Source organism: Equus przewalskii, chromosome 3, assembly GCF_037783145.1.
Source record: "Equus przewalskii isolate Varuska chromosome 3, EquPr2, whole genome shotgun sequence".
Classification (NCBI taxonomy): domain Eukaryota; kingdom Metazoa; phylum Chordata; class Mammalia; order Perissodactyla; family Equidae; genus Equus; species Equus przewalskii.
Window position 1 is genome coordinate 40,686,935 of NC_091833.1, and position 1,153,433 is coordinate 41,840,367.

Consider the following 1,153,433-nt stretch of genomic DNA (forward strand, 5'->3'; position numbering starts at 1 on the left):
TCTGTTCTAGGGACAGATCCCACTATCAAAAAAAAAAAAAAAAAAAAAAAAATCTGAAGTCAGACAAATATCTAAATCTCAATTTTTCTATCAATCTATCTAGAATTAGTTCAGGCAGTCTAGAAGTTTCATGGAAGTAGGAATTCATTCAACAAATACTTATTGAGCACCAACAATGGGCAGTACTGTTCCAGGAGCTGGAAGAACAGAAGTAAAATATACAAACCACCAAATGATGCCATTACAGTTTCATATACTATTTATTTAGTTATTAATATGGACAGCCTATTACACAACATTACAGGTGTCTTTCAAAACCTATAATAAAATATAGTCCACTGTCCAGCCCAGGAGAAGACAATAAACAAGCTCATTCTTACAGGAAGTATAGCATAAACACGCACAAGAATGGTCCCTGTCTTGGACATCAGAGGTTCTTTACCTCCACTGGGGTGTTAATTTCTTGAATTACAGCTGTTTCAAAGTCCAACTTCGATCACCCTATAGAATGTTCAGTATCTCATGTTGGAGAGGAAAGAGCTTCTGTCACCCTGGCAGCCCATTCTACTGTCCTGCAGTCCTTCCAGCTTGGAGCCCATCTCACCTTCAGCTGGTGTTTGTCAAACTTGGGCACGGGGAGAAGGCAGGTATGCCAGAGATGTTTTGATTAATTTACAAAGATTGTGTTTTAAAGCTCTAAAAACCCATTTGGAGGTGGTAGTGGCAGTGAAAAGTACACTATATTTCGCCAAGGGGGTCTTCTCATCTCTTGAGTCTTGGAGCTGTCCCCTTTTCTGATAGCCTTTGAGATCTACTGCAGCTCTGAGTGCAGTGCAGGCGGGAGACTCTAAAAGCTGTTGGCAGGAGGCCATCTGCAGGAGGAACTGGACTGATGACTATGGATTCTATAACTTGCTTCCTTTCTTTAGTCTAGACAAACTTATTTCTTAATCTTTTTTCCTACGTCCTGCTAGTTCTAATATAAGATTCAAAAGGACTATGACAGATGAAACTTCTTGCTTTCAAGCTGAATGATGAAAAACAGTAAAAAAAATCCATTCTCCACTGAGCTATACTCAATTTCCTCAGTTGAAAACAAATGCTAAGTAACTTTTAAAGACAAATGTTGGACAATGCTGATTAATTGATGGAAGAAGTGCTCAGGTGAAATTGTACATATATCAGAATCTAAAATACAGGCAAAAAACAAGATGCACTAGTGTAATAGAGATCCTTCAATCCTTTAGTTTCAAGCTGAAAACTATAAACGTTTTCAACATCAGAATACTGATGACAGCCAATTAAATAGGAAATCAAAAACCTCAGGAAGTCTTGCCAAGTTTGTGGCAGTTTCAAGGATCTACACAGTTAGGAAGAAGGAGAAACCATAAAGTAAAGAGTGAGAGCATTGGACTTTATTTAATTTTAGGTACCATGGGTTTGACATTAGTAGGTAAGACTAATGAAGGAGCAGCCATACAGTTTTTTGGTCACTGTGCTTCCCAAGCACCAAAAAATGGAGCTGTTTTTACTATTCAATTCCATCTTTAATAACCTAGACAGATCCTGCTGCATTCTTGTTTGTTTCTAATTTACCAGTACATTATTATGTAGTTTACCAAGTGTGAGGAGCAAGTCATTATGTAGTACCCAGTTTACATCATCATAGGACTACAACATGCACATTCTACTTAATGTAGCTCAAGCAATGGGAATACAAGAGAACAGTTATGGGTGGAGACTTGTTTTTGACAAATTCATGTTCACACTAACTATGGGTTTAGAAATCTTATTGGGCAGGTACCTACAGCAGTTCTTCAATTGGTATTGGAACATTACACGCATGCACAGTGACATGGTAGAGAATGAAGCAGAAGAGGCAGTGGGATGGAGGACAAAGGGGCAGTGAGCGATGGGATGATGCCATGTACCGGGGAGAGGCCACTCTCAGCTTTCCACAGTAAGTCTCTGCTCTGTGAGAGAGGCCTGCTGGGCGACACTTTTGTTCTCATGACTGCGAAGTTTGGATATGACATCTAGAAAGGCCAAATCCTGTACTTCCTTGTGTAGAGATTCTGGAAGACAAAAACAAGGTAACAGATATGCTTCTGTTAGGTTGTTCTAATCTTACTGTAAAATCCATCCGAAACATACCCCCAAAATGTTTATTTGCATGAGATTTAAAATTAGGAACAATTCAGGAAAAAGACATAGGAGTAGCCTAGAAATGTCTTCTTTAGGGATGTGTTATAATAAAAAAAATCAAAGATCCTTTACTTGTCACATTTATATAAAGATAAATCAGATGCTAAGTTCTACAGTCTAAGGTTGATTAGGGTAATGAGTTATAATTAAACACAGCTCATTCTATGATCTCAAGGTTCAGTTATAGACCACTAACCCTATCATCAGGTCAAATATGAAGTCCAATGACTTACAGAAAAATCTTAGATGTGTTTCAAATTAATTTTGTGGCAGATGAAAAGGTTTCAACAATCTTTTAATAAATTTCTGTGACACTAGACTCCCTTTTATATTTCCTATCTTCCTCTTTCTGGCTTTTTTTTCTCTATTGTAACCTCAATTACAGGAAAATACAGGACTCCTCTTAAGACTCTGGGAACTGCTATATGGGAAGACTGAGGTCTGAAACATGAGTTTATGCAATCAGCATTCCTCAAACTGATGTGTTCATTTTGATAAGACTGAAGTATAAAACTAGAATCAGTGTTTTTAGTAGAAACAGAAAAATCCATGCTAAAATTCACATGGTATCTCAAGGAACTCTGAATATCCAAAACAATCTTGAAAGAGAAGAACGGGTTTTGGTTCAAGAAGGTGACGTAGGAGGTTCCTGAACTTACCTCCTCCCACAGACACACTGAATCTACAGCTACATATGGAACAATTTCCTCTGAAAAAAGCCCCGAAACTAGCTGAGCAACTCCTACACATCGGGCTTATGAGAAAAAAACCCACACTGAAGCAAATAGGAGAGGCTGAGACACAATCTCGCCATAAACCCCACCACCAGCTTGGCAACCACAATCAGGAGGAACTCACAACCCTGAGCTTCTTCCTAAGGAGTGAGGTGTTTGAATCCCACACCTGGTACCCCAACTTTTAAGACTTGCACCTGAGAGACAAGCCCCCAAGATATCTAGCTTTGAAAGCCAATGGGGCTTGCGTCCACGAGACCCCTAAGGCTATGGTGAATTGAGAAACAGCTTTGAAAGGGTTCATGTACGTGGACTCACTAATTCCAGGTCTCAGCAAAGAGGCAGCCAACTGAAAAGTACCTAGAATTTCTGTGAAAGAGGCTTATCTGCTTATCTTAAAGCATCGGCCTGAGGGGCAGACATCTAATTTAACACACATCTAGGGGGCTGCTGAAACAGTCTTCAAAGGCGAAGGCCAGCAGACGCCATCTGTGTGCTCTCCCTGACTCCCTTTAGGTCTCCAGTATCCCCCAGAAAGGATGCTCATGTGGTGCTGCCCAGGGGACATCTCTAGATCACCTGGCTCTGGTGGCCAGCAGGGCTTATGCCTGCAGGTCCTACAGGACTCTAACAAATGGAAAAAGATCTCTTTACTGGCTACCACCCCCAAGGCACAGCAGAGAGGCAACAGACTGAGGTGCCAAGTCTTGTGAAAGAGGCCTATTAGCTTATCTTCATAGCTGTGGCCTGAGTGGTGGGCTTCTAATAAAACACACATCTAGGGGCTAATTGTAATCCTCTCCAGAGACCAGGGAGGACAGTGGGTGCCATCTTCCTTCTCTCCCTCTGCCCTGCCCCAGGTTGATGGTGTCTCTGAGAAACTTGTACAGGTGCTACTGTACAAGTCTGGGGCCCAGAGGACACACCCCTTAATAGCCTGGCTCTTGTGGCCAGCAAGGCTCATGTTCACAGGTTCAAAGGGATGGTAGCAAAGAAAGAAACAGTTTAGGGCTCAGCTCAGAGGGAGAAGACAGAAATGCCCAACTCCCTGTCTTCCCCTGAAAGAGGTCTATTTGCTGAAAGAGGTATATTTGCACACTTTAAAAGCTGCAGGCTGAGGGTCTGGCTTCCAATCAGCCTGATTCTAGGTGCTGACTGAGATCACCTCTTTGGGACACTGACAGGTCTTGGCACACCCTCAATTACTGGGAGCCATTAAAAATAAAATAAGACTGCTTGGATGATCAGAAAGGTTTGTGAGACAACCAGGAGCTATGGCAGGGTTAAATGATAAGGTTCATCTCCTACACAAGGCCACTACTTCAAGACTGGGAGAGCTGGCTGCTTCCTCTAATGCATAGAAACTAACAGAGTCAAGAAAAATGAAGAAACAAAGGAACATGTTCTAAGAGTAAGAACAAGATCAAACCTCAGAAAAAGGCCTCAATAAAATGGAGATAAGTGATTTACCTGATAAAGAGTTCAAAATGATGGTCATAAAGATGCTCACTGAGCTTGGAAGAATGGATGAACAAAGTGAGAATTTCCACAGAGATAGAAAATATAAGAAAGTATCAAATAGAAGTCACAAAACTGTAGAATTGAACTGAAAAATACAATAGAGGGGCTCAACAGCAGACTAGATGAAGCAGAAGACAGGATCAATGAACTTGAAGAAAGGGCAGTGGAACTCACCCAATCAGAGTGCCAAAAAGAACGAAGAGAGAGAAGATAGCTTAAGGGTCTTTTGGGACAACATCAAGTGGACCAACATTCATTTTATGTGTGTCCCAGAAGGATCCAAGAGAGAGAAAGGAGCAGAAAACATCCCTAATCTGGGAAAGGGAAGAGACATCTAGATCTAGGAAGCCCAAAGATTTCCAAATAAGATGAACCCAAAGAGACCCTACACCAAGACACATTATAATTAAAGTGTCAAAAGTTAAAGATGAGAGAATCTTAAAAGCAGCAAGAGAAAAACAAATTAGGTACAAAGGAAAACCCTCATAAGACTACCAGCAGAAACATGGCAGGCTAGAAGGGAGTGGTGCGATATATTCAAAGTGCTGAAAGAAAAAACTGCCAACCAAGAATACTCTATCTAGCAAAGTTGTCTTTCAGACACAATGGAGAGATAAAGAATTTTCTGTACAAACAAAAACTAAAGGAGTTCATCACCCCTAGACTGGTCTCACAAGAAAGATTATAGGCACTTCTTTATGCTGAAATGAAGGTGCTAATAAGTAACAGGAAAACATATGAAAGTATAAATCTCACTGGTAAAGCTAAATATATAGCAAAATTTAGAATAATATAATGTAAAGGTGGTGGGTTAATCACTTATAAAGCTAGTAAGAAGGTTGAAAGACAAAAGTAGTGAAAATAACTACAATAATTTGTTAATGAACACATAAGATAAAAAGATGTAAATTGTGACACCAAAAACATAAAACAGGGGCTGCCCCATGGCCTAGTGGTCAAGTTTGGTGCGCTTCGCTTCAGTGGCCTGGGTTCAGTTCCTGGGCATAGACTTACACTATTCATTGGCAGCCATGCTGTGGCGGCAACCCACATACAAAATAGAGGAAGACTGGCACAGAGTTAGCTAACGGTGAATCTTCCTCAGAAAACAACAACAAAAAACAAAATTAAAACAAAACAAAACATAAAACATGGGGGGGGGTGTAAATGTAGAGCTTTAGAATGCATTTAAACTTAACATTTATCAGCAACTTAAAAGAGATTGTTATAAACATAAGTATTTTTTATGTAAGCCTCATGGTAATCACAAAACAAAAACCTACACAAAAAATAAAGAGAAAGGAATATAAGCATACCACTACAGAAAATCATCAATGCACAAAGGAAGAGAGCAAGAGAGGGAACAAAGGAATTATAAAACAGCCAGAAAACAATTAACAAAATGGCAATAAGTACATACCTATCAAAAATTATTTTAAATGTAAATGGACTAAATTCTCCAATCAAAAGACACAGATTGGCTGAATGGATAAAAAAAACAAGACCCATCTATATGCTGCCTACAAGAGATTCACTTCGGATGTAAGGATACACAGACTATAAATGAAGGGATGGCAAAAGATATTACACACAAATGGAAACCAAAAGAATGCAAGGATAACTATATGTATATTAGATAAAATAGACTTTAAGACAAAGATGGTAGTAAAAGGCACAAAAGGTCTTATACAATGATAAAGGGGTCAATCCAACAAGAAGTCTATCTTCTGTGTAAATATTTATGCACACAAGATAGGAGCACCTATTAGTAGGAGACTTTAATTCTCCACTTTCATCAATGGATAGATCATCCAGATAGAAAAATCAACAAGAAAACATTGGCCTTAAATGACACATTAGACCAGATGGACTTAACAGACATATACCCAACATTCCATCCAAAACCATCAGGATACACCTTCTTCTCAAGCACACTCCAGGACAGATCATATGTTAGACCACAAAAGAAGTCTTAATACATTTAAGATGAATGAGACCATATCAAGCATCTTTTCTGACCACAATGGTATGAAACTAGAAATCAATTACAAGAAGAAAACTGGAAAATTCACAAATATGTGGAAATTAAAAAACATGCTACTGAAAAGCTAATGGGTCAAAGATGCAATCAAAAGAGAAATCAAAAAATTTCTTGAGACAAATGAAAATGGAAATACAACATACCAAAACTTATGAGATGCAGCAAAAGTAGTTCTAAGAAGGAAGTTAACAGTGATAAATCTCAACATCAAGAAACAAGAAAGATCTCAAATAACCTAATTTTACATTTCAAGGAGCTAGAAAAAGAAGAACAAATGAAGCCCACAGTTATCAGAAGTAAGGAAAGTGGAAATAAATGAAATAGAAACTAAAAAACCAATAAAAAAGATCAATGAAACTAAGAGCTGGTTTGCTGACAAGATAAACAAAATTAACAACCCTTTAGCTAGATTCACCAAGAAAAAAAGAGAGAGGACTCAAATAAATAAAATCAGAAATGAAAGGAGATGTTGCAACTGATACCACAGACAAAAAAGGATCATAAGAGACCCAACTATGAAAAAGTGTATGCCAAAAAATTGGACAACATAGAAGAAATGGATAAATTCCTAGAAACATACAACTTACCAAGACTGAATCATGAAGAAATAGAAAATCTGAACAGACTGATTACTAGTAAGGAGATTGAGTCAATAGTCAAACCCTGCTCCCTCTGTGGCCACCCCGACAACAAACACAAAGTCCAGGACCAGATGGATTCACTGGTGAATTCTACCAAACATTTAAAGAATTAATATCAATCCTTCACAAACTGTTCCAAAACACAGAAAGGAAATTTTTTAAAAAAAGAATCTTGGAACATCAGGAAGGAAGAACAACAGACAGCAAAGATGTAGATAAAAGCAATAGACTTTCCTTCTCTCTTGAGAGTTTTCTGAATTATGTTTGATGGTGGAAAACAAAACTTATAACACTGTCTAATGTGGCTCTAAATGTATACAGAGGAAACATTTGAGACAATTATATTATAAGTGAGGGAGAGTAATTGGAATAAAAAAAAATCTTCAAGCAATCCACAGAAAGTCAGCAAAAAGAAAACAGAAACAAGAAACAAACAGAAAACAAAAAATAAAACTGCAGACTTAAGCCATAACACATCAGTTATTACATTTAATATAAATGGCCTAAAATACCCTAATTAAAAGAAACTGACAGTAGATTAAAAAAACATGACCCAATGATATGCTGTTTACACTTCAAATCTAACAGTATAGCAGATTGAAACTAAAAAGGTGAAAAAAGATCATGTGAATATTATTCAAAAGAAAGTTGGAGTAGATAGATATATTAATATCAGATAAAGTAGACTTCAGAGCAAAAGAATTACCAGAGACAGAGAAGAACATTACATAATGACAGAAAGGTCAATCAACCAGGAAGGCACAGCAATCCTAAAGGTGTGTGTACTCACCAACAGAGCTGCAAAATATGTGAAGCAAAAACTGATAGAACTGAAAGGAGATTTAGACAAATCCACAATTATAGTTGGAGACTTCAACACCCTTCTCTAAACAATTGACAGAACAATTAGTCATAAAATCAGCAAGAAAACTACCACTACCAGTACCAAACAAAAAGATCTAATTGACATTTAAAGAACATTCCACTCAATAATAGCAGAATTAGTATTCTTTGCAAGTGTCCATGGAACATATACCAAGATATGCCAATGATTTTTTGAATCAATTCTTTAGTTAATATCATGGCATACAAAATCAGAACTTGTTCTTTATATAAAATAAAATTTTAGGGTTAATTAAACTTCTAGGTATTAATTTTTTAACAGTGATTTTGCCTATATTTGCTATATAATACTTATAATAAGAATCTTTGGAGAATATTTTTAATGTAAAAGTAACCCTGTATTGTCCATAAACTAATTTCTAGTGCTTTTTACACCCAAAGCCACCATTTACTATTATTTTATATTTAATATTTAATGTCAACCATACGGTTTAATGTCAACCATGGACATCAAATGATGGAAAAAATACTTACCAGATCCCATAAGAGCACAGATCAGGACCATGGAATTATATTTGATTTCAGGAGCACTTCTCTCATCTGCTAGCAGTTTGTGTAAAATCTGTACAAGTTTAGCACTTTCTAGATCTTTCTCAGCAGTGCCTAGAATATGAAACAAAGTATCAGTTATATCCACTGTGGATGAACCTGGTACAATCTGGCTAAACACTGTTTCTTTCTTGTGAAAATGACCATGTCCCTTCCAAAAAGACTGATAAATAATAATGACCTAGATATATAATACTAAGTCCAGACCTAGTTAAAAGAGTAGACATAGCTAAATTTCAGCAGACATTTCAGGAATCTAGGTTTAAAATTCAATATTGAAACATTCCTTTTAATATGAGGCAATTAAAAACCATTATTATGGAAAATGTTAAACGTATAAAAGCAAAAAAGATGGCATAATGATATACTAGGTACTGTCACTCTCTTCAAAAATTATTATGGCCAATCTTGTTTCATCTATCTTTAGTCTCATTCACCTACTCTCACCCATCAAATTATTTTGGAGAAAATCCTATAAATCACAATTTCCTCCATATGTATTTCAGTATGTATCTTTAAGAGATAAGGTCTCCTAATGCAATTCCTATCAAAATCTCAGGAGGATTTTTTTTTTGTGGAAGCTTAGCCCTGAGTTAACATCTGCTGCCAATCCTCCTCCCTTTGCTGAGGAAACTGGCCCCGAGCCAACATCCGTGCCCATCTTCCTCTACTTTATACGTGGGATGTCTACCACAGCATGGCTTGCCAAAGTGCTGCCATGTCTGCACCTGGGACCCGAACCAGTGAAACCTGGGCTGCCAAAGCGGAACGTGAGAACCTAACTGCTGTGCCACTGGACCAGCCCAGCAGGATTTTTTAATAGAAAAAAATATAAGCTTATACTAAAATTTATGTGGAAAGCCACAGGCCCTAGAAGAGGTAGACAATCTTGATAAAGAAGAATAAAGTGGGAGGAATTCCTCTACCTGATATTAAGGCTCACGATACAGCTACAGTAATCAAGACAGTGTGACATTGGTGGAGAGACAGACATATAGATCAAAGAAATTGAAAAGAGGATCCCAGAAATAGACCTACATAAATATGCTCAACTGATTTTTGACAAAGGTACAAAATCAATTCAGTGGAGGAAAGATAGCTTCTTTACCAAATGCTGCTGGCAATTAGACATCCATAGACAAAAAGGGTACCCTGATTGGACACAGATATTAACCCAAAATGGATGACAGACTTAAGCGTAAAATGTAAAACTATAAAACTTTTAGAAAATATAAAGAATTCTCAAAAACTCAATAGTTAAAAAAAGTTAGAAAATGAGCAAATGATATAAATAGGCATTTCACCTAAGAATATATACAGATGGGAAATCAGCACATGAAAAGATATTCAATATCAATACCATTAGAAAAATGGAAAGTAAACCACAATGATACTACTACACAGCTATCCGAATGGCTAAAATAAAAAACAGTGACAACACCAAATGTTGGTGAGGGTGCACAGACAACTAGATCACTTATACAGTGCTGGTGGGAATGTAACATGGTATAGCCACTCTGGAAAACAGTTTGACAGTTTTTCAAAAAATTAAACATGCAGTTACCATACAACATAGCAATTGTACTCCTAGGCATTTATCCAGAGAAATGAATATTTATGTTCACATAAAAACCTATACATGAATGTTCATAGCAGCTTTATTTTTTAAAGCTCAAACTGGAATCAGCCAAGACGTCCTTCAACAGGTGAATGGTTAAACAAATTATAGTACTTACATACCATGGAATATTGTTCAGCAATAAAAAGGAATGAACTATTGGTACACAAAACAAACTAGATGACTCTTTAGGAAATTATGCTGAGCAAAAGAAGCCAATCCCAAAAGGTCACACACATACTATATGATTCCATTTCTATAACATTTTTGAAATGAGAAACTTTTAGAGATGAAGGGCAGATTAGTGGTTCTCAGGGATTAGAAGCCGGGCAGGAAGTAGGGGTAGGAAGCAGGTGAATGTGGTGATAAACCGAGGGATCCCTGGTGGCAGCACTGTCCAGTATCTTGATTGTGGTGGTCAATACACAAACTTACACGTGATAAAACTATACAGAACTTTACACACACACAAATGAGTACAAGCAAAACTGGGGAAATCTGAAGAAGACAGATAAATTATATCAAAGGCTGAAATACTATACTATTTATAGTTTGTCAAAATGTTACCATTGGGAGAAACTGGGAAAAGAATACAAGAGACCTCTGTGTATTATTTTTTACAACTGCATGTGAATCTACAATTATCTTAAAAAAATGATAAGAACTCTTAAAAATGTTGCTTTAATACTATTGTCATACAAACAATTTATAATGATAATTCCTTCATAATATCAAATAGCCTATAAGGAAACAAGACTGGAAAAATACTGTTTTCAAAGTGTGTTGTATATTAAAAAGATAGCATGGGCTTATTTTTATATCTTAAACTAAAGGAAGCTGGGAAACACTAGATTAACAATAAAAAAAAAGTATGTATTGTCATTTTATATGGTTCTATGGTAAGGTGACTAGACTCAGGAAAAGGCTGGCAAAATTACAGCTTGTTTGGAAGATACTGGCACAAAACCAGATTCACCCCATGCTGGGAGGTCAAAGATATTCTGAAATTGTTCCATCACTTCAAGATATTTTAAATCAGGTCATGAACCCAGTTTCATATTAATGTCACCCCACTTACCCCAGCTGGTCTTGAAGGTGTCTGGACTTCTGGATTGACTCACATAATCTACCCAAACCATGTGGGAAATCACAGGCTAGGTAGGACTCGAATTACCCTCCACAGCATCTCTAACTATAGCCCGAAGTCACTGAGAGTAAGCATACATTTTCTTGAGGTTGTTTATCTTGAAAATTCAAGAAAATGTTACAACCTACTTATATGTATGATTTTTAAAAAATTATAAATGGTTTTAAAATTCACAACCCTTTCAGAGGACAAATGTTGAAATCTCTCATACCCCAAATCTCAGTAAATGTGACCCTGGAGGAAGATACACTATGGTTATCTTTTGGTTTCTCCTTCCTGGGATAGAGGCTGGTGGGTCCACTTGTCCCAGTGTGAGAATTATGGATGTAAATCATCAGTGGGGATTAAGAGGTGATCAGTTAACAGCATTTACCCCAATGGCTTTGAACTGGACAGGACATACCCACTGAGTCTACAGACCTCCTTTGTAAGGCAAGGGCCATGTGACTCTGATTGTCCCCAGCTGACTGTATTGGAGATTGGTTCCTGAGACAAAGGTTGCTACCCGGAAGCTAGATGCCAATGACCTAGCTTCTCATGAAGAATTCAGACAAACAGGAATGCTATATGCTAGACAGAAACTCACCAAATTATTTAAACTCTGCTTTTGGGGAATTGTGAATGTAAAACACACAGAAGAGTGATATAAAAGGTGCTAACTTAGACTGAAGGTAACGCTACAAAGCAGTAGAAACCATGGTGATAGAGAGAAGCACATCAAGAGCAGAGATGGAAGAGGAGGTCTGGGTCCCTGGAAAAGCAGCAAACTCTAAACCTGCTGTTGTGTTGTAAACATTGTTCCATTTCTCCATGAGCCCTGCTGAAAACGTTTCTGTATTCTCTAAGTGCCTGTAATTGAGATAACATGTAACAGTCAAACCAACCTTAAAGCACTGCCCTAAAAATGTTACCAAAAGTACAACCAAAAGAGAGAGCTGTGGTGACAATCTGTTGAAAATCATTTTCCATACACTCAGATATAGGTACAGACACACACTGGCAAAACACTTCTAGTCAAGGTTCTGTCTGACTTCCATTCCACTCCTGTGCTTGCCTTCATGCCAGATAAAAATAGGAGAAAATAAGTTTGTCACCAGGTTACTTACCCAGTTCTAAAGCTGCTATTAGTGCCAAAGCAACAAGGGCTTCATTCTGCATTATTACATGTTCACTGGTTGCCATGGTAACTAGATGCTTGATGCCACCACTCTGTACAATGGTTTTAATTACATCCTACAATAAATAAATACCACAGAATTATAAACATTAATTTCAAATGTAAAAAACTGCATTATAATCAGTCAATTCATTGTTGAGTGGTTTTCTGACAGTGTCCTGTATGAATCATTACATTTAAGAATAATTTTTTTCCTTCACAGAACAAAGTGAAAAAGCTTTTAGCTTTAAATAAATTCATCAAAAGATGACAATTTAAATTCCCTAAATGAAAAAGACCATTGCAGTTCATATCAAGGAACAGAGAGTCCCACAAGCTACCAAAGTGAAAGAAATAAAAGTGCCATTGCCCCAAATGTTGACTTACCATGGGATCAACAAAAGAGTAAAACTTAGAATAGTAAAAAAGAGTTCTTCTTTTCAAATTTTTATTTTAGCACCACGTAGTTGCTCTTCAGATGCTCTGAGCAAAGCTTTTTAATTTTTTTTAGCTTTTACCCCTTTGTTGCATCTCACAAAACTGGTTTATATACAAAGGGACTTGAGCAGAACTTAAAATTCTCTGTCTCCTTCATTTCTCATGATGCCCACAGCTCTGTCCCCTCCAATGGCAGAGGAGGCAGTGGGCTCTAAATTGAGTAAATGCCAGCGCCAACCCTGACTTTGAGCAAATTATTGAACCTCTCCACATCTCAGTGACTTTATTTATAATGTTAGGATAATGTAAGTGTAATTACATCTCACAGGTTTTTGTGATAATTAAAAAGTTATTACATGAAAAGCATACAGAAGACTATGGCAAAGGTTAAATGAAAAAAATGGTCACATTTATTTCTAGTACCCACTTTTGTTTTCATCCCAGGGTTTTTGTTTTTCGCTTTTTCTCCCCCAATCCCCCCGGTACGTAGCCGTATATTTTAGTTGTGGGTCCTTCTAGTTGTGGCATGTGGGATGCTGCCTCAGTGTGGCTTGCTGAGCAGTGCCATGTCCACACCTAGGATCCAAACCGGTGAAACCCTGGGCCGCCAAAGTAGAGTGTGTGAACTTAACCACTTGGCCACAGGGCTGGCCCCTCATCCCAGGGTTTTGCTGCCTAAAAGCTTTTGTATTAAATATGATTTAGTGGAAAGTCTCAATTATAGAATATTGTTAAAGTAATTTTCTTTGCTACTTTTCACCATTTTTAGTAATTTGAAGTAAGTGCTGAATATTTTAAGTAGCTTGTGCAAGTTAGCTTCAAAGGTACAAAACTAACTGAATTAGGAATATTTTTCAAATTAATTTGCTAAAGTACTTGAAAAAGGGTTTCCTTCATGCTTCCATCTTGCATAAATTTTCAAGAAAACTATTTATAGACAGTATCTTTGTTTTGAGCCCAAACTTGTTTAGTGATCAAACATTCTAAATCAACGGAGACAAAGTACTGAGTTTCTACGGTAGCTGTGTTCTAGTGACTAATGACTTTTCCCAACAACTCCTAGTGAGAAACTATCTTTTAGAGCCTTTTCTATTAAAAAGGAAGCCACCCAATATACTGCTTACTCAGTGGCAGTTTATTTGAAACTGGTATAAAATTCTTAAAATTAGTAAGGCATTTTATAAAAATCACAAAGGAGATTACTGAGTTACAAAGACCACAGAGATTCATACATACACATGTAGTCAACCTAAGGAAGGTTCCTGGACTGTCGTTTCATCCTCTAATTTGTGATTCACCCTGAAAAGTCCACTGTAGTGGAAGGAAGGGCAAGGAATGAATGAAGGAAATCTGTACATCAGGAATGAATGGCCCCATGACCCACTAAGTCTAAGCATGGGTTCTTTCCAGAACAGATATCTGAGTATTTCCTTTTAAAATGCCTGCTCTCTTTTCTCCTGCTTCAATAAATGCTTATTAAATAGTACTCTATGGAGTTGCTCTGCCTGATAGAATGGCAGACGAAAGACAAATGAAGCCTTGTACTTGCATCATATGACAAAAAAGAATTAATAATACTGATAGCTACCTTTATGGAACGACTATACACTGGATTGTACTGGGTAGCTTAGAGATATGAGCTCATTTTTATCCTCATAGAAAGTCACATTAGCTAGATCTTATCTCCAGTTTATAGATGAAGAAACTGAAGCTCAGATTAAGTTAAGAAATTTGCCCAAGGTCAGTGATTAAGTGGTAAAAAGGCAAGCCTTAAACCCAGGCTGTTTGACTGGTCTGTGTGATCTATGCAGAAGTCTATGTGCTGAGTTGCCCAGCGCCATGTGTGGGAAGTCACTGAAGGGGATTTGAGGAGGCTCTCTGAATGGATTTTTAACTTCAAGATATCTTAAAAAAACGGAAAATAGCACTACTTCATGGAGAAGGTTCAGAAAATTACAAATCATTTTAACCAATACTCATCTGAAATTAACGCAGAGACTTTAAGCTTTCTGAAACTCTTTCATTGATAATAAGGAAACTGTAGTAACATATAGTGAGACACTTCTCTGGGCAATCCTTTTAAATCCTAGATGTCTCTGCAAAGTCTCTAAAAATTGTGGAGATATTTTATAATGCTTTACTAAGTTTGAAAGTATTATTTCACAATCCTATTTCTCAAGGAGTTTTCTTAAGGAAAACCAAATTTTGGTACATACATAATAACCAAGGCAAATTATCTATGCAAACAATCTCACGTATTTAGCATTTATGGTCAATTTGCTGTTAATTATTGAGACAAATCCAGGTAAAGACTTTGTTGAAAACTGTATAATAATGTTGATGACAATGGAATGTTTTGAGATAGGCTTGAATTCGAGATAATCCATTTATAAGACTACAAGCTGGTGTATCGACTGAAGCACCCAACAAAAACTTTTCTTCTCAACTTTGTATTGGCAAAGCCTACTTCTCAGTGTTAGATTGAATTAAATGTTTGCTGCATGAATGAGTGAATGACTAAATATGTTTGTTTAAACAAGTTTTTAGCTTGATAACTGATGAAGAATGTTTTATTCTTGAAGGGTAAAGAAAAGTGCCTACTCTGACAGGAGGGAATTCATATCCCTAGTGTGGAGGCAAACTGTATTCATCTTTCTGTTTTTGCTATCTCCAGTTACAAAGTCCAGCTCACTGGTCAGGAGTCCTAGCCGAGGGCACTCTTTCAAGGGAAGATGTGCATGTACCTATTGCCGTAAGTGCAGGAATCCACCGTGTATGGCCGAGATGATGAGCACAGTGTGGAACCCTGAGTCAGTGCAAACCCTCGGAGGGTTGGACTCTAAGATAGAATTCAGGGTGACTTTATAAGGAGTAGGATCTTCAAAGTTCAAAAATAACACAAGGAGAGAGCTGTAACTCACAACAGTTGGCTAAGGATCTATAGGAGTGTAATAAATGGGTACCTAGTGTTTAATTATTTTAAAAGCTTATTACAGAGCAGCCTTTTCCAAAGTATGTCCAGTGGAATGTTAATAGAGGCCACTTGAAAAAAAGAGCCACTGTCAAAGAGTTAGGAACCAGTGGATTAAATAAAGTTAAGGAGATTTCTTTAGGGTAGTACAAATGTGTGCTACGAACTCCAAAGGTGAGGAAAGCAAATGCACTATTTCCTTAACTAATCTGACCATACAACCCTTTTGCTTTGTGGAACATTTCTTGGGGTTATTATTTGATGGAACATATTTTGAGAACTGCTGCTCAAAAGGAATCACTGACTCCACTTTAACGTTTGCTAAATTAAAAAATAATTTAAATTGATACTTCTAATCTGGAGCTCTCACAAAGAACACAGCTTGTATTCTGATCATTAAAGTATGTGAATCAAGCTTGCTGCTTGGCAACTATTGCTGCTTAGCAGCGGTATACTCTCAATTGTAGGAAAGATACATAAAGGAAAAAACAGCCTATTTGGTACTGAATTGTAAACCTAAAGGTATAATGTGACCATAAAGTTGTAATCCTATATCATTTCAAATTGTTTTTTCTACACACACGCACACCCCTAGAAAGGTACCATGCCATATTTCTCTTGTCTTTTCAAAGAACCTACATTGGTAACGGATGCTTAATGGATACTCAAAAACTTCTTTTTGGGTGGGGGGGGGGAGGGGGAGGTGGGCAGTTAGATGAGGGAAAAGGAAATCTATGATAAATTCACAGAAAAGCCTCAAAACCCTCAAATCTCAATTTAATATTATAGCATTTGAATAGTTTTGGTTCCACAATTTGGTTATTTAGAAAGCTGGAAAGCATCTTCCCATGGACTCACTTTTGTGTCCACTAGTGGTCTGGTTATATAAATCTGTTAATTTCTACTGAACTGAAGGTATATATTATGGATTAAGCAGGGCTTCATTGGCCTGACCACCACATGTAACAGGAATTTATCTGAGAGTTCCAAATTCAGATGCCAAAAAAGGTCTCTGTTTGTGTAATCTAATTAAAACAATACAGTTTGCCTAGATCTAAACCATTGGTAAGAATTCTCATGAAGTAGAGCAAAGGATTAAGGGTAAAGACTTCAAAAATTAAGGGAGAGTGAGTTGGGGATAAGCCAGTTAGGAAGTGTCAGCTGTACTTCGTCCTATTGTCTCTTATTTTGATGAATGGCACAACTACCCCACCTGGTGCCAAGTCACAACTTGGAATTATCTCTTTGGAGATAACTGGAAAACTTCTCTTGGAAAAAACCTTTCTCCTTTCATCCTACTGTTGAATTCTATCAGTTCTACCGGATATAACTTTCTCAAATCCTTCTTTTCTTTTCCATCCTCACTGCTATGAGGTTGAACCACATGAAATTTGTTTCTGTGTGTCAAAAATGGTTGAATATCAGCATTACGAATTGCTCAACTCAATATCTTAATTCAGGCCTTCAGCATCTCTCATGTATACTTTTACAATAACTTTCTGTTTTCCCTGCCCCCATTGAGCCCTGAAGTCATCTTTCTAAATGAAAACCAAATAATGGCACCCTGATGCTTAAAAATTCTCTAAGAGCTCCCTAATTCTCTACAGAATCAAATCGATATGCCTTAACTTGGCATATTATTCATCAAAAGAGCGTCCCCAATCCTCCTCCTCTCTGGCCGCTGTCTTTACACTCTGCGCTCCAGCAATACTGCTTCACTGGTAGTCTCCCTCTCTCACTATGTTGTTTTAGATTTCTGTGCTTTCGTACACACTGTTGTCTTTGCCTGAAAGGCCCTTCCATCCTTTCTCTTCACCTTCTCACGAGAGATTCTGGTTACCCTCTAAAACATCACCCCTCCTGTGACACCCAGACAAAGTTGGTCTGTCTTTCCTCTAAGTTACACCTAAATGGCGCATGTGGCTTTAATGCTGTTTTTATATATCTGTCCCCATACTGGACAGTCAATTCTAGCAAGTAACACTATATTTTATAATTTTTATACTGCAAGTACTGAAAACTTAACTGTTAAATGAACGAATGGGCCTGACACAGCAGTTACGATGGAGAAAGGTAAAGGGGAACCACAGGAGGGCAGTTTGCTATTTCTTCTTGATACTGTCTATCTTGCCAACATACTACTTGGTCCTGTATTGGTGTCAGTGAAAGTGCATGGGCTTCCAGGCTGCTCTGGGTGAGACAAGTAACAGGAAGGTCCTGGTTAACAGCTGCTTTGTGCAAGGGAAAGATGCCAAGAAGTCACATATGATGGGAAAGAACATTCCTGTGGCCAACCAGCTGGAACAGCTATTATGGTGAAGTAAATTATTTATATGAAAGAGATTTACACAAATCAAGGAATATCTTTAAGTTTTTTCTCTTGCCATGGTCTTTTAATCTTTTCTATAAAGAAATGAAAATATCCGGTGGATTTTAGTTCTAAACTGTCTTTCTTCTCATGTATAATCACTACTCTACTGAAGTTATACAGAAGCAAAGTGGTCAGAAGGCTCTCCTTAGAAAAGAGGTTCTAACAAAATAAAAGGTATATAGTCCAGATACTAAATCAGCCAATGAACTGCTGGCCTGGGCTCCCACCCCTGTGATCTTTAAAATAGGTCATTTGTTCATTCTTTTATTCATTCACTTAACAAATATTTATAGGTGATCTGCCAAGTGCCAGACACATACTAGGCTGGACACTGCCATGAGAATGGATTTCATCCAACTCTGTGAGTTCTGGGCACCACATATTACCTAGATACTATTTCTTTTTAAAGATCAGTAGCCAGCTTGGGCAGTGGCTGGCACACAGATGTTGGACACTGTGCTGGTGATGGTGGTGGCGGTGGTAAATGTAACAGCAGCAACAGAACCTTCTATTTACTGAGTACTTACTATGTCCCAGGCACCAACTGAGCACTTTGTATACGTGATTCCATTGAATCATCCTTACAACACTTTCAGGTAGGTATTACAGTAGTTTTTATATATTAAGATACTGAGATGTGGGGGCCAGCCTGGCAGCACAGTGGTTAAGTTTGCATGCTCCACTTTGGAGGCCCGGGGTTTGCCGGTTCCGATCCTAGGTGCGGACATGGCACCGCTCAGCAAGCCATGCTGTGGCAGGTGTCCCACATATAAAAAGTAGAGGAAGATGGGCACGGATGTTAGTTCAGGGCCAGTCTTCCTCAGCAAAAAGAGGAGGATTGGCAGAAGATGTTAGCTCAGGGCTAATCTTCCTCAAAAAAAAAAAAAAAAATACTGAGATGTGAAGACACTTGACCAATAAATAGCAGAGATAAAGTTTGGACTCATCTCTGATTCCAAAGCCTTACTCTTAACTATTATGGAACAGAACTAAATAAAAAAGCTCAATCTTTAATTATTTTTCCAGAATTGTTAATTAATTAATATTTTTCCAGAATTGTAATTAATTTATACATAAATACATAAAAACGCAAGCTTTTTGATGTAGGGTCTATGATACTGGGTTTCCAAAAAGGCCACTCAAATGTTCCCTGGTGACGGGTTTCCTCTGGAACTTACTTTTGATTTACTGTGTCGTATGAGAGCAGAGAGCAGTCTGTTCGACTCCCCCATCACACCTGCGTGATCTTTGGCTTCACACCATTCCACCAAACGCTCTACTAACTTAACATTCTTTCCCAGTTGTTCAGCAGCTTCTGCTGTAAGAAGGAAGGCAAACCACAAAAGAATCAATCACTGATGGGCACTCCACTGAAATAAGCGGTAAAGATGGATGAGTGTGAAGGAAAATTATATGTCTAAAAACCATAATTTTAATAAAGTGAGAACTGCAAATACTCCATATCTGATGGACGATCTGGTTTTTCTATCAAGTTGTAGACCTTCACACAAAATACAAAAATAAACAACCACATACTCTTTGGATTCCGCCTGGAGTCCACTAGTACTCTGGCAAACTGTAATGGGTTTTTAGAAGGACTCTAAGGAATCAATACAGAGAAAGGTTTAGAATTCAGAAATAAGCAAATAAACATAACTCACTGCAAGGAGTGGTTTTCACTGCCATTTTTCTAAACAGAAAAATGATCTGTTTGCAAAATCAGTTTTAAAAAATTTTGACTGTCATTGTATTGAAACATGATGATTTTGAAGACAAGGTAAAAATGGGAACGGAATGCTAAAACATAAAAACCCCTGAGGAACTGCTAATAAATCAACCTAAAACCAGGATTATATGTACTAATAAAGAAAGATGCGATGTAATTTCCATTTAAAGTCAATTATAACAACAGCATGGTAATTAATGAATGAGATTCCAAAACCAGTCTCTTCTTACCTTTTATTTGCTATTAATCTTTATGATTACATAATTCTGAAAGCTAAAAACAAGTCGTTTTTCAACTAGAGGCACATTAAGACTATCATACCAACTATGTACCTTGGGAAAGCATTTCTTTTACCTTGTGCATCTATTAACATTCTTAATGTTCCCAGAAGTTTGAATTGAACTGGGGGCATTTCAGACTTAAGGAATTTCAAAACTGCCTCTGTGACCCCAGCTGATAACATCTTTGCTTTATTTACAACTAGAGAGAAAGAAAAAAAAGAGACTATGGTTAAAATGATGTTACAATTCTTGATAATAATCATTCAATTCAATACACATTTATTGAGTGGCTTATTATCTTTAAGGCCCTATGTTATATTTTTTATTTAATTTATATAAATTTTATATGAAACATATAAAATTTTGAATTTTAAGAATGGGATTGGAGGGAGGGGGTGCTGGGGGATAAGTCTCCTGTTTGTCTAAAGGAGTATAACATATTAAATCATACTTACTGGCTTTTAAACCTAACCTCAAAACACTTAAATAATTTGTAAAGGAAATCTGACACTGTTGCCTTATTTACAAAAAAACCGCAATCCTTCAACTTTAATAAATGTTTCTTTTTACCTCTGTCCTTGATCCACCTGTGTTAATATAGATGTTACAGACATTAATAAACAATATTAATCTGCTATATGAACCAAACTGATTGCATATAATTATACTATGTCACCTAATCAGAAGTTTATTTTTAGAAAGTAAAACAAAAGAATAGTTTTAAGTAACTTCTGTATTACTTCTCATGATAATGTGATTTCCTGGCTCAAAAGCCTTTAATCCGAAAAGATACATTAAGGATATTTTTAAAAATTCTATGTCTGCTTGTAGGGAAAAACACCATTAGAAGTCATTCTTTAGGGGACTCTTTAATTGACATCATTAACTTACCTTAACTATACAATATGATGAAAATCTAGGAGTTTGCAAAAGGTAATAGAACAGAATATTTGAACAATCTGAACAGAGGCAAAGATGATGCTTGTATAGTTTCAGAGAACTTAGTTAGCATATGATTCTACTTACTAGTAAGAAAAATGTAAACACTCTGAAGACTACTTTTCTTCTTTTCTTGATCAGGGGAGGTCCACAAATCACATAAAGCAAATATCTTCTCAAAACGACAGATTTTATTTCTTACACAGTTGCAGCCCTCTCAGGTCTTACCTGGTATGGCCAGGTTCCGGAGGGCGCTGAGTGCTGCATGCTGCACGGTTACGTTTCCCTCTTCCACATGTCTGCCCAGTAAATCCATGAGCTTTTCTACAATCCCATTGTCTACCATATGGATGCAATTTCCATCTGAATGAAACAAAAGCATATTTTTTCTTCCTCTTTACAAATATCTATAAATATTTTGTAATACCGATGCCTGCCCATTATCTACATTAGGGAAAATGGAGATAGAGGAAAATAAAATGAATTCCAACTCTTTCTCCCATCATATTTATAGACTATTTTGTTTACTGAGTGAGAAGACTGATGACAAACTTCCTAAAATAGATAACATTTTAAAAATCAGAAAAATCTCTAGCTTAGAGTCTGATCATGTATCAGAAGATGAATAAGTAGAAACCACATGCTTGAAATGTCCACCCATAGTCTTCACTTGTAGTTAAGTACGCCTGCATTCCACCAAGGATGCTGTGACAGTACTCTACATTTTGTCATTACGGCTGATACTTAAATTCTTTTCCAATGACAGAATTTTTGAAACATCTATAAATCAGAGAGAATATTATAATGAACACTATTTACCCTATGTTTAGGTATAACAATTATCAATATTTTGCCAGCTTAATTCCATCAAGGAGCTAATGACAGTCCTCAAAAAGAAGGGAGTAAAAATGGAATAAGTCATCCATTATAATATAACAACTTCATATTAGAACGAAATCAAACTAAAACCAAAAATTACCCATATTTCCTAGACACAGTATAAGAATGAGTTTCTAGACAGAACAGCAGGAGTGGCAGACTTCAGAAGTAACCAGGGAGGTCTGATGCCTCTGAAGTATTATTAAATTAATTAAATTAAATGTTCTACCCTGAACCAGAGGATTACCCACACAAGTTCTGTAGGCATAAAAGTATAAGTTGAGGCACAATAACCCTACAATGAATACTCAGATTACTAAATCCAACATAAAATCACCAGGCAAGAGATCATATCCTTCCAAATCAGGTGTATATTAGAATGGGACTCAAGTTTACAATCTCTGAAGTGCAGAATACTCAAAAGAACTTCACAATCACTGTTTATGATCTTTAAACTAACAGAACTTAGTTGAATTGCATAAAATATGTAATTTGCTAGGAAAGTGACTCTAAGTATTTCAGATCTCTGAAAAATTAAGGTAGCAGTACACATACACACTACGTACACTTCTGAACTGTTCCAGCTTTAGTAAATGTAAAGCAAAGCAAAAATTAAAAAAAATATAAGATCTGATTTAAAAAGGATGGTCTAATTCAAAAGGATGAAAAAGGATGCTTACCATTTCTGGCAAAATTTGCAATTGCTAATGCTCCAGCAAGCTGTAGTTGGTGGTTATTTGATGGAATCCAGGACAACACCCTTTGAAACACATTACCTTTTCCTCCTTCAAATAATTTCTGCATGGATTCATCTGGAGGTAAACAAAACAAACAGGTAAGAGGAGTAATAAATTAGGAGTAATAAATCCATATTTCTAAGCAAATATCTAACTGGGAAACTACATCCTTCACAAAAGGAAAAGTCATGACTTTTTATCATAAACTTTAGTAGAGACTGGACAAGACAGTTTAGAATTTTTCTAGTCTAAGTCCCAATTAGCCATCTAGCTTTTAGTCCTCAGGTGGCAAAGCTGTCTCTTCTATATGACAGCTCTTTAAATATGGTAAGATAGTGAAGACTCCTCTTTTCCAGGTTCATTATCTCTAGTTCTCTCCATGATGTGCTTAGGGTTTCAAAATCATCACACCAACAGGATTAAACGAGATTAAAAAAAAAAGGTAAAATGCCTAATATAGTGTTTAAAAAAGAGACAGTAAAATTTTAAAAATCTGACAATCGTGTTCTTTGGTGGGCATAAATTACAACTCACCTCCAAGAAGTAATAAAACCATTAGATCTGAAGCAGTTTTGAGCTCAGCAATATCATCTTCTTTGTCACTATCCACTTTCTGCTGAACAATTTCCAGTAGACATTCTACCAGGCCTGCTTCAACCAGCTGTAGTTTAATAGCATCTAAAGAATAATGTGAACAAAATAACCAAAATTTGAGATGAAACAGGAATTCTAGTATAAGCAATCAATTATAAAGAATTATAAGGAAGCAAGAGAATGCATGATTTAGATAACACACCTTTGAAGAGTTGAGTTTTAAAAGTATCCGACACTGCAGCTTAAACACACAAAAGCTTTATTTCATTTTTCCACTTGAAATTACGTCACCTTTCACAACATCAGGCAGCACCTAAACAAACTAATTCTCAGCTCTGAAGGCAAGTAATATCACTCCAGTGTTACTCTAAGTATAATGCTCATGTTTAAAAGCCAATACTATAAAATATCTCACACAGTTTAAAATAAAACACACACACCTGTTATATAAAGTTAAAATATATCCACTAATGGAGTTTGAATACAAAGTTATTGAAAAGTAAAGAGCTATTAGTGAATTTCAAACTACATCACAAGTTTATTTGGATTCAGATTTGTATAGATGTTATCTTTCTAAGGCAGTTAATAAACCTATAACTTTCTAAACTTTAAAGTTATGTTTTTAAAAAGGGCTTCAGGTTTTCACTAATTTGAAACTTTCTGGGGTGATGGGTACACGGTGGTTCATTATGTTATATTCTCTCTACATATGAATAAGTTTTAAAATTTTCATAATAAAACTTGAAAGAAAAAATAACTTTCAAGCTTTCTGATGGATAACCAACAAAATAAGGAATTTTAGAGACAGAATTTACATCTTCATTATATTTTTAAAAATTATCTTCAGAGCATACTCTACTTGCCTATCAAATCAATTTTGCTTATACCCCTACTATCTTAAACATCTTTCATTACAGAACTTATTTTATTGAAGATTTTATATTTGCCTCCAGATCTGCCTCCCTCATTAGAGCAGATCTTACACCTCCTTCATCTTTGTATTTTAACCTGAACTGGCCTACCTAAATCCTTTGTGTGTTTTTGATACTGCTTAACAAAAATGCTAATCAACTATCCTCAGAAATAGATTTGCTACGCAGAGATTTTAAATTTAAATTTTATTTTTCAGTTGGATTTTATTTGAGTCATTGGTTTCCCTAAACTGTATGTTTCCACATCTACAGCAATGGCAGTTTCAGCTTATTATTTGGGAGAAACAGATTTTTTTTTTTATACTTAAGACTTTTTCTTTCAGGCAATTTTAATGTGAAAAAATTTAGTTTTTCCTATCACCAAGACCACTGATTTTCTTTAGAATATTATCTTGGAATACACAGAATATTCGACCTGTAATTTTGTTTTTAAAGGTACACTTGCACTGTGCCATGTTGAAAGTAGGGCGTTTCCCTGGTTACAGAATGCCAGGGCTAGAAATGTGCGGTGATGAGAATTAAGGGCCATAATGAAAAAACCTTAAAAATACTAAAAACCTTGAGTTATACAAATTCCAATTTAAATGCTGGAATCACTCTCCTTTGCACACCAGGAAAACCAAGATGATATACTATGCCAAGGATAGACCAGAAACAAGTTTTCAAAGGTATCATTCAATCCACTGAACAATTATGAAACAGACGGAGGTGAAGGTGGGAGAAGAGAAAACAGAAATAAGAAATAAAAACACATTTTCAAATACTGCAAGGAAGTTTACAGGTATAAAATGGACTGAAGGTCACAAAAAAATTTCATTTGCTCAAATCACTAAATGGGATGAAAAACAAATTTCTCTCTGAAGAATAAGACCTAAGGCATTTAGAAAATTTAAAATGTGTCAAGATTAAAGTTTACAGATCTCTCCTCTCACAGTCTGACTGTAATCATATATATACACGGCACACATTTGCCGACACCATTCTGCCCAAGGGCATCCATCTTTATCACCATCGTTCACATATACGTATGTATATATGTATGTATATGTATTTAAAAATAATGCTGTTATGAACATTCCTGCAATGGCTCCTAGTGCACATGTACACAACTTTCTGGAATCCAGTGGAATTGCTGGATCACAGGGTATGCATATCTCCAACTCAGCAGTTACTGTTCTCCGCAAGGTACCAATTTACACTCCCCCCAGCACTTACAGAGAGTTTCGGTACTCCACACTTTCATCAACACTGGTATTATCAGACTTTCTGGTGGGTACACAGTGGTATTTTATTGCAGCTTTATTTTGCATTCCCTGATTACTAATGAGGTGAGTGTATTTTCATGTGTTTATTAGCCATTTGGATTTTATCTTTTGTCAAGTGCCTATTCAAATCTTTTGCACATTTTCCCACTGGGTTTTCCACATTTTTCTTAAGGATTTATGGCAGTTGTTATATATTGTACACATGAACCCTCCACTGGTTATATGTGTTGTAAATATCTTCTTCTCACCCACTGTCTTGATTTTCATTCTTAACGATGCCTTTCAAGGAATGGAAATTTATAGTTTTAAAATAACCAAATTTATCAATCTTTTCCTTTATGGTTACTGCTTTTTGTGGCTTAAGAAAACTTCCTGTATTCCAAGGCCATGAAAATATTAGTATCTTATATTTTAAGATAAACTTTCTGATTTTAACTTTCACACTGAGGTCAATAACCTATCTGAAATGAATTTTTTATATAGTATGAAGTGGGAGTGTGTAGGTGTGTCTCCAATTGTATTTTTTTCCATTCTAAGCACTGTTTATTGAAAAGACTGTCTTTTCCATATTGTTTTTCAGTGGCATCTTTTTTCATTTCCTAATAAAATAAACATCTATTAATGTATCCATTTGTTTCTGGGCTATCCTGTTCCATTGGTCTTCTTGTCCATCCTTGCACCAATACCAAAAGGTCTTTTAATTACTATAGTTTTATCAGGATAAAAGTTTTATTATTGTTATGCAGTAAAACCAGTTCTGCTGCCTTGTTCTCTTTTTCGGTATCTTGGCTATTCCTGGTCTTTTGGTTAGAATTGCACTGAGTCTACAGACTGATATGGGGAGACAAAACATCATTACAACATTGAGGTTTCCAGTCTAGAAAGTGACATAGCTTTCCATTTATTTAGGTCTTCTTTAATTTCTCTTGATGATTTTATACAGTTTTCTGCCGGAGATCTTACATATCTTTTATTAGTCCATTCTTAAGTACTTAATTTTTTATACTATGGTAGACAATGAATTTTTAAAAATGCATTTCTAATTTTTTTGCTGGTATACAGAAATACAATGCTTCTGGTTTTTTGTTTGTTTCTTTTGGCTAGCAACTTAACTAAATTCTGATTAATGAAAAAAATTGATCGATAGATTCTTTTGGTTTTTTGACATACATAATCATATCATCTATGAATAATGATAGTTTTATTTCTTTCCTATATCTTTTCTTTCTTACTCTACTGCACTGAATAGTTCCTACAACACAATAATGAATAGAAGTGGGGATGATCCTTCTTATTCCCAATCTCAAAAGAAATGTTTTTTGTTTAACCATTGAGTATGAGGTTTTTTGTAGGCTTCTAGTATATATCCTTTTCATTCTCTTCTAGTGCTGGTTTGCAAAGAGTTTTTAAAAATCAGAAATGGATGGTTAAACTTATCGAATGCTTTTCCTGAATCTGAGAAGATCATATGATTTTTCCCCTTTAATAAGTTTTAATGTGATGAGTTATACTGATTGCATTTTGAATATCAAACTGCTTTGCATTTTCAGAATAAATCCAATTCGGCATGTTAATTTTTAAATATATTACTGGATTTGGTTTGCTAAAATTTGAAGGGGAATTTTATATCTATGTTCATGGTGAAACTGGCTTTTAATTTTCATTCTTATACAGTCATGTGTCACTTAACGACAAGGATACTTTCTGAGAAATGCTTCGTTAGGCAATTTCGCCATTGTGCGAACATCAGAGAGTGCACTTACACTCTATACATGATGGTACAGCTTACTACACACCTGGGCCGTAGGGTGCAGCCTGTTGCTCCTGGGCTACAAACCTGTGCAGCATATTATTGGACTGAACACTGCAGACAATTGTAATACAATGGTAAATATTTGTGCATCTAAACATAACTAAACACTGAAATGGTACAATAAAAATACGGTATAAAAGATAAAAAATGGCACACCTGTATAGGGTACTTACCACGAATGGAGCTTTCAGTACTGGAAGCTGCTCTGAGGGAGCCAGTGAGTGAGTGGTGAGTCATGTGAAGGCCTAGGACATCACTGGACACTACCGTAGACTTTATAAACACTTAGGCTACACTAAATTTATAAGAAAATATTTTTCTTTCTTCAATAATAAATTAACTTTAGCTTACTGTAAATTTTTTATTCATAAACTTTTTAATTTTAACTTTTTGACTTTTTTAGTAACAGCTTAAAACAAACACATTGTACAGCTGTACAAAAATAGTTTCTTTATATCCTTGTTCTATAAGATTTCTTCTATTTTTAAAATTTTTCTTTTTTTTACTTTTTAAACTTTTTTGCTAAAAACTAAGACACAAGCGCACACATTAGCCTAGGCCTAGGTCAGGATCACCAATATCACTGTCCTCCACCTCCACATCTGGTCCCACTGGAAGGTCTTCAGGGACAATAACACACATGGAGCTGTCACCTCCTATGATAACAATGCCTTCTTCTGGAACACCTCCTGAAGGATCTGCCTGAGGCTCTTCTTGAGGGGGTACCACTCTTTTCAGAAACATGTCCATGGTGGTTTGCTTGGTTTCTTTCTTTTTTCCAACTTAGATTTGCTTGTAAGCAGATAATGCACCCTGAACATTCCTCTCTATTAGTGGAAACCTTTCAGTGTTGGGGTCCATGTTTTCAAACTTTTTAAGGAGCTTGTTGAGGTCTGCAAAAGCTTCTGCTAAATCCTTCACAGTGAATTTTCTTGCAGGTTCTTTTTCTCGTCCTGTAATTTCCTTTTCTCCTGCCTCTTCTTCAGCTATATGTTCCTGTTCCAGTTCCAACTCCTCATTAGTCAATTCCTCAAGAACCACCTTTAAGAGTGCCTCAATGTCATCCTCACCCATACCCAGGTTAAAGTTGTTTCCATCTCAACCACAGCCTTGTTCATTTCTGCAACCTCCTCATCCTTGGCAAATCCTTGGAAGTCATGGACAAACCTCTTGAGTGTCTTCTTCCAGACGCCATTCATATACTCCTTGTTGACATCACCCCAAATTTAAGCAAGGCTTTTGATGTAGTCACAGATGTTGTAATCTTTCTAGAATTTCATTAGTGTCCTCCTCAGTTGCAGCAACAGCCTGGGAAAAGTCCTCCTTAGGACTTAGGCCTACTAAGGCCTTAAAAGCTGCTCTAACTCCTGGATCCACAGGTAGGATGACGGAGGAGGTGTTGGAAGGAGAAACACCACTTTGAAATTGGGATGAAGATCACCAATAAAAGGAGGATGTCCAGGAGCGTTATCAACAATAAGCAAAATCTTGAAAGGCATGTTATCCTCCAAACAGTACTTCTCCATTTCGCTGGCACAGCAATTCAGGAGGGCATCTTGGAAGAGGAGCTGGGTCATCTATGACTTCTTACTGCTCCTGTAGTGCACTGACAGTGTGAGGTTACTGATGTGCTTGAAGGCCCTGGGGTTCTCACTGTGCCAGATCACAAAGGGTTTCAGTTTGTAGCCTGTGACACTGCCCCACAAGCAAGACTGTTATCCTGTCCTTAGAAGCCTTGAAACCTGGCATTGTCTTGGCCTCCTTATGGATGAAACTCCTTTCAGGCATCTGTTTTCAGAACAGGGAAGTTTCATCCATACTGAATATTTGCTCTGGCAAGTAATTCTCCTCCACTATCAGCTTATGTAGAGTTTCCAAAAATTCTCCAGCTGCCTTCACATCAGCACTCGCAGACTCACCACTCACTTTCAGGTTATGTAATGAATAACGATTTTTTTTTTTTTTTTTTAAGATTGGCACCTGAGCTAACAACTGTTTCCAATCCTTTTTTTTCCCCTGCTTTTTCTCTCCAAAGCCCCCCAGTACATAGTTGTATATTTTAGTTGTAGGTCCTTCTAGTTGTGGCATGTGGGATGCTGCCTCAACATGGCGTGATGAGCAGTGCCATGTCCACGCCCAGGATCCGAACCAGCAAAACCCCGGGCTGCTGAAGCCGAGCTCGCGAACTTAACAACTCAGCCACAGGGCCAGACCCTGAATAAGGATTCTTGAATCATTTAAACCACCGAGAGCTAGCAGTAAATTCAACATGGTAGTTGGGTCCAGCCTTTTCTTTCACCATTGTAAACTTTTTGCTTTGGCGTGATCGTCAAGGTGCTCAGAAGGATACCCTTCTGTGTCTGGTCTTCAATCCAGGTCATTAGAAGTTTCTCCAGGTCTGATAGATGTCCTTCTCGAATTTTTGTTAGTCTCATTGCTTTCAGTGAAGCAGATCCTTTAACAGCTTCCATCACTTTGTTCTTGTTCTTCAAGATGATGGGTGTGGTGCAATAAGACATGCCTGACTGGCGAACAATACCATCACTGCTTTTCCACCTTTACAGCCGTTAATCACTTTTAATTTTGTTTCCAGGTCAACACTCAATGTGGCCACTTACTGGCAACATTAGCAGTAGATTTTGTATGGTTACGGGCCACGAGGAACAAAACAACACAAGATTAAATCAAGCACAAGAGAAAATGATGCGATCAAGAGATGCGGTAAACACGGGATGTATGAGGCTGCTGCTGGTGTAACATGGCACACTGTTTTACAGTGAACTTGTTTTAATAAGTAGAAAGAGTACACTCTAAAATAACAATAAAAAGTATAGTAAATACATAAACCAGTCACGCAGTTGTTTATTACCAAGTATTATGTACTGTACATAATTGTATGAGCTATACTTTTATATGACCGGCAGCTCAATAGGTTTGTTTACACAGCATCACCACAAACTCGTGAGTAATGCACTGTGCTATGATAGCTCAGATGCCACCAGATGATAGGAATTTTTTAGCTCCACTACAATTTTATGGGACCACCATGGTATATGCGATTTGTCATTGACCAAAACATCATTACATGGTCCATGACTGTATTGTTTTTGCTGGTATTTGGTATAAAGGTTATATTAGCCTCATAAAATAGATTGATATTTGTTTTTCCTATTCTCCAGAAGAATTTAAGATTACTCAGCTTTTCAATTTCTTCTTCTGCCACCTATACTTTACAATGTATTGGTATCAAATTGTTCACAACATTCTCTTAATAAGATCTACAGTGAAATCCTCTTTTACATTCTTGATTTTGGTTGTGCCTTCTCTTTCTTTCCCGATTAACCTTACTAGGGATTGATCAGTTTTATTAAATCTTCTCAGACACAATATTGACGAGTGTATGCTTATACTGCATTACATATTTTCTGTTGTATTAACAGCAATATTCCTTCTTCTTTGGGTTTACGTTTTTATCCCCTCAATTCCTGAGATGAATACTGAGCTCACTGATTTTAGCTTTTTTTCCTTTTCTAATACATTCATTTAAAGCAAAAAAATTCTAATTTCCATCATTCTTCTTTGATTCTTTTTTGATCTCTGAGGTATTGGAAGTGTATTTCCTGATATCTAAACTTACAGAGACTTCCTAGTTATCTTTTTATTATCAGGTACTAGACCATTTACTTAGGTCAGAGAACATAGTCTAAGACTGCAATCCTTTGAAATTCGTTGAATCTTCTGTCATGGAAAGTATACAGGTTTTTAAATGTTTCATGTGTACTTGAAAAGAACGGGCTCTGAGGCTGGGTGGAGTGTTCTAAAATGTGTCCACTACATCAGTTTTCTTAAGCATGGGATTCCCATTTTCTATCCCTATTGTTTTGAATCTGCTTGTTCTACAGATTACTGAAAGAGGTATTACAATCTCCCATGATTTTTGCGGATTTGTCTATTTCTCTTCATAGTCCTGAACATTTTTGCTTCATATTTTTGGGGTAATGTATAATTTTTATAGCTTCCAGGTGAATTGGACCTTTTGTTCTTAAATAGTCAACTTATCTCTAGCACATCTTTTAATTTTAAAGTATATTTTATCTGATATTAATGTAGCTACCTCAGCCTTCTTTAGGTTTGAATGATGTATTTTTCAATTTTCCTATTCTCAACCTTTTAAATCTCCTGGTACTTAAGTTTTATTTGTCTTAAAAAGTATATTTGGCTTTTTAAAATTCAGTCTGCACCTGGTCTTTTAGAACTGGCCTAAAGCATTTAGGCCACATATAGTTAATGTAATTACTGAAATACTGTCATAAATCTGTTTTTTTTTTTTTTTTTTTTGCTGAGGAAGATTAGCCCTGAGCTAACATTCTGTTACTAATCCTCTTCTTTTTTGCTTGAGGAAGATTAGGCCTGAGCTAACATCTGTGCTGACCTTCCTCTACTTTATATGTGGGATGTCACCACAGCATGGCTGATGAGTGGTGTAGGTCCACACCCAGGATACGAAACTTCAAACACCCAGGCAGCCAAAGCAGAGCACACGAGCTTTAACCACTAGGCCACAGGGCCGGCCCCCACACCTAGCATATTTTTTATGTCCTATTTGTACCCCTGTTCTATGTTCCCCTTTTTTTCCCTCTCCTGTTATTTTGATTGATGGGGTATTTAAAAAAAAACTTTTCATAAATCCTCCCATTAGTTTGGTTGTTACATGTTGTTTTTAAACATTATTTAATGGCCACCTTAAAAGTTGAGATTATTGAATAATCAGAATCTAATAGTACTGTCTTTCAGACAATGTAAGGGTCTTGGGACTTTTTTTTTTCAGGAAGATTAGCCCTGAGCTAACATCTGCTGCCAATTCTCCTCTTTTTGCCGAGGAAGACTGGCCCTGAGCTAACATCTGTGCCCATCTTCCTCTACTTTACATGTGGGACGCCCACCACAGCACGGCTTGACAAGCAGTGTGTAGGTCCATCTCTGGGATCCAAACCAGCCAACCCCAGGCCGCTGAAGCAGAACATGTGAACTTAACTGCTGGGCCATTGGGCCAGCCCTTCTTGGGAGTTTTTAACTCCTTTAACTTCATCCAGGTTTATATACTCATTTTGTGGTATATTTTAAATTATATACATATACATTTTAAACTTCACAATAAATTGTTTTTATTATTTATATTTTCAATGTTCATGAGATTTACCTACATATTTGCTAGTTTTTTTTCCCTCTTTTTATTCTCCCTTGTATCTATAACCTTCCTCCTGGAATAATTTCCCTTCTATTTCACAAACACCCTTTATAATTTACTTTAGTGAGGGTATACTGGTGGTGCACTTTCTCAGTTTTTAACCTGAAAATATCTCTGTTTTGCCTTGAGTTTTGAAGGGCATTTTCCTGGGTTTAGAATACCAGGTTGGCGCGTATTTTCTTTCAGCACATAGAAGATGCTGTTTCATTGTTCGGACTTTCCTGTTGCTCTGGAAAGTTAGCTGTCAGACAAACTGTTGTCCTTTTTAAGATCGTGTTTTTTTCCTGGCTACTTTTAAAATTTTTGTCACTGATTTTCTGCAATTTTAATATGATGTATCTAGATGTAGATTTCTTTTTATCATGTTTCAGATTCACTTTGCTTCTTGAATCTTTGGTATTTTTCATAATTTCCGGTAAATTCTCTGCCAAAATTTCTTTAAATATTGCCTCTGCCCTCTGTATCCCTCACCCTTCCTGGGACTCCAAAAAATGTACTATGAGAACTTCTCATTTTATCCTCTGTACCTCTTCTTCTCTTTTATGTATACGGGTTCTTTTCTTTCTCTTTACATTTCATTCTGAATTTCTTCCAATCTATCTTCCAGTTCACTGGTTCTCTAACTCAACTATACTTAATATGCCATTAAACTCATCCATTAAGTTCTTAATTTTAGTTGCATTTTTCAATCCAGGAATTTCCAATTGTTTCTTTTTCAAATCTGCTATGTCACTTTTTATAGTTTTTAGTTTCCTTCTAAATTTTTCAAGTTTGCTTTTAACTCTTTGAACATAATAAGCATACCTGTTTTGAGTCAAAGTCTAATATTTCCAGTATCTGGAGATTTGCTGCTGTTGCCTGTTCTTTGTGCTGGTTCTTGCTCACAATGTCTTGTCTCCTCATGTGTCTGGTCCTCTTTGATTATGTGCTACACACTGTATTTGAAAAATTATTTATATGGGATGGTTTGCTTGCTCTGGTTGACTCTCATTCCTAGGGTGTATCCCTTAAGATTTTTTGCCCAAAGGTAGGAGTAGTTTACCAGTGTCCACACTGATGGCAGGCCTGGGACTCCAACTTTTACCCCCTTTGCCTTGAAAGGGTACATAAAAGGAGTTCAGTCTCTCCACTGCCTTTTCCACACTGTACATAAGAAAGTACAAGCTACAGAACCATCTTTGCCAAGATTTTAAAATCAAAGGAACCTGGAAAGTAGTTTGGGCCGATGTAGATATAGTTATGGAGTAGACAATGTAGCTGAAGTTAGAGATACCAAAAATAAAATTCATCACATCATTAATAAAACAGAGAAGCGTTTTGAGTTAAATAGCTGGCAATTAAATAATATTAGAAAAAGCCTACATGATCAAAAATCAAGAGGCACATTTATTTTCTCACCATTTTCTGCCAATGGAGCAAGAACTTCAAAAATCATTTCCCTCTTATCATGTTCTATTTGTTTCTTGAAGAGTTTTACCAGCTCTTCAGCAATATTTGTACTGGCAAACTGTTCTTTACTCGACTCTGCAAAAAAGGGGAAAATTCAGAGTAAGCAAACAAAATTACACCCAGAAATTGTTTTCTGTTTACTTTCAATACTTGGTCATTTTATACCATTCCTCATAAATACAAACACTCTTTACTGCAGGAACAATCAAATTTATTTTTTAATGCCCCTGAAAAGAGAAAATGTCTAAGGCTTTAAAGAAAATGTTCTGATCCAATTATATTCAAGGCTATAAAAAAATGTTCACTAGCATAACATATAGGTAACCATAGTGACAATAAAATTACTAAATTATATATTCATAGTTTCAGGGCTTTTAGTCAAAGAAGAAAAATTACTCATAATAGACTGCATTTTACGTGGCTGAATTAAAAGCTGACTTATCTTATCTTTGTACCATGAAAGTGGTATGCTTTTGCCTTGGCCCTGACATGCCTAATATTACGGGTCAATTCTTCACATGTACTCGGGGTCTCATTCCCTCTTGCCTCTTCAGCATTTCCACTATCCCCTCGTCACTCTAGAGCCTCACCATGAGCATTTAAATATGCTTTAATATTTCTCAAATTAAAAAGCAATTATTAAAAACCAACATCTTCCCTCTACTCCACTTTTCTTCAACTACCATCCAATCTCTGTTCACTTTCACAATCAAGTTTCTTGACAGCTTTGTCTACATACACTGTCTCTACTTTCTCAACTCACATGCCTTCCTAAACCCACTTCAAACTAGTTTTGGCCCCGTCTACATTCTGCAGTCTCCTTTGCTTGCTCCTCCTCTTCCACCAGAACTCTATAAATTCCAGTTCCTTGGGACTTTATCCTTTGGTTTCTTACCTTTTTGGTCCTTCCTCTCACCCTACGCAATCTAATTCTCTTTCATAGCATCAAAACAGCACCTTGTGTTGATAGTCACACAATTCTATCTCTAGCCCTCTTCTGGACTCCAGGGTACTTATATAACTGGCTATATGGCATCTCTATTTGAATATCTCTTTAGCATCCAAACTCAACGTCTAAAATGGACTTCTGATATTACTCTGAAATCTGTTCTTCCTCCAGACTTCTGTAACTTGGTAAATGAACACTCCATCCATGCAGGCAGAAATCTGGAAGTCATTGCTTGCTGCTTCTCACTCAACTCTACATCCAATGAACTGCTAAGGTCTACCATTCTGCCTCCAAAATATACCTGAAATCCATTTCATTTCTTTCCTCAATTTCTTTTGCTGCATCAGATATCCTATTAATTTATCTGGAAGTTTCTTTCAGAGAATTGTAACCAAACCCAATCTAGATTTGTTTCTTCTCTGTTTTAGAGGCACAGCTGAAATCCTGGAATTTCTCTTTATCATTATCTTGATGAATCCCTTCTTCTCCTTCCTGTACTAGGTTACTCTATTATCTACATCCTTTCACCTTTGCTTGTTTTGTCTTGGTGGAAGCATCATCCAGCAGCTTCCTAGAAAGCTACCATATACTGTGTATAGGAGGTAAACATTTTGAAATCTTGACTGTCTGAAAATGCTCTTTCCCATCCAGAGTCTAAGCTTCTAATTAAATTAGTCCCTCACCTCATTGCATTATTTTCTCATACTAGTAATTATCCTAATTTATAATTATATGCTTATTTACTTGTAAATTTATTGAAAATGTATATTTCCATCTCATACACAGCTATAAGCTCCTTGAGGGCAGGCACAGTGTATATTATTTTAACTACCACAGGGAGAGTGTACGGTATAGTGCCCAGTACACAGCAGGTGTTTACTGATTGAAGGACTGTGTGACTGAATGAACAAGTAAACAAATACAAGAGCTGGGTTCTGCTCTCAAGTTTCTGGTAAATCTCTGTCAGTTATTAAAAAATATTGTAAATTCAAACTTAAAAGAGAAAGGAGAGACACAAATTTTAATATGGCTTAACACAGTTTTGATTTACTCTACTGTAATACTGCTTTTGGCACATGTACTAGATCTATGCCAAAATGATGAAAACCCATTGCAAGACTCATAAGTATGACTTGGTTAGTGCCTAAAAGGGAAGAGGGGTGGAGTGTCTTTTTCAGTAAGTTACTTAAACCCTCAGAGATCACATTCTACGAATGTCACCACACCTTACCCTAAGAGGAGGTTAGTCTGATGTAAATAGGGATCATTTAACTCCTGTACATTGTTGGTTGCTCTTCTGCTTCAGAAAACTCTTCAAATGGAATGAATTTCAGAATTTCAGAAAATCATAGGTAAAGCAGATAGACACTGTCACTTACCTAGTTATTTGCTCTTACTCTCTTTTCCAATCCATATTCTATTCCCTCAAACACTTATTAAACTGAAACTAAATCACTGCTGCTAAGTAATTCAGGCCATTTGCCAGCACAAGGAAACAATCCACTATGATTAATACAGGGATTAAAGAACAAAATCTGTACTTATTCTGCAGGTGGATACAGAGAAAAGACAGCATGAAGTATGATTTTGACACTATATTTGAATTAAATCTCATGGACCCTTAACAGACCTTTCACAAGAAGCTTCATTTTTTAAGGGTTTATTCTTATCAAAATCATACATAAGTTAGTCCTAATACTTATATTCCCAGAAGAATCCAGTCCCCTCTCCATTTCTTCTTCCTCAGAAGCAAGCACATAAAGCCCTTTTAGTTAATTCTATGGTTTTTACCTCCATATCTTTAAATAACATATTTGTATTGCCACTTTTTAATTTTTTAGTTTTAGGTTTTTTTTAAAGATTGGCCCTGAGCTAACATCTGTTGCTAATCCTTTTTTTTTCTTTCTTCTGCTCCCCAAAACCCCCCAGTACATAGTTGTATATTCTAGTTGTAGGTCCTTCTAGTTCTACTATCTGGGACGCCACTTGAGCATGGCTTGATGAGTGGTGCTAGGTCCGTGCCTGGGATCCAAACTCATGAAACCGTGGGTCACTGAAGCAGAGCGTGTGAACTTAACCACTCGGCCACACGGCTAGCCCCTAGTTTTAGGTATTTTTTATTGACTCATCACTATGAAAGATGAGGCATTAGCTTTCTTTTTCTCCTGTCTCTACCACACTTTCCATCTTCTCAGTGTAAGTATTCACCCTAACTCCAGGAGCCTTCTGACTTGTTTCAATCTAGACTGGTTGCTCTTTGAAAATAAGCCATTTGGGGCTCTCATGTCACCACACTACTAGGAATTCCTGTTTTCCTGTTAGATCTCTTGTTTCCTGATTTCTATGTAGTCTTCTTTCTTAATTAATTTTTTTTTTCCTTAAAGATTGGCACCTGAGCTAACAACTGTTGCCAATCTTTTTTTTTTTTTTCTGCTTTATCTCCTCAAACCCCCCTGTACATAGTTGTGTATCTTAGTTGCAGGTCCTTCTAGTTGTGGGATGTGGGAGGCCACCTCAATGCGGCCTGAGGAGCAGTGCCATGTCCGCGCCTAGGATCTGAACCCTGGGCTGCCGCAGTGGAGTGCACGAACTTAACCACTCGGCCATGGAGCCGGCCCACGTTCTTTCTTAATTTAAATCCCTTGTTTTGGTAGAACACATCTTCCAGTGGCTTCCAGAGGAAAGCTATGTAGAATATCAATTTTCTGAGACTTGCATGTTTGACAATGTCATTACTGTAACCTCACACTTGACTGATCATTTGGGTATAGAATTCTATATTGGAAATAATTTTCCCTCAAATTTTTGAAGGCGATACTCCATTTTCTTCTGGTTGCCAGTGTTGTTTTGAGACATCTGATGTCTACTGATGTACATCTTTTGTATGTAATTCTTTTTTCTCTCTCTTTGGAAGTTTGTAAGATGTTCTCTTTGTCCCCATTATTCTAAAATTTCACATTGATGTGCCATGATCTAGGTTTATTTTTATCCATTAGGGTAGGCATTTGATAGACCCTTCCAATCTGGAAAATTGTATTCTTTAGTTCTGTGATACTTGAGCTATTTGGCAACTTCCTCCTGTTTATCTCTGTCTAGAACTCTTCATCTGATCCTCTATCTATATTTTCTCTTCCATTTTCCATTTCCTTGTTTTTTGCTTTACTTCTGCAAATCTCTCTCCAAACATTTTATTGTCTTTCATTTTAGCTATTGTGTTTTTAATGTTCAAACTTTTTTGTTCTGTTCCTTTTCTTTAAAAATAGCATCTTGTTCTAGTTTTGTGCTTACACTATTTTTTCTCATTTATCTGAGGATGTTTGGTTTTTTCCTACCCTGCATAGTTTCTATTTCCTCCAATTTGCCTTTTCCTATTTATTTCCTTCATCATCTTGCGTGTGAGAGGCCATCCTTCCCTCTCTGGGTGTCTGGCATTGATTAAGAACTGGGATTTAGAAACTGACTAGGAGCTAAAGCATGACAGGTGTTGCTGAGTGCAAGATTCTCCGTAGGGTGGTCAAAGGCCCTTTTGCAGAGAAAACCCAACGTAGGCATCTTGAAGTCTATGTTCTGGAGGACAAACACACTACCCACATTGGGGTTCTCACCATTAGGTCTATCTACTTTCACTCAATCTGTTTTTGGAATGGTACTTGGCACTTCTTACTTTAACTTAGTCTCTCCTCCCCAGTCTACAAACACTCTATTTTTAGTCCCTCCACAGAATAAATAGTCTTCTACTTAGATGAGGAGGGGTAGCTACCATAAAGTGTGGAAAGGGAAAGAGCGTTTAGAAATCTTTATGCCAACAAATCCTGAGGCTTTTGAAGATTCCGAAAAGCAAACTGGTTAGTTCTTGGCTTTCCAATCCAGACTTTAGATTTCAGAGTTTTGCTAAGTGAGCTGTTGCTTCCCAGGTCCTAAAATGTTTGGTGTTCTGCCCTCTCCTCCTCCCCAACCACTTCCTTGAGGATTTACACCTTTATTTTTTTATTTTTATTATTTTTTTTGAAGAAGATTAGCCCTGAGCTAACTACTGCCAGTCCTCCTCCTTTTGCTGAGGAAGCCTGGCCCTGAGCTAACATCCATGCCCATCTTCCTCTACTTTATATGTGGGACGCCTGCCACAGTATGGCGTGCCAAGTGGTGCCATGTCCGCACCTGGGATCTGAACCCTCGAACCCTGGGCTGCCAAGAAGCAGAATGTGCGAACTTAACTGCTGCGCCACCGGGCTGGCCCCGAGGATTTACACCTTTAAAAAAGAATCCCTTTACTGCAGTTTTAGTTGGCTTCCAAAAGGGAGTGAAATTAAGTGCAAGTTTTCATCCTAACATCTCTTCCCCCAAAATACTAGTATTGGAAGCAGAAAATTTTACTTATAAAAGATTTTGGAGCCAAATAAATAGGTGGAAAATGCCATTCTGCTCAATTCATAATGTTAAATAAGATGCAAACGCATGAGAAAATTGTGACTATACAAAAATTATATGTGCACATAAACTAGGACTCAAAGAGAACAACAAAAATGCAGAGTTGCATTTTACTTTTCTGCCTCCAATTCTGAAATAAATTGCACTTCTTAAATTATTTTATATCTTGTCTTTAAGCTATTAGATATCTTTAGTGAGCAAAACCACAGAATTCCTATTTAACATTTTTACTAAAAAATTTCGACAAAAAGTAACTCTAGCATTTAGTAATACGTCATATTCAGAAGTGTGTGATATGAACTTGATATTTACCTGTGTCAATAAAAATAATACTATATGATTTGTTAACTCATGGGCAATAAAGCCAACAGTGAAAAGAGAAAAAGTTTAAAGCCAGAACTGAAAAAGGAAAAAGAGAAAAAATTGGGGGGCATAAATGTTCTATTTCAGTGTTGATGCATAACCTAGCTATTACGTGGGCATAAAAGACTCATGATATAAACTCTAGAAGTCTTAGTAAATAAAGGAGTATTTCTCTTTGATCCTTTTTCCTCCAAATGGGGTAAAGGCAGTAACAGCTGGGAATAGAGTATAAAATTGGGTTGAACTAAATTGGGTTTATATCCGTCTTTTACTATAGACCGGGAAGGCGAGGCTGAATTGAAGTGGTCTATGCAACCTCCCAAAGACATCCAGATACCTTAACACAGGCAACTCAAATTAAATGGCGTTTATCTTTCTGTGACAAAGATTATGACATTATCAGGGATTATATAACATGACTTCTGTTTTATTTCTATGAACTATACTAAACACAAACTCCTACATTCCATTTTAATAATGGAAAATAATAACTTGTGAAACAGTAAATGAATGTTCTTTCATTCTTGGTCTCACTTGAATTGTGGAAATAATGAGCCAGTATTAAAAAGAAGAAAAGCAAAGGAGGAGAGAAGACAAGAAACATTCACAAACACCAGGAGACGATCTATTGAATAAGAAGGACTTTTCAAAATTAACTCTGATAAATAATCCCTGTTCCCTTACCTTGAAGTCAAAGCAAAAGTAAAGTACTGACATCAAGGTTCAATGTGTGTAAGGACATGAGCTTTCAGTTAAAAAATTTAAGGTCAGACTCCTGGTGCTTCTGTTTATTTATATATAAAATGAGGATAATTAACAGAATTGATTTATTTATTTGTTGTAGCTATTATATTTAGCTATGACAAAACAACATTTGGTTTCACTGTTCCCATAATAAACAATTTATTATGACCATGGTTGTGGGGTAGATTCAGACCAAGAGCTGTAACTTTCTATCAAGAATCACAGGAAGGAAGGAGAGAAAGAAGAAAGGATACTATACATGACACAGAGGAAAACAAAGCAGGGAAAAGAGATGGGGTGCTGGGGTCATCATTCTTCTTCTCTGTTATGTCTGGGCTGTTTCCAGCATCAGTCTGTTTCTGTGTGCCTTCTGATTTTCAAGGATTTTGCACATTTTTTTCTAATGTTGTTATAAATACAATCTTATGAAAAAGTCCCCTATCATTTTTAGGGATTTTGCAAAATGAGGCAGAAGAACCTTGGTCTGCTAGATTCCTTTTCACTTGATAAGCAAATAATTTATATAAAAATGTAATAAATTATGAAGTCTTTTATTTTTGCCTTAGAAATACTTGATTTCAAGAACATTCCTAATGTAAGAATACTAAAGTGAAGTGGAGATCATTTTAAATGTTCAACTCTATCAAATAATATACAAATGTAAACTTTAAACCTTAATACATAAAACAGGGAAGCAAAGTAGCTACAATCATAAGATATAATTGGATCTACTTTAATATTGAAGCAAATGTCTACAATGCTTCAAAAAAAACCCTAATATAATCTAAGTGTATTTCCAGGTTGTTAACATCTAAAGGAAAATTTAAGTACATTAATAAGTTAATTACGTTTGTAGTTCATAACTAGGACTTACCAAGCTCTGCTAAATTGCCAAATGCAACAAGACACATTTCTGTAAGAGCTGCATTTTGGCAGTGGATGCCCAGTAATTTCACTAAGGTAGGAATAACACCCATATTGATAAGCTGAGCTTGAAGGGAATCTGTAAAAACAAACAAACAAAAAAAAGTGTTTATGTACCAAATGGATATTAGTAAGAAGAAACCAGCTCTTATTCTTCTTATTGCAAACTACTACTATTTCAACTACAGTAAAGCAAGATTAAGTTCATTCATATAATTGTCTTGAAAATTTTTAAGACATTAGTTCAGAAGAGTTGAGTTTTGAATCTTTTCAGTCATTAAAAGAAATTTAGAAATGAAAATAATTCAAATAATACATCAAATCATTATTCTTTTAAAGAACAGGGTATTATATCTTTACAGAACAGGCTTTAAATAAGATTAAATAATTAAACATTAGCATTGGGTTTTAAGTGAAAAGACAAAGTACCACTTGCATTATAGGAAATCAGAGTATATGAAAAGCATTAAGAAATAAAGCAAGTTTAATAGAGACCAAGAGAGAAGACAAAAATCTTAGAATCCCTTAAAAACAATCGCTTCACAATAAAGAATTTAAAGTATATAATACACAAAAATCATTCTTTGATTATTTGCAGCAGAATGTTCTTTGATGACTGCTAGAAAGGAAAGTAGTTTTCACAAGGAAATGAATGGGTTACTTAAAAATATTTTTCTTTTCAAAGTTTTAATAATAGTGACAATCATCTTAGTAAAGAAAGGAAAATTTGGCTTGAGAGATGAAAAGAATGAGGTCAATATGTCTTTATCCTCATTGTTTGCCTTCATTTTCTAAGAAACTACTTTAAAACCTGGTTTTAAATTTCATATGCCTTGAATTTCCACAACAGCTCTTCATGAACAATCAAATACCTGCAGCAAAGTTGAAGGTGAATAAACCAAAATGAAAACCAAAAGTACTGCCTCTCAGAATAAGCTAAGAAGAAAGACATGAACACTCACATGCCTATGCAAATACTATTACTGTTAATAACAGGTTCAGCCAAAGATATAGGAATGCTTTCGAAATTTTTTCTTTTTAAAAACTTATATGCCATTTCAAGCTAACAATTTTCTCCAAATTCTTTTAAGTTACTTATTGGGAATCTAAAGTTAAAAACCTGTTTCTTACAAAACACATTCTCCTCATAGCATGCATCCCTCGACAGTTTGCCTACTAACCTCTTCATCACTCTTTATAGTTCCTAACCTAGAGATATAGAGTTGGCTGGGTGATTATCAGAAAAGAACATAAAGGCAGGGTTGAGCTGTCTCACACACCAGGTGATTACTTGCCTGGTGGTCTCTGTAGTCAATTTTTCCTGCTATTAGACTGAAGAATGAGGAGATAGCCAACAGAGGCTATCGGCCCTGAAAACTGATGCTTGGGTAATTACAAACATAATCTGGTTTAGTTGTGGGGGCCCATCTATACTAGAAAGGGGCCTATTACCAAAACAAGATACAGTACAGGCCTGAGAAAAAGGGAAGTTTACATTTAGAGTTCAAATAGTATAAAAAATTCAACTTCTGCAATGTAATTGTGAATCTGTTCTAAAAGAAGATAGAAATAAAAGAATATAAAAAAAGAATATATTGAACTAAATGATTTGTTTTTATGCTTTTGATTTTTTTCTATACAATTCAGCAATTAATGCATGATTCATATATTTATAGGCAAATACTTACGTTATAGGGTATAGTATTATACCTATGTATTCTATTGGCAGAATCTTATATTATGTTATAGTAGTTATAGTGATCATGTACCAAGAAGCTTTCCAAGTTAGGAATTATTTTGATTACTTACCAGCAGATAGAGTTCCTTATTATTGGATCACCTTTGCAGATCCTTGTTCTTTGGCAGTATTTTTAACTTTGTTTATTTATTCATTTTGACTACCTCTTCAAATACTGCCGAGCTGTTGAATCATTAAATTTCAGGTACGTAAGCGTGAGCACTAGCGCATGCATTGAGTGTGAGTCAAAATCTACGATATGTCTGCATATATGTAAGCATCACACACCCCCTCAGTACTGTTGGTGCAAACTATAAAAACCCAACAGTCCAGGGACATCAGAGGAACAACAGATTTCATGAAGGAGATAGCTCAACAGGAGAATCCCACTTAGAAGATCTTCCTGTTCTCCTAACTTGGCATCCTACCACTTTCTCGGACCACTTGTACAATATTATGAATTTTGGTTCCAGGGAAAAGGGACACAAAGTTAAGAAATGTTGCAGAGTTTCATACAATCTGTGGCATAAAACTTGAAGCAGTAATATTCTAAATTGTGGTAGATCAGGAGAAAAAGTAGCATAGCCTAATGGCATGTGGTGTGAATCGGCATCATCTATGAAAATTACACTGCTTCGTGAAATGTGTCTTAAAGCTATCCAGGAGCCAAATTAATTGTGTACTCACATACAACACATATACCACACACAAGTAAAGAGAAATATATAGTCATCCATTGGACAGACTAATTTTGGACCACTTTGGTGCTTTCTTTTATATCCTCTTGTATGATGCTAACACACACAAGAAATTATAATCAAATAACTCTAATGTCTGTTCCTACCAATTGCAGAAAAGTCATTCTCCTTGGATATTAAAGGCCCAGAAGAGGAAAAAACCTTTACTCAAATAGGTTGATACAAATTTTCATTTCAAGAAAAGCAGGCATCCTAGAACATGGTTCTCAAAGTGGGGTCCCCAAAACCCTTTCAGAAGATCATAAAGTAAAAACTACTTTCATAAAAATACCAAGATTTTATTTGCCTTTTTCACTGTATTGACCTTTGCACTGATGGGGTAAAGACAATGGTGGGTAAAATTGCTGGGCTTTATTACGAACCCAGTCAGTGGCACCAAACTGTATCAGAAGTCATCATATTCTTCACTATCACGCAAAATAAATGTGATTCTTCTCAGCAATTTTCTTAACTTTGAAAAGTTATTTTTCATAAAAATATTATGTTAACATATAATGGGTTTTTTTTTTAAATGTAATACTAAATAATTTAAAAAATTGTCTCCATTTTAATTTCAATACAGTAAATATTGATAGAAAAAACCATATATATAGACAAACATTCTTCTGAGGTCTTCAGTAATATATAAGCATCCAAGAGTCCTGAGACTAAAAGTTTAAGAACCACTGCCAAAGGATTACCTAATTTTTATAGGAGATGGGGAAAAAAACATGGAGAAGAGATTCTGAAATTCAGTGCTGTGCTTGGCAGATGTGATAACAGAAAAAAAAAGAAAAATTAAAAGCATGGTAGGAATCCTACATTTTGGTGCTCAGATATTTTGAGCAAAATTACAATTAATGAAGCATTTGAACATCTCATTTTACTTATTTGAGTAGAAACCCTCGTTAACCTACGAGAATATGCCATGATTTGGTCTGTTTGCCTATTTCAGTAACAATTTAGTATGTTATAATAAATAGGTTTTTTTTGGGGGGGTGGTTAAGTAGAGGTTTTGTTTGTGTAGAATAAATTAGTATTAATTCTTCTCGCTCGCTGGAAGCAAATAGATTAATAAGTTTAATCACTTTTTCTTCTTGCCTTAGAAAAGCTTATGAACGGACTTTAAAGGATAGTAGCTGACTCTTATGCTATATCATGAATGGTATCAGGAGTATGACTTATCAATCAAAAACTAACTGGAAGAAATTCCTAGAACAAGAAATAGTTCACATTCTCTAGATACATTTGAGAGAGTAAGAGAAACAATGCAAGACTGAGATTTTTTTGCATCCTTCAATGAATACCAGCAATTCCAAGGGAATGCTTATAAGCTCAACAAACACAATTCACAAAAATGCAACCCAGGCCTGTACACAGCAAACACTTATGTGTGAAAGACAGTCTTTAGACAGCACAATGTCATAAACGTCTGAAGACTTAACAACTGCTCCTGACACACATTACAGACAAATATTGACCAAAATACAGAATTACAAAAATTACATAATATCAAGATGACACAGGCCCTACATGATCTATGGGGAGGAAGAGGAAGAAAGGCACTGAGGGGGTGCAATACAGATGCATATACAAAGAGATATAAGGCAATCAACGCATGCGCTGGTGTGAACACTTACCTACCTACATTTGAATTTCAATGGTTCCAAGTTCTTCAGGTCACACTCATGGAAACTCCAAAGAATGGAGATCTGGAGAGAAGATCTCAAGTTGAAGAACCTTTTTCCCCCTGAGTTTTAAGTTTAATGTTTAAAAACATTGGCATAGATAGATTATAGGTCCAGAAAAGTATGCCAAGAATTCCAGTAAATTGAAGTTATGCTGATCAATTACTAAAAAGAATATGTTTCTTAAGAAAATTATAATGCATGTTTACCTTATTCCTAAGAAAAGGCCCTTATAGACAATGTTATAAATTTATTAAGCTTTTTGCCAAACAGGACTTGATGAAACTGTTTCAAAATAAGACACAGACAATTCAAAATACACAGTCTCTACATTAGTATGTATATTATTCATAGTATAAGAGTACAATATTCTATCTATTATAGGTTTGTATAAAAACTCTCTCTACAGTCAAATGAATTATATACAGTTTAAACAATAAAAACAAGCAAATATAAATCTTGATGAGAAATTCTAATAAAAATTGGGTAAAAACCATTTTGGCATAATAAAGACTGAAGAAAATTGCCTTGACTAATGGCACATATATATTTCCAAAAAAGGATATAAAAATTAAAATTAGAAATGATGTAACTGTGAAGTAGAACTTGCAAGTTTAAGCAAGTTGTAGCTCAATTATAGTATTGAACTGTTTACTGACTTAAATACTGTTACCAAGAGCACGACTGGTGGTTAAAAACTATACGTACACATCTGCAGGTACAAGTAAGGACATCCTATTCAGTTATTTATTACTTAGTAACTTTTTGTTGATTGATCAGGAAAGCAGGGAACTTGTATTCCAAACCTAGTGTTGAGCATATAAAACTAAAAATATTCACGTGTTTAAAATTAACTTCAAATCAATTATTTTAAAACCCCTCTACACAAAACATGCATTAAACGTTCTGCACCCAGATTACCCCTATAATTTAAGGCCCAGCTTATACATTTCAATGACAAATAGAAATTTCAAAGGGAAAAAAAAGAATCAAGATTCATTAGTACTGAGAATATCGGAGGATTAAAACAATACATTTATATATTTCTTGCTTTCTACAAGTTAACAATGAAAAATGGAAAAGAGAATTTCAAAGTTTTTTTCTGGGTTCTGAAAATAAAAGAGTGTCTACAGAGCAAAATTTCCCTTTTGTAAAAGTTCTAAACATAAATGACAAAATTACATGAATGAGTATAACGTAAAACAAAAGCAACAACAAAAACCCCAAAGCAAAAATCACAAGAGGAAGGAAAAATGCTTTATCATTCATAGGAGGCCTACCGATTTACTGTTCTCAATCCGATGACAGCTGCAGTGATTATGTTTTAGTCTAGTAGACAATTTTTTCCCCTAGACTCACTCCAGGTTAAATTATTTCCTACAGATCAACTCTTGTTATAGTGGATACTGCAACAAGGGAAATTTCTACAGGTATGTCTACTCTTATTAAAGAAAACTCTGTATTTTCATCTCAGAAAGAAATTGGTCTTTTGAAGGTAAAAACTTGTTTCGTTTTGTTTTTAGAAGAGGACAGGACTACTGGCAGCTTAAGCAGCTCTAACTGGGAGAAACAAATCCAGTCTCTGCTCTCACATGGCATTGCTGAAAGGGCACACCTACAGTAAGTCTAAATTTAAGCCTAAATTTTTATATGGCAAATTAAGCTAAATGCCAGGTTAATTTACATCAAAACATGTATAGCTTACAAACAAATGGGTTTAAAAACACAAAAATTTTTTGTTTTACAAAAGGATTTACTGGCTTTAAAAATACAAACATTATTAGTTACTCTAGAACAGTACTATGATTAAGTAAGTTTTTACACTTTAAAACTACATGAAAGTTACTTGCAACATACCAACTGTGTTAAGAAGATACATCTACACAACCAAAAGATTTCTGATTTCTAGCCAATACCCATTTTTCAAAGTGTTTAATTTAAAATTTTTTCAGTAAATAAAATATAGGCAGTTTGGTGTTAACTGAATTTTACTTGCAGTTAGAAAACAGGATTACAAATTTTTATGCAAGTTAATTTATACACGATACTTTTCTGCCTTGAGTTTCTCTCTGAATGGATACTTTAAGTGGTCTAAATTAAAGATGCACCAATATTTGGCCAAAACCCATTATTCGTCTCTGGTTTTAGCCTCAGCTCCCAGAAGGCTTTACACCTGAATGCCTACTTCATTACCATTTCTGGCACCTACAAACTTGTGCATGGTCAATAATCACATGCTTGATACCATCATATTTCAACCAGTGCAGTAACATTAATAATAAAACAAGGCCTGCTCTTTCAGTTTCACTGTTACTTTGAAAATATTCATTTTCAAACACCGGTAAGCATTCTATGTACAGAGAAAAATACCCCTATGTGCTTTATATGTTGAAATTCCATCAGTCTGTTGAAATGTAAATGTATATTTACATTGCAATATTAAAATGTGGCAATAACTAATGATGGTGAAAACCATTCAAATGTAAGAATTAAATCAAGGCAGAAAAACAGAGGTTAGATTATTCTCGTTAGAATTTATAAAATAAATGTTAGAAGCCGTTTTAATTTTCAGTTATTTAACTCCATTCAAGCCATGAGTCTTTCAAAAAAAAGGCCAATTTGGGAATTCTTTAAATGTTGTGAAGATGAGTTAAAATCAGAAAGCCAACTCTGCCACCTCAACTTTTCACTATAAGGAAAATCTCAAAAACAATATTCAGTAACATCTATGATTACTCATCTTCAATCCCGACATAAACGCAAAGAAAGAAAGAAAAACATGTTAGAGAATGAGGAACCCAAACATACTGTTACCCTACTGTCCTCAGTTAAAACTGGGTATCTATTTAGTACCACAGTGCTAAACGCACTAGCATGATCACAGGAACAACCTAGAAAACTGACAATGCTGAGAAAGTGTTATTTCTGCAATATGAGGCCAAACTCTAAATCATTAACAAAAAAAAATACAACTATTTCATTTTTTTGTGATAAAATTTCAGATTCTTGCATTCAGAAGTTCATTCTATAATGGTCAAAGCTGAATATTAACGTCAATACTTGACCATGTGGAACTAAACCAAAATGTGCATTTGGTACATCGCTACTAAAAACCAAATTCTTAGCCTGTCCATTAAATAACAGCATTATTATAGTAACCGCTTAGGAGGATTATGATGAAAACCTAACCTAGATTAACCGGTCAATTAATAGGCAGACTTAGCAGGAGCCACAAGAACAACTAAGTGCTCTGCCCTTCAGTGAAGCAACTTGTTTAAACGACATCTGTAGCAGAACTTCACGAATGCAGCCTGCTTCAGCAAACTGACAGGGAAAATTCAGAAATCTTCTCACAAAGAGAATAACGGTTAGGAAAGAAAGAATTCCAACTTTTTTTTTTTAAAGCCTAAAATCTCAGTTGCAGAATAAAAGTTTTCAACACATGTTAACACCCCAGAGTACTTTAATTTAACAGACTTGGCTTCAAACCATGTGAACTTAAAAGTACATCCCTCATGCCTTTATAAACAGGGAAAAAAATGAACAGAAAATACACTGAAAATAATATATTGAAAAATTAATGCAATTAAGAAAAAAAGGAAAATCAATTGCAAGGAGAAAATTTTAAATTTTAAATGTTGTGTTTTTTTCCTTAGGCAAAAAGTTTGTAGTATTTAGAAAATATGTGGAATTAATTAGCTTGTACTGTAGTGAGGAAACTTTGGAAATAGTTCCTCACTCACACAAAGAAAGTCCTTTTCTAAACATCCAAGATCTAGAAAGTGTTCTTTCTTACTTGTAATAAAGTAATACCAAAACATAAGGAAAAACAAGTGCTCAGGCCAAATGACTTTTTTAATCAGGATTATTCCTTATTAATTTCTATTCTTCCTATTTTAGGTATAAGCAAAAATCAAGTAAGCCAAGTTACTGGACTGAGTTCACTAGGAAAATGAACAGTATGATTAGAATTGTGAAACTGTTGCTATTGGTTGAAATGAAAGCTGCAGCTAAAATTAATTACATATTAAGTGACCTTTAAATTAGAAGAGAGAAAATACTTTACAGGGCTATTTTAAACAACTGAATCTAAGTAGTACCAGTCTTAATACTTAAATTCAATTGTTATGCTCCAGTAACATACCCCATGAGTTGCATTTCCTAAATTGCACAGATGGCTCCCTTCGACCATCATTCAGTTATTCTAAGTTCACACAGCAGATAACAGTGAGAACTGTCATGAGGGCATCCCAGAGGGATTTCAGGGACAACAAAAAAACCAGAAATTAATCTTTCAATAACAGGCAGTTATTAAGATATTGGAGAAAAATTAACTCTATTTGTAAAAATCATATATATACATATATTATGTTTACACATATACATATATATCATATATGATACAGGTCACATGAAAAAGCCAGTCAAAGAATGTGTATATTATGTTACTCATTTTAGAAGAAACCTAATTTTTCCTTTTTTGATGGCATGTTTATTTCCTCTACTTTTTTCTCTTACGACATAGCTTATGTAAAATAAGTAACTTTAGTCTTTGCTTTAATGTTATCATAATTAATAATTTTCTTTAGAGTTGTAATAGACTTTTCCCTGTATTCTGCGTCTCTTCCATAGGTGTATTAAGAAAAAAAAATTAAACTCTCCATTACAGTTTTCCAAGAGATATTTATTGATTAATCAGGGTTACTCATAATATAATAAAAATGGTGACCACCAACAGACTCCTCAACCAAGTGTTAAATTATTCTGGTGCTTTGCTTTAGATTACTGGTTTGTTTCTATTCAGATTGCAATTAACTTTCAAGGATACATATGCAGCTTCACCAAGTTTGTGGAGCACCCTGGTACATTTTTAACCACAGATCCAGTACTGTTACCATCAGCATGTTTTCAATGCCACCTTCAGCTACTGGCGTGTATGTGAATAGGGAACATCAACTAATACAGTGGGCAAGAGTTATAATGCTTCTAACTTATACAATGAAGAAAATGCATTCCAGTAACAAACGTTCCTCCCAGTTGATTTGTTAATAAAAGAAATTTTAGACAGTACTTAGTATACAGAAAAGTCAATCAACAAACATTTTCCAAACTCCTATTATATGCTAAAATGGTGTTATACTTGAAAGAAGCTGGATAGCTGAACAAAATTTTCAGTCTTCACTGCGATGTTTTCGCATTGAGTAACCAAAGCTAGGAAAAAAGATATCCAAGAAACTAATGAGATAAAAATCTCATCTATGGAGCTCAAGAATAACTCCCTAACTATGAATAAGGCTTAAGTTATTAGCTCCAAGGGTAGAGTTAATTTTTCTGCTATGGTAACAAGGAGGCATTTATCCCTCAACTGTTCCACTCAGGAACCAGCAGAGGCCTGCGTACTGAAATTCAACAGTAAATACACATAAAAAGGGACCTTATTTATCTGTGCTAATAAAAAGTGCCTCCTGAGGTTCAAAAAGCTCCATTGTTTTTTGGTCTCAGTGACTCGTCTAGGCGGACAGGAACAATACCAAATGACTAGAAGTTAGCCAAGAAAACCTAATATTTAAGCTGGAAAGTCTTTAAACACATTTTTTAAAGAAAAGAGCAAGTAAATAACTGACACAACAACAAAGCAGCTTAATAATTACGCGAAACAAAAAAAGGATATAATTTAAGCTAAACAGTGTTATGGAGAAAAAGAATCACTTCCAACTATGATCCCCATGACAGACACATGTAAAAGGAAGTAGAGGGAAGAAGACAGCTACAAGTTCAGCATTTGTTTGTTTAAAATACTAAGGATAACCTCGCTTCTGTTTTATCTAATAAGTTTTGAAAACTGCATTCAAAGTGCAGCTTTAGAATAGTGGAACAAAAACACCGCTGCTCCAATAATGTTCTGAGAAAAGTTAATATTACCTTCCAAAGTATCTAAGTTACTTCTTGGGAATACTTGCACACCAGCAAAAAAAGGTAGCTTTCCAAAAGTAATAGATTATGCATTTAGACCATGCGCTCTGCATGTTGTGAAACATTACGTTCTCGGTACACTTCTCCACATACTGTGATATCCTATTACAGGGACTCAAGCACAGTCTTCTCTGGAGTAGAATTAGCGATGGTTTTGAAGACCAAGTGACCATTTCATACTCTTTTGCACAGGTTTTTGAACAAGAGCATCCTCAAAGAACAAACTAGTTTAGATGCATAACAAGACTAATTCTTTGATATCCAAAGCTGCTATAATAACTTCATGACTAGTTTCCTTCATTTATCTTTCTAAACCATTCTCCCACTAGCTCCTGGCCTGCTTTCTCAGGTGTCCAAGTCTAAACGAAGTTGAAGAGAAAGGAAGCAACATGAACAATTGGCCAATAATTTCTTAATGCAATTCAGATACATAACGTATATTATGGCCAAATTTCAATTATTTAAGAACTAGCTGTTCATTTTGTAGATTGCCCAGACTCTGTCATTTCTGTTACTCCTGTTCATATTTAGGACATTTCTCTTCAAAAATGATTCCACTAGAAGGCAAGAAAAATAGAGATAATTGACTCTATAAGGACTATTATTTGGTATTAGCTCGAGTTTAACAGCAAATCATTTGATGAATAAAAACTATTTTTTTATTATTATTATGGATAATTTTAATTCTGAGGTTTAAACGGGTGTCCCTTGGACAGGATGTGACCTGAGGACACATTCTATTTAGTTTGTACAGTGCTAAGAAAGCAAATGTAATCCAACATTTAAAAATCAGATGTTGGGGCCGGCCCTGTGGCCAGCTGGTTAAGTTTTCAAGCTCTGCTTTGGTGGCCCAGGGCTTGCTTGTTCAGATCCTGGGCGTGGCTTATCAAGCCATGCTGTGGCAGGATCCCACACAGAGGAACTAGAACGACCTACAACCAGGATATACAACTATACACTGGGGCTTTGGGGAGAAAAAAAAAAAGGAGGAAGACTGGCAACAGATATTAGCTCAGGGCCAATCTTCCTCACTAAAAAAAAAAAAATTAGATGTCACTTGAAAAGCTAGATTTTCAGGTTTTATCCACCTTCAAATGAAAGGATCTGGCAGTATTTGGCCAAATTCCCATATAGAAACAACTGGATAGAGGAGAGTGAAGTCATGAGTCACTTAACGACGGGGACATGTTCTAAGAAATGCATTGTTAGGCAATTTCGTCATTGTGCAAACATCATAGAGTAGATTAACACAAACCTAGATGGTATAGCCTCTTCAATTTGCTCTCTTCAATTTGCCACAGCCCCCACCATTTGCTATTGTCCCTAACACCATGGCCAAATGTCAACAGCCATTTGTCATCAATGTTTATCTTTTCTTCATTTAATTATTGAGAATATTTCTTTGCACCCATGACTACCAAAAGTGAAAAGATGAAAAGTATGCCTAAAGGGCCATGTGTTTCTAGAACACATGAACCTGAAAATAAAGAATACAATATTACATGTTCAATACACAAATAAAATATGTCTCTGCCAATGACTACAAATTAAAATGCCATCATGGAACACACCACAGAAAGATCTTCTCTGTGTTCTAGGAACCTACCAGAGTTTGAATGTTTGATCCATGCAGTAATTCACGTAAGACGATAAATAAATGAATTTCTTGTGACATTTCATAGTATAGTGAAGGTTTCATATCACTGTATTTATGTTAATTTAATTAACAAACCACAGAAGCTATCTGAAAATTGCTGACATGTCATCTGTTGCTACGTTCTAAGAATGTTTTACAGAGAAAAGAAATTTCTGTTTACAAGTATTTCAGACATCTGCAATTGCTCTGAACTTTATTTTTCTAAGGCCCGATTTTATTAAAAGACTTTTTTTATTCTTACAAGTAATCTAGCATTTAGATAAAATCATTTTACTTATATAGACAGTGTTTACGTTTTAAAGCTACTCCTAGTATTAATGCAAATTAACATGAAGATATTTTAATATTGTTTATTTTTAAAATGTTCATAGCAAGAAATCTTAAACCATACCATTATGTTGTTTTTTATTTTTGGTATTAACATGGGCAACTCTTCAAAAACGAGTCCCACTTAGTAAATTAGACCATTTTATATTTTTGAAACGTAATTTAATGTTGGATAAATGTTGATTTTATATGCCACTTACGAATTCTTTGTCCATAATTTTTTTAAATATTTTTGGTTTGTACTATAGTAATGATGATTTTAATTTTTTCCCCCAGAGATAAAGCAAGTTTTCAATTTTGTTTACCATTCTCATTGCTATAGTTCATCAGCATGCCACAAAAGACAGTCAAGAGCTTCTCATTGGCGGGATCTGTTATACTGCACAGTGACCTTAAATGGTCAATTACAATCTGTGCACCACCTGCTTGGTCAACTGCACTTCTGCCCTCATCTGTAAAACAAAGAGTTACATTAAAAATAAAAGAAAAAATAAATGTAGCTTACAATTCCAAATACAAAACATAACAGTGTTATTCCTTATTTAGTGAGTAAGTAGAAACAGACGTAAGCAGGGCATTAAATGTCTTTTTAGAAAAACAAAACAAATAAACATGGAAATGGGGGTGGGATGGGAAAAAGAGACAATAACTTTTTAAGAGAACAAAGATTATTCTCATTGACATCATATAGGAGCTTTTTAAAAGAACTTCTCTGGGTTCTAGGAGTTTATGACTATGATATGAAAATTTCACCTCCTATTTCGCAAATGACAATTCTGCTTAAGAGAAAAAAATAGGAACTAAGTGATATTCCACTGGAATATTTTTGTTTGGTCAGCTTCGAAACCATTAAATATATCTTCCTATGAGTGGTTTTCAGTTAGCTATTATCAGGGAAGACTGTCTGCGGTACAGGATAATTCTAGGTCATACTATGTAATTCTCAAGTGTTAGTACTAGGATTTTTTTAATGGCATTTTCTATAGTGCATAAGCATGATCCCTTTTTTGTTTATTGGTAATTTGCGTTTCATTTTTCCTTATTCTTTCTATTCTAGAGCACACCAATATACTTCCACATTACAACCAGCAGTTAAACAACCGTCAAATACATTTTCTGTTACGTGTACATTGAGATTACATAGAACAGATGTCATTCAGCTGTTGGAACACATGAACAGCTTTAGAATACTTTCTAACTCTTAAACATAGGAATTGAAAGAGATGAAAGAAAGAAAATCCCTTTCTAAATCTGACTTCGTTATATAAAATATGATAGATTCTAGAACAGTATTGTCCAATAGGAATACGAGAGCCACAAAAGTGAGCCACATATGTAACTTAAATTTACGAGCAGCCACATTAAAAATGCAAAAAGAAACAGGTGAAAAATTAATTTTAGTAATCTATTTTATTCAATCTAACATATCTAAAATATGATCATCCCAACATGCAATCAATACACAAATTATTAATGAAATATTTTACATCCTCTTTTTTGTAATAAATCTTTGAAACCAGAGTGTATTTTACACTTACAATTACACGTCAGTTCAGACTAGCCACATTTCAACTACTCAATAGCCAGTCTGGCTGATGACTGCTATACTGGATAGTGTAGCTGCAGAAGCATAAAAGAAGGATCAATAAGAGAAATGACTCACAAAGGAATGATAGCTATGAAGTTAGTCAGTGAATGAAAGATTTTCATTTTTCTAAAGAACTGAAACTAAGGCCATATCTTTATCATTGTTGCTGCTATATAAGTTGTGTGTGTGTGTGAGAGAAAGAATATGAGAATGTGAATGAAAATCACTTGCTTGCTTTTCTTTCTGTTTTAACCATGATAATATAGTTTAGTTTTGCTTGTTTTTTGACATTTAAATGGAATCATGTTGTATTTATTCTTTTGTGCCTACCTTCTTACATTCAACATTAAGTTTGTGAAATTCACCCCCTGTTACATGCTTCCCTGCTGTGTAATATTCCTGGTATGAACACATCACAATTATTTGTCTATTCTTTTGCTGACTACTATTTGGGTTGTTCCTAGGTTTGGACTATTATTTACAATGCGTAGACAATCTTGTTGGTTCACAGAGTCTGCGTATCTTCCACTTTCTAGATAATGACAAACAGTTTCCCAAAGGCAGTGTACACTCTCTCCAGCAGTGTGTGAGAGTCCTTGTTGTTTCACCTCTTCACCACCACTCGGGGATTATCCAGTTTTTAAAGTTTAGGCAATCTGATGGGTGAGGCTGAACCTATTCCAGGAGCAGGTCTTTACTGACAGTCCACTTTTCTGTACACTCAATAAGGCAGTTAATTTAGTATCAAGAACATACAGCATGCACATGAGAAAAAAAAGCACCACAGTAGTTCCAGTTAAGGAGGGAGGGAGAGAAGGAGAGAGATAAATGGATATATAGATATTAGAATTTGAAAGAAAAAAGTGGAAGGAGAGCCAAGTAGCTACTACAAACTGGAAAGGTGCAATTCTGGAACTTTTTAATATTCATGCTTATAGAAAAGCCTTATAATAACATCAGCAAATACATTATTTTTATCATTTCTATCATCATCAGCTTCCCCAAAAGAAAATTTAGAAGGCTCAAATCTTTGAAAAGACTAAACAGGAAAAATGGAAGTCAGCATAGAATTGGAGGAAGAACTTTGGCATCCGAACTTGATTTAAACAATTTCAGCCCTGCTACTTCCCAGCTGTGTTAACTCAGACAATTAGCTACCTAAACTTTAGGAATTTCCATTTCATCAGTTATAAAATGAAGATAATAATTCCTCTATCTCCTGAGGGTAAGGCAAGAATTAACTGAGATAAATGGAAGCCCTGATGCAGTCAGTATCTGGAATGGAGTAAGAACTCAATTATCAGCTCCCTTTCTCTTTTCATTATAAATAAGTCATTTTTACTTCTTTTGACAACAAATAAAATGAAAGGAGGTCCCAGGAGAAAAGCTCATGATGTAAAAGAAACTCATAATCCGAAATAGCAAATTTTTTCTGAAATTAGTTTTCCAAATATTTATTTATATTTTTACAATGTAAAAGTCTATAATTTTATGCTACATTCTACTTTTGTGGTTTAAACATCACCTTTCTCATATTTCTTTTCAGAACTTCTCTGGATCACATACAAATTTAAAATGTTTTAAATGAATTATGCCTACATACATATTTGATATTAGTTTTTCTCCCACCATCTAATTATCTGTACAATAACAGGATCTTGGTTCCTTATGCATCCATCTGCTCATACTACTTACTTCCCACCAGAAGTAATAATCCTTTGTGACATCAGGAATGGTTACTATGGTGATGATGATGATGCAGCACCTCAGAAAATTATGAGTCCATCAGAGAAATAAAGAGCAGGAGGTAATCATACTAACAAGAAAATTTCATCTAAATTTTGTTAAAAATTAATAATGAGAAACATGAGAAAAGTATGCGTGGAGACACTGTTGAATAAATTATCTTTCGTGTTTTCAAAGAAGTTTTAGCAAATAAAAGGAATCCACTTTTAACATTCTAAAGTGTCATGGATTTGTGCACTGCCTCACTTTCTGTTTCTATAAAAGCATCCTGCACATAACGCCCTGCAGGTGTTAATTAATGATGCTGGCTGTGCACAGGCTGCACACACACTACAGTAAGTCCTGGAGTGCTTGGCATAATTAAAGATAGTACAGAGCGCAAAGCTACTGAGGCTTTTTAAGGTTACTGATGGCCAAATGAAAGCTAAGGCTCTGAGCAGCTAGATACAAATGATTTTTACTGTAAATGTACTTTAGAGATAATACTATAAGTGAATTAAGAAGATAAATTATAAACCATTTTTCTTTTTTGTTATATTTCAACGCAGACTTTGCTTAAAGAAATTATGATTCAATATCAGCATTCTGAAGAATGCTTGGGAAATGTGAATTCTAATTCAACATTCCCTCACTAAACACTAAAAAACGGTATATTGAAATACCTTTGCCATTCAGTTCAGCAAGATGATAGCACTGTCTTATTATCAATTGAAATCTATTTTTGAAGATTCATTTCTGAAAAGTTCTTTGGTATCCTTCCCCCCAAAATCTTTTTAGAGTATCTATGAACTTAACAAATATTAAGACCAATCTATTACACAATAGCTTCCCAAAATGCACCCTAAACAGAGAGAAGTCAATAGCCAAAATCTATTTCACATATAACTGGTTAAGGCATCGGACAATAACACAATTTTCATATCCATATCAAAACTCATGGAGAGTCACAAATCGATTCATTGAGACCTATTCTGAGAGTGAGAGATTTCTAAAACTCCTGAAGAATGTGCTTTAAATAGTATTTAGAAGCACCACAAAGAAGGAACTAATTACACAATCTTTAACTTTGTAAAATTATAGGCCTTATACACATGGACAAGCCCTTAAACTGTGCTGCATAATCTTTTCACACATCACTGTCACATTACCTACGGCAAACCCTCCAGAGTCACAACTTTCTAAAGTTCCTCCCTTTCCCAACTCCTGCATTCATAACAGAAACGAGGCTTCCAATTTCACCGAGAACACAGAAGACATCAGATACAATCTTCCTCACTTTTCTACCCTCTCCAGGTGCAGGATTATATGCATCTTTTCCCAATAACTTTCAGTGTCTCATACTGTAATTTAAGTTCAGTTGTAGCTAATTAAGAGTAAAGAAAAGAAAGGGAGACAATTTATTTGCAACAGAAGGTAAGACTTCGTTCTTCAAGATAAAAAAAACTGTAGACATGTCATAAGCTAAGGTCTCTTAGGAGCTGAATGGAAAGAACATTTAATGATGAAATCCTAAGACTAGTCTTGCTTGTCAGAATGGGAATTAGAATTTCTTTGTTATGAAAATTTTGAAATGTGAATAATTTCAATAAGGTAAGGAAAAAATTTTTAATATTAGAAAAATTGTAATATCACTGAAGTAATGACTTATCAAGTAACTGTAATAAGGTTTCTAAATTTGGGGTTTTGATAAGTTTGACCACAAGAAAGCCTCTGAACCTCTGTTGATGTCAGTTTCCTGATCTGGAAAAGGCAGAAGCAGGAGCAAAAGACTGCTCCTCTTCTTAGCTCGGACACTCTCTTACCCATTTCTATTTCTACTGTGCCCATGTTTTGAACACAGGAAGTACTTAATACATGCTGTGTGCAGTTGTTTTTAATGGGAAAGAAACCCAAAACCTCAAACCTTGCTGTTTTAGTTTTCCAATCATTAATCATTATAGTTCAGATACTTTTACTTTTCCCAAGTAGCTATTACTAGAAACTATAAAGACTTATGGCAAATAAATCAGAAATTCTTTTTTCAAGCTAAGCTGGAAAGATGAGTTCTGCATTTTTTTCTGCTGAGTTCTAAAAAATTATGCTGTCTAGAAATAATAATAGTTTTTGATGTGCTCTTTCTTAGTGAAAAGGAAAGTGATTCAGAATAGATACTTAAAGTCAAAACAATTATAACTTAAGTCCTTACCAGTATTAGTTTGCAAAAAGTGATAGAATTACAAAGGTGCCACAATAAAATTTACTTTAACCAAGTTACTCATGGTTTTTCCTTCAGACTCCACTGCTATGCCACTTCTTAACCTCTAAGAACAAATACTTTGTTATGATAAAATTTGAACATGTATAATGTATTCTGAGAAAGGATTTCAAAACAATAGACAACATAAATTAGCCTCATTTTAAATGTAAGGACACAAATACTACTCTGAGTCTTTTTAGTCAATACCACACTGATAACTGAGACTAGACTCCTAGATACTTCAAAGAGCCAATTAGTTCTCAGGCTATGCCAGCCACATGTTATGAAATTCAGATGTCTTAGTTAAATGAAAAATATTACTGAAAATCCTCAAACTATGCCATCGCTGAGTTAAGGAAATGATTCAATTACTTAATTTTACCAGAATTCTGTGTAAAGAATGTTCCAGATAAGCAGCAAATGGGATGAATTTGTAAATATTTTCATTAAAATGTTACTTTAAAAAAAGCTGGTTGTGGGGCTGGCCCCGTGGCCGAGTGGTTAAGTTTGTGCGCTCCGCTGCAGGCGGCCCAGTGTTTCGTTGGTTCGAATCCTGGGCGCGGACATGGCACGGCTCATCAGACCACGCTGAGGCAGCATCCCACATGCCACAACTAGAAAGACCCACAACGAAGAATATACAACTATGTACCGGGGGGCTTTGGGGAGCAAAAGGAAAAATAAAATCTTAAAAAAGAAAAAAAAAAAAAAAAAGCTGGTTCCTATCTTTAAATTTAACTGAACTGAAAGGAATCAAATATCAAAATTCTTCCTAAAAAGTTAAAACACAAACTCATGACGGAGATTTACTGATGAACATATTCTTAGCCTGTCTTTCAGATTCAGTAATTTAACATCTTTATCTGTATGAGATAATGTTACTGATGTAGGAGTATGATTTTGAGACACAGACGTTATTCTTGCTTATTATGATTCGAGCTGTGTCCCCCTCAAAATATTATGTCCTAGTACCTCAGAATGTGGCTTTATTTAGAAAAAGGTTCATTGCAGATGTGATTAGTTAAGATAAGGTCATGCTTAGTAGGGTGGGTCTTTACTCCAATACGACTGGTAACCTTATAAGAGGAGAGCGATGCAGAAAGGAGAATGCTCTGTGAAGATATAAAAACAAAAAGGGAGAAGACAGCCACATGAAGACAGAGGCAGAGACTAGAATTTTCTGCCACAAGCCAAGGAATTCCTGAGGCCACTAGAAGCTAGGAAGAGGCAAAAAAGGCCTCCTTGCCCACAGGTTCCAGAGGGAGCAGGGCCCTGCTGACACCTTAATTTTGGATTTACAGCCTGCACAACCATAAAATAGTAAGTTTCTGTTGTTTTAAGCTATCCAGTTTGTAGTACTTTGTTACAGCATCCGTGGGCAACTAATATATTCTTCCACATAAACAACATGAAATATCCTAGCTTCATTTTTTTAAGTGAGTATTTGACATTTAACTAAGCCTTTACTATATATTCAGATTTGATATATCTCACAGAAATTATGGTTTTCAGATCACTAAGAATAATATATATCAGTTTAATTAATATAAGAATTGTTTAATCAATAGGCAATATACATGTAGCAAACTATGATATGGGCACAAACAGTGGAAAAATACAGTCTTTTTCCTCATTAGTTAATCTACTGTCCTTGAATTTTTTCTATTTAGCAACAAAATGTTTAGAAATGGGTTTTTGTTCCACAAACTAAAAATAATAGTGATTGATGCTCTGCATGGTGCTTGCCAACTACAGTCTACTGTTAGGAGAGGAGTAAGAGTATGGAGAGAATCCCTTTGTGGTACCGGCTTGCATGAATGGCTAAAAGCTGAAGAGAAAGAAGGAACACTAAAATAAGTCCTCCAGCATCCCTACTCTAGGCACAAGGTAAGAAAAGCCCACTATTAAAAAAATTTCAACCCTACAGCACTGAAGTAAAGTTAGCAACAGCAAAACATGAACCCAGCTCAACTTCTGACTAGACTTCTTGGACTTCTACCGCTTACTAACCACCTGAAATAAAAGGAAGTGCGCTTATTTCCAAGGATTAAATACTCAATCTATCTTGAGATATTAATCTCAATCTCTACTATTTTTCTACAATGTTCACCATTCAATAAAAAAAATTAAGAGATGCATTAAAAAGGAAGAAAAAATAACCCACTGTCAAAAGATAAATCAAACATCAGAACAAGACTCAGTTAACCCAGATGTTAGAAGTATCAGATGAGACTTTAAAATAACTATGATTAATATATTAAAGGACCTACTGGAAAAGATGAATAATATTCATGAAGAGATATGGAATTTTGCAGAGAAATGGGAACCATAAAGAGTTAAATGGAGATGCTAGAAATGAAAAACACAATATCAAAGATGAAAAATTATTTTAAGAGGCTGAACAGTAGAATCAAGAAAACGAAGAAGACTCAGTGAACTTTTAGATCAAATGACTATAAAAACTAAAACATAAAGAGACAAAAGAGTAGGGGAAAACCCAGAGCACTTAAGAGCTAAGAGAAAATAGCAAATGGTCTAACGTAAGTGTAATTGAAATTCCAGAAGAAGAAGAGATAGACAACAGGGTAGAAGAAATATTAAGAGTTAACGGCTGAGAATTTTCCAAAAGTAATAAAAGACATCATGCTACACATCTATGAAGTTTAGGGAACCCCAAGAAAAGCAAACAAAAAAAAAAATACAACCAAACAGCCAAACTTCTAAAACTTTAAAGAAAAGGAGAATCTCTTGAAGGCAGCCAGAGGAAAAAAAGAAACATTTATACTTAGAATAGCAAAAATAAGAAATAGAGCAGACTTTTTGTCCAAAACAATGCAAGCTAGAAGGCAATGGAATAACATCTTTAAAGTACTGAAAGAAAAAACTGTCAACCCAGAATTCTATTACCCAGTGAAAATATCTTTCAATAGTTAAAGTGAAGTAAAGGATTTTTCAAACAAATAAAAGCCAAGAGAACCCACGGACAGCAAATCTGTTACACAAAAAATGTTAACAAAAGTTTTTCAGGCAGAAGGTGTGTAATACCAGACAAAAATTTGGATCTACCCAAAGAAATAAAGAACACTGAAAATGATAAAAATGAAAGTAAATATAAAAAACAGTTTTCCTCCTACTTTTAAAGATAATTGACTGTCTAACCTAAGAATAATATATTTTGTAGCTTCTAACATACGTAAAGACAAAATATTTGGCAATAATAGCACAAAGAATGGGAAGGAGGAATTGGAAGTATACAGTTGTAAGGTTATTAAACTATATATGATGTGATATAATATTTGAAGGTAAACTGTGATAAGTTAAAGATATATACTGCAAACCACAGGGCAATCCCCTAAAAAATTAAAAAGAGGTATAACTAGTAAGCCAATAATGGGGGAAAAAAGTGGGAGAAATAAAAATCACCCAATTTATCCAAAAGAAGGTAGAACGAGACAGAAACAGGAAAAAAGAATAGTTTGGACAATCAGAAAACAACTAGGAAGATGGCAGATTTCAAGCCAACCATATAAAAGTCACGTTAAATACATATGGTCTAAAACTCTCACTTAAAATGAAGAGATGGTCAGATTAGACAAAAAAGTAGGACTCAAACATGCTATCTAAAATAACTCACTTTAACTACAAGGATATTCAAGTTAAAATAAAAGAATGGTAAAAGATCTATCACACAAATACCAAACAAAGGAAAATTTGTGTGTCTATATTGTCAGACATAGTAGATGAGAGAACAAGCAATATTACCAGGGATAAAGCAGGACATTAAATGACCTTAAGAAGATATAACAATCCTAAATGTGTAAGCACCCATCAACAGACCTTCACAATTTATGAAATAAAAGCTGACAGAACTAGGAAGATTGACACATTCAATCACAGAATAGGTGATTATTAAATGTTAACTTAGCCTTTGCGTCAGGCACAGTGGACATAAACAGGAATATAAGAAGGCCTTGCTTTCACAGAGTTTCTATTCCAGTGAGGAAGACAGAGCAGCAAACAGAACAACAGCTTTAACACAGTTTTTTACAGGGTGTTATGCAAGCACAGAGAAGAGAACAGATACTTCTTCTGGAGGAACAGACAGAAGAAAGAGAAGAAAGGAGGTTTATATGAAACTTCACAGAAATTAAATTTTCATGGTAAATATAAGTATATTCACTAAGATCTATAAATTATGAATCTATAACAACAGGTAGATATATACAGTAAAAGTATTTTCGCTAGCTCACCTGTAATCCAAGTTACACCCTATTTAACAGGAGTAATATTTCCTTAAAGTACTGATTAATGACATGCACTGCATAATCAATTTAATCAAGGTATTTCAAGACCTGTGACCAAATTAGAATTCATTCTCCTACCTTTGTTTATCAAAACTTTTTGGGGGTACCTATGACGTTTCATATACTGAGCGAGATTTTGGGAATAAAAAGATTAATTCACAGTTAAGAAGAGAAAAGTATGAAGGAAAAAATTTAACCAGTAAATAAAATTAAGTTTTCAGGGTACAATGGAAGCATAAATAAAAAATTAGTTTCACCTAGAGGAGTCAGAAAAAGATTAATGGTCATGTTTTGCAGATGCCTTTCAAGCTCTTACTGGCATTTATTACGTGTATAAAAAGAAAAAAAAAAGTGTGTCCTTTTTTGTTTAGATTCTGATTGGATTCCCTTCCTTACTAATTCTACTGAGAAAAAATTTATGGATAATAAGCTACATAGATTTAAAATGTATAACTGATGAGTTTTGACAGTTCTGTATACCCTAAAAATCACCAACACAATCAACACACCAAACATTTCATCACGATCAAAAGATTCCTCTTGTCCCTTTGCAGGCCATCTCTCCTTCCACCTCTGGCTCCAGACAACCACTGTTTTCTGTCACTATAGACTAGTTTTCACTTTATATACATGGATTCATAGAGTGCATATTCTTTTAGGTCTAACTGCTTTGACTCAACCTAATAATTTTAAGATTCATCCACAGTGTTAGATATGTAAGTTATTTATTCTTCTCTATTGCTGAAGAGTACTACATGGTATGGATGCATCATTATTTTTTTTAATATATTCATCTATATTGACAGACATTTGGATTGTTTCTAGTTTGGGGCTATTGTGAATACAGCTGCATTTAATGTTGATGTACAAGTCTTTGGGCAAATATCTAGGAATGGAATAGCTGGATGTTATAGTAGGCATATGTTTGTGAGTGGTACTTAGAGCAGGTGTCCATTTATGAGAAGTTGTTGAGCACGACTACACCTAAAAGAAAAATTTGATGTCAACAACAAGTTATATTTAAGAAGTTCTCAAATGCTATAAAAACGGGAAATTCTCAAAAGGACAATGTATTTTAAGCATATAAGAGGTACTTAAATAAATGCATATCAAATTGAAATGAAACCTTAACTGCTTCATAACTAGGCAAGCACAGTGCTTTTCCCTGCCCCAAATCAATTCAGCCATTACAGAAAATCATCAGCCCCAATCTATGAAACTAATTTTTTTTTTAAAGATTTTATTTTTTTCCTTTTTCTCCCCAAAGCCCCCCGGTACATAGCTGTATATTCTTTGTTGTGGGTCCTTCTAGTTGTGGCATATGGGACACCGCCTCAGCGTGGCTTAACGAGCAGTGCCATGTCTGCACCCAGGATTCGAACCAACGAAACACTGGGCCGCCTGCAGCAGAGTGCGTGAACTCAACCACTCGGCCACGGGGCCAGCCCCTATCTATGAAACTAATTTTAATGTATAACTTTTCTAATTAATTTTATAATAAATAATCAAATCACAAAATGAGAAAAAAATTCAGGGCTAAAAGAAATAAAATTCTAGAAATGACTATTAAGAAATTATGTTGTAGCAGTTCAGAACTGTGAGAGGAAAAAGGCAACTAGAGCTTCACGTAAGATGATGTAATTGATCCCACTCTGGGAAATCATTAAATAGTTCCACCTGGGGGCTTGTTTGTCAGTCAATAAATTTTAACATCAAATTATTTTTTTAAAAATTGCCCATGATTTTCATTCGGTTATGACTTCCTGAAATATATACCAATCTGAAAGAAATAATTTGGCCTATTTCCATTTCTTTCTTTTCTTTATTAAAGTACCACATAATATTGATATGATCAACAGAGATTAGGTGATACAAATATCATATATTAAATACTTAACTGACCCATACTATATTATGTGGAAGAGAGAGAGGGAAAAAACCTAACCATCACCTGGTGTTCACTCAAATGACAAGCTGTCCAAAGGAAAGAACCTGGTTCTGCTCTTTATCTTCTTCTCACTGCTTATTTTAAGGTTTTTCAGGTCACTGAAGAACTTGTTTTGCTGCTTATTTGACACATTACTATGGTCTTGCTGCTTTAAATCCCAATTCATTTCGTTTAAATCACAGTATGAGAAAAATTTTAAGTTAGAGAGCTACTAAATAGAAAAGCTCACTTTGCTATGCAAATAAATTAGAAAAACTTAAAAGGGTATATCGATCAGTAAAAGTTAAAAAAATTGAATTTAAAATATTTATTAAAAATATGTAAGGTGTATAAATTTCTTTCTATCATTCTTTATTCCAAGAAAGAAAGAATTTATTCAAGAAAATTAGTAAAGGACAGTATACCTTTTAATTTTTATTATCTATACATCTTGTGTGCAGAGGAAACAATACAGAGCAACAGACATCTGTTTGAAAACTTGAAGGGCAAACGTACGTTATCTAGCTGGTTTATTGAGAATAAAGCTCTCAGATTTTTAGCTGGATTTTCTTAGTTTTACTGATAATCCTGATAAAATCAAAATGTCCTTCATTTCCCAATGAATAAAAAGAGGAGTCAGTATTTCATACACTCCTCTACATACAGAAAGTGACAAGAATAAAGGATCAAACATGGTGAAGCACGTTTATACACACACTTTTTTACATAAAGTTTTCAAATTTGGAAAAATTTAAAAAGCTTTTCCTTCATCACTCCATCTTTTTTCAGTTAAGTGAAGTTTATTTTTGTGATTCATAACAGATTAAACAAAACGTTCGTTTAGGATTAGCTTTTGGTAAAATTCTTAGAACATATTCCTCCATCTGCAATTCTAAGAGCTGAACTATTACTACTGTAGCATGAAAGTATTTAATAAAGTATTTATGTATTTATGAACATGATAACTTCCTCAAATATAGTACTTACAGAGACAATGAACTACAGACAAAGACTTTAGTTCAACACGATCACCAATTCAGCTGCTGATCCTGAAAAGTCACTTGAACTCTCAGCCCTTAGTTTCCTTGTGTGTAAAATTTGGAAGGGGTGGATTAGACGACTTCTAAAAGTCCCTTCATTTAAGAGATTTTATTAATTCTAGGTGGCTTTATTCCCTTCAGTTTTCCAATTTCTCATGGTTCCTTTAATCTACATATACTATCCAAGTAACATCTGAGCATTCTGCTAAATGCGAAAGATTATTTAAACTTTTTGAATGTTTCTCCCAAAAATGTATAATATAAAAACACAGAAATTGCCCACCTGTCATTTCCTCTTGCATATCTCTATTAAGAATCTCAGACTTATTACTGTCCTCAACAAAACAAAGTAAAACAAAACAAGCAGCAATAACAACAAAACTCAGAAAAACATTAAAAAACAACCTCTGTTCTTTTCTATTCTGTAAACTGCCCTATCCACTATCCAGTTGCTCAGGCCCCAAATCTAGGAGTCACTCTTGCTTTCTCCCTTACCCTCAATCCCAATCCACCCACCACTCTAAATACTGAATTCTTCTGATGCCCTCCATCCTCACTACTATAATCCTACTCCATGTCACCATTATTTCTTGCCTGGACCACTCCAAAGTCTTATAGTTGGTCCCCAAGCTTCCATTCTTAACTTTTAACTTCAATTCTTCTCAATCCACTCTCCACGCAGCTCCAAGAGCGATGTTTTTAAATCCAAATCAGATCCCTTTTGATAACCTCTCATTACTCTAGGAGGATCCACAAGGCTCTCTATGATCTAGGTCTTGTTTACTTCTTCCACTTTATTGGACACTTTCCCCATTCACTGCATCTCATATACCTTGGTCTCTTTTCTCTTCTTTGAACACACCAAGTTCTTTTCTCACTCAGGACTTTGCAATTGCTACACTTCTATAAGGAATATTTCCCCCCTTCTCTTTAAATAGCTAGTTCATTCTCATTTTTCAGACCTCAGCTCAAATAACATCCTCAGAGAGAACTTTCTTCACCTTTAGATACTCTCTATTGTATCGCCTTGTTTATTTCCTTGACATCAATGATCACAATCTGTAAATATCTTATTTTTGTAGAATTGAGTTGTTTATTATCTATCTCTTGTGAAAGCCCCACAAGGATAGGGATTTCTCACTCTTATTTTCTCCTATGATCCCCAACACCTGGCCTAGTGACCTGAACTCAGTGGGCTCAATCAATACTTGTTGATTAAAATATTTGGTGCATATACATACACACAAGAATACAAAGGCACAGAGTGAGAATTTCCTGGGATTTACTCACCATCACTACTGAAAAAAAGCCACTCAGATCCTAAGACCCATGGTGTAGGTACTCAAACTTTTTATAGGCAGGAACATAAACAGATATCTTCAATGACATAAAGTCATGTTTCTAATTCTAATCTCACTTAGTAGAGATAAATTTTTTCCTATGTCATAAGGAGGCTGATTAAAAGAAAGATTCAACAGGTTAAATCTTGGTTTATTGTTTCACTATCATGGCATTTCTCTTTTGATGTGCAATCTTCAGCATCATAATACTGGATTTAAACTAAACATTTTGCAAATGAAAAAAAGATTGCTCTCCAAAATAGAAATTCTAGCCTTTGAATCTACATGGTATAAATGTATTTTCCTAATAAATAAATTTCATAAGTATAATCATTACTGTATGTGAGCTATATCCTCAAAGGTAGGGGGAGAAGGATTATTGTTGGTGTTAAAAAGAGGGTCTTCATACTACAAAAAGCTGGTAGCCTGCAAAAACTATAATCTTATTTCTGTTGTGGGTGCGTGAAAAAAAAGTTGGTAGCAAGGACCTAATTCATAAGAATAGTATCATATTTCTTAAGTCAGACATATTGGCTATTCTGATGTGCATGATTATAAAAGATTTTTTGTATTCTTCTTAAATACACTGCCTTTTAATTTTTCCAAGTGCTATTTTATTTTCCTGGAGCAGGGTAATGGTAAATAGACATACTACTTTTCAAGATAAAGTCAAAAGATACTTATGAACTCTACTAAGGAAAAAAATTAAATTCTGATACTTACATTTCCGCCTATAATTTTGCCAAAGTGGTGAATTCCTATTATGTAACTTAGTTATATTCAAATATGTTTTAAGCATTCAAATGAAAAATTTGAACCCATCAACATCTTTTCTGAGTTCAAAAACCATCTTATTCATGATTCAGGTGCAGGTAAAATGCATGAAAGACTAGACATAAAAGCAAAAGCTATAAATATTACGTCGGTGAAATTACAAAAACGAGTCATGAAGAAAAAATCACCACGACCGTTAAGTACTCATATACCAAAAAAAGAGGCATAAAGCTTGCAATTTTGTGGCACAGTATTATATTCAGGTTTAAATTTTGCCTTTATACAGGAAAATTTCAAGTATATTTATCTATTTACGGTTATAATGCTGGATCAGGAGAGGAAAGCACTAGATTCACAGGTGCAGTTTAAAATTAGGTCATAGCATGGCGTTTGATGGACATAGTTTTGGTGCGTCTGCTAATATTAGTATTAATTTCTATAGTCCAAGAGATTGCTCATATCAGTCAAAATTGTTTGACGATTCTACTTTTTTCAAAAAGTTCTTATAGAATAATAAAGCATGCATAAATCACCACACATTTGCTACAGAATCACTGAAGTTACTTTCTATATTTTAATATTTCTATATTAACATTTTATTAGCAAAAGATTGAGTATCTGTAGTATACAAATTATAAAGTAATTTATTACATTTTATTATTTCCATAAAATTACCTTAAGTGACTTCTGAACAGCATTCAGGTAACAATGTAAATAATTTATTGCTCCAATTTATTAGTCCAATTGCTGAAGATCAAAATTAAATTTTATTCCAGTTATTTTAAATATAAGAGATGGTTTTGTATCAAAGTATTTCATACTTTAATGAAATTATGCTAGATATATATACAGACATGTGTGTCTATATATGTATATATATGTGGGTATATGTATGCATACATATACATAGTTAATGAAATTATGCTAGATATATATACAGACATGTGTGTCTATATATGTATATATATGTGGGTATATGTATGCATACACATACATAGTTATAATGTAGAATTTAACTTGAACTAACAGCACAGTTTCTCAAAAGGTACAAACGTTAATTCCACTTAGCAAGAAGCATGGGAATTATTCACCTTTAAATAGTATTTATCTTTTGTATTCCCTCCCAGCCAGAGGAAATACCCTCAACTTGTAGCAGGGACAACTTTGATTAAAAACAGAGAAACTTCTCAGTACTTCAGCTTGCTTATAAAGAAGAAAAATAGAAAAATAAGAACAAAACATAAGAAGAACAGAGGATAATATGTAATGACAGAGTTTCAATAAGGAGACTAGAAATGGTATGTTTAACGTGTTCAAACTCTGACTTCATCTTTAACAGGTGAAATTAGGGTAGTAAAAGTAAGAGGGGAAAAAAAGATTTAAACACAAATACCAAAAAACCCCCGCAAAACTTATTTTTGCAGAGGTTTATAATTAGACTTTCCCTACACTATCTAAGACTTGTTAATCAGGAGAGGAAAATTCCAAAGGCCCTTCAGGCTTGACGCAGAGACTAGGAGGGAACCTGATATTCCAAGGGACAAAAAATATTAATCTGGCAGGGCTGGTCCTGTGGCGTAGCGGTTAAGTTTGCGCGCTCCGCTTTGGTGGCCCAGAGTTCGCCGGTTTGGATCCCTGGTGCAGACTTATGCACCACTTATCAAGTCACACTGTGGCAGGCCTCCCATATATAAAGTAGAGGAACACGTGCACGGATGTTAGCTCAAGGTTAATCTTCTTCCAAGAAAAAGAAAGAAATTAATTTGGCAACCACATATGACTTCTTGAAGTCAAGAAAAATCGCCTAATATTTCTGCCATGTGCAATCCTCCCTCACGTTACCTCCACTTTCATATCTATAAAACTGGTAACAACTATTTGAAAACTATTATTCTGTCTCTTTAACAAGGCATTGGCTTTTTCATAACATAGTACTTGGAATTAATCAAGCATTGCAAAAAAGCAGCTATATAATGTGTTCTTTGTCCTACAATTTTTATTAAGGTAAAAATTTTATAGAATCTTAGATTTTTAAATGCCATTTTAATAAACAAGAGGGATTTGAATGTGATACCAAGTACAGAAATGGAAAGATCACAGTTCCTCAAAGTATAAACTATCTGAAGGGCTAGTTAAGAATTTAACATTGCTTAAACATGGTGCCGTACTTTGCAAGAACCAAACAAATTGATAACAAAAGATCCTATCTTACTTCATATTTTAACATCATTCTCTCTGCTCCAGTCTGTAATTACCGTATCACACCTGGCCTACTGTAATGGCTTCCTGATATCTCTGCCTCACCTCTCTTCCATTCCAACCCAAACTATATCCTTCCACGAAACTGAAAATATCAATTTCAAGTTATTTTCAGTGGCTCTTTCCTGTCCATACATCAAAGAGCAACATAACTCCTTAGCCTACACACATTTTAAGTGCATGATACACATTAACAAATTAATGCAAAATCAAGATTTCTAACCACAGTAAACCTCCACTACCACTTGGCTATTTAAAAAATTAGATCTTCATGACTGTTTATAACATACCCCACAGTCCCAATTCTGAACTCTTCCCCAACACCACAAGTTTCCCACCATCACCTTGCCAGTGACTTTTATTAACAGACTCACTTTACTGGGAAGACAGAGGCCATGCTAGAAACACTCTTTTGACTGCCCTCTTTACTACCTTTAAGGTAGTGTTTTTTATATGTTCACCTAGCTTCTGTCATTTTTCTTTAAGGCAGAAATGTCCTTTCTCGTTCTAATACCAACCCTGTTTACCTGCGTTCGTGATTTCAGTTCTTCTTTTTTCACCTGTAATCTTTCTCTATCAATTATCTCCTCTAGGAGATTTACTCTCCTGGTCCATAGGGTCCTAGCCCAACAAATCCGTTCCTGTCAGCACTCCTCTATATCACTCTCATAATGTGGTCCCCTTCCCTCAAACTACTACTGTCTCTTCTTTTCTCATTAAACTTCCAGAAAGTTCACACTCTCCTGTTCATTTCCTCATGACTCACCACAGCCCTTGAAATTTGACTTCTCTCTCCACAAGACTCAAATTAAAGATGTTTTTTAAAACATGAGTGTCTGTTGATCAAATCTTCCCAATTCAGCATTTCTTTTTTTGGCAGTACTTGACACTGTACCACCCAACTCTTTAGAATCCATGACAATAAACTTGTTTTCTTTGAATCTTTCAGTGCTTCTTCACAAGCTCCTTCATTTCTTCTATACCCTAAATGTAGCTGTTCTCTTTTAAACATTTCTTCTATTCCCATGGGTCAACCATCACTTTTAGGTCCATGAATTCCAAGTCTCTGTCACCTGAATGTGACAATAGCACTTCAAGTTCAACAGGCCTCCAAACATATCCACCTGGTGGAGATCTCACTATTTCTGTTTGTTGTTGTTATTCAGATTCAAATTTTGGATTCATGGACTCCTCCCTCTTAGCTATCTTCTTGGATTCTCTCTCTCTCTCTTTCTCTCTCACATACTCTCTCTCTCTCTCTCTCCTCTTACTTCCCATTCTTCCTTTCATTTGTCTTTCAAATTTGAAAAGAAACAATACCCTTCTAACTGGTTATTCTTCATCTGGTCCACTGTCCAACGGTTTGTAAGTAGGAATGTGCACCAGAATCAGTTAGGGAGCTTTTGCAGAATAGACATGATAGGCTGGATTCTAGCCTCAGAGACTAATATAACAGTTCCAGGTGTGGCCAAGACAATGTATTTTGAAAACATTCCCTAAGTGTTTCAGATGCATACTTCTTGTTAAGAATGACTGCCTATCTTAGAATGTACACTTCTTTCAAATTCATTTTTTCTATGGTATAAATTTGAATTCAACTTTTTTCCTCAAATACCTTCAATGGCTCCCCACTGTACAAGCCATTCTCCAATCTGTGTTCCAGACATATCTCTTGACTATATTATCTACCTTTTAAAACGCTTTTCTGGGCTCCTGAAAAATCTTTAACCCTTTCTCCACAGGTCCAAATCCTATGCAGATTTTTAATGCTTTCTTCCACAGAAACACCACTAGAAGAGCTCAAACACAAATGAGCTCCCTCCTAGCATTATATTGTGTATCTTCTTCACACAGCATTTATCGCATAGTGTCTTGTTTTTTTACTTATTGATATACGTATTGATATTGATATGCATTACCTTCAATGCACTATAACTTCTTTAAATATATGAGACATACTTAGACAATCAAACAGAAGTGATTATCAGCAAAACCATTTGCCCCCTCACATTAATTGCTTTGGTTTTCTAGAACAAAGGTAAACTATAAACTGCTTATAGGCTGATCCTGACTGATGAGAAATCGCACCTGAAGTAGAGGCTTGTGGCCCAACATAGAAATTCTCCTGAGACTAGGAATGCTAATGTTTAACCTATCATTATGGGTTGTGCAGAAGACAGAAGCTAGTAAGTTAAGGCCTGCTGATTATGTGTTCTGATTAAGGTCTCAAAAGTACAAATTCTCTCTCCCTAAATCTTATTTTGAGGCTGACAGCTTTTTGATTTTTTTTTCCTGCAAGCCAAATTTGGAGGGAGAAAAAATTAGCAATTTTGTCTTCTGCTTTAATTGCACAAATCCAGTAAAAAAATTATTGTTGTAGGTCACACTTTAAAATTTTATATGGATGTGTATATATGTGTAAGTATGTATTTATATTATACCTATTTTTTCTCCCTAACCCCTCAAGTAGGACTCAAAGAAACAAAGTCATTTCCCATAAAAGAGAGAATAGTATGCTTCTTGGATCTGTGGAGGAGTTTTTTAAACTTTTTATTTTGAAATAATTAGAGGCTCACAGGAAGTTGCAAAAATAAATAAATAAATAAAAAAGTACAGAAAGGTCCCATGTACCCTTCATCCAGCTTGCTTCAATTTATGTAACTGTAGTACAAAATCCCAAACAGGAAACTGACAATTGACACAATCTACAGACCTTATTCAGATTTCATCAGTTTTTATACGTACTTGTATATGGGGGTGGGCATGTACAGTTCTAAGCAATTTCATCACATATATAGATTCATGTAACCACCATCAATATGTGGTATTTTAAAATATTCACTTTCATGCATATCAGCTTTTTATCAAACTGGCAACAGGCTTAAAAATCAAAGATAAGCATAGTTTTTGGTCTCAGAAAATAGAATTTGGATGCATTATACAACATAGAAATTGAACAGGTATAATGAATGCATGGTAGAACTGTATTTTGGTTTAAAATAAACTAGGAAACATATTCAAGTCAAAACTTCTTCAAGTTTTTAAGTTATATGCTTGAAACAAGTTCAACTACCAAAAAACAACATATTTGGACTATTCTGCCCAAACAGAACTACCTTTTCTAAAGAACTTAGCATTATTTCTTGGATTCTGTTGAAGATTTGGCACAAGAAACAATCATGAAGAATATTTGGGCAATTTTTGTAGAACTATTATTGAAGATGCTGCCTCTAATGCTGGCCAATATCCTTCGCATGTTTTAAGAGGGATGTGTACAGGATCATCTAGGGAGCTAATAATATACTGATGATAAATCTCTTCTAGCATTTGTCTCAATTTTTTTCTTTGATTGAAGAACTAGAATATTCCTCTTTAACATAAAATAAAATTAGATAGAATATCAAGTTTTCTTTTCACCTTGGCTGCCAAGAAGCTCAAATTAAATTAGTGTTCATTATAGAAAGTATATTATCCTTGATTCTTACTAGATTTATCTTTGCCTCTCCTTATGTGGCTTCTCGCCTTTATATCTCTATTTTCAATATCTTGTGTAAATTAGTCCATGTATTACATTATGTCACAGCATACTTTTTAGAAATAATGTTATGGACTGAATGTATCCCCCCAAATTCATATACTGATATCTTAATCCCTGATGTGACGGTATTAGGAGGCATTCAGGTCACGTAGGTAGAATGCTCATCAATGGGATTAGTGCGTTTATAAGAGACAGGAAAGCTTGCTTCCTCTCAGACTTCTCTCTCTGCATGTGAGGACACAACAAGAAAAAGAATGTGGGCAAATCAGGAAGAGTGTCCTCACCAGACACTGAATCTACTGGAGCCTTGATCTGCTTTGGGTTTTCCAGCCTCCAGAACTGTGATAAATAAACATTGGCTGTTTAACCCACCAGTCTGTGGTATTTTGTTATAGCAGCCCAAACTGACCACGACAAATGATCATACGTAAGTGCTATGTATTTTCTTTGTATAGCAGTTCATAATTTATATTGTACATCTATATATAAAGCTTATTTAATCCACACAAGTCCACTTTACCAATGAGGAAACTAGAATTCAGAAGATTAAATGACAACTTAGTAAATGGTAGAACTGGAAATCCTACAAATCAACTTCCTGTAGGTAGGCAGGAAATCCTACCTGCAATATTTGCCGTCCAGGGGGCATATTAAAATTTCACTTATTTATAATTATATTAATTTTAAAATGAACTATATACTTTTTATAAGCAATGCACTATTTGCTTAATTTCTAAAAAATGGCTCCAATTTCTACTCCAGTGATCCATTTACTTTTATTCTGATCAAAACCCACATATTTAAATGTATACTATATACACACTACAAACTTGTCCACAAGTTTGTGTTCCTTTGTGCACTTTATCTTCTCCACCATACTAAAAGCTCCTTAATGGCATAAATCTTTTTCAGATCTTATGATGACAGTGTTACAAAACATCCATTTCCAACTATATATTTAGGACATCTTTACAATGGAGTATTTTCATGTGATAATAGCCATAATTTCTGTCTCTACAAGCAGCAGTTGCATATCATTGTTTATGCTTATATATATGATGTGCTTTGATAATAAACCCATTCACAAAACAAAACAGATTGATGAAAGCTGAAGAATCTTATTTCTATAGTTACTGGCTGATAATTCTATTTTACTCCAAAACTGAATACTGAAAAAGAGTAGGGTAAATATATAGACATGCAAAACCCTTTAATAACATAATTAATCAAATAACCTAATTTATATCACTGAAATAAACTTTTATTTTAAACACCAACATAAATAGTTCCCTGTTGAATATAACTGCTACAAATATACTTTGACTATTTAGGCAATTTCAAAGCATGCCTATACCTATTTAACCAATTTAAACTACAAAATATTATAGAACTATTGCTAATTATTTTTCAGCATTCGTATTCAGAACAATGAATTCTTTCCTCATCTTTTACATAAAAATAGTGTAGCATAGTTAGAATCATTAATATACAAATAGGTCCATGTGTGTATTTGGGCATCCTTTCCATTTACACTTTAAGTCAATGAAGTAAACAATATTTATTTCACTTCATAAACACTGGCTTTGGCAAGCCTGATTACTACCTCATTTTGAATATTTTTTTATCAGTAAGCAAGAACCCAATTTACTTTATATCATGTAAGATAGCATATCATATAAGCTTCTTAAGTGTGCATCCTTTCAATAGTAGGACTAACTATATAATAACAAGCATTAATTTTATTTCTGTAAAGAACATAGCTGTTTAATTTTAATATATATTAATTTGAATTGTACATTATTCTTTCTTTGGTATATAAAAAGGCACAAATATTTAATTTTGTGTTATCATTTTCTTCTAGCCTCTACTAAATAATTTCTAAACAGTATATCCGATATCAATTACTTCCTGACCACAAACACTGACATCTGCAAACATAAAACTTAGTCTCCAATCACCAATTTATCCCCATGAATTATAAACACAGGGTGGGAATTTAACCTGAAGCTCTCAATACTATAAGGCCACTTAAGTATATCAGCCATTTAAAATGAGCACAGCTATGTGAACAAAACTAATCATTGAAACAAGGGAATACCACCGAGATGGCCAGATAAGGAGAAAAAAAGAATTTATTTTTTCCCCACGTCATCTTCGAGAGGAATGTGTAATCAAACAGGCCAAAGGTATCATTTCTGAAATTTGGTACTACTTCTTTCTTTAAAATGACACTCCCTAGCATATCCCATCACGGCTTTGCTGATTTCTTTCCTAATCGAAATACAATTTATCTCTTTTCTTTGATCTAAAAGATGTCAAACCTCTCATAGAGTTATTTTGGCAAAGTTAAAGGGCAAAAGAGTTTTAAAATGTTGCCTATATCAGAAGTCTGGATACTTCAAAAGAGAAATCCACAACTGAAGTGCCTTGGAGGCTCTGTGGAAGAACAGAAAAAAGACCAGGTGTTTTAAATAACACTGTTCCCACCCACTGATTCTTTCATATCTATATGCAAGAGAGACTGGGATTCAAAGTTTTGTCAGCTACAAAGCCCCCTCCGTCCCATTTAGCAGTTTTATCAGCCTGTTACCTGATGTTAGGGTTACATAAGAGAGTTTCCTTCCATCAGGAAGAGTCCCTAAAATGGGCACTGTCAAAGCTGGTAAAACTGAAATCTGGCCCACTTTTTTCAAAAGATTTCCATGGATTTTATGCTAAGTCTAATTCTTTTTATAGTTGGAGCTCTTCTCCTTTCAACTAAACTATCTTAACTGAAATATGCTACCAAATGCTTTATTTTTTAAGTGTCAAACTAAAAACACCTATAAAACATACACACATTTCTCAAAATTTATCTCTAATAGTGCATTCCTTATAATACTTTCAGTATACATTGGCTTTCCTATCTATTCTAAGCCTAGAATCATTCTACCCATACTAAAAAAACTATTCATTTGGAGCACATTTACAAAACATAAGGAAACTGATTAGTTCAACAGTTGAGTTTGATGAAACACAAATGTGAATTTTAAAATGTGTTATTTCTAAGAGAAAGATTCCTTGTATTTACAAGGCTGTCATGTATAGTTTTCTACTCTCCCTTTAAGAATGAAGCATTACATTCTTGAGAGGGAAGAATGTTAATTAATTAAAATAGAAGCTATTCAATACTTTTTTAAAAAGAGAAACCTGATTTCTTGGTTTTTTCAAACTCCCAATTGTCATAAAATATAACGAGAAATGCATTTCAAGTAAATCCACAAATCAACCATACAGCATCACATTTACGGACTTTTATAGCATTTTTGTAATTCAAATAAAGGTTCTGTACTTTCCTACAATTATTCTGGAGAAATCACTGAGAAGTTCACAGAGATTTAATTTCAAGTAAAAGGATAAGAAAGCATACAGTCTTATGGAAATCACATGCATGGGACAGCATGTTGCAATGAACACACTTCATCATATGATTTATGGTAACAAACCACTTCTTATATTTATTCATTGTTAAGACTACTAACTTCATTTTCCTTAAAGAAGGCTTAAAAGTATAAAAAATAGCCCGTATTCACTATGCTTAATTTTCCACTTAACTATAATTTCCACTGAATTAAATAGGATAAAGTAGTTATAAATATTTATAAATAAATGAAACAAAAAAATTAACTTCATAGCCTAAAGCATATACACAGACTTAATACTGTATACTCGTAAGAACAGAATAAAAGCATGCGATAAATACTATAATAATGGGCTTCAGTTTCATCAAAATAATCATCTTATTAACTAGACATTTATTTCCCTGACTTCAAGGTTCTTTGGAGTACACAGGAAATAAAATTACCTTGTGCCCATAAAAATCATAGCAGTACGAGGCAATACATCACTATGGGTGTTTCTTCTATTGTGCCAATATTAAGTAAAACTTCAGGACAAAAGTACTCAAAACAGATAACATTTCCTACATTCAAACAATGCGTAATTCAAGAATAACTAAACTGAACAAGGATAAAAGAATACTTTTGATAGCCTTAAATTCTAGTAATAAACACAGAAGGAGGACAGAATAAAAACAGTAATGATCCATGCTCTCCAAATGCATGCCATAAATCTTTGACTTTTACTCTGCACAGGTCTTTTTAAAATATGTTGTTAAAATTAATCATACAAAATACACATTAAATGGTTCATTCTTAAAAGCTAACATTAGAAACTATGGTGTTTAATAAAAATCCTAAATATGAAAATGCAAAGCTATAAACATAAAGCACTAGAATTTTGTAAATAAAGGTAATACCCTAAGATAAAAAGAACTGCAATGAAGGAACAGACAGATAAATTTATAATCTGTACTAGGAACTGGAAACTGTAAGTTAAAATTCATATTAAGACGTTCATGTCCTCAGACATAATATATAATGTTCCAGAAAAAGGAAGGAAAGGAGAATAAATGAGGCTAGCTTTACCACTACTGCTACAGACAAGTTATAACCAAAAGCTGTAGTTTCAATCTTTTTTACCTTTCTTTCTTTTATTATAGGAATATACTAAATGAATATATTTACGACCTTTTTTTCTATCTGGCTTTTATGCCCAAATCACTTTTCGAAACATTGCCTTTTATAAAAGGGTTATGTCTTTTGTGTATAAACTCAATGGGGAAAATAAACTATAAAAGTTATCCCAGTTGTATAAATAGAAGTAAATTCCTAGGAGACTTTAAAGGTAAATATTAAAATACGTGCTTTTGGCTCAGAAAATTGAAATCTAAGGAAAATCAGGATAAGCCTAACTAAATTAAACATACTCAAGATTTTTCTGTATTTTGTTTACATGTATGTGGGAAGGAGAAGTAGAAAATATAAAATTTTTGTAATATACCCATACCCAAGTTCTTGCTTTCTTTTTTCCTAGTAGAACAGTGTATTATAGAAAGTGGTGAGGATGACAATGACATTATGACAAATAGGAATGGAGTTAATGCAGATGCAGTAGGCCAATCTAGCTTTTGAGAAGATAATGGTTTTTATGAATGGTTTTATTGAATTGTAACTAATTAAAAATGTATTTGGACAGACTGAGAAACTTTAAAAAACTGTGTCCATATCTCATTCAGAGATAGTACTTCAATAAAACCTAATAGAAAAGATATATATTTTTTTTCCTAAAATTAAAAGCCTCAATTTCTTAGAAATTGAATTACTTTCCTCTGAAAATATCACCTGTGATAGCAGAGAAAATTCATTTCCTGTAACTTCTTAGTTAAGAATACTATGGCCCAAATTTCCATTGGTTCTGCTAAATAAGCAGTGCTAAGTCATATTGGCCCATGTTAGTGCCTTAGTCAGCCTAGCAAAGACAGTGTTAACACTAAAAGTGGAATTAGTCTGAAAATCATAATTCTTAAACAAAAGTTGATAAGCGTAGCACTGATATGTCAACACTTACGGCTATCATAACATATGTTTCCTAGAGCCCTGCCCGTTTGAAGCAGCACTTCCTGGTCTTTGCTATTTAGCAGCTGCACCAGTGGTGAAATCAATCCAGCATCCACACACGGAATTCGCATAAATTCTGAAAATAAGAGACATATTTAATTAAAAATCTAAAGATTCACAATTACATAAATCAGTTTCCTTAATAAAATAAATACCTAATATTAAAATGGTTAAGGTGGTTTACCATTTGAAGAGTACATTTCTGTTCAAAAGTACTGTTTACAACCCTTTTAAATCCTTCATGAAACAAGTATGCAAAAATGAATGGAGTCATACTTTTCTTTGCTGATAGTTTCTGCCATAAACCAAAAGGAGTTTTAATTAACTTTCATTATACTTAATTTATCACTGTCTTCTTATAATAACTGGATGTGCTAGGAAAGCAACATGTGATGATGGAAACATTGGCAATGTTCTTCCCATGAGCCTGATAGTTAAATTACTACAGTTATAAACTAAGCCATCAAACTGCAGAATTTTTCACTATATGTTCTCTAAAAAGACAAAATATAAAATGTTTAAAAAGGTTAAAGTGAATCATTAAAAATAATAGGTCTCTTTCAATTGGAAGACCTAGTGAAACCATCTACTCCTTATCTTCATTCATACTCTTTATTAAAATCTATTTTATGGATCACTCACATTTGCTGTTCTACCTATGCATTCATAGGTCTAAAGTACCAAATGTTAAGCTTTTTTATACTTCAAACTCATTTTTTTCTTAGCTTTATAGTATACCATTCTCAATTTATTGATTCGCAATGATACCACTGCAGTCATGATTAGATAAACTTTTTTACCGTATCTCATGGGGGACTACTATAAAATTTAAGGATAATGAAGATATCTAATTAATGAAAGTTCTCCAATAACCAATATTAGAATCATCATTTTTAGACATCATGACTTACGTAAGGATGCTCTGGTCAATAAAGTCAGTCAACAAAGATTGAATTCCTCAACCTACAACCCATCTTACTAAAAAATCGCTATCTTTTCACTCTCACTTTCAAGGGGGTCTACTCCTTAGTTTGTTCCACAAGTACCCTCATCAGCAATTCTCCTCTTTCCCTTCATTTTCAAATTCTTAGAGCACATCATATAGGGCTGTTGTGTGAGCCATTACTTTTGAAATACCTTCTTTTCCCCCTAACATAGCTATTAAGTCACAAAAATATTCCTCTACCTAAATAAAGGATTGCATTCCTGTATCTCTTACTTACTTACCACTATATTATTGAAAACCTTCTAAAATTTAAACTTCCAAAATTAAGAGTACTTCCTACCTCTAAAACTAACCTTTAAGTTTATCATTGATATTCTTTTTTTAATTCAATAGTATGAGGTATCCCATCACCTATTAGGAAAGCAAATTATGCCACATACTTCCATGAATTCAATGACCATCTGCAGGAGATGACACACCAATCTATCTGTCTACCTCTTAAATTAATGGTTACTTTAGAATCTTGGTAGATTTCAAATCTTAAATAAATATGTCACCAGCTCAAATTAATCAAATTAAAGACAGATAATCACTATCCTTTTCATCTCTCCCAACCTTAGTTTCCAACAGTGGGATCATTTTAATGACTAATAAAGTAATAAACTTAGGAATAGTCTGATTTGCACTCATTTCACAAATGGAACCTCCTGTTTTATCTTATTGTTTTGTTTGTTTTATTGTTGCTATTCTTCAGGTAATGATGGCACTGATGAATTACTATTTTTCTTTCCTTTTATGTTCTAATTGTCTGTATGATACCAACCTATCTTTCAAAATTTTGATGCTATATCAACAGCTTCAGATATTCTTGAAATGATAAAGGGTAAAGACTTTGAGAAAAATTGTGGAAACAAAACTGTTCTGAAGTGTTTTTTATTCAAAAGCATATAAATAACACCTTAAACATACACAATGTGTATGTCAATTATATCTCAATTTTTTTTTAAGTATATAAAGACAAAACAAAACTAGTATATTCCTCAGCTTTCAGTCAATGTAAGGGCAAGAATGCCAGTCCCTGGAGAAAGGAAATTCCTTCTAAACCTTTTGCCTTTCAGTCAATTTGCTTTTTAAGTGAGGAATGTGGCTCTCTTTAGCTAGTTTTAAAGCCATGAAGTTACATGCTTCAGATGGATATATGTAAAAATATACTAGGAATTTATCAGGAATATGTTTAAAAGATTATATGTATATTATATTGGAGAGGGTATAGAATGGCTGGGATGGTCATCCTTCTTCGAAGGGGCTCCCACTACATGGATCCCCAGTTCACAGCACATGAGCCTGTCACCTGATCACAGCTGGCTGGACTCTGACTTGAGTCCAGCCTAAACGCAGGCTACCAGATGGTCTGGTTTGAAAGATCTGCTAAACAGGACAATAGAGATGAACTAAAAAAAAAAAAAAAAAAAAAAAAAAAATCAGATCCTCTCTCTTGGCAATTTGAACTCCAGACAGAAACTGAAAAGCTCTTGGCAGGTGGAGGGAAGGACTGACAGGGGAGGCTGACACAAAGATATATACAGAATGAGTGAGTAGAAACTAAAGTCAGTGGAAGCCACTAGGAAATAGAAGGCAGAAACTATTAAGTATCTGTATGATTGGTATGTGGATATGCATGTCTATACAAGATAGAATTCATTTTGTTTTTTACATAATGTGTGGACTTCAATGTAGAAATTCAAAATAGAGGCCTAAGGAATGGGTATTGCTCTATCTCAGTATCAACTCAAATTTAGTAATATAAAGCTGATTTCTACTTAAAAGTAATATTCTTTTTCCTTTGATTGCAGCAAAATAGTCAATAAATGCTTGTTGATTGAACATTTCTATTTCTTTCTAAATCCTTGTTTCTAAATTTCTAAATCCAGCGTTAATTCCTTTTTTTTTACTTTTACTTTCCCAAACCTACTCGAATTACATATTCATTTAGCAGCATCATAAAGTACAAGCTGTGATGAAAACCACAAAATAAAATTACTTTCCTTTCACATAGAGATTCATAAAATCCACTTTTTACATATCTACTTATCAAATATTAAAAACCTGATTTATATGTACTTTTCCCATTTTCAACTACCTGAAGGAAGTAAATCTATTTTATTAAAACTTTTTGTTGACTCCGTAAGCCAAATAAAAACACTGAGTGCTAGAGTCTACCTTAAAGTCTGTTAGATAAATAGTATGGCATATTCAGAGTTTTGAATTTCTCTAATACCTCTTTATAAATAACTCTTGGTTTTTAGATTTTTCTTTAGAAGAACAAGCAAAACTATGAGGCATGAATATAAAAGAATGAGTGACTTTTATACGTGAGTTGTTGAGCTAACATTTTTCATTCATATTCTGTACTGTCTTTTTTTAATAAAAGATAATACTGATAAGTGTAACTGATTCTTACAAAATGACGGGTTAAGCTTCCAACACCGAGTGTCAAGGTATACTTTAAGCTACTTGACAACATGGTGCATTTTTTTTGAGTACCAATTTTACTCAATGATTTTTCTATGCACATATATATTTTATACTACGATAAACATATACTTGTTATGGAGCAGAGGGGAAAATTAAAATAGATAAATTTACAAGACAAAACAGGAGACTTCCATGTTTCCAGTGGTGCTCTCCCTAGTTCATCCTGAGTGTACACTCACTTTTGCTTTAAGAGCAATTTAAGTGGAAAAGCTTGATAAATACTTTAGCAATCTGATAAAGTACAGTTGGGGGAATAAAGCGTAATGTTGATCCAACTACTGATCCCATATTACTTTAGACTGAGATTTGGTTCCCAAGCTTTATAGGCATCAGAATCACCTGAACGACTTGTTAAAACAGATGGCTGGGCCCTACTCCAGAGTCCCTCACTCAGCAGGTCTGGGTGAGAGGGTCCAAGAATTTGCATCTAACAAGTTCCTGGTGATTCTGATGCTGCTGGTCCAAGGCAGGGAACCATGACTTCAGAGGAATAGAAAACAGATGTAAAGTGGCTCCACTTTTGTCTGCTTTTACACATTTTCAGCTTCAGTCTCCAGCCTAAGCTTTCAGGTCCGCTGCAATCCCTGCACTCAGACCGCCAGCAGACTTTGCACTGCTCTCCTACAATCTCAGCTACTGAAGGGGGCGAAACGAGGCAGCAACGGGAAACGTAAACCCCAGCTTTACCACCAACTCGCTGTGTGCAGACAGGCAAGATATTTAATTCACTGGTTTCTCCCGTGCATAAAATAACCTATCTCATATGGGGTCATTAAGAGAATTTGAAATAATGTACCTAACACCTGGGACAATGTACACACACAATAGCACCTGGTTTTACGAATTTATACTAATATTAGATACCTTGAGAGTACAATTTTGTAAAGGAGGCAATAGTCATAGATACTTCCCATCTTGCTGATTTTGCCTCAAATCAGTCTTGAATCTATTATATAGGGGAATACCTTATTTAAAAGGTATCAAAATATTTTACTGTAATTTATGGTCCTACATTATGCTCCTACATTAAACTTACCCATGGAACTTCTTACTAATCCTCTGGATTTTGAACATCAGCATATAGTCAAGTATGTTGATTTTTAGATTTTTTTCTGTATGTGAAAATTTAAACATAATTATATTTTATGACTAATCCAAATACAAGAAGTATATGATAATTTTTTTCCTCTGTAGTTATATAAGGTGTACAGCAGAATGAAGATGAACAAATCAACTAATGATCTCTTTTTTCCTCTGGTTCATACAATCTTTCTCATTGCCAAGTTTCTAACAAGAAGAAATATAAGCCCAATTAATATACTCTGTTGGGTCACACTGCATTTCTGAAGATAGGTATTTTTTTTAAAAAGAGACTCTAATCCACTTTCTCAGACAGTCACTTAAAAAAACAATGTGGTGGGGGCCGGTCCGGTGGCACAATGGTTAATTTCACATGCTCTATTTCCACAGCCCAGAGTTTGCTGGTTCAGATCCTGGGTGCGGACCTACACACTGCTCCTCAAGCCACACTGTGGCGGCACCCCACATACAGAATAGAGGAAGACTGGCACAGATGTTAGCTCAGGGACAATCTTCCTCACCAAAAAACACCGCCAAAAAACAATGTGGTGATTAAGTAATAAACAACCATTTAAATGTATCTCATTTATTTTAACCAGTAGAGGTTAGTGATATGCCATCAACGAGCCTCTGATTAGAAGTATAAATGCTAAAATTTCTATGATGTCTTAAGAACTCAGCTGTCATCTACTAGAGTATTGCTAGAAGCAACCTCTAGCAGCAGAGGTCTCATGAAGTGTGACAAGTGTTATGAGGACTGATGTCATTAAGTAAGCTCATATAGGAATGGCAATCCATTTCACAAAAATACATCCTAAATTTCTGAATCTATGCTACAATGTGTGTGCTCTTTCTTAAGAAAAAAAGTTTTAAGATAAAAATTGATCTCTGGAAATCTATACTGTGATTCTAATGAGCTAAAAAATAAACTACTTGATCCTAAAAGTCAAGCTGCTTTGCATCTAAGATGACCCAGACAATGTTTGGTCCAGGTTAACAAACAATGTCTGGAGGAGTTACATTTTCGACCTGGATCTGCTTCAGGAGTTCTCTGCTGTCCAAGGTAGTCACCATCTATTCAGAGCAATTCAAATCTGCTTAAAGAACACTAAATACTCCCAGACCACCAGGAAAGCTCTGAACATTTACGACTAGCTCGACCAAAGCACCGCAGAGTGATTATATAATTACAATAGCTCAGATATGACATACAAACAATAGGTGGCCAGTTTTCAGTCAAGAACCAGAAAATGATTTACCAGCAAAGAACTTCATTGGAACTTGAAAGACATTTGAGAACCTCTGAATAAATGAAAAATTGTCATGGCAATTTTCCTTTTGGTAACACATATATGAACAAGTTGTTTTACTGGGCCCAAAACAAACACTGGTACTTTAATGCCACCTGCCATAGCGATTACACATTGTATAAAATTAACTATGTAAGATTGAAGCCAGAAGTTTTACGTTTCTTCTACATAAAGTATAATATATACAACTTACTAAAACAAAGGCCGTAAAAATAATATCACACTTTGACAAACTGAGGCACACTAAAGGTATTACATTTAGTATGGCCTTTCCTTATGCTTAAAACCTGCTTTAAGAGGTCATTGTTTTTCTCAAACTGACTGAATTAAAATCATGTGCAAACATTTCTGCTACAATAAAATTCTTCCAAAGAATCTCTCACTGGGAAGACCATACACAATGGGATGGATTAGCCATTACATAATCTAAGCTTTACTGTCATTGTTGTTTTTCCAGAGTATTCTTACATGGAAACTTAAGAAATAAATGTTTCCCATGAAAGTGAATTCAGAACAGAACATATATTCCAACTGTACTGTTACAGTCAAGTGCCAATATCAGTAGGATAAACCAGGCTGAAAAAAAATAGTGAGTTTATCTGGGTATAACAGAAATCAACATATACTTTGAAAAAGGTAAACTCAACTGTGACAATGAAGACAAAGGACTCAGTGGAAAGCTCAAGAATCCTATAACCAAAGTAATAAAAGATACACGTGCAGTTGCGACTAAGAGCGCTTTCCTTCAATTCCACTCGGAGGGCACGGAATAGTAAATGGGAAACAAATGAATAGAATGACTAACTATAGTCATTTTAAACAATTACATGGAAAAAAGTCAAAGAAAAGAGAAATACAAAGTAAAAAATATCTAATCTACAAAATTAAAACATAAATTAATAAAACATACTGACAAGTAAGGTGTAAAACTGAAGATGTTCCCAGCAGAAAAGTTCCTGAGGAAAACCTCACCATTTTTGGCTACTTCTGCTATGATGTTAGCTACTTTGGCTGTGCAGGCAGACTGTGGGATCAAGAGACTTGCGAACAGTTGAAGTATTCCACTTCCTTGGATTTTTTCACTTGTTTCCATATCTGAAAGAGATACATACAAGAGCCTCAATGAAAATCTTCAACATTAACACTGACACTTTATTTAAAAGAAATCCTTCCAGAATTTTCACTATCTATAATGGAAATTAGTTCAGTATACATTCAAATGTATGCATCTATATTAAATTACCTTTAGTTCCACAAGCTGCTTTTATCTTAAGTTTTTATTTGCACAAAACGCTTTGTAATACAATCTTTTGTCTACTGACAGTCAGATTATAAAGGAATCCTTTCTGAATATACCATCTGCATTCCACACTTACCTTTCAATGCTAGATCCAACCCTGTCTATTCAGAGTAGGAATGCTATTTTTCGATTTCCCTTACGAATTCTTAACAGTATGTTATTTTATATTAAATTTTATGGTTTCCTACAATGCTATAGGAATTTTTAAAAAAATAAATGGCAATTAAATAAGGAACAAACTCACCTCATATCATTTTACATGGAGTGATAAAAGAGACTATATAGTTCCCTATAACCACTATGTTTTCCATACCATTCATTCAAACTACTTATAACAAAGAGGGAAAAGAGAAAACAGCAATAAAGCCACGGTATTCAGAACACTATTGGTGAGACAGAAATTCAAGAGGCCCCTATTTCTTTCCGTCCTTCTTTGTTAAAACACAAATAAAGAGCCTCTCTAGGAAACCAAGCCACTTCATGCATCTGTTACTGATAAAATAAAAGAAAATAAGAACACCTGGAATGATGATGGAAATAAAAGCTCAAAGAAATAAAACTTAAAATTACTATTTGATTCTGAACAATGAAGAGGAACGGCATGTGTTTAAAGATAGAGTGCTATAAGGCTTACTAAAACACTCAATTTAAATGTTCCTATGATTAGCGATTCCATATCCTTTCCATCCTCTGGATATACACACAAATAAGAGAGAACTCCAGCAATTTCTTGATAAGTAAATGGCAGCTGATATAATCAATAGAGAGTAGGAAAATAATTTTTAATAGAATAATTTGAGAAAATCTACAAAAAATAAATAATGTATTTCTTATAGTAAGTGCTGATTGCTCAAGGCAGTATTTTTCAAACTGTGGGTCCCAATTCATCAGGAACTCGAAAAGTGATTTGGTGAAAAATTTGGTGAACCAGCAATTTCTTAAAAAGAGAAACAGAATTAACAACATCTACAACGACGACAAAAGAAAAGAAAAGAAATTTTGTCCATAGTAAGGTAAAACACTGTTAGTGAAACTTTGGTTTAAATTATGTGTATGCACATGCTTATGTAATCTGTATGTGTACACCTACTGTATGCAAAACGTATTTCTAATCACAGGTTCCAGTCAATAAAGTGAAAAACCACTGTTCCGTGCACCCTTGACTACCCAGGATTCTGGGTTAAAGAAGTGTAACACTCCTTAACATCATCAGAAGAAGCTAGAATTGTTGAATGGCTGAAGCAACAGAAAATTATATGGAAAACTGTATTTCCATGGATTTATCATCTTAAAAAAAGTCATCAGCAATTAGTTATATATATGTGTGTGTATACGTTTGTTTATCTAATACATTAGTACTATAGTTCAGGTAACCAAGATTATTCAAGGCTGAAACTCCAACCGTGCATTTCCTTTTCCTACCATAAGACTAGTACATTTTCATACAGCTAATACTATTTTATTTCTTACATATTATGTACTATAATAAAAGGATATTTCGGAGGTAATTTAAAGCAATCTTATTTATTAGGTGAAGAAACAGAAGCCCAGACAGATGAAGTAAACTTGTCTAAAGTCATCAATCATACTAATCACAGAGCATTAACAGCAACTTCAGATTCTACCCACTAACAAACCAACCTGTGTGTCACCTGGCATCCATTGGTATTATTTTTTTGAACAGAAAACTTACTTAAGCATAAACAGATGAAGCCTGACCTTTTGTATGCTGTCACTTGTGTTACTTACAATTCAGATCATTATAAATGTAAAGTACACACGAGAGGACATGAACACAGCAGCCGGCCTTTCAGCAAGCCCATTTAGAAAATACAATGTGTCTTTTTGCTTTTGTTTTGTTTCTTGGACTAAAAAACAAGTTTCTAAGGTACCACCTAAAAATCTGACACCAAATTTCCATTAATTAACATTCTTTTTAGCAAGAAGCCAAAAAAGAGCTGAACTCAATTTGCCGTGTTAAAATCCTTCCTTTTCTGACCATTGCTACTGGAAGATGCACAACCTTAGAACACTGGGGCAGAACACCCCAGGGGTCTCGTCCCACCATCTGCTGGTGCTGGGAGGACAGCAAGAGGCTGGCATAAGGCATGAGTCACGAGTAGATGTGACGCTGAGGCATTTGTGTGTGTGGAGGCGCGCAGTCACCCACAAAATCACCCGTGCATGTCCACGTTAACTACAGCTGAAGAGGGCCTTATATCAGAGCTGAACTGCCAGGGCAAGGGGGACAAAGAAACGAAACAATACAAAACTCTCGCACTCTGATGAGACTTCTTTCCACGGATCACAATTCAAGGAGTTGGGAGAACAGCTGTACTAAGATAAATCAAGAATTTGGGAATAGTTATTTCTTAATGCTACTGTCAGAGAAATAAAGGGGAAACATATAATCTGGTTTGTCATATAAACCTGATTTTTACGAAAATCTAACAAGAACTCTATTCACCTGCTAGCATGTGGATTTCTATATAGATTTAGAATCTAAATTAAGCAGCTGGAATTACCTTCCTTCCTTTGGCATAAAAACATAAGGACCAAATACTGCTTATCACTAAAATGCCACTGTCCGACAAATACTTACAAAGTTTCATCCTCATTTCATATATACTTTCCGCACTGGCATTCTACTGCATCTCAAAATGTATATTTATCTATGAACTAAAAGATGTTCTCAGACATCTGTGAGCACCCTTGAAATGATTTTAAAAAAGCATTAGGAAGCAGCCGGCCATCGGTGTTTGTAGGTCTAAATCAATGGCTACTTATAAAAAAATCATGCACTGTTATCAGGAGCCCTAAAAAAAGGGCAGACTTTTCATTATTTTTAGTTACAGTACTACTGACATTTTAACTACACTCCTTTTAAATGTCTGCAGGAATCAATTCATCTTTCTCCCCTTCACATTTAGGTGCAGTCATAAAAATGTGTGAGTATACCTACAAATTATACGTGGCTGGCAGTCCTTGAGTTTTGGAGAACTCATATATGAAGGGCAATTTCTACCCTAAAATAACACCTGTGGGAGCTACCGCAGGAGTCACGTCCATCACGGTGGCCCTCATTCTGCCCCTGCAGTCCTACGTCCACACTCCACCTGACCTCTGGTAGCAAGGAGGCAGCTCAGTTATAAAACTGCCAGTGACAGAAAAAGAAACCCAGGCAATCAGATCAGAGGAACTTGAGAGGAGAGTCCAGTGCCATATGGGGAGGAGAAGCTAAAGCACAACTCACGGAACTTCTCAAGGCCAATAACCTAGTCAAAGGGAGGGAGTAGGTAGCATGGGAAGGAATTCATAATTTAAGATATGGCTTGAGAAAGATTAAAGTTCCAACGAAGCTGCCAAGAAGATGCACTAAAATAATTGGCTTTACCAGTTAAACACCAAGAGGGGGTTTTCAGGTACGCTATCACAGAAGCTGAACTGATGATGTTATCTCAGCACATAGGCTTCATGAGGATGAACTAATGCAAAGCATTTGACAATCAATTTACAGCAAATTCCAAGTTAGAAAAGCAAAAATAATGACTGCTATTATTATGACTCTATTAGATTAAAAATATATTTGGATTAGACTGATAGTATTGTTTTAGAGTAATAAAAAAGGCAGTTTTCCTTAGAGTTATGGGAACAACAAAGAACTGGTGTCTTTCTATTACATGTCCAAGGGACCCTTACAACAGACTGTGAAGGGAAGACTCAGATGTGGGGTTATCTGCAGGGACCAAGAATGTGACTCGAAGGGCCATGGGTATCCTTGCCTCTGGGGAACAATGTATTTCTCAAGGGGCAGATTCTTAGAATTGGTGTAACAAGAGACCGGGCCCTGTGCCTGGGCTATCTGATCCAAATCCAAATCACTTACTACCACACAGACAAGTCCCAAATCCTCCCTCCTTTTATCTAACTGAAAACAATGCATTTGCACTTGGATATACCATAAATACTGCAAATTTCACATTCCCCAAATCAAATTTACCCTTTCCTTTAAATTCATTCCAGCCTCTCTCTCAGTGAACGGCAGGGAACCATCTAAGCCAGAAGCCCTAGAATGATTATAAATGTTTCTCTTTGAGTGAATGCCTATCTACGCCCCACATTTTATCAGAACACAGATTCCATCTCACTGGCATCTTTTGCATCTATCCCTTCCTCTCTACACTCATGTTACTTCAAGTTCTCAGTTCTGACCTTTATTAAATGCAACAGCCTCCTCAAGACTCTCCCTAAGTCCAGACCCCCCACACCTACCATAGTAAAATAAACTTCTGGAAATGCAAATTATATGTCACTCCCCTACTTTAAATCTCTCAATGATCTTCCATAACTTTTAATTAAACATTCAAGCACATCCATGATATTTCCCAACCCCATCTCCTGATACTGCCCCATTGACATGCTACACTCTAGCCATATAAATTACTAAGAGTAATGCAAGTTAATCATTTTATTTCATATCTCCTTCCTGCACGTTTCTTCTCTGAAATGCCACCCCCCTCACCACCACTTTGGCTAATTCCTACTCAGACTCACATGAATAAAAGCCGTTCAATCTTTTTAATGATATCTAACTACCATAACTCTGTATCTTAAATTTATATTGAGAACATTTTCAAAAAATTTCAAAGCATTTTCAAATATATTATCTCTTCACTTTTAAAATAGTCATGTGAGATAGGCATGATAGGTCGTGTTTTCTTCATATCAGAAATAAAGTCATATGATAAGATTGTACTGGAAAAGGAAAAAGAAGCCAGTTTTTCAGATCCCTAGTCCAGTGTTCTTCCTACCACAACTGTTACTTGGAAGACATATGGTGATGACAATACCCTGACCAGATTCAATTTATTATGTGAAAAATATTTTTATTTAACATATTGTGTGGGAGTCAGAACTAAAGTAAGACAATTGAGTGATAAAGGGATGTATAGCATTTTGAAATAGATAAATGAAGGCAGCAATGGAAGGAGAGAAAGGGAACTGAGTATAGAGAAAGTGAAGCAGGTTTAAAACACATAAGAGGAATATGCTGAGTATAAGAGGATTAAACTAAAGGCCGGATAAATGAGAAATTAATGTTTCTAAAAGAAAATGGAAATATATAAAGTGTATGTGTTGGGGGGAGGGGATGAATAAAAAAGTATTTCTTTCTGACTGTTGAGAACCTTTTTCCCCCAATAAGGATTTTAAGCAAATAAAAGAAACATGAGATGCAGGAAAGAAAAGGATGTATGGAGTCAAGAAACGAAAGAGGGCAGGGGGCCAGCCCAGTGGTGTAATGGTTAAGTATGAGCACTCTGCTTCAGTGGCCTAGGTTGTTCAGGATGATAGCAGGAATTGGAGAGGCGAGAAAACCTGAGAGCAAGCTCCAGTGTACTTGAGGGTCGTTAAAATACTAGTGATGAAAATGGGGCAAGTAGAATGTCACCAGATGGTAGAGGCTGAAAAGAGAGAAGTTGGTTTTGATCGAAGCTAGAGGACGAATGGTTTAGAAAAGATATTTTTAACCTAAGAAAATACCAACTCAAGTTCCAAGTTCTGGGTCTTGGGATAGAAAGTGAGGAAAAGAGTTGAAGAGTTCTTGAGAGCACTTCAAGGGAGGTCTCTGGAGAAGGATTCCAGCTAACAGCTTGTGAGGATGGGCCTGAAGTGGAAGACCATTTTGAGATATTGCATTTGGCAAAGTGTTTTTGATGTCCGCAAGATTCCGTAAGTCGAACTAGTTTCTTTATTCTCCAAGCTATCATGGAAACTTAAGTGGTCACAGAAATTGTGAGTATGGGGTGGCGAGAGAGACATTGTTGGCAAGTACCCTAGTGATGATAACATACTTCATGCTCTGTGCTGTTACTTCCGCTTTGATCTCTGACTATATTCTTGAACCCTGATTCTAGCCATCCTGGGTGAATATCTTGCCTGGTCTGGCTTGGTCTCTGATACCTTCCATCTTAGTATGGACCTACAAAAGAATAGACTGTAGAAAATGATAGTTCTCTGGGGGAAATGAGGTTCTAGAACAATGAATGATCGTGAAGATTAGGCAGATGGAAGCCTAGACTAGATTTGGTGGTGCCTCTGTATATTGTCTATTGTAGGATTTTTATCAAGATATTAAAACTGCTTCGGTACTTGTCTGTCTCCTTCACTAAACTATAAACTCTTTGAGGACAAGGTATGTGTCTTGTTAGCGGTTTGCCTAGCACATGGTTGGTACTACTTACTAAGTATTTAATGCCGAGTCAGTGCGTTAATATAGTAACTTTCTTTCGAATGGTTATGAACAACTATGAATCTACACGAAGTGGTTAACAATTTGGCCTTACATTCCTTGACTTTAATAAACGGCATAATTCTCCACTGCTGTTTACCAAACCACCACACAGTCATACCCAGGGCAGCATTATCACGTAGAACTGCTTCACGGTTGAAAGCTTAAATTTGGACATCACTTTCAGATTACAGTTTTCTATTCTATCCTGTATTTTATTTCCTTATTAGTAAACATATTTTGACCTCATTGAAACCTCTATTCCTTCAACTCTTCCTTCTTTGCCAATCTATCAGCCCTCTCTGAGATTCATTTCATCCCTACTTAGTCTCAATAAAATGAACAGTGATTTCAGTAATTCTAGTATTACTTCAGTTTCCTAAAACCTTATCTATTTCACTGTCATTCAATCCTGCCATATACTTTTTCCCATTCTCCAATTTAAAAATGTGTTATGTTATTAAAGACGTTAGCTAGTACCATTACAATTTCACATTTTAAAATCTTAATTGGACCTTCAACATTGTTCAGCCATCCTTTTATTTATCCCTAGTCATCTCCCTTTCACATTTCCTAAGCCAGTAATTCTAAACATTTACTCTCTCTATACACTATATTCTCCATCACTGTCAACAGATAACCTTTCCCGGTAATTCAGAGTGAAAATATTTTGTTCCTTCACACCTAAACTTACCCATGATGTTAACTATCCTTAACGCCTGTCTCTGTGAAACATATGGCCCCCTCCTCTTTCTTCTTGGCTATCCATCTACCCTTCTTTCAATCTGCCAGCATAGCCATCTTTTAAAAACACAAATCTGATTTTTATTTGCTTCCAATGGTTCTCCTTAGCATGGTGCTATAGACTGAATGATTGTGTGTCCCCCAAATTCATATGTTGAAACCTACCCTCCAATGTGATAGCATAAGGAGAAGTGGGGTGTTTGGGACGTCATTAGGTCATAACAGCAGAGTCCTCATGGGTAGGATTAGTGATCTTTCAAAAGAGATCCCAGAGAGATGCCTCGATTCTTCCACCATGTGAGGTTCCAGCGAAAAGACAGCTGTCTATGAATCAGGAAGCAGACCTGACCAGACACTAAATCTACCAGTGTCTTGATCTCGGACTTCCCAGCCTCCAGAACTGTGAGAAATGCCACCCAGTCTAGAGTATTTTGTTACAGCAGCCCAAGCAGACTAAGACTAAAGCATAAAAGTCCTTTCATAATCTGACCCCTTGTTCCCTTTCCAGTTATCATCTCTTGCCCCTTCCCTGAATATACGCTTTTTGCTAGCCATAGAAAACTTTTCGGTTTCTAATTGAACTAGGTTTTTCCCCACCGCTGTGACGTTGTATGTGTTGATTCCCCTGCTTGGGATGTTTTCCCCACAATCCTTGGGCTCTCACATCGTCTGGGTAAAGTAGGCTGTGATTTCAAAATCCAGCATTTCCTGATCCTGCCTATCAAACTCACCCCCCTTCCCCAATACTCACATACAGTGTAATTATTTTCAAGTTGTTAGAACCTATTTAGCAGTTGAAGAACTGAGTAGATGAGATCATGCAAGGAAAATGTATTTTTACTGAGTCCCTACTACGCTGGCAATATAAGATAAAGAGGATAGAAATCATATCCTCAGAGAGCTGTCTACTAAGAGAAAAGAGAGGTTAATAAATTACCACAATTCAATGTGACCTATACCATCATGGAGGTTACATATAACCTATAGTGGGAGGCAATCACAGCTCCTTGAAGATCATAGAAATTTCCATAAACAAGGTAACATTTGAGCTGAGTTTTGAAGGACAGTAAAGCATACTCTAAGCAGAAATGTAAAAAAAATACATTCTACAAAGAAGGATTGTGTAAAAGCATTACCAGTTGAGACCAGAGACCCTAAATTTGTGACAGCAACATTCTGTACCACTGGGTGATTTATTTATTTATTTTTTGCCAGCAGCTGAAGGTTACCAGAATTGAGAAGTGGAAAAGGTAGATAGTTGGTATTATCCAAGGTTTGAAGAAAAGGCATTTAGAAAGAGAAGGATAAGAGTACACCTATAAAAAACCTATTTATCCATCATGACCCAGGTGAAATGTCAGTCCCTCTGTGACACTTTGAAAGACTCTTACAACTATGAGTTGAATACAGCTCTGTTTCTCCAACACTTTGTAATCGCCTCTATTATATAATATATCATACTGTATTAAAACTTACCTGTTACTTGTCTATCCAAACTCTCCAGGGCAAGGTACCAATTAATGCCTGGTGGTACCCAATTAATGCTAGCTGAATAGAAGTGCCCTGCCCTTAAAGACTTTATAACTGAATAAATGAAAAAGGCATAGACAAATAATTAATATATACTGAAATAAGTTCGAATAGTTACATATATAAACTGTTATAGAATACTAAAGATGGAGCAATTGAGTTACATTTATTGATGTTGTAGTAGTTTACTTCTAACAGAAAAGAGGATTGAGCTTATGAGACTGTCTTATATTTTAAGAACTCTCTCATCAAGAATGGAAGTTTTTTTGTAGAATTACCAATCACTAGGCTCACACAGAGACTAAACTTTTCACTTTGCATTAAGCTAATCAGGTTTTAGATTATATTTTTTCAAAAGCAAACATATGCAAAAAGGTTCTTTAAACCTTCGAAATCATGGTAGAAAATTACCTTGCCTGTATATTATCCCTCCCACCTGCACACAACAGAAAGAAAAGATGATCAATCCATAACTAAGTTATGAGCCAAATGAAAACTTTGCTCCTTTAGTACAATGAGAAAAGATGCCTAACACTTAACTACGGGAAGAGAAAATTATAAGCATCTAAAATGAACTCACCTCACAGAACACTGTGTGCTAACATCTAGACTTTGAATCCATATGTCTCTAAAAAAGTCCTCATTACTCTGCCTTTTGGAGCCTCATTTTGGGGTTTATCACAGTGAATATTAAAAAATAGGTCACAAAAAACCTCAGTAAAATCAATTATAGATTCTTGTGTGGAAAGTTCTAACACTAACGGCATCACTCCTCACTAGCAGTTATCTCAGCACATAACTATTATGCCACACAATCCATTTTGATACTTCAGTGGAATACGTATTTCATTTGTGATGGTTACTTTTATGTGTTAACTTAGCTGGGCCACAGTGCCCAGATAGTTGGTCAAACATTATTCTGAACGTTTCTGTGAGGATGTTTTTGGATGAGATTAACATTTAAATCTCTACACTTTGAGTAAAGATTCCCCTCATGATGTGGGTGGACCTCAGCCACTCAGTTGAAGGCGTAAACCAAACAAAAGACTGACCTCCTTAATTCCCTCCCCCTACTGCCCCACATCCATCCCCAATCCCCCTACCAAGAACAAGAGGGAATTCTGCCAGCAGACCACCTTCTGACTTGAACAGCAACATCAGCTCTTCCCTGCGTTTCCAACCTGCCAGCCCACTCTGCAGTTTGCACTTGCTAGGCTCCATAACTGAGCCAAGTCCTTAATATAAATAACTCTTTCATATATGCATACCATATATCATACATAGCATACACACACATATTCTATTGGTTCTATTTCTCTAGAGAATCCTAATATACCACTACTCCTAGAAAACAGGATTACCTTATCCTTTTTAACAAATATTTCCAAGTAAAAACACAAACATGCCACACAGATAGTTGATAGTCTCAAAAAGTTGATTTAAGTACTGGAGTCAGATAATTTCCTATGGCCTTTCATTCTTTTATGATTATTCCCCTTTGATTTGACATAGCTATTTTTAACTTTCTTTAAGGTCAGTAAATATATGTACTCCCATCAGACATTGAATATACTTCTATTACAGCATTAATTATGATAATTATAATTTAACATTTACTTATCAGTCTCCACCACAAAATAATGAGCTTTTGAGGGCAGGAACTAAATTTCTGCCATTTTTAGGAAATGGCACAATGTTTGAGACATACTAAATAAATACTCAGTGTTGAATATATGAACGAATGAGACTTGAAGATGGGGAGATGTGCAGTCTAAATCTTCACCTCATCAAAGTATGATACGACTGTACAAAATGTTCCAAATCTAACTTTAAACTAGGTATTTAATGTTTAACCAAAGCAGTATGATGTATCATGGCAGTATGAACTCAACTGTACTTGAATACCCTACAAATATTCTAATGAGTCCACCTACATTTAATAAGTGGACCTTTCCTTTACTCTACACATGAGTAAGTGATGTATAGGGTCATGAAATTTCACACAGTATTCTCTACTATTGCTCCAACAGCCCTGTATAACTAGAGTCAGAAAAAATATGACTTCCACTCTACCAAAATGTGCTAGCTTTCTTAAAGCTTAAAGAATTATACAAAGCATTGTTTGTTTTGTAAGTAAAACAGCCCAAATTTCCAAGAGAATGTATCTGATAACAGAAGGCATCGAATACTACTAATTTTTTTAAAAATTAGAGAATAAAGAGTCTCTGCATTATACGGCCCATTATATGAATATTACCCTAAAAAATTCTACCTAAACTCTACCTTACTAAAAACATGAAATATTCACATTTCCTCAGTTACTAATGACTTGTTATGAGAGAATAAAATGACCATGAACTACACATAGTTACAACTATGGCATATACTTTTGGACTTAGTATTTTTCATCAAGATCTTATTGTACAGCAAACAGAAAATAACACAGTATCTTACTTTCAGTTAAGAATATGGATTTCTAACTTAGCCTAAATTTTTTCAACTCTGTTTTAATGTGCTTCTTAAAAAAAAAATTCTTTCTTAAGTTGGGACCTTTTCCATTTCCTGGTTATTCTTCCTTACTTCGACTACTTCAAGCAAAGAGTTAATCTTTTACTCTCTAATTTGTCTTTAATTTTTAATTACTTTAATTACTCTCTATCTTGTCTCTAATTCTTTTTTTTTCATTTTAAAGACGGGTAGCTGAGCTAACAACTGTTGCCAATCATCTTTTTTTTTCTGCTTTTTTTCTCCCCAAGTCCCCCCAGTATATAGTTGTGTGTTTTAGTTGCGGGTCCTTCTAGTTGTGGCATGTGGCACACCACCTCACCATGGCCTGACGAGTGGTGCCATGTCCACGCCCAGGATCCGAACCAGCGAAACCCTGGACCGCCGAAGCAGAGCATGTGAACTCAACCACTTGGCCTCGGGGCCGGCCCCTCTAATTCTCAAAGAACATCTATTTTCCTATTTCAACAACTTTGCAGTTGATTGTTAATATTCACATATATTCATAAGAAAAATTGAAAATTGCAGTAAGTAATAAATGAGTAACAATGAAAAATGAAACAACTGCTTTTTTTTATTAACTCAGTATAAAACATATTCCCTTGCTATGACATCTCTTTCAGTTTTAACATAATGGATAAACTATACATTTGTGTGAATTAAGATTCAGACAAAATCAAACCTCCAAAGGGAGAAGAATTCACTTCAATTACCTACTTTTCTGGCTAGTGTTTCTTTTTCCCTCTAAGCCAAGGTTAGAAACTTTTAAAACTGTCTTTAAATGCTAAGTATTTAAAACAATTATTTTAATTTATAAAAGAATTTATATTCAAATTTCATTAAAGAAATACCAAAATTCATATAACATTACAAATTTACTAAGCGGAATCTATATAAACTATATTAAAATAAAATAAGAAAAATTATAAGCAAAATTATAAGCAGGTTCACATTTTCAGGGTTGAGTAATATACTTAAAAAAGTTAAAACCTAAATTTATAGCTTTGGATATAATTCAAAGGCTAATATGATATGACCTTGTAACTGTAAACAGACAATTTTCTGGCAGCAAAAGCAACGCTTTACCAACTGTACTTCTGAACCTTTGGAGGCTATATATTACTGAACTGAGAAATTTCCTATAACGTTTATCAGACCATTTAATAATCATTCATTCTAAAGTGTATAATCCATATTATTAATCTTAATTATTCTTCAGGTACTAATTCTCATTAGGTAAATTTGTCCCTGAATATACAAAGGAAGATATAAATTATACAGAACCTCACTAGTATACTAAAAGACCTTGACTCTGAGATTCTAAAACTATGCTGCACTCTCCAGTCTCAAGAAAAACTTCCTCTAGTATTAATGCTCCCAACAAACAATTTTATTACAAACTTTGAAATAATAAAAATGGTGGATATTTGCTATTTTAAATACTAATTGATTAGGCTAAGGATTTATTGTTTAAAGGTACCCGTTCTTGATTTTCTAAAAAAAAATCATTCTTTAATTAAAACTATTTTCTTAACATGAAAAAGGACTTTAAAATTAAATCAAGAGGTGTTTTATTGGATGGTGAAGCATTAGAAGGGCTGCCATTACTATAAGAAACCAAAATAAGACAGTACTCATAGCATTGTTATTTACTATTTTGCTGGAAGTTCAAGGCAACACGGTAAGTCAGCTATAGTCACAAGGCAAAGAGGAAACAAACATCACTTTGTATATGTTCTGATTACAAAAACCAAGAGAACTAGCTAAAAATGTAACTAATAAGTCAGTTCATAAGGTAGTTGAATACAAACAAAAATATAAAAATCAAGGGCCAGCCCAGTGGCACAGTAGATAAGTTTGCATGCCCCACTTTGGCAGCCCAGGGTTACTAGGTTTGGATCCCAGGTGCAGACCTACACACTGCTCATCAAGCAATGCTGTGGCAGAGTCCCATATGCAAAAAATAGAGAAAGACTGGCACAGATGTTAGCTCAGGGACCATCTTCCTCAAGCAAAAAGAGGAAGATTGGCACAGATGTTAGTTCAGGGCCAATCGTCCTCACCAAAAAAAAAACCAAACTGGAGACATAGTCTAAGAGATCTGTTTAGGCTCCAAACAGGACCAAGATTAAACCTGAGAAACAGTATACTTTAAAAATAACTTAAAGAGAAAAAAAATATATATAAACCAATCTAGCTTTCAAATTGATCTCCAACAATAATCACTTAGAAATCATTATGATATGAAAAAATCCATTTAGAACAACAGCCAAAAAAATTAAAAATGTATAGGAATACTTTAAGTAAGATATGGATAGAAAGCATATGAATCAAACTACATAATCTTACTGAGACATAAAAAGAAGACTTGAATAGAAGATATAACCTACGTGCTTAGATTGACAGAAAAATATTGAGAAATTGTCAATTCTTTCCAAATTAATTTAAACCCTATCCCAATTCCATTAGAATTTTTCAGGAATGTGACAAAATATTTCCAAAACTTCTCTACTTTAACAAACCCTGGAAATAAAAACTTTTTGAAAGAGATTTATAAAGAGAAACTTCCTCCATAAAGCTACCATAATTAAAATAGCATGGTTACAATACAATGATAGATTAATGGAAGAGAATACAACCCCAAAATTGGCCAGATTATAAATTGAGTAGTTATTATATGATGAAAGGAGCATAATTAACCAATAAGGAACAGATTAAATGATACATGGTTTTGGGAAAAGTGATTGTCTAGGAAAAAATAAAATTAGATCCTCACCTTATACCATATATCAAAATAAGTTACAGAACATAACAAAATCAAATTATAATAATAACAAGAATATATATATTCTATATGGAAGCTTTCATTAGGAAAAATAATGACTGATTAAATTTTTATTATTTACCAAAATATCTCATTTATAGATTGCAAAGTCTACCTAATGGTGAAACTTTAATCTTGGTTTTACAACGCCAAATGGGTACCAAGAAATCTGAATTACAAGAGGTAAAAGTGAATGCATTTAGACCTTTCTGGAGGAAACACACTGCCATGGAATATCAAGTACTGTAGGAGATAAAAAGAAGTATGACACTGCCCATACCATTAATATCAGGCTCAAACATCTATAATCACAGCAAAAACACTGAAAACAGATTAATTTAATCAATCTATTATTTTAACACATTTTCCTTTAAATATCAAACTACACCTTTCTGTTGAGAATATAAAATTCTTATTCAGATAATAATATTATCATTTAATAATATTATCATTTCACTTCAAATGCGTTATACCAATTAGAAGTTCAATTTACATGCCTCATATTCTTTGGCACATTCAGGACATACTGGGTTAGTGCCTACTTGATTAAAGAAGCCAGTTGACATCATTTAGTGCATAGCCACAGAAGACCCACAGTAGCTACAGTTGCAGAGTTACATGGAACTCTGCTGGAAAAGAATGTTAAGAAGATGCAGAAGCACAAACCCATCACTTTTCCCTCAACAATAACTTAAAGTGTAGTCCTTAGTGATAATAAGTCAGTACTGGTACTATAAATATTGAGGACCGGGAGATCTTTTTCAGTATATATTTGGCACACAGCATCATTTCAAATCACATTTACTCTCTGTTAGGAACATCAGTTTTTCAAATTTAGCAAACTTAAGAAGCAAAAATAGTGGCATTTATTAGTTACTATTAGAAAACCCAGATCCTCTGCCAATGTCTCAATCACAAACTACAAATAACCATGGAGGCCTATCCCCTCTGGGGTCTGCACATGAGAGCTTTTATGCGTCTTATGAAGTATACCACTACAAGCACATATCAAAGGGCAGACAGCAGCCACTATCACAGTTATATCACGCTTCTGTTATTAATCTCGTGGCCTGTGAGAGATTTCAAGATGGTCTTTCTCATTCCTCCAATCAGATTCAAGTCTTTCCGTGGTCCCTTTTCTGCAAACTCCTAGATATGAGTATACTTAGGTATACCCTATCCTCTTCTTTCTGCTTCTGACTAAGCAGACAGAATATATCTTGGACCATTTAATGCTGCCTCTTCCTTATTCTAACCCTAGAATAATGAACTTAAGGTTCATTATTTTAAATGTCTTCTTTTTTAAATGTCCCCTCTTACACAGAATAACCCAATTATATTTTATTGATGATGACAATGATTTTGTTTCTAAGCTGCGTTTTCCATCATATCACACACAGGTTGGCCCAACTCTTAAACCTACTTTGATCAGCCACCATCACGAAGAAATGATGGCCTCTAAACCTGCAACAGAAATCAAGTATTTATAAATATCCTACAAAATTTAAAAAATGAGATTCAATATGCAATCAATACTTTAAAAACTGTTGATGACATATTTTACTTTTTTTGGTACTAAGTCTTGGAAATCTACTATGTATTTTACAATTAAAGCATAGCAAAATTCAGACTAGCCTCATTTCAAACGCTCAATAGCCATGTCAGAGAATGGATGCTGTACTGGACAGCAAGAATTTAGAAGATTCCTCTAGAAGGTTAATGAGTATAGAGTTCCCTGGGTTCTTCCATGTTTAAAAGTGATTTTCTATAGCCTTGATACTTACTGAGCACCTTGGCTCAATATAAAATTCTTACTCCTTGAGTTGTACTCTAATATTAAATTGCTTTGTATATTGTTATTGAGAAGTCTGATGGCAATTTGATTTTCTTTCCTTTTTTAATAACTTGATCCTTTTGGAGGCCCTGAGGGTTTTTCCTTTGTACTTACTTTTACCTTTAAAGTCTAAAAGTTTTACTAGACTATGTCTTTGAGTTGACCATTCCAGGTCAATTTTTGCAAGTACATGGTGGGTCCTTTTAACATGTAGATTCTGGTCTTTCTTTACTTCAGAAAAGTTGATAGTTTTAAATATCAGCTCTGTTTCATTGTTTTGTTTTTTTCCTTGAGAACTCCAAGTGCATGTATATTGGGTCTTTCTGCCTATTTCCTATATCAATCATTTTCTCTCTGACCCTTTATTTTATCTTCATTCTTCTGACCATTTTCCTCAATGCTCCTTATTAAACTTGCAGTCACCTCTTTTCTTCCTTGGTACCTTGTAATTTAGTTTTAATTTCTAAAATGATTCTGTCTTTTTCTTCAATTTCTTCTACTGAACTCATATTTCATGTCTTCCTGGTACTTATCCACTTTGGTCCCAAGTTTCTGAATTTCTTACTTCAGGATATTTTTCTTTTCATCTCTGCAAAGCCTTAAGGATGTTTAATACAGGTCATGGAGTTCCATTATTGACAACTACTTCATGGCTGGTTTACAAGGAAAACTTTTAATAGCTAAAACGTTGACTTTTATTTTCTGCTTTGTTTCTTGTAACACCTTTGTATAGAAATCATCTGCAATTTCCTATTTGGTGTATAACTTTTATTTCCCTTAACTAGCAATAAAAGTTGTATGCAGTAAGGATAAAGATTTGGGACGAATATTTAGGTTTCTTAGTTCAAAAGCTCCCTCTTCTGAATTTAAACCACAGGGGGTTATTAGTATGTCTTCTAATCTTATGGCTTTCTTATTTCTACAGAACATTTAATTTCCCCCTCTTACTTCCTTCTTTCTCCTCACCACCAAGTCTACCAGGCAGAACAATCTCATCCCCAAAGTGGCACCCTCCTGATCTGCTGCCCAGGGTCCTATGTACTTTCAAGTCTCCTCCGACTGATTCCCAATAGCCAATGCTCTAATTGAATCTAAGAGCAGATCTTAGAATTTTCCCACCAAGGCAGGACTCTTTCTTTCTAAAGGCAATGTTAATTGTGTTCTCTCACCCCTGGGCTCCTGGTTCAACCCATTACCCCGTCTTCATCTCCATGCAGTCTCTGCAGTCTTCACTGAACTCTCTCTATAATGGGCTCTGAAGCTGAGTAGGCTAGATGTGGATATTTATTTCTCTCCCCAAAACTTTGAAGTTCTTAGTCTATCTCCCCAGCATAGGTTATATACTTGGTTTTATTTGATCTCTTTATTGATCTGTAGAGGTTTTTAGAGAATGTATGAAAAAATTCAGATTTAGGTGGCCACCAGTATTCTATGGCAATCCAGGAGTCTCAATTCATCACAAATTGTTAATTTCTTTTTAGTTGACCACTTTCTCTAGTTTAGTCTAGTCTTCACTATTCTTTAAACACTATCTTTATTTAGTAAAAGCTGAACCTTTGGTAATTTATCATTAGCACTAGTCATAAGCCCTCATGGATGCTGGACACAAAAACTAAAATGGCCACATAATACAAAAATATGTAAAGGAGGTGAACAACAAAATGAATTCAGCTTGCAATGGAAACATATCACTTCTGCAATGCATTTGATAACTAAGGGTAAAAAAGTGAAATCTATATATTACTATGAAAGAATTAAGTAAAATAATTTTTTATTTCTACTAAAACAGCAGCAATCTTTCATGTTCAGGGAGTGTAGATTTAACATAGCTATTGAAAAACAGTTGATAATAAGTTTTAAAGTCTCTTATTTAGTAAATAATTTTGGAACCTGACTCTAACTCTGTTGAGGAATATTAAAGGCATAAAGCAGGCTAAAAGCAAATGACAACAAAAAACGTGACAGTAAAAAAAGGTTTTACTGTTACACGAGATTTGTAGAGTAACCCACATTAGCAGCTTGTATACATAATTTGGTATGCTCGGGATCATAACCTAGAAGGGAGCCAAAAATCAATATAACAAATAAAATAAATAACAAGGGCTAAGAAATAACCTAAGAATTCAACAAGTAGATACGTATTATGATATAAGGTTAGGAATGTGGAACTAATACTAAATACTTGTTTCTTTAAAGACAAACTGGTGTTCTCTCACAGGGTTGTTCTATAGAAAACAAACAATTACGTGACTCATGTGAAATAGGAATTGTCAACACGCAATTAACTAAACAAAGTTGAAGCACAACGGTAAATGAGGCAATAAGACAGAGGAAAACAGCCTAATCCTTCAGGAAAAGAATTTAAGGGTGTGTTGTGACCATGCCGGCATTGTTTTATGGTTCCCCCAGCAACGAGAGAGACATGGTCCCACTGTTCTTGCTACAGAAGAGAACTTTTACTATGAGCAGACTGCTAATTTTTCTTCTCTTTGGGCCTTTGATTTATGCTAGTAGTTTGTCTTGCAAGGTGATTTAGATGTCATACTCTCTAAGGACAATTCCTGTCTTAGTGTTTAGGGATGAAAATAGGTGGCCTCCGGTTTTAAATTTTCAAATAAGCATGAAAAAGAGTGATCATACTACAATTCAACAAGAATTTACTGAGAATCTTCTAACTATTCTCTGAATCAACAGAGACCAGAATAAACAGAGGCTGATTTCTTGGCTGGTAGCTTTCATATATTTACTAAAAACATTTTAAAACTGAGATGTGAAGTATTTATACGAGTGAATAAATGCTTCTATCTTAATTTAGATCAGAGATTTACACAAAATGCTTGCTGAAATAAAATGTTTTCCAGGACTGATGTCAGCAACATGGCAGAGTGAGCTGTTCCCTTTATCTCTCCCCCTTTGAACTACAACTAAATGGACATTCATTGATCAATGGAGGATACTCACATAGCACAAGAGGACACCTACAGGACCCACAAAGCTATACAATGGTGGATGCACTACCCCCAGGGAGGTGCTGGAGAAAGGTGAGCAATCTCCAGCCCCCCGAGAGCCCTGTGCACACATGCAAATGCTCTCCTGGCTGCAGCACAGACAGCACTGCTGTGACCCCAAGGGTGGGAGCACGCCTTGGTGTGACTTCAGGAACAGGTGACGTCAGCCCTGAGCTCCTGCATGATCACTTTCCCATCCGGTGGGAGAGCCCACAGTGCTACCACGGTCACAGCGAGTACCCCAGCTTCAGATGGATTGGGGAGGCCCCGCCCACCAAGCACAATAGCTGGTGTGACCTAGAGGGAGATGGCGGCAGATCTACATGCATGAGTGAACAGGTTCCCAACTGCCACGAGCCCTGCCTGATTGCTTTCTCATTTGGTGGGAGAGCCTACAGGGCTGCTGCTGTCCCAAGGACTGGCCCAAGATCAGACAGGCATAGCTGAGCTGAGAGGGATCACGGTGGGCTCAGAATGCAAAGCTCCTGACCCCATACCAAAGTGGCGGCAGGTAGAATCTGCGACCAACTACTATCACTATGCAAAGGTACAAATCCATCCCCCATCAAATACTATGAACACTTATATTAATACTCCAGACCCAAAGGAAAAAGACATACACCCAGAAATCAATCCTGAAGGCACAGAAGTTTACAATCTAAATGACAGAGAATTCAAAATAGCTATCGTTAAAAAACTCAATGAGTTACAATAAAACTTAGAGAGATAGGTCAACGAAATCAGGAGTAAAATTAATGAAAAGAGAGAATTCTTCACAAGAGATTGAAACCATAAAGAAAAAAGATTAGAAATGTTGGAGACAAAAAACACAATGAGGCAGATAAAGAAAAATCTGGAGTCTTAAATAACAGAGCTGATATTGTGGAGGAAGAATTAACAATTTAGAGGATAGAAATATTGAAATGCTTCAGATGGGGGAGGAGAGAGAACTAAGACTAAAAAGAAATGAAGAAATTCTCCAAGGATTACCCGACTCACTTAGGAAATGCACCATAAGATTACAGGTATTCCATAGGGAGAAGGGAGAAAGGAGCAGGGAGCTCGTTCAAAGAAATAATAGCTGAGAACTTCCCAAACTTTGGGAAGGAGCTGAAATTACAAGTAAAAGAAGCCAATAGAACTCCTAATTATATCAGTGTAAAAAGACCTTCTCCAAGGCACATATTAGTAAAACTGGCAAAAATCAATGACAAAGAAAAAACATTAAGGGCAGCAAGGAAGAAGAAAATAACCTACAAAGGAATCCCTATGAGGTGTTCCGTGGATTTCTCAGCAGAAACCTTACAGGCTGGGAGACAGTGGAAGGACATATTCAAAATTCTGAAAGACAAAAACCTTCAGCCAAGAATACTCTATCCAGTAAAAATATCCTTCAGATATGATGGAGAAATAAAAACTTTCCCAGATAAACCAAAGCTGAGGGAGTTCATCACCACAAGACGCACCCTACAAGAAATAATCAAAAAGGCCCTCATATCTGAAAAAAAAGGAAAGAAAGGGTTTACAAAGCCTTGAGCAAGGAGATAAATAGGCAGACAAAATGAGAAAACTGCAGCTCTCTATCAGAACAGATTACCAAACACTTAATTATAATTCTAAAGGGAAGGAAAACAACAAGAATAAATATAATCACTTCATTTTAACCACAAACTCACAACACAAATGGAATAAGCTGTGACAACAATAACTTAGATGAGAAAGAGGAAAGGGATGGAATTTGCTGAGAATAAGAAAATAACAGGCTATCAGAAAACAGACTATCTCATCTATAGGATCTTTGATACAAACCTGATGGTAACCACTAGACAAAAAATGAGAACAGAGACACAAATGATAAATAAAGGCAAAAGTGAAAAAACCATCATAGAGAAACAGTAAACTGAATTGGCAGTCTGAAATACACAGGATGAGAAACAAAGGAAATCCAGAACAACCAGAAAACAAGTGATAAAATGGCAGCAGTAAGCCCTCCTATATCAGTAATCACTCTAAATGTAAATGACTTGATTTCTCCACTCAAATGTCACAGAGTGTCTGGATGGACTAAAACAAAAAAAAAGACCCAGCAGTATGCTGCCTCCAGGGAACAAATCTCAGCTCTAAAGACAAACACAGACATAGAGTAAAAGGATGGAAGATGATACTCCAAGCTAATGGCAAACAAAAGAAAGCAGATGTTGCCATACTTGTATCAGACAAAGTAGACTTCAAGATAAAAAAGGCAATGAGAAACAAAGAGGGGCAGTATATAATGATAAAAGGGACATGCCACCAAGAGGACATAACGCTTATAAATATATATGCACCTAACCCAGGAGCACCAAAGTAGATAAAGCAACTATTAACTCACCTAAAAGGAGATATTAACAGCAACACAATAATAGTAGGGAACCTTAACACCCCGCTTACATCAATGGATAGATCATCCAGACAGAAAGTCAACAGGAAATAGTGGAACTAAATGAAACACTACACCAGATGGACTTAAGAGACATATATAGAACACTCTGTCCCAAAACAGCAGAATACACATTCTTCTCAAGTGCACATGGGACGTTCTCAAAGACAGACCATACGTTGGGAAACAAAGCAAACCTCAATAAATTTAAGAAGACTGAAATCATATTAAGCATCTTTTCTGACCATAATGTTATGAAACTAGAAATTAGCTATATGAAAAAAGCTGAGAAAGTGACAAATATGTGGACACTAAACAACTAATGGATCACTGAAGAAATTAAAGGAGAAATCAAAAAATATCTGGAGGGGCCAGCCCCATGGCCAAAAGGTTAAGTTCACACACACTGCTTCAGCGGTCTAGGGTTTTGCCAGTTCGAATCCTGGGCATGGACATGGCACCACGCATCAAGCCATGCTGAGGTGGCATCCCACATGCCACAACTAGAGGGACCCACAACTAAAAATACACAACCAGGTACCAGGAGGCTTTGGGAGAAAAAGGAAAAATAAAGAAATCTTAAAAAAAAAATCTGGAGACAAATGAAAATGAAAATACACCATACCAACTCATATGGGATGCAGCAAAAGCTGTCCTAAGAGGGAAATTCATAGCAATACAGGTCTACCTTAACAAACAAGAAAAATTGCAAATAAGCAATCTTAAATGACACCTAACAGAATTAGAAAAAGAAGAACAAACAAAGCCCAAAGTCAGCAGAAGAGGGAAATAATAAAAATTAGAGCAGGAATAAATGAAATTGAAAACAAAAAAACAGTCCAAGGATCAATGAAACAAAGAGCTGGTTCTTTAAGAAGATAAACAAAAGTGACAAACCCTTAGCCAGACTAACTATGAAAAAAAGAAGAAGGCTCAAATAAATAAAATTAGAGATTAAAGAGGAGAAGTCAAAACAGATACCACAGAAATACAAAGGATTATAAGAGAATACTATGAAAATCTATATGCCAACAATCTTGACAATCTACAAGAAATGGATAAATTCTTAGATTCATACAACCTCCCAAAACTGAATCCACAAGAAATAGAGAATCTGAACAGATCCATCTCAAGTAAGGAGATTGAAACAGTAATCAAAAACCTTCCAAAAAATAAAAGTGTAGGACCAGATGGCTTCTCTGGAGAATTCTACCAAACAGTCAAAAAAGATTTAATATTTATCTTCCTCAAACGCTTCCAAAAAACTGAAGACAACAGAACACTTCCTAATATAACATCACACCAATCCCAAAGCCAGACACAGAAATCATAAAGAATGAAAATTACAGGGGCCAGCCCGGTGGCACAGCAGTTAAGTTCTCACGTTCTGCTTCTCGGCAGCCCGGGGTTCACTGATTCGGATCCCGGGTGCAGACATAACACCGCTTGGCGAAAGCCATGCTGTGGTAGGCATCCCATATATAAAGTAGAGGAAGGTGGGCATGGATGTTAGCTCAGGGCCAGTGTTCCTCAGCAAAAAGAGGATTGGCCGCAGTTAGCTCAGGGCTAATCTTCCTCAAAAAAAAAAAAAAAAAGAGGAATGAAAATCACAGCCCAATATTGCTGATGAACACAGATGCAAAAATCCTCAACAAAATATTGGCAAACTGAACACAGCAATACATCAAAAGGATCATACAACATGATCAAGTGGGATTTATACCAGGGACACAGGGATGGTTCAATATCCACAAATCAATCAATATGATACACCATATTAACCAAATAAGGAATAAAAACCACATGATCATCTCCATAGATGCAGAGAAAGCATCTGACAAGATCCAACATCCATTTATGCTAAAAATTCTCAATAAAATGGGTATAAAAGGAAAGTACATCAACATAATAAAGGCCATATACGACAAACCCACAGCCAACATCATACTCAAGAGGGAAAAACTGAAAGCCATCCTTCTGAGAACAGGAAGAAGACAAAGGTGCCTATTCTCACCACCCTTATTCAACATAGTACTGAAGGTGTTGGCCAGAGCAACTGGGCAAGAAAAAGAAATAAAAGGTATCCAAATTGGCAAGGAAGAAGTGAAACTGTCACTGTTTGCAGACAACATGATTTTATATCCAGAAAACCCTAAAAATCCATCAGAAAACTATTAGAAATAATCAACCATTACAACAATGTTTCAGGGTACAAAATCAACTTACAAAAATCAGGTGCATCTCTATACTCTAATAACAAACTAACAGAAAGAGAATTCATGAATGCAATCTCATTTACAATCACCATGAAAAGAATAAAATATCTAGGAATAAATTTAACCATGGAGGTGAAAGACCTACACAATGAAAACTATATGACATTGAAAGAAATCGATGATGACATAAAGAAATAGAAACATATTTCATGCACACGGATTGGAAGAATAAACATAGTAAAAATGTCCATATTCCCTAAAGCAATCTACAGATTCAGTGCAACCCCAATCAGAATCCCAATGACATTCTTCATGGAATTAGAACAAAGAATCTTAAAATTCATATGGGGAAACAAAAGACCTCAAATAGCTAAAGAAATACAGAGAAAAAAGAAGAAAGCTGGCGACATCACAAACTCTGACTTCAAAATATACTACAAAAAGCTATAGTAATCAAAACAGCATGATACTGGTACAAAAGCAGACACACAGATGAATGAAACAGAATTGAAAGCCCAGAAATAAAACCACATATCCATGGACAGCTAATCCTTGACAAAGGAGCTAAGAACAAACAATGGAGAAAGCAAAGTCTCTTCAATAAATGGTGTTGGGAAAACTGGACAGCCAAATGCAAAAGAATGAAAGTAGACCATTATCTTTTGCAATACAAAAAATTAATTTAAAATGGATTAAAGACGAACATAAAATGTGAAACCATAAAACTCCTAGAAGAAAATATAGGCAGTACACTCTTTCTCATCAGTCTTAGAAAATCTTTTCGAATACCATGTGTACTCAGACAAAGGAAACAAAAGAAAAAATAAACAAATGAGACATCATCAGACTAAAGAGCTTCTGCAAGACAGCAGAAACCAGGAACAAAACAAAGACAACCCATCAACTGGAAGAAAATATTTGCAAATCATATATCCGACAACGGGTTAATTTCAAAAATATATAAACAACTCATACAACTAAACAACAAATAAACAAACAACCCAATCAAAAAATGGGCAGAGGATATGAACAGACATTTTTCCAAAGAAGATATACAGATGGCCAATAGGCACATGAAAAGATGTTCAACATCACCAATCATCAGGGAAATGCAAATCAAAACTACAATGAGCTATCACCTTACACCTGTTAGAATGGCTATAATTACCAACACAAAAGACAACAAATGTTGGAGAGGATGTGGAGAAAAGGGAACCCTCATACACTGCTGCTGGTGGGAATGGAAACTAGTACAGCCACTATGGAAAGCAGTATGGAGATTTCTCAAATAGTTAAAAATAGAAATACCATATGACATAGCTATCCCACCACTGGGTATTTAACCAAAGAACTGGAAATCTACAATTCAAAGAGACTTATGCACTCCTATGTTCACTGCAGCACTATTCACAATAGCCAAGACAAGGAAGCAACCCAAGTACCAACTGACTGATGAATGGATAAAGAAAATGTGGTGTACAAATATACAATGGAATACTACTCAGCCATAAAAAAAACACATATGTCCCATTTGCAATCACATGGATGGAACTTGAGGGTATTATGTTAAGTGAAATAAGCCAAAGACAAACACCATATGATTTCACTCATGTGTGGAAGATGAACAAATACATGGATAAAGAGAACAGATTAGTTATTACCATAGGGGAACGGGGTTTAGGTGTGGGCAAAGGGGTAAAGGGGTACATATATATGGTGACTGACAAATAATAAAGTATGACTGAAATTTCACACTATGAACTATTATGACCTCAATAAAAAAAAGTTTTCCAAAAATCCAGTAAGTATTCAAAATTTATCTTTTAAAATTCTGACACATACCCTATATATAATGTTACCAAAAAAATTAAGAAAGAAAACCACTCTGAAGTCATACATTAAAGTAAAAATTCTAATTTCAGATTACAATCATTTATAATATAGAATTCAAATACACTATATTCTGTATAAAATTTTAAAGCATAATTTCCTTTCAGCAATGTCGTTCCCAATGGCAGGTTAGTAGACTGTAAAACAAAACTTTAAGTTTAGATTCCTATTGCAGATATTACCATTTTATACTTGTAGAGAAGAGAGAAATCATTCTTTCTTGATCAGGTGCAATTCTCATGCAAAGAGTGGTATTTTTAGTTAAAACACTTGGCACTAAGGAAGAATTATGAAACTAGAAGGTCTCTGTGTAAAAAAAGTCAGTATTGATTCACCTAAGTTAAATGTTTTATAATTTTACCTTTAAGAGGATAGAAGTAGCCATGGATCAATCACTTTATTCAGAGATATAAGAACAACTGTAAAAAATAAACATCTTATTGGTATTTTTTTTAGTTTTTGCTGTTTAAAAGGCAGATGCTAATTTTATAAAATATGTTAATCAATACTTATAAAATAAATATATCAGTCTATAGCTCAAGGGAAAAGAAGGTTTATATATCATCCTCCTCTTTAATAATACCAATTTGAAACAATTTTAAAGAAAAAGCAAAAATTTGTGATACAATACTAAAACCTAGCTTTGGGAAATACTTTCACATTCCATAAACTCAGCAAAAAGCTGCACTTTACTCAGAATGTGGTTTTTTATTTTGTAAACTGAGTTCAAATCAAAATGCTGGATTCTGCCAGAGCCAGACCGGCAACCTTATAGAGTCTGTTTCTTTATCCTTTAAGTGGTGATGATAATACCCACTCATGGGATTACAGGAAAGATCAAATTAGATAAAAGACATAGCCCCAGGTCCAGTGCTGAGTACACAGTAGCTGCCCAATCAATGACAGACAGCAGTCAAGTCAAAGACTGAACATCTACATGAACTCCCTCTTCCTATGTCAAATTCTCTTGTGTCGGGGCTGGCCTGGTGGCGCAGCAGTTAAGTTCGCATGTTCTGCTTGGGTGGCCCAGGGTTCACTGGTTTGAATGCTTGGCAAGCCATGCTGTGGCAGGCATCCCACATAAAATAGAGGAAGATGGGCACGGATGTTAGCTCAGGACCAGTCTTCCTCAGCAAAAAGAGGAGGATTGGCAGCAGATGTTACTCAGGGCTAATCTTCCTCAAAAAAAAAAATTCTCTTGTGTCAACAGAGTTAGATGTGAGGACACATGAATTTTGTTACAGATTCTTAAAACAACATATCCCTTTTGTTCCCTTCCTGGGGAGTCAATAGTTAAATTGGTAGAATTTGTTGTGTTTTTTTTTTTAACATCTTGTGACTATTTGGCCTTAACATTTTATGATAGACAATTTCAAGACCATTTTCAATGAGTAAGTCCACAACGGGCCTGAAATTTAATCCAACAATTATACACATCTTAACATTTCTTGAATCTGTTCTTTAAAATGTTATAAACTTTTGCTTCCTTTTTTCATTTCTCTTCTTCATCTCTCTCTCACCAGTCTTTCCAGGAGAGGGCTGAGCAACTCTTCAGATACAACAAGGACATTGCCTCCATGTCCTCCAGCTCCTGAACAAATGGTCCATTTAGAAAATTCTACTTTTTTCTAACACAGAGAGAAAACTGGGCCACTGAAAAATAAAAATTAGAATAAAACAACTCCTCAAAAAAATGAACTTGAGATGCTCAATTTACTTAGACTAATGACACGATGGGGTAAATCTGCCTGTATAGGCACGTGTAACTATCAGGTTCACCACACAGTTCTTTCCAGTCCTCGCGACCTCTAGTCAGCTGTCTAAAGAACTTTCTGTGATCACAGAAATGGTTTATTCTCTGAGCCCCAATAAGGTAGTCACTAGCCAAATATGGCTACTGAAAAAGTAAGACTAAGAAATTGAATTTTAAATTTTTTTTAATTTTTTAAAAATTTTTTAAATTTTTTAAATTTTTATTTTTTTCGGATGTACACCATATTTCAAATTCTGGATACATTACATCATGTTCACCACCCGAACACTAATTATAGTGCATCCCCTCACATGTGACCCTAATCACCCCTTTTGCCCTTTCCCTTCCCCCCTTCCCCAATGATAACCACCAGTTCAATCTCCAATGCTATGTATTTTTTTTTTGTCGTTTTTATCTTCTACTTATGAGTGAGATCATACGGTATTTGACTTTCTCCCTCTGACTTATTTCACTCAGCATAATACCCTCAAGGTCCAACCATGTTGTCACAAATGGCCTGATTTCGTCATTTCTTACGGCTGAGTAGTAGTCCATCGTGTATAAATACCACATCTTCTTTATCCATTCGTCCCTTGATGGGCACCTAGGTTGCTTCCAAGTCTTGGCTATTGTGTATAATGCTGCAATGAACATAGGGGTGCAAGCATCTTTATGCCTTTGTGTTTTCAAGTTCTTTGGCTAAATACCCAGCAGTGGAATAGCTGGATCATATGGTAGATCTATCCTTAATTTTCTGAGGATACTCCAAACTGCTTTCCATAGTGGCTGCACCAGTTTGCACTGCTACCAGCAGTGAAGAAGGGGTCCCTTCTCTCCACACCCTCAACAACATTTGTTGTTTCCTGTCTTGTTAATTATAACCATTCTGACTGGAGTGAGGTGATACCTCATTGTAGTTTTGATTTGCATTTCCCTGATAGCTAATGATGTTGACCATCTTTTCATATGCCTGTTGGCCATCTGTATATCTTCTTTGGAGAAATCTCTGTTCACATCTTTTGCCCATTTTCTAATTGGATTGTTGGTTTTTTTGTTGTTGAGCTGTATGAGTTCTTTGTATATTTTGGATATTAACCCCTTATCTGATATGTGGTTTGCAAATATCTTCTCCCAATTGTTAGGTTGTCTTTTCATTTTGTTGAGGTTTCCTTTGCTGTGCAGAAACTTTTTAGTTTGATGTAATCCCATTTGTTCATTTTTTCTTTTGTTTCCCTTGCCCAGTCAGACATGGGACTTGAAAATATGCTGCTAAGACCAATGTCATAGAGCGTACTGCCTATGTTTTCTTCTAGAAGTCTCATGGTTTCAGATCTTACATTCAAGTCTTTAATCCATTTTGAGTTGATTTTTTTGCATGGTGTAAGGGAATGGTCTACTTTCATTCTTTTGCATATGGCTGTCCAGTTTTCCCAACACGGTTTATTGAAGAGACTCTCCTTTCTCCATCGTATGCTCTTGGCTCCCTTGTTGAATATTAGCTGTCCATAAACGTATGGGTTTACTTCTGGGCTCTCAGTTTTGTTCCATTGATCTGTGTGTCTGTTTTTGTGCCAGTACCATGCTGTTTTGGTTACTATGGCTTTGTAGCATAATTTGAAATCGGGGAGTGTGATACCTCCAGCTTTGTTCTTTTTTCTCAGGAATCCTTTGGCTATTCGGGGTCTTTTGCTGTTCCAGATAAATTTTAGGATTCTTTGTTCTACTTCTGTAAAAAATGTTGTTGGAACTTTGATAGGGATTGAGTTGAATCTATAGATTGCTTTAGGAAGTATGGACATTTTAACAACGTTAATTCTTCCAATCCAAGAGCATGGAATATCTTTGCATTTCTTTGTGTCTTCTTTGATTTCTTTCAACAATGTTTTATAGTTTTCGGTGTACAGATCTTTCACCTCTTTCGTTAAGTTTATTCCTAGGTATTTTATTCTTTTTGTTGCAATTGTAAATGGGATTGTATTCTTAATTTCTCTTTCTGCTACTTCGTTGTTAGTGTATAGAAATGCAATGGATTTTTGTACATTGATTTTGTATCCCGCAACTTGACTGTATTCCTTTATTATTTCTAAAAGTTTTTTAGTGGACTCTTTAGGGTTTTCTAGGTACAAAATCATGTCATCTGCAAAGCAGAAATAAATGAAATAGAGACTAAAAAAATAGAAAAAATTAATGAAACCAAGAGCTGGTTCTTCGAAAAGATAAACAAAATTGACAAACCCTTAGCTAGACTCACCAAGAAAAAAAGAGAGAAGGCTCAAATAATTAAAATCAGAAACGAAGAGGAGAGATTACAACAGACACCTCAGAAATACAAAAGATAATAAGAGAATACTATGAAAAGCTATATGCCAACAAATTGGATAATCTAGAAGAAATGGATAAATTCTTAGAAACATACAACCTTCCAAAAGTGGACCAAGAAGATGTAGAAAATTTGAATAGACTGATCACCAGTAAGGAGATCGAAACAGGAATTAAAAACCTCCCAAAAAATAAAAGTGCAGGACCAGATGGCTTCCCTGGTGAATTCTACCAAACATTCAAAGAAGACTTAATACCTATCCTTGTCAAACTCTTCCAAAAAATTGAAGAGGAGGGGAGGCTTCCTAACTCCTTCTACGAAGCAAACATTATCCTGATTCTAAAACCAGACAAGGACAACACAAAAAAAGAAAATTACAGGCCAATATCACTGATGAACATCGATGCAAAATCCTCAACAAAATACTAGCAAATCGAATACAACAATACATTAAAAAGATCATACATCATGATCAAGTGGGTTTCATTCCAGGGATGCAGGGATGGTTCAACATTCGCAAATCTATCAACGTGATACACCACATTAACAAAATGAAGAATAAAAATCACATGATCATCTCAATAGATGCAGAGAAAGCATTTGACAAGATACAGCATCCATTTATGATAAAAACTCTAAATAAATTGGGTATAGAAGGAAAATACCTCAACATAATAAAGGCCATATATGACAAACCCACAGCAAATATCATTCTCAATGGAGAAAAACTGAAAGCTATCCCCCTAAGAACAGGAACCAGACAAGGATGGCCACTGTCACCACTCTTATTTAACATAGTATTGGAAGTCCTAGCCAGAGCAATCAGGCAAGAAAAAGAAATAAAAGGGATCCACATTGGAAAAGAAGAAGTGAAACTGTCACTCTTTGCAGATGACATAAATTTTAAATTTAATTATTAAATTTAAATAGCCACATGTATCTACTACATTGGATAGCACAGCCTTAGACACTCTCCTTTTGCCTTCTTTTTCTTTGACATTGTGAGCCTTATCCAGATACTCTTATTGAACTCTTTTAAACCCCTTTCTCTGTTATTTCTAAGATTAAATAGCTTGACAGAGTTACAATCTCAAAAGCAAAGAGAATTACTGAAAATGAATTTCCAAAGCCAGCTTTAAAATGTGCTTTTTGATGAAGAGCATTGCAGTCAATTATTTTGGATTTTCTAATCACATTTTACTAAAAAGTAAAAAAGAAATAACACATACATCTCTGAGTGCTTGAAATTGAAACTGTAACAATATATACTTTCTCCTGAATTCTTTGTCAGCCACATAATTAGTCCCAGGACAAGATAATGGCATAATTAAAAATAAGTATAGCACAAGCCATAGCATGACCAAGCAGAACTAAGGGAACAAATAAAAATCATTCTGTACCTGTCTATTCATTGTGATAATACAGAAATTAATGAATAGAAATATGATGGATCAAATGCAACAATACACTGTGTTAGTCAGAGAAGAGCTGTATCATTTTTATCTCTAGTATTACTTACCACACCACCAAAGATCAAGTCTTACCTCAATTTTAAGGGATTTTTGGATGACCGCTGATGGTTCTTCCCAATTAAATCTAAGCATACACATTATTTTAAAGTAAAATTATTTAAAAGGTGACCATAAGATCTCAGAAAAAATTTTAAGTGTTTAAGCTCCTCTGTTTCTCGTCTCCAGTCTCCCCACATAGAAACACACAGTGTTTTGTTAAAGAATAAATGTAGGTGTTAAGAAAAAGAACTGTGGTGCTTATCTGTTAGGAATGAAATAATGGCCTCTCTCTGAGACTGGAATTAATGTCATCACCACTATCAATTTCTTCCTTCTTCTGCCTATCAACTTGGCTTTCAGAAGCTTGGGGGTGAGGAGGTGGGGTAGGAGTGCGGAACATGTAAAACAACCTCGGTATTCAGCGTCAGGATTCAAAAGAATTCAAGTTATGTGAACGCAAGTTATGTGCTAAACTACATACCAATTTCTGAATGACTGCTGATTTGATTTTTTGGTTTGGCACTTGAGTAAACATAATGAAACTTACTATTTTGAGCCAGGGCTTGAAGCAGACAATCCAAGCATCCTTCTAAACTATCCTCAGTTCTGTCAACAGCTGTTATTTTCAGCTTCTTCAAGGTATCACTGAGATTATCTGCTTATGAAAAAAGAGAAATCAGAAATCTCACTAACCATATGAGCATTACAGGTTACATGATAAACAGTTACCAATAATAGGCAAAGGGCTCTCATTATAGTGAATTAACTTCCACGTACATTCCAAACCAGCAATGGACTGTATTATTACAAATTTTTTAAGTAACATTTTTATCCATTTAACTCAGATATGAAATATTCTTTCTGTAGACATACCATACCAGAGATATTTCACAGATTGTCACAGAGCATCTTTTCCAGCATTTCTATACCCTATTTAGCTTGTATAGGAAACCAGCCACAACTAATTGACAAAAACTAAAGGTCCACAAAAAAATTATATAGCTTTGGAAATAATATTTTGTTTCATTTTTGGCTTCCTCTGTCATATTTCAAAGACATAAAATGAAAATGAAGGTTTACAGAAGTTTCAAAATATTATGACTTAAAATAATACAAAGTCTGATGACTATGAAACCTACTTTAACACTGCCATTTGAAAAACACTTCAAATCAAAGTATTGCTTTAAGCCAAAACATGTATATTTTGGATTATAAAGCTATGCTCTCCCCCTAAATTATATGTGGATTCCTCTAGACCACAGATTGTCAAAATCTCTTTATACTATCAAAAATTATTCAGGGATCCAAAGAGCTTTTGTGTATCAATTATTTCTATTGATATTTAACATGCTAAAAATTAAAACTGAGAATTTTAAAGATTTTAGTAATTCATTTAAAACTAACAATTATAAAACTACTACCTGTTAACATAATATTTTTAACAAAAAATAACTATATTTCAAAAACAAAAAAACTTATTGAAAAGAGTGGCAATGTTCTACATATGTACAAATCTCTGTAATACCCATCTTAACAAAAGATAACTGGATTCTCACCTCTGCTTCTGTACTCAACCTTTTGTAGTCTGTTGTGTTGGTTGAGTAGACGAACAAAACTGAGCCTCACACATACAAACATAATTGGAAAACAGGAGAATATTTTACTTAATAGCCTTTTCAGATAATCATGGATATTCTTTGATACTACACTGAACTTGAAAAGTGGTAATTTTTTAAAGGTTAGTTGCCATGTGAAATCTGAAACAATATCAATAAGGGTTTCCAACTGTTGCATTAAAATCAATTGAATTTTGAATATTTGCACTTTGAATCTTTTATGCATGCAACATATCTATCAATAATACATTCATTGGTCATTAAAAATTTAGGTCATGGAGATATGCATGTCTTCCAAATATTGACACATTTCATTGTACTATTTCAAGATATCATATTTGTTAATATCATCACTAATCTTATTAAAAGATTCTTTAAGTACTGGGAAGCTGTCAAGCTCAAGGTGAAAAGTTTTCCAAAATTCTAATTTTCTCTTAAAAACTTATCACCAGCAACAAATACTGTCAGTTGTTTCCCTTAAATGACAAATTAATCTCATTCATTTGTGAGCAAATGTCTGCTAAATATGAAAAACCAGTATGTCTGTCAGTTCTTTCAAATAAAAAACGTTATTCCGTGGAAAAAAAAAGTACCTCGGTCCACTCTCAACTCAAACAATGGCACAAGCGCTTCTCCTCAAAACAACCACCAGACTTCGCAAATGCAATCAAAGTGTTTTATGTGGACTTCCCATTTCATCACACAGAATATTTTTAAAATGTGTACACAAAGGTTGAGATTTAAAAAGATGTTTTTTTCCTGCTTCACCATGGACATTCTTAAGTGCACCTGGTATTCTTTTTATACTTTAAGTACGTGATGGTGAAGAATATGATAACTACTACTACCCTGAATCATGCATACCAAAGCACCAGTAGTTTTTTAATTCACAATTGCTTTTGCACTCTTGTCAGTACAAATGTCAACACGGTGAAAAAGACAAATAATGTCTTGATGGTACTGTACAAATAGTTTTGACCTCACGTACGCCCTATAGGACACCGAGGACCCGAGATCACTTCTCTAAGTATTAGAATTTTGGGCATTTTCTTACTTCCAAGTAAGGTATACATTTTAATAGAGTTTTGCACATTGCCAACTCATGACAGTTCTAAAAATACGATGGAATCCCCTGTTATAAAATGAGATATAATGTACTTTACATTATAAAATGAGATATAATTTACTTTCCATATCAACCCTGGAAAAAGTGAACTTAAAATTTACATCAAATAATACTAACGTGCCCCTGTGATGCCTAGTACCTCCTGTGACTAATCTAGCAATCCTAAACCTACACTTTACTAATAAAAGTCCAGGTTATCATTCACAACCAAGGTTAACATTTATTTTCTTAAGAGGGACTAAATAGTTTTGAGAAGTTGATTTTTTTCCTAAAGAAAAGGCTATATCCATACATATCTCCTCTTCTATAAACTAAAAAGAAGCTGTAGGGCATCATATCTCAGATATGCCTGTTAAGTTTTATTAAGCATATTTTAAGTTGATTTTTCTCAAATAAAGTATGAGTAAAGCACAATATCTAAGTTCATAATACTAAAAGTAATAAGTATATCACTGAGAAAAAAATGACAATATAAATGAAATTATAGCAATTCATCGAAACTATCAGTCAACAAGTAATAAAAGCAGTTGGCTTATTTAGTACTACCTATACTGGCATCTGGGTCTTTTTAAATTCTTTCCCTTCCTTCATCCCATCCCCAGTGCTTCTTGCTTGACATCCCCTTCTCATCATGTCTCAGCCTAGATGTCACCACCCCAGAGACCATCCTCGCCCATTCTATTTAAGTCACCTCTTCCTTACCCCTCCAGGGTTATTCTCTATCACTGCATCCATCCTTCAGAGCACTATTCACAATTTTTAATTATATTTTTCATTTAATTGTTAATATATGCTCCCCTACTATACTGTAAGGGGCACCTTGTTAACTATAGTCATTGCACTATACCTATCATTTGGCACATAGGAGGTACCAGTAAACATTGTTAAATTAACTGAGTAAAGAAAGGAATGAATTCCTTATTTGCAGAAAGCTGTCTAGTTAACATCTTTTGTATCATATACTTAAGAGCCAACGTAAGTCAAGAGGGAAGGGAAGGGAAATGTTACCTGATAAGCACCTACTATGTACTCCATATTACCAGAAATATGAATACAAGATCTTATATTTGAAGATAGGAAGAGATGAATGAGGCCAATTTAAGTATTTGAGAATATAAAATATATAACTAAAAACTACATAGAGCATCCCACTTTCAAAAGATTTCTAATCAGTAAAAAATCATTCAGTCTCTCCAAAGGAATGTATATGCCTATTAATGATGAGATCTTTTGAGGGAAATTTCATTAAATTGTTCATCCAGAGAAGCCAAAGCTGTCAACAGAATTACTACAGATTGAGTATGATTTTAAGCATTTTAAATGAACTAACAAGTTAGTACTTAAAGAAATCTTACTGTGAATCAGCTTATAAAATAGGGTTAGAAAGTTCCGTATCTTGATTGGAATAGCGATTACATGAGTACATACATTTGTCAGAGCTCATTAAACTGTACATTAAAATCCGTGCACTTCAGTTTGTGTGCATTATACTTCAATTTAAAAGACCATGTTGGAAAATAAAATGATGGGGGCAGGATCTCCTTTCTCCCTGGCCTCAAGCTTCCTTATGGAGGGATTTTTATTACAGTGACACTTCTGGTCATTTCTGCTTCCTCACTTGACAACTGCCCACCACCACCTCCATTCTCCACGAAAGGAATGAGTTATCTAGTTAAGAGTCGAAAAAGAAGAACTGGATCTGCATGGTCCAGCCCCCTCTGGGTTCCTGATCTTTTAGAAGGGGCAAGAATTTTCTGCTCCTCTATATCTTTGGCTGCCCAGTGCAAGAGTGACAAGATTAGTATTAGCACTCCCTTTGTGACTATACAAATAAGCCTTGTCCTTCACTCTAGACTTTATCAATTGTAAAGCAGTTGTTTTGAACTCCATCAGAGGACTCATTTGCTTATTTCTCCAGTGATTTTGAACTTGAGTAAGGAACAAAGCATATTATTTTTGGACTCCTTCAAACCATGACAGTACATCTCAGTAGTAAATCCTTACCATACAAACGTTTTGTGTAAATCCAGATTTCTGTATTTTATATTTACCTAAGATTTAAGACACTGAAATTGCTCTAATAGAAAACTTGTCAGTCTCTGGCTGATAGTGGGGCAGTAAGTAGAGATTGATAATTTTCATGGGACGTTTCAGTACTTAGAAGTATTAATAACCAAATTTTTTTCTTAAAAGAATAATTTCTTTCCTATACAATAGCAGTGTCTAGCTTGTCTTGTGAAAGAAAATATGACATCTTGAAAGAGTTAAAGTAAAGTTGACTTTGGTCATTAATCCTTCATCTCTTACTTCTTAACCACTTAATCACTCTTAAAACTATAATCTATCCAAGTCCTCTAAAACTCTATCAAAATTACTCTGGCTAAGGACTTATATGATATCTTGACAAATCCAGTGGATTTTTCTAAATCTTCTTACTTGAAATGTTTGCAACAATAGACTCTTTTTCCTTTTTGATACACCTTCTCTTGACTTCAAAAAACGAGTCTCTGAACATTGGTGCTTGGTCATCTTCCCTATCTGCCCCTTCAACGTTAGTGTGACCTCAGTTTTGCCCAGAAGCTTTTTCTCTTCCTGAGTAATATACACACGTCCACCAGAGTATTGGAATGATATGCAGGCTTCCTTTCTGTCCTTCCTTCCTGTATCCAGATGGGCAGATAACTTCCTTTATCCACCCAGCTATCTACCTATCAATGTAAAGAATTGCTACTTTTTAGGCCTTGTTACGTTTGGATAAAATCTCACCACAACTTCCAATAACCCTAATGAGCACGCCAGCTATCATTCCAAGTGTTTCCTCTTGGAAGCCCTTGTTAAAGATATAAAGACATAAAGACAGCTATGCTTTCCTGCTAGAACTGTCAAACAACCTTGCCAAGCCTTTTCTTTTCTCTTATAATCCTGTATACCATTAGGCACCAGAGGCTCGCTATGCACCAATCTCTCTTCTATAAGCCAGAAACTCAATTTACTGATCTTGAAGTGTGTACTGCAAAGAAAGAGTTTCAATACGACCTAAAGTTTTACAGCTCTCAGTTCATCATTTCCCTAATACCAATCTAAGAAAAACTGATGAGAAAGGTGTGGCGATTTTTATATTCAAATAACTTGACTATAAAAGTGCTTAAGATAATCACCATCACCAAAGAATATACAGTGATGCATCACTGAATGGGGGGGCATATGTTCTGAGAAATTTGTCATTGGGTGATTTCATCATTGTGCGAACATCACATACTATACTTACACAAACCTAGATGGTATAGCCTACTAACACCTAGCTAATCTTATAGGACCACTGTCATATATGCAGTCTGTCATTGACCAAAATGTCATTATGTGGCACATGACTGTAATTGACTGTGAGCAAAGACTGTCCCAAAGGGCCAGTCTTAATATTTAAGACCGTGTCATATTAAGCTGGTAAATCCTGAAATTCTTTATGCTATTCATGGTAGCATAATTTTAAGAGTTTATCTCACAGATATTATCTAGAAATGGTACCTTTCGTTTCAAGTTTATAGGATCTAAAAATATATATTTTAAAATGTTAATTCTATCAATTTCTACTACTATATACTAGTAGAAGGGTGGATGGAATTGATAGATAGGTGTTTGTTATCTCTCTGGATGACTAGACTATACCATTATTGATGATAAAACTCATTTGGAGACAAATACTGGTAACAGGGCTTGTAAAGCTTCAAGAACTGTTTATCCTCCTTTAAATGGCACTCAGTATTTTCTAAATATACAGCCACTGAGTAACAGCAATATTCTTAAAAAAGAGAGAGATTAAGAATTTCCTGCCATTGAAGCGAATACAATGTTCACATAAATATCTAGTAGCAAAGCTATTACACACACCAAATGAAAAGAAAAATTATTTTTGTACTAACATGCTTTTCCAGCACTTAGAACGTAGCCAATGCATGACTGGAAGAATTTCAAATTCATCTCAAAATGAATGGCATTAAGTCAATTTGGGGCATCTGGTTTAGGGAGCCATAAATAATAACAATCTCTCCTGAATATTATATTTCACCTATCTAAAGGTCTTAGCATCTGACAGAATGAAACTGTTTTTAAAAGCTTGTCTAGTAAAGCAGGAGGAACTGATTGTTTTAACTAGTATGACAATGAAAAGTACTATATTTAAAAATTGTAATATTTTCAGCTTTAGTATCTTGTAATTAAGTTTTCTATTTTATTTTTTTGTTTAATGTATCTTTACAGAGTTAATCCTGAGCCAGGTCTAAAACCAAGAACTTTTTAACAAAATAGTCGACTGCATCTTCTATTAAACTATACTACCCGTGAGAGGAAAAAAAAAAACAAAGCTTCTTAAAAAAATATTGTTTCATTCTTTGTTTTAATGCATTTTTGCTAGTTGACAACTTAAAGCCCAACAAAAGATTTAAGTCCCCTCTGGTTATTATCATTCCCCCTTTTCGAATAAATCTTAAATTCTCTAATTTTCTTATTAATGCTAAAATGAGCTACATGAAGATGAGTCTTATGGAACCTGAGTCCAACTTCTCAATCTCCATTCATCCAGACTAGAAACCTCAGACACATGTTCTTCCCAGAGCATATCACTACTCTTTCAAAAATACTCAGTGGTTTATTATTGCCTGAAGTTCAGAATACCTTGCATGAAAACCAACAGCCTCCGCTAATATTATTAGCCTCCATCTCTTATTACTTCCTCACACAATAGTCCTACTAGATTACGGGCTTTTTCCCAGGCACACCTCCATTTTTACAATTGTGCTAATTAAATTCTTCCTGTCTAAAATGCCTTTCTGTGCCTTCTCCATCTACAGAATGACTACTTACTTTGCAGAGTCAACTAAATCATAATGATTCCTATGTAAAATCTGTATTCTTACAGGCAGATCAATTCCTTCCTTTTCTAGGTGCCCATATTTTGTTCGTACCTGAGTGATGGCACTGATTTCATTGTTTTCTATATTGCCATTGTTTCACCATAACCAAGCAATTCATGGACAGAGTAGGCAGCATATTTTAATGATTAACAGTGCAGCCTCTGGAGTCAGTCTGTCTGGGTTCAAACCCTGGCTCTACCACTTAAACTGTATAAAGCTATGCAAGTTTTTTATTTTCTTTGTCTTCTCCTATATAAAATGTCACATATAAAATGCAGGTGAGAACAACAATTATCTCATCAAGTTGTTGTGAGGATTAAATGAGTTTACACACATATGCTCTTAGAATAGGCCCCAGTACATATTAAGCAATCAACCACTGTTGATGATTGTTAGTATAACAATTATTAATAACTCCGTCATAGTTGTATTACTTACTACATGCACCATGTTGTCTTGTACACAGTAGTTATTCAATAAATAACTGTTGAATAGAATTTAACGGTACTCACCAGTTGTGACCTATAAAATAAACAAAACAATCATCTAGTTTCAATTTTCTTTTTTCAATGTTATTTAATTTCTTTATACACACACAGGAAGTTTAGTTAAAATGCATAAGGATAACATCTTTTCCTGTTTTGCTTGGTCTTCTCTTCCCTGCCCCTCCATCAACCTCTCAGTTCACATGTCAACAACCGAAGTTTTGTAAGCTTTCATGTTTTTTTCCATACTCACATAATCACGTATAGACCTATACAGCAAGTTTTGGGAACTTTGTTAACAAAAATGGGATCATATTATACACACTTTTTTGCATCCTGACTTTCTCAATAATTCTTGTAAATTACTGCAAGTCAATGTGTATAGCTCAAACTCATGCTTTTAAATAAGTGTGCCATACTCCGTATTATAGATATACCACAATTTATGAAAACCATTCCTGTACACATAAATTTCACTTTATTTCTTGTGTTGTATTTCATTTTGGCCATTGATAACAACAGTGCAATAAGCATATCTGTATGTACACAGTACTTTTAGTTTCACAGGATAGGCTCCCAGGAATGGGACTGCTGGTGTTTTAACTATAACAGATGTTGCCAATAGTGTTCCAAAAAGGATGAAAGATTTCACCATTCCTCCAGCTATGTGTTGAGAGTATTCTTTTCCCAATAACCTGGCTAACAATAAATATTGATATCTCTCTATTTCTTGATAGTCTGATGGGTTTAGAGTAAACTGCAACTGTTATTTTAATCTGCATTTCTTGAACCACTGTAAACATCAGCATCTTTTCATATTTTTTGGCTATTTGAATTTGCTTCCCTGTGAAATGTTTATTCATATCCTTTGCATAGTGTTCAAGTAAGTTTGCTGGTCTTGTTCTTATTGTACAGTATAGACATTAACCTTCTGTTTGTCATCCATGTACCTTTGTTTCCCCAAATCTATCATTAATCTACTGATTTTGTTTATGTATTTTTTTGCTAATTTTCTTTTTATAGCATCTGGATTTCCAAGCCATGGTTAAGAAGGTCTCTTGGGTTCCCAGTAAATGCCTCAATTTTCTTAGAATATTATGGTTATTTTAGTTTTTATTTAAGTCTTTGATTCACTGCAATTTATTTTCATATATAGCCTAAGATTGGGGTTTACTTTTATTTTCTTGTTTCAGGAGTAGTTTTTAATACTCCATCCTTTTCCCACAGAATTAAACTACCACCTTTGTCTTTTATATACAGAAATGTATTTCTGAAGTCTCTCTTTTTTCAAATGACCTTTGTCTATTCTCATACTAACACCCTATTGATGTAATTACACTGGCTGTATCTAATATTCTGATTCTGATAAGGCTAGTTCTGCCACTAGGCTCTTTTTCAGTTTTCTTGGCTACTCTCTCAGATTTTTTCTTTTGTAAGATTTTTAAGATCATTTCATCTAATCACTCCAAACTGAATGAATGAACGAATAAAAACCCTCCTGAGTTTATAACTGGAATTATATTACATTTATATTTTAATTTGCATTCTTACACTGTAAGTTTTCCCTTCTACTAAATGTATGCATAATTCTGATCTTGTTTTGGGTCTCTCAGTAAAGTTTTCTACTTTATGTAGATCTTGTTTACTGTTAAATTTATTTCAACATATTTTAAAATTTTGCCATTAGTGAGAATTGAATAATTTTTCCCATTACCATGTGTAGATGTTTACGCCTAAAGTAGAAAAGAGTGATTTCATATAATTATTACATATTTAGCCAAATTCTCTTATTAATATGAAATTAAACAGTGGTTTTTTGGGGGCTTGCCCTGAGGCCGAGTGGTTAAGTTCACATGCTCTGTTTCTGTGGCCCAGGATTTCACCAGTTCGGATCCTGGACACGGACACGGCACTGCTTATCAGGCCATGTTGAGGTGGCATCCCACATGCCACAACTACAAGGACCTACAACTAGAATATACAATTATGTACTGGGGGGATTTGGGGATAAGAAAGAAAAAAAAATTGGCAACAGATGTTAGCTCAGGTGCCAATCTTTAAGAAAAAACAAACAAAAAAAGTGTTTTTTTAAATTCTCCTGAGTTTTCTACACATACAATTACATAATTAGTAAATACAGATCATATTATCCGCTCTATTCTAATGTTTATACCCATTTCTAAGACAGGATCAAACGAGAAAATAGTTTCAAACCCTGTCATTTCATGGCAAACTAAGTTAACTTTCTTAAGATTAAAATGCAATACAGAAAACTTTCTCTTCTGCTCTTAATACCATTGCATCCTCCATGACTCTCTGAGGGTGGGGAGATATACTCAAACAAACGCACATACACGCAACAAAACCAGAAGAAACATGGAATTATTCCTCGGTAAGCTAAAAAAGGTTAAGTAGAAAAGGTCATGATTAAAAGTTCTTAATCAGGGCCAGCCCTGTGGCAAGTGGTTAAGTTCACGTGCTCCGCTTCAGCGGCTCAGGGTTCAGATCCCGGGCGCGGACATGACACCACTCATTAGGCCATGGTGAGGTGGCATCCCAAATGCCACAACTAGAAGGACCCACAACTAAAAAACTTTTACGACTATGTCCGGTGGGATTTGGGGAGGAAAAAAAAAGCAGGAAAAAAAAAAGAAGATTGGCAACAGTTGTTAGCTCAGGTGCCAATCTTAAAAAAAAGTTCTTAATCATTATTGCCAATACTATAGATGCCTGGGGTCAAAATATCAACTAGAAAAAAAACTGAGAACTTAGAAAAAGATTTAAAATGTAATCATTTACTGCTATCTTCATACTTATTCTTTAGTCACAGAATAAAGAACTTGAAAATTAAAGAGAATATGAAGTTAATGTAAATGGGCCATTTTCTTTAAATTAGTTTCCAAGATTAAGTTCCACAGAAGCACAATCTAACAGGAATCTACCTAAATACTAAATATTTAGTGAACACATACACACTTGACTTGGAAAAGAGATATCTGAGCAAAAATGTAACTGTTCAAAGTGCATGAATTGCAATATATTGCAATATTTATTTTCAAGGGCAATTCAGGCAGCACTTGGAGATTTAGAAAAATTTGCAATATTTCAAGAGAAACAAAATGAAGACATACAAACTGTCCTCCTATTTAATGAAAGAACTCCAAAATAAATTTCATCAATTTTACACTCCTAACTCCTACGTTAATTCATTAAGTACTTTAACATGTAGCCTTACCTATTCACACACACAGGCTTCCCTCCCAACACGGTTCTCCAAGTTGCAGTGACACTATAACTCTGCAACCGTTTGCCAGTTATTCACACATCTATCCACTCGACACATCTCTTTCACTCCACAAGATGATTATAATTGCACATCTCACACCACTTCTCCCCTCACTTGAGACAAGAACGCTAACTTAAGAGTTCACAAAAATATAAGGATTTAGATGAATTTAATCAACTCCTTCTACACGTTAAGCAGTTTGAACTAGATGCGAAGTGGTTGAATTCCAAAATTTAACTTCATAATCAAGTTCAAAAATCTATTTAACTAAGAAATTATTTTTGTAGACTATTGTACAGTTCAATTTTTTCTGTATTTTTCATTTTGCTAGTTTTATAGTCCTGGGTTTATAAAACACTTTTAGTTTACTCTACTATTAGATGGGAAATTCTTATAGGACAGAAAATTCTTCTAGGATACTTACACTGCTCTCTATAGTGGAGACTTAATAAATCCTGAAGACCTACCTTACTTTCTGAGTTACTTGCACTTGTATCTTTTACTACAAATTATGGTGCAGATTGCCATGATTAAGAAATATTTTTATTAAGATGGGCTATATTGGAAACAATGACTACATTTCACTGTAAGTTTTCTTCTCTTGCTAATTATTTTTGAAATCAGATAAAAACTTTTTGAGCAGTCACTTTTCATTCATTCTTAAACGGAATTAAAGTCTATTTCAGTTTGAACCAGAGACACTATAGTCTTACTTGTCATGTTTGATTAGAGGGTCAAGAGTCTGATAGATGAGCTTCATAACTACAATATTAAACCATAATGAATAAGAGAAAGATACAGTTTGCAAAATTTTATTTCACACAATGCCAAAAGACCTTTAGAGTTAGAGTTATCTAGAGTTCAAGAAATATTTCAGTTTTACAGCCATCAAATAGAGCTTTAGCAAATAAAATGACACAAATTGCTAGTAAGATAATACATCAGCTTTTTTTTATTAGATAGTGATTCATACTGAGATCCAGGCTTAATTAATTCTTTGTTCCAGAATTGACCAAGAAAAATATTCAGGTGATATCTTCTCCTCAACAATCCCCTAATGGAAAGATTTAAGATACTATCATACCAAACAGTGCTCAAGAACCAGGATATTGTAAGCCACATTAGAAAATCAATGTATATAAATCAACAAAGCTTGATGGCATTTGTCAAAGAATTTAAAAGATACCCAAGAATTATACTAGAATGACGTTGGTGAAAATGTGTAATCTGTCATTACAGCTTCTGTGTTGAAGAACTGCTGGAATGATCTCTATGCACAAGAGTTCCAGAAGATGCCAGAAAGTGGAAACTATATACTTTCAAACTTCACTTATGTACAAGTAAGTTGAGTTCATATAGAAGAGAGACTCTCTAAACATAACTACTTGAACTGTATTTGTCCTGCTCCAGCTCCTTATACCTAGTGTGTGCCTATCAACCAACCTGAGTCCACACAGTATCTGTATTCTATCGCCAGAATCCTTCCAGAACAATGTTTTATCAGTTTACTCTATTGTCCTGTATTTCCCAGTTTTTCAAGCCCCATTTTATTTATCTCCAGTCTTTCGTACTCCATTTAGTCCATTAGATTAGTGCACTGATCTAGGACTTACCATCTTAGTTGTGACCTTCCACTCCTCCAGCATACTACTCAAGTGTGTGCCTACAAGGCTCTGGCTCCTGGCACTTAGATTCAAGAGTAAAAGATAGTCTGCCTCCAAGCTCTGCCCTAGACTCTAGGATATGTCTGACAGGGGAGAAAGATCAGACAAGAGACAGATAATATAATTTCAATATGTGGAAATTCTGCTTAAATGTACGGGAACTTTTAAAGGCTATATATATGGTAGATAAGCAGAAGCGTTTGGGGCTATCTCCTCAGGCTTTCAAATAGTCTTGAGCAAGATTCCTCACCAGAACATACTTAAAGCTGTGACTAATCAAATATAAAGAGGGAAAAAGAAGTAAAGACCCCGCTTTAAAATGCTTTGTAATAACAGAGAACTAGATTAAAGACTGACATAAAAGACCTACATAAAGGGAAGTTTCTTTAGCTGGAGAAATATATAAAGAAGTATTTCATTCAGATTGGTGCAAAGCAAATAGTCTCACTTAGTAATCTAGTAAAATACAAGGAAGAGATATTACGCACTGAAATTTATAAATTTTTAGGCAACATCAACTTTTCTGGGTAATAAAATGCTGACCAGAGAAAAATGACATATACACAAGTACTCATAAATGTGACAGACGAGTTTAACAAGGCATAATATTAAGGAATACATTAAGAATTTTAAAAATCTAACAAAAATGATAGTGTCTGAACTACCATTTATGAACCCACAAAGGAAATATTTTCCCAGGATACTGCTATGGAAAACAAAAGAAACTTCAGAGTCAAGATAAAAAAGAATTTAGATAGAAATTAAATAAATAAAACAGAAAGCATGATAATATCCTTATTTAAAGCTATCATGCACCATGAGTTTAAAAGGAATAAAATTTAAGCAATAGGATAAAGAGACATTAAGTCACTTATCAACTGTCTCTCAGCTCCAAATTCACCCTTATTGCTGATCTGTAAAAGTGAATCTGGGCCCTTTAAATATTTTTCCTTTGCCAGATAGCATGACACAAGCTTTATCTGTTGAGAACAATAAGTAGCACTGCAGAGGAAAGTGCTCTCCTTCCTGCTCGGCCTGCACGATTTTCCCCAGTGCCGTATGTTTGCAAGTCACAGCTTTCACCATACATTTCCTACAGCTCTTAACTGAGAAAGCAGCACTGCACACAAGAGCCCTGGACAACTGAAGTCTGTGTCCTAGCCCAGGTCACTGTTTCCTACACCATCTTCTAAGCCCTGGAAGTGTGCATGCCGGAAGCCCTATCGGGCTGGCCATTCAAAGCCACTCTAGCCCAAACTGTGATGAGAAGTGGCTGAGTCCCAGGAGACGGGGGCCCCTCCAGATCCCAGTTCCAGCAGTGCATGTAGTGGTGCCCAACTTTCTCTGCATGCCCACCTGTCTGTATGCCCCCATGCTTGCTCTCCAAAGAGTTCTTCCTGCAGGTCTGGTGACCATAAACCAACTCTGGCCTGGGCAACCCAGTGAACTTCTATGCCACCCAGACCACTGAAACTACATCTTTCAATGAGAATCCACCCTTCCAAGAAGTCTATCCTTCCTCAGATATACTCCCCAAGCCTAGATTACCTTTTAGAGTTTGCTATCTACCCCTCCTATTACTGATTAACAATTTTTACACTACATGTCCCCTGTTTAAATTACTGTGTGTTGGGAGACAATTCTCCCTGGATTTCTTGGCATTCCTGCACAGCTGGGGCCTTCTGAGCAAAGGAAATTGATAAGTGATAACAAAGATAAGTCTGCCTCCCTGGAGACATTATTGGATCATAAAAAATTCCCCTCTTCTTTCCAGAGATCTGCTTTTAGCTTACATTTAGGGTAAGAAACCTAGAGATGCCTTTCCCCTTCCCAGGGAAGATACGTTTAATTCCAGAGTACAGATAAGGGGTGTGTGTACCTGCACATCATGGATGGCAGATGTGCCAGCCACTCTATATAAGCTTTCAGGGTCATAATTTTAGGGTTCCCCTCCTGTGGTGCAACCTTGCCATATGTGCAGGGTAACCAGCACTAAAATGCTCTATGAGAAATAAACTCTATTCTATGACCTACAGACCTCATGTTTCCTGCCAGAATATCTATATATACATATAAACTTAACACTATGTGGTACGTCTTCTGATTGGACCACACTGACACAGATATATAAATAGCTTTCTTAGAAAAATGAGTTATGTGAGAAAAGACTAAGAATATCAGCTCTTTCAGTGAACAATATCATAATCTATAGATCATGGATGCTATCTATAAGGTGAATAATAAGTTAAGAAGATAATCTCAAACTTCCATTCATCAGCAATATGAACTCAGCGCCTACCAAGCACCAAACACTGCACTTGCTGCTAAAGATACAAAGATGAATACAACACAGATCTCACGGCACAGAAAACAGTTTTTAGTTATTTCAATTTAGTGGGAATTATCTTTACACATCCCAGTTCACTCCCAAAAGCAATCGACGTTAACATTTTCTTATGTAACCTTCCAGAAGCATTCTGTGTGTATATGCAATTATTTATATTTACACACACACAAAATTTAAAGCACAAACAATCCAAATGTTCCTACAGTACTGATTACCTTTTTCATGGTACTGATCTTAATAAAAAGTACCCATTATTATTAGAATTACTATATTATTTTAGAAAATCATTATACCATTATATAACTGAAATCCCCTGGTAATTGTATGACAAAGTATTCTTTCATTCAGTGGTAAGAAGCTTAAAAAACCCACTGTCTTCCAAAGAGTGATAGGAAAGATACAGATTCAAAATAATTTTGCCAAATATACTAATATGAGGTTATTATTACAAGAATAATATTAAAATTAATATCAGGTAGAAGAACTAAATTTTCATTTGGAGAGACTACTACAGATGCTCCCTTGTTACTAGGAGGATTTATTAGGCTATTGTGTTTTGAAAAGAAATACATAAATTTTAGTGGCAACCATCCTTATTAAACTTAAGAGTACTGACTGACATTTTTTATTAGCCAAACAGGTGAAGTTTACCATTCAGCTATCACGAAAACTACCACATTGTCTAAACATGCATGTTTCTTTTCTGGCAGCTAAGACAGTCAACAAATATTTCTTCAAGGGAACTAATGTCAACTAAAGAACAATGAAAGAAACCAGAGGGGCATGCTACTTACCAGAAAAAATTCTCTTACTAGACAAAATAACTGTTAGGCTATCTTCATTTGAAATGAAAGAAAAACTCAGTATACATTTATTCAGCAGGTAGTTCCCACTTTGAAGAGTTTTCATAGTAAACTGTTTCTTACTGAGACAATGTATCTTTCAGGCTTTATAACTGTTCCAATTATAATTGTTACATAACAAACCACCCCAAACTTACTGGCATAAAACAAAAGCCACTTTATTGTGCTCACAGATTCTGTGACCCAGGAATTCACAAAGGGCAAACTGAGGACGGCTCCTCTCTACTCACAAGGTCTGGAGCCTCGCTTTGGGGGCAGAGGCTAGGGCATCTCTGGAGTGATTGGCCGGGGCTGGCATCATCTGAATTGTCCATGGTTCATTCACTCCATGTCTGGTGACTGGCCTGGAAGGACTTGAAAGCTAGGACCGCCCACTTGAGACCTAAGACCTCTTCATGTGGCTTGGTTTCTTCACAGCATGGCAACTGCAGGGCCTCAGACTGCTTAGAGCTCCAAGCAGGCCAGTGTTCAACCAACAAGGTGAAAGCAGCACTGCCTTTTACTACCGAACCTGGGAAACCACACACCATTACTTCTGTGGCATCGTATCGGTCATAAGTGAGTCACAAGCATGCTCAGATTCAACAAGAAGAGAACTCTTCAAGTCTGAATGAGGAGTGGCAAGTTCTAGAAGAATATGTGGGGCAAGAGACACGTTGTGGCAATCTCTGGAAAATATCATCTGCTACAATAACAATATTCACTACGTGATTTGGTTAAAATAATACAACAAACAGCATTATATCCTTTGATTGGTTTTAACTCTGCATACAAGACAAAGTTTCCCCAAAATGATTGTATTTTCAGCTTTGGAAATAGAAATTAAAATGTATATGGTTATTATTTTATGTAATATTTATAACTACTTTGTGAAATAGGTGTTATTATTATCTCTATTTTAATAGATGAGAAAGTCGAATTTGGAAGCTTTCAGTAAGTGTATTTTCATTGAATAGGTAAACACATTCTAGGAAAACTTTCCAGATCACTATAAATAATAAGCACTTGTATATTCCAAAGAAGCTGTACTAGGTGCTGAAAAGGTAAACATGATCTATGCTCTCATTTAAATTCTTAGGGGTCTGTGTGTTTGTCTTTCAAGAATCATTAAATTACGGCCTTATCTGTTTCTGTTATTCATTTCTTTCATATTATGCTTTATCTAGCAGTTAGGGGTTAAGCTTTTCACAAGTAGAAAATGTGACTACTTGCACTACTTATTTTGTCTCTTTCTGGAATGCCTAATATGGTGGTCTCGGGCTTCTGCTCTGACTCACGGGGCATTGTACAAACCATACAACAGCCAGAAAGAAGACAGAGTGGAAGTTATTTCTCCTTGGAGCTTACCACCACCCTCCCCAAAAGTGCATTCTTGCAACTAAAAGGAAATTAAGTTAATCAGCTCATATATATTTTCTGTCTTTATTCCAACTGATTTTATTTTTGAGGCCAAATATATGTTATAATTTAAAGACAAACCAATATTTATATTTCTGTGAAGCATAAATATATCAATGTAAGCTTTACTTTTTTATAATGATCAGTCTCATCTTTCATAATGGAGTTACTTGAATCTTCCAAGGGAAATATTTTTCATAAGACTTAAAGGAAATAGTTTTTAAAACAACAAATTTGTTACAAAAAAAATCTTAGATGGTGTGGGTTTCTTACAGTTTTGAAAGCAATTTTTTGTTAAAATACAAACTTTTTTCCTAACTATGAAAAACAAAACTCCCACCTATAAATTAGGGGAACTTACTAGTTATCTGAAATTATTTTATGTAATTCTTTAATACATAATTTTTAAAAATAATTTTAATTAATTTAAATTGTTTTAAATTAATTAAAATTATAGGTTTTACGTAATTCTTTTTTACATAATTATTTAAAACAATTTTCTGTAATTTTTCTATGTTAGAAAATGCTTTCTAACATACAAGAAAATAACATTCTCTAGAAACAATCTAGTGGCCGTATTGCACCTTGATGACTTTTTTAAATGCCATGCCACCATTTCACCCACAAAGTGTATTTAATGTTTGAGGGACAAAAAAAAAAAAGGGAAAACTATAACAGATCCTGGTTTTTGAGCTGGTAAGTCTTTGTTAGGTAACTGAGCTTGAAGATTTCCATATTATAATTTGTATTAGTTCCCTACGAAATGGTCTCCCCCAACTTTCATTTTTATCTAAAATCTATTCTTTGGTTCCTATTCAATAATAATAATATTTTAAGGATATACATGAAATGAGGATTTAAAGAGCTTAAGTAACTTGCCAAAGGCTATACTACACAATTAATTTATGGAAGAGCAGAGATTCTATCCGCTATCTCTTTGATTTCTTATATCTTTCTGATCAATTGAAAATTCATTTTAACCATGATTGATGACCAATATACCACAGGTAGTTAACTTTGCTCTTGACTAGTTGTATGATATAATTTTCACAATAATTTCTTAATTTTAAAATAAATCTATTAATTTTCAAAAAGTAATATAAGTTCAATTTTGCCACCATTTTTAACAGGGGCTGGCCCAGTCATGAAGTGGTTAAGTTCACAGGCTCAGCTTCAGTGGCCTGGGGTCACAGGTTCAGATCCTGGGTGTGGACCTACACACTGCTCATCAATCCATGCTGTGGCAGCATCCCACACACAAAACAGAAGACGACTGGCACAGATGTTAGCTCACTGACAATCTTCCTCAAGCAAAAAGAGGAAGACTGGCAACAGATTTTAGCTTAGGGCCAATCTTCCTCACCAAAAAAAAAAAGCTTTAACAGAAATCTCAGAGATTGCAAATTCAAATTCCTCCAAGAGCCAAATATTTAGAGCGTTAATGAGTGAAATTTGTAGGATTCAAGATATAGAAAGAAGTAATGAACTGGGGACTTCATACTCTGCCTAAAGGACAACTATCATTGATTGTCACCAATAGGAATGCAGGCTCAGGGATGCTAATTTTTAATTTTTCAAGAAAAGTTGGTATAGCAGATTTTTATCAGGAATTTCCTTATACTTAAATATTGACAACTAATTCCAATTTCTAAAATTTCTCTAACAAAGTTCATCTGCAGAGTATATTTAGCCCATGGGCTGCTTGTTTGCAAGCTCTATTATATACATGCCTATCATGACTATAGGATAATGATGTTAAATTAGGAGTAGAAGACTGAGCTGAATCTGTAGTGACTCTTTGACATGAACAAACAAGTATTTACTGAATGCCAACCAGAAATATGAAACATTGAGTGACCAAAATTATATTATTGAATATGTTATTAGGAGTCCAAGAAGTGAGAGGTGTCCAGAGAAATGAGATGTCAGTATGAGAGGTCAGAACTAGTCTTCATGAGCTAGACTAAGGAGAATGAGTAAGAAGAGAGGAGAAAAGAAGTTATTCTAGAAGGAGGAATAACATGAACAAAGATGTACAAGTGTTATCACTGATGAAGAACATTTAGAGGACAGTGAGATTATCAAAGGACGATGTATTCCAGAGCAGTGAGAAATACGAGAGAGGCAGCAGATTTCTATGGATCTTGAAAGCTAAGCAGAGTTTAGACTTAATATGATACGCATCTGAAGCAATATCAGATTCTTAAGTAGGAGAATGACATAATCGATGTAGTATCTTTTAAAAAGGATTAATCTGGTCATGGTATGGAGAGAAGATTGGAGAGCACAGAGTCTAGTATCAGAGAGGCCAACTAAGAAATGGTCTCAGTAGTACAGGAATGAGGAGATGTGGGCCTGGACCCTAGTGTAGAAATGTCAGAAAAAGTGAACAGTTTTCCACTAACCCATTTACTTGAATGAGTCCTTGGTACAGCTTGTCCATGTATGTGAGGGTGTGTGTGTGCTTTTTTTTCCGTTAACAAACTGGAGCTGGCCTTGTATAATGAATAGAACACTAGTCTGGGAATTAGGAAATCAAGATTCTAGAGTGGCCACTGCCCCTAAGTGTGTACACTTGAGCATGCCTCTTAACTTCACGGGCCCTCAGCCCTCTCATCTGGACAGGAAGAGACAGAACCATGAGGTCACGGTGTGGGGCCCTGGGTTTCAGAATTCCAAAAACCAACAATCTGAAGTATTCAGACACAAATCTAATCTCCGATTTCTTCTGAAAGTCCAAAACCCTGGCTTCCTTAGGTCCACATTGTTACATGGTAAAACTGGCTGGAGTTGAGTAGGTAGTTCCTCTTTCAGGCCGGCACGGACTCTCTAGTTTGCCACAGTCCCACCCTTTCCTCCTGTATCCCGACACTGAGGCCCAGTGTTAGTGCCATTCATCATGCTTTCATCGCTGTTTTATTATAGTAGAGAAATATTTTTCTAAGCTTCGTTTTTTTATCAAAAGTGAGAAAATGGAAGACAAAAAGAGATATTTTTCAAGAAAAATGAGAGAAAGCCTACATCTTTATGGAAATAAAAAATATTCCTTTAGATTTACTATGCATAAAATAGTGCATCTGTGTCACAGATAACCATTTAGCCCTCTTTAATCATATCGTTTCATTTGAGTTTGAGAACCCTGCTATGTGTGTTGGAAAAAATATCGAGGGGCTGGCCCAGTGGCATAGCAGTTAAGTTCATGTACTCTGCTTCTGTGGCCTGGAGTTTGCTGGTTTGGATCCCAGGTGCAGACCTATGTACCACTTACAGAGCCATGCTGTGGCAGGCATCCCACATACAAAGTAGAGGAAGATGGGCACAGATGTTAGCTCAGGGCCAATCTTCCTTAGCAAAAACAGAAGGCTGGTGGTGTATGTTAGCTCAGGGCTAACCTTCCTTAAAAACCAAAAAAAAATCTAAGGAGGAAATTATCAGATTCACATTTTAGAAAGAGTACTCCAGGAGCATGTGAAAACTGGGTAAGAGAGGGAATGCTGGAGGAAAGAACAGCTGTTACAACAGAGTGGTGAAACGGTCTCAAGAAGAGTTGATAAAGGCCTGAACTGACATGTTTACAGTGGAGAAAAGAGGAGAGGATTGATTCAAGGAGGTAGAACTGTTAGAACTTAGGGAATCCAATGGATACTGGAAGTAGAATGACACTGGATTTTAGGAATGGTTCACTGGATGGATGGTGATTCCATTCACTGAGCTAGGGAATTAACAGAGAGAAAAAGTCTTGGGGAAAGGTGAGTTAGCATGGTACTACTCTACAGCAGGAGTTGGCAAACTATAGCCCATTGCCTATTTTGTACAACCCACGGTAAAAATGATTTTTACATTTATAAATGGTTGAATAAAAGCAAAAGAAGAACACATTTCATGGCGTGCAAATTATATGAAATTCAAATTTCAGTATCCATAAATATTTACCAGAACACAACTCATTCCTTTATGTATTGTCTGTAGTGTGTCCACAGGACAACGGCAGAGTTGAATAGCTGACACAGAAACCATATGTGGTATGGTCATCACTTTACACTGCTGCCTGATGACACTACAATTTGCAGTGACACAGTTATGACTGTCCAGTGTTTTAAGTACCATGTGTATTGTCATACCACAACATTTCATTTTGACCATAATGTCAAAACAAGAAGAGAAAAGTGTACTTTCAAATGTCATGCTTTTAAGGTACGTAAAGTAGTGTGTGGATTATTTTGTTATTGAATTAGATGGCAAACTACTGTATCATACCATGAGATCACAGCCATGCCACAGAAATACAACACACACCTATATTACCAGACAAAGCATTCCTCATATTCACAATTCATAGGAAAATAATCATCAGAGAAATTAGAAAATAAAAATGAAGTATCTCATCACAGTAGAATTTCTTCACAAAAATAAAAAATGAAAATGAAGCTGCAAATAAAGTAAGTTTCTGAGTGGCTCTTTTGTTAACCAGGGAAAGCTGTTTATTCATGGTGAGTCAACTAAACCATATTCTGACCACAGCAACCAAAGAAATATTTTCAGAGGGGGAAAACCAAACTTGTTTAAGAGCCTTCAGTGCAGGGAGAATAGCTACTTGAAGAGGTGAGGACACAGGGAGCAACATCAATATTCAATTAAAAAACAAGGCAAATGATTTTGAGAGGTTTTCCTTGATTCTTGATGAGTTGACAGATATTAGTGATATGTGTTATTTTCGAAAAATCAATGCTGAGTACGAACTGACTTAAGAATTAGCTTCTATGAAGAGTCTGCAAAGAATAACAACAGGCAAGAATATTTTCAAAGTTGAGAAAACATCAAATCAGTACAACCTGAAGAGGAATCCGCTAAGATGTGTTACAAGTGACAGTGGTAAAAACATGTGAGGAACAGAAAAAGGCTTAGTTGAGCAAACTTACCAAATTTGTGAAAAGGTAAAGCGTTTAAAGCCTATGGTTCTTTATTATGTATTCATTAGTAGGCATTTTATAGGGAAAATATTTTAAACTATTATGTATTACTGAACTAGGAGTATCAACTTCATTCTCTCTCACAGATGTAACCATCATCAGTTCTGTGCACTTTGATAAGAAATAGAAGTTGAATATCCTGATTTGCCTAAACACACAGCAGTTTAATGGCTTAGCAGTTGTACAGTTTTACTGTGATTTTTTGAGCTCAAGGGTGAGACGGAAATTTCTGAGCAAAAAAAAATGCCTTCAACCACTCTTATCAAACAATGAATGGCTTTGGAAGTTAGATTTTGCTGCAGATTTGATAATGTTTTCTAGAATTTGACCTGAAAATCAAGGCAAAAAAGTGCTTATATGCAAAACCTATACTGTTAGGTCATTTTGACAATATTGTTCAAATCACAAGTAGTAATCAATCTGCTTTATACACTTCTTGTGCTATCAAAAGTTAAAACAAGAAGATCTCTATGCATACACAAATTTGCAAAAGATATATTTTGCAAGATCAAACTACAGTTCTATCAGTGTTTTGCTGACCTCACTGCAAGTGCAAAAGAAACTTCCATATATCAAAATCCATTTACCTGTACAACTGAGGAACTTCCACCTAACTTTCAATTGGAAGTGGTTAATCTGCAATGTAGCAGCATACTAAGGGGCAAATATCAAGAGAAGAATCTAAAAGAATTCTATAAACGGCTTCCATACAGTGAATATGCTCATTAAAATCACGTGCCCAAGGACTGACAGCAGTATTTGGCAGTACCTATCTGTCTCCAATCATGTTTCAAAAACAAAATCCATAAAATCACATTACAAATCTGCATTAACAAATGAACACCTGGAATCAATTTCGATGACAGGGTAAATCTGAATCCCAATTAAGTGAAATGCTATCTCAAAAGAAGAATTACAATCTTTTCATTAGTAGACTTGTGTTACAATAAATTATGTTCAATTAATGTTATATTTTGAATTTTGTCAATAAAAAATTTGTGGACATTTCTCTCATCATATGTACTTTCTCTTTATTTATGTAATACCTTTGATTTTGCCTCTTGGCCTGCAAAGCCTAAAATACTTTCCATCTGGTCCTTTATGTAACAAGTTTGCAGACCTCTGCTCTGTGGTGGTGCTATTCAAAGTGCAGCAGCATCCAGGAATGTCTTGACAACACAAATTATTGGCCCACCCTACACCTACTGAATCAGAATTTCTGAGGGGGTGCCGAGGATTTTTTGAACAAGCTCTCTGGGTGATTCCTCTACAAGGTAAAGTTTGAGAACCACTGCTCTAAAACAGGATTTTAGAAACTTAGTTCTGTCCCCTTGGATAAATTATTTAATTCTTTAAGTCAGTAAAATGCAGATAGTGTCACCCACTTCATAGAATTGTTAAAAGGATTAAAATTAAATTTTAAAAATATGAAAAAAAAGTAAAGCTAAACATAACTGACACCAATAATTCTTAATAAATGGTAATTACTAATTCAATAGGAGACTGGAGTTCCATTGTACCAGCTCATGTGATATGATTATTAAATTTTCAGGAATTTTATGGGGTAGTTAATAAAATAGCCATTATTGAAAATTAAATATATACACTTAAAATTAAATATGTTATATTAAAACAAACATATTAATACTCAAAAATCATCACTACTTAATTACTTTATTATATTTTACTATTATGTGTGCTCATGAGCTTATTATGCCTATATGGTGAATATACCTCATAATGGTATGCTTCATCGCCTCTCTTCCTAACTATGTATTCATAGGAAATCAAGAACCACAACAAATCAGGGCATTTTGGGAGATGGGCTTTTGGTTTAACATTTACCAGCACATATGGGTTACCATTATTACAAATTACACAATGAATTCAGTTTTGAACTTAACAAGTTGGAATTAACTATGAATATAGAGTATCTAATAATCTACTAGACACAAAGATATGGCCCATATATATACATATATATTTAGAGACCAACAGCATATAGATATTAAGTGAAGCTATAAACACGGACAAGAGTGAGCAAAAACAGCCCTGAGAGGAGAGGGCAGATACTGAGCCCATCTGGAAAAAATTCATATTGTGAACAAAAAAATCAAGACTTTGGAGTTTATAAGTACAGCCAATCATGGCTAGGAGCTCAATTTAACTACTTCCGTTGATCACTATCCTAATTCTCAGTTTTAACTCCTGGAATGCTTCTAGCAACAAGACTTGTACAAATTATGAACTGAGAGAATTACAGTACTCTGTAATTTGAATCCAGCACCCATATCTTAGCCAGCATGGGTAACGGTATTTCAGGCCATCTATTTAGACAAAGCTAACAAGTTGGTTCAAATCCTGAAGTTGCTACCTTAAGTAGATATTACCTTTGAACATCAAATAAAAACAAGTTATTAAGGGATGATTATAACATATTTAAGACATCAATGATACTGAAGATATTTCACAGTTTAAAAGAATCACAGAATTTTGAGAACCAAAACAGACTTAATAACCTAATCTGATATCTTCATTTATTATTGCTCTTCTCTCTGCCAAGTTAAACCTCTAGGAAAGTATTTTAAATTAAATTTTTTCCTTATCAGTTATCTGAACATTGGTTATCTAAAATTAACATGGAGTTCCCAAAGGAGTGGATCTTCCTTCTCCATTCCTCCTGATCTCTATGAGTGGGTATTAAAAAAATTTAAGTAATTCTTATGGCTTTTGCGGTGCCACCAATAACTCCAGAATTGCCAAGTTCATATTCAGATGATCTGGAATCACTGGAGAGAGTAATCACGCCACTTCTCCAAAGGCACCTACAAGCTCTAAGAGTGCACTATGAAAGTAAAAACTCCCTATGGTTCCTAAAATGAAGTAAGCCTATTACCACTTTCCAAACAGTAGTACTATAGACTTCAGAATATGACTCTACTAAAGATAACGAGTTTAGCCCTTGTCCCATATGAAAAACAATGGGTATATACAAAATAGATATAATGCCAACAATAAGAAAAATTATTCAACTAGTCAATCTAACATCTATGCTCCTTTAAAATAATAAATTTTAGTGATTACTAGCTTACAAAAATATTTTAGTGCTCTACCTTGACTTGCAAAGAGCAAGTAAAAGTGCTATTTTTTACTATTTATCCATGAAACCATTCCTAGACCTAGCAATACAAGGAAAAAAAAGAAGACTTATCAATAATACTGATACATATTTACAGAGAAAAAGAAAACTCCAGGAATTAAAAGTATAATTACAGGCATACATATAATTCCAAATTCACAAAGACTAATAGTAAATAAAAAGTGATAAAAGCATTTATCAGTAATGAGTATTCTTTATGAAAAATGCCATGTAAAATTAGAAAACCATTTCTAAACTCACTGTGCATGACAGATATCGCAACAATAAAAAGTGTACTGTACTAAGTCATAAGGACATAAAAAAATGGAATGTCAAAGAAATGTGAAGCACTATGGTGAGATTACAAATTACTCTCAGGCAAGAAAATAACATGTCATTCCATGTAAAGTGCAACATTTTAAAAATGTTTAAAGAAACCTATGCTTACTTAAAGATCTTTAAACACAGCAGGGAATACAGCATGACTATACGGAGTGAAGTCCTTACTCATTATCCACTTCGCCTTTACAAGTACCTCCACGTCTACCATACTTCTTAAAGTGCTTTTTCGAAAGTATACTAAGTAATATACTAACCAAACCACATCAACTTGGAGATTTTTCTCAGTCCTTGTCTGTGCTCTGAAGCAACAGCCACTACTGACCATCCACACTCTTTCTTAAAACCAACCATACAACAATTCTAGTCTTTCACTCCTACCTACTTCTTTTTCAGGGTCAAATCATCCCATTCCTTTCCTCTAACTGAAATATTCTCTAATTTATCATCTAATTCATCCTACACTCAACTGAGAGATTAATTTTCCTAAACCACAGATGTGATCCATCACTTAACTCCGAAAATGTTTAATAGTCTCTTAATAGACAAGTCCAATAACTTCTTCAGCTTGTCATTTAAGGTCCTCTGCTATCTAGTCCTTATCTATTCATACTTTTTCATCTCTGTCACCCACTATTTCCATACCCTTTGCTCCAGACAACATGGCTATTTAATTATATCCTGAAACTCCTTGAATGGTCTCTATTTTCATTTATGTCTCTCCCCCAACTCCCATCCTGATTAACAGTCTCTATTCATTTCTACCTTTCAGAAGTTTAACCAATCTTTGGTTCAAATATCATTTTTCTAAAACCTTCTCTCCAGCCTCTGAATCTATAATATATGTAAAAAGTCTTTTATATCACTTGTACTTCATTTCTATTATAGTTATCTGTGTATGTGTCATATCCCTATTAAAATAAGAAGTAACTTGAAATATGAATGTCTTATTCATCTTTGTCCTCCCACAGTATAGTGCACATGATTGATACTCAATAAATATATGTTGAATTTATAATAAAAATATACATAAAATAATAGCCATGGTCCATAAGATTATACAGGAAGTTTCCTTCACTTTCTTATGAAGAAAAATCATTGCCAGAAGAATATCTTTTTTAAAAAATCACCTTATTTATTTCTTCAAAAGCCATTAAAATGTGATTTTTTTCCTACCGTTAGTCAGTATACCCCTTATGTATATATGAATTGTTATAATAACTTCCTTGGCTCAGAATATAAAATTGCTTTCCAAGGTTTCAATTTTACATTATTCTGTGTTCCTACTGATCACACACTAACCCGCCTTACCATTGAAAACAGCAGTGCAGAAGGAAATAGCTTGCCTGGAGGCTGCCCCAAAACCCATACCTCGGAGACAACCCAACTTTTTTTTAGAGAGAAGAGTAGTCATAGCATAATTATACTTCTCTGTTCCTGCTTCTCCACGCCTCCATTGCAACTACCAACCCAAACGTTTGTTCAGAGCCCATACTTTCAGGTTCGCAAGCTGAAAATAATAGACAGGTTTTAAGTTCAACAAGTAATTCACCAAAGATCTACTGAATCCCTACTATGTGGAAAGCACGGTGGGGAACTCAAAACTTAACCTGACATAATGTTCATCTTCTGGAACTCACGATTAAATGCACAACACACACACATAAACAACTCCATTATAAGACAGATTATGTAAGTGCTAAAAAGCTTCCAACAAGGTACAGATAGAGAGCTGTGAGGAGAGATTAATTTAATCAGAGTGTATCTGAGAAGCTTCAAATGAGAGATGGGTTTCTATTTGGCCTTTTTCTGAAATCAAGCAGGAACATTCAAGATTTTCAAGATTAATTATTTTTAAGTAAATAATCTCATTAGAAGTATTTTTACTCACTAATATTGCAACAGAATTGGATTTTTTCCTACTGAAAATGTACTGATTCAACATGAAAGTTAAAATTTTAGTTAAATAGATTTTTTTAGCTCACTTTAAAGCATGGGGAAATGTATTTTACCAGCCAAACTTACGGCCTATAATTAAGAAGAAAATTTTTGTATGTTCAAGGGAAAGATACAATGTGTCCAATAACTTGAATTAGTATTTTTTAAAATTCTACTCTTAGAGAAAGGCTAGGTACAGACCAATGGGCCATCCAATTTTTACAGAAATTTGTTCAGCATACCAAAAGTACATTAAAAAGGGGGAAAAAACTGAACTGAAAATAGAATTCAGGGCCCTGGATTCATTTTTCATATATACCACCTCCTCCCGCAGCTCTAGCCTCTTCTCAACAAATGGCCAAAGGTTTGAATCAGAGCTTGAAGCGTCTGCTTTTCAAGTAAGCTCCATCGACACCATTTCCAGCTTTAGATACTTCCTTCAAGATTCTGAGTTGCCATGACCTAACTCAGGACGAGCTGAACACTGTATTGACAGATGAAAGGACCACTCATCTCAAGCTTAAAATAACTTGCACAGAAGGGGTGGGAAAAGCCCGAGCTGACAGACGCCAGTGAAGCACATTTTAAAACGAGGAAATTATGATAGACAAGAGTGGAAGCAAACCGGGGAAGGTAGAAGTACGGAATTCCAAATTGCTAGTATTTAAAAAAAACTTCCGGCTTTTAATTACATTACAGAATTAATAAGATATCTCTGTAATTACTGAACTTAACAGTTAAGCAATATATTATGAAAACATTTTAGGATAAATTATACGTAGTTTTATAATACATACTTGCATTTAAATATCTCCTCCAAACCAACCTCTTAACTATAAATGCAAAGGAACTAAAATCAGATGATGCACATTTAGGCAGGGGAAGCTGGGAAAGAGTAACTAACATGTAAGTTGGGTACTGTGTCAGAGGGTGCCGTTTCCTGCCACAGCAGACAGGCGAAGGACCCAAGAAAGCGGGCTGAGCACGGGAATGTCGCACCCTGTAGTCGGCCAACGCTCCCTCGACAGCCAGCGGCTCTCTGCATCCCTCCTCGCGTTCCTCGTGGCCTCTGACAAGCCATCCTGTCACCGCGAGGCTGCCCGCTCTCCCCCAACGCAAATGATTTCCGTGCAGGTTGTAAGATCGCCCTCGCAAACTACTTGATCACACTTGCCGCCCGGGACGAGCAGTCCCCACGACGGGGCCAGGTGGCCCTGGTGGGAAGTTCCGCGCAGCGGTCCCTCCCGCGGGCGGCCTCGGGAGGCGGCGGGGCAGCGAGGGAGCCGCGGGCCGGCTCCGCGGCCGGGCACCGGCGCGCAGGGAGAATGGAGGACGGGAGGCGGCGCGGCGCCCGCGGCCCGACCCCACCCGCGCCCCGGACCCTCCGGCCCGCGGACCGGGCGCGCGATCCGCGTGCGCCGACTCTCCCCAGGAAGAGCCGCCGTCTCGTACCCGTGGGTTTGAGAAATCCGGCAACTTTGCGCGAGAAATGCTTCCCCCCCTGCAACACACCGAGAGAGAGGAAAATGTCAGGCGATGACGGGGGAAGAAAGATGACTTACCCATGTTCACCCAGAGGGTGAGGAGCCGGCGGGGCGAGGCGAAGGTCTCCGGCGCGGGCGGCGCAGCCCGTGTCCTCCCTCCACCTCCGACTTTCCCGCAGCCAGGGAGGGACCCGCGGGGGGCGGCCGCCGGGGAGGAGCAGCTGCTGCTGCTGCTTCTGCTGCTGCTGCTGCAGGCGGCGCGGCCGCGGCGGGGACGAGCGGCGGGGGGCGGGGCGGGGCGGGGCGGGGCGGGGCGGGCGGGCGCAGCCTGCGGCGGGCGCGGCTCGATCGGGCGGGTGGGCGGGCGGGCGGCGGAGGCGCCGAGCCGGCCTGAGCAGCGCCCGCCCCGACGCGCCCGGAGCGCCCCGCCCACCTCCCGAGCATGCTCAGTGCCTCGCGCCGGCGGCCGGGGAAGCGGAGCGTGCGAGTGGGCGTGTCTACGGTCCGGCCGCGGCCCCGCGGAGGAGCGGCTGGCGACCGCCTGAGGGGCGGGACGCGGGCGCCCCGAGCCCTGTCTGCTCCCGTCCGGTGGCCCCAGGCGTCACCCCGACCCTGCCGACCCGCACCCTGAGAACAGGCGGGCGTTCTTACAGGACAAGCCGCTGCTCAGGCGCGAATCTCCCAAAGCGGGAGGTGCTGGGGAGGCAGAGTGGACACACCAACTCGAAGCCCCGCGGCGGAGGCGAGAGGCGGCTCCTCGCGGAGCTGCTGCCGCAGGACGCCCGTCCTCAGAGCAGCCTGGGCCCGCCGGGCACTGACAGGGAGGTGGCCGCGGGGAGGGTGCGTCGTGTCGGTGGGCAGTTCACGCTGTCCCGGCTGTGGCCACTTCAGAAGCAGGCCTGCCCGGGCCTCCTCAGGGAGGGCCGTGCCCCGCCCTCCGTTCCAAGGACGCCCCACCCGCCGCTGCACGGCTGCCCCCGGCCCGGGCTCCACCCTGTGGGGAGGGGCCGGCCTCTGCTCCCGGACGCGGCGGGAGAGGGAGGCGCGGCTGCGCCGGCTGCGGGGATCCGGGCCGGGCGCGCGGCTCCGCGGGCGCCCTCCGGCTGGGCATGCGCGCGAGGCGGAGGCGCTCCTGGGGCCTCTGCCGGGGAGGGGCCGGAGGCAGCCCGCCGGCTCTCGGCGTGCTGCTCTCGCGCTGACCCCGTAGCTGGGCTGCGGAGCCGGGTCGCTCCCGGGGCAGCCGCAGCCGCAGTCCTGCGGGGCGAGGGGCGCGGTCAGCAGCACAGCCCGGCAGGGGGTTGCCGGAGCGCTGAGTCAGGCGTCTTTCCCCTTTCAACTTTTACTTTCAAACCAGTGTTGAGAAAAGGCGCTCTTTTCGCTCCTTCATCCTTGGCCCCTTCTTACAGTCAGATCAGTTTCCGTTTGTGTGACTGATGCCAGAAGCACACAGGTTAGAATGGGCCTTGTTATTTGTTAAGCCGAGAGCAGATTTCATGTGATTTTTCTAAGACAAAAATGAAACACGATGATTAATAAGAAAGGTTTGGTAAAACAGGAAAATACAGTTTAACTACAGAAGTGGAAGCTGTTAGACATTGCTGATGCACGAGACAGCCACATCGCTCTTCTGCTACCCGCCTTCCCTGCTGTGATATAAGAACTCTCTTCCCGTTCGCCTCAAAATAACCCTCCACAGCTGCTGTGTAAGCTGTGTGACAAAGTACCACCAATTGGGTGGCTTGGAACAACAGAAATGGATTGTTTGACAGTTCTAGAGGCCAAAAGTCTGAGATTCAAGTGTTGGCAGGGCCGCGCTGCCTCTGAAGGCAGGAAGGAAGGGTCTCTCGCAGGTCCCTCCGAGCTGCTGGTAGGCCTTTGGCTTGTGGTAGCATAACTCCAACCTCACGCAGCATGTCTGTTCAGATTTTCCTTTTTTATAAGGACACCAGTCAGATTAGGGCCCCAAATCCTCTAGTGACCTTATCTTTAGTTACATCTGCAATGACCCTACTTCCAAATAAGGTCACATTCTGAGATACTGGGAGTTAGGACTTCAACAGGTGAATTTGCAGAGGACACAGTTCAGTCCATAATGTATACCAACGCGAGCTACACGCACATGCACATGCCTAACATGTTCCATGTTCATTTTTGACCTCTCCCAAAGACCACCCTGGGACCTTTGTATTGCTGCTCCTTGTGTTTTGTCCCTCTTTCTCTTTCTTAATCTTTGTTAATCTCTTTCGGATTCTCACATTCGCTTGTTTCACTTTTCCTGCTACTTCCTTTTCTAATTGTGTATTACAATAATTTCTGAGGGCATCTTCTATCTTTCATTTGCATATATGAGTCGAAGCTAGCAAAAGCAGCTGAAGCAGTTTTGTGACCTCCCACGTGACGCTAGATTAAGTGCCTTTTTTGTTCTGCTTGAATCCACAAGCCGTCCTCGCAGCCTTCCTACCCGTTAAAACCACAGGACTGTCCAGGCATACAGCGTACAGTGAGTTCCCATGCACAGGTGTGCAACAGCAGTGAGACCCAATACCAGCTGCTACATGCAGACGTAGACCAACCCCTGTAACGCCTACCCCGTCACACAACATTAGTTCCCCGCCCCTCCCCTTTCTTCTCCTATTATAGGAATATAACATTTTTTTCGTATCTTTACTTTCTTCATCTTTTATTTAAAAGTTACCTGCGTGAAGCCTTCCCTAACCATTTTATCTAAAATTTCAACACTCCCACTTCCTATCTCCACTTCCCTACTTTATTTTTTCCTTAGCACTTGTCACAGAGGTAATATACATTTTGCTTATTGGCTATCACCCCCTTTTAAATTTAAGCTCCCCAAGGGCAGTGATTTTTGTCTGCCTTATTTGCCATTATATTTCCAGGGCCAGAACAATGCTAGCATATGGCAAGTGCTCAATAAAAATTTGTTGTATTGGGGCAGCCCCGTGGCCAAATGATTAAGTTCATGCACTCCCCTGCAGCGGCCCAGGGTTTCACCCAGGGTTTCAGGTTGGGATCCTGAGCATGGACATGGCACCGCTCATCAAGCCATGCTGAGGTGGCATCCCACATAGCACAACCAGAAGGACCCACAACTAAGAATATACAACTATGTACTGGGAGGCTTTGGGGAGAAAAAGGGGGGAAAATTTTGTTGTATCAATGAAAGTCTTTATTCTTTCAGAGTTTTTATCCTGAAAGAGAGCAAGATTCTTATTAATATTCTTTTTGTAAACTCTAGTGCCCCAAGTAAAATTATGTAATTAATGTTTATAGTGATGATGATGACAGCTGCTATCTGTGTTGCTTCGATCTTAAACTATGAGTCCTCTACTGGGTGGAGTCTAGTCTTTGTACTAGTTTATTCACTCATTCAGTCAAGACAGATTTACTGAGCAGCGACTATGTATCAGGCACTATAATAGGCACTAGGGATAAAACAAACTATGGCCCCCACACTCAAAAAGCATATATATTAGAAAACTTGCTTTGATGATACTTCTAGTCATTGGTCACATAAATAGCTGGAAAATATTCACCTGTTGTCAAAAGAGTTTTCTAGAAATAAATCTAGTGCCCATGCTCCATGTTAGGCAAAGTTCAGGACTTGATTAGCCTGCTACAAAATGAAGGAGGAAATTCTGGCCCAATGCAGATGTTTTCAAATTCTATCTAGAAAATATATTCATAAAGTATCACAGACTTATTTGAATAACAAGTTACTGTTGCAAATTGGCCTATGATTAGCCAAACAGCTATTGTAGGGTGCAAGTATCAAGGAAAATGTTTATTAGAAAGGATCAGAAGCAGTACATTTTGGCAAGGTTTATAACATAACTTACCTCATTGATGCATGTAACCTTACAGAGGTTAGAAGGTGATTTAGATTCTCTAAAGGAAATGTATTGGGGGCGGGGGGCAGGGCAAGAGGAAGTAGAAAGAGAAGAGAGAGACTGTTCTTTAAAAGAATAATAGGGAGCTGATTGCCTCTTCTTCACCATGATGTTCTGAATATCATTTAAGGGAATCTCAATGGAGTAGTTAACTGAACTTTGCAGCAATAAAAAATGATTTGGCAGTGAGCAGTCTTCTGTCTAAAGTCTTTATTTTTAAAAGGGCTCAGCTAGTTTAGCCTAGTCCAGGTTGAGCAACCAAAATGTCTTAACCCCTAGCTCACTGTAACCCTATCCCCCTACACCTAATTTACTTAATATATTAACCATTTTCTAAATCTTATGAAATCTAAGTTTTCTTTTTTCATAGTTTATCACCTCAAACTGATTAATGTCTACATATTGCAAACAAGTGTATACCTAGATTGTATACATTTTTTTGAATGGGACAAAACACTTCAAAATCAGACAAGTAGTTGTCAAGCATCTCTTCTGAGCTCAGCACCGTGCAAGGTGCTATAAGAGATAGCTATAGGTACCTATCAGTCAAAACAAGAGTAGGACCAGTCTATTTTTAAAGTCTCTTCCTATTGGAAAGTCTCCTAAGTTTGTGAGTGCTAACATTTAAAGAAAATTAGCCAAAGAAGTCAAAGATGGCTTCATAAGGAGAGGATATGGGTGGGTAGAATTTTTTGGAGAGATGGTGGGAAGAAAGGAACCTATTCCACGAGAAAGAAACAGCATGAGCTAAGGCACAGATATGTTATATTCATAAGACCAAAAGAAAGGGCACATATTTGGGCATATTGGATAAGAAGATTGGAAATTTAGTATGAGGGACAGATTGTGAGGGGCTAAATAAGCCAAGCAAAGGAATTTAAACTTGATAAGGTAGGAAATAGGGAGCCATTGAAAGTTTCTGAGAAATGGAATAACATGGTGAAAACAGTATAGAGGCAAAAAAAATAAGTAGGAGGTTAAAGAAGGTAATATTTATTTAGAGCATGTGCCATTCTTTCTAGAAATCAGGTACACAAGGGTGAATATAGTTTTAGCCCTCAAGGAGTACAGTGGTAGAAACAGACAAGTAAATAGTTAAAATACTGTGCTATCATTGCCAAGATGGGGTAGTGTGGAAGAATGTAGGTAGGACATTGAACCCTACCATGGAAAGCCTCCTGGATAAGAAGCCAGTTAAGCAGAGACCTGAAGGATGAATAGAAGTCAACCAAGCAGTAGCCTTTCTGCATATGGGCCTAGAGACAAGAGTTTGAATCTTTGAGGGACCTGCAAGAGTTCACGGCTAGAGTGAGCTATGCAAAGATATGGGGAAAGCGGAAAAGTCATGAGACAAAAGTGGACAATTAAGAGAGATCAAATCTTGTAGGGCCTTGATGGCTGAAGTAAGGTATTGGACATTATCCTGAGGGCAGCAGGGAGCCATTGGAAGGTTTTAAGTTTGAAAATGACATAGTTAAATTTATATTTTAGTAGTTGCAAAACGGAAAGTGGCTAAGAATGAGGTCTAGACTGGAGGCTGGGAGAGTGTCAGGAGACTGTTGTAATATTCCAGGTGTGAGTTGAACTAAAACACAAGGAGTGAGGAGAGAGTAATGGGCAGTCCCGAGAACTATTGAGGAAGTGGTATTGGCTTGGTGAATGATTAATGTTGGGTAGTATTGTTTATGTTAAATTTTATAACAGAACTATGTGTGAAGTATTATTATCTCAGCTTCACAAATTATGAAACCGGTTCAAAGAGGTTAAATAATTTAACTTAGAAATTACAGCTAATAAATAAAGGAAGCAGAAGTAAAATCTAAGCCTCTCTAACTCAAATCCTCACTGCTATAGTATGAAGATAAATGTGTTGAGGGAAAATACTTTATATCTTGTGTGATATAAACATTAAAAAACAATGCTGTTATATAAAATATCTTTATTTGAAGCAAGAGTTTCTTTGTCTTTATTATTTTTTTGCTCCTGCTTCTTTGAAACTTACAAGTATAAAAGACAGAATCTTTGCATTACTATAATATTTAATTATGACTATTTAGCAAAGCTGCTTTTGATTAGGATATAGGCTCAGTTGTTCTTGAAATAAAATTTCGCCCTTTTTTTTGCTGAAAAAGGTTTGCCCAGAGCTAATGTCTGTTGCCAGTCTTCTTCTTTTGCTGAGGAAGATTCACCCTGAGCTAACATCTGTTGCCAATCTTCCTCTTTTTGTGTGTGAGCTGCCACCACAGCGTGGTTACTGACAGACGAGTTATGTGGTTATGCACCTGGGAACCAATCTGGGCCACTGAAGCAGAGCACACCGAACTTAACCACTAGGCCACCAGGGCTCACCCAATATTTAGCCTATTTGAATTTCAATTGACTTTGCCACTCTATTGCATTAAAAGGGGATTTAGAAGCTTGCTATGCATCCAGGATTCTAAATCCTAACATACAGGGATTTTTTATATTTTTATGTTTTTAGTCAATTTGATAAGTAAGGGTAAACTTTGTTTACTTTTCTTCCTCTAGACTTCAAATTTAACTCAGTTCTTAAAAGGTTCGTTAGTGAAATAGCAGCTAAGAATGAGATCTCAGTTTACAGACACCTTACTGAGTTTTCTCACCTCATTTTTATCTTTCACGTTTCATAATAATGAGGAAGTTTTGCCAAAGTAAGAGAAATGGGTGGCTTGAGAACACCAGGAGTCCGGATGGTTGAGAACATTACTGTAGAGGGAAGGAGAGTTCAAGACACAAGAATGCTGAATGCCAGTCCACCTCTACCTCTGTGGCAGTGAATTTTGTCTTTCTGGGCAGTTCACTTTGTCTCTGACTCTCAAATTTCTTCTCTGTAGAAATTGTAAGTGATAATATGTCTGTCAAGGGGAGAAAACATAATAGTCTTTCAAATTTAAGGGATATTTGCTCATGGTACTTGGTTCTGATAGAGACATTTAGTTCTACTAACTAAAATTATCTTCACTCTCCACCCCACCTACCTGCGTGTACACATCCTCATAGACTTGCTAGAGAAATCCTTTAAGTCTTAAAACATTCCATGCCTCCTACCCTGCACTGGCCTAAGGCAAAACTGGGGAGCAAACTGAAATTAGTCTGATACTCTCGGGATTATGTGTCAGAAACGCTCATGTAATATTAACATCTAATAAAACCGCATGAGTTAGGTATTTTATAGATAAGGAAATGGAGAATCAAAATATTAAAATTAATTTGCCTAATGTCATATGACCAGTAAAAGATAGAGCTGGAATTTGAACCAGGTTCATTTGATTTCAACGTCCATGATCCCCTTCCATTTCGTCACATTGCCTTCTATAAACTTGCTTCCTCATCTCTGACCTCACCTCCACCATGACACTGCATAAGAAAGAAACATCTGTATTTTATCTTACCTGCTTCTCCACACTGTCAAGATTACCTGGCAATGGTTCAGTTTCTATCTAGGAATGATTTTCTTTTCAGAGTTAACAAAGCTAATCAAGTAATCGATGCCTATAGGCTTATAACCAACCTTTCCTCTTGTGAAACATATATAAACATTTTAAGAGTAGCCTTTTAGATAAAAAAATAAAATAATTCAAAAGAGGAGTTCTGATTAGTTCTTCCTTCCTTCATATACTTACGTGTAGCTCAAATTGCCAGTAACTGCCCATTTTCCCTGCTCTTAGGATTTTTCCAGATCCTCTTGAAGTCTCCACCATCTCCTTTTCAGGGGGCCTCTTCTATCTCCTTTAAAGTTCACCTAAAGACCTCCTTAAGGAGACATATCCTAATTTAATCTCACCCAACCCTGATTAAGCAATTCTTAGTGCTTATAAAGCTTCTGTAATAAAAACGGGCTCATTCAGACTGCTGAATAGAAAAGCCTCATTAGCCAGCGTGTCTGTTCACCTACAGTTCATTAATAACGGATTCTCATAATGATGTTCCTGAGGGGCTACAAGATTCGGAAGTATTAAAGACTGAATAAAGTTTGCTTAATGTACTTGTATTAGTTTCCTATGGCTGTTGTAGCAAACTACCATACAATTATTGGCTTAAAACAATACAGATTTATTATCTTACAATTCTGGGGTCAGAAGTCAAAATGGAGCTCTCTGAGCTAAGATCACCGTGTCTGCAGGGCTGCAGTCCCTCTGGAGGCCCCAGAGGAGAATCTGCTTCCTTGCCTTTTCTGGAGTCTAGAGGCTGCCCACATTCCTTGGCTTGTTTGGCCGTACCAGTCAGCAATCACATCCCCTCCTCTCACTCTCCTGCCTCTTTCTTTCCCTTATAAGGACCCTCATGATTCTATTGGGCCCATTGGGATAATCCAGGATAATCTTCCCATCTCATGATCTTTAATTTAATCATATCTGCAAAATCCCTTTTGCCATGTAAGGTAACATTCACAGGTTCCAGGGACTTGGACATGGACAGTGTGGGGGTAGGAAGGCATTATTCTGCATGCCTCAGTAGTTAATATTAAATTTATTTTGTTCTATTAAGTTTATGAAAATTGGTAAGAACCTATATGTATAGATGATACACATGTGATATGCACATGGGAGTATACTTGATAAATGTATTAAGTAGTTCTCTAATCATGCTAGAAAACAGACTTTTCCTACTTTTAATTTTATATGTGTCTTTTAATCATTTCATAGATATACATTTTTGTCTTTCCAGATTCCTATCCAGATCAACTTTTTCATAACCTTCTTTCCTTCCTAGAACTTAGTAATAATTCTATATGTGTAAGTTTCAGTAAACATCATTGATTAAGTTGACTCCTGTATTGAAGTAATCATCTCTCTAAAGCATTTGCATTTTTGCAACCTAGTTTTTATGGTGAACAAGCCAATTTCCAGTTTTCTGGGGACAAAACAATTATAGGAATATGAAAGATTAATGTGGAAATTAATTGGAATTAACACTTTGTAATTATCAAGTCAGCAAGCCAGATAGTCTAAATTGCTATTTCCACAGTCATTCATTTATTCAGCAAGTACTTATTACTAACCTTTGTTGTTAGTGCCATTGAGTTGATTTCCAACCTCTGGTGACCCTGTGTACGCAAATGGGAACCCTGCCTGGTCTTTTTGCTCCATCCTCTCACCTTCCAGCGCCACATCAGACAGTGCTCCACTGCTAGTCACAGAGTTTTCATGGCCAATTCTTTTGGAAGTGGGTGGCCACTTCCACCCACTTCTAATCTGTCTTAGTCTGGGAGCTCCACTGAAACCTGTCCGCCATGAGTGACCCTGCTGGTATTTGACATACCAGTGGCATAGCTTTCAGCATCACAGCAACACCCAGCCACCACAGTCTGACAATTAACAGGTGAGGTGGGGTGGTTCCCTGACTGGGAACTGAACCTGGGCCGTGGAAGTGAAAGCACCAGATCTTAACCATTAGACCACCAGGGCTGGGTTAGTCCTAGCCTACTGTGAGCTAAGGCTTGGGGATACAAAAGTGAACAATAAACACTTGTTCCCTCATTCAGCACATTTGAATGAGGAGGACAAACAAGCAAATAAGTAAACAAACAAAGAAGTGTCTAACTACTGTGATGGAAGCAGATCAAGAGCTATGACAGACAAAAATGGCACTGGGGAAATAACTTTATGTAAGAAGGCCACTCTTGGGACATGATAATTAATCTGAGGGCTGAAGATAAGAAGCAGATCATGCAAAAAGCCAAAGGAGGAACTTTTCAGGCAGAGGGAGCTGTAAGTGCAAAGATCCTGAGGCAGGAATATTGTGGCTATGTTTCAGGAAATGAAAAGAAGGCCAGAGTAATTGAAGCCTAGTAACCAAGGGAGAGTGGCAAAAAATGGAGCTGCAGAGGTAGTGAAAAGTCAAATAGTGCAGAATTTGAGTTTTTAATGGGTGCCAATAAATAAAAGCCCTGAGTGTTATTCCAGAATTTAAAACCAAGTGAGACTCAGGAGTCAGATTAGATGGAGGTTAAAATAGCAGCTACATTACTGATCCTGCTGATGGGAGAATACAGCCAAATGGACCTCCTAGTACTCCTCCCACTGTCATCACCCTGAAGAAATCTACCTCCCCTATTGTCCCAAGCAGAGCTGAACTGCAGGCTTTCCCTCCAGGGGCAGGCTATTTACTAAAGCACAGACGAAAATTAAGCCATTCTGAAAGAAAGACCCCAAGAAATCTCTGAGCCACACATTCTCAGTTCCCGTTCCCCATCTCACCAGTGAGATAATTCCTTCTTCCTCTCAGGGAAGGAAAGGTGTTCTAAGGGATGGGAGTGGAGGGGGAAGTTGCTGAGAGAGACCCATAAAATTTCCACGATTTTCTTCCTGTTTTCTCCTGGAAAGTTCTCTCCTCTCTACGGAATGTATGGAGGAGGGAAATAAATACTACTCTTATACTCCCATCAGGTGGGTCTTATAGGCCATGATACAGAGTTTAAATTTCATTCTAAGTACAAAGGAAAAGCATTGAAAGGTTTTCAGCAGTTTGATTTACAATTTGGAAAGATCACTTTGGCTGCTGTGGAGACAAGCGGAAATGGGGAGAGCTGCTGATGACAAATCTGAGATGATGTGGCTTTCAACAGGGTAGTTGTAGTGGAGATGGTGAAAACTCAGAGGATTAGAGGTCTAGAGGTAGAAAGGCTGGACTTGCTGATGAATTAGATTTAGGGTAGAGAGTCAAGGAGGAATTAAGGCTAAGTATTAAGGCTAATTAAAGCTGAGATTTCTGCTTAAGTGACTGGATGGATGGTGGTGCCACATATTCAAATAGGGAAAACTGAGAGAGAAATAAGATGGCAACACAATCATATTCCTTGGGTTTGATAACGAGAAGATTGCCAGTGATTCTGCAAGAATAGTTTTCGTGAATACTGGAAAGCAAAGCCAGATTTAGAGTTTGAAGAAGGACCAGTGCGTGATTGCTTGTATACATTTTTTTTTTAAGATTGGCACCTGAGCTAACAACTGTTGCCAATCTTCTTCTTCTTCTTCTTCTTTTTCCGTTTCTTCTCCCCAAAGCCTCCCAGCACACATTGTATATTCTAGCTGTGAGTGCCTCTCGTTGTGCTATGTGGGATGCCACCTCACCATGGCCTGATGAGCAGTGCCATGCCCGGACCCAGGATCTGAACTGGCAAACCCTGGGAGCGCGCAAACTTAACCACTAAGCCATGGGGCCGGCCCCAGCTTGTGTACGTTTTTTAAGGAAGTTTTACTGTGGAGGTGAGCAGAGAAATGTCATAATGAGGGGCATTTGGGATTTTAAAAGATTTTTTGTTTTTACCCTGAAGTGAATGATCTATTGCTGATGCAAAGTAGACAGAATAACGGGATGTATAAAACCTTTGGGAAGGCAAGAGGGGATGGGATCCAGAGCTCTAGTGGAGTGATGGACCTGAGAGACAGACACCTGAAATGAACCCCCATAACAGGAGTGAATATACAGATAAAGGCAGGTTGGAAGATTTGATGTCAGGAGGATGGAGACTTTTCATTGAGTGTCTTCTATTTTGTTTATGAAGCATGAGGGGACATCATTAATGGAGGATAAAAGGAAGGGCAGGGGAGACAGGAGATTTGACAAGAGAAGAGACAGAACAAAGTAGTTGTGTCCAAAACTGAATGAAGACCTAATGCAGAAATTAAGTAGTATTGCTGGGCAATGTTGAATGTCCATGTAAGATTTGTAATTATCCATTAAAAATATAATATATCAGCCTGATTGTGTTACTTTCTTCAACATTTCATTGTTTATTAGAGATTCTGATGTGGCCGAAGAACGGTTTCAGTGCAGTTAACAGCACGTGTGAGCTAAAAGGGTCAGATATTTGAAATTTATATTTGTATTTCAGAGGTGGTTCAGTTTATAAGTTCTAGGGTATGACCTTGGGAGCAAGTGGCTGAAAAGGGGTAGAGGAAAAGTTAGGAAGTCAAGGAACTGAGAGGGGGGGTTATAGGCTAAGTCATTCACATGGATGTTAAAATCACAGAGCATGATGACAAAAGTAGGAGTGGAGTGTGAGCCTGGGGCTAGGTTATCTGTCAGGAAAGAGGAATGGCCAGGAGGTCAGCAAATGGCAACAACGTGATTTAGAGAGGGATATAGCCAGATGGCATGAGCTTCCAGAGAGCAGAGGTCACTGCAGGAGGACAGTGGGGAGCAAGAAGAATATCTGCTCTATCTATTGGCCCTGTAGTAGGTGGATGTGAGGGAAAAAGCAGATGTCGCTTGAGAGGGCTCTAGGGTAAAATGTACTCAACTGGAAAGTCAGTTTTCAGACAAAGGGATGGAAGGGAAAATTTCCAGAAGATTAAGAATGTAACAGAGGGTTTCGTTACCAATTTCTACTTAATAAACCATGCCAGGGGATGTGATCCATTGGGAGCCACCAATGGAGACCAGCTACCTTAGGAAGTTTGTTAACCCGGACCCACGCTTTTTAGAGGGCAGAGTTGAAAGGTTGAGATGGGAGTGGCATTCAATCAGTTTAGAAGATTACAGAGAAATACGGGAATGGAAGAGCAGGTTGTAATGGATGATGGAGGACTTGTACTTCCAAAAGTGGTTGAGGTAAACAGGAATTTGAGGCATGATGGGACTAATTCTACTAAAGCAGTGATCTTCAAATTTCCTTTTGATTATGCACCCTTAACTAAAAATTCTAAACATTCCTCACACATTATAATTTTATTGTTGTTACTGCTGTGAGCTGATTCTGACTCCTAGTGACCCTGTGTAGAGCAGAACCCTGCCCAGTCTTTTTGCACCCTCCCCTCACCTTCTGGTGCTCTATCAGACAGATACTCTGCTGTTATTCATAAGGTTTTCATGGCCAGTTTTTTTGGAAGTGGGTGGCCAAGGTCCTTCTTCCTGGTCTGTCTTAGTCTGGAAGCTCTGCTGAAACCTGTCCACCATGGGTGACCCTGCTGGTATTTGACATACTGGTGGCATAGTTTTCAGCATTACAGCAACACACAGCCACCACAGTATGACAACTGACAGGCAGGTGGTGTGGTTCCCTGATTGGGAACTGAACCCAGGCCACAGCAGTGAGAAGGCCAACTCTTAACCACTAAACCACCAGGGCTGGCTACATTATAATTACATAGTTATTAATTATATATATTTAATAATGTTATACTCTAATATGTACTTTGTATAACAAATAGAAAATGGAAATTAAGACTGATGAGAGAAAAAAAGATAAAATAATAGTTTTCATATTATTTTATTCTGTTCATCAATGGTTCAACAACCTCTTTGCCCTTTCTTGTGAGAGTAATTTGGTTGACAATTCCTCAACAATGTAAAAAATCTTGGTTTAATACCCTGTGATATAGTGGCTCAGAGGTCTGGTTCTAAGTTCAGCTTATTCCCATGTTGCTTTGAGCGGTGATTTTAGCTGGAAGAGCTATCTCATAAAAGTAAGCACAGCCAGATGGAAGAAGTGCACCAGTAGCTGTGCTTGCTAAATCACGATACTCATTTTTCAATCCCTTCCCCAATTATGCAAGGAGTTTTGTTGAAATTCAGCTGACAGACATATATCATCCGCAATATCAGTCAATTGTTCTTGCAAACTATTCAGAAATTATTGCATTTTTGTATTTTTAAGAAATGGGTTAAAAACCCATTAACACTACTCATTTGGAAGATCTTAAAAAAGAGTTTAAAAAGCTTTATTTCCAAGTTTTTAAGTGTGCAGATATTAGGGTTTTACATTTAAATTGTTTTCAGCAACAAAATTGCATAACGATGGACCATTTCTAAGTACCTATTTTAAAAATGCACTCTCCATAGCGGAAACGTCTGAGCAGCAGTTACTCTCTCCTTCACTGTTAAAAATGTCACATTTACCTGGAAGAAATTGATTAAGAGTATTTTTTTCGAATATATCTGACAGTCACATATTCATAGAAAAGGTCAGCAAATTGGGCTCACTTGTCAAGTTAATTTTAAAGATCTCTGTTACTCAGCTCTTAGTTGGACAATCCTTTCTACGAGATAACCAGCAAACTGGCTGCTGAGATAACTGGTTACTGAGATTTTCCTGGTCAGCCCTTGTCTTATTACAAAATATTACAAAGGCTCTACTGTTGTCTTAAAGATCTTATTTTATAAAAATTAACCTTGTTGACAACACTCTGTGTAGCACATAAACGATGGTACAGTGTAATACACAGGAGAAAATCACCTTATGATCTCCTCCAAACCAGCCCTACTGGGCCTACTTTATATGCTGTGTGTTTGACTGTGGAGCAAGTGATGACAGCAGTGCCAGTCAGGACATTAAAGATTAGAAAAACATCAATCCTTTCACATTTTTTAGATACAAAATAAATCTAAGGGTCAAGTCTAATATTTTATTCTTGCTCCCCGTTTTGTTTTGCACATCCCACTTTGGAAATCATATTCTTTGAATGGGATAAAGAGGAGGAACTCTTGGTTCTAACAATGTGGTCCTAAGTAAAACAGTGCCTTTGGGGTTACTACTCCTTCTGGCAACACTTGGTGTGGTAGAGGATTCATGCCAAAAAGTCTCACTGTAATACAACTATTAAGCACCAACTATATCCAGACAGCGGTTATAACAACGACTTGTACATTGAAAGACAGAAATTGGGGAGGAGAGAGAAGGGTGAAAAAATTGACACCAGTAGTTTATTTTTCTCACTCAAGGTTCTTAACCACCCAATCAGAGAGAATAGACACCATTAGTGTTTGACAAGACCTCTAGATGGTAAAGAGATCTGATCCAACTCCTGGTCTTCAGGACTATATTATATACATTCATTAACTCACTCATTCACTTAATATTTTCCCCATAACTTTTGGCGTATATTTTAGAAGTGAGGTAAATGAGTTTCAAGGATTTACCAAAGATTACACTTATAGTTGATGGGAAGATTAAGATATTGGCCAGGTTTTCTATTTAAAATACTTCTCTTAAGAAGCTCTTCAGTTACTGAGATGGAATTTAATCAGGCACAAAATGCTAAAAGCAAAAACAAAACACAGAAGTCCCCTCAAAACAAAAAGCACAACAGGACTTGTGCTATCAGGGAAAAGCATGAGCATCCAGATGCTGAGGTCAGGTAACAGGGGATGCTGAGTTCACAGATGACTCGTGGGTGGTTTGCAGCAGCAGAAGAACCAGCCAAAAGACAGAAGTCATTGGAAACATTTGTCTTCTTAGAACAAATAACCACATTGGACCAGTGGCTTGCAGGCAAATTCTGGAATTTCTTCATACAGTAAAATAGGGAAAGGATATTTGGTTGGTTGTTTGGGATTGATTATAAAATAGGCATTGGATGTAGGAGCCTGGAACTCAGTGGGGAAGAAGAGTTCATATTCTGCTTTTCCTCATAACTCAGGGGCTCCTTCTCCTCTGCTCACCTTTAAATATTGGCTGGCTCTCTTCTCTTCCCTACTTTCTCTTCTCTTCTCTCCTCTACACTCTCTCCTTGAATGTCTTCATTTAGTCCTGATACTGTATGTCATCTCTGATCTTGACACCGAGTTCCAGACTTGTATATCCGGCTACCTACAATGATATTTCCTCCTGCATGTCTTATAAACATTTCAAATTTGGTGTGGAGGAGAGAAATTTTGATCATTCTTCTGTCCCTAGTCTGTTCCTTCCCTAATCATTACCATCTCATTTTGTTTAAACCAAGAACCTAGAAGTCATTGTTGAGTCTTCCCTTTCTCTCTCTGTCCCTCTGCTCCTGCTCCCCCATCCAATTCATCTGATTCTTCCTTCTTTCAAAACATATTTCACATCTGTCCACTTCTACCTCCATTACACCACTGTGGTCGAAGCCACTGTTTTCTCATGCCTAGACTTCTTTAAGAGCCTTCTACTTTTTCTCTTGATGACTTATAATCTATTCTTCACACAGCAGCTAGAGTCATAATCATAAAATGTAACACAGATCCATCACTCCTCTGCTTAAACCCTTCCCCAAACTTGCTACCTCACTTAGAAGAAAATCCAAACTCCTTACCCTTGCTTACAAGGCCTCGTGTGATCCATCCCATGCTTGCATCTTTGTCACCATTTTAAACCCCTGTCTCCCTTCCACTTTCTTTCTGTTTCCTGAACATTCCAAGTGCATTCCTGCCTCAGAGCCATTGAACTAGCTGCTCCCTCAGCCAGGGATGCTCTTTCCTCAGATACTTCTGTGACTGCTTCCTTCTTGTCACTCAGGTCACAGCTCAAATATCTCAGAGGAACTCAGTTGCCTCATTTTTATAATGCACAGACAAATCTAAAGTAGTCAGTCACTCCCTTACATCACTTTGTTTTGTTTTCTTCATAGCCTTATTATCATATTTGATATATGATATTTTATGATTATATGATGATATATGATATTTTCTTGTTTTATTGGTTTTCTCTCTGCACTAGAATATAACAATGAGAAGAAGGATTTTGTCTTTCTTGTCAACTGGCACTGTTAGAACAGTGTCTGACATAATTTTCTTTTAAGCATCAATTGTATGCTCTAATTTAGTGTATTGGAAGAGAAAGCTTTAAGATAGAATAGCATGAGCCTCATCAAAAATGTTGCATATCTAACGCTATTTAATGGAAGAAGGGGCCATATCTAACAACAATTGTTTGGTAGTGGGAAAGATGTCTAATGGAAAAGCTGTTTTCTAAAGAATCTTAATAACTTTAGACTTCTGACTCAGAGAATGAATGAATAGGCTCAAGAAGCTCTTCTGAGCATATACCTTGCAGGTGACAATGATAGGATTATGTAAGAGATAAGATTGTGGAACAAAGCCAATTCATTTGTCCAGCTGATTATGCTATGAAAGATTGGGAGAATAGAACACAGAGATAGTATTAAAATAGAAATTATAAGAGAAATACAGGTTAGAGATGGACTGAATTCAAATCGATAGCATAAACAGAGATCAGTTACTATAAAACATGCTTCATGTCTTCAGGGAAAATTCCAGTAGAAAGGTGGAAGCAAACATACACAGGTAAATGGAATCCAAGCTCTTCTTGGACTCACCTCATGTACTTCTTCAGATCAGGCCACTCAGTTTTAGCCCTTAAATAAATCCAACTGTGAGACTACTGTTTAGAAATATAGACTTACTAAATATTTATTGAGAAAACAGAGGAGAGAGTCACAGAGCAAAATAGCCTAAAACTCTGCTCCTTCTGCAAAGTTTCTCTCTTTCTTATAATTGCTTTATTTCTTCCTCAGAATCTCTTCAGCAGCCTTTTGAACCACTCTGCTCAGTCCTCTTTTTCCCCTTCCCTCTTCTCTAGCCAGCTTGCATAGGGTTCTCAGCAAACTCAAATCTAATTATCAGCCAAACTATGACCACCTACCTATTGTTCTTCAAGTGCATTTAGGATGGTCAGTGTAGGAGGGTGCATGGGGAGAATGGCTCAACTCTTATGCCACAGATATGTCTGGAAAATAGAAAATAATCCAATGTTATTAGAGTTTAAGTTTCGTTGTGAGGTTTAGTTCAAAATAAACCTGAAAGGGTAGCTCAGGGTATGATTAGCCTTGTATGCCACAACAAACATTTTTGCTTTGTGGGTCAATGAGGAATCTTGAAGATTTTTGAACAGAGATGTTCTAGGATCAGGTTTGTGATAAATCTGGGAACAATATAAGGATGACTTAGAGAAATAGTTAACCAAAGACAGGAACACAGATTGCAACTATTTTAAAGTTACTTGATGATGAGGATATAAAATAGAATGATGGAAATATCATGGAGGAGACCCCCGATTTCTAAATACATTTTAAACTCAAGAAACTTCAGAACTTTACGTTTGGTTAGAGGAGATGGTTGAGAGGGTTTCCTTGTTTCCAGCTTTGGCAACCAGTAGGAGAGTGATGCAATGATCTGAGTTAGGGAATATAAACAATGAATAGCTGCACTATTTTTGTGTGTAGTTTATGACTTGTTTTTGTGGGCAAAGATAATGATTTAGATGTCAAACCAGACAAGTGTGAGTAGGAAAGCAACACACCCACATGAAGATGTACAGCATTTGGAAATGCAGGTGTGAGGTTTAAAGGAAAGGTCAAAGCGAGAGGGAATTCACTGCACAGAATGATGATGAAGGCTATGGAAGCAGATAAATGATTCATGAGCAAGTGTGGAGCTGGAAGAAAGTAGTGCTAAGAACATATACATAAGGAAGTATTACATTTAAGATATTTGAGGGAAAATAGGAGCAGAGAAACAGATTGATCGAGAGTTGTCGGAAGGAGAAAAACTGTCCATAAACAGAAGACCATCATTTTTGAAAAAGTGAGAACAATGTGAGAACTTAGAAAAAAGAATTAGGATAATAGGAGGTGGAATTCTGCTATACCAGAGTTTTTAATCACAAGGTTTAATTACGATAAACTGTCCACAGTTGTAAGCCCTGATAATAATGAAGTGGGAGTGGGGAGATTTTGAGGGGGGGATGAGGGAGAAGCTTCAGCTCTGATGTTGGAGTAGAAAGAATTCCCATTTTCAGGGTCTTTTTGTACAGGTCTAGAAATCTAAATTAGACCTCTCTGCTTTCTGTACATATTCATGATCAGAGATCAGCAAACTTTTTCTATAAAGGGCCAGACAGTAAATATTTTAGGCCCTTTGTTGGCCATACTATTTCTGTCCCAACTACTCAGCTTTGCTGTTGTAGAGCAAAAGCAGCCAGAGACAATACATGAAAAATGGACATGGCTGTGTTCCAATAAAACTTTATTTGCAAAAACATGAGGGGCTGGATTTGGTCCATAGGCTAAAGTTTTCTGACCTCAGTTCCTGATCAATCAATGTCCATAAGACTGATATCTGTTAGGTTGGGCATGTTTCATCTTGATATAAGTATTATTTACCTACAAATCCCCTACAGAGCTGGTTCAGTTTTGTCCAGGTAAAAATCCCTTTTATTTTCAGAGCTTGATCTAGGTGTGGTAAACATCAATCTGGGGATCTTTGAAGACCCAAAAAATGAGATGGTATTGTTAAACCAGCAAGGACACTTTTGGTTTTGCTGAGGTAAAGACCTATATGATTAACTGAATGTCCACAGGCCTTTTGATATTCCTTGGGATCTTGACAACACATGCAGTTTTTGTGGCTCCTTCATTATCTTTTTATGCTCCAATTTAATTGACAAATCAACATATATTCATAAGTAGATGAATCCCATTGATATGTTTTAGTTATAAGACAACTTGGTCTTATTTTTTGCATTAATCCACTGTTTGCTTACATGCCATTATTAGTCTCTATAATAAAAATGGGCTCAAAACACTCAAAATGAGTTATTGTTACTTTTTCAACCAAAATTTCCTATGTGCTTTATTCATTTAGGCTCTCTCCTTTAGTCATAGTTAAAAATACAGTATGTATTCATTCATTCATTCATTGAAGTCTCATTGAGTGCCATGTGTCAAGCAGAGTGCAATGTGCTGGGAATACAAGGATAATACTGCTCAATCTCTGTCCTTGGAATGCTCTCTGTCAAGGGATAATAGAACTTCAAGACAGAGGGAGTGGTCAACAGTGTCAAATATGTCATAGATCAACCTTGAGAAGAGAACAGAGGTCATTAGATTTAGTGGTAAAAAAATCACAGAGAGAGAAGTTTCAGTAGAGTATCAGTGTAAGTAGAAGTACTCTTAATTCTTCACACTCTTACCTGTGCTACCATGCTCAGATTTCCAACAATGCAGTCCAAGGGCACAGTCTTTGTTTCTCAACAGCAGTTATATGATGAACTCTTTCTTTACTTTCCAGTTAGATTGGACCTCAGAACCATATCAGTCGGAGTTCTTAGTTGTAAGTGATAACCCCAGCTCTGCTAGGCATCAGCAGGAGAGGATTTTAGTAAAGGATATTGGATACCCCTCAGAATCTCTAGAAAGAAAGAAAGGAGAATCAATCTGGGAAGTTACACAAACAGGAACTAAGTAGGGAGTCTGAAGCCAAGCTAGTCCTATAAACATGTCCAGATATTACATCTTTTTTTTAAGCTTTATTTTTTCTTAGAGCAGTTTTATGTTTACAACAAAATTGAGAGGAAAGTACAGAGATTTTGCATATACCACCTTCCCCACACACGCATAACCTCCCCTGTTATCAACATCACTCACCAGAATGGTACATTTTTTACCAAGGATGAGCCTACATTTTCATGTCATAATCACTCAAACTTCATAGTTTAGCTTAGGGTTCATCCTTGCTGTTGTACATTCTGTGGGTTTGGACAAAAGTATAATGTATGTATAATGTATAAGGACGTATGTCCATCATTCTAAAATCAGAGTATTTTCATTACCCTAAAAATTCTCTGTGCTCTGTGCATTCATCTCTGCCCCCTCTTACTTCCAGAAATCACTGAACTTTTTATTGTGTCCATAGTTTTGCCTTTTTGAAAAAGTCGTATAGTTAGAACCATACAGTAAGTAGCCTTTTCAGATTATTTTATTTCACTTAGTCATATGTTATTTCAGGTTCCTCTGTGTCTTTTCATGGCTTCATAGTTCATTTCTTTTTAGTGTTGAATAACATTCCATTGTTTGGATGTACCTCAGTTTATCCATTCACCTACTGAAGTATATCTCTGTTGCTTACAAGATTTGGAAATTATGAATAAAGCTGCCATAAACATCCATGTGTAGGTTTTTGTATAGACGTAAATTTTCAGCTCTTTTGGGTAAATACCAAGGAGCACGATGGCTGGATCACGTGGTAAGAATATATATAGGTTTGTGAGAAATCCCTAAACTTCCAAAAGTATCTACCAAAGTGACTGTACTATTTTGCATTCCCACCAGCAATGTATGAGAGTTCCTGTTGCTCCACATCCTCTCCAGCAAGCATGTGGTCTTTTCAGTGTTTTGGATTTTGGCCATTCTAATAGGTGTGTAGTGGTATCTTATTATCATTTTAATTTACTATTCCCTAGTGACATAGTGGAGCATCTTTTAATATGTATATTTGTTATCTGTATATCTTTGTCGTTGAAAATAATCCATAACCAATCTATAAATGAAAATTTGGGTGAGTTTATTCTGAGCCAAAATGTGAGGACCATGGCCTGGGGCCTTTCTTCCTGAAGGAAGAAAGGGCACCAAAGAAGTGGGGTGTACAGAGTGGTTATATACCCTCAAAGAGGATGTTTCACATATGATTGAAATGTCCCTTTTGCAATAATCACAAGACTGCTCTGTCAGCACAGCAATTGATGGACACAGCAGGTAGTAGGTCTGCTGTCTCAGTGGACACAGCAGGGTGGCAGGTCTGTTGTCTCAGCTGGGTGGTCACAGGTGAGCACAGCAATCAGTTCCTAGTCTAAGGAAAGATGCTTATCCTTAAGGAAGTGCCAATGTTGGGGGAAGTTGCACCTTTATCTCAAGGGCCTTTGTTCTTGCCATAGGAAATGTTTAAAGCAGATATACAATGCGTGCTCAATGGCCAGTCAGGCTCTTTTGGAAAAACAAAGTCAGGCCGAATTAGGTTTACACCCAATGGCTTCCTCATATGCTCCAATATATCCTACTGCTTGCCATTTTTATTTGTCATCTTTGGTAAGGTGTCTGTTCAGGTCTTTCGTCCATGTTATAACTGGTTTGTTTGTTTTCTTATTGTTGAGTTTTATATTGTATATCTTTGTATATTTTGGATGACAGTTCTTATCAGTCTTTTGAAAATATTTTTCTCCCAGGATACGGCTTGTCTTCTCATTCTCTTGAACTGTTCTTTTTTTTTTTCAAGTATTATATTGCTAAAGTAACTTTCTTTAGCTGGCATTTGCATAAGCTATCTTTATCTTTTATTTTCAACTGTTGTGTATGTATTATTAGCAGCATAGAACGGTATTTAGTTGTGTTATCCTGCCTGATAATCTCATTTATTACTATTTCTGGTATATTTGCACTGATGCTTACCATTTTATTTTATATTTTATGCCTACCATTCTTTTTCTGTGGCTTTAAAAGTTTTTTCTGCCTTTTTTTGGTCCAAAAGTTTTCTATTCTCCCCTTTTTGTCTGCTGAGTCATTTACTACTGATTATATATTTTGTCTTTTGGTTGTAATCCTTGTATTTTCAGTATAATACTTTATACTTTTTTTTTTTTGCAGATTTTAAGTTATTTGGTGTTTCTATTCTTCTCCAAACATAAAAATGATCTTAGCATGCTTCAATTTATCCATTATTATACTCTCTGATCTTATGATTGTTTGACTTTTTTTAATACAAAAGTGTGAGCTTTTTACAAGTCAGTACTAATTAAGTTTATTTTCATTAATTTTTAATATACCGTTTAAAAAATCTCATGCATCCCTACTGGTTTTATTTTACTTATTGCTGAAAAAATCCTTTATTAGTTCTTTTAGTGAGAATCCATAAGTAGTGTTGTCTCTTAGTCCTTGTGTATCTGAAATGTAATTGTGTTGCCTCACTCTTGAATGATAGTTTGACTGAATATAAATTTCAGATTGACAATTATTTTTCCTCAGTGCTTTAAAGCTATTACTTCATTGCCTTCTGTTGCCTATTATTGTTGATGAGAGGCCTGCTGTAAGTTCAAATGTGTTCCTTTTCTCTCTTTGTTAGCTTTGAATATATTTTCTTCATTCTTTTTTTTTAAATTCAAGTTCATTGAGGTGCATTTTACATACAGTGAAGTTCACTCTTTTTATGTGTGCAGCTCAATAATATAGAAACTTCCACTAACCTGGAAAGTTCCTTCATGCCCCTTGTTATTCTACCCTCCATCTCCAGTGTCTGACAATGATCTGATTATGGTCTCTATGGATTTGCCATTTTTCAGAATGTTATATAAATGGAATTGTACAGAATTTTGTGTTTGATTTCTATCACTTAGTGTGATGGTTTGGAGGTTTATCTATGTTGTTGCATGTGTTAGTATTTTGTGTCTTTTTGTTGCTGGATTGTATTCCATCGTATGGCTGGTCCACAGCTTGTCTATCCATTCACTGTTCATCAGTTGATGAATATTTGAGTTGCTTCCAGTTGGGGGGCTATTATAAATAGGTCTTCTATAAACATCCTCTTATAGAAATTTGTGTAAACATATGCTTTCATTTCTTTTAGGTGAATAATTAGGAATGTGATTGCTGGTTCATATGGGAAGTGTTTATTTTACTTTATAAGAAATCACAAAGATATTTTCCAAAGCGGTTGTCTAGTTTTACATTCCTTCCAACAATGCGGGAGAGTTCTAGTTGCTCTCATATTTTAACCGTTCTAGTAGTGTGTACTTGTATCTCATCATACAAGCACGATTTGGTGATGTTTTAAATATTGTCTTTGCTAATTCTCTCTTTGTATCCGTTATATCCTATCTAGAGTTTTATTCCATCTATTGAGTTTTAAAAATCTCAATAGCTTTATTTTTAATTTCTACAAGTTCAATGATTCCTATGTTTATCTGTTTTTCTTTTATTTTTATGTCCTTTTGTTTCAAATTTATTTTTCTTTTTTTTTAAAGAAAACTATGCCTTCATTTATATCAATGAACTTGCTAAACATTTATTTTAGTATCTCTGTTAGACTGTTCTCTAACTTAATTTCATCTGGGATGGATTCCTCTGATTAGTGATTTTATTGCTGTTATTCTTGGACAGACACACACACACACACACACAAATGTGTGTATTTTGGAAGTTACTTTGCATTTCTCTCTCACTCTCTCTACCTCTGTCCTCACCCCTGCTTGTCTGGCGGTTGTGTGGTTGCCTCTGCCCAGATCCCCAGGCCAAAATCCAGTTTTACAATGTTAATTTGGAGTCCTTGCTACATGTTGATTTGGCAATATTGCAGGTTTGTTCATCAACCCAGCTAATGATTTGCTTTCTTCATAGTTGGGAGCTGTGCCTGTTGCTCTCTCTGCTCAGGCCTGAAGCTCCATCTAGACTCTGGCCAAAGCAGCACGTACACAATTTTTTTTCGTTTTCCTTTGAGGAGGTGAGTTCCCCCCTAGGCCCTAGCTTTGATCAGTGCATGTGGTTTCAGTCCTCCATGTTGCATGGCACATTTTCTGCCCTGTGCACCTTCAGAAATCACATTTCAGCCCCCAGTGCTTGTTTTTGGGTTTAGAGTCCAGCATAGCTTGTAGCATTGCCCTTCTACTTCTCATCCACGGAGATTCAGGTTGTGTTTGAGCCTGAGTGGGTCTTTTTGGTTTTCTTTCTTAATGTTTTTATGTATTCCTGATTCATTTTTGGTGCTACTTGAGTACATGAAAGCCTTAACTTACAGTGTCATCTTGACTGTAAATCTCTCAACACTCTTTGAAAGCCTAATGCTTCATGCTTGCTTTACACCAGAAAAGGATGAGATGAGAAAGCACAGCTGCAAAGGTTCTCTCTGCTTAAACCAGACTTTTTGCTATATGAGAAGTTGTTCTGTCCAACCTTTGTGCGGAAAGGAAATTACACATTGGGTAGACAGGGAGGCTGCATAATCTTCTCATAAGTTTCATAGCTTCTTATAAGTAAAAGCTTTATTTTATGCCATCATTATTGTGGCTACTCGTTTGTGTGGCTCTAGAAATTCTAAAAATTTTAAGTACATTCATAAAAACTATATTCTAAAGTTAGAAGAATTGATTGCCCAGTCCTTAGGGTAATCCGCCATAAGTCTCCATACTATTGGACTGTGTAGTAATTACCTTCTTTTACTCATGTTGTTTATAGTTCAACCTTTCAATTATTTGTGCTATATTTTTAAGTTTTAGTTTTCTCCTCATTCCTTTATTAATTTTCCTTATTTATAAATATAAGAGTTTTAGCTCTTAGGCCTAAAAATAAGGAGCCCTTTTTATTAACCAAAATTTGTCATCAGTTAGAAAATTAATGTTGCTTTAACTCTCTACTTCTTTGCTTGTAAAATAAGGCATATTCGTTTTCTAGTGCTGCTGTAACAAATTGCCGCAAACAAATTGACTTAAAACAACACAAATTTATTATCTTATAGTTCTGGAGTTCTGAAGTCTAAAATGGGTCTCATGGGGCTAAAACCAAGGTGTTAGAAGCCCTGCATTCCTTTTGGAGGCTCTGGGAGAGAATCCATTTCCTTGCCTTTTCCATCTTCTGGAAGCTGCCTGCATTATTCTAGAAGCTGCCTTCTTGAAGATGGATAAGGTCCCTTCCTCCATCTTCAAGGCCAGCAGTGTGGCATCTTCAGATCTCTCTCTGACTGACTCTTCTGCCTCTCTCTTCCACTTACAACACCCTCGTGATTACTTTGGACCCACCTAGATAATGCAGGATAATCTCTACATCACAAATTCATCTGATTAGCATTTTTAATTCTCTCTGCAACCTTAATTTCCCTTTGCCATGTAACCTAACTGACTCACAAGTTTTGGGGATTAGGACACGGATACGTTTGGAGAATCATTATTCTGTCTACCACAGAAGGTGGTAGCATTTCAAGTCAGAGGGAAAAAGAGATTATAGATGATAATGAAGTAAATGGCTAGCCACTTGGGAAATCAGAAATAGGGCTATCTACTTTACTCTTAACAAAATCGAAACGGCTAGGTCAAAGACAAGTTTTATTAAACAAAATCATAAATATATAAGGAGAATACATGAGTGAGTGAGGTAGACATTTTAAAGAACATCACGAAAATTAGAAGTCACTAAGTGAAGAATTCTAAAGTTACTCTATAAACATTTGTTTGGAAAAATCATCTCAAATATAGCAAACGACAATCAATAAATGGCAAACTAGAAAAAAATTTTGTGACACTTTTGCTAAACAAAGGGCCAGTGTCTAATATACAAAGAGCTTTTAAATCAGTGGGAAAAGGGCAACCAACTCAACAAAAAATTAGAAGTGGGCAGAGACATAGTACAGTCAACAGAAGTTTGAATGGATACCAAATGTATGATTTTTTCTTTTACTTTGAACATGCTTGATTTTATAATTCAGAAACAAATGTCTTATTGTAGATTTTATGCTAGGTAACTTGTAAGAGTCCTTCCTGTCCTATCAAGGATTCTAAACTTTGTAAATACTCTTCGTAAGGTTGCTATCCATATCGGTGCAAAAGGTAGCATATAAGTACTGAATAATGCATAAGAATTGAATTACAGAAATTGTCATAACTTTTTGTATCTTGCTAAATTCATAGAACTATTTTTTTTCCATTGGGCACGTTATAATACAAAAATAAATATCACAGGGATTACTTTCTGCTAGTAATTCAGAAGGTAGCCTAATTATCATATATTAACATTTTAAACTGTAAACCAAGATTATGGTGAGGATCATTTATCCTTTTAGAAAATTACTTAAAATTAAAAATTAAAAAGGCTTTTTCCATGTCAACTAGTCAATGAGAATATTATCACAATGGTTTGGTAGGTACTCAAGAAGTAAAATTTGGTAAAATGCTTTTTAATTAAGTTCTCTCTGCCTCATTTGCAATTTGCTTTGCTTTTTATGCAGTGGCAAAATGTAAATGTTTCTCATAGGAACTTTCATCTTCATAGTCATAAAAATATTCTCAAACCCTGTGGGATTTATTATGAACATTAAACTTGCCTTAATATTTTTCAGGTTGCTGTGGCCAAAGAGGGAGCTATTTAAATAATATCATGCTTTTGGGGGGAGGTTTTTGGTCTTATTACTCAAATTAAATCAAATGCTATCATGAAGGAGTACTCTTTTTTAAACCAAGATAGACAAAATAACTATAGCTTTCAAGTTTCATATAAGGGATATATTCTTGAAAGTAATTACTGCAGTCCCTAAACAGAGAGAATAATTTAAAATGATAATGCGAAATAATTTTACTTTCATGATCCTATATTGTTCTTTTAGCATTGCTATTTTGGTTGAAATTCTTGAACACTATTCATTTGATATGCCTGTTTTGTAGATGTTCTTTTCCCAGGAGTATTTTTCAGAATATTGCATCAGCTGTGTTTTCCAGGTTCTCATATCTGAATTTGAAAAGAGGCTCCCAAAGAGATTATAGCTAAGTGAGACTTCATTATTTATATGTATTTTGTTTGAATAATTGCCCTAAGATTTGAATCTATTTATCACCATCTCTTCTCTGACCCCAGTTATCAAGATGGTTCAATATTTTCCAAAGTCATCATTTTTAGTACCTGAAAGAGAAACCTTAAAAAGTCACACCTAACTATGATATCAGAAATGCAACTGATTCTATTTTCATTGGAACTGTAACTAAAATATAATAATAATGACTTGTGCTTATCTATTTGTGCAATCACATATACATTATATTATTTCTGTTTGTTAAAACTATTTGGAGTATTTTACTACATAATTTTCCACAATTTTCTAGTTAGATGGCAGCACAAATGAATCACTCTCCTATAGATATTCCACAGACACTGTCTGCTCTACAAAGAGATACCCGTGTCTATAGTTTTCCAGTTGTCAATGATGATAGTAAAACAGCATATTACGGGGGCTGGCCCCATGGCCGATTGGTTAAGTTCGCGCACTCCGCTGCATGCGGCCCAGTGTTTCATTGGTTCGAATCCTGGGCGTGGACATGGCACTGCTCATCAAACCATGCTGAGGCAGCGTCTCACATGCCACAACTAGAAGAACCCACAACGAAGAATATACAACTATGTACTGGGGGGCTTTGGGGAGAAAAAGGAAAAAAAAAACTTTTTTAAAAAAAAGCATATTACAGATGCACGACTGCCCTCTTTCTAGAAGCACTCCGATTTAATTAATAAGTTTCCATCAATGTTCTAATCACCTAGGTTTTCTTAACAGAGCTACCATGTGTTTGGATGATGATTGGGGCTTTATGAATTCCTGATCTTTTAGATCTGAGAAGATGTTTTTAAAATACAGATAGATGTTAAAATTTTTGCTTCCACTGTGGCCTGGATTACAATATTTTAGATTTGTTCTATTTAAAAAAACATAGGATGTGTGCATGTGTTAACTATGGTTTGGGTCTGGGGCAAAATTCTGAAGTTCACACAAATGTCGATTTTTCAAACCATGACTTAGAAAGTGGTAGTGACTTATTTATTAAAATTATATTTAAAATAGTTTTGCACTGAAAATTACAAAACATGGAAAATCTTTCACATTTCCCCTGTACTGATGTTATGACTTCTGGCCAATTCAATACTGGGTGATTTGAAGATAGCTATCATGAACATCAGTTGGCCAGATTTTAAGAAGAAACATTTCATCCACAGAGTCTTATAACTCATCAAATTCCTCTTTATGTAACACCTTCCCCTTTTATTCTGATAATAGCTGAAACTTTATCTCATTTGAGAAATTGCTACACCAGCTTCTCTTCACAAGGTGTAAGCGAGGAGGGATTCCCTTGGGATGGAGACACTTTGGGGTCTGGGGAGGTCAGGTAATCTCGCCGTTCTGTGTGCTGCCACAGACACTCAAGGATTCTGGCTGAGGACCTGCTGATTTTGCTGCAACTGCTCTGCCATGTTGTTGGATTGGCCTTTTGCTTTACTAGCCTCATAGAGATTGTTGCTCTCAGTCAGTTTCTGAAAGAACCAGCTTTCTTGTAGGCTGCCCGTATGAATCAGGGAAGTGGAGGTGGGGTTTTATGAGGATGGTGGGAAAGGTGACAATGAGAGGCAGGTAGACATTTCCAAGTGTACCTGACAATTTTCTGGCCTAGGGACACAGGTGTGAGGAGCCAGCTCCATGCATATATATGAGACTTCAAGAATGTTAGCTGCTCTCACAGCTTGACCAAGTGTTAGAGGTGTTTGGTAAGAAGAAGTCTGGATTTAGATAGGGAAAAATGATTTGCTTTGTTTTTTTTCCCAATGAGTTCAATTGTGGGTATTCTCACATGAAAGTCAAGATAAATAGTAAAGGTTGCAGGCCTAGGTCAGAGACCACAAGAAGACAGCAGCTGAGGAAATTGAACAACAGGTTTCTCGATGATTCTCAACCAGTGTCATACCCTGGCAGTGCAGAGCAATGCAAAGGAGTATGGTTGAGAAACTGGAGGGCCTAAAAGTGGCTGGAGCTCTCAGGCAGGCGCCATCTCCCCATTGTCCAGACTAATTAGGTCAACTTTTCATTGGATGACAAACTCATTATTGCATTTATCACAACTGCACTAACTGTAGTTATAATTAGATAGTTACGTGGATAATTATTAGTTGAAATATCTTTCTTTCTTATTAGATGGTAGATTCCTTGAGGGCAGAGAGCATGACTGTCTCACTCACTGTTGCAAACCCAGTGACAGGCGCATAGATGCTAGTCAATACATACTAGTTACATGAATTAATGGTAATATATTGACTGAAAGCAAAAATGCCCTGCAGCTTCTTCAAGCTGTATGTTCATGAAATGCAATTTAACTTATCTTCTCCCCACTTGTCTTTCAAATCTACTTTTCTTCCTGTATTCATTAATATGGCCAATGGCATTATCACTTATCTGGTCTCCCAAATTAGAAAGCTCAGAGCCATCCTCCATTCCTCTCTATTCCCCAATCTATGTTTAATTGACCTTTGAATTTTTTCATTTTGCTTTAGACTGTCTCTAGATTCTGATTCTTCTTCTCCCTTCATAATGCCATGATCTTACTTGAGGCTTTTATTATCTGCTATCTGAAATATTTCAACAGCCACTTAATGGAACTCTTAGTCACTAATTGCTAGCCATTTCAATCTGTACAGTGACATTAGATATATCTGCCAAAACACTGGTGTGGAACACCTTTCTGCTTATAATTTTTCATTGGCTCTCTATTAACTAAAAATAGTCATATCACTTAAAGGGTGGTCCTCAATGGGAGTAGTACTGCAATGAGTACTAGGCAGTAGTAGTAGGGATATTGCAAATTTGTGGGTGCGTTTTTGGTTGTCACAAGGATTGGGAGTACTACTGGCTTTTATTGGACAGGGACCAGGCAGGCTAGACGCATAGATAGTCTTTCTTAATAAAGAATTATTTCATGTCCTGCACAACTTTTAAATGTCTCCTGAGAAATTCATACAAGTGGAAAACCTATGTAAGATTTAAACACAAGTTTTACAGGAAGGTAAGTATGGTAAATTGAGGGAAGTACGTACTTAGTTTTGTTTGGAACTTTGCAGAAGTTGTTCGCCATTTTGGAGAATCATGTCACTCGTGGAGGATGCTGCTTGGGGTATCTGAGTTGCCAAAAATGCGTCCACGTTGTGGCTGTCACTTTTATGGTGAGTCCCTATATAGATGCCAGCATCTGACTACTTTCTGTTTCCCAGTGTAGTTGTGCCTGGGTGTTGACATATGGAAGTACATATTATTTTATTAGAAATTACTTTCCTCTTATTTCTCTTACATATGACATTAAATATTATATTGATTGTTTGACGCCATGTGTAGGTCAGTTATATTATCCATGAATTTCATTTCAGGAAGTAACAGGAACAAATATTTGTTTATAGTAAGATTTGTTGGGTTTAAAATTACATATGAAGCAAGATCTCAGATTTATTCACACTGTGCTCAGGTGATCAAAGAAAATGGAATTTATTTTCTCTAGGACTGATTTGATAAGCTCTCACTGTGTAGTGGGTAAAAGAAAATCTAAAATTTGAACCTATAAATGTAATTCAGTGAAATAATTTTAAATATCCCTTTAGATAAACGTGTAGTTTTTTATAGGATGCCCAGTCTCTCAAATTTCTTCTCCCTCTACTATTACTCTCTGAGTCTCTGGGCTGGGAAGAGAAGGTGGTGCTGCTCACAGGACCTTGTGGTAGTGAGGGAGGTGTTTCTTGCTCCCCATCTAGGTGAGCTCATTCTGCCCCTTGGCTTTAAATACCGTCTGTACACTGCAGGTAACCTGTAGACTGATCTCTCATCTACAACTCTAAATTGTCCTGCTCTGGGCTCGTGTATCATCTCTCAACTTGCTATCTCCACGTGGATGTCTAATTGGCATCTCAAACTTAACATCGCTGAGACAAGACTCTTAATTCCACCTCTCCCCAAATCCACTCATCTCCCACCAAACCTTCTCCACATCAGAAATGGCCGCTGTACCCCAGTTCTCAAACCAACAGCCTCCATTCCTCCCTTTGCCTCACATTCCAAGCAGCCCCATCAGCAAGACCTATGGGCTCTAACTTCCAAATTTTATGCCAAATCCAGCAATGTTCATTATCTGCACTGTTATAATGAAGCTTCTGTCATCTCTCATTTTAACTACAAAAGTCACTCCCTGACGAGCCTCCCTGTTTTCACTTTTATAGTTCAGCCTTCACACAGCACCCAGAATTATCTTTCTAATGGGTCAATCAGATGATGTCAGTGCCCTCATGCAACCGTTCACTGATTCCCCATTGTAATCAGAACAAAATCCAAACTCTCTACATGGCCTACAAGGCCCTATACTTTTCCTTCAGCCTCCCACTCTGACTTCATCTCCTGCCACTGTCCTCCTCATTCACAGTGCTCTAGAGCACTTCAGCTATTCCCTCAGATCTGCTTGTGCTGCCTCCTTCTCACTATTCAGGGCTCAAGTCAAAAATCACTTCATCAGAGGCACAGGTCTGGTGGTGTAGCGGTTAAGTTTGCACGTTTCTGCTTCGGTGGCCCGGGGTTTGCCAGTTCGGATCCCGGGTGCGGACATGGCACTGCTTGGTAAACCATGCTGTGGTAGGCATCCCACATATAAAGTAGAGGAAGATGGGCACGGATGTTAGCTCAGGGCCAGTCTTCCTCAGCAAAAAGAGGAGGATTGGCAGCAGATGTTTGCTCAGGGCTAATCTTCTTCCAAAAAATAAAAAAGTTTGCCTTGAGAATTAAAGCTAGTCAAAGCCCACTTTATTTTATAGGATTTCCCTACCATGGCATGATAAGCCTCATGGCTTGATTTAGAAGTGCAAGAATATAAGGAAACATGCTATAAAGGAGACATTAAAATGCATTGGTTTAGTATTTGTAAAATATTATCCTTACAACATGGACAAAGCACGTCATAACCTGATCACAATCTGCTTTATCATCTTATTCTCATTTCCTGCTATATTCCATCTGCTACACAAACCCTATTCTTTAGACACAATGTGTTTCTTAACATTTTCTGAACACAACATATTCCATGAGTTAGCACAGCTGTTTATTTTGCCTAGAACATCCTTCTCCAATTTATTCTCTGCCTCGCAAAATCTTTCTTATCCTTCCAGATTTAGCTCAAATGTCATCTCCCAATGAAGCCTTCCCCGACCGACTTGTCTCCCATAATGTCATAGCAACATGTAAGTGCCACCCTGTAGAGTGCCTTGCAGCGTATTGTGATTATTTCTTTAACACTAGTTTGTTTGGCACTTCAGTAGCAGAGGCAGGGTTTTACTCATCTCTTCACCATCAGCCCCTATTATTCTGGCTAAACATACTTCTCCTGTTCTTATTTAGACAGGAGAACAAATTTAGTTTTATACAGGAAAAGGTTACTGAATTCCTACAATGATATAATTTTTCCTTTAATTTTCTACATGAAAATGTGAAAGCAACAAAGAGCGAGAAGATAGTTTTTTAGATCTAAAATCCTTTCTCACATTACTTCTTTCCTATTTTTTTGAAGCAGATAAAGAATTCATGTTAGGAAAATATTGTGATGAATTTTTAAAAATCTACAATTTTACAGAAACTTCAAAAAGAATTATAAACTATTTTAAAAATCCCACACATTCTATTCCACGTTAGTAAACAATCAGAATGTTTTAGATAAAATAAAATACTCCAATCAGGCTTAAATGAATGAATATGCAGAACTAGAGAAAAAAAAGGAAAGATCAAGATAGGGACTAATTGTACAATTTAAACATCAGTTCGTGAAATAAAAGGTTTTTGTTTTATGAAAAGAAAGTCAGATAACAAGCCTGCGGAATCATGTCCTATCTTCTTTCCTTCATCTGCTTCTTTCATAGTGAAATGAAAGCAGGGCGCATCTCTCACAAGTAGGGAAGGGAAGGCGTGCGTGGAAATCACCACCCAAGGGAAGGCTGTGTTCCCAAGAGGGTCAAGCTGGAGCCTGGAGACCTTGTCTTTTCTTTAATGCTATGTGCTGTTTTGTTCCATCAAAACATTTTGCTTTAACCCACTCCTAGTGTAGCCTTGAGGCTATTTTCCTATTTGAGCTTCAGAATCAGAACATACTGCTTCTTTACCTTTGCAAAACTCAGCTACTGTAAAAATGCTATATTTTCTTTAAGAGACGTGACAGCATGCCTGTGAAATAGTTAGGTTTTTACTTGGGTTTACATAGTAGGTTAGAGAGTGTTCGCTGAAAATTCCCGACCACCCAGAACCTCAGAATGTAACCTTGTTAGAAATAGGGTCTTTGCAGATGCAATTGGTTATGGCTCTGAGATAAGGTCATACCCAGTTAGAGAGGGCCCTAAGTCCAGTGACAGGTATCTTTATCAGAAGCAGTGAAGACGCACAGAGATGCGCAGAGAAGGCCATGTGAAGAGGGAGGCAGAGATTGGAATGATGGAGCTACAAGACAAGGGATGCCAAAGATTGCCAGGACTCACAAGAAGCTGGAAGAGGCAGGCAAGGATTCTGCCCTAGAGCCTTCAGAGGGAGTGTGATCCTACTGACACCTTGAGTTTGGGATTCTGACATCCAAACCTGTGAAAGGAAAAATTCCTGTTGTTTGAAGCCACCAAGTTTGTGGCATTTTCTTTTTATAGCAGCCATGGGAAACTAATGTTGTCTGGTAGGTAATTCTTAGTCCTCTTTATCTTAGAAAGCAGAGAGACTAGAGAGTTGGTGAGGAGAAGAGTTCTTCCTTCTGTGAACTTTCATATCACTCTTTGCAACAATATAATCCTCCTGTTTCTCCTCCTCCTAATGGAGGCCAATCTGTGTATGACTCTCCCCTGGAGAATAAAGAGGGCTTGTAAAACATCCCTGAAGCCACTTTGAACAGGGAGTATCTGAGAACTGAATAAGTGGGTTTCCTCAAGTTTTGCTCAACTGTTTCCAAAGATGTGTAGATACTATAGCCACAGCTACGATGTACAGTAGGGTAGGTTGTGTACTGCACAACTCCTAGGTAACTTTGATGTCAACGTCATTATACAGAAGAGACAGACAGTGCACGATGTGAACAGACATATGACTATTATGATTCATAAAGTACAATTTCATCAGAAAGCATTATTGAGTTAATGGCAGTTTGTTATTATGTATTTCTCTCCATCATTGGATTTTTAAATTACAACTACTATCCTCTAGGTGGCTATGACTTTCTTAAAAAGATGTCTTTACATAAAAAATATTTGTTAACTTTGCTGCACTAATAAGCCTATTGCCTGGGAGTCTCTTATCTTTCCCTCTCATTTGTCACCCATACCCATCAGTCCAAAGCTCGGCCTATTTCTTCTTTGTAATATTTCTTAAATGCTGTCTGCCTCTGCTTCGCAACACTTTGCCGCAGGCGGTCAGGGCCTCTGGTCAAGATGACCATAACCGGGTGCCTCTATCTTTTTGTTTCCCATCTCTTTTGATTCCTTTTAATTTGTGACAGAGTCACAGATTAATCTTTGCCAAGAACTTTTTATTGTGTCAATCCCCTGATCAGGAAATTTCTCCGTCTTTCTTTTCCTTGTAGAATTAAAGCTGAGTTTCCCAGCCTTTCATTCAAACCTGTTTACTTATTCTGTCTGATCTCTTTTCTCACCACTTCCTATCACTGTTCTTCTGAAGTTGGTGAGTTGACTTTACAATAATATTAAATCTGTGGTGAGATTTTGATTTCTCTCTATTGATTCCCTTTTCTATCCTTTGGCCTGTCACCGCTTCAAAGGAATTTCTACAAGGAGAACATACATGAGGCATATAGAAGGAAAAGATCTGGCTCAAAATTATGTTTTTGCTTCTGTTTTTAGCTTTACAGACTCTATTTTATAAGGGTACTTGAAAAGAAAAACTAAATGTAATGTAATAATTGAAAGGAATTATTCTTTTCAGAGCTGATAATGTAACTTAAATAAGCAAAAAACTGATGTTACCTTTTTATTAGTAATCATCAATTATTATATTTGATCATATATACATTACAAAGCAGGTAATTAAAATTAGATTTCAAGAAACTTTCCATCCATATTGCAAAAGCATGTATCTTAAATTTAAGAGCCTATTTTTAAAACAAAACTATCTTAATTTCTCATGTAATCATATTTTGAAGACTTATACAGCATTGTTATAAATTCCCAATAATTATTATGCTAGCAAGTAAAATTTCAGTCTTTTCCTTTTACATCTCAGATACAATAGATCTTCACATAAGAAGTGGCAGCAGTGCCTCTGAGGCTGGTTGAATATTAATTAAAGTTCTGTTGCTAATATCTCATACTTTCTACATTAATAGTGAGGTTTATTATGTATGAAATATTATTCATAGTAGATATCATTCATTATCAATATATTATATTTCCAAGTTGAAATTACGAAATCGATAAAATAGGTTACTAACATTACTTGAAGTTAAATTTTCGGGAGTAATATACCATGTGTTAGTCACCTATCTGTGCAGATCCACAAGCACATTTTAAAAGCATCAGAGGTAGGAGAATTCTATGTAGAACCAGGACATACTCTGGCAAAACAGAAATTCCCAAGGTTTTGTAATGGAAGGAAATAATGAAAGGGTCCATCAGGAAGTAGGGGAGGCACGGCTAAGCTCTGTCTGAATGTTCAAAAACCTGAGGCAAAAAGAACCCATGGCCAGGTGCAATGATGGTGTGGAATGCTGTTATCTGACGGTTCCCGGCAAACCACAACAATGATCACCATAGCAATCTTCTCTTTCCGGAAAGCTTTTGACTCAGGCAATTGGAGAATTTGTTTTCCATTGTAGTATCTCCAATTCTATAATTAAAATATCAAATAGGATTTCATCAAGTTAGTTTTTCAGACAGTTTTACAGAATCTCATCTGTCCTTAAAGAGTAGGGTACCTGAATAATCATTTTAATACTATCTTAATATAATCAGTGAAAAAATAATCACTGTGTTTTGGCTGCAGCAAACCACATTTATTAACTGGAACTGCAAAGCCACTACTGACATTGGCAGAGTAGGAAAAAAAACATATGCTATTTAGGCTGGTTCTGAATAGCTGTTTTTTCTTCCCCTTTGGTGTTTATCTGCTTGGAGCTGAAGAAAGTATAAAGGCCAAATGGGAATCTGGCAGTTATTCAGCCAGAAGATGTCAACAAATCAGGAAGTTTCTATCTAGAAAACTCTGCTTAGAAATAGATGTTAGATATAAGGGTCAAAAAATAAAGGTTAGAAAAAGCATGAAATGAGTTTGGACATAAAAAAATTGACAGGTACACCTAAATACATTGTTTTATTGCTTGTGAAAATGTCAGGAATGCCATCATTTATTATTGGTTACAAGTTAACAACTCAGGGTAACCTATCATAGTAGCAGAAATGAAAAGCACTCAACCTAGACTTGAGAGGTGGGAGCAATGGCCAGGAAAGTGGGTTTAAGAATGGTGAGAGGAAACAAACCATGAGGGGTCGGTTGGTTAACAGACAGATAAGAAATTCTCCCTTGCAAAATAGGTATGGCCCCAAGTCAGTCTGAAACTATTCCCATATATTCTCTGCACAAAAACGGGCCCACTGAAGGCCAGTTAGGAAGATATTACCAGTTTCATGCACTATTTTGTAATTGTTATGTTTGTTGTATGGTGTGAGTAAATCTTCTGAGCTAGGTGTGCATTTGTTCACACAGCCCTAAACCATATAAAATCCATAATAAATTTTCAGTTTCGTAATAAAAGCACGACAACAATAGCAACCAGTTATCTTTAAATTGACTATGATAGAATTATTGAGCATCTTAATGAAGTTGACTTCTATTAAATAGCACTATATATTTTTTCAGCATCTTTTCCTAAGTGATCATGTTTCTTGTACTTGGAAGTGCATCAAACTTTGGACTGACCTTCTCTCATGGAAGACCAGGTTTGGGTGCCAAACAAGCGAACAGATGGACCACAAGTTAAATCACACGAGATGGTTACCTGGAGTGCTAGGAGGAACAGGAGCCAGACCAAATGCAAATGGAGCCAGAGAGCTGAGAATAAAAAACAGGAAAACCAAATCTGTTGTCATTTCTAAGAGGTAATCCTAGATGAGGAATGGGAGATAGGCCCAGGAGACAGGAGTTCAAAGCCACTGGTGTAGAGACTGGTCTTGGAATGGCACTGGTGTTCTAGAAGATTTTATTATTTCGTTTTAATTCAAGTTATTATTAATATTATAGAAAATATGCACATGATAAAAAACTTAAATGAGTACATAGAGGTATAAGATGAAATGTAAAATCTCCTACTCCATTCAATTCCAGTTCCACTCTCCAGAATAAAACATTGTTAGCAGTTTCTTATGTCTCAGGAATTTTCTATCTATACACTAATATTTCCATACATAGAATTTCTACTTTTAGAATTATTATTATATTTATAGTGAAATTACATTAAAATTTAAATTTAAGGAATGTAATACATTAAAAGGGCAGACTCCCCCAATATAAATCTACGAAAGAAAGTTCTAAAAATTACACATTCAAGCAAAAGGAACCATTCATTAAAAATCACCTTTTGTGATGTTCAGGGAAAAGTATAGGGAACAAACTAGTTCACTGGGATCAGGTATAGAGAAAATGAATATGCATAAAGCAGATACACATATGCCGTTTTACTTCTTTTAAATATCAGACGAATCATATGATAGGCTGCTTTTCTATTTAGGTTTTTCTTTTAGACTAACAATATATTTTGGAGAGCTTTCCCTATCAGTTTATATAGATCTACCTTAAACTTTCTGATCGCTGCACAGTTTCTGTTACTTGGATTTGCTGTAATTTATACAACCAGCCCAGCGTTACTGAACACTGAGGAAAATGCTAAGTTTCTAGTATTGCAAACAATGCTGCAAGAAGTAATTTTATAATATGTTTTTGCACATTTGTGGAGTAATTCTGTATATTAAGTTCCTTTTAAATGCAGTTATTGCATCAATTTTTAGATTTTAATAGGTATTGGCAAATTGTCCTTCAAAGAAGTTGTACCAATTTACATTCATTAAAAGCAGAGAAAAGTGCCTATTTCCTTAAAGATTCACCATCGCTGGATGTTTCAACTTTTTAATCTTTGCTAATATCCTAGGTGAAAAAAATGCTCTATCAATTTTTTAAAGTCCTTTGAATTAGTTACAACTGCGGTAGATTATTTTTTCATAAGATTCTTAGCTATTTTTATTCATTCTTTTCTGTTAACAGAAGATAGATCATATCAGTCTTCTCTCAAAACCCTCTTGTGGTTTTCCATTTTATCCAAAGTCACATTTGAAAGTCTTACCAAGGCCTACAAGACCGTAGAAGATCTGGCTCCTGGCTTCCTCTCTGACCCCATCTACCAACCCCTCTTGCTTGCACTCTGCTCCAACTGCTGTGGCTTTCTTGCTGTTCCTCAACCACGCCAGAGATGCTCATGTTTCAAGGTCTTTGCTCTTACTGTTCCTTCTGCCTGGAATTCTCTTCCCTCTGTAGCAGAATGGTTCACTCACTTCAGGTTGCTGCTCAAATGTCATCTTTTCAGAGAACTCTTATCTTTCCACCTTATTGAAAGTAGCACATGCCTCTCTCTGTTCTGTCTCTCACAACCCAAATTTATTTTTCTCTATAACACTCTTCCTGGCATATTATATCTATTAGTGGTTGTCAACAGGGGGAGGGGTATTTGACAATGTCTAGAAACAATTTTGGTTTTCACAGCTGGAGAGGAGGAGCTGCTACTCCTGGCATCTAGTGGGTAGAGGCCGGAGATGTTAAATATCCTGCAATACACAGGACAGCCCCAACACAAAGAACTGTCTTGTCCAAATGTCAATACTGCAGAGGTTGAGAAACTCTGAGATGTTTTTATTGGCTTGTTGTCTGTCAATCTCCTATTAGCAGAGATGATATTTAAAATATTTAACAACTGGAAAAGGTATGGGTATTGAGCAATCAGATCTGGCATAAGTCATAGTAGCAACTGGGATGGTCGTCCAAGGGTTGAGGCTGAGCATCAGGCCTACCTGCCAGAATTAAGACGTGTGAAGGAGACTTTGTTTTGTGCCTGCATCATTTCTTTGTTAAATAAAATATTTTAAATTGATTTGTAAGCCTATACCCTATGTCAATTTTTGTCTTTTTGGCTACCTTTTTCTTATTGATTAACAAGTGTTATTTGTTCGTTAAAGAAATTAGAACTTTATTGTCATATGTTGCAAATAGTTTTTTCTCCAGTTACTTGGTTGTATTTTGTCTTCATTTGTAGCATTTGCTTTTATCCTGCAGGTGCTCTTAGTTTTTATGTACTCATATGTGTTAATCTATTTCATAATGACTTCTGGATTTTCAGTCTTCCTATAAATAGTTTCCTACTCTAAAATTGTAAAAAAAAATTCTCTCAACTTTTCTTTTAGTTGTTTTATGATTTCATTTTTACAATTAAATATTTATGTATCTGGACTTTATTTTGAGATCTTTCTAAATTGCTAGCCTACTTGTTCCAATATCATTGATTGAATAATACATTTTTTCCCTCAATGATTTGAAAAGATATATTTACTATGTACTACATTCCTATTTGTTTTGGGGTTTATATCTGAATTATCTTTGTTTCACAGATCTGTCTGTTCTTTGGCTAGTAATAACATTCCTTGATGTTGAAGCTTTATATATATATTAATACCTGGTAGGTATATTCTTTCCGTATTAATCTTCTTTTTCAGAAATATTCTGGTTCAACTCGTACATTTATTTTTATAGGTGACATCTAGTATTATTTTTGCAAGTTTAAAAAGAAAAGAAGAAACCTCTTTGGGATTTCATTTGGGATGACATTGAACTAACCTATCAAACTTTGGAAGAATTTTTGTGTTTATATTATGGAGTCGTCTTATACCAGTTGAAAGTTTCTAGTCATTTTTTTATAACCCTTGATTTTTCCCAAGTAAATATTATATTTTTCTTTTTAAGTTAACTACTAAGTATTTTATTTTTTAAATCTGATTTTATAAATGAGATGCTTTCTCTCATTTTGTTTTCTAACATGCTTTTGTCCAAAGGTTTGGTGTTTCATTACGTGCCAGCCACATAAGGAGTGGAAGTGTGAATGTGATTTAAAAGTATAGAGTGAAGAAACAGCTTCAATTTCTGGGCTATATTTGGTCTTTTTTTGTCTCAGTCTTCTCCTATTTGCCATCTCTCCATCTAAAACTGAGAATGGCTTTCTCTGATCACTCAATCACTCCACTACCTCAGCATCCTTCTCAGTTAGCCACTCCCCACTGTTTGCTTAAATGCTTTGAAATTTGTAAAACAGGCTATTATAAATCCATCTACTGTTCTCTTTGTTCTTTTACTCTTTCCTAACATTTTGAGTTATATTTATATATTTGAGTTATATATATATATTTTGAGTGGATATTTAAAAATAAATTTATCAACTATATTTTTATGCTTAAGTTTTACATTCCCATAGAAAAGATAGAACTGAGATCTAAGTTCTACAAAATATGTAGCTTATACCCAGAAACACTGGAGTAGATGGCAGCTGCCACAACTCTAGGAGTAACCAGAGCTGGAAACCACAACTTAATTTATCAGCTTGGCATATCTCGTTCTCATAATTGCAGAAACCCCCATGTCTGCTTCCTGTGGCCTCCCCACAACAAACTGTCCACAATGGTCAGTTCAGCAAAACAAGTGACGAGAGAGCACCAAAAAGTCTATCGAGGCCTTTAGCACCGGAGACTTTTTGTTATTGCACTTGGTGTCTCTACTGAGCAGGTGTTCTGCACAGTCTGAGGAACACCTGCCTACCATTGTGATGATCCTCTTTCTTGCCCAGGTCTCGTCAGCCCTGGACAGTTATATTATAGTTAGGCTTCAAGTTTACACTTTTGCACACATCCACTATTGATCCCCCAAACCAGTAATGTGCTAGGCCATTATTGGAAGCTACTGGAGTAGCTTCCTGTTTCTCACATGTGCTTTGATCAAAACCATTTATCTTAGACACCTAGGTTCTTGACTTGGCTGGGTCTTAAGCACAAATCACTGAGGGAGAGTTCTACTTCAAAGCCCTTGGGGCTATTTTCCAATGAAAAATCTTGGACAGAACCATACCAATCTGTCAGAAAATTTCTAACAATGTTAAACCTCAAAAGGGAAGTTGTTCAGATCCTGATTCATTTTTTCCCAAGTGGCTTCTTCATCACTATGCAAATTTCGCAAGCCCTGTATACCAAGAAGTCTTGAGGAAAAACACCAGGTTATGAGACTTGCCCCCAAGAGAACAGGTGCCTGAACATCTTACATAACTAGGAGCAAAACAAAGATCTCTGCGGGGCCGGCTACAGGTACCTAAACCAAGAAATCCTGCCAGCTTGTCACTCAGTGTCTTACAGTCAGCCTCACCTGGAACTCTGTTACACATGCAGCCTCCCAAAACTCAAAGCAGGCCAGGGGGAGGTCTGAGTTTTGAGAGAGAGAAATGGGCAAGTGTGGAGGAAATTACCTCAAGCTTCTCTCGGTCCTTTCAGTTTATCTTGATGGCGTGTAGGTGGATCAGCCAGGTGTAAAAGACAGAGACAGAAGGGACACTACATAAATATAATGAGGCTAGTATGCAAGTTGTTAAAACAGGTCCCATAAGCTCTGTTATGATTAGAATACAAATTCCACCTCTTCTCAACGTTAACAGAATGATATTCTATCCCCACGCATTGCTCTAGGCATCTCATTTGCCAACATGTTTGGACATCAGGTAGGCATAAATTAAAGTATATAATTTATAGTGCGTGAAAATCACAGAAATGCTTATTGATTCCTAAATTAGGATAATATATTTTAGCCGGTGCAGTCTTCTATCAATAAATCTTAACTGAATTTTCAAGTTAGAGCCTGCAGGGAAAATGTGCTCTAGTATTATTTTTTATTTTTTGAATTTCCAGAAACATTGAGCCCAAACATTGTGAATGTTCCCTGACTGAATGTAACTGGATCACTTTGCAAGAAAGATGAATCAATTCTGTTAATTTGTTCAGATGAAAATCATTCACATATTCTACATCTAAGGTTTTCAACTACTCTGTAAAAGTAATTAGTTTTTCTTGTAAACTACATTCCAACCTGTAGAATCTTATAGAATATTAATCTTGTTCTTTTAAATGCATTCTCAAATTTCAAAACTATTTTCAGTGCAAACACATATTAAACTTTTACCTCCAGGTTAAACAAAAAGATGACTTGATACACTAAAAAGACTATTCCTTTTAGGGAATTTTGCCACATTTTTGTGGAAAATAACTAATGTATGCCAGATACATTAATGGCTTAGAAAGTCATGGGAATGATCCCAAAATTTAAAAAATAAAATTCAACATTTTTAGCACTTTGAAGAAAACAGTGGTGGAGGCATCTACTTTGGAATTTCCGTTTTAAATGCCTTTATTGTTTTGTGTGAGGAGGATTGGCCCTGAGCTAACATCTGCTGCCAATCTTCCTCTTTTTGCCTGAGGGAGATTGTTACTGAGCAAACATCTGTGCCAATCTTCTTCCACGCCATGTGAGATGCCACCACAGCATGGCCTGATAAGCAGTGCCAGGTCTGTGCCCGGGATCTGAACCTGCAAACCCCAGGCTGCCAAAGTGGAGCGCACAAACCTAACCACTACATCACCGGGCTGGCCCCTAAATGCCTCTTTTTATCTGAAATGTTCAAAGTCAATGTATACTATTTTCCTGAGTTTGGGCTTCCACTTAGACGGTCTGTCTTCCTTGGCTTCCCTCAAAATCTGACCTTGAAAAGAGAGCTTGGGTGCAGATAGCGTGTTTGGAAGACCATGCTAGGTAGCCGGCAAATTGAGGAAGCCAAATTATGTGACAATCTCTTATTCTGTTTAATTATAGCACCAACCTTCTTAGGTAGCTATATCAGTCATCACCCTTAATGTCAAGCAACTGAAGCTCATTCTCTTCAGCTGATTAAGCAGGAAAGGAAGTTTATTAAAAGGCTATTGTTTGGCTCACAGAATTTTTTGGGAGGCCCAGAGAACTAGATTTGAAGTTATACTTCTGGGAACAATTCTGAAAACCACACGGCACGGTTGGCCCAAAGAGGAAACTGCTGCTTCTCTTGCTGCTGTACAGAGAATTAGGGAAGGTTCTGCCAGTTCCCAGCTCCTCCCTAGGCTGCTGCTGTGTCAGGAACTTGACCTGGAAATGACTGAGAAAGTGCATACACTGTTGCTGCCACCATGGAAAGAAACAGCTTTGTTGACTCCCACGCCAGCAAAAATGGATTCTGACTGGAGCCTCCTTCCCCTTGTTCACTTACCAGTCAAATTCTGATGTGTGTGAGTCTGAGTGGAGAAGCCAAAGCCACTGCCATGTCCCTAGGCCCAGCTGGAAGAGAGGCTGGGAATTTCATTTTCTGGATTCTAACTTATGGAGGCAAGACTCTTAAAACTGGAAATATTCCAGTATGATAAAGATGTCTTCATCTTTATCATATTGGCAGGGTAGGCAGAAAATATGAAAAAGATCCATGTCTGATATAGTAAGCAACTACTTTATTTTACCTTGAGGAAACTGAAAATCAGGAGAAAAATGTTGAGGACATCAACAAAGAATTAGAAAAATATAACAAAAAACTAATCAGAGCTGAAGAATACAATAACTGAAATGAAAACTTCACCAGAGGGGATCAACAGCAAATTAGATGACACAGAGGAATGGATCAGTGATCTGGACGACAGAGTAGAGAAAATCACACAAGCTGAACAGAAAAAATAAAAAAGAATTTAAAAGAATGAGGATGGTTTAAGGGACCTCTGGGACAGCATGAACTACACTAACATTCGCATTATAAGTGCTCAGAAGGAGAATAGGGAGACAATGGGACTTATTTTAAGAAATAATAGCTGAAAACTTCTGTAACCTGAGGAAGGAAACAGACATCCAGGTATAGGAAACACAGAGAACAACAAACAAGATGAACCCAAAGGGGACCACACCAAGACACATTATAATTAAAATGCTAAGAATTAAAGATAAAGAGAGAATCTTAAAAGTTGCAAGAGAAAAAGGAAACTCTGTAAGGCTATCAGCCGACTTTTCAGCAGAAACCTTATAGCACATAAGGGAGTGGCACAATTTATTCAAAGTGCTGAAAGGAAAAGACATGCAACCAAGAATACTCAACTCAGCAAGGTTATCATTCAGGATGAAGAGGAAGAGAGTTTTCCAGACAAGCAAAAACTAAAGGAGTTCATCACCACTAAACTGGCCTTACAAGAAATGTTATTGGAAATTCTTTAAATGGAAAAGAAAGGTCACAAAAAGAAATAAGAAAATTATCAAAGAAAAAATATCACTTTTAAAGGCAAATATATAATACAGGTAGTGAATCAACTAAATGTAAAGCTAGTATGAAGTCAAAGGCAAAGATACCAAAATCATCTATATCTACAATAAGAGTGTAAGGGAGACACAAAATCCAAATAGGTAAAATATGATGTTAAAAACATAAAACATGGTGGTAGAGGGGATTAAAGTGCAAGGCTTTTAGTATGAGGTCAGACTTAAGAGACCATCAACCTAATATAGATTGTTGTGTATATAGGTTATTATATATGAACCTCATGGTAAGCAAAACCCAAAAATCTATAATAAATATGCAAAAAGTAAAGAGAAAGGAACTTAAACATAATACCAAAGAAAGTCATCAAATCACAAGGGAAGAGAGCAACAAAAGAAGAAAGGAAGAGAAAAAAACTACAAAAATTCCAAAAGAAAAGTAACAAAATAGTGATAAGTACACATCTATCAAAAGTTACTTTAAATATAAATGGACTCAATGCTCAATCAAAACACATAGGATGGGGGGCCGGCCCTGTGACCGAGTGGTTAAGTTTGCTCACTCCGCTTCTGCAGCCCAGGGTTTCCCTGGTTCGGATCCTGGGCATGGACATGGCGCTGCTTATCAGGCCATGCTGAGGTGGTGTCCCACACAGCACAACCAGAAGGATGTACAACTAGAATATACAACTATGTATTGAGGGGCTTTGGGAAGAAGAATGAAAAAAAAAAAGATTGGTAACAGATGTTAGCTCAGGTGCCAATCTTTAAAAAAAAAAATAGGGTGGCAGAATGGGTAAAAAAAAAAGACCCATGTATTTATATGCTGGATACAAGAGACACACTTCAGATCTAAAGACACTCACAGAATGAAAATTAAGGGGTAGAAAAAGATGTTCCATGCAAATGGAAATGAAAATAAAGCTGGGATGGTAATACTTACGTCAGACAGAATAAACTTTAACACAAAAACTGTAACAAGAGACAAAGAAGGGCATTACATAATGATAAAGGAAACAATCCAACAAAAGGATATAACACTTGTAAATATCCATGTGCCCAATATAGGAGCACCTAAATACATAAGGCAAATATTAACAGACATAGAAGGAGAAATTGACAGTAACACAATAATATAGGGTACTTTAACACACTCCTTACATCAATGGATAGATCATCCAGACAGAAGATCAATAGGGAAACATTGGCCTTAAATGACAAATTAGACTAGCAGACTTGATATATATATACAGAACATTCCATCTAAAAACTGCAGAATACACATTCTTTTCAAACACACATGGAACATTCTCCAGGATAGATCACATATTAGGCCACAAGCCTCAATAAATTTAAGAAGATTAAAATAATATCAAGCATCTTTTCTGACCACAATGCCATGAAACCACAAATCAAATACAAGAATAAAATGGCAAAAGTCACGGATATGTGGAGATTAAACAAAATGTTGCTGAACAACTACTGAGTCAAAGGAAAAATGAAAAACTACCTGGAGACAAACGAAAATGAAAATACAACATACCAAAATCTGTGTGATACAGCAAAGGCAGTAGTAAGATGGAAGTTTATAGTCATACAGGCCAACCCCAAGCAACAAGAAAAATCTCAAATAAACAATCTAACATTATACCTAAAGGAACTATAAAAAGAAGAACAAATGAAGCCAAATATCAGCAGAATAAAGAAAATATTAAAGATCAGAGCAAAAATAAATGAAATAAAGACTAAAAAGACAATAGAAAAGATCAATGAAACTAAGAGCTGGTTCTTTGAAAAGCTAAGATTGACAAACCTTTAGCTAGACTCACTAAGAAAAAAAAGAAAGAAGGCTCTAATAAATAAAATCAGAAATGAAAGAGGAGAAATTACAACAGAAATACAAAGACTTGCAAAAGAATATTATGAAAAGCGATATGCCAAAAAATTGGATAACCTAGAAGAAATGGATAAATTCTTAGAATTATACAACCTTCCAAAACTGAATCAAGAAGAAATGAGAATCTGAACAGACCGATCACTATTAAGGTGATCAAAATAGTAATTAAAAATCTCCCTAAAAACAAAAATCAAGGACCAACATCTTCCTGGTGAATCATATCAAATATTCAAAGAAGATTCAACACCTATTTTCTCACTCTTCCCAAAAATTGAAGAGGATGGGACGCTTCCTAACACATTTTATGAGGCCGCATTACCCTGATCCCAAAGCCAGACAAGGACAATACACACACACAAATTACAGGACAATATTGTTGATGAACATAGATGGAAAAATCATCAACAAAATGTTAGCAAATTGAATATAATGATACATTAAAAGGATCATACACCATGATCAAGTGGAATTTATTCCAGGGTTGTGAGGATTGTCCAACATTCACAAAACAATCAACATGATACACCACATCAACAAAACAAAGATTAAAAATTACATGATTGTCTCAATACATGCAGAGAAAACATTCAACGAGACTCAGCACCCATTTATGATAAAAATTCTGAATAAAATGGGAATAGAAGGAAAGTACCTCAACATAATAAAGGCCATATATGACAAACTCACAGCTAGCATCATACTCAACAGTGAAAAACTGAACACTATGCCTCTAAGAACAGGGACAAGACAAATATGCCTATTTTTGCCACTCTTATTTAACACAGTATCGGAAGTCCTAATGAAAGCAATTAGGCAAGAAAAAAAATAAAAGGGATTCAAATTGGTAAGGAAGAAATAAAACTGTCACTATTTGCATATGACATGATTTTATATATAGAAAACCCTAACAAAGCCACGAAAAAACTATTAGAAATCATAAAAAATAAATAAAGTTGCAGCGTAAAAAGAAACATACAAAAATCATGTGTGTTTCTATACACTAACAATGAATTAACAGAAAGAGAAATAAAAAATATAATTCCATTTACAATTGCAACAAAAAGAATAAAATACCCAGGAATAAATTTAACCAAAGAGGTGAAAGATGTATACACTGCAAACTATAAAGCATTACTGAAAGAAATTGAAGATGACAATGAAATGGAAAGATATTCCATGCTCATGGATTGGAAAAATTAACATAGTTAAAATGTCCATACATCCTAAAGCAATCTACAGATTCAATGCAATCCTTATCAAAACTCCAATGACACTTTTCACAGAAATAGAACAAAGAATCCTAAAATTTACATGGAACAAAAAAAGACCCAGAATAGCCAAAGCAAGACTGAGAAAAAAGAACAAAGCTGAAGGCATCACACTCCCTGATTTCAAAGTATACTACAAAGCTATAGTGATGAAAACAGCATGGTACTGGCAGAAAAACAGATTCACAGATCAATGGAACAGCATTGAGAGCCCACAAATAAGCCCACATATTTATGAACAGTTAAGTTTTGACAGGGGAGCTGAGAACATACAACGGAGAAAGGAAAGTCTCTTCAATAAATGGTATTGGGAAAACTGGACAGCAATGTGTGAAAGAATGAAATTAGACCACTGTCTTACACCACACACAAACTCAAAATGGATTAAAGACTTGAATGTAAGACCTGAAACCATGAAAATCCTAGAAAAAAACATAGTCAGTATGCTCTTTGACATGAGTCTTAGCAGTATCTTTTTTTTTTCAATTATTTTATTGTGGTCATAATGGTTTATAACATTGTGTAATTTCAGGTGCACATTATTATTTATCAGTTTCTGTATAGACTGCTTTGTGCTCACCCCTAGTAGTCTAATTTTTATCCATCACCATACATATGTGTCCCTTTACTCCTTTCATCCACTCCCCAACCCCCTTCCCCTCTGATAACCACTAATCTGTTCTCTTTGTCCATGTGTTTGTTTATCTTCCACATATGAGCGAATCACACAGTGTTTGTCTTTCTCTGGCTAATTTCACTTAACATAATACAGTCAAGGTCCATCCATGTCATTGCAAATGGGACAATTTTGTCTTTTTTCTGGGTGAGTAGTAGTCCATTACATATATATACCACATCTTCTTTATCCACTCATCAGTTGAAGGGCACTTGGGTTGCTTCCATGTCTTGGCTATTGTGAATAATGCTGCAATGAACACAGGAGTGCATAAATATTTTTGAATTGTAGATTTCAAGTTCTTCAGATAAATACCCAGTAGTGGGATAGCTGGATCGTATGGTAATATGGTATTTCTACTTTTAATTTTTTGAGAAATCTCCATACTGTTTTCCACAGTAGCTGCACCAGTTTACATTGCCACCAGCAGCATATGAGGGTTCCCTTTTCTCCAAATCCTCTCCAACATATGCTATTTTTTGTCTTGTTAATTATACCCATTCTAACAAGTGTAAAGTGATATCTCGTAGTTTTGATGTGCATTTCCCTAATAATTAGTGATGTTGGACATCTTTTCATGTGTTTGTTGGCCATCTGTATATCTTCTTTGGAAAAACGTCTGTTCATATCCTCTGCCCATTTTTTGATGGGGTTCGTTGCTTTCTGTTGTTGAGTTTTATGAGTTCTTTATATATTTTGGAAATTAACCCCTTGTCAGATGTATGACTTACAAATATTTTCTCCCAGTTTGTGGGTTGTCTTTTCATTTTCCTCATGATTTCTTTGGCCTATCAGAAGGTTTTTAGTCTGATGTAGTCCCATTTATTTATTTTTTCTTTTGTTTCCCTTGCCTGAGTAGACATGGTATTCGAAAAGTTGCTGGTAAGACTAATGTCAAAGAGTGTACTGCCTATATTTTCTTCTAGGAGTTTTCTGATTTCAAGTCTTACATTCAAATCTTTAATTCATTTTGAGTTGATTTTTGTGTATGGTCTAGGGTAATGGTCTACTTTCATTCTTTTGTATGTGGCTGTCCAGTTTTCCCAACACCATTTACTGAAGAGACTTTCCTGTCTGTACTGTATATTCTTGGCTCCTTTGTCAAAGATTAACTGTCCATAGATGTGTGGTTTTATTTCCGGGCTTTCAATTCTGTTCCACCGATCCGTGTGTCTGTTTTCTGCCAGTACCATGCTGTTTTGGTTACTATAGCTCTGTAGTGTATTTTGAAGTCTAGGATTGTTACGCCTCCAGCTTTGTTCTTTTTTCTCAAGTTTGCTTTGGCTATTTTGGGTCTTTTGTTGTTCCATATAAGTTTTAGGATTCTTTGTTCTATTTCTGTGAAGAATGTCATAGGGATTCTGACTGGGATTGCATTGTATCTGTAGATTGCTCTAGGTAATATGGACATTTTAACTATCTTTATTCTTCTAATCCATTAGCATGGAATATCTTTCCATTTCTTTATGTCTTCTTTGATTTCTTTCAATAATTTCTTATAGTTTCAGTGTATAGATCTTTCACCTCTTTGGTTACATTTATTCCATGAAGGAATATGCCCTAAAAATAGTACAAACTGAAAATATAGAGCTATCACAAACCTGAAACTCAGCTTTGAATTGGTGTACAACTCCAGAATGTATGCAGGTGATCTATTCATATTCTAACAGTCTACAGGGAATAGAAAGGGTAAATATTCTCTGGAGAAAGAAAGCATCATCCAGAGCTTCAAGTTATCACTACATATTTTCAAACACAAGCAGTATTTAGTGAAAAATTATAGATATACCAAGACATAGAACTAAATGAACACAACCCGAGAGAGAGGAAAAAAACAGATAAAAGGAACAAACCCACAGAGGTCCATATATTGTATTTATTGCACTTGGACTTTAAAAGAATTGTCAACTAATGTGTTCAAGAAAAAAGATGAAAAGATAGAAATTTCAACAGAAAACTGGACTCTATAAAAAGTTCTTTTGAAATTCTAGAACTGAAAGTTATAATAACTAGAATAAAAACTTCTTCAATGGGCTTAATAGTCGATTAGATATGGCTGAAGAGATGGTTGATAAACCAGAAGAAAGATCAGAACACATTGTCCAGGTTGAATTATGGTGAGAAAAAGAGATAGGAAATGCAGAAAAGATCATAAGAGAAATCTGGGGCACGGTAAGATGTTCTAATGCATGTGTAATGTGAGTCCTAGAAGGAGAGGAGAGTGAATGAGCAAAAGCAATATCTGAAGAGATGATGACCTAAATTTTCTAACATTTATGAAAGCTGTTAAGTCACAGAATCAAGAAGCTTATGAATTCCATGCAAGACAATTCAATTAAAACCATATCTAGGCACATTATTAGTGAAACTGCTGAAAGTGAAATACAAACGGAAAATCTTAGAAGCAGCCAGAAGGAAAAAAACTTCTCTTTAAAGAAGTAACAGTAAGACTTCTCTACAGAAATGATGGAAATAGCAAGCAATAGCACTTTGGAAATTTGTTTAATGGTATCTATTATATGGTCTACCATATGACTCAGCAATTTCATTCCTAATATAATGAGTGCTTATGTTTACCAAGTGCATGTACGAGAATGTTCGTAGCAGCTTTATTCATAATCTCAATCATCTGTAAATAACCCAAATCCACATAAATATAATAATGGAAAAACCAACTGTGGCATGTTATACAATGGAATATTATTCATAAAATTGCTACATGCAACAAAAGAGGTGAATCTTATAGACACGATGTTGTGCAAAAGAAACCAGGCACAAAATGGTACATATTGTATAAGTCCATTTATTTGAAGATCAAAAGCAGGCAAAACTAATTTATGATTATGAAGGTCAGGATAGTATTACCCTTGGGGAAATGTTGATTAGGAGAGCAGAATGGAGTTTCCTAGAGTGCTGGAAATGCTTCTAGAGTGCTTGATCTAGGTTGTGTGTACATGAATGTATACATACATGAATTTACATGAATTCATATAATGATTAATTACTGTATCATTATGGTAATGAAAGACATTTTCAGAAAAACAAAAATTTGGGAGAAATAAGCAACAGTAGGTGTGCATTAAAAGAAATAATAAAGGGAGTGCTTCATTCAGAAAGAAATGATCCTAAACAGAAGCATGGAAATGCAGGAAGCAGTAAATAGTAACAGAAAGGGTCAAATATGGGTTAATAGTAACTGTATAAAATAATAATAGTAATGTCAAATGATATTTATAATATCTAAAATTAAAATGCTTTACAGCAATAGTACAAAAGGAGGGAAGAAGCAGTTTTAACAGAGTGAAAGTATTTTAAAGCCCTTGTATTGTCTGATGATTTGTAGAAGTTCTAATTTATAATAAACTCTAATAAGTGAAGGATGTATGCCATAATCTCTAGAGAAGTTTTGTCCATAGAAATACAATGCAAGCCACAAAAAAGAATCGCATAAGTAATTCTTCAAATTCTAGCAGTTATATTTTAAGAAAGCAAAAAGTAATAGATGAAATTAATTAGACTAATATATATTTCTAACTCAATATATCTAAGATATAATAAATCAATATAAAAATTATTAACGAGAGGTTTTTTAAATCATAGTAAGTCTTCAAAATCTGGTGAATATTTCATCCTGACAGCACATCTCAATTTGGACAGGCCACATTTCAAGTGCCCAGATGTGGCTGCTTGCTAACATGGTGGACAGCTCAGCTCTAGAGCCGTGGTTCCCAAGAGGAGAGACTTTACCCCACAGGGGATATTTGACAATATCTGAAGACATTTTGATTGTCATGATTGTGGGAGGGTGGGTGGTGCTTTTGGTATCTAGGGGGTAGAAGCCATGGATGCTGCTAAGCATCCTATAATATACACAGAACAACCCCTCCGCCGCATAAAGAATTATTCAGTCCAAAATGTCAATCATAACATGGTTGAGAAACCCTGCTGTAGAGTAATCCCAAAATAATAGTTAAAAAGTGTATAACTAATATGCTAATAGTGGGGAGGAGGAGGAGGATGAACAGTAAAAATTACTCAACCAATTCAAAAGAGTAAAAGAATGTGAAGAAGAAAAGGAATATAGAACAGATGGGACAAATAGAAGGCAAATAGTTATATTAGTAAAATGACATTAAATATAAATGGATTAATATTCTAATTAAAGACTAAGATTGTCAGATAGGGAAGAAAGTCCCTACCTATATGTTACAAAGGAAACATTTTAAATATAAGGATGCAGAAAAGTTGAAGGTAAAATGGTTAAACAGTCTAGACCATGCAAACTCTAATAAAAATAAAACTGGTATAGTTATACTAATATCAAAATAGATTTTAATACAAGATGTATTATTGGAAGCAAAGAAAGATATTTCATAGTGGTACAAGCATCTTCCATCAGTGATGGAAATGATTCGATTTAAAATGTCAGATGACCACATTGCTTCACTGATATCTCTTTCAATGTCTCCCCATTGACTTCGGATAAAGTTCAAACTACAAGTACGGCAGATAAGATCCTCCATAATCACCTGATTCACCACTAACATCTAATTCATTTCTTTCTTCAAATTCAGGAGTGTTGAAAAGCATGTAATTCCTCAAAATTACCCTATTGTTTTATACTCTTTGTGGTTTTCCTCATATTAGTCCCTCTACCTGGAATGCTTTTCTTTGTGGAAATCATCTGAAAAAGTTCTTTCTAGTTATCTTTCAAAGCTGTATTCTGTTATATCCTATCCAAACCTTTTATGACTGAACTCCACATATAATCCTCTCCTTCTCTGTGTGCCTCTGTACTTCACAAACACTTCAAACAATCATTTCTCATACTATTCTGCCTTCTCTGGTAGCCAGCAGGAAGCTATTATGCATCCTTTAACTTTTACTGACCTTAATTTATTTGTGTTGGTAAACACAGTAGCCTTGGAGAGATACTTGCTATAAAATTGCCCAAAGTTTTTATCAATGTATTTTGTCAGTTAATATAGTCTTTTCAGGTTCAGCTATGATAACTTATAAACTTTATATAATGATTTCAATTAGTATTTTTAAAACTAAAAATTCATTATTCTCTTCTCATTTTATTAATTTTGTACTTATGAATGGAGTCATGTGAGCAGTTAATACAATTAGTTATGCCAGGATAGTATCTGAGAAAGAGTATTTATTTATATTGCTCTTCTGTTACAGATTGCTTGATTCTTTTTCATAGCATTGTTAGTTTTCTAGACCGCCCAAGCCAAATTGTAACCAATACATGAATTAACTTGAAAACCTTGCAGTTTTATATATTTATAAAAAGTATAAACCCATACTTGTCCGGGCATTTAGAGTTGAATTTTCAGAAATGACTCAGTGCAGCACTCTCAACCAGGGTGATATCATTAGGAAAAACTGCAAAGACAAGGTTTTAATTTTTGGATGTTATTCAAAATTTTTTCAGCCGATTCTACAATTTTTTTTGCTAGAATCAGAGATCAAAATAGCCGAAGTAATTTCTTAGATGAATTGATTTGTAGTCAGACTAATAATATTTTCGTAATTTTAAAATGGAAGAATTTCAGATTTGTGTTGTAGCAGACTAGTTAAGGGTGAAAACTTTCAGCTAAACTGCCTGGATCTGAATTCAAGCCTTGCCACATCCTAGCTATATAATCTGGGGCAATTTCCTTAACTCCCCTAAGCTGCAGTTTTTTCATCTGTAAAATGCAGATAATAATATACCTACTTTATGGGTTATTTTGAGATAAGACATTTAGCATGGCTCATGTTGCATAGTAAATTCCCAGTTGAAATGAGCTAATATAAAAGATATAGCTAAGCAAAATCAATAAGTCATATAGTTAATTAAAAGGGCTATTTTACATCATCTACCATGTATCTAACAATAAGTACTAACAATAAAAGCTACCATTTAGTGAGCACTGTGCTAAATGTTTTGTATACACTATTTCATTTGAATTTTACAGTAACTTTGAGAGTTGACTAAATGTCCGTATTGTGTGGATAAGTTAATTGAAACTTAGAGAGTATATGCCCAAAGTTATATATTTGGTAAGAATATTTTGACATGATTATTTGAAGCAGGCATTTTAATGTCAGGGATATTTTTGTACAACTTACAAAAACAAATCTTTAAACTTTCTGTTTTCTCCTAAACAATGGAAATAGCTTTATTGTGGACCCGAAGTTTGTGCACACAGAGTCCAAAGCTGACAAGATGCACAGATCCTCTGGAGATGAGAGAATCGTTTGATGAGAAGTGGTCCAGGAGGCAAAACTTTGTTGACATGTGGGAGACAAACAATGAAATAGGCAACAAATTATAATAAGAAATGCAAGCAATATAATTAACTCAATGAATAAAGCTTTGATAGTAGAACAGAGACCTGGACCTGACCAGGAGTCCAACCAATCATTTAGGGAGAGGTTAGGATCAGACATGGATTTAATTTGGTGACTCATATCAGATAGGAAATTTGTTTAGGGCTTCCATGTGCCAGACGACACTTTCAATTCCTAATTGGGGAAGGAAAATTGAGGCAAGGTGATCATACCAGTGGAAGACAGAAGAGATCCAGCATTGTTGGGGGTTGGGTAGGGATATCAGGAGGAGATATGGTAAATGTAGTTCTACCTTGCATCCAGACAAAGCCTAGGGTGCATCATCCAATCCATCTAGGTGGCAGCCAAGGCTGTAAGTTGGAGCCACATATACACTGAGTGTGATTATGGGCTAACCAAAGTGTGCTGGGCCATCTATCCCAGTCAGTCTCAAACCAATCAGTATTTTTTAAGGTTATGATATGAGAACATATGTAATGGGGAAGGTGTCCCATAGGTCGGGTGCTATTAGGCCACATATCACAAAAGTGTGATTGGTTTCTTCCCAACATAGAGTGGCCTTTTGACTGAGTTGACCACTAGTAGCAGTGAACCAAATATATTTGTCCCAAATTTGATATAGTCCATCCTGTGTGTATTGATAGGTTGGGAACTTTACCTTAAGAACTCCTTGTTTGTGCTCCATCTGTGGCAGGCAAATTTAGGCAGTATTTGGGCAGTAGAATTGAAGGAGGAGGTTTGAATGTGGCCAGGGAGCTCCCAAGTGTCAGAGACAGATGGCCACAAGGAGACATTATGATTAGTAATAGACGAACTTTGTAGAAGAGAAGAGCTAGAATCTAATATCCATGAATGTGTACTATAGCTTCTACTGAAACATAATTTTTCTCTCTAAAATCACCCTTATTTTTACAAGAGATAGTCAAATTAAGATTAATTGGTTTGCAAAAGAAGTGTAGCTTCAATAAAACTTGGTCCAATTATTTACGTAAGTGCAGCAAGAATGGAAATTGATCACATAGGCTCTTTTAAATCTACTCTACTGGAATTTTTTTTATGGGGAATCTCAGATTGAACTTTAAAGTCCTCTCAAGGCCAGAAAAGCCCAGCCAAGGACTTGCTATCAGATTTTGCCTGCAACACCTGCAGCTTTTGGTGGATTCCTCTCTTTTTGAGGTCTCCCCAAATATTTTGAGGTTCCTTACATCTGCCAGATATGTGAGAATTCCTTATTTACCAGGTAAGATTGCTGGAATCTCTGTAAACAAGGTACCAGGCCAATATTTCCAAGTGGTTTTATCCTAGAAAGTCAACCTTATTCCTCAAAGGCTGTCTTGTCATATCTGAGTGTGCATGTTTCCCTCAAATATGACATTCCAGTCAAAGCCTTGGTAAGATAACTAATGTTTCTAAATGTGTCCTGTTATAAGGAGAACAGAACTGAACTCATGCAAATAACTATATTGGCTTAAAATAACCATACTCACTCACTCACTAAGCTTCTAAATTCCGGAGGGATCAAGTAGGGAGAAAAAGGTAAATGTTTCAGTTCTGCTCATAAAAGTATAATTTCACCAAATTCCTATAAGTTATAGTTAGCATAAGAGAAAAGAGAAAAAGATTTCCTTAAATCTGAGAAAAAAAAAACCACATAAAAAAAGTAACAATATTTCAAGTAAAAGTCATAAAAAGTTATAACCATCCTCATCAGTTCCTACAGTCCTGTATGATTGATTCTTGATCTGAATCTTCTGTTAGCAGATTTATGAAGTCATCAGTTTCTCTGTTAGTATTCTATAATTTCTTACCTATTTCAGTTTTATGATCTGAAAGTTTATCAGAAACCTGTACTCTAGAGGAAGTGCCAGAGTCCTTTTCATGAATTTCTGTGAAAATGAAACATATTTGCAAAAGCAAAAAGCATCAGAGTAAAATAGCAACTATCTGCAAATGACAAAAGACTCAAAAGGACAATTGACAAAGAAACTTGGCTACTTCTGTGACATACAACACTTCAAGATAATAACTAGAATTATGACTGGCAACCAGGACAGATCAGAATTTTAGGAATGTTATATAATTTCAAAATACCTATATCAGTAGCATTCACTTATTTAATACCACCTAAGAAAGTTTATCATCACTTATTTGACAATGCTTCCCATGTAGTTTAATAGACCAAATAAAGGCTAATTTGTCTAGTATTTTCCTCCTTATAGGAAGAGAGAGCAAATTTCTTTGAGAAGTCTCAGGGGCCCTCTGAAAATCCTCAGAGAAATTTTCTTCCTTCTACCAGGTCAAAAGAAAGCCTTTATTCAGGACTTGAATATTTTTTTGAGGGAGAAGCTTGTCAAAAATATCAAAAAGTTTTAAAACACTTGTTCAGATAGGAAGCAACACTCCCTGCAAAACAATGCTCAGGTATCTATTCAAAATGACAACAGAAACAGTCAAAAAATCTTAACAGAGAGACCTTAGTACTTGTGAACATAGGAAATTATTTTACCAAAACAGATTTTCTGTCTTTTAGGTAGAGTTAGAGCAGGCCAAAAGTTCAAGAAAATTATCCTTTGAGAGAAAACCAAATTTTAATTTTTGTATCAGCTTATTTTTAACATTAAAACTCATTTATTTAATTGGATTTACTTTAATCTTAGCCAACTTGACCATGCATAAAACTCCTTTCTGAATTTTTCTTTCAGAAACCTTCTACAACTTTCTCTTTTACTTTCAGAATTTGTCCCATGCTTTCTTTCTTCTCTTCTAGTGCTTTAGGACAAATTTATTACTCTTAACCCAAGAAACAAAAATATTTCCATTCTTTATACCCTGTTCACTGAAAACATACACTTTACTTTCCTTGAATACAGTGCTGCTTTCCTTATTAATTTCCAGTAGCTTTAATTACATATATTAATTAGATTTTTTAACCCTTACAGACCCTAGTAAAAACTAAAAAACTAAGCAATTATGAACCACCTTTTACATCAGCATTCAAAAGACTTTTCATAATTTCTAGGAACATTTTACTTCACAGCAATGAAACACTGGCATGTTTACTAATAGACCCAAACATCCTTTAGCCTCTCTGCAATAAGAAGCCAAAAGCAGATGACTTAGATATGTTCAGCAATAATGTTTCAGTCTCCTATCTGATCCAAAAATGACCCAGATACTCAACAGATTTTTATCATTTACATTAACTTGGCAAAACTCTAAAGTTTTAAATTACCAAAAAGAATTTGGAAGCTGTTTTTTCCCCCAAGTACACTAAGCATAAAACATAATTACCCACAAACTCTTACCCATTTTTATCTACTTAAATCATTTGTTTCCAACAATTATGTTCAGATTACCCATGAAAACCTCATGAGATATTAGACAAAAATTAGCTATCTTTTTTTTTGAGGAAGATTAGCACTGAGCTAACTACTGCCAATCCTCCTCTTTTTGCTGAGGAAGACTGGCCCTGAGCTAACGTCCATGCCCATCTTCCCCCATTTTATATGTGGGATGCCTACTGCAACATGGCTTTTGCCAAGTGGTGCCATGTCTGCACCTGGGATCCGAAACGGCAAACCCCAGGCCACTGAGAAGTGGAACGTGCAAACTTAACTGCTGTGCCACCTGGCTGGCCCGTAGCTATCATTTAAAGCTATTATTTTGCTGACAAATTTCTAACAGACAACAGAGCTTATTTGACTAGTAAACCCAGGCTGCATGCCTGCATCATATCCAAATACTGACAACTCTGAGGACATGCTTATTTCAATCAAGCCAACAAACTTAAACAAGCTTTCATCTACCAAAGATTAATCTATATCATGTTAAGTTAAAGGACACTGGGTTAATTTCTACTACACCTAGAATTTATGTAAGCATTTACTTTAAGCCAATTAAACACAGCTCTTAATTTTGGCCATACCATCCAGAGGTAAAATATCACACATATGTAACATACATATAGACACACATACACAGAGTCTCACAGCTATTGTTTTAAAATTACTGCCATGAATCAGGTACAGTAACATAAAGCTCCCTAGTTATGAATCCAAATTTTGTTTTAAGCCTTTTTACCAATATTTGTGGAGGAGACAGTCAAGATGCTGGATTTTTTGGGAAGGGCACACTTATGGCCATTTTTCCCCCTTCAGTCTTAAGAATTAGTGATGGGCTAGGTAGTCCCCGGAGGGTTTGCAAGCTCTTTGAGATAAGGGAAATGGGTGGAACCTGAAATACCTCTAGAGCTGCTTTTCCAGCCTTAAAAACATTTTCCAAGGACAGCTGCTCTTGATTTCCCAGAAACTGGATTGTAACTCAGATGACATTAAAGCTTGATCTACCCATCCAACTACATCAAAAAGGCACAGAGAAACCCCTCAAGTTTTCTCCCAGATGGGGTTTCTGGGGCATAAGCCATCCAATTGAAAGTGTTTCAACAATTAGTTAGAATGCACCCAAGGAGTGAGTTTCTGGAGATGCTTGGGGCCTTCCCCATGGTGGTAAAGCTGGTGTCCAACTGACAGCCGGCCAGAGAAGGGTGCAGAGTCTGACTGTGGGCATCAATATAGTTATAAGGTTTAGTCAAGTCCTGCTCAGCTGGGGCACTTAGTCACTGAGCCAGCACAAGGCGAGCAAAGGAAGGAGGCCTGGAGCTGGCTGGGGACTGGGGCTCCCAGCGTCATGGTTGAGAGTTAAGTCTCTGGCAAAAGTTTCAAATTTTCAATTTTACAGAAGGTCCAGGCTCTTCTCAGGTCCAGCTTGAACTTAACCTCAACTTGGTGACAACAGAGGAGGTGACAAATGAAACAAAGAAAGGAAAAGAAGAGATCAGGACTTGCCCTCATGGCCTCTTCCCAAGGGTTATCAAGATAAGGGTCACACAACAGTTCCTGTGCCAGAGCACACAACACCAGCAGGACAGAGAGTTCACAGAATGAATCACAGGTCTCCTATCCTCAGAACTGACTCAGTAGGCACATAAAATACCCAACAAGTCAACCACCAAGAGAGGGCACCCCACTTGGGGTCACTGGGGTGATCAGGCCCGGAAACCAGAGTAGGGGCTCCCAGGGGTGGAGTCTTTGACTCTTTAACGATTTCTTTGTTTCCCAGTTGCAAAGCTCAAAAGGAAACCAAAATGGCCACTGTAAGTTCAAGAGAGATGAAAGAAAAGGGTCCATTACCTTGAAAATCCCCCCTGAACCTAGGGCAGTGTCCTACCCATTGTTCCTCCTGTGGGGTTCCTATAGCAAGGGGTGATGGGGGCATCCCCCTGCATTTCATCCCTTGTATATCTTCCCTAGTATGCCTGGCAGTAATAGATGCCTGGTGAGTGGCCCCAGAGATAAAAGAATAGAGAAAAACAGTGAAGAATTTTCTACCAGTCTCAGGGACATTCTCCCCAAATGCCTCCTGGAGCTGTTCTCCCAAGAAGGGGTTCCTATACTCAACCAATGGTTAGAGTGTGGTACTTTCCTTGAACCAGAGTCCCAATTGGGACTTTCCCGTAGTTCAGAGTGTGGTCAGGAGCCATAGGGAGGGACCCCAATCCAGCCTTAGGAAAAGAAACCTGCCTTGGGAGTCTTGGAGATTGGTGATTGTCCTAATGGCTTAAGTGGTCCACCTACGCCCATGTAAAATTTATATATTAGAGATAGGGTGAGGAAGGAATGGATTAATTCCTTCTTCATCACCCTCAGGCTTAAGGTACTGATTCTGTTAAGGCTGAATGCCATGGTTTGCCCCATGGAGTAGCTATGGCCAGCAAACGTGAATTCATACAGCTGTACGAGAAAGTTCCCAATGGAGAAGTGAATTTAGATCTATCCTTGAAAAAGAGAAAGGCACAAGGAAGAAAAGCACTTACCAGAACTTAAGCTAACAAGCCGATGAAGCAAGATCCCTGTACGGGCCACGAGAAGAAATGATGTGGGCTTGGTGAGCCAAGGAGTTGAAAGAAAGATTTTTTGGACTCTCAAGGTCTGGCAGCTGTGCTCTTTTATTCAGAGAATAGCATGGAGTAGCATGGGGGCAGGACCTATGGGCAGTGAAGAGCTGCAAACATGGGTTGAGGGTAGGGCTAAATTTATAAGGCATAGGTATGTGAGTTATTGCTTTATGAGACAAAGGAAAGATTATGTAAAAAAGTCGTTGAAATGGTATCAGTGTAGGTGGGGTCTGGCTATCAGGTGGTCCTATAACTTCAGAGAAGAATCAGATTGGATCAGGTCAGGTCGTCCTATAACTTCAGAGAAGAATCAGATTGGATCAGGTCAGGATGTCCTACGCTTCCTGGAGGATGATATAGATCAGTATGTAGGGCAGGACACCTTGGGCTTCTCTCCCTGGGGCAGCCTTGATCTGAATCAAAATGACCATGAAACATGAACCACAAATGTTGGCAAACAAGATTTCAGAACGGAGCATCACAAGCACATAGAATTTACAGAAGCATTCTGGCCAAGACAATGATAAAGGAGGCTTCTGAACTCATCTCCTCCACAGACACACTGAATCTACAGCTACACACTGAGCAATTCTCTCTGAAAGAAATCTGGAACTGGCTGAGTGACTTCTATACATTGTGTGAACAAGAAGATACCCACTTCAAAATGGATAGGAGAGACTGAGACACAATCTTGACACAAACCCCACCCCTGGCATAGCAGCACACAATTGGGAGGGGACTCACAACTCCAGCTTCTCCTTGAGGAGCAAAGGGTTTGGACTCAACATCTAGCATCCCAGCTTTTAGAACTTCCACCTGAGAGACAGCTCCCCAGGACACCTAGCTCTGAAAATCAACGGGGCTTGCATCTATGAGCCTCACAGGGCTACAGCAAACAAAGAAATAGTTTTTGGCATGCTCACGAGGACTTGCTGTGGCTACCTCCCCAGGGCTCAGTGCAGAAGGAACAGACAGAAACCCCATCTCCCAGTCTTTGCCTGAAAGAGGCCTATTTGCGCACTTTAAATGCTGCTGCTGAGGGTCTGGCTTCCAAACAACCCGCATCCAGGTGCTGACTGAGATCCCCCCCTTTGAGACACTGACAAATCTCGGCACACCCTCAACTACTAGGAGCCACCAAGAGCAAAAAATGTGGCTTGTACAAGCACAGCAGTTTGAGAGACAACCAAGAGCTTTGGTTGGCTTGAATGGTTAGGTTCATCTGCTACATAAGACCACTTGGTCAAGACTGGGAGAGGTGGCTATTTCATGTAATTGTGGGGAATCAGAATTGGCCACCCCAAAATATGTCTCTTTGGCTTGATTATTTTTAAGAACAAAAGACTCTGAAAGAAACTTTGACCTTCCGCTAACTGCCCGAAAGAATTTAAGATAGAAGACTCACCCCAGGAAGGAGCTAATACTATAAGACAACTATAGCATAAGGTAAAGTAGGTGTGATAACAAGGCACCAGGAAGCCCACTTTTTTTTTGTCAAAGTTCTCTCTCTGGTCGCACTGTCTATAGGTGGCCCAGCAAACACTTGTTTAAGAAATGTTGGCTTTTCCATCTCCATGTGAATTGCCTTCCTCTTCCTTGAAGACCCAAACCACTACCCCCAACATCCTCCTTTGTCTTTAGCTGGAGATGGTGTTTAAGGTGGCAGCTTCGGCCATTCTGGCACGTTACTTCAGTTTTCCTGGGCTTCTCCCTTGTGTACATGTTATTAAACTTTGTTTTATTTTCTCCTGTTATTCTGTCTCATGTCAGCTGGAAGGACCTAGAGGGTAGAGAAATTGTCTTCCTCCCCTACATAATGCACAGAAACAAACACAGAGAGTCAAGGAAAATGAAGAAACAGGAATAATGCTCCAAACAAAAGAAGAAGATAAAACTTCAGAAACAGCCCTTAATGAAAAGGACATAAGAGACTACCATGGACAATTATGTGCCAACAAATTGGACAACCTAGAAGAAATGGATAAATTCCTAGAAACAGACAACCTACCACGACTGAATCATAAAGAAATAGAAAATCTGAACGGACCAATTACTAGTAAAGAGATTGAATCAACAATCAAAAACCTCCCCAGGGAGAAAGGTCCAGGATCACATGACTTCACTGGTGAATTCTACCAATCATTTAAAGAATTAATACTAATCCTTCTCAAACTCTTCCAAAAAATAGAAGAGCAGAGGACACTTCCAACTTATCTTACAAGGCCAGCATTACTCTGATACCAAAACCAGACACAGACACCACAAGAAAGGAAAAATTACAGGCCAAAATCTCCCGTGAGGGGTGGAGGAAATGGGTGAAGGTGGTCAAAAGGTACAAACTTCCAGGTATAAGATAAATAAATTCTGGGGAAGTAATATACAGCATGATACCTATAGTTAGCAATACTGTGTTGTATATTTGAAAGTTGAAAATTGCTAAAAGAGTAAATCTTAAAAGTTCTCATTACACACACAAAAATTTATAACTATATGAGGTAACGGATGTTAACCAAACTATTGTGGTCATCAATTCACAAAATGTACATATATGAAATCAATATGTTGCACACCTTACACCAATGCAATATTATAAGTCAATTATATCTCAATAAAACAGAAAAGAAAGAATTTGCAAAGTAAATTTGACACAATTTAGTGACAATGCCTAATTGTTGTTTGCTGAATGATAATTAGCAATCTGTGGTAAACAATTCTGTTAATAATTGCACTTATATTACTGTTACAGAGTCAAACTGTTTTCCCTATCTATAAAAATTAATTTTCTTGATATTTTTCAATAAAAATGGTAAATATTAAGAGTCTGTTCTGGTCCTATAGGCAGTTTAAAGTTGATCACACTCATGCTGACGGATTCACACATTTAAAAATCCAAGATCTTAGATTCCTTCTTCACAGACTTACGGGGATTAAGTGGTTCAAGTTCATGTTGTTGAAGATGAATTGTATCCCTCCAACTCTTCCGCTATTATCCAGTCACGACTCAGGGCAGATAAGACCATTCCTTTTACCTGGATCCCCTGCCATAGACGGCCTCACTATATGAAGAAAAGGAAAGAGTAAGCAGAGTGGATGATGGGGAAGGTTTGGGAGATAACGCATTCAGGATCTTCATTCATTCCTTCACTCACAAATATTCAGGTGCCCTTCTTAGTTCTGGTCTTCAAGCATTTGGACAACACATCTCTTCTCTCTTTCCTTAAGGGCTTGTCTGAGAGTACCACGCAGCACAGATGGCGCTCTGAAGGAGTGGATATATGTCCAGAGTTGGGAAATAAATCTTATCGTTTTTAACTGCCAAGTCCTCCAGTCAGATTACTGGCCAACTCCCATCACACCTTCTTCTAGAGGCAAAGCTTGTATCCCTGGGCATGTGGCTCAGATCAGGTCAATCAGAATATTTCCTCCTCTGCTGAGATCCAAATCACGGTATTTCACCAAGAATGTTCTAGATGGAGATAGCAAGTAAACTTTACTTTTGAACACAAATGTTTGCGGTTTGTGAAAATAGATGCCAGTGGTCCTATTTCTCGTCTTGAGGTGAATGTCTTTTTGTAGCAGGAAATAATAAAACCACCAGAGAGATAGCAGAATTAGAGATGCAGAAAGATATGGGATAGAGAGAGGCAGAGAGACAGAGAGAGACAGCAGGAGGCACTGACTGCTGTTTCCAGGTCTGAGGTTCTAGAAGCTGACTTTCCTCAGGGTGGTAGTCGATGAAAGACTCTGGGCAGAGAAGGCTGCCTCCTCGACTCTGTGTCACACTTCACTATCTGGAGCTGAAAGCAGCATTGTTCACGTCCAGGGCTCGGATTGTGTCTTACATAAGCAGTGCCTTCAACCTCTGGCCCTCAGGTCCTTATCTCCTACCGGCAATGTCCTCAACTCACATTGCCCCAAAAAAGCAAGCCTTTCAGGCATACAGAATTCTTAATCTCAGGGGACAAATCCACTCAAGGGAACCAAATCTGTGGAAATTCAACTCGTCCACAAAGTGAGCAATCTTTTACATAATTAAACAAAACCTTTTTTTAAAAAAAAAAATTGTAGTCTTTGCTGTATAGTTAGTTACATAACAAAAAATTCAAGTGGTTTACTCTGAACAAAGGGGCTATTTCTCTCAAATACGCTTACATGTTTTTGTGAAACAAAAACTACTGGCAGCTTTGAAATGGCAATTTTTTCAGCTCCTGCTCTTCTAAACCAAGGTGTCAAAATCCCGTTGTAGCTCTAGCTTGAGGTATCCTGAACCTTTCTCCCTCCTGTAGTCCGTGCGTGAAGGTCTCGCAGCTTACGGCTGTAAACCTGGAACTTAACCCATCGGAGAGTAGGGCAGGTGATTTTCTTTTCATTTTGCTCCAGATATCACTATAATGTTCCTGTGCAGATCATAAACATCTGAGTGGGGTTATTCTGAGAATAATTAGAAATGAAGGATTGAAACAAAGTGAAATGCCAAGGAAAGAAATAGAAACTTAGGAGAAACTAGAGGAGAGGTAATCAGTTGAATTAATCTGTCATGTGGTGGGTTCAGAGTGCTGTGACTTGAAGGACACTCATGGCACATTCTTGGAGGCAGGATCAGAACCTTCAGAGGAGACCAGGTTAGAGCATAATGTGGGTTGAAATATAATGCAGTCCGCATAGCACTATCTGAGTGTAGTGCACAGTGCAAGCCTTTCTAATTTCTGTCCCTGCCTCTTCACATTGTTGCCAAATAACAGCTGCAATCTTGATGGTCCCTTTCAACTTCAGTTTTCACAATAGCCCTCTCCTAGATCTTGATGCTTTTGCAACTTGAATGGGTTCCTGACCTGGCCCCACTCCTCTTTCTGCTTTTTCTATTTGTCTTAATAGCATAAAGGGGATTTTAACCTACTATATAACACGAGATATGACACAAGACAGTTTTAGTATTATTTTCATTCCTATGAAGAAAAAGGATGGACATTTAAAAGAAACATCTGTAGGGGCCAGGCCCTTGGCCGAGTGGTTAAAGTTCTGCACACTCTGCTTGGGTGGCCTGGGTTTGCGGGTTTGTATCCAGGGTGCAAACCTACACCACTCGTCAAATCACGCTGTGGCAGCAACCCACATACAAAATAGAGGAAGATTAGCACACATGTTAGCTGAAGGTTAATCCTCCCCAAGCAAAAAAAAAAAAAAAAAAAACCAGAAAAAAAGAGGAATATTGTCCACAGATGTTAGCTCAGGGCAAATCTTCCTCAAAAAAAAAAAAAAAAATGATCCATAATAACCATAAATAGGATTGTGTTAGAAAAGCTGAGCTGCAACAAGGGTCAGATTTCAACTGGAGAGTGTGAATTAATTATTAGATTGGCCTCATTCTTCCTCCAGCACATCCTGCTTTCAATAAGAGACTAGAAGCAGACACTCGGGACATTCAGGGTTGGGTGAGATAACATGGGTCTCTGCACGGTTAGGAAAGTCTAAGGTATTGAACTTCTGCAAGAGATGACTGTATTAAATATTGCCATCTTGGTGTGTCAGATATTATAGATTGGCTCACATAACACCCATTCCACCCACTTCCCTGTGTTTTCTTATCTGATTCTACTACAGCAGCTGTAAAGCCTAAACATGCAATCCTGCAGCCTCTCTTGAAACTAAAGTGGCCACATGACATGGTTCTGGCCAATAAATATAAGCAAATGTGATTTGGTGCCACTACTTCTCCTATATTCTTTTTGTCTGGTTTGTGGTTTTGATGCTTAGAGGCACTGATGCCTCTTGGTACCATGAGGCAACAAGTAAGAGGACAAATGATAGCATGATAAGGATGGTAGACCAAGAAAGTAGAAAGAGCCTCGGTGTCCAATGGCCTTGTTGAGTCATAGCACCAGCCTGGGGCTACCTATCTTGGGACTTGCGTCAGGTGAGACGGTAAACCTCCATTCCTTTAAGCCAGTGCTTCCCATCCTTTTCCATGTCTTGGCACATAAGGAAATGACAGTATTCATAGTCTACATGTAGGCAGGTAGACAAAGCTGCCTAGGACTGGAGACAATCTCTGACATCTTAAGTGCCTACTCCAAAGACCAAGTGACCATTATCTCAGCTTACTTTGAACAATTTTCAGCTCTCAGAGAATTCTGACTTAAGCTCCTTTTAGTTGGAGTTTCTCTTCCCTGAAGCTGAACACATCCCTGACACACTGAAGTCTGAAGAGAGTCTTGGGAGACAAGGAGGTAATTTTTAACCTGAGCAAGGGGAAGGTAAATGAAATTGTGATGAAAGTAAAAAGTGGAAATGTGCCATGTAAAAAAGAAATTCTGTTAAAAAGGAGGGATTTCTGATTTAAAGAATTTGAGAGTTTCTCATTGTGATGAGGAGAAGATCAAAGCACAGGTTCTGCAGGTGCCTGGCGGATGGGATGGAGATGGATGTCCACAGAGTCAAGGAAGGAAAGAAATAGGGACTAAGGGAACTGTTCAGTTACCTTAGGATGTGAAGCTTTTTGGTGTAGAGGAAGAATGTACTCTTGTAGGCTGAAGGTATTGAAGAAGGAAGAGGTCTCTGCTGGATGAGAGCTGTAATGCTGTGAAGTGGGTGAGGGGATTTAGACTGAGTATATACATTTCAAACGATGAGATTGGAAGGAAAGGTGCTCACTCTACTGCCTACTGCTCCTTGGCTGTAAATCTCCACTTGCCCATGCTGTACTGGGAGTTGAGCCCAATCTCACTCCCCACTGCCAGACCCCATTGCAGTGGTCCCTCCACATGTTGCAATGGCCCGCTTTGAATAAAGTCTGCCTTACTGTCTTCAACAAGTGTCATGAATAATTTTTTCTTTAACAGTTTGAATATTTTTTCTCTAACTGATTAGGAGCTAATACAAGTAAATAATAATAATAATTATAGATAATATAGGTATTACAGATAATATGTTGTTGAACACATACTAGATGTCTGACACCATTCAAAGTGCTCTATTAACTCATTTAACTCTCATAGAAACCCAGTGAATTTTGTGTTAAGGCAGCATTGAGCATTATGATCTGATGTGTGGAAGACAAAGTGCACTGGGCGATTAAGGAGATGATTTTATTTGGACGAATGCAATAGAGAGAACTTTTATTAATGAGGAATATCTCAAAGGAACGGGAGCGGCCTTGGGCTTTTTAGAGGAAGATAAACAAGGGAGTCATCTGCCATATGGGAGTTATGAGGAAGGATAGAGACATCTTGGAATATGTGAGGCCAGGATTGTGTTTTGTGGTTAGCTGTTTCCTGGAACACAAAAGGGTACAAGGACAAAAGTTCAACACTGTCAAGCGATGGAAGAACGAGAGCAGTATGTCAATGTAAGGAAACAATTTAATGACAGCTTTAAAACTCTGTGCCCCTAATTCGAATCCTTTACCATGAATTAAAGGCAGAGCCTATTATTCTACATGTTCTCTGAAATGATCTACTGTTAAGTTCAAGGGGAATGGGAAACTTAGGATCATCCTCAGTGCCACATTTTAAGAAAAGCCAATGTGCGATAGATAATTGGGAGGTGATTGTTTACGATACAAAATGATTAAAGTTTTTAGCAAGCTTCCGAATGACCTATTTTTGGAAATAGTAACACCAGTGAGAGACCACTCAAGAACTTAACAATAAGAAAAGTAAGACTGCCTTCTGGGAAAGCTGTCTTATGGCACTTTTTAAAAACAGGAAGAGTGTCTGCCTAGGTCATAGGTTATCCCCAGAACATCAAACAGTGCTTTGCATAGAGTAGGTACTCTAGTATTTGCTTAAATTAGTGACTTGAAGAAATAAACGTGGAGACTGTAGAAGTGCAGGACCAAAGAGTTTGAGAATTCCTCAAACTCTAATCACAACAACTTAGATGCAATCTTGACAGGCAAGTCTGGAATGGGATCAAAGTTTAATAAGTAAAACCCTAAACATTGATATCATACCTTATTTAGAGAGACAAGATAAATGAAGGGGTTCAGGACATGCCCTCCCAAAATATGCTGACTTGGCATATTGACTATTTTGAGCTAAAGATACTTGAAAAACAACAGGTGTGAGAAAGGCACCATGACTTCCCTTTTCTTCTTGAAAACAAGAGAGAAGACTCCCACACAAAGATGCCCTTTCTGCACCTGGAGGGAAGAACATTCTTATCACCAGAGACAGGGCATCAAGGCTGAGAAGAATCTCTATAAACAAACCTGGTTAAAATAACTCTCATCTTCCTTTAGTCTCCTCATACATTTTAGATACTTTTCCACAATTACTACACTTTGTTCAACCTAGTACCTAAGCACTTAGGCCTAACTGCTTTCTGAGTCTTCATTTCCCAGTGAAGACTCTCATGTACATATGAAAATAAAACTTGTATGCTTTTCTTCTATTAATCTGTCTTATCTCAGTTTAATCCTCAGGCCTAGCTGGAGACTCTAAGAGGGTAGAGGAAAATTTTTACCACCTCTGCATAAACAAAAAGTTAAGTTCTATTTGGAGTAGAGGATATGGAACTCCAAAATGAAAAGTTGCTGATGTCCATCCAAGCCTGTCCAGGCAGAGAACGCTCAGACTGATGAAAATGGCTGGGGAGGTGAGAGCGCCAGGCTTCTTTAACCTGATTCCTTTAGCCATTGAATTGCATTACTCATGTCTCTATTTTAATTCCATGCTTACTAAGCAACATGATAATTCCCATTTGGCTTCCTGTGGCTGTCAGAGGAACAAATCTTGGACTTAGTGAGTTTTGCATTGTCTGTACTAACCACGGCAAAATTGAACTGCAACCATGCATTTAGCTATTTCTTTACAGATGCATCATTAACTATTCTACTTTAGAAAACGACAGGTTGAGAAACACAACCAGTAATATGGTTAGAATTATATTTTAAGTAGATTTCTCAGGCTGCAGTGTGGAGACTGGATTTAAGAAATATAAGACTGAGATCAGGCAAACTAATTGGAAGGGAGTTATGGAGGTTGTCCAGCCAGGAGATAATTAGGATCTGAATTAGGAGGCTGTAGAAACAGTAGCCAAAACAGAAAACATTTCTCTGTACCCTTACTGGTACTGGGTATTGTTTTCTAAATTTGCTCATTTGATAAGTGAGCAACGTTGTCTCATTGTTGGATTTCAATGTCTTTCATTACTAATGAAAATAAAAATTTATGACGATTAATTATTTTGTTTAATTTGCTTAATTTTTAAAATTTAATTTTTCTTTCATAAAGTGCTTTAGACCTTAAATATATGAGAATTTAATTTAGCCATCTAGAATTAACCAACAATGGTAATAGGGACATTTAAACATACAAAACCAAATAGCACCAATTGAAATGCAAGGCAATCTTTACTTTAAGGTAACGCATTAACTTTGGTCTGACCTTCAGCTTTGATTTACACAAAGTTGCCTGGGAGACAGAATTTACTGACTCAGCATAGACCAAAAGATTTGTGTTATAAAGAGTCCAAAAATTAATTCTAAGTAATGGAGTCAATTCATCCAGAATTCAATGAGTTCTAAGGCTCAGAGAGAAATTTTTTTTAAGGAGGCTAGAAGAATGCATAAGCAAACTGCATTGAAGTATTTTTCTTCATCATGTTTATTTATTGTAAAATAAGCAAAGATAATAGCAACAAGGGACTTTTGTTAAAAGAAAGTGAAATTATCCACAATCCCATCACCATAGCATGTGTTATTTTAAATTATTTTTATATTCTTCAGTTTTTGTATCTGTGTAGTTAGCGCAAGTTTGATAGCTGTATAGCTTTTAGGAATTCACTCAAATGAATTTCTTCCCTTTTTAAATGCCTTTACTCAAAAGAAGCTACTGGATGTTCTACAGTAGTAGTAGCTAGACATAACTATTAGTAGTATCTGATAGCTATTGCAGTGATATGCTGAACAATTTACTTCCATGGACCAAAAATTTTTGCAACCCAAACTCAAATTTGAAAGATGTGCAAATAGCATTTTAAAATTCCTCTACCAACCATTTGACCTTAGTCTTTTCCTTTTCTTCTGTTGTTGTCAAACAAGTACTTGCCAGTATGAATGTAATATGTAAGTACTGTAACACTGTGAAAAGGATTCTGGAATCAGGACTGGGCTTTTATCTTAGCCCTGTAACTTATAAGTCACATATTTCTCACCAATTTTTTTGAATTTTAGTTTTCTCTTTCGTAAATAAAAACTTCACACGATTATTCTAAGGATTAGAGAGTGCGAAATCATAGATTATGCACTTAGTGAATGTTAATTCTCATTCTATGAGTTGTTTTTAAATATAATGCTCCTGTATACAGAATTACTAAGTGACTGTATGGGTGTGGTCAAATAGATCAATGCAGAAAAATCCATGCATACTTGAGCTTTCCTGAATCCATGTGAGTGTATCCTTTGATTGATGGTTATACTCAGTATTTGAAATATGTTTACCATTCCCCCCTCGCCTCCAGCACTGTCTCCAACTCTTAAGATTGCTTGATTAACTGCAAAGACCAAAAAACAAAACAAAACAAAACAAAGAAATAACTTAAGCCTTACAACAAGCAATGGGGAATTTATGAAGTTACAGAAATTCTTTAAAACTATGAGTAATTGTACTGAAAGTTCTAGCCAAAGGAATTAGGCAAGAAAAAGAAATAAAAAGTATCCACTTTGGAAAGGAAGAAGTAAAATTATCTTTGTTCACAGATGATATGAACTTATATGTAGAAGGCTCTAAAGATTCCACAAAAAACTGTTAGAACTAATAAGTGAATTCAGAAAAGCAGCAGGATACAATGTCAACACACAAAAATAAGTTGCATGTTTATACACTAACAATGAACAATCTGAAGAGGAAATTATGAAAGCAATTCCATTTACAATGATATCAAAAAGAATAAAATACTTAGGAATTAACTTAACCAAGAATGTGAAAGATTTGCACAATGAAAACTACAAAATACTGCTGAAAGAAATTAAAGTAGACGTAAATAAATAGAAACACATCCCATGTTCATGGATTGGAAGACACATTGTTAAGATGTCAATACCACCAAAAGTGATCTACAGATTCCATGCAATCCTTATCAAAATCCCAGCAATGTTTTTTTAGCGGAAGTAAAAAAACCCATCCTAAAATTCATATGGAATCTCAACGACCCAAATAGCCAAAACAATCCTGAAAAAGGAGAATGAAGTTGGAGGTCTCACATTTTCCTGATTTCAAATCTTAACATAAAGTGACAGTAATCAAAATAATTGTACTGGCATAAAGACAGACACATTGATCAATGGAATAGAATAGAGAATGCAGAAATAAACTCTTTAATTTACAGCCAAATAATTTTTGCCAAGAGAGCCAAGACCATTCAATGGAGAAGGACAATATTTTCAACAAATGGTGCTGGGAAAACTGGATATCCATGTGCCAAAGAATGAAGATGGATCCTTATCTAACATCATATACAAAAGTTAACATCATATACAAAGATCTAAATATAAAACCTAAACTAGAAAACTCTTAGAAGAAAACATAGGGCAAAAACTTTACAACATTGGATTTAGCAATGATTTCTTGGATATGACACCAAAGGCAGAGGAAACAAAAGAAAAAATAGACAAATTGAACTTCATGAAAATTAAAAAGCTTTGTGCATCACAAGACAATATCAATAGAGTGAAAAAAGCAACCCACAGAATGGGAGAAAACATTTGGAAGTCATATATATGATAAGGGATTAATATTTGAAACATATAGAAGACTCCAAAAACTCAATGATAAAAACTCAAACAACCTAATTAAGAAATGAGCAAGGATTTGAATAGACATTTCGCCAAGGAAGACATACAAATGGCCAATAAGCATATGAAAAGATGCTCAACATCACCAATTATTAGGGAAAAAAATCAAAATTGCAACACTGTCCCATCTCACATCCATTATGATGGCTATTAGGATGTAGAGTAATTGGAATCCTTGTGCACATGGTACAGCTGCTGTGGAAACAGCATGATGGTTCCTCAAAAAGTTAAAAATAGAATTACCATATGATCCAGCAATTCCGCTTCTAGGTATATACCCCCCCAAATTGAAAGGATTTTGAAGATATATTTTTATACCCTTATTCATAGTAGCAATATTCACAATAGCTAAAATGTGGAAGCAACCCAAGTGTCCACCAACTGATGAATGGATAAGCAAAATGTGGTACACACATACATGAAATATCATTCATCCTTAAAAAGGAAGGAAATTCTGATATATGCTACAACATGGATGAACTTTGAGGACATTCTGCTAAGTAAAATAAGTCAGCCATAAAAAGACAATATTATACAATTCCACTCGTATGAGGTACTTAGAGTAGTCAAAATCATAGAGATAGAAGGTAGAATGGTGGTTTCTAGGGGCTGGGGGGTGGGGCAAATTGGGAGTTATTGTTTAATGAGTACAGAGTTTCAGTTTTACAAGATGAAAAGTATTATGGAGATAGATAGTGGTGATGGTTGTACAACATTATGAATGTATTTAATGCCACTGAAGTATACATTTAAAAATGGTTAAGATGGGGGGCTGGCCTGGTGGCATAGTGGTTAAGTTCACATGCTACACTTCAGTGGCCTGGGGTTCACAGATTCAGATCTCAGTTGTGGACCTACACACCACTCATCAAGCCATGTTGTGGTGGCATCCCACATACAAAATAGAAGAAGATTGGCAACAGCTGTTAGTTCAGGGACAATCTTCCTCACCCAAATCCCCAAAATGTTTAAGATGGTAAATTTTATGTTATATGCATTTTACCACAATAAAAATAAATGGAACAAAAACCTTCTAGTAATAATTATCCCTAAAATTTCTTGAAGTCTTCTCATTTCTGTCAATTCTTTGTTGCTTTCTAGCCCCAGGCTCTGCCTAACATGCTGGGTATGACCTAAAGAAGCCCTGTAGGCATGTTCTCTGCTGTCCATATGATGGAGAGAAAGAGTAAAGAACATCCAACACTATTATCAGAACTAGGTTCTGACAGCTTGAGATGGATTCTGGGTCTCACTACTGCAAGAATCAGTAGAATTCCTAGTCTCTTCTACATATTGAAGGCTACCAGAATATGCCACCCCAAAATATGCCTCTTTGGCATATGTATTATTTTGAGCTAAAGGCCACCGAGAATCAGTAGATGCAGGAAAAGCCTTAAAAACTGAACACAAGTTGTCTTTTTGTAAAGGAAATTACATTTATAAAGGAAATTTTTATTTGTAGAGAAGTCTCCCTTTCTCCTACTGAGAAGAGGAGGACTCTCAACTCATCGATGGAGAAGGCACCAACCTAAATCCGCATAACAAGCCTTACTAAACAACCCCTGTTTACCATACTTTTCCCGGTCACTTTCACATAACTTGCCTCCCCTGTCCCAAAGCCCCAAACTCCTTTTCCTTTGTCATTATTTAAGCTCAAGTTCTAGCCATCCACTTGGGTTACTCATCATGAAGTGCTCCCATATGTATATGCTCAATGCACATGTTAATAACCTCCTGTTTGTTTCTCTCTTATTAATTTTTATTATTTTTTTAAAGATTGGCACCTGAGATAAGAATTGTTGCCAATCTTTTCTTTTTTTCTGCTGTATGTCCCCAAATCCCCCCCGTACATAGTTGTATATCCTAGTTGCAGGTCCTTCTAGTTGTGGTACGTGGGACACAGCCTCAACATGGCCTGACGAGCCGTGCCATGTCTACGCCCAAGATCAGAACCAGCAAAACCCTGGGCCACTGCAGCAGAGCAGGTGAACTTAAGCACTCGGCCACGGGGCCGGCTCCATTATTATTAATTTTTCTTTGGCCGGTATAATTTGAAGGACTTCAGCTGAAGAAACTAAGATGATTAGAGGAAGAGATTTTCCCTCATCTACAACATCCTCCTTTTCTCACTGAGCATAAACCACTGATGAGCCCCTTCTCAACCTGGGTTGAGCTCATCCTGGCCCTAGACCTGCGGTCGCCTTGTTTTCCTTTTTGATAAAGTTTAAGGCTAACGGCATTTTAAGCTAAACGTTTGGTCTTTATATTTCTTTCTGTTTTCTTTGATTTACCTGAGGAATAGCCACTAGGGATGTATATGTGAGTTTTTCTTTCAGGTAGAGTTCAACTATTTAGTGAATTATTCTAAACTAGCGTGTGGGCTTCTTCTCACTATTGGCCATATAGCTATTATAGCAGCAGGTTCTAACATATTTGAAATTTTTGCTTCCTTTAAAATCTCCAGGTTAATTCTCATTTTTGGTCTGAAGGGTACCTGATGTTCTCAGCTCAACTGTCTATTAGAGACAGATAATGTACTATGAGCCCAAGTCCCTGCCCATTGCCTCTTTAACTCATTCCTCTCCAATAAAAAGTCAAAAATCTGTTCTTAGGTGATGATTGATCAAGTATGAATCACCAATGGGTGCTAAAGCTATCCCATTGATAAAGAATAGGATATCTACGTTGTCTCAAAGTATCGAATCACAAATTACCAATTAATTAAAAAAGGAAAACTAGTAATTTCATAATGGAGAAACTTGGCAAACATCATCTTAACAAAGGGATCAAAGTTAACATCACCAACAGTGGGAAAAATCAACATCATGTGCCTTCTGATGTGAAATACTGGTAAGAACACAGTATGGCTTTTATAGTATCCTGCCCCAAACGCGTAACCTGAATCGAATCCTGAGAAATCATCAGATGACTCCAAAGTGAGGGACGTATAACTGGCCTGGACTCTTCAAAAATATCAATATCATGAAAGGCTGATGAATCATTCCAGATTAAAGGAGGCAGAAGACACACAAACACTAAATGTAAAGTGTGACACAGATTGGATCCTGGACCAAATTTTTTTTTTTTTTTTGCTACAAAAGACATTATTAGAACAACTGGAAAAATTTAAATGAAGTTCTATAGATTAGATAATATTGTTCAAGGTTAAGTTTCCTGATTTTGGTTATTTTATTGTGGTTATGTCAGTGAATTCTCTTCTTAGGAAATATACACTGAAGTATTTAAGGGTAAAGGGGCATGATGTCTGAAATTTTATTTCAAATAGTCCAGAAAAATTCTAATATATATGTATATAGATATACAGAGAGAGAGAAAACGTGAGAAAGCAAATGTGGCAAAATATGAATAATTGGTGTATCTGAGTGAAAGACGTGGGAGATTTTTCTACTCTTCGTATCATTTTTCTGTACATTTGAAATTATTTTTTAAAAAGTAAAAAATTTATCACTAAAGTTAATAACATCAATACTTTAAAAAATAAATAAAAATAACAGACGTCATTTCTATGAAGTAAGCAAGCAAAACGTCATTAAACCAGGGATTGTCAGACTTTTTCTGTAAAGAGCCAAATTGTAAATATTTCAGGCTTTGCGGGCTCTATGGTTTCTGTTGCAGTTATCCAACCCTGCTGTTGTAGCTGGAAAGCTGTCACTGACAATATAAAAATGAATGAATGTGGCTATTACAATAAAACTTTATTTACAAAAACAGGCAGTGGACTGGGTTTGGCCTGGAGGCTGTATATTGCCCACTCCTGCACTAGGTTGCCGTATCCTTGAACTAAGGATGGCATCTTGTCTCTGTTTCTCCAGTGCCCAGGACGAGATCCAGCACTCTAGAGGTTCTCAACAAATATTTATCCAGTCAATGAAGATGATCCTCCCCTACGTTGGTTTTAGGTCTTTGATCCTCGTAAGTAGTATAACCTTGACTGAATCTCTTGCTACTTCTTTCCATGGCCTCAAAATCTCACCCTTAAATAGTAATAATGACATCAGCCGTGTCTACTTTGTAAGCCTGCTGTGAAAATCAGAAGAGCTTTGATACTATTCCACATGAAGGGGCAAGTTGACAGAAATTCCCATAAGGTCATGGGAAAGAGCATATTCTGCCTATTTGCTGCTAAACCTGTTGGAGTTTAATTGTAATCCCACTCTAGAGCAAGTGATGTTGAGAGTTTCTTTTTCCTTACAATCTTACTATGAGTCCTTGACAAGAAAGAACTTGATATCTTGGTTAGGAAAACAAAACATGGACAGAAAGGAAAAAATTATAGAACAGTGGCAAATTCTTCCGTACACCTGACAACCTTTATTTTCTTCCTCCCTGCTTCAAGCCTCATACGTCATTGATCAGTTAGAAGTCATCTCCTTTTCCTCTTAATTCCCATGGGACTCGATAGGTTGAATTATAATAATTTCTGTATGTATATTTTCTCTATTGGTTTTCCCAATGGGAACAGCCCTGCCAGCAGGACAAACACACTCATCCCTATGTTTGGTTGGGTTTGCCTGGATGATTCCCTTTTACTGTACTTACATAGCCAATCAATACCTCCTTCCCTTTTTTATGGACACATTCTTTCACTAGCTATGTTAATATATTCAATAAGGCAGTCAAATCTTGCAGACTTGACTTGGCAGGAATTCTGTATTTCAGGTGACTTTGCTTACAAATCAGTTACATGTACATAGTTTAACTCTTGAGGACAATCTTATTTACCCAATATCCAAATTCTTTTGAGACCACCCACCATAGCACTCTGTACTGACAATTGCAGAAAGTAAATTAATGTTTTACTTATATCTGCATTTGAGATTGGTGCCTTATCCCGGACATCAATAGTTATTTTGATTGTGTAAGATGGTGTTCTAGGAAATCTCTTAAGCATTGTTCTTCCTTGTAATTATTTCACTTGAGCTTAGGTACCCTGCTGTGATATTATTTCCATGTGCTCACATTTGCATATTTCCATTGTGATAAACATCTGCATTCATCCTTATTTCCTTCCCTGCTGTCTCGTAAGATGAAGTGCCCCTCCCACTGCTCAACCCAAGGCAATCTGGCTTCTGCTTATCCCCCACCCTCTTCACCCCATGACTGAAATTATCTTTACCGAAGTAAAGTAATACATTAAAATTGCCAAAGTCAGTGGAACCTTTTCAATCTGTATCTTACTGAATCTCTTCTCTACTTCTGATTGTTGGACAAGCAGTTTTCAAAGCTCTGTCCTCCATGCTCTTGGCTTCCCTGACATTATTTATTCTGATTCTAATCACATATGCCCAACCAATTTTATTATTTTTCTTCATAGGCTCCTTGTCTTTTGCCTACAGATCTTTAGTCTTGGTTGCTTCTGAGGGTTCTTCTGTCTTCAGGCACTGCTTTTCTCTTTTTGTCCTCTCATATTGGGTGACCATTAACATGGTTTTAATTATCTCTCATATACCAACTTTCAAATCTCTCTTGTATTCATATTTACATAACTAACTAGTTCTTAAGTTACAAATTTTTGAGTATTGGTGATGTTTTGGTATTTCATATTATGAAAATAAAGCATCTCTTTTGTTGATGTGGGGGACTGGCATTGGCCACCCCAAAATATGTCTTTGGCGTGGGGATTATTTGGGGTTAGTTGCTTTGATAAACTGGGATGGGGAGGGAGGCTCTGAGGAGTGGAACTTGCTTGCCCTTTGTTAAGAAACATTTACATTGTAAAGGAGATCTCCATCTGTAAAGACATCTCCCCCTCTGTACCAGGAGGAAGGGGAGATGACCTTATCTCTAGAAACTCTTAATCAATGGGGAAGACAAGGACTTAAATCTGCATTTGTTTATTGTGCTTCGTCTGGTAACCTCCTGTAACTGACTCCCCCCGCCCCCATTGGCATTTCCTTAAGGTTAAGCATATTTCCTTAGGCTAGGAACTGATTGCTGCACTCACCTGTGACCACCCAGTTCACCTGTGACCACCCAGCTTGAGACAACAGACCTGCCACCCTGCTGTGTTCACCGAGACAGCAGACCTATCTGTTGTTTCCATCAATCGCTGTGCCGACAGAGCAGTCTCGTGACTATTGTAAAAGGGACATTTCAATCCTATGTGAAACATCCTGTTTGGGGGTATATAACCATTCTGTGCACCCCACTTCTTCAGTGCCCTTTCTTCCTTCGAGAAAAAAGGTCCCAGACCATGGTCCCCAGATTTTAGATAAAGCTTTGTTTAATTTTCTCCTTCTATTCTGTCTCATGTGAATTTAATTTGTTCTCCGGCCAGACGAACCCAGAGAGGGTAGAGGAAATGTCTTCCTCCCCTACACTGACCAAACTTTAAATGTCTCAACCATTATGTATTGGTATTAGATAGAATTTTTTTATGTCATCACAGAGATATCTTCCATATAATCTTCTCCTTCTGAATTTTTCCCATTGCATTAGATATGTGGATTAAAAAGGGGAGAAAATTATATACTTTCTTAAATGTGTGAGAAATTAAATAAATATATAACTGCAGCTGGATATATGTTATCTCAAGTCTCTCATGTCAATGTCCAGTGTTTTTTTACCTAATGCTGTGTCTCTAGATGTAACTATACTAGTTTTATATTAGTAAATCTATCAGTTAAAATATTTTGTCTCTAATAGAAACCATGACTCAAACTGCTTTAAACAATAAAGAAATCTATTATCTCATATATCAGTTATTCCAGAGGTAGAGTGGGCTCCAGGGTTAATCTCTTCAGAGCATGAGGATCTATGTTTGCTTCACTTTCTAATATGCTTATGTCCTATACATTATCACCAAATAGGTTTATTCTGTGCTTGTAAGGGTGATTTAGTTTTAGGAATTCCATCAACATAATCCTGTATATCCACAAGTCAGCTGTAGCCATTAGGTCCAGAGACAGCAGCATTCAAACAAAGAAGAGATGCCATTTGTTCTGTGGCTCTTTCATAGAATTTCCCCAGAACCTCTAGCAGACTACATTGTACAACTCCTTGGCCACTGTATTAGTTTTCTATTGCTGTCATAACAAATCACCACAAGCTTAGTAGCTTAAAACAACACTCATTTATAATCTCACAGTTCTGTTGGACAGAAGTCTGAGAGGGCTCTACTGGGTTCTCCATTTAGGGCCTTGCAGGGCTAAAGCCCAGGTGAAGACGGCTGGACTTCTTTCTGGAGGATATGAGGAAGAATTCACTTCCAAGCTCATTCAGGTTGTTCACAAAATCCACTTTCCTGTGGTTGTACGACTGAGGTTCCTGTTTCCTTGCTGGCTATCAGCTGGGGTTTGATCTCAGCTCCTTGGTGCTGCCTACAGTCCTCATCAAGTGGTTCCCTTGAATCCTTCATGGCTTTGAATCTCTCTGACTTTCCTTTCTTCCATCTCTGCTTTTTAGGGCTTGTGTGATTAGATTAGGCCCACCTAGATAATCTCCCTATCTTAAAACCAACTGTGCCAAATAGCAGAACATAGTCATGAAAGTGACATGTCATCATGTTCACTGGTTTCAGGGATGAGGGTGAGAAATCTTGGGGAGCCATTTTAGAATTATGCCTACAACAGCCACACTTAGTCATATACTCTTTCCTGAGCTAATCATTGTTAAGGGGAATGAATTACCACAATTTGCTCAGATCATCTTGTGGGATGGTGTGGATGCATTGGGAAATAAACTACAATGTCCATTGTGTACTCACATTATAATGCTTCTCTTGAGAAGTGCCAAATGGGTTCATATATTCTCTTTACAATATATATTTTTTTCTTACAAAGAACACTATAATCTTATTAGTACTCTATTTTCTTCCTTATTTATCATAATGCGTACTACATGTTGGTTAGGATATCAGTTAAACATTGTTTAAGGGGAGAGAGGAAGAGAAACTTTTCGAAGTGGAGCTTAGCATTTGAGAACAAAAAGAGCAGAGTCTGTTTTTCCATCCTATCATGGTAAACTACCTTAAAAAGAGACTGCTGACTAACGTGAGCTGATGGTTGGCAACAGCATTATGGCTACAAATTTGAATTTCTTACAGGTCTTTATGTAAAACATGTAGTGGAATTTGGCAGATATGGAGCTGATATTGGTTCAGCTGTTATAGGTAAGTCACCTTAGATGCCTGGAACAACTTTCTATATGAAATCACTGTCCACTTAGCATTACCATTAATGCGCTGTTTACGGACTCATTAACTTTCAAGTATCTCTAGTGTTGCTTTAAGAGTTACCTCTCTAGGAAATGTCCAACTTCCTGTTCTCTCACCCCCTCAGCCCATCCGCTACCCTGCTGTGTCTAGTTTGTTGGGATGTAAGGGTAATCTGGCTATATGGCATGTCACTCTGTTAATAATCTAGTGTAGATTTGGACACTCTAACTAGAAAGGTAGATGTCATTTTCCCTACTCCTCTCTTTGTATATGACCTCTAGAAGCTGTTCCCTTTGACCAAGACCATGACTTTCCTCCAAAGAGGAGAACTTTTCATTAGGCAAAGTATCTAAGTAGAGACATTTCTTTATTAGAATCTCTTAAGCAAGGACGTACCACAGTTGACTGCACCACCTGGCAGGAGTATTCCCTATATAATTAGGCAAGACTTCTCCAGGAACCTAAGCCAGGGTTGGGAGATGGTCCAGGTGAGGTGTGCATTCTGCTTGTTTGGCTGATGTGTCTTGTATGTCACGCTGTAACTCAAGAGCTGATAAACTTTCTGAACGATAAATAATTCCAGGAAATAAATTGATAGTGTAAAAACTAGATAGATCTAGGACTTTTGCTGTAAATACGGGTACTTTTAGAAAATAAAAGTCATCTGGATGCTAAATAGAGTAGACCTTAATCATTTTCTATTATTTCTAGATGAACTTTCTCATTTTTAAGCATGAGGAAACTAAAGTCCTCATTATGTATAAGTAGCTCAAAGCAAACAGTGAAGTAAGAAAAATTCAGACCTTTGAACTCTTAGTCTGTTTAGTACCTGATTTTAGGCATTTACAGTCAATGGAATCACCAGTTCACTTTATTGGATTATAGAGTTTTATTATGTATTAGTAATATTTGATAGAAATGAAGGTTTAACATCAATAAGTTTTTGATGTATTTCACTATAGTAAGACTGCTATTTTCTTTGGGTGACTTAAATTATTCATCCATCGCTGGAATCCTGGTTACCGTGTTCATAAATAAGGACATAAAACATGGTATATTGGAAGTATTATGTTCTCAAGAACTTTTGTCTTTAGTGTTATATAGATTTCCTGTTAAATTATTTAGGTGTAACTGTTTATAAATTGTTTTATTTGTGAATTAATGAGGACGAATGACTTTATTAGAACAAATTGGTGAAATTGTGCCATCTAGTGCCCTTTACTGAAAAAAAACCTGTAATTTAAAAAAAAATTTATTTTTCAGTTCCCAGAATCTTAAACGTTACAGATAAAAAATGAGTCTAGAAATCTATTTTTCCAGCCCCTAAATATTACAGATAAGGCATATGACTATAAAAATGAAAATAAAGTTAGGACACATGCTACTGGAAGAGCATATTCCCGGCACAGGAAACAATTCCAGCCAATCCCCCGGAAGCAGCATGGTCATTCTGAGCATTTCCTAAGATTTGTTTACCACATCTAGTATGTAACATTCTTTGTGGAGTGTGTGTATTAGCAGGGAGTAGGAATAAGAAGAAGGTGAGACTGAAGACCACTAGATATGAGGCTTGCTGATTGGTGATGGAACGGAGGGAGGATCTTGAAGATTGGAGCTTGAAGGTTCTTCTCCCCTTCCTTATATTTTAGTGTACTAGTAGGTGAAATTAATGGACAGAAAGCTTTGGAGTCACATTTATCCAGGTTTGGGTTTGTGTGAATTTGGGATTACTTGATTACTGTTGGAGACTTAATTTTCATATGTTAAACAAAAAAGGTGGGGGTAGAAGCAAAGAAAAGGTCAAGCAGTGCCATGTCCACACCCAGGATGGAAACCGGCAAACCCCGGGTTGCCAAAGCGGAATGTGGGCACTTAACCTCTGCGCCACCAGGCCGGCCCGTTTCTTGACATTTTTTGTATCATGAGTTGCTATTTAACTTATGTTTTTAGGACTTGTGTCAACAAGTCTATTTCTATGTCTATATAATCTATAGTTATACATGTATGTATAAAATATTTGCAGACTTCTTAATGTCTTGTTCATAGTAGGCAATTAATAAATACTTGTTACCTTATTCACTGGGCTTCTGTAGAATTTTCCTTTACCCAGATAAAGACATATTGTTAACAAATCCTTTATTTTATAACCATGAAAAGAAGGTATATTTCATCAAACACATTTGAGATTTCAGAAACACTCGAGTAACTTAAGGCAATTATTTTATTTTTAATTGTGGTAAAAAAACATAAAACTGACTGTCTTAACCATTTTTAAGTGTACAGTGTATTCACATCATTGTGCAAGGGATCCAGAACTTTTCCATCTAGCCAAACTGAAACCCAATACCTATTAAATAACTCTCCGTTTCCCCCTCTGCTAGCCCGTGGCAATCACCCTTCTTCTTTCTGTGTCTGTGAATTTGACTACTTTAGATACTTCATACAGTGTTTGTCTTTTTGTGACTGGCTTGTTTCACTTAGCATAGTGTCCTCAATGTTCATCCATGTTGTAGTATGTGACAGGATTGCCTTCCTTTTTAAGGCTGAATAATAGTGAAAATAATTACTTTTAAAGTACTTAGACGGTAGTCAGCAGACATAAACAGTGAGAACTGCAAATTCGTTTACTATGGTCTGCAGATAGAACAGAAGGATCAAGCTACATATATTTAGTAAGATACTGTACGACGCTGAGACAGAATTCTAACAATTGAGAATCTTCTAAAATTATAATAAGCTCCTGTGGGACCATTATGCAAGACAGGAGGTTTTTAAAAATCCTATGTAAATATGTTGTTAAATTTTTAATCAATAATTTATAAGTTGAGCCACATGAGATTTGGACCTGAATACCACATACTTTCCATTTTTAATATACTGAATTTACAGGATGAGAAACGTCAAATTTACTGATTTCCAATCTTTTCAAAGCACACACCATATTTTAAGAAGATTTTTTCATTTACTCTTTATTTTACTTTCTTAGAAGGAAAAGGTAAATGCCTTACCATTTCATTCACACTTTTTAAAAACGAAAGTACTGCGTTTAGTTTTCCTTATTTTCACATCATTGAAAGCATATTGCCAGTAAACTGTTAACTGGCACTACCCACTCTACGAGGACTGCACCCAGAGTTACCCATGATAAAGAAAGGGAGACTAACCCAAGCATCAGCGGCCTTCATTTGCCTTGATCTCAGACCAGTTTCCGTGGGACGTCAGAGGAACCAGCAGTTGCCACTGCTTCCAGGCAGGTGATCTATTATGTACACGGATTTTGGTCAGCGTTAGTAAGAGAAATGTATCTGTCCCTTCCTGAAAAACTTGTAAGCGTGCAAACTTCATTCAACCCATTTTTACATTACTTAAATTATTCCCTTCCCCATCTTACATTTTGTGGGAAAACCTCTCCCATTTGCCTGCCCACGTCTTCCCCTATGATGGGCCTCACTAGATCACATGTGGCTCAGCCTCCGATAACTATTTACCTCATTTGGCATTGGATTTTTCTCATCATGGTGTGAATCAGGTGGGGTGATGCCTATTTCCCAAAGGAGCCCGAATGGTGTATGCCCGTGTTGCAGCCTTTACTGCGAACTCTACCTGATTTACTTCTCACCCTGTTCTTGCTTTACCTCATTCACGGCATTGAAACAACACAAACATTTCACAGCTCTGCCTGCTTTCTTTCTCTGTTTTGTCTCTTTCAACCAAAGTTTCGCATATTAAATTTTGTTAAATAATCCTAAAGCATTTCCTCCATTTTATAAACGATGAATAAACGGGACCATTGTTTATTCCTTCCTCACTCTTTCCCTCCTTCACCCACATTTTCTCCCCATTTTAGGTAATCCATTAATGGCCTAGCATTCATTCTTCCATATTTTCTCCATGCTTATATAATCATATACATAAGTATATATGCTTATGTACATTTACGATGTATAGAAGTGTGTTTTATTTGTTTATTTTGGTAAATCCTTGTTTTTAAAAAATAGTGTTTTTTTAAAAAAATGGTGTTTTTTAAAAACAAAATACGTTTTTCCGAATCTTGCTCTTCTCAACAATACCTCACAGAAATCATACCAAGTTACTGGAACGACTTGAATTCAATATTTAATATCTGTGCATAGTATTTTATGGTGAAGTGATTTAGTCAGTCATTCCCTTTACTAATAGGTATTTCATTTGTTTCTTTCTTTTGTTGACATTTTACACAATGCAAACATAAAATATATGGATATAAGTGTGTGTGTATGTATATCATTTTATGATAGTGTATTTGTTTTTCTTGGGATATTCACAGATAGCTTTCTAAAAAAGTGATAATTCACATTTCCACTCTCCATTATGAAGTTACATATTTTTCATCCTCCCAGAAAATATATTTTATTGGTCTTTTAAATGTTTGCCATTCCGGTGGGTAAAAAAGTGTTATTTCATTGTGACCCTGATATGCATTTCCTCACTAATAGTGGGCTTGGATGTGTATTTTGTCTATTTGAATTGATCTCTCTGTGAATTTCCTCTTTATGTCTTTTTCAATTTTTCTACTAGGTTTTTTTTTCTCTTTCTGATCATTTTTATGACTTTACAATATAGCATAGATGTTAAGCTTCTTTTTGTTCTATATTGCAAATACTTTTTCCAATGTTGTTGCTTATCTATGTATTGATTTTTATTTATGACATTTTATGTTACATAAAAGTTTTAAATTTTGATGCCAAATAATAGCTACCTTTTCTCTTCAAGTTTCCATCTCTAGAGTTAAGAAGCTAGCCCATACATACAATTTTCTAGATTTTTACACGTGAATTTTATTGTTTCAATTTTTACATCCTAAAACGTCCAGAACTTATTTTTCTAAATGTACAATATGGGGTAAATTCTATTTTTTTAATAAATTGAGCAGTAAGTTGCTGGTAGTCAGAACTTTTGTTAGCATTGCTGTTTGAGGGCTGGCCCGGTGGCGCAGCAGTTAAGTTCACGTGTTCCGCTTTGGCAGCCCAGGGTTCGTGGGTCTGAATCCCTTGTGCGGACATGGCACCGCTTGTCAAGCCCTGCTGTGGCAGGCGTCCCGCGTATAAAGTAGAGGAAGATGGGCATGGATGTTAGCTCAGGGCCAGGCTTCCTCAGCAAAAAGAGGAGGATTGGCAGTAGATGTTAGCTCAGGGCTAATCTTCCTCAAGAAAGAAAAAAAAGAATTGTTCTTTGATATTATCAAATGCCTTTTCTGCATCTATTAATGTGAACATATCTTACTTTCTCTGATTTGTTAATGTAGAGAATTATGTTTCTGAAATGGAATCATTCTTGTAATCAAAGAATTTACCTACTTGGTCTTAACGTATTATCCTTTAAGAGCATTGCTAGATGCTGTTTGCCATTATTTCATTAGAATTTTTGAATATATATTTATCATAGAGATTAAGTGTATATTCTTTTTTGGTAGAATCTTGATCATCTTTTGGTATTAAATTTATACTGGTTTCATGAAATGAAATGAGAGGATTCTATCCTTATCTATGACATGGAATATTTTAAATGATATTGGAATTATCTTTTTTTAGGCTACATAGGACTTAACTGTGATTTCCATCTAGTATTCATGCCTGTTTTTTCAAATAAACTTTTTATTTTCAAACAGTTTTAGATTTCCAGAAAAATCTTGAGGTACAGAGATAGCCCATCTATATCCTGCGCCCGGTTTCCCTTATTAACATCTTATATTAGCAGGATCTATTTGCTGTAATTAATGAGCCAATATTGATACATCAGTATGTACTAATCTGTACTTTATTTGGATTTCTTTAGTTTTTACCTAGCATCCTTTTTCTATTCCAGGATCCCATCTAGGATACTACATTGCATTAGTTGTGATGTCTCCTCAGGTTCCTTTTGGCTGTGACAGTTTCTGAGACTTTTTTTGTTTTTGATGACAATGACAGTTTTGAGGAGTACTGCTCAGGTATTTTGTAGAATTCCCCTCAACTGACATTTGTCTAACGTTTGTTTTCCTCAAGGTTAGACTGTGGTTATGAGTTTTGGGGAGGAAGATAATAGGGGCAAAGTGCTATTTTCATCACATCCTAGCAAAGGTACATACCATTAACATAACTCATCACAGTTGATGTTAATTTTGCTTACCTGGCTGTGGTGTGTTTGTCAGGTTTTTCCACTGTAAAGTTACTCTTTTTCCCCTATTCCAATACTTCCTCCTCTTTGAGAGGAGGTCACTTTGTGCAGCTCAACATTTAAGGAATGCTCCTTCTTCTTTAGGGAGGGAGTGTCTAGATAAAGGACTTAGCATTTTGTGATAATTTTATATTTTAAAATTTGTTAAGGTTTCTTCGTGATCAAATGGAAGATTTTGTGTATCAAGTCTAATGATTTTATTATTCATGACTTGTTTTCCATCTATATGACCTATCCAATTCTGAAAGAGATGCACTGAAGTATTCACTATAATTGTACTTTGATCAAGTCTCCTTGCATTTTTAACAGCTTTTGCTTTATATAGCACCTATTATATCTGATGCATGGTTTTCTTATTGTTGTATCGTCTTCATAAACTTGTTCCCCCCCAGTTTTGTTGAGATATAATTGACATGCAGCACTGTATAAGTTTAAGGTGTACAGCATATATAAACTTGGTTTTTATCACCATCTGATTTCTTTCTTGATCTTGTTTGGTACTCTTGACCTTAAATTCCCCATAGTCTGTTACCTTGCTTCAATATTGCTCGAATTTCTCCGGTATCATTTGTCTCATTCCTTTATTCTTAATGTGTTTTAGTCAGTCTTGTAAACAGCATCTATTTGTGATTTTTAAAGAACCCAACCAGACAATCTGTCTTTAATGGGAGAATTTAATGCTTTATACTTAGTGCAATGATTCATATGCTTGATTTTAATTCCTCTTTTTAACATATCATTTATATTACATTGTTCTTTCTTTTCCTTTTACTCATTTATGCTGGCTTAATCTAGTGATCACTCATTCCACTTTTTGGTTGTCGTTAATGTGAAAGTCCTATTGCTAGATTTCCACTCTACTGTTGGTTATCTCTCCTTTCTTGTGTTCCAAATCAGATACATATTCCTTTACTATTACTTGAAAATAAGATCGTTACTTTTGTTACTGAGACATTCTATTAGACATTACCTTAGTCACTCTCCAAGCCTTTAGAATGTTTTCATTTTCTTTATTCTCTTCTCTTCTCTTCCCCAATAGCCAGGACCTTTGGTATGCTTTGTGTCACCTCTTCCTCCAGCTCCCCCCATTCCTAGCTTTTTCTATATAATTTGTCAGACTAGTATTAGTTTTTCATCTACTATGTCTTCATAGTTTCTAGAGTCTTTAACTTAGAACATATTTTACATATATTTGGTCAGTCTGTTACTGCATTTTAATATTTAAGTATAATCTATGGTATATTTACAGAAAATGTTCATCGACCAATACTATTTCCTCTCTTCTTTATTGTGTTCTACCTTGAGGCTTTTCATATAAGCCATTTATATAAAGGTTTTTTATATTTATACTAATGTTAGGAATTTATATGAATCTTTTTTGGTTCGAGTGATTTCATGAGCCTCTTTATTTGGTGTATGTAAATAATAAATAGTACTTTCTAAAAAAATAAAAAAAATAGTTCTTCTAAATTCTCACATATACACAATGTCTTACTTATGCCCTGACAGATGAACAAAATTATTACTGGGTATGGGCTCCTTTGGTTTCCACCCTCTTTGTTTTTAGTAGTTTGCATATGTTTTTCCTTTGTCTACTACCTTACCATGTTGAGATGAAAACTCTGATTTCATTCTGGTTCATTCTCTTTATAGGTAACTTATTCTGTCTCTTAACTTCTACAAGAATTTTTCAGATATGTCTAGATGTATCGATACTGACCCTGATATCAGGTTCCCCACATTAAATCCAGCATATATGGGGTTAAAACCAAAACACTCATTCCCTGCTTACTCTCTGGCTTCCCGGCTCCAGAATCCACTATCCTCCATGGAAACAGACACTGTCAAGGACAAGCACCTGGATTATCTCCTCCCTGCAAAGAGATACAGGCTGGTGGGAAAGCTGCTGACCAGCAAGGTCACAGGCTTCCTCCTCTCTCCAAGTGTCTCAAGGCCAAAGACAGGCTGATGGGAAAGCTCTGACCAGCAAGGCCATATGCTCCCTCTCCCCTACCTAAAACCCCAAATAAAAACCCTTCCTTTTAGCTTTTCGGGGAGTTTGGGATTTCAGCATTAGCTGCCCTCTCTCCTTGCTCAGTGCTGTGCAAAAATAAAATTGCTACTTTCTTCCACCACGCCCGGTGTCAGAGATTGGCTTGCTGTGCAACGGGTGAGCGAACTCACTTCAGGCTCGGTATCAGTATGTCATTTCTCATAAATTCCAACTCAATCTTAGTCCTTTTAATCTGAAGACTTAGATCTTGTTCTCACGACTTTTTTTTCTTTTTTCTTTTTCTTTCTTCTTACCTTTCCCTCCTCTGCTCTTCCAATTACCTTTTCTGATTTTAGAATGCCTATTACTTGCATATTAGTTCTTGTGCATCTATCTTCCAAGCCTCTTATCTCTTCCTCTAGATTTCTGTGTTTTTGTATTTTGTGTTCTCTGTGTTGACGTATTTCTTCCATTTGGTCTTCCAAGATAACTTGGGTCTCAACAATGACTAACTTTTCCTTCAATTAATCTACTTAAGTGTTCAGCTGGGAAATCATATGTTTAGCTTCAGAATCTGTTTCCTGTCTACTTGAAACTTCTCAAGTGCTCTTATTATTTTCCTGGCTGTCATCTGTCTCCTCTAGCAACTTTGTTTCATGTTATGAATTCTATTTATTTTGATAAGATCTTCCTCTCTCTGAATATCATAGTGGATGTATTATATCTTTATTTGTTAGCTTAACAGGGTCAGGTGGCACCCTCAGTGATAGAAGCCTTGAAAGTGGTGGAAGGTGATGACTATCCCATGTGGAAGGAAGCCCTCCTCCCTTTTCCCTACTGGAATATTCACAGAGCCCAAGGCTGCACCTGTACCAGGCTGTGCAGAGGCCTCAGAAATGGTTTTACTCAGGAGAGTGTAAGATATATTAAAGTTGGTAGTGGAGGGGAAAGAGGCCACATTTATGCTACTAAATTCCCAGACTCCCTATGTAAGATTTATTCTTTCAATTAATTTTTTGAAACTACGTTATTTCACTGGACTGCCTGGAAATTCAATTTAATGTAATAAATATTTATTGAGCATCCTCCTACACTTGTAAGAATCATAATGACAGTATAATAGAGTAAATGCATATCCTCAGCTGATTCTCTATCAATATTTTTTATTTGTTTTTCTCATGTCCTTTTTATAAAAAAAAGACTTTACTTTTTTAGAGAATTTTAGTTTTACAACAAAAATTCAGAGGAAGGTATAGAGATTTCCCTCACACATGAATAGCCTCTCCAATTATCAACATCATTCACCAGAATGGTCCATTTTTTACCAAGTATGAAGCTACATTTTGTCTCACAGTTATGACACATCAGAATTACCCAAAGTCCATAGTTTACTTAGGGTTCACTCTTGGTCTTGTACTTTCTATGGATTTGGACAAATGTATAATGACATATAGCTATATTGTAATATGGAGTATTTCCACTGTCCTAAAAATTCTCTGTACTCCACCTATTCATCTCTCCTCCCTACCCTGCCACTGACAACAGCCAATCTTCTTATTGTCTTCATAGTTTTGCTATTTCTAGAATGTCATATAGTTGAAATCATACAGTATGTAGCCTTTTCAGAGTGGCTTTTTTCACTTAGTCATATGCATTTAAAGTTCCTCATGTCTTTTCATGGCTTGATAGTTCACTTCTTTTTAGTGCTGAATAATATACCATTATCTAGATGTACCACAGTTTATCCATTCACTTACTGAAGGATGTCTTGGTTGCTTGAAGTTTTGGCAGTTATGAATAAAGCTGCTATAAACATCAGTGTGCAGGTTTTTGTGTGGACATGTTTTCAGTTCCCTTGGGGAAATGCCAAGAAATGTGATTGCTATTGTATGATAAGAGTATGTTTAATTTTGTGAGAAACTGCCAAACTGTCTTCCAAAGTAGCTATACCATTCTGTATTCCCACTAGTAATGCATGAGCATTCCTATTGCTCCACATCCTTGTCAGCATTTGGTGTACTCAGTGTTCTGGCCATTCTAATAGGTGTGTAGTGGTGTGCTGGTTAATTTTATGTGTCAGCTTGATGGGCCTATGGAATTCCCAGAAAGCTGATAAAACATTATTTTTGGGTGTGTCTGTAGGAGTGTTTCTAGAAAAGATTAGCATTTGATTCAATAGACTGAGTAAAGATTTGTCCTCACCAATGTGGGCAGGCAGCATCCAACCCATTGGGGGCCTGAATGGAACAAAAAAGCAAAAGAAAGATAAAATCTCTGTCTCTCTTCTTGAGCTTGGATGTCCATCTTCTCCTGCCCTTGGACATCAGAGCTCAGTAGTTCTTGGGCCTTTGGACTCTGGAACTTACACCTGTGGCCCAGTTCTCAGGCCTCTGACCTTGGACTTAGAGTAATAACATTGACGTCCCTTGTTCTCAGGCCTTTGGACTCGAACTGAATTATGTCAGCAGCTTTCCTGGTTCTCCAGCCTGCAGATAACAGATTGCGGGACTTCTTCGCCTTCATAAACATGTGAATCAACTCCTATAACAAATCTCCTCTTATCTCTCTCTCTCTCTCTATAATATTGGTTCAGTTTCTCTGGAGAACCCTGAATAATACAAGTGGTATCTCATTGTTGCCTTAATTTACATTTCCCTGATGACAAATGATGTGGAACATCTTTTCTGTATGTTTATTTGCCATCTGTTTATCTTCTTTGGTGAAGCGTTCAGGTATTTTGCCCATTTGTAAATTAGATTTTTTTCTTATTGTTGAGTTTTAAGAGTTCTTTATTTTGGATAACAGTCCTTTATCAGATGTGTCTTTTGCAAATATTTTCTCTTAGCCTGTGGCTTATCTTCTAATTCTGTTGATTCAGTTTCTACTTAGACATATGACCTCCTATATCTTCATATTAATAACTGGTATTTAACTAGTATCAATGTGCTTTCTAGCACAGACATGCTTAATATACTCTAACAAGTAGAGAACTCTGTCTTCTTGGTACTACCTCTAAAAAGCTGCTTTCCTTAATTCCCAAAATTTTCCCGTCGGTCTCTTTGTGTCCTTCTATCTGACAGAACAATAGTTTTTAAAAAGCTAACAGAAACTATCCCCAAATGTGGATGATTGTGAAAACTTAGGAGATGGATTAATTATTGTAAGTGTGGTTTGTTCTTTTTCTGAATGAGTAGCTTTGTTGTTCTATAACATTTTAAAGAATCGGTTATTTCTCATCAAATGTAAATTACTAAGCTGCTATCAAAAGTAATATTGCATGGATGGTGTTTCAGTTTATATTTTGCTATTGTTTTAAACATTAACTCAACAAACAGTAAAAATGTACTCTTTGAAACGTGCTGTGCTAAACGTGGTGAGGAATTAAAAAATGACGCTCTCTGGAGTTTAGCATTCATGGATAAGAAGTTGAGGGAGGGTATTTCCAGGCAGAAATAAAGTCTTGAACAAATGCATATAGATGGAAAGGGCAAGGTTTATTTGACCAAAATATAACTTGTGTGAATGGGAGTATTGGAAGGTACAGGAATTGAAAGGTAGATTGGCTGTTTGAAACACCCAATGCCCAACTTATTCAGTAAGCAATAGGAGATTTCTGAGCAGGAGAGTAACATTCTCAAAATCATATGTGGGAAGATTAACTAACTGCACTATGTGGGATAAACTGTAACAGAAAGATTGCAAAAGGAATTCCAGTTGAGATAGTAGAATAGACCAGATCAGCAGGGTTGAGAGTACCCACAAGATGACAGCAAGAACGGGGTGAGGGGTGGATTTCAGAAAGATCCCAGAGGTAGAAACAATAGAACTTGGCAGCTGTTTGGATGTGGGAGCAAAACGAGAACTAAGAAGGTTGAAAAGAGGTTTCAAGCTTTATGTATGGGAAGATGTTTTTCTTCTGAACAGAAATAGGACATCAGCAGGATGGTCAGGCTTCCCAGAGAAAAAATGTATTAAGGTTTGAGAATATTTAATTTGAAGTATTGGTGAATCACTTACTTATATTTAGGTGTTAAGCAGACACTTGGAAATGCATGAATCTCAAAGAGGATTCATGATTTATGAGAAAGAGAGAAGAGGATGGGAGAAGTAAGAAAAATGACAAAGAAACAAAGGTTAGAGGAGAAAGTAGGTGCTGTCAAGAGAAAGTAGAATGAGAACCTGGAAAGTGGGGAACCTTGGACACCAAGGGAGGGGAAGGTTTCCCAAAAGGGTGATTGCAGAAGAAAGTGAGAGGTGCTTTTCTTTACACTGACTCCCTTCTCTTTAATAATAGAACCTGGCACCCACAATTTAGCTATGTTTCCCAGCCTTCTTTATAGCTAGATGTGCTATAGTGCTGCAGATGTGACATAGTTTGGGCCAATGAAATGTAAGCATATATTTTGTGTGTTACTTCTGGATAAACTCCTTGAAAAGGAGAAGGGCATAATTTTATTTTCCTTCCTACTGTTTATAATGGCTGGAACTCCAGCAGATAATTTTTGGACCATGAGGTGATCTAAAGAATGGAAGCCACTCATCAAGATACGGAGCAGCATGATAGAGCAGATTGGTTCCCTGCCATCAAAGAGCCACCATGCTGCCCCTGAAAGACTACCTCTAGTCTTTCTTTTTTAGACAAATATGTAAACATGCAGCCAAACTCAAACAAGAAGGGAGAAAAAAATTATTGGATGTGGAAGTAGAGCACAGTTGGGGGCATTTCCCCTATAACGGCTCTGAAAACAGTTTCCAGAGTCAAACTAACTAGCTTTAAATCCAGCTTCATCATTCATTAACTATGTGACACTGGACAAGAAATTTAATAGCCCTAAGCGTCAACATATTATTAGATAGAGATATTAAATAGAACCTACCTCATGGGTGATGTGAGAAATGATTTACAGTATTCATGTAAAGTGCTTCACACAGTGCTTGCACATAGTAGGTGCTCAATAAATGTAAGTGAAAAAAAATCAGGTGGTCCCTGATAATACGGTATAATTTTTAAAACACATTCCATGAAACTTGATGATTTCAGAGTCATATTAATCCTATAGTTTAGAGAAACACAAATGTATATTAAACAAAATACTGAATGTAAAATATATTTTGTAAGCTTCAAATCGTTATATAAATATAAAATTTTACCGTTTTAACTTGAATGCATATCACTTTACAAATGGGATCTTTAATAACATTGATAAGGTATATTTGGTTGACTTTTATAAATGTCAAATGGTTTATTACCATTACCTTATTTTTATTTTTTAAATGCACAACAATGGAAAATCAGTAAGGATGAGTTGTAGAAATATTTCAAAATCAATTCAGTTTTCTAATACTTATAAGGTATATAATGCTCTTTAAGGCAGAATTCCCACCCCTCATGTGATACTCTAGATATCATATGTTGTTATCTATTTAATCCTCAAAATGTTATAAAGAAAAATTGATGACTACAGAATTCTTTATTGCTGTGAAAATATTCGATAAAGAACTAATTTGACTTAAGCTCCATTTTAAAGTTTATTCTAGTGGGAGCCAACATGGAGAAATGGAAAAAACTCAAATTTTGTAGTCAAATAAATCTTAGTTCAAACAGGTTCCATTTCTTCTTACTAATACTGTGGAAATGGTCATATAGTGTAACCACATTAGAACTGGCATTAAACATTAGCATTAAAACTACTTCTCAGGGGGCAAGCCTGGTGGCGCAGTGGTTAAGTTCGCATGTTCCACTTTGGTGGCCTGCGGTTTGCTGGTTCGGATCCCGGGTGCGGACATGGCACCGCTTGGCAAGCCATGCTGTGGTAGGCGTCCCACATATAAAGTAGAGGAACATGGGCACTGATGTTAGCTCAGGGCCAGTCTTCCTCAGCAAAAAGAGGAGGATTGGCAGCAGTTAGCTCAGGGCTAATCTTCCTCAAAAAAAAAAAAAAAAAAAACCATAACAAAACTATTTTTCAGGAATTGAGGAATGCAATCCTGAATCAAATTCTTTATTTTGTGTTCATATGTATTTATAATCCTGAGTTAATATGTTTTTAATTTTTTAGCAGCACACTCATTCTAAACTATTAAAGTAATATTTACCACAATGAGACGGTGAAAATGACTTACCGTTCTCATTTAAAAATACTTTCCGATTCTGAAATACTGTGTACCATTCTGGTTACTGAACCACAAGAGGAAAATAATAGCTGGGACTGAGGGAGAGAACAGCCGCAGTGATGGCGGAAACAGGGTAGGGACTTTCACACCAAAAACTTATTAAAGAAGGACTTTTTGTTAAGAATGCAGAATTCTGAGAGACCAAGCATTACAAAGTTATGAAGAGTGTAGAGGTCGTATCTCAGTGGTGTGATATTTAGGTAGGATCTGGCCACAAGTCCCAGAAACACTCCGTCCTGCCATTGATCAGCTACCCCTCCCCACCCGGTCCTTGAGGAAAGGATTGCAACGAGGAGGCAGGCAAGATAAACTCTGTATTCCCAGCCGGCACAAAGGAGCGAAGGTCACAAACCCCCCTTTAGACATCTATAAATGAGCTGGGACACGACCTGTGAAGAACGCCTCTTGTCTAAGTCGGGTCAGGCTCACTGGCCAAAGAGCAAACCACACAGCAGATAAAGCCTGCTTGACCACTTCCATTCCCAATGTCAAAGCCCAATCTACCCCCGCAAAGAGTACTCTAGGCCGTTCCAGACAAGAGCCGAGAGGGGGACGTGCGAGTCTGCCCCAGTGCCTGCAGCAAACATGGCCTGGACCTGAATTTGCTTCCTGGGTTTACATTTTTGTTCGGGTCAAGGGCAAATAATGTCCTTAAGGAATGTCCAAGAGCCGGCTAATTTACAGGCACCGCTGGACCATCCTCCAAAGCACACAGACTTTTATCCTTCTAGCTCTATGGCTCTTTCCTTCACACTATATCTAAAGTCTAACAATGAACCTCCTCCAGATCTCAGCGGGTAACTGTGGCCGCTGGGGACAAGGTTTAAACACGAGGGCTTCTGAAGAATGCAAGAATTGCAGTCAGTGAGAAAGATTACTGATCAGCGTCTCCTTTCTTAGCAGGAAGAGGTTTCCAAAGTACTGCAACATTTGTTGTTTTATCATTTTGTACATCTCTCTTGTCCCCTTCTGTTATGGATTATACACGGTCTTCTCCCTTAGCTATAGAAAGCCTGAGGATGGGGCCTTACACCTCTGTATCCCCAGAACCTAGCAGGGTACTGAATCTATACTATATGCCAATAAGTATTTTCTAAGCGACCAAAAGTTATTCAGCTGGTTATTGAGCAGGGAAAAAAGGCATTACAGACGTATTCTTGAGAAGCACGTGGCCTTGTATAGAGATCATTCTAACATACCTGGAACGATTAAGCCACAATAAATGACCCACAGCATTGAGTATTAAACTGTGTTCCACAGAGCATACACACTGTAAGAAGTTATAGCGGGAACAAGTTAAAGTAACGTGGCTGATTCAGGGGAAGGCATGGTCAAAGCAGGATTCGGGTAAGCCTTCAAGCATGATCAGATTCCTGCTGAAAGAACAGCTCGAGACAACCCCGAGGTGGCTTCCGACAGACTCCTCCAGGCCTCCGCAGAATCCGAGCTCCTTCGCCTAAGGCTAAGGGCCCCACGGTCTGGAGGGCGGCAGGGCGCCACCCACGGCGAGGCCCGACCCCAGTGGCAGCTCGAGGCCCCCGGCCCGCTCCCTGTCGCCGGCACACGCTGCTCTCTTCGCACAGCGCGGGCGGACACCGGGCAGAGTCCGAGGCGCTCCTCCTCTGCGGGGCGCAGGCGCCGTTCGCGCTAGATCGTTCTGTTCTTACACGGTTCTTGCCGGGCTCTTGCCTGCCGCCCTGGCTGATTTATAGGGGAGATGAATCACGATCAGGCTAGCTCTAACCCCTGCTCATGCGTTTCCTCGAGGTTTTCTGACGAGACCGGGACGTACAGCAGGACCCACAGAAAGAAACACGGCTCGGGCTGCCCTGTCCTACGCGACGCCACAGCTCCGGGCGGGGCGCTCGAGCCGTCTCAAAGCTCCGCACTCACACTCCGAGACCTCGGCCCGGAAGCACCATCCCTCTCCTTCCCAGAGACTTCCGGGGCGGGGGGAAGTGGGCGGAGTCAGGGCCGGAAGCACAGGGGCGGGGCCCCTGTTCTTTAGTCTCGTTAGGAACCCTGCCTCAGCTCTCGGCTAGGGCATAGTTACATCGTCGTGTGGGGTGTCTTATGTCTGGTCGCGCTCCCTGCCGCTTTTCCATGGGGTTAGAAATCGACCTGAGGGAAATCTGACACCAATGAGCGGGTGGGGAGGCAGCCCCTCTGCTGGCTCCTCCGTGTATGGAAGTTCTGCCCCCGCCTTCTCGCACTGTCGGCTTCCTTTTGCTCCACACCCCCTCTAGCCGCCCGATTTTACCCCTTTTCAGCCACCCGCGCCTCCATTATGTATGATCGGGCTCCTCGCTGGCTCAGATTGGCGAAAGGTGGCAGCACTGAGGATCACGTGGGGCCTGGGTCCTACCAGGTACCTTTCCTGAAGCAGCAGGCAACAGGTAAGGTGCAGGGAGAGGCGAGCCTTCTGTGACAGGCACCTCACCTACAGCCTGCCCGCTTCCGTGTGCCTGCGAATTAAATGTAATAGCACCACTTCATAAATACAACGAAACATGAAGCAGGCAGGGGACGTCCTGTCCTTAGTTTACAGGTGATAACTGGTAAAATCATTTCTCCTGTTTCACAAGGTCAGTGAGCCTATGGCTAGGACTTTTGATTCTACAGTGGTCGTCTACATCATACTTTCAATGGAACACATTCGATCTAGGATTTCCTTCCTCTTGACTATGAGTCTCCAAGTCCTGTGTACTTCTTACCGCCTACTGTCTCTTCTTTGTAAACCTGTCTGCCTCACATGCCTATTTCTACCATTAGCCAGAGAAACATTTATTTACTAGGATGTAACTCATGTTTTTATTTTGCAATATCATTTAAAGATAGTGCTATGTATTTTTTCAGATAGATGCTTCCTATCTGACTATACCCATTTCGCTTTGAACATGCTTAGTGAGGGCCCTTTATCTCATTTTCTGTAAAGAAAAGCTACACTCTTGAGAGATGCAGTGGGGATGGGTAATTTAAATGATTATTTGCTCTCCGCATTTGTTTGCAGTTAGTGACTTTGGGGAAACTTTTAATAAATATTTCCAGTTTGTTTTCTGCTTTTCCTAATCTGATGATTTTGCAGAACTTAATACCATCCAAATTATAGTTTTTCCCTTGTTAACCTGCCTTTTCCCTATTCCTACACTATTTTTAAACAAAGGCCAGGATCCATCACTCTGACATGGCTGGTCAGATTAGGTTATTAAGGTATTAGGCTTAATCCTTTGCTTGTGGCTTTTCTCGTGTGCACTTTCTCATTCAGATCCATAGCTTCAACTACTGTGCATATTCTGATTCTGCTGACTCCCAGAAGACAGTCATTAGGCATATAGGTGAGTTATATCTCTAAGATGAGCTTTCTTCTAATCTTAAGGCTTTCAACATCGCCAGTTACTTTTTGGGAAATCTCTATCTGGGTGGTCTCTGGCCTCTGAAATTCCAAGTGTCTGAACTCATCATTTTCTGCACTATTACAGGCCCCTTTGAAAAAAATTCCCTATCAGTCAATTATAAACGTTAGGCTTTGGACTTGTTCTAGACTCTTTGTTCTCTTACTGACCACTCCCATTGATCATTAAGACCTATTGATTCTGTCTTTTCAGTATCTCTAAAATTGGTCCCTATTCTTCCTTTAACTACCCTTCACTTGGTTCAAGCCTCATGATTTCTGTTCTGAAATAAACCAATATTACTGATTTCTCTTTATTTCAGTCTCCAATCCAATTTCTATTTTATGGCTAACATGATCTTTCTAAGATAAAATTATGGTTTTCTTTTAAACATGTTGTTTGAAGCATGTATAATTATGTTGTTTTTTTAAACACTAAGGTTAAAATCTGAACTTCTTAACATGGTGCGTAAGATTCTTCACGATCTGATTCCTGACCTGGTCTCCCACTTTACCTGGTCTTTTTAGGCAACCACACCTCCACCAACATTTAACCTATGTATTGGCAATTCTGACTTTGTGTTTTCTATAAGTTCATGGCTTTGTACCTGCTGATAGCTTTGCTGAGTATGCTCTCTCTTCCTTTCTCACTTGGCTAATTCTTACTTAATCTTTGAGACTTAGGTAAAGTGAAGTTGTTCTCTGACTCCACTCTTTTTCAAATTTTCCTTCTTTGACTCCTCAATGACTCTTTCATTTACTATATTGTAATTACCTGTTAGTTTCTCTGGCTGCTGCACTAAAATGTGAGCTTCTTGAGAGCGATAACCATGATCTTTACTCTGTTATTCTCAGTTTTAAGCTCAATACCATAACGCATAAGTGCTTAATTTAAAAAAAAATAACAAAGTAATTCTTGAAATAAAGTTAAAAAGTCTAACGAGCTACACATAGCAAAATTAAAAACTCTCATAACATGACTTGTGTGAACTCTGCTTAGAGAGCAGTAAGTAGGGTGTTGCAAGGCCCTTCTTTTATTGTTTTATCGGATTGTGCCTTGTTCACCTACGAAGGAGACTAGGAAATTCCATGCTTGAGAACTTTGAGCAGCTGCCTCTTATAGATCCCTGTTTTAGCACTACTCAGCAGTGACATCCTGATAATGGATAGAGGTACAAGTGTCTCTTTAGTCATTTCTGTAATGGATTCCCTGGCAAGATAATTTAAAAGTAGCTACTGTTCCTTTCCTAGGTACGTTCTGCCTTACTCCTAAGACCAGTAACATACTGGACTATGCAGAGGTGTAAACAATTATTTCAGTTAATGGTCAGGTAGTTTTTACAGAGTGTGATGTAGGAAGAGCAGATATTGGGACTTTGTATAGCTTGCTTGTTACCTTGAACTACACAAGAGGAGAGGACTTTAGAGTCCTAGATCTTCAAAAGAAGGATGCAGATGCTCATTATTCTAACCTTTCTCCTAATTACCACTGTCCTCTGACTGTAGCGGATTTGGTCAATCCTCCACTGTCTTGTTTCCACATATTCCTCAGGAAATTCTTTCCACCCTAATTTGCAAACTTCATTGCCTCTGCTTTTGGCAATTTGATCAGATTCTTTTCCACCCAGGATTTGCAGCCTGAAAGGGGTGGGACTGAGCTGCCTTGATTTCATGAGTGGGGGAGATAATGGATCTTCCAGTTCTAGATTAGTGAGAGCTGTTCCTGATTTTGTCATAGTTATTTGAGGAGCAAGCATATCTTAACTCATCAAAGCAAATTTTCCCTAGAGACAGTCAACCTAGTAAAATATGACAAAAACACAGTCCTTTTAATAATGTGACTGCTCCTGGCATTATTGTGCTAAGGAGTATTTCACTGCTTTTTGAGCTTGATTTACATAATGAATGGCACCCCACATTAGCTGTATATAAGTTATCTATATTGGTTCTATATTAGTTATCTAAGCGAGGTGACACCAGCTCCTAAATATATTCTTTCCCAGATTTCTTCTTTGATGTGGGAGAAAGCTTTCTCTCCCCCAGAAGATTATCTTCTGGTTAGCTTTATTTGCCGAAGAAGATGAGCTGTCCATGGTCTCGTGCTCATGCCCCTGTGTTTCTGCCAACAATAATGATTCTGTCTCATTAGCCAATCAGAATTTAGGGAGATCACCTCAGAGAATGCAATCTGTCTTTATTTGTTTAAGTAAACAATATGCATATTATTACTCTGTATGTTGATCTTCCTGAAGATGAGTACATGTTTCAAAGATCTCGTTAATTGCTGTTACGTGAAGAATGCCCTCTTTGTTTTGTGGCTGTAGCTGTGACTACAGAACTTGTCATTTAATCACGTGCTGCCCGCCTTCTCTCAGAATGGACTGACTTTTATTGCTTCATGTCAGTTTGATTTATCTTCTGCTGTTAGCACCTCAAACTCAATGTAGCACAAACTGAGCTTACTTCTTTCTTCTCAAATCTTTTCCTCTCCCGTATTCTTAATTTCTTCTTTCTACCTGACAGTTTGATTTATCATTCGTAATTGGCACTTCATATGTCAATGTATCCATATGGCCCAAATCAAACTTCTTACGCTCCAACCCTAATTCCCCAGAACCCTCTTCTCCTATGTTTTATACCTTAATTATTGGCAGCACTGTTTGTAATGTAATTATTTGTCTGTAAGTCTAGCTTCCCCACTATTTGAGCCATGGTTTTAGCTTACTCATTAGTGTGCCGTCACTGCCTCTCTCTGACACATAATAAAGCATTCAGTATTGTTGACTGAATGGCTAAAGGTGTAGTTTAGAATATCACCTATTAATTCTATATTTATTATTTAATATGCAGGGCACTATATATTATTTAATATGGTGGGATGACCAACCATCCTCGTTTATTTGGGAATCTCCTGGTTTTAGCATTAAAAGTCCTTTGTCCTGGGAAAACTAGGACAGTTTGTCACCCTAACTGTAAACATTAGATAAAACAGAAAAATCCCTTCTCTCGTGAAGCTTATCAGTAGAAACACTTTAATTTTCTTGAGGTTTTACTTGAGGTCAATATTTCATATAAACTTTTAGCCTATTGCTGAAAATTTCTATATAATTAATTTTGGAAAACTTCAATGAAGATTTTAGAGTACTGGCTTTCATGCATACATGGCACTATTGTGTGTTTTTTTCCATTTTTATATGAATTTCATTATTTTGCAATTAATTTTATGTCTGTTTAGGTAGATTCAGTTATAATCTCTGTCATGTTGTGATGACAGCTGCCTCAGAACTCGCCTGACTTGAGCTTTCTCAGTTTTCATATCTAACTCATATTACCTTGTTGTCTATATGAAACTAAATTACAAAAAAACCTTTAATTGTGAGATGAAAACTTTTGCATAAAACTGCATAAAATATAAATATAAATTCATTAAAAATGAATACTCAAGTGAAGAAATATAAGGTTGCTAAATTTCCCTTTCTAATCATAACTCTTTCCTTCTCTACAGGTAGGCACTGTTTTGATTTTTATGGCAATCGCTTCCTTGCTTTTCTTTATGGATTATTAAATCCTCTTGATGAAATAACCCCTTTGTCATAATGAAATGTCTCTCTTATCCCTGGTGTTCCTTGTTCTCAAATCGGCTTTATCTGATTTTCATAGAGTCACTCCAGCTTTCTTTGATTCATAGATGCATGGTATATCTTTTTTCATCCTTTCATTTTTAACCTCTGTGTCTTTATGTTTTAAGAGGATTTCCTGTAGATAGCTTAACATTGGGTCTTGCTTTTTAATCCAATCCGACAATCTCTGCCTTTTAATTGAGGGTGTTTAGAACTTTTCCATTTAATTATTGATATTGTTGTATTTAAATTTACTCTCTTGCTATTTGTTTTCTATTTATCTCATCTGTTCTTTGTTTCTCTTTTCTTTTTCCCTGCCTTCGTCCAATGAGTTGAGTGTTTTTTTAGAAGTGGTTCTATTTTTATGTCCACCATTGGTTCACTAGGTACGCCTCTTTGTTTTATTTTTTAGTGGTTGCGCGAGGGTTTATAACATACCTCTCTAACTTATCAAAGTCTACCTTCAAATAATATCGTACCACTTCACGTACAGTATATGAGCCTTACAACAGTGTGCTTCCATTTCCCCCATCTCATCCTTTGTGCTATTGTGGCCATATATTTTACTTCTACATATGCTATAATGCCACAGTGAATTGAAATTATGTTTGCTTTAAACAGTTATTTTTTAAATGGATTAAGAATTGAGAAAAAATATCTTTTATTTACCCACATAGAATTTGTTGTTAATCCCATCCAGTGTACTTCTCATTTCAGAAGTTTGATTTGGGTCTTTTTTTTTTATCTGCCCTTTATCTCCTCATTATATTCACCTTTATTCTATCTGGTTGAACATAGGAAGAATATTATAATACATACTTTGATGTTCTTGTGTGCTGATTCCATCTTCCCATTTCTACATCTGTTTCTTTTCATTGGCTTTTCTCCTGTTTGTTAGACATATTTTCCTGCTTCTTGGAAAGACTTTCTGTTAGTTGTACATAATCTGTACTTGGTTTGTGTGCGCCTGTGTGTGTGTTTTGAATGGAATCTGTTTCTTCTCTGGTTATGTACCCTGATTTGGAACACTTCACTGGTGTCCTGGGTTTCTCAACTCTCCTGGACAATCCTTGCCTTTCAAATGAGCCTTGGCCTCCTTTTGAGGATTTCTGTTCTTGTTGTCTTTGTTACTATCTAAAGGTGCTTTTTTTTTTTTTTTTTTTTTGCTCTGGTACAGCCAGTTCAAACCATCAGTCACTAAATTAACACCCAGAGTTTTAGCACAGTTATGAAGCTTTTTATGACCACCTCAGTGTGGATGAGAATTTCTACTCTTTTTGACCTTCTGGCATTTTGGCACTTGAAATATTTTTCCTTGTTTAAAATTATTTTAGTGCTTTTAATGCTTCAGTAGATTGTTGCTTTTTAAGAGTAAGGTCTGTGTTTTATCCACCTCTTTTATGCTGTAATACCTAACACAAATAATTCTTAATTTCAGTTGCATTTTAATGTAAGTGGGCCTTAAAAGAAACACATTATTTCTAGTTTTAAAAAGAGTACCATTTATTGTTAGTCCAGATTAGCAAGATTTTAAACTATACTAATTATCACCATAAATTCTCACAGTAGCAGACATTTTCCTTTAGTGTACATGATTCTCACAAGTTTTGAGTCCTCACTTTCATTCTTTTATTACCTATTGAATATAGCTGCTATGTTCTTTCCCATCTCTTCTTCAACATCTGTGTTGCTTAAACTATACTCATTTGCTTGATACATTTCTTGAAATCATCTATCAGTCTGTCGGCACACTGTCTGTCTACTAAATTTATCTGCTAAGTTTATCTAATCTTATGATTGCCTGTTCCAAAGAAATTTGTATCTTGGGTTTGTAAACCTTTGTTTGGGGTCAAGCAATCAAGAAATATTTAGAGTGCCAACTATGTAGCAAATCAAGGAGATAGTATTAATGACTTGCTGTAAACTCACTTTAAATTATTTCTGTCCAGGCCTTCTACAAATTTATATATGCATTCTCTGCAAACAATAGATGTTCTTCCAAAGTATGAGACAGTGGTCTTCTGAGGTTGAAAATATTTTATCAGCTAAATATAACTGCCATTTTCATCCCAACCAAATATGCTTAGAAGAAAAAAAAGACTTTTATTTTCTTTTAAATTTTCTTTAGGTATTTTTTCTGTTGTTCAGTAAGTCCAGTTCTATAGGTTCTTATATTTAAGATATATTAATAAAAATTCTGCTCTTATATCAGAACTTCAAAAATGCAACAACTTCTGTGGCTAGCCATTCGTTCTGATAATATAGTCTCAGCAATTGAGGTTACTAAATGATTTTATATATTTTGAGTGCTTTTTCTCTGAAATCATTGAAATCCTATCTTATCTACCAATGATATGATTTTACTTTTATAGGTGGCTATGCCCCATTCCTTTCTTTGGCTGTCAGAGACAGCGCTTTTACTGTTCCCTCTAACACTGAGAAAGCTGTTCCAGGTCCAGGACACTATAATGTTTCAGAAGCACAGGTAAGTTTATAATAGTTATAATTGTCTGAGTTAATAAAAATCATGCTTTCGTCCTCTAATAGACTAACACGTCATTTGTCAAATTTTATTTTTCCTTGGCATCATCTTCTTTCTACTTTCAATCTATATTTTGTAATTAGAATAAGAAAATAAATGTGTTCAATGATGGTTGTCTCATTAGGGTTCTTCATTATTCTATATATTCTATAAGACATGAAACATTGTTACATCCTTCATGGTCCTTGAGATTCTTGAATGGGAGAATAGGATTATTGAATGAAATATGGCCCATGAAGTTATGCAAATGTTCAAGATATGTAGAAGAGGGATGGCAATAGGAATTGGTTTGTGTGCCATACTCTAAAGCTATAGCTATTGCCATTGTCTCATCTGTCTCCTATGTCACTACAGTCTCAAGAGTCTGTGACAAGAATATCTTTGATGGTCCATTCGTGTTTAGAAACAGTGGCTGTAACTCCAATATCTTCATAGTCATGAACATCATCTTTACTCTTTCACATAAGTTTTGCATTCATACATAATGACTACTGATAACCCTAGCAGACCTTTATCTCCCCTGTTGGAGGCCCAGATATAGTCATTGATTTCTTAATTTTTGCATTAGACTTCTTGAATTAATAATAGCAACAATTCTATCTGTTGGAGTTTTTTGGTTGCAACCAATAGAATAGATTTTTACAACAGATGCTAGGTTTACAATAAAAGATTTTTAGAAAAGGTACTGGAGTAGCTCATAGACTTGAAGGAAGAATTGAATCAACAGGTCTTGTGGAAGGACAGGACTAAGGCAATACCAGATATTTCAGTAGTAGGAACTTCTGCACCATTCAATAGTGAGCTGCCATTAAATAACCCATTTATACAACTTCCTTCCATTTTTTTTGTGTGACACTACTCAAGATTAAAATTCCTGGTAGGGAGAATCTGTTTGCTCCAGTTTCGTTATAGACCCACACCTGTGGTTCCTGGGATAGGGAATTCTGTGTTTGGAAGGTCCTTTAAAATTGCAAAGTATGGGGGAGGTTTGATTGTCCCAAGGGTGGTGAATATGCTGTTACGAGCAGATAATAGAAGGGATGCTGGACAAATAAAAACAACAGACAATAGATTTCCATTACATTTCACCCTTTAACTTCCTGGCTGTCTTCTCTCTCATGCACACAACACACACACACACACATACACACACACACACACACACAATTCTTCTTCCCATATATGTAATTTAAAAAATGCAGTTATTTGATGTATAATTTTAACATATACCTTCCCAGAAGGACCCAAACTAATGTCTAGTTACTGCATTCAGAGATGATATTACAGTGTCATTATCAAATGAATCCTGGATTAAGGCCAGTTCTTCTCATGTTCCTTCACATTCCTCTTTCATTATTCTGTGACCTATAGATTAAATGGTAAATATAACGTGAGATATTATAAAGAAGTGGTTAGGAGTGTGGACTCTGGAGCTAGACTACCTAGATTCAAAATTATTCTCTGCCACTTACTAGCTGTGAGACTTAATCTTATCGCCTTAATCTCTTTGGTCCTTAGTTTCCTCATCTGTTAAATAGGGGTAATAACTTTGTAGGATTAAATATGTTTCTAAGGATTAAATATGTTAATAAACATTTAGGATAGTGCCTGACTATAGTTAGCATACATTTCAATTATTATTGGTGTTGCTGTTTTATAATAAAAGGGGGAAAAAAGAGAGGGAAAATGAAAGAAGGTGACGTGGGAAGCAAGGAAATAGAGGTGGAGACTTATTCTATTTCTGTAACTGATTGTGAGGCTATAGGTAGCTTAAGATTTTCCATTAGTCATTCCATGTTCCCCATCTCTTCAACAAAGACTTACTTCATCTGGTGGAGTTCTTAGCTTGGTGGGGTGACCAAAACCTTCAGTTCTAAGGGATCTGAGCTCTTGGTTCTCAGGCTTGCTTCTCAACCCTTTGAATAAACTTGCTCTTAGCATTTTCCTTGGGTGTTATAGTGTGAGAAATCTCTGCAGGATGTCCCTGTGTCGTACCCCACTGCAATCCTCTTAGCTCTTATTAGTTCTGTTTTTCAGTCCTGGTTAGGCTTAATCACCTCAGCCAATATGTTAATCTCTTTATTTTGCTTTCTGCTTTGTGTCATAAAGAGCTTGAAATGGCCAGTTGATGGTTTTGACTTCCAATTCAGTGGGATATCAATTGCTCATCCCTGGGGTCTTAAAACTTCCAGAATACTAGAGCCTAGAGGACAAAAAGCAAAAATTTGATATTAGGTCATTCGATGTAATCGTTAGAAGTGTCACTCCTGCTTCCACTCCATGGCCCACAGACCTGCATATTATGGGTGTATTGGCTGTTAGTTCTACCAGTAGTTCTTTATGAAGACTGGTATGTAACTCCAGTATTCCAAGAGGGTAATGTATTAAAATACACAATACGTAGATTTCAAACTTTTAAATATGACAAGTATCAGGATACTGGAATGTTATTTTATGTTAATACTGATTTTAGTCAATTCCACATGTAAAATAATATAAAGTACAATTTAGATAAAATTTTATTTTATTCCAAATTGGATATCTTTCTCAGGTTTTAAGAATAAGAAATTAGGAAATATGCTTTTTTTTTGGTGTGTAATAGTGATCTAAGAAAAAGAGTCCTAGTATTCTTTACTTTTCTTCTTAAAACTATAGACAAATGCAAGGAAAGATTTATTTCCTTGGTTTAAAACATGGCTTATGACTTATTTACTTAATTGCTGTTGATTTTTTTTTGTAGTTTTAGGCTAAAGTCTTGCAGAACTTGTAGAGTTCAAGAAATGTGAATTTATCACAGTTTAAAAAATAAAGTCCGTTTCATTTTAAATGCCTGAATTAGGAAGCATGTTTGTAATGTGACATAGTTTACATATTAATTCTGTAAATAATTAATATATTGGATAATAATTAAAGGGATGATCTTATTGATAATTAATGCCAGTCTTTAGCAATTTACTTTTATACTTTTCTTTTGGAATCATAGGTTGAAATGTTGCTTTCTATCAGCAATTACTTAGTAAATACCATTTGGAGACTTCAAATGAAGTTTTAAAAAACCGAAAGTGTGAGTTGAAGTTCTGAGAGGCACCTCCACTGTGAAACACAGCATAAAAGCAGGACATTTGGGAGTTGAAACTGTGTCCCCAATTTGGTCCTTCTCTTATGGTCATTTCACTTCGATCATGGTTGTCACCACTATTCCAAAGTTGGGGGTCGGGGTGGGGTATACTTTTTGCCTTTACAGCTTTTGCTCAATTATAGGCCAAATTGCTTTTCCTTTGTTTCTTTTAGCATATATGAAGCATGCTAATTTTTTTCAAAAGGAAGTTTGCTTAGTAGAAAATAACATAAAGGAAATTAAGAAAATAAAAGAGGGGTCAGCCCCGGGGCTGAGTGGTTAAGTATGTGCGTTCCACTTCCGCCGCCCAGGGTTTCACCGGTTCGGATCCTGGGTGCAGACATGGCACCGCTCATTAGGCCATGCTGAGGCGGCATCGCACATGCCACAACTAGAAGGACCAACAACTAAAAATACACAACTATGTACCCGGGGACTTTGAAGAGAAAAAGGAAAAATAAAATCTTTAAAAAAAAGAAAGTAAAAGAAGCAGAAGAATCAAGTTGACAGTGTGGTCTTCTGACCCTTTGATAGATAATTAGCCTGTTAAGTCACATCCCTTGTTCTGTCCATATTTTGTTTCCTAGGGTGATTCCCACTCCAAAGGGTCAGTACAAATTTCACCTATGTTTTCTAGTTCTATTCTCTTCCACTTTCTGACCTGTCTCTGCATGGCAGGTACCGCCTTATTCCTTGCTGCATGAGAATGGTTCTAGATGTGAGGATCTCCTCCCTGGGTCCAGATAATAGTTTGTTTCGTACTTCTCATTACCTAGGCCTGGGAATAGATGTCCAAATTAGGTTTGATTTTTGATCTGAGAGGTACACCTCACTACAGCTGAATGACAGAATATTACGTGTGATACAGTGCATGGCCTCACCCTGCAGGTGAGACTCTGCCTCCTATAATCTTGGGAGGTTGCTGACAATGTAATAACTCATCCAATAACCATAGCATACAGACAAAGTGCAGTACTCAAGAAGTAGTAAGACCACTTTCTCACAGGTTTTCCTATAAAATGTATAATTACTTGGTAATATAATTTTTGGGTCATTTATTTGACATATGGCAATTGCTTTTCTAACCTCTTGTAAGGTCAGTAGAATTGGTGATTATGAAAATATGAATAATCTGAAAAAAAAATCCTGGTTAATTTGTACCAGTTTAAAAAAATTGGATTAGATTGATTTTACTGTCTTCTAGTTGAAGTATTCAGTATAAATTCAAATTGCAGTTTAAAATGTAAGATCATGGAGTCTATGGTAATTGCTTTCAAAGAATCAAAATTTGAGGAGGTCTTCTCTTTTCACAGGATTTTACTTTTTTTTTTTGCTGAGGAAGATTAGCCCTGAGCTAACATCTGTGCCAGTCCTCCTCCACTTTACATGTGGGTCGCCACCACAGCATGACTGATGAGTGGTGCAGGTCTATGCCCAGGATCCGAAGCCAGGAATCCGGGCCACCAAAGCAGAATGCACTAATCCCCACCACTATGCCATGGGGCTGGCCCTCACATGATTGTACTTTTATCTGGCTTGTAATGTTAATGTTTTCGCAAAATCATTAAAGTCTATTATTAAAGATCCCAACTCTTTAAACATGGGGATTGTGATCTATTTAAAGCAGTAATAAAGTGGTGAACTGGTTATCTAAGAATATAATTTGACTCGTTTTTTGAAAGCAGACCTCTTTTGTGTATTTCTTAAAAGCTGAATGCAGCTGAATAAGATGCAAACTAGAGATAGGCTCAGTTAATAGTGATTGTGAACAGCTGACATGTACACAGCATGTGAAAAGGTCTGCAGTAAATCAATAAATTTAAAAAAACTTATCTGATCAATCAGATGCCAACCACTATTACTATGAATCATCTTTGAAATGACTGCACCGTGACTGTTTGTTGAAACTAGTGTGATGGAATTTCATCTGAATTAATTGGCTGTTAGCTGGTTGATAATTTTCTGATTCTAGAAAATCCAAATGTGTGGCATGGAGAGGCATGGAAGATTCCTCCTAGTGCCTTCTCTGCAATAAACAATGTTTAAAACTCATGCATAAAACCAAGCTGTTGCCAGTAAGCCTACATCAATGTCCCTGGAAATGACCAAAATGTTACTCATGAAAATAATTAATCCTAAACAAGCTTGGAAGGTTTTCTTTTAGCTTGCAGCATGAGTGCTGGCATTTTTAGCTTGTTTCAGAGGTACAAATTCTCCAGGGGCCTATATACATACTCTCTTTATTCTTACTCCATAGTTTTGGAGATTCCTTTGCCTCTGATTCCTGTTTTAAAACTGAGTTTTGCATTCTCTTAGCATTCTCTAAGGATGATAAATTTTAGTTTGAGTTCGGAGTTAAAATTGACAGCTGTAATTGTCGTCTTCTCTTATTATCCTCTTTTGCTAGAACTATGTCTTCAGTCAAGAGCTTTAACTATCTCAGGTTGGGATTTGAAACTATTTGTTCATATTAATATGTAATATTCATCAAATAGGTATTAAAGTGCTGCTTTTAATTATTTCATGATGTTTTTCCTCTAATTTAGTATCACATAAAAGGAGGCCATAGTCTACAAAACCGGGAGAAACGTTTTAAGAAGTTTATTTCAGATGGTCCAGGACCAGCAAGCTATGATCAGTCCTCTCCCGGAATGTTAGATATTGTGAACAGAAAAGCACTAGAGGCTAAAGAGCATCTTCACTCAGTACGTTGCTGTTTTAAATTATGCTTGTAATTACATTTCTTTTAGTTAAAATAAAACAGAAAAGATTTAATGTCTTATGTGATAAGTACATTTAAAAAGGCTTACTATAAAAATTAGTAGGTTTATTACTATCCACATTGTAGTTATTTTATAATTAAATGAGTACTTGATGTTTATAAACTTTAGTTTTTAACTGTATAAACATCTGACTTCATTTTGGCTTTTGATAAATCTATAAATATTTCCAGTGTCTATGGTGAACAAAAAGTAAGGGAGATTTTAAAAACCACCTGAGTGGTTTACCTATATGTATAGAGAGGAAAATCTGTGTTAAGTACTGTTAATAATACCGTGAAATTTAAAAAATGATTCCTGAAATAAAAAAGCCTAAAATTTAGGTGGGTGAGAGATATATAGATTACTACTAATGCAATATGAAATGTGACAGGTACTAAATGAATGAGCATGCAATTAAATGCCATAGGAATTTAAAGGAGGACTACTGCATTATGGGAGTGTACTTGGTAGAGGGTTTATAGAGGAGGCTGGCCTTGAAAACTAGGGTTAGAGTATGCATTCCAGGCAAGGAGAGCTACATGAGTGAAGATAGAGAAGTGGGATCTTGTGGAGGACAATGAGATTATTTTGACTGGAGCTAAGAATCTGTGTAGAAGACTAGCAGGTGATATGTTTAAAAGGGTAGGTTTGTGTTGTATAATGAATAATTTTTATACCAAAGGCCTACCCCTTTGAAATAAATAATATAATCTAGCAGATTTGGGGCATGGTTTATTTAGAGTGGTTCCCTCTTCTTTTTCTGTAACTCCTTCACATAGCTCATATTAATTAAATTTTAATCAGTTTGTGGTTTAGGAGGATATTTTAGGGCTAAGTACTCAGTTGAATAATGTCAGTGCAATGACAATGAGGTTAAGGTTTATAAGTGTATTTAAATATCAGCTATTTCATGTGTGGGGACAAAGTAAATATTTATTTACTCATGCAAGGGTTTCTCAGACATTTTTCTTTTTGCTGAGGAAGATTTGCCCTGAGCTAACATCTGTTGCCAATCTTCCTTTTTTTTTTTTTTTTTTTTTAATGTGAGCTGCTGCCACAGCATGGCCCCTAACAGAGGAGTGGTGTGGTTCCCTGCCTGGGAACTGAACCTGGGCTGCCGAAGCAGAGCACACTGAACTTTAACCACTAGGCCATCGAGGCTGACCCTCAGACATTTTTTGAGTCATTTTGTGTACCAGACAGGATGCTAGGCTCTGATAATACATAGAAGACAAGTGACTGCTCCCTTGGATCTGTAATTTTAACAGGGAAGTAATGAATGAAATTCAGCATGAAACAGTTGATGAAGTGCTATTTTAATAAACATATATCATAATAAAATGTTCGCTAGTATCCCATAGTGGAGAGCTTTTGGAGGGAATGGAGATATCACAATCAAACTGGATCCTGAAGGAGGATTCGCTAACTAGTTAAAAAGAATGGGAAAAACCGCTCCAGGCAGAGAAAAACCACGTGAATAAAGACAGTGAGTATTTAATAGCGTGGTGTGTTCAGTTCTTTGGAATACTTGGAGTACAGGATCTATAGCAAAAATAGAGGATGGAGAAAGAGGCAGGGGCTATATTTTGGAGAGTCTTGACATTGTGCAAATAATTTTTGGAAGCAGTGAATGGAGGGGAAACCATTCAATACTTTCCTTTTTTAATTTGGTAATCAGTCTCTGAAGTATCCTGAAACTACTTAATAGTTGTCTCTGATGATAAAAAAGGTAAGATTCTGCCAGGGATGGTGTGTTTATAACATAACTGTGTATTGGGCGTGAGTGTACTCAACTATAGCATTTATTTGTTTATTCAGAAACTACAGAGGATCAATATATCCTTAATAAATAATTTTCTGGATAACTAAATCTTTTAAGTGTGTTATTTTATTTGATATATTTTATGCTAGTATTTCTAACGTATGTTACTCCTTCCTATTTTTATTTAAATTATAAGATATTTTACATTAAAGGAAATTTTGAAGAAAGGATAATCACCCTAAAATTTCTGACTCTTATGTTGATAATTCTGTTAATTTTTGCACAGCTCCTTTCAGTATTAAGTCATGTATGTATATGACTTTCTACACATATGTAATTTCACATAACTTAAATAGCTGCATATACATAAAGTCAATTTTATATTTTATGTTTTTTATTTCCTTTTGTCAGTATAGACATTTTCCTTGCCACATAGTTTGCATAACTAGGATATTTATGCAGTGCACCAGTAATATGGAGATAAGTCAGGAACTGGGAAGGAAGGAAGCCAGGAAATGTTACAGAAAAATATAAAATTTGATTTTGCTCGGCAGACACTGTGATAAGAAAGCACAAGTAGCCTCTTTGAACTGCTGATTGTTGATGTAACTGTAGTAATGAATGCCTGTTTTTAAAATCAGTAATACTTGCTTTACTAAGCAAGATAAATAACTGAGCCGAGTGAGAGAGACTCCTTGCCTCTTCAGGTGGCTTCAATAGTAATGGTATATATAATCTTGGTTTATATGATGAGGTGAGACTTGAATTCACTCTTTTAAATTAGTTTTATAGAGAGGTTGGCCTGGTGGCTAAGTTCTTGCGTTCCACTTTGGTGGCCCGGGGTTTGCAGGTTCACATCCCATGGGCGTGGACCTACACACTACTCATCAAGCCATGCTATGGCAGCATCCCATATACAAAATAGAGGGAGGCTGCCACAGCTGTTAGCTCATTGTCAATCTTACTCAAGCAAAAAAAGGAAGATTGGCAAGAGATGTTAGTTCAGGGCCAATCTTTCTCACCAAAAAACCCTCCAAGTAAATAAATAAATTAGTTTGATAAAACAAACATTTTTGGTTTATATTATGAAACTCAGTAAGTCAATATTTAATAGTTGCCTTTTAGTAAATTTTAAATGTTTGGTTCTTCATTCCTTCTCTTGCCTTTGAGTAAATCGTATAAAATGTTTCCTTACAGAAAATTTCCAGGGCACCTACAGTTTCTAGAAGTGTTTATGTTCCTTCAATTCCTTCTTGTGGACAGTCATATGGTTATCATATTAAGGAGGATGGCAGTATTATAAAACATTTTCCACCTGCTAGTGACAGCACGCTAGGTCCAGCCTACTACAAACCTCAATTTGTGAGTATAATGCATTTCATATTGACAATTGGGAGATTGTTTAGGATTATGCATGTTTCAGTTAATGTAACACTAACTGTGGTAACAAAGAGTCCCCCAAATCTCAGTGGCCTAATACAACAACATTCTTTTTTTGTCATTCATATGGTTGTTCCTTGTTGATAAGAGACTTTCCTCCATGTAGAGATTCAGGGACACAGGCGTGTTCCATGCATGTTCCTGTCGTCCCCGAGGGCCCTGGTGTCATTTGTATCCAGCTGGCAGAAGGCGAAAGAGGATGGAGGATTGCTAGCAGGAGATTTTTGTAGGCCAGACCTGGGAGTTAAAGCTCAGTCACGTGGACACACTTAACTGCCGAGGGGGCTGGGAAATGTAGAAATATGGTCTAACTGTAGGTAGGAGGAAGAGGAAGCAGTTTAATTTCCTAGACGTGTCTGCTGCAATGTATAATCGTATGCAATACATAGATATTCTTTGCCTGAGTTTGAAAGAGAAAAAGAGCATTTTATTTATAAAAGAATTTGAATCTTATAGTATAAGCATTATTTCTTTCACAGATGATTGTAAGAAAGATAAGGAGCTTCTCTCTGATTAAAATATAAAACATAATATAATAGATCCATCTCATCCAGGTTTTAAATTTCATACCTGGCCAGAGTTGAGTCAAAATTTCTTTCAGCAGGTTGAAATGTATGAGTTATGTATGAATGTAGATAGTATGTCTGATTTAAGTACATAATGCTTTGTACCTGTTGTCTTTTATACTTTTATAAGATCTGAAAGAAGTAATCCTGGTGAGGAAAATGGCAAAAATTATATGTAGACTTAAGGAGAAGCTCAAGAGAAACCTTGGGGAAAGAATAGATTTTCTCAGGATTTGACTTGACCTTCTCGCCCTATACTCAACTTTTTATTTCTATGTGTCTCTATCTTTGCACTTAGGCTCAAGCACCTTCAGAAACCATTTGGCTTGCAGCAATAGGAATACTGGGGCATTTTGGAGTCTTAGATTCTTTGAATTGTTAAGAGTTTTTTCTTAAAATTTTTATTGTAATTTATATAATTACACATTGAATAGTAGAAACATAATAACAGATACCTATGTACGTGCCATCACATGTAACACGTATTAGAATCTTATCACACTTGAGTTAGCTATATTTTAAAATAAATACATTATTACAATTATTACCCTACCCAGTTTCCCTCCCTCCATTCTTTTCCCTTTTCCAAAGTAAACACTAAATTTTTATTACATTCATGAATAACGATATATATTATGTGATCTAAAAATTTAAGTAAATGGTATTATCTGATACGTAAGTTGCTTGCTATTTTACTTGATGTTATATTCTCCAGATTTAACTGTATGGATATGTTAGATCTAATTCATTCATTGTTCCCAGTCAGTAAGTCTCTTTTTTAAAAAGTAATTTTAAATTTCAAAATAGTTTCAAACTGATAGAAAAGTTGTAAGAATAATACAAAGAATTCCCATATACCTTTCACTCAGATTCTGCAGTTAACACTTTATCATGTTTGCTTTATCATTGTTTCTTTCTACATGTTTATATTATTATTTTTATTAAGCAATTTGAGAATATGTTTCAGACATGGTGCCCCTTTACCCCTAAATACTTCAATGTAAGTTTCCTAAGACGAAGACATTCTCTTTTATAACCACAATGCAATGATGAAACTCAGGAAATTTTCATTTATGTAGACTATTATCTAATTTACAGATCTTTAAAAATATTTCTAATTATCACAATGATATCCTTTAAAAACAAAAAAATTTGGTTCAGAGTCCAATCTGGTATTATATTGTTGCATTTAGTTATCATGTTTCCTTAGATTCCTTTAATTTGGAACAGTTCTTCAGTCTTTGTTTGTTTTTTGTAACCTTGACTTTTCGTTGAAGAGTACAGGCTATTTATTTTGTAGCATATGTCTTTGGTGGTTTTCTAAACCCATGTTTTCATTAACATTTATTGTTGACACTTTACTATAAAGGAGAGTTTTATCTTCTTGCCCATTTATGTATTCATGAATTCCTGTTTTACTCAAGGAGTTATTATTTATTACTCTCATTATTTATTGAGGTTTAAATTACCTCAGATTTGACCCTTGGGAGCCCTTTCAAGCTGCTGCTTTTGTCTTTCTGACATATCCTGTTCATTCTTTGAGCATTTCCTTACCTTCTGGCACAATAAGATATTCCAGGGTTACCTGACTTTTTTCCCTGCCCCAGCCTTGGAATCAGCCCTTTTTTCAAGAAGCCCTACTTCCATTTCGTGGAGAATGGTATTTCAAAACAAGTTCAGTTCACTAGGTGCATGCATTGCTACTGAGGTGTCGTCGCTTCCAGGCCAACTCACTGGACAGAGTTAGAAATTTATACTTATTTCTTGTCTATCTGTCTATTGAAAACTTTGAGTTTATACTGATACCTACAATTCTAATCCTACACCACAGATTTGTTCTAGTCTCTCCTTTTCCATATTTGAACTCCCTTCTTTCACAATGAGAAACCTCATTCCCATTATCCTCAATATATTTACTTATTTGCTTAATCCTATAAAACACTGAAAATAGTCTCATAATTGCTAACCCATCACTGCAAAAAACAGACTTGAGAAAGGTGCAAAGCTCTCGCCTCTAGGTGACTTTGAGGCTCTACATAAGCAGGAAGTGAAGGCAAGCTGACTTGTAAACTTGCCTGATTGTTCTGGCTAGGACTTCCGATACTATGTTAAATAAGAGTGGTGACAGTGGGCATCCTTGTCTGGTTCCTGTTCTTAGAGGGATAGCTTTCAGTTTTTCTCCATTGAGAATGATATTTGCTGTGGGTTTGTCCTATATGGGCTTTATTATGTTGAGGTAATTTCCTTCTATACCCATTTTATTTGGAGTTTTTATCATAAATGGATGCTGTATCTTATCAAATGCTTTCTCTGCATCTATTGAGACGATCATATGATTTTTACTCTTTGTTTGGTTAATGTGGTGTATCATGTTGATTACTTTGCAGATGTTGAACCATCTCTACATCCCTGGAATAAATCCCACTTGGTCATGGTATATGATCACCATGTATTGTTGTATTTGATTAATGTACTGTTGTATTAATATGTTGTATTTGATTTGCTAGTATTTTGTTGAGGATTTTTACATCGATGTTCATCAGTGATATTGGCCTGTAATTTTCTTTTTTTGTATTGTCCTTGTCTGGTTTTGGTATCAGGGTAATGTTGGCTTCATAGCATGAGTTGGAAGCCTCCCCTCCTCTTCAATTTTTTGGAAGAGTTTGAGAAGTATAGGTATTAAGTCTTCTTTGAATGTTTGGTAGAATTCACAAGGAAAGTCCTCTGGTCCTGGACTCTCATTTTTGGGGAGATTTTTAATTACTGTTTTGCTCTCCTTACTGGTGATTGGTCTGTTCAAATTCTCTATTTCTTCTTGGTTCAGTTTTGGAAGGTTATGTAATTCTAAGAATTTATCCATTTCTTGTAGAATATCCAATTTTTGGCATATAGCTTTTCATAGTATTCTCTTATAATCTTTTGTATTTCTGAGGTATCTGTTGTAATTTCTCCGCTTTCATTTCTTATTTTATTTGTTTGAGCCTTCTCTCTTTTTTCCTTCATTGACCCAATTGTTATTTACAATAGTTATATCCTCTTGTTGGATTGTTCCCTTTATCGTTATGTAGTGCCTTTCTTTGTCTCGTTACAGTTGTTGTTTTAAAGTCTATTTTGTCTAACAGAAGTATTGCTACCCCTGCTTTCTTTTCATTTCCATTTGCATCAAGTATCTTTTTCCATCCCTTCATTTTCAGGTTATGAGTGTCTGTAGGACTGAAATGTGCCTCTTGTATTCATCATATATATGGGTCTTGTGTATTTATCCAATCGACCACCCTATGCCTTTTGATTGGAGCATTTAGTCTGTTGACATTTAAAGTAGCTATGTTCTAATTGTCATTTTGTTACTTTTTTTCTGGGTGTTTTAGTAGTTCTTCTCTGTTCCTTTCTTCTTCTCTTGCTCTCTTCCTTTGTGATTTGATGGTTTTCTTTAGTATTTATGTTTGGTTTCCTTTCTCTTAATTTTTTGTATATTAATTATAGATTTCTGGTTTGTGATTACCATGAGGTTTATATAGAATAACCTACTTATATAGCAATCTATATTAAGTTGATATTCTCTTTAGTTTGACCTCTTTCTAAAAGCTCTACTCTTTTACTACTCTCCTCTCACATTTTATGTTTTTGATATCATATCTAACCCCTTTTTGTGTGTGTGTATCCATTACCCTCTTATCATTGAAATAGGTAATTTTAGTACTTTTGTCTTCTGGCCTTCATAGTATCTTCATAGGTGGTTGATCTGCTAACTTTACTGTATTTTTGACTTTACCAGTGATTTTATTGCCTTTTTTCTTTTTGATAATTTTCTTATTCCTATTTGTGGTCTTCTCTTTCCCACTTAAATAAGTCCCTTTAGCATTTCTTGTTAACCCAGTTTCTTGGTGATAAATTCCTTTGATTTTTGCTTATCTGGGAAATTCTTTATGTCTCCTTCCATTCTGAATGATAACCTTGCTGGCTAGAGTATTCTTGGCTGTAGATTTTTTCCTTTCAGCACTTTAAATATATTGTGCTGCTCCCTTCTAGCCTGTATGGTTTCTGCTGAGAAGTCACCTATTAGCCTCATCGAGTTTCCTTTGTATGTTACTTGTTGCCTTTTTCTTGGGACTTTTAGAATTCTCTCTTTATTTTTAATTTTTAACATTTAAATATAATGTGTCTTAGTTTGGCCTCTTTGGGTTTATCTTGTGTGGTGCTCTTTGTGCTTCCTATATCTGTATGTCTGTTTCCTTCCTTACGTTAGGAAAGTTTTCAGCCATTATTTCTTCAAATTAGTTCTCTGCCCATTTGTCTCTCTCTTCTCCTTCTGAGACTCTTATAATAGGAATGTTAGCATGCTTGCTGTTGTCCCAGAGGTCCCTTAGACTGTTCTTGTCCTTTTTAATTCTTTTTTCTTTTATCTCTTCAGGCTGGGTGATTTCCTCTAGTCTTTAATCCAGCTCACTGATCCATTCTTCTGTATCATCTACACTGCTATTGAGTCCCTCTAGTGAATTTTTTTGTTTCTTGTATTGTATTCTTCATTTCTGATTGATTCTTTTTTGTTTTCCAGTTCTTTGTTGATGTTCTCACTGAATTCATCCATTCTTCTCCCAAGATCAGTGAGCATACTTTTGAGTTTTTGTTTGAACTCTTTATGAGGTAGATTGTTTCTGTTTCATTTAGTCCTTTTTCTGGGGTTTTGTCCCATTCCCTTACTTGGAATGTATTCCTTCGCCTCCTTATTTTGATTCTTTCTCTGTGCTTATATATATGTATTAGGTGGGTCTTCTGATCTTGGAGAGGTGTCCTTATGTAAGAGATGCCTCATGAGGCCCAGCAGTGTCCTTCTCTCTTGTCACCAGTTCCAAATGGTCTGAGAGTGATTCCTGTGTGGGCTACATGTGTCCATCTTTTGTGGCAGGGTTGCTCTTGCTGCAGGTGCCCAGGGAGGCTAGGCTGTTCCCCTGGCTGGCTGGTTGTAATCTTCAGCTGCGTGTGGCTGCTGTGAAGCCTTCAGTCACTTTATTGAGTGTGGGGAGCCTGAGCACAGTTGGCTGAAAGGTCTAATAGCACATTCCTGTTGAAATTTTCCTGTTAAGTCAGTAGGCCCTCAACATGGCTGGTTGCTAGGCTCAGGAGCTTACTATTGCTTTAGGCCTCTGGCCTGTGAGGCTGTTGTTAGCTCTCTCACTATTTCAGCTGAGTTGGGCTGGCCCCTGGAATGGGAGCATCCAATTGTTTCAGGCTTTGGAAGGTGGGGCCGATCCCCTATGTGGCTGTTTAAGAAGTACTAGTCTTCTGCAGCTGATAAACCCCATGACCCACAGGGCCACACACACCGTAAATGCAGTCCTGCCCCTTGCACATGTCATGACCCAGTGAAGTGGACCCAGTCACCCCACTGCAGAGGCCCCACACACTCCACCAATGCCCCACTCACTCTACCTGCTCCTCATGCGTGCCCTGACCCACAGAGGTAGACTCGCTCACCTGGCTGCAGAGGATCCAGACACCCAGCCTATGTAGCCCACAAGTTGCCTGAGGGTTTTCCATTGGGTGGGGCCAGTCCCTAGGGCAAGCTTCCCACCCTGGCTGAGATGGATTAAATTGGTGCTAAATTGGGGCAGACCCTGGGCTAACAGGCTGGAGGAAGAACTCCAATGGCATCTGTCTGCCTGCCTCTGTGTCAGCACGCCTGTACTAGGTCACAGTAATGGCTGCCACCAATGTCTCAGTCCCTGGAGAGGTCTCCCATCTCACCACGATGCACTCAGAGCCTACCAGGTGAGTGTTTTTTCGCCAAAGGACTGTGCACCTTTTTTTCTTGTCATTTTAGGTTGCTTTGCAAAATGGGTGAATTTGTGCATAGGCCCTTTTAGAGCCAGCTTACCCCCCCCCCCCTTATGTCTGATAGCTTTTCTGGGGGTGTTCCCCATTGTTGTTAGTAGCCAGCAAAGCCAGATATTATGACACTTGTCTTGGTTGTGCTGAGTCCAAAGGATGCTTATAGCAGTAACACTCCCCTGCTCAGGTCCCTGGCTCCTCCAGGGAAGGCTACATACCTTAGGATTGCTCCCAACTGGCTATGAAGTGCTGCGACTTGCAAAAATGGCTTTTTTCCTCTTCAGAAAGGAATTTCTGCTTCTTCCACCTCAGTCAGGACTGAGCCTTGTTGCAGGGGTTCTTTTTATCTGGTTTTCAGTTTTCTCTCAGGGGTAATTGTTCCACGAATCTTTGTAAATTGGTTATGTCTGTGGGAGGAAGTGAGTTCAGAGTCTGCCTACACCACCATCTTCCTAATAATCTCAGAAACTATTCTTGAGGAAGCCAGGGTGTTGGACTTATTAGATGGTCTTTAAATAAGCTGTTTTAAGTATATTCACAGTAGGAAAGGAAACTATGTATAGCTATGTATAACTAGAACTAAAGGAAAATATAAGAACAGTGTCTCACCAAATACAGAATATCAATAAAGATACAGAAATTATAGGGAAAAAAAAGCAAGTAGAAATTCCGGAATAGAAAAGTACAATGATGGAAATGAAAAATTCACTAGAGGGATTCAATAATGGTTTTGAACTGGCAAAAGACAGAATTAGCAAACTTGAAGACAAGTCAATTGATATGCAGTCTGATGAGCAGAAGGAAAAAAGAAGGAAGAAAATAAACGTAACCTCAGATAATTGTGGGGCACCATCAAGTGTACCAACATATGCATAATGAGAATCCTAGAAGGAGAGAAGAAAAAGAAAGAGTCAGAGAGAATATTTGAGGAAATAATGGCTGAAAACATCCCAAATCTGATGAAAAACATTAATCTACAGATATAAGAGGCTCAGTGAATTCTAAGTAGTATAATTGAAAAGATATGCACACTTAGACACATCACAGTCAAACTATTGAAAGAAAAAGACAAAGAAATCTTGAAAGCAGCAAGAGAAGTGACAAGGAATTCCTAATAAGATTAACAGCTAGCTTACCAGGGACCATGGAGGCCAGAAGGCAATGGGATGATATGTTCGAAGTGCTGAAAAAAGAAGACTGCCTATCAAGAATTCTGTAATCAGCAAAACTATTCTTTGAAAATGGAGGCAAAATTGAGACATTCCTGGATAACCAGGAACTGATAGAATTTATCTCTAGTACACCCCCTAAAATAAATACTAAAGGGAGTTCTTCAGGCTGAAATGAAAGGTCATTAAACAATAGCTCAAATCCACACAAAGAAATAAAGAACAAAGGTAAAGGTAAATACATAAGCCAGTATTATTTTATTTTTGGTTTGTAACTCCTCCTTTAGATTCCTGTTGATTGTGGAACATACTAGAAATGATACATTTTATGTTCAAATACAGATAGTTTAAGACCTGATGGACTGCTTCATGCTATAAAACTTATGAAGAACCAGGTTACCTCTGGTAAAATGAAGAGTAAGGATATTGTAAGTTATAGATATGTCTTCTGTTCTTACCTTGAGAATTCCTGTTTCTTTCTGGCTGTAGCGTCTTTTGTCCCAAGAGTATTTTGCTCCCCCTCTCTGTGCTGTATCTGGTTTTCCAGGCCTTGACTGTCCCATCATACTGTTAATATCACAATATTTATTCATCATCAACAGACATTACCAGTGTCTTAGATATTTGAGTAAGATATCCTTAGAAGAACAATGGAGATAAATTCTGTAAAAATTACAGTGAAATTAGTGGAAGTCCTCTGGTCTGGTGTCAGTGTAGTTTGTCCAAGATAAAGGAAAGTTGTGGGAGGTGGTGTAATGGGGCTAGACTGCCTGCATTTGTTTCTTGGCTTCACCATTTAATAGTTACTTGTCCTTGGCCAAGTTGCTTAAGCTCTTTGTGCTAAGCTTCCTTATCCAAAATATCCTGGGAAAGAACGTTGGTTTAATGTGTTGAAACTAGTATTTTCTTTTTTCACAGTAGTCAGATCCTTGGCCTTAGCTTAAACAGTTCTCTGATAACTCTTAACTTAAATCTCAAAATGTTATTCTTGTTTTAAAATTACATTTTTTATGTATACTATTTCTTTGTTTTGGAATAATATATCATCTATTAGAAGGCCAGAATAGTGCCTCTAAGCTTCCCTAGATGTACAAAACCTTTTTCATATATGAATAAACGTTTCTTTGACATATAAAATTTGATTTCTTTCTTGATAAATTATTATTCCTAGAAGAAGGAAACAAGAAGGAAACTTATTCCACGATTTTAATAGGTCCAGTTTATTTGATGACCTACTTTAGTTATTATTGAGTCAATCCAATTTGTATTTATTAGAATAAAAATCTAGATATAATTTAAGAAAACATGTAAAAATATAGATTTACATATAAATTAAAGACATAGTTCTTAATACTCAAGATGATTCAATAAGTTTAATTTGAATTGAATTGCAGTATTTTTGAAATCTCCATCTTGAATTTGGGAGAATTAGAGATAGAGTATCAAAGCTTAGTAGCTGAAGACTTTATTTTCTTGTTTTTCCTGCAGAAAAAAAACACAAGTTCTTCACAGAATACTGTGAAATTGATACTATAGTAACATTAATTCAAATATCATCTAAATTTCTGATAATTCTATATATATCTTCAGCTGCTTTTTGAGATAATACTATATGTGGGCTCAGTTTCCGAATGTGAATTTTACTAGAAAATTAAGTAGATAATCAAATAGATGAGTAATTATTGTTGTTATTCCCTGAATTGGTGAATAACAACTGCTGGACGTATCTTTTATAGCTTCAAGATAGAAGCAACTCTGAAATTGAATTGTATAAGACTCTAGCCAACAAATAAGTTTTAGCTATATTTAATCTGTAAAGAGAAATTCTCTTTCTGTATTATCTTGTGTAACATTTTGAATTACAGAATTTAGCGTCCTTCTCCGTTTTTTAGAAGAGCTCAGGTAACCATTAGAAATCTACTTTTCAGAGGTGGATTTCACAAGCAGTTTGTGGTTGGAATTATGACACTGACATATTTCTATGATAACCTGCTAGGAACTGCATGCGTGCTGCCACACTGGAAAGCAGTCCATTAGTGTTTGAATTGGTGCACTTTGGGACTTCATAAATTCTGTTTCCATCCTTAATTATAGAAAATACATGGGGGGAAGTTGCATAGCCCCTTCTTCATTCATTTCATTGTCAACATTCATATAAAATAATGCCACTCCATGCTGAGTTTTCTTGAATTGTCATATTTTATTTGCTAATGACTTTTCAAGTTGACAGTGACCTTGAAGTTGGTATTGTCAACACTCCTTGATATAAAGAGAGTGTGATTTTGAGCTGAGTGCATCAATTTCTTCTTCATTTTCTGTCTGTATTTTTAAAAGCGTTTTAAATTAGGTTTCTGATTGAGCCCTTACCTGAGTACTGCAGAAGTTAGTAGTTAAGTTGTCAACTCACATGGTTTAAATGCAATGAACTTTAGTGTATACATAGGAAAAGGATTTAGCTAATGTCTTTGAATGGTCTGTGTGTATGTATATGTATAATCTTTCCTTCTACTGGATTACCTTAAGAATTGTTAAGCAGTTGAACCACAAAAATCACAACAATATAAATTAACCTGAAGGAAGCTTCTTGGACATAGTTCTGCTCAAGGTCCTGAAATGCTGTGTTAAAAGGATTAATATGAAACCATAACATGTATTTTTTAGGCTATAAAAATGCGATGTAAAAGATGATTTATCAGAATATTCTGTTTTAAAATATTGATTTTTTTTTACAAATATATAAGCTATAGTAAATCAATATACTAGATATACTTCCTGAAATATATAAAATATCTAACATATCTAATATGGCTATTATATAAGAACAAAGTTCTACATTTGTATACTTCACTGCTTATTATGCCTAAAGTCTGCCGAATTATGAAATTCTGCTTCATTTCTTAGAAAAAATAGAGTACAACACAAATGAGAAAGTTTGCTCTTCCTACCATCAAAACTGTATGTATACTTTAAAACCCATGGCTCTATTAGGTAATTCCATTTGAAAGACAGCCCAGAACACTTACTTTACCAGGAGAAATTGCTGTGTGGCTTAGCATCCTTTCTTTTCCAGAAGCGCTATAGGGGGCAGCAGTCATTGGAGTTGCCACCGACCCAAAGGCACAGGGTGCTTTTGGCTGCTCTAGTGGATGCCGTGTTTCTTCCCCTACTCCTCTATACCATACACTGCTCTGCCTGCCATGTCAGGCTGCGCCATTTTTCTGTGCTATTCTGCGAGGTGTTAGAACATTTGTCTTTACACCCTCAGACTCAAAGCCTTTGGATGATCTGACTGCCTCATTTCCTTCTGTGTTATACTGAGGGATGCCAAAGCAGTGTACACCTGATGTGTTGTAGAAATTGGTGGGAGAGCTCTTTCAATTTTTATTCATAGCTCTGTTTCTTCTAGGATTGACAAGGGTCTGGGCTTAGGAATCATGTATCAACTAGACGACAATAATAATAATAATATCTTATTTTGATATAGTGCTTTATAGTGTTGTAGCTTCATATGTTAAAGCTGAATGTCCATAGTGAAGAGGGGAAAATATCGCTCTGCTGTTTTTGTTATAATTCACTAGAAAGGATCCTCATATAAATAATCTAAACACATTGAGACCACTTACAGTGCTGGAAATATTCCTAGTGGAAATAAAGATTAATGCTTTTTATTTATATAGCAGATTTTCCTGGGCTTCGTTGGATTGTAGGTACTAAAGAGAGTCATAATTATGTTAATAACTCAAATGTATGTATGTTATCTCCTCCTATTGATGTACAGGACCTCCAGCCTTTGGCCAAGTTCCCCTTCCCAGGTGTTTCTAGAATTCCTCAGGGGCCATCTCAGCCATCCTCCTGAACAAGTCTGTCTCCACTGAGACAGCTACTGCTCCACCAGGCACTTCAGTCTCTGCCAGATGGTGCTCTCTGCTGGGAATTTCCACCTATGTGCTTGATCACAGCTAAAGCTGTGTGATGAGCTGGGGTGGAGTGAGGGGGGTAATGCTCTTCTTTCTTTGTCTTATACTGTATTAGATGGGTCTAAAAGTAGCGCTAAATTTTACCAGTGTTTTAATGAAACAGGTCTTTTAGATTTTTATCATAACACCTTTGCACTCTATAGGACACAGGCTGACATCCAGTGGGGACTGTCTATTAGGAGGCAGATTCAGTCAACAGAAAATACTTGGCTATTAGTATTGCCACGCTTTTGACACTAAGATTTTCTCACTGGGTGAGGGTCATCATGATTAGCTGCTTCTCGTAGGGTAAGTTTTCACATTCACCTTCTGCTTGATTTGCTCTGTTAGTTCACCAGACATTCCCAAACATGTCTAAATCTTACTTGGACATAGCTGGTAACTCCTTGTTTCTCCATTCTCAGCTCCAGCATCCTCCACTACCCCAAGCAAGGGAATTTACTAAAGTCAAAGCAGGGGGAAGCTTTAGAAACATTATAAATCAATTTCTCTATGAGATTGCATCTATGAAAAAAGATTAAATGAAGGTCCCATTTCACTTCACGCAAACATCAAAGTTCTGTCAGAGGTTGTGTTGGCCCCTGTTTGATTCTTTAAGATCAGGTGGGTGTAGAATGGAAAGTTTAGTTTTATTGTGTTTGTATTTTATAATATCTAAGGGCTAGTTGTTGGGTGGTAAGCTATAGATAGTAAAAGGCATTTTCCCATAGTAGGGAATTTTAGTGCTGTACCAGCTTCTTTTTGGATTTTGTGCATCCCAAAGCTTTCTGGAGCAGTGTCTCTCTAACTAGAGTCTGGCCTCATTAGGGGTCAGTGGCAGTGCTTCCAATTTGTTTTCAATCATTCATACCAAGAATAGAGTGGGTATTAGTGTTCTCATTAATCACTTTATGTAATGGCACTAGTGCAAATCTCCAAGCTTATTAGTAGTTTTGAGAATTGCTCCCTACTCACTACCCGAGAGTCCATCCTTATCTCCAATTTCTGCCTTTCTGGGGACATTAACAGGGTTCAGTTGAGGGTTTCTTTTTTTTTTTTGTATGAAGTGAGGTCTTTTTCTGGTTCTTGTCTCTGCTGTGCGATATTTTCCAGAAATTCCTTGAAGTTTTGGAATGTGAATGATACTGCCTCTTAGTTTGTAGCACTGATAATTTGTGTCTATTTTATACACTTCCTTTGAAATTTTGGTGGGAGTGGGGCAGATGTGGAGTTGATTCAACACTTTAAACTGGAACTATGCTTTTTAATTACTAATATTACTATTTATTTTATTAATATTATTTTAATGGTAATTGAGAGAGATTGTTTCTACTGTTCTAGAATAGTAATAGTCACCTAGAACAACTGATACACTGTTTTATGTAGTTGAACTATAAATTTATGTTATGGGGATTTTATTCAGGATTGTTTTAATAATCCAAGCTTATTTTAAAACTATATTTTTACAAATGTGAATTAAAAAATAAGTTAAAGAGACTAGAGTTTACCTTTTACTATCAGTTAAAAAATGAGATTTTAAAAAAGAATTTTAAACAATTCTTAAATGATTGCTCAATTTAGAATCTATTAGGTCAACAGAAGAGAATTCCTGTAAGAGGCTACTGTTCTTGTATTAGACTTTATTGTTTTATTAGTTTCCAATGAAGCCAGGTGCTTTAACTTGTCTAAAGTAAACGTTTTAATGGGTCATGCTTAATTTTGACATTTGTTATAGTGAATGTAAAGGAAAGATGATTGTTGATTTCTCATGTCACAAAAATTTCTTTGTCATGAAAGGTTGATCCTGACCTCTAGCATTAACAATAAAATGAATTGGGGGTAGTTTTTAATTTATTGTTATGTATTTCTTACTCTTTAAAAATGTTACATGAATATGTTATAGTTTTAAATAGCAGGTAATTAGAAGTTATCTAGTATTTGCTGGTGATGTTTGAATTTGAATTTAATTTCTATTTAATTAAGCCATGGCTTTCCCATTCCCTAAATCATACAGTTCTGCCTCCCTCCCTTTTGTAAATGATGAGGAGCTTATTTTCGTTGCCCTTAAGGTGTTAGATCGCTGAATTACGGCCAAGAGCAAAGCTGTTCATATTGGTGGAGGATATGCTGGAACTACAGGCACTTCCTGGGAATCTTGGCCGACTCAGGAGTGGGATGGGGCACAGCGGTGATGACTTAGCTTGAGATATATCAGGGAAGACTAGCATTTTCCAGTGGAACCTCCTTGACTAAGGCTATCCCTATTTCAGACTTAAGTAAAGTTAAACATTGTTTCATGACTTATTTAAACTATGTCTCATCTTCACTTTTTTTTTTTTCAGGATTTTTCCAATGCAACTTTGAAATACAAGGGGATACATTTTGGCAACTCTTTGGGAAGACTAGAGTTACCCATAAAGTCAGGGCCTGGTCCTGGACAGTATGATATAGTCCAGTAAGTAAAAAAGAATAGTATACCTTTAATGTAGTTCTTGACTATAAAGTATTCTAATAATTTAGACTAGGTTATGCTGTTATGAAGAAAAAATCAGTATGAAAAACTCCAAGAGGAATTTTATTTTGGAGTAACCTGTATGAAAACTGTTGCTTTTTTTGTGAGCCAGATCCTGTGCGACCTGCTTCACGTGTATTACCTATTTAATTTTCGCAAGTTCCTGTGTAATTACTATTGTTATAGCTATTTTATCAGTGAAAATGCAAGGGTCAAAGAAGATAACATATTCAAGATCGTGTGGCTCTTAAGTGGCAAAGTTAGACTTTAACTGAGGCTGTTCGATTATACAGCCCATGTATAAAGTACTAAAATGTACTGTCTTTGATTATACAATAGACAAAAGATCAGAGAAAATATAAAACAGGGTGACCCAGGATTCTCCATCTTGTCCCTGGCTCTGGTATCCATTTTTCTGACTACAGGATGGATTTAGAAGGCATTCTCAGTTAGTGTGTGTCAGAACTATAACATTAGGTTGGAGGTAATATTTATGAAGTTTAACTAGGAAATATATTTCTGGCATAATAACTCTTCTATCTTTATTTTCTCCTTCTCCTACAGTAAAGCCTTAGACATGAATCCATGAAAGGCAAAATTGAGTAACAAATACCATGTTGTCCTCAAGATCTACCACTGCTTTTCATGATTAATTTTTTTTTTTAAAGATTTTATTTTTTCCTTTTTCTCCCCAAAGCCCCCCAGTACATAGTTGTGTATTCTTCGTTGTGGGTTCTTCTAGTTGTGGCATGTGGGACGCTGCCTCAGCGTGGTTTGATGAGCAGTGCCATGTCCGTGCCCAGGATTCGAACTAACGAAACACTGGGCCACCAGCTGCGGAGTGCGCGAACTTAACCACTCGGCCACGGGGCCAGCCCCATGATTAATTTTTTTTTTAACAGGGTCCAGCTTATCTGCCTGATTCTCTCTCATAGGATGAGTTTTCTTGTGAGAAGACCCACAGTGATTACCTATCCAGTTAGTTTGCTAGACAGATCCAGACACCTCTGTACACCAGCAGTGACATAGCTTAGGCTCTTGCTTGCTGCTTGCTGCTGTTCATTTGTTGAACATTTCAATTCGTGCTTGTGTGGGGTACTAAATTTAGTAACTGAAAATGAAAAGAATAAAACGTGGTCCTTGTTTGGGGGAATTTATACTCTATTCTAGAGTCCTTTTCATTTTTTCACTTCCCTAATATGGGAGATACACCTTGAATTTTTATTCTTTTATTACTTACACTAGAACTTTAACATGTGGATTTAGCTCAATGGGATCTAAAACAGTATCTTTGTCTTTCTTATGAACAGAACAAAGTCTATCAAATGCTCTAACTCTGCTCATCCCCTTGGCGTATGTTATTTAGTATTCTCATCTTATCCTTTTCTTCTTTTAGTTTGGCTGCTTTGCTTATCTGTCAGTTTGTCTCTGTCTATCTGCCTGTCTGCCTGCCTGTCGGTTTTATTGAGGTTTGATTAACATAAAGCAAAATTAACCTTTTTTAAGGCATATAGCTCTGTGATGATTGTTTTCCATCCCTTCCACTGCACTTCTGACGAAGTACCTCGAGCATTACCAAGACTCCATCTAATCGTGTTGCTCTGATTTTGCCTGGTAGTGTTTTCCTAACAGTACTGTGTACTTCTCCAACCCTGTCGCACTCCCATTCTCCTCCTATTTTTTTAATATTACTTTCTCCTTGATCTTTATTGTTTCTCTTGTTTCTTCTCTTCCTCTCCTTGTATTTTCACTTTTGCCTGTAGGAATGTGTCCATAGAGATGGCATCCCAGACTGCTTCACTCTGTCAGCATCGCCGGAATTTGTCCGCTCTTTGGTTTTGGTGCCTTCACTGTACCTTTTATTTGGAGTTGTCTCGGTTCTGTCTGGCAGTTAACATTTTCTACCATTTTTTTTTTGACTTTTTATCTTATTGGTTGAGTCAGAATTATTCTGGGAGTTTTGCTGTGGTATAAAAGTGCAGGTACTTGGCCACTGTAAATGGAAAATGCAGCTTTCAGGTCACTTTTTGGGAAAGACGCAGACCTAAATGATACGTGCCCCTTCTGATATCGCAAATATAAATTTGTTATCCATTAAACTATTTGGGGTTTTGAAAACATGTTCATTTGTTGAATTTTATGTGAAAAAAAATCAGTGAAGTCAGCATTTAACAGTGAAGTAAGATATTAAATGCATATTTAAATCGTAGCATTGTCAAACAAAGAAAATAATAGCAATTATGTAACAAGCATTTGTTTTCCTGTTTTTTTATTATCTGTTTTTTAATCTGCTTATGTTCATTAAAAATGTTTAATATGAGATTTTTTTGAAATTCTGTTTAAGGAATAGAAAAAATAGTATAGTCAGCATAACCTATTTAAATATAATTCTTGTAATAATGATAGCTAACAGTTATTATGTACTTTTTATGGGCCATGTGTGGCACTAAACACTTCACATATATTGTCTACATTAATCATTACAACCTGGAGAATTGGTTATTACTATTTCCAATCAGGTGAAGAATCTAATCTGAAGCTTAGAGAAGTTGGGTGATTTGTGTAAGGTCCCACAGGAGGTAGCAATGCTAGGATTCATGTCAGGTTGCCTGACTCCAAAGCTTGCACTTTCTTTTTTTTGAGGAAGATTAGCCCTGAGCTAACATCTGCTGCCAATCCTCCTCTTTTTGCTGAGGATGACTTGCCCTGAGCTAATATCCGTGCCCATCTTCCTCTACTTTATATGTGGGACACCTACCACAGCGTGGCTTGACAAGTGGTGCCATGTCTGCACCCAGGATCCGAACAGGCGAACCCCAGGCCCCTGAAGCGGAATGTGTGAACTTAACTACTCTGCCACCTGACTGGCCCCCAAAGCTTGCACTCTTAATCACTGTTTATTTTCTTATTTTCGTGAGGTCATGTAAATATCAATGAAAATAAGCTTCTTTTTCATTTTCAAAGATCTTTCTTTATGCCCTTTTACTGATTGTTTTATGATATAAATAGCATAGGACTATTTTCCTCTTATTTTGGTAATAGTTGAAATACCAAGGGATTTGAAATTTAAAAGGCTTTTTATGGTAAACGGAATACACAGGAAACTTTTTTTTTTTTGAGGAAGATTAGCCCTGAGCTAACATCTGCTGCCAATCCTTCTCTTTTTTGCTGAGGAAGACTGAGCTGACATCTGTGCCCATCTTCCTCTGTTTTATGTGTGGGACTCCTACCACAGCATGGCTTGACAAGCAATGCATAGGTCCACACCAGCAAACCCCAGGCCGCTGAAGTAGAACGTGCGAAACTGCTGTACCATCGGGCCGGCCCCAGAGTAGACAGGAAACATTTTTTTGGTGGCTTTTTGTTTAAACTCATGACATAAATCCAACATCCTGTTTTCTTTTTTGCTGTCCTTATTAGAATAGATTTGTTATAGTTCTCTGAATTGGAAAATGCAGAACTAAACAACATAAATGAATGCATTTTACAAAGTTTAGAATATTTTGGTTTGACATACCCAGATGATCGTATTATTGCATATTTTTTAAGCAGGAAATGGTGTAAAAATATTCTTTGCTTATATAAACATTTATATATTTGAATCCTTGAGAGTTCCTCAATTTCTTTCTGAATTTTCTAAAGGAAAAAGACACCACATTATGAAAATATTAACATCAAGAGAGATCAACAGCAAAATTATTGCTTATCTCTCCCACGACTTTATGAAGTAATAATATTGCAGGAGGAAAAAAAGGTAAGTTGAAAAGTAGCTATTTCATCTACATTCTAGAGGTTAAGCTCATTGACTCATATCACAAGGTTAGAGTACTCTTAGATCTACTGTGACTGGTGGCTAATTGTCACTCAACGAATATGGTGGAAGCAGCAGTACTTCAAACCTCGATTGAGTGATGACTGTCTCTGCTAACACCTCTTGTGATAAAGGGCTCACTAACCCTAAGGTTTCTTGTTTCAGTAGTGGACAACTCTGTTTCTTACAATTCCCTTCTTAAACTGACCAAAATGTACCTGCCTGCTGTCTACTTATTCTCCTTTTTCCTATCCCTTTTTTAATCTTTTCAATCCCTTTTTTAATCTTTTCTAATAATGATAAATGTTGTAAATATCTTTGACTATTCTCATTATTTAACTTCAAGATAACTTATTTTCCTTTGACATTATCTAGGGATCTTCTTCAGTTTGTGAAGCTCTCTCTCTCTTTTTAAAAAATATGATACTAGAACTAAGCATAATATTCTTGGTGTAGTCTGCTTAGTACGTGGTAAGATTTTCATCTTCCTTGTTCTGGATAGTGTATATTTATTAACATAAAACCTCCAATTCCATTAAATATATTTTTTGGTTGCTACATTTCAGTTTACTCCTTTGGGACTTGTAGAAAAATAAAGCCTTGGATCTTCTTCCCTTCAGCGTATTATTATATTTAAACTTAAAAACTTGTGTATTATAGGATTACAAAATTTAAAATGGATACATTTAGAGTAAGGATAAATGATTCTCAGTTAAAAAATCAATGACTATTTCAATAAGAATGTTCTCTGCATTTGATTTCCTTAGTCTTCCCCTGAGTATTAAGCAGCAATAAAAAAATTATTTATAGAAATATTAGAAAAAGACAAAATAACAGAATAATATAATACAATTGTTTTCATAGAATAACAATTATAAATCTAAAACAGCATAAAAAGTGTTAATTTAGAATCATGAGAGATATTGGTCTGTAGTTTTCTTGTAGCATCTTTGCCTCCTTTTGGTGTTAGGGTAATGCTGGCCTCAGAATGAGTTGGGATGTATGCTCTCTGCTTCTATCCTCTGAAAGAGATTGAAGAGAATTGGTATAATTTCTTCCTTAAATATTTGGTAGAATCCACCAGTGGACCTGTCTAGGCCTGGCAGTTTCTGTTTTGGAAGGTTATTAATTATTGATTGAATTTCTTTAATAGATAGAGGCCTATTCGGACCATCTGTTTCTTCGTGTGTGAGTTTGGCAGATTGAGTGTTTCAGGGAATTGATACATTTCATCTAGGTTATCAAATGTATGAGCACAGAGATTTTCAAAGTATTCATTTATTATCATTTTAATGTCTACGTGATTGTAGTGACGTCCCCTCCTTTATTTCTGATATTAGTAACCTGTGTCCTCTTTGGTTTTTTTTAGTTTGCATGGCTAGAGATTAACAGATTTTATTGATCTTTTCAAAGAACCAGCATTTGATTCTGTTGATTTTCTCTATTTAGTTCTTATTTTCAATTTCTGTTCTAATTCTTACTATTTCTTTTCTTCTGCTTATTTTGGATTTAATTTGCTCTTCTTTGTTTTCCTAAGGTGGAAACTTAGATTCTCATCTGTACTTTCAATGATATAAATGATGTAAACTGTATCTAGTTGATTGATGGTGTTATTGAGTCCAACTATGTCTTTACTGATTTTATGCCTGCTAGTCTGTCGATTTTTGAGAGGGGGTCTTGAAATCTCCAACTGTGGTAGTGCATTCATCTGCTTTTCCTTGCAGTTCTATTAGTTTTTGCCTGATATAGTTTGCTGCTCTGCTGGGCGCATATACGTTAAGAATTGTTATGCCTTTTTGGAGAATTGACCCCTTTATCCTTAAGTAATTATCTTCTTTATGCCTGATAACTTTCCTTGCTTTAAAGTCGGCTCTGTATGAAATTAATATGACTAGTCTTGCTTTCTTTTGATTAGTGTTAGCATGGTATATTTTTCTCCATCCATTTACTTTTTAAAAATTTTTTATCGAGTTCATAATAGTTTCTATCAGTGTGAGATTTCAGTTGTACATTATTTCTTGACTGTCACCACATCAGTGCTCCCCTTCACCCTCTATGCCCACCCCCCACCCCACTTCCCCTGGTTACCACTGAACTGTTTTCTTTGTCCATGTGTTTGTTCATATTCTGCATATGAGTGAAATCATCTGGCGTTTGTCTTTCTCAGTCTGGCGTATTTCAGTTAGCATAATTCCCTCCAGGTCCTTCCATGTTGTTGCAAATGGGATGGATTTGTCTTGTTGGTGGCTGAGTAGTATTCCATTGTATATATATACCACATCTTCTTTATCCAATCAGTTGATGAGCACTTGGATTGTTTCCATGTCTTGGCTATTGTGAATAGTGCTGCAAAGAACATAGGGATGTATATGTTACTTTGGATTGTTGATTTCAAGTTGTTTGGGTAGATATCCAGTAGTGGGATAGCTGGGTCGTATGGTAGTTCTATTTTTAGTTTTTTGAGGAATCTCCATACTGTTTTCCATATTGGCTGCACCAGTTTGCATTCCCACCAGCAGTGTATGAGGGTTCCCTTTTCTCTACACCCTCCCCAACATTTGTTATTTTTGGTCTCAGTGATTATAGCCATTTTAACAGGCATAAGGTGGGATCTTAGTGTAATTTTGATTTGCATTTCCCTGATGATTAGTGATGTTGAACATCTTTTCATGTGTTTATTGGCCATCTGTATATCTTCTGTGGAAAAATGTCTCTTCATATCCTCTGCCCATCTTTTGATCAGGCTGTTCTTTTTTTTATTGTTCAGTTGTGTGAGTTCCTTATATATTATGGAGATTAACCCCTTGTCAGACATATTATTTGCAAATATTATCTCCTGATTGGTGGGTTGTCTCTTTGTTTTGATCCTAGTTTCTTTTGCCTTGCAGAAGCTCTTCAGTCTGTTGAACTCCAACTTGTTTCTATTTTTCTTTTGTTTCCCTTGTCTGAGAAGAGGTGGTATTTGATAAGATCCTTTTAAGTTTGATGTCAAAGAGTGTACTACCTATATTGTCTTCCAGGAGTTTTATGGTTTCAGGACTTCAAGTCTTTGATCCATTTTGCGTTTATTTTTGTATATGGCATGCGATAGTGGTCTACTTTTGTTCTTTTGCACGTGATTTTCCCAACACCATTTATTGAAGAGACTATCTTTTCTCCATTGTATGTTCTTGGCACCTTCGTGGAAGATGAGCTGTGCATAAATGTGCAGTTTTATTTCTGGGCTTTCAGTTCTCTTCCATTGATCTGTGTGCCTGTTTTTGTACCAGTACCATGCTGTTTTGATCACTATGGCTTTGTAGTACATTTTGAAGTCAGGGATTTTGATGCCTCCAGCTTTGTTCTTTTATTCTCAGGATTGCCTTAGCAATTTGGGGTCTTTGGTTGCCCCATATGAATTTTAGGATTCTTTGTTTTATTTCCATGAAGAATGTCATTGGGATTCTGATTGGGATTGCATTGAATCTGTAGATTGCTTTGGGTAGTATGGACATTTTAAGTATGTTTATTCTTCCAATCCATGTGCATAGAATCTCTTTCCATCTCTTTATGTCATTATCAATTTCTTTCAGTAACGTCTTATAGCTTTCATTGTATAAGTCTTGCTTGATTAAATTTATTCCTAGGTACTTTATTCTTTTAGTTGTGATTTTAAATGGAATTGTATTCTTGAGTTCTCTTTCTGTAAGTTCATTGTTGGAGTATAGAAAAGCAACTGATTTTTGTAACTTGATTCTGTACCCTGCAACTTTACTGTAGTTGTTAATTATTTCTGTTATTTTTCTGATGGATTCTTTGGGGTTTTCAACATATAAGATCATGTCATTTGCAAACAGTGAGAGTTTCACTTCTTCACTCCTTATTCGGATTCCCTTTATTCCTTTCTCTTGCCTAATTGCTCTGGCAAAAATCTCTAGTACTATGTTGAATAAGAGTGGTGATAGTGGGCATCCTTGTCTTGTTCCAGTTCTCATGGGGATGGCGCTCAGTTTTTGCCCATTGAGTATGATGTTGGCTGTGGGTTTGTCATATATGGCCTTTATTATGTTGAGGTAATTTACTTCTATCCCTATTTTGTTAAGAGTTTTTATCATAAATGCCTGTTGAATCTTGTCAAATGCTTTCTCTGGGTCAATTGAGATGATCATATGGTTTTTATTCCTCAATTCATTGATGTGGTATATCACATTGATTGATTTGCAGATGTTGAACCATCCCTGTGTCCCTGGTATAAATCCCACTTGATCATGATGTATGATCTTTTTGATGTATTGCTGAATTCGGTTTGCCAAAATTTTGTTGAGGATTTTTGTATCTAGGTTTATCAGTGATATTGACCTGTAGTTTTCCTTTTTCGTGTTGTCCTTGTCAGGCTTTGGTATCAGAGTGATGTTGGCCTCATAGAATGTGTTAGGAAGTGTTCCACCTTCCATAATTTTTTGGAATAGCTTGAGCAGGATAGGTATTAAATCCTCTCTGAAAGTTTGGTAGAATTCCCCAGGGAAGCCATCTGGTCCTGGGGTTTTATTCTTTGGCATGCTTTTGATTACTGTTTCAATCTCTTTCCTTGTGATTGGTCTATTCAGATTTGTCTGTTTCTTCTTGGTTCAGCTTTGGGAGGTTGTATGAGTCTAAGAATTTATCCATTTCCTCTAGCTTATCTATTTTGTTGGCATGAAATTTTTTTATAGTATTCTCTTATAATCCATTGTATTTCTGTGGTGTCCATTGTTATTTCTCCTCTTTCATTTCTAATTTTGTTTTTCTGAGGTTTCTCTCTCTGTCTTTTTTTGTCAGTCTGGCTAGGGGTTTGACAATTTTTCTTATCTTCTCAAAGAACCAGCTGTTCGTTTCATTGATCCTTTATACTGCCTTTTTTGTTTCAATAGCATTTATTTCTGCTCTGACTTTTATTCTTTGTCTCCTTCTGCTGACTTTGGGCTTTGTTTGTTCTTTTTGTAATTCAGTTAGGTGTAATTGAGATTGCTTATTTGGGATTTTTCTTGTTCGTTAAGGTGTGCCTGTATTGCAATGAACTTCCCTCTTAATATGGCTTTTGATGCATGCCATTTGAGTTGGTATGATATGTTACCATTTTCATTTGTTTCCAAATATTTTTTGATTTCTCCTTTAATTTCTTCAATGATCCATTGCTTGTTCAATAGCATGTTGTTTAGTCTCCACATCTTTGTCCCTTTCTCAGCTTTTTTCTTGTAATTAATTTGTAGCTTTATAGCATTGTGATCAGGAAAGATGCTTGTTATTATTTCAATTTTCTTAAGTTTATTGAGGCTTGCCTTGTTTCCAAACATATGGTCTATCCTTGAGAATGTCTGTGTGCATTGAGAAGAATGTGTATTCCGCTGTTTTGGGATGGAGTGTTCTATGTATGTCTATTAAGTCCATCTGGGTTAGCTTTTCATTTAGTTGCACTGTTTCCATGTTGATTTTCTGTCTGGATGGTCTATCCATTAATGTGACTGAGGTGTTGAGGTCCCCTACTATTATTGTGTTATTTTTAATATCTTCTTTTATGTTTGTTAATAGTTGCTTTGTGAACTTTGGTGCTCTTGTGTTGGGTACATAGATATTCATAAGTGTTATATCTTCCTGATGGAGTGTTCTTTTGGTCATTATATACTGCCCCTCTTTGTCTCTCTTTACCTGCCTTATCTTGAAGTCTACTTTGTCTTATATAAGTATTGGGACACCTGCTTTCTTTTATTTGCCATTAGCTTGCAGTATCATCTTCCACCACTTCACTCTGAAGCTATGTTTGCCTTTGGAGCTGAGATGTGTTTCCTGGAGGCAGCATGTTGTTGGGTCTTGTTCTTTAATCCATCTTGCTACTCTGTGTCTTTTCATTGGAGAATTTAATCCATTTACATTTAGGGCGATTATTGATGTATGAGGGCTTAATGCTATCATTTTATCACTCATTTTCTGGTTCTCCTTCATTTCCTTTATTTCTCATCCTGTGTGTTTTGGTCTACCCCTTGAATTCTGTAGTTTTTTATGATGTGTTTCTTTGTCTTCTCCTTATTTATTATTTGTGTCTCTGTTCTGCTTTTTTGTTTAGTGGTTACAATGAGGTTTATATTCAGAATCTCGTGTATAAGATAGTCCATTTTTGATGGACTCTTATTTCCTTAGTCTAAACCGATTCAGTCTCTTTACTCCTCCTCCCCTAAGTTGTTTTTCTCACATTTTATTCCATCTTGTGTTGTGAGTGTGTGGTTAAACTGACAAGATTATCTTTGTTTTTGGTATTTTCCTTCCCTATTATCTTTAATGCTGTACTTGCATATTTGCTATCCTGTTGCAATTCTGTCTACCTATTTATCTCCTTACTCTGTGCTTTGTAACCCCTTTCTCCCTATTTTTTTTTCCAGGTATGAGGACCTTCTTGAGGATTTCTTCTAGGGGGGTCTTGTGGCTATGAACTCCCGTAGCTTTTGTTTGTCTGTGAAAGCTTTTATTTCTCTATTATATCTGAAGGATATTTTTGCTGGATAGAGTATTTTTGGCTGGAAATTTTTGTCTTTCAAAGATTTGAATATGTTATTCCATTCTCTCCTAGCTTGTAAGGTTTCTGCAGAGAAATCTGCTGAAAGCCTAATAGGGATTCCTTTGTAGGTTATTTTCTTCTGTCTTGCTGCCCTGAGTATTCTTTCTTTGTCATTCATTTTTTCCAGTTTCACTACTAGACGTCTTGCAGTAGGTCTTTTTACATTGACGTATCTAGGAGATCTGGAAGCCTCTTCCACACAGATTTCCCTCTCTTTCCCTAGGTTTGGGAAGTTCTCTGCTATCATTTCTTTGAACACACTTTCTGCTCCATTTTCCTTCTCTTCTCCTTCTTGAATACCTATCATTCTTATGTTGCTTTTTGTAATTGGGTCGGATATTTCTCAGAGACTTTCTTCATTTCTTTTTATTCTTAGTTCTCTCTCCTCCTCTGTCTGGAGCATTTCAACATGTCTATCTTCTATTATGCTGATACACTGCTTTATGATGTCCACTTGAGCATTCAGGGAATCATTGTTTTGGTTTCAACTCTTCCATTGTGTCTTTCAATATTTCTGGCTGATTCTTCTTTATAGTTTCAATCTCTTTTGTGAAATAGCTCCTGAACTTGTTGAATTGTTTCTCTACATTCTCTTTTACCTCGTTGAGTTATTTGATGATAGCTGTTTTGAATTCATTGTCATTTATATTACATATTTCTGTGTCCTCAGGACTGAATTCTGGATACTTGTCATTTTCTCTCTGGTCTGGAGATTTGATACAGTGTTTGATATTGCTAGAGGAGGTGGTTTGGTTCTTACACATCCTGATATTATTTGGTTGCACTTACCGACTGTTACCACTGGGTGGAGGTCAAGAGCTTCATATTCTGAGCCCTCCGCCTTCAGCCAAAATCCCAGGCTGTGGTCTGTGGGGTGCATGCGGGGAGGGGTGCTTTTTCCTTTGTTCACTCTGGGCTTTCTTGCTTTTCTCTCACGATCCCCTCTCCTGGGGTGTTGGCTTGATGATGTCACCCCCCATGAAATCTCTCGTCCAGATTGAGTTTTTCCCTCTAGGCTGCACGGGCCCTTAGGGGTCCTTGATGTTCCTGTGAATGAATGTCCCTTCCCCTGTTCCTTCCCTCTTGGAGCCTCCTGTGGTCATGGATCACAGTCTTTAGGGGAGTGAGTGAAGTTCTCTCTTACCCCATTCCAGCTCCTCCAAGGGGGGCTCCAGCCTCTCTGCCCTCCCTTGTATGGCTGTATGTCTCTCCGATGTTTTTTGTGTTGTGTTAGGATGTCCTTTGTTGGAGCATGGATGACCTTTTTCATTGTATGTTGCAGGGGAGAGAATCCCTATGCAAGTTCACTTCGCCATCATGCTGATGTCACTCCCCCATTTACTTTTAATCTATATGTATCTTTATATTTAAAGTGAGATTCTTGTAGACAGCACGACTACTATATACAAGTCTTATCTAGCGGGGCTTGTTTTTTGATCCACTCTGGTAATCTCTGTCTTTTAAGTGGTACATTTATGTCAATGATATTTAGTAATTATTGATATAGTTGGATGAATGTCTACCACTTTTGTTACTGCTTTGTATTTGATGCCCTTGTTCTTTGTTCCTGTTTTTTCCTTTTTCTATCTTTTGTGGCTTTAATTAAAACATTTAATAAGATTAAATTTTCTCTCCTTTCTTGGCTTGTAGCTATACTTCTTTCTTTACTTTTTAAGTGTTTGTGCTAGTTTTCAATATTCTTTTACAACTAATCCTTGTCCACTTTCAGATAATACTATACCACCTTGCAGGTAGTGTGATACCTTGTAATAACAAAATAATCCTAATTCCACCCTCTGTTGTCTGCATCATTCCTGTCATTCATTTCACTTATATATAAGCATACATCAACATATAAATATATGATATGTACATAAGCATACATAATTGAATATATTGTTGCTATTATTATTTTGAACAAACTGTTATATGTTAGATCAATTAAGAATAACACAAATAAAAATTTTTATTTTACCTTTGCTTATTCCTGCCTTGATGCAGATCTGAATTTCTGAGCTATATTATTTTCCTTCTCTCTGAGGAACTTCTTTTAACATTTTGTCCAAGGTAGATCTACTGGCAACAAATTCCCTCAATTTTTGTCTGTCTGAGAAAGTCTTTATTCCTCTTTCACTTTTAAAGTATAATTTTACAGAGTATGGAATTCTAGGTTTTTTTTTTTTTTTCATCTCAACACTTTAAGTGTTTCACTCCACTCCTTTCTTGCTTGCAGAGTTTCTTTGGAGAATTCTGATGTAATTCTTTGTTCCTCTTTAGGTAAAGTGTTTTTTCCCTCTGTCTTCTTTCAGGATTTTTTTCTTTATCTTTTATTTTCTGTAGTTTGAAGAGGGTATGGCTAAGTGTAGATTTTTGGGCATTTTCCTTATTTTTTGGCACTGGCCATCCTGGATCTGTGGTTTGGTGTCTGACATAAATTTTGGGGAAATTCTCAGTCATTATTGTTTCAAATATTTCTTCTGTTCCTTTCCCTCTTTCTTCTTCTGGTATTTCCATTATGCATATGTTATATCTTTTGTAGTTGTCCCACAGTCTTTGGATATTCTGTTTGCTTTTTTCAGTCTTTTTCCTGTTTGTTTTTCAGTTTTGGAGGTTTAAGTTTTGGAGATAGCTTCCAACTCAGAGATTCTTTCCTCAGCCATGTCCAGTCTACTAATAAACCTACAAAGGCATTCTTCATTTCTTTTATGTTTTTGATCTCAAGTGTTTCTTTTTGGTTCTTTCTTAGGATTTTCGTCTTCTGCTTACATTGCTCATCCTTTCTTCTTTATCCATTAGAGCCCTTAGCATATTGATCTTACTTGTTTTCAGTTCCAGATCTCATGAATTTACCACCTCTCCCATCCTTGGTTCCAATGCTTGCTCTGTCTCTTCTAACTTTTTGCCTTTTAGTATTCATCATAATTTTTTTTTTGATAACTGTATGTCTTAGTCTTCTTGGGTTGCTAAAGCATAATACCACAGACTGGGTGGCTTATAAACAAGAGAAATTTATTCCTTATAGTTCTGGGACTCTGGAAAGTTCAAGATCGCAGTGCCAGCAGATTCAGTGTCTGTTGAGGGCCCACCTCCTGGTTCATACATGGTCATCTTTTTGCTGTGTCTTTACAGAGTGCAATGGGCAAGGGAACTTTCTTGGGTGTTTTTTTTTTTCATAAGGCCACTAATCCCATTCATGAGAGCTCTGCCCTCATGAGTTAATCACCTCCCAAATGTGCCACCTCCAAATACCATTACAATGGGAATTAGTTTAAACATGAATTTTGGGGGCCACAAACATTCAATCTATAGCACTTGATGTGGTGTATCAGGTAAACGAACTGCTGTAAATGTGCCTTTAGTGATGTGGCAGTAAGGTATGGGGAGGGGAAGCAGTCTATAGTCCAGTCCTTTAGTGAGCCTATGCCTCTGGACTGTGAACTTCACAAGTGTTTCTCAGTTTTTTCTCCCCCCTTAGGTGGGATAGGTTGGCTACTGTGGGCTTGAGTTGGATATTTCTCTTATTCTATGTGGAAGGCTAGAGGTGACTGGAGTTGGGTATTTCCCTTCCCAGGACTGTTAGGTGCTGATAATATTCCTCCAGGTTAGGCTCTAGTTACTTAGATTCTCTTGAAAGCAGGCCTTGTTAAGAAAAACAGAGTGCTCTGGCATATTTCAAAATGGTCCCTTTCCTTTTCCCCTTCCAGAATCATGAGGCGATTTTTCTTCAGTATTTACTGTGAGAACCTAGTTGAGCTCCTGGATGTAAATCAGTATTGTGGGGCCCTCCCCTGTGACTGGGCCCCTGGAGTTTTTAACTCTCAGACTTGTTTGCCCTGAGCCTCCAGCAATTCTTCAATTACAGTTCAGATTTTTCTACCCCAGCACTGGTTTGCACAGTGGTTTCTACTTGTGAGTCTCTGTTTTGACAAGCTGTAACTCCCTGTATTTGCCTGTCTGTCTCTCCAATTTTGGGGACGGAAGTTTGCCCTGTGTCCTCTGCTCTCTTGCGGATCTAAGAAGAGTTAGATTTTTCATTCTGTTCAGATTTTTACTTGTTAGGGAGGAGTGGCAACATCCAAGTTCCCTACATGTAGAAGTGGAAACTGGAAGTCAGGAAATGAATTTTTTAAACATAAAATATTTTCTGAAAGTAATATTAGCAAGATGGGGAACTAAGAGTCCCAACACTTATCCCCCCATAAAAAACAATAACAACCAAGAAAGAACTACATACTGATGAAAATAGGTCTGGGAGAGCTCTGAAGTACAACAAGGAAGCTACGGGAACCCTGAGGAGCTCAAAACTGAACAAGACCACATGGAAAAGTGTGGGAGGCATTTTACCTGCATCATGCCATCCCTCAGTCCATTATAGTTTAATGCCAAGATGGATCCCACCTGTGTGATCTTCCCCAACTTGGGAAAGGGGAGTGAGAGGACCCTGGCAGCCCTTGTCACCACCATGGACATCTGAAACTTTCACTACTGAGGATTCCTGAAGTCTTGTAAGCTTAACTCAGCTGATGGAGCTGCGTGGAGTCCATGCCGCTTGCCTGCCCTTGAGAAGAAGCCACCACAGCTGCTGGACTCCAGGGCTGGAGTTGCCACCCACCACTTGCAACCATGCACACACCCAGGACCCTATCTCTGTGGTGGCTACGTATGTGCCCACATCTTAGATACCAACATGAACACTGCAGTGAGTATGCTTCTGCACTGGACCCAACTCCAAGAGGGATCCCTTTGGCTATGACTTCCTCCTATGGGGAAAAGGAGAACAGGAGGACTGCAGCAGATTTTGACACTAAGGACCCCAATAGCCCTTGGTGCCACTGTGGACACCTCTATCCTTAGCTGCTAAACAACTCTGCAATCTTTGATGACATTGACATTAGGTATTAGAGATTCATGGAGTGTATACTTTTGCACCCTTCTTAAAGCAAGAGCTTCCTCTGTGGTCCCCTGTCCCCCTAGAGCTGGAGCCACTGCATCCCACTCATCTGGTACCCTCACAACCACTCGTAGTTCTTTTCCCACTGAAGCCAGTCCATCAAGTCTGGAAGAGGTGACTGCTCCCTAAAATGTGAAAACATCAATGCAAGGCTATAAGAAACACAAAAAAATCAAGGGAACATGACACTGCCAAAGGAACACAGTAATTTTCCAGTAACTGGCCTCAAAGAAATGAGGATCTATTAATTGCCTGTCAATGAATTTGAAATTATTGTTTCAAGGAAGCTCAGTGAGCTACAAGAGAACAAAGGTAGACAACTCAATGAAATCAGGATAACAGTACAGGAATAAAATGAGAAAGTTAACAGAGATGAAAATCTTGAAAAAGAACTAAACAGAAGTTCTGAAGCTGAAGAGTACAATAAATGAAATGAAAGATGCCATAGAGAGTTTCTAGAGTAGATTCAATCAAGTAGAAGACAGAATCTGTGAACTCAAAGAGAGGTCTTGTGAAATTATCCAGTCAGAGAAGAAAAAGATAAATGAATGAAAAAGAGTGAAGAAAGTCTGCTGGATTTATTGGACATGATTAGAGAACCCAATATATGCATTTTGGGAGTCTCAGAAGGCAAAGAGAGAGAGAAAGGGGCAGAAAGAAATGATGGCTTAAAACTTCCCAAATCTTTGGAGGGAAATGGACATACATATTTATGAAGCTCAAAGATCCAGAAACAAGATCAACCCAAAGAAGATTACACTGAGACAGATTATCATAAAATTTTAAAAAGTCAACAACAGAGAATTTTGAATGCAGCAAGAGAAAAGTGATTTATCACATGTAAGGACCCCCTCCTCCTGCAGTCCCCCCATAAAAATATAAGTGGATTTCTCAGCAGGAAACTTGAGGCCAGTAGAAGATATTTTCAAAGTACTGAAAGAAAAAAATTCTTATAGTATAAGAGTACTATACCTGGAAATATTATTATTTAAAAATGAAGGAGAGATAATATCTTTCCCAGACAAACAATAAGTGAGGGAATTTGTCACTACTAGGCCCGCCTTACAAGATATGCTTAAGTGATTTCTTCAAACTGAAATGAAAACATGCTAAATAGCAATGTGAAAATATAGGAAAACATAAATCTTATAAGTAAAGGTAAATATATAGACATATACACATTAACATAACACAGTAAAGATGGTGTGTAAATTACTTTAAAAGTCAATAGGTAAACATATTTTTTAATGGCATATAATGTAAAAAGAAGCAAACTGTGTCTACAAGAATACAGTGTGTGTGTATGTCGGGGTAGTAAATGTTACTGTTTTTGCATGTGATTGAAGTTAAGTTGTTATCAAGTTGAAGTAGAAGGTTCTAACTACAAGATATTTTATAGAACCTTTGAGTGAACCATGAAAAAACCTATAATACACAAAAGATAAAAAGAAAAAACCCAAAGCAAATCACTACAAAAATCATCAAATTACAAAGGAAGACAGTGAGAGAGAAAGAGAGGGACAAAACAACCACAAGATAAAAAGAAGACAATTTTAAAAAGTGGCAGTGGTAAGTCCTCACTTATCAATAACTACCTTAAATGTAAATGCATTAAACTCACCAATAAAAAGGCCTAGAGTGGCTGAATGGATAAAAAAAGATGAGATCCAACGATATGTTGCTTATAAGAGACTCACTTTAAAATTAAAGACACACATAGGTCCAAAGTGAAGACACGAAAAAAGATATTTCATGCAAATGGTGACTAAAAGAAAGCAAGGGTGGCTATACTTATAGCAGACAAAATAGGATTTAAGTTTAAAACTGTGTCTAGGGACAAGGAAGGTCAATGGATGATGATAAAGGGGTCAATTCAACAGAAAGATATAACAATTATATATGCACTCAATATGAGAACACGTAAATATATAAAACAAATATTGACTGACCTTAAGGCAGAATTGACAGCAATACAAAATAGTGGGGGACTATAATGACTCACTTTCAATAATGGATAGGACATCCAGACAGAAAATCAATACAGGAACAACTGACTTGAACAACATTATAGAGCAAATGAATCTAACTGACCTGTGCAGAAATTTCTACCCAACAGCAGAAGAACACACATTCTACTCAAGTGCACACTGAATATTTTCCAAGATAGACTGCTTGTTAGGTCAAAAGACAAGACTTAACAAATTTAAGAATATCAAAATCATTCCAAATATCTTTTGTGACACAATGGAATAAAAATAGAATCAATGACAGCAAGAAAATGGGAAAATTCACAAATATGTGGAAACTAAACAACACTTTCTTAAAAATTCGTCAAAGAGGGAATCAAAAGGAAGATAAAAGATATCTCAAAACAAATGGAAATGAAAACACAACATACCAAAACTTATGGGTTGCAGCAAAAGCAGTTTTAAGAAGGATGTGTATAGTGAATAATGCCTACATTAAAACAGAAGAAATATCTCAAATAAATAACCCAGCTTTACACCATGAGGAACTAGAAAAACAAGAACAAACTAAGCCAAGAGTTAGCCAAAGGGAGGAAATAATCAAGATTAGAGCAGAAATACATGAAATAGAGAACAACCAAAAATAAAAAAGAAAAAACTGAATAAAACAGGAAAGATAAATGAAAAGAAACAAAAAGATTTTATTCTTGTCTGAATAAAACAGATAAGAAACAAAAAGAAAGGTAAACAAAATTGACAAACCATTATACACACTGAGAACAAGCGAAAGAATACTCAAATAAATAAAATCAAATGAAAGAGTAGACATTACATTGGATGCCTCAGAAATAAAAAAGATTATAAGGGACTATTATGAACAACTATGTGCCAACAAACTGGAGAGCCTACAAGAAATGAATAAATTTCTAGAAACGTGCAACCTACCAAAACTGAATCAGAAATAAATAGGAAGCCTGAGCAGACCAATAGCAAAGAGATTGAATCAATAATAAAAAATATCCTGACAAAGAAAAGCCTGGACCTAATGTCTTCATGGATGAATTCTATCAAATATTCAAAGAAGAATTAATATCAATCCTTCTTAAATTCTTCTAGAAAATAGAAGAGGGAACACTTTCAAACTCATTATATGAGGCCAGCATCACCTGATGCTATAACCAGGCAAAGACACTCCAAGAAAGGAAAACTACAGGCCAGTATCCCTGATGAATATTGATGCAAACTCCTTAATAAAATATTAGCAAACTGAATTAGCAGCACATTAAAAGAATCATATACCATGGCCAATTGGGATTTATCCCAGGGATGCAAGGATGGTTCAACATACACAAATCAGTCAACATGATACAACACATTAACAAAATGAAAGAAAAAACTCCACGTGATCATCTCAGTAGATGCAGAAAAAGCATTTGACAAAGTTCAATGCCTGTTCATGGTTAAAACTCTAAACAAAATAGGTATGGAAGTATCTTACATCAACAGTAAAAAGGAAATGAAAATGATAACTATCTGAAGCGATGGATATATTAATTACTTGATTGTGGTGATTATTTCACAATATTTATGTATATCAAATGATCAAATTGTCCAACTTAAATATATACCACTACCATTTTGCTTTCCTCTTGTATTTTTTCATTTACAATTATTATAAATTATATACCAAAATATTACCTCAGTATTATCCTATCGCTTATCCTGTTATTTGGTACATGTGGAAAAACTCTAAAAGATAATGGGTGATTATAGTACACGTCTTGGTGTGTTGGGGGAGTGGGTGTTGGAAGATGTGAACACTGTTAAGAGCTGAAGATTTGATTTCTTCTTCTTGTGTCCTTTACTAGTGAAATCTATTGCACAGTTTAGATTTGGCCACATTTAAGGGTAGTTTAATTCTAATTACATAAACATACTTTAAAATACAAGTTTTAAACAAAATATTGTGTTTACCCAGGGGCTTGTCTCTTGTAACTATCTGCAGTTTGCCTCTTTTTCCTTCAAAAATCAACTCTGTGAAAACAATTTTGATAAAACAAGAATATTGAGGTATCGAAGAACATTTTTAATTAAAGTAGATAATGTGAATTAAAGTAGAATTTTCTTCATATTTGATATAATATAAAACTAATAAATGTTTTGTTCAAAATGAAGACTTTTTCCCACAACTTTTTCCGTGACAGCATCCTGAAACTAGAGAAATAAAATTTAAAGAATAACTTTTTATTTATTTATCTTATAAATAGTAAAAGTAATGAGGAGTTAAATTGAACTAGTTGAAAAAAAAGGATCATAATTATACACACATTTCTCAATGCTTTTTTGTAATAGCAAAAATTTGTTTCTTAGATGTAGAAATTTTTATTTCAAATTTTGAGGTAATGAGGGAAGATAGACTCTTTTCCATTTCCTAAACTCCAAATTCTCTTCTTACATAATGATGAATGGTAATCTCTAATGATCATTAGGCTGCATTTGGCTCATAGGCTATAGTTTGCTGACCCCTGAAAGAGAAATATTAAGATTAAGTATAGGAGATTGATTCAGTAATTTTATTTGGATGGCGTGTATCATTTTGGTGACATATGCAAAACATACCTCTCCAGAGGGTGATAGAGGTAGGTGTTCAACACTTGAGAAGAATGAATGTACACTGTGGGGACTGTGACAAGGAGTTAAATTGAGACAAATAAAATAGCTGCAGGTCAACAGAAAAAGGTCCCATTTGATAGTGTTCAGCAAAAGCTTGTTATTTTCAATCTGGGGGCAAGAGCAGGAACCTGGATTGTGTGGCTACACATTGTTAGGGATTGAAGCTATAGATATGGTGAAATGGTGAGGGTTTGAGAAAATCAGGATTTTCAAGGCCTGAATGGCTACCCATGGAATCAATGTCAGGGGATAAAAGAAATCAGAAGGGGCTTGATGGGATGTAAGAATATGGAAGAATTGAGAACTGGAAGATAAAAATGAGGGTCAACAGAGGTATGTAGGAGAGAGGAAATAGAAGAGGTGAAAGGATGGTTGGTTATGGTCACTGAGGGTAAGCTTTAGGTTTCAATTTCGTGGGGAAGAAATTTTGTGGTTTCTTTTTTTTTTTTTTTTTTTTTTTGAGGAAGGTTAGCCCTGAGCTAACTGCTGCCAACCATCCTCTTTTTGCTGGGGAAGACTGGCTCTGAGCTAACATCCATGCCCATCTTCCTCTACTTTATATGTGGGACGCCTACCACAGCATGGCTTTACCAAGCGGTGCCATGTCTGCACTCGGGATCCGAACCGGCAAACCCTGGGCCACCGAAGTGGAACGTGCCACCGGCCCAGCCCCAGAAATGTTGTTTTTAATTACTCACTGGTCCTGGAGGAGGTACAGGGCGCACCTCAGGGAGCATGTGGGGAGGTCAAGGCAGGGTGCAGGCGGAGAACACGGCAGGACCTCTGGGGCCCATGCCTTTATTAGGGTCCATGTGCAGAGTGCTTTGGGGTTCCTGGCCTAAGGTCAGATTGGTGAATTCAAACTGAAAAGAGTGGAGTTTTAGTTAGCTTCAGGGGGGTCTTCCCTTAGGGCTGCACAAGTGGAAGGCCCTGGGAGGCAGGGGAGAGTGCGCATCCCAAGGGCAGTGGGAGGAGTCATGCCAGCAACTTCCCTTCACTTATGATTCTATGGACTGTTATCTAGGGTGCGCCCTCGAGGGAGGGGCTGGTGTCAGTGCAGGGCCCCTGCAGGCCGCTTGGCCACACAGAATGGATGTGGAGGCTGCGGGGTAGAGTAGTTTAGCTAAACTCTCAAAATGTGCTTATAGGTAGCTGAGGTGGAGATATATTTAGTGACCAGGTGATAAAAAGATTGTAAAATTTTCTCAGTTCTGTCTGCTTAGGAAGCTCTCAGAGTCCTTGCTGCTCTCCTGCTCTTGCATCATGCTGGGCTTGGGTGCAGCTTGGAGAAACCTATAGTTTGCCACTTTCCTAGCTGCCACCTAGGAAATGAGGCATAGGTTTTCCTTCAGAGTCACAGACTTGTGTGGGATATATCACTCCTGCCCACCCCTCAATTTAGCACTTAGCCTTAGGAAGGGGTAGTGTAAACTCAGGGCCCATTCTCAAACGCATATCTAAGATCTTTTGCTTTTCTTCCCACTCTCTTATGCATGAGATCTTTCTTTAGACAAGGGGAGAAAATGCATGGGAAATGGCCTTTCTGATGGTATTTTCTTCTTTTGTCTTAATGCTTGATCCTTGACTCTAGATAATGTCAGGGAATTGCCTGGATATCGTTCTGTATATCCTTTATAGCCTCAGCTGCCCAAATGCAGATGAATAGAAATGAGAATATGGGGAGGGGTTTTAGTAGTGGAGTGCTGCAGAGTTTTCAATAGCTGTCATGAACAAAGAAAGTAACTAGTAAACAGACTGGAGAAATATCTTAATCTTGGGGCCCTGGGTTGGGAAAAAGAGCAAGAAGTGACCAACTTTAAAAATGTGCCAGGAAAACAACACTTTGGAGTACCTCACCCACACATTAAGAGCAGTTGAAAGAAGTAGGACTTGGGGAAGTTGGTAAAGGACTTGGGGAACATTGGTTAATGTGGAATAGGCTGAATAGCTTCTCTCCATTTCTTGGCTTTTTTTTTTTTTTTTGAGGAAGATTAGCCCTGAGCTAACATCTGCTGCCAATCCTCAACTTTTTTCTGAGGAAGACTGGCCCTGAGCTAACATCCATGCCCATCTTCCTCTACTTTATATGTGGGACACCTACCACAGCATGGCTTGCCAAGTGGTGCCATGTCCGTACCCGGGATCTGAACCGGCAAACCCTGGGCCATTGAAGTGGAATGTGTGAACTTAACCACTATGCCACCGGGCCAGCCCATCTTGGCTTTTTAAATTCAGTTGATGCACTGGCTCCTACAGTAGATGGTACACAAAAGTTAGTTATAGGTAGTGATTCCTTCAAACCATCTTGGAATGCTCTTTACTTATATGGAGCCCATTGCTCTTTCTCTTGTTTCCCTGGATGTCCCTCAGATTTCTGGCTTGTATTGATGCTTTGAAACTCCTCTTTTTGGCTTATTAGACTTTGGCTTCCCTCTATGGTTGTCTTGTTTTCACATCTTTACAAAGCTTTTTCTCTGAACCCTCTTGGTTTGGCTAATCTAGAGCGTTCCTTTCCCTTTACCTCCCTATAAGGGGGAAATTACCACTCGTGCTAGAAGAGGGAATGTAGTCTTTTCAGATTTGTTTCTCAGTGTTCATCTTTTTTTCATGTCATTTAAAGTTTGCCTCCAAGTGTACTTCTTTTTAAATTTAGAAGTTTACTTTGTTCTTTAAAAAAAGCTTTATTGAGATATAATTCATATATATCCATTTAAAGTATATAATTGAATGGTTTAGGGTATTCCCAGTGTTGTGCATCCATGACCACAATCAATTTTAGAATATTTAACTCGCCCAATTTAGCCGTTGTTCCCTTTTCTCCCCAGTCTTCTCAGCTCTAGGCAACCACTAATCTACTTTGTGTTTCTGTAGATTTGCCTATCTGGATATTTCTTATAAATAGAATCATAACAATACTTGTCCTTGGCATAATGTTTTCCAAGTTGTGGCAGGTATCAATATTTCATGTCTTTTTAAGGCTGAATAATATTCCATTGTATGGATATACCACATTTTGTTTATCCATTTATCAGCTGATGGACATCTGGTTTGTTTACACTTTTTGGCTAAGAATAAAAATAATAACTATACCAATATGCTAAACAAAAGCATAATAATACTGGGCATAAGAATAATTCTGCTATGAACATTTATGTACACGTCTGTATGGATGTATGTTTCATTTCTCTTGGGTGTATACCTGGGAGTGGAATTTCTGGATAATATCATAACCCTATATTTAACTTTGTGTGGAACTGTTTTACAAAGCAGCTGCACTGTTTTATTATGATCACCAAAGTACAAAAATGCCAATTTCTCCACATCTTTGCAACAATTGCTATTATTTGTCTTTTTGATTAAAGCCATCCTAGTGGGTGTGAAGTGGTATATCATTGTGGGTTTGATTTGCATTTCCCCAAAGGCTAATGGTGTTGACTATCTTTTCATGCACTTATTGGCCATTTTTATATTTTCTTTAGAGAAATGTCTAGTCAGAACCTTTGACCATTTAAAAATTGAATTATTTGTCTTTATATTATTGATTTGTAAGAGTTCTGTAAGTTTGATTTGCTTTTGTCTGAACTTATGATTAATTTGAGTAGCATTATTTCTTGTGTATGGAATCTTTTAAAAAAATATGTTTATCTTATCTCCCAATTAAACCATTCTTCTTACAGGACAAGATTTTTTTATTCTGCTTGTTTTTGGGTATACCTATAGTTAGTGGAGTGAGATGCATAATGTTTCATAACGCTTTTTTGAATGAATTGATTACGGATCTGAAAAACCAGCAGTTTTATGTTAAAATTTGAATTTAGAGAAAGAATTCTTAGGTTTTCTCTTTCCTCCCATTTATCCTATTGCCTTAGAAGAATAAGTTTTAAAGCAGTAAAGTAATTAAACAAGTAAGTGCTCTAGTGTCTTTGGATTTAAGCATTTTCTGATGGGACAACAAAATATAATATGTAATAATATGAATATAATATTTTAATGAGTGATTGTTCTTTCATTTATCATATCCTTGAGATCCATTTAATTCTGTTGTATATACAATGTTGTTTCAATACATCTTTTGAATATGTTATGGCATTCTGCTCTGCTGAGAACTTCTGTTAAAAAACACAGATATTAACTTTTTTATTCAACTTGAATATTTTCCACAGGAATATGTTTTGCCTTCAGCAATGAAAATTCTTTTTAGTATCTTCCTTAACAATAATGACATCTTTAATATACAAAAACATTTAACAGTTGTACCTATGGAAGTTCTTTGATTGGGTAATATGTAATTTATGAAGTTGCTGTATTAGCTGTCAGTTAAAAAATTGAGTAAAATTTCACTAGGTGGCACCAATACTTTGGATCTTTATTGACATAAAACCTTATTTATTCATTCATTTCCCACATTCATTAAAACAAATGTTTAAAAATTATATGGCAAGATATGAAAATTTGCCTTGTAGTTCGCCTGAGCAAACTTAAGTTGTAAGTTTTAGTTTTTTGGAAGTTCTGCCAAATGGAAATAACTTGTAACTACGGATTTTAAAATGTAAATTCTGGTTGCAAACTAAATTATAGAGCTATCATTTCTCTAATTTATCAAAATTATTAGAGTTTTAAATGTCATATTTTAAAGGTGTAATTTATAAACTATATTTTTCTCTGGATTAGTAGAAGATTACCTGAAAGTAATTTACTAATCTTAAGTAGATCTCAAGTAGAAAGGTATAGTTTCAAATAAGTAAAAATATGCTTAAAAGATTAATAATAAGGACATGAGGCAGAAATACTATGTAGCCTTATGTGATTAATTTTTGAAGCTTGAATTTGAGGATAAACAAAGATTTAAGAAGACTTGCACACAATTCAATGTGTTTTCCTCCCCCAAACATAAATTAGTTATTTGTGTTATGTTTACTGTATCCAAAAGTCTGAGTGCTCACTTTTTTTATTTTCTAAGAAAACTGTTCCAATGTTTATTTTTTATTTAATTAACTTCTTATCAAGGTAACAATCGTTTATAACATTATATAAATTTCTGGTGTTCATTATTATATTTCGATATCTGTGTAGACTTCTTCATATTCACCACCCACAGTCTAAAGCCGTCCATCACTGTACACATGGGCCCTTTTACTCCTCTCACCATCCCCCCACCCCCTTGCCCCATGTTAACCACCAGTCTATTCTCTGTGTCTACGTGTTTGTTTGTTGTTGTTTCTACCTTCCACAAGTGAGTGAAATCATACAATATTTGGCTTTGTCTGTATGACTTGCTTCACTTAGCATAATGCCCTCAAAGTCCATCCATGTTGTTACAAATGGCAAGATTTCATCTTTTTTTATGGCTGAGTAGTATTCCATTGTGTATACATATATACCACATCTTCTTTGTCCATTCCTCCCTTGATGGGCCCTTACGTTGTTTCCAAGTCTTGGCTGTTGCGAATAATGCTGCAATGAACATATGAGTGCATATATCTTTTTGAATTAGTGTTTTCATGTTCTTTGGATAAATACTCAGAAGTGGAATAGCTGGGTCATATGGTAGATCTCTTCTTAGTTTTTTTGAGGAATCTCCACACTGTTTTCCATAGTGGCTGTAACAGCTTACATTATCACCAGCAGTGTATGAGGGTTCCCTTTTCTCCACATCCTCTCCAACACTTGTTATTTCTTGCCTTTTTAATAATGGACATTCTGATGGGCATGAGGTGATAGCTCATTGTAGTTTTATTTGCATTTCTATAATAATTAGTCATGTTGAACATCTTTTCATGTGCCTATTGGCTATCTAATGTCTTCTTTGGAAAAATGTCTGTTCAGATCCTCGGCCCACTTTTTAATCAAGTTGTTTGTTTTTTTTGGTTGAATTTTATGAGTTCTTTATACATTTGGAAGTTAACCCCTTGTTGGATATATGATTAACAAATATTTTCTTCCAGTTGGTGGGTTGTCTTTTTGTTTCACTCATGGTTTCTTTTGCTGTGCAGAAGCTTTTTAGTTTGATGTAGTCTCATTTATTTTTTCTTTTGTTTCCTTTGCCTGAGGAGTCATGGTACTCAAAAAGATACTCCTAGGGCCAGCCACGGTGGGCTAGGGGTTAAGTTTGGTGTACTCCGCTTCAGCGGTCTGGGTTTGATTCCCACGTGCAGACCTACACCGCTCGTCTGTCAGTGGTCATGCTGTGGCAGTGGCTCACATACAAAAAGAAGATTGGCAACAGATGTTAGCTTAGGACGAATCTTCCTCAGCCAAAAGAAAAGATACTCCTAAGACTAATGTCAAAGAGCATACTGCCTATATCTTCTTCTAGGAGTTTTATGGTTTCAGGTCTTACATTGAAGTCTTTAATCCATTTTGGGTTAATTTTATGTATGGTGTAAGGTAATTGTCTTCTTCCATTTTTTTGCGTGTGGCTGTCCAGTTTCCCCAGCACCATTTATTAAAGAGACTTTCCTTTCTCCATTGTATGTTCTTGGCTCCTGTGTCAAAAATTCGCTGTCCATGAATGTTTGGGTTTATTTCTGGGCTCTCAATTCTATTCCATTGGCCTGTGTATCTTTTTTGTACCAGTACCATGCTGCTTCGATTCCCACAGCTTTGTAGTATACTTTGAAATCAGGGAGTGTGATGCCTCCAGCTTGTTCTTTTGTCTCAGGCTTGCTTTGGCTGTTAGGGGTCTTTCATTGTTCCATATAAATTTTAGGATTCTTTATTCTATTTCTGTGACAAATGTCATTGGAGGTTTTGATGGAGATTGCATTAAATCTGTAGATTGCTTTAGGCAGTATGGACATTTTAACTATGTTAATTCTTCAATCCATGAGCACAGAATATTTTTCCATTTCTTTGTCTTCTTTGATTTCTTTCAACAATGTTTCATAGTTTTCAGTGTACAGGTCTTTTACCTCTTTGGTTAAATTTGTTCCTAGGTATTTTATTCTTTTTGTGGCAATTGTAAATGGGATTGTATTCTTGATTTCTCTTTCTGCTATTTTGTTGTTAGTATATGAAACACAACTAATATGTACCTTCTAAGTTCACTGTATTCATTTATTATTCCTAATAGTTTTTTGGTGGATTCTTCATGGCTTTCTATATATAAAATCATGTCATCTACAAATAGTGATGGTTTTACTTCTTCCTTTCCAATTTGTATCCTTTTTATTAATTTTTCTTGCCTAATTGTTTTGGCTAGGATTTCTAATACTGTTAAATAAGAGTGATGACAGTAGGCATTCTTGTCTTGTTCCTGTTCTTAGAAGGATAGCTTTCAGTTTTTCACTGTTGAGTATGATGTTAGTTGTGGCTTTGTCAGATATGGCCTTTATTATGTTGAGGTACTTTCCTTCTATACCCATTTTATTCAGAGTTTTTGACCACAAATGGATGCTATATTTTGTCAAATGTTTTCTCTGCATCTGTTCAGATGATCATGTGATTTTTATTCTTCATTTTGTTAGTGTGATGTGTCACACTGATTGATTTGTGAATGTTGATCCGTCCTTGCATCTCTGGAATAAATCCTACTTGATCATGGTGTAGGATCTTTTTAATGTATTGTTGTATTTGATTTGCTCATATTTTGTTGAGGATTTTTGCATTGATGTTCATCAGTAATATTGGCCTGTAATTTTTCTGTGTGTGGTGTCCTTTTCTGGTTTTGGTATGAGGGTAATGTTGGCTTCATAGCACAAGTTAGGAAGCATCCCCCCCATCTTAAATATTTTGGGATAGTTTGAGAAGGATGGCAATTAAATCTACTTTGAATGTTTGGTAGAATTCACCAGGATAGCTGTCTGCTCCTGGAGTTTTGCTTTTTGGGAGGTTTTTGATTACTGTTTTGATCTCCTTATGAGTGATCCATCTATTCAGATTCCTGCCAAATGCTCTGAAGGTGTTCCCTGTGTGGGCTGTCTGTGCCTTTCTGTTGTCATGGGTTGTTATTGCTGCAGGTGCACAAGTCGGCTAGGCTGGCCCCGAGGATCAGCCATATATGGCTGCTCTGGGCCCTTAATTGGGTGGGGCAATCTCCCCGGAATGGCTGGCTGCAAGGTCTGATAGCACGCAACTACTGTAGTTTTGTTGCTAAGTGAGTCAGGCCTCCAGTGTGGCTGGTTGCTAGGCCTGGGGGCACACAATTGCTGCAGGCCCCCGATGCAGCTCCCTGCGGCACTTGGTTGCCTGTGCATTGGTGGGTGGGGCAGGCTTCAAGTGAGGTTAGATATGTGGCATGCAGCTGTTGTTAGCTCACTTTTGGGTGAGGCAGGTTCCAGGTGCAGCAGTGCACAGCCGTTTCAGGCATTGGTAGGTGGGGTAGGTCCCCTGTGTGGCTGTTTGTGATGCTTGGTGGGACAAGTTGGCTGCAGGCTCACAAGTCTGCTGCAGGCTTAATGGTGGACAGAGCCTGTTCCTGAGCTGAGCTGCCTGCTGCTCAGCTGACTGTGCTCGATTGCCTTGGTTCTCTAGTGGAGGGTGGGCCCAGCTACCTCCTGCCTCCTGGGGATGTGCTTCAAGCTTAGTGGGTCTCTTTTACCAATGGTCTATGCACTTTTCTCTTTAGTGTTTCCATGTTGGTTTTTGTGTTGAGTGAGTCTGTGTATGGGCCCTTAATGTACAGGTTTTTCTTTGCCCGAAGTCTGTAGTTTTCCTAGGCATATTCCGCCTTGGTTTTCAAAGCCAGCAATGCTGGGTATTATGGGATCTCTTGTGCTGGATCTAAGGACTGAAGTGCACAATGTGGAGCTCAAATCCTCCACTCCTCTGGGAAAAGCAGTGTACCTTTGAGATCACTTCCAGCTGTGAGTCGCCACAGGTGTGTTTTTTTCCTCAATGGGGCTGTATCTCTGCCTCTTCCACCCCGTCTGTGTTGTCCCTTTTTGTGGAGGTTCTTTGTATCCAGTTTCCAGATCTATCTCAGACGAAATTCTTCCACAGGTAGTTATAGGTTTGTTGTGTCTGTGGAGGAGATGGGTTCAGGAACCTCCTATGCCGCCATCTTCCAAACTCACTCCTCAAAATTTTAAATTATAGGTTTCAAAGAGGAAAAACAATGTGTTAAGAAAGATGGGAGTAAAGGACTGAATCATTAAAAGATAAATGGACAAAATTATGTGTGAGAAAATGAGTGGAGAAGAGGTTGCAAACATTTATTTATTGCTTAAATAGTGATTTAATGTCCTTTGGAAGACCATCTGATATCTTCAAGTCTAATTATAAATAGTTTGTACTATTATTAGTGAGATTTTATATACTGATGTCATACTCATTCATGGTAAAACTTAAGAACTGTATAAAATATATGAATATTCTTGGACTTAATCGTGGTTTAGTGGTAAAGAGTTCAGGCTTTGGAATCACGCTGAAATTTCTTGCTCCATTGCGTACTAGTTGTGTGACCATGGGCAAATTATTTTGCCATTCTAAGCCTAAATATTTTTTCTTCTAAATCTTTAGAATATGCAGAAATTTGAGGTCAATGGTTACTTTAGCAAAGCACTTCTGATTGACTGGGTTGAAGATAGCAAGATGGCAGTGGACGGAAGAATGGACAGATGGTAAAGAAGAGGACCCAGTGAATATAGACGGGATAGAATAAAGCTCACTCTTTCAGGGAGCTTGCCTAAAATGTAAGGCAGAGAGAGAAGAGCTCTTACTGAATAGCTAGAGTTTGTTTTGTTTTTTTTCTTAAAGAAGAGACTTTATAGTTCTTTCCATTATAATTCTCTGCATGTGTTATTTACCTTTTGGTAATTTAGGATTATTGCCAAAATAAAAGCTGATTTTTAATAACCTGAGTAATTTAATAACCACTTTGAAAGTGATTTTTAATAATCTGATAATTGTTATTAATATTTCAGTTCAAGAAGCATTTATTGAAGTGACTATTGTGTGGTTTGCGTTATACTAGTTGCCTTAGGACTTAAGAAGTTAAAAAGAAAACCTGGTTTTTATTTTCCTTCTAACTGGAGACACAAATCACATAGAGGAAACAATTAGAGAAAATATATGCTGTTTCCTCTAACATTTGCTGAACAAATGAATGAATGACATAAATCTATGAGGGTTAAAAATAGTGTGTGTGAAATACAGGGATATACTGAGTGAGATGGGCTTTAAAACTTATGACATACAAGACTGTTATAACATGACCCTTAACTACTTCTCCAATTGCACATTTCACAATTCTTCTATATTCATCCCAGACTTTAGTTGGATAGAACTACCTTCAGTCTTTCCCCTGGAATGCCCCTTTGTCACTTGGCTGACTCCTACCTGTTCTTTGAGTTTTAACTCCTGGTACTCAATGTGTACCTCAGTCATGGCACTTATATCATCACTGTCTATTTCTGCCACCAGACCATGTCATTCTTGAGGTCAGGGATTATGTCTTATTGATTTTAAATCCCCAACACAGAGTAGATTAAAAGAATTATTGGATGAAGGAATAAAACTATATTGAGCTAGCTCTTACAGGAAATATTGGACAACAGATTGATGGAGAGTAGCAGATGAGGGCATTTTGAGTAGAAGTAGAAAACATAACATGTATGCAGCTGCAGACTAATCTAGCTGGCCAGTGGGATCATCTCAGTGAGTACTGAGGGAAGCCTGAAGATGGAAATCATGGAGAGCTTTTAATGCAAGCTGGCAATGCCCAGATTCCATATAAATTGTAATAGTCATTTGTAAGCAGGAAGACATGGGAAACTTTTTCAGATTGTTTATTCTGACATTTATACAGAACTCACTTCTTCAAATCTAATGCATTCCTGAAAACATGTTGGATAACAAATTTTGGGGTATCAGGAACCTGCATTCTGTTAAAGTGGCAAAAAATAGTACATCTAGCTCATGCAAAATCCTATGTCAATTTCCCAAACAAAACACACTTAAGCATCTATATAACAATCACTCAAAGATTTCTGCAAGGCTTTTAAAACACCAGTAACTTAATTTTTAAAAAGCATTTATTGATCTCAATAGTGTGTTTGTGTGCAGTCGGCAATGATACTGTTCTATAACGGATGATACTTTTTAATTTGCAAAAATCATGTTCTGTAATGTGAATAAACAGTGAAATAGTATGTTATAGATACTAAAAGTGTGTGCCTTGTCTGGGTTCATTGTATGCTCAGCCACCTGGCAGAAGCAAAATCTGTGCTCAGTGAAGTGCTGGGGCTGGGGACCAGGGGCGGCATGCGGGAGTGGGGAGAGTGATCAGATGAGCGCGGTGCAGTACTGCGCTTGAACAGCACTAGCCGTGATCTCATCATGACAGCAGCTGAGAGGGACTGCAACCCGCCCTCTATCCTCTGCCTGGATTTCTGCTGGGCACATTTTTGGCTGGCATGCACCTGCAGATTCATTATAGCAAGTTTCTATTTAAGTATTGAATTTTGGGTAAGATGTTTGGCAAGTCTTTATTTAAATATTTGGATTCACGTAGTGAAAGATTACATAGTGATATAGGTCTCTATGTTTTTTAAAAAAATGAAACGAAAGATAATTTTTATTGTGACTTATAAGTCTTTCGATTTGCTAAATCTTATTATTGTTAATATTAAAAAACAGAGTTCTTTCTTGCTATTTTGTATTTTTTAAAAATGTCTTTCCTGCAACCTTTGGTTTAAAGCTGCAAACACTGAAAATCTATAGTATGAACTTTATGGAATTCAGATTTAGGTTTGAGTTCTGCTCGAATGTTTGTTAGTTGTGGGCCTTTGAGCAAATTATTTAACTGTTATGAGGCTCTTCTGTAAAATGGAGAGTATCTCATAGTTTGTTGTGAGACTTAATTTAAACAGTACAGGGAATGTGCTTACTATAGTGCTTATTATGGTGATAATTACGTAATACTCAATAAATAACTTATTATTATTTTCCACAGTACTATGTGTAAAATTTTTCCTTTGGATTGTACCCTACTAATATGCATTCATTTAACTTAACTGAGTCAAAGTGATATACTTGGATTTTTCCAGTTTTTTAAGGTTTGTCTGTGTTCATCTAAGCCATTTGCCTACCCTTGCCCCCAAATTATTTTGTCATTATACTGGGACAAAATATTTATAAAAGAAATATGAGAATTGTGATAACCATTGATTATAATTGATCAATTTCTGTTGATTTGATAATTTTAACACCCCTGATGAACCCAAGTACAGAATCATTTCCTTCTATTCCTTTTTTTCTTTAATCTAGTGAAATAAATTATTATGAGTGCTTAGAAAAAAACTTACTAGAATTAATAAGTGAGTGTAGCAACATCACACAATACAGAGTCAATATAAAACAGTAAATTGCATTTCAATTTTCTAACAGTGAAAAATTAAAAATTGAAATAAAAACACTACGTAAAGTAGCACCTCAGAACATAAAATACTTAGGAATAAATTTATCAAAATATAAATAAGACTTGTATACTAAAATTGCAAACATTGCTCAGAGGATTTAAAAAAGACCTGAAAATGTTGAGATATGCTATGTTTATGGATTGAAAGTCTCAATATTATTAAGATGTCAGTTCTCCCCAAGTTGATCTACAGATTCGACAGAATAACATCAACCCCAAATCCTAGCATATTTTTTTTTTGTAAAAATGGACATGTTGATTCTAAAATTTATAGGGAAATTGAAAGGACCTAGAGTAGCCAAAACAATATTGAAAAAGAACAAAATTGGCAGACTTAGACTACCTGATTTCAAGATTTGCAATAAAGTTGTGCCAATCCAGACAGTATGGTATTAGCATTAGGATAGACGCATAGATTAATAGTAAAGATTAGAGAGTCCAGAAATAGATCCATGCGTATATGGTCAATTGATATTTGAAAAAGGTGCCAAAATAATTCAAAGGGAATGCAAAGTCTTTTCAACAAGTGGTGCCATAACAAGTAGGTATTCATGTGAAAAAACTCAAAACTTGAGTCATACCTCATGCCATGTACAAAAATTAACTCAAGATGGATCATAGACGTAAATGTAAAAGTTAAACTATAAAATTTATGAAAGAAAAAATATGGGAGAAAATCTTTACAACTCTGGGATAGGAAGATGTTTTTCAGATAGGACAAAAAAGTATGAACTATAAAAGGAAAAAAGTGATAAATTGGACTTCATCACAATGAAATACTCTGCTTATTGGGTCACTGTTAAGAAAATGAAAAGGCAAGCCCATTCTGGGAGAAAGTATTTGCAATACATCTATCTGACAAAATAATTGCATCTAGAATATATATATTCTATTGTAATATATATATATAATATATATAATATATATATTACAACTCAATAATAATAACCCTAAGGACTCAAAAAATGAGCAAAAGATTTGAACTGGCATTTTACAAAAGAAGTCATAAGAATGGCAAATAAGCACAAGAAAGCTGCTCTAAATCATTGTTCATTAACGAAATGCAAACTAAAGCCAAAATGACATACCAATGTCCCCTCTTTTGAATGGCTAAAATTGAAAAGACTGACAATATCAAGTGCTGTGGCAATATGCAGGACTGGAACTCTTCATACTTTGCTTGTCAGAATGTAAAATAATAAACCCACTTTGCAAAATTTTTTATGGTTTCTTATAAAGTGAAAATATGCATACTGTGTGATTCAGAAACTCCATTCCTAGATATGTATATAAGATAAATGAATACATATATTCACCAAATACTTAGGCACATATTTTCATAGCAGCTTTATTCATTATTTTGAATATTCCTCAAACTGGGAACAACCCAAATGTTCATCAATAGGTGAATGAAAAGATAAATTGTGGATATTCATACAATGTAATACTATTTAACAATAGAAAGAACTACCCATAGAATGACTCATTCACAAAACCTCATGGTAAATCTCAAAAACAGTCTCCTGAGCAAAAGAAACCAGATATTAAAAAATAAATACTGTATGATTCCATTTATATAAAACTATGGAAAAGAAAAATCCAATCTATGTAACATAAAACAAATTAGCTATTGCCTGTGGCCTAGGGTGGAAGGATTGTCTGGGAAGTGGCACAATGAAACTTTTTGGGAGTGATAGAAACATTCTGTATCTTGATTATGGTCAAAACTCATAGGAACGTACATTTAAAATGAGTGCTTTATATTACTTGTAAATTATATTATAGTGTATGTAAATGGCATGATATGTATAGCTTACTGGAATGTAAGCTGTGAGAGGGCAAGGATTTTTGTTTTTTTGTTCACTGTGGTGTCCCCACTTCTTGGAACAGTCCTTCGGTTGACTGTCATATTGTGTATTTGATGAGTGATTGATAAATCTGGTAGATATTTGAATTAAATACACCATGAGCATTTGCTTTTCAAAGTTATTTTTCCAGAATCTTTTTCTACTAGTCAATCTTGGGTATTTTTCCTATTATAGTAGTATATTATTTCATATTTTCCAGAAATTTCTATGAATAAAAGGATTACATGCCACTGAAGATCTGCTTGGCCTATTCACAGTAAAGGGACGTTTGTATCTATGTAATATTTATATCAATGATTTGGAAAGGAACAAATCTGATATTCCTAAATACTCATCTAAATAGTTAATTCTAAAGTTATCTTTTCACCAGGATTTAAATTTGCATAAGATTTATTATTTTTCAAATTTTCAGTGTTCAAGAACCATTGTTGCATGTGTGAAAATTCTCAGAGGGGGATGAGCAGGATTTGAAAGAAGGCCAGTGGAGCTGGAGCTCAGTGAGAAAGGAGACTGGTACAGGAGGATGTTTGGGAGGTAGGTGGAAGCTAGATTAGACAAGGTTTAAAGTCCTTGATAGGAAGTTTGACATTTATTCTTAGCGCAGTAAAGATTGTTATATATGGGAGTAACATGATATTCTGCTTGTAGGGACACTGAATGAAGAGGGCAAGAGTGGAAGAGTGGAAGAGTGGAAGAAGTAATAGTGGCAATAGAAATGGTGTAGATTTATGTGGGATATAGTTTGTATTGTGATAGAATCTAAGGACTCTGCACTTTACTGTATAGGTAAAAAGAAGTCAATGAGGAGTTTATCAAGGGAGCGACCTGATTTGATTTATTTAGGAAATGTTTGGCAGTATTAAGGGTGGACCTGAATAGGGGATAAACGGACAGAAGGGAGACCAGGTACAAGTTTCTTCAATATTGCAGTTAGGAAATACTGCATCCCTGGGTCTTGTCTGTGGTACTAGTTTTCTGATCTTCCCTCTAAGATAAATCAGAGCGAGGGGCCCTGGCAGAGGGCAGCAGCCTTGAGAGCCAGGGCAAAGACATAAGATGCTGGCCAAGGAAGCATCTTAAATGTAGATAAGGAAGGCAGGGAAAGTTCAGAGGTAGCTGATTATCAATTCTGAAGAGTGGGGTTAGCTTGTAAGTAGGAAAGTCAGGAAACAGCTCTGAATCTAGGAAGATCAATAATAGATTGGTGAACATAATGAGAGATGGTTTAGGCAAAGAGTCAGTACAGAGATCATGAATGGTGTGAACATGTTGAGGCCCATTTTTGTACACTGCTAGCTGTATGTTTTAAAGATGGGCATAATGTCTTAAACGCTAGACTATGTATCGTTCCAGTGAACTTGCACTTCACCTCCTTTTTTCAAAAGCACAAACATACCAACCTATTTTTCAATGTTTCTGACTCTGTTTATCATTTGGAATGGGCCTCCTTTGTTGATGCCCTGCTACATCTTCACTTCTATCTGTATACACCCCTGTGCATAAAATCTCTGAGCCATAATACATCCCACTCCCTTCACTGAGTAGTTGGAAGATATTTAAGATCTCTTGGGATTGCAAATAGTCCTCAGCTTACAGATTCACCAATTTATCTTGAAATAATGTAGTTTATAATGATTTGGGATTTCTGGGCTTTAGAGGATTGTCCTAGGAAAACAAAAGGTTTCGATTCTGTCCTGACATTATGGGGGCTGAATGAAAATTTCTTCAACTCTTCTCTGTCATTAATGGCTTTCCACTGCCAGCTCCAAGAGAGTATACTTTCCTGGTCAGTAAATCCATCAAACATTCTATTACCCTAAGTCAGTGATAGTGGAAATGATACTGAACCTGAAGTGAGTTCGCTCACCCGTTGCACAGCAAGCCAATCTCTGACACCGGCTGTGGTGGAAGAAAGTAGGAATTTTATTTTTGCACAGCACTGAGCAAGGAGAGAAGGCAGCTAACGCTGAAATCCCAAACTCCTCGAAAAGCTAAAAGGAAGGGTTTTTATTTGGGGTTTTAGGTAGGGGAGGGGGAGCATATGGCCTTGCTGGTCTGAGCTGTCCCCCCAGCCTGTCTTTGGCCTTGAGACACTTGCAGAGAGGAGGAAGCCTGTGACCTTGCTGGTCAGCAGCTTTCCCACCAGCCTGTATCTCTTTGAGGGGAGGAGATAATCCAGGTGCTTGTCCTTGACGGTGTCCGTCTCCATGGAGGATAGTGGATTCTGAGCCAGGAAGCCAGATAGTAAGCAGGGAATGAGTGTTTTGGTTTTAACCCCATATATGCCGGGTTTAATGTGGGGAAACTGATATCAGGGTCGATATCAGAAGTAAAGTAGAACATCTGATTTTAAACTGGAATCCCGCATACATCAGGATGGACCTTCATTCCTGGCGAACTCTGGGCGTTGTCAGCACCTTCCATCACTATACCCCGTGAAGCTCATGTCTTACCCTAGCTAGAGAAGAGGGCAGAGGTTGGTGGTACAGGGGGCTGTGTGATATGGGGCGCTGTGTGTTGGAAGGTGTCAGGAGGAATCTTGAAGATATTGCAGACCAAGAGCCAAGGCAAGTCTGGGTGGGTCATTCAGAGCAGCTTTGGATTGGAAAGAGACTTGGCAGAATTAGATTGCTCTCAGATCTGTTCCTTTGTTCTGATATTCCAGTGCCTTGACTGTTTCTGATAGCATGCCCTCTCTACACTTTCTGTAGCTTCCCTGTTCTCAACCCTGTCAATTAGATCACATGCTAAGCCTGCCATTAAATTTGTGATTTTTGGTAGAGACCCTGGTTTTCATTTTTTTGGGATGGATTATATGTGGCTTGGATCACTAAAATATTGTTAGGTTAGGAAATACAATATAAACAAACAAGAGTTGAATGAAGATCCCAGGTACTTGACTATGAAAAAACCCTACAATCTTAATTTTTTGCCTATGGATATTTCTTACACATAGCTATCTTTTGCTTTTATCTGGTGTTTATTTATTTACTTTTCTTCTCCCCAAAGACCCCTGGTACATAGTTGTATATTTTAGTTCTAGGTCCTTCTAGTTGTGGTATGTGGGACGCTGCCTCAGCATGGCCTGACGAGCAGTGCCATGTCCACACCCAGGATCCGAACCAGTGAAACTCTGGGCCACCGAAGTGGAGCGTGTGAACTTAACCACTCGGCCACAGGGCTGGCCCCTTATCTGATGTTTAGCTGTTTCATATATCTGTGTTAGCTGAATAAATGGCCTCTAGCTAAGTGAAGTGTTGCTATCAAGCAAGGTATGTTTATGGTGTAAATCCATAGACCTCACTTTGAACTTTGAAGTGTAGAAAAGCAAGATCATGGGGATTATAAACTAGAAAATATGAATATGAAATTTTGCTCCATCTCTTACTATTAAGTGTGGATGCTGAAAAGTAACTTAATTTCTGTGAGCTTTTTTATTTACAAAATGGAAGTTATGATAATTCCTACTTCCCAGGATTGCATAAGAAATGAGATAATGCATGTGAAGGCACTTATTGCATTGAACGTATGACGTACATTCATTGTTACTTTTGGAATGAAATCCATATCTAATTTCTAGTGTAATACCCTAAGATTGAGTGACAGAAACAGCTACTGTAATTCATCTTTGTACACTGTTTTTGAGGATAGAAATTGTGATACCTGTATCACTGCCTTTATATGAATAAAACTAGTATTTTCTGTATTTCATCAGGTGCTTATGCTGTTGCTGTTTTAGAATTATACTTTGAATTTACCTAATTTTAAATTGAGTGGTCCTATTCTCTTTTTCTTTTAAAAAATTTATGTGAACTTTTTATTGGGTATTTTAGATTGGTTTGCCTAAAAGAAACATCTTTGCTCTCTAAGAGTAGCTATTGGGGTGGCGTGTGGGTGTGTATGTATATTTTGTATATATGTGTTCACATATGAATCATAACTGTTAAAGATTGCCGGATAATCTCAATGAAGGTCAATTATGGTTCTCCCTCTAGTAAACTGATTTGCTATAAGAATAAATACTCCATTTGTGACTGAAGCAACAACAGGTTGTTTTAAATTTCTATATAGAAAGTGAAATTTATAGCAATATAGTTTATAAACTATAGAAATTCTTTCAAACTTGATTTAAACAATTACTTTACATTAAACAATATTTCTCATAGTTTTATTTAGACATATAATATGCACATTTTTAAAGTTGTATTTTCCCTTTTTAATTGCCTGTATTTCTTTTTATATGCACTATTTTTTCTAAGAACCAATTTATGGTTGCATTAAAATTTTTAAAGAGTTTAAATATAACATAATACAGATTTCATTCTGAATAACAACTTTATAAATTATGATTCTTGAGTGTTACCCACAGCATCTTTCAGAAAGTAAAATGACCATCTCTATACATTTTTTATGGGTATATAAATATATCATGAATTGATCTTTATAAGTTAACATCTTTTTGTAATCTAGAGTAAAATAATTTTATATCAAAGCAGGGTTGACAATAATATTTTAAAAGATAACATTTTAGAGAGATTTATATTGATGATAAAGTTATAAAGAAGTGTACCTCAAGAGTTTTACGACATAGGAAAATATTACCTTTTGTGTATCATATATATAGCATTGCTGTGTCACAATATGGAGTTGATACCTTATGAGTCCATAAGTAGAGAATTTAGGAGGAATTAATTTCTCAAAAGTGCTAGCAATGTTATTTTAAAAGACTGAGTCTTATACATAATAGTAATATATTCTAAGAATTGGTAAAGACAGTAGTAAAGAGGGAGTATGTAAGGGAAAGTGCAAGCGGTGTTCTGATAAGACTAATGAGTACGTGAAATACTCACCTTTGCTTTTCAAACTCAACTGATTTAGGTCATAAATCAGCAAAGAGTGGCAGGTAGTGACCATTAGGTGGATTCATTAACACCCTGCAGCCTGCTTGTACAGGGTGACCCACATCTGTCTTCATTAGAAGTTTGTTAGTTGCCAGTAGTGAACAGATGGGTCGTTATTGCCAACATTGCCCTCTGGGCCTACCTGGAGGACGTACAAAGTCATCCTATACAGGACACATATCCACATTTGCCTACTAGGGTGGGAGCAAAATATTTTGAGTAATGGTGATATATTAAGCTAGTTTTAACCGAAGAGCTGCCCATGTGGATTCATATTTGTAAACAGTTTATGCCAAAATATTATTTTGGAGGAGAGGGAAATTATTTACGTGTATATTTAAAGTGTAACTATTGTGAACATCTGTAAAAGCTAGGATATAACTTAATTGTAAATTAGGCATAAGTTGATAAATTTTTATTTAGATTATTTGAATTTAATAGTATATTGAAAGACTTCAGTAGAAACATAATATGTAATAGATGTGGCTATTATTGATATGCTTTTACATCATAAATAGTATAGTTTAAGATTTCTTTCCATTTATCTAATAAAGTTCAAGTAAGATAATACCTTATAACATATGATATTAAATTCCAAATTTAAGATGTTAAAAGCTTAGAGATCCATGTAACTGATTTAAATAAAAGGAAATCATGTTTGTGGTCTTAAAATGTACAATTTTAGTATTGAACAATATCTTTAAAGAGACTCTTTCTTTCAGCAGCAGCAAGCACTTTGGTAAGGACAGATTAATTCCACTCTCCGTGTTGTCCTGGGGTAAATGGTGGGAAGATGTTGACGGTCCACATTTATCATTGCACTCCTGCTTCTCTTCTTTATCTACTGAGAGGCCTTTGTTCATTGATGGTCAGGGTGACCACAAATGCAGGCTACCTGTGTATACTTAGAATTCTGAATCAGGAAAACTATCTTATGAAATGGTTACTCTTCACGTAATACTGTAAAGCAGTATTTTAAATCTGGTGTTCTTTTTTTAGAAATCTGGAGGCTAGGGCCTTGGGGAATTGGAATACTTAGCAATTCTAATAATTAATTTTTCCTTAAATCTTATTGACTGGCTAGTGAAGAATTTGGTTTCTTTCACGCAAGTTTCTAAGGGAAGCATATTATGATGGCTTCTAAGTGATAATAATAATAATAATTGTAGGCTAGCTTTCCCTTTATAATATTCTTAGAAGATATTCTTTGCCTAAGGAGTCAAATGAGAGTATACTAGAAATACAGTGTCCTACTTTTTGTTAAAAAGGATATGTTTTCTTCATGAGGTTTTTTGTTTTTTTTTTAGTGATCAACTTACTTTACAATTGGGGAGAGAAAAAAAGATTTTTAAAGATCATATCTGAGATGACATTGAAGCTCTGTGGTCTGAGATAAATTTTATTTCATTTCAGGAAAACTGTCCTTGTATTAAGTTACAAGTTTCCAAGGGAGCAAAGAGAGCAAAAGAATTAGGAATATGTGTGGGGCACTTGCACAATGTCTTTCTTCGACCACTGTGATTCTCACTGGAATAGCTAAAAGTTACTGAAGGTCACTAGAACAACGTGTAAAACTTTAGTCCTGTGTGCTAGTTTGCTAGGGGTGCCATAACAAAGTACTATAGAGCGGGTGGCTTAAGTAATAGAAATGTATTTTCTGACAGTTCTGGATGCTAGAATTCCAAGATCAAGGTGTTGGCAGCTTTGGTTTCTTCTGAGAACTCCGTCCTTGGCCTAAGAATGTTCACCTTCCTGCTGTGACTTCCTATGGCCTTTTCTTTGTGCATGTGCTTCCCTGCTGTCTCTCCATCTTCTTATAAGGACACCAGTCCTATTGGATCAGGGCCCTACCCTTATGACTTCCTTTATCCTAATTACCTCTTTAAAGGCCCTGTCTTCAAGTATGGTCACACTGGGAGGTTAGGGCTTCCACATATGAATTTTGGGGGGACAAAATTCAGTCCATAACATCCTGTGAGAGTAGGAATATTTTGAATAATATTGGTGAATTTTGCTTTCTGATTTATCTTTTATTGTGTTTCATTGGCACACTTAGACTTTTAGGATTCATCAATACAACATGTAAAATTAATTTTTTTACTATGTTTATCTTGTGTGATGTTTTAAAAAATAGTTCTATAAATATAGCAATACTTTTTTGTCTGATCATTTTCTTTCTTAATTTATCATTTAGGTTGTGGGGCACAGGTTCTCAAAATTTGTACTCTCAGGACTTTACATTCTTAAAATGATTGAAGACCTTAATGGACTTTTATTTATGTAGGTTATATCTCTTGATACTTGTATTAGAAATTGAAGCTGAGAAATATTTCAAATACATGAATATACAAGTGTGCATGAGAGAGCAAGAGTCACATAGGTAAACAAAATTTTAGTATTTCCTACAGACTGTATGTGTCTTTCCGAAATTTATATGTTGAGACTTAATCCCCAGCATGATGGTATTTAGAGATGGGGCCTTTGGGACGTGATGAGGGTATGCCCTCATGAATGAGATACATGCCCTTATAAAAGAGACCCAGACAGCTCCCTTATTACTTCTAGCATGTGAGAAAATGGCCATCTCTGAACCAGGAAGCACGCCCTCAGTAGTCTTGGACTTCTGTCTCTGGAACTGAGAGAAATAAGCTTCTGTTGTTTAAGCTACCCAGTTTATGGTAATTTGTTATACCAGCCCAAATGGACTAAAAACAGTATTACTATAAATATAATTTTGGGGCCAGCCCAGTGGTGCAGCAGTTAAGTGTGCACATTCCACTTCCGTGGCCTGGGGTTCGCCAGTTCGGATCCTGGGTATGGACATGGCACTGCTTGGCAAGCCATGCTGTGGTAGGCGTCCCGCATATAAAGTAGAGGAAGATGGGCACGGATGTTAGCTCAGGGCCAGTCTTCCTCAGCAAAAAGAGGAGGATTGGCAGCAGTTAGCTCAGGGCTAATCTTCCTCAATAAATAAATAAATTAAATAAATAAATAAATAAATAAATAAATAAATCATCACTTTAAAAAAAATAATTTTGATCTTGAGGATTCCCTGAAAGGATGTCAGGGACTCCTAGGCGTCACTGGAACAAACTTTGGGAACTATGACTGTATGGTCTTTGAAGTTATAAATAAATCATTTTGTTTATTGATTAAATGCCTAGATCAGAGAGTCTGTTACGTATGTTGGCTAATGCTTAGTAGCAAAAATTCTATTACCATATGTATTATAAAGTTGAGTGTTTTAATGTATATGCAACTTTTAATAGAACTATTTTTTAGTTAATAAAGTATAATTGTATCATGTCTTTAACTATACAGTAAAATCGTAATTGGGAATGAGAATAGGTTTTCTAACTATACCTGTTAAAATTATAGTGACCTTTAGAGATATTGCTGGCATTTGCAACTCTTATATCAAATGTCTTCCAACATTATACTGTCAGCAGTGAACACGAGGACTAACTAGTTTGAAATGGCAATCTTAGGCAAAGACATAAACCTTTGAAAAACCCATAACTGCTTTTAATGTCAAAAATCACACATGGCCAATTTCAACATTTGCTTCTGAAATCTCTAAAAATTTCAAAATTATGTTTAAGAAGCATCTTCTTACTTGAATTTGCATCAAATTTTCATATGGAAACAAACATATTTACATTTTCAATTGTGATTAAAAATATGAGCCAGAAAACAGTAAGCTATTTATGAGATTAATGTTAAATCAATTTTAATAAAAATTTAAAAGACTTCTCTCTTACAAATTGTACTTTCTTTTGGGTTTCTAGTTCTCACTTTCAGTTTTTCACATTGAATTATTTGGATGCTTTACCATTCATTTGTTTCTTTAATGCCTTTTCAAGTTATATGATCTTTCCTTCTTGAAGATTTTACAAGTGCCCTCAAGGGTTTCAAACTTCATAGTTAAACTCTGAGAAAAATATAAAACTTTATGAGCTGTTCTGAAGGATAGAGGGGCTTTTTTTTCATAATCTACAGAATACATTTCTATTATTGAGTTTGGATTTTATTGTTACATGACATTTTTTTCCTTGTCATTTAATATTATTTAGCCATATGTTTAAAAAGCAAAGTTAAAAAGAATAGTGAAGACTTCTGTTTCTGGCTATACTGGTGAAGCTTGTATCAGACTAAATATCCTGCTGAGAACAATTATAGAAGCTGGATAAATTATATGATTGCCAAATACCTGAAGGCAGCACAGAGCAACCAAAGGAGATAGGACTTATGAGATGAAGATTCCAGAGAGAAAGAGAAATGCATTGAGGTTAACCTGACATTCTCTGGAACTTTTTCCATCAAGGCATCTTTTGATTTGTAAGTGGCAATAGGAAGAAAGGCAGAGATGCTAAGCAGAAATAGCTGGTAAAATCTTTCATCAGTCTCACAAGGGTGGGGAAACAAAAAAATTGAAGTCCAGGAGTACCAAGGTAGTCAATGCTTGAGGAGCCAAGAGTACTGAGTAAAGGGAACCATGGAAAAGCAATCCTGGCATTCTGTGCTACTTTTCTCCCTGAGGCGTTTGTTGATTTCTAAGATGTGCAGGCAGGGAGTCAAGAATCCAAGTAGAAAGTGGAAGCTAAAAATGTAGCCTAGATTTGGCAGTCTCAGCATGCTAGGGAGACAGAAAATAGAGATAGGTACTAGCCGGAAAGAGGGTTCCTGGTAAACACTCCAGATTTTCAGGAATAAGAGCAAATAGGAAATAGATCAACTTCCACAAAGATTTGAACTCAGCATGAAAATTTCTCAATCCCTGATTGACTCAAGATGATCTGCCTCTGTTTAACTGCAAAACACAAGAACGGTAAATCCTCTCTGGAGAAAGATTACATCATTCAGAGTTTATACATTTTTCCATATGTAATGTCCAGTATTCAATTACAACCCAAGAGGACATCAGACCTGTTGATGTTGATCAAGATATTTGACTTCTCAGATTCAAAATAACTGTATTAATATGCTCAAGAATAAGGAATGAGATGGAGAATTTAAGAGAACCAAGTTTATAAAAAAAAGTCAAATGGGGATTTTAGTACTAAAAATACATTACATGAAATTAAGAACTCAATTGATGGGTTTGACAGAAGATTAGAACTAAAGACCTCTGTCTTTTTACTAATCCTAGAGCAGAAGAGAGGATTAGTAAACTTGGGGGCTAGTTGAGTAGAAAAATTCAGACCTAAAAACTAAAAGGATAGAAGGTACAGAAAAGAGTACAAGAGACATATGAAGCACGTTTGTAACTGGAGTCCCAGAAGGAGGGGAAGAAGAAAATGGGGCAGAAGCACTATATGAAGAGATACTAGATGAAAAATGTCTAAAAATGGCAAAAGACATCAACCCATAGATTCAAGAAGCTCTACAAACCTCGAGCAGAATAAACACAAAGTAAACCACATCAAGGCACAGTATGTTAAAATTGTTGGAAACTAAATACAAAAGAGGAATTCTTAAATGTGGACAAAGAAAAAGACACAGTACTCTCAAAGGAGCAAACATAACTTGCGGATGATTATTCAGCGAAATGATGGGAAGCCAGAAGACAAGGGAATGATATTAAAGTTATGAAAGAAAATAGCTGCCAACTTAGCATTTTCTACCTGGAGAAAATATCCTTCAAAAAATGAAGGTGAAGTAAAGATATTTTCATCATCAATTACATTTTAATAAAAAAAAATCTCAAGAGTTAAAACAGGCAAAGTAATTTCAGTAAGTAGGTTACCTTTTCGGTCAGTGGTTTTCAGTGGGAGGTGGGAGAACACTCTGTATAGACTCCTAGCACCTACAAAATAGAAGTCAGAATTTTCTAGGAGCATGTGTCTGACGGGAGGGGATTTATATTGTTTGAAAGAGCTTTACCAGTGATTCTGATATTCCTCTCTTTTACCTCTATTTTAGAAGTTGATATTCTCTGTTTTAGGCAGTGATTTATGTGGTCTTCCAAATTTTACTTGAAATATATTTGCAATGTGCCTATAACAAAGCAATAATGCTTTAAAATATGCATTATCAAATTTTGTTTTGTATTTTATTCTTTATTTTATTGTTGTTTTAATATCAGTTATTTATTGACTCATAAGTGTTATGAACATTGCTAGGATATTTTGAATGAGTACTAAATATGTACTGATACTATAAGATAAGAAAATTCTAGCATAACCAGAGGCACTCACAACTACAGTATACAACTATATAGTGGGGGGCTTTGAGAAGAAGGAAAAAAAAAAGAAGATTGGCAATAGATGTTAGCTCAGGTGCCAATCTTTGGAAAAAAAAAGAAAATTCTAGCATAGTGTCTGTCATGTATGTATACTCAATACATATTAGTTGAATTAGAATGTGCATATTAAATTCTATGAGTGAATTACAAAGAGGTAAGAGAAATGATTTTTAAATGTGTTCCATCTTTAATGTTTAAGAAAGGACAAATGGAAAAAATTTGAATATTCCTTTTATCTAGCAATATTAACAGTGTGAAACATAGTAAGAAATCTGAAAATAAGTATAAAAAGCTCCTTAAACAGCACAAATAAGTGAATAAATGAATAAATAAATAATATTAATAATAATATCAACAATAACCACCATATTTTGTCTAGGCATTGTATCTACCTGCTTTCATACAGCAGTCACTCTTCACAACAATCTTTTGAGCTAATTGTTATATACATTTTACAAATGAGATCACTTGAGATGAAGAGAGATTAAATAGCTTATTCAACATCACACAACTGGTAAGTGGTGCAGCTACTGTCAAGCAGTCAAGCAGTTTCTAAGCAGTAGTGTGGTGACAGCTGCTCGCTTGACTTGCTACTCTTCCATAGATTCGGCTTGGGAGGAGACAGTGAGTAAATGGGTTTAGACAGCTTAATACTTAGAGCAGGAGTAACATCGTGGCTCTGGTCCCTGATCTCCTATCCTCGTAGGGCAACTTGAATAGGGCCTGGGGTTGCCTGCACACACAGTTGGGGTGCATTACCCGCCAAATATCGGGCAAGAAACCCTGACATTAGTAGACTCTGATCTCATATGAGAGCTGCTGGCAACCCTGCCCGTCCGTACCTTGAGAGACAGATTGTCTTCATTAACCTGGAATTTAGCAGTTCTACCACAGAAAATGGAGGCAGGCATTTTTATCTTTATTACCCTTGAATGTCTCTTCAGGAGAGGGGTGTCTTTGTATTTACTTTATGGGAATGTAAATAAATTTGCTCCAGAAGTCACAGTCTTCATCTTCCCAGGGCCATCTGCTTATACAGACCTTCTGGAAAACATAGTCCTGGAGCAAATTGACTCTTAATGTCTGGTTGTGTGGAAATGTGAGAGATTCATGGAGAATTGTCTCCCAACAGCTCGAAGTCAGACTCTGTTCTGATAAACACCAAATGTTTTTAGCCAATAAATTTCATGCTAAATTTCACTCCGAGAGACCTTTAGAACTTATTGCCCTTACTTGAGGCATCTGTCGATGAACTTTTTGCTATGGTATCCCAACCCATAGCAGGTTAAAAGAGCTGCTTAGGGGCAGACTGGGGAGAGATAGGGAGAAGGCAAAACTTCATAAATAACATACACAGGAATTATAATAACTTCCTAGAGCTACTTCTTGTGGCAGAAGAGTTCACATATCAGTTATTTCTGAGACAATTATTACTCAATAGCTAAAATGCTTAAGTTAAAAAAGCTAAATTATTTGAAGAATGCTTTTCAATTATATAGAAAATTTATGTATGTGGAACACTAAATTCTCCTATAGTGAAAAATAAAGTATCACAATACAAGTGTTTCAAAAAAATGGTGGTTGGTACCATTCTATGGTGATCATATAGATGAGCAATTACAGTAGAATGAACAAACATTCGTATCTTTGCACATATATTTTTAATTATTTTTCTTTAATTTAAAAATGTTTGGGGGCTGGCCTGGTGGCGTAGTGGTTAAGTTTCATGCTCTGCCTTGGTGGCCCAGGGTTTGCTGGTTCACATCCTAGGCACGGACCTACACACCACTCATCAAGCCATGCTGTGGTGGAATCCCACATAGAAGAACTATAAGGACTTACAACTAGGATATACAACTATGTGCTAGGGCTTTGGGGAGAAAACAAAAGGAGGAAGATTGGCAATAGATGTTAGCTTGGGGCCAATCTTCCTCACCAAGAAAAAAAAAGTTTGGTGCCCATTCGTATTCTGAAATGCAGTAGCATATAGAGGTTGTCACTGTTCTTATACTCCCACACACAACTTTTGGAATTCATGTTTGAGTCTGGATTCAGAAAATCCAATGCATGTTTATGGGACAAAATAGTTTTCTTTTCTTGACTTTGGTTCATTTTAATATTAGGAGCCATTCAGAATAATGGCCATTTTCAAATACTTGTGCTTCATTTAATAGTTTATTCAACTTGTATTTAATAGGCTTCTACCATATGCCATGTTCTCTGCTAACCTTGGAGATACAGTGGTGAGCAAAAGTATGTGTAGTCTCTCTCCTCAGTGCTTTTATAGCCAGTCTAGCAAAAAAAAGTCACAGAAACAGAGCTAGGGAGGAGAGGTCCTCAGGGTTTTGAGAGTTTAAATAAAGGAATTTGACCTAGTTGTGGAGGTCAGGAACGGAAGTCTCTCCTTTAAAAATGAGGGTTGGGGTGAGATCAGAAGACATAAATTAGGGGAAGACGTCAAGAGAGTGCCCTCCAGGCAGAGGGCACATCAAAGGCCCTGTGGTGGCAAGGGGCAGGGGCCAGTCAGAGGAGCATAGCCTAGGTGTTTCTAGATGCACCAGCACGTAAGTGTGCAGAAGGTTGTGAATTACTTTATAAAATCAACACCTTATTGTGAAATTAAGATTAAGTTTAGACAACCTGGGTCTTCTAGAGTACACCATAAGGAAAACTTTTATCAGAGAAGTGAAAAATTTAAAAACTGTTTTTGTTTTTCTCTAACTTTGATAATAAATGGCAGATGGGATTTTGGATGTTGATAGAAAAAATACGTTACACGCTTAGGGATAGAAGGATTCTTTTCCATAAAACACAGTGAAGCATAGCACTAGTAAGGCTTCCTCCACAAAATCTCAGTTGAAAGATGCGGGTTTCTCAGGAAACCCCTGTTGTTTCAGCACTCATTGTTGAAAATCTTTCAAAAACATATTAGCCCTATCCATTGTCTCTTTAACTTTATACCTAAATAGTGTAGCACAAATAATAGATTATCTGGATATGGATGCTTTTAAGATATAAAATAATACGTTGAACATATTTTATATATTGACATTGCCCTCCTTTCATGCTTCTCCAACTTCATGAAGGAGCCAAGTCTTTTTGATATTACTGGCTGAAAGACAATTAAGACATTAACTTACTTTAATGGCATGAGTACAGGCCCTCTTGCTTTCAGATGTATAATAATAAGTAACACTATTCAAAAGGTCAAATCATTTAATTAATTATTTTTAATAGCTAAATTACTGTGTTGGCTCATTTGATTGAAATTTTTTAAAAATTGAATATTATAGGATCTATGTCAACAATTCTGCTATAAGTTTACTTCAGGTCAAAATAATTTCTTAAATGTTTTCGTTGTGGAATTCAGACTTTTATGAAGCATTTGTCTGCAATACAGTTCCAGACTGCCTTTGAAGAAAGCCAGCCTCTCTCTATATGATAGCCAATAAGCAGTTTTAATGTCCTGTTGTATAAGTGTTTTTATATGAGGAGAATGTTTGACTCAGCGAACTAGACTGGTTGTTTTGATTCCTGAAAAGCAGAGAGGTGAGAGGGAAGCATTTCCTCGATGTGTTGCTCTCATTGATGAGGCATGTTTGGATCTTGAGCCTTCTGGCATCCAAACATGCTAAACCCTTACAAAAATAATGTAATTTCTTCTTGTTTTTGAATCCACATTATACATTTAATGGTATAATATGTAACTGTAACTGATATTGCTTGTCAGAAATAATAAGCTTGGGAATAAATAAAGCCATCACTTGTACAGTTATTGGTAGAGAGAATGAATTAGGCAATTTGAGTACATGTTATTCACTGAATTGTGAAGGTGATTTATGAATATTACATCTTCCTGATTCATGAATGGTAGCATTAATAGTTGGTCTAGTAGAAAGGGCCTATATTTGCTGCCGTTTCTGCTGCTTTTTGTCAGTGTTCCTACAGATGAAGATATATTTCCTTGTTAGATATGGGTAAAGGAATGTGACATAAGCTCTTTTGCAAATGGAGCAAATATTAAAGTGTGGCTTTCTCCTTAAAATTTGACAAGTAACTTCTCATTAAGACATTCTATATATCATACTCAATTTGCCTTTTGTAAGAGTTAGGTTGGATTACATTTTCCATCAGATGTGTAATTTTTAAAAATTGTTAGCCACTAAAACCATTTAAATATTTACATAGGTGATATATTTCATTATATTAAAAATATTATATTTTTGACATATGAAATAAACTTCCTACAGCTTTGATAAATATATTCAAATACATACTATTTTATTGTTAAGTGGTTGAAGACTCTGAGGGTACTGTGGAGTTATGTTTGAGTCATAGCATAATCCAGTAGAAAACGTTAAATAAACGGAAAGATATATCAACTTCCCTTTACTTACAGAACACGCTATAATACAGTACTAAACTGCAGATAGATATCCAAATTAAAACATGCATACATATATTTGCAAATTCACTCAGACTGATAAAGTCGCAGCTATAAAAACATGCAGCTTAAACATAGAGTGTAATAGTACAAGTCGACAGCATAACTAATAGTGGTCTTCTGAATGCGTCTGTATTTAAACTCTATTGCCTTGTGACTAAATAGCAGAAATAGCCTAGATATTGGGCAGCTATTTAGGCAGAGTATCTCAGTATTGTTGAAATGAAAGTTTGGTGGTAAGGGCATCTCTGACTTATTTATATTGTTGGATGGAATTATTCAAATATCTATTTGTTTACTTTGTATGTTTCTTATAGGTATGTGCTTTTCTTGGTAGGTGTGTCTGGCAATAGTAAACCAAACTCAATCTGTGTTAAATATAAAGGGGATTTATTGGTACATTTTAGTGTAGGTCTGGCTCAGGCTCTAGTGATGTCATCAATACTTGGTTTCTCTCTTTTGCTTCTGGGAATCTCTTCTATATTTGTTTTATTCAGACAGGATTTTCCCTAACAGTGGTGAAATGGCTGTTACACTTAATAGCCTCACAGTCTCTTGTTTAAGGATAGTGAGAAAAGAGTGTCTCTGCTTTTGGATAATTCAAACGGAAGTCCATTTTGAATAATCTATTAGTTTGCGATGCTTATTTATCATGTATTAAATTCTTATACACACTAGGGTCGATTCCTGAGCTGTTGAGATTGCTCATTGTTGTTAGTGCTGTCGGAGTGGATTCCTACTCCTCTCGACCCTGTGCGCGCAGACCAGAACCGTGCCTGTCTTGCACCCTCGTCTCACTTCTGGCGCTCTATCAGACAGTGCTCCACTGCTGTTCACAGGGTTTTCATGGCAAATTTTTTAGGAGGTGGGTGGCCAGGTCCTCTTTCTTAGTCTGTCTTAGTCTGAAAGCGCCACTGAAATCTGTCCACCAGGGGTGACCTGCTGGTGTTTGAAATCCTGATGGCAGAGCTTTCAGCATCACGGCAACCCGCAGCCGCCAGGAGATGACAACTGACAGGTGGAGTGCTGTGGTTCGCTGGTGGGGTAATGAACCACGGTGGTGAGAGCACCTGACCTTAATCGCTAGACCACCAGGACTGGCTAGAGCTAATACAGGGCGGGGGTATTGCAGAAGGAATCATATCTCTATTATTATGAGACCTTCTAACTTTCGGAAGTGTGTTATTTCAGGGAATGGATGTGATAGCTCTTCTGTGATGTTATTAGAGAATTGTTTATAAACACTTGTAATAATGATGTTTATAAGCGTTGTACCCTCCTGGTACAAATAAAACAGTTTTTTAAGTGAAAAAAAAAGAACTTCTAACTGGCTATAAGCGGTATAGAAAACAGATTTTATTTAAAATAGTTACTCAGTAAGTGGGCTCCTTACAAAACTCTTTTTCTTAATTCTAAGAGATTTTCAAATAATTCTCTTAGTTCTTCTATATATATAATCATGTCATCAAAATGGTAATTTGGCTCCTGCCTTTGTCAGCATTATATTTGGTTTTCTATTTTGCTGCCTTGGACAAAAGTTAAGGACAATAGTAAATGATAATGGTGGTATCTGGCGTTCAATTCTGTTTTTAATGGGAATGCCTTTTTTATAATTTTATGATTATAATTTTTTATAATTTTTTTGTTTAATCAGATTTTTCTACTTAATTTTGAATCAATTGGCTGGGGGTTTTTATTGTGGTTAGTTGGTGGGGCTGAGCTCAGGGTCCTTACATACTGGTAGGACTTGAAACTCCTGCTGGTACCAGGGGAGGGAGCACACCAGCTTTCTTATCAGCTTGCCCAGATGTAGGCAGAGGGGAAGAGGAGGAGGTGATGCTTTAAAAGCTGTCGGCAGTCAGACATCAATAAACAGAGTCAGACTCTTTATTTCCGTGGAGTTTACAAGAAAGGATACAATGATAAATGATAGAATATTAGTTTGCAACAGTTTTACAATTGAGAAGTGAAGCTGTTGATTTTGGATGGTTTCACTACAGAAGCCATAGTCACCCTCTGGCTCTTTATGATGCTGTTTCTGATCTGCAACATAACTAGAGCAGGATTTGAGAGTAGCTACATTTGTACATGCTGGATGGATTATGTATCTTTGTTCCTGACTCCAATACATAGGGAATTTAATTTTTATAATTTCTGTGGAGAGTGAAAATTTGAAGGCCATCATTCGTTCGAAGCTACAACCACATTCAAAGTGAGGAAAAGGCCATTATTTGCTATGGTACAAACTTGAATTGCTTGCAAATTGGAAATAGATAACAGAATTAATTTATTCTATTATGGAAATAAATATAAATGGTTTAAACTCTCCTATAAAAGGCAAAGACTTTGGATTATAATAAAAAGATAAAATCATATTTATAAGAGGCACACACACACAAAGGTATATAATTATTAAAAATGAAGGGATGGACAAGGATATGTCAGGCAAATGGGAATATAAAATAAAATCTGAGTGGCCAATTTATTTCCTACAAAGTAAAATTCAAGGCAAAAACATTCAGGTGGGCTTGAAGCAAAGGCAGCTTTCTGATTATGGCTGAGTCAACAGTAGGGAGTGCCACTTGCAGCAGAGATTTGAGATTATATTTGCAGGGGAAGATAGAACTACCTGTCTATGGACAGCAGGATTTTTTTTTCTGTATTGAAGCACATCTCCATTTGATATTTGGCTTATAATCAGTTAACTTGGTGGAAAGTTTAAAGGATTCAATAAGTTACATCCTATAGGTGAGGAGAAAGAATCAACCTTTTCTTCAGACAAATATATGCATTTGTTGTTTTTAATCCTGTTCATAATTGCTTTCAAGTTTTCAAAAGAAATTTTAAAATCATCATTTCTCTGATTATCAAATGTAAGTATAAAATGACATCTTTTTTAATTCTACCCACGAGTGAAGAAAATTTAATAGAAATTTATTGACAGTCTAAATGGATGGAATACACGTAAAATAGCAATCTCCAGCACCTGTGATTAACAGGGCTTTTAAAACATCTTTACTTGAGGGACCTTTACATCTCAGAATATTACATTCCCTAGCCATATTATTTACACTTTTTTAATTAAGGTTATGAAAGTTAACATCCTTGTGAAATTACAGTTGTACATCATTATTAGTCATGTTGTGGGTACACCACTTCACCCCTAGTGCCCTCCCCCCACCCCCCTTTCCCCTGGCAACCACCAATCAGTTCTCTTTGTCCATATGTTAACTACCACCTATGAGTGGAGTCATACAGGGTTCATCTTTCTCTGTCTGGCTTATTTCACTCAACATAATACCCTCAAGGTCTATCCATGTTGTTGTGAATGGGACAACTTTGTCCTTTTTATGGCTTAGTAGTATTCCGTTGTATATATATACCACGTCTTCTTTATCCAGTCATCAGTTGCTGGGCACTTAGGTTGGTTACATGACTTGGCTATTGTGAATAATGCTGCGATGAACATAGGGGTGCATGGAACTTTTGGAATTGCTGATTTCAGGTTCTTAGGATAGATACCCAGTAGTGGGATGGCTGGGTCATAAGGTATTTCTATTCTTAACTTTTTGAGGAATCTCCATACTGTTTTCCATAGTGGCTGCACCGGTTTGCATTCCCACCAACAGTGTATGAGGGTTCCCTTTTCCCCACAGCCTCTCCAACATTTGTCACTCTTGGTTTTGGATATTTTTGCCAATCTAACGGGTGTAAGGTGATATCTTAGTGTAGTTTTGATTTGCATTTCCCTGATGATTAGCGATGATGAACATCTTTTCATGTGTCTATTGGCCATCCTTATATCTTCTTTGGAGAAATGTCTGTTCATGTCCCCTGCCCATTTTGTAATTGGGTTGTTTGATTTTTTATTGTTGAGTTGTGTGAGTTCTTTGTATATTATGGAGATTAACCCTTTGTCAGATAAATAACTTGTGAATATTTTTTCCCAATTAGTGGGCTGTTTTTTGTTTCAATCCTGTTTTCCCTTGCCTTGAAGAAGCTCTAGTCTGGTGAAGTCCCATTTGTTTATTCTTTCTATTGTTTCCCTCACGTGAGGGGTTATGGTGTCCGAAAAGATTCTTTTGAAGCTGATGTCAAAGAGTGTACTGTGGATATTCTCTTCTAGAAGACTTATTGTTTCAGGCCTAATCTTTAGGTCTTTGATCCATTTTGAGTTTATTTTAGTAAATGGTGAAAAAGAATGGTTGATTTTCATTCTTTTACATGTGGCTGTCCAGTTTTCCCAGCACCATTTGTTGAAGAGACTTTCTTTCCTCCATTGTAGGCCCTCAGCTCCTTTGTCAAAGATTAGCTGTCCATAGATGTGTGGTTTTATTTCTGGGCTTTCAGTTGTGTCCCATTGGTCTGTGCATCTGTTTTTGTACCAGTACCATGCTGTTTTGATTACTGTAGCTTTGTAGTATGTTTTGAAGTCAGGGATTGTGATGCCTCCAGCTTTGTTCTTCTTTCTCAGGATTGCTTTAGCAATTCGGGGTCTTTTGTTGCCCCATATGAATTTTAGGATTCTTTGTTCAATTTCTGTAAAGAATGACATTGGAATTCTGATTGGGATAGTGTTGAATCTGTAGATTGCTTTAGGTAGTATGGACATGTTAACTATGTTTATTCTTCCAATCCATGTGCATGGAATGTCTTTCCATCTCTTTATGTCGTCATCGATTTCTTTCAAGAAGGTCTTGTAGTTTTCGTTGTATAGATCTTTCACTTCCTTGGTTAAATTTGTCCCAAGGTATTTTATTCTTTTTATTGCGATCATGAATGAGATTGAGTTCTTGAGATCTTTTTCTGTTAGTTCATTGTTAGCATATAGAAATGCTACTGATTTATGTATGTTGATTTTATACCCTGCAACTTTGCTGTAGTTGTTGATTGTTTCTAATAGTTTTTCTGTGGATTCTTTGGGGTTTTCTATATATAAGATCATGTTGTCTGCAAACAGCGAGAGTTTTACTTCTTTGTTGCCTATTTGGATTCCTTTTATTTCTTTTTCTTGCTGAACTGCTCTGACCAAAACCTCCAGTGCTATGTTGAATAAGAGTGGTGAAAGTAGGCACCCTTGTCTTGTTCCTGTTCTGAGAGGGATGGGTTTCAGTTTTTGTCCCTTGAGTATGATGTTGGCTGTGGGTTTGTCATATATGGCCTTTATTATGTTGAGGTACTTTCCTTATATATCTATTTTATTGAGGGTTTTTATCATAAATGGATGTTGGATCTTGTCGAATGCTTTCTCTGCATCTATTGAGATGATCATGTGGTTTTTGTTTCTCATTGTGTTAATGTAGTGAATCAGGTTGATTGACTTGAGGATGTTGAACCATCCCTGTGTCCCTGGTATAAATCCCACTTGATCATGGTGTATAATCTTTTTGATGTATTGCTGTGTTCGGTTTGCCAAAATTTTGTTGAGGATTTTTGCATCTATGTTCATCAGTGATATTGGCCTGTAGTTTTCCTTCTTTGTGTTGTCCTTGTCAGGTTTGGGGATCAAGGTGATGCTGGCTTCATAGAATGTATTAGGGAGTGCTCCATCTTCCTCTATTTTCTGGAATAGTTTGAGGAGGATAGGTATTAAATCTTCTTTGAATGTTTGGTAGAATTCTCCAGAGAAGCCATCTGGTCCTGGACTCTTATTTTTGGGGAGGTTTTTGATTACTGTTTCTATTTCTTTACTTGTGATTGGTCTATTCAGATTCTCTATTTCTTCCTGATTCAGTTTGGGTAGGTTGTATGAGTCTAGGAATTTATCCATTTCTTCTAGGTTGTTGAATTTGTTGGCATATAGTTTTTCATAGTATTCTCTTATGATCCTTTGTATTTCTTTGATATCTGTTGTGATTTCTCCTCTCTCGTTTCTAATTTTATTTATTTGAGACTTCGCTCTCTTTTTTTTTTTAGTGAGTCTGGCTAAGGGTTTGTCAATTTTGTTAATTTTTTCGAAGAACCAACTCTTTGTTTCATTGATCCTTTCTACTGTCTTTTTTGTGTCAATATCATTTATTTCTGCTCTAATTTTTATTATTTTCCTCCTTCTACTGACTTTGGGCTTTGTTTGTTCTTCTTTTTCTAATTCTGTTAGATGTCATTTGAGGCTGTTTATGTAAGATTTTTCTTGCTTATTGAGGTGAGCCTGTATTGCAATGAATTTCCCTCTTAGGACTGCCTTTGCTGCGTCCCAAATCATTTTGTACGGTGTGTTTTCATTCTCATTTGTCTCCAGATAATATTTGATTTCTTCTTTAATTTCTTCAATAATCCATTGTTTGTTCAGTAGCATGTTGTTTAGTCTCCACATTTTTGGCCCTTTCCCAGCTTTATTCTTGTAGTTGATTTCTAGTTTCATAGCATTATGATCAGACCCTCTTAAACTTATTGATGCTTGCTTTGTTTCCCAAGATATGAGGTCTATCCTTGAGAATGTTCTATGCGCGCTTGAGAAGAATGTGTAACCTAATGTTTTTGGATGAAGTGTCCTATACATATCTATTAGGTCCATCTGATCTAATTTTTCATTTAATTCTATAATTTCCTTGTTGATTTTCTGTCTGGATGATCTGTCCATTGGTCTTAATGGGGTGTTGAGGTCCCCTACTATTATTGTATTGCTGTTGATGTCTCCTTTCAGTTTTGTTAATAGTTTCTTTATGAATTTTGGTGCTCCTGTGTTAGGTGCGTATATATTTATAAGTGTTATGTCATCTTGGTGGAGCGTCCCTTTTATCATTATATACTGCCCCCTTTGTCTTTCTTTATCTGTTTTGCTTTGAAGTCTACTTTGTCTGATATAAGTATGGCAACACCTGCTTTCTTTTGTTCATTATTAGCTTGGAGTATTGTCTTCCATCCCTTCACTTTGAGTCTGTGTTTGTCTTTGGGGCTGAGGTGTGTTTCCTGGAGGCAGCATACTGTTGGATCTTGTTCCTTGATCCATCCTGCCACTCTGTGCCTTTTGATTGGAGAGTTCAATCCATTCACGTTTAGAGTGATTATTGAAACGTGATGGGGGCCTACTGTTGCCATTTTATCACTTGTTTTCCAGTTCTTTTGCATTTTGTCCTGATGGAGAGCTGTTACTTTGTGTTATTGTCCTTCTGCTTATCTCCTTTGTTCTCGATTTTGTAACCCCTTTCCTTTCTTTTCATTTTTCAGGAATGAGGTTCTTCCTGAGCATTTCTTGAAGAGGAGGTTTTGTGGTGATGAACTCCCTTAACTTTTGTTTATCTGGGAAAGTTTTTATTTCTCCATCGTATTTGAAGGATATCTTCGCTGGGTAGAGTATTCCTGGCTGCAGGTTTTTGTCCTTCAGAGTTTTGAATATTTCATTCCAAGCTCTTCTAGCCTGTAAGGTCTCTCCTGAGAAATCTGCTGATAGCCTTATGGGGTTTCCTTTGTAAGTTTTTTTCTTCTGCCTGGCTGCCCTTAGTATTTTCTCTTTGCCATTGACTTTTGCTAGTTTCACTACTATATGCCTTGGGGTTGGTCTTCTTGCGTTAATAAAGTTTGGAGATCTATTGGCTTCTGTCCCATGGAGTTCCATCTCTCTTCCCAAGTTTGGAAAGTTCCCAGCTATTATTTCTTTGAACAGGCCTTCTGCCCCCTTCTCCTTCTCTTCTCCCTCTGGTATACCTATAATCCTTATGTTGCATCTCCTAATTGAGTTGGATAATTCTCGGAGAGTTTCTTTATTTCTTTTTAGTCTCAGTTCTCTCTCCTCCTCTGTCTGCAGCATTTCTATATTCCTATCCTCCAAATTGCTAATTCTGTCCTCCATGTTATCGACCCTACTGTTTAGAGAGTCCAGACTTTTCTTAATCTCCTCCATTGTGTTCTTCATCTCCAGTATTTCTAATTGGTTCTTCTTTATAGTGTCAAGCTCTTTTGTGACATAGCTCCTGAACTCATTGAGTTGTCTATCTGAATTCTCTTTTAACTCGTTGAGTTTTTTAATAATGGCAGTTTTGAAATCATCATCATTTAGGTTATAGATTTCATTCTCTTTGGGATTGTTTTCTGGGTGCTTATCATTTTCCTTCTATTCTGGAGATTTAATATATTTTTTCATACTGCTTGATGGCATGGATTTGTGCCTCTGCATAGAGATAGAGTTTAGTTGCTGCTACCACTTGTTGCGACTGGTGTGTGTGTGGGGGGCAGCTGTTTAGACTGCACCAACCAGGAACCCTGTCAGCTGTTACTGACTGGACCTGGACCCCTCCTCGTAGTCACAGTGGTCCTGTGCGGTCCCTCATTGGTTGTGGGGGCAATTGCAAGGGGGCCTCAGGCTGCTGGTGCCTACTGTTGCAGCCCACTTAGACGCGCTTCCTCCTTGTGGTCTGCAGTGGTGTTGTGGGCTTTCACAGCAGCCAGGGGAAGGATCACCTATAATCGCTGCTTTGTCCCTAACAGAGCCCACAAGATCACACTTGTCCACTATAGGTCCCAGCAGAGCTATGGGTATCTTCTGCAGTCTGTCGTTAGCTCACCTAGCTGTGCTACTTTTGCCCCAGGGCCTTCCCGCCTTGCGATTGCCAGTCGGGACCTCTCCACTAGTGCTGTGCAGAGGCTTTCGCTAAGGCTGCTGTAGGAACCTGGAGTTCCCCACTGGGCTACATAGCTGTTTCACCAGAGCTCCACTCTGCCCCATTCCACTCTCATGGGATCTCTGAGAGCCCCTTGCTTCCTCTGGGACACGGCCAGAGTCTGTGGGCCTGGCGGTGGCTTGTAAGCTGCTGCCTTGTGGGGAATTCTGCTCTAGGGAACTTCCTGGTGTTCTGAATGCTGGGCGGGGCCTCTCTGCCAATGGCAAGCAGAGGCCCTCCCTGCTGGGGGGGGGCAGGACCATGGAGTGTCCCCCCAGGCCGCAGAGCCTGGTGTTGGAGCTCCACCCAGTCCCCAAGCATGTCCACGGGAAGTCCGGGCACCCCCTGCACTGACCCGTGCGCCAGAGACTGTGGGCCCAGCAGCAGCTGGTGGTCTGGTGCAGTGCCAGGGAATTCGCCCGCTGGGAGCTTCCCTTTGTTCTGGATTCTGGATGGGGCCTCCCAGCTAATGGTGAGCAGAGGCTTTCCCTGCTGGGGGGTTGCAGGACCCTGGAGCCTCCCCCCGGGCCACAGAGCTGGGCACTGGACCTCCAACCGTGTCCCCAAGGACATCCACAGGAAGTCCGGACACCCCCTGCACCTACCCGTGTGCTGGAGACCGTGGGCCCAGCAGCAGCTTATGGTCTGGTGCCATGCCGGGGAATCCACCTGCCGGGAGCTTCCCTTTGTTCTGGAATCTGGGCAGGGCCTCCCTGCTCACAGCGAGCAGAGGCTTTCCCTGCTGGGGAGGTGGGGGACCCCGGAGCCTCCCCCGGGCCTCAGAGCCAGGCATTGGACCTCCAACTGTGTCCCCAAGCACATCCATGGGAAATCCGGGCGCCCCCTGCACCGACCTGTGGGCCGGAGACCGTGGGGCCAGCAGCAGCTTGCGGTCTGGTGCCATGCAGGGGAATCTGCCTGCCAGGAGCTTCCCTTTATTCTGGATTCTGGGCGGGGCCTCCCTGCTAATGCCAAGCGGAGGCCTTCCCTGCTGGTGGGTGTGGGACCCTGGGGATTCCCCCTGGGCTTAGGTGTAATCACGGGGGCTTGAGTAGGGCTGTTGTCACCTATTTCCACTGTCGCTCCACTGGTGAGTGCACACTCCTGTCCTTGGTGTGTGGTGATGCTATGGGGGAGTCTGCTGGAAGAGAGCCTCCTGCAGGAACTAGGCTGTCCGGGGGTCGGGGGTCAGAGAGTTTTCACCTATTTCCACCTCCTCCCGGGGGGAAGTCTGTCCGCCTTCTGATGTATAGTAGCACGAGACTCTTAGGCATCTTGAGATGCTATCTGGATATCCTTTGCTAATCAGTGAATGTCCAATTAGTTGTAGATTCGACGGGGGAGAGACGAAGAAGACCACTCACTCCGCCATCTTTGTCCCGGCTATTAGCATACTCTTATTGCAATTGTCCTCTTAATTGGGTTGGTACCGAGTGTAGCTGGTTGCTAGGCTCAGGGGCGTACAGTTGTGATAGGCCTGAGGCCAACAAGGCTGATGTCAGTTCTCTTAGGAGTGCAGCTGAGTAGGGCTAGCCCTTGGCATGGAGACACTCAGTTGTTTCAGGCTTTGGAAGGTGGGGGTGATCCTTTTTATGGCTATTTGTGAAACACAAGTCTTCTGCCGCTGATAAGCCTCACCCCCCTCTGGACCACATACACTGTCAGCACAGTCCTGGTCCGTGCGCACTTCTCAACCCCCTGGAGCTTACCCCACCGCCACACTGCAGAGGCCCCCTCCTCTGCCCCAGTGCCCCCCACAGTTCACCTGGTCCTCACACAAGCCCTGCCCCACAGAGGCAGACACCTTTGCCTGCCTGTAGAGGATCAAGGCACTCAGTCAATGCAGGCTGAAAAGTAGCCTGAGGGCTTGCTGTTAGGTGGGGCCAGTCCCTAGGGCGGGTTGCCTGCCCTGGCTGAACTGGATTAAATCTGTGCTCTAGTGGGTGTGTCAGACCCCTGGGCTAACAGCCCAAGGGACACACCTCAGTGGCCCCCACTTGTGTCCCTATCAGCACGCCTGGACCAGCTCAGAACAACAGCCCCCTCCAATGTCTCAGTCTCCGGAGAGGATCCTCCTCTCGCCAAGATGCCCCCAGAGCCCACCAGGTGAGTCTCGTTTTACCAAAGGACAGTCAGCCTTCTCTCTGGTGATTTTAGGTTGCTGCAATGAGTGAGTTTGTCCGTGGGCCCTTTAAGACCCGGATCTTTTTGGCTTTCAGCTGATAGCTTTTCCGGGGTGTCTTCGCTGCAGTTAATAGCCAGCAAAGCCAGACAGTAAGACACCCCTCTCAGCTGGGCTGAGTCCGAAGGATGGTTATAGCAGTATTGCCCCTGCTCTGGACCTCTCTCCTCCAGGGAGGGCTGTGTACCTTAGGTTGGCTCCCGCCTGGCCAGCTGAGAAGCTCTGCTGCTCCCAAAGGTGGCTTTTTTCCTCTCTGGCCGGAGTTACTGCCTCTTCTGCTTTCGTCAGGACTGTCCCTTGTTGTGGGGGTTCTTTTTATCCAGTTTTCAGTTTTCAATCCAGGGTGATTCTTCCTAAAATTGTTGTAACCTGGTTGTGTTTGTGGGAGGAAGTGAGTTCAACATCTGCTCACAGCACCATCTTGACGAGAACCCATATTATTTACATTTTTTGAGACTTGTCGCTCAATGGACAAAGAAAGAGATGTGTAGTGAATGGAGAAAGATGGGGTGGGGTAGTGCTCTGGTGCCTCAAAAGTAGTACAGACCCAGCAGAAAGATTCTTACCTACATTTTTGGTTCATGAATCTTAGCAAAGGGGCATAATAGGGAAGTATTGAACTCATCCTCATTTCTTTCATCTCTGTGTCTGTGACTTATAGCATGTGTAAATTCCTTATAGATTTTGATTATGTATTTTCTCTGAATCCTGGTTCTTGATGATGATTTTATTTTTCCTTTTTTAAAAAATCTGGGGCTGGCCTGGTGGTATAGTGGTTAAGTTGGCACACTCTGCTTCAGTGGCCTAGGGTTCGCAGGTTTGGGTCCTGGGCACAGACCTACACTCTGCTCATCAGGCCATGCTGTGGTCATGTCCCACATGCAAAATAGAGGAGGATTGGCTCAGGGTCACTCTTCCTCACTCCTCGCCCCCCCCGCCCCCAAAAAAAATCTGCCTTCAGATGTGTGTTATTGGGAAGATGTTGGTAACCTTGTTAGGACTAGTATGCAGATGCAATTCTTCCCCCTATGAATTGTTTGCTTAAACTGTGAAAGTTAAATGATTGTAGATGCTTTTATAATGACTAACTCAGTATTTAATGGAAGAAGCAAGGTTGTACCTTATTCTCATTACTCAAGACATGAAAAAGACCCTATTGCCTCTGCCCCTTAGTTTTTTTTTTCATTCCTTCGGAAGAGAAATAGATACATTGAACTTTTTTTTATTGGGGGCAAGTTTTTATAGGAAGATCCCCAAATGATAACTTTCCATATATATAATTTCCACATGTACTGTTCCATACTTAATGGAATATTCCATATGAGCTTCAGGTTTTTGTGAAAATGTTGCTTGAAGTCTGGAAGAAACTCTGAAGAATATACTTTGGAGTCGTGATAGAAAGTAAGCCTGTGTCATATGAAATGGCTTGATTTTTCCATCATTTTTGTATGCATATCAGTCATCCACATCTGGTGGTTAGGGATCTCTATTTCTATTTCCTCCAAAGCCATTTCCATTTTGGATTTCTTCTTTATGGAGAACTTTGTGGCTTTATAGCCACCATATTTCTTTAGCAAGCAAAGGGGTGAAAGGTAAAGTAAGACTGGTGGGGGTGGCATTTGCTGTTTAACCTAGCCACTTGTAATCCTCAGCAGGTGAAATCAGAGTCAGTATCTGTTCACCTATACTATGGCACTGCCATAGGGGACCATCTGATCCCCTTCCAATACTTACTGTGACAAGTTGAGACATTTGGTAACTCTGTATCTATGCCATGCCTTGAAACATACAGAAATACATGGGATGTGTTAGGAATAAAGTAGATTTAGAAGTTACAACTTTAGAATTTTCTTGACTTCTTCCCCATCGGGGTTATGATTTTATTCTTGTTCATTCGTCTGTGACTTAATAAAGATTATTTACTTCTCTATCTCAGCCAACTCTAGCCTTAGCTGTTACTGCCCTATTATTTCCTTCCATAGCCTCTCCAAACATATTGCAGCAAATCAAGGGCCTTATGTCGTGTCCTAGTTTTGGAGCATTCTCTTTTAGACTCTTCCAAATAGAAATCTGTCTTTTAGATTTCTCTTGAAGATTGATGGCCAGTCAGGATAGTGTCTTGGGCTTTGAATACTCTGTTCTTGGGTTCAGCTAAACATTCAGATTCACAAAACTATCTTGGCCATACTTGGCAGGGTCTATTTAGAAGGAAATAGGACAAGAACCACAGCTTGCCTGCCAAAACTGTCAGGAATTCTTCTATAGGAGTCCTTTTAGCAGTCACATGGAATCATGGCTCAGGTGCAAGAAGATTTGGTACATATCAGGCGGGTGTGATATTTCCCCCGGATTAAAAGTCTCATGCCCCACAGGAACCAGTATCTCTTGTAACTACTCCATAGGCATAGCTTCTAGGATCCCCACAAGGGGCACGCCAGCTACAAAGGATAAATAAATCTATGGCTTTCCATAGATTTTCCATAGATTTCCATAGTTTTCCAGGTACAGATACTTCTTACCAATCAAGGGGCATTTTACTTTAAGTAATATTGCCTAGCAACTCAGTGGACATCTTCTCTTTTCAGGTTATGAAAGGAAAAGGACTAGCAAAGGGGAAGGGTTTTATTAATCTTTTGCCCACAGTCTGCTCCCTGTCCTTTGGTTAACAACCTTCACATAGAAGAAGACAATCAGCACATTTTATGACCACCAGTATTTGCATTATTCAGTGGGGGCATTAATGTTCACTTTTTACCCTAATCAATTGGAATATTCTTTTGACCAGTTAGTTTATTGGGCTCAATGCATCTTTTAATTCTATAAATCAGAGGTAAATTTACAACAGGGAAAAATACGTGATAGTGTTTAGTAAACGAAACATAGTACAGTGATATTTTTACGTCCTTTTTATAAACACATCCTTTCCATTTTTGGTAGTATATTTCAAAAGTATACCATCAGTAAATCTGGGGATCTAGGCAGTCTGACATCATGGTCAAGATTTTACTTTATCCTCTTGGCTTGGGCTTTTAAAAACACTCAGTGATTGTAGAAGGTACTTTATGAAGTTTCTTTATTTTTATTGGTAATCATAACAAGGCAGTGGAAGATATTGGTTAAGTAGGGTCACCTTGTAGTCTTGCCTTACTTCGCTGGCTGACACATACAAATGTCAGTAGCCATTGTTACTTATGACCCACCTGTGGCTGGGTTTCTGACTAGGTCCATTTCATGGACAACTATGGGAGTCAGCAGTTTTTCCTCTTAGCACAAATCTGGATTCACTCTGATCTTTATTTGCTCCTGCAAGCAGAAGACTTACCTTCTATCATATGTTTTAGAACTTTTGCTGTCTGACTAAGGTAAATAAGATCCTCCACCCAAGCATCAATATCTCATTATCGTCTCCCTCCTCATTTTTATTTTTTTAAAATCTCTTCCTCCTCCCAATCCTTTTTCTCTCAGAGTTCCTTGGACACTTGGATCAAAGGTTGATAGGTCTATCCCATATTGTCATGCTTTAAATCAGTCTACTAAGAAGAATACAAGACAGAAAGCTTAGCAGCAGGCCAGCATCAAGTATTTGCCTTCTGAGGGAGTTGTAGCAGTCTCACAAGGGGACAGCTCAGGTGCAAGAGAAGAGTCACAGTGTGTGGGTGCAAGATCCTCCCTGGTTTAAAGCCTCTTGTCTCCTTTGAGCCAATATTTCTCATAACAACTTTGTAGGTATGGCTTCTAGAGTTTCTGCAAGAAATATGCTAGTTACAAGAGTCATCATATACTGAGAAACCCAAAGTGACGGTATCCTCATTAAGTATTTATAGTTCTCTCATTCTGTAATCTCATTCTGAATTTCAGTCATAACTGTGCATCATATCACCATTTCTTTCAGCTCCTTTGTCCATTCATGTCCACTTTTCCTTTCTGTGCTCAGCTTTTTAGACTGTGCCTTGCCTCTATACCACTACATTTTTTAGCAAAGATCTCATTCAGTTCCGTGGCTTTAGGTACCTTTGATGTGCTAATTACTTTCAAATTTCTATCTCAAGCCCATCACCCCTATTGTAGATATTTTTATTTAACTGCGTTTTCAACATCTCTACTTGGATATTTGATAGAATCAAGAATAGGGAGTTGAGATATACTACAAGATGCCCTGGACGCCTTATGCCATGAAAACTAATTTTACTGGATAATCTGGGGAAAGGAATATGGTTACTAAGGGCATTTATGTAAATTTACATCCCAGAGCAAACATGCCTGGATTATATTGGATATTCCATGGGGTAAAGCCATAGCAGGTGATCTTTTGCTGCATAGCTAGTGTCATATAAAAATAGGCCTTCAGCTCTTGCTTGTTCTCAGCACTCTCTTGTCCTTCACAGACTTAGACCTGAACTACTTGACCTGACTTGTTGCATGTAATGAACTCTGAGCTGATCCTATTTCTGATTTCTGACCTCTTTATTTATTCTCCTATTTATAGAATTACCATATGTTTTTGTGCTCAAGGCAAGCTTCATGGGTGTGCAACCAGTGCAGTTGTACAGAACCTCACACTTAGAAGGACCCCACACTTAGTTTAATGCTCTACTGTTATAGTCTTGAAATTCTTAATACTTTTTGAACAAGCAATACTGCATTTTCTGTACCTCAAAATTATATGAGTAGTCCTATTTGTGTCCCTTATTTGACACTGTTTTCAGGCTACAGTCTTGGCTCCGGGATTCTCTGATTGGCCGTTTCAGGTTTCTGTGATCCAGTCCTCTCCTAGGCCTTTGTGGTCCAGTCCAGTCCCAGCTTCTTCTACCTCAACACAGTTCCCAGACACAGCACTCCATTTAGCCGTGTCTTAGCTGTAGGCTACAGAAATTTTTACTACATTTTGCGCATAATTGTTATAGAAAACATTTATTAAACACTTTCTATATGCCAGTTATGGTAATTGTTAATTCCTTATCTTATGACTAAATTTGTAATTTACTGAAACATTGTGAAAAGAATTCCACCAAAGGAAAATTATGATAGAATTGCTGAATGGTATGCACCAAAGCGTTATTATCTTCATTGTTTTCAGAGTTAATGATTTGGTAATATTTTCAATAATTAACAGCTTCTGGATAGGTTCCAAAATGGATCTTGGTTATAAGAATTTCATTTTATAGTAGATTTAAAATTTACTAAGGTTAGTAAAAGTTTTTTAGTAAAATTATTGAGTTAAAACTTTTATCAGATAAAATAAAGTTGATTTATCAGAGAGTTTTGAGATCTAAGTAGCTAGAGAGATCATATTTAATAATAATAAATAATCTTATTTATTAATAATATCACATTTAATAATATTTAATAAAATAAACCCTTATGCTGATTAATTTTTCTCACAATTATCTAAATTATAGTAATGCAAAAGTTATTTTTCTTCATAGTCATAATTGTTTAGGGATGTTCCTTTTGAAGAACAACTTTTCTTATTTGTATTTTGATTCTTTGGAGTAAAATTGTCTAAAAATGTGAAGGTCAAAATCAAACGTGTGAGTAACACCTGTGCTTTTTTGTACCCTGTTGAATGGGGTTACACATTTTGATTTGATTTCCTGTTGAATATCAACTGTTTTACATGAAACTTATGAAAACATAATGATCATGAAGGAATGGTGAAAAGTGAAAATAGGAGCATAACCTAAGCTATTTATATCTTAAAAAATTTGTGTTCTGGAACTGTGATATGTTTCCTCTATATTCCAAAAAATTAGTTTATTTATAAAGAACGTATCTCAAAGAGATTAGAGAAAGCATTTAGCTACAAGTTAGAGGCTTCAGGATAAACCAAACAAGTGAATAATACATTTTATCTGAAATTAGCTGTCTAAATAATTTAGAGAAATTCTAAATCACAAGTGTGAATGTGCACAATCATGATCAAAGCTCCAAATAGAACTGCAGTGAAGTTCAGGACTGATTAAAAAGTCTGCAGTAGTTCATGTGTTGAGAGTGTATCATTCAACAAATGAACTTTCCGATTAAAGTATCTGAAAAATCAGATATATATCTTTGCTTACTTGATAAAATAAGGTATATACATAAGATTTATATATCCTTAGCTTTCAGGGGAATGAACAGTGTATTTATCACAAAATGTTGCCAAAAGAAACGAATCAATGCTTCCATGATTATGTCTCGAGACAATTCATGAAGTTCATATGAAGGACGAAGATAAAATGATTAGCTGTCTGAACCAATGTATAGAAGGAAATGGGAGGAAAAACTACCTTATGACACAGATATTTAATAAAAGCCTAAAGTCAAAGGACCTGTATTGATTTTGCTCTAATTTCAATTTTGTATTATTTGCTTTTGTAGGTGTCTTAGGGATTGACTCTTAAAGGTTTTGTATAGTGATTGTTAATGGCTCTTGTAGAGTTAAGTCCCTTCTGGAAGTGTCTACAGAAACCAGAATATTGGGGGCCGGCCCTGTGGCCCAGTGGTTAAAGTTCTGTGTGCTCCGCTTTGGCAGCCAGGGTTTGCAGGTTCAGATCCTGGGTGTGGACCTACTCCACTCATCACCCATGCTGTGGAGGCATCCCACATACGAAATAGAGGATTGGCAAGGGTGTTAGTTCAGGGCTAATCTTCCTCAAGCGAAAAGGGAGGAACATTGGCAATGAATGTTAGCTCAGGGCAAATCTTCCTTACTGAAAAAAAAAGGAAACCAGAATATTAAAGCACATGGGATGCTGTGTATCAATACTCTAAGAAAGGGATTCTCAAAGTGTGGGGTTCTTGTGAAGGTTTAAGAGCTGGTCACCAATTGCATGTTGTCATCAAAATAAGTGACATTTTTCACAGCTATTCTGATGATATTTTGTGGATTAAAGGAGAATAAATCCTTTAAATCTGCTAACGTACATGGAGTTTTATACTACTTTATTTTTTCCCCAGTTCTTTGTTATCATTTTGTTATAAGAAATTGGAAATTCTTGGTGAAGGTGAGTCTCAGGCCTTTTGTCTAGCCTAACAAGCTGTCAGGGAAACTTGCCAGCCAACTAGCCTATGAGAACTACTGTTCTTGACGTTTCATCAGGGTACAAAAAGCACAGGTCACTCACATGTTTAATTTTGCCCTTCACATTTTTATACAACTTACTCCAAAGAATCAAAATACAAATAAGAAAAGTTGTTCTTCAAAAGGAATATCCCTAAACAATTATGAACATGAAAAAAAATAACTGTTGCATTACTGTAATTTGGTTGTTTTTTAAAATACAATACATAAAGCTAGAGTCCCCTTTGTTTTCCATTTCATGCTCACTTTTTTTCTTTTTTCATAAATGGCACTCTCATCATGAATTTAGTGTATATCTTCCAGTATATTTTTTATGTTTTTCCAGTATGTTGACTGATAAGTAACTATTTAGAAAGTTACATAAATACTATCATACTTTACATGTTTTTCAACTTTTTTTATCCACATCTTAGGGGATTTATTCACATTTATATAAGTGGATCTGTTTAATCCATTCTACTTCAGTATGGTATTCTATTGTGTGACCAGCACAGTTTATTTACTGGTATACATATTGATACATTTAGTTTGATTCTAATCTTTTGCTAATACAAATAATGTTGCAGTAAACGTCTTTGCCTCTGGGTCTTGGTACACATGGGTATGTAACCAGACAGCAGTTTCTGGTTTGTAAGGCACTTTCAGCTTTATTGAACGTTACCAAATTTCTTTCCAAAGTGGTTGTGCTGATTTACCCTTTTAACTTTGGGTTAAGAGTTTTCTGTTTTCACGACATCCTCACCAATACTTAGTATTTTCTGATTTCAGTGTGATAGGTATGTGAATCTTTTCAAGTTCTGTTTCCATGATTATTATGTAAGTGGATATATTCTCTTATATTTATTTGTTGTTTCTGTTTCCTCTTCTATGAATTTCCTGTTCTTATTCTTTGTAGGCAGTGGTTACACATTGTGGATACCAATCCTAACATCTTTTAGATGTGCTACAAGTATCCTCTAGTCCTTAGCTCGTCTTTTTAACTTTGTTCATAGATGTGATTTTTTTTATTGACAGATTATATATTTTTTGGTATCTTTTCTAAGAAATCGTTTTTTCTCCCCTGTTGAAATAAGGCTATTTTATATTTTATTAATGTTGTCTTCATAATATTTTTAATTTATCTGGAATGCATTTGTGTGTGGAGGTGGTTTTGAAGTAGTCTCTTTTTTTTCATGTTTAAAGGCAGTTATCAAAATATTTCTGGATTATGTGCTCTGTTTTCCACTGGTTTGTAATGCTATTTCTATCATATATATTGTAATAGTATATGTACGTTCACTACAGCATTTTATATATGTATAATATATATAGTGAATAATATGTATACAGTATATATCATATAGCATGTGTACCAATATATACTCTATGTATGTATACTATCTATATGCATATATAGTGTCTATTTCTGAGATCTCTATTGGGTTCTAGTCATCTGTTTCTAATCTTAGACCAATATCACACTATTTTTAATTATACAGCTTAAAAAAATCTTGTGTCTGATGGAATAAGATCTCCTATACTACTTTCACCTTTAATTCTAACATCAGATTTTTCTTGGCTATTCTTAGACATCTGATTTTCCATATAGATTTTGGAATCTATTCATATCCGTCTAAAAAAGCCCAGAATCTTCCTTGGGATGTTAATTGAATTTAATATTGTGAATAATTTGGGATATATTTTAAAACTTTATTATCTAATCTTTTCATCTAAAATGGTGGTACATATCTCCATTTACTTAAGACTACTTTTATCTCCTTTTGTAATACTCACTAATTTCTCCATGAAAGTCTTGTACATCTTTGTTAAATTTATTCCTAGATACCATGTAAGCTTTTATTTTATTTTTTATTGCAAATATATCATTTTTCAAAACTTTTTACTATATTCTCTAAAGAATTATTGTTGATATGTAGGAACAGTGTTAACTTATATATTTTGTTCTTGGATCCAGCAGCTCTGTTTAATTGCTGTGGTTTTTCTATAGATGGATTCTCTTCAATTTTTAAAATAATAACTGACATTTTTTTCCAATCTTCCATTCTCCTTACCTCTCTTCTTCCCCCCATTCTTTCCTTCCTTCCTTCATTTTTTCCTTTTCTTTTATTACATTCATTGAGACACACTATGTTGATTAGTATCAGTGATAGACATCTATGTCTTTCTAATAAGTAGAAATGCTTATAAAATTTTACTTTTAAGTATGATGTTTGCTGTAGGTTTTGGTAGATAGCTTTTATTAGGTTGGCGTAATATACTTCTATCCTTATTTTACTAACTTTTAAAAAATCATGAATGGATATTGAAATTTATTAATTTATATATATATGTTAAGATTATTATAAGATTTTTCTCTTTTAATTAGTTAATGCCATGGATTATGTGGATAGATTTTCTTGCATTCATTACATATTATTACTTTTAAAGTTTACTGTTCTGTTTGCTTCCGTGTTATAAGTGGGGTTGTTATATGCTTTTCTTGTGCGCTCTTTTTATTTTGGTATGAAGGTTTTACAAGTTTTCCCTCTTTTACCACTCTGAAAAAGTTAGCATTAAAAAGGAAAATTTATTTCCTGAGGTCTTAGTAGAAATTATTTACATAACTACCTGGGCCTTAATATCTCTTTGTAGGGGAGATTTTGCATATTCAGTTTCTCTAATCCGTATGAATTTATTCAGGTTTTCTATTTTTGAGCTAATGTTGTTAATTCTAGTTTACATAACATTGTCCATTTTAGTTAAGATTAAAAATATTATGGCTTAGGGGCTGGCCCCGTGGCCGAGTGGTTAAGTTCGCCTGCTCCACTGCAGGCGGCCCAGTGTTTCGTTGGTTCGAATCCTGGGCGCTGACATGGCACTGCTCATCAAGCCACGCTGAGGCAGCGTCCCACATGCCACAACTAGAAGGACCCACAACTAAGAACATACAACTATGTACTGGGGGGCTTTGGGGATAAAAAAGGAAAAAATAAAATCTTAAAAAAAATATTATGGCTTAAAGTTTGCTATATTCTTTTATGGCTAAGGAAACAATATATTTTTAATTGTGTTGCATTCTTTTATTCTTAAAATTATTTATTTCTACCCTTATTTTTTGCTTCTCAAAAAGTTATTAAAAATCTGTTTCATGAATCTTTGCAAAGAACCAGCTTTTGGGTTTTTGATCATCTCAAATATTTTTCTTACATTAATTTTTTTAAACTTTGAGCTCATTACATTGTTAAATTTCCCTCTAACTTCTTTATAAAAATAATTTAAATTAAAATTTTTGATGGGCAATACATTTGACATGGTCAAAATCAATACATATTTTAAAATGCACGTAGTGAAAGGTCTACTTTCCATGACTTTCCCATCTGTGTCCATATCTCAAAAGCCACCCCAATAAGTAAACCATTACATTAATTTCCAGTGTCCACTTCTTGAAAAATTTTATGCACATACCAGTAATACAAAAACACATTTTTACTTTTTTTGTGTTTGTTTTTATGGAAAATGGTAGCAGACTCTAGATGCTCTTCTGAAGCTTGTCTTAAAAATTTAACAATAAATACAGATATTTTCATATCAGTTCACAAAGAATATCCTCTTTTAAAAAGCTGTATAGCATTGCATCGTATTTGTGTATCGTGATTTACTTTGCCAGTTCCGTACTGATGCAGAATCATGTTGATTTTAGTCTTTTACTATTTCAAACAATTCTGAAATTAATAACCTTGTATTTCCTCCTTCACATATGTATAATTTTATCTGTAGGATAATTCCTAAATTTAGAATTGCTGTTTAAAAGGATATTCCAAGTTGCCCTTCACAGAGGTTGTATTAATTTACCTTCTCACCAGAAATATACTTTTCCACCCAGGTATACTTTTCCACTCCCAAGCTCAGTTTACTGCAGCCACACTCTCTTCAGTTAGGTCAGAATCCAGCCCTAGTTTGTGGAAGTTGCCTTCTTGCAAATTCTTAGTTCCTTCCGTGTTTACTCTTCCTCAATCCTAGAGGTAGTAAATGCTTCTTCCATTAGCAATTACTGTCTTCCGTAGAGTCCTTTTTTACTACTTTTAGTGGATGACTATCTTCTACTAGTTGATAATTCTTTATACTAAATCTTCCCTGTTCAAATTACTAACATGGCTTCTGTCTCTTGACTGGACCCTGACCAATCCAGAATTGATACCTCAAGGAGCTCCCAAAAGATCTACCATCAAAGATGAGATTTGGAGATTGGTTTGGCTATACCCTTAGGCTTGAGCACAGTGTTGATTTCCTTGTAATGGGAAATGGTATAATATTAATTCATAGCATGAAGTGGCATCACAATTAATTGAGCTATCACCGGGGAAGATTATGATGCACTTACAACTGAAGGAGGTGCCTCAGATCTCCTCTTGAGGAAGGACTCAACAACATTGCCTCAGGTATATACTATAAATCCTCCTTCAAGGCTTCTACCTGGGCCCCATTGCTTGAATACCCTAGGGAAAAGGACACTGTAGGGAATACTAGTTTCTGGCTTTGAGTTGATACTAATTCCTGGGGGCTTAAAAGGCCACTGTGGTCCTATAGTCAAGGTGGAGGGTATGGTGGTCAGGTGATAGAAGGAGTCTTAGCTGAAGTTAGACTGATAGAGGGCACAGTTTGTTCGCAGATTTACTTAATCAGGTCATGATGCAGGTTGCATCTGCTGTTCCACATATAGCGTCTTTACTGGAGCAAAACAACATGGTCCACTGTATTGATGGCACTAAGTTGATTATATTTGATGAGCAGGGAGTAAGAAGAACCTTATTTGCCTTAGGAAAACATATACAAACCAGACAGTAGAAGCTAAACCCCATGAAGTTTCAGGGGCCTCCTACCTCAATGAACTGTTTGGGGTTTGGATCACGTCAAGATATCCCTTACAATGTGAAAGATGGATATGTGAATAAGAGTACACACCTCTAGGATTTTGGAGCACTTCTATGTCCTCTTCTGCAGATAACTGTTTTCTGTATGAGAAAACAGCTCTGGCTTGCTACTGGGCCTCGATAGAAATTGAATGCCTAATCACAGGGCATTAGATGACCATGTAGCCTAAGCTCACCATCATGAACTGGGTATCTTCTAACCAAATAGCCATAAGGTTTGGAGTGTGCAGCAGTAATGTATAATGAAGTGGAAATGGTATATGAGACCAGATTCAGGCATGTCTAGAAGATACAAGTAATTGGCATTTGCTCAGATTCCTTTGACACTGACACATTCTGTACCAGAAATGCCAAATACATAATCAATATGAATAATGTTTCAAATTTTTAATCTCTTTAAAATATAATCAACTGTCTAAAGCATAACTTAATCATAACATTTAGGGGATTTATGACATACATAGAAGCAAATGTATGACAATAATAACTCAAAGGAAGGAACGAAGAAAACTGAAGTATACTGATGTAAGATTCTTACACTATACATGTACTGCATACTATTATTTAAAGGTAGATGGTGATGTTAAATATATCTAGAGCAACCACTAAAAAGAAACTGAAGGAGTGTAGCTGATACGACAGTGGTTGAGATAAAATAGAATCATTAAAAATATTCAACTAATCCAAAAGAAGGCAGGAAAGGAGAAAAAATGCTAAAGGATGGACGGTACAAATAGAGAATATAGGAAAAAAATGCATGTATCAATAATATTATCAACACATCAATAATTATTTTAAATGAAAATGTTCTAAACATTTCAATTAAAATGCAGAGATTGTAATATGGGATATAAAAGCAAGAAACAACTATGCTATCTCTAAAAAACGCACTTTGAATATATAGTTACACATAGGTTAAAAGTAAAAGAATGGAAAATGATATACCATGCAAACACCAATAGAAAATGCTGTAGTGGCTGTATCAAAGTAGATAAGAGAACAAGGAATATTATCAGAGATAGGAGGGACATTTCTTAATGAAAAAGAAAGAGGTCATCAAGAGGACACAGTGATCTTAAATGTGCGTGCATGTATAAACAGAGGTTCAGAATACATGAAGCAAAAACTGACAGAATAGAATGCAGAAAGAGAGAAATCTACAATTTTAGCCAGAAATGTCACCACTCTGGTCTCAATAACTGATAGAACAAAGGCACAAAACATCAGTGAGTTTATAGAATACTTGAACAGCCATCTTGGCCTATTAGACATTTGTAGAATGCAGGACCTAAAAATAGTACAATAAATATATTTCCAAGTGCGCATAGGGCATTCACCAAGATAGACCATATTATAGGCAATAAAACAAGTTTCAATAGATTTAAAAATATTGAAATAATAGTATGCTCTTTAATCATAACAGATTTAACCAAAAACCAATCACATAAAGATATCTGGAAAACTGTCTTATATCTGGAAATTAAACAACACACTTCTAAGTAAACCTTGGGTGAAAGAAGAAATCATGGGGAGAATTAGAAAATATTTTGAGCTGGAAACACAGCCTATAAATATTTGTGGGATGTTGCTAACAGTACTTAGTGGATAATATATTGAGTTAATTTTTATATTAGAAAAGAAGATGGGTAAAATCAATGAAATCTTCTTATACCTGTAAGAAATATAAAAAAGAAGAGCAAATTAAACCCAAAACAAAGAAAGGAAATAACAAAGACTGGATATGGACATAGGTGAAATAAAATTCTGTAACATCTATTATCCACAAGAAAATAAGAACTTCTAAGTTTCAAAATATCTGTTTTAAAAAATAAGATAAATTTATTAATAACTCTGAAAAGTTTGATTCCTTTTTTTTTTTGCTCCTTGCCAGCCATGTAACCTGGACAAGTTATTCAATCTATTTATTGCTTAGATTTCTCATTTGTACATGGGGGATAATAAATTTTAAGGCCATAGTGATTGAGAAGTAAATTAAATGAATATATGCAAAGATCATAGCACTCTAGAATTAAAATTTAGAAGCACAAACTTGTTTAATCCAGCCTGAATAAAATTAAAAAGCTAAAACAAGTAAAATGTTTTTAATGATAGGAATCTTGAGGTACTGAACTTTTTGGGCAGTTCTCTGAAAATACAATTTACTAAGAAAATACACCAAGACTAGGTAATCAGATGGACCCTCTAGTTAAGGACAATTAGAAAAATGAATTAAAAAAATCTTGGGGCGGCCGGGTGGCACAGCGGTTAAGTTCTCACATTCTGCTTCTCTGCTGCCTGGGGTTCGCCGGTTCAGATCCTGGGTGCGGTCATGGCACCGCTTGGCACACCATGCTGTGGTAGGCGTCCCACATATAAGTAGAGGAAGATGGGCACGGATGTTAGCTCAGGGCCAGGCTTCCTCAGCAAAAAGAAGAGGATTGGCAGCAGTTAGCTCAGGGCTGATCTTCCTCAAAAAAAGAAAAAAAAAAGTCTGCTTGAATATAGAAGCACTAACAAGGCAGTAAAAATTTACCAAGCAAGATATGACTAGGGGAGAAAAGAGGCCCAAGGAGGTAAGCCTTGTGTGGTAGGCACAATAGTAACCCCCTAAAAGTACCCATGTTCTAATTTCCAGAACCTATGAATATGTTATCTTACATGGTAAAAGACCTTTGCAGATATAATTAAGGATCTTGAGATGTGGAGATTATACTGGTTGTCTGGGCAGACCTAAAGTAATCACAAGGGTCTGTAAGAGGGATGCGGAAAAGTCAGAGTCAGAGAAGGTGAGGGGATGATGGAAGCAGAGGTTGGAGTAATATAGGGCTATGAACCAAGGAACATGGGCAACCACTAAAGACTGGAAAGGCAAGGAAACAAATTCTTCTCTGTAGTTTCCAGAAGGAATGCAGCCCTGTCAACACCTTGATTTTAGGACTTTTGACCTCCAGAATTGTAACATAATAAATGTGTGTATTTCAGCTACTAAGTTTGTTATAATTTGTTAGAGCACAATAGGAAATTCATATAGATTTTGGTACCTGGAAGTAGGGTGCTGCTGTAACAAATACCTAAAAATGTGGAAGTGGCTTTGGAATTGGGTAATGGGAAGAGGCTGGAAGAATTTTGAGAAGCATGATAAAATGATCTTGGATTGCTCTGAATGGAACGATAGTAGAAATATGACTATTAAATAATCTTCTGACAAGGGTTCAGAAGGAAGTAAAAAGCATGGTAGGAAAAACCTGTATCATTTTAGAGAATACCTAAATCATCATAAACAGACTGTTGGTCAAAATATGGACACTAAAGGCACTGCTAGTGAGGGATCAGAAGAAAATGTGGAACATGTTATTGGGAACTGTAAGAAAGGGAATCCTTGTTATATAGTGGCAGAAAGCTTAGCTAAATTGTGTCTTATACAACTATGTGGAAAGTAGAATTTGTAAGGGATGTTCTTGGATGTTTGGATGAAGAGATTTACAAGCAAAGTGTTGAAGCTACACTTAGTTTTCTTCTTGTTACTTACAGTAAAATGTGAGAGAAAAAGATAAATTGAGGGAAGAACTCTTAAGCCAAAGGAACCAGGATGAGATGATTTGGAAAATATTCAGCCTTGAATATCCAGATTGAAAAAGATGCTAAAATGGGGAGATTCACTGACAGGAAAGCATGCTCTGGAGAGAAAGCCAAGGTTGTGGCTGAACAGTCTTTTGCTAGTGCTGTGGAAGGATCCGAGTATTTAGGCACAGAGAGGGCTGTGACTGATGGATCCCTTCAGCCATCTCAGCAGAAGCCTAGAAAAGGGATGGAGTAATCTAGGAAATACAAGTGGAGCGAATCCCTGTGCCAGACACAGGAGACTCACAAGGTTCATGAGAATTTTACAACAATGCCAGCTTGGACTAAAAGGGACAAGAGAAGGAGAAGTGAAAGAAAGCTGTGGATGCCAGAATTCTAAGGGTAGGGACAGGCTGATAAAACTACCGAGCTGCAAGCACATGTTATCCTTCATGAAAAGGAAGGATTGACTCTGAGGGCGAGGGCGAAGCTGTGAGCCACAAAGGATTATTCTTGGGGCTTGAGACCTTGTGGAGGTTGCCTGACAGGACTTTGAAATTGCTTGGAATGAGTGACTCCCTTTCTTCTTCTGTTTTCTCCTTTTTTAAATGAGAATGTCTATGTTTGGTGTCCTATGATTGTGTCACATATTTTGGGGACTGATACTCGTTTTCTAGTTTCATAGGCCCACAGGTAGAGAGGAATTTTGCCCCAGGTGAAATATATCCAGAATCTCATCCAACCTGATTTATATGATTTAGATGATGCAATTTGGGACTTTTGAGTTGATGAGATTTCACACTTTGAGTTGCTGCTGTAATGGGTTGAGGCTTTTGGAGAGATGTTGGGATGGGGTGAGTGCATTTCGAGTGTGGGATGGATGTGAATCTTTGGGGACCAGAGGGCTGACTGTGATAGAAACAGTAATGTATCCGCAAAGATGTCCAAGTCTTACTCCCTGGAACCTGTGAATGTGTTACCTACCATGGTAAAAGAGACTTTTCAGATGAGGTTAAGTTAAGGATCTTGGTATAGAGATATTATCCTGGATTATTCAGATGGGCCCAATGTAATCACAAGGATCCTTATAAGAGGACCAGAAGAGTGTCAGTCAGAGAAGGCAATGTGACAACAGAAACAGAGGGAGAGAAGGCAAGTAATGGTGGAAACAGAGGTTGGAATGATGCAGGGCCACAAGCCAAGGCATGGGGCCAGCTTTTAGGAGCTGGAAAAGGCAAGGACACATAATCCTGCCAAGCATACAATTCCGGTAGTCATTGTGTCAATTGCTTGCCAGCTATATTAATTAATCCTCAAATTCAGTTGAAGTCCAACTGAATACTCTTAATTAAAGACTCAGCTGTAAAATAACCTCCTAGTAATAAAGGACGGCCTCTTTGCTCTTTGCCCTTTTTCTTCTTATACTTTCTAAAACATAGATGGAGTAAATGAATTTGCAGTAATCATTTTATGACCATGTTGTAGCAAAATTAGAAAATGTTCAAGAGAAAATGTTCAAGAGAGAGTCAAAATTAGAAAATGACTTGGGTACTGATGTTGTTGGGCCACTGAATCAATGCTTAAATAGCCTATTTCTGGACTTCTTCTTTATGAAGCAAATAAAAGTTTATTTTTAAAGGCAACATTGGGTTTGTTGATATTTGTGGTCAAATGCATTTGTACCTGATATTCTTATAAAACAAGCTGAAAAGTCAATGATAATAATTATGCTGAGAGAAAGCACAGTAAAAGTGAAATTCCTTCATTAAATGAGACAATCAAATGTCATGTAGTAACAGTGCCATATGTGTACAAGAGAACCTATAAACGTGTAGTAATATCTGTACAAACATGTGTAGATATTTTGGTTTATACTTGTGTTAAACTACTGACTTGCAGAATATGAATTAACCCTTGCTTTGTGTGCCACAAATATATGTGGGGAAGAATTTGGCAACAGTTAGTTATATTTACCTTTGAAAATTCAAGCAAAGGTAGAGTGATGTTTCTTTGATTTAATTTTATGGGACTTGTAGACTTGAAAACTTGCATTGGGATCAGCAGTGCATAGCACCAACCCTATTCACAGCATGGAAGAGTGTTATGTAAATAAGAGAGAGTGCGCCTGAGTGGCAATCCATACTCTGCTTTGTTCATAGAAAATGGTTGATAATCAATTGTGTGCTTTCTGATTTTAAATTGGATTTGCAATAGAAAGTATGATATATTCAAATTTCAGTCAGTGTATATGTGTATTTTACGTATGGAAAATGAAGAAATGTATGATGGATACAACTGTTTGATCACACTGAAGTAAGAATGTTGATGAGGGGACAGAAAATCATATGAGCTATTGAACTAAAGTATAAATTTAATGCCAGTCAAGTCCATTATGATTTCATGTGGTCTTTTCAATTGTCATATCTTAGTATCTGGAGTGGTCTGAACTTAGCACTTCCAAGCCAAAATACTATGTTTTTTAATGTTGAGGATATTTTCTCAGGATTTTTTAAGACAAACTGCAATACAAATAGCTTGAGACTGACATTTGGAGTTTTTCCCAGCTCAATGTCTTTTTTAGTCTTTGGAGAAAGAAACTGATGATGTATTATTTAGCTAATATATAAACCACATCCAAATTCTGCAACAGAGCATGAAGAAATAATTTCCAGAACTGAAAACAAGAGTGCATTAGAAATATACTTACTGTTATCTTCCAAGTTGAAACATCTAACCTTCCAGCTTTTGGCTATGAAATGTTAGAAGTTATCATCTATTAGAGTGCTGAAAGTAGTCTTCATGAGACATCTCTCCATAATTTCTGGGCCATTTGTATTTAATATGAATATCCAGACTTATCTGGCAGCCCCTCAACGGTGCCATTTACAATGATCTATGATTCTGAATTTAAAATTTCTAATTTAGTAGAAGCTAGCGTGAGAAATCAATTGCAAATACAACCTGAATGAAGTTAAGCTATCCACCACTGAGTTGCTTAAAGATGCCTTGATGAAAGACCACAAATAATATTATTCTTCTCATTGAAATAAAACTTATTTTATTGCTAACTTAAAAAATATGATGGCAATTTTTTTAATCAAGAAAATTGATACATTTTTTAAAAAATTACCTAAAATTGGTGCTCTTCATGCACACTGATTTCCCATTAAGGAGAGTGTAGGTGCCAAACTTTAAGAAACGTTGCTATTGAAGCTATGGACGAAGAATATCTTTCATCTGGAGTGTTAAAGTCTTTGTTTGTTTAAGTGCTCTTAGGTAATCACAAGTATCTTCAATTTAGGGAATCAGCATTTCCCCCATCATCTTCTTGGCCCTCCATCTATATGAAATACATATTGACATTCCATCACACAGAATCAGAGAAAGTTTTTATTCTGGTACTTTCATTACTTGATGACTTGGTCTACAACCTTAGTCTACTCAGGGGTGTCTATAAATCTGTCCAACTGAGCCTACTTTTATACTTCATTTTCTGATTGCCACCAACATGTGCCCCATACACTTCTTAGAGGAGTATGGAAAATTCTAATTTATTGTGTTCACTAACTTTTGAATATAATGAGAAGTTAGATTATCTGTCTCAAAACAATGAAAATTGTGAAGACAAAATCGGTCTCTTCATGTTATCAGGCAATGGATTTGATGTGACTCACTAGTCTGATCTCTACAATAATCTACTTAAGGTAATATGAGTAACTGGGCTCTTTTTCTACACAGAATTTCAGAGAATACTTCAGACCTAGGCAATCCTAGTTTCCATACTATCGGTGTGTGTAAAGACTGAGTCTCTGCAATATTGTAATTATGAACATTATAATTTCATCATGATGATTCTACCAGTAGGCATAGAAAACTCCACCTTATTTATCAGACCTCTTTTGGACTTTGATTTTGCAAGATCTGGAGGTATATGCAGGAATTTATATAGGGAGGTATGTTCTTAATATATTTATACTTAGAATAAGATAGACTAAAAGCAGAGTGTGGAATCTAGTGGCCAGTGGGCTGAATTTAATCCATAAGTGGATTACGACCAATTCATTGTAATACAAATTTGAATTAGTTACCAACGTTTGTATCTTGTAGAATTTCATATACAAATCCAGATTTTCAGCTTTTCTTAAAAATGAAAAATAACCCTAACCTAACAATAATCAGTTGGGGCTGATTAAATGCTGCCGCTGGGGGTGAGGGTGAGTGATCTCCAGTGCACCATTTTCCATTCAACAGTTACTTGCCCGCCTGGCCCCAGTAGGCATTTGAATTTTCCCTCCTTTTGAGTGTAATATCAATTAATCTAAACAGGTCCTTTAGCTTCATTTAAGATTTATAACATTAAGAGTATTTCATTTGGATGTGTTCAATTGTTTCTATATTATTCATTAGGTGTTTTTTTTTTCCCTTTAAAAAGAGGAATTTGGATTTGCAAAGAGCAGGAAGAATACACTCATATTAAGTAACTCTATGGAGAAGTTCATGTTTCATTGCACAGTAATAAATGTTAATGAACTCTGAACATTTACATAGCACTAATTTACCAAAATAGGCCTTATAAATCTTGACTGCTACTAGATAATCCACTGTATAGGATATAGTAATTACAGGGAAACTGTGTAAGCTATTTGTGTATGTTTCCTCTTGGTGAAAAATCTTTTAGCACAAAACTCATATAATTCTTGGTCATTGTGGTGAGATTTTTCAGGAAAGTCACATTTGCTCATATTTACTCTAGCTCAGAACTTGGCAGTGTGGCTTCAGTTTTGCTATATTAAATTTTTGACTCAGTTGAATTACTAATACTAGTGTTGACATGAACTGTTATTTCAGCAGATATATTGAGGAATCTAAGTAGCTTTTTATCAGTTTTACTCAATGTCATGTTGGAATGGTTGGAACTGCATGAAACCCTTTACTTCAAAGCAGCAGTATATATAGTCAAACCTAGTAGCTTACATTTGAATTCTGCCTCTCCTGCTATACTTGCCTACATGGACAATAGTGTACAACCTAAGTGCTGTGTCTGAGGCCCAGTGACATTTGGAATGCTATTGATTAACACAAAGTTACTTTTCAAATCTTTTTTGTTCACTTACTTTTCCTTGCCATGTTTATTTGCTTTAGTTCTGTTTAAATTTAGTTAGTTCTTTAAAAAAGCACATACAGCAGGGTTGTTTGCTGAGATCTAAAGGAAAGAATGCATTATGCTCGCTAAATGAACCAAAATTTATGTTGCAATTATGAAAATGAACATAATAGACACATGTTTTTTTCTACCCTCTCAAGTCAAAGTTATATATTGCTCTGTCCAACCAGTCATTATGACTGAGTCACTTTAAGAGTTAACTATATCTGGGGTATACTTATTAAATATATTCAATTTTAAATGAAGAGGCTATTTTCTTTTATTAAGGAGATAGTGCCAAGTGTAATCATATAGCAAAAATTGTGTTGATATAAGCATACTGAAAATATTTTAAGCTGCAAACTTTCACTATAAGTTGCTTATAAATTTTTTTCTTCTTATTATAAGATGACAATATAAAAAGGATGTTGGGTATCATTTTATTTTTAGGGATTAGAATAAATATACATTTTCATTAGCTCCGGAAAATGGAATAGTCATAAGTTTTACCAAAATATTCAGTCTTGATATTAGATGAAGAATATAGTAAATGACTTAAAAATTGTTAGGATAAAGTCTAAAGATTAGAATGATTCATAAATTCATATGGATCATTAAAAAAGATTAGTTATATTAAGAATATAGTATTAAAATTAATATAAAACTGAGAATCACATAAATATTACATAATATTCTTAGCTCTTTCTCTTCTTTCTCTACCAATTCCTCTAGAAACCACATTTAGTTTCATGGCTTCAGGTATGACCTATATATTTTGATCATTTCCAAATACACAGGTCACTTCTAATGGATGTTTACATCCTGAACTCTCCACTGGGCTCTAGTCTACCATGAATTACTGTCTATATGACTTCTCTGCCTTGAAGTTTTACAGGAACTACACAACTAACATTTCAAAATGGAACTTGCCTTTCTTTCAACCCTGCTCTGGCTTCTTCTATTTTCTCTGACAGTTGCTTACATTCGTTAGCCAGGACTGTGTCACATGGCCACTCCTATTTGGGTCATGGCTGTGGAAAGGGAGATTGGAAATTGGTAGTGTGCTAGCAACCAAGAATATCTGTATCAGCTACTTATAAGCTATGTTGCTTTTAAAAATAACAATTTCTTTGCGACAGTTTCCTTATCTGAGAATTGAAATAGTGCCTGAAAAATAGTATGTGCTTAGTAAATGTTGGCTGTTGTTTCTGTCATCTACTGCTGCATAGCCAATAACCCTAAAATGTAGTGCCTTAAAACAACAAACATTTGTTACTTTTTATGATTACACTATTAGTGGCAGATAGGTTTGATTGCTAAAGTAGACTTAGTGCCCAAAATGACAATGCTTAAATCTATAGTTTATTACAGGAAAAGAATATAAATAGCAAGAGCATTAAAGTAAGGATATTCTTTGTAGTCAAAGGCTGCAAGGGGCCATAGCAGGACATGCTTTCTGTGTTGGATCAGGAAGCACTGACACATGCATGGACATCTCAGAACCTGGGAGCACAAAATGGAGCCTTGCCAGTGTTTCTTGTACTCTGCTGGTCACAGAGGCATAGTCCGTTGCATAACCAGCACCAACAGTAGAGCTGCAGGAGTTCCCCCGAGGCCAGGTGCAAATCATCAATCTTACTGTTATCAATGAACAATCCTAACAAGCTTATACAAACCATTCTGAAACTCAGAGGAGTCATAATTGAAAACAAGGCTATTAATCAGTAGTTTCCTACCTTGACCAGGGATAAGGGTTTACTGGGCTTGGTTGCATAGTTTTTCTGATCCATATGGTATCAGCTAGGGTCACTCATCTGGCTGCATTCCAGAATATCCAAGATGCTTTCATTCATATGTGTGACACCTCAGCTGGATTGGCTGTAATGGCTGGAAGCTGGTTGGGCCTCGCTTGCCTTCCAGGTAGTTGGGCTTGCACTGAGGCTCAGGGCTCTGAGAGTGCAAACGTGGAACATGTCCTTCAGGCCTACGCTCAGAGGTGGCACTATGTCACTTCCACTGTATTCTCTTTGTCTAAACAAGCCCCAAGGCCAGCCCAGATTCAAAGAGAGGGAAATGGGCTCCACCTTCTGATGGGAAGTAAGGCGTGGGCTTATAGGGATAGGAGGAATTTTTGGTGGCCATCTTTATAGACATCTATCATGACTATTATTATTTTTGTTGTCATACTTATTGTATTATCATCACCACAACTACTCTTTAGTCAAAGAAAGCCAGAAAGCAGTATCTTGCCTGGACTTCTGAAATAGCTTTCTAACTATCTCCACTTCCAATCTTACTCTGTTCTTTAAGCTTCATAGGCAGTCAGATTTGTCTTCTTAAAATGTTATCTGGCAACAAAAAGACAAACAACCCAATTAAAAAATGAGCAAAAGATTTGAATAGACATTTCTCCAAAGAAGATATACAAATGCCCAATAAACACATGAAAAGATATCCAATATCATTAGTCATTAGGGAAATGCAAATCAAAATCACCACAAGATACACTTCACATCAACTAGGATGACTTTAATTAAAAAAGGAAAATAACAAGTGTTGATGAAGATGAGAGAAATTGGAAGCCTTGTGCACTGCTGTGGGAATGTGAAATGGTGTAGCCTCTAGGCAAAACAGTTTGGAGTTTCCTCAACAAGCTGAAGATAGTATTACCATGTGACCCAGCAGTTCTCCTAGATATAAACTCCTTCCTCAGGGCCTTTGCACATGCTTTTCACGCTTCCAGAAACGTTGTTCTGACCAATTTTCCCATGATCTTTGCATATGCTTTTCTATAATAGGAATGCTATTCCATCCATTCTTCCCAAGATGAGTTCCTTCTCGTGTTTAGCTTTCAGCATAAATGGTCTTTCCTGTCTACCTTTCACTGTTACTTTCTATCCTGGTACTTTGTGTCCTTCATGGTACTAATTGTAATTTGTAATTAGTTTATTTATCTGGTGGCTGTTTGTCTCTGTCATGGGAATTTCACTTCATGAGGGCAGAGCTCTGTCTTGTATCCATCCAAGAACCCAGCACAAATCTGACACATATTAGGCAATTCAATAAATATTTGTAAAAAGAATGAATGGATAACCAAAGGAATTTTTGTATAAAATACGAAACAGGACATGTTACTATATAATAGGTAATGAAAATGTAATAATTTTTCAGTCAGTTTTGTCATGATCTCTGCAATATTTTACTTTTGTAACACTCCATGTAAAAAGAAGAAGGGCTTTGTAATTAGTCAGACCTCAGTTTGATTTGTGCTCCTACTAGTTGTGTTAGAGGTAAAGTTACTTAATCTCTATGGATCTTATTTTCACCATTGGGCAAACTTGAGAAATGTATATCTTGCAGGACTTTTAAGGATTAAAGATAACATAAGAATAGGATCAAATATAGTGCCTGCCAGACAGTGGTGCTCAGTAAATATAGGGAATTAATGTTTCTTCATTTTATTTGAAAGAAGCATCACGGGTAAGGAGAATAAAAACATTGTCTAAGTAAGTGTTGATTGCAGAAGTGAGAGTTTTCTAGAATGAGTAAGAAAAGCCTCTAAACTAAAATAAAGCCTTTTTGTGGTACCTGGATGATGCTAATAAAAAACACTTTAAACATTTTCCCCCCTCTACAGCCTTTCTGCAATGTCATTGCATTATAGGTTGGATATATTAGGATATAGCTTTAGGATGAGGCCACTTAGTTAAAATTATACTGAAGAACAAGCAACAATTAAATTATATGTGGAACTAAAGTGTATAGAAACAAATGAAAGTCTTAAAATTAAACTTCTCTCTGTATCTTACCACACAAAACCTCATTTGGTAATCATTATAATTTCCTCAGTTTTAGTATTTTTTATTTTGAGTGCTATATTTGAATAATCAATTTAAGTCCAGGCATAGTTTCAGGTGCTATATGTATACAGTTGTGTTCTGTGCAAATATCAGATTGTGAAAAGTATCTTCTGTATTTGAAAGAGAGATGCAGAAAAGTGAAGAGTTATGGATGGTATTCATTAATCTTTATAGTCCCATCTATTCAATTAATATTGAACTATTATGTGTCAAAAGTGTGGCAAGGCTGACTTTTTCCTTCTCAAAATTACTTCCACCAAAGCTCTTAGATTTTGCTGGTACCATTATTATATTTTCTACTACATTCCTAGCTTCATGAAATTCTTTATATTTGGTAGTTTTTGTAGAAAGAGATAGAAGGACTTCTGGTTGAACAAGGTAGATTGAACCCATGCTTGTATCTTAGCTTCCTACCTCTATTAGTTTTCTAGGACTGTCATAACAAAGTACCACTGTCTAGGTGGCTGAAACAAGACGTTTATTTCCTCCCAGTTCTGGAGGCCAGAAGCCCATGATCAAGGTTTTAGCGGTGATTTCTTCTGAGGTCTCTCTCCTTGGCTTGTAAATGGCTGTCTTCTTCCCATGTCTTCACATGGCCTTTCCTCTATGCATGCTTATGTCTGTGTCTAAATTTCCTCTTCTCATAGAGACACCAGTCTGACTGAATTAGAGCCCAACCTGAAGGCCTCATTTTAATTTAATTATCTCTTTAAAGACCTTATCTCCAAATATGGTTCCATTCTGAGGTACTGGGGGTTGGTACTTCAACATATGAATTTTGGGGGGACACAATTCAGCCCATAACACTCCCAAGGCCTCACTAAATAAGTAAAAGTATAAGAAAGGCACAGTACTACAAATACAAAGACAATGGGAGAGGAATTGATAATAGATAAAAGATGTCTTCAGTTTTCAAAGATGGAAAACTGATGGGCCAATAGTAAATGCAAAAGCTGATGGGCAAATGTAAAATGGTAGAATGGAAAAAGCTGCTATGTAAATGCCTTCAGAGAGGGATGCCAACCAGAAAGCCAGTGCACATTACAGGACCTTCAGAAAGCCCAGGAATATCAACTTCTTTGGAAGGTGGCAGGTGGGACTGAGAACAGCAGGGTGGGTGATAATCTGGATAAGAAGCACAGCCTCTTATAGTGAGGTGACTTCCTCATCCCCACTCCAGGAGAAGATGTGAGGTCTGTTGGTGGAGAAATTGAATGAGGGAGTCTGGACTTGGGAACCCTGGTATAGAAGAGGAAGAGGGTGAGATGACGTAACGAAAATGGAGGATATTTCTAGTCCAGAATGGGGTCTCTAAATACCATTACCACTAAAAAGAATCAGAGTTCCTTGGAGAAATGGCTTATCTCAGGTCTGGAGCAGGAAGGTATATGATGAACTTGAAGCGTCTTGTCATACCAGAAAGCAAGTAAGCTATGAAACACTACTGGGGTCATGTCAAAAGGTCTCAGGGGCTCATTCAGATAGGTTCTCACTGACCAAAGATGGGATAAAAATTTCAGTGAGCAATGCAACTCCAATGGGTTGAGATAATTCAAATATATTTAAATCTATGAGTTTAGAATTTGAAAAATCATTGATTAGTGTTGGAAGATGCAAGAGTCCAACTTGGTACTTTGAAAGTGGTAAATAAAAGGGAAAAAAACTCCCAAGCATTTATTTTGCTTTTCCTATATGAACTATACCTTAGGGTAACCAAATAGTTGATGAGAAAAGTCTCTCTTTATAGAATTATTTCAGCCAATAAATGAGAAAGAATTATAGAATTATCATATCATCATTTTGGAACCTCTGATGAATTAGTAGATCTAGTCAGTAATCATTAATGGCCGCTACAGTAACATAGCAGAGTGAGAGAGAATCAACTATTATATGTGCCTCCTGGTGGAAGTATATAGCACCACCTGTGAAATAATCTTGTCAAGAAAAGAAAATTGAATTGGAATCTGATTAAGCCTTTATATCAAACTGCCAGTTTACAGAAAGTACAAGGGACAGGAAATACATAGATATTAAATAAAAAAAATACAAACTGTTAGAAACTCTTAAAAAATTGGACAAAAAACTTAGCTTCTTCAACAAAAAAATTCAAAGGACAAAAAAGTGACGAGAAGAAACCTATGGATTACAAGAGACTTAAAAACATATTGACTATGTATAACTATGGACTTTAATTGGATTCTGATTAAAAGACACAAACATATAAAATTTATATATTTTTATATTTAATATAGACATATCTAATAAACATAAATTTGAGGCAGTCACAAAAATTTGAACTCTGAATAATTAAGGAATGAGAAATCATTGTTCATTTTTCTTAAGATAGAAAAATGGTGTTGTGGTTATGTCAAAAAAGAGTCCCCTGTTTTTTGGAGATACATTCTGAAGTATTTGTTGATGAAATCATATGATATTTTGGATTTGCCTCTACGTCACTGGAGTGAGAACTGGGGGAGTTGGTAGAATTAGGAAACAAATTTGGACATGAGTTGAAGATTATGGATCCTGGCTGTTGAGTATATGGGAATTTCTTATACTATTCTCTATATTTTTTGGTGTGTTTTAAATTTTTCATAATTGAAAATGAGACAGGAAGAAAATGGAGAGTGTAAATGAAAGGTTTCCATACAGAATGGGGAGAGAGTTCCAGGCACCTTTTCCACTCACCTAAATTGTCAGCCAGACTTGAGAAAAGCCTGACATTTGGAGGCCCGCTAACACAAAGGCTGAGTGGTGATTCCATCACGGCATAATGAAGTGCCATAGGTTTCGAGTCACATCTATCCGGGTATGAAATTTTCAATCAACTTTAGTGGCTCACTCTTAGATATGAAGGAGGAGGAGGGTATCCCCAGACATTTGAGGAAACCCTTCAACATGAAACAAAAACAAACAACCCAACATCAGTGACACTCCAAGGAAACAGACAGTGGAACAGAATTATAAATAATTAAAATTGTAATTAATATCCATAGAAAGATGGAGGATAATGCAGGTGTGGATAAAGATTTAGCAAATAAGAAGAGAATTGAAAATTAAAGATATGATTGCAGAGGTTAAAATGGTGGAATGTGAGCTGAAAGAAATACGTGGCAACCTGGTCACACTGCAGTCCTTATTTACGTGAAGGAGACTGAAACTCTCAGAAACAAGGGTGGCCACAGAACCGATGGAAGGGGATTGCACCTGGGTGAGGCCTGGCAGTGGGAGTTTTAAACTGATTTAAACTGCACATTAGAATCAGCCAGGAAGCTTTTAAAATTTTTTGAAATGTTCATAATGCCTGAGTATCATTTCCATCGGCCTTAATTTGAATGAGGTGGAAAGAAGCCTTGTTAGTTTTGAAAGTGCCCCAGGTGATCTTCTTGTGCAGCCTGGGTTAAGAACCACTGATCCAGGGTGAGCTTCTCAAAAGCAGAGCCCCCACTTTATTTATTACTATATATCAGTGCTTTGCACGTAGTAAGCTTTTAGTAATTTTAGTGAAAATAATCGTCTCTGACGATGGCTCCACGTTTGAGGAGTAAAGGTGAAACCGTGTGGCTTTCCCCAGTCCCCCATCCCTGCAACCATCTGAACAAATGGATGATTATACATCAGTTTTTAAAGAAAGAGGCCCATTTTTATTAGGTTACACATGAGAAGATGCCATAAACAACTGCCCCAATAATCTTTAACCTCTGTTCCCAGGGCAGAATGCCCTCGAGATCTGAGCCTTCTTCCTTAGGGTGGATGTGCTTAGCAGAAGAAGCTGCAGTAGTGACCCCTTTTGTGCTGAGCTGTGGTTCTTAATTGTGCGTGAGAATCACCTGTGAGGCCTGTTAAACGTGTCGATTCCTGGATGCCACAAGATTCTGATTTGCTAGATCTCAGGTGAGACACCGGGTGGGGGTGGTGCTATGTATTTAGTAGGGTGATATCAATGCATGTGGTCTGTTGATCACAATTTGAAAAAGCAAGATAAACATCACAGCATTTTCAGCCTGTGCCTGAGGTTTGATCTCCTCAGTCTTTTCGCTTTTATATTGTCATAAACGGAGACCTGCCCTTCAGCGGTCACTGTCTCACAATCTGATTTTGGAGCTTATTTTTAATTGGCTTATTAAATCCTAAGCCTAACTTTTTAGAAGCAAGGAACCTAATTTTACTGTTCTATCATATTTTGGTGAAGCAAAGTTCAGTAACATTAGGAACTTTATGAAAAAACAGAAGAAAAGGAAAAGGAAGTATTCATTGAAGGGGTCAAAATTTCATTTCTGCTTTTATGCACAGTAGTTCCCAAGACTAAGTATATTCACTGGTCTCATTATTCACGCTTAATCTTTTCCCTGTGATCCATAGTAATGATCACTTATACCACTGTTGGAAATAGTGGGAAAGTAATCCCAGTTCATTAGTGGCTGATTATTTTTCACCATACCTCCCTGTACTGGGAGAAGATGCATATCTGTAAAGTTCAAGAAAATAGGTTAACATTGTGTATTTGAAGTCATGCTCTCCATATTTCTATATTTCATACATACTTCGTGGGTTCATATAAACAGAATTATGTAGAAACTTAACTTACTACAAGTTCATAGATAAAAATAATCTTACATGCCATAGCCAAAGTATCTTTTCTGCCAGCCACCCTGATAGCATAGATTTGTTCATTTAAGATAACGTAGACCTTTGCATAAATTTTTAGAATCTAATCTATTTATAAAAAGAGGTACTTCTGCATAAAAATTTCTCCTAAGGTAATTTTTTCAAATTATTATTTTTAATATGTGGGGTTTAAGATATTTTACTGTAATTAGAAATGGCTAATGTTCTTATGTGGAGCTGCATTATTTCCCAGAGGAACACATGTCCAAATTTGTTATACGGCCTGTGAAAATGTAGGACTCAGTGCATGCATTTGTCCATCCATCCATTCTTCTGGCAGATATTCACCGAGCACTTGTTGTGCTCCAGGTACTCTGCTATGCTCTACAGATACAGCAGAAAACAAAACAGAAAAAAATAACTGCCCTCTTGGAGCTGACAACATAGCAGAAAATTGTATTTGGGATCATAAAAAGTGATCAGGTTAAAAAACGGGTAGGAAAGGGGACTGAAATTGTTTGGGGAAGGCAATGAAATTTTAGATTGAGTGGCCTGGAAATGACTCATTGAGAAGGAGACATTGAGTAGTTACTTGAGTGAAATGAAGGAGTGAGCCCTGGAGCTTCTAGGAGAACATTCTGAGCAAAGATAATGGCAAGTGCAAAGGTCCTGAGGTGGATATATCCTGATCTTTTTGAGAAACAGAGTGAATGGAGAGGGGAGAGTAGTAGGAGATGAAGTTAGAGTGGTAATAGAGTGTCTGGGAGTGAAATGCATGTCATATTAAAGACCTTGGTTTTTGCTCAAAGTGAGATTGGAAGCCATTGGCTGAGTTGGAGAAAGGGAGTGATGCAGTTTGACTCAGGGTCTTAACTGGATCCATCACTAGCTGCTGTGCTGAAAACAGACTGAAGGTGGATAAGGGTGGAAGCAGGGACAGTTAAGAAGATTTCACAGTAATCCAGGTACAGATGGTGTCTTGGTCAGATGCTTGTATATTTATGGAGGTGGAGAGAAGTGGTTGGATTGGGACATATTAGAGTGACGGAGATGAGAAGATTTGCTGATATGATTTTATTGTACATCCGAGTTATAAGCCAAGTACTTAATTCATAAATCAAGAAGTCATTCTTTCAACTAAAGAAAAGTAGGACAGCTATATATGAAGCAGAAGATTTGAATCTAACATTTTTTATACTATGAAAGATACTTTATCAAGGTAATTAAAATATTTGGTGATGAATAAGTAGCACTTATTGATATATATTTAGATTGTTTCATAAGATAACAAAAACATCAATCCTAGTATTGACTGAATTAATTTTTGTCTATTGTCAAGTATCTAGTTAAAAGCTTAATGTCTTACATCGTCTAATATTTGTAGTTAAAATATATTCTGAGGCTTATTTGTTGGAAACAGTCTATCCATTCATGGAAATTTGAAAAGACAGCAATATATATATATATATATATATATTTTTTTTTTTTAGAGAAGAACTGGTTGTATACATTTAAATGGAAGAAATATAGAAGCCACTTTTATTCACTGTAGCATTTAATCATGTGAAGAGCTGGATAACTTTTTCTGAGCTCTATCAGTAGAGGGCAGCAAAGTTTCAAGTAGTGTGTTTTCAGGTTCCTGGAAAGCTTTGCTAAGGAAAATTTCCTTTTTTCGGTTGCTCTCAAGAAGTTTGTTCTGGCTTGCCTTTTAATGAAGTGCTTTGGTAATATATAGGAAGTTGCTTAAAAATCCTGCAGCTTTGGTTCAGATATTTCGTCAACGATTCCCTTAGGGGCTATAGATGCGTTCTTAATGAGAAGATGTATTTTTTTCTTTCTGTAATTTAGGGAGTACCAGGGCCTGGAAAATATGACATTAAAAGTCAATTTCAGAAGACTGAAAGTATGACATCAAATGTAAATGATCCATCACCTGCTTTTCTTTCTCAGTCCCAGGTAATGTTCTATAGTTATTATCATACGTAGAATATAATGGGTATAATGTGAAGCCAGCAACCAATCCAGTAGTGTTTGGGGAGATGTTAAAAAGAAAAGTGATATTTAAGCAAATTGGAACAGACGTGGCCTAGGCAAATCATATTGCTGAAAAATGTGGATGAAATGAAATGAAATAAGATTACAATATTAACAATAATATGCAATATAAATATTTGAATTGAAACCATCTGTTAAACATTTTCTGTTAAGCAAATTTGCATATGTGAAAGTTCCGTTTAGCTTATAAGAGATTTTAGTCTGAGTTTTTAAATCTATTTTGCCAATGAATGTGTGGAGTGTTTACGTGAAATCTGTGAGGACATGGCTGTCTTTCTGAGAATGTTCTGAAAGCTCCCTGTGGAGCCTGGTCATGGGTTATGTCTACAACTGCCACTGGGGCCCTTATTAGTGATGCAAGAGTCTGTTTCACAGTCACCATTTCAAATTCTCTAAGATATATACTAGGGGACTTGAAACTATCTAAGATATTTCTAGAGCAAGAAAATTATAATACTTTACAACGTGGTAGCCTCTAGATCAAAGTAGTTACGATATTTATCCAACTGTACTATGTACAGCTATGATTATCTTTTTTAACTTGGAAGGTTATTAACCTTCAAATGACTACGGGTGACTACTTTGGTTTCATCGTACTTAGGAAGCATCTCCTTGGAGACAGGTAAATAGATTGCAGGTATATTTTGGAGATATAATTAACATGACTTTTTAATGGGTTAGACATTGTGTTGAGGGATTAGGAAGAATCAAGAATGAATACCAGGTTTCTTCCTTGAGCCACTTGATGGTACTTAAGGTGCTACACAAAACGGATTCGTGGGAACAGGATATTGTGTTTGTATGCCCTTGATTATTAAAAATACAATTTTTACAACTAGAACTCTCAGTTTTTATGCTATTTCTGTTCACCTGATTTATAGTCCTAATTTGACATCAGTTGGAACCAATTATAATATTTGAAATATATGTTCAGAAATGGAAAATAATATGATATCAGTTTTGTTTAAGGGGATGATGAAGAAAATAATAACGGTTCTGGGGTGAAAGATATGGATGAGTTAAAACCAACAGGACTGCTCGCTATAGGTAGTGAGTGTTTAGATGAATATGAACGGGTATGTTAAAGACTATGATGGAAAAAGCAATAATATGATTAACAGGGTGGACTTAAAACACATAATTTTTGGTTTATAGGAATAAAGACAGGTTATGTTTCTGGGATACTTATTTTGGTTATTGATTTAAGGAATTGTCTGTTATTTTATCTAAATGCATTGAATTTCCTTATGTCTTCAACTATGAATTTTTAAAACATAAGATTTCCTTTATAACAATGGTTCCCTGCTGTTGCTGCATATTAGAAATGTCTGGGGAATTTTAATACATTCTGATGCCCAGGTGTCTTCTTCCCTGTCTTCCAAGGATTGATTCATTTGGTCCAAAATAGGGGCCAAGTATCAGTATTTTTTCTTAACTCCTCAGGTAATTCTATACACAACCAAGGTTGAGTATTATAATTTTTAAAATATTGTACTCAGCATCTAAATAAGAAGATAGTATCTAGGAGAAAAATTGAGAGAGTCGTTTTTGGCACTTCCAGTAATAAATTGTTTTTTGGTAGTGTTAAGATTTACCTACTTTCTAAACTGCAAAAGGGCATGTATAACATACTAACTTTTGTATAAGAAAGGAGGGAAAATAAGGAAACATATACATAACCACTTATCTTTGTATAAACACATTAAGGATAAACCAGAAAACAATAAAGTTGGTTACCTGCAGGGCTGGTGAGGAGAGATGCAGTGGAAGCTGTAATATGCTGCAGTTCATTTCTGCTGGCCTGCGAGAGCCAATTTTTAATTTTTCCAGTTTTGCGTGTTGGCTGATGTTATGATGGTAGTGTGAAATTAGCCACCATCATGGTGTATTTATATCACAGAAATCAGCAAATATTATAAATTTGGACTTTTCACCTCAGTGGTGCAGCATCCATGGAGTGGAAGGGAAATGAGAGAAACATTTCTTTGAGTATACTTTTTAAAATATGTATTTGTCTTTTGGAAGCATATCAATGTTCTATATATTCAAATATAAAAATAAAAATAAATCAATAAGAATGGCAAGGGTTTTAAAAAAAACCCTAAAACTGAAAGCAAATGTAAACAAATGAATCATTGTATTCCAAATGAATATTCTTAACCACAGTGAGGGAGAAGAAAAGAAAGAATGATCCAGGCATCCACAGTGTTTGACTAGGTCGATCTTGAATAGGATGGAGAGAGTGATAGTGAGGGCAAGAATTGCAAATAAATTCTAAGTGTTTTTCAGTGGGTTGGTTTATTGTAATGGTATGGGGGAAACGATCATGAAAGTATATCAGATGTACTACAAGGTTGGGCAAAAAGTCAATAGTGTGAGCCAGGGTTTTCACTGTGGAAGAAGATACTACACATATGATTGGAGGAGGTGAGAAAGGACCCCGTGTTTGAATTGAATTTGAATTGAAAGTTTTGATGTGAATTTATCATGATTTCTAATGTATATATGTATATATGTGTATGTGTCTCTATGTATATGTGTGTGTGTATGTATAGATATAGATATATAGGTATATATCCTAGCTCTATCTGCTAAATGAGCCAAGGAGCAGGGACTGGGAAGAGTATGTGGAAGATGAACCTGTAACATCTTGTTGTGTGAGAAAGTAAGAAAAGTCTCAAAGAAAAAGATGAGACATATCATAGGGTTGTATGAACCAACTTAAAAGGCTCCTTACTGGTAACAAAAGCAGAGTAGTTAATCATAAATCATTAAAACTGGCATTCATGAGTCCATATGGATAATAAATAGATGGATAGGTCATGAAGTAAATAATTGGGGATGAAGGGAGGGCTCTTGCTTACAGTAGAATGCAGAGTGCTTACTGATAAACGTAGAGGAAGTGTTGGATTCGATCAAAATTAAAATCTCTCATGAGGTCCAGAGGACATCATGTGTCTCCAGATATGATACACTGAGAAAGCCACAACATCACTTACTTAGTATTCTGTCCTGAAATGTGTAACCTGAATGTAATCATGAGGAAGCATCAGAGAAGCCCCAACTACTGAAGGTTCTATTATACGAAAGAGGTGTGCTATATTCTTCCAAAGTCACGAAACACAAAGGAAGGCTGTGGAAGTGCGCCTTGTTGAAGGAGGCTAAAAGCAATATCTGACCCTAGACGAGATTATGTACCGGAGGGGAAACATGCAGCAGAGGCATTATTAGATCAGCTGACAGATTTGGTATATGAATGGTGGATTAGATAAAAGTATTATATCATTGATACACTTCCTGGAGTTGATAACTGTACTGTGGATATGTAAGAAAATATCCCTATTTTTAGCAAATGCATACCAAAGTATTTAGGGGTAAAGGACCATGATGTATGTAGCTTTCCATTAACTGGTTCTATGTGTGTGTGTGTGTGTGTGTGTGTGTGTATGTGTGTGTATAGAGAGAGACAGAGAGAGGGAGGGACAAACATATAAACAGAGAGAAAGGGAGAGACAGAGACAGAGGGGAGACAAGAGAAACAAATGATGTAACATGTTAACAACAGGTGAATCTGGGGAAACATTCTACAGGCATTTTCTGTATTATTTTTATTCATACAACTTTGCTGTAAATTTCAAATTAATTCCAAATAAAAAGTTAAAAAATAAGATTATACAATGCTATATTTATGAGTCCATAGTTATACATATAGATACATATATATTTAATATTAAGTTAAATATTGTAAGTTTATAAGTAAACTTAGTATCATAAGTTTAAAATATAATAAGCTTAATACTATAAATTAAATTTGATTTAAATACCACTTGAATCTAAGATTTTTTCTTAAAGTATTAAATGATACTGTTGAGGTAATTAAATATGTATGTTGAGGAACTTTGTCAATTTGTGTAATTTTATTACATAGAAGAAACCATGTTAAATCACGTATTTTTTTTATTTATTATCTTAACCTGCAGAATATTTTAAATTTGGAGATTATCCATACACTGTCATCTAGAATCTTCTATTGAGATAATTTCCTTTGAAAAGTCTATCTGGCTTACTAAAGTACATAGTGCATTACTGTATTAATATACAGATGATTTTACTAAAAGCCATATATTTTACATTTTGATAGGTACAAGATCTTAATTCATCTACATTTTCTTCACTCCATTAAGAAATAAATTAAACTCCAGATGTTATATTTCTAAGAAGGCAGCTTTTAACTCGCGAAGTATCAAAATGTACGATATTTTCTCACTGGCGTGTTTTCCCGTTCTTCATTAGAGATTTGTACCTATCAAATCAATCACTCCAGCTCCTGGCACATATGATGAATCTCGAACTGCTTTCGAGTCCTTGAAGAAAATACCAGGACTGAAAAATACCCCATTTGGTCAAAGTGCTGCTCGATTCACACAGAATTCTAGGATAGAAGAAATGCCAGGTTAGCAATTAATCCATGTATTTCTTTTTTTTTTCCCAAAGATTGTCCTTGAGCTAACATCTGTTACCAATCGTTTTTTTTTTTCTTTTCTTCTTCTCCCCAAAGCCTCCCAGTACATAGCTATGTCCTTCTGGCTCTGCTATGTGGAATGCAGCCTCAGCATGGCCTGATGAGCAGTGCCATGTCCATGCCCAGGATCCAAACTGGGAAACTGGGCTGCCGAAGCAGAGCACGCTAACTTAACCACTCAGCCGCAGGGACGGCCCGATCCATATATTTCTACTCTTTGGCTTTATGTAACCTAATATTCTTAACAAGGTGGATACACCAGAAAGTACTTTGTTTTTGTTCTATGGTTCATGTTGTCATTTTAAGTCAACTTTTGTTTTGAGCATTGACCACACACTACATGCAGATAAATAAAAATAACCTACAATTTTAGTAAGATTTCAGTTTAACGTCACATATCGTAACTATAACTTTCTATTGTTTACCTTTATTCAGTAAATTTCCTACTTTTCTCTTAGATGAGCATATATAATATATCAACTATATGGTCACTACCAGTAGCATAACTTGTGACACTCAGTTTTGTTAAAATTTTGTTTTGGGGACGTCCAATCACATATTCTAGTATTCTCAGTGGGTATTCTAGTATACCGAGCTAAGAATATAGCACAGAAATAACTTACATAATTGCTAACACATAGTTCTGTTTAGCTGCATAACAGGCTTAGTGGCTTACAAAAACAGACTTCTGTATTCTATCTCATTATTTGTGGGGTGGCTAGAAGGCAGAGCTCAGGGGGGACTGTCATTCAGGGTGCATGCACAGCTCCAGCAGTGCTGCACCAGGGTAGTTGGTCTTTTAACATGGTAGCTCAGGGCTCCACAAGACCTGGCAGGATGCTGAAAGGTTTCTTATGGCCTAACCTCAGAAATCCTAGGACATCACTTTTGCCACATTCTGTTAGTCAATCAAGTCACTCAGGGTGGCACATATTGAACAGAAGAACATGAAGCTTTATCTCTCAATGACACTGGTAGCAAAGAATTTGTGGCCATCTTTAATCTACTATAGACTACCCTCTGGCCAGAAAATTTTCCTATATGCCTTCTCAAGGCCTCCAAAGTCTTATGCAATTATGGTATTACCTTGAAGTCCAGGATCTTGTTATCTAAGTCTAGTATAGGTGTAGGTGAGAATTCTTGGGCGTGGTACTTCAACATCAGCTTCTTGAGTTTGACTCCTCTCTACTGGCAGAGCTGTGAACTAAAGATACGAAAGTTATCTGCTCTACACATCCAACACACAATGGAGGGAGAGAGAAAAGACATACTAGGGACCCTTGTTCAGAAAAGAGGAAAACTGGAGGCCCATAGCAATCACAGGCCTACAGCAATTCTGAAATACAACTGGGCATGTGTTGCCATTTCCTTGATTAGGGCCCAGTTGGGCTCCCTGGGAATGAGTTTCCACGGTCCTTTGTTCTACTTTTGGTCTCTTGGTTCCATCCTTTGAATCATCTTTCCTTTTCTATAAGAAATAGGCTTTGTTTGCAGTGGGAGCTTTCTCAGCCTGCTTCCTGCCCATAGAGTCTATAGTGGGAGTCTACAAGCCTCTTTTCATTTTGCACTGTTGTCCTTTTCATTCTAAGTTGGTACAATTCCTTATAAAAACTTTATAGATTTCTTACTGTATGAATTTATAATCGAATACACTGGACAAAAGCCACACTTAATTAGACTTCTTAGAAAAACCCTTGTCTATTTTGGGTCACCTTTGGTGCTGCTGTGTTTCAATACTTTTAGATTCTTAGGAGCACTGTTGTCTAGCCAAGTGGGTCTATGACGTATGGCCTTGAAATTCTTAGAGCCCCTTTTCTTTAACTGACAGATTCTATGAGGTACCATCTTAAACCTTTCTGAGTCTTAACAAAGGTCTTAGGGTGAAACCCTGGATTTGATCTGTGCCCTCAGGCCATTTCTCACTTTGAGAGCTTTTTGCTGTATGGAGAGACTGGGGATGAAAAACGGTTTTACTTTCAAACCCAGAAAATCTTGATTTCTTTTTATTTTCTATAAATTTTTCTTGAAAACTGAACAGCTCCTCTTTTTCCATCCATGCCTTCTCTGACTCAGCTAAAAAACAATTAGTTGGCACTTTTGATGTTCAGCCTAGATATTTCCTTAGCTAGAACCCATTAATTTATTTAGGTATTTTCTTCATTATCCCAAGCATTGGTTTTGCTAAAATTTCTGCCGTTGCATACTACAAGTTATCTTCTTTCATGACTGACCTTTAAGGCATCACCAACTATCTCCTCAAGGCCCTTTCTCTAAGTGTTGAGTTGTTTCAGCTTCTGCCCCACTGCCTGATCCCAAATCATTGCTACAAGTTTTGGTATAGTAACTTGTTATCGTAATATTGTACTCCTGGTGCAAAATTATTTACTGCTCATGCCATTGAGAGGTTCAGGCTTGTTCTTCTCTCCTTCAATCTTGGCTAGTGTGGTGGTTTTCGTGACCAATAGTGTCAAGTGGAGCTGATATGTAGCACTTCTCAGTCAAAGTCATAAGCTTTACAGCGTACACCTGAGCCTGTTGAAACACTTGGTCTTGGAGGCCCGAGCCTCTGTGTAGAAGTCTGACTATTCTAAGACTGCCGTTCTGGAGAGGTAATTAAGAGGTGTTTGGCACTATCCGAGATGAGCCATTCCCCGCAGCGTTTACCATGAATCTGAAATACAAATTATTTATAAATATGAATTTATTGAGTGACCCACTTGCCTTAAGATTTGGTCTTGTTTTCAGTTTGATAGTCCAATGTATTACAAATAAAGTGTTATAAATTCCCCAAAGGTTAGTTTATTTGTGAAGGATAAATTTCAATTATGATGACCTCTAAAATCATAATCCTCAATCTGACATATGTTAAGAATTAGTGAGAATGGTCTTCATGGAATTTTTTTTCTTTTCTTGTAGACATTAGGGTATTGTAATGAATTGGACTCATCAATCAGTCATAGAACAGATTTGACCACCTAATATATGGCTCAGAGCTGTTACAGGTTACTGTTAGAAGGCATCCCTAAACTATCTAGTTCTGGGGTTCCTGGGAATTTATACACATAGTAACTGAAAAATGAATATAAAAAACCTCTAATGTGAATGAATTATATGATGGCTTTTCAAATAGAATCTTAATGGAGTAGTACATGAGATGTACACACCTTGAGGTCCCTATATTTAAGTACTTAAGCTCACCTGTAATGTGTTGTGTTGTCCTCTCATGCTAAAAGAGAGACATCTGAGATACTTATCTTTTAAGTACCTTACCGGATGGTTCAAATAGTTTTCATTGTGCTTTCTATTTACCTTTTTTGTAAACTTTATCAGTGGAGGAATGTTGGAAGATGGCAGGAATAAAACGTATCAGCATTTAGGTTTTCTGAGAGTTAGTACAACAGAATTTTTAGCAGAGAAGGGGAACAGACTTTAGCACTGGAATGTTGGAAAAATTGGAGTTTGTGGGCAGCTTCTTTGAGAAACACTTTATATGTGTCAGGAGTACAGAGGATTTGATAATATAGAATGACTTGATCCCTTTTAATCCGGGAAGAAACTAAAATATCATCTAGCCTCTTGCTACAAAAAAGTGCCCATTTGTCAACTGTTTCCTGCCTATTGTGAGAAGGGAGATGCAGCAGAATGTAAATCAACACCTTCCTTCTTAGAGAAAGACTAGTTACACAATGCTTAGAGAAATAGTCCATTTACATTTAGTTGTAAGCTCCTTCTCTTGTAGGTTGTTTTTGGACAGGCAGCAGTCCACAGGCCACATTTTGAGTAGCACTCATTTAGTCAATGGCTGTTATCTTCAGACAAGGGACTTGGGGTCCAGAAAAACAAATGAGGTTTAAGTGACGTTCTATACCTATTTAGTTGCAGAGTTAATTTAGTATATTACAGAAAACATGAGTACAACCACGTCAACGGTGCTTTCAAGTATATCATATTGCATTTTATGGATATTGCTGCTCACTGGAACTGATTTATTTTAAAATACTGAATTATACGACATGTACAAATATTTGTTTCAAATATTTGAATGTCTTGATAAAAACTTTTTCAATTGCATAGGAAGTTGTATTATTTTGAATGAAAAAACAGAAACATTATTCACTCAGATTGCAACTGTAGAAAATATTTCTGGTTATAAATGTGACTAAAAGGTAAAAGATAAAAACTAAAATAACTGCTATGATAGGAAGATTAGATGATAGGTGATTTTTTTTTTCAAATTGATTTTTAATGTTGCTACATCAACTTTTCAATACTTTTTGGCATCAAGAATTCCCCTTCTTACATTCTTGCCAGCAATATATAAGAATTTCTTTAAAAAAATACTCAACTTAAAATTACTCACTTTTAAAGAATTAAAAACATGTTTGTTTTCACATACAACATTCTCATAATTTTAGGTCCTGGGTTTTATAATCTGAACAATACTATAATTGACAACTTGAGCAATACCTGCTTGAAGAAACAAAAGAAAGGTGCATTTGGTTCTTCTGTTCCTCGGACTTTGTTCCTGGTTCAAGAAGAAGATTTTACTACTCCCGGGCCTGCTGATTATCAGGTAATCTGTGAATACCAAAATTATATTCTTTATATCTAGTACTAAGACTTTAGAGTTTTTTAAAAAATTACATGTGATATGTATACCTCATTATTATAAGCCATACTCTTATTAAAAATTTTTATTTTATATATTTTTTTTTTGGTGAGGAAGATTGGCCATTAGCTAACATCTGTTGCCAATCTTCCTCTTTTTGCTTGAGGAAGATTGTCGCTGAGCTAACATCTGTGCCCATCTTCCTCTGTTTTGTATGTGGGATGCTGCCAGAGCATGGCTTGATGAGCAGTGTGTAGGTCCATGCCCAGGTTCCGAATCTGTGAACCCCAGGCTGCTGAAGCAGAGTGCACAAACTTAACCACTATGCCACCAGGCTAGCCCCTTAAAATTTTTATATATGATAACTATGGCATAAGAATAAAAACTAATTTGGTTCACAGCTATGCTTGTAATTTATTTTTTTTAAATGGATCTTATTCTTTATGTCTTTGAGGGTTTCATATGTACTTCTTTAAAAACTTATCTTCATTTTAAGATTGCTCCACTCTTTTCTGAGAGTAAGTTTAGGTCTTCTTTAAATTAGGTCTACTTTAAATGCTGTTTATGGTTTTATAATTTTTGTGTAGAAGTCTTACACATCTTTATTAGTTTTATTCCTTGGTGTTTGATTTTTTTTAAATTCTATTGTAAATGGCATCTTTTACATATTTTTATGTGTTAGCTTTCTGTTATTGGTATGAAGAAATGTAACAGTCTTTGTTAAAGATTTGCTTTATCAATGATCCATTATTGCTAAATTAAATGATCAATTGCTTGCTAATTATTCTTGCTAAATTAAATGATTAATTCTACTGATTTATTATTAGTTTTTAAAAATTTCCGTCAAGCACAATTATGCTGTCTGTGAATGACAGTTTCTTTTTTTTCCAATCATTTCATCTTTTGTATATATATTTTTGCCTTATTGAAATTCTGCATCCCAGAACAAAGCTCAAAGATATGCAAAGGAATTAAAAAATATCCAGCACTCTACAAGGTAAAATTCACAGAGTGTGGCATTCAATAAAAAATTACTAGGTATACAAAGAAGCAGGAAAATGCAACCCAGAAAAAAAGAAAAAAAAGTCAATAGTAAGAGACCCATAAATTACACAGATAATAGAATTAGCATAAAAGGAAATTAAACAATTACTATAACTATATTCCATACATTCAAGAAGGTAGAAGAAATGTTGATCATTTTAAGTAGAGAAATGGTACAAATAAAAAGACACAAATTCAAGTTCTGGAGATGGCAAATATAACATTTGAAAAAAGTACACTGTTTGTAATTAACAGCATATTAGACAGTTCAGAAGAAAAGATTAGTAAACCTGAGACAGTAATAGAAACTGTCTAAAATGAAACAGTGAGAAGAAGGACAAAAAAAGTTAATAAAGTATCAGTGAACTATGGGACAAATTAAAGTGGCCTAATATAGGTGTAATTGGAATCCTTGAAGGCAAAGAAAGAGCAAGGGAGCATATAAAATGTTTTAAGAAATAGTGACTGAAACTTTCCAGACTTTGATGAGAACTGGAAACCCATATAACCATGAAGCTCAACAAATCCACAACACACGAGACATCAAGGAAACTATGCCAAGGCACATTATAATCAAATTGACTAAAATGGTAAAAAAGAAAAAAATTCTTAAAAGCAGCCAGATAAAAAGGATACATAGCGTTAAAAGGAATGAAATTAAAAATGACAGTACATTTCTTGTTGGAACTACTGCAAGTCAGAAGACAGCAGTGTGACATCTTTAAAGTATTGAAAGAAAACAATTGTCAACCTATAGTTCCATAGCACGCTAAAATATCTTTCAGAAATGAAAATGAAATAAAGAGCTTTTCTACAAACTTCAAATTGTCAAATAAGTCAGTCATAGAGATGTAATGTATAGCATGGTGACTATAGTTAATAATAAGTGTATTGCATATTTGAAAGTTGCTAAGAGAGTAAATCTGAAAGTTCTCATCACAGGAAAAGTCTGTAATTCTGTATGGTGGTGGATGTTAACTGGACTTATTGTGCTGATCATTTCACAATACATACAAATATTGATCATTATGTTGTACACCTGACATTGATATAATGTTGTATGTCACTTTACCTCAATAAAAAAATGAAGGCCTTTTCAAGTATACAAAAGCTGAAATATTCAGCCCTAAGAGACCTGCAGTATAAGAAATGTTAAAGGAAGTCCTCTAGGCAGAGAAAAATGTTGCCAGATGGAATCTGGATCTATATAAAGCAATGCTGAGTATCAAATATGATAATTATGTGGGTAAATAGAAAAGGCTTTTGTTGGATTTCTCATTTCATTGAAAGCAGAACATTCTATGTGTTTTTGATTTGCTGACAACTTCCCTTCACAGAAGGTAGTGGAAGCTATGAGAGGAACTCCTTTTCTGAGATTAATTTTGACTAAATGCTATTTTACAGTTTAGAATTCTCAAAGAAGAGTTTCTGGACATCGTTAGACATATACATGGAACTTATTAAATCCATATTTCAAAATGATCAGCAGAAAACAAGAAATGTTGCTAAGCCCAGAGACTCTAAGAGGGAAATTTGCCTAAAAGGAATGACAGGAACACACTCATGAGTAAAATTCTGACAATGAAGTTTTGCTACACATTAAACATTTTAGAGCTCAGATTTTAAAAGGACATTTTACTGTGTGTACATATTTATTATTCATTCTTTCTCATTCCTGAAGAACTTCAGGGAACTTAAAAGAATATACAATGGAAAAGTAAAAGTACCTAAAAATTAGGCTGGAAAATATAGATAAAATAGGCAGATATTCTATAAATAATATAAACAGAAGTTAAACATTGGGGATGTTTGAACATAGTTGTCAAATCATAAAAGGACGTGTACAAAACATTAAAAAAATGGTGTTTATCATTTAGTAGATACTCAGGAAATGATAATTGGATAAATGAATACAAGAGAGAGGCTTGGGGCTGTAGTCCAGGACTGTAATCGGACTGTAATCCAGGCACCTTAAAGAGAAGAACCATGTATTGTAAAAAATACTGAAGAAAGTTAAAATGACTTCGTATAAGTTTGGTTTGGCAAAATAATTGCTAGGATGATATAGGAACTCTGTAGGCGGGGTAGGTGGTATAGGGATGGTAGAGACACTGAGTTGGATTTATCTTTTCTATCCGAGAAAATTGTTTTCAACCCAGAAAGGGTGGAACACACATGGTTTATAGGAAATTGTATCCTAAGATGCTTATCATGGTAATGTAAGAATACCCTAGTGGTTTAAAAAATTGTTTTTAATGAAATGCTTCACAAATTTGTGTGTTTTCTTTGTGCAGGATGCCACTCTCTGTGTTGTTCCGGTTGTAATTTATGTGCTGCTCAAGCGAGCACCTTAGTGCTTTAAATTAGTTAAAAACGTCAGGTGTAGCTGAAGTGCCTTTCATTGTAATGAAAGAACAGCTGTAAAATTATCATCAGTAATCTTTCAGAGATGTTGCAGATTTGTCAGCATAACAGAAAAATGGAAGTGAATAAAGGTTTTTCTTATTTAAACAAAAATTGTTAAAATTATACAAAGTGAAAAATTCTTGCAAATTTTAAATTGTTGTTTGTCAGTAAAGTTTCAGGATATAAAATCAACATTCCAAAACCAGTAGTGTTTTTATATACTGCAACAAACTATCTGAAAAAGAAATTAAGAATAAAATCCTAAAATTCATATGAAACCACAAAAGACCCCCAAAAGCCAAAGCAATCTTAAGCAAAAATAACCAAGCTGGAGAAATCACACTACCTGATTTCAAAATTTACTACAAACTTATTGTAATAAAAACAACATTATACTAGCATAAAAACAGACATATAGTCCAATGGAACAGAATCACTTTAGGTAGTATGGACATTTTCACAATATTAACTCTTCCAATTCATGAACATGGTACAGCTTGACATTTATTTGTAGCTTCTTCAATTTCTTTCATCAATGTTCTATAGTTTTCAGTATACAGACCTTTCACTTTCTTAGTTAAATTTATTACTATGTATTTTTTATGCTACTGTAAATGAGATTGTATTCTTGGATGTTCACATGCAGAAGAATGAAATTGGACTTTTACTGCATACCATATTAAAGAAATCAACTCAAGATGGATTAGAGACTTAAATGTAAGACTTAAAACTGTACAACTACTAAAAGAAAACATAGAGAAGAAGCTTCTTGAGATTGGTCTGGGCAATAATTTTTTATATCTAACCTCAAGAGCATAGGCAACAAAAGCAAAAATAGACACATTGGATTGCATCAAACTAAAAAGCTTCTGCACAGTAAACAGTCGACAGAGTGAATGGTAGAAAATATTTACAAATCATGCATCTGATAAGGGGTTATTACTCAAAATATATAAGGAACTCAATTCAATAACAAGAAAATGAATGATCCAATTAAAAATGAGCAAAGGATCTGAATACACATTTCTCAATAGAAGGCATACAAATGGCCAACAGGTATGTGAGAAAATGCTCAACATCACTAATCACCAGGGAAATGCAAAGCAACACCAGAATGAGATATCACCTCATACCTATCAGAATAGCTATTCTCAAAAAGACAAGAGATAACAAGTGTTGGTGGGGATGTGGAGAAAAAGGAACCCTTGTACACGGTTGTTAGCAATGTAAATTGGTACAGCCACTGTGGAAAACAGTGTGGAGGTTCCTCAAAAGATTAAAAATAGAACTACCGTCTGATCCAGCAATCTGAGTTCTGATTATATATCCAAAGGAAATGAAGTTAGTACCTCTAAGAGACATCTGCAGTGCCATGTTTATCGCAGCACTATTCACGATAGCTGAGAGATGGAATCAACCTGTGTGTCCACAGACAGATGAATGTATAAAGAACATGTCGTGTGTGTGTGTGTGTGTGTGTGTATGCACATATACAGTGAAATACTATTCAGCCTTAAAAAAGAGTGAAATCCTGCCATTTGCTACAACAGGGATCAACCTGAAGAACGTTATGCTAAATCAAATAAGCCAGATGCAGGAAGACAAATACTGTATTTTCTCATTTATATGTGAAATCTAAAAAAAATCGAACACATGGAAGCAGAGAGTAGAATGGTGGTTGCCAGGGGCTGGGGTGGGTAAGAAAAAGGGGGAGATGTTGGTCAAAGATTACAAAGTTTCAATTATGCAGGATGAATAAGTTCTGGAGATCTAGTGTATAGTGTGGTGACTATAGTTAATAATATCGTATTGTATACTTGAAATTTGCTGAGAGAGTACATCTTAAATGTTCTCACCACACACAAAAAATGAGAACCATTTAAGGTTATGGACATGTTAATTAGCTTAATTGTGGTAATAATTTCACAATGTACATGTATAAAATCATCATGTTGGATACTGCAAATATATACAATTTTTATTCGTCAATTTTACCTCAATAAAGGTGGGGGGAAAAAAAGAATATCATGGATACATTTAAAAAATAATTGTTGTTAGTTTTATTACCAAAGAATTTAGCATGTATTCATTAATTTTGTGTTATCTTAAAGGCCTTTTGAGATTTTGATATTTCATGAAATCTGATTCTAAATTATGCAATCGATTTCCCTTACTGATGTGAAATTTAGCGGGTGTGTTGTTCATGTAGATTTCAGTGTAGTTTTAACAGGTAGCTGTATTCATATGGACGTGTGAAAATGTGTATTGGATTATAGTTCAGTTAATTTGATTTATAACTGGTTGATTAACTATGACAGTATTATTTTCAGCCTAAAGAGAAGTCTATGGCAATATTATGTAGCTTTGTTCTTACCTCTGTCTTATTCAACATTTCTACCACTTCCTTGGATGTAATAAAGAACTTTTGGTTATGAAATCATATAATACTTGAGAGAATATCTGATAATTAAAACTAACGAGAAATTCAATAGGGATAAAAGCAAACTTTATCTTTTGTCTACTTTGTTGTAATAATAGCCCTTTTAATATCTGATATAACTTAATTCTATAGAGGGCAGAGCTCACTTAAGCTGGTAGATTCCTGAGGGATTTTATTGATACATGATATTTCAGTGCCATGGGTATCAGAAAAGACCCTGCCCAAACCTGACTCAGAGAAACAGGGTTTGACAAAGATCTTCGAAGTCATATTTCCATATAGGTGTCCAGTTTCTAGTTTCTCTCAATGCAGTATAATATGAAGGATGGCATAGGAGATAGAAATAATATTATCAGAACTTATAACCTAATTATAGGCTTGCTTCTCATTCCTCAAATTTCTTTCCTTTGTCTTGAGATTTCTCCTTCCTGTTTATTCTTGCCAGCTCTTAGTATTTCATGGTCTTTGGCATCAACTAATGCATACTGAAGAATCATGGGTTCTCGTCCATGTCTAACATTATTATGTTAACATTATTAAATAATTTGAATGTAAGATTAGATGAATTCCATATGTCACCTAATGGAGATAGTTGGAAAGCTGGAGTTATTCCCTGGAAGACTTTGTTCACTAGATAAACCTAGCAGGCTAGAAAGCTGAGCATTATTTAATCTGGAAGAAGCTATAATCTGTATAGGAAACCTAGAATTTCCCAAATTTTGTTGAATGCATTCTAATACAAGTAAACAATGGCCCAAGAGTCTGAGGGAGAAATAGTTTACAGCAATATATGGGTAAAATTTAAGGAGTGAGTTAAGGCTACAGTAAAGCTGAGAAAAATGCAATTGTGTCTACATGGTTAGAAGTAGTGTCTCTCTGAAACATGTCATATCATGGCACTGTCTTTTAAGAAGCTCCCTTTGCCTAAAACGCTGTGCCTTCTATCAGATATTGGAAGAAGTTTAAGGCTAAGAACAACAGCTTTTTCATAATCTGGTGTCTGCCTAGTTCTTTAAGCTCCTCTCTCATTACTGCCGTAATTTCCCTTTCCTCAAACTTTCTCAGCTCTGAACTTGAGGTCATCCATTCCCTAAGGAAGAAGTCTAAGTACAATATCCTTTATGGTGTCTGTCTGGCTCTCCAGCCTCACATCACTGCTGCCATAGTTTCCCTTCATTCTTGCTTCTCACTCTCTTAGCTTTAACTGTATTTGAAGTTCCTTAAATACATACAATACATCGTGTCATTGAGTAATTGTTGTCATGCATTGGGAGGACAGGAGACTCAGTGTTCTTTTGTCCCTTCAGGAACTGAGGCTCATTAATGATCCTTCTGCAGGTTCGTCTATAGGAACCTTGTTACAACTTCTACTTCCTCTAGATAGTCTGATTGGACTGTCTTCTCAGTGCTCTGCCTTTCAGTGTAAACCGACCTGGAGGTTTGAGCTGAGGGCCTTATTAAACCAATCAACACAAGCTTATGGCCCTTAATGGAAATTCTGTGTTCTTTGGGAATAATTGTAATCCCAGATTCCCATCATGAATGGGGTTCAAAGGGTTACCTGAAGCTGCATTCTCAGGATAGGCCACACTCAGCCAGTTAGTGTAGTGCCTGCAAACCGGGACATCTAAGGGCAGCCCAGACCTGTTATTTGCTTAAACCTTGGGTGGCTGAACAGCACTTGTCCCTCTGAGAAGTTGGAGGATACCACTGCTTGGAGGTTCCATAACTAGTTAGCATGCCTGAGTCTTGTTTGTTATCAGAACTAGCCCGACAAATGGCTCTACCAACTAAGAATGGCCACACTCTACCACCTATGGAACAGAGAAAGAGCTATCAACCTGTCAGTCTTGTCCATGCCAGGCCAAGTGAGGTCTCCTGTGTTGAGTCAAATTAAGTAACTAAACGTGACATTTTTGTTAATCGTTCAATTACTAATTAACAGGGAATCCCCCTTTTTAAGCCTCCAGTAATTTCTTCACTGCCTTTTCAGCCACCATTAACGAATTGTTTTCTCTCAAGCATTTGCTAAAATCTTTTTCATGATATGGGGCAGAATATATGACCAATACTCCTAGAAAGTTTCTATTCATTCTTCAAAACATTGTTCGTATGTCACCTTCCTTGGAAATCTTTCATTGATCACATTTTCTCCATGCTCTCACCCCACTACTCCTCCTCTCTTCTATCACTATGTTTTGTATATCCTCAGTGATTGCATGTATCACACTATATTTGATCATGTATCTGTGTCCCCTCCTAGATGTTAGCCCGTAGGTGCAAGGAAATTTATTTTTTTTCATTTTGATAATGTCAGCATCTAGAATACCCCTATTGTATTTTGAGTGGACTCTAGAGTTGTGTGGCTACAATGAGAGAACTTGTTAGCCATTCCTACCTGGAGAATTTTGTTTTGTTTTTATTTTTGAGGAAGATCAGCCCTGAGCTAACATCTACTGCCTAGCCTCCTCTTTTTGCCAAGGAAGACTGGCCCTGAGCTAACATCTGTGCCCATCTTCCTCTACTTTATATGTGAGAGGCCTACCACAGCATGGCTTGCCAAGCAGTGCCATGTCTGCACCTGGGATCCGAACTGGCGAACCCCAGCCCTCTGAAGTGGAACATGCACACTTAACCGCTGCACCACTGGGCCGGCCTCTGTTTTGTTTTCTTTTTGCTTTTAGATGTCACAATTTAAAAGGAATCTAGACAAATTGGAATGTGTTCACGGGAGGGTTATCAGTATGGTGAAGGCACACAAGTTAAAACCATGTCACATAAAGAACATTTGACAGAAATGAAGACATTTAATATAAAGAACTTGGAACTTAGGGAGAATAAACCAGACAACTGGTTTTACAACTGAAAGTTTTGTAATATGCAAATGAGTTCTGTGTCATAAGACGTACAGTCAAGACCAATAGGTGACTATAGAGTTTCAGATTTCAATTCAGTGGAATTAAGTACTAGATTTCGGTTTAGTACAGTTTTAAGATAAATAGTGCGATTTTAAGATGAGAACAAACAGTAGTAACAATGAAAACAAAATAAAACAAACTAGAAAAAAGTATGCTTAAAAATTTGAAGATGAGAATTGTTATGTAACGACTTTGAAATTTGATGTCCTGAATTACTGATGCATTAACTCTTTTATGTCTTATTATACATAAAATTTATGTTTATGGGATTAATTTTTATATTTTTAGACATCAATTTTTTTCAGGTTTCTAATTTTTATTGAAACATTTTTTCAGAGATTTGTTTTCCATGTAAACATTCTTAAAGTAGTTGTTTCCTGTGTAAAAATCTACTTTTCTTTTTCCTTATTAAGAGGGAATTCTCCATGTTTTGTGTTTCTGCACATCTTTGTTTAGGGCTGTCTTTTCAAGGATGATTGCATAGCAAATAGCTTTGGAAGACAGAGAGAGTGTCTTCCTCTCAAGCAGAGGGCAGACGTGCTTGCTTCTCATTATAAAAGATTCAGGTTCTCTAAACTTGTGATTTTTCTCCTGAAACAAAGCCTACTGCATGTACAGGATCCATTTTGCCCCATCTGCCTTGTCCTCATTAGGACCTGAGAGCAAGAAGGACTGAGGCAAGCATGCTGATGCTCCTGCTTTATGTTACAGCATGGTTCCAAGGTCTTTTGTCTCTGATCAGGAGTCTCCTGTCTTCTGCCAGCATCAGTGAAACTGTGCCAGGTGAACTTGTTAGCTTGAAGTAGGTAAAACTCTCAGACCCATCATGGTTCTTAATTATATATCCTTCACTTATAGACATTTTCCTTTTATTATTTTTTGCTCCCACGGGCCCCCGTAGTGCATCTAACAGTCTCCTCAAGACAGTTCTCTGGTTTCTGTCACTTTATTTTCTGTTAAGTTCACCAGTTTATTATTGAGATGCTAAAGTAAGAACAAGTTTAACATGCCTATACACACTCTAAAACATCTTAATTTTTCTAGATTGCTAGGTTTTCTAGATTTCTAGATTTTTATTTTGTTTCTTTCTGTCAACCTTTGACATGTATCTTTTCTTTAACTTTTATAGTTCATACAATCTGATATAAGTATATATATTTTCAATGTGGTAAAACATAACATTAAATTTATCTTAACCATCTTTAAGTGCTGATGTAAACATATTTTAAATAAATCATGAGTGTTGGTAGTTTTTAGAATGTTCTTGTTGTATTTTGTTTAAAAGTACTAGAAGTTCATTATTCTGAGTAACCTGGCATTTACATAAAAAGAATTACTAAAATTTAAGTTGCCAGAAATCTTTTTAAAAGCCCTCATTATGAATAGGCTTTATTGTCCACTGCAGGCATTGAGACAGTATCACTCAGAGATTGTGAGTGTGATCTCTGGTGTCAGAGTGCTTGAGGATATTATCCTGCTCGGGCACTGACCTTGTGTAAATTATTTGAATTCTTTATACCTTAATAAAACGGAGATCATGATAGTATGTACCTCAAAGCATTATTGTGAATACTAAATGAATCAATATATGTGAAATACTTTAAATAATATCTGGAACATAGTAAGGACTCAATAAGTTTTGTTATTGTTATTAACAATTAAAAACTGCCTGTAGTTATAACTCAGACTCTGGTAGTTTACATAAAATTTGACAAACTATAGTCAAGAGTGAAAGATACACCCTAAATACATCTGAGTTTGAAAAATTCAGTCTGGTAAACTTTGTATTTAGCTGCAATATTAATCCACTTACATTTAATGGATTACTGATATATTTGTGTGTATAATAACCATATTATTTAATAGATTCTATAGGCCCACTTGTTTTAGCATTTTTTCTTACTTCACCTTCTCTTTTGAATTAATTAAATATTTTATATTATTCCATTTCATCTACCTCTATTGCATTTTTAGTTATACATGGTTTTACTATTCTTTTGGTGGTTGCCATCAAAATTACAATATGCATCCTTTACTTTCTGCAGTCCAATAAAAGGTTTACTTTTACTACTTTCCCAGTAGTGCTAAGAACATTTTAGCTCTGTTTTTCTATCTCCTATTTTTGTTTAATTATTGTCATACATTTTAAGTTTACATATATTTACAACACGTTGAATATTATTGTTTTGTGCAGTCGGTATTTATTTGTATTTACTCAGACATTTATCCTTTCTATTGTGCTTCATTTCCTTCTGCATTTCTCTATTTCCATATGAAATCATTTTTCTTCTGCCTGAAAAACTCCCTTTAGTCTTTATCCTGGTCCAGGTCTGTTGATGATTAATTACTGTAGGTTTTGTCTGAAAATGTCTTTATTTTGTTCTTTTTAAATTTCGGGGGGATATAGATTTTTAGGTTGGCAGTTATTTTCTTTCAGCACTGTAAAGGTGTCATTCCATTGTTTTAGCCTTCTGTCATTTCTTTTGAGATTCGTTTCCTCTTTGAAAGCAATTGTATGTTTTTTTTGTCTTTGTCTTTGATATGTCAAAGTTGTGACTTTCTTTATATTTATTTGCCTGAAGTTTGCAGAACCTTTAAATCTTTGGGTTGATATCTTTTATCAGTTTTACATAATTCTTGACTATTAAATCCTCATATATTTTTTCTGTCACATTTTTTTCCTGCTTATCTCTCTGGAACTCTACTAAATCTATGTTACACTTATTCACCATGCCTCAAACATCTCTTATAACCCCTCTGTATTATGTCTCTGTTCTCTTTGTGCTTCAGTTTAGATATTTTCTACAGAGCTGTCTTTCAATTCACTAATCTTTCTTTCAGCTGTGTTTCAAATGCTATTAAATTGATCTCTGGAATTCTTAATTTCAGATATTCTAATTTTCAGTTCTGGAATGCCTATTTAATTCTTTCTTAAAGATTTCACTTCTCAGAAGGAATTCTCTATGTTTTCAAGTATTCTTTTCAATATTTCCTTTCTGTTCTCCTGAACACATTAATCACAGTTATTTTAAAGTCCTGCCTATTAACTCCAATATCTGGATTACCTATCAGTCTGTTGTTATTTTCTATTATTTTTTTATCTTGATTTTGATCATGCACGTCTGTCTTTGGCATGTCCCATAATTTATTTTATTTTATTTTATTGGGGTCATAATAGTCTATAACATTGTGAAATTTAAGTTACTTTATTATTTGTCAGTCACCATATATATGTGCCCCTTTATGCAGCTCCCAACCCCCTTCCCCTCTGGTAACAACTAATCTGTTCTCTTTGTCCACCTGTTTGTTTATCTTCCACATATGTGTGAAATCATATGGTGTTTGTCTTTCTCTGTCTGGGTTATTTCGCTTAACATCATACCCCCAAGGTCCATCTATGTTGTTACAAATGGGATGATTTGGGCTGAGTAGTATTCCATTGTATATATATACACCAAAACTTCTTTATCCATTCATCTGTTGATGGGCACTTGGGTTGCTTCTATGTCTTGACTATTGTGAATAAGGCTGCAATGAACATAGCAGCGCATAAGTCTCTTTGAATTGTTGATTTCAAGTTGTTTGGATAAGTACTGAGTAATGGGATGGCTGGGTTGTATGGTATTTCTACTTTTAATTTTTTGAGAGATCTCCATGCTGTTATCCATAGTGGCTACACCAGTTTGCATTCCTACCAGCAGTGTATGAGGGTTCCCTTTTCTCCACATCTTCTCCAACATTTGTTGTTTTTTGTTTTGGGAATTGTAGGCTTTCTAATGGATGTAAGATGATATCTCATTGTAGTTTTGATTTGCATTTCTGCAATGATTAGTCATGTTGAACATCTTTCATGTACTTTTTGGTCATCTGTATATCTTCTTTGGAAAAATGTCTGTTCATATCCTGTGCCCAGTTTTTGATTGGGTTGTTTATTTTTTTGTTGTTGAGTTGTGTGAGTTCTTTATATATTTTGGAGATTAACCCCTTGTCAGATATATGTTTTGCAAATATTTTCTCCCAGTTGGTGGATTGTCTTTTCATTTTTGTTCCTGGTTCCCTTGGCCTTGCAGAAGCTCTTTAGTCTGATGTAGGCCCATTTGTTTATTTTTTCTCTTGTTTCCCTTGCAATGCCCCAGAATTTTAATAGGATGCCAGATATTGTGCATGATATAGGGACTCTAAATGTTGTTGTCTTATTCCAGTCATGGATCGTGGTGATTACAGTTTTTCTAGGGCTTAGTTTATCTCTGGTTTGTTCGTTTTCTTTTTTTTCTTCTTCTTCTCCCCAAATCCCCCCAGTACATAGTTGTATGTTCTAGTTGTGGTTTCTTCTAGTTGTGCTATGTGGGATGCTGCCTCAGCATAGCTTGATGAGCGGTGCCGTGTCTGTGCCCAGGATTTGAACCGGTGAAACCCCAGGCCACCGAAGTGGAGCGCGCAAACTTAACCACTCAGCCATGGGGCTGGTCCTGTTCATTTTCTTTAATGTAGTCCTCTAGGGATTTCAACTATGAGCCCTGATGTGTTCAAGACCCCTTTCTCTGTCAGGTTCTGAACTCTAAATCTTTAATGCCTCTGTGTTTCAGAGTTTTGGCTTAGATTTTTAGCATCGCCCTGCCCCTCATTCCCTTGCAAACCTCTTGATGGGGAAACAGAGTTTTGTTTTCAGGCTCCTCAAATCTTCACTTTTGTCTTTCTGGTCCAACAAGACCACAATAAACCTGTTTCTTAGTTCTTTAACAGCAGCTCTCTGCCAAGTCTAACCCCAGATTCTTTCTCTATTGCTTGTTATCAGCAAATGCCCCCAGGGAGAAAGCACCTGTAGATTGACAGCTCACCTTTCAGAGGTTCTGCCCTCTTCAGAATCTTAGCCCCCTTGTCTATGCTGACAACTCACAGAGTTGGAAGCAGCTACAACTCTATGAGGGCTTCAAAAATTGGGTTTTGTTATATTTTGTCTGGATTTATTTTTAATTATTTTGGTAAAAATGTGGTCTATAAACTACTCACTTCCTCAAAAGCCAAAGTCATCCAATGAGTAATTCATTTCTTGAGCTTAAAACTTCTAACCCTAAACAGTAAAAATTGAAAAATGCTTCATGTCATAATTTCTAATACCACATACATGATAATAATAAAGTTATTATAAAAGGAAATATTTTAAACTTCAATATAAAAATCACATGAAATAATAATGCTGGCTCAGATAATCTATATTTGAAAGCTTTCACATTTCTACAAGATATGAAGTGTGGTTTTTCTGTTTTTGAAGGTGATAAAATCTTTTTTCTTTTTTTTTTGAGTGACTGGTGGGGATAATATCATGAGGAAAAGCGTGGAGAAGCACCAACTTCAGCATATAGGGTAGAGAGGCACATAGTTCCAAAGATGCACCTAGTTCCAAAGATGTGAGAGACGGATGTTTTAGTAGACTAATGTTCCTCAAAATGAACAAATAAAGAGATCCGTAATTATTCTACTAGGTATCAAATTCTGAAGTACTAAATATGAATATCAAATTTGGAAATATAAAACACAGTGAAGTGTGTAAAACTGGGAAAATAAATCCTCATCCTTTTTGTATATACGAAGAATGTTACTGCTGGTTATACAAATTATTAAATGAATACAAATGGCTAAATTGTATGACAAATCAAAGAGTATAATAACTTAAGGGTTAGTTAATTGCTAATTAAATTTTCAGATTACTAGCTACCTCTAGCCTATTAATTTACATGTTCAATGCATATAAGGAGTTATGATATTTAAGAGACTATGGATCATTTTGCTTAGAAAATTTATTAATCCAAGATTCCACATAATTTGAATAGTTATTGTTAATAGATTTTTATGTCACACATTAATAATTAAATATTAGCAAATAATGCTATATAATTGGCCAAATATATATTATTGAGATTACAACTTGCTGGTTATGAAACAGTAAAAGAATTGAGGTATGAATTTGACATTAGATTATAGCTAGTAACTTGCCTGTAATATGTTTAAATAATGTATGCAGATCCATCTTACTTTCTAGAGGCTCACATAATCAACTCTTTTTGCATTTTAATATCTCATTGACTTAAACTCTCTTACTTCTATATCCCATTTAAAAATTTTTTCTTTTATGAATATATGTCTATCTCTATTAAATGACAGAACAATATTGATGAGCTTCATTGCAAACTTATTATTTATTGGATCACTTGTATTGACAAAAATAAATGATATACTCCTTTTTTTAAATGTGCCTTTTGGAATTCACAGGTCAGTGGAATTTCTGATGAACCACGTAACTTGACTAACCGATGTGCTGCTTTCTTGTCAAGAACGGAAAGAATTATTAAACTATCAGATATGGTAAGAAGACTCCTCTATAATCAAACTTATTTCTAATCTAGGAATCTTGGAGGAGACTGCCTAACTTAAACATTGTATTAGGACCAGAAAGAGGTACCTGGTAGCCTGCTGTAACATCTTTGGCTTGTATGGTACTTCCATATTTTTAAAGTTCAACAAAATTTTTGAAGCTAAACAGAAGTCCAGCGTTGGTCTGTGGGAGAATATTACAAGGAACATTTCCTTTAGGGTCAGAGAGCATTCATTCTTAGGACATACAGGAAAACTGAACTTGGGTTGTGTATGAATTGGAAGCTTTACTTTAGGGTCAACTGAATTTACCTGTAAGTGTAACGTTTTTCCCTTTTCAGTCTGAATCTATCTTGAAACCTAAGACTCTTCAGCAGTTTGTTTAATCCCTGTTAATCTGTATTTTAAACTGTGTTGATATGAATTTTTCTAACTGAATTTCCATTTTTTTATAAATAGCTAATATTGAATAGATTGAAACAAGTAAAGCAGATGAAACTTAAAAATGAATATTTGACTATTTTATTCAGATTAAATTTACTAAAAGATTAAAGTGAAAGTCATAGTTAAAAAGTTAGGCTTGTGTATACAGATATTGTTAAAATAAATATTTATAGAAATTGGACTGTCATTATAAATCATTAATAACAAAGTACCAGAACAGCATCATCAACCAGGTTTTAAAATGTAGCCAATCAACCAGAGATGTAGCATTCCTTGATGAAATAAAATTCTACTAGGCACCCAATCCAAGAGTTGGTTTATAATGTTTTCAATGGTGAAATAACTAGTACAAGATTAGGATGAACTAATTTAAAGAAAGTACAAATTTCTTACTTTACTAATTTACTTTACTAGTTTGGTGAGAGCAATTCAAGAATGGACTTCTTTTTTTCTGAGACCTTAACTGACTGACTCTAACAGAGGGGGCCAAAATTAGCATCAGGTTCTATGAGATTTTTTGTAGCTATGCGTTCAAAAGACAGTTTAAAATCATCTAGCAGTGTTCTTTACATGTAAGAGAGTCTCAAAATTGTAAAATAAATGTGTTGTTTTAATAGATGTTTTCTTCACCTTGAGGAATTTTAGGGTTGTGTTGTGTCTCTCAAGTGAGTCATGGTATACACCTTGGGATCCACTGTGAAGTATATCATAAGTAATTTATTACTAATATAAAACTGTGAAGCTTAATAATATTTGGCATGGATTCATAGTTATTTCCATCACAATATTATAGCTACTAGGGAAAAAACAATGCAGATCTCTGAAGGTACCTGTAGGAATGCATATGTAAACGTAATGTTTGTAGTGAAAAAAGATGGAGCTCTGCTCCACAGGAAGATGAGTTGCTCTACCGATTGCTTTTACTTAATTTACATTTTTCTCTTTTAACTTTGTCTCTCACTGGATCTGGAAACTCCTTTTTAGAAGTGTCTTCTTTTGGCATGAAATACTTGCAATTAAAAGTATTGGATGGGACTCTACTTGCCCAAGAAGCAAAAGAAGTTTAATCACATAGAACACTTTGGGTTTTGAATCTCTTCTGCAAATGAGATTACCCTTTAACATGTGGGTGTATAACATGTATCTAAGGATATATCTAAATTATTGAGCTCAAGCTTATGAAATAATGGAATTAATTTTATCATTTTCACTTCAAATAAAAGTGCTAGAAAATTTACCTCTTACATGTTTAAAATTTATGTATATTGCTGCAATCTTGAAGGAGGGAGTATAGTTTAATTTTCAACATTTACATAAGTTTCACATAAAATATTAAAAACCCCAGATTTCTGGTTTCATATGAAAGAACATACATATACATTTCCCTTCCTTTACAAGAACCTAGTAAAATAATTTTTAAAAATCCAAAACTACAACATAAGCTTTAGTTAAATATAAAAAGACAAAGAGATTGAAAATATGATGAGTGGAAGCTAGACACAAGCCAAACACTTTTTTGTTAGGCATTCCAGAAGCAGAATGCTGAAATCATAGTTGGGAGTATTTGCTATATATAAAAAATAGTAAGTTATCCTGAGCTGCATAAAGATATAAGTCTTCAATTAGAAGAACTCAACAAAATACCAAGGAGGGTGAATTTTAAAAGGCATAATTCTTTTCACATTCTTTTGCATATTCAGAAGGCTAGAAATAAAAATTCCCTTGAAGCTTCCATAGAGAAAAATAACTGGGTCACCTACAAAGGGAGGAGAAACATCCTGATAACAATGCTTTTTCAGCAGCATTAGCAACATGTCAGCGCTAGGAGCTGATGGATGATAATTTTGGATATGAAATACTGCCTCTACCCCAAATTTCAATTAAATGAAGCAAAGAAATAATTTTATGACACTCAAGAGCTCAGAAGGTTTAGTTCCTCTTCTTCCTCGTATGTGAAGATGCTCCAGCAAAATGAAAAAGGAAAACAAGAAGGTGACTCAAACAGAGAGAAGAACAGAAACTGAGCATTTCGCGGATGAAGTAAAGTGAAAATACGTTAATGAAGAAGGCATTTTTAGCTCACGCGTGGGACGTTCTTCAAGAGTCAGAGGTTTCGTGACAGAATTTCATTTACTTCTCTATGTATTTGGCCACACTAATAAGTTCAACAGAAAATAATCATGGTATTCTAAGTTCTCTTTTAATATTGATTGATTTTAAATCAATCTGTACAAATTGCAGAGGACTTAATTATAATATTATAAATATAAATATTAGAAGCCTTAATATCAATAATGAAATAATAAAATCAAGAGATGAAAGTTTGGGAGGCAGTAAAATGTGCCAAATTTCTTATTTCATACTGCAGAGTTAAAAGAAGTCAAAAGTTGGCAAATTACAGTATAAGTATGATGTGAAGATATTATTTTAAAATAAAAATAAAATAGTACTTGTGAGTTAGTGGGTGTGCATTTGGAATGGGATTGTGATGTACTGGAACTTGGACTGACCCATTCTCTGCAAACAACCAAAATTCTAGATAAAATAGAAACAAAACATGTTCATGAATGCTTTTGAGACTTAGAAAGGAATAAGGAGTACACAGGCTAAACGCTAAATCAAGGAGGAACCCAGAGTCACGTGCAGAGCACTGAGGGTAACTTTCACTCTGAGGACATTTGCCAAACCAGATGACATTGAGTTTTAATTTTTATAGCCTCAGAGGCCTCCAGGGAATGAAACAAAGCCTAGACTCTGTCACAGTGGGTCGTCTCAAAGAAGATTCATGAATACAGTTAAAACTCCAAAGGGCAACCTGTGTAGGTTAGGAGTGAAGTGCAAATCAATTTACCCTTCTTCCCATCAGAGGATTTAAAGGCAGATTGTCTGTGTTGAACTTTTTGGTTCTGAATGTGTTAGGGGAGTCGCCCCTGGAAATCTGTTACATTTCACCTTCATTTAATGAGGTGAATTGTTAAAAAACACAAAACACCTGTCTGTCATAGATATTAATGAAATTAATTTTATTAATAAAAATGAAGGCTAATGCTTATATAGTGCTTGTTCTATGCCAGGCACCATTCCAAATGTGTATTAATTCATTTGAGTACTATAATTATGGTCATCTTTAAAAGTGAAGAAACTGAGGCACAGAGTTTCAAGTTTAAATGGCAGGGTCAGAATTCAAACCAAGGCAGTCCAGCAACAGAGTCCACTCTCTTAAGGGTCTTTTTGTGTTGCTGTCCTCTGACTTGAGGAATTAGGCTCGACTAAAATAAATATGACAGTATAATAAATCATTTTTAGGATTTAAAATGAACGGGATATGACTGTAAATATCTCAGATGTTATTATAAGGTATAAATGCAACCTCTATTTAGCAGAAACTGATAGAAGATTCAGCATCATAAATAATATTGAAGTTAATAATTTTTCTCTAGTTATTGAGAGACTAAAAACTAACTAATGACTAGCAATTTAGTGGGAAGGTCACTGAAAGAATTTGATATACTTTCTTAGGTCAGTTCATGTCTCAGAAAAGGGCTTCATTTGGCTAGTGGCAATTGGTATCAAAAAATATCACAAAACATTATACTAACGTTTTCTAAAAATTAACGAATGATGAAATTTTTAGGATTATTTGGCAAACAGTTTGCCCTACTACCTCTATCCTTGATAAACAGTTTTATAATACATAGAGTTGGGAGTGAAGGGAATTTTAAAAGTAAATTTTGATTTATATGTTTATTTGTGTATTAATTTTTATTAAGTTGAGTTGTTAAATATTTTGAATATCATCCCTGAATAGGTTAAAGTTGAAGAGCAAAAACTTTGGAAGCAGAGACAGGTTTTTCTAATCTCTTCTTCACTTTCCAGACGTGTGAGCTTAGGCAACTTCTCTAAATCTCAGTTTCCTCAATTATTAAAAAGGGATATTAAACTAAATAGGGATAACCTGATAGGGTCATAGTGAGAACTAAGCATTTTATTGCTTGGAACACTTATTTCGTTGTGTTACTCCTTGTAAGCTAGAAGTAAATTAGCTATAAAGACTGTAAATGGCAGGGTTATGGCTCAGAGCTAAGTCAATCTCTCTAACAAAGCTTATGCTCTCTTTTCATCATTCTATACTATTAGTGAAGAGCCTGTATTGAAATCTGATAATGTCTTTTTTCTTTTCACACTTCCTTGTGAGTGACATTCACCCTTTGTCTTGTATGGTATCGCTATGTCAGGAATGCAGAGACAGAAAGGAGAAAAGTTCAGCTTTTGACTTTGGAAACATCTTTGAAGCTTGTTTCAGAGACAATAGTTATGGGGGCCATGGCTTTATAATGGAGTTTTAAGAAGAATGAAAAGTGTTTTCTAATTTCCACTTTCCTTTAAATATTTTAGAACTAGAGGTTGGATAAGAGGTCCAAATTTTGTACTAATTAGCTATTTCAGAATAATAAACAAATTCAAAATCTTAGTAGCGTACAACAAAAAGCATTTATTACTTACTTGCAAGTCTGCGGGTCACCTAGTGAAGTTTCCTTCAGCTGCCATTTGCTGGGGAAACTCGGATTTGTACTGCCATTTCACTGGGGTAACTTTTGGGGCCAGTGGGATAGCTGGGGTGTGTTCTAATGGTGATGGCAGAAACATAAGAATATTACTATAAGAAAGAAAATAGGAAAATTGCAGGGTAAGGGAAGTTTCCTGCTACAGTGAATGAGAAGCCCTTCCTGAATTAAAAGGATGGAGAAGGATAGAGAAAGGTAGCAGAGCAAGGGAGTTGAGATTTGAGTGTGAGGCCTGGTGCATGCTCTCCCACGTTGTGGGTGCCCTCTGGTAAGGTTGGGGGTTGCATAATAGTGGTAGGATGAACAGAGACTTGGGTTAAGAAATCCCAGAGATGATGAAGTCTGAATTCCACTTTAGGCCTGAAAGCCTGGGAGGGTGCTAGAGTAAGACCCTCCTTCCCCTATACTGGGTGGCTGCTGCGGATAGAAAAGTTATAATGGTTTATTTAGGCAGAGAAAACCTATATAAGTCAAGGTCTAGTCAGGAGACAGCACTGCATTAGCTATTTTGAGATAATCTAAGGAATTGTGGTTGTTGGAGAACTGAAAAGGCAAAGAGGGAACACTGAAGTATCATAGAAGTAGTAACACGGGCAGTGCCACCACTCCTAGGCCTTGGGAAACAAAGGGAATCATTAAAACTTGAAAAGCTTGGAGAGACCTTTTGTCTCTTGGATTCAGACCTCTGAAGTGAGCAGCTCAGCTGGTGCTAGTGTCTTAGGAGCTCAAAAGAAATATTTCCTGGGCCTGGGACACAGACCCTTGGACCCTGAAGATAGTGAAAATATATTAGAAATGAATTTCAGCTGAACTATTTCATAGGGGTCAAAGTTATTCTGACTAAAAACTATATTCTATTGCCCTCAATCTTTCTTTCCTTGTAATTTCTCATTGAAATATTTATAGAAAGTTCTTAGATTTTTGCATAGTTTTTAGAGTTTATTTTGTTAGTTGGTTAGTTTCCTTGTTGATGTCTTATCATTCACCCAACCATTGGTGGAGGAGAGCACATTGAAATGAATTTTCTTACTGCAGGCCCATCAATGCAAGGATTTTAGGCAAATGATTTCTGACACACTGAAGAATGAATTGGTCACAGTGCAATTACATACTTCCTGTACTTCCATTACGTTTTAAAGTCTATAAATTTTTCATTTAATTGTCCAACTTCGTCAGTTCAGAAAATGGGTTTGATATGCAAACAGCAAGAGCAAGTGCTGCTGGATGCCATTTTCATCGAAGCAGAGAAAGCATAGTGAGAAATATTCAACTGCTGAGCAAGATGCACTGTGATAAACCAGATTCTAGCAGCCTGCTTTTTGGTTGCGTGTGATGGCTGTCAGTACTTTATACAGATTGTGGGAAGAATGCAATTCTGCAAGTGAGATTAGTTATTTTTAATTCCCCGCCATAACTCTCAGAAGTAAATAATAACTTCATGAAGAAGTGATTTTATCTTTACTCTTTAATAAAAAAAATTTTGCAGCTTCATGTGTTTTGAAAGTGAAATCTGTCCTAATTTTGAAGGGGCCATGTTTATTTAAAATGCAAAACAGCAAAATGACTGACGGTCTACATAGTCTCTGAGTCTTAAATTATGCTACATTTGTGAAATGCGTCCCAATGTGATTTCTACATTTCGTATCAACCTGTCATTGTTTTGTAGCTTATGTGGGGATTAAAAGGGAGAAAATATGATAAAAGTGATAGGGAGATGATTAATCAAGACTTTAACTCCTTTATTTAAGTCCTTGCTGCCAATATGACTACATACGCAACCCTACGTATGGCATAATGATGACATTAGTATCATTAAAAGCTCTTTATAATAAATTCATGACTAATGGAACATGACATTTGGAGATTGATTTTAAATGTCTAATTATCTTACTTAGGACATACATATTCATGAGGAATAAACCTTGTTTCAGTATATTTAAATGTTTAGGAATTCATGTCTCTTTTCAAAATTACCTCCCCTGATGAAGAAAACTATAGCCTGAAATACAGGATTCATTTCCAGAATCGGATCTCACTGACGGGGTTAACACTGTCATCTTTTGACTGATTCAGAATATTAAGTTTTTGAGTATCTGGTCGCCATTATATCAAAAATATGTACTATTGGTCCTTCTGTTGGCATTTTTAGGGGCAAACAATAGTTCTATTGTATTATTAAAATGTCTAAAGGAAAAGGCATTTTTCTATCACATAAACTTAGAATGTAGTTACTGAGTAACATTATATTAGTATCATCACAAGTACGCAGGGAACAAATATAGAAAACTCGAACAGGTTCATATAAGTTAAAATGACCTTGGTGGAAAAATAGAAAAAGAGGGGAAAGGAAAAAGGCCAGAGATGTGAGGAGAAGTATAAAGAAGAGAGATAATGGGGAGAAGTACTCATGTTGTGATGTTTGAAACAGTACAGAGGGACATGAGAAAAAACTCATCAGAAACATGTTTGAAAAATTCCAACTAGATTCAGTTGCTACTGTGGGAAAGAACTGCTGCTTTTTGAATGAAGAAGCAGATCCATGGGAAGAAATCTCTCCTTCCACTAGCCTTGCAAACGTCTTCTAACATCTCCTGTTGGCCCGGCCCAAACTGTTGACAGAGCGTGAATATGGTTTGCAGATTCCCAGGTTTGGAGCTGGGACAGGATCTTAAAATTGGGTACGTTTTACCCCTTTGACTACTCAGCATCCATAGACATCTTTCTATTAGTATTTGAACTTTCACATAATATTTCAAACAAATCTATGTTTCTGTGTAATATGATACAACCATCGTTTGTATAATGAAAGTTTTCTCACTCTTCAAAATGAGGAGACACAAGTTTCCAATAATGATTATCTTCATCTCTGGGCAAGTTTAGTCATAGTCCATCTAAATATTTCGTTATCTAAATACTGTTACAAGTTTTTAATTTACAATTGTTAATTGTTACTTGAATACTAAATCATATATTGTTAATTCCTTATAAAACTTTTAGAAAGTAAAAAGGAGAAGGAGAAGAGGGAAAATGAAAATAGTTAACATGCGCACATGCGCACACACGAACACACCCACACACACAGAAGTAGCTGCCACAGTCCTTATTTCTTAACTGGTCCAAGGTTGTAGATGATATTTCTGGCTTATTTCTTCTATCATCCTCTCCATGTTTCCTTTGCCCTCAACCAGGAGGTCAGCTGTTCAAGGGTTTTTGTCTGAAGGATGAATCCTCAGTGATCTTTCCTTTTTTTGGTTGATATAATTTCCCATCGATTCTTAGTATGGGAGATAGAAATATTAAGAGGAATCCTAGAGAACGTCCTGATGGAGTTTTTTCTGCCGTCACTGTGTGGCAGCAACTCAGATTCCACCTGTTAATTGTCACAAGTCACCCCAGTCAGTAGAGTAACCTCTACTTTGTTTTAGTGGCACAAGTACCCAAAGTGCTAGTTGACAATCTTAACTTTCAATTCTGTAGAATCAGAGTTGTGTCTCTAAGTGGAAGCATTCCTCTCTTGGAATGCTTATAAACAAGTAGAGTCAAAGTTATGGGGAAAAGAGGCAAAAATTTTGTGAGTGTACTTACAAGGTGAAATAATGAGAAGAGGTACTTGATGTATAATATATTATGTGTGTTTGAACCATGTCCTTTCAAGGCCTTGTCTCTCAACTGGCACCGTGATTGAGTTTTCAGTAGGCCCTGCTGTTGTTCTTTTAGGTCAACTGCTTTTAAGAGAGGAGGGTGTGTGAGACCCAGTGAATTCTATGGGCACAAGCCATTGCTACATTTCTTTTGCGGTGAAATGTGTTCCTTGATCAGAAATAATGTTGTCTAGAATACTGTAACAGTAAATAAGCCATTCTATAAGTCCAGGGAGGGCAGTGTTAGCAAAAGAATTATTGGCAGGGAAGACAAATGAGGTTCTTTCTTGTAATGACCATTTTTAGGTTTTGGAGTCAAGGTTATGCTGAGTTCTTAAAAGAAAGTATGCTCTTTTTTCCCCTCTTCTCTCAAAGAGTTTATTTATTTATTTATTTTGCAAGACTGAGTTGTCCTTGCCTAAATGTTTATAAGATTTTACTGTTAGAGCTTGTGGACCTGAGATTTTATTTGTGGGAAGGTTTTTAAGAAAGGATTCAATTCCCTTATGTATTAACTGTGTGTTTCTGATGCTTTGGCATGTGGGGCCTTGTTGACCCTGGAGAGACTGCCCCTTCCAGGGTTAGCCTATTACTAGAGATAGCAAATGACTCTCCTGCAAATATGCTTTCCCTATACAAACTAACCCATCCAGAGCTCGGGCCACCAACCACCTCCCTCTCCCTCACACTCAGGGCCAATATTCTCCTGCTCTAATCACCCGGGGCCAGGTACCAGACAACTAAGGACAGTCTCCCATGCCCCAGAGCCTGCTGAAATCATTTGAACTAGCCAATCCCAAGCCTGCACACCCTACATCACTTGTTCCTTCCTGTGGAAATCCCAGTAAAGGCTCTCACCCATATTTTCTGCTCACTTCTGTCTCCTGACCAACCATGGTGCCTTTCTGTATGGCCCCCTATGGTGTGACATGCTCCCTCCACTTGAGATGTGTGAGAACAACAAGCTCTCTTTTCAATGGCAATTATCTTCAGATCTATTGGCCTTTACATACCTAAATAATAATAAAACCTACATTTTAAACACCTTAATAGATATTGGCCTATTTATATTTTATATTTCTCCCATTGTCTACTTTTATTAATTCAACTTGTAGGGAAATATATCCATTTCTTATAATTGTCAAATATATTTGCTTAAAGTTAATCATAATATTCCCTTTTTTTGTTTTGTCTGTGAGATCTATAGTGATGCCACTGCCTTTCCCTCTGATATTGGGAATGTGTGTTTTCCTTCTCTTACTCCCTCCTTTCCTTCCTTTCTTTTTCCTGTAATCAGTTTTACTAGGGGTTTATCAATATTTATAATTTTTTAAAAACTTTTGACTTTGTTGATTTCCTCTATTATGTTTTTATTTTCTCTTTCATTGATTATCTTTATAATTTCTTCCTTTGTGCTTTCCTTAGGTTTTGATTTTTCTCCTTTTTTTAGTTTCTTGAAATGAAGCTAAGTCAATGATTTTCAGCTTCTCTTCTTTTTGATTGTATTTATTTTTGAAGCAATAAGTTTCTTCATACACTGCTTTAGCTGTATTCCACACATTTTGTTATATTTAAAAATATTTTCTCTTAGTTCAAAACATTCTTTAATTCACACTTTTTCTTTTTTTAGAAGAATACTGTTTAATTTCCACGATGTTGGCTGTTTTCTCTAATTATTTGTTATTATTTTCAAGCTTACTTCCATTATGGAAATAGAATACACTCAATTATTTCTTTATGGATTGGCATGTGGTCAATTTTTTGTGTGATGGGAAAGGAATGACCCATCATCACTTTGTGATATTTGTAGAGGTCTTTTTTTTTAATGCATTGAAATATTTGTGACAGTTCACGCTATTTCATCTGCTGGCTCTCTCAATATCATGAGAATTCATCAGGAGCTGCAGATTTAACTTTATTTGGAGCATCCTCATTATCTCTGACAATTATTTTCAAGTGTTTTGAAATCTATTTTTATGAACTAATATTTGAATTTTTCTTTTTAATAGGAAAGTTACTTTTTGATAGAAAAGATGCACTATTTTATAATAGGAGTTTAGTAATTTTTCTTTCTTACTCCTCTACAAAGGCTTTTGTGAATATCATTGCTCAAGAATATCTTTTGTAAAATATTAATTTCACTTTGGACCACTCTGTCATACATTTATTTAAGAATATTGCAATAAAGTTGGTTTTTACTTTCTTTATAGATGCATATCTTAACAGATTATTTCTTTCTTAAAGGTGGAGATTCTGTCTTCATTGTTGCCCTTCCTGGTTTGGTATCATGCTAGCTACATAGTAGGTCCTCAGCATGTACTTTTACATTTAAGGAAGAATGCAAATCAGAGGCTCCTCTTTCTTCCCATGAGCATTACCTACTACAAAGGAAGAATAGATGTAATTATGAAATATTTAATGAGCCTAAAAAAGAGATGAGATCCTTGTCAAATTGATATGTAATCTAAAAGAAACACTTGATATTGTCTACATGAAAGTTTAGAGAGTGGGTTTGTCTTTTATGTTGTACCTTGCACCTAGTCCAGTTGTGGTGTTTTTGCGCCTAGGTTTTCTGAGATCCAAGGCTGTTTGAGGTTATTTCTATCCTCTGTATTAGTATAGCTTGTTAGATGTATCTTTACCTGAATATGAATACACTTTTAAAATCTTAAACTTATTTTATTTATTTTAAAATGCTGCCATGTATATTATTTTAACTTTTCATCATTATGCTTTTTATTTTTCTTAGCCAGTTAAGTCTTGCTCTTACATAAAAATGGAAAAAATATGAAAGTCATTAATTGTTTCCCAGTGTTGGATGTGTGTTCAGATTTTCTCAATTTGTTCTCCTATTTCCAAAATCCCTTCTTGATTTAACCCTTTGTTTTCCTGGTGACCTGTCCTATCTATACTTTCTTTAGGTTAGGTCGGAGTGCTACTTCTTTTTTAGAATGATGGTGAGCCACCATTACAGTGGTTCTAATTGGGGTTCAGAGAATCCTCAGATTAGTTGTGTTTGCCTTAAAAGTAATTTCTAGAAATACAGGATGAGCATTTAACTTGAGATAAGAATTTGCTCTCAGATAAAGATTACTCTGGAAACAACTCTATAGAGGGAGGTGTTCTTGCTTGTTAGTATCAAGTATTGTGTATATCCAGTCCAGATAAAGCATTTTAAAGAATTGGTTGTCTTGCATGTGTAGGTCTAGATCTTATAACTGTTATAAATTTTGAAGATTTTATTTTTAGTATTTGTTCTAAGAGTATAGTTATGATTTGAGCTTAAACATCCTCAAGATTTGCAATTATAATTTTGTTATTTTTAATTAAGATAAGCACTCAAAATCAGGAGGCAAACTAAAAATATTATTCTAAATGCTAAAATTTTTCAACTCGCTCATTTAAATTTGCTTATTGAATTTAAAATATTCACACTTAAATTTCAAAATTAGCATGAGATTGTACAGAAAAATTTTGGTTTTGTGTATACACTAAAAATTTTAAAGTTACCCATTAATTCTGTATGAAATTTGTTACATTTAAAAACGTGATGATGCCCCTATATTGAATGAGGATTTTTATTATGTAATTCCTAATGTGTCCATGTATGGTCTAAAATTAATGACATTTTGGAATATTAAACACTTGGAATTACCTGTTATCATGCACTGTAATGTTAATTGAGAGTTTAAAGCTATGTTCCTGTCAGTACACCATCAAGAAGTAGAAGCTCTTCTATAGTTCAAAGAGACTGTAGGTCATTAATGTCTACAACCCATCCTCTTTCTTGACCTTAGACATATGTCCCACTGCCTATCTGATATCTCCATTTGGATTTCTAATTAGTATTTTTAATTTTAATGCATTTAAACCCAAATAATTCTTGTAACTTCTTCATTTGCTCTAATTCCAGACAAATAGCATTTAAGTATTGTAAAACCCAACTCAAGTGATGAACTTAGGCAGATAAACTTTTTGAAGGAAGTAAACTTTGAGTTTGTTCTTAATTTAGTGGATTGAGAGAAATGAAGAAAAAAGGCACATTTGTTAACTTCCCAGGACACCTCTTTATCATTTTTCATTTCCTGTTCCTGTTTCTGTCATGACTTTTTGGATTTTCCATGGAGCTTAAATCGCACAAATTCCCTTCAGGATGCAACTTATTTTTAACAGCATTACAAGATATCTAATGTGTTGTCAGTATTTTTGGAAGGTACATACTAGTGTGAATTTATTTTTCTAAAAGAGTTGTTTATTAGAATCTATTAGCTTCTTCAAGCTTTATGATAAAGGTGCCCCTTTCTTCTTTAGAATTGTATTATTGGATCATTATTACAACTAGATTTCTCTACTTGCTAGTAAATCCAAAATTATATGCCAACTGGTCAGGCCAGTGTTTCTCAGCCCTGGCTTAAAAAGCTTCTTAGGAAAAGGGGAGAGGAGGCGGAGCAAAAGGGCTGGGTGAGCTGACCTTGGAATGTCTCCCCTCCAAAATAAAACCAAAGAAATGGAAAAACTGAATTTCAACCAATGACCCCTAATGCCGAGACCGTCAGAGACCTACAGAGTAAGATGACAGAGAAAAGAGAGGCTGGAGCTGCCCTTGGAGGAGCTGGAATGGGGTAGGAGAGAATTTTGCTCCCTCCCCTACAGACTGGGATCGCTGCCACGAGTGAGGGAAGGAGCGGGGGAGGGGCCGTGCCACTGGGGGATCATCCAGGACTCCCGCCGCCAGTCCGCCAGTGCAGTGGAAACCCACTGATGGGGGAAAGCTTCTGTGTGTGGGGACCCCATCAGGCCAGGGCCCCGGGAGACCAGAGAACAGAGCTGATCTGAATTCAGATCAGCGCGTGAGAGAAACTGCCCCTCCCCACTGGCAAATCGTGCTGAGTGCTGCCATCTCACCTGAAGCCAGAGAGCTCAGAACATGCAGCTCTCGACCCCCATCTGGTGGCGACAGGCTGTAACTGCAACCAAATGCTACCATCATGCGCAAAAACCGCTCCTCTACCATCCAGCAATTTATAAAAGCTCCAGATCAGAAGGAAAGCAATAAAAACACAAAATTAAGTCCTGAGGACTTGGAAATAGGTAAACTAAGTGAAAATGAGTTCAGAGTAGCTATTATCAAAAAACTCAATGAGGTAGAGTGAAAGATAGAGAAACAAGCCAACAAGTTCTGGAGTTACTTCACAAAAGAGATTGAAATGATAAAGAAGAACCAAACAGAATTACTAGAGATGAAAAACACAATGGACCAGATAAAACAGAATACGGATTCCCTGAATGCCCGTGTAGACATCTTAGAGGAGCAAATTAGCATAATCGAAGAGAGACAGGCTGAATGGCTCCAGACAGAGGAAGAAAGAGAACTAAGAATTAAAAAGAATGAGGAAAATCTCCGAGATATTGTGGATTCAATGAAGAGAAAGAATTTAAGGATCATAGGAATTCCCAAGAACGTGGAAAAGGAAAATGGAGCAGAAAGTGTGCTTAATGAAATTATAGAAGAGAACTTCCCAAATCTAGGGAATGAGGGAGAAATCTGTGTAGAGGAAGCTTTCAGATCTTCTAGATTTGTCAGTGTAAAAAGACCTACTGCAAGGCATATAGTAGTAAAAATGGCAAAAATGAAAGACAAAGAAAGAATACTCAGGGAAGCAAGAGAGAAGAAAATAACCTACAAAGGAACTCCTATCAGACTTTCAGTGGATTTCTCTACAGAAATCTTACAAGCTAGGAGAGAATGGAGTGATGTATTCAAAACTTTAAAGGATAAAAATCTTCAGCCAAGAATACTCTATCCAGCAAGCATATCCTTCAGATATGTGGGAGAAATTAAATCTTTTCCAGACAAACAAAAGTTGAGGGAATTTGTAACCAAAAGTCCTCCACTACAAGAAATCCTCAGGAAGGCTCTCATACCTGAAAAAAAGAAAAAAGGGAGTAAGGGGTCACAAACCACAGAGTAAGGAGACAGATAGATAGAACCAGAATAGGATAGCAAATATTCAACTATAGCATTAGGATAAAGGTAAGGAAACTACCAAAGCAAAGACGATCTTATCACTCTAACTACAAACTCATAAAACGAGTTGGAATAAGAAATGAAAATAATAATTTAGGAGGGGAAGAGCAAAGGGACTAAGTCAGTCTAGGCCAAGTAACTAAGAGACCACCAGAGAATAGACTATATTATACATGAGATTCTAAACACAAACTTCAGGGTAGCCACTAAACTAAAAAACAGAACAGAGCCACAAAACATAAATAAGGAAAAATCTAAGAAACCAAGCATAAGAAATTGCAGTAGTCAATGGGTAGGCCAAAGCTCAGAGGACGAGAAAAAAAGGTAATGCAGGAAAACCAGATAATGAGTGACAGATTGACAGCATTAAGTCCACATGCATCAATAATCACCCTCAATGTAAACGGATTGAACTCTCCAATAAAAAGGCACAGAGTGGGAAAATGGATTAAAGAACAAGATCCAACAATTTGTTGCCTCCAGGAAACACACCTCAGCCCCAAGGACAAACACAGGCTCAGAGTGAAGGGGTGGAAGACAATACTTCAAGCTAACAGCAAGCAAAAGAAAGCAGTGTTGCAATTCTTATATCAGACAAAATTCATAGCATGAGTTAGGAAGCTTCCACTCCTCTTCAATTTTTTGAAAGAATTTGAGAAGGATAGTTATTAAGTCTTCTTTGAATGTTTGGTAGAATTCACTAGGGAAGCCGTGTCGTCCTGGTCATTTATTTTTTGGGAGGTTTTTGATTACTGTTTTGATTCCCTTTCTGGTAATTGGTCTCTTCAAATTCTCTATTTCTTCTTGGTTCAGTTTTGGAAGGTTGTATGATTCTAAGAATTTATCCAGTTTTCTAAATTATCCAATTCGTTGGTGTATAGCTTTTCATAGTATTCTCCTTTAATCTTTATATTTCTGAGGTATCCATTGTAATTTCTTCCCTTTCATTTCTGATTTTATTTATTTGAGCCTTCTCTCTTTTTTTTCGTGGTGAGTCTAGCCAAAGGTTTGTCAATTTTGTTTATCTTTTCAAAGAACCAGCTCTTAGTTTCATTGATCTTTTCTGTTGTTATTTTAGTCTCTATTTCATTTATTTCTTCTCTGATTTTTACTATTTCCTTCCTTCTACCAATTTTGGGCTTTATTTGTTCCTCTTCTCCAGTTCCTTTAGGCCACCGTTAGATTGTTCATTTGAGATTTTTCTTGTTTCTTGAGGTTGGCCTGTATTGCTATAAACTTCCCTCTTAGAACCACTTTTGGCATATCCCATAAATTTTGACATGTTGTATTTTCATTTTCAGTTGTCTCCAGGTCTTTTTTGATTTCTCCTTTGATTTCCCTTGACCCTATCATTGTTCAGTAGCATTTTGTTTAATATTCACAAATTTGTGGCTTTTCTGCTTTTTTTCCTTTAGTAGATTTATAGTTTCATACCATTGTAGTCAGAAAAAATGCTTGGTATTATTTTGATCTTCTTAAATTTATTGAGACTTATTTTGTGACCTAATATGTGATCTGTCCTAGAGAACCCATGTGCATTTGAAAAGAATGTGTATTTTGCTGTTTTTGGATGGAATATTCTATGTATATCTACTTTGTCAATCTGGTCTAATGTGTCATTTAAGGCCAGTGTTTCCTTATTGATCTTCTGTTTGGAGGATCTATACATTGATGAAAGTGGAGTGTTAAAGTCCCCTACTATTATTGTGTTACAGTCTCTTTCTTCTTTTATGTCTGTTATTAATTGCTTTGTATATTTAGGTGCTCCTATCTTGGGTACATAGATATTTACAAGTGTTGTATCCCTGTACTATCTCCTTTATCATTGTGTACTGCCCTTCTTTTTCTCTTGTTACAGTTTTTGTTTTAAAGTCTGTTTTGTGTGACATGAATATTGCTACCTCAGCTTTCTTTTCATTGCCATTTGCATGGAGTATCTTTTTCCATCCCTTCACTTTCAGTTTATGTGTGTCTTTAGATCTGAAGTTTGTCTCTTGTATGCAGAATATATATATGTCTTGTTTTTTTTATCCACTTGGCCACCCTATGCCTTTTGATTTACTCTGTTGACATTTACAGTAGCTATTGATAAGAATGTACTTATTGCTATTTTGTTACCTTTTTTCTAGGTGTTTGAGTAGTTCTTCTCTGTTCCTTTCTTTTTATCTTGCTCTCATCCCTTATGGTTTGACGACTTTCTTTAGTATTGTGTTTGGATTCCTTTCTCTTAATTTTTTGTGTTACTTATCATAGGTTTCTGGTTTGTGATTACCATGAAGTACATATATAATAACCTATGTATATAGCAATCTATATTAAGTCGTTAGTTTCTTTAGTTTGACCTCTTGCTAAAAGCTCTACTTGTTTACTCCCCTCTTCTTACATTTTAGTTTTCCATGTGTCTCTACTACCCTTTTATCATGGAAATAGATAATTTTAGTACTTTTGTCATTTGACCTTCATAGTAGCTTCATAGGTGGTTGATCTGCTACCTTTACTGTTTATTTGCCTTTACCAGTGTTTTTATTGCTTTTTTGGGGGATAATTTTCTTATTCTGATTTGTGGTCTTTTTTTTCCCCACTTAAATAAGTCCCTTTAGCATTTCTTGTAAGGCTGGTACCTTGGTGATAAACTCCTTTAGTTTTTGCTTGTCTGGGAAACTCTTCATCTCTCCCTCAATTCTGAGTGATAACCTTGCCAAGTAGAGTATTCTTGGCTGTAGGTTTTTTCCTTTATCACTTTAAATATATTGTGCCACTCCCTTCTAGCCTGTAAGATTTTGTCTGATAAGTGAGCTGATAGCCTTATGGGGTTTCCTTTGTATGTAACTTGTTGCCTTTCTCTTGCAGCTTTTAGGATTCTTTCTTTATTGTTACTTGATATTTTAATTATAATTTGTCTTGGTGTGGGCCTCTTTGGGTTTATCTTGTTTGTTGCTCTCTGTGCTTCCTATACCAGGATGTCTGTTTCTTTCCTTAGGTTAAGAACGTTTTCAGCTATTATTTCTTCAAATAGGTTCTCTGCCCCGTTGTCTCTCTCTTCTGCTTCTGGGACACCTATAATCCAGATGTTAGTGAACTTGATGTTGTCCTAGAGGTCCCTTAGACTGCCCTCATTCTTTTGAATTCTTTTTCCTTTTAATTGTTCAGCTTGAGTGATTTCCTCTAGTCTTTTGTCCAGCTTGACGATCCATTCTTCTGTATCATCTACTCTGCTTTTGAGTCCCTCTGGTGAATTTCTCATTTATTGTATTGTTTCTTTCATTTCTGATCGGTTCTTTTTTGTATTTTCCAATTCTTTGTTGAAGTTCTCACTGATTTCATCCATTCTTCTCCCAATATCAGTGAGCATCCTTATGCTGTTTGTGTGAACTCTTTGTCAGGTAGATTGTTTATCTCTGTTTTGTTCAGTTCTTTTTCTGGGGTTTTGTCCTGTTCCCTTACTTGGAGTGTATTCCTTTGTATCCTCATTTTGCCTCTTTCTCTGTAGTTACATCTATGTGTTAGGTAGGTTAGCTACGTCTCTTGATCTTGGAGAAGTGGCCTTATGTAAGAGATGCCTTATGAGGCCCTGCAGTTTGCTTTCCTCTTGTCACCAGTTCCAAAGGTTCCATGTGTGTCCCCTGTGTGGGCTACATGTGACCTTCTGTTGTGGCAGGGTTGCTCTTGCTGCAGGTGCTTGGAGAGGCTAGGCTGTCCCCCTGACCCTCTGGTTGTAATGCTCAGCTGTGTGTGGCTCCTATGAACCCTTCAGTCACTTTGTCAGGTATGGTGAGCCCCAGTATGGTTGACTGCAAGTTCCAATAGCACATTTCTGTTCGAGTTTTTCTGTTAAGTGAGGAGTCCCCCAGTGTGGCTGGTTGCTATGCTCAGGGGCTTACAATTGCTGTAGACCTCTGGCCTGCAGTGTTCTCAGCTCTCTCAGGATTTCAGCTAAGTGGTGCTGGCCTCAGGCATGGGAGCACCCAATTGTTTCAAGCCTTGGAAGTTGGGGCTGATCCCCTATGGGGCTGTTTGAGAAGCACAAATCTACTGCAGCTGGCAAGCCCCACTGCCCACAGGGCCACACACTCTCTGTTGTTCTGAAGGGGTAATTCTATTGATTTGTCTTTGAGTTCACTGATTCTTTCCTTTGTAATCTCCATTCTGCCATTTAGCTCATCCAGTGAGGTTTTTAAAATTTGTTATTGTATTTTCCATTCTAAAATTATTATTTAGTTTTGCATTGTATGATTTATGTTCTTACTAAGAGTTTCTGATTTTCTATTTGTTTCATGAATGTTATAATTGCTTGTTGATACTTTTGTATATTTGCTTTAAAATCCTTGTCAAATAGTTCCTGCATCTGTTCCATTTTGGTATTGTCATCTATTGATTGTCCTTTCTCATTAGAGTTTAAATTTTCTTTTTCCTTGGTGTGATGAGTAATTTTGGATTGTGTCCTGGACATTTTCAGTATTATGTTATGAAATTCTGGTTCCTACTTAAATCTACTATTTTAGCAGAAAGTCAACTTATTTGTTTTTAGAGAATACACCTGGACCACTTTTGTGGGCTATGTTTCAAGTGTCAATTTAGTATTTAAAATCTTTGCAGTGCTATTCTGTTCCATCTTGTTTGTATGCTACCCGGTGGCTAATTAGGAACCTGGACAGTATTCCACATGATATTTCAGTTCTTAGAGCTTTTGCTTTGTTGATTGTGGTCTCACCTATGAGCCATTTGGGAGTGTGCCCAGGACTTCATATGCAGATTTAAGCAATTCCTTTCTTTACCTCCCCATTTTCTGTAATCTAGCCCCCTCCTGCCACTGCTAGCTGGGAGGAGGTGAGGTGCTGCCTTTTTGTTGTCATTTGCTTAGTGCAGGGTGGGGTTGATTGACAAGGCTCTGCCCTATAGTTTCTGCAGCACCAGGTGGGGAGTGGGAGAGGAATGACCTCTTTAGTGCAGCACATAGATGGTCAAGAGTGCTCTGTCCCAGGATCTCCACAACACCTGGAGGGGAAGGGGCAGGGCGCACATTATTTTGTGGTGTTTCTGTGGAATAGAGTGTGTATAGTCAGGTCCTGCAGGGATTTCTTCTTCCTGGTTCTTTGGCTAGACAGAAAAGGCTTCTTTTTCTTCTGCATTGGTTGGCATTTGCAGTGTCTAGGCTAGGATGTATAGGAGGAGAAACAATATTAGAGAATTAACTGCCAGGTCTTCTCTTGAGTCCTGAGGCTCTTAGAAGGCCCACTTTACTAGCTCCACCTTTCAGGGCCTTCTGATAGCTCTGTTTGACCCAGGGTTTTAGTCGGAATTTGCAGGATTAAGGTGGAATGTGCTTGTTCTATTTTGTCTGGAACTGTAAGCCCCCTATTTAGTTTCCACAGTTTTCAGATGGTGTTCTGTGTATTCTCTCTAAGGTTTTTAAGGTAGATTCAGTGGGAGAGGCAAGGTGGATTGTGTTTACTCCATCTTAACTGGAGCTAAAACTCCTGTATTTGATTTTTTTTTCCTAGTGCTAAAGTACAAGTGTATTTTTAAAAAATTTTATTTTCTAGTTGTTTGTTCTAGAATTTGGAAATGCATTATTGAATATTGACCTTATATTCAAGGATGCTGCCAAATTCACTTATTTATTTTAATAGTTTATGTGTAGTTTATTTCAGATTAGTTACATATAAAATCATATAATCTATGGAAATGACTTTGCAATCTCTATGCATTTTATGATGATAATGGTGATTATGTTTTAGTGTGTTGGCACTGGCACCAGTAGAGTGTTGAATAAAACTGGTGAGAATGAACACCTGTGAGAACATATCCATATTTTGCTATATTGTATAATATGAGCAGTAATTTAAAAAATAATCATCATACAGAGAAACAGAGAATTCCTCTTCTATTTTTAATTTGCTAAGAGTTTATATTGGGAATATGTATTAAACATTATTAAATATGTTTTACATCTATTGGGATATTCACAATTTTTCTTCTTTATTCTCTTCATGTAGTAAATTACATTGATTCCTTTTTCAATGGAATTGAATCCATTTTAGCAAATATTGAATAACCTTATCTATTCATGGTGTAGTATCCTCTTTATAGGTCACAGCACTTTACTTGCTAATGCTTTATTTAGGACTTTTGTTTCTGTATTCATGGGATAGATTGGTCTTTCATTTTCTTTTCAGTAATTTCGTTGTCAGGCTTCAATATCATGGTTATGGTTAACTCATAAATTAAGTTGGTAAATGTTGCCTCTTTCCTCATTTTCTGAAAGAATTTGTGCCAGTCTTAGATTGGCATTTTTCCTGAAATGTTTCTTGAAGTCACTGGAGAAACCGTTTGAGCCTAGAATTTTTTGAGATAGTTTTTTATAACCAATTAAATTCCTTTAGTAGATTTAGGGAATCTACTATTTTTCTATTTTTTTCTTGTGCCAGTTTTTTCCCCACTCTATTTAAATTTTATTAAATATTTGCATAAATTTGTTCATAATATCTTCTTGTTATTTCTAAATATCTCTAGGATGTATAATTGATGCCTGCTTTTTTATTCATTATAATGGTAACATAGTTTTTTTCTCTCTTTTTCTTGGTCAGTCTTGCTAGATATTTTATCAATTATATTGATCTTTTCAAATAACCATTTTGTGGCTTTCTTGATTTTCTATTCTATGTTTATTTTTCTTGCTATCTTTATGATTTTATTTTTCCACATTATTTAGGCTTAGTTTGCTCTTCTTTTTCTAGATTCTTAATTGAATGCTTAGATATTTGATTTATAACTATTCTTCTCCATAAATTTCCCTGTAAACCCCATGTTAGCTGCATTCCACACATTTTGATACATCATATTTTCATTATCATTTACTTTAAAATATTTTATAATTTCCATTATAATTTGTTCTTTGGCTCAATGGGCTTTTAGAATTGTATTGCTTAATTTCCAAACATTTATGGATTTGCTTTTTATTGTCTTTTTCTGGATTCCTGGCTTATTTCACTGTGGTCAAACATATAGTCTGTATGATTTAAATCCTGAAAAAATTTATTGAGACTTGTTTTATAGACTATCATATGACACATTTTGGTAAATGTTCCATGTATACTTGAAAAGGCTGTGTATTCTGCTGTTACTGGGTGCAGTGCTCTAAATGTCAATCCTCTGAAATTTGTTAATTGTGTTATTCAGATCTTTCATATTCTTAAGTTTTGTCTGCTTATTCTATATCTGCTTGTTTGCAACAAAGAATTGTTTTAAAATCTTGCATTTACAATGTGGATTTATTTTTTTTCCTTTTAATGTTGTCTGTTTTTGCAAAATCAAAACAAAATGAGAAAGTTTGATGAAGATTATTTTTAACTCTTGAATGTATCCTTTTGAAATAATTCTCTCCTTTCCTTTCATTTTCCATTACACAGATAACTGAATTTTTTTAAGTGTAAAAATGTAATTCAATTATAAAAAGTGCCAGCTTTTGCTCACTGTTTCTCTCCTGCCCCATATCTTTTCTGAACTTTAAAATTTCCATTTATTTGCATTTTGATAAGTATATGATGCCATCATTGCACTCAAGTTGTTTTCAACTTAATAATTAAAGAATTTTAATTACAGAGCAGACAGTCTCATGAAAAACTAAACGCCTCACCATGGAGATTATTTTAAGCAAGGGATAGATGGTGGTTTCCTAGGGTGTGTGGAAATGTGACTTTATGTGAAAAAATTCCAGTTATTGGTATTTTTGCATGTATTGTAAGCATTAGAATATCATACCAGTGACCTTAATACAAGGAACATTCACACAGATTTCATGATTAAACATTCAATTCCTGGAAAAGAAAAATCAGGAAGTTCAAACTTTAGAATCAAGTGAGGGACTTTTAAAAAGTTTTATTTCCCTGGTATTTCCACTGATTCTGTAATTGAGACAACTTACTGGTCTGTTAAAGTTTTTTTTAATTTATGAGTAATACATAATTGAAGAAACTTTTGAAGACAGAAAAGGAGAAACAAGAAAAGAAATTAATACAGTTCTGTTAACTAACAGTAGCAATTGTTAATGTTTTAGTGAATTTTTCGCTCATTATAATAATATAGCTTTTTTGTCTTTTGTTTTCTTCAATCAAGACATTATCATAAATATCTTATGACATAAAGCATTTTGACTTTCATTATTTAATGACTATAAAATATAGGGATCTTTCGGGGGCTGGCCCCGTGGCCGAGTGGTTAAGTTCTCGCGCTCCGCTGCAGGCGGCCCAGTGTTTCGTTGGTTCGAGTCCTGGGCGCGGACATGGCACTGCTCATCAGGCCACGCTGAGGCAGCGTCCCACATGCCACAACTAGAAGGACCCACAACAAAGAATATACAACTATGTACCGGGGGGCTTTGGGGCGAAAAAGGAAAAAAATAAAATCTTTAAAAAAAAAAAATATAGGGATCTTTCATTTGTTATGAGGAATATGTTACTAAAGATGTCATATAATTCAACTCTCAAATTAATAATTTTAATATAGGAATAAATGTAAAGTTATGGGTAATTTACATTCAGTGGCTATCCATTGTAACTTTTGAAAAGATTAGCGGCATTGATTTTGTAGCCATATCACCCACAGGTTTTTAAAAAATTTTCCATCATCCCTACCTTGTTATATAATGCATTTTGCAAATCAAACATCTGCAGCATCTGTCCTCCTTTACTTTTGACACTAATTTACTTGAGGTTTTTCTGTGGTTTTTCATGTGTGTCCTGAGTTATATAGGCATTCTTAGGAGGTAGTCGATGCTTTTGCTTCAGTTAGAATGTTATAGGTTTCAAGTTCCAGACATGAAATTTTTTGTTAGTTTTATGTTACTTGGTCTAGGTCAATTATGGTACTTAGCACAGTTCTCTCTCCTGCTGCAGTGAATAGTTCAGGTGCGAATAGGAGCCAAGTTGGCCCAGAGAATAGCCTAGGATTGTGTTCTATGGTCGAAGAAAAAGAAGCTTTGTCTTCTATATTGTGTAACATATGGATGTAAGATCGTAGCCGCCATTATTCTATCGTGAAGAAAACCTGTCTGCAGGAGGAGTTGACACATGGAAGATCACAGGGCTTAGAGAACCAGAGAGAAATAGAATTGAAATCCTCTTTAAGTCACATCTGAAACCAACCCTTCTTATAAAGCAGTGGTATTTAACCCTGTGTAGACGTTGGACCTTACCTGGGAACCTGTGAAAAAAAAATATAGATATATATAAGTGTCTGGAGCACCAAAGACCATTTAAAGCATCATTTCTATGGAGGGTGCATTAGGATCTGGGCAAGAACATTTTTAAACAAACCTCTGCAGGTGATTCTAACATGCAGACAGAGTTGAGAACCATTGTTCTAGACTTTTCAGTAATATAAGCCCATAATTTTCTTTATTAAGTCCATTTGTGTTTCTTTTTCTGTTATATAAAATCAACCTCACTGATACACAAAGAAAAGGGATTTCATTAGAAAATTTAGCAAGGAACGTTAGTATGAAAAATATCAGTACAAAACTCCTATACCAAAATCTCAGAGTCTGGGCCTAGGACTTGTTAAAAAAAGTCTAACAACTATCAAGTTCAGTTTGTTAGGAAAGTTGGAAAAAAGGGAATGGTGCAAACCATTGCAATGAGATAAGAACACGTTAAGCCATATTAAGAAGATATAATTATGGCTTTATATAAATACTCCTATTTCAAATTGGATAGTTAGTGAAGTATATACAGAACTAGACGTACGTACTCCAAGATCTTTTCAGTTGGATAGAAATAAAATACTTTGTCGTAGAGATGACTATATCTCTTGAAAGATTATATAATCTGAGGCTTGACTTATAACTTTTTTCTTTTTACTTTACAGATAGAGATTGCCTTTTTATTTCCTTTGGAGTATTTTGTGTGTAGATTAGGTACTTTAAAGGTGATATTTTAGTAACAAACCCGTCTTTTATGTTTTACTGGCAGGATGGTACAGCATCTTATTTGCTACTGGGTCAGCACCATCAGACTTGATTTCAATTGCTTAACTGTATATCAGAACTGCATTTTCTTTTGGGTCATAACTTAAGCCCAGTATTGATCTGATTTCTTTTTGTTTTTTTGGTGAGGAAGATTCACCCTGAGCTAACATCTGTTGCCTATCTTCCTCTTTTTTTGCTTGAGGAAGATTAGCCCTGAGCAAACGTCCGTGCCAGTATTCCTCTATTTTGCATGTGGGATGCCTCCACAGCATGGCTGATGAGTGGAGTAGGTCTGCACCTGGGGTCCAAACCAGTGAACCTGGGCCGCCAAAGCAGACTTCGCAGAATGTTCATCACTTGGCCATGGGGCTGGCCCCTGATCTGATTTTTGAAATAAGTACCGTATACTTATTTTCTGTTTGATTTGCATGATTTCCTTGTTTAGCATTTGGTCATGTTTATTTAAAAAATTCACAGGATGGCTGAAAAACATAAAACTGAGAAACAAAATTAAGAGTGCAAGTGACATCAAATATTCTTGCTACTTTTTGGAATTTTTTCTTGGCCACTGAACTTCATTTTGTTTTGTTTTGTTTTGTTTTTTTTAGAGATCCACTTCTTTCTCTTAGCTGCCCTCGTTTGGTAGCCCCAGGCTAAATGTTGTTGTCTGTTGTTGACACCTAGGCCTCTGAACAGGGAAAATCGGTGCAAGTTTCCTGAACTACATACATTTGGGTCAAGGAGGACTTCAGTTCAAACTAGTAGGCAGAGAGAGGACTGAGGATCCCATTGAGCATTACTTAATGTAAGCTGGCAGCTGAAGGGTACAGTTAAGACTTTGGGTAGAGCAGTTAACTGGGAATCCTGAGATAAGTGAAATGAGGAGGGAGACGTTGAACCTCTTAGAGACGATCAGGAGGAGAGAGGTGCTGGCAGGCGAAGTTACAGGCGAAGTTGACAGGAGGGAATTCTTATCTTAGGAAGTAAATTATTTTAGAAAGTAAATTTTATTCTGTTTTTGAAACTAGAAGTCAGAAGCAGCTGCTTTGGTTTGAACGGCCTGTTTTCTGTGTAGTACAATGGGCAATTGTACCACATTTTATTTTTTCATAGATAAGTGTTTTGAGAGAAAATCATATTTTTATGAAGGAATTTACCACCTTAAATTCGTCTTTTAAACATGACACATATTAATAAATATTTAGCAAGTAATTTTTGAATCATATATGCTACAGAAAAGATATATGAAAAGTAAATTTAAAAAATCAAATCATATTTAGAATTGGATTTATTCATTAAAGAAACCTTCTAGAATGTGGTTCATCTTTCATAATTACATAGGCAGGACTTTTAGGAACTTAAGTTTCTGCAAAATATGCTATATTTTTGTTTTTAAACACATAGACCTTTATACTCCATATAATTGAATAACTACTTTGTTTTTACTGACAAGGAAAAAAAAGACATATTTTGTTTCCCTTTCTTGCCTTCTCTGTTTTGTACTCCACTGACTTTCACCATTTCTGTTACTGATACAAGACCTTTCATCTTGAGTTTCCATATTTATAAATGGTATATTTTAGGGGGCTCAGAACAGTGTAACACATGTGTGGCAGAGACTGCCGTCTGCCTCCCTCAACAGCCATTCTTCCTCTCCTCCTTATTAGCAGGACCCTGACTCTTTTGAAGCAATTACGCACCATTTGTAGCTAGATGTAGTCAAGGATAAGTTCTGGCCAATGAAAGGTAAATTAAATCCACTCAGTAACTGTAAGCCCAGTTTTCTCTTTTGTAAAATAGACTCCTTCCTTATATTTCACTGACAGATAGCATTGAGTTATTCGTTCTAAGAAATTTCTTAGAAGAGAGAAGGAGACTTTTTCTTTTCCATTTCTTAGACAATGAGTTTAAGGGCCTCATCGAGGGATAGCAGAGCCGTGAGCTGGAAGAACCTGGATCCCTGACAGCTTTGAGGAGTGCCGTAGCTGCACTGGATTACCCACCCCTGGAAATATTTTAAATGAAAGAGAAATAAGCTTCTATCTTACTTAAGTTGCTATATTTTGTATTTCTATGTTAGATGCAGTCTATAGTTTGATTACCAAATGGTTCAATATGAGTTGTATGTTAGTCAACGTAGTTCAGTCCAAAAATACATTTTGATCCTTTTTTGTGTCTCTGTTCTTGTGGCTCCAAATAAGTAGTTTATTGTAATTCTTTATATAATCCCACTCATCCTTCTACTCCCAGGAGAATTCTCTTTCACCAGCACCCTCCGTATCAGTCATACTTGTGGCTACGTGATGCTCCTGCCACGTGCAGTCTACTGGGGAGTGGAGGTGGTTGTCCTTTCTGCCTGGGAGAAGCTAAGCAGGTGGTATCTGAATGTTATGGTCAGAGGAGAAGGTTAAGCTGTAAACCTCCAAAAATGAAACATTTTGTCTTGCCACCAGTGGTATTTTCATATCGAATCCTCCTAATCACACTCTTTTGGAGGTTCTGGTTTTTTTAGGGAGGAACTCGAACTTGAACTCCTACCTGATTCCAAAATCCATGGTACACCTCTATATTTTATTGCACGAAGATTGCTATGGAGTGTAATAAGTGCTTTGGTAGAGAACATTTTACAGAAAGGTTGACACTTGAGTGGGATTTATCTGGATGACTTCTAACAGTGAGGAGCATTGGGGTGGGGACCGTGGGAGTGAGAATGTTGTTCAGGCAGAGGAAGCCTCCACTCCGTACATACCAGGTAGCTAGTACTGGGGAAGTGCTTGATCTAGTGAAAAAAGACAAATGTGATGGTTTCTGATCTCATGTTGCTTAAGTGTTTCTCTGGTTTCGTAGTTAAGTTCACTGTTCTTTCCATTCAAATGAAATATTGTTCTATTATTATTAAGTTTATTCTTTCTTTGGAGGTTTAGGTAATTCCAATCCAGAAAATGCATCCTCTTCACCAAAAACAAGACTGAATAATGGAGTGCATGTGAATCTTTATGTTCTTTTTCCATCCCATAAGATATTTTTCTCTTTATAGTAAGAAAATGAATAAGAGGAAGATATATTTTTGGTTTTCAGAGAGGACTGAAATTTATACCCAATGTAAATTTCCACACAAAACAATAAGCAATAAGTTAATAACTTCCACAAAATAACAACATATTATTCATTATTCAGTTCAGATCAGATTGATCTTAAATGGAATATGGTAACACAAAGTGAGAGAGCTATTACTATTTTGTTTTTGTTTTTGTTTTTTTGGTGAGGAAGATTTGCCTTGAGCTAACATCTGTTGCCAATCTTCCTCTTTTTTTGCTTGAGGAAGATTAACCCTGAGTTAACATCTGTACCAGTCTCATCTGTGCCAGTCTTCCTCTATTTTATATGAGAGATGCCTCCACAGCATGGCTGATGAGTGGAGTAGGTCTGTGCCTGGCATCTGAACCTACGAACCCAGGCCACTGAAGCAGAGCATGCAGAACTTTAACCACTCAACCATGGGGCTGGCCTGAGCTATTACTGTTTGTAAAATGCCAGTTTTTATGCAAAGATCTCCCCTAACATTTGTAGCAATGAGAATTTGGTGTGTGTGTCTACCTTCCAGTTGCTTGAGTTTCTTATATGTTTCTTTTATGAAAGTCTGTTTATGTATTCATTTAAAAAACTGATGTTCTTATACAGATAAACTAGTTATGAGCCCAAAATGAGATTAAGTAATCAATTTAAACATAGTAGTTTGCCACAGTAAATTACATCATATATAATTTATGGTATTCCTGATTTATAAAATGTTAAATATCGTTTTAATACAATTTTAATTCACATTGCTTAGGCTCTATTTATGAAAATAAGAATATCCTTTTTAAAGTAGGGATTACATCAACTTATTAAAATGATCTTATTTTCTATACTTATTTGATGCCTAGAAAATATGACCTCAAATGAAGAGGAAAAAGTTATTTCCTTTTTCAAATTTGTGATATATAACAGTTAATAGTCATTTTAGAGTAGAACATTTCCTGTAAGAATGTCACTGTGACACTTGGTTTCCACAGACTAAACACTGTTTTGTGTTCTTCCTTTTCTTGGGTAGCATATCAGTCTCTCTAGGGGAGAATGGTTAATTTAACAATCTTTCATGCAGTAGTTTAAGAAGTCCTTCAACAGTTTTGTGGTTAGAATTCTCTGGAGACTTTTCTCTCTTTATAGCTTTTGTTAGAGAAAGCCCGAGTCTTTGTGAAACCTCCCTTCACTGGCCACCGCACCACAGAACAATTCTCAGCTGTTTGACCTGGAGTGAATCTGCAGACTGTTTGTTTAGCCCTTCAGTGTTATATGTTTTCTGTTGTTGTTGTTGCCTCCTGTGGGGCACTATGTAACTTTCTCATGTACTAAAGATCTTATGGGTTTATAATTTTTTTAATCATTATTTTAAGAGAAATAGCAGGGGTTTCAGAAATCCAGACGTATATTATGTGGCCTAAAATACCCAAAGAGAAATTCTCTATATAAGTGTCAGTTTATTGTTAGCTGCACTCTTGCTGTGGATTTTCTGTGTGTAAAGACATTGTTGTGTAGTTACATATACCATGTACCAGACTTCGATAGTGACTGTTTTAGAATATAAGCTCTGGGATGGAGCAGATCACATTTGTATATATTCTTCACGTGGCATCTAAAAGAAAGCATGGAAAGTAAAAACGCGACTTATCGGAAATCTTTATAATCACAGTTATTTTATTAATTATTTTGACGGAGAGGATTAATAACAATCTATCTGGGCAAGTTATTTTAAAGATGTGCCAGTTCAATGTCTCCCTCTTGGAACACTGGGAATCCTAAACAAGTTTGAAAGTTGGTTGTTATGTGATATATAAAATTAGCAGATTATTACAAATAGACCACAGATGAGAAGGAAATGCTTGTTTGGAAGTCTATAGGGTGATTCCTAATCTCATTTACTTAAAAATTTCTTTTAGAACCAGCTCCAATTTATTATATGTTGAATAGGTTTAGAAATTAGGTTGAATGAAGAGAGTCTCAGATAGCTTTGAAAGTGTGTTTTCTTCTGAGTTTCTATTGCGCCTGAGATACTTGGAAGTCTGAGGTAGTCAAAGAAATCTTTTAAAAATACTTTTATTTTTATGTTTTTTGAAAATAGTCAGAAGCTATTCAGAGAAGCCAGTTTTATGCAATCACATACTCCCTTTAAGCTGAATGCTGACACGCGGAAAGGGTAGGGGTGGGGAGGACTGTGATTACGGAAAACTGTTACTAGTTTCTTGAAAACCTCAAGTGAGTTACATAAAATCCAAACTAGTGCTCACGTGTAAAGCTGGACTGGTTAAGTTTTATGCTGTTTTCCATGAGTTATTACAAGAGGTTTTCTTGAGTTGTGTTGGCTTATTATTAATCCAATTTATTTTTCTTTATTTCTAAATAACATGCCAACATTTGCTTGAATTTTTTTAGCACCTGGAAAGGCAAGATTTAAGTTTTGTCAGATCAAGGATTTATTTTTAAGGTCAAAAGCAAATTCCAAATTATTCCTCCTGTCCATTGTATCATTTCTTCCTCCTGTCCATTGTGTCATTGCTGTCATTCATTTCACTTATATATAAGCATATGTAAGCATGTATATATATATGAAATACATTAAGCACACTTAATTGAATACATTGTTATTATTATTTTGAACAAACTTTAATCTATTAGATCAATTAAGAGTAAGAAAAATGGGGCCAGCCCCGGTGGCCTAGTGGTTAAGTTCAGCGTGCTCCACTTCCGTGGCCTGGGTTCAGTACCTGGGTGTGGACCTAAACTGGTCTGTTAGCAGCCATGCTGTGCTGTAGCCTGCATACTAAAAAGTAGAGGAAGGTTGGCCTGGATGTTAGCTCAGGGCAAATCTTCCTCAGAAAAAAAAAAAAGAAAAAAGTTTTTAGTTTACCTTCACTTATTCTTTCTTTGAGATTCTTCCTTTCTTTATGTAGATCCCGGTTTCTGACCTGTATTATTTTCCTTCTCTCTAACGAAATTCTTTTAATGTTTCTTGCAAAGCAGACTTACTGGCAACAAATTCCCTCAATTTTTGTTTGTCTGAGAAAGTCTATTTCTCTTTCACTTTTGAAGGATGATTTCTCAGAATACACTATTCTAGGTTGGTGGTTTTTCATCTGAACACTTTAAATATTTCGCTCTACTCTTCTTGTTTGCATGGTTTCTGAAGAGAAGTTGGGTGTAATTCTTATCTTCGTTCCTATATAGGTAGGTTGTTTTATTTCCTCTGGCTTTTTTCAGGATTTTTTATCTTTGATTATCTGTAATTTGAAAAGGATTTGTCTAGGGATAGGTTTCTTTTTGGCAATTTGCCTGCTTGGTATTCTCTGAGCTTCCTGAATCTGTGCTTTGGTGTCTTGGGGAAATTAACTTGGGGAAATTCTCAGTCATTATTGTATCAAATATTTCTTTTGTTCCTTTCTCTCTTGCTTCTCTTTTTGGTATTCCCATTATACATTTGTTACACCTTTTGTAGTTGTCCCACGGTCCCTGGATATTCTGTTCTGTTTTTTTTCAGTCTGCTTTCTTTACTTTTCAGTTTTTGAGGTTTCTGTTGGTACATCCTCTAGCTCTGAGATTCTTTCCTCAGCTGTGTTCAGTCTACTAATAAGCCCATCAAAGACATTCTTCATTTCTGTTACAGCGTGTTTCAGCTCTATCATTTCTTTTGGGTTCGTTCTTAGGATTTCCACCTCTCTGCTTATATTGCCTATCTGTTCTTCTATGCTATTTATTTTATCCATTAAAGCCCTTAGCATATTAATCATCATTTTAAATTCCTCATCTGATAATTTGTCACATCCCTGCCATGTCTGTTTGTGATGCTTGCTCTATCTCTTCAAATTCTGTTTTTTGCCTTGTAATTTTTTTTTTATAATGGGCATTATGTACAGGGTAAAAGGAACTGCTGTGGATAGGCCTTTAGTAATGTGGTGAGGTGTCAGGGGAGGGGAAGCGTTCTATAGTCCTATGATTAGGTCTCATTCTTTTAGTGAGCCTGTGCCTCTGGGCTGTGAACTTCACAGGTGTTTCTCAGTTTTTTCTCTTCTCTTAGGTAGCACAGGCTGACTAGAGTGGGCTGGAGTTGGGTATTTCCTTTCCCTAGGTCAGTTGTGTGTGTGCGTTACATGCAGTCAAGTCGGCTTCAACTCCTGGCGATCCTATGAACGAGTGATGTCCACGATGCCCTGTCCTCAACAGCTCTCCTCAACTCCTGTGGACTCATGCCCATGGCTTCCTTTGTGGAGTTAATCCATCTTATATTTGGTCTTCCTCTTTTCTCACTGCCTTCTACTTTTCCTAGCATTATTGTCCTTTGTAGAGAATCCTGGCTTCTCATGATGTGCCCAAAGTGGGACAGCCTCAGTTTTATCATTTTTGCATCCAGCGATAGGTTAGTTAGGCTTTGATAATATTCCAGCAGGTCAGGCTCTGATTCACTGGTTTCCCCTGAGGGCAAGCTTCTTAAGAAGAAGAGAGTGCTCTGACATATTTCAAATTGGTTCCTTTTCCCCTTTTCCTGCAGGAAGCCCAAGGGGATTTTTCTCTGATATTTACTGTGGGAATCTGATGGAGCTCCTGGAGTTAAGCCTCAATATTGTGAGGGCCCTTCTATGACCCGGTCCCCCTGGAGTTTGTAACTGTCAGAATTGTCTGCACTGATAGATCTTACTCTTAAATGTATTTAGATTATCCACATTTTATTCAATTCTATCAATCATTCCTATTTTATCTTATTCCCACTCTAAACTTAATCCTACTGCTATGGCCTTACACTGGGATCTTGTTCAGTTATGTTTTTAGACAACTCATAATCCTTGCCTTCTTGTAACCTTCCCTCTTTAGCTCTACAGAGATGACATATTTCCTAATAAAATTTTCATTGGCTATTTCACCCTTCTGATCTTCCCTTTCACAGTTCTGATATTCCTGGGCCTTTGGGATTATGCTTATTTCCAGATTTTTGCTCTTTTAGAAATGATTGCCCCCTCTAAATCATTGTTACCCCATCTTTAACTTCTTATTCTCGCCCTTCATACAGCTACTGACTTTTTTTTTTTTTTGAGGAAGATTAGCCCTGAGCTGACATCTGCTGCCAATCCTCCTTTTTTTTGCTGAGGAAGACTGGCCCTGAGCTAACATCCATGCCCATCTTCCTTTATTTTATATGTGGGACTCCTGCCACAGCGTGGCTTGACATGCAGTGCATAGGTCTGCACCCAGGATCTGAACTGGCGAACCCTGGGCCACTGAAGCAGAATGTGTGAACTTAACCGCTGTGCCACCGGGCCGGCCCCCAGGTACTGCTTTTGATATCAAGATGTATTGGCTAGACTTCAGTTGCTGACAATAGAAACTACTTTAGCTCTTTTAGCAAAAGGGATTTATTATCAGGTATATTAAGGGCCTGAAAAACCACTTGAGGGACTGGAGAAATCACACTACACACTATCACTACACTCTTGTTAAGTTGTCTAAAATTAAAAATATTGACCATGCCAAGTGGTGTGGATGTGGAGGAACTGGAAATCCCATATGCTGCTGGTCAGAATGTAAAATTGTATAGCCACTTTGGAAATAAGTTTCACAGTTTATTAAAAATTTACAATACTCTTTATAAATTAGAACATGATGGGGTTTGGAAGATTTGGGGATCCATTGTACAATAAAGATCAAGAAATTTGACTTCTATAGACATTATTTTTGAGTTATCAATAATACAGTCTTTTGTTTATGTGATTAATGTACTTTAAAAATTATTTGTGTTTGTAATATTTGTGAGGCAATAATTTAATTTTTTATTTTGTGTAATACGTTCATCTAAAGTTCATGTATTTTTGTTAAAGGATCTTTGTATCATTTAGGCATGAACATTTGAAAAGAAATATTTTGTAGTGGAATCATTGGCTGACTTTAATTTTCTAGAGTTTAGTGAGTGCCCGTATTAAAAAATTAAAATCAAACATAAAAGCTATAAATAGAAGAACATTTTTAGTCATATGGTTTGAAAGTAGTTTAATATTTCCATGCTGAGCACCCTTTTGCCAAATTTAATGAAAATCAGCATGATATTGTAGCAGTTAGTATTTGAATTCTGCTATTATCTTCACAAGTACAGAAATGTGAGCGATTCAGATAGCAGCAAATAAGCTGGTATTATCTATATCACATTCCTCATCTGAATCAGAAACTGGCATGGGTCTTCAGTAAAAGTTCTCTGTCCTTTGAGAGTACCCTCGTTTTCTCTGTTCCCTGTGAGAGTGCATTGAATCAGAGTTGCTAACTGTGTAGTAGCCTTATTCCTAAGTCAGTGAATAATCAGTTCAATGAACGTTAGTGTACAGTTACTCTGAGAGAATCAAGGCAGAGCCCGGTGATTTGACTTGCAGACTTTTGTGATGAATCCATGAAGAAGGTATGCTTATATCAATGTTTTTATTCATTGATCTGCATGAGTACAAGGAAGACAGAGTAATATTAAAGTTTCCTTATCTTTATATAGAATATCATTAGCCTTTTAAGCTAATTTTAACATTCTTATTTTGGATTTCTTTATATTATTTAAGGTCAAATAATTTTTTTTGGCACAGTGTTTGACAAGTCTTGGCCTCCAAGAAAATCATAAGGACTTGATCTTCTGCTAGTATGCTTTTACTCTTTTAAAAAATAATTAACATATTTTTAAAATTTAGTGTTGGCAAATCTCGTGAATGGTAACACTCTGTATTGTCCTCTGGTTTTCAGATATGATAGCCGTGCCTTCACCCGTTAATCACTCTCAGTGGTCTTGTCCTGGCATTCATGATGGACCTGATCTGTGCTGTGGTGGGAAACATTTGGCGTTCCCATGGGAACTCACTGGGAGCACTGTGACAATTCCTGGGTTGAGAGGCTTTAGGAAAAAAGTTAGCTAGAAATAGACTGCTCTTTTGAGAAAACTGAAATGAGATCACACATTTTATGTTTTGTACTTAGGAAAGGATGCCTAACCAAAAAATGATATTTTTTTTCAGAGATACTCCTAGGGGAAAACATTTTGAAGTAAATTCAAATTTAGAGTAAACTCGAAGTAATTTCAAAATACTAAAAATACAGTATTCTTAAATATTATGAAGGTAGAAGAAATTATACCACCAATCTAGAACAATTAAGAATGCATTTAATTGTTGCTTATTACTTTAACTTTCCTCCTATCCTCTAATATATTTCAAAATTGTTTAAAATTCTACCTTCCATTTTCTTTTTTATGGCAAGCATTGCTTGAACTACTTTGAAGAATATGACACCAGATCTCCTATCCTGTATCTTGCAGGTTAGTGGGGGAAATTGAAAAATCTTGGCAATTTTGCAATAAATAATGACAGGCACTCTGATAGGAGTAAACATAGGCAGACTACCTAGCCCATCCTGAGGGGATTCAGTAATATTTAATCTGAGTCCTGAAGACTGAGTGAGCTGAATGAAAAGAAGGGTCTTTCACACAGTGTTTAGCGTGTACAAAGGCTCCTTTGCCTTGCAATCTTTTGGAACAAAAATAATTCAGAATATTTAGAGCAGAGAGCCTGAGGAGATAATAGGGAGTGAGTAGGCTGGCAGAGTAAACTGATACTATCCAACAAGGGTCTTGTATGGCCGTGCACTGGAGTTAGAACTTTATTGAGAATTGGAACTTTATTTAGAAGGCAGTGAGATTTCAGCGGTGGTTTTAAGCAGATGAATGACAAAAATAGATTCATATTCTAGAAAGATTACTCTGGGAGTCGAGTAGAGAATGAGTTGGAGTGGGATACACAGGAATCGACATGACCAGTAAGGAAATGTATTAGTTTCTAAAACTGCTACAACAAATTACAACAAATTTAGCAGCTTAAAAATCACTCATTTATTATCCCACAGTTTCCGTGGCTCAGAAGTCCACGTGCAGCATAGCGCAGCTGGTTCTTTGCTTAGGGTCTCCTAAAGCCAAAATCAAGTAAGCTGTTGGCAGAGCCATGTTCCTTTTGTAGATTCTGAGGAAGAATCTGTTTCCCAGCTCCTTCAGGCTGTTGACAGAACTCAGTTCCTTGCAGGTATAGGGTGGAGTCCCTATTTCCTTGCTGGCTGTCAGCCGGGAGAGCCTCTCTCATCTCCCTTAAGACCAGCTATGTTCCTTCTCATGTGACCTACTTCATCTTTAAATCAGCAGTAGCACGTGGAATTCTCCTCACATTTCAAGTCTCCTTGACTTCTGACACCACTTGGAGAAAGCTGTCTGCTAAGAGTTCGTGTGACTAGCCCGCCCAATGATCCAGGATAATCTCCCTATTTTAAGGTCTATAACCTTAATTAAATATGCAGTCTCTTTTGCTATGTAATGTAACATAGTCACAAATTTTAGGGATTAGGGCATGATTATCTTTGGGGAACCATTCTGCCTACCACAAGAGGTCATTGCTCTGATCCAAAAAAAGATGAATGTGACCTAAACCAAATTAGTGGCAATGGAGGAAGAGAAAAGTGGTTAGACTCAAGAATTAGATCAAGAAGACTTAAGTAGTTGGATGTGGAGAATAAAAGAGATATAGTCTTTCCCCTAAAATGGTCCTTTAGAATTAGTTCTTCAGAAATATGTATTTACAAGTCTCCATCTGTCCATATGTCCATGTCTCTCCATTCATTTTGGCTTTTTGAAGCTCATTCTTTAGTAGATCCATCAGAAAGTGCTCATGGGAACATTATGCCCTGAGTTTTGGCATGTTGATAACAAATTTTCTGTAACATTTCTACTTGAAAATGGCTTTGGCTGCATTTAAAATCTTTGGCTTACAAGTTCTTTCCTTAACTATCTTAAATATGATATTCTTTCCTATTGGCATAAAGCATTGCTGTTGAAAAGTCTGATAAAGTCTTATTTTTGTTTCCTTTTAAGTGATTTGGTCTTTTTGCCTGGATGTCTGAGATATTTCTTTTCTTTTTTATAAAGTTCAGTAATTTTACTCAAATACGCTTTGATTTTATCCACTCTGGGAAGATTTTCTCAGGTAAGTACTGTGCCCTTTACATATGTAGTTTTAAATCTTTGTTTTTTTCCTAAGAAGGTTTTCTTGAATTATAGGTACTAGTGTGTACTAGTGTGTATTCTGTTCCACTTGTTTGGTTGTTTTCTTCATAAATGCACGTTGACCTTTGACTCTTTCGTATTTTTGTCATTTTGCCTTGAATACTTTCCTTACTTCATTTCTTTTTAATTTTTTAAAATTAACCTTATTGTACTAAGAATAAAAACTCTAAGAAATTGAAGGAAATTGAAGAAGACACAAAGAAATGGAAAGACATTACATGCTCATGGATTGGAAGAATTAGCATAGTTAACATGTCCATGTTACCAAAAGCAATCTACAGATTCAATGCAATCCCTATCAAATCCCAACATTTTTCAAGGAAATAGAACAAAAAATTTATATGGAACAATGAAAGACCCTGAATAGCCAAGGCAATTCTGAGAAAAAGGAACAAAGCTGGAGATATCATACTCCCTGATTTCAAAGTATGTTGCAAAGTTATAGTAATCAAAACAGCAGGGTACTGGTAGAAAAACAGGTACACAGATCAATGGAACAGAATTGAGAGCCCAGAAATAAACCCACACATCTACGGACAGCTACTTTTCGACAAGGGAGCCAAGAACATACAATGGAAAAAGGAAAATCTCTTCAATAATTGGTGCTGGGAAGACTGGACAGCCACATGCAAAAAAATGAAAGTAGAGCATTATCTTACACCATACACAAAAATTAACTCAAAATGGATTAAAGACTTGAATGTAAGACCTGAAACCAGAAAACACCCAGAAGAAACATAGGCAGTACGCTTGACATTGGTTTTAGCAGCATCTTTTTGAATATGTCTCCTCAGGCAAGAGAAACAAAAGAAAAAATAAATAATTGGACTACATCAAGCTAAAAAGCTTCTTCACAGCAAAGGAAATCATCAACAAAATGAAAAGACAACTTATGAATTGGGAAAAGATATTTGCAAATCATATATCCAATAAGGGATTAATATCCAAAATATATAAATAACTCATACAACTCAACAACAAAAAAACAAACAGCCCAATCAAAAAATGGGCAGAGGATATGAACAAACTTTTTTCCAAAGAAGATATGCAGATTACTATCAGGTGCATGAAAAGATGTTCAACATCACCAATTATCAGGGAACTGCAAATCAAAATTACAATGAGATATCACCTTATGCCTGTCAGAATGGCTATTATTAAAAAGATAGGAAATAGCAAGTGTTGGAGAGGATGTAGAGAAAAGAGAACCCTCATACACTGCTGGTAGGGATGTAACTTGGTGCAGCCACTATATGGAAAACAGTATGGAGGTTCCTCAAAAAATTAAAAATATGACTACCAACGTGATCCAGCTATTCCACTTCTGGGTATTTATCCAAAGGATATAAAAAAATACTAATTAAAAAAGATGTATGTATCTGTATGTTCATTGCAGCCAAGACTTGGAACCTAAGTACCTTCCATGGATGAATGGGTAAAGAAGATGTGTGTGTGAGTATAAAAATATATATATATATTTTATATATATATCTTCTTATATATGTATAAATAATATACACACACATGTGATGGAATACTATTCAGCCATAAAAAAGTGAAATCTTGCTATTTGTGACAACATGGATGGACCTTGAGGATATTATGCTAAGCGAAATTGTCAGACAAGAAATAAGGAAGACAATTACTGTATAACAATTACCGTATGACTTCACTTATATATGGAAGATAAAGAAACAGATACATAGATACAGAGAACAGTTTGGTGGTTACCAGAGGGAAAGGGAGTTGGGGGGAGGGGCAAGGGGTAAAGGGGGACATTTGTACGGTGATGGATGGCACCCAGACTTTTGGTGGTGAAAATGATGTAGTCCTTACAGAAGTTGAAATATAATGATATATACCTGAAACTTATATAATGTTATACACCAATGTTACCTCAATTAAAAAAAAGAGAAAGAAATGAGAAAATTAAGGGGCAAGACAGTTAAGTGACTTATAGAAAATATTGCAAAGAGATTTTTTGCAAAAGGAGAAGGTTGGCTTATATGACCTCTGTCAAAGGGACAGCTTTGTGTTTTGTCTTTTAATTTTTAAGACAAAGGGCTTCTTCGTGGACTTGATCCCACCTACTTTGCTCTCCTTTCTGGATTTTAGCAGGCCCAGGGCACTAGATCTCATTTGTTTTTTCTTTACTTTTATTTACATGCTTATTTCCTGGGCCTTTAAGCTGAGTTCAGCTCCACTCTTTTGACAGTTTTGCTTTTCGTTTTTTTTCCTTAAAATCGGAAATAGACCATTGCCTTATTAAGGATAATTTCTTATAGGAAAACAGGTTGAAGATAGCAGCAATAAAGAAAGGACATTTTAAGCTGTCAAATATTAAAATTGTTTTAACAAAAAATGGCTGGCATTCTTCTGAACTGGTAATGAAGTCTTGGTGGCCTTACTCCATGCTTATTCTTAAGTGTGTTGTAGTTTCATCCTGTTTCTCAACTTGAGCATTCTCTCTTCTCCCTGAAGGCTTTCCTTTCCAGTGTGCAAAAACACCAAAACATTTGGAAAAGAACAATACTGTACTTTAGCTCACGCAGGTAGTTTGCATTTCTTATAAACTCTGTATCCAGTGATGTCAACTCCTTACCTACCTCATACATGATCAGTTTTTAAGGGACATAACTTCTGACCTGCCAAGGTCATTTTTGCTGTAGGAGTATTTGAGTTTTGGACTTTCTTAGTGTTTCAGTTATATTGTAACAAACCCGGAATTAGAAATCAGGAATCCTGATTCTTTTCTCAAAGCTTTATTTTCTATACTATGCTGCTTCCAAATGAAATAGATCCATTTTTGCTGCTGTATGGAGACAATCTTCTTTTGTCTGTGCTTTTTCTGTTTGTTTGGGCATACTTTCTCTGTCTTTACTAATTGCTATTTTGCCAACTCTGCTTGTTTGTCCTTGTTCTTCTCTTTTTAACTGTATCTATAGAAATGGAGGCTCTCAGTGAATCTGATGTCACAAAATGCAAAGATCTTTTATGAAAACATTTTATTCAAATGCCACTGTGTCCTAGTCAACAGTTTTTCTGTTCTCTCTTGCTCATTACCAGGCAAAGAGCACCCAGGAGTCTCTTTGCAGAAAGTAAACACTTTCATTATTCTCGTCTATATAAAATGCAAGCTTTTATGAAATATTTAAATAGTAGTAATTAAGAGGAAAAATGAGATTTTATGCATTCTATTAATTGTTTTATCTTCTCTTGAAAACTTTCAAAACAGTTTTCTAAAAAGATATTTTAGAACTTACATTCAGTAAGATACCCTTAACTTTTAAATGTGTGTAATGATTAGTATGGAAAAGATGCTCAAAGAAAAGTGAAGCAGTTCCCTAAACAGTAGAAAACAAAGGAAGCAGCAGGTAGTTTAATGATAAATGTCTCTGAGGACTTTCTAATTACCTTCTAATGTGGCATTTATATATAGAAAATTAATTTAACCCATTTTTATGGTCCCACATCCAATTCTAGAAATATGGTTTTAAGACATCATTGCTTGATTATAAAAGAAGCATTAACAGCGTAGATTTTTAAAATCTGAATTTGCACATTTGAGCATTTCACTAGGGTTTAAGACCTTTCCTAGACCTTTGATTTGCTGTATACAAAGAAAAAAAATCACGTATTAAACATTTGCCAACAATTTCCTAATGTGCATTGTAAATACTAGGTTACATCTGTGTCTTCATATGAGTCTCATAGCGCCCACTTAGGGGGCTTTTATTCTACTGGTGCTCAATTGATTTAATTAGGCAAGCCTCACTAATGTGCTAATTGGAAGACAGACTTTTTAGCATTCGCCTGAGATTAGATTGCTTTCGCGGAATCATAATTATTTTGATGGCTTGCCACAGTGAAATAGATGAACTGTGTACCAGCTAAATTTTTAATGAAGTTAACTTTATACTTTCATTCCTATGTAATTTCCCTCTTTATCTTGTATGTAAGGTTGTTTCTCAAAGTGTCCTTGTTTTATTTATTTTTTTCAGTTGTCACTATCTTTTAGTATTCCACATCTCAAATCTTTTAATAATATTTGGTTGTATATTTGCAAGACTGAAATGAAAGAAAGACAAACAATGTTGATCTGAAGACCTAATGCTGGGAAATAACAGTAAGAAAAATTAGAGTCCGATTGTGGCATGAAATATTTTACCTTATAAATTCTTAATATTTTATGTGCTATTATACTTTCTGTCCATTTATCTCCCATACTAGCTCATCAAAGTTCATGATTCTGATTCTGATAAAACACTCTTATGATCTAGCTGTGTTCCGATCACTGTGATAGCATTTGGGATACAAAGATAGCCGTGAGCTTCTCTCTGAAAGAACTTCAGCCAAAAGTAGAATTAATGCCTTTAAAAAAATTCTGAGGAACGTAATTTTTAAAAAATAGTATCCATTCATATGTATGTTCTACATGTAATTTAATGTCATGATGAATCCCCAATTTTTTCTCTTTTCTTTTTGCTTAAATGTTATTAAGCTCTCATCTTTTTTCTTAGTCCAATATTTCAGACTTTTGGCCTTCAGAGAAAAATATATGTAAAGAGGGATGTAGTTGCAATATGAGTATGTAAAGAGATAATCATGTACAACCGCATTGGAAAGCAGTTGAGCAGTTTTTTCAAAAGTCCAAAAGTTTAAAATTCACCTACCATTGACTGAGACATTCTACTAGATATTTATTTAAAAGAAATGAGAGGCATATATGTGAATGTTTATGGCAGTGTTGTTAACCAAAAACTGGAAACAACTCAAATGTTTATTAACTAGTGAATAATCAACAGACTAGTATATCCGTACAGTGGAATACTACTCAGCAATTAAAATAAGTGAAATACGGATATACTCAAGAACATGATGAATCTCAAAATCATTATGCTGAGTGAAGGAAGCCAGAAACAAAATATTACATAATGTATGATTCCATTCATATAAAATGCTAGAAAAAGGAAACTAATGTATAGTCACAGAAAGCACACCAGTGTGTACGTGTGTATGTGGGTGGAAGGTGAGTGGCTTATAAAAGATCACATAAGGAAACTTTTGTGGGTGTAAAAAGTTTATTATCCTGATTGTCGTGATTGTTTCATGCATGTGACATGCCAAAACTTATCAAATTATACACTTTAAATATGTAAACTTTACTGTATGTCAAGTAGACATTAACAAAGTTGCAAAAAAAATACATAGGTAAATAAGACAAATTGATATATGTCAGAAAAATACAGAGAAAAGCATATTAATAACAAACAAAAATAAGTCATTAAGATGATCATTGCATAAATTGGTAACCCCAGGGAATAATGGGTTCCCTAAAGTGTTTCCAGTGGAATTTTAAATAACTAATTTTCATTTCACCTGTTCAAGTTTTAAAATGATCCCTTTATTTTGTGTTGATGAGAGAATAGAGTTTACTTTTGATATCCAGTTTTACTCCATTTTGATGTAAAATTCTTCACTGAAAAAGAGGTTGATTATTTTAATGTCTCTAAGCTTCTCTTTTATTATCTACCTTTCTGATTATCCATTATTTTATTTTAATTATATAATTAGAGAAAAATAATTTAGGAAAAATACTTTTACTTTTTCTTTCAATTTTCCTGGCATGCTCCAGTAATAGAAACTTTCAAAGGTACTGTGAACTTAGTAGAGCCCAGGGCCATTTCTAGATTCAAAGGTTCAATGTGTGTAACAGAATTAATGTGTTAAGTTACTAACTGGAATTTTAGTTTTGCAAGAGGTAAAAATATCTCTAACTCAAACATGTAAGATTGCTAGAGTAGAATGATTTTATTTCTGTTTTTGTCCCTGAGAAAATAAATTGGGATAAGGATATAGGAATCTTGGTAGTAGGGTATTTTTGAGCAGTTTGAAAAGAAAGAAAAGGCATGACAGGACACGCTCTTCCTTCTATCTGGTATGATATCTTTGTCGTATTGTATAGCATTACTCCTTAAAAAGAGAAGACACATATAAGAGAAATCTCATGTGTTCAGTAGTGCTTTCTGTTGTTATAATTTCCCAGCAATTTAAAAAATATTATTAGTAGTAATCCAAGTAAATTTTGAATACAATGCTTTCAGACTAAAGGCAAAAAGAACTAAACAAATCCTGAACTGTATTTAGTAGCTCTGGTTTTCCCAGTGGTTTAGGTTAGCAATATTAAAACTACTTTCTGTGTAATCTAGGAGTAAATGAATGAATAAATATATTGAGAATAATGAGGACTGTGTTTCTCACTGTTGGAGAAGGGAGTTACAAGCATGGAAAGGAGGAAGACCAGAATGTACTCTGTAGAATTAAGTTGGAATTGGAGGTATCATTATGAACCCATCACTTTTTTTTTTTTTAAAGATTTTTTTTATTTTTTCCCTTTTTCTCCCCAAAGCCCCCCGGTACATATTTGTATATTCTTCGTTGTGGGTCATTCTAGTTGTGGTATGTGGGACGCTGCCTCAGCGTGGTTTGATGAGCACTGCCATGTCCACGCCCAGGATTCGAACCAAGGAAACACTGGGCCGCCTGCAGCGGAGCGCGCGAACTTAACCACTCGGCCACGGGGCCAGCCCCTGAACCCATCATTTTTGTATATAGAGAAATATATATGGATATAGATATTCACATGGAGGTATTCGTACATGTATACATGTATATGTGCATTTTTTTTTCCCCTAGCTCTGTCTGCTGAAAGGGCCCTAGTAGTAATGAGCACACTTAGTTCTCAGATCTTGATTTCTAAAAACCTTTTCTCTCTCAGAGGTGCCAGAGATCCCTAGAGAAATGGCTGATAACAGGGCAGGGGCAGGAATATCTTGCTCTGTTAAAAACTAATGCGTGCCTGGCCCAGTGGTGCAGCGGTTGAGTTCGCACTTTCCTCTTTGGCGGCCCGAGTTCACTGGTTCAGATCCCGGGTGTGGATATGGCACCGCGTGGCAAGCCACGCTGTGGTAGGCATCCCACATATAAAGTAGAGGAAGATGGGCACAGATGTTAGCTCAGGGCCAGTCTTCCTCAGCAAAGAGAGGAAGATTGGCTGCAGTTAGCTCAGGGCTGATCTTCCTCAAAAAAAACAAAAAACTAACGCACACTAAGAAAATGATTAGAACATGTGAAAAGGACGCAAGACTGAGCTTGAAATTGCTCCCATTGGCTAAATCTCGGATAATTTGAGCATCAAAATAAATAATGACAGTTATGAATTGTAACCCATAGAATAAAACAGGAATCCATTAGTCAACAGGTTTGACTGTCTTAAACTGATCATGTATTTTCATGTTTTCTCATATAATTAGTGTGCTTCCATCTGTTTATTCTCACATCACCTGTAGTTTTTGTTTTATAATTGTTGTTGCTGTTTCATCTGGTGCATAGTAGCCATGACTTTGATATCTTCAAAGTTAATTGCATTTTTTAACATTGAAAGTGTTCTCCATAACAATTAATGCATTTGGCTTGAATCCTAATTTATCTCATATTATAATCATAACTCCTTCTCTTTTATTATTTATGTTTGCCTGGTATACCTTTATCTTTTCCCATTTCATTGTTCTTTTAGACTTTTTGAATTGCTTTCTTTTATGTTCGTCTTATACAAAGCAAATAGTTGTTGGTTGGTTGTTTTGTTACCCAATTTGAAAATCATTTTATTTTAATAAGTAAGTTAAGTCCATTCACGTTTACTGCTATGAGTAATATATGAAGTCTTTACTCCATTATAAGACTTTGTTATAATTACTATATATTATGTTACATTTACTGTATTTTTTCCTCAACATTGTTTTTTAGAAATATTTGTATTTTTGTTGCAGTTATTACTTTTGTTCTTAAACCTCTAGAAAATTCTCTTAGTCTCATTTTCTTTTTTATCCTTTTACTAAGTGATTTGCAGTTTTTAATGATATCCTTTGACTACCATCTATAACCTGTATAGCAATCAATGAGTTTCTTCTAGTTTTTCTTGTCCGTCTCGCTCTTCCTGCCATTATTCAATTGTGTTATTTCTACTTTGTTTTAGTCTTAGATCTACTATTACATATTCTAAATATGTTTATAAGGAATTTTGTTAAAGTTTTACCTGCTATATCTTGGGTGAGTTAAACCCATCTTCATATCGATTTCTAATAAGTAACAGTATTACCTGATTTTCTTCAATGCTTAGGAAATTTTTATGTGAACTATTCTTCCTTGCCCTGCTTACTTTATAACTTAGTCTTTTCTTCTTAGATGGTTATACCTTTTTCCTTCTATTTGTTTCCTAAGTAAAATCAACTTTTATTTTCTTTCTTTTATCTTTCATTAACTTGTATTCTTAATTTTTTAAATTGTGTTCAATAATTTTTATCTCCAAAAGCTTTATTGAGGAAATTTAATTCAGTTTGGAATTTTTTGTTATAGTTTTCTTCTGCTTTGTGTGTGTATGTGTGTGTGCGTGTGTGTGTTTGATTGGGGGGACGCATTTATTAGCTAGTATTTTGATTATTATTTTCTCTTCTTTTTTTTAGTTGTAAAGATGTAGACTGAGCTCCTGCTCATTTTGTGGATAGGCTTGGTGGTTTAGTATATCTCAGAATAAATAACAGTGCTTTAAATTGAACACATTCTTCTTCTTTTTCTCCTTTTAATGAGAAATGAGCCCCACTTACTTGAAAATGAGTAGAAAAGAGTTTTCTTTTTTCCTGTCCAGGCCTTTTTACTTAGATATCCCTAAAGCTGTGTACATTTAATCAAGAACATACATAGTGGTCAGTTTTCTGGGGAAAGTCATTTTAATCCTTGAGAATAGGACATGGTGATATTAAGAGAACATGTGGCAGAAGATCGTCTATTTGATGGTGTAATAAATCAGATTACTATGATGATGCAAGTTACACGATGAGGGGAAATTATTGTATGCTGGGTGCAAAGAAGTGCCTGAGCAGATTTCTAAATGATTGGGGAAGATGTATTATATAGAACACTGACCTGCAAGTGGAAGATCTGGGTTCTTGTCCTCACAGTGCCACTGATTAGCAATAATGTGAAGCAAAGTCATATTATTTGTGGGAAAGTTGGCTTACAACTTGGAGATAAATATTTGAGGTCCTTAAATCATTATTAGATATGAAAAGCAACTTAAAATTATGTTTATCTGAAATCCTCTGAGGAAATGACTGGATGCTGGGTGATTAGCTTTCTGGTATTAGAGAGAGGGTCAGTCCTTCTAAGGGTTATGCTTGAGTAATAATAGATGGTGACAAAATTGCTTTCTAAAGTTGCGGAGGCTGGTTAACTACAGGAGTATGGCTGCTGAGTGGAGTTTTGCAAATTTAGGGCCACAGATGAGACATTCGGGATGAAAAAGAAGGCTGCACCCTGCTAATCGGGGGTTTGCTTCTCCATGTCGTCTCATATACTGTGTTCAATACCTAATCTAAGTAAATATTAAGAAAATATCTAAATGCCTTAAAAATATCAAAAGCTTATCTTTTAAAAAATTCATCACAATACTTGCTTTCTTGGCTCACTAAATATTTAGTCCACCTGGGCTCCACACAACTCACAGTGCTGTCCTGAGTAGAGCAAGTAACTTAGCCCTCTGTTTCCTAGTATTTTTCATTAATAAATAAAGATGGGCCTGAGGGCATTTTAGAACTAATTTTAGTTCTAAAATTTCAAACTAATTTAATAATATAGAATACATTTATTCATTCTATCCTAATTTACTATTTGTAATTTTTTGAAAATAGTATTAAGGTATTTTGTTTATAAACTGAGAGTATTAGGGATTTGGTAACACTTTTAACAATTAAGCTCATCAATAAAAAATCAAGTAGAATAACTCACGAACTCCTTAAACTGTCTTGGTTCCTGGCAGTAAGATCTGCTGACCATAGGCACATTTTTCATATAATCACATGATCAAGATACAAAACCACAAAACTAATTAATGTTGAAAACTATATCAAAGGATTTCTAGTTCTGGCATAATGTCAGATTAGATAGCGTGAAACTCTCTTGTAACAAAAGCTTTGAAATGTTTGGTAAATTATAACAAGCATCTTAAAGATAACCTTTTAGAAAGTAAGGATATTTATCATGAATAAGAAGGAATAAGGCAATTAATAAAAACTTTCGGTAAGCACACAGTCTAGTACTGTGTATAGCCTGGAGTTTTGAGAGAGCAGAGGAGTTATGCATTCTAACCGCTATGACGACAAAAAAGATGTGGCCTTGGAGCTGTATGAGATGAGCAGTTGGAAATGAGACAGCACAAAGCCAGAAAATTGAGGAGTATACACTCCACAAAACAGCAGACCAGAAAAATGCACCAGCCAACTAAAGAATTTGATAAGAAATCTTTTTTGTTGGCATCTGAGCTTGAAAAATTAAAAATAACTTCTCTGAGAATTCTAACCACAATCCTATGCCTCACACAGATTTATGATCTTAATGTAACTTCTCTGAGAATTCTAACCACAATCCTATGCCTCACACAGATTTATGATCTTAATGTAACTGCCCCCAGTGTCTGGGAATCCCTATGCAAAGAAATCAATACAAAAATTGTCTCCACAGTAGAGTTCCTGTGAGAAAAATATAAAATTGCCCTAAAGGGACATGGTGTTAGGCCTAGTGACCAAGATTTCCACAGATAAAGCTTTGCTAAAGCTAAACTCACAGCCCATAATTACAATATCAATAAGGGAATAATCCACCATAAATAGAATTCAAATGGCGCAACAAATTGCAGGGATAGGCGGCTGTGAACTTCAAGAAGAAAAGCATCATGCAAAAGCTTTAAAACTTATTTTAAATGGTTAAAGGCATAAGTGAAGGAACTCAAATGTAAGATAAGACACTATGAAAAAAGAACAGGCATATTGAAAAGAAATCAAGTAGAACGAGAATAAAAATATGTGGTAATTAAGATAATTTTTTAAAAAGCTCAATAGGTGTATGTGGCAGGCACTTCCAGTTGCTTTCCCAATATCCATTCTCCCTTTCTTCCTTTTTATCAGAATCTCTGTTTTTTTTGGATTGACAATATGACCATTAAAAAAAAAAGTACATTTCTCAGCATCTTTATAGCTATGGATAAAATGTGATATTGTTCTGGCTGAAGAGCTATTGATGATTTCCTTCCTCTTTGTCACTGTTGTTTATTGCCTGAAAAGCAAACAGGAGGAGTGAGATGAAGCATCCAATTTGCTATCATAAGGCGATCATGTGGCTCATTTTCATGAGTTGGCAGAGTAGAAGGCAGGAAAAGCTTGGGCACTGATACTATTGTAAAGCTGCCTGGGCTACCAACTTTCAGATGTCATTTTATGTGATAAAAATGAATTCCTATTTGACCAACACTGTAATAGGGCTTCTGTTACATGTAGTAGAAAAATAGCTAAAACTGATAAACCATTAAGGAGAGAATTAGTGTACTGGATGACAGATCTACAGAATTCGCCCAAACTACTAAAGAGATAACTAGTTGGAAAATATAATAGAGAGATTAGGAGAAAAGAATGAGAATTCCCAGAACGCATCTAATAGGAATTCCACAAAGAGTTAATGGAGAGAATTTGGGAGAGAGAATTTCTGAAGAGGTCATAGCTGACATTTTTCCAATATAAATGAAATGTGAATTCTCGGATTCAGGGAGCTGAATCAAATTCTAACAAGGATAAATAAAAAATAAATACATACCTAGATGCATCATTGTGAGACAGCAGAATTCCAAAGAAAAGGTTATCTGAAAAAGCAGAGAAAGATAAAAGACTATATACAGTTGTGGAGAAAATAGAACTCTCTAGATAATTTAAACAGAAACAGTTTTTTGTTTGTGTTTTTGTGAGGAAGATTGGCCCTGAGCTAACATCTGTTGCCAGTCTTCCTCTTTTTGCTTGAGGAAGATTGTCGCTGACTAACATGTGTGCCAATCTTCCTCTGTTTTATGTGGGATGCTGCCACAGTGTGGCTTGACAAGCGGTGCTAGGTCTGCTCCCAGGATCCATACCTGTGAATCCTGGGCCACTGAAGCAGAGCACGCTAACTTAACTACTATGCCATCGGGCTGGCCCCTAGAAACAATTTTACTACAGCATATTGGTGGTTTATATCAATGTTAGGAGGACCAATAAACAGATTCTAGACTGTACTTCCAGCAATGGATCCAAAATTATACCTCAGTACTAGGCTACCATGTAAACTGCCGCTCCTGCACAGTTAGGGATTTACCTTCCTAAATGGGAGTAGCCACTCTAGCTGTTGGCCCTAGAACTAGCTCCTGCTGCTTGATCAGGAAGCCACATGCTCAAGCCATTTTGCCTTGCTATAACTGTCAGTTTAAGGCACACTACCTCTGAAATATTCTCCCCAGCTAAGAATTCCTCATGCCCTATCTCTCCTTTCACATAACTCAGTTCCAAATTGAAGCTTAAACAAATGCATTTGAATGGCAAAAAAAAAATCATATTTGCATTGGTAGCTGTGAGAGTTTCCAGGAAGTACAGTTTTCGGCTTTGTAGTTTCCAAAATACAAAAGAGCAGAAGGAAGTTGAAAAAAATGTCAATGAGTCATCCTATAGTCCATGTGACACATACCAAAGAAAGATAATTAGCCCAACAACATAATTTTCAGTACCAAAAATAAGCCAGAAGACAATGGGATAATATCCTCAAAGAACGAGAAGACAAATATATTTTTCAAAAATAAAGAATTTACCCTAACAGATCCTTTCTGAAGGATCTATTAAACAATGTACTTCATTAAGAAGGACAGTAAACCTAGAGGGAGTGGTAACATGCAAGTATAAATGATTTTCTTTAATGATAACATATTATCCTTATCATAAGAAAATAACTTAAAAGGTAGCAAAAACTCCTATCAAAGAAATAAAAGATATCTATTCCATTTATTATGTAGAGGAAATAATGCCAGAATCAAAGACTACCATAGATGGGATCTTCTGATTTTAATGTGATAGCAGTTCTGTGGATTTTGTAGTCATATTCCCACAGCGCCCTGGAGCATCAATATCTATCATTACTGCATCTACACTTCCGATAAGATGGAAAGCAGGAATCTAGGTACTCTACAGTTTTTCCCAACCGTTAATGAACAATAATATTTTTATAATTTCAAATATCTTGCTGTTTATAGCTGTAAGAATGGTGACAGAATAACTTTATATGATAATAGATTTTCAGTGAATCCTCGGCTACTTGAATATAAAATTAAATAATATTGGGACATTAAGTTAATACTTATAAACCCATTATTAAGTGGCAGTTTGTAAAGATGTTTTTACCTCAGTTACTGAATGTTAGTCTCTCAAGATATATTAACTATTAATAGACAGTGGTTGTTTTCACTTTATAAACAATCTTCTGTTCATTGCATAATGCAATTTGATTTATTAGTTGTGATAGGCAGAATTGTTTAAATGTCTCCCAAAGATGTTACATCCCAATCCCTGGAATTTGTGAACGTGATGAATTATCACTCCTATGATTAAATTATGATACATGGCACAGTTGACCTTAAAATAGAGAGATGATTCTGGATTATCTAGGTGGATCCAGTGTAATCACATGAGCCTTTAAGAGTGGAGAGCTTTCTCCAACTAGAGGCAGAAGGAGAAGCCAGGGAAATTAGAACTGCGAGTAGGACTGGATAGGTCATAGCTCCTTTGAAGATGGAGACAGCCACGTGAAAAGGAGTGTGGACAGTCTCTGGGAGCAGAGAGAGGCCCCCAGATCATGGACAGCATGGAAATAAGGACTTCAGACCTACAGCTGCAAGGTGCTGGATTTTCCCAACAACCTGAATTAGCTTGGTAGTAGATTCTTCTGAGCTTCCAGGTTAAGAGCCCAGCCCAGCTGACAACTTGATTTTAGGCTTGTGATACCCTGAGAACAGAACCTAGCCATGCCCACCCCAGATTTCTAACCTACAGACCTGTGAGCCACTAAGTTTGTGTCAATTTGTTACACAGCATTAGAAAACTAATACGTTAGTCCACAAAATCAGATCCTCATTTTTCATACTAAATTTGTTTAATATCCCTAAGAAATAATTTGACTTAATCTGTTTAAATTAATAAATGTTTTAAATTTGACAGAGAGAATAAGGAGCATGTATTTTGATTCTAATTCATACTCACACTTCCCTGCTCATCTAAAATGTAATTTGATTTTCTTCTGTGTTTCATATATAAAAAAACGCACACTGTATAATTATACTATGAGTATTTTTTGATGCTTAGGAGCATTATTAAATGATGATGTAATCACTGATGAATGTGGCACCATTATTTGAACTAGATGAGTGCTGAAAATGCAGAAATGATCAGGAAATGCAGATACTGAGAAGTAAATGTCTTTATTAACTTTGTTGATTTAAAAAAATCAAAGCAGAGACAGTTTTTCATACTTAATAAAACAGAGAATAAAGCACATTCATAAAATTGAGAGTAGGAGATATAATGTATTAATTATTAGATTTTTCTGCAACCTTGCAGGTCGTATTTAAGAATGTCACATTGTGCTGTTTGATTAGAGCTTTCCTGCGCATTCAAGTGGCACTGTATATCAGCTTTAATTTGTATTGTCCAGCTTTTAATGGTATACATTAAAAATGATTAGTATGAAAACATTATTTAATTTGCCCCAAATAACCAAATTTCCAAAGATTTTAGATATTATATTGTTTGGCTTAAAAGCTTTTCAGAGTGTAATATGTTTTGTAATATTAGATTAAATATGTTGCTTGGAAAAAAAGGGCAAAGGCAGTTGTTTTTACTAACTTTTGGAAGAAGGGAGGGGAGGAATAGAGAAGTAATGGGAATACTAAGAGTATTAAGAATTGAGCACTTTCATTTCATTCTGAAAAAAAAATCACGTTGTTTGCCAATATTAGGTCTTTAGAAATGTCTTGAAAACCTAATCTCTAAATTCAATATATAAATATTGTTTATAAATATATTAGTTTTAGTCAAACACTGATTGGAATCAGAATTATATTCAAAGATTCAAAAAACTCATATTTTATTTTTAATAATGAATCTTGTAATAGAATGACCAAAAGTTTCAGAATACATAATTTATATGTTGAAGTGATATTCTCAATAATTTTTAAAAGGAATTCACCTCGGTTTTTAGTGTTATGTAATGAAATAAAGAATGCAAGATAGTGCTTTGTGCCCTGACATCCATGGACATATGTTTGTACTGGTGATTTGGAGTGGGCAGGAGGGAGAAAGCGGAAGTCTTGTCCACTGGCTTCCCTGAGTTCTGGGGGAGAATCACAGCCACCCTCTAGTGCCTGCTGAATTAGCAGCCTGGCCCTCAGGCAGCAGCTTTTAAAGTGTGCAGATAAATTTCTTTCATAGGAAGGCTGGGAGGCGGGTGATTTTACCCGCTCCCTCTGTGCTGAGCCATTGGGGGTTAACTGTAGGGAGTTCTGTACCCGTTAACAGTTGCTTCTTTGTTTGCTGTAGTCTTGTGGGTCTTCTGGACACAAGCCTATTGGCTTTCAGAGTTGGGTGTTTTGGGAGCCCTTCCTTCTGGTGGGAGTCTTAAAATTTGGGATGCTAGATGTGGGTTCTAAACCCTTCACTCCTCAGAGAGAAGCGAGGACTTGGGAGCATCCTCCTGATTGTTTGGTGCTGTGCTGGGAGTGGAATTTATGGAGAGTATGTCTCAGCCTTTCCTACCTGTTTTATTTGGGTATTTTCTCACTCCCCTGATGTGTAGGAATCACTCAGCTAGTTTCTGGATCTAGTTGAGAGATCAGAGGGAATTGTTCTGAGTGTAGCTGTACGTTTGGTGTGCTTGCGGAGAGGGGAGATCAGGAGCCTCCCATGTTGCCACCTTGGTGTATTCCCAGTAAATATTCAATTTTCATTATTTTAATTTTTAATTAATCATTGATTTTTATTTATTCGCTAATTTTATTTTTTGTTTGAAAATCAGCCATTTATGCCTTTTTCATTTTCTATTGTAGAATTTCTATTTTTCTTATTGCTTTCTAAGAGATATTCATCTGTTACAGAGAAGAATCCATTAACAACAACTATGCTGCTAAGAATAGTTAATTGCTAATTGGAATTTATTGTTTAAGTTTTTTTGCAATAATCTACATGTAAAAGTCTTAAATTTTTAGTTAGACGTTAATTGATCTTTTCCTTCAGGTTTATTCTATTGAGTCTTTTCTTTTTGTAGTAATAAGGCCCTTATCTTCTTGAAACTAGCTAAATAAATACATTTATATTAGTTCTTATGTTCTTTTTTCACTCACCATTTTAAATCTTTGCTTTAGGAAATATTTCAAACATTTGAAAAAGGACAGAGAATAACATAACAAAGATTTTTCACAGTCCTCATACTGCTCTATCAAACTCACATACTGCCATATATTTTAAATATCCTCAAACAAGGGTAAAACAATCTAAACTCCAGTTTATATAGGGTTTGCGGCTTTCTTTTAACCCTGCTCCCTATCGAACTGAGTGATAGTAGATCAGCTAATCCACAGCTCCTGTTCAAGTTGATTTGTATATATCTTTGACCAATTTTCACTGTCTAGTAGGTATTCATCTAGAACAATTCTGCTGGATTGAATTCCCTCCATCTCCATCCACTCCCAGCCTATTTTTCCAGCACTTTGAACCCATGGAGTTCATGGAAGACAACAGTGCTAAGTACTACTGTCACCACACAAAGGGCCCAGTCTCCTTGCCCTGATACAAAAGCCAATCCATTAAGAGGCAAGATGGTCCTAGAGAAAGGGCTTTTATTAAGCAATGAGCTAGCTAATCGAAAGATGGTGGAGTAATGTCTCAAATGACTACCTTAAGGGGAAGGCAGAATCTTGAAGCAGTTATATTTGGCCAGTGGGCTATAGAGGAGGATGTCAGGAATGTTGACCATCTGGTGCTATAGACTGGGGGTCCCCACACCAGGCCTTTTCAGCTGTCATTGATGATGGGTGCCACCAAAGAATTTCTGTCAGGGTCACCACATTCCTAAGGAACTCTAAAGAACAAAGTTATTGTCTTATTGCAGCTGGGAGGTATATAGCTAAGCAAGGGTCAGAAATCATGATGCACACAGTTTTCTTTGTTTCAGTTATTTATTGTCTATCCTATGTGCAACCCAAAGTGTGTCCACCTGGGTGAGCTACTTAGAGCTTATCCATAGTTACAATATAGCTTCCTTCCTACAGTATAGCTTCCCTTGTGCCAAACTCCTGTTGAGCTGGTATCACTACTATTTGAATATTTTCTTTCTATCCCTGACTATCATGTTTTACTTTCATGATGGGTCTTCCTACAAATCTGTGTTCTATGGCTGGTTCTCCTATTCTCTATAATCTGAGTGACAGATTTCAAATAGTTACAGAAATATAGGTTGATTACTTTTCCTATAAAACAAAGTTTAAATTGATTAGAGATTTAAACGTTAAATTAAAAAAATTGGATTTGGGGCTGGCCCCGTGGCCGAGTGGTTAAGTTTGTGCACTCCACTTTGGCAGCCCAGGTTTCACTGGTTCGGATCCTGGGCACGGACCTAGCACCACTCATCAAGCCATGCTGAGGTGGTGTCCCATGTAGCAGAACTAGAAGGACCTACAGCTAGAATATACAACTATGTACTGAGGGGCTTTGGGAGGGAAAGAAGAAGAAGAAGAAGGAGAAAGAGAAGGAGGAGGGGGAGGGGCAGGGGAGGGGGAGGGGAGGAGGAGGATGGGGAGGGGAGGAGAAGAAGGAGAAAAAGAAGATTGGCAACAGATGTTAGCTCAGGTGCCAATCTTTGGAAAAAAAATTTGGATTAGAAAAATCTTTGATTCCAAAGGACTTTTTGAACAAAGCATGAAATGGGGGAATCATAAAGGAAAAATCGGATAATTGTGACTTCTAAGACTTAAACACTTTCGATAGCAAAACTAATAAGAACTTACTACAAAACACCTTATTAAAAATAAACAAAACTCTTAAAATTTCCAAATTATAAGACAAATGCTATAAAGAAAGGCAGAAGAAAAATTGTAAACTAAGAATAATATTTTAGGCACATGTGGAAGATAAAGGCTATTCCCTTAATATACAAGAAGAGTTTGTAAAACAAGAAAGAAAAAAAGATGAAGAACTCAATTAGAAAATTAGCTATAGAAATCTAATAAATACATGAAAAGATGCTCAAATTCACTTGAAATTAAGAGAAATATAAATTTAAAAAAAGCAAAATTTTTTCTCATTTATGAGATTTTAAAAAGACGATACTCAGTGTTGGCAAGGGTAGGAGAAATAGATATACGATTGGAAGAGTTTAAATTGATAAAAACCTCTCTGAAGCTACTTGATAATTTCAACCAAAAGTTAAATTGCACATATCCCTTGGCTTAACAATTGAACTTTTCAGGAATTTATCTTATTGACATTTGCCCAGAAGTGTATACAATATACGTATGTTTTCATTTATTGTGTCCTTCTGTATAACAATGCAGAGGTGGAAATGAGTTAGATGGTCATCAGCAAAGGCTGGTTAAAGTAACGGTGTAGAATAATACAGGAGCCACTTTTGGCGGATGGGACTGTGCAGATTGGTTCTTTTCTCCTTTATACTTCAAATTTTTACAAGGAGAATGTTATTTAAAATGCAGGATTGTAGTGATGGGAAGGGAAAAGAGAACAATACCTGATTGCATCAAAGGTCATCTACACCGGCCCAGTGATCTGTGCGATGTAGATCTTGGGTCTTTGAGCCAGGAACAGACAGGGGATGCAGGATGCAAATCTTCTCTCTTTTTATGCGAATTGATATTATGTATTTCAGGTGAACAAAGTATTTTATGCCAATTTTTGTTTGCCATTCAAGACTAAAGGATTTCAATATCAGATATTCCTCTTTACTTCTGGTTTATTGGCTCTTTTTGTTCATTTCATTTTGCTTTTGTTTTATTGCGTTTTTCTCTTTGTTCTGTATTTGCCATGAGTTCCCTGGCAAATTTGGAGTGGCTTCATGAGAGATGTGAATTAGATGCTCTTCTAAACTGAAACTATGAACTTTTCTTTCTTTCTTACACGTCTTCTTTTTCACATGCTTTTGTGCATGCTTAGTTGACTTTCACTTTTATTTTACAGACATTTATATAGACTATTTTTATAAATCAGAAATTTGTATTTCTCAGGGTAGTCATATCTTTAGGATATTGAAAATATTTGTTTTACAATACCAGAACCTAGGACTAGAAAATTTACATTTTCTTCAATATATTGAAATGTAGATTCCAAATAACTGCAACAAAGACATTTCAGTCGGTTCAATAAATAAGGTTTTAAAAAAAATTGGTTCATTTCCCTGGAATGCATAGAAAAGGTTAAAATAAGTTTTTTTTTGGCATGATATTTCTTCAATACTGTTAATAAATGATAGAGGCCTCTATGCTGAGTTTTGTTTTTTTCATGTCTCATAAAGATATTTGTTAAATTATGTTTAGCCCATAATCAAGTTACAATTCTATGTCAGTCTTTGTGCATTTTGTCATTTGCAACAGATGTACTGATAATTTTTTAAACTGCATGTTCTAAAATTAATTTATTTCTGGCATTGAAGAGTATATTACTTTCAAATAGTACTTGTAATTTCGGAAAAGTAGTTATTTGGGAAAAAAATCAAGTACTATCCAAATATCTAATCTATTAGTTAACTCATATTTATCAACAGTATGTATAATCATAACTGAAATTGAAGTAGTACTCACCTGTGTGCCTGGCTCTCTGAGTTGCACGTATATTAACTCCTTTAATCCTTACAGCAACTATCAGAGGTGAGAACTATTATTAACATACCCATTTTATGGACAAAGAAATTGAGACATAAGAGTTATCCATGGTCATATGGTTAGCAGAAATATTGAGCCACAGCTGAACCCAGACAACACAGCTTCAGAGTCCATAGCCTCTACTACTGGTCGACACTAACACCAGCACTTAGTAAAGACTCAGTAGATTTTTGTTGGGCTGATAGACCAATAGTGAAATAGTGCAACATTTAAAAACTATCATTTAAGTAGCATTTTGTTTATAGTACAGGGGAAGCAGTATACCAAATTCTTCAAAACAAAGGAAAGGAAGAAATAAGGACATTAACTTTTTTATTTTAGATGATCATTTTTTTGATGACTCTGGAAAATAGTGATAAGATCTTTGAAGCCCTTTCATTTTCTGTTTTATTCTGCTTTTGTTTTTATCTATTCAGTTAACAAACACTTAGTGTCACTGAAAAGTGTGCTATTAAATTTGACTCCATATATAAGCTAATTTGAAGAATTTTTTTTTTAAAGATTTTATTTTTTTCCTTTTTCTCCCCAAAGCCCCCCAGTACATAGTTGTATATTCTTCGTTGTGGGTCCTTCTAGTTGTGGCATGTGGGACACTGCCTCAGCGTGGTTTGATGAGCAGTGTCATGTCCACGCCCAGGATTCGAACCAATGAAACACTGGGCCGCCTACAGCGGAGCGCGCAAACAACCACTCGGCCACGGGGCCAGCCCCAATTTGAAGAATTTTTTAGTGTCACATAGGCATCATAAATCTGGAAGAAGATGAGGTATTTAAAATATATTTCAGTCAAAAGAAAATATATTTATAGGAATATTAGGGGAGAATAATTAGGTTTCCTTCATTCCAAATGGACAATTTGCCTTTTGCTATTGAGATCTGCAATCTGTGTCGTAAAATGGAAAACAGTTATTCTTGTGCGTGGTTATCATCACCAGAGCTCCCCATCCCTCTCTCTGTCTAGACCGTGTTCATTTCCTGTCCTTCCATAACTCATTGGTCTTAAACACCTTGTTTTCTCTCCTCCCTGTCTTTTTAATAGTTTCTTCCTCTCTGTCATCAACTCTACGCCTCTGTGTCTAGATATAACCATAATTATTTTTGAAGTCTTTTTAAATTTTAAGGCAAATTTACAATTGCAAAACCCAGTTCAAATTTGGGATGCTAAGATATTTATAGCTTACGGAAAGCAAGCCTGCATCATTCTGCCTGCTCTTTGCTTACCATGGTAGAGGCAACTTCCAAATGTGAGTAGTTCTATGACTCATCTCCATGCCAATTTCATAGGAAGAAGAGAAAAGAAAAAGACACATCTCCTGCAGGGTGACCCACTAAATATTTCTGAAGATAACCTTTAGCACACAGCATGGTGGGAGGGGGTCTGATGAGTGGATGAGGTACTTGAAGGCCTTCTTGAGACTAACAATAAGGTTATGAATAGAACCCAGCAATTCTGGCTTAAAGTTCTGTGATATTTCAGTTGTACTATCTTGAAGTGATCCTTCTTTTCATGTAAGGAGTAATTCTTGCCATAGTGGACGTAAGTAGAGGATAGTAGGGGTCATTTGATTTCAAAAAGTTTGAACACAACAAATTGATTAGAATCTTACTTGGAAAATTTTTCTAGGATTAATGAACAATTTTCACAACTCTGCTATTCAAATTCACACATCCCTCAAAAGTCACACTCAAAATTTACCTCTTCTAAGTTTTCTAAGTTTATCAAGATGATTTTAGTGCTGTATCCAAATCTGTCCAACTGGCTCTGGGAGCAATTATATTCTTTTTTTAAGAACCGCTTATTAACTTTCCTCCTTTTCGCATTCAACTTACAAAAGAATTAACTTTGGGATTTGTATTGAGTTGATAAAACTCTGAAGAAATGATATCACGTCAATTAGAGCTATTATAACTGGCAATAATCTATGCTTTTTTCTGTCTCAGAAGTATTAGCATTTACAAGAAGAGAAAGGTTATATCGGCCATTTCTGTTCATGTGTTTTATTTTAATCTGCTGAGATATACATATTTTCTATAAAGTCAGTGTCAAAGGTGGTCCTGAAAAGTTCAAGCATCAAAAGTAAAAGTCTACTTTTTTGATAGCACAGAGAAAGAAATGCATCTCACATAAAATATTAATCAAATTTAACTACCTGGAGACACACTGTAATGATTTTGTGAAAGTTAGTCCTTAATCAGTTTGAATAGATGTATCCATACTTTCACATCATCGCTGAGATTATAAATTACATCCGTCTTTATTAGAAATAGGAAAATCCTTAGGGAAAGCAGTGCTTGAACAGTCTTTACACAACATATATTTAATGTAGAACTGCTTCTATGTGAGGCAAATTTAAGCACTGTGGGGTTTGAAAATGCTTTCAAGGCACAATGTCAGCCCTACTGTTATGGGGAAACTCAGCGATAGGGCCAAACATGGTAGCGAAGGCTTTGAGGTAGAAAGATACTGATAGATTCATTCATTCATTCATTCATTAGCTCATATATCCACTCATTGGTTAAAAAATATTCATTGATCCCTTACTGTGTGCAAGGCACTTGCCATCACTGATGATACAATGATGAACAAGACAAATGCTTTCTGAACCTTCTAGAAGCTTACATACCTACGTAAATGAGTGATATTAAACAAGTCATTGAAAACTCGTTTACCTGCAAGTGTAACAACTGCGGCACAGTTCAGAGCTGTGTGTTCTGGAAGTGTATCACAGGAGATCTGACAGAGCTGCATTAAGGGAAGATCTGAGACCCAAAGGATGAGCAGGAATTAGAGAACAAAGCCAGTAAGCCATGGGCCGAAATAGTTTTTGAATAGAGATCGTCTAATACCCTGGAAAGCAGTCTAGAAGCAAGTTAATTTTTACAGTTCTAGTGCCCTCAAAGTCGGAGAGCTACTTTGACTGAAATTACCAGTTGCCTATCCCATATTTATTCTCTTTTCATTTCTTACCATCAGAACCCAATTTTGTTTAGAAGAATAACATGTTCAGATAAAACAACTCCTTTTTTCAAGTTTCCTTATAGCTGCAGGGTGGTTTTAACTAATGCGAGGAAAGAAAGTTACTGGATTGGGCTTCCAGGAAAGTTCCTCAGTGAAGTCTGTTTCAGCTGTTAAACATAATTTTTTGCCTTTTGTCCTTTCCCTTCATTTTTGAAATGAGAATGCTACATCAGGAGGTTGGTCACTGTCTTGAGAACATAAGGATGAGGGTCGCAGGCTAAGTGTGGTACAGCAGAAAGCATGAAAGGGCCTAGGTGCCCAGCGTTATTGTGGAGCCTCTATGCTTCTGGATTCTTATTGTCAGTCTTCTTTAATTTGAGAGAATAAAAGAAAAATTAATCTGGAAATATGTAGGGTAAAAAATTAATCTGCAAATATGAGGTAAATATTCCGCATAATCTTATCTGAAGAAACAGTGCCTTCCTTCTCATCAGATGGCTTTATCCTCTTTCTGCTCTTGTGTTGACAAAGAAAGAAAGAAACATTCAAATAAATATGATATATTTCTTTAATGTGCTATTTATATGTTTTTATGTTTATATAAACAATAAGTAATAGAAGAATTGAAAAGTGAAGGATATCACTTCTCGTAAGGTGATCAAGAATGCTTCATGGAAGGGGTTCTACTTGAACTGGGTTTTACAACTGTAAATTTGCCTTCAAATTTAAAAAGGCTTTGAATGCCAAGGAGAATTTTTTGATTTTTTTTCCCCGTTGGCACTCAGGAGCCAATGAACGTTTCCAGCAGATTTCTGTTACGTTTTATTACAATAGCTTATTTGCTACTGGGAGGCAGAAGGTTTGAGACTGGAAGACCTAAAGATTAAAGGCGCAGTCAGTACAGTTGTCAAGCAGCGTTTTAAAACTTCTACCGGGATCTTTCTGGTAGTAAAGGAAAGAAAGGGATAAAGTGAGAGAAGTTACAGTGGATTTAACTTTGATGATTTTTAGATATGGTAGATAAAGGTGAAGAAAAGTGCAGGCCAGCTTTCTATTTTCAGTCCTGGTTAAATAAGGATTCTTGTAGGCAGGTGAGAAAGGATAGTTGGTTGGGCAGTTGGGGAAGGGAAGATGTGAGTTTTATTTTAAGGCTACCTGAGAATAATGAAGCGGAAATGTCAGCAAACAGCTGGAAATTTGCGATTCAAGTGTGAATTGCATAATGCTATGTTGGTGAAATCAGTGGTTTTATTGCTTACATGATTTCATGAACTAGCACTTTCTGTTCTTCTTTACTGAGCCTTGAAGTGTCATGGTATAGTGACAATTCTAGTTCCTCTCATAAAACAGCATGAGGATAAAGGGTCTTTTCTAGTGTGCCAGGAGAATACAGAAAATGAAATCAATATTTTCTATTTTTGCCTATCACTTACTATTAACATTATAATTTCATATCTATATTAAAATATTTCTCTTTCTAAAATAGCACTTATTCTTTTCTAAGTAATGTATTTAAAGAGGCATGTGTTTAGAATGATGAATATTAGGAAAGCTGAAAAATGGCAGGGGTGAATGTTTGTAACTCTAATTTGCAATAGGCAAAACAAAGATAATTTGATTATCATCTGAAATGCCTTTCTTCTCTGTAAAGCCAAAATTAAGCAACTTGGATAAGCATGTTGGTAAATTGCTTTAATCAAAGTTTTCTGCATATTCAGACAAGCTTCACTACATTTATGGCCTATGCATTTTTCAGCATTTATGTTTGATTAAAGACTTTAATTCAAAGCTTTGATTGAAAGTTTCATTAAGGACTTCTCAAGTCACTTCACTGATATGAAAAGCTTCATTATAAAAGAAGTTCCAATGACTTCTTAATAATTATATATTTGGCTTTTAAAATAAAATTTTAGACTAGAATATACCTAGCTGTGAAATAACAGCTAGAACAAGTTGCTCAAAAACTTAAAGCTCATTTTAGCCCAAATCATAGTTAGTGAGTGATTTTTTTATTGTATTGTGCTACCTAGTAGTTTATTTATACATATATGTATCACTAGAAACAGAAATGGAAGAACATTTATTTCATTACTTGAAAGGAGTAGTTCTGGTTTAATTGCCTAGAATTTTAACACTAGAGTATGAATTTCTGTTACATAGCTACTGCTGTTAGATCTGTTGGATATTGCTGTGGGCTCATTCTAGTGAGAGCTTGTCTGCTAAGCATGACAGGACTGAGATTCCACTCTGTCTTTTTGGCTCTGCACCCTCTTTCACGTTACCCTTCTGGGTTTTTGACTGAGAGGCTGAGGATTTGTTTTTCTTCCTCCTTGCAAGTTCTACCCTGCACAAGTTTTCAGCTTTATCCTTTAACTTCCTACCCAATCAGGTTGAAAATTCGCCAAATATCTTGAAGAAGAAGTTTGTGTTTGTTGCCGTTCCTTGATCCAGTGTGACTTTGGTTCCTAAACATCACTGGACTACAGGTTTTACTCTGTCTCTCCAGCCCAGACTGCTCTTCTTGGATCTGCTCTAGAACTCAGCACATATTCCATAGCAAAGAGCCAATGATGGATTTGGGTTCCCCTGGTCTTCAGTCTTTCATGTTAGACTATGCAACCTTCAAAAGTTCCACTAGTTTCTCTTTCCCTTAGCATAATCTGTCTGCCTGTAACAAACCTAGTCTTTAGCTCTTCCCCTGACTTGGGAAATGCCCATATGGAAGAAAGCAGCTTACAGTGTCAACTCACATAGGAAGGGCTCTTCCCTTTTTAGAATTTAGTACAAAAAGACCTCTTTGCTCCCACAGATCTCTGATATCTTTAAAAATATTATTTTAACATTTTACCATTTTGGAAAGGTAACAATAGTTTACGAAAACCTACTCATTGGTGGAAGTAGCTATTTTAATTACAAATAAAATACGTTAAGACAGAAAGCAATTTAGAAATAAACGGTCACCATTATTCAAAATATTAATAGTTTGATTTACCAGAATAATATGATAATTTTAAATTTGTGTGCACAGTTCCACCTATATGCAAAGCTAATATGGATATAATTACAGGAGAAACATGCAAATTCAAAAGTAAAGATAAACCTCTTCTATTCTATTTATCTGTTAGATCTATCCTTAAAAGACAGAATAAAGTTGACCATCCAGTGATGTTACTGATCAAGAAAAAATGACGTACATAATAAGTATCAAAAAGGTAAAGAAGGACACCACTCCACATTCTAGAAGCAATGAACATACAATTAATTTTTAATACATTTGAAAACCTAAGTGAAATGGACAACCTTCACTAAGGAGAAACAGAATCCAGAGTTGCTATATTATGAAAAAATGTCGAGTTTTCAATGAAAACTTATTAGATATACAAATATGTAAACTCAGGGGAAAAAGCAATCAAGAGAAACTTACTCAGGTTAAGACTAGACATTGTCTTTAGCAGATGAAGACTTCAAAACAGCTATTATAAATATTTTCAAGGAATTAATGGGATTTATGTTTAAATAATGAAATTGAAATATGCTGATAGTTAACCAAGAGAGAATCTCAATAGAAAAATAGAAACAAATAAGCAAGCCAGCAAACAAAAGAACCCAAAACGAATTCTGAAGTTGTAAAGGATAATAATGTAATGAAAAATTCACCAACTGGACTCAACAGCAGATTTGAGATGACAGAAGACAGTATCAGTGAACTAAAAGGTAGCTTAATGGAAATCATTGAATCTGAAAAACAAAGAGAAAAAGATTGAACAAAATGAGCGGTTTCAGAGTCCTCTGGGTCAGTGTCACATATTACAATGTATACGTAATGGAGTCCCAAAGGACAGATGAGAAAGAAAGGGGCAGAGAAAGACATTTGAAGAAATAGTAGCCGAAATTTTCCAAGTATTAATGAAAAACATGAATATACAAATGTAGGAACCTCAATGAAATGCAAGTAGGATAAATACAAAGAGAACCCAGACTTACACACATCATAGTCAAACTGCTGAAAACCAAAAACAAAGAGAACACCTTGACAGCAAAAACAATTGATTGCATTCAGTGGAATCGATAGGATTCACTGTGAACTTCTCATCAGAAACAGTGGAGGCCAGGAATCAGTGAGATGACATATTCAAAATGCTGACAGAAAAGAAGTCAACCAAGAAGTCTATATCCAATGAAACTATCGTTAAAAAATGAATCTGAAATAAAGACATCCCCAAATTTTCCAGCATAGCTTGGTAAAGAAAAATTTATTCTGAGACTAGAATTCAAGTTCAGCCCTCATTTGCAGTGTGTTGCAGCTTGGAAGACAGCTCAGGGACTGAATGCTCTATTCCTTGCTGGGGCCAAAGTGTTTAACTGTGGGTGTTTGGTCATCAGAGTTTTGGAAGAGCATACATGCAACTTAACAAGTCCCAGGTCAGAGGGTATATACAATTTTACATGTTAAAATGACAGGGAACAAGGATGGGAAGAATTGTGAATTTAGATGAAATCAAGAGCTGGTCTCTGTGGCTATGGGTCAGCTAGCCTTGGGTTCTAAGTGGTTAATGCAGGGGTACTGAAGATGGGGCGATTTGCAGGGACTTCAACTTGCATAGCATAGAATCAAATCACAAAATATGTGAAATGGTTTTTCCAAAACGTAAACAGGTGACCTGCTTTCCTTTGAAGTTGGTTGAAACTAGTGACTTTTTTTCTTTTTTAATGCATGGGACACTGTCTTCATGTGATTCCCAACAACTTAATTACTTTTGATTTTTTTGTTGTTTTTTGGGGCCTAAAATACTAGGGACTTTCTTTTTAAATATCCAGTTGGCATCTCTCTTCAGACCAGGACGATATCACTGAGGGTTACATGTGGTCCCACACCTAACAGAAATAATACTGATGATGATGATCATGGCAATGAAAGCAAACGCCAGTGCTTGCTATGTATCAGATACCATTCTAAGAATTTTGCATACATCAATTATTTCAGTTCTATGATTATTTATGTCATTTTCAGGTTGGGCTCTGGTTTTCCACATGAAGTCAGGAAACCTTAGACTTACCTTCAATTTGCACTGAGGCATGGCTTTTATTTCATCAGACATTTTAAGACGTTTTTCGTCAGTCTCTAGTTGCCTCTTTCAGTTTGTTCTTCTCCTGTTGCCTCTGGGAGCTGGACATAGCTGCTTACACTGCCAGTCCCCTCACTAGAGTGGACTTTTTAATGCTCTGTGTTTCTTTGAATAACTGGCTGCCAGTTCAAAGGCTGGCATGTAAGCCTATGTCCTAGATTCATGTCCTAGCTAAAAAATATACCAGGAAGATTTTAGTTTAGAATTATTATTGTACAATTATGTATTATTATTTTCAATTATTATTGACATTTTTAGCTTTTGTGCTGGGACTCAGATCCTGCTGTAGAACATGTGGAATTCCCGAAACACAGGAACAAGATCAAATACTGGGTTTAAAAAAACGGAGGGGAGGGGACATGAGAAATGTCTATTATATCCACTCATCGTGTGCCTTTCCTGTTTTCTGTGATGTGTAAATGATCATCAACAGAGATTTGATGATCTTATCTATACATACTCTATTCTCCTGAAATCAGGTTTATGTACTATATACCGATATTGTTTAGCGCTGCCAGACGGGATTTCAGATTTGTCTTACTAATCATTAGCCTAGGAAATTTACTTAAAATATTAACTGCTTTGTCAGATGAAATGAGAATTGAAGATGAGTAGGAAGAGCTCAGAAATATCAATAACGGATACAAGCAGGGAATAAGTTTTCAGAGAGGCATAAATATGCTGTAAGAAGAGGTGGTCATGAACAAGGGTAGTATATTTTCACTTGGTAGAGAAGCCAGTGAATCTATCGAAATTTAGGATAACTAGTTTGATGAACTTTCCTAGGTGGGAACACACTATTGTCAAAGAAAACTGATCACTGACGCAGTTTCTTACCTTTGCTTCAAGGCATTTAAAAAAATAAAAGTTTCCTGTGTGGCAGTAGCCAAATCCATCAGTCACATCTAGGCTAGGCACTGGAAGAAAGAATAGATGGTGACACCAAGCGGGGTGTTAAGGAAACAGGAACAGTAATAGCTTCTCATAAGAAAATGAAAATGTATAGTAGGGACCATGAAGAACTTTGCAAAACTTCTCTAAATAGTCGGGGTATATTGTGCACTCACAATGTCTGTGCTTTAGCACTCTCTTGTACTTTCCTTTCACATACCACAGAAGCAGTCCAAAAAGATCCAAAAGTCATCTTTGGAATTACTGCTATTATCGCTTCTCCTAGGCCTATCCTTAGAAAATATACTCGATGCAGGCAAGAAGAAAACAACTGCTAAGGTTTTTTAGTTGACTTATCCATTGTGACATTTAGTGCTTGACTCAGGACTTAAACCAGAAATATGGGGTTTTGTGTAAGAATCTCCTCTCCTACTCATGATTGTACTCTTACCATATTTAGCAATCCTTTGCAAATGGAAGATAATGTTGTTGGCATATGCGTGAGGGTGATGATAGGAATATAAGAAACAAGAGAAAGTATGTTTTATAAAGTACGGCTCCTAGATGGACTTCAAAAGTATGCTTTCTCAGTATCCAGATTTGTTTGACTTATTTGAAACATTAAAATACTTCCCTATTAGCCCAAATCCTGATTGTTCAGTCTTGTTTTTTGCATTGAAATTAGCTTTTGTAGAATAGTAAGATTAGCTAACGCTTTTATAGAATCAGGTACCAATTTAAATATTTTACTTGTTTTAATTCATTTACTCCTCACAACAGCCCTGACATATGACATAAATACTCTCATTTTCCCCACTTGCAGATGAGGAAACTGAGGATGACAGGGGTTAAGCGGCTTGCCTAGGGTCCCACAGGAAGTAAGGAGTTGATATTTGGATCCCAAGAAGTCTAGTGCCAGAGTCTACACCCTTAATCACAATAGTCTCCTGCCTACAAGAAAATCATTAAAACTTAAAAAGTTTGGTCTTTATACATAATACGCATAAACAGATATGCTATATACGATATGTTATATTTTAAAATAATTTGAGGAAAACAAATTTTAAAAAATTTTCCTTGAGATGATTAGCTAATGGTTTATGTCATTAATTGTGCAACAGATATGTGATATTTTATGTTTAATTTAGTTTGGAATTATTATTGTAGTTATTAATATCCATGTGGTTTATGTTGATTAAAATTGTTAATGTAACTGTGGAGCATATAAAGAGCCATAAATGATGAAAGGGGAAGCCTTTTAACTTAATTGGAATCTATTAAAAATTGAAATGAGCGGACTCACTTGTAGAATACAGTATGCTCACATAGAACAGTAAAGCAGGAATAGTTTTGCTGCTTATGAAAGCAATCGTTTCTCTCAATCTTATATGAAATTTGAAAATGAGAGTTGGATCTATATAATGAAGGCTATTATTTTTTCAGAATGTGGACCTAAATTTCATAATTCTGTTTATTTTACCTTAAATTTTGACAAGTGAATTTACACTGTAATTAGGAGGGCATAGATTTAGGGAAACTCTTTTAAATTTCTATTTTTAATGATTTATTACAGAAAATTTTCATATTTTTCTACTTATTCCATTGCTTAGTGTGAACATTTATACTATATTTTCTTGGGTATTTTCTATGTAAGATATGTTTGTGCTCATCCTTTGAAATTTTTTCAGGAAATTCCAGCACCAGGCAGCTATGATGTTCAAAAATCCTATGAGATGTCCCAAATTCAACATAAATACATGCCACCTCGTAGTTTCATGGCTAAAATAAAACATGCCTCCTTTCTTAGCACAACTCCTCGTGGCCTGGACACAATGACTGATGGGCCAGGTAAGTATGGACTCTCCTTTTACGGCTATGGGGAAAAAAAAATCTAAGATTGGCGTATTAAAATAGATGATTGTAAACATACATTTACATTTACCAAGCCTCTTTTAAGTGTGTAGGGCAAAAAAAACTCCTCACTTATTCCATGAAAGTTGTTAGACTTTTTTCAACGGTAAGATGATTTGTTTGGAGTTTTATGACTCTTAATTTTACCAAAGACAATCTTACCAATTTTACTAAAGCTGATGAAGTCATCTTCCATTGGAGAAAAACCTCACACTCTAACATGCTAGAGCTGCTGGAGGAGAAAGTCACTCTACCCTGGTTTGGAAGATCAGTCATGGACAAGTTACACATCATGCATGTCTCATGGAATCATTGTAATTTTTCTCAAGTATCAAGAAAGAAGCTATATGAAAATATAAACATTTATTTGGGGGGGGGTTAAAATTCCAAAAATAATTTTGACTTTTAAAATTGGGATTAGTTCACCTACTGGTGATAGTGTTCTTGGACTAAAAATGGATGCAGCAACTTTCTCTGGTAATAAAGGTAAATTGGTAAGTATGTTATTTCACACAGGAAAACCAGATAGAGAATAGGAAAACAATGGTTTTCAGCAGTAATTTACAAATTTGTTGACACTAGATAACCAAACTGTTGTAATGAATCTTTATGAGAATATGAAGAGGAAAAAAGAACACAAAATGGAGAAACTCTTTCAACAGTTTTTAATGAAAAACCAAAGCAGGAGAATACAACCTGTCAAGCAAATCAGAATACCTGCAGACCCTGAGATCCACAGAGGCTTGCTTTGTCTTTTATTGTCTTTTAAGAATCAAGCATATTGTCAACTGAAAGGTCTGTTTTGAGTCAAAACTTAACTTTTCTTATTTTCTTTTTTTTGAGTTATTCTACCATGGTTGATTTCGTCAGGTTTTAGTTTTGTTATAAAGTACAATTCAAGCACGTTTAGTGTCTCTCTGACCACACTCAGTGTGTGGTCACTCAGAAGTGGTGCAGGGAAATTAATTCTTTGAAGTTCTGTTACTATCACTGTCACCATCACCAACACAATCATTCAAATTACAAATAGCCATTTCAGAGGCTCTTGAAGGGGATTATGTTGATCTTCATATTTTCTGAAGACTTTTTTCTCTCTGCCTTTTCTCTGCTCTCCATAAAAATTATTGTAGATGCGGTCTGGTGGCATAGTGGTTAAATTTGAGTGCTCTGCTTCAGCAACCTGGGGTTCGCAGGTTTGGGTCCTGGCCATGGACCTAGCACTGCTTGTCAAGCCATGCTGTGGCAGTGTCCCACATAAAAATAGAGGAAGATTGGCACAGATGTTAGCTCAGTGACAATCTTCCTCAAGCAAAAAGAGGAAGATGGAATGAATAATAAGAATTTCAGTTAAGTGCCAGGATTGCACTGTGACTTTTCTTTGCTTCAATATTAGCCTAGGGTAAGTAAATTCACTAATTGTTTCATTAGTTTCTATTTTACAAAATTGAGATAATATTTGCCACCTACTTAGCTCTCATGAGAATACTAAAGATTAATAAGACTATATTTCAAAGTCATTTTCAGAACCTCTGAAGCTTCTTAGAAGTACAAAATTTTATTATAATATGAAACATGTTTCTTCTTAATGTCAAGCCAACACTAGCTTCTGAAAGAATTTGGGAAAGGGCAATATCTTCATTATGAAGACAGTTATTATTTGGAAGTCAAAGACATAGTGACTGTCAAAGTCACTATTACAACTGCAGAGTAGCTAGCTTCCTAAATTAAGAGTTTATCATATTGATTAAACCAATAATCCATCAAATTTTCCATCCTGCATCTTAAAGTAGTCACTACTTCAAAGAAATTACAGCAGAAATCCCACACACCTCTATAATCAACACATTAGGAAAAAAATATAGATTCCTGAAGCTGTTATCTGATGCCATGATATTTAAAATTTTATTTCCTCTGACCTGTGTAGATATTGTTGTAATGATATAATTGTTCATTCTTTTAAATTTAATCTTCGATCTTAAGGTATACAGTCTAAAATATGCCTCTAACATAGGTTTAATAGGCAACCAGTATCAATTTGATTAATATCCATGCTTCATTTTGGTAATTGAAGATTAATTTCTATTTGTCCGAGCTTTGTTACATTGATCTAATCAAGGAAGAGATATTTAGGTGTGATGCTATCAACTCTTTAAATAGATTCTTCATTTTTTTGTTAATTTTTACTTAGGTTTTTTATTGATCAATATGACAAAGAATTCTTGATTCTTTTTTTATATAGACCAACTAATATGGCTTTTTTCTCTAAAATGAGAATAGCCCCTTTATATTTACAATTCTCGATACCTTCTGACTTTTGCTGGCGATGAGTGATATGTTAAGTCTTTTGATTTTTAAAAAAAAATCATCGTTATATAATCAAAAGTTAGAGTGATGATAGTTCTGTTGGTTATATGCTTTGTGTTAATGTTTATCTTATGAATGATATCCTTTAATATTACATCTTCTAAGAAATAAAATAATAAAAAAGTGGTTTTTTAACCCTGTTGTCATTTAAACATTGGTAATTTTCTTATACCTTAATACCAATGGGAAGGACTTTTCTGGGTTGTATGTCAAATTCTTTATAAGCCAGATAAAATTATTTTTTGTTATTATGTGTGTATATACATATACACATAAATATAACTATAAGATTGTTTGAATTAGTTTATAGAGCGTGATATGCATATTTGTTATTGAGTCATGACTTTACTATGAAGAATTGATTGTTTTGCCTTATAAAACTTAAAGAACATGTATATTGTTATCTTTCTACCTATAAACAGAATAATTGGCAAATTAAAATTGATTACTAGATATCTTACATTTGTAGGTAAAACTGTTAATAACTGAGGTTGATAAATGATATATTATGAATTATGAGTTTGGTTGATATGAATAATATTTTTCTCGTGGGACTCAAACTTATAGGACATTCATTCAATCACTAAACATTTTATAGCCATGTATTTATTTCAAATTGTTTTAGAACTTTTATTAACAATATGGAAGTGGCTTTGTTTCATTCATAAATGAAATCTTTTCTTTGACTGCATATATTTAAGAAGGATAAAACTAATTTTCATTAGTCTGAATTAAAGAGGGAAATAGTATATTTGCAATCAGTATACTATATGCCGTTAAATGTTGTGTAACCAATAAAAACAAATTAGAATCATTTAATGAAGAACTTATTAAATGAGGTGTATCTCATTGTAAAGCAATCTACTCTTATTGCCCCAAGTTTTAATTCATGGATATGTAAATGATTTTGTGATTGGTCTAGCTCAGGTACAGTAAAATTCTGAAGTGGAAAAGGACTTAAACATTACTTTATCTCTCATATTGACCTGTTTTTGGACATTTAGAGAAGGGAAAAGCTCAGCAAATTTAAAAAGAAAATGAATGAAAATATTGAGAGTGTGGAAAATTGGGGATTATATGGTGTGGTAGAAGTATAAATTGATATCAGTGATTCTCAAGGGTAGACTGGCAGAATGTTTCAACTATACATGCCATTTAGTCCTAAAATTCTACTTCTGGGATTACCCTAAAGAAACGATGATATACTCCAAATTTAAGCATGAAGCATATTTTTCAAAGAACACTAATAACAAAAAGGTTTAAATGTCCTAAATGAAAGAAAAATGGAGTTTAGTTAATTCTAATACATCACCTGAATAGAGTCCTATGAAAAATGTTAAAATGGTATATATTTTTTAAACCTGGTAACAAGATAGGATTCGTTTGATCAATCATTTAACGAATATGCACCAAGAGCCTTTAATGTATTAAGCACTGTTCCAGGGACTGGTGATACAGCAGTGAACAAAATATGAACATTATTGTTCCATAGAGCTTAATTTCAGGTGTAAGAGACATTGAATAAATGAATGAAGAAATAGGTCAATAGAGTGATAGATGAAAGAAAGAGAGAAAAAGAGAACAAAAGAAGGAAAGAAAGAAAGAAGGAAGGAGAGAAGGAAAGGAAGAAAGAAAGGAAGAGAAAAAAGAAAACAAAGAATGAATACCAGGTAGTTAAAATGCTGTGGAGAAAAATAATAGTGAAAAGGAGGATTGGGAGTTCGGAGTGTTTTGTGCATCAGCTTCAAATAATATTATCAGAGAAGGCCTCACTGAGACAGTAATATGTGAGTAACAACCTTAGCCTTGTTAAAGATTTTGTTTTGCTTTTCAATTTTTTAATTGTTTTCTCTATATGAGCATACACTGCTTTATAGTAAGGAAAAATTATTCTAAGGTTTTTAAATAGAGACAATTGAGCTTTAAAGCACAATTTTTATTAAAATCAAATATTTAAATGAATGATAGACTCAGCAATACATAGCATATAAGACAACATTTGTAGGCTGAACGTACGTAACAGGTACCAAGACTTGTTTTATATAGAAAGTATACATCATTTCTCATGAAAATAATACTGTGATTTCTGTGTCACATCCCCACAGGAAATTATTTTAGGAAGCAAATACAATTTATCTTAGAAGTTAATTGAACATATCCCATGGAGGTAGTTTTGTTCCTTTTTCAATAAACATAAGCAATACCTTTCATATAAAAATCAGTGTAGTGTGAAAACTAATTATTCTATTTTCTCAGTGGCTCGTAATCTTATACTTCAGAAATACTACAGAGTTTATCAAAATGCAGTTCATTCCTCTTGCTGAGAGCTGTTAACCTATTGCAATAAATATGTAGTTTTTTTGTTGTTTTTCCATAGCTTTCAGAAATGCTTCTAGGCTGTTAAAATGCAAGATAATTCTGAGTATAGGCAAAAGCTGATCAGATCAGTTTTGGGGATTTGTTGATTCTATATCTTTATTAAAAATTATGGAAATTTTATTATTGGAAATGAGCTAACTTCATTAGTTTTCCATCTCAAGTTATTTTGCTTCTTTGGACACTTTTTATATATTATAAGTAAATTCTCCTTATTTATACATAATTTGAAAATGATTATATTTATTAATAAGTATATATTATGGGTAAAATTATCCTATCCAGTACAGGTTACTAATTTTCTGAGTTATTCACTTTTTGCATACTAAAGAATCTTTGAAGAATATAGGGAAAGCTTTATTTGGGAAGGAGAGATTGAATATGCAAGGTGGGGGGAGGGGAAGAACTGATGCATAATATTTTAGAACATAAGGGTGATAGAATCAAAGCCTAAGGTAGAGTGGTAGCCTTAAAGCAGACAATGGACTTGGTTCATTTATTGAGATGGAAGATAAGATGTAAAGAATAACTGAAAATGTATAGATTTTATAGAGAGATAATATATAGAGAAGAGCTTATCTCAGACATCTTGTGGGTGTGGCATCGTATAATGGAGTTAATTATAAATTGATAAAACAAAAAGCCCACACCAATTTTTAAATAATTATATCAACTTGAACTAAGAGGGATAGACACAGTATATAAAATAAAAAGAGGCCTTTGGACTTTCAAATTTCTATAGGTAGGAAGTTGGCTGAATAAAACTACCTAGTTGCAAACATGGGCTACTTTTTATGGAAAAGGAGGGATGACTTAGAGGACAGAACCAAGAACCCACAGAGTGGAGTCATGAAACATATTGACAACTCCTCGAAGTAGGACTGAACCCTACCGAATCTATGAACTGACAACATGTGCCTAGCTGGATTTGAAATGCTATGATCCTGTGACTGCTATGTTTCTCCTGTTTTTCTCCCTTTCGAAAAGATGTGTTTATAGCATTTATCCTATGCCTGTTCTACCGTTAGTCTGTAGAATATGTGTGTGGCAGATAATTTGTTTCCTTGGTTCAAGGTCTTTAGATCAAGAGGAACAGTATTCGAAGAGCTGTACCAGAAGAACCACAACATAGGAGTCTCATCCACATCTGAATTGGAATTAGATGACAAGACCCTGGACTTTGAGTTAGTGCCATAATGGGATGAAATTTGAGAGTCTTCAGAGGGGTTGCTTGTATTTTGCATGTGAGAGAAATGTGAAATGTTGTGGCCAGAGAGTGGACTGTGGCAGATTGTGTTTTTCAAAGTTATTTGCCACAATATGTCCCATCCTATATATGTTCTTCACAGAATGCAGTGTTGACACTGCTCTCATCGAGTATTGGAGTTTATTTCCGGTTCCCTGGTGGACTTTTGGTACTGCTTGACAAATAGAGTACTGCAAAAGTGCTGCTATGTGACTTCTGAAGCTAAATCATAAAAATTTCATGCACTTCAAGATGGTCCTCTCACAATGCCCATTCTTGAACTTAGTCACCGTGCTGTGCAAAAGCCGGACAACCAGGGAGAGGCCCATGAAGAGACGGGAAGGCCCTAGTCTTTGGTCCTAGTGGAGCGCCCAGCCAACAGCCAGCTGTGTAACTGAGTGGAAGTAGAAGTAGAACCTCCAGCTTCCAGTCCAGCTGCCCCAGCTGACACCCTGTAGAGCTGAGATGGGCCTCTCTCTCTGAGTCATGCACAAGTTGCAGATTTATGAACAAAATAAATGATTATCTTTATTTTGTTCATAAACTTTGTTCATAAATATTTTGTTTGGACTTTACCGTATCTAAAGTCTAAACATGGGAGTGCAGATATCTCCTGGGAGAAGAGCAGCTCTTAATACAAGTTTCTTAAACACAGAAAGTAAGATTACAAAGCACTCAACATGCACAGTTTGTATTATGTTAACAAACTAGGAAGGTACACAGTGGCAAATTCTCATGGAATCTAAAAGTGTTACACATCATATGAGTTTATAATTGCATATAAATTTGTAGTAATTTAAAGTACTATATCTTTTAAAATTTTTGACATTTCATCTGTACCAATAAAATAATAAATATATTTTTCTTATTAAATTTTATGGTTACTTCAAAGAGAAATAACTGTTTTATAAATGTATGTATACTCTTAGGTAGATGTAATTCTTAAAGAAGACATAGCTTTAATCCTAACCTTCAAATATGAATGAAGCTAATCAAATTGTCTTAGCGAAAATGTGTGAAAATTCTAGGGAACTCTAAGAAAATTGTAGCTTGCCTTTCAGTGGAAGAAGTTGTCTCAGCAGTTGGGAGGCTCCTTCTTGTTGGAGTCATCTAAGCGTGAGCTGGGTGATTTAACTGCCAGCAATGCTTTGGAATAGATTTCTGCAGAGAGTGGGAAGCTGGGCTTGAGAAACTTCAAGCCCTCTACTGTATCTAAAGTCTAGTCATTCTCTAGATAATGAGGAAGCAGCAGTTTAAAATGCAGTAATACAAACTGTAATTGACTGTAATGAGGTAATTTGATTTAGGAAGAACATTTGGATTTGCAGAGAATAATGCAAGGGCCAGTGGTATCAGATATTATCAGTATTTCAAATTTTAGGAATGTATTTTCTGAAGAAAATCATCACTAATTCTTAAGATTTTATCATGACCTATATGACATAGGTCTAATTCCGTTTTCATCACTAATGTCATTTATAGTAATAGGTCTTGAATAGAGATCATTATTAGCAAGAACAATAATTTATCAGGCACTTCATTGTGCCAGCAGACACTTTGCAAAGTGTTATATACATTAACTAATTTAATCCTCACAGCCCTATAATTTATTGCACTTTACAGAAAAGGTAACCAATTCTTAGAGAGGTTATGTACTTGCCTAAGGTCAAATAGTTCTAAGGTAGTATATAGCTGGGATTCAAATATAGGCAGTTGACACATGGGCGTGTGCTTTTTAATTACTATTTTCTGCTAAGTATACCTCTTTGTTTTAATTAATAAATTGACATTGAGTTTATAAATCCTTCAGTTATGAGTTTGGTTAGCATGAATCCACTCCCATTCCTTGGGGCTTTTATATTCCTAGGTAAATAATGGAATCATTTCAGAACCTATAAACCTGGATCAGGCATAAGATAGAGACTCCATGAAGAGTATGAGCTAAGTCAATCCCAAGACAGTAGTCAACTTGACCTTAGATAGCAGAGCTTTTGAGGATGACAAGCGGACCCCTGATGCAATTATAAGTGTAGACATCATCTTCATTTCCTGGTTTCTTTTGAATTCCTTTGTGTGTTTAGGAAGTCTATTTATAGTGACAGACGAAGGAAGAATTAGGCGGAGAAGAGGGTTGGAAGAAAAGCAGAAGAGAATGGAATGTATGATATTGCCTCTGTTCTCAAATATGCTTCTTGGACAGGGTTTTAGTTCTTAAGACTAGAGAGGGAGCCAGAGCTAGAATTTTCATGAAAGATATGGTAAGATCTTGCATAAAGACTGGTAGCCAGAAGTTTCCAGAAATATTTAAAAGCAACTTTGTGAGACTCTAGATCCAAGCAGTATTACTTCAGGGAGCAAAATGTGATAAAAATGCTGCAAAGAGTTGTTGTAGACACCATTCTCCTCCCATGAGTAAGTCACTAGGATGGAAGGTAGAGCAGGATCTACATTTTTAACAAGCCACTCAGAGTCTGATTCAGGTGAATTAGCATTTACCATTTCACAGTGTGCACAGACGTCATCTGATATGGGATTACTTCGTATGGTATTTTAAGTCCTCTCTAATTTTGAGTTATTTTCTAGTTATTGATTAAGGAATTCTTACCCATGTGTGTAAGTTCTAGCCTAAGCTAACAAAATGAAAGTGTTCCTATGACTTTCTACCTTGGGCCTTACGACAAAACTGAAGCAGCACCAAGAAGCTTTATGTACTAAGTTACATCCCCCAGAAGCAGACACTGAGATAAGGATCCATCAGTAAATGATTTGTTAAGGAAGTTCTTCTCTGGGAAGCTGGTAAAGGATTTTGAGAAACAGGAGTGGGAAGGGTTGGAAGCCAAGCAAGGGTGCAATCTGAGGCAAATCTCTGAACTCTTCATCTTCCACTAGCCAGAGAAAACTCTTTACCTTAAAAAAACTCACCTCATTGGGTCAGGTTCATCCAATTTCCATATTTTGAAGTGAATTGACTAGACTTCAATTACATCTACAAAACTCCCTTCCTGGTAGTAGATAGATTAGTGGTTGATTGGATCACCAAGGGATGGAAATCTTGGGGTGATATCTTTAGAATTCTGCTTACCACACTTAGTTTGCTCAATTATAGTGGACATATACTGCCATCTGTTACCAAAATCCATTCCTATAGTCCTTCCTTCTTTCAATCCCATTGTATCTTTGGTTTCTATGTATATGAGATTAGAGATATCTTCATCTTAGTGCTGGTTAAAAGGTTTTCATTATTTAATTTTTGTGTTTATTTTCTTTTCCTATATTTCACTCAGCAAATTTTAAATTTTAAATTATCAGTTTAGATGCTTTTTATTTTCCAATTATGTTGTCTAATCTTCTGCCTTTTAAAAACATTTATCTTCTTATGTTCTGTCTTACTAAGAGAACTATTTTAAAATCTGCCACTAAGATTTTGGGTTTCCTAGTAGCTCAGTCAATTTTTGCTTTATATTTTTTGAGACTGTTATTAATTATTTTAACTTCCTGACAAAGGAAGTTTTAAGTATCTCTATATTTAGTGTTTACTTCTTTTTCCACTTGAGAGTGTGTCTGTGCATGTGTACATTCTGATATTAGAGAAATTATACAAGCTTTCTTTGGTTTAGTGTTTTTTGATATGTCATTTTTTATCCTTTTACTTTAAACTTTTCTGCATCCTTATGTTTTTGTTGTTTCTGTGTAAAAAATTTTTGCTTTTTAAATTCAATTTTAAAATCTTTATCTTTTAATGAGAGTTTTAAAATAAATTCACATTTAATATTTTTACTGATGTATATGAATTTAAATCTTCTACTTTCTTAGTACTTTCTGTTTCATCCTGCCTGCTCACCTTTTCTTTCTTATTGTTTCTTGCCTTTATGAACTGAGTATTTTAAAAAGTTGTTTTAAAATCTTTTTTTATTTGCTTGGAAATTATACTCTTTTTGAAAATTTTAATGGATATCACAACCTTAATTCGTTAAAGTGAAGTGTCAATTGATATTTTTATCTTATTCCTAGATGATGCAAGAACACTAGAATATTTCAATCACATTTACCCTTTTCCACATTTTTTGCCATTATTTTCATGGACTGGTATTCACTAATACCTTAAAATCAAAGACATTCTTTTTGTTTTATACAGGTGGTCAATTGTTATATAAATTTTTCCACTTACACATTTATGATTTCATCTGTCTATTTTCTTTTCATTCAAAATGCCATCTATGATCATTTACCTTCTGTCTGAAGTATATTCTTAAGTATTACTTTTAGAGTAGATCTCCTGGTGGATAATTCTCTGTTCTTTTTTGTGTGTCCAAAATATTTAAAAATATATTTTTTGATTAAAATTCTATGTTAGCAGTCATTGTTCAGCACTTTAAAAATATTATTCAATTTTAATTTGGTTTCCATTATTTCTGGGTAGACTTGAGAAACGTCTAAATATTGTCCAAGTATGGCTTCTTTGAAGATAATATGTATTTCTTCTCAAGGTACTTTTGAAATGTTCTTCTTGTCTTTGATTTTCAGCAATTTTACTGTGATGTACCTAGATATGCTTTTCTGTCTATTTATCCTAACAGGTTTGTATACTGCTTCTTGAATTTGTACCTTAATGTCTTTTTTTTTTTTCCAGTTTTGTAAAGTTCTGTCATAATCTTCAAATATTGTCTTTTTAACTCTTTCTTTCCTCCTTCTCTTTTTCTTATACTGTTCTTCCTTCTTCTACTCCTTCTTTTTCAACTCTAGTTAAACATATCCTTTTTGTTTTCTTTTATAATCTCTTCATTTCTATCCTTTAGTTTCTCCATGCACCATATGGGTATTTTCTTTAGCCTTCTCTTCTAGTTTACTAATTCTTTCTTCTGGATATAATCTGCTGTTTGAACAATATAATAAATTCTTAATTTTAGTTATCATATATCTTTTTTTCTGCAATTTGCAGTATATCTCTAAATGATCAACTTGAGACAGTCTGCCTAGCTGGGACTCTATTGGCTACTCATAATGCTGATTATGTCTAAAAGATTTCAGAATTGTTTTTCACATAGGGTTGTGGTACTAAAGGAAGTAAAACAAACATATTGTTTGCTCCCCAGGAGTTTAGAGGCAAAAGTGGAAAATCATTAGGCAGAAGGAAATATTAAAAATGTATAAAAAAATTTACATATTACTTTTTAAATGAGGCAATAAGTGTGTTAAACAAATTAATGTTGAGAATGAAAGTTGATGATTGGTGAAAATCTGAATTATATTATTTTTCTCAAATTAAATCAATGGAAGAAAATAAAAGCTAAGTACAATATTATCTATAATATAGAAAGACATTGGAAACAAACTAATAAGGATAGAATATTTGACATAATACAGAGAATCAAGTCAATGGGATATTATTTGGTGATGAAAAATCATACAGTTTATTCTACTTCAGTGCATGTTTCGTTAATGTGAATTAGCTCATATGTTATTTCAGAATAGGGCAAAGAAGTCAGTAAAACTCAAAAGTTGTCTTGGCTCATATGCAGTTGTTTTGAAGCAACCAATAGCAAGCTTTCTTATGATTAAAGATGAAGACTTAGCAATATATGAATATCTTAAGAAAAATAAGCTAAATAATGCACAGTTGTGCCTTCCTAGTGCTTGTGGTCACTAACTTGCTACACTTTTCACTATGTTAAGATTTTAAGGAAGCTAAAGGAACAGATAAAGAGGTTGCAAAGACATTTCTCTTTGTATTAACTGCACCACCTTGCCCAAGATAAACCTTGATTCTTTACCTCAGATCAGATTTTTATTATTGATGGAACTAGTTTTTATTAGAGTGAATGCCCTCAAGGACTTCATCCTTGAAAAAGAAAGAAACGTCATCTCTAGAGTTAAAGGCTACAAAGGATGGGATGATACTGATGCCAAGTGGAGATTTAACTGTACTCGTTTTAATGGATTGGAACAGTATCTGTTAGTACACTGGTTACTTAGTCCTTTGTTTTGTTTTGTTTTCTTTCTTTTATTGTGGTTAAATACACATAACATAAAATTGATCATCTTAACCTTTTTTTTGTGTGTGAGGAACATTGGCCCTGAGCTAACATCTGTGCCAGTCTTCCTCCATTTTGTATGTGGGATGCCACCACAGCATGGCTTGATGAGCAGTGTGTAGGTCTGCACCCAGGATCTGAACCCGTGAACACCTGGGCCACCAAAGCAGAGCACAAGAACTTAACCACTATGCCACACCCGGCCCTCTTAACCATTTTTAAGTGTACAGTGCTGTGGTGTTAAAACATTCATAATGTTCTGCAACCATCACCACCATCCCTTTTCAGAACTCTTTTCATCTTGTGAACCTGAAACTCTATACTCATTAAACAATAACTCCTCACTGCACCTCCCCCAAAGCCCACAAACCTGAGAGCTGATGAAGGGCCCACCATGCTGTGGAAAAATGAAAAAAGAATGGGAGACAATCTCCGTACTGCCTTCGCCAGTATACCTATGGGGAAGTGAATCTTAAAAGAGAAAGAAAAAAAGAAATAAATTTTGGGGGGATTTTAATGTGAGCTCCATTCTGTTGTAATTTTAATTCCGAATAGCGCCCAACTGTCACACTGGCCAAACTACTCCCCTAGATTTGTGTCTGGTTGATGTATTCACCATAGCTTCTACATTGTTGGTTGAAAGAAACCTTGATGCACCAGGCACAGTTGTGCTACTCCTTGAAATACTACTCCAAGTGAAAGGATTTTGTTGAGAATGTGCTATTAGCATTAGGATTGGAGTAGAGGTGTAGGAAGGAAGGAAGGAAAGGTGGGAGGATAAGGAGGAAGATCGATTTTCTTGACCGTGTTGAATGATAGCAAAGTGTAGAAATGTGTGTTTGTAGGGGAGGGAGATGTTCCTTCTAAGCCCAAGAAATATAATCCTAGAAATTAGGAGAATCAAAGGGTAAAATGTTGTTAATTAAATAGCAAGAAGGCAAGGTTAAGGGTATACATGAAACCTGGATTGTGATATTCTTGAAGTGATTTTACTTTTTATGTACACTTATTACAACTTTTGTGGTCAGAAATTATGATTTTGCAACTCTTAATTTAACACCCCAGGAATTAGAAAACCTAGTTTCTAGTTTGTTTAATAATTTCCACGTTGTATAGAGTTGTGGTTTAATACATGAAAGTACGTTTCAGTCAGATATAATATTCGTTTCAAGCAAGCCATGACCAATTTTGTAGAGCAGATCTTCCTTGAAATGCTACACTACTGTTCTAAGATTAAATTAAAATTCACACACTTGGAACACAGGAAAACAACTCTTTTTATATTAGAAGATTAATAAAGTTTTAAAATAGTTCAATGTAGGATGATTGTTGTCTAAAGTGTATCTAGACGATGCTGCAAATTTCCTAAAACTCAGCACTATATGACACGATAGTTTTATATGGTAGCTTTACAGAAAACTCATATCATCCTATTTGTTATAGTGATTGGAACTGCATTTCAATTAAAACACTTAGCAATTTCTTTGTTCTTTTTGAAACCCATTAGTGTGTCAGCGACTTGGCATTGCTCTCTAATTGCAATAGATTTCAAGTGATAAAAATTGATTTTTTTGTAGCGTACTTTGTGGAGTCAGCATTGGCTACCTGAATACATTACAGTTCTCTTAAAACATTATTCTACATTGTTAGAAGGGTTCATTGTCTAAACTTGAGATTATATGTGCACAGAGTGATTTGCATTTTGAGGAAATGTAGTGAAATCTGAAGTTCTAAGAAATTTTAGCATATTGAAAATATATTTTAAAAGCCTTCTTTTAATACATAAAGCTAAATTGTACCAACGTAGTTCAATGTATCCATCTCTTACCATCTTTGGAATAGTATATGTAGTTTTTTATCATAAATATATTACAAAGCAGTGACAGAAAAGATCAGAATTTGTGTTTCCAAGAGACAATGAAACCCTGTGGCTTTACCTATTATTACAATCAACCACCTCCACGCTATACAGTTTTTAAAATAAAAAAAACATTTTTTACCTCAAAAACATTAAAGTGCACAAATTATTTGTGTATATCTCAATGCATTTTTATAAAGTGAACCACCATGTAACCATTATCAAGATGAAGAAATAGAACGTTACAAGCACCCCCAACCCTTCCCCTCACTCTCTCCTAGTCACTACTGCCATCCCAAAGGAACCACTATTCTGGCTTCTGTCACCATTAGTTTGCTTTTGCTGATTTTTTCAACTTATATATAAATTGAGTAATATGATGTGTAGTGTTTTGTGTCTGCCTTCTTTACTCAGCCTTGTAATTCGTGGGCGGTCATCCATGTTGTTGCCAGTAGCAATAATTAGTTCATTCTCAATGTAAGAATGCATTACAATTTCTTTATCCATTTTACTGCTGATGGAAATTTGGATTGTTTTCAGTTTAGTGCTATTATGAATACTGTTACAGTGAACATTCTTGTAGATGTTTCTTGGTGCACATAAATGTACTTTTCTCTTGATTATGTACTTAGGGGTAGAATTCCTGGGTCATAGGGTCTGTGTATGTTCGGTTTTATCAGATCTTGCCAACAATTTTTCCAAGTGGAGATAGTGATTTATATTTGCACCAGTAATGTGTGAGAGTTGCTGTTGCTCCACAGTCTCATCAACACATGATATTGTCAGTCTCTGACTTCAGCCGCTCTGGTTTAGGAATGTTTCACTGGGGCTTTGCCTTGCATTTTACTGATGACTAATAAAGTGCAATAATTTTTCATATTTTTTTGCCATTTGAATATCCTCTTATAATGTGCCTTTTCAAGTCTCTCACTTATTTATCTGTTAGATTATTTTTATTGTTGATTTGTAGTAGTTCTTAATATTTTATGGCTATATTGGATAGTACACATATTGTAAATATTGTCTCCTCTGTGATTTGTCTTTCAATTTCTTAATGATTTCTATTAATGAACATAACTTCTTAATTTTAATATCAGATTTATTTGTCTTTTCCTAACAGTTCTTGCTTTTAGCATCTTGTTTAAGAATTCTTTCCCTATCAAAGTTCTTAAATAATTTTTTTAATAGAAACTTTATTGCTTTGCTTTTCACAGTTAGATCTACAATATCATCTCAAGGAATGTTGCACATATATTTATGAATGAAGTTAGGCTGTAATATTTCTTTCTTGGATTTTCTTTGTCAGTCTTTGTTATCAGACTTTGTTTGTTCCTTTCTGGCTTCAAGATAAAAGATTGGGGAAGTTTTTAATTGGCTATTGCTCTATTTATAAACAAACAATTTAAGAATCATAGTGTCATAAAGCAACATTTATTTATTTGTTCATTTTTGCTACTTCTCTTTGTTTACATTGTTTTCAATATCATTTAGTTCTGAATATATTTTAATTTACATTATCATATCTCCTTTGACCTCTAAGTTATTTGACATTGTGTTTAAATTTTCCAACTGTTTTCAACCTTATTAAAAAGTAGATAGTTTCTTGGTAATTGATTATTAAGTAAATCATACATTTTGTAGTCAAGAAATGTGATCTACTTACTGCCTGTTTTATGAAATCTCTTAAGACTTGATTTATAGCAGAATACTTAGTATTTTTGTAAATGTTCTATTTACATTTGAAAATAACGTGTCTTTGCCAGTAGTTGGATATAATGCTCTGTAGATGTATGCTAAATCAAGCTTATTAACTGAATTTTTTGTATCTTCTGTATTTTGCTTACTGTATTAATTACTTTAAGTGGTGTGTCAAAAATTCCCACTGTAATGATGTATTTTACAGTTACTTGTCATGGTCTGTTTAATTTTTACCTAATAATTTTTGAATTAATACATTTAGGTGACTACAAATTATAGCCTTCTGTTGAACTGAGCCTTTTATCATGTTATAATGACCCTGTTTATCTTTACTCATGCTTTTTAGCTATATCAGCCTGTTTTTGTTTGCTTTTGCTTAGAATTTGGTATATCATTCTTCATCCTTTTACTTTCAACTATTCTCTGACCATCTGTTTTTAGTGAATCCTTTTGTTATTAACATATTCAGGAAATAGATGGATTTTGTTTTGATAATTGGGTTATAAAATTTCTATTTTCTGTTGTTTTCCACTTTTTATATTTCTTTGTTTTCTTTCTTTCTTGCCTTTTCTTGAAACAAGTCAAGGCCTTTTCATCATCATCCACTCCCACCTCTGTTTCGTCTTTACTGGTTTGGAAGCTATATGCTTGGTTTTTGCTCTTTTGGTAAATGCCCTTGGTGTTGCTACATGAACACTTACTTAATAAGGTTTAGTTTTCATGAAGATCTTTGCTATCCTGAACAATGCTTTAGTTTTGTTTACTTGTCTTTTACCTTACAAATTGTCTTATGCAATAAATTACTGTTTAGATTCATCCATATTTATTATTTTCTTTATTTCCTTTTTACATATCCGACTTTCCTTCTGGGGTCATTTTCCTTCTTCTTGAAGTATATCTTTTAGAAATCCCTTTAGTGACAGACTTTTAGTGATAAATGCTCTCATTTACTCATTCATTCATTCTGATCAGTACATATTGTGTGTTGGGTGTGAAGTAATACATACAAAATTCTCTGGTCTCATGGGGCTAAAATTCTAGGAAAGGGAACAGGCAATCAGTAAGATAAAACATAAAATATATAGTATGTAGTATGTTACATTATGTAGCAGAAAAAAGAAGGCTGAAAAAGTGATATGAATTTTAGATAGGGTAGTCAAGGAAAGCCTTACTGGGAAGGTGAATTTTGAATCAAGACCAGAAGGAACTGGGGGAATATGAAGGTATCTACAAAAAAGCATTGCAGACAGAGGGAACAGATTCTACAAGAGGGCCTGGCAAGTTCAAGATACAGCAAGGAAGCCATTAAGCTTATGCAGAAAGAATTATTTGGAGATTAGCAGATGTGCCCAGAGATGTAGTGTATATCCACATGATATGTGGCTTGGTGTGTCCTGCTTCACAGTGAGAGGGGAGGCTAGTAGAGGGTTTTGAATAGACAGTTGATATGACCTGACCTATTTTAGCCCACTCTCTCTGGTTGCTGTACATGAGAGACAGGAGAAGAGCAAGAGTAGAAGCAATTAATAAGCTATTGGCTTATCAGTGAGAGATGATGGTGGCTTGGATCAGAGTGTTGGCGGTGAGGGTGTGAGAAGTGTCACAGTCTAGGTATTTTTTTAAGGCAAAGCTGATAGGATATGCCAGTGGTGCGGATGTAGGCTGTGAGAAAGCCAATGGTGACTTAGAGGTTTTAGGCTCAAACAACTAGCAGAGGAGATTTGCCGTTAACTGAGATGAAAACAAATGTAAGAGGTGATGATTCTGGAGAGATTATCAGGAGTTTAATTTTGAACAAATTTACCTTTTAATAAAATATAAAAATATCTTAATTCTATCCTTATTCGTGCAATATAGTTTTACTAGCTGTATCATTCTATTTGATATTTAATTTCTCTTAGCACTTTAGAGAGTCATTGCACTGACTTCAAGCTTCCATTGTCACAGCTGACAATGCAGCGCTCAAATTAATTGTCATCTCTTTTTAGGTAATCTGTCTTTCCTCTACCTCTTTTTGAGATCTCTTTGTTCTTCACATTACTTGGTGGTCTTCTTGCATCTCATGCTGATATTGAGCATTCTTCTGTCAATGTAACTTTTTTCCTTTTGTTGTAATCATTTATGAATTTTTCTTTGTCTTTAATTTTCATTAACTTGAATAAATATGAGACTTTTTCTTTTTGCTTGTTTGTTTTATTTGTTCTTCTTGGATCTAGCTTGGTCCTCTCAGTCTGGGTTCATATGCCTTTCTCTCATTCTCAGAAATTCCAAGCAATTATTTCTTCCCATATTGCCTCCCCAGCCTTCTGTATATATTTTGTTGTTGTTGTTGTTTCTTTCTTTGCTAGCTAATATTGAAACTTCTAGCCTCCAGATCACTTTTTCTTTCACTGTCTTCTATCTCTTTATGCCTTTGTTGTAAGTTCTTAAGAGAATAATTTGGCCCATTTTCTGGCTCACTCAAATGCAAAATCTATTCATTCTCCTGTTCAAGCCAGGCATTTATGTTTTTGTTCTACAATCCTAGAAGTTATTTCTATCTCTATTTGTAGTTTTCATAAATGTCTGTTTTTATTTGATCCCACATTTTCTAGTATTTTACATTTTTTGGCTTATCTCTCTTAAGACATTAATATTCTGATTTTAGACTATGATTCTGAATGCTCTTTTCACTTTGTTTCTTTGATATGATTTGAGGTTTTTTTAAATGTCCCTTTAAATGTTTGTCAGTATTTAATTCTGTGCTCAACTTTGTAACTGAGATTTCTTGCTAGATAGAGCATTTGTATGATGTGTCACTCAAACTTGTCCACTATTTTCAAAATAAATGCTAAATTGAATGGGACACCAGAAGTACAGGCATAGAGCAAACTCCTGGGAAAACGAGGACACGTGGTCACACAATTGTTAGACTCTAGAGTGTGTATGCGCCAGTATGGCCCTGCTGTTAGGGCTTGCTTTCTGAACTGTTTCCAGTAAGAAGGAAAGATAGCTAATATATGCCAATAAATGGAGTACTTTGATATTTGGCCTTCACATACTTTGTATCACTTGCCATCTGAGAACACTCTCCTGTGTCTCTGTCCAAGGTTTCTACTTCTTCTCTGTTCTCACCTCCCCATCCGCATGCCCCAGCAGAGGACAGATACTTATGTGGCTCCTTGGGAGAGGGAAGTGGTTGTGTCTACTTGTTCTTGCTCAGGTACCTCACATAGCCCTGTCAGTTCTCCCTGAGTTCTGTCCTGTATGCTTGTTGCTCCTTCAGTGCATGCTGTGGACTGAGATTTTCTTCAATCTTATCTACTTTCAGTCTCTCAAGAATTTTTCATGCCTCTAGTCTACTGTGTATTCTGTTTTATTTTTTGAATGGCTATACAATAATTTAAAAATTATATATATATATTTCATTTCTAGAGTTTGCATCTTAAACCTAAATTCACTAAATTCATTTTTACTATTGTTTGGGAGATATTTCCAGCTGTTTAGTAACTCTATCAGTTTTAGAGTTGTTATCCTATCCCTACTCACTATGATAGTACTGTAAGCTATTCATTGTTGCTATGATGTCTCTGGACTAGGTGAATTTTATGACATATACATTTCACACAACTAGCAAACTAATTCTCTTTCTCGAAATGCAATGTGAAATATGAATTTAGTTTTATTTTTAAAGATTAGTATTGGTAAGTAAAGTTGTAGATTTTGTATAAATATCTATTTTCAAAATTGGAGTTCACACAATTATTTATGAAATGCATCATAATACGTATATTTGCAAAATAAACTGGGCTGCTGATTATTGAGGTCATCTTGCAAAAATAGGTTTTTATATGATTACTATCTCAATAACTTCACAAAAATTCTGTTTATGTGATTCATAATCCTGATAATAATAGAGGTATTGAGGTTTGCGTAATCTTTGTTAATTAGATCTGATAAAAAACAAGATTACTATATTTGTAAAAAATTTGCAAGGAAACTATCAACTTGAGACTTCAATGTGATAAACTATATTTTATAGAAATTGTTTGTATTCTAAAGTATTTTTGACTTTGACAACTTTAAAATTGCTTTCAGTGCTAGGCAGAAAAATGGCATTACGTAAAATCATGCCATCGGTACAGTGTATGAAGTAGAGATAATAGTTGTACTCTTAGCCATTTTATTTCTCTATAAATGAAATTCATTGTTCAGCATGGCCTCCTGAACTGTGTTTTCCAGTCAAGTTATTTTGTGAAGATTAAATTAAATTCATTGCAGAGTACATGGTTTCAGACACTGTAACAATTCCTATCTGTTTGAACTATATCGTGAATTTTTGTTTTAGTGTAGGAAAAAGTTCAGAAAGACAGTTTTCCATCTCACTGCACCTGTTCAGAACAGTTCTTATATCTCAGCCACAAGGTTTTATTAAATACAAATTGGGGTGAACTTATGTCAGTAAAAAATAATGAAAACACACCTTCAAAGGTCTGCTTTGCTTTTTCAGAGTAGGAGCATAAACTGTACTTATGGATTACTTCGAGAGTATGCAAAAGTTTGGCAGAATTTGAGTAACTGCTATATTTAGAATATTATGAAGCCTGAATAATTAATTGTCATTAATCATAAATTTTGTAGACAGGATAATGCCTCCTCATCCCCCACCCCCACCGCTTCAAGATACTTCTGTCTTAACCTCCAGAGCCTGTGAACATATGTTAATGTGACATGGCAAAGGGATTTTACAGATAGAATTAAAAGTTGCTAATCAACTGACCTTAAAATAGGGAGATTCTCTTGGATTCTACAGGTGGGCCCTTAAAATCAGAAGAGGAAGACAGAAGAGTCAGTGAGAGTGAGATGCAGCAGAAGAGACAGGAAGAGGAGAGAGTTCAAATGTGACGATGCTACTTTGCCTTTGCTAGACTTGAAGATAGAGGAGGGGTCCTTGAGCGAAGCAATGTGGGCAGCCTCTAGAAGATGAGGATGACTCCTAGTCACCAGCCAGCAAGGAAACAGGGGCTGAATTCTGTATGGAACTGAATTCTGGCAAAAACCTGAATGTTTCTTGAAACAGATTCTCTTCTGTAGCCTCCAGAAGGGAATGCAGTCCTGCAGACACTTTCTTTTTTGGCTTTGTAAGACAGAGGCAGAGAAACAAGCCCAGCCCAGATTCTGATCTAGAGAACTGTAAGATAGTTAATTTGTATCGTTCTAAGCTACCAAATTTGTGGTAAATTCTTACAGCAGCAATAGAAAACTAATACAATTGGCAATATTTTTATTCTAAAATAGGAGACCTCTGAAAAGGATAGAAATCTCTTCATACAAAATGAATTGAATGATAGAGGAAACTCTCACTTGTTCTTGCTGAATTTTATCTCTGCATCCCTTTCTATCTGTTTACGTTAGTTATGTTTTTAACTCTCTTTTTCTTTCTTAAGACAATGACTATGGTGGAAGAAGCTGCACATTCTAGGATATGTAGTTGACTTGCAAACACTGAAAAACTTTATTTAAAAAATTAAACTGGGGGCCAGCCTGGTGGCGCAGCGGTTAAGTTCGCACGTTCTGCTTCTCGGCGGCCCGGGGTTCGCCGGTTCGGATCCCGGGTGTGGACATGGCATTGCTTGGCACGCCATGCTGTGGTAGGCGTCCCACATATAAAGTAGAGGAAGATGGGCACGATGTTAGCTCAGGGCCAGGCTTCCTCAGCAAAAAGAGGAGGACTGGCAGTAGTTAGCTCAGGGCTAATCTTCCTCAAAAAAAAAAAAAAAAAAAATTAAACTGAATTATCTGAAAAAGAAATTAAGAAAAAATTTCATTTACAATAGCATCAAAAACAGTAAAATAGTTAGGAATTAATTTAACCAAGATCTTTACACTGAAAACTTTAAGATATTGATGAAAGTAATTGAAGAAGACACAAATGATGGAAAGATACCATGTGTTCTTGGATTGGAAGCATTAATATTGTGAAAATGTCCATACTACTCAAAGTGATCTACAGTTCAGTGCAATCCCTATCAAAATTTCGATGGCATGTTCACAGACAGAGAAAACAATTCTAAAATTTGTTTGGAACCCTGAAAGACCCTGAATAGTCAAAGCAATCTTGAGAAAGAAGAACAAAGCTGGAGGCATCACACAGTTTGCTCAGAGAGTACATGTTAAATGTTTTCACCAAACCAAAAAAAAAAAGGTAACTATGTGAGGCAATGCATGTGTTAATTAGCTTGGTTGTGGTAATTATTTCACAATGCATACATCAATCAAACCATCATGTTGTACACCTTAAATATATATAAGTTTTATTTGTTAATTATACGTCATAAAGCAAAAAAATTGGGAGATGATACAATTTCTGCAGCAGCGGGCCTGGGGAAATCTAGCTGCTTAGGAAATCTAGCACATTTGATTAAAATCTGTGTTAATGAGCCCAAATCACCAGCTAAATTCCTTTGAAGTTCAGTTCCTTTTACATAGATGAAAATTCCGTTCCTTGAACACGATAGATCCTCCCTTTGCTTCCACTAAACTTTCTCCAGGTAAAGACAACTGAGTCACACGGGGCTCTGGGCTGGAGTCTGGAGAAGGCAATATAAATCATCACTTTTTGAAATCCATCAGAAAACATACCCAGCTGTGTATGGGTTAGTGCTATTCTTACCTAAGTGAAAAGCAGCGGGCATAAGCAGTACGGAGCGTCACACAGCAGCAGAGAATGTATTTAGAAAGACGTGTAAAATAAAAGCAAACTCTGAACCTTTCGTTCATTAAGAACCTTAGTTCCCTAATGTCTTGGTTCCCTTTATCACTTTAATTTTGTATGCGTACAGATAAAAATTGCAGCCATGTTTCCAAAGTTGAGGTTGAAAACTTGCTCTGTAACCCCAGTTACTGTATTTCACACCATCCATCAGAGTGTCAGAGAGAGACATTTACTTAATCGAAGAGCTTCTATCTATCACCCTGCACCTTAAGTGAGACTTATGTCTCTGAGGATCTCCAGTAATCAATCTTCTTAGTGTTTTTCTTTATTTTTTTTGTCCCAAATCCTTTTCTGTGGAACATTTTACAAACTTAGTCAGAAAACTGTAGGAGTTAGAGATAAGAAGACAAAAATGGGATGTCTTTATTCCTTGTCGTGGGTCATAAGAATCTCTTATAGACTATAGACTTTTGTCAAAGTCTGCAGAATAGCTTAGTTAACCAAACTACCTGGATGATAGGTTTCTATGTTTTTGTTTTTATTTTTTTTGGAGCAAATTTTCAGTTGTGCTAGAAAAAGTGAGTTTAAAGGGAAATTTAATTTTTTTCTCCATAACTGATTATTTTGGAAAAGAGGGAGAGAGAGAGATACTCATTAATTTTAGTTAATTAGTTAATTCATTTATTTAGCCCAAAAATGCATTAAACACTGTGTTCCTGGGGTGCTCTCTTAGGTGCTAGAACATAATGATGAGCAAAAGTAGACAAGATCCCTGCCTCAGAGGAGCTTACACTCCAGTGGGAGTGACAGAAATTAAACGAACAGTCAGAGAAACAAATGTAAAGTCATACATTACTTTAAAGGCAGACTACTATTTTATTTTTCTTTTTAAACTTCTCAGGTAAGCCTGACTTTCATGGTTAGGGTTCTGCCCCTTAAGTGGGCAATCAATCATCTCGCTAGTGCCCTGAAATTTGCACATATTTAGAAGTAAGAGAAGATTAGCAAGAAGGGAAATTGGAAAGGAAAGAGAAAAAAATAAGCTTATGTCCTTGCAAAGTCCAGTTTCTTAGTATAATGAGTATAGGCCCAGCCTGTTTCATCCAGGTGTCGTAGATTGGCTAACATTTTACATATTAATCCTTAGAGCAGGGGTTTACAAGAGAAACACATTAGGAAATTCTGACAGTTAAAAATCCATTGAAAAATTCTGTAAAAATTTTCATCTGTTCACCAGAAGATTGTGAGGCTTAATTTTAATTTTATATAAATAGTTCTTAAATAATAATCCATATTTTGAGAATTTGAAAATTAATAAAATACTCACTATATGTGAGTATATAGTGCTTACATTTGATCACTGACAGACGTAGTGATAGTGCAGAATGTGGATTAAATAAGAGAATATAAGAATTGTAAAATGATTTTCCCTAGTTAATGGAAACCAAGTAACCTTAAAATCGGAGACTGAAATTATCCTTAATTTTTTAATGTTTGACTTTGGAATATTTTATGCTTTAGTCATGAAATACCTCTATATTGTGAATGCTGTATGAGTTATGATATCTTTTTCATCACATTTTAATTACTATAAGAATGAAGATAATTGATATATGAATATTGTGGTTTTACATGTGACACATTTTATTTGAATTCCATAATCAAAACAACCAAGGAGCTCGGCATACCTCTTACTTCTTTGAATTCTTTCAATAGTACTATGAGACAGGTATCATCTTCTCCATTTTATTAATAAAGTAACTAAGAAAATAGTAAAATAGTAACTAGCAGCATCAAGATTAGAACCCAGGTCTATCTTGACTCCAAAATCAGTGATTTTTCTCATATACCGTACTGCAATCAGCTGTTTTTAATGTTTATATTAGAAAATAAAAAAGGTTTGAAATTCAATGGAACATAAAAAAAGACAATGAATAATTAGACAAAAAATAGTTATTTTAAAAAATTAATGATTGATAGACCTTTAGGTAGGCTCATCAAGATAAAAAAAGACACATTAAGAAGATACAATGGATATACAACAAAAGCTAACCATATTTCTGTATACTAGCAATAAAATTTTTAAATTGAATTAAAAAAATACTATGTAACATCAGAAATTAAAAGGTGGACATCTTACATATTCTCCACACATTAACAGGATAATAATAAAATATTATGAAAAACTTTATGCCAAAAAATTTGACAACTTAGATGAAATGATAAATTTCTTTTTTTTTTTAAAGATTGGCACCTGGGCTAACAAGTGTTGCCAATCTTTTCTTTTTTTTTTCTGCTTTATCTCCCCAAACCCCGCATGTACACAGTTGTATATCTTAGTTGCAGGTCCTTTTAGTTGTGGGATGTGGGATGCCGCCTCAACGTGGGCTGACCAGCAGTGCCATGTCTGTGCCCAGGATCCGAACCCTGGGCCGCCGCAGCGGAGCGTGCGAACTTAACCACTCGGCCAGGGAGCCAGCCCCTGAAATGGATAAATTTCTTGAAAGACATAAATTACCAAAACTGTCTCAAGAAGAAATAGAAAATGTGAATAGTTCGGTTTTATATTTACTAGGGAAATCTAATTCTTAATTAAAAACTTTCTGACAAGAAAACAAACATTTAAGGAACAAAAAATAATGATCCTACAGAAAGTTTTCTAGAAAATGGAAGAGACGGGAATTATTATTAATTATCTTTTTTTATGAGCACAGCATATCCTGGATAATAAAGCCATACAGATACATTACATATAAAAAACTGCAAATCAGTGTCCCTCACCAACACAGACACAAAAATCCTTAACAAAACATTATCAAATTGAATTTTACTGTGTTTGTTTTACTGTCTCCATAAAGATTATGCCCACTGAATTCTCCCTTCCCACCACCAAGCAGCTAATCAAGGTACTTTTCTAATGTAAAGCAGTTTTCTTCCTAAGAGAAGCCTGGTGCCAGGTGAGGAAAAAGTTGTTGTTTTTGTTTTATTCTTGTGGGTTTTGTTTTTTTAACCCTGATACACATATTTTGTTTTTACCCTTTTCCCACTTTCTCCTTCGCATTTATCTTTCTGTCATAAGCACCCTAACATTTGAACACAAACCTTTTTTTAAAGAGATCCATTCTCTTATTCCAGTCATCCACATCTTCATTTGTATGAACACAAACCTATAAAATTATATTTATTACAAATTATAGTATAACTTGAAAAATACTTGGGAAAACTTGTACAATGACTTAAAATCATTGTTTTCATGGTGATAAGAGTATCTGTGGTAATACACTTTAAGGAGATATCCTCTCATAGAAACAGGCTGTTTATTACACGATGCTCTGATGTATTAAATTTTTATATTATAACAGACAACTGGCCTGAAATTGCCTTCTGTTTAGGGTTATATGTACTTCTAGAAGAACAATTTTTAAATATATACCAAACTTTATTTTCATCTAATTTCTTTAATTAAAGAAACTCTTACTGGAAAATATTACATGATTTAGTACAACAATTATTGCCGACTTTCAAGACTAGTAAAATTATGCTGCTTGTATTTTAAAAGATACATATTTTTGTTATCTAGGCAAGTTACAGCAAATTATAAGAACTTTGTAGTGCCTCTATCTTTTCACATGCAAAATATTGTCTTTTATCTTTGATCAGAAAGTTCAAAAGCATCTCAGGCAGAGTTCATTAAAAAACATTTTTAAAGATGATTGTCTTTTCAAAGCAATACAGAAAGATTAAATTAGAATAATTTTGTCAGAATTTATAGATATAATTCACATAAGACTTCTCATCCATTTCCCCTTTGTTGTTTAGCAATGATATTTATGGTTTTGAAAAATAAAATATTATTCTCTATTGTAATGTTATCTTATGTTTTAGTAGTTCTTGTAACTGATTGCATGAAATGACATAATAAGGAGCACAATTTCCCCATCTTGTGTATCTCTCTCTGCTATTTATTGAGAGTAATATTATAAATATCATCACTGAGCTATCTCAATTGCTTTCTGTGGTACAAAGTTCAACTATAAGCATTTGGGGAAGAAAGTTAATCACTCATATTTAAAAACTAATCTTTTAATGACCTACTGTTAGAAAAGTTGGCTGTACACATTCCTTCAAATGTGTTATTTGAAATATTTATAAAATTAGTTCACATTTTATAGGACAGTCTTGCTAAGGCCCATATGTATTATTGGGGCTAAAGTTATAAACAGGGATGGGATGGAAGGAACTGTAATAAATTTTCATTGATAAGCACTTTATGGTAGTTATGAGTGTAACTGATGATCTATTAAGTCAGAAGTTGCATTTGATAGGCATGTAGATCACAGCCGATGAAATGTCTTGTCATGATGAAAAATTGAACAAATTGCTTTTATCAGTTTTAAGTCATCTTTGATCAAAGTGTAAGAAAAATAGAGATGACTCTTATGAATTTCATCTATGCAGGATAAAGGCTTCGGGCACATCTTTATATTTCAGGGAATTGTAGAATCCTTAAGTTAGACAGGACTGTATGTATCATCTGATCTAATCTCTGATGACAGATCAGAACTGTGAGAGCCCACGGGTTAAGGGATGTTCAGACCATTACCTGGCTTGTGAAAGAAAGAGCTGAGACTAAAATCTAGTTTTCCAAATATTTAATCCAATGGCCTTTCGCCCCCACTATAGACTTTCTTGGAAAAAATTATATATATATATATACTCATATTTCCTTCTCTTTCTCAGTAGATCTATTATAGATATGGATATAGATATAAACAATATAACAGGATATATAATCATTCATTTTTTTTCTCTAAGGAAATATATAGTTCAATAAGTACATCCATAATGCAATTAAACAAGGATTCATTCCTAGATTATTTGTTAACTAACTGTATAGTTCTCTTTAATCATTGCCAATTGAATATATGAGTCAAATCATTTGAACTAGAAAGAATATTTCATGTTGTTTTTTAGTGTTTTTTCTTTATAATATCATCATAATATTAAACAACATGAATCATTGGTTAATAAAGAAGAGATTCCAGAGTCAAGATTCTCTTAGGTTTTCAGTTATGTTCACCCGAATTTTATCCTAACTGTTAGAGTGAGCAAAGTAACTCCAAGAGAGAGTTGAGGGAACCAGTAAGATGACAGACAACAGCAGACACCCTGATTTGGATCCTGTTCTTCACTGTGAACTTAATCATTTTCAGCAAAAATATAACCATGCTGTGCTTTGTGTAAAGGAATTTCTTATGGAATGACATGTATGCCAGTTATCGATTTATTGCCTCTCAGCTTCAAACTCACCCTGTAATACATGCTGTGCAAATGGATGGAATGGAATCCCTTTAAGCATTTCCCCTTTACGATGAGTATGATGTTGAGCTTTCTCAGTAGAGGGTGCTGAAGGAATGTTGCAGGAGGAAGGGGCTCTCCTGCTGTTTCTGGTTGCTGTGTGGTGGGTCAGCAGTATGGGTGGGAAGACATCTGGTGGTGTCGGCTGCAGCATCCTCCCAGAATGCAGAGGCCCTCATTAACCTCGAAGCCCATGTCAGTCCTGGTGCTCACTTTCCTGTAATCCTCTAAACATGGATACCACCCTCTCCAGCCCTCCTGCCCACACTGGCATCCCTTTCCTCCTTGCTTATAACCCACCCCAGGTTTGTTTCCTATGGTCTTTGTGCTACGGCCCTCCTGACATGGACACTCTGTGCTCCAGGCTTCCTGCAACACCAGGGCTCCTATTCCCTGGGCACATCCATGCGCCCAGTCCTGCTGTTGAGATTAGTCTGCGCCCTATCCTCTATTTGTTCTGCAGATCTGTGTGCTGGCTATTGGCAGTGACTCATCACAGACACCATGCACTCCAAGCCATCTGCTGCATCGGAACCCCCATTCCCTTTACATGTTCACGTGCCTGGCTATACTCACCTATCTCCCACCTGTTCCCCACTCCTGACCCTTCCTGCATCCCAGAGAGATGCTTCCTGCTTACCCACTAATTACAGACCAGCTCTGGACTGGGAAAACCAGCAAACTTACTTATTTATCATCCAGTAGGCTGAATCATACCTTCTCTAAATAGGTTTGAACTCCAACCTTAGGACAGAGGGCCCCCTACGCATGTTTGTCCTTCCTGGAGTACTCTCCGTTAGTCCTAGGGCACAGTATAGAGTTTTCTTATGTCTTAGAATTACTCTTTTTATCATAGTTAGAAATTCTTTATAGTCAGCTTTCCTTGTTTAAACCACCGTGTGCTTTAAATACTCCTGATTGGCCTGACGTTGATACTGCATGCTTTGTTTTTATTATAGTTGTGATGCTGACAGGATCTGATGGTAACGTCCATGATCTCAAGTACCAGCAATAATGCCAACATTCAGTATTCTACTTTTCCAAAGTGGAATAACAGAATTTACCTCAAAACCAAAGCTGAAGCTGAACTTTAGGGCACTTCTACTCTTATTGTTCCGCTTCCAAATTTGTGTATCCAGCCTACATTTCTCTCCTGAACTCCAGGCTTGTATATCCAAGTGCCTGTTCAGCGTTTCTTCTTGGGTGCTTAGTAGTCCTCTTAAAAACAAATCTGAATACAAACGAAAAGGAAAAAGCATACCCCAAACCAAATGCCTGATCCATCCTTCTCCTCCTTCTGCATTCTGATCTTTGTCTTCCTCATCTCAAGAATGGCACTTCCATTCTCCATGGTTCTGAGACTAGAAGCTTCATCCTTAACTTTTCAGGTACTCTCAATCCAAAATCCAATCCATCAGCAAGTCCTGTGGACTCCAGCTTTGAAATATATCCAGACGCCAACAACTTTTCTTCTCCTCTAATGCTAATGCTACCTCTCTAAACTCCTCCTTGTTCCCTCTCCTTTGCTCACTATGCTCTGGACACATGGCAGTTCCTTGAACTTGCCAAGTGAGCTCTATCTTGTAACATTCTTCCTCCAAACACCCACATGGCTCACTTCTTCCTCTTCAGGCCTCTGCTCAGATCTGAACTTGCAATGAAGTGTTTCCTTACGACCCCCTACTCAGTTCACAGTCCCCTTCACCCCATTTTGTTTTATCTGTGGTACTTTATGTCACTTATTTAATATTTACATGTTGATTTGTCTATTATCAGCCTGCTGCCTCTAGAATGTCAACTCCATATGGGCGACACTTTATGTAGTTAGTTCACAGCCATATCCTCAGCACTTAAAACGGTGCCTGGCATGTGGTAGATGCTCAATAAATAGTTGTTGAATGAATTAATTAATGACGGAATTAGTGAATAAATTGGTTGCCTGTAATATTTCATTCAAGCCTCAGTATTAATCTTATAGAGTAATATCAAATCCCAATTTGCAGACAGAAGACTGGAGCACAGAAAGTTTAGATAATTTCCCCATGGCAACAATAAATAAACAGCTAATAATAATAAACACATAGTAATAAATGGCAGAGATAGGATTTGAATTCAAGCCTGTCTGTAACCAAAGCCCATACATGATTTTTAACTAAAACATATTGTCTCTCAGAATTTCTAATACACATGTGAATAAATATGATCAAATTTATGACAGTATAAGAATACATATTTTTAAAAAGCATATTTCAAAATAAGATTATTTTCTTTGCCTCTCATTTTGTGAGGGTAGGATTCTTTAGTGTTTAAGTGTAATATTAGGTCCATTTTATTCTAGTTAGAGTACCAGTGGTACTTTAGAATATACATAATTTGCACCTAATAATCACAAGTCATCTGGCATTTTTCTTTTACTTTTGCTGTGTTACAAGCTCCTCTAAAACTGGGTGCTGATTGTTTATTGCTCCGGGGACAGCTAGCAGTTGACATGGAGGCTCAGCTGATCTTGGCTGGGCTCTCGCACCTCTGGGAGTCAGCTGGCTATTGGCTGATCTAGACTGCCATTCTTGGGGCACCTGGGGCAATTCAGGTTTGCTCCAGGTGGCTCTCATTCTCCAGCAGGTTAGCTCAGGCATGTTCTATTATTGGCAAAGGTGGAAGAGACCAAGCCTCATTGTGTGCGCCCACCCACTTCAAGCCTCTGTTTGCGTTGTGTGTTTAAAATTTTCATTAGCCTGGCAAGTCATTTGTATAAGCCTGGAATCCAGGGATTGCCTCTATGTTTTATCTTCCTTATTTCTCATTTACTCTTCTCATTACTTGCCTCTCTTTTAACCTCCTTTGAGCTTTTCTCAAAAATACCAGTTTTCTAGGAAAAGGCCTAATAAAACTAACTCGTTTGTGGACTTATTATAAGTATAATATGGAGGAACTGATTAACATATTATTCAAATGCTCATTATATAAAGCTATCTCCTAATTTTGGAGACAAGGCAAATAATTAATTTTAGGGAAAATTGCTCCCCAAATTGCAATCTTATAAATGCTAAATATTAGTAACAAACTGCACAGAAACATAAATTATGTAAGATTTATTTCCTTACTTCCATTTGTAGTTAAGTGTAGCAAATACTGTAAAATTCTAACTCTAATAGAAGCTCCAGTTTCTCATTAAAACATGCTGTCTTGTTTAATTGTCACAGACACTCAGGCTCTTCCAAAATAATTGTTTCCTACCAAATGAAATGAAAATCATTGAGGATAAATGATAAAACCTTCCACAAAATTTAGCTAGGAGAAGGGAAAATAAAGCGAAACTTTCCCTGGTTCAGCTCCTGCACCTCTTTATGAGTGTGTTATAGGTATGAAATGGAAAAACTGATTAAAAGAATTCATTGTACTTGGTTGTCAACATTTTAATAGAAAAAAAAGACAAACATAGTTAGTAATGGAGAAACACCATAAAGCCTCTTTCTCAAATTATCAACAGCTGCTTTTCATTTCCCCTTAGGTCATAAAATCACTGAACTCCTAAATTTGAGGCCGAAAGAAAGTTTTCTTATGAGTGTCCAAAAATGTATCATAGTTGCTCATGCTGAATATTTTGAGATCTCTGATGTGATAGTAAGATCTTTTTCACACTTTCAAAGTACTGTTTCTTATAGTTATTTTGAATCTATGATTGAAATTTAATGAACACATTAATTATGTACTGCCTACTGGAAAAAAATTACAGTATGTGATAAAATTGAACATTATATCTTATGATAACTAAAATTAAATATAAAAACTAACTAGAAAAGATAGAAGAAACAGATGTTGGCAGGCACAGTTTAACATTTTAATTATTTAAGATGGCTTTGAATTTATTTGTTTGACCAAAACAAGTACCAAAAGAAAACTTATTTGATAGTTATTTTTCTTATAAAAGCAAGCATAAACATTGTTCTGAAGATATAATTCTTTAACTTTTAATTCCAAAGTTGTTTCATTTTGATATTAAAATTCATTAATTTGTCAAATCTTATATTGTATGGAAAAATTAAAATCATCATATGTCCTGTTGTCATGCTAATGCCTACAAATGTACCATAGACTCATAAGTGAAGTAGAAACCATATTCCGCATACAGAAAATGGAAGATCATTTCGTAAATCTCTGTGTACTCATTAGTAAGACTTTTATTTTGGAATAATATTTAGGATCAAAAGCAATTTTGTATTTGTGATTCCCTATTTTAATTAAAAATTCAATTACGTTATATTAAATATTTAATCTAAATCTTTGTGAAAGATATTAGTTTCTCATATTTGACTGCTACCCCCAGTCTTTCTCTATTAATTTTGGAAGCATATGACTTATTTGAAAGAAATATTTCCTCTCTTTAACAATTACTGCTCATAGTGATTGAACAAGAACAGAATGAAGGGAAAAAACCCAACACATAATGGAAAATGTCTTTGGAGAAAGGTGGATTCGAGTCTCATGTATTTTGTTATAAATTTTGTATTTTGTTTAAAAAGAGGCCGTATAGTCTATCAATCCAACTGATATTTAGAATCTTCCCAACTAAATGTAATGAGCTATTTGAACCTCCCAATGTGAGGAAACTTTCCAAGTGTCCTAAAAATGCCAATTTCATTTTTAACCACTTCTGCACATTAGAAAATTCTAATATTCAGCTGCAATGGGTTTCTCTAAAGTTTCCAGTTATTGGTCCTGTTGACCCTGTAAGAACACTTAAAACTGTTCTACTACTCTTATATTTGACCACTCATTAAAAATTTAGAGTGCTACAATGTCTCTCTACATTTTTTCTTCAGTGGATGGAACATCCAAGTTTCAACTATTTCTAATATCAAATGGTTTCAAAGTTTTAAATTATTCAGGTTTTCTGACACTATTAGTCAACTTTCTCTAGGCTTTGCTGTGTTAACAAACAATCTTATAATCTTAGTGGTTACAACAATGAAGGTTTATTTCTCACCCACATAGTAGGTCAACTGTGTATTTGCTGAAGTTCTTCTCCATATATCTTCATTTTAGGACTCAAGCTGAAGGAGCAGCCCTAAAATATGAGAATCTTTTAATAGAGGAAAAAGCATAAAATTTGCTCAGAATTGGCATTTATCTTTCACTCATATTCTGCTTTTACTCTTTTATTTTATTTTATTTTTTTTTAGCTAAAGCAAGTCACATACCCAAAACTAACATTGATAGAGCAGGAAAACATACATCTCCCACTGGGATGTACTCTAAGTCACATAGCAAAGGGCAGGGGTCTGTAAGCCTCTCACAGGAAGGACAGCAAACAGTTATGGATGACAATACAATCTCTAACAGCCTCAAAATATGTCGTTTCTCAGTATATCACTTAAAATGAAGTTCCTAAGATTAGACAATATACCAGGAGTGTTCTGAGCAGTTCTGAATAGAATCTGCTTATTATTTTTCTTGTTCTAGATTCTGCATTCTTTATTCAGTTCAAGATTCCAGTGTATCTTCAGCAATCATATTGAATAGATCTGTGTTATTGATCATGGCTGGTCATCATGACCATTCTAAAAAATTCCTGGGATATGTACCATGGTATATGTACTTGTTAGCTATATCCTCCATGCTTAGTCAATTGAGCACAAATATAGGACAGAAACTGAGAATTATAATAAAGTATCAGAACTTAAAATATTAAACTAAGTTGGAGACTATGACAGGGTCCCGCATAGTCTACGTGGAGGATGAATGATATGTTTAAATTTACCATTTTCCACTTATTGTCTGGCACCCTTTGGTCTGGATGCAGCTTGTCTAAGAAACAAAGAAAAAGAGAAAGTACGAGAGGTTCAAATGTTTTTCCAGTGCCGTGGCCTTGTTCCCTGGTTAATGAGACTCCAAGGAATTTAGGTTCTCTCCATCATGCCAATCAACACAACTTTTCTGTTGTGGAGAGGAGCAAGTGAGATGGTAGAAAGAAAAAAACAGACATGTTCCTGTACACTTGTTTCTTTGATCTTAACTACGGGACCTAAAATTTATTCCTGCTGTATTTCATTTGTGATGTAGCTTACCTTTCCAACCTACCAAGATGGTTTTGGGTACTAATTCTCTCATCCAATGTATTCTCTAACCTTCCAGCCTTTTGTCCTTTAACCTCCAAAAGAACAATTATTTATGGTGTATTTGCTTTGTACTAGGGCACTGTACCGAATATGGCAGATGCAACAGTTTGCAAAATTCATACAGTCTCTGGCCCAATATGTCTTATACTCTAGAAGAGGAGATCATCAGCTATTATACAAATATTTTATAAGTGCAAAGTGAAGTAAAGGCTGTGAATAAAAGTAAAGGATAGTGTGAGAGAGTGTTAAGAGGGAGTCTGTCCTAGTCTTCAGGCTAGGGGCCGCCACCCCAGTTAAGTACCAACTGAGCTGAGGTCTATAAAATTCACTCTCTGTGTATGTGTGCAGTGTGTTGTAGAGATTGGGCTTGAAAAGTGATCCAGGCAAAGGCACCACCATGTTATATGCATAGCACATTCAAAGAACTTTAAAAAAGGAAGCGTGGCTAAAATGTAGATTAGGGAAGGGTGGTACAAAACAAGAGTGGAAAAATAGGCATGGGCCAAATCATATAGGCCTTGCAGACTATTAAAAATGTTTAATGTTAATCAGTATGCATTGAAAAATGTAACTTCAGTATCATCATCTAAGATAAAGATAAAAATGTTGAGCCCAAGATGTTAAGAAAGTCAACAGAAATATCCATTTTGGCTAATGCTGATAATTAATCAGCAACACTTGTATAATATCATACAGAGTGAATTCTCTTTCCTAGAAGGGCTGGTCATGGGTTCACTCTATGGGGCTGGAGGTACACGAGGAAGTGCCTCTCTAGAATGCCAGAGGTGACTGTGTTAGGGGAACAAGACCCTGAAATAAATTTTGAAGCTGAGTTCAATAAGACATAATTCCTATAGGTATTAAAAACAAGAACAACAACTGAGGTCAAAGAGGGAGGGCTGAAGGTGGAGTGTAACCTGGCTTTGTCTCAGTAATTGCCTGGAATAGGTGTGCTTTTGTCTGGGTTGATTCTTATGAGAGGCACGATATGGTATATGGAGTAGCTAAAGGTGAAGTCACTATATTCAGATAAAAAATTATCCACCTTTTATGCATTGATACAGTGAAAGACATTATTAAGTGCCTTGATAAAGTCTGGGTAGACCATATTTACGGCTCACTATTCTGCAGAATAGAAAACTGAGCAGCGCTGATCTCTTGTTTATAGAATCTACCCTGTTCCAATGAGGAAAAACAATTGGAACCACGTTAAACTATTTTCACCTCCTCACACCTCTTACATTCTTTGCGTTTCCTCCTAGATCATTGGAATGCTCCCATAATCTAAAGTTCAAGTTGCCTTGCATTCCTGGGCTATAATACATCCAAACCAGTAGACTTGAATTTCTTAAATTTGGATTTCTGAGCAGATAGGTGCATTGCCATTTGGATTTCTCTTCTCCTTATTATCAACCTTTTCCTGCATTTTTCAATTACTCAAAATATGCCGAGGTGAGATAAGAAAGCCAGCTTAGAGTTGAAGCCAACGTAGAGCTCTGCTATCAGTAAGTCGTGATATACTATCAGTAAATCACTAGATGCAAAGAATGTGTCTATCTTACTTATGTATTTTTTATTTTTTTAAGTATAAAGATAACTTAAAACATTTTTAGAACTTATTTGGGGCTTAGTTTTCCTGATTTAATTCCTTGGGATAGGGTGACCATATAATATTGCTCATCTAAGAGGTCTTTAAGAGTGAAGGGGACTCCATTAATAATATCTAGACAACAGACATAAAATGAGACTGGTCAAACTGAGATGTTTGGACACCCTACTTGTAGGTCTTTAGTTACATGCCATCTCATAAAGCTTTGGCCTGACATCCAGTAAACCATACAATAGAAATATGTAGAATTGATTGATATTTAAATAAACTCGAAAGCTTTATTTTGAAATCCTTGTCATTGAATTTAAATCATGTCTCGTTTTACAGAATTTTAGCCTATCACTGTATGTAAAATGGTTAGTCTCTTGTTTTCTAAACTCTGAGATTCAGGAGTTAGGGCAGCAGGTTTAAACTTACCACTTATCACCATATGCTATACAAGTAGCTAACACTATGTAGAGAACTGTATACTGGTTTTCATTTCCTTCTTGGGGTAGGGAGCTTTTATTAGTTTCTAGTATTAAGATTTGTGTACATTTTTTCATTTTGAAAATATGACATAGATTATTTTATTTGTAATTAGGTCTTCTGAGAGTCAAGATTGAGAGAATGTTAACAAGATTTAATCAGGAAGCTTTGAATATGAGAGAAAGGAGACATTAACATTTATGCAAAAACTAGAATGCAGTGTTCTTTTTTAGCCATATGATTTTAGAAATAATATCTTTTCATAATCTGATAATGATAGCTAAGGAAATGAAAATATTTCACAAGAAATCGAAAAGTTCTTGAATGACTCGTTCTGTTTTTTTTGTCTTGAGGCATTTTTTTTGTTTTTAATTTGGAATACTTAAAGTATGTATTTAGTCTTGAATTTAATATAAAATATTTTTCAAATCGGAGAGAAGCAATAGCTTTGATTTTCTTTTCCATTGCTGTTGTAAAATAAGATTTTCTCTGTATACTTTTTTTCCTGAGGCATTTTAGCTATGATACTTGTAATTGAAGTAAGTGTTCATATTTGTTAATGTGTGCACATCTATAAGGCAAATGAGATCCTTTCCATAGGGAGAAAGCTTCCTATAAGGCCAAAAGCTGTCATATTTTTAGCTGTCTCCATTCACATTTTCCTGTCCCTTCTGTTATCAGTTACTAGTTGTATGGGCAGCCCAGGTCTGAACCTAATGTTCCTATAAAGATTGGTCACTAGGGAACAGCACAGAATGTGCCTTATCTCAAAAGACAAATGTGTTAATCCTACTCTATTAAGAAGGAGAAAGATAAATCTGACAGAATGAAAAAATACGAAATGAGTCATTCAGCTTCTGTGAGGTTAAAAGATCTTTGGAAATATATATTTCTTTCAAAATAAGAAAACGGAAAGAAATCCTGCCACCGCTAAAAGCGTTGTTAGACACTAACTGCACTGAGTGAAGATTTAAATATGTCTTTAAAACCTCCCAAGCTTCTGCATAGCAAAGGAAACAGTGAAAAGGCAACCTATGGAATGGAAGAAAATATTTGAAAACCATATATCTGATAAGAGATTAATCTCCAAAATGTATAAGGAACTCCCGCAATCCAATAGCCAAAAAACAAATAACCTGATTAAAAGATGGACTAAGGACTTGAATAGACATTGCTTCAAAGAAGACATTCAAATGACATATGAAACATACACATACAACACATACAAAAGACATATAAAAAATGAAAAAGACACATGAAAAAGACAACATACAACAGACATATGAAAAAATGCTCTGTGTCACTAGTCATCAGGAAAATGCAATTCAAAACCGCAGTGAGTTATCACCTCACACCTGTCAGGATTATTGTTATCAAAAAGACAAGTGTTGATGAGGATGTGCAAAACTTGAAACTGTTGCACACTGTTGGTGGGAATGCAAAATGGTGCAGCCACGAGGGAAAACAATCTGGAGGTTCCTCAAAGAATTAAAAATAGAACTACCATAAGATCCAGCAATCCCACTTCTGGGTATTTGTAAAAAAAAAAGTTGAAATCAGAATCCCAAAGAAATTTTAGCATTCCCATTTTCATTGTAGAACTATTCACCATAACCAAGATGTGGAAACAACCCAAATGTACTTTGACAAATGAATGGATAAAGAAAATGTGGTGTATACATACAATAGAACACTATTCGGCCTTAAAAAAGAAGAAAATTCTGCATTATGGGACATCTGGATGGGGCTTGAGGACATTATGCTAAGTGAAATAAGCTAGTCATGGAAGGACAAATACAGTGTGTTCTCGCTTATGTGAGGTAGCTAAAATAGTCAAATTCATAGAATCAGAGTGGAATGATGGTTTCTAGGGACTGGGAGTTACTAACCAATGGCCTAAAGTTTCATTTAAGCACGATGAATAAGCTTTAGTGATGTGCTGTACGACATTGTACCTACAATCAACAAGAATGTATTATACACTTAAAAATTTGTTAAAAGAGTAAATCTCATGTTAAATGCTTTTATTTATTTATTTATTTATTTTTAAAGATTTTATTGTTTTTCTTTTTCTCCCCAAAGGCCCCCAGTACATAGTTGTATATTCTTCGTTGTGGGTCCTCCTAGTTGTGGCATGTGGGACGCTGCCTCAGCGTGGTCTGATGAGCAGTGCCATGTCTGTGCCCAGGATTCGAACCAGCGAAACACTGGGCCCCCTGCAGCGGAGCATGCGAACTTAACCACTCGGCCACGAGGCCAGCCCCATGTTAAATGCTTTTACCACAAAAGACCACAGTATAAAAAATAACCTCCAAAAATTGAATGTCAAAACTGTTTTTTCCTTTTTTAAAATTCAAGGACACTGAGCTAGCACAGATTTTTTTCTCTCAATTTACTTAGGCTCTGTCAGACTAGTCTATACTTTGGCTATGCATTTTTTATTTAAATTGTGTGTTTTCCTAAACGGAATTTAAAGTAGCCACATATATTAGGTAAGCATTAATTCACTTAATAGTAAAATCAGCAAAAAAGCAGTGGTTAAAAATTGTTGCTAAGTGATCCGGAATTCTTAATAGAGGTTCCAGGAAGATAAAAGCCTCAGGATACTATGTAAATTAGAAGGAAAAAAGAACATCATTTCCATTTTTTCAAAAAGCAACTTATCTTGTTCTTTCTTAATTAGAGGGCAAGTATATTCTATTTTTATCCTTTCCCCACTGATTGTGGTGGGCAGAATAATACCTCCCCCTAAGATGTCCATGTCCTAATTCTCAGAACCTGTGAACATCTTTTGTTACATGTTGTATTAGTTTGCTAGAGTGCCATAACAGAGGACTACAAACTAGATGCCTTCAAACAACAGAAGTTTATTGTCTCACAGCTCTGGAGGCAGGAAGTTTCCATAAAGCTGTCAGCAGGAGGCCATGTTCCTTTGGAACCTGTAGAGGAGAATCCTTCATTGCCTCTTCTGGCTTCTGGTGTTTGCTGGCAAGCTGGTGTTCCTTGTCTCGTAGATGCATCACTCCAGTCTGTGCCTACACAGTCACATGGCCATCTTATTCTGTATGTCTGCCCCCTTTTTAGAACACCAGTTGTATTGGATTAAAAGCCCACGCTACTCCGATATGAGCTCGTTTTAACTAAGCTGCAACAATCCTATTTCCGGGTAAGGTCACATTCTGAGGTACTGGGAGTTGGAACTTCAACATCTCTTTTTGGGTGACACAATTCAACCTGTAACCTGTGGCAGGGATAATTAAGGTTTCAGGTTACTAATTCGCTGATTTTGGGATGGGGAGATTATCCTGGAGTTTTTAAGGGGGTCCAATGTAATCACAAGCATCCTTATAAATGCAAGAAGGAAGCAGGAGAGTCAGAGTGATGACATTCTGAGAGACTCAACTGCCATTGCTGGCTTTGAAGATTGAAGGGGTCTTGAGCCAAGCAATGTGGGTAACCTCTGGAAGCTAGAGAAGGCAAGAAAATGGATTCTCCCCAGAGCTTCCAGAAAGGAATGCAGCCCTGGAGACCTCCTAATTTTAGTCCATTGAGATCCATTTTTGGATTTCTGACCTCCAGAAGCTGAAGAAATTCCCCACCCTTTTCTGTTCTGGTTAAAGGCTAAGGGTAAAGGACCACCCTGCCCTCACATCGTCCAGTATGAGACCAATCTCTATTCTCATGACTCCTATAAGACTCATGGATGACTCTTGTTTACCTGCCTCTATAAAACTTCAGGTCCCTTCCTTTTCTTTGAGACATTTCTCATTAATAACATTCTTTCTGCAATAGCTTGAATAAAATATCTACTTAATTGTCCAGTGTATTTTGTCTTTCTCATCAGCAAACAATTTAAATGTAAAATATTACATATCCATTTTTCCTGAGTCTTTTACAATGCCCTTCCCCAGCAGGTGTATCCTTCTCAGCTTTCTGCCATCTTGCTAAGTCCTTTTTATGTTTTCCACCCAAAATTTCCTTCTCTTTAATTTATTGGGTTCTTCATCCCTTTCTTGTCAAGAATGCCAGAGCAAAATAAAACCAAGTGTCTTTCATTTTCTAGTAGTCTTTTACTTCCTTTTTTACACTTTCCTTGCAGATCACCCTGTAGGATCTCTCTATTGTCACACGATGGCCTTCTTAGATGCTCTGATAAACTGAAATCCTTTTTTTCCTGAAATATCTGCCACTACCTCTTAATATATCATTTTAATTCTTATTAAAAAGACTGAAAGCCAGTAATTCAGAACTCCTAAAGCCCAGACTGACACCTTCAAATAATGTATGAAAATAAAAACTATGGAAATTTTAATTAAAATTATTTAGATTTTTACAATTTATCTCATTTAGCAACATTTACCAATAACTTTGTAATGTATATATATTTTTCTTCATTGAAGGTAATTGAGTGTCAGAGAAATTAAGTGTCTTACTCTTAATTTTACATGGTAAATTGGGGGTAGTATAAGACCAATGATATAACCACAGATGTTAACCTCACAACTTATTCAACCTATTGACTTCTGTCTACACCCCTATTAAATGAGTACAAGAAAATGACAAGGAAAACACACACTACAGAGAAACAGGGTGAACTCACTGACCACTAAGAATGCGTGAATACATTTGTTTAGAAACTTGATATTTTTGAGCTATTGGAGGTTTTAGTCTCAAGTGTTGTTAATATTAATCAGAAGAGCTTTTTTTGGTCTTAGGGATATATAAATTAAATTTAGGTGTAAAAATAGTAAACGTTAACTTGAATTCTAGAAGGTGTTGAGTGTCATAAAGAATATTTCAAGAAGGACTTACTTTGCAAAGTGTTTACTTTCTTGTAACCACAAACCTGAGTTAAGCTCATATTGTGCTTGAGACTCAATCTCACGGAGCATAGCATTCACCTGATTGCCAACCAGAGCGCCTTGTCCTAGTGTTGGTGATGATAAAATGAGGAAATGCATCTGTGCTCGGGTAAGCTTAATTAAGAGAAGAGCTGCTTGTGATACAATTAACTTCACTTGGGAGGAAGGTCAGGGAGGAGTTTTCAAAGGGTTTTTGTTATGAAGAAAAGATGAAAGGAGGAGATAATGAAGAGATGGACTTGAATTATAAATAAAAGGGCCTGTACCAAGTTTTCAACTTCATGGATATTATATGTGATATGGCTGTAGCCAGTGCAATTAGAGAAAATATCTGTGAATTCATGTTTTCTCACATCTTTTACCTGGTGTTTTCACTGCTTGGAGGAAAGTCCAAGGGCCTTGAAATGGTAGAGTGCATTCTTATAGTGGCTGTTACAAATGATTGGTTTGGGTTACAATCAATAATAGTAGCTTGCTGTCTGGATTATTTCCTAGCCCCTCGCTGTAGCAAAGAGGAGTGCAGCTGCCCAAAGAGAATAGGATAATAGAAAAGGAAGGCCATGTGATGAGCTCATAAAGATTTAACCAGATATATGTAGATTTTAACAAATATTTTAAACTTTTTTCTCAAAAGGAAGGCCATGTGATGAGCTCATAAAGATTTAACCAGATATATGTAGATTTTAACAAATATTTTAAACTTTTTTCTCATGATCTCCTATCACTTTTCTTCTACTGAAATTAAAAGGAAGAAAATAGAAATAGTGGAAATGCTCCTATGCTTCTTGGAATGCAAGGAGTGAACAAGGAATTCAGGGAATTCCTCCTAAGAGACACTAATTTCTCCTTGAAATAGGAGGAAAAATCATTTTTTGAAAGGTACAGTTAATTAGGACAATCTATAAAGAATGTAGGAGGGAATACTTCTTTTGCACTTTTAATAATTTTGTCTATGTAATGATTTCTCAATAATAAAGCATTACAACATGCCAAGGCAGAACATAATGAATGATTCATTATGTCCTTCAACAGGTGGGAAGATTTGAAATAACTCTTGTGGGGAGAGAGGAAAGAGAGAGAGAGAGAAAAAAAAAGTTTATAAAACCGAGGGAGAGAAAAGAGAATGGAGAGGAGAAGAGAAAGAAAAAAATCTGATTAGAAATGATCAGAAATATACTCAGGCAATGTTGGTTGGTCCAATAGGAGCCACAGATATGAAGACTGACCCATGTCCTGGACTAAGTTTTTCATTCCTCATATGAATCCGATGCCAAGTGTCATGAATATTTACTTTACATCTTTAGAGCATCTCTCACCAGGCTGTTTCCTAAGTCTTTTTTCCAAGGACTTTTTAACATTTAAAACCAAAGAACATGGCATGAAGATAGGAAGCCATAGAAACAGGATGGATTTTATGCATCTTTCATAGACGATCATTTTCTGAGAAAATAAACTTAGAGCTTTTGACCAGTCTGCAGCATATTCAAGGAGCCCAGAAAATATAAATTAATATAAAATTTCAGCTATCTTTGTTTAAAAAAGTATTGGTCAAATTTAGATACATATACAGTGCCAGTCTATTCTTTTTTTTTTTTTTTTGAGGAAGATTAGCCCTCAGCTAACTACTGCCAATCCTCCTCTTTTTGCTGAGGAATACTGGGCCAGGGCTAACATCCATGCCCATCTTCCTCTACTTTATATGTGGGACACCTACCACAGCATGGCTTTTGCCAAAGGGTGCCATGTCCTCACCCGGGATCCGAACCAGCGAACCCCGGGCCGCCGAGAAGCGGAATGCCACCGGGCCAGTCCAAGTCTATTCTGGAGAGCCAAATATTTTATAAACATATCAAATAAAAATGAAGAGAAATGAAGGCAATATAAAGTATATCTTTATTTTTTCTTAAGGAAATGGGCAATTTATACCACTATGGAAAAGAAAATGCGATATGTCTGTGGAAAATAGGCGTACGTCAGAGTAAATAAGGATAACTCAGTTGTAGAGTGAATACTGATAAATCCTTACCGTAGAAAAGAATACTAGAGCATGCAATACGAGCAGAATTGTCCTCCTTTGAACTATTATATTGCTTTCCATGAACCAGTAATTCAGGTAGAATGTTTTTCAGTTTTATACGTTACACTCTGATTGCAGTTATATTATTAGAGGACATGCTTGAATGACTAATAGACCTGGAGTACCATTTTCTGCTAGATTTTAAAAATATTTTATAGTTGAGAAGCTATAGGTAGACTAGTATTTATTAGGTATTTATTAGATGAATGAAAATTATAAAAGCGAAAATGTATATCCTTTTGCCCAGAAATTTGCCACAAAAAATGTTTTTTTGATGTTTGAAGATATGCAGAAACCTTAATTGCTTAATTTGACCTCAGTAACCTCAGTCACCCCTTCCAAAAATATGGTCAGCAAAACTAACCACAGGATGTTCCTGTGTCATGAATGTAGTGAGCAGGTGTTTAAGATGGCCTCAATGATTCTCATCTCCTGACATTCATGGCCTTGAGTATGGATCTATGATAACAGACAGGGGAGAATAGGATGTATGTGCAAATGCTGGTTTTGGGGCAGATGGAAATGGGTATGTGTGGAAGGCTCCTCTGATTGCTTTAATTTTCTGTGATATAGAAAGTAATGTAATTGGATGAGAGTGAAGATTGGATGAGAGAAGTTATGAAATAGTCATTTAGGAGTGAGAGACTACACAGAACAGACAGAAATAGTATCATTGAATGGCAGCGTTAGGTGAGAATTAAATATCTGAGTCTGAGGATTGGGAGAGAAGTCTGGGATGGCTGATGAGGAGTGAAGTCAGGGAAGATAGTGGAGTAAGAAGTGCCAGAAATCTGTCTCTCCGCCTAGAAAACAATTGTACTGACAGAAACTCAAGTGCCTATTTTGGAACTCTGGAGTCTGTTTGAACACTGCAGTGTCCAGGGGAAAACTTGACGGGTAAATTGCTCTTGATATCTGTCCATATCAGCCTTCAGTAACTACCGAACCTCCACACCCCATCTGATAGCAGGCAGCTGTGGAGAGGGCAACCCATGTGTCTGGCTTAGGTTGCTAGAGCCAGGGTAGGCAATAAGGCTCCTACATTTCAAATACTGGGGCTCTGAGTTCTGATTGTGTATTGCTCTTTCTGATCATTTTGGTGCACACAGGCAAGTCACCATTGTTTTAATCTCTACCAGCTAAAGCAACTTCCAGGAGATTTAAAAGGACAGAACCTGGTTATTTTTTGGACATTCAAAAACAGCTGCATACAAGGGATTTAGAAGCCACTGCACATGCCCTGGGAAAGACTCAGGCTCAGAAAAGACCTGAGAAGACTTTAAGCTTTCGTCTGTGTTCATAAATAGGAAGGCTTAACATTGTTATGATGTCAGTACTACTCAAAGTGATCTACAGAATCAACATGATCTTTTTAACAGCCTTTTTGGCAGAAATGGAAAAGCCCGTCCTCAGATTCATAAGGAATTGCAAGGGGCCCTGAAAGACCAAAACAACCTTGAAAAAGAAGAATAAAGCTGGAGGACTCAAATTTCTTTTCTTTAAAACATACAACAAAGCTACCATGATTAAAATAATATGATATAGACATATTTAGACCAGTGACATGGAGAACCCAGAAATAAACCCTCACATATATGATCAAATTGATTTTTGACAAGAGTGCCAAGACCATTCAATGGGGCAAAGACAGTCTGTTCAGTAAATAGTGCTGGGAAAACTGGATATTCACATGCAGAAGAGAGAAGTTGGACCCTTGCCTTGTGACATATACAAAAATTAGTTCACAATGGATTAAAGAAGAGTTAAAATTATGAAACTCTTAGAAGAAAATATTAAGGAAAATCTTCATGACGTCAGATTTGGTGGTGATTTCATGGAATGACACCAAAAGCACAGGTAAAAGAAGAAAAAATACATAGATGGACTTCATTAAATTTAAGAACTTTTGCACTTCAAAGGATACTATTAAGAAAGCAAGAAGACAACCTATTGGATGGAAGAAAATGTTTGCAAATCATTTATCTGATGATGGATTTATATATATGCATACACATATGTACACATGTATATATGTGTATGTGTGTATATATATATACACATATATATATGTAATCTCCTAAAACTCAATAACAATAAACAAAGAAGCCAATTAAAAAATGGGCAAAGTTCTTAAATAGACATTTCTCCAGTGTAGATATACAGGCAGCCAATGAGCACATGAAAAGTTCTCAACTTCAGGGAAATGAAAATCAAAAGCACAATGAAATACCACTTCACACCTACTAAAATGGCTATAATCAAAAAACCCAGCCAATTAAACCTAAGTGCCCATCAACTGATGATTGGATAAAGAAGATACGGTATATATATAGATATATCTATATATCTACACAGTGGAATACCACTCAGCCATAAAAAAGGATAAAATCGTCCCATTCACAACAACATGGATGGACCTTGAGGGTATTATGTTAAGTGAAATAAGCCAGATAGAGAAAGACAATCTCTGTATGACTCCACTCATATGTGGAAGTTAAACATGCAGACAAAGATAATAGATTAGTGGTTACCAGGGGAAAGGGGGTGTAGGGGGTGGACACAAAGGGTGAAGTGGTGCACCTACAACATGACTGACAAACAATAATGTACAACTGAAATTTCACAAGGTTGTAAACTATCATAATCTTAATAAAAAGTAAAAAAAAATTCAGTGGGATTAGTAAAAAATCAAATTTAGAGATACTCACAATTCAGCTTTTTAAAAAATTTTTTTTGAGGAAGACTGGCCTTGAGCTGACATCTGCTGCCAATCCTTCTCTGTTTGCTGAGGAAGACTGGCCCTGGGCTAACATCTGCGCCCATCTTCCTCTACTTTTTATATTTGGGAAGCCTGCCAGAGCATGGCTTGACAGGCAGTGCATCTGTCTTCACCTGGGATCCAGGGCTGGTAGAACCCCAGTCCGCCGAGGAGGAATGTGTGAACTTAACTGCTGCATCACCAGGCCGACCCCCCAACAATTCAGCTTTTTATAAAGCAACATCCAGCTCCAGCTCTTCTTGATGAATAAAATCCTGCCCATAATTCAAAAGAAAAAAATACAGCCCAGCAAATCAGAAGTGTTGGTGAAATTGGGACCCTGTGTATTGATAGTGGGAATATAAAATGGTGCAGCTGCTGTGGAACATAGATTTGTGGTTTCACAAATGGTTAAACATATGCCCCAGCAATTCCACTCCTAGGTATATATCCAAAAGAATTGAATGCAGAGATTCAAACAGATATTTGGACACCAATGTTCATAGCCAAAAAGGTAGAAGCAAGCCAAGTGTCCATCAATAGATGAGTAGTTAAACACAATGTGTTATATACATCCAATGGAATATTATTCAGCCATAAAAGGGAATTAAATTTTGGTATATGCTACAACATGAATGGATCTTGAAAACATCCTGCTTTGTGAAATAAGCCAGACACAGATGGACAAATATTGTATGATGGGGATACATTCTGAGAAATGTGTCACTAGGCAATTTTGTCATTGTGTGAGCATGATAGAGTGTACTTACACAAACCTAGATGAAATAGCCTATTACACACCTAGGACATACAGTACTAATCTTATGGAACCACCATCATATATGCCTTTTGTCATTGACCGAAATGTTGTTGTATGGTGCATGACTGTAATTCTACTTTTATGAGGTACCTAGAATAGGCAAATTCATGGTTCGAAAGTAGAATAGAGATTACCACTTGTTGGGGAGAGAGTAGAAGGGGGAATTATTATTTAATGGGTACAGAGTTTTGTTGGGCAGAGATAGTGGTGATGGTTACACAACATTGTGAAGGTATTTAGTGATACCAAATTGTGCTCTTTCAAATGGTTAAAATTGTTAATATTACGCTATGTATATTTTACCACAATGAAATTTTTTTGAAAAAGGAACCCATCTGAAGTTTGTGTTCATGAATTCAGAGTGAGTCTAGTCAGTATGACTGAGTACTTTTCTTTTGCATTGCAGGGGTGATTGACATGCCGATGAATAAATGAGATAATTTACATCTAATAGGAAGACACTCTGCTATCCATATAAAAAGAGGTTTTAGGAATTCAAAGAACCAAGAAATTAGAGTTAGAGTGGTTGGAAAAGGCTTTATAAAGGATACAGGATTTGAATAGAACCCTGAAGGATTCTAGTATTTGGATATATGAGAAAAGAGAAAATTAAATCTTGGTAAGGGAAACAAGGTACATAAATCTTGCATTCTGTAATTAGCATGCTGTATTCTAGGGTAGTGATACAGACTAAATGTCAGCAGATGATTAATGTGAAGTGGTATGGGATAAGGACATGGAAAGTGTTGTAAAGCTAGATTTTAAATGGTCTTGAATACCCGGGTAAAAGTTTGGATATTTTCCTCTATAAGTTGGGAGCCAGCGCTATAAAGCAGAGAGATGAATGATATAATCAATATTTTAGGAAGATTAAATGAGCAGCACTATGTTGGAGGATTAAAGTTAAGTCAGAAAATATTAAACAAGAAATCTGGAGAAATGATTTTTCTCATTCTAAATCTAATGTGACTAGCTCTGTGACTTTTGGGAAGTCACAATCTCTCTAAGCTTCAGATTTCCCATCTGTAAAACGAAGGGGTTAAATGTTTCTTTATGATGGAATGTAATAAAATCATTTAAAGGACATGCTCCTAAAGTACACTTAGGATCTGCTGATAAGATGCCTTTAATAAAATATTAATTGAAGAAAAAGTACATACAAATTTCTGTAGAATATGATCCTATTAAAAAATTAAAACAAACTGTGTGTTAATAATGAATATTATCCACTTTAAAAGGAATGGAAGTAAATGCAGCAAAATCCTAAGGGGTTTTGTATAGGAAGTAATTTATTCATTGTTTTTAATATTTTTATACTTTGTAAATATAAAGAGCATGTACCACTTTGTAATTAAAGCATATAATAAAAGAGTTTTTGATTTTATTAGAACTTGGGCTTCTAGAGTATTGTAGTGTTATTGGTAAGGTGTTAGGGACCCAAAATTGGAAGATGGTAATATGTATGCACAGAAAGAGATCTGAGAGAAAATCTAAGGGCACTTGACAGGATTTAGTAACTGGGTGAGAATTCGAAGTTATCCTCATCATCTTCTTTCCTTTTCTTCAGTTTCTTTACTGAAGAAAACCCCTGGAATAAACTTACAGTTGTAGGGCATATGTGAGCTAGTCCACATTGATGCTCATAAATACAATTAGGCCTTGACTGCTATTTGGCAATTCAGTTATATTTATCTGTTTGACTTAGTGATACTGTTCACTGTGGCTTTTCCAAACTTTTGGCCTTCCCCCTAAAACATCTAATTCCTTACTGAATTGTTTTTCTCTGTTTTCATGTATGATAGAAATTTCTTAGTAGAAGTGAGCTTAAGGTGACCCTTATCCTCCATCTTATGCTGTGTGTAACTATCAACAGTGCCTCATTTCACTCTAAAAAGTATAGTATGTCCATTTTGAAAATTAGTTGCATGGTCATGATAACTTTAGGAATCCTATGAAACTGTTTTGTAGTTGTGTTGGGGTTCCACAAGACTACTCCCGTGGTTGATGACTCACTGGAAGAACTCCCAGGAATCAGAAAAACTGTTATATTGTTATATTTACAATTATTGTTTATTACAATGAAATGATACAAATTAAAATCCGCAAAGAGAAAAGGCACATGAGACAGAGTCCAGGAGAAAGTAGGCACGAGGTCCCAAGTGTCCTATTCCAGTGGGGTCACATGGATGTACCTGATTTCATAGCAGTCATGTGTGACAGCATGTGGGAAATGTTGTCAACCAAGGAAACTTGAGCCTTGATGTCCAGAGTTTTTATTTGGGTTCAATCACATAAGACAGGCCTTTCTTGGAAATTTGTAGGTTTTGAGCAACCCAGGCCTGCAGAGTTCACCCTTTCCTGCATAGTAGTTCATATCTGTGAATTCTATTTCTAAAGTTCCTGCCTGATAGCGTCTTATAGTATATGTATTTGTATAAATCATTTAGATTTATTAAGATTTGTATAAATCTTAGAGTATTTGTATTACTTTCTCATGGAAGAAGGGAAGGGACTAGATAAAGTAACTATGATTATTAAATGTCTACAGAGTACCATGCTTAGGACTTACATGAATTATTTTATTTAATCTGTACAATGATCCCATTAATGAAGTGTTCCCTACCTTGAGAGACTATCCTATGTTTCTATTATCAGCTAATTTCTTCAAATAAATAAGGTTTATATTTCTCGTGTCACCACCTGAAATATTGCTCTGAAATTACTTTTTCAAGTTCCTAACAGTCTTTTATATAAAACTAATGTTCTATTTCTCATGTTTCTTCTTTCTTGTTGTTGCTGTGTCCATTAGTTGGTCAGGTCTTTCTTGAAAATTTCTCCCTCCTTAACATCAATTGCATTCATTCTTTTTGTTTTCTTTCTACATCTTCAAACTATGCTTTGCTAGTTTCACTCTTTTCTTCCCCACTCCCCATTCCATTTGGTTTCTGGAAATATGGAAAATTAGACATTTTGAAAATCCTCCCACCCTAAAGAAATGCTGCATAAGATATGGCAAACATCCTTTGAAATGCAGAGCTGAGATTTCGAGAAATCAAGAGCTTTCAAGAAGTCTCATCTCTTGGGTAATAAAGTTATTAATGCTTTGACTGCGTTGTGGAAGGTGGGGGGCTGGTGTTTTGATAACCACATGAAGGAGAGGATTTAGATTAGGGACTAGTGGGTAGAAACTGATACCTACACACAGAGCCAGGATTTTCTGGGGGCTACCCTATCAGTTAAAGGGTGGGCTGGAAAAAACATATCCAATATACCAGCAAACAAAAACTATAAGAAAGCATTTTGTTTTGGCTTGAATTAAAAAAACATTCTTCCCTGATAATTCATATTTGTAAATCTGTCTTTGCTCAAGTTTAGCATTTGTATTATACAACCTTTATGATTTTAGAAGACTTCAACCTGAGAAAATAACACACAAAGTAGTCCAGGGTTGTACCATCCCTAGGGTGCATGGCAGAAGTAAAACCTGTTTGGAGGTAATGACCCCCTAGCCAGTCCTCGCAAGAGTCTCAGAAATAAACCCTACTGAACATGAGTTCACAACCCACAATTAAAAATCACACAAGTAATTAATATGTCATTTCTGCAGAAAGAACAAACATCAGAATTAGACTTCTTCCTAGAATTTTGGAATATAAAATTAACAGTTATAGACTACCAAATAGTCTCATATGTTTCCTAAAGGTATGGCAGCCATATAATTTGCTTTTCACATGGGTATATTTCTCAGAATGAAATGGGCCACTGTAAATAGTTACACACAGGACAAGGGTACTAATTTGGCATTATCCTCGGCTATCTGCGATGCATGGTCACCCTATTTAAAATAAATCACCCAAAAGTTTTTTACTTAGGCCTACCTATACATCAATAAAATAATAAAACACGTTTATTTAAATTATTCTATTTCGTTTATAATTTTCATTAATTCAGACTGAGCTGTTTCTTAAGCTGGTAAATTCTTACAATATTGATTTTACTACTTTAGTATAGATATTTTTCCTAATATGGTTAGTTAGCAAAATATACAGAATAAAATGGTGAATAATGGGTGAATAGAAGCCACTCATGTAATGATATTAATAAGAAAAAGTAGTGGGGACTTACACTCTGTAACTAGTATAATAAATAAAGATATAAAGGGTAAAGGTGCTTACCTCTTCAGCTTTATCATGGCTCAAAGCTTCCAAATTTGTAGGTTTGAGTGAAGCAAGATAATATAAGTAGGGCTAAGAAGCATGGAAGATCCTTGCCTTTTTTTCACGTGATTGTATGAATGATTTTATTTACTCTGTTTCTAGACATTGTTTGATGCACACATTGATTTGAAGTCCCTTGTCATGAATCCTCTGGCAGCTGATTGGGAACTTCTTCTTTATATAAGAGCCCTCCCTGGAGAAGAGTGTAGACATCCAAAACAGACTTTCCCACAGCCCTCGGGATTTATGGACTTAGACTTCTTTTCACGGTAGTGAGGAAGTAGATAGAAACAAATTGGGTTACTAGAATTCTTGTTTTTACTCCAGGGTTGAACAAACTAAGGCCTGCAAACCAAATCCAGCTACTTTTATATGGTCCATGAGCTTAAGATCATTTTGTATTTTTAGGTGTTTGAAAAAGAAAAAAATCAAAATAAGAAGACAATTTTGTGCCAAATTATATGAAACTCAAATCTCAGTGTCCAAAAATAAAAGTTTTATTGGAACACAGTCATGCTCATTCGTTTACCACTTGTCTATGGTGGCTTTTGTGCTACATGACTGAGTTGAGTAGTCGCAACAGAGACCATATATTTACTATTTAGTCCTTTACAGGAAAAGCTTGCTAACTCTTGATCTATGTGGTCAAGAAGTACTATTTCCCTCCCCTTCCCTTTTTGTTCCCTGAATTTTATAATCAGAATCTTTCGCAAATCAGAAGTTAAATTAGTCTCGTGAGGAAAGCTTTGAGCTAGTATTAGTAAGTCACTGAGCAATTCAACTTTTTCTTCAATGCACTAACCTTTCTGTTTTTTCTAACTTACTGTTCTAATATCTGGATCCACAGTGTACTTTAATAACACTCCATTTCGTTGAATTGTATGGACAATGGCCAAATAATAACACTCACATTAAAGCTATGAGGCATATTTTAACATTCCATATTTATTAAGAGTTTATCTCCCCCTGTTTAGTAGTAATACTCTAGGTTTCTCCTTTCAGTTTCAGGTGATTCAGCAACAAGAGTCAAGGCTACAAGTGCTTTCCTTCTTTCTGACCTGTGAACTGAGAGGCCTTTCACTTCATGGTTGCAGGAGGCTGCAGCAGCTCCAGACACAACCTTCTCATATGACAATGAACAAACATAGGAATGGGGGAGGCCCTAATTTGTGTAACTTTTTTGAAAAGGATAAGACTTCTCTAAACTTTCCCATAAGAATTTCCCTTGGGCAATATTAGCCATGATTTCGAAACATGACTGTATGTAAACATTCACTGGGAAACATTAAGTAGAACTAATCAAGTTTATTTCCTTGGGTCATGAGGGACCCAGGAAGTGAATAGATATGCCAACATCTGAATAAAATAAAGAATCTCCAAGCAAGGCTGAAGAACAAGTAATGGCTGTTGAACAAGCAACCAAGACTTCCTGCCCTGCTTCTAAATTTATATTTCCATTTCTGTAAATTTCCATGTAAAAATGCATTCTTTGTTTTAAAGTAAAATTAGACAGCACGTAACATAAGAAAATAGAGGCTTCATGAAATCCTAAAAGACAGAACATCTCATGAGGAAAGCAATACGTCAAAGAATGTACAAGTATGAAATTGAAAATGATCCCAGTAAAGAAGAAAAGGGAAAGTAATTTTAGCATACCAGCATGGCCACAGAATTGACAAAGAAAGGTCCTCAAATTGGTAAAAATTTCAAGTACAAAGGATATGAAGGAAGGCACACTAAGAAACACGGACAGAAATTAAGTTATATGCTTTATGATTAAGAGTATGTAGTTAGGAATTTTACAACATGGATTAAAACTCCAACATTGCCATGCTTAACAGTTTTGGGACTTTGGGCAAGTTGCTTAATAACCTTAACTTCTACTCATTCAGTCAACAGATATAATAAAGGTCCCTACTGTGAGGTTTTGAAGCTTAGCTGAAATGATATATTACAGTGCCTGGCAGATTCTGTTGGTTGGGTGACATCACATTTATTTCCTTCCCCAGTTCCCCTTATCCCTTTCTCTGTCCACTCTGGAGGCTGCAAAAGCTAGATACTGTTTTTTTCATCCTTTCTTCCGGCTAGGTTTGATTATGTAATCCAGTTTTGGCAATGAAACCTGAGGAGAAGTCTTTTGGGCTATTTCTGTAAAAGGTTTCGCTTTTTATACAAAAACAGAAAAATTGTTCATGCTATCTTTTCCCTATTTTTCCATACTTAAAAATAGACTCATCCATGTGTTTAACATATGTTTGTGGAGCACCTACTATGCGCCAGGCACTGTTCTAGGTATAGGGATCTATTGCTGAATAAAACAGACAAAAAGCCCTACTCTCATGGAGCTTGCTGGGGAGACAGACATTTAAAAATAAATAAATAGTATAGCCTCTGAGAAGGTGATAAATGCTATGGAATCAAAACAGGGTAGTGGCAGTGAGAATGCTGGGAGGGAGTGGGTAGCCGTAATAACTAAGTGATCAGGATAGGCTTTGCTGAAGGTAACTTTCAAGCAGAAATCTTCAGGAAGCGAGGATGTGAGCTATGTGAATAACTGGGGAAAGAGTATTCCAGCAGAGAGAGCTGGTAGTACGAAGACCCTGATATGGAAACATGTCAAACAAAGAGGTCAGTAGGACTGAAAGGAATGAGGGGAAGAGAAGTGAGGGATGAGATTAGAGACAGATGCGAGAACTAAGCTGTGGCAGCTATCTTGTCAACATGAGAGAACAGCTGATAGAATCATGTACATATCTACTCTGACATTATTGGGTGATCGAACTATCAGTAGAAGCCATCTAACTCAAGACTTCTTGTTATGTGAGAGAAATAATCACCCATCTGTTTAAGCCAACAGGTGAGGTTTCTGTTGCTTGTGGACAAAGCATCCCTAACTGACTCAAGTGCTTAGTTTAATGGCAGGCACACGAAAGTGCTCAAAGCGTGTTGGCAAGTACAGTTATGTGTGCATCTCAAGATCAGGCAATCCAGTATAGTTAGAGAATAACAGACCTCTGAAAATAGCAACAGGGAAAGGCCCAATAGACACAGTAATCCGAAGATGAAATGGAGTGTTTGAGGAGCTTATGAGTTCCCCGTTACTGTGATAATTTGTGAGATATTGTAGAGGTGTGGAGAGAACTGATTCTGCTGTGCCCTTTGCCATACTAGGTAAACACAAGTTTAAAAAGATACCAACAATGCTGTCAGTATAATTTGTTTAAGCCTTTTAAAACCTTTCTTTCTATCCCACTAGTGGTTATTAATAGCTTTATGATTTCGCTAACTAGATTTTGGATATGATCTTATCTCACAATATTATCCACTATCTATTAAATCCTGACGCAATCATGACCCAGGGCTTTGGTCTTTTTTATGTGCTCTATGGCTGAAATTAAGCTACTTCTCAGTATTTTTCCTTATGGATAAAGTTTTGTCCCTTTTGTTGCTGCCAACAAGAGAAGTTACTAGAAAACTTCAACCGTTAAGTTTGGTAATCACATTGCAAGTACAGTCATGCACTGCATAGTGACATTTCTGCCAGTGACGGTCATATAAGACAGTAGTCCCATAAGATTAGTACCATACAGACTAGATGTGTAGTAGGTTATCCCATCTATGTTTGTGTGGATACTGTAGGGACGGAAAAGATTTTCCTCTACCCTTCTAAGTTCTTCTGGCTGGTCTAAGAGTTCAACTGACATGAGACAGATTAACAGGAAAAATACAAGCAATAGTCTCATAACATGTATACGTGGGAGAAACCCAGGAGAATTTAGTAACTCACCAAAATGGCCAAGCCCTCACCTTAAATACAAAAGAAAATTTTGGAGGTGGGGAGAGTCAGGAACTTAAAAGGGAAGGAAGGTAATTCGAAGAGGTGAAAAAGAGCAAATGTTTGGAAAACAAGTGTTTGGCCGCACAGAAACAGAAGAACACAGAGGGGAGCCCCACAAACAGGCTTTTCTAGGTTCCTCCCTGTCTACCACCTAGTTCATATTATGCTAAGGTGATAACTTGCTTCCTGAGACGTGTTTTTAAATCTGAATTCTTTTAGGCAGTTAAGGGGAGGTAACAAGGAAAACTTTATGAGTCTTTTGTTCCTTAAAAATAGTTAGCTTAAAATAGTCCTCATGTTAAAGAGACAAATTTTGGGGTGGCAAATTTTGTTCCCCTTCAGCACATTCTTTGTGTTCACACAATGACGAAATCACCTAACGAGGCATTTCTCAGAACGTGTCCCCATTGATAAGCAATCTGTGACTGTATATCGCAGAGAGAATCCCATTGGGTAAAGCCTGGAACAAATAATTTTTTAGTACTTTTAGCTTTAAATATAAATATGAATGAATATCATTTCAGCCAAGTTATTATATATAGTTTTGTTTTTAAACGTTTTTCATGGTGTCCTTTGATTTAGTATGCCTAAGACACAAATTGATATGGTTATGTGGGTACAGTGTAATAGAATATATTGAAGGCTTAATGATTCTGTCTATAATTCTCACGAGTGTGTCTATTTTGTAACTTTTTATTCGGCCACACTTCATCTATCATTATCGAATGACCATCTGTATAAAGAAAACTAAACCTGAAGTAAAGGTTGTAACATTACATGGAAATGGGCAATTGGAGCATCCAAGAACTTTTAAAGAAAAAGATGAGGAACTTAAGCCCAAAAGATAAATTAGCTCAAATGACTGTATTCTTCTCATACTACATCTTATGTAGAAGATTAGAAATCCAGATGTTAAGATTAACTCTTTATTTTTCAAACACGTATTGAATTGCAATGTAATTTGGAGAACCTTCATTTTGTTACTCTTAACGGCTATTTAACTGACTCAGTAATATTTTGTAAGGATAAAATCATACGCACATATGATATGAGTTTTCCCCAAGTTTTCTTAACTGATTTTAATCTAGGTTCATTGAACAATATAGTCCCACATAAATCAGCAGAAGACTGTTTTGTTCACCAAGGTTTTGCCAAATTCTAATGTGTTTTCCCATAGATTTTAAGGTACACCTTTTCTGGCATCTTATTTATGACAGTATTAATTTTACTAAAGATCTTTCATGGTAAAAAATGCTTAGTACGATATATAAAGCTATGATATTTTATAATTGTATCATAGTTTAATGGCCTTGTGAATACATGAGATGATTTCATAAAATCAATAGATTAAGGGGAAAATGAAAAAGAAAAAAAACCCCTTTAGTTTTAAAAAATATCTTTTGTACAGAGATTAACACATAATTTTATAGATTGATTTAAAAAGGAATAAAATTAAATATGCCATAATTGCTTTTTACTGATGTGAATTTGATTTATTGGACCAATTAAGGACACGTTTTTCTATACAATTTTATTCTTATTTTTGTACAATGTGCTCTGAAAGAGAAGGTAAAGAGGACTTCAATTTGCCTGAAAGCAGTTTTGGCTTAGGCCCTAGTTTTGAAGTGTCAATACAAGTTCATAAATTATACCATATTGCAGGCACATTTCTTGAATCTCTTCTTAAACCATTGGTAGCTTGCTTTTAGATTGACTGAATAGGCGATTTTTATAAGGAACTATTTCTGGAAGTACCAGTTCAACGTAACTAGGAAGAATAGAACTCTCATAGGTGACTGGAGTAACACCTTTAAAAGCATTGACTTGCTCTTTGGTAAAGAAGAAAAAGGAGTTTACTATTGCCTTCCATTTGTACTTTATAATTTGATTTAATTTTCTGAATATAGTAATAATCAGCTCAAACAATCAAAACTATTATTAAAGTGAAAAATAGACCATTTTGGTAAATGTTTAATAAAATTAAAACAGTATTTGTGGTAATTTAACATACATGAATACGGCGATACTATTATTCCTCTTCTCTTCTCTATCTCCCCCCCAAAAATTAAAGAGCCATTTTCTATCAAGATAAGGCCACAGAATAATTACCTAGGGTCTATTCTTGTCACAGATGATTCTGCACTACTTAGAATAGTACATATTACATATTCTGAGTAGTATGGATTGATTGCCCTGTCTTATATTTTGTATAGGAAATAATGTGACAGAAAAAAATACTATAATCTCAGAAGCCATTTTAATTTTTCTCATGTATATGGAAAGATGAGTGGTTCAAGGATCTCATAAAACACAGTTCTGATCATACCATTCCAAAGCTCACCAACATTTCACGGCTTACTGTTGATGATTACATACATGCAAAGGCTTCAACTTATGTATTATGGCCCTAAACTTTTCATTCCAGTCATTTCTTTTCTATTCCTCATCTTCCACTTTGTTTTGTTCTTCTACTGTATCATCTAATGAAATTATACTATTCAGTTCCCAAACCATGCCTTATGCTTTGCTATGAAAGATTTCGTTTATGCTGTTACCTTCATCTAGGAATAGCTCATACCTATTTAACAAAATTCTCTTCATTTTATAGACCTATCTCAAGAGTGTTCTTTTGTGAAGCTTTTTCTGATTCTGCCAACCAGAAGAAATCTCTCACTCTTTCAGAGCCCCATAGAGCTAATAGTACTTATCTTATTCTATCCTACAATATAGGCATATGTGGATTTGTCTTATTTCCCTTTCCACTCTACTGGAATTTCTTTGGGGTAAAACCTGGTTATTTTTCCTCTTTGTATCCCTGTAGCACCAAGATGCTAAGTGAATTAGCACTTTATTCAACAGAAGATCCAACATATGACAATCTTCCTTAACTTCAGTTTCTACAGATTAGCCCTCCAGAATATAGTATGAAAGATCAACTATTAATAGGTGATTCAACCTTTGTGTAGTTATGATTTAGTCATATCATGATTTAAAATTTAGATTTCTTTAGTTGTATAAATAAGAGGAAGTCTGTGTAAATGAGACAATGGTCAAGATGTAAACATTTCTTCAAAGCTTGGAACTGAGTATGTTTAATCTGATCTGATCCCTTTGTTTGCCCTGATAATATTTAAAAGCAACCACTCTGTGGGGCCGGCCTGGTGGTACAGCAGTTAAGTTCACAGGTTCCGCTTTGGCGGCCCAGGGTTCGCCAGTTTGGATCCCGGGTGCGGACATGGCACCACTTGGCAAAAACCATGCTGTGGTAGGCATCCCACGTGTAAAGTAGAGGAAGATGGGCATGGATGTTAGCTTAGGGCCAGTCTTCCTCAGCAAAAAGAGGAGGATTGGTAGTAGTTATCTCAGGGCTAATCTTCCTCAAAAAAAAAAAAAAGCAACCACGCTGTACAAACACATAATACTAGGTGTGGAGGATAATAAACTAACCTTTTGGACAACATCAATCTAAGATAACTATTGTTCCCGGTGCAACCAAAATGTGATCCTTAGCTCTTGATACTCTGGAATGCATACCTTAAAAAGAAACAAAACAAAGTAAAACTTTTTTAAAAAAAGGATAGCTTTCCTTACTATCTCTCTTTCTATCCATGCCTGAAACAAAAGCCACTTTAAGATGAATTGGCTTTATGAATGCTTGTTTCTAGATGTTTGTGATAAATTTTATCAGTCTTGTCTGATTTCTTTAGTATTTGTCCTGTGGCCTTTACCTAAATTCCTCTCTGCTGCGCTCCCTAGGAGGGTTTATGGTGTTGGAGGCAGCCTGGTTTTGTATCTTCCATCTGCACGCTAGTTCCAGTCCACCTCATCCACCTTGTTCAGTGTTCCAAGCTCCTGATCATAGAGGAGGGGAAGGGCTCCTCCTCCAAAAGTCAGAGTCTGCAGAGGCACAGCATTATCACACAGGACATGTCTGATACGTTTCCAACACATTTCTATTTCAGTAATGTTTGACAAAATTAATTCTGAAGTTCCAACTAAATCACCCATCCAGGTAGCTTCATCAAAATAAAAGGAACTGTGGTGACACAAGTTATATTCATTCTCTAACTTTGAAAGATAGCAAAAGTCATCTCTTCTTCCCCATAGTCTACCAGTGTCCATCAAGGCTTCCACAGAATCTTGATAACAGGTGTTTTCTTTCCAGATTTTCCCTAAGGGCACAAGTCCTAGAAATGAGATGAGGATTTTAAGTTCTAAAGTTATAGACTATTTTCTCTTTCCTCAGTTAGCCCCAAGAATTCTCTCTCCGTCTCTGTCCCTTTTTCACTCACACACACACACACGCTCACTCACACAGATTTCTTTTGAAACATGCAAGTCGCACAGATATCTTGATAAAAAGTTCTCTAGAAGATATTTCTAGGGATAAGGTATTTTATTTTGCTTGCTTGTGTTTTGGATGGTATTTTCTGTAGTCTAACACTACTGTCACCTTTCCATAGGGTCCGCTGAGAGGTTTGTTCAATTTGGTCAAGTAGGTTGTGTAACTCCACCTGAGATTTTCCGTTATTAACTTTTTTTCTCAGCTCTAGGCAGCTGCTTCAACAGGTGTGCTCAGATTTAAAGTGACTCTGTTTCCTGGGTCAAATAAGTCTTTCACCAAGATTGGATCCTGAAATTTGCTCTGTGAGGATCCTGAATAAATTCTTCTGGGCATATGGGAGAGGAAGTGAGTAAATTGTCATGATAATAACAACTTGAAAAATACTTCTACATAAGATTTCTTCAACCTAAAGCCAAACAATTTCCTCCTATTTAGATGTCTTTTCTTTTGCCTCCTGTGAAATTTAAAAAATACTATTAAAAGTAAAAAATGTCATCAATGGGAAGGGCTTTTTTTTTTTTTTACCAATATTTGTGAATAAATGTATTTCTTGACCTCAAGGTATCTCATTTCTCTGATTGCCCATATTTGCTTTTCCTATACCATGTAATAATTCTGTCATACAAATTTCAGACAGACTATAGACACTATACTTCTAAGATTTTTTTTCTTTTTGGAGTTAAAGGACAGCGGGGTTGAAGAGAATATAGATGAATATGTTTTTGCAGCTGTGACCAATTATGGAGAATACCACCCACTATTGATGTAATTCTTTGGATCATACTTTATGGTTATTCGAAGATACTATCTGCTGAAACTGACAAAGCCATCGTCTGACTAGATAATAATACACATGACTGAAGATGTCTGATTATGCAAACCGAGAAGCACAGTTTCCTAACATCCAAGACCAAAGATGATATAAATGGCCTTTTAATGTGAACAATTTACCTATAACTTATTTTGAATTTTTTAATAACAATAGGAAAAATATCTTCATTATGAATTTGTCTCTGCATTCATTTGTGCTTTTTAACCAGCACCATAGCTAAGATTTAAACTACAATTTCAGAATTAGTACATTGAAAATGACACTAGAAATTGGGGAACTATGGTGGCTATCCTGGAAATTAAAATTTGCCAAAGTGTGTCCCACAAATACTAGCTCCATGAGAAGATCGAAGGGAAAAAATGGGATTCGGTGATCAGACGTGTGTTGGGGGACATGCACGCGTTATTGCTCCTTTGTTCCATGTGAGTCAGAGTCACAGGCTCTGCTGGGACCTGTGATAAGGAAACCTGTTTTGAACTTGTGTAATCCAACTTTCCCCAAGTTTACTTGACAGAACACTTTATACGTGTGACAGGAACTGACACTCTGTAAAAACTTCAATTCTGTAGAAAAAACCTGGGAGAAGTAGTGTTTCAATGCTTAGAAAAGCAAGAGTTTCAGTTTTTTGCAAGTTTGACAAAAGATAAAATAGACATTATCATATTTTCCTGGCTTTAGCCTGTCCATTTAGCAAATGTCTCACATTTTCACTGAAACACAACAAAGCCCATGCTGGAAAATTAATTATAGAAAATCACATTCATATGAAAGATATTTTATTTAAATTTCTAAATGATTTGTGAAGGAACCTAAATATGTAAAAGGGTAAATGTAAAGCTAATGTGGAACCAGGAGATAGACACATCCTTAATGTATAAATATATATATATATATACACACAGTATATGCCTAAGATATTTATTGACACAATTTTACCATTTCAGTGATATTTTACTATAGATAATTATGTATTTAATTTTTACCTATTCCTTCTGATGACTTTGTGAATTTCAAATATATTTAAAGACTCAGATATTTCAGCCTGAAGCATAATTCTCTCCTTTTAAAATTCTCTATCTCTGCAGAACATATAGTTTTAGAAAGAAAAGCCACAGGGATGTGTGTGTGTGTATAATACATACACATGATAGCAAACCAAATTGTATACAATAGCATAGAGAAAAAGAGCAGACTTTGACATTACCAGAGTCAAACTTTTTAAGTTACTCAGTGATGAAGCAAGTGGAATGTGAGGATGAATTTTCTTTCTGTGGTTCCAATGCCGTGGTCTTTAGGTTTCTCAAATATTCTTGTCATTAAAATCACGTGGGTTTTCTCTTCTGCATTCCATTAATTGCTTAAATTTTACCGCATTTTGATTAGCTTCTTATTTAGACCATAGCTTTCTTATACAGTTATCTGGAATTTTAAATTATCTTTGAAAAATTATGGTAAAATGCACATAATAAAATCTACCATCTTAACCATTTTATGTGTATAGTTCAGTGGTATTAAGTACATTTACATTGTTGTGCTATCATCACCAGCATCCATCCGCAGAACTCTTTTCATCTCGCAAAACGTGAAACTCTACCCATTAAAGAACTCTGCCAGTCCCTGGCAACCGCCATTCTACTTTCTGTCTCTAAGAATCTGACTACAGTATATACCTCATACAGCCAGCCCTGGTTGTCCAGTGCTTAAGAGTCAGCACTCTCACCACAGCGTGCGGGTCATTTTCCCGTCAGGGTACCATACCATCCGTCTGTTGGTTGTCATACTGGGCGGCTACCTGTTGCTGTGATGCTGAAAGTGAGGCCACTGGTATTTCAAATACCAGCAGGTCACCCATGGTGAACAGGTTTCAGTGGAACTTCCAGACTAGACACACTAGGAAGAAGGACCTGGCCACCCACTCCCCCAGAAATTGGCCTGAATAAGGGGCCAGGCCCCGTGGCTGAGTGGTTAAGTTTGTGTCCTCTGCTTCTGCAGCCCAGGGTTTTGCTGGTTTGAACACTGGGCACAGACATGGCACCACTCATCAAGCCATGCTGAGGCGACATCCCACATGCCACAACTAGAAGGACCTACAACTAAAAATACACAACTATGTACCGGGGGGCTTTGGGGAGAAAAAGGAAAAATAAAATCTTTAAAAAACAAAAACAAAAACAAAAAACCCCTGAATAGCAGTGGAACATTGTCGGGTACAGCACAGGAAGATGAGAGGATGGTGCAAAAAGACTGGGCAGTGTTCCGCTCTGCTGTACACAAGGTCGCTAGGAGTCAGAATCTGGATTATACTGCACTAACAACAAGTTACCTCATATAATTGGAATCATGCAAATTATCTTTTTTTTGAGTTGGTTATCATTTTATCCGAAGTGTCATAACACTTTTTTTTTTTAACCTACTTAACTTCTTTCTGAGAGCTCCACTGACCTCCTCTTTTTGTTTGCGTCGGTTTCCCTCTAGGATTGATGTATATTTGTCCCAGACTTTCATTTTATCAAAGTGGTGGCAGGACTTTGTATTTCAAAGTGTCTTCATTTTTCTCTTACATTGTCTTATTTTGCTCCGTTGTCTTCTAATATCCAGTTTTGCTAATTCAAATGCAGTCATATGGCATTTCGAATTTTTTTGCTTTGTAGATGACTTGTTTTTCTTTCTGTAGAAACATTTAAGATTTTCTTTTTATTCTCAATATTCCACAATTTCACAATGATGTATCTGTGGCTTAGTATCCTTATCAATTGCTGCACTCAGGCTCTTTACATTTTGTAGGGTCCTTTTACATTTGAAGAATTCTGTCCTTTTCCAGACATCTAGAATTGGTTTCATAATTTCCTCTCAGCATTTTCTATTTTCTCTGTCTGGAAATGCTGGATTTGGGACCTACCAGATGGTTTTTTACAAAAAGTCTCTTTGCCTTTCTACCATATTCTCTCTCTCTTTCTTTTTTTCATTCTTTTGTTCTATATTCTGCAAGTTTTTTTTTAGTTATTTTTCTTGTCTCATTGAATTTTCTATCCCAACAGTTCTTAGAATCCATTTTTGTTCTCTGATTGTTCTTTGTTTTATAGATGCAATGTTATTGTAAATGTATTTTAGCATATTATTTATTTAATTTTTAATGTTCTATTTTTTCCCTAAACAATCTCTTTTTCCTCTAGGGTCAGTTTTTCTATGTATTTTGGTCTTTGTCTTTCATGCTGCTAGCTCTTGTATGTCAGCTGGTCTTCCATGTCCCTTTGCATATTTTACAAAGACTCTCCATTTGGGTGCTCTCTGGGTGCGCCAATGTAAGTGGTGCTATTTGCTTCTTCTCGCTTTTAACAGCAGTTCCAATGTGCAGAGGGGGGTAGATGTTGAAGGGCGGGCTTTGCTTTAGGATGAGGATGTAGAGCGGCTGGCTTCCCACTGTTAGACCTCGTTCTCACTTCCATGCGCACTTGCTCTTAAATGCCAGCCTGGAGGATAGTAGAGGGTGATGGGCAAAAGAACACTGCATCTCAATCTGAGCAGAGATAAATCTAACAGCAAAGGTGAATCAACAGGGACAGAGACAAGAGGAGTTTTGGTAACAGTGCATTCCAAAGTGTTTTCATTTTTCTATACTGTACTGTTTTAACAAGTACTTTAATAAAGAGCTGCAGAAAGAAGATCTTAATTAAATTTACATATTTGTGTTTAAAATGCAAAAACCCAGAAAACTATCAATGCAAGCAAATTTCTTAACTTGCTAAAGCTTATAAACCTAAAACCTATACTAAACATTATTCTTAAAGGAAGGAAGACAAGGATATTCACTATTACCATACCTTCTTAACAAAGTAGGTGGGTCACACCAATACCTAAGGATAGGATACCTAAGAACACAGAAGAAATGGAAAGATTGAAAGAAAAGAGATTAAACTATCTTTAATTTCAGATTATAGTATCATAGAGCAAAATAATTTTTAACAATCCAGAAACCATTAGAACTAGTAAGAAAATTCAGCACACTTGCTAGGTATAAGAATGATGTATATAATCAGTAACGTTTCTCTATACTAGCAGTGATCATGTATAAAAAAATTATAAAAGTAAGTACAACTCCCAAAAGGAATGGAGTTTCTAGGAATTAACTAAAAAGACAAAAGCTTTCCATAAAGAGAATTTTTAAATTCTGTTAATGGACTCTGATAATAGTCTGAATAAATGAAGAGCTAATTCTAGGCTCTTGAATGAGATGGCTTTACATAAGAAAGATAGCAATTTTCCATATTTTAATCTATAAACGTAATCGCACTTAAGATTCCAGTTGGACTTTTTGAAGAAATTGATAAACACACTAAAATTTATGAAAAAACTAAAGACACATGAATAACTGAAAAAAAAGAAGAGTAGAGGAAGGGAAGAAATTCCCATCCCATTTGTTAAGACATATCGCAGAACTATATTAATAAAAACACTGTGATTTTGGCACAAAAATAAGATAAATGGATATTAAAACAAAGAAAAAAGCTCAGAGAGAGATCCATGCATATATGAAGACAATTTATTATAAGAATGTCACCATAAATCAATGGATAAAGGAAAAATTTAGTAGGTCATACTGAGAAAGTGGACACACTAACTAAAGAAAAATAAGGTTTGATCCTTACAAAATACCACATACAGTGATGGACTCCACACAGTTAAAGACCTAAATAAAAAGGTAACATTTCAAAGTTAATAGAAGAAAATGCTGGAGAATACCACTGCGACCTAAAAAGAGAAGAAAGACTTCTTAATGAAAACTTCAAAAGAAAGAACCATAAAGCAAAAAATTGTATGAGCTTGATTACACCACAGTTAAGGACGTTGGTTCAACATTGGACACCTAGGCAAAGGTAAGTAGATGTCAGAAGGAAGAAGATATCTGCAATGTTTAGAACTGACAGAGACTCAAATCCGGACTAAAGAAGGAATTTAGGAATTGGGAAGATCAAAAGAAGAAACCCAAAGAGGAAATGGGCAAAGCATATCAAGTTATTTTATAGTCTCTATTGATTATTGCTTATTTGATTTTTCTCCATAGAAATACAACTTATTCCAGAGAGACTCATGTTCCTTCTTCTTAAAACTCATTTATTTTTACATTACTACTATTAGAGTATAAAAATCAATGTTAATGTTTTTAAACCTCAGGGAATGACAATTATTGTAACAGAGCAAAAATAAACTCCCCTAAAAATCTGGCATTTCTGTGACAAACACATAGGACTTTAACTTCACTGATAAACTTCTCTAAAAAGACTCATTGGAGTAACAATTATCAAGTCATTTCAAAGGAAAGGATACATGCATTTTACAAAACAAATTGGCATGGGAAGTGGTGTAATATCAGGTTTCGTCTAAGTGTAGAACTCATCATTTCTCCTCGAGGCTTAAACAAATATTACAAGAGTGAGGGCTCTTGTAAAATGTTGTTTTGAAATAGATTTCATTAATGGTTTCTAGTGATAATTTATTTCTCTCTTTATGCACGTCTCTTCTCATACTAATAATGGGTAGCTTATTTGCATATAAATAGATCTCGGAATTTGCTGAAGCAGAGACCAAATATGTTTCTTTTTTCCCCCCTGGACATTGTTAAACAGGAAAAAAAAAAGGGGGGGTTGGGGATAGTGCAATAATTAGCAATCCAAATTTGTAATAATTTTCTTGATCTAAAATTTTGGCAGGCAACTTTCCTTAGATGTTTTTATTGGTATTGACCTTTATTAAAATCATTTTGAAAAAAAGAAGAATCTGCACAGTTTTCTTAGTGGTACTTTTTGGTATACCTATGGTTCAAATGCAAACAAAAACAAAAATAAAGCAGCTTGATACTAGTTATTGAAATGTTTACTATGACTCTCTGGGTGTTTTTTCCTAATTAGTTTTTACTGTTTCTGGTAAGATAGCAATGTTCTGTATTAGAGAAGGTAAATATCATTTCTGTGACTATATTGCTGAATTAAATAAGTACTTTATTTTTGAGATACAAGTCACATTTTTACAATGGAGAGATATTTTGTTTCTTTCAGTTAAAAATGTGCAAATGCTAATCTTTCAGGTATCATATGGTTAAAAGTACCAAATCTTAAAAGAATTGTTATTATGGAACATATGTCCTTCCTAAATATGTCTTATAATAAGATCTTTTGAGCCTACTTTCATTTTAACTAACAGTGGTCATTATCGGAGAAAGAATGATGTTTTTTAACGACATCCATTTGGTATTTGCTTCTTGACTTTCAGTGTTTGAAATAGGATATGTTCCTGTATTGTTGTTCTTTAAGTGAATAGGAGGCATCATCCTGTGGCACACTTGGTATTTTTAAGTATCTTTCGGGAAATTGAGATAACAGCTGCTTTCTGGTAGATAGAATGTCTATTAATGTGTCTTTCTAACCAGCAGAGGTCACTCAGTGTAAAGTGAATAATGACTTCAGCTTTCAAAAAAAACAGCAAACATGATCATTGCATTTGAGCAATTCTATTTTACTTGATTTCTGTTACTTGCATAAATACTATTTTCATCTCTTGTTATACATGCTTGCCTAGGTGAGTGAGGTGGTTCCTTAGTGTCCAAAGACCTTTCCAGACATGGAACCAAAAATATCCTGAAAGAAGTGGTAAAAACACTGCATTTAAATCTACGTATTTTTGAATATTATACAGATCTTTTCTACCAGTTAAAAAAGAGAAAGAAAATTGTCCCTCAGAGAACATGATGTGTTACATTCTGCCACAGAGAGGCAGCCTTCACCAAAAGATGAGGCTTAGTGCTACTTGGTTTCTAGGAAAATAGCATTTAACTCTAGATATTTAAAAAATGGTTTGTTTATAACAGGTTTAGAAAGTAGTGGTGTGTGGCAGCCTTGACAACTAGCAGTGTGACAATATGGAGATTTGACGACAACTTGATTTTCAGAACTGTAACATTTTATTTTCCTTAAATGTGTATGTACTTATTAGAAATGTAAAAGTATAGAGGTAAAACCAAAATTCCATCCACTTTTAGTATGCTAATGAGTTAATAATCCAGGAACAAAATGCCCAACTTTATCATATAGCCCTCAATTTATCCCATTTCCTAGACCACATTCTTCTGTTAGGGAAATGTCCTGTTCAGGTAAGAGCACAACATTCTCCCTTAATTAACATGATATTTGTTTGGCAAATTGGACGCTTTTTGAAGGTGCTGGCGACAGCTAAAGACGATTAAGAAGGCAGTGTGAAGAAGCGAAAGAGTTGTTAAAACCATAGAGGCAGTCACAGCTCAGCTATTAACTCAGTTTCCTGTAAAATTTAAATAATTTCCTTTTCCTTTCTTTTCTCTCAGAGTTGTTCCAAGGATTAAAAATGATTGAATAATTTGGTCCTTACTCATTGTGTGACTTTGTCAGAGTTTTCTGGGCCACTTATCCCTCTTTTCTAAAGGAGGAAACTAAAATTTAGGATTTAGAAAATTTGCGAAAGTCACATGGCTAGTATAGAGAAAGCTTGAATTTGAATTTTGGTTTAAGATTTATTCTGGAAAATAAGAGATTAAAATAAAGATGAGAATATGCTTATACTTCACAGAATCGCATCTTGCAAGATCATGAAATAAGTTTAGCACATTTGGTCCCAAACTGAAATTGTGGGACACATGCCCATGTGTTGAAGGATATGCACTGAAGAGTAAGCCTCTTTCCCATCTTAATATGCCTATCTCCTACTAATATCTTACTCTCGGGCAATAACGGTTCTACACGGATTTACAAACATTTATGTGCTATATCATCTTAATGTCATTTTCACATTACAAATAGAAATATGACTTCAAAGTATCCATTTTTCCATAGACAATCACTGAAAAAGAAAGTAAAATGAAAAGAGAATGTGTAAAGTGCTTAAAATCACAGGGGTAGATTCTAATTGACTCATAAGTTGACTCTTCCTTCCTTGGTTTGGCTCAGTTCAGTTCAACAAGCATTGATTGAGTCTCCACCATTGGCAGGCACAGAGATGTAGGAAATTCAGATATATTCTAGAGGAAATATGATTGTGTCGCCCATAATTTCAGAAGGTTCCTTTGGGTCACTGATTCTTGAGATTATATGAGGGAAAAAAGACTTAATGTTTAAATATATTTGAGAATAACTACATACTAAATTGTTACCATTTAGAGGTCTAAAGCAATAGGTTTTGTTAAAATTGTGGTTTCTTGGTTACACTTTCAGAGAATATTATTTTGGCATGAGTCCAAGGAATCTAGGTTCTAACACTAATCTGGGAGATTCTGAGGCCTGTGGTCTATGGACTACACTTTAAGAAAATTAGCTTTAAATATATGGTGCTGAATATGGTCCTCTTTGCTTTTCAGTCTTGATATTTCAAACCATAGAACAAGTTACCCAGAGGCCAGTGGAGAATCCTATCCCAAGCTGTGGAAGGGCTGTGAATGGCCCTGTGGGTCATGGGTATTGAAGCCAGATGAGGAAAGCCTTAACTATCTGGAAATAAACATTATTAATATTAACAAATCCCGCTGTTATCAGTCTTGGTTAAAATTAACTAGAGGTAGTTGACGAGAAGACTTGCAGGGGACGAATCCTGCTGAATTCTCATAGTGGGCTGCTATTATTCCAGGAATGTATGGAAATGAGCAGAGAATATTTATGTAATGTGATCACAGGAACAGAGTGAATGGACAACACTGGTAAGATGAAGAATAAAATCTTATTTAGATTTAAATCTATATATAGATTTACTGAAAATGAGCAAGAATTTCTGAGATATTCAATGGTTAACCTAATAATTTTTGTTTAATCTCTGATGAATGTAAACAAAATATTTGCATATCAAAGCATGAAAAACATTCTATCATTTGTTTAATCTATGAAATATGTTTGTTTTAAGATGCAGAATTTATTCATTTAAGTCGCAAGTGAAAGTATTAACCTTCGTTTAATTGGCTTGTCACTGTATAAATCCTGGAGGCTCTTTCAGAAAACTCTGAACTGTGTGAGTCTAGCTTTATTGCAGCAGACCTGTTCAAAGAAAGATTCAAATCCAACACACTTAGGAGCCTAACAATTTTTTGCAAGTTAAGAAAATGCCAAATACTCTCAATTAAAATGGTAAAAATTAGCCATTTAAAAAATTTGCTTTAAATCATAGCTTATTTACTATAGATTTCTTAAAGAATTTAGCTTGATTAATATTAATCAAATGTTTTAATTATTTTAAAAATAAAGTTGGTATTTGTATTTAAAGAAGTCTGCTTAACTTGATCTATGAATGGCGTATTTTACGAAGACAAATAGCATTATCCTGATTTTTATATACAATATTCACAGGGATAAGTGCCAGTCTTAAGAGGGAATACCATACTAATTCAGCCCTAATTTAGTGTTAAAATAATGATGGTGACCTAGGAGGACTTGGAATATATGTTGAGACTTATTCTACTCTTTTGCTTAGATAATTTCCTTGGCATTCTGGCTCCAGACCTTTAAAATGAACAGTGGAATATAAAACCCAAAATTCAGTTATGAAAGGAAAATTTGCTACTAATATTATCAGGCCAACTATGAGGTATTTTATTTACCTTGAAGACAACTTCATATTTTTTGATTATTTGATAATGTTATTCATTCATCAATAAAAACCATTCATGTGGTACATATTTTATACTACGTACTCAGAGGGGTAATAGGTGAAAGATGATCATCCTTCCTTCCAGTTGGATCCTATAATTCATAAAGGAAGTGTGTTATACCCACAGTTACAAGACTGGTGAAAGTCATTCAAATTTGTACAGTGTACTTACGCTATCCGAGAGTGCAAGTATTTTTTTATAGGAGCAAAGACTTCATTTGCTAGGGTTTATGGATGTACATTTTGGTAAGTATGTACTTAGAGGTACACAGATAAACAGACATTTCTGCCTGAAGATACATTTTAGTCAAGCCAAATTCATGTGATTTTGTATTTATATGTCATAAGAGTGATAGCTCTACTGCTTAATCAAGGCTAGGAACACATGTTTTAACAGGTGGATGATTTAGGTAGACTCCAGTGATGTAGTCCTCAGCCTACTTAAGTTGGAGTGCATTATAATAGTCCATTTCTTAGGGACTGTGTTGGCAATATTTCTTAGGCACTCTGTAGTAACTTTAAGATATCATCCTTAAGTATTTAAGATCTTATTTCTTAAAACATGTAATACCCATTTTGGTTTTGGACAGAGAAAATAACAGGATGGTAAAACGTACGTGGAAATTTTAAAGTTTATGCATTATTGGGACTCAGTTTTTTCTCATCACCTATAAGCTCAATTTAATAGACTGTGCAGTTCTGTGGTCATAATCTGAAGTGCCATTTAATCAAATTGAGTCTTAGAAGCAGGAGAAGAACGTTAAAGCTAAATGTGCCTTTGATATAGATGATAATACTTCCTTGTATACTAATCTTTTGTCTTTGCTATTATTTTATTCACAGAGCTGAAGAGTAATCAGTGAGAGAAAATCTGTTCCATAAAACTCTAAACTCTCTAAATGACATTTTAAAGCCATGCAGTCCATTTCAATGAACAAGTTCCTAGATGCTTTTTAATTTCTAAAGATATGATCATACATGGCATATTTACTTTTCGGTAGTTTTCTGTCACCTTCTCATGAAAAAAGGACTCGATATTAATAAGCAAAATTTGCTACATGGTTTAAAATTTTGGCTCATTATGAAGACAGCCATTTTCTAATCTGAGATTTTACACTTTTTATTTATAGAAATAGTTATTTCTGAGTCCACTCTAATGTACCAAAATGATTTTATTTTAAATTACTCATTGTTCCTGTTCTCTCCCATTTTTGCCCTGTAGCATCGGTTGACATTTCATGGAGAGTGAGTTGGCACAGGGCTGGAAAATATGTAATTATAAGAATCACCTACTCTTGAATTTCCCATTATATAGTAGTCACAATTCAGGCAGACTTTTCATAGGTGTTTGATTTGGAATGAGAAGTTTTCTTCCTCCACGACCTGTGATTACAGTGCGGCATTTTGGTAAATAAATAGATAGTAGTTTCTGCATAATCCAGCTATGAATCAGAGCTGGTGAAGCAATGTAAATCTTTGACCCCTATCATATAAGCAGTAGCATATGTAATTGGAAATATATTTTAAGATTAAGTGCAATAAACCTTTTTTGCAATGCTCTTTAGCTTAAAGCGGGCTAAGTGTTAAAATGCAGCAAGATGCGTATTAAGAGAAGGGTTGCTTCATTTAATGCTCCTCAAAGAAATTCCAATAAAAGGAAATCCACTATGACTACATTTGAATATTTTATTTTTTTAATGAGTTATAACCGTGAATGTAAATATTTATCAGTTGCTGTAGCATGATGGTAAAGGCAGGGAATAAACTATATTTCTTCATAATTGAAAATGAAACTTACCGTTACAATAGTGTTGGGATAATAGCCTTACCTGTTGCGTTAACCTTTATAAATCTTTATGGGGAAAGTAGCAATTTTCAATTAATTGACTGTGGAATTATTCACACAGTTCCTGATGATAGTTTATGTTCTTTTCTGGATTCTGCAGTAACTGGTACGTTTTTCCGTGCATAGTTTAGTTTGTGTATGAAAGTCTGTCTGTAAAGATGTTAGGTGTATATCTACATTATTTCTCTGCACTATAAATATAAATTATGTTATTCTAAAGTCATGCATGCTTTTGTTTTATAGTAAGATGGTATGTGCTAAACACTTCACTTGTCACTTGGTAGATCAAAACGTATTAGCTTCTGTCTTAATTCGAGCTGCTATAGTAAAAATACCATAGACTGGGTGGCTTAAACGAATGAAATTTATTTCTCACAGTTCTGTAGTCTGGAAAGTTCAAGATTAAGGTGCCAAGGTGTGGCCGATTCAATTCCTAGTGAGGGCTCTCTTCCTGGTTTGCAGATAGGCATCTTGCTGTATCCTCACACAGCACAGAGACAGAGAGAAAATAAGTTCTCTCAGGTCTCTTCTTATAAGGACACTAATCCCATCACCAGGTCTCTGCCCTTGTGATCTAATTACCTCTCAAAGGCCCCATCTCCAAGTACCATCACATTGGAGATTAGGGTTTCAAAATACGAATTTTGGAGGAATGCAAACATTCAGTCCACAAGAGCTTTGTAACTTTGGCTATCTATCCTATTAACTGACTTGATATTAGAATAATTGGACTAGAGCCAAATGTCATCTTTTATTTTAAATTTTGAAGTGTCCTATGTTAATGAAGCTAAAATATTAAAAACATTTTATATGAACCTATCAATTCTAAAATATTTTAGATTTTAAAACATCAATAGAAATCTATTCTTTGAAGTAGATGACTTTGAATTGCATGTGTACTAGGGAGATAGAGGCATTAATTTTGTTTTCTATTAATACCTTTATATCTTACTATTTCACTGTTTATGTTCACTGTCAACATTCTATACTCAAAGTTTTTATTTCCTCTCCCTACACAGTATCTCCTTAATGCCCTCTAATGTAGTTTCATTCATCGCCACTCTTCTAAAGTTACATTCCACATGCTCTACAGTGACTGCCCTGTAAGTCTCCTCTGGAAATATTTAATGTAATAGACCTCTAACACTCTTGAAATGGAAGGCTTGGCATGTGACAGACACTTAATAAGTATTGGTTAACATGTGATTGGAGAAAAATAACCTCTCCCTATTTTCTCTCTATGGTGTTGTACCAGCCAGATTCTACTCCCTAGACCATTTCCTTCTTTGATGCCTCTCCTTCCCTCCTCTACGCATCCCTCCAAGTTTCATCCTCAGTTATTTACTTTTCTCTCTCCACGCTCTTTCACTTAGAGAAACCTCAGTTATTGCCTCTACATGAATAACCATATCCTTTTCTCCAGGCCGGCTTTCTCGTGAGCTTCAGTTATATATCTACAATTGTCCTCTGGACATTTCTATTTGGATATCCTACCATCTCTTCAAACATAAGTGGTTTGAAGTCAAATGCATCATGTTCCTCTCCAGTGATTTTTCCCTTCTGTGTTTCCTTACTTCTGTCACAGTTGTACCTTTTCCATAGCCACTATTCATTTTTATCTTCCTCCAATCACTATACGTACTAAATGTTTGTTGTGTCTCTTAGAAAATATTCTGAGTTGTCCTTCCTTTCCTTTAACCAATGGTAGTAAACTCTCCTTGTTAGTGTTCCTGAAACAGACCATCTTCAAGTCATCCCATCCTACAAATTACGGCCAGAATTTATTTTTAAACTATCTCTTTCTTTATGAATTTCCTTTAGTTTAAAACCTTGAAGAGTTACCCACTAACTATGGAAGTGGTTTTCAAAAGCTTTTTTTTTTTTTTTTAAATTAGTAGACAACTTTGGTTAAATAAAATCTTACATGGGACCCAAACAAATAAAACAGTTAAATCTACAATTGTTTTGAATGAAAATAATTCAAGCCTCTTCTATTGGGCTTCATCTACACATTGTCCCCTGGGCACCTCTGTGGAATTTTAGGACATTTTATAATACAATTTGAAGCCTATTGCCTCTGGTACGAAATTATTATTTAGAATTAGGCCCTGTTCCATTCAACCAACCTGTTTACTATACCCATTTATTTCATGTAAATTCCGTTTTTGTACCTTGGCCTCTGTCATGTATAGTGTCCAGAGTGCTGTTAAACCACTTTTATGCTTCTTTAAATCTTATTTGTATTTCCAAGTGCAGTTCAGCCACTACCTCTTTAATTGAACATATGAATGAATATTTAGTAAATCAGAGACTTGGGTATTTTTATTCATGATGTATGTATATGTCTCTAGGGGGTATTATTTTCTTTTTTTGGAAATTACTTCTCTATTACATTAATTATCAGATAAACAGATGTCACTATTATATGCTTATCATATTTTAAAGCCCTGAACTGAATGATTTTAAGCATCCAAAAGGAATGAGCCCAAGATTGTTTGATGCTAAATTTAAACGTTCAAAGCATGAATCTAAGAATAAGATCCATGTGACAGACATCAGCAATTTAAAAATATACTTATTATTTTTACATTTGTTTTCTCTTAGGGCCTGCAACATACAATCCTGTTTTACAGAAATCTTGCTCCATACCCTTATTTTTTAAAGCATCAAAACGTTTTAAAGATTCCAAAGAGATTACTCCTGGTCCAGCGACATATGAGGTTTGTCATTGATATTTCTCTTTTATCAATAACACAAGAATAGAATAACATCCAGAAAGTACTTGAAAATATCTACATTAAAGTCCTTTCCATATGTTTTCTCAATGTTACTGACTAATCAAAATATTTTGGCTAAGGAAGGCTTTTTTGAAGACATATTCTAACTTTTTTTAAAGAATTGTTTAAGAACTTAAGAATTATTAACAATTTATTTCTCTATAAATGTCCTCTACAGCATTAATATGTGTAAGTTTTTTATATCCCTGCAACTTTAAATATTTGCTTGTTTATATACACAAATTGAAATCTCCAAGTATTTATTGAAATCATGAATTTATTAGAGGACTCAGAAGAAAGCCCTGTGGATCCAGTAAAATCAAGTATTGACCTTTCATTTTCTTATAATAAACGTAGATGCTGTATGTTAGCTTCATAATAAATAAAGGACTCTTTTAAGCTGTGGGCCTTCTGATTGTAAAAAGAAAGTTTAAATAAACCTGCAGGGTTTTAGAAATTGTGTTCACAATAGGCCCTAATTCCCCATTTGGGATGAAATAACTCCCCAGTTCCTCCACTACTACCTACTGAGAGTGAAATATTTCATAGTGGCTTATAGCAATTAATTTAAAAGCTAGTACTTAGTGCAAACCACAGTGAATGTTCTTTTTTGGGTTAATGACAATCTTATGTTTATTTAATATATACTTTTCTACTTATTTAAAATGTCATAATATAAATAATTTTTCAGCATTCTTTCTAAATCAGATTCATAAAAAGAAGAAAAAGGAAAGCAAAAGAATAATGAAAGACTTGTTATGTTATTTGTAGGCTGTTGGTTCCCCCAGAAGACCGCTGCTAAAGCCTTCTGATTAAGCAAAGCTCATTTCTTAGACTTCCTTCAGAAAGGGAGCATCTGCTAGACAGAGTCCTAGTAGTGTTTCAGAAGGTGGAAGTCCAAGGAGGATATTTATAGTGTTTAGGACCTGAGCTGTGTGATGTAAGGCGACTCTTATAAATGGGGAACTGGTTGGGATTTGGCAGAGTTTATGACATGCTTACTTTGAATTATTGGGCACGGTGAGGAAGGGTCTGGAAGCAAGTGTTGATCAGTAAGCTATTAGTCTTGATAAGTTAGGTATTATAGCCGTTCCTAGTCTGATCGTATTAAGCCTTATCATATGATGAGTCTGATCATATTAGCTGAATGCTTTCCCCCCTCCCTTTCAAAACTGATTTTAATGGTGTCAAGAAATAATAAATGTCAGTAAATATGATCTTATCCTTTTTCATTTTGTGGTACATTTGTCATAGAAGATGCACCCACTAGTCTTGCTAGGATTTAAAGATACTCTTCTTTTTTCTTTCATCAAAATTTCACGTTTCATATATATATATATATATATATATACACACACACACACACACACTTCCTCATAGTCATTTATTATGGATAATTATTTTCTGTGTCAGGAGAAAACATTTATGAATTTAATAATGATATTTATTAACATGTTAACTGAAATTTTAAACTATTATATTCTATATGTAATGCACTGCAAGGTAACTTTTCTGTTGAGAACTGAGTCTGTAATTTTTTTTGTCTTCCTAACACCATTCGTTTCCTTTAATAATTGAAAATCTTTTTTGAACAAATAATTTTCTTCCATAATTTTCCTTCTTTAAAGGAAAAGTTATTTTTAAGATGATAGTTGATAAATTACTTCATTCCTTTATTATAGCTTGCTCTTAGTTTTTTTATTTGATGCTTCACTCTTTCTCTATTGAGTTTGATAGATTTAAGTTCGTGACTTTTAAGAACGTTTGCCTTAAAAATTTTACTTTTTTTTTACAGAAAAAGATGATTCTAGAAATTATAACATTGTTTTAAGACTGTAGGATTGGGTTCTATGTGAAAAGTACTTAAACATGTATGACCTTTGCCATCAAGTTGGTTATAGGTTTGGTGTTTTTCTTTGGTGAGGAAGATTTGTCTGAGCTAACTTCTGTTATCAATCTTCCTCTTTTTTTTTGCTTGAGGAAGATTAGCCCTGAGCTGACATCTATGTCAGTCTTCCTCTATTTCGTATGTGGGTCACCACGACAGTGTAGCTGATGAGTGTGTATGTCCCCACCTGGGATCCCAAACTGCACACCGGCCTGCTGAAGCTGGGCATGCTGGACTTAACCACTATACCATGGGGCCTGCCTCGGGATGGCTATAGGTTTTGTAGTGTCTCATATCCTCACTGGATTTGAAACTGTCCAGTGCTGGTGGTCTTTACAATGTATTTTATAATAAGCATAGCTCTCTGAAGCTACACACCCACATCTGTAAAAGCTCCTTGCCATTTTCATTCTTTTATGAACTCTCTCTCAAGTTTCCCAGGCAGAATTAGTTTTCTCCTCTTTTTTTTTGTCAGAGTTGCCGTCGGAAGTCGGAATGTATCTTACTTTGCCCATAATATTTCAATTACAAGCTAATCTCTTTGTCTCTTTTGCTCCTTCTAGTTGTTGATATTTATTCATTCACTATTGCAGAGACTTTCAAATATCTAATGAAAACTAGGGGTTCTTTTCTTAGGGAGAAAATGTAGGTATGCTTATAATATAAAACTGTGCGTGCAATTTTAAAAGATTTATTAATAGACAAAAGCTTATTTATGGTTCCAATCAAGACCTCCCTAAAGTATATTCTGAGCTCCATGAAGGCAGGGACTTATGTAGTTTTATATTATTAGGGTTTCAACCACAGAATCTGGCACATAGTAGTAGATCAATAAATGTTTATTGATATATAAATATCAATAATATATAAAATATATAAAAATATATAAAATATAAATTAACAAAATGGATAATACTAAGATTTTCTTCCTAGGATTAAATCACTAATCTTTATCTAGAAATAAAGATTTACTTATCGATTTAGTTCTCAGTGAGAAGAATATGTACATATTCTTTTAAAATAGCAGTAGGTTTTATTGATTGATTCACATTTTCTTGTCAAGTAACTCTTCTGGCCAAAAGCATGCATTTGTAAGGATTAGATAAGGTTCCACGTTATTTTCTGGAATTTAAAATTGACAATTATTATGTAAGAGTAATAAAAAACTAGATTAAAGAAACTTCAATAAATTAAAAAAAATCTTTACTTAAGTATTGCAGGAAATTTTAAGTATACCTCTTTTTAAAAAAGCAAATTCTACTGAAATTAATTGAAATTCAATAATACAAATTTATTTTTTAATATAATTTTTTCTACTTTGTTGAGATATAATTGACATATAACGTTGTGTAGATTTAAGGTGTATAATGTGATGATTTTGTGCACATATATATTAAAAATGATTACTACAGTAAGGTCTGTTAACACTTCCATCACCTCACATAATTTTCTTTTGTGTGTGCGTTACTATAGTCACCATGCTGTATATTAGATCTCCAGACTTTATTCATCTTCTAACTAAAATTTTGTACCCTTTACACAAACTGTCTACATCTCCCCTACCCTCTAGTCCCTGGAAACAACCATTCTACTCTTTATTTCTATGAGTTCAACTTTTTTAGATTCCACATATGTGAGAACATACAATATTTGTTTTTCCCTGTCTGACTTATTTCGCTTAGCATAATGTCCTCAAGCTCCATTTATATTGTTGCAAATGGCAGGATTCCTTCTTTTTTATGGCTGAATAATATTCCATTGTATATACATACCACATCTTTTTTGGTCCATCCATCCTTGATGGACAATTAGGTTGTTTCCACATCTTGGCTATTGTAAATAATACTGCAATGAAATGGGGATACAGATGTCTTTTTGAGCTAGTGATTCATTTCCTTCCACTGTATACACAGTACTGAGATTGCTGGATCATATGATAGTTCTATTTTAAATTTTTTGAGAACTTCTATATGTTTTCCATAATAGGTATACCAATTTACATTCCCACCAACAGTGCACAAGGGTTCCCTTTTCTTCACATCCTTGCCAACATTTGTAATCTCTTGTGTTTTTGATGATAGCCTTTCTAACAGGGGTGAGGTGATATCTCATTGTGGTTTTGACTTGCATTTCTCTGATGATTGATTAGTGATGTTGAGCATTTTTCATGTCCCTTTGGCCATCTGTATGTCTTCTTTGTAAAAATGTCTATTCAAGTCCTCTGCCCATTTTTTAACCAGATTGTTTTTTTGCTCTGGAGTTGTATGAGTTCCTTTTATATTTTGGATATTAACCCCTTATGAGTTAGATGGTTTGCCAATATTTTCTCCCATTCTTGGGTCCCTTTTCATTTTGTCAGTTGTTTCTCTTGCTGTGCAGAAGCATTTTAGATTGACATAGTCCCACTTGTTTATTTTTGCTTACATTTTTGGTGTCATACCAAAAAAATCATTACCAAGACCAATGTCAAGGATTTTTACCCCTACATTTTCTTTTAGGAGTTTTGTGGTTTCAGGTATTAGGTTTAAGTCTCTAATTCATTTTGAGTTAATTTTTGTAAGTAGTGTGAGAGAGGGATCTATTTAGATTTTTTTGCATTTAGATATCCAGTTTTCCCAACACTGTTTATTGAAGAGACTGTCCTTTCCCATCGTGTATTCTTGGCACCCTTGTCAAAGATTAGTTGGCAATATATGCAAGAGTTTTATTTCTGGGCTCTGAATTCTGTTCCATTGTTCTGTGTATCTGTATTTATGCCAGAACCACGCTGTTTTGATTACTATAGCTTTGGAATATAGTGTGAAATCAGAAAGTCTTATGCTTGCAGCTTTGTTGTTCTTTCTCAGGATTGCTTTGGCTACTCAGGATCTTCTCTGGTTCCATACAAATTTTAGGATTATTTTTTCTATTTCTGTGAAAACTGCCATTGGAATTTTGTTAAGGATTGCATTCAATCAATAGATGACTTTAGGTAGTGTGGACATTTTAATATTATTAATTCTTCCAATCCACGGACACAGGACATCTTACCATTTATTTGTGTCTTCTTCAATTTCTTTCATCAATGTCTTATAATTTTGCAAGTATAGATCTTTTACTTCCTTGGTTACATTTATCCCTAAGTATTTTATTATTTTTAATGCTGTAATAAATGTGATTGTTTTCTTTACTTCTTCAGATAGTTTGTTGTTAATGCATAGACATGTAACTTATTTTTGTATGTTCATTTTGTATCCTGCAACTTTATTGAATTCATTTATTATTGCTAACAATTATTCTGTGGCATCTTTAGGATTATCTATATATAATGTCTTATCACCTTCAAACAGAGATAATTTTACTCCTTCCTTTCCAATTTGATGACTGTTTTTTTCTTGCTTAGTTGCTCTGGTTGGGACTTCCAGCACTATTTTAAATACAAGTGGTTAGAGTGGACATCCTTGTCTTTGTCCTTATCTTAGTGGGAAAGCTTTTAACTTTTCACTATTGAATATGGTACTAACTGTAGGCTTGTCATATATGGACTTTATTATGTTGAGGTAAATTCATTCTGTGCCCAATTTGTTGAGAATTTTTATGAGGAAAGGATGTTGCATTTTTTTCAAATGCTTTTTCTGCATCTATTGAGAAGCTCATATGGCTTTTATCTTTCATTGTATTAATGTGGTGTATCGCTTTTATTGATTTGCATATGTTGAACCATCTTTGCATCCAAGGACTAAATCTCACTTGCTCATGGTACATGATTCTTTTAAGTTAATGTTGAACTTGGTTTGCTCATATTTTTTTGAGGCATTTTGCATCTATATTCATCATAGATATTGGCCTGTAGTTTTCTCTTCTTGTAGTATGCTTATCTAGCTTTGATATCAGGGTAATGCCGGCCTTGTAAAATAAGTTTGGAAGCATTTCATTCTCTTCAGTTTTTTGGAATTGTTTGAAAAGGATTGGCATTAATATTTTAAATCTTTGGTAGAATTCACCAGGAAAGCCATCTGGTTCTGGACTTTTGTTTGTTGGGAGGTTTTTGATTACCGCTTCAGTCTACTTAGTCATTTGTTCAGATTTTCTATTCTTTATGGTTCAGTCTTGATAGGTTGTATGTTTCTAGGCATTTATCCATTTCTTCTAGCTTATTCAATTTTTTGGTGTATAATTGTTCACAGTAATCTCTTATGATCTTTTGTGTGGTGTCATTGGTAATGTCTCCTCTTTCATTTATGATTTTATTTATTAGAATATTTTCTCTCTTTTCCTTAGTCTAGCTAAAGTTTTGCCAATTTTATCTTTTAGAAAAACCAGCTCTTGTTTTGCTAATCTTTTCTATTGTTTTTCTGGTTTATGTGTTATTTATTTCTGCTCTGATCTTTTTTCTCTCCTTCCTTTCTGCTAACATTGGGCAGAGTTTGTTCTTCTTTTCCTAGTTCCATAAGATGTAATGTTAGTTTATTTGTGACCTTTCTTTTTTCTTAATGTAGGCATTTATTCTTATAAATTTCCCTCTTAGAACAACTTTCACTACATCTTATAAGTTTTGGTATGTTTTGTTTCCATTTTCATTTGTTTCAAGATAATTTTTGACTTTCCTTTTCATTTCTTCTTTGACCTTTTGGTTGTTAAGGAGCGTGTTGTTTAATTTCGGCATATTTGAGAATTTTCCAGTTCCCCTGTTATCTATTTCTAGTTTCATACCGTTGTGGTCAAAAAAGATATTTGGTATGATTTCAATATTATTACATTTGCTGAGGCTTGTTTTGTGACCTAACATATGATCTATCCTATAGACTGTTCCGTGTGTGCTTGAGAAGAATGTATTCTGCAGCTGTTGAATGGAATGTTCTGTGTATGTCTGTTAGGTCCATTCGTTTGAAGTTGTAGTTTAAGTCCTATGTTTCCTTACTGATTTTCTGTATGGATAATCTGTCTCTTTTTGAAAATAGAGTATTGAAGTCCCCTACTATTATTGTATTATTGTATTGTTGTCAATTCTCCCTTCAGATCTGTTAGTGCTTGCTTAATACACTTAGGTGTTCTAATGTTGAGTGCATATATATTTACAATTGTTATATCTTCTTGATGAATTAATCCTTTATCATTATATAATGATCTAATAATAATCCCATTATCATTATATAATGACCTTCTTTTTTTTTTTTTTTTTACCATTTTTTACTTAAATTCTATTTTATCTGATATAAGTATAGCTACCCCTGCTCTCTTTTGGTTTCTGTTTGCATGGAGTGTCTTTTTCTATCTCTTCACTTTGAGCCTATATATGTCCTTAAGGTTGAAGTGAGTCTTTTGTAGGCAGCCTATAGTTGAGTCTTGTTTTTTTGGTCTATCCAACTAGTCTATGCCTTTAAACTGGAAAATTTCATCCAGTTACAGTAAACATAATTTTTGATAGGTGAGGACTTACTAATGATATCTTATTAATTGTTTCCTGGCTGTTTTAGTTCTCTTGTTCCTTTCTTTCTGTCTTGCTGTCTTTCTTTGTGAATTGATGATTTTCCATAGTGATATACTTTGATTCTCTTCTCTCTTTTGTGTATCTAATGTAGGTTTTTTTTCTTTGTGGTTACCATTTGGCTTACATAAAATATCTTATAGGCATTATAGTCTATTTTAAGCTGGTAACGACTTACTTCTATTGTATACAAAAACGCTACACTTTTACTCCTCCACAATGTGTGTTTTTGGTGTCACAATTTACTTCTTTTTACACTGTGTATTCATTAAAAAATTATTGTAGCTATGGTTACTTTTAATACTTTTGTCCTTTAACCGTAATACTAGAGTTAAATGACTAACGTACTACCATATTACAGTAATAGAGTATTCTGAATTTGACTATATACTTACCTTTACTAGTTATGTCTTATATTTTCATGCTACTAGTTAGCATTCTTTTGTTTCAGCTTAAAGAACTCCGTTAAGCATTTCTTGTAAGGCAGGTTTAATGGTGGTGAATTCTCTCTGCTTTGTTTACCAGGGAAATCTTTGTTTGACCTTCCATTCTGAAGGACAACTTTGTTGGGTAAAGCATTCTTGGTTGGCAGTTTCTTTTTTTTAGCATTTTGAATATATCATTCCATTCTCTCCTGGATTGCAAGGTCTGTGCTGAGAAATCCTCTAATAGACTTGTGGTAGTTATCTTGTTTGAGAGAAACTTTTTCCTCTTGCTGTTTTTAAAATTCTGTCTTTTAAAAAATCTCTCTCCAGGTTTGGGAAGTTCTCAGCCATTATTTCTTTAAACAAGGTTTCTACCCGTTTCTCCTTCTGGGACTCCAATGTTGCATACATTATTTCTTTTGATGGTATCCCATGAGTACCATAGGCTTTCTTCATTCCTTTTCATTCTTTTTGTTGTTGCTGTTCCTCTAATTGTATAATTTCAATTGATCTGCCTTCTTGATCACTGATTCTCTCTTCTGCTTGTTCAAGTCTGCTGTTGAAGCTCTCTATTGAATTCTTCAGTTCAGTCATTGTATTTTTCTGCACCCAAATTCCTTTTTTTATTTTAATATTTTCTATCTCTGCTGAATTTCATATTTTGTTCTTGCATTGTTTTCCTGATGTCGTTAAATTGTCTGTGGTTTCTTGTAGCTCTCTGGGCATGTGAAGATCAATTATTTTGAAATATTTGTGGAGTAATTCCTGGATCTCCATTTCTCTGAGGTCAGTTACAGGAGGTTTACAGTATTCCTTTGGTAGAGACACATTTCCCTGATTGTTTGTAATTCCTGTAGCCTTCCATAGCTGTTTGCACATTTGAAGAAGTCACCTTTTCCAGACATAGTGGACTGATTTTGGTAAGGAGAGCCTTTTACCTGTGGGTGGCAGCATGCTGGATTGTGTTGTGACCCTGGGTCTAGTGGTGCAGGGCCCCAGGTGCAGGAGTGTGTGGTGGCACCAGGTCAAGGAGGACATGATGTCTCTTGAGGTCAGGCCACTTGGGTCCATAGCATTGACAACTGTGTGGCTCTTGGCAAGCATTGTTGGGGGTCTGCAGTGGCTACAGGGGCTATTGTGGTTCTCAACAGAACCTCCAGTCTAGCAACTAAGGATGATTGTAAGCAGGAGTGGTGGCTGGAGCCAGTGGTGCATACACACTCAGCTGCAGGGGCCAGCTGCATGTGGTTATATAGTGGTAGGGGCCAGTCACAGACACGTGTAGTGACTGGGGGGCTATGGTAGGTAACCAGTGCTGGGGCCAACTATGGACTCACTGGCAGCTGTGAAGGCCCTGGCTGTCAGCATGCTCTCCTGTGGCAGCACAGTCTTCCCCAAGGGATGCACACTGCAGTGGAATCCAGTGACGGTGGCCCATCTGGGATAGTGCAGATGTGCAGCTGAAGGGGATAGCTACAGGTAGGTGCAGTAGTATTGGCTGGTGAGAGAAAGAAGGGCTTGATCTAGGCCCACAAAAAGCTGTGGGGACACTGGCTATTGCATGCTCACCCATGGCTGTGCACTATCACGGCAGATATCCTTGCTACTCTAGAGACTGATAACCACTGTCATGCCAGGGACACGCAGGTGCACAGCTGGTAGGGCTAGCCCTGATTGTGGGCACAGTGGTGTGGGTTGGCTAGGGGGGACCTAGGTTGGCATCTTAATCTAGTACAGCTGCAGAAGCCAAAGCTGACTGTGGATGTGACTCCTGGGCTCTGGTGGGGTACGGGAGGGATTCAGGTGGCTGTCATCTTACACTTGCACAGTCACCGAAACCTTGGATGGCTGCCAGTGTGGTTCCTGGGCTCTGATAGGGGCAGTTAGGTGGGCAGAGGGAGAAGGAGGGACTCCTTCCACTTGATACCAAGCGTTTGGTATCAGTGGACACAAATACCTGTGTGGTAAAAGCTGGAGAGATCTGTGAGGGGTCCGTAGTGACTGTGCTGGCTGTTGGTGTTTTGGTGGCGAAATCTGCTGAGTTTGTCTGCTCAAAAAAATTGTGGCCTGTGGACCAAAATTGTTCCTGCTGCATGTCTGCTAATAGCCTCTGACTCTCTTCCTTGCTTCCAGCCTGCTCTGTACATCTCAGCTTTGCCAGTCTGGGTGGGGTGAAACCACAATGAGACCTCCCTGCAGTACCCTGAGAGGCTGGACAAGCTGGTCATTCACCCTGCTCTTCCTTTCCTGCCAAGTAGAGCTCTTTCTAGCTGGAAAGTTCATTCTTGTCTCGAAACAATGCCTCTTGGGGTCTGGGATGATGCAGGCAAAATTTGGTTGTGTTCCCTCTCTTCTTGTGCAATTATTCTCAGTTTTCTTGTTCCACTGTGTTGCTAAAACTTCCTAAGTGGACTCCAGAGTTCTCCCAGAGCTGTTTTTGTTCATGGATAGCTGTCCAATCATTGATCTTTCAGGGGAGATGGGGAAGCTGGGCTCTTCTGTGTCACCATATTTTCCACCAAAATATCACCAGTTTTTTTCTTCCAGCTCTTTAAACATATCATCCTACTCCCTTCTGATCTGTAAGGTTTCTGCTGAAAATTCCACTGATAGTTTGTAAGGGTTCTCTTATAGGTGACAAGTCACTTTTTTCTTACTGCTTTCAAAATTCTCTTTGCGTTTGACTCCTGATGATTTGATTATACCATTAGCTCTCCGTGTGGGTTCCACACACACAGATGCAACTAACTGTGGATCGAAAGGCCTATGATAGTTGCGTTTGTACTGAACAGGTACAGACGTTTTTTCTCATCATTATTCACTAAATAGTATAGTATAACAACTATTTACACAACATTTACATTGTATTAGTTATTACAAGTAATCTAGAGATGATTTAAAGTATGCAGGAGGATGATTATAGGTTATATGCAAATACTGTGCCCTTTTATATAAGGGACTTGAGCATCCATGGATTTTGGTATCTGTGGAGGGTCCTGAAACCAATCCCCCATGGATACTGAAGGACAAATGTAAAGTGGATCTTTTTGGATTCTTTTTTTTTTTTAAAGATTGGCACCTGCACTAACATCTGTTGCCAATCTATTTTTGTTTGTTTTCTTCTTTTCCCCAAAGCCCCCAAGTACATAGTCGTGTATTCTAGTGTGAGTGCCTCTGATTGTGCTATACGGGACGCCACCTCAACGTGACCTGATGAGCGGTCCCATCTGTGCGCCCAGGATCTGAACCAGTGAAACCCTGGGCCACCCAAGGGGAGTGCGCGAACTAAACCACTCAGTCACAGGGCCTGCCCCTGGATTCATTTCTGCGGGGACTTTTTGCTCTCTCTGAATCTGGATTTCCATTTCCTTCCCCAGATTTGAGACATTTTTAGCCATTATTTCTTTGAATAAGCTTCTGGTACTTTCCCTGTCTTCTTGTGAAACTCTCATAATGCTTATTTGGTCCTCTTGAAGGTGTCTCATAAGTTTCTTAGGCTTTCTTCACTTTTTTAATTCTTTTTTTTCTTTTTGCTCCTCTGATTAATTTCCAATGACCTATCTTTCAGTTTGTATTCCTGTCTTCTGCTTCATCTAGCCTGATGTTGAAACCCTCTAGTGAATTTTTTGAGTTCAATTGTTATAATCTTCAGCTCCGTGATTTCTATATGGTACTTTTTTATATTTTCTAACTCCTTGTTGAAATTTTCACTTTGTTTATGCATTGTTCAAATGCTGACCTTGGTGAGCATCTTTATGATGGTTATTTTGAATACTCTGGCAGGTAAATCATATATCTCCATTTCCTTAGGGTCAGTTTCTGAAAATTTATCTTGTTTCTTTGTTTGGAATAAATTTTTATGTTTTCATTTTCCTTGACTCTCTACATTGCTGTTTGAACGTTAAACAACACAGCCACCTCTCCCAGTCTCCACTCCTAGCCTCTTACGGGAGAAGACCCTCATTAATAAACCTATGCAGAGATTCTGGAGACCTCACAAACCTTCACGCTAGTCCAGCCCATGTTCTTTGTTCTTAGCAGCCTCCAGGCATCTAGAATATGCTGGATCCCATCAGTGCTCAGAGATAAGTGAGACAGATCCCAGTTCCTTGGGCAACCTGCAGAGAAGTTGAATCATTAAATGCCCTGTTTCTTTTTCTCCTCGGGGATAAGTTGAGGCCTATAGTTTTTAGCCTGTTCACTCTGCACTAAGCTGGGATGAAGGGTTCTGGCAACTACCTGTGTGCTAGATTAAGTGTTGTCTTTGTTGTCACTAGCTCCCAGGCAACTCAAGTATGCCAGGTCCTATTAGTGCACCAAGGCAAGAAAGACAGACCCAGCCCTTTGGTTAGCTTCTGGAAAAGTTGGAGCACTTCTCAATTCTTCCTCAGGGAGAAGATGGGAGCTGGGGTTCATCAGCAGCTCATGTTGTGCTGAGCTGGGGGAGCAGCTGTGGCAAGCCCTTGCACATTTGGTCTAACCACAGTTTTGTTCCCTGTAGTCCCCAGGACACTTCGTATACATTGGGCCGTTTCAGCTCTCCAATACAGGCGAGATTGAATCCAATCTCTCTTGTAGCACACAGAGAAGTTGGGATACTAGATGTGTGTTCCAACTCCTTTGCTCCTCAGGGAGAATTTGGGAGCTTGGGGTTTTCCTCTTGATTGTATGGCACTGTGCCATGAGTAGGGATTATGGCAAGAAGCTGTCTCTGCTTTTCCTATCAGTTTTGATGAAGCTGATTTCTCACTCACCAGGGTTGCAGGACCCTCTCAACTGGTTTCTGGATTTCTAACCGAGGGAATTGGTGTATGTGTTGCTCTTGAATTGGTGTATCTGTGGGAGAAAGGAGAGTCCAGGGCTTCCTATTCCACCACCTTGCTCCTACTCACATATCTCTTCTCTCTTAATCTGACGTCTATGAGACTTTCTCCCTAACTACTCCACAAAAATTGCTCACCAATGACTTTGATAATTTTATTGCTAAATCCTGTGGTGAATCCTGTGATGAAGATCTTCATCTTATTTGTCCTAACAGCAACATTCAATGTAATGGATTCTTCCTTCTTGGAAGCTTTTCCGTTATTCCCAACTGTGCTTCCAGACTGCCATTCTCTGTGGTTATCTTCCTATCTCATTAGCTACTCCTTCTCAGTCTACTTTGTTTGTCTTTCGTCTCCTGATTTATAAATGTAGGAGCTTCATTTTTGGATATCTTCTCTGACATTATTTTGGTGATCTCATCTAGTCCTCATCTCTTTTAATACTGGTGACCCTCCATATCTTAATACAAACAATTCTCGAATTTATATTTCTAGTCTAGAATACCCTCCTGAACTCCAGATCTATCTATGAAACTTCCGAGTAATTATCTCCCCTTGGATGCCACATCCAAAGCTTACACTATTCAGTTTTCCCATTCTTAGGCACAGCATCTTAATAATTATTCAGGTCAGAAACCTTAGAGTGTTCTTTAATTCTTCTCTTTATTTTGCAACACGTAACCCATTCATAGGGATGTCTTGTTGGGTCTTCCTGTAAAATAATTTGATTATTGCTACCACTATGGACCAAGCTACCTTCACATCTAGCTTTAATTATTAGAAGAGCTTCTACCTTTAAAATATTTTCAGATTCTATTATCCACCATCTCTATTATTATTACTCTTTTTCAAGCCGCATCATCTCCTTGATTATTTCAATAACCTCTAATTATTCTTACTGCATCTGTGCTACTACAATCTATTTTTCAGCACAACAGCCAGAATGAACTGGTTGAAATGTAAGTTGGATCCTCTCACTTCTCTGCTCAAAAAAAACTTGAATCATTCCCACTTTTCTCAGAGTGCCATTATAACAGTCTACCAGACCCTGTAAAATACTCTCCAATCAACTCTTTCTTCTCTGCTCTTGTTTTCTATCATATACCCTCTCTTTTGTTCAGTTCAGGTCTCCTGTGCAAGCCTGGCACATTCCCACCTCACAGATTCTGCCTTGATTGTTCCCAGTGCCTTGAATACTTATCCCCCAGTACCTGCATGTCTTGCTCCTTTATCTTCTACAAGTTCTTCATGATGGCATTTTTTTTTCTGTTTTTCTCACCAGTTTATTTCTGGTTCTTAGAACAGTGCCTGGCATATAGTAGGGACTCAATAGATATATTTGCTCAATTTTTAAATGGATTTTAACTTTTTTCCCCCATGCTGTGTTACTAGTTAGATATTTTTTAAACTTTAATTTTTACTTGTATTCTTGCTTTTTTTGAAAAAAATACTTTATTTTTTAAGAGCAGTTTTAGATTTACAACATAATTGTAATAGAAAAGATTTCCCATATACTCCCTTCCCCAACATATGCATAGCCTCTCCCATTATCAATATCACTCACCAGAATGGTACATTTTCTTTTTCGTTTTTTTTTTTTTTTTTTTTTTTTACCAAAAATGAACCAACACTGACACATCATAACAACTCAAAGTCCATAGTTTACCTTGGGGTTCACTCTGGCTGTTGCATGTTCTATGAGTTTGGACAAATGTATAGTGACATATAGCCATCGTTATAATATCATACAGAATACTTTCACTATAGCAAAAAACTTTGTGCTCTGTCTATTTATCTCCCTACCCTCTGGCAACCTCTGATCATTTTATTATCTTCATAGTTTTGCCTTTTCAAAAATGTCATGTAGTTGAAATCATACAGTATATAGCTTTTTTCAGATTGGCTTCTTTCACTTAGCAATATGCATTTAAAGTTCTAATTTTTTATTTATTTATTTTTTGCTGAGGAAGATTTGCCCTGAGCTGACATCTGTGCCAATCTTCCTCTGTTTTGTATGTGGGTTGCCACCACAGCATGGGCACTGATGAGTAGGTCTGCACCTGGGCCACCAAAGTGGAGTGCACTGAACTCAACCACTAGGCCACTGGGTCGGCCTCTAAAGTTCTACTCTTGCTTTTTATATTTTAGCTTTCTTTGACTTGCTAATATAATGAAAGAAGAGTATTTCTCTGGATTTCTCAAAAAAAAAAAACTATAAGGACATTGGAAGGGAGAGTCATAGATTTACCATTTCAGTCTTATAATCAGAAGTTCAACTACAGGATATAACATTTGATGCAAGAAAATATTTCCAAATCATTTCTTTCTTTGCTTTTGTTCATTATTACTAGATAAAATATATGTTAGATATCAATTGTTAGTCTCAGATGAACTCTAGTCATCTTGATCTTAGTATATTTTTGTCTCATATTCTGACAAATGAGGCTTCTATTATTATCAGAAGTTTTTCAAGTTTTGGGAGGACTTTGTAGATATTGTAGAAGAAAGCTGAGAAGACTGCTTTAGAACCTGCTATCCAGATTATTTTTTAATATAGGAAATTACCTACATATAATCTCAACAGTAAATAAATTGGAATAAGATTGTATAAGATCAGAAGTATTGAAAACATTTTCTAGGGCATTAAAGTGTCTATATTTGTTCCACGAGGCCGCTTACAAGAGATGAAAGGATGCCAAGTATGTAAGTGTCTAGACCTCCATTATCTGCTTCAACTGGAGCAGCTCCATTTTCTATGTTTAATATATTATAAATTTGCATAAAAGTACACTAGAGAAAGAGTTCCACTGCTTAAAGTGGAAAAAAATTTAAAACTACAATTGTAGAGAAAAGGTAGATTCATTGGATTAAGAGAAAACTTAGTATAAATCTCACTTCAATCATTTAATAGCTCAGATATAAAGATAAGAATCTGCTACAAACATAGTCTGAAAAATGTACCCCCAAACAGCATTTATTGCAATATTTGACAAATAGTTGGATCCATAAATTATGGTTATTATTGCTATTACTTTTATTTCAAGGCTATATTCATTTATTTCTAGTTTATAAATATGAACCTAGTCTGATCTAGGTTCTGAGAATTCAAAAATGAAAAATATCTGTCCTCAAATATGTAGCACTCAGGTAAGGGGAAGAAGTATATATATATACATGTATATATATATACACATATTTTTAAAATTATAATAAAATAATTATTGTATTGGGAATAGGTGAAGGGTACTAACATGGGTGGGGTAAAAAATCCCAAAGTCAGTCAAATGGAGTCAGGAAAGTTTCAGAAAGCATTTTATGTGAAATATGAGATTAATGAGAGTTTTCTATTTGGACAAGCCAAGGGAGCATGTTATAGGCAAAAGGAAGAATATATACAAACTTAAAGAGACACTAGAGACTAGAACATGCTTAGCAAGCTTTTATTAAGTTATTATTAAAATATAAAATGGATGGGATGATATTAGATTTATAGACAGTATTAGATCAGAAAGTATATTAAACAATATGCAGAGTTTTTGTTTTTTCCTCTTAAGTATAAGTAGACACTCAAGATTTCTCAGTAGAGATATACTGTTATATATAAATATAAATTAAGTGAAAAAATTATTTTTCTTTCTTTTTTTGATAAATTGCTAATAAATAGTGATAATGGTTGATTTAAAGTATATAGTTTTTTGATGTTAGATGAAAATTAGTTCCTAAGTTCATTTCTAAATGCTCATATTATCTTTGTAGAAAATATTTTGTTGTGACTATAAAACATATTTATTTTAAAGTGTGACTTAAACTTCTGCTTTAAAAAAAAACCCAGTTTTATACCTTAGTTTTAAAGTTTGTGGGACAGTATTTCATATTCTTGGAAATGTGATTTAAACTTTTGCTTTTAGAAATCAGTTTTGCACTTCAGTTGTAAAGATCATGGCACATTACTTAAAAACCAAACGTGAATGCTTGAAAGCTACCTGTCATTTGCCATTCCAAAAAAAGGTTTCTGACTCTCCGTGGACTATAACCTTAGTTTAATTGTCTCCTTCATTTCTGCTTACAGAACTCTTGCTATTTCCCTGAACTTCCTAAGTTACTAAGTTTTGGGAGACTTGTAAGGTCTGTCCCAGGAAATCTATTTTCAGCTATCATATTAGGCCTTGAGATGCCTATCAGAGGTATGATCTGCTCTAATGACCTGAGAGGATTCCAGGTTAATCACGTTACTAGTTATTATATTGGAATAGAGATGCATCTTTGGACCTTAAGGACTGATTTTAACTTAGAAAGATTGTCAGGGTGATTACATATTATGGATCATTTTCATGAAGTCCCCAAACCCTTCAAAAGAAGCAAAATATTGTGTGCTCATATATTTGTATATTTAAAATATATTTGCATATTTGAATAGTTTTCATAATACCATCAAAGATAACTGTAACTCACCACCTCCAAAATAATAAGTTTAAGAATTGCTGCTTTTTTACCAAAAGAATACCTTTAACTAGTAATAATTCAGAGAAAGAGCAGGGAATCCCAATTCTTACCCCATAAGGCAATGCTCCGGTCATGCTAATTGTCATTACTGCAAACCCCTTTACTAAGCCATTGCTTACCTGTGTGTGTGTGTGTGTATACATACTTGATTTAACACAGAAATTAGTTATGCAATTACCTGTCTAAAATATTTTTTAAACTGGGAAAGAACATGTGATATTTTACATGTACACAATGGAATACTGTTGTCAAAAAGATGGATGAAATATGTAATTTTTGCAATGGCACTGGGTGATGATTTGAACGTAACAATACCAAAAATAGGGAGAGTAAAAAGGAAACAGTTTCACATCTATTTAAACTAGTTTTAATTTGAAAGTGTTATTTTAATGAGTGACATTAAAATATATTCACCTTTTTTGCATGTTTCAGATGCTAAAAACTTATTCAAGCCATGACTATTTTTCTTACCAAAAAAGTGCTTTTTCTTGAAACATAATTTAAGCTTTATCAATGAGGGCAGGAAAAAACTCTTACCCAAATGAAAGTTATGTATTTTTCTATTCTGTTGTTCTGATTGCAATGTAGAAGTTTCATTATCTGTGCAAAATAGTATTGCAACTTTAACTTCTTCATAAATAACCATGTTTGTAACCAAGGATATTTTATAAACAGTTACCTAGTTCTTATCTTCGGTTATCATAATAACTCATATTTTTATTTTCATATTCTCCTAAAATATAAAGTTTGGTTTATCAGGCCATAGCATTTATAAGTTGGGGTTTGGATTAGAATCATTGTTAGAAGAGAATCAATAATAATAAAGGTAGTAAGGACAATCATCTTTGCTTTGAATTCCTACCAGCAAAATCATTAGAAATATCCAATATTATCTTCTCTAAGAGTTAGAGATGAGTCTCGTGTTCTCTTTGACAGTCAAAAAAAATCATTTACTGACAAATGCCAAAACATACACCCTCTGGCTCTCTTTTTCTCCTGATACCACCCAGTTCCTAGGATGATGCCCCTCAAGGTTCAGTGTGCTCCCTCCCTTAGCCGTTATTGCACTAATTGCATTTTGACAGCATGTTGGCACTTTGTGCAGTAATGTTTCATCTTCACTGATTCTGCCATTGATGTTGACCTAGTCATTCCTGGGGCAATTGATATTGACTGTTTATGTTCATGTTCAATTGTTCTACTCTTGAAGAGCAGGGGGTATGGCTACAAAAAAATATATTCTTTCACTCAGTTTTTCAGAGTCCCAAGCTATGTTATTTGCCTTGATCTTTCTTTTTCTTTCTTAGCTCTAGAAGACGTTAGAAGAAAGAAATATTAATAGGATCATATAAACGAATAGCCACATGTAAAAACTAATGCCCCCTATATTCAGCCAGGGTTGTTTAGACAAGCTAAGGTACCTAGGGTACTCTAAATTCTTTCTTCCTTCAGAGTGAGCTTTCTGCTCACCAGATAGTTTATGGAGAGAAATGTTAAGCGATCAGTTTCCTCAACATTGGTTAAGAATATTGGACCATAGAACAGACTATCCATGTCAGTTTGTATAATCATTACATATCCAGAATGGTCTTTGATTTTTACGTAAATACGACAACCTATTGACTACTGTTGGTAGTCTAATTAGTCCTGACTTGTCCAAATAGATTTCAAATTTTTGCCCTGAGGACTAGAGTAGGCCACCTTTTGGCTACCTCCTGTATCAATGATTTTAAAATCTTGTAAGATAGTCCATTTTTGTGTCCTGGTAAACATTAATTTCTTCATAATTGACTCTGATATGATAGCTCAAACTTAATTATCATGAATCTGAAATATGTAAGTCATTCTGAGTAGCTGTTGTCAGTAAAATGTAAAAAAAAAATCAATTACTCTAGTTTACTGGGGAAAAAGATGTTGATAATATTCACCTTATAAAAGCAAAGTGCTACTTTTGTATTCCTAATTATTGGAAGCTATATTTTAAAAGTGCTGGCCTAGAAAACGTACTATTGCTTCAGTAACTGCTTTATTGATTTAAATATACTTGAAGTGTAAAATTAGTTTTAAGCCCCCTCAAACTGTAAAATATTAATGAAGATATTAGAGAAAATGTTTCTAAGTTTAAGACTAAAGAAAAATTGAAAGTTTCTTTTGGGTATTATATTATGCAAAATAAATAGAATTATGGAGAGAAGGTACACATGGTTTTGAAGTTTTATCTCCTTGTAAAATTTTAAAATGTTGAAGCTGACAATCTGAATTCTCTTTTTAACTTATTTTCATGAAAACTGAAGAATTTCCAAGTAAGACTTTCTCTTGAGACACTTGTCTTAGCTGGAATTAAATGGTTAAAAACTAAAAACAGTTCTTAAAAGTTATTTTGTTTAATATTATGAATGCTAGTGTTCCCATCATTTCTACAATTGAATTGTGTTGTCATTTAATGTCTGTTATTGTGCCTTATATTATTAATATATTTTCCTTTTTTGGTCCAAAAAGGAGAAAACTTTTATGGCAAATGTAGTTTAATATCTGTATAAACTATCTCCTACCCTATTTGAAAATAACTAATTGTTTTTGTTTATAAAATAGCAAGTATCATAACCACCATCAATTATTGCAACATTTTCCCCTTGCAATAATAAATAAACATTGACACTTGAGAGAGAGGAGAAAAGAGAGAAGTAAATCTCCTAAATGTACTTTCTCAGATATACATGACAGTTTTAAATAGCACCTTTTTCTGTGTGTGACACATACTGCTTTAATTTTGTTTGAAATATTTATTAGTTTCTTGATGATAAGATGGAAGAGGGAGATAGCACTTTTTGAGAATACAAAAAGTTTTATGTCATTTATTTTAAATCTTCAGCTGCTTCACTCTCAATATTATTTTGTTTCCTTTGTGGTGGCCAAAAAAGATCGACTAGAAAAGTACAACTGGCATCAGGCAAAATATTCAATTACATGTAAAAGCTGTTTATTTAGCTCTTTTTGTGAGTAAAATATAGTGCTCAGTGCTGGATGAACAAGCAGTTAAGCTTTAAAATTATGTTTATTTCCATAGCAGAAAATAGATGAGTTGATAAAATTGATTTCTTTTTCATCAATCCCTAAAAATCTGAGAGATATATATATATGTATATATATCTTTCTTTCTTTTTTTTTTTTTAGGAAGATTAGCCCTGAGATAACTACTGCCAATCCTCCTCTTTTTTCTGAGGAAGACTGGCCCTGAGCTAACATCCATGCTCACCTTCCTCTACTTTATATGTGGGACGCCTACCACAGCATGGCGTGCCAAGCGGTGCCATGTCCGCACCCAGGATCTGAACCGGCGAACCCCAGGCCGCCGAAGCAGAATGTGCATACTTAACCGCTGCAGCGGGCTGGCCCCTGTATATATCTTTCTGATCTCTGTCCAGAATGAAAGATCTTAGATTAGATTTCCTAGTGTATGATAAATAGTTAATGATTATTTGTTGAATTAGTAAATATGGTGCCAGTTTATGCTGTAATAGTAAATCCTTATCTTCACTAATCTGTAAGAATATTACCATCTTTTTTCTATAAATTCAATAATGTCAATTGACTGCTGAAAGATCAGAAACATATATGGCCTGCATTTTTAAATAATCTGATACCTATTAGACATAACTAAGATCTTATGTTGTCTTATTAAAACCCTTGGCATCATTGTCATTTTTAAGAAAACACTGAATTGTTTTATTTTATTAGAAATCTACCATTTTTCTATTTATACATTTATTTTCTTAATGTGCGCTTGCCGTAGCTGAACTTAATTATATTTAAGATCTTTGATGAACATTTATAATTCTAATTATATTTTATATAATCTACTTAACTTGATTCAGGTGGCAGATTTTCAAAATTCTTAATTATCCTAATTTGGCTAAACTAACTTTTAGAAATTTATTAAAGATTTTCTTCATTTGGTTTTAAATGAATATTTACTCAAATTATATCCTAATATTTGAATAATTGTTACAAGTTAAACCCAGAAGTAGTAGATTGATAACTTGAACAACTTAATGGGTGTGTGCATATTATATGAAGATTGCTTTTAGATTATACACTTTGAGACTTGAAGGGTACTGGAACATTACCTAATGTAATTCTTTAATATACTCTCTGATTTTATTCTTTCATTGAACATCTATAGCATGCAAGGAATTAAGCTATGTACTGTAAAGCATAAGTGAATAGGTTAGTCTGTAGGTATTCACAGTGGAGTTGGGGCATAAAAAAATTGAAGTGTATAATTTAAAAGATTGGGGTTTAATAAAAAATAATTTCAGAACATATACCAAATTCTTTTCTTTGCATGTGATATACATGTTGTAGTATATTCAAATGATCCCTTTTTAATCCTGACTTTGTCACTACTAATTTTTTAAGAACCAGACATCCCCAAATTCCTCTCCCACTCCACATAGACACGTGGAGGGAAAGGGTTGGGAATCTTAAGATTCTGTGCATATACTTTCATTTGTTCTCTTTATCTTGGACTTAAATTAGAAAGCATATTAAAATGTGAAGTATATAATTTGAGAGAAAATAAAAATTTCCATTTGGAAAATTAGCCATATAAGATAATTTTAGAGAAAAATTAAATATCAGTTTATAAAACTAAGTGTAATGCCTTTACCACTCTGACATATTTCATCTTCTGGGGGAAAAAACATCCTTAGCTACTAAAAAAAGACTTAAAATCATAATTTAAAAATCATCAAGGAAATAAAAATATTATTTGCTAATCAATGAATTTAACATCAAAATTAAAAGGGAAGGAGTCATGTACAAAATAAGGGAAGGGATTAAGCGACTAAATATTCACAGCATCTTGAGACCACCAGACTTCTTCCCCCAGCTTACTTCTAGAAGTTTGGCATCCAGGATTCTAACTTCCAGGTAGCAGAATGGAAGAGTCTTCTTTGAAGAACAGATCAATCCTAAAGAAAAAGAAAAAAGAAAAGCAACTTAAAGATATTGACATCAAGGTTTTGCTAATGAAATGGCTGAGCCATATCATCCTCAGCACAAGATTAGATTGACAAGCCCCCACTATGCCCAGAAAACTTCTAATCAACTTTCAGTGTCCTAAGGAGTGGGGCAAATACTTGAAGATTGCGGCATTTGTCTTCATCTGACATTTGGTTCCTTAGAGTTATTCTAGCCTGTCTTTTTCAATATGTAAAGAGTTAATGAGCTAAAAAAATATAATATGCATGTAAGATTTCTCCATTTCTTTTCATAGCTTGATAGCTCATTTGTTTTTATCACTGTATACCCATCTCCATTGTATGGATGTTCCATATTTATCTACTCATCTATTGAAGGACATCTTGGTTACTTTTGGCTTCTTTTGGGAAGTGTGAATCAACTTGCTATAAACATTTTTGTGTGGGTTTTTGTGTGGACATAAGTTTTCAACACATTTGGGTAAATAGAAGTGAGATTACTGGATCATAAGACAACGCTATATTTAGCTTTGTAAGAAACTGTCCAACTGACTTCTAAAGTGGCTGTGCCATTTTTCATTCCCACCAGCAATGAATTAATTTCTGTTGCTCTACATTCTTGTCAGCATTTGGTGTTGTCAGTGTTTTGGATTTTAGCCATTCTAATAGGTGTGTAGCAGTATCCCATTTTGTTTTAATTTGCAATTTTCTAATGATATATGATTTTGAGAATCTTTTCATATACCTATTTTCTATATGTATCTCTTCTTTGGTGAGGTGTCTGTTTAGATCTTTTGCCCATTTTGTAATCTTTTTGTAATTGTTGAGTTTCTTTGTATATTTTAGATACACGTCCATTATTAGATACGTGTTTTGCAGAGATATTTTCCCAGTCTATGGCTTGTCATTTTGTTCTCCTAATACTATATTTCACAGAGAAGAAGTTTTTAATTTTAATGAAGTCCAAATTATCAGTTTTTCTCATGAGTTGTGCTGTTGCTGTTCTATGTAAAATCATTGCCAAATGCAAGGTCACCTAGATTTTTCTCCTATATTGTCTTCTAGAATTTGTATAGTTTTATGTTTCTCATTGAGACCTATGATCTATTTTTTTTCTTTGAGCAAGATTAGCCCTGAGCTAGCATCTGCCACCAATCCTCCTCTTTCTTCTGAGGAAGCCTGGCCCTGAGCTAACATCCGTGGCCATTGTCCTCTACTTTATATGTGGGACGCCTGCCACAGCATGGCTTGCCAAGCAGTGCCATGTCTGCAACCGGGATGTGAACAGTGAACCCCGGGCCACCAAAGCGAAACATGCACACCCAACCACTGCACCACCAGGCTGGCCCTTATGATTTATTTTGAGTTAGTTTTCGTAAAAGGTATAAAGTCTCTGTCAAGATTATTTTTTTTGCATGTCTACTTGTTCCAGCATCACTTGTTGAAAAGACTAGCCTTTCTCCATTGAGTTGCCTTTACTCCTTTGCCAAAAATCAGTAGACTATATTTGTGTGGTCTATTTCTGGGCTCCGCATTCTGTTCCATTGTTTTGTTTGTTCTTTTGCCAATATCTTGATCACTGTAGCATTATAGTTAGTCTTGAAGTCTGGTAGTGTTCGTCCTCTGACTTTGTTTTTCTTCAGTATTGTCTAGGCTCTTCTGAGTCTTTTGCCTTTTCTTATAAACTTTAGGGTCAGTTTTTTGATATTCACAAAATGATTGGGATGGCTCTGAATCTATAGATCATTTTGGAAGAATTGACATCTTAATAGTATTGTTTTTCTATCCATTAACTTGGAATATTTCTTCTTTAATTTATATCAGCTTTGATTTCTTTCATCAGAATTTATAGTTTTCCTCATACAGATCTTGTACACATGTTAGATTTATACCTAAATATTTCATATTTTTGGATGCTAATGTAAATAACATTGTGTTTTTAATTTCTAATTCCAATTGTTCACTCGTCATATATAGGAAAGCAATTGACTCGTATATAAATTTTGTATCTTGCAACCTTGCTACAAGCACTTACTAGTTTCAGAAGATTTTTTGTTGATTTTTTTCATTTCCTACTTAGGGAATGGTAACTGGCTAACTTATTAGCTTGTATGTAGGTTAAATGAAATTTTGACTCAACATGTTTCTATATGGCAACAATTGGCTGGAGCTACTTAGCAGCTGCCCCTTTCAGTGAATTATGTTTTCTCCAGTTTGCCATGGTCCCCACTACTGTGGTCCATTGTCAGTTGCTTTTTTTTATAATTCAGTTTTTATTTTCTTATTGTAAAATTAAGAGGCATTACAAAGTAATGATTTGTACCAAGACTCAAGCTATAATTCCTGTATTCAAATCTGAATAACTACATAAACCTGTATGACTTTGGGCAAGTCATTTAATTTCTGTGCTTCTATTTTCTCATCAGATAATGATGATGGATACACTAATAGTGTTTTCTTTATATTTGTTGTGAAGATTCACTGACTTAGTTACTAACTAAATTTTGCTAGTAACTAAGTTCACTAAGTGAACAACAACAAGGGACAGTCCTGACTGAGGTGGAAGAGGAAGAAATTCCTTTTGGAGAGAAAAAAATCTAACTTTGCAGGCTGTAGACCTTCACAGTTGACCAGGGAGGAGCCACCGTAAGGTACACAGCCCTCCCTGGAGGAGTGAGGACCTGAGTGAGGGCACGTTATCACTAAAAGCATCTTTCAGACTCAGCACAACTGAGACAAGTGTCATAATATTTGGCTTCACTGGCTATTAACCGCAATAAGCCAAAAAAAAGCTGGCTCTTAAGAAGCCCATACGCAATTTCACCTGTTTCAGAAAGCAACCTAAAATTACCAGAAAGAAAGGTGCACAGTCCTTTGGTGAAAAGAGACTCACTTGATAGGCTTTGGATGAATCTTGGTGAGAGGTGAGACCTCTGGAGACATTGATGACAGCCATTGCTGCGACCTAATACACATGTGGTGACACAGACCCTGGCAGACACCATTGGAGTTCTTCCCTGGGCCGGTTAGCCCAGGTGTCTGCCACACCTACTAGAGCACAGATTTAATCCAGCTCAGCCAGGGGGTAGGCAACCCTCTGTAGGGATTGCCCCACACAACAGCAAACCCTTGGGAAACTTTTGGACCTGCATAGACTGGGTCCCTCAATCCCCTGTAGGCAGGCAAATGTGTCCGCTTCTGTGGGGCAGGGCCTGCATGAGGAGCAGGTGAATTGTGGGGGCATTGTGGAGAGGATGGGGGCCTCTGCAGTGGAACAATTGGGTACACTCCAGGGGGTTGGGAAGTGTGCATGGGCCAGGACTATATTGATGGTGTGTGTGAACCCTTTGGGGTTTGGGCTTATCAATGGTAGACAACCTGTACTTCACAAACAGCTACAAAGGGGATTGGCCCTGCCTGCCAAAGCCTGAAACAATTGGGTGCTTCCATGCCTGGGACCAGCCTCACTCAACTGCAATCCTAAAATCTGCAAAAGAAGGGCAGCAAGTGATATACAAAGGAAAGCCCAAAAGGCTATCAGTGGACTTTTAAGCCAAAACCCTACAGGCCAGAAGAGAGTGGCATGACATATTTAAAGTGCTGAGAGGAAAAAACCCAAAGCCAAGACTACTCTAGCTGGCAAAGTTATCATTCAGAATGGAAGGAGAGAGAAAGAGTTTCCCAGGCTAGCAAAAATTAAAGGAGTTTACCACCAAGAAGCCAGTTCTACAAGAAATGCTGAGGGACTTATATAAGTGGGAAAGAGAACAACGCAAATATGAATAAGAAAATTATCAAAAAAAAAAAAAAAAACCCAGGCAATCAAATCACTGGTAAAGGCAAAAGTACAATAAAGGTAGCAGATCAACCACCTGTGAAGATAATATGAAGGTCAAAAGACAAAAGTACTAAAATTACCTATTTCAATGATAAGAGGGTAATGGGTAGACACACACAAAATAAGTGATTAGATATGATTTCAAAAACATAAAATGTGGGAGAAGGGGAGTAAAAGAGTAGAGCTTTTAAAACGAGTTCAAACTAAGAAATTATCAACTCAATATAGATGCTATATACATAGAATATTTTATATGAACCTCATGGTAATCACAAATCAGAAATCTATAATAAATAAACAAATAAATAAGAGGAAGGATATTAAACATATTACTAAGGAAAGCCATCAAACCACAAGAGAAGAGAGCAAGAGAAGAAGAAAGGAAGAGAAGAACTACCAAAACACCAAGAAGAAAGTAGCAAAATTGCAATAGATACATATTTATCAATATCTAATTTAAATGTCAATGGAACAAATGCTCCAATCAAAAGGCAAAGGGTGGCCAATTGAATAAAAAGACAAGACACATATATATGTTCCCTCAAGAGACACACTTCAGATCTAAAGACACTCACAAACTAAAAGTGAAAGGATGGACAAAGATACTCCATGCAAATGGCAAAGAAAAGAAAGCAGGAGAAGCAATGTTTATGTCAGACAAGATAGACTATAAAACAAAAAGTGTAACAAGAGACAAAGAAGGGCCCTACATAATGATAAAAAGAACAACCCAACAAGAGGTTGTAACACTTGTAAATATCTATGCACCCAACATAGGAGCATCTAAATATATAAAGCAATTATTAACAGACATAAAAGGAGAAATAGACAGTAACACAATAATAATAGGGGACTGTCACACTCCACTTACACCAACAGATAGATCCTCCAAACAGATGATCAATAAAGAAACATTGACCTTAAATGACACATTAGACCAGGTGGACTTAGTAGATATATATAGAAGATTACATCCAAAACCACAGAATACATATTCTTTTCATATTCTCGTGGAATATTCTCCAGGATCGATCGCATATTAGGCCACAAAGCAAGTCTCAATAAATTTACACACATCAAAATAATACCAAGCATCTTTTCTGACCACAATGGTATGAAACTAGAAATCAACTACAGGAAGAAAATCAGAAAAGTCACGAACATATGGAGAGTAAACAAAATGCTACTGAATAATGATTGGGTCAATGAAGAAATCAAAGGAGAAATTAAAAAAAAAACCTGGAGACAAATGAAAATGAAATTACGATGTGCCAAAATCTATGGGATACAGCAGAAGCAATTCTAAAAGGGAAGTTTATAGCAATTCAGGCATACCTCAACAAAGAAGAAAAATCCCAAATAAACAATCTAACAGTGCACCAAAAGGAACTGGAAGAAGAAGAACAAATAAAGCCAAAAATCAGTAGAAGGAAGGAAATAATAAAAATCATAAATGAAATAACTGGAATAGAGACCAAAAAAACAATAGAAAAGATCAATGAAACCAAGGACTGGTTCTTTGAATAGGTAAACAAAAATGACAAACTTTGAACTAGAATCACAAAGATAAAAAGAGAAGGCTCAAATAAATAAAATCAGAAGTGAAAGAGGAGAAATTACAATGAACACCTCAGAAATACAAACATTATAAGAGAATACTGTGAAAAACTATACACCAACAAATTGGATAATCTAGAAGAAATGGATGAATTCATAGAATCATACAACCTTCCAAAACTGAATCAAGAAGAAATAGAGAATTTGAATACACCAATTAACAGTAAGGAGATTGAAACGGTAATTAAAGACCTCCCAAAAAATAAAAGTCCAGTACCAGATGGCTTCCTTGGTGAATTCTACCAAACATTCAAAGAAGGCTTAATACCTATCCTTCTCAAACTCTTCCAAAAATTGAAGAGGAGGGGAAACTTCCTAACTCATTCTACGAAGCCAACATTACCTTAATACCAAAACCATAGAAGGACAACACAAAAAAGGAAAACTACAGGCCAATATCAGTGATGAACATTGCTGCAAAGATCCTCAACAAAATACTAGCAAATCGAATACAATACATTAAAAAGATCATACACTATGATCAAGTGGGATTTATTCCAGAGAAGCAGGTATGGTTCAGCATCTTCAAATCAATCAACGTGATTAACAAAATGAAGAATAAAAATCACATGATCATCTCAATAGATGCAAAGAAAGCATTTGACAAGATACAGCATCCATTTATGATAAAAACTCTAAATAAAATGCATAGAAGGAAAATACCTCAATATAATAAAGGCCATATATGACAAACCCACAGCTAATATCATTCTCAATGGAGAAAAACTGAAAGCTATGCCTCTAAGAACAGGAAGCAGACAAGGATGCCCACTCTCACCGCTCTTATTTAAAATAGTGTTAGAAGTCCTACTCAGAGCAATAAGGCAAGAGAAAGAAATAAAAAGGACCAAATAGGAAAGAAAGTAGTAAAACTGTCACTGTTTGCAGATGACATCATTTTATATACAGAAAACCTTCAAGAATCCACCAAAAAACTTTTAGATATAATAAACCAATACGGTAAAGTTTCAGGATACAAAATCAACATACAAAAATCAATTGCGTTTCTATACATTAACAATGAAGTAGCAGAAAGAAAAAATAGGAATAAAATCCCATTTACTATTGCAAGAAAAATAATAAAATACCTAGTCATAAACTTAATCAAAAGGTGAAAGATCTGTACACTGATAGCTATAAAACATTGTCAAAGAAATTGAAGACACAAAGAAATGGAAAGATATTTGGTGCTCTTGGCTTGGAAGAATTAACATAGTTAAAATGTCCATACTTCTTAAAGCAATCTATAGAGTCAATACACTCCCTATCAAAGTTCCAACAACATTTTTCACAGAAATAGACAAAGAATCCTAAAATTTATATGGAACAACAAAAGACCCTGAATACCCAAAGGAATCCTGAGAAAAAAGAACAAAGCTGGAGGTATCACACTCCCTGATTTCAAAATATACCACAAAGCTATAGCAAGCACAACAGCCTGGTACTGGCACAAAAACAGACACACAGATCAATGGAACAGAATCAAGACCCCAGAAATAAACCTACACATATATGGACAGTTAATTTTTGACAAGGGAGCCAAGAAAATACAATGGAGAAAGGAGAGTCTTTTCAATAAATGGTGTTGGGAAAACTGTACAGCCACATAGAAAAGTAGGAAACTAGACCATTATCTTACACTATGCACAAAGTCAACTCAAAATGGATTAAAGACTTGAATGTAAGATCTGAAACCATGAAACTGCTCGAAGAAAACATAGGCAGTACACTCTGCGACATCAGTCTTAGCAGCATTTTTTCACGTACCCTGTCTGACTGGGCAAGGGAAACAATAGAAAAAACAAACAAATGGGACTACATCAAACTAAAAAGCTGCTGCACAGCAAAGGAAACCATCAACAAAATGTAAAGACAACCTAACAATTGGGAGCAGATATTTGCAAACCATCTATCAGATGAGGGCTTAATATCCAAAATATACAAAAAACTCATACATCTCAACAACAAAAAAAACTAACAACCCAATTAAAAAATGGGCAAAAGATCTGAACAGAGATTTCTCCAAAGAAGATATACAGATGGCCAACAGGCACATGGAAAGATGTTCAACATCATTAACTATCAGGGAAATGAAGTGAAGATGTGGAGAGAAGGGAACCCTTGTTCACTGCTGGTGGGAGTGCAAACTGGTGCAGCCACTATGGGAAACCGTATGGTGTTTCCTCAGAAAATTAAGAATTGATCTACCATATGATCCAGCTATTCTACTGCTGGGTATTTATCCAAAGAACTTGAAAACACAAACGCATAAAGATATTTGCACCCCTATGTTCACTGCAGCATTATTCACAATAGCCAAGACTTGGAAGGAACCTAGGTGCCCTTCAAAGGACAGAAGGGTAAAAAGAAGCTATGAGATATATATATATATATATATATACAATGAAATACTACTTAGCAATAAGAAATGATGAAATCCGGCCATTTGTGACAACATGGATGGACGTTGAGGGTATTATGCTAAATGAAATAAGTCAGAGGGAGAAAGTCAAATATTGTATGATCTTACTCATAAGTAGAAGATAAAAACAATGACAAACAAACATGTAGCCACAGAGATTGTATTAGTAGTTACCAGAGGGGAAGTGGGAAGGGAGGAGGCCAAAAGGGGTCATTAGGCACATGTGTGAGGGGATGGATTGCAATTAGTCTTTGGGTGGTGAACATGATGTAATCTACACAGAGTTTGAAATATATTATGATGTACACTTGAAAGTTATCTAATATTATAAACCAATGTTACTGCAATAAAAAACACAAGTTAAAAAAAAGTAAGGCAATCTCAACAAAGCATGCTTAAAAATCTCATGTTAAAGAGGCAATGATAATGGTAATAAAATATTCAGAAGTTAGCCAAAAAAAAAAGAGAAAGTTGATTATATCAGTACAACCAATACTGTCTGCAATGCTAAATTGGTAATCGTGCTGCAGAGCACTATGTGATTGTACTGTTATATCACAAAAGAAATTAAACAGGAAAGTAAACAGGACAAATACATTAAGCAAATAATATTAGAGCAACTCTTACACACCTAGAAATCTCTTTTAAATAATTCCCATATAAGGCTGTTTCAACACATAAGTTGATTTTCTGAAATGGAGATGATAACTAGTAAAGGTTTGGCTTCTGATTTGATTTTTAAGAAAGTCATGCCTTTTGTAAAGCGCTGAGTTACTTATACAATCTGTTCCAGTACACTGGAAACAGGGGAAAGGGTTGTATGCTATCATTTTCTATAAAAATGGAGACTTTAAAAATTAAATCCTAAACTTAGAATGCCACTTTATGAATATCCAGAGAACCTAGTGACATCAGTTACACTTAATTTAAGAAAACAAAATTTACTGTATTCAGGGCTACTAATATGGTTATCAAATCAAGCTTCACTGATAGCCACCAGTGCATATATCCACCATAGCATATAATTGCTCCCATAAATGATACTTTTTGCACTGGCTGGAACACTTCCTGAAACATTTTAATAGTTTTCCTTTTCCTGTTTCTATATAGAACATAAAATGAACCTATTCACATCAGAGGTCAGAGCCCCTGTTCAATTCAGCGTTCTATACATTATTCAAAAGTTCTATTTTCCAGTTAAGAATGATCATTTTCTTAGACCTTTTCACTTCCATCAGCACTAATGTGTTTCTCTTTGGGTCTATATTTCTCCAGGAAATACAGTTGTAATAGTTATTATGTTACTGCATATGCAGATACAAGTAGAAAATAACCAGTTTGAATTAAAATGCAGATGCCGACATCCTAACAATGAGTAATGCAAATATATGTTTGAGCAAAATCAGAAATCATAGATTTTTATGAATTCTTAAAGCAAATGAAACTTTACTAGGTAAGTTTGTTAAAGCCAAATTCCTATTATAGTTGTGCTTACAGTTACTATCTATCTATAAGCTAAATGCAAGATGATCTTGGAGGTGGGGAAGGCATAAAGGGAAAACTATACATATTACGTCTTATCATTGACGTCTTTGTAGGTAGCACGGTCTAATCATTAGGAGTTCAACTTTTTGATAAGACAGACATAGGAACTCCACTGGCTCTTCCATCCGCTCCCCTCTTCACTCATATCCAGAGAATTTGAGCACTGAGCCCCAGGTTCCTCATCTTTAAAATGGGGCTGATATTAGGACCTATTTGGTAGGATATTTTAAGGGTTATTGAAAAATTGTTTATGCTGCCTGGCACAGGGGAAGTGTTGATTACATTGTTTGTATTTGGTTTGTTTTAATCATTAGCTTTAAAAACCAAGACATTTTTGTATGTATAACCTAATCTACTGGGAAATATTCAATTTGAATTCTGTTGTACTTGCATATAAATCATTTCAAAATGTTTATGTGTTGACTTTATTCCTCTTAAGTGGATCTTTCTCTAGTTTATATGTTAGCAGAGAAATTTTTAATTTAGTGTACAGTTATTAATTAGCTGTATATATTCACTACTGGCATTATTTCTTAGTGGTTCAAATTAAAAAAATGGAAAAAAGTAATTCATTATAATTATGAATTCTAAGTTATACATTAAATATGTATGATTAAAATGAACTTTGGATATTTTTGTTGAGGTGTATACTTCCTGCAATATCTAGCATTTCCAATTACTATTTTTTTCTCCTAGTAAATTCACACATAAATCATAACATCCACAAAAAATTTAAAGGAGCAGTTATATGTTTTTTTCCGAAATATAATATCTAATGGTGTAAATATTGATTTTTTATGATTCTTTAAGAAATTTTATCCATATAATTTTAATGAGAACCAAAACAATCTGCTAATCTTAAAAATGCCTGTGTTGCTTAAGAGTAGACTCAGCTACATATAAAAGAAAACCCAAAATAACTCTAGAAATTTCTTTCTCTTTCATGTAAAAGAGGTAGGCAGTCTAGGGCTCATATAGAGGCTCCATGAAGTCACCAGGAACAAGGGTATCCTCTCTCCTTCTGAAGGAAATACCCCCCAAATTTGCCACAAAAAGTTACTTTTGTAATTGGATAACAGTTTTCTTTACTTTTTAATAACCAGGGCTTATAGATACATGGCCACTGCCAGCTGTAAGGGGCCCAGATAAAAATTGCGATAGTAAAACCAATTAGCAGTCTCTGCCATACTATCTTTTGAAGAATACAGGGGCATGCTCACAAGTGTTGAAGGCAACTATTAAATCTGGCCTAGTAAACTATTGGAAATTAGGCTATTGCAACCTAGTCATCTTTGTTTTTCATGATTAAATTGTTATAATAGCTATAATTGGTTCTGCATCATCTGCTAAGAAAATGGTAGAGTTATTAAAAAACAGTAAATGCCATGTCATACTACTCAACTGTTCAATACATCAAACTATTTTAGCTCCTGTAAAGCATATTTACTAAGTAGGTAACAGTCTTCAGTTGCAAAGAGCATTTTATGGCTTATGAGCAGATCGTGCCCGACTGTCTGTAAGGGGCAGTGCTTTACAACTGCATTCATGTTGACTAAAATGCTTCAGTAATTGACTTTCAAGAACAAATTTTTTTTACCTCATACTTTTAATTTTGAGAAAAAAACCATGGAAATCTAGTAATCTAAATTTATTAAGGATTTGAATTGAAATAGCTATCTAATTCAGAAAGTTGTTTATATGAGGAACTCTCTCTTTATTCAAAGCAGCACTGCCTGTTCTTGCTTTCTGGTGAAACTACTAAGATATGAGAGAAACTATCAGAGAGTTTACAAAAGCAGATTTTCTTTTGTTCTCGTTATAAGGGAAACAAGTCATTTGCCTTAGGATTTAAGAACTTTGTGGCAGCACAGTTAATGATTTAACTTTAATTTATCAATACATAGAATTTTAGAATTTGTGGAAAGCTTTGAGACTACATCCTCCAATGCTGTCATTTTATGTTGAGACACTGAGGTCTGGAAAGTTTAAATGACCTGGCAAAGTCACATTAATAAATTAGTAGCAGTGCTGAAACAAGGATTGAGGTTTACTGCCTTTTAATCTAGTGCATTCTATCTCCCATTCCCTTCCCTCCCTCCCTCCCTATCTCCTTTCCTTCCTTCTTTCTTTCCTTCCTTGCCTCCTTCCTTCCTCGGCTTCCTACGGTTTATTAGTATTGGCATTAAAATGTTTGTGTGTCATACCAGGTTAGATGTAGAAAAGGAAATCCATTTGTTTTGGCAAAAAATAGCAATGCAGGGAATAAGGTGCTTATGACATTGTTGGAAAAGTTGGTGAAGGGAACTCTGAGCTGGGCTTCCAGAAATCACTTGCAGAACAGCTGGTACCGTCCAGCAGGGGAGCTGAGGCTGCTGCCACACATTTCTCTCCACATCCATGGAACTAGTGACTGTTGTCTGGAATACTGATAGGTAGCTACACTAAATCTGTAACTGCCATTTGACAGACATAGAGCTACTGACTGGACGTTGGGTTACGGCATCAGAAAACTCCATATATCAACTATGTCTGCCCTAAGAGCTAAGCGAAAAGTAACGGCCTCTACTTCAATATTCCTACCATCCCTCCTGTGTGCATTTAATTGTTGGGACCCAATTTATATCCAGAACTCCAGCTGTAAAGAAGTCTGATAAATGTTCTCTTTAAGTTTGTAGCCTCCATAGTGCCAAGAAGGTACCCAGAAGTGATGCTTAGAAGGAAACTGGTTTAATTTATGCAACATACACAAACACAAACAAACACACCTACACAGAGAGACAAACATAATAGAATGAAGAAGAAATACTGTGGCTTCAGCTAGAAAGCCTTTTCTTATTCTTGACACTCTCAAGGAGATGCGACTTCACAAGTCGTGCAGGGTGGCACATCCAAATGTAGACTATGTTGCCCCGAACTCCAAAGAGGCCGGCCAAGATGGGCGTCTCTTTCTTAATGATAGGGCCTATGGGGCTGTTTTTTACTTTTCTTTGCACCAGCTTAGTGGATCCCCAGAACTTTCATAAAGGTGGCAGGCCTTGAATTTTCACCAAGTTGCTCCTAGGCTTGAAAATATAATTAGTTCATAAAATCATAGAAACTCAGATTCATAGAAACATTGGAGAATGTACACTTCAATGCTGTCAGTTTGTAGTTGGGGCAGTCGAGGAGGTTGAGTGACTTGACTTTAGGTCATAATGGTTGGTTAGTGGCAGTGCCGAGGGTAAAACTAGATTTATTTACTTGAATCTAATGCTTTCTCTTGCACCCCCCTATTCCCCCTAAATGTATTATCATTAATAAGTTGAGAACTTTGTTTCATACACTATTTTAAATTCAGGATTTAGATAAAAACTATTGGAAAAATAAATGTTTCAAATATGGGAATGAATGAATACCTGCTTTGGGTAATCTCTTGAATGCCATCAGCAGCAATGCAGTGCTTTGCAGTTTAAGGCAGACTGTGTTACAGGACGGAATTGGTCATCTGAAGTCAGGGAAAATGGAGTGCTCACCCGCTCTAGAACTCGAGACATGTTGAAGGAGTTGACTGCAGAGGATGTGGCATCGTCTTTCTCATTATGCTACTCTGTTTACAGGGGGAATAACTCCATTTGGGCTCCAGAAAATTATATGTGGAATAAACATACCCAAGCAACATATGACTATCGCTTTAGCAGTTTGGGCTATTTTGGCCAATTTGCTTCTGTATTATATCAGCTTTCAGAAATAACCAATGCGAGTCCTACTTTCCCATGTTCTGAGTATTAGGAATCACCTTTTGAATTTTCAATATCCCTATAATAAAACATTTCCTAAATGTCTGCTTCTGCCCCTTCCCTTCTCCTCCTCCTCTTTCTTCTCTTTTTTTATAATCATTAATTCTCAAGAAAACATTTCCTAAACCTCTGTTATGTGAATGACCTGTTACTATCTACAACTGGGGTTATGAAAAATAAGGCACTCTTGTTCTCAAAGAGACTTGCGGTCTGGTTAGAGAGACAGGACCTATCCTAGCAAAGACATTAGCATAACATTAAAAAAAAAAAAGAATGGTATGAATGATAAGCATCAGAGAAGTTCAGAGAAGGGAGAAGTTCAGAGATCACTAGTGAGTGGCTAAGTCTGTCAACAGAAAGTTTTGAGATGAATATCTATTTTAGCCCAGCCTTGAATGATTTAATCAAGATACATTACATTACGCATAAATTGTGCTAACCCTTTGGGCCAACGTTAGATCCTGGTGGTTTTGAGTAATTTTGTGATAAACTACTTGACATTTTTAATTTATGATGAACTAAATCATCTTTTCAGCAAATTTAAATTTAAAACACAAAATGAGAGATTTCATTCAGATGCTATAAACCAATCACAGAAAAATACACTTAAAATGTGTGTGTATGTATTACAAAATGCCAGAAATGTTTTATATACTACAGTAAAGAGATAGAATGTGATAGAAGAAATCTTATATGTTTCTGCACTTTAATTCTTTTGATACTTAGTTATGGGACCCTGCCAATATGGAAAGAAAAACAATATAAAGCCTCATATTCTTTAATTTAATCCTGGTAGAAAATATAACTGAAGCCAGAGGCTGCAAGCCTCAGTTGACAGTTTAATGAACACTCTTGAAAGAATGGGGACTCAGGGGCACTTTAAGAGAAGCCCTGAGCAAGTCATTACATCTGTTTTGACAAAGAAAAGATTACAAATATTTATATAGCAGTTACCAAAATATTTAAGTTAAATATGTTTATTTTTTATCTGGTTATCATAAATTTGAACTTTTCTTTAAATCTATTGGCTATGAAGGCCAAAGATCTGTCCAGTAATATTGAATCATTTATTTTTTGAAGTCGCAAGGGCTGTTGACTTGTGACTGTGAAACTATAAATATTAATTATAGAAGATTGCATGTTAAAATGTTTGTTGTGCAAAACCTGCCTTTCTGATTTAAATTGTAGATTGTGTTGTTCACTGGAAGCTAACTTTACCTACCACACTTGTAGTATCAACTTGTAGCGTCAGTGATATCACTGGCATTTTTTCCTACAATCTTCCTATACAAGTGGCTTGGGTTTGCTTGCTAGATAGAATGCATCAGGGTTTTTTCCCTACAGGCTCACCTGCAATAAACCTAGTGACTCTAATCCACTCACTTTTGAAAAGCATCACAAGAGTGAGTTTTTCTCAGACGTGAAGATGTGTTGTACACAGTGCAGGTTTTTGCTCAGGTTCAGGTTCATAAGCTGCTGCAAATATACAGGTAACTGGGGAGGTTCGAAAAAGCAGTGATTTCCTGGATTTAAACACTAGCACACAGAACCCAGTAACATGTTGCTTCCCCCACCCCCACCAATGGATTTTAATGTGAAAGTCTTTTAGTGTCTTACACACACCATTATTACTTGACTTCCTGTGACTAGAGAAAACTCTCTTCTTTATCCAGGCAATTCAAATGCTTACTGACCTCCTTTAGATGAATTCAGTTATGTTCTCCTGAGATCCGCCCCTAAAATTCCTTTCCTTTGACTCTCTACATTTTTATACTCTTCTTCAAACTTTCATTAAATTATTATCCTATGTCATGGCTATTTGTAGATGTATTTTATATCACTTACTCCATTTACTGTGTTGTAAGGTTCTTACTTGCTAGAAACAGGTTGCATTAATTTTTATACTCCCTCACATTCCTAATACTGATAAAAGAGAAGACTTTAGAGTTACTAGTTGTGCAAATAATTTAACTTCTTTCAGACTCAGTTTCTTATTCTGTAAAATGGAGGTAATGACAAGCTACTGCTTAAGTTTTCTGTGGAAATTAAAATAATTGAAAGTGCCTTACAGAGCCTGGCATGTAGCTATAGGAGCAGCAGCAGCAGCAATGGAAGGAGTAGCAATGGCGGTAGTAAGTAGTAGTAACAGTAGTAATAGTAGTACGAGCAGCAACAATAGCTGCTGGCTAAGTTTTTCTTTTTTAATATTATGAAGAATACCTTTCTCATTTTTTTTTTTTTTTTGCTTAAAAACATTCTTTCTTTAATGTCGTGTAGCACTGGCAACATGCAGTTCAAAATAAAACATATTATTGATAAATACAAGGCCTGCTTATCGAAGTTTGCCAGTATGTAGAATGTGTACTTACCATATACTACTGTTGTTTGTATAATCCACACAAGAAATTCAGTTACTTTCTAGTCACATTTTCTACCTGAATATTGGTAGATAAATATGACATGAGCCAGAGGAGTAAATTAAGTGAGATGGTACAAAAATACTTGCCTTTCCAGGGCAGTCTTTCGATCCTTTTTTGCCTCACTTGAGCCCATTTTCAGAGAAGCTGAATATCAGAGCTTGGGGTATGGTATCTATTGTTTGGTCTTATTACAGACATTAACCACAGTCAAGGTGCCTTTCAGGAAGAAAGGATGATAGATAGGCCACGTTCTTACCATCACATTCACTGTCATGGAGAACAAAAGTGAGGGAGGCGGGAGGTAGCAGAAGACAGAGTGCGCTGGGATACAGGTGCACCTTTCCCAGAGAGGAGCAAGATGAATGTTCCCATTGTCACTGCTCCCTGCATTTCCTTAGTCATTAGTGTGACAGGTCTATAATTGATGACATGACATGGGACCTGTTGTGAAGCTTCTTTCCCCTCCTTTGAAACTACTCCTGTGTCCTTTCAACAGGATGTGGTTATCTAATGTGTCAGTGCATCTGCCTTCATATCTCAATCTAGGCTATCTTGGTAATGACAGAAAATCGCACCACTTGTAACAAGGGAAGATGATATTAAAGTTTCATAGCTGGGTTAACTGCAATTCTCAGCAGTGGTTTCTTATGTAATAATAGGCAAGGTCAAGAATAAATTTGTGAGAGGAAGAGAACATAGTGTAATGTGAGCTCTCAATCTGCTGCGGAAGAGTGCTTTGTAGTCTAAAGCTCGTTGTGTTACTTACTTGCTTTCTCTAGTTGCGCTGTTTAGATTGAGAAAGAGTTTCAAAGTTCTGTTTCAAGAGATACTATATCATATAGATCATTTGAGTGAACTATTTAAATACTTGAGCAAAAGAAATGAATGTGCCAATCGTGACTAACCACTTGGATTCCTTTTTAAAAACTGTTTGAAAATTGAGTCTTTCAGGAACTGCTAGAAATATGTTTGATTTTAATTATATATTTAGGCTTATTTTATAATTATGTATCAATTAATCAATATTGTCCATCTGGGAATTTATTGAGAAAATCACTGTAAGAAACCATAGAGGTGACACATATGTACCATAATATAAATATATGTCAAACATTTTTTTAAAATGAATCCCTAAGATTAGAACATTATTATTCATCAGAAAATGTTACCAACAATTCAATTGTTTGTTTTTCTTGTAAAGGATTTGTTTTTCAATGTTATAGAGGATATCTTTTCCCTCTGCATTTTTAGGATTTGAAAATAATAAAAAATGTACTTTTCATAGCACTTATCTACAATGAGAAGCCTTCCACGTGTTAAGAATACATTCAATTTTTTGTATATTAAATTTGACTACTGCACGTGTAGAGTTGCTTTACTATAACTCTTTTAATATGTATAGTCTCATTAGCATTATAATGACTTAAGCTTCCAAAGGAAAAGTTACAATGAGAATTAAGTAGACCATCAGTGATGATATAAGTCAAAACTAAGTTTGATCAGTATATTTCTGTTTGTTTATCATTCTCCAAACTCTACTTCCGTGTTTGACTCTGCAAGATTATGTCTTTAATAGAAGCATTATTCGTTACCTCCTTCAGACCTTTAATATGCTGCTCATGAGACCATAACCTATGACATCCTGGTGACCTTTAAGAGTTCATGAACCAACATACGTGAGAGTATATTTTTTTGTTGACTAGTTAGGTTAGAGTTTGTGAAATATTTTCTTAACTGAAATTCCACGTAGATAGCCCTTAAAATGTCTGGAAAGATCCTTAAAATACGTTTAGCTAGTCTCTTTTATCTGCCAAATACGCATTTTCTTCCCTTTGTTTCTGAATCCAGTCTTCCTCCTGGTTTTCTTTCACCTCTCTGATCATGCTTTCTGTCTGCGTCTCCTCCTTTTTTGTCTGCTGCTTCAATGTCTGTCTACAGATGTTTGCCAGAGTTATGTCCTATCCTGTTTTCTTCACAGGTACCCTGATTTCATTCTCAGTTTTATGTAACTTAACGTAATTTTTATAATTCCCCTTTTCTCATGAGAATTGGGTACATATTTCCAGTCTTCTACTAAGATCTCCTAGCAGACTTGCTGGGAATGCATTCTGCTTGCCCTGTTAAATCCCACCCTTTACTTCAAAGTAGAAATCTTGATGTCATCTTTCATCTTCTTTCTTCCCTTCTCATTCCTCAATTCTGTGAATTTGTAAACCTGTGAATTTGATGTCCACAACTACTCTTAAATTCATGCCATTCTTTCTATTCTCAGAGAGAGTCACTTACTATCGTTTACCTGGATTATTCCAACAGGCCCCTAATCATGTTACCAACCTCTCCATCTGATGGTCGCTGTTATCTTCCCAAGGCATAGATCTGATCATTTCATCCTCCTATTAAATCGCTTTTCTGACTCTCCATTTCTGACCTAAGTCCAAATTCCTTAGCGCAGCCATCAGGATGTTTCACAGTCTGGCCACTGTCTGTCTTTCCAGTCTCATTTACTGAAAAGTTCTTATGGAGAACTGCTGCCTATTCCTATTATATGACGTATATATCTGTGTCTCTCTTCCTTCACTAAGGTTTTGACTACTTCCTTGAATGCCTTGCCTACTTTTTCCGCCTGATACCCTCTTCCTTATTCTTAAATCAGTCCCCAAATATCCATTATATGTTACCCTTTTACATATTTGATTTTTTACACAAATTGACTCATACCCTGTGTAAACTTTTGCATCTGGCTCTTTTGACTCAAGATTTTTTGAGATGTATCCATGTAAAAACATGTAGATTTTCAAAATCAATTTTAATTGCTGATTCTGTTGTATGAATAAACCACTGTTTTCTATTCTTTTAGTGAGGGGCAAATAGGTTGGTTTTACTTTTTTTCCCCTTTCCGTAAAAAATGTTATAGAGAACAATCTTGCCATTATATCTTTGAGCACATGTGCACAATTATTAAGTAATTAATGAATTAGTTTCAAATGGCTAATCTGGGGAACCGTGGAGAGTAATGAGAGGATGGTGAAATGTAGACATCAGCCATCATTTTCCAAGTTTTCTTTACTTGAAATGTCCTTGTATGAAGTATGATAGTGTCAAAATTCCCATGTTATGCTTGGTTTGGCATGTAGTTATATGATGCAAATAAATGTTAAGAATAGAAGTTTGAAAAAAATCTATTAATCTAAGTTTTTCCTGTGCCATGTCAAAGTGTGATACTGTTTTACCTAATAAAGCTCTCTCATTAACATGCCTTAACAGCAAGTGCAAATACAAAATTTTGAAAGTCAATCTATATTGCATCGCTTTTTTTGTACTAAATTATGGAAATAGATCAGTACTTTGGGAATCATTTATTCCTTATAAACCTAATTGATTTTTACACTAAAGTCTTAGTATACACTTGCTTGAAAATTGCACTAGATCGTGCTGTTTCAAATGCCACACAATATAAAAGGGTAAGCAACTGCATATATGTTTAAAATATTATCCAATTTACCCTTCTATTTATATTTTTGTTGCCTTAAAATATTTGTTGAAGTATTTTAATAATTGAAATATTCCCATATACGTTGAAGCACTATTGCAAATCATAGTGGTTCTTTCATTTTACTTTGTGTAAGAATTGCCTGGGGAGTGTGTTAAAGTATATAATTTTGGTTGCCATTATGGACGATTCTGATTCAGTAGTTCTGGGGTATATATTTTGAATGTTAACGCTCTATCCTCACCACAACTCCCACCACTCCAGCTGGGCTCTGGAAACTGGCTTCTTCAGAAACACAGGTTGAGGCAAAAGATGAGGTGGTGGTGGTCATGGTGATGGTGGGAGTGATGGTGTTGATGGTAGTACAGTGGTGGTGGTGGTGATGATGATGGTGGTGGTGGTGATGTTGGAGGTGGTGGTGATGGAATGGAGCTGGCATAATTCAGGCCTTTGGAATCAAATAGTCTGAGTTTCAGTATCAACTCTAATACTTACTATCTTTATCATCTTCCTCAGGTTAGTTAACCATTCTAAATGTCAGGTTTCTCATCTATAAAACAGAGATAATAATTTACCTAATTCACAAGGCTTAGTACAATGCCTGGCCTATAGTAAGTACATAATAAATGCCAAATATTATATGTTCCTAAAGTGGCTTTGTTTCTTTTCTGATTTTGTAAACAACATTTTTGAGGGTAGATTTTCTATGGAAGAACAGATACATCTAAAACTCTAGATTTCTGAGTTTCATAAACCAAATGTAAGGAATATTTGGGCGTCCTATTATCCTCATTTCTGTAAATCTTACTTAGTGATACTTTAACGTCAAAAAACTTAAAAGGCATTTCTTAAAAGGAAGTATTATTTAAGTCTCTATTCTTTGTCCTGAATGTGAATCAATGAGAGAGTCTCATGTTAACATTGCATGTTCTAGAGAGTACATTTCACCTTTTTTTTGCCAGACTATGAATATCTCATTCTCTCGTAGGAGATACTGAAATGAAAAACTAGAAAGCTTCTCGTCAGAAAGATACACTTAAACACACACATGCACACACTCTTGAGAGCTCTGGAATACCTCACAGGGGAACTTGTTAAAAGTGCCTTGCCCCAGATGTATCAGATCTGTGTCTCTGGATCTAAAATTCAAGAATCTAACTTTTAAAATAGCATCTCGTGACTTTGATATGGGTAGTCCACAGAGCATACTTTGAGAAACACTGGGACGTAGAGAAAGAACTCTGGAACTTTAACGGTTATAAGTAACTGAACGTCTGTGAATTTCTTCATCTCTAAAACTGAGAAAAAATATGAAGTGTCTGGCACATATTACATTCTCATTAATTTCATTCTCCTTGTGGAAGGCAATGCGCTTAGTGGTTAAAAGCATGGGCTTTGGAATCAGACAGACTTTAAGCTTGAATCCTAGTACTTCCACTGCTTAGCTGAGTGACTTTAGACAATACTTAAGCTTTCTCCGTGCAGGTTTATTATTTATGAAGTGGGAATAATAATTACAGCTGCATTTAGGGTTTTTATGAAGATAGTGAGATAAAGTATGAAAAAGTTGGAAAAATGAATGCTATAAAGTGGTTCTTAATAAATTATATATATGTCAAATAACAATAAAAATTACTATTACTTCCCATTGTTTCATCTGAATATACTAAGCCTTATGTATATTTACTTACTGTCGCATCAAATGTACTCACACATATAAATAACAATTTAATTCATGGTATACTATTTAATAACAGCATCAGGAAATTTAGCATCCAGGATGCATTATGTCATCTGTAATTTAAATTAAGTAATAACATGGTGATTTTGATTATTAACTATGGAATTAGTGGCAAATTTTAAGAGTAAAAATTCACCACATTTCAAGGGTTTTCTTACTGTTTCAGTTTTGTCTCTTTTGGCTGCTGTTTGGAATGGCATTAAACGATATGTTCCAGGAATCAGCAGGTCCAGAGGAAGAAGACGACCACCGCTCAGATTTAATGAATAGCTTCCAGAAAAGGGCCAATAATACAGAGCTATTTTTGGCGTTGACAAAGATTTGTAATTTTTTTAATGGTGATTATTTTCAGCGTTAGGGTTAAAGACATCTTAAGCTTTTCAGTATATATTCTTTTCTGGAATTTTAAATGTAGCTATAAGAGGTTGTCTTGTAACAGTTGGAGAAGAAAGCCCTTTTATGAAAGGAAAAGTTTACTTTTTCTCTTGTAAAAACACAGTATTTAAAATTGTGACACCATAGTTTTTATTCCCTCTTATAAAAAAGTTTAGGATACTTTTGTTGATTAAATTAATGATTTAAGCCACACTATTTTAAATTAGTTCACTGATATCTGTAATTATTTGTTAAAAATTTATTTACTTTTGTCAATTTTCTTTTTATTTCTCTGGTACACTATCTCAGATTTTAAAGCCTGGGTTTATATTTCTAAAGACTTCTCCTACCTTATCTCAGTTTATACTCCCAATAGTGCTGCAAGATGGACACATTTATGATCCCGTTTGGTGTGATTTACAACGACAGAACATTTGTATGAATGCATTCTAAAAAATGACCGCGTGAAAAGTTAGTAAACCATAGTAGGTTTACCTTCCTGCAGATCTGCACTCTAGTTATTCTAGCATTTTAAAACCTAAATACCATTCCACTGAAAACAAAGTGACAATTCAAAATTTGAAAGTTAAATCATTTTTGAACTTATAAAAAGAAAATTTTTATTTGTAACTTCATGAGTGATCCTTAGTCAGTGATCTGTGTATTTTTAGGAGTCCATGAAATTAAAAGTGAAATATTACATATTTCAATTAGTATTTAGCTTCTATCAGGCTCTCAAATAAACCTGTGAGCTCAAAATTGTCAAATACCAGTAAAGTAGCTCAGTAAAATTATGTTCCTCAGAGCAGATATTTTGTAAAATGAAAATGAAGAAAATTCATTATGCCAATGTTATTGTTTTGTCAGTTTGTTCTTCTTGCTTGTCCTATAAATTAATTTTTGTTCACTTTTAATGTTGTGACGATTTAAGGTCTATTTTTTTCTTTTATTCTTCACTATTTAATTTACTTTCTCCTCTAATATATTGCTGTCTCAAGTTATATTTAGAAATTTGAATGTGGGATAGCTGTTTCTTTATTCTTGGCTAATTGTTTCCTTCCTTTTTCAGACAACCACATGTGGCCCCATTACAGTATCCTACAGAGTAGTTTCACTGCCCTGAACATCTTCGGTGCTCTGCCTTCATCTCTCCTCCCTTCTAACTCCTGTCAGCCACTCATCTTTTTATTGTCTCCAGAATTTTGCTTTCCCCAGAATGTCACATAGTTGGAATTACACAGTATGTAGCCTTTTCAGATTCCTTCTCCTTTTTTTTTGGCAACTTATTTTTTATTTTTAAAGATTGGCCCTGAGCTAACATCTGTTGCCAGCCTTTTTTTTCTCCTTCTCCTCAAAATCCCCCAGTACACAGTTGTATATTCTAGCTGTAGGTCCCTCTGGTTGTGCTATGTGGGACCCCACCTCAGCATGGCATGATAAGCAGCGCTAGGTCCATGCCCAGGATCTGAACCGGTGAACCCCAGGCTGCCAAAGTGGAGCATGTGAAATTAACCACTTGGCCACTGGGCCAGCCTGGCCCCCTTTTGGGAACTTCTTATTCACAATTCTCAACTTAAATATATTAAGTCCTTTCCTCAAAGAAGCCTTCCTAAATCCACAATCTGTCTCAGACTCTATGTTAATTTTTCACATTTCAGCTTTAACTTTTCCTTTGCAGAACTTATGCTAGTTCATGCTATTAATATCCATCCACATTAAAATGTGAAATAGTTAACCACTGATCCTTTCTTGTAGCTAGCATAGTGCCCAGTGTATTTAGGTACTCAGCAAATATTTGCAGAATTTTCTAAATAAACTGATGAAATCTAGTTGTCATATACCAAAATACATTAATCATATGAATATAAACTGATGAAGCTAGTTCCACAAGCTATAATATAAATCAAAATTCCAATTTCATTGGTTTATCACACCTTACACTTATATAGGTACTCTAACAATATGTAATTTTGTCTTATATTTTATTTTCACCTAGTATAGTTCATTATATTTTATTTAAAATATACCTAAAAATTGTTATGAACAAGTGGGTTTGATTTTTATATGCCAAGTAATGTACTTGTTTGTGGGGAATATTTTGGAATCCCCTTCAAATGCTTTCGTAGCCACTTTTCACTTATCTCCAACTGAAACCTGTTTGGTGACAGTTACTGAAATTAGAAGTATACAGTTATTGGATTTCATAGCTGGTAGAGACTGCGGAATTAATGCAAATAGGCCAAGCTCTCCTTTCACAGAAGAACCACCTTGGACCCCGCTGACCTCTCCAGGATCCCAGAGCTGCACTGCACTGGCATCTCCTCAGCAGCCCCGGATTCAGGGTTTCTAGTCCACTACTCCGGGCCACTGCTTCCCAAACCCTTTCCGGGTAGACCAGGCCTAGGAAAAGTGGCAGAGACTAGGAAAAGTAAAGTCTGGGCACAAACCTAGTATTGAGAAGTTTGTTTTTTTCCTTTCTTATTCATGTTGGATATTTTTTTCCCCAACATTAATATAGCTTTTCACTAAAAGTACACGTTGTGGATAGCGTTCCTGTTTTAGGTATTAAGATTGTAAGAAGTACAGAGAATTTAGGCTTCACCCCTTTCATGTCCATTTTAAAGAACATTTGATAACAGGTACCCTGCGTCTTCTAATTCAGTATTCCCAACTTTATTGAAATTCTGGCTTTTTCTTTTCTTTACATACAAATTCTCAGCCCCAGACAGCAAAATGCCTTATTTTGATATAATTCACATGAGAGAATATGATGGGAATGGATTGTGAAGATTCATGTCACAATCCCCGTAGTACACAACACTAATCCTAACAACATCCATGACATTCGGGTACTGGGATCCTCATTTTATTGATGAGGAAACTGAGAGGTTAAGTAACTTGCTCAGATTTACACAGCTCATAAGCAGCAAAGCCAGGTGTATCTAGTCTGAAGCCTGTGTTTGTATTTGTTTTGTTTTGCTTTCGCTACACTAAACTCTCTCTATTATTATGAATTGTTCTCTAAGCTGTCAAGAATGAATCCATATTAACCACGGAGTCACTGCTGTATTTGTGCTAGCTAAAAGTAGATTTCATCGAGGATTTCTTTCATCATTTTAACTATAGATTGGTGTTTAAGTCATTTTGAATATGTTTCAGAGAATAATCTTTCCATCCAAAAGTGTGTGTTTTTATTTTCAGTAGCTTGGCCAAGTGTGCTTCAGGGTTCTTACCAGCAATGAGAACCTCTAAGCCAAATGAGTCCCCCTAGTCAGGATGTGACTAATGAATTAATTTGTACATTGGTTAATCTACGAAATAACTGTAATTGAAAAAAATAACAACCTAGCCTCTTCCATTTACTAACTATGTGGTTTAAAGCAATTCATTTAATCTTTTTGAATCTCCATTTCCTCATCTCTAAAACAGGGATGACGATACTAACCCCCTTACCAATGTTTTTCTTGGGATCAGGTGAGAAAATTCATGTAAAACACTTGGCACTATGCCTGACCCACATTAAGTGCTCAATAAATCTTTTAACTAGATCTTACTTGCCCTGTCTGCGGATTGAACAGGTATAGTAATATCCCCAGATCTGGGAATGTTGCAGTTATTCAGTAGATGTATTTCATGAAATAAGTATGAATAAAGGACACCCTTTTTCAGCCGTGCTGGGAAGAGTTCAAGAAGGCCATAATACCGTGCATCACATTCCTGTTTAATTCGATAGGACCGCTGCAGTGTTCTAGTTCTGGTAGTTGTGTGTGATGAAGTACACAGAAGCTCTTGCCAAGGGGGCTGGAATCTCAGCAGCTCAATTGCTCGATAGCTTACAAGGCAAAACCTAATTTAATAGATCCATCAATATAATATGGAGCCTTATCTACAAATGCTCCACTCCCTTAGGAGGATCAAGTCCAAATTACTGGTCAAAGGCCAAAAGGAACCATTTTATGATGAATTGTTGTTGGGATATGATAGATGTGTTCTGTCTCAATTTAACAGAACATGCAGTACTGTGCTATACGTACTTTTCCAATTCTTGTAAATGTGTGTGCACTAGGTCAGCTAGGCTTTGGCAACATTTTTTCCCCTACTTACTATTTATTATGTAACCAAAAGGGAGTCACGTCCAGCACTCTAGGTAAACTGTTCAGAAGCCAAAAATAGTCATTTAGTGATATAATTATCACTGAATAGGCATTAAAACCTGTAAGGTATATGTGGTAGGCCAAAGCACTTTTCTTTTCCTCTCCTTATTGTGCAGATAAAGCTTTATCTGGAATAGCTACTTCAAAAATAAAAAGGTCATTCATTCCCAAGCTTTCCAGCGAGCTTCATGAGCTGACGTAAAGCCCGAGAGTGTGTTAGAGCTAACTGCCGTGTGAGAGTCATCCTACACGAGACAGCTCCGTGTCTTTTTATGCAGCAGATGCCTCCCCAGTTCTGTAGGCAGCTAGTCTACTTTTGTAAAGGAAGTAGTAAGACCCTTGGATTAAGCTGAGATTCTGTCTAAATGGTTTGCAGTAGTTACGAACAACTGCGTATGTGCAATACAAACTGAATAACAATTACAACGGCACACGTATACTGAAGGTACTTGTTGTATGTTGTAAATATATAAATGATTAATGAATCTGAATTTTTAAATTTTTTTTCTTTTTAAAGACTGGCACTTGAGCTAACATACTGTTGCCAATCTTCTTTTTTTTTTTTTTTTGCTTTTTCTCCCCAAACCCCCAAAGTGCATAGTTAAATAGACTTTAGTTGTGGGTCCCTCTAGTTGTGGCATGTGGGATGCCACCTCAACATGGCCTGATGAGCAGTGCCATGTCCGCGCCCAGGATCAGAACCGGCGAAACCCTGGGCCACTGCAGTGGAATACATGAACCTAACCACTCGGCCATGGGGCCCCCGTGAAGGAAGTTCTCTAACAGCCCTCTTCGGTTCCCCTCAGCAGAGATGTGGAACCAACTTGGTTCCTAGCTGTAATTCTCAAACATTTTGGTCACAGAACCACTTTACAGTCTTAACAGCTATTGAGGACATCAAAGAGCTTTGCTTTATGTGAGTTATGTCTATCAGTATTTATTGCAGAAGTTAAAACAGATAATTTCTTTCAATATTTATTAATTCATTGTATTTCTGCTGGGTTGTTCCTCCCCTAAGGCGCTGTGAATGCCTCGTCAGGTGAGTAGGGAGGATGCACAGGGCAGCAGGGGTAACGGGGACAGACAACTCCAGGGTTTATGGTCTTAAAATGCTATTCCTGCAGCGTAGGCATTTACTTGTGGATGTTTGTGTAGATTTCCTTAGTACTCCCTTTGGCTACAATAGTCTCTGCTAATTTAAAATTTAAATTGGTATATATTTCCATACATATATTTCTATATGGAATAATATCTTGTCTAGTGATCTTTTAAAGAAAAGTTAATTTCTTAGAAGAAGCAATTCTCTGCACAGTCTACTGGTCAAGTGCTCCTTGAAGTGCAGAGTGTCCCATTAATGTCGATATTCTCTTAGTCAAGCCTGGTACCCGGTCTCTGTTGGCACGTCTCTCCTTGCCCAGGAAGTACAACTACTGCTGAGATACTCTTTTCTAGTCCAAACTCTATGAAAAGACTAGACTTTCTTTTGGTAAAACAGCTGGTAAAGTAATTCTACAACTTCCCCCGCCATGAAAGGTGGCTCAGGGGTCTATTTCGAGGACTTGTCCTCTCACCTATGCCCCATTCCCCTGTGGTTTACCAGGCTGTACTGTTTCTTTACTAGCATGTGACAGTATTTTCTGGGTATTGGCACAAGCATGGATGATTCTGCTCTCTCTTGCTTCTCTCAGTTGTTTTCAATTCAACTTAATGTATTTGGAGCTAGTGTTGTAAAGTTATTAGTGACATATATTGAAAACAACGGGTGAAATTTACTGTACATGTTTCCTTAAAAATAAAATCCCCAATTTAAGATTGCAGGCGTATAGCGTATTTAGTATTGACTCAACAATCAAAGCACTTTATAACAGATATCTTCTGTTTACAGTCTCAAAATATTGGCATTCTAATTGTTGGAAAGCATGTCTGTATATGAAATGTGATAAAATCTTTGGATTTTTAGAATAATCCATCATCATGGAATTATCCATCTTGAAAAGGAAAAAATAAACAGATCATGTGTGTTCTTCCTGTAGAATTTCATCATTTTGTGTGAGTTTCATCTTCTGAAGAAGAAGAATTTTTTGCCACATTTCCCCCACAATATGCAGCAGTTAACATGGTGCCTCCTTGCTCTGCTACATGAAAATAAAATGAAAACTAATGGGTGTTTATAGATGTGTTCATAGATGAGGTTTTCATTGTTTTAGTTAGTTTGCTTTAGAGGTTGTGCCTTTAAATAACAATCCCCTTACACGTGACATAGTTGACAAGTTTTAGGTACAAATCAGCTTTCATGGCATACAATGAAAATAAGTGACTGTAAAACTGGATGGGCTGAAGTAATATTTTGACTGAGTTCACATCAAATAATGTGGTAAAGCTAAAATCTGCAGATAAACCACTGTCGTGACCTAATACTCAGGGATTAGGCATAGGTTGACTCTTGAGCAAATGCAAAACGAGATGAAACAGGAGGGAGCTCACCGCCTGGGACCAGGGTTTGCAGGCCCGTCCCAAAGTGACTCTTGGACAATGCTACAAATGGAGCCTACACTCCTTATTTCCGAATGTTTTCAAGTTGTACGTCAAGCTAATAAACTTTTAAATACAATATGTTCTGTCATCCTGGCTTAAAAGGTACACTTTATAATAACAAAATTAAGAAAAGTATGTGTAAAGCTATAGTTTTTATATTTTGGAGTTGGCAAATATCAAAAATGACTGAATTTCATTACTATGCCTATCTAAGTGAACTGATAATGGCCAGCAGAGTTTGCGTGAGTATAAAATAAAGGCATACAAAATTCAAAATCAGTACACCTTTATTCCATTAAATTTATTTTTCTTATTTTCATTTCAGTAAGATCACTAATTATGCTGTTATAACCAAGATATTTCACATAATTTTATTCCATTGGCAGTAATGATTTAAATTAGGATTTTAAAATAAATGTTATTTGTTAAAAAGCATACCAAATACGCTTATATATTTTCAAAATTTTAAATTAAGGGTAAAATAGTTAAAGTTATTTTTCTTGTATGTTTTAAAAAATGTTTTTCTTCTAAAATTTTAAATTATTAAAATTAACAGTTATTTTACTTACAAAAATTTTGTTATTAAAATTAAAGGACAAATACAGCATAACTAACAAATATCAAAAATTTAAATTTACTATATAGAGTTAGGAGTTTTATTTAATAATCTGAAAATCCAATTAAATCTTATTAAACATTTTTATAAAAATGAAACTATACATAATTCCAGCATTCAATATCAATCTAGTTTCCAATATACAGAAATAATTTCATGCTGCATGCCTGGTATGTCACATATACACATACTGAAGAGTAATATGAATTATTAGTACTCTGAAATGTTCCTAGGCCGCCATGTAACCTGCAGCTATTGTGATGAACATGCCAATTTGTGGTACATAAAGAGAAAAGAGAAAAAAGGATGCCCTGTGCCACTGGGAAATGATGTCTTGCTATGTAAAACACCACTGCATCTGTGTTCCTGTGAAAATCAGATGACTGTAAATGCATGGATTTATTTCTGGGCTCTCTAATCTGTTCTTTTGGTTGACGTGTCTGTTTTTATGCTAATGCCATACTGTTTTGCTTACTGTAGCTTTGTAATATATGTTGAAATCAGGAAGTGTGATGCCTCCAGCTTTGTTCTTCTTGCTCAAGATTGCTTTGGCTATTCATAGTCTTCTGTGGTTCCATACGAATTTAGGATTGTTTTTTCCCATTTCTGGTAAAGAATTCCGTTGGGATTTTGATAGAGATTGCACTTTGGGTAGCATGGACATTTTAACAACGTTATTCCTCTAGTCTATGCGCATGAGATGTCTCTTCTTTAGATTCCTTCATCAGTGTTTTATAATTTTCTGTGTACAAATCTTTCACCTCTTTGGTTAAGTTTATTTCTAAGTATTTTATTCTTTTTGTTACTTTTGTGAATGGGATTGTATTCTTAATTTTCTTTTTGGAGTTTGTTGTTAGCATATAAAATCAGCACTGATTTCTGTGTGCTGATTTGTATCTTGTAATTTTACTGAATTCATTTATTAGTTTTAACAGCTTGTTGTTAAGTCTTAGGGTTTTCTATATAAATGATCATGTCATTGACAAACAGATAATTTTCTCTCTTCCTTTTTGATTTGGATGTCTTTTCTTTTTCTTTTTTTCTAATTGTTCTGGCTAGGACTCCAGTACTAAATTGAAAAGAAGTGGTGAGAGTGAACATCATTGCCTTGTACCAGATCTTACAGGGGAAGCTTTCAGTTTTTCCTCATTGAATATAATATTAGATGTGGACTTTTTATATATGGCCTTTATTGTGTTGAGGTAAGTTCCTTCTATAACTATTTTGTTGAGAGTTTTTATCATAAATGGATGTTGAATGATCGAACTCTTTTTCTCCATCTATTGAGATAATCATGTGATTTTTATCTTCATTCTGTTAATGTGGTCCATAACATTGATTGATTTGCATATACTGAATCATCCTTGCATCTCAGGGATGAATCGCACTTGGTCAAGTATTTAATCCTTGTAATGTGCTGTTGGGTTCAGTTTGCTAGTACTTTGTTGTGGATTTTTGCATCTATATTCATCAGGGATATTGGCCAGTAGTTTTCTTTTCTTGTGGTATCTTTGACAATGGGGGAATGTTAGTCTCTTCAATAAATAGGGTTTGGAAAACTGGACAATCACATGCAGAAGAATGAATTTGAACTCATCTCTCACCATATACAAAAGTCAACTGAAAATGGGTTAAAGACTTAAACACAATATTTTAAACTGTAAAACTAATAGAAGAAAACATAGAGAAAAAGCTCTTGATGTTTGTCTTGGCAATGATTTTTTGCATATGACACCAAAAGCATAGGCAACAAAAGCCAAAATAAACGAGTGGGACTCCATCAAACTAAAAATTTTCTGCACAGCAAAGAAGACAATCAACAGAGTGAACAGGCAACCTACAGAATGGGAGAAATATTTGCACACCGTATCTGATAAGAAGTTAATATCCAAAATATATAAAGAACTCCTACAACTCAATAGCAAAAAGGTCAAATAACCCAATAAAAAATAATGAGCAAAGGACCTGAATAGACATTTCTCAAAAGAAGACATAGCAATGGGCAACAGATATATGAAAAGGTGCTCAACATCACTAATCGTCAGGGAATGCAAATCAAAACCACAATTGGATATCATCTCATACCTGTTATAATGGCTATTATCTAAAAGACAAAAGATAAGAAGTGTTGGTGAGGATGTTGAGAAAAGGGAGCCCTTGCATGCTATTGATGGAAACGTACATTGGTACAGCCATTATGAAGAAAAACATGGAGATTCCTCAAAAATTAAAAATAGAACTATCATATAATCCATAAATCCCCCTTCTGGGTATATTTTTAAAGTAAATGAAGTCAGTGTCTCAAAGAGTTTTCTGGACTCATTGCAGCATTATTCACAATAGCTCAGATATGGAAACAACCTAAATAGCCATCAACAGGTGAATGAATAAAGAAATTTGGAATATATGTACAATAAAATATTATTCAGCGTTGAAGCAGAAGGAAATCCTGCCATTTGTAACAACATGGATCAACCTGGTGGACATTATGCTAAGTAAAATAAGCCAGGCACGGAAAAGACAACACTGTAGGATCTCACTCACATGTGGAATCTAAAATAGTTAAACTCATAAAAGCAGAGAATAGAATGGTGGTTGTTATGGGTTGGGAGCTAGGGGAACGGGGGAGATGTTGATCAAAGAGTACAAAGTTTCAGTTATGCAAGATAAATAAGTTCTGTAGTTCTAAGGAACACTATGGTGACTGTTGGTAATAATGCTGTATTATATACTTGAAATTTGCTAAGAGAATAAATTGTAAGCATTCTCACTACACACACACACACACACACACACAAAGAAAATGGTAACTATGTGAAGTGATGGATATGTTAATTAGCTTGATTGTGGCCATCAATTCACAATGTATAGATATATCAAAGCATCAATTTTATAACTTAAGTATAAAAAGTGTCATTTGCCAATTATAACTCAATAAAGCTAAAAACTTTATTGCATTTGTCCTGAGAGGAAGGATCTAATTTTTTAGATCCTTTAGTTAATTTTTCTCCTTTCTTACTTAAGTAAATTGTCTCCTCCCTTTAAAATACGTCTATGTCCTGTGTTGACACAGGAGCACATACCACAAAACTTCATGGCATTTGGATGGAGCCGCCTTTTATTTTGGAGGACATAGGGAACGAGATGTGAAGTGCTTCCCTGGGGTAAATGGTGTTAGTCATAAAAGTGGGTTTGTAATCTCGTCGGTGCCAGTACTGAGCACTGCATCCCAGTGGCCAGGACACCCACTCATTCTTTAAGGTATTCATCTTTGTGAGTTTGTGATATGCAAGGCCTCTAAGCACAGGGCATCAGGCAGAGGTGGTTCCTGCGGGTTATATGCATAGTCCTGAGGATTTTTAATATGTAGTTACTGCAACCAACACCTAAAGACAGCTGATCTTGTAATATTTTAAGATATACCTTTGTATAGCTTTTGTGATTGCCACCAAATAGGTCATCTTAAAAAATATGAAATAACAATAAATGTTACTTAGTAACTAGAGAAAACATGTACCCTAAATTAAGATCTAGTTTTCTATAACTATTTGGTCTTAAAAATGTATTTTTTAACTTATTCTGTTAAAATATGACAAGGGATTAAGAGACTACATTGACATGAAGAATATAGCATAATTTCTGCTCTTTTAAAAAAACTAGTTTACAATATTGCAGCGACATCAGTTATGGATGTGCTATTAAAATTGAAGTAGGAGGGCTGGCCTGGTGGGCTAATGGTTAAGTTTGCGTGCTCTGCTTCAGTGGCCTGGGGTTTGCAGGTTCGGATCCTGGGCACAGACCTAGGACCACTCATCAAGCCATGCTGTGGCAGTGTCCCACATAAAATAGAGGAAGATTGGCACAGATATTAGCTCAGTGACAATCTTCCTCACAAAAAAACAAACAAAAATTGAAGAAGGAAATTAAACACTTCTGCCAGCTGTTTCAAGTGAATACCAAGAGTCTTATTTGATATTCTAGGCATTATTAAAATATAGTTATAATGGTTTTATATATTTTTGATCTTGATAAACAAACAAGATATGGAAATATCTTTTTCCCTTGGGATTTTATTTTCTCTATTGCATCAAAAGTATGTATGTAAGAAATTGACATTAATGTGAATCAAGATACTAACTGAAGTGAAAAGTTACATTTTGGTTTAATATTTCTATCAGATCTCTGAAAAAGTAAAAAAGAACAACTATAATTTTAGTGGTTTTATTTTTTTCTACCAAACACACATAAATATATCTCATTAGAGAGGTTTATTTAGTAAAACTAGTTTAGACCTCATGCCATCACTCCAGCAACTCTAATGTACAAGTCTAGGGTACATAAAGAATTTCCAAGTTGGTATCATAACATAAAATATACAATCATTTGGTCATTTTCGAATGTTTGTCTCTTTGATGTTTGGTCAATTCACTACTTTGTATAAATTAAAGATACAGCCTTTTAACTGCTATAGGCTTTCTATATCAGATTCAACGCTTTCACAACAAAAACTGCTTTATAATTCATTATTATTTAAAGCTCATACTATATAAAATTCATAGTAAAAAATATTGAAAGATCAGCTGTGAATAGTGAATCAACTTGTGAATTCTATCTACCAGAGTTACTATTTCCCTGTATATTATTTCAGATTTAGATTTAGTCTAAAAATATATGTTTATGCAAAGTCACACTGAATATGCTGTTTGGCAAACTGTGTTTTTAACTTAATGGTATATCAGGCCCAGTTTTCCATGTCAAAAATATACATGCATGTTATCATTTTTAAGTTGTGTAATATATGTGTGTATTACGTAAACAGAACCTTCCTTTGGTCATTATGTTATTTCTGTTTCTTCCCTATTATAAACCACATCAAGATAAACTTCACTTAAATATCTTTGTGATCAGTTTTTCTATTGTTGTCTAATAGTCTATTCATGGAAAACCATAAATCATTCATTCAACAAGTTTTATTGACTATGTCTTCATTGCAAGCCACTCTTCTCAAGTCTAGGTGGTGATAAATAAAGCAGACAAAAGACCCTGCCCTCCTGTGACATACAGTCTAGTGAAGGTGACAAACAGTAAAAATAAATAAATAATGATATGTAATAAACAGTGATGTGTACTATGGAGAAAAAGGAAGCATGTCGAAAGGCAGAGTTGCAGTTGTAAATAGGATGGTCTGGACGTGGAACTATTGAGTCAAGGTACATCAAACATTGTGAAATGTATTGGCTTATGATTTTCTATAAATCTTTGTCAATTGCTTTCCCACCTACGTGTCAGTGAGTATTTTTCTCACATTATAGAAAAATCAATCTTTTAGAAAAATTATTTTTTAACATTTTCCCAGTTTTATTGAGATGTAATTGACATGCTGTGCTATATAAGTTTAAGATGTACAGCATAATGACTTGACTTCATAAACATATAATTTTAACATGCAAAATCTAAATATTTTAAAATTTTGTTACTTGATTACTAATGAAGTTGATGTCTATTTTTTGTGACTATCAAACATTTGTATATTTTTAATGTTAACTACCAGTTCATTTTAAGTAGAATTACTATTGTTTGCTCCTTGTAGCAGAGGTCATAGAAACTCTGCCATTTCTCTTGAGAATAACCATGCCAGTGAGTGCCAGCCAACTTCCAGCTGCCAGTATCTGCATCTGTTTCTTTGAGGACATTCTCCAAAGCAACAGAGGCCACTCTGACCTGCAACATAGTGGACACAAATGTCAGAGAATTAATGCTCTTTAGGGCCTGGCACCAACGGCTGGAGGAGTTGCGTTGGCTCACCCCTTGCATTTACAATTCTGAGGTCTGTGTTCTACATCATTTCCCTGTAGGATTAAGCTATTGTCGTCCACAGTAGTCACTGCTCTGATAATGCTCCCTTTATTAGCTGTCTTTTTTTCCTGGTCTCACTTTCCCCCTCTCCTGCTATAGCTCCCAGCACTTCCCACAGAAATTATTCACATGTGAATTCTTAGTATCAGCTTGGGGACACTGAACACCATTCTCAGACAGGAGTTCTACTTGTCCTTAATTGCAACAACTTTTAAATTATCAATAATATAAGAATTTGTCGGTTACATAGCTTATAGATGCCTTTCTAGTTTGTGGGGTTTTTTATAGTGTTTTCTCAGAGAGAAATTTTGCATTTTTGTTAGGTGAATGGTATCCATTTGTTTCCTTTATAATTTTTGACTTCAGAACCATATTTACTTTTTTTTTTTTACCCCACTCTAAAATGTGAAAAACTCCTCTTGATCCTTTGTTACTACTCTTTTTTACTTTTCATTTTGAATTTTGGTGGAAGATGGGAAAGGTAGAGTCAAAGTTACTTTTTTTTCCATATTAGTAACTATTTTTACCAATACTATTCATTGAGACATTATGTTATTTGAAATCAAAACTTGCCTTTGACCATGTTGTTAACTAACAAAACTGGATCCTCAAGCCCACTTCCCTTCTCTTTCCATTCTGTGCTGCTGTGTGGTTTCTTAATACCCGAGTCAAAACCTGCATTCAGGAGTGAATCTGATGTTAAACACACACACACACACACACACACACCACGTGTATCACATTGTGGATTTAAGTTACTGCATTACCAACGTCACTACTTTGGTTTACTTATTTAAATTTAACTCTCACTGTGAAAAAGTTTTGGTCTTCTACTAAAGGTGTATGAAGCATCATTGCGTTAATTTGGACAAAAAGTTTTCTCTTAGGACCCAATAAATTCTAGCAAGTGATGATCATTTTAGTCCATCTTGGTTTAAGGATAACCTTAGTAGCATCAGGAAAATTAGTTGAATAATCTGCTTAGTTATGGCTGATCTCAACTTTGATAATTTTTTTGGTTTTTAATGTTCTCTGGCTCTTATGTAACAATTTATTGTCCTATCATTTATTAAAATTTTAATGATAGAATAATTTCTACTGTTGTATTTTATTATTTTATTTTTATATGCATTATCTTTTCCATGGCCTTCTACTATCCTTTAAGCATGGATTTAATTTTATTTCTGATTATTTTCCCAATGGGCAGAGCTTAGAATGAAGTAGGGAAATTAATCTATAATTCTTGGGTAAAACACGTAAGTTAAAAAAATTAAAAAATATTTCATTTTACAAGATATCATACATTCTAATATAATTAGTTTATGAATAAGTGTGAAACTGTAGCATTTTTGTTCCTGATAGAACATGTACTATCAATTTCCAGTACTTTTCTCTTAGTTTTTTAACCCTGAGTGGAGCATTCAGTGGTCAGTGACACAGAGGGCTGATGCTAAAGGTGCACTTTATACAGAGAAAGACCATTTTTATTTTTAGTTTTGTTTAAAGTTTCATCAAATTTTCATGTTTCTCCTTACAAGTTAGAGAATAGTTACAAAATGGAATGATAAGAAAATCTTGTTTTTTTAAAAAATTTAATTTGTCTATTGGTAAAAGATTGACAAAGCAGTCTCCTTGTGGGCCATGGTAGAGGACATGCTGGCAATTTTAGCAGTCTTTCTATGCTTCACTTTCTTCATTACAATGTGTAACTGGACATATTTGTCATAAACCCCATAAAACGATCATAAATGATATCTCAAGGCTTTTAGATGAAAACTATTTAAGCTTGTGCAAATTTGTGATAGTAATATGACCATCGGAGAATCCATTTATGTGTTCAAGATTATACACTTGTTTTTATTATATGTCAGGCAATGCAATTCATGTTAATAAGCATTACCAAAAATTTCACTCAAGATATTTTTAGCATAACTATATTCATAAAATGTGAACCCTTTCATATGGCAAGAGTAATTTCCTATGAATTTACTAAGAGTCAGTGAAGCAACTTCAAATGTATTTCACATTATGTAACAACCAATGTTTTTAAAAATGTCGAAAATTCTTTTAAATGATGTTAACCTTCCATTTCTTCATTTACTTTTAAGATTCAGACTACTCTTAGTTCATGCAACCTTCATCAGTTTTCCTCTAATTACATTTCATCTTTGACTGTTTTATCACCTGTCTACTTTGCTTTCAAGCACTACCTATAAAATGATAAAAGAGAGGAAAACTGTGCTTTTTTTGCTAGTTAGAAAATAAAGAAGTTACAACAAAGTCTAAAATATATTTCCCTGAACAAAATGTATTACCATTCTGATGTTTAAATTTTCTTTTTCAAGCATTTGTATACATCCTTTAGAATTTGTATTCAACTCAAATTCTACCTTGATGATTTTAATTTTAAATGCTCCAGGTAGCCTAATGACATAAATTATAGCAACATAATTCATGAAAACTTTTCCTTGTGATATTAAGTTTGGAGCTATTTTATATTTTAGATTGATAATGGTGATTTATAATAGTGATTTAACGTGTTAATGCTCTGATGCTGAGCATTTATAAGAATGCTTTCTCTTTCATTGATGAATTTTCTTCGTAATTTTAGATTTAGAAATCTTTTGTTTTATAAGTAAGGAGATGTAAACAATAATTTCTGCTTCGTGTTGGGAAACTATACTTGTCCATCCGGAATCACACATACACCAGAAAGTCATTGACATAGGCAGGATTTAAAAATTGGAGTGGTTTTAGGGGCTCTGTAACTTTACTTTCATTCTTCGCAAGAAATGATGGGAGTATCTTGTGCTTTTCTTACAGTATTTCACATACACACACCATACATGGTTTCTTTTGTTTTCCTTTCTTCTCTTGAAGGAGGAAATGACACTGAGATACAACTGAGCATGGCTGTTAGAACCATCTTTAATTTCAGTTGGTTACCTTGAGTAAGTCCCTTTCTCATAACAGAGATCTGAATGTCTGCTCCCAATCATGTGCTCAAACACCTGCATTCAGTTTCTTCACCCCTCCAGTGGTGGCCCATCCACCTGCAGGCAAAGTGCCGTGACTCCCTGGGCTACTTCCATCTCCTGTAGCTAGAGACTAATCTTCCATCTTTGATAATATGTCCCTTTGCCATACCCCTGAAGCCCTCAGTCAAATCGAATCAAAAGTAAAAATCTTTTGAACTATTATTTTGTCCTAAAAGTGGCCTGTGATAGTTAAGACCATTTCAAATTCAAGCCAGTTCAAGACCTAGAGATAGAGAAATGCTTTGCAAAGCTGAGTGTTAGAATATCTGTTTTCCCAATAAGTGTTAATATGATTCTACAAACAAAAGAACCTTTACCTGAAGCTTTTAACCTGTAGTCTGGGTTCACAGGTCCACAGCGTGAAACAATGATCTGACTTGTAGAGAGGTGTACACATAATTAAGATAAGTGTTAACACTCTTCAGTGATAAGAATGGTCATGGTGCTTGGCAGAGCAGCAGGGTGTGCATCAGAATGCAAGCATTTTCCTGACAATTAGTGCAGAATTATGTAATTACATCTAGATTTTAGTGTGAAAAAGAGTTGTCAAGTACTGTGTTCTGAATTATTGTTAGACAAACAGGCTTCAGTTCTAAGTCTGCAGCAAACTTATCACCTGGATGTGTGGATGGAAAAGAAATGAGAATTTAGCTAGATGAAGTCATGGGAGATAGACCTGAATATTAAGACTTCTTTCCCCAGACAGGGGAAGGCTGACAGTCGAATGCAGTTTGTTAATAACAACACCAATATGCACCAACAATAACAGGTACTACTTATTATTTATTTTTTTCCAGGTACTAGATACATATACTTTAAATACATTTCCTTAATCTCCTAACAGCCTTGTAAAGTAGACATTATTTTTAATAATTATAAAATGAGTGTTATTGTCTTCCAGTCTCATAGAACAGGAATGATTTGTCCATGATCACTTAAGATTGTAGGAACAAAACTGGAATTTGAATTATGATGTATCTGATTTCAAAGCCTATGCTCATTTCACTAGTTCTCTATTACACTGTTGATAAGAGAGTGTTCAACACACCTCAAGCATAACATCTATTCAAATAATCACTGAGAGTAAGTGGTCCAAACTTTTTTGGGAAGGTAAGACAAGGAAAGAGATCTTTCTATAGGTACATTCATTCATTCAGTAAATATCTATTGAGTACCTTCTGTGTACCAAGCTATATTTGAAGACAGATAGATACCAGCATTGTGATTCTTTGAGGTGCCCATATTGCAGCAGACTACTAGTCCATTCCTCAGATGGGGAAATAGTGGAAATTCCACTGTTAGTCTAGTTAGGATTGGTATTTAGCCAACATACATCGGGATGGCTTTACTAGTTGTTAAAATATGACTATACCTGGTGATAACTAGCTTTTCTCTCCAACTCCTCCTTGATAGGACCTTTGCCACCCAGTTGCCCCAGACCTCTCCTGAAACCACTTCAGACCTCCCCAGCAACTAAAGGATTAAGGTGGACCTTTAGGATTCTGCGTCTTCTCTAAGGTTGGCAGCTGTTATCATTGGTCAATGCCATCACTGGCCAAACTATCAGATCAGCCCTTAGGCAACAAGATGGGCTCCCCACCTAGTAATCCTCAAGGATATTCCCTTGTCCCTGTCCATCCTACGTCCCATGTTACAGGGACCTCAGAGTAGTCATGATTTAGAGCCACCACACTGGCCCCAGCCAGTCTGCTAGACTGCCACGTGGCTCACTGCACTCATTGCAGCTCTTGGACTGGCTCATGCACTCCTGTTTCCCTCTGCCCAGAGCAGGCCCAAATGCCAGAAGGAAAGGTCAGTGTTAGAAGCAGTAGTAGCATCTTGAAGGACAAATGCTCAGTGTCCATCTGTCTCCATGCGTTTGTAGTCACCCACCACTGGTCCTCCCTCAGCCATTGTCAAATAGTGCTTGGGTAGTCTGTAGCCTCTGTAGGACTTTGAGAAAGCAGACAGAAATGGAGAGAGCCATCTCTGGTAGAGCCTATCTACCCCATAGATGGGGTAATTGGGGCAGCCTTAGGCAAAGCCCAAGGATTACTGTCTTCTAGCAGAGTGGGGAGTTTTAGAAAGGAGGAAGAAGCAGAACATGGAAGAAGTCTGTGAGAGTAATATGGGGTCAGGAGATGCCAAGAATGCAAATCCTTGTTTTCAACCTTCTCAGTTAAATATCACCTCTATTTAATTCACTCCCTGACAGCTAGTGACAGGCATTAATAGCATCAATATTAACAATAAATCAAGGGCCAGACACCATTACAGCACAAGTGAGTCTTCCTCCTTCAACAGGCACGGAAACTAAGGCACTGCAAGCTTATTTAAAACTTAAATGGCAGAGGCAGGATTCTAACTTGGACAGCCTGGCGACATGCCCATGTTCTTAAACACCACTTTATGCCGCCTCTCACCTGACCTGAAGGATTAGTCTAATACTTTTAAATATGCGATTCAGATTTATTATTGTCATGTTTTAGTTTATAACAGAAAATTGAATCTATAAGGCTCTCAGACATGGGCTAGGGAATATTTAAATGTATTTGCTATTAATTTAATGGTAGCTGAGGTAAAAGTCAACACTATGAACATTGTTGATCTGAAGAGAAATTCACTACTTATTAAGATACCTGATGACCATCAATTAAACAGGAGAAATTGTTAGAAAAATTTGATGTAGTTCTCTATGTCAAATTGTGGGTTAGACAGAGGTATGACTTAGTGATATACCAAATGAAAGATTACACCAAGCATTTCTAAAGCTCAATAAATGACTTTGAAATTATTAGGATAATTTGCACCATAATTTATGTCGCTTATTAAACAGTTTCAGAATATATGGAATTCTTTTAATTTAGAGACTAAACATGAATATATTTTAAACAGCATATGCATATATTGATTTACATAAAGCATCAAAGCTTTTGGAATCTGTGAGTGCTTAAGATGGACAAGTTAGGAAATGCTGATATAATAGAAAGTATGGAGGCACATGGGACTTTTTCAAAGGTCCTTATGTTTCCTGTTTCCAATATAGACTATGATCAGTTAATTTTCATGTGTTATTCAAGTTTTATATAAAAGACTAGTTTTTCTATTTTTTTTTTTTTTTGAGGAAGATTAGCCCTGAGCTAACTACTGCCAATCCTCCTCTTTTTTCTGAGGAAGCCTGGCCCTGAGCTAACATCCATGCCCGTCTTCCTCTACTTTATGTGTGGGACGCCTACCACAGCATGGTTTTTGCCAACTGGTGCCATGTCTGCACCCGGGATCCAAACCGGCGAACCCTGGGCTTCCTAGAAGCAGAACGTGCGAACTTAACCTCTGCGCCACTGGGCCAGCCCCTAAAAGACTAGTTTTTCAAAGTAATAGAATATATTACCTTATAAATTTTCTCCCTAAAATGAAATAAGATATACCAAAAAAAGAAAAAAATAAGTGACCCCTTTGGAGTCTTACTGAGGCTGGTAACAAGAAGATAACGTGAGATTTCATTGAGATACAAATGGTGGGTGGAGGTCTGGATTTTGTTATAATAAATCTGACTCTTTCCTGCATGTAAGCTTGCAGTGTGTGCAAACAAAATTTGTTCCTCAGCAAAATAAAAATTGCCACTTGTCATAGAACTTCAAGGACTCTCACAAATCTTCCAAACCACACATTTTTTAATTTGTGAAAGCTAAGCAAGGGTCAGCTTTCAGCAGCATAAAATTTGTGATTGATTACACATAGGACTCACAGAACCATTGACTTTTCCAGTGAGAAGAGATCAGATGATTCAGCCCAGTGCCTCATCACAGAGATGAAGGAACTGAGACCCAGAGAGAGTGAAATGCATCTCTGGGCTCAACAAGTCTGTTTGTGGCAGGGCTTGGAATGGAATCTATGTATAGTGGAAACACTTTTTTTCCAGAATCTTCTGTTGCCTCCTCATTAGTCCAAATATAGAAGAAAAAATTAAATTACTTACACTAATCATTTTTACCTCAATGGAATTTTAGAGTGAGTCCAGAAAAAAATCTATGTACCTATACCAAATTAATTAAAACTGTAACTAATTGAACTTCTGCAGGAGTCATGAAGTTGGCCAAATAGGATTTGAGAGTATGCTAAAGAAGGATGTCTTCCACATTGTAGTTTGGTAGGACATACCATCTGGCCAATTTCTCAGAGCCTGGAATGAAAGCAACAAAGCGTTGCCAACCTCCCATGATCAGAAATGGGAGTCTCTGACAATGCCTATTAATTATATCACAAAACTAACTAAACAAGCCACATTCACATGCCGCATGGCGGACGTGAAAATGCAGCTAGCGAAGCCTAAGAATGCTAGAGTATTTGAAACTGATAGCTGCAGCTTAGTTGGAAATCAATAGCAAAATAAAAAGGCTTGATGATATTATTTCATGAACTCTATCTTTAAAATCCAAGTTTCAAGTCCTTCATTTGAAGAAGACTACATAGCTAAACTCACATTATTGTGCTGCTGGTTTCTTTGTTTTTCTAGCAAGATGCTTTCAGCCCACTCTATTCAACAGCTGCCAGGGAGCAGAGGCTTTTTCTTGTGGGTGGGGATTTTTTTTCAAACCATAGCTATATAAAACAATAGGCCACATTCAGCTCTCCATCTGCCTTTTATGTCCTTTTGGATTGCTTAAAGAGGCAACAGTTTATTTATAACCCCCATATTATACTCTAAATAATATTTGATGAAGGCTACTTTTTAAAGTTATCAGAGAAATTACATAATTGTACATGTAGGATATGAGAAAAAGCACATTGCAGTCCCTGTGACTTTTCCGACCCTGCTGAGCCATGCAGTTTGCTTGTTCACTTTATCCAATTTTAAACATGCCATGTGGAGAACAAAAGATGACAGCACTTCGTCCAAAATCTAATGTCACTGACAAAAAGCTTTAATGTCTAAATCTTGAGAGATCTGCTTGAGAGAAGGGAAGCAAAGTAAGTTTACCTGTCTTGACCAAAGGTTCAGCATAAAGAGGCTTTAGAAAACTAGAATATAAAAAACATATTCCGCTTTTGTTAATTACGCTCTGGCGGCTCTTCCGGTGCCTGAACGCCCCGCGGCCCTGCGGAGAGAGCGCTGCTTCCTTGGAAAATAGATGCTGTCCTGTCCGGGTCTCCTGAGGGTCAGGGTTAACCCGCAGGGCCTCACGAGGGGTCAGGCCCACGTGATGTTTGCTTCCCTTCTGATTCTTTCCGTTTGGTATGAAAAGGTAGGACATATCAACTAGTTGATTCAATAATACGCATTCTTCCAGCGCGACGTCCAGACAGTTTGTCAGAGAAAGTAATCCCTTTATGGAATGCCCGTTTGTTCCTTTTAAGGTGCTTATTTCGTGGGCTAGTGACTAAGAAAAGTTAATCCTTTTGTCAAAAGCACTGAGGCAGGGCATATAGAATGCTTATTTTCTTCATGAGTTTTCATGACAGTTTCTTCTTTATTTTCTTTGAAAGGGAAAGGAACTAATGTACCCTGATGCCTTATGTGTTACAGATGCTTTAGAAACATTTTCTCATTTTATTGTCAAAGCAAATATGTGAGGCAGTTACTTCTCTTAGATAATGTATGCACTTGCCATGTTAGATAATGTATGCACATGCCATGTTAAAATGAAAGATTTTGCTGAAGTTATATTTATATTTCAAAGGTTTTTGAAAATCACAAGATCAAAGGTCACATCAAATAACCATCCCATCCTCTTTAAATTTCGTCCTCTTAAATCGCAGGGTGGCAGGACATGAACTAGTATGTCAGTTAAAATTTAGATTTTTAGATGTTAAAATCCTTGAGATTGGAAATATGGAAAAACACTTTTTAAAGATATTCATCTACAATAGTAGATTTCAATACAAATTGAGGTAAATTCAATATATCTAATTTCCTGGTGATTCTCGTTTTGTGTGGCCCAGTTTTCAGCCTGTAAGTATTGTTAGAAAAGTAAATACAGCTGGAAATAAAGTGAATTTTACCAAAATTATCTTTGGAATAGAGGGAGTCGTCTTAAATTCTTTTATAGTATCAGCCAGTCTTGAAACAAAATCCTGTTTGGAACGGATATGTTAGTCTAATACAGCTTTAATCGCTGCTAAGTGTGTATGCTATAAAAGTCAACTGAAAGAGCTCCATAAAAAAAGAGGCAAAGAAATCTTACATTAACTTAGTAAATATATCTGGTGTATGACTTCACCACTGTATGTTTAATATTGTTGCAAACAACCATTTAAAGTAATTTAAAGAACTAAACTCTTAAATGTTTATATTGTTAAGATTACTTATACGAGTGAGGAATGAATGAAGAAAACACTGCATTGTGCTATGATATACAGATAAGTATGTGTGGCTTAGGATAAACTTTGCCATAACAGTACCAAAATTTGTTTCAAAAATTGCTGTATTTTGAATTACTTAGATGGAAGTAGATATATGATCCAGGAAACTGTTATGTGACTAAAAATGTAGCTATACAATGAAAAAGCTGTTAATGTCTAAAGTGCATGTAAAGAGTTTAAAAAAAACCATTTCATGAAATGTAAGAGCAGAACCAAAGAGATTTTCCATTAGTAATTTAAATAGCATCAGTAGAGAATTGAGATAATTTTGGTAATTTCTTTAACAGTTTTTGTATTCAAATCAAACAAATTCCTCTTTTAAAATTATGTCATTAAATTTTATACTAGACTATAAGCTCCGTGAGGTCACGTTCTAGTATTTCCGGCACAAGACAGGCATTCAGTGAATATCTGTTGAATAATGCATGAATGAAGAGTGATTTTCATCAATTTCAAGGAAGAGGGTGCAATTGCACGATTTGATTGATTGATTCATTCATCAAATATTCATTACTACACTAGTCCAAGCAGTTTTCAAAGTGGTGATAAATAATCCCTTGATTCTGAAAAGTTCTGCTCTTGTTAAGTTTTTTTGAATTTATTTGACAATTATTATTTGAGGTTTAATTTTCTCTTCCCTTGTTTTGATTGTTTAATTCTTTCCTAAAATTTCAATTAATATATTACAAGGTCACCTAAGATATAATTGTATATCATAGGAAGAAAGACATATATGTAACATGGATTTTCTTATATTTTATTTATTCTGTGATATTTTCATTTTTAAGTTCAGCAATTCAGAAATAGAGAATTAAGGTTGTGTCTGCATTCTGAATTGTTCATACTTTGTTCAAAAAGATTATGCCTGTAACTTTCCTATGTCATGTTAACTTCCACATATTGAGGAAAGTGAATTATAAAGAAAGATTTAAAGGGAAAGATGTTTAGTAGGCATCATTTCATCCTTTAACAAACATTGCTTATTTAGGAGGAAAATAAGAAATAAAGCAATATAATGAATTGTTTAGAAGACTTCAGTAAATTTCCTTTGTTATCATAGTACTATATGATATTTGTATGTGTGTTCAAAATTTCTTTCATTTTGCTTATTTGGACATAAAAGTAGAAAGAAGTTGAATTTTAGATTTTTTTAAAAAAAAATCTCCTTATGTAACTGCTCTGCTGTCATGATCTATGATAAGATGAAATGAATAATAGTAAAAGTTATAATGAATTATAAAATTAGCTAGAAGTATTTCCCTATGTGTTCCCTTTATATTAGTTCCAAGATGTTCTGTTTAAATATATAATAGAAATACTAACTAGAACTGATAAATAATGAACACACATGAATATTCATATATTTCTTCATGCGTGTGTACAAAAACTCAGGTGCTATGATGCATCATGAATTCTGAAAGATTGATTCATATGATTAAAATCAAATATAAGTAGAATTATTTTATTTTCACTTCTTTTCCAATAATATACAGAAATACGGTGTATTTGTCTACGTTGATTTTGAACCTTACAATCTTACTAAATTAACTTGTTAGTTCTAGCTGTTGCTTTGTATATTCCTTGGATTTTTATATATTGATACTAACGTTGTTTGCTAAAAGAGAAGAATTACTTCTCACTTTGAGTGTGTTATGCCTTTTGTTTTTTTTGTTTTTGTTTCTGGAATTGTAAATCTTTTTTTTTTTTTCTTTTTTAAAGATTGGCACCTGGGCTAACAACTGTTGCCAATCTTTTTTTTTTCCCCTGCTTTATCTCCCCAACCCCCCACCCCATACACAGTTGCATATCCTAGTTGCAGGTCCTTCTAGTTGTGGGATGTGGGACGCCGCCTCAACGTGGCCTGATGAGCGGTGCCATGTCCACGTCCAGGATCCGAACCCTGGGCCGCCGCAGCAGAGCGTGCGAACTTAAGCACTTGGCCACGTAGCCGGCCCCTGCCTTTTGTTTCTTTTTTCTTCCTTATTACACTAGTTATCACCTCCAGTACAATATTAAATAGAAATAGTAAGAGCTAACATCTTTGACTTTCTTCCAGTTTTAGAGGGAAAGATGCCAGTATTTCACTTTATTTACGATGTAGGTTTTCACAGATGTGGGTTTCACATATATGTTATATATTGATGATAAGATTACCTCTTTTACAAAACTGAACTCTTGTGCAGTGTTTATTGCATTGCATGCTACTTAGTCTGATGTTGACTCTCAAATTTGCTTTTAAACTATTTTCTTTACTATATTTCTTCCCAACTTTCACTATTTATTGTTCCTGTTATTTGATTTACATATGATCATCCCAATAGATGTAGAAAAAGCATTTGATAAAACTAAACTTTCATGATAAAAAATAAACTAGATATAGAAGAAAGGTACTTCAGCATAATAAAGGTCATGTATGGCAAGCCCACAACTAACATTGTCTTCAATGGTGAAAAGCTAAATGCTTTTCCTCTATGTCTCTGTTTGCAGATGACATGATCTTATATATCGAAAACCCAAAAGACTCCACAAAAAACCTGTTAAAAGTAATAAATGAATTCACTAAAGTTGCACAATACAAAGTTAACACACAAAAATCAGTTGTGTTTCTATACACAAACAATAAACTCTGAAAATGAAATTGGGAAAACAATCCCATTTACAATAGCATTAAAATAATAAAACACTTTAGAATAAATTTAACAAAGGAGGTGAAAGATCTGTATGCTAAAAACTGTAATACATTGATAAAAAAATTGAAGAAGATACAAATAAATGGAAAGATATCCCGTATTCATGGATCAGAAGAATTAATATTGTTAAAATGTCCATACTACCCAAAGTGATCTACAAATTTCATACAATCCCTATCAAAATCTCAATGACATTTTTCACATAAATAGAGAAAATAATCCTAAAATTCATCTGGGGCCACAAAAGGCCGCAAATAGCCAAAGCAATCTTGAGAAAGAGGAACAAAGCTGCAGGCATCACATACCTGAATTCAAAATATGCTATAAAGCTATAGTAATCAAAACAGTGTGGTACTGGTGTAAAAACATATGCATAGACAAATGGAACAGAACTGACAGTCTGGAAATAAACCCCCACATAGGTCAACTAATCTTTGACAAGGGGGCCAAGAATACACAATAGGGAAAGGATAGTCTCTTCAATAAATGATGTTGGGAAAACTCAATATTCACATGCAAAAGAATGAAATTGACCCTTATGTTACATCATAAACAATAATTAACTCAAAATGGATTAAAGACTTAAATGTAATGCCTAAAACTGTAAAACCCCTAGAGGAAAACATAAAAAAAAATTCCTTGACATTGATCTTAGCCATGAATTTTTGGGTATGACACCAAAAGTACAGGCAACAAATGTGAAAATAAATAAGTGGGACTACATCAAACTAAAAAGCTTCTGCATAACAAAGGAAACAATGAAAGTAAAAGACAATCCATAGAATGGAAGAAATGTTTGTAAACCATATATCTGATAAGGGGTTAATATCCTAAAATATGTATAAACTCATACAACTCAATAACAAAAATCAAACAACCTGATTAAAAAATGGGCAAAAGACATGATTAGACATTTTTCTGAAGAAGACATACAAATGGCCAACAGATATATGAAAAGCTGCTCAACATCACTAAGCACCAGGGAAATGCAAATCAAAACCACAGTGGAATATCACCTCACACCTGTTAGAATGGCTTTTATCAAGAGGCAAGAAATAGCAAGTGCTAGCAAGGATGCACTCTTGGTGGGAATGTAAATTGGTATAGCCGTTATGTAATAATAAAAATAGAACACCATGTGGTCCACTTCTGGGTGTATATCCAAAGGAAATGAAATCAGGAGCTTGAAAAGATGTCTGAACACCCACATTCATTGCCATGTCATTGACAATATCCAAGATACGGCAACAACTAATTGTCAATGAAAGAATAGACAAAGAAAATGTGAGATATACATATATACACAATGGAATACAAAAAGTATATATGTATATATGTATATTTATGGAGAGAGAAAGAGAGAGATACACACCGTGGAATATTTTCAGCCTTAAAAAGTAAATCCTGCTATTTGCAACAACATGGGTGAGGCTGGAGGACATTATGCAAAATAAGCTAGACAAAATGACAAACACTGTATGATCTCATTTATATGTGGAATGTAAAAAAGTCAAAATCACAGAAACAGAGAGTAGAATGGTGGTTGCTGGGAGTTGGGGTGGTGATGGGGAAAATGGAGAGAGATTGGTCAAAGGGTACAAATTTTCAGTTGTAACATGAATAAGTTCTGGTGATCTAATGTACAGCATGGTGACTACAGTTAATAACACTGTATGGTAGGGTTGAAATTTGCTGAGAGTAGGTCTTAAATGTTCTCACCACACACACACAGAAAGTTAAACTATGTGAGGTGATGGATGTGTTAACACGTTCTGGTAATCATTTCACAGTGTGTGTGTCTATCAAACCATGTTGCACACTGTAAATATGTACAATTTTTATTTGTCAATTATACCTCAATAAAGCTGAGTGAGGGAGAAGGAAAAAAAAGAGAAAGTTTTAAGAAACAAACATCATCATGTGTTGTTAGAGGCCAACAGGGAAAAAGCAGCATGATTTTCCTGAGAGATAAAATAGAAAGTTAAAGAGCTATGTTGGAGTATAAGCAGTTTCTATATTCTAACACTGATAATTATTCTTAAAATCATACATTAACAGTCCATAATTAAAATTCTCAATGTGATGACCAGGTAAATCTAGAAAAGTGATAATAATACAAACCCAGAATATAAAAGGGTGAGATCATCGAATAATTCATAAAATAGAAAAACTAATAAGATGAATTGCCACAGCAGATTCTAAATAAAATTTTAAAATTACAATAAAAAAGAATGTAACATTTGGTCTTGAAAACTGAGAGATCACAGGAATTACTTAATAATGTATAGGAGCATAATAAAATCTGTACTTGTTAAAAAGATCACTCATTTCACGTGACAAATCTATATGTATGCAACATGATTTAAAGATTGTGATATATAATTATAGCATTAATAATCATATTTTCTTAAATATTATTAATAATCTTAGTTTCTTAAATATTTGGGGAAATTATTCATGTCTCTGTACCTATTTATCTATCTACCTACCTACCTACCTATTTGACCATCTATCTATCCATCCCTTTTTAAATATAATTAGAACAGTGCCTGGCATATAATAAACATCTAACAAATTGTTGAATGAATCACTGATATTTCCTTCTCATCACTCCAGCTTTTCAGCACTATATTATTGATATAGGCATTGATGCCATTTCTACATTGCTTCCTAGACTTGGGCACATTGAGCACAATCTCTGAATTTCTCTGCATCTTCATATTATCATTCTTTAGCGCAGTGACTAGTACAGCAGTTTTTGTTGGCTCATATTAGTTATGATATGACTTTATAAAAGATATTGGTTCCTATGGGTCAATAAATGTGTGACATTCAGGTCCTTGAAAACTGAATTTTTTATGTATGCGTTGCATTTCAGAGCAAGGATGCAGGACAATAAAAAGGTCATTTTGTTGACACATGTAAGTAAGACATAGAGTCATGTTAGGTAATTAGATTTTATCCCCAAATTATGAGTAAATTTCAGTACTAACTCATGAGTTTATTAGATTTTTTTACTCTTATTATAACCACTAACTGGTATTTAGTTTTTATTGTATCTTCCTAGTTCATCTTTCCAAAATATAGCCATCATCTATCCATTTTACTTTTCCCATGCCAGTGGGAAACTCAGAAATAAAAATCTATAAGCATGTTAAAGTTTCTGTGAAATTTTAGTAAACCTGAAAACAAAAAAAGTTACTGTTGCTTGCATATTTTAAGCTTAATAGTGCTTTTTAAAATGGAATGGGATTTATTCTCATAAAAGTGATGACTTAGTTTTAATTGACTTTTTTTGATAGAAGTACAAGTCAAGCTGTCAATAAAGAAAGATAGATTTTGTTGTTCTTAAATGGCTAGATAAAAATGAGGTCAATTTTAATGTTTATCTCCTTTAAATACAGACAAAAATTATGTGATATATTTATTAATATATTCTGATTTCGGGATGTGCTTTTATATATAATGCAAAGCATCTATTATTCAAGATAGGCTTCCTCTGATCTGTTTCTGTCTTTCATTAAAACATTTCATCTATCATTTCTTATTTCTATTATAAATTGAGGAATAGCAAAGAAAAAAATAGTCTTCTCTTCTCACAGCACACAGCCTTGCACTGTCAGAAATGTCACAGGTTAATGGTACAGCTCAGCTCCATTTATCTTATTCTGACAACTCAACCAACCTGGCACAATCTAGCAAAAACATTCTTCCCAGACCAGGTGACATTCTCGGCCTTTGTTCCTTTAATATGGTGGCTGTGAGAGCACTTAGTGTGCAATAACTTTGTACAGAAACTTTCTGCTTTACGTTTCTTCAGTATTCAATCAAGGACAAGAATCTTTAAAATTTAAAAATCATTTTTCAAATATAAACATACAGAGTATTCTTTTAATTTCAACTATCCTGAAGATTATCTAAAAACTATAAAGATCTTTAAATATTTTGTCATTTGAGTGCTGTAAAATTGCAGAATATATTTTTAATTCTCTAGCTTTTTTAATGCATAAATTTATTTTTTCAATGCTGTAAAGCTAAATTTAACATCAGCATTGATATGAGGTCTTGGAAGCATTGTTCAGGTCACTTGGTAAATGTGTCTGAGTATCTTTGAGGAATATTTCTCACTGTGTGATGGAAATTTAAACAAGTTATGACACTTGAATATTTCTAAACCCATTTTGTTGCTCTGAATTTGATATTGAATAATATTTTCCCTTCTCTGTAAAGGAAATAATCATATTAAAATAGTCACTGTGTAATACTTTTCTTCTCTATTTTTGATTGCTCAGATTTAATAAGATATATTTTTTCCCACTGTAATAGAAAACCAATTAAAAAAAGGCAAGCAATGTTTTGGTTTTAGAAACAATATATACATAAATATGTGTCTTTCTATCTTGCTGTCATTTTCAGTCATTTTTACAATTTTTAAATAAATCGAGAGTGTAGTCCAAAAAGTCTTTGCCTCTTGCTTGATCACAAAAGCACAAACATTCTGTCACATTCTGCATCATTGTTTTTATATAGTTGATTTTATAAGTGTTTCATGTTTAATTTTTCATACTCATCATGTAGTCTGTTAATTCTGGAGACATGGCCTTTTTTTGAATCAATTTCATAATGTTATTTTTTCTTGCATTTTGTAGGATTTTTTTAGGATTAATGGGGCAAAAATTATTACTCTCCTTAGAGTTCAAATAAGACCTCCTCTAATAAGCACTCTCTCGTAACTCTAATATTTTTACAATATTCTTAATTATTTTGATCTTTCTGCTTTCAATCCATTAATTTTATAGGGAAAGCTAATATTTATTTTTGCTGAATGACAAATGTGTTTTATTTATATTTAATCTGTTTCAAATTAATGTTCTGATAAAATGTATGAGCAAGATGTAATTGTGATTTAAATGTATACATAAATAATGAGATGCTAAATAAGTTATTTCCTATAATTAACAATGAAAAATCAGAAGAATATAACATTGAGCCAAGAAGTAGAGTCAGTTTTCAACATATTTTGTGGTAGTTTATGTCATTTAAAAAAAATTAAACTACCTCTGTCTCTGCTGGATTGTAGCTAACTGTGATTTAACATCATGGCAGTTGTGTGACAGTAGCTAAAGTTGCTTCAGGTGTTGTCTTGAGATAGATTGCTGTGTAGTAAAATAACTACAATTATTTTATTTCAGGCTCAAGAGTAACACTAAGAGGAAAGCAAAGCAAGTCAAATAGGGTCCTTGGTGTTTTCCATCTTGGGTGGGTCTGAGCATTATTTTGTGGTTCTGAAGTAAAACTTGCATATCTCACTGCGTCGTTTTGTGTTCTTGAAATTAACCAATGAGTTCTATTATTTTTTTGCATTGATAAATTGAACTAGTTTTGTGCTGGAAAATGTTCTCATATTTATATGGATTATAGACTAACAGCTGGTGCTTAATATGTAGATAATTATTAATTTACTTCACAACTCAATTAATGTCAGGGAAGATTGATTCATTGTCTGATTAACAGTTTGACATTGTCTATGGATTAATAGGCACATCAGCTTCACATAGAGCTTTCCAAAGTTTCTGTGCTTTTGCAAATTTCATTTCGCTTACAAAATTTCCTTTTGTTTTGGCCATGTTGATTATTCCCATCTTGTTTATTTGGCAGTCCTAATTCCTTTCATGCCATTACTCCTGTCATGTTTTAAAATGTTGCTGCTGCTTTCAGATCCTACAGATGAAGTTATTTTATAGCCAAATGTGTATTCTTTGCAAGATTAGTTCCTTGTAACCCTTCCACTGTTTCAGACATTCATTCAACTAGTATATGGAATATCTCCTTGTGCAAATTAATGTGCTCATGAATTTACTGTATTGGCTTAGATCATTCTTGAAATTATTTTTTCTGTTACTGGCATTCTTAAGGTGTATGTTCAAGATTTATAACGAAGTGTTAGAACAAAGCCAATCTTTCCTATTATGTTTGTTATTTTGCTTCTCAAGGACTCCACACACCTCTGTTGAACTTTCTATAGCATATTTTTTTCTTTGAATCCATTTTTTTATCTCACCATTTACCACAATATATTCAAGTAACAAAAATGATTTATAAAAACCTTTCTCTTTTGCATTATTAATGAGAGTCAGTGATTATATGTGCCCTTTGCTCAGATTTTTACTAACACTATCTTCATAGTTTGCTTTCTTATGTAAAATTTGCATTTTAAAATAATTATTTGATTCTTTCAATATCGCATGTTATTGATGGCGTTTTAAGGCTTATTATTATTACTATTAAGATCTTCTGTCTCTAAATTCATTTTTTAAATGCTTTTGCACCCTATGCTATACATATTTATGATGGCTAATGTACTGAACTAAAATTTATACGTAAATGTGAGAGAGCAAAATCAGATAACATTTTGATATTTAAAGATATAAATGTCTAGTTGGAAACAAACTATTTCCAAAGTCTTTTCTTTGGAAAGCTTTGTATGAGACTATTACTTTAAGAAATGATGAGCAATTGGGATTGCTGCCCATCAGGATGAAATACAGATCCTATTTTTTAGCAAAAAATTAATCTGGAGGCAATTTGGCCATGAGTGAGAGTACTGTAAATTGCACCATTATTTTATATACTAAGAACAAAAAATATACTACAAGTTTAGCTATGGTCCTTGGATGATTTGTTGACTGTGGGATTTCGATTATCCAGTCATGCCGCTAGGAATGACAGCCAAGTTCAGGCATGTACAGACAGTCATAACTGAATTCTGGTATCGGTCTAACAGTGATTGTAAGATAAAACTGATGTATTTCAAAGATATTAAAATATGAAAAATAATTTTTGTAGAATTGATGAAATATGGTAATGCATATGAAGTACTAAGCACGGTGTCTGGCACAAACATTTAATAAAATGTTAGAGTATTATTACTGAAAAGTAAGAAACACAAATGGGGATGTATATTTGATTTCCCTTGCTGTAAACTTTAAATGTATGTTTTGGTAATATTCACTAAGAATGTTTGTGAAGATCTAGACTTGTCAACCAGAACTATGTAGTTTAAATTATTCACTCTGGCACAGCTTTGTTTTTGAGCTGCTAAAATGGTTAGTGGAAAATAGACCCATGCATGCAATTTGTCATCCTGCTTAAAAAGGAGGTTTTAAAATGTCTTATTGAACCTGACCAGATCCTTATTGATAATCCTGCTAAAATCAGGAGCAATGCCTTTTAATACAAAGTCCTCAAAGAATAATCTTTCTCTGACTCTTCTACACACTGCATAGAAAACAACATTGATGGATGTACGTATAAATAATTTTGTCCTTTAAACATTTTATTATGGGACATAAAAAGAGAGAGGAAACCTATTTTTGTAAATATTTGGCTAATTATAGAATGTCTGTCAGTATATATGTACAAGAAAACCCCTCAAGATGCTTTATATTATGTTCCATACACTATCTTACCTAAGAGTTTCAGAAATGTATAACTCTCCTCAGATCAATGCTTTTCTTTCTAGTTTAGCATATGTAGGTTAAGTGTGCTAGTTTAAATAAATGAGTTAGCATAGAAAAGCTACTTTCTAATTTCATGTTTTACAACAATTTTGGTACACCAGATGCCTTACTAAAACAAATATTTTCCATATTTTTAAAATTCCATATTGAATAGGGCTGTGCAATGCATCTCAAGGGATGAAACGTTAACCCCTAGAATATTGAGTGGATTCCTTCTATGTTTTGACTGAGTAGTGGATACCTGGATATGTTCTTAAATTCCCCAAGCATGGGCTTTTCAATTTAACAAATACTCATTTTTTGAACTTTATAAATCTAAATTTGTAAATTAAAACTATGAAATAAAATGAAAGAGGAGGAGGAGGAAGAAGAGGAGGAAGAGGAACCCAACATCTTTGATTACAAATAAATAAATATATTTTGAAATACTGAGATCCTCAGTGGGTCTTAGAATATTTTTGGAAATTCCGAAATGAATGAGACTCAACTTATTCTGGAAATAGTCGTAATTAAAAAGGAGACATCTGTGTCCTGACTATTCGCCAGCATAAATTATGACATAGCAGAGGTGTGTACAAAGGGTGATGTGTGCCAGATTTGGAAGACACCATTCTGTTTAGGTGGGAGCAGGAGAGAGTTAAGGAAGACTCCACAAAGGAGGTGATAGTTTCCAAGCCTTGAAGGATATGTAGAAGTTTGTGATACTGATAAAGAGGAGAGTATATTTCAGATAAGAATAGAAAGTATAAAGTGTTAAAGAGCATAACGTATGTTGTTGGAACTGCAAGTAATTCAATAAGGGCTAGCTAGAGCCAGGATCATTTTGGCATATCTAGGTCAATTTTATTTAATGATATTTGGAAGAAGAATATTTAAAATAATTTTTTAAAAGTAATCTAAAACATTATTTTATGTTAAGCCAAAGATAAATATATTATGGAGTGGAGAATAACATTTATGAGATTTCAAATAAATTGTGCATTTGGGAATGGCTACTTTGACCATATAATTAACCTCGGACCCTACAAATAAAGATGAACTTTTCCCAGCAGTTAAGGATACTTTGCCATTCAACTTTAAGAATGTAAATATAGATGATAAGAACTCACTTTCCCAGTATTATAAAATCATCTTTTCACCCAGGATCAGTAATATCTGTGGGAAAGATTTGGATAAGGGTGTCTAGAGGGTGTATGCAACTGGCTTCAAGGTTAACATTTCAGGCCACTGGGAGGCTTGCTCCATGGAGTCACAGTCACAGTCATCACTCAGTCATCTTCATTCCAGCTAATGGGAAGGGGAGCACAGGTCCAGAGCCAGAGTCCTCCCTGCATACGTCTTTGCCATTTATATTTCATCAGAGAGAGCATGGACATGTGGACCACATTTATCAACAAGAGAGACTGGGAAATGCAGTCACAGCCTGTGCCCAAGAAGAAAGGAAGAACAGATTCTGGTGGATAGCTTGCATCCATTCACCTCTAAATGGTGCAATGATAGAAATTCTCGGTTGCAATCATTTTGATTTAATCATAAAAACCCTGTTTATTATAGCCAAATTCATTCAAGTATATCTGCCAGTATTGTTATGTTGCCTATTAAAAGCTATCAAGCTGCATTTTCTAAGGTGTCTGCTGTACTAGTTTGCTCAGGCTGCCTTAACAAAATGCCACAGATTGCATGACTTAAACAACAGAAATTCATTTTATTCAATTCTGGAGGCTAGAAGTGCAAGATTAAGGTTCCAGCTAGTTCAGATTCAGGTGAGAGCTCTCCTCCTCCTTTGCAGATGGCCACCTTCTCACTATGTCTTCATGTGGTCTTTTTCTCAAGCATGCACGTGGAGGTAAAGGGAGTGATCTCTCTCTCTTCCTTTTCTTATAAAGACAACAGTACTATCAATTTAGGGCCCCACCCTTATGACTTCATTTAACATTAATTACCACCTAAAGAGCCCATTTCTAAATGCAGTCTCACTGGGGGTTAGGGCTTCCAAATATGAATTTGAGGAAGACACAATTCGGTCCATAGAACCTATATTTCTTTGTGTTTACCCATCTCAAATGGGCTTCTTCCACTACTTCTCCATAATTATTCTAATAACTATATTTTAATTCCATCTTTAGTGGAAAAATTATATGCACTTAAATTAGCCACTATAAATAATTCTTGATAATAGAAAGGACATCTTTCAAGTCTTACAATGAGCCAACTAAATAAGGAGAAGCTTTCTGGAAATAGAATGAGAAACCAAAATATTAGGGCCATGTCTTTTCTCACTCAATAAGTTTTCATGGTGCTGCATAATTTTCAATTAGTGGTGAAAAATAATCTTGAAAATTAAGCCAAACATACCACAATGAAGGGAATTTTTCTGTAACTTCTAAAACTCTTCTTTCAACAAATATTAAGACTATTTTGTATGCCAGTTATCATCCTAAGCATTGAGAATGCAACTTCAAAACCTGCTTTTAAGGAGCTTAAAAGGAAATTACAGCAATGTGATGCAGACTCTGATGTGAAAAGTACAAGGAACTTTAGGAGTATTTAGGAAGGACAGAAGAGCAGAACTTGAAGGGGTCACATAAGGCTTCTTGGAATGGCTGACAGTTACTGAAGGAGAAATATTCAGCCGAGAAAGTATATATGTGTGTGTGTGTGTGAGGGGGTGCATTTTGTGTATTGGGACTAATAGGATAGGGTAGCATTGTTCCAGCCAGAGAAACAGTATTTAGGAAGGTTCTTGAGGCGAGGAAGAGCATAGGGATCATGTCAAAATATCATCTTCGTCCAGTCAGTCCTCAAGCCAAAACATATAATAGTCCTCCAGTGACTATCACATCACGTATAAATTCTTCAAAACTTTAAAACTCTCTACAATCTTAAGAACTGTGAAGAGTTTGATATTTTATTCTACCTGCCAGCTAACAAGTTAGCCTGCCGGAGTTCATGGATGCTGGAAGAAGATATGCGACACTTAGTTCTGAGACATAGACCTTTCATTACTTGCAGCAATAGCAGCACAAGAGCATCAGCATTTGCATCGCTTCCCCAAGGCCCGATTCCTTTAGGTGGTATGAAGGCCAGGCGAAGCCCACATATGCAGTGTGCTGCGTTACATGAAAGGAATATCAAATTTAGGGAATTTGAATATTTTACAAGATAGAGTGAGCCTGCTTGAACTTTGCACAAGAAGGAGACGTTATCTTTATTACACTGAAGAGTAAACAAATTTGCCCTTTGCTCTGGAAGGATATGCTGTATCTTTCAAGGCTGTTCACTCTATAAACATCCTTGAAAAGTTAGTTAAAACAAAAAACCAGTGCCTCTGCCTATAAGAAGTGAAGGGATCTTAGAGAATTGTTTCTCAACAATTTTAACGCCTTCTATAACCTCATTTTTTCTGAATGTGCAATTTTATTTTCTTTTTTCTCCAAAAGTGCTCCATTTTGGTTCAGTTTCCCTGCCTAGAAAAGCACCTGCCTTTCCTCTGCTTAGCTATAGATTAATAAAATGGACAGGTCCAAACAAAGCTCTTTCTCTGGGTCAGGAACTTTTCAGAATCTCAGCTTTTTCCATACTTGCCAGGTAACATGTTAGCCTGTTAATGTACCACAGATGCCAGGAAAAGACATGAGACTCCTGGGTCAGCATCAAAGGCCTTTGTTACTCACAGCGAAAGCAGGCACCAGAGCATCATATTTGTTTTTGCTGGTTCCCATGTTCTCCGTCTACCATGGAGATAGGCTTCCCAAATTTAGCTGATAAAAAATACAAGATACCCAGTTAAATTTGAATTTTAGTTAAATAAATATTTTTTCATTGTACATATGTGCCATGCAATATTTGAGACACATGAAAAAATCCATTGTTTATCGAAAATTCAAATTTGACAGGACATCCTGTATTGTATCTGATGGCTACACATGGGAGCTCTAGAGGGCCCATGATAGATGCTTGCATATACTGTGGGCTGTGTTACAGGAGAGAGAACCAGGGCTTGGGAGATTCACTGCTTTTGTAGTGAGTGGAAGCAAAGCTGTTTTGGGGAAGAGATGTTTCTTCATCCCTCACTGTTGCTCCCTTCAAAAAAAGAACAAAAAGAACAAAAATCCTGGAAAATGGACCAGGTAGAGAGTGATCAGGGCCTTGCATTCTTTGCCTTCCCAGCAAGAATGTGCAGGAATCCTCGGGGCCTGTGGTGGATTGTCTCCTCCAGCATTCTGAAGCCTATGCCTTAAACCAGCCTTGATTCCTATTTAAAAGACTGTAGTGGATATAGCACTATAACTTTTGATCTGTCCATCTTTAGTATTTATTTAGTTCAACTCACCTTTGTCCTCTGATTTCTTCTGTAATCTTAGTGAGGACAGAGAGCATGTCCTACTTTTTCTTTTTTTAATCTTTCACAGCATCTTTTGTAAGGTCCATATATAGATACTACTTAAAAAAGACTTTTCAGATAATTGTTGCCTTTGAGATGAATAGCTTTTACCTTTAACATTTCTAGGGATAATAGTAAACAAAAATAAATTCTTCGGGAAAATCTATATCTGAACCTATTTGGAAGAAGAATTTTTTTAGCCAGGGGCAAGTTGTCTCAATCTATGGTCAATAATAAATAACAAATTTCTCTTTTGCTCTCTTATCTTCCTAATTATCTAATATCTTCTTGTGTTATCCTTTCATATATATTGGCATATGCAAATGAGTAAGCCTTCTAAATTTAAGGTTGGATAACTTCATGAAGTTTTGTAGCAAAGCCTCCAGATAGAATTTTGAAGTGATGTCCAGGTACTGCTTCTCTGTATTTCCTCTTGGACAAAATGAGAGGGTTTTCTATTTGAGTTTTGAGATAATCAGATGCTACTAAGATGCTAATAAGCATCAAATACACATATAAACACTCTTTCATTATTTTCCTTATCCCATCCATTAACCACTATTCGAACAGAGATAGCAGTGAGGTGATGCTGTTCTTTATACAAAAACAGCTTTTTAGGCAGTCTTCAGTACTCACTCTCATCCTCAATAGGAGGGAGATGGGTACCCACAACCGGTAAGAAGGAATATCTGTAATCAGGGGAAGGAATAAGAAAATGAGAACAGAAGGCTCCCTAGTTAGGGCTTGTGTCAAGTTACATGTCACTTTTGAACTGATGATTGTAAATAATTTAGTAAGGATTCATTAAGCTATGTTCTACATCTCTCGTATGTATGAAGATAGAAATTTAAGCCCCACTTGTATCTAGCATCACTCTGTTGATGGGTGTCGAGTAGCAGCTTATAATAATAAAAGGTTTACTAGTGATGAGTGCCATCGCTGCTATTCCACTTACCTAACAACAAATGAAAATATAAAACACACAGTAAAACAGCCACTGTTACAGCACGAGTCTTCAAATTGCTTCTAGGAAGAAAGCTCCTTATAGTGAATGCAAACCACTTACTTAACAAGAAATCAACATTCTATTGAAAAATACAGTCCATCTCGTAATCATGAGTTTATACTCAGGTCACTCATTTGGATGATATTAAAATTTTTATGGATGAACTGTTCTCTGAATGAGCTGCTATCCTGAAAAATCTCATTTATTCCAGGTTTCTCATACCCTGAAATCTTAATGAGTTAAAAGCGCTTTGTTCCTGCTGTATTATCTGTTGCTATATATCAAAAGACCAAAATGTTTTATGGCTTAAAACAAAATTGTTTTGTCTCATGGTTCTGTGGGTTGACTGGGTTCAGCTGGGCACTTCTCAATTGGAGTCTCCCATTGAGTTGCACTATGATGTGAGCTGGAGCTGGCATCAGCTAAAGGCATGACTGAGCTGGATATCCAGGAAGGATCACTCTCATGACTGGAAGTTGATGCTGGCCTCTCCCAGCATGGCAGTTGGGTTCTCAGAGGGAGCTTCCCCAAAAGAGGCATCCTAAGAGACCCACAAGCAAGCTGCAGGCTGCTATGACCTAGACTTGAAAGTGCCAAAATACCCCTTCTGCCACATTCTATTAGTAAGGCAAGTCACAAAAGCCAACCCAGGTTCAAGGGCAGGGGAATTAGACTTCAATTCTTGATGGAGGAACAGCAAGGTCACATTACAGAAGAACATGTTGGCTGCTCTTTGGAAAATATATTCTGCTACAGTTCCTTAGGGTTACTTGCCTGGGCTTCGTAAGCGAGTCTGAATTTTTATACTAAAATTACTTGCTAGTAATACTAATTAGAGAAAACTGAATGATAAAAGAAAGCTATCTAACCACCATCCTTATAAACTATGATGTGGGGTCTTCATAATCTAATATAGATTTCCATAATTTCCAATATGCATATCTCCCTCTTACTCCAACACTCTTTCTTAATACTACCTGGACTAAATCCACTGCTTGTCTCTAACTCACAATGCTCCTTTCCTAGGCTGACTTGCTTTAACACTTAAAGGGACTTACATGGCTCAAAGAATGGAAGGGAACATTCTGTGTATCTTGTTATTACTACCAATATGGCATATCCTCACTCTGTCTGATTCTCCAATTAGTGAGAGAAAAAGACATTTTGGTGAGAGAAGTTATCTCTATTTTACTTCTAAATAATCTCCGTCAAATCGACTAATGCCGTATACCTTAAACATATAATTTAAGTAAAAACAAAAAAAAGTTTTCAATGCAAGTGAATCTTCCAGAAAAGTACCCTTGCAATTCTGTGGAATATTAGTCCCTTTTATGTATTCTGAAGAGGTCAGTGATTTCAATAACTAACCTTGGCCACAAGAGTAAATCATTTCCAATCTGATACCTAGTGTTTTTCATATGAGATCATAAAGTCAGAAAATTAAATCGTAATCATAAATTGATTAACAAATATGTACTATATTTTTCTTATCTAAGCTTGGGGATAAAGATACTTCTTACTGCGCTATATTTATTTATTTGTGCACCTATTTATTGCCAGGTATTGGGGATATAGCTCTCAACAAAATGAACAAAAATTCTTGCTTTCATTAAGTTAGTTTAAACATATATTTATTTATGAATCTCATGGTAATCACAAACCAGAAACCTATAATAAAAACACAAAAAATTAAGAGAAAAGAACCCAAACATAATGCTAAAGAAAGACATCAAACCACAAGAGAAGAGAGCAAGAGAACTAGAAAGGCACAGAGAAGAGGTACTAAAACATCTTGGAAAAAAGTAACAAAATGGCAATACGTACATACTTATCAATAGCTACTTTAAATGTCAATGGACTAAATGCTGTAATCAAAAACCATAGGGTAGCTGATTGGCTAAATAAACAAAACCCATGTATATGCTGCATACAGAGATACACTTCAGACCTAAAGACATCTACAAACTGAAAGTGAAAGGATAGAAAAAGATACTCCATGTCAATGTCAATGAAAAGAAAGCTGGGGTACCAATACTTGGATCTGATGAAATGGACTTTAAAACAAAAATTGTAACGAGACAAAGATGGGCACTACATAATGATAAAGTTAAAAAGAGGATATAGCACTTGTAAATATCTATGCACCCAACATAGGAGCACCTAAATATATAAAGCAATTATTAACAGACATAAAAGGAGAAATAGACAGTAACACAATAATAGTAGGGGACTTTAACACTCCACCTACACCAATGGATAGATCATCCAAACAGAAAATCAATAAGGAAACATTGGCCTTAAACAGCACATTAGACCAAATAGACTTAGTAGATATATGTAGAACATTTCATCCAGAAATGGCAGAATACATATTCTTTTCAAATGCTCATGGAACATTTTCCAGGATTGATAACATACTAGGCCACAAAACAAGTCTCAATAAATTTAAGAAGATTGAAATAATACCAAGCATCTTTTCTGACCACAATAGTATGAAACTAGAAGTCAACTACAGGAAGAAAATCAGAATAGCCACAAATATGTGGAAATTAAGCAAAATACTACTGAAAACGATTGGGTCAATGAAGAAAACAAAGGAGAAATAAAAAAATACCCAGACACAAATGTGAATGAAAATACAACACACCAAAACTTATAGATACAGCAAAAGCAGTTCTAAGAGGCAAGTTTATAGCAATACAGGCCTACCTCAACAAACAAGAAAAATCCCAAATAAACTATCTAACATTGGAGCTGGAAAGGAACTGGAAAAAGAAGAACTAGTAAAACCCTAAATCAGTGGAAGGAAGGAAATAATAAAAATCACAGCAGAAATAAATGTTATAGAGACTGAAAAAACAATAGAAAAAAATCAATGAAACCAAGAGCTGGTTCTTTGAAAAGGTAAACAAAAATGATAAACATTTAGCTAGACTCACCAAGAAAAAAAGAAGGAAGGCTCAAATAAATAAAATCAGAAATGAAAGAGGAGAAATTACAGTGGACAGTTCAAACACCGAAAAGATTATAAGAGAATACGCTGAAAAGCTTTATGCCAAAAATTGGATAACCTAGAAGAAATGGATAAATTCCTAGAATCATACAAACTTCCAAAACTGAATCAAGAAGAAGTAGAGAATTTGAATAGACCAATCACCAGTAAGGAGATCGAAACAGTAATAAAAAACCTCCCCCAAAACAAAAGTCCAGGACCAGATGGCTTCCCTGGTGAATTCTACCAAACATTCAATGAAGACTGAATACCTATCCTTTTCAAACTCTTCCAAAATATTGAAAAGGAGGGGAGGCTTCCTAACTCATTCTACGAAGCCAACATTATCTTGATACCAAAACCAGACAAGGACAACACAAAAAGAGAAAATTACAGGCCAACATCACTGATGAACATCGATGCAAAGATCCTCAACAAAATACTAGAAAATCAAATGCAATATGTTAAAAAGACCATACACCATGATCAAGTGGGATTTATTCCAGGGATGCAGGGGTGGTTCAACATCTGCAAACCAATCAACATGATTAACAAAATGAAGAATGAAAATCACATGAGTATCTCAATAGATGCAGAGAAAGCATTTGACAAGATACAGCATCCATTTGTGATAAAAAACTCTAAGTAAAATGCATATATAAGGAAAATACCTCCACATAATAAAGGCCAGATATGACAAACCCACAGCTAATATCATTCTCAATGGAGAAAAACTGAAATCTATCCCTCTAAGAAGAGGAACCAGACAAGGATGCCCACTTTCACCACTCTTATTTAACATATTGTTGAAAGTTCTACCCAGAGCAATCAGGCAAGAAAAAGAAACAAAAAGGATCTAAGTGGGAAAGAAAGAAGTAAAACTGTCACTATTTGCAGATGACTTAATTTTATATATAGAAAACCCTCAAGAATCCACCAAAAGAATTTTAGATGTAATAAATGAATGTGGTAAAGTTGCAGGATACAAAATCAACATACAAAAATCCATTGCGTTTCTATACATTAACAATGAAGTAGCAGAAAGAGAAATTAGGAATACAATCCCATTTACTATTGCAACAAAAAGAATAAAATACCTAGAAATAAACTTAACCAAAGAGGTGAAAGATCTGTACACAGAAAACTATAAAACATTGTTGAAAGAAATCGAAGAAGACACAAAGAAATGGAAAGATATTCTGTGTTCTTGGATTGGAAGAGTTAACATAGTTAAAATGTCCATACTTCCTAAGCCAATCTACAGATTTAATGCAATCCCTGTCAAAGTTCCAACCACACTTTTCACAGAAATAGAACTAAGAATCCTAAAATTTATATGGAACAACAAAAGACCCTGCATAACCAAAGGAACCCTGAGAAAAAAGAACAAAGCTGGAGGTATTACACTCTGTACAAAGCCATAGGAACCAAAACAGCATGGTACTGGCATGAAAAACAGATACAGAGATTAACAGAACAGAATCGAGAGCCCAGAAATAAACCCGCACATTTGTGGACAGCTAATTTTCAACAAGTGAGCCGAGAACATATAATGGAGAGAGGAGTGTCTCTTCAACAAATGGTGTTGGGAAACCTGGACAGCCACATGCAAAAGAATGAAGGTAGACCATTACCTTACATCATATGCAATTACACTCAAAATGGATTAAAGATTGGGTGTAGGACCTGAAACCATGAAACTTCTACAAGAAAACATAGGCAGTACACTCTTCGACATTGATCTTAGCAGCATCTTTTCAAGTACCATGTCAGACCGGGCAAGGGAAACAATAGAAAAAGTAAACAAATGGGACTACATCAAACTAAAAGCTTCTGTACAGCAAAGGAAACCATCAACAAAATGAAAAGACAACCTAACAATTGGGAGAAGATATTTGCAAACTATATATTTGATAAGGGGTTAATATCCAAAATATACAAAAAACTCATACATCTCAACAACGAAAACCTAACAACCCGATTAAAAAATGGGCAAAATATCTGAACAGACATTTTTCCAGAGAAGATATACAGATGGCCAACAGCACATGAAAAGATGTCCAATATTATTAACTATCAGGGAAATGCAAATCAAAACTACAATGAGCTATCATCGCACACCTGTCAGAATGGCTATTATTAATAAGACAGGAAACAACAAGTGTTTGAGAGGATGTGGAGAGAAGGGAACCCTTATACACTGCTCGTGGGAGTGCAAACTGGTGCAGCCACTATGAAAACAGTATGGTGATCCCTCAAAAAATTAAGAATAGAACTATCAAATGATCCTGTTATTCCACTGCTGGGTATGTATCCAAAGAAGAGGAAACACAAATGTGTAAAGATACCTGCACTCCTATGTTCACTGCAGCATTATTCACAATAGCCAAGACTTGGAAGCAACCCAGGTGCCCATCAAGGGATGAATGGATGAAGATGTGGTATATAGGCACAATGGAATACCACTCAGCCATAAGAAATGATGAAATCCAAGTCATTTGTGACAACATGGATGGACCTTGAGGGTATTATGCTGAGTGAAATAAGCCAGACGGAGAAAGTCAAATATCATATGATCTCACTCATAAGTAGAAGATAAAGACAACAGCAAACAAATGCACTAAGACAGAGATTGGATTGGTGGTTACCAGAGGGAAAGGGGGGATGGAGGAGGACGAAAGGGGTGATTACACATGTGTGTGTGGTGATGGATGGTAGTTAGTCTTTGGGTGGTGAACATGATGTAATCTACACAGCAATCTAAATATAATGATATACACCTGAAATGTATATAATGTTATAAACCAATGTTACCCCAATAAAAAAATTAAAAAATTCACCTAAATAGAAAAAAAATTAAAAATTCTAAATATATTTTTTAAAAGATTATGAAAAGACCAAATAGGTATTTTTTGTGGATCCACTTAAAACAGATGACCTATCCAAATAGTCTCTGAGTCACAGAATGTGGAGGGAGGGGGCAGGGAAGGCAGAATGTTAGAGAGGAAGTAGCCACTCACGATTATTTTCCTGAATTTTTCCAATTAAGCTCTAAACCTATTTAAATAAACCCAGTGAATTTCTTTAATTAGCCTGTAATTATGCTAATAGAAATTGATGTAACAAAAATTAAGATAATTCCAAGAAAATTCTACTAGGATAAAACTATTCATTATTGACAATTTATTCTCATGTATTCATGAAAAAGTTGGGTTTATTTTTTTAATTGTGTATCTATGTTACATTTTTATAACATCACAAAATTGAAAGTAGATCTATTGAAGATCTATCTTACTGCGACCAGAATAAAGTTTTATGAGTTCATGTGATATCCTCAAAGTTTGATATACCTTCTACCTTACGATTTAGAAACTCATTAATGAGAGTCCCTGTCCCTATCATTACAAAATATAATAATATTTTAATAAAGGTATTTAAAATTAAAAAATATGTATGTTTAAATTAAGATAGTGTGTACATTTTATCTAAATAATTTCTCTATCCTTCACTTTTTGTTACAAAGTGAACATGAACTAATTTGTCTAGTGAGCTTCATACACCAATATTTTAAAACAATAGTGTACTTAAATTATTTTAGTCTGAGGAAATTTGATAGGATTTATTAGTTGTATTAATCATGTTTTCAAGCTTCACTCATTTAAAGTGGTATGCCCCTTCTTTTCCTGCAAATAAGATCCCTCTTACCTTTTGCTCATTTTATAATTAATAAGTCTTCAAAGGACACGTATGAATTGACATAAACTGGTCAAGCTTTTACTAAGACATAATTCTCAAAAAAGTAACCTCCGTTATTGTACAAATTTAAAGTCTTTTTTGTTTTTTTTGCAAGGAATTTTGTGGTAACACATAGTTGAGCCCAAGTTAGCAAGTGCCGTTCCCAAGCCGTACTTATATCACCACTAGTGATTTTTTTGACAAACAACAAATTAAACAATCAGTCCTCATGCAGTCTGTGCTCAGGAATAAATGGAGTAGAAACAAATCAATAATGCCAAATAGAAAAAGACAAAAACAATAATAAAATAAAAATGATTTCCTAGTCTCCAAGAGAATGTTATGAATAATGGAAAGGAAACTTAAAAGTAGACTTGAAAGCATTCTTTGGCTAGACAGGTGGAAAATCATGTTATTTATAAAAATTTTTTATGGATAGTTAGTGTTTATTGCTAGTTTGCCTGTGAAAATAGGACTATAAAAATCCGAATCTTAGTAGGAAGAGAAAATAAAAAGTTCAGAAAGTGTTGATCCCATGCCTTTCCTTGCTAATTGAGGCTGTATCACTTAATATATTTTTCTTTCTAATCTCACTAAAAGGATATAGGAAATAATATGGAATTTTCCCAAAAACAAAACATTGAATGAGTATTTTAATTACTACGACTTTTTAAGGGACCTTCATATTTTCCATGGTTTTCCAAAAGCTCTCACCTTTATATTATCTTCTGTTAAAACTGCACATAGAATGTGTGGATTTTATCTGACTACTGAAGGATGTTAAGCATCTTTTTCTTGCCAGCTCAGTGGTACAGAGCATGTCATTATATAATTCACTAGCTATTCCAACATTTCGTTAATATCTAGCTGCAAGCGATCAGTATGTTAATAAAAAATATATTTTATCTATTACATGGTGTACCATGATAAGGTTAAGGATTTGAAAGGGATTATAATTAAAATAGTGAACAAGAAAGAATAGTAAATGAGGTAATTTTACTATATCAAAGGAATTACCAATATATTGTCAAATCAAGGATTGATTCTTTACATATATATATATGTATATGTATATATATATATATATATATATATATATATATATATATATATATACATACATGCACACACACAACACATTCATTTCATACCAATTCACCATCCTGGATGTTGCATTGTATGTCACCATAATCACGAGCAACATGCATTAATTAATTGTAGCTGTAAATGCAGTCAGGCTAGGATCCAGATCTTGGTTTCTAAATGCTGCCATTTTTCAATAAAAGAAACTGAAGCTCCTCGGAAAATGATTCTAGTACAGGGGCAGGGGAAAATACAACAAGAGAGTGGAATGCCTTATGGTGCCAGAAAGTAAGAAAGTGCTGAAAAAATAAAAAGGCAGGGCTATCCCAAAGACCGAAACTGGAGTAATTTGAGCAATAAAATCAATAACGTCATTCTGGATTATAACCCAGAGTATAAAATTAATACACGTGAGTCCATACTGACATAATTTAATGATTGAATAAATGAAGAAGAAGGGACAAATCTTACTTAGAGAAAAACTTTAAATAATCTATGTAGGTACTCTCCCCTCCAAGAGGGGGAATATAATCCCTTTTGCCCCTCCCCCCACACACACACACACACACACACACACACACACACACACTTACTTGAGTGTTGGCTGGATTTAGTAATTCACTTCCAAAGAATAAAGTACAGAAAGGGAAAAATAGTAACTTTATAGTAAAGAAACCTGGCAAACACTACCTTAACCAAGTGATCAAGAATCGTATCCTTGGTGGTAGGTATCACGTACTTTCTGATATGGTGTGATGAGAAGGGCATTTCACCTTTTTGGTGTTCTTTTCCCAAACCCATAACTCCAGTCTAATCATGAGAACAACGTCATGCAATCCCATTCTGAAGGGCATTCTACAAAATACCTGACTGGCGTTCTTCGAAACTCTCAAGGTCATGAAAAACAAGGATACTTCAAGTATCACAAAACAACCAATCATTGTTACTTTAGAGTTTTATTTCTCCCATTATTTTTTGTTTCTTTATCTATTTGGATCTATTTGCATCTATTCTTGACTATTTGTAATGAGAAAGATGGTGTGGCAAATTTTCATTTGTGTTCATTAAAACCTGTTAGAATGTTTTAGATGTGCCTTCCTGGGCACATCCTGGGCCATGTTCCCCAGCCTCCCTTGTAGTTAGATGTAGCCACGTGACTGACTTCTGGCTAGAGCAGTAGGAGGTAAGAGGTGGTAGGAGATGATGTAAGGCCACTTTCAGACCCAGACCATACAACCTTTCCCATGTGGGTTCATCACTCTTTCTCCAAGCACTGGCTGAAGAGAGAGGACACCAAAAATTCAGAAGCATTTGTTTCCTTAGTACAGCTTACTTGAGAATGTAGTGCCAACAGTCTGAGTATTTACAAAGTAATTTACATATATTGCCAAAGTATTTTCTAGAATGGTTATACCAACTGCACTCCGGCCAGCAGTAAATGAATTGTTCTGTTTCACAATATCTTCATTGTTGCTGAAAATTCTGTTTTCTCTTTTGTTTTACTTTATCAGTTTGATTGACAAAGAAAATATATCTTATAGTTTATCAAATTTGATAAATAATCACAATAATACTCTTGAATATTTATTAATCAGTTTTATTTTTTTGAGTGTGAAGTGTTGAGTCCTGCATTAGTACCATTTTTCAGTTGGTATCTTACAGTTATTCTTTTCTTGATTTTAAAGGCCTTCAGATATATTAAGCATATTGCAACATTTCCTGTCATATATTTTGCAAATATTCGATAAGTTATTTGCATTTTACCTTGATTTGCAATGTATGATGTACATAATTTCAGAGATTCACTCTTATTCTTTGTGAGTGCTTCCTCTACTTTTGTTCTTATGAAAAACATAACCTGAAATTCAGTACATATTCTTTTATGTTTTCTTCCATTTTTAATATTATTCATTTTTTTACATTTAACTATAACCCTTCTGAAATTTATTGTGTTTTCTATTGGTAAGTAAAGATTTAACTTTCTTTTTGATAATAAATAACTGATAGTCTCATAACTAATTATTGACTAATTATTTCCTCACTGATTTAAAATGTCAGCTTTATTGTACACTATGTTAGATTAATTTATTCTATTTTTTGAAATGCCCAGTTTCTACATTATTACTTCTTGACTCCTTATTTTCTGAAAATTCTAGAGAATTTTAGAAAATTCTAGTCTATTCTATTCATTGCTTTTGTGTATTTAATTTTGCCAGAAGTAATACTTTGCTATCTATTTAACTAAATACATGGCTTTCCATTTTTGACCTATTTAATATATTTTCTAATATTATATCAAAACTTTAATACTGGAGTAAACCAAACTTCCTCATATTATAGCATTTTACTATGAAAGCCTAGTTATTGTTTATTAGTGTTTTCTTTCTTAATTTAGAACCTCTATAGATGAGTTTTATCTATTCATGTGTGTGTGTTTTAGTATCATCAGGTTTTTGCATCATGGTTTTACAAGTGAAGACATTTAAAGTTTTCTATCTTTTCTGTACTCTTGATCTGTGGTCTCTCTACGCACTGGATTGCAAGCTCCATGAGGGCAGGGACCATGATTTTCTTGCCCACCACTTTATTCTTAGCGCCCAGCAGCCTAGCATCACATAGTAGGTAATAGTGGATGAATAAATTTACTGAGCTTGTACTTTACCTGTTATTTGAAAGACTAAAAACATTCATAGTTGGAATTCTTCTGAGCTAAGAGCCTTTTAAAGGCAGAAATTCCATGACAATTCTTAAAAAATTCCTTCATGAATTTTTGAATTTTGTCTAACAATTTGTTTTTTCCCAGAAAACATTCTATTTAAATTTTAAAATGTATCAGTGTAGATCTGTAAATAGTATTATCTTATAAATGCAGAAACATTTCACCTTTCTGATTTCTGAAGTTTATGTTTATTCACTATAGGTCATGTTATTCAAGAAGAATATTTTCATTCCTGTGACCCAGGTGCATTTTTCCTCTTCTTTTGTTTTATGATTGGCGTGTTCTTGTTTTTGTGTTCACCGTTTAATGAAAAGAGTCATACTCACAGTCATCGAATACACTGATACTTCGTCCCCTATTGCACTAATAACCTGGTTGCTATTAGAATTTTCCTGCCAGGCCTAAAATTAAAAGGTTCTTTGCTATTTAGTTGTTAATCTAATGAGCTGTGCTGGACTGGGACTCCTGCTTTCACTGCCTGGTCAGCTACGTCATTGTGTAGATAGAAATTGATTTTAGAATAACCTGAAGCAATCATAAAAACAACAGCCCAGAGAATATGCTTTCATCCCACGGTTATTCCTGCTTTCCTCTCCCTTTGCTACTGACTTCTTTCTGAGGTATAATTTCTTATTTCTAGTCCAGTTGTGTCATGGGATCTGTTGATTATTGCATTTGTAGTCCCAGCTGTAGCAATGGAGGGCAACAGAGAATGGCTTTGAGTTGCTTAGAAAACTGTTCCTACTCAATGACTTTTTTTGCTGTCCTCAGTGATGGTACCGTGTCTCTGAGGTAGAAATATGCATTAAAGTTTGATGGACATAATTTATTACCTTCTCCTAAATGATTCCACCTAATGCCTCCATCTAACCTTTAGTTACTAGAAATTCCCTCTGGAGTTGGGCAGATGCGGGGCCATTTATCCTGATTTTCAGTGCTTTGTTGGCTTTGTTTTTTTTCTTAGTTTTTAATATCTTTCTGTGAGAAAATTGGAGAAGAAAAATGAGGACCTCCTAGCTAGCCAACATTTTAACCTCATCAGGAAATTATTTTTTTCAATTGAAGGAAGTTTTCTTGGTGCTCTGTTAGTAGTTCTGTTATGTATGTATATACATATGTAACATCAATACGGCATATGTATGTCTTGCATGTACATTTTTCAACGATGAATCATGATGGAAAAAATTATTTATGATCTTTAATATAAACCAACTTAGGGACAAAAGACAAACATTTGGTTATGAAATGAATTCAAGATGTACATAAGGTTAATTCAAATATAAATTGTAATGTGATATAATCTGAATTATACTCCTGCTCCCCTAAATTTTTAGAGATCCCTTGATAGTAGAGAAAAACTTTAATTTTAATTTAGAAAAATATGAAAATTATAAGTAATTTTATTAAATGCACTTTTTATAAGTCATCGCAAACATTTCACTAGAAGAAAGTAGAAGAAAGACCGTAGGAATGGGGTATGATATCTTTTCTTTCCATGCTAACTGTAGAAAAACTCTTGAGCATCCAGCTACTCACCTACACACTCAAGATATCACGATGATGTTTATCCAAATGGACACTTGCCGCCTTTGCTGTCTTTCGCTTCGTCCAGCTTTCTTATGGCAACAGAGCCCCTTTTCCTGAATAAATGTGAATCTGATCCATGCCTGGTCAGAGTACGACAATCCCTGGGCCAGAGCAATTGATTTGGGGATGACCAAATGACCTGGAAGGGCATATCAGACACTACCCTGGGAAGTTCCCATCTAAGATACTAAGGAATATTTCCTATTTTCACTGGCTAATAGGCAAACCAAGATGCACATGTAACTAACGTTTTACATTGTGCTGAGTGAGCACAATGCATGGCTTTTGTCTTTTACCATTCCTTCAAACTTTAATCAGGGGCAATATTCTCTTGCCCTTAGTTAAAAACTCAAGCAGGCTCATGACTTTTCTGCCCACCTTTATAAAATAGACACAGTGCTATAGTGTAGTCACTGCATCCTGAAACAAGTCTCAGATAAGTAATTAAAATATCCCAGTTCCATTTAAATCCACAAACTGTGAAATTCACTTGGTTGCAATTTTTTTTCCCTCCCTTTCTCCAGCTTGAACCTGCAGTATGAAAGAGACCAGCGTGGTTGACATCTCTTTTCATCTGCTTTGAGCTTCTTTGTTTCCTCTCCGGTCCCACCTTCTAGCTGTGGTTTTGGACTTCACAGGGATGGGGAATAGGGTGAAGGTAAAGAGGTTGAGTTGAACAGTTCTTATCTGAACCGGATAATAGCTTGGCTTCAAGACCTCTGGGCTGACAGATGTATAAAACTTAATCTCCCGTACTCTTTTGTGGATCTGGAAGTTCTCTCTTGGACCTTTCTCTATTTTCTTCATCCAGGCAGATACCTATGTATTTTGGGTGGTCCACTGATTCTCCTCTGCAGCCGCTGGTTAACCTCTAGACTCTTTCTGCTGCTGTCCTATTGCCATTCTAGGTGGCTCCAGTAGTCAGCATTCAAGACAACTTCAATTTACTTTTCCCTCTCTTTTAACATGAACCTGATTTATGAGGAAAACTCAGGCATTTCTAGCCCCTTCAAAGCCAGGCAGTATAGGCCAAGCCCAATATCTTAGGCAGAAGTCTAATTAGTTCAGGGAAAGCATTTCAAAAATCTTTGAGTGGTTTCTGCAATGCTCCCTTTCTAGACTTGTTAAAACGATTTATCGTACTCATCCCACCTAAATGGGTGGGGTGGAGAGTCATAGTATAGGGACAACTCTTTCCACCAATTTTCTCTTCTCCCCTCTCTGATGCCTTCTAGGAGCCTTGATTTGGGTGGTAAATCCAAGAGCCATGAAACAAGTTCTTCATCACTACTCTTGCAAATTTTTCCTATCTAAAATGTGCTAGGAAGAATTCCCCCACATGCACTCCCCAATCCCCACCACCTATGTAATCTGGGCTGCTAAGGAGAGAGAGAGAACATGCTATGGTAAAATGCTTGGAGGCACTTGTCTGTAGCAGTAGCAGCAGCTGATTGTATGATTGCTGCTGTTACTGCTGCTGCCTCATTGCAGTAGCTGATGTACATTTGTCAAATATGTGTATCAAATTGTGGGCAAAATCAGCACCTTGAAAATCTCAGTGAAGTTACTCAGTAAAGACTCCTTTCTGTTGGAAGCAAAACCAGAAATCCATAACTGTTTTTGCTATAAATACTTCTTTGTTTTGTTCTTATTATTTTATTACGTAGAAGGAGGATGACTGCAGTTCTGTATCATTATTTGTGGTATTAATTTTAGCCCATAAGTGCCAGTACTCTTGAAATTTAATTTTAAAAGTTGCGCAATAGTTTCTTGTTTCTCTTAGGACTATCTTTGTAAACTATGCTTCTGGAATTATAGGCATAACAGAAAGAATGGAATCTTCTGATAAAATTCAAGTACCTAAAAACGCATATTTTCTTTTTTTTTTATTGAGTTAATGATAGGTTACAATCTTGTGTGATTTCAGTTGTACATTAATGTTTGCCATTCATGTTGTAGGTGCACCATTTCACCCTTTGTGCCCACCCCCCACCCCACCTTTCCCCTGGTAGCCACTAGTCTGTTCTCTTTGTCCACATTTTTAAATTCCTCATATGAGTGGAGTCATACAGAGATTATCCTTCTCTAACTGGCTTATTTCACTTAACATAATTCCCTCAAGGTCCATCCATGTTGTTGCAAATGGGATGATTTTGTTCTGTTTTGCAGCTGAATAGTATTCCATTGTATATATATACCACAACTTCTTTATCCATTCATCTGTTGATGGGCACTTAGGTTGCTTCCATGTCTTGGCTATTGTAAATAATGCTGCAGTGAACATTGGGGTGCATAGGACTTTTGGAATTGCTGACTTCAAGCTCTTTGGATAGATACCCAGTAGTGGAATAGCTGGATCGTATGGTAGTTCTATTTTTAATTTTTGGAGGAATCTCCATACTGTTTTCCATAGTGGCTGCACTAGTTTGCATTCCCACCAGCAGTGTATGAGGGTTCTATTCTCTCCACAACCTCTCCAACATTTGTTACTATTAGATTTAGATATTTTTGTCATTCTAATGGGTGTAAGGTGATATCTTAGCATAGTTTTGATTTGCATTTCCCTGATGATCAGCGATGATGAGCATCTTTTCATGTGCCTATTGGCCATCCATATATCTTCTTTGGAGAAATGTCTGTTCATGTCTCCAGCCCATTTTTTGATCGGGTTGTTTGATTTTTTGTTGTTGAGTTGTGTGAGTTCTTTATATATTATGGATATTAAGCCTTTGTCAGATATATGACTTGCAAATATTTTTTCCCAGTTAGTGGGTTGTTTTTTTGTTTCAATCCTGTTTTCATTTGCCTTGAAGAAGCTCTGTAGTCTGATGAAGTCCCATTTGTTTATTCTTTCTATTGTTTCCCTTCTCTGAGAAGACACGGTGTCTGAAAAGGTCCTTTTAATACTGATGTCAAAGAGTGTACTGCCTACGTTTTCTTCCAGAAGCCTTATGGTTTCAAGTCTCACCTTTAGGTCTTTGATCCATTTTGAGTCTATTTCAGTGAATGGTGAAAAAGAATGGTCAATCTTCATTCTTTTACATATGGCTTTCCAGTTTTCCCAGCACCATTTGTTGAAAAGACTTTCTTTTCTCCATTGTATGCCCTCAGCTCCTTTGTCAAAGATAAGCTGTCCATAGATGTGTGGTTTTATTTCTGGGCTTTCAATTCTGTTCCATTGATCTGTGCACCTGTTTTTGTACCAGTACCATGCTGTTTTGATTACTGTAGCTTTGTAGTATGTTTTGAAGTCAGGGATTGTGATGCGTCCCGTTTTGTTCTTTTTTCTCAGGATTGCTTTAGCAATTCGGGGTCTTTTGTTGCCCCATATAAATTTTAGGGTTCTTTGTTCTAATTCTGTAAAGAATAAAAACACATATTTTCAAAGGTGAAAGGAAAAATGATATAAAGACTTTTGAAGTTAAATAAATTGTCACAATCTTTATTTAATAATTCATTTGGACTCAATATTGCATTATAAATAATACAATAGTAAATTGTGATTTAAAGAATAAGTTTCACAAAAATTGCTATGCCAGAAATAAAGCCAGCCAGTGAATGAATCAAAGGTATTATATTTAATCTGTCCTCTTGTTGAAGCACATGCATAAGAGAAAATAGCCACAGACTTTGTATCTCTGACTTTAACCTATATTTTTATGCTTTTTCCCAATAAAATGTTTTTATACTTTCTCTATTTGGGGCATAATGAAGCTCCCTCATAGACAGTTCCATTTACGGGGTTTGCAGAAAATGTGCAGCCCTAGAGAGCCGGCTCCTAAGTGCTCGCTGGGCATATTCATATTCAGTAAGGGCATCATTTAAGAATTTAAGTAAAATAAACAAAACTTACTTGAAAAGAAGGCTATTTAACAGTATTTAGAGAATAGTGTCCATCTTGAGAGCACTGCTACTCTTAAGAACACATACTATGGTGCAGTCAGAGGTCATGCACTGAGATCACGAACTCAGAATACCATACTGCCTCCAGGATGGGAAGAGTGAACATTTAAAAAGAGACATCATCAACATTCTGTATTCTGGAAGGTCTTAGATCATTTGAAATTATTCTGAAGAAGGTGAATAGAGCTGAGCTGCTGCTTGAAAGTAATTTGTCTTTCAGTTCTTATCTAGCAATGAAAATTAGATCTAAAAATTCCATAGGAGGAGACTTTATGATGCATATAAAATGCACAGCAATGAAATTGCCATAGCTGTGAACTAGTTTTTCAAATGATTCCTTGTGGAATGTTTTCAGATGAGATTGAGAAACTTGTACCGGAGTCTGTCTTTCTTTTTTTAGCATGGACTTCAGTTTTCTTTTTTTTTGGTAATAATACAAATAAAATTGAAATCTCTGATTTGCCTCTGATAAACGTCTAAATTAGCTAGTAGATATTGAAGTTCATAAATACAATATCTGATTACAGTGTAGGAATCACGATGATTCTACTTACACATACTGTGATTATTTAATTTTCATATTATCATTGGTAATTTACTGTGAAAAAACAATACCTCTATACAACACTTCCAAATCATGGTTCATTTCCAAAATATTAATTTAATTGTTAACAGTAAGTGGCAACATATTTTATTCAAATACATCCTCACCAGCATTTGATATTGTCAGCTTTTGGCCATTCTAATAGGTGTGCAGTGGCATGTTGTTGTTGTTTTTATTTGCATTTCCTTGATGACATATGATGTGGAGCACCTTTTCCATATGCTTATTTGGTTCCTGCTTGTCTTCTTTAGTGAGGTGTCTGTTAAGATCGTTGGTCCATTTCTAAAGCGAGTTGTTTATTTTCTTATTGTTGAGTTTTAAGAGTTCCTTGTATATTTTGGATAACAGTCCTTTATCAGATGTGTCTTTTGAAAATATTTTCTCTCAGTCTGTGGCCTGATTTCTCATTCTCTTGACATTGCCTTTTACAAAGCTGTTGTTTTTAATTTTAGTGAAGTCCAGCTAATCAGTTTTTTCTTTCATGCATGTGTCATACCCAAAAAGACATCACTATACCCAAGGTCACCTCAGTTTTCTTCTATGCTATCTTTTAGTTTTATAGTTTTAAGTTTTATATTTAGGTTTATTATGCATTTTGAATTAATTTTTGTGAAGGGTGTGAGGTCTGTGTCTAGACTAATTATTTTGCATGTGGATGTCCGATTGTTCCAGCATCATTTGTTGAACAGACTACCTTTGCCTCATCGTAGTGTCTTCGGTCCTTTCTCAAAGATCAGTTGACTATATTTATGGAGAGCTATTTCTGGGCTCTCTATTCTGTTCCATATAGGCTGCTTATTCACTCTGTTGATGTGTCCTTTGATGCATCCTTTAAAATTAATTTAAGGTAAACTTTGAACTTGATAAACTAATAAGAACTATAACAAAATTATAATATTGATTATGTCTGGGTTAGATTATGTATTTCTATTTTCTTTTTTCCTTTATTTATGATTTACATTTCCTAAAATATCAAAACCTCTTGAATTTTTTCACTTAACAATATATCATAAACATTTTTCCATAACGTTACACATTTTTTAAATAACTGTATACTATTTATATGTATTTATAATGTAAATATTCGAAATTTATTCAGTCATTTGCTTATTTTTGGTCACTCAGGTTGCCTCCATATTTTTGTTATTGATAAAAATAACAAAAGCTTAGAGTGTACAGAGAACATCCAACTTACAGGCTAGTGTTTAATCTTAATGGGTTAGTTTCTTAAAGTGAAACTACTGATACAAAATGTATGCATGTTTTTAATTTCAATAGAGATGGCTCCGACACTTTGCAAACAAGTGGTATGAATTTATATATTCACCAAAAATACATAAAAATGCCCATTTCCCCACAATAATACTAGCATTAGATATTATCAATTTTTAAATTTTGTCCAGTCAAGTAAAAAGAGGAAACTCCTTGCTTGAATTTACATTTTCCTGAAGTTTTGTGTTTTGTATATTACTTATTTGCATTTCCTCTTCTAAAAAGTTGCATGAATATCTTTGCCCACTTTTTATTTCTTTGTTTTTGACTATACAAATGATAAGGAGCTCATCATATAATAGATATATAGCATTTATTCTTATGTCTTCATTTTGATTCATTCTGGTCCTCTTTGTTTGTTTACGGTGTCTTTTACATTCATAAATATTTAAATGGTCTATATTTAAATCTACATATATATTACATCATGGTTCCTGGGTTTTCTTTCTTTAATAAGGCATGTTTCATTCCAAAGGTATAAAAATATTTTCTTGATTGTTTCAAATTAGTAGATTGTTGTTATACCTTTGCTTCATAGGAAGGTCATGTTTTTTGTGTAGTTTGAGGTAAAAATTATTTTTCTTTGGGATATATAGAGATATATAGAGAGTTATGCTAAGACATTAGTAAACAGCCATTTCCCCATATTTTTCATGTTATGTGATTATTACATTTAATTTAATCCATTTCTGAAACCTATTTTGTGTCACTGGGTTATTTTCTATTTCCATGTCAAAGCATATTCGTTTCTACTCCTCTTCTTACTTCTTCGAGTTTTTTTGATTAGGAATGTACCATGGAGGTTTGAAACTGCTCAAAAGAAATAGAATTAAAGCCTTCTCTTACCCAAAATGTGTAAAGGAAAGAAGGAGGGAGAGGAATACTTCTGCTTATCTTCCCTGCCTTAGTCCTGATTTTTCAGATCTTGTGGTATATTCACCAATAGAGGGGGGGACACAGGTCATTCTACCATCCATACACCTCAGTGAACATGAAACATGAGTTTTTGAGAAATTCAAGGAAAAAAGAAAACTATTCTATGACTATCTTGAAACCCTGTTGCTTTTCTTTCCCATTTGTACTTTGCTTGTCAATTTATGTGTCAATTTAGTTCCGTTGCCCCTCGTGTGTAGTAATGCCTGTTACAAAGCAAAAATAACAAGTTTTGATATCCAATTTGTCTGCTGCACAAGAACTTTTTATGTAGTACCTATAACTAGGACTCCTATAAAGAAATTTATGAATACTGTGGTCACACTTTAATAACACTTTAATAACATGGCAGCTCCTTTATATTTTGTATATAGAGGGTAGAAGATTGTTTTGGTAATCAAGTTTTGATATTCAAGTCACTCAAGTGTCCTTAGGTTACAACTCTTAGGGTCTTTAATAGTCAAGAAGCATCCCTTCTTTTTAGGTCTTTTTAAAGATGAGAGCAAACTACATGGCTGGTTTTATAATTTTCCAGGTCGTAAAGAAACTTTGGTTTTGCTTTGATCAATGTAACATAGTAAAGCTCCTTTCCTAAGAATTGAATGGACATGATTATTTCATCATCCAAAAATATAAGCTTTTCCCTCAAAATCCATTACCTGTGCTACAACTGACTTTGTCTTTATTTTCAGATTTTCTTTGGCAATAATACTTTTAATAAAGAGATCTGTAATTTTTTTCTAGCTTTTTTCCTTTTGACTCTATGGATCAAAATCTAAATCAAAATTCACCAAAAAATTCATTTTCTATTATTTTACTCTGTTTTCATTCTTGTGGTCAGATAATTTATGGAATTTCAAAGTCATTGCTAAGATATTTGAAGTTTTGTTAAATATTTCTGGAAGCCAGTTTCTTCTAGGTAATATACACATCCAAAGAAATATTTGCCATTTTATGGTCAAGCGTTGACTCACTTTGAATACATGGTAAGTTGGATAGGTTATTATTAGCCCAGTGTAAAATTGTGATTCCATTCCATCTAATTATGATATAGTAGCATATCAGTCATCATTAATGGTTGGTTAGAGTGGAACGAGTCACTATTCTTATTTAATAATTTTAAAGATGGGGGTCACCAGCCCTTTTCATTGGCCAGTTTTTCAGACATTTTCTAATAAAGTGCCTTCCCAGGACACAAATCTCTAAAATGGTGATTTGAAACATATAATGTAATATTTCTATATCAAATTGTGTTTCTTCACATAAACACATAAAGTGTGTATGTTCTTTCACCCTAAAATAATAAACGAGTTTGCTTACTGCTCTATAAGACTTATATTTTCTTAAAGTTTACTTTGTGATTACAAAAGTAATATTCATTTCATATGGACATTTTTCAATAGGACAGTAATATAGCAAAAGAGAACAAATCTTCTATCATCTTATCACTCAGAGGCAAAGAGCTCTATATTTCACTGTATAGTCTTCTCTTCTTTTTTTCCACACTTTTTTATATAATGAAGATCATATTATCCATTAAAATTTCCAGCTGTTGTATAATTAAAAATTATAGTGTGTATATATACATATATATACACACACATATATATGATATAAACAGATAGATAGCTATAGGGATAGATAGATCTAAAAAAATATATCTTCCTGTGTATAATTAATGACTTCATGATGTGAGGAAAAGTGTTTTTTTCTTTCAATTGAATAAACCCAAACATTATTGCACAAGCCACACTGTTCAATATTTTTTGTATTCTCTGATGTTTGGCTTACATTTTACCTTCTAATAAGGTTGAACATCTAATTTATGATCAATGTTTGGTTTTAGCGATAACACTACATTGAACATCTTTGTGCGTAAGGGTTTTTTATCGTTAAGACTGATTCCTTTGCTTGATTTTTAGAATTGCAATGAGTGATTTAGACATACATTGCCAAACTGACTTTCAAAAATATTATGTCAGTTTACACTCCCATTCGGAGTGTGTAAGGCACTACATTGTCAATATATCTTCTAATGGTTAAAAAAGAATATTTTCTAATTTGATAGATAAAAAGATTCTAATTTTAACAATCGTTTTAGTGATATTCATTTTAAAAATAACTGTGAAGTTAAACTTTACCCCAAATGTTTGCTAGTCTCTTGTAAACTCTCTGTGCTTGTCAAGTATACATTTGATTTTTAGAGTCTTAGTCTTTTCCTGTTGCTTTGTCTGAGTCCTTATTTTATACATACTATCCCTGGATTTCTGGTTGAAAATGGCAAATTGATCATGTGTGTTTAACCTGTCTCCCTTCCAAAATTCCACTATGCAATAAAGAAATAAAATGTCATACCCATAAGGACTAAGATAATGGAAATTTAGAAAATATTAATATAATTAATATGTTAGCATATGAAAGGATAAAACCATGGGACAATCACATCAGATCCAAAAAAAAATCAGCAATGACAATGTGTTCCCTGAAACTCAATGCTCATTGTGATATTGTGATTTATAGTAAGAAATATATATATTTGGTTTTCCACTCCATTCCTGGCAGAGAACTCCTAAAACCCTTGGAATTTCCTAAGTGATGAGAGCCACAAAGGGTCTTTTCTATGTTAAGGAGGAGAGGTGACTTCTGGAAAACAACTAAGGATAAGGGCTGGAGAATCTGTCTTGTGGTTAGGGGTTGGAACTTTTAGTCCCACCCCCAGACCTCTGGGAATGGAGAGGGACTGGAGATTGAGTTCAATCACTAATGGCTAATGATTTAATCAATCATGCCTGTGTAGGGAAGCCTCCATAAAAACCAAAAAAGACAGGGTTCTGAGGGCTTCTGGGTTGGTGAACACTTGGAGATTGGGGTAGACTGGCAAGCTAGGAGAGGGCATGGAAGCCCTGTGCCTTTTCCCCATCTCTTCCAACTGGCTGTTCCTGAGTTATAACCTTTTATAATAAACCAGTAATCTAGTGAGTGAAATATTTCTCTGAGTTCTGAGAGCTGCCCTAGGTAATTAACTGAACCCAAGGAGGAGGTCTTGGAATCTTCAATCTGTAGCCAGTTGGTCAGAAGCACAGGTGACAATCTGGACTTAGAATTAGCATCTGAAGTGTGTGGGGAAGGCATTCTTGTAGGATTGAGCCCTTAACCTGTGGGATCTGATGCTATCTCCAGGTAGATAGTGTCAGAATCGAGTTGAATTGTAGGATATCCAACTTGTATCAGAGAATTACTTGGATATGTGGGGAAAAAACCCACCCATTGGAATTGGGCAGTCTTACTCATCCTCAGCAAAAACTTCTAGGAAACTAATAATAGCTGGAAATTCCATTAATCTAATTAAGAGTATTTACCCAAAACACAGGACGAACATTCTATTCAACGTTATAATCTTAGAAGCATTTCATTCAAATTCAGAAAAATACAAGAATGTCTCATATGTCCATCCTATTTAAGAGAATAATGGGGGCCCTCTCTTGAACAATAAGAAAAGGGGGAGAAGTGTGGATAAAGATTGGTATGGAATGGATTAATAAAGATGGAAGCAGAAGGATAGATGAAATTTTAAAGAACAAAAACTATGACTGATAAGGTTATCAGACGCATTTTAGAGTTTGGAAAATGAGATCAATAGGCATTGGATTTGATGGAACATGTGGGAAACATTAGTGATAGATGCATAGAAAATTAATAAAATGAAAAAGTGTCAAAAATTGGCATTATTTGAAGATGATATTGTTAACATAGAACAAAATAAAATAACTATCAGCAAATAATAAAATTCATAAGAGAATTTGAGATGACCCTCCAGTCATGAGATCATTATACAAAAAGTGATCACATTTCTATATACCAGCAGTGATTAGAAAATGTAAAATAATTTAAAAGTTACTATGAAAATGACAATATAAACAAGGTACATAGAAGTAAATCTAACAAAAGAAGTATAAAAAAAGATGTTAGAATGACCTAAATAAATGGAGAAAGGTACCACGTTCATGAATAGTAAGCTTCTCATGATTGAATTCTCCCAACTTCTTTAAATTTAGTGACTTTAAAAAAAGAATTTCTCCAGGAACTTGACAAGATTGTTTGAAATTTATCTGAAATAGTAAAGAATATATAAGACACTCTCAAGGGAGAATATTGCAGGGGAATTCCTGCACCACATAAGATTTTATAGTACTATAGTAATTAAATCATTGTGATATTGCTGTAGAGATAAAGACATAGATCAGTAGAACAGAATAGAATACTTCAAAATAGACATATTTTTATAGAAATTTGACATATCAGAGATGTGGCCTTCAAGATCTTTGGGGGAAAGATGGACTTTTTGAAACTTGTTCCAGAAAAAAATGAATAATATAGGAAAAAAAGAAATTGGATCTTTACAACATGCATGTGCAAAACTCAATTCTGGATAGATTAAATGTTTATTTTGAAAGGCATAATTTAAATCTTTTAGAAGAATTTATAAAAGCCATCTTCACGAGAATTTTTACTTTTTGAACAATTCACAAAAAGCACATAAGGAAATCTGGGAGAGCAAATATCTAACTAACAGGAGTCCCAGAAAGAGTGACCAGAGCAAATTAAGGTAAGAAATTTATCGAAGAATTAATGCGAATATTTCTTCCGGGATTTAAAGACTTGATCTCCAGGGTGAAAAGGTCTACCAAGGTCCTGGTGCAATGAGAGGAAAAGCGAACGAGAACACATGCACAAGGAGACAAAGGCACATTATTTTGAAGTTCCCAGAACAACTGGAATAATGATGCCAACAGAAATCTTAAGATCAATTTTGGCTTCATCTCATCCATTCCACACCCAGCCCTAATCAAACCAGCTGCTAAATGTTCTAGATTCTACTTTGACAGCATTTCTCACATCATTCTTTCCTTCCCATTTCTTCGACTGCCACATGGTTCAGGTTGTTATCCTCGCTCTTCTGGATTATTTAAATAACCTCCAAATTAATCTTTGCCTAAAATCTCTCTGCATTCTAATTTATCCATCCTTTGCATCCATTCAGGTTAACTGTGTCCAAAATTGCTTCCTAATTTCTATTGCTCCTTAAACCAAGTCCAAGTTTTTCATCTTGGGTTTTAAGGAAATGTATAAAAATACTCCAACCCTGATTTTTGAATTTTTTCCCCACTATCCATATGCATACTTGTCCTTTAGCTATTTTTGGGGGTGCGGGGTGTATGTGTGAATATATCTTCTAGTCACAGACTCATTCCTTTGCTCATGCTGTGCCATCCACGTAGAGTGTCCTCTCTACACACCTCCTTCTGTAGAAATCCCATCCAGCCTTCAAAGCCCACTTCAAATATGCTGAAACTTTCCGAGCCCTCAGCAAATGTGAACCAGGCATTCACCTCATTGGAGATCCGTATTTACCTGAACGCTTTCAAAATAGTTGCACTTTTTTGCTTTATAGCTATTTATGTGTTGGTCTTAGAGTATTTGATTTTAAGCACTTTGAAGAAAGGACTTTATTTTTCACGTTTATATTCCAGCACCTAGCATGTTTGGCACATAGGGAGTATTTGATAAACATTTGTTTTATTGAGTTAAATTCTTAACTTTGTTCAATTAGCATATATTTTAATATCAAAAAAGAGAAAAGTTTGATTAAAAATTCCAAATTATGCCCACAGTAACACTAAACTTTATATGTTTGAATTAATTACTTGAGCTTGATGAATTGAAACTTCATAAAATATATTGGCATGAATTTATGTATAGAAAAGATATGTATATAATCATTTCATTGTCCTACTAAATAATTAGCTTTAATGAAGCATACTTTCTAAATAAACATTCTAATATTTTGTTTTTCATTTGTTAGATTTTAATAGTAGATAAAAATATTCTCTTAGTTAATAAATCGAAAAGAACTGCTGAGATTAATTGGGGTTCTCAAGTCCCAATATTGTAATTTAAAAATTTTATCTATTTTTATGTTATTTAAGGATTAATTATACTTATTAGAACGATTATTGTTTTTCTATTGCCCTTTTTGATTACTATTTCTTCTGAAGTTTTATTCAATGAAATTTGCTTATTAGAAAAGTATATTTTAATATATTTCCTTTTATATAATTCAGGTTTGAGTTTAAACATTTTATTTAATCACAAAAATGATACAAAGACAGATATTTCTCTAAATTTTATATCAAAGGAATAGTGTGGTTAGGGAATTATTGAAAAGTACAGATAATATTTCATCTAGCTGAAAGCATATTTTAAAGCATTTCTTATTGCTTGCAACAAATAATATTTTGGAAATCTTAATACACATCCTATGAGAAGGCAACATGGATTAGCCACCAGCATCCTGACTGATGACATTCACAGGATTAATGAGAAGGTTAGTTGATGCCTCTGAGAGAACCATGATTTGGATACTGATACAGGAAGAGAAACCAATTTGGTTGCAGTGAACCATGGCAGACTAGGGTACAACATGTGCTTGAAAGAAATAAAAGTATGTTGTTCAGAATTTTATCACCTTATCTCGTATTTCACATCATTTTTCATCCTCAAGTGTGATGATCTGTGGAAGAACTGGGTTATCCAAAAAGTGTACCATTTATTTATAACTACAAAATTTTCCAAGCTGCTAAAACCTTCTTTCCTCTTGTTTCAAAAATCAGGCAAGTCAGTTTATGGGCTGAATCACATGGGGATAAGATTATATAACTTCATCTTCATTATTATGTAAACTGATTAAAGTTAGGGAAAATGGAGCAGCAAATATTCATGCTTTGCTACCATGTTATACCCTTCTGTTATGTATTCAACTATTTTTTTCTGGTCTGCTTCCAAATTCCAGAGTTTGTTAGTGGAAATCAATTTGTAAAATAGAAATGTTTTAATTTCATTTAAATTCTTTTAAAATTCTGATAAATGGATCTGCTCTCTCTTTAGTTTTAAATTTCTTTACTGTTATACAATTATGTGTTAGTTGCAAATTTATTTCATCAACTAAAATCAGTTTTTTCTGTCTTTGACCTATTTTTAATGCTGTTCTACAAATAGCCTGCAGGGTTCTTCTGTGTGTTTCTGATGCTGAGGGCTGCAACTAGAGTGAGTATCCCAGATGCAGACTCAATGTAATCCCGCAGTGAAGTATTTTGCCTCCTGGTTTTGATATGTGGTGGCTTTTACTTATCCCAAAATAGCAGCGGCTTATTTTCTTGATGCATTTTAATGTAAATCCAGACAGCAATTAATTTGCTTTTCAGTTAATCCTCTACTTTCCTTATGCAAAATCTGAGAATTAAGCTGCATCATGTTTTCTCCTCTAAATTCTCATCTTTTAGTATCGGTTGAGTATATAATCATTGATATTATTAATTTTTACATCATTTCATATTACATCTTCATCTTATACTTGAGTTAGGCATAACCTCTTATGGTTCTTTTACTGTTTGTTTGCGTGTGTGTGTGCAGTAGGCAAAGATGAATTATATGGACATGTGTTTATTATAATTATACATATTTCTGGTATTTGTAGGCTCAGGACACTCAGAGACACTAAATATAATCACCTGGAACAGGAGTTGGCAACCTGTAGTCCATGGGCCAAATCTGGTCTGATGCATCTTTTTGTAAATAAAGTTTTATTGAAGAACAGCAATAGTAATTTTTATATACATTGTCTACTGCGTGTTTGCAGTACAAAGGCAGAGCTGAGTAGTCGTGACCAAGACCTTATGATTCACAAAGGCTAACCTTTTCAGAACTTTTCAACTCTGACCTAGAATATTGTTTATATGGTTAAGTGCTTAATAAATATTTACTTAATGAATGAATGATTAAATTAAATATGAATGAGTGAATTTAATGATGTTAGCTTAAAAATCATCGATTCATAGATTATTATTATTAACATTGCTTTCATTGCTGTAAAATATATCATTTATGTGTTTTTAATATATAAAACTACAAAGATGTTAGTGAAAATAGGTCATAATTTTCTTATATAATGGCTATTGATGTTTCTAAATAAAAACAATACATGTACATAATTCAAAGTTAACTAGTCAATTATTAAATTATTTCTGTGATTCTTTTCAGAAAATAAAATCTATATATAATTACACACACCTACACTAATACACTTGAGAGCATACTCTTCATTTAGTTTACACATTCTTTTTTCTCTTGATGATCTTTTCATATTAACACATACATAACTACCTTCTATTCTTAACTGTATAGTATTCTTTAAGAGTAGGCACTCTGTAATCAGACTGCAAGGGCTTACATCCTACTTTTACCACTTCCTACCTGTGGAAACTTGGTCAAGAATGCCTCCTGTTTGTGTTTTCCATCTTTTAAAATAGGCATAATATCCCAATATTTTTGTGCGGGTTAGGTAAAATTATGCAAATTAAGTGCTAAGAAGAGTGGGTAGTGTCAAAAAGAGTGGGTAGCAAGTGTTAACTGTAGTTTTTTGTTTTTACTATTATTGTTGGACACTTTTAATTGTTCTTAGTACTTTTACTATTGGGAGTTTTGCAAAAGATGTCTTTTTAATAATATTTTGAAAAACTTTGATAGTCAATATCTGTAAGGTAAATTCCATGTTGTGGGTTTTCTGGGTCAAAAGGGATGTTTGTTTCAACTCTCAAAAATATTGCTAAATTATTTTCCAGAAATGGTGCTCCAATTTATATTCTTACCGATGGTGTGAACGCTTTCCAACACACCCTTGCTTGCAGTAAATATCATCAAACTTTTTAAATTTGTCAGTTGGAATGGTGAAATGATACCTTTTACATTTCCTTGTTATAATGAAGATGGAGTACTTTTTTCATATATTCATTGTTGAATTATATTTTTTGGTCTAATAAGTAGTTATTCATATCCTGTACCTGGTTTCTACTAGCATAGTTTATCACCTTCTTAGTGGATATATGAGCCCTTCATAAATTAATGAAAAAACTCATACGGCTCTCATATTTGAGAAACATAAGCTTTCCTGAAATAATTTAAGTTATTCAATTGCATTTGTGGTATTTTTCCTATATTGAAGTATTTAATTTTTATCAAATTTATCAAGCTTCTGGGGAACCTGGTCCTGATTTATTTCTTACACACATTCCTCTTGTGTCATATTACTATTTGTAATACCATACATTTGATTACCTGATTTGAGAAAGGAGATCTTAGATCCATCTCCTCTTAATATCACAACCATCTTTAAAACTCCCTAAAGGTGAATAGGACTATTACATTTGTTTTCATTTACGTTTAGGTATCCCTATAAATTTACTGCTGTACACAGCCATCAGGAATTCCCTCAGTGTTAAGGAGGGTCAGGATGAGTCCTAATATGTAGTTCCTCAAGATCCTGAAGATTCTTTTAGAAAACCAACACCTACTACATTTCATATTCTGCGGTGTGCGGGCTAGATATATAGGAATAGAGGGTGGGGGCTTAGGTTGGATGTGGGAAATATGAGACAGAAATTTATGACATCTTACGGCTACAAGGACTATTCTAGAAAATGCCTCCAATCTTCTCCAGATCTCAGAATGGAAACTTGGGGTCACTGACCTCCATCAAAAACACCATCAGTTAAAAATAAGGCCACAGGATTTGTATACTGTTATGTTACCCACATTGATTCTTAATGTTACCTATGTCATTGAATTTGGCTATGGGAGAAGGGAGCCTTTACGATAAAATGAAGGTTCTTACTCTTTTGAAATTTTGGATATTTTTGTAATTTCTTTAACATCCTCTTTGTACTTCTTCAGTTCCCAAGAAGTTATAAAGCCATATATCATGGAACATTGTTGAATGTTTTCTTAAAAATAGCATAACACAAAGAAACCTGTTGGTGCAAAATAATTTGACTAATTAATTAGGCACCTAATTATAGATGGTAGTATTTGTTAGTAAGTCACATTTTCAATGCTTTCATAATAATCATTTTAATACTTTAAGTATTTACCTCGTATTTAGAGGAAGAGAGAGGGTGATGGTAAACAAATTCTATTCTGCATTTCATTCATCCATTTAATTTATATTTATTGAATAACAATATGTGCTAATAATTCTGAAAGATAGTACAGTGATATCATGATGAATGAATTATGCACTCAGTTCTCTAGAGACTTATGTTTTACTAGGAGGAGACAATAAACATTCTCTAGAGGCCGGCCCAGTGGTAGAGTGGTTAAGTGCGCACATTCTGCTATGGTGGCCTGGGGTTTGCTGGATCTCAGGTGCAGACATGGCACTGCTTGGCAAACCATGCTGTGGTAGGCGCCCACATATAAAGTAGAGGAAGACAGGCACAGATGTTAGCTCAGAGCCAGGCTTCCTCAGATAAAAGAGGAGGATGGCAGCAGTTAGCTCAGGACTGATCTTCCTCAAAAAACAAATTCTCTATATGGCCACATCGACAAGTGCCATACATAATAAGGGTGCAAAATCTGTATCCTTTCTATTATAATTTTTGTTTTAATCATCCAATATAATTTACAAAACTCATGAGGAAAAGGAGAGTCTACTGAACATATTTATATTTCTTCTTTTTCTCTAGTTTCTCTTTCCTTGCTGATGTTCTAAGATCCTTTTGTTATTGCAGAAGTTCATTTACTTGACGCTTAAGAGTATGTTGGCTAGCAACAAATTCTTAGTTTTCCTCCATCTGAGAAAGTCTTTATTTCCCTTTCATTCTTGAAGGATAGTTTTGCTAAGTATAGAATTTATGTTGACAGTTCGTTCAGCACTTGAAAAATATTGTGCCAATTCTTGGGCACTTTCATATTTCCCTCAGGTGCCTTATGCCCCCCAGGCTCTGTTCATGCTTTTTGGTATCTTTTCCCTGCTGCCTGGATTTGATGAATTCTATTGCTCTGACACCAGTTTCACTGACTCTATCCTGTGTCATCTCCACTCTACTACTGAGTCCATAGTGAATTTTACAGTTCTATAACTTCCATTTGGTCCTTTTTAATAATTTATTTGCAGAGATTTTTTTATTTGTTTTAAGCCAATTTGTAATTCATTTTTGATCAATGCTTATGTTGGCTCCCTTAAAATCCTTGTCAGATAATTCCAGCATCTAGTTTATCTCAATTTGGCATCAGTCTTTTCTCTTTAAGGTTGTGATTATTTTGGTTTCTGGGATGATGGATGATTTTTTGTTGTATCCTAGACATTTTGCTTATTATTATATTTTTTATGTTTTGCCTGGGTCTTATTTAAATCTTTAATTTTAGCAAGCAGTCACCCCGCTTAGGTTTCGCCCACAGTTCCTGACCTGGTTTTGAGGGTTATGGTTCTAAAGACAGTTGAATTTTTAGAAACTTCACAGTGTTATGGTGATATTTTCAGTTTAGCTAGTACCACTTGTGCTCCTACTGGTCCCTTCTGATGCTGCCCGAGGAGGCAGAAAGTGTTTCGTAGACTGGGCTATAGTTTTCTCTCAGAGGGTGGGAGATCTCAGGCATGTGCAAATAAAGATGCTCCCTTTAGGTGGCACAGTTACCCTGTCTGCGAGAGATCTATAACACTTCCCAGTCGGGGTACTTGGGATGACATATTCCCTACCAGTGCCCCTTGGCCACATTAGTACTTTTAGGTGTGCTAGAAAGGGGCATCTCAGACCCACAGTGTCAAGAAGGCTTTCTCTGTGGGCTGCTGGTAGTGACTAGATCTCTTTTGCCAGTGCCATCCCATCTACCTTGGCATTTCTGTCTGGTGAGATGAATCTCAGTGCTGGTGGTAAATGAGAGCACTTCCCCTGGTCACTTAATATTAATAGAGCTCTTGACTGATCCCCTTGATGGTGTTCACTGGCGATCCTTTGTCTCTTAGAGGGAGAGGGTAGTCTCAGCTTATTGGCAACAAAAAGGCTTCCCAGTCTGATCTGCATTTTGCGGATGGTTCCTTCTAACTGGTTATGCCTTCATACTCTAGTGTCAGGGGTGAGAGAGGAGAGTCTCAGACCCACAGGGACAAAGAGACTTTTATTATTGTGTTCTGAGAGTTTCTTATATATTCTGAATAGGAGTACTTTATTAGATATGTTTTATGAATTTTTTTTTACAATTTGTGACTTATCTTTTTCATTTCTTGATAAGGCCATTCAAAAAGAAGTTCCTAATTATGTTGAAGTCAATATCTCTTTACATATTATATTTTTGGTGTCATATCTAAGAAATCTTCGCTTAACCCAAGGACAAAAAGCTATTCTCCTATGTGTCTTCTGTAAGTTTTATAGTTTTAGGTTTTACATTTATGTCTAGGATATATTTTGGCTTAATTTTTTTATATGATATGAGCTATAAGCTGAAGTTCATTTTATTGAGTATTTTATCCAGTTATTCCAGTACCATTTGTCAAAAGACTGTCCTTTTCCACTGAACTGCCTTTTGACCTTTGACAGAATCAGTTGTCGGTCAGTTTCTAAACTCACTGTAGCCGTTATCTGACCTCTCTGACTATGTGGAGCCAGCGCCGCACTGTCTTAATGGATGCAGCCTTATAGTAAGTTGTGAATCAAGCAGTTCTCCAAATTTTTTCTTTCACAGACTTGTTTTGGCTATTTCAAATCCTTTTCATCCCATGCAAATTTTAAAATCAGTTGCTCAGTTTCTACTTTTAAAAAGTCCTGCTTGGTTTTTGACTGAGACTGTGTTGGATCTATAGTTCTGTTTGGGAAGAATCACCATCTGAACAACGTTGACTCTTTCACCTGACGAACATGATATGACTCTGCACTATTTAGCTTGTCTTTAATTTCTCTCAATAATGTTTTACAAAACATTTTAGTCTATAGATATTGTACATCTTTTGTTGTAATGGCTCCTAAGTATTTCATATTTTTAATGCTGTTATAAATTATATTTAAAGAAATTTTAATTTTTGATTGTTCATTGCTCGTATATAGAAAGGCAATTGACTTTTGTATATTGATCTTGTGTCCTGCAGTTCTACTAAACTCATTTGTTAGTTCCAGTAACTTTTCTTATAAATTTCACAAGATTTTCTGCATACATGAGATGCCTTCTGTGAATTAAGAAAGTTTAACGTCTTTCTTTCCATTATAGATGCTGTTCATTCCTTTTTCTGGCCTGATTGCACTAGCTAGAACTTCTAGCAAAGTGTTGAACAGAAGAGGTGAGAGCAGGCGTCCTTAGCTTTTTTCCTGATATTAAGAGACAGTGTGTTGTGTTTTGCTTCTCTGATCCCTCTGGCTAGAACACGCCATGCTTTGTTTCTTTTTCTCCAGTGAAATAGCCCTAAATGGCCTATGGCACTGGGGATAATTCTGCCTGCACTCTGAGGCTGGCTTTAAGAGCCAGTCCTTCTCCTAGAATAGTTTCCTATTAGTTAGTTCATGTGAAAACAGTAGGGACTCTTGGTTAAGCAAAAATACTTCTTAAGCAAAATTTTTGCCCATTTGTTTGATTTGGCTTCTTTGTTTTGCTTAAGCAAAACGTTCCCCGAATTTGTAAAATGAAGGCTCAATGTTGTTATTTTTTCACAAGAGGTTCTGTCAACTTTTATCTGTTAATACCTGCATTATGCCTAGACTAGTTCTGCAGTTTACTCCAACATTGTAAAGGGCCTTTCAACTGAGCAATAATATATAGTTGCTATTCCTTCAGCTTGTTCTGAGTGACCCTAGAAAGACCTCTTTCTACTGCTACTTTAAAAGTTTTTGTAGCTGATAATAGAGTGAAGCTGGTAGTTGGCCACTGTGAAACTGGCCTTTAGGACATTAAATCTCTTCTTCTAGTGGGAGAAATCGCCTGTAACTCTGTCTGCAGCCTTGGCAAGATGACAACCTAAATCATCAGATCTACATTTGCTTATAAGTTGGCAAATGATAAGGGCTTAAAAAGTAGTATCACCAGTAACGATGTAACAGAATTTTCATCAATAGCATGAAGAATTTCATGTTTATGCAAAAAATATATTCCTAGGGATGTTTCACTGATAAACATACTATAGTGTCTCAAAATCATCAGGAGACTGTCAGATTCGTTCTTTCTTTATCTTTTTTTTTTGGTGAGAAAGATTCACCCTGAGCTGACATCCATTGCCAATCTTCCTCTTTTTTTTTGGCTTGGAGGAAGATTAGTCCTGAGCTAACATCTGTGCCAGTCTTCCTCTACTTTGTATGTGGGATGACTCCACAGCATGGCTGATGAGTAGAGTAGAGGTCTGCACCCGGGATCCAAACCTGTGAATCTGGGCCACCAAAGCAGAATGCACGAAACTTTAACCACTTGGCCATGGGGCTGGCCTGGAGAGTGTCGTATTCTTTTTTTTGGTTTGTTTGGTGAGGAAGATTGTTGCTGAGCTAACATCTGTGCCAATCTTCCTCCATTTTATGTGAGATGCCACCACAGCATGGCTTGACAAGAGTGCTAGGTCTGTGCCCAGGAGCTGAACCTGTAAACCCCAGGCCACTGAAGTGGAGTATGTGAATTTAGCCACTAGGCTACCAGGCCCTAAGATTGTCATATTCTTGATAATACTTGTCACTTTGTAGACTTCTTTTCTCCCAGTTTGTGTCAGCAGTTTGCATATCAGTGACCTCATTTATCTCCATGCTGCAGTGTAAATAGTACAGAGCCTGATAGTGATCCAGTTAACCTAAAATTCATATTCAGATAGACTTTAGGGTTTTTACTGGCATTTGGATGCTTTCAGTAATAGCTAAAGGTGTAATTGTGCCACCAATCAATTTATCATTCTAGACTCTATCTTTTACTCAGTTACAAATATTATATTTTTATTTGGGCTTTTCCTTGCCTATAATGTATTAAAAACATTCCTTCCTGAGAAATCATGAGATTTAATTATTGTTAGAAAAATAGACCTATTGATGACTGATGAGAACATAAATTAATGACAGAGAAAAAGACAATGATGAGTATAATTAACAGATGCAAGAAAAACATTAATGAGTGAATTTTTATTGTAATGGTGAAACAATATCCTCTATTTCTTATTGGATTGGCTCACTTTTGTCTTCATTCACTATCATTTGCCATGGAATTTGCAACTAAAACAAAATTTTCGCATGTTGCACTCTGATGTTTACTATTTTTCAAGCTTATTTATCTGCTAAATTGATTTTCTAATTCAACTCGCAATTTGACAAATGCACTGAGTAGGTACATGCGCATTCTACAGGTCTTACAATTTGTGGTTTAGGAAACACCTGGAGAAAGCGTTTGTTCTAAGCCAGTGTCTGACTCCTTACATAGTGAGGGAGGATCCTGAATATAAGAAGTGGGGTTGGGACAGAGGCTACGGTTCCAGGAACCAGTGTCAATTGTAGCTACAGATCCTAGGCAAGAAGAAAATTACTTTATGGTCTAAAGTTCTACTTAAAACAGTTATCAAATAATAAGGCCAAAGAAGAAATAATCATAAATGGGAACAGAATAAATGGTATATAATTACCTTCCCATTATGGTATCTGGAAAGATTCTCAAAGCTACCAGATTTAGGAAATGAGGACTTCATGACCGGGCTGGAAAGACAGTATGAGGAATTCCAGATCAGATCGACTACAGTACAATTACAATTCTTTGGAATTTTGGCTCCTTCAAAATGTTCCCATTTTAGAAAATAATCCCATTTCTGAATAATTTTATAAACACATTAGAGCTATTTTTTATAAAAAAGACAAGGATTTTGTTTCAGGGCATACGGTTGCCTTTTCTGGCTGTCGACAATGTTTGTGTCCTCACAAAATTCCTATGTTGAAGCCCTAATCCCAGTTTGATGGTATTTGGAGATGAGGCCTTGGGAGGTAATTAGCTCATGAGGTTAGAACCCTTCTGAATGGGGTTAGTGCCCTTTTAAGAAGAGAAAGCGAGGACACAACAAGAAGGTTTCCCTCTGCAAACCAGGAGAAGGACTCTCACCAGGAACCCAAAAGCCAGCACCTTGATCTTAGACTTGCTAGCCTCCAGAGCTATGAGAAATAAACGTTTGTTTTTTAAGCTACCCAATCTAAGATACTTTTGTTATAGCAGCCCAAACTGACTCAGACATTTTCCATTTGTCTTTTACCATATTACAATAATTATTTTCTACTTAGTGAACTGCAAAATTAAATTTAAAAAGTAATTGATGAATTAAATTACAATGTTCTGATAAGATGCTAGGTATTTAGACTTTACAGTATAATTAATTCCAAATTGTTCTTGAAAGTAGGCTGAGTCTAGACTTATATGAAACTATCATCTTTATTAGCTAAGTATATATTAACCTATGTTTGTATTGTCTGATTTGCTTTTAAAATATTTCTGCATTATTTTCTGTGAGTTGGGCCAAATATAATTTTTATATAACTGTTTATCACTACTATACATTTATAAATTCGACGGAAACTGCATTGTTGACCAGAGTATCTTTGGCTAATGGGTAGTATTGGTTGCCAAATGCCTGGGGCAGTGGAAAAAGCAGAGACTCTAGAGGGAGGCCTGGGTTTGAATGTTGGCCACATCACTTCAGAACACTGATCGCCCAATCATATGCTCTTTGCACTCTTTGTGGTATGTCTCGAGCAGCACTGTGCAAAAGACTCTCTGAGATAATGGAGATGTTCCATATTATCTACCAAATGAGTGATTAAACTGTGGTTAGTGTGAACGAAGGAATGAATTTTGAATTTTATTTAATTTTGTTTAATTTATATTTAAATAGCTACATGTGGCTAGAGTCTACTCTGTTGCACAGCAGAGCTCTAGATTGTAAAAGTGAAAAATTAACCACCATCACAATCACACCCAAAGTTAATAAAGTGAATAACAAGAAAAGCTTAACTTTTAATCACTAACAGTTTTTAATCAAAACTGTTTATGATTTTATTTCTTCTGATTTGAAAAATAGATTAGACAAAATAGAACATCCCGTCATGATAAAAATGCCCAACAAATTTGGTATAGAAGGAACATACCTCCACATAATAAAGGCATATATGACAAGCTGACAGGTAACATCATACTCAGCGGTGCAAGGTTGACAGCTTTTCCTCTATGCCAGGGCCTGGGGTGTGGGGGAAATGGGAAAATGTCCATCAAAGGGTGCAAACATCTAGTTATAAGACAAAAATATGTAGGGATCTAATGTACAGCATGGTGATTATAGTTTATAATATTTTCTTAGAAACTTGCAAGTTTCTAAGAGAGTAGATCTTAAATGTCTTCGCCACAGAAAAGAAATGGTAATTGTATGATGTGATGGAGGTGTTGACAAACACTATGGTGGTAATTATTTTGCAACATATAAGTGTATCAAATCAACATATCGTACACTTAAAGTTACCCAATTTACATGTCAATTATAGCTCAATGAAGCAAAAAAACAAAAAATGAAAGAACAGCAAAAGCACTGAAAAAAGAAAAATGACAATGATATTTACTCATAGGAAAATGCTAAAGAAGCATATGTTTACAATATAGGCATGAAAATGATCTTTGATGCTTATTTGAAATAACCATATCTCTATGAAAATCTAATTATATTTCACATAATAAATCAGACCCTCCGTCACCCTATCTGAAGAAGTAGTGAGAATAAAGTGTTTATCAACTGACTCAAACCCCATCAAATTATGATTTTCTTACCTGGTATAGAGTAGGATTACATTCATAGACTTTCCTTTTCCTCTCAGACAGTTTGTAGTTATCTGGAAGCACTTATTCTTAGTTAGTAATTAAAGTAGAATTTCTTAAGGAATTTAATTGACTCTACGTATTTGTGTGTTTGTGTGTGTCTGTGTGAGAGAGAGAGAGAGAAAGAGAGAGAGACAGATGGACAGATAGAGAGAGACACACAGAGGAACACGCACAGAGAAAAAGAGAAATTTTTATCATGGCTTCTAATTATCTATGTAGGAAACCATCAGAGATTGGTCCTTCTTAAACTGTCACGTAAATAGGTAGAAGAATATTGTAAATTTCAATTAGAGATAGGTGTACAATATCTGTTCTAAGTAATGGTCTATCAGATAATCTTTATAGCTTGTTCTGTATTGGTGATTACATTAATGATATATCAATGATTATATTAGATAATCATTATAGCTTGTACTGTACAAATTACATGTGTGTGTCACCTGGGGATTCTCATAGGGCATCCTCTAAAATAAGTGAGTGAATACTGTCATGTGACTCTATCGCAGACCAGATGCAGGTAATGAGTGTCTTCATTGACTGCTGCTGAACAGTTGCATAATTCTTATATTATTTTACGGGGTAATAGTTTGTTATGTGGAACAGCATTATTTTGACTTTGGTTATTTGTGTAGTTTATTACACACCTGTGTACTAAATACCCATTGAAAAAGTTAATATACTTACTACACTAACTCCTAAAGGTGGTAGTTACTTACTAATATTTACTAAAGGTTGTGAATGCAGTCAGTCCAAACTTTCTTTCACTATATCTTTTTGCCCGATCTTACTGACTGGATATTTATAATTGATGATAGATAAATAAAGTATTCATACATAATACTCAATTTTGATGGCTGCATATGTGTAAATCTATAATGACTTATAGGGAATAGTGGTTTCAATAAAAGATTTGGTCAATTATGAAATATAATTGGTTGTTTAATTAGGCAGTTTACCCCAACTAGTCTGCAAATTTGTGTAAATCTCATTAAATGAGAGAAAATCAAGCTCCATTATCGAACACCAAAGCCTGAGCTTAATGACTATAATCTCCTTCGTGTGGTGCACTTGAAAGGACAGCAAAAGAATGATCTATGCAAGTAACTAGCTGAGTTAAAGTAATCGGAAAGTTGTTTCTTTTGTAAAGGGGGCGGTAGATAGGTCCCAGCTTCCTACTTAGGAGATGAAAGGCCATAATTTGAAGTTTTCCCAGAAATGTTCAATTTTAATCCCCTCTTAAACTTATAATTATTTTAAAATGGAGTATAAATAAAAGTAGAGCTTATAAAATGAAGTAATACATTTAGCAGCACAAAAATCTTTCAAAGAAAAAGGAAAGATATGCGTGTTATTTACTCCCAAACTACTACCTGGACATATTTCAAATCCTAGGATTAAATCTTTTCTAAGGTGTTAAGATTAAAGCTTTTGTTAGCTCAATTGTAACATTTTACTTTCAATTTTCAAGAGCCATATATTAGTACCCAAAAGAAAAAATGTATTAGGTGGTATTTTTTCCTGAATAGGATATAGTAAACATAGTTAATATTTTAACTCACGTAGGCAATATTTTGTATTTTCGGAGTGTGTATGTGTGTGTGTATTTATGTATGTAATATGAAACTCTGGAGTATCTTAATATGTGCTTTTCTATTAATAGGAAATCAATGTTGGACACATTCAAATATAATTTAATAGCCATAACTAATGATCATTACTGTCAACTTATTAAAAATGCATGAAAGTTCTTTGCAGAAGTGGATTATACTTTTGTCTAGAAGACACATGCAGTTTAAAGATTACATAGTGATTATTTATTGTGGATGTTCTCTTCTCACTTAATCCTGAATTCTTGGCTGAAACAGATGAGTATTTTATTTCTTTGGTAACACAGATACTGTTCATTTGATGCTAAATGAATAGGAAAACATCTAAATTCTTAACTCTTAACGTCTGTCTCCCCAGGGTTTTAGTGTTCAGTTCCTAGCCAGCGGAGGCCATGGCTATGCCGTAGCTATGACCCTAGTACCGAGTAGTTAGGCGCTAACTATAGGTAAGTTCAATTTTGTATCGCTGGAGGAAGAAAGACTGCTGTCATGATTAGAATTTCTGATGAAGTAAGCATTTGCTAGAAACTCCTTTTTGTTTCAACTTTTGTTGAAAATTGCAGGGAAACTGGCTTGCTGTTATGTGGCAAAACTGAAGGCTGAGATATGGGGACACAGAAAAGCATGAAGCTTTTCTGATGCTGAGTTTCATTCACATCCCAGAAGAGTCTGAGATTTTGCTTGTAGAAAAGACTTTTTAGGGAATAGGATTTAAGCTAGTGTCCTGTCTTTCAGGTTCCTATCTTGCAGACAGGGTCACTAAGCAACTGTGAGCTTGTTAGGAGAGTAGCGACTAAGGAAATGCCTTGCCAAGGTGCTGGATCTACTCCCCTATTTAGTCGCCTTACTTGCTTTAAATTCCCTTTCTTTAGCAAACTAGCTTGAGAAGTTTTCTAACAGGAGGTGTGATGTCTCTATGGTCTTTCTTGCCAATTTGTAATTCCAATGAATTCCTGAGAAATGAATACATATCTGTAGTTGTACACATATTGTGCCTTTATTTATTTTCTTGAGGACTTTTAACATCTTTGGGGTCATGAATTTGAATATCCATGATTATCATTGAGTTCATATATCATAGACTATTTTTGCTGAAACAAACAAGATATTCTAGTTAAGTACTTTACAAATAGTGTTAAGAGAAAACATTCCCAGGTTAATAGATGTGAAAATATATATAACGATTATTAAAGAAAATTTTAAAAATACTTTGGAGACTTTTTAGAGTTCTTAGAATAGTAATGTATACTTTGACTCTCCAAAAGTGACATATTTTTTGAGAAAGATTAGCCCTGAGCTAATATCTGCCATTAATCCTCCTCTTTTTGCTGAAGAAGATTGGCCCTGAGCTAACATCAGTGCCCATCTTCCTCTATATTATATGTGGGCTGCCTGCCACAGCATGGCTTGATGAGCCGTATGTAGGTCCACGCCCAGGATCCAAACTGGCCAACCCAGGGCCCGTGAAGTGGAGTGTGGGAACTTAAGCACTGCGCCTCGGGCTGGTCCCCAAAAGTGACACTTTTAGTAGAGGATTTCACAAGCTTATTTGACCACGTAATGCTTTGTTCCCACAGGTTAATAATCATGTTCTTAAAATGCAGTTTTATGAAGTGCCATGTCACAGGCAGAATAGTGGCCCCTCGTCAATGTCCATATTCTAATCCCCAGAAATTGTAACTATGTTTCCTTATATGGCAAAACAAAGTTGAAGGCCTTGAGGGGAGGAGATTATTCTGTATTATCTAGATGTGCGTAAAATAATCACATGACTTTTTAAAAGCAGAAAACCTTTCCCAGCTTTGGTCAGATAAAGAGATGTGAAGATGGAAGAAGAGAAATTTAACACTGACAGCTTTGAAGATGAAGGAAGGGGACCGTGGGCCAGGGGCTACAGGCAGCCTCTAGAACCTGGAAAACACGGGGAAGTAGATTTTCCTCTAGCACCTCCAGAAATGAGCGTATCCACACTGACACTTTAATTTTAGCCCAGTGAGACCTATCTTGGACATTGGACCTACAGAACTATAAGATTACTTGTGTTATTTTCAGCCATTAAATTTGTCAGAAATTGGGAAATGCTGGCTTAACTCTAACTTTTTCTTTTATTGATGAAAAAAATGAGGCCTAGTGGTGTTAATGATGTTTGGCAAGCTCAAAAAAACATTTACTTTTTAAGGGGATGCAAAACTTTTCCTCTATCCTCTTAGGGTCTTTGGCTAGGTCTGAGAATTAAGTTGAAATGAGACAAATTGACAGAAGAAAAGTATATACATTTTGTTTAATATTTTTATATGTACAGGGGAGTGTTTGCAGGAAAATGAAGACCCAAACGCTACGTAGGCCTATGTACTTATATACTATGCTGAACAGAGAGTAGTAATTGTGGAAAAGTAACTAAATGTATGAGGAAGAGAAAGAAGTGTTATTTTAACAAGGTTTGTCTGTACAGCTTTCTCTCAGCCTTCACTCCTCATCTCTGGTGATAAGAATGTCCTTGTCCTCTTGGTTTAGGGAGGGCATTTTTCACATGGGAGTCTTATCTCCTGCTTCTGGGAAGAATAGCGGAAGTCAGGGTACCCTTTTTGCATTGTTGTTTTCCAAGTGCCTTTGGCCCAAAATAATTCTTATGCCACCCTGGCATATTTTGGGGTGGCGTATTCTGCTACTCTTCACTTGTTAGGGTGAAAACTAAAACGTAGTTCACTTAGCTCATAAGGTCATACAATTTCTGCTTAAGCCATGTTTCCGGTACATGAAAACAATAATGAGTATGTATGGACACGGGATGTTGAGGGCATTTTAAAAATCATTTATTTGTTTATATAAGTTTTGAGTTATCAATAAGTTTTAAATTGTCTTTTATTCCCTAACAGTAGAATGCAGAAAATAGTAATTGAATGTTCAGAGCTTTTAGTTTTGTTTGTATTTAAATCCTTTTATTTAAATTATAATTTTAAAATAATTATCATGATATTAATAAGTACATAATAAAGCCTTGTTTCTGCCCTGTAGCCTTCACAACTAGCACTCCGACTTTTTCCTCCACTCCTTTTCAGATTCCCCACGTCCTGATTTAAAGCTATCTCATGTTTTATTTGACTTCAGGCATCTGATGGAATTACCAATATTGGTCTAATGATTACTTGTGCAAATTGGGTGGATGAATATGCTGTTGAGTTTTAGACCATATTTTAAAAATTATATTAGCTACTGCTTCTATTTCAAAATATGTAGAGCAATTTGTATTTCATCAAAATAAATTTTTGCATAATGTGTATGGGTTTGTTCAAATTATAAAAGCAATTTGCTATAGAAATTAGAAAGAATTACAGAAATAGAAGGAATTCAGAAACTCAAAGTAAAGAAGGAAATTAAAAATTACCCACATGGAAGGCTGAAATTTCACATTTGTATTCAGACTTAGCAAATATCTGAGCCATTTTTACCGAAAGACTGCAGAGAGGAGAAAACAAACTAGGCTTCTGACTGAACAGTTACAAATTGCCCTGCGGGTTTTTGTAGTATTAAAGATCAAATACCTAACTATAAGTGGGATAAAACTTGTTTAAAAGCCCACTGAATTTGTTTTAACCTCATTTACATATGAATTTGATTAATAGTATTTAAAATTTATGAACAATTATTATCTCTAACACTAACCATGTTTGCTCATTTTCCACATTTATTGGAAGCATGTTTCTCAAAACTTTGACATCCTCGTAGACTAGAAATGAATGGAAGTTTGGATTCTGTTTTGGTATTCAGCCAAAATATGCTATTCAGCTTTAAGTTCAGATCTTAAACTTTGGAAGATAGAATAGACTAATTCTTATTTCAAAATTGTATCTGACATCCTTGAACTTGGCCGTGACTAGCATCGTGCAGGTTTCCAAAGGACACGATCATTAGCACAGACAAGGCGCACCATTTGCCTTTATGCTAATATCCAAAGATTCATTGTCAAATAGAGGAAAACATAGAAGATGTAATTTAGAATATGTTTCATATTTTGAAATTCTGTCATGGCTTAAAAGAGTTCGGAAGCTGTTTTTATTGGAGGTGCTACTGAGATATAATAATAGATATTGCGTGTGAAAAAAAAAACATTTTCAAGCTATTGCTTGAAAAAAAAAATCTTATCAAATCCCGGGTAGCAAGAGTGATTAACAAGCAGTGGTTACTGGCAGAGAAAATAGTTTGATGGAAATCAGGGAAGATGTTAACCAGATGGCAGTGCCGTGAGAGCACAGGTATTGGTTCCATGATACGCTCTCCGTGTGTCCTCCTGCCATTAGCCTCCAGGGTCATATTGAAAATGTGCATGCAAGGAAAACTAAAATAGGGACAAGTATGGTGTAAAAAAGAAAGCATGTGCAAAAGTGTTCAAAATAAGAATTATGATTGAGGACAAGAGTCTGATGATAACCTTGAAAATGTTCAGGAAGAATTTATTCCAGCAATGCACAAAACTTCAATTTGAGGGCCAGCCAGTGGTACAGTGGTTGAGTTCACACGTTCCACTTCAGCGGCCTGGGGTTCGCTGGTTTGGATCCTGGGTGCAGAAATATACATCGCTTGTCAAGCCATGCTGTGGCAGGCGTCCCACATATAAAGTTGAGGAACATGGGCACGGATGTTAGCTCAGGGCCAGTCTTCCTCAGCAAAAAAGAGGAGGATTGGTGGCAGATGTTAGCTCAGGGCTAAAATTCCAAAAAAAACCCCAGTTCAGTTTGAGATATTATTTCACTTAATCTGCCTCACCAGTGTGGGGGTCAAGTCCAAGAGTTGAAAAAAGCATGGGTGTACACTTTGGTCAGTTACTAATCAAGTAACAACTCGGTAATAACATCATACATATACTTGCCGAACAAGCCAAAAGATACTTGTTCTCCCCCAGCTTCGGTTAGAAGCTGTCACTTAGTAAGTTTCACGTATGTGCAGTAACAAAACTAACTCGCAGCTGATATTGGTGAGAAGTTGTCCCTGCAGTATTGTGTCAAACTTTTGGTAAGTTATATTAATATTTTTGGTAATAAAAATAATTAAAATTCTTTTAATTGCATTTCAAATATATTCTACAATGCCAGAAGTTCATTTTATGTTGTTGATATGTGATTTTGGCCTAACTAACTTAGTGTTATACTGAATTTTTAACCTTTTATTTTGAAATATTTTTACACTTACAGTAAAATTGCAATAATAGCACAACGTTTTCTGAACCATTTGAGAATAGGTGCATACATCACACCATCCCTTAGGCCTTAAAATTTTAGTGTACATTTTTCTTATAGTTGGCCTACTATCTCCAGGATAAAATTTTTAGAAGTCAGATTACTGGGGAAAAGGGCAAATGCATGTATAGTTTTATTAAATATTGGTAAATTCCCCTATTTTGGGGTTGCAGAAACATGCATTCTCACCAGCAATGTATGAGAGTGCCTTTTTCCCCAAAGCCTAACCAATAGAGGACATTGTCCAGGATTTAGATTTTTCTAATCTGGTGCTTGAGAAATGGTTTCTCAGTATAGTTTTATTTTGAAAACTATATATATATAGGGTATATAAATTATAACTACCTTAAAGTAAACTATTGTTTTGGGATTTGGGGCCATAAAAATAGTGTGATTTCCAGCCTGATAAACCAAATAAGGATTGATTTAATTTTATGGAATTTTTAAATAAAATTATGAATTACCATTTTGAAATTCCAGTGTTCTCCCCTTGCCCCCACCATTTTACCGTGCAAGATGTCGTCTTCTCTGAGCCCCGGGCTTGAGAGGGGCCTCTGATCTTCCTCCTGTCTCATTCCAGGCTGCCAGATCTTCTCCTCCCTGGAGTCATGACTTCTTATTTTGTTTGGTTTTGCTTTGTTTTGGGCCTGTGGCAGTTACCTCCTCTCCTGTAGGTGGACGAAAGGGGGGTGTGGAGCAATGGCTCCAACAGTGCACGCTCATCCCTCAGTCCAGTGCTGGAGTAAAGATGGACACACTTTCTGTGGCTCGAGCATCTTTGAAGGCTTCTCCTTTAAATATCCCCTCAGGACTCCAAAGTGGCCTAACTCTCGCTCTTTGAAAGGGCTGGAGCCTCACTCCGCAATACCTCAGGTCCGTCGTCGCGTAAGGGTCATTTTTCTTGTCTAAACACGTTTAGTACTCCAAGAAGGAAATGAGGGATGACTTCTTGGCTGTACACAAAATTTTACAATGTGGTTGATGAAAGAGCACATTAGACTTTGTATTTAGGCCCATTTTCTTAGTAATATCTCAGCAGAGAGAGGTTTTCTTTCATAATTAAGAAATTGAATAACTTTCCCAAGATCTTATAATTCCAAAGTGTTAAAGTTAAAATTTAACTCAGGCTTGTCTGCCTCCAAGACCAAACAACTCCCACTGCACCATACCTTGCGGAGTGAGTTACCCGGGGCTCAGCACTGGAAGCGGCAGGCTGGGAGGACGTCAGCTGGTGAGGCCCGGAGCATGGGAGCTGATGCCCTTTAGATATTATGCAAGAGGAAGAGGCAAGGAAATTAGAAAAGGCAAGGAAAATGCTTTGCATAAGGAAGGCCCTTACCTTATGTTTATTAATTATTTGTTGTTGAGCAATAAAGTGCTTATGAAAATATTTTGCTCTTTTGGTCAAAAGTGCGATAGGAGCTACAGGTGGCGTAGAATAGAAACGGGTGAGGTAACTCAGGCGAGCTGAAACTGAGTCAGTCAACGCTCCAGACTAGAGACAGGATTGAAGGTTAAATACGGTACAGTAATCAGCACAGAATAACTTAAGTTTTGGAAATCAGACAGTTAGGACAGAGGTCAGCAAGGTCACACTTTAGAATAGTCGCAGCAGCCAGGAAGTCAGCTGAAGCTGAACAGCTCGTGCAGTTTTCAGAGGACAAATAAAGAACAAGCAAGGATTGTAGATGAGCAGGGGGTTTGCAACAGTTTCAGCGGTGAACAGAGGCACTGGGGACCTTCTTCCATCCCTTCTAGGGGGAATGCCTGACCTCTACTTGGCTTAGGCTCTATCACGTGATTGTGAGTCTAGGCAATAAGCTACTGCAAGTAAGTGCACAGCACTTCTACCAGCAGTAAAAATGAAAGTGCTCGATTTAGATGTAAAATATGTTTTTGATTGTTTATTATATTCTCAAAACATTTAATTAAATTTTGAATGAAATAAAAATAGGCTTTATTGTTTTAAACATATTATTTCATTTATATATTTAATTCCTAATTTTCTAAGAATCGTTAGTCTTTGGTAATGCTTAAATAATAGTTTTAACCTCTAGATTTTTCTTTTTCTTTAAAGTAGCTGATTTCCCCTCTTCTCTCATTTTTATTAAGTAGATGTCCCAAGAAAAAAAATAAAGAAAATCTCATTGTTAAAATGACTACTGATAATGTAACACAAATTTATAGGAAAAAAAAAAAAAAGACAACCTTTATGGAGGTCAGACGCTCATTGCTCAGTAGCTTTAAAATAGTTTATTCCAAATCTAGCAATAATAAAGGTACCATTTTTACTTGTTCAGGCATTTGCTTCAACTTTAGTGGCTATGTGACGCAACCACAAAGATATAAATCTGGTTAAGACAGAATTCTTTAAAGAGTGATATTTTATTACTAATCTATTGTTGCTTAAGTGATTACTCCAACATTTAGTGGTTTAAAGCAACGTTTATTATCTCACAGTGTCTTTGGTTCAGGAATCTGAGTGAGGCTTAGCTCGGTTCTCTGGCTTAGGCTCTTTTGCTAGGCTGCATCCAGTTGTCTCAACTGGAAAGGGTGCCACTTCCTGTTGGTAGAATTTACTTCTTGATGGGCTGTTGGACTGAGGCCTCAGTGGCTCCCTGGCTGTTGGCTGGAGGCTGGCCTCAGTTCCTTGTCATGTGGGTCTCTATGGAGCAGCTGGCTTCCCTCAGAGGTATGAGCAAGAAGAGCCAGAGACAGAGTGTGAGCAAGATGGATGTCACAGACATTTTGAAACATATTTTCAAAAGTGGTATCCCATCACCTTTTTCCTAGGTCCCTCCCACACTCAAGTGAAGGGACTACACAACCATGTGAATACAAGTAGGTAGGGATCATTAGGGCCATCTTAGAAGGCTGCCTACTGTTTTTCCCCCCAGAGTCTGGGATTTTGATTAATTATCAGGTAAGATTTATATGATCCATAAATCTGTAAGTAACATTTCCCAGATTGGCATGTTAATTCTCACTTTTATTAATTAATAGACTATATTTGTTGCAATCACCTGAATCCATACCAGGGAATGACAGTGCATATGACACCGTATGGATTTTATCATATGGCTACCTCAGGCACAGATATATGCAGTCACTCTAAAAGATATACTGTAGGGTTCTAATGTAAAGTAGCAATTACTCCCTGCTAAGAGATGTAAGAAAGGCTTAGTTTGGTTTAGGAAGTAGTCTGTATTCTGTTTTAATCTAGATTCCTCTTTTGTGTATATTACTTTGCTCCTGTTTCTGTGTCTTTCTTCCTTGGTGTTGATATCTCTAATTTCAGGATCCTTATTCTATTTGCAAGAAATTCTCAGTCCTTGCTAATGCAATTGCTCAAAGGTCACTTTAAGCACAGTCTTTATACATTGATTTCTACAGAGTCTTTGCCTCCTTTGCTCCAGTCTGTCCTGCACAATGATTGCTGCCTGTGTTAGTTAACCTCAGGAAGGACTTTTGTCTGTTTGCCTGGCCCTGCAGCTCCTGCTCTTGCCTGAGAAATCTGTGTCATCCCTTGTGTCTTTTCTGCTGTCTTATTTCTCTTTCTGATGTTGAGGTTAAGGTGATGTTTTCTATTCTATTGTCTCTGGCAAAATGAGTCAGTGTTGGGGTGTCTAAGTTGACACATGACCTGCCATGTTTGCAGACCATCACACAGAAGAATATCAGGAATAATCCTCTTTACAGTGTTTTATTGTGTCTGTTTTATGTGCCTTGTCATGATGAAGATAAGATATAAATCATAGCCAATCTGTTCATCTCATTTGAAAAATTCTGAGAAACTTTTATTATTTATCATAATTCCAAATATCAAGTGCTTCGTTTATTTCGACTCCCTCTCTCTCTCTGATAACCAACTAGGGAATCACAAATCAAGAGGCCTTCCTTACAAGATTCATTTTCTAAATGAGTAACTTTGTCTAGTTTATATAATTTAGTTTTATAGTGGCACAGACCTCCTAATAAAGTATGAGTACTTTTTAAAAAGAGAAGTTAATATGCTTTTTTGTGTATAGGTCTTCTCTCTTTGGGCGTTTTATTCAGTAACTTGGATTCACTGAAGTATGAACAGTATAAAATATATACACATGTTTTTTCAGTCCCTGTTTTAATGTTTTTATTCCTTCAGTCTTACAAAAAAATAACTATAGAGACAAGAAGAGACTTGTAATTCTATTTCAAAAGTGGGAGGGAAATGATTATAGTGTTTTTGTAGTTACTGTTTGTTTCTCAAATAGAGCTAGATGTCTTAGCTTTCTGTTTCAGTTTAATGCAGTAAAATTTCCAAGTTAGTGTTCTGGCTTATTAAAGACTTGGTTTTTTGTTGAGGGAACTGCATAAAAATATGTAGATTGTGTGAATTCAGGTGTGTGATGTTTTCAACAGCCTACAAATCATAAAATGCAATTTTCTCCTTTTAGTACCAAGTCCGTGATACTAAATGGCTTAGAAAATTGTATTAGGTAATTTTCTCTAGTGCATTTCATGCAAATTGCACCAATATTGTGAAGTGCCTTTGTTTAACACATTTTCTTATAAGTTAGATAAATTAAAATTTCTGAAGGATGGAATTGGATCAAGATGATTATGGTTAGGGAAATAGTTTATTCTCCTCCAATAACATCAAATATAGTTAATTCCCTGCATTACTGATGTAAACCTAACTTCATCATTTGCTCTAATGACTACTTTCTTGCTTATCTTTTAGTAAATGAAGAGTGCTTTGTCTAATAGTTATGTGATAAAATCTCTTTATTTCTGCTGATGTATGTAAGAGATATTACCAATTTCCATAAAAATATTTTTATTGCTCAAGACAGCTATTTTAAGACACACCTAATAATAACTCCGCTCATTTTAGGGGGGTTTAAAAATCATGCTGGCATCTGAAGCAAGATAAGACTATCACACCTTATAATGTTCAGGAAAAGGATGTGTGTTATGTTTAAAAAATATGGCGTGATAAAAACCTTTGTGGAATGATTAGTAGATGTAGCTGATGGAGTGATAAGAATGACTTAGCCAGAGCAAGAATTTGTCTTTGTTGTCTCCCATCTTCAGTGTCAGGTTTCTATCTTACCCACCTGTTTCTAGGAGTCTTTTCTCCTGCTGCTCCCAATCTGTCCTGTACTTCCTGCTTCCAGGCTTCTATGTAGGCAGAATCTGGTACATATTGAATTCTTGGCATATAGTGAACATCAGTTAGTAATGTTGATCTTACAATTTAATTAATCTCTGGAACTATCTTTCTTCTTACTCTTATGATAGCATAATCATAAATAACTGTTCTGAGTTACTTTTTAGGTTAAAAAATAATATTAATATTATAATATAATGTATTAATGGCAGATATATTAGTGTTCTCCACCTCCCTCTCACCATCATTCTTTTTGCAGTGCTTTCACAGGGAAGAAAACCTAATGGCGTAATTAATCTTATAGGAATTTTAGTCCCTTAGGTAGACTGAGATTTGGGGAGATCCTACCTGTTGCATCATATTTCCTAGCCAATGTCTTCTAATGAGAAAAAATGAAATGAAAGACAGTTTGAAACCAAGCTAATTTAAAGAAAAGTGATGCAATCTCTAAAAATAGAAGCTCTTTGAATGCTCAAGTTGTGGTAGCATATCTAGCATAAGCATATAAGCATATCTGATAGTAGTATTAGCATTGGAGTCTTAGTCTCTTCCTATTTTCCACTCCTAAAATTCTAGGACACATAGATTTATATTTGAATATTATCCTTAGCTCAAAAATTTCTGTACTCATTTCACTTCATTGAGAAGTAACTAGAAAATAAGACAGAGAAGAAGCTTAGATTTAAGAATGGGAAAATGAAACTAAAGCAGTTGGAGACTTAGTAGAAGTTGTTTATAATGACATTTTAGGAGAGATAAAGATAATGGTAAGAAATTAAATCTAGGACTCAGATTGTTAGGAAGTAGGGAGTTGAGATTGAACTTGAAGGCATGAACTATCTCCTGCCACAAGGTTCTCAATAACCTAAGCCTTGAGGTTGATAATGAGATTGAGCCAGGACTGAGAAAAATATTGTCATTCTCATGAGGTTTGGCTTGCAACTGTGGAATAGACTGGCTCAAAGGCAGAATAAACCAGACCCAGGAGAGGGGGCTAAGCCGATATTTGGTCAGAGCTGCCTGCTGTTGACCAGGAAGATGTTCGGCTGAGACAGCATGGTCTTACAGAGGTGAGAGATTCAAGAGAGCTGCAGGGATTTTCCTAAGATATCACAGATCTTGAGTAGCAGAGTGAGTCTGAAGCCAGTTATTTGACACCCAGTCCAGTGTTCTTTCAAATATACCCAGAATCCTTTTTCCTAAAAACATAGCACCGACGATTTGTAATTAAAGAGGAGACGTGGTAATGATCTTTAAATAAAAGAGATCCTAGAGTGTATTGACAGTTTGAATAGTTTAGAGCCTATATTCATAAAACCATATAGCCTATACCTCAGTGTCACATGAAGAAACTGAGTAATATTTGATCATGATGAAAAAGGAATGGCTTGTCTTCACTGTATCTATATTAGTTTGGTGATTGTTTTCCTAAGCATTTGCAGCAATGTATTATTTTGTAACAAAAATGAAATGTCCACGATACACCAATATGGCAGAAAGTAGAAAAAAACAAAAACAGTTTCATTTTCTGCCATGATTTGGAATGTTTTCAACAAAACCACTCATTTAGGATTTAGTCACTTATCTCACAGACGCTTGCTATTAGCATTCATCTCGTAGAGAAAGAGATTAGCCATTAACTGCTTCCACAACAGAGAAAATTAGAGATGCACTTGAGAACTATAAAGAGGAGCATTGCCATCTACTTCTTTAACAGAGGTAGATTATTCAGAAAAAGGATCCATGGAAAAGAGCCTTATGATTGCAAGTTATTACTCTAATGGAAAATGATTAAGAGTTAAGCGTATCAGTCTGGTTTGATTTGCTTTAAAATGTAACTCATAGCATGACTAGACCTTTCTCAAGTCTGAGACTCAGGGTCCAGATATTAGTAGTGGCAAATAGAATGATTTCACTATCCTGGAAAGCAACTGCTAGCATGCTTTTGAGAACTTGAAACAAGTGTGTTCTCATATTTGCTCCAATGTTAGTGTTAATAGCTGAAAACTCAATATTCATTGTTCTTCTCTGCATTAGAGTTTGTTTCTAAAAGTATGTTTCTCTGTATGTTTTTCATGGATTTAAAAAATCTACACTCTAAAAAATATCCCAAATTTTAACAGGTATCTATGGTTTTCTCTAATGTATATCTTAAATTCTTTTTCTAGAATTACTACTTCTAAAAAGAACTCAGTAGCAGGAAAATCACATTTTGATAACTTAACAATTGGTCTTTCCTTTGACATGATATCTAGTCACAGAAAAGCAGGATTACTTGGAAGTCAGGATCAGAGCTGGCCAAAATGTGACAAGGAAGGGACAGTAGTGAGCACCAATTGGCTAGGAAAATTAATCACTGTCCCATCATTTTCCATACCATTAGGATTCTAGTTGCCAATATATTTCTTTATCTTATAAACACTTGTTTTAGTGCTTATTCTATGCAAGAACTATTCTAAGTGTTTCTTATGTGTTCATCCACTTCTCATAACAACTGTATGTGGTAAGTGCTTTTATTATACATGTTTTACAGATAAAGAAACTGAGACCCAGAGAGGTGAAGTAATTTGCCTAAGTTCACCCTGATATGGTCTGAGCTGTACAAATAAAATGGAATACAGGCAGTCTTGGTTTGAATACTGGCTATACAGTATGTTTCTTCTATTTATGTCACCTAAGATTAGATTTCTTTCATGCCAGTCCCACTACATTCTTGGCACCAGTAGGGCTTGTAGATAATCTGCAAATCTTTTTAACACAAACTAAATTAATTAGATACTTATTATGTTCTATTTGTATTCTTTAAAAACACGTCTTTATATTTATTCCCATTGAATTTCACATTGTTTGTATCATCTCGTCATCCTAGTTTCCTGAGGTATTAAGAATCTAGATAATATCATGAAACATTGATTAGTCCTTTCAGCTTTTAGTCTTTTCTTAAATTCATCTAATGTGGACAGTAAGAGGTACCTCAGTCTATAACTGGTAGTGAAAGTGTCCATAAGCAAGTAACTCTGATGTGAGGGACCCACCAACTCTAGGTACCGGCTTGAATGTTTCCCTGAACCCAATATTTACATACTTGTCAACTGTCAAATAGCTAGAAAAAGAATTTTTGTGGTAATAATAAGTGTTATTTTGTCCAGGTACATAGGTAGGAGCTCCTCATTTTGAAATTATAATTTACATAATAACTGTAGCCATACAGCTGTTAATGAAAGAGCAGAGGCTAGAATTTAGGTCTCCTATGGAGATACTCAGTAGAGATCGAAATTTGTTTTAGTCTAATGCAAACTGCAAAAATCAACAGCAAATCTTCATCAGAAGAGATTATGAGGCCACTTTCTAAGAAGAAATTATAAGTGAAAAACTCAGAAATGGTACAATGTTGTATTTAGTTGTGTAGATGGTCTGAACAAATTGAAAGCTCTGCTACACAAAGATAGAGCTTAGTACAAATGATACTGTTAAAAAATTGCTTCATTTACTACTTATATTCTGCAATCAGAGAGCACTTGGAATTTTATTAATTTGAAAGTGAACTGACTTCCCTTTTAGAAATCATAAAGGATACATTCTTCTTTTCTATATTCATTGTGGATAGCATTAACAACACAAGTAATTACAATTATTAGCATTATGATATTCCATACATGGTGGCAAATAAATATAGAACTAGCATAAGATTTTCCTAAACTAGCCTGTTCCATATTATAAGCCACTGTCCTCTGTAACCCTTTTTTCTTTTAATTTATTTATAATCATTTTTTTAGCTTTTGTTTTGTTTTTAATAAAGTTTATTTTTTATTAAAGTATAATTAAAATAGAACATTATATTAGTTTTAGGTGTACAACATAATGCTTTGATATTTATATGCATTGTGAAATGATCATCATAAAATAATAAATTTTATTATTTAATCTTATTATTTCTATTACATTTATTATTATTAAAACAATACATTTTACTTTTTAGAGTACTTTTAGCTTCACAGCAATGTTGGGCAGAAGGTACGCAGATTTCCATATACCCCCTGCCCCACACATGCATACCTCTACCGTTATCAACATCCCCCACCAGGTGGTGCATTTGTTACCAGGAAAGAACCTACACTGACTCATTACCATCCAAAGTCCATAGTTTACCTTAGGTTTCACTCAGTGTTGTACGTTCTGTAGGTTTGGATTAACGTGTAATGACACTTATCTACCATTATAGTATCATAAGAAGTAGTTTCACTGCCCTAAAATCTTCTCTGCTCCACCTGTCCATTTCTCTCCCCTCCAACCTCTGGCAACCGCTGATCTTTCATTGTCTCCCTAGTTTTGCCTTTTCCAGAATGTCATATATTCGGGATCATACAACATGTAGCCCTTTCAGATTGGCTGCTTTCGTGTATTAATATGCATTTAAGTTTCCTCCATGTCTTTTCATGGCTCAGTAGCTGATCCCTTTAGTGCTAAATGTTATTCCATTGTCTGGATACCATGGTGGTTTATCCATTCACCCACTGAAGGACATCTTCGTTATTCTCTACCCTTTTTTGCTTCACATATGCCACTGTTTTTAATTGTAAGATCAAAATTTTTATGTTTCTTTTTTCTTTACTTATTTCTTAGGCATATGACAGCTTTCCTCCACTATATTATAAATATTAACATGCCATTCTTTCTTTTTTCTTCTTTTTTGAAACATCTTTCAAGCCAAAACATTTATTAAAGACCTCATACCACAGATTAGAAAACATAATAAGCATGTAGGCCTGAGTAGTACTTCATAGTTTAAAAATGCTTTTATATACATCATACCGTTTAATCAACACAACAACCCCATGTGACAGGGTATAACTTTACTGTTTTACAGAGAAGGAATTAGAAGTTTGCCTAGGTTCTACTTGTTCAAAGCCATAAATACACTGTATTAGTTTCCAAGGGCTGCCATAATAAATTACCACTCACTTGGTGGCTTAAAATAACGTAAATTTATGTTTGACAGTTCTGGAGACCAAAGGTCTGAGATCAACGTGTCAGCTGAGCCATGCTCCCTGTGAGAGCCCTAGGGGAGAACCCTTTCTTGCCTCTTCCATCTTCTGGTAGCTCCAGGAATTCCTTGACTTGTGGAGGCGTAACTCCAGCATCTGCCTCTCTTGTCACATGGTCTTCTTTGTCTCTCCATGGCCTTCTCTTACTAGGGCCCTTATCCTTGGATTTAGGGCCCACCCTAACCCAGGATGATCTCATCTCAATATCCTTAATTTAACTATCTCAGAAAAGACCCTTTTTCGAAATAAGGTCACATTCACACGTTCTGAGTGGAGATATCTTTTTTGGGGGGAGAGAGGGCATAATTCAACCCACTACATTAATATATACTAGTAAGAGACATGCTAGGACTTGAACCTATGTATTCACACTCCAAATCCAATGCTATTTCTTTATTTCCAGGCTTCGAAAGCTATTTATGACAAGACAGATCAAAATATTTTGAAGCGACTTTCATCCACTTAGATATAATAAAATTAAATTTGGGCAGGTCAGAGAAAAATTACATTGCCATTCTCACTATCGCTGAGTTTTTACTAGCTCTAGGCATTGTGCTAATGAATTGAATGTATATAATAAATATATTATTTCCTTTAGTTCTCACAACAATGGTGTAATGTCTACCTTATTCTAACTTTACGGATAGAGACATTAGCTGGGCTAAGTGATATCCCAAGGCCACAAGTTGGTAAACAGTATAATGAAATTGGTACCCTGATCTGCTCCCTACAAAAGCCACTCATAACACCATATCTGAACCCTATTTACTCCACTTCATATCTTGAGTATAGTCATAGGTCAGGTGTCTCATAAGCTCTCAAAGTCAGTTGGCCCAGAGTGGCAATTCTCTTTAAACAGCACCGACTTCTAGTGGTTCTGAGCTCACCTTCCCCCCTCTAACATCCTGTCTTTTGCACTCCATCCAAACAATCTCCCTTTCTGTTTTTCTAAAGACATCATGCCCCTCTTGCCACAGGCCCTTTTCACGTGTTTATTCATCAATTGGACTCTCCTTTATATGCTGTTTTTAATAGGAGCAGAGGTTTCTCAGAATCTGATAATAGAACTGGGGTACCATGCTAGTACCTCGTTCAACATTATAGTGGTGGACATAGTACAACTACAATAAAGTCTCCCAATCAAAAAGACTAGTTTTAAACTGAAATACTTTTTATAATCTGGCATAGTAGGAAAATTTTAATACATGATTATTTTTTAATAAAATTGTCAATAAAGTACAACACAATCTCAGATTTTGTAAATAAAAAATAATTATGAAATCATGTCTAACATATCGGGTTTCTTTTAATATCATCAGCTTTGTGAAGTGGTTTTTTTTCTATTTAGAAACAAAAAGTGTCTTCAAATTCTAAACACATGCATAAATCATTTTCCTTTGTAAAAAAGTTTCCCTACTACCACAGTAAGGATTCAAGGCATAAATCAATAATGTAAAATAAAATATGGACTCCAAATTTAGTAAAGACCACTAAATAATGATGAGGACTTTCTTCTTTAATCATAAGCAAATGCTTACTCTCTTAGGTTCAGCTTTTGGTTTTTTTTTTTTTAGAGGAAGATTGTCCCTGAGCTAACGTTTGCTGCCAATCCTCTCGTTGCTGAGGAAGACTGGCCCTGAGCTAACATCCATGCCCATCTTCCTCTACTTTATATGCGGGACGCCTACCACAGCATGGCTTGCCAAGCAGTGCTGTGTCCGTACCTGGGATCTGAACTGGCGAACCCCTGGCCGCCGAAGCGGAACGTATGCGCTTAACCGCTGAGCCACCAGGCTGGCTCCATGGTTTAGTTCTTTGGAGATGTAGTGATGGACAAAACAGATCAGATAACTACCCAGTGGAGCTGGCATTTTAGTAGAGAGACATTAACTTGTCTCTCGATAACTTTGGCAATTTTGATGCTCCCTCTATTATTTTTTTTCCTTTACCTCCATGACATCAACCTTATGCTTTGCTAATTTTCCTCCTATCTATTTGGCTTTCTTTTCTTAGTCTCCTTTTCCACCACATGTTGTAAAGGTTGATATATCTCAGAGGTCTTTTCTATGTTCATTTCTCTTCCCATTTTATATATTTTCTCAGGGATAGTCCATCCAGACTTGTATTGTAAGGGAGGAAAAAATAATTTTCCTTCTTCCCTTCTAACTTCTCAGCTGGGTCCCCTATAACAAAAGACCATTTAACAAGAGAAAAAAAAATGGGAGTTTATTGACATGTCTACCTCATGAACACGTGGAAGATAACCAGGGAAAAATGAGTTAACTCAAATCAGTGGCTTACAATTCAGGTTTATATAGCATTATCAACCAATAACAATAAATTTGTGGAGAAACAGTAGGACAAAGGAAAGCAGTTTTAAGCTTCCAAGAGTGACAAGATGTGAGAAAGTATGTATACGGAGGGAAACTAATAGTAGATAAAGGCTAGTTAGTAAGTTTGTTGTGTAGATTCCTCTGGTGCTCTCTCCAGGCTGATGGGGTCTAAAGCTGTCTCTGGTGATTAGCATTTGTCCTTCCTGGTAGAAAGGGGAGAAGAGACATCTTTGAAAATATATGTCCTGCTTTTAGGCAAATAGGGAGAAGGCAGGGAGTTTTTCTTGTATCTGCTTCTTCTCATTTGCCTTTAACTCAAAATAATCCTTATACCAAAGTGGCATATTTTGTGGTGCCATCCTTCATTATACAGCTAATGTTCACATTCAAAGAACTTTCTGGCTTGACTTCTAGTACCACATATTTAACTGCCTACTGACATCTCAGTTGGAATACTTGGAGGCAACTCTAACTTGGTGTATTTCTACACCCTCCTACCCCCAATTTATCTTCTGCTTTGGTTTTCCTGTCTGAGAAAATAGTACCAGCCTTGAACCTGGAAGCTTCTGTCCTTTTTCCTCACTGTGGATTCTCCATTCAATCAGTTAGAAACTTACTGATTCTACCTACTAAGTATTTCCCTAATTTCTCTGCTCCTTTTAATTCTCAATGTCAATACCTGCCCATAATCATCTATTCCATAGAAACTGTATCAACTCCCAGCGTTCAGTCTTTCTCATCATCCCTCACCCATAGTCTATGCTCCACATTACAGCCAGAGTCCTTTCTAAAGTAAGAATTTAATTATTCATTTCTACTGCTTTAAAACCACTTGAGAGTTTCTTATCTCTCTCAGGATAAAATCTAAACTCTTATCATAGCATGCATGACCAGGTCTTGGTTTATCTCCCTAGCCTCTTTTCCCTTCTCATTTTACTTTGGATATACTGAGCTGCTTTCATTTGTAAGAATGTACCACAAATGGATTCTGTTGAACATACTAGCCCTGCTGCCCTTCACCTGAATAATATCTTTTAGTTCCCCATATTAGGAATCAGGTGATCCAGAAAGCTTTACCTGATACCCTAAATTGGATTGAGTCTATCTTCTATATGTTCCTATATCATCATATACTCATTTATTTCCTCTGTTGTACCACTTCTCACACTGAAGTATAACTGCCTACAGGGTTGGCTTGGTGAAGTCAGGGACAATGTCTTTCCTGCTCATCAGTTTATTTCCAGCATTTAGCACAATTACTGGCATATAATAGGTGTTATTTAGTGAATGAGTGATTATAGTCTCTTGATTTAGGCTTTTTCAATGACATCCACTTAATTTTAAATCTATTTCTTTATAAGAATTGGTAAATGGATTTTTAAAAGTTTTGGTTTTTAGAAACGTTAGATGCAAATAATTAGATCCATCTTGCTTGTCAGGTTGAAACAACAATCTTTTCTTCCTTCCACTTTCTTTTCCTGCTCTATACTACAAAGTATAGAAACAGTCAAAGGAGAAATTTTGTATCCACTTCTAACTGATCATATTATTTAATATACTGCATTTCATCTTCAGATGTAGCTATAAGCCATTATTTTTGAACAAGTCTGCTAATCTTATTTTGTCATTTTATTTAGCTAGATAATACAATACGCTTTACAATGGATTTTTCATAGAAGGACATTGTTAAGAACAAATAAACTCTTCATTTGTAATATTTGTCTACCTCCTGATATTGTTAGATTATATTTTTTCTATTACTAGCAAATGGTCTTTAGAAATATAGGTAAATTAGAGAGTCCAATTGGTTTTTCCATTAGTATTCATTAATTTATATGCTATTACATATCCTTTTAATTTTCCCTTTCTAAACTAAATGTATCCTTTAATCTTTTATCATAAAGAGTGCCTCATTTTCCTTGTAAGTATAATAGCTTCTCATTGCTTTCTGGTTCTCCATTTTTTTCGCACAACCTCCTAAAGATGATATGACTAAGATGACTACCATAGTACTATTAAGATAAAGAGATGTTATTGATTCATAAATTGAGGTATTATAATATATGTGTCCTAATTCTGGCCTCTTTTAATATGGTTTAATACCTCATTCCATTTTTATTGTCTCTAGGCAGTGAACAAATGTCTTCATTGAATTGGACAAAGAGATACATAAATCTTATTCCTAAGAAAATTACATTTAGTTCTGAGCTCGTCAATGTGTATGGGTGATCTGAATTTATTTTTCAAATGAGCCTTGCCTTTGTATGTTTTAAATTGATTTTATCAACCTTTGTGTTTCTTAATTACCCTATATTGTTAGGTCTTTGGGAATTCAACCAATTTCCCTAATCTCAAGAAAATTAAAATATATTTTTTCTGCAGATTTTTAAAACTTCACCTTCTTTTCCAGATTATTAACAAAAGTGTTGAGTAGGAGACAGAGTTCTGGATCCTAGACTAACCTTGCTAATTAACCTATTTGCTTCCTGAGGATTTCAAACTTATTTCCACTCAATTTCTACCACTTAACTTGTTTTTAATGGCTTTCTGCCATCCCCAGGGGGGTAGCGGGATCTGAGTAAGTGATTTTGCAGTCTCATTGCTTAACATTTTTATTCATATAAAATCCTGTGAAAGTTAACATCAAGGACATCCTTAAAGTGTAAAGCTCCTGGGAGCGCTGTGTAAAAAAGGCAGTTGTTTATAGGTAGCAAACCTATTCCCAAATCCTCTTCAGCTCTTTTTTATGAGCCAGTGCTTCCAAAATTTTAGAATTTGTAGAGAATAACTGGGGGAGAATGTTGTAAATGTAGATTCCTATGCTTCCCCTTGGATCTGCTGAAACAGAATCAGGTGTGGTTTGGCTGACTCACTTTACCCTTTTAAGAAAAAGCTTAGATGAACCCCAGTTGTCTAAGCTTTGCTTCTCAAAGTCTTGTCCAAGGATTAGAAGAATCAGCGTCACTTAGGAGTCTGTTAGAAATGCAGAATCTCAGACCTTTTTGCAGGGCGCTGAATCAGAATCTTGAAATTTTAACAATACTCTTAGATGTTGTTTGTCATTGAAATTTGAGAAGCACTCTATAGACCGCAATTTAAGAAACACTGCCCTGTAAGAAAACAATCGCATGTTATTTATTTCCGGCTATAGATTTTGTTTCTTCTACAACTCCCTTCTCTCCTCTAGCATTTACCACTTTACCTAGATGTAGGCTTTGCAGTATCTATGGTGTGCCTGTTTTTCCACCAGGCACTGAACTATATGCTGAATATAAATGATCCTTTCCTGACAGAAGTTTTTATCTAGGACATTATGTTTAACTTCCTATTATAATTTTTAGAAAGATTTAAGTAGAGATTAGGCACTATGTCTCCTTTATCCTGGTGTGTTCAAGATAAAATTATTCATTACGCTTGTGGAAGACGGTAATGAAGACCTATTCAAGAGGGACTACTGCAATGGGCTTTTTAGTAGGGGAGCGAGATTGAGCTCAATTCCAAATACAACAGGGACAAGTGGAGATTTATAGCCAAGTAGCGCGATAGGGGTCAGGGAATGGAGAATTACTGGGAGGAAGCATGAGACTAGGGGGATTTTTCCTAGACTAACTTAATAGGGTTTTTGTTGAAGGCAGACCAGAGTGATCAGATAATTGAGAGTGGTGGATGAGGAATTTGGTCAGATATCCAGAGTGATAACATACCAGGAGTGGGGGACTTAACCAAACCGAGTCAGCAGGTCTCTTGCTAAAACCGAACAAAGTGGGCCAAGACAGAGCCCAAGGTCGGGGCCTAGTCAAAAAGAAGACTCAGAGGAGCCTGGCTCGTGTTGGTCAACGGGGGCGTCTCTGTGAGGTGTTGCTCATGTGTTTCACAGCCTTTAATGTGTCGGCACATTTCAAAAGCCTTGTTCATTTCCTGCTTTTGTAATATTCTGGCTTCTTGGAAATTGCCTGGTCTTCATTTTTCTTGTATATTTTTTAGAACCGCTTAGTTTTAACTTTTATCGTGAAAACTCAGATAAAAAATACTGTCTTTGTAAATAACAGAGTTTAAGTTGAGATTGTGATTCCACAATATATAACCATTTGCCCCAATGTAAAAATACTGTAAGTAAGCATGCGTTTTTAAATATATACTTTGCATTTTAGTTGGTAAACTTATTACCATTCTACTCATATTTTGTAGTTTATTGTCTATCTCAAAAGTCCCAATCCCAATGAATATGTGGATTTTGAGTTAAACCCAAAAGCTTAAGTGGAAGCCTGCTTTTTAACTAGAGATATATAGATATATATTGATATAGAGAGAAAATTGAGTTGTATGCAAAATAACTAAATATTTTTAAAAAGTGAATTTACATTTAATACATACCATAATTATGCTCATAAATGAAATAAAAAATAAATTGAAGCAAGAGAGAGTATTTGTTATTTACAAGTCATACTGAGGATTTCCGAGTCATTCTGCATTCAATGGCCTTTCATACCCATCAGAACGGTGCTAAGTAATAATTTTGGAGTTGCAACATCAAGGGAATTAGGATTTAGTTAAATAGTTCGTCACTGAAAACCAAAAAAATATGTATAGAAGTATAAGTAGGTGGAGGGAGAGACTCAAGCCTGAGAAACTTTAGAAGCTGCTGGGAAGGGTGGAAAGAGGGAGGCATGGAGGCTGGGAGTAGAGAGGGATTTTTTTTGCAAACAAGAGAAATATCATTAACTATCATTAAATTGTTTATTCTGTACTTGGTAATGTATCTTCTTTTTCATAACTCTATGCAAATATTCAGTGAAAACTACATTGCTGCCCCATACCGCTTTGTAGAAAAGATTTGGAATTTGGAAATCTAAGTGTTGAGTTTTGTTTTAAGATATACGTTTGTGAGGATATAGGCCTTTGTTAGATAGTCTTCCTTCCATAAGCTAATGGAGGTTTATGGTCACGTGAGGTTTTAAAAATATGACTATAAAATTCAATTCTCCTTTAATCTAAAGGATATGCCTATTATTTTTGGATTGCTACTTTGCAAAGAATACTGCTTTATTTTTGGTACCTTTATTTTTTTATTTTGTTGACTGAAAATCACTGTGATTACAGATTCGAAAGGGAAAATGAGGGTCAAGTATAACATCACACCTATGTCCAGAACCCCTCTCCTGACAGATTGTTCTGCAGCCTGTGTTTGATTCCTGATGTTTCATGGGACAGCTCTAATTGCTGCAGTCTGTGTATATTACACAATTCCCTCCTCATAGCTTTCTTCAGATTTTCTGGTTCTCTACAGCGGTTCATAGGCTGCTGAGTTTCCTTTATCAATGTCCTCTGAATATTTGAAGATAGCTCTACTATTCCCGTTGTCCTTTTAAAAATTAATCTGTTTATCCTAACCTTCTTTCAACCTGTGAATCCCACAATAAAGCACAATAGACTAAAGATGTAATCTGAAAAGCTCTACGACTCGGTGGTAATGTTATCTGAATCTTAACCCTATACTTTTATGGGTGGCTCTGTAGGTTCCTTTAGTTCTGAGACCACGCGTTCCGAGATACTGACTTGTAATTAATTGGAGTTATAGCTTTATAATTTTTTATTCATAGAGCTCTGTTTTTAAATTTATTTTCTGATGAAGTATATTTGCTTAGTTAAATTTGTTAGGAAGTTATTTTAAAATATGTTTAATTTTAACTTAAGATTATTGTGACATCTTTGCAGAGTTCCCTTTTAGAGAAATTGAATCACCTTATGATTGGGCAAAAAGGCCTTTCAGTTTTGTCTCTTTTGGAAGTGTTTGCCCTTATAGTATACTAGTGTGTGGGCAGTAGACCATATAGATCAGGGGCGCTGCTAATCCCACATCTGTTTGAGCGCTGCCAGGATCTGCTGGTACCAACCCTCTCTGTGTTTAATGAGACTCCTCTGGTGATTTTTACTAAAATTTGATAACCTTTAGAAGACTTTACTTACGATCTCAAGAAGATTGGATCAAGATTAAGGTTCATAAACTCAATTTATTATTTTACAAAATAAAATTACATAAATCTTGTGTACCAGAAACCATGAAAGAAATGGTGGCTTTAGTAATTCATGTATAATTTTGATTATCACAAAAATCTAGGCAGGACATTTTCTCTTATTGGAATTTTGCCGACCAATAGAGTAACCTAAATAAAAAAGACAAAAATATCAGGCAAAATGAAGGCTTGTATAGTTAGCTGGCATTAATAAATTATACACTTATTAGTACTTAGGACTATACGACTTCTAAAAACCCTTTAAGCATTATGTTTATTACTACATTGAAACTGTATTCTCAGTGTTGAAGCAGAAGCTACTGTAGGTAGGAAAGTTGACTCTGCAGACTCACATGACTTTCTCTTTTCACAGATGCATTTCTAAGCTGTCAGCAGTCAGTCCCTCTCTTTAATAAGTCAGAAACGTTGATTGATTTCTTTCCACATATGTCTGCCAAAGGAAGTTTCTCCTTTTGTACACTAAATTTCTTTTCCAGACACCTATGCCTCAAGTGGTATAAGAAAGCCCTAGACCATTGACGTGGGGTTTATTAGTGTCTATTAATGAAGAGTCTTAAACCTGACTTGTGTTCCAGAGTGAACTTCTAGGAAATATGTTTACATGAGAATTCAATGGACCCTCTAGGAAAACAAAGGATAGGGACAGATGACTATGCATGAAGAACTGGACCTACTACCCTCAAGAAGAGAAGGTGAACAAGGACACCTTCTATCTTTTCCAGGGATGTTCTGTGTAGGCAGATAATTCATATTAAACTAGGAGACGTTTAAGACACTTGGGCGCCATGATGGGAAACTTCTTGGGTGTGTCTTTTGTGTAGACACAGGGCTATGCCATCCATGTTGTCTATGTTCCTCTTCAGAAGGGAAGCTGCACTTTAGAATAATATTCAATCTTCTCAACATGTGTTTCGAGCCTCTACATAATTTGGCTCCTACCTAGTTTTGGATTATTCTCTTCTTCACTTGGTATGTTTCAGCCACAATGACTTTTGAATGGTTTTCTTCTAGTTATTATCGCTCCCCCATAGGCTCATCCCAAGAACTTTGCAAGCTGTCTCCTTTATGTCTTTTTGTTTTTTTTAAACTTCTCTCCTTTTCTTTATTTCCCCCCCCAGTTTTATAGAGATGTAATTGACTTAACACGCCGTGTAAGTATAAGGTATATGATGTGTCAATTTGATACATTTATATATTGCAAAATGATTACCACCATAGCATGAGCTAACAGCTCCATCATGCCACATAATTAGAATTTCTTTTTTGTGGGGAGAACATGTAAGATCTACTCTCTTAGCAACTTTGAAGCATGCAATACAGTGTTCTTAACTATAATCACTAAGCTGTGCATTAAATGCCCAAAACTTATTCAACTTACAAGTGGAAGATTATACTCTTTAACCAATATCTTATCTCCCCGTTGTACCCACCTCCGCAGCACCTGGCAACCACCATTCTAACCTGTGTTTCTATGAGTTCAGCTTTTTTAGATTCCACATGTAAGTGATATCATACAGTCTTTATTTTTCTCTGTCTGACTTATTTCAGTTAGCATAAAGCCCTCAAGGTCCATCCATGTTATTGCAAATGGCAGGATTTCTCTCTTTTTTATGGCTGAATAATATTGCATTGTATATAGAATAACACATCTTCTTTATCCATTTGTCCAATGATGGACACTTAAGTTGCTTCCATGTCTTGACTATTGTTAATAACACTGCTATGAACATAGGAGTGCAGATATCTCTTTGGCATAGTATTTTCATTCCATTCAGATATATTCCTGGAAGTGGAATTGCTAAATCATATAGTAGTTCTATTTTTAATTTTTTGAGGAACCTCCATACTGTTTTCCATAGTGCTGTACCAATTTACAATCCCACCAATACTTCATAAGAGTTCCCTTTTCTCCACATCCTCATCAGCATTTATCTCATCTTTTTGATGATAGCCATTCTAGCAGTGTGAGGTGATACCTCCTTGCAGTTTTGATTTGCATTTCCCTAATGATTACTGATATTGAGTGTCTTTTCATGTACCTGTGGACATTCGTATACCTTCTTTGGAAAAATGTCTATTCAGGTGCTTTGCCCATTTTTTAGTCAGATTATTATTTTGCTGTCGAGTTGTATGAGTTATTTATATATTTTGGATATGAACTCTTCATCAGATATATAATTTACAAACATTTTCTCTCGTTCTGTGGGTTACCCTTTCAGAAACTTTTTATTTTGATGTGGTCCCACTTGTTTATTTTCGTTTTTCTTGCCTTTGCTTTTGGTCAAATCCAAAACATCATTACAAAACCAATGTAAAAGAGCTTACCCACTATGTTTTCTTCTAGGAGTTTTATGGTTTCAAGTCTTACGTTCAAGACTGAGTTGAGTTTTGTGTAAGGGAGGAGATAGGGAGGGGTTCAGTTTCTGTTTTGTGCATGTGGCTGTCCAATTTTCCCAACAACATTTATTAGAGAAACTATGCTTTCCCCATTGTGTATTTTTGGCTCCTTTGTTGTAAATTAATTGACCGTATATGCATGGATTTATTGCTGGGCTCTCTATTGTGTTTCATTTGTCTACGTATCTGTTTTTGTGCCAATACATATTGTTTTGATTACTAAAGCTTTGTAATATGGTATAAAATCAGGAATTATGATGCCTCCAGCTTTGTTCTTCTTTATCAAGATTGCTTTGGCTATTCGGGGTCTTTTGTGCTTCCATACAAAAGGATCTGGAGGTCTATTTCTTTCTCTAGTTAGGGAAGTTTTCAGCCATTATTTCTTTGAGTTAGCTTTCTGCCCCTTTTTCCATCCTTTCTCCTGCTGGGACCCTTATAGTACACATAATGAGGGTATTCCATCAGTCCTTTATGCTGTCATTACTCTTTTCCATTTTTGCTCCTCTGATTGAAGGAACTCCGCTGCTCTGTCCTCAAGTTCACTGATCTTTTCTTCTGTTTCTTTTAGTCTGCTGTTGAACTCCTCTATTGAATTTTTAAGTTCAGTTATTAGATTCTTCAGCTCTGTAATTTCTGTTTGGTACTTTTTATTATTTTCTATCTTTTTGTTGAAATTCTTACTTTGTCCATGGATTGTTCTCCTGAACTTAGTGAGCATTATTTTGATTCACTATGAGTCTCCATTTCATTAAGGTCAGTTTCTGTGGTTTTTATCTTGTTCTTTTATTTAGAACATGTTCTTTTGTTCCTTCATTTTCCTTGACTCTTTGTGTTGGTTTCTGTGAATTAGGTAAAACAGCCACCTCTCCTAGTCTTGACAGAGTGGTCTTGTATAGGAGATGAACCTCATCAATCAGCTCAGCCTGTGCTCCTGGTTGTCTCTCAAACCTTTATGATTGTCCAATCCTCCTCCTTTGTTCTCAGGGCCTCCCAGTAGTTTGAGGGTGTGCCAAAAGGGTGGATCACCGTCAGCACCTAGATGCAGGCAGTTGGAATCTGGAGCCTCAGGCAACAGCTGGGAAAGTATGTAGTTAGGCTCTTCCTGAGGGAAACTGGAAGATGAGTGTTTGTGCCTTTTCCCACTGTGCTGGGCCTAGGAGTATATCTATATGTGTGTGTGTGTGTGTGTGTGTGTGTGTGTCGAGGGGATGGGGTGCTCTTGAGCCTATTAAGAACTTCTTTGCTTGCTACAGTCTTACGGGATTCCTACATGGAAGCCCTGGTGGCTACAAGAGCTAGACAATCTGGGAACCTGTCCCTTGGGCAGCATCTGCAAAAGCTGGGGAGAAGAAGTTTGTGTAAATTCCTTCCAGGGAGATACGGGTGACTTGGGACAGGTATGAGAGAGAGGGTGAGGGAGGTGTCCACTGGCTTTGCTGTTCTCAGGTGAGGATCACAGTCAGCTCCTAGATGCGTGCTAGATTAGAAACCTGACCTTCAAGCAGCAGCTTTTAAAGCATGCAAGTAGACCGTATTCAGGGAAAGACTGGGAGATGGGCATGTTTTGCTTGCCCTCTCTCACTGAGCCCTGGGGTGATAGCCACAGAGAGTGCCTGTTTCCATTAACTACTTCTTCATTTGCTATGGTCTGTGGGTCTCATGGACTCACGCCCCACTGGCTTTCACAGATAGGTGTTTGGGGTCCTATCTCTTGGGTAGGAGTCTTTAAAGTTGGGGTGCTAGATGTGGGGTTCAAACTCTTTGCTTTTCAGAAAGAAGCTGAGAGTTGAGAGTTCCCTCCCAGTTATATGGTGCTGTGCTGGGGATGAGGTTTATGGTGAGAGTATGTCTTAGCCTTGCCTGCCCATTTCTGTGTGGATATTTTCTCATTCATCTAATGTGTAGGAGTTTCTTAGCTAGTTTCTGGATTTCTTCCAGAGGAAATTGCTCCATGTGTAGCTGTTTATTCGGTGTGCCCATGGAAGGAGGAAAGTTTACAAGCCTCCTATCTCACCATCTTTAAGGACTACCCTCCTTCATGTCTTCAGTGTCTCTGCTCAACTATGAATTCCTCAGAGAGACTTTTCCTTTGAACCCAATCTAAAGTAGCCTTTATTATGTCACCCTATAATATTTTATTCATGGTATTAATTACGATCTGTAATAGTTTATTTGCTTTATTAATTAATTTATTTGATTATCCCCCCACTAGTACTTAAGATTGATAAGAACAGATATATATAATATATATATTATATATTATACATATACATGTATTATATATTATTATAAGATATAATATTTTAATACACAGTTCAATGAATGACTCACTCCATCCACTAATTTGGGTACTACATATAAAATATTTACCTATTTTATATACAATATATAAAATATATCTACATATATATTGTATATAAAATATGTCTACATATATGAAAAAACCAAAAAAATGTAGAATATTTTATATGTAGAACTCAAATTGACAGATAGAGTAAGTGCCTCATTCATTGAACTACACTTTACTCTTTACTCTTTCAATATTTAGATAAGAAAGAATTTACAAAAAAATCTAACAATTTTTAGAATTCAGATTTATTAGGAAATATTATTTAGGTATTTCTTAATAATTTCATATATAATTTTTGGCATGAAAATTCAAGCACTGTGGTTTTAGAGACTTTTATATTATTTTAATCAAGTAGTAATAATGCAGTTACTTTATCTAATAGAAGTGTATTTAGTGATTTTAGTGAGTTGAAATTTCAGAGTTCAAAATATATTTTTTATATTGTCAGAGTTCTTAAATTTGTAGTATTATCTAATTTGCAGCTAAAATTTTCATATGACTTATAAAAGAATTTGAAATACATTAGTTTATTTGATTTATTTTACTACCAACAAAATCAGGATTGTATTCCCTGCACTTTTAAAGAAATTCTGTTTCTTGGATCTTTTTAGTATCATGACTGAATCCTTTCAAGGAAAACCAAGCATACGTTTTTCCCCCTAATTGATAATTTAAAGCAGTATTCAAAAAGAAGATGAAATAAACTGCTCTGTTACCACATAACCAAAATAAAAGTTTGCTTTCCTCAAATTAAGAAAACTAAGTGGAAAGAGATCTTCTTGAAGACATGTTGAAATGTAATATAGATTAATTGTTCTCCTTACAGGGCAGGCAGAAAATGGAACATAACGTAAAGGAGTGATAGAACTGATTTATTATACAAAAATATGCTCATTCTAGTTTAGATTTATTTGAATATGCTTATGATACTAAAACAGTGGATAAGAAAGTAAGTTCAGTTTTTCTAGGGAAGACATATGTTTAAGTACACATCATAATAGTAAAAACAAATGTATGTTTGGCAAAATTCAAGAATTATTTGGACTTTTTATAACTACCCATCTTATTGAGCATACTTTCTTATAGAATTTAGAAATAGAGATAATTATGTAAAGAATCAGAACAGTGCATGTTAGGAACTCATACTGCTATTCATAGAGTGAATAAATAAAATAATTAGTGGGAGGATAAACTCATATCTTCAACTTAATATTTATACTCTCCTAGAATATCAAACTTTTTATTGAATGTAAATGTATTTCTTAATTTATCAAATTACATTTTTCCATGTTATCTTCCTTATTTTTAAATTAATTTCATTGAGGTATAATTTGTATACAATAAAAAACATTTTAAATATGCAGTTTGATAAGTTTTGACAAATATAAACACTCCTGCAACCACTATTCTAATCAAATATAACATGTTAAAATATTCCAAAATGCTCCTTTGCAGTCTGTTCCCCTTGCTTGCCCAAGCACAGGAAACCTCTGACATTTGACACTGTAAAGATGCGGTTCCATTATCTCTGGTTTGTATTGTTTCTGTTCTAAAGTTGATGGCTGTTCTTGTTCTGATGTACACGATGTGCCCTTTTTTCTCTGATTTCAGATATTCTGTTTTATATTGTTTACAATTATTATTATGAACCTTGGTATTGTTTTATGTTCATCTTGCTTCAAGTTTGTTGGACTTCTTAGGTCAGCTTTTACATTTCATGAAAATTGGAAATTTTCAGCTATTTTTTATTCAAATATTTTTATGCTCCCCCCCTCGCTTTTCCATCTGAGGTTACAGTTACATTTATGTTAGACTGCTGGACATTGCTATATGTGTCACTGGAGCTGTTGTTTTTCACCATCTTTTTTTTTCTCTTTGGGCTTCATTTGAGAAATTTGTGTTGTCCTGTCTTCATGTCACCGATCTTTTCTTTTGCAGTGTCTTTGTGTTTAACCTGATTATAATTTCTTGAGTTCTTTTATCTGGGATTTTATATTTTACATTTTTAAATCAAAATTATAAAAACATGGCCATCAATTATTCAAATATTGTCTGACTTTCCTTTTTCTTGGACTCCTCATTATATTTATGTTTTCTTTAGATCTCTGAATACACTTATAATAGCTCTTTCAATGTCCTTGTGTGCCAAATTCGTCAACTTAGACATTCCTGGGTTAATTTCTGTGGGCTGATTTTTCCCCACATTATGGACCAAATTTTCTTGCTTATACACATGTATAGTGACTTTTGTTTGGATACTGAGCATTGTGACTGTTGTTACTTAATACATTGATATTATTGCTTTTCTTCAATATGTTGGTTTATTCTGGCAAGCAGCTAATTTACTTGTGGATCAGCTGGATTTTTTTTGAGGATTTTTGAAGCCCTTTTTAGGTTAGAATAGCCTTTTCTCTAAGGGTACTGTTCCTACTACTGAGGCACAACCCTTCTGTATTCTACCAAATGCCCCAGGTGTTCAACAAAGTCTCTACACTCTGGCTTGTCTGAACTTAAACTTCTCTTAAACCTTGGCGACCTCTGGGAGCTGTTCAAGTTATAGCTTCTAAATAATTCTCTTCTGGTAGTTTTTGCCCATGTTTATGGAGTATGACCATATGCATGCACACATTACTATTTAGAGGAAGACTCAAGGCAACTCATTTGCAGAGGTTTGGAACTTTTACTCTCCATAGCTCTCCCCTCTCCAATCCTCAGACGCTCAAATTCTAGCTGCCTCAGACTCTCTAACTGCATTGTCAGTGTCCGAAGCTCAGTGAGCCCACCATGCTCTACTTGGGTTTTTCCTCTTTGTGCTGGAGTTCAGTAATGCCTCCAGACAGAAAGCCAGATAATTACAAGGGTAGACTTGTTTCCTTTCTCTCAAGTGTCACATTCCTGTTTAGGCTATTTTCCAATGTCTGCAAACAGTAGCTTCATATTTTTTCCACTTTTTAGCTGTTTACTTAGGTAGAACTAGTCTGTTACTAGTTGCTAGCCATTCATTTTTTGTGTGTGTTTGGGGCTGGGTGAGGAAGATTAGCCCTGAGCCAACATCTGTGCCAGTCTTCCTCTATTTTATATGTGGGATGGCACCAACTGTGGCCTGACAGGAAGTGTGTAGGTCCACACCTGGGATCCGAACCCGCAAACCCCAGGATGTGGAAGAGCATGGAAACTGAACCACTATGCTTCTAGGTCAGCCCCCCATTCACTTTATTTTTATCGAAGTATGTCTATCCAAAAGACATACTTCATATGTCTTTGAAAAAGTTTTATTGTTTTGTATCTTTTTATCATAAATCAAATATCAGTTATAATTCATTTTTGCTACAGTTATTTATACCTAAGTCATAGTCATCAAAATGTACACGTTATTTTTAAACCAACATGAGCTTAAATGTAACCACCCTATTGCAAGAAAAAAAGATTTATAGATGAGTTGGCTATTGAAAACGGCCATCTTTAAAATACCTATTGTAACTCTCCCAATAGATGTAAGTGATGATCCTTTGACTAAAAATATTTTCAATGTGTAAATTCTATTGCAATTGCAAGTTTTTAAAAAACAGTGAAAATTTGATATTTTCAAGTGGCAGTAAGTTATATTAAATAAAAATAAATATTTCATGTAAATGCACAGCTGAGTTTAATATTTATGGTTGAGTTTTCTAAAGCATATCATGGTACAATTTGCAAAATAAAAGTGTGGCTCAAATTTTCATCCTTTTGTAAATAATATTTTCAAAGGACCACTCTGGTAACTTAGAGAGAAATGGATCATTTCAATAATGTGGTTTTAGAGAATGTAGAAAGATCTCTAATGAAATATAGTTTGTTTTTAATTGTTAAATAGTTAATTTTTATGTAATGTGCATATTCTGTACAAAGATAAGTCTGTAATTTGAAAGTCAGCTTGCTGTTTCTCTCAGCAAGAGGTACTGAAGTTGAATTCATGAAAAAAAAAAGAGACATGAACACAGGCCTCTATTTAAGAAAAATTTTTAAAAATTCTCAGTTTGAGGAATCAGTCTGTGATTCTCAGAATGTTAGCTTGCTTCAGTTTAGAAGTCCAGTGATTGGCTGCACAAAATTTTTCCAGAGAGAAACCCAGAGGGAGAGACAAGATCTCGCTAGGAAGAATCTCAGAAGATAATGCTCCGGGAGAGAGGATTGCTGTAGGATGAGGGACGTAGTCCTTCCTTAAACAAATAATAATGGACTGGCTTCTGGGAATCCCAGCAGAATATGATGCCTATGGAAAGAGCATTGCTGATCTTTTGAGTTTTGACAAAACAGTGAGAAGGAAGGCACTGTTAATGTGAACAGAAGGCTGTAATAAATTGAGGAAGATAAAACAGCGAGCTGCCTGTAATTTGAGAAAAAGAATCACACCAATGTAAGACCAAATGGATCTTGCTCAACAAAGAAATTTTGAAATTTACTCTCAAGAAAATTAAATTAGCGCTACAAAAATTTGCAGGTTTGTTTACTCTGTGTTATAAAGTTGAGACCACCAACCAAAAAGAAACAAGTCTGGCACAGTCACAGTGATAAATTTAGGGATTTACCGAAGTAATTTTACTAGAGAGAAATGCTAATGGGCACATTAAACAGTTGGTGGCCAAGATTATCTTAATTTCGTTTGCTCCACATTTTGCTAGCTTTTATATTGTGAAGCAAATTGATCTCTGTTTAGGTATTTTACTATAGTTCAACTTTTCTAGTATGCCGTGCTGTTGACCTGGAGTCTCCGTTGTCTACTCCTGTCACCAAAACTTTCGTGTTTTGTTGGATGCTTGATCAGCAAGGGCCCCTTCATTCAGAAAGTCTTCCCTGTCTCCTGAACCCAGGTCTGATTCCTCCTTTACAGGCTATGATGTCTTATTTGAGTTTTAATTATGTACTCATTATTATGATTAATTTCCTCTCGTCTGTCTCACCTTTCTGTAAGTCCCATCCCCCAGGATCTGATTCTGTGTGTTTATCACTGTACTGCCAACACCTAGTGTAGTGACTGCCATGTAGTAGGTGCTAAATAAATGAATGTTGAGTGAATGACATAGTTTGGTGTTGGGTGAAATAAGAGAATTACCTCAGCCTAGAGAGGACAAACTCACTGACCAATAATTTTTTTCTCTATGTTAAACAATAATTTCTGTACTTCTCCAGTTTTACAGTGGAATCTGGTGGAAAATCAAATAATTACCTAGTAAGTTATACTGTTACTTAGTATTATACATTATTTTTCTAGTAAACAATCATTCCTTTGAAGACTGTCAAGTCTAATAAACAAATTTGTTGATTGTCCATACATCATTTATTATTATTAACTTGCTTATAATCAAAATTAATTTTACATAGCCCATCTTGAAAGGATATGGGAAGTATATTAAAATAAGAGAACTTTTCTTTACTGAGTATCTATCATGTGTGCTGTCCAGCCTGTTATATAATAATTTTTTACTTAATCTTTATAACTACCTCATGAAGTGTAGATGTGGCCTCTATTCTAATAGATGATGAAAATGAGACTGAGTTTAAAATATTTCTCCAGTTGGTAAGTAGCAGAGCTTATATTACAATTCAAATCTATCTTATACCAAAGCTCCTGCATAACCTCTCCACTCTTCTAGAATATTGAACTAAATTTTTGTTCTGAAAATTTCAGGGTATGTATCTAAAGCCATAAAATAGTAGGAAAATGTCAAATACCATGTGCTATTTATACAGTGGATAAAAATGCTTTGCATTCCATTAAAGTTGCAACTTTAAAGCAGCATGACATTTTAAATTGCTTGCCTAGCTGGCTTCTTTAAGGAGCTACTTCACTATAATGGAGGAAACTCTTCCATTCACGTGTGACAAACATCTTAGGTGGTACAATAGTATATGGTATTTTAAGAAATTAAAATTGTAATATCATAGCTGAAAAGATTTACGAATGGTTATTCTTTCCAAGTGTCTGCCTTGAGTCCTAAGATTGTTTAAATTATTCAGTAGAGATGGTTAACAATTATCCTTAAACTTAAAATGCCTCCAGGCCATACTACTATTTCATTTATTCTTCAACTGTCCAACGCAAACTTCTGCCAGTCTAATTTAAACCTTTCCGTTGTCCATATGTAGGACAGCTCACCAGCATCTCCATGTGTGTGTTTAAATCACCCGTTTTCTCTGAGCTTAGATTATTACTTAAGATTAGACAAAGACTGCACATCGCTTGCAGGATGGCTTGTCAAGTTTCTCTAGTGAAATTTGGGTCATTATAAATGACTCAAGTCTCAGTAGAGACCCCTAAAGTAAGTATATATTAAAACCTTTTATGGTAACATATTGAAATCAAGTAGCTAAATGAATATTACTTGCACAGTGGAAAAATTAATTCCAACGAAGTTTACTATATGATTGTTTGATTTTTCACCAGATTCCTTTGTAAAACTGGAAGTTGGGAAAAATGTTTAGCTACTTGAAATTATAAAAGTTTAAATATTTATAAAAGAAATCTCCTAAATTATCACCACAAGAAAGCTAGTAATGTTTATGCCAAAGTAGCAGCATTTTCTTTTTATTCCTCAATGGAAGAAAAAATGTGGAAAATCTAACTATAGTACCAGCAACTCTGTGAGTGTGTTTTTTAACACTGATACTCTTTTCCTGTTTTAGAAGCAATATCAAATTATTGAATAACAGCTCAATGTATCAAATTATTTGTGTAAATGTTATTCAACTAATTAGATATTTGTAATTAGTAAGTTTTATTATTTTCCCGCCTGTGGATGTAGATAGCATCAGGTTTTTAAAAAAATTATATTCTTTGATTACATGAGATAGCAAAGTTCAGGCTTTAGATTGGAAAGGTAACTAACTCTGGTGTTTACTAGTACTGGTAAATATTTCATTACAACAAACATTTTTAATAAGGTATGTTTGGATTAGATATTTTGGACTTACCTTTTTTAATGATGAATTAAGTTTGAACATGGAAAATACGTTTATTTAAGGTGAATTTCAGTTCATCGTGTTTTTAACTTCAGGATTCTATTCTAGCCTACTTATGCATGCATGTTAATATTGGTTCAATTTTTAAATATAACCTTTGGTATAAATTATTTATGAACAAATTAGATTATATGTGTATTTCTGTTGAAGATGAGATAGTAGTTTAATTTTTCAAAAGCTCTTCCAAAGATACTGAAATAGTGTAAAATATGGGTCTTTGTTATTGTTGTTAATACCAGTTTCACTGTCATTTTCATTTCATGATGTCCAAAATGCATTTCTGAATATTGATTTGCTCATCTGTTAGTTCTGCATAATGATCCTGAGTGGTGTAGCGGAGCAGTACTGCAAAAGTTTGCTTCTAATCCTAGCTCTTTCTCTAAGTGTGTTAAACCGGGCAATTTACTTAACAGTGTTAGGCTTGGTTTCCAATGCATTACATTAATGGATTGGCCTAACCAACTTCTCAGGGTTCTTTAATCCCTAAAATTCTTTGGCTCACTGCTGTGGATTTGTTGACCTGTGTTGAGTTATTATTTCTATAGGCAAAAATTAATGATCATCTAGAGATGAAAGAGACCATTTCAAACTCCACAGTGATCAGGGAATGCATCAGAGAAATGATGTATTTAGTTTTATTCTTTTCAATATGCTGTTTAATAATGCACAATAATAACAAACTGTGAACTAACTATATATTTCTTTATCAGAATGTAAGTATTGCAATATCACATATGAAATATTACAAAAGATAAAATCTAATGGCATAAATTTCAAAAGCCTGGAATTAATTTTCAGACATCCTAATGGATTCTTTGTTTTAAAGCAAAATTTGACCCCACACTTATCTGTCTATTCAAACCAAGACCAGTTTATTTCTTTTACTTCATGTTTGCACATATTCTAAAAACCTTTTTAAAAATTCAAGTAAATAAAATAAATAAGGGTAAGATAAAAAAAAGGTAAAATAAAATTTAAATTTAAATACAACTCACTTATATAGCTTTTTATCCTCTGTATAAGATAATTTATTAGAAGAAAAAGTAACAGCATTTGTGTTTCTTGTAAGTGCCTGTAAGATTAATTAAACTTTATGATAGATCTGTGAAGTGGAAATGTTATAATTACTTTTTCCGAAATACTGTCATCTCCACAGGGCACAGATAAATCTGTATTGGCAGATTGGGTAGCATTCCTTAATATTCTAGACCAGGAACTGGAAAAGATTCTGTAACCAGTATATACACAGAGGAAATTTATGAGTCTAACTTAGTGACATGTGACTAAATGTTATGGTAAAACTTCAACATTTGTATTTTTTTATTCTTGTAAGATGATCCACAGGTAGTTAGAATTTGAGTTTATATGACTTGAATGCTTAATCATACAAAGTCAACAAATAGAGATTGGTACAAGGAATCATACTGTTGACTTGGACACTAGTCCATAGTGTACAATTTATAGGGGTAAGTATTTTAGATCTCTCTATAAAAAATATCTTAAGTGTTGTACAAAATATTCCTTTGCTTTTCTTTCTTTTCTTTTTAGTCTGTGGAAGTTTACAGTATTGGGGAGTATATGATTTTCATAGCATTATCTTTTTTTATATTTATTTTTTTCTGATTTAGATTCTAATAAGAAATTCCTTTTAATTTTCAGTGTCACTATTCTTGTCAATGTTCTTGACATATTATTATAAAAATATCTGTAACTTCTATGATATTTACTTCTTTAAAACTCATCTCTTATTCTCAATCTAACTTTGAAAGATTATTCTTCCAAAATCTCGTGTTTTGTATGTAAATCCACCTATTTAAAGGCCTTCATTGACTCCCCAATGTCCATCTCTTCATGCGTTGATCACATACCTACTCATACTAGACTCTGCGTGTAGAACACAGGCTCTGGGCCCAAGTCTTGGTCCTGCCCTATGATACTTACTTCCTATTAGTACTCCACACTCAGTTCCTTTTCTTCTCTATACAATTATTCCACTTTAACCACCTGTCTTTTACTTGTTACTTGGACACCCATAACCATTCCATTGTTCTTTGCCAGAATATCCTCTCCACTTGCTTAAAAGCTTTACCTTTATCCTTTTAAGCTCTTCATATGCATTGAATCACTTAATTTTGTAGCATCTCTATGAGGTAGGTACTATCATTATTCCAATTTTACAGTTAAGGACACCTAGGCACAGAAAAGTTAGGTAACTTGCTCGAGGTCACACAGCAAATATGGTAGAACTGGGAATTGAACTCTGACATTCTGACTCAAGAATCTGAACTCGCAACTAGTTTATTCAAATATTTATCTATTCCTCCTTTCTCCTCTCTCCACCTCTTGTTCCCTCTTCTCTCGCTTCTCCCTTTTTCTCTTCTCTATTCTTTCTAGAATAATATAAGTTCCTAGCTGTGTAGTGTGCTGGCTAGAACTGCAAAGCAATATTTGCTTTAATGTTATTTTCTGTTCTGAGCTATCATCTCCTGAGTTAGTGTATTCCTACCTGGGGTCATCCCTCTGTGCTGGCATTTTCATAGGTGTCTGCATCTCCATTTGATCCCTCTTTTCTTTGCAACATCCTTTATTACGATCATCCGGGCCTGTCAGTGTCTACTGCCTCTGTTTCCTTTATTTTTTTAATCTTTCTTATAATAGGGTAAATTTGGCAGCACTTCTCTGCCTCGCTGGCATTCTGGGAGCCTCAGTGGGCTTTTCTTCACCCACGCCTTTACACAGCTATCTCAAATCTGTTTTCTGTTGACAAGAAATTCTGGGGAATTTCTGGAGCTTGATGCCTCCCAAGGAAGCAAGGGAAGAGAGCAGTTACGTCCCCTATTCTGGATCTGATTCTAAGCTTCACAATTCTCTATCTCTTCTATACTCTACCTTTTAGTTTACTATCTCTTCTGTATTGGCAGCTCTGCGGTTCTTATTATTTTTGACTTTTCTGTCTGAAGCCTGAACCACCATTTTTATTTGTTTGTTGGTTTTAATGTTTTAAAAGTCAAGAACTTGATGTTTCTAATTTTGGTTCTGCTGTCCCATGGAGCATCAAGGTTCTACAACTAGTGAGGCCATTCACAGGACAAGAGGAAAGTGAGGATGCAAAACAATCCTATTAAAAGGTTTTGATGTCATTTCCTCACATTAGCATCAGATTGGAGGTAAAACGTAATGTTGCTGAGAATGAGCTGGGAGGGAGCCAGGATGGTGAAAATTTTGTTTTAATGTGATAAGATACACAATAAAAAAGAATTTAATATTTTTGACAGAAGTAACAAAACAGGAAGGTTACATGGAGGAATTTTATTCTTTAAGCCTGGGGTGTGCTAAAATGAAGGCGGGAGACTACAGAAGGCAGATCATTAAGTATCACCGCCAATAGCCAATTTTTTCCTCCTGAGTGCATCATATTTACTAATTTATATTAATGCTTTTATTTTTCACAGAAGAATGGTCCCACTAATAGTGAAGAGATTTTTTATTACATTTCCATTTTTACTATATTATATGCTCCTTACATGTGTACTCATTTAATAAAACTACCAATAAGTCATAGGGTTTAATATGTGACTTGTGTTATTATGTCATAACTTTTAACCTTGTTTTATAAAAATAAAATGAATACTTAAATGTACCTACCATCATTTCTAAGCGACTGTCTCTTTTGTTCATAGTTTGTTTCCTCTGATGAGGTTCTCAGCAGACGGTTCTTATCTCAGTGTTTTTATAGTTTCTTAATTATTCACTGTCATTTTTAAGTGAATCCTCCGGGAATACTTGACTATTTACATACTCTTTGTCACCTTGCTTAACTTTGCATGTCTCATAGAAGGGTCTTGATAATTATTGTAATAGAACTTGAGAGAAGTTATGTCAGCCTGCACACACCATTAGTGCATTAATGTGTCAAAACAGCCGTGAGTGACACAGCTCTAGGCAATCTTAAAAGCTTCTAATGGCCAACCAACTCTAAGAAATTGATTTGTAAGCAATACTAAAGCTATAAAACTTTCTCCTTGATGTATAGTTCCAGATCTACTCAGTTCTACTATTCACCTTAATTTTAGTAAATGAGAAGCAGTTATTTGAATAAGAGAGAAATCTATAAAGACAAGATAGTTGATGTTCTTTTTGTTAAAGTAGCAATGAATGGAAAACGAACAAGGTAGCAGCATGTTAAAATTAATTCAGTTGTTAACATTTAAACTGCAATTTAATCATGGGTTGAATCTTATAAGTTATTGCTTTGTGGTTAATAGAAATAGATGTGGTAATGTGGTTTGTCAAACTAATAGCTTTTTGACACCTAGAATAATTGAAGAGAAAAATATTTGAAAAGTGAAATAAGCTTCGTAAATAGACATTTATGAGAAATAGTGTAATAAATATAAATATAGTTATGTCTTGATTTTAAAAGCTGAAAAAATATATTTTAAAACTATGAGTATACAAAGTTCCGAGGCTAAATGATCTGATCCATTTTATGAGTTTTAGATAAAAATGTACCTGTGTTGCTCTCTATACAGCAGTCAGAGATGCTTATAATACTGTTCTGTTGTGGTTGGAGCCAGTGTTCTCTCTTGTAGGGAGCTCCATTATAACAGGGGACATCCCCATTCTGCTTATCATTGTGGCTTCCAAGGTGAAGTCCAGTATAGAGCACAAATTAAAAGCCTGATCAGTACTTTTGTACAAAGGAATGTGTGCTTCCTCAAGGGCCAAACCATATGATCTTAATATAAGGCAGATTTTTATAAGTGTCACAGGAATGGCACAAAGGATTATTCAAGCAAAATGAACATATGTCTCAGATTTCCTAAAACTTGCTCTATATGAACAGCTGTTGAAAGGATAAAACGGTGTAGTATGGTACACAGCACGGATACTGACATTCAAACTTGCACATAATACAAATGAGTTCGATTAGAGTATATGAAAGATTACGTGCAACCCTAAAATTTGTGACTCTGATTCAGCTCCAAGTTCAAGGCTAAACCATATAAAAGTGACTGCAAATAAAGTGCTATTTTGAATGAACCAGAAATACTCTTTTCAGTGGAGAATGAGCTGAGCTCAGAAACAGGCAGCTTCAGAGCTTGTGGATTTCATTCCGTTCTGAGTGACAAGGCAGGGGGCGTATTAGGGACACTCTAAAGCGCTTGAAAATTCCCAGGGTGCAGTGGGGGACAGTGCTATTTGTCGTTTCTTTCCTCCACTCCTCATTCCATCTGCGTTTTCATTAAGTAGTTGAAAATATAGTGACTTTTTGAAATAATTTCTTTAATCAGGCTGAAGATACAGTATTAAAATATTGGAACAAAATATAAGAAATATTCAACATAAAATTTTAAAGTTAGATTTCAACAAAAATTACATATATGTATAAAGTTTGCCTCTGTAAAAAAAAAAAACATTTTTTCTAACATGCAATTACAGGCTGAATTCATAGGAAATTTTATACTCTGTATTATAGTGCATTTTTTAGAAGCAAGTGAAGAAAAACAATATGGCATAGTTCCAAAATGTTTTCATACATTAAAATTACTTTAAAATTCCTCACTGCAACTTTACCATATTTTAACTTTACAAACTGTGCATTCTATCCTAACTTCCTGTTTCAAATTGCTCCCTCAACTTATAATTTACTACTCTGGAGACAGTGGTTGACTTTTTATGGGGTGATTATTTTCCAGTTGTTTCTTCTTTCAATTCCCTTTTCTGCTTTTCCCCTCCAAGCACCCACAAACACATGTATGTGTCTTTTCTCATTTACTTGATATGTGGTCTTTACAATGAGGCTGTCTTTCTGTGAAAATGAAATTTTATATCTTGTTAAAAACTCCAGAATGCTGTGTCCCAAATGGTTATATATTTCTGAATACGAGACCTTAAATCTGAAAAGCCAGAAGGAAAAATGACTTGCTTGTAATATCCATAACTACTTATAGTAATGCAACCCTATAGATTTACTAAGGACATGATTTACAGGCGTGCAAATTCGTACAAGTAAGGTTTTCATCTCTGAAAGTGTTCCACGCCACAGCAAAACAGATTTGTAGTTCACTTAATTATAACTGTATATCTTCATAGTGCTTATTAGTCATGCCTCACATTCACCTTGGGGAGATCATCTTCCAGAAACGTTTTTTATTTTGTCCAAAGTTATGATTATTTTGCACTTAGCTTGATTTCACTGAGACCCTGGTCTTAAAGACTCACGCATGTTTTAAAAAATCGTCATCGGTGTTTCTATTCATAACATTTTGTGAACTTTCAGATAAGATATTCCAGTTAGTTACCACTTTCCCCAGCCTCCTAATGAAAGAAAACACATTGATTAAGGTGAATATATGTAATTATATATATTATATCTCTTAAGTGAAACCTTGCAAGGTAATGATATGTTAAGGATAGATGAGCTACAGCTAAAGGAATTCAGACTTGATTGTGCACCTAATTTTTGGTAGTAAAAAAGAAGACAACAGTACAAGGTAACTGAGGGCTGGAAAAAACCTTTGAGCCAACTGGCGTAAGGAACTGGAACTTTTATTTAAATATCTACAAATAGTATTTCCGAGTATATAAAAATCTGTACTTTTGAAACTAAGAAATTGTAAGGAGAAATATGAATGATCTAGAGTTTTGTTTACTATTAGTTTGTCATACTAAATCATGTGCAGAATGAAAAAATATCTTTATTGCTAATAAAATGCTTCTCACTTTTGTTCTCCTCCATAAGAAAATTGACGTGTTAGGAGTTAGGAAATAGATGGAATTAGCATTAGAAATAGAAGTGTTAGGAAAATAGCAGGGTGTGATTTCTTCCTTTATAGACATGTTGGGCCTCCACTTTCTTCCTAGAAAGAACCTCTCTCCTTGCATGTGAGGACAGCTTTCATCTCAGTCTGCTAGACATGACTGCCCCGGGCTCTCCCACTTCCTCAGTCTCCCCTGTGGCCTGTCTCCTCGCTGCTCCCTCATTCAATTCCTTCTCTCTCCTGTTCCTTTAACCTCTCCAGCTGCTTACACTCCCCTCAGCATGTGATTTATTCACGACTCTGGGACATTTGGAACAACAACAAAAAAACTTCCTTCTGTGACACACTCTCAGTCTTCCTTTCTTCATGGCCAGGGTCTAAAGAAGAGTCCAAATTTATTGTCCTTATCTGTGCACCTTCTATGATGCCTCTGCCTATCGCATCTATCTTCTACCAATCGGGGGAAACTGCTATTGTCCAGAGCAGCAGTGAACTCTTGAACGCACAATCCAAGGAACATGTTTTGAAGCACTGTTTCGTACTTTCTATTTATTTGTTTGGTTTGATTTTGCTTTTGCAGCATTCGCCGCTGTGACAGCTTCCTCCGTGCCGGGACTCTTCCTGTTCTGGCTGAGTTCCGGGACGTAGACTGGGTGGGTGCTGGAGCCTAGAGTGCTGGATTCATGCAACTCGTCAGAAATATCTGGATTTACTGTTCCTATTTTGCTGTTTAATGTCTGGATTACTCTGGGCACATTACCTAATCTCTCTCAACTGTTTTTTTTTCCTTTGAAATAGAGATGGTAATTGTATCCACCTCATAGGGATGTAAAGATAAATTTTTGAAAAAAATTAGTCAAGTGCCTCTTCTGCTGTCTGGTGCATGCTGAGCCCTCAATGAGTGGTCACTATTATGAATATTTTTAAACCATGAGGACACTCTTCTCTCTCCATATCTACTTCTGTCTTTCTCTTTTTATCTTTCCCTTCTCTTCCTTTTCCTCTTTTTTCTTCCCTTTCCTCCCCTATCTTCTCCTCTTCTTGCCTTTCTCCTCTCTTCTTCTCGATCTCTTTCTTTGGTGAGCTCAGATGCTCCAACCACTATCATGGCTGTGCTACTGATAAATCTCAAGCTGTTTATCCAGTCCACATCTTTCTCACACACTTCAAAATTATGTATTGGGTTTCATGCTAAGCATTTCCAAGTGGGGATTTCCTAGGCACCTCAAAGGCAGCATGTTCAAACTTGAGTGACCTTCTCCCACCACTCGCCTTCCATCTGCTCCACCACCTCCCTTTCCTATCTTAGTTATTGGTGCCAATCAGTTACTCCTGGAAATTCTCTAATTTTACTGTCTCTTAAATATGTATCACCTTTCCATGCCTACACTTCCCTTCCTAGTTCATGTTCATAATCTTATTATTCACCTAGATTAATACAATGGCCTACTATATGGGCTATCTTTGGTCTTGCACACTTCTAACTCAAGATTCAAACTGTTGCCGGTTTGCTTTCAAAGTGCAAATCTGATTTCCTAATATAACATTAATTTTTTAATTATTTCCTGTAAAATCTCAGGATTAAAAAAAGCTTAACAAGGTATGCATGTTAATTGCATTAAAGCCTTGTTTTCTAGATGTTTTTATTTTAATGATTACTCTCTATTTATGGAAAGTCATTCTCAAATGGTACATTTTGGTTAATGTTCTATGTGCAATTAAAAATAATTTCTATTCTGCAGATATTGTGCATAATGTTTTATATATGTCAGTTGGGTCAAGCTGGTTAATCATGATGTTCAAATTTTCAGTTGTGTTACTGATTTTTTTGTCTGTTTATTCTACCAGTTACTGAAAGAGCTGCATTAAAATCTCCTACTATGATTGTGGATATATGTATTTCTGCTTGTTCCTCTGTTAAAATTTTCTTTATATACTTTATATCTTGTTATAAGTTAAATAGAAACTAAGGATTGTTTTATTTTCTTATTGAATTTATTCTTTTATTGTTATGAATTATCCCTTTATCTCCAGTAATTATTTTTACCTTAAAGTTTTCTTAATCAGCTATAAATATAGCCACACATCTTTCTTTTAATAAATGCTTTGTGGTACATCTTTTTCCATTTTTTTCTTGCACTTCTCTGTGTTCTCATATTTTAAGTATATTTCTTATAAATAGCATGTGGTTTTATCTTATTTTTTAAACCTGTTCTGTCACTCTCTTTTAATTGTAGTTTTAGTAATTTTAGTTTTATTTATTGACTAATACATTTGTGTTTATACCTACTATCCTGCTACATATTTTCTATTTCTTCCATGTATGTTTTGTTGTTTTATTTCTCTCTTTCTTTATTAAGGAAGAGCTTTAATTTTAATTATATTAATTATAATTAATTAATTATATTTAATAAGTTGCATACTCTTGTTTCTTCCTTGTGTCCCTTTTCAGTGCTTATCCTTGAGATTTCGATATACATTCTTGATCCGTTAGAGCCTGCCTCAGTTAGTGCCATTAGCATTCCCTAAACAATGCTCAACCACACAACCCTCCAGCTTCATTTAGTCCCCGCTTCTTATACTATTGCTGTCAGGCATTTTTCTTTCCATGATGTGTATGTACAAGACACAAATAATATTGTTATTCTAAACAGTAAATATCTTTTCTATATATCAGCATAGTCATCTTTCTAGTGCTTTTCATCCCTTCCTTCAGTTTCATCTTTCCATCTGCGTGCGTCTTTCTTTCAGTCCGAGAAACTTCCTGTGTGTTTATTATATTGCAACCACTTATCTCAGCTGGTGACTAATTCTCTTGTCTTTTCTTTGTCTGAAAATATCTTTATTGTGCTCTTATCTTTAAAGGATATCATCACTGGGTTAAAATCTAGGTTGGATATTTTTTAAAATATCTTTCAGAGCTCAGCCTATTTTCCACTGACTTCCACATTAGTATTGATAAATTTGGTATCAGTTTTATTGTTACTGCTTTTACAATTTATTTTAGTCTTTGCATTTTCAACAGCTTGACCTTGATGTGGCTGGTTATGGTCTTCCTTTTATTTATCCTGCTTATAGTTCACTGAGTCTCTTGAATATGTGGGTTGATACATTTAATTAGTTTTGGAAAATTCTTAGTCATTATCTGTTCAGAGATTACTTTTGCCACAATCTCCCTTTCATCTCCTTTGAGTAGTCTAATTACAGGTATGGTAAATCTTCACTGTATCCCTTATGTCTCTTGCCCTCTAGTTTCTTTTTTCCATGCTTTTCTCCTTCTATGTTTCAGTTTATAAATTTTTTTATTGACCTGTTTTCTAATTCACTAATCCTGTCACCTTCTCTGTTCAGTGTAATGTTAACCTTATCCACTAGCTTTAAATTTCAGATATTGTGCTTCTTCAATTTTTAAATGCCTGCTTGATATTTACTTTATAGATTCCAATTACTTACAGAAATTTTTCATTTTCCTTCAAATTTTTCAATCTTTTCCTTAATTGGGAATCTGGATCTTTTATTCATATGCTTTATTGCTTACTTTTTGTTCTGATTGATGGTCACAATTTCCTGCCTCTTTGCATGACAAGTAATTTTTTATTTTATGTCAGACCCTGTGTATAAAACAACTGTAAAAGCTTTAGCTCTATAATTTATTTGCAACAGGAAGGGTTTCGCCATGAGAAGCTAGTCGCTTCAATCCAGGACAGAGCAGGACCACGCTTGGGTTGCAGTTTTAGTTAAGACTCAGTTCGCCTTTGCTTTATCCGTGTGCCTTGGCCGTGACCCTTATGAGCTTTTGACCAGCTTATCTAGTCCTTATTGTTTCTTCAGCACTCCAATATCTTAAAAAATATGTGACTTTTTCAAATTATCTATTTTCCTAGTTTTGCTAGTTGTTGCAGTGCGAGCATTGGCTTTCTACAACTTACCAGATCCTCTTCAGAAGTGGAAGTTCCCCACTCTTATCTGAAGCTGTTGTTCTTCCCTAGGGTTCTCACAACCATGTAATACTCTGTGCTTGTATTTGTCATAACACTTTTCTCATTTGATAATAATGGACCCTTGTGTATATATACATGTCCGTGTGTGTGCAGGGGTAGGAGACATTGATTGTGTTTGTTGGTTGTGTTTATCTGTCTCTGCCTCTAGACCGTAGGGTTTCTAGAGTTAGTATCCCCAGCATTGTGTCTGAATGCATGGAAAGTGAAGAATACATATGGAATGAATCAATGATTGGCAGTTATTTACATGCTAGGACACATTATTAGAAGTTTAGAATCTTATGTTTCACACGTTTCCTTCTTTCAGTCTCTGTGGTCCCAATAAAAGCACTTACCAGTTGTTGCCTGAAATAATTAAATTAGCTTGTTGTAAAAGTTTTCAGTATCCACGCTCTCTCCTTATTGATGTATAATTTAGTGTGAAGGATGCAAGTTTACCAGCTTACCCTGGTAACACAGCATTTGCACTTTTCTGCATCTTTTACAGGGTTTCGCAGAGTGCTCTGTTCTTAGTATGTACTTAATGTTACATGTAAAGCCATTGTTAAGGTTTCAGTGTGCTTACATTTTCAAGAATTAATTCTAATAACCCATTGGATAACATTTGTTACCTGGAGTACACTATTATGATGTCATTTGTAATTCTGAAGCACAAACTACTGTTTTCCCTCTTCAAAGTGGATGCCCTCCTTTATCTCTTTAACATATGGCTAAAGTGGGGAAAACAATGGCAGCGTTTTGTATTTTATTTGCCCTTATATTGCATAATATTCAAAGTGCAGATTTATTTTTATTTACAATCAAGTACTATGAGTAACTTTCTAGTGTCAACACTTAAGCATTTCCTTTTAGATTTTCTTTTTATATTGTAAGACACAAATCCTCATTAAGTTATTCTTTATCACTCTTATCTTTCTCATTTGGAAAGTCTCTATGATTCCCTGAACAATGTACTGAAAAACTTCACTGTTCTTTATGGTTTATTTTAAGGCAGGACACTATTACAATTTCTTGTGAGAGTTTTATGAGCCTAATAAAAACTTAGAGCATCAATTCTGATTTTTATAGATTGGATGTCTAAAGCTCATAAGGATGAGTAAAATTTCATCTTAAAAACTTAAGTGGAGGAGTATAGTGATTAAGTTCACATGCTCTGCTTCAGTGGCCCAGGGTTCATGAGCTCATATTCCAGATGCAGACCTACACATCACTCCTCAAGCCATACTGTGGTGGTGACCCACATACAAAATAGAGGAAGACTGGCACAGATGTTAGTTCAGGGCCAATCTTCCTCAAAAACTTAAATGGAAACTTTTGCTGTATTATTTAAATTTGCATCTGAAGCTTCTTAATATTTTCTCATGAATTGGAATTAATTGGTAGATTTTTTTTAACTTCCTATCTCTCATGTAGTCAAATTGTGCTTACTGAATTTTTTTCTACTAAACCCCTTTGTTAATTGAAATAACAAAATTCACTAGTTATTTAGTAAAAGAAAGCAAATCATAAGGCTTTAGTGAGTAACAATGCAATATTACAAATATATCAGAAGTCAGGATCTAAGGACTTTCTATAAAGCTTCCTACTTTCTTCCTATTCCAATATTATCTTGTTTTGAAGTAATTTGTTAATAACTTATATAATATGGATTCAAATTTTGAAATACATAGAATATAAATGCTTGTCAAATGAAAGACACAAATTATTGAAATGGGAAACAGCAAACTATTTTGAATAGAAAAATAATATTGAGTTGATTTTTTTGTTGATGTGTTGTGTTTTCATTATCATTCAATTAAAAATGTTATCTAATTTACATTCTGATTTTTTCTGACCCATGGATAATTTGAAAATATATTGCCTATTTTCATAATTTCTACTTTTCTGGTAAATTTCTCCTTCTTGTCATTTTTTCTTGAACATATTAAGCATCACTACATTAAAGTTTCTGTCTGGTAATCCCCGTGTCCCTGTCAGCTGTCTGTCTTTATTATCTCTTTTTTACTGTTGATCCTGTTTCTGGATCTGCCTAGTAATTTTTGATTAATGCCAGACATTGCACATAAAAGATTGTAGCATCTCTGGATAAAAATTTTCTTTCTCCAGAGAAAATTCACTGTATTCTAATGCAGGCAGCTGAAGTAGGGCAGACTGCCTCAACCCGTTCAGTGACTATGCTCCTGAGGAGATTTCTGAGGCCGTCTCTGTAAACATGAGGCTCTGTCTGGTCCACGCTCATGCCTACATTTCTGCAGATCCTAGCTAACAGACTGAGGCTTTTATAGGTCTCCTGCTCTTGCTGTTCCTCAGGATTTGAGACTCTTGTCTCAACTCTTCTCTGTGTTGCAGCTACCTTCTGCTTAGCTCATTACTCATTTTTCTGAACAGCTTTCAAATTTATTAATTGCCACAGAGCAAAACTGTCAAATATTGTGCTAAATTTTTCATGTCTCTGTTCTCTCAGGAATCTTGACTCTTTAAGCACTAGGTATCTTCCTAGACCCACTTTCCATTTTTTCTTATGTTAGCTCTTTGAGATTGCTCAAAGTCTCTGGCTTCCTGCCTCGGCAGCTATTAGCTTCCTGGCTTTGAAACCCCTTTGCGCCAGGAATGAGCAGGTGCTTCTAAAGGGAAAAGTGGCCAGGAGAACGTTGGTTCACTTCAGTTAGCTGCTTTGTCTTGGGAGATTGTCCCCTCAAAGCTTTGCTGCCTCAGCAGCTCTTTGTTACTTTATCTTTTTATTATCTAGTTTTCTATGGAAGTTTGTATGTGCTATTAGCCATCTCATCAGGCAAAAAGCAGAAATCTGTGAGTGTGTTTAGTTAAAAGAAATATGATCATATTTGATATACTTTTCATGAACAGACTTTTTTCACTTGATATTTTTAGGAATCTTTTTATGACTAAATCTGGATGGATATATTGCTAGATAAATACCTTCCTCATTCTGGTTGCTTAGGGAATAGTATAAGCACAGTACTATAACAAATTTAGTTAGTCATTTGCTTGTTGTTAGATATTTAGGTTGTGACCAGTGGTTTTTTTTTTTTTGTACATTTATGAATGATGCTTCATGAACCATAAATATTGTGTTTATGTGAATCTCTAAGAGATAGCTAGAGGTGAAATGACTGGATTATAGGATATGCACATTTAAAAATTTTGACAGAAACAACTAAATTGTTCTCTATAAATGTTTTAGTATTTTACCAGTTTTGACAATTTGATAATTGATAGAAAATATCAATTCATTGATGTTTACAAGTATAATGAGAAAAATATATCTTTTCTTATTTTTTTTAGCACGTTGCTAATTACCAGTGAAGTTGAACGTCTATTTATGTGTCTATTAGTCATTTGTATCTCTTCTTTTGAGAATGGCCTTTATTAGCTTTTCCCAATTTTCTAATGTGTTATTTTTTCAAGTTGACTTATGGGCACTATTTAAATATTTTAGATGTTATCCCTTTGTCTTTTTATGCATATTGCAAATATTTTCTCCCTGGCTGTTCTCTTAATTTTTTCTCCTGGCGTCTCATAGTGTCTCATGGTCACGTTAGTTACTTTGGTTGTTAGTTCATAAATTTCTTTCAGTAAAGATAACACTATGGCCTATATGATTGCTCCTTTTTTATTTAAAAATTATTGGAATTTTTATGTGTATGTTCTAATGTATTGTTAACTTTAATAAACTTTCAATGGTTGTTTCAAGATAATATCTATTTTTTCCGTTTATTGAGGATAAATTTCCTTTCTTCTTTTCATCTCCATCCCTACTTCTCACTCTGCTTCTGCTTCTGCAGCTCTTCTGGATAATCATCTCCCTCCACCCCAATCCCCTGCTGTGAGTGTCTGTGTACGTTAAAAATACAAGGGAGTCATACATTAGATCAGGGTAACTTATAGTGATAACCCATTAGATTTACTCAGAATTTCCTTTCACTGTCTCTTGATACACAAAGACTATATATCTGTTAACTTTCTTAACTGATATTATCATTATGTTTTCAATTTTAATTTAATTTCTGTCCAATTTGGGGAAATAATGTGAAGTCTCCAACTATGACAGTGGGCTTTTACATTTCTCCTTGCATTTCTAACATTTTTTTCTGCTGCATGTATCTTGAAACACTATTGTTAGGTAAATCTAGTTTAAGGTACTTTATATTTGTTGATTTAATCTTTTAGAAAAATGAAGCATAACTTTAATTTAATGACTGCGCCCTTCAATTTGTCAGATATTAATATTGTCATTTCTATTTCTTTTGGATTATTTTACTCTATTTTTCCTTTTAAGGGGTGCTTCACGTAAACTGTATTTATCTGAACTATTTTTTAATGTAATCTGAAATGTATATATCAAGAAATGCTGTGTTAACAAATAATTCCCATATTTGATTGGCATAAAAAACACAGATTATGTCTTGTACATTTTAGATATCTGCAACAGGTTTCCAAGGTGCCTCTTCTTTTGTAATTATTTAGGGACCTAGACTAAAAGGACCCACCATCTTGAGCATCGCCAGTCACTGTGCCAGATGGAAAATAATGCTCTGTAAGATCTTACTTACATCAACCATTAAATGCTCAATAAACATCCCTTCCACTAAAACTCATTGGCAAGAATGAATCATATGACTCGACTAATTCAGGTGGGGCTGGAGGAGGAAGGTAACGAAATCCTCCTATGTGTTTGGAAGGCAGAGAATTGGAAGTATTATATCAGCTACATAAATGTCTACCAGAGAGGACTTCTACTTTATTAGAAAATTTCACTCATGATGATATTTTTGACACTATTCTTGTAGCCTTATTTTATGTTTACTATTCAGCATATTTTCTTATGAGTTGTTTTTACCTCTCTATTTCGTATTTGATTGATTAAGTTGGGGTTGGTAATAATTGTGATAGCTAATTACTACTGGCAAAGATAGATTGAGAATTATAGAAGTTCCCATTTACCAAGTGTATTTTAAATTGTAATCTGTAATCTAAGTTCTTGAACTATAATAGTTTATGTTATTTAGCTTAGAAAGCACCCACATATAAAGTAGACTAAAGGAACTATAGCTTGTAAGTTGTAAATGCCTAAACAATATCAGTGAAATATATTTGAAAAATAGTTTTTATTCTTTTTAGTTATTAACACTGCTAGAAATGTACTCTTTTGGTAAATTCACATTAATATAATATTTGGATATATTTGTATCAGCCATGCCCTTTGAAAGTACTAAGTAACATAACTGCTTAGTAAACATTTGTTGAGAAATTAATACATACTTGCATCAAACTTGCATATTTTATTCATCTTATAACTCCTTATTAATAGACAGTTTTTAAAAACTACAATATAAATTAGAATTTCACTTATTTTGAATTTAAGATAATAGTCGCTAGGCCTAAGGATTGTAGATGGTAGGACAGGGAGGAACAGTCAACTAAATGTGCTTTAAGTATATGGTTACACAAAAGAAATATACAATATTTAAGAGGAAATAACTCAAAATTTTTAGAACTACAATTTTGTGTACATAAATTGCAATTGGTTCAGAAACCCTAGTATTTAACCTAATATTTTAACTTGTTTACTGGAAATATGTAATTGGTTCAATGAATCTAAAGGAAGAGGTGGCTTGCCTAGGGAAGCCTAGCTGGGTGACTCCCAAGATGTTTTAAAACCTGGCATCACCTTAGTAAATTTACCGTCACCCACGGCCTGAGTCTCAGCTATTCTAGTTCAGAAATTTTACTTTCTAGGACACTAACGAGAGATAAAATTCATGAGCAGACTCATGTTAACCAAGCTCAGGAGACTGATATATAATACTCAAAGGTCAATTTACAATATGAACTACAATTGCTAAAGGTACCAAATAAGGAAAGCTACTTGGGAAGCCTAATTATAATCAAGATGGCATTCTATAAATTTACAACAAGAAATACAGCTATGTAGGAGACCAGGCACTCGCGTCTTCTAGTGAGCATGTTCTCTCCCTAGGTGCTGTGTGAGAAACTGCATTATAATTGAAAGGCAGTTTGGTGAGCATCTAATCAGAAGTAGGCAAATTAGTTATGTGATTTGAAGCTGGATAGCCTCAAGTCAAGATGCTTCTCGAGGACGATGAGGGTATCCTACTCATTTTTGTGTTCTAATTGAGTGGAACATGCTAGAGGTTAAAAAGAAAGTCTGATGAATAAATGAACACTGTATACAGAAGAAGAAAACGTGTAGTCCAGATGCTAAGAAATACTTTATTTGCTGCATTGAACATATTGCCTTTAAAAGTACATTATTAGCAAGGGGAAAATATGTGTAAAAATACTAGTTAATCAATTTTATATAAAAATCTCTTCAAAATGAACATAAATGTCTAAGGTAGGACTGCTCATTGCCAACCTCCAGGGGCACCGTTTAGTTAGAATACAGTGTGCCCCCTGGAGCTGCACAATGCACTAGTACTGACATAGTTCGGTTATTTTTATACTTTGAGATGAAGAATAGAACGTAAAGTGGATTATTCAAAATATCTGCTGAAATGACATATTCACAATGGGTAACTCATTAGAACAATATCAGTGCACAGTTTCAATCAGGAGTCGAAACATGGCCATCAAGAACTCAGGACCTTTGCATTTTCCAGCATGTAACCAATTAAATCTGCCTTTCTCACCCTACATCCTTTGTACTTGAATCACTCTTTGCTTTCTTGTTGTAATTTTCCTTTCTTTCCAAATATTATTCTTTCAATAACCATTATTCCCAGAAATCTCTTCTGTCAAGGACTATCAACTTCTATTTTCATCTTCTGGGTTAGATAAGTGCCTTGAAGATGATGTATTTGCTGATGCTGTTCATTGTGGGGTGCTAGTGAGCAAAGAGCATCTGAGGGTAATCATTATAAAAATGAGAAGAAAGCTGCTTAGGGAGAGGGAAGGCATTTAAAATACTCCCAAGATTTTTCCAAAGTTTGAAAAACCAAAAGGGGAAAAAAAAAGGAAGCAACCTTTCGGCCCTTTGCACGTCTTTGGGCTCGTCCTTAGTGAAGGCTTGACCTTTGGTTGGAGAGGTGTGCGAGTACAGTCTCTTTATTAGCCACTTGTAGGCTGAAGATCCAACTCCGATGATCTAAATGAGGAAATCCCTCTGGAATATACACATTCGTCACTGCCCTTTTGTGCTTGGGCTTCTGACTTCCATTTTTTAGCTCTGTTACTTTGGACAAACCTAATTCCTATGAATGTTGATGTTGCCTTGTCTTTATCATGGTGACAGCAGTAACTTCCTTTCAGAATTGTGAAAGGCAAAACACATTACAGTTGCCATTGAATAGTCCCTGGTACATAATAGGCTTTTCTTTTGGCATTCAGTTATCAGTGAAGCAAAAGGATTTCTCTTTGACTAAAACTTCAAGCAGTATTTTTTTCTTTTGTACATTTTAACAATCCCATAGTAAATTTCATATAAGCACTCTCATTACTAGTCTGCCACACTGTATGTGATTTCAGCTGTTGTTTTCCTGTTTTTCAAATGGTAGTATAGACTGATAAAAGAGAAGATTCAGACTTTAAGATCCTGGAGAGCAGCAAGTTTAACAAAAATTTGTTTTCTACTGAATATAATAATTGGTTATATGGACCATAACTTAGAATTTAAAAACTATGAGAGATTAGTTTTCTCACATTATTTCCCATGGATGCTTTTAAAATTTTTCTCATTATTTTTCAGTGATGTTCTTTTTTCCCCAGATTCTTCCCCCTCCCCAAATTCTACAAAGCTTATTTAATGCATAAGTGTAATTTTGACATCAAAACCAGAATCCACTGGGTATAAACTATAGACTGGTTTTAGTTATATTTAATAAGGATCTTAAAGAAGTTAATATTATTTTCCCATATAACCCAAGTTCTAGGATATATTTTAAGGAGGTAACCAGAAAATAGGCAGGAAAAAAGGGCACAAAACATTCCTCATATAATTTTGTATAATTGTGAATATTTTGAAAATATGTAAATATTCAACAAGTTCAGGATAATTATGCACCCTGTTATTTCCCTACACTGGATTAGTTTATTAAAATGTTGCTTATAGGGAGATATTCATGTTGCGATGTAAAGTAGGGAAAACAGAATTAGAAGTTTCATTTTAATTTTTGAAAAGATACATACTAAAAGCTAATAAAGAAATACAAGAATATTGGCAACAATTATGATGAGGGAGGTAGTACATTTTTGAAATATGTTTTCTTTTCTCCTGCTGTTCTAATTGTTTTCAAATGAGTAATTTTTAAAGTAAGCATTATTGAAAAATATGAAGTCTCCTCATTAGAAACAAATGTAAATTATTAATTAATATGTTATCTATAAGTCTGTTCATAACATCTGACTATTTCTATAGTGTAAATACTTCAGCCATGACTGATTTTAAACTTGTTGGACAGTCTGAAAATTAGCAATTGTTCTGTGAACTGCTATGAGCCATTCTAGCATTTCAGAGATCTAAGTAATCATCCTGAAAACTAGCTACATAAAAGGAAAGAATCAAATATTTATAAGCCTTTTACAATTGAATTATCCCTTGGGTAACTAAATAGTATATAAGTGTCACCTTATAAATAATTATTTCAGCTGTAAATGAATATAAAATGATAGAATTAACTATCGCAACTTTTCTGTCTTCAATAAATTCATGATCTAGACTTTGAGCATCAATGGGGGAGGGGGGAGAGACTGCCTATATTGGTGAGTAAAATAGGCATGAACCCTGCTATTGACTGTGTAGTGGTGGAGAAAACAGCTATTAAAGAAATGTTTTTAACTCTGTGTTTCAATGTAATCTGCATGTAGTGACTCCCACTTTCCTCTCACTTTGCAATTCTGTTGCTAATACTATTTTTCTTGATCAGGGTTTATATTACAGACCCCTGTGCAACCCTAAATTTTCTAGATGGTTTGCCTTAGTTCCCCAGATGAATTCAATGTTTACCATCACTTGTTTACTATGAATAGATCCTTTAAAATTTTATTTCAATTCTTGATTTTTGAATAATATTTTGGTTGTCTGGATTTCAAAACTAAATAGTTAATTTTTTAGCCATCCATGAACTCATGGGTATTTTCACCTGTTCTCTCATGCGTGTGAACATTTGCCATTTGCCTTTATATCCAAAAGGCAACTTGCTGGGGAATAATCTTCACTCACACACTTTTTTCCCACCAGAAATTTGAAGACGAATGTTTCACTGTATTCTGGCATTTAATGAGGCTTGATAAAATTTAAGGCTACCTTAAATTTTTTTCTCCTTGAAGTTAACTCGCGTTTTTTGCCTGTATACCTGAGGAATTCTTTATCGTGGATACACAATTGTTTAACCAGAATTTGTGTCATTTCTGAATGTTCTTTAAATTTCTTTCTGGTGTATAACGTAACATATTCAGATTCAGTTCTTTCTTCGTGTCAGAGAAATGTGATTGCGTTATATTTCTTAAACTTTTTATTTCACTTACCAGATTTCTAATAAGTAGTTATCCATATATTTGATCATCTTAATGTGTCTACTTATCATCATCTCTCAATGAGAATCTTTAGTATCTGTTTCTGTTTTCTCTTAATTTCCTCAAATAGTTCCTATATAGAAGTCATTTATTTGACTTTTTCTTGTGTTTGTTCTGATTCTCGCTGTTTCTAATCTATACATTTAATCTGAATATATTGGCTGTCAATGAATTTCCTTAGCTGTGAAATCTTATGTTTCAATTCATTTTGCTTTCTTTTATCTTATCTTTGTTATCCACTTAAACGACTCTTAATTTCTCTTATTAAATTCTTCTGTATCTCAAAATGTTCATGAGAATCTGCATTTAGTCCTGGAATAATGTTCCATGTAAGTTCTTTGTTCTATTTTGCATATGATGTTTCGTTCCTTATTTTTTCTTTTGCTTCTCTCCCACCTCTAATTTTTTCCTTCTTTTATTTTTTTCCTGTTGTAGTAGATTTGCAGAGTTTGCATATAATATTTCCTTTCATTTTTTAAAAATCTTAAAATAGACAGCTTTGTTCAGATCTTATATTTGCTCTGGCTTATGTGACTGAATTATCCTTGACACATTTTCCACTTTCTAAAGACTATTTTCTCTATGTTATTATATTTAAAGGCTAATGTTCTGATCTATACCCCTTCTCCCCTGGTGTGTTTGGTAGTATTCACGAATGCTTCCTGCTCCTGTCTGAGGCCTCCTCTCTCAGCGGGTACCAGATCAGGTCCCTTCTCACTCACAGCCATCACTCTAGGAATTCTCCTCTCCCCCTTCATCAGCAATGTTTCTCTTCTCTTCTAGATCATCCCAGCAGCAGACAAACGAGTTCTTATATATCACATTTTTTAAAGTGCCTCCTTGACCCCTCCTGCCCTTCAGCCATTTCCATATGTCTCTGTGTCTATTTACTGCAAACTCCCTTACAACATTTTCTATACTCACTCTCCCCAACACCTCTCCTCTCATTCTCCCTGGAACCCAGGAGGCTTTTACTCTCTGCACTGCACAGAAACCACTCTTGTCCTGGCGAACAATAACTGCCACGTGGCTAAATCCAGCGGTGAGTTCTCAGCCCTCATCTTACCTGTTTGCAGCATTTGACATAGCACTTGACACTCCTTGTTCCTTGAAACTTCTGTACTTAACATTCAGGACCCCATCCTACCTCACTGACCCTCATTTTTAATTTATTTTTCTGGTTCCTTCTGACCTCCCTCACTTATTAAATTTGGAGTGCTCTTAGGCTCTGTTTTTCAACTTCCTCTTCTCTTTATCCCACAACCTTGTGACATCTTTAAATGCTATCTTTATGTTGACAAGGTCTTGTGTTTTACCTCCAGTCAAGGGCGCTTCACTAAACTCCAAACATCCTATGTCCATTTGGATGTCTAATGGACATTTCAAAATTTAGATTTCCAAAGACAAACTTCTGGCTTACCTCCTCTCTTTCACACCCTCATCCATTCAGTCAGAAAATCGTATTGGCTCTACTCTCTATGGATATCCAAATTTCAACTTATTTTTATAACCTCTTCTTCTACCAGTCATCCTCTTTTCTCTAAACTGGTGACATAACTTCCTAATGCATCTCCTTGCTTCTACCCTTGCTCCTCCTGTGGTCTATTCTCAAGGCCATAGTCAGAATATGCCAATTAAAATACGAGTTGGGTTAAGTCTCTTTTCTGTGCAAAACACTCCGTGGCTTCACTTCTCATTCTATGCCAAGCCAGAATACTTACAATGGTATAAGTCCCTATGCAACCACCTCCACCTCCAACCCAATTTCTCTTTTATTTCGACACCTATGAACCTCCACCCAGCTCACACCATGTAAGTGGCCCTGTCTAGCTGGCTGTTTCTCACACTTGCCTTTGCATCTGCTGGTTCTGCTGCCTGGAATCTCACCTTCTGCTGTCACATGACTCACTCCCTCACTCCCTTCTAGTATTTGCTCACTTGTCATCTTCTCACAGAGGACCTCCATGACCACTCTATTAAAAGCTGGAACCCCTCTCCCCCAAGGGCTGCTCTCTCTTCTCTCCTTTATTTTTTTCTATACCATTGATGATATTCTAATAAGCTGTAAACTTATTTGGAATTCATTTGTTTTTAATATCTGTTTCTCACTGTTATAATGTAAATTCTGTAAACTAGACATTTTTGTCTGATTTTCTTACTGCCATTTCTTCAGTGCCTAGAACAGTGCCAAATACAAAATAGATTGTCAATAAAGAATGGTTAAATGAATGCATAAAAGAACGAATGAATGAACTGTGGAAGCGCAAGACCTCAGCTGCAGCTCAGTGTAATCCACGCTGTGTAACCTGGGTTCTTTTCTTGTTGTTTTATTAATTGCCATGTCAGGGCCCACTCATCCCAGCTGAAGGTGTGGCACTCCCATCGTTTTTAGATCATCAACGTAGAACTCAGTATAATATCCTGGAATATGGAAATTCCTGGTGGTATTTCTCACTCTGCTGATGTTCCTTGCTTTCTTAGATTTATCCTGATTTTCCCAGAGCTGATGAATCACTCCAGTCAGCTTTGCTGAAAATTAGAAAGTATTAATGAGGATTTGCGGGATTTTCCATATCCATTGTTTCGTAAGCCTTGGCTTTTGGGGGAGAGGGGAAAAGGAATGATCCTTTTTCTTACTGACATCATCTGTGGTCTTTTTTGGCTACTACTTTTTAGGCTGGACATTTCATTGTATCCCTTTCATAGTTTGGGTCCTGCTTGTGAATTTCGTTTTTTTTTTTTGAGAAAATATTAATATATTTATTGAAAATTTGAAAGCCCTCTTTTGTGAAATTTCTATTTATGTCTTTTGCCCATTTTTTTAACTTTTTATTGAGATTATGATAGTTTACAACCTTGTGAAATTTCAGTTGTACATTATTGTTTGTCAGTCGTGTTGTAGGTGCACCACTTCATACTTTGTGCCCCCCACACCCCCCTTTTCCTGTGGTAACCACTAATCTGTTCTTTTTTGTCCGTGTGTTTAATTTCCACATATGAGTGGAGTCATACAGAGAATATCTTTCTCTATGTGGCTTATTTCACTTAACATAGTATCCTCAAGGTCCATCCAAGTTGTTGTGAATGGGATAATTTTATCCTATTTTATGACTGAGTAGTATTCCATTGTCCATATATACCATATCTTCTTTATCCAGTCATCGGTTGATGGGCACGTAGGTTGCTTCCACATCTTGGCTAATGTAAATAATGCTGCAATGAACATAGGGGTGCATGGGACTTTTTGAATTGCTGATTTCAACTTCTTTGCATGTATACCCAGTAGTGGGATGGCTGGTTGATATGGTATTTCTATTTTTAATTTTTTGGGGAATATCCATACTGTTTTCCACAGTGGCTGCATCAGTTTGCATTCCAACCAGCAGTGTATCAGGGTTCATTTTTCCCCACAACCTCTCCAACATTTTTCATTTTTTGTTTTGGTTATTTTAGCCATTCTAACGGGTATAAGGTGATATCCTAGTGTAGTTTTGACTTGCATTTCCCTGATGATCAGTGATGATGACCATCTTTTCATGTGCCTATTCGCCGTCCGTATATCTTCTTGGGAGAAATGTCTGTTCATTTCCCCTGACCAGTTTTTGATTTGGTTGTTTGATTTTTTTGTTGTTGAGTTGCGTGAGCTCTTTATATATTATGGAGATTAACCCTTTGTTAGATATATGATTTGCAAATATTTTTTCCCGATTGGTGAGTTCTTTTTTTATTTCAATCCTGTTTTCCCTTGCCTTGTAGAAGCTCTTTAGTCTATGAAGTACCACTTGTTTATTCTTTCTATTGTTTCCCTTGTTTGAGAAGACATGGTGTCCGGAAAGATTCTTTTAAGACTGATGTCAAAGAGCGTACTGCCTATAGTTTCTTCTAGAAGTCTTATGGTTTCAGGTCTTACCTTTAAGTCTTTGATCCATTTTGAGTTTATTTTTGTGAATGGTGAGAAAGAATGGTCAATTTTCATTCTTTTACATGTGGCTGTCTAGTTTTCCCAACACCATTTGTTGAAGAGACTTTCTGTTCTGCATTGTATGCCCTCAGCTCCTTTGTCGAAGATTAGCTATTCATAGATGTGTGGTTTTATTTCTGGGCTTTCAATTCTGTTCCATTGACCTGTGTGCCTATTTTTGTATGAGTACCATGCTGTTTTGATTACTATAGCTTTGTAGTATGTTTTGAAGTCAGGGATTGTGATGCCTCCACCTTTGTTCTTTTTTCTCAGGATTTCTTTAGCTATTTGGGGTCTTTTGTTGCCCCATATGAATTTTAGGATTCTTTGTTCTCTTTCTGTGAAGAATGTCATTTGGATTCTGATTGAGATTGCCTTGAATCTGTAGATTGCTTTAGGTAGTATGGACATTTTAACTAATGTTTATTCTTCTAATCCATATACATGGAATGTCTTTCCATCTTTTTATGTTGTCATCAATTTCTTTCAGGAAAATCTTGTAATTTTCATTGTATAGGTCTTTCGTTTGCTTGGTTAAATTTATTCCGAGATATTTTATTCTTTTTGTTGCGATTGTGAATGGGGTTGTGTTCTCTAGTTCTCTTTCTGTTAGTTCGTTATTAGAATATAGAAATGTTACTGATTTATGCAAGTTGATTTTATACCCTGCAACTTTGCTGGAGTTGTTGACTATTTCTAATAGTTTTCCAATGGATTCTTTGGGGTTTTCTAGATATAATATCATGTCATCTGCAAACAGTGAGAGTTTCACTTCTTCATTGCCTGTTTGGATTCCTTTTATCTCTTTTTCCTGCCTAATTGCCCTGGCCAAAACCTCCAGTACAATGTTGAATAAGAGTGGTGAGAGTGGACACCCTTGTCTTGTTCCTGTCTTGTTCTCAGAGGGATGGCGTTCAATTTTTCCCCATTGAGTATGATGTTGGCTGTGGGTTTGTCATATATGGCCTCTATTATGTTGAGGTACTTTCCTTCTATACTCATTTTATTAAGAGTTTTTTATCATAAATGGATGTTGGATCTTGTAGAATGCTTTCTCTGCATCTATTGAGATGATCACGTGGTTTTTGTTTCTCATTTTGTTAATGTGGTGTATCAAGTTGATTGACTTGTGGATGTTCAGCCACTCCTGTGTCTCTGGTATAAATCTCACTTGGTCATGCTGTATAATCTTTTTAATGCATTGCTGTATTCGGTTTGCCAAAATTTTGTTGAGTATTTTTGCACCTGTGTTCATCAGTGATATTGGTCTGTAGTTTTCCTTCTTTTTCTTGTCCTTGTCTGATTTTGGAATCAGAGTGATGTTGGCTTTGTAGAATGTGTTAGGAAATGCTCCATCTTCCTCAATTTTCTGGAATAGTTTGAGAAGGATAGGTGTTAAATCTTCTTTGAATGTTTGGTAGAATTCTCAAGAGAAGCCATCTGGTCCTGGTCTTTTATTTTTGGGGAGGGTTTTTGTTACTGTTTCAAAATCTTTGCTTGCGATTGGTCTATTCAGAGTCTCTATTTCTTCCTGATTCAGTTTTGGGAGGTTGTAAGAGTCTAAGAATTTATCCATTTCTTCTAAGTTGTCCAATTTGTTGGCATATAATTTTTCATAGTATTCTCTTATGATCTTTTGTATTTCTGTGGTATCTGTTGTGATTTCTCCTCTTTCACTTCTAATTTTATTTATTTGAGTTGTCTCTCTTTTTTTCTTAGTGAGCCTGGCTAAGGGTTTGTCAATTTTGTTTATTTTCTGAAAGAACCAGCTCTTTGTTTCATTGATCCTTTCTACTGTCTTTTTTGTTTCAATTTCATTTTTTTTTCTGCTCTAATTTTTATTATTTCCCTCCTTCTACTTGGTTTTGTTTGTTTCTATTTGGGCTTTGTTTGTTCTTCTTTTTCTAGTTCTGTTAGGTGTAGTTCAAGATTGCTTATCTGAGATTTTTCTTGTTTATTGAGGTGAGCCTGTATAGTGAATGAATTTCTCTCTTAGGACTGCTTTTGCTGCATCCCAAATGAGTTGATATGGCGTGTTTCCATTTTCCTTTGTCTCCAGATAATATTTGGTTTGTCCTTTAATTAGTTTGATGATCCACTGGTTGTTCAGTAGCATGTTGTTTAATCTCCACATATTTGCTCCTTTCCCAGCTTTACTCTTGTAATTGATTTCTAGTTTCATAGCACTATGGTCAGAAATGATGCTTGATATTATTCAATTGTCTTAAATTTGTTGAGGTTTGCTTTGTTTCCCAACATGTGGTCTATCCTGGAGAATGTTCCATGTGCACTTGAGAAGAATGTGTAATCTGCTATTTCTGGATGGAATGTTATATATGTATCTATTAATTCCATTTGGTCTAATTTTTCATTTAATTCTATAATTGCCCTGTTGACTTTCTGTCTGGATGATCTATGCATTGGTGTTAGTGGGGTAATAGTAGGGGACCTACTATTATTGTACTGTTGTTGATGTCTCCTTTTAGTTTTCTTCATAGTTGCTTTATGTACTTTGGTGCTCCTGTGTTGGGTGCATATATATTTATAAGTGTTATATCTTCTTGGCGGAGTGTCCATTTTATCATTCTAAACTTCGCCTCTGTCTTTCTTTATCTGTTTTGCCTTGAAGACCACTTTGTCTGACGTAAGTATGGCAACACCTGCTTTCTTATGTTCACTGTTAGCTTGGAGTATCGTCTTCCATCCCTTCACTCTGAGTCTGTGTTTGTCTTTGGGGCTGAGGTGTGTTTCCTGTAGGCAGCATATTATTGGATCTTGTTCTTTAATCCATCCTGCTGCTCTGTGCCTTTTGATTGGAGAATTCAATCCATTTACATTTAGAGTGATTATTGCAATGTGGGGGCCTAATTCTGTCTTTTTATCACTAGTTTTCCAGTTATCCTGCATTTCCTTTTTCTCTCGTCCCATGAATTTTGGACTACCAATTCAGGTAGGTAGTTTTCTATGTTGATTTTCTTTTTATTTTTAATTTGTGTCTCTATTCTATTTATTTATTTAGTGGTTACCATGTGGTTTGTATCAAACATCTCATAGATGAGATGGTTCATTTTCTGATAGCCTGTTATTTCCTTAGATTAAGCCATTCCATCCCTTTCCCCTTCCCCTTCTAGGTTGTTATCATGAGATCTTTTTCTTCTTTCTGGTGTTGTGAGTTTGTGGTTAAAATGACAAGGTTATATTTATTCTTGGTGTTTCCCTTCCTTTTATCTTTAATGTTAGACTTAAGCATTTGCTAACCTGTTCTGATGGAGAGCTGCAATTTTCTGGTTTTGTCTTTCTGCTTATCTCCTTTGCTCAGGGTTTTGTACCCCTTTCCTTTTTTTCTTTCAGGTATGAGTGTCTTCCTGAGGATTTCTCAGGGGGCAGGTCTTGTGGCGATGAACTCTCTTGACTTTTTTTTATCTGGGAAAGTTTTTATTTCTCCATCATATTTGAAGGATATTTTCACTGGATAGAGTATTCCTGGCTGCAAGTTTTTGTCCTTCAGAGTTTTGAATATATCATTCCACTCTCTCCTAGCCTTAAGGTATCTGCTGAGAAATCTGCTGACAGCCTAATGGGGGTTCCTTTGTAGGTTATTTTCTTTTTTTAAAAAAAAAGATTGGCACCTGGGCTAACAGCTGTTGCCAATCTTTTTTTTTTTCCTGCTTTATCTCCCCAAACCCCCTCCGTACACAGTTGTATACCTTAGTTGCATGTCCTTCTAGTTGTGAGATGTGGGACACTGCCTCAACGTGGCCTGACGAGCGGTGCCATGTCCGCACCCAGGATCCAAACCCTGGGCCACCGCAGCAGAGCATGCAAACTTTACCACTCAGCCATGGAGCTGGCCCCTGTAGGTTATTTTCTTCCACCTTGCTGCCCTTAATATTTTCTCTTTGTCATTGACTTTTGCAAGCTTCACTACTATATGCCTTGGGGTTGGTCTTTTAACATTGATAAAGTTTGGAGATCTATTAGCTTCTGTCACATGGATTTCCATCTCTCTCCCCAGATTTGGGAAGTTCTCAGCCATTATTTCTTTGAACAGGCTTTCTGCCCCCTCTCCTTCTCTTCTCCCTCTGGGATACCTATAATCTTAATGTTGAATTTCCTATTTGAGTCATATATTTCTTGGAGAGTTTCTTCATTTCTTTTTAGTCTTAGTTCTCTCTCCTCCCCTATCTGAAGCATTTCTATATTCCTATCCTCCAAATTGCTAATTCTGTCCTCTATATTATCAGCCGTACTGTTCAGAGAGTCCAGATTTTTCTTAATCTCCTCCATTGCTTTTTCATCTCCAACATTTCATATTGATTCTTCTTTATGGTATCAAGCTCTTTTGTGACATAGCTCCTGAACTCGTTGAGTTGTCTATCTGTATTCTCTTTTAACTCATCAAGGTTTTTAATGATTTCCGTTTTGAATTCATTGTCATTTAGGTTGTAGATTTCTGTGTCTTTGGGATTGTTTTCTGGGTACTTGTCATTTTCCTTCTGTTCTGGCGATTTAATGTATTATTTTCTACTGCTTGATAGTGTGTATTTGTGACTCCACAGAGAGATAAAGTTTGGTTACTGCTTCCACTTGCTTCCACTGGAGGTGGCAGGGCAGCAGCTGTAATCTGCACCAACTAGGATCCCTATCAGCTGTCTGACTGAGCCTGGGCCCATCCTCAGGATCACAGTGGCCCTGTGAGATCTCCCATCAGCTTTGGGAACAATCACAAGGGGGCTTTAGGTGGCTGGTGCCTGCTTTCACAGACTGCCTAGACACACTCCCTCCTTAGGATCTGCAGCAGGCTTATGGGCTTTTGCAGCAGCTGGGAGCTAATTCACCTAGACTCACAGTTCTGCCACCATCGGGTCCCACAGGATCTCATTTGTCCAATCTAGGCCACAGCAAAGCTATGGGTACCTAATGCAGCCAGTGGTTAGCTCACCCAGCACCGCTGCTTCTGCTCTTAGGTCGCCTAGCCTTTGTGCTTCATGTGCAGGGCCTCTCCACTAAGGCTGAGTAGAGGCTCTCCCTGCAGCTGGTGTGGGACCTTGGATTTTCCCTCTGGACCAAGGAGCAGTCACACTGGGGCTCTGGGTGTCTCTGCCAACTCACACGGTCCCACTAGGGCTCCCTTGCCCCCTTGGGGCCACAGCAGGGCTGGGTGTGTTTAATGCAGCTGGTAGGTTGCTCAACCAGCCAAGCCACTTCTGCCCCAAGGCCTCTCAGCCTCTGTGTTTGGAGGGTGGGGACTCTCCACAAGGGCCAACCAGAGACTTTCCCTTTGGCCACTGTGAGACCATGGATTTTCCCACTGGACTAAGGAGCAATCAGGGGGTCCTTAGGGCTATAGTCACATATTTCCACAGTCTCGCTGCCAATGCGCATACCCACCCTCAGTGCCATGGTGGTGCTATGAGCATGTCAGCTAGGAGATAGTTACTTGCAGGTACTAGGCTGTCTGGGGGCTGGAGTGTTTTCACCTATCTCCACCTCCTTCCCTGGGGGAAGTCCATCCACCTGGCAATGTATGGCCGTGCGTCTCTCAGGTGTCCTGAGGTGCTGTGTTGATATCCTTTGTTGATCAATGAATGTCCAATTAGTTGTAGTTCTAAGGAGGAGAGACAAAGAAAACTGGTTACTCTGCCATGCTGCTGATGTCATTCCTTATTGTTATTTTTACTAGTTTTCTTCACTTTGTTAAATATCAAGGGAGGGAGAATTTTCAATACTGTTAATCATCTTTGCAGGAGTTCTATATATTGTGTGTTACTTTTTAAAGTGCAGCAATATTTAAAAATAAATCAACAACTTGTTCTATTAGCATGTCTTTATTTCTTTGTTTCTTACTTTAGTTCACATGTGCAGATATTTGTTGTAAGTTTCAAGACCATCATTATATATTTTTTTCTGGCTGCTTTTTATTTTTCCAGTTATAGATTTTATGGTGGGAATTTCTAAGTAAGATGTTCCTAAACAGTATGATTTTACATTGTTCTTTTGTTTCATACATGAAAGCACTTTTTCATGATTTATAAAAGTCTTTATAATTAAATAAGAGCAACATTCAGCAATATTACATATAATCAAGAACAAGAAAGTCTTAAATGCTAAAGCAGATCTTTATGAGGAGATGTTTGTTCATCTCATATTTCATAATATAAAAATTAAAGCACATGAACTTTTAATTAAAATTCTTTTAATACTTTACGTGAAAATGACAAATACCTTCCAAAATACCTCACCCACTTAAGCAACATCACTTGCCAGGAGCACGTTCTCTGCTAGTTAAAGTCCATCATTTGAAGATGGGTAACACGGTTTGCTTCAGTCATGAAAATGTTTGAGAGTGCCTAACCCACAATGAACTCGCAGGGACTAAACTGAGTATTTCTTTCTTAAAATTCCTTCATTTAGCAAACATATGCAGTAATTATATGCCCCTCTTTTCAGGAAAGAGAACATGTCTGTGGGATTCTGACTGTTCTCCAGGTCTCACTTAGTGAGGGCTGTCAATAAAGCTTCTTCCTGCTCCCTCCTGCACATGGTCAGAAGAATTGGTTCCCAGGCTGCTGTTACCTTCACAATTTGTTAAGCCTCAGCATTGATAAATTACATTGAGGCAATAAAAGAAATGGAATAAATCACAGAAAACGTAGGAATAATGAAAAAATATAGGAATCAGGAAAATATGTACATGAATATGGAAATAATGGAAAATTTCATAGTGACAGCTTGCTAATTTGTCTTTTCCTTATCAATATTTTGAAATCATTTGCATTTCCCTAGCACACACACCAGACTGTAGGTCTCTAAGAGTGCAGCAAAAAGAAGGCAAAGTAACGTGGCATGGATACTTGGACTATTATTTTCTACATTTCTAAAATCTTGTAAAGTTCTAACTCAGCATAACAATCTTTTAATCATAGTTTCCAAGTAATGATTTTATATTGAGTGTAAGACCAAATTTATTTAATTAGCTAACAGAAAGAAATTAGCAGAATGAATGTTTATAAAAATTGAAGACTTTTAAATAAAATAAACATATCTTTTTCTATTAATTAGAAGATTTCTTTTGGTAGATGACTCCTCAAATTTTAAAAGATAATTTGGAAGACATATGATAGGGCAGAGAAGTATTGCCTTTTCCTGTTGTGTTAGGACTTAAGTGGCACATTTATATCAATGTTACATATTTTGTTTATTTGTTGTAACAATAAAGTTAAATACTTGACATGTATAAAGTTACTAGTTCCCTTGGATACAATAATGAAATGATGTAATTGGACATGTGGTAAGGGTCATGTTTATCAACAGATTTTTTAAATTAATTTCTAGCTTTTTTAGGTTTGCATGTGTGGTTTTCTGTTTGGATTATCCTTAACACTTGGGAAATAATGGAAATAAGGAATATTTCAAAACTATTTCATCATTTTTATTTTAAATAATGCTTATTTTTCCTGTATAACTCATCTTGAATAATGCTTCTTTTGTCCTATGTAAAACACTCACAAGAACAACTACTTCTTTGAAAAAGATGAAATTAAATATAGAAAATTTACTTTATTTTTCTTAACATTTTAATATAAATGTTGCTTTCTCTTCTCATGGAGTCGTGACCTTCTATCTAAAGAATAACAACAGAAAAACAAACAACTTCTGAAAAAATATTTGGCAGACAAATGAATGCCCAATGGTGAGTCTCACCTTTTAGGAAAGTCAAAGAACCACCACAGGTGTATTGTAGGAGATTGTTAGACAAAAGAAATGATTTGCACGCTGCTGGGACACACGCACTGCTCAGTGGGAACGTCCTCCAGAGCTGGGTGTTTCTGAGAGAACGTGTTCAACTGTACAGATGTCTGCACAAGCAGAGAGGGCATGTGGATGACTTCCCAACAGAAAGATCGTTTTATTTTCCAGACCTAATGGTTTCTTGCTACCTTCTAGATTATGCAATATATTTCAGGGGGTAACCATGGCAGTGCAGTAATTCTCAGGTTAAAGCTTTTGCAGGAAACAAAGCTTACATTTTTTTCTAGCAGCAGGAAACATTTGACTGAAAAGCAAATCACAATCTTTTGAGACTAGAAGCATGCTGTGTAATTCTGAGTTCAGCATGTGTCTTGGGGGGCGTATTGAATAATTCTTTTCCCTGAGTCAGTTCTATTTTGTCTGCCGGGAGATATTCTGTTCAACTGCTAAAACTCTATATTGATATAGGGAAGAACTTCTAATTGTTAAAATCAAACGAAAAATTGCAAATTATTCTTTGCTTTCTCTTTACAATATATTCTGATTGGAAACACTGTCTTCATTTTAGGTCATATAAGCAGATTCTTTGAAGATATTTTTAGGTTTAGAATAATGAAATTAGAAAATGACAGTACTGAAGAAATTTGCCTTTATTAATGTTAGTCATGTATAGTTTATAAAACACATTTGCTGTCTGATTTTTCAACATATATGTGCATGGATGTGTGTGCACTAATCATTTTTGAGTATTTATTTAATGTGTCCATGAAATCTACAGAGAGCATAAAAAATCAGTTCTCTTTCTCCTAAGAGTGAAACTTTAAAAAAAGCCTGCAAATATTTCGGCTCATGTGGACAATAGCTATTTATTGATATATACTGGCATTAATAAGCTAAATAAATTAAATGACTTCATCTGTGTTATTTTCCAACCAAACTCCTTGATAGAATTCAATGGAAACTTAAGATTTTGCTTACTTTATAGTTCCCTTATTTTTTTTGTCCTAAACATCCCATTCTCAAACATTTAATGTATAATATTTGGCAAAATAAATTGTTTTACTGCTGAGAGACTGAATTTCTTTTGAACATTGCCAATACAAATAATTAATATAGTTTCTACCTGCATTTACCTAGTTTTTGAAATCTAAATTATTTTCTTCACACTGACTGCATAGTATACTACTATCAAAGAAAGAGATAGGATATTGCCTCATGGAATTTAAACGTTAAATACAATACTAGAAAAATCCCCAGAAAGAGTAGCTTGTCCAATATCAACGAATAATAGACCAAATAAATTTGTGTGGGTTGCTTTAAGGCTAATATTTCATTCCTAATAATTATTATGCAATTTGAAGTTTTAGCATTAAAAACTGATATTTTGCATTTGTGTATCAGATTTTATGCCATATTTTAGCACAGTGAGACTAATGGAAAGCATGGAGATAAGAAGCTAGGAAAAATAGAAATGCATAAATAAAATTAGACTATTTTAAAAAGGAAATAAACAATTACAAATGATAAGGTAAAGAAAAAATGAAGAAAGAATAAGAAATATTCCATGTAAAAAGTAAAAATACTCAACCAGATAAAGAATGTAGTTTGTCACAATTTCTTTGCCTTTTAAAATCCTTATTGTATATCTGTATATTAGTATTATATCTGTATATCTGTGTATCACTTATTGTATATCTGTAAGTATTCAATTATTCTCTGACAGAAACAAGAAAAATGTGAGTGCTAAAAATTTGTGTTATAGAGATTAACGGAAACACTGTCATTCATTAACTGTATCAAAAACATTTTTTTATATTTGTTTTATATCCTCTTTATTTTCTCATTCATATTGTCAACAGTGGGTATAGTTTAATTTAGGACTTAGGATGCCAGTGTAATATGTGTTATACATGTTTTCTTAATTTTGCATCATCCTATGTATTTAATTATTGTGATGCAGGAATGATAATATCACATTGCAGAAAAGTTTGAGAGATGAAAAATATTGTTGTAGCTATCTTTGAAATTGCAGTCTACTACCATCTGTTCTCTGGCTATAAAAAGCCAAATATTCAAATCCTTTCCATAGTAAAAATCCTCACTTCTCCCCCAAAAGTCTCATCCCATTACATCATTGGCTTGAAGTCTATCATCTCATCATCTACACTGTATCAATTTGTGGATAGTGCTTCTCAGGGCTGGTACCTAAGGTGAAGCTCCTCAGATGTATCTTCTCTTAATCCAAAGATTTACAAGAAAGACAATTTGCTCTTCCTTCATCTAACATATAATGAGGGAGAACAGGACAGGATTGCTTCAAGAAACACACATAAGGGCAAGAGAGAACAGAAGACACATAGAAATCATTGGTCCATAGTAATTCTAAAGTCCAGCTAGGTAAAATTTTTTTTAAAGCTTTATAACACTTTTGTGTGTGTGTGTGTGTGTGTGTGTATGAGGAAGATTGGCCCTGAGCTAACATCTGTTGTCAATCTTCCTCTTTTATTTTTTTTCTCCCCAAAGTTATATATCCTAGTTGTAAGATATTCTAGTTCTTCTATGTGGGATGCCACCACAGCATGGCTTGATGAGCAGTGTGTAGGTCTGCACCCAGGATCTGAACTGATGAACCCCGGGCCACTGAAGTGGAGTGCGCAAACTTAACAACTTGGCCACAGGGCCTGCCCTGAGCTAGGCAAATTTTCTGAGTTTCTTGATTAGGGTGGTTCTATTTCCTGGGAATGCTTCTTTGTTGCTTTTCACCCTGCCCAGGGAGTAAGTCTTCCTTTTCTGTAAGAAAGGATTTTGTGTGCAGCTGAAAAGTCTTCTCAGCATGACACCTATCTGAAGGAATTTGGAGTTGAGGAGGTAACTATTATTTTAAAGTGTCTGTATCTTTCAGCCCATGAATGTATAAGTTCTTTTAAAATCTTGTGGATTTCATATGTATCAAATTATAAATTCACTCCAATTGACATATCCATACCCACAAATCTCTTTGAGATAATTGGCTCTCTGTTTTGATTCAGAGCATTGTGGGATACTTTTATTAAAAGTTTTTTGCCTAGATGAATGATTGAGATATTCCCTTAGGATTTTTAGGAACCCATTTGTCTAGAGAAGAGCTCTAGAAGACACCTTCTTAAATCTTTTTGACATCTTAACAAAGGGTCTTATAGACCTTTGATTTGATCGTTACCCTTGCAGCACTATGGAGTCAATCTTTGCACTTTTTTCACTTTGATAGTTGTTTGTTGGAGAAGACTGCAGATGAGAAACAATTTCATCGTTGGTCCCAGCAAATATCAGCTCTTTTATGTTTTCACTCAATTCTATTTGAAAATGGAACAATTCCTCTTTTAGTGCATCTTATCATGGGCGGGTAAAATAAGACAATTGGCACTTTGGATATTGTGTGGATATATTCTTCTTAGCAGGAGAAGATTAGGAATGGGAAATTTTATTGTGACTATTGGGAAAATACAACTTTCCAAAATATATTGTATAATACATTAGTATAGATCTTTTGAGCTTTTAGAGTCATCAGATATTATAATTATAGCTATCTTATTGCCTATCCCATTTAGTGTTCTAAACAAGATATACTTTCTTCTTGTTGGGGAAATATAATTAAAAATAAAATCTGCCAAGCCAGAAATTTCTCTCCACAAAATATAGGAAAGAAAGAAAGCAGAGCTTTAAACCAGTCTATGATGCGCATCACCAGCAATCTCTAAAGGGATTGCAAAAAAAAGGAATCTACCCTTTTACATAGCTGGGCAGATACAATTCATTACATACGTGTTAAATGTCTTTGTCCAAAGGAAACACAAAACTTCTTGCGTGTTTTAGACAAGTAGGAAATTACATCTTGGAGTCAAACACCTAGGCTTAAACTTCCAAAAGGACAGGGAGAAAGGGAGTCACCCTCCTTGATGTTCATATTTCAAAAAAGATAGCTCCAAAGTCCTCATGAAGGACTTTCCTATTGTTATTGCTGAGAAGATTGCTATTGTAAATTGTTCCATTATTGGATACTGTATTGTATTGGTCACAGTTCTCCAGAGAACAGAGAAACAGAACTAATAAGATATTATATTTATATACGCACACATACACGCTCACACAAGTATATATATATATGCATATACAATAACGAAGAGATTTTTTTATAGGGAATTGACTCACACAATTATGGAGAGGCTGGCAAGTCCCAAGATCTGCAGTTGGCAAGCTAGAGACCAAGGAGGGTGGATGGTATAGTTTCAGTCTGAGTCCAAAGGCCTGAGAACCATAAGAGCTGATGGTGTAAGTTCCAATCTGAGTCTGAAGGCAGGAGAAGACCATTGTCCCAGCTCAAAGGCAACTAGGCAGAGAGAGTGAATACTCCATTACTTAACCTTTTTGTTCTATTGAGGCCTTCAATGGATTGGATAAGGCCCACTCATATTGGGTAGGGCAATCTATTCAGTCTGCTGATTCAAATGTTAATCTCATCCAGAAACACCCTCACAGACACACTTAGAATAATGTTTAACCAAATATCTGGACACTCTTGGCCCAATCATGTTGACACATAAAATTAACCATCAGAGATACTAGTCGTTAGAAAAGTATTCCTTATATTTAACAGAAAATTTGTACCAACTATTACCCATTTATCGTAAGCCATCGTTTATTTCCTTTCCTATCTTATTTTCTAATTGTTTGCCTCTATTATCATTCCCAATTGAATTCATCTTCAGTACTGCCGCCTAAGAGTTCCTTGCAACTCTGATCATGTCACCTCCCTACTCGAATTGCCCTTTGGGTCTTCAGTGCTTTCAGAAGAAATTTCACATCCTTTCCCATCATATAGAGGCCTTGGAAGCTCTCCTTTGCCTGCCTCTCTAACTTGCTTCCCATACTTGCATCACTTTTAGCCATAAGTTAAAATCCTTACTTCCTCAAGGGCATCATGCACCTCTGTAACTCTGTCATCAGGCACAAAGCATTTGGGGCACAGATTTTACCAAATAAATCTTTGATAACAATAAAAAATGGGTTATTTGAGGTAGGCTTTCTGATGCGGTTGGGGGCTGAGGTAAAAAGAAGCTGGAAATTTATTTAAGAACTTAAGAACTTCTTCTTAAGAACTTATTCAAGAACTTTCAGTTTTTATGGAGAGGAATCAAAAGGCTGAAAACAAGTTGATTTCACCTGGGGGTGGGTCGGGGGGACAAAAGCCAAAGATTGCGCGTATGAAGGCTTCGCTCTGGGAAGGATATACTAACTGAGGTGGGTTTGGAGTAATTTGTGAAAGATAATTTTCTGTCAAAACTTGAAATTGTGTATTTAGGGCTCAGCCAAGACATGGTTAACATCGCACCATAGATTTAGGATGAATTAATGAAGACAATAACCTGGAGTCATAATTAGAAAAGCAAATCCAAAAAGTTTAGGTTAGTGAATCAGAAAGAGAATCAAAAGTTTATTCGCAAAGCCAATTGAGGTTATATTAGCTAAATTTCTTACTCTATAAATGGGATTTAGTTACATATTTACTTCCCTTTTAGTGCATTTATTCGTGTTCTTTTTGCCCTTGACTAGCGTTCAGGAAGTGGGAGAGGTAACATCAGAAAAGAGAAAACTGGGAGGTCATAAATCCAGGCTGTTTAAAGGGGCTCTCATGTGGTTACTTTGGCTGAATGACTGAATTCTAGTCCCTGGAGTGTGGGTAGAAATGACATCTGCCACTTCCAGGCCTGGCTCATCCACATTGTGCCATCCTCTGTGCTCTTTTTACGATCAGTTAGGGTTGCCACAAACATCGTGGAAGTGTTTGTGAAGATGTCTGGTTTGCTGTAAGTCTGGATTCCTCAAAGGCTGGATGCCTCCCCATTCCCCTCACCCCATCCTCCTCGCTGCATGAAGCAGTTATTCTTCACTCCTGTCTGAGTAAGACAGAATTTCTATTGTATGTTTGTTGTAGAAATTTAGGTCAATACTATATTTATACACAACAGAGTGGATAAGGCCTCAGGTTCTGGGGACAGACAGCCTGGGTGTAACTAAACTACTAGCAGCTTGCGCTTTAGCAAAAGACTTAATCTTTCCATGCCTCACTTTCCTCCTACGTAAACTGGGATATCTTAGGGCTCTGTTCAGGATCAAATGAGCTACTATGTGTAAAGTCTTAGAATAGTGACTAGCATATAGAAAACAGCCTAAAGTACTTTGGTATTGTTATTATTATACATTCATTACTTGATTTTTCTCCTAATTTAAGTTCTCAAGATTTTTGTCTATCGATACATGTAGATTTAGTTCACTTATTTTTTTCTGCTAGACAGTATTCCATTGCATTAAGCTCCGTAACTTGGTTATTTCATACTATGAATACACAGTGTAGGAATATGAGTGTGAAGAACATGTAACACCTTCAGGATTATAGCAATTTCTGTGGAAAGAGAAGAAAAAAGAGAAAAGATGGAATAGTATATTTTTTTCTTTAAAAAAATGGCAATTTGGGGGCCTGGCGAAGTGGTTAAAGTTCCATGTGCTCTGCTTTGGTGGCCCAGGTTTGTGGGTTTGGATCCCAGGCACAGACCTACTCCACTCACCAGCCATGCTGTGGCAGTGTCCCACATACAAAAAAATAGAGGAGGATTGGTACAGATGTTTGCTCAGGGCTAATTTTCCTCAGCAAAAAAAAAAAAGAGGAGGATTGGCAATTGATGTTAGCTCAGGGCGAATCTTCCTCTGCAAAACAAAAGGCAATCTTGATCATTATGGATGGTAAATGCATTAGTTTCTATTATATTTTACTCCGTATTTTCTCTAATTTTGAAATATATAATTAAAATGCAAATTACTTGTGATATTTTGTATCTGTATATTCTTTTATATACTGATAGTTAATTGTCCTATAAATTAGTGCACTTTGCTCACATATAGCTTTTTGTCTAAGTAGTTAAAAACATTTACAAGATTAGTGATCTTGTGTACCATTAGTGGAATAGTGCAGTTTTGAATATATCTCAGGGTATTCCATTCCTCTGAAACACGCATAGTATAACCACAACATAGCAGAATTAGCTGCCCTTAACTTTTTGGTGTTACCATATTTCATTGACTCTAATATGACATCAGGTGAGAAGTCTTTTGTTTTTCATAAAGTAAGAAAGAAAAAATGTTTCCCATTCTAACTTTAAGAAACAATCCAGGTGAGATGCAGTCAAGTTTTAAAGATGTTAAAATGTGAAAAAAAACTTAAAAAAAGGGTGTCTTTTAATCAATGAAATATTTTTTTCTAATAATGGTTTTCAATAGATATAAGTATCATAGAAGGATTAATTTAATTTATTTGTTAATCAGTTTTATTAAGATATGATTTATGTAAAATTTTTAAATGGAATTTAAAGGTTCAATTCAATGAGTTTCAATAGTGCACAACCACACAAAAATCATATAATGAAACATTTCCATCACTTCTTCTAATTAATTAATTAATTTTTGTTGAGGTATAATTGACATACAACATTATATTGGTGTCAAGTGTACAACATCGTGATTCAATATTTATATATATTACAAAATGATCACCACAATAAGTCTAGTAAACATCTGTCACCATACATAATTAAACAGAATTTTTTTTCCTTATCATGAGGACTTTTAAGATTTACTTTTTCAGCAATTTTCCAATATGCAATATAGTGTTATTAACTATAGTCACCATGCTGTACATTACAGCCCATGGCTTATTGATTTTGTAACTGGAAGTTTGTCCCTTTTGATCCCTTCACTCATTTTGCTCACCCCCCAACCCCCCTTCATCACTTCTTTACAGTAAGTTCCCTTTCAGTGACCCTTTGCCTGTAGCAGCCACTGTTGCGATTTCTGAGATTATATTTTTCCTTTTATAGAAATTCGAATAAATGGAATCATACCATATGTGGTCTTTTGTGTCTGGTTTCTTTCACTTAGTGTAATAGTTTTTGGATCCGTCTGTGCTGCTCAATGAATCAACAGTTTGTTCTTTTTTGCGCTTCAGTTGTATTCCATTATATGGCTATATAATATTTTGTTTATTCATTCAACAATCGACAAGGCATTAGAGTTGCTTCCAGTTTTAGACTATTATGACTGAAACAGTTATAAATATTTGAGTACAAGTCATTATGTGAGCATGTTTTCATTTCTCTTATGTAAATAAGTAGGATTGAGATTGGTGAGTGTATATTTAACTTTACAGAAGCCTGCCAGAGAATTTCCACAGTGGTTGAAAAATTGTACATTCCTGCTAGAGATGTGTACCAACTGCTCCTTGTCATCATCGATGTTTGATACTGTCGTTTTCATTTTAGCTATTGTAGTAGATGTGTGATTTAGCTTGCATTTCCCTGTGACTAATAATATGGAGGCACCTTTCCATATCCTAATTTGTTGTTTATAATGTTCTGTGAAATGCCTATTCAAATAGTTTGCCTACAGTCAAAGATAAACAAAGCCAGGCATAATTAAGGTGGTAAGCACAGATTTTAATCAGCAATGCGCTATTACAATAGGGAAAAGAGTCCAGCGTGAACCTAACTCACCTTTATTTGTACCGGGATAGTTGCATGTTTCAGAGGGAGAATGAGAGACTAGGGAGGGAGGTAAGCAGGGGCTCAGTAGAGTCAGGGAAGTGAAAAATCACAACATCAGGGCGGGTGTTTGTCCATGTGAAACCCCTATCGATTTCTGGCACACTTAACTAAGTTAGATTCCTATCCTTCCACAGAGGCTGGAGACATGGACTTGATCTGCAAGTGCTGAGTGGAGCCAACAGAAAATTATTTTGGCAGCCTAGCGCTCAAAACAGTAAACTATTTTTTTTTAAAGGATTTTTTTTAATTCACTTCTTTTTTTTTTTCTGGGAAAGATTCGCTCTGAGGTAACATCTGTTGCCAGTCTTCCCCTCTTTTTTTTTTTCTGCCCAAAGCCCCAGTACATAGTTGTATATTCCACTTTTAAGTGCTTCCAGCTCTTCTCTGTGAGCCACTGCCACAGCAAGGCTACCGACAGACGAGTGGTGTGGTTCCACGCCTGGGAACCGAATCTGGGCCACCAAGGCGGAGTGTGCTAAACTTTACTGCTAGGCCATTAGTGCTGGCTCAAAACAGTTAACTCTTCTATCCATTTTCTTAGGCAGGCACCTTAAGGAGGGCTAGAGTTATGTTACGGATGTGGCCTTGAGCTGTTAGAAACCATGTTAGTGTTTTGTTCAAGTTTTTATAGGCCAAGTTCGAGGCTAGTCAAGAAAGGGCTCAGAGGAGCCTGGCTAGAGTTTTGTCAAGATAGAATCTTTGTCACACTTTAATTGGTTTTTGCCTTATTGTTATTGAGCTATAGGTGTTTTTTACATATTCTGCTTACAATTCTTAATAAGATATATGTTTTTCAAATATTTTTTCCCAGCTGTGGTGTGATTTTTACTTTTCTTTATAATTTCTTAGGAAGAGCATTTAAAACAACTTTTGATGGAGCCCAGATTGTCAATTTTTTATTGTATGGTACATAATTTTTGCATCTTATCCATCTCTCATTTTTTCTGGAAGAGTTTGAGTAGAATTTGAAATATTTTTTCCTTACATGTCAGATACATTTCAACACTGAAGCCATCTGTGCCTGTGGTTTTCTTTATGGGAAAGACTCACACAGATATTTAATTTCTTTAATAGATATAGGGCTACTCACATTATCCATGTCATCTTGAGCGAGCTTTGGTGGTTTGTTTCTTCCATGGAATTTGTCTACATTATGTAAATTGTCAATTGTATTATCTGTTTATAACATTCTCTTATTATCTATTTAACATCTATAGGATCTGTATTGCTGTTCTCTTTTTTTTATATAGGCAATTTTTTCTTTTCTCTATTTTGTTTTTGATCAATTTGTGTTGAAGTTTATGAACTTTATTGATTTTTTTCAAAGAACTAGTTTATCTAGTTTGTTAGATATGTTTTATTACATATTTGCAAAGGTGTTTTTTTCAGCTCTGTGTTTATTTGTGCAGCATTCTGGATCTACAGACATAATTTCCACCAAATATAGAAAAAATATTGGCCATTACTGCTTCTAGGAGATAAACTGGTTCAATTATAGGGATCGCCTTGTTTGTTTCTTTTCTCTTGAAGATCACAATCCTGTGGATCATGTTTTCCAATATCTGAAGACAGTTCCTTGTATTTTGCCTGGTTTTCTAGCAGTTGAGAAAAGAGGGTAAATTTTGTCCATGTCATTCTATCTTAATCTGTGATGGACATCTTGATTAATTTATATTGACCATGGATATCCAATTCTAAAATCTTCCTAAACACTCTAAAATTCAGTTAGTCTAAAATCAATGGATTGCTTTTAGGATTTAAATTAAGAAATATTGATGCAACTCAATCCTGTAGCTCTTTATATTATGCAACTACTATGTAGTAGATCTAGCATTTAATCTCAGAATGCCAGATGCTAAAGAGCATTCAAAATCCACTAAACTGTTTGTCTTTATGTAGTACCTTATAGAGGTTATTTTTAATGAAAGATTTTCGGTAGACTTTGAGAACTTCTTATGCTATTCCTATAGTACAGAAGATTTTGTACTTTATACCGTTTATGGTCTGCTGCATTTTTATGAGGATAAGGTGGTCACGGTAAGTGCACTCTGAAGTATATTCAGAATAATAGCTTTGTCCCTTGACGTTATAGTTGATAAAAACCTCTAGACCTACACACCATCAGCACTTCAGAAAATTAGAAATTTTTTATTATTTTTAATTTTTGATTCTTGTTTATGTAATAATGTCATATCCCTAAGTATACACATGTACACACACACACACATATTCTTCTATATATATCCTCTAATAGTTTGAAAGTTTTCATTTTTACATTTAGATATTTAACAAATCTAATATTTGTGAGCTGTTGTTGTAGGGATCCAATTACTTTTAATGTAGATAAACAATTATCATAGTGTCCATGCTCCAGTTATTTATAATGCCTTGTCTTTCATATACCAAGTTTCCATATATATCTGACTTGGTTTCTAGGCTCCAGTTTGTGCTCACCATTGGAATACTTGTCAGTCAGTTTAATAAATTAGTGATTTTCATTAGTCTAGAGATCTGCTATGGCAAGCTCTTCCTTACTCATTTTGTTGCAGTTATCCTGGTTGCTATCAGCTCTTTGAATTATTAGGTAATAGGCATGATAACATAATTAGATTGAATATCTTAGTAGGAGAGAAAACCTAATCAACATATAAAATTATTTAATTTCACTAAAATTAAACTATAACAAAATGAGCACAGAAAATAATGTTGAGTGGCATTTAACAAATCAATGATCTACATAATTTAGAGACTATACTGAAGTACTTTAGTAGACTCAGGACAAAATGGGATCAAGAGAAAAACAAATCCTACCTTGCTAGTTGGTAGTCACTGAGATTATCATGGGAAAATTATAGCAATCCTCTGTTGTAAATTTTTCCAATTCGTATTTCAAATTCATGTCATTTTAATCCACCTGAAGCAAAACTCTGACCAGATCACTGTAAAAAGTAAAGTCTTCACTTACTCCAGAGCTTTCCATTTCTTGATCCTAATGTACTTCTCAAACATTACTCCCTAGTAGTTCATTTCATATTCATAAGTTTTTGCTTAAGAAAAGTACTTGCTATTCTCAATACTACTTGACCCAATATTCCCACCTCATTTACTTTACTTGTTCCATTCACTCTACTTTATGTATCGCTTAATCTTCTCTACGTTTACAAAAACAATTGATTTTTCAAAGCCCAGTTTAAATGTCAACTTGCCTGTCACTCCAGGCAAAAATCCTGACCTGTCCTGTTGAATCTTTATTTTCATTCTGTGTATTATAAACATATTAATTTCTACCTTGTCTTATTATTACTTATGTGATAGCTCCATCTCTTTTATTAGACCACATATTCTTTACAAGCCATGCCTGTGTCTGATTCACCTTTATTTACTCAAAGTGCCTTTTCTTATTATATGATAGGTGATTTACAAATATCTGTGGGATTGATGGAAACTAGTCATAAGATTTCTTAAAAGGATATAGAGAAGCAATAGTAGATAATGATAAGTAAAAGAGGAGGTTGTAAACATTAAAAATGAAGACAGGATTATAAAGAACACTTGATGATAGAGGGTAGATTAAAATGATGTAAAAAATTTTGTTACATATTTTTCTAGGAGGATAATGGTAGGTAAATCGACAAAACTGATGGCATTCAGGTAATTAGGAGTTCAGAACTGAAAATGGGAAATGGTTATCCAAAATGAGTTGTCATTATAAATGATCTATGTGTCAGAGAACAAATGGGACTTGTATATGTAAATAGGAATAGTAACAATTTCTATAAAAAACAATAACAATGACAAAATAATGTAGTTAATATTTACTGAGGGCTTATACACAAGCATACACACATACTCACACACACACAGACTCATGTGTACATTCAGATGTACAGCCAACGAACAACTATGGAAGACTCTAGGTACTTTTCACCTTCCAAGGAAAGAGAACTTAAAATTGTTGTAGGTTGTTCTCTGACCATGTAGGCTATGTGCTGTTTGAGAAAACAATCATGGACATCACTAACACACATACTGAAAATAAAACAAAATAAACTGGCTAAATCTCACAGTCAGTTCTGAGTCTTCATTTTACCTATCTCCATTCAGAGATGTCATATGGAAGAGTGTCAGGTGTTTACTAGGTGATCAATAAATATTTATTGAATAAAGAAATTTAAAGAATGATATTCACAACCAGGTAGAGTTTATTCCTGGTATGAAAGAATGGCTTAACATTAGAAAATATTTCAATGTAATTAATTACATCAACAAATTAAAGGATAAGAACAATATAATTATTTTGAAAGATTCTACAAAATTGTTTTCAAAATTCATAGACATTTCCCAATCAAAAGCTGGACTAAAATAGGATTTGATAGCACAATAAAATAATTTAAAACTGTGTAGAAAATCCTGATAGCAAGTATAATATTAAATATTTATACACCATCTTATTCCCATTAAAATTGGGATGAAGATGGCGATACCTACTACCATTAAACTTTGTTCCAGAGGTTCTAAATAACGCAATATGGAAAAATAGTGAAATAAACAGAACAAAATTAAAATGAAAGATGAAAATGGTAAGAGTATATGGCAAAAAGATAACAAGAAATAGTATTAAAACTATTAGCATTGGTAGAGAATATTGCAAAGTGACTAGAACAAGATATATATAGAAAAATTACTTAAAGTTAAAATAACAACTTAGGAAATTTTGACTACAGACGCAAAAAAACTGGATGCTATAATATATCAAATAAAAAGAAGCACATCAGAGAATAAAACTTTAAAATGTTGTAGGACACAAAACAAAACCCGCATATATATGGAAAAACAGGCCACAGCCCCTTACAGGAAAACTAAACATCATGCAAATATCTACCAGATTATAAATTGAATGTAATATGTTTATTCATACATTTATTGATTCAACAAACATTTGTTGAACGCTCATTATGTTCCTGGCAGGGATGAGCAAGATGGCTAAGATTCCAGCCTCCTAAGCCTTACATACTAATAGTAGAGACAAAGAAACTAAATACATAAACAAATAAATATACACTTTTAGGGAGTGATAAGTGGTATAAAGAAAAAGAAATTAAAGCAAGGGCATAGGAATGAGCCTGATGGTGGCGGTGGGGCTGGTCTTTGAGGTAAGGGGTCAGGAAAAGTGTCTCTGAAGAGGACCTTCCAGGAAAGGCATCTGAGCAGTGAGGAATCATTACAGACGACAGTCTGAGGGACACATCTTCTACTCAGAAGGCTCAAAAAGTGCAAAAGCCCTGAGGCCGAAGTGTCCATGGGATGGTTGGGAAGAGCAAAACAGTTAAGAGTGTCTGAAGCAGACAGAACAAGAAGGGGAGTGTGATAGAAGATGAATTTGGATGAGTAGTTAAAAGAAAACTCAAGCAAGACTCATAGACACGTACCCATATACATATATGTGCGTTATATTATAAACTTTTCAATATACATTTTAATACATTTTAGTTAAAATGTGAATATTCTTAGTAGACCAAAAATAAATAAATAAATGAGTTCTTAAAAATCATAATATAAAAGGATAAAATATATAAATATGTGATTCACTGTGGAGGAAGGGCAAATGACCAATAAATATAACAAGAAATTCAAATTCTTTAACAGAGAAATATGTGTCAAAACAATGGGCTACCATTTTCATCAAATATCTGTCAGTAGTAAGAAAGAATAAAAGCATCCAATGCTGCAACATGTTTGGAAAAGATGTATTTTTGTATTTATTTGCCCCAACAAAAGCTATGTTTCAGGAAATATCCTAAAAAATAAAATTAAATTATATGTAAGGATCTATTTATAAAGATGCCTATTCAATATTTTTGTAGGCAGCACACTCAAAGCAACCCTCACGTCTATCCATAAGCAGTGTTTGAATAAATGATAGCAGTGTGTCTATGCTAAGAGTGTGCGAAAAGAGTAAATGAATAAATAGATTAATTAAGAGGGTGAATTAATGCTATATGAATTGACTTGTAGAGATATCCATAATATATCATTATGTAAACAAGCAAGTTAAAAAATTGTGCATATTATATAATGCCTTATATTCATATGAGACAAATCTATATATGTGTATTTTTTTGAGCAAAGAGAAAGTATGGATGGATGCACATGAAAAAGTTATTATTTGTTACCTGCTAAGGGAAAAGTTAGTGGTTTATTAACTTTTAAAAATACAACTGTTTCATTTATTCCAATGAGCACTCATTACTTCATAATTTCATAAAAATTTAATAAAATAAAGAGGAAAATATATTAATTGAGACTTTTCTCTCTAAAATCATAAAAGCTTCTGGTCCGTTGGCTAGGCTTTCTCCTCTGCTTTAAATAACTTGCATGTTCCTGGTGTACCAAGAGGTGGGGTGGTAGGAACAGTTTGTTCTCCACGCAAGCAATAAGGGAAGTATATTGTAGAATATTTAAAAACAATAATCAAACCTACTAAAAGTCAGTTGAATTTTTATCATTATGAGCCAGCAATTCTAAACAATACCAGTGAGAAAACACCCCTCCCCCACAGTGTCCACGATCCACCCCCACTACCACTACCACTTTTCCATGTTCCTTCAGTTAAGAAACCAAATTAATATAATGTTATATGTAAATTACATCTCAGTAAAAACAAAGAAATATTTGTCTGTGTAAGTAATTTACTAACCTGTATCTTCTTCTATCATGTCTCAATTTTAGACAACTCTTTTTCTAGATAATCCTTTGCTATCGACAAAGAATGTGTGTGTTTTTGAATGTGTATTTTATATTAAATGGTTTGTGTGTGTATACATATGTATAAATGTTTTGGGGGTGGCATAGTAATTGTTATGAACTGCATTTTACTTTTGTTAAATTCTACTTTCGTTGCAATAGAAATACACACTGGTAGAAAAGGAAATATCCTCACGAAAGTTTACAGAATCTCCTGTCTCAAAAGGACAACCAATGTTAGTCAGTCTTTTGGTGCATATTATTCCTAATGAGTACTTTTTTTCTTCTGATCTTTTTAGATGTAGTCTAAACATAAACAAATTCAACCATTTCAAATTTCAGTTACATCATTTTCTAAGTGTTCTTAAACACGCATTAGGGGCTGGGCCTGTGGCTAAGCGGTTAGGTTCAACGCTCAGCTTCGGCACTCAGTTTTGCCAGTTTGGATCCTGGGCACGGATCTAGCCCCTCGTGAAGTCGTGCTGAGGTGGCGTCACACACAGCAGAACTATTAGGACCTGCAGCTGGAATATATTACTATGAACTGGGGGGCTTTGGGGAGAAGAAGAAAAAAAAGAAGAAGATTAGCAACAGATGTTAGCTCAGGTGCGAATCTTTAAAAAAAAACTGCATTATCCTCTGTTGTGCCATTTATTAAATTAAACAACTTGACTTCATATGTTTTCCAAATAGCTTGAGTTTTATAAAGTACTATATGCTCTCAATATACACATAAATGTTCTCAAATAAATCAGCCGTTGTGAAATTTTGTATGTTGTGTATTTTATACATGTATAACTCGAGAGTTCAAAAGGAAGAAAGAAATCTTTTTATTTAACGTCTAGATCTGCTTGCCTTATAAAAGTTGGTTCTGCATTATATGTGAAACTGAAGAAATAACAGTGCTTAGATAAATCAATAAACACTCAGAAAATGTTTTCTTCGAATTCAAGTGGTATTGTATTTACAATATTAAACCTTAACTAATATGAACCTCTTCCTAGAATATTAGTTTTCATTTTTCCCCAACAGCAAAACACGCTCTTAAAATGAATTTTTTAATAAGAAGCCAAATAGGATGAACAGATAGAATTGCAGCTGCTGTGGGGGAAGGTCGGTGGCTGTACTAAAGCTCCACTCCTTTGCTCCCTAAAGCCTGCATCCAGGACAGTCCCTCAGACAGCCTCTCAGAACCTCTGTGGGCCTCCGGGGCAGTGTTTTAGTTATGTTGCTGTGGGTGAAATATATGCCATATGAAGGGATCACTTCAATGACTTGTATCATTCCGAAGAATATTTAAGAAACATTGAAATAACAGGAATAGCCTGTTATTTTAATAACATGAATATTACTATTTCCTCTTACTGTTTCTACCAAAGACTACGGCCAGGAGACGTTTACTCGGATAAATGAGACTAAAGTTTAAGCTATGTGATGACCAATATGTTCTACATGATATAATAGTGTATAACAATTGTATAAAGATGCATTTTTTATGGTAAATCAAGTATATTAAGAATTACATGTTTCAAAATGTATACTGAAAATACTATAATATATTAAAGGAAAGATATATAACATACCAAATTCTCTTTTGCAAAATAATGAACAATTTTTTTCCACATTATAAATCACAGAGAATGTTTAGTAAAGAACTTTGACAAAGAAGCATGAATCAGCAAAGTAAATGTGCCTCGGATCTCAATCAGCTCTGTTTTAAAATCACACAACTCTTGAGAATTCATCCACAATATTTCCCTAATCTCATTGCCTCCGTATTTTATTTTATTTTATTTTATTGTTAACTCTCTATCTCCTGAGAAAGAAGACTTGAATCCAAATCACAAAATAATTGTCTTGAATCTTACTTTCATTTTATTTTATAAATTGAAAACATATTTTACAAGCCTAATGCCCCCACAATTCTAGCTTATTATATATAATGGTTCTAGTAGGATCTATTATTATAGAAGGGTATTTTTTACTCACGTGTTAATTTCGATTTCTTTGTGTACCCGTAGCTCCTAGAAATGAGGCATGCTCAAAGTAGAATCTCCTTAATTGTGTGTGCTTCTGCTCATTGCTCCCTTAAATTCTGTCAGATCTCTGCACAATGACCTGACCAGAACATAAAAGTAGCCAAGAAATAGCAAAACCTTTTCTGGGTACTTGCACTGCCTCTTGCCTCCCTGACTTCCTGACATAGAGATTCCTGATTCGATATTTTAGCTTCTGGATCTGTGTCTTTATGCAGCATTTTTCCAGACTCCCTTTTTGGTTCTTTAAACTTGCTCTTTCATTTGGTTTTGCTTGCATCTCTGGATTTTCCTCTCCTTTGTAATCATAGGTCAGAAACAACAAATTTTCCTTCTCTTACCCTGTGAGTTCTAGACTTACATGTACAACTGCCTACTGTCTTCATTGTCCCAGCACTCCCTCAGACATCTCAGACTCAAAATGTCCAGAACTAAACCTAGTATTTTCCTCCCTGACTCTGCTCTCCCACTGTATTCTTTCTGTTGGTGAATTATAGTCATGCACTGCTTAACAACGTTTTGGTCAACAATGAACCACATATGTGACAGTTGTCTCATATGATTAGTACTACGTAGCCTAGGTGTATAGTAGGCTATCACATCTAGGCTTGTTTGAGTACTGTAGGGGAGGAGAAATTTTCCTCTACCCTTCTAGGTTCTTCTAGCTGGTCTTAGTATTAACTTGATATGAGACAGATTAACAGGAAAAAAACAAACCAAAGTTTAATAACATGTATATGTTGGAGAAACCCAGGAATATGGAGTAACTTATCAAAATGGCCAAAGCCCTCCCTCACCTTAATACCATCCTCAGCTAAAGATGAAAGATATTGGGGGTTGGGAGAGTCAGGGACTTCAAAGGGAAGGAAGGCAATTCACAGGTAGGTGGAGAGGAGCAAACATTTGAAAAACAAGTGTTTGGCCACACAGAAGCAGAAGAACACAGAGGGGAGTCCAACAAACTTTTCTAGGTTCTTCCCTGTCTACCACCTAGCTCAGGTTGCACTAAGGCAATAGCTTGCTTTCTAAGACAGGTTTTTTAAAACTGAATTCTTTTAGGCAGTCAAAGGGGAGGTGATAAGAAAAACTTTGAGTCTTTTCCTTCTTAAAAATAATCAGCCTAAAATAATCCTCATGTTAAAGAGACACATTTTGGGGTGGCAAAATTTGTATCCCTTCAGCATGCTCTGTGATGTTTGCACAATGACTAAATCACCTGACGACGGATTTCTCAGAACGTATCCCCACCACTAAGTGATGTGTGGCTGCATAGCAACACCCTACCGGTTACATTTGGCTTCTTCCTCCACATCACTGTCATGTCTAAGGGACAGCCCGCTCAATGTTTCCAATGAATCCTCACCGTTCTCTCCCAGATGTTACAGGCCATCTTGATTCAGTATTGCATCCTTTCAGTTTTGGTTCATTTTATCCCAAAACAAGGTGAAAATAACCACAGTGATTCCAAATCCAAATTCTTTAGAGTGAGCTCAGTTCCTTACTATATTATATTAACATGTGTTTTTAAAATTTTATAAATGTTCTGGGTGGTTGTTAGAGAAAACTGAGCACTCTAAGCCAATAAACAGGCAGATTTTTAATAATACTACCTGAATATTATAATAATATGTATTTGCCTGATTTTTTAAAAAAAATGCTTCTAGCTGTATGGGAGTATTTCCACCATTTGTTTCTGATGCACATTTCCTAGAAAAGAGGCAGCTGGTTTAATTGCCTGACCAGAATACCACAACGTTTTCAAGGTATTGAATTTTGGTTGTATGTGGTTTCATGTGGGTTCCATTATAGTTTTTGTTTCTGTTTGGAAAGAGAAGCTGGATGGTAGAGAGAAGGGAGTTTGTGCTTTTTAGTTATCTGTGAGAAATCTGAAAGCAGCTTGACCAAATAAAATACTTTTCTCAAATATCTTTTTCTTCCTTCCTCAGTTCCAATGCATAGGCCAAATTACCACAGGGCTCTTTTACCGGAGGAAGACCTTGCTCTGCCTAAGGCGAAAGGAATGGGATTCAGCTGAACCAGGAGGCAGGTGATTTGCCGCTCTGCAGTGTTTATAGGGGAGAGGAAAAAATTTAGTAGTCTAGGGTCAGGTTTATAATGACCACCTCCGGAGAAAATGTTTGAACTATTTATTACCACTTTTAAGTTTCTTTTCTTTTAAAAAGCTCAAAGGCTACAGATATAGAACTTTATATAGTAGTGCATGTGATATATTTAGGAATTTGAGAGAGAAACATGGTGTAAAGCACAGAAAGAGAGAAGACTGATTCTTCTAGGGGCTCCCATTCTGTATGACATCCATTATAGCAACCTAGCCAATTAAGTTCTCATTTCCAGAGAGCACAGAGGTCACTTGAGTTTTTCTTTTATCCTGATGGTCAATCAGAAAAGAGAAGAGAGTGCTTACCCTTGATTAATTAAAAAAGTAAAACAAAAGAAACTTGGTTGGACATAAATATGAATTTTTAAAATCCAAAGAAATCACTTTTCATTACTGCTTTCGAATATTAATAAAACTAAATACACATTTGTGACTGTCACAAAACTTTAAAGAAACCATTAAATGGAAGAAAAAAAGTTTGACAGAAATATTTTATGCACAAACTAATTTCTTAGAGTCTTACATTTATCTAGATGTAGAGGCTTTTCGTTTAGTTTTCATTGTTTATACAAGAAATTAATGATGGGCTGCTAAAGTATAATTTAATCACAGGATTAATCTTTAAGAGGATATATAGTAAAATAATTTAAATATGCTAGTGCCACTTTTTCCTATCACCTCATTTACTTACTTAGTGGTAATATAATGCTTATTCTCCATAGTCCGCCATATTCTGGATAGATGCCTTAACAAGTAGAGAATCTGTTCTTACTGCAGCATATAGAGTGCTAACTTTAAACAAAATTACAAAGCAATTTCAATAACTGCATCAGCCATATTCTTATTTAAACCATGGGCTGACTTCTATTTAATATAGAATTTCTGGCAGTGTTCCTTGATCACAATCTAAGTAGTTTGCATTTGTCTATTCCAAGTTTGCATTTGTCTCCTAGCCAAGTCACCAAAACGATCTACATTTTTTTAACCTATCTGCCAGCTTTCTCACTATTTTTTTCTCCAATTCCATTTTAATATAATCAGTTAAAAGACTGGTCTCCTTTTAAGAAGTTTTATTTTTATTTTTTGGTGAGGAAGACTGGCCCTGAGCTAACATCTGTGCCAATCTTCCTCTATTTTGTATGCGAGGCACTGCCACAGCATGGCTTGATGAGTGATGTGTAGGTCCGCACCTGGGATGCAAACCAGTGAACCCCGGGCTGTGGAAGTAGAGTGCACGAACCCAACCACTATGCCACCAGGCCAGCCCCTCAATAGGTTTTAAAAATCACTTTATGATTAATATGCTTCATTATTCTTAGAACATGGATACTATATGAATGTAAAATGAATTCTTGAGCCCAGTGAACATATAATTTATTTTAATGTTGAAAACTTCTTTTAGTTAAGCTAGTGATTCTACTTTTGCCATTAGTAAGTGAAGAATGATGCTTTTAGAATTTTTTTGCTATATGAATAACAGAAGTAGACTATTTGATTGTAGTAAGGTAAAATTAAGAATTTGTAAGCTTTTAACCAATTTTAAATATTTAGTATTTTTCAATCATATACTCTTCAACATTTTAATTTAAAAAATGAAAAATCTCTTTTACAGTTGCTGTGAAAACCAGAAATAGTTATTCTGGAAGATTTTGAATATATTCAGTGAATCTGGCCATCTCCATCTGTAATAATGTCAAAGTACCATCTAGCTAAGTCCTCCCCATAAGATGGGGTTAAATTCAATGGCTATGCAATTCTCATGACCTTTTTCAGATACCGGAGATAACTTAGTCATTTTCCATTTCTCAGCTATAATATTTCTTTTGAATGTTGTGAACTTTTAAAAAATGTCACTAAAATGTTAACTATTTTTTTTCTTCACACATTTGTGGGTTTTGACTATACTAGCATGGGTGCTAAAAAGTCTATTGCAAATATCTTTAACAAACTCTATAACTATTTCTCAATTTATAGGTAGTCCCATTTCACAGTTGAATGCATGATTTATGGCATCAAATAATCTATGATCTAGTCTTCTGAAAGGACATGGAAAAAGATCACTGGTTTCCTTTTTTGTTCATTGTTACTTATTTAAAGTTGCTTATTTTTTATTTTAACATTTTTACTATGTTGTTCGATACTTTTTGGATGTTTTGTTAAAATCTAGGAAAGTGTGACTAATATAACCATAAAAGCGGTGGAAGAACCCCACTAAAGACAAATGTGATAGACTGATCCATCGAAAAAGTAAAAACTTTCGTATGAAAAATAAACACACACATTTAAATTCTTCAGAAAGAAATAGAAAAATATTATTAGCAAACAGGACAGATGACTGACAGATATGGATCGTTTACTGTGTGCCCAGCTCTCTTCTAAGAACTGCTCATTCCTGTTGATGGAGAAGGAAACCAAGCACTTACCCCCATTTGCCAAACTATGAAGAGGCAGCGATTGGTTCTAAAGTTAGAAAGATAGCTTGAGAGCACATGCTCTTAACCTCTCCACTGAGACTTAAAAGAAATATACAGTTATTTCCATTACAAGTGAAGGAGTTCAGAACATGCCACCCCAAAATATGCCACTCTGGGCATATTGACTATTTTGACTTAAAAGAACTTGAAAAATGGCAAATATAAGAAAAACACTCTAGCCTTCCTTCTTTTTTGTAAAAGCAGATGAAATACCAGAAGGAAAGTAACATTCTTATTATCAAGGAGGAGAAGTTGAAACTGAGAGAATTCTATATAAACAGATCTTGTTAAAATAGTTATCTTCCATTAGCCTCCCCACATAATTTAGCTACTTTCCCTCAATTACCTGTCTTTGTTCACTCTAATATAAAAACCTGTAGGTTTTGCCATTTCTTTGGATCTTCCCTCCTTATGAAGGCTTCTATGTCACATAAAACTTGTATTAAATATATTGGCATGCTTTTCTCCTGTTGATCTGTCTTAGCTCAATTTAACTCTAAGGCTCAGCCAAAAACAACTCTAATTGGGCAAAGGTAAAATTTAGACTCCTCTGGACTAGTAATCAAAGCAAAATAATTAAAAGAACTAGATGACACTACATATATCAATCAAGTTAGCAAAAATTTTTAGATACACAATGACAAGAAGCATATGATGAAAAAGACAGCAGTATGAATCAGGCCTCTTAAAATTATAAATCTGGTTCTTCCTGGCTCATTAATCCTCTGTCTAATCATCTATCTTAAAAGTGAAACACTGAAAACAATATAAATTATATATATTAAGTAAATGTTGAGCTAAAATATGACATAACCACACAACGGCATACCAAATAGTCCTAAAGCATGTTTTGAAAGGTTTGGATCCCCTGAGAGAAATCCTCAAATTGTATAAACAGTGTAACCATTCCAACATACACAAAAGAGCAAGCAGTAGCAGCAGCAACAACAGACAAATCCCATAAAGCAATGCATCGAGAGATGTTTAGGAAACATCTAGATATTTCAAAACTAAATTGATGCAGATGAATCCCAACTTCTATCAGTTTCATGCTCAGAATGGCCGTATAAACTCTCAAAAGTCTCACCCCCAGTTATGGGCTCTCCAACCTTGGGCTGGAGGTTGGTTGTGGCTGGGTATTTAATAGGAGAAATCTAAACCATAGGCCTCTCATAAATCATACATGAAAGTCCACTATTACCTTTTGGTAGGATAATAAATGGATATAAAGAATTATTTTAAAACCCTGCAATCTTATAAAAGCAAACACAAAACATTTCTGAAGGATTATTTTTGTTTTTGAACAGAGTTTTCTTCTCTAACCCCTGAAAATGAGCTAACAATAATATATCACACACCTTTATGAGGTAGAATAAACATACATAAATAATAGGAGAATTAGCACAACTCAAGAGCAATACACAATAAAACTATCTAATAAAAGACTAAAAAACACGTATGAGTAATATGATTAAACAAATGATTTAATAGACCAGAATGAAAAATCTGGGAAGCACACATACACAAAGATTTTACAGATTTTAAAAATACCCATAGCTTCAGATTTCAGCTCCAATACATGTAGAGCATGGAAATCGTCCCTCCTGTCTTTACAAGAACAAAAAGCTGGACAAGGCGAAAATCAATGCCTTTTCTTAGACCCATCTGAAAACTGAAGTTGCAGAGACAACCAGCACTCTGAAATCTGAAGAGACAGGCACATCCAGGGAGGTACAGTGACTGAGATCAACTTACCTGGGGCAGAAGCCACTAGAGCCATAAGCTGGCAGGAAAACTTAGACGGTAAGTTGGACAAATTGCTGGAGGCTGAGTATGGATGAGCCTGAGAGTGAGAAAGTCCTGGGGGCTGCAGGCTTAAGGGCCGCCACACTTTCATGGGCTTTCTCTCCAGTTACTTTACCACCAGGTACTTCTGGTGAGGATCCTGGAAAGATCCCCTTTAAACCCAGCAAGGAGAGTAACCATTGCGAAACAAGCCAAGGGCCTCCTTCATGATAAAGGTCTACTCCCCAGGGGGAAGGGCTTTGCCTGATGCAGTTCTGAAACTTTATCCCAGCTGAAGAAGACGGAGGCACAGAAAAAAATAGCAACTTTTTTTAAAAGGGTACATGTGTTAAAAGGGCTATAGGTATTGGAGTGAACAGAAATGTGACCTTTTATAATTATTGATAGACGCCTAAGCGATAATGCATTTAGATTCCTTGCAAATATTCTATGAAGTAATTCAGTTCACCCACTATTTATCACCACTGTTACGTAGTGGCACATATCAGGCATAGCAACTGGGCAAATAGGTGTATAAAAATAGTCTCAACATTATTTATCATTAGGGAAATGCAAATTAACATGATAAGATTTTATTACTCACCTATTAAAATTACTAAAATCCAAGCCACTGACAATACAAATTGCTGGTAAGGATGTGGGGCAACAGGGACAGGAAGAGAATTTATTCCTGGTGGGAATATAAAATGTTACAGCTACTTTGGAATATAATTTGACAGTTTCTTACAAAACTAAATGTAGTCTTACCATACAATCCAGCAATCATGCTCCTAAGTATTTACCCAACTGATTTGAAGCTCATGTCCACAGAAAAACCTGCACACAAATGTTCATAGCAGCATTATGCATAGTTGCCAAAGACTGGAAGAAACCAAGACATCATTCAATAGGTGAATGGAAAAACAAACTGTGATACATCTATACAATAGAATAATGTTTAGCGATAAAGAGGAATGAACTATGAAGTCATACAAAGATATGACTACTCAATGTAATGTGCTGTCCTACATGGGATCCTGAAACAAAAAGGAATATTAGGTGAAAACTAAGGAAATCTGAATAAAATATGGACGTAATAAATAATAATGCATCAATATTGGTTCATTAACTGTAACAAACATACCATATTAATGTAACATAATAGAAATAGACAAAAGTAGATGTGGTGTATACAGGAACTCTTTGTACTGTCTTTGCAACTTTTCCACAAACCTAAAGCTATAAAACAAAATTGTAATTTCTGGACTCAACTGAGGAATGAAAGGCATAATAGGTAGATATGAGGAATCAGAATACAGTTCAAAGAGATAAAGAAAGACATGGAAAATTTTTAAACACTTCTTGAAAACATGGAGACTATTTCATAAAAGCAAGAGTAACAAGAGAGAAATATGAAAAATTGAAATTTATCACATTTGCAAATAGAAAAAAGTTGAAAAATTCATCTCAATAGATCAGAAAAAAATTGATAAAATTCATACCCATTTATTGTAAAAGTTTTTAACAAATTAAAACATAGAAGTGAACTTATATAATCAGAGTTTGAATAGTCTTTAAAAGCCATACTTAATGATGAATTATTAGAAGCTTTCCATCTATGATTGGGAATGATCTATGGATGCTAGTATGGGAGAGGACAGACTTTTTCTCTACCATCTTATGTTCTTGCTGGGGACCCTTTGAATGAAACTAACAAAAGACATTAACAGGAGAAAAAGAATACAAATTTTATTTGATATTAATATTTTTTGTGTGATATGGGGAGCTTCATTGAAAGAAGTGAAAACCCCAAAGAAGTGGTTAGACCTGGGGTCTTATATATCATTTAACAAAGACTGATAAATTGTGAAGATGTGACAAGACAAAGGAGAAAGAGGTTTGGGCTAAGGGCTGTAAATTGTGGGAACGTGACTAGGAGATATATGGGGAAAGCTAATGGAAGATAAGGATTATTTCAGTAAGGTTTGCTTTTACAGATTCATTTCAGAGTTAACTCCCTGTCACTGGTGATAAGAATGTTCTTCTCTTCTTAGTACAGGAAGGGCACCTTTCTTGTGGGAAATTTATGCCCTGATTTTACGTAGAAAGGGGGAAAGCAGAGAGCCCATGCTGTGCCTGCTATCTCTCAACTGCCTTCAGCTAAAAATAATCAATATGCCACAGCAGAGTATTTGGGGATGGTATGTTGTGATCCACTATCTATAACCACTGGTATTTAACCTAGTACTGGAAGTCTTAGTCAATACCATAATGAGGGAAAAAAGAAATTGAAAGCATAAATATTACAAAGAGGAAATAAAATTGCAATCATTTGCTGATAACATGCATTTTAAAAGTCCAAGAGAATCTACAGATAAGTCACATGAATAAATAAATGAATGTATCAAAGTCAATGAGCAAAAATAAATTATACTTATGGATATCAGCAACAGATGATTAGAAAACAAAATTTTTACATAATGTTTCAGTGACATCAAAAAACATAAGATACCATACAAAAAAATAGAATGAAAGATGGACAAGGCCTCTAAACTTATAACTACAAGAAACTATTGAGAAAAATTAAGAATGACTCAGATAAATGAAGGACTATGATGTTTACAAATTGGAAGTCTCAATATTTTAATTATGTCAGTTTTCTCCAAATTGACCTTTAAAGTCAATGTAATCCCAATTAAAAATCTTAGCAGTTTGTGTATGCGGAAATTGACAGGGTGACTTTAAAAGTTATATAAAAATTTATATGGAAATAGATAGTCAAAGCAATTATAAACAAGAACATAACTAAGGGATTTAACTGCCAAATATCAAGATTTATATAAAGCTTCTGTAGGTAAAATAGTGTGGAATTGATATAAAAATAAACAAATGAAAGAAAAGAGCACATCTCACGGGCTCATATTTCATGACAGTGTAGTACAGTGGGAAGAGTTGGTCTTATCAGTAATCAGTGCTCATTCAACTGGCTTTCCATATGGGAAAAAGAATCTTGACTGCTATCTTACTTCACAAGGAGGATCAATTTCAGAGGTACCGTAGATCTAAGAATGCAAAGTAAAAACAGTAAAGATTCTAGAAAAGAAGGTAGGGGAGGATATCTTCATAAGCTTGAGCTAGTTAAATACTTCTTTAATGGGACATAAAAACTGCTGATAATAAAAAAATGATAAATTGGATGACATTAACATTAAAATATTACTGTCTTGATTGACAGACATCACCAAAAGAATGAAAAGGCAAGTCACAGAGAATGGTAAAGATATTTGTGATACATGTGTCTAGAAATGAACTTCTACAAATACAGAAAAAAGAGGCAAACAGCTCAATTTAAAATGGACAAAAGACTTGAAGAGGCACATTAAAAAAAGAAAGGATAGGGCCGGCCCGGTGGCGCAGCGGTTAAGTGTGCACGTTCTGCTTCTTGGCAGCCGTGGGTTTGCCGGCCTGGATCCCGGGTGCGGACACGGCACTGCTTGGCAAAACGCCATGCTGTGGTAGGTGTCCCATGTATACAGCAGAGGAAGATTGGCATGGATGTTAGCTCAGGGCCAGTCTTCCTCAGAAAAAAGAGGAGGATTGGCAGTAGTTAGCTCAGGGCTAATCTTTTTCAAAAAGAAAGGATATCCAAATGGTCATACACATATGAAAAATTACTCAATTTCATCATAAATGATAACCAAATTCAAATTACAGTATTATACTACTTCATTCCCATTAGCATGGATAAAGTGCAAAAGACAAGATAACCAAGTGATAGAAAAGGTGTGGCGAAAAATGAAACTGTCATAATCTTTGGGAAACTATTTGATAAATTCTATAAATCTTCAAGTACATATAGTTTATGACCCAACAGTTACACTGCTAGCTATATAACCAACAGAAATATCTACATATGTGCACCAAAAGACATGTATAATGATGACGAGCAGCACTATTTATAATTGCTAAAATCTGGAAACAGCCTATAAATGGTCATCAGAAGTAGAATGGATAAGATACATTGTGGTATATTTATAAACTGGAATACAAAAGAGAATGGAAAATGAATGTCATACACAGCCATATGGATCCACATCACAAGTATAATGTTGAATGAATGAAGCCAGACACAAAAAGATGCTCTATGTGATTCTATTTATGTAAAGTTCAAAATCAGGCAAAACTTATCTAATAATGGCATTAGAAGTCAGGATGCTTGTGACTCTTGCAGGCTCTCAGTTGTCACTGGGTGGGGGCACATGGGAGCCTTCTGGAGGACTGGCAATGCTTTATTTCTTGACCTCGGTGCTATTTTCACAGCAATGTTCACTTTTTGAGGATTCATTGTATTATGCTTATTTGTGTATTTTTCTCTATGTATGTTGTACTTCAGTAAACATTTACTTAAATGAGCATATCAAGAATATTTAAGAAGATTAAACATGTGTCCGATACAGATAAAGGAAATAAAGAAAATGGAGAAGAGATACATAAATAGTCTTAGCTAAGAATTTTCCAGAAATGAATGAAGACCTAAAGTCCTCAGAAAACAAGCAAACAAACATAAAACCTCTCAGGTCTCTGTGTTGGGCATAGTTGCAAGTACCATAGAACAAAACAGACAAAAACTACTTCTAGTAAGCTAAGATGAGAAATAAAGCAAGATACAAAATAAAATATATAATATGCAAGTTGGTAATAAGTGAAAAACAATAAAGCAAAGAAAGAAGCTATGAAATCTTGGGCTTGGGGAGCAATGTGGAAATCTTAAGTGGGGTTTCCGGGGATAGGCTTACTGAATGTAAAGAGATAAAATATACAGATGCAGATATGTGGGTAGATGTGGCGGTGGGGGTTGATAGAAGAGGAGAAAGTAAGACTTCTATCTACAAATACTATAGCTAATTCTCTACAGTTAAATCATAATTCAGTGACCTATTACCTAATTTTGAGGGATATGCCATGGTATCGTATAACCACTGTGTAAATGACTATATAGGTCACTTGTTAACAAGTGTTATTAGCTGCACTCTCCTTCTCTCTTTGTCTCACTGTCTCTCTCTCTCATACATTTAGTAAATGAAGCTTTCACCATCATTCTCTAATTATTTGAAAGATGAAAATATCAAAGGACCATACTATTTTACAAGACTGACAGAAAGACAATAGAAATAACACAGTACTTATGTTATTTTCCAGTACTTGTAAGGGTGTTGGATGGAGATCATGCAAATAAACTTGATGATTAGGGGGACCCAACCAGCAGTACCCAACAGTACCCAACAGTAACATAGACTTTACAAATCTCTAGGAGAAAAATAAGTCTAAGACTAAGATCAATGGTGATATTGTTTCAAAGAGGCGTCCTTGCAGCACATGGAGCGAGAGTGAGTAGAGGACAGACGACTTCCAGGGTAAGAGGAACTGTAACCAGAATGTTAGCTAATAGGCAGTGGAACGCTTGACGTCATAGAGGAGAGGGCATGTTTTGAGTTTAAATTTTGTTTCAACATTTTGAAAAGTTTTAACTTTGATACACCAATTGTCAGCATATTGTATCATTTGTCCTCTTTCTCTCTCTTTTTATCTTTCTCTTTGTCTCTCTTTCTTACATACTCACTCTCACACATATATATACACACATATTTACAAATTATTGTTATCATGGTGGAGTATATTATTGTGGAATTATATATTGTGGATCTACCAGATCTCACAATCTTTCACCTTTAAACACTTCAACATGCACCTTCTGACAACGAAGATATTCTGTTATGTAAAAGCAAAACAGTGACCAAATCCTGGAAATTTTACTTTGTTCCAATAACATTATCTATAACATAGTCCTTATTCTAATTTTTCTAATTGCGGTAATAATACTCTACATCCGGGCTCATTTATTGCCTTTAATCACCCTATTCCTTTCATCTTCTTTAATCTACAACACTTCCTCAGTCTTTCTTGTATATCAGGACATGGACCTTTTTGAAGCTTATTTGGTAAACTTAATTTCAATATTTGTTTATTCTCTCTTCTAAAGGCATACTTCTAATCAGCAATACAAAGGTTATCAGGTCATTGTCCTCTCATCCTTCTTTGCCAGAGAGCAATGTAATGCATTTTGTTTTTTTAATATTCCCCGGGGGCTTGAAAAGACATTCCTCACCCCAGGAGAAATATAGTAGTTGCTATCCCACCAAACATACGAATAAAAATACCCTAATGACTCATTGAGACTAAAATGTCTTAGGCAGTGTGTTTTATTTCACATAATGAATATGTACCATATTATTTATAATTTCAATGAAATCTATAAACATGGCAGATTAGAATATAGTCATTTTAGCTTTTATTTCATTATGAGTTTGAGAAAGAAAACATGCAGCTTTTAACATTGTATTGATTTTACCTCAATTGTAATTCAAATTTCAAATACGCATCATAATTTCAATGAAATGGCATATATAAACTGTTCTTTAGTCCAGATTAATTTTAAATCAGTTTTGCAAACCATAAAACACAGAATATAAAGTCTAAGTGGACATTAGGCAACTCTTTGCTGCAGACAAGTAGTTTCAGATACTTTTATATTCTGGTAGCTACAATCTGAACAGGGTTTCATTGCAGGTCAAATACACTTAAGAGCCATCTCTTATGCATTCTAACTTCAGGTGGAAAATGCTTGGAATACAAATAACTGTTTTCGTTTCTATATTGCAAGGATGGTAGTCTTTTTACTTCTCCCACTTGCATATGATTTAAGAAAACGCAAGTTGTTAATTAGAAGATGTTTTTGCACAGTTAAGAATTTATGATTATGTGCTGTCATCCATATCACTTCATTTTTTCACCAACAGTGTAATGATTGTTCAAGTTTAGTTCTTTGGTCATTGTTATCTCTTCATCTTGGTTATTTGAGCCATTAAATTTTCTTTCTCTGTAGCTTCTTGTTAACATCACCTCATTTCTCAAATGTCCTATAGTTTAATACAATGTTTAATTTAGGTTCCAGCTTTGTAGTCTTTTCCAAATGTAAGCTGTCTGTTCATATACTTACTTATCATTGTCTTTCTGCAATTTACGTGCAGTATTAGTGATTTTTAATCATTTATTTTATGATGCATACCATCCTCAGCTTTAAAGTTTGTATTTTCAGTGATGATAATATATAGATGCATTCTTGAACAATTTACCGTGAATGCCCTATTTTTTATTTAACTTATATTAAAGAATATGAGATTAAATTACATTAAAAATAGTCAAAGATGATGAATTAATCATATTTGGCAAATATGAGGTTAGGATGGAAGATGTAGGACACAGATACATTTGAATTTGATAAAAGTTGTTTCCACACAAAAACCTGTCTGCCAAATAGCATACCAGTATGTCTCTATTCTAATCATTATGGATATTTAAATTAACTTATAACAGGGCAAAGTTATTCTCATTATTATTCTTTTAAAAAATTTACCAATCTACTTTTTCTTGTCTATTCTTTCAGATGAATTTCAGAATCAATCCACATAATTTTTTTTTTAAATATTTCCAAAGTCTACTCCCTTCTCCTCTGGGTATTTTTTTTTTAAGGTATACTTTTTGTGGTGAGGAAGATTGGCAACAGGGCCAATCGTTTTTTTCCTCCCAAAAGCCCCTGTACATAGTTGTATATCCTAGTTGTAAGTCCTTCTAGTTTTGCTGTGTGGGATGCTGCCACAGCATGACTTGATGAGCAGTGTCTTTGTCCATGCCTGGAATCTGAACCAGCGAACCCTGGGTCACTGAAGTGGCATGAATGAATTTAACCACAATGCCACTGGGTGGCACTCACATAATTTTTAATAGACTGTTTTTAGAGTAATTTTATGTTTATACCAAAACTGAGTGGAAATTACAGAGAATGTTGCCACCCCAAGGGCACGATCTGCTCGCCACAAGACAAAGCCAGTCTCTCAAGAAGCAAGACAGTGGTGGAGAAAGAACTTTCATTAAGCAAAAACCCAGATCATCAGAAGATGGTGTATTCATGTTCTAGAGAACCGTCTTAAATAGAATACAGAATCTTGAAGCAGTTATATAGGGCTAGTGGGCTAAAGAGGAGGGGCTCCAGAATGTTGACCATCTAGTGCTTTATACTGGGATCTGCCACATCGTCTGGCACTCTAGACTGGGACACGCCACACCAGACCTTTCAGCTGTCATTGATGATGTACGCCAGTATAGAATATCTCTCCAGGGGTCGTTGGAGGAGAGGGTCAAGACTGTTGTTCATCTGGCACCACAGACTGGGAGTTGCTACATTTCTAAGGAACTCAAAAGAACACAGTTATCGCATCACAGCTGGGAGGTATAAAGCTAAGCAGGGGTCATAAGTCATAATCCATGCAGTTTTCTTTATGTTTCAGTTAATTATTTTCTAGCCTACATGCAAGCCAGAGTATGCCCAGCTGGGCTAATTACTCAGAGGTTATCCGTAGTCACAATATGGCTCCCTTTCCACAAAAATGGTTTCCTTTGTGTCAAGTTTGTGCTGAACCGGTATCAAAAGTTCCCATGTACTCCCTGCCCGCCCCAGCCTCCATCGTGATCAACATTCTTCACCACAGTGTTACATTTATTACAATTGGTGAACACACATTGACACGTCATTATCACTCAAAGTTCATAGTTAACATTAGGGTTCATTCTTGGTGTTGTACATTCTATTGGTTTGGACAAAAGTATAACAGGTATCCACTGTTGTAATATCACACAGATTAGTTACACTGCCCTAAAAATCCTTTATGTTCCACCTATTCATCCCTCCCTTCCCACAAACCCTGGTAACCACTCACGTTTTCACTGTCTCCATAGTTTTGCTTTTCCAGAATGTCATATAGTTGGAATCATACTGTATGTTGTCTTTTAAGCTTGGCTTCTTTCACTTAGTAATGTTCATTTAAGGTTCCTTGATGGCTTTTCATAGCTTGATAGCTGATTTCTTTTTAGCAATGAGTAATACCACATTGTCTGGATTTACCACAGTTTATTAGTCCATTAACCTACTGAGGGATATCTTTGTTGCTTCCAAGTTTGGGCAGTTATGAACAAAGCTGCTATAAATATCTGTGTGTAGGGTTTTTTGTAGACGTAAGGTTTCTTCTTATTTGGGTGAATACCAAGGAGGGGGATTGTGGCTTCTATGGTAAGAATAAATTTAGTTTTGTAAGAAACCACTAAACTCTTTTCCAAAGTAGCTGTACCATTTTACATTTTAACCAGCAATGAATGAGTTTCTGTTTTTCCACAACCTCACTAGCATTTGGTGTTGTCAGTGTTTTGGTTTTGGGCCATTCAAATAGGTATGTAGTGGTATCTCATTGTTTTCATTTGCGATTCCCTAGTGACATATGACGTTGAGCATTTTTTCACATCCTTATTTGTTACATGTATATCTTCTCTGCTGAGACGTTTCTTCAGATCTTTTGCCCATTTTTAAATCAGATTGTTCACTTTGAAGAGTTATTTGTATGTGTTGGATAGCAATTCTTTATCAGATATGAATTTTACAAATATTTTCTCCCAGTCTATGGCTTATCTTCTCATTTTCTTGACAGTGTCTTTGGCAGAAGAAAAGTTTTTAATTTTAATTAAGGCCAGCTTATCAATTATTTCTTTTGTGGGTCATTCCTTTGGTATTCTATCTAAAAAGTCATTGCCAAATGCAAGGTCATCTAGATTTTCTCCTATGTTGTCTTCTAGACATTTTTTGGTTTTGCATTTTACATTTAAGTTTATTTTACTTAATTTTTGTGAAGGGTGTAAGGTCATGTTTAGATAATTTTTGTGCATTTGGATGTCCTTTTGTTCCAGCACCATTTGTTGAAAAGACAGTCCTTGCTCCATTGTATTGTCTTTGCTGATTTGTCAAAGATCAGTTGACTTTATTCGTGCAGATTTTTTTCTGGGCTCTTTATTCTGTTTCATTTATCTCTTTATTTGTTCTTTCATCAATACCACATTATCTTGATTACTGTAGCTTTACAGGAAGTCTTAAAGTTGGATAGTACACATATTTTTTGATAGTGAACAGTAGCCATGTTTTAGAATCATATAACTAACTTTATAAAATGACTATGGCAGCATTCTATTTTTTCCTATATTGAGAATAACTTATAAAACATTATCAGAAGTTCTTTCTAGAAAACTTGAAAGACTTTATTGGTATTCTTATTATATAAAACAATAAGATATATATCATCTCAGTAACCAGTTTGTCAAGAATCAAGATGATTTCCTAAAAATAAAATCCTAGACCTGATATACACTTGTGTTTTCTTCTATATATTATAATGTTCCATCAAAAAAAAATTAAACATTTAAATTTGCATGAACCCATGCAAAATCTGATTATTCTAGTACTGATGACCTTTGAGTATGTCCTTTTCCAGTTGACTTGAAATGCCAATTTTACCATATGCTAGATGCCTATGTTTTTCCACGGAATTTACCACCTGTTTCTGGGCTTGAGCCACATTATTTTAACTATTATAGATTTATATTCTTTTTATAATATCTGTTACTATCTCCCACCCTCCTAAATATTTCTCAGAGGACCTTCAATTTCAGACCCTTTCAGACCCAGAAGCCTTTGGAGAAAGGTGTGGAGAGAGCTGATACAGTGAATAAACACAGGAAGTTTCGTTTCTTTCCTCTGCTGTAAAGCACGATACCTCCACTCTACGTTTACTCCTCTTGTGCCCAAATCCAGATGTGCTAATGTCTCAGCTTTGTCTGGCTCTATTATGAGAAACAAAGTTGGCTTTGCTCATTTCTAAGTTTGTTCCATGTGCTGTGTCAGGATTAAAACGAGGGGCCGCTCAGAACTGTGCTGTTGACTTCAGTATTTCACTCCTAATAATACTACACTACTTCCTCATTTCCAGATTAAGATTGGCAAAGTTTCAGCTTCCTGAAGTCAATATTTTTTCTTGGCAGTTGGTTGAGGATGGGAAATAGGAAGCTTGAATCGGCCCTTGAAATCTCCCTTCAGTCCATTTCATCACTATTATATCTAGCAGCATTTCTTTGAAAATTTCATTAGATAAATGTCCTATCCTTGTTTTTCAACATTAATACAGATTTTCCCTAATCATCTATTTCCTTGGTCGTTATCATGGGAATTTGAATAGGAGGAACACTTGATGCCAGTTACAGAAAAAACAAACAAAAAGACATCGGATGGAGATTCCTTCAATTACATTTTATTTCATTCATAAATGTATATATATCTGGATTTATCCTTTCTAACTGTTACAACAGAAGATCACTCCTTTGTTCTATCTAACACTAATACCTTCAAATGTCTTATACTGTGGATTTTATCCTTTCTGTATTTTCTGGAACATTTCACTATCAGTTATCTCATCTCATTCTCAACTACAGGATGATTGCCATTGTCTCTTAAACAGTTTCAAATCTCTTCTGTTAAAAAGGTAAAAAATAAAATATAAACCAATTTTTCCAGACTCTTTATTTACCTCTAGCTATTTCTCTTTCTCTTTTCTATTTTGAAGCTAACTTCTTGAAAAAGTTTCTGATTCCTGCTGTCCTTCCTTACTTCTCTTTTTCAGTTGCCTCCAATCCGGCTTATATTCACTTGAGTTTACCTCAACTAAACTAATTAATGTACTCCTTTTCTCTCCATATGAAGAACGTTTTCCAGTCCACTTACTATTAGACTCCTGAACAGTGCTAGAATCCTGGTACACTTTCCATTGTTGCCTTCCCTGACATGCTACCCTCATACTCCTCCTACCTCTCTACCTACTCCACTTTCTTATCTTTTATAGGGTCCTTCCCCATATGTGGCCGTGGGAGTTCCTAAAGTCTTGTCCCTGGGTTCTTCTCTCATGCTGTAATCTCTTGGTGTATATCTACAGATAACCTGCAAATTTTCATCTTTGACCCAGTCTTCTCCTCTGTGTCTCACACTATAGAGTCTTCTCTGCTTCCAGAAGGTAACTAACCTGAAAAAGCTCTTGCTGAGTAATTCTTATTTAACAAAATAAACAAAAATAAATAATTCCTATTAAAATTAGTGATACACAATTATTTCAGTAACTAGGTAAGTATACATACGATATTCAATGTGTAATAAAAACAGTAATGCAAAATATGGCGATGAATTATCTTTCCAATAAGCAAATCAGAAAATCATGTCTCACTCATTTTTTAATAAATGCCAATGATCTCTCATTACTTTTATCATCAAGACTAGAATCCTTCACTTGGTCTATTTACCTCCACAGCATCGCCTTCACGATGCCTCCCTTCCTCTCTGCCCCTCCAGGCCCGCTGGTCTTCTTTCAGTTACTAGAACATGCTCCAGGGTCTTTGCTTATGTTGGTCTGAGACTGGAGTACTTCCCCATCTGCTCCCCACCACTGGTGGCTAAGGTCTATCCTCCTTCAGGTTTCAGTTCCATCACCACTTCCTTAATGAGGATCACCTCTGACCGCCTTCACTTGGTCGAATCTTCCTGTTTATCTCTGTATACCTCTTCTTGACAGTCTTACCATGGTTGGATTTTATATTTATTTTATGATTATCTGATTATTGGTAGTAGAGTTAGTATTCTTTGTTGACAGTTGTATCATTGGACCCTAGTACAGCACCAGGTATGTTGTACGCACTCGATGTACACTTGTGGAATGAATAATGAAAAGAAGGAGGAATAAATGGTATTTTCCTAGGGTTTTTTTAAAAATCATGAAACATTTTGGATTATGACAGCAGCTTTGGGGGAAATTCTGCAAATGTTGGTTCGTTGTTCTTTTGTATTATTTTCTAAATACTTGTATTTATATTTATATTTCTCTTTAATTCAATAGTTATTTAAAATGATCTTTTTAGATTTTTGAATGATTGAGTTTTATTTACTTTTAATTATGTTATATTTTTCCTGAAATTTATATTTGTTCATGTTGTAAATAAATATTAGAAGTTTTCCCTTATTCTGTTATTCAAATTAATGTTATTTTCCTTTAGACTGAAATATATTCATTGAAATTGTGTAATATGGTTGTTTGTTTATGCTTTTAAAAGAAGACATCTATGAAAAATTGATATTTTATGACAGTGGGACATGTGAATTGCCCTGACTCTGCTCTCTGTCTTCTGATATGGAACTAATCTTCCTTTTAATTTTATCCTCCTGGAGTAATATATCCCAATGAACTCTCGGCAGTTTGCAGACCCCTAGACTGAGGGTTAATTCCACCTGCCCTGCTTCACACCTCTCTATCAGAATAAAAATTTATTTTTAGGTAACTTGATAATAATATTTACTTTTTGGGGGACACTATACAAGATGATAATAATATTTGATACTTACATAATGGTTTTGATATGCCAGGCTTGATATGCTTTAAACATATTAACTCATTTAATCCTCAAAATGATACTACAAAATAAGTATTATTTTATAGTCTTCTTTTTCCAAATGTGAAAACCAAAGCACAGAGAGGTGAAGTAAGTTGCTTAAAGACACACAGAAAGCAGACAGCAAGGGCTGGATTCCAATCAATGGAAAGTCCATGCTTTTAACCACTAAGCTGTATTGCTTCTCAAGCACAAAGACTGCTTTACATCCTTTAATTCAATTAATAATACCCAGAAAGTCTATATAAGGTAGATAGCATTGACTCCACTTAAAAAATGAAGAAACAGAAGTTCAGAAAGAGGAGATAATCTTCTAAAGGCCACAGCCCTTGGAAGCATCCAAGACCAGATCTGCACTGAGATCTAATGTTTATCTTTCTACATGAAGCTGACTCAACACCTGGAACTCTCATTCTATCACATGCAGACAATGAAAAACTAAAAATCAAAGAATGCAGTATTGTCAACAATTTGCCGTTGGAAATGCTCATCTCAATTCCCAACTTCATATATCTTATTGTACAGTGTTCTTGGGGAAAGGGCATGAAAGAAAAAGGTAAGAATTGATAGGGCTAGGTTAGGACTGCTATCACACAGGAGGCACTCAGTAAACACTGTTTGCATGAAAATTCCTCTAATTTTGTTTTTCAGTCATCTTTTTGCAATAAGTTTAGTAGACATTTCTCACAGCTGTTAAAAAATCAGACACTGGAGTTTTCTTTTAGTTTTTAGAGTTGTTTCCAATTTTTGTCTTTCTTAATGTTTTCTTTGGTATGTGAATGGTAAATGTAAATGGACTTTGTCTTGCTACTGCATATTCACAGTACTAAAGATAGTTTGGGGCAGATGATATGCATTTAATAAATATTTGTTGAAAGGATAAATGTTGAGAGAAGGCACACTGGGAAATCAATATCTACCTTCATTGGAAACAAAATTTCTTTTGAGAATAAAGATTATTTGATATTAATATATGCAAAAAGCTATATATTTCTTCTTAAAAATGGTTTAAGTTTTCACAAAAGATTTTGGTCTCTCTCAAGTATGTATTTTTTTTGCCAAAACTATTAAACATACTTTAGTTAACCTCATGTCTAGCAACTTTTTTACACTTTAAAGTACTTTTATAGATATTAACCCTAGGGATCTAAGTGTTTAAGATATTAATGAAGGGTGTTGGTAAGTGGTAAGTTATAAACTTTAATGAGTTTAGTAATGATTTATGTAAGATAATTTTTCAAAGTTTATGAATGACATAATTAAAATATACTATTGCTTGGTTTGAATTTCCACAGCTCAGTCCGTTTTTAAGACATTCTGTTTTGAAGAGAACATTTAATGTCACTCTACCAAATTCTGTCCTTCTTAAGACAGAAAACACTTCAACTATACAACAAAAAGCCAAACCAAAACACCGACGAAGCAAAGTAGAATCTTCTAAATGGTAAGTCACAGAATCATATGGTTGCTCCATTTTTACAATCCATAAATTAACTGTCATACAGAATCTCTGGGTCAGATAATTTTTTTTCTGCCTTCAAAGCAATACATTTGCGTCCGTATTCTAGAGATTGGTTATGTTTATGGTCCCAAGGAGTAATTAACAGATTATAGGAGAGCACAAACTCCATGCTTCCAGAAATAAGTGCTAATCTGGTCACGAATAGCCATTACATTTTCATTTTTATAGTCTGCTTTTCATTTGTCTTAAATGCCAAGATAGAAGAGTTACCTTAATGAGGTAAAGGAGACAGGCTTTCTTTTAGTTAACCTATCTTTGTTAATATAAAGAAATCTGAAAAATAGGGGCCAGCTCCGTGGCCTACTGGTTAAGTATGGTGTGCTGCACTTCGGCAGCCCTGGGTCGGTTCCCCAGAGCGGCCTACACCACTCATTGGCAGCCATACTGTGGCGGTGATGCACATGCAAGATGGAGGAAGATTCACACAAATGTTAGCTCAGGGCGAATCTTCTTCAGCAAAAAAAGTAAATAAATAAAAAATAATGTCATGCTTTAGTCAGTTATTGTGAGATTATATCTCATTGAAACCTAGGCTTTTTTAACCAAATTGTACAATCAAGTAAGTTTGCGTTAAGAAGAGATATTCTTTTGTAAACAGTTAGTAGATATTGAACACTGAGTTAAACACTGAGTGTATAATAATGGCTGTGACAGTGATTTGACTTTTATTTTCTTTTATACTATTTGATGTTACTGTATTCCAGACAAAGATTCCTTTCTTTTCAGTATCCATACCACCAAGTGGCGTTATATTTCAGAAATTTACTGAGATTATATTAATTGCTAGGGAACTGGATTCTAAACGGAAAATTATTTATTAAAGTAAGAAAATTTTATTATCTGATATACCATTTGACTACTTATTGGAGCGATAGATAAAATTCATATAGATGCTATCAGAGTCTCTTCTTTCTTCAGTCTAGACCTCTGCTGTCCATCACGGTAGCCACTAGCAACACGTGATGGTTGAGCACTTGAAATGTGGCTATTTCAAATTGGCGTGTGCCATAAATCTAAAATTCACACCAGATTTCAAAGATTTAGTTTCACATAAAAGGTGTAAAATATCTCATTTATAATATTTTTTATTTATTACATGTTGAAATGATAATATTTCAGATATATTGGGTTGGATAAAATACACTGTTATGGTTACTTTCATCTGTTTATTTTTATTTTTTTAATGTGGTCATAGGCTCATATTATATTTCTTCTGGAAAGTGTTGGTCTAGAGCATCCATATTTTGCAATAGTGATACATCATTAAGCTATGTTAAAAAATAATGTCTTATTTTCAGTTCCATTTCACACATTGTGCTTTTGCTTCTATTATATATTTTGTTATGACAAGGAGCAATAGCCCATTATCTCTGCTCATGATCACAATTAATTATTAATAATACAGCACTTCCTTTAAAATGTAAAGATTTAAAAACTATTCTACTGAATTTAAAACTACAGCCTTACCTTTTATGCTATAATTGTGATAATTTTCAATTCTATATCTTTTTTGAGCCCACAGAGCTTATTACGATCATTTCTTAAGTTATATTCATGTAGATTTACCCACATATTTATTTGTTGCCTTGCTCTTCACTCTTTCTTTCATTTCTGTGTTTCTCTTTGGGATCATTAATTTCTGTCTAATGAACTCTTTTTGGAAATATTTTTATTTCATCTTCACTTTTGAGGAATATTTTTCCTGGATAAAGAATTCCAGGTTCACACTAATTTTCTTTCAGCATTTTAGAGATGTCATTGCATTATCTTCTGCCTTCCATGGTTTCTGATGGAATGTTTTTCCTTTGAAGGTACTGTGTCTTTTATTTGTCTGGCTGCTTTTTCAAATTGTCTTTATGCATTTTTAAAAATTAATTTTACTCTAATGCTCCTAGGTTTTCCTGCCACCCACCCCAATCCTCCTTGGTGTTTGCTGACGTTCTGGGTTGTGTGAATTGGTGTCTTTTTATCAGTTGTGGAAAATTCTCACCCATTATCTCTTAAAATATTGCTTTTATAATATTTTCTCTCTTCTTATTTTGAAAATTGAATTACAGGTATTAAATCCCTTTACTGTGTCTCATGTATCTTGGATGTTCTTCTCTGTGTTGTAAATCCTCTTTCTTTCTGTACTTCCATCTGTATATTTTCTAACAATCTCTCTTCTGGTTCACTAATCCTTTCTTTCCTTTCTTCAAATGTCTAATCTGAAAAGAAGTCTATTGAGTTCTTAATGTAAATTATTATATTTCAATTCTATAATTTCCATTTGATTATTGTTTATGAATCCTAATTATACGGTGAGATTATCTACCTTGTCAACAATTTGTTTAAGCATTTTACTCTTCATTAATTTGAAGGCCATAATAGATAACTCCAACTCTGATTCACCCTTAGATCTGCTTATATTATCTATTTATCCTCTTTGTTTCTGTCTTTTGATTCTATCTCCTAGCATGCCTAATAAGTCATAGCTTATGAAAAATTATAGAGGTAATTTGATGCTTTGTCTCATAGCATATTCCTCCAGACAAGGTATCCTTTTGCTTTCTCTCAGGCACCTTAAATATGGGGAAAACCAACTTTTTCTAGTGCGGGATTTCGCTTGTTCAGAGACTGGATTTCATATGTTTGTGAGAGCTGCTCTAATTCCCATCACACATGTTCCTAGGGTGTAACCTTTCTGTGATTCTAGGATCATTGCAGGAAGACAGTGATGATCACTAGAGTTCCTTCTCCTTTTTTCTTCCTCCACCCTGTGAAACTGCAAACACTCTGTGCATCTGCCGAGACCTTTAGCTGCTACCTTTGACTCTACTTCTTAGCCTCTTGGCCCTACATCAAATAAAATTTAGCAGATGTCTTAAGGGTAAAAGATGACACAATACCAGAATTTCATCAGTGTTCTCTTTTCTTCAGGATTTTTTCCCTTCAAGTCCTGCTGTATTGGACTTGAACTATAAGCTTTGTTTCTATAGGCCTTGAGAAGGGCAAAATCTCAGCAGAAATCTTAGAAATCTCAGAAATCTTAGATTTCCATTCATTTTTGTGGTTGTCTTTTCTGCCTTTTGGCCTTGCTTAAGAACTAAGAGCCCTCCAAGGGAATGTACGGCTCACCTCAATGTTGCTGCTCCTCATCCTTCTCACCAGGTTCCTGGTCCTTACTAGGCCTGGTTGTCTGTGTAGCTCTCCATTCTCTTAAACAGTTTTTAATAGAAATAAATTCTCCTAATTTTTCTGAGACTTGGTCTAAAACAAGTTACTCTGCCATATCTGAAATTCTTCCTTTACTATAGTTTAGCAAGCTCTTTCATGTCTACCTCACAAGAAATTCTTGAAATCCCGTATCTTTGATGAACGTTTATAACTAAAAAGAATACCTTCTAGACATGATATATCCTGACATGTAACTATTTACTCATCATTCTACTAAAACTATATATTCTCTTTAAGGAAATATGTTTATTTATTTTTTAAACTTCCAGGTTTACTTCTTTGAAGATTATTATTGTCACATTATAAACTAAACATTTTAAAGTTATATATTTAATTATTTAATCGTTTTTACACGATATCATACAAAAATAAGTCATTCAAAAATGTTTTCATATCCCATGTGTGCCCGCTCACATCCCACTCCCTCTGTAAAATAAACCTTCAGAAGATAAAGCCAGATTAGCTCCATGTTCAACATTACTCTTACAGACAAACAAAAAGACTGACTCCATCTTTTCTGTTTATACATTCTCCTCTTATTACCACCAGAGAACCTCAGAAAACAAATCAGATTTGCATTCAGAATTATTTTGTATTTCAGTAAGTATAGTGTCATTTGGAGGCTCCCTCTTTTAATTAACTTTCAGAAAAAACTATTTTATTTCGCAATTAAATTGAGAGAAGTTTAATGCTTGGCTGAGCTACTATACTAACTCTAAGGCAAAATGAGTGAGTTAACATGTTCAAATGGCTGCTGTCAGCTCCACTCGTGTGTGGGTGAAGGAGGAGCAAGCAGGATAACAGAAGAGTGTTGGATGATTGAAAATGGGGAAGGAATCACCATCTGAATGTCAAATAGCAAGGGTGACGTCACCAGAACAAATTCTCTGGACTTCACAGGTTTACCTTAAGTCAAGCAAGCCACATTTTGTTCAACTGTTCCTGGTAATAATGGGAATGAACATAAAATATTGTTGTCAAGTGTAGTCTCACATACATGACTTAGTGAAAAACTTGATATCTCTCCTAAGATGAAATCTGGTACAGCCTTTTATGTGTTACGAGTACATTTTATAACTAATTTTATTATAAAAGAGCTTTATTCCCAGAGTATTCATCAATGGATAAATCACTATATTAAATAATATTTTGAAAGTTTTAACAGCTTATTTGGTTGCTATTTTTTTTCTATTCTATCAATTACTTAATCTTATTAAATTCACTATTATGATGATGTAACATCCAAACAGTTGCAGGTATAATATATGTTTTGATATACACTTTTAACCAGCTTTGGTTACCAGCAGAGTCCTTAGAATAATCCAAATACCAAAGTTCTGACATAATATGAACTACTTGATATCAATGACACCTAGTTTGGTTAGAAAAAAAGGATATTTTGTGAAATTTTTGTATCTTTTTTATTTGAAGTAACATAATTAGAGGAGCAATATGAAAGAATATTTTGGCTTAGGTTGAGAAGTACAATAGAGACACCACTTAATAGAAACAACTTTGCTTTCCCCACAGATATATTCCAAATGTACTATCTATTAATATAAAGGTCAGCTGACAGTGCTCTCATAAGAAGTAATTCCGTTTTGATGATGTCTTCTATCAGCTACTCAAAGGACCAGAATTGCTCTTCTAACCTAGAGAGATAGAAAAATCTATTCTTGCCAAACATTTCTGTATTTTTTCCTCAAAAATTTTCCTATTGCAAAAGCAGTATATATATTCATTGCATTCTTTCTAAACATATGTTACTAGTGTTTCCATATAAAATATAACTCTGAATAAAGATATTTGATGAAAGCCTTTCTTTTTCACTTTAGAATCTCATTCTCTAACTAGAGAATGCAATTACTTTCCAAAAACTAGGCATACTGAAATGAAGTAAATGACTTTATTATGTGTATGTATCATCCACTTGACTTATTTTCTTACTCTTCAGTTCTCTGAAATTATAAATGTGGAGAATAAAAATTGTAAAAGGAATATTCAGTATGTTTTACTTCGTGTGAATTTTATGTGCTCTCAAAAGAGAGAGCAAGGAAAAAGTGTTTAAATTATGGCAACACATATAATTCTCTCCAATGGCCTACATATTTGGGGAAGGTAGATAAGCTTAAATATTAAATCCTAAGACTTTTGAGTTTAATGCACTAGGTTTAACATAATCTTGAAGAACACATCAGTCAGAGATAAGGATTTGGATCAACGGTTCTTAATTTTGGGAGGTAGCATAAACTTCTTTCAAATTTTGATAAAAGCTTTGGAAACTTCATTGGTGAAAAATGATATGCAAATAAAACTTAGCATAATTTCAAAGGATTCAAGTAACCCTGAAATCTTTCAGTGTGTTCTGGTTTAAGAAAACTTCATCTAAAATATCTCCACGAATGTACCTAAAATTAGTCATTCAAGATTGGAACAATAAAACTCAGAGTAAATGGTCAATGAATTTGGATTGGATGAATTGAATTGAATTGAGAAAACAGCGCGGAACTGATGGTTGCAGGAAATCTTGAGCTCATGTCCTAGCTATGTAACCCTAAGTTACTTAATCATCTAGTTCTTTGTTCTACGGCTATAAAATAAAGGAATTGGTGTGCTAGATTAGTCCTTTTCAAACATAGAAGATGCTGCTTCACAATCACCAGATGCATTGATAAAATAACACAACTTCCACACATCTAACAATTCTCAACTGCTATGATCTGTCCTCCAGGAATGAGCCCTGGAACCTGTATTTTACTCTAATTGCTTATATGGTAAACTCTAGCTACATAATCCCCCAGGTTTCTATCATCCCTATAGTATTTTTTTTTCCTCAGCTGCCTTTTTTATATGTTATGTGAACCCTGTAAAATACAGTTCTTCTCTCAGAAAATTCAGATGACCAAGAGCATTTGAAGTGCATTACATATGTTGCCACATCCTTGCATGAATTTTTAAAGATAAAAACTTTTTTGTTGTTTGCTTTCTGGTGAGGAAGATTGTCCCTGAGTTAACATCTGTTGCCAATCCTCCTCTTTTTTCTTTTAATTCTCCTCAAAGCCCCTGTACATAGTTGTATATCCTAGTTGCAGGTCATTCTAGTTCTTCTATGTGGGATGCCACCACAGCATGGCTTGATGAGTGGTGTGTAGGTCTGTTCCCAGGATCCAAACCGGTGAACCCTGGGCCATTGAAGCGGAGCATGTGAACTTAACCATTCGACCATGGGGCCGGCTCCAAGATAAAACTTTATAGAAGGATTTTTATTGTCTGCCTCTTGAGTCTATTCCTCTATAATATATTAAATAATTTGAAAATCTGTTCATGAAGGAAAAGTGAAAATCCAGAATGTGGGAGAGAGTTGCTAGTCACAACTCTTAAGATAATGTATTAATTATTCAATAGGACAATTCTTATGTCTGCAATCTTAAATTGTTTTAAATTTTTCTAGACCAGAACTAGTTGGAAAAACAGAAGTAGTTGGAAAAGCCTTCCCCCACTACCAACTGATCCTTTCAATAATTTCATCCAATAAGTCTCTTATTTACTTTAGCTTGTTTTCGTCTTTTTCACTTGAACTATCACTATCGCTTAACATTAGGTTTTCTTGAGGAATCTCATCTCTAATTTGATAATTATGGAGTTCATTCTGAGAAGGCAGTTTTTTTTGTTTAGGAATATTTTTTAATCATCTCTTGTCCTTTAGTGTTACTGACCCACTTAACCTTTGCTTAATATGTTAATATTCAGGATATTAAATGTTATTACAAAAGAGATTTCATGAGCAAGATGATCCATCATATAGGCCCTCTCCAGATTTCTGCTATTATTCTTACAAGGTCAGTTCTCCCCTGTGTTGCCTAGGGTTGTCATTAACCATGGTGACACAACAAATCCCTGCTCTCCCTCACACTAGGGCATGTTGCCTCGAGTTCCCCGTGTGGGAAGTATCTAAATTGCAAACAGGTTTTATGATTTAAATGACCTTCCCTTGTGGCTCTTAATTCTATGCTCAATTTTAAAGACATTATTTGGTTTCTTGCTCTGTGGCGTATTAATTAATATAGTATTTTTCTCCCAATCAGCAGCTATTTAAAAACTGGTATTGTACCTCAGTTTTAGCAGTTCTGTACAATTATCTACGTTTTTATCTCCAAGATTGCTGAAAATGTATTTTATGTGCCCTATTTTTCCTTATTTTAAATCAGATCGTCCCAAAGATTATCTCTAAATTTGGAGAAAATGTGTCGAGCTGTTTTCATTTCTTGGGATTTAGTATTAAATCCTCAGAAATAAAAACATATCTATATAGAGAAATTATACATATTTAACGTAGACTATTTATTTAGAAATTAAATATAAATAAATAGTTTAGAAGCTGTCTTACCTATAAAACCCAAGATAACAAAAGCTTTTTTGATTTGTAATCTTACACGTAATTAATGAATATAATATTTATTTATGTAGGTTAAGTATGATCTCTAATATTACTTATACCTAAAATTCTAATAAATGTCAAGCACTAAGGAAATCTTGGAATCTTACCTACAGAATTCTCTCTTGTATATATATCTATTGAATTATTGTAAGCTACCTCTCCAAATTTTTTACCTAATTCTTGAAAAGGTGAGAAGTATGTTTTCTTTAGGCTCTTTTGAAAATAAGGTACTTAGTATAGAAGAAACAATGTAAGATTTTTGGGGTACTTTTGAGCCAAAGATGTTCAATTGGAGACAAAACTTTGAGTGGTGGTGATTAACACAATGAAGAATACGATTTTTCTGAACAATTAGAAAACCACATAGAAGGTAACATCAGTCCGTGAGGTACCAATTAATTTTTCATAAGGCAGCTTCTATAATGAGGTAACAGATAATTACAAAACAAACTGACATCAAGAAAGAAAATTTCAGACCCATGTGTTGGTCAGGGTCCCCTCAGGACTAAATCTCTTCATTATACATCTGTATCTAAAATCATATTTGCTATATTAAGTAACAGATATTACATAATAGTGACTAAAGTGTCAAGAAAGTGTCATTAAACATCTTCTACTTAACATGATGGTGAAGTACATAGTAGATTTAAGAAATGTGTCTGTTAAAAATAATTAAAATTTTTAATTGATAGTATTCAAACGTTATAACTTAGCTATCCAGATAATTCAGGTATCCAGAATGATATATACTCTGAGGATTATGATTTTATCTTCACGTGAGGTAGATCTTATTGATGAACTATCTTCAATTTACCTTGGCATTTATGCATATATTTTTCTCTACAGTCAAATAATAAAAGATTTGAAGTTGAATTTAACATTATTTTTAACAGATGATATCATAGGGGAAGCATAAGTTTATTACTAAAGCTTATCTTCTCTTCCTATGATTAAATATGTCTTAAATCTTGCTGAAAAATGATTTGTAAAAAGAAAGACACTATTCCAGAAATATAAATTGTCTCATTTTGAGTTTATTCTTGTGAACTGCTTCTGAAGTGAATGGAGAGCTATGTAATCTGTAGGGTTATGTGGAACATGACACTTACACTCATCTTCTTAGAGAGTGGTTCTTACTTGCCTAAATTTTTATGATTTTTAAAGAATAGTGAGATAAGCAAATTGAATATAGCATTAATTGTTCTGTTTTTGATGTAAGAATGATAACTTATAGAATGCTGTCTGCTAAGGGATCACAGAGCAAATTTTTAGCTAAAGAAAGGCTACTTTCTCACATCCTGTGCCTAAAGCTGTTTGCTCTCAACTAAAGTCATGAAAGGAATACCTAAGGATAATTTTTCATGTATGTCAAATAAGTGTGAACTGCTGATTCCAGAGCAACAAAGAAGTTAACCACCAAGTGAAACTTTTGTTCAATAGATCATTGTTTCATCCAGCAATAAAAATGCTTTAAATTTACTTTAGCAATTGATAAAGTCTTGTTCTATTACAGTCATTTTCAATGTAATTAGTGGTATAAATTCATAGAATTACAAAGTTCAAGGACTTTTCACAACTTCCAGCTCTCAGAGTACAAACCAAATTCTGCAGTGAAGAAAAGTGTACAAAACTGAATTTGTACAGAAATGTATACTATAACGTTTTCTTAAATTGCAGAGAGCGGACTTAAAATGTCTTTGTGTGCTTGATGTTCTTATAAGTACAATGCTATACACTCTTCAAAAGTAAAGTCCTCAACTTGTCTCTCTTCACATCACCCAAAGTGCATAGCAAAATATTTTGCATGTAATAGTCAATCAGACAATACATGTTGATTTAAAAAGATAAATTCTGGGGGCTGGCCCTGTGGCCGAGTGGTTAAGTTCGCACACTCCGCTGCAGGGTGCCCAGTATTTCGTTGGTTCGAATCCTGGGCGCGGACATGGCACTGCTCATCAAACCACGCTGAGGCAGTGTCCCACATGCCACAACTAGAAGGACCCACAACTAAGAACATACAACTATGTACCGGGGGGCTTTGGGGCTTTGGGGAGAAAAAAAAAAAGATAAATTCTGCCCAGGCCAGATTGATGATAAAATAAGAGATGCAGCTAAGCAAATTAAGGTATTTTTCTTTTCCGTTTGCTGAGGCTAAATATTCTACGTATTATGGCAATGTTATCAGAAATATTAGGCCACCTTCAATGTGCATATCTTACTAGAACTTACTTGTACATATGAAGAGAAGCTTTCATATGTATGTAGTTGAATTGTGTCCTCTAAAAAGATATTGAAGTCCTGACTCCCAGTACGTGTGGAAGTGACCTTATTTGGAAATAGGATGTTTGCAGATGATCAAGTTGAGACAGATCATTAGGGTGGACCCAAATCCAATATGACTCTGTCCTTATAAAAGGGAGAAACTTCTCACTGAGTGGGTACACACAGAGAGAACTCCATGTGAAGAGGAAACAGCTCAGGGTGATGAGCAGAAGCTAAGGAACACAGAAGAGTGCCAGAAAACTACCAGAAGCCAGGAGAGAGGCATGCAACAGATTTTCCCTCACAGCCCGCAGAAAGGACCAACCCTGCCGACACCGTGATCTCAAACTTCTAGCCTCCAGAACTGTGAGACAATAAATTCCTGTCATTTAAGCCACACAGTTTGTGGTACTTTTCCTGGCAGCCCTAGAAAACTAACAGAATAGGCGTGAGCCACAAACTTAGAATTTCGATTTAGCTACTTAGGCTATGTAAGAATAAATTTAGTGTTTAACCTTTCAGTTATTAATAAATAAATAATAAAATGTACTTTTGGGAGCAGCGACAAATGTTTGTGATGCAAAGTCAACAAAAAAAATTGTATGCAATATCAGATTTTAATTTGGTGAAATAAAAAACAAAATCTGTCTACAGAGCAGTGTTGGAAGTGAAAATAGAAAAAGAGCCACAGATTAACTAACCGTAAAATGATCATAGAATTTTTCCCTGTTCCAATTTTCCATTCTTTTTGCCCGTTTTCAATTTTATTACTATTCCTTATTTTATTCATGAACTGTAAAGTGTAGGTGAATTCTATTTTCTTATAGATGAAAGCAAGAAAGAGGAATAGCTTTTTTACTTCCAGTAATATTCATTTTTTTAAAAAATGGAAAGGCATGGCATTCAGAGTACTTACACACATTCCCTTTACCCACTGTGTTTGTATTACTTTCAACCTTAATTCTCTACTCCATATTATCTAAATCTGCCCATTTTTTATCATTTTCCCTCAGTCCTCTATTATCTCTGAAAATATAATGTAATTCAACAATCTGGATACTTTTGCTTTACATACATGTTTGATGTGTTTTCTATAATGTTAGCAGTTGGGCTCCTTGGGAAACTGTCTCTGGCATGCAGTTTAACATGCAAAATGTTTTAAAAAGACCCTTAGATCAACATTTATGGAAAGGAGGGCTAGGAAGCTGACTGAGCAGAGGGAGAAACTGAGCTGCAATCTAGGCTCCACAGCAGCCCTGCTCAACCCTGGGGTACTCTGGAGATAGAAAGGACTTTCAGAGCTGTGCTAATTTGGGCTAAGATGGCTAGTCTTTAAACTGCTGCGTAGATCAGTCACTGAGTTGGGCCACCCCAGGAACGAGTGTGACCTTGTGCAAAGTGCCTCTTGAAGGGGCTGACAGTTCAAAGCTGTCTGGCCGGAGCACTCCAGCAGCTGGGCAGTAAGTCCTTCACCGGAAGGAACCTGGGTGCTGGGTTACAAGGTCCACTACACGGAAGAGTGAATGTCCCCACGGGTTTACCCCGCCTTAATGTAAAAGGTGCTCTCCTAACACTCTGTAGGGATTGATCTTTTAAAAGATTAGAACCATTTTAATTACAAGATGAGATGTCATGTTTAAAATTTTTGTAAATGGAGGATTATTTATTTCATAAAGGAAATAATCACCAGCTAATTTAGATTTTTAGCTTTAAGATAACCAATATATTCACATGTTGACCTTGCTGGAGGCAAGGGTCAGCTCCACGTCTGAACGCCCTCTGAAGTTTTGAATGCTGTCATTTCCTGCACTGACGGACGCTGCCCTGAACTTTCAAGCACTATTAGATCAGCATGACGAAGCAGACTGAGAGCAAACTCGAAAGAGTGGCTCCCTATTATTCTGTCGCTGGTCAGCTCTTACTGCTACCACTCAAGGGAATTTAAGCTGGGACTTTAAAAACAAATTCCTGTAAATGCCATGCCGTTGATGCCATAAACTTTATCTTTTTTGCTTGCCCTGAAATATTTTCGGCCAGTTACTTCACACTTCTGCCTGGAGAGCCCGGGTTCTCCCAGCACATAAATAGGGGTTTTACAGGTGCCAAATTCTGCTGCTTAAGCTCTCCACACATTGCTTGTTTTGTTCCTTAAGCAGTTAATTTGAAATCTGATTCTTCCCCAGGTTTTTGTCCACTGTATTTGCCCGTGAACCATCTAGCTCCTTAAATTTTCCTTTGTGATCAATCTTATCCCCAAGCCAACCTATTTCTGCTTCAGCTCTTTTTCTTTATGGCTAGAGAATTAAGTTATTCCCACCCTTTTAATCATAGAATTATCTCTGAGCCAGATTCTTTCCCTAGCACGTGGTCACTTCTCCCTTATCATCACTAAGCTTTTCCTTTTTATAAATCCTTTTTGCTTACTGACAAAATTTGCTCAACCCTTTCTGACATAAATTTTGTGTATTTATTTTCTTTGTAGTGGCAGACTTTTTGATGCTCTGGTTTAAACTTATCTGTAAATACTATGAGGTTTCTACCAATAGACAAAGAGAACCTATGGCCTCACCAGAACCAAAGTGCTATTTAAGATAAATTTGCACAAAAAATATATTTAAGTCTTAAATGTTAAAATAGGTCTTTATATCTCTTCACCATTTCTTTTTATTAAAAATCTACTTTGCTTAGCTCCTAGGTTCCTTTTTGCTTTCTGTTTTTTCTTTTTTGGTGAGGAAGATTGGCACAGATCTTAGCTCAAGGACAATCTTCCTCACCAAAAAAAAGAAAAAAAAAGAAAGCAAAAAGGAACCTAGGAGCTTATACTTGAAGAAGATTGTCCTTGAGCTAACATCTGTGCCGATCTTCTATTTTGTGTGTGGGATGCCACCACAGCATGGCTTGATGAGTAGTGTGTAGGTCAGTGCCCCAAATCTGAACCTGTGAACCCTGGGCAGCTGAAGTAGACTGTGCAAACTTAACCACTACACCACCAGGCCAGCCTCCGTTTTTACTTTCTTCAGTATTTCATGGGTTTTGCACTGGCAGTTTTCTTATTTACCCATCAGATAAACAATGTTTTGTTAACATAGATAAGCATTATTCTGAAAGCCAGTGCACATTATGACTATGTTGATCACAGCCAGACTGGTTTATCTTAAATTCACTATTTTGAGGAAGAGGCATATGATAACAGTTGTAATATCAATTAAAATAGAAAGAGGATAAGAAAATAGTCCTCTTGGTTTTTTAAAGTGGAGTGGTTTCTCTGTAGTAAGCCATTGCACCCAAGTTACCTAGATATTCTCTAGTCTGTTTTTGACTAGCTATTATAACATAGAAAATAGCTTTTTGAATTGAAATCAGCAAGTTGGAGGATACAAGACCAATACACAAAAATCAATTGTATTTCTGTACGCTAGCAATGAACAATCCAAAAAGGAAATTAAGAAAATAATTCCAGGGGGCCGGCTCCGTGGCTGAGTGGTTAAGTTCACGAGCTATGCTGCGGCGGCCCAGGGTTCGGATCCTGGGCGCCGACATGGCACCGCTCATCAGGCCACGCTGAGGCGGCATCCCACATGCCACAACTGGAAGGACCCACAACTAAGATATACAACTATGTACGGGGAGGTTTGGGGTGATAAAGCAGGAAAAAAAAAAAAAAAAAGATTGGCAACGGTTGTTAGCTTAGGTGCTAATCTTTAAAAAATAAAACAAAAAAAAGAAAATTCCATTGATAATAGCATAAACAAGAAGGAACTATTTAGGAATAAATTTAACCAAGGAGGTACAAGACTAGTATGTTGAAAACTATAAAACATTTCTAAAAAATATTAAAGGAGACCTAAATAAATGGAAAGACATCACATGTTCTTGGTTTGGAAGACATAATATTGTTAAAATGGAATTATTCCCCAAAGCAACATACAGATTAATGAAATCTCTATCAAAAATCTAAATGGCTTTTTTTTTAAAAAAAGAGAAATGGAAGGGCTGACCCTAAAATTCATGTAGAATTGCAAGGGACCTTGAATAGTCAAGAGATTCTTAAAAAGGAAGAACAAACTTGGAGCACTCACACTTCTTAATTCCAAAATTTACTACAAAAGTATAGTAATCAAAAGAGTGTCATATTGACATAAAGATAGACACATGGATTAATGGAATAAAATTGAGAATCTAAAAATAAACCAAAACATCTAAAGTCAATTTATTTTGACAAAGATGCCAAACCATTTGGTGGGAAAGAATAGTATCTTTAACAAATGATTCGAGGGCAATTGGATATCCACATGCAAAAGAATGAAATTGGACCCTTTTCTCATACCATATACAAAAATTAAGTCAAAATGGAACAAAGAACTAAATGTCAGAGCTAAAACTGTAAAACTCTAAATAAACCAGAAATAAATCTTCATGACTGTGGATTTGGCAATGGTTTCTTGATTGTCACCAAAAACACCAGCAACAATGGAAAAAAAATAGATGAATTGGACTTCATCAAAATTAAAAGGATTTGTGCACCAAAGGACGCTTTCAAGAAAGTGAAAAGGCAAACGACATAATGGGAGAAAATATTTGCAAATCACATATATGAAAATAATCTAGTATACAGAATACGTAAAGAAGCCTTACTACTCAACAACAAAAAGACAAACAACCCAATTAAAAATTGGGTGATGTACTTGAATATACATTTCTCCAAAGAAGATAGCCAATGATCAACAAGTACATGAAAAGATGCTTAACATGTTTGTCATTTGGGAAATACAAATCAAAACACAATGAAACACTACTTAACACCCAGGAGGATGACTATAATACTAATAATAAAAATAGTCAATAATGGGGGCCAACCCTGTGGTCATGTGGTTAAAGTTCTGTGCACTCTACTTTCGTGGCCTGGGTTCATGGGTTCTGATCCCAGGTGCAGACCTGCTCCGCTCATGGGCCCTGCTATGGAGGCAGCCCACATAGAAAAAAGTGGAGGAAGATTGGCACAGATGTTGGCTTGGGGCTAATCTTCCTCAAGCAAAAGAAGAGGAAGATTGGCAATGGATGTTAGCTCAGCGTGAATCTTCCTCACCAAAACAAACAAAAAAAAGTAAATAACAAATGTTGTAAAGATATGGAAAAACTGGAACACTCATATATTGCTGGTAGGTGTGTAAAATGGTGCTGCTACTGTGGAAAACAGTTTGTCAGTTCTTCAATAAGTTAAACAAAGAATTACCATGTGGCCCAGCTATTCCATTTCTGGGGTATATACTCCAAAGAAGTAAGAACAGATGTTCAGACAACACTGTGTACATAAATGTTCATAGCAGCACTATTCAGAATAGTCAAAAAGATGCAAACAACCTAGATGTTGATCAGCTGATGGACAGATAAACAAAATGTGGTATGTCTCTATAGTAGAACATTATCCAGCCACAGAAAGGCACCAAGCACTGATATATGCTATAGCATGGGTAATGCTGAAAACATTATGCTAAGTGAAAGTTTAAGCCAGACACAAAAGGACACATATTGTATGATTCTGTTTCTATGGAATATCCAGAATAGGCAAATTTGTAGAGACAGAAAGCAGATTAGTGGCTGTCAGGGTTTGTGGGTGCAGAGGAATGGGTAGTGACTTTAATGGGTATGGAAGTTCCCATATGGGTTGTGAAAGTGTTCATGTTGTGAATATAAAATGCCACTGAATTGTACTCCTTAAAATAGTTAAAATAGTGAATTTTGTGTTATGTGAATTTTGCCACAATAAAAAAAATGATTTATGAAAGAAAATACCCCACAATATGTATCATGTACATTCTTCTGAAGTTTAATTTCTCATTAAAGCAGAAACTTCCTTTCAAATTTTTGTGATGAGTGGAATTTTATTTAAAATCTGAGTGAAAGAATATGTGCGGACTCTTCCTTATTTATTACACGTGATAGCGTATAATCATAATTAATTTACTTGGTCTGTCAGAAATTTATGCAGCTCCGAAGATACTATGATCTTGCCACCAAACAAGAAATTCTCTAATTGTATTAAAGAGTGTGATTTGGATCATACAATTAAGTCCAACTTCATTTTATTGAATGGTCAAATCACTAAAATAAGTTTTGGTGTACTCTGTGTCATAGATTTGTGGCAGCTGTTTCCACACTTGTCGCCGCCAATTGGAATTTCCATCTGTAAGTCTTTGTGGTAGAGGAGCCCTCAACCTGAGTGACGTCAATATAAATAGGTCATAGCACTGATTCTTAACTCTTCCACTTCATTGTGAAAAATTGATCCAACTCAGAAGGGCCATCTCTCCCTGGTAGCCTGCTTTGATAGAGCAATCATGCTTTCTAAGCACTGGCAGCATCCTCATTGATTTTAGAATCAATGCCACATCAGGGCAACACTGGACCTTGATTGGCAGCAGGAAAATGGGTTAGAACATTTCAAACTTTATAAAATAAAAGCAAGTAAACGTTAAATTCCATGAAATCACATCGGCTCTTGCTGCTTGTATCTTAGATTGAACTTGAGGCAGACGTGAAATGCCCAACATTCAACTTCAGAAGTTAGAGACTGGCCGGCCACCCTGATCTTGTTGCCAACACCCATGCTTCCAGCTGAGACTCATGTGTTGATTTATTCTTAAGGGCTCTTTCAGGTATCTCACTTTGAAGTTTTTACCAGTTTTCAAGAACTGGGATCCTAGGTTGTGGGCTTGAATATGAAAGTGGGTCCCCAGGACACTCACGACAAAAAGCCCAGCTTTGTGGGGGCTGGCTCCGTGGCCGAGTGGTTGGGTTCGCACTCCGCTGCAGGTGGCCCAGTGTTTCCTTGGTTTGAATCCTGGGCACGGACATGGCACTGCTTGTCAGGCCACGCTGAGGCAGCATCCCACGTGCCACAACTAGAAGGACCCACAATGAAGAATATACAACTATGTACTGGGGGGCTTTGGGGAGAAAAAGGAAAAAAATAAAATCTTAAAAAAAAAAAAGCCCAGCTTTGTTTTACAGGCAATAACTTGAAAAACGCTATTTATGTGCTGCAAGAGTAGGTAAGACATGCTAGTTGGAATAAATGCCAAGTCATGGTTTGGTCTCATAATTAAGTGAAAAAGTAGAAATAGTGTTTTTTTTTTCAAATTAATATGGATTTTTAGATGAAATTACACTAAGTAATAGGATATTTGTTCTTTGTATTTTTTCTAAGCTTTGTTTTTCCTGGCCCCCTGCACATGCTGCTACTGATGCTTTTAACTGGATTCACCTGTCAAAATAGTGGCAAATAGTAAAGAGTGTCCTCAATCCTCCTGACACTGTTTTGGGGACTTGACTTTAAGTGACAGTGTGTTCCATTTTAATTTTGCAGACATCTTTAATCCTGAATAGCTAAAATTCTAACACATTGCACACAATTTGTATTTCTAACTTTCGTTTCTTTGACAGATGGCTGCTGCCAAGAATCAGCTTGTTTGGGGAGATAAAGTTCCAAGAAATCTAAGAGCTGCATGCATAGCTAATATCCCTTAGGTTTATTCCTTCGTTCCACGTGATAAGTGGAGACCCAGGCCAGAGCTCCTGCCTTCGGGGATGGCCCTCACCAGTGACGGCTTTGTCTCTTGCCTGAATTCCCAGTTCCCTAGTCTGTAAATCAGACATAATTGTATTTGTCATCCCCTTTACTTCATCAGGAGATTTTAAGGATTGCAAACCACATAGCACTTGACAATATAAAACGCTATAGTAATGGTTAAAATGAAGAATGACTTTGTCCCGCCAATGAGTAATTTACTTCCAGGGAGTATGTTAGGTATCTGGGATGTGAATTAACTCTCTCAGGCCATCAGGGCACTATTTTCAGCTGAGTGCTAGAGGGCATGAAAGCATGGACTATTTCCACATGAGGCCAAAGGACTTCTGCCCTTCCCCCTGTACCTACATTTTTAAAGTAACTAAAAACTTACAAGGAGATATTAGACAATCTTGGGAAATACTAAAAACTCAATCTAGAAAGCCCTTCCAGTTTTATACATAATTATTGAAGTAACCTTGAATGTTTATCCCTTTCAGGTAATAAACTAAAATCATGTCATGCTCTCTATCAGGTCCTCCCTCCGAAGTCAGCCTCAAAGACTAGAAGCATGAACATGTCACAATTGTCCTTCACAGCTCACTGTAGCTTTATGAATTATGAATTTATACGAACTTATTATTAGCCCACTGATAAGCTGATTTTTATCACTTTGAAGTGATGTGTATCCTTTAAGTTTACAACTTATTTTCTAAGTCAATAATCAATTTATATTATTTTTCTTGGGCTGCTGTAACAAAGTACCAGAAACTGAGTGGGTTAAACAACAGAAACACATTGTCTCTTGGTTCTGGAGGCTAGAAAACCAAGATAAGTCATGGGCTGGATTGGTTTCTTCTGAGGGCCGTGAGGAGGAATCTGTTCTGATTCTCTAGTGGTTTGGTGGCACTCTTCAGCTTTCATTAGCTTCTGCTGCATCACCTTGATCTCTGCCTTCATCTTTGCCTGGTGCTACCAAACCAGGCTTGTTTGCCTGCCGCACAGTAGGCCAGTCACCAAGATGATGAGTTTGTAGCAGAGAAAGGGTTTATTCACAAGGCAGCCAAGAAAGGAAATGGGAGAACAAGTCTCAAATGCACCTCTCTGAAAATGGCGATTAGGGGTATTCATATTCATGGGATAGAGAGGCAGCATGCTCTGAAGTGTAGGGAGAGATGCCTGGAGGTAAAAAGTGAGGTAACTGAGGATCTGTGCACGTGTGGTCAAGTTTCATGGCTCTTCATGGGAAGCCTGTTCACAAAATGCTGGCATTAGCGTGATCTGAGAGTGGAGTTTTTGGCCCCCATGATGTCAAAGGATCATCTCTTGGATATTTGTACAGGCCCAGTTGATGGGTAAGTGGTCTCAATGGGCCTGAACTGGACAAGGAATCAAGTTCCAATTCCTGAAAAACAACTTAAGCACCCGGTACCACCATCCAAGCATCAGCGACGTTATCTATAAGGAACCTAGTCAGAGTCTGATAATGTATTGCTTACTTACATGACTTTTAAGAATCAGCAGCCCAGCTAACAATGGGAGGGCAAATAACCAAAGGCTACAGTTAACAACTGCCTGGAGAAAAAACTTTAGTTACCAGGCACCTAATCGTTAATGGCTATCTGGCCACCCGTTTCAATGGCATTTTTCTCTGTGTGCATGTCTGTGTCCAAATTTCTCCTTTTTATAAAGATGCCTGTCATGTTGGATAGGGGCCCACCCTATTCCAGTATCATCTTAATTTAACTAATTACACCTGCAACAACTCTATTTCCAGATAAAGTCACACTCTGAGGTACTGAGGGTTAGAGCTTCAACATATGAATTTGAGGTTCGGGGGACACATAATTCAACGCATAACACAATTTTATTAAATCTAAATTAAATTTATCTAAGCAACAAGAAATAATAACTCATTACAGTCTGACATTTATATTTGAGGTGATATTAATTTTTTCACACTCTTCATGGCTTTTTAGATCCAGTCGCATCCCCTTTCAGCTTTCACTTTCAATGTCTATAGTGTAACAATTGCTTTTACAGAGGTATATTACAGGTGCTCTTTCTTACCCTTTCTAGAGTAATTTCTACATTTTTAGGATCCTCAATTCCATTGCTGTTGTTTGGATTACCACTTCATACATGTGTTTTGTATCACCTGTACCCTCCAAAATTCATCAATGCTTGAAAGCCAGGCACCTGAAGCCACGGTGTCAGTCTGGTCTGCCTGGTAGTAGACCTGTGATCTTGGGCAAGTGAGTTTCCTTACCAGCACAGAGATTCATAATATCTGTAATAGGGTTTCAGAGAGGACTACGTGAGATGCTGAAAATAAAGCTGGTAAAGCGATTAGCAGAATTCTTGAGACTTAGCGAACGCCCAGGTAATTTACTTGTTTTCTTTTTTTTAATTCAAAATGGCTTAGTGTTGTCTGCAAACTGAAGGGAAAAAAATTCAGGCCTTTCTCCAGATTATTCAATAAAATTTACCTAAGACTGTGTCAACATTTTTCTAGGTTAGGTTGCTGTAACAAATGACTCTCCCAAACAGCTTAACTAGCCTATAAGAACAAAGATTTCTAATGGTTTTATTTTGCTTAACTTCTTACTGTTTTTTATCAGATACCTATTGCAGTAATTCTGCTCCTGCCCCACTTTTCTCCCATATTCCAGAATGCAGGCTAAAAATAGAGCCTGAAGTCCCTATCTAGAACATGCTATTCTTGTAATAGAGGAAAGGAGAGCAAACCAAAGAGATGCTGGCCCAGATATCAGTTCCCCTATATTAAACCCAGTATATACTGGGTTAAAACCAAAGCACTCATTCCCTGCCTACTCCCTGACTCCAGAATGCACTATCTGCCATAGAGACAAACAGCCAAGGTCACCCATCTGGATTCCTTATCATCTCGTCCTCCTCCCAAGGCCAAACACAGGCTGGTGGGAAAGCCCCAACCAGCAAGGCCACTGACCATCCCTGCCCCTCTACAAGGAGACACATTCCTCACAAACCTTTAAAACCCCTCACCTCCCCTCTTTCGGGGAGATGAGATGAAATGAGACAAATTTGAGGGCTCACTCTCATCTTCTGCTGATATTACCCCAAACAAAAACCCTTTCCTTGCTGTAAGCCTGGCATTCCGGTTGTTATTTGGCCCCTCTTGTGTGGTGCGTAAAGAACCTATGTTTGTAGGCGGTAACAATCTGGCGAACCAGCCAGGAGATTCTTGCCCGTGGCTCTGTGGCCCCAGGCTGACTGGGATTTCCTGGGAAGCAGTCCAGCAGCTGCCTGGGTGATTTGCCTTAGGGACTGTCCCAGTACTTTCCGTCTGGCCGGGCATGGCTGACCCTAGGCACATTTTCTTATGGCAAGGAAACAGGTTCTAGATTTGTTTGTCTATTCTTCATGCTGGGGAGTCAACGGACTCTGAAATAGAGTAAGTCGCCTCAGGGACACCTGTGAACTTCCTTCCCCTCCTCTGGGGTCCTTTCTGTTCATGGAGGGGCCATCTGGGGTTCCTGTTTTTCATGGAAGGGCCATCTGGGGTCCTTTCTATTCATGGAGGGGTCATCTGGGGTCCTTTCCATTCATGAAGGGACCATCTGGGGTCCCTTCTGTTCACAGATGGGCCATCTGGGCGTGCATTTGGAGTGGGAATGGTTGTAAGACTTTCTGCCCTCAATCTGGGAACCAGCTTCACTGGTGTCTGACTTTCCTGTGTCTGGATCTGTGTGTCTGTCTGTCTCTGTGTGTCAGAAAGGGAAACAAGTTGTCTGTCCCCAAGCAGAGCCCATTGGGGTTAATTCTGAGTAGATGGTCTAATTATAGTTATAAGCGAATGTGTAAAAGGGATGATTTTCTTTTGTAACACTGCATGGCCACAATATTCTTTAAACTCTGGAGAAAAAACGGCCAATGAATCCTTAAGTTGAAAAATTTTTAAAGAGCTCTTGTCATAAACAGCTGCTTTATTGGTACCTATGAAAAGACCAAATTAAAAGGAAAATACAATGACTAGTCTTAAAAACTTAATCAAACTTGGGGTCACAGCTGCTTCTTGTGGTGTTACAGATACTAATGAATACATTAAGTGAACAAAGAAAAATCAGAAAGGGAAGAGTCACAGGACTCATCCCAACAGGATGGAAATCTTTAACTAGTTATTAAAAAGGAAAATGAGATAAACAGAACAGACGTAAATAAAGTAAAAACAAAGGTTTTACTGAAACACTGCTTAAGGTTGGATGGGCTAAAGGGACCCCTCTATTGGCCCGCCAACATTAAAGGAGATCAGACAAAACTGTTCTATTCACCCCACTTTGAAAAAATTTAAAAGATCAGGAGGCAGAAATCATAGCAAGAAACCTGACCAACAATTGTATGGGGCAACAGTTAGGCTGCTCAGGTTAATAAAACTGTAAAGATTAAAGTGTTTAAGATAATACTATATGAAAAGTTTATGTCTACTTTGCCTGGATGTTTTCTTTGGGAATAAGTGTTACGTTTAACTGGGAGTGCTTCCCCTGCACCATGTCGTAATGCCAAAACTTGTTAATGGAATTCTAATATAAGCTATAATTAAAAGTATAAGAGTTAAAAAAATTAAGATAAAGGTTTGTAAAAATTGGTGTGTTTAAATGGGGTTTATGTAAAATAGTTACATGTCTTTTGCCTGATTGTATTTAGATTATGTTGTGGGGATAAACATTATGTCTCACTGGGGAACATTTCCTCTGCCTGATATGGTAAGAGCACATAAATCCACCCTTCAGACGATGTTAATTAAACATGCTAAAGGAGATCTCACTTTAAAATGGCCAAAATGGGGCAATTTCAGTTTACCCAAACTGACATATGCAAATGGAAAAAGCCAGCTACAACAATAGGAAGCCTGTCTTAATCTTTTGAGGCTTCGAGAATGAAATGGGAAATACTTTACTGCTTCTTTAAGAAAAAATAATTAAACAAACCTGCCAGCAGCTGGCCAGTCTGCTGCTTTCTCTTCTCTCTCTGAGGTTTGCCACTTCAGCAACCCCGAAATTCCTGACCTAAAAATTAAGCAAGTGAGAATATGTAAACTTTTGACACAATTTGGAATTGTAATGGCCTTTCTGGGGAGCCTCTGTTTCAGAAGAGTCCAGCTTAGGGGTCACCCTTAAAAGAGAGGATTCAAAATCTCCCCTCATGGAATGCAGTCTTTGATTAATATACAGAAATTTCTAAAAGACAAAGTTATGTAACATGATATAAAATGATCTGTGGTAAATAGAAGCCAGTGTAAGTTTGCTGGTTTGATTTGAAATAGACATGTCGTCAGAGTACCAGCATTGGCTATGACGCAGACATATAGCCTGGGTTTACTGGTCAAATGAGCTCATGTCAACTCTGTTACAAGAGTTACCAGCAAAATCAGTAACTCAATATAATAACTGAATTGGTATAACTTTTCATGAGGTTTTTGTAGACAATCTAAATATAGTTGTTGAGAAGGAGTAAACTAAATAAATGTAAAAGATGAAGGTTTTTGGAGAAACTTTAACAATAATTATGTTATGATGTGTTTACTTAAGACAACTTAAGATAATGGTTAACTGCTTTAATGTCACATGAAGTTTTCAAGAGTAATTAATAGACAATTGTTAAAACTGGACAAGAGTTTTTAAATACAATAATAATGTTTTATGGTCTTTGTACTTAAAAAAGAGCTTCCAAAATCTTTTTGGAAACAAACTTTATAGTTTTACTAAATTAAGTTAAATAACAAAATCTATTGAGTATCTGAGTCATTTTCAGATAGGCTGGAAAATTGAAACATTATTGCTGAACATGCCTGTCTATTTTTGGCTTCTTATTACAGACAAACTAAAAAGTGTTTGGGTCTATTAATATACACACCTCGTGTTTTATTACTATAAAGTAACATAATTCTAAAAACTATAAAAGAATGCTAATGTAAAAATTGTTTATAATTGCTTACTTGGTTTTTACTCAGAAATTAAGGTTTCCAAGGGTTAAAGATTCTAATTAATATATGTAATTAAAGTTACTAAAAGTTAATAAGGAAAAAAGTCTTTGTATTCAAGGAAAGTAAAATGTGTGTTTTCAATAAGAAGGTATAAAGAATGGAAATATTTTTGTTTGTTGGGTTGAAAACAAAAAGTTAAATTTGTCTAAAGTACTGGGACTAATTCTAAATGTAAAAAAGTAAGTGAAAAAAGGTTTATAAAGGTAAAACCCTGAGGAGTTTTATGCCTGGTCAAGTTGGCTAAGATTAAAAAGTAAATCCAATTAAGTAAATAAGTTTTATTGTCAAAAGTAAACTGGTACAAAATTAAAACTGGGTCTTCTCTTTCTTAAAAAAGGTAATTTTCCTAAACTTTTAGTCTACTCTTGATAAAAAAAGACTACAAAAGGTTTTTTTCTTTGAGTAGTCTACCAGAAGGATAAGGATTTTATGTTTTATCAAAATAAATTTCCTATATTGTTTTTTATCAGGTCCTTAATCAAAGATTCTAAGGGTTTTTTTTTTACAACTATTTAATTCTCTGTATTTGCCTAAAATTCGTTAACTGCCACCGTGGTTGAAGGTATAAATAAACATTGTTTCTGAGGGACCTATGATATTATGTGGGTAAGTATTACTAATATAAATTTTTTAAAAATTGTACATTACTAATATTATGATCTGTTCTGTTCTGATTATCAGCCATAATTCTGGTTATTATCTCAAAATGTTGTACATCATAGAAATGGTCAAATGTATTTGTTAATTACCATTTTTAAATGTTTGCTATTTACAGACAGTTATTTTACTCTGATGTCTTCACAAATATGTTTCATCTTGAGAAAAATTCATACATAGGACTCTAACACTCTAGAATACAGGTTTCTGATAAACTTTCAGATCATAAAACTAAACTGGGTAAAAAATTGCAGAACTCTAATGGAAAAACTGATGACCTCATAAACCTGCTCACAGAAGATTAAAATCAAGAACCAGTTATACAGGACTGAATGAACTGATGAGGATAATTATAATTTTTATGACTTCTTGTTTAAAATATTGCTGATTATTTTAATGTTTTGTCTTTTGTTTTCTCAGATTTAAGAAAAATTTTTCTTCTTTTCTCTTGATAACTATGACTTATAGCAATTTGCTGAAACTGTACATTTGTAAACAAATTTGAAACATTTATCTTTTTCTCCCTACCTGATCCCTCCAGAATTTGGAAATTCTTAGAGAGTAAGCATTCTTATTTTCATGGCTGTATAGTTGTTTGCATAAGTTCAATAAGAACATATTCTTCTTATAACAGGAGACAATTGGAAACACTGGTTATATCACCGAGGCTTTGACTGGAATGTCATATTTGAGAGAAACATACAGACTTGGATATGACAAGACAGATTTTGAGGAATAAAGATTGTCTTTCTGGAATAAAAAGTCTCTTGGAAATATTGGCCTGGTACCTTGCTTATGGGTTCCCAGTGACCTGGAAAGGTTGACTAAAGAATGTAACTCCCTCCAGCAGGTACAAGGAACCTCAATATTTTAGGGACCTCGTGAAGAGAAGAATTCACCCAAATCTGTAGGTATTGCAGACTGAATCTAATGACAAGCTCTTGGTCTGGCTTTGCTGGCCTCAAGAGGCCTTTAAAGTTCAATCTGAGATTCCTTGTAAAAAGTTCCCGCAAAGCAGATTTAAAAGAATGTATATGATCAATTGCTATTCTTATTGTACTTATGTAAATAATTGGGACAAATTTACTAAAACTAAATTTATTTTACAACCAGTTAGTCTTAATTTGGCTATGTTTGGTAAAATTGAGGCTGCTTTTAGAGAGAAAAATTATGTTTCAATAAAGACTATAATACACATTCATGGATATTAGATTCTAGTTCCATTACTTGTCTTTGTGGTTTTTGTTTTATATCTGTGAACTGTACTGGATCCTGAATTCTTCTAGTCTTCTGAAATAACAAATCTCCAAACTAACATTTTCCATTCTTTTCCCATGATTTTCATTTGGAATCCTTGAGAACTGAACCTACCCTTTTTCCTAAAAACTGAAGCTGGAGCACTTGATGTAAACTTAAGAGAGATTCATGCCTGCTGCTGTGTAAGCCACTCAGAAAGCTACTTGAGTGTCCAATGACACCATCAGAGACATTTTAAACTGGAAAAGGTGCTTTGACCCTGACTTCTAGGAATCTTGATTGGCTGACTCCTGGGCTCAGGAACTGGTTTATAATTTGCTCCAACCATTAACCTTGTTTTTTCTTTTTGTTTCTCTAAAAATGCTTCTTATTAAATACCTGGTTACTTACTTATGCAATACAGGCCTAATTTTGGCAGCCCACCTGCATCACTGCCTGATGAAAAGACTGGTTCAACAAGAAGAAACAACCTATGCCCTGATTCAGCAGAAAGTAGCTAGATCAGTCATTTCCCCAAATCTCTCATGATGAAAAAATAAACATAAAATGGGGGGAATTGATGCTGGCCCTGATGTCAGTTCCCTTACGTTAAACCCAGCATATATGGGGTTAAAACCAAAGCACTCTTTCCCTGCTTGCTCCCTGGCTCCAGAATCCACTATCTGCCATGGAGACAGACACAGCCAAGTACAGCCACCTGTAATCCTTATCATCTCCTCCTCCCTGCAGCAGCTTCCCAAGGCCGAATGCAGACTGCTGGGAAAGCTCTGACCAGCAAGGCCAGTGACTCCCCCACCTCTCTACAAGCAGCCACATTCCTCACAAAACTTTAAAACCCCTCACCTCTATTCTTTCAGGGAGATGAGGTGAAATGAGACAAATTTGAAGGCTCACTCTCATATCCCAGCTGGTGTCACCCAAAATAAAAACACTTTCCTTGCCATAAGCCTGGCATTCCAGTTTTTATTTGGCCCCTCTTACGTGGTGGGTAAAGAACCCATGTTTGTAGGCAGCAACAAAAGTGTGCAAAGGCTCTTGCAGCTTCTGCTCAAAATGAGCACATTCTCACTCCTACTCAAATTTGATGGCCCAAACCAACTCATTTGCACTAGCATGGTGCTATGAGGTCAGGAAGTATACTCTTGCCATAGAAAGGCACTGCAGGTCATATGATACACGGTAGAAATGCATAAACTTCTAACAAGGAAAGAGGGAGAAAATAATTTGAAAGCTAATACAATCATAAAGACCAATCCTAGTTCTAATAACTGAGAAACACCAGTATTAGTATTTTTCTCTCAGTAGATGCACCCTTTTATTTCCACCTATGTTTCTTGTTGTTGTTATTGTTTCTTACCTCCTAGAAAAACATACTTGTAATCTTGAAATGACTAGTATTAATAGTGCTCATCAAGGGCTTTTTGAAAAACGTCTAATCAGCACACTTTTATCCACATGTATGATTAATCTCTTCCAGCTCCCCAAACCAACATAATGTTTCCTTATATGCAGATTCATATTATCTTTCCCATAATTTGTACCCAAATATTAGTGGCCTGTTAGCCATTTTTTGTTTCTGCCTACTTAGGAAAACTTTCTGGGTCCTCCTGGTAATAATTCCCCAATTTTTTAAAATTACTTTTTAACCATTTTCAGTATCCCTGTCTCTGTTGGATATTCTGTGCTTTAAAGTGTCACAATCCTTGGCTCTTGGTGGGGGTGGTATATGAATCAGGTTGAGTTAAATTGAGTCAATAGATGTGAGCTAGACAACTTTAACAGAAACTATGGAGAAACACAATCTCTCTCTTCTAAGGGGTTTATGAAATACTAAAATCCATCACTGGAGATACTGGTGACCCTCTGACTACTATAACGATATAGCTTATCTAAGCTCTCCAGACAAGAGGAAAGAATTTCTGATGGTTAAGGAGCAAAAGAAAATATTAGTAGTATTGTTTAAGCACCAAGATACAGCCCTAAATGAAGCTCAAGAACTCTGATTTGTGGACCAATACATTTCCATTTTTGCTTCAATCAAACTGCTCTGATTTGGGTTTCTGTCATTTGCAAGCAAAATAGTCTTGACTCATATATGCAATTTTCTAGAATCTTCTGGACTAGCAGGGAGATATGAATATATGCTTTCTTTTTGCTTCTTTTTCATTTTCCTTGATCTTTTGTAAGAGTTTTCATTTTATCATAGTTGTATAGAACTATTGTTTTATTCATTCACTTGACATCAAATTCATATAATCAAAGATTATTTAATCCATCTACCCTATGACAAGAAAATTTTGCTACTGAGCTCCACGATGGCAAGAAATAAAAAATTATAACAAAAATTATTTACTGTAAATTATTTTCCAGTTTCAACAGAGGATAGTGGCATTATCATGTCATGGAAAATAAAAGAATTGGGACTTAGTGGGCCTCAGTTACAAATCTGGCTCTGCTACTTACTAGCATTGTGATTGGGGAGAGTCATTTAAACTTCATATATATGCTTTCTTAGTTTTGAAAATGGGATAATACAGAAATCTAAGAGAGCTATTGTGGGGATTAAATAAAATGGTATTTGTAAAAAGAATTTGTGAATTTTATAGAAATTATCATTCGTCTTACTTACCACAGTGCCAACATGCAGTGCAGGATTAGCAGCATTTATATCACCTGGGAACTTGTTAAAAATTAAAATTCTCAGATCCTAGCTCTACTGAATAATAAGAGTTTTTAAGGATAGGGCCCAGGAATTTATGTTTTCAGAAGCTCTCTGGGGAATTCTCATGAGAGCTACAGCTTGAAAACCATCACCTTAAAATTATACAAATACAAGAAGCAAGGAAGCAAGTCACCTGAATATCTATGTTGGTGAGGAGGATTTAGAAAACTATAAGAGGAAGCCCATTCATCAAAAACCTCCTGATCTACCCATGAAGATAAAATGGACGCGAGTTAAAGAATTCAATACATAAGAAAGTGGTAAGTGAGATATATACTCTATGTTTAATTATCAAAGAAATGATTACTGTAAGTGATACAAATTTTAAAAAGATCATTATGCACTATAAGTTTTTCAGAGGAATAGATAGTTTGGGAATAAATTGTCCAAAAAATGGGTAGAATTTGAGTAAGTTAAGTGAATGGGAAGAATTCCAGATGAAAGAATTAGGGTGAAAAACAATATAGATGGGCAAGGCCAGCAGTAACTTCAGCATGACTGGCGTGTAGACTGATTTGGGGGAGAAACAAAAAACAAGACAGGAGCTTGGGATAAGCTAAAAATGGCTTTTGATGACAAGCAATGTTAAGTGGACTTCATCTTGTCAGCAGTAAGGAATTTATAAGGAGAGAATGGAGTAGTGAAAGTGCACATGCTTTATATCATAGTGGTTAAAAGCATGGTCTCAGAGAGTTTTGCCTGGATTTGAATCCTAAACTATTACTTACTATCTGTATAGATTTAATGGACATTTAATTATTCTGTCTCAAATGTTCAGTGGAAATATATTTACCTATAGAGTTTTGTGCTCATTTGCAGTTACCATATTCCACTCTGACTAGTTTAAGCATGGAGAGAGTTACGATAGAATGTTAAATGATCTTTGGAAGAATTGGCTAGACTGAAGAAAATAGTCTTCATGCTGAGTTTTTAAAAATGATGCCAAAGCCACACTGCAGAACTGTCCCACTCTGGAAGCTGCTGCTGAGATCAGGAGGCTACAGCTGTGTGGAGAAATCACCAATGCATCTCTCAGGCCAGAGTCAGGACATCTCTGACATGGTTCACAGTAGAAGAGGGACAACTCCTCTTCTGAATCTCTCTTGACTTCACTCAGCTCTGATTCAAATTTTGCATGAATGCATATGAATGATTCAAAGAAACCTTGGCTGGAAAGAGTCTGGAGAAAGTGCTGTGTAGCTTTGTCACCTTTGAGCTCAGGAAGGCACATTGGGAAGAAATTAGGTTAAATATTAAAGGAGCAAATCCACACTGTCACCTCCTAACTGTCAGGGTGACTGTGAGGATTAGATGAGGTTCTCTGTGTCAAGCCTTCACCACGATGTCTGACATATGGTAAGTGCTCAGCACTTACAGCTCTGAACAAATGGTGGCTTACAAAAGGTTTTAGGATCATAGATTTGAATACAGAGAAAACAGAAACAATACAGTCATTGGGTCAAGCAGTTAAGAGCCATTAGGGTGCTTACCACCAGAAGTCTCCCATGTCAGGATAAATTGGGTCACGGAATGAGGTAGATAACACAGGTCCCCCACCAACTTCAAGAAAATGTCTGTGCAATCATGAGGTACTGTGTAAAACACACACAATCCCTAACCCCACGGCATCTCACTATTAGGTATTTGGGTCCGACAGATCCAAGGCTTAGCTAAAGCTGGTACTGTGCATATAAGATGAGGTGTTTTTCTTTTGTCTAGTTCTATGCCTTGAGAGCTTGGCTTTGTGACCTTCCTGGTCTCTATCTTCTGGAGGATGCATGTACCAGCACACATCTTGGTGGCCAGTCAAGTAGACTGGGGTTCCAGGACATACTCTCCTTGTCTGGCTCTGTCGGCTTTCAAGCGAGTTTGTCATAAGGGGTCCCAGTTGCTTTCATAAGGGGCCTTTGTCATCCCAATCTTCGTTACTTGTTATGCAACAATGGCCTTTGCTTTCTTGGACTATTTTTAGGAGTGAATTTTCTGGATCTCTTTTGGGGATGCCTCTTGTGTCCATGCTTAAGCTTACTGGTATGAGTCGTTATTAAGATCCTACTCATAAATGTGGCCAGAAGATGGATCATTTAAATTGGAAAAAAAATTTTTGAGAGCTCTCTTCATAATTGTTTTATTGGTACCTATGAAAAGTCAAGATTAAAAGGGAAATTGTCCCCCAAAAAGTAAATAAATAAAGACTAGCCTTAAGACCCTGATTTGAGCTACAATTAAATTTAAAAAATGTAAAAATCTAAGTGTTGATAAGATTATAAAGGTTGGAGTGTTTGAACTAATTTTATATAAAGAGATTATATCAACTTTTCCTGAATGTGATTTAAAGATGGATATTATGTCTGGCTGGGAATGTTTCCCCTGTCCAAAATTATAAGACCAAGATCTATTCACTAAGTCCTAATGAAAGCTTTGATTAGAGGTATAAGAGTTGACAGAATTCAGATAAAAGTTTGTAGCAAAATTGGTATATTTACAGGCTTCATGTGAAGTGATTGCATCTCTTTTTACTTGACTGTATTGTGGGAATAGACATTGTGTCTCACTGGGGGATGATTCCTCTGCCTGATTATAAGCCAGTATATAAATATGCCCTTCAGACAGTGTTAATTAAACTTTCTAAAGGGAGGTAAATATGGTGCCTGTTCCCACACTATATGAGATAAAAAATTGAGGCTAATATCAGGTGTTAATAAAAAAAGATAATAAAAGCTCCCCCCCCCCAGGTAGATTGGTCTAGGGTTGAATTGTACACTTGGAAAAAAAGTGCCTTTGTTAAATGCTTTGTGCAGATTTTCTAAAGGTACAATATATTGTCCTGAAGTTTTAGTACATGAAAATCTTTTGATCCAACTCTTAAGTTAAATTTTTTCCTGATATAAAATAGCAATTGGAAAAATGTACCTGGAAGGGTGGGTCAACATCTTTTTGTTATGCAGACTGCAATCCAGTTCTTTGGGGAACTGGAAGCAACCCTCGTTGTCTTGCAAATCTCTGTAAGGCTGGAGGTATGGTTCTAGAGAGTGGTTCAAAGTTCACTTGCCAATCCCAGTGACTCCCCTGTTCCTCTCAAAATGCTGCTAGATATTGATTGAGACAAAAGACTGAGACCCTAGAAACTGATAAGGCAAATATGCCCAAGAAACTTCATTTTGAAGAAAATTTGACTATTTTATCTATGCCTGCATGATGTAGATTTTCTGTTCCTATCTTCTCTAGGACCTAAAAGCCATTCTTTAAAATTCAAATGTTTCTCATAAACTAGTGAGTTTTGTATTGCACCTGATTCATGACAAAAATTTGATGGCTCTGTGTCTATTTGTGTGTTCATGTGTGTCTATATGTGTGTCATATATGTGTGATATTTTACCTCTGGATGGTATGGTTAAAATTAAGAGGGCTGTTTAATTGGCTTAAAGTAAGTGCTTGCCTAAATTATTTCTAAATATAATAGAAACCAACCCAAATGTCTTTCAAGTTAACATGATATTAGATAATCTTTGGTGAAAGAAAGCTTGTGTACATTTGTTAGTTTGATCAAAATAGGCATATCCTAAGAATTATTGGCATTGGAAATGATACAGACAGGCAGCTTGGGTTTACTGGTCAAATAAGCTCATGTTATCCCTGTTACAAATTTGTCAGCATAATAACTTAAAATGCTAGCTAATTTTGTCTAATGTCTCATGAAGTTTTTGTGGGTAATCTAAAAATAATTGTTGGGAACAAATAATTTAGATAAGAGAAGAGTTTGTAGATAAACTTTTAGCATTAATTATAATTTATGATATGTGTATTTAAAATAGCTTCTAAAATCTCTTTGGTAGCATAAAACATTGAAGTTTTGCTAGGCTAAATTAAATGATAAAAATTCATTAAGTATTTAGATCATTTTAAAATAAGATAAAATACTAAAACATTAAATGATAAACATGTCTAAGTTTACCCTATTACAGAGAAACTAAAAAGTGTAAATATGTCTTGTATTTTATTCAAAGATTGTACTACAAAATTACGTGTTTCTAAATATTATAAAAAGTGTCTATAAATTTGTGAAGCCACAGAATATAATGAAAAAGAAAGTGTATAATTGCTCACTTAGGTTTTACTTAGAAATTAAGGTTTCTAAAGGCTAAACATTCTAATATGTGATTAAAGCTACTCAAAATTAAGGAAAAGATGTTTGTATTCAAGGAAAGTATGATATATATTTTCAGTAAAGAAGGTATAAAATGAAAATATTTTTGTTCCTTTTGTTAACAAAGATACGTTTGTCCTAAACTATTAGGAAGAAAGAAAGAAAAGGAATGGGACACGTTCTGAATGTTAAAAAAAAAAAATGTTATAGAAGGCTTGTGGATGAGGAACCCTGAGAAAAGAGTTGTGCATAGTCAAGTTGGCTACGATTAAAATAAATTTAATTGAGTGAATAAGTTTTAATATCAAAAGTAAGCTGATGTAAAATTAGGATGTGTTTTTTTCTCTCTCTCAAAAGGATAATTTTCTTGAAATTTTTGATCTTGATAAAGAGGTTATAAAATGTCTTTCTTTATTTTTGAGTAAGTCTACCTAAAAGACAGAAAAGCTATGCTTTGTTAAAATAATTTCCTATGTTCAAAAAGCTGAAGTCTCTCTATTAAGCGTTTTTCCAACTGTTCTGTTGTCACTTTGATTGAATGGGTAAAAAAGCATTGTTTCCTATTTGACCAAGTGTTTTAAAACTTTCTGACTTTTTTTTATAAACTTCCCCTCAAATTAAAATATTTCTTTTGACTTAAAAAAAAGGAAACTTAGAGAATTTCCAATTAGCTCTGGGACTATTCAAAGAAATTTGTGCTCTCTCTCTCTTCCTGTAAAGAAGATACTAATTATGCTTATTTTATATGTTAAATTACATGGGAGACATTGTCAGATGAGTGATAGTAAACTTCCATAGGTGGTATTATGTGAGTAAATGTTATTGATGCAATTGTTTTAAAATAATATGACATTCCTAAAATTCTGGTCCGTCCTGGTTATCGTTTGCAATTCTAGTTATTATCTTAAAGTGTTGTATGTCACAGAAATAACCAAGTTTCTTTGTCAATTATCATTTTTGAGTCTTTTGTCATTTACAGACAGTTATTGTTTTACTCTGATGCTTTTGAAAATATGTTTCATCTTCAGAGAGATTCATGGAAAGAACTCCGACACTTATTCTGGAATGCAGGTTTCTGATAAACTTTCAGATCATAAAATTGAACTGGGTAAGAAATGATAGAACTCTAACAGAGAAACTGAGAACTTCATAAAACTGTTAACGGAAGATCAGGATCAAGAATCAATTGCACAGACTAAATGAACTGATGAGGATGATTATAATTTTTATGACTTTAAAATATTGCTGATTTTTTAAAATGTTTTTTCAGGTTTAAGGACATCTTTTTCTCTCAAGCAAACAATGACATATGGTAATTTAGTAAAATTAGACCTTTGTGAACAGAATTAAAACATTTATCTTTTGCTCCCTACTTGATCCCCCCAGAATTTGGAAACTCTTAGTAAGTATTATTTTCATGACACCATGGTTATTTGCATAAGTTCAATAAGAATCTGTTCTCCTTATAAAAGGACACAATTGAAAACATTGGTTATATTACCAAATTTCCAGCTTTGACTGGAATGTCATATTTGAAATAAACATGCATAGACTCAGATATGACCAGAGGTCTTTTGAGAAATATACACTGGACTTTATGAAATAAAGCCAACAGGAAATATTGGCCTGGTACCTTGTTTACAAAGTTTCCAGCAACTTTACCAGGTAAGTAAAGAAGGTCACTTCTCTGGCAGGTGTAAGAAACCTCAGAATATTTTGGGAAACCTCAAGAGGAGAAAAATTCACCCAAATCTTTAGGTTTTACAGACTTTTTCTGATAAGACCCTGGCTTTCCTGGCCTTGAACGGCCTCTAAAGTTCAATCTGACATTCCTTATAAAAAGTTCCAGTGAAGCAGGTTTAAAAGAGCCTATATGATCAATTGCGATCTTTGCTGTGCTTATGTAAATAACTGGGCCACATTTATTGAAAGTAGACTTATTTTGCAACTGGTTGTCTTAATTTGGCTATCTTTGGTAAAAATGAGGGTGATTTTAGAGAGGCAAATTATATTTCAGGAAAAACTATAATACACATTTGTGAATATTAAATTCTAGTTCTTTTAATTGTCTTTGAAGTTTTTATTTTTAAACTGAAAACTGGACTGGATCCTCAAATCTAGTCTCCTAAAATATCTGGCTACAAATCTCCAAATGTTTTCAATTTTTTCCATCATTTTTATCTGAAATCATTGAGAACTGTAACCATGCTTATTCCTGAAGCCCTGCAAACTGAAGCTGGATAACTGGAGATAAACCTTGTAAAGATCACCATTATAACATGCTTGTTGTTATGTAAACCCCTCAAAAGGATACCTGAACACGCAATGACATCATCAGAGACATTTCTAGCTGCAAAAGATGCTTTGACCCTGACATCTAAAACTCTTCTTGACTGGATGTCCCCTGGGCTCAGAAATTGGTTTATAATTTGTGCAACCATTAACCTTGTTTTGCTTTTTATTTCCATAGGAATGCTTACTGTTTAATACCTGATTGCTTGCTTCCACAATATAGGCCTAGCTTTGGGAGCCCACCTACATCACTGCTTTCTAAAATGAATTTAACTGGATTGATCTATTATCAAGACTATGAAATGTGTACAGTGAAATGGAACAATCTACCAACTCAGTTTCTGCACTATCAAACTTCTTAAAATTTCAAAGGCAGGACTGTGGGGGATCAGAATATGCCACCTCAGGATGTATCTCTTTGGCATAATGACTATTTTTGGCTGGTTATTTTTTTAAAAATTGGAAACAGGGGAAAAGCTTTGAAAACCAAGTAAAATAACCTTTGTAAGAGACATTTTCATTTGTAAGGGAAATCTCCATTTGTAAAGATATCTCCTTCTCTGTACCAAGAAGAGAGAGATGACCTTATCTCTAGAAACTCTCGTCAATGCAAGGCAAGGACTTAAATCTGCATAATAAGCCCATAACTGAATCCCCCTACCCCCCAAATCCTCCTTTGTCTTTAGCTGAAGATGGCATTTAAGGTGACAACCTCAGCCATTCTGATAGTTACCCAGTTTTCCTGGGTTTCTCAAATGTATACATGTTGTAAATTTTCGTTTGAGTTTCTCCTGTTATTCTGTCTAATGTCAATTTAATTCTCAGACCAGGCAAAAGGACCTAGAGGGTAGAGAGTTTGTCTTCCTCCCCTGTAGTGACAACTCAGCATTCTGTCTGACAGAGTAAATCTCCATAAATATGTTCTGGTTGGATCTTATGCAATGTCTGAGAACCTAAATAGGTGTTTACATGGAACCAGAAATGAAACTAATGTGCTGTTTTTATTTTGTAAGTCAAAATATCTCCATTTGAAGGTAGAAGTCATTCGTAGAGAGAAACTTAGGCCATCTTCTGCAAGACACTTATTTCCCTGAAAAATGATTACTAGCAAGACCAGAGAATATGTTGACATGCTGTGCTCAGTAGGATGTCCAGCTCAACTAGGTTATACACTCTTCCAGGAGGCCAGTAATGGAGTGTTCCATGTTTCCTCACAGTTTACAAGGAGGAAACAATCATTCACTTTGCACCTTGCTCATGTATTTAGTGCCTGAATAATGGCCCTTTTTTTCTGATCTCTGGTCAGAGTCTTTGGCTTTCAATCTTGTGCTGGCTTCTGTTCATAGCTCTTTTTCACCCCTTTCTTCTGCTCGTATACAAATAATACAGGCTAAACTAATGTCTTTTGTTGATCACTGATTTCTGTCTGCTTAAAGTGATTGTTTAGTTGGTGAAAAGTGACATAGTACACTTGGTTACCCAGATTGATCCCTCAAAAGATGCTGATTCCTCAAGCAGCATATTAAAGACTTATTTGAGATTATTGTAACCTCTAAACCACTGAGCATGTGGGCCAGATTAGTGTTGCATCTTTTCTCTTATTAACATTCACTTTAAAAGCAATGAGAAAGTGAATTTTCTGCTTCTGTACATGTTTTTCTCTCATATATAGGAAAATACAGTCCAAATTAGTTTAATGCTTAAAATTTTAGATATGATGTGAAAGATTGGAACATGCTTATGTTACATCAATAAATCAGTATACAATGTAGATATAGACAAATTTTAAAAATGCAAATAAGAAAATTAACATTTATTGAGCACTTCCTATGTCAGCTATTGCAGGGAGCATTTCACATATATTCTCCCAATTATTCTTTTAAACAATCATATGTATTAAACACTATTATGTCCACTATATGGACAAGCAAGTCAAGGTTTAAAGACATCAAGAAACTAGTCCCATGTCACACACATGCAGCTTGGAAGAGCAGTGCAAGTCTTCAAACCAGGCAGCCTGATTCCAGACTCAGGGGAAATAGATATGTGTGCATAATGTGAGCTAAGAGCTAATGCTAATACAGGATTGATTCACTAAGCAGCTTCTCAGGAAAAGCAAATACTAAATGTCATAACAGATGGAATGCTAGTTTGTTGTCTTATTCTGCCCTTTGGATATTTCAAACTTCTGTTTCTAGCTTCAAAATTTCAGTTAGGAAAGTCAAAGTTAGAAAAAGTGAGTAAGAAAGAATAGAACTACAAAGGGCAAATCTATCAGAAGGACAAATTCAGAATTCTTTAATAAGGAAATGAAAAAGGGAGACTTCTCATTTCTAAATTACTTTTTAAAAACAAGAGTTTTAAAGGAACAAATATTTGTTTATCACATTCTTTATGCAGAAATTTTGTAATATACATTGTGATATCTACATGTAGCCTACATTAGTATTTCTTGCATCTGCAGAATCCAGAGACATTTCTTTGCTTTTTTTCCCTCTCTTTTCATATTGTGGGGGATCAGAATTTGCCACCCCAAAACATGTCCCTTTGGCTTATTTTTATGATGAAAAGACTCAGGAAAATATTTTGGCTTTCCTCCTAACTGCCTAAAAAAGTTTAAGATAGAAGGCCTGTTCCAGGAAGGAAGTATTACCATAGATAACTCTAGCATAAAATAAACTAGGTGTTGTAGACAAGGAGGAACCTAGCAAGACCCATTTGATCAAATCCCTCTCATGTCCCATTGTCCTTGCAAGGCATGGAAAATATTTGTTTGGCAAACATTTGCTTTCTGTCTCGATGTGAATTGCCCTCCTCCCCTTTGAAGTCCCAAACCACTACCCCCAACATCCTCCTTTGTCTTTAGCTGAAGACGGTATTTAAGTTGATGGCTTTGGCCATTTTGGCAAGTTACTCTGTTTTCCTGGGTTTCTCCCGGGTGTTCATGTTATCAATTTTTTTTAATTTTCTCCTTTTATTCTGTCTCATGTTTATTTAATTCTTAGACCAGCAAGAAGGACCCAGAGGATAGAGAAATATGCCTTCTTCCCCTACAATATTTAATCACTCGTAGTGGGAAAGTGGTAATTTGTGGCCAATGAAGTGCTTACTCCAAGACCTCTTGGCCTAATGGAGAGGATTTCCAGCTTGCTCAGCACTCCTGGAAGTATATGGATACTTTAAGAGAAAGAGACACATGAACTGCCAGCCTGCATCCCAGGTTTCATCCCACCAAATTATTGTCATAAATTCTAGTGGTCACTATCAGAGAATATGTCTATGCAACTTTCCTTTAATTTCTTGCCATTTCTAGGTTTTATAATAGCTTATGGCAGCTCAATGGGCTAAAGGCTCTGTCTGATTAAATCCAAGGCTTCTTTTTGTCTTTCTTTGACCCAACTTATGACAGTGAAATCAGCCTGAAGGGCCCAGCCTGGCAAGGCAAATTCCCAGTGATTTATGCAATGTCACTTTCTTGATGATTAACCTGAATAAATCATGTTGGTATTTTCATCAGTGATTTTGCTGCCCTTTATATTCTTATCAATTTTCAGAATGAGAAGAAATTAGACCAGTCCTCTCATTGATCTTATGAGGTAAATTGCACCTCACAGCAGGGGTTCTACTGATAAACAATGAACACTACACAACTTATCAGTTTACTTTTAATCAATAAAGCTTCTCAGGATACATTATTCTAGCAATCAGTCTAAATCACTATGCCTATAACTGTTGTTTTCAAAACCTTTTAATTTAATTGGAAAATCTTCCTTTGTACTAGTAATAAACACTCACTAAACTGTCTTCCCCTAATTGAGCTGTAGTAATTTATGGGTGCTCCCTACTGTTTTTCCCCTCTCTAATCAGACAGACTGCTTCATGTCTTTAACTAATGAAATCTAGGAATCCATCCAGTAGATCTGATCAAATGTCACTAATGAATAAATCTTCATTAATATTGGCAGGCTCCAAACCTGGTCTCCATCTTGACTTAATTATTGTCTCACACCTGTACTTTTGTTACACAGCAAACACCTTTTCTCCATTTCTTCAAATAACCTGACTTCATCACCAGATCTACTTGTAAAGCACAGCCTGCTGCAACAAGGGTCCGTGCCAACCTGAGCAATGCAAGCAGAGCTGACTCAATAGTGCAATCAAGACCGTGTCTCCTGCTCCTGGGCACTGCTTCTGCTGCAGCTTCCTCTGCAATTTGCTCGCCTTCTTACCCTTTCCAGTGTATCAACACACTTCTATCAATTCACTAACGGTGTTCAAACCCTGGGAAATTAATGTACACTACTCCAAGTCAGAAAAGAACAAAGATACACCAAAACGCTGTTAAAAGGAATAGAATATTCCAACAATAGCTATTTATCCCAGTAGGAAGTTTTTCTTGGGAAACTGACTAAGGTCTGAGCATATGGAGTTAGATGATACTAAGTTCAGAGGAGTGTCACAAATTTGGCACCTACCGATGACCAGCCGGGTCCTCTGGAGGGTCTCCATTAACTATATTCACGTTAAACCGAGAGCACTTACTTCCCTGGACTGTTCTCAGAAACACTGACTGATCAGGTTTATTTTGAAAGTTCCTTTTTATCCCAGCTGCTTCATTTTGAAACATGCCCTTATATCATTTATGTAATTCCAAGAAGGTACGCCACCCACAAGTGACTTGGGTACCTTAAAATTAATAAAAGAGAAATAAATGCTGACAAGCAGCAGCTGGATCAAAAGAGAAAGCAACAGTATTAGCCACGAGAGTTAGTTTAATTGCTAGTTAACAAATGCTCATGTAGTTTTAACCATATGCCAGGTACTCTTCTAAGCCATTTAAAAACTTCAAGAGGTTGCTGTTATTAAAAAAATGACATTCTCCAGCTGAGGGACTGAGACACAGAGAGTGCATCTTGCTAGAGTCCCACCACTACTGAAATGTAGCCTTGCCCTTTGAGCCCTTGGTAGACAGGATTTGGAGTCCCTGCTTTTCCTCTACATTATGCTACTGCTTTGCACAACTGCATATCTGACTTGACTCTCAGTTCCAGAACATGGGGCAAATATCGAGCTTAATGACACTTTGGAAGAGATTTCCCTTGGTATTTAATTATAAAAATGTGTCCTAGCACTTATTGCAGAGAACTCCACTCTCTCACAATGATCATCTAAAAAAGATTCGTGGTTTGACGAATTGGGGAACTTTACCCATGTTATAACTTCTTTGGAAATTCACAAAGCACATTAGCACACTAAAACTTCTAAGATGCGCAGTGAAGATATAAGTATTACTAGGTATAATTTAGCATTTGCAGACCTACTCAACAGCAGAACAATATTTTCTGGAAGACTCACTAAAATCTTTCAGAACTAATGACTCACCATGAATCACCTTTATGGAAAAGTCATGCTAAAGTTATATTTAATGTAGGTCCTTGGAGGGGCATTGAATAATATACTCCACATTTCCTTGACACAAATCCAAAAAACAAATACTAAACTGGTTTTTACATGCTTTCATCAATTTTTCTTTTTAAAGACTGGCACCTGAGCTAACATCTATTGCCAATCTTTTTTTTTCCCTTTTTCTTCTTCTCCCTAAAGCCCCCTAGTATGTAGTTGTATATTCTAGTTGTGAGTGCCTCTGTTGTGCTATGTGGGACGCTGCCTCAGCATGGCCTAAGGAGCGGTGCCGTGTCCACACCCAGGATCCGAAGGAGCGAAACCCTGGGCTGCCCAAGTGGAGCCCGCGAACTTAACCACTCAGCCACAGGGCCAGCACCCTCATCAACTTTTTTTTATTGAATGTTTAGCACTGAAATATAATGTGTTAAAGATGGTCCTGAAGGAAGCTTCCTGTGGTCATTAGGTAGAATGAAGATGGAATGCAGGAGCCACCTGCCACAACTTCCAAAACCATAACTTACATTATTTATGTGTCAGATTAGTTGCTTCCCATCTGAGATTTTGGAAAGCATTATTAACATAGGCTTAAATCATGTTTTAAAATGAAGTACAGCTACTGTATTCAATATAGGAGTTTTTGCATCTTTTAGGGGGTCATTTTTTTCAGCATTGGGTCAATTGCTGACCCCCAGTGCCTTGTTTTTGAAAGGTTTTATGTAGCCTTTTCTACTATGGGCCTACAGTTTACTTTTCTAGCTGCCTACAGTGTATCTCTGCACAAAATTGGGGAAGATCTTATCTTCCTCATCTCTGCTTGAATATTCTTCAGGGTTAAAAGTATGAGCTTTATTCTGGTCAGAATGTGGTTAGAAATCTATCTCCCACTTGTTAGCTCTGGTGCTTTGATCAAGTTACTTTACATTTGATAAGCCTTTGATTTTTGACCTACATGATAGCGGTAATGACAAAACTTGTATCACGTGATTATTGTGATGATTAACTAGCATGATGCTTATAAAGTTTCTTGTATGGTATAGGACATCACCCAGTAACTGGTGTGTAGCCCTAATATCATAGCTTTGAACTTTAGTTTCCATCAGAAACACTGGAGAGCTTGTTAAAACACAGATTTCTGAGCCCCATCTGCAGAATTTCTGACTCAGTGGCTCTGAGGTGAGGCCTGAGAATCTGCCTTACTAACAACTTCCTGAGCGATGATGATGCTTTTGGTTTGAGGACCACACTTTGAGAATCTCTGCCATAGAGTAACTGACAAATGTTCTATACAAAGAGAAGCTGTCAAAATGACCATGTTCTACCAGGTATATTTATCAGAGGCATTTAACAGACACACATATCAGGGACGTTTACGAAAAGGGCCTTTAGGCAGAGTTATTGTCTTAACCTAGAGTCAGCCAAGAGTAGTATTCACGAAGAGGTATACAAATGTCTTCAACGGGTCTGCGCGGGTCTTGTCTTGGCCTGGGATGATTTCCCTCTTCCACAACAGTATTGCATTCAAGCTGAATTCTAAGTAACAATGTTTTGTCCCATTGTAGTTTTGAATCAAATTCCCAACAAATTCCCTTGTTATGACATAATGGCTTTCTGTCATATCAGAGCTCATTTTACATTCTTCCAGGTCTGTCTCAATAGTGTGGTTAGGATAGTGTTCTCCTAAAAGTTATCCAGTGAGAAATAACACTCATGAGTCACTGGGGGCCCCTGAGTGTGCAGCCTGGACTAAAATCATTGAAAAGTTCATCTTTTTACCTTAGAACAGATGGAAGCAGCTAGAGTAAATGATAGACAGAAGGGGAACAGACTTCATTACACCTTCTGAGTTAATATTGACCTGGGAAAAATACAATGATTTCAAAGTTTGTTCTGATAACTGAGAAAACCTTCTTAGTTAGAGGTAATGCCAACAAGGTGGCTGTTCCCCAAAATTCCTGCTCACATACCATCTGCTCCTGATAAAGGTCAGCAATTAAGAAATGTTAAGAGTAAGTTCTAATTACCTTCCTACCCCTGTGTCTAGTTCCCTTGTTGCTCTTTGAGAGCCTTAATTGAAGCCCACATGTGAATCATATCTTCTGCTGCATGCTGGCTCCTTCTGCCTGAATATGCAGAAATCACCAGAAATCCAAAGTTGCCCTCGGGTAGGTGTCTGATGTTAGAAACTAATCTTATCCTTTTCCATGTTTCTGTGTACACTCACCTTACTTTACCTGTGTTACTCTGAATGTGGCAGTGGTAGGAGTTCTAAATTTACTTCCCCAGTAATGGCACGTGGCAATTAGCTAATCCTTCTCTTGGATAAACTTGATGATGCAGTGGAAGTGGCAGTCTTTCTCACCAAGCTCTCGCCAAGTGTACTGAGATCCAAGCGGCCCTACCCTATTGGCATTGCCTCTTCTTTTATAAGTCACAGAAACAAATTTTAGAATCTCTATTTTCAGTTGGGAAATTTTACTTCCTGTGTTTTGGGCACTGCCAGTAGAGAACAGAAAAAGAAGAAGAAAATTATTTTGGAAGTAATTTAGAACTGCTGAGTCTCTGGCCATATAGGAATAAGAGTTTGTTTGCCCTCCTACTGCCAGATGAAACTATGACATTCAGACTCCATGTTGCTATGGTGTTTTTTTTGAGGAGAGATTCACCTCACTGCACTGACCTGAAAAAGTGCAAAATAATTGTTTCATTGAGGCCATCGTACATATATCTCTACAAGGGGTGCCCAGAATCCACAGGTCTCCACATATCTGTTTATGAAATATATTTATATCCAGCATCTGTTCAGCTTTTTTCAGTAATTATTTTAGCAAAATCTGAAGAGCCAGATCCTGATACTTTTCTACTTTATCACACAACTCAAAAATGCAGGAAAATACAGGCAATCATTCTTCGTGGAGCACTTACAGGAGCAAAACCATATGCTGTTCTTGTTTGGGATAATTATAAACCATTAAACATTTAAATGTAGCTGTCTTTAAAACTAGTATTCACTCCAAAACAAACAATTTGATGTGAACAACTCAACACTGACAGTGTCTATGTACAAAACAGTTAATTAGGCTTATGCATGTATCCATGCAAACAATTCCAAATGACTTTCATGTGTTTGCATGAATAATCAAAGTAGGCTATAAATTAATACATTATTATTTTTTCTTTTAAAATAGTCCACCAGGACTTGACGTCACTGAATTTTAGAAGCAGGACTTCAAATTCTTCTATTCCAGTGATTCTTAAGCTTGACTATGCGTTATAATAAATTTGAGAGTTAAAACATGTAAACCTGAACCCCAGGTAAGAATTTGAGATTCTTATTCACTGTGTCCGCAGTGGGAAGCTGGCATGTATATTTTCAGATGTTTCACAGATCATTCTAATGGGCATCTTTATTAGTTTCCTAGAGCTGCCATAAAAAGGTACCATAAACTGGGTAGCTTAATACAACTGAAATTTATTATGTCACAGTTCAGGAGGCTGGAAGCCAAAAATCAAGATATCGTCAGAGCCACGATCCCTCTGAAAGCTCTGAAAGGGAGGAATCCTTTCTTGCCTCTTTCTAGCTTCTGGGGGTTGCTGGCAATCTGGCATTCCTTGGCTTGTAGCTGCATCACTTCAGTCTCTGCCTCCGTCGCTACACTGCCTTCTTCCCCGTGTGTCCCTGTCTCTATGTCTCTCCTTATAAGGACACCAGTTGTTGGACTTTGAACCCACCCTAATCCAGAATGATCTCATCTTAACTTGATTACATCTGTAAGAACCCTATTTCCAAATAAGGTCACATTCCCAGGTACCAGGGGTTAGGAACTGAACATATTTTGGGGTAGGGGAAGTAACACAATTCAACCCACTAAAGCACCCAAAGTGAAGAGTACTGATCTAGTCCTTTGATACTAATGAGTTTAAAATAGAGAAGTTAAGCAACTTGTGTTAGTTGTCTATTACTCCATAAGAAATTACTCCCCAAATTAAAATAATAAAGCTTTTCTATTTAACAGTTTCTGAGGTCAGGAATCCAGAAGCAGCTTAGTTGGGTTGGTCTAGCTCAGGGTCTTTTATGAGGTTGTACTTAAATTGGCGTCTGAGGTTATAGGGTTGGAGGCTCTGCTTTGAATCTCGCTTAGTTCTGCATGTCAATTAGGCCTCAGTTCCTCACCAGGTCAGCCTCTCCATAGGGATGTCCATAGGGATGTTCATGAAAGTGGGGGGTCTGAGAAAAAGAGAAACCAAGACGGAAGCCACAGTGCCTTCACTAACCTAATCTTGAAAGTGACGTGCCATCACTTCTGCCGTATTTACTTGGTCACACAGAAAAACACTAGTACAATGTTAACTACACAACGGTGAATACCAGGAGGCATAGATCTCTGAGGGCCATCTTGGAAGCTAGCTACCATTGTGGGGAGTCAGGCATTTTGACTTCAGAGCTAGAAGACCAAACCATTGCTACTCAGGGTGTAATCCGAGGGTTAGCACCATTTGGGAGCTGAGTAGAAATTCTCAATGTCAGGCCTCATCTCAGATCTACCTATTATGTTTTAATAAGATCTCCAGGTGATTTGTACACACTATATGCTGAGAAGCACTGGGCTAGAACAAATTACTGATTCACGTACATTGCCTTTTTCAAAGTAATTGCCTTGAGAGGTACATCTATTCTAAAGAGACTGTCATTGCTTGAAATCTGCTGTGAACTTTGCGTTGGGACAGATCATAAGACACCCTAAGAAATCACGTGGCCACACTACCTTACTGTAATCATAACAACATTTTACCCTTTGGTCACACAAATTTTATTTAACTACATTCACTCAAAGATTTTTGATTTATTTTTTAAAACACCAAAAGTCCATTTAAAGAATAAAAATCTATTCTACAGTAAAAACATTAAAAATGTATTGCATTCTCCAAAGATCATTCCCAAATCATAATGCTCTTGTCAGAAACGGTGCTGTACATTTCTATCCTCACAACCTCTTCTGAAGGAAAGATTATGATCTTTCCCTCAAATAATTTGAAGCCAGTGGTGAACTGAATCTAACTAAAAGTATAACACAGCTTAGACCAAAATAAAATACAGATTACCTTAACTCAGGCCCCTATACCAACAGACAGAGAACAAGAAGCATAATGTACAGCAGAACACTGTGCACTGGTTCCCAATCTCGGGAGAGGACTCCAGCTAAATGGAGGATGCAAAGATCATTGCTGTCCCAAACACCAGGAGTAGTCCAACGCCTCTGCCCTGAGCATCTTGGTATTGGAGTTGCCAAGGAAAACACAATGCAGACAAGCACTGGATGGAACAATGCTTTACTTACATAGAGAAGAGACAGAGAACGATCAGATTCTATAGTGGACTTTGGTTCCCCTTGGTCAGTAGGTTTCTCCTGGCAGTGGACACAGGGCAATTCTCCTATGTGCACCCCTCTTGTGCTACAGTGGAAGGAACCTGTCACCTCCCTGTGGAGGACAGGTATAGCAGTGGGATTGGACAGGTGCCCCATGACACACACACTCAAACGGAACCAAAGAGCACCCACTGAATGTGAAACGGGGAACGGGGGAAGATATTCCAACACAAGGTGATAAGCCTGCGCAGACTGTGTGGGCTCTTCGTCTCTTGGTAAGGAAGTGTTCTAGGCCCAACGCTCATCCTTATGTGCCTGAGGAAGAGTCAAAAGACTGTAAGCATGGGACTGCCTTTCCTAACACATAAACTTTTATAGGCAGCAAACAACATTTCTTTAATGTCCTATTGTTTTTCGTTTTTTTTTACACACAGTGATGAAAACTTATAAGACACAAAGCAGTAAGAAAAAAAATTACATCTAGTCAGAAGGGGAAAGAGTCAATAAAATCAGACTCAGAGATGGCCCAGATGTTGGAATTTTCACACAAAGACTTTAAATATCTATGAGAAATATGTTAAGTGTTCTGGAGGAAAGGTGAACAACTTAAGGGAAACAGGAGAGAGATGGAAACTATAGAGAAGAACTAAATGGGATTCCTAGGGATGGAAAATATGTGATACAAATTGTGAAGAACTCATTTGATGAGCCAATGTGGTCTCGGCACAGATGGGGAAAGATTCAGTGAAACTGAATCAAGGTCAATAGATGTTATCAAATCTGAAACCTATGAACATAGACAGCAATACACAAAAAGGATAAGATGCCATGATCAAGCAGAGTTTATCTCAGAAATGTTGTTTGTTGAGCACTAACATTTTACCAATTTAATTACCACATTGGAAGAAAATATCATAAATTAAACTCAATCGAATCAGAACAGACATTTGATAAAATTTGGCACCCATTTTCATAAGAACTTTCAGCTAATGGGAAATGAAAGGAAACTTCTTCAGTGTGATTTAGCACACTTATGAAAAACCTACAGCCAACATCATACTTAATCACTTTTCCTTTGAGATTGGGAATAGTGGAAGGACGTCAACTCTGACTACTAAGTTATGGCATAATACTACCATATATCTTAGAACCACAGGTTCTTACCAAGTAAACTGAGGTATTCTTATCCAGGAAAGTCTTATCCTCCACTTCTCTTTTTTTCCCCTAGAAATTTGAGGGTAAACATACTGTGTTGGCAATCTCAAACTTTGATGTCCCTCAGGGTCTCAGGACACCATTCATTTTATTAATTCAGAGTCCACTATGTGTCAGGAATTGTGCTAAGTGATGGGGAATTATTTACAGTATTTGTCTTTAAAGAACATACAGGTGGGTGGAACAAGTAAATTAATAAATAGAAATTTACAATAGAGTTGACAATGTGCTATTACAGAGATAAGCACAGGCTAACATGGACACATAGGAGGGCATTGACGTATTCTGGGAAGGAGAGGCCAGGGGGAGGTAAGGAAAGTCTTCCAGGAGCAGGTGATATTAATACTCAGATTTGACTGCTCACCAATTGTGTCTTGCTATAAGGTCCCAAGTCATAAGCAACAAATTCAATGCAGCCAGAAGAATTTCCTAGCGAGCCCATGTGCACTTGGCCTTGTTTATTAGCAATAAGCCAGAGACCACATACATTCATTTATTCCCACTTTAGGGCAAGAGAGTATGAATCCAGTCTCAGCCTAGTCAAGGCTCAATGGTCCAGTGCAGCACTGTTGGGCCTTCTTTTAACTTGGACACTGAGGGTAACCACTCATGTTGGTCAGTCCTTCCTGGTCTTGGTCGTACTTTGTCTAGAACCATCCAACTCACTCATAATTTTCTGTATTCACTATTCCCAATTCACGTGTACAGACAGGACTGGATAAAAGGCAGACAGTAACATCTTTACACGTTCCCACAGAAGAAGAAAGGAGAGTGAAGAGGTGTTTCGACAGAAGGAACTATAAGTTTAAAGGTTCCCAGGTAAGAAAATCATGGCTTTTTCAGGGAACTGCTTCAGAACGACCGGACTTTGAATGGCGAGTGTGGAGGCAGGAGGAAGGGGTGGAGTTGAACAGGGAAGCAGGGGCCAGGGGATAAAAGGAATAGATGTCACACTGGGGATTAAACTTTTCTTTCCCTTAGGCCAATGGAGAGCTATTGAAAGATTTAAGAAAGGAATTGTGTCACTGCATGATTCAGCTTTGTTCTAAGAAATAGTACCCTAGTGACAATGTGAAAAGTGAACTTAAGGGGGCAAGATGGGAGTCTTGGAAACCATTTAGGAAATTATTACCATGGTGGACTGCAAAATGATGACGCCATAATTCAAGGTGCTGGTGCTCAGGTGGAGAGGAAAGGACAGATCAGAGACTGAACAGACAGCACTTAGCGGTTAATTGGACGTGAGGGGTGACATTGCATAATTATGTTCGAGCTCTTCCTCCTTCATCGTTCATCAAAGGATGCTTTGTAACACCATGTTACTCTCCTATGTTTTAGACTTCTTCACCAAAGCATGCATTTCTCAATTACCTTGTTAAAAGTCTGAAAATGTCCATCCATTTATAATGTATTTTGTTGGCACTTTTTAGGATAGCAAAAATAAAATGTATCTTTGAACAAACTATCATATCACTTTCCAGCAAAAAACCTGAACATAATACTCAAGTATACGTAAGATAAACACAAGACAAACTTTCATCTATTGTGATACATCTTTACGTGTTTATTTCAGTGGAAACTTGAACCGAAAGAAATCTAAGAAAATAAATATTTTAAATAATTTTCTGGTTAACCATAAATAAACTAGAATTTTCTCTTTATATCAATATTCCTTATTGAAAATCTTACTAAAATTAAACTATTAATCCCTTGCTTTACTAACTACATAATACCAAACATAATTTAGTTTTTTGAGTCAAGGTTATTTTTGTATCCTTAACTCATTATTGTAAATATCAATGATTAATGGCCCTTCAACTCCCTCTGTACTCAGTAATGACTTGATTAATTAAGCACACCAAAGGAAGAGTAAGATCAAGTTTCTTTAAGAAATGAATAATCCAGTGTAGAAAATAGCATAGCTTCAAGGGGGGAATTTTAGACTTAGCTGTCAGGAACACTACCAAATTTAGACAGTGTGGTGTAGGGGCGTGCATTTTCACTTGTGGATGTGGAGGCTGCAGTAGCGCAAAGGCCTTGAGGAAGGGCCTGCCTCAAGTGTTCAAGGAACAGCAACGAGGTGAGCATGGCTACAACTGAGTGAGCCAGGAAGGAAGCAGAGGGATAAGGTCTGAGAAGTAACCAGCTTGGTGGTTTTAAAACGTAATTCCCAAATTCTTTGACATTCCTGCCATGGAGAGCAGAGCCCAGTCCCTTCGCCTTGAAGCTAGGCCTGGTGACTGAGTGGCCAATATGGTTATAGTTATTCTGTGCCAGTGTCTAGGTCCAGACCTCCAGAAATTCACACTTTCTGCCTATGGTTCCTTGGGATGCTTGCTCTTGGAGCATGGCTGCCAGGCTGTGGGAAGTGCAGCCAGGTGGAGAGGCTACTTATAGGTTCCAGCTAACAGACCACTGATGGCCTGGCCAGTTGTCAGACCTGTAATTGGGAAAGCCTGTCAGATGACTCCAGCCCAGTCACCATTGGACTCTAAGTGCACGAGAGAACCCGAGAGAGAACCACCAGGCTAAGCCCAATCAACCCCAGAACCATGGGAGAGAATAACAAAGTGATCAGTTTGTTCATCCACTAACTTTTGGGGTGGTTTGTTACGCAGTGATAGATAAGTAATCAGAATGCAGGTTCTATATGTAGTAAGGCTTTTGAGGCCATTGTAAGGCTTCGACCCTGAGGTTACAGAGACTTCCACATTTGAGCTGAAGATTGATCTGATTTGACTTATGTTTTAAAAGGATGACTGTAAGTGCTGATTTGGTAAGACAATGTAAAGGATAAGGGATGAAAGCAAGGAAATTAGGCCACTGATCTTTCTGGGGTGTGAGTTCACAGTGCTTTGGATCAAGGTGATAGCGGTGAAGTGGGTAAGAACTGGTCACAGTCAGGGCACGTCTTAAGGGAGACGTAATAGGATTTCCTGAAAACATTGATGCAGGCGTGGTCCACTTTTATATGCACATTCTCGCAGGAGTCAGCCCTATTTACAAATATCTTCCTCTTAGTACAGAGCATGGGATATACATAATTTTTGCCTTGTTTCAGACTATTTATTAACATATTTGAATGGAATGTTGGAACAGCAGGTAGTTGCTGTTTCTATACATTCCATTTCATTCTATGGAACGTATTTTACTCATTCACTGGTGGCCATTTTTACAGGTGTCTGTAAACTACAACAAATAAGTACTCCCTCTCCCATATGCATTTAAAGTAAGATAAATGAAAATTAAAGAAAGAGTGGACTAGACGTTACCTGGAGCCCATCTAGATGTTTTCACCTGATATCACTCACCTAGGGAGAGACTTAGTTAGATGGCTACTGTTCCCACTGTTATGCTGGGAAAAATTTCATTTCAGTGAATTATCTTGTCTTATAAAAGATATATATAACTAAGGCCTATGGGAAGCCATGCACACTTTGTAGCAGCTTCCACATTTGTTACACTCTTGTAAAAATATAGTATACCAAGTCAATTATGCATTAAAACAAAGTTTGCTTTCTGTGAATTCTTTGTTCAAAAATGATGAAAAGAACAAGTTGAGGGCAAAGGCCCAGGAGGTGAAAAATGACAAAAGAAATAATGCAAAAGCAATACAAAATAACAGAGAAAGGAAGAATTCTGGGATTCTGGATATAAATGTGTTTAGGGAAGAAGAGCTGATGAAATTATGAGTTGTCATCACAAATATAAATAACTCGGCTCTGTGAGACCAACTGCTCACAAGCTTCCCTCTAACACTGAAGGGGGAGCATGTGTCACATCAATCTGAGCTAAGCTCGCCTCGTCCAGCCTGAAGGTCTGACCCAATCCAGCAATCATTCGTACAACTGTAAAGGACAATATCACAATGAAGAGGACCGCCAGTCTACCAGGTAATGCTTAATTTTGCTGGATGAGATCTCAAAATTCAACCCATAAGACACCAAATACTAGCCACGTGGAAAGTACCCTTCACAACTTACATTTGAGAGCATTAAGCATGGAAAATGGAAAAGTGGTACTTTTACTACGACTTTGCATTCAAAGATTAAGAGCAGCTCTATCAGAATTTCTAAAAAATTAAAAATAAAAGGAAGATGCGATGTCTGGTTATAATAGCTGCTGGACAATAAGCAACACCTTTTCAGGGGGGTAAGAAATGAAGCATGAAAATATAGTAGAGGGACATCAGAGAGCCACATGAAGAAAGTTTTGAAATTATAACCTATTTAGGGCTTTGGGAAGAGAATGTCTTGCCAAATGCAGAGAGTCATCTATCGTATTCTGAAATATTATTTCTTCTCTTTATTATTCAAATGTATTTATTGAGAATAAGCTTTGTAATACTCGTTGTTATAAAAAAGTGAAGTGCCATATAGTGGAAGGAATTATTAGAGTTCTAGACATTTCTCTGTCACCAGTGAGTAAACCTGGGCGATTCATGGCCTGTCTGATCAGTTTCCCCATCAGAGGAAGCGTAGTTGAGACACCTCTTCTCACAGCCCTCCTCAAACCCCTGTTTTGTTTTGTTTTTAGGTTGGCTTACCCCAACCATGGTGGGGAAATGCAGGGGCTGGTCCTTGGCTACTTTGCATTTGCACATGTGTCCAGCATCGCTGGGGCCTCCCCTCGTGACAATGCTGACCACCTTCTAGAATTCCTCCCCTCTCTGGGGTACAGCCTGCTATCTACAGTTAGCGGAGAGGTGGAGGCCATCCTCTTTGTCATCTAGGTCCTTCAAATAAATCAAGACTGTAACACCAAGATAGCAGGCCCCGGGGACTATATTATTGAAGCACTGGGGTACATTAAAAGATAAATCATTATGGAGGAGGGCAAAAGTCAACATTATGCACTAAATCTCTTTTCCAGAGTAAGTCCTGCACAGAGTGAAAGTACCATCCTGGAGTGCATCTTCCTCCTTAGTGTGACTTCCCAGCCCTCAGTTTCTAGGACAGTTCTGGTGGGAACCAGGGAAGGAGCTCTGAGCTTCAGGCCCCTTCACAGAGAGTGGGGATGAGTCTGTCAGGCCCTGTCGCTTGTGCGGTACTGTTAAGTGTAATAGCATCCATCTCTAGAGCTCGTACTTCTAAATTTTTAGTGGTTATGTATGTTGAATTACCACATACGTTTCATCTCCCCCAAACAAGTTTCATTCATTCATTGATTCACTCATTCATTTTTCAAGTATTAAATGACAGCCTATTCTCTGTTAATAGTAAAATAGTAAACAAGTCATCTAAGCAAGAAAATCTTGGATTGTGACCAGTGCTCCTAATATATTAAACAGGGAGATGAGTGAGAGCTGCATAGAGGGGGTGCTATTTTAGGTAAGAAAATCAAGAAGTTCTCCCTGACGGACTAATGTCTGAGCTGAGACTTTGTATATGAAATTAATCTACCTTGAAAGTTTTTGTTGAAAATTAAATGACATAATGTGTTCGAGATAATTACTGCTTCACGGCTCATAGTTAGTGCTCAATAAATAATAGCATCCATTATCTGTGTTATTTTTGCCATTAATCTTGATAACAGCCTGGCAAAATGGACTAAGAAGCTACTATTGATTCTGTTTTATAGATGACAAAACTGTAACTCAGAGAGGATAAGAGACTTTTCTCTGAGCACACAACTTGTAAATGGTAGAGCCAGGACTCAAACCTCAGCCTTTTGACTGTAGATAGATGGATAGATAGATAGATAGATAGATAGATAGATAGAGGACAGATGGATAGATGATAGATAGAGAACGATTTATTTTAATAAATGAACAAAAAGGATGAATAGGATAAGTAGATATAGACATAGATGATACAGATATAGATATTGATATCGATATAGATATAGATATATCCTTATATCCTAGCAAGAGTTGATGTAGCAGACTTGAGTCTGAGCCATTCTGGAGGGAGAATATCTTCCTTTACATGGACCTCAGCCTTTTCTCTCAAGGCCTTCAACTGACTGGATGAGGCCCACCCCCCTTATGGAAGGATTTATTTTATTCAAAGTCTATTGATTTAAATATTAATCACATTTAAAAAATATCTCCACAGCAATATCTAGACTGATATTGTCAAACAACAGGGCACGCTAATCTAGTCAAGTTAACATATAAAATTATTTTTCTATCTATCTACCTACTTACCTACTTACCTAGGAGTGCTTACGACCTTTGGTCATGGGATTTACATTAAGCTGTTGAATAAAAAGAAGCTCTCTATTAGTTTTGGCTGTGGGTTTGGGAGATACAGCCAGACTCAGAGTCCTGGCAAGCATTCTTCCACAGATGCTCCTTGATAGAATGCGCTTCTTGTTCTAGATGCCATTATAAATCATATTTTATTTCAGTTGCATGCATTGCAGTGGCTGTGCACCACTATTCCAGGTATCTGGTATAAACATTCTATTTCTTTTCCTTCAGCTCAACTGAACAAACCAAACGCTATCACAAAATAATTTCCCACAAACTCATTCTAACATTTCAATATCAAAGAGACCCCAAAAGGAGAAAGCTTGCCTTCCCCTTGTGTATGTATATGAGGGTATGAGTTTGGTTCTTGGTCATTCATTAAATTATGTAAAACAGAATGTTTTGGAAGTTTAATAAAGAAATTGGTTGTCAAAATAAGGCGTCTCAGTTCCACTCACTGTTTCTGTAACATAATGCCTGGATACTAATTGTAAGATAATAATTCGAAATGTATACAATGACTTATGCATGTAAATAGTATTTGCAACTGAAATTTGAAAATGAACACTAGCTGAATATTTAATGATAGGCAAATAGCTAAATATATTAGAGTACGTTTTTCAGCACTTCAAAATATTTTATGAGACTGTTTTGAAGACATTGGAAACTTGTAAATTTATAAATTCATGCAATTAAAGTAGAATTTTCTCTTTATTCGTCTCTATTTATAATATCTTAAGTATGTAAAAAATGCATAGGCTACAGAGATATTTACCTAAAAAATGTATAGATATTATCTATAATGAGTATTATCTCTGGATAGAAATAGTATGGATGATTTTATTTTGCTTCTTAAATTATCTTTATTAAATTAGCCTTTATGCCACACTTATACACTTTTATAATAACAAAAATAAACAAATTTAGCCTACAAGCAAAAATAAAAGGAAAAAAATCCTAGGTATCCTGGCTCCATGTGGTGAGCTTAAGTGGTATATTTTGTGGCATATCATCTCTTTTTGATGCTCAGTCTTTTATACACTGGAATACATGGTGATATGCTCTGTGCATTCCATTGGCTGTCAAACTTTTATAGTTTAATTTAGGAAAGTAATTCTAGAAAAAAATAAAACCATTTCTCAGGTTTACTTTGTACCTCTAGATCTTTGTACCATGAAGCTTCTCTTAAAATTGACGAGAAATTTGTGTGACTATGCTCATATTTTTTCCCTGCCTGGAATGCTCGCATCGTCTCTCATTCACTTTGGTCTACCTTCAAGGTCCTGCACAAGCGTTGACATGTCCAAGAAGTTCTCTCAGACACCTCAAGTTCAGAGTAATCTTTCTTTCTCACATTCAGCCATCATGAGTTTACAGTAATTGTAAAGGTTAATTCTCCACTTGAACCCTTGACTCCATCTCCTTTCTCTTCCATTCGTTGTTGTTTATTTCCATTAAAATGTCCTTCAGACTTACCAGTGCGTCCTTTTCTTTAGAGCATACACCTGTTGAAGCCTCTCACCACACACCATTTCAGCAAGCTCGCCTACTTCCCCTGGCCTCCCCAGACAAGCTGGGAAGCCCGTGATGTCTCCACTTCCTCTTTCTTTAAGTCATAGAGGCCAGACTTTAACCCTCAGCAGGTATCTGAACCTGTATTTCAGAAGGTCACTCATAACCTTCTAATTCTAAAACCCAATTGGTGATTTTCAGTGTTTTTCTCATGTGATCTTCATGTGGTGATTGAATTGTTGGCCACCACTGCTTTGTGAAAAGCTTTTCCTTTGGCTGCTGCCCCACTCTCTCCTTATTTTCTTTCTACTTTTCAGAGCACTCCACATTACTCTTCTTTACTGGATTCTGTCTGTTCCATCTAATTTGGGATTTGTGTTCCCCAGGATTATGGTTTTCTAAATTTCCTTCCCTGTCTTCAGTTTATTGTATCTACTTTCTTTGAGTGACTCTGTCCACTCCCAGGGTTTCAACTAGCATCAACAAGATAATGACTCTCAATGACGTCAATCAGGATGGAGTTTTTCTCCTGTGTTCTATGCTTATATCTCTATCTATTCTATGAACATGTACACTTGAATTTTCCATAGATACCTGAAACACCACGTTAAGATAGAAATAATTAAAAACACCTCTTACCCCCTCCCCTAATAATAATAAGATCATTTTTTCATATTCCTCTTCATGTTTGGTAGCATCACCATCGACCCAATACCTGAGAAAGAATCCTTATATACCTTCAGTTCCTCTCCCTTTCACCCACTGTCCTCAACCTGCTCCCATAATATCAATTAAATATTCATCATCATTTAGCAAAATTATAACCGCCTACCTTATTTCCCTGCCTCTATCCCACTCGCATATAATCATCTTCCACACCAAAGTCAGAGTTCTACTTTATTTTTAGTGTTATCACTATTTCCAATAACCATTTATTTGGCTTCCACTATCCGATGAAGCCTGATCTACTTAGGAGGGCACAGGAGAACTTCCTTGATTAATCCTCTCCACACTTCCAGAAAGGTCATTGGCTTTGCCTGTTGGTGTGCCTAGATACTGCCCTGCTAGTAACCTATGTTTTTAATCTACACTTCTACTACCTTCTGGTCCTCAAACATACCACAGTTTGTTCTGTCCACCTGATACATACATCCTGCAAAGATCTGCCTATAAAATTGCTATTTATCTATAAATTCCTTCTCAGAAATAACCTTATGAAAAACTTTTCCTGAAACACCCACCCAGAAGGAACTAGTGACTCTCACATGTTTCTGTGCTTGTTCATCCTCTTCATCTTGTTCAAAATGAATTTTTTTTTACTACACAGTCTTTATTACTAAAACATGAAATGTCTTCCCAACATAATTATAAGATTCTTGAAGATAATCTGATTTTTCTTTTGAATACCCTATAACATTTAGTACGAGGGTAAACTACAAGTTCTGATCAATGAATATTTAGTGTATGGATTTCACCACTCAGAATTCCCTTTGGTGGATCGCATGAGTCTGCTTCAGTTATTCAGTTCATTTGTCTATAATTCATCACGTGTCCACAACAACAAATAAAGGTCATTGGGTTTCATTGTTGGTTTATGGCTTGGGACTGCCCTGCTATTTTCTTGTTATCTGTCTTGGGGGGACGAGCTTAGGAAGGTTTTTTTGCAAGAGGAAAACAAATATGCATTGCATCTTCTGAGGATTTTGAGACTCATGATTTTTATTTCAAAATGTCTGGTTAGCCCCAGGCAAAATAATGAAGTTTATCGTTTGCTTTGGGGACACTCCCACTGGCTCTTACAGTATCTTGCCCCTTCTCCTTATAGTCTCATTTTTCCACTTACATCTCCAGAGTACATGATGCTCTCTGGGTCTCCTCATGAAAACCCAACCTTGATAATCATCGCAGGTTACTATCCTTTCTTGAAACTCTTATTCCTTCACACTGTGATTATAGGTTTCTTTTACTGATCTAATAGATTAAGTGGCCTTAGATGTGAGTGATTAAAAACACTTTCATCTGTTATCAGTCAGAGATACACTTGAATTTTAAAGACCATCTCTGAAGATACTTGGTTTTTAGTTGTTTCTTTCTAAGGGTGAAATTTCAGTTGCTTGGGGTAGGCAGAGGAAGGCACTAAGACGTCCTGGCACAAAGGGAGCTAGCTATTCTCTTAGTCAAACAGTATTTATCAGAATGGGTACTGGGAGTTGGCAAAATTCGAGGTTAAGTGTACAGTCCTCCATAAGACTGCCCTCACTTCAGGTGCCAGCTGCAAGTTTGGGGGTCCCCAGAGCCACCGTCAATTCTGACCAGTTGGCTACAAATTCAGGGTTTCCCATGACTCCCTTCAGGTTCAATAATTTACAGGAAAGACTCAAAGAACTTACTGAAAGCCCCATGCTTACAATTACCTTTATTATAGCAACAGGATACAAACTAGAACCAGCCCAGAGGAGAGATACAAAGTTTGGGAGAGTCCCAAATGCAGTTTCCAGGGATGTGTTACCCTCTCAGAATCAAAGTGTGACAACATTCAAAGACAATACCCAAATCCTTTATTACACAATAGTAAATACACAAATTTAACAACTTTCTTACTGAGCAGAAGAAAATTTAGCTCCTTAGATTCCCGCATGTACAGTTTTAAACCATACATTTTAAAAGGTCAGTGGTCATAGTTTATAAAGTATCTATCTCTTCCTTCTATATTACATTTATTAAAATAAGTAAAACAAAATACCAAGCAATCAAATATCTTTCATTTCCTAGATTTCCACTTAAAACAGAGGAGAAATACTTTCTGCTGCCAAGTCATTTAAAAAAAAAGTTAACAACGCTTTTCACTATCTGAATTGAAATCCTGAAAAATGGAAGAGGAAACTATAAACTTAAGAGTCAGTGAAAACTCAAAATGATCAAAGACCTAAGTTTGAGAGGTAATACTATAAAACTGGGAAGAAAGCATAGAGGAAAATCTTTGACCTTGAATTTTTTTATTGTTGTTGTTGAGGAAGATTTTCCCTGAGCTAATATCAATGGCCAATCTTCCTCTTTTTGCTTCAGGAAGATTTTCCCTGAGCTAACAGCTGTGCCAGTCTTCCTCTATTTTGTATGTGGGTTGCCACCACAGCATGGCTGATGAGTGGTGTAGATCTACACCCGGAATCTGGATCTGGGCTGCCAACGTGGAGCATGTAGAACTATGCCATGGGGCCGGCCCCTCTATGACCTTGAATTTGGCAATGATTTTTCAAATATGACACCAAAAGCCAGGCAACAAAAGAAAAAATAGATAAATTGAACTTCATTAAAATTAAAAACCTTTGTGCATCAAAGGACATTATCAAGAGAGTGAAGACAACCCACAGAATGGGAGGAAATTTTTGCAAATCATGCACCTGATATGAGTTTAATATTGAGACTAAATAACTACAACTTAATGACAACAAAAACAAACAACCCAATTAAACGATGGGCAAAGGACTTAAATAGACATTTGTCCCAAGAAGATATGCAAATGGTTAATAAACACATGAAAAGATACTGAACATCGCTAATAATAAGGGAAATGCAAATCAAAACCACAATAAGATACCACCTCACGCTGAATAGGGTAGCTGCTATCAAAAGAACACACAAAACAACAACAACAATCCCCGAAAATAACAAGTACTGGTGAGGATGTGGAGAAATTGAAACCCTTGTGCACAATTAAAACTTTGTGGGAATATAAAATGGTACATTTGCTATGGAAAATTGTATGGTGGGTCCTCAAAAAATAAAAAAATAGAATTATCACATGATCCAGCAATTCCCCTTCTGAGTATATACCTGAAAGACTTGAAAGCAGGGTCTCAAAGATACATTTGTACACTCATGTTCGTAGCAGCATTATTCACAAAAGCCAAAAGGTGGAAGCAACCCAAGTGTCCATCAACAGATGATTGAATAAACAAAATGTGGGGTATATATACAATGGAATATTATTAAGCAATCAAAAAGAATGAAGTTTTGACACACATTACAAAATGGATGGACCTTGAAAACATTATATTTACTGAAATAAGCTAGACACAAAGGAAAACTATTGTATGATTACACTTATATCAGGTATCTAGAATAGGCAAATTCTTAGGGACAGAAATTCTTACCAGGAGCTGGGAGGAGGAGGCAGTGAGGAGTTATTCCTTAATAGGTACAGAGTTTCTATTTGAGATGATGAAAAATTTCTGGAAATAGATAGTTGTGATGGATAACAAAGGGGAACAAAATTTGCCACTGCAAAATGAGTTTCTTTAACACAAGAATTATTTTAGGCTGGTTATGTTTGAGAAACAAAAGACTCAAAAAGTTTTCCTTGTTACCTCCCCTTGAACTGCCTAAAAGAATTTAGATAAATGTCCTGTAACAGGAACAGAGCTGTTACCAGAGATGTCTACAAAGAATATGGGCTAAGTGTGGTGGGCAAGGCTCGGCAGAGCTTAGAGAACAGAATCCTCTCCATGTCCCATTGTCTCTGCACAGCAGGCAAACATTTGTTTACCAAATGTTTGCTTTTCCATCTCCATGTGAATTGCCTTCCTTCCTTTTGAAGTCCCAAACAACTACCCCCAATATCCTCTTTTGTCTTTAGCTGAAGATAGTATTTATTTAATAATAAGATAGTATAGTAAGATATAGTAAGATAGTAAGATAGTATATACACAAAGTGGTGGCTTTGGCCGTTTTGGCAAGGTACTCAGTTTTCTTGGTTCTCTCCCATGTACACATGTTATTAACTTTGTTTGATTTTCTCCTTATAATCGATCCAACGTCAATTTAATTCTTAGACCAGCCAGAAGAACCTAGAAGGGTAGAGGAAAATTTCTTTCTCCCCTACAATACACAACATTGTGTATGTACTTTATAACACTGAATTATACACTTAAAAATGGTTAAAATTTTATGTTACGTAATTGTTATCACAGTTGAAAAAAAGAGTCAGTGTAGTAAACTTTCAGAGAAAGAGTGAAAAATAGAACATGTCATTGTTAAACAACTAGATACTAAAAACATAGAATAAAAAGTTTATTAAGTTTGCTAACAACAGAGAGCCTTTCAAATGGGCCTCTACACAGGGAAGAAAAGAAAGTGATATAAGAAGTTATATTCTTTTCTGCTTTGAAATTTTGTTATTATGTGTAATCAAGATTGCTTGCCCTACTCCAGGCTGATTGGATCAATTCTAAACAAAGATCATAGAAATTACACTACCGAAAACTTCAAGACCCTATTTCCCTCAATTTGAAGATGTTTGTGGCTCTATATAGCTGTCTATTGCAATTTAACTTATCTGAAGAATAGCGTGGAAGGAAGAATAATGGCGCCTCGAAGATGCCCATTACCTGATCCCCAGAACCTGTCAATATGTTATGGTTACATAGCAAAGGGAACTGTTGGTGTCACAATCCAATGTACATATCAGGATAGATGCGGAGAGGGCTGATGGCCACTCTTTTATTATAACTAGCGTTTCAATAAATACATAGCTTACATCTGTTAAACATACACAGCTGTTCTGGATGAAGTAATTAGCGAATGCCAAGAATTCTTAGTGATTTCTCAAGGAGCCCTCCCTCGGCCTCTGTTTTGATATTATCATATTATTGCTGTGCTTGTATATTTTTATCTCGGAGCAGGCAAGGTCTCCTAGGCAATGGCCCCTCCTGCTCCTGATATCGGTATCGTGTCTCCATCTGTGCCCCCAGACGACTGCACCTGTCTTAGGTTGCCTCCACCTGGAGGTCTTACCCGTCATTGGCTGACCGGCCTTCTCACCTCTGGGTCACAGTTTGTTGGCAAGCCTTTTCCAGTGATTATTAACCCTTCCTGCATCGGGGGCGGCTACAACACGATTCCAATTACAGTTCTTGAAAAAGGGAGGGGAGCCCTTTCTCAAGGTGTGAAGGCGATCTCTCAAGGGGATTATCCAGGTGTGCTGGATCCAATCACACTGGCCTTAAAAACAGAAACTTCTCTGGCTGTAGTCAGGGAGATGCAGCAGAAGAGAAAGGCAGTGGATCGATGAGGCAGAGAAATTTGAAACACAAGCAGGGCTCGAGCCCCTATTCCTTGTTTTGAAGATAGAGGAAGGTGGTCACGAGCCCAGGACCGCTGTCGCTTCTAGGAGCTGAGAACGGCCCTCAGCCAACAGCCAGCATGGATACGGGGACCTTGGTAGTACATCCCCATGGAATTGAACTCGGCCAATGGATGGAATCTACAAGAATCTGGAAATGGATTCTTTTCTGGAACCTCCAGAAAAAACCTAGACCTGCTGGCACCTTGGTCTTGGCCTTGTGGGCCCCAGAGTAGATGAGCCAGCCAAGATAACTGGACTTCTGGCCTAGGGAACTGTGAGACAATAAATCTGTGTTGTTTAAACTGATAAATTTGTGGTAACCTTTTATGGTAGTGATAGAAACTATACAAATAATAAATCAGGAAATATTGCAGTGCTTATAAATACATCTAAATTTCTCTGAAACACTATTCAGCAACCAAAATGATATCATTTCCAAACATTTTCACCTTTCCATTCAGATAGTTTCCTGACGTTTGATAGTCTTTGAAATTAAGCAACATAACTCCAAAGTTTCTGAAATTGAGTTCTTTTTCCCTGGGCATGTCTTGACTTTTTATAAAGGGCACCCAAGAAAACCAAGAGACAACAAGAAAAATAAATGAATATTGTTATTATTTTCCTGGTGCATTAGCAAAATCTCAAGGTAAATATTGAATATTTGATGTTGAATAATAATGACTCAGGAGATGATTTCTCACTTGCAGAATAAAATCACTTTAACTGGATAGAAAGCAGGACTTCTGTCCACTTTACTTGATGGCACTCTGAGAGCTATTCACTTTGGGATTTGCTCCAAGCCTCATGGTCAAGATCACTGAGGTAATGCCACAAGTCTAGAGGAAGTATCTCAGGGATGGAGAATGCACACAGATATGGTTCACATGCAAGTGAATTGAAATAGAGATGTCCTTTTCCTTTCTGAAATATTCCTGCCAAGCTTGCTCCTCATCCAGAGCAATAGTTTTTTATTGCTCCATAAAAAATTACCATAAACTTAGTGGTTAAAACAACACACATTTCTTACCCCAGAGTCTCTGAAGGTCAGGAGTGCTGGCACAGGACTGGGTTCTCTGCTCAAGATGAACTAGGGCTGCAATCAAGGTGTTGGCTGAACTGTGTTTCATTCGGCTTAGCCGGGAATGTATCTGCTTTTAAGCTCATCCAGGCTGTTGCAGAATTCATTTCCTTGTGGCTGTGTGACTGAAGGCCCTGACAGTTTACTGGCTGTCAGCTCTCATCTGAGGCTGCCTTCAGGTCCTACAGACCACCAGTGATGCCTTGCCATGCGGGCTTTCTCGACATAGCTGCTTATTTCATCAAGCCAGCAAGGAGAAGCTTAAAGCAAGTTGGCTAGCAAGATTCATATGCTGGAATGTAATCACAGAGGTGACATCCCATCACCTTTTTCATATTCCGTTAGTTAGAAACAAGTCACAGGCTCCACCCACAGGCAAAAGGAGGGGATTATGCAAGGTCATGTTTGCCAGAAGGCAGGGAGCTTTAGGGTCACCTCAGGGGCTGTCTCTTACACCCAGTTAAAGATGTCATGATTTTATGTTATTTTTCTATGCTTAGAAAATGAAAAGATAACCAGACCGGGGTCGATTTTTTTTTTTTTAATTCCTGCACTCATTTAGAGGTAAATATGGTAAGCTTTGGTTAAAAGCACTGACTTTGGAGTATTTACATAGACCTGGGACTAAATACCAGTTCTAATGTGCACTTTGGGGCTAGTTGTTTGCTGAAAATCTTGACTTACTCTTGCAGAAAATGCAGATAAAACTACTTTCTAACAGGATTTTTGTGTGTGTGAGAATTAAGTACAGAACGGATGTGGCATATCTAGTAAAGTGAGACAACACAAATTACTTATTTTATATATTTTTCATCTTTATTAAAAAAAAGAAATATCTTCCTGATTCTCAGGCAAGGGTCAAAGTTAGTATCCAGGCGAAATTAATATCTGCTTTACATGGTATCTGTAGCATAAACCAGCCTGTCAAACTGATAAAATACACGCTCTGTAAAGAGATTTACTGATTACACATTTCATTTTAAGTCATTCTTTATTAATCCATAACACAAGTTTTTGGAAACTTCAATTTCACAAATTTCTATCTTACAAGAAACACCAAACATAAAGCTCACATTTTAAGTAAATTTTTCTCTAAAATCGCATTGAACTGAATCCCGATCTCTCTCTACATATATTTATTTATTTAGGAGACATTGCAAAATAATTGAAACTCCTCTACAATTTTTTTCTTTCTGTTTCTTCACTGATTTCCTTTCAAGTAATGACTTTGTCTGCATGAAGTATGAAACCTTGGGAGTACTTAAACAAACAAATCAAATGGTGGTGGAGGGGGCAATTTTTCTAACAACCATTATCTTGTTATGCCATGTGGGCCCCATTCAGTTTCACATAAACTGTGGGAATATAACTCGTGGTTCATGGTATGGGTTCATGTACCAGCTGAATTTATTTTTGTCAATTAACAGCTGCATATGCTGCTGAGATCCTTTGGTTAATATATGGCATTTAGTTCATGTTACAGCATCCAATACATATCACACCAGGCCATGGCTGTCTTGCAGAGAACAGTTTTATTGTAGTCATTATTGTGGTCAGAGAATATTTCCTGTTAGCTTTTTATTTTTGGACTTCACTCATCGTAGACATAGAGCTAACTAGACAGGTAGGTAGGTAGGCAGATAGACAGATAGATGGATACTTCTTGATACAGATAGATACTAGATCATTTTGGCAATTGAACCATATTAAAAATATTGCATTGAGAAATTTATTGAATAGAATTTTTATAAATTAGGTAAAGTATATATTAGAATCGGAGAAGAAAATTCATTCATGATTTGATGGTTTAGGTCTATTTTTGTCTATGTTTTCACAACCTTTTTCTTTATAATTCTTTGTACTTCACCACTATTGTTAAAATGAGCATGAAATTCAAGAAAGAGATTCAGACTTGTAATTCAAAGACCTGGGACCAGCTCTCAAACCTAGTAATCATTCTGGCACGTCATGGAATTCCTTTCAGCCTCAGCTCCCTCTTCTATAAAATGGGATTGTGAAACGTGTGCCCTGCTACCGGACACAATTGTTAGCATGATTGAAAATGCAAACGTAAGGCGTTCGATGTGTCTCACACATTCTCCCTAAGTCTGTCTCCAGGTCCAGAGGATGTGGATATGTTGCCCTGGGACTCTGGGGCTCAGTCTGGACCAGCCACATAAACACAAAATTCCCTTGAATTACCAGTTTTTTTAAATGAAAAATGGATGTTACTTTTCAATTCTACTCCTTAATATATTGTATTAGCTTTAATAAAATTTTGTTATGTATTCACCTCTGAGTGAAATTGATGCCATGCAAAGACGTACTTTGGCTTCAAGCGTTTCCTAGAGTACGGCTGCTTTGTAAATACAACTGCTTTTCAATTGTAAACATTTTACACATCTGAATTATTTTTAAAGATAAAGAAAGAAAGACTTTCTCTGTGAATAAGCTAATAAGTTTTATTTCTCTAATAAAAGAATATGCTTGAATGAGATTAAGAAAGGCCAAAAATACGTGATAGAGGGATAAATATGAATAGTCCGTAAAGGTTACTCACGGTACACTTGAAGGAGTTATTAGTAACAGACAGAAGAAAATTACATATCAGAACTTTATGAAATAAGTGTCTTTTAAGCAAGGTAATACCAAATGCTTCATACATCTCATCGTGATCAATAGCTTTAGATACCACCCTATAAAAGGCAGAGAGCCTTTTACAGATCATGGCAAAGTGATTGAAGGGGGCAATTTGGTGGCAAATTAAAAATCCAGTCAGATCAACAGTTATTAAGCTATTTCCAAAACCAATGGATATATTAACCACTTTAATCTGACACTCAAGATGAAGGATCGGTTCAAGGTACAACATGGTTTGCTTTTGTTTGGGAGCTCACCAGATTATTCATGACTCACACCAGCTATTTTACAGGGCTGTGGCAGAGGCTAGGACTCCATTGCTTTCCAAATGTGCACATTTATCCAGACTCCTTCACCCAAGAAAACTTTAGGTTGGTGAACATTTAAATGTCTCCATTTGACTGATGTCCATAGAGCTTCTTTGCATTTCAAAACAATTGAAGGAATCATACAAGGCCATCTGGTGTGTATAGAAGGTCATGTATCCTTCAGTTCCCACTCCAGATTTCCCATGGCTGTATCACTCGGGCTATTCTTATAAAAATGGGTTTCCAAGAAAGCTGAATCGTTTGATATATGATACAATAAATAGAGGAGTGAGCATAAATATGAAATGGAGAAATTTACACGGTGACTATACTCTTTCAATTTTTATGCTTCTACATTATATCATTACAATTCCATTCAGCTGTTCATTCTTTTAAAGTTCGCTAAACTGCTTCATTTAAGGATTTATGTACTAGATTCCTTACAGATATGGAACATAATTATCTGTGAATTATATTCTGAATATGGCATTTCTGAATCATTGTCACTGGGCCTCAGAGATAGAAATAGGGGGTTGTATTTATGTTTGCTTGAGCTTACTACATCTAACAGATGATTTTTATAAAACACAGTCCAAAAATGCTATCAAGTGATCTTGCTGAAGCATACAACTAAGTTTAACTTCTATTATCTAACTTTATAATTATTTGTTTCCATCTTTAGCCAATTACTGAAAAAGTTAGATCCCGCAACATTGATTATACTATATCTTTTCCAAAAGCATTTCGAGCTCAAAGTAACTGCAAATGTAAACGATTCCAATGATTGTGTTTATCCTCTGCAGCAATTTAACTCTCTATTATGTAAATTCAAAGACATTGTAAACTTCAGCCCCATGTTCAGACACTGTGAAGAGCCCCCTCTCTAACTCACGCGTTGGCTGGGAGAGTAATCAGGTTGTGGCAAGATTGCCAGAAACTGACCAGTCCAAAGCAATTTGGTCCCTGAAGATACGAGCCAGTTTTACAATGAGGCCAGTTGGTAGAGAAAGTGGAACAACACAAAGCAGCCAATACTGATTTATTTTCACCATCCATTAATCCATTTGATGGGAGAAATCACTCAGCTACATTCCCAGTTCTTAAACACGCATGTTTCTTTCTTTAGACTTTCTTTTGAATCTACTCAGATTTCTACCCAAGTTACCACCACCATCCCGTGGGTCATTTTGTTGCTTAATTTAACAAATATAAAAACAAATTAGTTATGTATCTACTATGTGCCAAGCATCTCTATTAGGCACTGGAGATGGAGCAATGAATAAAACAGACAAAAATGCCTGCCCTCGTGAAGCTTATGTTGGGGAGCCGACGGTGTTGGGTAGAAAAGTAAAGCAGGCAGGGGGTTAAGGAATTTCAGTGCGGGAGGTGGGGCTGCAGTTTTGGACAGGGTGGCCAGGGAAGGTCTTATTGAGGACGGAACATCCGAGGGGAGGTCAGAAGGAAGAGTGGGGGTGAGTCTTGTGGCTATTAAGAGAAAGAACCCAGCACAATGCAGATGCCCTGAAATGGGAGCTTGTTGTTTAAGGAATAGCAGTCAGGGCAGTGTGGTCGAGCTGAGTGAACTAGCACTCAGTGAGGGTGAACAGCAGATGAAGTCAGAGGTGATAGGAGAGGCAAATCATGGTGAGCCTTGGGGGGCCTTGTGAGGACTGTGGCTTTTACTCTGATGGGGATGGGAAAGCAGTGGAAAGTTTTAAACAGTGACGAGGCATTTGACTTAGATTTTGACCAGATCTCAGGTCTGCTGTCTGTTTTGAGAAGAGAATGAGGAGTGACTAGGGACAGAAACAGAGAGATCACGATTCAGGTGAGGGTAGCAGTGGAAGATGAGCGAACTGGCCAGATTCTGGAAATATTTTGAAGATAGAGCCACCAGGATTTGCTGATAGATCAGATATGGGTGTGAAAGAAAAGAAAAGGAGAAGAGAATGTAAGGGAGACTCTCAAGATTTTGGCAGGCACCTCTGGGAAAATAGAGCGAAAGACTGTAAGAGGAAGAGATTTGGGTGAAACTCAGGAGGTCAGGTTTGAACATGTTAGGTTTGAGATGCCTATTAGATATCCCAGTGAAGAGAATAGGAGCGAGCTGGGTATATGTCTGAAATTCAAGGGAGTGATCTAGACTAGCGGTACTGGATTTGGAGACGGGAATCTAAAGATGTAATCCACTGAACCTGATGAGACTTAAGGAGTGAATGTAGACAGTGAAAGAAGTTCACGGATGGATTAAACTCCAAAGTGGATTTTGGTTTGTTGTCTTTTTCTTTCTTAAACTCTTTGTGTCTTTTAGTTTGATTCTTGTTTTGGGGGAAAGAGGTAGTATAAGCGTGCTTTGTAGCATTTGTTTTTAGTATGGCTTACTTCTAAAATATCATTTGGAACTTAATTGCAGCTAATACATTTTATTGATACTTCATTGTGAATTTTATGTATATTTTTAATCCACAACATACACAAAAAGATAGTACACGACATTTAATATCTTAGTAAAACTCCCCAAAATAAATATAATTATCTTGTCACATAAATCATTTTTCATTATTTCAAAAAGTAACATAGGAGAGATTCCTGACATGAAAAACCTGGCCTTTGTGTCCCCAGCATCTAACACATTGTCTCATATATAGTGTGCTCACTATATCTTGATTGAACAAGCAGATGTGCATGCTAATTTACTAGGCATAGGTGAAATTTGAAGAAATTTTATTAAGGGAATTGAAAAATAGTAGTCCAATTATTCCTTAATAATAAGATTTTAAAGTTATTTTTAATTTTGAAAGCTAAACAATTATAGAAATGTAGTTAATACAGAAATGTAAAAGGAAAGAAAAGATAACCTAGTGTAAAGAAGACTAAAATAATCCATTATTAACGTTCAACTGTATTACTTTCTAATCAGTTTCTATCTATACTTTAAAATTAGTTTTATATGTATGTATATCAGTTGAATCTTGCATTTTTCAGCTAAGTCGTAACTTAAAATACTTTCTGGCTATTTTGTTTTAAGGTTATACCAATTTAATTATATTACCCTCTTTTTAAGATAGTTTGGATATTTCCAGTTTTTCATTATCAAAAAACAATGATCAATGGATATCTTTGCACATAAATTTGTTTTCCCAATTAAAAATTATTTTCTTAGGTGATATTGTAGACGTAGAATATGATAAAATTTAAAAAGTAATTTAAAATATTTTAGATCATCAATATCAGAATATGCACATTATACCTTTGTTCAAATAACAGCTTCCAAATAGTATAACCTCAGAGGCAGAAGGCAGGACTTCTCAGGCACAAAATCATCACGTCTTTGTAATATTTCTCAAGAGTAATGTCTAATATTCTGATTGTACCTTTAATATATGTACCTTTAAGACATACATTGAATATATCTATGCCTGTGACTATATCTATCTATACAGTGATATGTGTATATTCACGGTAACACAAACATACTAATGCTTTCAAGAGAAAGTGACAATTAAAATATTGTAATAAAAGGTTAGTATTGGAAATACCAATGTAGAATCCTAGGTAAATGTTGAAGTAATCACACAATCATTTGATGATGGCCAGAAATCAAAGATGAATAAAATAGAACTGCCTTTAGGAAGTTTAAAATCTAGAATTTGTGAATTCAGGGACAATGACTTTTCTTAGTGAATTTGTTGCTTTCTTTATAAAATGTGGATTGTGAAGAGAAATGAACAACAACAGGAGGCTCCATTCAAGTTTGTTGAATCAATTCATTTAAATTCAACAAATGTTTATTGAACACCCACTGGGTGCCAAATCCTGGTGCTGGAGTAATCAATTTATAATAGTTTGGATGGTTGCTAATTAACAGAGTTTGCAATATTTTCTTTGCTACATGTGCGATTGGGTGGAGTTCTGAGATAATTAACATGTTAAAATACTGTAAAATCCTAGAGAAAGGATACAGAAAGATAAACAAATGTTATTTTCTGTACTCGTAACTATTATTTCTTTTGTAATAATCTATTTGTTAGAAAATTGTGCTTTAAAATCAAATACAGAAAATTCATAGTTGATAACAAATGCAAATGGAAATCAACTTTGAAAATTGGTTCGAGACTTTACAAAATTCCTGACAAATCAACATCTGTTCCTAGAAAGTTACTCAGACATGCTAATAAATAAAGAAAGATAAAGTTATACGTAAAATCATGAGGCTAAATGAGGCTTCAAGACAAGTATCTTTATTTTTTACCTCCTCAGCAAAATTACATCAAATCCTTCACAGAAGATTTGGGTATTCTATTCATGCAACCCTCCAAAAGAAGAGATTTTCTTTTAAGCTGTGACAGGGTATAAATATATTTATTCAATAAAGTAATATTTACTCTCTAAAGTAATATTTACTGAATGCTATGGCAAGCCACTTAATGTCTCTTAATATGGTCAAAATCCATTAAGTTTACCAGTTAGCTGCCAATTTCTATTTTTTATTGCTGAACTTCCTTTTTGCTTCTACAGTATTTCACACCCCTGTGCCTCTCTTCCATACCCTCTTAAATCTACTCAAAATTCTCCCACAGTTATTTTAATATGAGCAAAGTCTAATCAACTAGAGTTGAACCAGTGCATAGTCTTAGTAGATAAACTCTTATAGTAGCAGAAGCACAAAAAACAGGAATCCAGGATTTTTCTTTAGACCCAGTTTTGTCACACCACTGGTTTCTCTGAAGTCTGGTCACCAGCGAAGGAAACTACTGACGTGGAATGCTTGGTTAGCTCAGATCTGGGACATGAGGTTGGACTTCTGTTAAGTCAGGTTCCCATGGGTGGTGAGAACCAAGAAAAGTAATTCCAATAGGGGGTCCTCAGAGATAGCCATTGACAACTTTGCCTGCCCATTAGCTTCCCATAAAGCCATGTGGCTTAGAAAACAGATCTGCCCTCTGGGCTAGGCATGTGGCAAATGGGATTTGTGCTTTATAGTGGCACAATTAAATATTGGGCATCTCTTTGCATACATTTTCAAATAATGATGGGGGAAACGTGATAGAGACTAGAATCATTGTCTGTGAATGTTTCTGCCTCGTTCCCTACCATAATTCCATCCCTTCCCCCAAGGGGAAAATCTAACTTCTTGGATATTTTGTAAATGAAGAAATAGGATACAGGGAGAGGGTGCAGGCCAGAGTAAAGGACTTGATTTCAGAGGCTAAAACAAAGTGATAAAGAGCAGGCAGTAGAGGAGGAAATTGAAAAAAAGGAAACTTGGGATGGAAAGCATGATTGGTGTGAGGTGTGAGAGATTCCAAATGAGTTCCAGTGAATGAATGCGTAATTTGGGATGTCGCCCTGGGCTCTTCAGGAGACATGAGTAAGTTCTTCTTACTTTCATGAGTTGTGTGTCATCCAGGCCTTCTCTAAACTTGAATGTGCAGACCTCGGAGCCCAGTGCCCCAGGGTGTACGGGCTGTAATATATTACTCAGTTTATCTATGTTTCTCTCCTGGCTCCTGGTATTTTATAAAATCGATTCCATATTTGTATTATTTGCTCACTATTTTTTCCTTTGGACCATCATTTCTTTGGACTGATTTACAAGAAGTCTTTAAATGTAAGGTAACAACTCTGTTTTACTACATTTTGGTGTACATTTGGACCTTATTCAATTTTGTGCAATAACTGTGTATCCATAGGATTCTGCAAAGTTTCCACAGGTTGGAAATCACTGGTTTAGACTATTCAACATTTGTGACTTCCAAATAAGTAAAATGCTGCTTGAGTTGACATAGTTTAACACATGAATTCCTTCTGAAAGATCTCTTCCAATTAGGCCCTATTTCTAGAATATTCCAAATTCCAATCCATACATTAAACAACTTTAATTTCTCTTTCATAATTTTCCCTCTATGAATAATAAAGCTCCTTACTGTCCTCCTAAATATTTCCAGATAAAATGTATGTTATTCTTTGTCTAAAGTGCTTTAAAACACACACACACACACACACACACACACAGGGGAAAAGTAAGATTATATTTTGAAAAAGTCATTTCAAGGCATTCATTTTTAGATCCAGGAATAATTATCTTTAAATCTTTTTGCATGAGATTGAAAAATGGATAATTGACATATATTTTGAATAAGTAAAGAGATCTGCATCATTACTGACTGACTAGAAGTTGCTTGGATGGAATGGTACAAATGAAGGAAAAATGAAGAATATTAAGGGCGATAAGAATTGCTTAGTCTTTTCATAAGTTCTTGAAAGCAATTTCTAAGTAGAATTATGTTTTTCCTTTATTGAATACCACCTTAAATTTATTGTAAAGATTCCTGAAGTTGTTCAGCGGGAGTTCAATAAACTGTATCTTTAACCCCACTTTTCCTTCTTTTCTCTTATCTAAAAACAGCTTGAGGATACTTGCCGGGTTGGTTGTCATTTCTAGAGGGCCATTTAGTAAACATGTTCTGAGCAGGAACTCGCTGGCTCTGTAAGACAGCTGGCTCTTATTAACAAACTTTGCATTACAAATAGAGGCAGGCGCATCTCACATGGGGTTTATGTGTCTATTCGCCTTGCATTCCAGGCAGGTGTTCTTCCCACATAGATCAACTCTCAGGCACTTTTGTTTCAACCATAGATGAGTTATAGGGAACATGTGCTTTCCTTTTGAGGGCACTGAGTAGCCTGGAAGCATAGTTACCCAACTTCAACCAGAAATGTGGAACAGTAGCCCCAGAGCATCGGTAAACACAGGATCAAATATTCGTGGGAAAGGAAAAACCACTAGCTAACAAACTTTATGAAAAGATGCATAAAATCACTAATAGTAAATGAAACACAATTTTGTGGGTTTCTTTCGAAGATTATTGGTAAGGGTATACATGGAGAAATATACACTTTGATGTAAAATTTCGTGTTTGTATACATATACATTTATACATATATGTGACATGCATGTGATGCATACACAATACATGATATATAGATGTGTGTGTATAAAATCTATTTATAAGAATATATATACACACGTGTATAACATATCTAAATGCATATATGAAATTTATCATCAAAATATGTTTCTCCATACATGTTGTTACCAATAATCTTTTGGAAAACAAAAACTGTGTTTCTTTTATGTTATTATGTATATACATGCATATATATATATGTATAAAAATATATATACATGCATATGTACCCCCCTCAATTTCCTAGAGAGTAGCTCGTCTATTTATTCTAGGAAACTATCCTATGGACAAATATACAAAAATATACGTACAAGAATGTTTATTGCAACATCAATTGTTAATAGTAGAAGTAGCTTAAATGTTCATCAATATGTGAAATTAAATAAACCAAGGTGCATCTATACATTGGGCTACCGGGCGGCTGTTAAGGAGGATGAAGTTCTCTGTTATTTTACTTCTTAGTGATGTCACCTTGGACAATTTACTTGATCTCATTGCTCTTCATTTTTCTCAACTGTAGATGAGTATAATAATTGTATCTAACACGCTGGTTATTACAGAGATAAAATGAGTTAATTTATATCAACTGCTGGGAGAGATGTCCAGCATATAGCTATCATAAATGTTGATTATTATCTATAGCACATTATGAAATATAGCTGCATTGCGTAATTAGTTATGTGAGTAAATCAGATTCATTCTCACAGCCTAACTTTCCGTTGTTAGAGTGATAACTTTAGCATTGCAGACTCCTGGGGGAACTAAATGTATTTGCCACCTCTGACTCCTGCACTATTCTGGTAATGCTCTAAACTGTTTTACTGAGGATGGAGAATAAAATAGGGAGTTCTGGAGACATTATAAAAGAATATTCCAGATATTTCAGAAAGAACTGAATGACAGAGTTGATCAAGACCCAGTGAGTAGGATAGTTATCAGAGATCATGAAACTGAAAGAACATTTCCATATCACATTAGAAGGACTAATCAGTTCCTGAGCTCTTAAAGGGGTCCACTCAATATGCAGCTGTATACTCATAATCTTGTGTCCTGATAGCATCTGGAAGTTTGCCAGGCTGATCCAGTTTTGTATCTAGACGATGGGCCATTTAAAATTGTGTTTTTATTTCCAAATATTTTCTGATGTTCTTGACATTTTATTATTATTAATTTCTAATTAATATTATTGTGGTCAGAAACAATATTCTGTGTTATTTTGATCTTTTGAAATTTACTGAGACTTCTTTTATGCCCCTGCATATTGTCCTTCTTGGTGAATATTCTACATATGCTTATAAAAAAGTGTGTCTCTATAGCTATTGTGTAATGTTCTACAAATATCAATCAGGCCAGCTTAGTTGATGATATTGTTCTGTGACACCAATATTTTATGTACTTGTCCTTTCAATCGCTGGGAAAAGGTTCTTAAACTATCCAACTGTGTGTGAATTTTGCCTATTTCTCCCTTGAGTGCGTAAGTTGTGCTTCATGTCCTTGAAAGCTTTGTTTTTATGTACTTATATATTTAAAATTGCTGGATCTTCTTAGTGAATTCACTTCTTTATCATTATGAAATGTCTTTAGTTCTAGTAAAATCATTGCCTTCAAATTTACTCTGATGTTAGTGTAGCCACAACGGCTCCCTGCGCTTAGTGTTGCAGAGTGTGTATTTCCATGCTTTTATTTTAAAAATCTTTGTTAATATTTAAACTGTGTTTCTTGGAAACAGCACATAATGGCCTTTTAAGGAGAGTGATTAGTCCCTTTTAATTTAATATATTATGGTTGATTTTGTCTATCATCTTCATATTTGTTCCTATTTATATTACTTTATTAACAATGTCAAAAAGTACAACAGTATAATTCCAAGCTCTTATTGTAATATATTTTACTTCTATACTGTCATACCTCAGAGGTATTGCAGGTTGGGTTCCAGACCACTACAATAAAGCCAGTATCACAATAAAGTGAATCACACAAATTTTTTGGTTTTCCTGTGCATGTAAAAGTTATGTTTATACTATCCTATAGTCTATTAAATGTGCAATAGCATCATATCTATAAAAGCAATGTACATACCTTAATTAAAAAATACTTTATTATTAAACAATGCTGTCATCTGCGCCTTCAGCAAGTCGTAACCTTTTTACTGGTGAAGGGTCTTGCCTTGTTATAGACAGCTGCTGACCCATCAGGGTGGTGGCTGCTGAAGGTTGGGTTGGTTGTGATGATTTCTTAAAATAAGGCAACAATGAAACTTACCACATTGATTGATTCTTTCAGTCATGAACGATTTCTCTATAGCATGCAATGCTGTCTGATAGCATTTTACCCATAGCAGAACTTCTTTCAAAATTGGAGTCAATCCTCTCAAACCCTGCCACAGGCTTATCAAGCAAGTTTATGTAATATTCTGAATCTTTTGTTGTCATTCCAATAATCTTAACAGTATCTTCACCAACAAATCACTTTGTTAGCTCATCCATAAGAAGCAAATCCTCATCTGTTAAAGTTTGACCCTGAGATTGCAGCAATTCAGTCACATCTTCAGGCTCCACTTCTAATTCTATTTTTCTAGCTATTTCCACCACATCTGCACTTGTTTCCTCCACTGAAGTCTTGAACCCCTCAAAGTCATCCATGAGAGTTGGAATCAATTTCTCCCAAACTCCTGTTAATGTTAATATTTTGACCTCTTTCCAAGAATCACAAATGTTCTTAATCTAGAATGATGAATCCTTTCCAGAAGTTTTTCGATTTCCTTTGCCCAGATCCTTCAAATAAATCACTATATATGGCGGCTATGGACATACAAAATGTATTTCTTAAATGTTAAGACTTGAAAATTAAAATTACTCTTTAATGCATGGGCTGCACAATGGATGCTGTCTTAGCAGGTATGAAAACAACATTAATCTCATTGTGCATCTCCATGAGAGCTCTTGAGTGACCAGGTGCATTGTCAAAGAGCAGTAATATTTTGAAAGGAATCTTTTTTTCTGAGCAGTAGGTCTCAATAGTGGGCTTAAAATATTCAGTAAACTATGATTTAAACAGATGTGCTGTCCTTCAGGCTTTGTTGTTCCATTTATAGAGCACAGGCAGAGTAGATTTAGCATAATTCTTAAGGGCCGTAGGATTTTTGGAATGGTAAATGAGCAGTGGCTTCAACTTAAATCACCAGCTGTGTTAACCCTTAACAAGAGAGTCTGTCTGTCCTTTGAAGCTTTGAAGCCAGGCGTTGACTCCTGCTCTCCAGCTATGAAAGTCCTAGATGGCATCTTCTTCCAACAGAAGGCTGTTTCGTGTACATTGAAAATCTGTTGTTAGCGTAGCCACCTTCATTAATCATCTTAGCTAGATCTTTTGGAGAACTTGCTGCAGCTTCTACATCAGCCATTGCTGCTTCCCCTTGCACTTTAGTGTTATGGAGATGACTTCTTTCCTTAAACCTCATGAACCAACCTCTGCCAGCTTCAAACTTTTCTGCTGCCTCCTCACCTCTCTCAGCCTTCACAGAATTGAAGAGAGTTAGGGACTTGCTCTGGATTAGGCTTTGGCTTAAAGGAATGTTGTGGCTGGTTTGGTCTTCTATCCAGACACTAAAATTTTCTCTATATCAGCAGTAAGGTTGTTCTGCTTTCTTATCATATCTGTGTTCACTGAAATAGCACTTTTAATTTCCTTCAAGAATGTTTCCTTTGCATTCACAACTTGGCTAACTATTTGGTACAAGAGGCCTAGCTTTGAGCCTGTCTTGGCTTTCAGCACGCCTTCCTCACTAAGCTTAATCATTTCTAGCTTTTGATTTAAAGTGAGACACATATGACTTTTCCTTTCACTTGACCACTTAGAAGCTATCGTAGGGTTATTAACTGGCCTAAATTTCAATATTGTGGAGTCTCAGGTAATAGGGAGGCGGGAGGACAGGGAGAGAGAGCGGGGAGCGGCCAGCAGGTGGAGCAGTGGGAACATATACAACAGTTATCGACTCAGTTTGCAGTCTCTATGGGCACAGTTTGTGGCATCCCAAAGCAATTACAACAGTGACATCAAAGGTCACTGATCACCGTAAAAAACATCATAATAATGAAAGAGTTTGAAATATCAAAATACGGCACAGAGACACGAAGTGAACAAATGCTATTGGAAAAATGGCGCCAATAGACTTGCTCGACATAGGGTTGCCACAAACCTTCAATTTGCAAAAAACGCAGTATCTGGAAAGTGCAACAAAGTGAAGCACAATAAAACAAAGCATACCTGTATATGCTAGAAATGTATTGCTTTAACGTCGATATGTTGTAAAAACATTTAAAGGTAAATTTGTATATGTGTATGTAAATAAAGTAAAAAGCTATTTTATCCTTATATTTTTACCCTATCTTGTGCCCACATTTGTTTCTGCATATCTGACTTCCACATTGTCTAGATTACTGAGGAATATCTACTAACATTCCATCCAGTACAGCTCTGCTAGAGAGAAATTTTCTTAGCTTCTGTCTGTCTGAAAATGTCTTTCTTTTGCCTTCATCTTTGAAGAATATTTTCACTCCATATGGAATTTGTTTGACAGTTCTTTCTTGTTTTTCGTTCAGCACTTTAAAGATGTCATTTGATTATATTTGGTCCACACTGTTTCTGATGAAAAGTCAGCTACCAGTATATCTCTATGTGGTGATTCTTTTTTCTTTAGCTGTTTCTTTATATGTGCTTTTCATCAGTTTGCCTATGATGAAACCAGCTATGGTTTTCTTTGCATTTATGCTGCTTGGGGTTTGTTGAGCTTTCTCGGTCTATGGATTGATATGGTTTATCGAATTGGAAAAAAATCGCTGCCATAATCTCTTCAAATCGTTCTTCTGGCCCACTTTCTATTTTCTCTTCTTCTGGACCTCGATTACACATACATTAGCATTTGATTTGCTCCACAGATCTCAAGTGTTCTGTGTGTTTTTTTTTTTCTCTCTGGGTTACACTTTAGATAGTTTCTATCCACAAGTCTTCAAATTCAGTGATTCTTCTGTTGTGTTAGGGCTTCTGTTAATTTCCCGTAGAAAAAAATTATTTCTGATACATGAAAATATGGATTTTTCATTTTCTTTATTTTTATAGTGTTCATCTCTGTGCTAAAATTCACCATTTGTACATGCATGTTGTCCTCCTTTTCTACTAAGCATATTTCTCGTAGCTATTTTAAAGTCCCTGTCTGACAATTCCAGCATTGTGGCCAATTCTAGTTCTTTTTCCATTGATTATTTCCTCTCTTCACCAAAGGTCATATTGCTTATTTCCTTGTGTCTGTTATTATTATTATTGTTTTTATGACAGACTTTCTATGCAAGAAACCAAGGTAAACAATATTTACCGCTGAAAATGGCTATCCTTCTTGTGTCAGCCATTGGTGATGAGGGCTAAATCTGCCTAGTCTATATTTGACCTCCATCTGAGTTTTCTTGCCACTTTAGTTAAATGCAGCTCATCACTGACTTAAAGTACTCTGAGGAACTGACTTGAAATGCCTCCCTTTAGCAAGGCTTCAGATTTGAGCAGTGGCGGGTGTCTGGTGAGCTTTTTCTTTTGCACCCAGCTTCCAGCTTTCTGGGCCATTTGGAAGTTCTCTTTGTTCTCTGGTCCTGCTTCTTGGGAGATCTCTGTCTGTCCTGCAGCCCAGCCCTCAGGCTTTGGAGGCCTGTTGCAGTACAGTCGGTGAAGGGCCAGGATTTCTGGGGATTTCTCTCTGTCCTCCTGCCCTGTCCCGGCCTTTGGCATGCTGCTGCAGTGCCAGCAAAGCCCAGAGTGCTCTGAAGTCCTCTCATCACTGCCTCCCCAGACCCAGCTTTCAGCGGATGGCTGCTTGGCCCTTGGGAAAGCCCCGTGCACCTTAGGGAGTATCTCTCTCAACTTTCCTGCTCAGTCTCCAGGCTTCAGAGTGCCCCATTGTGGTGAATGCTTGGGGAAAGATTTGGTGTGTGGCTGCAGACTCCCTCTGTGGCTGAGGTGCCCTGTGATTCTCACCTGTCACACTGGTCTACACACTGCTATGAAAGTTCGTTAAAGTTGGTCTGATTTCTGCGTGCCTTGTCCTTATCTCTGGAAGATTCCTTGTCTTCTCATCTCTTTGTTAGTCATGAAAGCAGCTGCTCAAGCGCTCATAACTTTCAGCATTTCAGTTCATTTTAGTTTCTGTGCATGCTCAATTCTCTGATTTTTTTACACTCCCGTTTTGTAGCTTACCCAGGTTGCTCTACTTCTTTGGAGGGAGTGACACTCACTTGTGACTTTCTACATACTAACTCCAGTTGGTGATCAAAAATTAGTATTCCTATATTACAAATTTGAACTGTGGTGCTCTGGGACACTATGAACTTCGCAGCCAAACTCAGGAAGCTATAAAGGAAAATGAAGCATATACATTTATCTGTTCCCAGGCTCCTCCCTTGTTCCACACCATGTTCCTTTTCATCCTCAGTGTTTGCCTTTGGAACTTCCAGTTCATTTCTGAGTATTTTTCTCTGTGCTGACTTCCTCAACTGGTTGGGATGTAGCTCTTCTTTCTTTAGGCCAGGTTTTCTCTATATGAAGACATGTGACTCTTCCCGATCTTAAACTTGGGTCTTATGGTAATTCTCTTCTCTTTTAAAACCCTTCCCATCTCTTTGCTACTTCATGCAATTAGATACTCAGCAGTTTCTACTGAGAATGTTTCCTAAATTATGTTTCAGATAATGCATGGCCCCATGGATCTATCATGTAAGTATATTGCTATGACTAATCAACATATTAACATATATTATCAACTGTTTTTACTTGATTGAATTCCCTTGTGTCTATTTACTGAGAATAACATCAAAAAAGGTGATCAGCTCTAGGGAGTTTCTGTGTATCCTATTGCTACATTTTTATATTTCTCTAAATTTCATAAACATAATTGTGCACTGATTATTTGATGATTTATAGATTACGAAATTTTATTTTCGGTATTATTGGGGAGAATGAATATTTGATGCAGCACGGCAAGCATAGACACTAACTTAAAATCATGATATTTAGTTTAAGTGTGGCGTTGTCAAAATGAACATGAGAAGATTAAATCTTCTTTTCAGTAAAGCTAAGATGTAGCTATGCTGGAGGGTTCACCCTACTCTATGGAAAGTCCAGATTCTAAAACACAGAGGCAAGATTTAGAGATTAAACTGCATAGTCAGTAGTGTTTCTAAATATGTGATGTACTTATATACATTTTGGAATGAAAAAAAAACCAGGTTTTGATTAGGAGAAAAAATACCATATAATTTCATTCCATGAAACATCACTTAGCTAATTCTTAATCTAATTAAATACTCAAATTTAAATATTTGGTTCTCCTGTATAGCCCATTGTTACCCATTTGCAGGAAGCAAATGATTGAGAAATATTTAAAATTTGAAAAATATGTGATAAAAATGTGAAATTTGTTTAAATTCCACGAGTCTCACTGATTACTATTCAAATGCGTGTTTGAATGTCTGAGTCTCTGTTTATATATAAACATTATATAATTAATCACATTATATTATTAATCACATAATGTATATTAATTATATAATTAATCACATTATAGCTCTGCATTAATCAGAGAGTAGGACGTCTAGTACAGTTGCTATGGCATTTTTTAATACTTCAGTTTTCAGAAGACGGGAGAAAATCTCATCCCAGTATATCACATAGAATATTTTGAGATAAATAGCTCGTTAATGAAGAGTAGAATCAGACTTGTGATAGACTATTTTGTAGGGAAATGTCCTACCGAGGAAAATAAAAGTTGTAGAAACATCTGGGTTGAATTTTTGGCATAAGCAACCAAACGTTGTACTCACAAGGAGCAAACCATCCCAAAGAAAACACAACTGAAGCTGTCTGCTTTTATTAATACGCCTCACTGGTGAATCTCCAGTGGTGATGGATCACCCTCATTTAAGGAATGATGTGCTGGAAAAATGCATTATTTTCAAGAGTAACAGAGTGGATTAATGCAAGTGTATACTGAAAAAAAATTCAAAACCCTCTCATGATATATGCTGATTTCCGGGTGTTTCCCATTTGCACGGCTGTTTAAGCAAGCACTCTAAATGGAAATGCACTTGACATTTTTGCAACTGGGTGTGATCAAACAACATTAGAATTTAGCTGATTTCTCAGAAAATGATTAAACCAATTTCTTCCTGATTTCCAATACTTGCATGGGGAAAAAGAGGAATAAAAGACATTTAATAAAATAGATGCCCTAAGTGAGAAAATGCCTGGGAACAATGTAAGAAAGTTGATATCTTTTTTTTTCTTTCCCTCCCTTCCTTCTTCTGTCACAACAGTCATGGGCTACATACATCATCCGAGGAGAATTTTGATCACCTGTTTCCAGGCCTTGGTAAAGCAATTCAGGATAAATGTTCCATAAGGTACCTTGAGATTGAGTTATGCTTTCCATTAATGTTTATGTCACAAGGACTTGTTAATACAGAAATATTCTTAAACACTCTATAATAAATGATTTTGGCCTTGCAGTGCCTGGTAGTAGACAACTGAGCATTAAATTCTGCCAGGGAGGTAAGAGATAACAATAAGATGACTATGTCTGCTGCACAAGATCACCAGGCACAGGTACCGAATATATTACCTGGTGGAAGTTAAGGAGGGTGGCATAAGAAATAGGATGATGATGACAAAAGTAATGTCAGGCCTATTTGTAGCTTTTACCCATAAGAGGATTCCTTTTGCTTTATTGAAAAGGAAATGGATCAATTACTATTTTAGTTATCTACTGCTGCATAATAAACTATCACAAACTTAGCAGCTTAAAATAATACATATTTATTTCCTAACAGTTTCTGTGGTCAGGAATTAGGGCATGGCTTTGCTGAGGCCTCTGCTTTAGGGTTTCCCGAGGCTGCAGTCAAGGTGTCCATCAGGCATGGCATCTTCTCAGAGGCTAGACTGAGGAAAGATCCTCTTCCCAGCTCACATGTTGTTGGCAGGATTCAATTCCTTGCTGGCTGTTGTCTGGAGGTCTCCCTCAGTTCTTTGCCATGTAAATCTTTTCATACAGCAATTTGGTCATTAAAGCCAGAAAGAGACAGAGCCAATAATGATACCCTGCTAGAAGATGGAAACTACAATCTTATGCAACATAATGACAAAAGTGACATCTATCACCTTTGCCATATTCTGTTGGCTAGAGGCAAGTCACAGGTGCCATCCACACTCAAAAGGAGACGATTATATAAGGTGTGAATATCGAGAGTCAGGGATCATTAGGGGCCATCTTAATGTCTGCCCATCACAGTTACTAAGCCCCAAAGTATTTCTCTATTTTTGAATCCAGTTACATCTAAATAACTTTGTACCCATGCAAAATTTTGTCCAGATATTTATGTGAAGGAGAATTTATAGGCTTGAGGAATTTCAAGTGATGGATTACTAGATAAGTCTAGAAATTAGAGAACATGTATATTTTTAAATCCCTCCAGCTATATATAATATAATATCTAATTTGCCAGCTATATAATATAGGGTAATTTCTAGCCTTCTAAGCCTCAGATTCTTATATGTGAAATAGGGAAGGTATGGTTATCTTGTCTACCTCACAGATATATTCTTATGATTAAATGACGTTGACCAAAAATAAAGTGCTTTGAACAAATAAGTTGCTTATAACAACTTATTGGATACATGCACAGGTAACCTGCATTTCCCCAGGATTCACTGGTCTGAAATCCCATATATAATAATGACTTGTTTTTGATCCTACAGCTCATATGTTCACTACATCTCCTTCTGAATTTTCCCTTCTGAGTTTTCTGTGAGCTTCCAAGGAATGTCTCTCACATTCTCATAAATATTCTCAATCAGCTGCCAAATGCCATCCACAATTTCTCCCTTTTTCTCCCGTTCTGGCCTCCCTGTGTGAGGTCCTAGGAAGCTGGGGGTCCATTGTTTTCTCTGGGAACAGTGCCCTGGAGCTTTGGAGGTGGTGGAACTGTGAGTTAAGAGTTTAAACAAAGCCAATATAGTACACACTCGCCCTTCCCTTGAGAATAGAGTCATTTGAAAATAGACACAGGAGCTAGATAAATATAGACTATAATATCAGCTTTGTCGTCAGTGGAGGCAGGTTACAGAATACAGCCTGGGTTCGTGATTGTGCAAGGACTTCCTGATAGCTGTTGCCTGAGTTCTGATCTTGGAAAACTCCTTTTAGAAATACAGACATGCAGGTTGTTTCCACAGATAAGCTGCAAGGGGAAATCACAGTCTCATGCCTACTGAGTAGGGATGGCAGGGACAGAGAGCGTGGGCCATGGGCTACTAACCAGTTGAGAAACATGGACCAATGGAACAATGGGCACCAGCTCTTCCTCATCTCACCAACCAGATCAGTCAATCCTTTTTCTGTGGAGAGGAGGAACCAAGGGAAGAAGAGAGAAGCTGGAGGAAGAAACTCACATAAACGTGGGGAAAACGGAATAGGATATCCCCTAACACGGTAGTGCTCTAAGGCAAAGTTTGGGACTAACTGATCTCTCATCTTGAAAGATCGCTCTAAGACAGAGGGCGCCAAGAACTGCTACTTCTATCCTGGTGAAGAGTCTGAGAAAAGAGTAGGCCAGCCAGGGTGTAGCTCTGCTCCCCGGAATGGAATAGAAATGAAACATTGCTAGCATATTGTGGTGGTTACTCTCTGTGAAATTGACTGGGCCATAGGCTGGAAGTTAATAAAACTAAACCAAATGACACCACAATACAGCAACAACAGCAATGCCTTGCTAACACAGATCTATTTCTGTTTATTCTTTGTGCAAGGTCACACACCTTGGCTAGTTGAAAGCCAGTGGTCACAGTTAACTGAAAACCTAAAAATGATAATACATGGCATGGTGCTGTTTACTGAGACCAATTTTCTTCTTTTATTGTCTAAATAGTAAATGGCTTAATGAGTCCCCCAAGAAGTTTTGGGAAATCACAGGAGTGTAAAGAAGAACATGTACAAAGAAAAAAGTGAGATGGTTTGTACACTATTTCCAGAATACCAGGTCTGATTCAGACAATGGAAATGAAATAATAAGCAAGCCTGTTTTTTAAGTGATATTAAAGAGAAAATCAATTTCTTCTTGCCCCCATTAAGAATACATCGAGTGCAAAAATGTTTTAGACCTGCTTGAAGAAGTGACAAATTAAACCAGTCCAGCGAGCTCTTATGTCACAGTCTGGTCTGCCCGGGTCTTATCAATTTCTTAGAAAAGCAGAATTTTGTTTTTATTCATGGGATGCTCCATTTACTACATATCCATTGGGGCAATCTTAATGACTGACTCTCTTTGCTCTTGCCCTCCAAAGAAAAAGAATTGGTCAGTGTCTCTAAGCCCGAGTTATTTCCCAGGAAATTTTAAGTCTCTGGTAAAATAAGGCTTTTCTTCTCATCAAGTGTCCAAGTTACACCCAAGAGTACCAGCAGCTGAGTTCAAGCCAGGACTTCTCTTGCACTCCCATTGCTCTTCGCCACTTCTCTTCAATAATGACTTGGAATTACGATGGTGGAAATGAAACTACAGTTAGGAGTTAGGAATAAAATGTGCTCACTCAGCACATTTTCTATGTTTACATTGACGGAGAAATAAGGCTCTGTTGTTTTTTTAGATCATTTTATATCTGTATGTAAACAAGTTGAGATTCCCAGATGCCAAGAATTTGTCATAGTCTTGCTTATTTTGTCCTTGTGATGCCTAGCTCTATGTGTTGTGTTAGATAGCTACACAGTCACAGGTGCTCCACAAAGCTGAAGGCGGAATCTGATAGAACATTTTTCTCTTGAGCAGGGTGATCTTGCGTTTGAGATTTAAAACGCATTATACTGCAGGTGTTGACCCAACCCCTGCTAATGCAGAGGAAAGCGCAGCCTCATGACAGGAAAGGGAGCTAAGAATGTTTCCTGCTGTGCTTATAGCTCTGTCATCACTGTCCATTATTCTTTGTGGATGGTTTTATTGGCCGCTTTGCTCCATAAGTCTTCCGCTAAGCAGTTCTGATGTCAAAAACAACTCAATCATCCGCCTGTCCATCACCCGTTATGAGTCCCATTGTGTCGCGACTAGATGGAAAATTGCTGAATAAAATACCTCGCTTTTAATGTAGAACCAAAGTAAGACAACAAAGACTGTGTTTTGATCTTTCTCTAAAAGTAATAATGCTGATTCTAACCAGTCTCCACAATAGATGTCGCAGCAGCCAAGCACATTTATACAGAGTGTAACTGTTTGGGTTGTCATCCTAATTGTCCCATCTTCCCCAAATGCTGTCAGCAATTATGACAAGAGGAAGTTCATACTTAGAGAGAACAGGATGTTTTGGCTTGGGATCTCAGAGTTTTCACCTATTTCTTGTCACTTAAAATCACATCCTTAAAACACTGACATAGGCCAGGATAGCATAAGAGACTGGGTCAAGGATCATTTTTATAAAGTATCTTTTTGCTGAGATAAATGTAAATTGGACATTTAGAGGGGATTGATGAAAAAGGAAGTAGATTGCCAATAATAAAAAGTTTTGCTTGTAAAAACAAACAACCCCTCCATTCTTCTTATTTTTAATCCAGATTACAAGTTAAATAATTATGTTTATGTGTGTTATATACTCTTTTTTTGCAAAGCATTATTTTCTGAAAAGGACTCAAATGAAGACTGCAATCATCAACATTTTAGAATTTGTGACAACAGCCAGGATATTCATGCCTGCCCTCAGTAATTCTGATGTTAACTTTTGGTCACTGCCCCTCTATTGCAATGGTAGTACACAGAGGCTTGCTGGCTACACTGGATAATACAATCAGTACAATTCTGATTAGCCATGGGCTCTGTGAGGCTATTTATTGATTTGTGCAAATAGAAATAATACTTTAATTGAAATAGTTTTATAAATCCTTGGCCTCTGTGAATATTATAATTGATCATATTTCCTTTGTTGCTATTAGAAAGCTGAGACCCCATATTTAGCATGAAAAGTTCCCTACAGTGTGTGCTTTTAGACTAGCCTGTGCATGGCATTATTGTGAATGTGTATGTGTGTATGTGTGCTTGTGTATGCCCCATCTTACAGTGTGTATATGTAGGTGCACGCACACACGCACATGTATTTTGTATGTTTGCATGCAAGGAATGTGTTTTGAGTTTAAACTGGGCAATAATTAATGAATTAACTAATTAAAGACTCTGAGACACTCCAACAGTTCGACTCAGATCGTCTTTTCCATTTGGATTAAGTCTTTGTGCCGTTGCCATTGTCGGAAATCTCCTGGTAGATGGTGCTGGTGCTTTATTTTAGCATGCTAAAAATGGGTCAGATAGTTCTTTCTTTGTTGTTTTTTTTTTTCACATCTCATGGGTTTTGTTTTGTTTAATAGATTCTTTCAAAAAGGTAGGATCTTGCCCTTGCTTTTTAACGAAGCCTTTTGTTAAGTTCGAGCAGGGTAATCACAAACAATGTAGGACGTAATGGTGCGTGGTAGACAGAGTTTGCTCTTCTAAGGATTTCGGTTACACTCCAGTTTTTATATTCAGCAAATGAGAATGCCTTTAAAACCTCTCATCTGTATATAAAGGTGAGTAAAAAATAGAAAAGAATAGAAGTGAACAGAAGCTAAAACTACAGAATTTATGATAGAAATGTAGAGAGCAAGACGGCACTGCTTTATGAAAGAAAGAGAAATGCATTTCTAATATTTTTATAGAAAAAACCTTCAGATTACAATTTGCATCACATGTGGTTAGTACAGACAATTTAAAAGGAGGTTTGACAGTAGTCGTGTCATAATCAGCCTGTGAGGAGGGACTGTAATGAGGGATTGTGCAGCACCTTCCCCTCCCCACTGCCCGCACAGGCTCAGCAGCCCAGTGGCTGAAGGCTACCCCTTCAGTGTCTCACTCTCCAAGTGAGCGCCTGCGCTCCATCCGGCTCCTGACCCAAGACTCTGGGGCTCACTGTGCACACCTGATGCTCCCGTCTCCTTAGTTACTACACAGCAAAGGGCTGTATTGTTGTGTTTGGATTTCAAAGACCAAAGGAATCAAAATTCCTTAACTATCAAGAGTAGATTTTTTTTAACTGCAAAGATAATTAGAAAATAACTGAGGCAAAGAAGAGCTTGGCTAATTTAAGCTTTTTATTATTCTTCCCTATAAAAAGCAAAGAGAAATAAAAAGGAGAGGGGCAAGAACAAAAGCTCCCAGCCCGTTATTCTCTGAGCTAAACCTTGGAGGTGAAACCTATCCATTCTTAAACACTCTTCTGGATGTGGCAGCCACCTCATTACAAAGTGAGAGCACAGAAGGATGTGTTCAGCACAGAGTGAAGATCCTATCGCCTCTGCTTTTCTGTTGAGACCCTGTACCCATCTTTCCTTGGTTCTATGGTTGGAGGGATCCAGAATATGCCACTGTGGCATAATAATTATTTTGAGCTGAAGGCATTTGAGTTCCTGAAATCCCTTATCTGCCTAAAAGCAGAGCCTTCCAAAGGAACTCAAATGTCATAAATCCCCCACCCTGAGAGCAACTGGGAAAGACAGATTTTTATCACCAGAGACAATGACAAGTGGGCAGCACACCTAAAAGACCTTGTCACAAAACTATCCTCTCTCCCGTCTGTTCTCCTAAGGGGCCATTTATCTTACCAAAAAGTCATTTGTTTCACCGTGAGTGCCTTTCTCTATGCCCCCTTCTAAAAATTAGTTTCCCCATAAGTGTCTTTCTCCCCATCCCCTATATGCCCTAAATGCTAACCACCACTTTGAGTCACATTTCTCAGTGAACTCCCTTATGTACATAGGTGATTAAAATCTGTATTTCCTCTTGCTAGTCTGTCTTCTGTCATTTTAATTTGCAAGTCTCCAAGAACTCAACCCAAGAGGGTAGAGGAAAAGTTTTTCCTTGAAGACAGGGTTTTATGTTTACGCTTAACAATTTTAGCTGATAAACAAATGGCAAGCAATAGGAGTACATAAGGAAGCCATTTGGTATAAACCTAATTTGGCCTGACCTTGTTCTTTCAAAAGATCTGACATGGCCCTTGAGCATGCATTGCATATCTGCTGTAAACATTTGCTATGTCCCAAAGACAAGAACAAATGGCCTTAAGATAAAGGTAAAACTTCCCCCACAATGGCATTTCCTTAAGGATAAACATCTCTCCCTAGGCTAGGAATTGATTACTGCACCCACCCTGTGACCACCCAGCTTGAGACAACAGACGGGCTACCTGCTGCGTCCACTGAGACAGCAGACCTACCACCTGCTGTGTTCATCAATCGCTGTGCCAACAGAGCAATTTCGTGACTATTGTAAAAGGGGCATTTCAATCATATGTGACATATGCTCTTTGATGGTATATAATCACTCTGTACACCCTCACTTCTTTGGTGCCCTTCCTTCCTTGAGGAAGGAAGACCCCAGGCTAAGCTAGTCTTCAGATCTGGCTCATAATAAATTCACCCCAATATTCATTTATAGATGGGTTATGGATTATTTTTGTCAACATAGCAAAAGTTGTCTCTGACATTTTTTTAGGTGGCTTCCAGAGGTCAATGTATTATAGAATGGCATGTATATATATTTAAAAAGATAATGTTATAACTTGTATACTCATATGCATACATAAATTTATTCCTTATAGTTTTCATATATGTCCATTTTCATAAAACTGTTATTTCTGAGATACTGTTAAGACAAAAGGAACCTTGAGAAAATGTTGTGTTTAGTAAAAACTGTGGACTCTGGTAAATGAGAATTTTTCCCCAATTTTTTTCTTACTATAGAATCCAGTGATTCAAAAGGAGATTACATTTCGTATAATGCATAGAAAAAATTTAAATTCAACTTTACATTACCAAAAATTTTAGATTTGGTACTTTCTTTTCTTTGCCATTTTTTCATAGCTTGATGCCCAAGAGAAAGATAGAAACTTGGCCCTCCTTTGTATTCCTTTCTTATTATCTGTTTGTTTTAGACCCTGGGTGGCTAATTTATGGATAGTGATAAAAAACACAACATCTAAGCAACACCTAGCAAAAGGTATACGGGTATAGATATATAAAAATCTGAACTTAAAATGAAAAGAAGATTGATACTGCAGTCTCTGAAGTATTCTTCATTCAACAGGATGCTTGATAGAAGTCCTGTCTTTTCATTTTACCAAAATGTCTAATCATGTCACTCCTCTACGTAATAGTCTTCAAGATATTGCCAAGTCATTTAACATGGCATTCAACCCTAATTATTTCACTTCCTCTGCTCCTTTATAACTCATCACAGTACCTATCACATTCTACATTTATCTGTTTACTTTTATGTCTTCCCTACTAAATTAATATTCCATCAAGACAGGAAAATTTAATGTCTCTATCCCCAGAAATTAACAAAAATTATGTCTGTATGCCAGCACTTAATTCTTATGTTTAGCACACAGCGGGTGCTCAATATGTGTACTGAATGCACTCACATTTGGAATGCCTCCTCTGATCTTTCTGTCTGCTTAGTTCTTATACCTTCATTAATATTATTAAGTTCAAAAACTTATCTTTGTAATGGCTAGTCTGGTCTCAGACTGAATTAATCACATACTAATCTATGCCATGGTACTCTGTCATACCACCAGTATCACATTTAAATGTAATATTTTAAGTATTTGTTTTGGCAAAATGAACTTTAGTGGAACTGATGTGGGCTTGGTGAGTCAAGGAGTTGAAAGAAAGATTTCTTGGACTCTCAAGGTCTGGCAGTAGTGCTCTTTTATTCAGAGAATGGTATGGTATAGCATGGGGACAGGACCTGTGAACAGTAAGAGCTCCCAACATGGATTGAGGGTAGGGCTAAATTTAAGGCATAGATATGTGAGTTATCTCTTTACAAGACAAAGGAAAGAATATGCAAAAACTGTCATTAAAATGGTATCAGTGCAGGTGGGGTCTGGTTATTGGGTGGTACTATAACTTTAGATAAGAATCAGATCGGATTAAGTCAGGACGTCCTATGCTTCCTGAAGGATGTTGGTGGTGGGGGGAGTCAGTTCCATGAGATTGCCAGACAAGCACAATAAACAAGAGCAAGATCACTGTGCAGACTTACGTCCTTGCCTTCCCCGTTAAGAATTTCTAGAGATAAGGTTATCCCCCCTTCCTCCTGGTGCAGAGAGGGAGACACCCCTACAGATGGAGATCTCCCTTACAAACGTAAATGTCTCCTAACAAAGGGCAAGTAAATTCCACTCCTCAGAGCCTCCTTCCCATCTGGAGTTTTTAAAAGTAACCAGCACAAAATAATCCTCATCAGAACCATTTTAAAATGGAGTCAGAGCTGCCTTTCCAGAGAAATGCTCTGCTGACTTGAACCCTGGTCTGGGCCAAACCTTTGGACTGGGGCAAAATGGCAACTGTTTTATAAGCAATTGTTTGAGATGTCAGCAGGAGAATGGACATCCTGATCACAAAGACCAATGACTGTGGACTTTCTGAAGATAGAATCAATAAGTTAATCAAAGTTTAGCCAAGACTAGCTCTCTGCCTCTAACTCCAATTAAAATTCTTTGGAAGAAGCTGGCCTGGTGGTACAGTGGTTAAGTTCTCATGCTCCTATTTTGGTGACCTGGGGTTTGCAGGTTCAGATCCAGGACAGGGACCTACACACTGCTCGTCAAGCCATGCTGTGGTGGTATCCCACATACAAAGTGGAGGAAGATTGGCACAGATGTTGGTTCAGGGATGATCTTCTTAACTCAGGGCCAATCTTCCTCACCAAAAAAAAAATTCTTTGTAATATAACTTCCCCTCTTTGCCCTTAAAAGCCCCTAAGTTTTACGCCTTAGCAGAATACTATTTGGGTTTCTACCTGAATCTATGCTCCCCAAATTGCAATTCTTGATCCCAGGTAAAAACTTTGCCTCTTAAACTGGTTTCTGTTTTTGAAAGTTGATATATCATGTCACAAAGTGGGAACTGAAGGGATCTCCCCTTCATGGACCAGCATCCCCTGAAAACAGGTTTGGTGCCAACACAAGTCCCTTTGTGTGCTCACCACTTCCTTGCACTCTGACTCCTCCAATCGTGAGTCCTCTTAGGGTCTGAACTTTCTCCCTTTTGGTTGAGTCCTTTGCCTCTCTTTGGGATTCTGAGGGCAACAGTCCAATCGGGAGTCGATTGACTAGTAGTCAGTTGTCTCCAAGCTGGGTTATGGCTATTGCCCTCTGGAAGAGTTTCTCTGTTTGAGCTGGCTATGGCTGCTGCCATCTGAGGGTTTATCCCTTATCTGGTGAGTGCTCAAATCCTGTGTTTTGTGTTGTTTGTTCAAACAGCTGTAGCCAGTGAGTTGGAAGCACAGGTAATAACCTGGGGCTTGCAACCATAGGTATCTCATCTTTTTGTCCTTTTTTCTGGCTCTTCTTTAACATGGGAATTTTATTTTCTAAAAGTTCCTCCTTTGGGAACTCTAGCTGGGTTTATATTTAAGAACTATGCTCCTTCCTCTTGTAAATTTTTGCCCCAATGCACTGACAATACTAAAGATGATTTAAAATTACAGTGGTCACTTTGGGGCTATTTTGAGCTTCCAAAACTTGTCTTTTTGCACACTAGATTTGAGAAGCATGAACCAGACAAATTGAACACAATCTTTAATTTCTAAAGACTCAAGCTCACCACCTTCTGGCACACCTGCTTAAAAACCATGGTCCCAGAAGCTATAAATATTTACAAAAATCAGCAAAATCTTACTAAGCTTGTTTCATGTCCTAAGAGCTTGGTTTGGTAACTGTCAGGTTGGGGGCCCAAAATATGGTCAGAGAGAAACGTGGATTGCACCCCAATTGTAGTTACAGTCTCACCAAACTGCTACCAGTTCCAGGCAGTTACACGGACTGTTAGAAGGAATGTTCCAATTAGAGAAGATCACTTAAGTGCACTTAAAGCAAAGGCTTCAAAATTCCAAAATAGCCTTATTGAAAGTTTTGTTGCACATAGACAATGAATAATTGAGATATAAGAGGTACCTAAAAGAAAACACTATATAAAAATTGATAAGTTAATGGCTTTACAGACACCCCTATATCTACTTTGGAAGGAGAGCCCCTTATGGGCCCCTTCCAGAGTTAATGAGACTCTGAGAGATTTTCTGACACACTGCTATGTTATTCCCTTAAACAGCCAAGGGGAAGCTAAAATTAAAATTTAATGGAACTATTTAATACTGCCAGAAATGTTTGCTGTTTGTCCCCGCTGAAACTTGACAAGATATTTGAAAGGATTTAGTAGCTTATGGTCAGAAATTTGGTCAAATTGAAAGCTGATATTCAGAGCCAGATAGGAATATTTTTAGGTCCTCCTCTCTAAGATAAATAAAACTATGTACCCAGAGGAAAAGAAACAAATTAAAGACAATGTAATTAGATGGGTATGTCAGTCCTTGAAAAGTGACTAACCTCCCCTGTTCATCTCAAAAAGCTTGTAGCCTCTCCAGGAACGTTATCTAGACCCTCCCTGGTTCCTAAGACTGAAGGGAAAAAGAAGCTTTTGGAGATGTACACTTCTATGGAAGAACTCATCACCAAAAATCCAGGGAAAATTTTTTAAATGGAGGCCATGAGGTCTCTGTTTGCATCTGTCTGTGTGTTTAGCATATGTCTATAAATGTATGTTATAAATATGTGATGTTTTTCTACCTCTGGATGGTATTATCAAGTCTAGTTTAAAAGAGAGCTTTGTTTAATTGGCTTAAGCACAAACAAGTACTATATAAATTGAGTAACTCTCAAAAATATAACAGAAACTAACCCAAATGAATTTCAGGATTGTGTGATCTAGGAAACTTCGGTATTAAAGCTAATTTAAGTTTATTGGGGTAATTGACATAGGAACATCTTTAGAGTTATCAGCATTAAATATAAAATTTTTGTTCTACCTAGGTTTTACTAAAAGTCAAACAAATTTACATTATCTGTGCTACAAAAGTTGGCATTAAAAAACATTGATGACTGACTTTGTCTAAACTCTCATGAAATTTTTGTAATTAATCTAAACATAATTATTGGGACCAAGTAAATGAAATAGATGTAAGTAAGATAAAAAGTTTTGGGTAAACTTTTTAACAATAATTATGTGTATGTTATAAGTACTTAAAAATAACCTCAAGCCTTTTTGACAACTTGAAACCTTAGAGTTTTGCTAAATTAAATTAAATGATAGAAATCTATTGAGTATCTAGATCATTTCAAATAAGATAAAATATTAGATATTAGTTATTAAACATAGGTTTATGTTCTTTTGGCTTCTTATTACAGAAAACCTAAAAGACGTTTAGGTCTATTAGTAAACATTTCTTGTGCCACATTAAAAAAAATTATCCTTTAGGAAAATGTACGTTTTCAGTGAAAGAATATATAAGGAAGGGAGATCTTTTTAAGAAAGTAAGTTTGTCTTAAAGTAAAACTGGTCATGGGAAAGATGAAAGGACAAATTCTGAATGCAAAAAGAGAAACTTATAGAAGGTTTATGGAAGTGGAACCGTCAGAAAAGAATTTTGTGCATGGTCAAGTTGGCTGAGATTGGGGTGAATTCAATTAAGTGAGTTTTAATATCTAAAGTAAGCTGGTACAAAATTAGAATTTGATTTTCTTTCAATTAAAAGGACAGTTTTCTTGAACTGTTGGTTTGCTCTGAAGAGATAGTAAAAGGTTTTCTTATTTCTTTTTAATAGTAGTCTGCCTAGAAAATAAGAATTCTATGCTTTGTCAAAATAATTTCCTATGTTTAAAAAGTTGAGGCCTCTCTATTGTGAAAGTTAAGGTTTGAGTTTTTTCCCAACTGTTTAACTTTCCGTATTTGCCTGAAAGTCTTTGCAAAATTGTAATTTTTGTTAAAAGGATAACTAAGTATTATTTCACAGTGACCTGTGATCCTGTTTGATCCAGTGTTTTAAAAATTTTTGATATTTTTGACAAATCTCCCAAAATTCAAATCCCAAACGAACCCTTTTTTTTCTTCTGATCTGAAAGTAACTCTGAGAATTTCTGGTGGATCATAAGACTTCTCATTGAATTTGTTCTCTCTTGCTATAAAAAGGGAAATATTAAACCAACTAGACTTATTAAGTATATTAAATTGAATGGGAAGCATTGTCAAGTAAATGATGATAAACCTTCTTAGATTATATTGTGTTCTAAGTGTTACTAATATGTGTTCTAAAAATTATATAAAATTTCTAAAATTCTGATATATCCTGTTATAATGTTATCAGTCATAACTCTAGCCACTATCTTAAAATGTGTGCCATTGAAATAACCAGATTTCCTTGTCAATTTTATTAGAATCAAATCTTTAACCATTCCATTTTAAATCTTTTGTCATTTGCAGTTAGTTATTGTTTTATTCTCATGCTTTTGCAAATATGTTTCACTTTTGGAGAAATTCATGGACAAGACTCTGATATCTAAACTCTAGAATATGGTTTTCTGATAAATTTCAGATCATAAAACTGAACTAGGTGAGAAATTATAGAACGGAGAAACTGATTGCTTCATAAAACTGTTAACCAAAAAACAAGAACAAATATTAATTACATGGGATTACATGAACTGAGGAAGATGCTCTAATATTTTGTTTTTCCAGATTTAAAGAAATCCTTTCTCTTAAGCTGTCAACAATTTGGTAATATATACCTTTATGAACTAAGATGAAATATTTACTTTTTCTCCCTACCTGATCCCTCTAGAATTCAGAAACTCTCAGTGAGCATTCTTATTTTCATTTAATCAGGCCAAGTTTTTAACATAAACAAATTAGTTTTATTGAATTATATTTGGTAAAAAAAAAATTAGGGTAATTGTAGAGAGAAAAATCATGTTTGCACTTTTGTAGATATTAGATCCTTGTCCTGTTAATTCTTTTTGAGTTTTTGTTATATACCTTCAGATTGGATTCCCCTGGCCTAAGGTATTGTCTTTGGTCTCATCGACTCTTTGCAGCATCTCTTTGGGAAACATCAACTCATTCCGTATGAGATAGCCACCAACAGATCAACATCTATTGGTATATAACCTTCTGCTGATCCTTTCTTGTCTTATGCTAGTATGACCCACTACTATAAGTCTCTAATATTTTGTACTCAAGCCCATCATCAACAGGTTAAAGAAGCTTTCCAGGATTCCAAATTAAGGGATCCTGTTGGTCACAGTCTAGAGCCTAGTGACTGAGTATTCTAGAAGCATCATCAGAGGAAGACAGCCCTCCAACTCCATTGCAAAGGACCTTACCAAGTTCTCCTGATCACTGACACTGCTGCAGAACTAGAAGGCATTTAACCTTGGAGACACACTCACAGTCAAAGAAGGCTCCACCTGACTTCTGGTCTTGTACAAATGCTGGCGGCCTCCAAATCAAATGGACTAGGAAAAGAAGCAACCGACATCTGAGGCAGACAGCTTTCCTCACATATCCAGACCAGGCCTGTACACCCTTTACTTGCTGTTCCTTTTTACTTTATTTTCACCCTCTCTTTCTTGGAAAGACAATACTTTCATCCACACCTCCCAATGTATTGCAAGAGGGGGAAATCTTTCTGACTGTTGGATTTGTCAACAGAAACCTCATTCTGTACATGAATCTAGAGAAACCTTTAGTACACTTAATTACCAATCTCTCTGCCATTCCTCCCCTAGTTCCTTGTTAAGTGTCTAGAACTTCTTGCCTAAACAATTGAACCTTCAGAGATTTAAGATGTAACATCTATAACTGTTGTAAATAGCTCTTGTTGAACTTGGGTAAACACCTCTGGCAAGGTGAAAACAGAACAAGACAGAAGTTGAGCACATGCCAAATGGCTAAGTGCAGTGCCCATTGACATCCCGTAGTTCTTTGCTCTCTTTAGCTGGCTGCCCTCAGGAATTTCCTCCCAATTCAGATCTATTCTCCAATTTGGACTTAGCATTTGGTTTATTATTATAGGAATTCTGGCTGTTATAAAACTTTGTTTCTTCTACATGGCTCAATGTTATAAAGACACCACTTGTGTAATGGTCTTGGAAATGATTGCTGAGGCTTACAAGCTTTCACCTAAGAAATTTAGAGGAACTACAGATGATGTTTGCCCTTAAAGGAACTTCATGGTAAGGCTTTTCTCTGCACTGGCACTCTTGTTGCTTAAATGTGGCCTAAGGCTCCTAAGGGAACCACTTTCCCTCCTACATGAGATGTGGCATATGGGGAGTGAGCTGACCTGGTGACGAGAGACTGACGATGTTTTGATGGCTAATCAGCAATGCTTTCCAATAGTTGATCAGCAATTCTTTCAAATAGTTGATCAGCGATGCTTTCAAAGAAAGATCTTGATCAAAAGGGAAAAATGTCAAAATTGACTTTAGTGGAGCCATTTTAAAATGGAGTCAGAGCTGCCTTTCCAGAGAAACTGCTTTGCTGTCTTGAACCCTGGACTGGGCCAAACCTTTGGACTGGAACAAAATGGCAATTGTTTTATAAGAAATTGTCTGAGACGTAAGCAGGAGAATTGACATCTGGTTCACAAAGACCAATGATTGTGGACTTTCTGAAGGTAGGATCAATAAGTTAATCAAGATTTAGCCAAGACTAGCTGTCTGCCTCGAACTCCAACTAAACTCGTTTGTAATACAATCCCCCCTTCCTTGCCTTTGAAAGCCCCTGACTTTTACTCCCTAGTGGGGATCTATTTGGGTTTCTACCTGAATCTGTGCTCCCTGAATTACAATTCTTGATCCAAAATAAACACTTTGCCTCTTAAACTGGTTTCTGTTTTTGTAGGTTGACAGTTTCTCTATCTCCTTTCAGGTGAGAATTAGGTCTAATTCATTGTTATTGCTCAGAATCTAACGTTGTGTCTAACAAAAAAGAATTGCTGAATAAATGTCCGTGAAATGAATAAAGGAGAAACTTCCATGGCAGGAAATACAAGCTTTCATTTCCCTAGTGCTATGGGTGGAATTGCATCACCAAAATATATCTTGATGTCCCGGCTCCCAGCACCTTAGAATGTGCCTTATTCAGAAATAGGGTTGTTGCTGATGTAATTAAAGTGAGATCATGCTGAAGTGAGGTGGGCCTTTCATCCAATATGAGTGGTAACCTTAGAAGAAGAGAATAGACAGACACAGAGGGAAGATGGCCGTGAAGACAGAGGCAAAGATTGGAGTTTTGCTGCTACAAGCCGAGGAACACCTGGGGCTACCAGAAGCTGGAAAAGATAACGAAAGATCCTTCCCCAGGGGCTTTGGAGGGGGCAGGGCACTGTCACCATTTTGATTTCAGACCTTTAGCCCCCAGATCGGTGAGAGACTAAATTTCTGTTGTTTAAGCTGCCCAGTTTGTGGCGCTTTGTTAGAGCAGTGCTAGGAAACTAACATACCTGGTATGTTTAATGTCTTATTTTTGTTACTCAGGGTTCTCTCTAAAATGGAATTGGTTTAGGCAATAGAATAAAAGCAAGTGTGATATTTAAAGATTGTCTCTGCTCTGTAAGGTACTATATGATGTGAAGGGTCTCCCAACATGGCATCCACCTGAAATGTAAGCTCCTTGAAGTGAACAAACAAATGAATGAACTTGTTTTTACAAGTTACTGGATAATAGTAACTTATGGAATGAAATGTCCTTTGGTTCCAAGCTGGGAGCAAATTGCCTTTAGAATCATGAAAGTGTGATAACACATTTTTACCTGGACTCTATAGTGACTGGAGGATACAAAGTGGAAGATAACAGATTCATCTATTCATCTATTCCCTCATTTATACATTATCCCCTGTATGAGAGACACAGCAGTGAACAATACAATGAAGGTCCCTTCTCCTGGAGATTGCATTCTATTGGGGTAGAGGAGAAAAGACAAAATATAGGACACATTGGATGACGCTGTGAAAAAAAAATGAAGTGGGATAGGAAGATGGGGAATATTGGAGGGGAACTGTTCTTTTTTTTTTTTTTTTCAGAGGGAGATTAGCCCTGAGCTAACCTCTGCTGCCAATCCTCCTCTTTTCGCTGAGGAGAACTGGCCCTGAGCTAACATCCATGCCCATCTTCCTCTACTTTGTATGTGGGACTCCTACCACAGCATGGCTTGCCACGCAGTGCCATGTCTGCACCTGGGATCTGAACCAGCAAACCCCGGGCCGCAGAAGTGGAATGTGAGCACCTAACCACTGCACCACTGGGCCGGCCAAGGAACTGTTATTTTAGTTGGGGTTGTCAGATGAGGTACATTCCATAGCATTTGAATGGAATGAAGGAATGAGCCATATATATGGATCTTATGGATCTATATGAGTATATAGATGTGCAGATCAGATCTACACATATATACATGTATGTGTGTGTGTGTATATATATATATATTTATAATCTGACAGTAGAGTGATTGGGCAGAGGAAATATGTTCTAAGGTGAAAGTGTATTTTTGGAATAGCAAAGGAGCCAGTATTGCCTACATAATGTGAAAGAGTGGGAGAAATATGTGACATGAGATCAGAGAGGTAACTGGAGACCAGCTCATGTAAGCTATGAAGGCCATTGTGAGAATTTTTGCTTTTCCTCTGCGTGAGCCTGTTGATGGTCAGTTGCAAGCAGAGGAGTAATATCTGACAAAGGATTTCAAGCGTCCCTCTAGCTGCTGTGTGGGAGAATACACCATGGGGCAAGCAAGGGTAGATGTTAAGGGACTAGTTAGATGGAGATTGCGGTAAGCAATTTGAAAGGTCATGGTGACTTGAACTAGTGTGAGAAGCGGTTGGAGTCTGGATGCATTCTGAAAATAGAATACAAGATTTGTGGAAATGCCATAAGGTAGGAAAACATCGAGACAGTGGATCTTGGAACCCAAGAGAGAAAGGATATTTACAGAGTTTCAACGAGGCCACCCGAAGCAAGGAATGAAAACTCTCCATTGGATTTAGGACTGAGAGGTCACAGATGATGTGAGCTGTAATCACTGTGACAGTGAGGGACAGAATCAGGTTTCAATGGGCTAATTAAATGGCAGGTGAAGCACTCTAGACTGAGTGTTTCACACTCTTTCTGATGTACAGGCTTCTAGTGGGAGGAGAGATCAGCTGATGGCTAGAGAAGAATGCAAGATCAAAGAAGATTTATCATGTTAAAAGGTAACCTGAGGCATATTGAACATTTTAAGAATTTATTCGAGTAAAAATTATTCAAATCAGGCAGCTAGATTAGATAATCCAGCAGATAGAAAGGACATCAGAGGAGCTGTGCAAAATGAAAGACTCTTATAGGCAGAAGGGAGTGGGAGCAAGGAAGTTATACTTGACAAAAAGCAGGCTGACTCTTGTAAGGTCACTTTCCTTGAAGAGATGGCCTAACAAGGGCCAACAAGATGGCCTAACAAAATGGCCTAAGAGAGGTCCTAACAAGCGGATCACCTAACTAGTGCTCATCAGGTGATTCCTGATTGACTGGTTTAAGATTCCATTTCTGGGAGAGCTGAAACTGTAATTAAGCCAAGTCTTGGTTTGATGGCAACGGGGCTTAGCATAAATGACTCCATTTTGAGCCTGTTGTCTTGTTTTTTAACAGTTATAAATGGCAGAGACTGTATAGCGTTTGCATGCTGAAAAGGGAAGAAAGTTTTAAGAGACATCTTTTGAACATATTACAGATGGAATAAGTTACAGAGTGAGGCCCTGGGAAAAGTGGAAGGCTCTTATTCGAAGGTCTGGATTACGCCTAGTGAGTAGAATATCTGCCTAGGGAGAAGCATATCTGCACCGGGTGTTAACATCATTGTTGGGAGAGTGGTTAATGTAATGGCTTAAGTAAACCAAGTCTAGGTTACCAGGAATGGAAGCCAAGAGAGGACTAACTAATGAAAATTATCTCTTCACCCTCATAAAAGCTAGGAGGTTAAAGTAAGAAAATAACAGTGTGGCCCACAGTGAGTATTCCATTAATGCTTGTTCTTTTCTGAATGTTCTGAAAAAGATATAAGAATACGAGACCCCAAAATGTGTCAGAATTAGAGAGCTCATTACCAGCTCTGTGAAAACTTGGCTCAAATAGGACACTGTAGAAACTTGGTAGAGAAGTCTTAACAAAGGTAAATCAGGAATTCAAAGTCTCTTCATGCACCTTAATAAAGGAAGGGGCTTTAGGGAAGCCAAGGCACAATGGCGCGTGATTCAGACAGCTCATCAAGAGTCCACGGACGCAGCACTTCTGAGTTCTCTTCGAATAGATTCTGTACTTGCTAGACTCTTAGGAGAAAAAGAAATGCTAGAAATACTCCTAGTGATCTCTGAGACAAATGGAGCTGACAATTCTTTTGACTGATTTCACCTTATTCCTATTTCAAGGCAAATGCTGCTAAACATAGGCCCATTCACAGTCAAAAATGAATTCCTATGATCATGTATGTATTTTAAAATATGCTTTAATTTTTTTCACTTATCTTTACTTTTCGTACTTTCATTTTTCTTCTTTACACTTTCCCACAAAGCTTTGAAGAATGAGCCTTGTTGAAAGAGTCTATCTGTCGAATAATCCCTCTCTCTCCTCCTCAGTCTCAGTGTTCCTCTCCTTCCTTTGGCAGTCCTCTCCTGTCCTGCTGGATGACTTGCCTCATTTCAGGCAGTGAGCTTGCCCTTTGTACCTTTCAGGCCACCATTAGTTATTTCAAAGGTTTTACAGAGCAATGATAAAGGAAACTGCTATCTGAAGGACTTGCTCTCTGTATTATTTTTTTGGCTTTGACAAATACCCATTGGTAATGAAGACTTCAAAGGGCCTTGATTAGGGCCTAAGAAAGGAACAGCAGGAAAATTAATTACCTGAAGCCAAAAATCCTATTTTCTCTTTGACATCCCAGGGCTGCACTTTAAAGGCAATCAAATGGAGTGTTGTTTGGCAAATAGTCAGCCTTTCTTGAAAAGCTGAGTGTAATTAGATGCTCTCCTGTCTGTCATTAAAGACAAATTGTTTGTAAATGGTTAACATTTGAGTATTGCACTGTGTCTTCAACCTTTATCATAATTGCATTTCCAATATTGACCGAAATATTCTAAACTGAAAAATAGGAGCTTATTGCAAGGCTAATTGCTTGGTAATAAATGACTGCTGCTCTTAAGAAAACTCAAACTATTTATTTATTTTGCCTTCATTTTCTTTAGGGGTTTTGATATTTGCAATTCAAATAATCTCAGAAGAATTCTTCTGTGAAAGGAATCATCCATCCCCTAATAGTGGCTAATTTTGTTCCTAATTGGGGCTGTGAACCATTCAAAGAAAAAAAACTCTCAACCCTCTCCAAAAGCCACTGGTTTGAAAGAAACTCAGATGTCATTAGGGTCGTCAAGGCTCCCTGATGAGAGATAAGGATGAATAAAGCATTTTTGACTTTTAGAGAATGTTTTGAGTCTGTGATGTCATCAGCTTCTCCCATGCTTGATAGCAATTTGTTCCTCACATTATAGTCTGCTTAGTGCACACATCTTATTCGGTCACTGCTCACCCTGCACAAAGCCAGGAAGTGCAGAGAAAGGACACAAGATGTAGGCTCCTGACCTTATGGTGACGCTGGTTTAGACTCTTCCGCATCTTTCGGATGGCCACTTGTCCCTATTTCATGAAGAATCGGCATCACTGTGCTGATTTCATCAGTACCATTTCAGTACTTTCATCTTAAGTACTGAACCTAAAAGGGTTGAGGAGTAATGTTTTGTTCAGGATCCAAAATAAAATGATATGGATATGTTTCTGGTTATGAAATTTACAGCATGTTGATTTAAGTGGTAACTATCATCATTAAAACCGAACATTTCAAGGTGCAAATATCAAATCCATTATGGGAATATTAGCAGCACCCAAATGCGCTTCTGTCCATTGTCTGTCCAACAAAACTCTATTTAATAATACATAATAAACTATTAACAATAACTTAGTCATGAATTTTCTAGAGGTTACTACATGTGAGGGAGAGTACTAACTCCTTTTATGTATTTTTGATTTAATTTTCACAATAACTTGAGGAAACAGATATTATTCTTTCTCTTTTATGTATGAAGAAACCGAGGCTTAGAGACATTATTTTCCCTGGACCTACGACTAGTAAATGGCAGAGCCAGAAATCTGAGCAATGTTTATCTGTTTTCAAAGTCGTGTTCCTTCAAATAGATAATTATTATCTAATTCTCTAAACATTATATGCTATTATTTTTCACTCTTCTGAAAATGGCATTAAGTACTATAGGAATACAATATTTCAGGCTCTTGACAAACTAACTACAGGAAATTAAGTAAAGCACATTCTTTGATAACAAAATTCATCTTAACTGTATTATCTATATTTAATGTGTGTGTCCTGAAATTATGAAGTCTAGAATTGGGGTCTGCCAACCATGGCCTCCTAGCTGATGCCTGTTTTTGTAAATAAAGACTTATTGGTACATGGCGATCCCATTTATTTGCATATTGTCTGTGACTGCTTTCATGATAAAACTGTGAAAGTCTCCAGAACATACCACTGTGGCATAAGGATTATTTTGAGTGGAAGACATTTGAGAGTCAAGAGATGTAAGAAAAGTCTTTTTCTGAACTCCCCTTACCTGCCTAAAAGAAGAGCCTCTCAAAAGGATTCAATTGTCATGAATCCCCTCCCCAGAGTGTCAAAACTAAGGAGGATTGTCTCCTATTAACAGAGATGAGAAGGTGGCACTGCAATAAGAAATCACCTAAACAGAAATTATTACAAAACTATCATATCTCCCATCTATTCTCCTATGGGCCAATTTATCTTTACTCAAAGTAAATTGTTTTCCCATTAATGCTCTTTATACTCCACCTCTTCCTCTATTAAGATGGTACATAAACTTCAAATTCTAACCACCTAGTTTAGCCACGTTTTTTGTGAGCTTTCCTGTGAATATACATGAATAAACTTTCTTTTTTTAATCTATCTTTTGTCAGTTTAATTCACAGGCCCCCCAGGACTGAACCTAAGAGGGTTGAGGAGAAGTTTTTCCTCCCTGACAAATGCAATGTCAAATAGTTGCAACAGAGATCCTGTGGCCCACAAAGCCTAAGACATTTGTTTCTGGCATTTCAGAGAATGTTTGCCAACCACTAAGGTGGCTGAAAGATTATTCAGAAAGGGGATATAAATTTTTACTATCTTTTAGCTAACTTAACAATAAATATGAAGTTTAAATGAAAGGACACAGCCATACTATCTACTTGCAAATAATCATGGATGATGAAGGAAATATGTCAGCATGTTTACTGCCATGTTGGCAATGTGGTCTCCAGCAATGAGAACCTAGATAGCTATTTCTTATCATAAAGGAAATTATTGCATTATTATCATAAAATTCCTATCAAATGTGCCTAATTTAAGTTCCAATCAGATATATAGTGTGTAGTGTATATGAGACACGATAAATATTAAAAGAAAAATAATTTGGAAAATCATTGTTGTTTAATTTCTATTTTTAAATATTTTCAGAGTTTGATTACTTGAAATTCTTTGTGTATGCTTTCGCTCCTTTGAATTATCTTTTCAAATCTTACTCTTGTCACAATTATTTATAAACACCACATATACATGAGTATTTGCTTTTAATGCTGCATGCTTCTTCTATAGAAAGTAAAGACTTTTTTAATACTAGTGATGTTAATCTGTATTTCTATTTATGATTTTTTTCAATCACTTACACTTCTGGAAGTTCTTAACCTATCCTGTAATTTTCTGTTAATCTATGTTTTCTTGTGACATGCTATCCTTTGAAGTTTTCCAATTAACTTTTATTAACACATATAGAATTTGTGTAGGAATTTTATTAAGTGGTGTGAGCCAATACAAATACACACAGATAGTTTACTTCTTCCTTACACCAATCACCACCATCACCACCACCAACACAACCAATAACTCACCAACTGCCATCGATAAAACAGGACCTCACTTTCCACTTCCGGAAGAAGGCAGACTGGCTAGGGACCTCAAGACCTGAGGAAGAACATAGTGGTGGTGAATGCCCTTCATTTTCCTTTTCCCTTTTGTATCCCAGACTTGGAGTAGAAGACGCTGTCAACCTAGAAACAAACTTCATCAAAATTAAAAGACGTGAATTATGCAGAATGTGTTCTCTGACCACAATGGAATCAAACCAGAAGTTAGTAACAGAAAGATAATAGGAAAATCTCTAAACACTTGGAAACTAAACATACTTGTAAATAATCCATGAGTCAAAGACAAAGACTCAAGAAACACATGGAACTCAATGAAAATAAAAACACAATATATTAAAATTTGTGTGACACAGCTAAAGCAGAATAGCTCTATAACCAATAAATAAGGAAATGTAATTCATTATTTAAACATTTCCCGAATAGAAATCTTTATGCCCAGAGGTTTCACTGGATAATTCTACCAAAGTTTGAAGAGGCAATAACAACAATTCTGTATAATCTCTTCCAGAAAATAGAAAAGGAATTCATTCTACGAAGCTAGTTTTACCCTGATACCAAAACCAGATAGTGACAGTATAAAAAAGAAAAGAAAACTACAGACCAATATCCCTCATGGAAATAAATGCAGAAATTCTTTAAAATATTTGCAAATAGAATCCAGCAATACAAAAAAAGAATTATAAATCATGACCAAGTGAGATTTATTCCAGAGATGCAATGATGGTTCAATATGCAAAAATCAATTAGTATAATCCACCATATCAATAGGCTAAAGATGAAAAATCACATGATCATATCAATTAATGCAGAAAAAGAATTAGACAAAATTCAATACCTATTCATGATAAAAACTCTCAGAAAAGTAAGGATGTAGAAAAACTTCTTCAACTTGGTAATGAACATCTACAAAACAAACAAGCAAACAAAAACACTTCCTACAGCTAACCTTATGCTTAATGGTGAAAGCCTGAATGCTTTTCCTTTAAGATCAGGAACAAGCCAGGACGTCCATTCTCACCACTCTTATTCAATAAAATGTTGGACATTCTAGCCAGCGTAAGAGAGTCAAAAAAGACAATAAAAATAATACAGATAGGAAAAGAATACTACAGTCCCTATTTTCAGATGACATGATTGTCTGCATAGAAAACTCCAAAGGATCTACAAAAAAACTACAACTAATAAGGGGGTTCAGTAGGGTCACAGTAAACAAGACAAACATCAGTTCTACTTCCATAAAGTAGAAATGAGCACATGGACATCAAAATTAATAGCATAAGTCCATTTACAATTGCCTCCAAAATTAAACACTTAGGTATAAATCTAAGAAAACTTGTACAGGACTGGTAGGCTGAAAACTACACAAGGCTGATGAAAGAAATCAAAGAAAATCTAAATAAGTGGGGAGACATATTGCGTTTGTGGATTGGAAGACTCAACATACTAAATATGTCAATTCTCCCAAAATTGATAAACAGGTTTCATGCAATTTCTATCAAAATCCCAGTGAGCTTGTTTCTTGTAGATATTGGCACGATTATTCTAAAGTTTGTATGGAAAGCAAAAGAACTAGAATAAGATAATTTTGGAAAAGAAGAATAATGTGGGAAGAATCACCACCTAATTTGAAGACATTATTTGATGCAGTAATCAAGACTGCTTATATTGACAAAAAAAATAGACACATAGATGAAAAAGAACAGAAAGTCCCAAAGTAGCCCCACACAAATATGCCCAACTGATACTTGAGAATGGTGCAACAGCAATTCACTGAAGAAAAGATTGTTTTTCAAAACAGGTGCTGCAGCAGTGGGACATTCACAGGCTAAATAAATACATACATAAATAAAGGAAACTTAATAAAAAAATTAACTCAAAATGGACCATAGACTTAGCTGTAAAATGTAAAACTATATCACAAAAAAAAAAAATAGGGGAGAATTTTTAGGATCTAGGGCTAGACAAAGAAATCTTAGACACAGTCTTAGTACAACCCGTAAAGGGAAAAATGATCAACTGGACTTGAGAATTAAAAACATTTGCTCTGCAAAAGACCTTGTTAAGACAATGAAAAGGCAAGCTACAGACTGGGAGAAAATATTTGCAAATCACACATTTAACAAAGGACTATTATCTAGAATATATAAAGTTTAGACATGCATTGTATTTCCCATACACTATATACTATATTTTCAATATTTCAAATACTATATTTTAAAATCTCTTTGCAAGTAACCTTTTTCCTGTATGTTCATATTCCTCTTAAAGTGTAGTATACAGAATTTAAGGAATTGTTATTTTGATGGATGTAATTTAAGATCCTATTAGTTGCGTTCTACATCCAGTCCCGGGGGATTTGTGGTGTCAGCCTTCAAACTGGCTTCAGATCACACAGGACTTTTCTGTGTGTAGATTGCAGGAAACTGGGATCTAATTCGTGGATGATCACACATGAAGGAACATGGCAAAAGTCTAATTCATAATTCTTATTTGCATAGTCCCACTTCCCAAGGACCTTCCAAAGACTAACAGGAAAGTAATGATAGTGAAAGAAACCTAATTTGGAAACCATGGAGGCATTTAAAGATGATTTTTTTTATTTGGTTTTGTTTTCATTTTTTTGCAGCTTTAGAGGACCTAGCTAGAAAATTAACAGGAGAGTATAAGGATCACAGGAAAAAGATGACAGATAAAATGGATTATTCCGAATTCAAAGAATTTTCCTAAGACAATAGATTGTAATGAGTGAAAGCAGATTTCCAAGTTCTGTTTAAGTACAGTAAAATTAATATTCAAAATTTCCAATATTGTCCTATAAATAGCTAGAAATTACCTCAGACTTATAGTGAGAGTGACTACGTCATTTCTTCCCGAAACCAGAACATTTTAAGAGTGAATGAATGAGCTCTGGGTAATTGTTCTTGGGCAGTAAGCATAAACACAGATCGCTCCAGCCAAACAAACACATATGGTCATGCCTTCAGTGAACACTGAACTCAGAGAGAATCACTGAACGCAATCATGTTTCAAGTTTTTGTTTAATTGTTTGCTTTCTTTGATTTCTTTCTCTGTTGTTCTTGCCTTTGCGACTGCTTGGAATGTTTTTCCCTCAGATTTCCACATGGCTGACTCCTTGTTATCATTGAAATCTTACCTGTAATAGTGTTACCACACAAAGGGCACGATCTGCTCGCCACAAGACAAAAGCCAATCGTCAAGAGGCAAGATGGTGGCAGAGAAAGGGCATTTTATTACAGCTTGCTAGCAAGAGGGAAGATGGCCGACTAATGTCCAAAAGAACCATCTTAAGAGGGGCACAGACTCTTGAAGCAGTCATACACGCCAGTGGGTTATAGGGGAGGGGTTAGGAATATTGACCCTCCGGTGTTGCAGACTGGGAGTCGCCACACCAGATCTTTCAGTTTCATTGATGATGGCTATCAGCATAGACTCTCTGGGGGGTCATCACATTCCTACGGAACTTAAAAGAATGAAGTTATAGTTTTATTGCAGGTGGAAGGTATCTGCTCTAGCAGGGATCATAAAATCTATAGAACAGGTGGATCTCCTGGAGGGTACAAATCCAGCTGGGTTAGTCAGAGGTCATTCAAAGTTATGACATGGTCTCTTTTCTACAATACGGCTTCCCTTATGTCAACCTTGTGTTGAGCCAGTTTCAATAGCTCATTTTTTAAAAGCCCTTTCCTGGAGCATCTTATCTAATGCCACCCACCCGACTCCTACCCACACCAACATATCATTCCATTGTTTTCTTCTCTACATTGTTAACAATCAGGATCCGAAATTATCTCAGTAATTTATTTCCTTGTTAATTGTCTGCTGCTCCCATTCAAATGTAAGCTCCATGAGAAAGGGACCTTCTAACTATCTCATACATTGTCAAATATTTAGAATTTGGAAGAATTTCTGGCTAAATGAAAACATTTTATTGAGTTAATGAACAAAGAATTAACAAACTAGCATTGCCAGCTTATATTGGTGTTTAGATCTGGAAGTAGAAAGAATGGGAAATAACTTGAATTTAATGTGTAGATTACTTGAAATTTCTATGTTACTATAATTTCATGGTTTTGGAAAATGTAAAGATTTGCTTCTATGTTAATTAGATTTAAGGAGTTGGGGTCAGGGGCCGGCCAGGTGGCACAGCGGTTAAGTTTGCTTGTTCTGCTTCTCGGCAGCCTGGGGTTCTACAGTTCAGATCCCGGGTGTGGACATGGTACCACGAGGCACGCCATGCTGTGGCAGGTGTCCCACGTATAAAGTACAGGAAGATGGGCATGGATGTTAACTCAGGGCCAGGCTTCCTCAGCAAAAAAAACTAGGAGGACTGGCAGTAGTTAGCTCAGGGCTAATCTTCCTCAAAAAAAAAAAAAAAAAGAAGAAGAAGAAGTTGGGGTCATTTGAATAAAAGACACAGATTGTGGTTTAGGGTGGAACATCCTACAGTTTCCATATTCAATATGCTCACATTATAAGTTATCTTCAATTCTTAGGTCACATTATGGCAGACGAAAATAATCACAGAAATTATATATGAGGGATTCCAAAGATGAGTGCCTTCCACGTGAAGATTTTGACAATAATGAAAATCATTCTGCCTTGGTAGGTAGGTAAAGAAATGGCCAAGTGTACGTCATACCAAGAGGGAGATTTAATTTTATGTTTGTATACACCAGAATGTTTCTAAGTCAATTTTATCAATACACAATTACAACGCTGAAACTCCTTTATCATCTACTATAGTGGGAGACAACTGGAAGTTCTAATTTGCAGATCCCTCTCTTCTCTTTTTGAACATGGTACATAAATAATTCTACAGAACTGTCCCTATTATCTCAATATTAATTGCATCGAAATTTCTTGACAGGTACACTATATGCCAGTGAAAGATAGGGAAAACAACCCAAATCTCTCTGAGATGGATTCATTTTTCAGGAGTCTTTGCCTCTTTTTCAAATTAAACATATTAGAAAGAATAAACTCATAAAATACTACTTATAATTTGAACGAGAAAATAGCTATTCTTTAACTGAAACTTTTTTATAGATTACAGAATTCTTAAAACAGCTATAAAATAAAAATTATTAGAAATAAGCTTCATTTTTTTTATATGACATTAACTGTCTGGCTTGGTTTAAATGCAGTAAAAGAACTAGAACTCTGCATAAACAAGGTAGGCAACATTCAACATTTGAAGGATATTGAAAGGGCAACCTCTCTAAAAATCTTTTATGCCCTATTGTCCTTACTTCCCCCAATTTTTTTCTTTTTCCCTAAAATAGTACTTTCAGTTAAAATTTTATTCACAACCTGTCTTTGATAAGAGCTTGTTATTTCTCTCTGCATTTTTCTCCCTAGCCCTCCCTTTCCACGCTTACTCTCTTTCCTACATTATTAATAAAAGTATTTTAGGTTGCAAGTCTTCAGTGAATCCCTGGTGACATCTTTGTAAACAGTATTTTAAAGCTTATTTCTAGGTCTTAGTTAAATGTTATTAAGTCTTTAGGGAAAGTAGCAAAAATGCTTGGTGGTACAGAGTTAGAATCTTTTAAATAGGAGGAAATTTCCAGTTACAAATAATTAACAGGAAAAATGCTTTTGATTCCTGACAAGATGATCTAGCATGGCTGCTGGCTTACCCCTTAAACACCCAACCAGAAATAGAAAATAAAATGACACTGACAGATTCGATAACTTGAGACAAATGAGGATAGAGAAGACGTTTGGGACCACATCTGCAATGGAGACACTGGGAGTTGAGGCCAAAAGTGAATTGGATGCCTCAAACCGGGTGAGAGCTTTAGAATTGTGCCTTCTCTCTCCCTTACTTAACCATGGGGGAATAATTGCCTGTTTCTGTGCTATTCTGAGACATAAAAACAGTGGTAGCATAGCAGAACCACCCAGAAGTGAAAGGGTAACATCAGTACGGTGTTGGGGGCCAGGTGAGGAGGAGAGCAGATAGTATCCAGAGCAAGAAAGTGGGCAATCTCCCGAGAATTTTCTTCTCCTCACTTTGTCTAAGTAAGTTTAACTGAGAAAAGCAGCTTAGGGCAAAAAAAGATGCCAGGGATCAAAAAGATATGCTGGGAAAATATCATTTCAAAGAAAAGCTGTGATACTGATTTTAAATTTAACCAAAATAGAATCTAAAAGAAGAATATCATGTTGGTCAAGGTATGGGAATTTTTGCTTGAGGCAGGGTAACCTTATGAGGGGAGTGTGGGAGGAGAGTGGACCAGAGGTGGCTGAACAGGTTCTAATAGCAGAGACTCTCTTCCCTGAGATGGGTCCCTCATATCCACACACTACCTCACAACAGGGCCAAAATCTCTGTGCCACGTTTGTCTCTTCCCCTAAGTGACTAATAACCAGTCAATGTAGCTAATACACCCAGAGGAATATATGCCCACAAGAAAATAGTAGCTTATAAATGGAGAATATATTAATTGAAATAAAGAAATAATTAGATAGGTTCATGAGTTAATGCATTTATCCAATAAATATTTATTCATTTTTATCATGTTAAAGGACAGCATAAAAAATGAAGAGACAGCTCACAGGATGGAAGAAAATATTTGCAAAACATATACCTAATTATTAAGCCATACATGTGATAGACTACATAAACAACTCTTAAAATTCAATAACCAAAGACAAATAACCAAATTAAAAGATGGACAAAGGATCTAAATAGACTTTTCTTCAAAGAAGACATACAAATGGCCAATAAGCACGTGAAGAATGCTTAATATCATTAAACATCAGGAAAACACAAATTAAAATCAGTTCACAGACACTAGGATGGCTATAATCAAAAAGATAATAATAAATGCTGACAAGGATGTGGAGAAATTGGAATCATCATATTTAGCTGGTGGGAATGTAAAAGGTGCAGGCACTTTGGAAAAGAGTCTGGCAGACCATTTAAACGTGGAGTTTGCATATAACCCAGGAATTTCACTCCTAGGTATATATCCAAGAAAAATAGAAACACATCCACACAATAAATTTGTACATAAATCTTCATAGCAGTATTATTCATAATAGACAATAAGTGGAAATAACGCAAATGCTTATCAACTGATGAATGGATAAATAAAATGTGGTATACCCACACAATGGGATATTATTCACTGATACAAAGAAATGAAGTATTAATACATATTACAACATAACCTTGAAAATATTATACCAAGTAAAGGAAGCTAAGCACAAAAAACACATATATGATTACATTTATATGAAATGCCAGAATAGGTGAATCTATAGTGGCAGAAAATGCATCAATGGTTGCCTAGGGCTGAGGATTTGGAGGGAAATTGAAAGTGACTACTAATGGGTATGGAGTTTCTTTTCGGGGTGATGAAATGTTTTAACATTGATTGTGGCAATGGTTGCACAACTGTGAACATATTAAAAGCCATCGAATTGTATACTTTACAAAGGTGAATTGTATGGTATGTGCATTACATCTAAATAAATTTATTGTTTTTATAAAAAAGCACTAAGAAGAATGGATGAAGCCAAAAAATAAGTTAAAGACTTGGGAGATTAGGTTGTGAAATTGTCACAGAGGCATTAGGATCATTAGGAATGGATAAAAAGATGGGAATGCCTTTTAAGGTATGGAAGATTGATTCAAAAATGTCAATATCCAGGTATTGGAATATAGATGAAGAGAGTAAGAATTCTTATGTGGGCATACGGGAAGGGGAGGGTACAAAAAGAAGGAGGTGAGAATATGCAAAGATACTTGTTTCATGGGAAGAGATAGCTCAACCAACTAAGAGGAGAATAAACACAAATTGAGCATTAATAAGTTATCAATAACCATCAGGAGAATCCAAATCATTGTATAATTCAAACTGTTAGTAAAGACAATGGTATTTCTAAGGGGAGGGAGGAAAGGAGAAAACAGAAACAAAAACAAAAGGTAAAAAGAAAACACGAAATAAGTTGTCAAAAATAAATCCCAATGAAAGAATAATTACAATAAACAAATGCAGGTTAGATTTCACAGTCAAAAAGCAGAGACTCTCATATTGGATGTTAAATCAAAAGCATGATGCTGCAATATATTTATCAGGAGAGACAGATTTAAAATTATAGGATGAAGAAGAGAGGCTGGAAATGAAGGATGAGCTTAAGTTCAGCTGTGACTCCCATATTTCTTTTAAAACTTGTTATTTGACATTGGATTTTGTCTCAGACTTTGGAAGAGCAAATGAATGACTTCTCAATTCAGTAGCATTCTACCATCCCAAAACTTGTGCATGAATAATAATCATGTGTTGGTGTATGTTACCTTTGAATCTGTCCAGGAAAAAATTTCAGAAGCACTACAAGGTATGGTGTCTAGATTTATTATTAAATCTAAATATTCACTTTGACATGCTAGATGCAACTTGGAGTGAAAATTCCATCATACATAAAAGTGATTTTGGAGCTGTCTTCATTTATATTTATGTAAGATTTTCAACCAAGATGTAACATCAGATTTTACATATCTAAAAGACTGCTTGAGGGAAATGCATTCTTTAATACCAGCTTGACAGAACTTATTAACAATGAATTGTTGCTTACATAAGAAGTAGTGTGGCTTTTGCTACCCGCTGAAATTTCTCCACCTTGATAGTTCAGCTCCTTCTTCATGATGCCAGCTGCACAGGTGTTCTTGTCATTTTATATCGGGGAAGATCAGAGTCAATTTTATTGTCTGTCATCTATCTACCTATCTTGGTGGTCTAGTGATTAAGATTGAGTGCTCTCCCTGCCACGACCAGGTTCATTTCCCGGTCAGAGAACCACCCCACCTGTCTGTTGGTTATCATACAGTGGCTGCTGCGTGTTGCTGTGATGCTGAAAGCTCTGCCACCAGGATTTCAAATACTAGTAGGGTCACCCACGGTGGACAGGTTTCAGTGGAGCCTCGAGACTAAGACAGACAAGAAAGGAGAACCTGGCCACCCACTTCTGAAAAAATTGGCCATGAAAACCCTGTGAACAGCAGCAGAGCTTTGTCTGATAGAGCACCGGAAGGGGAGAGGAGGCAGCAAGTGACTGGGCAGGGCTCCACTCTGCCATACGCAGGGCCATTAGGAGTCGGGATCAACTCGGGGGCACTAACAAAAACACAATCTATCTATCTATCTTCTATCTATCTACATTTTATATGCAACAATATTAAACATAGATTTTTAAGTATTCAGAAATCTTATTCAAAAAGAGCATGAAACTTATGTTTGTGAAATTGTATAAATTATATTTTTACCACTTTGTCTAAACCTGGATTTGAAAATGTGACGAGTTTTTACTTTGGTAAAATAACTTATTGGTTTTACTATCGACAACTGAAAAAACCTGCTGTTGGACACACTTGCTTCTCCACGGGCCTCGGTGGAAAACGGACATCGATTTCAGTATCCCACGTCTGTGGGATTGCAACTACAGCAGAAAAAAAAAAAATGAAAGAAAAAATAAAGAGAAAAGAAAATGATGTAAATAAAAGATACAGAATGAGGTTAAAAGAAGCATGCCAGACATAGCGAGGTCCAAAGAAACATGATACAAAATTAACAGCAATGAATTTAAAACTAGATAAAATGAAAACATTTCTTCTAAAATATATGTCAAAATTCGCATGAGAAGAAATAAAGCACTCGAACATATCAAAACCACTAAAGAAGTTAAAATGATAAGAATTTAAGGGGTATCAAAATTCGCATGAGAAGAAATAAAGCACTCGAACATATCAAAACCACTAAAGAAGTTAAAATGGTAAGAATTTAAGGGGTAAACCTTATCAGAAGACATCCTATGCAAAAAGACTCCAGATCGAGACAGCTTTATATACAATATCTAACATGTAATATCCACCAAAATTTCCACAAAAATATCACCCGTCTTGTAGTTGTTCCATCTTGTGACTGCGTGGCTGGAAGTGGGCCACTGCAGCTCCCCATAGCACAACCACCTTTAAGACAAAGAAAAGGAGAAATGGAGAGCTAGGCATGTTGCTCTTCTTCGCTGGTGAATGAGAGTTCTCCCAGAAGCCTCCTCAGCTGACTTCCTCGTTAACTCCTGTTTGGGTGGAATCAGATCACAGGGGCGCACCTGGCTATAGGGAGAGTCAGAAAAACAGGAACACAGCTGCTTTGATTTACTTTGATCAGTAGTTCCCAAGGTGTGATCTGGGAACTCGCCCTTTTCAGGAGTTCTAAAAGGTCAAAACTATTTTCGTGATAATACTAAGATGTTGCTTGCCTCTTTCACTCTCATTTGTTTTCACAAGCGTCCAGTGGAATTTGCAGACTACCTGATACATGATCATCATAATGTTAATATTCTGGTGGCTATGGAATGTATCTTCACGCATTTTTGTGTTTTAACATTTCTCAGTAGACTAAAACCACATAAATAAAAGCTCATTGGGGTCTTCAGTACTTTTTAAAAGTGTAAAAGGGCCTGAGAAAAAAGGCTTGAAAACTGTTGGCTTAAACAAATCAAGATTCTTGAACTCTTAGGAAATAAATTGGAATTTTATTAGCAAAGAAGATGTAGGGTTTGATACTGAGGGAGCTAAGGATGCCTGAACAGTCTACACGAGAAAACAAAATTATAGGACTACTCAACTCAAAAAGAGACATTTCCTAAATGACCTGTTAGAAAACTAACTATAACACTATATTAAAAATCAATATATTATGACCCAGTAGGATTTATTTCTGGAATGCATAGGTGGTTCATCAGAAAATGTGTTAATGCAATTTAACACATAAATGGTCTAAATTATTAAAATTTTATGATTACCTCAATATCTGTGATAAAGTCCAAAATAAATTTTATAATAAAAAAGGGGTATTTACTAAAGCATTTTAAACGAACATCATGCTACATGCATTTTTTAAGATCAGAAACAAAATAGCATTCTTTTTTTTTTTTTTTGAGGAAGATTAGCCCTGAGCCAACATCTGCCGCCAATCCTCCTCTTTTTCCTGAGGAAGACTGGCCCTGAGCTAACATCTGTGCCCATCTTCCTCTACTTTTTATATGTGGGACGCCTGCCACAGCATGGCTTGCCAAGTGGTGCCATGTCTGCACCTGGGATCCGGACCGGCAAACCCCAGGCCACCGAAGTGGAACATGTGAACTTAACCGCTGCACCACCAGGCCAGCCCCCAAAATAGCATTCTTTAGCACTGAAACTGTACAATTTAGGTCTGGCTAAAATATATACGGACTGAAAAATATTTCTTATTTTCAGATGATATGATTATCTATCATCACAAAGAACAACAGAATCAACAGATTATTAAAGCTAAAAGGAGAGATGTTGAATACAAAACATCTTACAAATATTGTTAGTATTTTTCTGATCTAGTGGTAAGCAACTAGAAACTATAACTAAGAACACAGAAACTGGCCAGGGTCAACTTAAGAACTTTGACTTTTGGTCTCTTGTTCTTGCTGTGGCTATTAAGAGAGAGCTAATATGTCATTTAATGAATAGTTATTGATAAAAATAGCAAAATACCATCCTTGGTGATTAGCATACAAAATTGTCAAAAAGACATGGTATCAGCCTCGCTTCAAAGGAACGGCCTGGTAAAATGAGGATGCTATGTACCGAACAGGGTAAGTTTGCCTGCTTATATCTCATACAATAATAAAACACATTTTTCTTAACATTATTGCTTTAGAAACTGTTTTTGACTCAAGACGAACAAAGTAATATATTTATTTGCCTGTTGAGAATATTAGTAATTCTTTTTAAAAACATGTGTCTCATTATTTGACATCAATTAAGCATTCACTGTAATCTTACAGCTAGGAGTGCATGCAGGTCTTTTAGACAGGACCATAGACTAGGAAATATAGTTCTTGACTATGAGGTCTGTGGAAGCTAGTGAAGGAGATGAAACAGAGGCACAGGAAATAAGATGATACCAATTACAGAACAGCCATCAATCTGTGTGGTAAAACCTCTGCAATAAGAGCTAAGGAGACGTAAGCTCATCTGAATTAAATATATACTTTCTTCTTCCAAGTGTATGAAATAACTCACACTGGGCTAAATAATGCTCCATATATTAACGTGTGCTAAATAATTATGCACAAATAATTTCTGTGGTATAAAGAACTCCCCTGTAGACAATTTTAAGTTACCAATGGTCTAACAGAATTCCTTAATATTTACAGAATTTCCTTAATACTCACGAACCAGTGTGAGCTGGCGCCAACATACCACAGTCCATATTTTAAAAGCATACTCTGTTCCATTATCTCTAAGAGTCACTACTTCCCTTCCCATTCATATTACTGGAGAGAGATGTGGTGTTTCCTTTATAGACAACTCAAATCTCAAAATATTTTATTTCTCAAATGTTTTGTTAGAAAAAATATCTACGAATGTCATGTGAAGTATATTAATCTTTATATAAAGGATTCTATAGAAGGATCTGTGAAACCAGCCTATGAAACCACACCCTTAACCACTGTGTGTATTTACAACAAACTTTATGACAAGATACATGTATAGGTTTTATATTTGTTGCTCATATCTTTTCTGTATTTCACTGAGACTTTCTTTCTTCAGAGAGTAGACTCATCTGAGAGAATTTATCTTCTCCTCGGTATCCTCCAGCCAAATTCATTTTTCTCAAATGTTCCTTTTATGTTAGCTTTAAAAACTTCTTTACTGTTTCTTAAAACTTGAGCACTTACTTGTGAAACATCCAGGACTTGGTTTATCTGAGACACTGTGATGTGGATGATTTGTGATAGGAATGTTAGAGAGTCAAGCTGGACACTATTCTTTGTGACAGCTGTTCTGCTGCTGTTTTTTCGTCAGACTTTGGAAAAGCTGCCGTTCCCTGAGGCCCTTTGGTATAATCATGTTAGTGCCATAAGCAGGTAGTAGCATCACTGGCTTTGAGCTTGGGGTGTCTTGAAAGCAGAGGGAAGTGTAGACAGTCTGACTGAAACTCCAGCTGTCTGCCTCCTTTGTATATGGAAAACTAAGGTGGACTACCCAGATTATTTTAGTTTTGGAAAGAATTTGGGAGACACACTCTTAAATTGCAAAGGCAGTTTCACATCATATCTTTTATTAAATTCATTACCATTTAGTCTCCATAAACCTCAACAGGCCACTTAGATGGAGAGAATAAGGCTATGATAGGCAGTAACACAATGTGGGAAGGGGAAAGGTACGGATTTAGAAAGAGAAATAGGAGGAAAGAAAATGTTTTGAAAATGAATTTACATCAAAGAGACTCATTTAAACTGTTCAGTTTGAGTAAGGAAAGGAAAAATAACTCATTTATATCCAGGGCCATGAACCAGCACATGTAACATACTGAAATCTCAAAGAATCGGTTTCCTGGAGGAAATGTCATCCTTTGATGCATTATAGTATAAAATAAGTAAAGGTAATGAGGGAAAGGTATGATCTTGCATGTATGGGTTTTAAAGTGTGTGTAAAGTCATGTGACATTCCTACACTTTTCAAAACACAAATTGATAGAAATGAAACAGGTAATGATGAGATGGTGCTTTCAACTTAAATTGAGCAATGGTTTATTGATCATGTAGCATATGAAAATTACTCTGTAGGTTCTTTGGTGACCACAGCTATGAATAAACTGGCTGCCTTAACCATTAAGGGCTGATAATCTAGCAGAGGAACAAAATCATATGTAATTAGATTTAATATGTGGCAGGCCCTAATAAGAGCTTTATTGTGGTACAAATAGGTCATGAAAATTCAGAGAAGAAAGAAATTCGTTCTGGGTGGAGGGTAGCTAGGAAAATTTTGGTAAACATATGGCTTTGAAGCAGAATATTAAAAGACACCTAGGAGTTATAGAGGCGATACCTGGGTAGCAGGGACATTCAAAATACAGAAGTTTTCTTTTATTATTCATTTATTAATCAAACTTTATTGATTTTTCTATTACATGCCAGACATTGTGTTAGATGCTGGGAGGAAGGATGAGTAAGGTGTTGACTCTGCCTTCCAAGAAATCATAGTGAATGTTCATTTTAAGGCAGCAATTATTTTTTTCCCTTTCCTCCTGTAATATAAGTATATTGATACAAGTTTTTTAAAAATTGTGTTTAGTCAGTTAGAGTTAAAAGTGCAAAAGATAATATAGAGGGAGTAGAGGCTGAAAATTAAGAAATCAAAGCAGCTAGCATATAAATGTGATAGAATGGAGCAGAGCTAACAGAATTCATGTACTTTAGCATCAGCTTTGTGATATACCTACATACTTGACATCTTTAACATCCTCTCTTTTCTGTGACAAATTTATTTTGCGTAATAATTATGTAATATTTAATAATAATCATTATTTGGTTGATTTGTTTTTTATTAATAAAACAGCTAGCAATTTAAAAAGACAATTACTTTCAATTTTAAAGCTATTAAAATTTATTGATACTTCATGTGTGAATTAGAATTGCACTTAACGAATGGTACTAGTTTTCTACAGCTGCCGTAACAAATTACCACAAATTTGCTATCTTAGAGTTCCGGAAGGGAAAAGTCCCATGGCTAAAATCAAGCTGTTGGCGGGGCTGCGCTCCTTCTGGAAGCCTCGGAGGAGAATCCGTTTCCTCATCTTTTCCTCTTTCCAGAAGCTGCCCCTTTTCCTTCTTCAAATCTGGAGGGCACATCACTCCAACCTCTGCTCCTCCTGTCACGGCTCCTCCCACACTTTGCCTCCCTGTGTCATTTATATTCATCTCCAGGCCGTGTGGTTACATCTATGGTTTTCTCCCCGTTTCAAGATCCTTGATTTAACCGCATGTGCAAAGTCCTTTTTGAGGTGACAAATTCACAGGTCCCAGGGATTGGAACGTGGATATCTTTGGGTAGGACCCTCCCTCTGCCAAACAAAAATATGTCGTATAGTTTCCCCTTTCTTTCACTGTTTTACACTTTCAACATAAAAGCTCCAAATGGCTCACAGTGATTGACAGAATCAAAGGAACTCAAGTCCTGGTTTTTTGATCTTTATAATCACTGTGCTCTATTTGTTTATTTCTATCTAGCAAACTAAACCCAAGAATATGTCCATTTTTAATCTAATTCATTAAACACAGGGTTTATCACAGGCATTAGAGAAATGAACTGCACCAAAAGTGAGCTTGAAAAATTTGAAAGTGCTACGAATTTACCCCTGAAATGAATTTGTATAGTTGAGCCCACGCAAGTCAGGACATGCTGTATAATTGGAACTTGCCTGAAATAACTTTAGACAACAATATTTATTTAAAGGGATAAGCAATAAAAATGTGCTAATGTTAAACTAATTTGGACATTAGTGAAATTCTACAGTAGCTGTGACAAATTGTTTGAAATTTAGGCTATCAAAATACCTTTTCCATGAAGGAGTGATCTACCCCTAACTTTGTTGAGGATTGCTTGGGCACAGTGACAAGGAAAAGCAGGCAGATCCACATCCCTTCGTCGCCTGTCCTTGGGGGACTCCTCCTGCTGCCCGAACTTTGGTTTGTCACCGAATCAATTACATTTTTTCCAGGTGTATATTTTTTAACGCCTGTTTATCAAAGTGTAATCTGCCTATTTCATATACAGTGAGTACTGCCACAATAAGACATACGTGTTCCTAAAAATCACTACAAATGCACACTGTTGTGGCTGTTAAATTCCCATTTGTTAAGTAGAGTCCCACGTTGGGGGTTATCAGATGGTGAACCACTGTGGTTCAACGAAAGACCACAACAGAATTAAAATAGAGAAGTTTATTATTCACAGGCCCTGGAGGAGGTACAGGGCACACCTCAGGGAGCATGTGGGGAGGTCAAGGCAGGGTGCAGGTGGAGAACGCGGCAGGACCTCTGGGGCCCATGCCTTTATTAGGGTCCATGGGCAGAGTGCTTTGGGGTTCCTGGGCTAAGGTTGGATTGGTGAATTCAAACTGAGGAGAGTGGAGTTTTAGTTAGCTTCAGGGGGGTCTTCCCTTAGGGCTGCACAAACAGAAGGCCCTGGGAGGCAGGGGAGAGTGCGCATCCCAAGGGCAGTGGGGGGAGTCATGCCAGCAACTTCCCTTCACTCATGACTCTATGGACTGTTATTTAGAGTGCGCCCTTGAGGGAGGCGCTAGTGTCAGTGCAGGGCCCCTGCAGGCTGCTTTCCCATACAGAATGGACACGGAGGCAGTGGTGTGGAGTAGCTTAGCTAAACTCTCAATACACGCAACCCAGATCACAGGGTTTATGGGGAAAATGGGGTTAGAGGCACAATACTCAAAACCTTCTTCAGTGACAAATTAGAAAAAGATAGGAATCTAACAAAAATGGTAGCGTAATTTTACACATTTTAAATGGTTAAGAAATAGATAAGTAATTCAATATGACACTGCCTTGACAGAGACCTGAAGTTTATCTGGAAGGGGCCCATAAGAGTTGCAGCTGAGCATCACTGTGAAGCGGTGAAGGGAGGGGTGTCTGCAAGCCGTTGGGATGCTGCAATGCCAGCTGTGGACAGGTGTGGCTCAACACACTTGGTTCGGCATGGCATCGTTTTCTGCCTTCAAATAGCTTTTCTCACTGATGAATTGTGCATAAGTAAACATGAAATCTGTATCATGCTCAAGTTAGTCCTTAATATATCCATCTCACTGGGAGAAATTTGTGTTTTCAAAGCAAGTGTTATAGCAGAGCCCACTATAGTGTCACTTCAGCTCTGAGTGGCAACATGAAGAGGCACAAAAGCTTGTTTTTCAAATTGTAGATTAAAGAACAGGCCTGGTACTGGGAGACCAAATGGTTTCACGTCAAGTGCACAACATCTGTGACAAAGAACCTGCCTGCCCCCCTTTCTCAGGCATCAGTAACAGATCCCAGCACTTTTTCCTCTTGGGCCTTTACGTAACCTCAGGTTAAGTTAAAACACATTTCCGGAGAGCTAATCATTTGGAGTTGGCAACAGAGATGGAAAACTGCTTTGCCATCACTGATGGGGAAAAAACCATGGTTCTGAAATCATTTAGACCTGGATTCAAATCTTGGCTCTTAGTTTTTACTTGTAAATTGTGAGTCTTGTAGAGTTACTTAAACTTTCTTGGTCTCTGTTCTCTGAACTATAAAACTGAACTAATGATGTCTATTTCGAATGGTTGTTGTGAGAATGAAATCAGCCATGTAGACAGAATGCCTAATACAGTGTCTGCATCTCTCTGCCCTGAGAAGTTCTCTTAACCTCCCTTTGGCCAAACGAAGAAGCAGAGAACAAATCTAGTTCAAGTCTTGATTGAGGGTGCAGGGTAATGTGGAGGTGTACATATCGGGAAACTCGTAAACCAAAATAACCATTTTCTTTCAGGGGAGCATGGTTTCCATGGCCTGTGCGTAAAGACAGACCAACCTGAGTGGCATGTTACAAGTCACAGATACATGGCACATGTTGCCTGGGTTCACATAGCTATCCTCGGCAAGAGACAGAGCCACTGAAATTTTGCTTATCACTTTCTGTCATCTGCCCTAGCCACCAGGCAATGCTCTATAGAGCTGAGCTTTGAACAAAATATTTTGGCTGCTCGTCATAATAGGGAGGTATATATGAAATGGATTTTAAACCTAACTCCAAAATAAATATGCCAGTGGAGAACACTTGGTTCTTCTTTCCCTAAAAATATTGATGATTTATGATGTGAACTCAGGCGCACTGGACAGAAGAAAACAAAAGCTCCAATTCACCATCATTTCATACTGACATCACAAAAAGTTAAGCACAGAAAGAAAGGAAACTCTTGCTTATTTTCTTGAAAAAAATAATGAAATAGTTGGGCATTGAAATAATTTTAAAAGATGCTGTTGAAAGGCAATCTGTGTATTTCTCTCAGCTGGTAAAATAGAGGCCATTTAAAAACTGATTACAATCTGGCAAAAAGGTGGGTACCGTTGCTCTAAGATGTAAATTGCCCGGCTACAATTTTTCTATCAAAGGCACCACATTCTAAAGCTTCAGTCCTCATTTTGGAGGCAGAGAGTCGCTTCTTTTGTACTATAATTTTCAGGCAAGAAGATTCATGCCCGTAATCATGCACAACAGTAAAGTTACCCAGGACAGATGAAACGGGAATGTTGGCAGGGTATGGTGTTGTTTCTGCCATGGCTGCGCCAGTTACATGATCCCTACTGGAACCTGCTTGTTGGCTGAGACATTATTCCAATTAAGAGGAACTGAATACCAGTGAGGGTTCATGTGCTGGTATAAAAACGGAAGTGCTGAGCTAAGGTCAAATAAAAGTCAGAGCTCCAGGAAAGCAGAAGAAAAAATGATTTCTGCTTAAAGCTAATTCTTAGGATGTATAAATTCATGCCAAACTTAACCTGAGTTTAGACTGAGTAGAGTGTCAGACATGCTTTCATTTAATAAGAATATAATACTGATGAGGAGTTTTATGCATTATCAGCGTTTTTGTTATTTTACTGTGAAAGTGTCAACTATATTGCAGCGCACAAAGGGAATATAGTATCACTGTTTTTTCAGCCACACAAGAAGTTGTGATTTGTGTGTCTGATGCTGTAGAGGAGATGCATCTAACCTGTTAAACCAATAGTTCTTCCAGAATGTGGAGTAGAACTGTACTCCCTTCACTGTTTGGAGGTAGAGGGCATAAATTCTCCTGGAAGCTGGGGTGTTTTTGTAATAAATCTCTGGGAGTGCACTGTTTGAATACCCCAATGACTGCCCAAGATTCTCTGCTTTTATGTGGCAGTGGCAACAGGTCTGATGGAAAGCAGCAGATAGCCTTGTGGTGTGTCAAGGTGGCACCAGTGTCCGATGAAATTGACTTCCTGCTGAAAGATGTCACTTAATATGGCATTATCTAGACTACCCACCTAAACCCAGTTGACTTGCCATCTGCTCCACAGTGAAACTGGCACAGTCTCCAGGAGGGAACATACTGCCATCCTATATAATGGCCTTTGGGACGGAAAGCCAATTGACCATGATAAGTTATGTTGATTAATTGTTGATGTTAAAATCAAAATTGCAAGCCAAAAAAAGGAAAAAATTGTAAGACTCTAGTTCAATCTGAATTTTTATGCTGAAAATGATTTCAGGTAGTCTGCTAAGTTGCCATATTTTTAGAGTTCACATTTATAGTAAAATACCTATATCTATAGATATTTGAGGCTAATAAATAAAATGTATGAAATCATTAATTACATGCTGCCTGGTCTTGGGATAGGATGCTAATTTTGTAGTTCTCTACACACTGCACACACACAGACACACACACATATTTGTGCTTGCTCTTACCGTACCGTGACTTCTCTGAACATTTTAAGATATGGTCTTGATAGGCAATTATTCTTCTGCTAGGAGAAAATGACCTCTGTTGCTTTGCCCATTAAGTTACATCAGTGTACTGCTCTCAGTACAATTCTCTTCCAAAGGGATTGCCTTGTCTGTAATAGCACCAGGAACACAGAATGAGCTTAGTGATTATCATTCTTATTTGATATTACATAAAATTATCTTTATGAACTTCTCAGGCTGTAATTTGATGACTCTCGGATTCTGTACCCACCAGAGCTGTAGTTTTTCTCAGTGTGTGTTCCTTAACTGCCACTCCATGATGTGCTATTACATCAAAGTCATTGCCTGCCTTATAGTTTGAGTAGTTTATAGTTATTCCCAGCTTACTGCTTAAGTCTATGCCCATCCTGTAGGTCACAGACAGAGAAAATCAGTTTTTCTTTTGCGTGTATTATGTTTAAATTTAGTCATATTGGTTTCTTTATGGATTTTGTAATGAATCTGTTTTGTCTAAATGATAGGTGACACCATGTTCAGGTTAGGAGGAAGCTCTACTCTGTAAAAGCAGTAGAAAGAGAAAAATCAAATCTGAATGGCCTTTGGTCAGACATGGGCAGGTGCACCAATCAACCCCACAGTCAGGAAGCTGTAACGACGAGATATGTTATAGACTTGTTGGCTTCAGCACCATCAATCGTGGGAAACACTGAAGCAATTAGATGTGACATTGATAGACCCTCATACTCAAAACTCTATGGGGAAGGATCCCCTCTGCCAACTGCTTTCCAAACAGCATCCTTAACTGTTGGGATGAGATGTCTGGCTCTTTAAAGAGTGAAGGTATCCAAGTCAAATCTAAACAGGGGGGCCGTGTCAATTCTGAATCGAAGCTTTGTTCTAGGGAAGAAAGTAAATGGCATTTGGAAAACGATTGGAAGATGATCCTTGAAAACCCTTCTGCACTGTCTCTTTCCAGATATTCAGAAGGAAATTTATAAAACTGAAGGGAGGCAAACTGCATTGGCAATTTATCAAATTGCTCTTCTGGTTTTATCAGTGCCTTTGAACTCTGTGTTTCTGCCATCCAAGGAGGGTGAAATCTTCCACGCTTGTTGTGTATTTATAAACATACAATTGTTTTTTATTTCTTTTTATTACAGAAGATTTTGTAAATACATATGTATAATATGGATATATTATGGAATTAAGGCAAGACAAAGCAGGAAAACCTCCTTAGTGATTGCTGAAGTTATGCATAGTACTTCCGAGGAGGCATTGTTGTGAAGATAATGTAAAATATTTCACAACTGAAAATATAGTTTAGTAATTCTAGCTCATAAGCATTTAAGGAACATGTAAGGAACATCTATTCCAACAAGCAAATTAAAAAAATAAAATCAACATCCTAAGAATTACTTCATTTTGTTGTTTGCTTGTTAACATTTCCTACCTAACATAAACTATATTGTATAAACAGTTGGAAGATGATTCTAATTGTTTATAAAATATGCTTTTTCTTTATTAATCTTTATTTTTAAAAAATTGTTTTGTCATTTCTATTGGTCAAATTTTCTGAATATGTGAATTTTTTTCTATATGCTCCCATTTTGTATATGCTTCTATTTTATTAAGTAAAATCCAATTCACAGGTATTTGTTGACTTTTTTGAGCACGCTGGGGACAAAGTATATGATGATGAAAACTCTGTAAGACCACCTGATCTCTGCTTCACAGGCAAACTGACAGATGTGACATTAGCTTCTGTCTTATTGTTCGAAACAACTCAAATGAACCCCAGTTATTGCGCCTTCAAGATCATTTTAGGAAAAGACATCAAGAAAAGAAGCAATGTTCTTACTCAGCATATTTCTCACCTCCAGGGTGGCATCCCGAGAGTGGATATGGTCTTTTCCGCGTGCTCTCCAAGGACACTGCCCATGTGTGCCCCAGGCAGGGACACTTCTCTCCTCTGTCTCTGCTTGTCTCTACTACATACGTTGGTTTAAGTTTGGCTGTACATTTTATTAAATAGCAGTATATAAACAAGATAGGAGTTTATTACTTTCTCATACAAAAGAAGCTTTGTTTGATTCTAACTCTCTGCTCACAGGATGATGACATCACGTCAGTGTCATCACATTTGAATTGCAGGCCCCAAGAGGGAGAAAATAAAAGGCAAGTGGAGTCTCTTCCAGAAAAATGCAGAGAAATATTCAATTCGCTGAGAATAACCTTTTGTCTAAGGATATGTTGTATAATATATTAATCCCTTTCGCTAGAATATTTATGAAAATGTTTATTACTATATACTAAGGTTATTTCCTAGAACTCAACAGGATTATTTATTCTTTTCCTTCTCTAGATTTATCAAAATTATGTGGAGACTATGGATGTATGTAGTTGTAGTTTTCTGTATTTTTGTGACATAAGATGAAAATCAGTTCATTCCAAAATGACAGATCATTCCTTCTTAAGGATTTCTTTTTTATTCCTCATGCAGCACTAAGCTGAGAGAATCCCTTCATGTAACTGTAGGAAGAGGCATTGTGGACACTAGCTCACTAACCTAGTGGTCCAAGTGGATTGAGCAAGGAAACACCACTCCTCAGTGATGCCTGAAGAAGGAAAATTTCTTTGAATTAGGTGTCCTCGCAAATGAAAGCATTCTTTTTTGTTTTTAAATTTTCCTGCTTAATGTTAAAGCTTTACGTAGAGAGTCAGAAGATATCTATCTGTAACTTCAAAGACCTAGAGAGGGTTAGATGCTCTGAGAGCATATCCAAATCTCGGAGTTTGCTATAACACAGTTTCCTTGAGAAATCTGTCGAGAATCTGTGCACATGGGAAAACTCCTGAGGAGAAGGTCAAAACTACTATCTATTTTTTTCCTCCTAAATCAGCAACAAGAAAATCCAAGATCTATTGATCTATTTAGAATCTCAAAGTTGTCTTTGACAACAGTATTCCTTCATTTGATCCAAATGCACCAATGGAAAAAGTGGCAACTATTCACATCAACGGGCAAATTTCTCAATTGACGTAAAGAATTTAGAGCAACTACATTGCACAAATAATCTAACCACCAACACGAGCAACTATGCAAATTTTGTAAAAAGAGCTCTTTTTATGTGTATCTTTCAACCCAATTTAGATGCTCAGGAATCGATATCATTACATATAAAGGAAATCCATAACTGTATAATACACTAGAATACTGAAGTACACTGCTTGGACTTCTGGTGTTCTCTGAGTTCCTGAGATTATAATGTGCAGCTGCACTGTGAATGCACTGTAAATACTGCCACTTGTCCATTGTATTAATTTTGTAAAGTCAGAAGATCTGTCCTTTGCGGATTAGAGACAAGTGGACACAAGCTTATAACCTTTACAGTAGCTTCAATTTTATCACGTGCTGTGAAAGGAGGTTAGGAGCATTTAATTGGGTTATTTGCACCATGTTGTTGAACCAAATGGATGCTCATTTCAACATTCCACTTTATTATCTGTGTAGATCTGCATGGATGTCTGGGCTGAATTAAATGTGTAGCATACAGAGAAGATCTGTATACTTTAAAATGTAAATTTTTATTGTTCACCCCGAATGAGTCTGTTAATCTAGGAAGACATAAAGTTGATATTTATCATTTGGACTGGGATAAAATTTTTGTGTATTCCCTTAATATATAATTCATGAGAAGTCAAAATGTGCATAAAGCAAACATTACTGTGCTTGACTAGAGATATTTTGCCATGTTTTGCTTGCTTCTACGTTTTTTTAACATCCTAATGTGTGCCAATAAAGGGAGCTGCAGTCTTAGTTCCCTTTAGCATCTCTTTCTCGCCTCTCTGTCATCTGTGAGAGCACTCAGACTTTGTTCACATATCCACTTCTCCCCCATATGACTGAGGGGAAACTGATCCAGCTGCCAGAAACTGATTTATCAAGGCCCGTGAAGGCATGGCATTGCCTGGGTGACATTACTCATCCAGCGGTAGGTGTCCGAAGTGTCTACCCAGTTACGGTCCATGACTGGGTGAGAGGTTTCTCTGTATCTTTCACAAGATGTGAACAAAGGACAATGGTTCATTTAATGCTGTCAACAATCTGGGGACAATGAGAACCCATGTCGAGGGAAAGCTGACAAAGGATAACAGATTTTAAAAGCTTGAGTTCTTAACATAACTGAGCTCCTGAATCTATCAGCCTGGGAACCTTATCTACTTCTGAGCTTCTTATTGTATGAGATGATAAATATTCTTTTTAACTTAGTTTGAATCATGTTATTTAACTTGTACCTTTTAAAATGCTGTAGCATTAATAGATGCTTACACAGGCCTATCTCCTTTGACTGCACTTTGTTTTATTGTGTTCCTCATGCTCTCCCCCGCACTCTCTGGCAACCACCAGTTGACTTCCTGATTCTGTGAATTTACTTATGCTGAATATTTCATAAAAATGGACTCCTACAATATGTGACCTTTTGTGTCTAGCGTCTTTCACTTAGCATAACGTTTTTGTGGTTCGTCCATGTGATAGTCTGTATCAGTACTTTATTCTTTTTTTAAGGCTGCAAAGTATTTCATTTTATGTGCATACTGCAATTTGCTTATCCTTTCATCCTTTGAAGGACATTTGATATATTAATTACACAAGAAAATACTGAAGAGTAAATCAAAGAAAATAAAAGATCTATCACAGCGATACCTGGAGATGCCACTGTTGATGATAAGGTGTTAATCGAAGCTTTTTCAGTTTTTGCGAATACAGGCTATATCTTTTGTAAATGTGACTTGAAAGGCTATGTTTTTATATATTTAACGATCAGTTTTACTGTTTCTTCTGTCTGTGTCTTTTCTCTATCTCTTGAGTATGTTAATGATTTTATTTTTGATTTGCAGGGTTTTAAAATATTCTGAAAATATTTATTTAGGAAATATTTACTAATCACCTACTTTATGCTAAACATTTTGCTTGGCCTGGGGGGCACAATAGAGAGTGAAAACAGGTAATGTCCTTGATTTCATAGAGCTTTAGTGAGCTTAAAGTTCAGAGAAGAGCCATATTTATAAAATAATCACAAAAACAAATGCGTTGTTAGAAGCTAATCGTCATGAAGGAAAGACACATGCTGTCAAAAGTGCTTCTAATTTTAAGGGAACACAGCCTACTGATCAGCTGTGGAAAGTTTGGTGAAGTACCCAGTGAGCCAGGATTTGAAACATGTGGGTAGGCACGAGTTTCTTTGTATCTCCGTGGTTGGAGGCTGTGTGGGACTTTTGAGTGACTGAAACAAGGACACTATGATTGGACCAGGAAGAAGAATGCCACACAAGGGATGCAGGCAGGATTTGATGATGCAGCACTGGGAAGAAAGCCTGTCTTTATTTTATGATCTTTGAAGAACCATTACAATTTTGAGGTCAGAGATGGGGGTGGGGATAAGATCAATTTTGAAAAAAGTGATAATGGCTTCAGTGTAGAAACTGTAGTGGAGAAAAGGCAGTATAGGTGGGAAAAAAACTGAAGATGAAAAAAATGAATTTGATAAATAATTGGGGGTTAAACCTAGTGATAAATTGGTGGAAGAGGATTATAGATAATTGCTAGGTTTTGGCTTATGGAAAGAGGAAATAGTGCATTTTCTTGAGTAGCCAAATGTATCACTTTTTCTCCTTGTGTCTTTGTCCACTACTTCTGTGCTTCTCAAACTTCATAACATAGATATTTCATTATGTATTCTTCTCACATGTTATTTTCATTTACAAAATCTTAAACCTTTAATATGTCTCAAAATTACTCAAGTTTATAATGAGAAGCAAGGCTGTCCTTCAAAAAAATTATAGTTGTCTTGTCTGCTTGTGCTAATTTTAAAAATTGTAAAAATCATAAAAAAGAGAATAATTATCTAAATTCTTAACACAATCCCTCATCTAAAAGAATATTATAATGCTCTTTCTTTCAACTCTATTTTGACGGTATGGAAAAGTTTTTAGAAAATTAACTCCTGTAATACCTTATTTTTCATGTTGTGAATGATTTTCCATACCATTGCTCTTTAACTGTGATGTTTATTAGTTGTATACTGCGACTGTAAGACCATACCTTAAACTACTACTTTATTTAGCCACTGCCATTATAAATGATATTGCATTGAACATCTTTAAGCAACAATATTTCAACATTTCTTTTAAGTGGATTTTTTGAGTTATGGGGTCCACAAGAGTTTTACGTGTCAGCATAAAATGCTGATTTGTATGTCTGAAAATATAGATTTTTATTCTACACCCCTAAGGGATCTGGTAGCATACAAAGACATGTGCTTAATATTTAGCAGTTGGGCTAATGCATTACTTGCATTTTTCTGAATTTAAACATTACAGAAAGTCAAAGGGTTATATGGCTCTTGTCTTTCAATTCAATATATAACTTGATAGCGAAGAATTTGATCACGACTTGATTGCTTCTTCCTTTCATTTTACCAACTGTCAGTTTGCTCAGGCTGCCGTAATAAAGTGCCACAGACTGGTGACTTAACCAACAGAAATTTATTTTCTCACAGTTCTGGAGTCTAGAAGTCTAAGATCAAGGTGCCAGCAGGATAGGTTTCATTTTGAGGTCTCTTCTCTTGGCTTGTAATTGGCCACCATCTGGCTATGTGCTCACATTGCCTTTCCTCGATGTTTGCGTGAGGAAAGAGAGAGTGAGCTCTCTAGCATCTTTTCTTTTAAGGACACTAATCCTTTTGGATCAGGGTCCCACCCTACTGACCCCATTTAACCTTAATTACTTCCTTGGAGGGTCTCTCTCCAAACACTCTTTGAGGGTATATAACCACCCTGTATACCCCCACTTCTTTGGAGTGCTCTGTTCCTTTGGGGAAAGACTCTCCCGGGTTATAATCCTCAGATTTAAGCTCAGAACAAACTCACCCAAATTTTCATTTATAGATTGGTTATGGATTATTTTCGACTACAGTGGGCACAAACATTCAGTCAACACCACCAACCAAATGGTTTCTCTGTCACACAGATATGCTGTACCACCACACAGATGAAGAAAAATAATAGGAATTCACTGTAAATAAGATATAAAACAAAAGAATAAATAAAAGTAAAGTAAACAAACAAAAAAGCAAACCTGTAATTGCTCTGCTGCTTAAAGCTTCCACTGCTAACATGTAGATGTCATTTCTACAAGTCTTTTCTTCCATAAATATATGTTTTTATTTTCTTCCTCTTCAAAGTTAAACTCATGTAGACTATGTGGTGTTTTATATGCAAATGGAAGTTTACTTTAAATATGATGCTGCCTGCTGATTTGCCTCAATTGTTCTTGATGGTGTTAAGGACATACCTTATCACGGCACATATAAAGTTTGAATTCACCCCTTCATTCAGCTAATATTTATTAGACATCTAGCATGTGCCAGTCACTGTTCTATTTTGGGTAAACATATAAATAGTACATAAATATACAATAGGATTTCCCATTAATACGCATGTTATAAAGGAAACAAAGCAGGGTTGGGAAGTACCTTGATATGGGGACAAAGATTGAAAATGCTTTCCCACAGTTAGACTTCTCTAAGGAGTGTTACTTGAGCAAAATTTGAATGATGTAAGGAGGCAAAATTACGTGAAAATGTAATGGAAAGGGTTTTCAGGCAGAAGAACTTCAAATACAAGGGCCCTGAGGTAGGTATCAATGTGTTGGGTCTTAGAAGCATCTGGAAAAAAATGGGATGGAAAATCTTAAGAGATGAAATCAGGGAGATAATTTGGGATCAGATGTAAAACCCCTTAGGACATGGTAAGAGCTTTGAAATTTACTCTAAGTATATGGGAAGCCAGTGGAGAATTTTGATCCAAGGAATGATGTATTAAGCTTTATGTTTTAAAAGGATATATCTGGCTGCTCTGTGGAGCAGGAATAAATGGCAAATGTTTGAAAATTGCCTTTCTACTGCCTGTGAGTATTATTTTTTCTTTTTTTAATATAATGAGGCAATTAGTTATACTGATATATTTCCTGATGTTAAACTATCTGTGCATTCCTGGACTAAACTGTACTTAATTATATAAGGTATCCCACTCAGTTGATCTTTTAAGTTGTTATTATTTTCTCTGGGATATTTACATTTACATTAATGAATAAAGTATGTTTTCCAAACTTTATAAAGAATTTGAGAGAAACTGAGGCAGGTGCTGTTAAATTAAAACACATTTTAAACTGAGCATCTTATTGATATACAGTTTAAAGTTTCAATTATTTGTGTTTGAAACGTACCTAAGAAAGTGATCAGAAAAGAGCTAGTAAATGTAAAACTTGGATTTGCAAGGTATAATTTTAGATTAACAAGTTGTAATTTTAAAATGAATAGTTTGTAATCAGTATTGTTCACCGTTTGCTGCTAGATGGGAAGTGAGAAGTCAATCTAGCATCTGAAACAAGGCAGAGACTCGGTAAAACAGCATTTTACTGACTTAGATGCTTTCATTTTTAGTAGAACAAAGCAGTAAATGAATAAATGAATGGATGGATGGGTAAATAAATCACCACCATTTGCATAGCACTTTTCAGAATACAATGCTCCTTTTACCAACATTATTTTATTAAAAACTCATATCAATTTTTGCAATAAATTCTCTGAGAAGTGAGCTACTCCAAAGTTTTAAGGGAAAATGTATACTAAAGTGGTTAAGAACACCCAGAATGCCAGAATACAAGTCCTCTGCATGCCTGATATCACATGTATAATATCTCTTTGCCCCAGTTTTCTCATCTGTAAGATGGAGACAATAATATTTCATGGTTTTATTGTGAACGTTAAACCAGTAAAGCATGTAGAAAAATGCCCGTAGAATAGCGTGTGTTCAATAAATATCTTCTGACAAAGATGTTGGGGGTAGTATTAATTGTTTGGAGTAGAACTAACCTCAGACTTACAAGTTGTTTCCCAGTGGTCATTTTTCCATTAAATAAAGCTAATAAAAATACAATCACAAAGAGCAGGCAAAATAATTTGCTCCATCAGCTCAATGTTTTCATACAAAAGAGACATAATGAATATTTAACATTTTGCACAGTAACTGGCACACAAGTGTCATGGTATGATAAGTCCATTTAGCTAAATTAAGGTCCTAATTATTTTAAGGCTAAAGCATCTATATAAATATAGCATGTTGTAGAGAGATGGTAACAAGCTATACACTAGCCAGAGATTTGCCACTTGTCTCTACTGGCCATAGACAGTTCTTTTCAAAGCACAGCTTGTTGTATTGCCTTAAAAGCCATTCAACCCAGTTTTCCTTGATCTGTCCATATGGACGATGGTATTTTGCAATGTTACCCATCTAATTGAGAGACAATGTCATTTTCAGAGAATGGAGAGGACTATGTTATCTGGCCAGGGTTGTTTGTCACTCCCCTACATTCACCAGTAGGCATGGCAACAAGGGACTCTGCACACAGTGGCACCTGTGTATTCAAAAGTTTTTACTTCTTTTTGCTCTGAGTTTGCTCAGTTTGGAAGCATAACCAAGCTCTAAAAGTCATATACCAGCTGGGTGGGAGGAGAAGATAAAAATCAGGCCAGAAAAATTCTTCCCAGTCTACCTGAAGATGTATTTCTAAACATATCATCTGACCTGAAAATGTTCTGCCTGAAATGAATGCAGGCGCTACCTAACATGAACGAATGAATCATTCCACATAATGTTTTTCATAGGGTAGTAAAATTAAATACAAGAGTGTGAGTAGTTAGTCCTGTTTATGCTCTCACCTCAAATATTTGGCAGTGATAATATAGACCCCGACATTTGGCAAGATTCTGCCATAATCATTATAGTATCTTTGTGTGTGTATATGATCAAATAATAGTTGGCCATTTCAGCTGAACATGTAGTCTCCAGAAATTTGTCTCTTTTTTTGTTAGCATTTCAAGTTGATTTTTTTTCCTGCTGAGGTATTCTGTCTTTTATGGTAAATGCTTTACAGTGTACTCTTGCAGAAAACACACTAATTTTATTATTATATACTCTGTTAATAGTGAATGAATGCATTTTATTTAAATTAATAAAAATGGAACTCAACTAGGGAAAGGTTGAAGGCTTGGATTGTTTTTTGGAAATATACAAGCTAACATCTCTTAGAATTCATATTCTCATGAAATATCTCTGTAATATCTTCCCATTACTCACTCTTCTCTGTGGAATAATAATTTATCCAATAAATCTTTTTGCACGTAAAAACCCTGCCTCACTACTTAGTCAGTTTGTTTTTAAATTTAGTTACTCCTCATGCTCTTTTAAATGTCTTTGTTAAAACAGTTTTAATCATAAGGAAATTGGGTGAACTCATGACTAAAACTCTTTAGAGAATAGTCTTAAATGTCTGGCATCATATTTCCCAAGCAGTCTTTCTGCCTCAGAAAATGATTTATTAAGCAGAGTTCAGCTGCCTTTTGCTTTTGTTGTTGATGACAAAAGGCATGTTTAAGCATGTTAAATTGGCTTAACGTGGTGGACAGAAATGATGGTTTACTGTAGCAGAATTTGCTGCCAATGCATATTTCTTCTTTGTGTTACATATAAGGAATAGTTAATCTGACCTCAAAGAAAAGAAACATGTGCGCCCCTAGATAAGGTTCCAGAGATGAATGAGTCTGTCTGCTATACAACATTTCTTGGTCAGAGAGAAGGGAGAAAAAAAGGAGGGAGGAAAATAAGCATAAAATGAGACTCACCAAAAGCCTATTTCCAAAGGGAAAAAGTGAAGTAAAACAGAGACATGGCACAAAATGGAATGGAAGTAGGTGAATGAATGGGGATGTAAAATAAACACAGGTATATTGGCCCTCAGCAGTCTCTCTGGGGTCATATTTGTTATTTGTCCCTTAGCAAATGATTCTGGAATGTTAAATAGTCAATGTGCCTGTTCTAATGAATTAGGCTGTCAAAAATTAATAAATAGGCTCAATTTGGGAACTACAGTCCATCAATTATATAATTCCAACAGGCACAACTAACATCCGAATCCTATTTTTGGCTGTGTCTATACATACTGAATGAATTAAGACTTCAGAGTTCTTGGTCCCAGTTGGTGTGGTTCATGTAGCTGGAAGCTGAAAGTGGTGGTTTCACTTCAGTCATATCATTAGGACAATTCAGGATGCCTGAACTCAAGTCCCACAACTGTTTTGCCCTCTATGACACTGTCTCTTTTGTGGATGCTTCTCTTTACTCACTTCCTTTTCTGATTATCTTCCACCCTACCTCATCTTCTAAACTGATTATATTTTATTTTGTTAGAAATATTTATGCCATGCAAATCCTCCTTGACGTTCCAACATAGCTCGATTTATTGAGCACTACTTTATTCTTGAAATTGATCCTTTTATTTTCAAGATGTTTCATTTACCTGGTTCCCTTTCTACTTTTCTGATCACTTTTGTTTCTTCTCTCTCTTTCTTTCACTTTCTTTCAAAATGTTTATAAACCAATCCTGGTCCATGAGGATAGTGCTCTTTTGACAAATAAATTTGGAAAATACTACAAATTATGTCCTCTTCTTGATGATTCACCACAGTATATTAAATTCTTTTTCAAGTGCTAGAATAAAGAAATCTATTTGTCTTTAATTCAACATCTAGCACTATTTTAAACTGTCTTTTTTGATTTTTGTTTATTGCTATACTTTAAAGGATCATATGTCTGCAGATAACTCTGTACAATGGATGTCAGTTTCCATCTCAAGCATTAATCCAACATTTCCAGTTACCTGTGGGATATCTTGGTCTGAATATTATGCCAGGACCTGGAATTTATTATTAAAAGATGCATCATTTTTCTCCTTAATGAAAATATTTATCAATTGGCTTCAATGAGCTAGGTACTACTAGGTGCTAAGGATAGAGTGATAAACAGGGCATCATCTCTGTAATGGAGACAAGTAAACAGAAAGTGGGGTGGGGGATGGAATAGATGAGGACAAGAAGGGAGACTGGAGAGCTTAAGTGAGATGAAATCACGAAAAGCATTGAATGTCATACTATGGAGTTGGATGTTTTGTTTGACAACAAAAGGCAGCCATTGAAGGATTTTAAGATAAGCAATGATCTTGTTGTTTTAAGACCCATATGACCCCAAGATGAGATATACATTAAAGCAAGACAAGATGGAGTCTGTGAAATCAGTTACTGTAAGCCAAGGAGATGAGAACTTTATGGAACTTATCAGAATCTGCCTTATGCTATTCTTTGGTGTGAGTACTTTTCTATTTTCTCTATGAAATGTGAGGTCTTTAAGGACAGTAACTTTATCTTGCTTATCCTTGTATATTTGCCCATTACTAGCACATTTCTTTGCACATACTATGCTTTCTTAATGATTGCTTGGTGAGTCAATAGATATGAAGTTGTTCCTGGTTAAAACATGTTGTAGAGTACATTTCCTCGAAGCACTGATAAGCAAAAGGATATAAAGAAAGCAGTTAATGAGAACAGAGAGAAATGGGCAATCAGTGATGAGTGAAATACAATCATAAAGAAAGAAAATAAAATTTGATGATAAGAATTTTTTGTCTAGGAGAATATTGGTTCAAAGGCCAGTGATTTAATACAAAGACTTTCACTTCTAAGTCACAGAACTCCAGTCTTTCCAGCACCTTTTCTTTTTTAATAAACTATTGGGAAAGCAGCCATTGCTCAAGCTGCCACTTCTCTCTGGGATTGCCCAATCAGTGCCCTGGATGTGGAACACTCCCCTATATGGAAGACAGGTGCTGAGCTGTGACTTGGCCCGAGATTCTTCTTTCTTATTAGGAGGAAACTTCCCTGTGTTCTGGGTATGCTGTGAATTTCCTTGTATTGCTTATGTATGTGTCATATGGCAACTGGACACTCCTACCAGTAAATCTGCCCCCTCTACCGTAAAGGGGTCTTCACCTGCAGCACAAGAGGGGTGTTGCAATCCACTGCCCTGTGCCAGCTATCAGGAGAGACCTGCTGTCCATGGGAGATGGTACACTATACAGACGCTGATTTTGCTGTATCTTTTCTCCTCTCTGTGAGTAAAGCCTGTTCCAACTAGCATGTTGTGTGTTGAGTTCTCTTTGATGACTCCAAACCTATAGAAATGGAAAGATATTCCATGCTCTTGGATTGGAAGAATTAACATAGTTAAAATGTTCATACTTCCTAAAGCAATCTACAGATTTAATGCAAACCCTATTAAAGTTCCAATGACATTTTTCACAGAAATAGAATAAAGAATCCCAAAATTATATGGAACAACAGAAGGCCCAGAATAGCCAAGGCAATCCTGAGAAAAAAGAACAAAGCTGGAAGTATCACTCTCCCCAACTTCCATATATACTACAAAACTATAGTAATCAAAACAGCATGGAACTGGAACAAAAAGAGACACACAGATCAATGGAACAGAATTGAGAGCACAGAAATAAATCCACACGTCTATCTATGGACAGCTAATTTTCAACAAGGGAGCCAAGAACATACAATAAAGAAAGGAATGTCTCTTCAATGAATGGTATTGGGAAAACTGGACAGCCACATGCAAAAGAATGAAAGTCCATTATCTTATACCAAACACAATTAACTCAAAATGGATAACAACTTGAATGTAAAACCTGAAACCATAAAAATTCTGTAAGAAAATATAGGCAGTACACTCTTTGACATCAGTCTTAGCAGCATCTTTTCGAATACTTTTTCTCACCAGACAAGGGAAACAAAAGACAAGATAAACAAGTCAGACTACATCAAATTAAAAATCTTCTGCACAGCAAAGGAAACCATCAACAAAACGAAAAGATGACCTAACAACTGGCAGAATATATTTGCAAACCATACGACTGACAAGGGGTTAATATCCAAAATATATAAAGAACGCATACATCTCAACAACAAAAACACAAACAACCCAATTAAAAAATGGGCAAAAGATCTGTACAGACTTTTTTCAAAAGAAGATATACAGATGGCCAACAGGCACATGAAAAGATGTTCAACATCACTAACTATTAAAGAAACGCAAATCAAAACTACAATGAGATATCGCCTCATATCTGTCAGAATGGCTATAACAAGACAGGAAATAACAAGTGTTGAAGAGGCTGTGGATAAAAGGAAGACTCATACACTGCTGGTGGGAATGTAAACTGGTGCAGCCACTATGGAAAACAGAATGGAGATTACTCAAAAAAACAGGAATAGAAATAAATAATATATGATCAAGCCCTTCCACTGCTGGGTGTTTATCCAAAGAACATGGAAACAGGAATGCATAAAGATATATGCACCCCTATGTTCACTGCAGTATTATTCACAATAGCCAAGAGTTGGAAACAACCTATGTACTCATCAATGGATGAATGGATTAAGAAGATGTGGTATACATACACAATGGAATACTACTCAGCTATAAAAAAAGATGAAATCTTGCCATTTGTGACAACATGGATGGACCTTGAAGGTATTATGCTAAGTGAAACAAATCGGATGGGGAAAGTCCAATACCTTATGATCTCACTCACAAGTAGAAGATAAGAACAACAACAACAACAACAACAAACAATCACATAGATACAGAGATTAGATTTGTGGTTCCCAGATGGGAAAGGGAGAAGGAGGATGACAAAAGCGGTGACACAGCACATGTGTGTGGTGATGGATGGTAATTAGCCTTTGGGTGGTGAACACGATGCAGTCTACACAGAAATCGAAATATAATGATGTACACCTAAAATTTATATAATGTTATAAACCAAGGTTACCACAATGAAAAAAAAAATAGAAGATGCAGTGGACTGAGGCCTGTGGGCTCCTACTTCTGGGGGTTGGCATTGTTGTGATTACTACCATCTTCCACACGGTGAGAATCCTCCCTTGGGATTGTGAGATGGTTCTCCTTGCTTGATGTAAACACCATAGCATCTACAAAATAGGACACGCAGTAAAATCACTGTGCAGAACTGTCTCAATTTGTTCACTGTTCAGTAATCACACCTGGACTGAGGTTTAGTTCAGGGTACAGGAAATGGATAAAAGGGAACCTTAACATGCTGATGGTTCCCTTTCACTCTTGTAGAGTATGAGGTTGAAGGAATGTTTTGAATATCCATCGGGTACTGTGTTTTTAAATAAGCTTTAGTCTAAGAGTCTAGAACTATTATCCAGTTTCAGTAAGCTTGGAGGAACTCTTCTATGCTCTCAGCAAATGTTAAGAAAATACAACGCAGCATCAATAGTTTATTGAGCATTTATTATGTGCCAGGTTATGTGTTACAGGAATCATCTCCACCCATCCCTTACTATCCCCACTTCAGAGAGAGGAACATTGAGGATCATAGGGCTTAAATAACGGTTAATAACTGGCAAAGTCTAGCTGACTCCAAAGTCTGTGCTCTTAAACTTTATATTCATGCTTCCTGATTTTTTTCAAAGGAGAGAAAACGATTAGCTTTCTCATGAACTCATCAGTGCCTGAGAACTCTTTTGGCCTCGGTTTGAGTTAAAACTACTAAATAGCCATTTACTTCAACCATGTTTATTAAACATTCTTCTATACCAGGAATATTACTGATAGCCATATTACCAAAATGAATTAAAATCAAGGTGCAAAAATCTCCAATGATAATAACAGCAAATAGCCAATATTGTTCCCTATGTTTGAAAAGTATTCTAGGCAAAGCCAGAGTTAATGCTTTATATTTTCTAGTAGATCTTCTTAAAATTCTTCTATTTTTAGCTCTTGAAATATTGTTTGGCTTCTGGGTGACTAAAGCTACTACTGAACTTGGTTTTGTGTACTCTGCTTAAAAGGAAACAAACACGCTGTTTAAAGTGTTAGCAGGGATCTATGTAAAGACAGGAAGTGAATTTCTGTTATGAAGAGTGGAGGAGGCAAGCAGCCTCAAATCCACTCATTAACCCGTTTCACCTAGCATCACAGCCAGTGCCCTGGGAAAGTCTGTGATATCTCTTCTGTGGGCAAGAAACAGTTAGATCATATTTTAAAAGAATATCATTGATCCTGTATTTTTTTTTCTTTTTGACTTTCAAACACTTGATAAAGTGCAGAAAAGAGAAAAGGAAGCTGTCCTGATTACTTTACCTGAGATATGGAGTAGAAAGTCCTGGACCTAACAGGTGGGTCGTTTCGGAAAATCTATGACTGTATCAATTTCAAAGTAGTATGAATAGATGCTAAACCTTGAGCAGCTTGAATGAAACACTGCCAAACTTCTAGAGGTCCAGAGAGCACGACACAGAAGACTCAGTGAATAAGGCCTTTCAATATAGGTCTCTCATACATTTTTCCTTGAGTTTTCTGCTGAAACTGAAGGCTAAAGTAAAATAGAAATAGACAATTCTCACCTTGGTGACATATACTGACAGCAAAAATGATATTATGAATAGACCTCATTCTGCAAACTATCAGAAACAAACTCTTTTACTCTTAACCGAGAAACATTTGTATAAGCAGAGGGTGTGTTGATTTAACGCCTAGAGCAAGGACTAAACCCTTCTCTAGTACAACCCTGGCCTGATCAGAATTGTCTTTTGGAGAGGTATTCTGGGGGATTTTGCTTCCACAGGCCATAAAATTTTCCACCTTTACCCCGTCCAATGAGGTTTTATGTTCCTTTTAATGGGGTACTAGGAATTTTTGTTTCCATGATTAGGAAAATGGCCTAAATATCCATGAAAGCATAATACATTGGCTGAAACTCATTCATATTAACTATGAAGATCCCTTTCACTTTATTTATTGAGGGAGCTGAGATAAGAGAAGAGAGAACTTCTTGAGGTTCAATGTTGAATGAAAGAAGATGATAAGGAGTAGGAAAAAGTACATGTAGAGATAGTTCAGTTACTTAATACTGGGCAATATGTACTACTCTAACGCTTGCAGCAGCATTTCCCATGGGGAGTCTTACTTACCTGCTGAATTCAGGATGACTGGAACAGATGAGTTGATGAAACAGCCAAAGTTCAAACTCATTTATCCTGATGTTCGCAGAGGTCAGGCTTTCTTCTTAGAAGGAGACACATTTTAATAATGTCAGGAGAGTAGGAATAAAGTCATGTCAGCTTAATCCCTAGGAAGAACTTTTCCCTTGGCCATATCACCAAGTATGGCCTAAAAGAAGGGAGCTGATGCTGACAGCCATGTGAGAACACCCTGCCACCATCCGCATACACAAAATACAACCTACCCCAAAGGTCACGAGAAAAATCATCATTTCCCTTGCAATACTCAAATAGAATTCAATGGGAAAGCAATATTTGCACTCTGTTTTAAGAAACTTACTAAGATCAAATGACCCAAATATAATTTGAGCTTTAGTAAGAATGTATCAGCCTGTTAGTTTCTTTCATGTTTTAATATTAAGAGAAAAAAAGGTAACTTTTAATTTTTATTTTAAAAGAAATCAGAATAAAGTATATGTGTAGAATTGTCCCAGAATCTTGTTATGTTCAAAGTGAACACTGATCCAGTTCTGAACCATTTGCTGGTCTTAGATTTAGAAAAGGTTCTCTGCTACTCAGGTAAATTTCATGTGAATTTTGTGCTCAAAAAAAAGGGCAAGTTTTTAACCTCCAAATTGCCTTTCGCTGAAGCTTGTTGCTCAGTGGGCTCCCCAGCTGGTGCACCTGGCTGCAGGCCAGGGTGAGTCAGGGTCCAGCCACCATGATGCTCCACACGACATCACAGATCAGACAAGAGTGCAGACGATGAAAGAAGATGCTGTCACCCCGCAAGATGAGGTCTCAGCTGGGGGAAGTCTCAGAAATCCTCTAACCCATTATTAAAACGAAGATGAATTGGAGATGAAAATCTCCACTTGCTGGACAACTTGAATTTCATTTGGTTCAAAATTTTCTCTCTGAAAAAGAGCATATGGGCATAAACAAAAAGTACAAAGCTGGGGTCAGAGATCTTGTTTAGTTTGGAGATAGATACTAGAATTCTCCCACCAACTCAGCTCAGGTTTCATCTCATGGGACACTAGCTAAATTCTTTGATTTATTTGAACATTATCTTAAAAATGCACTTAGGAAAGACGATTTCATTTTCCAACTGATGATACAATCTATTCTGATATTGCTTAAAGCTACACAATATTGACTACCTTTCGGAAACAAATGAGTTTTACTTCATGTTGTTTTGTTTTATTATTGACACGCAATGACACTTATGACTGTCACACAACAACTCTCTGAATTTATATGACATAATTTCACATGAAGTCATCTGAGACGGGTCTCCGATAAGAAGCAGATCTAGATAAAAAGAGAAGAGAGATCCAATCAGTAAATTTAGAGATAAAACTGTAGAATATGAGAATTGGGAGTTTTACTAGAAATCATGTAAGTAATTTCTAAAGTGTACAGATTTAGAATGTTATTTCTACAGAATTTTCTGAAAAAAATAGTTCCATTGTGAAAGAAATGTGAATAATGATGCATTCTGTATCCTCATCTGGAGAGGCTCCTTGTTCATTACCATATTACAAACCTGAGAATTTCTAAAAAATATTCTACGAAAAAGCTGTTGTACGTGTTTCTTCATTTCCCCAAGGTACTGTAGTGTGGTGATGACAGCTCAAAGAGACTTGGCTCAGAGTCCTAACTTTACTATTCATTAAGTGTGTGTACCTGGCAAGTCAATTAGCAACCCTAAACCTCGATTTCCTCATCTAGTAAGCGAGGGGTATACTATTTACTACCTAAGGTTGGGGTGAAGATGAAATGAGAAGATGATAGCACACCTCCTAGCTTTGCAGGGCCTCACACACAGAATGTGTTCTTCAAATGGTAGCTTAATTGTCTACAAGACACACTTGTGATGAAAATGTCACAGGAAAACATAGTTCTTATGGGAGTCAAAGCAATGCATCATTTTGAAAAGGAAATTGTAATAAAGTGTTGGTGAGAGTACGTGATACTTGCGATATATAGAGTCACTAGTAAGGTGTGAAATCTTTGGACTTCTAATATCCTCCTCTTTCCCTGACAGTTTAGTCATCTCCCATGGTTGTAGATTAGGTAATTATGTACAGTAATGATAAAGGTACACAATTTGGTATTGTCGCCTAAATTCAGGTTCTAACCTGCCAATTCCTAGTGTTAGAAACTTAGGTGAGTCACTTAGCCTTTTGAGCCAGTTTTCCTATTAGTAAACCATGGATAAAAATACTATTCCTCTTTGTAAGAGTTGTTGAAGACAATCAAACTATAGAGAATTTGCCATTTATTGAGGGCTTATTGAATCTTAGGCACACTTAATAGGTAATAAGTGCTTTACTTACGTTAAGTGAGCAACTGTTCATGAAAATGCTGCACAAACTACAATGCTATATGCAAATATTAGTTAATATTAATAGTTAATGCTGCTCTGCATGCCATGGTTTCTGAGTAGTTAACTAAATATCTGTGTGACTTCAATGCCTAGTAATTATATGAAGGGAGAAAAGAGGATATACTCAGTTCCCAATAACTTTGAACTCTTAAAGAGTGCTTAAAAATTTGTTCTAGGGGCCCGCCAGTGGTGTAGTGGTCAAGTTTGTGCACTCTGCTTCAGTGGCACAGGGTTTGCAGATTCGGATCACGGGCGTGGACCTAGCACTGCTCGTCAGGTCACACTGTGGTGGTAGCCCGCATAAAATAGAGAGAGACTGGCACCGGCACAGATGTTAGTTCAGTGACAATCCCTCACACACACAAAAAATTGTTCTAATATCAAATTTCAAACAATGTAAGAATCCGGGTTGAATTTGCCTGGCGCTATCTGGGAATCCGTCTTTTCTTAGCTCAGAACTTCAAGGTGTCTGCCCCTAAGCAACCGTGGATGTGGAGTTGTCAGGTCTGCATAAAACTTTGGTGGATGAACCCAATCGAAATTAGAGTACGTATTAGTATTTGATTTTTCATAAGAGGCCCTGAGGTTCAGACAGGCCAACCAACAAAAAGTTGGAGATTCAGGACATGAACCTAATTTTTAATTTAAAGTTTAAGCTATCTTGTACTGCATCTGAAGTATGAAGAAGAAAAGATCATTTAACAGATGATTTCTAGAGTTCAATCTGTATCAGGTAAATTGTATTAAAGGATTAATCTAATTTACTTCAAAAAGTGATTCCTGGGCATATATTATGGATTAAAAAGATAAATTTATTGCAAAAAGCTTTAAATGAGTTTATTTTTATATTCAGAAGTGGTTACCAAAAGCACGTGAAGAATGCTCAGTCTGTATATTTTTTGAGGACAAGAATTGTAGTCTCCCATAGTCCCTCTGTGGAGAAGGAAAGTAAACTGGGTAATTTTTGTTAAACTCTGGTGGTATATTTGCTTTTTGTTTTTGTTTTTCCACCTCTAAACTTTTTATGTATACTCTCTGAAACAGAAGGCAAATATTGGATAGTTAGATATATGATTTCCTAATCAATATCTGCCATTCAGGATAAAATTCCTTTAGGATTGAAAAATTTGGGGGAAATGGCTTATTATCATACAATCTGTACAGAACTTTCAAGCAGTGAACATGCTCTTCAGAGAGTATCTGTCAAACATCTTTGCAATCAAGATGTTGTGCAAGGTGGTAGATGGCATCCTGCCTTGAAGGAAGTTAATAATCCGGTGAGTGAGGTGCACAGACACGGAGAAGATTTATGTCATTGGGAACATACTGGGCCAGCACATATAATGGATCCTTTGCCCTGTGTGGATGTGCCAGCTAAGCTGCTCCTAGTGCTTTATCCATCCATCCACCTATTCATTCCTTCAACTCATAGTCATTGTGGGTTTATCAGATACTGGGAATTTACTAGTCTCTAGCGATACTAACATAAACCTATAAACGTTTCCTCAAGGAGTTTTACACTAGTAACTATGATATTGCAATACAGATTGATGTCATGATGTGGGTAGCAGAAGAAGCTATTGGAATATGCGGGATGAACACTTTGCCCAGACTTGAGAACTCAAGGAAGGCTTTCTGAAAGAAGTGACATCTGAACTGATCATTGAAAGAAGAGAAAGAGTAGCCCCAGCAAAGTGGGGGGAGCAGAGGGAACATCCAGCCTAGACAGGAGTACATAGTAAGAGCAGCCTCAACCTCATCTTATAGAACAAATAGAATTGGGCCAGTCGAATAATGTTTTTGAGAGAGGGAAAACCACATGTGGAGTTATAAAACAATTGAATCACATCATGTATATGAGGAAGCACTGGTATTTTGGTATAATCGTGTAAAATTCTGCAGTGACATAGACAGGACATGAGTCCTGAGGAGGAGAGGAGAGTCAAAATTAAAATGGACTTTGTTGTTATTAGATAATAAGAAACCATTGATAGGGGTCACACGGAGCAATTGCTTAGACTGACTTCCTCGGATTTACAGATACAGAAATGGAGATCCAGAGAGGATCTATGACTTGCCCAAAGGCATAGGGCCAGTTAGAAAAAAAGCTAGAAATATAACCCTGGTCTATGGTGGCCTGCTATACATGCCTCACCTTTGGGCATTTAGGTTATTTGGGAAGTTTAAAATAACGACAGATTGACTGTCTATCAAGTCACTGACAGAAGTGGCTCCTTCTCTCGGGAAGACGCTAAAGGAGGTTCTTTCCAGAGTAAACTCTGGGATGATGTCTAGATAAATAAGACAATAAGGCAATGCTTGTTTGTATTTGCAGTGAGTCTTGGTTTCTTCTTTTGTCTCACTCCCTTCACACCTCCCTTATTTTTGATTATTCATTGTCTCTCACCCTGAATATGAGTTTCAGGAAGGTCACTGTCATCTTGTCACAGACTGAGAGCTGTTTCCCCGAGTTCCCTGCAGCACAGAGTTAACACTGATTCAGATTAACTCTGGGTCAGCAGTGGGGCCAGGAGAGGGTTCTAACCCCCTGTAGACCTCACTTCCTTCTTGAAGAAGTGTCAGGGGAGAACACTTGCAGGATCCCCCTTTCCCTGGGCTTTCCGGCTCACTCCCTGCCCTCTCACCAGAGCAGGCCACATTTTCTCCCTCAGTCTGCAAGCTTCTGTTTTCTGCCTGGCTGAGCTCACCGCCTTCCTACTGCACCTCAGGGAATTGCCCTCTTATTACCACAATTACAATCTGTACACATTTCATTAAACTAATATCGCTTCGCACAGGCTTTCTCCGCAGAACTGCACAGCTGGAGGCCCATTTCTTTTCCTCAGCTTAAACACTTTGACAGGTTAAGAAAGCTATTATGGCTGAATAACAGGTGTTGCAAAACAATGTGCATTTGATGTTTAAATGAGAGAGCTTCTTTATTGACTGCCTTTATTGCAGCTAAGGCTCTCCTTTTTCACAATGACTGGATTTTTATTGTTTTTACTGCTTTTTAAAGTGTATTCTGTTGTTTCAGAATAGGTCCAAAGTGACTGTGTGTGGTTATTGTTATTCTGCTGTCCTTTCCTTTTATTATTATTATTATTATTTGTGCTTCTTGCTTTACTTTCCAGGTGAAGAATGGTTGCAGAAATAGAAGGGTTTTATTGGGTCTCTCTCTCTCTCTACTAGCAGCACACTTGCGTCGTGAACAACTCCCAGAGGGCCTCTAACAGGTCCTTCTCCATTATTTTGCCTCTGTTTATATTGCCTGCCTCAGTCCACTCACCTACCTTCCCGTGATCCAATGACTTGGCTCCCAAATGAGAAACAATAAAATACAAACAGAGGGATGGCTTACTGTTGTGTTTCCTTATCTGAATACCACTGTCACATTCTTTGTTAAGGACTTTCCTGCATAGAACATACACACTGATCTATAAGTTTTGGTATTTATCTTTTCTCTCGACATTTTATTTATTTTTCCTTACATTCATCCAGGTTAAGCAAATCTTTATTCCCCTTCTCTATTTCCTCACACAATATCATGCTCAGCAGGATATAGTCTGTTTTATTATTTCAATAAGATGACTTTTGCTGAAGAGACAGTCAAGTGTTAAAATACCATTTTTCAAAGGCAAGTGCTCAGTGAGAGAGAACACATGATTATGAAAGCATAGAAATGGATGGAAATAAAAGACAGCCTTAAAGTATTTAGGTTTGTATCCTTACAGAATCTAGTGTAGCGCTCTTCATATTGTAGGCACTCAAAAATGCTATTAAATCAAAGATAAGCCATAACGTACTTTTTTAAAGTAAATTTAGATTTCCTATTTAATTACATTTGATAGTAGTAACCATTGTAATTACCTCCTATTTGTTTTTGTGAAGCCAAATGAAACCATTTCTACGATTAGGTGAGACGCGTTTTACCCCACATGCGTATCTCGCCTCCTAGACTTGGGACAGTGCCTATTTCCCTGTGTGTCTTCATTACATAGGGCATTTCTGAGAAGAAAGTAGATGTTCAATAGGTGATTTCTGAATGAATTAACCTTAGTCCCTTGGGAGATGAGGAATTCTTCACCTGGGTGGTTTGAAGATCTCTTGAAATTCTAGGTAGAGTTTGTTTACATGTGCAGAAGTGGGGCAGTGAGAATTCTTGGTTTTCATTCGATTCTCAAAGGAATCTGTGACTCCAAAAATTTATGAACACCTCCTTTAGAAGGAAGTGCTTTGAATGATAATAAACATTTAGTAAATAAAGGAATTATTTATTGAGCCAGCAGCTTAAGTATATTTTTTCTGCTGTAAAGTTATGCCTAGTTGAGTATGGGATTTAGGAAACTGGATAAGCTTCACTTGATCTTATCAAAATATATTCTTAAATTGTTTAATTGCTTCTTCTCAGAGCCAGTGTGACTGCGATCCTCAATCTACAACTGTAACACAGATGGAGATTTTTAATAGCAATGCCCAAACTTGTACGGTCTCTAAGCTCTTCATGTTTTAAAAAGTGCTTTCTCATTTCAAAGACAACAGAAATCCAGGCTGCTAGAGTATTGATTCACTAATATCCCTGGGAACAGGTGAGGCCAGTTCTATTTTCAGGGGCTTCCAAGTACAGTGTGTGCCTGAATCTCTGCGATGTCTAATTCAATTATTAAAAAAAAAATTAGTAACCCTACATTTATGAAGCACATTTCTCCTAAGAGTTTCAATGAACTTCGTAAAGCTCCTGCACACTTTGTAGAGCAGGACTGTTATTCTCCTCATTTAACAGGTAAGGAAACTAAAATGCAGATGTTGTTCAATGAGTTTTCTCACGGCTATTTGGACCACGAATGGAGATGTAAATCAAAATATTAACCCTGGATTTTTTATTGGTTGGTTACTGCTTAAAATAGATATTTATAGCTTTAGGAAGAGCATTGCCAAAAAAAGTCTCCTAAAATTTATTCTCTTTCTGGTTTAAAATTGAGAAAAACCTTTACCTTAGGAAATTGGCTTTACAATGAAAGAAAAAATCTTTTATGTTTGCGTCAACAGGTTTAAGGTGTTACAAATATCTATCAATATATTGAGACGTAGTAAAACAGTATATGATGCAATAGTTTATGAAAATCCATTAGAATAGTTTTTAGAACTATCTGTCTCTTCGGATAATTCCACAGATATGGGTCATGCATGAATTTTCAGGAAGAGGTTTTGTTTGAAAGATGAATGAATGCAAGATGACTATCTTTGAAAGATAAATGAATGAAAGATGACTATCAAATTGAAAGGATTTCGCTTTTGATTTTTCCTTTGTCTCAACTATGTTAATTAAATTATTTAGCATGACACGGATTCCATTTATCATGTTTATACTTCAGGCCATTTTGAAACTTTGCATCTTTAGATATTTATGTGAAAGAGCATGAAAAAGTTAAATTCAGTTTTGCCTCTATGCAATCCTCCCTTTCTGAACATTATTACAAGGTATGACTATGTTTGAACAGATTCTTTGATTCAGCCTCTTGAAAATAATAGAATCAGTTGCCCATAACATTTCTGTCAATTAGATTGTATCTGTGCTGTCTTTCTCTTGTCCTAGGAATTGATCTTCTTGAAAGCATTTGTGTTATTGAAAGCAACGGAGCCTGGTAATGCTGGCCATTACCTTTACTTCATTTGCATTTTTGTCCAATATTTTATCTCCAAGTTCCCTTCTCTCCCCTGAAGTCCCCATCACTCCACTGCATCTCATCAGGTGCCCTCTCCGCCACGCAGAGGCAGCCTGCTGTGCAAAAACAAACTGAGTACAAACCACAGGTTGCCAAGCGTCTGGGGCTTCCTGCGCTTGTTCCTTAAGCCAGCAGCAGCTGGGGTGACCCAGATACAAGAACTCTTTTCCTCTCTCTGGGTTTCGCCATTTCCAGGAATGACCATTGTTGCATTACTTCTAGGATTTGAAAACACAACATGGTCTCTGCGGGTGGTACAATTTCCTCTGCTGGAAGAATGAGGGCACAATGTGAAACTTAAAACCCCAAAGAGCCAGAGGGTGAGTGTGGCAAAGCAGAAAATAGTAGCACGGTGTTCTGTTGTGCCAGCAAATATTCCTTCCAGTGTGTGTGGAAACAGTAAGAGACTTACACACTCACCTGCCTGGTTACGGGCAACGGGCACCAAAAATAAATGCAGTTTTCAAATACAATAGAGAAACAGGAGAATTTATTCAGTCTGGGCATAAATCTAAGCAAAAAAAGAAATGCCAAGAAGAAAAAACAGTCTGTGATTAATTTAATAAGATTAATTTTCTACCCAGTAACTGCTGAATAACTTATAAAGAACAGTCTCTAGTCACAGAATGAAAGAAATAAATTTCTAGTTTTTTGGCTTCTGCTGAAAAGGGGCTTTATCTATTAGTCAATATCCCTAAAAAATTTTCTTTATCTAAATCAGTGGTTCTTAAACCCAGGCCTGTGCTACAATCACCTGGGGACTTGGTAAAAATGTCGAGGCGCAGGTTCTCTCCTGCATCCATGTGTGGGCCTCTAGATTCTCTGGTAGCTTCCCAAATGATTCTGCCACACACCCATGTTTGCGAACCACTGACGCAAACCACGCGGGGGAGAACAAAAGCACTTTAAGGCTGTACATTTATTTATTTTTAAATTTTTTGTAGCATTTTAAGTTATAAAATGTAATGATAACTTTGGCACTATCTTCGACTCTTTCATGTCTCACATGTAATCCACAGCAAATCCTGTTGGCTGTCTCTTTGACACAGAGCCCAAAGCTGACCAAGTTTCACTGCCTTCACTGCTGCCATCCTATTCAAAGTCACGATGATCACTCACCTAGTCTGTCACAATGGGACAGTTTCCTTGATTCCACCCTTGCCACTCAGCTGAGTGTTCCTGCTAACACGTAAATAAGATCATATTCCTCTCCTTCGAACAATCCCCTGTGGCTTGCAGTGTAGTTTAGAGTAAAACCCCATGAGTTCTGGACCTCATTACCTCTCTTTCCTCTTCCCCTCACTCACGTCTCTCAACTATGCTGCCATCCTTGCTGGTCTCAGCACAGGCCGCTTGTGCTTCTGTCTTGGACTCTTGTCCTGGCATATTGCTTTGCCTGGATCACTTTCTCCCGAGGTAACCACCTCAATCACTGGCTTGCTTCCTTCAGATCCCTACACAGCTGGCTCCTCGTCAGAGACTATTTCTTGACTACCCTAGGTAGGATAGAAACCCAGATCATACTGATTTAATTTTCTTGTGGTGCATGTTTTCTTTTTCTTTTTTTTTTTTTTAACGCTTGTTGCCACGTGGAATATTCTATTCTATTTTTCCATTTACCCTGAATGTGAGTTTCATGAAAACCAAGACTTCATCCATTTTTTTCCGAGTGATGGTAAATTATCAGCATTCAATAAGGCTGATGAATGAATGAATATATGATTTACTCTCCAAACATCCCAAATTCACCAACTTGTTAGTCCTCCTGAGAATTAGGTAAATTTATGTGTGTCGTTTTATAACTGAGAAAACTAAGGCACCAACCTATCTATTTATTTGTGGGCATTTATTCAACTAGCATTTACCCAACTAGTGTAGAACCATATTTCCTCTCCCCATGCCCTAGACTTGTATCTGGAATTCAGGCCTCTCATGACTTCCAAACAAAGATCTTATTACATATCACCTCCTTCTGGACTTCAAATTTTAAATTTAAAAACAACTTTTGTGAAATATTATTACACAAGTTCACAATAAGATCTGTATTGTTGATAGTCATTCTGTGGACCCGGAAAATGTATCTAATTGCTTAAAAGAAAATAGACGAATGTGATAATCAAGCAAAGTTTTAATTCGTTCAGCATTCAAATCAGTATCTACTCTCAGGCAAAGTGAGTGTGAGTGTATTTCCTCATATGATTCTTGCACACACTCTCCACCCCTCTCCATTTGCAAACTGCGTTCACAGTGACTTCACATTCTTTCATCATCCGACATACCGATGTTTGTCCATATTTAATGTCCCATTCCCTCAAGGTCTTTGTTTCATGGTCAGAAAGCAATCTAACTAATTCCTCATAAGATATTCATAACTAAAAAAGTCTTCACATGATCACCTAGGGGCCACTGATTTTCTGAACCAAACACCAGATCTGTTGTTTGACAAATGAGTTTTGTGTTACCTCCGTGTATAAGAAATGCTTTATGAGCTTGATTTTTCAGGCTAAGTTTATTTACTTATGAGAATAATAGGGCAGACTAAAATATGGGCAATTTCAGATAATACCTGGTACATAATATCCTTGAATTATTTGATTTTTAAAAATTTTAACAATAATTATTCAGATTGTATTGTAGTATTTTAGGTCCTCACCATTGAAAACTATATTTTCAGGTAGAGACGGATGCCTTCAATACACCTCTCAAATCTCACAAAGTAAACAGGTGTATATAGTTCACCTATGAATATTTTTAATATTACTTTAGAATCAGGATACCAAAACAGAATATTTAACTATAGGCTTTGCTTATTTGGGCATATTCAATATAATCCCTAGATAGAATTCCACAGACATTTATGATAGTAAATATAAGCAAGAGAAGAAAAATATTAAATGTGTCAGTGATTTTCTTTTTTAAGATTGACTTTGAGCTAACATCTGTTGCCAATCTTCCTTTCTATTTTTTTCCTCCCCAAAGCCCCAGTATATAGTTGTATATCCTAGTTGTAGGTCATTCTAGTCCTTCTATGTGAGATGCTGCCAAAGCATGGCTTGATGAGCAGTGTATTGGTCCATGCCCAGAATCGGAACCTGCGAACCCTGGGCTGCTGAAACCGACCTGACAAACTTAACCGCTCAGCAATGGGGCAGGCCAGTCAGTGATGTATTTACATCTATTAAATTTAAGAGTGAGTGAGTTAAAATACAATTTATTAATGGCAAATGGCTAAGTGGCTAAGTGGATAATTTTTCCCTCTGAAGGAGGTTTTCCATATAGTGACAGTCTTTGCTTTATAAGAGCTTATTCAGAACCCTTAACGTTATCCTATCGAATGTATTTAGAATGTGAAAACTGGGGTGTGAGCCTTGAATTGAGGCTGTGACATGAGTTTTGCAGGCGAGGGCCAAGGAGATGGCTTGGAAACTGTGTCACCAATCTAAGCATTGGGAATGAGAACTCCACAACAGAGCGCCCACCCTCCACTAAGAAAGTCAGAATTGGTTCCAACAAGCCTGACATCCCTACTTTCTCTTCCAGAAGTCTACAGATCCTAGGGCACATGGACCCAAAGAGAACCTCCAGACATATTCTCAGAATTAATGAGAGTTCAGCAAGTTTCCCCAGTACAAGATTAATATATAAAAGGACATTCCTGTATATCAAGTTATAAAGTGAAATTTATATTAAAAAGTTACCTATGATAGCACCAAAATCTATAAAGTACTTAAGAAAACATGCACTAAATGATAATAGTTTATCACTTTATGGGCTAATGCTAGCTATCATAAATTTCCTATGTGCTTATATTTCTCACATCATTAGTTAGAGAAAATAGATATGTCCATTTTATGTCCTTTAGTGGAAGCTTGTTAACTGTGCTGTTCCAATCTTTTGTACTCTTAGTATATTTTTCATGGTATGTCATTTTCCAAAACAATTTTTTTGGAAATAATTGTGATCATTTTTAAGCATTAAGAGTACACTGCAATGGACGCTGTGGAGGGAACACAAATGTCCACATAGTGCCCTTATCACTGTGATTATGACTTGGAATGAATCAGAATATGTGTGCCCTCACCTACCGATGCTATCCCTCAGAGGAGGGCGAGCAAAGCAAAACACGTGAGCAAACAAAAACCGATTTTCTCAGGTACACTGCTAATAAAGCCTCAATATATAATTGTATGTTGATTTTTTCCCCATTTACTAAGAAAAATGTGGCTTTGAAACTAAGTAAAAACTTTTTGCCTTAGGGAACTTTGTGTAAGCGTTTTGGAGGGTATCTCACAATCTGACATAAGCTGTTTTCTGGTCTGGGGTTCTTGTTTCCAGCCAGAGCAAAGTCCATGAAAAGTAATATAAAATAGCCTTGTTTCCCACTCTTTTGCAGTGTTTCAACTTCTTCCACCTATCAATGAAGAAAGTAGTGCTTCTGATAATAGGTAATTGCTTTAGATAATAAGTTTTAGGTGGCTTAACAAGTCTTATAGTTCAAAAATTGATTTACCTTTTAAAAGAGAAGTGAGTAAAGATGGCAGTGAATTCTCTGGTTATTCAAGATACCTATGCTAAAATGAGAGAAGTAGGCAAAGCATTTGAGTTTAAGTAATTATTTGTCAAATGGGTAAGATTCCTTTTTTGCCATGTATTTATGGTATAAGGCTATGGCATATCATGTTTTTCAAAAAGGGAGAATGACAAAATTTCAAATCCCATACGATCTTCTAGAACCTGGCCACTTCATCAATCAAGAGAGAGAGTCCATTTGCCTTCTGCTTAAATTAGGCAGCTCTTTGTGACTGCCTTGGCAAACAGAATGCAGTGATGCTTTATAACTTTCAGGCCAGGTCATAAACTCTGACATAGCTTCTATCTGGCTCTCCCTCATATCCCAGTTCTCTTTTTCTACGAATGGTCACCCTGAGAACCCAGCCACCATGTCATGAAGAACTTCAGGCCATATGTAGTGGTCACAAAATTTGTGTTCTGACAAATAGCCACAGCTAAGGTCTCAGCTGAATGACAAAATCAGCTGACAGCCATGTGAGTAACCAAGCTTTCAGATGATCACAGGTGGACTTGGAGCCACCTTACGTGATGCTAAGTAGAGCAGAGACAGGCTATCACTGCTGAGCCGGCTCAAACCACAGATTCAAGAGCAAAATAAACGTTGCCCTTTTAAGCTGCTCAGATTTGAAGTGGTATTCTGCACAACATTAGACGAGTAGAAAAAGGAGAAATAAGAATTTAACACCAAGAACCAAAACTACAAATTCTTCAATATTTTTCATATTTTATGTGAATTGACATGTTGATTTCTCATAATTCTGTTAACTTTGGTTTTCAATATTTTGGAGTGATGTTCTTAGAAGCATGCATGTTTTAAATTAATATTATATATATAATGAATCAATTCATTTTACGTACGTGCAAATTTAGAATTATGATGTTATATATTTGAAGAAGCATTCAATATTTAGTACATTCAACATTTAGTACAAGCATTGTATTCCTAATAAGTTTTTTATCTTAGTATATCATTTATTTGATGTTTATATAGCCACACCAGCTGCATTCTGGATAGCATACGCCTAGTGTATTTTATCCATTCTGTTTTTTCAAATCTTCTCTGTCATTATGCTATAGGCATGTCTCTTATTTAAAAAGTATACACCTAGATTATTTTAAAAAATTGCAATCTTTGAATTTCAACTGGTGAATTTAATCCACTTATACTTATTGCAATTAAGAACATAATTGTATTTATTTTTCCATTTTATTTATTTGTATATTTATTTTATAAAGATGGGCAACTAAGCTAACATCTGTTGCCAATCTTCTTCTCTTTTTTTAGTTCTTCTCCCCAAAGCCCACCAGTACATAGTTAGATATTCCAGTTGTAGGTCCTCTGGCTCTGCTATGTGGGACACCACATCAGCATGGCTTGGTGGCTGGTGCTATGTCCGTGCCCAGGATACAACCCAGTGAAACCCTGGGCCACTGAAGTGGAGCTGGTGAACTTAAACACTCAGCCACAGGCCTGGCCCCTCCATTTTATTTTGTACTTCCTTTTTACCCAGCTATCTCCATACATTTTTCTCCCCTTCTTCATTGCTATCAGGGTTTTTTTCCCTTTGATTTATTGATTTTTGTCTTCTCTAGATTGGAAATTATACATTACCTATTTTTTTAGCGTATACTCACATTTTTAGTTTGCATATGTAACAGTCTGAAATAAATCCACATCCCAACCCTCGTCTTGAACAGTTACAGGAAATTAGAACGCTTTAACCCTCTTCATCCCTCGACATTTTTCAGGTCATTATTTTTCCGTATTTTAATTCTATTTTGTTATTCTAATTCTATAGACTAGTCAGTATTTTGTCATTGTTTTATGCACATTACCACATGCTAGCAAAAGTTTTAGTCATTATTCCTTGCTATATTTCAGTCTAGCTTTTGAAGTTCAATTTCCATATTTCTAAGATGGAGCTTTTAGAACAGCCTTCAGTGAATGTAATGGTAGAAAACACTCACTGTTAACTGGAAAATATTTTTACTTTGCCTTCATTCTTGAATAATAGTTATGGCAGAGATTATTAATACTCTCTAAATATCCAAGTACTCTTGTCCCCACATTCAATTCACCAATTAGATCTATTACTCCATCTGAAACATTTATCTCAAATCTGTCCTTTCTGCTTCATCAAATTCCACCCCTAGTCTAAGTCTTTTCTCTTTATTGCCTGGATTACTACAGTATTCTCCTAACTCTTCATCCTTGCTTGCCTCTAATTCTTGAGCGTGATCTATTTTTTAAAAAATATGTGTAATATTTTGTTTAAAATCACTCAATAGTACAGAGAAAAATGCACTTAAGAGTATAATCTAAATTCTTGACTCTGACTCATAAGGTTGGGCATGGTTTGTTCACTGCTCACCACTTGTAACGTACTGTTTTGAGCCTCAAAATGAAAACTGTGAAGTTTTTTAAGTACCCTAAGAAAACACAGTTAGAAAAGTGAATATGAATGATTCTTTAATATTTTTAGCCTAGTGTATGAATCTACCATCTGATGTCTTCCTACATTTCTTCACTTTCAAACTCAGTTTACAACACGCATCGTTAGGAGTAGCACTGTAATAATTTAGGTTTTAGATTGAACACAATTATCTTTGGGGCAGCAAATATATTCCCATTGCTGATGAGTCCACTTATTAAAGTTTAGAGAGTATCACTCTGCTCCACCAAATGCGGCCATGAAACTCATCATGAATATTGAAGGAGGGTACAGTTCACATCTGAAAGAGTCTAACTTCATAACTTCAGACAACCTTCAATTTAATTATTTTTGCCTTAAAGTATCTTTCTGTTAAGAGTGTGTTGAAAAATTGCCAGGAAATTAAATACCTAATAGATAGTAGGCATAAAAGTTTGTTATCAACTTTAATATATCTTTTTAAACTCACATAAGCAAATAACAAAAGCATCTTTTAAATAGGCATGCCTCCCAAAATTCCAAATACACTACGATAACCTGGAAATTAATCATCAAAGTGCTATCTCATTAGGTGGCTTTTGAATTCCTTTGGTTGGTTTGTTGTGTTCATTTGTCTTGTATCACTTGGCCCTTCCAAGCTTGTGACTATCTATTTCTCAATGGAGGTAACACCTTCGTGTTGGCCATTTCTAACGTTTATGTAGCTTTCCACTAGCATGTAATAGAGCAGTTCTGTGCAAACTTATATGATCATATGAATTACCTGAGGATCTTATTAAAAATACTAATTCAAGCCTCCTCTTCTGGAAGTTTGTTTGGCAGACACTGCCAGTGCTCCATCCATATTCACTCTGGACTCCCTATTCTAGCACGTTTACTGCTTCCTACTGTAAGCACTTGCCACTCTCCTCCTAGATGCTCTTTCTTGGCCATAGTGGCAGACAAGAAGTGATGAAACATTCACATTGCTAGAAATAGACCTCAGACAAAGACTAATGGAAGCTGGAACTTCCTCTCCCTTTGGGGGGGATAAGTATTTACAACTATTTATATGGTTCCAGAGTTCAACAATGCTGAATCCCAGCTACCCTCAATGGTAACCTCCTTGGTAATATGCAACTTGTTGGCTTCCTCTCCTTCTTTGTTTCGTTTTCTTACTCCCTTCCCACTGCTTCTAGGATCCCCTCCCAAATACATTATTTGCACTCAAATGCTTTTCTCAGAGTTTTCTTTTGAGGTCACACAACTTGAGAGAATTGGATCGGCTTGGAGTGGGACCAGGAATCTGTGTTTATAACAAGTATTCCAATATGATTCTTGCAATGTCAGGAGTGGTATCCTACCGTGAGATAATCAATTTTTTTTATAACCTGCAGTTTTATTCTCTTTGAAACTTCTGTGTGGTGGACAACACAACTATGGACTACTCTTCTATATAGATATTTTCTTTGTTCTCTTCTTGTATAGTTTTCTGAAAGATTTTTATATCTTTGAGTTCCAATCAACCTTCATTCCAGTTATTGCAATCTCTTTGGTATTTTTGCTTATTTTCATGGCAGCCTATATAATTATGAGTTTATCATACATTTAAAAAAATTTGCTACATAAATTCTTGACTTTATATAACCTGTGATACATTGCTAAGGAATCAGCATTGATGGGGTTCTATTCTTACAATTTCAATAAATTCCGTGTTCTTTCATGTGATAGCTCAGATTTAGTCACATTGAATAAATTTTGTGATACAAAGTGAATAGTGGTAGGGAGAGGAAAGGACTTTTATTCAAAATGACTATATAAAATATTCCCTGTTTTTAGACCTTCTCAGTAGTGGATACTATAATTGATTGCCAAGATACTTCTTTAGGATCAAAAGACATATTTCACCACCTTCCAGGAGTGGTGCTGGCTAATAGCCCTCATCCTTAAGCCTTCTCCAGAAATTGCCCTCTGGTTGAGACTGCTGCCACAACCCAGGTTACATTCCTTTCTCAGAAACAGACTACACTCAATGACTGATCAATATGTGAGTATAAAGGTCTGGCCTCCTTGCCACAAGCAGGTTGCATCTAAATGGTTATTCCAGCTTCAGAACTCCCGTAGAGGGTAAGCTGAGTCTTGTGTGGAATGTACAACAAAATTCTTCCTTGCTCAATCCTGCTTTATCCCTTTCCTTGTACTAGGTGTTGATCCCAAAAGTACGCCCTAACAAATTTTCTGCTTGATAATCTCCATCTCAGAATCTTCTTCCAGAAGAACCCAACTTGCAGCATTTGGTTCTATGAGTGGTCTTAAGAATGGTGTAAGAAAGCAGATGCTGAGATGGGAATCTGGAGCTGATCATCCTTCAGCTCTGAGGACTCCATCACTGGTTGTAGATAGAGTGCACACAGCCGCTGGCATAAGGTGGCCAATGCAATCCTTAAACTTTCACTAGTGGTGACCCGGGATGATGAGACTGTGAAGGGACTGCATTAATAGGGCCAGTGTATCAGATGTTTGAGAACAATGGGGAATTAGTAGTAACTATAAGGATAATGGAGATAGATGTGTGTTGCTAAACATAATCCATGCTTTGGAAAAGGATAATGAAAAGCTGAGAGGATTAACTTGGAATTCAAACTAAGTGTGCAAGTCAAGGGTCCTCCTGGTAGAATATAAAAAAGCACTCACTTTTCTAATCTTGAGGACAGAAAAACCTACAGACCAGGACTCAATCATAAGTATGGCAGAGCTCCTAAGAAAGTTGCATGTCAAACCTAGTCAAGTTGGCTATCCAACGGTCAGGGCCCAGTGTCATGGAATGCGACACCTGTGTTGAGGTGCTCAAATACTGAATTCCTCGTATTCCTGAACTCTCATCCTGGCAAAATGGCCCCTTCCTCCTTATTAAGGGTTAGTGATTCCCCTGGCTTAAGAAAGACACAGAGGCCTCTGCATCCAAGAAAATATGACACATACATCCCCAACCCTTCTGAATCTCTCCTATCTGCACTCCTAGACATTAAGACAAAAATTAGGTCTAAGTCTCAACATATTCTAGCTAGGGAAGTGCTGTGCCTGCTAATGGAGAAAAATAACTACTCCCAAGGAGGTGTAAAACCTAGGCAACATGCACTGGTAGGAACTAGGAGACGCTCATGGGATTTATTCTGAGGGTGATATATCAATGGAGGATAAGAACATAAAGCTGGATAAGTTATCAATATGGGTGCAGTGTCATGGGGTATAGGATTTAGCTCCCTAACAAAGATCTCAGCAACACACTTGTAGAACTGAAACTGAAAACGAATCAAGTAACAACACAAAGTAACATAGAAATGCCAAAATCGTCATAGCAGACCGAGGAGAAGGGATGTAAAGCCTCAGAAAAGAGGGCATTCTAGCCCTTTAGCATGAGTATACTATGTAAGGTCTGAAATGCCACCAATGACTGTGTTCCTTGGGAGCACCTGGAGTTTTCATTATTTACCAAAGAAAAATAAGGAATGTGTTGGTGATAAGGGAATCAGCGATACTAAGAAGTTCAGTTATGCCCCTTCTCTGTTAAGGTAAGGTGGTTGTTAGGATACGCCATTACAGAACTGCATTTTTGGAGAGCGATGGGGATGATAAGACCCCCAAGCAATAGAGGACAGGTGGGGAGGCTTAACAAATGGAATCTAGGTGGAAACAATTACTGTAATTAGTGGCAAGGTCATAGTGTGGAGGGGAGAAGGAGGGGCGGCTTGACACACAGAGAGTTATGAAGATGGTTGATAGAACATGGCTCCTTTAGGAGCAAGACAGATGGTAGCCAATAAGGGTATGGCTCAATCCGAATAACAAAAAGCAATTAAGTATGATGATTAGGAGTTTAGGGCAGTTGTTCCAATAAAATTGCATGATGCTTTGCCCAGTTTTAAGAACAGAAACCCACTGCCAGCTCTCATTACATACCACACCATCCAGAAGTTTCCAGCCTGATACAGTGATGGACTAGTGTGTTGAAGGCACAACTAAAGCACCAATTTATAAACAATACCATGTGAGCATGGGGCACCATCATCCCAGATGCAGTGTGTACTGAAGGTGCTATGTCTCCAATAGGCAGAATCTATGGATCTAGGAACCAAATGCCGGAGGCAGGAGCAATTCTGCTCCCCGTCACTTCCAGTAACTCACTTGGGAAATTTATCTTTCTCATTCCAGCAGTCCTGGGCTTTGTGGGATTAAAGGTCTGATTTCCGAAGGGAGAATGCCTCCACTTGGGCACGGACCAAGAGATCCATTGAACTGTAAGTTGTGACTTTTCCTTGAGGACTTGGGCTCCTTGTGCCAAGATACCAGAGAGCAAGAAGAGGAGTCACCATCCTAGCAAGAGTACTAGACCCCAATAATCAGCCTGATGTTACACAAGAGAGATGAAGGAAAATGTTTGGCACCAAGTGATTCACTTTGGTACCTGTTGTTACTTCCTTGCTCAACTGCAATACTAAATGGACTAGTGTAGAAACCATAGCCTGAAAAGGACAGGCTGAGATCCCATAGGGGTGAGCATCACAGTCATATTACCCAGTAAGCCACCTAGACCAGCTGAAGTGTAGCTGAGGATAGAAAAATCTAGAATGTATTATAGGGGGAAGAATATGAGTATCAGTTGTGGTCCCGGAACAAGCTGGAGCAATGGGGGCTGTAGTTTATCCATTAATCTTCTTCTTCTAAGTTTTCCTAAGGAAAATAGGTATACCAGAGTCCTGGAAGATCTATTCCAAAAACTTATACAAAGACATTGATCTGAGAGGTACAAGGAGTGGAGTGGAGTGGATGCCGTGATGTTGCCCACATCTCCTTCCAGGGCTCAAAGACTGAGTCTCCCAGCTGTCAGCTGATTACCCCCAACTGTCAGGGCTCTCTGGAATTGCCCTCAACTGGAGAGATCAGCTTTTTCCAAGATCACACTCCTTTCAGAAGTCAACACTCAATTGAGAGGTCAGTATAAGACTATGGCATTCTCTCACTGCAACTCCAAAGTGTCATCTCGGCTTCAGAGTTTCCTCTAGGGCCAGTTGAGGCCTTTGTTGAGACATCCTCGGAGCCCAGTTTCTCCCTTTGCTCAATCCTGCTTCTTCCTTCTTCCTGCCACGGCTGTTGATCTTGAGAGCACTGCCTATTGCACTCTTCACCGCCGAGTCTTCTTGGGGACTGAACACCTTCAAATTCCCTTTGCTCTTCAACTAATCATCTCTCTCAGGTAAGGTCAATTTATTTTCTGTTTTAAAGAATATGCTGTACTACTCTCCTAATTCAAAACCTTTTCTCAGGGTGTCTGGCTTCAATGCTTTCTTTTTCTTTGGTGGCAATCCAAACTATACCCCAATTGTAAGGCACAGTTAACATCTCAATCTACATTGAATATTCTGTGCCCTGATTACCTACAAGACTATTTATACTCCCCATTTCCACGAAGCCATATAGGTTATATTTTCATGTAAATGTATGTTTCTGCTAAGTGAGAGAATCATTCCCTAACATTTGAGATTCTGTTTTAAACATTTTGTGAATTCACTAATAAATCCTGTGTAAAAGTGGGCACATTATAAAAGGGCATCATGTATTTGTGGATATGTTGTACTTAAGTAAATGCCACCCACGCCTTTACTCCTCTGGTTCGTCACCCTTTAGCTCGCTGCATTCCAGTTCTACCTTGAGGTACAGGCTCCCTTTCTAAGCCATCCTGCCCACAACCCTATGGCCAACATCAATTACTGGATCAAATGTGGCAGAAAGAAGCCTCAGCTACTGTGGTTTCTCTATAAATGTTGGCATTTAAATGAGTGTCAGAATGAAAAAATGATTAACCTGATTAGATCAGTTCAACCAGACCTAGAATCTTCTGACTGAACCATGATTAACCAACTGTTGCATAAATCTGTTCACCTGCATGAACACACCCTGCCCCTCTACCAGCACTCCATGTCCCCCTATCTTGCATGTGGCCATCCAGTTAAGAGGTACTGGTAGGGAGAATGGTGAAGTGGAAGAAGCCGAGGCTCACTGAGCCTCTGGGTTATAGCATTTCCTATCTTCACATGACACTGGGGTCTACCGTTCTTCCTTCTACTCTATCTGGTGACCAAGGATGGTGGCCCTGCTCTAAACCCCAACCAGTGCCTAAGGGACCTGGTACTTCACTAATTCCTGCCAATCCTCTGACCCTAGATTGAAATCCTGCTTAGTTTACCTCCAGCCCATATCAGAAGGTCCTTCTCTGTATGGACAAATTGCTGACACAGAACACCACCCTGCCTCATTTCAGAACTGATTTTTTTTTTTTTGAGGAAGATTAGCCATGAGCTAACTACTGCTAATCCTCCTCTTTTTGCTGAGGAAGACTGGCCCTGAGCTGACATCCGTGCCCATCTTCCTCTACCTTATGTGTGGGATGCCTACCACAGCATGGCTTTTGCCAAGTTGTACCATGTCCACACCCTGGATCCAAACCAGTGAACCCGGGGCCGCTGAGAAGCGGAACATGCTAACTTAACTGCTGCGCCACTGGCCAGCCCAGAACTGATTTATTACCTGAGCCTCCTTTATTGCTATGTCCTAGGATGCAGACTGGGATGCTTGGTGTGTGATATCACCCAAGCTTATAGTCCTTGGACACAGGGCTTCAAAGGCAAACTTGCTCTCTGTGCTCAGACTTTTGCTGGTAAATGTATAGAGTAAGGGAAACTTCTCCAATAAACATCACTTCCTCAGTTCCATTCTGGACGCCGCTGCATTGATTTCTAACGAGTCTTGATCCTCCCTAGTACATTAGTTTGCTAGGGCTGCCGTAACAAAATATCACAAAATGGTCGGCTCAAACATGGGCATTTATTTTCTCATAGTTCTGGAGGCTAGAAGTCCTAGATCCAAGATGTCAGCAGGTCTGGCTTCTTCTGAAACCTCTCTTCTTGGCTTGCAGATGGCTGCTTTCTTGCTGTGTCCTCATAGGGTCTTTCTTCTGTGCGCTCCATCCCTCGTATCTTTTTTTGTGTCCTGATTGCCTCTTCTTATAAGGACACCAGTCAGATTGGATTAGGGCCCACTTTAAGGGCTTTGTTTTAATTTAATGACCTCTTAAAAGGCCCTGTCTCCAAATACAGTCACATTCTGAAGTCTTGGGGGTCAGGACTGCAACATATGAATTTTGGGGAAGGGGGGACACAATTCTGCCCATAACATGTAGCATGCACACTGCTCCTTGTTGCTGAGCTCTTTGCAGTTCTCACAGTCAAGCCTCTCGTTTATCAATTAATGTCCTCCATAGCAACTCACCACCATCGAAAAGCAAACTAAAGAGCTTCCCCAAATATTTTGACATCATTCCTGCTATTAATCCAGCTTAGTTTTTCTAAATAAGTTAGATTAATTTATTGGCCTCTACTTTGATTTTTCAAGTAACAAGTTAGCAATTCAAAAATGAAAAAAACTCTTGCTCCTCTTAGATCCTAAGTATTTCTGTACAGTCCAAGAAAAAAATATTATGCTTTGTTTAATTGAATACACATATAAGACAGTAAATTCTTAACTGTTTAAATTTGTGGCTTTGATCTCTGTTAGAAATCTTCCACTTCAAAATATCTCCACTCATTCTCAATATACTCTAGGAAATTATGCTTTTCTGTGTGAGGGAATAAAAACACATTGTTTACATAGTCAAAATATGTATGAGATTTATAACAACATAATGAGAATTTGAGAGAATAGGGAGATCCTGAAGATTTAGAAATATTGGTCTAAGATGTCATAGATTCATATATTACTTCGTAAGTTTATCAAATCTATGGCTGAATTTCAATCCTAGAGTACTCTGATACCCAGACATAGGTAAGGTTATAAGAATACAGAGCTGCAAATATCTATAAAGATTGTCTTTGTTACAATGCTGAGGGAAGCACCAGGATTTGTGCTATTTTATCACTGCTCAGAGCCTGACTACTCCTGATGGCAAATTTCAGATGATAGATTTGTCAGGAAATTAAAATGCCCAGGAGTGGCTATCAAAGGGTTATCTGAAGGATCTCCATTATTGACATCAGAGAAAAGAGAACTTGCAATGATATATAATTTTAATTGGACTCTGTCATGACAGGCTGACCACTTGCCCATGGTTATCCTAAGAAAAAATAACATGAAGGGGTGTTAAATTTGCTATACATCTTCCTGGGTTGCTTGGAACAACTGTGACACTTTTTAATTCATTTAAAATGCCCTTTGTCCCAGGGTTTCATTTTTAAAATTTCTTCGACAAAGAAGTAATAGAGGGAGGGGCTCTCAAGTCAGTGTGAAATTATCTGATGAGGAACCTATACCCAGATTTTACACAGGCAGTGTACTATAAAAAGTGTATATTCCTTTATTTCACTTTTTAATATGCGGCAAATGGAAGAAATACTTTCAAATCTCCCCCCCCCAAAACGCTGTTTCAGGAGTAAAAACCAAGGATGGAATGCAGTTAAATAATATACTGGATTTACCATAATAACGTCAATTTTACTGGGTCCTTGAAAGCACTTAACATTTAACCCTCTTAAATCTGATTAGTTGTTTCTCTGGCAGTTCCTGGAGAACAGAGGTGGGATAGTCTGGGCCTGAAAGGCCCCCAGTCTTCAGATCCATTTTGTTTTGCCCTCGTGATGTTGGTTCTTGTAAGACATAAAAAAATAAATAAATTTTTTTATGGCTATTTTCAGATAAGGCCCATTTTCCTTGAAAAAGGAAATTGGAAGATCTGATTATACCACTTCCTAATTCCTGCATAGTAAGACATCACCTGCGAGTTTATTATTCTTGAAAAATTGAAGGGAAAATGAGTTTTGCTTTCCTTTTCCAAGTAGAATATCCTTTTCTAACTCCAAAAAAACCTACTGATGATCAAATTTTAAGTTTTAATTTAGTTCATTTTTCTAGATAAGATTGTTGGTGAAAGGAAATAAAGTGTTCATTACCTTTTGCCTTGAGATCTTCAAAAAGACATTCTATCTGAGATCACGCAAGAGTCCATTAAGGTAAGCTTGAAGTGATTATAATTATGGGTTTGATCATCACGTTTTACACATCTTTCTTTTCACTTCAACATCTATTATTGAACACCTGTACTGAGGTCAAAACTGTACTGTGGGCTTTGAGAGATGCAAAAGGGATACGTGCCAGTATTTTCAAATGAGGATATTGAGAGCTATTTGGAGAAAGAACAAATACACAAATGGAATAGTACTAAAATAACACAAGATCATGCATATTTAGAAGCCAACAGAAACTGTACAGATAGTGTTATAACCTCAGAGAAGGGAGGTATCAATCCAAACCAGAGCGAACCGTAAAGACTTCCAGGGAGCAGTGACTCATAAATTGCATGTGTGAGACTTACAGTCTCAGCAAACAGGAAATGGTGTTCAAAGCAGCAATGTAAATGCTCCACGGCAGAAATGATCTTGAAATATCTACAAAGACGCTAGTTTGGTTTGAATAGTTTGGGGTAGTAATGAGAGCAAAGGATGAATACGCAAGGTATCAAAAAGGCATGATAGGCAAAGAAAAAGTCTTATTTCCACAGTCACTTTTACTTCATTTTTATAGTTGTTTTCAAATTTAACATAACTCAAGTGTTAATACCCATTGCATCATTGGAAAATTCATAATAAACTAAGGAGGTCTTGTCAAACCCTAAAACCCCTCAGAAGTAGCTATGATCTTAGGCATCAGACTGCAGAGGTGCACTAATTCTCCTTTTCGTGTCTGATGTCCAGACCCCAGGAAATGAACAGAAACCATCTTCTCACAAACCACTGAGGCTAGGTTACAAAATCAAGGTGTACATATATGTGCAACCAATGTGCACATATATCCATTCAAAGGTAAATAAGACATATCCTTGTCTTCAAGGACTTCACAATTGTATAGGAGAGACACACATACACATCCATGTTAGCGTACTCTGGATACACAAAAGAAATATACTATCCACAGTAAGCAAACTATGTACAAGACAGGACAGAATGAAGTACCACTCTTTCTGCAGGAGTTTACAAAATACTTCAATGGAAAAGATTATTCCTAATTAGAATTTAAACAGAAGAATAAAATTTTGCAAAATACTTTGAGACTAAAAGTTATTCTAGGCAAGGCAAATGACATGGACAAAGGCAGGGAGGCACGTAACACCCATAATGTTAGGGGAACCACAGGTATTTTGATATTATTGGAGTCTTAAAAAACCAGGAAAGTAGTGCTGAGAAGTAGTCAGCAACTAGATCATTAAGGAGTTACAGCTTCATTCTAGTCCTGGAGAGCCACTGAAGTGTTTAAGCCAGGAAGAAACATGATCAGATTTACATATCAGAAAGATCACTCTGTCTGCAGTGAAGAAAATAGATTAAATATAGTCCAGTGTGTAGGCAGGAAGCTCAGTTAGGTGGCTGCTACAAGAACCCAAGTATAAGATAATAAGGGCTTGAACGAAGCCCAACAGTGAGTAGAGAGGGGAAAGTATGCCTCTGAGAGCTATTTAGGAAATAAGATGTACAGGAGTTGATTATTTAGTAATAATAATGATCATGGTAATGATCATAACAATACCTAATGTTTATTGAGGGCTTATTGCAGACTAGGCTCTGTACTGAGTTTTCACATTAAAGCTGTGAAGCAGGTACTCCTAAGTCCCCTAAAACTTGTTCACCCCTATGTGTCCCAGCTCAGTAATTGGACCCACCTTTCACCAAATTGCTTAGGCCAAATGTCATCATCCTTGATTAATTTTCCCTTCAACCCTGCGTGCAATTCATCATTAGAGAATATGATCATTCCTCGTCATCAACTCTGTAACTGCTTCTATTCCAGCTGTGATCATCTCTCCGGGATTGCTTGAAACCACCTCCTAACTGGTCCCTGCTCTTGCCTTGATTCTCTACAGCCTATTCTTCCTACAGCAGTTGAAGTGACAATCTCCAGGCCCCAAGAGAGGCCAATTGATTCCCATCACACTTAGCCCTAGATCAGAAGTCCTTGTGAAGACCATCAGAGCCCTACCTGAGTGACCACTGGTTATCTCTCTGACCTAACATCTACCTGCCTCCTCCACTTCTCTCATTCTGCTCTAGGGTCACTTCTTTGCTCTTCCATGAACATCCACAGGCATGTGCTTCAAGGCTTTTGTACTTGTTCTTCCCTCTGCCTGGAATTATCTTTACAGAATTCCCTCCCATAAACACATCTCTGTTCAAGTGTAATCTCCTAACGGATGCCTTCCCTGACCATTCTATCGAAAGCATCCTTTTCCTTTTTCTACCATCACTCTCTCCCCTCCAACCAACTTTCTCCTTCTTCCTTACAGGTATTGCTACTCAATGAATATATCTATCATTTACTTGTTAACTGATTATCTTCCCTGGCAATGTAAGTAGGGCTTTGATTTGGCTTGTTCCCTGTTATATCCCTAGGGCCTGGGGGAGTGTCTCACATACTGTAAGTATGTAATACTTGCTGAATGAATGAATAAATGAATCCTCTTTTTATAGCTAAAGAAACTGAGGCATAGACAAGTAAGTAAATTTCCCAAGTTCCTCCAGCTATTAGATGTCAGATCTGGGTTTCAAGCCTGTGTAATATCGCTAAGAATATGCATGTTTATGTGTCTGGTGACTCACAATGGAAACTCTGGTTCATAAAAGAAGGTATTAGAAGAAGGATAGTAAATTTGCTCTCCTTCCTCTACTTACACATTTTAGCTAAAACTTTAGACTAGATGTGATTTCATAAGAAGGGCATATTCAGTTGTAACGAAAATAGAAGAGGGTTGAAGTCAGAGTCAGTCATTGCAGTGTTAGAAAAATGAGAACTTGGAGTCAAAACTGTTTCTTTCATATTAATTTCTACTGCATAGTCATTCCTCCTATATATAAAATTGCTAAAGATAATTCCTACTTCAAATATTGTGAGGATCAAATGAGATAATACATGTGGAATATTTTGGAAAACACTATACCAATGCTGATTTTCTTTATCATTATAACGGAGCATGATCCTGTCTGGAGTGTATGCAGTGACTGTGGGTTAGAGCGCATCATTTCTCCTCTCTCTAATATGCTCCATATTCTATTCTTGCATCGGTGCGTTGTATGGCTAAACACCACTTGCTTAGATGCTTTGGCTCTTGCAGACTCAGCTAATCTCCTGAGGAACCACACAGATACTGGGGAAATTTGGCTCAACCTGTGCTAAACAGCTGATGTAATTGGCCTTCTGTCTTATATTGTGTAATTGTAAGCTTTGTATTTGGAGTTGCTAATAGTGAGATCCGCAAAGAAGTTCAGAGACAAAAAATCCTTTGCAGTTTTTTCCTATTAAATCCATTGCAAATTGTTGGGCTGGATAATTTAAACAAGCTGAGAATGAGTCTCTTATGTGTGTAAAAAGCATGGAAAGCAAAGTGGGTCCCTAGAATTGTTCAGTGTTTATTCAGATCAGAGGTCTTGAAAGGACTTGTTTCATGAGAAATAAAGGGAAAAGTTTAGAAGCTTGGCCATGAAAATTACAGGGAGCATGTTTTCTGTCTCTTCTCATAGAAACACATGCATCTTATCCTCAATGGCTGCCAGCCTTCTTGTCAGACCAATTACTTTAAAACAATTGTTTCATTTGGAATAGATGCCACGGCCCGAGTGATTGTCCCTTGTCAGTGACACATTCAATTAAAACAGCTCTGTATAGGAGTTCTGGAGGGCCTACTGTGCCTTGTCCAATCTTATCAGTCAACGAAGAACAACCTCAGAGACCTCAGTGCCAACTGGTTCCACTGTCAGGTGGTTTGAACATGTTGCACCTTCCCAGGGTTCCTCAGAGTCTTTCATCCCTGTGCCTTTTACAGCCAATGACAGGCGCTGTCTCAGCAGTGTCTGGGGCCACAATGCCAAGAAAGCTTATGGCAGTAAATAAGATGGCAGCTGTGACAGTCTTGACAGCTGGCTGGAGCTCAGGGTGGCAGGCTGAACCGGACTGTGAGCAGTTGGAGCAGCAGTGAGGTATGACCACCATTACTGGTTGGCAGATGTCAGTTTCCACACTACTAGTTACTGCATGATGTGACGGACACAGTAGCATCATTATACAGGCAGGCAGAACTTTAAACAAACTCCGGGCACCTAGCATGTCCTATACTTTCCTCTGAGTTCAGGAAAATTTAAACATTTTCATTAAAGCATAAATTCCTTGTCTTTGTAGCACTTCGACAATTGTAGAATTTTATGAAGTAGCAATAGCAGAGAGCTGACTCTTCTGTGTAAGAGCTGGAATCTATGCAAGTAAAACTGATTTCAAAGGAAGGTTTAGTGTGTTGGCTGCTTTTAGAAGAGGTACTATGAGTTCACATATAACGAAGGATTACTTTGTGTAGAAATTGTACGTGTGCCCCATACCTTTTGAATGTTCTCCCATACTTTCTTTTCTTAGGCAAACTCCCCATACCTCTGCCTCTTAATTATCTTTCCTATTTTCTGTGACAAACATATCTATTATCAGAGGAGATGGGTGCCGTAAAACATATATCATCAAAACAGGTAAAATGAAAAGAAGCTGTTATATTAAATCGTGTGTACATTGTGAGTTCATAGACAGGGCAAAATGGATTTCTGTGGCCACATCAGATCTGTGCAGAATACAGGCTTGCTCCTTTGTCATGAAGCCAACCAAGGTAAGCAAGCAGACCCAGGTCTGGAAATTTGTCATGGGTCTAAAGTTGAAAGCTGTCAGACTAGATCTGGCAGGAGGTAGTGACAGAGCTGAACCTAGTCACAGAAAGAAGTCGGCAAAATGACAGGAGCATAAACTCATGCCACTGCACTCGCCCCCGGCCCTTTAAGAGATTGGAGGTGTGTTCACCTAAAACCAATTCTCCTAATGTACACCTCTCCTCCCCCGCCACTCATTAGCCTAATAATCCTATTCCCAATTAAAATCTGTCATAGATATACAGATGCCACTGTAAGCGTTTTTGAGATATAGCGGGTTTTATTCACCTACTTTATAAAGCTTGAAGCATTTAGTCTTAATTGGGTGAAATGCCTAGGAAACCCTCAGAAGTAGGTAAAACAGTTACTACGAAAGTTTCCTAAAAAGCCTCTGAACTAACACTGTTTTGGTACAGATGAAAAGTTGTATTTGATAAATGAACTTTTTAGATGAATGTGTCATTAGATAAATTGATCATTACGCCAATTGATTTTAAGTAAATTACTTTGAGACGATCTGACATTCTCTCCCTGGAGGTGCTTTCCCACTGGAGATTCTGGGATTTCTGATGTGCGTCACAAAGCCGCTGCACGTCAGATTTTTCTAAGAAGAGTGGCAGCTTTTGCGTGGCTTCACCTCCAGATAAGGCCAAGATTTCTAAAATAAAGTTATGATAAAAATGGTACAAACACAAATGAGAACTTGCTGCAGGCCAGGTGTCCACCTATGCACTTAACATGTGTTTATTCAACAAACACTTAGGGAGCGCCTGCTACATTCCAGGCACGGTCCTGAACTAGCTCTGGGAATCCTCACACTGCCCTTGTGGGGCATCCCCAAATGTGGCTGGGGGTGGGGTGGGGGTGGGAACTGAAGCAAAGAAAAGTTAAGTAATTGCCTAATTAAGTGGTGAAGGTGGGTTCTGAACCCGGCAGTCTGGGTCAGCGCTTCACTGCCTCCGCAGAGAGGCGCTGCTGCTAAGTCATTAACGATGCGGCTCGCGGTGACTTTTCAAGCTGGGTAAAATGGAAGAGCAGGTTGCAGGTTGCAGGAGGTGGATGATATTCCTCGTATGATTAAAAGGAAAACGTAAGGGCTGTGAGTTCTCAGTGACAGCATTACTGGAAGATCAGAAATCCCTGCTTAAGAGTGGTTCACTTTTTCTGAGTGTATCTAATAATCTCCAGGGCCTAAACTGAGATGGAAGAGGGCACTTATCAAAAGGAGCAAGTGATGAGCAAGAAATTCCAGGCAAATCCTATTGAAAGAGCAACAGAATGATGCGCTGATGATGCTCGTATTCCTCCCTCTGCTGCCTGACTCTTTGTGGAGCCCAGACTCCATTTCCTCACCTCCCTACTCAATGCTTCTGTAATGGATGGGTTGGAGGATGTTATTCCAAGAAGGACTTCTTTGCTGGCACTCTGGGTAGGGCGCCTCAGCAGGAGCTGGTGATGGGATCCTGTCTGTGTCTTTCACGCTCTTCAACAGTTAGTGACCACAACCGTCAGAAATCTGCTACACTAATGCAGTATCCAGCATTTGGTGCCGAACATCAGACACCCTCTGGACAACAGATACTGTTAAGTTCTAACACTACTACTGACAGTACTTTGGTGTCCTTAGTCAAATAAAATTTCCATTATGAGATGATTATAATTAATCTTGATACAGAGTTCTCATGTAAACTTGTTAGTAAACAGAACACACACATACACAAACATGTGTATTACTTATTGGAAATGTAGGAAGCAACAACCAAAATAAGAAAAGAAAAAAGAGAGCCTCAGATTGGAATTATTTAAAATCAGTTTTGCTTGATAATTTTAGCTTTAATTTACAAGATGAAGAAAAAGACAGGAAAGACATTTTAATATGGCTACAGAAATATTTGCAAAAGGTACAATGTACATGCAATGCAAGTGATCCACTGGGGACAGTCTTTCTACAGGAGTAAAATGTCTTCCTGAGCTCAGCTGGTGATCAGTTTATGCCCTGAAGCATGATTATTATGTTAACCTTGAAAGGTCCTAATGAAATGAGTTTGGTGGTCTCAGCCTATATATTTTTATATGCACTGATGCATGCCTTGGAACATATCTTGATGGACTGTCTGCGGAATGGCACAGCATGTTTCTGAGATTACAGTGTGACCCATAGTCTTCACACTATAACTCCTATTTTTTCCCACATGATGCACCTCTCAAAATTCAGGCCAGAAGGGAGAAATGACTTCTTAATGACAGTCTGTACATTATTGATGGAGCAATAGGCTGGTAAAGAGATAACCCTGGGTGTCTTGTTTGCCACTTGATTAACTAGTATGTGTGCATTCCCTGGGGACAACATGCTTTGCAGACAACAAGTTATCCATTCTGTCTCTCACTAAAGACAATTCTGCACAATCCAAGACCCTCCCTTGCTCTCAAAACTTTGGTTGAGTATGACTCTTTAAATCGCACTATAAAATAAGGCATAGTACTAAAATTGAGATACATACATACCATTTGGGTCAATGGAGTACTATTAAGAACTTAGGTTGGGGTGAATGACTGAGTTGTATTATTTGTATTTTATTGTAATGATGACACTTCTCCTGGTAATCTCCGTAAGTTTTAAGGCAAGAAATCTTTATATGTCTGGAAGGGATATGAGATTGCTATTCCTATTACATTTGACTCAAATAAAATATTTAGAAGTGAAGAAATCCCATTATAGGTTAAATCCTCAGTAGTTGAGGCATTGTTCAGAGAAGTTGTAATGTGACGCTGTCCCTCTTTCACGAGAACAGGGCGACCAAATCGTAGCTGTCCAATCGTGTGTTTCAACTTTGCAACCAGTTTGGTAATGTCAGCAGTTTATTCTCAGTCTCCTGAAGGAAAAGACAATTAACTTCTCTTGAATCTACTGCTTCATGACATAAGCCAGCTCAAGGTGCCCTTCCATTATACTATACAAGACTAGAATGTTGGGCAAAATTCAGTAGCAAAACTTTTTCATGACTAAAAACTTTGCATGTCTTGCTCCTTTGAACGTTGTGTGTCAGGCTGATAAATAGCTTGCATTCTTTATATTTAACTTCTCTGAATGGAATTCAAGGTTTTTTTCTCTGAGGCCATTAGGAATTTATGAACCATTTTTCTTTTCTCCAGCCTTCAGAGAAGAATCTACTCGCACAAAGAAGACTCCAAGGCATTTGTCATTTTATAGAATGAACCCACTAGTAGGTATTAAGTAGGAACCTAAGATTTTAGGAGTTCCAAGGAACTGTGAAACTGGGGCACATGTATTTTAAGAATACAGACTAAGCACAAACCTTTTATTCTCCCTCATTTTCTTCTGTGCCTTATAGAAAACTCAAATTATAAAATTATTCAGATGTTGGCAATTTCTTTGAAAATTTCTGTTAGTTATCATATATTAGAGGTATCTCCACACACCACTGCAGTTTTCTCATTACTCTGAACATATGTAAGGAAGTTGCATTCAAAATCCCCTGTGACTTCAGCATTTCTCCTCCTGGCTAATGCAAGAAACTCAGACGAGTCTAAAATAAAAAAGGGAGATGAATTATTTAGCCTACAGAAGAGAAGGCTAAGTGGGTCTGAGGATCATGAAGGAAATTTAATAACAGTCTTCATGTACAGAGCAGATATTATACAGAGATTGATGGCTAACTATTCTCTACATTTGCTGGGATAATAATAAGAGGAAATATAGTAGGAGAGATTAAGGTAGCAATGAGGAAACATTTCCTGATGTTGAAGCTTGTTGGTTATGAACGTGTTCAGTTCATCATTCAATATTTGTTAAGTTTTTGTTACATGAAGTCATAGTTGCCCAGGATGGAATTGTTTACTTAGAGGTCTTTTTAGAATATATTTGCATTTTGTCTGAAATAATTTAGCTGGTCTTGTTTAGAGATAGAGAAACAGATCGTTGGCTTTATGATTTTTGTGATTTCTTCAAAGACTCAGCAGAAAAAGTGAGATGTTGATACAAATGTTCACACTAACATAACATGGTTTTCCCAACACCCATCTTCAGAAGCGTAGGAAATAGCAATTAAATATCAGCACCCATCAGTGGAATCACTGAGGCTCCAATATCTTGACGTCCTTCTTTTAAGCAGGGTCCGATGATGGCAGGTTAATCTTGATTTCCATTTATGTTCTTCTCTTGCAAGCCTAACCATGTGAAGCCTAACTGCTTTGCTTGCCTTAACTACCACTTGAGTGACTCCCCCTGCTGCATGAAATGTTGACCATTGCCTTAGCCCAAGTTTCTTATCTCTTTGGTTTGCTACCAATGCCACACTAACCTGCTTGTTACTCAACTCCAATTTCTGCTTGAAGGATATCACCCTTCTCTCCATGCAAGACATTTATTCCTGTAATCCCAAATCTACATTATCACTAAGGTTAAGGAGGGTCTTTTCCTTTTTAGATAAATCATCATTTATTAAGCTCCTGAATGGTGAGGACTTGCTCTTCCACTCAGGACAGCTTCTACTTTGTGCTGAGTTTGAGGAAAATATGTGAGTTGTAATATTTTGTATGGACATAAAACTGAAAATCTTACCTGATAATTCAGCAGATTATACCTGATAATTCAAGCAGTGACTTCAAGCAATTAAAGTGCTTATTTTGCATGAGTGAGTTCCTGTCTCCCAAGGCACCCTCCTCATGTTTGCTCTGTTCTTGGCTGCCTCCGTTGCTAAGAATCTCAAGTCAGGATCCCGGGGCCGTCTTACCCTTTTCCAATTGCAAAGTATATCATCTTGTAATTGTAGCCAGTGGTCCCCAGTTTTTCAGCCATGCGTTTCCATAGTTTTCTCTCTCCCAATTCATTTAGAGAGATAAAAGTACTGAATTTTAAATCACCTGTGATAGTTACAAAGACAAAGGTGCACATCTTAGCACTTAGAGAGCATTTGCTTTTGCATACGACCCCTGTAATCAACTTGCAGCCAAGATATAATTAAAGAGCACACACATAGGCCAGGCCAGGAAGAAAAAGGGGTCAAAAATGTGTGACTTTTTAAAGATGACCCCAATTCTCATAAATATGGTTCTGTGTTTATTGGAGTAAAATATACAGAGCTAAAGTTAAACATTGGCAAAATCTGAATAGCTGTTGAGCAATGTTTTCATCTATTGTGGCCTGACGATATACAGGAAACTGACCAACAGCTTCAGGGGAAGACTGGAGGATGTGCTTTCCTCAAGAACCCGAGGTTTAAAGAGGGAATGCAACTTGCCCATGGCACACTCCCAGTGGCTGAGAGGACGTTTGTATTTACATGAGTCTGAATCCCAAACCCATGCTTTCCTCTGTGTATTAATCAGCTTTTATAGTGAATATACAATGTCCTCACTTTGTCTCATAATACTTCAATTCAAAATTGTGAATGTGTTGATGGCGTCTGTTGGGCACTCCCCCTTCCCAGAGGCCCTTTGTTTCCTCACTTTATTTCTAGGACACCATTTCACCGGGTTTTCCTCCTGCTTCACTAGCAGCTCTTTCTGTCTTCCAAACTTCTTGTTCTTGGAGGGCCCTGGGCCTTAGTACTTTGACCTATCCATATTATACACTTACTCTTTTGAGGGACTCATGAAATCTTGTGACTTTAAATATAATCTATGTGATAATAGTATCAAATTTATATCTAGATTTGTAACTCTACCTTGAACTCCAGACTGATATATTCAACTGTCTACTCAATCTCTCCCGTTGGATGTCTAGTAGACATCTCATGTTCACTGTATCCAAAACTGAGCTCCTCCCTCTGCCCTCCCGCAAACATGCTCCATTCTAGTGTTTGCCATATTAATGGCAACTCTGTACTACAGTTGTTTAGACTCACATTCTTAGAATCCTCTTCTTCTTTTCCTTTTCTCTATACCTCACATCTAATTTATTGGAAAATTGGCTTGGCTCTACCTTCAAATATTTCCAAAATAGACCATCCCTAAACTGCTCCTTCAACTAGTTCCAAGCACTCCCACTTCTTGCCTGGATTACTACTGGAGCCTCTTAGCATGCGTCCAGCTTCCACTCTTGTTTCCTACAGACCATGCTGAGCAGAGTGGTGAGAGCAATTCTGTTTTACCAGGATTATGGAACAGTTTTACTCAAACTCTCCAAATCTTCTCAGTATTTCTCAGAATGAAAGCTATAGCCCTTACAAATTCCTTCAAGGATCTAGCAGAGTTGGCCCACTGTTATCTTGCTGACAGTATTGTCTATTCCTTCCCCTTTGCTCACCCTGCTCCAGCAACCTGCTCCTCACATACTCCAGGCAGCTCTTGACTCAGAGCCTTTGCACTGGCTCTTGCCTCTGCACAGAATGCTCTTTCACCAGATAGCTGCATGGCTCACTCTTTGACTTCCTTCAGCTCTTTCTTCGTATGTCAGTTGAGGATGACCTTGACCACTCCTCTCCTGGTCTTCCTTGCCCTGCACTATTTTATCTCCTTCATGGAATTTATCACTTTCTAAAGTGCTATGCAATTCAATTATTATGCTTATTTTTTACATTTTGTCTCTACTCACTAAAATCTGGTTTTCTGCTGGTTTGTTGTTGAATGAATTCCCATAGCATAGAATAGTGCGTGACACACAGTTGGCAGTCAATTAATATTTTGAGAAAGAAAAATGAATGAATGAAAAACATGAATAAAAGAGAGAGAGAGGAAAAATAAAGATAGAAAAAGGAAGAAAACCATTGTTTACTATGGAATATACAATATATCTCTTACTTAAGGTGATATAGCTTATTCTCTGGATAAACTACGGAAATTTAACACTTTGGAATAATCATAATATTTAAAGTGAGAATATTTTTGGAGGGCATTTTTAAAGCAATTCAGAGGGAAGTGGATATTAGTAAAAAAATAAAAATGTTTTATCACAGCCAAGAGGAGGCTTAGGAAACATGAGAATTAAATATAATGTATCCTGGATGGGATTCTGGAACAGAAAACGGATGTTAGGTAAAAACTAAGGAAATCCAAAGTATAGACACTTATTAATAATAATGTTTCAATGTTGGTTCATTAGTTGTAACACATATATCAGTTAAGATGTTAATAATAAGGCAGAGTGAGGGGGGATATATAACTCTGTACTATCATAGCAATTTTTCTGTAAATCTAAAACTATTCTACAACAAAAAAGTTTATTTAAAAAAATATGGCTGTTGACTAGAAAAAACTGATTGCAAGTTTTATTTATAACTATGTTTATTATTTATTTATAACTTTATTTTTATCACATATGATTTCTATGTGACACTAATACAACTAGTTAAAAAGTTTCCCAATACAACTAGTTAAAAATTGTTCTGAAAATAACTTGATTTTACATGTACTCACTTACATGAGACCAAATGATTATAGCATCTTAGAAACTACTAGTTATAAATAAGGGGCTCAGAAATCCTTATTTCCAACTCTCTTCCAAGAGAAGAAATTTTGACATTATTCTTGACAAATAAACATCTATGGAAATGTATTGAGGGAACTGGGAAAATTTTAAGATTTGTGCCTTTATTTTTAAGACAGACTGTAAGGAATATGCTTGGAGTTAGCCCCTATTTTGGTTAGCTGAACTATAAAGTAAAATTCACAAGAAAATATATTAGCATATTTAAAAAAGTATACATGTAGTAATCTGAGGAAAACTTCAAAACCAGAGCAAAATACAATGGCAGTAGAAAACACAGAGATTATTTTAACATCAATTGCTGAGTAAGAGATATACTGGAAAGTAATCAGTTTGTGTGTGTAACTTTGATCACACAAGATAGTAGATTTAGCACACACACTTGCACCAAAGTGGAACACAGAACTGTAGGAGAGTCATCACCAAGGATCCCCTGTGTAGGTAACAGAAAGGCAGTCTGTGGCACTAACACTTTCCCTATATTACAAGGATGTGGAGTTACAAGGTCATAGAGACCACCTTGAGATATGGCACAGACCATCATGGCAGAAGTTCAAGACGGAATTTTAAAAAGGCTAAAGAAAGAGCGCTTTTTGATTTTGCATTAATATGTAAGTTCGATGTGCTTGTTTGAGAATTTCTGGGGTGCTGTAAATGAGTTAATGAGTTGTTCTTGCTGATTCTGTTAAGATCAGCATGGCTAATAAATCATGTAGTTGGGTATTCGCATTGATTCATCAGTGTTAGAAATCCTTTACTGCAGCTTGGATGAACCCTGACCCCTTCCCACAGCTCCCCAGTTTGGGCACTTAGAGAAGTTGCATGTTCTGGGCAGCCTGTCCTGTGGATTGCTTGTTGTCACCCAGGAAGCAGGAGTAGGACTGGAAGACAGGAAGGCCTGCTACAGTGTGTACACTAATCCTAAGAGAGTGGGATGGGGGCTGAGGGTTCCTCTGACAGGGAGACTTTTCCAGCTCTATGCGGCCAGTAGGGGTAGGGGTAGGAGAGTTTAACTCACAGACAAGTTCCATACGCAGGATCATCTCTCTACTTGGTAACTCTTGTGAATGAGGTAGGTGAGTTATCTTTCAGTAATTGTCCTGCTGAGAGTGAAAATTGACCAGATTTTGTGGTTTCTGGTTTAAGACTTCAATATTGGGTAATTTCTCTTTCAGATACATTGTCACAGCTGACCTCCGGACTTGTCATTCAGAGCAGGTTATTTTCGATTTAGGATCAACACTTTACCTGACCCCAGTTTTCTCTGGATAGATTTTTATCATCATTTTAACAATGGAAGTCTGTTTTTACTGGTACATATCTTATTTTAAGTAATCATTTCCCTTATATATTCTCTTTGTCTTTCACTTTTAAATAGATGCAGGGTTGATGCACTCAAAGGGGGTTAGCCAACAGGATTGGCTAACTTCATCCAGGCAGATGGGGTAATGCTTTCACAAGCCCCTATGGTACTCCAAACAGAAGTCCTGACCTTTCCTTAAAGAATACATCCATCCTCGATCTAACAGCATTCCTTAAACGTTACCAATCCAGGCAATTCAGTAGCTCCTCATGCCAAACACCTCCTACAAGTCTGCCCTTTTTATGGGTCTAAAAGATGTTGCTAGAAGACTTATTAGAACAATGCTTTTAGAATTTATGAGGAGATTTGGGAGCTAAATCAACAAATGAGCTCTTGCTCCTCCCCACGTCTGGAGCTCCTAAAATCCACTTGTCAGAATCAGAACAACCAGAACTTCCTCCATCTCCTGGAGAGCGTTTACCACATACATAGGTCATCTTCTGGTCAGACTAAATATTTCCAGAGAAAATATTTCTTCTTCTGCCTAATAACTAGCATTATGTTTTGTATTAAGTAGATGCTGAATTAATTTGATTATATGAATTACAATTTATGAAATGGATAGAATTAACCTTGTACTATTTCTAGTAAAATTTATAATGCTTCAGGATGCTGCCAAATGGCCAAGTCTATTCTTCATTGATTTCCTGTCAATCATTAAATACATATTCTATGGTTCCATTTTACTTCATTGTTCAGAATTACCCATTTCAGCCATAACTTATTACTTGCTCTATGCTATTTCGGTCTGCTTGCTGGTTCTAAATGACTACAATATCATTTTCCAGATATAATTCACACTAGATAGAAAGCTTAATACAGCTTCTCAACATTTGATCACTTCATAAAGTCATGTTTTTGGATTAATGGTATATTGTATCCTATTTCACCAAGTTAAAATGAGAGCCTAATAAAAATCATAGTGTCTAGAAAGTATAATTTTAGTATGTGAAATAACTAAGAGAATATATATCTAGAAGTCACATTTTCCCCTTAATTGAACAGTAAAGGAACATTCTGATTGTGCTGTTGTTGAATGGATGTCACCGTCGAAGAGAATGATTTAATATGATATCACATGACTTATGTGAAGATATGAGTTGAAATTGGCTATTCCAGAACCTTCCTGTCTTACTTTTCTTCCATTGGAAAGAGATGTATAAGTACTTAATTGTACTTTTTAATTTCATGTGAACTTTATTCATTTGTGATTGGATCGTTTAACAGAGACCACTGTCTTGAATCACATGTTTTCTATTTTTGGGCTGTGGAGAGTTTAACTAGGTTACTCCGTGGTATTGTTGCCATGGCATCCATTTCGTATGGCCAAGCAGCCTCCAGGGACCTTAAACTGACACTAGCCCCCTCATGCAAGTGCATGCCCTAGATAACAGCCCAGAGAGTCACAAGTAAATGTAAGTTCCTCATATGACTCCCCAACAGCCCTTGTGAGGAACAGTCTTCTCAGCCTCCCAGGGCCTTTCCCTTGTGCTCAGATAACACCTATGGAACTTACAAAAACCCATTCTTTTGGTATGAATTCGCCAATCTGTCCTCAGCCTGGAACCCCAAACCACTCCATCCATAGACCCTAATAAAGGCATGTGCCCCAGATCCTATGGCTGTCTCTGTCTGCTCTCTGCCTTGACCTCCCTGTGTGGCCCCTAGAGGTGTGCCATGTAGCTCCTCCAGGACCTGTGAGTAATAAACTTCTCTATTTCAATTTATCTCACGGTCTGTTGTCGACTGTGATTCACCATCTGGCACCCTGTGCTCCACTTAACAAATGTTAATTTCACAAAGTCAGAACATGGGCAAATTCATTTGCTAAAATACAATATAAATATCAAATTGAACAAAATTCAGCCAGATAGTTTCTTCTTATGGACAGAAGCTCAGTAGACAAAGCCTGTGAAAGGAGAACTGTAATTCTAATGAGAAGAAATATATTGGATTCAATGATCATGAAAACCAATATGAGAGCACTTAAGCAAGTATAGGATAGTATGAAAAAAACAGTATGGGTTGATAAAAAGAAAGATGAGTGTCAGGCTTAACAAACCAATTAACTTTCATCAGGCAAGAGAGTCAATGAGTTCTTGACAGGGGTAAAGCAATAGACATAATTTGTTTACAGATTAAAAAGCCTCTTTGACATGCTACCACATCATAGACAAGAACACGAAATTAGCAAGTTATTTATGGATAAATTATACATTGAGCAAAAAATGCTCAATGGTGAAGAACACTGACAGGCATTCCAGATAGAAGGAAGAACTAAATGGAAGATGGGGCTGCAGCTGTGCCCACTTGCCATCTCTGCTCAAAGAGACATCTGCTAAAGGGGACAGAATTGAAAGCTGGGAGGATACTAGCATTGCCAATCAATAGTAATGATTCAAACAAATTAGGATCAAATTGGGTCTGTTACTAGAAATTTATTTCCTTGATTTTCCACTTGCTTTGAACTCCTTAGAAAATATAATAAAGTTTTTCATCAACAATAGCTATCTCATACAGCTCAACAACAAAAAAACCAACAACCCAATTAGAAAATGGGCAAAAGATCTGAACAGAGATTTCTCCAAAGAAGATATACAGATGGCCAACAGGCATATGAAAAGATGCTCAGCATCATTAGCTATCAGGGAAATGCAAATCAAAACTACAATGAGATATCACCTCACTCTGGTCAGAATGGCTATAATTAACAAGACAGGAAACAACAAATGTTGGAGAGGATGTGGAGAGAAGGGAACACTTGTTCACTGCTGGTGGCAGTGCAAAACGGTGCAGCCACTATGGAAAGCAGTTTGGAGTATCCTCAGAAAATTAAGGATAGATCTACCATATGATCCAGCTTATTCCACTGCTGGGTATTTATCCAAAGAACCTGAAAACACAAAGGCATAAAGATACTTGCACCCCATGTTCAATGCGGCATTATACACAATAGCCGAGACTTGGAAGCAACCTAGGTGCCCATCAAGGGACGAATGGATAAAGAAGATGTGGTATTTATACACGATGGACTACTACTCAGCCATAAGAAATGACAAAATCTGGCTGTTTGTGACAACATGGTTGGACCTTGAGGGTCTTATGCTCAGTGAAATAAGTCAGAGGGAGAAAGTCAAATACCATAGGATCTCACTCATAAGTAGAAGATAAAAACGACACAAAAAAAAACCACATAGCATTGGAGATTGGACTGATGGTTACCATTGGGGAAGGGGGGAGGTGGGAGGGAAAAAGGGGTGATTAGGGTCACATGTGAGGGAATGCACTATAATTAGTGTTCGGGTGGTGAACATGATGTAATGTATACAGAATTTGAAGTATGATGTACATCCGAAAAAAATAAAAATTAAAATAAATAAATAATAATAATAAAAAACATCCATCTCTTTCATGCCAAAATGGATTTCACACATGAGTGGATGACTAGAAAATTCTGTCCAAAGGACATATACAAACAATGTAGGTCAGACCTTTACTGCATTCCTTTAGTCAGATACGTAGATATCTCTTCTCCTCTGTCTGATTTACTTCATGTTTTCCCACACCTATAAGCCTAGCACAGCATTATGTCTTACAAATTCTGTATACTCCAATGAAGTCATATTTCTTATATTTTCATAGCAGTACTGGGCCAGATGCCAATATTTTTATACCCCAAATATTTTAATAACTTTCCAAGGAAAGCCAAATTCTTAAGTATCTAACTACAAAACTGGCTCCTTTTCCTAAAATTCCATGCTGGCTTAATGACATAATCCTCCAGAAGGTTAATTTTTTTTCAACTTTTTTCCTGATTTATTGAGATATAGTTGACAGGTAACATTGCGTAAGTTTAATGTGTACAACATGAGGATAGGTACATGTATATATTGTGAAATGCTTACCATAGTAAGTTTTTTTCGTATATCCATCACCTCACATAATTACCTTTTCCTTTTTTGGCATTGTGAGACTAAGATCTACTCTCTTAGAAACTTTCAAGTATATAATACAGTACTGTTTACTATAGCCACCCTGCTGTACATTAGATCTGCAGAATTTATTCATCTTATAACTGAAACTTTGTACGTTTGACCAATATCTTGGCATTTTCCCTAGCCCTCACACCCTAGCAACCATCATTCTACTCTCTGTTTCTGTGAGTTCAGTTTTTTATATTCCATATATAAGTGAGAGCATATGGTGTTTGTCTTTTTCTTTTTGACTTATTTTACTTAGCATAATGCCTTCAAGCCCCATCCGTTTTGTCAAAAATGGCAGGATTTCCTTCTTTTTTATAGCTAGGATGTTACTGCATTGTATACATATATACTGCATTTTCTTTATTCATTCATTGGTCAACGGACACTTAGGTTGCTTCCATGTCTTGGCTATTGTGTTGCAATGAACACAGGAATGCAGATATCTCTTCAACACAGTGATTTCATTTCCTATGGATATATACCTGGAAGTGGTATATATCCTCCAGAAGGTTAATTTTGACATCTCTTTTTCCTTCTCCTTTCCAGGGCCTTCATTAATCTGTCTATACAATGCTCCCTTTTTCTCCATTATTCTCAAACTGGTTTTATTCAAGCCTCCAACAGTTCTAACCCATGTTATAATAATCAGTACTAACAGCTCCCAGTTACCTGTTTATTCTTTAGAACATGTACTGTGCTAATGGTTTTAAAACATTATTTTTCATAATTCTTACAATGCTAGGTCAAGGAAAGTGTTACTATACCAATTTTACAAATGACAGCTAGGAGACTTAGAAAGGCTCGCAAACTTGCTGCAGGTCACACAATTAGTAAGAGAAAGATCCAGAATTCAAGTGATATTCTGACGCTACTTTTCTGTGATATTTCCTATAATTGTTTCCTATCTGTTGCCCTTGTTTTACTTAGTAGATCCTTTGTATTACTACCAAAATTTATTTTTTTTTTGCAGAGATTATTTGTCTTTGAATTTAAGTCCCTTCAGTCCACTGCTCTCATCCCTGTCTCCTTCTGGATAAAGTCTAAACTCCTTAGCACCTCCTATCCAACTCTCCATAACCTGGCCTCTTGGGCCTCATCTTTCCTCATTACCCGCTGAACAGCTCCAGCCAAACTAAACTACTAACTTCTTTTATGGCAAGTTCTCCTCCTGACCTTCAGGCTGTTACATCTCTCTTAGAGTCTTCCTCATCATTATCCACGAGAGTATATGTCATAATTTCATCTTCTCTGTCACATTTCATTGTTTGTAAGTTTCTTTCAGGGGAGGGCCATCATTTATTTCTGTTACCCCAATCCTAGCACAGTGACTTTCACATAAGAAATGTTCAATAAAAGACTGCCGAGTTAATGTACAGATATATCTCAATGATTTCCCTCTGTCTTATATGTATGAATTTTGAATAATTTAACTTTCATTTACACTCTGAATTTTTAAAATGTTTTGATTATGTGTGTTCATGTTCAATTTCTGTCCTTATGTGTACCTTTTTTTTTTTTTTTTTTTTTCTGGTGAGGAAGATTATCCCTGAGCTAACATCTGTGTTAATCGTCCTCTATTTTATATGTGGGATGCAGCCACAGCATGGCTTGATGAGTGGTGTGTAGGTCCACACCTGGGATCTGAACCTGCAAACCCCAGGTCGCCAAAGCAGAGCGTGCAAATATAACCACTACACCGCCAGGCCAGCACCTGTGTACAAATTTTTATAGCCTAAATTTTTCACTTAATTTCATTTATTTAAAATATAAATATTTAGATATTGTCATGCATTTTTCAAAATTATAGTTGGGCAGATGCATAATGTTACCTCTATTTGTTATGCTTGGCTATTTCTTTGTTGTTTTGAGCATGAAGGCAATTACAATTTTAGCACTATGGATAACATCACAATGAACACTAGGATGAAAATATTTTTTAAAAAATTATTCTTGTAAATATTTTCCTTAGGGTACATACCTAGCCATAAAGTTGGTGGATCAAGGCATGAACTTTTACATGGCTTTAGGGAGGGGGCCAACAAACTATAGCCTGTGAGTCAAGTCTGGCCCACCACCTGTTCTTGTAAATAAAGTTGGATTGTAACACAGTTATACATTAATTTAGATATTGTCTATGTCTGCTTTCACATTCCAAGGGCAGAGTTGAGTAGTTCAGTCCATTACCTGAAAATATCTACTACCTGGTCTTTTCCAGAAAAATTGGCCAAGCTCTGCCTAGAGACATATCACTCAATTTAGTTCTGAGAGGCAGTTTTTATTACCACTTTTACCCAAATTAAGGTGACTGATTTCATCATACCTTCATCTGTGATGAGAAGTATGATGATAGTAAAACATTTATGAATTGCCTTTCTCCATGATAGTCTCACACTTTGTACTGAGAGGAAGATTGAGAGATCGAGACTCTGTACCAAGGGGCCTGGCAGTTTAGAAAATTGCCCTGAAGCTTGGTTATATTTACTTCTGAAGGAAGTCTATTACTTTTGGAGTCACTTCAGTGACTGCAGGTGCTTCCTCCCTCTGGCTAATGAGTTCTACGGAGAGCACACTCTCCGCTAGTTGGCAATGTCAACAAATTCAAGAGAAATCTAAGAGCCCTAACCCATCAGACTTTGTGATATCGTCTACTTTAGCATCCTGAACTGTTGCAGATGTTGCCTTCCAAGAGCACAGTTTAATATACACTAAAGTGCCTTAAAGCAAAATTTAGGATATTGCCTAAAGGTCTGCTGACTTGTTTCAGCATTGCATTATGCTGAGACTGCATGCCAGGTGCAAAGGGGCTATCACGTTTCATCATTTCTGTGTTGCAAAATCAGGTAACGTGGGTATATTATAGGTCAGATTATCTTCTTGTAATACAATGTGACCCAATTTGCCAAATAAAAATGGAATGAAAACAGCAGCTTGTAGCAACACCTAAAATATCTTCTGAGTCATTATCTCTTTAATGAAAAGCAACACTGGACAATTTCAGCGCAAATTGTGGCTTAGCATCTCATTAACCAAATAATGGCTTTTACATCCAATGCATTTCTAAGTACCTGAAGTGTGATAAAAATGTTGTATCAAAATGAGTCAAGGGTCCATTCTCTAGCCATCCTCAGATGACAATTAAGATGTTTCTGTCCTTCATTATTTCACAATAATAATTTGCTTTCTCTTTTATCTTCCTCATATATTAAGTAGAATAGAGTAAGATTTCCAAGCTGCCTATTTGCTGTATTCCTGGGTGTTTAAATAATTTTTCCCACTGTGGATTATGTGAATATTTGATTTTGATTTGCCATTTGACTGGCATATTTCTTTTCTTAAGAGACTTAGGGGGTCTAGAAATAAAAGAGCTGACTTTGTGTATGAAAGCCCTCCCAGAACATAAATTACTACTGGGCGTTTCATAGTGCCAGTAAAGCAAATCTTGCAACTTTTTAATTGAAGCCTACTGAGACCAGTATGTCTTTCTTTTTTAGTTCATTTAAAAAGTCCCCTTCCAGAAGTGATATTTTCCTTTCAGTAATCAAGTAATTACTAGGCTGATTTCACTTCTTTTGCACAAACTTTGCCTGTGTTCATCAGCCTGGTTCTGTCACCCTGATAAGCCCTGGCTACTGGGGCTGGAATAGCGGTTCCATACTAGGCTTGAGTATCTGCAGGCATTTTCCTCCTGTTTCACACTGAGTTAGCAATCAATCCCATCTGTTCTTTATCATTAGAAATTCACAGTGTTCTCAAATCCATCCTTCAAGTAAGGTCTTAAACTTTCAAGGCAGCTTTCTAGATAGATACATGCATACATACACGTGCTCATACATAATCATACATACACAGTTCTCCATATTCTACAATTCTCACATAGATTTTGCATAGTAAGATTATATAGGCATCTGAAAATAATTATTCGTGAACAAATCTCATTTGTATATGCTGATTGCTTTCTCATTCTCCATGAAATAGTATCAGATGACTGCTTGATATAATATATTTATGCTGTTAGTAAAAAGCAAGTTGTTTTCCAAAACACTCATGGATCTAGGCCAGATAATCAATCAGGTGGTAACGTTCCTTGATTTTTGCTTCAAGCAATTCCTCATTGACTTGGACAGTATCCTTGTATTTGATGTGTTGTCAGAGTTAAGAATAATCAGTACCCAATTCCTCACAGTCCACTTTGTTAGGGTGTCACTGTTAGAATACAGCCTTATATAAATTAGCTAGTGTACAACATGTGTTTCAAATAAATACAAGAAAACGCTACACAGAAAAGCCCTACAAAATAGTTTTACTGCTTTATAATATAATTGAAAATAAATGAACTTCACTTACTATTTATTTCACAAAACGGAGCTTTATGAACTTTTATGAGCACTGCTCCATTGTGTGTGATGTGAAGACATTTTAATGCAAACTTTGCTTCATACCATGAGACCTAACTACTTCCACAGACTAGTACGTTTCAAGTAAATACAATTATTTAATCTCCTTAGTATATCGCAAAGACTATCTAATGTTTGATCATCTTAAATCCATCTCCAAAGTCTCTAAAACTAAATGTCTTGATCAAAATACTAGATCTGTTTCCTTAAGAGATCTGATAATACTTTCATAGAAAATATCATTGCTTATTTTCATTTTTCAGCATTTTAATAAAACTATAAAAGCTAATCATATAATTTACTACAGCATAACAAGATGTCCTAAGTTTTTAAGAATAATTTCAAAGAGCTGCATAAACTTCTTGAAACCATGAACACTGAAGCATGGAAAAATCCAAAAGGTATCTACTTTATGCAAATTATGTTTTCTATTACCTATTAAGATACTCCTAGAAGAAGCATTCACTTTAATATATCAGGTTTGAAATGCAATTTTTGTGCAAAATATAGGAATTTACTAACCAAACTTCTCCTAAGAATTGCTAATATGTGACTCTCAAATATACCTCAGTACAAAAAGAACAAATTTAAAAGCTCCTGAAATAAGATATATGACTTTATAAAAGTATGCCCTTTGTATAATATTATTCAAGCATAATCATTGGAACCCTTTACAGTCAATTTACCTAAATAAAAAAATTATGATAGCATGACCAGAAATTAATTGTGAAATTTATAAACTCTCCATTTATGATTAAGCTCTAGGGGGTAAAACAGATTTTGTGAATATTTCCTTTGATATATCATATCGCTGTCCATTATAAATATCTTTGCCATTTTTTTCTTCTTTGATCTTTTAGATAGTTTCAATATTGCACTTGGAAAAAACGTGGTTTGAATGTACAGTGGGATCTGTAACACAAACGTCTATTAGACTCAGTTAGTGCTTCACGTTTGTCCCAAAAGTCCTTTAAGGAGGAGGGAATAGACCAGAGGAAAATTGAAGGAGCATAGCAGGAGGCTATCGGCTTTGTTTAGACACCTGAAGATAGAAGAAAAACAGATGGAGCTGATGTTCTATTTTTCTCCAATTTCTAATGAAGAGGAAGTCAACATATTGTAAATTATTTTTCTTCCTAGCTTGTGACATTTTGGTTAACTGTATTTATTGAAAAACTCTTAGTCTTGATTCAAGCTCGTCATCCAGTCTCCAAATTTTGAACAATATATGACTCATCTCAATCCTTCTTTTTAAGATCCTGTTAGTCACCAAATTCTATCAAGTTTTCTTTCAAGATATCTCTTATCCAAGTTCTTTTCACTTTATTTTCATTGTCAACATTCTAACCCAGTTTGATCACCTCACACAGAGAAGAATCAAAGAGCTTTGTAGGTGTTCTAAATTCACTCTCTTCCATCTGCTCCATCCTACATACAACTGACAGATGAACTTTGCTTAAATCATTTTTTAAAAAATCATGTCATTATCTACTCACCTTTCACAATGAATTTCAACTGTACATCCTGTAATGTTTCTCTGTCAAGATCCAAACAACCATGTATCATATGATTTCTCAAATATAACTTTAGCTTAAGATATCAGCATCTACATCTCAGGCTTTTGATATCTACTGGGGCTCATTTGAATTTGGCCTTTGAATTAAGCTTTAAAGACTGAGATATAAGATCATTACTCAAAAAGTGATTTTTCTAATTGTTCTAGGATTTTTTCTAGTTGATCTTTCATTGAGGGATATACTAGCTGCATTGACTGTTCCTATAACTATTATCTAGATTTTGACTTAAAACTAACAACAGTATTTAACTATTTCTCAAGATGTAGATATATTTTAATTTGTATTGAAAGGGACCAAATTAGAGATGGCTAAGCAGTTACAAATAGATCTAGATAGAAAGGGATTTTTTGTTTCCTAATATCCAGACGTTAAACTTTTCTTTTTTTATAGGTGATTTCACATTATCAGACAGGATTAAGTAGATATTCCCTGGGTCCTGGAGTAAAGGAAATATAGCTGTTTAATTGAGTTCAGGTTTTTCTAGATAAACAAATTCTGAGGATATTGTTCCTTTCAAATTTTAGGAAAGAAACACAATTAATTGAGATCAAAATATCAGTATGAATAATCAGTGTTAATTTTTGTTGAAAATCAACCTAAGCGTTATCAAAATATATTTCTGTTATAGGTTTGTGTCCACCAAAAAGCTACTGAAGTCCTAACTCCTGATACTTGTGAATGTGACCTTATTTGGAAAAAGCATCTTTGCAGATGTAGTCAAGTTAAGATAAGATCACATTGGGAGAGTGAGCCCTAATCCAATTGATGTGGATTAAGGCTGCCCCAGCTAGAGAAGCCCAAGGTGACCTGGCCTACATGCCAAACTATATGACCCAGTGGACTTTTTTTATGGTATGAATTAGGACTGCCCCAGGGAGAGAAGCCCAGGGCATCCTCACCTGCATGCCGATCTATATGGCCAGATTCGTATCTAAAGTTATATGACCGCACAATAACCAGACCCCATCTGCTCTGAAATCATTTAATGACTTTTTACATCATCTTTTCTTTTTTTCCAGTAAAAATAAGTCACGTACCCATGCCTTATAAAATTAGCCCTAACCCTCAACTCAGGGCAGCAGCAGGAGCTCTGACTGCCCGTGGGTCCTGTCCCCACGCACCAGCTCTGCCTGCCCATGGGTCCTGTCCCCATGCCAGTGAGGGCAGCAGCAGCTGCTCTGCCTGCCCATGGGCCCTGTCCCCATGCCAGCGGGGGCAGCAGAAGCGGCGGCAGCAGAAGCTCTGACTGCCCATGGGTCCTGTCCCCATGCTATTCCACACTATTCTCTAAATAAAAGAGCACTACTGCCAGATCTTGAGAGTCTAAGAAATCTTTCTTTCGACTCCTCGGCTCACCGACCCCGCATCACAATGACTAGTGTCCTTATGAGAAGAGGGAAATTGGACACAGTCGACAGAAATACCGGAAAGAACTGCATGTGAGAATGGAGGCAGGGATTGGAGTGATGCATCTAGAAGCCAAAGATTGCCGAGGCTTGCCAGAGACCACCAGAAGCTAGGAGAGAGGAATGGAAGAAAATCTTCACCAGAGCCCTCCAGAAGGAGACAGCCTTGCCAACATCTTGATTTTGGACTTCTAGCCTCCAGAATTGTGAGAGAATAAATTTCCGTTACTTTAAGCTACGCAGTTTGTGGTACTTTGTTACAGTAGTCCTAGGAAATTAAAAAAAATGTTTGCATATAGTTTAACTACTAATAAACCGATCTGTCTATGCATCCATCCATCTCCCATCATCCTCACTCTCTTCAAATTCCATTCATCCATCCATGTACCAACCCATCCAGCCATCCATTATCGTAATAAAGAGCATGCATTTTAAAGTCAGTCAAAGCCAAGTTGCAAGATTCTCAGCAAGATCTTAGTTTTTCAAAGCCTGAATTTTCTCATCTGAAACATGAATAGGTTTTAGGATTAAATAAAATAAAACTCAGAAAAGTACCAGAAACATTACTAAAGGGTGAATGATTATACATACACACATAAATATATACACACCTATATCACATATGGTTTCATAGCAGCAAGTGTTAGTTATCTGCCTATATCCACTTCTTTTATTCCTTACCAATTTCTATCTAGTTAATTATGTATTTTTGTATATGTCATATATACATACAAACGTATAGGTGGTTGTGTAGCAGAAACTGCTGGCTGTCCCCCAGTATCCACACTCTGCTCCTTCCTTCAGAGCTTCACTTGAGCACATAGAAATTTGGAAGATAAACTATATTTTCCTACCACCCAAACTCACAAATTGTGACCTTAGAACTCTATTTTCTTCAGTAGAATGTACATGGGATTGTTGTGTTAACTTCCAGTCAGAGTGCTGAAAAGAAGACAGTGCAGTTCTCTTTGTCAGATCGGATCCTGTTTGCCGGCCTCCTATCCACGTGGTTAGCTAGAGTCAAGCAGCAATTCTGACTACCAGGTGGAAACTGCATGTTGAGAATGGGAGAGCAGAAAATAGAAGAAAGATTAGTCAATTATGATTTCTATAATGGCCAGTAATTCTAACAAATATCTGTGTACTGATACCTTGAGAATATTTAAATCTCAAGATAAAATTTTTCAGATAAGCAATGAAACATAAATTGGTCGAACACAGGAGCATTCTATAAATGCACTCATATTTAACTGTTAAGTCCTTTACACTTATAATTAAGTCCCAGAGGAATGTGGAACCTTCAAACTAGCCCTGAACAGCAGGCCCTCAGACATTTTGTAGGAAAGAGAAATAAGGTTTTACTTATTTACGTGACAGTTGCACCAATCTCTATAGTTTCTAACTTAAATGTTCGCATGTAGTGCATATAAAAGTAAACAATGTGTACAGTTAACTTCAAGAAACTTCCACAAGTTTATCTGGTTAACCAGTCAATAACTCTCCACACTAGCAACTAGTTGAACTGGCCCTTCAGTTGGCCTGCTCTCAGGGACCCTGGAACTAGATGAATTTTTGCTTTGATTTGCCATGTGTTGCCCTGAAATTTATATGTATATTTTTAGCCCCATTCTGCTTCATATCATTCAGTCGTTAGCATAAGGCTGTGTCTTGGATCCCCTCTGTTTTGTCTGATTTTCTCTTTATGAAATTCGGGATTGACTGTCATAAGTGCATAGAAATAGTTTTGGCCTTTTCCTAGTGTTTTGTCCCTATTTCTCTGTGTTCATCCCCCTCTCCTCTCCTCTTTTCTCCTCTTGTCTCCTCTCCTGTTCGCTCCTCCGCTCCTCTCCCTCACTTTTCCCCTCCCTCCCCTCTCTCTGTGCAAAATGATAATTTTCCTATGTCATCTGATAAAGCTGTAGTTTCTACCTGGGAGGCTCTACTGTTGACTTCAGAGGTTTAATGTGAGAGAAGAATAAGCTGTGGGAAGAGGTCTTCTAGAACTACTCTGTCTCAAAAACATTTTCTGTGTTGTTTCCTTGTTATTCCTATGACTCGTCCCCATAGCAAATATAAAGCAAGATCAAATGCATTATTTGCCCTTAGTGCTAAGGCCTGGGCTGAGCTCTCACCCCTAGGTGTGCTTGTTCTCTCTTCTCTTCCTTCATACATGCTCATGTTTAGTCACATACCAGGCTCTGTGTTAGACCATGACATGACCAGTGCACATTGACAAATGCAAATTCCAATACTTCACCTTTGATCATTGTCAACTACCAGAAGCAATTGAACAAAAAAATGTATCCCTGTGGCTGGATAATAATACACTGAGTAAATGCATCTGACTTAGAAAGAGAATTCATTAATTAACCATCAAACACCTAATAAAAAAACTGTGCCCATCAGTTATTACCCTCCTGTGTATTCTTCAAAGAAAAGGGAATCTATAAAACATTTCTTTGAATTGCCTTGATTTTGGAAAAACAACCACCACCACCAAATAACAATGATAACTCTGAACTCTGTTCCTCTGAGATTCTTATTTGATTCATAATTTCTAATATTAAAATCAGTCTAAAATGAATAATTTTCTATTGTGTAGCCTTCAGAAGTTAAAGTGGTTTTATAAAAACATTTGACTAGATATCATATATGAGATCACCTTAGAACTAGCCAGTACTTTACAAATCAATTATATTTAACATTTTGATACATATATGTTGTAATTAACTATGCATTTAGCCTAAGAATTAGCAAAAAAAAATTTGAAATAAATACTTCCTGATATTAAGAAAATATCAAACATTGATAATGATGATGAGAAAACTTATATTATAGTTAGAAATGTGACCTACTCCGCAATTGGGTCCTAAATTCTTCATAACATTTGTCTTCTCAGAACTTTATTTCAGCAATTATGTTTCCCTTTTTCCTATATCATCATGTGTTCCTCTTTTTATTGATCATTTTATGTTTAAAAATTTTATATTAAAAGCAAACAAAAACTTCCTTGATCCTAAGTTCCAGCCCGGCTACATTACATTTTTCTACCCTCCTTTGGAGTAAAACTTTATGGAAGTGATAGTTCCTGAAAAAAAGATGTACTACCAACGATGAATCACCTTCCTTTCCCTCTTGTCCTCGCTGGTGTCTGGCATTTCCCCCATTACTTCATAGAAAAGACTCTTCTCATGAACACCAGTGACCTCCATCTCTTTCCAGATCCTAGATTCAGTACTTTGTTCTTATTTTATTGACCTGTCAGAAATATTCAGCAAAGTTGATCTCTTGGCTTTCATAACACAATCATGATTTCTCCTGTCTCATCTGCTGCTCAGTCTGTCTTCATGGCTTGTTTCTCTTCCTGTGGATGTCCTCTAAGTCTTGGAGTCTCCAGGTTTTTGACCATGGTCTTATTTCTTTTCTGTTAATACATCGCCTTTTTGATCTAAATCAATCTCATGACTTCATGAGCACCTGATGGGTTTCTTACTCCCAATTTTACATTTCAATCCCATAGCATCTCTCATTATCCACTGAGTATCTCCACTTGGATATCTAATAAGCTTCTCAAATGCAGCATGGTCCAAAGAGAACTTTTAACTCTTCCTTCCCCCACACCCCATTTCTGGATGTTTCCTTTCTCTGCATCTCAGTAAAGGTCACAGTCACTGCCCATCTCCCAGAATCTGGTCAGGTCCAAATTCCAAAGGCCATTTTTATTCCTCTCCTTGTCTCCCCCCTCACTTTCAATTCATCAGCAAGTCTTGTTGGATCTACTTGCAAATATATCTTGAATTTATCTATTTCTCATCATCTCCACCATCACTACCCTAATCCAAGTTTGTATCATCTCTTTCCTAACCCATTGCGATTGCCTCAAAGTAGGCTTCCTGCTTTCACTTTTGTGCTCCACCATTGTCTATTATCTTTATGGAAACTTGAGTTTTCTTTTTTAAATAATGGGTCAATTGTATATTTCTCTTGCTTGAGACTCTCCACTGGCTTCCACTGCACATACATCAAACTCCTTAAAATTTATGATAAACTCCTTCCCGGTCTGACCTGGTTTTATCCTTGAATCATTTTCTATAATATCCTCCTTATACCCTACATGTATTCACCCTAGATTTGTTTCCATTTACCAAATATTTAAAACTCATGTCATGTTACTTTTCTAAAGACTCCTTATCCAAAATGATATCTCCCTTACGCACACATACCTAATCTCACAGTACTAGCAATGTCTATGTCAATACTATGTTTTATATTTTGTATTCCGTCTATTTCTATACTGTCTAAAACTATCTTGTGTACGTATGTTTGTACATGTATGTGTATATGCTTATTTTCTATCACCCTTAACTAGAATATAAGCTTTATGAAACAGAAGTTTCTCTATCATATTTACCTCTGTATTGGAGTTCCTGGAACAGTATCTGGTATATAATAGACTCTCAATAAATATTTGACCACTGTATGAACTCAGAACTGAGATTTACAAAAAAATATTTAAAATGGCTGCACATGGTTATGCTGAACAAAAAATGATTTAGGGAGAACATCTGAGTAGCTGTCCTTAAAATAATCTAAACAGCGTTCAAATGGAAAAAGAATTGTATTTTTTGGATAGTCAAGATTGGAATATATTTTGATTTAAGAGAGAGAAAATAATTCTAAAAGTCAAAACTGTAGAAAGATAAAATGGGTTGTTTTGGGAATGTTTTGAATAAAATCTGGATGACCACAGGGAGGGTTACTATAGAAAGGACTTAGGCTTAGGATCAGTCTTCTAGCTGCGTGCTATGTAAGGCATCCTTTTATACCCAGGAGCTCCCTTCTCTTTAGCTATCATAACCCAAGGCGGTATTAAGTTATCTTAAAAGATGATGCAAGTAATCGAATTGAATAGATTTTATTTTCTTCATCAAGTCAATGAGTTACTCAGGATACTGGAAATATCATGTTTTAGGTTTGTCTCAACAGTTTACCTATATTGATAAAGATTATAAGAAATCTTATTCCTCACAAAAAAATTTATAATCTACTCCCTCTTTTCTGTCCCCTCTCAATCTATCACCATAATCACTGAATCATTTTCTGAGGAATGTGGAAGTCAAATTATTAGAAGAGGCAGCACAAGTCATCTTGACACTGGGATTGTTACCTTGTTCCCAAGAAGATCCTTCCTTCCCATCTTCCTATTATGGACGCCTTATGACTTCAGCACACGACCATACGCATCAGGGAATGTGGGATCTAACGGACATTTTGGTCCTTTGGTCTTAGTCATAATCAGTATTAATTGCCCAGTAATCAAATGGCATTCACAGCATAGACTGCATAAGATATGAACTGAAAGGCGAAAAGCACTGAGAGCAATGGATATGGAGCTTGTCCCTGAGTAGCGTGGTCTGAAGACAGAAGGTAAAATACCTCAAGCTGAACTACTCTAATAGTGTTGTGTGCGGAATGAAAAAGAACAGAAATGCTGATTAGTCTCTCTATTACACTGAAACCATCTAAACTAGCTACAGTAGTTACTCAGACCTCAGGTCCTGAGATCAACCTGACAGGGTCTGCATCTGCATTTTACCACTTACCCAGCTGCAAGACTTTGGGCAAGACACTTAACTTCCCCAGTTTACTTCACCGTGGCAAATGGGGATCCTGGTGGTACGCATACAATATGCTTTGGGGGAGGAACAAACAAGTTAATTCATGTAGAGCACTTATCAAGGTGCTCGATGCGTCATAAATGGCCTGCAAATGTTAGCACTCATGACTCGTCTACACCGTACAGGCTTTACAGTGGCTTCCCTGAGCCTTCTACTCTAACCCTTCTCTCACAGGCTGTTTTCTAATCAGTTGAGAATAAAGACAAAAAGAACTTGACATCAAAAAATTAGGCTAGAGGAAGGGAGAAGAAGAAGAGAGAACAGAGGTTTGGGACCAAGGAAGTACGTCTTGTGACTATAAAGTAATGAGGTTAACGATTTTTTTCCACAGTAAATTCCAAAGGCAAATTCTTAAGAGGAGTTTCATTTCCAAAATGCTCTGAGCAAAGACAAGTGAATTTGAATAAATTTTGTTTCCCTAAGGGACTCCTTTGAAGTAGTACACTCACTTTGTGAAATTTACCAAAAAAAACCTGCTTAGTATTTTATAGACAACCTATTTAATCCTTAAAATAGCAGTAGAATAATTGGTAAGTAGAAGAAACACGTGCCCATGTGCACATACACGTGTGCTCCTGCCTAGTGATTGCAGAAACCCCCACCCTAAGGCAGAGTTCAGAGTTTAGATGGAAGCACCTTTGATGTTAAGGATCAGCATCACATTACTCTGTCAGCGTTTGAGTGTGGCCACATTGAAACAACACCTTTGATGCTTTGGGTCAGTTCAACATTTATTGAGTTTCTCCTCTATGTAGGCATTGCGGCAGGAGAGTCCCTCTACAGTCTAGTGAGTAAATCAGACACATAAACAACTAAAATAATGCTGCTGAGGGTTTCCTCAGATAGAAATGGCAAATGTGTGACAAGAAAGTATGGAGGAGCATGACAATAATGATGTTAATAAAGAAGGATTTGAAGTCTCCTTCGGGAAGCGAAACTGGAGCTATGCCTTGAAGAACGGATATCACTCCGGTAGCAGGAAAAGGGAAGGAACAGCCTCTGAAGCAGAGGCTTAATGGCCTATCTCCCTTGAAGTCTAGGCACTTGATGATCTTAACTCTTTATCTCTGATGCCTCCTGGTGCTAATCCCAGATTTCCTGTTGCCCTATTACAGGAAATCTACTGAATAATGACTCCCCACTCCTACATGTTTGTTGGTGGTTAGCAATTTTTCTCAAATAATTGAATTGACCAAAGATGGGCAGTCAGAGGCCATTTTGAGAGGCAGACTTTCGGTTCTGAAGAAACTCTGAACCTTATATGAAGAAAAATATGTATAAAAGATAACAGACAAGAACTCTCCAAAATCAAGGAGATCTGTTTATCATCTCTCATTGTCTGCACCAGCCACTAAATTCCTTTTAATACTTTACTTCAGACCCTGGATACTGCATCACCAATGACTGTACAGCAAAGCCAAGCAAAAGGGACCACTAAGCAATTCCATGATATTCTTCCAGGGCAGTTCTAAACTTAGAACTACTCTGCTTGCCGCATATAATGATACTGTTATGTTATGGTTCATCTTCATTAAAAGGAATAAATTTCCTGTTTTAAATGCCAGACAATTTATTTTTTCTGTAAGTAAACAACACAGCCAACCCTGGTGGTCTAGTGGTCAAGATTCGGTGCTCTCACTGCCATGATCTGAGTTTGTTTCCCGGCCAAGGAACCACACCACCTGTCTGTCAGTTGTCATTCTGTGGCAGCTGCATGTTGCTGTGATGCTGAAGCAACAGAATCACCCATGGTGGACAGGTTTCAACGGAGCTTCCAGACTAGGAAGAAGGACATGGCTACCTACTCCAAAAGGAATTGGCCATGAAAACCCTGTGAATAGCAGTCAAGCCTTGTCTGAAATAGCAACAGAAGGTGAGAGGATGGTGCAAAAAGACCAGGCAGGTTTCCTTCTGCTCTGCTGTACACAGGGTCACTAGGAGTCGGAATCTGCTCAACAGCACTAACACCACCACAAACCATATAGAGGAAAACTCATGTGGGCCACAAACAAGGAGCATGGAGGGGACAAGACCACTCCTTTCCTTTAGAAATGACAAGAAAAGGCATAAAAGATCAATTAAGAGGTTTGGAACAAAGGAAAATTAAAAGCTCAACCAATAAGGGAACAATTTACCATTGGGATGAGCCTAATGAGAAAAGCAGTGTAGTGGATGATGTGACTATATTGAACAACAAAATAGTGAATGTTTAAGGAGTGAGAAAATCAGGGAAAAAATATGGTACAAAAGAGAACTTGATAACCTCTTCTAAAAAAGTAACCGATTTTTTTCTCTGCCTTAGTTGAACAATTTAAAATAAGGAGAGTTATTCTATTTTCAAAAAAATCTGTGTGAAGTTAAATTTTTATATAATGTCAATAACTCTAAGAAGAGAGACCAGACAAGGATGCCCACTCTCACTACTCTTGTTTAACATAGTATTGGAAATACTAGCCAGAGCAATCAGGGAAGAAAAGGAAATAAAAGGGATCCGAATTGGAAAGGAAGAAGTGAAACTGTCATTATTTGCAGATGACATGATTTTTTATGTAGAAAACCCTAAACAATCTATTAAAAGAGTTTTAGAAATAATAAATGAATACAGTAAAATTGCAGGATACAAAATCAACATATAAAAATCAGTTGCATTTTTTACACTAACAACAAAGTAGCAGAAAGAGAAATTAAGAATACAATCCCATTTACAATTGTAACAAAAAGAATAAAATACTTAGGAGTAAACCTATCCAAAGAGGAGAAAGATCTGTACACTGAAAACTACAAAACATTGTTGAAAGAAATTGAAAATGATACAAAGAAATGGAAAGATATTCTGTGCTCTTGGATTAGAAGAATTAGCATAGTTAAAATGTCTGTAATTCCTAAAGCAATCTACAGATTCATTGCAATGCTTATCAAAGTTCCAACAAAATTTTTCATAGAAATAGAATAAAGAGTCCTAAAATTTATAGGGAACAACAAAAGAGCCAGAATAGCCAAAGCAATCCTGTGAAAAAAGAACAAAGCTGGAGGTATCACACTCCCTGATTTCAAAATATACTACCAAGCTATAGTAACCAAAACAGCATGGTACTGGTGCAAAAACGGACACACAGATCAATGGAACAGAATCGAGAGGCCAGAAATAAACCTATACATATACAGACAACTAATTTTTGACAAGGGAGCCAAGAACATACAATGGAGAAAGGAAAGTCTCTTCAATGAATGGTGTTGGGGAAACTGAACAGCCACATGCAGAAGAATGAAAGGAGACCATTATCTTACACCATACACAAAAGTCAACTCAAAATGGATTAAAGACTTGAGTGTAAGACCTGAAACCATGAAACTTCCAAAAGAAAACATAGGCAGTGCATTCTTTGACATTAGTCTTAGAAACATTTTTTCAAATACGATATCTGACTTGGGAAAGGAAACAATAGAAAAAACAAACAAATGGAGTTGTGTTAAACTAAACCGCTTCTGCACAGCAAAGGAAACCATCAACAAAACGAAAAGACAGCCTAATAATTGGGAGAAGATATCTGCAAACCATATTTCACATAAGGGGTTAATATCCAAAATATACGAAGAACTCATACATCTCAACAACAAAAAACTAACAAACCAACTAAAAAATGGACAAAAGATCTGAAAAGAGATATCTCCAAAGAAGATATACAGATGGGCAACAGACACATGAAAAGATGTTCAACATCATTAACTATCATGGAAATGCAAATCAAAACTACAATGAGATATCACCTCACTCAGGTCAGAATGGCTATAATTAACAAGACTGGAAACAAGTGTTGGAGAGGATGTGGAGAGAAGGGAACCCTCGTACACTGCTAGTGGGAGTACCAACTGGTGCAGCCACTATGGAAAACAGTATGAAGATTCCTCAGAAAACTAAGGATAGATCTACCATATGATCCAGCTATTCCACTGCTGGGTATTTATCCAAAGAACTTGAAAACACAAATGCATAAAGATACCTGCACCCCTGTGTTCATTGCAGCAATATTCACAATAGCTAAGACTTGGAAGAAACCTAGGTGCCCAGCAAGGGACAAACGGATAAAGAAAGTGTCGTATAAATGCACAATGGAATACTACACAGCCATAAGAAAGGATGAAATCCAGCCATGTGTGACAACATGGATGGACCTTGAGAGTATTATGCTAAGTAAAATAAGTTAGGGGGAGAAAGTCAAATACTGTATGATCTCACTCATAAGTAGAAGATAAAAACAAGGACAAACACATAGCAACAGAGATTGGATTGGTGGTTATCAGAGGGGAAGGGGGCAAGGAGGATTGCAAAAGGGGTGATTAAGCACATGCGTGTGGTGATGGATGGTAATTAGTCTTTGATGTCGTCTACACAGAATTCAAAATATATTACAATGTGCACCTGAAATTTATTTAATGTTATGAACCAATATTACTGCAATAAAAAAAATTAAAAAATGAATTGCAAATATATTTAAAGGATTTGGGACTTTTAACAATCTAAACAATGAAAATTGTGTTGCATTTATTCAGAGTGCATTCAAAGTAGAAGAAAAGATGATAAGTATATGGATAAGTATAAACATTATACGATAAAACAGATTTTATTTATTATAAATGGCAACTTGAAATATATTTTTACATTGAATATAGTTAGAGCATTTTAGAAATGTTTTATAGAATTGATTGTTATTGTGTGACCTCTAATTCACAGCATTTTTGAATTCTCTTTCCTCTTACTTCTGTTAAAGAGAATTATACATACTATTTCTTTTTTTTTTTAAGATTTTATTTTTCCTTTTTCTCCCAAAGCCCCCCAGTACATAGTTGTGTATTTTTTTTTTAGCTATGGATCCTTCTAGCTGTGACATGTGGAACGCCACCTCCCCGTGGCTTGATGAGCGGTGCCATGTCTGTGCCCAGGATTCGAACCGGTGAAACCCTGGGCCTCCGAAGGGGAGCATGCAAACTTAACCACTTGGCCACGGGGCCGGCCCCTATACATACTATTTCTTATTCCTTCAGATCATTACACTACAGTCTTGTGGAAAGGATGCTGGTCTTAGGATAGCTGATCATAGATTCAAATCCTAATCATTATTATTTTCTAGCTATGTAGCCTTGAGGACATTTCTTAAGTTCCCTGAGTTTCCTGAGACTGAATTTCCTTATAACAAAACTTGACCTAACACACTCTATCTGCCAGAATTGTTGTGAAGAATTAATGAGATATTGCCTGGGACAGAAATAAGCAAAAAAACAAAGCATAGTACCTGCCACAGAATGCAGATCCATAATATTAATTTCCTACGATGATTCCATTCCAGGGTCTCAACAAAAAGTTAAAACTCTGACCTCATCCAATACTCAATCAAAAACAGTGAGACAAGTCACAGAAATCAATTTCCAATGACTTTCAGTGCAAAATTTACTGCACACTCCTGGGATTTATGTGATGGAGAAGACCAGATATGGATAGAGTTTGCCTAGTGCAGTAAGATAACACCCTTTTCCTTGAGGATGTTCACATTTAGTAAATGTTAATGAAAATCCAAGTGTTACATGCTTAGTCATGTGCTATATATGTCTAGTTTGGACTAATCTTTAAACAGGAAACAGTTTAAATAGCTAGTTCATATTTTGGGGTTCCTATTTATAATATGTAACAATAATAATTAGTTCACTTCAGTAAAACTTCATGTCTTTTTTTTTTTTTTTTTTTTTTGGTGAGGAAGATTGTCCCTGAGCTAACATCAGTGCCTATCTTCCTCTACTTTATATATGGGATGCTGCCACAGGATGGCTTGATGAGCAGTGTGTAGGTTCACACCTGGGATCTGACCCGGCAAACCCTGAGCCTGTGAAGCAGAGCACGTGAACTTAACTTAATCACTACACCATCAGGCCAGCCAATAAACTTCTTGTTTTTTGAAATATCTTTATGTGAATATATTGACTGAAAATGGATCATTTGAGAAAGACATACAAAGTTTAATGACTGGAACAATTCTTAAGAATGACTTAGTTATATAAATACTATATGCAATAATAATAGAAATATGACATTAATTTTTGATAGTGTTTTTATTTTTAAAAATACAAACATGTCGCCCGACTCTAGAGGCAATATACATTATGCACAATGGGGGAAATATTTTTCTGACTATGCCTGTGGAACTTCCTCAATGTGTAGGCTCCAACCTCATTTTTTTTTTGCAATGGATGCTTAATTTAATGACAGTCTTTTAGAAAAATACAAGTTATTTTAACACATACACAGCCATTTTCAGTTAAGGCCTAAAACTAACCATGAATATCCTCAGCATTTTTAGAATAACAGAAATAACAAATAGGGTTAGGAATGAGAAATGGGATACGAATGAGGGATGAGGGTGAGGCTTGGTGACAGGATGACAAACTGAAGAGGTTTCCAGGATGCAACTGACAATGATCTAGTGCCAGGTCACCTGACTCCTGACCTGATTATTTTATATCTAATCAAAGTTTATATTCGAGGTGGGGAAAGTTTGCATGAATATATGTATGTGTGTATTTTAGAAAGGAAAATTTTTCTGAACTCTGTTACACACTTTTGGGGAAATTATTATCAGCATTAGTTATTCCCCTGACTTGTAACAGAGGGAGGCATTTGGGCATGTTGGAAAGTCTTTCCCTAAACACACATGGGCCCAGACTCTTTCTCAGTGTTTAATTCTGCAGCTTCTGGTGTCAAGCTTTCCGGCACCATGCTGTGGTCAGTTACTGACTTACATACACTGATTAAGTCTAATGGCCTAATAATACCAAATGCACAAATAACATGAACAGGTAAAATCAAAAATACAGATGACCAATAAGTGATAAAGAATTCAAACTTACATAAAATCAAACGCAAGTTACAAAAATTATGAAATTGCATGCTTTGTATTCCAGAATGACAGGTATTAAGACATTACTAACAGGAAGCAAGGTTGATGAGATTGTGAGAAATGCAGGGACTCTCAGACAGTGCTGAGAGGAAAGCCACGTGGTGTCTTTCTAATGGATATTGTGGTAACAAGTACCAAAATGTACTTTGTTAGAGGCTTCTAAGCACTCAATAAACTCAATTTCCTTTTCCTCATGGGTTAGCTAGATTTCCTGTTGGATATCAGACCTGCTGTTAGATGGTCCTATGACTAAGATTTGGCCAATGGAAAGTGGTTAGAAGCGACATATAGTATTTTAAATCCTAACCACTAAAATATATCATATGTGATCTTTTATGCACTCTCTAACTCATGTCTACCAGTTGATTAGGATAATCCAGTAAAGGACTGGAAGGCCCAGAGAAGAGAGGAACTGAGTTGAAAGGTTTCTGAAGGCCTGATTCACTGCATGAAAGGGAGCCGCTCAGGACAGCTGGCTGACAAAGAATCCGTATGTTGCATAGTTGCATAATGAAAATGAATACTTGGTGTTAATCCATCAAAATTTGGGGTTGTTTGTAGTAAACACAGACTTATACACAATTTGGTGTCTTAAAGTATAGTACTGCCATAGCAAAACCCTAATGTATAAGGAATCGGGTTAAGTGGCTGGCAGCAAGAAAACTGACATCAGGGGCTAGGAAAATGGCAATTCAGTTTGTATAGTAGTGAAATATCTGGTAAAACTCTTGCCTGGGATAACTTGGAAGGAAGATGACTTGTCTTACAGATCTTGTAGCTCTACAGAAAATGGTTGGAAACAATTGGAGTGTTGATGTGTGTTGGTTATTATTGGCTGCCTTTGGCAAGTTATAAGAAAGTGATAAGTTCAAGAAAGTCTTGGCTGATTTGTGACAGGATGTGAGAAGGAATTTCGAGAGTACAGAGATTTGAAGCAATAAAATTATTTAATTACAGTTTTTAGACCTAAACAGTCAAAGATAAGATTAAAAAAACTTTCGAAGATGTTGTAAATCTTCTAAGCTCAAAAGAATGAATCATTTCTGTGGTAAAGATCAGATTAAACATATGGACTTCCAACTTATTGTTTAAGTTGGCCAAAGTAATTGCTACTATGTTGAGAGACCAGTCTGTGTTTGAGGAAGCAAAGAAATGAGTTTGATATTTTTTTGTCTAAAAGATAGCCTTGGTTGTGGTTAGTGGCACATGGAATTTGCTGGAAGCTAACAGAACAGAGATCTACTAAATTTATGAGAGAATTTTATTGCCAAAGGAATCATGAGCTTAAACTTGAAAGCCACTGATCATTCAAATGATAAGATGATGTTTAGGATATTGAATCTGTACCAGGAGGAACAGGCCATACAACCTAAGACGAGTATATTCTTCATTGCTCACCTCAGACCACTACATGAGTGAATATAGAGGGAGATAACTTATCAGTGAGTATAACCGTTGGACAAGAAAGTTCCACACAACGACCAAGTCATAGTCTCATGAAAGAATGTCCCAGACTGCACGTTAAGGAATCTTCACAAAGCCTGCCTAGTGATATTTCTGGATGTCTGCATACCAGTGACTGCTACACATCTTCCACTCTGCCCTTTTCAAATAGGATTTTCTGTTGTTGCCCTGTCCAACTGCACTATTGTATATTGAGTGTAGGGGGAGCTGAGGGTCTATTTCAAGGTCATCAGACCAAAGTAGCTACATCTGGATCTAGTAAAGCAGACTACATTCATATCATACTGATATCCTGGACTTCAAGTTGGACGCAGGGACCAGAAGGGGCTTCAGAATATATCTCTTTAGAGAATGGGGAAGTAGGAAAAAGTGTAAAACTGATATTTGGGGACCATATGGATATATTACATCAAAGTATCTAAAACATCATTTGGAGATCTGCTTTATTTTTGCCACTGTTGCATGATCAAGAAAAACCTTTTATGGTGGTAAGCCACTGAATTTTGAGGTTGGTGGTTATAGCGATTAGTATATTCTTACTAACATATCCTCTGAGTCAATAATTCTATTTCATTGATTCTTTTCCTAAGGTTATAGTCAGGTAAACATATAAATTTGCAAATCTATAAATATATATAAGTGTATATATACACAAAATGTTAATTGAAATTATGCTTATAATAACAATACTTAGAAAAATAACATCTTCAGGGCACTAACTAAATCAGTTATAGTTCTTTATATAACAGAATGTTTTGTAGCAATTAAAATTATAATGCATGTATCAATATGGAAATATATTTAAGCTATATTGTTTATTGAGAAACTTTTATAATAAAGTTACAATATTTATTTAAAGTTAAAATAAACATATGATAGTTATATGATACTATATATACTGAATTGTTAATAGCGGCTTTCTCCAGGTAGTAAAATTATGAGTGAATTATCACTTTCCTCTTTATTGTTTTTAGTACTATACAAGTCTTTTACCATTATCACGCACTACTTCTATAATCATAAGTTTTAAAGAGCTATTTTCTTTTTTTAAAAAGTAAAATTGATCTTACCAGACATATGAGATTTAATTTGCACATCAAATTTGATATAGATTTGCCTTTTCCAAATCAATTTTAATGAGTCTGAATTTTTCAGGAAGCTAGAAGAGCTTTTCCAATCATCTGAGCCTGCTTTTCTTTAAATAGATGGAGAGAACTTAGGAGAAAATTAATGTAATCACTGTCCTGCTGTGTTGGACTAGGATTTTTTTAGAATGATAAATTCAAGCCATAATGAATTCTTTGCTGAGTTTTTGGAGACCCCAAAACTAGGTTTTGATGGAATTAATTGTTTTGAAAACTCATGTCCAACTTACCCAACATAAGTTTCTTTAGTAAACCACCAAGCTGTAAGCATTAGTCTATATTTATGCCCATCAACCTGTGGTCCTCAGCTTTGAGTCAAACTCACAATTCTCTTCTCCATCTCAATCCTGCCATTATACTGAGTAAATTTTATGTCTATAAGGATGGTCTATTAGTTTCCTAAGGTTGTAATAACAAATTCCCTCAAACAGAGTGGCTTAAAACAACAGAAATTTATTCTCTCACCATTCCAGAGGTTGGAAGTCAAAGATCAAGGTGTCTAGGGGGCCATGCTCTATTCGAAGCCTTTTGGGAAGAATCACTCCTTGCCTCTTCTAGCTTCTGGTGGTTGCCATCAATCCTTGGCTCTCTTTGACTCGTCGATGCATCTCTCCCATCTCTGCTTCCATCTTCATGTGGCTTTTCTTTCTGTTTTTCTGTGTCTCCATACCCAAATTTCTCTCTTTGTATAAAGACACACACTGATCCAGTACAGCCTCATCTTAACTTGATTTTATCTGCAAAGACTATTTTCAAATAAGGTCACATTCAAAGGCTCTAGGAGGAAATGAATTTTTGGGAGACATTGTTCAAACCAGTACACATGGTTCATCCCAAAACTATGGCTCTCTGGTTTTTGACTTTCTCATTTTCAACAAGATTATACTAGTCCTCAGTCACAGTCTTTCCATCATACCCTCATATTTGTCACAACCTGAAGCTGCTCCACTTCTGAAATATTAAATTCAAGCTTTTCACTCTCTGACCAAAACTTTTTTCCCCTTCTTGCTTCCTTTTCTCTGTTCCGGCTATATCTATACTTCAAATTCTTTGGGGCTTCCAGTCAGTTCATTCCTCCAATTCCCCTGATGCATCACGCCCTTCTTGTCTTTGCCTACACTCATATTCTGTGCTAGATTCTGCGATCTATCTCTTAGAAATATCCTTGCCCTCTCCCTGCCTCATTTGTGTCTTTTTGTCGACCACATTTGGCCAAACCTCAAACCCTGGATGAATTTGAATATCTGTCTTTGTGCCTGTATCCAGGATCCTCAGCCCATGTGCAAAATAATTCACGTAATCAATTAGATTGTTCTCACCATAAATTTAGTATAAAAAATGTGAATTGAGCTTTCAACATTTCTGAGTAATTATACTGAATGTCTATCAGGTCACTTTCTCATTTTCCTAAACTACGGGTTTCAATCTTCCTGTCACTTCCCCTGCCAGTCATTGACACTGACTCTGGCCCCCTTTCAGAAGTACTCTTTCTTGCCTTCCACACCTCTTCTCTTCTCTGGCCCCTCTTTCTCAGTCCTCCTTGCAGGACCATCACATTTTTACTTACTCTTTAATATTGATATATTAGGGAAACTCAAGGTTCTGTCTACACCTATTTCTGTTCTCATTCCATATGCATATTAGAAAGGCAGTATTATTCATTTCCATGGTTTCAATTATAATTTATATATTGAAGATTTCCATTTTTTACAAAGTCCAATTATATTTGTCTGCTAAGCGTCAGGCCCGTGTATCCAACTTCTTACTGGATACCTTCACTCAGATGTTATATAGGTCAGCTCAGGCTGCCATGGCAAGCACCACAGACTGGATTGTTACTATGCAACCTCCCCAGGAGCTTTCTGGGTACAATCTGAAACAGGATTCCATAGGCAGAGGGTAAAGAGAGACCTAAGAAAGAGGACCACTCCAGATTGGTAGGTGGCAAGTTTAATAAGCCAAGGAACTTAGTTACAAGGCTTGTCTTGAGTGTCCATAAGACCAGTGGATTTCCATGCTCACCCTCCAAATATTAAAATTTTATATAGAGGCCTTAACTGGATTTACTCACGTATTCAGTCCAGATAGCCTCATCACCACATTACTGTCTCAAACCCATATCCCTGTGGAAGCTTCCTGGAGTGGAGAAGGTGAGTGGAATGAACATTCCAAAAACGGGGGTGGGGGGGGGGAAGGCCTTTGTCAATTACCTGAGTCCAGTTCATGGGTCAAACGGTGGTGATGTCTTTTTGATGACCTTCCCCCAACATGAGTGGCTTAAATAATAGAAACTTATTTGTCACAGTTCTGGAGGCTGGGAAGTCCAATATCAGGATGCCAGCATGGTCAAGTTCTGGTGAGAGCTCACTCCCTGGCTTGCAGGTGGCTGCCTTCCTTCTCACTGTGTCCTCACATAGCCTGGACAGAGAACAAGAGCAAGTTCTCTGGTGTCTCTTCTTATAAGAGCACTAATTCCATCATGAGGGCCTCAGCCTCATGACATCATCTAAAACTAATTACCTCGCAGAAATCCCAGCTCCAAATATCATTTGGGGGTTAGGGCTTCAACATATGAATTTAGAGGGGACACAATTTAGTCCATTACAGATGTCTTCAAGCATATCAGCTACAATATGTTGCAAGATTAATTATCTCCTAACACCAAACCTGTGTATTCCTCTCCAGTCATAATTATGTTCACATCAATCCTTCTGCCCAAATCAGAAAGCTTAGCATCACGCTTGACCTCTCCTCCTCCTTCAAACATCAAACTTTGTCATTTAAAAAACACTGAACACCAATAGTATATCAGACACTGTTCTAGGTACTGGCTCAAGCACTAGGAGGAAGAATTGGGGTAATTCCTCCCCTCATAGAGCTAAGATTCTGGTGTTGGATAAAAATCACAAATATTCATCCTGTAAGCATGCGTATATACAAAATATTTCAAGTATAGTGAGTGTTATGAATAATAGGGCATCTCACTGAAATTACACAGTTTAACTCAGGGATATAAGAGAAATATATCCTAAGGAAGTGAACGTTGTGCAGAGAAGTGAAACAGAGTAAAGTCTTATCAAGTGAAAAGGAAAGAGGAGGAACAGCATTATCAAAGGCCCCATGGCAAGAAGAAATAATGTCAAGAGAGGGCCTGTACACCAGTAGGTGATGTGAGATAGGCCTGAGAGATATATAGAAGTCAGATGGAGCAGGGCCTAGTAACACTTGTCAAATGAACTTTGTTTTCCTTTTATCAGATGGAGAACTTTTGATGCATTTTAAGCAATGATGTGACATTGTTACATCTACATTTCAAAATGACTAGTCTGTCTGCAGTGAGGAGAGTAGGTTATGGAAGGCCCAAAGTAGAGCAGTTAGGAGGCTAGTATTAGTGGTCCAGAGAAGAGCTGGTGATAACTTGGACCAGGGTGATATCATTGGGAAATGGAGCAAAGCACAGAGACTTAATAGATATTTAGGAAGTGTCTTAGTCTGCTTGGGCTGCCATAACAAAATACCATAGAATATCGGGCATAGACTGGATGGCTTAAGCAACAGAAACGAATTTCTCACAGTTCTGGAGCCTGGGAAGTCCAAAAGCAAGGTGCCAGCAAGGTCATCTTCATTCTGAGACCTTTTCTCTTGGCACGTAGATGGCAGCCAACTTGCTCTGTGCTCACATGACCTCTCCTTTGTGCTTGTACAAAGAGAGAGACAGCAAGCTTTCTGGTGTCCCTTCTTATAAGGGCTGCAATCCCATCATAAGAACCTCACTATCATGACCTTGTCTAACCCTGATTACCTCCCAAATGCCTCACCTGCAAAAACCTTCACACTGCAGGTTAGGGCTTCAAAATATGAATGAGGGGCTGGGTGGGTGGACACAATTCAGTCCATAGCAGGCAGCAAAGCTTAGAGGACCTATTGAGGACCTGGATATGGAGTGGGGAGAAGGAGGTGTTGGGGAGAATTTGAGCTTTCTGGTTTGCAGAATTGAGCTCATAGTGGACTGACTTCTTAAATGCCCACAAGTCATTCTTCTTCAGTCTCTCTCACTTAGATTTCTACAAGAATGCTTTTGCTGGTCTCCCAGAGTTCCCATTGCTCGCTGTCAGTTTCTTTACCGTGTTTTGGGGAGTATGCCCTTTCTAAACCCAAAATCTAATTTGTCTTTGCCTCTAGTTGATACTCAGGATAAAACATAAATTCTTCATGCTATCCTTAGAAGAAATCTCATCATTATCTGACCTTTTTTAATCTTCTTAGACTCATTTCTTGTCTTGTTCTACCTATGTCCCTCTAAGCAATAATTGTATTATATTGAACTATTTTCAGTTTTTTTTTTTTATCTCCACAAATCCCACCCCCATACATAGTTGTATATCTTAGTTGCAGGTCCTTCTAGTTGTGGCATGTGGGATGCCGCCTCAACATGGCCTGATGAGTCGTGCCATGTCCGCGCCCAGGATCTGAACCCGCGAAACCTTGGGCCACCGCAGCAGAGTGCACGAACTTAACCACTCAGCTATGGGGCCGGCCCCCTATTTTCAGTTTTGTGAATGCTCTATGTTTATTCTTGATCTTAGAATTTGCACATGCTATTCCATCTCATGAGAACGTGCTTCCACTTCTCTTCCTCCTCTCCCTGGAGAATTGTTATTCTTTCTTCAAGGGTCAACTCCTCCAGGAAGCCTCTCTCAAAGCTCCTCACTCTGAATACTGGATACCATGCCCTGACCTGTCTGTATTTTCCTAGAATTCTGTGTTTATTTTGATTGTAGTATTCTCTAACTTTTTTTTGGCTGTTGTTTATTTATCTATGTCTTCCTGGGACTATAAACATCTAAGTGTAGGAGCTGTATTTTGATCTTTGTTGTTCTAGAGCCTAGCATTGTAAGCCCTTGATAAACAATTATTGAAAAATAAATTGCCTGCATGAATAAAATGAATGAATTTTTAAATTGTATAATAGAGAATTTGAATTTAATTTGTGTGCTCCACTGCATAACACTGTTGGTGCCATTCCAGAGGAAGTCCTTAATAAGAGGCAAATTCCATAGTATATTTTTAAACTTTCTTTTCTTCTTTAGCCAGAATTGTGTCAACTTATTGATTAGTACCTCAGAGAATATTCTATATTTTTCAACAGATTGTATGTGTATACTGCTTCTTTTGTGTGAAAAAAGGTTTGCATCCTTTTAATAATGGCAAACATTATTGAACAGGCATTTATACATATTCTAGGTACTATTCCAAGTGCTTTGTATGTGCTAATTAATGTAATTCTCACAACACTATATAGGAGATGATATTAGTATCTCCATTTTGCATATAAAGAAAATGAGACATTGAGAGAATAAATAACTTGTACAAGGTCCCACATCTAGTGAGGGCCAGAGTCAGGATTTGAATCCAGGCGTGCTGTCTCCAGAGTCTGTGCTCCTGTCCCCAACACAGTGTTACCTCCAAGTCTCCCATACAACATGGAACAGCCAGAGAATTTTATTTATTCATTTTTAACCATTTTAGGCTCAGGAGAGAGCCCAGAAAACCCACAAAGTATTAGATAAAGTCAGTGCATGTTTTCCCCAAAATGATATTTGGTAGTTTCCCTCTGTAATTACATGTGCTGCGAACATTCCCATAGCTTCTAGAAAACAGTCTGAGTATGAGACAAAAAGGAATTTTGTTCAAGAACTAGCACAAAAATAAATAAGTAGAGCTCATATGAAAATGAAAGGAAAGAAAATAGAAAAAAATTAAAAGAATCTTCAGACCATATCCAAATTTATTTACACTCCAGGTATCAATAAATGTAGTATGAAGGGCCGTGTGACTCTAACTTCCATTTGAGAGAGTACTTGGTGGAGACACATCAATAAATTTTGATAGAGTGATTATCATTTGCAGTTATATGTCAAGGACTATGTTTCAGAGCTATTTTTCAGGCTATGCAAAATGGGTAGAAGGAGTAGTTGAGTGATGTCTTTTTTTTCTGGACTATAATTATTATCTGTTCACAATTATGGTTGCCAGTTATGTGCGAATATTTTATAATAGTGATAGGTTTGGCAATGAGAGGGAGTAACTAATAGTAATCATTATTCCAATTACTTAGTTGTTCTGCAACTACTAGAGGAATGAAAGAGGTATTTTTTTCTACTCGTCACTCCCCGCCTCCCCCCCCCCCATTCTTCTCAATGGGAGATGAGTCTAATTTCACGTTAACTAGAGAGGTTTTACATTTCATCATGTGATACTTTGAGTGATGGAAAACAGAATAATGCCACAATTTACAAGAATGGTTGAGGAGCTGGCCCCTTGGCTGAGTGGTTAAGTTCGCGCTCTGCTGCAGGCGTCCCAGTGTTTCGTTGGTTCGAATCCTGGGCGCGGACATGGTACTGCTCATCAAACCACGCTGAGGCAGCATCCTACAAGCCACAACTAGAAGGACCCACAACGAAGAATATACAACTATGTACTGGGGGGCTTTGGGGAGTAAAAGGAAAAAAATAAAATCTTTAAAAGAATGCATGATAAGAAAATATAGATTGTGTCTTTGCCTGGCTTTATTTATTTGTTCAACAACTTACTTACCAAAGTCATGACAACACTCTGATATTTTATTATATTAACTAATTAATTCATATATTCCTTTAACAGATATTTACTGAGCAACTTCTGTGTCCCAGGCACTCTCCCCAATGATAGGCGTCCAGAAGTTTCCAAGACAGACATAAGCACTTACCCTCAGAGAGCTTACATTATGGTGGGAAAGATAGACAATAAACAAAAAATTAATTAAGCAAAATATAGTGTATGTTAGAGAAAAGTTTTATAGAGAAAAATAAAGCAAGGACGAGGATAGAAAATGCTACTGGAAGGGGCAGGAATTTTTTAAAGGGTGGCCAGAGGAGACATATGGGTCAAGACTTAAAGGAAAGAACCGACAACAGGAATAAATGGGGAAAGAACTTTCTAGGCAAAGCAAAGAGCAAACAGTATTTTTGCTGTGTTAGTGCAGGAAGGGTGCTCCTCTGACTGAAGCAGAAAGATCAAGGAAAGGAGCAACAGGAGATGAGGTGAAGAAGTAATGGACATCTATGTCTAAGATATTTTACCATGACTGACAGAATGTGCCATTGGAGGGTTTTGAGCAGCAGAATGATAGCACCTGACAGATTTTAGCAAGATCACCCTGGTTGGTATAAGCAAGGGAGACACAGGGAGATTAGCTGGGAGGCTAGAACATTAATACAGGCAAGAGACCATAGTGTTTGAACCTGGGTTGGTGAGAAATGGTCAGATTTTGGAAATGTTTTGAGAGTAAAGCCAACAAGATTGAAAGTGGACTGTGAGAGCAAAAACAAATCAGGAATGACTCACGTGTTTTGCAGTGTGTAAGCAGAATCACAGCACTTGCCATAAACTGAGATGGAGGATAACGGAAGACGAGTTGGGCGATTTGTGGAGAAGATCAGGAGTTTGTTTTGGGATGTGTTAAGTCTGAGAGGAGTTTTAGGCACGCAAGAGGAAATAAGAATTGTTACTTAAGAACAAATGCAGAAGGGGGTGAGAGTTGGAGGGTCACCCTTTAAAAATGTGAAGAGATGAGATATGGAATGGAGGTAGGTAAATAGTTCAAAAAAATTCACAGCTTTTATGTGAAAACCTACTGTTAACTCATAAACAATAAAAAATTTATTCTTGGGGAATTACAAAGTAGTGTGATCCACAATATTATTTATTTTATTTGAACAAGTGGTGGACTCTAAGAGAGAGAGAAATTAAAGAGAACAACAGGGTTTCATTTCAGTAATGATGGATGCTACCTTGGCTTTTCTTTGCTTTACCTTCCTAAGCACGCTTTGAAAGTTTTGTTTTCACTACTGATTGGAGTTACATTAAGTAATTAATAATGAACATATCTTGACATTAAAACAAGCACCAAAACTATGGTTGCTTGAAGATGAAGGAAAAAGAATAGCTGCATTGCAAAGTAAAAACTCTTAACTTTTATATAAGGAAATGGAGTCCATGTCTTGCCTCTCCAGTGCCCATTAAATAATTAAGAATCCAAAGTACTGTATATTTCTGAACACTTGCTTTTAAGAGAGGCAGTAATTATAACACATATTTTTCATTAATTAATTTTAAATTAAAAATTTATTATGGAATACAATATGCCAAATGCTGTGACACAAAAGTGGATGAAAAAATTGTCCCTGCCTTTGAGAATCATCTACATGAGCAGAAGAGTCACTCTTATAGACAAATAATATAACAACAGTAATATTGAGCATCTGTTATTTGTGGGGCACAGTTTTCACAACAACCATGCAACATAGGTATCAGATTTAATCAATAAGGAAACTAATTTTAACTTGTCCAAATCACTCAGTTATCAATGTGGTACAAGTAGAATTTGACCTCAGTTTGGTTGAGTTCCAAAACTTACCTTCTGTCCTCTAAGCCACATTCCCCTTGACAAGCAAATAAAATAATAATGGTGTGTATCAATGATCTATTGTCAAATAATTAATTACCTCAAAACTTAGTAGCTTAAAGCAACATTTATTATCTCAAAGTTTCTGTGGGTCAGGAATCTGGGAATGGCTTTACTGTGGTCCTTCACAGACTGCAATCAAGTGACAGCTGGAGCCACAGTTTCTAGGCTCTCCTGGAGGTGAAGCCACCACCAGGCTCACTCCTGTGGTTATTGGCAGAAGTCAGGTCCTCTCTGGTTGTTGGACTGAGGGAATTGGCTCCTCATGAGCTATTGGCCAGAGGTTTGCTGTATTTCTTGGCCACATAAACCGGTCTTGATGGAGCATTCCACAACATGGCAGCTTTCTTAATTAGAGTGAGTAAGTGAGAAAGCAAGAAAGGGCTAGCAAGATGGAAGTTGGAGTCTTTTTATAACCTAATACTGGATGTGACATTTCATCCCTTTGACTGTATTATCTTCATTAAAACAAGTAATTAGGTTTAGTTCACAAAAGGGAGGGGATTACACAGGAGAATGAATGCCAGGACTCACTGGAAGCCACTTTAGAAGCAGCCCACCACAAAGTGTATAAAAAATACAGTAGCAGCTCACAGGAGAAGCTATTAAATCTGTTGGAGTGGAAGCAAGAGTTCAAAAAAAGCAAGAGGTACCTGAACTGTGGGTTGACGATTGTATAGTAATTAAGAAGTCACTTTGTTTTGTGGGTTTATTTTTTTGTATAGGGGAGGTATGGTTAAAACATAAAGGGGGAAGGGAAAGGCATTCTTGGAAGCTATAGCAATATGGGAAAACAGGCTAAGTCACAAAATGATGGAGGCAAATTAGAGATGAAATTGTAGAACAGCAGACCTTAAATTTTGGGGAGGCCATGGACCAATTTGAATAGTTGATGAAAAATAATTATACTGCTCTCAAAAGAAAATTGTACATAAATATAACATTTGTTACTTTTCTGAAATTCTCTATGGATCCAGGTTAAAAACAGATAAAAATTCCCATGGTTAATTAACCCCAGGGAAAATTTTGAAGGGCATCCTTACTAGGAAATGGGAATTTTATCCTACAAGGCAATGGTCAGCCTCTGAAGAAACTTTAAGGAGGAGAGTGAGTTGACATTCCGAAACAATGTGTATAATGTCACTAATTGATTAGAGGAAAAGAGATGGGTTATGAAGCTATTGTAGTAACTTAGGCAACAAGATAAAGAGCTCTGACTAGGGTCGTGATGGTTAGGTGGAAAGATTAATCTCTAGGAGAATAATCAACTGGGAGGAAAAGACAAAAAATATCATCAACATGTTACATGTACATATTAACAAATATACTAATGTTTCTTAGAAATAAAAGAATAAATGTAATATTGCTTGAAACAGATATACTTGTTATGGCTATTTATAAGTAACCTTTTTTAAGAACATCACTTGCCTGTAATAGAAATAGAAACTATGGTCCACAACGGTACCTGGAGGAAATCAGAGCTGACAGGAACCGTCTACAATAGAAATGAGACACAAAAATGCTGTGGTTCTTTTAGAATATTGTAGACTAAATTAATTAATGGAATTGCACTCCTTAATTTAATTAATGAAATTTGCAGCCAGAAAATGCTTCTCTCTTCGTTATTACTCTGACATTCATTTGACTTATATAGGCCAAGGAATATTTCAGATCACCTTAGGCTCAGGGTTATGCTTCTTATTTCATTCTTTCCTTCTTGTTCCTCCCCATCCTCCAGCTCCTTTTGAAAAACCCGACTGAGCTATGGTAGACAAAAAGAATAGAAAGTAATAGAGATATGAATTGCTTTCCTTCCCTTGCCCACAACAAACTTGTGATCTTTTAAGATGTGTGGTCATGACGATGACCAGAGGTCTAGATTTTGGGAAACAGTTCCCTGTCGTTCTCTTCTCCAGCCACCTTCCCTAACCCCTGACAGAATTGGGGGTTATAAGTTAGAGAGCGCCACTTTGACCCTTACAGAAGCATTTCATAGTGATGAAATGCCTTGTGAATTCTGATGTTCTTTCATCTGAGCTTTGGCCCTATGATGACTTCAATTTAATTCACTAAGAAGGTTAAGGCCATTTGGCTGAACCATTAACAATAAAACATGTGTTTACTGAATTCTTGTGTTAGCAATGAATTTGGCATATTTATAAGCTACGGCCATTTTCTTCAAGGACTATAAACCTAGTAGAAGTCATACAGTATATAAATAATTGTGAAGAAAATAAAATTTATAAACACAGCAATATTAATATAGAGTATTATGGAGGTCCAGAGAAAGGAGAAATCATACATATCATTAGCAATCTAGAAATATCTCCCTTAGTAGGTGGCATCGGAGGCAACCTATAAGTAATAGGTAGGAGTTTTGAGAAGTAGAAACAAAGCAGAAGAAATAGGAGAAAACAAAATGTTAAGACTCAGGGACGTATCACTGTTTAGTAAAGTTTTTCCAAAGCAAATGAAAGATGAGATTGGAAAGATAGAGTTGAAGTAAAATTAGCTTATTCTGACTGTCTCATCACTAAAAATGAAACAAAATATTGATTGACCACTGCTCTAGAAACTGGCTGGCTGTTTTACCAAAGCTGTGTCCTCGTCCTCCTTTGCATAGACCTAGCCTGCATTTACCAGCATCCTTTGCAGTTAGATGTGGCCATGTGACTAAATTTTGACAGTGATATAAGTTCTGCTACCTCCAGAGCTGGCCCATAAAACACTGAGTGCAGTCCTCCATGTTCTTTCCACTTCCAAATAAAATTGGAATACTCACAATACCTGATTTCAAAACTTAGTACAAAGCTACAGTAATCAAGACAATGCCCGTGTTGGTTAAGGCAAAGAGTCATAAATTAATGGACTAGAACAAATAGTTCAGAAATAGACCCAAACAAATGCCTGATTCCTGACAAAGGAGGAAAGGCAATTCCATGGGAAAAGGATGGCTTTTTCAATAAATGGTGCTGGAACAATTAGACATTCATATAAAAAAATAGATTTCAACACATACCTCACGTCTTTTACAAAAGTTAAGTCAAAATGCGTGTCAAGACTAAATGTAAAATGTAAAACTATAGAATTTTTAGAAGACATCATAGGTGATTAATTCTTAATGATCTTGGGTTAGTCAGAGTTCCTTCATAAGACACCAGGAGCATGTTACATAAAAGAAAAATCAGCAAATTAGACTTCATCAAAATTTAGATCTTTTGGTCTAGAAAAGAACTGTTGACAGAATGAAGAGATCAACCACAACGCTGGAAAAATATTTGAAAACCACATTTCTGACACAGGACTCGCACTAGAATACACAACGTTGTCTAAAAATCAAGCAATAAAAACATAACCCAATATAAAACTTGAGAAAACATCTGAATATACACTGCACCAAGGAAGATATTTTAATGACACATAAGCTTGTAAAAATATTCTTAAGACAATTAGTCATGAGGGAAATGCAACTTAAAACCACATAAGATATAGGTATATATTACTAGCATAGCTAAAAAAAATCTTACAATAGCAAGCATTGGTGAGGATGTGCAGCAGTTGGAACTCTCATATTTTGCTGGCAGGAATGTAAACTGATGCAGCTGCGTTGGAGAACAGTTTAGCAGTTTCTTGTAAGGTTAAACATACACTTGCCATATGACCCAATAATCTTCCTCCTAGGTATTGGTCCTAGAGAAATAAGAACTTATAATCACACAAAAACCTGTTTCTGAATGTATAACAGCTTTATACTTTAATTACCAAAAACTGAAAACAAACCATTTGTCTTTCAATTGTTGAATGATTAAACAAACTTTGATATGTCAATAGAACGGAAGTCTACTTGGCAATAAAATGAATAAAACAATGATTCATGCAATAACATGGACATAGCTCAAATATATTTTCAAAGTGAAAGAAGTTAAGAATCCAAAGGTTACATATTATATGTTTCCATTTGTATTGCGTTTGCCAAAATGTAAAACTATAGAGATGAGAACACATCAGTGTTTTCCAGGGATTTGGGACTAGGAAAGGGGTTGACTACAAATGGGAGAAAAGAAACTGTTATATCTGTATCATAACTGTAGTGGTGGTGTATTTATTAAAATCTATAGAACTTTAATCATAAACAGTGAATTTTACTATACATAAATCAAAATTTAATAATAAAAAATTAAAAATATAAGGGCACAAAATCCTGCAGCTTCAACTTTACTGGTACTACAAATCCTAATGCAGATTTACAATCCAAATTCACAGATACTATTAATACATTCCAACCAGAAAAAATTTCAGCAACAAAATAGGTTCTTGTAAATACTCACTCTTGTTTCCAAGATAGACTAATTATGTCATGAGACAAGAGGAGAAAGGAAATAGACACACCTGGGCATATCATCTTCAACTACAGAAAATAAAAGATAAAAGAAAAACTCCCGAAAGGAGCCAGAGGAAAAACAAAAGTTATCTATAGAGGAACAAAGATAAGAATTGCATCTGATTTTTCCTCAAAAATCATGCAAGCAAGAAGAGACTGGAGTGAAATATTTAAAGTGTTGAGGAAAAACCCTCACCAGTCTAGAATTCAGTACCCTGTGAAATTATCTTTCAAAAGTGAAGGGGAAACAAAAACTTTCTCACAAAAACAAAATTTGAAGATATTTGTTGCCAGTACCTGCCCTGGAAGAAATATTAAAAGAAATTTTTTATAGAGAAGGAAAATAATATGAGTCAAAATCTCGGATCTACATAAAGAAAGGAAGAGTACTCAAGAAGAAATAAGTGAAGATAAAATAAAAACTTTTATTTTTCTTGTTCTCACATGATCTAACAGATAACAGTTTTTTCAAAATAATAGCAACAATGTACTCGATTATGCATGGTTATGTATATATCTAACGCATATCTATACTTATGTATGATTATATATAAGTGAAACGAATGAAACAAATCATAGAAACTAAGGGAGGAAGGTATTAGGATTATTTTGTTACTATAAGGTATTCACATTACTGTGAAGTGGTATAGCGTACTGTGAAAGTAGACTTCGATTGGTTGTAATGTGTATAGCAAACTCTAGGGCAACCACTAAAAGAAGTAAAAAAGAGGAAGAACTAATATGCTAAGAAAGCAGAGAAAATGGAATTGTATAAAATGCTCAATTAAAACTGCTAGGGTAGAAAAAGAGTAGAAGAAAATAATACGAACAAAAACAAGGGCAACAAATAGAACACAATAATGAATATGATAGATACTAACCCAACTATAGCAATAATAATTTTGAACTTCAATGGTGTAAATGTAGCAATTAAAAGACAGAGCTTGTCTGACTGGATCAAAAAACATGACCCAACTATACGTTCTCTAAAAGAAACACATTTTATAAGAACACATATCGATTAAAAGTAAATGAATGGAGAAAAATGTGCCATGCTACCACTGATCAAAGGAAAGCAAGAGAAGCTATATTAATTACAGACAGAGCAGACTTCAAAGCAAGCAAAGTTAGCAAGGATATGAAAAGGCATTACATAATGATAAAAGGGTCAGTTCTCCTAGAAGACATACATAACAATTCTTACAACAGAGAAACCACTACATAAGGCAAAAACTGATAGAACTGCAAGGGGAAATAGGTGAATCTGCTATCATAGTTGGAGACTTCAACACCTCTCTCTCAATAATGGACAGACTCAGCAGACAGAAAATCAGTAAGGACATAACTGAACTCAGCTACACCATCACTCAACTGCACATAATTAGCATCTATAGACTATGTCATCCCAAAATAACAGAATACACATTTTTCTCAGCTCAGATGGAACATTCACCAAGATTCCACATTCTAGCCCATAAAACACATCTTCACAAACTTAAAAGAATGGAAATCATACAAGCTCTGCTCTCTGACGTCAATGAAATGAAACCAGAAATCACTAAAGGAAAGATAACTGGAAAATCTCAAAATACGTGGAGATTAGACAACACACTTCTAAATAACAGATGGGTCAGGGAAGAAATCTCAAGAGAAATAAAAAAATATTTTGAGCTAAATGAAAATGAAAACAAAGTTATCAAAATTTGTGCCATGCTGTGAAAGCAGTGTTTGAGGGGAATTTATAACATTGAATGTATGTATAAGAAGAGAAGAAAGATCTAAAACCAGTAATCCAAATTTTCATCTTAGGAAACTAGAAAAAGAAGAGCAAATTAAATCCAAAGTAAACAGAATAAAAGAAATAAAAATTAAAGCAGAAATCAATAAAATTGAAAATAGGACATCAGTAGAGATCAATGAAACTAAAAGCTGGTTCTTTGAAAAGATCAATAAAATTGATAACCTTGTAGCCAGGCTAACCAAGAAAAGAGAGAAAAGACAAATCACTAATATCAGAAATGAAAGAGGAGATGTCACTATAGATATCATGGAAACTAAAAGGATAATAAAGGAATAATATGAACATCTCTGTGAACAAATTTGAGAACCTAGTTGAAACGGATGAATTCCTTTAAAGATACAACCTGTCAAAACTCACACAAAAAGAAATAGATGATCTGAACAGGCCTATATCTATTAAAGAAATTGAATCAATCATTAATAACCTTCCAAAATAAAAAGCACCAGACCCAGATGCATTCACTGATGCATTCTACCAGTTTTTTCTCTTTTTTGTAAGGAAGAGTGGCCCTGAGCTAACATCTATGCCAATCTTCCTCTGTTTTATGTTGGACCCCACCACAGTGTGGCTTGATGAGTGGTGCTAGCTCTACACCCAGGATCCGAACCTGCAAACCTGGGGCTACAAAAACAGAGCACACGAACTTTACCACTATGCCACCAGGCTGGCTCCTCTACCAAACTTTTAAGGAAGAAATTATACCAATTCTCTATAATCTCTTTCAGAGGATAGAAGCAAAGGGAATACTTCTTAATTCATTATACGAGGCCAGCATTACCTTAATACCAAAAGCAGGAAAAAAAATTACAAGAAAAGAAAACAATAGACCAATATCTCTTGTGAATATAAATGCAAAAATCCTCAACAAAATATTAACAAATAAAATCCAAAAAAGTATAAAAAGAATTATATACCATGACCAAGTGGGTTTTATCCCAGATATGTGAGTGGTTCAACATTTGAAAATCAGTTAATGTGATCTATCACGTCAACAGACTAAAAAAGAAAAATAACATAATCATATCAATAGATGCAGAAAAAGTATTTTACAAAATCCAACATTGATTAATGATAAAAACTCTCAGTAAGCCAGGAATAGAGGGGGACATTCTCAACTTGATAAAGACTATCTACAAACAACCTACAGCCGACATCATTCTGAATGGTGAGAACTTGGAATCTTCCCCATTAACATTAGGTACAAGGCAAGGATGTCTCCTCTTATCACTCCTTTTCAACATTGTTCTGGAGTGCTTGCTAATTCAATAAGGCAAGAAAAGGAAATAAAAGATATGCAAATTGGGAAGATAGACATAAATCTGACTTTTTCATAGGAAATAGACTGCTTGACTGGAAGTAGGAAGATGTGGATTCAAAGCCTTGTCCTGAAACTTAATCTCCACATGACCTTGAGCAAGATTCTCAAACCTGTTTCGCCACCTGTAAAATGGGGGTAATACAATCCTTAGAGAGTTTTCTCAAGGAGTAAAATAAGTTATTGTACTTGCAGGCATTGAGGTGAGTGCAGGCATATGAACTTACCAATCAGTGTTGGGTGAGCCTGAATCCGAGAGCGTTTGTGGATGATAGAGTTCTACTCCATGTGATACAGCCAGTGAGGGAGAGGCTCTCCTTGTAAACTCAGTCTGTTGTTTCTCGTGACAAGGACCTTCTTTTTTGTTTTTACTTGAAAGAATAAAATTTATCTCTCCTACTAAAAACTTTTTGCCTTTTCCCCCTATGACTTTCTCTGGTCTTTGACCACAAATACTGCCAGAAATAGTTCCAATTTGTGTGACAAAAAGCAAAAGAACAAGAAACTTGGTATTAGCCAGGTCTGGATTTTAACTCCATACCCAGCACCTGTCAGTTCTGTCACCATTAATTGATTTGAATCTCATCATTTCTAAGATAAACATCTACATTGAAAATTTGCTTTGAAGATTAAGTGAGAAACAGGGAGTAAAACAACATGATTCACACACAGTGAACAATAAGAGTAATTCTACTATTATAATAACATTTTTATTAATAGCATTTTCATGTTCTTGAGTTTGTTTATATACCACTCTATTTTTCTTTGTTGTTAGTGATGTTGAGTAGATTCTAACTCCTGGTGACCCTGTGGACAGCAGAGCAGAACCCTGCCCAGTCTTGTTATGCCATCCTCTCATCTCCTGGGGCTGCATCAGACAATGCTCTGCTGCTAATCACAGGGTTTTCTTGGCCAAGTTTTCAGAAGTGGGTAGCCAGGTCCTTCTTCCTAGTCTGTCTTAGTCTGGAAGTTCCACTCAAGCCTATCCACCATCGGTGACCCTGCTGGTAATTGAAATACACTGGCATAGCTTTCAGCATCACAGCAACATGCAGCCACCACAGTGCAACCATATAAAATAACGTTGGGAAAATATTTCAAAAAGAATATTTGTGTATGTTTTTCTTTTTATACTCTAAATATTTCAAATAACTTCGTCTTTATCTTTTACCACAATCGTGGAAGGTGCAATTGCAAGCAGATAATAATTGCATAGTAGGGTAGTTCATATGCATTTGGTGATGGTATTAACTTTTTATTTGTGGACCAACCTAAAATTTCAAGTAATGAGAGCAATACTCTTATATGCCTTCCTATATTAATGCAACTGGATATTTATACTAATATATTTGATTGAGCACTGTGGCTGATTACATTTTGGGAACAGTTTGGTGATAACCAATCTTATATCAAACTTTAAGATTCAAGCGATACTCTGATGACTTTCTAAATACTCCTAAACAAAGAAGTAAGAATATCTAAAAGAATCGCCAAGCTTTGTTAGTAAAAATGCTCTCTGGCATATATTTGTCTTTCTCTTCCTAAGATGAACATCCATGCATTTTAAATCTTCCTGGAAAATACTTTTGTATTAATTTCATGCATAATTCAACAAGGTCAATTCTGACATTTTAAAAATCTTACACAGGTTGCTAAAAAAGTTTTCAGGAAATATTACCACCAGATTTAAGAAAAACTCAATCGCCACTTACTGTTAGAAATTTTGCATGTTCCTCATTTTACCTGAGCACAAGATATATACAAATGAAGTGACAATCATTTATTTTCCAATTTCTGTATTTGCTATTCTTATTCATATAGACTAACAGATTTTTTTCACTCTCCAGAAATATTGGAATAGAACATATGAAAAGATCTCTTTTTAAAATTATAGGCCTGTATTACTCATCTGATTTAATAGAAAGAAAGGAGCAAAAGAGAGGGAAAGAGAACAAGGACAGAAAGACAGGTGGAGAGGCTTTGGGGAGGGAAGAAGGAAAAAGAAAAACCTAAACTAAAACTTAAACCTTCAACTCTGAGCTGAGTTTTGATTTAACCTACTAACATCCTGATTGAAACTAAAATGCCCATCACAAATATGAATGCCTTTTGTTCCCAACAATTTACAGCATTTTATGACCTATTTCACTGCATCATAAATGTCATAATGACCAAATGTTCCATGAAATGTCATAAAATGACATGAATTACAGCTATCATCTAGGTCTACGTCTGGAAAACCGAGTTTCTGGCTCATGCTCAGGTAACACTGTGCTTTTTGTGTTTGAAATTCCTCTGTACTGTGACACTGACTTAATTATACTTTATTGTCCAAATGTACCATGGTTTCCTCTCAAAAAGTAATTCATTAGTCTGGAGAGTACATGCATAACTGAATTAAGTATCTCCCAATTATAATGCTGTTATTTCTTTAAATATCAGCTATTTAAAGCTTCTTAAAATCTCATCTTAACAAAGCTCTCTGGCATGATAATGCTTTACAACTGTTTCATGTTCAATATTAGGACATGTGCTGTACTGGGACTTATTAAAGCATGTGAGATTTATAATGATGCTCCTTGTAATGGTGTTCTTTGGGCACCCCATTTGCCCACTATCTTGTGCGTGCCAGAATGTAAATTTGATGGTTTCCTAAATGTGAGTAAAGAGAAAGGAAAAAGATCATAATGATGCTATTCACATAATCATGCTGCCTATTCTTGCATTACTAAGCCTATTTTCACAAGTTGGTTTTACTACTTAGCTTTGATCCAGCTAGAAATTTGGCTTGCTAGCTAAAAATCAGGTTTTTAAATGTTAATTTTCAATTTATATCAACAATTTTTACATTTTGCTTTTCTCTTTTCTTAATCTAAACAAGGAAACGACGCAACTCATACACTGGATTTTAATGCACCTATTTATTTATTCAAGAAGCATTTATCGAGCCTCTTGCGAATCTGGCACTCTGGCTTGGAGGAAGAAACAAACATGCCAACTACTATTTCTGCCTTCATGATACTTATCCAGGAGCTTCAAAAACAAAGACGTAATTATAAGTCCAGGTCTAAGACTCTGACTTTGGTAAGCTAGGGCATTTTCTACAGAATACCATCAGTCCAGATCCACAGAGACGAGACAATTAAAACATTTGGACCAGCATTTTCCATTCTGCAAGTTATTTCTATTCCTTTTACTTCTTAGTGAATTTTACCTACTTTACCAATGAATAAATTACAGGCAAACTAATTCCATCCGTCCTTCTCTGTGGGAATGCATCTTTGTGGACAGCCAATACAAATTGTAACAGTGACTACTTTGCTTCTTGATTTCTACTCTCACTCAGTGGATTTCTGCCAGTATAGTCGAGCAATGAGTAACCGAACATCAAGAGTGACGCACGTCTTGGGCCTCTGCATCTGTCGCATTCTCTCTCCTACCTTCCTCAGCAAAACATCTATCTCATATCTTTCAACATCCAGTTAATTATTCACCACTTGGTTCACTGCCAATCCCTGCCTGACACACTCAATAAATTAATTCACAACCCCCAAAATAAGTTATAAAGAGTTAAAAAATATTTAAAGAAATGTGGTTCATTCTATTTGGCACGACACTTTTTATCCACAAGGAGTGTGTTTTCCTGAAATAATTATTTGCTTCTATGTGGAAGAAGCTAAAAAGATTTTTAAAAATCTTTGTTAGGGTTAGACAAAAAAGGCATAAAATAATGGAATTTGTCATACTGGAGACTTATGTGGTTGGACAAGGAATTTTAAGACAAATATAGGCACTTAGCTTATTATAATGGCCCAAGAGAAAATCCTAAAGCCCAACTCAGCAACTATAGTCAGTGTTTATATGAGGCAATTTATATATTCCAAGGGGGGAAATTACTACAATGCTTGGGGCACTTTATATTGTGGAAAAATACAGTGAGATAGATTGTCAGCCTAATGTTTCAATAGTACTAAGCATGTATGCGAATAATTCCCTTGACTTCAATCTTTATAAAATGGATCTTAATCACCAAAGCAAAGGCTGGGAGAAAAATGTCTGTTTAAGGGTTTTGTAAAATTCTGAAACTTCCTATCTATGTCCATTTGCCTAAAATCTGCCTGTCATGTCAACGTAATTTATTATTTTTTTTGGTTTAGCATATGATGAAACATTCTTACATTTAGGAAAACTATGTACACCTAAACTTTGATCTCCCTGTGGTTTTCTAATTAGCAATTCCAATGGCAAGATCTTCTGCTCTGGGGGAAAAATATCTGTAGAAACATTTAAGTGCTTGGAGGAAAGGGGCTGGACAATGAGAAATGAGATATTTGGCTTTGCATGACCAAGCCAATGAGGAACATTTCCATTATAGATAGAGTAATATATTACTTAAAGTTCGCATAGTTAATGATGTGTCCTGTATGGTTTGTTAGGTGCTAGTACATCTTTGAAACTTTCCTTTAAATTTATCTCTTAATGTCATTGTTTTGTAATGGCATATTTGTGATAATTTTTAAGACGAAATTTCAACTATTTTTATGGAATGTTTTACTTCATGAATGGCATTATGCTAGGCATATTAAAGGCCATACAGATCAAGGAGACATGGTTTCTTCCATGAGAGAGCTTAAGCAGTCTACAAGGCGGAAGGCTCAGCACATTTAACAGAGGGCAGGAAAATGCACAGTGGAATACTGTAGGGAGATGTTTTGAATATTAAGTATTTTTAATTTCCAAGAGTATGCCAAAAATTTCCATTGTTAATAATAAAGAAAAAATCATTAAGGGTTCATCTCCAAAACATGAGTAACAAATATACGTGCATTAGTTATAGTCCCACTCTTTTTCAGCTCCTTTGAGCTGAAAGAAGAGAACACAGGTAGAGATTTCTAAGCCTCTGAAAACATTTTACACTTTTCACGTATGAAAAAGTTGGTTGTCTTCTCTATCTTACTATTTCCTCTGGAAGTGTAACACTTCTTAAAGACAAAATTAACGTTTTATTGTTTACTGCATGGCTGTGCCGTGTGATACTCAAGACTCGTGAAAACTGAATGAAAGTCAAATTGAAGAGATATTCAAGAAGCCGCTGAATTTGAACTTTGAACAAAAAACTGCTGTTTATATGGCACATTATAACTTCTTTTTGTTAAATCTTTTGCAGGAAATATTACTATGTTCCACTAGTCCTCATTATTTTCAGCGGGTTAGTGACTCAGCTGTCTTGCTGTGATGGTTGAACTTGAGTCAATATAAGTTGACTGCGTATAGAGCACAGGGGACTGGCTGACCGTGGGAATAGAGGAAGCTTCTCTTCTCTCTTAACTATGTAGGAGAATTATTTTGCAGAATAGAAATAATACACATGACAACTTAGCTGAAACAGAAAGCAAAAAATTCCATAGGAATTGGAGGATAGCATCTAGCTAACAATCTTGTTATAAGAAAAATCTTTCCATATGTTGATTTTATCTTAAAGCAGAGGGATCATTTATTGTTTGGAAAAAAATTTACACAGAATTTGGAGAATTGTTTAAAGAAAGCTTTGCCTTTCATTATTTGTCCTTAGTCAGGTCCAAAGAATTCTCCTACTGTTTCACTTTGTTGATTCACTGAACATAACTTTATAGAATAGATATTCTATTCTATAGAATATAGAATATTCTGTTGTGTGGCAAAGTCTATGAAAGTATTGGACGTATAGAGGGACAGGACCTGGTCTCTAAGCTGAAGGAACTTACAGATGAAGTTGGGGAAAACCCAGATAAAAAGAACAATTAAATGCAACATGGAAACTGTAAAGTCTACCATCCTTTCAAGGAAGCTATAATTCTTATTTTATTTTAAATTTTCTAGATCTTCCAACTAATTCTAAAATTTGAGGAAAACCCTAATACCAAAGCAACAAAAATAATGCAAGAAAAAGGTAGAACGTTTCCATATATAAGCAGAGATGTGAGATTCAAAATTAAATATTAGGAAATACAGCCTAATACTATGTTAAACTCATGAAGTAGTAGTATGACTTCAAAAATTAGGTGATATCAGGAAATCTAATAATGAAATTTACTACATTAAGTCAAACAGGAAACAAAATAATATCCTATTGATAGATATCCAACATCATGTTATGAATTTTAGTACCCATTACTGAAAAAAAACTTTTTGTAAACAAAGAATAGGATAATGAGCACTTTCAGAAAATTATTGCAAAATCATATCTTCTGGTGATACATTAAGAGCTTTCTTATTGTAGTCAGAAGCAATATATGCATATGCGTGCCTACTCTCACCTGTCCTCCTCAGTGTTGTACTGGATATTTGCCTAAACTTACATAAACATGGTTGATGAACTAATCCTTTCAAAATTGTTATTTAAATATCTTTCTTTAATAATCCATTGTGTGTCCTTAATCCTCAGATCCTTGGATTTATCTTGGTTTTTTTTTTTTGGTTATTTATAATTAGATTGGGCTATTTTCTCTCAGCCCCACAAAAGAAATCCTCAAATTAATTGCTTGATATTTTGAATGTATTTTCCTATAGGAAACTATGATTCTCATTAATACTAAATAATGAACTTAATGAGAAGAAAAGAACAAAGCTACATTCTATGTAAGTAAAATACAAAAGTAATACTGAAATAGTGAAATAAAATACTGTTGTGGTACAAATAATAAATATAAAATATACAAATAAGACATATAGTGGAAATTTTCCAATTTTCCTTGGATGCTTGTCCTTGAAGCAAGTCAGGAGAAGTTCTGGGCCCTCAGATAGACATGAAAAATCAATAGCCCTTGTTTTGAGGGGTATTTTTTGTTTTTCTTTTGTTTGTTTCATGTATAATTTCATTTATAAAGTGATTTAACTATTGAAAAGGTATTTTAATTATTTCAAAAGAAATGTATCTTTATTAATTGTGATTCCAGTCTCTTATTGGCTTACAACTGATTTTTTTTAAAGTAGCAAACGACTGAATTTATATAACTGAGAAAAAGTTGGAGGACAAAAAACAAAGGGAACATATCTGAATGAGATAATTTTATACCATACTGAAGTAAGGGGGATCTTCATCCAGAGCACCTGTACAATCTCTTCAAGGGAAAGGAACCATAAGTTGTGGTTCTCCTGCCAGCCACTAGGTTTTTATCAGCAGAGGTCATCTTGGTATCATCCAAAGCAGGTCTTGGGGTGCATGGAGATGCACAAATAGTCATTTGAGACAACAGAACATTAACCATATGGATACTTGTACAAAGTTTGGATAACCACATAACTGAATGAGCTAATATCATCTCTAACAGTTTCCATATTGTATGGGTTAGCATGCTGCAGCTACATTTTAGTAATATGTTAACCAGCCTTAGAAACGTTCCAGAAAAGAGTAAAACTCAACAGTAATTTGTTATTATGGGGTAAAAGCTAATTTAAATATAACGTGTTTCATCTTTCCTTTGAATTGAGTTGTGTAAGACTACCCTTCTTTAAAAAAAATGAAAAACTTCTATAATCCATTCAACACACCATTTTTAAGTACCTATTACTCGTATTCAATAAAGCACACATAGTTTTAGCTGTCTTGGAATGACATTAAACAAGCAAATAAGGATTGATGCAAAGTTGAAATCAATGAAAAATGCAAGAAAGGAAAAGAATAGGAAGCAAAGATATACAATAACAGGGGGAACAACTTTTAGGGGAGGTAGTTATAGAAAGTCTTGCTCAAAATGGCATTTAAACTGTGGTCTGCAGGGTGACTAGGAGTTATCCATGTGGAGAAAGAGAGGATGTGCATTTCAGGCAGAATGAATAGTGCATTAAAAAATAATAATAGCAACATTCAACCTTAATGAAGGAAGAGCTGGTGAAAAACATCCAGGTTAGCTGGAAGGTATTTGAGCAATGGGGACAGTGACATGAGTTGAGGTTGGAGCCAGATCATGAAGTTTTTACACTGTTCTGAATGTAATGAGGAGGTTAAAGCTGTGAAAACATTACAGCCATGGCGAACATTTTTAAAATTCTTGTGGAGGATCAAATAACTGGATCATAAATTGAGGATTATCAGGATAGTCAATTTTACCTCAGTCTGATAAATCCAGGAAATGGGGGAGGAAAAAGCAGGTAAGGTAACCCATATGCCAGGAAGCTGAAACAACAGGATCTGTTATTGTAAATAACTGAAACACAGAAAAGGGAATTTATGGATACATGTAACAGAAAAAGATAGTGGCCACGCTAGCTTCAGACACAGCTGGATCCAGGTGCTCAAACAATGACTGCACAAAGCTATGGTTCATCATATCTTAGCTCTGTTTTTATGTGTGCAATTTTATTTTTCATATGGAGTGACACAGATTGCCAACAGAAAGTCCAAGGCTATATTCTACCAGCTAAGTAATCCCAATTAGATAGTGCTTATTTCTCAATAGTTCCCATAATAAAAGTCTCCTTTAAATCCAGGTCACCTATCCATCCTTGAACCAATCACTACTACTATTCTGGGACATGAATACCCTCCTTGTCCAGGCCTAGCTCATATGCCCAGCCATCAAGTAGTCATGGGGTTAGGCTTTTCTTCATCACATTGGCTCAACATGACTGAAGTTGCAGAAGTTGTTCACTAAGGGAAAATCAGGATGATCTTACTGGAAGAAGTAGAAATGTATGCTAGGTGGGAGACAGATCAGGAAGTGGAGGATTACAGAGGCAATCAGGATACTGAGAATCAGTGAAGGACCAGAAGAAATTGAAGGGTGGGAAATGGATTACAATGAGATTTCTAAAAACAAGTCCAAATATAAGATAAAAGTACATCTTCCTAATCTCCACCCAAGATCTAGTGAATCTGAACCAGGTGCTTCAGGGGTGTGTCCTGTCCATGTGAATTTTAAAATAAGAATACCGTGATTCTTCAGAACTCTAAAGTTTGAAAGCCACTGGATTAAAATTACACCATGGGAAGGCCTGAGTCTCTCAATAATTCAATGCGTAGAGTTTCTCTGAGCTTTGAATTTATGTGATTTTTATGTTGCTTGCTATCTGGTGAAAAACAAATAACTTGAGCACAAAATGGACACCTACTACATGATACTGAAAGGTGCTTTTAATTGTTAGAACTTCTATTAGAACATCTACACATAGAGAAAAATCAGCCAAAAATCTGTTCAAGATCAGTAAGACCTCTTGATGATTTTGCTCCAACCTCCAATCTCTCAGAAGACTTTCTCCACACAGTAACTTACAGCAGATGAATTGAGATCTTGAAAACAGATGTGAAAACTTGAAAATGAATACCCATGAGTGTCTTTGAACATGAATAAATTACAAGGTTTTGCTTTGACTCTGAATTTCTTACTCTGCTTAGACGAGTTAAGTGTTTAGTGCTCCCTCAGTGTCAAGTGTGTTGCAAATCCTGGATTAAGTTTTATCACAAAAACAGCTCTTTGGTTCTTGTGAAATCTGTTGAAATTTAGCCACCAGGTGTCAGTAAGACTTGCAAAACAAGAAGGTTTTACAAAGTCCAGTGATTTTGTTCATTCAGTCTCTAGGGGCAAATTAATACAGTCTTTGATTATATCTTGTTTTCATTCCAGGGTAAGAGATGCAATCTATTGACAGACTCATTGAGCACAGACAGAATTTAGACCTTTTTTTCCCCCTTCCATGACAAAGCCTTGCTTCACTACCCTTTCAGAACATGGGCTGGTTTTAATTTCCAAGAATTTAGTACCTCAAGATTCATAGTGACTGAGGTAGGTTATCCCTCCCAGAAGGAAAAGGCTGCTCTGGGGCAGGTGACAAGGAGGCAAGGTATCTTGCCTATTACATGTAAACTACCATGAACTGTCAATCAACCAGGAAGAAGTAGAAAAGGTAAGCACTCCCAGACCATTCATATGATTGCTAAAAGCAATATCCTGGGACAATTGTGAAACTTAAATGAAATCTTTTTTTTTTTTTTCACTAATCATCCAAACTTTCATATTGGTATTCTCACTTTTTATTATTATTGCTATTCTTGTTGTCTTTGTTGTCATTTGTTTTGTTTTCCTCTCTGCTATTGTTGCTTATAAGACAAACAGAAATCCATTTGACCTTTGTATAAGCCGCCTGAGTACCTGAGTTTATTTTTCCTATTTCATATATATCTTGAATTAAAACTTGAAATTAAATCAGTCATAGCATATCAATGATATCATTATAAAAAATTATTCTATTACCTATTGTCTTGGGTAGAGATTTTACAAAATGTACTACCTCTCACCTTCATGATGACTGTGTTCTGGTAAACGGTTTTGATTTCTATTTCACTCTGAGTTTCCTCAGAGGTGGATATTTCAAGCACTTGGTGTAGCTGGCTTATCCACTTCAAGTTGAGCAAGGTCACAAAGTCTGTTGATTCATATGGCAATTCCTGTGTCAAACACAAAATTCTACCTCATCTTTGAATCAAATCCAATAGAGCAAGATCGCAGCTGTCCCCAGTGTCTGTTGACAACAGAAGGCTGACCTAGTTTAACCAGTTCTCAGCGTTCCTTTGGAGAGCATTTAGTTTTTCAAGACTGCAAGAATAGAGCAAGTTTATTTTAGAAAATTTAAAAAATAAAGCAAACACCAAGATGAAACAGAGATAGCAGTTATTAATATTTTGACCTACAACTCTCAAGACTGTTTTATCTTACTTGTTTCAGTGTTTACAATATTTAAAAAGCAAAAGCAATAGGAACTATTCATTTTATACCAGAAATTACCTATTTCTGAACAAACTGAAGGACTTTATAGACCTTCTCATCCCAAGATAATAAATGGTAAGTGACAATGGCCAGATTGTATTGTTCCTATGCCTCAGCGAGGTGTAGTCCCTGACAGCTATTGCCAGACCTGTAACACTAATATGCATCATTTTTCCTGCTTCAAATACAACACATTTCTAGAAATTGAAGCAGGAAAGAATTAGCGTCTAAAAAGAGGTTTGGGGCGGAGAAAAGAGTTGAAACAACTTTGAATGCTCTCTAATCTAGGTCCAGTATTATAAGAGAGTGACTTATTTCCCTCTGGCCTCAAAAATGTCTGGGTGTGGGGGTGCGGGGGGATGACTGATGGTAGTACTGGTGTGTGAACAGAAACATATCAGTTTTTCTTGTGTGCACCTGCTGTTTTGCCTCAAGCCTTCGTCAGAGCTCTGGTTAGTGGACATTCTATTGATGTTTGCCAAATTAGAATAAAAAGTTCCAATGGTGTTAGATCTTTCCCTATCACCTTTTGTCGTGCATTGTTTTTCAGTGGGAATGCGAGAAGGGGTCAGTCAGGCATCCCTAACTTTCTGCTGTTTAACTGAGAAGCTCTCATCACCATCACTATGGATGTCCTCATTCTGAGTCATTAGTGGGAACTTTTCCATGTAGGGTTTCTCAGTGTAAGTCAATCAGATGCATTTCTGGTGCCTATCACAGTGTCCAGGACAGAGTAGATACTGAAAAAATATGAAAAGAGTCAGTAAATTATTTTTTAGGTGATAGCAATCTGTTACCAGGTATTAATGATACAGAACAAATCATATTTTTCATTTGTCATGTTCCATCAGTTTAGTTGGGACATCTGGTAGATATAATCCAAGGCAGACACTCTTAATATATGAGTGGCAGGAGACATGCACACATCTGAATGATAAATACTGGACAGAATTATAAAAAGACAACATTGAACATGTAAATTATATATAACATAAATGCAGTTTTTCTTGGGGCAATGAAGACTAAAAGAACTGGTGTAGTTCAATGTTTGATATGAGTGGGTGAGTGGAACCCCAGTTAACAAAAAGTGATATTGTCAAGAAGGAAACCATACTTTCATAGCGTGTAGGAGAGAAATTGGATCACAAATTGAACTTTGGCTAGACTCGAACTGTGAAGTTGGAACATGACCTGAGAATATCACTAGATTTATCACTTCTGATGGTTTTCAGATTGCTTAGACGTCCAGGATGCCCTTTAAACTCTCCATCTGACTGACTGTCTGCGTCCTTTCCTACAGAGCACAGGACTCTGCTAGAGTGATCCCTGCATTTATCATGTTCAGATGTGTCTATTTCAATGTGTTTTTCTGAAACTAGAGCAGAAAACCATGTGGCGATTGCAGCTGGTACCGAATGCAGTTCCTTACCTCATGATACAAGACAATCTTCAAGAGGACATTACTCAGACTCCCACGGACACAAAGAGAAAACATCCCTCAGGGAGAATCAGCTAGCTCACTGCTTGAATACCCAGTTGAAGATTTTTTCAAAGTGGTATATAACTTCTAAAAAGCTCCACAAATGCCCTAAAATATTAGACATAGCACACCAGCCACTTTCAAAAGAACTTGCAACTTACCAGGACATTTTGTTATTAAAAATACATAGATTTGAAACATTATTTAAGAAGGAAACAGTTTTTATATTAACATCTCCTTTGCCTATGGGCATGAATCCTTTCCATTTTAATGTGCATTTGTAACATTGGCTTCTAGAATATAATTGTGACTTACTCTTTTTTCATTTATTCCATAAATATTTACTGAGCAGCTCCACCTTTAAACAAGTCTACCTTACTCCATGGGAGTTACAAAAATGTTTAACACACAAAAATATATAGACCCTCCAGGAGCTTACAGGTCAGGACATAAAAAAAGAAAATCACACAATCTTTATATGATATATAGCAATTAGCTCTCTGAGAAAGGTGTAAATCCATCATTCTCAGTTGGACCAGAGAGCGTGGCAGAACTTTCTAAGGATTTTTCTTGTAAAATCATACATTAAATTACCTAAAATATAATGAATTGAAATCGAGACAAGAATTAATTGAAGTTGAGTACCAGCAAACATAACAGTGCCAGGTAGGGAGGCATATGCATTTATATTTAATGGCCAAAGTTACCTGATTGAAAACCTGTCATTCATGTTGATAAGAATGGCTGACTCAATCACCTGAGTGACTGATGTGGCATTCAATGAGGAGTATTGTTATTAAAACAACTGGAAAAAGAATCAGCTGTAAATAAACCAGTTAGTTAGCTGGGAATATACTCTGCCTCAAATTTATCTAGCAGGTAGGAATCTCTGTTTTATAGGTTTGTTTATTTTTTATAACTCAACTAAATTTCTGCCAATATGGCTGAAACAACATTATTTAAGTTATCAGCAACCCCTCCCTTTCTCCAAGGTAGTGTTAAGTTTTAGGAAATCTTACATAGGATAAGGCTTTGAAGGGACGCCTTAGGTCCTCAATATCTTCTTTCTGTAAGGGTGAGATCCATTGTTTTATCTAGACCCATTTACCAATCCATATACATTGCCATGTAGGCATCTCTTATTCTTGTTTCTTATTCCTGTATTTCCTGTACTTCCACACCATGTTCACAGGCACAAGAATCATGCTGCTATTTCCATGCAAAGCTAAGGCACAGAAATCCCTGGAAGTTTATCTGAGGGCTCGCCTTTTCTCTCTACTTCCATGGTGCTGTCTGGGAAGTAAGGTGCAAACTCTCTTTGTCTGGGAAGGAACCACTCATTTCTGTATCCTGTCCTCATCATGTCCTATCTCTCACCAGCCTCTTTTCCAAGGGAAAATTTTCATTTGACGTGAGCATGGAGATTCTCCTCTTCAATCTGTCTCTCTTAAATACTTATTACATACATAGTATCTCTCTATTTATTGTGGGAACTAGCATTTTGGAAGGCAATAGGCAGGATGAGTCTCTCTTCTGCCTTCTTTTATCTCCCTCATGAAGTGTTGACCAGAAAAAGGTTAGCTACTTGAAATAAGAGACAAAGCAAAATAAAAGGGGGAATATCCAAGAAAAAAAATCACAGTGGGTAATCTTTCAAATATGTTTATTCTTACATTTATGTATATTTTGATCACCTCATGATATTTTGATCAAATAAAAATCAAATATATAATAAGCAAAACTATATAAGTGAAATAACTTAGAACTTGTATTCATTATTTTGACATCAATCTTTGAATGGACATTTAAGACACTGTTTCAAAGGGCTCAGGATGCAAAAACAAACTCCTTCTCTTTTTTTAGGTGTTTATGACCTAGTTGGGAATGGCAACACACAAATAAGTGCACAAAAGTATTACAGATTATGAAAATATGTAGAAAATAGACTGTGGATAAAGGCCTAGGAGTGGTCAGTTCTATTTGGGTGGGGAAGGATTAGGCAAGTCTTCATAGAAGTGACAAACCTTGAGCTGAGTAGTGAAAGATGGCCAGCTGTTCTCTGGCTGGTCAGAGCAGTGTGGGTCTTCCAGGAAGAGCAAGCAGGAATAGAAAATTTGCAGAGGCATGGCATAACCAAATAGCATGCAGACTGGCACAAGGGAGCCTGACCAAAAAAGGGAAAGGTAATCAGTTTGACAAAATTATGACATGAGGTGAGCCGTATTAGGAGAAAAATGGCTGAAGATGTATAATTTTGAAGGATACTGTGTGTCATTCCACAGGATTCTGTATGTCATTTTGAAAGACTGAGACTTTAGTCAAAAGGTGTTGAGGACCGTTGCGTGGTTAGAGGAGGGGACTTGATAAGATTGAACTTGATCTTAGGGATAGCATGTTTTCAATGGTGTAGGATGGATGTGAGGGGAGCTCAGATAGAAGCAGAAAGACAATTTTGGAAAATATTTCAGAAGCGTAGGCAAGCCATATTTAAAAGCAATCTGTAGCAGTGGCAAGAAAGCAGTGGCTTCACAGTGTTGTGAGGAGGCTGAATCAACAAGACCTTGAGTGCATGCAGTGGCCAACTGCAGAGTAAAACCCCGGAATGACTCTAGATTTTTAGCTCGGGTTTCTGGTATATGGTCATACATTTCACAAAGATAAAAAATAAAAAAGCAGCAGTAGTTCTCTTTGGGGAGAAAATTAATCCACTGTATAAATGAAATCTAGATTAATAATGTTTTTGACCTTGTTAATGCTGAGAATGTTGACTTTTTTCATATCCTTACAATAAATGGAGGTTTAGAAAAGTTAAGGTTAGTGTACATAATACCAAACTAACCATACACACTTTTCTCAGTCATCTGTTGTGGATAATTTCAGTATTTTATGCTAAAATTCTAGGTTCCGATTGGAGGTTATATATCTGATCAGACTTCAACATCGAGAATCATTATTCTCTTGGCCAATAGCATACTACAAAATGAACATTTTGTGTAAGTTGGAGGGCAGGATTTTGACTCTTGCACACTTCTGCTTCCTTTAAAGATTTATTAGCTTTATAAGAGGCTTTCTTTCAGCTTGAGAATTGGCCTGTGTCATATTCTAGACTGTGTTCTTCACCTAATGTCCCATTAATAATAAACCAACAAAAACAACAAAACCTTTCATGAGAAGGCAGTAAAATCTTTAGAGGATTCAATTATGTTTATGCATATAATAGTACACTGCCCTTTGTGACATTTTTAAATCAACAAATTTCATCTTAACCCACCAACTAAACAGATGGTATTGACCAGTGGGAATCTTCTTAGTAAACGGAATAATTTTAAAAATCATGCATATGCAAAGTTGACAATGGCATTTATGAAAGACACTCTGACTCTGGACCTGTTAAAGGATGGAGTAGGGGATAGTGGTCCATGGAGTTAATGTCTTGCCCAGAGGCCATTCTCAGTTCCTTGCTGTGTGGACCTTTCCAATGGCTGGCTTATGTCATCAAAACCAGCAAGGCAAAGAGTCAATAAAGAGTGTCTCCTAGTAAGACAGAAGTTACAATCTTAGAAGCGACATCTCAGCCTTCTATACACCTTATTGTTGAAAAGCAAGCAACAGCCGTTGCCACATTGAAGGGGAGGGGATTGCACAAGGGTGTGCGCCCGAAGAGGTAGAGATAACATGGGGTCATCTTAGAGTCTGTTTCCCACACTACTTAGATTTTCATTTTTTATTACAACATGTTGTGAATACTGCAAATATACAGAAGAGTAGAGGAAACATCAGTGATGCAGCTGAGAGCATAAACCTTGGAGCCAGGTAACCTGGGTTCACATCCCAGCTCTGCTCCTTACCAGCTGTGTGCTTGACTTTGGATTAGTTTGTTAATTTCTTTATGTCTCAGTTTCTGTATTTCCTATAAAAAAGGAAAAAATAATCATCTTCACCTCTTAGGATTGTTGTCAGGACTAAGTGAGTTCAGATGTTTAAGCAGTAGGACAGTCTCACTAAACGTTTGGTATTATATTTTGTGGATAATATGGCAAAGCAGGTGTATTCCCCACCTGGCTAGACCTTGCGTCATCCGCACAAAGGCATGTTTGAGTCTGCAGAGAGAATGAATATCTAGAATCACTGCTTCACAGACAGAAGCTGGCTTACCGATCTGCCTCTACAAAGCAGGCTGGGCCTTGGCTTTCCTCATGGAGAACACGGTACGGAGAGACGTACACCCATCCTGAGAACTCTTAAGCCAAAACGAAGATGCAGAAGGGCTGACTCACACATACTCTATTGCTCTTAGGTAAAGGGTTAAGAGTCCTCATACTTTGTTTCCCTCTGAGAAGCAGAAATTCCTGCCTTTTGGAGGAACCAAGAGGAACAAGAATCATGTGGTGTCTTCAACACCGCATTACTTACCATGATGGGTAAGGCACTCACAAATCTGGCTCCGTGCACTCTCCATCACCGCCTCAATCTCTCTCTTACCTCACTCACAGTCCCCAGCAGCTGACCTCTTTTCTGTTCCCCAAAGAAACCAGGAGCTTTTTTGCCTCAGGGACCTTGCGTACACTTTTTCTTCTGACTGAATACTTTCCCCACATTTGGTCTTAGCTTCAATGTTACCTCCTCAAGGAGGACTCTGCAGAGAGAAGTCTCAACCCTCCCACAAAGCTGTCTACCGCAGAACTCTTTCTCCCTTAATTTCCTTATTTTGCTTTCTCCCTTTATTAGAATGCAAGCTCCATGAGTGCCAAAGTCTTCTGTACCTAGTTTCCTGCAGTACTGGCAACACCTAGCAGAGCCTCTGGTAATAAAGATCTGTTGAATGAATGAATGAGACAGATGCAGAGATATGATTGTTGAACTGAACTACACCTTTACAAAGGAGGAGAAAACCTATTTTAGCCATTTTAAACTCTGAAGATTTTCAAACAGAATACACTAGATAAAATGGTCCCATGAAGGTAGAGTTAATTTTTTTCCCAAACAATGATCTAATGCTATATCTTATTCTTCATATAGAGAACATTTTAGTAAGTGGTAAGTTAATTAAATTAATAATTTTATTCAGGAGCTTAGAAATGATGATTTATCATTTCATACAACCAGTTCATATATTAAACAGGAGGCAGAATTTAACAATTAGCTGTTAATTATGTGCTAATTGGTTTTGAAATTTGACCTGATTATTTTCATCTGGAATATCTATTGGCGTACTGTTTTGCATGCCTGACATTGCGCTGCCAAAAAAAACCAGGTTTTCAATATCACAGGAAAATTCTCATGATACATATACTGTTAAATAAAAGGAAGAGTATACAAATTCTACATACTCTGTGAACTCAACTTTTTTAGAAAGAAAATTTCTTTAGAAATATGACCAACTATTCAAAGTGGTTGTTTCTAGGTGGTGTTTGGATGGTATGTGCTTTTAATTTTATTCAATCTGATTTTATGTTTTTTAATTTTCACATTATTTTTCCTCCTCTTTGAAATCTTTCTACTTCAAATTATTTTTAATAAGGGAATTTTCTAATGCTACTATAAAAAGCTTCTTTGTGTCTGGACATCTTAATAGTTAAAAATCAATGAGCAGTTGAGACCAATGTGGATTGAAGTGTTAACGTCTTTTTAAAATGAAAAAGGAAAATGAACCAAATGCATTCATTAAACCTCCAGGACAAGGACAAACGGACTAACAATGGTTAAACAAAGTCTGGACAATAATCTCCAGGAAGTGTTTCAAGCAGTGGGTGGTGCCTGTGTAAAAAACACCCTGCCAAGAGGAGCCGCAGAGCGGTCCCCTGGTGCCCCTTCAGAAGAACAGAAAGAGCACTTAACAGGAGAGACCCTGAGGACTATTATATTACTGGCTAAACTCGCTACTGTAGGCAGGTGGGAAGCTGGCCAGGCCTCTGCTGTCTCAGGTGCTGGATGTAGCTGCCCTGAGACAATGACACATTTTCTGGAGCATGGGCAGGCTAAGTTCACAGGATTTGGTGGATACATTTTTTTTTTTAGATTTGTCCATTCCAGAGACTTAGTCCCATACAATAATTCAAAATTACTTCTGAGCCTTCATATTTGCTGATTAATTTTCTAAGATGTAACACAAGGGAACGAAAAAGCCCATCTTTTTTACAGTTCATTCATTTTACATTTCTTTCTCTGTCCTACCCCTTCTCTATTAACACAAAGACTCCTTCTAATTTATATAGTTGTAAAAACCAGCAGGCTTCTCTCTTAATCAGTGTTGTCTAGGTTCATTGCCGGAGGGCCTAGGTCATCAGTAATAAAGGTCATTAGTTGACGTTTCCAACATATAGAGGCTGTCAAATGATCCCCTCCTTTAATCTCCCCGTGATGAGAAACAGGCCCAAGCTTGTAGTATTCAGTAATTTTATTTTCTTGTTGTGAGAGAGGTAAAAGGCTACCTCTTGGAAACAAAAGCTTTTTAAAACTAATAGCTGCTTCACAGTAGACTTGAAGGAATAACAGACTACATAAAGGCACTCAAAGCCAAAACAAGGGAGCCAATGCAAGGAATTGGTGTCTGCTGCACCCCAGGTTTCTTCCAGGAGCTGGATTAAACGTGAAGAGAATCACCCCATCCAGCGGTAGGCAGCCCTAACTCGCCGGCCCTCGCTACCTCACATCTTAGCACACTGTCTGATTTCCAGCCTTCTAATTGAAAAGACACTTTGTAGTAAAAAGCTCAGTTTGAGTCACTTTGAAATCAGGATCCTCAGGTTTGCTTTCCGGCAAACGTTTCTGAGAGATCACTGAGTTTATTAACAGTTCTGCGTTCGGAAGCTTCTCATGTTGGAACAGGCGTAGTCCAGACTCCTTGGCAGAGGAAAAATAGCAGTCAACTCCCCAAGGACTCCTCAGACAGAGGCTAGTGCTGGTCTCCCTCCGTGGACCTGTATCTTTGCAACCTCCATGCTACGTATTCAGGGAGCACCTGTGTAAATATCCAAGGTGGCAGATTATAATTATGTAATTATCATCAGTCACAGAACAGAATTAATTTTAGTGTTTTTCATCTTATTTCCTCCATGCACCCAAAGGAAGAATGGAAACTTATAAAGTATTAGAAATGTTGTAAAGGAGGAAAAATAGTTCTATTTGAGTAGAATTTAAATAATCTTCAGGGAAATAAAATATTCATGAAGTCTGGACACCTAAAAAAATTTTTCACAATTCATTTCCAAATGTTGAAAATAAGATTAATGAATATAATTATAGGTTTGTTTCTCTATTCTTCTAATACTTTCCTCAGCATTGTGTTATGCAATGAGTATTGTCATATAATAATTGTCCTAAGAAAATGATTTTTAATGAAAAGTTCTTGTTTTAATAGTTATCTTTCAATACAGAACAATTGCCTCTTTCATTTTTTAAAGTTCCTTGAGACAGGAAATACATGAGCTAGTTAAAAAGAAAATGGCAAACTTACAGGATTTAAAGCTCAACCTAATGAAAAGCCTAATCAGTTTCATCATAGGTGACCACTTTGATCAATACTGATGATTTATCTCCACTGAATTAGCTACTCTTGGAAATCTGCTTCTACTCTGTATGGTCAGCATTTGTTTGCATTGTCAGGGCCTCCGGAACTCACAACTGAGGCAGAGAATTCCAGAGTCACCTGCTTATTGATACCGTCTTTTAATGAAGAGGATTTGTGAAAACAGGAAATGAAGAGAAAATACGATGTTGAGCTTCTGCATGCTGGGCACTTTTCCAGCTTTATCTCTTTTAATCCCAACAAGAATTTTACCCTGCGGGGTACTCACCATTATTTCCATTTTACAAATAAAGATGGTGAGACTAGGGAAGCTGTGACTTCCCCAGGGTCATACATCTGGATAGGGTAGGAGACAGATGTCAAGTTTACATGTGACTGACTCTGAAGCTCATGCTCTTTCTTCTGTTCTATATGGGCAAAAGCTTTTTGCAAAGATACATCTATTGCATTCATTCTCCCCCCTACCGCCCCATTCAGAAAATTACATTGCCTGTTTACTTTTCCAACTAGTTCTATATTATGATCTTAATTCCAGTAATTAAGTATATATTGACTTTCCTTCAAGTTTTCCCTTTGTCCTACTTTACTTTTTCCAATTTATTTCCTCTTTTTTTCTTCTTCCTTTGTGCTATTTCTTCCCTCTCCTTCTTATTCTTTTCCTTTAGAAAAGCAGTTGGTGGGAAGGAGGGAAGAAAGCAGAAAAAAAAAAAATCCTGAGTGAAGAAAGAAAACGCTAATTAGGAAGTAATTCTGGGAGATCAGCCAACAGGATGGTACATGTCTAGGCCAATGGCCACTCATAGATGTAATCATTCATTCAACTCGTATTGAGTTCCTAGTACGTGTCTTCCATTGTGCAGGTTACATGCCTTAACATCAAGAAACTAGAGTTTAATGAAGCTAGGTTTAAAAATGAAAAAGGTAATGACAAAAAGGGTGATGTGGCCAAGGTTCTGAGGAGAGACATTGGTGGGGCCCCTAACTAAACTGGCTGCCAAAGGTAGTGGGAAAACACCAGCTCTATAAAGAGTTGAAGCTTCAAATAAGTCCCAGAGTCCAGAATGAAATATTTGAGTCCAGAGTCCACAATGTAAGGAAAAAGATATCTGTGGTTCTAGCCTAAAATGTTGGCAGCAACTAAAGATTGTGATTTGTGAAGGTCAGGGTCTGGAGAAAAAGTGCTTGAAACATAATGGAGCCGCCTTTGGGTTCTATATTCTTCACCAGAAGGGCAGGCTTGGAATAAAGAGGCTGAAACACATTTCACTGCTAACTACCCCTTGTCAGCCCAAAGCTGCACTCTTAAGTTGTGGATCATGCTTTAATATGGACAGACAGAGTAAAACAGCTCTATTCTGCATTTACCTAGCTCTTTGTATTGACTCTTCAGTCTTTTTGGATGTCTTGCTAGGTGACTGAACTATGTAACCGTTAATCATGGGGCAGTCACTATGACTCCTCTGTCTGACAGGTTAGAAAACTATGAAACGGACAGATACCTTTATCAAAAAGTGATCACAGTAAGCAAATTATCTAATACACATTTGAAATCAGATATTTTTCTCTAAATAGAATTTATAACTATAGAGTTTCCCTTACTTATAGCATCTCATTTAAAATTTTATAAACAACAAAATAAAAAGAAAAAGAAAGTAAATCAAACATATTTTTATCCTGTGTCTGAGAATCACTGAAAATAATGGTTTGGAAAGCACTGAGTAATTTTTTAAAATATTTTATGTCACTGCTACTCCTCCAGAATTACTGTTTATGGGTCTACTAAAAAAACTGAAGACAGAACTGACCTTAGTGTAGGCTTTCCTCCTGAAAGTGATTTGGGAGATAAGGCACTAAGACCTGGCCCAACTTAATAACTGTAGTTAATAACAATTGGCTACTGTGTTTACGCAAAAAAAGAAAAAAAATTCAGTGTTAAGCCCAGTTTCTCTCTCTAATGCTAGTGGATACAGAAAATGTATACCTTCTATAAGCAGAATAGAAAATACTTTTCAGCATTCTGTGCCGTATTTCTTTCTTTTTCTTCTCCTTTTCCTTCCCCTTGTTTCTTCCTTCTTCTCTTCCTTCTCCTTCTTCAGTTTCAAACTGGATATCTGCCTATTAGATGCTGTATGTTGAGAGGGCATCACAAAAGTTTTGGTTTAATCTATTTGACCTCTCATCCTTCTACTCCAGTTAAAATTTTTAGGAGCCCATAAATCCTGCATACAGAATTTCTCATTCAAAATTAATTTACAATGGAAAAGTTGGCATTTTCACTTTACAAATTAAAGTTCAAATTTGTCCCAAAATAATCTTGTACAGATGACGCAGACTGAGCGAACTAAGGAGTGACTGTTGATTCTGGTTCGTTTCCATCTTAGAGCCACAGATGCCTCATCCTAAAGTCTTGTTTGGCTAAACTGATTGCTGGTCTCAGGGGCACAAATTCTCAGCAGGAGGTGGCCATAATGAGAGAAGTCCTTGACAATATCTGAAGTGGCTGCAGCAACTAGGAATACCAGAGAGAGAAAGAATGGAAAAATAATGAAATCCCTCTGAAAATGTTTAGTTTGTATGAGGTGCTAAACTAATAACTTTGAGTAAGGAAATTGACCCAAACAATGCTATCAGCAGTTATTAAAAAGGATGTCTCTGCTTAGACTTTTATGCCTAATAAGCAAAAGATAGTTTGGACAGTTATACACTAATTAATAGGTTACTTTTTAATTATGAAGTCATTGTTTATAAGTATTTACATCTGATCTGCTTTTGAACTCTCATGTAGATATACAGAGAAATAGACAAATATAAATCAGGACCTCTGAGTTCTACACCAGGAGGCACCGTTTACAGAGAATAGAATGGGGATGATGATTCTGGAATGGTACAACACGGTAGCCTTCTTGAACATTTAGAGATTTATAGATTTTCTTGAATATTTACAGTAGCTTTTTGCTATATACATATCAATCTCCAGCATGGAAAATCTAGAAAAGAGTTAACTTTAAAAAATACTATTCTATTACTAGACAATCAGGATGCTGATTATATGGAACTGATAAAACAGATTTCTGGTTATCTGGAACCATTTAAAATAACCAAGAATTTATATGAGACTTTCCATAGATTTAGAAACAATGTTTGATATAATTTAACAGCCATTATGGCTGAAAACTCTTGATAAAGTAGAATTGGATGTAAAGTTCCTTAAACATATAAGTATATATATTTATGATGCCTAATATGTACCTCAAAGTTAACATGTTAAAACATAAGCTCCTCATCTTCTCCCCAAAATCTTGGTTACTACCTTCTCCATCTTTGTTAAGGAAACTCCATCCTTTCAGTTTTTCAGATAAAAATACTTGGAGTCACCCTTGACACTAAGAAAATCCTGTTACCAAGTTCTCTTTTCAATTATTGGTTCAGAATCTGACCATTTCTTGCCACCTCTATTACTACAAGTTTGTTACTAGTCCTCAAAAAGGATGAGGCAGCTCTATCAGTAATATTATGGAATGATCAGTATGATAAATTAAGTGGAATAATCAAGTTGGGTTTCATAATTTCTCACTATATACAGTAATTTCTGGTGTTTATATATGCATTTATTTTGCTTGTATAGATGATAAGTAAGAAAGAATATCTTTGGAGACTGATGGAGAGACTGGTTGGTGTAATGGGTTGCTTGAGGAAAAAGTGGAGGAGAGATTTTTCTTTTGGTTGTATAACTTTTGGTACTTTCTGAATTTTATACCAAATGCATGTATTACCAACTTTTAAAAATTAAATTTTAGAAGACTACAATTATCCAGGAAAACATTTCATTTTTTCTCTCAGATGTTACTTAACTATATGGTACTTAGAAAGATAAATATCTTATGATATAGTTCCACTTTTCACAATAAAATAGGTGAAAAATCAATTGAATATTATGTGCTATAGATAAAATTACACTGTGATCATTTTATATTCCTATCTTATGTAGGGGAATGTAGTTAGAACGTGGAGAGAAATCACTTAGGCCATTATGAGGTCTCTTATCTAGTGAAAACTAGATGAAATTAAGAAAATGGAATGTATGTTTTGTGCATGAAAGAAAAAAATCATAAAATCCATTATATTAATAATGGGTCAAATGATCTTTCAGGAAAAAATGATAGAAATCATGTCTCTGGAGACAACTGTAACCAAAACGGACAAAGTACTAGAAATGTTCTCTAGGGAATAATCCTGCTATCAGCAGGGAAAATGCATGACTTCAGAGAATGGTTTCTTTCTTCTTCCTCAATGATCCAGTGCTAGGATCATGAAGAGTAATTAACTCTAAACCAATAGGGAAGTTGGATGTAAAGAACCATACCTAAAATGCTGGGTAATTAAAGTGAATGAACAGGAAGCATGCGCTGGGGACATAAAGCGTGCTAGTCCAGCAGAGCCATTAACCACTGCATTAGAGCCCCTAAATCATTCGCACTTTCTACCTTCACTCACTTAGGTCAAACTGGATCTTTCACTAAAGGAGCCAAATGAGCTTAATGTTTCAGCTAGTGGACGCCAATGGCAAAGAGACCTTAAAATGCACTTCAAGGAAGATGTATGAACAAGGAGGCATATGCTTTTCTCCATTAGTGTAACATGTTGAAATATCATTTAATTTATCTCTGAAAGCGTTTTTTTTTTTATTGTAATGGAGACAGCTCATCATTTAACTCAGTTCACTAAACATCATACACTAGCATTTTATTATAGTTTTAGGAAGAGAAAGGGGAGGGTTTTCGGGGGTGATTCACTGACATTTCTGAAAAGTAGTATCGCTACTTCAGAATTCTTACAATGTTAAGTACAGGTTTGAATGTGCAACGTGGGGACTGAAATTAAAGTTTTCTGTTGCTATTTTAATGGAATATTGTATAATAAATACTTACAGAATCCAGATAGAACATTTTGAAATTTCGAGGAAGAGATAGAAAGTGTAATCGATGCTACCACTGAACTCCAAAGGGAGGCAACGAAAATGGAATAAAATTCCAGTAAATACTATCATAATACTTCTAAGGACTCTATGACTATCTGAGCTACATATAAGTTAGGGCCATTTTTTCATGCCACAGATTATCTGCATTAGAAAAATCAAGTATCTAGATATTATAATTTCTATTCTGTGGATTTCATACAGAAGAAAAACATTTATTGTGAGTTCAATTTCTCAGTTGTCTTTTTTATATTTTAATGCCACGATAATATAGATACTATGGTATCTTTTGGTCAGAAAGAAGAAGTTTTGAGGCATAGATGAAATAACTGACATAATTTAGAGTGAAATGAGGGGATTGAGTAGGTATATTGTGAATCTAGAAGACAAAATGAACATCTGTATACATCGCTATAGTAATACACAAACATGGCAGTTATCAGGTAGCAATGAACTATTTTTGGAATGTAGTTTACTGTAGAAATAAGAACAACTGGAATTAGATTCAGAAAGTCATGCTAATATCATTTTCTTACTTTGGAATTGAGCAAGTTATTAAACATCTCTGAACTTCTATTTACTTATTAGGAAATTAGGATTAATATTAGGAATAATATTCCTACATGATAGGGATATTATGGATATCAAATTATCCTATTCCTACATGATAGGGATATTATGGATATCAAATTAAGTAATGGGCAGCCTGTGACTTAAAATAAATGCTCAATAAATTATAGTCATCATTCTGTGCAAATTTTGCTATGTTAAGCATTTCTTGCAAACGTAATTGTTAATGCGTTTTGTTTCTTTTGACAGCTAGTGACCTAACTATAGCTATTAATCAGGTGTTAGCCTGGTAACGTGTAAGTATGGGATAGGCTTGCCTTCAAAAGAGTGAATGGTCATTAAGTTGAATAAGAAACAGATCTGGCTCTCACTTGATTGTAAGTTCGGTCCGCTTTTTTCTATCATGCTTTTTGCAGAGTTTTGCAGTTCCGCCTTGTAGATTCCGCCTCACCAGCCACCCAGAGCCAGTTAGGCTTTCCCCCGGGGCGGTGTCACATGATGGCTGGAAAAGAGACTGCTCAGCATTCTGACTGCGAATCCCATTGCTGCCTCTTCCATCTTTGAGTAAGTGACTTCTCTGCAGCTTCGTTTTCATTACTCTAAAGTAAGGTTAAGAATAGCACCAAACTCCAAGCTTGATTTGAGGATTGAATGAATTGCTGCATGTGAAAATAACTCAGAAAGGGCCCATCACATAAAAACTGTTTGACAATGTTAGCTATCATTCTTAGCGACTGCTAGGCATCTCATTTTTCTCCATTATTGAAAAGTGAATCTGGAAATCTAAAAGAATCACATTCTTTCCTGAAAACTACGTTCAAGTTATGAAGTGACATTTGTGTGATTCAGGAATGGATTTGATCCTTATTAATACAATTAAACCCATTTTACTTTAAAACTAGTTAGTAGCAGTCTTACCTAACCTTGGCTCTGGCTGCACATTCTCTCTATTTGGCTTAGAGTTTTATGGAGTTTGTTTTCGACAAACCTATTGACCATATTTTGCCCTCACTACTTTCCATTTGCAAAATAGATGGTGAACTGAATTACAATTTCTTTTTTGTTTCAATAAACTGAATATACAGAAACACTCTTGCATACTTTATATATCTCAAAAGTTGACTGTTAAGACAAAACAACCAAGATATAACAGTTAAGATATAAGGGATCACAATATCTTATATCTTAAGATACAAGCTATTTAGTTTACTTGTCTTTTTCGAATTGGTGTAACCAAGTCATTTTTAACTGTTTACCATTACATTACATTTGAGTAACTACTTTCTCAATTGGAGAAATGAAATAATTATCCATTTAATCACAGATTAATGGATAGTATGTTTTAAACTAATTTTGGTTGCTTAATTATTATTTTTTTCTCTACACACCCTTGTTTATATGATAATTGTATAATTATTGTCTTACTTTGCTTATACATAAATTGTCCCAAAATTCTAGACAAATTAAAACAAAGTTTACCCCCATCTTGTATGAATATATTAAATATACATATATTTAAAATCAAAGTAAAGTAAAATAGAATTAGTTTAAGAAATGCACGTTTACGTGCAAAATAATGTTATATGAAAAAATAAATACAGTTTAAAACAGGACTGGAAAGCCCACATAAAACAAATGACTGCTTCAATGTATTTTGTCCAAAGTTTGATATAAATTCTTCTAAATTCATTAGAGAAAATTATATGACAAACAAAACTTACTAGACGTTATGGCTAAACAGGTAAAACACTCCCTTATCTTTTCTTTGGTCAGGCCTGATTGACTACACAGGACTGGAAATAATGAGGATGGGCTCACTTGATTATGATTACATATATGTATACATTACATTATATATATGATTTTCACATATACATATGATTATGTATGTATTTATATTATACATTATACATATTATATTATACATATGGTTATTTATGTATTTAAATATTATTTTCATTATCCTTCCTACTCTTTGCCTCTCACTAAAACATACTCCATTTTCAGAATGTGGAAATCTATTTTACTAGAACAAATGAAACTAAGTTTATAGATCTAGGCTTATGTTAACAGAACATAGGAACAACTGGATACACATTTTAAAACAGATATAATATTAGCCTCTGGTTATTTCTGGATTGTAGACTTATAGGTGATTCTTATTTTACTTTTTTCTTTTTATTGATTAGTATTCATATTCTACAGTAAATAAAATATAAATATATATTTCTTGTACAATACAGTAATTTTTCAAACCAAATTATATATGGCTGTTTTGTAAAAAAGTGTCACAAATTTTGAAAATCAAATCAAATTATTTTAATTATCACTTGATACAGTTGTCCACTATAATCTTAAACAAGATTACCACATACTAGCCATCTACCCCATTTAAATATAAATTCAAAATTTACTCAGTGATCATCCACATCATACATTACTCTATACTCTTTAGGTATGCCATTTGGGAAAATTTAGTATTTGAAAAATATAGCTTACTAGGAAGAAACCTCAAGCCTTGAGAGATTGGCTCTGAGAAGGAGCTCCCAAATTCTTCTTGCTTTGCATATTGTTTCCTACATTCAGGTAAACGTATCCAACTTGTTCCTTTTAGGACTCCTACCCTGAGCCTGTAGGGTGCAGGACCCTGAAGGAGGATTTGGATGAAAAGGAGCCTGAAATCCAAAGGACTTGCAATCTCCTAAATTAACAAAGGAAACAAGTAAGACAGCAGTGAAAGGATCATATCCTGCTTTCATAGTTTCTGGTATATTCATACTTGCAGGGACTCCTTCTGCAATGGTTCTGATTACGGTGCATTCAATCTGCCCCAAATAAAACAATTCTGAAATTTGCTGCAAACGTCTTTTGGAGAAGAGCCACTAGGAGGAGCTAACTTTGGTCTAGTTTCAGAACCTATATTTTGTTTCTACCTCAATTGCTACTATGCCTCTTCCATCAAGGCTTAACGCATCTTGCCCTTAAATTCTACCTCATTTTCATACCTGTAACCATAAATTGGAGAATTGGATGCTCCATCCATATGAACAATGTTCTAAGCCAATAACCTTGCCTGGTTCCCTGTCTCTGGGTGTGTAACCATATTCCTTGATCAGCCTCCTCCTCCCAATAAGTTCCGGGTACCAGACTGAAACCCCAGCTCCCAGTATAGCTGCAGTCACAACCAGGGAATAAAAGCAGATATTTTTACACAGATAGTAGCTGTTATATATATACAAACCTCGTTTTGAAATAAGATTTATTAGAACAGTTACCAGTTGCATGTAGTTATCCATTCTCCCGCCGTATCATATTAAAGTGTTACATTATTTTCCCAAATGTTTGTGCACTACATTGTAAACAGCAGTTTAATGAACTTTCATAAAGGAAACAAAATTCTTCCTTCAGGCCAGTAGAACCCTGTCTAGTGTGCATATAATTAGCCATGTGTATTTTCAGAATCCTATTGCATTCTAAGTGAGAATTCATTTCTCTCTCTTTCTCTCTCCCTTTCTTTCTCTTAAAACAGGAAACTGGTATGCCAGGAAAATACACTTATCTTTAAGATTCCCAAGTCACCTTTAACTAATTTTGCACAGGTCAAAATATAGCTTGCATTCTAGCTTAATAAAAGAGGAAAGAATTTTCTTTCCTTTCCGTTCTCACGTAATTTACCTTGAGTGAGAGCGTTGTCTTCAGCACATCTGGTACAAGACAGAACAATGAGGTGTTTATAACAAAATGATGTTGCATAATGAAGTGCTTCTGGTTGATGACAAATGAATCTCAAAAGAGATTAGAGCTGGAATTTGTATTTGTTTCTGAAGATAAACACCTGTAACAGTCATTTCTCCCTATGGTAGGTATTTTTATAAAATTAACAGTAATTTAGATTTATATTTGAGGATTAGTCCATATTAAATTTGAGCCAAGCAAATTTTAAATAAATAATAATTCTTTTTCTCTAGATCAAAAACAAGTAACATGAGGGTATAAGCCTGTCTTTACAAATGAAAGGCAAGTGTTAGAAAAGTGACAGCCATTTCTTTGGCTAACAAGTTTCTCTTTGAACATGCAGATGCATATAAGGAAAGGAGACATGTTGGGAGTGGTTGTCATTAACATCCTATTGTGTTTTTGTTCAATCAACTACTTCCTTCTGATCACCTAACTAAGGTGAGGAGGAAGAAAACTCATGACATATTTTTTACAAAAATATTGCTCTCTGATTTGACACTAAATGTATAAAGACATACTTATTCCCTCCCTACATTGAAACATACTTGACCTCTGATTACTGTAAGAGATGAATATTTAGGCTATTCCTAAATAGTTACTTGGCAAGTAAAAACTCATAGTGATACCTGCTGTATTTGATAAATTATAATAATTCAATAGAAACAGTTCATTATGGAGCTTTCACTTGACTACACAACTCCACCTGTGATCAGGGCCAAGCGACAGAGCATGGCGGTCAGAAGCACTGGCTCTATAACCCTTCCGCCTGTATTGAAAGCCAGTCTCCTTCAATTCTTAGCTCTGCGGCCCAGACACAATGCGGTTGCTTAACTTCTCTGAGTCTGGGTTCCCTCATTTCTAAAAGAGGGACACTGATAGTTCCCACTTAATAGGACTGTGACTGGATTCAGTTCCTCTGCACACCCAGTCCTCAGAACAATGCCCAGCTCAAAACGCAGTAGTTATGATTACCATCTCAGAGGCAGCATACAGGAAAATGTAGTGAAGTTATATTTTTACCATAACTAAACTAAATTGGCAAGTGAGGACAATTGGGACTTAACCTTGAAGGTGCTACCAGGTATTTAAAGTACTTAGGTGTTATGGGTTCAATGTTTGTGTCTCCCTAAAATTCATGTATTGAAACCCTAACTCCCAATGTGATGGTATTGGGAAGAGGGGCCTCTGGGAAGTGATTAGGTCACAGGGTGGAGCCCTCATGAATGGGATTAGTGACCTTATGAAAAAAGAGCCCAGAGAGCTCTCTGGCCCCTTCCACCAGGGGAACAAACAGAAAGAAGACAGCCATCCAACAAGGAGGAAGTGGGCTCTCACCAGACACCAAATCTGCAGGAAACTTGACCTCAGAATTCCCAACTTCCAGAATTGTGAGAAATAAACCTCTGTTTTTAATAAGCTGCCAAGTGTATGGCAGTCTTTTATAGCAACCTGAACAGACCAAGACACCAGGTCTAGACTATCACTAAGATTAAATGCAAACATCTGCTTTGTAGTTTGCAAAACACTTTTAAAAGCATTATCTGTTTTAATTCTGTTATCTGTGAAGTTATTTTCATAATGATCCATCTTTTAAGAAAGGGAACAGGCCTAATAAGCAACTAATTATGCTATACTGAAAGAAGTAACTACAATACTAGGAAAATAAGTAAAGTGCTCACATCATCTTGGAATTTATAATAGACATAGAAATGAATTTGTAGTCAGATACACAGTTTGGCCTTTGGGACAACTGATCTCAAAAACTTCAAGAAAGAATAGGCATGTTCTCAGAGCTCAATATGTAACCACACCACGGGCCCACCGATTAATTAAGAGTTGTTTTTCAGGAACTGAGTGTCCATCTCTTGTCCAGTTGAGGCTGGTTGAGGGTTGAGACCACCAACCCATCAAAGGGGCCTGCTTGAATGCCTGATAAGCAACCTTTTGACATCAGGGGCAGAAAACTCCACCCCCAGATCATGCTAATGGCACCATTTTGTGAACACGCGTCCTATGAAGATCCATGCAGCTTGACCACGCTAGAGAAGATCATCAATTACTTCACTCGTCCTCACCTCCAATCACCTATTTCCACACTTCACACCACCCTGCCCCTTTGCCCCAAGGCCTGGATTGAGGCGACAGATTTGAGAGAGTTGCCTATTGTCTTCTTGCTGGCCACCCTCACAATAAAGCCTTTTCTTTTCTCAAAAGCTGTTGGTGTAATAATTGTTTTTATTTTTTATGTGCATCAGGCAGAGACCTCCTTTGCTTATGGTAACAGACACTCTTAAAGGAGATGTCCCAGGAAAACTGTGAGGCAATATGAAAAGTAAATTCTTATAACACGATTTTAAATAATTCCAAAGTTAAAGAAATATGGAAAAATTTCTCAAATTATGTTCCATTTACTATATGCAAGAAATTATGAAGACTCATCAATAAAAATGTGGATTCTAGAGCCACGCTCAAGTCTGGCTGAGTCAGATTATCTGGAGCTGGGCTCTAACATACTTTCTTAACAGCTTACTAGCTATATTTATGCATGCTAAACTTTGAAAATGTGAAGAACTTTGTCTAAATAATACAAAAATGAACTGGTGAGAGGCAAAAAAAGAAACACTTAACTTTGCCCAAACTTTTCCAACAAATGATTTTCAAGGTAAAAGGATAAACAAAACTTAGTTAAGAAAAAAATTGAGCTTCATAAGTGAGTTAGTAAATAGTAACTGATTAATTAAATAAGTTCAAATTTCTTGCCCAGATAAGTTACATTCAAGAAACAAGAAAAAACTTGAAGTTTTTATTCCAGACCCACTTTTGGTGATAACTGAATTATAAATAATTTAAAAAGGGGTAGAAGAAAGTTATCTACACTTTTTCTCACTTTGTTTCTTCCTCCCTTCCTTCCTCTCTTCTCTCTTTCATGTGGAAGCTTGATGTCTAAAAATATAGACAAGAGATCTTGGCAGAAAACTCAACAAAATTAAACAAAATCATTTTAGGACTTAGAAAGGAACATATTGGTAGCTACGACCCTGCCTCTGTTCACTGAGAATAAAAAAGATAGCTTTGTTTTTCCTGACTTTTCCCCTGTTTTGACAGAATTGTTTGACTGGGATAGTAAGTGAGGGCCACAGACATATGGATGTGAAAGGCTGCTGAAAATGTTCCTCATTGTGTTTTTGCAGGAACTGGCTTAATTGAATTTTAAGTAAGAATGACTTAGTGATTTTAATTGACTATATGCTCATATTGAGACAACAGTGAGCTATGGCTGCAAACAGAGATAAACTATTTTAGGTTGAATTAGTAGAAGTACAATATCTCAAGCAAGGGAGGTGAAAGTTCTTGGCCATATCTTGATTTCTATGTTTGTTATAGGGCCACAGTTTAATATGAACGTGAGGGAAAAAAAGCTGGGGAAGGACAGAAAATCAGAAAGAGCTAGTTAGCCTCAGAGCTCTCTCACATGAGGGGAAGCAGAGGGAGCTGGAGATGCTTAGGGAGCTGGAGGAAAAGAAATAAGAAAGGTAGTTTTACTGTTTTCCGATGTGTAAAGACCATCCTGTGAAAGATTCTGTGTCGCTCCACAGGGGAAAGCCAAGGCAGTGTGTGGAAGCATGGGGGAGTGGTCAGCTCAAACTAAGGAATTTTTTTTTTTTTTAAGAAATGACAGCTTTTTACAAAATATAAAGAAAGATTCTTAAGTTCTAAAATTAGCACAAAACTGGATGACAATCTGTTGAAAGTGATATAGAGGCCATTTCTTCATTGAGGGGTAAACTGGGCCAACTGACCTTCTTCTAATTCTAAATTTTCATGATGGTCTCTAATTTATCCAGAAGATAGGTGGGACTTGAACCCCAAGTGATATCATTCTAGTCTATGTTCATGTAATCTTCACTACTTGGGACCCCGTGATAGCTCAAAATTAATGGTGGACTAAGCCTTTAAAAAGTCAGGTGTGAAACTGACTTTTCCTTTCTTGATGTTGGGATTATGAAATATTAGAGAGGGAGTAAGTTTTCTTTCACTAATATTGGATAGAAACACACTTTTCTCTCATGGGATTTATAAAGGCTGGAAATGCTAGCGTAAAAAACATTGTGTTTTGTGTTTAATTTGTGGTTTGTTTTTTTTCCCCTAAATTTAAAAGTACTGTCTATTTTATTAAATATAATCATGCATGTAGTTTTGGTATTGCATGTCATTTCCAGCTGTGTTGTGAAAATCATACCAGGGTGAAAATCTTTTAGGTTATTTTTTGAGATATACCAACTTTTTTAAGTGTAAAATGCTTTGAGACCATGATCTGTGTCAAAATAGTTACAAATAAATAAAAATACTAAAAGCTGCTATAATGCAATCTACTGAGCCTAGTGAGTCTCCTATTCAACAAGAGTTTCAGTTATACTATACAGCTACAGGGGATCATCGCCAAACACAAAAACAGCAACAACAAAACGCTTCCTAGCAGCTCAGCGTTCTTATGACAGCAGACGTTAGTTCACTGATGTTACTCTCTAATTACCATGTAGAACGGATCAATCACCAGAGTGGCTGGGGTTCCAGAATATTTTAGATTAATCTGCAGATACCTTTTAGTTTTTTAATGACCTTGAATTTCACTAAAGAAATTACTATTTTGTGGTTTTCATTTGAGAAGTCAACATTTATACTATATCTGTTACATTTATTGAATGGAAATAAATATAAAGTCACTTTTTCTTATTTAATGAAGAATCATATAAGGATAAAATACTATAACAGATGCCACATTTATTTATAAAAATCACTAAACTGGAAGCTAATTATTTTCTCCATGATTCATCAGTATTATTTTCAGATTTTTAATGTTATGCTATCAATCTCTTCAGAATCTGCTTGTATCAACTTGGCTAAAAGAAGGTTTCAAAGTTTACAGAATTCCTCTTTTAAATTATTTTAATACCATGTTGTCAAATAAATTAAACTCACCTCAATTCACCTTTAAAAAGAAACCACTAGTAATCCTTTCTACTCATCACTGAGCCTATATTTGGCATTCTACGAACCATGCTGTCCATGAGCATGCACAGTTAGGAAGTAGTATAATTCAGGGACTGGACACAATTGAAATATGAAGCCATTAAGAAAATAATAATTAAATAGAACACCTGGTCATTTGTAGGCCACTGTGCCGGAAATTGCTGGTTACTACTCAGTATCCTTGCTCTCCTTACTCACCTTCTTTCTAGGAAGAGACACTCCCCAGCCCCACCCCCATTTTACTCAAGTGGCCCTGTAGCACAGCTGAAAGACACGTTCACAGCCTCCTACTTTACTAGTTGTGGTCACGTGTAGAAGTTCTGGCTGGGGAGGTACAGAGACAAGCTATTGGAGGGGCTTCTGGAGAGGTTCCTTAATGGAGCTAACTCAGCTGGGAGGAGCCATTTCCTCCCCTTCACCCTTCTTCCTGCTGCAACATGTATGTGGAATTTGGAGCACTGCTACCGTCTTCTCACTCTGTGGACAGGCATGGAAGGATGTGTGCTAGAAAAATAGAAAGGGCCTGGGTTCTGAATGACATTATGAAGTCACCTCACCAATCGGGTAACACCTGCTGCTGAACTTGTTCCTTTGTGAGAAGAGAAACACTAGGTCACTGTAGCTACTGGAGCCTGGTCTTAGTTATGAGCAACCAAACACGACACCTGACTGACAGAGACAACCAGTAACATAACACGAGGTTGGCTACAATTTTCATGTCTGAGACCACAATGCCAAAAATCTTTGGGGGAGGGTGTGAGTGTAATAAAATCATTTTTGTGTGATCTAACAGATCTATCATCATAGAAATATATATGCAAATTTGTGATTTAATAACCACTTTTCCCCAAGTAAAATATTTGCCACAGCTCAGATTAAAAGCAACTGGCTCAGAGATAGGTTTCTGGACTATTCATGAAGAGGTTCTTAAACATTTCTGCCAAGAAATTATGGCAAGAGGGACTGCCTATGCAACAGAGGTGATCCTGGATTATTACACAGAAACACAGACCCTGCATTGGAAAACCACCCACCAAGCTTCTCAAAACAGCGTCCAACAGGCACTACTGCCCCTCGTGGATTCTGGGTTGCTTCTGGCAAGGGAATTGATTAGGCTTGGATAGTAATAGAAAATTCCCTAACAAAACAGTGACATCACTGGAGAGCAACTGTGTCTAATTCAATATTTGACAGCAAAAATGCCTCATTGTTGCTCAATTAAAGATAGAGTGCTAATAATTTACTAATTTCCACTACTATACTCAGTCTCACCTCCCCCCACCTTTCCTCCAGACAAGGAAAAGAACGAATCATAAAAAACCAGGTTTTAAAAAACCTACAGAGTCACATTTGTCCCTGTAAGAAGTAATTCGCAAATCTGTAATTTTGACCTTTGATAAATATTTGTGCCTTTTCTCTTTATTCTTTCTCCAGCTTCTGGGTTTTTGGCCCATAAAAGAAATGAAGCCAGAGAAGGTGGCATCTGATGCTAGTTGCATTTGGTGGCAGAGATACCAGAAAGCTGTGAGTGGTGAGCCATCAGGTTGCTCTTTCCTCGCCAAGGCTGAACACTGGGTCTTTGCTGGGTTACCTGTCAGGACTTTAAGATGTGGGCTTTCTCCTGGCAGCCAGGTGGGCTGTGGGACTCCACGTAGCAGCTGGAGAAGGTGAGAGGTAAAGAGAAGCAGACCATTCTTTTAACCCCTGAGAGACCATAAATAACCATCTCGCAATAATATCATACAACTTGAGAGTTGAAATATCATTTAGTTCTGTGGTTTAAAAAAGAATGGCAACATAACTTTTCAAAGGAGAGCGTATCACAGAATTCCAGTATCTAAAACTGATAATAGCCAAGAAACTTGGAGCTCCTTTGGTTAAAGTTTGAAGGGAATAACAATGCCCACCCTGCTCAATTTTCTCCACTTTCCTCTGAGCAGCTCACAGGGTTCTCCCAGAAAGCTCTGAGTTCCACAGGACGCTCAGAATGGACAGGACACAGTTGGAAGTCTCTTGCCTACTTAAACCTCCTCCCATCTCCATCATTTTACAACTTGGGTGCTGGAGGAGGAAACTGAGACCAGAGAGTTTCAGTAATTTCCCCATGGTTGTACCAGCAGAGGGAGAAGTGAATCTAGACTATTGGTCTATGATTTATTTGTTTGTTTTTCATTATATAATACTGTCTGGATGCAAAGGGATTGATTCTTAACATTGTTTCAAACTGCTTTTCAAATAATTTCCCTTTGAATATTAAACTGCAAAGACAATGGAATTTGTCACATACTTCTGCATTACTTCAGAAACCGAACTATCAAACACAGTAATCCATTGAGGGAGTAATTCAGGGACATGGTCTTAGATTGCATGAAAATTCAAGCCAACCATGGACAGTTCGACCAATCAGAGTGTTGTTTATTCATCACCAACTGTGTGCCCAGGATTCTGGAAGACATAAAAGAAGCATAAAACATGATACCTGACTTAGGGGGCTGACTATTTTGTTAGGCAGAGTGTGTATGTGTGTGTGTGTGTGTGTTTAGAAGAATTGTAGCAATTGAACTGTGTAGGATTTAATGCAAATTTAATGAAAGGGAGGAAGATGAGCAGATCTCTTACTTATCAATTAAAAACTGAGAGAAAGAGAGAAGCTCAGGAATTTGGATTTGGTCTTTGAAGCCATCAGCAGGTTGACAGATCTGTGGCTGCTCAAAGTCTCTTGGCCTGTCAAATTCTTGGAAAGCAGAGACTAAGAATCTTGCAGAGAAAGATGGGTAGCACGGGGTAAAATCGATTTTATATGAAAAGAGAAAGAGAAATGGAGAATGCAGAAATGGTACCAGGAGCTTACAATGTTCTAACTATCAGATTTCCCAAAGATAAGACTCTGGAAAATTTCCTTCAAAACTTTAAACTCATGAGTCATTCTCTGAGCTCGTGTGAAGGGTTTAAATTGTATTCAGTCAAACTTTTCTTGAATAAATCAGAATAAATGGATACAAATTGCTTAGTAGAGTGTATAGTGTAGTATATAGAAAGCAAAACATGACATATATCATTATTATGTTGAAATATTATAATATCTGGTACCCAGGATTCCACATGGTTAAAGTTATTAAAAAAATGCAAAGCTGCTCACTTTTCAATATATTGTGTAAAGGAAAAACAATGAGTGGAATTTGGGAGTTGGAAGCTGTATAGTTTCATTTCTTCTACCAAGTGTCCAGTTGCCCTTGGGTAAGACAGACATAATTAAGCCTTGATTTTCTTTTTTGATGACAAGGGAGAAGATGAGTGATTTCAAAGATGTCTTCTATCTTTAAATTTATGTAAAGCTAGGGTTAAATCAGAGGCCTAGTATAATCTGCAAGTGTTTTTATTATTTGTCCTGTGAAATCTTCCACGTATAAACTTACATGACTTCAAAATAAGGGAAAAACTTTTCTTTGTGTGAAATTTTTTCATACTAGCTTTCCAGCCTTGTACGATGTGTGTAAACTCATTTCAGAGACTTCTAAATAATTATCACTGATTAAGAGACAAGGGAATTTTACTTTCTAAATCATAACATGTGGGAAGCCTACGCTTGTTTTCCTTGACATTAACAAGATCATAACTCCCTCTGAAAAGCTGACTTAACACAGGCTTAATCTTGTATATACACTTATTGAGAATGGATCTGCTTTTATATTTGATAGAAAAAATGATTGTGTTCTGATGAGAGTGACATTTAAAATTAGTTTCCTAGACCCGGTGTGGCTATCGAAACCTCACAGATGGAAGAGGAGAAAAATGTCAGAGAGCTCATACAGTTGGCTTCGTTTCTGCCGCCTGCTCTTTTCTCCCGAGACCTGGTTCTCGGCATTGCCTCCAGTGCCTCAAAGGGAAAACACGTTGCAAAACGGTGTATTGGAGCATTGTACAATATTTTAATACATTTTTAAAAGGGAAAGACTGTCTCTGCTCTCCTACCGCTGTCCTCTCCACCTCCGTATTTTTCATCCTCCCCTCCTAGATTCCTCAGGACACTAGTGTTTTTCTGGGGCACAAAAGCTAAAAGAAACTCTTGGTGCTTTAACAGGATTCAATACTGCAGGGAATTCCCATTTCTCACCATTTCTCTCAACAGCAGTTCAAGGACGCACTGTTGCAAAGATTGATGTATGTACTTGGAGCAAAAATGACAAGTACCCGTGTCTTCCTCTCTAAGCCAAAACTCCAGAGGTTTGTCTTCTAGCATTAGGCCTATGGCAAGTGACCTCTTCAGTGTTAGCGGTGGTTACAGCCTGTAAATCACATAACATAAGGGGAAAATTTGACCCTGAAATAAAAGGTTGTTTTATTTGTAGACAACTTTTGTTTGGAAGAAACAAATTCAAAGTGAAAAAAACCTGATATAATCTGGAAAAATTATGGTTCATCTTGGATTCAAGTATTGCACAGTAATGATTTCATGCATCCTTTGTCATTCCCCACTGTGATGGTTAATTTTATGTGCCAACGTGACTGGGCTAACGGATCACCAGATAGCTGATAAAAATTATTTCTTGGTGTGCCTGTTGAGGGCATTTCCAAAAGAGATTAGCATTTGATTCAGTAGACTGAGAAAAGAAGACCCGCCTTAGCCAACATGGGCCAGTATCATCCAATCCCTTGAAGGCTCGAATGGAACAAAAAGGAGGAGGAAGGGTGAATTCTCTCTCTGTTCTTGAGCTGGCACTTACATCTTCTCCTGCCCTCTTTCTCAGGCTTCGGATTCCAGAACTCGAAATCAGCACCCCTCTTCCCCATCCGCCCACCACCCACCAGCGCTTCTCAGGCCTTCAACCTTGGGCTGAATTATACCACCGGCCTTCCTGGTTCTCTGGCAGATTGTTAACTTCTCGGCCTCCATAACTGTGTGAGCCAATTCCTGTAATAAATCTCACCTTATATACAGCCATGTATATCCTCTATATCCTATCCTATTTCTCTGGAGAATGCTAATATATCCATCATTCTCCTTTTTTTCTGGGTCTTCCATATAAAAACCATGTGCATTTATCCATTTTCAATGACACTACTCTCAAAACAAATTTTTATGTTAGATTTCTGTGGGATATTAATCTCATCCAAACTTCAGTAAAAAACACAGGGGTCACCATTAAAATTCCTAGGATATCTTACCTTTCTCTGCAATAGAAAAATTATTATTAATGTTCAAGGTCCAGTTTCGCAAAAATGAAAATTTGCTCTTTCCACTCAATTTTCCAGTATCGTTACAATTCTGACTTAGTCAGCTGGTCTGAAACTATGCTGGTTTTAATAGCAGTTTCTGAACTAAATGCCTTAAGAAACAGAAATCAGAGGAATGCTATTGCAGTGGCATGGTCCCTTAATAAAGCAGTAGCTCTCAACATGAGAAGATTCCTCTCTGGCTATTGAGACTGAAGAAAAAAATTGCCACTTTTATGATTGCGAAACAAGAGCAGTCAAGAAATTGAAAGCTAATGAATTTTTTCCTTCTAGAATGGAAAAGCAAGTCAATCTAAATGACAAATTGAACAGACTTGCTTACGAAATTTTGGGTTCCCCATTGCTCAAAGTGTTCAGACAACAGATGGACACTAACGTAGGGGAATCCTGCCCATTAGAGTGGGTGGCAGTTGTACCAGGTGAGCTGTAAGCCCTTTATAATGCTGAGACTCATGGTTCTAGGAACCATATGGTGAGGGCATTAAAAACAGAACTGAGAGAAAAGAGACAATGTTAATCATCCAGGTTTCTTCCAACTCTCTCTACTTGCTGACTCCCAAAGGCCCTCTCTCTTTACAGCAGAGATGACAAATTGAACCGGTTTGCTAACTTCATCCATAATCTCCTAGCCTATTTTCCAAGTTTGTTTGTATATGATTACAGGAATCATTGAAAAACCATTGATAATTGTGTGCATTAACTACATTTCCAAATGTCTGGAGACATAGTCTCAGAGATGAGGCACGTGAGGTGGTAGGAGCCTGGAATGGAGAATGATATGCATTGCACTCAGTTTGTGGCAGAAGGGAAGAGCATAGGAGATTATTCCCTAGTTGACTTGATTTTTACCTGATGATTTACAAGGTATGTAAATTAGGAGACAACCACAGAAGGTACATTTAATGACATCTTAATGCATCACGAAATTTACGACAAGGCATGACCAGCTTGTGCACTCAACCATTGGAAGCAAATGCTGCAATAATTCTACTTAATACTTAGAAGCAAAGTAAAGCATATTGTTTTTTGTACAAATGTTTATGAAACATTAATAAGAATAATATGCACCATTCAATGCCGAACATATAATCTGAAATCCTTTCCTATAAATATTTATAAAGGAGACATTTTGGTTCTCAACATAAATTGATTTTACGCCCAGATTCTGAGATGCTGCATGGTTTTCTTTCCCTGGGTATATATTTAACTAGAGCAAGACTGACTCATAGGGCTGCAGCACTTTCTACTGTACCTACGTACTGAGACCTAGAGGTCTTGCGCTGAACCAATTCATAAAATATACTCGCCAATACAATAGCTCAGCTAGTGGCTTGGAAAGGGAACTTTTACTGTCGTGTTAGCTAGCAACTACTTACTGTGTTGGGAAGAATTAATGAGCTTCATTAAGTTCAAGGAAATACACAGTTTCTAAATTATGTGGTAATACTTGATATCTATAATATAAGTGATTTTAAAAATGCTTTTTCCATCAATGCCTCCAATGTTGGCTTGGTTGTTCACAGTGACCAATTGTGGGTATTAAAGGAGCTAGAATATATTTGATAAAAGGCTCTACATTCCAATATTTCAGACAATTTGGTTTACTGTTCAGAATGCTGTGGGTCTTCACTGCTAACTTCAGTTGCAATACCGTTTGTCACACTACTTTCTTTCTGGCAGGATCTTTTCTATTTGCAGTGGTATTATATTTCTTTAATGACTTTTACTAGGCGATGTCAGGTTTTTTTTCCCCTCCCTTTAATGGGGAACCACTTTAGAGAAATAGGATACTCTAACTGTGATTTCCTTCCAGTTAAAATGATCCTAATTGCTCTTCAACATTGCAGAACTGTCTATCCCTAGTTTCCTGAGCTCGGTTGAAAATGCCAAGATGATGTAATGAATCATTTTCATAACTTTATTTGTGTAAGTATTTAAATATGGAGCAAGGTTAATATGGCAAATTTAGCTTTCTCAAGCAATACACTGAATTTATTGAAAAGCATCTGCAGAAACGTGAGCCTTGGGAAAAGTGAAAAGGACTTTATGATCTAAAGTATGTCCCACAGCAACTAAACAGAGAAAGGACAGACTGAAGGGGGTCAGGAACAATGCATCAGAGTGATTTTAAACGTAATGCTGAATTTGCCTCATTCATAACACTTAAATCTGCCTGACCCATTTGAACACAACATGATTGGTCATTTAAATCGACCTTGAGGCATTTGATCACAGTATAATGACGTCCGCCCTCTCTAATCCACTGGCTCATGTCTCATCATTTAAAGATGCTGAGATTTGTAACACTTCTCTGACCTTTGTGTGGTTTATTTTTGGTGAGGAAGATTAGCCCTGAGCTAACATCTGCCGCCAATCCTCCTCTCTTTGCTGAGGAAAACTGGCCCTGAGCTAACATCTATGCCCACCTTCCTCTATTTTATATGTGGGATGCCTGCCACAGCATGGCTTAATGAGCAGTGTGTAGATCTGTGCCCGGGATCTGAACCTGTGAACTGAGGCCACCAAAGCAGAGAGCAGGAACCTAACCACTACACCACTGGGCCAGCCCCTGGCCTTTGTCTTTGTCTTGGATTTCCAAATACTGCTACACACACTAGACATCCAAATCTAAAGAGATCTATATCAGGTATTAGAAAACTATGCCACATGTTAGGACATTTAAAAAGCTTTTTTTTGACTCACTCTTGTCCTACTAATTATCAGAAATTGAGACATTGTAAAACAAAATTGGTAAAAAATTTCTTCTTTTGTATTGCCATGTATCTACTGTATGTTATGAACTTCTTCAACATATTGAAAGCTTTTAACAAATTTCATCTCAATTGTGTCTAGAATACCCCTGTGAAATAAATTTTAGCACCAAAGTAAATGTTTACAAGAATATAGTAGTAAAACTAATCTAGGCCATTGGTACATTGGTTTCACATATATTTCAGTTTTACCTGTATCACAAACCTTGTCTTGCACTGGAAAGAGAAAGAATAGTAAATAATGAATATATTCCTTTAATAGTACCTAGAGGCATAGATTACGGTTTAAATAAACTTTAGAGTAAGCCTAGGATAACAATCTTCTTGAGCCCAATTGTGGTCTAGGTTTACCTAATAAAGTTGTACATATCTTTCTTTTAAGGCCATACTCTTAATTCCCTCCTTAGACTTCACATTAACAACATTACCAGGAGGCTGGGTCTGGTTTATTGTCTAGACTTGAACCCCATGCCATCCTCTGCTTATTCATGCAAACTGGATCACATGACTCCAGTATTCACTAAAATACGATCCTCTTCTTCTACTTTCATCCTCATGTGTGATCTGAGATGACAGAACACCCTGTCCTCTGGCTATTACCCCCACCCCTTCCTGAGCATGTCCTCTCTCTGAGTTCTCACTTGGGGTCTGGAAGAGATCTGGATGGCAATAATATCAGTGGGAGGGACACAGGCGACGGTCTCTATTCCATAGCATTTAATATTCACCACAATTGCATTTGGAGATGTCAGAGAAACGGCTTAGGGAGGCTAAGCACCTTGCTCAAAGTCATACAACTATGAAGTGGAATTGCTGGTGGTATTCAACCCGCCCTGTTCCATAGTGGATCACAGTGGTGGCAGCGTGAAGGCCTGGTGAGTATGTGCTGTCACATGCCAATGTCCAGTGTTTTCCCAAGGCCAGGAACCATGTCTACCATGACTTCTGGTTCTGTCTAGGATGGATCAAAGATTATGAGCACATTACATCATTTAATTTGCTAATAGATTGTGAACTAAGCTTGACCTCTTCAATTAGTCTGGGAAATGGACTATTTAATGGGAAATTTAAGTCTTTTTCAAAGATAGTTTTAAATGGATATTTTTGAAGTATAAAACCCAACAATCAGAATTCTGTGGGCAAAAGTTCTTAATCAATTACTTTTCTAAGAGTTTATTTTCTTTGAAAACTTACCTTTATACTTGACATTTGGCATGTGAATAGAAGTTTTAGAGAGAGAATAAGCCAGGCGTAATGAAGGAATAAATGATTCTAGGAAACGGCTTGAGGAAATGTCAAAATGAGATTATAGATTGCTGGAACTGCTGTTCTTGTAACTTTTTTTCCTGGATATACCCTTTGACATGCTTTCATAAGTATTTCTTTGTCTCTCCAAATGAAGTTCACACTCCTGATGCCTGGAAGGAAGATAAAATGCTTTATTAACATTATATCCTCAGTGTCTCACATTTAGTTACTGCTTAATAAATATTTACTGAATAAATGAATAGGAATGAACAAGTAAACTTTAACTCTTGTATATTGTACGTTACACCGTATTGCTGGACTATGACCTGTCAATTATCTTTGAATCGTGAGTATAAGGAACAACAGTAAAATCTATGCAGCAAAGATATATTAATCAGAACAAAGTCCTTACAAAATGTTTGTAAGTTTGCATGTATGTGTGTAAGAACATGTGAGTTACAAGAATGTGTGTACATTTAGTGTTTGGAGTCATATCTCCAACACAATGAGTTTTCAAATGTACACTTTTGTAACTCATTTGATAGAACAACATTCACAGCATGCATTTACTATCAGCTATAATGTACAAGTAATCTAGAGCTAACTCTGTACCTCAGGGACTGGAAAAGAAAGCTCCTGGATACTATTTCATCATACCAATGCCTGATAAAGGTGACAAAGTTGACAAGAAGCTGTCAGAAACCCTGGGCTCTGACATTGCCATTGGGGATAGGAGAAGCGAGGTCATTATTCCTGAGCAGAAACTGGAAGCCTTAAATGCTGGATTTGCCCTGCAATGCTTACTTTTTATTCTTTACTTACATCACAACTAAATTTTATTATTGAAATTCCAATACTCACTACTTTTTTATATTGAAATAATACCTTTAAAATTTTTGATAAATGAAGTATTTATTAGAAATACATTATACCTTTAAAAGCAACCAAAATCACTAGGGACTTCCTATACTGGACCAAAATGGAATAGATTCACTTTTTCTTATTGTTCTTCATAAGAACAACTAAGAACTCTGGAGGTTATGTATAAAAGACATAAGAGAACTTTGAAAGGTAGAGAGAAGAAGGCAGACCAACTAGAAACCTAGGGGCCTGAAGAAGACTTGGTGAGAGTCCTCAGGGTTTTCTTTTGGCTCATTTATCTAGAACTGGGAACTGAAGAAGCCCGCAACTTGGAAACACCAAAGGATCATATCAAAATGCAAACAAATAAAAAACAATGAAAAATTGTCTTGTTCTAGCCAAAAGACCAGACAAAGGTCAAACTATGAAAAAAGAAAACTTTTTGGCAGTAATTCTCCAATCCCAGTCAAAACCATGGATAAAAGCCACGCCCCAACTCACCCCTGCCAGCAGAAGCTGAGTGGGGATTGTAAATGTGCGCCATCACCATCTGTAATGAGACCGCCTCTCACACGGCTCTCCCTCCTCCCCCTCCCCAACCAGGGTGGGGTCAGAGACGACTGAGAGGGCTGCTGAGACTTTCCTACCTGCCTGGGGGTAATGAGCCCCCACCCTCATGGTGTCAGTGTAGCCCCCATGGGGAACCTAGACTTCCTCTCCTAGGCCAGGCCATACCCCCTTGCCCTGTTGGCACAGTGTCAGAGGAGACCTGATAAGCAGGAGATTCAAATAAGATCCAGAGTCTAAAAATATAATCCCAAAAATGTCCAGAATACAATCAAAACTTACTTGTCATTCCAAGAACCAGGAAAATATCAGCTTGAATGTCAACACTGAGAAGACACAGATGCTGGAATCATCTGATGAAGATTTTAAAGCAGCCATCATAAATAGGCTCCAAAGAGCAATTATGAACTTGCTTTAAACACATTAAAAAAAATAGAAAGTATAAACAAAGAAATAAAACATATAAGGAATAAACAAATGGAAATGTTACAACAACAAAAAAGTAACAAAAATTCCTCAATGAATGAGCTCAACAGCATAATGTAAAAGGCAGAGAAATGAATCAGTGAACTTGAAGATAAAATGATAGCAATTACTTAGTATGAACAAGGGAGAAAGAACAAACTGAAAACCAAAATAAACACCTCTGGAACATGTGGGACCATAAGAAAACATCTGATTTTCATATCATTAGAGTCCCAGAAAGGGAGTAGAAAACGAATGTGGCTGAAAAATTATTCAAAGAAATAATGGCTGAAAATTTTCCAAATTTGACAAAAAGGATAAACCTACAGCTTTAAGAAGTCTAGCGAATCACAAACAGGATAAACCCAAAGAAAGTCATGTAAAATAAATTATAATAAATTTATGAAAACTAAAGACACAGAAAAAATCTTGAAAGAAGCACAAAAGAAATGATACCTTATATATAGTAGAAAAAAATTTAGAATGCTCCAGACTTCTATATCCAGCAAAACAGTGCTGAGGAATGACGGGAAAATAAAACATTTTCAAGTGAAATAGAACTATGAGAATTTGCCACTAGCACATCTGCCTTAAAAGAACGGCTAAAAGAAATTCTTGAAACAGAATGAGTACCATTAAAAAAATACCAACAAATCTTGGAGCACGAAGAAAGAACAGCTGAAAGAGAAAAAAAATGGGCAAATACAAGAAATGTTCCTTCTCCTCAAGAGTTTCTAAATTGTGTCTTTTGGTTGAAGCGAAAATGATTACATTTGTTTGGTGTGGTTCTCCACCTACAGGAAATATTTAAGACAATGCTGTTATCAACTGAAAAGGGTGAAGGGACTTAGAGGAAGATATGGTTTCTCAGTGGTGATGAAACTTCTGTATCTTGATTTTGGTGGTTGCTACCTGAATCTCCACATGCAATAAAATGTCGTGAAACTATACACATACGTTATACCAATCTTAATTTCTTGATTTTGATATTGTGCTAAAGTTATATAAAATGTAGCTGTTAGGGAAAATAGGGTGAAGGGTACACAGGACCTCTCTGTATTACTTTTACAACTTCCTGTGAATCTATAGTTATTACCAAAAAACGTTTAAAAAAAAAAGATAGGCTATGCATGTATTTTGGTATATATATTTGTTATATATTTTTTCTTTGAAAAACAAATCTATTCCATATGCCACACACTGGGAAGGGCTGTCCAGGACTGCTCACTCCGGCTCATATCCAGACCACGTCCTGATATAGATCTCCAAAGGGAGATCGCAGCCTACAGATGTGACACAGGATAGACTTGGCATCATTCAACCTGATCTTTACATGTATAATATGTCAAGGTGAAATGCACCGATCAAATCAAATTTCAAAGTGAGAGTAATAATTTCTAAGCCAGTGTTTAATCAACTGAGCTAACTCTTCGTCATTTCACACAAAGTATTAATTCAGTTAACTTTATCATATGCAGTATCAATCTATTAGACACAAAAGAAAGTGCTATAGAAGCATCTATTATAAAGACACTTCCAAATAATAACAGCTTTTGAATATCTACTATGTGCCATGTGCATTAAATTTACCATCTTATCAAAATTCCCAGTAAACCTGCAATGTGGATATTATTCATTCCATCTTCTTATCAGAGATAACCATGAAGCTCAGAATATTTAAATAACATATCCAGGATTATCCATCTAGTTAGTGGCCAAGGACAATATTTAAACCTATGTTTGTACAGAGAGCGTAATCAGGAAAACAGAAACCGCTCTAGGTATTTCAGATAGAAAAGATTTAACACAAAGAATTGGTAGTGTGGGTTTTTGAAAATGGAAAAACCAGAAAACTGGAATACATGTTAACTCAGAATATAGAAACTGTGAGAAGGCTGGGGAACACAGGGAAGTAGTGTTGTTAGTGCCAGAACCTGGAGCAGAGGACAGGCCCCCACCTTTGGTGGCTAATGCTCCAGAAGCAATGCCAGAAGGAGAAGAAATAGAGCTAGAGAGAAAGAAAGAGAGAGAGAGAGACGACTACGTTTGTTCCTTTCTTCCTTATTTGTCTCTTGTCTCCCGGTAGTGTCTCCTATTGATGATATTCAAAGGGTTAGCCAACTGGAAAACTACCTTGGGAAACAGAGTTTGCAGACCCCCATGAAGACAGTGGTGACGGGATAGAAACATTTGAGAAACAATAAAAACACCCGGTCTAATTAAAGTGATAGTATCTATATGGGAAAATACTGCCTTCAAAGCAGGAAGTACGCACTGATACTTAAAAGCTGAAACATAAAGGCTAAATTTCTTCATTACATTTTCTAATTTCTAAGATTTTAAAAATATGTAACATATGCTTTAGTCTTTTTTTTCTTACTTTCCTTTCAGCCCTCCAGAAATGCGAAGGTATGCCATACCTGGATTCTTGAGCCACAGAAATTGTGAAATAATGTGTTTTTTTAAGCAGCTAATTTTGAGGATAATTTGTTACACACAGCCGTTGATAACTAACGCATTGGCATATACTCTGGTTCTCAAATAGGAGACATTTGGTACTGTCTGGAAATAGTTTTGCTTTTCACAACCTGAGTGGGGCTACTGGAATCTAGTAGGTAGAGGTCAGAGATGCTGCTGAACATTCTGCAATGCACAGGACAGCCCTCAACAACAAAGACTTTTCTGACCCCAAATGTCAATAGTGCTGAAGTTGAGAAACCCTGGTCTACACACCAAAGCAGATTACGGTACCTTGAACCAATAGACTTTACATCTCATACTCCACACACCACTTCTGATGTCTACTACCTGAAAGGAAATTGTTTTTAAATACATTTCTGGGAATCCTATTGTAAAATCAATGGTGTTATCATTCACTTTTTGAAGGATCACAACATCTTTTTCTTTAGAAATGTCCCAGAAAGAAAATTATGATACTTTAAGTTTATTAATAATACTTTAAGTTTATTAATCCTAAAGATGTGTCCATTTTGAATTATATAGGTAAGCTAAAAGCTGGTAATAAAACATGCAAATGAGCTAAAGAAATTTTGCATATTAATCTCACTATGGTAATACCTGAGGAGCCAGATTTATCTTTCTCCATATTTGATAAGTTATGCTCCCTTCAGGCTGACTCATTGTGCCAAGTTATATCTTACACTGAATGGTTGACATACAACCAAAGGAAAGCCTATGATGCTGGTGGGTGTGCCTGTAACTTTTCACACTCAAACAAAAGTGCTTCATGAATAAATCAATGGAGTTGTCACAGACAGAAGGCACACATTTTTCCACAAATGGAACTGTAAGCAACCAGTGCACATTGTGAATAGCCAGTACGTTTCATTTATGACCTGTCCTGTTGGAGAAACAGCATTATTTATACTGCACACAACTGATATATTTCCAGTACATAAAAGCAAACTGAATGGTAAGGAAATAAACACTGATATAATTGTGCTTCTGCCTGATTCAGAGCAATAATAACATCACCATATATTTTTTAAGCTAACAAGAGTGACAGCTGATATCCCATTGAAAAAATAGCTCCTCAGACTAAAGCCAAGAATTGTCATTACTCAAAGTTACTCTAAGCACACAGTGTTACATAGCTACACCCCAATCACTGCCCTCAAATAAGCTATGTAACCCCTTGGTCCTGACTGCATATTTAGCACTTCGCTTTTGCCACACAGACCAGGGAATTCCGGGTTAAGGATACAGCTGCCAGGGTCTGCTACCCTTCAAGCGTATCCTTGTCCTAAATTTACGTCTAGACTAAAGACAGCTGGAAGGCTGAGTCAAGCCCCCACTGTGGTTTTGCTTTGACCATGATCATAAGAAGATGTGACTGACCAGCACAGTCTTGAAAAGAGGTTGGAGTACATGACATGCAAAGTGAGAGACTCTGGCTCAGTGTGGCCCCTTCTGTCCACTGCTCACAAACTCCAGGGGTTCCTTATTCTCTACAACAGTTTGAGCCTCTGTCTGACATTTAATGATTTCCCTACAACTGCTTCTTTAAAAATTTACGTTTTAGAGGCCAGCCTGGTGGTGTAGCAGTTAAGTTCGCACGCTCCGATCCAGCGGCCCAGGGTTTGCAGCTTTGGATTCCGGGTGCGGCCCTATACACTGCTCATTAAACCATACAATGGCAACGTCCCACATAGAGAATAGAGGAAGATTGTCACAGATGTTAGCTCAGGGCCAATCTTCCTCACCAAAAAAAAATAAACAAATTATTTTTTAGTACTTTCTGTTGTGAATTCTTTACTTCAATCAAATTCAGTCAGACTCTTCTTTTTATGTCTGTGTCATGGCTCATGGGGTTCCTTCCATCTGAACTATCCTTTTCTCTTCCTGAACAAATCATAACCATCCTCAAAAGTCCAGCAAATATTTTACCCTTTCAGTGATGTCTTCTTAAATCCTCAGAGAGAAAGTAGTTCTTTCCCTCCTATAAAATCACAAAATGCAGTTGATTTGTATGTTTCAGTTCCCATTTTGTAGTGAACTGTGTGTCTGAATTATCTTTGCCTTTCTCCAACACACGATGTCCACTATATTAAACACACTTATAACTACCAGGCCCAGACCAAAATAAAATGCAAAGCACTTACCTAAATTTTTAAATTCAGATTTTTGTTGCCCAATCTTTGAATGTATATTTCTTGTTTGATTGGTTTAATTGGACTATTCTTGAGTGGTATCATTTACTTTATAGAAAAATAATACAAGACTGAGAGATAGCAGCACTTACGTGGTAATAACTAATTAATAGTGGTCTATAGGAAACTCCTTAACATCTTGTAGCAACCTTTAGTCCAGCACTATTGAACAGACATACTGATCTTCCTTATTTCTTTCCTTGGTAATGGAGGATGATCTAATTCATCTCAGAGATACATTTGAAAGTCTAAACTGTTGACTTATCCTGGAATGAAGCTTTCTTTTCTAGGACAGGAAAGGCAACGCGGTTAGTGTGCAATTGCTGTAATGTGCAGGAAACACAATTAAATTTAATTAAGCAGGTTTAATGACCAAAATGTTAATACAGTTCTAGTTTATAATATCCGGCCTTAATGTGTGTTTTGTCTGATGAATTCATAGTGCCTCCCAACATTCATTTGGCTTGACTTTGTTGCCTGTCACAGAAGGAAGTTGAATGGTTCAGAGAGAAGAATAAATAATTCTCCTTCTTGTGTAACATGTTTATTTATGGCACATGAGGGTTATAATAAAGTAGAACAGTTAGGCAGACTAGCATCTATCCTGGAGAATAAGACATGAAGGAGCTAATGAAAATGAAAAGAAGAGAATATAAACACAGATCAGGTAATTACGCTTCCTCATTAACTTCCTTTGCAATCTTGTAAGTGAAATTAAATATCCCAGCATGTTTAGGAGGCTGAACATATTCCATTACTAGGATTTACCTGCTAATAAAATAAAAATATTCTGCTTTTTAGATTGAAATTTGGGTTAATTCTATTGCCTTGCCATCATATCCTAATGGCATCAGGCAATTAGTACTTCCTAAAGGCATCAAAGTTATATTCTAGAATAAGCACAAAGTCATGAAACTTTATAAATTGCAGTGCCAAGAATTTTGTGTGTACTTGTTCTGTGCATTTGCCTTTTACAATGAGGAGTTTAAATATGTGATTCTTTAAAGGTAGTTTCACAGTGTTTCCTTCCGTCTTCAGGGGAAATATCTAATAAAGATGAAAAAAAAGTTATTTTATTTTTTTCTTTTTGGAGAGCAATCATTTTTGAAATACGTAGCCCTTTGCTTGAATAAGTAGCTCCAATTTAAATAAAATATATTCCAGTATTACTTTATCTTTTAGGGATTTAGATATATCGTTGATAGGTGACTAGATAGAGGAGAGCAGAGAGAGAATTTTGTGCTTCCTTCAAATAATATCATATGAAGTAAATGTATATAGTGCTTAAAAAGGAGATTTGGTTCTTGGGAAGCAGTTAGATGATAATGATGTGGGGAAAGAATCCTGGAAGAAAGGCGTCCAGAGGAAGTAGTAAAGAGGGACCTTGACACAATGCAGCACTTCCCCAGCAGTGGTCCTCATACCATCTGCACGGCAATTAACTGGAATACTTAATAAATATGTGAATTCCCAGGCCCACTGAAAACACACTGGGGCAAATCCTTTAGTGCTGGACAAAAGCACCTGGAATTTAACAGACACCTTTGGTGAGTCTGAGGCACATTAAAAATTGAGAACCATTGCTAATGAAAAATTACATTTTTAATTTTTTATAAGTATAATAAAAACTGTTTTAAAAAACATCAAGGCACTTATCTTTACTACTTTCTCCATCTCTTCTTCTCTTTTTAACTTAGCATTTCTGCTTCACGGTTCTCTGCAGACTGTCTGCTTTATAGTCTACCAGGTGGAAGATGTTCACATCACAAAACCTGTCTCTCTATCTCTGTTCAAGAAACAAGCCACCTCTGAGACTACACTCTTTTGGCTTCAAGTCCACATTTCTAGGGAAGGGATTCTCATTGGCTTACTTGGACTGAATGCCTACCCTCTGTCCAATGAGCTATGGCAAATAAGACAGGGCTATGAAATAAAACATGGTTACATGGTCCCACCCTAACTACCCATGAATTCATTTACAACATATATTGAGCATATGCTGTTTAACAGAGAGAGGACACTACAACCAAAATAAAATAGTGAGCAATTAAGACTGAGGGAGAAAAGTTCCAAAAGATGGGCAGATAACTTAAAACATGTCAACCAAAAGTAGCAAAGTAGTGGTAAAAATCTGTGCCCAACAATAAGACAATAAGGTAAATGGTAACATACATCTACTAAATAGAAGAGCAGAAGTTCATTCTTAGAAGAATATATAGAATGAAGGAAAATTGTTCCAGATACATTGTTATGCTAGAAACACACACACAAATTATAAGGCAATAAATCTGTGTTGTTTTAAGCCACTAAGTTCGTGGTAATTTATTATGGCAGAAATAGAAAACGAATATGACAAAGGAGACAGATAGGTAGATAGACAGGCAGATAGAATGCTGCCATTATATACCTATATGTGATAATTATAGTATTATCTTAACAGCAAACTAAATACCCATCACAAGAGAATGGATAAATGAATGATCACATATTTATCTTCAAATGCTATATATCAATTAAAACAGAATAAGCCAAATATTCATGTATCAACATATCAAAATATCATATTGAATGAGCAAAACAACTTATACAACAACAAGTAAACTTTCATACCATTTATGAAATTTGTTTATTAAGCTGTAAACACTGTATATTGTATGTGGAAACTTAGAGTCAGTCAAAGTTCATTGGAAGGTTACCCATCGAATTTGTTATAGTGGTTGCCATTGTGAAGATAGGACAGGAAATGAATCTGAAGAAGATTCCAGAGACACCTTAAAATAGATCTGAAATGTTTTAGGTTTTTATTTTTAAAATTCTAAAGTGAACATATATTAAAAAAAAGGTAGAAAGAAAATAGAAAGATGGGAGGTAAGTAGGGAGGAGTGGAGGGAATAAGGGAAGAAATAACATGTGGAAACCGAATGCCCTGAAATTAAGCTGAAACATTACTTTGTGCTGTGTAAATTTAGGCAAATTACTTGAGTTGTCCAAGCCAAAAAAATATAATTTTTTTCAGTCTGTTGGAAGAATTACAAGAGATAACTTATGTAAAAGTGGATAATAAAAGTCTTACACATGGTAAGGGTTTAATAGATACTAGTTATTTCTCCTTTCCCCAAAATTATCTCTGAGTACATCCAACCCCTCTAGGTACGTGTCTCTGTCAGATGGAGAGGGAAGGATAGATGCTACACCTAGTGCAAGAACTTATTAACCTGATTCACAGAGACATTACAGGGTGGTAGACAGTGCAGGGTAACTGATTTCATTTTAGCTCTATAACAATAAATTCAGGAAGGCACTGGCCCAAGCTGTGCAAGCTCAGGGAGATTGAGAGTGAAGGGTGAGAAGTTTGTCCAGCTCTATCTCTTCTGTGTATTATCCCTTCACAATCATATCATGCACTACACTATAGATGAGCAGTGCCCGGCCCAGGTATTGGGCTCCCCAGCATGGATATAGGCAAGACTGCATCCTGAACTCTATTGGCTATATTGGGCCTAAAGGAGAACTGTTGAGCTTCCTAGTTCTGATCTTTACTTTTTCAACCATATTATCCACAAATGTTGGTCTACTGTTCAGCACCTTTTAGGTAGACGAAAGTGCTTAATCCTTCATGCAATTGTAGAACGCTACAAACTCTAATTTATGTCCTATCCAATGCTAGAGGAAAACTGTTTTCACCACTATTTTGTCTTCTTGACCTTTCTAATGGCGGTCAAGGATATAGGAGGCTAGTGTGACGGTCATAAAATGGGACCAGTAGCACTAATCTTTTGTCTGTCAGATGTCTTGGCATCTCTAAACATACCATTTTCCCCTTATCTACATTGATTAATTTGGAGATAGGAATGTAACCTACTGGGATGTTGAGGTATTAGTCAGACTTTTGAGATAAAAGACCCTACTCTTTCACACTGGACTTGACCCTGGAAGAATAAAGCCATAGGCCTTATGGTAGCAATCTGTCTACTAAGAGGAGTTTGCAATTAAGTCAAAATGGAGGAGAGAAGAGTCAGCAAGTGGAAACAGACCAGGTCTAAATACCCATTAGCTCTTCATATCAAGCTACAGTTGACCAGATCTTTTCCTGGACTTAGTTTTGTAAAGCAATAAATTAACATTTTCCTTTGGACAGTTTTAACAGGGTTTTCTGTAACTTTGAAATGAAAATGGGATGCATTTCCTTCCTTATGGTATACATCAGCCAAAGGAGTTAGTCTGGTAGCTCCAGGTGAGAAAGAGTGCCTGAAGGGGCTTATGGATCCTTCCCAGTAGTATTGAGTGATGTCTTGATTAATAGCCAGGTTCTCACTGAGGATTTAAATATGTGTCCTCTCTTAGCTCATTTCATCCCTTGATCCTCCTTTGGGGCTACATCTTGCTTTCTATAATCCCTAATCCCTGGAGAGTTGGAAGTGGAGATTTGTTGAATGCACAGATATTTTCTTTCAAAATCCACAGTCTCTGTGTGATTCCTTAGTGCTGTGCTCTGCTTGATGTATTAAACTTTTCGGTACCTCTAATTGCCTGAAGCTTCCCTGGACTTCCAGCATTCTGAGGCTACTGTTCTTTGGAGGATATGTTGATTATTTCCCAACTAACAGACGGGCCTGAGGAAATCTCTGGGCATGGCTAAGTTCCACGACTGAAGGGTATGAACACAGAACAAATAGATGTTCAACTGAAAAAGGCAGGGGCTGAGAGCAAGCTCTGAAGGAGGGCAAAACTGGTACCCTGAAATTTGGATGAAAAGAAACCAAGAGTTAAATAATCATGGAAACAGTTGAATCTAGAAGGAAGAGCCACACAACAAAAGGTGGTCAAAGGTAAAGGAAGATCTACAGGGATAAAAGGACCCAAACACATTTAGAGATATGTACTATGCAAAATTAAAAGAAAGAAAATAAGAAACTCACTCATTGCTACTTCTGATAATCTTTTTTCCAGCTTCTTCCACGTGTGGAAATTTGATCTGCTTCAGACTTCCCAGCCTCTGAAGAAGGATGCTTTTCTGTATTCCAATCAGCATCTGATTTTTCCACCAGGCACATGGTGTGTTTCCAGACAACCGCTTTGTCCCCATTTGGAGTTCCTACTCCAGGTACTACAACTTCCTTTGGTTTCAAGGAAGATTGAGATGAAACTTTGCTTGCGATTTTCTGGGTTTAGAGCTAAGTCTTTTTCCAACAGTTCTCCAACAACCAACTGGTTGTCCAACAAATCAATTCAATTCTGACACTAACTCCCCTGAGTTAGGACTCCACAGGTTAAGGACTCAGTCCCATAAGTCTGCCCCCACTGCAGATTGGGAGAACCAGCAAAAATGGGGTCCTCAGCTTATCGACACTTCTACCCAGCCAGCTACAAATTTGGGAGTTCTTTCAACCTCCCTTTCCGTTTCTATTATTCACTAGAACAACTCACAGAACAAAAAAAGATCGCTATACTTATGATTACAGTTTTATCATAAAGGACACAAGTCAGGAACAGCCAAATGGAAAACCTGGAACAGAGTCAAATATATCTTTTACTGTACCAAGAATTTCTCTCTGAAATTCCAGATCAATTAAAACTTCCATGTCACCATTGTTCTCTATTCTTGGGTCTTCATTATTTTCTGGACAGATCAAAACAATGTCTCTGAAAATTATTTAAAATTACATGGACCAATTAGTACTTTTTGATGAAAAAAATCAGTTTATTCATATATATTTTATAAAATCAACATGTAAAATTCTCCATGAGCTTTGCAATGATTCTCTTTTGCTCTAACTGACCATTACGCTCTGAAAGTCTGTAAGTGAGCCTAACAAGTTACACTAGTCATTTCATCTTGGCTGCAGTTATTCATGGCTTTCCTATTTGTATATTATTTGCCTGTTATGATTTCACTTGTTCAGTTTGCATTTCCATAGTTACTACTATATTGCATAATATCTTCAATTCTAAAAGTTGATTATTGACTTTTATTATTCAAGATATATTAGATGCTAATAAGTAACCACAAAACTCAGTGGCTAAATAGAGCCAAATGTTGTCTTATACTCGTTTCATGTCTAAAAAACCAGCAGGGGGCTCCCTCACGATGGTCACCAGGGCTAAAGACCTTCTGAGGCTTCCTCTTGATCCCTGTTTCTTCGAGTGCCATGAGAGAAGGAAGAGAACCTGGTAACTCATGCACTGGCTCTAAAAGCTCTCGCAGAGTGGATGTGTGCCATCTGTCCACATTTTATTGACTAAAGCCCAGTGAGTCTGTCCCTTGGCTTAATTTCAGGTACCATGATCCTATCAGGTTTGGGTAGAAAATCCAAACATTTAATCTATTTTCCTGGAGAGATTTTGACTAATTGAAAGTATTTTTTCCCCATGTGTTGCTATAAACCATTCAGAGGTTTAATAATGAGCTTGATGGCCATTCCATTGATTTGATGCTGCCAAGAGTCTGAGTTTTAATTGGCCTTTTTAATGCAAAGCATTTCTCCATTTTACTTTTTACTTTTTAGAGTTGAGAAGCAGTTCTACTTCCAAATCAACAAGTCCTTGTATTTGTAGACTTTTCCTGTTTCTTTGAAAATCTATTTCCTTGAGCTCACTTTTTCCTTCTGATGTCTTGCCAGATATAGCCAATAACAACCACCACATATCATTAACATTCTATTTTCCTACCACTTCTCCTAGGACTACAAATTCATGAGGTACGTGAATTGTCTTCCAAGCAAAGGTGGAAATGTTACCAAATGTTTTGACCCTGTGTAATGTGGACCATCCTTTTAGGCTCCTATATCAGTTGTCTCCCTACTTGTTGTCTAGGCCTTGTATCAGCAGCACATATTTTAGCTCTGTTGTCACAGCAGTATCCAGTATCAATCAGGATAGATTACATTGACGGATATTTCCATTTGCCCTATTAGATCTACACTTTACACTTCTCTTCACTACTTTGTGCCCTGGGGTAGGAGTGGGGCACTTGATGTTATAATCTGCATCACTGGGTTCTGTTGTCTTCCAGCTTCCAAGAGTGTTCACCAATAGAAGTCATTGGAAGGAGATTGGAGGGTAAAGGGAAAGCAGTGATAGGGTGTTCATTCTCCTGGATTCTTCCCCTTCAGGTCACTATTGTTTGGCTGGATTCCTCTACTGAAGGCGACAGCCTTTGTCAGGGCTTTCCCACATAATGATACTATCCCGGTTCCAGTAATGAACTCTCCCTCATCTTGCCCCTTCAGGTATAGGGGTCATGGTGTCTCTCTAATGTTATAAGCCCCGGGATCCTCTATCATTCCTGATCAGTTTCCCTAACCTCTGATGACCACAACTTCATAAATACACCCTTCATTTAAATCTCCTCAATCATCTAGTTTGAGGGGCTTCCTTTTAGGACTACGATGGATTGGGTCAGGTTTCAGTAGTGAACAATCCCTGAATCTTTGCAGATTAACATAATAAAATTCCCTTTCTTTCCTAGGCTACCTGTTCCAGAGGTGTGGGCAGGGAGCTCTGTTCACGTAGTCACTCAACATCATAGGCTTCAGCTTAGCTCACTCTTCTGTGACCAGCAGAACCAAAGGAGGAGTATATGGCTACTCACGCACAGGGCCTTCTACTTCTGCCTGGATGTGACACCCACCATTTTGGCTTACATTTCTAACCTCAAAGAAGTAAAAGTACCACCGTAACATGCAACCAAAAGGATGAAAACTGGAAGAATTTAACAATTACTTTACAAATGGTTCAAAAGTGGTTTTGAAGCATAAAGTTATGATGAAATTAAAGCAAACATTAAAGCTCATGTTAACTTCATACATGTACATTGTTGTAAGAATGATAACAGTGCATATATAGAATATGATTCTGTTTGTACTCAAGCAAGTAAATCTATTAGTGTAACGATGTTGCACAATTAACCAAAAAGGAAAGTGTATGCTCACAGATAAAGAACTGAAAGTTGAATTGTATTCAGGCCAGTTTCTGAGCCTTCCAGATCTGCTCAGCTCCACTCCAGCCCTGGGCCATGGGAGTAGCCCGAATGATGGCTGTCATTGTTCCCATGGGTTTAAAGCCGAGCTCTGTAACCACTGCATTTGCCACATTTTCTAACATTTCAAATTATCTTACCACCTAGAGAGTGAGAGGCGGGTTTCAGCAAGAGTTCTAGTGCACACTTGTGGTATGAGATGAGCAGCTCCAACCCTTCAGTGTGACCCAACAGGACTCCTGAAAGTGCCAGGTTCCCAGTAGCGACCCAAAGGGGCCAATTAGCAAAATGCAGAAGAGTGAAAAAGGAAATATCACGTGAAATGATCTTGGACCAAAGAAAGACAAAAGACTGGAAAAAGCACACTGAATGCCTGCTTTCCCTTCCTCTCCTGAGAGTTTTGGGATGGTGCTTGTCACGCGGCCCCTCTGCAGATATTTCACGAGACCAAGCAGCCGACTGCACATCCTGAGAAGCTGGGACAGTTCAGTAACATAGGACTTTCAGTTCACTTGCCCCCTTCACCACCTCACTCCCCGTCACCCTGGCTCTTGTTTCCCTGTGAATGTACTGTGTACACGCCACGCAGCGTTGACATGAAGCTTTGCCTCAGGAGATATTTGCTAAGAAACCTACGCTTAGAAAACTAGTACCAAGGATGGTCATGGAGAGAGGAACTTCAGGAGGAAATTTGGAATTGGATTTCCAACCTGCCTGAAAGTAATAAAGACCCAGTTGTTTGGGGGTGGGAAATAGGGTGATAAAAATCCCTGGAATGCGATAGTAGTAGCATTATTAAAAATTTTAGCGGTAAAAAAATTAGTAGAATTTAGGTATATTTGGTGTTTTTGCTCATCATTCTAATTTCAGTTTCCTCTCGACCTTTATTACACTTTTGCCCTGTAGAGTTTCTTTTTTCTCTGCCTCTTATATTTTCAGGTACGTCCGTGAAAATCCTTGCTCAGACTGTTGGCTTTGTTTAATGACAGACAGATACTCTTTATCAAAAGCTATAAGAAATGCTGAAATGTTGGGATATTTACAGATAAAGACCCATTTAATCACATTCCCACAGAGAATGTCGGTTGTTAACAGACTCATTCCAAAAAAGAAATCTACTGAAGTGTATTTTAAATTAGTCATTATCCTTATGCTGGTTTTACAGTTGCCATTGTAATTTTCTGACCCAACTCTGGCTGGTTTACTTCACCTAGCCAGACAGGTAAGCACACCAGTCCAGGTTTTAGTAACAGGATACTTCTCACGCCAAGCTACAAATCAGGTCAAACTCACTAGGAAGTGAAAGACAAAGGAAGAGTGCTCTAGGTAGCAACTGACGTTAACAGAAACTCTGACTTAAAATGGCTCCAACCAGTGGAGGTTATTTATCCCACATAAGTCTGGAGCTTGGCAGTTAATAGTGTTGTTTTACCTACCCAGGCCTTTTTATCTGCCTGTTTTGTCATCCTTATGTGTTGGCTTGTGTCCATGTGTTTATTAGTTTGTTAGGGCTGCCATAACAAAGTACCACAGACTGAGTGGCTGAAACAACAAAAATTGATTTTCTCATAGTTCTAGAAGCTAGAAGTCTGAGGTCAAGTTGTCGGCACAGAGTTGGTTTCTTTTGAAGCCTCTCTCCTGGGCTTGTGGATGGTCGTTTTCCCCCTGGGTCTTTGTATGCTCTTCCCTCTGTGTGTGTGTGTGTGTGTCCCAGTCTCCTATTCTTATAAAGACAGCGGTCATACTGGACTGGGGCCCACCTCAATGACTTCACTGTAATTCAATTATCTCTGTAAAGATTCTGTCTCCATTACTGTCACCTTCTGGAGGTTAGGACAGCAGCATATGAATTTTGGTGCGGGGATACAACTCAGCCTGTACCACTGTGGTTATCACTTTGTGGTCATAAGATGAATGCGGCAGCTCTACAACTCCTATTTACTAAACATACGTATATTAAACAAACAAACAAAGAAAAGAGAAAGGAATGGGGCCTGTTATCTTTATCTCCTTTTTAGGAGAAAATCAAAGGCTTCCCATACCACCATCCCTCGCTCATGTAGTTGACCCATTTATAGAAGATTGGACAGCACTGTGTCACATGGTCACTCCTCGCTTCAAGGGAAGGCTGGACAAGTGAAAGGATTTTTCAGTATCAATAGCAAAGTGGACAAGGAAAAGGATGATTAAAAATGAGTTTTCAGCCGCTCGAACTACAGAATGTGTTCCAGAGAATTTCATCGAATAGTTAACAAACATATATTTATTGACCCATTACTAACGACAGACACTCTACCAAGCACTCAAGATATGTGAGTGAGCAAAACACAGACCCTGCCTTCACAGAACTTAGAGTGTGGTGTGGAAGACAGACAATTAAACAGGCAATTGCAGTGCTGCACGACAATCGAAAAATACGGAGCCGCAGAGTGTACTATAGAAAAACAAAGGAGAGGCAACCAAACTAGTCATAGAAAGTCATGAAGGGCTCCACAAACTATGTGACATCTATGCTTTTTCCATCATTCATATGCAAGTAACTTAACATGTACTTTGTAGTAGTGTTTTAAGCAGTAAATTGATGTGCCAGAAATCACAAGCACAGGGCTCAGCACAAAATAATTTAAAAGCGTGTGTCCATTTATTGATAATGGTGTTTTGTTTGTTTGTTTGTTTACTATGTCACAATTGCAAACTCCTTTGTACTTTTCCTTTTTTTAAAGATTTTATGTTTTTCCGTTTTTTTTTCTCCCCAAAGCCCCCTGGTACATAGTTGTATATTCTTCGTTGTGGGTCCTTCTAGTTGTGGCATGTGGGATGCTGCCTCAACGTGGTCTGATGAGTAGTGCCATGTCTGCGCCCAGGATTCGAACCAACGAAACACTGGGCCGCCTGCAGCAGAGCACGCGAACTTAAGCACTTGGCCACGGGGCCAGCCCCTCCTTTGTACTTTTTAAAATACATTAGAGACTATTTGAAGAGTTCCCTTTCACTCAGTTATTCCAATAATAAAAGGGAAGTGGCTACTATTATTTCTTCATTCTACAGATGAAAAAGTTGAGACATTGAAAAATTAAGTGATTGGCTCAAGGTCATGTAGCTATTAAAAGGCAAGGCTGGGAGCTGAGTCTACAGTCCAGCTTTAAAGATCAGGCTCTTAGCCACCCTGCCATTGGACACTCGTCATCATTTTCTGCCTCTGAGATTTACTTCAAGAGGTGTTAAAAATACACTCATACTAGAACTATAATCTTTCTTGATGTCTGAGTCTCTGTCTCTGTCAATGACCTGCTACTACGCTACTTAAAAAACTGTAGATACTTCCAAGTAAGACCATGGAGTAATCATTTTCTACTGAAATGGCAAAAACGAGGGAAGCTCTATAAATTCCATCAGGACATGAAATGCCTTAGTTTTCCTAAGGCTGGTGATTTTCTCACTCATGTCTTCTCTTCCTCTGGGATACACTATAAACTAAATAGCATTCATTTGGCATTCAGACAACTTGGATACCAGATTTTAGAAATTGTTTTTGGTTCTTTCTGGGCAATGAAATACAGAAGTTTTGCTTTTATGTAGCAACTAACTCTTTCTTGTTTTGTCACTTTAATTTTATTGTTCTGTTTTCACACTTTGTTTTAATTTTATCCATGCTTGACATGGTAGTCTATTTGGTTCTTTGTTTCAGGAAATAATTAAAGGAAATATATTCAGTAACCATAATATGGCTTTACTTTATTTGTTCAATGGCACACATTTCAAGGTCAGTAAAGCTTCAATTTTGCTTCACTTTCTTCTGGCTGGGGAGAGAGCCCGGCGAGGTAGCATATGCAACAATGGGATTTGAAGAGTACGTTGGAGAGAAAATAAAAGAGAATTTGTCCTTACGTTTCATTTCTGGCATCAACTATTAAATGTCTACATACTACTTGCAATTACTCATAATCAAATTCTATGCTTTGAGAAGTCAGCAAATCCACCATCCTGAAAATGCTGGTTATTTTTATGCAAATACCTATTGTGTATAAACAATTGTGACTCCAGAAAGTAGACTTTTCTCTGTAGCCAAAGAGGGAGTAGCAAGTTTCTAACTGTAGCTTTTAGAGCTTGCTGCTACCTACTACTCATTTTTCCACAGTGATCTCTAGTCTGGATATTTTGCAAAACTATTTTTTATTTCCAATTGATAGATGAAGCTTTCATGTCTTGCTCACCATTTACACTATTTGGAGTTATATGAAATGAGTAAATAAAAAAATTGTGTCAAAGATTTATCAAGGTCCCTGATAATTCCCAAGAATGAGCTCTTTTAGTTTATTTTCTATGATGCTACTATTTCTGCTTTACCTTAATGTAGCAGCTCATAGTCCTTATGTTGCCTGTGATAAAGTATGATTTCTATTAAAATTGCAATTGATTCTGTGTAATAACTACATTTTGATATAGACCTTCTCAGCTTTCTCTTGGCAATGCCTATTTATATTTTAAAGTCTGTATGGACTTCTCACTTGAAGTCAATTGAGTTTTATTACATTTTAATTTTCCTGATACTGTGATGGCATAAATTAACTAACCTCTGATGTGTTTCAGCCTTGCCATTAAGATCTGACAAACAGACACTTGACTGTATTTATGATGGTTGCAGTTTTAGCTCTGTCCATCTCCAGAGATCAACCGTGGGGGTGTCACGGTCACTCTAAGCCTCAGCTTCCTGGTCTTCAAAATGGCAGTGACTCAGCCTGCCTTCAGTGGATGGCTGGGAGGGTTGAATGACAAGGTAAGACTTGGCTTCTCAACATGAGGAACAAGGATTCCCAGGAAGAAAAAGCAGTAATCAGGAGGTGCAGAATTCTTAGAATAAAGATGGTGCACCTTCCAATAGCAAGGATTTCACTGAAAGATTTTGGCAAGAAAAATGAAGTAATTTTATATTAAAACCTATACAAATGTATTATAGTATGAAATTCAAAACCTGCATGAATGTTTAAGATAAAATATTCAAAAGCAATAGTGAGGAAGGCCTCTCCTGGCACTGAAATTCCCTTCTGTCACCTTCCTCTCTTTGTCTCAATCACCTACCCTCCTACCAAGCTTGCATGTTTATTTTTCTCCACTGTTAAGGAGACTTGAGAAATAAGCATATAAATATGCTTAAATATGTATAAAATGGCATTCACACATGTAATATTAATATCACCTTTTGTCTTTCTGAAACTGTGTGCAATATCTTGAAAATCTTTCCACATTTCTTCAGTTTACCCCCTAATACAAGTTGCCATCTTCATTCTTCCGGATCTCTGCAACTGTCTTGCAACTGACCTCCTGTACCCATTCTGGTCTCTCTCAAAGTCATCCTCCAATCCTCAAGTGAAGTAGTGTTTCAAAAACTGATCCAATCATGGCACCTTCTACTTAAAACCCAGCTATGACTTCTCATTTTTCTCAGGAAAAATATAAAAGCCTTTAACATGTCTTCTTGAGCCTTCCATAGCCTATCCCTCATATTTCTCCTCGTTCTCTTTGTTCCTACTGTTCTCATCTCTTTCAGCCCCTAGATGTTCAAGCTCTGTCTTACCACAGGACCTTTGCACATACTGTCCTCTTGCTAAAATGAACTTCCCTCCTCTCTTCACTTAGTGACTCCTCCTCTTGCTTAAGATCTTCCACGAGAAAGCAAACTTCCTAGATAAAACTTTCTCTGTTCACTCTAATTAGGTAAAATTCCCATTTTAAGTACCATTGTACCTTACATCTCCTTTGTAACACTAACTACAAATTACAACCAAACATTATTTGTTCAAATATTTCATTAAAGTTTTTCTTTATTACTTGTCTACTTAAGCTTCATTGGTCTACTTTGTTCCACAGTGCCCATAATAAATCTTCCATCTGTATTTGATGAATGAATGTATAAGTGAGTAAATACAACTACACTTTGCATAACAATTTTCATCACTGTCATTTTCCTAAATATTTTATGGACAAATATCTGGAAAGTAGAGTTATAATATTCTCCCCCACTAGTAATATTACCATATTGCATGTCTCATTTATATAAAATTTTATTTTTGGCATAGTATTGGATATATAGCAGAATAGAATGAATTTTTATTAAAATGAATTGAATGATACAGTTTATAAGGAAATGAAGAGCAGCTATATATTCAATTTTAAGTTGCTTGTTGAGATGTTCTCCAATTGAGACAGAACTATGTGTATGTCACTTAGAAAGAGTATATTACGTTATCATCTATCCTCTATACACTCTCATGGAGAAAGGGGGAAGGTTCCCAGATAGAATTGATGTATGGGAATGTAAAAAAATTATTAGCACTTAACCGTAGGGGGATTATTACCTTTATTAGAGAATTAGTTATAGACATTTGAAAGCTGGATTGTCAAAGTGATAACTTACTTGCTTATGTATTAAACATCTATAATAGGCGAAAAACAGTGATAGGCATTGTGAAGATATCAATTTGAGTAAGAGGGTATCTCTGTCCTCTAGAAGCTTAGGATCCCATAAGAGAAAAAAGTAAACTCAAAATACAGTCAGACTGCTGTAATAAATATTATAGTACAGCGTTAAGGGCTGAATAGTACCCCCCCTTCATATGGTCAGGTCCCAAACCCTGGCACCTCAGAAAGTGACTGTATTTGGAGAAAAAGCCTTTAAAGAGGTAAATAAGGTAAAACAAGGTCATACGGGTGGGTCCTAATCCAATATGACAGGTGTCCTTATAAAAAGAGAAGATTAGGACACAGATACACACAAAAGGAAGAGTATATGGAGACACAGGAAGAAGACAGCCATCAACAAACCAAGGAGGGAGGCCCACAGAAGAATTCACCCTGCCAACACCTTGATTTTGGACTTCTTGCTTCTGGAACTGTGAAGAAATAAACCCCTGTTGTTTAAGCCACTGTGGTACTTTGTTATAGCATCTCTACCTATCCAATACATACAATGATAATCAAAATGTTTTAGGAGCATAGAGAAGGAAAAAACAATTTTGCTCAAGCTTTATAGTAAAGATAGCATCTCTGCTTATTTATGGAAGTTTCACAGCAAGATCACATTCTCCTCTGTTTCCCTGGATCACTCAGTAAACCTCTCAATTTCAAGTCTTATCATTCAACTCCAAATTTGCTCACCCGGATCTTAAGCCTTGTCACTCAGAGTCCTCTGTACTAGTTTCCTTTAGTGCTATCAGAAATTATGACAAACTTAGTGGCTTAAAACAACACAAATTTATTCTCCTTTAGTTTTGGGAGTCAGAAGTCCAAAATGAGTCTTATGGGACTAAAATTGAGATGTCGGCAGAGCTTGCTCCTTCTGAAGGCTCCCAAGGAAATTTGTTCCTTCTCTCTTCCAGTTTCTAGAGGCTGCTTGCAATTGTTGGCGCATGGTCTCGTCCTCACATCACTCCAACCCTTTGCTTCCTTTGGCACATCTCCTACTATACTCATGTGTTGCTTAATGATGGGGATATGTTCTGAGAAATGCATTGTTAGGGGGTTTCATCATTGTGCAAACATCATAGAGTACATCTACACACACCTACATGGTGTAGCCTACTACACACCTGGGCTATATAGTATTAATCGTGTGGGACCACCACTGTAAGTGCGGTCCATTGTTGACTGAAATGTTGTTATGCAGTGCATGACCGTACTGACTTGGAACTTTATCTCCCTCTTGTAAGGACTCTTGGGATTATATTGGTCCACGTGGATAATACAGGATAATCTTCCCATCTCAAGATCCTTAACTTAATTATATTCACAAAGTCCCTTTTGCCACGTAAAATATCCACTGGTCTTGGGGACCATAATGTGGACATCTTTGGGGGCCTTTATTCTGTCTAGAGAACCCCACGTAACAGATCTTTTATATTCCCGCATCCTGCTCTCTAAGCCCAGTCTTATATCTTCCATTTTCTCATTCCTATTAAATCTGCTCATTGAACTCTAAGCAATATCCATTTATCAGATCTTTTCATTTTCTTCCTGACCTTGCTTCTGTCATTACTCTATGTTTACCGTAATTTGATTATCTGAACTACTCTCTCCCCCGATTCTTCAATTTTTTATTGTCATACCGTTGCCCAGCCAGCCCCCAAACTGGATCAGTCATTCGCTCTCTCTTCTCTCATTGCACTGCTGCTCCTGCAGAGTAGAGGCCCACACCACAGTGGTCTCCAACCTAACTTAGTCTGCACTGAGGGAACTTTAATTTTACTTGTCCCTTTCCAGTTTTAATGTCTATTAAAAGAAAACAAAACAAAACCAAGAAAATCCTTTTTACCCTTCACCTCGAACATTCTCAATCCTCACCATTTCTCAGTAGATAAATTAAGTTCTCATTTCCATAAAATCATTGAGCCCAAGCAAGAACACAAAATACCTTAATTTCTTATTCTCCTACCCACAAAATCTAGAAAGGCGTCTAGCGCATTTTTCGCTCAAAAAATACTCGTGAACTGAACTAAACTGCATTTTAGCATGAGGGCCTGCAGAGACAGTTGTGAGGATAGGGACCCATCTCCACTCTCCTAGGAAAAGGCCAGAAGGCATGTAGATTTGACTGTGCCATAGTGCTGCTTAAAATCTTTGTTGGTCCCCAGTCATTGTCAGAGTAACTTCTAACTTCTTAGCTTAGCGAGGAAAAGTCTTCCAAATCTTTCACATAGCTAACCCTTTTGCATCTCCATCTTGTATTCTCCCTAGACTGCACTTCTGACTAGTGTCTAAATATGCAGCTCTAGACTATTGTATACTTTTGTCCAACTTTCTGCTCTGCCTGCGATGTTCTTACAGTGTGTCCTAAATTAGCAAACTTCTACTTCTCCTCAATAATCTAAATCACATTCTTCCTGGGAAACCTTCCTCAAGAAGTTAGTAGAGTCTCCTCTTAACTCCTGACTTAATTACTAGTTAATATGACTACTACGGTTAATATTAACAATACTATTATAAATAACACAATAATCAGCTACCATTTACTGAGTAAATGACTGAGCCCCCGTGTATATTGTTTCTTTTGAATTTTCCAATCACCGCTAGTTTAAGTATTATTAGTATCCCTTTCACTACTGTACATACTGAGGTTTAGGCAGTTAGGATTTTAGCCCAAGGTCACACAGATCCAGGATTTACACTCAGGTCTGTCTGATCCAAGCTTTTACTAAATGCTGTCCTGCATGGGCTTCTTTGCAAATTTACCGCATTTAACTGCAAGGCTACATATGCCGTACTATAGACTACATACTCTGCAGAGGGTAAGCAAGTCTATGGAGCAATTTGTGTGACTCTGATAAGTCAGTATTCTTATCCCTGCCTGACTGCCAAGTTGATGTATTACTGAGACAGAATATGGGAAAAGCAGTTGCTGTAACTTAAAATATATGCTTTCTTATGTAAATCGAGGTGCTTAAAAACTCACAAAAGGATGTGTAATCTACAATCTCACTTATGTCGTTCAGACTCCTGGTGAGCAGGAAAATGCTTCTATAAATGTTTATAATACCATGTACTTTTCTTTGTGTAAATTATATAAGTCTGACTAGAAATAGCTAAGATTAGAAAAATACTTGATTGGCTTCATTCTGGTAAAAGGAACGTGGAACAATTACAGTACTCAAAGTTAGGATTATTTTTTCATTTATTATTTTTTGCTATTTTTAACTTCTAATTAAACACTTGCCATGTAATATACAACGCACAGCATCATTTCAGGAGACTTTCTGTGTGTAGAAAATATTTCTAACCAGTGCACAGATTATCAGATTAAAGGATATTAGATCCGTTGTCTGTGATATCTTAGTCTGACTGATGCTAATCCTGCAGGCTGCATTACTGTACACTTATGTTTAAAAAAGTCATCACCTTGCAAATTATCTTTTCATTTACAACCCATAGAGGGAGCAACAGGAGGTGGACTGCCAGCTTTTGAAGGCTCCCCAGAGGAAATAGCCTACCAATGACGTCCGAGCCCACAGCACTGCAGAACAGCAGACAATAGGCTACAGAGCTCTTCATCTCCGCCAGAAGACACCACCACTCAGCAAATCCTGGGGCAATTAGCTTTTTATGGATAACATTTCCCGAAAGAGACAGAGTTTAAAATTTCCTAAAGCTAAGCCCACTGTGTATCTGTTTCAATATATGACAGACTCAACTGAGGGTCTAACTAATAAAGTCTAAACCAGCTGGCATTGTTTTAGAAGCTATATATCAGATGCATAGCTTACCACGCTCATCTCATTCTGAAAATGAATGAGTGAAAATACATTGCTACAGGGCTAGCTAAATAAATACTAGGGAGTTTGAAACTGTTACTGCCTTATCCAGGCCTGTAATTAAATTTTGAGAGTTTATGTACTAGAAACCTTGAACAGTCTCCTAATGACACCTAGAAGCCAGGTCTTTTAAACTGAACATGCCGAGGTACCATGACTGGCCCCAATCTGACCCACAGGGCTTCATGGTTTACTTTGAGGGGGAAACTGATAAATTGCTTGTTCTGATTCCTGAAAGATCCTTCTTTTATATTCTTCACTGAATGTAATGTGGTTCATTTTTATTAGGGGAGAGCTTAGAGCTTCTGGCAGAACATTCTACTAAGATGCTGCAGAAAATGTATGTAGCACACACATTAGAGCATATATTGAGAGAACACACTGAGTATGAATTTCCTCTCCTATAAATCAAGGGATTAGAAACTCCAAAGAGCTACATTAATTTTTTACCTTAGAAAACTACACTGTTTTGAAGTCATTTACACGTGTGACTAAAAGAAATGTGAAGTTAGGCAGCTGTAATTTTATTTCTTTCATAAATTTAGAAAAATTATCTGAGCTAATCCCCAAGAGCTTTGTATTTACTTTTAAATTATTTCCCTTTTTATTCCCCCCGGATTGCGAGGCATGAAGGCGTAGATGTTTCTATCCATTCAATCTACCCTTTTGGCAGTTGCTTGGACTATTCTGAGTATTTTATAAGAATATTTAGAAAGGCATGAAAAATCCTGATTGCTAAGCATAAAAAGGAGAGCGTGGATAATGTGGGAAAAGGTTATGAATTTTTATTACCCACTTCTCTGAGCTCCATTTTTCAAACCTACATGGAGTCAGCACGCCTCGGTATGAGGAACACTGGACCAGGAGCAACGGGGCTGGGTAGTCCACTCCCAGCTCCATGCTCTCACACAGCACTCAGCACCTCAGAGTTTGAGCTAATGATCTTTCATATTTGGTTTAGATTTAACCTTTTATTATACCATTTTACAGGGTTTTCCACAGCATATTACCTATCTAACTGCCTGCCTGCCTACCTACCTACTGATCTAGTATCCGATTTTTTAGGAAATACTTTTTAAATAGAATATACTTTATTTTTGCTTAGCAGTACCAATTTCCAAAATCTACCTATGTACTGGGTAATCTAGAAATGTGTCGTTAAGAAAAAGACTCTTGGCTGCTGGCAAAAATATTTCCAAAATTGTAATGCACAGCATGATGAAAAAATGTACCAAATTGAGTCAGTTATTTAAACATAATTTGGTGCTTACTGGCTAAAACAACTGAAGTAAAGAAGAAGGATTTGCCCAGTATACACAGAGGGGTCAGAGACTGAATTGGTTAACTTAAGAAATGATGGCACATTAAGAAAAAAATTTTTTTTTTAGAATTGTGGGTTTATCTGCTCTAAAAGTAAATCTCTTGTTATCCTTTCCCTTGCGTTTTTCTGAAGATTTATCATGCTGTTACTTGTATACATTGATAGGATAAGAAGAGAATATTTTATTTCTCATCTATAGTATTTACTACCACATTAAACATTCTTTTTTTAAATTTTTATTTTCTTCGAATGTACATCATATTTCAAATTCTGTATACGTTACATCATGTTCACCACCCAAACACTAATTATAGTGCATCCCCTCACATGTGACCCTAATCACCCCTTTTGCCCTCCCCCCTCCCCCCTTCCCCAGTGGTAACCACCAGTTCAATCTCCAATGCTATGTGGGTTTTTTTTTTTTTTGGTCGTTTTTATCTTCTACTTATGAGTGAGATCATATGGTATTTGACTTTCTCCCTCTGACTTATTTCACTCAGCATAATACCCTCAAGGTCCATCCATGTTGTCACAAATGGCTGGATTTCGTCATTTCTTATGGCTGAGTAGTATTCCATTGTGTATATATACCACATCTTCTTTATCCATTCGTCCCTTGATGGGCACCTAGGTTGCTTCCAAGTCTTGGCTATTGTGTATAATGCCGCAATGAACATAGGGGTGCAAGTATCTTTATGCCTTTGTGTTTTCAGGTTCTTTGGATAAATACCCAGCAGTGGAATAGCTGGATCATATGGTAGATCCATCCTTAATTTTCTGAGGATACTCCAAACTGCTTTCCATAGTGGCTGCACCAGTTTGCACTAACGAAAGAGGTGGAAAGATCTGTACACATTAAACATTCTAATTCTCATATCTCTACCTACTAAATTCTCTCAAAAAAAAAAGACTCCAACAGAAAAAACAAATATAGATAGAATAATTAATGAAACAGGATGCATACACAATAGAAGAGGATTATTGGTAGTAATTTTTCTTCAGTTTTTCCACATTCAAATAACTATCTGCAGATCTCTACACACTTTTTTTGATATGTTAGAAAAGTGGAGTAAAAGTGCTGAGAGAACAGCCAGCGGGGGAAATGCAAAGTCTCGGAACATGAGCAGAAAGTAACATGCTCAGAGCACCACTAACTGCTTGCCCTCTGCCGTGGGCGCCTGTCACCACAGCGGTGTTACAGCAGGTCACAGTGGTGAGCTCCAGCTGAAGCAGTCGCTGCTCTGGGGCACAGAACCTTCGGTTTGCTCTTTTCCCCAGGGAAATACTTCCTATGTGGTCTTTTGGGAGTCTTTGCTTTTATTTGCACTGGATGCATTCATAGTTTTCACTCCAAAAATGAAATTATTCTTCACTAAAACATAGCTAAGAGGTCATCCTCTCATCTGTCTTTGGAAAGGATATCCTAAAATAAAGCCGTTTGAAGAAATAAAAGAAAGGGGCCTTTACTAGAATACTATGAATATTGAGCTAACACTTATTGAATGTCTGCCATGATGTAGACCGTATGTTAGGCTCCAGAGATCTGTCATAGTCAATAAAAGAGTAAACATCATTTTTGAACACTAAAGCACAGAATTGCAAGGGACTTTGCAAATAGGCCATGAAAGCCCTGTGGTTCTTTTTTTGTAGTTCTTCTATGTCAAAGGTACTAATAAAATAGCTACTACATGCCAAGGCCTTTACATGTGGTACCTCTTCAAGGCATGTGTTAATAGGTCCAGTTTTAGATGAGGGAGTTAAGAATCCATAATACCAAACAATTTGCCTAAGGTCACACTGTAGCTGACACATTCTCAGGTGGCTTCCCATGATCACCACCTCCTGATGCCCACACCCTGGTATAATCCCTTCATCTGGGGAATGAGTAGAGCCTCTTGCTTTTTCCAACTAACAGAATATCGCAAGTGTGCTGAGACGTTGCTTCTGTGCTTGTGGTACATTATGTAAAGCTATCTGGCTAGAGGATTGTGACTAGAAACTCACCTGGCTGGCTTGCTGAAGTAAGGAGCCACATTGGAGGATCCCTGTGTCCAGGCACAGTGAACGGCCCCCAGGAACTGTGGTTGGCCCCCAGGAACTGTGGGAGGCCTCTAGGAACTGTGGGTGGCCTCTAGGAACCATGGGTGACCTCTAGGGACTGTGGGTGGCCTCTAGGAATCAGGGGTGACCTCTAGGAACCATGGGTGACCTCTAGGGACTGTGGGTGGCCTCTAGGAATCAGGGGTGACCTCTAGGGACTGTGGGTGGCCTCTAAGAAGTGTGTGCACTCTCTAAGAACTGTGGGTGGCCTCTAGGAACAGGGTGCTGTCTCCAGGAGTGACCTCTGGCTAACTGGCAGCAAAAAACTGAAGTTCTCAGTCTCACAACTGCACAGACATGATTTCTGCAAAAAAACTGAGGGAACCTGGAATTAGACTGTTTCCCAGTTGAGCCTCTGGACGAGAGCTCTGCTTTGCTCACCACCTTGATTCTAGTTTTGTGAAACCATAAGTAGAGGACCCAGACAAGAAGGTCCCAATGCCTGACCCACAGAACCTGTGAAGTAATGCACGCATATTTTTTTTAAGTTGGCAATTAGCAATTATTGGTAAATAGCAACATGTAACAAACCTATAGTATTTGGGATGGAGGCAGAATTCAAATCCAGGTCCTCCTGACACTTAAACCAATTCTCTTTCTATAACACTAGTGTTCTGCAAATTTGAGCCCCAGGATCCCTTCCATAATAATCATGTAGAGGTCTTATAAAAAATATCGTTTGGGGCCAGCCCAGTGTCCTAGTAGTTAAGCTTGCATGCTCTGCCTTGGTGGCCTGGGGTTTGCAGGTTTGGATCCCGGGTGCAGACCTGGCGCTGCTCGTCAGGTCATGCTGCAGTGGCATCTCACATAAAATAGAGGAGGACTGGCACAGATGTTAGCTCAGTGACAATCTTCCTCAAGCAAAAAGAGGAGGATTGGCAACAGTTGTTAGCTCAGGGCCAATCTTCCTCACACACACACACACAAAAAAGTAAAAAATATCATTTTTTGGGTTTGACAGCTGTCGTATTAAAACAGAATCCCTGAGATAAAGGCTGAGGATTTGCATTTTTCACAAACTCCTGAAGTGATGCTTATACATATTAATGCTTATTAATTATAAACATTGAGAAAGTTTCGCTGTACCTTGTTGCCTTTATAAGCTGGAGTTACTTCAATTACTTAGAATGGATATAGACCAGAACATTCTTTTATCCTCTAAGAAAGGGTTGTTTTTGGAAGGCCAGTCGTTCCAAGGTTTTTACTGTAATACCACAAAATTACCAACTGAGAGTAGGGAGAGAGTCGTGTCTTTTCAACTTAGCTTGTATGTTTTCAGTTTCACTATGATGCAAAAATAAATACAATATGCACTTATTTTATGGCTGAAAATAAAATGGAAAAAAAGCCAAAATAATATGGGACATGTGAGACCCTTCACAGATTAAGAATTTATGAGCAAATATTGAGAGTTTAAGAACTTCTCCTGTTTTAACGTTAATAATTCTCTCTTTTGAAAAGTCTCAAAGGACCTATTTTAAATTGCATCACAACTATGGGGAGATCATGCTAACAGCTAAGAATTATGGGAGTCATATAAAAAAAATCTGTCTGAAGTATTTGCAAACCCAAAATAACCCAGACCTGCCATGGAAATTGGCAATTCCGAGGTGACTCAAGAAGTAACCTCACTTTTCAGAGATGGCTACAAATGGCTGTAAATTCCAAGTGCAGATTCAAAGTTTCAAGTTCACTTTCTCCTGAAGCTCAATTTAAAGACAAGCACTACCTCTAGTGTTAATCTCCACCGTTTGTACCCAGTGGCTAGCACAGTGCTTGATACAGACAGGCTGCTCAGTAAATCTTTCCCAATGATTGACTAAAGTATAAAGTAGGCAAACCCATCACTCTAGCTTTTTTCAAGACTGGATCCTTTAAGACAGAACTTCAGCTGAATTACAGGCACATCAACAGAGCCCCTCAGTGCTACCTGGCAGGGCCAAGGGTGGCTAGAGCCCCTGGGGGGGTTACCACTAGACGTAAGTAGTGTCATCCATTTACCCATTGTCCCTGTTACTACTTACTATGCATGTCATGACTTTAAACAGAGTTGGAGAGCTCTGCATTACGGTTTATATGACATAAAGAGTACAAAAACCAGCACTTTTGCTAAAAATCTATTTCAACTTATGAGAAATACAGTCTCACTGCTTTAACTGTGCTTGTCTGTTTGACTCTCGAATGTCACAGGCAGGTTGCTCAGGAGCACCTTTGGAAAACCATGTGGATAAAATCATCGCATTTCCTGTGGTCTGCAGTGAACCAAGTGTGAGTTCATACAGCAAAGAATTAGCATACCAAGACTCTAATATCATAATGTGGCAGTCTGTAAAGGAGCCTTTATTTCTTATCTTATAAAAGACCAAACTTAGCTCCAAAGAGTGAAGAGCCTTATCTAGGCCGAGAAGCTGCTTTTTAAATCCTCTTCCTATGCGCATTCTTTAATACCAATTTCAAGTTTTAACCAGTACAAGCCTCAAGACTTTTGGGAATTAAGAAGAGATGTGGCTGGACTGTGTTAGGCACTGAGGAAACAAAGGCAAACAAGTTCCTCAATACTGAGAAATTCTCAAGAGCAAGGGAGATATAAACATCCACAAAATAGACAACTTAAGCCAAGAGGGCTTTGACATCAAATAGTCCTTTTTAAAATCTCAGGTAAATGCCACATGTAACTCCCATGTTTCTGTATTTTGTCATGTCTGTTGTGTCTCTGTCTCTCCCTCTCTCTCTTTCTGTCTCTCTATACACACACACACAGATACCCACACAAACACACACAAATCCCACTTCTCTCATGGTGGGGCAATTACTATCCCTTTATTTCTAGGCACACAGGAAGCCTGCACTTCCTGGTCCCTCTTGAAATTAGACATGACCAACGGACTTGTTTTAGGCAATGAAATGAGAGCAAATATTTGTGTCCTTTCCAGGTAGAAGCATTTAATTGCCAGAACTCAGATCTCCAGCGATCTCTTTTCTAGCACCCATGCTCATAGCACATATTGATGTGAAAATGGCCTCAAGTCAAAGCAGCCTGCGATGCTGAGCCAACAGCACGGAGAAAAGTTGACCTGAAGGTTCACTCTGATACTGAGAGTACTGCAGATGAACTAGAAATACATTTTTGTGTATGTAGGTGAGTCATTGATCATTTGGGGTTATTTGTCACTAGAACACAGCCTACTATATTCTGATTAAAACATCTCCGGAGGATAAATATTAATCCTGAGAGTTGACTCATAATGTAGAAGTACATAGTGAAATCGTCCTATAATTTTCAACGCTGACTCCATCTCCAAATGAGAAAGGCCTATAATTAATTTCGAACAGTCATGTTATTTTTGTTTTTACTGATACCATCCTTATCTGGCCCACCCTCCATACACTCTTAACCTACGTCTCCTTAGGTGCATTTAGAATAAGATAATTGAACATTTTATTTATTTTTTTAAATAAATTTATTTTTTAAATTTTTTTATACTTTTTTTATTGTGGTAACAATGGTTTATAACATTATGTAACTTTTAGGTGTAGATTGTTATATATTTCAATTTCTGTGTAGATCACATGTTCACCACTCAAAGACTGATTACCATCCATCACCACACACACATGCCTAATCATCCCTTTCGCCCTCCTTCCTCCACACTTCCCCTCTGGTAGCCATCAAACCAATCTCTATTGCTATGTATTTGCTTATCGTTGTTTTTGTCTTCTACTTATATGTGAGATCATATTTGACTTTCTCCTTCTGCCTTATCTCTCTTAGCATAATACCCTCAAGGTCCATCCATGTTGTCACAGATTTCATCATTTCTTATGGCTGAGTAGTGGTCCATTGTGTATATATACCACAGCTTCTTTATCCATTCGTCCCTTGATGGGTATCTAGGTTGCTTCCAGGTCTTGGCTATTGTGAATAATGCTGCAATGATGTGTCCTAATGCATAGGACTTTTGGAATTGCTGACTTCAAGCTCTTTGGATAGGTACCCAGTAGTGGAATGGCTGGATCATATGGTAGTTCTATTTTTAAATTTTTGAGGAATCTACATACTGTTTTCCATAGTGGCTGCACCAGTTTGCATTCCCACCAGCAGTGTATGACGGTTCCTTTTTCTCCACAACCTCTCCAACATTTGTTACTACTAGTTTTAGATGTTTTTGTCATTCTAATGGGTGTAAGGTGATATCTTAGTGTAGTTTTGATTTGCATTTCCCTGATGATCAGCAATGATGAACATCTTTTCATGTGCCTATTGGCCATCAGTATATCTTCTTTGGAGAAATGTCTGTTCATGTCTCCAGCCCATTTTTTGATCGGGTTGTTTGATTTTTTGTTGTTGAGTTGTGAGAGTTCTTTATATATTATGGATATTAAGCCTTTGTCAGATATATGACTTGCAAATATTTTTTCCCAGTTAGTGGGTTGTTTTTTTGTTTCAATCCTGTTTTCCTTTGCTCTGAAGAAGCTCTTTAGTCTGATGAAATCCCATTTGTTTATTCTTTCTATTGTTTCCCTTCTCTGAGAAGACATGGTGTCCAAAAAGATACTTTTAATACTGATGTCAAAGAGTGTACTGCCTACGTTTTCTTCTAGAAGCCTTATGGTTTCAGGTCTCACCTTTAGGTCTTTGATCCATTTTGAGTTTATTTTGGTGAATGGTGAGAAAGAATGGCCAATTTTCATTCTTTTACATATGGCTTTCCAGTTTTCCCAGCACCATTTGTTGAAAAGACTTTCTTTTCTCCATTGTATGCCCTCAGCTTCTTTGTAGAAGATAAGCTGTCCATAGATGTGTGGTTTTATTTCTGGGCTTTCGATCCTGTTCCATTGATCTGTATACCTGTCTTTGTACCAGTACCATGCTGTTTTGATTACTGTAGCTTTGTAGTATGTTTTGAAGTCAGGGCTTGTGATGCCCCCCATTTTGTTCTTTTTACCCAGGATTGCTTTAGCAATTTGGGGTCTTTTTTGCCCCATATGAATTTTAGGATTCTTTGTTCTAATTCTGTAAAGAATGTCATTGGGATTCTGATTGGGATGGCGTTGAATCTGTAGATTGCTTTAGGTAGAACGGACATTTTAACTATGTTTATTCTTCCAGTCCATGTACATGGAATGTCTTTCCATCTCCTTATGTCATCATCCAATTCTCTCAGAAAGGCCTTGTAATTTTCATTATATGAGTCCTTCACTTCCTTAGTTAAATTTACCCGTAGGTATTTTACTCTTTTTGTTGCGATTGTGAATGGCATTGTGTTCTTGAGTTCTTTTTCTGTTAGTTCGTTATTAGAATATAGAAATGCTACTGATTTATGCAAATTGATGTTATACACTGCAACTGTGCTGTAGTTGTTGATTACTTCTAATAGTTTTCCAATGGATTCTTTGGTGTTTTCTATATATAAGATCATGTCATCTGCAAACAGAGAGAGTTTCACTTCTTCTCTCCCTATTTGGATTCCTTTTATTCCTTTTTCTTGCCTGATTGCTCTGGGCAGAACCTCCAGTACTATGTTAAATAAGAGTGGTGATAGAAGGCATCCTTGTCTCATTCCTGTTTTCAGGGGGATGGCGCTCAGTTTTTGCCCATTAGTATGATGTTGGCTATGGGTTTGTCGTATATGGCCTTTATTATGTTGAGGTAGTTCCCTTCTATGCCCATTTGGTTCAGTTTTTATCATAAACGGCTGTTGGATCTTGTCAAATGCTTTCTCTGCATCTATTGAGATGATCATGTGGTTTTTATTCCTCAGTTTGTTGATGTGGTGCATCACGTTGATTGATTTGCGGATGTTGAACCATCCCTGTGTCCCTGGTATGAATCCCACCTGATCATGATGTATGATCTTTTTGATGAATTGCTGAATTCTGGTTGCCAAAATTTTGTTTAGAATTTTTTCATCGATGTTCATCAGCTATATTGGCCTATAGTTCTCTTTTTTCATGATGTCCTTGTCAGGCTTTGGTAACAGGGTGATGTTGGCCTCATAGAATGTGTTAGGAAGTGTTCCATCCTCCCTAAGTTTTTGAAATAGCTTGAAAAGGATAGGTATTAAATCCTCTCTAAAAACTGGTAGAATTCCCCAGGAAAGCCATCTGGTCCTGAGGTTTTATTTTTGGGGATGTTTTTGATTGCTGTTTCAATCTCTTTCCTTGTGATTGGTCTGTTGAAATTGTCTGCTTCTTCTTGAGTGAGCTTTGGGAGGTTGTAGGAGTCCAAGAATATATCCATTTTCTCTAGGTTATCCATTGTGTTGGCATATAGTTTTTTGTAGTTTTCTCTTATAATCCATTGTATTTCTGCAGAGTCTGTTGTTATTTCTCCTCTTTCATTTCTGATTTTGTGTATTTGAGCTTTCTCCCTTTTGTTCTTTGTAAGTCTGGCTAGTGGTTTGTCAATTTTATTTATCTTCTCAAAGAACCAGCTCTTTGTTTCATTGACCCTTTCTACTGCTGTTTTCGTTTCAATAGTATTTATTTCTGCTCTGATTTTTATTATTGCTCTCCTTCTGCTGACTTTGGGCTTTATTTGTTCTTCTTTCTCTAGTTCAGTTAGGTGTAGTTTAAGATTGCTTATTTGGGATTTTTCTTGTTTGTTGAGATGTGCCTGTATTGCGATGAATTTTCCTCTTAATACAGCTTTTGCTGTACCCCATATGAGTTGGTATGGTGCGTTATCATTTTCATTTGTTTCCAGGTATTTTTTGATTTCTTCTTTAATTTCTTCAATGATCCATTGCTTGTTCAGTAGAGTATTGTTTAGTCTCCACATCTTTGTGCCTTTCTCAGCTTATTTCTTGTAACTAATTTCTAGCCTTATAGCATTATGATCGGGGAAGATGCTTGTTATTATTTCAATTCTTTTAAATTTGTAGAGGCTTGCCTTGTTTCCCAACATATGGTCTATCCTTGAGAATGTTCCATGTGCACTTGAGAAGAATGTGTATTCTGCTGTTTTAGGATTAATGATCCATATATGTCTATTAAGTCCAATTGTTTTAGTTTTTCGTTTAGCTCCATTATTTCCTTGTTGATTTTCTGTCTGGATGATCTATCCATTGATGCGAGTAGGGTATTGAGGTCCCCTACTATTATTGTGTTGTTTTTAACATCTTCCTTTAGGTCTGTTAATAGTTGCTTTATTAACCTTGGTGCTCTTATGTTGGGTGCATAGATATTTATAAGCATTATTTCTTTTTGATGAAGTGTCCCTTTGATCATTATATATTGTTCCTCTGTGTTTCTCTTTACCTGTCTTATTTTGAAATCCACTTTGTCTGATATAAGAATTGCAACACCTGCTTTTCTTTTTGCTTGCTATTAGCTTGAAGTATTGTCCTCCACCCCTTCACTCTGAGCCTGTGTTTGTCCTTGGGGCTGAGGTGTGTTTCCTGGAGGCAACAAATTGTTGGATCTTGTTCGTTAATCCATTTTGCCACTCTGTGTCTTTTTATTGGATAGTCCAAACCGTTTACATTGAGAGTGATTATTGATGCATGTGGACTTAATCCTGTCAATCTCTTGCTCGTTATCTGGATTTCCTGTATTACCTTTGTTTCTCGTCCTGTGTGATTTAGCCGACCCATTGAATACTGCAATTTCTTATGCTGAGTTTCTTAGATTTTTCCTTATTTATGTTTTGTGGCTCTGTTCTGTTTTTTAGTTTAGTGGCTACCCTGAAGTTTGTATTTAGAATCTTGTGTATAATATAGTCTATTCTCTGGTGGTCTCTTACTTACTTGGCCTAGACTAATTTAGTCCCTTTGCTCTTCTCCTCCTAAATTATTATTTTCATTTCTTATTCCAACTCGTGTTATGAGTTTGTAGTTAGAGTGATAAGATCTTCTTTGCTTTGGTAGTTTCCTTACCTTTATCCTAATGCTATAGTTGAATATTTGCTATCCTGTTCTGGTTCTATCTATCTGTCTCCCTACTATGTGGTTTGTGACCCCTTTCTCCCTTTTTTCTTTTTTCAGGTATGAGAGCCTTCTTGAGGATTTCTTGTAGTGGAGGACTTTTGGTTACAAATTCCCTTAACTTTTGTTTGTCTGGAAAAGATTTAATTTCTCCCTCATATCTGAAGGATATTCTTGCTGGATAGAGTATTCTTGACTGAAGATTTTTATCCTTTAAAGTTTTGAATATGTCACTCCATTTTCTCCTAGCTTGTAAGGTTTCTGTAGAGAAATCCACTGAAATTCTGATAAGAGTTCCTTTGTAGGTTATTTTCTTCTATCTTGCTGCCCTGAGTATTCTTTCTTTGTCTTTTATTTTTGCCATTTGTACTGCTATATGCCTTGCAGTAGGTCTTTTTACATTGACAAATCTAGATCCCAAAACTTCCTCTACATACATTTCTCCCTCAATCCCTAGATTTGGGAAGTTCTCTTCTACAATTTCTTTAAGCACACTTTCTGCTCCATTTTCCTTTTCCACATTCTCAGGAATTCCTATGTTCCTTAAATTCTTTCTCCTCATTGAATCCACTGTCTCTTGGAGATTTTCCTCATTTTTTTAAAGTATTGGTCCTCTTTCTTCCTCTGTCTGGAGCCATTCAGCCTGCCTATCATTGATTATGCTAATTTTCTCCTCTATGGTGTCTACACGGGCATTCAGGTAATCCATATTCTGTTTTATCTGGTCCATTGTGTTTTTCATCTCTAGTAATTCTGTTTGATTCTTCTTTATAATTTCAATCTCTTTTGTGAAGTAACTCCAGAACTCGTTGGCTTGTTTCTCTGTCTTTCTCTCTACCTCATTGAGTTTTTTGATTATAGTTACTCTGAACTCATTTTCTTAGTTTACCTATTTCCACATCCTCAGGACTTAATTCTGTGTTTTAATTGTTTTCCTTCTTGTCTGGAGCTTTTATAAATTGCTGGATGGTAGAGGAGGGGCTTTTTCACGATAGAATTCAGTTGCAGTTACAGCCTGTCACCACTAGATGGGGGTCGAGAGCCACACGTTCTGAGCTCTCTGCCTTTGGGCAATATGGCAGCGCCCAGCGTGGTTTGCTGGTGGGGAGGGGTGGTTTCTCTTGCCTGACGATCTGGATTCAGATCAGCTCTGTTCCCTGGACTCCCAGGGCCCTGGCTTTATTGGGTCCCCGCGCACCTAAGCTTTCCCCCATCAGTGGGTTTCCACTGTACCAGTGGTGGGAGTCCTGGATGATCCCCCAGTCGTGTGACCCCTCCCTGCCTCCTTCCTACACCCTCGGCACTGATCCCAGTCTCTAGGGGAGGGAGCGAAGTTCTCTCCTACCCTCTTCCAGCTTCTCCGAGGCCTGCTGCAGCATCCCTGTCCTCCGTCTTATTGGTGCTGTAGGTCTCTGACGGTCTGGCATTAGGTTTATTAGCTGAAATTCAGGTTTTTTCCAATCCTTTGTTGTAGTTTGGAGGGGAGAGAGTCCCAGGTCAGCTCACCCCACCATTTTGCCTAGGTTGTCTTTTCTTGATCTTGATGGTTTTCTTTGCTGTGCAGAAGCTTTTTAGTTTCATGTAGTCCCATTGGTTATTTTACTATTGTTTCCCTTGCCATAGTACTTGAAAATACGCTGCTCAGAATGATATTGGGGTGTACTGCCCCTGTCTTCTTCTAGAAATTTAATAGTTCCAGGTCTTACATTGAAGTCTTCAATCCATTTTGAGTGTGAGTTGATTTTTGTCCACGGTGTGAGATAGTGGTCTGCTTACATTCTTTTGCATGTGACTGTCCAGTTTTCCAACACCATTTATTGAAGAGACTTTCATTTTTCCATTGCATGTTCTTGGCTCCCTTGTCGAAAATTAGCTGTTCATAAATGTGTGGGTTTATTTCTGGGCTCTCAATACTGTTCCATGAATCTCTGTGTCTGTTTTTGTGCCAGTACCATACTGTTTTGGTGACTATAGCTTTGTAGTATATTTTAAAATCAGGGAGCGTGATACCTCCAGCTTTGTTCTTTTTTTTCATGAATCCTCTGGCTATTCAGGGTCTTTTGTTGTTCCCTATAAATTTTAGGATTCTTTATTCTATTTCTGTGAAAAATGTTGTTGGAACTTTGATAGGGATTGCACTGAATCTGTAGATTGCTTTAGGAAGTACGGACACTTTAACTATGTTGATTCTTCCAATCCAAGAGTGTGGAATATCTTTCCATTTCTTTGTGTCTTCTTCAATTTCTTTCAACATTATTTTATAGCTTTCAGTATACAGATCTTTCACCTCTTTGGTTAGCTTTATTCATAGATAGTTTATTCTTTTTGTTGCAATTATAAATGGGATTGTATTCTTAATTTCTCTTTCTGCTACTTCATTGTTAGTGTATAGAAACACAACTGATTTTTGTATGTTGATTTTGCATCTTTCAACTGACCATATTCATTTATTATTTCTAAGTTTTTTAGTGGATTATTTAGGGTTTTCTATATATAAAATCAAGTCATCAGCAAATAATGACAGTTGCACTTCTTCCTATCCAATTTGGATCCCTTTTATTTCTTTTCCTTGCCTCTTTTCTCTGGCTAAGACTTCCAATACTATGTTAAATAAGAGTGGTGACAGTGTGCATCTTTGTCTGGTTCCTTTTATCAGAGGGATAGCTTTCAGTTTTTCTTTCAGAATGTTATTAGCTGTGGGTTTGTCATTTATGGCCTTTATTACATTTAGGTACATTCCTTCTATACCCATTTTATTCAGAGTTTTTCTCAGAATGGTTGTTGTATCTTCTAAAATGCTTTCTCTGCATCTATTGAGATAATGATATGATTTTTATTTTTCATTTTGTTAATGTGGTGTATCACGTCAACTGATTTGGGGATGTTGACCCATCTCTGCATCCCTAGAATAAATCCCACTTGATCATGATGTATCATCTTTTTAATCTACTATTGTTGTTTTTGATTTGATGATATTTTGTTGAGGAGTTTTGCATCAATGTTCATCAGTGATATTGGCCTGTAATTTTCTTTTTTTGTGTTATCTTTGTCTTGTTTTGGTATCAGGATAATGTTGGTTTTGTAGAATGAGTTAGAAAGCTTCCTTTTCTCTTAAATTTTTTGGAAGAGTTTGAGAAGGATAGGTATTAAGTCTTCTTTAAATGTTTGGTAGAATTCACCAGGGAACCCGTCTGGTCCTGGACGTTCATTTTTTGGGAGGTTTTTGATTGCTGTTTTGATCTCCTTTCTGATTGGTGATTGGTCTGTTCACATTCTCTGTTTCTTCTTGAATCAGTTTTGGTAGGTTGTATGATTCTAAGAATTTATCTATTTCTTTTTGATTATCCAATTTGTTGGCCTATAGCTTATCATAGTATTATCTTATAACCTTTTGTGTTTCTAAGGCATCTGTTATAATTTCTCATCTTTCATTTCTGATTTTATTTATTTGAGTCTTTTTCTCTTGGTGAGTCTAGCTAAGGGTTTGTCAATTTTGGTTATCTTTTCAAAGAACCATCTCTTGGTTTCACTGATTATTTTCTATTGTTTTTGTAGTCTCTATTTCATTAATTTCTTCTTGGATTTTTATTGTTTCCTTCTTTCTACTGATTTTGGGCTTACTTTATACTTTTTCCAGTTCATTTAGGTGCACTATTAGATTTTTTATTTGGGATTTCTCTTGTTTGTTGAGGTAGGCCTGTATTGCTATAAACGTCCCTTTTAGAAAGGCTTTTTCTGTATACCATAGATCTCATTACATCATATTTTCATTTTCATTTGTCTCCAGGTATTTTTGATTTCTCCTTTGATTTATTCATTGACCCAATCATTCTTCAGTAGCATTTTGTCTTATCTCCACATATTTGTGGCTTTTCCAATTTTCTCTCTGTAGTTGATTTCTAGTTTCATACCTTTGTGGTCAGAAAAGATATCTCATATGATTTCAATCTTCTTAATTTTACTGAGACTTGTTTTATATCCTAATACGTGATTAATCCTGGAAAATGTTCCATGATCTTTTGAAAAGAATGTGTATTTTGCCGTTTTTGGTTGGAATATTCTATATATATCTACTAAGACCATCCAGTCTAATATGCTGTTTAAGGCCCATGTTTCCTTATTGACTTTCTTTATGGATGATCTATCCATTGGTGAAAGTAGAGTGTTAAAGTCCCCTATTACTATTATGTCATGTCTGTTTCTCATTTTATGTCTGTTAATAATTGCTTTATATATTTAGATGCTCTTATGCTTGGTGGATCAATATTTATAAGTATTATATCCTCTTGTTGGATTGTCCCCTTTATCATTATATAGCACTCTTCTTTGTCTCTTGTTACAGTATTTGTTTTAAACTCTATTTTGTCTGATGTAAGTATTGCTACCTCAGCTTTCTTTTCTTTGCCATTTGCATGGAGTATCTTGTTCCATCCCTTAATGTTCAGTTTGTGAGTGTCTTTAGGTCTGAGGTGTGCATCCTGTATGCAGCATATATATGTATCTTGTTTTTTTTGCAATTGGCCACCCTATGCATTTTGATTGGAGCATTTAGTCCATTGACATTTAAAGCAGCTATTGATAAGTATGTACTTATTGCCATTTGGTTACTTCCTTCTGGGTGTTGTAGTAGTTCTTCTCTGTTTCTTTCTTCTTCTTTTGCTCTCTCCCCTTGTGGTTTGATGTCTTTCTTTAGTATTATGTTTGGGTTCCCTTCTCTTAATTGTTTGTGTATTTATTATAGGTTTCTGGTTTGTGATTAACATGAGGTTCATATATAATAATCTAGGTATACAGCAACCTGTATTGAGTTGGTGGTCTCTTTAGTTGCACCTATTTGTAAAAGCTCTTCTCTTTTACTCTTCTCCTCCCACATTTTATGTTTTTGATATCATATCTAACCTCTTAATTTTTGTGTGTGTATCCATTACCATCTTATCACTGAAAAAGTTAATTTTAATATGTTTGCCATTTGACCTTCATATTATCTTGAAAGGTGGTTGATCTGTTATGTTTACTGTATTTTTTATTTTACCAGTGATTTTATGATTTTATTGCCTTTTTAAATAATAATTTTCTTATTCCTATTTGTGGTCTTCTCTTTCCTGCTTAAATAAGTCCCTTTAGCATTTCTTGTAAAACTGGTTTCTTGGTGATAAACTCCTTTAATTTTTGCTTGTCTAGGAAACTCTTTATCTCTCTTTCCATTCTGAATGATAACCTTGCCAGGTACAATATGCTTGGCTGTAGGTTTTTTTCCTTTCAGCACTTTAAATATATAATGCCACTCCCTTCTATTCTGTAATGTTTCTGCTGAGAAGTCAGCTGATAGCCTTATGGTGTTTCCTTTGTATGTAACGTGTTGCCTTTCTCTTGCCACTTTTAGTATTCTCTCTTTATCTTTAATTTTGGACATTCTAATTATAATGTGTCTTGGTCTGGGCCGGTTGGTGTTCACCTTGTTTGGTGCTCTCTATGTTTCCTGTACCTGCATATCTGTTTCCTTCCTTAGGTTAGGAAACTTTTCAGCTACTATTTCTTCAAATAGATTCTCTGCCCCTTTGTCTCTCTCTTCTCCTTCTGGGACACCTATAATACTAATGTCAGTGTGCTTTATGTTTTCCCAGAGTTCCCTAGACTGTTCTCTTTCTTTCATATTCTTTTCTCTTTTATCTGTTCAGCTTGGGTGATTTCCTCTAGTCTTTTGTCCAGCCCGCTGATCAGTTTTTCTGTATCATCTACTCTGCTATTGAGTCCCTCTAGTGAATTTTTCATTTCCAGTATTGTATTCTTCATTTCTGATTGGTTCTTTTTTATGTTTTCAATTCTTTGTTGATGTTCTCCCTGTGTTCACCCATTCTTCTCCCAAGATCAGTGAGCATCCTTATGACTGTTTGCTTGAACTCTTTGTCAGATAGACTGTTTATTTCTGTTTCACTTAGTTCTTTTTCTGGGATTTTGTCCTGTTCTCTGGCTTGGAACATATTTCTTTGCCTCCTCACTTTTCCTCTTTCTCTGTGTTTATATCTATGTGTTAGGTGAGCCAGCTACATCTCCTGATCTTGGACAAGTGGCCCTATGTAGTACGCTTCCCCCTCATCACCAGTTCACACCAGGAGGGACCCCTGTGTGGGCTACATATGTCCTTCTGTGGTGGCAGGGCTGTTCTTGCTGCAGGTGCCCAGGGAGTCTAGGCTGTCCCCCTGATCAGCTGGTTGTAGTGCTTGGCTGTGTGTGGCTGCTATGGACACTTCAGTCAGTTTATTGGGTTTGTGAAACCCCAGCACCATTGGCTGCAAGGTCAAATAGCACACTCATGTTGCAGTTTTTCTGTTAAGTAAGCCCCCAGTGTGGCTGTTTGTGAGGCTCTGTGTCTTACAATTTCTGTAGGCCTCCAGCCTGCAAGGCTGTTGTCAGCTCTCTCAGGATTGCAGCTAAGTAGGTCTGGCCCCAGGCACAGGAGTACCCAATTTTTTCAGGCTTTGGAAAGTGGGCCGATCCCCTATGTGGCTCTTTGAGGAGCACAGCTCTTCTGCCTCTGATAGCCCCATGGCCCACACGTCCACACCCACCATCAACACAGAACTGGCTCATGCACATGGCCTGATCTTCTGGAGTGGACCCAGTCACCCCCTGTAGAGGGCCCCACACACTCCACCAACACCTCGCACTCTCCACCTGCTCCTTATGCAGGTCCTGCCCCACAGAGGTGGACACACTCGCCTGCCTGCAGAGGATCCAGGCACCCAGCCTATGCAAGTTCACAAGTTGCTCAAGGGCTTGCTGTTGGGTGTGATCAGTCCCTAGGGCAGACTGCCTACCCTGGCTGAGCTGGATTTAATTGGTGCTCTAGTGGCTGGGGCACACCCTAGGCTAACAGGCTAGAGGAAAAACTCCAACAGCATCTGCCTGCCTCTGTGTCAGCACACCTATGCTAGGTCACAATAGTGGCTGCCACCAATGTCTCAGTCCCTGGAGAAGTCTCATCTCTCACTGAGATGCACCCAGAGCCTACTGATGAGTCTCTTTTTACTGAAGGATTGTGCACTTTTCTTTCTTTTTTTTTGAGGTTGATTAACCCTGAGCTAACATCTGCCGCCAATACTCCTCCTTTTGCTGAGGAAGACTGGCCCTGAGCTATCATGCATGCCCATCTTCCTCTGTTTTATGTGGGACGCCTGCCACAACATGCCTTGACAAGCAGTGGCATGTCCGCACCCATGATTCGAACTGGTGAACCTCAGGACACTGAAGCAGATGTGAGAACCCAACTGCTGTGCCACCAGGCTGGTCCCTGTGCACCTTTCTTTCTGGTGAATTTAGGCTGCTTTCTGAAATGGATGAATTTGTGTGTGGACCCTTTAAAAACTGTCTTTTTTCCACTTATGTCTTATAGCTTTTCTGGGGGTATTCCCCATTGTAGTTAATATCCAGCAAAGCCAGATATTATGAGATTCCTCTCAATTATGCTGAGTCCGAAGGATGCTTATAGTGGCAACATGCCCTTGTTCAGGTCCAACATTCGTCCAGGGATTGTTCCTGGCTGGTGGGTCAGGAAGCTCTATGCTTCACAAATGTGGCTTTTTTCTCTCCAGAGAAGAATTTCTGCCTCTTCTGCCTTGGTCAGGAGTGTCCCTTGTTGCAGGGTTATTTTTATCCAGTTTCAGTTCTCTTTCAGGGGTGATTGTTCCAAAAATACTTGTAACATGGATTTGTTCATGGGAGGAGGTGAGTTCAGAGTCAGCCTATGCTGCTATCTTGACACCCTCCCACCTCTGAACATTTTAATTTTGAATGTCTCTTTAGCTATAATAAGCTAGCCTGCAGTTTGAAAGTACCTCTTACTTACAACAGACTCACTGAGCTCCTAACAGTATGCCAGGATACTGAATTTTGTATTTTATAGTAATGGGGGAATGATGGTTCATTTTTTCTAATCACATGCATAAATTTTATAGAATTAGACAAACAATAACCGTAAGCTAAAATGTACAACGTTTTAATATAGCACAAAAGAGGGAACCATAAATTCTGTTTCAATGGGGTAGGGAAAACTTTATAGACTTGCCATTTAAATATCACATTTAAAAGGGCCAGCCTGGTGGTGTAGAGGTTAAGTTCACATGCTCCGCTTTGGTGGCCTTGAGTCCCCCAGTTCGGATCCTGGGTGTGGATCTATGCATTGGTTATGAAGTCATGCTGTGGCAGGCATCGCACATAGAAAATAGAGGATGATGGGCATGGATAGCTCAGGGCCAATCTTCCTTAGCAAAAAGAGGAGGATTGATAGTCGATGTTATCTCAGGGCTAATCTTCCTTAAAACAAAAATAAATAAATGAAATGAAAATAAATAAATAAATATAACATTTAAAGCAAAGGGGAAAAGAAAAATGTATAGGTTAAAAAGTGTGTGTGCATGGGCATAACACCAAATTTATACCATATATATATATATACACACACACACACACATATAAATATATATGTGTGCATATATATAATTCTTATATATACATACATACCATGGAGTGTGGAAAGCACACAGCAACATCAATTGTAAGCCATGGGCCCCTTGTACACTCAACAATAATGATAGGTTTTTAAAGATAATATTGAATGAAGAAATAAGAAACAATATGGTTTATACGCAAGCCATTATGAAAAAAATATGCAGACAAAACAATCTGCAATTTAAAGAACACTTATAATCAAAAGGTATATATTAAAAGTATCAGAGAAAGAGAGTGGTGAATGGGCATAAAAAGAATATAAATAAACTGGCAAGGAAAGAAGCCTTCTAAAGACAAGGGAGGATGTTGTCCTATGAATGAAGATTTTGATTTACTCAGCTTTCAACTCTTAGGTGCCCACGCCTTCCAAAGCTGTGTAGGACACACATTGTTTTGGCAAGTCTGTTCAGTCACATTTAGGAAAAAGATCCAAAATTAGTTATGGAATGGGGCTGGTTGAGAGATGGCCTGTGGAGGGCTTACGGATACAGGGAAGATCAAGAAGAGTTTCCATAATCAGGAGAACAAGAATAAAAAGGAGCTGGTTTATTGGACAGGTTTTGTGATGGGACTCACCGATGGGCTGGTTGAAGAAAGCTGAACCAAGAAGTATACTATGGTTACCAGACTCATCTTGTGTTAATCACTGTATACATTCACGAAATTTTTGCCATATCTAGAGGCCATGATTCTCCACCTCACTGTTAACAGTATGAAAATATAAGGGAGATACATAATTTTCAGTATATGTGTGGAAAGAAAATAATTAGATTCTTGAGTAGATAAAGAAAAATTGTGAATAGTAAGGGGTAAGGGACTATTTTGTTAGAGGTCAAATCTGAAATATGACAAAAACTCGGAGGATAAATGGAAAAGAGAAACAAGAAAATTAAATTGAACACTGATATTTCTTTTGAACTATATAAAATCTTGCATTCATAATATTAAGACCCTTTGATTAAATTATGATTTCATATTTTAAAGTCTAAATTGGAAAAAATGATATCCTAACCTCAGTGGAAATATGTGTCAAATGTTTACATGCTTCAAATTATCCATCCTATTTCAAATTATCTATTGAAATATTAAACCATAGTATAATATGTCAAGACAGAATACGATTTCAGCATAATATAATATTTTTAAAGCACTAGAACATAAATTAACAGTAATTCTGCTTTTTTTCTGGTAAAAGTCATACTGCTGTTATTCTATATTTTTTTAAAAAAAATGTTTATTGGCTTCTAAAAAGAATTCACCGCAAATTTAAATTTTGTGAATGCTTCAAATTCTCTCTGTCTTCAAGAAAAGAGAAAGCAAAGTAGAAACAGAAAAATATAATTTATTCATACACCAAATCTAGGGAAATATCATTACTATTTCTTGTGAAGATTTGCAATTGAAAATAACAATACTTCATGAGTTTTTTTTAGTAATATAATTTACGTCTAAATTTCACTTAATATATAGCTGCATTTGAATCTGTTTATGTTATATAGGACTAGAAAAAAACAAAGAAATTATTTATGTTAGGAGAATTATTCTACCCAGTCTCTGAAATTTCACTTCCACACGAAAATATGTATGATTTACTTGCTCATGAATATCAAGGTCTGTATTACCTGCATAATCATAATAACTAATATTTATTGAGCTCAAGCACTTCCTACATTTCAGGTACTGTTATATGCAGTTGGCACATATTATATCACTTAACTTTTAAAACACAACCCTATGAGATACTTCCAATTAGGGAGAAATTGAGGCACAGTGAATTGACGGCTCTTGCCCAAGGTCATAGAGAGAGTTTATAACTGAACTGAGTTTCAAACACGTGGTCTGGCTTCAGAATTTATGTTCCTAACCACTTGCTATGTTTCTCCCTCAGTGTGGCAGTCATGGGTGTTGTCATCGGGCAGGTAGGAACCGTCCCAGATTCATCTCACTTTGCTCTGCTCTATTTACTCAACTTCACAGCCAATCTGCTCCCCAAATCTATATCGTGTATTCCAGTTTCTGTGATTGTTTATGTTGTCTGTCTTTCTTTAATGCTTCTTTTTTTAAATAGCCAGGTCAAAGGTCAATTTCTTTCCTATTTTTCTCCTAGTCCTACCAACCAAAGTCAATTCCTCCTTCCCTCCTTCATGCTTCTATAATCACGTAGCACTTAGCTTAAGCCACTCATAGATCTCTTCCCACAGATCACTTTCTACTTTGCCTGGTCGTTGTGTGTACAAGTTTTTATATCTCTAAATAATCCTATAGTGTTTGAAGACAGGGTCTGATTCTTTTTTATTTTTAATAAGAATATCTAGTGTGACCTTTAAAAGCATAATTCTTGAGTGAATATATTAATAAATGAATAGATAACTGATTTAAATGGAAAACGATCAAAAGCAATGAAATGGATCAATCTTGGGAAAGTGCTGAAAGTGTTCGCTGTTGGGCAGTAGCTTGTCAGTTTTTTCAGACTCCTGGGGCTGTTTCATAAATAAATTCTAAGTGACAAAGAACTCACTCAATTATGAACTGAACAATGTACTTTTTACATTATAAGATTCTGAGTCAAAGACGTGTAAAAATGAGATATAATCCTTCATAAAAATTTATGAAAGCGCAAAACGTATAACAAACAAAGTATGATTTTTAAGTTTGGAGAGGATATCTTGGTAGTACTTATATTCTTCCTAAATCTATTCTGCACTACTTGACCATAAAGGCTATGTGTTTCTCCATGCAGTTATGGCATTTCATAATGCACATTCATAGAAGGTAATTAATATATTCTTCTGAGTGAAACAAAACAACACAAATGAGTGAAAAATTTAATGAGTGATGAGGGAACTTCAAGAAATAACCAGAGCATAAAAGTTTATTTAAACTTTGACATTGGGAAAAAAGTATTTTTCAGTTAGATAGTAAAGAAAGTTTATAGTTATCAAAAGGATTTTAGGCTCCTCCTGTTGATCCAAATTGTCAGAATTAATAAAAATTGAGAGACTGTCTATGGCCCAGAGCAACACATTAGACAGGCAGGTACAGTCATGTGCTACATAAGGACATTTCAGTCAAACCACTGCATATACAACAGTGGTCCCACAAGAATATAATGGAGCTGAAAAATTGCTATCACCTAGTGACGTCATAGCCATCCTAACGTCATAGCACAGTGCATTACTCATGTGTTTGTGGTGATGCTGGTGTAAACAAACCTACTGTGTTGCCAGTTGTATAAAAGTATAGCACATACAGTTATGTACAGTACATAATACTTGGTAATGATAACAAATGACTAGTTACTGGTTTATGCATTTACTTTACCATACTTTTTATTGTTATAGGGTACTCTTTCTACTTATAAAGAAAATTTAACTTTAAAACAATATACTGTGTGATGTTGGCAGCAGCCTCATATACCTCGTGTTTGCTGCGTCTCTTGATCGTATCATTTTCTCTTGTGCTTGATTTAATCTCGTGTTTTGTTCATTGTGGCCCCCAAGCATACAAAATCCACTGCTAATGTTTCAAGTAAGAGGCCACATTGAGTGATTGACCTGGAAATAAAATTAAAAGTGATTAAGGACTACGAACGTGGAAAATCAGTGATGGTTACTGCTTACCCATCCGGCATGTCCCATTCCACTATGGCTACGATCTTGAAGAACAAGAACAAAACGATGGAAGCTGTTAAAGGATCTGCTTCACTGAATGCAACAAGACTAACAAAAAATCAAGAAGGGCCTCTATCAGACCTGGAGAAACTTCTAATGACCTGGATTTAAGACCAGACACAGAAGCATATCCCTCTCAGCATCATGATGATCACGCCAAAGCAAAAAGTTTGTTTGCATTTATTGAAAGATAAAAGCTGGACCTGACTAAGCTGTTGAATTTACTGCCATCTCTGGTGGTTTAAAAAAATTCAAGAATCATTATTCACGACAAAATGTGAGAGTGAGATTTGAGTCTGCAAGTGCTGATGTGAAGGCAGCTGGAGAATTTTTGCAAACTCTAGATGAGCTGATTGTGGAGGAAAATTACTTGCCAGAGCAAATATTCAATATGGATGAAACCTCCCTATTCTGGAAATGGATGCCTGAAAAAACTTCCAACCATAAGGAGGCCAAGTCAATGCCAGGTTTCAAAGGTTTTAAGAACAAGATAAAAGTCCTGCTTAGAGGCAATGTTGCGGGCTACAAATTGAAACCCTTTGTGATGTGGCACAGTGAGAACCCCAGGGCCTTCAAGCACATCAATAAGCACACACTGTCAGTTTGCTAAAGGAGTAGTAAGAAGTCATGGATGACCCAGCTCCTCTTCTGAGACACCCTCCTGAATTGCTACATCAGCAAAATGGAGAAGTACTGTTTGGAGATGAACATACATTTCAAGATTTTGTTTATTGTTGATAACGCTCCCAGACATCCTCCTTTTATTAGTGATGCTCATTTCAATACCTAATCAATGTTTCTCCCTCTAAACACCATCTCCTTGGTCCAGTCAATGGATCAGGGAGTTATAGCTGCTTTTTAGGCCTATTACCCGAGGAGGACCTTTGTTCGGGCTATTGCTGCAACTGAGGAAGACACTGATGCAGTTCTGGGAGGATTATAACATCTATCACTGTATCAAGAACCTTGCTTGGAGTTGAGGTGATGTCACCAAGGAGTGTATGAATGGCATCTGGAAGAAGACACTCAAAAGGTTTGTCCATGACTTCAAAGGATTTGCCAAGTATGAGGAAGTTGCAGAAATCAACAAGGGTGTGGTTGAGATGGCAAGCAACTTTAACCTGAGTATGGATGAAGATGACATTAAGGAGCTGGTAGAGGTGGTTCCTTAGAAACTGACTAATGAGGAGTTGTTGGAACTGCAACAGGAACCCATAGTTAAAGAAGAGGCAAGAGAAAAGGAAACTGCAGGAGAAGAAAAAGAAGAACCCCCAAGAAAATCACAGTGAAGGGTTTAGCAGAATCTTTTGCAGACCTCAACAAATTCCTTGAAAAGTTTGAAAACATGGACCCCAACACTGAAAGGTTTTCATTAATAGAGAGGAATTTTCATGGTGCATTATCTGCTTACAAGCAAATCTAAGATGGAAAAGCGAGACAAACCAAGCAAACCACCATGGACGTGTTTCTGAAAAGAGTGACACCTCCTCAAGGAGAGCCTCAGGCAGGTCCTTCAGGAGGTGTTCCAGAAGAAGGCACTGTTATCAGAAGAGATGACGGCTCCATGTGTGTTATTGTCCCTGAATACATTCTAGCGTGACAAGATGTGGAGGTGGAGGACAAGTGATATTGATGGTCCTGACCCTGTGCAGGCCCAGGCTAATGTGTGTTTGTGTCTTAGTATTTAACAAAAAGTTTAAAAAGTAAAAAGAAAAAAACAAAAATTTTAAAAATAGAAAAAAGCTTACAGAACGAAGATATAAATCAAGAAAATGTTGTACAGCTGTACAACGTGTTTGTGTTTTAAGCTAAGCGTTATTACAAAAGAGTCAAAAAGTTTAAAAATTAAAAAGTATATGAATAGAAAATTTACAGTAAGCTACAGTTAATTTATTATTGAAGAAAGAATTTTTTTTAATGAATTTAGTGTAGCCCAAGTGCGCAGTGTAGATAAAGTCTACAGTAGTGTCCAGTAATGTCCTAGGCTTTCACATCACTCACCACTCACTCACTGGCTCCCCCAGAGCAACTTCCAGTCTGCAAACTCCATTTGTGGTAACTGCCCTTTACAGGTGTGCCATTTTCTTATCTTTTATACTGTATTTTTACTCTACCTTTTCTATACTTAGATATGTTTAGACACACAAGTACTTACTATTGTGTTACAGTTGTCTGCAGTATTCAGTCCAGTAACATGCTGCACAGGTTTGTAGCCCAGGAACAACAGGCTGCACCCTACGGCCCAGCTGTGCGGTAGGCTGTACCATCATGTATAGAGTGTAAGTGCACTCTACGGTGCTCAGTGACAAGATCAACTAACGACACATTTCTCAGGATGTACTCCTGTCGTTAAGCAATGCATGACTGTAAATATATCGACAGGGACTTGAAGTCAGGCTCCCAAATTGTGGTCAAAACCTAGCATTATGAATTGAGAAAAACAGAAGAAGTAAGTAGGAGGGAAGCTCATTCTCAAGAAATAAGCTCTGAGGTTTATTCATGCATGTATTTGTTCATTCAGGTTTTTCATCATTTATTCACCAAGTATCACTTTTTAAAAAAGTAATTGGGAAAATGTAAGCATAGAAAAACAGAGGACCAGAGTAATCATTTTCTAAGCCCAGGTCAGGAAAAGAATACTTAGAGGACATATCATGGTTTAGATTCAGAATTTACGGCTGAGAAGCAGATTAGCGGCTATGAGGCCAGAGCTAATAAGCCTTAATATGGGCTCTCCTTCAAAATGGCAGACGAAATCACTCACATCGTAATAAAGCAAAGAAAAAGTGAATGAGAAAAATGAGATGACGACTATGTGTGGACAAGAGACTTCAACAAAATTTTAGAAGACAGCAGATGAAAGGACTTCTGTTTCTGATAACATTGGATAATAGAGCACTATTTTAACTCTTCCACTACAAATGGCTCATAACACATAAAATATATACTAAAAATATTCTCAATGTAGCCATGAACTGGTGAGATAGAAAGGTGTATTTATATTCTTTTTAAAAATTAAAGGTGAATACCAAACAAAAAGAGACCATGAAGCACTTTAAGCACTAAAGCTTAAAGGTATTTACCACATACCTTTAAGTTCTTGCTTGAAGTGAGAAGTCTAATAGGAAATCCCCATAACCTGGCAATCCTCAGTGTAAGCATGAGCTAGAGTACTCTCCACAACCCTTAGCGTTAAAAAAAAAAGTTATCTTGAATATTAACACTGACCAGAGAGCAAAAACATTTTTTCCTGAGAAAACATAACAAAATAACTAGAAAACATAACAAAAGTAGGCTCTTGTACAGATATATTCATACTACTTGGATGATCCAAAAAAATAGCAAGCTACAAATTTACATTAAAATATTTCCAGAATATGAATGCCCATGAGTATCAGAAGCAAACAAAATCATCTCTAGTAAAACCTCCCTTTATTTCAGACAGTTCTTATAGATAGAATTCCATAGAAATTAATAAAAATGGCAATAAAATCCCAAAGAAAATGACAAGATCATGGTAAACAGTTAACCAAAATTCACACAAGGAAACAAAACACCAGAAAAAATAACCAGCAGATAAAACAGACAACAAAGCCAACAGTTAAATGATATCAAAAACTGGGGTTATTGAGTACAAAATAAATGTAAAATAGGTATTTTAATACATTTGAAAAATAAAGTGAATTTATCAAGGAGAAAAATTGTATACCCAAAAAGTGAAAATAAGAGTAATTAAAAACGAAGCAATGGATTTGTATGACAGCAGCATAAGCACAGTTGAACAGAGAATTAGTAAACTGGGAAACAGATCACCAAAAAGATAGAGAATACACTACAGAAAAGCAAATCAATAGAAAATATGAAACAATTAATAAGAAAACTGGAGGATTAAGAAAAAGTCTGTTTCAGTTTAGGTTCCTGTGAAAGTAAGAACTCAAACAATAACTTAGGTTATTTATTTTCAAGGTGACACTAGGGAACAGGAGTGCCAAATAGAGTGAAAGAAGAGAAAAGAAAATTAGGATTTATTACGGAGTTATCATCATAGGCAACAGGGACTCAATCCCATGGTATCTTCTGTAAAGGACTAGGTAAGAATGGCTTAAGAACTGAACCTCCAAAGAACAGGCAGGCCAGGAAAATGATGAACAGCTTCCCACCAGCTTTGTTTGAGGGCTGCTCCTGGAAGTGTTAATTTCCCTGTTGTTATAGGCTGTGCCTGTGCGTGGGCTGACTGCCTTCCACAGCTTAGGAGAAAGCTCTGAGGTGGAAAGCAGAGAGATGCTGTTATTATGTACACTCTTGAGGTGAGACACCTGCAATGAGCATGCAAGTGAAAACCACAGCTGCACCACAAATGTCTGCTTCAATGTGTGCCATAAGCATAACGAGGATTACAAAGGGGAGGAGAGAATAGGAAAAAACAATATTCAAGATATAACGACTAATAATTTTCTAGAAATATTCAAAGACAGCAATCCATAGATTCAAGAATCCCAGAAAAATAATCCATGTAATAGTGAAACTAAAAAGCACCAGGGACAAGGAGAAGATTTGGAAAAAAGTCAGAGAACAAAGACCAAATACCTTTATAGGAATGTTACAAGACAGTAGAACATTATATTTGATATACTGAAAAATTCTGTTAAACTAGAATTATATAACTAGCCAAAACTTATGTTTCAAGAATGTGAGTACAATAAAACCATATTCTGTCAAAAACTGAGGGAGTTTTCCACCAACAGAACAACCTTGCCAAAGTAAAGTATTAAAATACTTAAATGAGAACAAAAAATATCCAAGATAGGTCTAATATATAAAGAAACAAAGAGAAAAAAATTAGTTAATGTTGGATAAATCTAAATGAATATTTACTGCATATAATAATAATTTCTTATGGTTTAACAAGAGAAGTAAATTAGTGCACTCAACTTCGGTGGCCTGGGTTTGCAGGTTCAGATCCAGGGCATGGACCTACACCACTCGTTGGCCATGCTGTGGTGGCAACCCACATACAAAACAAAGGAAGATTGGTATAGATGTTAGCTCAGGGTGAACCTTCATCAGGCAAAAAAAAAAGAGTAGGATTGGCAACAGATGTTAGCTCAAGGCAAATCTTCTTCAGCAAAATGAAAACCAAGAACTAAAATACAGAAATATATAGTTTAGTATATGATATGAATCAAGAAGAGATGTTTGGAATTAGAGTGTATTGTTCAGGAAAAATAGGTGTTAACTTTAGACCTTGTAAAGATCTATGTTAATATTACTTGGATAACCACTAATAATGATAAATAGAGTATATAACTTTCAATATAGATAAAAATAAAAGTGAATGAACAAACAAATGCAAATGAGTCAGGAAGGAAAAAACGAAGTAACATAAATAGAGCAATAAAAATAGAAAGCACAAAATAAATTGTAGAAATAATCAAAATACATCAACAATTACAACAAATATAGGTGGATTAAATACTCTTGTTCATACCCAAAGATCATAAAAATGCATTTTCAGAATTCAGCTATATGTTTGTATATTTCCCCCAATTCTTCAATCTCCCTGTATCTGTGCCCTTTGCAATATGACTTCTGTCATTTTTTCTAAGTAGAGATGAAATTTATTTACCTTAATTTTGGGCCTGCCTGCAACCTGATTTAACCAAAGAAATTTGGACAAGAGCACTAGTTCAGAGCCTAGATCTTACGAAGTGGTGTGTATTTCCGTATTCCCTCATGTAGCTCTGTGACCACTTGAGAAGAACACACCCTAGGTAGTCCGCTGGTCCCAGAATGTGAGAGATACATGGATCTGAACTGAACTGAACCTGCAGCTGGAAGCCAGTTCCAGCTGACATCAGCAGAGCTGATCCAGTCAAGAGAAATTCCAGCAGATGCATGCATTAAGAAATAAATCCTTAATGCTGGCATTAGATCTCCATGTGCTTTGTCACAGAGCATTATTTCAGCAAAAACTGATATGACGCTCTTTAGAAAAGATAGCAAAAATATAAATATTCAGATAAGCTAAAATTCAAACTGTGAAAAAAAATATACAGTATAATACTAAAAACAGAAATGATGGTGCATTATCAGACAAAATATAAAGAATGGTTAGAGATAAGAATGTCACTGCATAATTTAAAAAGTTCAGTTTCAACTAACCTAAAATAAAGTGTTAAAATGCATAAAGCAAAGATTGATAAAAATGCAAGCAGCAAAAACACAATCCCACACTTGTATCAGTAGATTTTAAAACCGTTTTTTTAGTGTTTGCTTGATTGATAGGTCAAGCATTCAAACACAGTAAAGAATTTAGAAAAATCAAACCACACATTTAACAAGTTTGATCTAATGAACACATACAGAGCACTTGAAATATTACTGCAGAATTCACATACTTTTCAAGTATTCTTAGAACTTTTACAAAAATAGACTATTTAACAGATCCATAAAACAAGCCTCTGAATCAGGTGAAAATAAGATAGAAATCAGAAGAGAACTCAAAAAATCCAATTTGTTTGGAATTAAGGAATACACTTCTAGTCTTTCCGCATATTGCAGCACTTGACATTTTCTGTGCTTTCTGTTTTAGCCATTTTTACATGTCGTGGTATCATATTGTAGTTTTAATGAACATTTTCCTTATGACTAAAGATGTCGAACAACTTTTCATATATTTATTTTCCATATTATACCTTTTTTGTGAAATACTTGTTTAAGTTATTTATTACGCAAGACAATTGGCTTTTTTATTAAATTGTAGGATGACTTCTGAGATTTTTGTATATGTGTCTTTTTCGTGATATACATACGGCAAGTAAATTCTTCATTTCTTTTGTTTGTTCTTCACACTTTAACGTATTCTTGAACAAGTCCTTAATCTTACTATTGTCTAATATATCATTTTTAAGAGGTGGTGCGCTTGTGCCCTGTGTAAGAAAGCCTGGCTTATCCTAATGTTGTGAGTATGTTTTCATCCATGTTTTTAGAAAAATAATACCTTTTTCACCACTAACATTTAGATTTATGATCTGTATGGAGCTGATTTTTAGGAAGAGTGTAAGGTGAGGGGGCACTAAATGTATTTTTTCCTTGTGAATATCCAATTGATCCAGCATCGTTTATTGAAAAGTTCATCCTTCCTACACTGCATTTCTGATTCGCATCTGTCAAAAATCAGGACACTATATGTACACATGGATCTGTTTCTGAACTCAGCACATAATTCTAAGACACAGCTGGTTAGATTGTAAACTGGTACAACCACTTTGGAAAGCTATTTGGAAATATCTGCTAAGTTTGAACATATACATATACTTCATAATTCAGCAATTCTATTCCTGGGTGTATATTTAAAATAAATGTGTATGTATGCTCACCAAAAGTTGCGTACCTGAATGTTCAGAGAAAGAATATTTGTGATAACTAAATACTAAAAACTGTTGTAATGCTCATGAATGTTATAATGGATAATTACATACAATGAAATATATAGAATAATAAAAATGAATCAACTATAACTAAGCACAATAACATGGATGAATTTCACAAAGTTGAGAGGACAAAAAGCCATGGAGGAAAAGAAAATGGAGGAAATCTTTTAAAATAAAGTTTCAACACAGACAAAACTAATGTATAGTGCTAGAAGTAAGGATATTGCTATCCATTGGGTGTAGTATTACCTGAAAAAAGGGGATCTTCTAGGCTGTTACTAATGCTCTTTTTCTTGAACTGGATGCTAGTCACATTGTTGTATTCAATTTGTGAATATTTATTGGACTATATGCTTCTGTGCACTTTTTTTTTTTTTTTTGCTGAGGAAGATTCGCTCTGAGCTAACATCTCTTGCCAATCTTCCTCTTGTTTTTTTTTTTTAATCCTCAAAGCCCCAGTGCATAATTGTATATCTCATTTGCAAGTCATTCTAGTTCTTCTATATGGGATGCTGCCACAGCATGGATTGATGAGTGGTACATAGGCTCATGCCCAGGATCCGAACCAGCGAATTCCAGGCCCCTGAAGCAGAGCATGGGAACTTAACCACGCGGCTGTGGGGCCAGCCCCCTGAACTTAGCTTTTAACCTCCGGCAAAACCAATCAACCATACAGTTAAAAAACAACAAAATCAATAAAAAATAAGAAGTAGAAAGAACTGCTTGGAGAAGATTTAGGATTCCGGCGTTCAAGAGCAAAGTTCTGTCCCTTCATGGTGTCTCAGACCACTCAATTCTTAATCAAAGTCTATTAATGGTTAAGCCATGTTAACTCACACCAATTACTTGTTAACATTCTATTTATAGGAGCGATCTAGCTGAAAACAAACTTACATAAGTAGGAGTGAGGGAAATTTACATATGTAGGAGTGAAGGAAAGCCAAACAGCTACCTGAAAAAAAAACCCCATAACAATCAGAAGTATGAAGAAAACCAAAAGCTTGAAATATAGACACCAAGATAGAAAAACATTAGAATTGAGTCTGGAGGAAAATGGCATGTATCAAGAAAACACAAGGTATTACCAACACCAACACTAATAATAACAACCAATCCCTCTAATTATTGTCTCCATTCTTAAAAAGAGATGCTTTTATTCATGTACTAATTTGCAGCACAAACTTTGTAGTTATCCTTCCTGCTCTCTTATTTTCATACTTCCCACCTGATTCATCAACAAATCTTATCAACTCTATCTTGAAGATATACTCCAAGCCCAACTGCTTCTCAAAAACTCCAGAACTACCACCCTATCCAAGACACTATCATCTCCCCTATGGAGTATTTAAATAGCCCTCTATCTTCTTGCTTCTATGCCCCACTGCCCTTGTACCTCACACATCATATAACTTTTCTCCTTATAAATTACCTGTGATCATGCATGTGCCCCTCAAAGCTCTAGACTGTTTACTTATGTTTTAGAACAAAATCTAAACTCAGGCCGTGGTCTGTAAGGTCCTGTATATTTTGACAGCGGCTACTTTCTTTTATTTTGCCTGTACACATTCTTCCACTTCTTCACTCAACTCCCTTCAGGCTGGTCTCTCTGCTTGTTTTTAAATTGTGAAATATGCTCTATAAATTTTTAATCAATCTAAAAATAAATTAAAAACAAAAAGCTCCACACAAGATTTAAATAAATTACAGAAGAGAATGTAAAAGCTATTAATCTGACAATGTAAAATTAAAGATTCAGTTGACAGAGATTAATGACTCTATGTAGATGATGCAAAATATCCATTCTGTTTAGACAAATATTATCATTCCTAACAATGTAATTTATGGGAGCAAACTATTATATTAAAACAGAAAAATATTTTTACATGAAATTATATAGATTGTCTATTTATATGTTTTCCATATATATACTTTGTTATACTTTGATATTTTTTATTTTTGATGAAAAGCAAATGAACTTTTAAAAGGATTAAAAACATGTACAATATTACTTGTGGTTACCTCTGAAGGAGGATATAAACATAGGTGATTTTAGATTCTGTTTTTGTTCATCCATATTTCCTAAATCTTCTGGTCTAACGTTAAATTACTGACAATAATACAGCACACTTTCTGAAGAATTATTGCTGTGAAAAAAATTTTTATATTATACAATTGCCTACACACCGCGCGCACACACACATGCTCACAAAAATTCACATACACGTAAATTCCTTCTCCAGACTTAGATGTCATGACATTTACCCGGCAGGATTTCAGAATTGCTTTGGACCAGTGACTACAACTCATTCTTTCCCTCTCTGAGTGCCACGGGCTCGTATAATTAGTCTATGTCTGTCCCTCCTTTGTAAAGTACATGTATGAGTTCAAATAATTCATCTTTTTAGTTCTTGGCTCTTCATATCAAGAGCTAAGTATCATATGAGTTGTACATAAGAGCAGCATCAAGACCTGATATAGATCAGAAGATCTTGTACTTTGATTATAATGCCATAACTGGCTGAGAATTTTAAGGATCTTTAAATGGGATGGATGTAAGCAATTGTGGTCAGGAGGTGGACTGTGGAATATCATTTACAAAAATAGTTACAATTCATCTTTTTCCTATAATCATACCCTATTTTCAATATAACATTACAGATCATACATCAAGCAATGGCATCTATTTCTCTATCCCTTGAATCTGGGCTGTCTTTACAATTTGTGTTGACCAATAGAGTGCAACAGAAATCATACTGTGTGAATTGTAACCTCGCTTGCTTCTCTTCTCCCTCCTGTGGAACCCTGAGACTGCCATGTGAAGAAGATCAGTTCATATGCCAGATAAAGAGAATCATGTGGCCCAGTGTTTCCTTTTTTCACCACCCATAGCTAACATTCAAACACCAGCCAGCCCCAGCCAACCTGACAGCGGGCCTCAGATGTACCAGCAAGCCAACTTACCCAGTTTAGCAGAACAGTTCAGTTGATCAGTAGACTTATGACTAATAATAAATGGTTGTTTTTCATCCACTAAATCTAGGGAATGTGTGTTATACAACAACCGTTAACCAATATAATGGTTTAAAGTTAAGTGCAATTAAAAAATCACATCAGTGGAGAATCTGAAAATTTAGAAAAAAGAAAAAAGTTGTGTAGATGCGCATGGCTACTGAAAATGAAAGCAGAATACTGTGGAGAGCAGTAATAAACAAGAGTTGGATTCACTGGTCAAACGCTGAGTGATGGCTGGCACATATGATTCAGGATCTTGTAGTTTCTCAGCTCTATTATTTCCTTTATGCAAAATATGTCAATATCTATAGCAGAATAATGAATTGCTATTTATATATTATAAGCAATGGATACATAAAGCTACGAAAATAATTAAATGATGCTTTTGTTTTATCCTCCATACTTCTCACATCCCTCCCCCTTCTTGACCCAATTGGTTTTGGAGTAATAGTAATATAAATGATGGCTGCATTTAACAATAGTTATCTATTTTCTATATTATGTTCTTTCATCTCAAATTAATTCAAGATAAGAATTTTCTGATTAGATGTAGATAAACTGAATCATGCTAGTTTATGTAGTGTGAAATAGAAGCTTGAAACATCATGAATACTACATTGCTACATAACTAGTTATAAACCAGGTGAGCATAAACTAGTTTCAGTGACTGAATAGAGATACACTAGGAGTGAAGGAAAAGGAAAGGCATGTTCTGAAGAAAATCGAATAAACTATATGTACAAATGAAGAAAAACTAAAGCAGAATAGCCAAGAGATGTTTTGTACTCAGAACTATATAATACATGAATAGGTCTCTTGGCATCATCGTGGTGAACTTATCTACAGCGAGTTAAAGGTTATGCAAACAGAAATGATAACATTTCAAAAAGTATCAACAGAACAGGAAAATGCTAGATTTGCATCATAAAGAACACACACCTTGCTGGGCTGTGAGCAGGACAGAAGAAATGCATTTACATGAAAAACTGAAAGACACACTGTCAATATGGGAAAAGTGATGTGGAAAATTGGAATAATTACCTGGATAATTAAGGCCAAAAATGCTAATAAGGTAAAAGAGCTCTTTACAATTTGATTTATCTAGGTCAGCTGTCTACATTTATTAAATTAACTGAACAATTATTCAGGTCTCCATTTTTCAGAGCTTGAATAGACTTTGGTATCGATTCCTTGTTTGCAGGCTGAGGCATTGCAGGCTTGGTGCACTATTGGCATTTCCATATCCGTTACAGATCATACTCACTTTAAGTCTTACTATGCACTTCATCACAGTTTAAGACATTGCTCCAGTATACTTAAATAATATACCACTCTTAAATAATACTGTACCATTAATAATACCATACCAAATAATAATATATCATTCTTAAAGAATAATATCATTCTCAAATCTGTGAAATATCAATTTCCAATTTAGTCTCATATGAAAGCAACGTCCTAGAAACCAAGCAAGCTGAACTGCACTTAAATGGCTACAAACCACTGGAGAGTTGCATAAGTCTTGTAAATGCTTGAAAAAATCATATAAAATATAGCTCTGTGTGTTTCAAGTGACAATTTGACTCTAGCATTTTGACTTAAGTTAAAATAGTATCAATTCGGTGATTAATTTGATCTTTATACACAATCCAAACATGGAATTCTTTTCTTCTGACAATGGTTATTTAGGGGCAAATGGAATATAAGAAGATGCGACCTCTCTAGATATCTGTAAGAATGAAGCAGTACATTATAATCCTATTCCAAAGGAATCACTAAATATGTTTCAATTTCAAACATTTGTATCACAAGTAACCATGAGGCATATATTTTATTTTAAACACTTGCGTACTGAAACTGGAAGATAGACACCATGCCTTAAACACAAGTTAACAAAGACCCTCGGACTTGGAAAGTTCAACCAGACTGGAAAAGCTTCCTTCTAAACCTGTTCAGACAATTAAGAAAGCAACATAAATATTTCGAAAGATTTTTATGGTTTGACAGATATGGCAAAACAAATGCATTCTTGAAGATACCATCTCTCAAGATCTTTCATCTAAGGTATGACCCACATAACTTACTATTAGAAGGTAGGTAAGTTGTAAAAATCTATGCAATGCTTGTGAAGATGAAGGAATCCGTAGAGTAGCACTTTGAAACCTTGGCAATATTGATATTTTGGGCCAGATAGTTCTCTGTTGTGAGGGCTTGTCCTATGCATTGTAGGAAATTTAGTAATAGCACGCCTGGTCTCTTCCCACTAAACGCTAGTAGCACCTTTTTCCCCAATTGTGATTACTAAAAATGTCTCCAGATAGTGACAAATGTCCCCAGGGGACAACACCGCCCCTGGTTGAGAATCACTGCCTTAGAGGGTACACCTGGTGTTCTCAGGTCCACTACACCTGCACAACTACCCCAGCCCTTTTCCAATCGAGTTAGAACATACTGCTTTCAGAGGTTGCAGCTTTTCAGCTTTGTCGCAGCTGGAGGACGGAACTAGAGACTGAAAGGGAAAATGTGGTTGACAGTGACTGTGCTAAGAAGAAACTAGTGAACTCCCTACAGGCAAAGCTTAGCCGATTAGCCCTTTAATTGTCTTAAGCCCCCAAGAGACCTCCCAAAGAAAACAAATGAAACCCACCCTGGACATGTGGGTTGACAGCCATCCCATGTGAAAGAAGCCCTCCTGCTGGGAAATCTCTGGCTAAATTGGGAATGTTACATCTCACCAGGGCTGTGCAAATGGAGTGGCTTCCTACCCTCACCTGGATTCTCCCCTCAAGATGAAAATCCTGAGCTCTGGAACCCTTAGGCAGTGAATTCTCCAGAGACCTGTGCTAAGAGTCATTAGGGTTGCATGATTTCCCTGAACTTCTGTCATCCCTTATTAGGGCTGCTGCTTTCTCCAACACAAATCTGTAAAAAACCCGAACTAAGTGTTGCAAAGATAACTGGCCTGAGAGCCACCGTTTGTTTCCCTGCAACTAGTGAAATAAATACTTTTGTTTGAAAATATCTGGCAGTGAAGCAATAATTGTTTTTTTTTTAAATTTTTGACATCTATGCTTTTGCCATTAGAATGCTGGCTGAAAATGCCTATTACTATAAGAACTATCTTTGTTATTTAAGTTGTCCATATCAAACAACATTAATAAAGAGAGTTTTTTCCTTGTGGTTAATTAGACAAATGGAAAATGATTTTTGAAGTGTTTGACCTATGGAGAACAAAAAATCTGAACAGCGTTTCTCAGCCTCAGCACTATTAACATTTTGGACCAGAAGATTGTTATGGAGGAGGCTGTCCTGTGCGTCATAGGACGTTTACCAGTATCTTTGGCCTCTACCTAGTAGATGGCAGTAGGAACACCCCTCCCAACACACACACTCTCAGATTGTGTCAAAGGGAAGTGTGCAGACATTGCCACGTGTCTCCTATGGGGGCAAAATTGCCCAAGCTGAAAACTGCTGATCTAGAAAAGTCCTGCTTTGAAATGCCATGGGTGCCATTGGGCAGGTCCACAAGGCATTTAACAAATCCTTTGTCATAAACAACGTTAGGCTACAAAGATTTTCTCCTATTTTTTTCTAAATATATTATAATTTTACATTTGGAGCTATGATCCATTTTGAATTATTTTTTATATAAAGTGTGAAGCTGGGGTTTATTTTTTTTGTATTTAGACATCCAATTATTCCATTTGCTGAAAGACCATCCTTTCTCCACTTAATTATCTTTACACGAGTGTCAGTAATCAATTGGTGTGGATCAATTGGTCATATTTGTCTGGACTCTGTTCTATTCCATGGATCTATTTGTCTATCAATAACACATTGCCAATAACATTGAGTATATACTAAATTTAAAAATTGGGCAGTGAGAATCATTCAGTTGTATTCTTTTACAAAATTGTTTTGACTATTTATTTCTTTTGGCTTTTATTGAATTTTAGCGTTAACTTGCATATATGCAAAAATAATTATATATATACACAACATAAATACATATCATTTATAATTGAGTGATTTGTATACAGCATAAGTACTATATAAATACTATATAAGTATATATTTGTATCTATAGGATATACATATATATTTACTAGCAATAGCTGTAAATCAATTAAATACTTAAGTATAAATCTAAGAAAACGTACAGGATCTTTAAGAAGAAAACTACAAAACACTGACGAAAAAAATCAAAGAAGACATAAATAAATAGAAAGACATGCTATGTATATGAATTGAATGATTCAGTATAGTAAAGACATCAGTTATCGCCAAACTGAACTATCACACAATTCTAATCAAAATCCAAGCAGAGATTATTTTTCTTTTTTGGGTATATCTACAAGCTAATTCTAAAATTGAATGAAAAGGCCAAATGTTCAAAACAGTTCTGAAAATGAATAATAAAGCTGAGGGAATTGCACTACCCAATTTTAAGGCTTACTATAATAATATCAAAATAGCTCCAAATATGTCTTCCTTGCTAGTATTTAGAAATATTTACTCTAAACACTGCTTTGTCTGAATAATACAAATTTTGATATGCTGCATTTTCAATTTTGTTCATTTAAAAATAATTGTTAATTTCCTCTGACTTCCTCTTGATCCCTTAATTATTAAATCATTTAAAAAATATTTAATAGACTTTTTTGTAGCAATTTTAGGTTGACAGAAAAATTGATTAAAAAGTTCAGAGTTCTCATATATCCTCTTACCCTTTAATCTCCACTACTATTAATATCTTGCATTAGTGTAGTGCATTTGTTATAATTGATAAGCCACTATTTGTAATTATTAATATATAATATATAACTAAATCCATAATTCAGTTTTAACTAAAGACCATAGTTCACGTTAGGGTACAAATGTATAATGACATGTTATCGTATCCACCATTACAGGATCATACAGAATAGTTTCACTGCTCTATAAATCCTCTTTGCTCTGTGTGTTCATCCTTCCTGCCCTCCTCCCCAGTTCCTGGCCACCACTGATCTTTTTACCATCTCCATAGTTTTCTTTTCCAGAATGTTATGTAGTTGGAATCATGTAGCCTTTCAAAATAGGTTTCTTTCACTTAGCAATATACATTTAAGCTTCCTCCATGTCTTTTTGTGGCATAGTAACTCATTTATTTTTCTCACTAAGTAATATTTCCTCTGTATGGATGCGCCACAGTTTATCTATTCACTCACTGAAGGACATCTTGGTTGCTTCCAAGTTTTAGTAATTATGAATAAAGCTGTTAGACACATTCACATGTTTTGCTGTGGATGCAAATCTTCAACACATTTGTATAAACACCAAGGATTGTGATTGCTGGATGATAAGGAAAGAATGTGTTTAGTTTTGTAAGAGTAGCCGAACTGTCTTCCAAAGTGGTTGGACCATTTTGCATTCCCACCAGTGAGGAATGAGAGTTCCTGCTACTCCATAGCCTTGCCAGCACTTGGTGTTGTCAGTGTTTTGGATTTTCATCATTCTAATATCGGTGTACTGGTTAGTTATTGTTGTTTTAATTTGCATTTCCCCAATGATATATAATGTTGAACATCTTTTCATATGCTTATTTGTGAACTGTATATCTTTTTTGGTGAGATGTCTGTCCAAGTCTTTTACCCACATTTTAATTGTGTCTTTCTTCTCTTATTGTTGAGTTTTAAGAGTTCTTTGAATATTTTGGACACCAGTTCTTTATCAGATAGTTGTTTGCAAACAGTTTCTCCCAGGCTATGGCTTGTAATTTCATTCTTAACAGTGATTTTGCGGAGCAGATGTTTATAATTTTAATGAAGTCCAAAGTCAGTATCTATGTTGTCTCAGTGTTGGCAATTATCTTTTCCCACTCTGGTTGAGATTTTCTCACTTCTTCACATGCTGAGTAATTTTGGATTGTGATCTACACATTTTGATGTTATAGGACTCTAGGTCTTGTTTAACATCTACAGAGGATGTTGACATTTTTGTTTTGTAAGCAATCAGAAAATAAGAAAAATAAAAAAGATTTTTGTTTTATAAACAATTGACTGAGGTGGGTTCAGGCTACAAGTTCTGACTAGCATCCTGTGAGCTGTGATTCTAATATCAGTTTAGATTTCAAACTGTCATAGTGCTGTTCTAATCTGTCCCACACATTCGCCACCAAGTCTGGGACTTGAGTGATGTTCCATCTTGTAGTCTGTATGCTGTTTTGAGGCAGATGCACTCATATTCAGCTCAGAGTTGAGTTTATAAGCCACCTTAAGGGGTCAGTCTTCTGAGTTCGACCCTCTGCCCCATTGCTCAGATATATTCCAGTTCTCTGGGTCTCCCATTTTCTTGTCCTTGAGTCAAAAGTTGGGTCTCAATTTACTCAAATGCACTGCACACTTCTTGCAACAACACCCACATTTGAGACTAAAAAGTGGGAAAATGGAAAGGGGAAAAAAGAGTAAATGGTCATCCTCTAAGGACCCCAGCTCCATAGACAGTGAGGAAGACCCCTCTTTCCAGAGATTTATGCTCTTGCTCACCATTGTAGCCCATGTTGTTTCTGCTTCCATGGGATCACTTGGATCCTAGGGCGCAAAAGAACAGAGACAAGGAAGAGAAAGAGAAAAAACTGGTGACTTTCCTTATTCTCTCTGAATATTAGGACATCTCTTTCTCATGCCTCAAGCTAGACTAGCAGATTTTTCCTGGAGCAATCTCTCTGCACTAATTTTCTCTTCCAGACTTCATGATGTATTGAATTCAGGCTAGGGGACGCCAGAAGGAAAAATAATGGTAGACCCACTGATAGTCAATTGTACTTGGAATACTGGTGTTCCTCTTTAATCTTCTCATCATTATTTATTTTTCAGAGTCTTCAAATAGCGTCCTATCCAATCTCTCTAGGTTCCATAGCTGCATCCATTGGGTTATAGAGACGGGATTGTGTTGACTCAGTCCTCGAAGCAGAATCTTTAGTCTTATTTTAAAGTACACGTTCTTGCCTTAGTAGACATTTTTTTCAAATCATGGATTTTTACAACAGTTAAATGAAATTTCTACCTCCCTTATCTTTAACATTTTCTGTACCTTATATAGGCAAATACTATTTTAGAGAAGAAATATAAAGAAGGGCACAGTCTCTTTTAGTAAAAGACAAATGATATTATAAATTTCTGCACATCTTTATGAACTGAAGTTTAGATGTTTAGCAGGATCCCTCGACATAGAATGAGGTAGGTTTGAATGTGACTGACATCTTCTGCCAAAATCATAGCCATCTTAACTACTTTTCTAAGAAAACTGATGACTTTGTAGGTGTACTACATGCTCAAGTGCTGGGAGAGGCATTTTCACATATTATCACCCACTCCGTTTGATGTAATCCAGCAATGAATTTTGAATGTACTTACTATTTTCATATGCAAAACAAAGATTTGAAGATTAAGAAGTCTGTCTTGAGTTACACAGTCTGCAAGTGGCATAGCTTGAGCTTTGCTTCAGATCTTTCTGACTCAAAAACTCCAACACGTGATACAGCAGATATTGTTTGATTATTTGCAAGTTCTACTCAGATGAAGGGAAAGTTATGTAAATACAAATTAGAAAAGGTTAAGAAAATAAACATAAATAGTAAATTAGAGATTAAGACAAAAAAGAAACAAAATAATAGGTCATAACTACTTTAGTCATACTTTAGTGTCTGTCAAGAGTCATTTTGTATTTTCTAAATATTTCTCTAGCAAGCAGAGATTTAAACCTTACAATATTGGGATTTTAAACCATTACTCACAAGATTTACAAATAATAATTATAGAAATGACCCATGTTCAGAAGCTTTTACCTTAAAAAATATATTTTAAAAGTATAGTTTTCGAAAAATGGTGAAAATATAAGCCCTTATTACTTAGCATAGGTAGATAAAGAGACAGATCATGGACTGAGAGAGAGACAGACAGTGTGATGGGTCCACAGAGAGAGAAACTGTCAGATAAGCAAAACCTACTCAATGCAAATATATTTATTCAGTACTTAAGCTGATTGCAGGGGAGGAAAAATAATCTTTTTCCTCCACTAATGTTGGGTTTTCTGATTGAGGGCCTGTAAATAAGACTAACAAAAGACAGATTAATAAGAGAAAAACAGAAGTTTAATAACATGTACATCATACATACACTTGGGAGCACTTAGTAATGAGCAATTCAAAGGAGTGCTTAGAGCTTGGGTTTTTATAGCATTGTAACAAAAGAACAAGACAAAGGAAGTGGACTTGGAGCTTCTAGGGGCAGCAAATTGAGAGAAGGCAAATGTATGGGGTAAGTGATGGTAGATAATGCCTCATTTTAGAAGATTTGTTATGTAGATCCTCTGGTGCCTTCTCTGGGTGATAAGTGTCTACAGTTGTCTCTAGTGATTAACTTCTGTTCTTTCTGGTAGAGAGGGAAGAGGGGACACCTTTAAAAATCTGCATCCTGATTTTAGGCAATTGGGGGAAGGCCGAGAGCTGTTCTTGTATCTCCTTTTTCTCATTTGCCTTCAGCTCAAAATAATCCTTATGTCAAAGTTATCTATTCCGGGGTGACATATTCTGCTAAACTTTGAGAGTTTGGGAGTATGTTTTCCTTTAGACCAGGGTACCTGTTAAGAGTAATTCCTTCTCAGATTCTTTGTGAGAAAATAACTAATGTTTGAAAATTTCTATTCTTACCATCACATCTACGGCATTTGTATTCATAGCTCTAAAGTAGTTTTATACATTTGCAAAATATTCTTGATATCTATACATAGTCCTCTCAGCAACCTATCCAGGAACCTTCATAAATTAGTGGCTATAGCTCAGAATGTCAAGCGACTTTCTGTGCTACTTGCTAGCTTCTGTGCACTCTCTCAGTGACATCTATTTGTTGAAATTCAATCTAATGGCTGTAGGGACAGCAAGCCCAGTGCTATGGGGATAGAGAGGAATGGTTGCTGCCCTGAAGCAATTGCAATCTAAGAATTTACAGAAGCATAGAAGGAGACTGTGAGGAATCAGTGTGGTAGGAGAGGAAGAAAACCAGCCTATGAGCTGTTCAGAGGAAAGGCTCTGATTCCAAGAAGATTAATGAGAATCTTAGACTCAGTATTTCATTCTTTTATTTTTTTATCAAATAATTATTGAACAGATACATGCATTTAGGCACTGAGGCATAGTAGTGGACAAGACAAGAGGGGGTCCTTGTTTCATGGCATTTACATTCTACTAGGTGTGGGAAGACAACAAACATTAAAATCATGACACAGTGATTTCAGGTAGCAATGAAAGATGTGGAAAACTAGGATGGGAATATCACAGCTAGAGGGATGGGTGGGGGCAGTGCTTTTATGAGAGGGAGAGATCTTCTTTAGATTGAGTAACTCCAAATAAAAGGTGTCTTTGAGGAGGCCATATTGGAATGTGTGGGGGACTGGTCTTGGCCACGCCAAGATAATGTCTCTTCGGCATGAGGATTATTTGGGGCTTGTTGCTTTTGATAAACGGGGACAGGGAAGGAGGTTCTGAGGAGTGGAACTTGCTTACCCTTTGTTAAGAAACATTGACATTTGTAAGGGAAATCTCCATCTGTAAAGGTCCCTCCCTCTCTGTATCAGGAAGAAGACAGGGATGACTTTATCTCTAGAAACTCTTAATTAATACCAAAGGCAAGGACTTAAATCTGCATTTATTTACTGTACTTGTGTGGTAATCTCCCAGGATCGACTCCCCTCCACCCCCAACATCCTCCTTTGTCGTTAGCTGGATATGATATTTAAGGTGGGGACTTCAGCCATTTTGGCGAGTTGCTCAGCTTTCCTGACCTCTCCCATGTATACATGTTATAAAGATTTGTTTAATTTTCTCCTGCTATTCTGTCTCATGTGAATTTAATTTGTTCTCTGGCCAGACAAACCCAGAGAGGGTAGAGGAAATGTCTTCCTCCTCTACAGTCATAAGAAGGAAGCAGCTTAGATTTGGAAGAAAAGAGAAAATAGAGTTAGCATTACAGGCCAAATGTGGGACCATGCTTAGCTTTCTAAAAGTAAAAAAGACCATCATAGATGAGGGAGAAGATAGTAGGAAATGGAGTCAGAGAAATGAGCCTGGCTCAGATCAACAGGGCACAGGAACCAGAGTGAGGTGTCTGGACTTGGTTCTGAGTACTCTCATCCTTGGATGCTTTCATTTATGTGTCTACACAGCTACACATGCACACACCCATTTCAATTACTACTGCCCTAGCCCCATCCGCTTCTTTTTTCAGGTATTCATTTCACCTGTCTACTTGATTACTTTTGCTGTCATTATCCCATCAGAAGGGTCAAAAATAATGAAGTAATTTGGAACTCAGACTTTGGAATCAGATTGTAGGGGAGGAAGACACTTCCTCTACTCTCTGGGCCCTTCCAGCTGGGCTACAAATTAAATTCACATGAGATAGAATAACAAGAGAAAAGTAAACAAAGCTTTATAACATGTCTACATGGGAGACACTCAGGAAAAATGAGCGACTTGCCAAAATGGTAGAGGCTGTCATCTTAAATACCTCTTCAGCTAAAGACAAAGGAGGATATTGGGGGTAGTGATTTGGGACTTCGAGGGGGTGGAAGGCAATTTACATGGAGATGGAAATGTAAATGGGCCAACTACAGACATTGAGACCTGAGAGACACATTTTACATTGCATTACAGTTATCTTATGATATTAGTTCCTTCCTGGAACAGGCCCTTCTATTTTAAATTCTTTTAGGCAGTTGGGCAGGAGGGCAAAGTTTTTTTTGGAGTCTTTTGTTCTTAAAAATAAGCCAAAGACACATTTCAGGGTGGTCAGTGCTGATCCCCCACAAGATACACTCCGGGTTAAAACTTTGTCTCTGACTTTATTGGGAGCAAGATATTTTAGGTTTTGAACAAGGATCTTAACCCTTTAAGTCAAGATTTCTAATCAGTAATATAAAAAAGTAATATTTAATTCATGGAATTTTCACCAGAAACAAATGTGATAATATTTAAAGACTACTTAAAAATAGTATGTAAAATAAATGGTGTTTATTATTATTGTAAAATATCTTTCCCTTTATTACATCTTTCAAGGCTGTTCTCTATGACGCAGACTCCAATTGCAATTAATCACCTCTAGAATCTGCTTCCAATTTTTATTTAAAATGACTAAATTAATAATATGATATTGTATGAAAAGTTATTTGTCCCACTGTAATTTAAGCTACTTAATAGGGACCACATATCACATCATCATTAGAATCTTCATAAAACCTGCAGAAAATCTGCAGCAGGTACATTCAGCAAATAAATAAATAAACAAACAAATAAATAAAAGCTTTATTTAACTTTGATGAACAAAGAATCAACATATAGACATATAGTTATTATTTATTTTTATTTTATCTATTGTAAGTTGTTTCCTGTCACAGAAAAATAACAGATGAAACTATGGCCTGGGTTTATTAACAAAGCTGTCACTCATTTAGTGTCTTTTTCTTAATAAATATGCATTCACTACAAGATCCCTTTAGGCAGCCAGCTCATCATGACATATATGCTTTTGTTGCAATCACCTAATCTCATTTAGACATCGCCTTTGAACAGGTCAGAAATACTTACTTGTACACCAACTTTCAGGTATACTGATAAAATGAGGAGTCTTGAGGCAAGTTTCAGTGATAAAACGATATATTTATGAAAAGATACTTTTGTCTAGAAATGCCTACGTGTGTGGAAACCTTTGGAAACATTAGAATGCAAATGTCAACCTACCTCTGAGGAGATGAAACAAATAACGAACTGTTTAGGTACTTAAGGAACAAGCCAACTTGGCAAATTTTTCTGAGATAATGATAAAATCTATGTGATTACTTTATTTGCTTTTTATTTAAGCTATTTTAAATGTCAAAAATCTCTTCAACGGTATTATTTCAAAAGGCTACATAAGCAATTCTCTCTTTAAAAGCGAAGATCCCTTTTGTCAAGAGAAGATTTAGTAATAAGTCTTGATAGCACTAAGTGCCCAGAAGAATGGTTTAAGTTCTAGAAAACTTAGTAATTTTATTAAACCTAGGCTTACAAAATAAAAAGGTACATTTTATGTAATCCATAGTTCAAAGAAACATAAACTTGTAATTGATAGCTGCAAGTCTTTATGTCCTATATGGGGCAATTTCTACCGGAGACAGGACAGAATATCACCCAGATGCAGAGATACAAATGATAGAAGAAGTGGTAAGTTTATAGCTTCTTAATACAAAGGAATGGGTTCTAGTTAATGCTGATCTTAATTGCTAAAAAGACTGTCAGCCTAACGCAAACTGAGTAAACTATTGACTATTTTCACTCACACTTAGTCTTTGCTCACTTTTTCAAGCTGAGCACTCTTAAATATCAGCCTTTCGACAGCTGATTTCTGAAGGCTAAATTTACTTGTGCACAGAGTGCAGAAGTCCCTGTCTTTCTGGAATCTCTAGATCTGTATTTTCTCCCTTAATTAATTCTCTCTGCAGATCTTAGCACGTTTATTATTACTTTGTGTTGACAGACGGGGACATTTTGAACTTGCTTTCCTACTTGGAAATCTTGCTTAAAATTGAGTGACCCAGTTTGCCTAATTATGGCATTTCTTGATGTTCAGGAATGTCAAATATGACCCTAGGAGTAGCAGCACTTTTGGACAAACCATGTACAATATCCGTTGAACTACAAAAGCAATTTGTCTCAGTTTAGGGCAAAACTAGGTAGAAGTTGGATATCTGTGGCTGAATAAGGCAGTCTTGGTGGGTCTGAGATCTAGGATTAGATGATTATTGTGGAGAAGGGGATACTAAGAGAAAACCCACACTTTGAGGTGGGGCATGGAAAGGCAATGTTTCATGCCAGCAGTGAGTGTGGACTGGTCCAAAGCAGCAGTAGGTGGGTGGAGCATCCAAAGGTGAAGACCTGGAGGAAGAGTAGGCACATGGCCTTTAGGAAACATGTCAGAGGGAAATGTGCCCCCAGCTAACGGCCAGGGTTCACTAACTCACTACTTGTACACTATTAAATGTGTGCTATATGCCAGACCCTATGCTAGTGTCTCAAAATAAGAGCTGTGAACAAGGCAGATATGATATTTGCCTTCACAGAGCCAATAGTTTCGTGAGGGAGATAAACAAATATTAACTATACTTACACAATTATACAAGTATAATTTGTGTAAGAATATTTTGAATAAGTACCATTCTGTGCTGAGACCATATGGCAAGAAAATATAACCTAGTCAACAGAATTATGGCAGGTTTCCCCAAGGAAGTGATACTCAAACAGCCTCCGATCTATAGGAAAGAGGCTGTCAAGAATAAGACAGGGACAATTCCATAGACTGGGCCACTAGGTTATTGCTGAGACACAGATTTAGCAATGGGATAGGCAGAGCCAAGCTTTTAAAAATTGAAGCAGAAGGACAAAGTTAGTAAAGCTGAAAGAATAATTTGATGCCAAACCAGGGAGGAAAGTTAGTACAATTTAGATGCTTCTGTCCTCGTACTCCTGCCTCTATATAATCACCCTAAAAAGCTAAATCTCTAGCCAGGTAAAGCTCAGGGTTGATCTTAGACACAGGAGGAATGACTGAATTAAACAGCTTCAGTTATAAGAAGAGAAGAAGTGCAAGGATTTTGGATGTTCTAGGATCTAAGAAGAATGAAAATAAAAATAAAAGATATCACTCTACAACCCATGCAACGATGACAGAGAAATAGAGAAGGTGTCCCACTATTCCAATCAAACTTTTAAAAATCAGTGAATGTTTACAGAGTGGCTATCACATGTCTGACACTGTGCTATTCTTGGGGATACAATAGTGAACAAGATTAGTTTTTATGCTGAGATGCTCATAGGCTGATATGGGAGACAACAAATACAGTAGACTCTGACACATGATACTATGAGGTTGAGCTCTAAAAGATCACACAGAGGGTCAAATCATCTAGACTTAGACGGTCAAGAAGAATATCCTGGAGAAAGTAATGTTTAAATTGAGATGATTAATGAATAAAAAATAGATGATTATTGAAACCATAGGGTCACCCAGGAGACTATGTGGAAAGAAAGGAAACAGTGCTAAGGAAAGTTAGCATAAGGAAAGAAGAACTGCTTTTATGAAATGGGTAGAGGAAGGAAAGCCCTAAAAGGAACCTATGAAGGATTACCCACAGATAGAAAAAAAGACACACATACACACACCCACTCTCACAGAACGCAAGGAAAGAGAGCATTTCAAGAAGAAAGAAACTACAGACCATCTCAAAAGTAGCAATTCCAAGAATCCCTCAGTGATCAGTGTCCTTTGGTTTAAGCAACAGAGAGCATGTTGGCCATGTTAGCTGAACCAGTGGTAATGAGAGGTTGAAGGCAGGAGGCAAACTGCGGTTAAGTGAGGATTGTTTGGAAGAGAAGGATATAAAGATAAAAGGTGCAGACAAATGAACAAAATTCTCTAGGTTCCTGTGAGCTGCAGAATAGTTTGGGGAAGGCCCTCTTGGTTTCAGTCTACAGTGGTCAGAGCTGATATGCTCAGTGTCTAAACCAGCTTAGTCTTAACAATGCAGATGCCAAGGTCAAGTGCTGTTGATTGGTTTTGGTTTCAAGTGTCCAGCCTCCCTACAAGTATCCCGTGGCTCTTCTCAATTGAGATCCTGCCATTTTCAGAATGCTACGGGACTCATAAAACTTTTATTCCTTTTGGAAGTTTTGGAGGGAGATTCCTCCCAATCTTTCCTCATTTAGTAACTTTCACTTTCACTTTCCCTTACTGAGACAATTCCATAGAATTCCATAACTCTTACAAACAAAACCCAGGAAAGCACTTACCTTCTTGGGCTAGGAGTACCTCCTTTGGACCTGACTACTTTGCAGCCCCCAAGAGAAGAAGAAGTAACACTGACCATCTTCTTGGAATCAGAAAGGAAGAATGTTTACAGCAATCCAAGCAAAATCCAGGTTAATGTTTCAACAAATCATTCTGCCACACCAGGTGTCTTTTGTGCAAATTTCATCCCTTCTCTGTAATTTACATGACTGGCCTTTTGTTTTGCTGTGGGATTTAGAGACAATTTATTATTTTTAGTAAACTACATTAGAGATATATTAAAGAACATTCTACCAATCAACCTTATATTTTCAAACTGAAATCCCTTTAAGGTTTACATTTCTTTAGTAACTTACATTTTGTTGTGTGAAATCTCTCAATTTTTTTCTTTTAAAAATAGGTATGCATAGTTCTTATGCACTAAAAGCACTAACAAGTTTAAAGAATTAATGCATGGATTCAGCACAGTTTTATCTTCACCTAAATTAGTTAACTATGTAGACATTTTGAATAAAAGGAACATTGAGACTTGATATTTTTAACTATAACGGAAGGAGCAGCTGCCACCACCACAGGAAATTCATTCAAATGCAATCTCTGAGGGAGTTAGATGTACTCATTACCATATGGAAGAGTTTTCTTGTGTGTACAGAAGTCTTTCAAGATCAGGCATCTTTCATGAACATTCTTATCCTTTGGTTTATTTGCTTATGCTGCCCTTCTCATCAATTGCTAAGCTTGTGGAAGATGGTATTTCTGAGGTGAATAACTTGTTTTTTTCTCTTTGGGTTCCTGAATATGACCAAAGGTTGTCTAAGTTCACCGATAATAGCCTCTTCAATTTCTTCTGGTTTTTAATAAGATAATAATAATACAAATCCATTCTATGTAATTTATTTGCCATAAAAAGTTCTGAACAAATACACCCCAGTAATTTAAAAAATAATTAATTTATAGCAAATGGAAGGTGGTCACACTGCTACTCACAGACGTTGTTAGTTTGGCCTGCATGATTTGTGTATACCTGTTATACACAGCATATACATAAATGTGTATATACATTATTTAAACATTTGTTAATATTAAACACTCAGAATATTTCACATGAATAAAAACTGAAATTTTAAACTATTATTGAAAAATGGGATTTGGTTCATTGTTTTGGTAAATGTGAGTTTGGGTAAGACAAGAATGAGCTGCCACAGAAAAGCCACATTCAGACAGAGCGCTTCCACTGTCTGCTTCAGAAAGTGATTGGCCTGCCTGCTGTGGGCGCTTGAATTTGCAACACTGATCTATGTAGCTGATTTCTCATAAAGAGATTTTTATTTCCAAACTAGTTTTTTTTTTCCTTTTTGAGGAAGATTAGCCCTGAGCTAACTGCTGCCAATCCTCCTCTTTTTGCTGAGGAAGACTGGCCCTGAGCTAACATCCGTGCCCATCTTCCTCTACTTTATATGTGGGACGCCTACCACAGCATGGCTTGCCAAGCAGTGCCATGTCCGCACCCGGGATTCGAGCTGGCGAACCCTGTGCTGCTGAAGTGGAATGTGCACACTTAACCGCTGCGCCACTGGGCCAGCCCCCCAAACTAGTTTTAACAGCAGGCCAATGCCTTTCTAAAAAATTAAAACAGTAACAACAAAAAATTGTCATTTGGTCTGAAGTGGGTTTCGGTGTCTGTAAACCCATCTTTTCATCTCTTTATAACAACCCTCACTAACCCTCTGCAATATGCTCCATGGTATCCTTCTGTATAAAAAGAGTGCAATTTGAAAGTCTCTCGATTGTTAGATATGCAGATAAAAATAAAATCACCAGTTTTCATTTCAAAAGTCACTTGGAAAAATTTCCAAGGATCCTTAAGACAAATTTTTATGCTGGATTGTATGCAAAAAGCTGTCCTTATAACATCCTATAGGTCTTAGGACATCTCTAGTGACTTTCTTTTATGACACAGTAATAGGTCAGAGCTATTTATGCTCTTTCTAACTTTACCTGGTTTTATAGTTTGACACTTGTAATTTTTACTTTTGTGTAAAACATTCAGCTAAGATATGTCAAACAGAAATAAGATACCTTCTTATTAACTCACTTGGGTCATTTTTTTCCTACCATTCAAAACAGATTTTGCTCTTCCAGCTCAATGAGGACATGGCTCCATAATTCAAGATCCCAGCTAGGTCTAGTGTGCACAAGACAGACACTTTCTGTCCAAGGTCACCACAATGAGTTAACACTGAAAAATGTGGACATGCGAAAGATGGAAAACAACTTATGAGTCTTTTAATGTCCTGTATTTTCCTTCCTTCACATTTCATAGTAATTTAAATTATATATTAGTGCAACAATTATTACAGCTCACAAATACATAACTTTAATATTTTTCCCTATTCTTGTCTTTTAAAATTCTCTTCACTTATCTTTAATTGCTATAATCTAGGAGAGCTTTGTTTTCTGTGTTTGTATTCTGAGACTTCGGAGAGAAGGAGCTATGCGGACTAGCAGTCACATAGGCATAAGAGTGTGCAGTAACTGGGTTTCGGCCTTTTTGTCACCTTGTAATATCTAAAAGCCCTTTTTCTCCCTGCCTTTGGCCAAGAGAGCAGATGGATAATTACACTCCTCAAAAGATAAATTAAAGAAAGAATTTGGACCAACTGGGCTATTGAAATATAGTGCTAATGGAGGGTTGTGGAGAAATGGCCAAATAAGAGTCTCGAATGACCTTATTTTCCTCCTGCTGACAGTGCTTTCCAGATTAAAAGCTGTTTTCTTTTATTGAAATAGAATAGCGCCAAACATTGAACCTGCTTTGTAAGACATACATCAAGAGAGAAAATATTTCACCGCAATGACATGACCTGACATTTTAAAGCAGATAACAAATGACGTCTTGTCAATGGCACCAATTTATTATTCCCTCTCTTCTACCTTGGTGCCACAGCAGGATGCACATTCTTTTTAATCATGGGATTGTGTTAAACAAATTTTTACCAGTAGAGACTATAAAATGCCCCACGTCGTTTCCGAATATCCTGACCTCTTGGCTTGCCCCACTGTAGCATATAAAGACAAAGGCTATGCTAAATTTTTCATTATTTTATTCCATTTCAGATCCAATTATGTGAGGGTCTTCCATCACTTACATGGGTGTGTATGCTATAACATGAAGTGCCACACATTAATCAGACTCTTTTTATCCAGCAGACACCGGTACTAAATCACATTATCAAAAAAAAGGAACATGAAATGGATGCAAATGTGCAAGGCGGGTGCTCTCTTCTGCGCGGTTACACTGGGAGGTGACTGGCGGGGGTGGCCTTCCCATCAAGTCCAAGAGAGTCTCAAAGTGCATTTTTGTTTTTCATGTTTTCTACCACATTCCTCCCCAAAAGGACCCTACTTGCTTTAATGTCACTCTGCCAGTTTATATCATAGAATTCACCACTTTGAACACTGCCCTGGGCAATGACTTTCTAGTTGAACTGTTATAACTAATCGGCCTCTAAGCTAAAAAATGACCAGCTTGACACTCGTGCCGCCGTCTCAGCAATGGAAAGTCTTCCTTTATTTCAAGTCTCTTACAAGCACACAGGACAAAGACCTCATACGCTGCACATTTATGACTAATGGCGTTAAAATTGTGGATCTGAGAGAAGCGGAAAGATTATATTACTGAGTAATCTTACTGTTATTTGGAATTAGCATTTTTGGAATACTATTTTAATTATATTTAGGTTGTAGGTTCAGACAACATCATGAAGATGAGTTGCTTACGATTACGGGAGACATATATGAAAAGTACACTTTGAAAGTTAAATTTCATGTTAGAAAACTGATGGAGAAGGTCAGAATTCTTTTGCTTTACACAATACAGGACGAGGCTTATAGTTGAAGCCAGAAACAGTTTTCAATATCACTTTAAGGGCTTTCTAATTATGTGTTTGGGGAAGTTATATAACATTTCAAAGTCTTGATGTCTTTCTTTATGAACTAGGGATAATATTATTCCCTATTTCACAGAGTCAGGCTGGATTAAATGAGCCAATATCCGTAAAGCATGAGGCACAGTGGCTGACAACACTAACCACTCAATAAATATTAGTTTGCATCCTTATCATCAGGAAATTCTAAGACACGCCTAGAATAAAACCAAACCAAACAAAATCTAATTGTTGCTTTGACTTCTTCCAAGGACTAATTGGGAGGAATCATCTCAATTGCTTTAGATTAGGACTGTGGATTTAGAAGATTTATTGCAGAAAATATCATAATTTTCCTTAAGAAAGTCTTAATAGTCAGCTTAAGAAACAAGTTAAAACCAAAGTTCTTAAAAATGTAACTACAAAATAGTGATTGTATTAAGCCAATTCCATGAGATCAATGAAGGGTACAATCACTCCACTTAAGAGAAAATATTAAAAAGATTTTAGAACTCTATGCATTTTTAGGATTATTGGTCAATCTTGTAACTTCCACTCCAAAACATAAATAAGAAACACAGAGATCACACCTCACATTAATTTAGGCTCTAGGAGCACTCAGATCTGATGGTTTCATTCATTCCAGATTTATGTAATGATGTTAAACATTCTAATTTCTTAATTGTTAATTAAAATATTTTGTTGGACAATGAATAGATTTGGGGGGAGGAAATACATATAAAACAAAATAAGCAAACATTTCAATGACTTATGTATAATGCTCATTTTCTAAATTAGCTTAAAATTTCCATCACAGTCCAAAAGAAATGAGGGAGATAAGTTTCACATTTTTCTTTTGTGAATATAACATATTACTCTTATCCTTTTACTTCTACTTTTCAGAAGAAAAGGGTAATTCCTTAAACCAAATAGCTGGATGGCTGTGAACTAAAATAATTTATTACCTCAAACCATTTAAATTCAGCCAAGTGGTCACACATGAGTTAAGTTTTTAAAATTTTAAGCTGTATTCCATGTCACCCATGGGCATTCTTAGTGTGTTTTGGATTCAACTGTTTCTTTTACTAGAAATGTATACATGGGTACACATGTATGTGAAAGATTTCAGGATCTTTTTATTTGTTTTTATCAATTGTTGGTTTGGGAAGGTGAGCATCAATTACCAGAGTTAATAAGACTTCATGGATAATGAGGCAAGATAGACAAAGGCTTAAAGAATAAAGAATATTGTTGAATTTAAATAGAGGTACAGTTTTTATAATTTGAATCTCCCTACGCTTTACCCTGAATATTGGAAAAAAGGAACAAAATTATTCATTTTTTCCAAAATAAATTTTAACATCTCTATCTCTTTCAGTGGCATGGTCATTTTTTCTTCTTAATTGGTTTTGTAACTTAGATTCACTTTTTTGCTCATCCCTATTCTTTATTTACTTAATGTTTCTCTTCTTTCCCTTTCTTTCTTCTTCTTCCTTCTCATGTCCATTGAAACAAGGAGAGTTCAGGTCCACAAAACCTCACATGTAGATTATGGCAACAATCTCTTAGTATGCTTCACTGATTTGCTTGGTTTTCACTTCAGTCCAATATGACTTATTCTGACTCTCTTAGTTTTCCTTTTTTTTTAAATCATAAATAGCTTTATATTAAATACAAGTTTCTATTTTGGACTGTGGGGCTACAAGAAATGTAAGTTTTGAGTCTACCTCATCTGTTTAGAGTTAGACTATCTTTAATAAAAATATCCATAATAGTATATGAGAGTAACTGATTAATGACTACTGCATATTACGTATTATTACAATAGCTGCTTAAATGAAAGGACAGTGCGATGAGGTGGCACCACAACAAACCTAGGGACTTTGATAATCAGAGTGGAGTTGGGAGTCCATTCTGGGGAAGATGGTGAGAAAAGGGCATCAACAAAATAAAGGAGCAAATACATACACAATGTGCAGCATGAGCACAGGCAGTTGACCTGATGGGCTAGCACAGGGAATCCGGAGCGACTGCCTGGCAGCAGAGCAGGTACGGCCTCAGATATTAAAGAAAGGAGACTTGTACAGGTAATTGAAATATTTTTATTAGGGAAGTTATATACACAGAGTCTTGTTTTTGGTTGAATTTAAGGGAAAGACTGAAGAGGGGAAGACAAATGAGGAAAAAGAAGTAGTATTTATTCAGCCTCTTCGATAGTTTCACTCAGTTCATCAGACATTACTGAGTTAGGGAATGATGGTACAAATATTAATACCTGATGGTCCTTGGGACAACAAACATATCTTTTTTTTTTATTTTAGGAAGATTAGCCCTGAGCTAACATCTGCCACCAATCCTTCTCTTTTTGCTGAGGAAGACTGGCCCTGAGCTAACATCTGTGTCCATCTTCCTCTACTTTATATGTGGGACACCTGCCACAGCACGGCTTGCCAAACAGTGCATAGGTCCACACCCAGGATCTGAACCTGCAAACCCCGGGCCACCGAAGTGGAATGTGCACACTTAAACATTGTGCCACTGGGCAGGCCCCAGACATATCATTTTAATATACAGGCATTTCTGTTATAATGTCATACATGTTCCTGAAAAATACTTGTGTGTTGAAAAATTATGCATTGAAAGTAACAAAGCTTAAAGGAAAAACAAGATTGTGCAGACCACTCAAAACCTATGCAACTTTGAACCAGAGCACTAACAAATGCAATAACAATCCTAATAAAAGCAGAAGCTCAGCTATCTCTCCCTGACATTTGCATCCAGTAACAAAGTTGGTTGATCCTTTGCAGATTCTCAGCCCTTGTCAGTGTTCCCTTCTAAACTCTTTGAGAACATTCACCTATAACAGACAAGTTACATCAAAATGTAAAAATCTTATCCAGGGTATTTAACACATGAGAAATGTCTTCACAGTTATTCCATTTCCACTTTCAAATTCCTTAGATTCAGTAATATTGTGGAAAGTATAGCAATTTTTGAAGCAACTGACTCCATGCCTAAAGTAAGGCACTTCTTAATTTTCAGCTTTTTCCCTTATAGCTTTCATGTATTACTACCGTGTTCTCTACAATTGTGAGAAAGTTTGCTGTTGATCTCTTCAAAATATTTATAGGCTTGGAAAAGTTATGAATAAACCAACATTATATTAACTTCTGCATTATACTGACATCCTCCCCCAATTCAGCAATCATAAATGGGCTAATTTTCATTAACTAAACACATATTGTAGCGGAACAGATTGAAATATGTTTTAAGATAGAGGCTACAAAGGATATCAAGAGATCACGGAGAAGAAATATTTGATTTAACTCAGTGTCTCCGGGAAGGGATCCTTGAACAAGTGACATCTTAACCGAGACTTGAGGAATAAATAGTAGTTGACTACATAAGATGCTGCATTCTTTTTGATGGAGAGAAAATTGAAGCACAGTGAGTTTGCATAAATTGCCTGAGATTGCAGAGCTGATGAGTTATTGCAGCTAGTATTGGAACACAAGCAATACAGTTTCGAGCGTACAGTCTTTGCCACTGTGCTATATTTTTTTTAATGCTTACTAGTTAGAATATAGAATATATTTCTTTAGGGCAGGTGAGAAATGTTAAAGCACTGAATTGTATCATTGATACTAGGAATGGGGAAGACACTATAAATTGGAGAATCATTTAGTAAGTTAGGTATATTGAATTCAGTCACTGATTGGATGTAGGGGTGAGAACGGAGAAAACTAGTTTCTGACAAGGGCAACTGACTATTGCAATGACAATATCACTAACAGCAATTTGGGATAAAAGAGGAGGAATGGATTTTGAGGAAAAATGCTAAGTTCTCTTTTGGACATGTTGAAGTTGATGTGCCTGTTGGAAGAGTTAAATGAAAAGATGTAGCTGAGTACTTGAGTCAAAAATTTTGTTTGTAGGACTGGAGCTCAGAGAAGAGCTCAAGACTAAAAGCATAAAAAATGCATACAAATGATTATTCAAAGTATGAAAATATATGAGATTTCACTCCAGATTATCACAAGTCAAGACCTAAGCATCAAGCAGAAGAGAATGAGCTCACAAGAAAGACTATAAAAGAACAGTTCTGGAAGTAGGAAAGAGTAGGGTCATGGACGCCAAGGGAAAGGAGAACTCAAGAAGGGGTGAATGGTACATATAGGTTCAGTGGAGAGGCCTGTTTTAAAATAGCAGGTACCTGGCAACCTGGATATGATCTAATTTGTAGGATGAGTAGAGAAGCAAGTCTGATTACAGTAGGTGAAGAAATACAGAATTGAAGAAGTATGTAAAATGAATAAAGAATATGTTTTTAAGAAACTTTCCTTGGAAGGGTAAAGGAGGATTAGGATGGTCCTAATAGCTCAAATTTAGGTCTTAGGGACTAGGGAGGGGCATTTTAGGATGAGAAGTTTCAAATGTGTTTAAAGATTAAGGCAAAGAGTAAGTGGACATGGATATTTAGGATGTAGCAGTGAGAGACATGGCATTACTAATGGAATGAATTCCTGAATGAGATAGTATGGGAAGTGATCAAATGAAGAGGTGAAGGGTTGAATTGAACAAAGGAAGGGACAACTTTGTTCCTCTGAACAGGGAACAAAGAAATGAGAGAGTGGGCATAGTCGGATAAACTTATTGGTGTGAACGTAGGAAGATGAGATACCTGACAGCCTCAATTGTGTATGCAAGGCTGAAGGCAAAAATCATACCTGAGATTAAGTGGAATAAGAACAGGTAAGATGGCTCATGGAGAATGGTGAAGGTTCAGAACTGTTAAGGAAAAGGGTAAGAGGAAGCTGGTTAAAATAATAAATTATCATTGGGAACCTATCTACTCATTGTGACTCTAAACTTACAGAATTGTATGATTTTCTTTAATAACTCTTAGCAGCCTGAGGTAGAAGAAAGGAGCAACCGTGGAAACAAGTGAGATGATAGATTTTCCCAGGTGGGTACCAGTTTTGAACTAGGTCTTCAGATAAATGATCTCAGGTTATCCTCACACCAAACCTGTAAGGCAGTCATGTTAATCTCCATTTCACAAATGATGAAACTGTAAGTTTTAAGTAATTTGCTGAAGGTCATACAAGGTACTCCAACCCAGGTTCATCTGAACACCAAAATCTATGTTCTTTGCATCACAACTAGTCATGGAAATGGAGGAACCAGACGTTACTCTATTCCAGGAAAATGACAGTGGGAATGGAGTGGAAAGATTTAGACATTAGGTTAATAGGAAGAAAGCCTTTAACTCATTTTATACGGTGGGTGAGAGAGAAAAACAGATAGTGTATATATGTTTGTTCAGGGACTTGAGAGAATGGTGGTAACTTGCCATCAATCAGAGATGTGGCAATGGAATCTGGCTTTAGGGAGAGTTGATAATTTCATTTTAATATGTTGCACTTGAGGCATTTATAATGGGATATAAAACTAGAAATATTCAGGTGGCAATTTGGAGGTTGGACCACAAGTTTGAAAGAGATATGGTTGGGGATAAAGATTTGTATCTCATTTTGCCTGAGAGATAATTGAGAAAACAAGCAAAATCTCTATTGTTGGAAATATAAAGGGAGGAAGGGAAAGGCCAGAAGACAATATACACTCAAGGTTGAATTGTACGCATTTCAACTTATGACCCAGAGGAAAGGAACACCCAAACTAGTCGGAGGAGAACTGTAAGAAGGCTGTCTGTGCCACATACACACAAAGAGGAAGTCCGGTGTTCAGCAACTGCTCCTCAAAGCCTAAGGACGGAAATAGGGGTGAGCATTTAGATATGTCCACATTTCATTATATGATTATCGACTTCACAAAGAACAACTTCTTAAACAGAAGAAGGAAGAAAATCTAAATTACAGGGTTATGTGTACACTCATATATGAGTATTATTTATTTGTTTAACAAACACATACTTTGGTGACAAATTGCAAAAATGTGACTTTCAAATGTCACCCTTTATAATTTCCTCACACTAGATACCAATCTGCTTGATGACAAATTGACCTAGCTTTTTCACAGGTTTTCCTTTGTCCACACAAGTATTTCTCATTCATCTTCAGTTTAACCCAGTCTAATTTTAGTTCCCTGTTCTTGGGGCCCTCTTGTTGTTTCTCACTTTGCTTCCATTTCTAAATTCCAGAGGACTAAGGGCCACCAGGAGAGTAGTTGGAGAGGAGCGATCTTGCCTAACTCTCTCCTGAGGTCCACAACTGTCCTCGTCTCTTTACGTAGCCTGCCCCAGTCTAGTTCTCAGTGTTGACACCTCTAAGGCCTTCATCTTGCTAGTTCTGTTGCAGTAACCCCAGCTGCACCATTGTCCCTTGATGCTCAGCCTCTGTAGCTCTAGCCGTGACTTTGTGGGCCTGGCTCCTGAACAACTGGCTGTCCATCTGTGCATTTCTGAGCACTACATGTACTCAGCTGTCAGCGGTTACTCTCACTGACCTGTGAGGGCCTCTTCACCACTTCTGCGGGGTTACTCACTACCAGAGCTCCAGCCAGGACAGGAAGGGTGCAAGTCCATGCGAGCTGAGGATGTAGGTGGAGCCCAGGCTCCTGCACTGCCTCTCTGTCTAGTTTCTTTTCTCTTCTGTTCCTCTTAGCTCTGAGAAGTCTTTGTACGGTCTTGTGACTGGAAGAAAAACACCAGTATGTTCATTTCACAGCCTCAGTTTTTTTTTTTTACAATAGTAATGTTGTTTACAATTAGAATCTAAGAATGAGGAGGATCTTTTGGTTTTGCTTTTTTTTTTCTTCTGGTCTGTTTACGACAACTGCCCCTGGGGCAGAAGCTTTCTCATTGTCTTTCAGTCAAAAGGGAGACTCACATGGGAAAATAGAAAATAAATGCTGTTTATTATCTCACATTATTCATCTTCTTTATCTATCACACCTTGTTCCAGGAAAGGATTTATGGCAGCTTTCATATATTTAGATAAATTGAAATAAAAAATAAATGGCTAATGGGGGAGAAGGAAAGCAGAAGAACGAAACATGGGCTGAATCGAAGAGCACCATAGAGGCGTCTGAACTTGCTCCCGGTGGGCACACTTCTGACCCTTGAGCTCTGAAGCAGTCACAGGAAAGAGGACGGCATTGGAGGACACATGTTGCCCAGTGCCCAGAAAAATGAAGCTCACCTGTTGCTCAGAAGAAGCACGATGATTCCTGGCACTGAATCCAGAGAAAAATTTCTCCTTTGAGTCCTTACAAAAAGGACACTGTGACATAGTGAACAGTGTCCTCAAGAAATTGTTGCAGTAACTACATCAACGAGTTTTATGGGGCTGTTTGTTACAGAAGCCTTCAGGGCAGGCCCAGGGCACAAGGCCAAGGTGAAAACACAATTTACTAGAAGGACTCCTGTGGGGGACAACATTTGGCTGTCGTGGTGTGCATTTCTCTGTTTGTCAGGCTTAATCCACGGGTTGGTTTTAACGGTTCCTCTTTCTACATGGATTGAATTACACTTCAGGAAATCTCCCACAGATATTATTCTCTTAGCTAAAGTTTTGATGGGTACTGAGTGGCAGTAATTTGTAGTTGGACTCCCTACAAGTGCTGGGACTGCAAGTACTTTGTGTCATTGATGAAGAACAGAGCCGCGCACTTTATTGTTCTGTGGCCTGGGAGCAGACCCCCACCTCCTAGGAAGGAGCAGGGCCCTTCGAAGGAGGGATAATAGCTACTCCACTTCGACTCAGAACAAGCCTGTTGGGAAACATTGGTCCAAAATGTCCTCATGAGGCAGCTTGGAGTCTGCTTTAACTCAAAGATGAAAAGGCCCCTTGAATCTGGCCACTATAACTTCAGCCTGAAAAAATAAAATATATTGTGTATATTTAAATACTCAGAGCAATTATGAAACCCCACACAGCCTCAACAGACCATTTAACCTTGAGCAGTGTAATTTCCGGGTGTGTCCTGAAAATAAGTTGGCAACTAATCATATATAGAAGTAAATAAATGAGTCAAAATATGTCTAAAATGAAGTTATAAGTCAAGTAAGTATTGTTTTGTATCTAAAGGAATAATGGGTTTGTTTTTAGTGGAATTGATCACTTCTTTTTTGGCAGTAATTAAGTAGTAGACCAACTTGGAATTTTAGAATCATAAAAGTGAAATTCATTTTTAATAAATTTTTTTAAATAAAATTCTTAGAAAATGGAATTCAATCTACGCTGTGGGATTTTGTTTCTTTGGCGTGGCAATGGAGCTGACATTGCAGAATGAGATGTGGCGAAGAATGGCTGCTCTCCAACACTGTATACAGGTTTTCTTAAATTAACGGCTAGATTGTAAACTTCACCAAAGCAGAGAACACCTTCTTTTTGACTGTTTTATCCCTGGCCCTCAGCACAGCGCTGGCATATAGGAGATCATAGCTGAAATAGCTGCTGTTTTTACCTTGAACACTGTTCTCTGGTACAACAAAAAAGATAAAAGTCATCAAGAGAGGTTAGAGTTTTTACGTAAATGTTATGCATTTAAAAGTACAAGATATATGTTTGTATTAAAATAGTATCTACTTTTAATCAGTGACATGTGATTCCTTCTTTAATTGAAAAGAAAGCTGTCACATTTTAATCAATGGTCTATGACAGTGTAAGAGGCGTGATAGCCAATAAAACATTTTTACATGGCACTTTTCCTCACTCCTTTGAAATCGGAAGCCTCTAAATAGATATTCTGAACAAAATATATAGCCCAAGTACGATCCAACTTAGAAATGGAAAAAATACAGAAAAGTTTATTGTAACATATTGGAAATCTTAATATGATGAAACAAAATGAGCTGCCCAAATTTTGGGGACGATGGTTCTGCATTTGCAGGTCATTTTGGTAATTAAAATATGGTAAATACCAGCTGTTTCTTATGCTCTTAGATTATCTGTTCATGTTACCAGGATGATTTTGTGAAGCCGAGTATCAGACTCCATGTCTTAGCAGGCTCAAAGGTCAAAATTAGAATCTTAAATTGAAGTTCGCATTAATCCAGATTGCCATTTGCTTACTTTTTGATAGCAGTCCACCTAAACTGAAATGAGTAATAGAGATTTTCATGTCTGAATGATATTCCTGCCAGCACCACCAACTGTTGAATGTTAAGTATGAGATTTGGCAGGTGCAGAGATTTTTAGTCACCTTCAAAAAGCAATATGCAGACACCCAAGCCAAACAGCTTATATATTAACAAAATCAACATCCAAACCATCTGCCAATGGAACAAACATGTCAGTCATCTTTCCATTTGATTGGCAGGGTTTCTAGAAATGAATGATTTTAAACATTATTTCTCATCCCAAAAAAACACACAGGGAATTTTATTTACCTGGTAATTGAGCTGACTCTGGGCAAAATTATGTAGTTAAAAACGTCTTCATCTTCTCCTTGCTCTTTCATTGCCTGCTCCTCCGTTACCACTGTGTACCCTGCACACCCATCCTAGCACCTGTTATTAACTTATTGACTCCTGCCTGCTGCTGTGCCAAACAGCGCCAGGATGAGTTAATGCTTGCATCTGATTTATTTCCTCTTAGCCAACATACGTTTTTTAGGACTCTGCTTATAGGCGATTATATTTAGTAATTAAATCAGGTAAACCAATTCTTTTAAATTAAATTCTTAAGTTAAAAATGACTGACATATAAAACATGATTTTTCACCCTCTAAAAGTCTTTAAAGCGTAAGCATAAATCTTTTAAACGCTTGTTTCTCTCTAGTCGGCTTGGGAAATTGTCAGCCTATTCAGTGCCACTGAAATTAGAGGTTTTAAGCAGCCGTGTAATGTCTGCTCATCTATCTGGCTAACCCTGTTTGGAAAATTCTGCTGACAAATGACTCTGGTATGATTTGGCAGTGGTAGCAGAAGGTCAGAATCTCTGAGGTTTGGCAGACTGTCTGAAGTTTCAGAGGACCTAATTCCTCACTAAACAGACGGATTCTTCTTCATTCAATGAAGTGCTAGACTGACTTTAACAATAACAACAAAAATTCAGCTGCTAGTCTGTGTGTTTAAATTAGGGGCTACTTGAATCAGAGAGAAAAAAATAGATGTGGATTTGTATCATTTTATATTTTATTTTCTACTTTCATGTAAGCTGATACAATTTATTTTTACTTTTAAAAGGAGAGGAATTAGGTACAGAGAATTCTGTAACATTTATCCTGTCTTTCACCACAGAGTATCCAATTATGTCTTTCACATAATGCAAAATCTTCAGCACATAGAACACATTTTAAATTTACGGCTCAGAGGGATTTCAATCATCTTTGGCATTCAGCACTCAAGGCATTTCAGATATTTATTCAGAGCAGTATAACAGAAAGTACACAGCAGATTGTAATTTAAATGCTGTACTTTTTGCAACATATATTTGCAATAAAAGCATAGAGAATATGTAAAAATAAGAATGTATTATGAGTACTGCACATTTTCACTACACCCTTTGATAAGGGAATTCTTGCATACTTTCATGTAATAGACATTTTCTCAGTACAACTTTGTATGGAATGCATAGGACACACACCTGATGCTCTGTTCTTCCAGCCATGTGGGTTGTTTGTGTCCACATTAGGGCACTTACACCTCCATGTGGAGACCATTTCTCTATGCAGTAGAGAGCAAATAGAAATATTTTAATATTGGATTTATTTTTTGGTATACAACCAGACAATAGTGCAGAAGATAGACTGGAGGGTTAGGTGCCAAGAAGTCAAATTAAGGAGTCTTTGCAATAATCCATGAGGCCTGAAGAAGGCTTCAATTAAGAAAAGAGAGAGAGCCAGAGAGAATGGGGTAGGGATTTAACATTTTCTAGGAAGATAAGGAAAAGAATGGCAATCCAGGAGAAAGAATGAGACACGGTTGCCAATAAACGTGATTAAGAAAAGGCATGCAGCACGAAATGAGCAGAACTTTTGCAAAACCTATATTTAAGGAATTAGCAACAATAACAAAAAAGTAGTGGCTATCTTGAGAAGTTATCTCAAGGACAATTAACCAAGAGTTGATGAGTTTCAGGATGTTGAGAATGAATACAGCTTTGGTCAGCGCAAATGCTGAAAGTAAGCTGACATTTCTACCAAAGGTCACAGGGAAGTAGAAGCCCTGTGGTCTCCGTGTGCACAGAAAACTGAGAGCTTATTTGAAACAAATAAGAGCAAGAGAAAAAAAGAGCCTTAAAGAAAAGGATTTGATGGTTGACAACAGGCATATCAGAGAGTTTGCAAATAGCCCATTTGGATTTGGAAATTTGGACCTCTTGCGATGTCTGTGAGTGTGATTTTATTAGAATGGTGGAGATGGAAGTCAAATTGTAATCGATTTAGGTGATGCGGATTGGGGAAATTGGGGAAACAAGTGTGGGCAATTTCTGTTAAATAATTTGGTGACTAAGAGAAGGAGGGAGACAGGTTTCAATTTGAAGGGTATAAGAGTTCAGAAAAGTACATTTGTTCATTTTTAAAAATAAATATGGAAGGAGGGAACCTGAGTATATTTCTGTGGTGAAAGGTTAGAGAGAAGTGGAAGTAGAATATCTAGAAAAGACCAGAGCAAATTGGTGGTGTAATTTAAGAGGGGCAAAGTGTGCAGGTGAAAGTGTGAACCTTAGGAGTCGGAAGCATGGACGCTAGGAGGTATAGACAAGAACTGGAGCAGGAGGTGGCTAGGCACTCTCCCCATTGGTGGCTTCTATTGTATTTATGAAGGGATCAGAGATATGCTGATGGTGAGACAAGTAGAAATCTTGTAGGGAACTAGAGGAGAGAGAATACCAGAATTGGACTACTGGACACTTTGAATGCAGTAAGCACCTGCTTAAGATAAATACTCCCCTCACTAAGGAATCTCTGAGAATGGTGGCTTTTTACAATATTGCACCTGGTGCTTATCACCTCACTCTTTATGAGTTTCACAAATATTTAGTGAGCTCAGCCCATGTGCCTAGAACTATATCAAGGCCTAGTAGGTTTTATAGGACAAGGAGAAGAGATGGCTCTTCAAGGAGCTTGGGCTTCTGTTCTGTCGGGTAGTATTGGGCCAAGGAGTAGTTTCTTTCAGCCCATTTTCTTCTTCTATTGAACAGTATTTCATTGTCATATTATTCCATTTGCTGTTCATATGTGACTGCTTCTTGGTTGCATTGTACTTTCCTGGGCGTGTTATCTATATTTTGTGAATGGAGAAAGGATCCATAATGACAGCATTTTGTTCTTTCTCCCTATGCTTTCAAATAGTGTCAGGATGCTTATTTATCAGTGCTGCCTGCTGTGAGCAGCTCTGTGCCAATTTAGCATCATCAGGAACAACTACATTAAGGTGATGGTCCCTGTGCAAGATCCGTGAGCTCGTTCCACTAATTCATGAAAACATATTCATTTATTTTTAGCTAATAAAACGATCTTCAAACTGCTTGGTCAGGCATACATCACCAAAACATTTCCTATGTCTTTAATGTTTTCAACCTTCATTATCTTTTCACTCCACTAATTTAGAATGTGGAGGGAAATCTCTCAAATTTTATGAAATTATACTGCCATCATTTAACCTTTGCTATTATGCTGATTTATTTATTTATTCATTTATTTCTTTATGGCATAGGAATACATAATAAATAATGAGAATAGAGTTAGCAACTTTTAAAAATAGAAAGTACTTACTAGAATAAAAATAGTTACCTGACAGAAAGTTTTAAAAATAATCATTTCTTCTATTTATTCACTCCACATATGCTAAAAATTTTAGTGGAAACTACTGGTCCCGCTTCCTTCCCTGCAAAGCATCCATTTCCCTCCTTTGTCACTGGGAAGGAGTCCTAGTTCCAGTGGGTTGATCCCCCCTCTGACAGCAGGGAGGGAACTCTAGGTGATTTCAGCCATTCAGCGTAACTCACCTCCCCACCTCAGCACCCGTCCAGGGGACTCGAACGAAGTTGATCCAACCAGAATGAAATGCAGGGCTTTTATTCTCTGGTTGTGGGATTTTTTCCCCTGACGGTACGGTGCCCACATGTGACACTTGGTCCTACTGCAGCTCAGTGGAGGGTGGAGGAGGATAGGCACAGCTGACCCGCAGAACAGCAGAATTCAACCTTCCGTCGCCATGAGCCAGGCCTGCCCTATCTTTGGTCATTTCAGCACGTGAACTGATAAAACCCCTTTACAGTTTATGTAACAATATCTTCCTAATTATTACAAAACCTATTATAAAAAGCAGTGTAGTAGAAACTCTTTGGAGCTAGACACACTGATGAGTAACTCCAGCAAGGAGATACGAACACCTAAATGTCTCTGAACCTCAGTTTTTTCTTGTGTAAAACAGGAATAATCCTACTATATTGCAGAGTTGTCATAATAATTACAGTAATATATGTAGAATAACTACCACACAGTATATTTATTGTTACAAGGTACTATTAGGAATACAACATCAAATGAGAGAGTTTGGGACATGGTCACCTCAGTAAAATGCTCTTTAGGTTGATCTTTTGAAGTCTGAACTCACTAAACTAAGAAGCGAATCTGCAGATAAGCAGGAGACATACTGGTTGTGTCCCCATCAGCACTGGAACTACTTTAATAATCTTCATCTTTTGGGGATTTCTCTACCCACTGAGTGAGAGCCTTCTTCCCACCTCCCATCATCATGCACTTTCTCTGAATGAGCATCTGTACCAATATCCTCATTGTCTTCCTGGCTGTATGCCAAAAATATGAAGACTTCTCCAGCCTAAATTTTTCCTTGACATTCTAACTCTTAAATATCCCTAGTCACCAGGTGCTGGACCTGGCCCTCTAAACTCTTAGCTAGAGCTGCAGCTCTTCTACAAAGTGGACAGATAGCCTGTGGCCACCCTGCTGCCTCCCCTTTGTGAGTCCCGGAAGTGTCAGGAGACTTCCGCAGAGTCTATGCAACTTCTCTCCCATCAGACTCTGGGCACCAGTCTGGGGTTAACTCAAATTTGACAGTCTCCTTTGCACATTGCCGTAGAACCTGAAGACCACACCCCCACACGCCTTCCTCAAGAGCCATCCTCAAAGCAAGGTGAAATTCTCAGGGCCCACTACTACTGTCCTCTGCATCTTTCCCTTAGGCGTGCTACTGAGAGAGCCTGGTGGGCTTCACAGTCAAGTTCTCTTAGATTCAGAGAAAATGCTAAACACTGATAATTACAAATGTCTTCAGAAAGCTTCAGAATCTTAAGCGGATTGGAACACATTCCAATGATTTAATTTACTTTATTGTTTTACTTTCAAAATCTTTGGTTAACATTATTGAGCCTTAATTATGTGCCAGTGATTAGGTTAAGAATTTTATATGTATTTTCTCATTCCAAAGAAGGCATATCTTGAAGACCCATATTTTTATTTATCCTACAATTGCAGTATTTGGGAAGGTTAGAATTCCTCAATATAGAATCTGACTACCAAATTAAAAAGTAGACATATTAATAAGAAAAAGCATAGAAATTTCTTGTACTTCTCCCTATTATTTAGGTGGTCAGAATCAGAAGAGGAAAAAAAGGTAGTGACCTAAATCTAAGAGGTAAAATATCATCACATTGTCAGAAATTTGGTAACAAATAAACAGAAAAACTAAAGTGAAAAAACCCACAGTTTTAAATATAGTAGTCTGTAAATTTCTCATACTGATTATATTTCATTTTAACTCAGAACTTATACAAAATTACCCTATGTTTTATAAACTGAACTAATGAAATTAAGCAGAATGTTTTCCCTCTTGAGCTGTAAGTCATATTCTCCTTTTGTCCAGTAATCAGCAAATTCCAGTTGTAAAATAAAGTTGATTGTTGCCTTCAAATTTTCATATTTTTATATCTGCATTTTCCTTAAATGACTAAAGGATGCTGTTTCTATAGTTAGTCACTTCGAATGATTCTGATGATGCAATTAGATTTATGAGTTAGGCTTCCTCTTTCCAGTAACTCTAGGAACTCAACTGAAACAGTCTTCTGTGTGAATAATTCTTTTTAGGCCTTGATTCTGGGTGATATTTAGGAACTTAGGGAAATGGAATCCAATGAGAATTGCCTGCGAAATAATGTACGCTTCATAATGTTTTGAGCTGAGAAAACCAAGAAAAATCCATTTCCTGACCTATGTACTCACGGGATCTTTGGAAGATTAATGTGTCTCTTTCAGGGCGCTAAGGTACATTTAGAGCACTAAAGAAGTCATTTACTTAATGGTGCCCTTGGGACTTCAAAGAGTTAATGTACCTCTCACAAGGTGAGCAATGTACTCTCAAATGTATGCAAGGATCACTAACAAAGCTTATAAAGAAGTGTGAAGATGTTGGTTAAAAGCAGCTGCTAGTCCATAACTCTATTATTTATTATTATAATCTTTAGCCAATATATTTGCTGGTGTTCAGTGGGTACCTTATAAACAATGCAGACAAATAAGAATCTTCTTACTTTTAAAAGCGAAAACGTGAGATGCTATAAATATTGGCCAAGAGAAAATATTATAAATATGTAAATGTCATCCAAATGGTTTGTATTTCAAGAATGAGACAAACTATGGAAAACTTGACCTTCACTGAAAAAGTGCTTTGTTCTCAAATTAAAATCAGAATGGTACCGAGTCCTTCTCAGATTTTATTCTCAAAAAAAGTAGTATTTCAAGAAAATTCTGAGAAAATTTACAATATGTAAAGTGATAAAGTAAGGTTATAAAGCTGAATATAGAATATAATCACAATTTTATTAAATATATAAGATATATAAGCCTAAAGAAAATATAGCAAAGTATTAAAACATTTTACTCTCAGGTGATGGCATTACAAACTGGGGTTTTAGTTTTTTCTTATAATTTTTCTGTTTTCTCTAAATTTTCTACAATAAATACCTTTATAAGACCTTTCTTGAGACAGTTAAATGTTGTTGAGAAAATGTGAAAACGGGTTAGCGGCAACTTTGATGTGTTAAATATTGTTGTTATTTTGCTTTTTTTTTTATCTGAAGAAAGAAATTTGAGCAGCACTTTATGCATGATCCTTGCCAAAAGAGAAAGTTGTGCTTTTCTCGGTGACTTGTGGAGAACTCAAGTATTTACAGACTAGTCCGTTTCCCAGTATGGAAGTTGGGCACAAAGAAGTGGAACCTCCCCACCTTGAGTAATGGTGGACCTTGGGATTCTTTCCCTACCTTTCTTCTCAACCTTCTTACTCTCACTGGGTGATCAAACCTACATGGCTTCAAATGCCAATTTACATGCTAAAAGCTCTTAAATACTTATCTTTAAAATAGAACCCTCTCCAGTTTTCCCTGTCGAAATACACAGACACCTGTGCATATGGATGTACTTAGTATTCAATACAAGATGAAAACAACTTCAGCTGAACTGAGAAGCTTCCCTAATGGTCCTCCTCTTTTTGTTTCCTTACTCGGAGAATGACATTACCATCCTCCCAGTTTCCCAAAGCAGAAACATTGAAGCCGTGTTTGACTCCCTAAATCCTCATTCAACCACTCACTGTAAATATTACTTCCCATGTTTTTCTCAAATCTTTTCATTTCTCTTGAACTCACTCTTACAACTCTTACCAGGGTCCTCAATTGATCTTATGTGAATTAATGCAATAATCTCTGAAACTGTCTGCCTTCATTTGGCCTCCTCTTTCCATATCTGTCATTCACATTAAAGCTGGAGTCACACGAAGTCATATTTCAGGTCCATATTTATCAGATTCCAAAGGCTGAGCTTTTTCCACTATAATTTTTGCTTCCTATGATAAGAAATTTGGAGAAAAATTTGAGCACCCTTTTAGAAAAAAATAAATGACAGACTTCCTGTAAAGATGGTGGGTTGAACTTATGCATTAGTTTCTCTCCTTCAATCTCCTCAAAAATGGTATAGCAGAAAGTTTGCTTTTTATCTTTTGGGCATAAACTCAAAAGGCCAATAGAATTTGCAATATACATCTGGAAGTTGGAAAATGATGACTGATTAAAGAGAACTGAGGAAGTTGAATCCCTGATAGCAGCAAGATTCTGAGAAGCAAAATACACACAGAATTCCCCAAAGGGTAAGGATAAACCGCACCAGGTACCTTGGGAAGCAAGGGTCAAGATAAGACAATAGTGAATTTGGGGGAAGTCTATTTAAGAAACAGTGAAACGATCTTTTCATTGATCTTCCCCTCTCCGCGCAGCAATTGTCCCTCAGGAAACAACAGATGTCTGTATTAGTTTGTCCGGCAACAGAAGGCTGCCTTTTGTATGTGGGACCGCCACACAAAGCAATATATTTTGCTCTTGAAGAGATACATTTAGAAGTGCAAAAGGACGTTCTTTCCCCTCACCATGCACAATGTTTAGAAACAAAGAATGAAAAACAACTAACCAAAAGATTATGTGACAAATTCTGTTATATACCTGTGAATTAAATGCAACCAATCTGTATGGTAGGGACATCAGGAGGAAGATTTTTGAGTTCAGTCTTCAACGATATTTATCTTTGTAGAATTTTTAAGAAAGGTCATTAAACAAGCAACAATATTCAAATTTTAAATAGACCTGTGTAAATAATGTTTGAACTTATAAGAAGACATGGGCAGATAGCAGGAAGAAATAAGTCACTCACCAAAAACACTTGTGCCTTAGGTGTCAGGCATATAGAAAATTCTGGAGAAGCGATATTGTAATGACTTATTCAGACATTTACTGATTTTGTTCAATTTCAGTGGTCACAGTTTAGCCCAGATAACAAAGTTGCTGTATCCAAAGAAGATGTTAAAAGCCCCGGAAAGTATCTTAATGCCTCAGTATAACTTCATGTTGACATTTGGAGACAGTACACATATACAGTTTTCTGCCACATCTGAATGCTCAGTGTATCTGGAATTATTTTACTTATTACCAATCATTTCTACCATATAGCCCCATGACAGATTCTTTTTATGACATTTTTATGCCTTCCTCCCAAGTAGACTGTTAGCTCTTGAACATGAAGGCCACGAGTCATTTATTCTTGTGCCCTCTGCACCAGAAAATGTGTGAACATGTGATGGATACTCAATAAATGATGAATGAGTGATTGGACCCTATTTCCAATACCAAAAATTTTTCATTCTTCCTTGTGACCAAAGGTCTTGCTTGTCAATTGGAGGAACAGCTGAATTCCTGTATTATGAGTGTGTGCTAGGGTGCCTGACAAATGGCACAGTTCCCTTGGTCTCAGGTTCCTGTCTTGCCCTCCTCTGTCATCTGGGGAACTGGGATAGACGTTTGGAATTCTAGCCCTGAAATTGTTATGAAATGTGCTTTTACCACAACACTTACTATACTACTACATCCCTTCTTTTACATAAGAATACACTACTAAATATCTTTATTTACTGGATAATATACTACCACATCCCTTTATTTACTGGAGAATATACTACTACACCTCTTTATTTATTTCTTGTGTTCCCTGTGAGAATGTCACTGAGGCACTGGCACTAGTTGAACATCCACTATGTGCCAGTCACTCTTAGTACCGTATTGGCTTGCTAAGACTGCCATGACAGAATACCACGGAGAGGGTGGCTTGAACAACAGAAATATATTGTCTCACAGTTCTGGAGGCTAGAAGTTCAAGATCAAGGTTTTTTCAGGGTTCGTTCTTTCTGAGGGCTGGAGGGAAGGCTCTCTCCTAGCTTATGGTGTTTGCTGGCAATGCGTGGCATTCCTTGGTTTGTAGATATATCACCCAATGTCTGCCTTTATCTTCATTTGGCATTCTCCCTGGGTCTTCACATTGTCTTTCTTTGTGCATGTCTCTGTGTCCAAATTTCCCTTTTTCGTAAGATCACATTGGATTAGGTCTCTAAGGACCTCATTTTAACTGGATTACTTCTGGGAATATCCTATCTCAAATAAGTTACATTCTAAGGTACTGGCTGCTAGGACTTAAACATATGAATTTTGAGGGGACAACAATGTTCACTGTCTGAAGAGGATTACACTGAAAGTCTCTGGCCTTGGAGCATACCAGGCACAGTGGAGAGTGGGACTATCATTCTGAAAATTTTGGAATAAAGTAAGTGCTACACACTCTGTCTGTGGCCCCTTCCACATTCATCTCCACCAGACCCCACAAATTGTGTGGTTATGGATGGGATTAGAGCTTCTCAGCATGCATTTAGAAGTGCTTTCTCTAGAAAATGAGAATAGCTCATTAGAAACTATAATAACATCACGGGTTCTCGCAAGGGCACGATCCACAGACTCACCTTCCTCTGAAGCCCACAGTTTACTAGCATCCCCCATCATCACACAGACAGAGCTTCGAATCAGCATTTGCCTGCCCAACTCTCAAAGGTGAACAGATAGCCAAGGGTCACCACACTTTGGGAGATCCTTTAATATCAAAGACAGAAACTAAAGCAAATAAACAGAAATAACAACCTAAAAATAAAATCTTGAAAGAAATAGTGAATATGGGAGAACCGAAACTTCAAAAAATTCTTAGTGGCAGGGGTGAGGGGAGATACAAAAGGGCAGTAGGAGGGAATGTGGCGGTGATGGAACTGTTCTGTTTTATGACTGTGGTGGTGGATATGTGACTAAGCATTCATCAAAACGCACACAATTGTACCTCACAAAGAATAAATTTATTGTATGTAAGTTTAAAAAATTACCAGGATGTAAGTGGAATCCGAATAGACTACACACTTTAAAAAAGAATCTAACTGTATTATGTATGGATGATACCACCATACTGAAGGAGTTGAATTTTGCCCCCTAAAAAAGATATATTGAAGTCCTAACTTCCAGTTCCTGTGAATGTGACCTTATTTGGGAATGGGGTGTATACAGAGATAATCAAATTAAAATGAGGTCATTAGAGTGGGGTCTAACCCAATGACTGGCATTCTCATAAAAAGGAGAAATTTGGACCCAGAAACAGACACACACGGAGGGAAGACAAATGAAGATATACAAGGAGAAGATGGCCATACGACCCAGAGTGATGCATCTACCAGCCAAGGAACACCAATGATGGCTGGCAAACACCATAAGCTAGAAGAAGAAGAGAAAAATTCTCCTGCTAGGGCCATCAGAGAGGGCACGGCCCCTCAGTCACTTTGATTTCAGGCTCCTAGCCTTCAGAGCTGTGGGACAATAAATTTCTGTTGTTGTAAGCCAGCCAGTTTTTGGCACTTTGTTATGGCAGCTTTAGGAAACGAATACAGTAAATTACTTTGGAAAACAGCATTTGACTGGATTCTATAGGGCTAATAACAAAAATAACAGTGCATAAATACTGCCCTCTAAATTTGTTTCTCACAGGAGTATGGGTTAGAATTTTGGAACTGCTTTGCATGTATAGCAAGGTTGAACGAATAGATAAATATATTTTTGATAGTGTAGAGTGAGAAAGATTTCTCTGTTTTGAACAAACGTGTTACAAATATGGGAAGGGGAAATGCTGGATGAACTCTGTGGTGTTGGATTAAAATTGGAGCTATCAATATAAATTAATGTTTATATATATGCAACTAAATAGATATGGGAATATGGGGGGTGTGTGTGTGCGTGCGCATGACTTAGGACATATACATATATTTTCAAAGTCTATCCACTAAGAGGTCCTAGAAACAATGGTAGACTTAGGGCCAAAATTTAGTTTCTAAATATCATTATTCAATAAATGCAACCAGGGTCCCCTGGAAAAGTGGTTGATTTCAGGGCTGGAACAGTGTAAACACAGATGTGCCTGAACCATCTTGTTGTGCTTTTTGTAGACTTTGTGTACTTTTTGAGGTAAGGAAGTGCTCAAAAACTGGTAGGTGTGTTTTGAAAGGTCACTGAAACCCATCTGAAACAACTGTCAAGGAGCAAAGCTAGAACAATTAGAGAACAAAAATAAATAGTGATAGTACTGGGTTAAACTCAAAGAACAAAATAAATATGCATGAGAATATGCTTATATAAGTAAATAATTAAATAAATAAGAAGTGGAAGAGAAGACACAACTCTTTCTTATAAAATAATTCCAATTAACAGATGTAGAAAGCATGTGATAAATAGAAAACACAATTAGATACACCAATAAAAATTATTGTGAGCAATATCCACCAACGGCAATGGAAGCTAAAATTAGGGTGCAAATGTTTGAGATGAAACAGGATATTGCAGTCTTAAGATAGCTCCCCTAAAATATTTATTAACCACAACAGTAAAAATCCAGTACTTTTAAAGTTGATAAAACAGTCAGATGCCACATTACCCAAGTGATCAAGGCAAACATCATCAGTAATAGGACCAGTCAACATCAGGTTTCTCTCATATGATATACTGAGAAGGTCACATTACTTTGAAGGTTTTCTCTAAAATCCACAACCTCAATCTAATCTTGGGAAAACATCACACAAACCCATATTGAGTGATATATTACAAAGCAACTGACCAAAAGTAAGGTCATGAAACATAAGGAAAGACTAAGGAGCTGTCACAGACTGGAAGGAACTAAGGAGACATGATGATCAAGTACAATGTGGGATTGTGGAAGAGGTAAGCACATAAGAGGAAAAAATCTGGGAAAACCTGAATGAAGTCTGTAGTTCAGTTTATAGTATTTTATCAGGGTTAATTTCTCAGTTTTGATCATTATGCAATGATTATGCAAGATGTAGCATTAGGGGAAAATGAGCGTAGGTATATGAGAACAGTCTGTACTATTTTTGCAACTTTTCTGTATATCTATAAAATAAAAACTTAAAAAAGAGGATTGTGCTATTGATACCCTCAGAGAGATAAGAAAATATATTGATCCGTGAAACGAGAGCCTAATATTATAAAAATAACATTTATGGAACAAAAAAATACCCTTTGAAAATTAAATTGATGGGAATGGAAAGACTCAATAAAAGTGTTTATAGATAAGGTTGAGGAAATCTCCTAGATGGTAGAAAATTAGTCAAAGAGAAAGTAGTACGGAGAGGATAAGAAAATTAGAAGAGGATTTCAAAAGACCCAGCATCCAAGGGAGAAGGGAAAGAAATGATCGAATTACTAACAAAATAATTTGAGAAAATATCCTAATTAAAAGACCCACAGAATACCTTTATTTGTTGATATTAGTATGTTTTATAGATACTTATTTTATTTATTGAATTATAATCCAATACTACTACATCGGATGAAAATAGAGTCAAAAAGACAAATTCATGTGAAATTTCAGAACAATGGAGGCAAAGCAAAGAAAAAATTTTCAGACAGAAAGAGAACAAAGTCTTACATTAAAGGGCAGAGATACAAGAACTTTTTATTCTTATTGAACTTTTTATAGCAGCATAGGAAGCTAAAAAACAGTAGAAAATTTTTAGGATAAAATAACTCAAATTAGAGTGTAAACAAGCCAAACTATCATTCGAATGTGAAAGCAAAACATAGACATTTTCATACAGGCAATCTCTCAGATATTCACCTCTAAGGCATTTGTTTTAGGAAGCCATGGGAGGATGTACTTATCAAACCAAAGGAGTGAACCAGGAGTGGAAGTCATGGGACTCATTACAAGAAGCAGCAAAGGAAACCTTAGGATGAAAAAGGATATTCCTTCCTCACCCCCCAAAAAGGAGGCTCTGGAAGCAATTTTCAAGAGAATGAAAATTCATAGAACACGGAATGTGTTTAGTACATTAATAAGAGAATTATACAAGTGGAAAAGAATATGAAGATAAATTAGTGATGAGTATATATAAAACCAAGCAGAAAAACAGAGGTGATCATTAAACTCCAAGGAAAATACAAGTTGTGTAGTAAAGGAAGAGTTATTTATAGATTACTATATGGCTCAGCTGTGAATAGCATTGGGTCACAGAGGCTAAATATAGAATTGACCCCCAATTGCTACATTTATATTGGGAAAATAGGAAAATTAGGAGCGTGTATATGTGATGTAGGGATGTGATGTAGATGTATGAAAGAGAGCTAAATCTTAATCTTCCATTGTGAGAGTTCAACGGCAATTCTTACAATGCTAAAATACAGAAATAACAGTAAGTGTCAAGGTATTTAGAAATATGGAAGAAAATACCAAAAGAATAAATTCAAAAAGTCAAAATCAGTAGTCTTTAAGGTGGAATAAGAAAGCACAAATGTAGAGTTTTTTGAATCTTTAAATAATGTTCATGAATAATCTTCATAAATATTAAAAACAATATAAACAAGAAAAAAATAACTAGTTGATGCCCCCACCCCCAAAATTCCAAAGCTACTAACATTGTCTTGGCTAACATTAAGAGGACATTTACTACGTGCTGTGCTGAGTACTTCACATTTATTAACTCTATCCTCTTAATGTTTATTCCCATTTAATGAACGTGACACTATGTTCAAAGAAATTAAGTTGTGTCCCCAAAGTCATACATAATAAAATGGCAGTGACAGAGTCTGAACTCAGCCAGTCTCTGCATAGTCTCTGGAGCATGCATTCCTAACAGCCATGTCCTGAAATCTCTCACATGATAAAATCTACTGGAGGAATACTGCAGTCCGTGGGGATAGATTCCTGCGGGCGGTGCAGGAACACCTGGGTCTGTATTTTGCGTCGACCATTTACCAACTATGATGCTTTTGACAAGCCAATTAATTTCTATGGACTTTAGCTTTCTCATCTATACCAAGAAAAGTTTTTTCCAAGAGCCGATGTTAGAATGAAATAAGTTGATGTGAAGTCAAGCACAAGCTGATATAAAGCCTACACAAGGAATGGCATGTAGTAGGCACTCAGTAAATGTTAACTGATTTGAATTAGATAGATTACTGAAATGGATATGTATTCTATGTTATGTGAATGCATCGGTAATTCTTAATTCTACCTACAACTCCTTCAGGGTGTCAAAAGAAAAGCCATGGATACTTTAAGAAAAGTCAAACCACACACATCTTTTGATGATTGGAAGTAGATGGTCTAAATTTTCTTATACATCTATTATGTTTCCCAGAATCAATCAAGGATAATTACTAGTTAAGCCACCACAACATCTTTGACATTTTTTTCAAAATTCTTCTTTTCCAAAAATAGATTGTTGCTTGAAATTAATTCATGCATCTGACTTAATTGCACTTGTTAAAATTATTCTCTCGGGTTGTTATGCATGAATAATAAGTTCAGTCAATACTTTTACATTCCAGGGATGAAATTTTGACAACTTTAAAATGAATTTGGTTCTAAATAATCAGAATCTACAAAACTTTATTGTGGAAGAGCAGCTCTTAAGTATTTGGGCTTTTAAGACATTTTCATTGTCTCTGAGCATTTCCCAAGTGTCCAGAGAAACATTTGTGCCTCAGGATATTAACAGCTGTTGTGAGAAAAAGGTGTTCCATGATGACAAAATATTTGGAGAATGCTGAGTTAAAATACAATAGGTTGATTTTCTGTGAGACTTTTCAAAGCCTCTTATGTGGTAGCTAATGCTTAAATCTCTAATAGGGAGTAAAATGTGCACTGTTTCCAAAAATTAATTTGCCCATATCATATTTTTGTTTGTTTGTTGTTTCCAATTTTCCTTGAGAAACAATTTTTTCTCAGAAAACACTTTTAGAACTGAAAGCTTAACTAATAAAAGTTGGAGGGTTGATACTGGTAGCTCACTTTTTTATGTTCCATTTTTAGTCCTTTCTTACCTACTTCCTATTCCATAAAGTTGACATTTCACTCTAGATGTCAAATAAGTAAGAATTTTTTCCCTAATTACTTTTCATAACTCATTTTTTTCCCTATAAATATTTTATACCAATAGAAAAAAAGTCAATAAATGCAGAAATCTAACATGTAAATGGCTTGACATGTAGTTATAGCTAAAACTCAATTAACGTGAAAGAGCAACTTTCACCAAGAAAATTATTCCTACTTTTGAAATTACAAATGTAAGCCAAGCTAGCATTGACTAATGGTTTAAATTGTAGATACTAAAGTTTGGGTTGGAATCACATCTGAGTATATAGCTTTCCAAGATTTAGTTTTGCAAGTATTGTATAACAGAGATGCAAGTCTGGTGTATTTTCTTATTTGGGTGGAGAAAGGTTTTGGAGTTTTTTCTTAAGAATGCTTCATTCTCAGAGAACGAAATGAATAAAAGCCATATAATTAGTCTCTAGAAAAGCAAATTCACCGACAACTACTTTATTGCACATATTACATTAAAAAGTTAAATATGAGAAACTTGATAAAGGAATTCAGTAAGGAATTGAGCTCCTAACTTCACATAATAGGACTACTCAATTTGTGACCTCTGAAATATGGAAAACAAGAGAAAAAATTTTTGTTTTCCATATAAACTGCAATAACAAATTATTATTATATTTAGAAATATATTTGATTCTAAACTTACATACAAGTGCATAGTCTAGGCAATTATCTGGATCATTTGTGGTAAGAAAAACATTCTAAATGGATTATCCAAATAAGTGAATTAATAGATTTTATATTATCTATAAAATGGATCCTAAATTTACCCAAAATATCTATCAACTTTAGGTACGTCCTGAAGAGAATCATAGATAAAGAGCTGCCTCCAGTGTCTAGCCTAGTGTCTGTTCCTTCTTAGATCGCTTTCTGCAGCACTAAAGGTTGACATCAGTCGTGGAGAGCAGTGTTTTCCTATGTCTTATGGACACTAAAATCTACACCACAGACACTCTACCTTTTCTCCACTGGGAAAGTGAAAATAAGCTTGACTATCAAAGTTTGCAGAGAAGCCCACCTTTCTCATACCAAGATTAGCCATGGATGTATCTTCTCCTACAGAAATCCTTAGAGAAGGCACTGGTTTCAAGAACACGGAAGACATGGTGGTCGTGGGGCTTCTGTGATAAATGTAACAATAACAACAATATTTATACTTCACATTTTCTTCATACAGATTCTCATCAAACTAAAAAATAAAGAATGTTTTATGTTTGGTTTCTTTCCAATGTCTAATATTCGTGGAAATAAACGTTTCAGTGGTTCTCTGATTTTATTTAACCTCATGCATATAAATGTGTGACAGTCTTTCCTGTGTGAAGAAAATATATCCTTCAACAAATGCCATGCACGCATCTCATATTTCTTCACAATTAAAGTTTAACTAAAAGCCAAAAGCCACTAATGCATGGCTAATTTTACAACACAAGCAGATGTTGTTGTTAGAACATCTTCCACTGTTAGCCTCTGGCTCCACTAACTGCAATCCAAAGAATGGGGAGGAAGAAACAACTTGGAGAGAAACAGACACTGTTTGCTGGGAGCACAGAATGGGATACCCAGTTGGAAGTCATTCAAGTATAAGTGCCTATAAGGGTGACCCATAATCTATGTTTTAAATATATTTCAACTACAGATCACCTCTTATAAACATCGTTTCTCATCAAGAAATTACTTCAAATATTTAAGAAATTAAAGAAAATGTGATAACCTTAAGTAACTGATATCATTTAACCTGCATTTGTAGTTTTATTTAATTTAAAGTCTTCAGTTGGAATTCTTTCCCTTTAACTAGAAAGCATAAAGACTAGTATGGATGTTCGTAAATGTAAAATACTGAGCAACATCCTTAGGATTTGTTTTAGCTTGCATATGTAGGAACAGAAAAGACTTAAATATGTCCCCAATTTTTGGAGACACATTTACCGAAAATCTAAAAATTCAATCCTATAACTGGGTATTATTCAAGATTGATACTGTATCGAATTAAAAATCTTGTTCAATTATGCATAAAAATAATGATAATAACTGATGCGTGTATATCTGTAGTCCATTCCTATGTCTGTACACGTTTCTTTGCACTGTGACTAGCACTTTTTCCATCCAGTGATGGAATCTATTTTCATTCCTCTTGAATCTGAGCTGGCCCTGAGATATTGTTTGACAAACAGAATGTGGTGGAATTGATGCTGTGCAGGTTCTGGGCCCAGGCCTCAACGGTACTTGCAGATTCTGCTCTAACACTCTTAGAACATCCTGTAACCCCATAAAGAAGCCTGAGAGAGTCTCCCTGATGCTGAGAGACCTCTGGAAAGAGAGACCCAACCAACAATGCACCAGATGTCCAACATTTGTGTAGGGCCACTTTGGACCATCTGGCTTTACTGGAGCCACCTGAATGCATGACTCAGGTGAGACCAGCAGAAGAACTACCAACTGAACCCAATCCAACTGTCAACTCACAGAATCATGAACAAAGAAAGAGTTGTTTTAAGCCACTAATTTTGGGATGGTTCATTTTGTAACAATGGATTACTGAGCAGCAGCATTTTACCAAGGGTTTAATGTATAGAATCTCTTACACTCACCTGAAGGTGATTGTAATATCACCTTCAGGTTGTAAGATATTATACTTCCTGCTCTTTGCATAATTTATAAACTGCATATTTATGATGTTCTAATTTAGAATCCATTAAAGATATTGCATCAGCCAACACATACATTGGATATCATTTTAAAATCATTTCTGAATGATTCTCATCACTAACTCTTTTTCCAGTTTCCTCATTCACAAAGTCTTCTTCCTATTGAATTTGTGTAGTTTGATTTCCTTCTGGTTAAGTATATTGTCCTGAACTCTACTTAATGAATTTCATTATATTGTTGCAGAAAGTGTTTCTGGGGTCATTTGTGACACTCCTGACTTCTCTGGATGTGCTGCTCACACTTCTTAGTTCAGTGTCATTGACATTCTGTCACCAAGCTCATTTTTTAAAGTGTGATATCTCATTAAGGACAGGATCAACCACAGAGGAATACTTTTGGGTTCTCGCCATTCGGAAGACACAGCTACACTCCTGGAAAGAATCCTTGCCTACCCTTGCCCATCTCCATTGAGAATAATTTGTTCCTGTGGAGCACATTAGCAAGATGTGATACAAAGGTACTGTCCTATACCCATTGTGCCTGGAGTGAATAGAGCCCACATCAATACGCATATTTAACACACACGTCTTACCTAAGCCCTTTTAGTACTCCTCAAATGATCTTGGATGGATCTCTTGATCTAAAACATGGATATCCTTGCTCCAATAAAAGACCCCCTTCCTAGAAAGCCCACCACTAAGCCAGGTCTAAGACTTCATGAATCACATGCCTTGGTTAGGGATGCTGACCAGAATCAGATCCAAGTGTTCTGACTCTGGAATTGGTGATTTATATTGCTAGGTCCTTCCCAGAACTCTTTTGCACAAACAAAATTTGCATTTGTTCTTTCTTTGCAGCATGACTATGCCAGCTAAAACAAATAACCACGCCTAGAGAAGAAGCTCCCTGAATTACACTCAAGGATTATATATTAATTAAACTCACAGAAACAAACTGGTTGCACAGTCAAATGGGTAACTGAAAGGGATTTAATAGAAAGATTCTTTTCAGAGCTGGGAGTAAGATGAAGTCATTACTGCGCTAGGCCTGAATTGGTAAGTAGAAGCTGTGGCCTTGCAGAACTGGACAAGAGCGGCAGTCATGGAAAGTAGCCACTGCCAAAACAGTGGTCTTGCATGAAGAAGGAATGGGTTTGAATAAATGTCCTAGATACTCTTTCCTCTGAACTTCTCATCTCCAACTGATTCCTTCCATTTGCCAAATGCAATCAGAAGTCAACAGGGCGGCCTAGTGGCACAGCGGTTAAGTTTGCACGTTCCACTTCTCGGCGCCTGGGGTTCACAGGTTCGAATCCCGGGTGTGGACATGGCACTGCTTGGCAAGCCATGCTGTGGTAGGTGTCCCACATATAAAGTAGAGGAAGATGGGCACAGATGCTAGCTCAGGGCCAGACTTCCTCAAAAAAAAAAAAAAAAAAAAAGTCCCGTACTCTTGGAGCACAAAGCAGGGCAGAAAAAGATGGAATGGATATGGGAGAACAGACAATATCCATCACAGTTGAGGTAGAATAGCTACAATATTCTAGCTTGAATTCAGGTTCTTTTCTCCTACTCTCAGCAGATCAGGTGCACTCAAGTGCTTCTGGAGAACAAGATGCCCTCTCTGCACACCAAATATGGAAGCGTAGCAGGGAATTTAATTTCATGGTACACACATAATGACTATATCCAAATAAAACCCTTGCTCCACTTGCTTTTCCTTAACAAGAGAAAGGTGTGATTATTAAGCATGGGCTCGGAACATCAGATAAATTTGCTTTAAATCTTGGATTCACCAATTCTTAGCTGCATAATCTTGAGCAAAATGCTTAATTTTTTATTCCTTTGTTTTTTTCCTTGTAAAATGGATATATTTGTACTTACTGCACAGCATTGTTGTAAAGATTAAACAAAAAGATGGTTGTAAAATTTAGAACATGCTCAGAATTTAGTAAACTCTAAATAAATTTGAGCTATCATTTTTAACTAAAAGCTACTAAAGTTGGTAACCTTAATTATGCTACTTTTTTCTTCTTTTCTTTTTAAAGATTTTATTTTTTCCTTTTTCTCCCCAAAGCCCCCCGGTACATAGTTGTGTATTCTTCTTTGTGGGTTCTTCTAGTTGTGGCATGTGGGATGCTGCCTCAGCGTGGTCTGATGAGCAGTGACGTGTCGGCGCCCAGGATTCGAACTAATGAAACACCGGGCCGCCTGCAGCGGAGCGCGCGAACTTAACCACTCGGCCACGGGGCCAGCCCCGCTACTTTTTTATTTTTTAATGAACAGGATTCTTCCTGAATGTGGGGGTCTCTAGACTCCCGCATATACTAATAACTTTCTTTCAAAAACTGAATTCATCTTTAAAAACCAATAAATAATTGATAATACACTTAGCAATTGAATAGATAAAATCAGTTCTAACCTATAATTAATTTAATAGCATTAATATTAAGATCATGATTATTTATTAATAATAAGATGGACTATCAGAAACATTGATCTACCATCTGATAGAAAAGCTTATGACTTGGGTCCTAGGCCAATACCGATTAGACTGTTCACTCATGAGAATTATTCAGTGTGTTTTAACTAAAATTCTTATATCTGAGGTCATAAGCTGAGGCAGTTGGAGCAATGAACCTCTTAGTGAGAAGATATTTATGGCAACTGGAGATGTATTAGAGACACTACCAAGAAATTGATCAAAGCATTTATTGCACTGAAACTTTTTACATTTGAAAATTTTGTAAAATAAATTCACATTTGTATGAAGAGTATTTTTACAATCACAACTTCAATCAGATATTGCTTTTTTTCCCCTTTTGAAGATTTTAGGATGAAACATATTTTTGAAAACCTTTCTTATCACATTCACATACTTTGCTTTAGGATAAGCTCTCATGGATGTTATTTGATAAGGAATAAATGGCATAAGATACAAACAATTAGATGAGCTGGGATTAGAACAAAAGAAGTGATGGCCCCAAATGTTATGCTTCAAAAAATCACCAGAGTGCTAAGCGATGATTTCTAAATACAGCCAAACTTCCAACCTCTAAGAAAGTCTGGGAAACATTTATCAAAATCAATAAATAGTAATTTCTTCAGGGTACTTTTCAGATGGTATTTCATCATTAGTTTTATTTTGATCTATTTTTTGAAACTTCTATTCCTCATGAAAATAAGTTGTATAGCTTATGGTATTATTCTTGCAAAATGATTTTCATAAATAAATCAAGATGCAATGGAAAGGAACATACATAAAAATTAATGCATCAGACTTTTAGGCATATGGTGACTAACTATAATTCCTGAGCCTGAAACTATTGGAAAGAAAATCTCTCTGATGGAAACAGGCAACTAATCCCAAACTATCTGGGCAGCACAAGCAATTTACTTTCCCTTGACTTAAAGAATTGTGGTTTTTATAGCCATTTTCCTCAAGTTTATTGATTTCATATGCAGTTTTGTACAATGACATAATGCATCTGGCTTCACACACAGAGACAGAAAGGATAACTAACATTTGTGTCATTTGTCAGCCCAAAGCAATCAATGGGCCCTGGTCTCCACTTAGAAGTGCAAAGCATTAAGGGGCAAATTCCCTTCAATCAAAGTGCCTCAGTGCCAAGAAAGGTAAGAATATTGCGGAACAGAAGACGCAATGATAAGAAAAAAATCCTAATATTAACGCTTGTTAGGAAATGAAATCATGAATAAGCTTTTTGGCATTTTTCGTTAAATGTGACTTTAGGGTTTTGTAAGTGCTTAGTTTTTTGTGTGTGCATGTTTGCTGTATCCACTAAGAAAAAGCATGGTTTCCCAAACCCTGTGTGTGCCCAAGGAATGTGGAGGCACTTTAATAGGACACAATTAGGAAGGCAAATTTGCTACCACATCAAAGTCCTATAGCACTTTATAAATTAAAACATAAAGATTTTAATATCATTTTATGTTTCATTTACCTATATCAGTGTATCCATTCATTATTGTCGGAAAAAAACAAATAGCAAAGTATTCAGTAGAAATGACAGTACTCAGAGTCAGACATAGTCACAATTCTAAAGTTGGTGAAACTGTTCCATCTTCCTTCTATCCTATAATTGCCTGTGCTTTTCTTCCACAACGCCAACAACTAAGCCTGGTGTCCAGTGCTCCCCTGTTGTTCCACTGCTGACCTCTTGCTATGGACTGAGTGTTTGTGTTGTCCCAAAATTCACATGTTGAAATGCTAACTCCCATTGGGATGGTATTAGGAGATGGGGGTCTTTTAGAGGCAATTAGGTCATGAGGGTGCAGCCCTCATGAATGAGATTAAAACCCTTATAAAAGAAACCCCAGACAGCCATCGATGAACCAGGAAGCTGGTGCTTACCAGACTCTGAATCTGCCAGTGCCTTGATCTTGGACTTTCCGGCCTGCAGAGCTATGAAGAATAGTTTGTTGTGTAAGGCACCAATGCACGGTACTTTTGTTATAGCAGTCCAAGAAGACTAAGACACCTCTCACAAGCTGGCCTAGCAAAAGTTTTTCTCATCTGTGTTGTAAACTGGCTGCTGTACCCTAACATCTTCTCAAAGAACTCACCTCTCCCTGTAGCCACCAGGAATAGGCAGGGAACATCTTGACCACATTGATCCAGCCACAAATAATGGGAGCACTGAGGAACTCTCATTTAAGTGGAGCTAACAGACACAGACTGATTGCTAACTCATGATTTATGAGGCCTTCTTCAGCACGAAGATCAGGTTGAATCAGATCCCTGTCTCAGAAATTTGAAGCAATAGTTAGAGAGGAAAGAGTTACCATGGGAGGTGTGTCCTTGAGTTAAAAAAAAAAAAGAAGTAGCGTTAGAAGTGCAGTGGCAAATATGAGGCATTGTGCGGGAGAGATTGTGAGGGAGAAAAACCTTGGAGGAAACAGTGAAGAGAGAGACGGATGGGATAGACTCACAGAAAGCAGAGCACTAGGAATCCTATGACCCCAGAGACATGAGAGAAGACCTTTAATCCCCAATGTTTCTATTTCAGGTTCCTAGTCACAGGAGGCCTGGCTCTGATTATCTCCTGGCCTTTGAGACCAATGAACTCGGTGTATTCAGAAAACGGCATTCCATCATTCTGAAGCTAGTTTGTCTGGGTCTTTGTTCCTGGTTACCAAACTATTCAATACTCTAATCACCAAATTAATTTGGAAAACAATAATTCTTGCATTCATAAAGCATTTTATAATTCCTCAGGCACTTTCGTAAGCATTACCCCGTTTTCTCCTTACAACAAGAATGTGAGGGGAGCAGCACAGGTATTGATATCTTCAATTAAAATGATGAAATGGAATCTTTGAAAGCTGCACTAATTATACAGACTCCCAAAACTTACCGGGGTAAAAGTAAGACCAGCACCTTGAATTTGCTGTGTCGGTTATGTCACCTAATTATACCTGAACATACACACACAAAGATACAGACTTGCATACAAGGTTTTCTAGGACATTTCATTCTTTATTTTTAAAATAAAACCTCTGGTCATAATTATAAGCATAAAACACAAAACTGCTTTCTAGATATTCTCTCGCCTTCTCTGAAAAAACTCAGATTCCTCTCTAAAACCTCTGATAATCTCCACATGCCAGTCCTCTCAATTTCCATATACTTCTCAGTTTCCTCTCTTCCTCTTCTAACTCGGCTGTGGACATATTCTGTTGCTACTACTAATGAAAGCGGCTACTGTACTGACAATGGTGGTTGCAGGTGTTGCTGTGATTTGGATCCTAGCCATCTATAGTCCGAACCGCGCTGCTTTTGCCTGTGAAAATGCCAGTGTCCACGGTCACTCTGTAGATATCTTCATAGCGGCTGCTCATGCCTGAGTTTGAAGGAGCAAATATCTGCACATTGGGCACCTACTGTCCAGGTCAAAAGCTCTGAAGTTGCTACTGCCAGTGACCAACGCAAATGCTGTTGTCAGCGTCATTTTCAGTTTCCCTTGGAGACTCTTTCACAGCAAGGCGGCTGGTTCTTCTTCAACATCTTAAAGGAAATTTTAGCGAAACAACCTATGAAGAACACACCCCAGGGTCAAGCAAAGAACACTGTGAACTCTTTCACCTCTGAAGAAGGAAAGCTCTGTGTCACTCAGGTGCAGTTCCAGCAAATCATAAGTTATTGTCATTCATTCATTTATTCGACACTTATCAAGCACTTATTATATGTTGCCCTTGATGTGGTAAGGCAATGAACTAGACAGACCTACTCCTTGAATCTGTTGAGTTTAAATTCTAGAGTAACAAAGACATTTTGACAGCTTACTACTCCTTTGTCAATACAGAAATGTTTGTACTCAACATTATAAACTTACAACCTGGGGAAGTCAGCGATCTACAGAAACATCTATGCAGCTGTGGGAGATCCTGAGGGCAAAGGACCTTTCTTCTTTCCCTTCTTGAACTCTAGAAGGAAAATATGTCATAGATACGTCTCACACAAATCATATAAGCAGTAAATTCAGTAGCACATCTTACTGGGCAGACAGAAGGCCTAAGTTTATCAAGTTCTCTTTGGAGTAAACACAGCTCAGAAGATGTCTCAGAGTGTATTAAGGGTGTTAGTGAATAGTCTGACGTCTTGACTGAGGAGTTTGCCACAGAAGAGGCAAAGTGAACTGATGCTGAGGGCTGTGTGGCAGACCGCCTGGTCAGATACGCACAGGGATCACAGCTGGATCTCAGGTGGACCACAGCCCAGGGGATCACAGCCCAGGACCTGGTCAGCCTGCCCTACTGACGAGGACTAGAATCAGTCTCTGAGATATACATCCTGGAGATAATACCAGCAAAACCTTGTGGAATACTGAGGGGCAGAACAGTGGTGCTTCTGTTGTCACCAGCCTGGTTTTCAGACCAGTCACACCCAGGTAGACACCAGTGAGGAACCTGAGAACCTGTCTGGATTCCTACCTCACTCCTCCCCATCACATATGGTGCCACACGTCCATCACATCCAGACACCACCCTAGAAACAGTAAGAACATGGAGGTAGAGGGAGAACGGGAAATTCTTAAAGCTTTACAGTTCATTCAAAAAGAGTAAGTCAACTAAAGAGCCTGATTACACTATAGGACAAGCAGCATATATTATACTAAATTTAGTTTTATTTTGCTCATGCACACTACCACAGTGTGTGTGTTGGGGGTAAAGGGCAGTTTTCAGGAAGATCAGCTAATTTAATAGAAAAATTAGGAAGCCATATATTTTATACATAATTTGATGTGTTGAAAACAAATTTGCAAATCTATGTATTATCTTCAATTCACAAAAAAGGAAGTATATTTATGAAATATGGATCACCACTTTTTTATCAAAGTTACATGTGTGCTTTTATTTAAAGTACATTTTTTAAAGTACTACTAATGGTTCGTTATAATAAAATAGAAGTCTAGACCATATTAGCAGCTAAACCAAATAGTAATTAAAACTTCCAACCAAAACCATTTCAATATATGCCTGTTTATACACTATTACTATTATTAATAGCATCTATAATGTATATAGAGATTGCTCATGATTTCAGGTTATAGGTAACGTTTCTGGGAGGATAAAACTGAAATATTCTTTGAAATTTCTCTTTTTGGTGTGCAGTGGGCCTACCTGGAGCTCAGCGAGCTGGGCCGTGCTAATAGCCTCTCTCAGGCAACGGATGCCACAGCAGAGTCTGAGACCAAGGAGAGCAATTCTTGGTGTTTTTATTTTCCAAATACAGGCTTTGAAGTCAAGGTTTTAGATTTGCAAGAGCCATACTAGGGGAGGCCCAAATGTCTAAGCCCTGAAATCTCAGGGATGAGGTTTATACCACAAAAGTAGAGCGGGAAGAAGAGCAGCTGTGCCAGACTCCCTCCTCCCTCAGGCTCACAAGAAATAAAAATTCCGAGAACTAAGAGAAGAAACTGAATGAGCACTGTCACAAGGCACAGAGCCATCGGGCCTCCACAGGAGACAGGAGAGGAACGGCTGTGTGGACACGTTGCAGTCTGTAGTGAGGGACCCTGTTCTCCAGCAGATTACAACCACTCACTGCAGGCTTCCAGGGAGCCGTGTGTGAGACAAGCCAGTGTCCCGGACCATCAAGGAGCGTCCAGACCCCATCACCAGTGCTGAGGAAGCACAACAGAGCTTCTTTTCAACATTGTTCAAAAAAGACTTCCCTTTCATAGCAGTCAGAATCTCTCTCATTGTTCACACAGTAACACTGACATCTGCCTGAGCCCTGAAACTTTGCCCAACCCTATCTGAAGTATGCTTCCTTTCTGTCCAGAGCAAACAGCTCTCCCTGCCCAATGGCCGAGGATCCTCTCAAACTCCAAAGAAAGGGAACGGAGCCCTGGACACCTGCACTTGTGTGTGCTGCTTTAAATCACTCCAACCCTCCCCTGAGCCTGAAGTCATATATCTTTAGAAAATGAACTGCCTTTGACAATAGAGCTTGACAGCTTGACAACGGTATTTAGTGAGCAACAAACATCATGCCTCTAATGTATGTAGTAAAGAAGAAAATGTTAAAGGGAATTTTCTCTTTAGGGAGGAGTTGTTACCCATTAGAACTGTAAGTAGATAGAGATAATGACATTGGGGAAATAAGAGCTTGTAATTTCTTTTATAGCTACTGCTGAGGGCTCTCTCAATTTTTAAAATATAATCTGTCTGGATAGTCGCCTCCTCTGTCCTGCTCCCTTTTGCTTTAGGGTTTTCCATTCGCATTACAGCTGGCACTACGGAGGCTCCTCTCACATACCTCAGCCCACCACTGAAGTCAGACGCTATTCTGAGAGATGGACTTAACTCATAACTATTGCTTTCTGCTTTCATTTTCCTGCAGCCAATCTCTGTCCCTGGGACTGTGCTGGCAAGGAGGGAATGCCACCAGGAGTGCCTCTCAACCAATGAACAGCAGTGGGCACATAGCTCAGCGTTTTCCTTCCTTGGTGAAACAATTCTACCGACTATCTGAGAAGGCCCAGAGCACAACTGAGCTCCAGTTTCCCAGAGCAGAGACCCACTCATTAAAAAAACTCTATTGACTTCACTCCTTTTTGTTTCTCATTTGCTCATTCTTTCACTGTGTTCCCTAAGATCACCTTCCAAACATACTACATGTGTCAAAATATTTGCTTTAGTATCTGCTTTTGAGGGATCAAACTAAGAAATGCACACAGTAGAATCAACACATGCGGGGCTGGCCCCATGGCTGAATGGCTAAGTTAGTGCACGCTACTTCAGCGACCCAGGTGTCGCCAGTTCAGATTCTGGGCATGAACCTAGCACCATTCATCAAGCCATGCTGAGGTGGCATCCCACGTAGCAGAACTAGAAGGATCTACAACTAGAATATACAACTGTGTATTGGGGGCCTTTGAGGACAAGAAGAAGAAGAAAAAAAGAAGTTTGGCAACAGATGTCAGCTCAGGGCCAATCTTAAAAAAAAAAGGAATCAATATATCTGTGTATCACAGTCCCAGATAACTTCAATTATAAAGAAATGTGATGTGTTGATTTAAATTATCCCTGAAATAAAACATTGTTTTTATATCTTTATCTTTATAGATTTGATTTAGTATGAGAAAAAGAGTCTTTTTTTTAACTTTGCGAGGAAATTGCAATAAATGTCAACTATAGGAACTGTGGAAAATGAAACCTCAAAGACTAAGTGCAAACCGTTTGCCTGAGTATACCATTCTTCAGTATTTATACTGTCCATTCCATTTCCTCTAAACATATTCACTTTAGGTTCAGGTTTATCTCTAAGCTGCATGCCTATCGTTTTCTATAAATAGCTATCAGAACCGTCCTCTAACGCCCTTTGCAGCACTCCAAAGTTATGAAGTTCTCATCAAGGTAAAGCATGAGGGAATGTGAGTTTGATTTTGTTGAGTTCGAGAGATCTGTCCTTGGGAAATGTTTGTTGTGTGTAATTATGTACCTGTGTGTCTTCATGAAGCACTCTCTTTGTTAGAGCGGCATTGATCTACTTCCCTTTCTACCTAGGCACTCTATTTCACAGATCACTGTAGACATGTCAGGCATTCCAAGAAATGGAAATCTAGAGAAAAACACAGAAGGCCAAAAGAAACACAGGAGCACTAGTTCCTGTTCTTATATTTTTGCACCAGTGTGTTGATAAAATATGAAGGAGCAAGAGAGATATTTTACATTGTACACTATAAGGCTCAGAGGTTGTGAGGTGAAATGAAAGAAAATAATCAAATTAAAACAGTGAGTGCATTTTTGGGACAATTTACATGGCACTCCACCTGGAGCCAGCTTGCCCTGGTTACAACAGAGAGGTATCTATTGGCTCCTTCCTGAATTCACTTTCGCTTATGGAGCTGAGAAGGCACTTGTCATTCCAACCACATCTAATGTCATTTAGAGACTATAAGAGAGAATAAAAGAAGAACAAATACTGAAACAGGAAGGCAGCTGGCATAATTCAAGGTGAATCTCACACTTGGGGATAGTCTGTCTTTATAAGAAGGTCGTGTAAACAATAGCTGTAATTTGTGTCAGAGCACATTCTTGAGAGCTCTCAAGTTGTTTGATGATAAAAAGGGGGATACTGCTAATAAAAATCATTGGGGAAAAAAAACTGAAGGTAACTGGCTGGCGGAGACATTTAGTAATGGAATATGACACTTTGCTTCTAGGTCACTGGTTCCAATTCAGTGTAAGTCAGAAGCAGCTAAAGCTGTGACGGTTGACTATGTGTTTGGTGGCCGATTTGCAATAGCATGATGGTCTTAGCTCAGGGAAGACATGTCCGTTGCAGCAATAAATATATCAGAGTATCAATTATTGCCTTTCAATATTTTTAAGTGTTTCGCAATTACTCTAATACAGCCCAGATATTTCTTAGGACTAGATTTTGTTCTGATATTTCATACCAAAATTTCAGCAGTATTGAAAACAGCCCCTCAAATGTTGAGCAACAACCTTTTTCCCAGAGACTTTGGGGATCAATTGCTGACTGGTTTTGTTCCATAGGACAACTACCAACTTCATGGAGTTTTTATTTTAAAGAAAAAAACCAAAATAAAAACAAAATGGCATTCTGCCTCTTTGAAGTTGATATCTGAAATGAACTTGCATTTATTAAGGGTTGTCTTTTTTCTTTTCCTTACTTCTTTTTTTTTAAGCTTCTTTAAAAAGCATAGCCAGGGTTCTGGATAATTTTGGAAACGTGACCAAAAATAACTTTCTAAAAGGCCTTTCTGATTCCCTCTATGCTTAGCTCAGTGTTCAGTTTCTCCAGAGAAGGATCGGCCTTGAAAGGTGCTGGCTGGGAGCCACAGAGATGAGCAGTCAGACCACAGGAAGTCAGGGACCTTCCATTTGGGTTTACTTTACCAAACCCTGGGGCAGCAGCATTTTTTAAAAAGTAAATAGTTGTTTACTCTAGCCCAATGGGAGAGATTAAACTTGAAAGATAATAAACAACAATGAAGATAATTATTTTTCAGCTATGAATGAAACTCTCCTAGATAGTTATCAACCCTAAATAAACTCTCTATTCATGACATTCCAGATGGGACTTCCGTTTTGAAGGTTTTGGCAGTTCATGTTGTTGTGAGGTATTAAGTAGGAATAATGATAGATAAAATGAAGCGCGTCACTGAGGTAACGTTGGTGTCCACAGAGCTTGGAATCTTGGCTCCCTCATTTACTACTAGTATGCTGTTAAGCAAAGAAGTAATCTTTCTAGCTTCAATCTTTAATTTCTAATCTATGACCTATAAAATTGGACATAACAGTATCAAACTTATTTGGCTCTTTCGGTTCTATAGAGAATATGGATATGATTAGTATTAATGTGCTTTTATTTAAAGTTTGAATTTAAACATTTACACATTTCTTATTTAATATATTAAATTAGATAAAACATAAAACATCATATATATATTGCAAGTGCTCTTTAGCATGTAAAAATTGAACTCAAGATACTAATCTGCTTTGACCATTCTGGATGGCATATAAACATTTATAGATTAGCATGAATTAGATAAACACTGCGTAAATAAAAATAAAGAAACAGAAAAGCCCAATAAACCAAGAAAGAAAAATAAGACCTGGACAGATGGGACCCTACCAGCTATCATGGATCATTAGCAGTCGTTTCATATTCAATACATGAATGTACTTTGTTTGTAATTTTCTCTCTGTCTTATAGTGTTTGTGTGTGTTTAAGATAAGTCTAAATAAACTGCACCTCATAAGTTCAATCTTGTCATCTAATTTGTTGGTAGCTGGAGGCCCTGCTAAACATTCTTTCCCCTCCAGAGTCTTGCAAACAAAGGGAGGGATACAAGGTGCCAAATGAGGATTTCAATACTGTTTTTATTCTTGGTGGGCTGATAACTCCCAGGAATGCTACACTCTGGAAGGTGCTGCAAGCTAAGGCCAAAATGGGCACATTTCCTTTCTCCTCCTCAAATCTTCTCTTGGTGCAGATGGGGCTACAAAGTAGTTTACAAGTGTGTGTATCACGGAGGATTCATGGAGGATCCGAGCACTTCACTAACACAGGTCAGTTGATGAATGGAGATGCCATCCCGCTCAAGAGAGAAAGATGGTGTCCCTGACTCAAGTGTGGTTTAGCTTTCACCATCTACTGTCTGAGAGACTGTGTGAAAATCGCTTAACATCTCTATGCCTAAGCTTCCTCTTCTATAAAATGGAGATCATTAAAGAATATTTCAAAGGGTTGCTTGAAAAATTCAATGAGTTCACATATGTATAAGCTTTAGAACAGGAGTCTTTGCCTTCTTACCTACTTCTGAGAAGTGTGGGGATGGGACATGTTCCTCTATTTTGAGGCCTCAGACACTAGGGTGGTACTTGGACCAACACGTGTTAAAAACCTTAGCTATCATGTTAAAGAGTAAGTAAGGAGTGGAGAGAGATGCTACAAGTGTTTGCTCCCTTACTGCCTTTCCCTGGAGTAAAACAAAATCCCTTCTCTTTATTGAAAGCAGAGAAGTTAGAGGCAATGCTGCCCTCCAACCTCAAATAATCATTTCATTATCTTTCCAAAGCTCCAAGTTAAATGCATCTCTGCAGGTGTTGTGAAATACAGCACCCTGAAACACACATTTGCCATATGCATCTCTCTGTTTTGGGAAGAACAGGTAAGTGTGCACTTCAGAGAAAGGAGAATGGAGTCTAAAAAGGAACCACTCCTGTCTGGCTCTTCTGCTCTTTGCTGAAAAATCCAAAAAAGTACCTCTATATAACCTCCTAGGTAGACAATTTCACTTACTTCCCAAAATAATGATGGAGGAAGTTTTTTTTCAAAAATATTAAAATCCATGGATTCGGTAAGGGACCTTGATGAAGTGGTACATAGCTGTGTGGTATTATTTTAAAATGTACATATGCTTTTAGAATTCATTCAAAAGGAAATGGATTGAATTAACAAGTATTTGAATCATTTCCTCTAGGGCTTATGAGGAAAAATTAAATTCAGACAGATTTCTTGTAGGCAAAGGCAGAATCCTTCTGGTAGCGAAAGTTAGCAGCAGTGACTGAGTTTTCAAATTCTTTTATTTACATTGTCTCACTTGATCATTCCAACAGCTTTGGGAATTAGGATGCTGTTACTGTTTTTGTTGTATGCACGAGAAAACTCAGCCTCAGACAGTGTGTTGTGATTGCTTCTGGTCACACAGCTAGAAAGTGGAAGAGGCAGGAATCAAACCACAGGGCTCCACACCTCTTTCTGCCTCACCCCGCTGCCACTCAGCAGCTGTGATTGCACTTTTCATTTTATTGAGCATTGGGTTAGATGTTTTCTTCTGTAAATATCTCTCAGAAATTACAGTGGAAAATAAAAGAGGGTCATTCAATTCAACATATATTTATGGTATACCTATTATGCTATTTGACAGTACACTCTCTTTTTATAGTTCTCAGGTACACAAAATGAGATCAGCCTAGTCTATGTACTTGCCCCTGTAAAGACCTGTTTATTTACCATTTCAACCACCACTGCTCTTGTAGCAGGAACCTAAGGGTAAATGTCTTCTAAATGGAAAACTGAAGCCACAAGGCTGTACACTAAAACAAACTAGTGAGCCAGGTAATAGAGCTCCTTAACACAGCTGCAGGTTATTCCAGCAATATCTAAGCCCCTTTATGTTTAGAAAGATATGTCATCATTTTAAAGGTATTTCTACTTTGTACACAGCCTTGAAAGAATGAATAATAGACTCAAACCTCGAGGCCTTTAGCACAGACTCTATACTCTGGCATGATGTTGAAGGATGCCCTAGCGGAAAACCCATGGCTTATTGCATTTCCCTATGCTCCCCTCAGTTAGAAAACTGAAATAGCCTATCCTCTTGAGAAATATTTGTGAATAAGTGTTCAATATTCATTGGTAAAGTAGAAAAATCTTGGTAAATATTTTAATTCTAAGATCCTGAGTATTTTAAACTTGATCAGATAATAAATGAGTCAGATAACTAAATTACAAGAATGTTTATAATGAAAATACAGATATTATAAAAGTGGGTGTCTCCATATGTCTTCCTTTTTGAGATATTTATTGTTCATTAGTCTTGAACCATCATGTCTTCCCACACTATTGCAGTAGCCTTCTAAAAGATCAACCACTTCAACTTTTGTCCCTCTCCAGTCTCTTCTCATTGCTGTCTACTGTCATCTTTTAAAAATATATATCAGCTTTTTTCTTTTTTATTGTATCAATACTCCAATGCTTGTTTATCATTGTAAGCATAAAATCCAAACTCTTTTCCATGGCTACAAGGAGCCAGTCTCATTGCATGCCACTCTCCTTTTTCACATTAAGCGCCAGTCATAGTTCTTAGCTTGACAAATCCACCAGGGCTTCTCCCACCTCAGCGTCTTTGTCCAGGCTGACCCTTTGGCCACCTTCATGTAGCTGGCTCATTAGCACCCTTGAGGCTTCCTCGCCTTTGGGTAGCCTTTCCTGAATTAGAGTGGATTGACATCCCGTCAACATCCGCCCCCAGTTCCAACAAGAACAAAAGAACTTTGTCTTTCAACTTTGCTTTGTGGATCTAGCTTCTATAATAATTTATCCTGGTTATACTCCCCACTTCAAAAAAAAAAGTTTTTTATTTTTAACAGATTCTTATGAAAATGTATTTGAACTCGCTTTATTAGAGAAAATATACAGAAAAAAACATGTTCCAAGATTAAGCTTTGTATTAAAGTATAAGATAATATAGGCACAAAGCAGAAGCATACAAATTGATGACCTTTTACGAATTCAATAAACTCTTATAGCTGATATGCAGAACAAGAAACAGAACGTCACAACTAGAAGCTGCATCACCAGCAGTCCCCTCCAGCCCCTTGCCAATCGTCATTCACCTCCAAGTGTGAACAATAGCCCCATAGAACATTATACATTAATTTTACCTGATTCTGAAATTTTTATAAATAGAAATATATATTCTTTTTAATCTATCTTTTCTTCAACATTATGTTTGTGAGATTCACCCATATCTTTGCTTGTGGTTACAGTTTGTCCATTTTCATTCTGTAGAGTATTCCATTGTGTGAATATACTATAACTTATGTATTAATTTTATCATTTACAGAGCATGGTTTTCAGCTTTTTTCTATTACAATTAGTGTTGCCATGAGTATTTTCCTACATATCTTTCAGTGACATATACATACACATATACATATACACACCTAAGAGTGGAATGTTGGGTTACAGAAAATGCATATGCAAAGTTTTATTAATACTGCCAAACATCTTTCCAAAGCGATTGCATCAATTTATACTCCCATTAGCAGTGTGTAAGAGTTCTCCTTGTTATACATCCTTGTCAAAACTTGATTTTTTCTTTTCTTCTTCATTATAGCCTTTCTGGTGGCTGTATAGTGGTATTAAACTGTTATTTTCCTTTGTATTGTCTTAGTTACTAATAAAATTAAACACTATTTCATAAATTTATCATTCATTTAGATATGCTTTTCTGTGAAGTACCTATTCAAGTCTCTTACCTATTCTTTCCTATTGGTTATTCTATCTTTTCATAATTTTTTTGAGGGGATTCTTCATGTATTTGAATATAAGTTAATTGTAGGATATTGTATCTTCTCCCTCCCTGTGACTTTCATTTTTCAGAACCTTGATGATGTCTTTTGATCAACAGAAGCTCTAATCTTATCATTGTCCTATTTACCATTTTTTAATGGCCTAGCACTATTTTCTATGAGATTTTAATAAGAGATTTTTATAAGTGTTTTATCTGAGATCATTGCATACTCCAGATTCATGAAGACATTTTTCTACACATCTTTTTAAAAGCTTTATTGTTTTCCCTTTTATACTTAGAGCTGAAATCTATCTGTAACTTACTTTTGCACATGGCATGAGGTATAAGCCAAAATTTATTTTATCCATATGGATATCTAATTGACCGGCATCACTTACTGAAAACATCACCTTGGCCCACTGTGCTGACTACAGTGTTACCTTGTCAGAAATCAAGTGACAATCCATCTGTGGATCTGATTCTAAACTCTTTATCTGTTTGTCTGTCTTTGTGCCAATAATACTCTGTCTTAATTATTATAACTTTGTAATAGTTCTTGATATGTGGTAGTTCAAGTTTTCTAGTTTTGTTCAGCATCTTTGTTTTCGCTCGTTGCATTTCTATATAAATTTTACTACCAGATTGTCAGTTTCCAAAAGAAAATCAGAATAAGGTATTGGGATTTTAATGGATCATGTCAGATCCATTAGATCAGTTTAGTGATATTGACATCTTTAGAATATTGAGTCTCCTAATTCAGACAGTTTTACCCATGGTGTGATTTTTATAAGAGGAAACATGGGTTTATAAAATCTCCACCAACACTTAGGTAAGTTAGCAAACTCAAATTTATAGCCCCCAAATAATCCTCATGTATTTTTAATTAGCCTAAATTTCCCCCTAACTTCTCTACTAGAGTATAAAAATTTGATTGTATTACCATTAGGGGGCAAATCTGATTCCCTCATTATCCACTATGATGAGGAGGACCTCGCTCTTGTCTTAAGCTCTGCCGTACATGCCATAATGCTACTCCAACATGGGCCTGCCTCTGCTCTTTGCTTCTCCCATCTCCACTCGTGTTTGTCTACTCCAGCCAACTCTCACCAGCCGATGTTGAAACATGCCATCCAGGCCACTATTTGACTGTTTCACCATGGTTCCAGGAGATGTTTTCTACTGCTACTATGGCCACCCTGCTGCTCTGAACCAGCAAAACCACTGACAGACACTGCCACTCCATAACACTCTGAAAGATATATCTGAGTGGATTCCAGATATGATGCGCCATGAGCAGAAGTTCTCACACACCAAAGTGTAAGGGCTGCTCAGCCATCTGACAGGGAAAAAGGCAAAGAAAGGGCCCTTTCCATCTCTGTTATGCTATGTTAATATAGCGTGGTTGTGTGTAGGATTTTTGTCTATTGTGAATAAAGCTGATATGAACATACACATACAAGTCTGTGTGGAAACAAGCTCTTATTTCTCTTGGGTAATTTCCTAGGACTGCGATAGCTGTGGTATATGGCAGATGTATATTTACTATTTTAAGAAACTGTCAAAAAGTTTTACAAAGTGGTTATTCCACTTTCACATATTGAAAAGTAGTATATGAGATTTCCAATTGCTTCAAATCCATTCCAACACTTGGTACTGCCAATCTTATTTATTTTAGCCACTCTAATGGGTGTACAATGGTCACTCATTACAATTTATATTTCTCTTATTATTTTATGTTGAATATCTTTTCATGAGCTTATTGGTCATCAAATATTTTCTTTTGTGGTGTCTGTTCAAATCTTTATGCCTATTTTAGTTGGCTTGTTTATATTATTATTGAATTATAAATTATCTTTATTATTCCTCATACATTTATCCTAATTATATTGTTTTTGGCACTATTGTAAGTCATTTTCCAATTACTTGCTGCTACATATATCTATCCTCACATTATAGGGCTTGCCTTTTTATTTTCTTAATGCTGTCTTTCAAAAGGACTAAATGTCTTAAGTTTCATGAAGTTCAATTTTTCATTTTTTCTTTTGTGGTTTTTGCCTTTTGTGTTCTAACTAAGAAAATATTGCCTAACCCAAGTTTTCCAAGATTATCCCTGATAAAGTTTTATATTTTTTACCACTTACAATTAGATACATGATACATTTTCAGTTAAGTTTTGTGTATTTTGTATGTCAATATTTGATGTTTACTTTTTCTACATGGATATCTACTCATTCAAATACTATTTGTTAAAGACTGTCTTTCACTCACTGAATTGCTTTGGGATTTCTGACAAATATCATTGACCACATATGTATGGGTTTTTTTCTGGATTCACTATTCTGTTCTATTGACCATTTGATATACAGCCTTGCGTCGTGCAACAACAGGGATACACATTCTGAGAAATGCATCATCAGGAGATTTCATCATTATGCAAACATCACAGAGTGTACTTACACAAATTGAGATGGCATAGCTTACTACACGCCTAGGCTTTATGGTACCGATCCCTTGGGACCACCGTTGTACATGCGGTCCATCGCTGATTGAAATGTCGTTATGTGGTCATGACTGTATCTAATCTTTCACCAGTGCCATGCTGCCTTGATTACTGCAGCTTCATTTGAGTCTTCAATCAGTTGATGTAGTCCTCTAATTTTGTTCTTTTTAAAAGTTATTTTGGTTTTTCTGAGTTGTTTGCATTTTCACATAAATTTTAGGATCAACTTATTAATTTCTACAAAAAGTTTCCTAGGACTTTGATTGAGATTGTATTAATTCTGTAGATGAATTTAAAGGAAATTAACCTTTACCAAGGTTTACTCTTCCAATCCATGAACATCGTAAATATCTCCCTTTATTTGTCTTTTCTAATTTTTCTCAATAAAGCATAGTTTTCAGTGTAGAGCTTTGCTTATTCTTTCTTAAATTGATTACTAGTTATATTTTGGCACTATTACAAGTGAAATATTCTTTATTTCATTTTCCAATAATTTTTCTCTGTTATATAAAACTGCAAAAAGTTTTGCATATTAACCTTATATGCTGCAACTTTGATAAATTCACCTATTACTTTTTGTAGTTGTTTTGAGGATTTTCTATGTAAACAATCATGTCTTATACAAATAGAAACATTTTTACTTAATGTCTTTTCAATCATTACGCTTTTTATGTTATTCATTTCCCTATCGCAATAGCTAGGACCTCCAGCATACACTTGAATGATAACAGTGAGGGTGGACATCCTTGCTTTATTCCTCATCCTAGGGAGAAAGTATCAAATGTTCACTTCTGAGTAGGAGGTTATCTGTAGGTTTTTCATAAATATCCCTTATCAGTTTGTGGAAGTTTTATTCTATTTGTACGTGGCTGAAGGTTTAAAAAACGACTTGGTACTCAGTTTTGTCAAATGTACTTCTGCATCTATTGAAATGATCAGATGGTTTTTTCCATTTTGTGAGTATGATGAATTACATTGGTTGAGTTTTGAATGTTAAACCAATCTTGCATTACTGAGGTAAGTCCAACTTGCTTATGATGTATTGGTTTTCTACATATTACTGGATTTGTTTTGTTAATATTTTGTTGAGAGGTTTTGTGCCCATATTAATGAAAGATATTAGTCTGTAGTGTTTATTTTTTTTAATGTGTTTGTCTAGTTTTGATGTCAGGTTAACAGCAACGTTATCAAATGAGTTGAGAATTACTTCCTTCTCTTCTATTTTCCAAAAGACTTTGTATAGAATTTGTATTTCTTTCCTTAAATGTTAGGGAGAATTTACTACAGAAACCATCTGGGGCTGGAGGGTTCTTTGTTGGAACATATTAAACTTGTTTTATGCTTTCGAAAATTGACGGACTTGCAATCTTCTCTCATTCAATGCTAATATATATTTTTAATCAAATAATTGTTTTATTTTAATTATAAACAATTCCCCTTTTTTTTATGATTTAAATTCACTACAGTATTTCCCACAGAGACAGTTTCCACTTGAATTTGCTTTTTTTCTTCCAAGAACATAAAATACTTCTGAGGGCAGGGACAATGACATATTTCCATTTGTTCTCTAGTGCTTAACATAGTGTCCTGTGCAACAATGTTCAGCAAATGTTTATTTAAACGAGTGAACAAATGAATTAATGAGAAAGTCAGTGATTAGATGCATGCCTTAATCCATTTATCCTTCCTAAGTCACAGTTTTCTCATCTAGAACATGAATGAGTGCATATTACTCAAATTCCAGTCAGTTTTGAAATCCCTTGAATTATATTTATCTTTTACTACTTTGGTTGTAAGAAATGAATTCAACAGCGATGACTTTTTCATTCATATCCCAACATCTTTCATCCATACAGATTTCAGTCTTTTTCTTCCTTTTTATTCTCTTAAGTTTTAGGATTACTATCTGCAAGTGTACCTCTAAGATCTTCTGGATCTGTGGTAATTTTCTATTCAGTGTCTTAATCAAAGTTTAGAGGTAAAAGGGACCAAGAGGAGAGCCAGTAAAACCTCATCACTGTGCAAAACAATTAACTGAGTCTCAGAGAGTGTGTCTTTCTACCTCTGTAAGTGACCTCTTGCTAAGTGAAAAGCCTTTGAGTAACAGGGTAGGTTACTAAAGGTGACTGTAGAACGAAGGCATTTGAAGTTTCTCTCTTCCTCCCTCATGCTCACTTATCTTCTGGAGCAGAAATATTAAGACTGAAAGAGATTTATAAAATAACTGTGTGTGGCAGCCTTGTGGGTATAAATACATCAATCAATGTAAAACCTTTAAAATCAGATACAGTTCCCCCCCCACACACTGTGGTTTTTCTACAGCGTAAGATCAGAAAGTATTTTCTAATTGTTTCTTCTTTAAAATCTTATTTATTTCAGTGCCAATCTCAGGGCTTCAAAGAGCCCATATATTTCTTATAACTAAGTCTCACAGTGAAGTTGAAATTATTTAATGTTGTGATTTTATATATGTGCATATGTATACACCGACACATATGTGTGATTCTTATTCAATGCAAAAATTATTTTATTTCCCTTCATTCCTTGAGCCAAAGATTTTTACAGTTAATACCTCTATTTATCTTTGTTGCTTTCATTTCTATAAGAGAATCAAATAGATAAGTACACAGATACAGCTAACTTGAGCCTCTACCTGTACCTTTTAACATTAAGCCATTTTATAAAATAAACTGATTTTACTTAAATCCCACCATGATTAATTGAATAATCTCTTTTAGGGTTTACTTCATAAAGCAAACTAGAAACAGGGTCTACCTCAAGTGTCCAGTAACTGTATGTTGTCATGAAACTAGGTCTTGAGTTTCCACAAACGGTAGGAAAAATTGGTTAGGCAGCTGTTTCCCGTGACGTAGAGAAGCACAGCAGAGGGACACTGATAATATTGGTGGCAGATAATTTAATTGTTCAATTTGTGTCCATTTAAAATCTTGCCTATCTTTAATATCATCTGACAGAGCTTTTAGTTGTATCACATGCTAATTGAGAGTGCTTGGTGAAAAATAAAAACTGACAAAACATCTTCTTAGTTTAGTAGAGGTATCATGTGTATGAGAGATGAAAATAGACAGTAGAGGAAATGAGAGAAAGAATCTATTCGGCCTTCATTTTACATATTTTTTTATATGATTCTAATATTTCTGAGTTTTACCCTGGGAAAGAAATAGAAACAGAATAGGACTAGCCTTTGGTTTTTGTAGGTGTGATATTTTTCTTAATCTTCTAATTTAAAAGACTATTGTATAATGTTCACAGGACTTAGAGTATTTCTGGGAAAAGTTCTAGAAGTTCGTATTTTCCTCTTGTCCTGCCTCATTGTCAAATTAGAGCTAAAAAAGAGAAAGAAGATACAGACAAGAAAAAGATGCATTGTGAAGAATATAAATAAGAGATTTATATACATAAATTATTATGGACTCATATTAACAATCTAAAAAATGGAAATTATTTGCACATACTTTGACATATTTAGCCGTCTTTTATCATATGAACGCGAATTCCCTTGGTTTTAAATTGGAATCTTATTAATCAAACAGGTCCCTTTGGAAGCTACGTTAATGCTTGAAGTCAGTAGTATATTATGGTAATGTTCCACATTGATAGAGAGGTGCCCACTTGCTTACAGGCACGCAGGTAGTGAGCAGAGCACGCCTTTGTCTCAGGAAGGCTTGATCCAAGTCTGTGCTCCTCGTCAGAACATTATGCTGCCTCTCACACTGAAGAAATATTTAACGTTACAACTCTTTGGTTGCACTGTCATCAATTCCTTTCACAAGGACTTATCTTGGGTTCTACAAGTGTTTGTGGTTCTAAAGTTGCCATTCTTGTATCTTTAGACAAACCTCTGGGAACCTGGAAGAGAGGAAAGACATAAGCAATTTGGATGCTCAGCCGTCTTGTTGCTCTCTAATCATTGATAGTAGGGGAGAGGGGTGTTGCTGAGCATTAATTATAATCAATTGATTCCATCTTAATAATCACAAAATTTATAATTGTGCCTTAAATATAACATTCCAAATATATTTTCCATATTGAGTAGGATTTATCCTCAATCTAGAAAATTACCCCTGAGTGAAATGTGTACACAAAATTCATGCTGAGTCAAAATTAACATATTCCTATGAACATGGAGTCTTGGTGATAGGAGTTAATCAGGAAAATAATGCAATTATTCTTAGTGGCATTAAGGAGGACATTAAAAATTACATTTCTATTCCTGTGAAAAATACCTCCTGGAACTTTAATGATGAAGAGTAGATAAATTCTATTTTAATATAATTTAGAAAGATAGAACCTTGAAAAATATATCCACTGATGTTCTGTGGCAAAAAGATAATAACCCATAAGTCAATATTGAAACAAGATGGAGAATACCAATCCCTTAAACAATAACACCTAGTAAATATAAGTTTGAAATCTTTCTAGACGTTATCAAATTACCTCTTTGGAATTTGTTTTTTCTCTTTTTAAAGATTAGCACCTCAGCTAACAACTGTTGCCAATCTTCTTCTTTTTTTTCCTGCTTTTTTCCTCCCCAAACCCCCCAGTACATAGTTGTATATTTTAGTTGTGGGCCCTTCTAGTTGTGGCATGTGGGACACCGCCTCAACATGGCCTGATGAGTGGTGCCATGTTCGCGCCCAGGATCCGAACCAGCAAAACCCCGGGCCACCAAAGCAGAGCGCGCGAACTTAACTAGTCAGCCACGGGGCCGGCCCCTGTCTCTTTGGAATTTTTATTGAAAAATAATACAAAAATAAAATAGTTAAGGAATGGCTTAAAAGGATAAATAATATTGTGTGGAAAGTTATTCATAAATAGCTTGCTTTTTATGATTCTTTTATCCACAGCTCCCATCTCTCTTTATTGGTGAGATAACATGTCAACTGTGTCACACCTAGTTAGTCCTCAACTGAATTATCATTTACAGTTGATTGTTTCGTCATTTTCAGAGCCCTCTACTGTTTTTATTTACCATAAGTTTTTTAAACCATAGCTTACTTTGTCTCCTGCAAGTTGGTTCATTCAAAGGTGCTCAGTGTTGGGTTATTCTGGTAGTTAGAGGAGCGGAGACACAATTTGCAATTTCATTATGAAAACAGTATACTTTGCCCAATACACCAAAATATTTATTTTTCTAACAATTTCTCAAAGCGCATTGTAAACAGCAGCTATCTGAATTATTCTGAAAAGTTATACACTGCTGTTAAAACATAGTTTTTATTACAATAATTTTAATATTAAATTACAACTCTGATATTATTCTGATGTTCTATATGATCTCTAAATTTTCTTGAAAAAAATTTTCAAGTCCTAGGTCAAATTTACTGTGAAATAAATTCACAGGAAAGTGAGTCTGAATAGAAGCTCGATTTCAATCAGACAAGCTATGGAGATAAGATAATTACACTCCTCCTTCTTCCTGTCCACATCAGCAATTGTGAAAGCATGGCTCTTATTTGTAGTTATGATTTATCCACGTGACGATATGTATTATTGTAATTCACCAGGACATTACTCATCTTCATTTTGCTTATTAGCATAAGGTCAGGACGGTGAGGTGGAGGGCTGGGATGCTGCCTGCTACTTCAGAGCAGGAGGGGTTCCTGAGATTGGAAGGGCTTCTTCCCCATCTACTTTCTCTCTTTCTTTTTCAAGCTTTTTATGTTAAATTGTGAGCTAGCACCTGCAGGTTTGAGCATGAATTCCTTGGTTTACAGTGAAATAGCATATCCCTTAGGATAATATTGCTTTGGAAAGGGGATGACAGAAGTCCTGTTGGTTTGGCTTTCATGCAAATTACAGCCCCAGTATCCTTCAGTTATGTCACATTTGTGAGTTGCCGCCTACATTTTCCCAGCACAGAGAAGAAAACTTATTTTGATCGAAAAGAAAAAATAAAAATAAAATTACTAAGGTTAAGTGCTATTTTTTTTTCCAATAGGAAAGTATACATGTTTTCAGTAAAATTGTGCTCTACATATATTGCTGGAAAATATCCTTTTCCACTGCTCCAGTGAATTCTTTAAGTCTAGACTGTTAATTTTGGGTGATGATTGAGGAAAATATCAGAGAAGCACAAGAAGAAGCAGGGATTAGGTTTTCCCGCTTTTCCTTGGGAATTGGGAATACTAGTGGTGACTGCTTCTCTTTATGAGATTTAACAGATAGTATCTCACAGAGTAACTGGTCGACATTTTAGGCAATTAGTAAAGTGAGTGACAAAGACCTTCGTGGAACCCCACGTCCGTTTCAGCCGCCTTCCCTTTTTATTTCTCCACTGTAGAGACCGGAGTCACTAACTACTGAGCTTCCTAACCTCTTGCTGGATCTAGTCATGTGATGACACTTTGGTAAGTGAGGCATAAGCAGAATTTGTTCATCCGTTACAGGAAAGCTTTTGATTTCCTGATAAAAGGAATAGATATTACTGCTTCTTCCTCCCTTGGTGCTTTGAATGGCATGTACTATTTGCAACTATAGGAGCCATTTTCTGAACATGGGAGAAAGGCGAAGAGAATCATAGAGGACATGTGTTCATCTGTGTGGTAGACATGAAATATGCCACCTGCAACCCCCTTTAAGGAAGGACTGGCTGCTCGCTGTAGCCAGTAGGGTCAACAGATAGCCTTCCAACAATCAGCTCTTTAGGGTCTAACTCAGCTGCTGAGCGCTGCCCGTCCCGAGGCCACACTCTCCCAGTGACAGAGTGAGACGGAGTTTATACCTTGAGACACACCCAGTTGTTTCAGGCCAACACAGCACCTTCTGATACGTAATATTCACTCTAGACGTCCCTGCCAGATTGGCTAAGGTTTTTTGGGGTGTGAATCACAGTGTTTACCCGCCCAATCCTGCTTCCCCCTCTTCTCCTGATAGATGTTGATCCCGACGAAACATCTTACACCCCAAACTCCATCTTCGCCTCTCTTCCAGGGAACCCAACATCAATAACGGAAAAAAAATGATAGTCATCATCTTTCGGACATTTTGGTATGTGAGAAAACAATTTACTCAAACCACAATTGCTTGCAAAGTTCACAGTTACCTGCTGCCAAAGCATTACCAGCTGTTTTAGGAAAACAGTTCCAGAATGTTTTTCTTAAGTGTTTTCTTTAATTCTCACAAGAAAGTTGTAGTACTTATAATATCTGATAAATTATTATAACTAGGAGGAACTTCAAATATCATTTGCTGCAAAGTCCTTATTGTATTAATAAGAAATCTGAAGCCCAATAATATGGACAAAAATTGCATCAGATCCCAGTCATGAGGCCAAGAAAGAAACCATATTGAACAATTATTTAATGATTTATTTATTTCTAGTATATCGCACTTCCTTCATTGCTTCCTCACATTTGCATTGATCTGGAGCAGTTGTTCTCAAGTGTAATCTAAAAACCAGCAGTGTCAGCGTCACCTGGAAACTGGTTAGAAATGGAATGCAAATTTTGGGGTCCTACCATGGATATATTGAATCAGAAATTCTAGCAGGGAGGAAGCGAAGCCTAGTAATCTGTGATTTAACAAGCGCTCCAGGTGATTCTGATGCATGCTAAAGTCTGGGGACCTAGAGCTTAGAGAAGGATCTACTGCTGATAGGAGAAGCCAAAGGAATTAGCTTCTAGTCCCAGATCACTTACAAAGTGGCGGAGTGATCTTGAAACTGCCACACCCTGCACCTAGTTTCCTTACCCAAAAAAGAGGGGACTGAACTAAATCAAGATTTTTAACAATGGATTTGTTTTAGTAAGGGTCCTCCAGAGAAGCAGAATCAATAAGATGTGTATGTGTGTGTGTGTGTGTACAGATACATATACAGAGATATCTACATATATGGGTGTGTGTATATATATATTTTTTGCTACACAAGAGATATTTATTAATGTTCTGTCATATTTACAGTGTTAACATAGCAAACCATGGTGAATTACTACCAGGCAGAAAGCACATCATTCTACATTTATCTTCATCGGTTTCTGCTAACACTTTGTAAAAACAAGTACTATCGTATGTTAAGGATCATCTCAAAAGTTCCAAGCAAATTCTTTCTTCGCTCCTAGTACCTAACCTCTTCCTTACTCCCAGTCCTTGACCTAATCATCATAAGACAAAGGAAAAAAGAAAAAAAAGAGGTAAGAACTCTAATCATACAGAAAGTGTCAAAAATTGCATTTTAACTTCACTAAGATATCACCTTACACCAGTTAGAATGGCTAAATCACCAAGACAACAAACAACAAATGTTGGACAGGATGTGGAGAAAAGGGAACCCTCATACACTGCTCGCAGGAATGCAAACTCGTGCAGCCACTGTGGAAAAACAGTATGGAGATTTCTCAAAAAAATTAAAAATAGAAATACCATATGATCCAGCTATTCCACTACTGGGTATTTATCCAAAGAACTTGAAATCAACAATTCAAGGAGATTCATGCATCCCTATGTTCACTGCAGCACTATTCACAATAACCAAGACATGGAAGCAACTCAAGTGCCCATCAACCAACAAATGGATAAAGAACATATGGTAAATATACACAATGGAATACTACTCAGCCATAAAAATAAGACAAAATCATCCCATTTGCAACAATATGGATGGAACTAGAAGGTATTATGTTAAGTGAGATAAGCCAGACAGAGAAAGGCAAACACCATATGATTTCACGCATATGTGGAAGATGAACAAATGCATGGACAAAGAGAACAGATTAGTGGTTACCAGAGTGGAAGAGGTTGGGAGGTGGGCATAAGGGGTAAAGGAGCACATATATATGGTGACTGACAAATAGTAATGTACAACTGAAATTTCACAATGTTATAAACTATTATGATCTCAATAAAAAAAGAAAAAAAAACTTTTGGAAAACAATTTAGAAATATATATGAGAAACCTGAAAATAATCTCACCCTCTCATCCAGGAATTATATTTCCAGCAATTTATTCCAATGAAGTAATGACAGATGTGCTGAAAGGTGTATGTAACAAGAGGCTCATCTTAGCATTATTTATAACAGCCAAAAGTTAGAAACAACCTATATGTTCAACAACAGGGGATTCGTTAAATAAATTCTGTCAGTGGAAAAAAGAAAAAAAAAGAATTGCACATTAGTAATAAAGCTGCATTTGTCCTGGTCCTTTCTATTTTATACAGTGAAGACACCTT

General features: G+C 36.2%; 2 protein-coding genes and 1 long non-coding RNA gene across 20 annotated transcripts; 2 read left to right on the forward strand and 1 right to left on the reverse strand.

Moving 5' to 3' along the window:
- Positions 1-241: 241 nt before the first annotated feature.
- Positions 242-148,112, reverse strand: RAP1GDS1 (Rap1 GTPase-GDP dissociation stimulator 1). Of its 16 annotated transcripts, none has more exons than XM_070614220.1 (15): positions 147,594-148,112; positions 118,498-118,608; positions 86,780-86,902; positions 79,887-80,012; positions 53,992-54,138; positions 41,517-41,645; positions 34,108-34,233; positions 23,392-23,535; positions 22,801-22,932; positions 21,470-21,604; positions 20,376-20,501; positions 19,474-19,613; positions 12,466-12,592; positions 8,520-8,648; positions 242-2,075 (listed from the first exon to the last, which is right to left on the reverse strand). In XM_070614220.1, the coding sequence occupies exons 1-15, from the start codon at positions 147,595-147,597 to the stop codon at positions 1,948-1,950; spliced, it is 1,827 nt and encodes a 608-aa protein (XP_070470321.1). In that variant the 5' UTR covers positions 147,598-148,112; the 3' UTR covers positions 242-1,947. The 16 variants fall into 16 exon arrangements, with proteins under 16 accessions (XP_070470321.1, XP_070470328.1, XP_070470318.1 ...); XM_070614227.1 differs by having other exon boundaries at positions 86,718-86,902; positions 118,498-118,605; positions 147,594-147,963; XM_070614217.1 differs by having other exon boundaries at positions 118,498-118,605; positions 147,594-147,947.
- Positions 148,113-244,328: 96,216 nt separating this feature from the next.
- Positions 244,329-763,580, forward strand: STPG2 (sperm tail PG-rich repeat containing 2). Of its 3 annotated transcripts, XM_070614235.1 has the most exons (14): positions 244,329-244,742; positions 251,730-251,842; positions 257,564-257,722; positions 260,739-260,903; positions 274,844-274,956; positions 278,656-278,767; positions 366,571-366,678; positions 371,071-371,230; positions 375,715-375,872; positions 390,987-391,079; positions 458,392-458,551; positions 532,293-532,408; positions 758,140-758,288; positions 763,113-763,580. In XM_070614235.1, coding segments are annotated over exons 1-14 (1,716 nt in total). In that variant the 5' UTR covers positions 244,329-244,633; the 3' UTR covers positions 763,114-763,580. The 3 variants fall into 3 exon arrangements, with proteins under 3 accessions (XP_070470336.1, XP_070470337.1, XP_070470338.1); XM_070614236.1 differs by lacking the exon at positions 257,564-257,722 and having other exon boundaries at positions 244,331-244,742; XM_070614237.1 differs by lacking the exons at positions 532,293-532,408; positions 758,140-758,288; positions 763,113-763,580 and adding an exon at positions 464,429-465,473 and having other exon boundaries at positions 244,331-244,742.
- Positions 763,581-1,027,841: 264,261 nt separating this feature from the next.
- On the forward strand, positions 1,027,842-1,036,070 carry LOC139082637 (uncharacterized). The gene is made up of 3 exons (XR_011538844.1): positions 1,027,842-1,027,923; positions 1,032,207-1,032,360; positions 1,034,725-1,036,070. It is a non-coding gene; the product is annotated as an uncharacterized lncRNA (long non-coding RNA).
- Positions 1,036,071-1,153,433: the final 117,363 nt, after the last annotated feature.

Excerpts from the sequence above, each read along its gene's own strand:
- RAP1GDS1 (XM_070614220.1), bottom strand. Across the intron at positions 19,614-20,375 it reads AATGTTAATAGATGCACAAG|CAGAAGCTGCTGAACAACTG; the intron begins GTAAAAGAAATG and ends TCCTTCTTACAG. Across the intron at positions 12,593-19,473 it reads TACGACACAGTAAATCAAAA|GATGTAATTAAAACCATTGT; the intron begins GTAAGTTCCAGA and ends TATTTATTGTAG.
- STPG2 (XM_070614235.1), top strand. The coding sequence starts at position 244,634 with ATGTATGATCGGGCTCCTCGCTGGCTCAGATTGGCGAAAGGTGGCAGC. Across the intron at positions 278,768-366,570 it reads TATTGCAGGAGGAAAAAAAG|GGAGTACCAGGGCCTGGAAA; the intron begins GTAAGTTGAAAA and ends TCTGTAATTTAG. Across the intron at positions 375,873-390,986 it reads CCGGGCCTGCTGATTATCAG|GTCAGTGGAATTTCTGATGA; the intron begins GTAATCTGTGAA and ends TGGAATTCACAG.